We start from the raw sequence: 1132714 nt of genomic DNA on the forward strand, positions 1-1132714 counted from the left end.
CGGTTTCCAAAGAGAATTATCTCCTCCCACTTCTCACTAAGCGTAAAATAACCCTGAAAACTTCTACAATACATTTATTAAAATGGAATTTAGAAAAAACTGTTTGTTTGGCTAATCCAGGGTATATAGCAGTTTATTTGTATCAATATGAAATTACAGATGAAAAAAAATCATACCAATTATTTCTTAAATCTCAGAATTACTATGATGAGAAAATTCTAAATGCTTAACACTAACCATGATCATGTAGAGGGAATAATCAAAAGCGAGTTTATACTTGACCTGAAAGAAACATCCCCAAAATATTTAGTTTCCTTGAATTTTTAGAATAAAAAGAAAACATGTATAACATAGGTTTTAAATTCTGTTTGAAGTATTTTCTATCATGAAATACCGAGGTATGGTACTATACCAGATTCTAATCACCAACAGATTTGAAAGATTGCAGATGTTTCTGTTAGCGAAATAAAGAAAAATAATTAGATATTGAATTTTTTTTTTAAAGAACTGCAAACCCCACTTACACATGTGCTGGCAGCAATTCCCTTCCCCCCCGTCCCCCAAAAATGTAGACGTTATAGAACATTTTCTCTGTCAAATTATACTATCTGATTGGAATAATTGTACTTTTCTAAAGACAAAGCAGGGGTCTCTTTTTGTTAAGTCCAGTTCCTTCCTTGCAGTACACCACACGTCGTCTGGTTTTGCTCTCTCTCCTCTCACAAATGTTACTTTAACTTCTCATCATAAAAAGAAATGATTCCAATGTTTATACTATGAGCTACATTTATCTTTAAGAGCAAGATGTTGAGTTTAGCTCTAATGATGAAAAAAAGCCTTTAAAAAGGATAACTCATCACAACTCATTATGTACTATAAAGGCCACAATTTAAAGATTCTGTAATTCAAACGATGATCATTTTAAAGTAGATTTATAGCAGAAAATAGTTAGATACTTTGACTTCGGTTATAATTTTCCATTTTGTAATTTAATACTCCTTTAGTTTATATTTGCACATTAAAAATATAGCATCTAAAAGTCCATCATTAAATACTTTTAATAAGTGCAATAAATAAGTTTTACAGTGTGCATAAATCTAAAAACAAAAACACAGCATAAATTGTTAATCTTACACTTTTTCTCATTAATTGCAATACATAAACATATGTTTTATACAAAGATATTTGCTACAGAATAAGTATAATAAATACAGTTTACCACATGTATTAATCTTAATAGTTACAAGCTGTTAATCTTATATATTAGGTAATAATTTGCAATAAATAATTATTTATTATCTTGATGTTTGCTTGTCTTGGGTTTTAGCAATATGCAATAAAGAAATGCAATTTTGAATAATTTGATTGTAAGACTGCTGGGAAAATACTGTAAGTTATAATTAGCTGAGGGAGGATTTTGTTCACTAGACGAACTATAGAGATATAGTTCAATAACAAAAACATGTATTATTGCTACCATAAATAATTTAAAAAGTTAACTTCAGTTTCAACTAATAAAAGATCTTTAAAACTTAAATGCAAATAAAATTAGTGAAATATTTCACATTCTTTAGTTTCTTTATCATTCCATGTTCAGAGAACACAGGCAAGAAAAGAAAAAAAAACACAAAGAAAATTCCAGCATTTTCTTAAAAATCTCTGTGCATGAATGCACTCCTATGAAAACATATATCTCCTACATACAGTATGTGTGTGTACAAGAATACATCAAATGTTTACTTTAGAGTCAGGCAATCATTATACACAGTATAATAAATGTGTTTTATCATATTTACTAATCTTAATAGAAGTTGTTAATCTTGTACTTAAAGATAATAATTTGTCAAATAATTGTTCATTATCCTGATGTTTGCTTGTCTTGGAGTTTAGCAATATGCAACAGAGAAATGCAATTTTGAATAATTTGATTGTAAGACTGCTGGGAAAATATGCTAAGTTATAATTAGCGGAGTGAGGATTCTGTTCACCACAGGAGCATACTGTATTTTACTATCAATAATTAAAAAAAATTTGTTTCAAGCAATAAATGCAATCTTTTCAAATTTGCATGCAAGTAAAGCTGAAGTATTTCAGACTTTTTTCTACAGGAAAAAAGCTGTACCTATCTATTAGAGAAGAGCTAGAAATAACCAATAAATATGGGGGCTTGAAGCCAAAGGGATTTGAGGTGTGCAAGGAAAACAGGACTGATTCTACATAGCCCATCGACAGCAAATATATCTATGTCCATATTCAGCTGGTCAGTGCTGCCACATAGTATTTGCTCTGATGTTGTGGTATCATTTTGACAACACTGATTTTAAGAAAATAACTTCTAAGAAAGAAAACACCCAAGATGGCAACACCAACCAATTCAACAACGAATCAGTTAAGCAAAATACCTCATTTACAAGTGAGCTTTCAAGCACTTCAGTTGTTATTATACCCATAATTTATTTAAGTGTTTTGATCCATAAGAACCAATACTTATGGATACACTAGAGGGCCCTGAAAAAGTATACGCTTAGAATGGCAAGTGAGAACCATTGGCACAGCATATTATCCAGCACTGTAAACCCTGCTGTCCAGCGGTAAACTCAACAGGACTATAGAACCCTTTGATTGCCTACATACTATACCAGTATGTGCATACAGTACGTGCATCATATGCATGCAATGTGTTTGACGTACCTTTTATAACAACGTAATTTTTCAGAGGAAAAACTTCCACTTAGAGCTGCTTATGTGGAACAGTAATTTGCAAATTGCAATTCTGAAACAATTTTGGAATTTTATTCCACTGTACTTTAAATGAAGTTTCACTATATGATGGTTCTACTTTCAATCCATACATTATATGGTTTACATATGAAGAAATTGCATTACAAGTGTATATGATACAAGTGGGAACTAACATCCATCAACATTTATGTTATTCTACAGTTATATTAAGAATATAATTACACAGTACACTTACTAAGTGTATACCTATCGTTGATCTACAAACTATCTTCTGGTATAACATACAATGTACGTGGCAATAATATTTTTATTTTAATTAAGTAGGAAAGAACATACACAAAGTCCTTGTGAATTCTGCAATCAGATGTAATCCAAGAAAACTATATTATACTCTATAGTTCCTAATATTCTCTCTGTATTATAATACATACGGACAGACAAGTTAATGTTTTAGGCAAGCTTTTTTTTTTTTTTTTTAAATCCAATCGCTATTTTCAGGTTAAATAGTGGTTTTTTTCTTAGAAAGTTTGTGGGGTGTTCTTATATCAACGAGAACAAGAAAGTTTACAAAATATGATCCATTTGAATCCCCCCCAACAAACCCATACCCATTAATTCTTTACAGAACAGAAGCCTGATGAAGTATAGTAGTTTGAAGACATTGAGAACAGCTTTGTGTTGTCTAATTTGAGCCTGCAGACTATTTCTGTTGATAGTTTACTTGAATTTGTGGGATTAAAAATTACGTTTAACGTAAATTTCTGGGGATTTTTAACTGATAAAGTTCTCCAGGCTCTGATGTTATGAATTTGTTTTATAATTCCCAATTTGAGATACTCTAAAACAGTGCAATAGGAAAATGCATGCATGTGTGGGTGTATGTATGTGTGAACGGACATATTAATCAAAATGGACTCTCATAAATCTGAGTATGATACTCCAGTGCTGGAATAGTAACACAGGTTTGCATATTATAAAAACCCAGATACATAATGAAAATCCTCAAAAATGCACTTAAAGTTTAAAATAATGAGCCAAATCTCACTTGCTTTACTTAAACAAATAATCTCATTTTTCTTAATTGGGTCATTTGCATAAGTAAAACAAGGAAGATTTGGTCCTATATGTATATACCATTCACTGAGATTCAGAATACGTTCAAAATCCCCTTCACCTAATATTCAAGAACAGTTACGACTCAGAACCTTGGAACTGGCATAAAGTTCAGTTCAGGCACAGGATTTAAATTAATCTGTACATAACATACAGTAGGCGAAATTAGGAAGCAGAATTTTCGGTTTATTAAGAATGAAAAAACACAAAAATTTAGCTTTCATATCAGATGAAAGAAGTTTGTTAAAACGAGAGCTAAAAGTCTGCTGTTCAAAGGAAACTACTGAACGACAAAAACACAGCTAGACAAGCATTATTAGAGGTTTCACAGCAGATGGAAAAGCTACTTTGTTCTAGCCTAAAGATGTAAAATGCAATACCAGTCCCTAAGTGGCACTGGTACAACTGTGGAAATCATACAGCCAGATGAAGCACATAAATTTCCCATATGAACAATTGTTTTCATTTTCCTCCCATGCCACTAGATATTATAAGTGGAAAGTAAAACACAAGTAAATATGTTCATTCCACTCTTGTGATCAGTGATAAATGAAAGGCTATTGAGCCTGACAAAGGTCAACCATGGCCTCATTGCAGTTCGCTGATACTCCTGTGTGCTGCAGGTGCATGTGCCTACACTCCCACCAACAGGTCACAAATAGTATTGCTTGTTGGCTTATTTTATCCAATAGCAGTGTTTTTCATGCACCACTCAAATGATTATACAAACTATTGCTATAAAGGTATCACATTTTTTCCTATCAGCAAAAAAAACCTGACACGGACTCTAGGTTTTTTTTACAGTAAAAAACCAACAGCAATTAGACTGGGGGAAATAATGAAAGACAGAAGTTTGTTGCAGCTAACAGCTACACAAATTGTTACAAAAAGACCTGAATGCTCATGCCTTCCAGTGTATTACTGTTAGCACTGATTTAGAATTTTACAATCCTCAGGAAATGTGCATCAGGCAATCATTTTTAGAACTGTCAAAACCTTTCTTCAGAAATCAGTTTTGTTAATTGACTATCATTTGAAATGCAAAATCTAGGAGTGAAAAATTGTTAAACAGAAGTATATGGAAATGTATTTTGATTTCCTAATCATTATTCTCCCTCTCATCTCAGCTCCACACTTAAAGCTTGTAATATTGAAATAGTGTAACAAAGCAAACTGTTACTATGCCAAACGCTGGCCACTAGTTAATCTACAAGCTCAGTGGCCGAGGACTATATGCTGCAAATAGCAGTATCAGTAACTGCACACTGATTCCTACTGCAAAGTAATAAACTTGCCCAATAGCTCCACATCATTCACTATGCTGGTCCCTCAATGTAAGTACAAAAATCTTGGTGATCTATTTATGTCAGCCAAATAATGGGTCCTATCTCAAAATCCTAGTCATGTGAATACCTCTTACTGATTCAAATAGTATCATTGATGGCAAAGGAATTTTTTTTGTATTAATGATCAATGGCTGCAGGATAGGCCTCAGTGTCTGACTTAGCCTATTTTATTGTATTTTATTGGGGGGGAGAGAATATATTTTGTACTATTACTTTCATTTATTGGAGCAAGCCTACACTCAATTTCATTAGATTTCTACCACTCTGAAATAATTAATATATGTGTCCTATACATAAGAGTTATTGGAAGGCATCTATTATTATTATTATAGAAGGAAGGAGAGAATTAAGAATATAATATATACAATATATAATTTACCTATCTCAGAGAACTGGAAGGGACCCTGAAAGGTCATTGAGTCCAGCCCCCTGCCTTCACTAGCAGGACCAAGTATTGATTTTTGCCCCAGATCCCTAAGTGGCCCCCTCAAGGATCTAACTCACAACCCTGGGTTTAGCAGGACAATACTCAAAACACCGAGCTAGCCCTCCCCCACACAGTTAAGTATATCATGCAGAAAAGAAGAGGCTGAATTGATACTACAGGGATTTGAACCTGTTTCCCCAGAGTTCCTAGATATTTCTAACCTGATACTCATCCTCTCCAATTACTTGTACTATAAGATGTGCCCAAATATCCATTAGTGATACAAGCAGAACTAAACTCTCATCCCCTTCCAACTTGTGGACAATCAGGATATTTAGAAAGAGAGTAAGACCTCATGCAAAAACACACAAGACATTGTGAGTAAAATTTTCAAGAGTGCCTAAGTAGTAGCCTAAGCCCCATTTTCAAAAGTGATTTAGGCACTTAAGATCCTAAGTCTTATTGAAATTCAATGGGACTTGGCTCCTACATCACTTACATGCTTTCAAAAATTTTACCCAGTATCACCAGGCAATTCTGCTTCATGTATAATGATGTCCTCTCCTTATTCCTTAATACCAGTAATATTTGCTCCAAACGGATCTTTGTTACTGTAACGGGTCGGACTCACCCCCGCAGCGCCTCCTGCTGGTGACTCCGGGAATTAGCTCTGTTCCAGCGTTCGGAGCGCCCTCTGCAGGCTGGTGATCCACCTGTCTTCAGGCCCCCGTGTCCCTCCCTGGACCCGGTGCCCTTTTACATGGGGTGCTGCCCCCTAGCAGTAACCCCTTTCTCTCAGGGTCTCCCCTCCTCAGGGAACCCTCACCCTCTGTCCCCACCTTGCCTCAGTATTGGCTACTGTCAGTCATTGTCTAGCCCCACGCCCTGGGGCAGACTGCAGTATCAGCCTATTCATCACAGGCAAAGGGGTTTGGACCTGCTGCCTTGGCCTACCCCTGGGCTGCCCTCTGCAACCCCCCAGTACCTGTTGCCCTATGCTAGGCCACAGCCTGGGGCTTTCTAGGCTGGAGCTCCCCGGCTCCTCAGCCTTTTCCCCAGCCCTGCTTCACTCAGGTATCCAGTCTCAAGCTAAGCAGCCAGGCCCATCCCTCTCTGAAGGCAGAGAGAGACTGTCTGGCTCCTGGCTTCCCTGGCCTTCTTATAAGGCCTGTGGCTCAGTTTGGGGCATGGCCTCACCTGCAGCCACTCCCTCAATCAGCCCAGCTTTTAGAGCCACTGCTCTCAAGCCCTGCCAGGCCACTTTTAAACCCCTTCAGGGCCGGAGCGGGGTCCACCCCGCTACAGTTACTCAAAGGTTTGGATGGCCCTGCTGTTTATGTTCCAGTGGAAATAACCAATTCTCTTCATGCTATTACTATCAGTGCATCATGACTTTATAGAGGGACAGGAAACAGAAGAGAGTAAAACCTGTGAATACCAGAGATCCTATTTTCATGAAATATCCTTAGTAACAGAGAAAGAAGGAGAAATACTGAAAACAAAGGAAAATTCTGGCTGTTGTGCTCAGGCACTCAAAAGAAAACCCCTGGGCAGCAATGAGAGAGAAGTGTAGAGTGGACATTCTGCAGCCTTTTCAAATCAGTTATGCTCCACAAAGATAATACAGCTGAAAAGACCCAGATTTAGAATATCAAGCACTGGCAGCAGAGAGCTCTTGGGGCAGGACCATAGTTATGGAAATCCTTACAAGAGAGGATCAGACTGAACCCAGGCCTAACCATTTGCAGATCAAAACACACACCTCAGGGGAGGGTTTCAAAGGCACAAATAGTAGTTAGGTACCCAACTCCCACTGAAAGCCAATGGAAATTGGGTTCGTAATTCTCATTTGTGTTTTGAAGACTGTTGTTGTTCATCCTTCAAAGTTTGAAGATGGCCAAGACATCACTGGTTGGTCTGGTTTCTGTGAACACGTGAGTGGCTGATCAGGCCAATTTGAGCTTTGAACAGTCTGTGGTACACTGAACAAATGATGCCACTATGGGTTACCTGATTAACAGCGGACATCCTGCTATTGCAAGATTTACACTACTGGCACTTCTGCTCTGCCTCAACAGTTCTCCTCTGCTCATAGACTGTATCTTCAGTATGGATGAGACTTCGCCAGATAGAACAATCATGAGCGAGATCTTTCCAAAATTCTAGATCAATGTTGAAACGCCCAAAGGATAACTTGAGGGAGTCCTTGGAACATTTCTTCTGGCCTCCCTGAGAATGCTTTCTTTCCTTTAACTCATCATAAAAAGATCACCTTTGGCAGTGGCTCATCTGACACTCTGGTGATACAGCCTGCCCATCTCATCTGTGAAGGATGTTTGGAATGCCTGCCCGCATGAGAATCTCTGTGTCTTGCCATCTTATCTTCAAAATTTTCCTCGGACAGCCCATGTGAAAGTGGTTCAGCTTCACAGCATGGCATCTGTACACTGTCCAGGTTTTGCATTCATGCTTCAGAGTTGGCACACGATGGCTTTGTAGACCTTCAGTTTTGTTTGTTGACTAATGCCTCTGTGCTCCCACATATTTGCATGTAGCCTGTCAAAGGCCAAACTTGCTTTGGCAATTCTGGCATTGGTTTCATCATCAAAGTGAACTGCATGTGACAACGTACTGCTGAGTTAGATGAAATTGTCCGTTGCCTGAAGGGTTTGGCCATTCACTCTGATAGCAGGATCTATGCAAGGCTTTCCTGATGCAGGCTGGTACATCATTTCTGTCTTCTTGATGTTAATTTTGAGATCAAAGTTGCCACAAGCTGAAGAGATATAGTCCGTGCTCCGCTGCATTTCAGACTCAAATTTGGCATTCAGAGAACAATCAGCAAACAGCCACTTCCTGTACCTTTGTCTTCACCTGTAGTCTTCTCAAATTGAAGAGCTTGCCATCAGTGTGGTATCTGATGCCAAAAGGCATCTGTAAGCATGACAGATCATATAGAAGAGTGTTGGGGCCAAGACACAGCCCTGCTTGACTACACTGGTGACTGGGAATGGTTCAGATGACTCACCATCGTCCACAACACAAGTGAGCATGCCATCACTGAACTGCCGAACCACTGCAATGAATTTCACCAGGCAACCAAATTTTGCCATGATCTTCCAAAGGCACTCCTGACTGACTGTATCAAATGCTTTTGTCAGATCAATGAAAGTCATATACAGATTGAAGTTCTGTTCCTGACATTTCTCCTGAAGTTGACAAGTTGTAAACACCATGTCTATAGTTCCACATCCTTTCCTGAAGCCACACTAACTCTCAGGCAGGAGCCCTTTTAAAGGTGATTCAGCAGAATTCTGGTGAGAATTTTGCCAGCTACTGACAACAAGGAGATGCCCCAATAGTTGTTGTCAGATTGTCTGTTGCCTTTCCACTTGTACAAGTGGACAATGGATACATCCTTGTACTCTTGGGGTATAGTTTCTTGAATCCACATTGACTCGAAAAATTCAGTCAGTTTCAGAGCCAGGTGCAAGCCTCCAGCCTTGTAGACTTCTGCTGGTATAGAATCTGCTCCAGGTGCTTTACCATTTGACAGCAGGTCAAATTGCTTTCACAGTTTCAGTCAGCACTGGAGGATAAGCAAGAGATCAGACATGCCAAATCCACGGGAAAAAAAGCAGAAACCGGTCTTGTTTTTGGCTTAATTGGCTTGTGAGTTGCTTGTTGGCTAGTTTTTTGGTTTGTAGCTTTTGGGGGGGGGGGAAGGGGATTGGCTCCAGGCAAGCAGCGGCAGAGAGAGTCAGGGGTGCACAGCAGGTCCACCACAGTCCCAGACTGTATGTCGAGAGGGATCATCTAGTCACACTGTGTTTGGGTTCTTAGGAATTGGCTTGTTTTGAAATCGGACTAGCTTGATTTTTGACTTACTGTGAAAGTCGGGGTGCTTATTTACCACATGAAAGTTGGCAACTGTGCACGAGATATGTTGATATCAATTTGAGGATGTTAAAGTGTTCTGCCGACCTTTCCAGTATCTTTTCTTTGTCAGTGAACAGCATGGTGCCATCGGCACTCAATATTGGAGGTGTTTCTGATGACTGTGGCCCATAGATTGTCCTCTGAGCATCATAGAAGCTTTTCATATCATTCCTGTCTCATCTGCCTTGTTGCTCAACCATGAGTTTTGCATCTTTCTAAGTTTGCATTGTACAGTCCTCTTGTTGTTGTTGAAGGCTTCCTTCTTAGATGTTGAAGTGCTGTCTCCGAAATAGGCCTTATGGAACCAATGTTTCTCATTCAATAGTCTCCCTATGTCAGAATCGTTTTCATCAAACCAATCTTGATGTTTACATGTGATGGAACCGAGGGTACTGGATGCAGTCGAGTACATAGAGTCTCTAAAGAATGCCCAATTTCCTCAACGTTATTAGAATTTGCATCAGTTGTTACAAGCTGGTTGCTCAACAAAAGTCTGTTTCACATTCTCCTGTTTCAGTTTGGAGACATTAAAGTTTGGGGTAATTTTTTACCTTGTGGTCATCTACTAGGCTGTATCCAGATAAGCCTGGAGATAAGCCTGTGATCGGTCCAACATTCTGCACTTCAACATCCTCTCTGTCTCTTCTCTTGAGGACAACGTAGTCAATGAGATGCCAGTGCTTGGAGCATTGATGCAGCCAAGACGTCTTGTTGCAGTTTGCAGGTGGAAAACTGTTGGTGAGGAGGTCATGTTTAGCGCATTTCCTCAACAGGAGGAGCCCACTGCTGTTGTATTTCCCAAGACCATTTTTTCTGATGACGCCTGGTCATGCCAGGTAATCTGCTCCAACTCTAAGATTGAAGTGACCAAGGACGATAAGCTTGTCTGCTTTTGGTACTTCTGCAATAAGGAATCCCAGGTCTTCATAAAATTTGTCCTTGATCACACCTGGGTTGGTTATGGGGGGTGCATAGGCACTGATGCTAGTTGCATATCTTTTCACTCACACCCTTTGGGAAGTTCATAAGCTTGATAACCTTTTGTGTTTTGATGGCAAACTCAACACTAGCTTCACATCATTCTTGTTTACTACTGCCACTCCAGAAGAAGGTCCTTTTTCAATGAGTTGTCCTTCTTTAACTGTCAAGTTTCACTAAGGACCACTATATTGATGTTGCATCTGGCCAGTTCTCTACCAACTAGAGCTCTTCTTCTCTCTGGCCTGGCCTATCTGCTGTTGTACAGTCCAATAACAGCTGCACATTCCAAGCACCAATGGTGAATGATGTCATCTTTATCTTTTCATATGATTTTCAACCACTGTAGCGGGACCCCTATCAGCCACAGTATGCTGACCAGGGCTAAGGTGAAGCAGACAATGTTTAGGGCACCTTTTCTAGCCCCTTCCTCATACTACAGAGGTGAGCAATATGATCTTAAAGAGGACTGCTCAGTCACCCAGGCGGCTGTCGAACTCCACCGCTGCTTCAGTCCAGTGAAAAGTGATCCTATACCCTGAGCCGCCTATGTGAAGATCTGCAGCTACAGCTCCCTGTGTATCCACATCTGCTGCTTTGCTGCTCTCCCATAGCCACCAGACTTGAGGGGGAGATGAATAGTTGATATCATGACTAGCATGTGAACTGGATTAAGTGAGGGAAAGTTGCACAAAATCACCCTCTCTCAACTGGGCCTGTCTGAATCCAGTGGCACCATGATGTTGAGACATCTGGAGACAAGTCTGGATGCAGAGGGTAACCATCAGGCCCTACTGCACCTGAACTGATGTCCTAGGCTGTCCACAACTCTTGCCATCCACCTTCACAGCCAGGGAGATGAGCATATCTGCTTGACCGCGTGGTCCACCAGAGTGTGTAGCTGTCCGCTCTGCTCAACAGTCAGATAATAACATCCGTTGTTTACAGTAGCAGGCATAGCCTGACCTATCTTGAGAAGTTTGGACCATGCTTTCTCGGGAACCTTACCTCAGACCTGTCTGCTGAGAGTGGCCCTACCAGGAGTACAAGACTGTAGATGACATAGTTCTGAGGTTCACTGGGGGACAAAAGCCTTTCCAGCACAACAAACTGCCCCCTTTCCAGTAAATCCTTTCCCAATGAATGATAATTGCACACACTCTCACACAGAGAAACATAACCTGAACACCCTTGAAACTCTGGGGAACAAGAGAAATAACATCTTCTAGGACCTTTAATACATTCTGCATAATTACTGCTTAGTGCTTCTATACCAAGCAACAGGAGTCTTAAAACTACTACAAATTAGATAGAAACCACAGAGAATGGGCACAGGGCATGGTCCCTAAAACAAAAGGGTGCAATTCCACGTGTGTATTTGTATCTGTTCCCTTCCACACCATTCTCCAAATAGACTGGTTTTAATTTTAGTAGATATACTGCAGGTACTAGATGCTTGTTGGCATGATGGTATCAGGCAGAATACAACTACATATTAACATTACTTTTGCAGGGTGTACGTTTGGCTATTTGGGAGCCAATCATGTTTGTATCCTGACATCTGGCAGAACATGGCAGAAGCTGGGCAACAGGAGATGGATCACTTAATGATTATCTGTTCTGTTCATTCCCTCTGAAGCAGCTGGCATTGGCCACTATAGGAATACAGGACACTGGGCTAGATGGACCTTTGGTCTGACCCAGCATGTCTGTTCTTATATAAAAAGAACAGATTTGCCAATAGAATAATGGTTTTCAAAGTTGTCAGTGTTGCTTCAGCAGCTATTTATTTAAACAGAATGTTATAGAGTAAACTGAATATTTATCCTAATAAAGTACTAACAAATGGCCCAATCCCTCCATCTAGCTGCACTCAAAACTTCAGTGGGTCAGGTCCAAAATGGTCCAAAATGGACACAGTGGTACTCATAAAATGAAAGCAGTGCTTTAATTAAGGGTAATATTCTACAAAGGATGAATGTCAGCACTACACAGGAGTTGTACCAGGTATGCACCACAGCCCTGTGACTGCATATTGCATTGTGTCCCTTGGTCTAGATCAGTGATTTTCAACCAGGATACAAATACCCATGGGAGTACGCAGAGGTATTCCAGGGGGTACATCGACTCATCTAGATATTTGCCTAGTTTTACAATAGGCTACATAAAAAAACATTAGTTTTAGGAAGCCTGCCTTAGCACCCCCACTGCGCCGCTGAACGGGAGCCACTGGAGGTATGCTCACACCCCAACGCCATGCCCCAATCCCCTACCCCAAAGCTCCCTCCCACACTCTGAAGCCCTTATCCCCAGCCCTACCCCAGAGCCTGCACCTCCAGCCCAGAGCCCATACCCCCTCCCACGCCCTAACCCCCTGCCTCAACCCACAACCCCCTCCCACATTCCGAATCCCTCGGTCCCACCCCCAAGCCTGGAACCCCCTCCTGTACCCCAAACCCCTCATTCCCAGCCCCACCCCAGAACCTGCAACCCCAGCCACAGCCCTCCCCCACTCTCACACCCCGGTTCCCTGCCCCAGCCCAGAGCCCCCTCCCATACCCTGAACCCCTCATTTCTGGCCCTACCCTGGGGCCTGTAACCCCAGTTAGAGCCTACATCCCCTCCTGCACCCCAACCCCCTCCCCCAGCCCAGTGAAAGTGAGTGAGGGTTGGGGAGAGTGAGCGGGGGGCAGGACCTTGGGGAAGGGGCGGAGCTAGGATGTTTGGTTTTGTGCTATTAGAATGTTGGCAACCCTACCCTGCATGTAAGCAAGATTCAGGTTCTAATCTCTGTGTGTGCCTCTTCAAGAAATCTGAAGGTAAAAAGAGTATGTATGAGCAACAGAAAAATGAGACTCTCATCAATAACCAAACTTCCATTCAAACGGACTTCACTAAAATAAGACAGGAGATCTACATTACTCACTTCACCTCTCTACAAAGGAAAAAGGACTGTAAGCTGTCTAAACTCCTACCTGCCACATGGGGCCACAACCGTGGTACCCCTAACCCACCCAGCAATATCGTCAATCTATCCAACCACACACTCAGCCCAGAAGAAAAGTCTGTCCTATCTCGGGGACTCTCTTTCTGCCCTGCCACCCCACAAACATGATACAGTTCTGCGGCGACCTGGAAGCCTACTTTCGCCGTCTCCGACTCAAAGAATACTTTCAGGATAACACTGAACAGCCCACTGATACACAGTTAACCCCCCACCAACAGCACAAGAAGAAGAACTCCACATGGACTCCTCCTGAGGGTCGAAACGACAGTCTGGACCTATACATAGAATGCTTCCGCTGACGTGCACAGGCAGAAATTGTGGAAAAACAACATCGTTTGCCTCATAACCTAAGTTGTGCAGAACGCAATGCCATCCACAGCCTCAGAAACCACCCTGACATTATAATCAAAGAGGCTGATAAAGGAGGTGCTGTTGTCATCATGAACAGGTCTGACTACCAAAAGGAGGCCGCCAGACAATTCTCCAATACCAAATTTACAGGCCACTTCGCTCAGATCCCACTGAGGAATACACTAAGGGCAGGTCTACACTAAGGGCGGGGGTTGAACTAGGGTACGCAAGTTCAGCTACATGAATAGCGTAGCTGAACTCGAAGTACCCTAGTTCGAACTACTTACCCGTCCAGATACCGCAGGATCGAAGTCCGCGGATCCACGGTCGACTCCGCCACCGCTGTTTGCAGTGGTGGAGTACCGGAGTTGACCGGAGCGCGCGGGGAGTTCGAACTATCGTGTCTAGATTAGACGCGATAGTTCGAACTCCGAGAAGTCGAACTCACCGCGTCGACCCGGCAGGTAAGTGTAGACTAGCTCTAAGAAACTGCACCATCTACTCAGGACACTCCCTACAGCAACACCGGAACAAAACAACATACCCTTAGAGCCCCGACCAGGGTTATTCTATCTACTACCCAAGATCCACAAACCCGGAAATCCTGGATGCCCCATCATCTCAGGCATTGGCACTCTCACTGAAGGACTGTCTGGATATGTGGACTCTCTACTCAGACCCTATGCCACCAGCACTCCCAGCTATCTCCGTGACACCACTGATTTCCTGAGGAAACTACAATGCATAGGTGACCTTCCAGAAAACACCATCCTAGCCATGGATGTAGAGGCTCTCTACACAAACATCCCACACACAGATGGCATACAAGCTGTCAGGAACAGTATCCCTGATGATGCCACAGCACAACTGGTTGCTGAGCTCTGTGCCTTTATTGTCACACACAACTATTTCAAATTTGATGACAATATATATCTCCAGATCAGTGGCACCGCTATGGGCACCCGCATGGCCCCACAATATGCCAACATTTTTATGGCTGACCTGGAACAACGCTTCCTCAGCTCTTGTCCACTCACGCCCCTTCTCTACCTACGCTACATTGATGACATCTTCATCATCTGGATCCATGGGAAGGAGACTCTGGAAAAATTCCACTATGATTTCAACAGCTTCCACCCCACCATCAACCTCAGCCTGGACCAATCTACACAAGAGGTCCACTTCCTTGACACCACGGTGCAATTACCACCACCCTATACCAAAAACCTACCGACCGCTATACCTACCTTCATGCCTCCAGCTTCCATCCTGGGTACACCACACGATCCATTGTCTACAGCCAAGCACCGAGGTACAACCACATCTGCTCTAACCCCTCAGACAGAGACCAACACCTACAAAATCTCCACCAAGCATTCTCAAAACTACAATACCCGCACGAGAAAATAAGGAAACAGATCAACAGAGCCAGACGTGCACCCAGAAGCCTCCTACTGCAAGACAAACCCAAGAAAGAAACCAACAGGACTCCACTGGCCATCACATACAGTCCCCAGCTAAAACCCCTCCAACGCATCATCAGGGATCTACAACCCATCCTGGACAATGATCCCACACTTTCACAGGCCTTGGGTGGCAGGCCAGTCCTCGCCCACAGACAACCTGCCAACCTGAAGCATATTCTCACCAGTAACTGCACACCGCACCATAGTAACTCTAACTCAGGAACCAATCCATGCAACAAACCTCGATGCCAACTCTGCCCACATATCTACACCAGCGACACAATCACAGGACCTAACAGATCTGCCACACCATCACCGGCTCATTCACCTGCACATCCACCAATGTAATATACGCCATCATATGCCAGCAATGCCCCTCTGCTATGTACATCGGCCAAACTGGACAGTCTCTACGGAAAAGGATAAATGGACACAAATCAGATATTAGGAATGGCAATATACAAAAACCTGTAGGAGAACACTTCAACCTCCCTGGCCACACAATAGCAGATCTTAAGGTGGCCATCCTGCAGCAAAAAAACTTCAGGACCAGACTTCAAAGAGAAACTGCTGAGCTTCAGTTCATTTGCAAATTTGACACCATCAGCTCAGGATTAAACAAAGACTGTGAATGGCTTGCCAGCTACAAAACCAGTTTCTCCTCCCTTGGTTTTCACACCTCAACTGCTAGAAGAGGCCCTCATCCTCCCTGATTGAACTAACCTCGTTATCTCCAGCTTGCTTCTTGCTTGCATATATATACCTGCCCCTGGAAATTTCCACTACCTGCATCCGACGAAGTGGGTATTCACCCACGAAAGCTCATGCCCCAAAACTTCTGTTAGTCTATAAGGTGCCACAGGACTCTTTGCTGCTTTTACACAAAAATGAGTATACGTCCCAAACCCCAGGAACTGCAATCCTCTACATGTCTGAATTCAGAATGTCTGATCTCCACACAACACAGAGCTACCCATGTTCTTTATACAGTAGCTCATCAACAAGCTCACATACTTTTAATAATGCAGGACAAGCTTACAAAAAAGAGTACTATTAAGCTGAAGAGCGCCACAATTTCATTGCACAGTTGAATGTCTCATGCTACACAAAATGTCTTTGAAAGCGGAACTGGGGAAACATACAGTTTGTGGAGAAAACTATGTAGATGCAGCAAAATAATATTTTTGACTACACATGACCCAAATTAGAAGCAACGTCATATAACCGTTTTAAAAATCATTGTGAACTGGCAAACATGGTACTGCTGGGCTAATATAATAAAAATATAATATATAAAATTATAACAATTTTATTTGTGCTCTACTAGCATTGCATTAGTAATACTTATTTTCACCCTGATAACACCACTATGGTGATATTTATGCTGTCCCTGCCAAAAAGAAATACTAAATACAGTGCTAATATGATACAATGGAAAATTGCTAAACAATAAGATGGATCCCCGAGAAAATTTGATATAGATTTCCTGTAGTTTTCCTGCACTATTTTCAACCCTTCTCACAAGGGATTCAGCAAGATGGCAATGAAAAGTGAATTTCCTGCTGTTCAGCTACTTTGGATGCACATGCTTCTGTTCCTGTGGAGCCTGCTTGGATCAATTTCAAGAAAATAGCCTTTATCTACACTTTTGCACAGAAAACACATTTCTGTTTTGAAGAGATGCAGTATGTGTGTGGTGGTCAGTATTTTAACCTGTAGTATAATGTTGTAGTAGCTTGCATATAGTAAACTGTAACATACAAATATTTGGCATATTGTTGAAGTAGAAACTGTATTTCTGCACTTTCCCAATTTGTTACAGAAGTGTTTAATCTCACTCAAAATTCCCAATTTCATATACTGTCTTTCCTATCAACATACAAAAACCAACAGAACAAAGCAGCACTTCTCCTTTTAACTGTGTATTAGCCAAGGATTTAACAAACTGTTACCGCCTTAGCAGCAGTGGGGCCAGATCTACTTGTATGTCATCTACTTCCACTGTTCTAACTAGGAATGAAATAGTCCCTGAGTTGGGCAAGTCCTCCCTTTCTTACAAGAGTAGGTATGGAGGTGTGAAAATATTTGTTCTTTGGCAAGAAATTGTAGTTTAGGGCCCAATCCTGCCCCACTGAAGACAATGGCAAAATTGACTGACAAATTATGCAGAACAATGTATGATCTATATGAAAGAACACTATGCAGAATAATGATGCAACATGGATTATCCATACAAAGAGCTTAATACTACTCTCATTCAGTTTAGTGGGAACAGTGTAGGGTAGGAAGTGTGAAAGAGACAGGCACCACCTGTTTTTGAAGATCTTTAAATTTGTCTTTTTGAATACAAAAATACCCTTTATAAGCCAAACACTCTCTATATAGAATTATGTTCCATATGCAAGTGAATCAAGATGGCTATAGGAGCCATAAGCATTAAAAATAATTCTACAAGAACAGCCAATTTAAATTCCAAGATGGGCCCTGCAGTTTCTTAAATGACTCTGGATGACTCATGAATTGATTAATAATATGCCAGATCCTGCTTGCCTCACTTGCTGATTTAAATACAAATACTAGTGTGAGTACAACAAACAGGACATGACCCAATAAGTTCCAATGGAATGAATAAATGTCTAAACTAATAAGATGACATTTCCTTATCCATTGAGACAATTATTCACTACCGACAATACCACTCCCATTTTGAGTGCCTGCCATTTGTAATACCAATGGAGTACACAAGTGTAAATATCACTCTCCATTCTACAAGGCACAGCGACAGTTGTATGGCTGGCCAATAGTGAAGCTGCAAATGTCTTTAATTTGTTCACATGTAATTTCACACTGAAGCTCAGATATTTATAAGACAAAGGTGGAAGTGAATTTCTTTGATTATTGTTAAAACTTAGATGAGTCTCCTCACAAAGGGTCCAAGCACACTTTATAAAGTATATTAGGTATAGTTTCCTACCTATAGGCTCTGTAAATCTTTGTTTCTTCAATATACAAGTCAAAAAAGCCCCCAAATTGCTATTGCTATCGTGATAAACATTGGGAAGTTCTGCTTGACCTTTTATTAACATTTTTCTATACCAATATGGTTCTTTTGCTACAAGCACCCTAAGGAATTATGAAAAATACTTTTTTCTGTAGTTTAGCCCATGTGCACTTAATAGGCTCACAAATATAATGCCATTATAAAAAAGAAAAACTGCCAACACTGCTAAAAAAATTGTCATAACACTAAATTATTATATAAATATAAAAGGAGTATGTCTGTAAAATATTCACTCAATGAACATCCCAAGGTGATGATTTTGCTATGTTGTTTTTATTCCTGGGAGATCCATAACACATTTGGATATGCCACATGTCACCACATGAATCAGGCAGTTAATGCATGTGCTTTTTAGAAGCAGAGATGTCTTCCCAATAGAATGTGCTATAAAAAAAAATGTTGAGATTCTGCTGCTTTGTCTGATAGGCATAATTTAGTGTCTTGCTTATAATGCTGCATCTTAAGGAAAAATATGCACTGTCCTATGTAGTTATTTACAATATATTACTAAATATATGCAAATATATTTCTCTGAGCTTGGTATTATATAACAAAGGTCAACAACGTTTGAAATATTTTGAATTATATTCCCAATATACTGTGTATATAGCACTAATATCCAATATAGGCACATATATCTTAATATATTTCTAGATTTTTCTATTCATTGCATCTTACCATCAGTTTTCATAGATCATCATCACAAATATTTTTCTTTAAGAACACAGAAAATGGTCAATCCAGTTGTAGCTTTCTATTAAGATTATTAATTGTATAGTCATTAATAAAGCATCAGTTCAAACACTACATAGTAACTCTGCACTATTTTATAAGATAAATGGTAATATCCAGCTTAGCAATAAACTCATTGGCAGCATCTCTAAATACGGGATAGAAGGGTTAAATTTCTGTTACGTGGTTAATTCCCTTATCTCCCCCAAGCATGGCTGCTTTTACTAAAATTTAAAACAAAAGATCTCCAAATGTCATTTGCCTCATACAGTTTATGCAAAATATTTCTCCATATTTGGGGGAAAATCTATGCATCTCTGATTCCATTCATATGGCTTCTTGACAGTATATCCACATTAACTTCATTGAGAAGGCTTCATTGTAAGAGAACAAAATTTGACTTATGTTCAGCAACTTGAGAAAACTTATGCACCTCAAAATGCAGTAGGGATTACATGGTTCTCCATTTTAAGTTAAGAACAACGTTACAACCCATAAACATTCTCTTCAGCCAAACTTGGATGCTGTTTTTATGTCCACATGCTTAAGGAAAATCTGACCCTGGGAAGCTCTATATTTAGTGTTGAACAACTAAAAGGTTCCCTATATATCTATAAGCCATTGAGCCCAATATAAGCTTTGAAATATTAGAACTTAATTATGTATCAGTGTGAATGTACTAAACATCTTTCTCAATTTTATACGCCTATGATTTTTAAAACAAGAGATTTTTTTAAAATGGATCATAGCTGAGAACTAGTTTATGTAATTATTACTCCAAAAAAAAATTTCTTCTAATTCTCTGGATATGATATTGTGTCATGTTAACCAAACATATGAATAGATTTTAATACACATCAATAATGGTACAGAATTACATATTTCAGATTAATATATTTTGAGGCCAGAGGGGACCATAATGATTACCTAGTCTGACCTACTGAATAATACAGACCATGCAGAAATCACTTGGTGAAATAATGTGAAGCCTGGCTGGCTGAGCTAGAGAATATCTTTAGGAAAGACATCCAGTCTTGATTTAAAGACTTCAAGTCTTTATATAGTTTGATACTAACATGACATAATTTGATAATATTGTCCTCAGTATATTGGCACATTTGATGCATCACCCAAAGAAACAATATCCTCCCATGCCTGCTGGCCTAAGTTCAACCAGCCTCCTTTGACCCACAGCTATAGAGGCTGTTCACATCCGTAGAAGGACTCCAACCAGCCCAAGCAACCTGATATTAAAGGGCAATGGTAAGAGAATCCACCAAGTAGTCTCTTGCAGATGTAATAGGAAATGCAACTATTGTATCTGCCTCGGCACCTAATCTCTCTTTCCTGCTTTGTGTTGTGTTATACTGATCAGACTCTAGAATAATTTATTTTGCCTGATGATGGCAAAGGAGAGAAACCTTGCTATCCTTAATATTATTGGTGCAAGAGGTAATGCATACTGACAAACCTAGCCCTGGTCACTGCAAGACAGGAGAATAACAGACTTTGCCCAGCATGTGGCCTCCTGCCACCCATTCTGGCCAGGATACACACTATGGAGTGCAACGTGGAGAGCGAAGTGCATCCCTGGTTAGCCTTTGCTAGTGACTGTAGCATGTACTAGCTGCCTCAGCAGCTAGATATACCCCTTAATTTGCAGACCATGCCCCCTTGTACTACTACAAAGAGTGTGAGCACCAAGTAAGAAGGGCAGGGTTTAGCCCACTAGGTGGGCACACACTCCCCATTCCTCCCAGTGGAAGTACAGCTGGAGCAGACACTGCCATGCCACTGACAAGCACCAGGGAGAGGGAAGGATTCAGTCTCACCCACACCACTCAGACTTTTCCTTTAGTTTTTATTCATGTCTTTACCCAAAGTAATCTGCTGTTACCCAAAATTCCCTAGCAAATTGAAGCTTACTGGTTTAGTAAATATTTTGGACACACCATTCCCTCTATCTGTAATTTCCTTTTTTTCTTCCCTACGCTGTATTGGTGTCACTAATGTCAGTACACTAGAACTTTTAATGAGTTCTGGTTATCCGCACTAGGTTATACTCTTCACCTTGCTAAGAGGAATTTCTGAAGCTTCTAGTTTCTACTGATAACAGCCAGCCTCAAAAAATTCCATCTGTAAATGGGTTCAGATCCCAATTCCACCAAAGTTTGAAGTGTGCAGCCCTGAAATTTTAATTTGGGCCCCTTTTTTCCATAAAATACTCATTCACTCTAGAGCTTGTGATATTATTTGTGGTTGCTAGTTGAATAATATATTAAGTAAGTAATACCCTAATTAGAACAATATATTATAGCAACCTATTTGGCAATGTGAAGGAGTTCGTGCTTGTTTTTAAATGATATACATATGCTCTAAATTCATTGCAAACTTTGCACTTTTCCGTCTACATTCTCACAGAGACTTATTGCATTTTTTTCTTTTCTTGCTATGTATGGTACAAGATAGCCACAATTTTGTCCAATTGAATAAGAAAGCATATAGAAGAATTACTGTAACCATTAGTACAGTGGTTCTCAAGCAGGGGTCTGGGGCCCACTGAGAGTCTGCGAGCAGGTTTCAGGGGGTCCTCCAAAAGGGCCGGCATTAGACTTGCTGTGGCCCAGGGCAGAAAGCCGAAGTCCCACCGCATGGGGCTGAAGCCTGGGGCTCCAAGCCCTGCCACCCAGGGCTGAAGCTGAAGCCTAAGCAACTTAGCTTCACAGGGCCCCCTGCCTTTTATATGCAGAAAAACAGTTGTTGTGGCACAAGTGGGCCGTGGAGTTTTTAATGCCGCGCTGGGGGGGGCGGGGGGGGCTCAGAAAGAAAAAGGTTGAGAATCCCTGATATAGTGCATACCTGCAGCTGTGTCTAGACCTAGGCCCAAATCTTGGTCACTCAAATAGTCCCATTAGCTCTATCTGAACTACTTGGGTGTGCCAGCTGAGTAGAACTTGGATCCTGATGAGGAAAGTAGGTGTCCCCTCACCATTGCCAGGGTAGGAACCAATTACGAAAGAGTCTCTCACATCTTAGTACAAATTCATCTACCTTAAGAAAAATGCAGATTACACAGACAAAAGCAGAGAAGATTACAGTAAGGCTTCTAACTGATAGATGTTGATTACACCTGTTCCTGGACAGTTAGACTTTGTTTCCATCAAGTCACTTTGCATTTATACTTAGGATATTTATAATTCCTTCCTTAAGCAAAGGCTTTGGTCAGGATTGGAAGTGAATTTGGTGGTGTCATTATAACCACTTTTGTACATATCACAGAAACACTACAAAATTCAGCAAGGCTGGCTGTGTATGTATGAGGGAGGCCCATGCTAATTTAGAGTTCAGGGATTGTGCCCTGGAAACACTAACTACACTCTGTATCCCTCCAGATTGCTCACCCAACCTTGACACTATCTGTTTTTGGCTCTCCCATTGTGTATATTGCCTTACCCATTCTGCTCCCCAAATGAATAGAAGACCTGGAAAGGGAGTTAACATTGCTTGGCTTATTAGGATTACCATTAAGAAAGCCTCTGGACCCCCTAAGGACTGTGCCAGAGAGAATGGCTGCTCCCTGGGTCTGTCCTTGGAATATCCGCTTCCACAGTTGCTAAAAGGGTCTCCATGGCTTTGAGAATAGGGGCAGCTGACCCCCAGCTCTTTCAATACCAAAAATACACTAATTTTGCCATGTTTTGCTTCACTCTTCCCCTGTTAAGAGAGGGGAACATCAGACCCACAATCTGCAGAGCCTCTGGAAATCCTTGCGTATACAGTCAGCGTAACTAAATCAAAATGTAAAGTTATTAGCATTTATTACTAACATCATCCTGCCTATATATTGCCTCAAAATACAAACACCAACCCCTTCAGATTTCTTGACATGGAGGTTAGTATTCAGCACATTCGTTATTTTGACAAATAAAAATAATAGTTAAGAGGACATACTGGTCGATGACAGTAGGGTATCCAGAATCTAGTGATATATTTAAATAGTGAGCCATTTTAACATGCTATTCCTGTAACTAAACAAAATGAGTAGGCTAAATTAGTTTATTTACCTAAATGATGTTAGTTTCAATCAGTCAGATATGAATTTTCAGATACTTGCATAACTAGCATTAAAAAGATACATTTAGCGACTCCAATTGTTAGCATAACAAAGGCCATAGAATCCAGAGACTATTGCATTCTCCCAAAAGTGCTTAAATAATAGCCTAAAATCTGAAGAATTACTTTAATACTTCAATAAAAATAACCCAATTCAAACATTTTCAAGGAAACAGAGCTCCTTGCTCTAGGCTACCGAATAATGGCTGAAAGAAAGTATATAGCTTGTCACTTCTGATTAGAGAACTGTGCCTCTGTGCTTTGAATGAGAGGCATGTCTGGTAATAGGAAGTGCAGATATTAAATTTAATAAAATAATGTGGAATACGATATATATGAAACTTGACCAAGTATAGCACAGAATGTAACATACATTAGCCTGCTCAGTCAACTACTGTGGCCTAGCATCTAATGACAGACTTAATTTCTATGTTCAAAGGCGAGTACTACAAAAATACAATTTTCAGATTATACAAATATTTTATCAGACTACATAACAAATTAAACCAAAATTGCCTGACATCTACATGAATGCATAACAATAGTAGGAAATTACAAGGACTTCAAACTATCATCTTTGAGATCATTATAAATAATTAGCTACAAAGATTCTGATGCTGAGATTTCAGATCATATTAACTACTGCAGATATATTTCTTTCCAGTTTCAAGAACTCATTCAGTTTTATTTTTTAGCACAATGGAGGACTCACAGTTTACATACTGCTTATTATGGAGGAAGTGCCTTATCTCTGATTGCTTCTTTAATCTAGCATTTCAACACAAATAACAACAAACAACAACAACAACAACAGCAACAGCAGCAGCAGCAGCGTTTTTCAATACATTAGCCCTCAGCATGTATTTTTGCTATTAAATAACAAGCTACAGTACCTCCTGTTTCCCAGCCTCCTACCCCATCATGGAACCATACAGTACCCATGACATGACTCTCTTAAGGGATTTAAAAAACAATTCAGCGAGCTAATCCCAGTAAACCCAGAATTAAAGTTCTTGTTTCCATATTTCACTTTCAAAATATTTAGAACTTTGACAGATATGACATTATGTTTTCATTAAAACAGCTGATTTCAAAATGCTGCACTGTGCAAAAACACCATAAACAGTTTATGATGAACTGCCACACTCTTAATTAAAACAATAAATCCAGCGCACAATATTTGTGCAGCCTCTGGTTTGACCTTTGCCTCTTGCTATCCACTACCAAAGCCGCTGCCTCATTCTGTGCACCAGATGTAGGTGGTTTTAAAACATGATCTGAAAGGCACTAAAGATAAAATAGGAGAAAATGTGCCATTACTCTTTGCGGTTATGATTAATTCAGTTCATATTTTACAATCTGGTTATGGAGTAAAACTGCAGACTTTACATCAAGTATTTGCCATTCAATATACCTAATGTATAAAAATGCCTGATATTTTAGAAAATGGCACAGGGCTAATTCACAGCCACCACAAGAAAGACAGAAATAGGAATAATAAAAAAAATAGGACAATGATTAGCTATCCATCTAAAATAATGAACCTATCTCAGCCATTTGATGGTCAGTTTTGTGCAATAAATGTGTGTGTTACAACAAAACAACCCAGTCTCTCTCTTATCTCTGTACTACCAGATTTTAGATTAAAATATCCCCTTAAATCTATCAGGTCTGCTCCTTGAACAGAAACCAGAGGGCATCAATTACTACTATATGCTGTAATGATAGTAAATTTGTCGTGCCTTCCTGAAGACAAAGTTAAATGCAATAACAACTCTGAGACTTAAGTTCAGAAACTGATCTAGGAGGCTGGACTGAAGGCTGGTGTGGTCCAGTAAGCATGTATAGAGGGGAGAAGCTGAATTCAAAAGGCTTCATCCTGTACACTGTTACTGATCAGCCTCACCAGAGTAGAGAGGCTGACTTCAGATCATTCATTATTTCGGATCTCTGACTACGCATAGAAGTAAAAATATGCCAGACCAGGCCCCATAGCAGAAGATGTCATTCAGCCCAGCAACCCCTTTGGGCCAGTCTGCAAAAGCATCGATTTACATTTTCCTTCAGTTTCATAAGGAATCAGCTTCATAAGCAACAAGAGCTACGCTACTTCATGTTCACGGTAAAGGGAGAGTGATATAGAGATATTCAATTTCAGAGGAAAAGTCGTCAAAATGTTTCGAAGTAACAAAGTTGGGATTAAATAAAGGTTCCCACAAGCCCTAGGTACTTAAGAGTTTCCCAATTCCACACCACACTGTAATGGAACAAATTCAACACAAAAACCTCCAGAGAATTAAAAAAGAAAAAATACCTTACTTTGCCAGTTCTCCTTGACTTGTTTGGAAGCAGGGGTCATGACTCCCTCTCTCTCTTCCTGAAGACTAATTTACAGGCACATCATTCTGCAAGTAAAAAAGAAACTACCTTTAAAAAAAATCCCAATTGCCCATTAAGAAAAGCAGATGGGAGCAAACACACATACAACTTTTCACTGCTTTCAGATCCTCTACATCATCAACTCAAGGCTGCTTTACTATACAAAGAGACACACCACTCTGTTGGAGAGCACAGAATTTCGGCATTTTATTATATGCAAGGAACTTGTATATATGTTCTGCATGGAAACAGAGTAAACCAAACCTTATATGTTTTCAGTGGCCATCAAATCAGATATAAGAGAATTCTTACTGAAGGACAAGGCACAATATAAACATTGTACTGAGAACCGCATTGTTTGCATTCAACTAGTTAGGGTTTTGCGTGATTTGGGTTTTTTTTAAAATAAAAGACAAGGATATTATCTTAAAAATAATTCATCATGAAGTTGTTTCCAGAGCATGGCTAAACCAAAAAAACACCACTGGGTTCAATCACTCAAAAAAAGAGATTTCAAAGCGTTCTTCAGCATGGGAAATAGGTATAATCATGTGCAGAGTTGAGCCGTGTATCTTCATGCTTCTCTTTCACATCACTATTGTACAAGAGCTTCCAGTGAGTGACGTGTTGAACTCAAAAATCTCTTCAGAAATGTTTTAGTTTTAGAGATGAAATGCATATATTGCTTAGCTTGTTTTAGATGCATTCTCAAAGGTTTAAAACAAAACCACATTTTTCCATAGGTCTATAAAAAGGACACTAAATTCATCTTCACATCTGACTTAGTGTAAGCAGGACTTTGAATATACATCTCAACAAGTGAAAAAGCTTATGTTCGGTACTGACCCACTGTGCCACCTAGAAAATCTTTTTTCAAATAGAATTTTAGGATTCTGTATAATGACAAAATGGTAGATACAGCCTTTGATTAAAATTCAGCCTCCACAATACAACTTGGAGTTGAAAGTCTAAATGGAAATCTGTTCTCTCTCCTTATAGTTGTAAAAAGATCAAAGAAAACCAAACCACACAGATGTGGTGGATGATGACAGCCACACACAGGCTAATATGTATGTGTCTCTTCAGCTGGCCACAACTTTCAACAGCATTTCATACATACCACTGTCAATGCAGCTCTACATTTGTGACACTGACCACACCGCACCTTATGCAGGGGTAGGAGGAGGGATGTTGTCCGTCTTGCTAGGGGGTCAGAGAGATAGAGGCACAGACGGTTTTGCAAATGCAGAGTGGGTCAGCGTGGCAACACTGACTCATCCCTCAGGGAGAAGGGCTGGGGAGTTGATAAATGACAAGCCTGGTGGGAGAAGCCCCTTTTCTCCAAAACAAGTGGAGCAGCACCTGCCCTCTGAACCCTTGGAAGTGGCAAAATACCAGGTTTGGTCAGGACCCCTGTGGCATTGCGCTAGCCGCTCCTTTCTAGGGAGGCTGGGAAGGAATTTTTCCCTCACTACCACTCTGGCCAAGGTGGTGGGGTGGGGGAAAATTTCACCTTCCCCACAGTGGGTTCAGGGAGGGCTTTATTACAGAGAGTAGGGAAGGGACTTACATAATGAGTTGTGACATCATATCCTAAGTGTGGGGTGGATGTCCAGTGCATGTACCCCACAGGGAAGGGAAAGAGGAACTAGATATATGGCTTGGTAAAGGATTTAAAAGTGGTGTTTGTTAAAGGAGAGTAAGGGGGCTCCCATGACTGGCACGGCAGGAAGCCAACCCCACGGTTCCTTTATAGCCCACCTTAACCTTCATTTGGGGGGAAGGGAAATGATAAGGTCACAGCAATGGGCTGGTTGGGGACTAGGATATAAAAAGTAGGGGCTGACAGAAGCCCCTGGGTAGATATTGAAATGATAATGGAGTTGCCAGCACTGTACATTTTTATCTGCCGGGTAGTCCCAGACATCTAATAATAAAGTTGCAGCCTGATTAAGCCATATCCATTGCCTCCTATCTGTCTTTTAGTATAGTCGGACATCATGACACAGGTAAATGAACGTACTGCTAATGCAGGCCTAGAGGGATTATCCTGTGATGCGAGAAATATCCAGATTTAGAGCCTAATCCCACAAACCTTCTACATGCTCTACTCATGTTATAATCAATGGGAGGTCCACACCAAAAAAAAAAAAGGAGCAATCCAGGGTCTATCCCTAAATTCAGTGTGCTAAATCCTTTAGTGGCCCAATTGCATCAGACGACAATACACCATAATTTGGCTATTGATTCATATTGCCAGATAGGCAAGTTAAATGCAGCACTGAAACCTTATCACAGACTATAAACCCTCTAACTCAAGAGCTGGAAGACACTTAAAAGCCACAACACAACTAGCATGCGGTAAGGAGGAGGTACAGTATCTCAGTACAAGTTTGTATGTGAAAGCCTCAAATATTGTACATAATTCCTTATGGGAAGGTGTCCCTTAATTCAGTTCTCAGGCCATTCTAGGTGAAGAAGGTTAAACCTCAGATGATTTGAGCTCAACCTTACCAAAAAAAGAATCACTTATATTGTAGAAAAGTGAATGCGATTAATGGCCTGGGTATAGGACTAGGAACCAGGAATTCCTGAATTCTGATTCTGACTTTGACAGTGACTGTCGCTGTAGCATTCTGCAGTTTGTATGGTTTCTCTGCCTCCATTTCCTCATTTGTAAAATGGGGGAGGGAAAATACTTGCATCCTGTGCAAAACTGTTGGAAGAAGCAATTAGCTCAGGGGTCCCCAACGTGGTGCCCGCAGGTGCCATGGCGCCCGCCAGGGTGTCTAAGTGTGCCCGCATACTGGCCGGCGGGCGAGCATCCAGCAAAATGCCACTGACAAGCAGCGTCATCCAGAGGCGTTGCCACCAAAATGCTGCCAAATCGGCAGCATTTCGACAGCAACGCCTTTGGATGACGCTGCTTGTCAGCGGCATTTCGGTGGCGATGCCTATTGACATTGCCACTTGTTGGTGGCATTTCGGTGGATGCTCATCTGCCGCCACAGTCCTCCGTGGCTCGTCATCTGGCACCCGCCAGACGAAAAAAGGTTGGGGACCACTGAATTAGCTAATGTCTGTAAAGCATGAGGTATTCTTGTAGCCTGTCCATAACATACTCAAAAGGGTAAAATTTTCAAAAAGCACTTGAGTAAATTAGAAGCCTACCTCCCATTTTCAAAAGTGAAAGCCAAAAGGAGAGTAAAGGAAAATGAAAATTATTAGGGGTATGGAACAGCTTCTATATGAGGAGAGATTAATAGGACTGGGACTTTTCTGCTTGGAAAAGAAATGACTAAGGGGGAATATGATAGAGGACTATAAAATCATGATTGGTGTGTAGAAAGTAAATAAGGAAGTGTTATTTACTCCTTCTCATAATACAAGAACTAGGGATCACCAAATGAAATGGGCAGCAAACTTAAAACAAAGAAAATAATGTCTTTCTTCACACAACGCACAGTCAACCTGTGGAACTCTTTGCCAGAGAATGTTGTGAAGGTCAAGACTATAACGGGGTTCTAAAAAGAAAAAAAAACTAGATAAGTTCATGGAGGATGGGTCCATCAATGGCTATTAACCAGGATGGGCAGGGATGCAAAACCATGCTCTGAAGTGTCGCTAGCCTCCGCATACCAAAAGCTAGGAATGGGCGACAGGGGTGGATCACTTGATGATTACCTCTTCTGTTCATTCCCTCGGAAGCACCTGGCATTGGCCACTGTCGGAAGACAGGATACTGGGCTGGATGGACCATTGGTCTGACCCAGTATGAACATTCTTATGTTCTTATGACATAAGCACCAATGTTTGTAAGTTCCTTCTGAAAATGCCATTTAGACCTCTAAGTCACTTTGGAAAACTTTACCCAAAATCTTTAAACTATTGTATAAATATAATTGGTGGAACTCATTCTAAGTGCACCAGATTTCTTCATTTGAGTCTGTTTGGATTGCTCTTCATGAATATATGCTATGCTTTAGTAATATACATCTAAGTGAAAGGCAGAGTATTTCTAACTGCTTAGTTGACACTTATTTATTAACTGAACATTACAAATCTAGAAGATGGCATGATGGAACAGGATTGCTAAATGTAACCATCAAAACATGCCACAATTTAAGTATAGCTGGGCAGTTTACTTCTGTTCAAAAAAATACTAGATATTTGAATAGTACCATCTCTCACAATATTTCAGGGCAGGAAGATGGGAGGCATTTTAGTTTTTTTTAATCCTTTGCTCCTGGAGTTAATGATTACATAAGAATCTCAACTTTCATTTATTAACAATGCCTCTAACAAGCCCCATTGTTGCAGAGTAAAGCTCAAATACATGACCCAAATGTACCCTCAGATTCAAAACCCAGAAAACAAAGAATCCAAAATGAATTTTTCAGATCTCATGATTTTCAAGCTCACATTATGATTTTAGGGGCCTGACTCATGACTTCTGAATGCTTGGGGTTGGCAATATTGTATTAGTCTTGCACAATTCTCAAGGAAAAAGTTACCAGCCCAGGCAAAAATCTAGCCTACCCTTACTATAAACATCAATACATGAACAACTTCTCCCCACACATCCAGACACACACATGCTATATATGCACATCTCCTCTGCATACCATATTCCCAGTGGGACCTACTGTTCTTCTCTCTGGTGGTAGGGGTAACTCAGAGGATTCAGTCTGTACTCTTCCAGCTTCTCCTCCACTTGTTCTGCTTCTGAACTGAGTGAATGAGAGGAGCAGCTGCTTTCACAGTGTCTGGTGGCTGCAGCATCAATTATACTAATTTCACAGATCTAAGGTTTTCTTTTTAACTATAAGGGCTTTTTAACTGAAGGCTCAGATTCGGCAAAGTTTGTTGGCATTATGTGCCCAAGGAAGCTTTCTACTTACCCTGGACAAGCAGGCAAGATGAATTTTGCAAGGCTGCTCTAGATGGACCAGGATTACTGGACCATCAGATTTTCCGCAGCCCTACCACTGGGGATTGTGGCACAATGGGCTCTCACCATCTGAGCCAGCTGGTGAGAGCCCATTGTGCCACAATCCCCAGTGGTAGGGCTGCGGAAAATCTGATGGTCCAGTAATCCTGGTCCATCTAAAGCAGCCTTGCAAAATTCATCTTGCCTGCTTGTCCAGGGTAAGTAGAAAGCTTCCTTGGGCACCAGATATCCTGATTTTATAGGGACAGTCCCGATTGGGGGGGCTTTTTCTTATATAGGCTCCTATTACCCCCACCCCCTGTCCTGATTTTTCACACTTGCTATCTGGTCACCCTAGATGCAGCCAACCTTTCCCAGGAAATATACCAAAAAGGCTGAATGATGGAAAGAAACATTTTACAAGGGATGCATATAAACACACATTTGCCCAGATTCTACCTTCAAGAGACTAAAATGTAAATCCAGAGCAACTCTGACTTCAGCAGTTAGTCTGTGTTTACTCTGATGTGACTGAAAGCTGAACAAACCATACTATATATTATTTTCAAACTGCCAATGCCTCTTAAAGCCTAAATCCTACAATGATTTCTGTGTAGGCAAATTCCAGGGGTTCCATGTGGGCCAGTGGATCTCACCATGCACAGCTCACTGCAGGATCAAGGTCTTCACTTTCTTTTGTTATAGAGTTAAAGGGATCATGAGCCCTTTCAGTACAGGAAGGACCATTACCACTGTACCAAGATGGATCAACTGCCTTACCATTAACACCCAGGACCGTCAGACTTCACCTTTGTTCTGTTGGCTCCCAGTTCCTCACCACTCCCATTTCTGCTCCCAGCTCCTGTCTCCTAGCCCAGCTAGTCCCAGTTCCTCCTGCAAAAGGCTTCTCACTGAATCTCAGTCTCCTCCCAAGCTCCCAGTTCCAGTTCAAGAGTTACTGCCCTCAGTTCCAGTGCCTAGCTTCATAATGGTCAGCAGCAGCAGCCAGGAGGAGCAACGGCAGGGAATGTCCTGCCCTGAAAGTGCTGTACTGGAGCATGCTCAGTACAGAGGGAATCTTCCGAACATTGAGCTGCCAAACTCTAACAAACCTCTACTGAACATGTACAAACTGAAATTGTTCCAAGGCTCATAACATGGCCAAATTTGGGTGTTTTTCCCCCAATGGAACAGCAAAAGGCACTTCCCTCAGACAAATGGCCACTGTCAAGTTCCTGCTCTAACACATGGAGGTGCTAAAACAACATATTTTTACCTAATCTACTTAATGGAAATGGCTGAACAGTTTTAGTTGAAACTTTCCAAAAAATTCAGACTGAAGCAGACACTTGGCATGGAAAATTTCAGGCTAAAGTTTGACAAACTTTTAGACAACTGAAAACAGGGTTTTATAATGGGAAGTGTTGGGCAACCTAGAATAAAGGTGTTGCTACCAGCACTGCCTATAATAAGTAATTTTAAGGCATACACCAAGGGGGATATTCTTTTAGAAGAAAACATTGCTCTAGTGTGCATTTTACATACACACACACACACACCATTTAAATATGTTGTAAGTAGGAATTTTGCTAAAGATCCAGTCCATTCTACTCCAATTTCCAGTAGACGCTTTTCAGAAGAATATTTTGAGTCCCTGCAATGATTAAATCTCTTTCTTTTCCTTTCCCTTCCTGGAAGTCTATTCAAAGGAGTTGGTCAATTTTGATCAGGATCCTGGTGTACAGTCAGTGTCTCACAAAATGGCTCTGCACAGCTTTAAAATAGTCAAGTTCGGATTCAGAAAGAATACTGAGTGTATAATAGATATGAATAGCATCACATCTACATACAGCATACAGATTGGGATAGGAAAATACTAGTGCAGGTAACAACCTTCCCTTTTCAACCATGAAACATCTACACTGTTATCTCCTGCTCAACAATATTTACACTAAGTAAATGCACAAAGGAAAAAATTATGCCCAGAGAGAGATAAAGCAGCCAAAACCAAGTGCCAGCTGCATGGCCATGTGACAAACTCAGAGGTAAGTGCAATTGTTCCAAAGCTAAAACTACAACCACCTGACGAACTGACTGAAGTCAGATAAAGGGTGTAAAATAGCATCACCCATCTCTGGGAATTTCCATTAGGTCTCCTTACTGTCAGCAAGCTGGAGACAATAAACAGAGTTCAACATGATGTAGAAACCACAAGACCACTGTTAAAAAAATACTTCTTTAAATTCTTTAAGCTAAAATAAAAAAAAGAAATGGAGGGGAAAATATAAATTTATCTCTAGCCCATCTCATTAGCATTACCTGATCATAGAACATCACTCCTTCACTTAGAGCTCTATACTCGTTGTCCATCTCATCTCACAGAGAAAAATGCATTGTGCACAATAAACGGGATTCATGTTCTTGTCTACTGTACATAAGGAACCAGCTCTTTGCCAGGATTTTTTTAAACATTGAATGCTAGCCAAGCCTGATCTTCAGAGTGGCCAACCCCTCCACAACTATGAATGACTTCAGCATGCTCAGCATCTCTGAAAATCAAGCCACAATCTTGTTCCCTTTTTCCAAAGTGGCCTGAACAGGGGATTGGAAGTCACAACACCTGACTTGTATTGATGGTTTTGCCTCTAATTAATGAGCAGCAAAGAATCCTGTGGCACCTTATAGACTAACAGACGTTTTGCAGCATGAGCTTTCATGGGTGAATGCCCACTTCGTCGGATGCAAGAGTGGAAAAAACTCTAATTAATTAGGAGACTTGGACCTATCACTTAACTTCAGATTAAAGAAACCATCTGTAAAGTAGGCATACCACCAACTACCTGAACTGGGATGTCTGCAACTCTCTTAGAGATATGATTTCAATCTGTCTGTAGATTCAAGACAACAACTCAGTCTTGTTTGCCCTTCAGAATTGGGACATTCCATTATGTTTGCAAAATGCTCATGGCATCTTGTTACTGCTTTTCAAAGCAAATCTATACTAATAAGTGGACAAAATTTGGAAAGTTCTCCTGTAATTAAAAGGTTTAGACATTTTCTTTAAAATGAAAATTAAGTTCTGCATAACAAACCAAAAAGAACAGAAATCCCCAAAAATCTACAAGCAGACCTTAAATCTGCCCAAGAGCATGGAATTTCTGCAATATTTATTTCCGGTGTTCCTAAATTATTCTCATTTTCAATACCTTTTTCTTTAGGCATACTCTGAATCACAAAGGATTAAAGAATTTGTGAAGAGTGGAGTGAAAAGAATGAAATATAGGCTGGAGATACACCCTCATTTAACCTTCTGTCAAAGGAGCTTCAAGGGAACTGGACAACAGAAGATCAGGATGTGGAGCAGAGGAGTCATTCAGGCCTACAGTCTTAAATGTAAAGATTCAATCCACAAGGTGGCAGAATGTAAATATGACACTGCATAGGCTCCACGCCTGCCTCACATTAGGCTTCAGGCCCAATATTCAGCTTTTCCTTTGGGATGGGTGGGGATTTCTCAGGCAGCCTCCAAGATCTGAAGACGGTAGCATGGTGCCATGGCAGCAGGACGCAGGTGCTATTCAGTGACTGCAGGCAGCGCAACCAGGAAAGTGAAGCTGAATTAAACAGAGAAGGAAGAGAGTGTCCAAACTTTCAAGAAGCCTGGACCATTCTCTGGACTCACTTAAAGCTAGAGATATTATTTTCCTGATCTTACAAATAAGACACTTACTTGATGGCCATTTACTTTATTTTTAAAGCAGAGAGAAACCCAGAACAACTGGGTAGAAAGGCAGCCTAAAACAAAATCTCCGGTTTCCATATAACACTGTACATGGACATGATAGGTCCCTTTCTGCTTGCAAAGAATCTGAGGTTGGGGACAGAGGAAAGAAGGTCCCAGTGACTTCTACAGGGTGTCTCAAAAAGAAGTACAACATACAGGTGAGACCCATATTATAATAAAGAAATGTACTAAAAAATTTTAAATGGCTAATATTTGAATAATCTATGTTATTTCCCATATATTTATAGAGGGACACCATGTTCTAATATAAATAGCATGAGTTCCCCTTTTAAAGCTGGTGAGTTTCTCCAGGGATAACAAGTATACCTAACTATTTAATGGTGGTAATTTGAAGCAATAAGTCAATTATAGACAACTGGTGTTACAAATGAGCTCTCGGTTGTCTGCTTTATGAATACCCTTGAATCAACTAATACACATGCAGCATATATATGCACATGCACGCACACATGGACCCTTCAGTTTTCAGAGGTGCCACTGACATCAGCTGTATAAAGAACTGAGCTGAATGCAGGACTATTTTTGGATTATATGGGGTAAGGATTTAAGATCACAAACATCTATCAAAGAAAAAAAAGTATGTGTATGCTAACATTATCCATTGATCCTCCACCATCCTAGACCATCCATTGACTTAAGAATCTACCTGTACAAAGAAAAAAAATGGTGGATTGCACTAGACTCCAATCAAAATGCATACAGTTAACTTAATATTGCCCAAGGGTGTTCATTTAGTATCACTATTACATTTTTATGGCTTTGTACAAAAGCTAATAACTTCTGGTCTGAAGTTCTTTACTCATTCATTTAATTCCATACAATGTTACCAAATGACCCAAGTAACATAGGGTCTGTGAGGTGCTGAGTGCTCTCAACTCCTATTATCTTCCTGGGAAGTTCCACACATGACTGATTACATGATCAGTACCTATCTGCCAATTTTATGGGACTTAAATCAGAGCCAAGGGATTCTTAGCACCTGGCAGAATCAGGCCACTATCTTTTAGGAAATCTTCTTTATTGTTCTCCTAACTCAAAGAATTGAAAAAGATGGATTTCATATTCTTTTACAATAATGAAATGATGTATGCTTCCAAACTAGATGTTTTTCTGGTTGCAGTTTCCTGTTCTTGGAGAGTTATTTGAGGATTGAGGCCTATGGGGGTCATGGTAAGGTGTGGGATGTCATGTTAATTTTGTATATCAGGGTGTGGGGGTGCGTATAAAGAGCAGGAATCTTTTCTATTGAGCTTTGATGTAATACACCACAATGCGTTTGTGTTTAGTACTTTTTGTTAGCATCACAAGAATTAAAATAATTGTTCATTGATTAATATGATCCAGCAAACCCATGTAGCCACCTATGCTTAATTGAAAAGTGGCCTGGCACCTCAGGCTAAGGAAAAGTTTTTTGTTTGAATTCAGATTTAATTTAAGGAAGAAACAAATATTTAAATTATTTTTCTAGTATACTCTTAATTCTTTCCCTACCACACTGGTTACTTCTTGTACACTACGCTGAAACTCCATTTAAGGTTCAAACAGATATGTAATCTTCTGGAGCTAACAGCAGTGTCAGTCCACAGATAAAGCAAGAAATAGGCCCCAGAAATTTAAGGCTTGTTTTAAACTGTTTAGAGTTCAGCCATCAGGCTAAAGACAACAAGTTATTAGTCATAGTATTACCGTAGTACATAATAATCTTAGTCACAGATCAGGTCCCCTTTGTGCTAGGCACGGTACAAATACAGAACAAAAAAAGTGTCTGTGCTCCAAAGAACTTCCCATATGTTCTCATCATAGATAGGTTAGAGGGCTCCCTGGATCACAGACGAAACTACTATAAACTTTGTATATAAAAAGGGAATTTCTTAGCAAACTGAGAGAACAAGAAAAAAAAATACTTATTTACCTTGTCTTGCATCCTATTATTACAATCTCAGACAGTTCACCTCTTCTCATCTCATTTGTAAACTGTATTACACATGCAGAATGTGGCAATGTGCAGTTGTCACTGTAAATAATTGTGAAGGGTCAGAAGCAAGGATTAATTTTTAAAAAAAACAAACCCTACTTGAGGCATGACCATGTGAAATACTCCATTATTCTGGTGATTGGAAACTCTTAATTTGGAGCGGTGTTTAAACATATGGTTGAGGTGACCCAGAAAAAAAAATTGTTGAATACAAGACACATTGAACTTTTCTGAACATTTGGAGTTATTAAATTGAATCCAGCAGGCTTTACTCAAGCAAGACTTCCACCACGATTAATGGGAATTTTGTGTGAATAAGGCCTTGAAAATTTTGTCCCTTTTTAAAATTAGCACAAACCTTAAGCACTGGACAAAGTAACATTGTCAAAAAAATTCCCATAAAAAAAACTCAATGAGTTTTATTTTGTCATTATAATTGAGTTTTGATAGGATGGTGCAATCACTGGGGCTACAGAGGAAAGGAGGATATGTTCACACCCCATGTTTTATTAGCCTGCATATGTCCGTCCACGTGCAACTGCAGGGCTAAGGCATTCTCGTGCTCAACTTTTGGGGGGGGTTGCGCACAACTGGGAGCAGGCCACGTGAAATGGGGCACACACTGATCCTGAACTCCCCATAAACAATTCTGAATTCTCTGATCTTGTTATGAATTTTTTTCCCCAAATGCAAGACTGCAAAATGCATGAAAAGTGAGTAATTCAATTAAGTATCTATTCTGAGCTGGAAAAGACCATTCAGTTAGAACCAGCAGAGCGCTAGTTTAACCCTGGTGCTCAGAATTCCCAAGCAAGTCAGCACATTAAGCCAGCTCTTCAACTTAAGAACAATTACTGTCATTTATCAGCCTGAATAGCAATAATGCACAAATCGACAGCTTTCAAGAGGCAAAGAGCAAGCTAGGTATAATGATATGCAAAGCCACAGCACTCTACATTTTGAACTGTCTTCATACCATCAATACATCTCCTAGTACCTACAATTTATCAATACAAATGTGGTGCACAATGAAGGCAGGACCGAGAAGATAAATATGAACAGGGTGGAATAAAAAGGTTCAAGAATGTTTGAATTTTATAATGATGAAGTACAGATCACATTCTTACAGCATTTTACATGCAGTGACCGGATCACATCAAGTTTTATTCAGCAAGAGGAAGCCAGGATAAGAGATCATCTTTCTTTCAAATGGTTGTAAGCAGCTGCTGCTGCTTTTGTTTTTTCTTCCTTTTCTTTTTTCCCCATTTCTATTGCAATCATGCAGAAAAGTAGCTGAATAGACATGGTTACTTATATCAAAGTACATAATTACTTCACTATTTTTCGTTCAAAGATGTGTAATATATACAGCTATACAGTAAGCATCATGTGAATCTGGATGTCTTAAATTACAATAAATCTTACTAATAGCAGACCAGGTGAAAACCCAAGTAGTAATCAAAAGAATTACAGGAGACTGCATTAATACATATCTAATAACCACTGATACCATATGAAACTGTAGGCTGTATTGCAACTTATAACCTTATATTTTTCATCTTCCAAACATTACTCCAAGCCCACTTCAGTCACTACAGTTCTATTTGGTTCAACGGTTCCATTATGAACCATGTTTCAGAGTGTTTATATGAGCCATAAACATTTGCTTTTGGCTGAATCTTGCATACACAATCTCTGCTTGCAAGCAATTTTTTTAAACTATTTTTTCAAGAGGACCTAATTATATGTTAGAAAAGAAACTCATGAACTGGTACATTTAAAATGAGAGCTAACTAGAACCTTTGCCCAAAAGGGAACACATACCCTTGTAATTAAAGTACAGGGCTGTGAGTCAGGTGACCAAGGGCCCTGCCAGAGACTTTCTGTGTGACCTTGAGCAAGTCACTTAACTTCTTGCTGCCTCGGTTCACCTATAGGGACTTAATTTTCTAAACGCAGGGTGGAGATTTTCATAAGAATGCAGTTGATGCAGGTGTTTTTTCCCCCCCCGTGAACTCTGGAATTTCAGTTTCCAGAAACACTTGTATGATATTCATAGATGGATGGGTCAGAGCAATCTTGTCCTCAATTCTCAGAAGGCAGCACTTGCTAGCAGGCACAGGTCATTTGTACAAGACAGCTCGCTTACTGAAAGGTTTAAATTTGGAGCATCAAACTTTCACATTATTTCAGTCTGGAGGGAAAATGAACTTCCTTTGTATTTTGCTACCTTTCTAGAATTCATTAATCTTTAAATGTGGCTTTTTGGACAATTTAATACTTATTCTTTGAAACTCTTTTCACTGTCAGTCCGTATATTTGCCCCCTTTGATATTAACCAACATCTCCCATCTCACCAAACCAGTCTTCTTCCCATTGGCCTTCAAACAAGCCACCTCTCATACCTGGAATGCTCTTCTCCTATCTAGGCAACAAGTAGTAGTAATGTTCACTGTGTTGGAGCAATGGGCCACTGATTAGCCCAACAGACAGAGCCACTAAAAGTTAATTCATCAGCACATCCTAATTATATTAAAGCCCTTCAAGAGAAAAAAGCAGAGGAGAAACTTTTCGCAGGTGGACATGAAAGAGCTCTATTTCCTTTCTATATACAGGAACATAGAAACTGCCATACTGCGTCAGACCAGTGGTGTATCTACTCTAGTATTTTGTCATCCACAATGGCTAGTAGCAGCTGCTTCACAGCAAGGTGCAAGAAACAATGAAGTAGCAGTTACTGGGTAACCTGCCAAAAGGGAAAGTTTCTTCCTAAACCTCAATATCAATTAGATGCCTGTATATGCCCTGAAGCATATGGACTTTTTAAACATTACTATTTTAACTCTTGATGTTTCTAATCTACAAAACTATTTAATCCTTTTCTTAAATCTTTCTAAGTTCTTGACTTCAATATCTCATTTAATTATTTGGATCCCTATACCCCTGGCACCAATAAAGATAAAAATTAAATATAATACTCCAGCATTGGGGTACCAAGTTTGTAGAAATTTTGGTGGTGCCCAGAACCGCCCCTCCAACTCTGCCCCCCCAAAAACTCCACCCCCCACCTGCTTAAGGCTCTGGGAGGGCATTTGGGTGGAGGGAGGAGGCCTGGGGTGCAGACCTTGGGTTGGGGATTAGGGTGCAGGAGGGGTGCAGGGTGCAGGCTCTGGGAGTGAGTTTGGGTGCTGGGTGCAGGCTCCGGGCTGGGACAGGGGTGGGTGTGCGTGTGCAGGCGTGGGTGAGGGGTGCAGGCTCTGGGAGGGAGTTTGGGTGTAGGCTCTGGGCTGGGGGTGGAGTGGGGGTGTAGGAGAGAGTGAGGAGTGCAGGCTCTGGGAGGGAGATGGGGATAGGAGGGGGTGCAGGGGCGAGGGCTGTGGTGGGACTGGGGATGAGGTGTTCATGATGCAGGAGGGGGCTCAGGGCTGGGGGAGAGGATTAGGGTGCGGGGGGATGAGGGCTCTGTCTGGGGCTGGAAATTAGGGGTTTGGGGCGTTGGAGAGGCTCGGGCAGAAGGCACGGTAAGGGCAGCCTGCCCTGCCACTAGGACCCTGCGACAGCAGTTGATGCTGGGAGCTGGCAGAGCAGATTCAGTGTGAGCTGCAGGCTCCAGGACCAGAGGAGGTGAGCGGGGGCAGCAAGTGGGGGCCGGAGAACACTCAGGGGAGGCGCATGGGGGCGGCAGTTGGGGTGGGGGAAAGACCCGGCCCCAAACATTGAAAACACATAAGAAAAACAAGCAAGATTTGGCACTACGTTTGTAATAAAAAACAAATCAGTGAGTTTGGGATCTTTAAATACAACTACACACAGATCTATAAATAAATAACCTCTCTCACTCTGATTAGTAATGGATGCTTCATACAATATCACAGGGTCCCATCAGACAGTCCTTATTCATGGGAGTAGGCACCTAAACTATTCTAATATAAAAAGTTCCTTTGAAAGTACATGATCAGATCCTTAGCTGGTATAGTCTGATGCAGCTCCATTTACTTCAGTTCTTTACAGCTAGGTAAGGATCACTACGGTTGGTAACTACAACAGAATTAGGGCCAGATTTTTAGAGGAATCTAGCTGCCTAACAATGCAAATAGGTTCTCAGTGGTCTAGATAGGAGCGATGGGAGTAGGGCACATAGGCACTTTTGAAAATCCCACTGGCCACCTATCTGCCTCTTTGGGTACCTAAATACCTTTGGAAATCTGTCCCTCAGTGTGATATAGTACATATCACTATAATTAAGAGGTGAGTCCCATTTAACAATCTTAATCAAATATTTTTAGCAAAATTAAATGTAACAGAAATGTTAATTATTGGTAAATTATCACAGGCCTGCAGACAAATATATACGTAATAAATATATGACAGAGAGGTTGTGGGCAAGTTCTGTAGTCTAAAACTAGTCCAGTAGAATAAACCCTAAGTGTTCAACCATTATTTAGAGAGCAAAACTGACAATTCCAGTTACAATTCTATAATAAATTTAGAAAAGTCTAAACAAGTCACACTGCCCCTCATGAAAGCCCTCCATCATGTGGTAGGATTGAAGTACTGACAGCATTCTAAGGCTTTGCACTTGAATACTGTGGGCTATATTCTCAGCTGGTGTATGTTGGCACAGCTCCATTGCCAGCAAAGTTGCTGTACCAATTGACAAAAGCTGAGGGTCTGGACTTGTGTATTTTCAGATTTTATTTGAGACACCTAGTAAGCCATATTGATATGGAATGAGCACAAGACTGGAAGTCTAGAACATCTAAATTCTAATCCCAACTATAATACAAATGCACTTAAGTCCCATAAGGTTTCCAGTGCCTAACTTTAGATACTTTGGGCCAGATACTGGCCCCCACTATGGCTTCTTTTGAGTCATAAAGTTGGTTCAACCAACCAGATGAGAATTCCTAAGGTGATGCAAAGCTGATGTAGGTGGTGTGTCAGGTATATGGTTATGGAGAGAGGGCATAGCATAAGGAGTCCTGTGCTCTGGCATCCCCCAACTGACATAATGGACTTTGGGGTCATAACCAGTCTGTGCAAGTTGGAGCTATTCTAAACTTATGTTGGGGGCAAAATTGGTGCTCAGTCAACTCCAGAATTGGAGGACTGTAAAGGTGGCATAAGCCCACCTTTGCTCCTTGCTTCTACACAAAGTGGAGCTGGCCAGATTCAAAGATTCTTAGGCTTGATTTTCAGAAGTGCTGAGACACAAAACTCTACCTGAATTCAAAGGGAACTGAAAATCAGAACAGAAGTTTCTAAATCTAGATACCCAAAATTAAGGTACCCAAAGAGTCCACTTTTGAAGGTGCTGGCCTTCTCTGCTTCAGTTTTGCCATCTGTAAAATGGGAGTAACAACACTTGCCAGTCTCATAGTGCTATACGGACTGATGTTTATGAAGCACTTTTAATCTTTAAAGTGTTACTATATGTAAATGCTAACAAATATTATTTCTAAATGTGAGCATTTGGCTGCATACATGCTATTTGATGGTGATTTGGGGATTTTTGGTTTTGTTCTTTTTAGTTAACTTGGAAGACAATATTTCTGTAAGTTAGTAGGAAGAATGTTATGGCACCTTTTACCCTTGTTTTTATACTGAAATAATAGTATAAGAAAATAATAATATATAGCTGAATAACAAGCATGAGATATATACAGACAACACAAAAGAAAATCAAGTGATAAAAAAGTCAAACATGCTCAGATTGAGGGAAACTTCTTGACTTCTCTTTACGAGGTATCTATGGAGGTAGATTAGCACAGAGTGCAGACCAAAAAGCTGAGAAGAGCTGAGGACAAGTCACAGCTATTTCAAGGATTCAGATCAAATGCTGATATATTTAAATAGGCTGTATTCTAGATGGGAGGGTTTTCTTCAATGTCATTTTATTACACTGCAAGGGAGGAAAACAGACAGTTCAATCACAAAATCATAATGCTTAAGCAGCATGAAATCATAAAGCCAGCAACAAAACAGGTGAAGCATGCTACATTTGTGATTCATATGCTTCCTTTCACCCTAGAACTGTATTAGTATACTGATACCCCTAAATAGCCAGTCCCCGCTGGTCTCTCCCAGCACAAGAGGAACATTATCCATTTGGGTATACTTACCGTACTGCATTCCATCATATAGAAACAATGCATGTGAACAGTTAAACTGTTTATTCAACTGTACATATTGGTTACAATAGAACTGTTGTTCAAACATGTACATAGAATACAATGCATACAAATAATCTGTGTGATCAGATTCCAGACACCACTGGAGCACTAAATACTGTTATGATATAAGGTAATTTGGTAATTGTGTTCTACTACAGACATCCAGCTATTTTTAAAATACTGGTATGAACTAAAATAGCAAATTATTTTTAAAAGCATACCCAAAAAACAGCAAGTTTAAGTCTGACATTTTATGTTCTAACATTTTCCTCCTACTATTTCATGATGCCAAGGTTAATATACTTCATTGAAAAGTTATGCCAGGGGTTCTCAAAAGTGATGTCTCCCACAGATTGTTAGCTCCATTATTTGACTGTTAACCCAGAGAGCAAACATTTCAGAGTCTTTACTCCCAACTTTATCATGGGACTCCCACATGGTCACACAGGAGTTGCCAACCAAACTACTACACTAACTTCATAACAATCATTCAAAGGAAAGATACCAGGCCCAATTCATCTGTGCACTGCAACAGAGCTTAGTACAGAGGCCTTAAAGGGAAGGTGGAGGAATCACTTAGCACCACTTCTGTGCCTTCCCTGTCCTAGGCTAACCAGAGTATCCTTCAGCCCCGGTGCAGTTTAGAGCAGCCCAAGAGCTACCCTAACTTGTACACAGCTGCCTATGGCCCCAAACTGTACTCCAGTTTCTAAGAATGCCACAGACACAGCCCTTGCGCAGGTTCTTGTGCAGGAAGATGGCACAGAGTCAGGAAGTGCTCACTATCTTGCAGGATTCAACCTATACTGTGTCACCTCAGCAATGCCCATATCCTCCTAGTACAAATTCACTGCCTCACCTAGGGGTAAAATTTTCAAAAGCACTCAAGTGACTTGAGAATGGGATAAGGCTCTTAAGTCACTTTGGCACTTTTGAATTTTTTTACCCCTAGGTCTCAAACATTATCATGTATTCATTACCATCTTAGCCATTAAATCAGCTATGCCAATCATTTCTAACTGTAATGAGATCCTCGAGCCAGGCACCAATAGAATGATATTTTAAGTGACTTTTTAGAGCTTGTAAAAAGTGCTGGATTGGCAGCCCAAGCGCCTGAAGTAATTTCATTATCCATAGAACAGGTACTGCAGAAGCAGCAGAAGCTTTCCTCACAATGAACCCCAATATGCCTCAATCCTTCCTCATAGAGATCACCTTTGATTTCTGACTACTAATAGGAAATAGTACATTATACCTCAAAAATTAGTTTAATAATAGTTGAGAGCCTGTCTCAATATCTTCACATCTCCTGTAGACCTGTCTAAATCCAGAATATCTCCAAGGTGGGCAGTGGAGTTACTTCCAGATGTATGCAGCTGTAACTGTGATCAGAATAGGAATTATTAGCTCTACTTCTAATGTAAGCAATAATTTTAATACATTCAGATTTGTTAATCTTTTTTAGAATATCTGTTTGTCCCTATGAGTGGACATGAAATATTCTAGGATATATTGATGCAAATTTCTAAATTACTTTCAAGACAATTTCACTTCATTTTTTAAAAACAATGATGTGAATTAACTTTTACTGTGTAGCATAAATCCAAGACATATGTAGATATCTGGGGAAAACAAAATATCTATAATCCACTTTGTGCCAACAAGGACTTTTTTGTTGTAGTCAGGAAATTATTTCATTTTAATTTCTTAACTGGTGATGTATATATTTAAATATGTGAGAGCTAAATTTTCAGAATAATTTTTCCAGATTTTCTACATTTATGCCCACATACATTTGAAGGTAAGAACCAGAATTCCTAAAGTTTCTCTTTTCAGCCAGAAGATGGAGTCACTGTTTCCCTGTCAATGTCTTCATCACATATACTATTATCTTGTCCAATATCTATAGTTATAGCCAGTTTCCCTCCACACCAACATCATCAATAATCTGATCAAAAGTTAAAACCGCTTCAGGATCACGAGGAAATGGCAATGTACAGCACAATGTATCTGTTGAAATATGCTCTATTAAATTGCTTGTTTTGTCTTTCTAGTTTATATATATGCAGCTTATAATTTACATATTTCACTTTTCAAGAGCTGATTTGATGCTAAAAAGTTAGTTGACAGTTAAGTGTACTTTTAAACCATGATCTTTTATGTAGCTCCTACGTCTAACCACTTGTCAAGCAGAATCATTGCATATAGTACTGCTGCCAGATGATTCAATGCAAATGAACAAAACAGTGCAATTTTGAATGATCCATTCCATCATCAAGTCCTTCTGGCAGTTGGAGGTTCAACCCCGAATGATGGGGCTGCATCCCTAACCATTTTGGCTAATAGTCATTGATAGATAATTCATGGAAGATATGTCCAATTCTTTTTTTAATCCAGTTATACTTTTGGCCTTCACAATATCCCATGACAACAAGTTCCAAAAGAACTTCTAACAGCACACAGTCAATCCCTATTCATTTTCTCCATACCATTTACAATTTTATAGACCTTTGTCATATCTCTCCTTAGTCATGTCTTTCCAAGATGAACAGTTCCAGTCTTTTTAATCTCTCCTCATATGGAAGCTGTTCCATACCCCTAATAATTTTGGTGCCCTTCTCTGTACCTTTTCCAGTTCTAATATATCTTGTTTGAGATGGGGTGACCATAACTGCACACAGTATTCAAGGTGTGGGTGTACCATGGATTTATATAGTGTCATTATGGTATTTTCTGTTTTATTATGTCTCTTTTCTAATGGTTCCTAACATTCTATTAGCTTTTTTTTGACTGCCACTGAGCACAATCTATGCACAATCACTCCAAGATCTCTTTCTTGAGTAACAACAACTAATTTAGACCCCATCATTTTGTATGTATACTTGGGATTATTTTTTCCAATGTGCATTACTTTGCACCCAATCAACATTGAATTTCATCTGCCATTTTGTCTCCCAGTCACCCAGTTTTGTAAGATCCTTTTGTAACTCTTCTCAGTCAAATTTGGACTTAACTATCTTGAGTAATTTTGTATAGTCTGCAAATTTTGCCACAAAACTGTTCACTCCCTTTTCCAGATCATTTATGAATATGTTGAACAGCACGGATCCCAGTACAGATCCTTGGGGGACCCTGCTATTTACCCTTTTCGATTGTGAAAACTGACTGTTTATTCCTACCCTTTGTTTTCTATCTTTTAACCAATTACTGATCTCTGAGAGGACCTTTCCTCTTATCCCAAAATTCCTTACTTTACTTAAGAGCCTTTGATGACAGATCTTGTCAAAGGCTTTCTGAAAGTCCAGGTATGCTATTTCAACTGGATCACTCTCGTTCATGTGCTTATTGACACCCTCAAAGAATTCTAATAGATTGGTGAGATATGATTTCCCTTTACAAAAGCCATGTTAACCCTTCCCTAACAAATCATGTTTATCTAGGTGTCTGATAATTCTGTTCTTTACTATAGTTTCAACCAATTCATCAGGTACTGAAGTTAAGCTAACTGGCCCGTAATTGCTAGGATCGCCTCTGAAACCTTTTTAAAAATTGACTTTACATTAGCTACCATACAGTCCTCTGATACAGAGGCTGATTTAAGCAATAGGTTACCTACCACAGTTAGTAGTTCTGTAATATATCTGAGTGCCTTCAGAACTCTTGGGTGAATACCATTGGTCTTGGTGACTTGTTACTGTTGAATTTATCAATTTTTCCAATTCCTCTCTATTGACACCTCAATCTCAGACAGTTCCTCAGATTCGTCACCTAAAAAGAATGGCTTACATATAGGAATCTTCCCCATATCCTCTGCAGTGAAAACTGATGCAAAGAATTAATTTAACTTCTCTGCAATTACTTTGTTTTCCTTGAGTGCTCCTTTAGCACCTTGATTTCTGAGTGGACCCAATGACTATTTGGCATGCTTTTTCCTTCTGATGTACTTAAAAAAAATGCTGTTAATTTGAAGAAAAACTAGCTAAAGACACAAACACTTTCTTGGCCTGCCTTATTATAACTTTTACACTTGACTTGCCAGAGTTTTTGTTCCTTTCTATTTTCCTTGCTAGGATTTGACTTCCAATTTTTAAAGGATGCCTTCTTGTCTCTAGCCACCCCTTTTGGTCTCCTGTTTAGCCCTGGTGGTATTTTTTGGTCTTTTTTTATATAGGGTATACATTTAGTTTGAGTCTCTATTATGGGTTTTTTTAATAGCCTTCATGCAGTTTGCAGGCATTTCACCCTTGTGACTGATTCTTTTAATTTCCATGTAACTAGCTTCCTCATTTTTTAAATAAAATGCTATTGTGGTGGGTTTCTTTGGCATTTTCCACCTGTAATGATGTTAAACTTAACTACATTATGGTCACTATTATCATTTAAGGGGAACTGGAAAAGAGGGTAGAGGGTGTCTCCACACTGTTCAGAAGTTAGGAGCCCAACCCTTTGTCTGTTTTCCTTAAGAGATGCCACCCATAAATTCACTTTCAACTCTTGTCTATCAGGGAACCAGATCATCTCTGTAATGAGCACCTGCACTGAACACCTCCAATGTTTGTTATCAGCTAAGTTGTGACATCTTGACCCTATCTCCTTATCTACCTCACTGGATCCCTATTCTGCTGTAGGAAAGATTAAAAAAAACCCAACCCCTTCTTGACCAATCTGGCAGTGATGGAGGGAAGAATTTCTTCCCAGCCCCAAAGAAAAGACATGACTGGCACAATCCATAGCAAATAATAAAACTCATTGGTGGGCAGGTGGTTACTGCTAGTCCATGATTGCTGAGAGAGAGAGAGAGAGAGAAAAAGAGAGAGAGAGATTCCCCTCTGGAATGCATCAGATATAAATGCCCTCCATTCCCCTTAGGGCACAAGCTGAGTCCACCTGCTCTGGACATTTCCTGTTCCCCACTTGGAGTCACTCAGGCAAATCCATCCCTCTTTCTCCTCCCTTGTAACCCAAATGCAGTACATACCGTTAAAAGAGCCCCATACTCTTTTTCCTGCTGCCCAGAAGAAGAGTCACTACATTCCATTCACTATCTTCATCTGAATGTCACTCTTTGGATCCAATCCTGCTCCCACAGAAGTCAACAGCAACTCTCCCATTGGGATCACTACTTATGTGTGGTTCACTAATCACTTCACTCTTCCAGCTCAAAAAGGGGTAGCACACTCTTTTTGCAGCATGGTGCATTAGAGATTTTTGTAGTTTAGAAATACTTCAGTCATATCTCCTGGAAACTAGCAGCGTTACATCAAAAAGTGCAGCAAGCAAAAACAGAGTTTTGAAAAGAGCAGAAAACAAGGAATAGAGAATGTGTGCTTTCCATATGTTTTGGATACAGGTGTGACAAGGAAGAAAAGGGAGTTTCAAACTCCATATGGGAGTACTTGAAAAATAGCATATTGGAAGGTCGATATACCAGGTGACATCATCAGCTCCAATAGTAAATAAGCCACCATTTACCAACATACTAACTATTAGCACTTCATGAAATGAGTGATCAATCTTAAAAAAGCTGGTTCATGAGCTACTAATATCACAGAAAGACAACTAAACAAAAGGTTACTGTAGTCCTATGAAGCAAATTTTTATAGACCCTTTTAAATCTGCTGATGCACTTGGGGAGTAAATGTATCAGTGATGAATTAAAAAGTCTATACTGAAGTAAACATTTTAGTGTATTTGAGAAGAAGGGATAAATTAACAGAGATTCACATTTTTTAAGGGCAGTTGAGGTCATCTACTTCTTTGTAGCTGTTTTTCTTCCTGTAGAATCTTCTAAAGATTTTTGCTTACTTTTATTATCTATCATGTACGATACACCCACTCTACCAATGGGTCAGCGGGTTCTCCCAGGTACAAAAGCACCTTTTCAAGAGAAAACCACAGCATCAGTATTTTTTTCTAATTGGGGAGTTCCTTTGAAGTTTTTATATGAGAGGATTTGAAACTGTACAGTCCCACTCTATTAATCATTGGTTTTTAAGATGGATTTTATTCATTGGAGCAAATTTATTTTTATTTATTGAGTAGATATGTCATTTTTAAGACATGTTATACAAGTTCTCTTTATGAAATTCATTAAAATGAAATCATTTCCTTCAGAAACTCAGAAACTGTTATATAGTTCCTCACTCCTTTTGGCTGTTGAGAAGCATGGATTATATGAATTGCACCACCCACAGAGTTTACTTAAATTGAGACATTCATATTGTGCTTTCATCCAGAAATATATGGGCCTGTAGCAGTTAAACAACCTAATACCATATGGGTTATGTAAATAAAAGAAAAGTGTGAGAGTACTGATGTCAGTATGTCACCATCATTGTCATTTCTTATATTTAATTATGTTGTTCTTTAACAGAGACAATGAGTAATTCACAACAATAGAGTTGGGCCAGTTAACACCAAGTCTAAACATGGCTGAATGCTTTTGTTCTAAAAGGCTATCTTTGTGAATGGTATTTTATGAACCATACTGTTATATTACATTTCCACAACTATTTAAGTGATACATGACCATTCTAAAATTAATTAATGGCTTTAATCCTTAATCACAAGCAAGATATTTTCAGCAATCATGCACTCCCTGACACACTTGTCCCTGACAAAACAATATTTCCTGCCAGTCTATGACAATCTATTCCTGAAATCATGCACTTTCTGGCAGCAACAAAGTGAGCAATCAGAAGAGAAATTCCAATGAAAAAAAAATCAGAATTTTCTCAGTAATAACTGCAGGGTACATTTTCTTGCCTTGTCTCCCTCTGTGTTTGAAAGCTGTTAAGACTTAATGGATGGGGTCCAGTTTTCTTTACATTGCTTGTACTTTAAAGTACAGCAAGCAAACCACCACTCAAAATTCACACCAATACATTCGTGAGATCTCAGGACCTTGTCACCACAGATGCTTAAGCCGTCCCATATGAGAAAAATGCTTTGCAGTTATCCAGTGAAGTTAGCCTGACCAACTGCAGGTTCAAAATGTAAATTTTTTCATTTCTTCTAGGTTTAAATTTACCGATATCTGAAGCATATTTAAGCATAGCAAGACAAACACTGTTTACAACTGAGCATATTCATAGAATTGTAGAAATGTAGGGTTGGAAAGGACTTCCAGAAGTCATCAAGTCCAGGCCCCTGCACTGCAGCAAGACCAGATAAACCTAGACCATCACTGACAGGTTTTTGTCCACTGTTTTTAAAATGCTCCAATGATGGGGATTCCACAACCGCCTTTAGAAGACTATTCTAGTATTTAACTATCTTTATATTTAGGATTTTTTTCCTAATATCTAATTAAGTCTTCCTTGCTGCAGTGACTGAAGTCATTACTTCTTGCCCTATCTTCAGTAGGCATGGAGAACAGTTGATCACAGTCCTCTTTGTAATAGCCCTTAACATATTTGAAGTCTGTTATCAGGTCCCCTGTCTTCTTTTCTCAAGACTAAACATGTCCAAATTTTTTACTCTTTCCTCATAGGTCAGGTTTTCTAAATCTTTCAACATCTTCGTTGCTTTCCTCTGGAATCTCTCTAATTTGTCCACATCTTTCCTAAAGTGTGGCACCAATAACTGTACGTGATACTCTAACTGAGGCCCCACCAGTGCTGAATAGAGTGGGACAATTATCTCCCATGTCTTTCATACAACACCCCTGTTAATACACCCCAGAATTACATGAGCCTTTTCCACAATTGCATCACATTGTTAAATCATTCAATTTGTGAACCCACCTCACCAGTTACTCCTCATATTTTAGTTGTGCATTTGATTTTTTTCCCCTAAGTGAAGTACTTTGCACTTGTCTTTATTGAATTTCATTTTGTTGATCTCAGACCAATTCTCTAGTTTGTCAAGGTAATTTTGAATTCTAATACTGTCTTCCCAAGTACTTGCAATCCCTCATTGCTTATAAAATCTGCAGATGACACCAAGCTTACACTCCACTTGATTATCCAATTAGTTTATGAAAATATGGACTAGCACCAGGAGATAGCCCTGTGGGACCCCACTAGATACATCCTCCCAGTTTGTCAGCAAACTATTGATAACTATTATTCAAGTACAGTCTTTCAATCAGTTTAGAGTAATTTCATCTAGACCACATTTCCCTAGTTTGCTTATGAGTATACCATGCGGGACTGTGTCAAAAGCTTCACTAAAATCAAGATGTATCATGCCTTATTACTTCCCCCCCATCCACTAGGCCAACAACCCAGTCAAAGGTTGGTTTGGCAAGACTTGTTCTAGACAAATTTTATGCTGGCCATTTGTTAAACCCTATTAACCTACAGGTACTTACAAATTGATTGTTTAGTCATTTGTTCCAGTATCTTTTCAGGTATCACAGTTAGGATGATGGGTCTATAAGGCCCCGGGTCCTCTTAGTTCCCCTTTTTAAAGATAGGTACTATGTTTGCTCTATTCCAGTTGTCTGGGTCTTCACCTGTCCTCCATGAGTTCTCAAAGATAATTGCTAATGATTCCAAGATTGCTGCAACTAGTTCCTTAAGTATGCTAGAATGAATTTAATCAGGCCTGGGCTGTCAGGACCAGGACATGGGCAATCGGTCCTACTCGTTAGAGCCAAAGCCCATCCTAGTCATTAGTACCAAAGGTCAAGCCAAGACTCAGAGCCAGACTCAGGAGCCAGGAACCAGAGCCAATGATCAGAGCCAGCAGCTAAGCAAGGGAACAGGAGCAGCAGAGGGCAGGAACAGACTGGAACAAGTCTGAGCTAGGAGCAATCACAGCTACCAGCATAAGCATTGACCAGCCAATGACCTGCTACAGCTGCTGCCAGTGAGCTTAAATGGAGACCTGATGATTCCTTTCAGCTAGTTGGGTGTGTTGGCCAATCAGTTGATTCTACTGCAAAGGTTAAGCCAGGTAGCTTCAGGGTCAGTTGAGGAAACTCAAACCCATGGTTTCTGATGCTGCTAACTTGAATATATCTAAATATTCTTGTACTGGTTCTTTTCCTATTTTGGCTTGCATTCCTTCCCCCTTGTTAATATTAATTGTGGTGAGTATTTGGTCACAATTTACCTCTGTTAGTGAAGACTGAAGCAAAACAGGCATTAAACTCAACCATCTTGATATGCTCAGTTATTAGCTCTCCTTTCCCAGTAAGCAGAGGACCTACATTTCACTAGATGTTTGACATTAGCTACAATATAATAAAAGGGGTAAACTGTTATATGCATAACAAAGATATATTTGTTCCACTGTCTGATATTTGTGCAGGAAGATTTCATTATAACCTAAAAGGTTCTGTAGTTTGATGTATGAAAGATTAGTCATTTAGGGTATGTCTACTCTGCAATTAAACACCTGCAGCTGGCCCATGTCAGCTGACTTGAGCATGCTAGTGCTGGGGCTTCGGAGATGTTTAATTGTGGTGTAGACACTTGTACCCCAGAGTCTGGGGTCTAGCCCAGGCATCTACACCACAATTAAACAGCCCCATACCTCAAGCCCCATAAGTCTGAGTACGCTGACATGGGCCAGTTATGGGTGTTTAATTGCAGTGTGGACATATTCTTAGCAGAACAAACTTTATTGTGTTACTTCCCAAAAAAGACATTTACCCACATCTGTAGTTCAAAAGGCTGCATCTTTTATAACAATGTTAGCAAAAGTCAGGATGGTGACTCTACCCAAGTTAAAAATAGAACTTTGCTATTACTATTATACTGTACATAGGAGGAAATTCACCGTCGGGCAAATCTTTGCACAATTACATGTTCATTCTATGGTATACATAAAAGGTTTAGTCTATTAGCTTCTCTTTTTTTTTCTTTTTTTTGTAGTTAATACTGTTGTTTGAGCTGTCTGCTACCTTTGTTTGTGCTAATACAGCTAAAATTGTTAATATAATACCCCAGAAGTAAAAAGCTGAATTACCAAGCTCAGCATTTTTTATTGTTGCATTGTTGAAGCCCATTCATACAGTATGTGTAAGGAGACACATGCATTATTGCATAACATTCTTAATTGCACCTCACTCTGCAGGATTCCATTGGAAACTCTGCATGTTGTATCTTTATAAGAAATATTATGTTGGGAGAATTTAGAGAAGCAGAAAGCTGGTAAAAAAATAGCCATTGCACAGAGATATTATGCATTGTGCATTAAATCTAAATCTTTCAGAAGATTATCAAGATTTTTAGTAAAGCAATTCCAAAGACACTGACTCATCTGCTTATTATATCTAGTACAGTACGTGCCTTTACTTTGTTCCTGAAAAGGAAATATGCTACCAGCCTTAGTTACAGCTACTGCTTCCATGCGTCTAAAAATTGTCAAGATATGCTTTCAGCCATAGACACACACATTTTTCAGATTTGAAATTATTTAAAAATCGGAGGGTAGGAGGGAGAATCTCCAGTCTGGACTATATTGAATAAGTAATCGAGTGTGTTCACTGTGGTTGGAGGAGAGAAAGTGGGACATGGAGTGCTCACCACTTGAATAGCTTTTCCATATTGTTATATGTCTATATTCTCTCATTCTTAGGCCTGGTCTACACTAGGAGTTTGTCAAATTTAGCAGCGTTAATTCGATTTAACCGTGCAACCGTCCACACCAGGAAGCTAATTAGTTCGACCTAGAGGGCTCTTTAGTTCGAATTCGGTACTCCACCCCGACGAGGGGAGTAGCGCTAAATTCGAGATGGCTATGTCGAGTTAGCCTATGTGTGGACGGAAATCGACCTTAGTAGCTCCGGGAGCTATCCCACAGTGCACCACTGTGTTGACGTTCTGGACAGCAGTCCGAGCTCAGATGTTCTGATCAGCCATACAGGAAAAGCCCCGGGAAAATTTGAATTCCTTTTCCTGTCTGGCCATTTTGAATCTCAGTTCCTGGTTGGACATTGGGGCGAGCTCAGCAGCACCGGCAGCGATGCAGAGCTCTCCAGCAGAGGAGTCCATGCAATCTCAGAGTAGAAAGAGGGCCCCAGCATGGACTGACCGGGAAGTCTTGGATCTGATCGCTGTGTGGGGCGATGAGTCTGTGCTTTCGGAGCTGCGCTCCAAAAAACAGAATGCAAAGACCTACGAGAAGGTCTCCAAAGCCATGGCACTCAGAGGATACAGCCGGGATGCAACGCAGTGCCGCGTGAAAATCAAGGACCTGAGACAAGGCTACCAAAAAATCAAAGCGGCAAACGGACGCTCCGGAGCCCAGCCCCAGACATGCCGCTTCTACGAGGCACTGCATGCCATTCTCGGTGGGTCTGCCACCACTGCCCCACCAGTGACCGTGGACTCTGAGGATGGGATAGTGTCGACGGGCAGTTTCTCGGCGATGTTCGTGGATGGGGAAGATGAGGAAGGGTTTGTGGAGGACGAGGCAGGCGACAGCGCTTACAATACTGCTTTCCCCAACAGCCAGGATCTCTTCATCAGCCTCACAGAGATCCCCTACCAACCCTCCCCGGCCGTTAACCCGGACTCTGAATCAGGGGAAGGATCAGTCGGTAAGTGCTATAAACATGTAAACATTTATTTTTTTAAAAACAGGAATAAAAACTATATGAAAAGAAGGTCAATACATATAGGGATCGAACAGAAATCCTCTTGGGACACTTCCACGAAGCTCTTGTAGAGGTACTCGAAAAGCCTCTGCAGGAGGTTCCTGGGGAGAGGTGCCTTATTGGGTGCTCCGTGGAAGCACACTCTTCCGCGCCAGGCCATCCTGAGGTACAGTGGGAGCATTGCCTCGACCAGCATGGCAGCATAGGGCCCTGGTCTGTGCAGGGATTCACGCAGCATGCGCTCTCTCTCTCTCCTAGTGACCCGCCTCAGGGTGATCTCGCTCGGCGACTGCTGCATCTAATTAGGGGAATTACTGTAATGTTACTATTGTGAATGCTTGACTTTTCCTTTGCATAACAATGACCGTCGTTTAACAGGTGGAGGCTGCAGAGGGAAAGCATACAGGGATCTTTCCCGGGGACAGCCGCGAGGGGCTGGAACAGGGTCAGACTTTATACTTTCCAGATTGCCTGCAGCAGGAGGGCACTGCTATCCATTAACTGTTAAGCAGCCTAAAGTTTACGGCTTACCAGGCCTGGCTGCTACACAGATTCTGCTGTCCTGCCCCGCTTGTCCGATCTCCAGTGCAAGACCCCAGGCAATGAAAGCGAATGCCGAAAATTCGAACTTGTCCTGAGGGCACATGAGATAGGTGCCCTGTATGGTCTTGTTCACAGAAACTGAGTAGACTGTGTTCAGTGTTCGCAAACATGTATCTTTGCAAGGAAATCACTTCCTTTTTCCCATCACACAGCTGCGGCTCTTTCCCGAACTGCCCCGGCATCCCCCTCACAGAGGCTGGCGCAGATTAGGCAGCGAAAGAAAAAGACTCGGGACGAGATGTTCTCTGAACTGATGGCCAGCTCCAGAGCTGAGGCGGCCCAGCAGAGCCAGTGGAGGGAGACCCTCTCTCAGCAGCAGCGCTCACACAGCGAACGGGAGGACAGGTGGCGGCAGGAAGACCAGCAGGCGACTCAAATGCTGCTTGGACTAATGAGGGAGCAAACGGACACGCTCCGGCACCTTGTGGATGTTCTGCAGGACCGCAGGCAGGAGCAGAGAGCCCCCCTGAACTGTATCTGCAACCGCCCTCCCCCGCCACAAAGTCCTGTCCCCCCCTCACCCAAAATCACAAGAAGGAGGGGCGCTAGGGGCCGTGAAAACTGTCACTCCACCCCAGCAGAGCGCTCATGTACCAAACAGCTCTCATTCCCTAAAGTATGAGAATTGCTTCCCTTCCTGGCTCACCCAATCCAAAATCCCAGTTTCATCCCCCAACTGTGTAGTTGAGTATTAAAAATAGTTTGCTATTCATTACTGTTTCCGTCATGTTTCTTTGCAGAAGACTTTGTGTGAAGGGGAGATAGGGGTTTGTTAATTGCATAGGACAGCCACCATTACCAGGGTACAGACATGGGGGCAGGATCAACAGCAAGTCACACACAGAGTGCAGTCACTAGGCACCCGGGTCACTCTGGGAGGTGTCTGCTGCCCCAGGTCAGTCTGGGAGGTGTATGCTGCCCCAGGGTCCGAGCGCCTGGCATCCACAAATGGCAAGGCAGGCTGTCCTTACCATGCCCTTCCACCCTAGCCATGAACCTCTCCGATGCCCTGAGCCCCAGCCAGAGCCATCATCCCCCTACACCTACTCACCCTTCCCACACACCCCTCACCCCTTCCTGCAAACCCACCCCTTCCTGCACACCCTCCTGTAACCGTCCTCCCCCCAGAGACCGCTGTAGGAGCAGGAGCCTGTCAGTCCTCGAGTGTAGAAGCGGTCTGTACATCACTGCACACCGTACCCACCACAGTCTGCGTCCCTGTTTGAACCCTTTAACGCGAATTCGTTAGTAAAGAAAACTTTGTTAATTAAAAATGTTCCAATAACTTTATTTTTAAACGTCTGTTGGAAGGGGGGAAACCTGGTGAACGGGGTATGTAACCGCTGAAAAAAGTCAATAGTAACTGAAACAGGGGCAGGTTCAGCTTCTCTGTAAAGAGACTGGACAGTCATAGGTTACCCTGCTCTCTGAGGAACCTAGCTTTCAAAGCCTCCCGGATGCACAGCGCTTCCCGCTGGGCTCTTCTAATCGCACGGGTGTCTGGCTGAGCGTAATCAGCAGCCAGGCGATTTGCCTCAACCTCCCATCCCGCCATAAAGGTCTCCCACTTGCTCTCACAGAGATTGTGGAGCACACAGCAAGCTGCAATAACAATGGGAATATTGGTTTCGCTGAGATCCGAGCGAGTCAGTAAGCTCCTCCATCTCCCCTTGAGACGTCCGAAAGCACACTCCACCACCATTCTGCACTTGCTCAGCCGGTAGTTGAAGAGCTCCTTGTCACTGTCCAGGGCGCCTGTATAGGGCTTCATGAGCCAGGGCATTAGCGGGTAGGCTGGGTCCCCGAGGATCCCTGTAGGCATCTCCACATCCCCAACAGTTATTTTGTGGTCCGGGAAGAAACTACCTTCCTGCAGGCGTCTAAACAGACAAGAGTTCCTGAAAACACGCGCGTCATGAACCTTGCCCGTCCACCCGACGTAGATGTTGGTAAAACGTCCCCTATGGTCTACCAGTGCTTGCAGCACCATTGAAAAGTAGCCCTTTCGGTTAATATACTGGCTGGCCTGGTGGGCTGGTCCCAGGATAGGGATGTGAGTGCCATCTATAGCCCCACCGCAGTTTGGGAATCCCATCGCGGCGAAGCCATCTATGACGACCTGGACATTTCCCAGGGTCACTACCTTTGAGAGCAGTAGGTCAACGATTGCGTGGGCTACTTGCATCACAGCAACCCCCACGGTAGATTTGCCCACGCCAAAGTGGTTCGCTACTGACCGGTAGCTGTCTGGCGTTGCAAGTTTCCAGAGGGCTATGGCCACTCGCTTCTGCACACTCAGGGCTGCTCGCATCCGGGTGTCCTGGCGCTTCAGGGCAGGGGCCAGCAAGACACAGTTCAAGGAAAGTGCCCTTACACATCCTGAAGTTTCACAGCCACTGTGATTCATCCCAGACCTGCAGCACTATGCGGTCCCACCAGTCCGTGCTTGTTTCCCGGGCCCAGAATCGCCGTCCCATAGCATGAACGTGACCCATTGCCACCATGATCTCCGCGGCGCGGGATCCCGTGCTTTGTGAGAGGTCTGTGCCACTCTCACACTTCATGTCCTCACCACGCTGCTGGAGCCTCCTCGCCCGATTTCTCAGCAGCTGACTGTGGAAGAGGTGGACGATACGGTGCGAGGAGTTGACAATGGCCATAAGTGCAGCGATGATCGCAGCGGGCTCCATGCTCGCAGTGCTGTGGCGTCCGCGCTGTCACTGACCAGAAAAGTGCGCTAACAGATTTCCCGCTGGCGCTTTCAGGGAGGGAGGGCGGGAGTGACGGTTGAATGACGACAGTTACCCAAAACCACCCTCGACACATTTTTCCCCCAGCAGGCATTGGGGGCTCTACCCAGCATTCCAATGGGAAGCGGGGACTGCGGGAACTGTGGGATAGCTGCCCAGAATGCACCGCTTCCAATGTCGACGCTTGCCCCATTAGTGTGGACTCACAAAGTCGAATTAGTGTCCTTAGTGTGGATACACAAATTCGACTTCATAAGGTCGAATCCACAAATTCGACCTAAGTTAAATCGAACTACTCTTGTAGTGTAGACATACCCTTAGATAATTACGAGGTTATAAAAGTTCAGCTGAGTGGTGTTAGAAGACACATGCACACTATAGAGGCAGAGAATCTCATTCAGAGATCTGTTTGGATTTTTCACTCAAAATTGGTATAGGAGTAAATCACAGGCTCAGCAGTTATTTGCAAGTTATTGATATGCTATGTAAGGTTCTGTCTTACCGCAAAGAAATTTTTTCATGAAAAAGGCATTAAATTAAGGGCCCAGATCATGCCCCCGGAGCTGTGTTTTGATGCCCACCCCCCCTCCATGTATGGATCTCTCTCTCAGTACCACAGGTAAGTGGGAGAGGGTAAGCCACTATCATGGCAATGTCCCCTCCCCTCCACCTCAGACCCTGGAGAGAGGTCTTTCCTGGGTCAGGATTTATGTTGCAATTGAGGATGGAGAAGGGCATGGAATAGAGGAGAATATAACCATCCTGCTACCGCCCCATTGAGATTTGTCAGAAAAGATAAGGTATCAGCTATATTACTCTTTCCTTGTTCCTTGGCCTTATTCCACACTAGGAAATTAAATTTTTCATGGGGAACATACCAGTTTCAATTAACTTTCTTTGGGAAGGTTTCTCAGGTCCAGGATGAAATTCCTGGTCAAAATGATATTATAGATAGATAGAGATATAGATATATCCATCTCAGAATAGCCAATAGCCTGGTAGCTAGCGCACTCAGATGGGAAGTAGGAGACCCAGCTTCAAGTCTCTGCTCTTCCTGAGTCCTGGGGGAGGTTGAGCCAGAAATGGAGAAGCAGAAATGAAGGATTGCTGAAGGATGGATCAGCAGGGGAGATAGTCTCAATGCTTTAAGTGTGGAAAGGTCAGATGCAATAGGCAGGTCTGTCCCTTGAAGAAGATGGCTTGCTGTCAGAGCTGCCCTGGGGATCCCCCTGTACATAGAATTTCAGTGTGTGGAGGGTGCTGTCGCAGGTTGTATTTACTCTTTTGGATTTTCAATAAGGCTTGTGTGCCCTCCCCTTATTGCTCCCTGGACCTGATCCAAAGCTCCCTGAAGTCAATGGAAAGATGCCCAATGGGTTTTAGGTCACACTCCTTATCTTTAGCTAGATACCTCTACAGGATCTGAGCCAGATGAAGAGAGTTCCATGAAGATAGCTGATGTCCTCTCAGTCCATACAGGATGGGACATATGGTGAGATCCTCCATGCAGTTAATCTAGGGGAGATATTTATTAGTATATTTAGTCTCATAGGACAAAATCCTGCAATCTTCAGTCCTTACTAAGACAAAATAACACTGCTTTGATGCAAACAAGAGTGTTGCCTGTATATGGATATTCTATTCTGCATAGGTTCTTATACAGCACTCATCTAGTATCTGAGCACCTATCAAGGGTTGGCCCATAATTAATAGAAGACACTGTCAGACACTATAGACACCATTGCAGAACAACAAATACATAATAAAAGGAAAAAAATTTATAAAAAGAGAGAGAAATATTTCATTCACTTGTAGTCTTTCCCCCTGTCCCCAATAGATAGCTAAATCAAACAAGCTCTTTATTTAGCAGTTTGCAGATGCAAAATGAATAGCTTCCATAAATCAATTTAAAAAAAATTATTTTGTTGAAGAAATAACTTTAGTATAAAACAAAGAAATGCATTTTTAGTTAAAATCCTGCAGCCAGTACACATTTATTTGTACTTCAATACATTGACAACATATTAGACATTAAAGATTGTTAAAATGTATTTTAGTGATTCATTTGGAACTCAGCATTCCCTCAGTTTGATTCTTAGCACACAAATGTATGAAGTATTACCTTAACAGTCTGCCAGTTAGTGCAATACTGCAATGATAGAACAAACTTACTTTGCTACAGTAGCCATTTCCTTACACATTTCAACTGTGCAAAGTGCAAACACTCAGTAGTATCAATATCTGCAGCTACTGAATTTCTTTTTATATAGTCACATTCTCTATATTATAACAGACAGAATGTACTACATAGAGAATTTCTCTCCCATTTTTGCTGCACAATACCTAAATATGACTGTACTCTTAACAAGTGGATTAAGGCCTGTAATGATAGTATTCTTTCTGTGAATGTGGTATCTAGGCAGAGTAGGCTGTGAATGAAATTGCATGGATGTTAGGGGTTGGGATTCAGGAGGACTAACAGCAGTGTGTGGGATAATATACTCTTTCCTAAGCATCACATTCATCTGAAAAGTGTTAGATCTATATAACAAAAACTGAGCACAAGCCAATGATTTGTCAAAACACTGCAAAGAAACCAAAATATTTATGCCGAATATGCATTGAGCTCCAGTATATTCTATTATCTCACAAATCTTGCTGTGAACTCTATTTAAGATCACTGAAATGGACTTTTTACATCATTAGCCAGACCCCTCTAGCACTCCTTTTTCTTCAATACCACACAGCCATCCCCTAGTTATAAGTCCTCTGGTATTTTCCCCCCCTCCCCATTGCAGAAAGGCAGGCAACTCATGAAAAACCAAGCCTGAACAAAGCAGGTAGACTGGATCAAATATAAAGCAGAAGGCTGGCTTTATTTTTTCTATTTTCTTCATCGTTGACTGTGTCTTGTGTCACCGCAACAACTCTCGTATCAGGAAGGTTCAGTGGCCCTTCTTTTTGTCTTCCTTTAATACCAATTCTGATTGGCTATTGGGCAACATAGGCCTTATTCTCTTATGCATTGTATTTGTGCAGCAACTGTGGTATTGATCTGATTAACAACACAAACGCAGCTTCATATAGATATGGATAATTCAGCAAAACAGGCCCATTCTGAAATTACTATTGCTATCAAGGGGAGATTAATTCCCTTCTGATGCACTCCTTTCAGCAACTCTCCTTTGATTCATTGATATCAGAGGACAAATTAGTGCAGTACATAGCCAAACAGTATGATATTAAAATTGGACATTGTTCTGCCTCTGATATCTGAAAATAAAGTAGCAGATGGCTTTTTTATTAAAGGACTCATGTCAGAGCAAAAAGCAGAACAATCCAAGACATCTTTTTGTTGGAAGTTGCTCTTACTTTTTTGGTTCTATATCAGGATCAAAATCTTTGATGTAAAAAGAGATTACATTTTACAAGAAAAGGTCAAAACATTTAGTGCTGAGTAGAAGATAACAGACTTTTCAACTTTGTGTGTTTTGGCTCTGTAACGTTAGAGAGCAAAACAACATTATGCTGAAAGAGATATGGTGAAGCAAATGCTGACCAACTTATGCATGAGTTTTTCAAACTAGATCATGTGCCACACACATATTCAACTTTAAAAAACTGCCATTTTATTCATAAAAGTTACTAACAAAAATAATTGGTTTTCTTTTCCAGTTAGCCTGGTTATCAGGGCTTGATCCTGAGCCACTGAAGATAATGGAAGTTATACCACTAATTTCAGCTGGAGCTGGATCAGTCCATAGGAGATTGAAACCAGTGGACAGTATTCCAAGTCATTTGGTTTCTGTGTTGGGCCTGAACTTGCTCCCACTGAAATTAATTGGAATTTTACTATTTTTACCATTGACTTCAATGGGAGCTGTATGGAACTCAATGTCTTCCTTGTTCAAATGATCTTTTCCTATGATATTGACAAGGAGTTGATAACACTTGTTCTATCATTCTGTTACCACAGATACTGGATTCTGATTTTAAATTACATTATGAGGTTTGAAGGCCCATATTCACCTTTAGAGACAAGTTCCTCTGCATAGGAACAGGTCATTCTGCAGCTGCCATTAGGTGTCCTCTTACTGTGATGTCATGTTCACCCATGCAAACCTATAATGTACACTGGAGGAGATTGTTAACTAAGGAATATGGCCTATTAGCATTGATGTGGACACAGCAGCAAAATAAGACACATGCATGGAATTAAGTGGCAGACTGCAATTTTTATTAAACTTTTAGTACAAGGGAGTGGCACTACCAGTCCATCACCCAGACTCTTATACCAAGCGTTTGTTTTGTTCCATTGCAGGGGTTACAGGACTCCTTACCACATAACCCATAACTGGCGCTAGGGTTACAGGTTATAACGTAAAGAGCCCTGTCACTGGCACAAGGGTTACAGGGCTCCTTACTATATATCCTAGCACAGGATAGGCTCTCCTCAACCTCCCCTGCAGGACTCAGCTCTCTCTCTTATTAGTGTTTTTCAGTTCACCTCATACAAGTACCATAGTGCAATCTCTTTACTGTGAAAGCGCAACTTACAAATGTAGATTTTTTTTTGTTCCATAACTGCACTCAAAAACAAAACAATGTAAAACTTTAGAGCCTACAAAGTCCACTCAGTCCTACTTCTTGTTCAGCCAATAGCTAAGACAAACAAGTTTGGTTACATTTATGGGAGATAATGCTGCCGGCTTCTTATTTACAGTGTCACCTGAAAGTGAGAACAGATGTCCGCATTGCACTTTTGTAGCCAGTGTTGCAAGGCATTTACATTCAGGTGACGGTGTAAACAAGAAGCGGGCAGCATTATCTCCTGCAAATGTAAACAAACTTGTCTGTCTGAGTCATTGGCTGTAGTAGGACTGAATGGACTTGTAGGCTCTAAAGTTTGACATTGTTTTGTTTTTGAATGCAGGGTTTTTGGTACATAATTCTACATTTGTAAGTTCAAATTTCATGATAAAGAGATTGCACTACAGTACTTGTATTAACTGAATTGAAAAATACTATTTTTTATTTTTACAGTGCAAATATTTATAATAAAAAAATATAAAGTGAGCACTATACACTTTGTATTCTGTGTTGTAATTGAAATCAGTATATTTAAAAATGTGGAAAACATCCAAAAATATTTATATAAATAGTATTCTATTATTGTTTAACAGCACAATTAACTGAGCAATTTTTCTAATCACACTATTAATTTTTCCAATTGTGCAATTTTTTTTAATCGAGCTATTAATTGTGATTTTTTAAAATCACTTGACAGCCCTAGTTGGAACTAATCTCTATATCCAATTTAGAGGAATCTTTAAAATTGTGCTAGGGTGCAACTAGGGGACAAATTCTGAAGTCTATACTCAATTTATAATCAGTCTTTACTAGGTAGAGTTTCAGGGAGTGTTTTACCTCATGAAGGACTGAAAAATAAACTGAATTAAGAACCTCAAGATCAGGACCAAACTTTGGAAACAAACAGTGAATATACTATACAAACTCAGTAGAGTTAATTCATTGAATAATGTGGTTAGAATTCTGGGTGTGGAGATGGGAAGATGAGAGAGGAGGTAGAAATATCTATATCTATATATTAACCTGAAACAGACTAGTCAGAGTATAGAACTAAAACCAGATTCATAGAAATTGACTGCTTGGAAAACAACAACACCTCAGTACAGAAATCACAAGACTATTGCCAAGTGCATTAGCATGCTGCAATAAAACCACTCTGAACAGGATGCTGTTTCCCACAAGTTGGATTTTGCACCACTGAGTGCCAGGTTAGTGATTTGTTCCACATTAATCACAGCAGCCTGTTAGTCTTAATATTCAGGGTTAGCAACCAGGATCCCTCCTTACACTTTCCACTTAATTTTTATGTATTTCTTTAATTTTAAGATAATAGGTCCAATCAGGCTCCCCTGTTACATTTACCCAACACAAACAAGCCAGATATAATAGGCTATTTAAACCTTCTGTGAACTATTCGGGGGGGCTTTGTTATTTTTTTATCTATACCTTGTATACCATTCTCTGCTAAGAGAGGAAGTTTTATTTGCCTTTTCTAGCATTCTGAGCTCAATATGACTTTGTAATTTTTAATGCACACACTTGATGTGGAGCAAATATGGGCAATTACAGACTTGTTTAGAAGACTAAAAAAAATTACAAGTTACTTAGTAACATTCTTAGAAACATATTACACTAAGGAAGTCCTAGAGGCCCAGACTGAAACTGTAATATCACCAGGTTTTTGTGATTTTAGTCTTCTGTGGAAGATATTTGGTTGATAGATTCATATCATTTTTGCCATATCCATTCCAATGCTATCCAAACCATAACAAAAATATATATGTAGAGATTAGAAAATACAGGATAAATCTTTACATTAGTTGCTTTTTCCCCTTACCTTGGAATATCACATAATCCATTTGAAAATACATAATTGTACCAATTATGTTCCATACAGTGAAAACTTCTTCTCACAAGATAAAAATTGATTTGCTGAGTTCTATCAGCAACTTCTCTATCATCAGGCTAATCGGAACTATTGACCTGTTGAATTGCAGTGATAGAAGTCACACTGTATCTTAATGGCAACAGTACAAGTCTTAGCTAATCTAACAACAATCAGGTATTTTGTTAACAAAAAATAAATGCTTTGCTAAGCTTGTAAACAAAGACTTGGGAGAAGAGTAGAGGGTTTCAAAGCACACAGCAGTAAACCTTAGTGTTTATTTTCTGAAAAGCTGCAGTATTCAGGTCCTTTTCAGCTGCTAAAAGATTGAAGAATGACTTGGAACAGAACAATAACGTCAGGAGGACTAGGAAGTACACACTAGGCAGCCATAAGAACATCATCTGACTTGTACTGGCAATTGATTTCAATGGAATTGAAACTACCTGTCAAGGTCAAGAGTGTTTTCTTGACAGTATGAACCTCTGTGCCAAGCATAACTATGCAATGATCATTTGTTTTTGAATAATATGTCCAAATACCAGACTAAATCTGATCATGGAGATACAGTACTTAAAGTTTTGTCCATTTTTAAATAATTGTCTTAACATGCTAGATAATATTGTTATTGTTGCAGAATAGTTTTATTGAACATTCTCCCCAGAAGAATTCAGTAATACCAATACAGATTTCAGCTTTATTCTTTCCACTAAATAATAAAGCCAACTTTATCAGACACCAGATTAATTGATTTTCCAAATTGTTTAATTCAGCCCCTGAACCAAACCCCCCCAAACAATTATTTGCTCAGCTGTAATGCTGAGTGACTCCTACAAGGGGCTTAATCTCCTGTTGGAGTAGAGTGCACCCAGCTTATTTTAGTCTTGTATATTTATAAATAGCTCCAAGTATGACTATTATTTTTTATTTCTACCATATGATATGTCTGCAGTGCTCTACAGACAAACAGAAGACACATCTCTGCCTTGAAATGCTGAAAATATAGGGGCTCGACTCTGAGTGGTGATGGAGATTCTCCACCCCTGTCTAATGTACCTCACATAACTCATTTTAATCCCCAAGTTACATGTTTACATCATAAAACAGATTACAGGTTGGAAGGGAGGAAGAAATCCCACATCATTTTATATTTCCTACATTAATAATAATTTTGTGTCACTCATTTTGTTTTTTTGTCTCACGTTGTCCTTCCCATTTGGGCCATGGTAGCTTAGGTGGGATGGCACCTACAATTTAAAGGCCCTAGATTAGATATAGCACAAGAATGAGTGACAAAGGGAGGTACTAAAATAAAGATCACAGGTTATTGTGCCTCAAATCCAGGTCCCACTGAAGTCATAGGCAATAGTCCCATTGACTTCAATGGGTTAAGGATTTGGCCCTATTGGCAAACATGCTTTATTAGACACACAATTCAAAAATAAAAAGAAACTTTGCTTAACCTGTAGCAGTTGACAATAATTAATCATTAATGTAACCCTTCTGCTGGGTGCAGCAAGCAACAACCAGGGCTGGGTTCAATATCTAGGCATTTCTTTCCATCAATACAACACAGAACCGGCTCAAGTCTCCACCCAGTAACCTGGGGAAATTACACACCACCCCTGGGTGCCTCTGAGAGGCAATACTTTCCCACTCACAAGCAAAAAGTCTAAGTGTAGAAAAGAAACTTCTAATAAAAGGAGGGAAGTAACTCGGAGTTAATTTGGGAAAACACCGCAAACAGGGTTCATAAAACATACACCATGAGTAAAAGACCCACTCCCAAGTAGGTTGGGAAGTGCCCTTTTCCCCTCAGGTTCTTAAGTCCAGCAACCCAAAAGTTCCTTTCACATGCCTGACCCTTCTCTGCACCCCACTCACAGTTTCTGTCCTTGATCAGTGCATCTGCAGAGTTCACCTCCTGCTCTGGGTGAGGGGTAAAGAGACATCTTACTCGCTCCGCTGGCCGCTCACCGGCCAGCTGCTCACCACTCTCGCTGCACCCCTCCACCAGCTGCCCTGCTGGCTGATCATCACACCTCTCCACCGCCGCCCTGCTGGCCACTCATTCGCCAGCTGTCATTCACCTTCTGCCTCTCTGCTGTGACCTCTTCACATCAGTCTCTCAGTGATTTTAGCTCTTAGCAGGAAGGGCAGAAACACAGTCCTACCACAACTGGTTTCAGCTCTGATTGAGCAATTAAAGTAACAAAAGAGACTCCCAATTAAACCTATTTATCTCTATTCTTTGAACAGTGGGGAAAAACAAGTAGGTTAAGCCAGTCTAGAGAGGACCGGCGGGGGAGGGGGGGAGTTGTACAACCTTTTGACCAAGACACCAGGGCTCCTGTCCCCACTCCTTTTACTTTCACAGGGCTCTGACATTCGAGCCCCTGCTTAATGAGGTTCTTTAAACTGAAGGTGCCCCCCTCCCCCCATTTGGGACTGGTTAAGCACAGTCCTGCTTTCCTGTATTCCTACAATAATTACAACATTGGTAACCATATTTCACTACCCCTGCATTCAGTACTAAGGTCATTTGTACCCAATACCAGCCAAAGTTGATCCTTTGACACAGCTGTAAATGATGAATATATAAATAGAGGAGGAGCAAACAGTATTTACATAAACACACCCACAGTCTCTTCCCCTCCCAGCTAGCTGCCAGGGAAGCATTCATTCAGACCCAGCTTACCATTTATAATATTGATAATCTCAGGGGAATGCAATGGCTTCTACTGGAGGAGTTGCAGGAAAGCCTACTTATAATGGAAAAGCATGGGAAAGGAAAATAACGGACCATATGGCTGCAAGGCTCCCCACTCAGTAAGAAAGAAAAGCCCTTGATGTTGAGAAAACAAAACATGACATCAGAAGAAACTGATTAATAGTGGCTCATTTCTAATTAAATGTACATCAACTATAATTTTGACAAGTTTTTAAATTATTTCTTGTTATTTAAAAAAAAAATCCTGTTGGGAGTCTAAAAACCCCTAAGCACTGAAACTGATTTGCAGCAAAATACATCACAGTCATGTCAGTAATTATTTTTTTCATATTTGTACATGAAACTATTTTTAATATGCTGTTTCTCAAATACTGTTAAATTGTTTTAACCAATAAAACTTTTGACCTCTGATCCAAATATGTGTCAGTCTTGCTGAACAGCAATACATGACTGACAATGTAACACTACTGACAATTAGTTCTGGAGTCTCACAGCACATTGTAACTGACATATCAAGAAACTGTAAAAAACTTTGCCAAAAAATGCTTTAAAAAAACTTTTTTTGTAGTTTCTTCCATCTAAAGTAACCTAATAATAATGTGGTAACCTTATAGTTATAGAAATGCATAGTTTTTTTTCTGTAATTTGACATAAGCAATATTACATCATACAGTGTACTGGGTTTAATATAACTGTTTCATTACCTGCAAGCTTCCTAGTAACGAATATGCTATTTAAGTTTGGTTTTTTAATTTTCATGTATCTTGTGTGGTAATTCTCCAATAAATTTCTCTGACTTCCAGCATAAATAAGTTTCATTATTCCTCATTATTAAAAGAAACAAATACATTCTCCTTCACTGAAAGGATGTCATATAATTAGAGGACCTTCTTACATAAAATCATGAATGAAAAAAGGCCTAACAGATTGCAGGAAAATACTTAATCAGACATTAGGACATTAAATACAGTTAGTCAAGACACAAGACATTATTGTACTATCAAATGCTCTCAGAAACAGTCTTTTACAATATGAGAGATCAAAACAGACTTTAGTTTTACTACATCATTAGACAAGTCCAAGCTTTCCAACAATTTATCACTGATTTCTTCATTTGGTTTTTTAAAACATACTTGATAACTAGTAAAAATTGTATACAATGCAAATGACATTTCAGATAAGTTTTATTGACTTAATGCTCTGGTGATAAAATTATAACAATCAGTATTATTTTGATTTATTGCAAATTTTACTTTCATTTTTAATGGACTTGGTGTAAGGCAGAGTTGAATGTAATGCTGCTGCCACCTGAAGGTCACTACTGAAAAGTGTGATGGTTCATTTTTGTCTACTTATATCTAATCAACAGTGAAGATTAAGTAATGAAGGAGGAAAGCAGATAGTGTGCAACATAGCATTATGTTGACACACAATGGGTGTTCCATGATATTATTTGCAACTTGTGGTACAGATTCCGCATGCATTTTTTGAAGAAAGTGACATTATTGTGTGCGCATGTGTCAGTGCTCCAATCATTTCGAAAGCTGTTCCAACATTTTCTTGGAAATGGTGTTCTGGCACTTCTGATAATTTTAACGTAAACTAATGCTAAAAATATTGAGATTTTTGTAAGAGTCTTTTTTTCAGAAAATCCTGTATCATGCAACAGACATCGATCAGCAGATGACATGAAATCATGGAAACAGTTACCTGAAGGGACAGCATAGCCAGCAAACCAATACCATAATATTTGGGATATATTTTCATAGACAATGAAGAATATGGTATACATAGCATCTTTCAGGTATGCAATAAAAATTTATTTTATTGTTATAAGGTATTCTTGTCAAAACTGAGTTCCAGCACTACTTTTTTAGAATTCAAGCACAGGTGTGCATGTGCATATCCATGCAAGGCTTAAGAGAGGGTGAATTTCTGGGGAGGGGAAATAAATATTAATATTTAGAATAGGAAGCACCCTACCTGCCCATGCAAAAAATAAAGTGCACAATCCGCTTCTGGAATTTACACACAATTAGGCAAATCTTGGGGTCCTTACTCACATTTTATCCAGGCAAACTCACATGGAAAGCATCAAGAATTTACCTCAGTAGAGATGGAATAAAACCTGAGTAAGGACCTAAGGATTTGGTCCAATACTTTTAAAGATATTTTCTTCAGAAATGGAAATATGTTGTTGAATGTATACTACTGATTGTATATATTCTTTATTAAAGGGGCAGTAGAGATTTTGAAAGGAAAATAGACCCCAATGTACATTGATTTATGGTAGAGTTCTAGAAGTTCTCACATTCTGATTTGGTAGTAAAGTTAAAGAATGTTTTTATAAATAGAATTGGGCTGACTAATTTATTTGGTGCTATGAAATATTTTAGGAATACATGTTATTATCTGTCTGTATATCTGTATGTAGACCTTCAAACTGTAAACACAGGGGCACAACAGGCACAGCCAAGCCATAGTTAAGGTTGCATCTTGTCAACTATGCTGTGTAGGAACTAACGTATGTAGTTTTTTGTAATTAATAATATATATTAGTGTTAGATTATATTGGAGATGGATTTTTTAAATAAAAAGTGACTTATTTCCTATTGATTTGTTATTTCGGCCTTTACATAGACTTTTTGCAAATTTTAGGGGAGGAAGTTATGGTGGGGTAGGTTGTGTAAATCTGGTGGAATGACAGTAATTGTTGAATAATTATGTGACAATAGGGAATTAGATAGCTCCCACAACTGTACATTTCTAGACTTTTAAAATGTTGGATTTTTTTTCAAGGTATAGAATTTTGGTATAGAAAATATAATATTGTAGGGATAGCTGTATTCCACCGAAACACACTGTCATCCTTTACTCTTAATCATACCTAAGGTTCTGCCCCCTTGGCCTTCAAATTTTTGAACTTTTCCAAACATACCAGAAAAATTCTACTCTGGGATGGATGAGATTAAGCATGTACAATTTCACAGTAAATGGTTTGTCTGGGGGGAATGTTGCGGTTTGGATTTTGAAATCATTGATTATAATGGGAAGCTAACTTCATCCTTAACTATGAACCAGCTACTGTTACTTCATAAAATATAGAGAGGATACATAATCATGCCATGTAGTATAAAATGGTATAACAGTTTTATTGGCATGAGTTTGAGACAGGTACCTTATACAAATTAATCCAAATGAGTAGCAGCAAAATCTTGATACCACACCACACAGCATGTATTCTGATTATGCCTCATGTTCTAGGAAAATGTTTTAAATTATTTTCACTGAGAATTTTTCATAGCCTCCCTCTGTAAACCAGTGTTCTATTAGTTACTATGGGCCAAATTCTTTGATTCACAAAGCAAAGGGTAGAGGGGCCATCAGACAATCCATTACAGCTCCTTGATTCTCTTAGGCCCTGGCCCAGGCCCATTGCAGATTTGAGGTGCCTGTAGGCTGTTCTAACCTGTGCCAATGGCAAAGGTTCTCAAGTCAGGTGGGATAGGGCCAGATTTCTTTCTCTTTATGCAGGAAATGGAGCATCTGGAGCAGGACAGAGAATCTTGCCTTATGAGCCCAACTATACAGTGCTCAGCGACAGTCCTCAAATCCTCTAAATATTACCTATAGTACTAGTGCCAATGGAGGTCTTGGCATATCGGAAAAAGAGACTATCAGAGCTCTTCTCTGCAGATCTTAGAGGAGAATAAAATTCTCTACATAACATTCTCTACATGAATCCCGAACTCAAATTCACATAGCAAAAATATTTGCCTTGGGAGAAAATTTCCCAGAAACACAAGCTATGGAAAACTTACTATAAAAGAAGAATTCTTGAAGCTGTTGTTATTCTCAAGAAACTGCTAACACACACCAAACACTTGTGGTGTGTGCGCACGCACACACGTACAAAGGTCCAAATTCAGAGACCAGGCTAAGAAAGCTTACGTTTAGGGGTACTCCAGGTTATTGTAATTTACATCTCCTATCCCTCTCAACATGTACATTACATCAGTTTAGGATCAATAAGAACTACTTACACTCCTTTCATCTCACATCCACTTACCTACAAGTAACTCATACATCCATATCTATTTATATAACACTTCTGATTTTTGCATCTGTTAATCTAACAATGTCTATATGAGCCTAAGATGGTGTTTACCATTCTGATTTGCTAGCATTGTACATCCCCTTTGTACTCGTGACACATTCAGTGGAGCTATGCTGTTTGCATTAGCTGAGTATCTGGTTCAGTTTGCGCAGAAGTAAATGGCTACACAAATAATACTGATTTGTCAGGGTTAATTACTGCACCTGTTAGCATTACAGAAGATTCACAAACTTTGACTCAGTGCTTAAAAACATTTACAAGAAGTCTTCAAGCAGATAGTAAAGACTAAACTTGTCTTAAAGTGGTCAAAAGTCTTCGTTCCTGGAATATAGACTCTGGCCATCAGGAAACCATCCAGTTTAGTCAACTAACTTGCATTCAATTCAATGACACAGGCATGGCAATCACCGAGCGTGGTAAGTAATTGGAGATTTATTGATATATATGTTTGAAAAGTGGACCCATTAACTGCAATCACTAGAAAAGACATTTGGTTCATCTGGAAAAATTGAATGCTAGAATGCCTTCATAACTTTAAATCCTGTTTTCTCTTAGCCATCCCTTTATTTTCAGCTTCCATTCTCACTTCATTCATATTACCGCATACATCTCACTGCTTCCCCATGTCCATTTAGAGCTAACTGTAATTATATAGGTTTCAGAGTAGCAGCCATGTTAGTCTGTATTCGCAAAATACATTTGTTAGTCTCTAAGGTGCCACAAGTACTCCTGTTCTTTTGGTAATTATATACACCATCATGTGCCAGCAATGCCCCTCTGCTATGTACATCAGCCAAACTGGACAGTCCCTATGTAAAAGGATAAATGGACACAAGTCAGATATTAGGAATGGCAATATACAAAAACCTGTAGAACACTTCAACCTTCCTGGCTACACAATAGCAGACTTTAAGGTAGCCATCCTACAGCAAAAAAACTTCAGGACCAGACTTCAAAGAGAAACTGCTGAGCTTCAGTTCATTTGCAAATTTGACACCATCAGCTCAGGATTAAACAAAGACTGTGAATGGCTAGCCAACTACAAAAGCAGTTTCTCCTCCCTTGGTGTTCACACCTCAACTGCTAGAAGAGAGCCTCATCCTCCCTGATTGAACTAACCTCGTTATCTCCAGACTGATTCTCACCTGCATATTTATACCTGCCTCTGGAAATTTCCATTACATGCGTCTGATGAAGCAGGTATTCACCCACGAAAGCTTATGCTCCAACACATCTGTTAGTCTATAAAGGTGCCACAGGACTCTTTATTGTAATTAAAATGCTGATTAACCAAATCCTGAAGTACTTACTCAGCTTTAACTGAGTCCTTATTCAGGCAAACTGTCACTGAAGTCAATGCACAAGCATTACACTAGTCAATGGGAATTTACCTGAGGAAAACTGAAAAAGTGCCTCAAGATTTGGCCCAATGAGAACAGTCGACTACAGTACATCAACTGCACCTTCATAGGAACACAGTATTCAGCAATGGAAGAGTTTCATTTGTGAAATGGAATCTAGGACTGTTCGACCCCACACAGAGGAGTCACAGTTAACTATGTATACAAGGAAATCTTTGATGGCTAATGCCCAGCTCTGACCGTAGTGGATGCCTAACCTAGTGAATCTTTGACGGCAGGAGTTTCTTTCCTCAGCCATTTGCAACAAAGAACAAAGTGCCTATTGAGCTGTTCTAGAATACCAACATATGCAAGTTGAAGTTGACCTTTTAGCCCCAATGTATGATATTCTGAAGACTAAATATTTGACAGTACCCATTGGTTATCTTGAAAATGGACCCAGCTGTGGAAGATACATTAGCACATCTCAACCAGCATCTTATTTCTTGCCGCAGATAGTTTGTGCATTAAATATAAGGTGATCTAATGTATTGAGGCCCAGAAGTATGTATAATTTTTACTTGACTACAAGGAACTATTTTAGATTACCATCATAGTCATCCTGAGCAGGAAACTTACCTCAGTCTTGTGTATTCTGGTGGTTTTCAACCTTTTTTCATTTGTGGACCCCTAAAACATTTTGAATGGAGGTGCAGACCCCTTTGGAAACCTTAGGCATAGTATGCAGACCCTCAGGGGTCCACAGGCTGAAAACTGTTTTGGCCTATACTTATTATAGATATCAACAAGTAATGTTAAATCATGCTTCGTGTGCTAGATTTCAATGTTCTGCAAATCCAAACCATCAGGATTCAGGAATTATTTTAGGACATAAAATGCAATAGAGTTCTCCTTTGCACCAGAAATTAACATATTTTAGTCTGTGTTAATTGATTTACCACAAGAAGAGAGTTATGTGAAACTATACAAATAGTAAGCAACCAAATTAGTAACAGGAATACTAGACAGATATAGAAACCCAGGGCTTCTAACCCTTTTTAGGGGATCCCCTTTTGTATGTGAAATATTTCAGATATATAACTCAGGAACTTGGCTGTGATCCCAGACTTACCACAGCTTATCATTCCAAACGAATTCTCCTGTACGTGTAAAACACACATTGAAGGCAGTCATTAGGGCATGCGTCAATGGCAAACATAACAACTGGGATCAGTCTGCACCAGATATAACATTTGCACTACACACAGCTAATTCCTCTTGAGAACGCTCAGGACACTTCTGAATTTCCACTGAATGAAGAAAAGAAAAAGAAAAAACATCCTTAGCGGAAGTTTTGTATCATTGCTGTATACTCCAATATGCTTCATAATGCATGAGTCCCTATATGCTGCCCATGCTAGGTCATGTATTGTCCCACAATATGTTGTTCCTGCTCTCTGTGGAGATGCCCCAAGACCAAGTCAGCAGTAAAGATTTCCCTGTCATGCCTCTTGATTCTTTCTTCTGCAAGACAGGTCTGTTCCCCCAACACGCATGCGTGCACACAAACACACATAGCCAGCTTTGAATTAAACTAATGCAAAAGTAAGGAAACTGTGGATTCTATTGGCCAGGGTGAAATCCTAGCTCCACTGAAGTCAATGGCAAAACTCGCGCTGACTTCAGTGGTGCAAAGATTTCATCCCAGTTCCTTAGGTATGAGCTAGCTTTTTTGCCGCATAGGTGTTCCAAATTATAGCTGTAACTGGTCAACTGAGAACTCCCCCAGTGAGAGGAGCTTTCATTTGGTATAGAGCCAGCAGAATTGGCTCTTATGCCAACCTCCACCCCTGAAGAGGCCATGTCAGAAATGTGGACAGGGCAGGATAGAGTCCACTGACCCTCAGATCTCTTGATTGCTCTAACTCACTCAGGGGCTGGAGCTGAGACTGGGGTTAGGACCAGCAGTGGCACAGACCAGCCCACAGAATCAGGGAGCTGTAACCCCCTTCTCCTGCATTCAGCAGATATCACATGCAGGATAGAGTCGACACCTAATGCTTTTGAGTCCACTTTCTGTTTCCCACAGGAAATTCTGGTTTGGTTTTAAACAAATTGTGAGATAAGAAGCAGCACTCAAAGTCACAATTGGTATTAACAGTTCCATTTAAAATCATCTCAAAAGCTCTCTTGCTCTACTCACAGCAGAACTAGAAATATATAATCTTCTACCATGAACTCTTCTACCATTTTGTTTTTATACTTATAGCAATATGGACTTAAAAGCAGAAAGGTTACTTATCTCCTGGAGAAAAAAAGGTTACTTATCTCACTTTTTTTGGCGGGGGTGGGTGGGCGGGGGGGGGGGGGGTCAGCTAGGGTTTACCTCCTAGCTATACCAGGCCTCAGTGGCTTGACTTGCATTCTAGGCCAGAGTTTCTCAAATGCAGCCACCGTAGCTGCATGCGGCCATCAGGGGCTTTTCTTGCAGCCACAGCTGCCTGGGCTGTGATGGGGAGGAAGCAGGAGGCTTCAGTAGTGGTTAGGCCCTGCCCCAGTCTGGAGAAACAAAAGCTGGAAGAGCAGGCAGCCAGTGAGTTCCTCACCTTCCCAGGTTCGGTTGGGTTGGGGTTCAGCCCTTGGGTGGTGGGTGGCAGGTTCCAGCCATGGGGCGGCAGGCTGTTCCCTGGCTACGCAGTGGCAGGCTCTGGCCCCTAATCTCACCCACCCCCCCTCCCATCACCCTAACCCTTGCTGCCTCCCCCCATGCCTCATTGCCACTGGCCCCCATTGCCTCTGTACCCACCTCCCCATCCAGGGCTTAATTTGTACCCAGGACTGAGTAAGACTGCTGTGAAAAGTGGTATTTGTATGTTTGTTAATATCACTTTTCACATCAGACTTACTCTCTAGCGAGTCTTTAAAAAAGCAACTAAAAAAGCAAAAGAAACAAGAAAAAGGACAAAAATGTGCAAAGTGCCTGATTTGTGTTTCTATTCTGTTTAGGTTCAGTAAAGAATAGAGACAACTGTACATTATTTTTATTACTGAGTCTGCAAAAAAAATCCTACATAAATAAATGACAATGATTTGGGCACATATGTGCGGATTTACTTGTTTTTCCTAAAGTTAATTCAGCATTTTAGGAAAAAGTGAGAGAGCAGCCCTCAGCAAGAGTTAGTGGCCACATTCTGAGGCCACCAAAAAGTTTGTTGAGAACCCCTGTTCTAGGAAGTTTGGCAGAAAGCTGTTTCCTTCTACAAATCCCACAGTGTTCTCAGTTCACTTGCTCTGGTTTCTCTCCTTCTGTTTCCAGTCAGACAATAATTAAGGAAGTAACTTCTTCTTGACTCCTATTCAGTTTACAACTTTCAGTGCTTCAACTGTAATCTCATCAAGAGCTTTTTCATGTCACAATGTCTCTTTCAAAATCAGTCTCCAAACCATTGCCTGACATATTAACTGAAAACACACCACTAGTTTTAAAGGTTGGAGTCCCCAACAGTTTAAGGCTTAAACTTTTCTTCTCAGTCCTGCTGGATTTTCTCTCTCTTCTTAGAAGTACAATAAATTACACTCCTCAAGTTGTCTTCCTCATGGCTGGAAACTCAGTCATGATCTCTCGGTTCATGGGCCCAGCCGTGAGATGCTAAAATACTAAGGACAAAGATTGAGGTAGCAATGAGCCCGTCCCTATATTTAGAACAACTAAGTGGCAAAAAAGCTAGCTCATACCTAAGAAACTGGGGTGAAATCTTTGCCGCACTGAAGTCAGCGGGAGTTTTGCTGTTGACTTCAGTGGAGCTAGGATTTCACCCTGGCCAATAGAATCCACAGTTTTCTTACTTTTGCATTAGCCCTTCCCTAACTTTTACTCAGAAGTGTTTCTTATCAGACTCTCTTCTTTCTGGTCTCACTGAAAAGTCAGCACTTTAAAGACAATACTGTATGTTATTATTGAATGGCAAATGAACGGAATCTAGCAGAACAGCTGATCATCTCAGAAGTTTGAGACTCAGTTATAAATGTGAGTAAAGAAACTGAAGGGAAAGAAAAAAGAGACTATATTTTATGTAAATATCAATTCCAAAGTATGCGACTTGTGGTCAGATAACATATGATACAAGAGAAGAAAAGCAAGAATGCAAATACTGGGACAAATTTTCTAGTCACTTCTAATATAGTGACTGCATGTTTTGTCATATAATTGTTTGAATGTGCAAAAAATGCATTTGTACAAAAATCAGAGGAGGTCCTGCACCACAAGGTTTAAATTTGGATCTGCATTTGACTCTGGGATTTTGATTCAGGCCCATCTCCAGTACAAATGCAAGATTTGTACATGCAACAATTATACCTACCAAATGGTACTTTGGATGTGCTTTTAGAAGCCAGAAGAAAGTCGTATGAAAAACTGATCCATTGTGTTTTAAGAACAGATAAAACAAACACGAGAAAAGTCACAGAAAAGGGGAAACAATTTATTGGGGGGGGGAGCCTATTTGTTAATGTCATGGGGAAAAAACCATGTACAGTAGCCAGACAGATTCATTGTTTTGCTATTTAAAAAATAAGAACATCATTAAATGCCAGAAGTAAGGGAAAACAAAACAGAAAAGAAAAAGGTAAAATGCCATGGTTATTCTAAGTTATAACTTTCAGCACATATCAGATTTACAGCTTTTTAGTAAATACTGTAATTTTGATTTAGTCAACATATTAGTGCTTGTCTTCCAAAAATGGGAGATACATCTCTAATATTAAATTAATAGAAATCAGTCCCTAGATGTCATTGTTGCATCTGAAATATCACTACTTTGGGATTAGAAAAGCTGAATATTAAGAAATGTCTGTGTAAATCTGAATAATCCATTTAAATAATGTAAATTCAATTCAATTCAATTTTAATGTCTCAATATCCAAGCCCAAAGGCCTCCAGGAGCCTTAACAAAAATGTAACTAATACTTAGGAATATAAAATAGAAATATAAGGAACACTGGGCTGGATCAGACCAGTAGTGTATCTAGTCCAGGATACAGGTTGTGCCAGTACCAAATGCCACAAGGGAAACTGAAAAATAATACTCAGAGTGGCAAGTTAGACTCACCAGCTCATAAGGGAAGAGTCTCCCTAACCCCTGTCAATTAGTGGTTGGTTTAATGCTTGAAACATGATATATATACACACCTTCAAAACATCTTTTAATCCCATCTAATGTAGCTGTGGATGTTTTCATTATCCATATAGACGTTTAATCCATTTTTTAAATCCTACTAAGCTGTTGGCTTCAATGATACCTTGCACCCATGAGTTCCAAAGGTTAATTATGCATTGTGTAAAAAAAATTCTTCCTTTTATCAGTTTTAAACATGTGCCATTTAAATTTCATTTAGTGTTTCATTGTTCCTATACTATAAGAAAATAGGAGCTCCCAATTCACTATATTTATATCATTTATTATTTGGTATACCTCTATCATATTCCACCTAATATCTCCTCTGTAAGTGTAACAGTTCCAGTCTTCATTCCCTCCTGACACAGAAGTTTCTGTGTGTCTAATACTTATGTTGCCTGTTTTCGAACTTCTCTATTTCTGCAATATTTTGTTTGAAACTGTAGCAAGAACTGAATATGAATTCAAATAAGGGTATTTCTTTTTTTATATAAATAACATAACATAATATGGCATTTTCCAGGCTTGAATTTAGAAGGATGTATGCATGCCCACAATCCCAACCTCAGCTCACAATAACCAGAACCCCAAGATGCCAGCCCAATCAGACTACTTAGGCCAGACCCTATTGATAGATCAAGCTGCGAAAGTATAGGCAACTTCCTTCAGCTGTTTCACATGCCACCTAAAAATACCTCTTTCTTATCCGAGTTCACTTTTAATCAACTTTATTTCATCCATTCTGCAATCTTCTTTTGGCAGTGGGCTAGCAGTTAGATAAAACAACTGCTATGAGCTGATTAGCTAGTAATATGGATATGGATATCATAGGCCAGATTCTGTCCTTACTTTGACTCTTTTACACCACCTCAGCAGCCAATAGTGAATGAAAATGAGCAGCATGGCCTTTGAGTGAATTCAAAGTGGCAGCATATGGCCATAAGGAATGGTAGGAGGGAAAACAGCACAATGAAGATAATGGATTTCAAGAAGGCAGACTTTAGGAAACTCAGGGAGTTGGCAGGTAAGATCCCATGGGAAGCAAGTCTAAGGGGAAGAAAAGTTCAAAGAAGAGTTGCTAGTTTTTCAAAGGGACATTATTAAGGGCACAAGAGCAAACTATGCCATTGCATAGGAAAGATAGGAAGTATGGCAAGAGACCACCCTGGTTTAACCAGGAGATCTCCAATGATTTGAAACTCAAAAAAAAGCCCTACAAAAAGTGGAAACTATGTCAAATTACAAAGGATGAATATAAACAAATAACACAAGTATGTAGGGACAAAATTAGAATGGCCAAGGCACAAAATGAGATTAAACTAGCTAGAGACATAAAGGGTAATGAGAAAACATTCTACAGATACATTAGAAGCAAGAGGAAGACCAGGGACAGGATAGGCCAGTTAATCAATGGGAGTAGGGTGGGGGGAAAAATAACAGACAATGTGGAAATGGTAGAAGTGCTAAATGACTTTTTGTTTCAGTTTTCACCAAAAAGTTTAGTAGCAATTGAACATCTAATAATAGGAGATATACCAATCTCCTAGAACTGGAAGGGACCTTGAAAGGTCATTGAGTCCAGCCCCCTGCCTTCACTAGCAGGACCAATTTTTGCCCCAGATCCCTAAGTGGCCCCCTCAAGGATTGAACTCACAACCCTGAGTTTAGCAGGCCAATGCACAAACCACTGAGCTATCCCTCATCTAACTTAATGAATGCCACATGGGGATGAAGTGTCTGAGTGGGGGTGGAGGGACACATGGACAAAGGTGCTAGGACCCATGGAAGTGCAGGAACACATGTGCCTGACTGAACAGTAGACACTAGGGATCAGCCAGGGTCTGCATGGGGAAAGATCCCTAACAATCCCTTCCCACCCCCCAAAAACACTTGTTCCATACTTTTCCCACCCATACTCAACAACCATCCGAGTTCACAACCAGGCTTCTTCCCAGCAATTTACTTCCCTCTCCCTCAGCTCCTCCATTACCCCTGACTTCCCCAAGTCTTTGCACTGCTTTTGAGGGATGTGGGAAATATGGTTCTGTACTGTAGTTTAAATGAATTATTACTCAGAGCTCTGTATTAATATGTCTAGTAAGGAACCTATTTGTCAAAAAAACATTTCCTGAATCCTTTTTGTTGTCTGTATTATTACAGACATACTTGCTGACAGGTATTTTGAAATAAATGACCAAAAATAATTGAAACTGGTGTGATTATATTGTTATTTTGACAAATAAAATATGTAGAATTTTGCAGAATTTTAAAATTTTTGGTGCAGAATTCCCCCAGCAGTAAATAGAGCTCAGGAACAGGACTGTTGAGTTGAAAAATGAAGAAGGGGCACAGCAGGCAGTAACAGAAGGTAGAAGGGCAAGGAGCAAGAGAAGAGCAGCTCTTTCTACAAGGAGAGGACGAGTCAATGGAGACAGCCAGAGTTCAGAGCCCCAGGAGGATAGAGGATCACTTGCAGAAGATTGCAAGGGAGAACAAAAGACATAAGGACTTGCAGCCAGAATGAACAGGAAGGCTGGAGAATCACACCAACACCAGAAAGAGACAGGTCTACAAGATTGGTGACTCCCTACTAAGAAGACCGAAGCCTGTCACCAGAGCTCATCTGGAGAACAGAAGGGGGTGCTGTCTGGTGGGAGCTAAGGTATGGGATGTGGATCTGAGGCTTAAGAGGATCCTAACTGGAGCAGGAAAGACTCCACTGAGTGTCCTTCACATTGGAAGAAACGATACTGCTAGATTCTTGCTGGTACGCATAAAGGGAGACTACATCAGGCTGGGAAAGACACTTAAAAGAAATGGAGGCCCAGGTGATCTTCAGTGGGATTCTACCTATCCCTAGAGGAGAATGAAGCCAAGACAAGAGCATGATGAACAGATGGCTCAGGCAGTGGCGCTACAAAGAGTTCTTTGGGATGTTTGACCACTGGACAGAGGACTGTCCTCATGGGGTGGACTCCACTTGAGTACGGAGGAACATAGACTTCTGGGATGGAGGTTGGTACAACTGATTAAAAGAGCTTTAAACTAGAAACTCAGGGAAGACAGTAGGGAGATGCACATGTAATCTCCATGCCTCATTCTAATATTGACCAGGAGGAAAATCAAGAAAGAATACAGCAATAGAAAAAGAAACAGCAATGGGCAGGCAAATGGACATGGATGCTGAAGGGGTGGGGGCGAGTATGGATGCTGAATGTCAGTGTACAGGGGGTGAGGGGTGAGCATGGATACTGACGGGGCAAGTGTGGATGTTGAATGTCAGTGTACAGGGGGAGAGGGGTGAGCGTGGCTGCTGAAGGGACGAGTGTGGATGTTGAATGTCAGTGTACGGGGGAGAGGGGCGAGCGTCGATGCTGAAGGGACGAGTGTCAATGTTGAATGTCAGTGTACAGGGGGAGAGGGGCGAGCATGGCTGCTGAAGGGGCGAGTATGGATGTTGAATGTCAGTGTACGGGGGTGAGGGGCGAGCGTGGCTGCTGAAGGGACGAGTGTGGATGTTGAATGTCAGTGTACAGGGGGAGAGGGGCGAGCATGGCTGCTGAAGGGACGAGTGTGGATATTGAATGTCAGTGTACAGGGGGTGGGGGCGAGCGTGGCTGCTGAAGGGACAAGTGTGGCTGTTGAATGTCAGTGTACAGGGGGAGAGGGGCCAGCGTGCCTGCTGATGTCTGTGCAGGGGGGTTGAGCTTGCCCCTTGCTTATGGGGCTCCCAGGTGACACCTTATGGTGCTGCCTATACCCTTCTGTAAGTAGGGCCGTTGGGTTTTCCTTCACCCTGGGGCCAGCCCTCGTCTCTATGGTAACAGGAAGGAGGGAGAGTTGACAGGAACTTTCACTCTTCGATCACCTGATCCGGCTCAACGGTCACGTGATCCCGTCTCCATCATCGCCATTTTGAAGCAGTGTTCCGAAGGAGAAAAAAAAAAAGTCTTCAGCGACGCCGGTCCGAGAGAAGCGAGGCGACGTGGCGGGGAGCGGCCTGTCCCGCGGAGGACCCGGCAGGTAGCGTGTGAGCAACGGGGCGCGGGAGGGAAGGAGGCGGCGGCAGCAGAGCGCCAGGAAGCGGAGCCCATGTGTATATCCTGGGACCCCCCCCGGCTCAGACTTTGGGCTCCCCCGCTATCACCTCCCGCGGCACGTCGCAGCCCCCCCGTCTCCCACAAACCTCGCTTGCCTCAGCCCGAGGCCTCTCCCCCAGGTCGTCCCCTCCTCCCATCTCCCGGGGAAAACCCTCTTCCCCAAGCGCCCCTGCGGTGTAACTGGGGTCATCACCACCCCCTCGGCCTCCGCCTGCTGCCCGCGCCCCGTATCGGGGTCTGAATTCACGCCCTTGCTTCCTACGTAACGCCCAGCGCCCTCCTTGCCCCTTCCCCTTAGCATAACCTGGCGTTCACGCACCTCACGCAGCCTGTACGGTGTTTTCTGCCCTGGGCGGCTTCTTGTGCCTCTTCTCTCCCTGTCCCGGAGATGGGTTTGCCGCATGGATGACTGGGGTGGTGGTGACTAAGCTGGATAGGTGGTTGCACGAGGTCTAACTGTAGGAGAAGAAGGTTGATAAATAATGAGCTAAATGGGAAGGTTTGCAAGAGTCCCTGGCGGAGTAGATTTACCTCCCCCACGTTACCATGTCCTTCCACCAGGATAGGGGTTTGGGGGGAAAACAAGCCTCGGGTTGTTCCAGCAGCCTCTGCAGGGGAGGAGAGAGCAACCAAAGTGCAGTTGAGGCAATAATCTGAATGTACCAAATCTGATTAATTTTAGTTCCAGTCAGTGATTTTGAAATGCAGGAGTAAGAAAACCAAACTGGTGCTTGACTTCAGCCCCCTTCCCCTTTGGAGAGGGAGTGATTTGAGAAACCTGTCACGCAGGGTTACCATATTTCAGATTCCCCAAAAGGGGGTAGGGGGAGCTGGGGAGGGTACCTGTGGTAGGGGTACTCACTGGAGGTGGGGGATAGTGTTGCTCCCTGTCAGGATGGATGGGCAGCTGGTACAAGCCTAGGAAACAGCAACAGCCCTCCCAGGGGGACCCCCTGCCTGGGGCTGGGAGCTGGAGCCTGCAGCTGTTGGTGTAGAGGAATGGACCAATCAGCTGCCAGTGTAGGGGCGGGACCCATTGGGAAGTGGACCAATCAGGGCTTTCTTTAAGATGCAGCATCTGCTCTGCAAAAATCCAGGACATTTTCTGTTATTTGAAAAATCCAGGCAGACAGAGAGGATGGAATCTCAAAAAAGAGGCAATGTCCAGGAAAACCTGGATGTATAGTAACTTTTCACAACTGTTGGGTTGATATCAGTCTCAAGGATTTTGCTATGTCAATAGCTTTGGTTTCTGAAAATTTAGTAATAAAATCAATAGTTGGTAAAAGTGAAACTCTGATGATAAAGTTTTCCTACTTATGGGATTTATAAAGGCAGTTGTGATGGCTTTTGCTTTACACTATTGTGTAAAGCAATAATTGGCCTTTCCTAGACCTAACTTTCATTTCAAATGCCCTTAACTTAGTCATGCCTTTTGAAATATGCACTTTACTCATGTACATTTCACTACTTCAGTCTGGAGAAATTTCCCATAGGTCCAAATCCTGCAAATAGGCAGTATCGGTAAACCCTTGCCTTTAACTAGGCTACATGTAGAGTATGGGTCCACACTAATAGATGTGATTACAAGATTGGGGCCTTCTCTTTTGTCTAAGTGTTACTGATGCAGTAATTAAAGTTTGAACTTTTTTTGCAATTTTTAGGGAAAAAAGGGTCTCCAATATTACTCCACTGCAAAACAGAATCTAGAATAAAACATTTTCTTTCTAGGCTCAGCTTGTAAATATATATAAAAAAAGGAGTCCTTGTGGCACCTTAGAGACTAACAAATGTATTTGGACATTAGCTTTCATGGGCTAGAACCCACTTCATCAGATGTATGAAGTAAAAGATACAGGAGCAGGTATAAATACATGAAAGGATGTGGGGTGCTTTACCGAGTGTTAAGTCAGTCTAACGAGATAAATCAATTAACAGCAGGATACCAAGGGAGGAGAAATAACTCTTGAAGTGGTAAGAGAGTGGCTCATTACAGACAGTTGACAAGAAGGTGTGAGTAACTGCACGGAGAAATTAGTATTGAGGAAATTAAGTTTAGGTTTTGTAATGACCCAACCACTCCCAGTCTTTATTCAGGCCTAATCTGGAATTAATTTGCAAACTAGATAGCATCAGATTAGGCCTGAATAATATCTGTAATATCTGACATGGCTTGAACTCAGCATACATGCTTCTAGTAAATAAGAACTTAAATCTTTATAGAACTTAAAGGTTTAGAAAATGCTACTATTTAAATAAAATGTCTTAAAGACAAAAATAGTCTCATTTTTGAAAGGGCGGTATCTTCGTGTATCTGCAGAAAATTAGAAACTCTTCTCCACATCCGCTTCTGAGTCTCTCAACTTCAGCATTTTTACAATAGAAAAACCATAATTGCATTTTAAATAAACTAATCAGATACCAATATAAACTGAATAGTAAACTGAAGGGGAAGTATCTCTGGTCAGCATTTCTGTGGGGACTGGTGTTATGACCTATACATTTGAAATACTTCAAGGAAAAAGTTTGTAGCTGTTGTCAGGGAGATAAATTTGTATAGCAAGTACCTGAATATAATAATAGTTTCTCATTTGGGACAATCTGCTCTCTCTAATTTTTTTTCTTTAACTGCTCATCTACTATTATAACTGTATGCAAATAAAAGTTACATTTTATTTGTAAAACTTTCTTACAAAAAAAAATACAAAAAAACCCAACCAAACCCTACAAAGGTTCTGGTCCTGCAAACATTTACTCCATGCTTAACTTTAATCCTGGAAGTAGTCCCACTGAAATCATTTGAAAAAACTCCAAGCTGTGAAATTCACACTTACTTTAATTTATTTAATCAAATGGACTTATCTTCTTTACTGAGGGGAGGGCAAGAGGAAATTGAGTTGTGATAGTAGAATCCAAGATTTAGCATGGAGGAAACTTTTCATCTGAGTTAAATAAATCCTCAAATTAATATATGTAAAACCTTTTAAAATAGAGAAGTACTACTACAAACCTTAATAACCATAAATTGGCAGTAAGGTGTAACTACCATTGACCGCAGTGCAGAGTACTCTATGTATTTCCCTTTTTGACATATCAAATAAAAATCAGTATGTGCTCAGAAACACATGGCAAGGTAAGAAATATACATATGTCCACTACAGAATATGAGGGAAAATATTGGAACAAAACTGTAGTCTAGCTTTTCAAAAAAGACCATATTCTCTAACTATGACTTTTTCTCAGAAAGATTCTTATAATGTAAGGGAAGGGAATGTGCAAGTGAACTGTAGCACTGGCTACAATAATGGTATTAAAAAAAAAATAACAAAATGTGTTTTTGCCCCAGCACAGCAGAGAAGTGCTTGTGAAAAGAAGCTAGTTTTCCTATGTGTTGGACAAAAATAAAAACTTTTTGTAATTTTATTTTACTAACCATTACTGTTGCCAAGGCTAAGGTTGGCTTAATTTCCCTCTTAATGAATCACAGTGAACTGCAGCAAAAGGTTCAATTTCAAACCAATCTTACTTGAGTTAATATTTTCAATTTACCATCATAGTGCTACTGCACTAGACTTTAATGATTCTTATCTGCATATCACCCCTTGTCTACCCCTTTAATGTCAACTATCCACCCCGGATATGTGAAGAGCCGGAGTGGTATTTTTTCAGTTTCCTGAGGTGTACCTACAGCAGAACTTTTGTGTACCTGGAGTTACATCAGAAGAACTGGCATGAACAGACTATTGAGCTACTTGTCTCTTTCAGTTATTTATAAGCAATGTTTCCTACACGCTACATGGGGATAGAAGCTGATTCTTTATTATAAAATCTTCACCTTTGTATTGTTCTGCTATATGATTAAAAAAAGTTCTCTGGTTCATATTTGAGATCTGTAAATAGAATATTTAAAATTCAGTACACATCATTTGAAAATGCTTCTTTTTAATTCTAACAACTGTATCCTCTGCAAATAAGTTTCTGCAGCCTCATATTAATTCAGCACAGGATGCACTTTTTATGGTCCCTCATGAACAAAAAGCATCTTCCCTAGTTCTAAATACGAGTCCAAAGTTGTGGTGCTGTATGCTATTTGTTCTGTTCTTAAACTAAAAAGCTCAATCCAATTTCTGCGATTGACTAAAAATACTATTTCTACATGAGTAACTTGTTTGACAAGTTCTAAGCCCCAGACAATTGGATACTTTTATTAAAAGACACTTCATCTGACTTGTAGTGTGGTCCTGCTCTAAGAAGTTGCTATGCAAAAATGGCACCATATTACCTGCTCCTTGTGTTTACTTAGCATCATGCCTACTGTCTTTAGTGAGAAAATTCAGCTTATGCTGTTTTTTATTCCTATTAGAGCCCATCTTTTCCTCCTTTTACATCAGAGATGTGTATTGAGTGTAATTAATTGGAAGATACTGGAATTTCACAGGTGTAACTGAAGGTTTAATTTGGCTTAAAGAACTTTTATTACAGGAGAAAATAATGAGAATAAAAGAATCAGCTCCACATGAGGTGTAATATTATAAACATGGTGCTGGATTCAATTCCCATTCTGGTTTTTTTTCCCCCAGTCAATAATCTCAAACCATGTTTGTACTTAAATATGGCCACTTTTTAAACCTCTGACCACACCACATTATGGTCTGTGGTTTATGGTTAATGTTTTTTAAAGGAAGTAAAATGGGAAACAGTTATTGCCTTCAGTTTCCAGAAGTATACAATTCTTAAAACACAGAAAGTGATTGTTCAGAAATGCTCACTACCAGTAGAGCTTTACAGTTCAGAGAATATTGCCTTGCTATCTTAGAAAATTAGTCTTGTGCTGAGAAATATGCTTGTTTTACATTTGTGCTATGTTAATTAATAAAGCCATACCTAAATGATTAATGCAGGTAATGCTTAGTAGAACCATTTCATGCTGAAATTTTAGTTATATTCTGAAGTGTTTTGTTACAAACCTACATTCATTTCAGAAGACTTCGTCTAATCAGTAGAAACTGTACTTGATGCACTTAGTATTTAAAGAGTAGGTCTTCATGCGAGATTGAAACTTGCTTTTTTAATTTAAATGTGCTGAATTAATTTAAAATCAGTATCTTTAGGTAGGGTTTCTAGTGTTCAGATGGTGGTGATCATGGTGGGGAAATAGACAATATCCACAACAATACAAGCCAACTTACCTGTGAAAATCATTAGCTCACTCTGCCACTCCAGATCTTTGTAGTTTGAAGCATTCAGATGTAGGCTAACATGAAAAGGTGCTACAAATACTCTGTCAAAATGTAACATGGTATCCAAAATACTGTGTGTATAAGGTCTTCCAGATTTCTGATTTTCTATAGTCTAAAACTGGAAGACTTTATTATTAGAATATTAATGAATTTAGGCTACCATTTTAGTAGAATTAGGAAGTTAAATATTTATCAGAAGTGACTACATATTTCTATCTTTGTGCTTGTTAAGTAAGCTAATGTTCCATTTCATAAAACTTTTTCAGATATTATGGAAGAGGGAAGCAGTATTGCAGTATTGGTGCCAAATATTGGGGAACAGGAAGCTGTACTGATTTCTGAAACAGTCATTGGCTCAACACTGGAAAGCAATGAAGATCATAGGAAATGTAAAACTGATCCTCTAATCCATGTTATCCAAAAATTAAGCAAGATAGTAGAAAGTGAGAAGTCACAGAGATGCCTTTTAATAGGGAAAAAACGTTCCCATCCTAATGCTTCTACGCCATCTTTTGAAACACAAGAAATTTGTGAGATCCCAGCTAAAACAATGGAGCTGCCTGTTATTGGCATTAAAAAGACTGATGAGCTACAAGCAGATTATGTAACCAATTGTCTTCCACAAAGTAAAAGAAAGGTTATATGCTACCAGTGTAGCCTGTGTAAATTTCTATCGCCATCCCTTTCTATACTACAAGAACATATAAAACAACATGGTCAACAGAATGAAGTGATATTAATGTGCTCAGAATGCCACTTTGCTTCTAAAAATCAAGAAGAACTTGAAGTTCATATCAGAATTCACCATGAGAATGATGGCAAAAAACAGTCAAAAGTGCAACAATGTGTAAATCTCTCAACTTCATCTTTGCAAGGGCCAGTGGGAGGAAGTGTCAAAGCAGGCACTGATCAGGCAGTACATCTGGATTGTAAAGGCATAACTCAGTCTACTCCTATAGCTGAAATGGGTAGGAGAAAATGGTATACTTATGAGCAGTATGGCATGTATCGGTGCTTAATTTGTAGCTACACTTGTGGTCAGCAAAGAATGTTAAAAACCCATGCATGGAAACATGCAGGTGAGGTTGATTGTTCCTATCCTATATTTGAAGAAGAAAATGAGCCTGCTAGCTTGTCAGATGCAACTGTAACTCATACGCCTCATAGTATGGATACAATTGTTCTCTCTCTAGAAAATAATGAACTAGACATCCATAGTGACCATTCTCTTCAACTCCAGATTTGTACTTCTGAGCAACTGTCATGTAAATCTCCACCAGTGGTAGAAAATGTAAAAGAGGAGGAGGTCCTCAGTCAATCAACAGCCCTTTCCCCTACTGGAGAACTGTTAGAGGAAACCATATCGGATACAGATACAGAGCAAGATAATTTGATAACTGATAGCCTACTTTCATCAGCACAGAAAATCATTAACTGTAGCCCAAATAAGAAAGGTCATGTTAATGTAATAGTAGAGCGCTTGCCAAGTGCTGAAGAAACTGTTTTACAGAAACCTTTCCTAATGAACACTGACATTGAAGCTGAGAAAAAATTAATCTCAGAGGAATCCCAGGTTGTGTGTGAAGGATCTGGTGAAGTTTATCACTCAGATGAAATTGAAGAAGTAATAATAGGATGGAGCAATACTGAGAAGAAAGATAATGATTTAATCTCTAATAAAGGCATAGCAGCTGATGAAAATGCCCCTCCTGTGCGAAGAAGAACAAATTCGGAGTCTCTGAGACTGCACTCGTTAGCTGCAGAAGCTCTTGTTACAATGCCTATCAGAGCTGCAGAACTAACAAGATCCAGCTTTAGGGCCTTCAGTGCAGTAAACTCTTTAGATGCAGATACAGGACAAAGACAGACGGATGGCACTTGTGCAGCCCATTCTAAAATAGTATCGTCACTTAAAAACCCTCCAGAGGGGTTAACTAGTTTAAACCAAAGTGACTGTGCAATAATGGAGCTACAGAAGGACAAACCAGAGCTATCAGAAGCACCAATTAAAATGGGCATTAGTATGTCACTGCTCACAGTAATTGAAAAATTGAGAGAGAGGACAGATCAGAATGCTTCTGATGATGACATTTTGAAAGAATTACAGGACAACGCACAATGCCAACCTGTGAATGACATGAACATGCCAGGAAGTAACCTGGTAGAGTACATACCCAATGTAGATCGACCATACCGCTGTCGCCTGTGCCATTATAGCAGTGGCAATAAGGGCTACATAAAACAACACTTGAGAGTCCATCGTCAAAGGCAACCATATCAGTGTCCTATCTGTGAGCACATAGCTGACAATAGTAAAGATTTAGAAAGCCACATGATCAACCATTGCAAAACCAGAATGTATCAATGTAAGCAATGTGAAGAATCCTTTCATTATAAGGTGAAGTTATTTCCTTTTTATCTTTCTAGAATAGCAGTTTAACTTTGCTACTAATTAACTGTTTTATTATTTTCTTTTAACTAAACTAAGTTACTCACGGGAATTATCAAAGTATGGCACCTTGGCTGCAATGGCATTACAAATGGAGACTGTTAGAACTACTCTTGTACTACTGTATTCTTGCAACATGTCTGGCAACCTCAGGTTATTTACTTTTATGTGTCCTCTGTTTCTTTGTGAAAAATATTACATTTTCACTGAGAGTCATCATAGTGACCCATTAATGGACTACTTCTGGCCTGTTAACCTGTAGCAATAACAGGAGGGAATGGAAGCATTGGGAGGGGATAGTCTAGATCAGGGGTGACCAACCTGAGCCTGAGAAGGAGCCAGAATTTGCCAATGTACATTGCCAAAGAGCCACAGTAATATGCCGGCAGGCCCCCATCGGCTCCCCCACCCCGCTCCCAGTGCCTCCCACCCACCAGCAGCCCCACCGATCTGTACCTCCCCCTCCCTCCCCGCACCTCCTGATCAGCTGTTCCGTGGTATGCTTGAGGCTCTGGGTGTGGGGGAGGAGCGAGGGCACGGCAGGCTGAGGGGAGAGGGTGGGAAGGGGTAGAATTGGGGCAGGGCCTGTGGCAGAGCCCCAGGGGTTGAGCAGTGAGCACCCCCTGGCCCATTGGAACGTTGGCGCCTGTAGCTCCAGCCCCCGAGTCAGTTCCTATACAAGGAGCCGCATATTAACTTCTGAAGAGCCGCATGTGGCTCCAGAGCCACAGGTTGGCCACCCCTGATCTAGATAACCTAATAGATCAGACCTTCAAAGGGGACTCAAACATGACCCCTCATTGGGAGTGGGTGCAAAACCAGAGATCGTTCTTCTAAGACAGGGTTTCTCAAACTTCACTGCGCCACAACCCCGTTCTGACGACAACAATTACTACATGACCCCAGGAGTGGAGACTGAACTCGCCTGAGCCCTGCTGCCCCAGGTGGGGGAGGGGAAAGAAGGGGGAGAGACAAAACCCAAGGGCTTCGGCCCCAGGCAGGGCAGCTGTAACCTGAGCCTCACCGCCCAGGACTGAAGCTGTTGTGCTTTGGCCCTGGGTGGTGGGGCTCAGGCTTTGGCCCCAGGCTCCAGCAAGTCTAAGCCCTGGTGACCCCATTAAAATAGGGTCCTGACCCACTTTCGGGTCCCGACCCACAGTTTGAGAACCGCTGTTGTAGAAACGTTAGCCCAGAACAATCAGCTGAGAGATAAAAATTTCTTTTTCTCATTCTCTTGCTGCCTCATGTAACAGATGTTATGCAGAGGACCAAATCTGAAAAATTACACTCCAGAGCTGAATACTGTGCCACGGTCACAGTTTTGCCTCTCTATTTAGTATATTAGTGTTGCAGGATGATGCATTTATATGTGAATTTAGTGCTTATGAAAAGATATCAGTAGAACTAGTAACTGTAGTCTTTTAGTCATTCATACAATTGGGATCAGCACAGGCAATGGCAGTGCAAACTTGCCCGCTTGTCCTGTTCAATTCTAATTTAGGAGGACAACATTTAGATTAAAGTACTTCACCTCCATAGTTGAGAATTTTTGTCATGGCCAGTAGAAACTGTAATGACATCTTTCATCTAAGCCACTGGATAATCACCAGAAAACATAGGCACTACTGACTTGGTCCATATTTGAACCTGTGAATTAGAACTGATAGCTTCTCTATCCTATTACTAATAACCTAAGCTACCCAGTCCTCTTTTCTCCTATTTCCCTCCTATCCCCATCCCCCATTGAGAAGAAATATTTCCTATTAGAATTTTATTATTCTTTGAGAGTTTCAGTATATTACTATATTATATGTGAATGTGAAGAAAAGTTTAATCTTAAAATTATTTTACATTTAGAAGTATAGGAAGTTACTTCAACGGGTCACTTTTTTCTATTGATTGATTTTGCTTTAAAAAAAACTTGTTGCTATTTAATATCTTTGTCAAATATCTAACGTCTACTCTTTAAAACAGTCAAAAGTATTTCATTCAGTGAATTGTCATCTTAGTACCATATTTTGCATTTTATATGTAGTACAGTTAGTCAATTAACTGAGGCATTCTGCAAATACTTACGAACTAATGTATAAATGTTAACAATAGCTTTGCAAGTTAGTGCAACATGAAGTGACCACTGTGTATTTATAGAGTCTATACTTAAATATTGTAGGGAAAGGTGATTTTTTTTTTTTGTTTTTAACAGAGTCAGCTGCGAAATCATGAGAGAGAGCAACATAGTCTTCCAGATCTGCTCTCAACAGCAACATCTAACAAACTAATAGTTTCCAGTGAGGCAGATGAAAGAGAAGGTACTGTATATATTTTTACATAAGATACCAGTAAAGAGTAAAATGTATAGTGTTGCTACTGGTGTGTTGTATTATGTTTCTCAAAACTTCCATTTAGGCAGAAAACTGTTACTTACTCTCAGCCTAAATGTGTGTGGGGTTTTCAGAAGGCTTGGGAAAATTGCATGGTTTTGACATACCCAATCAGCATTTGACAAGCAGTGTCTTTAACCAGTGGAGATATTTTTATGTGTGTGCACTGGGATAGCTCAGATCACTTCTTTTTTAAAATATCAATTGCCGTGGACATAGTCCTTTATGGACTAATGTCCTTTGGGTTTTAAGAAATATTTTTAGAAAATTACATAGTGGATGTAGAAAAGATTATTTTTTTTAATAGACTTTCAAATAACTTAGAGTTGTGGAACATCAAATAAGCATACTCACATGGACACGCTCTTGAATGTCATACTTCAAAATTATTTTATTGTATCTTTATTATGCAAGCATCAATCATATCACTTAAGTACAGTAGGTAAAGATATTTCCCAGTTTACATGAGGGGGAATAAATAAATAAAGCATTCTGTTTCCTCTACCACTCTTTATTGGTCTTTTTTATCTAGTTTGTAAGTTCTTTGGAGCAGGAACGGTCTCCTGCAATGTGTGTATGTATGTGTGCACTTAGCACAATGGGACCCAGATCTCAGTTCGGGCCTCTAGGTGTGTTGTAATATGTATAACAACAAAGTGGCTAAGGGCCCAGTTCTGTCACCCTTACTCATGTTTTGTAAGGACAAAAGTAATCCCATTGAAATCAGTGGGACCATTCATGGAGTAATGAAGATACTGCTTAATGTGAGCAAGTATGGGCTGTTAGTAATTTGCCCAGAGCCATGTGGTAAGTGTCAGAATAGAGTTAGAACTATAGTTCCTGGCACCCAGTTCCATAATTATGCTACTAGATCATGCTGGCTCTTATTAAATGGCTCTGACATTAAATATACAAGTCAGAAAAATCAGTTTTTTACCTCACCAGCACTAAACAAAATTACCCGATAGTTACTTTTTTGTCCTCCTAGAAGCCAGCCGGGTTTTAGATATATATAATAATTCCAGGAGACTGAGCTTTTAGTGTTTTGTTACTTTCTTCAGGCCCAAGTTCAAGAAAATGCTAGATGAATTTTGTAGGGGGTTTTGTTTTGGTTGGTTGGTTGATTTTTTGATGTGGCATGGGCACGCAGGTAGAGCTCCTTAGTAGAAAAAAAAGCACTCTTCAAGCACACCCGGCATTTTTCAAAAGAAATAACATGAGAATTTTTGTAGAAGTGATGGAACATAAGTGTTGCTGGTTTTGCTTTTGTTATAAATGTTTGCACAGCTGAGATTATCACCATTGTCAATGCTTGCAATTGTTTAATCCAAGGTTTTTAAAAGTGACTAATGATTTTGGGTGCCTCAGTTTTTGGGTGCCCAACTTGAAACATGTGAAAGAGGCCTGATTTTCAGAAGGTGCTGAGCAGCTCCTCTAGAAAATCTGGCCCCATTTAAGGTGTTTCTGTTGAAGATCCAAAAACTGAGAAAACCAAAACTGCTAGTCATCTGTGAAAATCTTGCTCTTAAATTATTTTTTTTTCCAATTCTTGCAAATTAAGGACGTGATCTTGTAATTCCTCTGGTAGGGGAAACTCCTATTCAGGAAGCTGGGCCTGACTTAAATTTACTCTAAATGTTTTAATAATTTTTACTCATTTTTACCTTATGTAATATGTTATAGTCATTCATTTTAGATGGTTTTTTACCCCAAATTAAAGTTGGTAATATGATTTAAGTAAAAATGTTTTTCCTTTTAAACTTCCATTAAATTATATTTTGGAAATCTTAAATTATTTCAAAAACAATTTGCAATCAAATTATGGCACTACCGCAGTACAGAGGCCATCATGTCAAACAGATGTCATCCCTATAAAACTACCCAAAATAAAGAAATTTATGGCATAGCATCTGTTTATATGAGAGATTCTGAATTGGAACAGTTTCATTTTTTGTTTATGAAATAGTCAGTCCTAAACGTCTCTTTATTCATCATGTTATACAGTAAACTTAAAGGAAGCATTATAACACTGGATATGATTGGATTGTAAAGCCTAATAATGGACTATAGTAATAAGCTGCATTATAGGAGCACCTGTTCTTGCTGCTAGAATAAGGATTTGTCATTTCCCACATACACAGTGCACAAATCCCTTCCAAAAAAACCCACAAAATCATGGGGGAAGGAAAATAATTCCAAACTGGCAATTTAACTATAACTTAACTGCTTTTTGTTAAAGAATAAATCTAAACTGGTGACTAGTACGAGTAATTGCTCCCAAGTGTGAGCTGACTGGTGGTTAGCCACTTCTAACTATGCAATAGATTTCTTTGCAGTATCCTTTTATCTTGTTAGCTACTCTTTCTTTAAAGCCATCTAACTAATAAATATCTAATTCCTTACTAGAAAATAAATTCAGAACCAAATTAATTCCCACTAATGGAACCGAGCCTGCAGGCACTTTGTAGTAGAAAGTTCACTGAAGCGGGAGTGCAATAGCAGAAGCCATTCACAGTTTCTGCTCTGCTGGGTGGTCTGGACCTTATTGGTGTCTTGTGCTAGACTGAAATCATGTTAATCTCCAGAATACAAAAGATATGTATCCACCTGTTTGAACGAATGTGACAAAAGCGGTTAATACAAACTTAATAAGGCTGCCATGCTAACTTCATGGAAGGTTTTTTTTGTACAGTAATAAATGAATGCATTGTGGGAAAAGTCTGATGTACCTTGCTTTCATGAATATAAGGCTGAATCAAAGAATGTAGGGCCAGTATCATTCCATGTCACTTTATCTTGTAGAGATCTCAGAACATTGAGCAATTTTCCACCATGTGTTTCAGTTCATGGGTGGAGCAGAGTTAAGCATGTAGGGGTCACTTTTTGTTAAGTGTGCATATATGCAGTTATCTAATTTTTATGTCTATTAAGTGTATGTATTGCTGGCAGAATAAATCCTTGGTAGTATCAGCCTAGAGGTCCAGTTGCTGCCACTTGATTTTGCATGTTTAAACTCTGCTATTAGTCACTTTTGGAGTGGTTTTCACTTGGAGGATAAATCAGCTGTCTGCAAACCTCAAATTAATGTAAAGTATTTAAAAAAAATACTTTCACATCACTTATTTGTCCAACTATGAAACAAAATGAAATGAAATGTAGAGGAAGTGGTTTTTGAATGTCTAATTACAATAGGCTGTTCACTCAATAAATGTTTGCTCTAAAGAATCAAGAAGAACGAGTTTGTATATTTGCATATTATGACATTAAATTTGAAGTAAGACTTTCTTTAATTACATTTGGAAAATTATTGGTTTGCTACTTTATCTCTTTAAAAATGTTGCTTCCAGGTTAGCATTCATTTTGGATCCCCTTTTTTAAATTGATATCTGTTTATCTATCTATCACCTTCTACCTGAGATCTGGAATACTATTAATGTAGAACCCTTAGCAGACATTTAAACCCGTGTGTCGTCAATTCCTACTATCTGGAATAGAGCTAGTTGTAACAGTATCAGAGCTTTCAGCTCACAAATTAAAAGAATGTCTAAAAATTCTTAACAGTATTAGTAACCTCAGCACTTTTTATGTGGTCTGTCAAATTTCAGTTTTGGGAGTGATTATAATCAAATGCTGATCGGCACCTGGATCTTGGGAGACTTTAAATCTTAAAGTTTAATTCAGACTTACTTTATTCTTCTCTGATATTGTTTGTTATTGTTTGTCCTTTATCAGTTTTATCTTTCTGATTCCTGACCTCTCCTTTAGGTCAAGGCATTTGGGCTGGGTTTTAGTTCTGGCAAATTACAGAAGCAGTTCGGTCTTGTCCACGTGCTTTCTCTTGTACACAAGGTCTGGAACGCTGTTAACGTAGAACACTCAGCAGACATTTAAACCCCTATGTATGTCAGATTCTGTGACTCTGGCAGCACAAGTAGAACAGCAGTTTAGGACTCCTGTCTTATCCACTGCAGTCCTGGCTTTTAAAGCTGATTTTGGGGGCAGCAGTGAGCACATTCCCCACTAACACCTCCATTCTCTCCTTTCCTTTAGGGGGCCTGAAATTTCTGGGTATTTGCTCCCTGAATTAGACCAGCTGCTGAATATTTTCCTCCTTAAGACAGCAGATTAAATGGGGTGATGTTCCTTCTGCAAGGAAAAGAGATGCTCTAGGAATTATTTGGGGGAAGTTGTATGGTCCTGTGTTATATAGGAGGTCAGACTACATGATCACAGTGATCCCCTGTGACCTTAGAATCTATAAATCTGACTCTGTCAGGAGCCACAGAAAGGGATGCTTCCATGAATGCTCCCAACTCTTAACCCTGCCAGGGAAGGGGGGTCTCAGTCTGAGCTGTTTGTTTGTGCTCCTGCATCCACCCTCTATCCTACTCCCCTACCAGAGGAAACTCTGCTGGAGTCACCTCACAAAAACTGTTTCAACCTGTTCAGCTCTTGGGACTCAGCAAATTGGACTATCTTCACCACTCAAGAAATTATCAAGATAAGCCCCAAACTCTCCCTGACTCCCCTTCTTCTGCTACTCTTCACTGCCATTTCCCCTACTTCAGCTACTGGGAGTAATTCAAGAGATGATAAAGGAGGAAACATTGATCAGTTGTTGGTTTTTTTTCCAAACCAAATTGGCAAGAAGGCCATTGTACATGGACCTAAGTTGAGACATTGCGAAAATCACTCCATCTTTCCAGGAAGGAACTCCTATGCAGAACTAATCCCTATAACACATTTCAGAATACCTGAGCCTGACAGCTTGGCTATTGACTGGCAAATCTTAAACAAGACAGGATACTCCTAGTCTCACCACAAGCCTTTTATGTCTTAGCATTCACAAGGACAAAATTCTCCTGTTAAAATAGAAGGATCAAATGTAGGAAACCAGACCTTATAGTTTTTCTAGATTTCTTCCCTGAGTCTGACTTCCCATCATTGTTTAAAGCTGAAACACAAGATGCAATATCAAAAACAGGCTCATGTAGTGTCTTGTAAGTCGCCTGGTTCGTTATGGCAATGTGTATCCAAACCAACCGGGAAACCTTTCTTCCCTATCTGGACTCTGCTAACAATACTACAAGCCCTCATGACCCATCCGGTGAGGAGGAAGGCAGAGAGCTGCTTCCTGGTCACAATCATGTCAGCAAAGAAGAGTTTTTGAAATCTCTGTTCTTACAAAATTTGAAACTTATTGTGTCTTCAGCAAAGGACAAAGTGTTTCTTGAATCCCAGAATCATTCATTTCCAGGTCAAGTTTCCTTCATACTTCATAGGAAATCATCCTTTCTTAATTTGCCCAGTTCTCAACACCCGAGTATGGCATGTAGTAGATATGAGAACTACTGTTAAAATATATCTTAGTAAAAATGACCATTTCAGGAAAATGTCTATATTCTTATTCAATTGCAAAAAAAAAAAAAAACCAAAAAAACCCAAACAGTCCAGAATGGATGAGAGAGCACTCAATACAGGCTCTTAGGCAAAAAGAGCATCATCACTAAAGTGGAAATCTGTATGGCTGCCAGATCAGCATATGTTTATAAAGGTCTAAAAGGTTGACCTTTGCTCCTCTGTGGAAGCATCCTTCTGCAGGAAGGTGCTCCAAGAGATGGTCTCAAAATCGGTTATTATTTTTAGGGACAGGGGACATTCTCCCTTCTATCGTAGCTATTTCTCCCTCCTACTAACTTTTCCTTTCTGCTTGCCACATCACAAGTCTCAGATAGAGGAAATGTCAGGATCCAGAATGGAAAACTTGTTACCTGATGACTTTGGTTCAGGGATTCCTCTCTACCCCTCTCTGTCCCACTTGAAAAGTTTTCCAGTAATCTACACCCTGGTCGTTTCAAGGCCCATGTATGTATCTAACACAGTTAGGTATTTCTAAATGTAATCTACTAATAAGAACTTGGTATGAGGATGGAAGGGTTGTAACCAAGCTCCAGAACCTTGTTGATGAATCTGAACTAGCTTCCAGTTGCAAGAAGAAAAGCACAGCTTAAATGTCTTACATTGGCTGAGAGGTCAGTCCCAGAAAGGAAATACTTTGGTATTTCAGACTGAAAAAAGTTAATATTTTCCTCTGTTTACACTCATTTTTTAGTTCTTACAAAAATCTAGATTATCTCCTTAATGGTTTATATAATACCCTAAATCTGAAGATCCCAAACTCTTTTAAGATGATGATGGGGTGTGAGTGAGAGATAAAATGGCTCGCCTAGCAGATCTTTTTCAGGAAGCTTTTGATTTTGTTTCTTCTGTTGTTAATTGTTTCTTTTTTCTTAGTGCTTACCTTTTCCTTTGACTTGATTCTACAGTGGAAATGCTGAGCCCAGCAGTTTCTATAGCATCACTTTATAATATTACAAACCTGAGATTATGATCTGATTGCAGGAACCAGGGAAGGGGAGAGGCTGGATTGTGAGGGAGAATGTACTTCCTAAAATATGAATAGCTCTAATAAATAGCAGGGAGCATGCAGAAGAGCACTGGCAAACTAAATTTACATTTATTATGTATAATGTCCATTTCTAGTTTGCCTCAGTGTTGAAATATCACTTCAAAATGTTGATAATTCATGTTTCATAATTCTATTCAATGCTGAAACTATCATCTTAGAACTTCCTATAGTAGAAAAAAAAACATATTTCTAAAACAATTAAATCTATTGTGTACAGGGAATAAGCCTTCAGTCCAGAAACTCTATAGATGTGATGTGTGTGACTACACAAGCACAACATATGTTGGGGTACGAAATCACAGACGGATTCATAACTCTGATAAGCCATACAGGTGAGTGTCTTAATTGTTGTTCACTAATGCTGGGCTTTTGAACCGTTTAACTTAAAAGTTTAAATTGCTCGTGTTTATTTTAATGACAGTTTGTTTTTAAGGGTATCATTGTAGAAAGCATTTAATATGAGTTTCAACGTTTTACTAAAAGGCAAATTAAACGAATCCATTCAAAAATGGAGGGAGCTGCTGGCTCATTCAAACTATATAGTTAGGATCCAATAAGCTTCATGGTGCTACAGTATGTATCTTCAGTTGTGCTTATCAGCTGTGTTTTCTGAATTTGAAACAATGAAATGTGACACTTTGGAGGGGGAAATAATGAAAATGTTACCATATTTTACATTAGATACTTCATTAAAGTCTTCAATTGAAGTGTGGCTGATTTCTGGATTTCCTGTGCAGTTGAGTTCATTTTGGATTCATTCCACTGCAGAGGGTTACGCCCAGTCATTTTTAAAACTTTAAAGCTTTGTTTTAAACTGCTAAGACACAAATAACAAGGTTCAAATACCTCAGTGGAGTGGGGAGAGGGCAACCATGATTAAGGCTACATTTTAGTCATGGCTATTTTTAGTAAAAGTCACTGACCAGGTCACAGGCAGTAAACAAAAATGCATGGCCCGGGACCCACGCTCGTGCTGCGGGGTTGGCGGGGCTGGCAGGCTCCCTACCTGGTTCCACACTTCCCCCCCCTGCAGCAGCAGAGTTTGGGTGTGGGAGGGAGCAGGGGGTTTGGCCACAGGATGGGGTGAGGTGGGCTCTGGGTGGCGCTTAGCTGGGGGGCTCCCAGGTTCCCGGTCAATGGGAGCTGCAAAGTCAGCACTCTGGGAGGAGGGAGCGTGCAGAGCTGCCTGGCCATGCTTCCACATAGCAGCTGAGCGAGGAGGATGTCACCACCTCTGGGAGCCCCCCAGGTAAGCGCTGTCCAAAGCCCGCCTCACCCTGTCCTGTGTCCCAACCCCCTGCCCCGTGCCCACACCCAAACTCTGCTGCTGCTGGTGGGGGGCGGGGGGCAGTGGCCCAAGACTGCCCCAGCAGCGGCCGGTGCATCTGGCCTGAGCTGCCCCTGAGCCAGATGCACCGGCCGCTGCAGAAGTCACAGAAAGAAACGGAATCTGTGACTTCTGTGACATGCCTACAGCCTTAACCATGATGTATTGGGCACTGCATGATATTGCAAAATTCTGCCCTGTACTTTGCCCCTACACCACTCCATTTTCCCATAGGTTTTCAATAGGTTCATTGTTACCAATCTTAGATAAGAGACATTTTAATAATTTCCTCATAGGTCTATATAGAAGCTTCTATAATTTGTGTTAGTAGTGTGTACTACTCTTGCCTTTTGCTTTTTTTTTTTAAAATAGTTCCTTTTCTATTGCAATTTTCCATTGTTTGTTGTATAGATTCAAACAAATGTAATTCATACTTACTCAGTGTGGCACTTTACCCCTCTATAGTGGCTGGAAAGCAGAAGTTAGAGTCTGTACAGGCTTTGAGCCAGTACACTTGGCCTTTAGGTCATGTAGCAGAAGCTCTAGGTTTCAGATATTGAGGTCTCAGGTTCAAATCCCACTGTCTGTGACTCAGCCAGCTGCGTTGTGTTATACAGAAAGAAACCATAATTTGTTTGTGACAGTGCTTCAGTATTGGTATTCTAGAATGTTTTTCCAAAAGTATACTTACAGGCAGCTAGAAGATGTTTTGTCACAAAGCCAAATGTGGGATGTCATAGTGTCTTCACAGAGATCTGGTAAAACTTGGAGATTTGCTTTAGAATCAAAGACTTATAAGAAGAGCCTTTTTATTGGGGAGGGGGGTGTCCCTCCTTTAGATTCCCAAGAGTTCTTCATTCAAACTTGACAGTGAAGAGGAAAACCAGGGTTCCAGCAGGAAAGAAAGGAACAAACCAGAAAATATCAGCTACAATCAGAGATGGCTGGTTCTTGAAATAAGTACTGAGGTGGAAGGTACCAGAATTCCTCCTTTCCTGTCCTCACCCACTTCCTACCCTCCCCATGCAAACTCTCATGTCAAACTACTCCAGAATAACTTCCCCACCTTTCTGCTAACATCCCCCACCAGGATCAGGAACACTTCCTATCCATCCTTTAGCTCAATCTCTTTACTTCCTAACAACCTCTGTACACCTAAGTCACCTTTCCCCTCATTTGAGGATACTCTCCTCAGACTTAGAAACCCACCTCCTTCCTCCATCAGACCTAGAAAAACACTTCCTAAAACCACTAAATCTCCTCCCCACTCTTCCTTATCACCCCCACAGTGTTCCCCAGCTCAACCTCCCACCCTTTCCTGCCTCAGAATCTTCCTTCCCCCCATTGTTGCTTGGCCTGAAGCAGGAAGAGCAGAGGCTGCGGAGAGCCCCATATCCCATGTCTGTCTGAATTAATCCCACAGAAGCCTGTATTATTGCTCGTTCTGCTTCCTGAAACCCATAGTTAGGACACTTTGTAGCAGGTTTTACAGCAATCTGTAATATGCAGCCATATTATAGCTACTATATAGCTATTATAGCTCCACCAGCTTCTGATAATCAGCCATACGTGACTAACATTATTCATATTTCATCTGATAACCTTTGAAATTTATTTTGACACCTCAGTATGAAGCTTTCAAATAACACAGAGATAGGACTAATCTCAATCGGATAGACCAGGGGTTCTCAAACCTTTCCACAGTATGGATCACACCATGGTAGATAATGGACACCTGCCCAGCCATTCACAATCCCATAATATTCCCATGACAGCTACAATGATTGCTTACATGGAAATGTCATATTAAAGTGGGGTTTTTAACTGTTTTTAATGCAATATAGAAACTAGAAACAAGAAGAACCAGCACACTGAGATCAGTCAGTTCTCATCAGATCCTACCAAATGCTCTCTGAACCACAGTTTGAGATCCTCAGTGCTAGACTAAGAACAGAACATCTCACATCATCCTGTGAGAAGGGCTGGTGGGGAGGTTTACATCGTAAAAATAATTATACACCTACAACTAGATAATCAAATGTTGTGTCCCTAAAAATGGCTGTTTAGCCTCCAGTTTTTTTCCTGTTTACCCATAAGTATTTTGTTATTCCAGGGAGTCAGTTCTATGCACATCATTGCAAGATACTTCAGCACCTCTTAAAAGTGAGAAACGATTGGGCAAAGCTATATATAAGCGTTAGCCAAAAGGAGATTATTTAAACTAGGCATTGAATTTGGAATATCTAGAGTCTCTAGAATGATGAGCACAACCCTGAGGAGTTTAAGCCTCTGCTCTTAAGCCTCAAATGGTGGGTTAATAAATTGAGTGTCATGAAGTTTGCTCTGTAGAAATCTTGAAGATAAGAAACTGAAAACCTTAAAAGCTGAAATCTTGTCTGCTCATGTTAAAAATTCCATGGCACTTTTCACTTGTCCACGTTTTTGTCCAAAATGTCTTCCCTCCATTGTTCTGCCATGTGTTTTGTACTGCTGCCAACTCAAGAGTTGGCTGCACTTTGATGTACGTGTACTCTTGTACTTCGAGATGAAGGGTGCAACAGAAGTTGGAGTGTGTGTTCCAAAATAACTTTTATGGATAACTGTCACCCTGATTAGGAAACAATAAAGGATTAAAATTCACAACAATAAAATTAAAGGGAACAGGGAATTTCTTGTTACTTGACACTGGTGATATGGGCAGGGTGAACTGATTTAAATCACTAAATGGAAATCCTCAATTTAAATCATTGATCTTAATAACTTTTCCATTTGTACTTCATTTATTTTCTAAAAAAGGTGCATGTTTATTGGTTGATATAACCATTAAAACATGTAGATTTACAACTAAATAGTGCCTTTACAGTAGATTGGGTACATCTTTTAGCTACCAAGGAGAGTACACTATAACTATATTCATTTATTTAAGCAATTATATAGCTTAATATTTTAGATGCTTATTTATTGTACATTTTTAGTATGTTAGAAAATGGTGAATGAAATTCTTATTTACTAGACAATTAACTTTTTGCTCATAATTAGTGTCAAGCTGCATTAGGATGGTAATTGGAATTTAAACACACAAAACAGCATAAAATCTATTTTTATTAACAAACAAACATTTTGGATACAAAATTTCTTATCAAAATGTGTTTCACATTTACAATTAAATGATTTACTAAAGGAACAGAGGGATTAACTGTAGTCAATGAATTAAAACTGATTATTTCATGTCAGCCTGGGAAAATTTTCACTTATGCCTACATTGAAAGTGACTTGAGCTTAAATTTCTGTTCACCAAAGTCTCTTGAAAATGAGACAACAGCCTCCTAAGTTACTTAGGTTGTTCTTCACACTGTTAAAACTACTAGATCTCATCCTCTCTCTCCTTGTTCTTTTCATTGACTTGAAGAGAAGGACAAGTTTTCCCTCTTTTTCAACTCCCAGTCCATTTTGCAGCTTTGAATGAATTAGTCCAAATGAAGAAAACATTTGTTGCCTGCAGAAGAAGCTACTACAGTGAAAAGCTGGTTTAGTACTTCACCAAACTCTGATCCCAGGTGCTTAAAGTAGTGACTCCCACCAGTTCAGTGGTGTGACTATCTTTAAATCATCATCAACAAACATGTACTGTATGAATGGTTCACCTCTGTCTTTGACATTTATTTTGTTTGGCATAATTGATGGGTGATGATGAGATACCTATGTCATGTCAGCAGTATCTTCTTGAGCGATTATGCGTCTACCTTGGTACTTCGAGTTGAGAATATTGTAGAGAAAACTAAATGGAGTAAGTGCTTCAGCCATCTGCTTCTTTACTGCCTGCAATTTAACTTTGTTGTTGGATATTTCTTTCTTCAACGTCTCTTGAAGTTCTTTCCAAATTCCAACAGCAGCAGTTTGTCCAAGGCTACAGAAATACACCTCTACCCCAATATAACACTGTCCTCGGGAGCCAAAAAATCTTACCGCGTTATAGGTGAAACTGCGTTATATCAAACTTGCTTTGATCTGCCAGAGTGCGCAGCCCTGCCCCTCCCGGAGCACTGCTTTACCGCGTTATATCCGAATTTGTGTGATATCAGGTCACGTTATATCAGGGTAAAGGTGTAGGTTTCAGTGTATTCAGTATATCTTCTAGATTTCTCTTTAGTCCAATTTCAAATATGTTGGCTGTGATAGTTCCATCTATTTAGTCATGATTTTTCTTCACAAATTGTCATCAGAAAAGGTCAGATCTTAATAAATAGTTCAAAACAGTCAGCCACTGAATTTCATTGTACGTATTGGCAAAGAATTAGCTTGGATCCTCCTGCTCTTTTCAGTAAACCTGAAGCAAAGGGGTTGTTATGGAAGTGTTTTGCAATTTCAGCATTTTCCTTTATTCCTGGAATTGTATTTAAGTATTTGGTTAAAAGATGCATCATATAATCACTGTGCCCATGTGTTATAAATTCAGGTTCTCTTCATTATCTTCTTCTAGATTTCTTCTCATCTGTGCTACATTTGCAACATTGTGACAAAGCTATGCACTTGACACTTGAAGTTTTGTTCAAAGTTTGTTATAACTTTTACTGCTCCTACTTAAAGTATTCTAATGTATGGGCATTTCCTAATATAGCAGTTGTTTCTGTAAGATAGACAAATGCCATCATCTGTTGTCACACAAGCACATATTCCTAGATAATTGTATATGTTGCTTCACCCATCTATACTCATAGTAACGAATTTCCTGTCAATGTTTTTTACACATTGTTCAATTTCCTTCTGAGACACTGCATCCAGCAGTGTTTGATCCAGTAGGTGAAATATAGCCTCATCATAATGGTTGAACCATGTCAATGAAATATTTGTTCTGAACAAGATGAAAAGGAGAACTTGTTGCAGAAATGAACCAAGCAATCTTTTCATCTATGGAGCCTTGCTGGAATTTGTTGGTCCTGGTTATGAACTCGTCCATTGTTTTACTGCATGACTAAGTTTTGATTTCTTTTGGATTTTTTGTACAAGTAATTTACTGGCTGTCGTATGTTTAGTTGAAACACTGCTGGTGGTAACAGCAGATGAATCTGAAGTTATAGACATTACAAATGATGAATCTTAATAACCCCTTATTTCTGAGATGTACCGTGAAAAAAATGATAGTCACTCACTGAGTGCTACTCAGTGCACTGATTTAAAACAAATAGATTGTAAATTAAAGATTACTCCTACAGCAGCTGTGTGTACCACTGTTTAAAATTATATAATTTATTCTCAGCCTAGTTATGTAGGGATAATAATTAATAAATCATAAGGATTATCTCAATCTATTTAAACCCTTATCTCTAGTAACCTACCAAACAGCTAGGGGGAAGAAAAATTGTAAATGTTAAAATTCATATGTGCCTAATAAACTTTACTTTTAAAACAGGAAATCTTCACCTAGGATCATATTGAGCAATAAAAAGTAATTTCAGAAGTCCAGAAGTAACAGTAAAAATGTAATAAATAGTCCCACACAGGGCCGCCCAGAGGGGGGGGCAAAGGGGGCAATTTGCCCCGGGCCCCGGGCTCCGCAGGGGCCCCCAAGAGAAGAGTGGAGGCTCCCGCCTCCGCCCCTCTCCTGGAGCCTCAGCGCATCAAGCGCCGAGTCTCCGGCCGAGCCCCTGAGCCCCGCCCCGATCCGAGCCGCGTGGTGAGGGGGCGGGGCTGGGAGCTCCAACGGGGCCTGAGCCCCGCCCCGCTCAGAGCGGCGTGGGGAGGGGGCGGGGCTGCGAGCTCCAGGCTGAGTTCCCAGCCCCGCCCCCTCACCACACGGCTCTGAGCGGGACGGAGCTTTGGCCCCGCCGGAGACACGCTCGGGTAAGAGGCTGGGAGGGAAGCAGGACCCGCCGCTGCCGCAGCGCAGCCCGGTCTTCGGCGGCGGGGGGCCCTTCTGTTCCGGGACCCGCCGCCGAAGTGCCCCGAAGGCCCGCGGCGGGGACCCCCCCCCCCCGCTGCCGAATTACCGCCGAAGAACGGGCTGCGCTTCGGCGGCGGGTCCCACTTCGGCGGTAATTCGGCGGCGGGGGGCTCCCGCCGCGGGTCTTCGGGGCACTTTGGCGGCAGGTCCCGGAATGGAAGGGCCCCCCGCCGCCGAAGACCCCGGGCCCCCGGAATCCTCTGGGCGGCCCTGGTCCCACAAACTAACATACCAAATATATTTTGAATATAAACATTTTGAAATTGATAAGTAATCTGCCCAAAACACAAATTTGTGACAATCTAAGATATAATTTATTAGCATAGTAAAACATGGTAGGTAGATCATAAGAATGGTGCAAAAATAAGTTTACTAACCAGCTGACCCAGATTGTTGATACATGTCCATATCATCTTCAAAGTCATTGTTTTCTGAGAAGTATTTTTCATAATGTTTCATTCTGACAACCAGGCCCTTCACCTCTTTGTTGCACTGTTTACATTTGGCATATTTGTTTTTTACCCAGAGGTACAGGAATTTCTTCAAAAATATTCCCAAATAGGGTCTTTTTTTTTTTTTTTTAAATGATGTGCAGCCATGGAAGTTTTTTCTCCAGTTTCCAGGTCTTGAAATCAACAGTAGAGGCTGCACCCTGAAGTATGTTGTCCCTTCTTCTCACAGTGTTCTTGCTTTGACAACAGAGTTGCTTCTTTCTGGTTGCATGCTCTGTGCCTCTTCCCTGAGAGGATCAAGCCTTTAATACAGTAGATGGCCTATTGTGCCATAATTTACAAAGCTTGACTTCAAAAGTCAGATTTTTTCCCCTGATTCTTTTTTTAAATAGAAAAGCAGCCTTTGACTCAAAGTTTTTGATAGAAGCTTATGGATTCAGCATATTTAATTTTGTATTTAAATGTTTTAAGAGATTATAATAAGTTTAGGTCTTAACATATCTTGTATTAAATTAAGATTTCATTGTAAACAATATTTTTTTTAAAAAATTATAATTTAAATTAAAATCAATCCAGTTTAAATAAAAGTCTGATTTTTTTATTTAAAAAAAATCAATTTTTATCCACCCTGCTTATGGTTTATGAAGAAGAACCTACTGAAGTCTCCTTTGAGCAGAAATTTGGCCTTGACATAGATTTGTAAGGTGGGGTATGTGAGAAATAGTGATTAGCGTTCTGAGGAGACAAGGAAAGCTCCTGGGGAAAGGCAGAATGAATAAATGTATAGGTAAATATTGCAGTCCTTGTGATTAAATCTATTGTTTCATAGGATATCAGCTTTAGCGAGGACAAACTTGTGAGAGCCTCTTTGACCTGCTTGCTTTTGTGAAGGTGAATATTTCTGGAGAAACTTAAATGCCAGATATGCAGTGATTTAAGATCTAACTTATTCCCCTATACTGATTTAGTTTCTATATACTAAGTGGTATTCTATGCACATTGAGTTTATTTTGAATGTGTTCTCCCTTTCATTTTAAACCATTTTGTCCAAGTGGTTTTGGGTGTTTGTGTTGTTTCAAGCAGCCTGTTGTCAAAAGCAGAGAGAACACACAAAATATCCAGGGTCTGTTTTGTCCTATCAGCATACTGAATCAGTCTTTAAGCTAGCTAAGTTACTGGTGGTGGATACAGATTTCTGATTTTTTTCTTTGGCAGGGTTGTCTGTTAAGGGACAAATTAAAGACCATTGTCTCTGTGACAGGATCTCCCCGGGGTGCAGCCTGGGACTGTGGGACTGCTGTGCCCCCTTAACTCTCTCTAGCCTGGACTGTCTCTCATAATGCCTTGCTAGTGACCAGCAGCAAACTCCTCCAGGTGCTGTTATCACTCAGCACAACTGCATGTGGAACTCCACACCCAGCTAGATTGCACAGATACTCCCAGAGCCACTCATGAATCACACAGGGAAAGGCACCAGAGTCAAATGCCCCCAGCTCTCAGCACTGTACCTCAGGAATATACCATCGTGCACTGCTCAAGATGGGCGGTGCAGATTTATTAATTCAGCAATGGAAAGTGGTTATACACCAGCCTTTGCAAAACCTGAGATTTGCCACACACTTCATACAAACTCACTGGTAAAGACAAACAGTTAAATTAATTTATTGACTATAAAAAAGATAGATATTAAGTGATAGGCAAAAATTCAGAGTTAGTTACCAAAAGAAAAGAAAATATAAGCATGAGTATAAACTCTCAACCCTGTTAGACTGGGCAACATCTATCTTAAGCAGTTTCTCACCCCCACTAGATATTGCAGTCCTTAATATACAAGTTTGTTCCTCCTTCTGTTGGAGTGTTGTATGCTTCTCAGTGTTTTAGTGTATATCTTCACTACCAATGTTAAAGCGCTGCTGCGGAGTTGCAGCACCAGCGCTGCGAGAAAAAAAGAAAAAAGACCACCACCACAAAGGGAGTAGCTACCAGCACTGGTGCACGCTCTACCCTGCCACTTTACAGCGCTGAAACTTGCATCACTTCAGAGGGGTTTTTTTCATACCTCTGAGGGCTTGGCTACACTTGCAAGTTGCAGCGCTGGTAGAGGCTTTCCAGCGCTGCAATTAGTAACCGTCCACACCTGCAAGGCACATCCAGCGCTGCAACTCCCTGGCTGCAGCGCTGGCTGTACACCTGGCCAGGTTGGGGTGTAGCGATTGCAGCGCTGGTGATCCAGCGCTGCTCATCAAGTGTGGACACACACCAGCGCTTTTATTGGCCTCCAGGGAATAAGGAGATATCCCAGAAAGCTTTTAACTAAATTACTCTCTTTGTTTTGTTATGCAGCCTCTCTTTGTTTTGTTGTGAACTCCGATCGGAGCTCCGTTGAACTGCTTATCTAAAAAACAAACACTGATCACAGCAAACAGGAGCTATCTGTACCTGGCTGTGAACGATCAAATGAGAGGCAGGGAGTGAATGTTTGCTTGACTGTTTGCAATTAAGACCAAGGGTTCGCGAACATTTTGTGATTTTTCAATCCAGGAAGTTAAACTGTTGGCTCCAAAAATCCACTCTCTCTCTCTTCCCCGCTCCCTGTCACAGTACACCACAGGGAGTGAGTGAAACAGCGGGGAGTCCGTGTTGGAGGCAGGCTGTTTGCAATTAAGAGTTAAGACTAAGGGCTCGTGAACATTTTGTGATTTTTCAATCCAGGAAACTAACACACAGTGTTGGCTCCAAAAATCCACTCTATCTTCCCTGCTCCCTGTCACAGTACACCACCCTCCACCCCCCTCTTTTGAAAAGCACGTTGTTGCCACTTGAATGCTGGGATAGCTGCCCATAATGCAGCACTCCCAACAGCGCTGCAAATGTTGCAAATGTGGCCACACACCAGCGCTGGTAGCTGTGAGTGTGGCCACACACCAGCGCTGCTCCTACACAGCTGGATGACCAGCGCTGCAAACTACCAGCGCTGCAAACCGTAAGTGTAGCCAAGCCCTGAGTGAGAACGTTTCAGTGCTGTAAAGTGGCAGTGTAGACAAGGCCTTAGGGCATGTCCACACTTGCCATTTAAAGCAGAAAAAGTCCCTTTTTTGTGCAAAAACCATGGGAGCGTCTACACTTCCCAATGACTTTTTGTTTTCTTGGCAAGTGTTCACTTATTTGGCCAGGTGACAATGCCTGCTTTATGGAGCAAATGATCCCCTGCTTGGAGCAATGCTGAGCTACTGGAGCTTATCAGTGTTTGCAAGAGAGGAGGCTGTGCCCTGCGATCGAGAGCGCGCGCTCTCTCACACACACACACACACCATCATTGGAAGTGCTGCTAATGTAAACACTCTGACACCTGAGGAATTGAGTACACAAACCAGCGCTTTACTTTCACCGGACTGGTGAAATTTACAGTGCAAAAACTCTGGAAGTGTAGACATACCCTTAGTTGCTTGCAGCATAGGTGGGGGCAGGAGAAAAGGCCATGCCTGGGCCCCCTGTGTTCAGTTTTATACCCTCATTCCATGTGCTTGTAGAACACAAGTCCAGGTATGCCTGAGGGGCATTGCTGAGTCTTCAGGCAAAGTTGAGCAATCCCCTTGGTGTGGCCTTATGCAGGTGAGTCATTGAATTGTAGCTCCCTTGCTGGACAATGGCTGTTGATGGATTGTTTCACACCCCGCCCGGACGTTGGGTTACTTTCCTTACTGTTGCCTCTGGGGAGCTAATATCTGGCTGATTCCCCAATTTACAGCATGTTTTAGAGACAACTATACAACAAAATTCTCATAACATCACATGCATTTACTGATATACATATATGGATAGAGAAATGACTTTCAGCAGATCGTAACCTTTCCCCTGATACCTTACAAGGCATGCTTTATATGTAATATCACAGTTATATACTGATGAGGAATATGGGGGGGTTACAGGGTGCTCCCCCAAGGTACAGAATGTCACACTCTCGTGGCAAGATTTAAATTGCTTCTGCCTCTTGAGCGTTGAAAGGTGGCCACTCAAAGCTCTTTACATTATATTTTTGTAAAAGTGCTACATATTGTATGTAACTGCAAATCAAGAGAAGCTACTCAGTCTTTAGAAGTTAGCTAACCCCTGTTCCCTTTTTCCCTGTGTTTGTGTTGTACGGTATGTCTAGGTGTTAGTCCTTGTTGTAATGCTCATTAATATTTTAAGTTACAAAACAAAAATCATGTAATTGGAATACTTATTTACTTGGTAACTGTCAAATCAGCAATAGTTAGGGCCAGATACTGAGGCATGTGTGTAAGTCCTATTGACTTGAACAGGAAATGAGCAGGCAAATTATACCTTGTGTTGTTGGCCAGATAAGTATTTTGTAATTGCATAGATAACATACTGGATTGTTTACTGGATGTCTTTGAAATAACCATGCAGGTAACATGACTTTCATGCCTTATGTAGCAATAAGTATTCTAGTTATAGGTTATTTAAAAAAAGTTATAAAATGAGTAAAGAGTGGTGTATATCTACAATATTTGAGCTGTAAGATCTTGTTTTTTAAGAAATAGCTAAATTCCTGAAAATTATATACAGATAGTATTTTAGTTGAGTTGAATGGCTTTAGTAAGAGATGCTCTAATCTGCTATCTATAGGAAGGTTGGTTGATTTTTACCTGCAGTATTTTGGTATTTATGTACATTGTGCAATGGCCATAGATCTAAGTTTGAGGTGTCTAGGATGTATTTGTTTTCACGGAGGGATATTTTGACTTTTAAATTAAACATTCAATAACAAAACTAATATGTAAGCAGTGTAATGTGTCAACTTTTTCTGGGGCCACCTAATTGCAGCCCTGTTGATCTCATCTCTAATTTCTATTTTTTTTTAAAAGAGATATCTAATGATCTGGAGCTTACGTTTTCTTAATAAGTGAAAGATAATATGTAAGTGACATGGGAAGGTGTGAGTGTCTTAACATAGGGAGTAAGGAGAATTTGTAGGCTTGAAGCATGAGATCCACTCATGAACATGACATACAATACCTGTAAAATGCAAGCTTTTGCCTTGATCTGACATAGCCTGGCACTTACCCTTGGGATAGACATGGTGTATCTGAGCCCCTTTTAGAGTTTGTGAAACTCATTGATTTCAGTGGAGTTTTCACAGGATGTAAATCTGGGTAGAAATTGGCCCTCATGAAAAATGACTATTACACTGAGATTTTTATGCTGAAAATCTACATGGTCTGATACACAGAAATAATAATAATAAATATCTAGACCTGAGTAAATTATTATTAGTCTAGCTCACAGTTTTTCAAAAATATCCTGTTGCTACCTCTTGGAGCTTTAATTTGTGTCAATCAGGGTGTTGGGATCACTCACTTGTTGTTGTTTCTTCAGATGTCGAGTATGTGACTTCGCCACAACAAATATGAATAGTTTGAAATGTCATATGAGGCGCCACCCACAGGAGCACCAGGCAGTGCAGCTAATGGAACAGTACAAGTATGTAACAGTTATGAGTTGGCAAAAGCTGTAGTAGTGTGATTTTGTTCCCTTATGAAACAAAGTGGAGTTCAGATTCATTGCTTTCTCTGTAATCTAAATAAAAAATAGCTTGGGTAGGTAGTCATGAATTATTTTTTCTGCCTGTCTTATTCTCTATTGCCAGTTGATTAACACTCGTACAAAAGCAAAAAGTATTGGAGCTAATTTGGTATTCTTAGTGTCTCCATGTGAGACGAAACGTGGAGTTGCATCATGTTATCCTAGAAAAGAACATGAGTTTCACTAGTCTCTTATGTTTGTGTATATTTGATAAATAAATGCCATTAGTAGTCTGTTTCCACATGCTACATACTGAGGAAAAGTTATTATAAATGAAATTCTAATACTTCAGCTTGGCTACCCGGTGCTAACTTGCAACAAGGAGTTGAAAACCTAGGACGAAAGCAAAAAATGCAAAGAAACTAAATAACTCATACTGCAAGATTGGGCAGGCAACCAGGGCCATTGGGATAAATCACATGCATACAAAAGTTGTGGTCTCAAGAAAAAAATCCAAAATTCTTCACAACTACAAAATGTAAACTAACCCTCCCCACTATGCTCCTTTCCAAAGTGCTTTCTAGTAGCACTAGACACCATACACTCTGCAGCTACACTCTGTAGGAAAGCATTCTGCAGTCACTTAATATTACTGAAAACTTCCACACCTCTGGCCTCTCAACGTCCCTGATGGTCCCCTTTGTCAAAGGCTGTGAGAAAATTTCCACAGTATGTCAATTTAGGACATTCTTGAACAGTGAGATTTAATCATTCAGCAGAGGTTAAGCCAGTACAGCAAATTAAACTAAATTCTGTATAGAGTTGCCAACCCTCCAGGATTAGCCTGGAGTCTCCAGGAACTAAAGATTAACCTTTAATTAAAGACTGTCATGTGATGAAGTCTCCAGGAATACATCCTTGCAACAAAGCCCAATGCTAACTCTGTCCACATATCTATTCAACTGACATCATCATAGGACCTAATCACATCAGCCATGCCATCAGGGGCTCGTTCACCTGCACATCTACCAATGTGATATATGCCATCATGTGCCTGCAATGCCGCTCTGCCATGTACATTGGCTAAACCGGACAGTCTCTACACAAAAGAATAAATGGACACAAATCTGACATCAGGAATCATAACATTCAAAAACAGTAGAACACTTCAGTCTCCCTGGTCACTCAAAAACAGACCTAAAAGTGGCAGTCTTGTAACAGAAAAGCTTAAAAAACCAACTCCAAGGAGAAACTGCTGAACTTGAATTAATATGCAAACTAGATACCATCAATTTAGGCTTGACTAGAGACTGGGAATGGCTGAGCCATTACACACATTGAATCTATTTCCCCATGTTAAGTATCCTCACACCTTCTTGTCAAACTGTCTGAATTGGATCATCTTGATTATCACTACAAAGGTTGTTTTTTTCCCTGCTAATTATTGCTCATCTTAATTAAGTAGCCTCTTAGAGTTGGTAGGGCAACTCCCACCTTTTCATGTTCTCTGTATGTGTATATATCTATCTATCTATATATCTCCTCACTATATGTTCCATTCTATGCATCTGATGAAGTGGGCTGTAGCCCACAAAAGCTTATGCTCAAATAAATTTGTTAGTCTCTAAGGTGCCACAAGTACTCCTGTTCTTTTTGCGGACACAGACTAACACGGCTGCTACTCTGAAATCTGTATGATGATTTGTTATAGAAATAAGGGAGCTGATCTCCATGTACTAGACACCACTGCAGAATGACCTAGGTTCCAGCAGCTATATCTTATATAGGACCACAAGATGAATGCACACTGCAAAAATTAAGTGCTCTTCCTCAATCTTCATTGTCTTTTGCTAAAAGTGTAACGTAAAAATGCATTCTGTAAAACATTGGCCAAGAACAGCAAACTCCTTTTACTTGTATTTCTTTCCTCCCATTATACTTTGTATATTTCCTATGGGATCATGTTGTGCAATATGCTCATATATTGACCTATGGATGACGAGTAGTATAGTGAGTGATCCTGGAAGTTGCTGAGCACCTTCAGCTTTGATTTGAAATTAGCACGTAGTAGCATTAACCCTATAGTTCTGTAATCCTGAAAGCAAAAATGTGTTGCTTAGTGACTGAGCTAGGAGTCTGCTCTTTAAACCATGAGTATTCAAAAATAAGTATTAAACTGTCACTTCAGTAAGTTTGTACTATCGAACCTGCACACTGAATAAGGCAAGGGTTCTGCAGTAAAGTGACCTTGTGTCACTAATGTGAGCATGTAATTAGAGACATAGGTAGGTGAGGTAATACCTTTTATTGGACAAACTTCTGTTTGGTGAAAGAGAAGCTTTCCAGCTACACAGAGCTCTTCTTCAGGTCTGGGAAAAGTACTCAGGCCTTGGCTACACTGGCGCTTTACAGCGCTGCAACTTTCTCACTCCGGGATGTGAAAAAACACACCCCTGAGCGCAGCAAGTTACAGCGCTGCAAAGCGCCAGTGTAAACAGTGCCGCAGCGTAAGCTAATCCCCACGGGGAGGTGGAGTACCTGCAGCGCTGGGCAGCGTTGGTGCCGTGACCACACTCGCACTTCAAAGTGCTGCTGCGGGAGCACTCCCGCGGCAGCGCTGTACAGCTGCAAGTGTAGCCATACCCTCAGTGTCACAGCTAAACACTGGGTGGAACAGATTATTTAGCATAAGTAGTTAACGCATATTGTAAAAGACCATTCAAGGTGAAGTGGCCCGTTAACCTTGAATGGTCTCTTACAATGTGTGTTAATACTTACGCTAAATAATCTGTTACCCCTTGTATTTTTAGCTTGACACTGAGGGTATGGCTACACTTGCAGCTGTACAGCGCTGGGAGTTAAACCTGTCTTCATACAGCTGAGTAGGGAAAGCGCTGCAGTCTGGCCACACTGACAGCTACCAGCGCACTGTCGTGGTCACATTTGCAGCATCTGCAGCGGCATTGGGAGCGGTGCATTATGGGCAGCTATCCCAGCGTTCAAGTGGCTGCAATGTGCTTTTCAAAAGGGGGGGTGGGATGGAGTGTGACAGGGAGCGTGGGGGAGAGCGAGAGTGGATTTTTGGAGCCGACACTCTGTCAGCAGCTGCCTTGCAAGTTCCAACCCCCTCCCCCACCCCTCTCTCACTCACTGAAAGCAAATAGCCCTCTGTTTTTTTCCTCACAGACCAGATAAGCAGCCTCCCCGAAACAGACACCCCCCCTCCCTCCTGCATGCCGCACTGCTTCTCTCCTCAAGCCCCCTCCTTTCCCCTCTCTTCAAGTAAACACTAGCTGTGGGCGTTCCAAAGGGAGCCCCCTGCCTGTTTGCTCATTCACAGCAAACAGTAGCTGTGTTTGTTTTGTTTTGATAAGCAGCTCCAGGAGCCCTGAGTTCACAACAAAACAAACAGAGGCATCACAACAAAACAAAGAGAGTTATCTTTACTTAAAAGGATTATGGGAAGGTTCCGGAGGTCAGTTACAGCTTAGTAAGATTATTCCCTGTTTACACTGGCACTCCAGCACTGCAGCAGCAGCAGCGCTATTCTCTTTATTCCTCTCGTCGAGGTGGAGTACATGCAGTGCTGTAGCCAGGGAGATACAGCGTTGTATGTGCCTTGCCAGTGTGGACGGGGAGTGAGTTACAGCGCTGTAAAGCCACCACCAGCGCTGTAACTCTCAAGTGTAGCCAAGGCCTGAGTACTTTTCCCAGACCTGAAGAAGAGCTCTGGGTAGCTGGAAAGCTTCTCTCTTTCACCAAACAGATGTTCGCCCAATAAAAGATATTACCTCACCCACCTTGTGTCTCTAATATCCTGGGATCAACATGGCTATAACAATGCTTCAAACAACATATAATTAAAGACTGTTGTAATGCATGTGCACATGGGGTGGAGTTGAGATTGGGTGAGCATCTTTACCTTTTGTTCCTGACTCAACTTTGCAAAATTAAACATTCTTTTAGCTATACTTTACTGATTTAAGAGGGAAGTTGGGATTTTAAAGATGTGCATTCGTTTTTATTTATTAAAATGGCAGGATTGTGATGTAGCAATCTGATTTGGCTAGTAAAGTTTTCATTCAGACAGACATCCATTGACTCTAATTTGAAAATCTCACTTGCCTGAGAAGGATTAAAATTAAACAAACAACCCTTCCCCCACCCCTGGGTAGAATTGTACATTTCCTGATATGTAATAGAGATAGTGATGCTAAAAAGCATGGCCTCATTATATGCCCAGTGGAGCAGGTCTTCCTTGCCACATGCATGTAGTGTACACTGTGTACTATATATCTTCATATAACCTTTCAAATTATGAGTTCTCCACAGTATTCTGTGGAGGAGCTGTAAGTAGAATTTTGCTTTTTTTGTTTTCTGGTTAGTGGAAATTGCAGCCATCGCAAGTTCAGACTGCTGCATTTGGGGCTTGATCCTGCTGCCAATAAAGTCAGTGGCACAACTCCCATTGACTTGTGTGGTGCAGTATCAGGGTTTCCAGATGTTATACTAATAGCAAATATTTTTTCCTCTGAAAATTAAAGCTTTTTGACAGGTGGCAGCCATTTTAACAAATCCATCATAATATAACATGAGATGACACTGGGATAGTTGAACAGGAAAAATTGACTGTTGTTGAAGGGTGATAGAATTGTGACTGAAGAAGATTCTTAGCCGTAGCTGACTTGAGGCTGGAATTCTAACAAAATGTGAAAATGCCAGTTTGTGATCGTAATAAAATTCAGCATACTATCTAGTTATTGATAACTGAGAGCTTCTCAAGTGCTAGAGGCACCTAGCCCTCAGCCCCTGTGCTTCACAACTTGCTAGTGATGGATGCCCCCATAATCACATATCATTTGTCTATTACGTATGTATAGTGTTGACAGATTTATATCTTAAAATTACTTTAACCATAAAACTTCTAAAATTCTCTACTTGTCATTTCATTTATGGAAAAGTCCCATTATATTTAATTGGGATTAAGCCAATATGTTTCTATATTACATGGAGTAGGATTCTATACAAATTTATCTAAAAACATACTTAGGATCTCATTCTATGAAACTTTCCCAAAGGTTTTTGAATCATCCAGTTGAATTCCATAATATATTATGGTTTTGTTAGACTTTTTCAAAGGGGTTTTCGGTAATCTTAATTTGTAATTAGTTTTGAGAAGGGAGGGGTAATGGGATAATGAAGAAGCGAGAAAAGGAAATATTGCAGTGTCATGTTTGTTACAAATTCCCATGTTTTCCTTCATTTACCAATCTTTGCTATTTATATACTTTTGTTCTTACAAAATATAATTAGGGATGGTATAAAAATGTCTGCTGTGCCAATTAAATATCAATTAGGAACACAAACTAAATTTAATGGAGAAAAAAATTATTGTACATGTACAGTAGCAAACTTTCAGAATTCACTCTTTCTGGCAATTTGTTTTGTGTTTTCTTTAAAATATCACAAGACAATAATCTACATTTATTATTTCACACTGAATTTCATTTCTAAAATGGAAGGTAAGTTGAAGTGATCAGAACTATTGCATTTTTGTAGTATTAAAATTGGTTGGTTTTTTTTAATGGCCAAATTGATAGTAGCGTTCTACATTTTTTGTTTTGATTTGCTTTAAATATTTTTTAGATACAAGATGTTCCATGCAATGTTTTATTCTGAAACACATTTACTTGGCCAGGGTATAAACTTAAAACAAGGAAGGGTTGACATGCTTTATTTATAGTGGCATTAAATTATTATGATATATTGGAATTGCTGCAACATGGAGAAATTTCTCTTTGACCAAACGTTAGGAGAGAAAGGAAATAACCGTAATTCTCGGCTGTATTATCTCATTTGGCCTGTTTTAGAAAATTTAGTTTTAAAAGTGAGTTATTTGACTTCACTTCAGATACCTTCTCTTATCCTCATTGTTTTTCAGATGTTCTCTTTGTGGATATGTATGCAGCCACCCTCCTTCCCTGAAGTCCCATATGTGGAAACATGCAAGTGACCAAAATTATAATTATGAACAAGTGAACAAGGCTATTAATGATGCAATTTCACAAAGCGGCAGGTGTGTGTATGTATGACACTTCCTTACAAACTAGAATCCTTAATCTAGACTTTTTGAAAGCACCCAACATTGACCCAAGATAAACAACAATCTGCAAATTTAAACAAAAAAAATTACTATGACTTTTTAAAAAAAAACCACTTTGTTTATTTTTTAGGTTTCAAGGGCAGCTACCTGGAAAGACTCTATTAGAAAGCACTGATGAAAGTTTAGTACCTGTTCTAGAGAGTTCAGAGAACTTGGTGTCATTTTCAGAGTCCATTAATCAGACTACTAATGAAATTTCAGGTTCTAATGAAAATCAGAAACTTAATCCAACAATTAATACCTCATGCAATTTGGAAAAGAACTCCAGTCAGCCTCACCTTGGCACAGAATATTGTGTTCTACTCTTCTGCTGTTGTATTTGTGGGTTTGAGTCCACCAACAAAGAAAATCTGTTGGATCATATGAAAGAACATGAAGGTGAAATCATAAACATCATTCTAAATAAGGACCACAATGCAACTCAGAACTCCAACTAGATCAAACTATCAGCTAAAAAGAAGAGGCTTTCCTAAAATGGGTTTTTTCTATCTTTGCTAATGTTGCCTGAGATACTTGCTCAAGAGAGGAAACGCAAGTAAAATGTACTGATTTCCCAAGCTGAGTCTTTGTTGCAATTACAGACATAATTTAATTAGCTAAAACCATTAAATACTCCATTTTGGGGAAACTGTGGAATGATCCATCTGACCCTTTATCCTTCCCTGTAATGCCAAGAGTTTGGATTTCTCAATGCCTAGTGTTAATCCAAAGTGTATTAGCACAATAAGAAATTCAAACTCAGCAGCTAAACAAGGTATTAGCTCAATTCAAAAGGCTTTTTTTTTTGGTGCCTTGAAAGTATTTAGTTAAGCGTGTCAAACTCATTTCAGGCAAATATTGTTTTTCCTTCAATGCAAAGGACATTGGGCCAGATACGGGTTATGAATTACTGTTCGATTCTAAGGGGTAGATGGTGAGAGGGGTGCTCCTGATTTATTTTTAAGGCTTTACTCTTCCCAGCTTAACAATTGTTTTCTGAATAAACAGTACTGGATGGTATTCCTTCTGTCACTAATAGAAAGGGCCGATTCAAGGCAGCAGAAGCTGAGTGGCCTGAAGGCAGTAGGTATCTTTCCAATTATTTGGCTAGATCCCAAGTAAATACAAGATCTTATTTTAGACATTTAAATTCATATGTAAACATGACCCATTTGTTTAATGTCTTTCTTTAAAATATTCAGCCAAACTTCTAAAAGCAAGTGGATCATGATATAAATTGGCATTTTAACTAGTGACTTTTTCATGTCAGTACATAATGAGTGCCATAATCTTGGGGTGGGAACAGGCAATCACCAGAAATGTAATTGACAAAGGGCCAGATTTTTCAAGGTACTTAGGCCCTAAAGATGTAGATAGGCGCCTAGTGGGATTTTCAAAAGCGCTCGGTGCATAGCCACTTTTGAAAATTGCACTAGGTGCCTTCTACATCTTTAAGTGTCTAAGTACCTAGAAAAGTCTGGCTCTAACACTGTCTGTTGAAATAATTACTCAAAAGGTATGCTAATCTTTTCTCATAAAATGCTTCAAATTTCACAATAAGAGAATTCAGCAAAAATAATTTCTAAGTAAAAATTGACCTGCTTTGTGGAAACAACCTTTCCTCCGTTGCACCAAAATAGAAAGGAACAGGATCTATGATGGTTAGTTGAGTAAACATTACTGATGCATGTGATAAGGATTCACAAAGGGAACTCGATAATTGCTGTGTTTTATTTTTAAAGCAACCCTTAGAAATGTCTCCCTTTTTAAAACCATTTTGCTTCTAAAATTATAATGCTGATCTTTCATGTAGTTTAAATGACCTACATCAGTTTATATATGGATGGGAATTTCAGTATGCAGGCTAATTGCCAGGGAATTCTGCCAAAATCACTTGTAAAGTTGGCCCCTAAAATTGTGTTTTAGTATATGCTTGCTACAAAAAAAAGTGTAACATTTGAAAAGGAGCCCTTTAGCAGTCAGGCTAAAACATTCTGGTGACGTTTGAAACATTCAATTCTGGTTTAAAGGTAGCTTCAAAACTGTAATTGCACTGAAGCATGCCCAGTTGTTGGCATCTCAGTTCAGTTATGCCTGGGTTAGTTGCTCATTTGTTAAAAATGGTTAGTACACTATTGTTTTAAAGAGTGATGCATAACGTTTTTTGTATTTATTACCTATTTATACATTTTTTAGCAGAAATAAGCTACAACTATATAAATCTGAAAAGCTGGTGTATGAGTAGTGTACAGTCTTCATGGTGCTATTTCTGTGTTAATTTTCTACGTTCTCCTGTGGACAGTGAAGCTGGTCAAACAGGAAACAAAAAGAGGATAGCTTTTTGTATACAACTTTAATTTTAAGAAGCAACCCAGGGTATAAAGGCTGGATAAAGGGCAGAGTTGTATTTCAAGCTGTACTGGTGATCTTTTAAAGTGGGTTTGTTTTTAAACATTTTGAACTTTTTCTATATTTAAGTAGTCCTATTAATTTGGTTATAAATTAGGTTAGATGTACAAAAGTTATTTTAAAAATTGGTAAAGATCTATCATCATACAGCCCATTACATGAATAGGTTTGACCTATCCATGAACTAAACATAGTACATTTCACATATTTTAAATAAAAATGTAAAGTAACTTCTGTATGTTTAACATTTTTTACTAAAAATAGAATATACAAGAGCCAATCAGAAGGGAATTTTTCATATTCATACAGGCTAATTTGACACTTTGAAAACATGATTATAATGAACAATTTCAATCAGAGGTGGAAAATATTTAATTAGGGTACTGGTGTTGACTTAGTGACCAGTATTGAGACCAATATTGTATCCTTCATGTAGAATTCTGTTTAAAAAACAGAAAATTATTGGGAACATTTTTAATATCTGAGATCATAGAGCACATTCTGACATTCCAGATCCTGTATTTACAGATCCCGTTTATTGCAGTCATTTGAAAATCTGGTAAATATAAAAATATCAGAGAGGCCACAGTAATTCGATGAGTTTAAAATAGGAATTTAAAATTCAAAAACTACAGTGTGCCTTGACCTGAACTTAATTTCTTCCCATAATGGATCATGCATTTTAAAGTTGTTACACTAATGTAATATGTGAAGAACTTGGAGGCATGAGCTAGAAGAAAGATGGCAGGGAGCCCAAATTTACAAAGTCGAACTTTTTAGTCATGTTTTTTCTGGGTGCAGTGTTACAATATAATGCACCAAGACCCATTGTAATATATTAGAACTACAAACCAAGGTATAGCTATTTACAGCGTGTTCTTTACCATCTCATTGTTTCTAAGAGTAATCTTTGGTTAACCATGTGTTGTTCTAAAGCAGTAGAAGGGGGTGGGAGGGCCTTCTAAAAATTGACTAGGATAAATACTACAACTGCCAAGAAATAATTACTTGCTAGCCTGCAGAAAATAAACAATCTTCATAGAGAAAAATTCCTTATTGATTGTCCCCATGCTGCCATCGATTCACATTCAAAATTCCCCCTTGACTTTAACAGAAACTATGAATGTGGAATGATGATCAGAATCAGTTCCTGAAAGCAAGTATTCTGATCATGATACCTGCTTTGGAAAGTGTTGCGTTGATTAGTTTGTTTGCATGTTTTGGGTTTGTTTTAACAGCGCTTTTCAGGGTTACACCATTTCAATCTTCCCATTCCTTTGAGAATTTACAAATATTTTGAGATGCTACTGGCACACACAACTAGCAAATTATCATACTTGCAGTGCTATTGGTTTTTCTTTCAACTCTGCTCTAAGCAGATTTTATTCAGTGATATGGACTATAACTTAAAGCCTTTGTTCTAGATACCTACAATTCTGTTATGGAGGAAATTCCCATTTTCTACTCATGAAATAGCTGGGGATCTATAATCTTCCATTGTAGCTTTCTACTTTGTACGTGGCCTAGAAAGAGAGAGTGGGATTCAGCCAGAGTTACTGTATTCTCCTGTCCCAAGCACTTATTTAATCATTAAAATAAAATAAAAAAATTGTACAGTGGGTGCTCAAAAGTATTGATGAATAGAATATATTTAATAGAAATTTACATTTGCGTTTGATATTCATGGACATGAGTACATGTATTTTTTTAAGAAAAGGTATTGTAACACTATGGCACTGCTTTTTATAGCCAAAGTTTAAAAAAAATTTAGAAAACTGACATAAAGACTGCAGTTACTTTTGACACTGTATCTTATTGAAATAGGATGAATTGCATTTTATAAAACTATCCAGCACATTAAGCTGCATGCCTTAAGCTCTCTGTAGGATTGTGTTCCTGATAGAACAGATAGTCTGTTTGGAACTATGAAGCAAGTCTGTAGTACTACTTTAACTACCTTCTGAAATACTGTACGTTAGAATAATTTATTTTGCTTTACAGGAGTTTGTCATGTATTGACTTTAATATTGTATTTTGGTAATAAACTTTTTTGTTAAACACTTCTTAGTGTTCTGCTTTTATTTGTACAGAATGAGACAAATATTTAACAGGGGGGAGTAAATACTGAGCCAATGCTTGGTAAGGTGGAAGAAAACTACACCTTTTGAAATGGGTGTGCAAATCCAATCTGAGCACCCAGGCAGAGATCATGATGCTTTATATAAGCAGAATGCCTCTCTTATGTAGGGGCACAACGCCCTTGCTAATCTATTCCAGTACTTTAACTATCCTTATAGTTATCTTAGATAGTAGGAAAAACTTCATCTCCTTTGTAGCAAATTCCTGTCCTGCCTTCAGGGGACATGGAGAACAAAATAGCATGATTATCTTCCCTTTACAAAGTACATACATTTTATGTAGATCAGTTTCTTGAAAATAATTATTCTTCCTTATTTATCCATATTCTGTATATACCTTTACTTTTTTCTCCATTGATGTGAATAAAATTACTTCTCTTCTGTACAGATTAACTCCTGCTGACTCCTATCATGGTATTGTAGCTCTTACGATATTTAGTGCTAAGAACAAAGTGATCTAATGCTACATTCTGTAGAGTCCATAATTCCTCAGTTCCCATACTTTACAGTCCCTAACTCTGGCATTCACTCATCCACTGATGTGCCACCCACACTGCTGCTTCTAACGGCAGGTCTTGTTGCTCTTTAAGGGCACTGTGTTAAGTCTCTTTGGGCTTCTTGTGAAAGATTGGGTGGTTTGGGTTTATTCTGAGATCTTATCCTGTATGTGAGTGAAACACACACACTTATATACATGGACCCCAAAATGTGCAAAGTGGGTGCACTTTGTAAATGAAAATTATACTCAGTTGCGCAAAGGGTTAAGAGATCAAAACTATGTGTAAAAATTTAACATTGACAGCTGTATTTTTAATAATGTATCTTTAGAATCCTCAAGCTATAATTAGAATATACTATAGTCTTTTCATGACCCAGTTCTGAATTCTAATTTTAGAAATACTTAAACTAAGTATTTAAGTATAAACATGGTTATAGCTTTCACATGAAACAATATGCAAGATTGATATAGATCTCAAACAAGCTACATGAGGTATCTTATTTGCAAAAGGACTAGAAGACTAAGTCAAGACAATTGGTTTCTTGTCATAAAAATACAATATATCCAATTACACAGTGATACAATCTTTCATTTTAAAGCACTGCCACATGATTAACTTTAATGTGATTAGACAAGGTTATCTAAGATCCCCAGTGGACCATAAGAGGTCCTAGAACAAGTCATGGTTAAAACTTATTCCACTCAGTATTTCCTTTATTTTATAGAATAAAAGTGACAGTCCTCAGTTCAAATTCTATCACCAACCCAACAAGACTAACAAACAGCAGACAAAGGAAGTTTTGTCAGCACTGTGTAGGTGATTTAAGTGAATTCCTTTCTGGAAAATGGATAATATACCATCTTGGGTTATGATTATCTCATACTGCATATGCTAAACTGGGATGGGACCTAGTCAGTATTTAGTTTGAAGAATTCCAGTAGAACCCAGAATGCTCCAGAAAGCTGTGTTGGCAACTCCAAGTGATTCTTCTCTCATAGTAATATTGAACCAATATAGTTGCCTAATGCTAGGAGAGGCAGTAGTTGATATCTATCCAATGAGATCTAAAAGTGAGGTCCTGATTACTTGTACTCATTAAAGCTTCTGTGGCATTTTACACAAACCATGATACCTAGGTTCAGTTTCCAATGTGGGTATCTAATTGAGCTAGCAAAATTGATTTGTAAATATCTTCATGAATAAAAGCTCTAAATTCCTTCATCTGTAATTCACAAGGTCATGCTGTTCAAGAGTATTTGGACAACTGAGAAGAATTCATGAATTCCCAGAGTATCAACAACTTTAACATGAATTAATTCACCAGAAAATTCAAATCAGAAGGTAATTATAAATCCCCCGACAAAGATAGTCTCTGCATCTGTGTTTGTACAGAACCTAATATGAGGTCCAGATTGGAGTCTTAGGATGCTACTGTAACAAATGATTAATAACTTGTTTTTTGTTTTTCTACTGTTTCAAAAGTTTATCATCCAGGCAGGTATCAGCAACAATGCCATACAATGTACATGTCCCTGCATATAAAAATAGTAACCAGTCAACAGATCAACCTCCAGGTTGAACATTTTGTTCAAACTACAGTATTTGGCAAATGTTAGTTTAAAAAAAAAGTCAGGATCAGTTCATGAATGATGTCCCTGTCTACAACGGGCTAGCTGGAGTCACCATATGGTTGATTACTGCCTTCTGCTGGCTGCCCTGTTAAAAGATTACAGATCTGAGATCTTAAATTTCTCAAAGTGCAGGGAAAGACAGAGGGACAGTCGTCAAAAGCACTTATCACCTATGAACAAGATGTTGCCTAACATCTTGTCCACATGAGAAAATTATACTGATTTAAGTAATGTCCATACAAAAGAGCTGCAGCAATTTAGTTAGTTCAATTTCTAAATCGATTTAGTTAAATTGGTACAAATTTTCCTGTAGAGAAGGCTTTAGACAAGAGTGACATTATTTCCATTTTTATAAGACATTGTGTAGTGTTATAAATTTACTTTAAATTAGGTTATTTTTCCAATGTTAAAGTCTGGTGACCTTTTCTTTGAACACCTCTAGTGCACCCATTCTTTGGAGCAGGGACATGAAATTTGGCAGAAGGTGGTCTTTGTGTCAGGCATGTGCCTTTTGCCATCCCCTTGAAAATCTGCACAAATTTGGCCTTTGGAAAAAAAAATTAGTTTGAACATGCTAAGTAGAGACTTGAGTATAATCATTAAAATCTCTGCACAGAGCATGTTTGAGCTGCTTATACCTTCTAGAGCTGACCAGACCATATGCCATTCCCCACAGACACAGCCCGTTCCAGGGGTGAGCACACGGGATGATCGCCCTGGGCACCAACCCCCATGAATTACTGTGCTCCTGAGCTCTTTAAGTATTTTTTGTGCTGTACTCCGATTGGCCAGCTGAGTTTTTGTTTTGTTTGGCTGCTCATAGGGTGCAGCCCTGAAAATATTTTCCCCTCTGGCCAGCAAAAGGCTAATGCCACTCCTGCTCACAGGGCAACTGAGTGTGCTCCATCTCAGAGCTATGGGAGCAAAACAGGCCTTACCAGGCAATGGCTACTCTGGTGCCTATTAGGTATCGGGATAGCCGTGTTAGTCTGTATCCACAAAAACAACAAGGATTCCAGTGGCACCTCAGATTTATTTGGGTACAAGCTTTTGTGGATACATCTGAAGAAGTGAGGTTTTTTACCCACAAAAGCTTATGCCCAAATAAATCTGTTAGTCTTTAAGGTGCCACCGGACTCCTTGTTGTTTCTGGGCCTATGTGGGACTGGTCACTGGAATTCTCAATGATTCCCCCTGTTGCCATGCAGTCAGCCTGGAGGAGAAAGCTAGCTGACAAATCCAGAGGGGACAAAAAGCAGATACGAGGCAGCACAGTAGAAGATTAGGACAAGAAATCTGGTAAGACAGCTGAGTGTGGAACAGAAAGACTGGCTGGGTAAGGAGACTGGGTCATGATGGGTCATTTGGTGGTGGGCACAAAACTGGGTTACTGGGTAACAAAATGGCACATGAAATTCAATGTTGATAAATGCAAAGAAATGCACATTGGAAAACATAATTGCAACTATACATATAAAATGATGAGGTCTAAATTAGCTGTTACCACTTAAGAAAGATCTTGGAGTCATTGTCGATAGTTCACTCGAAACATCCACTCAGTGTGCAACGGCAGTCAAAAAAGCAAACAATGTTGGGAATCATTAAGAAACCGAAAGATAATAAGACCGAAAATATTTCATTGCCTGTATAAAAATCCATGGTACTCCCGCATCTTAAATACTGATATATTGGAATTGGGAAAGGTTCAGAAAAGGGCAACAAAAATTATTAGGGGTATGCAATGGCTTCCACATGAGGAGTGATTAATAAGACTGGGACTTTTCAGCTTGGAAAAGAGACAACTAAGAGAGGATATGATAGAGTTCTATAAAATCATGACTGGTATCAAGAAAGTAAATAAGGAAGTGTTATTTACCCAAGAAGTAGGGGTCACAAAATGAAATTAATAGGCAGCAGGTTTAAAAACAAACAAAAGAAAGTATTTTTCCACACAACGCACAGTCAACCTATGGAACTCCTTGCCAGAGGATGTTGTGAAGGCCAAGACTATAACAGGGTTCAAAAAAAAAAAAAAACCTAGATACATTCATGGAGGATGGGTCCATCAATGGTTATTAGCCAGGATGGACAGGGATGGTGTCCCTAGCCTCTGTTTGCCAGAAGCTGGGAATGGGCAACAGGGGATGGATCACTTGTGATTACCTGTTTTGTTCATTCCCTCTGGGGCACCTGACATTGGCCACTGTCGGAAGACAGGATACTGGTCTAGATGGACCTTTGGTCTGACCAAGTATGGCCATTCTTACGGGCTGGAGAGCAAGCCCACCTGACACTCACCCATGGCTCCAGTCTCATGGGGGTTGCAACATCATTCGCGTTTGGCCCAACCACTCTTTCATCACAAAGGAGAGGTGGCCAGGCCAAATATGAGTGAGTGGTGTTATGACAAGGCACACAGTATTTCAATGCCATGCAACCCTGTGCACCATGTTGCAATGCCCAGATGAGGAAGACGGGCTGAGCTACCACTTCTAGGTGTGGGATGGGCTTACACTATAGCCCCCAGTGAAAAAATTGTGTTGTGCATCTCCTTTTGTCAATTGCATAATATGTTTGAGAAAGCACCATGCATACACCTAAAGACTACCAGGGAGGGTGATTCCCCTCCAATCCCCTGCTCCCTCTTAGTTCCACCACTGCCAGGATGCCAGTCTGACTCCCCCCAAAAACACAGTCTGGCACAACTTAAGCCCTGCCTCCAGAAGGTGAAATGGAACTCAAGATTCCCAAGTTGCGCCGTTCCTCTTCTGTTAGTAAATAACTCTGAAATCCACTGACAAAGCATGTGCCTCATCTCCCTGTTGTGCTTGTTCTACGCAAAAGACAAAACATATTTCTGTTAAGCTAACAGTTACTCTGTTCGTTTAGGTGCCAGAAGTCTGTTTGGTGGATTTAGAGGTTCCAGTCCCCTGAGGAACCATTTGGGCATAAGTAGGATGTCACATGATGGGATTTGTTTTTTCAGTTTGCCTTTTTAAAAACCTAGCAAGTTATCACCTCCCCTTGAAAACAAACACTGTAAAAGCTCATAATAAAGGCTGCAAAGTCAAGCACATAAAAGTTAGGAAATATCAGAATTAAGGCTGCCCTTGCAACTTTAATTTACCCTCTTGTACATATGCATTATGATACAGTCTTTAATGACATGATCATATGCTATTTTTTCCACGGGACCCCTGCCTTGTTTGGAGCCCAGAATGGACTTGCTCTGGTGATGAATCAGAGTTGTGTAGTAAAGGAGGATGTTGTCCGTAGGACTCCGGCCTCATTTGTTGCAGATGTTAGAAATATGCAGGAAGAAAAATTATGTTCTCCAGATTAAGGCAGTTGATTGCTGCCTTGGATTCTCTCCCTCTTCACCATTGAGTTCCTAGGATTCTAGGCACGTGACTTAAACCAAAACTTTCCAAAGGTGATTACTAACTATGTGTTCCTTATTTTCCAGGTGCCCAAATGGAGACCTGGTGTCTGCATTGCAGAAGTGATGAGCACTCTCAGCTGCAAATGAAGTCAGTGAGAGCTTTGCTTGAACATATGAAGTACTATAGAATGCTAAGCATGCTGAAAAATCAGGTCCTTATCTCAAATTGGCCACTCAAAATTAGTGGAAACTTTGACCCTCAACTTCTCTGTGCCACATTTCCCCACCTGTAAAATGGGGATATCATCACCCCTCCAGCTCCTACCAGTGATGAGAAGATGCATTCATTAATGTTTGTGAAGTATTCTGATGTTATGATGAGAGCCCATAAAAACACCCATGGAGAAATTAATAATTTTGGCTCTGTGGCAGGGTTTCAATCATGTACAGTAAATAAAGCCTAGGGTCACGTTTAACAATGAGGATAAAATACAATATTTAATAGCTGCTCATTAAGGAAGCCCCATTAATCCTGTGCACTGAATGAGGAAGAAATAGTGATCATGTAAATAAAGAACATTTCAGAATCTTAAATGTATGCTTAAAATACCGTACTGAGCCAGGGCCATAGATAGGCAAAAGTGCACGTACACATGCTACTCATTTTCACTGTCAAACTTAGTTTAGGTTCAAATCCTAGGTTTTGTTTTTTTTCCAATAAAGCATTCAATAATCATGAGTCAGGGTCCCAAGATTGGCTTAGAAATCATGAGATTCTAAAAAACAAATTGGAACAATACATGAGAACCAGAAAGTGAAATCAACTAGAAAATTACTACCAAGAAATATTAAACTGACCAGTTTAATTCCATTCCCTATATTGAGTGCAATACACATACTGAAATACAAAAAGTAAACAAAAATCATACATCTTACATTAGAATTTTAAAGGCTTGCAGCTTTGAAAATTTAGGTATTAATATCCACTCCCTCCGAGCAAAGCAGAAAGGACAGCATCTCTGATTCTCCTCTGTCCCTGCAGTATTCCAGCCTAAGAAGAGACCGGGGGAGGGGTGTGAAGAACTGCTGAAGCTGCCCTCCAACCTGGACAGGGAAGAGGAGACCCAGCTGCAACCTCTCTAGGACTAGGAGAAGGGGATGAAGAATCTCAGGAAGAACAGAAACGAAGCTGGAGCGGGGGGAGGGGAGGAAACTGAACTGATGGGGATGCTGAACTAATGGAGGAAGAGTCAGATTTAATTTCTGGGCAGGGGGTGGGCAGATGTGAGGGTGTGAGCTCCTTCAGTGGGGGCCAAAAATCACCTTCCCAAATAAATTTGGGAGAGCAGCCAACACTAATTGTCACACATATTTGAGGATGGGCAGGGGGAGTCCAAAAAAAAAAAGTCAGGCAACAAAGAAAACACAATATAGCCTTTAAAAAAAATTTCATGATTTTTGATCACTTGAGGTTGGCAATACTAGAATCTCTAGTGTACTCGTTCATGCCTTTATAATAAGGGTTACCACTGCTTACCTGAATATTACTTCTCAAAACAGTCAGCATTTTGTATTGTACAACTTCAAAACAATGGTTTGGGTAGTTCTGAAGATAAGGCACAACTCCTTCACCTCAGAGTCCAGTTAAGGGTGCTAACTAAAATAAATTTGGCACTCTGATCCCAGCTCCAAGTAAACATTAATCAACATTATGGAAGCTACCATACATACTTTGGAACAATCAGGAATGACTGGCAGTTGGTGTTCACAAAAATACTCTTAGGGCTAGTCTACACTTACCTGCCGGGTCGACGCGGAGAGTTTGACTTCTCGGAGTTCGAACTATCGCGTCTAATCTAGACGCGATAGTTCGAACTCCCCACGTGCTCCGGTCGACTCCGGAACTCCACCACTGCAAACGGCGGTGGCGGAATCGACCTTGGAGCTGCGGACTTCGATCCCGCGGCGTCTGGACGGGTGAGTAGTTCGAACTAGGGTACTTTGAATTCAGCTACGCTATTCATGTAGCTGAATTTGCGTATCCTAGTTCGACCCCCCCTTCTTAGTGTAGACCAGGCCTTAGGCCTGACCATGAACACTGAATTACCATTTGCTTCTAGAAAAGGGCAACATTAGGAGGTCAAGATTGAAGTAACTGATGAGGCAGCCTGAAGTAGCTTGCTTCTCAGCTTCAATGCCTACAGATAAAACATTCATTTTCATTGTAGTTAATCCTTTAAGCGTCACCAAACCAAAGACTGTTCTTTTACCTGCAGATAATCTCACTAAATAAAACTGTAAGTAGGAAACACTGAAACTATGGGATGGCAGCTTAGCCTCTTATTCCACTGGACTCAGCTAGGGTAGCACCGCCAGATAAGCCACCATATCTATTGAGGATCCCAGCCTCCTGCCCTTCAAGACTTTAAAAGTCCAAATAGTTCAACCTTTATTCATTTACCCAAATGTTATTTGAGGAGGGGAGATGGAGACAGGTGAATGGGCAGGCAGAGAGGAGTGGGCCCCTCCCACTGCCAACCAAATCCTGCACGTAGCCCAGCTTCCTACCCCACCCCAGGTATCTCTTCACTTACAATCCTAATACAACTTCACGTTCTGCTACCACGTTTACCCAGCATCCTGCCCCAAATTAAATCACGTTATCTCCCTCTGAAAGCACTGCAGCTATCCCCTGTTCCCCAGGCTCACTGGGGGTAAAAACCTCCCTGCTTCTGTAATCAGCGCCTAGCCACCCCCAGGCAGCCCCTCATCCTTTGCCATTGCCAGCCCCGCTACAGGCAGCTCCCTGCCCCCCAACTCTTGTCCCCGGCACCCCCCGCATCCCCAACACATGTACCAGGCAGCTGACCCCCGCCCCCCGGCAGCCCCCCGCCCCGCTCCGCTCGCGGCTCCGCATTCGCAGAGACTGAGCGAGGAACAAAAGGCACCGCGTCCTCCCCCCTCCCCACCGGGGGTCTAAGGCGGCTCCGCGCAGGCAGCGCAGGGTGACCACGGCAGCGAGCCGCCGCCCAGCCAGAGCTACACCCGGTGCTCCCGCTCGGCAGCGTCGGCAGGTATCGGCCCCGGGGCTGGGGCGCGCGGGAGCGGGGAGGCGCCGGTGTCAGGCCCGGCCAGGCCAGGCCGCGGCGTGCAGGCCGCAGAATTGGGCTGTGAGAGAGCTGGGCCGGGGGAGCGTGCGCCTGAGGAGCCCGCCCAGGCCGCTCTGTGTAGCCGGGGCGGTGAACGGGGGGCGCGGGCGCGGCCCAGAGCAGCCCCACAGAGCACCTGCCCCGCTCTTCCCTCGCCCCCACCTGCCCCTTCCCTCCCCATCATGGGCCCCACCTGCCCCTTCCCTTTCCTCCATCGCCCCCAGCCCTTCCCTCCCCACCATGGGCCCCACCTGCCCCTTCCCTCTCTTCCACTGTCCCTCAGCTGCCCTGTTACCCCCTACCCATCCCATCTCCTCTGCCCCTACCCTTGCCCTGTCTCACACATTGCTCCCCTGCCCCATCACCCAACCCCCATCCCATCCACTCTGCCCCAGTCCCCTTCACTCCTGGCCCATCTCCATCTTCTCCCATCACTCTTCGGCCTGCCCATTCACCTGTCTCCATCACTCCTCCTCACATAACCCCTCCCATTCCATCTCCTGCCTTCCTGATTACCACCTGCACCACCCAGTCTATGCCCCTTCCCACTCCTACCACTCCCACTACTACACATTTCATCTCCTTGCCCCATCACCCTTTTACACCTGACCATCTGTCTGACCCATGATGATGATGCACCTGCTCATGACATATGTTCTCATTTCCCCTCCTGCCTATCCTATATCATAGGTCCTGTCCAATCCCTGTACGCCTACATCTTCTCTCTACCCTCCTTCCCTCTCTCCATTGCATCACAACCACCTCTGTCCCAGAACCTCTCAACACCCACCCATCTACATACTGTAGACTAAGGAATTCAATGGAATTTATGTTTTCTATGACTGGTTGTTCTAGTTTTTAATTCTATATTCATGGTAAAAATCAATTTTCCTGATAAGGCATTGGACAAACTCTGGCTGAGACTTTTATGCCAACTCTATTCCCACCTTTCCTGTATTTGATTGATTTGTTGCTGATGTGCCTGTATTGTTGGGATTTTCTACATAGAGATCATCAGAATTTTTAAGAGACGTGTTCATGGTATTTCTGGGGGGAAAACATACTTAACTCTGTCTTCTCCACATCAGTCTAGAGCCTCTAAGGTCTAGAGCTCCACAAACTCTCTGAGGTGCATTTGGGCACCTTTAAAAACAAAAAATAACCAACCAAAAAACTGTTGCAATCAGCAGTGGCTCACTTAGGGCAAGTCTACACTACAGTGTACTTCAGCACAGCTGTGCCACTGTAACACATCAGGTAAAGATGCACAGTGCCAAAGGGAGAGCGTTCTCTCATCAGTATAATTACTTCACCACCGTGAGAGGTGGAAGCTATGTTGGCAGGGGAGTGTCACCCACTCACATAGCGCTGGTGTGGACAGCACTTAAGACAATGTAACTTGCATCACTTGGGGGTGTCGTTTTCATACCTCTGTGCAATGTAAGTTACATTGACTTAAGTGGTATTGTAAACCAACCCTTAGAGCAGGGGTGGGCAATACTTTTCACAGGGGGGCCACTCCATGAATTTTGATAAGTCATCATGGGCTGCACATTTCTACTATATTATTGGAGGGGGTGTGGGGTCTCAGAGGGAGCTTGCTCAGGAGCCGGCTGCAGGCTGGGGCAGGGGACTGGGGTGCAGGAGGGGGCAGGCTCTGGGAGGGAGTTTCGGTGCAGGAGGGGATTCTGACCTGGGGCACGGGATTGGGTGCAAGCTCTGGCCAAGAGGCGCTTACCACAGGCAGCTCCCAGCCGGCGGCGAAGTGGGACACCCAGGCAGGCTGCTTTCCTGCCGTGGCCGTACGCCGCTCCCGGAAGTGGCCAGCTGCTGGCACAGTGGCACGTCTCTGCACATCCCTTAGGGGATGGGAGGCAGCGGGTCTCTGTGCGCTGCCTATGCCTGCAAGCACCGCCAATGGGAGCTGTGAGGACGGTGCTGGGGTGAGGGCAGCGCATGGAGCTGCCTCACCCCTCATCAGGGGCATGCAGAGACATGCCAGCAGCCGCCAGCCACTTCCATGAGCAGTGTGGTGCCACGCCAGGCAGGCAGCCTGCCTGAGCGCCCTGCGGGGCTTTTAGCGGCCCGGAGATCGCGAGGGGGCAGTCAAAGAGCCTGGCAGGCTGGACAGAAATGTTAGACAGGCAAGATCTGGCCCGTGGGCTGTATTTTGCCCACCCCTGCCTGAGAGACTAACTTTTAAGTAGCAAAGCTTGGAGTCTGTAAATAGTTTCTCCCCGCATCCCATCTCTGGTTTGTGATATGTTTAAGCTATATAGTACACTAATATTACAAAAGTTGGGGATTTTTTTTCAGCTGTATAACTAAATTAGTTGTGCTTTTTTAATGTTTTCCATCACAAGTTTTCTTTGGTGTAATCACTTTTGCACCTCCTGGGCCCCACCCTGCAAAGATTTGTGCACATGCTTAACTTTGCATATTGTGAGTAGTCCTACTGATTGCATTGGAACTACTCAAAAGCCAAGGTTTTCAAGTGACTAGTGATTTAGAGTGCCCAACTGAGACACCTTAAAAAGGGACTGATTTTTAAGGGGGCTTATGTTGAGTACTTTTTGAAAAGTAATCCCATTTAAGGTGTCTCAAATTGGACACCAAAAATAACTAACCACTTTTGGAAATCTTGTCTACCATGTGTAAAGTTATGTATGAGTGTCAGTCTTTGCAGAAGTCATGTCAGTCTTTCCGTTGCATTTTTTGATGTCTCTGAGCTACAGAGAATGACACTCTTGTTTTTGTAAAATATTTTGAATTGCTGTACCTGGGTATAACTTTTTAGGCCTCAATGCACAATACAATATGCTTGAGTGTTTTCATGGTTTGTCACACACTTTTTTGATGTTATTTGATAAATTTTTGGCAAGGAATATTTATTGCTTTGTATGTGTGTTTAGGAGTGAGACTGAAGAATAATGTATGAAAGTTATTGACATCATGACAACCATCCGACACAGAAAGGGAATAAAAGTCACAGAAGTTGCTGAAGATCATCTGACACAAGAGAAAAATGTGAAGCCTGATGGAAGAGTTCGATCTGGTGGGTAATTATAAGAAATGTCATATTGTGGACTCTCACTAGTGTAAATTTTTTGGTATCTACCCTTATGCACAGATGAAAACTAGGTATTGTACCAAATAGTTATCCAAGTATAGCTAAATCTTCTTTCTGATCAAAGCTACTGTAGTCACGGCGACACTGTAGATTACTGCGCTAGATTCTTTTACCTGTTTTCAAATTCTAGTTTAGGTTACAAATGAAAGTAATTTTGTGAACTTCATAAAACCCAGCACACATTTAGCAGAGTTCATCATCAGTGACAGTCTTTGCTCAAGAGAGGGATAGGACTGGAGTGACTTAAATCAGTGGTTCTCAACCTTTTTCTTTCTGAGGCCCCCTCAACATGCTATAAAAACTCCACAGCCCACCTGTGCCATAACAACTGGTTTTCTGCATATAAAAGCCTGGGGAAGAGTTAGGGGGTAATAAACAGGGCACTTGCCCAGGCCCCATGCCACAGGGAGCCCCCCCACGAAGCTACATTGCTCAGGCTTCGGCTTCAACCCCAAGTGATGGGGTTCAGGGCCCTGGGCTTCAGACCCATGCAGTGGGGCTTTGGTTTTCCGCCCTGGACCCCAGTGAGTCTAACACAGGGATGGGCAAACTACTGCCCGTGGGCTGCATCCAGGACACCAGCTGTTTTAATCAGTTCCTTGAGCTCCCGCTGGGGAGTGGGGTCTGGAGCTTGCCCTGCTCCGGTGCTCCAGCTGGGAAGCAGGGTCGGGGGCTGCTCCACACAACTCCCAGAAGCAGCAGCATGTGCCCTCTCTGGCTCCAGCCTCCTACACCTAGGGGTAACCAGGGGCTCTGCTCCGCATGATGTCCCTGCCACAAGCGCCACCCCTGCAGCTCCCGTTGGCCAGGAACTGTGGCCAATGAGAGCTGCAGGGGCAGCGCCTGCGGACGGGGCAGTGCACAGCAGAGCCACCTGGCTGCGCCTCTGCGTAGGAGCTGGAGAGGGGACATGCCACTGCTTCTGGGACCTGCTTGAGGTAAGCACCATCTGGAGCCGGCACCCCTTCCCCCCACGCCTCAACCCCCTGTCCGAGCCCTGGTCCCCCTCCTCCCCTCCGAACCCCTCAGTCACAGCCCAGAGCACCCTCCTACATCTCAAACCCCTCACCCCCTCCTGCACCCCAACCCCAATGTCATGAGCATTCATGGCCCACCAGACAGTTGCTATACCCAGATGTGTCTCTTGAGCCAAAAAGTTTGCCCATCCCTGGTTTAACGCTAGCCCTGCTTGGCGGACCCCCTGAAGCCCGCTCGTGGCTCCCAGGGGCCCCCAGACCCCTAGTTGAGAACCACTGTCTTCAAATCAGGCAACTCACAATTAAACCTGGAAAATGTATGCTTCAAACACTGGAGGCTCATACAGATGATTTGAGTTGTGATTCTTAGGTTTGAAGACCTCTGATAGGGGATCATATCTGCACAATATAAGAACAAGTAAATTACATGTGGTGTCAGTTTTAACTGAAACCATTTTTGGCTTTTGTAGATGTAAGTCAGACTCACACAGTGCTATCTTCAAAATATCTTTTGTTTTGTTGGTTTGTTTATGTAAATGAAGGACAAAGGGAAATTCTTTCATGGAAATGCTTGAGAGTTCACACCATTTGTTTTTATTTTTGTTAGGGTCAAGTTTTCAATCTGCAACCTCAGATTTTGTGCCTACAAAATTGGGTCCACCTGCATTTGTGCACACACTTTGAATAGGTGGGCAGCCAATTTATCCAATTTGTGTGCATAGAAGTAAATAGGCAAAATATAGCTCTGGTATAAGTGGACAAATCCATTGTCATCAGCTTCATTGAATCACACTTGCTTATATTTAATTTGAATTTTGTCCAATGTGACAGGTAGCCACTTATATTGGATATGCATCCACATCACAAAAAGCAGGATTACTGAAATCAACTTGAAAAAGATTTTAAAACAAAAAGTGCACATGAGCAGTAAACTGAGTTGCTTTATTTAGAAATGCAGTCTCTGCATTAGTCTATAATCTTGTTCTGATGTCAGCAGGTGGTCATCTGCAATTCAAAGCATGACATCAGAGACTACTTTGATCAATGTTCAGCCTCAGTATGGAAGTTTATTCAACCTGAAATGCAGTTTGAAAAAAATCAAAAAATAAAATAAGCAGCCAAGTTCAGAAGTTTAAAGAAAAAGATTTTGATACCTTGCTTTGTGAGCTAACAGTCATGCTGTAGTTCATTAATTAAAAACAGTGCCCTGGAGGGTATTCCAAACTCTTTGTAATTTAGATTTATAAATTAGATATGGTGTTTATCTAGATCTGTATGAGATCATAGGGCTGTTTTTAAAACTGCAAGTTTACATTTTCCCCTTCAAACAGAGGCTTTTTCATTCTATGTGTAGCAATCTTTTAGTTACATAAGAAAATCACAAGTCCAGTTTCCATAAAGCAGTTTGAGAACAAGGCTCTAGTTATGTACAAGTCCTAGACCTCACTAGTGGTGATTCTGAAATCCATTTAAAATATCTAAGTAGAATGGCAAGCTTCACAATCCCAGAGTGAAAGTGTTTTTCTTCTGTAAGTTTACACAGGTGGAAAGCTATGGAAGAGACTTTCACTTACAGTTGGTGGAACTGTTGCCATATCTCTTGGACTTCTTACTTCTGTTTATGTTGCTACTCTACATGAAAATGACCTGTGGTTTTCCAATATTAAGGTAATGAAATGATTTTGATAATTGCATCAATGCTTTCCTAGGACACTTTTTGCAACATGAATATTTGCAGTAGGCTATTTCCTTTAAAAAAAATCTATTTGTCTTGTCACTCATACTGAAAATATAGAATGTTCTATCTGAAGACAGGTGTCAAGGAGGGTCTGTGGGCATAAATAATGACTCATGACAGTCCCCCATGGAAAGCTTGTGTCCCATTTGGGGCTTGCCAAATAGGCCTGCTGGGGGTGTGGCTAAGGCAGCCAGAATATGGACTGTTCCCCATATGTCCTTTCAGCACACACCACATTGGAACTTAGTGGAGCCCACAATTGTACTTCAAACTGCCCCTGACAAATGGACCCTTCCTCCCCGCCCCCCTCACCGGAACTAAGGCTGGCAGTGGTAAAATCCCTTCTCAGGGCATGCAGCTTCCGACCCACTCACCACCTACCTCATATGCAAGGGATGTGGTTGCTGCAGGGAAATGTACTTCCCTCTGCCAGCACAAGCAAATTTGGCTCATCAGCTCCCTAGAACAAAGTCTCTCTCCAAGGGATCGTAAAATCTAGCAAAGATGATTTAGCACAAACAGATTCTCTACTCAGGTAAAAATCCTGGTCCTCAGCCAAATCCTCTTCCAAAAGGAAAAGACTTACCTCCTCAAACTCAGCTTTATGTTGAGTTAGTTTCACAGCCTCAGAAATACTTGTGCTGGTGGGAACCAGTGTGTGTAGGACTTTTCCCGTTCCAAGAACCAGTAATGACAATTTTTTCCCCAGTATTGTTGCAGAAGAAAATAATTGTTATGCTGATGTCTAAATCAAAGAACAAACAAACAGGTGAGTTACTTTACTGCGAAAACACTTAATCCTCACTGATAGGTACCATATATACACACACCCCCATATTTTTCTAATAGATTAGGTAAACATATTTTGCGTATTTATACTGTAATATACTCTTAGCACGTTAACACCTTTTTTATAATATGCACCTTTTTGCATTTCCAAAAACACTTTCATACAGGTACTAAGAGCAGTAGTTACCAGTTACTAAAATAGTTACTGCCGAACTGCATGAACAACATTGTTTTGTGGCAGCCTCATCTTTCTTTGGTAACACAGGTAGAGATGTATACCTTTGATAAACATGACGTTCACTTTTGACAGTCTTTACTTTTTTAGGTTAAATATGAGTGTCTACAAATCCACATACATGACTGAAAAGATAAAACGTTTTATATTTACCTCTGAAAAATTCAATTGTGAATTTTGTTCTAACTTACACAAGATGGCACTAGTGACAAATATGTTTATTATCATAGTTATGTTGCTCAAAAATGGACAAAATGCACACACCATTTTTTTCTTATTATTTCTAATGGATTAGAAATAATCTACATTGTAAAATAAACTTCAGATATTTTTCAGTGATACATTCTGTTTATTGGAGTGTACTCTGTGTGCCGGCTCACTTTGCATTCTAAGAAAATAAGTTTTCCATTTAGTAGTTGTTAAGGATCATATTTTCAGTGGACTTCAGATTAACCTTTAACTTTGTAAGCACAACTGTTAAACTTTGACTTGAATAGGCAGACAAGCATTTACAAAACTAAACTTGTTACAAGCAGTTACCTGATATGCCTATACCTGTTTGATCATGCAAACTTAGAGGCTATTTCTATAAATTTGGCTTCAGATTATTTAACATGATTTAAGAACAAAGGGGTTAGCCTCTGCTATTTGTGCTTTATTTGCCAATTAAGGAGGACTTTGGGAGATTCAAAGCTGCAGCCATGTGCACTCTTACAAGGTACTGTATGTCCATCAATAAAAGACATTTAGACATAGGAGTGTCCATATATAGAAAAATCTTTTTTCATTATGTTTTTCAAATATATACTGTATACTAATATAGGCAGTGAAATTTAGTGTATAATAATTTAGATCTCAAAAGTTATGTTGAAAACAAATGGAAATGTCTATATTTTCTTAAACTTTTTTATGGTTCGGCTGATTTTATATATCTATATCTATCTATATATATATATATATATATATTCCTGCATATTTTAACTAAATTTCCTCAAAACTGTGAAGCAATATGCCTTATTTTTCTAGAGGTCTAAATGCTAGTTTTATTGCATGTAATCTAATCTTTGACACCAAATTATTGTGAGCTTTTGCTAAATGAAGTGCAGAGATTATTATGAGGTTTGTTTGTTTTATTTACTAAACATGATGTATACTAGAAATGGAAGCCATACTAACAAACACTCAGTGTTGCATAAATGCAAGGACCTACAAAATTCTATAACATAGCCATTGTTGAGAAACAAGGAAAATGTCTATTATAAGAGAGAGTTCATTTTTTAAGAATGTAGTCATACATTTCTTTAAAAATGTTACTGAGCTATAATACATCTATTTTTAAATGGCTTTGATTGAATAGGTTGTTAAAAATAAAAAGCAACTAGTTTTTACATTTAACAATCAAATACTTTAATACATATAAGAATTCCATAAAGTCACCATGAGTGGGATTCACAAAGTGGACTGAGATACCGTGCTGCCTAGTGGAATTCACAGCTCTAGGTAGATGGCCAGAATCCCTATACAATGCACAGGGAGAGATAGGCATCTAAAAAGGGGATTCACAAAAGCCAGCATACTGAGTGGGGAGCTGCCTAAGCTAACTAATAGGAAATGCTCAGGAAAGTGGTGTGGCCTAAGCCTTGTTCTCCTGCATGCCACAAAACAGGTGATCGGGAGGTGCGGGGAGGTGCAGTTCAGTGGGGCTGCTGGTAGGCGGGAGGCACTGTGTGGGGGGGGGGGAGGTGGAAGCTGATGGAGGCTGCTGACATATTACTGTGGCTCTTTAGCAATGTACATTGGTAAATTCTGGCTCCTTTTCAGGCTCAGGTTGGCCACCCCTGTTCTAGAGGTATGTAAAGAAGAAGTAAAAAAAGATTAAATTGAACAAAGGAAGAATACAAGCTGAATAGCAGGAATGTTTTTTCTAACAGTGAAATCTATTAAAACTATTTCATTAATAGAAAAAAAAAAGGTTTACCAACTTGTAACATTGTGCATGATCTCTAAAGGTCCTGATCCAGTGCCCATACGTTAGAGGGCATTGGATCAGCCTTTAAATCACAGTGAACTCTTAGGTAAAGTTAAATTAATATTGAAAATATCATTACAATAGGCTCAACTTCTTGAATAAGTAAATTGCAGTTTTTGGATGCAGCATTAATTACCACAGGTTTTTTGTTTTGTTTTTAACAATTGTTGCAATAAAGTATTTCTTTGCAGACAGCCTTCCTTCAAGAGGCTAGCGATAGCACCTCTATGGTAGGAATGAGAACCTTGTTGATGAGTTAAATATACACACTCATCTCTGTTTACTTTAATTTTGCCATGTTAATTGGAATAAGGGAAAGCCACTCTTGTACCTCTCATCACAAAAATAGAAAAAAGCAAGTATCCAAGGACTATGACGTATGCTATAATTTAGATGCTACGAGAGAGAAGTCACAGAATGACCTTGTCCAACAAAACAAAGGATAATGTTTGCATACATTTTTAACAGTGGAGCCTATAGTCAGTTGTCCTGGCTAGATGACATTGAAGAAAATACTGGGCTTGAGTCTCCTCTCACTTCCACCATCTAGCTCCATTTACTTCAGTGGACTTACTTCCAATTCATGCTGGTGTATTTAAGTCCTGAAGTTCTCACTTGTTCTGGCTAATCATCTGTTTATTTCACATGCTAAATGTCTAATGGAGATGAACAAAGAAGCAGGAAGCTAGTATTCAAAGTTCATTAATAACCCAAGTGAACAGGTGTAATCCATTAGGAAAAAAACAAGCTGGATCAGTACTTTAGTACTTTCCTCCTGAAGAAGTGACAGTTCCAGTGTTTGGCCAGCTATATATGTTGCTTGGCACCCATACCCTATATCAAAAGTCTAATCAACATTTGAGCAGGAGTCATGCCATTCTAACAGATGGACAGGAGGTTAACCAGCCAAAAGACCATGTATGTGCATTAAATATGTTTGCTGAGGGCATGATTCACAGCCTGGAACATTGATAGCAGCTGTCTATATTGAGTTTCCACTTGTATAGTTGAAGAGATTTGCTAATCTGACTGATCTGCATTGAAATTTAAGAGTTAAACAAAATATATACATTTTTTCAGCTACACAAACTATGCTTTGGTCTTGTTAAATTAGATCAAAGAATGCTGGATGACGGCAGCCAGTGTAATTAGGTACATATTTGTGCTGTTTTATATAAAAGCTTCAATTCATTTTAGCTGTTTTCCTAAATTTGGTATGATTTGCTTAAGAAGGTTGAAGAAACTTGTTCTGGAATCTAAGGACTTTCACTCTTAACTGTGACTAGAGCCCTTTTGTATGTTGTTTTCATGGCTTAATACTGCAATAGATGAAAGACTTGAGTTCAAAAGACTACACTGAAAATGTGCCACACAAGTATGGACTTTTGAGAATAAATGTTAAGTGAGTTTCCAGGGGAATTCGTTGGGAGAGAATAATGCAAATCCCCAATTCAGGTAATGCAAAAACCCAGCCTTTTGAAGCTATGCCTTGAAGAAAAGGCCATTGTTGACTGGTTACCTGTTACAAAAGGCTGAGAGTAAAAGGCCAAACCATGGGGAAAAGCCAGCTGTGGGTGTTGAAGGACTAAAACCTACCAGAGCCCTAGGGTGGAATAGGAGATGACATCTGGTAAGCTTCTTTGCATGTGTATAGGTTCTTTTATTGTTTTATTGTCTTTTCTCTGTAATACCAGCAAAGAGTCTTGTGGCACTTCATAGACTAACAGACATTTGGGAGCATGAGCTTTCGTGGGTGAATACCCACTTCGTCAGATGCATGTAGTGGAAATTTCCAGGGGCAGATATATATTGATGGTGTCGCTGGTGTAGATATGTGGGCAGAGTTGGCATCGAGGTTTGTTGCATGGATTATCCAAACCTTGATGCCAACTCTGCCCACATATCTACACCAGCGACACCATCACAGGACCTAACCAGATCAGCCACACCATCACCGGCTCATTCACCTGCACATCCACCAATGTAATATACGCCATCATATGCCAGCAATGCCCCTCTGCTATGTACATCGGCCAAACTGGACAGTCTCTATGGAAAAGGATAAATGGACACAAATCAGATATTAGGAATGGCAATATACAAAAACCTGTAGGAGAACACTTCAACCTCCCTGGCCACACAATAGCAGATCTTAAGGTGGCCATCCTGCAGCAAAAAAACTTCAGGACCAGACTTCAAAGAGAAACTGCTGAGCTTCAGTTCATCTGCAAATTTGACACCATCAGCTCAGGATTAAACAAAGACTGTGAATGGCTTGCCAACTACAAAACCAGTTTCTCCTCTCTTAGTTTTCACACCTCAGCTGCTAGAAGAGGGCCTCATCCTCCTTGATTGAACTAACCTCGTTATCTCTAGCCTGCTTCTTGCTTGCTCAAATATATATCTGCCCCTGGAAATTTCCACTACACGCATCCGACGAAGTGGGTATTCATCCACGAAAGCTCATGCTCCAAAACGTCTGTTAGTCTATAAGGTGCCACAAGACTCTTTGCTGCTTTTACAGATCCAGACTAACACGGCTACCCCTCTGATACTTTTACCTTAAAAATAAATGTCCTTGTTTAGAAGGAACTATGGGCAATATACTGGTCATAGCCCTTGGACAGAAAGTAAAACAGGTCTTTTAGGTATTCTAGCTTTCTGAGTATATCACAGAGTAAGGCAAGACATTGTGGAGCCTTAAAAATGCATGGTCAGAAAGGAGTGAGGTGTGGGTTTCCACCAGGCAGAGATGGTGGCTAGGAGCTGGAAGACTTTAAGTGGATGCCATTGGTGGCCCACAGAGGGAGAAATACAGGTGCAATTGCCCTGAAACTGTAACAAATATTGTTGAGCATGGTTGATATGGAAAATTCTGCTATTCCTAATGTATGAATCACCATAGTCCACACAAACTCTCCAGTTGCTTTCCAGTATACTAAAACATTAGTGTCAGTGGACTACATTGACTTTGTGCCTTTTGGTATTTAATACCATACTAAGCCAAACAAATAGAATTGAACCAGATCATAATATGGGATAGCTGCAGTTTCTAGTTTTAAATTCACCACTACTACAAAAAGTAGTTTCAAAACAGAAGCAACATTCTGAAGTGTTAAAGTAGAAGGAATTTTTAGCACTTGGAATTTATTAAGGGGGGGAAGGTAATCACAGAGGGGGATCTAATTAGCAAAAATGCATTCAAACATGATTAATATGTAATCCTTGCACCAGCTGTCTTCAACCAAATGCTATTTATATTTTACGACACAAACACTAGTGAGTTTTACATCTGTTTCATGCTAAGATAACATCTGCTTTACTCGTTCATGACACTTTTCCAGTTCAATGGCAATTTATACTTTTCTTAGTGTGCCATGTCAATAAAAATATATACTGTTATGGGTAAACACTTTGAGTGCATGTTTTACTTTTGTATGTTCAACTTGTGCAATGTTTATCACAGAATCTAGTGTTCCTAGCAAAAATGTTTTCTAAGAACTCCAAGACATTAAAAGATATTTTAGGAAAGTAAATTTACATGGGAAAAGACATTTTGAAGGATATAGGCTATGGCTACACTACAGCTTAAGTCAACGTAAGTTAGAGTTTCTCCCGCCAACATAGCTATCTCTATGTGGTGCGGACTGGAGTAATTAAACCAACAGGAGAGCTCTCTTTCATCAGTTTAGAGCAGCTACATGGAGAGCTTCTAGTGGTTTATTTTTGTCTACAGTTGACTTCAGCAAAATGTGTTTTTGCAACAAGATTTTACATTGGGGAAGAGGAAGCCATTTTTGTTTAGTTTTATGTTAGCACTGAACCAACATTGATTCTTTTCCAACATTAGCAGATAAGAGAATCAGCATGACTGTGTAAAGGAAATGCAAGTCTTAGAATGCTACACAATTAACAAGAATGGTACCATAAAAGCTGAGAAAGTAAGGCCATTCAGTTATTTCAGCAATGTACTTTTGTACAGGAAGATGAATTAATAGGATTAGCTTTAGGAATCTTACTGGGATTTCTTCATGTTGAGATTGCCATATGTGGAGTAAAAATATAGAGATAAACCCTTTCTAGTTTTGTAAACTATACAAAATTAAAAAAAAATTCGTTTCATTTAGGCACTAAAGATAACTGTTATTTGTTAGATAAAATGAAAAACTAAATGATTTCACCATGATACTTTGTTTTCCATATTTAATTTGTCAAAGTGTGCTCATCCATGTCTCTGAACATGTGTATAAACCTCATTAAGCGCACAAGCCTCATGAACTAATGGAAGGAAGTGAATTCCCAAATAGAGGTCCCCAATTGAATATCCCTTTCTGTCTAAACTAAAGCATTGTAAGTTTGAATGCCTCAGGTTTCAGCTGCTGCCGCATCAGCCAAAGAGACAAAAATCAGATCTTTGAGATACTGAGAACTCAAACAAATTTAAGGCTTTATAGATTAAATCTAACACCTTAATTTGGAATGTGAAAACAAATAGGAGGCCAGTGTTGTTTTTAAACCTATAAAGTTAAGTATAAAAAGTGTTGAACAGCTGGCTCCCTGCAAGAAACCATTTAACAAGTGGGCAGCTGCATTCCACACTAGCCTTTACCCAAGGGCCCATTTTTACAATTCTAACTCTGAGTAATTCTCTCATGTTGACTTTGATGGGTCACAATGTGAGAAAGTATCAGAGGGGTAGCCGTGTTAGTCTGGTTGCAGCATGAGCTTTTGTGGGTGAATACCCACTTCTTCGGATGCAAGTAGTCTACTTGCATCCGAAGAAGTGGGTATTCACCCACGAAAGCTCATGCTGCAAAACGTCTGTTAGTCTATAAGGTGCCACAGGATTCTTTGCTGCTTCAATGTGAGAAAGGACTTACTTACAGGATCAGGCCCAGAGTTTGCTGAAGCAAGTCATGCTCACCCAGTACTGATATGTAAACATAAGCTCTGGTGTATGATTGTATCTTAAGTAGCAGGGCTTCTAACTTATTTGCAGGAAGTAGAACGGGAAATTTCATTCAGGACTGAATGTGGATTGTATTACTCCTACTACAAAGAGATGCTGCAGGCTACATCCATCCAACAAGGTATTTGTAACGTGTAAAGTAAATTTTACTTTGCTTTGACAAGATGCTGTTTTTAATAAAATGAAAAGTGAATATAATGTTTATGAAAGGTGCTGTAATCATGCTAGAGACAAATTTGTTGGATTCATCCACAAAAAACAGGAATAGTTTAGATAGTGAAAATATAAGCTCTGCAGTGGTACATTGGTTCCTCCGATGTACCACCCCGTAAGAAAGTGAAATCACTCCTAAGAGTGATATTTCCATACCTGTTTAGTGTTTTGCCTCATTGTTTTACTCAACAATGGCTAAGCATTTGATATGCTGTAACTGCTTATTACAGTAATTATAATAGTCAATACTATGCTCCCCACCCCTTTTTTTTGGTATCCACGGTTTGTGTCATAGGTAGATTGTTTGGTGGAAGGGACTTTTTTTTGGGCTACATATTTGTACAGTGCCTAGCACAATGGGGCCCTAATGCCTGGCTGAGACCTCTAGCTGTTCTTGCAAAACAGATAAATAATATCTACTATGATGCCTATTGGGGTTATTTGTGATAGTGTCTTGTCTTCAAAACACTGTACTGAGACTCCCAATTAATTTTCCTTATGCTACCTAATAGCTAGTATTTTTGGTAACAATTTCATCAATGCCAATCTCAGCTGGCTTTAAAAGCCGTGACCTAAAAGTGAACGGCTCATGATCCCAGTATTAATGTCCCACGTGTAGTGCCCCAAACATAATTTATTATTGCAGTGTCCACAGCATCATGAAAATAGACATATTGCATATTGACATACATTACTAAATGTACAGAATTGCATTCACTGTATATCAGTCCAATAATCACCATTCTAAGGGTACGTAAACACTTTAATATTAAAAATAATGAAAAAAACACTACAGCACCAAGTCTCAGAGCCTGAGTCAATTGACTCTGGTTCTAAAAATAATAGTGTAGACCTTTGGTCTCGGGCCAGAGCCCAGACTCTCAGACCCTCCTATCTTGTGGGTTCTCAGAACCCTGGGGTCCAACCCGAGCCTTAATGTTTACACTGCAATTTTTAGCCCTGCATCCCGAGCCCTGTGAGTCCAAGTCATCTGATCTGGGCCAGCCATGGTCATGCCATGAGTCTTAGGGGATGTCTACATTGCTCTCAAAGTGGGAAAATTAATAAAAGTTTTAGATTTTAGTAACTGAACCAGATATAAAAACATGTTTTGGATCATTGACATAAAGCTTTGCAAAGTCTTCATTAAAGATCTTAAAATACACTTGTAAACTTTTCACTGTTCAGCTGAAAATATAATTTTTCTGTTTTAATTTCTCTAACATTTAGGTTTACATGACTTAATATATGACAATAAAACTGAATCTCTGAGGACAATTAACATACTTGAAAGGATGAATGTTTACCAGGAGGTGTTTCTCAGCATACTGTATAGGATTCTTCCCATTCAGGTAGGTAGGTAATTATGGCTTTAAATAAATAACTATATATGGATGCTTCATGAAAGCTTCCCAGTGAACGAGAAACCTAATTTTGGTTAATTTCTAAAGATAAATATATTCCTGCAATTGTTTTAAATCTATACAGATAAAAACCACTTAGTTTTCAATGCAACCACACATGAACTTAATAGGAAAACCAAATTTTAAAGATTTAAAAGTGGTTGGAATTACCCACTTGTGGCTGCCATTATGGATTTGCACCTGCAAAAGGAACAAGACCCTTTATGGTCATTTTAAAGCTTTAAACAGTCTATGTATGTGTGTATACACATGTGCACATATGCACTCAGGGTTTTAAGAATCAGGATAGGTCTGGCAAAGTGATGCTGAGGCCGTGTAGTATGCCAAGACTGTGGGGGATACTCTCCTAGCTTGCTTCATTTCACTAGAGGAGCAAATGTACCCTTCCTGCTACATTCTCTCTGGCTAGCAGCTCACCTCACCCTTGTGGATAGAGGGATGTGAAGATCCTTGTAGCTATTGCAGATGGAGTTCCCTCCCTGTGAGTGGGCAGGGTATTGAGAGGTGGAGACTTCACAAGAGTGTAAGATGGGACTTTAAACAGGTAGCTTTGAAAGTGTTTGCTTAACAGCCCTTCATATTATTATGGACTATCAGTAAACTACATTTGGGCACTTAAAATAGATTTTTGAATCACTGCGTCATACATTTTTCAAAAATACAACATTTATTGGGGTTTTATACCATTTTACTTGTCTTTAACATTGATTTGTCTTGTTATTTTGCAAAAGTGTTGAGACATTACCTTTAAATTCACATAAATTTATTTCCAGTATTTTATAAAATTTAACTTCAATATTCCTCTGTTTTACAGAAGTATTTAGAGCCTGTTTATTTTTATATCTACACTTTATTTGGACTTCAGGCACTTTATGTCATTGCTCTGTATGTAACCAGCTGGCTTCTTAGTGGAACATGGCTTTCAGGTTTGTTAGCAGCTTTCTGGTATATTACAAACAGGTGAGTGTGAATTAACATGTGACCCTTCTAAAGTTTTAGTTTCTGACACATAAGGTTGAGACATATTAAACAGTCAATTGCTAGGATCAAATTGGGAGTAAGGGAGAGCATAAAATAGCAGAGAGGGTCTCCCTTTAGATCAGCCAGATATTATTATTTATTATTATTAAATATCTAATGTTTGAGAGAGTCAAAAATTTGAGGAAACTCTAAAAATATGGCATATCCAAGCTCTTTTTGGACCAGACTGAAGTGGCTTTTAGCCACCTATGTACTTCCCACATTGTGCAGCCCTTCTGTACCAGCCTCATATCCCCTCAGTGCAAGTCAAAGTACTCTAAGAGGTGCAGTGACTTATGCCAGATGCACCACAGCCCCAAGAGCTTAGGGTGACCAGAACTTGTGTCCCAACCACTCCCTTTGTTCCCCTATAGATACACCTCTTGCATTGTGGGTCAAGGAAAAGGTGGCATAGGACCTGCTGTGCTGCTATGGCACCTGAGGATTCCTTAAAGGATCAGATTAGCTGCTTTGCATTGCCCTATCACCAGCTTGAGTGAGGCTGGCTCTTGAACTGTCAGTTTTTTTCTGAAACTTAAGAAAATAAAAAGGATAATGTCAGTACTATCAAAGCTGTCCCAAAAGGTGTTTGAAATGTTAATCAGCAGTTGTGACTACTGTAAAGGAGTTTGACTGTAAGCAAATCAGTTACAAAGTGATTCCTTATAGTTATCTAGTGTTTTAGTGCTCTACAGGAGAAAATAATTTTAAACTGTGGATAGTAGTTCATATATTTATTTAAGAGGTAATTTTGTCCCACATATGGAAAACTTGGAATGGACTTGTTTTCTCTTCAACTTTCTAATAAATAGTGTACAGTAGAATGATGTTACTTATCCAGATAAAAGGAGTACATGGGACCAATTTGGATAATGGGGAGTTTCTGTCCAAAGGATGCACATCTAGGGTCATAGAATTACTGTTTGAAGTACTAGGGTCTTGCAGGTAAGAATGGTCCAGATAAACAGCTTGTTATATTTTCACTTACTTCAGCTACATAAGGAAAAATGGACATGAGATTATTTACATTTGTCTGAGATTCTGGAAATGACTGTGCTGGGTGGTTGCCCTTGTCTTTTGATAATAGCACTTCTAGTGTCAGAATGTTTCAGGAAAGGCGAAAAGTCTCTTGCTGTCCATTCAGTGAGATTGTCATGCCATTAATACAATGCACTTGAATTATAGTGATGAAAATGCCATTGAATTACAGTGAGGAAAAATGACAGCTATCTATTCAGCTATGCCTCCTAAAAGCCAAACTGAGGAGAAATATATTGCCATTGACTTGAAAGGTGCCAACACTTTTCTTTAGATTGCCCTAACTCTGCTCCCAAAGAGGAGGCTTGGCTCCACTGTAACAGCTATCTGAAAACAAGTGGAGTTAAAGATTCAAAAGGAAGAAATTTTGGTTATGAATGAACTAATCCCTGGATGCTCCTCTTGGCAAGTTTTCAGGACTGGGGATGTTAAGAGGACTCACCATTCAGCTACCTGAGAAACAATTTGCAGGAGCCTAGATATGATTTTTCAAATACACTTTCAATTTTAATTAAAGTCTTCATTGCAGCAGACTGGGTTTTGGTTGCATTTATGAATCTCTGCATTTGTTTTGTGCAGAATAGATACCACAAGAGTAGAATTCACCATTCCATTAAGAGAGAACTGGGCACTGCCATTCTTTGCAGTTCAGATAGCAGCAATCACATACCTATTCAGATCTCATTTACAGCCTCTTCATGAAGTAAGTATTTCTAACAACATATTTGATATAACAAAACTAGTATCTGAAATGTCAGGAGAGCTGCTGAAAACAGAAGTGTGTGCTTCACGTAACTGACTGTAAATCAGAAGGAACACACTATTAAATATAGTGATGGAAATGTACAAGGCACTATACAAATAGATGGTAGAAAGAATTGTTATTCTGAAGAGCTTGCAATTAATTTGAACAAATAATTGAACTATGAAGGGGTGCAAACACTGATAAATGCACTCAGGGTTGAAAAAAATGCAAAAGAAATCTGTTTTTAAAAAATTTCTACTGTTGAAAGGAAAACTACAGAACTCAAGAAGGAGAGTTTTTTATATATTTGGATGTCATAAGAGAGTGTCACCCAAAGAGAGGTTAGGAAAAAAGGCTTGCAAAGCCCAAAGATTAAAGTTTTTTTCCCTACTTAAATTTATTTTACATTTTAAAAAAATTGAGAGGTAACCCTGAGTTGTAGAAGTAAAAGCATGTACAGGGTACAGTTTGTGCAACTGTCAGTTTTAAGTCATGACTTCAGATTTGGTCAACATAACGAAACACAACATAGGCTCACGTGACCCTATCAGATAAGTTTTCAAGCTGAGCTGAGACCTAGCCTTTTTCCCAGGTGAAATTACAACTGTAAAATTTGCTACTGCAATTTTGCATTTGCAAAATGAATTGTGTGTGTAAACTGGATACTTGAAACTCTAAATACCAGCTGTCCCTTGCAATCCAAGTACTGTAGTTAGAAGTTAAGAGGTTTCTGTGTCAAACTTTAGAGATGTACTCTTTTAATTTAACCCTTGAGAGAACCCTCCCCTCCCCCAAGCACTTATTGATGGAGATATGTAAGTTACATAAGAACTTTCTCTTTCCAGAAACTGACACTTCTGGCAGTGTTTATATCAACCTTTCTCTTTAGCTTGACTTGGCAATTCAATCAGTTTATGATGCTGATGCAAGCATTAGTATTATTCATATTGGACTGTCTTGACATGCTTCCTACAACAAAGGTAATCTTATTTCTGGCCATGACCAGACTTTTTCTTTCTAAGTCTAATACTAATGTAGCTTAGAGAAGTTCCTTTGCAGAGTGTTCTACGTTTGAAAGGAGCACATAATATGCAGTGCACTTCTGTGATGTGCTCTTAAATAACCAGAATCAGTTATTTCCTATAATATAACTGTGGGATGAAACGGAGTAATCTGAACATAACCCCCCCTTTTTTTGTTAACTGAATATGATTTTTCAGCTGGAATGTTTGTCTGGCTTTGTCCCTGTTTACTTGGTGCAACTCCTAAGTTCTGTAATAGTGAAAACCTAGTTGAGGACAGGGCATGAAAGTGTTTTGGGGATCATTTTCAGACATGATTATAGCCAAACTTGATTATAAAACTATTTGCCGCCACAGCAATTACAGTTACAAACCAGGGCCACACTTCTACATTTGATTCCACACAGATATATGCTTGCTACCATGCAGATCTGAAAGCAGGTATGGGAGCTCATGTTCAGAAACTGTGCTAAAACCTTAGTAAGCCCATAGTCTTACCACAGCCTCTGCTAAAAAATAGTTTGTAAAACAAGAAAAAACAAACAAACAAAAAAACCGAACATGCCTACGCTGGGGATCATAACCAAATGAAATCATGTCAGCTGCAGTTGTGATCACAAATACTTGTCAAACATGGATTCGACCATATATACACTGTGGCAGCATTAAGTACATGAAAGTGTGAAACTTCTGTATTCTTGCTAGAATGATAATGACTAAGGTCTTGATGCTATAAGGAATTATGCTTGTGCTCAACTTTACACACATGAATGGTCCCATCCTGTTGGGACTAATCTTGTGTAGCCAGGTAAGTACTTGCATAAATCTTTGTAGGATCAGGGCTTTAATTAGGTCTGGTAAAATACAAAAGTAATTGCATAAAGCCTTTTAAACTGGATGCAGTATTCTAAAACCTTAATTTGAAGCAATAAATTATACAACAGTTAAACAACAAAGCATCTCAGTGAATATTTATTTATTTATTTTTTAAAAAAAGTTAAGATTCCAGAAAGAAAAATCAAGAATATCTAATTCATACAGATTTGAATCAGGACCAATTTTGAAAAAAAAAACTTGCTATATATTCCAGAGAACTCTGTATGAGCTGCATTTTTTTGTACAGTAAAAAATTTTTTAGCATGTTTCTAGCATATGCTGTATTTGAATTTGCAATGGTGGAAAGTAACTCCCAGTTTATATTTAAGTATGTTTTGTTGAGAATATGCATCCTTAATAAATTAATGGGTCTGAATTTATCAAAAAATAATAAAATCATCTGTCAAATATGTGATTTATAAGATTTACTTACTGTCACTCCCATGAATTTGTATGATCAATTAAAATAATTCAGGTAATAATAAATGTTTGTCTCAGATTAATTTTAGTTCCCAATGTAATGGTATACTAATTGTAATGCTTAAGTAACTTCATATATTGAATAAGAAATGGACAGTGCTAATGGGTTCTAGCACTAATATAATTGTTTCCACTTTAATCAAGAGAAACAAACATTGTTTTTACATTTTAAAACAAAACAATTCAGAGCAAAAACTAGGTTAAATTATAGTAACTAATTTTAAAAAGTATTACAAGTGTAATCCCTGTAAGGCACGAGGCTAACTAACAAGTTTGAATGATCTAAGGAAAATCCTAAACTATCATTCTGATTTCAGTTCAACAGTGCTGGGGATGTGATCAACATCAGAGAAGTCTATATTCCTGTAGTTGGTCAACAGAAACTGAAAATGAAGTTTCTTTTTATGTAAATTCTGTATGTATTGGCCAAGGTTTCCCCCTTACTTCAATAGGAGCTGCTGCACAGCATTTTTGAAATTCAGGTCATGTAATTATGTGCCAGGATAAGAACTTAGGAGCCTAACATCAGGGATCCATTTTTAAATATCTTGATTGGAAGGTTTTTTTGTTGTTGTTTGAGAGATTTTCTGTTTACATCCTAAATTACAAAATCTTCTATTTGAATTGGTTTGATTTGTGGGCTATATTAAATTGTATGATATTGCATTATTTGTCATGCAGTGATTGATCTATAGAAACTAAATTGGACACAATTCTTTTATGAGTTACATCCATACAACCCTTCTGAAGTCACTTCGGGAGAGAACGAGGTCCAATATATGATCTCATAATTTTTGTATAGTTGTATGTTTAATATTCATATTACTGTAGCTCCCAAACAAAATCAGTCTCAGGTCCTCATTGCGCTAGATGCTATAAAGTGCCTCCAAAGGTGCTTATCTAGTAAAGTTATACAGTAGGGTTCTCCTTCAGCTTTTGAGCCACCATCAGAGCCCCCAAAAAATAACAGAAAATCTTACATGGGAAATCTCGAAGATTCTGATTCTATAAGCACCTGCCGTCATGCTGAATCTGTCAGATAAACTGTGTAGCGAGGATAACTATTGGGCTAGGTAAAGTCCTAAAACTGTCTGAAAGTTGTCTTGACAACCTTACATCATAGTTTGAAAGACAGCTATAGTCACTGCACCATAAATCAAAAGGAGGAACAGAATGGACCAGATTGCTGTTTCAGCAACAAGCAAGACAAATTATACCCTTGAGACATTCAAGTTTACCATAGAACAGAAGCCATCACTATGGTGCTGAACTGAACTGACAAAAAGGTTGTTGTAAGGAGAATAAAAACTGGAATTTACTATCAGCTGAATGATTGTTTAGCTAGAAAAAGACATTTTCCTTGAGTTCAGTATCAAAAGCCTACCAGTTCCATTGAGATGATCTCAACATGTGTTCTAAGTATTGCTACATTAAGTGTAAGATAAAGCATTGTCTGTTGGATCAAGAATGGGTAATGTATAGATTTATGGCTAGTATTCCTGTGTAAATTGAATAATACTTCACTGTCAGACAGCCTAAGTCAAGAAGATGGTGACTTGAATTTTAAAGTAATTATATTAATTTATGCTTAAAATCAACAGGGTTGAGAGACTAAAACTATTCATAATCTGCTTTATAAATATCCCAAAACGTCACAAAAGGTCTCTTATGTATATCTGCAGACATAAGCTCAGGGTAGCCATTGATGTACCTCAGCAGCTACCACAAAGTTTGGCAGTTCATTTCATCCTAAAGAATTAAATTAAAAGATAGTTTAAAGTGTCTTTGCCACAGAATATTGTTGCATATTGACTTAAAATTGGATCTTATCTATTTGGTATTGATTTGGGCCAGTGCTGTAATCCAGCATTAAACTCTGGATCTACCATATGCAAAGTACTAATTAAAAGAACCACACAGTATCATACCTCAGCAAAATCAATTGTTTTTTTTTTTAACATGAATATCCAGTTGAGCATCCTTATCTATTGCAGTTTCATAAGAAGCTCAAGAAAATTTAGTTGCTTTGTGTACAACTGTCATTTGCTGGCAATGATAATCCTGTAAGAAGCACAATAAATATTTATGATCCCAAATGCTGGCACAGAAAGATACTTCCCCAAGATGCTTAAACCATTTTATGTGATTAACTTTTTCCTAGTTGTATCGTTCATATGCTTAGGTCACTGTGGCATCAAACATTCATAGCAAAAGCATGAAATACTATTAACTTAATTATTGATTCTTGTGTGTGAATAAATACAAAGATAGGATAGTACCACTGAATGTGATGTTCTGAATCTTGTCACAATACCGCATTTAACACTAGAAGTGATTGACATAAGCAAAAGAGACCAACAGTAAAAATACTCTTTGTTCAGGGAAAAGCAATTTTTTAAAAAATATTTTGGCATCCATAACATCTCTTTGTTGCAGGTTACATGGCTCTACATTATACAATTAACAGGCATACTACTGGTCTGTGTTCTACAGTTCTTTAATTCCATGATTCTTGGATCCCTACTTATAAGTTTTAATGTGTCAGTCTTGCTAGCAAGAACAGTTCAGGTATGTGCTCAAAACCTTTTTTGTTTTGTAATAGTAAACAAGCAGTATGACAAATTTAAAAGTAGTTCAGTTTTTAGAGAAATCTCTTTCCTTCCTCAGCACTCATAGTCTGTCTATACCAAAACAAGGACAGGAGACATTTGACATGGTTTTAATCAGGCTGCAACTTTATTATTAGATGTCTGGGACTACCCAGCAAATAAGTGTACAGTGCAGATAGCCCCATGTTTTGCTTTGCCGCTCTGGCGGCCCCTCCCCCCTCTTTTTTTTTTTGCTTGGGGCGGCAAATAAGCCAGAGCCGGCCCTGGCCAAAACAAATGGGCTCCAAAGCTTTACAGGGAAACCCCATCTTCCCTGAATAATTTGGTGCCCCAGGATGCCCAAGCTGCCCCTTTTAAACCCTCCATTCCTAGGGGATGAGGCAGTGACCACACTGACCCTTTTGTAGCAGTTTTCATCCCCTCCCCCACAAAGCCATAAAACACAATTCCCTTCATTCCACCAGCCAGCCAAATACCCGCCCCTGCTTAAAGGTGCAGGGCAGTCATTTTCAACAGGCTATTACCATTGGTTAGAAGATTTCCAACAGAGTAGAGGCTCAGTGATTACTCTTACTTACTGATAATTATTGGATACATCTAAAATGTTAGAATTTGAGAGGTATCAGCAATTAACATTTACAACTATGCAAACTGAGACCCTGATCTTGCAAAAGTATATGTGTGAACAGACCTTTGCACACATAGCATCCCATTGATTTCAGTAGGGCTCAGATGGGATCCTTAACTCCCTACAAAGGAATCTGACAGCTTGAAGGAGCCCTAAGTCAAAACAGTTGTCTAATTACAGGATCACAGTTCTTGACCCATCCTATGTGGCAGCATAAGACCAGAATCCTCTAATTAGACAACGTCTGCTCCCATCCCAAACTGCTGTGAGTGGGACAAGGAGCATTGTTAAATCTGGAGCTTTAAACTGGGAGATCATCATGTAGGCCATGTAGTGTAGCTGATACCCATGCTGAATTAAGAGCATGCCCTTCGCCCCATTGGCACATTGAGAACATACTGATTTCCACAGCAACCTGGAGAACACACATGGTGTTTGAGGTCCGAATCAGTCTAGACCTCTGAGGAAGTGCTAAGGTTGGGAAACTAGATAGGCACAAAGAGGCCACCTCAGAGAGGATCCTGAGAATCTACTTGGCCATCCACAGAGCTCAGCCTGGCCACTGAGGTTACAGGAGCTCTGTACTGTGAGTACGCCTTTGGTCCCTCTCCTCCTGTGTAGAAATGTACACAGTTTTACATATATGGCTGAAATTAATTGCTTGCTTGCATTAGGCTAATAAACTATTATTGTATCATATTTAAATAAATAATTTGAAGCAGCTTATTTTATCTCTTGTTCCAGATGTATAATATTCTAAATCTTTTGTTTTAAAAAAGACTAAGATACTAATCTGTTTAATTTCTAGAAAAACATGAAAATGGGATGCTTGCTAAATAGACTTGTGAAACTTTTCTTCCATGTACTCATGGTGTTATGTTTGACACTTCTAGTTAATAACTTTATTAAGGTAGGTAAATATGAAGTTTTCTACATATGTAAAGTTAGGAATTTGATAAATATACATGGGGTAGGCAACTTTGAGTAGTAAATCATGAGATTTTGCCTCATTTAAAAAACAGTATATTTTAGGAGCTGAAGAGTTTCTGATCCTTTTTGTCCAAGAATCTTTTTAACTTCTCTTTTCTGGAATCCGCTGATCACAAGTTGACCACATTTCTGCAACAACTTATGCATGCACATGAATGTATAACTTTATCAGTACTTCCATGGGAAGACTATGGCCAATATTGCTTTATAGCACCACAAGACACTCTTGTGTAACTTGTGAATCTGTTAATCCGTTTCTGTTAGACTCAAATCCATTAAAAAAGTTGAAGTGCAGTTCTACTCCAAAAAGTTACTATATAAAAAGACAGCTTCTTACTCATATCTGCTCTGTGTGTACACAGAGACAAAGCTATACATTTTAAAAGTAGGGAGGAAAAAGCCACCCTTATTGTCACATTATCCTCCTGCTAGCACTGTGCAACTAAGGGAGTGTGACCTGGATTTTAGTCCTTATGTATCAACAATTTGCTTGTACAATAGATCAAAACCTAGAAGCTGCCTTCAGAGCTGGGCAGCCAGAGAGAGTGGTGGCTGCTGACTGAGGGCCCAGCTCTGCAGGCCACAGCGGAGAAGTAAGGGTGGCAATACTATACCATGTCATCCTTACTACTGCACTGCTGCTGGCAGTGGCTCTGCCTTCAGAGCTGGGTTCCTGGCCAGCAGACAGTGCTCTCCAGCTGCCCATCTCTAAAGGCAGTGCCACCGCCAGCAGCAGCAGCACAGTAGTAAGGGTAGCAATACCACAGCCCGCCCTACAATAACCTTGCGACCCCTCCCCCCACAACTCCTTTTTGGATCAGGATTCCTACAATTACACCACCATGAAATTTCAGATTTAAATAGCTGAAATAATGAAATTTACTATTTTTAAAATCCTATGACCGTGAAATTGACCAAAATGGACTGTGAATTTGGTAGGGCCCTACTTATGGTAGGGCATGATAAAAGTCAATGATAATAAACCTACTTGAAGGCATAATTTGTCCTTTATTATTAGTGAAGATGCTTAAAACAAAAAGAACCCAGGTCGACTCTCAAACCACAGACTGAGATCTCAAGACTCTGAGTTAGAAAAGTAACTGGGAATACATGATACAAAAAGTATCGAAAAACAAACAAACTTCACAGTGCCATTTGGGGCTCAAAAGAGGAGGGATCTAAACTGTTCTCAGAGGTACCAGATGACAGAACAAGGAGTAATGGTCTCAAGTTGCAGTGTGGGAGGTTTAGATTAGATACTAGGAAAAACTTTTTCACTAGGAAGGTGGTGAAGTACTGGAATGGGTTACCTAGGGAGGTGGAGGAATCTCCTTCCTTAGAGGTTTAAGGTCAGGCTTGACAAAGCCCTGGCTGGTATGATTTAGTTGGGAATTGGTCCTGCTTTGGACTAGATGACCTCTTGAGGTCCCTTCCAACCTTGATATTCTATGATTTTTGCAAAGTTCATCACAGCAGAACTGCACTTTAAGGCTACAGCTGAACAATTGTGAATTGTTTCACAATTTCAATGTCAAATTTTTTTTAATATATGAAGTGTTTGAGAAGATGTATTCTAATTTATAGCAGAAAAATGTAACTTTATTTTCTTCCTCAATAGAAAATTCTTAATCTTGAGTCAGATGAACATATATTTAAATTCCTGAAAGCAAAATTTGGATTTGGAGCAACAAGGTAGGATATCAGTTAATCTGAAAATTTCAGTTTTACTTCATTATATCAGTTCATTGTCAAAATTAGATCTTCAGGTCAACATTTATTTCACTTATTATTTGCAACCATGATCTGAAAGATATGAACAAGAGGTAGAAATCTTCACTTATATGCATAGTTTTATGATTGTCTGAATACTGTGAGGAAACTGTGAACCTTTCATGTAGCCACTAGTTATGAAATCTATAGTATGACCGTTTTTATTCTTCTTTCTTTAGAGATTTCGATGCTAACCTGTACCTCTGTGAAGAAGCATTTGGTCTGCTGCCATTTAATACTTTTGCAAGACTCTCAGATACATTACTTTTTTATGCCTACCTATTTGTTCTCTTGCTTATGGCAATAGCAGCTGCTGTTGTTGCTTTTCAGAATCTCAGGTACTGTAAGTTTCAAAACTAGATTTTCCTGAAGTTTTCTTCAGTAGGCTAAATAATTGATATTGGTGAACACAGCAGTATACAGTACACTTTACCATAAGTACTGAACAGACAGTGAAGAGATAGGTTATAAAAATAAAACAGTAAATCCCTTCATATCTGAAGTTCAAAATGTAGTGTGTAATAAGATTTAGCTATAATCAGTCTTTATAGAATCCCAAACTATTTTACTGACTATAAAGGAAAGTTATTTATTACCTACTACAAAATATAGTGTGTCTAATTCATTCCAGTCCCTTTTTGCAAAGCAGCTAGAGAATTACCAATTGCCTGCACTTGAGGATCACCAGTCCCCAGCTGATATAGCCTGGTCTATGTCAAATTCACCATGTCCCTGGCACAGGGATAGGAGGGACATGGCTGGAGCATTACTGCATTCCAGCAAGTTCTAGTTTGTGACCTGCCCCACTGCTATTCCAATCTATTCCAGGGGCCAATGTAGAACTGGCCCCAGAATCAGGGAGCTGCAGTCAACTCCTTGGCAGTGCTGTCACACTTGGCTACAGCTGAGATTCTGGGGCATAAATTTTGTTCCCCACCAAAATAACTCAACTAACTGATAAAGTTTGTATTGGCAATCACTAAATTTTTCATGTGAATTTGTTTTAGTATTTACAATACACTATAATGCAAATCATGGAAATAAACTACACGAACATTTATTTATTTTAAAAGTTTATTTAAACCCATAACCAGCACCCCAGAGATGAAAACAGAAAACCTGACATTTTATTATGGAGGTACTATTACTGTAATCATTATTATCTGTTAATTAGTACTAACATCAGGTGCTTTAATCTCTATGGTATCAGAGGTTAAAATAATTTTAAACTGCATGCAAATGTACAATTTTAAAATAATGTATTGTTAAGCCTAGCACAGCACTAATTTTTTTGTTTGTTCATTCAGTGGTTCAGCTAATGTCCAATCCATGGATAAAATGGAAATTTCCACAATAGTACTGAAGCCTGGAGCTACCTACAACTTAATGCACACAATTCTGTTTGGATGCCTGGCTTTAAGCACAATGAGGTATTTAAAAATTTCATTGTCTCTGCAAGCTGTTGAATATTTAATATCTAACACACTAGTAGTCATAACCCCATGCAGTGCTCTGCCTTCCCCATCTTACTGCCTGCTTCCTGGTGCAATTAACCCTTCCCAGCAGGATCTTTCCCAAAACAGTCAGACCACAGAGAAAACACACAATTTTGTTTGGGGGAAAAGTATTTAATCTCAAGCTTTTGTGACAAGCTGCCAAATTTGATCTTTTAGTTACTTCTGCTATGATGCCAATCCTCAGTGTCCTGGGAGCACAATAAAGTTGTGTTTAAGTTTCTCTGAAGTTACTGACCAGACATCAAAATACTTTTCATGGTTGTACATAGGCTTGGCAAATTCAGTTTTTATTTTTGTATGATTTCAACTGATATTGATTTGTAAGTATTTTTTTCTGTTATCTATTTAAATTGAAAATTTGCATGAAATTTTGTGGGGGGTCAGACAATTATTTAATAGCAGCAGAGATTCAAAAAGTTTAAGCTTTATAACCACTAAACACAAATTGTCAACATCACATGTCAAAAATATACAAAGTAAGCATTCTTAAACTCAAAAAAAAGTTCAAGGATCATTTTTCTTACTTCACTTGTATGTAAATTTATTATCATTGATGAAAATATTTCATCGGTTTGTGAGTATGTTGTAAAATAGACTTTTACCAACATTTACCTGTTAAAAAAAAAATTCTTTCAAGCCCTCATGTACAGGCATACCATTCACTATCGCCTCACATGATCAATGAAAACTTGCTTATCTTCCAGAATGAAGTACCTTTGGACTTCCCATATGTGTGTATTTGCCTCTTTTGGTTTGTGCAGTACTGAAGTTTGGGGATTTGTCCTGAAATCTGTTCGTCTCTACACACCACAGAGGGTTAGAGCTATATTTCTTATGACAGTATTTGAAATTCTGTATTTTCCCATAATTAGACAAATGAAGCTTCAGCTTGTTAAAAGTAGATATGAAATAAATCTAATGTTTTTAGGCCTCTCACACTATATGGAAACATTTAAAAAGCACTAGTTAATACTTCTAAAATGTGTATTCAGATAAATGATTCATTTTAAATTTAAACTAGTATTTTCCTGGGGTTTCATAATTTAAGCAATGCCATTTTAATGCACTAGGTGGCAATATAGAAGAAGCTGTGAAGGCTAGTAACACCTTGACTAAATAAAAATCCTAGAATTTTTTAGAATTAATCAGCAGTTTGAACAGACTTATAATTTATTATACTGTACAGGAGACTTTTTTGCACTTCATAGGATATTTAAAGTGCATAAATTTAAAGTAACATTTTGTGGTGGTTTGTAATCCTTCTTCTATATAGAATGATTTTTATAACTATTGGTCTTTAGCTCAGAACAAATAGGCCCAGATCTTGAAATGTGATCTGCACAGACAGATGCTTATGGCATTATTCATTCCATCAAGCAAAGGAAAAATATTCATTTAGATCAAAGCACTTTATACTGTGCCATAAAAACTAATCATAGTTTGTTTTGAATTTTTCTCCTAGCTATGTGTCATTAGGTATTTGGTACCAATAATCATATTGCTGTACCTTTCCTGTAAGGTAAGAAATGTTTTCGTCTTAATATTTTGGTATGTTTTCCCTCAGGGGTAAAAAATTCATTTTTGTTTTGAAAAAATTCCCGATTATATAAAAGAAGACCCATGTATCGGATGTAAAAACATATCACTGTTTTTCATACTGCCTCAAAATTGTACATTTGAAAATAAATACCGGGTGAGAGGCTTTAGCTAATAACATGAGATTCATGGCTGAATTTTAAGAAAATGATGTAATTGTATGTGTAAAAAAATATTGATTGCCTGTTTAAATTGCATATGCATTCACTCAAATTAACAGTCGCACCTAACTGATCACTTGCATCCTAAGATACAAGTGCATGTGAAATTGTGGTAGTTATGTGTGCAAATTATCAGTTAGGAATGATTTTCATTCCTATATTCTGAAAACGTAAGCTTATATCTGTTCAAATTTTAAGTACTTATAGGTAAGTTGCAGTTAAGATACAGATTGTTAACTGGTGTAATGATCCATTTTAGGAGCAGAAATGATTATCTTCTGCTCTACTGCTGTACTTCATTTTATGCAATCTTTGAAGTAAACCTACAGAATTATTAAACCAGTCTAAGATTTGTGTTATCATCAACCCTGTCTCAGGAGCAAATGATAACAAGGCTCAAGCTTTTATATGTAAATACATGAAACAAATGTGTTTATGCAACACCAAGATAAAATAAGTTCCATAATAATAGCATATATGAAGTAGACTATTAGTCTGATCAGCCTGTCATATATCTGAGATTTAGATCATTAATTTAATGGAACGCTGACAACTGGGCAGGCCATTCTTTTAATCTATATTTATAGAAACAAACAAACAAAAATTCAGCAGCTACTTTGATGCAGAAATTATTTCTGCTATACCCAATGGGAGACAAGATGTTTCCCTTGAAATCATTAGCTTCAAAGAAACTCAAGGTGAAGCTCGTTATCAGAGTTAAAAAAAATGAAGGGAATCTTCTTCATAATAACCAAGGAACTGCCACCTAGCAATAGAGAAAATTCTGAAGCTCTGTTAAGTCTCCTTGTGAATTTTATTAATTTATTTTAAAAGTAAATACAGTTCAGAGGCAAAATGGAAAGTCAAACTATTAACATAGTGGGACACAGTGGTCTAGATTATCTCATGGTTCTTTTTCTCATTTCGGTAGATGTTTTGGGGTTTTTTGCATATTTTTAGGGATACTGTTTTTTCCTTCCAGTATGCCAGTTTAGGAAATGTAGCACCTCTCCACATCCCAGAGAATGGATGGGAGGTATCCGTTTTTATGTATGCTAGAGGTGGCAAGTCCTTTTTCTGTAGAATGCTGTCTCGGATAACACATCAATATGATATTCAATCCAACTCTTCAGAAGCTGAGATCTTTGAAGCCAATATCCATTTCTGAAGTGTCATTAAAGCATATAGGGTCCACTGAAGTGAAAGGGAGACTCCTTTGACTTTTGTGGGCTGTGGGTCAAGCCCATAGATGTGTTCAAACTACCTGAAGAGCCCGGTATCCAAATAGTGCAGGTATTAAGGAAAAGCAGGCTAATTCATAGAGTTTAAGAGCTTAACCCTGCAAGGTACTGAATGCTCAATGTGAGTGAACAGATTTAGCTCCTCTCAAAATGCTTGGCATCTTTCAGGATCAGGCCCTTAAGTAAGGACTTTCTGAAAAGGAGATTGAATTCTCTGCTAGCTAGGACTCAATTTAAAAAAACAAAACATTGAAAATAGCAATTCCCCAAAATTCTGACTTATTACTCACTCTTCAGGGCCGAAAACTTTTCAACAAATAGATTAAAATGCTGTCAGTGAACCAGTCCTCAGAGTATGGCCAGAGAAAGTGATTAACCTCTCTACTGAGAGAGATCCAGAATCTTTTCCTTCCATGACAAAGGAATGGTTTATGTATATCACCCATCCCAACCTTTGCAAGAAAGCTGAAGGTGTAAGTTGATTCTGTTGGATATCAAGACATACAGTATATGCTTTGCACCTAATAAATTATTATTTTCACACACCCCATATGTGCACAGACTGCATAAACATCTTCCATATTTATTACATGTAAAAATAAAGTTTAACTGGCCATCATATCTGGTTCTTGTGAAGGAGTTGTAAGCAAACCCATTTAGCATAGCCCCTTGAGGTTACACTTATAAGAGGAAATATGCATTAGCCCCCTCCCCTAAACCAGCAATTTTATGGGATTAACCACCTAATCCTGAATAAGATAATGAAAGCTTCTTTTAAGACATGTGGTTGCTACAATCCCAAATACTTTTCCTGAAAGATTATTTATTCAGCTACAGCTGTGGCTGCAACACTAGCCAGCTTTTAGATTAGTTATACAGTGTGTCTTGAGACATCTACATATCTAGTCACATGAATTTTCTACATTAGTGTACTGCAGACTACAACTTTCACATAAAAAACTAAAGGCTGGAGGATTTCCATGCGTAATGCAGATATACAGCCGCTAACGTTGACTACGCTTATAGTTCCATTCCATATTTGTCCAGCATGTTATTGCTTCAGCATGTTATTGAGGTTTAAAGGTTTGTGGTTTTTTTTAAATCAAAATTTTTAGTCATTATCCAGGTTGTTTAATGTCTTTATATGCATTCTTTACAATTTAAACATAGAAGATTATCTATCAAATTTTGTTTGTATGAGTCAGTTATTCCTAAACAAATTGTTAGTATTTGCTAAGGCCACAAAGCTGATTAAGTCCAGAATTCCCATTATGCCATGAAATCCTGACTTTGTGTTGTTAAGTAAATCTAAACCTTGAAAAATTTAGTTGGTTAGGGTACAGATATCTTTATTGTAGTCCATTATGCCTACGTCTTTACAGAGACTGGCATGTTTAACAATGTAGTCTAAGATTGAGGTTCCATAGAAACATGAGGAAAGGACAGTCAATCTTATTTTTAGTTATGATTTCCAGCCTAATATCCCTAAGGATGATGATATTTAACATCCTGGTTGCTTTCATCTTTAGGCGAATTGAAACAGTATGAATAACTTCAGCGGTTCTCGCCTTTTCATTATACAATGAACATAAAATGTAGATGCTTAAAATTTATTCACCTAAATAAGTAGCCGGATATTTTTAGAGGTGTCAAGCACTAATGTCACTAACCAAGACCAATGGGAACTGCAGGTGCTCTGCACTTTTATTAAACTGGCCTCTTAAGTGTCTAATTTTAGGCCCTCAAATTTGAGAATTTTTGTTTAATAATTTTATAGAAAAAAGTCTGCAAGCTTCTTAAATTTACTAGTAGACCAAAGTGGGGAATAAGTTCCAAATTTGAGGGACTCTGGGAGGACACATCCTGACAGCAGTCCCTCTCTTTTAAACGGAGTGTTATCCAATGTATCTTCTCCGATCTCAACTGCAGAAGTATCAGACTAGAAGAGAGGCAGTCAACACAGTAGATTTAGGGCTTTGTAAGTCGTAACAAATAACTTAGACCAGTAGGCACCCAGTACAGTTTCCAAAGCACTGTCACAATATCGGCTACAGAAACAGACTGCCACATTCACCACTAGCTTCAGTTTCCAAATATATTTAAGGTGTAGTCTAATCTCTAGATGATAAAACCATGGAATGGTCTAGTTAAGTTAAAAAGCCACCTTGATCATTCTACTCTTATCTGATCTAGCATCAGCTGAGGACCTCAACAGGCCCCAGATTGCCAATCAGAGGGGCAGATATACTAAAGCCTTTTAGCTTATCTATAAGGGAGAAAATATCAATAGTTCAAACCAGCCATTTACACTTATTTATTTAGTAATTGAGCTCTGTTCCAATATCCAGAATTCGGTTTGTTCATTTTGTCTTCAGGTTGTTTTGTTTGTAATTCTAGTTCTGTCCAGGAATGGTGGATGAGCTGTCAGAGCTGAGAGAATTCTATGATCCAGACACAGTGGAGCTGATGAACTGGATTAAGTAAGAGTATTTTTATTTAAGTTAAATGCTATTTATAATAATCCAATATTCTTGTATATAGTGCTCTCCTGTTCCATTTGCCACAGGTCATCAGTGAACTATAGTGACCTGTGGGGATGATTAAAGGGGAGTGGGATATCTAGGGACTAGAAATCAGTGACTGTGGAAAACAGATAGTTGCAACTCTTGCCAGCCTGCTGTGTCCTGGTACAGAAGTTTACCACTGTTTGGCAACAAGGTTTCTGGAAACAAGTTGTCTCCATTAGGTCCTGTGGGTGGATAAGCACAGATCATTCCCTTGGCTGAAAAGGTGAGAGAATCTTCAGTTTGGAGAAGGTGATGGTCAAAAAATGTATTGAAATCAATTAATCTCCATGTGACCTTTCATATCTCCTCAGATGCACTTCTGTTTCCTTTGGTCTTTATTTTTTTTTTAGATAGCATTAAAAAGTGAGGGGCATTCACTTGTGAAAATCTGTTTTCACAGAGTATGCACGTGTCAGTGTCTTGCCCTTACTTTAAAATAACTCAATCTATGTATATATTTGTAGTGGCTTCCCGGCACAGGGGCATGGTGGTTTTGGTGCAAACAGTGGACTGAATGCTGCACTCAGAACTCACACCAAATTAAACCTGCACAGATGCACTGAAGTTAGAATTTAGCCCACTGTCTGCTTTGCTTGAGGTGTGCAAAATGTTTGAACTTACTCAGACTGGAGGTGTATCAGGGTTTACCAGAGTTCTGGTGTTTGTCGTCCCTGGAAATTGCATTTATTTGGAATTCTGACATAGCCATTTGCTATTTTATTTTTAAAGCAGAATTGTGTTCTTGAGAAAATATTTTGAAAGTAAAACATGAACCTGCTGCTTTTTAGCCTTTTAAATATTTTGAACACTTTAGTATAGCACTGCATTATTTTACTTCCAAGTTTGCTGTTTAATATCCCACATTTGAATAATTGAAGTTATTAGGGTTGCCAATTTTGGTTGGACGTATTCTTGGAGGTTTCATCACATGAGCATCTTCAATTCAAGATTAATCTTTAATTCCTGAGACTCCAGGACAATGCTGGATGGTTGGCAACCGTAGAAGTTATATGTGTGCAATGTATTGTGATGAAACTAGTCACTCAGCGTTTTACAGCAACTAATGTTTTTCACTCCTAGCAATAATCTTATGAACCATAATGCTGTATTTTCCTACTCTGCAACCTGTGAAAATCAATGTAATTATTCACAAGTAAATATGTTACTAATTTTAGAGTGGTATTCTGAAAGCAGGCCCATTTTTGTCTCTATCATTTAGTATCTTTGTAGCCACATTGACACTACCTCATGACTAATTTTTAATCAGCCAGTGCCATTTAATGCCACTTTTTTATTAAGAGATGGTAAATATTTGATAGCTCAGGTCTCTTGAGTCCCATATACAGAGTTTGATATAGATTTGTACCTAAAATATACATGTGGCTTTGGTCCCAACCATGAACTGGATTTCACTTGATGCAGTGAGAATGATTTCTCACATCTTCCCTCTGCTGAAAATGCTAACATTTTCATTTTAATGTGTGACGTTAGAGTAAGTTTTTTCTTTAGGATTTAATGCGTTTAGAAATAATGTTCACATAGAAAAATTAGTTAGTTGTGCACTAACTACAATCAAACAAATTTATGGCATGCACCTCAAGATTGGATTGATATTTTCTTAATTTAAAATGAAATTGTGGAATCAGGACATTATACTGTACTACCACTTGGCAATTTTGCTATAGTTAAAGGTCTGCCAGAATTTGTATTATAAACTCTTGATGTCAAGAATTATTCATTCATTTGTAGAAAATGAAGTGTGGCTGAACTCGTTTGTCATATATAATATTGAATTAGGATACCTTTGTTCCATTTTGCAAACCTTTCCACATCAAAAAGGCCTTTGAGTCTGACAGATCCAAATACAGTATCTTTTGCCATGTTTTGGACCATTACTAAAGAATATTGTATCTTTTGGGTTGTGATTTTATACATCCTCTGTTACAAAAATGAGTGAAAAGGGAGCAAGAGTGTATGTACCGGAGCAGCCCTTAGAGCTTTGTGTTCCCATGTAGGAGGTATGGGAAATTCTTAGCTTTGATCTCTCTCCCTAAGACAACATGAACACACTCATTTGTGAGATGGGGAAGAAGAGCAGAGTGAGCTCCCCTATTCTATTTACTGCTGCTAGGTGATCTAGGAGTAATGTCTTCTGCCTTCAAGGGAGATCCGGTCTACACTTATGAAATTTTTTTAACCAGACCAACCACCATGCAAAAGTTTGTCACAAACCTAAAACAGAGGCCAGGTTTGTTGAAAAGTTTCCTGAGATGCGAACCTTTTTGCAAAGCTTGGCTGGCTTTCAAGTACATCTGGGCCAAGTGTTGAGTGAAATTGCCTAATTTGTGATTGCAGATAGAAATCATGTGAAACTCAAAAACAAAGGGCCTGGGCCAAAAAGAAAAGAATAAATAATTCTTTTTTTACAAATCAATATAATGAGATAGTGGCCATATTCCATCTTCAAGCTAAGGACAGCGTTTCTTCCCTACAGTGCCATTACTGACCTATGCCGCAGTGCCTAGTTTCAGAGCTCAAGAGAACTCATACTGGAAGCTAGTGCATGTGCTAGGCTTTAAAACTAACTAGTTTTGCCCTTTTTCCTCAGACTATTGGCACCATACTTTGAGCCACAGACTCTGATGGCAGACCAATTCATGTGTTAACTGACTGCCTAAAATGGGTGCATGCCCACTTTACAGGTGCATTCAATTGTGTGTGAAAATTTGAATGCACAAAAATCAAGGCTAGGATGAAAAATGCATGTGTTATTTTCTGTGTACATATTTCCTCCCTCTTTTGTGATGTTGCAGTCTTTCTAATCCAGAGGCCAAATTGGTCTTGAGAGTTTCCATGAATGTGTTTTATTCTGGCCAATAAAACACTGGGGGGGCGGGGGGGGGAAAACTAACAATGTCAGCTAGTCCCATCATATTTTAATGTGGTATTCTGTGAATAAATGGCATTTTCTTTTCAGGATGAATCTGCTCTAGAGTGCGGTGTTTGGGAAGCCCTTTTCAGAAAATGCATTCTTTTTCTATTGAATATATTCCTTCCTTCTTCACCAGGGCCGGCTCTAGGCACCAGCAAACCAAGCATGTGCTTGGGGTGGCACATTTTCAAGGGCGGCATTCTGGCCGCCACTTTTTTTTTTTTTTTTTTGCTTCCGGTGGCAAAAGCCTAGAGCTGGCCCTGGCAGTAGCAGCGCATCATGCGCGCGGGGTGCCCTGGGGCTGCTGCGGTTCGCGCTGCAGGAAGCAGCGCCACACCTTGTGGCTGGGCCAGACAGGCTCCGAGCAGGGGACACTCGGGCTGGGTGCTGCCCCACGGGGCACATGGAGCTGCCTGCAGGTGCCGCAGGGTGGGCGCCCCCCAGCGCCACAGCCGGGGCTGGGCGAAGCGGCCCACGCCACCCAGGGACTGCGGCAGGGCAGCCAGAAGCAGCAGCGGGACCATAGAAGGGCTCTCCAGGGCTCCGCTTCCTCTGGGGCTACCCTGCCCTGGCTCCTCAGCCCCTTGCCGGGGCAGTCCCCCAGCTCTGCCCTCCCGGGTCCCCGCTGGTCCTGGAGGTGGGAACCCTGGCTGGAGGGACCCTGGGCTGAGGCGTAGCCCAGGAGCCCTGCTGTTTACCCTGACCCCGCCAGTGCCAGACCGGCTGCAGGTGAGGGGGGAGCAGGCAGAGTCAATACTGGTGGGGGGGGGAGCCCAGGGCTGGGGCAGCACAGGGTGCGGGGGAGGGGGAAGAGAGAGCCCAGGGCTGGGGTGGGGAGCAGCCAAAATTTTTTTTTGCTTGGGGTGGCAAAAAAAACCTAGAGCTGGCCCTGTTCTTCTCACTTGATTAGTAAAAGGATAACCTGAGCTTTGCCAGCTTTTATAACAACCTTGAACTCCACAGTCCGCTTTCAGCTCTCGAAAGCTCTTAATAGAAACAGTAACTATTTCTACTGATACAACCCATAATTGCAATGTTTGCTGTTTCAGTAGGGCCTCCTTAAAATAAAACAAGTGTATTGGATTTTCATATCAGTTTACCAAGAACAGAAAGAATTACTACCCCTTTCTGAAGTCTATGCAGGTTAATCTCAGACCTACAATTCCTATAAAACCCTTTTATTTTTAATGAGTTATTCTGTAGTTTTTACATAATTCTATAAATTCTTAAAAGTGTAGATAAAGCAAGGGTTCATGCATTATATTATAGTGCTCAGTTTACCCATTAGTTCAGCAGTAATTAACTTGTTGAAGCTTAGAGCTTCAGCAATAAATGAGATTATTTGTTCAAAATGCCATCAGGTCTGCTTGGAATGACATTTAAATTATATAATGTAAATCAGTTTGACCTGTAAGTCCTTGTCATTATTTAGTGACATTTCTTAGAGAATAAATTGTTTGCAGGTTGGGCAGCCTGGTACAGAGTTTGGCAGAAAGCTATAAAAACAAATTATCCTTTCATTTTATATATCATTTGTTCAGACATTTGTAAAAATTGCTTCATTTTTCTGTAATAGAGAAGTGCCATTCAGTGGTTTGAAGCATGTTAATTGCTTTAGATACAGACCACAGCTGTTAGTGGGTGAATCAGGTAGAAGTATTAGTGAAAGATGCATACATGAAACGTTGCAAATCATGCTGTACCTTTAACATACTGGCTACGTGTGTCATGTCCCTCTCTTATGGCTAATCCATAGGATCAAAGCCTGCTACTTATGATCAGATGAAGGAATTACTCTCTCTATCTCAAATGGTGGAGTCCTGTGCTTTGTTTCTGGTTCGGGGTTCAGTTGCTGCTACAGCTAGTGGTGCGGACCATTATATGTGCATACTGCTACATTCCAAAAGAAAGTAGTTTCTTTTTGATGGAACATATATTCATGACACTTGTAGCTTTGAATGTTTTAAGTGCAAATAAAATATTAAAGCGAGATTAAAGACTAATAATTTCAAATAAAACTGGTTTTATAAACCACAGAAAAATCATTTTTCAGTTACGTTAAACTGGCATATTAAAAATTATTATCTATGCCCTTTTTGAATGAGATTAACATGGAACTGCAAGAAGTTTTAGGAAAGGTTTATGATAAATATTAATTCATTTTTAAGTAGTATCTCCTGGAGGGCTCTAGGAAAATGTAATGCTCTCCTCTTAACATTCTCAAACTTTATCATGGAGCTCCATGAAAAAAAGACTGATAATTTACAGCCACCATTTAATAAGGCCTCTAACATACACCTTTAGATATTGGCAGGTGCATGCACTGGTATGTGAAGAAAGCATATTTCTGTATCAAGTTACCTGACAATTACTTGATTGTTAGGTTGGGGTTGTGTGTGTGTCTCTGGCCATGGGTATTTATGCTTCAGATTCCCTCCTAATTCCATTTTAGTTTGTGCTCCTTTTTATTGTCCTAATCTCACTTTATAATCTGCCTCGGTCATGACGCCTACAAGACACTGGACAAATGCTACACAGCTGGTATACTGTAACCACTTTTTATTACACTAATCATAAGTCTCACTGCTACCTTGTGCTCTGCCTTATCTGTTTGTTGTACCCACCCTTTGTGTCATCATATATTAGACAGAAATTTCTGAGTCAAGGACCATCTCTTCATTGTGTAGATTCAAAATGAACACAAGGATAGTTATGATGAATGACAAAAAATTCTTGCATTTTGATTGATCCATGCTGTCAAACAGATTGGATCAGTATCAGTGGAGAGCAGTCATTTGGTTAGGAGTGAAAGATTAGAATTGCAACATCTTTTCTGATAAGATACTTTAAACACATGACAAGTAGATGCCTACAAATATTCACAGGCTGTGTAAGCTAGCGAATGACATTATAAATTGAAATTAGTAGGCTTTACCCAAAAAGACTAGCTCTAAGCAGCTATTTGCATATCTCAAATAATTTAGGATTTTCAGGCCCAGATTTTCAGAAAGCCTCTTTAATTGTCTGTAAAATTTGCAAGCACATCCATTTCTAGTTTCCAGAACTGACATTTATGCATGCAGTTTACCCATTTAGCAAACAGATTTATTTATGAGGGCCTAGTGTTTAGGGGATTCATTGCAAATCTTTTCCATCATATTCAGTGACTTCAAGAATCAATCACATTTTCTAGAACATTTTGCTAGCTGAGATGAAAGAGATTGGGGGATGGGGGAAAACAGTTCTCCTGATCTCTAACTGTGCTGATGCAAAGTGCTACCTCAAAGATTTCCTCAATGTTCTGAACATTTGTTTAGGTCAAACACTCCTAAGAAAGCAGTGATTGCTGGGAGCATGCAGCTATTAGCAGGAGTCAAACTGTGCACTGGAAGGATCTTAACTAATCACCCACATTATGAAGACAAGAGTCTAAGGGAGAGAACAAAACAAGTAAGAACATTCTGATCTTACTTTCATCTAATTCCTATTACTATAAGATGGGTCTATCCCACAAAAGCATGTACGCCTGAATGGAGCGTTGAGACAGAAATAATTTTGTTCACTGCTTCTAGTTTGTTTCCTGGTGCAGTTCAAAGTATTGGTGTAATCTCTGAAGCTTTTAATGGTTTGAGAGTCTGCTAATTTAGGGCCAGATTCTGATATTCTTACTGAGAGACTCAGCACCAAACTTTAAGCCCATGGGGAAAGAGAGCTAAAGTGGTTTGCAGCCATGCTTGCACCCAACTATGTAATTTAGACTGCCTTATGGACAGCAATATGACCCAGAATCTACACTATCCTATATGCTACAGTCCCATCTCCTCAGAGGGACAGCCACCAGCTGCATTGGGGGGAATTCTCCCCTAGCTGGATCCAGAGCTTTTAGAACCCTTTTATGTCACCCTGGCACTTTACCTGGCATAAGAGGAGTAGCAGTGAGAATCTCACCTGTTGAATAGTACCCTAGAATATACATTTGTGTAGTCCCACTGATATCAGTATACATATGGCATAAGTGCTACTAAACTTGAGTAAAAGCATCAGAATCTGGCCCTCAGAGATCACCTTCTCTCCTTGTGTGATGACATGGCAGTTGCAGTCATCCAAAGCTATGGAGCTAAAAGCCATCTGGTTTAATTATGAAGAGGCATTTTCAGTGGAGCAATCCTGATTCTGCAGCCTATTCCCTTTCCTTTATTGCAGCAGAGCTGATCTGTTGACCTTTAGTGCATGTCCCAAAGTCTGTTTTCTCACAGTGTGTTCAGGACGGTAACTTTAGCTAAAGTGGCTCAAGGGTCTCCTTTGTGGAACAGAGCCAGATGAAATAAAGTGTACAGTTTTATAAATACTTGTACATCAATTCAAGTGCTGATATGGTTTAATCCACTAAAATGAATAATATAGCAATAATGCTTAAAGAGAGGGGACACTTTCTGGCTGTTAATGATAAGAGACTGAGGCAAAATTTCATTTTCCCCATTAACGTGTCATGATGTTGGGAAAAAGAGCACTAGACTACAGCACTTTCAGCAGCGCTTGTAGTGGTGACACTCCAAGCCAATGGGAGAGGCAGTACACAGGGCTGTCTACACTGGTGCTTAGGTCGGTATAATATACGTTGCTCAGGGGTGTGGATTATCCCACCCCTGAGCAATGTAAATTATACGGAAGTAACCTGTAGTGTACACAGTCTTACTCTTTTGGGGGGGGGGGTGCGGGGGGGTTTGCACAGAATTCAGAGGTGAAATCCTAGCCCTATTGAAGTCAATGACATTGACTTTGACTTCAGTGGGCCAGGATTTCACCCACTCTAATTCTTGTTGCTGTTCTTCACATATTTTTTCTTGAAGAAACATAACAAACCATAAGTGTGCTGTATAGCCTGTAGTAAACATAGGTATTGGTGAGAACTACAGAATATATCTTGAAACATTAAAAAGTGAAATATAAAAGTAGAGAATTTTTAAATGTTTCAATCTATTACAATAAAAATGACACAACACTGACACTCCTTTCTACCATTAAAGACCTACAAATAAATGACCAACAAACACGCAAGCCAAAAACAACCCTACCCCAAGCAGAGGTCTGACCCAGAAGGGAGAACTGCAAGAAACTCCATGAAGTCTGTTAGGGACTTGGCTATTGCTGTTAATTTTACATGGAAAGCATTCAGGTGCTATGTTGGGCGAAAGGGTAAATCCTTTACATTAGATAGAATGACTATATTTCTAATACATTTTGGAAGCCATATGAGAGATGTCTGGCTATATAGTAACCAAAGACAATGATATTTGCCTTATACTTGGAAGGTAATTGAGTCACATCTTGAAGATTGTATTTTTAAAGACAAACATCTCATCTTTCTCTGGTTCAAGATGAAAAAACAAATACAGTGATAACAAGTCTGTTTTGCTCTTACAACTTCATTTTTCTGTTTTTGTAGGTTTATCAGGTATATGCAAAAAGATCTCCTGAAGATGTCTACAGCATACTGAGATCCTTTGGAACAAACTATGTAATCTTAGAGGACAGCATATGTTATGAAAGAAGGCATAGCAGAGGCTGTCGGTTACGAGATCTGCTCGATATAGCTAATGGTCATGTAAGTGAAGTACAAGGTTTTAGAAGGAAAAATGTATTTTGTTTAATTTCCTCAAGCAATTAATGTTTGAATCTGAAGCTGCTACTATATCTTTTCCATTTTGCAATGAGGGTGGGAACTAAGGCCCAGTGGAGCCATTTTTCATCTAGAAGTTCAGCCTAAAAGGAGTCTAGCTGCTTTAACTGATAGTAGTAGGGGAAAATCCCCACCTGCTGGACCTCAGGTGAGCACGGCACATGCATAGTGTTCCCTGTGTATAATCTTCCAGAGCCTGGGAGGGTGGAGGCATGGTCTCCAACAGGGAGAGAGGTTGGGTAACGGTGTAAGACACATGGCTGTGCCCAGGGAGTTCTCACCCCTTACTAGGAGTTGGCTCCACAGGGTGAAGGCCCTAAACAAACTGCACAAATGCAAGCAAAATTGCATAGACTCTGTGCCACAGACAAACTAGGGCTAGAACTTAACCTTTTAACAATAGTGCAGCCAGTGGTGCTATTGTAACATCTAACATTTTAATTTGGTCCTTTCTTCGCATTTGGTTCACATTGGCCCTTTGAGCATATTCCTGTTTTTCTAATTCCTAGAGTTCCTTGTTATGACACATGATTGAGTAGTGGTTAAGGGTGTTTCACAAAGCTGTTCACTTTCTTACAGGTCATGGATGGTCTAGGAGAGAATGAACCTGATCTGAAAGCTTCACTGTATCCTCGCTTCTGTGAGGAAATTAAAAAAAACTTGTCTTCTTATTCTATGTACTTCACTAGAGTGTTCCAGAACAAAACATTCCATGTTTACAAGCTTGCTAAACATAAATAGCGTATATTCCCAACAGTGGTTTTAAATTCAGTATGTTATTGCTAGGACGACAGTGGGAAATGCTGAAGAAGTTTACAAAATGTTACTTTTTTAGGCATTTTAGATTGTGTTTCTTGTTTAATGACTGTGATTCTTCAGTTAGTTTGACAGTTTAATTTTTATAACATTCTTGACATTGACAGGGAATTTTCCATTTTTAGCTGACTGAAAAACATGTGCAGAATAGGCAGTCTGCATCAACGCTGCAGAATGACTAATTTATACAATTCTGCTCAGGGGTTTGAATATTTTACTGTACCATGAACGTGATAGAAGTAAGCTGAGTCTAGGCCTTGTTACTTCATAACTAAATATGTGTTAGCTGTGGTCTTTGAAGACATTAAAACAGTAAAAACTTTGGTTTCAATCCTAGAAGCTCATCCTCGCAGGCAAACTTCTCTACCCATGCAGAGCCTGTTTTGTCTTCAGTGAGACTCTCTTGGACCCTTAGGCCCACATAGTTTGGATCTGATGGCAGGATCGAAGCCTTTGATAGTGAAAACACATTGGAGACTAGAGTAACCTCCATGTTGTCAAACACTTTTTAATTATTCAGATGTGTGCTGTTGCTTGTTTTTATGCTGTTTTAACACCATGATAGATCTTAGTGTATTTCTTTTGAGACTTTAAGGTTGGAGCATGTTTGATACATGTAGCACTTTGGTATCCTCTACTAAAGGCAATTTAAAATGCTCAGAACAAGTATAACAAATGAAATACAAAATCTTTCATGATCCTTATAATACTCCTCCTTTGCTATATTCTGCTTTCCCTCTGTTAATGCCACATAGAACCAAGAGTAGAATATCAAAGTTGAACACTGCAATGGAGATGAGGGGAGCATATTGCCCTAAAAATGGCAGTGAAATTGTATGCTCACAATGGAGTTCTTTGCGTTAGGGTATTTGAAGTCCCCATAAAACATTTTTAAAACAAAACACTGTCACTGTTTCCCTCCTTCTCACCCTTAGTCAGTCATTTATTTTGGACTGATTTTGAAGATGATGTTCTATCTTTAAACTTTTGTAAACTTTGTGTTTTGTTTGTAGTCTTTATATTTTTTCCAGGCTAGAATTTTGTGAATTCTATGGAGTTTTTAAATACCATGTATAAAAGAAGTCACTGTTACAGTACTTTAGTGCTAACTTATTGTTTTTATACTAATTAGAAACTAGGTCTGCTTGAAAGCCTAACAGCACTCTCCCACTTTAACTAGGCACCTGCTATCCTTATTTGTTTCTTGTGAAAAGCAGAACAGGTAATAATCAAGTGCCTCTAGGTCAGTGCTGAATTAACATTTAAACATGTATAGGAGTATATGTGGCCTGCTCAAATAATTCATTTATGATAATTACTGTTGCAGTTAATTTCTAATGATGAGAAACTTAAAAGTGCTACTGATAGCAGACTCCACAGTTAATCTAATCAAGATGTGTAATGAAATTAACTTTCACAACTGAGCTGTATTCCAATTCCAAATGATTTAAATGTTTTCCATTTGTAGTTGTACTAAGCTAAATTACTGCAGGGATAGAGATGGTTATGTCACATGCTCAAACAATTTTATATTCAGTAAATACTCATTAAGCAGCATTCAACATCTTTCTGAACTTTCATGCTAACACAAAAGGAAAGTGTGCTTTAATCAAACTGTATTTAAATCAAACATTGATGGTAGCTAGGTTGTTAAACCAGGCAACTGGAACTCCTGAATAATTTCTGTCCTGTATTCCTTAATGAGGTTGGAGACCACTGCAGTTTAACATAATACAATAATAAAACATTTTAATCAGTATTAAAACTTTAATTAAGCCCGTAATGATGCATACCTGTTCTTGCTGACAGTATTGGTCAGTAAATTCCTCAATGAGTGCCTTACAATAATTGAAAACAAGCACATGTAAGGTATAGTATGTTTAGACTATGTTGTCTTATTTTAAAATGCAGTGTGGTCTTCTTTTAAGGTGCAGTTACTTTGCTCTAATTATATTTAAATATTCCAACATACATCAGTCTTTTGATTTTGAGAGTCTTGCTGATAGGTATAGTACTATTGAGAATAAAAAATTGTGACTAACATTAATTATTTTAAATAGATTGACATTTGTTATAATTTTAATATAGATTGTATTTAATGTTGCCAAAACAGAGCTGAAGCCTTTTGCAGAAACTATATGAAGTACCAAAAAAAAGAAAAATTTACAAGGTAGAGCCCAAGATAGCTTTGTTCTTTGCAGATTATAAGAAACATACTTCTTGTTATCACATCATCAGCATAGGGCAGTATTGTTTATAGAATACAAATTCCCCAAAGGCATCATAAACATTTGAAGTGTTAGCTGCAAAATATTTAGTTCCTGAAGTCAGCAGTTGTTAAGGTCTAAATGGTTTGAAAGGTGTGTGTCATTTTAAACATTCAAACTTTTCTAGGCCCTGAAAGAATTAATTCTAGATGGAAAGGTATATTTAAATAGCTAAGTGATACTCTATTTGTGCTATCTCCTTAGAACAGAAAGTAAGGGAAAGCCAGGAGAAAATACAATAGGAGCAAAACACTTACCAGCTGGAAGGAAAAGAGATACAACTAGCAGCACTATAGGTAACCATTTTAGTACTGCAGCTTACTGCCTTTCCCAAATTTAAAGGACTAATTACTAGAGGAGAGCATGCTGGGAAAGGGTGATCCCAAACTGGACAGTTCATTGGTGACCAGGCAGCTAACAGACAACACTCCAGTCGTGGTTGATGGTAGGAAAAAACGTTAAATTTCCTGTTCTCTGGGAGCCAGGATTAGGGTGTAAGAATCCCTGAGGCTTTCCTATCTCAAGTCTGGTGTTTTATGTATTTGTAATAATTATGTCCTCCTTTTTTGGTGGTTTGCTATGATATATGTTCATGCATTAAAATATGGATTCCTTTTTGACAACAACCTCTGCCTCTGATTGAAATTCATCACCCCAGTACATCTTCACAATTCCAAATGGCTATCATGGCATTTCTCATTATTTATGCTAAATCAGATGCACCTCCATTTGCTATAAAAACTGTTGTGCATTTAGGGAGATCTATAGATTACTAACTCAGTGACTCCTTGAATATATTGCATACTGTTCGTGACCATAGTAAGGACATTTGAACAGATACAGTTTTTGCCATAGTGCATAATTTGTAAGTGCAGAGAAATCTTTAGATCACAGAGCTGAAACATCATCAGATAAGGGATATTTTTTTTTAGGTGAGAAAAGCCGTTGGGGTTCAGAAGTACATTGCCCTTTCTGATTTGAATATTCTGTTGGTGAGATCTCCTATATAATTTTTATAATATGTTGTACTGAGATGTTATGAATATTGTATACTTAATAAAGTTTGTGTCCTTTTAAAATCATATCAGAGAGCCACTTTGTTTTTATGGTGAGGTGGGAATGGCAGCAGCTTTGGAACCTGCCCTTTGTTCAAGTCTCCTATGTTCTTTCATGTAAGCTAGGTCTCAGTGAGAAAAGTTTTGACCTTCTCTTAAGCTTGTTACATGACATGTGGAGTTAATATTATTTTTAATCACCTTTATAGTTTGACAGCATATGGGTCATTTTATTGAATTTCCAAGTTAATGATTTAGCAGTAGTGATTTTTCCCATCCCCAGTGCACTTAGCTTACGTGAGGTCAGTAGGCTGTCTTAAGAAGTTACACTGACAGTGGTAAATATAATTTGCTTTGACCCAGAGGGATCAGCTGCTGTGGGGTTTTTTGTGGGTTTTTTTTTTTGTTTGGTTAATTTCTTAAATTTGGGTAATTTTATGTTGTAGAAAGACGCATGTATTCTTTAGGGAGGAACAACAGAGAATAATTGCATATAGCAGGTGCCTTATTTGAATGTACAGGACCTCTAAGATAGGCATGATTTTAAAAAAACAGAAATAAGTTCTGTTCTAGAAATAGGTTGTGCAGACATGAACAGGAATGCAGCAGAGTGATGTCCTGTTCCCAGTTTTGCTTTTGATGCTTGACTAAAACAAGCTTGCATGAATGGTTCAAGAGGCCTTTTGCTAGTAGAGTGAATTAAGTGTAAATCAGAGATTCAGTGAGACTATGAACTTTAATTAATAGAATTTAATTATTACATGTAATATGTGTACATTGAATTTTCTAGACTAGGTTAAGTAGCCCTTTTCCAGTGCCTTTTCTTAATCAGGACCCTCCTCTCTCTAGTTCTTAATCAACAGTTATCAGTAGATTTTGCAAACCACTCATGCAGACTCCCTCAAGAGATATAATGCCAAACTGTCTACTGTTTTACTAATCAGTGCAGTGCTCATAGTTCTCCTAACCCCACTCCATGTGCTCAGAGTGCAAATGCCAGTCTTGCCTCTCTTTTGAATTCCTTGGTCTGGCCTAGTGTTACAAAGCTAATGGCAGTCGGCTTTTCAATGACTTGGCTACATGTTATACTTGGAATGTCATTTTAAAAGAAAAACCATGAAGATTAATTTATCTGACAGGCAGACAGATTAAATAATAATATCCACAAGATTATTTAAATTTTGGACATATACAAATATTTTATAGGAAATAAAATGTTCTTACTACATGTTAGAGTCTGTAAAGAACTTGGAAGGAGCTTAGTAAAAGTACCAGATTACTGAAAATCCAACTACCTAGGGACCCACTGATTTTTTTATTTAATTTTTTTCTCTTTTCTGGTTGCAGGGCTTTTTGCAGTCAAGCCAGCTGTCCCTGTTCGTGAGAGATGTCAGTGCCTCTCTATGATAAGCTTTTTTTGTTACGAAATAGAGAAATATTTGTGTATAGGAAAGGGGAACAAACTAAGAGACATGATTTCAGGGACTGCCTGGTAATTAGAACAGCATCATACTAATTAAAGCAGATAAATGAATTATTAGCAACTCTAGAAGTAGGAAAGGTGGATTTTTAAATTAGGAAATGACATCTGCAAACAGTTATCTTATTACGGCCATTAAGGGTATTTATGTTCATTGAGCATTTATTTCTGTTAATGATTTTCATACTATCTGACCTTTGTATTATTCTGCATGCACTCTAGGTGCTGAGACTGTGTGTTATAATATGAGAGAGAGAAGAAATTGCAATTGAAGCTGCATTTGAAGGGTGGTAAGCAAGGAAAATTTGCCAGTCAGCTTCTTACAGTGTGCATGTTCACGCGTGCTTGAATCACAATTTTCAGAAACAAATCAATGTATTGTAAGGAAAAAAACATTTAATACCAAACTCTGTTCTTAGTGTGTATGGATCAAGTTGGGAGCAGGCTAACCAAAGCCACACTTATTGCTGTCATTATCTATATTTAAGTTCATACAATAGGCCTTTGTATGCATCACCACTAAAGTGTGTTTGTAGCTACCTTGTGCCTCATTTTTGCTCATCAAGCCAAAACTAGTTTCAGCTAGAAAGGGTAAATAATATTGACCAGCATGGTGAATATGCTCAATATTATGAGCACTATCCTAAAGTAACTGTACTGATAACAGTGGGAGTTTTGTCTTTGAGAAGTATAGGATCAAGGTTCATTTGATGGGTAATAATCTAGGACTGGGTCCTAGCAGCTAACCCAACAGAATATATATAACTAGGACATATAAGATATAGAATATTTATTATTAATACAGTGCCTTCAATGTGCATGGCACTTTACAGGCAAATAAAATAACAGTCCTTGCCCCAAGGAGCTTACAGGCTAAATTAGATTGAAAACACAACCAAAATGACAGCATATCATAGTGGTGGAGGAAAGGAATTTGGGGGCACAGAGTGTGGTAAACACTGGGAGGGTATTTATTGCTCTTGGAGGGGAGTAAGGTTTTAGTGAATATCTACCTCCATTTGTACAGTCTGTGACTGCTACAGTCATAGAATACATAAAACCCAACATACTCAACTTGTTTACAATTGCAATATATTTAATCTAACATTTCTTTCACAAAGTTTTCTGAAACAGTTAAGTAAAATATTAAGTGTTTTATCAGTAAAATTATATTTGGACTAAGTACTCTCTGAAAATGAAAAACATCAAGAGTGAGTAAAGTATTCCTAGTTTATCTTTTCCAGATGAAAGGGCTGCATCACTGGAAAATGTAATCCATTAGTTGGTTTCTAGGCACAAAATTCTCCAACAAGTGTCACAAATGCACAGTATGTCTGTGAGGGCAAGATATTGCATGTGCATGTCTGATTTAAACTGAGAAATATGTGCAAATCAATATAGCCTGACAGATCTGTATTGACCCATATTCAGGTGGAGCATGGTGATTTTGGTTTAGAGGTGGTTTTGGTGGGGTTTTTTTGGTGTCTTGCAGCAAGAGTCCGGAATAATGTTTGGTGCCTCAAAACTGATGCACCTGTTTCAGGTGAATAGCAAAAAATGTTCTGTACTGTAATACAACACAGACATTCTGTACACTGTCACCCAAGCTAGATGTATCTCCCTCTGTCATATACACAAAAGAAATGGGGAGGTGAAGTTCCTTGCTCCTAGGTGATGACAGTGAATTTGGGGGAAGGCCATTGCTAGCTCTTCAGCCTGCACTATTTGGAATTTCACCACTATGATGGTCCAGATATGAGGTCTCATTTTTGCCCTAAATATTAGATACTTTCAAATTCATTTCAACATTTAACTGAAAGGGATTTCACGGTAAATATCACCCCTAAGTGGGAGAAGAGAGCCCGAGTTATTTTTCTCTACTTTTTCATAAAGGCAAGTGTGTCCCAGAACACACTATAAACATTGGATAAAATTTTTAAAAGTCACTCCAGCCCACTCTTTTAAAGGTAAAGGTATTTAGACACCCAACTCCCATTGATTTCAGCAGACTGAGGTGCCCAAATACCTTTAAAAATCTGGACCATAGGCACTTAGGAACCCAAATCTTATTGCAAGTCAATGAGACTTAAGCTCATAAGGGCCAGATTTTCAAATGTCTTTAGGCACCTGCCCAAGTGACTTTTAAAAATGGCATGGCATAAAATTTTCAGAAGTGCCTAACTGACTTAGAAGTCAAAGTCCCATTAACTTCCCAGGAGATGTAGATTCCTAAGCCCCAAAATCACTTTTGAAAATGCAAGTTGGATTCCTAATTAATTTAAGTGCTTCTGAAAATTTTACTCAGTGCTTTCAAGGTGCTTCAAGACCTTTCTGACATTAATGCCCATATCTTAGTTAATTCCTCCCCCTTCCCACTGTCATTTCTCCATGTCCAGCTTCTTAATTTCCCATCTCTTCTTGCTTTCCCCATACCATCATGTCTCATTATTTTATACTTCATGTACAGAAAAAAGTATGCAGCACTCAAACTTTATTCACTTTCTTAATGTCAAAGAAACAAAACATATTCCCAGCTGTGCTGTTGCTGAAGTTAAGTTAAACTTTAGGTTTACATTCGTATCAGTTTATAAATAGAAATGCAGACCCAAGAAAGAAGATTGAAATGTATTGTACAGAGCAGTGTCAGTTTCCAATGTTATTTGTTTAGCCAGAAATCCCATTCAGCATGCTAGCTAGTCAAAGAAAGTGGTTTCAAAAGGCTTGATCAGTTTGCAACATATCATAAAGCCATCTCTTTTGATTGAAGGGTTCCACCTACTATGATTGCCATGATGTTTTTTTTTCCCCTGCAGATGATTATGATTTTCTTGGAAGCACTGCCAGATTCTGAGTGCTGCATTATTATTTGCTGAGATAGGTTGTCAGCCAGCATTTTGTTTTTCTGGTATTCTGCTACTCAGTTTATGTTTTTAGAAAATTAGCCTCGATTCAAATTAGCCTTCTAGCAGGGTCTTGTTTGTTACAAAATTCTAAGCTTTGGGACACCAATGGGTGTAGGAGATTCATTTTAGGTATAGCTGCCTTCAGTCAGCTGGCCTTTCAAAGAAGGGTACTTATTTCCACTATTAAGAAATAAAATATTAACCTGGAAACACAAGGAAAGTTTTTCTTCTAACTGAAAGCATTTTTTTTTCCTCAGAAAGTGTTTGCATCTCTAAACCCCCAGACAAGGGCAAAATGCAGCTCTTGCTCACACCCATGCTTCCACATTCTAGTCAGTGAGGTTGCATAGACACAAACAAGATCAGGATATGGTTTGACTGTTCAGAGTTGCAAGTTTATCTACGTGTGTTCAAAGAGCTCAGACTGGAACAGTGGAGCCAAAGCCTCAAAATGATAATGTTTAAAGTCCAAATCTGGCTCCACGCTTGGCAGTTTGACTACATTTCTGTAAGATGGAGTTTTAACAGAACAGTGGATCAGCAGCCCCAAGTTTGGGGAAAAAGGATCTAGATTCAAACTACGTAACTCAGGTTTGTCCCTAATTTTGGTTCTTGGGCATTACACAAAGAAAATCAGCTCTTCTTTTGTAAGCCTTAAGTGGGTTCTGGCATTTATCACCAAAATTCCTAAATAGGTTTTTTTTTTTTTAATAAAGACCACCAAATGAAAGGTTCGGCTATAAGCAACTGACTTCATGCTTTGGGCTCAGGTTCAGCCTCTTTCTTTGTACCATGGCACAATGGAATTTCACTAAGCTTTAACCAAAGGTAAGACCCAATTCTGTCATCAGCTAGACCCAGGCAACATCGCTGGAGTGTGGGCTACTATGTTTAAGTGCCCATTTTGTTTAAGTGAAGTTAATTCAGAGGACAAGATTGTATGTGGTACAATTTACATTTTAGGCCAGGAGGAGGAGAACAAAGGACACACTTTCCAGACAAAAGTCCCCCAGAGTGTCATGTGAATGCAATATGTCTAGCCCTGGCTTCTCTTTGCATGCTAGCAGTTACCGTGCTAGAAGACAAAGACTACATCATATGGAAGCCCTTTCTTATTAATATTAGTATAGGAGATGTTTACTTCTCAGCATCATACACCAATTACTACTTTTTAAAAGGTGTTCCAAGTTCACTTATTTTTTCAGTTTAGGTGCTGGACAAACAGGGAAAAGGCCAAGAGGCCTGGAGTTTTAATTCCTAGTTTATTTTGGAAGTTAGCTTCTAGATACAAACAACGGCTCTTTAGTGGGCATTTGGACTGCATCCCCCACCCATCAGATTGAAGAGGAATAAAATCCGGTGGAATAAAATATATCAAAGGTGAAGGGCATGAAAAACTGAATAGCCCTTCATGCTTGCTTTCAGAATTTCAAGAATAGTAAACATAGGAATCTACATGTCCTCTGTCTTTTTGTGTGAATACAGTTCACTTAATTTCTCAAACTTTGGTCCCCACTCTTTCAAGTCATCATACACAGTCTCTTCATCCAGTCCAGAGGAATCTAGGGAACTAAGACTACTGGCTACTGAGCCCTCTCCCTCTGTGTAATATACCTGTAGGGAATCATGGGGCAAGGCCTGGGGCTGCTGATCAGCATCCCTAACAACATCTGACAGATAACGACTGAAGTCTTCACTGGTAAAGGAGGAGCTCCTAGTTGCAGATGCTTTTAGCTGATCCTTTGGGCTAGGTGCCACATTGCCGCTCAAGGGACAGTTCAACTCTGATGGTTTCCCTTTCTTCTTGTAGAGAGAAAGAGAATAGGCTGGGCTAGTCTGAAGAGACATCTGGAGTTCTGCCATGTTGTAAGCATCCTGGAGTGAGAAATCATCCGTTAAATGAACATTCACTGTAGCCCCCAACTTTTTATGCTTTAATGGACTAACCATATTGTTGTCCTAGAAAGAAAACATTTGCAAATAGTCTTAGATTTTGATCTGACCACCACACTAAAGCATGAAGACAATCCAGAGTGCACTTTATTGGCCCATTAATTTAACTGCAGTGCCTATGGAAGAGCTATAGGAATGCCAAAGATCACTTTACAGGTGTCAATGAGCAAATACAGCTTTCCCTTAATGCAGTTGTAACAGACACATTTAGGTTTACCTTCACTGTATTTTTTTAATGTATTTTTTCCTCTAGTATTGAGCAAGATAAAATCTTTATGGTTTTGCTTCAGATTTGTTTCTGCTTCCTCCTTTCTTGCCACTACTGCCAAGAGTGCTGATTCATAGGCAGCCTGTTCAAACTGAAGTTTAATTTTCTATTAGTAGCTAAAGAAAGATGATTAAAATGATTCCAATTTGTTTTCTGATTCAGATTTGGCTGTTGCTTGGCCTTTCATCAAACACTGCTGAACCCAATCCCAAGGTTGGGAGTGAGAAGTGGCTCTGTAGCTTTCAAGGAAAGGTGTTGCATCCATGGTTGGAGGGCATGGGGCTGAACCCATGACTGAGCCACTTCCCACGTAGATTTCTGTTATATTTATTTGGACTTTGGTGCTAGTTAGCTCCCTTGGAAGTGAGAGGAATGTGTGGGTCAGGTGGCTGGCAACAGGGTAAAGAATCTTTTGTTTCTAAAGCCAAGCATCATTGTAGTGGTTGAAATGCAACCACTATCTGACAGTTATTTCAAGTTTCAGTCCAGTTCCCAGTGCACAACTGTCTGCATCACTAAAACAACCAGTACAATAGACACTAATTGGTGGCAGCCTTGATGCGAGTTTCAGAAAATAGACAAAGCATAGATTATGTGGGTTATCTTTTCAGTCCAAGAGGTGGTCTTCCTAGGCACGTTGGCAGGCCCTAAGGGGAGTGATATGTTTGAAGTGCCTGTGCTACACAGAACCTCTTATGTGGCTAAATAATAATTCTTTGAATGTCTCATGTTTTCATCTAGAGCTAGAGAAAATCAGTCAGAGCTGTCAACGTGAACATTCCAAAATACTACCTTTACATCAGTGAAATTGTGCTAAAATAAAGATTATCCTAATCTCAGGGTTTGTACACACTAGCACTTGTGTCAGTATAATTTATGTCGCTCAGGGGTATGAATAAGCCACCCCCTTGTGTGACATAAGTTACACTGACCTAAGCGCCAGTGTAGACATCACTATGTCGGTGGGAGAGCTTCTCCCACCACAATAGTGACCGCCTCTTGCGGAGGTGGTTTTATGATGCAAACGGGAGAGCTTGCTTCCCATCAGCACAGAGTATCTTCACCCGATGTGCCGCAGCAGTGCAGCTGCATTGGTGCAGCTGCGCTGCTGTAGTACTTCTCATGTAGACTAGCCCTTAGTGTGTCTGCCACGTTTCAGTCAGGGAGATACGGTTGTAAAAAGTAAGAGCACAAGCCTGCACCTAAGAAATCCTGTGCTTGTGCATGCAAGGTCTGCAGGATTGGACTCCAAGATTTTAATGTAACACAGAATAACTGCCTTATTTCCATTTCAGAGCAGTTGCTGTATTTTGATGATGGGTGATGTGATATCTAGATGGCATGTTCATGTTTCCCTTTAGGATGAAAGGTACTAAATAAGTATAAACTATTAATAATTTCTGTATGACCCAATGGTGAATTTCTTACTCAGGCAAAACTCTCAAAATGGAGAGCTGCTGTTTTTGGCCCTTCCCAAATTAGGTGGGACTGTGCCTGAGTAGAGTTAAGGCCTTCAGTGAATTTGGTCATATTAAAATCATATTTTCATTTCTTTTTCTGTTTCTTAAAATTAAATGATAGATACAATTTCTTCTAATTATACACATAATTATCAGGCAATTTACAATCCCAAAGATTATCCTTGTCCCTTGCTTCCCAGCCATTGTTAACACAGCTCAGCCCCAAACAATGTTAAGTATTTTACCCAGCAGTGCACTTTTTTCTGTAATATCCTTATTTCTCTAAAATCCTTATTCCCCCCATTACATGTATAGAAATTCAGCAAGGATACCCATTTGTTTCTCCAGTCTTGCCCTCAAGCTAACAAATGTGAAATTTATACATGGTCTCTTTACTGTCAGGGCCGGCTCCAGAGCCCAGTGCGCCAAGCGCGCGCTTGGGGCGGCGTCCCGGGGAGGGCGGCAGGCGGCTCCGGTGGACCTCCCGCAGGCATGCCTGCGGAGGGTCCGCTGGTCCCGCAGCTTCAGTGGAGCATCCGCAGGCGTGCCTGCGGGAGGTCCACCGGGCAGCGGGACCAGCGGACCCTCTGCAGGCACGTCTTCAGGAGGTCCACCGGAGCCGCGCGACCGGCGACCGCCAGAGCGTCCCCCGTGGCGTGCCGCCCTGCTTGGGGTGGCGCAAATCCTAGAGCCGCCCCTGTTTACTGTGCATACACTCTTATGTTAATTTGTTAAGATAACATTGGACTGCACCCATTTAATTCCTATGAAGTTGTGGGGTGTTCAGTTTGAAATTCTGCATCAAGAATTAGGCACCCAAAATCAGTGGCCATTTATGAAGATTTTGGACAAGCTTTCCACTGTTTAAAAAAGTAGATTAATTTGGAAATGGCCTACAGTAAACAAGATCTCAGGGAGGCCAACATTATTTCCTCTGTGTGCTTCCACACTTTAAGATCACCTTTGATTGGGGGTCATTTGGTTGTTAGTGTATTTGATTTTGCTGCTTTATGAAAAGAACATGCTTTAATTCTTCTCAGGGAAACTCTAAGACCTGTCATACAAACACTATTTCCTCGATATATGAACCCTGTGTGGCAAATGCGCAAGGGTAGCACAGGAGATAATCTTATTAAACTAACAGGATCGGTGAACATAATTCCAGATGCCACTTGAAAAATATCCCCCTAGGCATTTAAAATGCATTTACAGTAATTCATCAAAAATTTGAGGACATTTTACAAGTGAAAGATTATTTTGCAGCTGGCTCCCATAAATGTTTAATATAAATGTTAATGTATAAAAACTCCTTGCTTATTTATTTGGAAGTTTAATATTCAGATTTTAAAACTTTGTTCTGTAGCACTCATGGCATGCCAACCACAAACTCAGAAATACTGTTGCACCTTCTACTGGATAAAATGAAGTGTTTTAAAACAGGAAATAGTCTCTTACTTTTTCTGACAAACATTAATTTTTCAACAAAATTACCTGTTTTTTAAAAAATTAACAAATCTGTAATTATCGGTTACATTTCTTCTGGATAGCAATATAAGCAAAAACTCTGGTAATCCATGTGCAGGACAAACAGAAATGTGAGAATAACCTGTTTGGTGTGGCGTGTTGTATATTAAAAGTGCAACAACAGTTTTATACTCTGGTATTTGCTTCTCTTCCCAAGAGAGAAGGGAACAGAAAGGGCCCTGGTATTTTATTCCAAGAGCTAAAAAGCTTTAGCTAAAACAAGGATAGTACCAGCATCCCTTAATGAATAAAAACGGAGGGACTTTAAGATGTAATAAGTCATGTTCTAATAGCACACATAATGTGGTACGAAGTGTCATCAAAAGAGCTGGTCCATAAGGAAGATTTCATGTTAGAGTTTTCTAAAACCTTATCACTACAGCAGTAATTGCTACTGACAACTGCAGAGCCTCCAGAGCATGAAGCCAGAAAAGGATCATCCGTAAATTCTTTAACTGCTAAACTCATCCTGGCTACAAGCATTTATAATCACTCACATAGGTACTTCTGCTTTAAGGCAAATTAAAATTTTATAGACCTTTATGTATCCATTTGTAAAAAAACATGCAACCTTACAAATAAGTTCATCAGTTGCTTGTGGTAATGTAACCAGCAGCACCGAGGCTAAGGGTAAAACAAAACTGACTCCCCTGTATTTCATTAGAGTGGAGAACCACTAGCCCACTTGTATCATATTCATTTAATGGAATGATCCTTACTTGATCTTGCTCCCCACCCCCTTCTTCATTATAGTTGAGGATATTTTCTCTGATGTCCTCCAAGTCATCATGATAGGCAGAGACATGGTAAACTCCTCCATTCAAACCTTTGTGACTCTTCCAGCGAGTCCACAGGAAAGCACCACTGAACAGAACTGTGCGCACATGGGAGTGAAGCAGAGAGTGATCATTCAGAAACGAAGCAGAGAATAACCTTTTTTTTTTCCCTTCAAATACTGCAGTGTGGTAAAGACAGTAACTATCACTGGCTATTGCAATGCCAGACTGAAGTCAGAACTGAAATGGGTAGAACGGCTTCAGTCTTCACACTAAGTGCCTGAGTCTGCTCTCACATCACTGTAAACCAGAAATAACTTCATTTAAATCAGTTAGATGCCTAACTCCCACTGATTTCAATCCAAGTTAGATGCCTAAGAACCTTCAAGGATTTGGGCCAAAATAGATACATTGATTTAAAGCCAGTATAAAGAGAGAAGATTCAGGCCCTTTAAAAGGCAAGTCCATAAAATCATCTGCAGCTGTAGAGGTCAGCTCTCCTTTTGCTTTGAGCATTACTTCCATTAACGGTAAATGTAGTTACAAGCGATATCAAAGGGAGAAGGAGAGGCCTTGAGGGCTTCCTTTATTACAAAGTTAGTAACAACTGAAGAACTGAATGACATGCAGACATGGTTATTTGAGGCCAAAATATCTGTTTACCGTACTGACTTGGACAGACTTGATGCTTAACAGAAAATGCATAGAAAGATGTAGCACAAAAACTGATGCAGATGAGTTCTGAAGAACAGATACAATTCTGTGAACAAGAACAGAAATGAAGCATAAGACGACATGAGACAAAGGGAAGAGGATTGTGTATCACATGCTTTATTAGAAAAAATAATTCAGGCACATTTTTATGCCTTAACATCTGCAAATTTAAATAATTAAAAAAATGTGTTTAGTTGCAATTTACATGCTGAAAATTGTTAAACTTCTACTACATTGAAGATGTTTGTTAACATTATGTAAATACAAACTTGTATACAGTGTGTTACCATCTCCACTGTAAAAACACATCATAAAATCCTCTCTCAATGCCCAGTCCTGATCCCATTGGAGTCGATGGCAAAACTCCACAGCAATTTCAGTAAGAACAGGATGGGGCCTTTACTGTATAAAATTTAAAATGTATTTTTATAAATTGGTCATAAGTTTTATTTTGAGATTTCTCTGTTTAAATTTTCATTCTGCAGTTTACCAGAATGTGATGTATAGATCTTATCATATGCAACAATCCTTTGCCAATTTTTTTAATGGAATCTGATTTTGAGATACTCAAGTATAACAAACATTCTTATAAAAAACCAGGAACTTCTGATTTATTTACATTGTGATAACTTACAGTTGGCCAGATATTAAAAAATAAACATGCTCCTAGTCTGCTCTCGGTAACAATTTATTTCTCGTGGGCTGAAATACCCGTTCCATGACTAGCTGTATTTTAAATAATGACTTTCTCCTAGCAATCTTTTTCCTAGCTTTTGACTGAATTTGCCTCTACTTGTACATTCTGAACAGTTTCTTGGCAATGAAACGTCACAAAATCAGTTAACTGCAAGGGCTTTCCTCAACTGAATTAATGCCAATTAACAATGTAACTTTTGTGGACGGAGGATGAAAAGTGACAGTGGATGGAGTAGAGAGAAGGACAAAACACTGAAGGCAGAGTCCAGGCTCCACAAGGAAGCAAATTCTTCATAGAAAGACAACATGATCAGTGTCAACGGAGAATGGATAAATTAAATCACCAAAGGTAGTATAAGATGTAGTTGCCATAACTACCTAAAAGTGCCAAAAAGCAAATGCAGATGGCGAACATGGAACTGAAGCTCAAGCCTGCATCCTTGTGAAAGATTGCCAATGTGATTTCACAGTAACGGCCAGTATAGCCATCAGGGCAATGACATCGGAACTTGGCTGGAGACTGGGAGATACACGTGCCAAAGTTGCAGGGTCTTTTAGCACATTCAGTATAGACGCAGTGCCTGCCTGTGGCATTCTCTGTGATCAGGTGTCCCGGAGGGCAACTGGAAAGACAAAAAGCAGAGTAAAACAACAAAAATCCTTGGTAACAGCAGACATGAAAGAGAGCACTGAAAACCCTACACCAACTTTGGGACACATGCTGTATATCTGAATACAGTCTTCTGAGTTATCTTATGCCAAGGTAGCTTTACTGTAGCTCCTACTCTTGCAATGCTTACCCACACACATAGTCTCAGTGAAGTCGGGGAAGGGGCTAAAGAGTTCTTCTCTTCAGTGAAACAAGACAAAAATAATGAGGCTCACTCCTCCAGACACTTACTCTCGTGAATGGACTTGGGGATGCCAGTAGTCCCACTGGCTCCAGTGAGACCACCTCCATGAGCAAGTGTTTGATCAAGTGCAGGATTTTCAGGTCTATCCAAATGCCATAAGATGACATTAGCCTCTCCTGTGTTTTCCCCAGTTCAGTGAATCTCCAAGCCTCTAGAGATTTAAAGCATTTGTGACAAAAAACACCTCTACAATTCTCCTTCTTTAGAACAGTGCTAATACAGGAGTACACTAAGGCGTTGTCTTTGCTGCAGAATTAACTCCAGTTATAACTTAAGTGTTGAGTCCCATCTACAGAAAAAAAATCATTACTTGAGAGTGGTGGTGCTTTTAACTTGTCAGCTGGCACATCAGGGGGTACAGGCTACAGCTCCAGTTAGCACAGCTCATCAACTGCTAACAATCACTCTGCTGTTTCACAGCATGACTACTCTCATTCGAGCTAGGCTAACTCAAGAGGTGTTAACTCGGTGGAGATAACATGAGTTAATTTTGCAGTGGAGCCAGCCTTAGAATGAAGAATGAGCTGATGTTTCCCTCTTTAAACCATACTTTTTAGGAACACTCTGGCTCTTCGAAACTGCATCCAGCTGTACCTTGTCATATAGACTGTCAGCCTAAACACAAGTATTTTCATGTTTTCAGTTTTCTCCTGGTTATAAAATACACTTTTGAGCTAGGTTCAGATGTCTTGTTTGTTTCTTTCTTTGTTTTAAGGTATTAAATTCGTCAGGAGTTAACTCTGAATATGGATTAAGCCCTTTTAGGTTTTGCAGGAAAATACATTCTGAAGGTGACTATCTTGATTTGAAAAACAGGTTTTTTGTGGGTTTTTTTTTAAAGTCACTTCAAGCATTATCACAATTTTGATTATCCTGTAATAATGAATGTTCACTGTAGCACTCCTGCTTGAACTTAGTATGACAAGATACAGCATTCATTATAGATCATATCCTCTGATTTATGCCTAACATGTTATGCTGTTTAAAGGGCATCCGACACACAAAAACAATGTTTATATCCAGACTATCTTCAAAGCTGCTCAATTTAGAAATTTAGTAGCACAGTCATTCCATATTACTTCCCAATTTCAGTTTTCAGAAAGTGGGTCAAATTGTTCTGTATTTGCAATACTCCATGAGCAGCTTTAATAGAGCAGAAAGCCAAATGCTCAGCTGGTGTTAATCTGCTTACCTTAATTACAGTCAATGGAGATACACCATTTTATATCAGTTGAGGATCTGGTTGAAAGGGACTGTGCTCTGATTTACATCAGTAAACTGCTGAAGCTAATGAGGTTGCAGAGGCATAAATAAGGGTAGAATTTGGCCCTGTATTTCACTATAGTTTAACTGGATGATGCTATACAGAGGACTTCCCAGTGGCAAGATTCAACTTACACAATTTTTAGCATCCAGCCCTCCCATGTTGCCCTGGCATTTTCTATGCTCTTGCTTTCCCCCATTACCTGCATTCATGCATCATCCACAAGTCAATACAAATAAACGGCTGGCTACAGGGGTTGTTCCTACAAGCCTCTGAAGAGCAGCCTTCTTTCACTCCTTGGGAACTTAATACTGACACTGGTTCCTTAGTGTGAGTATCCAGGGGCAGCCTGTAGTTATTAAATCTGACATCCTTCATACACCCTAAGGCAAAAAACAAAAGGGAGTTGGGTTTTGAAAGCTGTTCAGCAAGAAGAACTATTTGAAACAGCTGTCAGTACTAGCAGACTGAGCATATGTTATATTTAGAGATGGGCTGAAGCCACAAAGTTATTTCCCCAAACTTTAGGGGAGTTTGATCCAGGCTTTTGATCCATCCCATTAGATATGGGCCAGATTCCGATATCCAAATTTTGGCGTTGCATCCCTGTTGTTTTCCAGCCCCCTATTTGATTGAGAGAAAGACACCTGTGCCAGTTGCCAATTCACCATTTTACTATGATTTCTAAGGGAGAGTTCAAATAGCCAGAAGAAGAGAGGGAGAGTGTGCTCCTCCAGTGTTTGCCTGTGTCTCGGGGTGTGTGTGAAAAAGAACTATAGTCTATTAAGATTCTCTTTCATACAAGAAAAAAAAAAACCAGTAATGACTGAGGAGGCTGGGGATGCACTACCATTAAAAAAGTGGCAAGACTGACTGCATTTGTAAACAGACTGTAGGACCCAGGTGCATGTATGTCACACCAGGTTTTGGGACTCCCTGGCCTATGTTTCACACACAAGAGCATCCCTCCTCTCCCCAGAGATGTTACTGTCTTGTCACAGGAGGATTAACTGAAGGCCAACCTCTGGTCATGAAGATGGCAGCTGCGTGAGGGGGAGTGATATACAAATTATACATTTGTCAGTGCAGTATTGTACAGTGTAGTGGGGTATGTGGATTGTATGCCAGTACTGAAGATAAAGTACAATCCCACACCTGCATGGAGGATGAGTGGATATATGAGGGCATAGTAAAGGTTGGTTTTGGTATCCATAGCTCCGTGTTTCTCTGCTTCCCCTTTTTGTAACCTTACCTCTCATAAAAACAAGAAATGCAAAGTTGTTTGCATTTTAATCTACAACATTATATTAAGACCTTTTCCAATCCATTGTTGATACATATTTAAAACCTTAACTCTAGTTTAACAAATATTTTAGCCTGCCCTAGTGGAAGTTCCAGTTGACTGCATTATAATCTTTCAGCTGGGAGACTGTGAGCCTCAGTAATCCAAACTTCACATAGCCTATTTCAGTTTTCCTAGCAGTGTTTAAAGTTAAGAACATCCATTTTGCAATGTGCTGTGCAATGAATAGGGCTCTACCAAATTCACAGTCCATTTTGGGCAATTTAATGGTTATAGGATTTTAAAAATCATAAATTTCATTATTTCAGCTATTTAAATCTGAAATTTCACTGTGTTGTAATTGTAGGGGTCCTGACCCAAAAAGAAGTTGGCGGGGGGGCTTGCCAGGTTATTGTAGGGGGGATTGCAGTACTGCTACCCTTACTTCTGCACTGCTGCTCACGGCAGCGCTGCCTTCAGAGCTGGGCAGCTGGAGAGCAGCGGCTGCTGGCTGGGAGCCCAGCTCTGAAGGCAGAGCTGCCACCAGCAGCAGCGCAGAAGTAAGGCTGGCATGGTATGATATTGCCACCCTTACTTCTGCGCTGCTGGCAGAATGCTGCCTTCAGAGCTAGGTGCCCAGCCAATAGCCGCTACTCTCCAGCTGCCCAGCTCTAAAGGCAGCGTGAAAGTAAAGGTGGCAATACCATGACCCCATTAAAATAACCTTGTGACTTCACCTGCAGCTCCCTTTTGGGTCAGGACCCTGAATTTGAGAAAAGCTGGTCTCCCCCCATGAAATCTGTATAGTATAGGGTAAAAGCACACAAAAGATCAGATTTCATGGTCCGTGATGCATTTTTCATGGCCAGGAATTTAGTAGGGCCCTAGCAATGGACAATACTTATCACAAGAAGGTAATTCATCCAGCAATATAAGGGCAACAAATGTCCCAAATGTAGAGAATTGTTATGGTTCTGCTTTTTAGGCGTGGGCAGCTGCAAAATGGATGCACAGGGCAGATCCAGGCTTGCATATCTAATTCAGCAGGGAAATTTGCAGTATGACTGGAGAGGGCTGTATAGGTAGTGTGCAGGACTCACTGCCCCTGTTTTAGCCCAGTGGCAACCTACGGCGCTCGAGCTGATTTTCAGTGGCACTCACACTGCCCGGGTCCTGGCCACTGCATTTTAATTTAATTTTAAATGAAGCTTCTTAAACATTTTAAAAACCTTATTTACTTTACATACAACAATAGTTTAGTTATGTATTATAGACTTATAGAAAGAGACCTTCGAAAAACGTTAAAATGTATGACTGGCACGCGAAACCTTAAATTAGAGTGAATAAATGAAGACTTGGCACATCACTTCTGAAAGGTTGACGACCCCTGGGCTAAAGTATAAGCTGTGGATGGGGCTTTTCCTGTACCTTTCCCCTAGGTAAGGGGTGGATTTTGACTTCCTTGACAAATCCCCACAAAGTTGCCTTGCAAAAAATCCGTTTAACTCAGGCTTTGTGCTGAGAAAGTGAACTTCACTTAATGTACACACACATCATACCAATAGCCCTTCTACATTCTTATGCCCCAGTTAAACCAAGAATTCCTTACCTTGAAAACTTTGGTTCTGATTGATAGGGTAAGTGTTTCCAAGGACCACCCTACTGGGATCAATCACAATCTCTTTGCATACTCCTGCTGCTCTCAGGATTTCTCTCTTCCCACCTCCTTCATAAAGGCGAAGGGTAAATTCGTTTTCGATTCTCTCCAGGGTGATATGATGCCACTCACCATTATCAATGTTGTAGGAGGGAAGGTTTACGGCATAGTCTCCATCACCCAAGTTATAGGAGACTGTTAAGAATCCCTGAACAACCTTGTGGATTATTAACAGAGTATTAGGGAAGAAAATCACAATCACTCCTGTATTTGATCCGTCAGCTTACTTCAACCAAACTTCTTTTAACTAATGAATAATCTTGACAAAAACATTTACTTAAACGTAGACAAAGACAACGGGCTGGCTCAGGGGATTAGGAATGTGATTCTGTCACATCTACATTGCCAGTTCAAACCAACCCAGCTCAGCAGTGACCAATGTGTTACCATTTCTGGCTGTTAGTTCCCCTATGTGACATGAATTTGGCACTCTCAATGCAGGGACCAACACAGAAACTGCCTGTGGCATCTTTCCTGGCAGTGTCATCAAAGAATAGTGGAAATTGAATTATATAGTCTCACTGGAGGAGTGGGACATGCAAGGCTGACACTCGCACAGCCCTTGCAGGCAGCTGTCAGACCGGACACTGGACTAGGTGGGCCACTGTTCTGATCCTGTTTTACACTGGTGTAACTCCACTGCAGCCAATGGGATGACACGGGTGTACGGTCAGTTTAACTAGTGGAGAATCAGCCCACTGTACTAGCATGAATGGACAGAATTGTACAGTACAGATTTTCAGGGGCTAGTTTTGTTTTACATGCTAGGGTAGCATACTGCACAAAAGTACTCTCTTACCCACGTTTCACTGGGCTACACATGAGCTGGAACTGAATTCACTCTGTGCTGTGATTGTCCAAGACTATTCACTAACCTGCAGGGTGATGTGTTCATCCATGGCTCGGGAAGACACGCTCATGATGACACTATTGGGCTGTCGTGTCCTGACTGTCACCTCTAACAGCATCCTGCGGGCAGGTGCCGCAACAGGAAGCAGATACCGAATGTGGCTCCCTGGCCCAAAAGAATATTCTTTGGCAACTAAGAAATTCAAAAACGTTTAAAAATTACCCTAAGCAGAGAAAGAGCGATATAAGTAAAACAAAGAATTTCTCCAAATTAGTGTAAACAGCCCAGTGAAATGGTCAATGCAGCCCAGTGAAATGGTCTCTAGTGCTGACATAACATGCCTTTTTGGGGAAGTCCCTCAAGCCTTTGCCACTGCCCCCCAGTAGCTGTTCCCCTGCCTTCATTTTCAAAGACATGGTAGATTCCTCCACTCAGTAGAGCTAGGCGCAACTCCATCTGGATCCTGTTAATGCTGCTGTTTAAAATGCTCAGAGGGTGTTAAGAGAAAGTAACAAAAGGTCCTCCCTCACACTACTCCTTCCCCCAGGGACTGAGCATATTTTCTGCACAGGGATCCCTGCCCAATTACTCATAGACTTTAAGGTCAGAAGGGACCATTATGATCATCTAGTCTGACAACCTGCACAATGCAGGCCACAGAATCTCACCCAACCACTCCTGTAACAAACCCCTAACCTATGTCCGAGTTACTGAAATCCTCAAATCATGGTTTAAAGACCTCAAGGTGCAGAGAATCCTCCAGCAAATGACCCGTGCCCCACGCTGCAGAGGAAGGCGAAAAACCTCCAAGGCCTCTGCCAATCTGCCCTGGAGGAAAATTCCTTCCCGACCCCAAATATGGTGATCAGTTAAACCCTGAGCATGTGGGCAAGACTCACCAGCCAGCACCCAGGAAACTCAGATCCCACCCCGTCTAACATACCATCACAGACCATTGGGCATATTTATCTGCTAATAATCAAAGATGAATTAATTGCCAAAATAAGGCTATCCCATCATACCATCCCCTCCATAAACTTATCAAGCTTAGTCTTGAAGCCAGATATGTCTTTTGCCCCCACTACTCCCCTTGGAAGGCTATTTCAGAACTTCACTCTTCTAATGGTTAGAAACCTTCATCTAATTTCAAGTCCAAACTTCCTAGTGTCCAGTTTATATCCATTTGTTCTTGTGTCCACATTGGCACTAAGCTTAAATAATTCCTCTCCCTCCCTGATATTTATCCCTCTGATATATTTATAAAGAGCAATCATAGCTCCCCTCAGCCTTCTTTTGGTTAGGCTAAACAAGCCAAGCTCTTTGAGTCTCCTTTCATAAGACAGGTTTTCCATTCCTCGGATCATCCTAGTAGCCCTTCTCTGTACCTCTTCCAGTTTGGATTCATCCTTCTTAAACATGGGAGACCAGAACTGCACACAATATTCCAGATGAGGTCTCACCAGTGCCTTGTATAACAGTACTAACACTTCCTTATCTTTACTGGAAATACCTCACCTGATGCATCTCAAGACCTCATTAGCTTTTTTTAACGGCCATATCACATTGGCAGCTCATAGTCATCCTGTGATCAACCAATACTCCGAGGTCCTTCTCCTCCTCTGTTACTAACCAAAATTGTTATTAATCCCTAAATGCATGACCTTGTACTTTTCACTATTAAATCCCATCCCATTACTATTACTCCAGTTTACAAGGTCATCCAGATCTTCCTGTATGATATCCCAGTCTGTCTCTGTATTAGGAATACCTCCCAGCTTTGTGTCATCCGCAAACTTTGTTAGCACATTTCCACTTTTTGTGCCAAGGTCAGTAATAAAAAGATTAAATAAGATTGGTCCCAAAACCGATCCCTGAGGAACTCCTTCCAGCCTGACAGTTCACCTTTCAGTATGACCCGTTGTAGTCTCCCCTTTAACCAGTTCCTTATCCACCTTTCAATTTTCATATTGATCCTCGTCTTTTCCAATTTAGCTAATAATTCCCCATGTGGAACTGTATCAATTGACTGAGCCCAGTACCTCCCCAGCACTCCTCCTCTTTTCCCAGCCTGCTGACCAAATACCAGGTAGCTCCGTAACTAGAAATGAATATTTTAATTATTTTTAAAGCATGTTTACAGCAGCTCCTTTAAAATTAACACAAGGTAGAAAAGGCCTCATTTAGCAACACAATGGAAATGCCTTTTACTTTTGCTCAATTAACTCTTCTTTTTCTCCAGCAATCGACTGAATGCCTTTTTGAACTCCTGTTTCAGGATGCAGATCAAACACAATCTCTCCTGTCTGCCCTCAGTCTCTGACCAAGACAATGGGAAGAGGCTGAGGGCATATTTAAATTAGTGTAAGAAATCGGTGACCACCTAGGACTTTATGGTTGTCACTTTGCTGCACATATTGGCCACCTGGAGGCAGCAGGGATGGAACTCAGATCTCAGAAATACAGATCTCTTGGCCCTAGAAAATAATATCCTTTCGATGTTAGCAGTACTGTGCTTATGACACCCAGCTGAGCAATTATGATTCTGTCCCATTCCAATTACTCATGAGTGTGTAACACCGACAGACCCCAGTCATTGGCAGGCAGGATCAAACCTGGGGCCTCTGGAGCTTAGTGCATGAGCTTCTACCGCATGAGCTAAAAGGCAACTGGCTCTTAGCTAAGGCTGTAGAGCAGACTCACCTCTCTCAAAGTGGTCTTGGTGCCACTAGATGGGACAGAACACCACACCCAGAAGGTGTGTAGGTTACAAGTGCATAGATACCATCAGTGTAAAAGAGACAATCTGGTAATGAGGAAGACATATTTCAAAAAGGAATTAAAATGAAGGCTGGGATTAACAAAAAATGCCCAACGAAAAAATCAGAACATGACCCTGGGCAATATGTTCAAAGCCTTATTAGAAGTGTCATTAATTGTGAACATCTTAAGCGAACTGTTCCGTAAATTGCACCATCACAGCCATCAATAACATCATAGAGAAAAAAAGACTTCACCTTTATCACATCTGTAGCCATAGTAACCGGGCAAACAGTGACAGCTGAATGATGTCCACTCTCCAAGACATCTTCCATGAATACCACAGGAAAAGGAGCCTGTGGTCTCACAACTCCCATCTGTCAATGCACAGCCAGGGGAGCTATTCAGGGACTCTGCAGGAGATTCAAGGTCATACACCTTAAAGAGAAAATCATAGAACATTGTGATTTCGTTTTAACAAGCAGTTAAACTTTATCCCGGAGATCAATACCTACACTACACCACACTGTCTGTATAACTCTATCTAATTTCTCTCTTTTGTAGAGCTGAAGCCATGTTATGTTTTAAAAGGCACTAGTTTTCAACATGTTTAATAAATGTTTGACTTTTAAATATTAAACATCAAGAGTCATATTTTGCATATGGATATGCTCAAGCAACACACACTGACGGTATTCAAAACAAAGCTGGCATGGGTCTATATATATTTCATTAACATTCAGAAATTCCTTGAGGGGGAGTTAGGGAATGTTACCTTGCAGGACAGATGGATAAACAATAGAGGCAGGACAGAAGGAGATAAACAACAGCACAGTACCTGTCTCACAGAAACATCTGCTTCCAGGTAAGAGAGAGTTTTTTATGTTAATTATACTAGCCATGCCAAAAAAAAAAAAGAAAGAAAAGAAAACCAATACCATTGTGCCTGATATAAGCTGAGTTGAATCTGACATTTAATAAAAAAAAAAACAAGTGGTGGTTTACTTTAATGGGAGCTGTACATGTGTATCTGAAGCCATGATGTGTGCCTCTAAAGTTTCTTCTAACCAACCAACATTACAACAGACTGGAAACTGCCTTTTGCTGTTTCCCACTGGACTCCCACATTGCCAGAGAAACACAAATGACAACACATTTCCTCAGTGTGAATCAGAAATGCCAACTGTCATTAAACCCATAAATGGTATGTTCTATTGCTTTATATATGGTAACAAATTTATTCATCTTCTACGTCATTTTACTTAGCAACGCAATGAAGATCACCTTTATGGCAATTTGTGGAGGTTACAGCCTACTCAAGTGTCCTAATGATAACTACTTTCCCATAATTTAGCATTATTTGAAATGACTCATCAGCCTAGGACCTTACCATTAAGTTCTCTATTTGCTAGTCAATGTAAACAACATCTTGTACATGGACATTTCTGCTGCTGAACATATAACAATTGCTCAAAAAAGGGTAAAAAATAAGCATGTAGGCAACTCATTGAAAATAAGAGATGCATTATAGGGCCAATCCTGCAGGGAGCTGCTAAACCCTTATGGAACCAGTCGATTACCAATGAGAACCAGAAGAGTGCCTGCATCTTCAGAATACAAATCCAATTTCTCAGACAAAATTCCTAAAACTCTAGACCCAAAAGTGATACATCTTTACAAATGCAAAAATCATGACATATCCTCTCTTACCTGAGTATCCAAGATGAAATTGCGCAGGCAGCCAGTAAAATGCTTGTGCTGTAACTGAGGATATGAATATGGAATTGATTCTTTTACACCACCCAGCTGAAGAACTTGGATCACATCCAAATACCTTTGAACAGTGAGATGCATAATAAAAATGAATATGAATGGGCCTGTTTTACATTAAAATACATATACCACAGTACAGGGAAGATAAATAGCACCACTCCTGCATTTCCAAGGAATAAACTGAGGAATGGCAACTTTCTACAAGGATAAGAAAAACTAAGAACCAAATTCTCTGCTAGTGTAAATCCACTGAAAACAATGGAGTCACCCAGCAGAGAATTTGGCCCTAAGGCTTACATATGGAATTTTCAAGTTCCACTGAAGTGGTGGGAGTTTTAAGATGCTGAGCACTTCTGGAAAATCCCACTCTAAATATACATGTGAATAAGCAAGGAATGTGGGTGTTGCAATCTAGGAATCAGACTTCAGGATTAGAAATTATTCTCAATTATATAGATTGGCACCATTAGGGTAACCCTCCTGAAGTCATAAAATCACATAAGTGTAGCGCTGGAATTACTCCAGATTTACACTTGTGTAATTGACAGCAAAATTTGCCCTTACACATTTATGTTTGTTACTAGTTTCAATTGAGAGTTTACAACATTTACAGTATTGAGCAAATAAAATCTGATCTAGTTGGGGTCCAACCCTGCTCCGTTTAAAGTCAATGGAATAAATTCATGAGTAAGGTTTGCAGTAGTAGGTCCAATAATTGCTTAATAATTAAGGAGCGTCTGTTGAGTGAAGAGAATAATCCTGTGGTAAAGGCATAGTACTATGGACCAGGAGATATGGATTCTGTTCCTAGATCTACTACAGACTTGATCTATGACCTTGAGCATATCACAACCTCTGAGGTAGGTTAGTTCTTTAATGTTTGTAAAGCGCTTTGAGATCCTTGGATAGAAGACACGGTAGAAATGCACAGATGTCTTCTGAAGCATTAACCACCCTGCTTTCATCTTGATAAATTAGATGTTCAAAGATATTAAATTATTTTTCAGTTAATCTCCAGAAAGTGCACAGTTACCTTCCTCTTTGTGGAATAGTCCCCGTGACCTCACAGTTTGTGCGGTCTTCAGTTGACAACCATTTACCTAGTCCCTCTATCTCTGAAACAACAGCTGCACTGCAACGATCCAACGTGAATCGAACATCCTGCACCAAAACATAGAAGGCTACTGTTATACCATAAAACAAAGAATTACGCTGTGCTTCATTGAACTGTTTCAAACGTTGTTCTCAAATTTCAGCTGTTTCCCTCTCCCTTGCACTATGCAAATGGCAGGTCTGGGCAAGTGGGCGCTGGAAATCGGACTGTTATAGAACCTATATACACCCTACAAGTAGGTCTCTGGGCCATGCCAGGGGCCCACCCTAACCTTGTCACAGTTTTGAACTGCTTCTGGAAACTGCAGACAGGAGGGAAATAGCCCATACTCAAACTTCATTGCACCGTGAGACCTTCTGACAACAAAGTTACTACATGACCCCGGAGTGGGGGTGAGGGGAGGGGGCACAGAGCCAAGCCTGCCGCCCCGAGTAGGGAGAGAGGGAGCTGCAGCTCGAATCCCGCTGCCCCCAGTGGGGGGAAAGGGGACCGCAGCCTGAGCCCGCCACCCCAGGTCAGGGTGGAGCTCGGGCTTCAGCTTCAGCCCCTGGTCCCAGCAAATCTAATGCTGCCCCTGGTGATCCCGACCCACAGTTTGAGAACCTCTGGCCCATATGTAACAGAACAGTGGGAGACGCGGAGCTGCAGAAGGCTAGATTATGAAATTCATAGTGCTATCCTCCCAATTTTCACATTGTGCATCAGGTCTACAGATATGTATGGAATGAAACACACAATTTTCCAGTCTCTCTTTTTATACCTTCCTAATTCTGTATGTATACAAGAACTAACTGGAAGTAACAAAACCATAAAGTGGAAAACAAGTATCTGACCTGACCATTAGTTCTGACTTCAAGCCGATGCCATCTTTTGTCAGTCAAGTTCAAGTGACTTGGGAAATGCAGCGTCTCAGTGCCTGCACCATGGTTAATTTTCAACACAGGAATGCCACTGGAAAGTTCTAAAAGGCCAACAAGAAAAATTAAAGTAACATTTTAAAAAAATCTAGCTGCAAATATATTTTTTCCACTTTTGCTACTTTGGTATATGTATTGACTTGATTAGTTTAACGATTATTGTCAACCACAAGTTACTGGGCTCAGTGAAGGAATTATGTGGTTAAATTCTGTAGCCAGTGTTATGCAGGAGAAGTTATTGCCTGTTGGTCTTGTTATTTATAATTGTATTAATGAGTATGCTAACTCTTTGTTAATTAATTGTACGTGGAATCTGCTGCCTGAACTGTGCAGAGAAAATACGCGGCACTAAACGTTTTTTCACGATCAGGCTCTAAACCAAACATTGAAATGTATTCCTTACTAAGGCACTAATACCATATTACGTTCTAAAGTAAAAATTAATACTCATTACATGCATGCATATAGAGTTGCTATGTCCCAACCCCTGTCCAAATTCATAAGTAAATACAAATTCAACCTTACAGAAGCAAAGTTAAAATCAGGTCATAGATTAATATCCCAATATTTAGGACAATCTAAAATATACACACTTCTGCATACATCTTCTTTCACTAACTCACTGAAAATAATTGAGCAACAATTAAAAAAATATCAGCTGTATAGACAATTTTAAACCACTGCATATATGGCTTTGATGGTGCTGTGGGACTGGATTCATCCATCAAGTCATAGTCTGTTAAAGAAAACATGTTTCAAAAATGCCTTGAGACTGAAAGAATTTTAAGAAGTAGATTTCTGTCTTCACAAACCACATAAAATGACATGCAACTCAGACTGCATTAATCATGTAATACCTGTCTCAAAAGTATCTGAACTCCTTTAAAGCAATAGATGTTTCCTTGTGGGATTATTTTTTTTTCTTTGTCAATCTGTCTGTTCTGTTCCACTTTGATTTCTTTAGCTCTAGGATGGGCTCAGAACCATTAGCGTAAACTAAAAAATATCCACAGTGTCAAAGAAAAATGTACTGCTAAAGTATCTTTCAAGACACTTTTTTCCTATTTTTTCTAGAGTCTTGCACTCAAGAGACAAACTTTATATGAATCCGTCAGACTGAAGTAAGAATTCACACTATAATTACTATATTATCCATCCAACATCAATTCCTAGAGAATCCTTCCTTCAAGCCCCTACAAAGGATTTAGTTATGTGCAACATACAGAGGACAAGTACCTATTGCCATGAAGTTCTCTGTACTCCCAGGCTCTGGATCTGATAAAGGACCACTGTATAGTAAAAGCCCATCTGGAACCTCAGTAATAAACTCTAGGGATAGTAAGCTCTCAAAACAAGGCCTGATGGGTCGAAACCATGCATATCCATTTCCATGGAAACTGTGCTTAGTCTGCTGGCAGTCAGGGCCATGAAATGAAGTAGAACAATGACATCTGAAAGAGCAAATCAGAGGAAGGCTAAAGCAAAATAAATAAATGAATAGATAAAATAAAAATACTATAGTCAAAACATTTACTTTTAGTTAATCTACCGAACTGGGCTGGATATGAATCAGTGATCTAAAAGTTAAAAGGTCTGTGTCCAGTAACAAATATCCTCAGTCATCTTGACCGTTTTTGAAAAGTTTTTCAACATAAACATTTCCTACTGTTTTCATAGTGACCTTACCCATGGAAGAAATCCCATGAGAATCCTATGAAAATTCTAAAAGATTAATTGGGAATTAAATCTTGAAACCATGAAAGGAGCACTAAAAAGTGATGGAGCTGTAGAATCTGAAATCATCATAACATACATTCACAAAATTATACCAAATCGTGAAGAACAGCACAGACAGAGGAGTTAACACCACTAACGTATTTGTGTTTTTTCATTGGTTTCCATTTAGGGCCTTATCTCAACAGTCCTTATTCAGACTATACTTTCAATGGCTTCAAGACTGCAGGACCAAGATCAGGCCCTTAATAAAGAACTGTTTTTATTATTAAGTGTACAGTTCTGCACATGTATCACCTTTCTGGATTTCCCTCAATTTGAAATGTACAGTTTAATACAGATCTGAAGGTGCATCCATCACTTTTCTAGTCCTGTATCTTGTTAACTACATTTGACATTTTAAAAAAGAAATAAAAGAGACAGCAAGAAAAGTTGCAGTACAAGTTTCCTCACCTGTAACCATTAAGAGTGTCAATACATGTCCCACCATTGAGACATGGGCTTCGGAGATAGGAGGCACAGGATTGATGAACTCGATCTCTAGCTGAACAGGTGCAGACTGCGCTGATGGTGATTGTTACAGAGACAAATGACACATTCCCGGCATCCATCACTGTTGGGATGTCACTCACTGTGAAGTAGTTTGTACAACCGCTGCCACCACGACAGTCTATTCTCCCACACTCGTCTACATCAATCTGTGAAATGTTCAGTTTTAAAGCTGTTTGGATCTAAGAGGAAACGCAGTTTAACAAATCACCAGTCTGTCCCTAATGGAATGTTTTCATTTGTTCCTTCAGTTCTGAAAATCCATGCAATCATAAACTTTATGGAATACTTTAATTACATGAAAATTGGTCATTAATAGCCTAGACTTTGTGAGCAACCAAAGTGATGTAAAGGAAATTATATGTATTCAGTGTGTGTGAAAGTTTAGAGTAGCAATATTTCCTGGAATTCAATAATTGCTATCACTGACAGCCAACTTACTATAGCTGTTCTGGACTGTTAATAATATTTCTAAGGCACCAGAGAGTGCTAGACTGGCAGAGGCCAGAGTGCAGGGGCTGGGATTGTGCCTAAAATCTTAGGGCAGCGTAAGGCACCCTTGCCTCTCCACCCTTGCACACTCATAAGGGGCCAAGCATAATCTGGTCACAACCAGCAAGAAAATTCCAAGTTAAGTTTTCTACTCACCCTGTTATGCCCAGATACTGTAAATCGTAAATTCACTCCCCCAATACAGAAGCATGGCCTGACCAAGGCACATGCACAATTGAACTGCATTCAGGATTGCTGAGTACCCAGCAGAGTAGCGGACATGGCTTGCTACATTGGCAAGTTTTCGGGCACGTGTATCCTAATTGTGTTCAGACTCACTGACACACCTCCACCACATCTCCATTTACCTCCCGCCATATCTGCAAGAAGATGCCGTGATCTTCACAGTGTGCAGGGTATTGTGGGATCTCTCTGCACAGGATTTCATTTGTCATTTATGTATTTACTATCTGGATTACATGACTTCATGGAGTTATTCCTGTTTTGCATCATTACAAGGGTAGAACAAAGCTCTCAGTGTCCAAATCCTGAAGCTTTTCATGCACCTATGGAAAGGTCAAAAACTCTAATTCATTATCAAATGGCATCCTGGAGTACAGTATCCTAGAGAGGCTTCCACATAGAGGCCAAAACTGAGATTGGGGCCCTATTGTATCGACACTACACAACACAGGCTGTGACCTAAAGACTTGCTTTCTAAATTGACAAGACAGGCAAAGAGTTGGCGGCAAACAGAGGTATAGAGAAGTAAGGAGATTTGCCTGAGGTCACACAGCTGGTAATGACAGAGCTGGGAATAACCCAGCTCTCCTGCCTCTCATCCAGCTCGCTATGCACTGGATCATGTGTCTCCCAATCAATCATTATTATTTATTTGTATTAACGTAACACCAAAGAGCCCCAGTGATGGCCCAGGACCCCATTGTGCTAGGCACTGCACAGGCACAGAACAAAACCCCCCATCCCTATCCCAAAGAGCTTACAATGTAAGATAAAAGACAACAGATGGATATAGCTAGATGGGGGAGCACAAAGAAACAGACACAATATGATTGGCAAAGCAGAGTTTCAAGGAGGGTTTTGAAGGACGATAAAAAGTTAGTTTTGTGAAAGTTTACAGGGAGTTTGTCCCAGGCATGAGGGGCAGCATGGCAAAAAAGCACAAAGGTGTCTGAAAATTTAACTTACTGGGCTGACCAGAGGCAGTATTTGGATACTGAATTAGAGGTTTTGACCTTTCCATGGGTGCATGAAAAGCTTCAGGGTTTGGACCGTAGTGTCAGAACCTGGACACTAATGGCTTTGTTCGATCCTCACAATGGTGTAAATCAGGAGTAATTCCATGAAGTTAACAGAATTCACCAATGTAAAACTAGTGTAAGCTCAGACTTACGGCTTAATTTTATATGTTTAATAAGCTGTTACTTTTAGTAGTACAATGTGTGAATTTTTTTTTAAATAATCTAATGGCCAAAAACAAATTTAAAAACCTTCCATTCTTTTCTTCTCTTTCCATTTTACTAGTGCCTTCATTTCAATCCACCATTCTTTTAAGAATCTCGACCCTTATGACTAATCTTCAATACATCCTCATAAATTATCATGACATATATTGAAAAAGAAGTAGAAATATATCACACAATGACATGATGTATCCTGTCAATGCAGTTATGGGGTATGCTGTTAGTGGGGATTCTGTATTAAAAAGATTTAGACAGTTTCGCAATACTGTTACAGAAAAACATGGCACATACAGACAATTATGATTCCTTAAAACTACTGGGATGGATGTCTTTTGTTGTACACTAGGAACAGTTATCATAAAGCCATATCCAAAGGAGCGCAACAAATAAATACATTTCATCATTTATTTAAAATTTTAATGAATAATTCTAGTGCTAATTGCCAATTTTCTGTGTTTATCGTTAACTGAAACATATCTACAAAAGATAATGGAGGAATTCTATATTTATGTTTTGTTTCTGTAAGTATAGAAAATTGGTGATAACTCATTAGAGCTATTCATTAAACTCTGAAAGGTGATAAATAATTAATAGAAATGCTATTTCTTCAGTAAAATATGTGAAGCAAAAATTATCCTCTTGTTATCACTATGATGAATCATCCCACTATGTATTATGAAGCAGAGTCTATTTGAAATCAATGTAACTTTCCATATTATCATTGTAATTGCTCTATAAATATGCAAGAGAAGCAGCAATTATTTTGCATGAATAGTATCTGCCTCTCTGATTCTGTGACTTTGGCCATTTGGAAGATTCTAATACTCTATATTATTATTTAACAGACAAAATTACGTACTTTGCAGTCTGATAAAAGTTGGGCAGGTGGCGAGTTGTGATTACTGCTCCTGACTGGCTCAGAATGACACACAACCTATTATCATTGATACCACCTCATGTCTCCATCTTGCCTCCCCTCCCCTTTTGTCTCATCTCCCTGTTGTGTCTTGTCTTTTAGATCATAAGCTCCTTGCAGCAGGGGCTGTTATTTAGTATGTATTTGTACAGCAGCTGGCACACTGGGGCTTCTTAGACACCAAGGCCAGAAGGGATGACTGTGATCACCGAGTCTGACCCCACCCTGTATAACACAGGCCATAGAATTTATTTCCCCCAAATAATTCCTAGAGCAGATCTTTTAGAAAAAACATCCAATCTTGATTTAAATATTGCCAGTGATGGAGAATCCACCACAACCCCGGTAAATTGTTACAATGGTTAATTATCCTCACGGTTAAAAATGTCTGCCTTATTTCCAGTCTGAATTTGTCTAGCTTCAACTTCTGGCAATTGCATTGTGTTAGACCTTTCTCTGCTAGACTGAAGAGCCCATAATCAAATATTTGTTCCCCATGTAGGTACTTATAGATTATGATCAAGTCATCCCTTAACCTTCTCTTTGTAAAAGAAATAGATTGAACTCCTTGAATATATCACTATAAAGCAAGTTTCTAATCCTTTTATCATTCTTACAGTTCTTCTCTGGACCCTCTCCAATTTATCAACATCTTTCTGAAACTGGACACCAAAACTGAAAAAAAATATTTCAGCAGCAGTCACACAAGTGCCAAATACAGAGGTAAAATAAATTATCTTTTCCTACTTGAGATCCCCCTGTGTTTATTGCATTAGCTCTTTTGATCACAGCATCACAGTGGGAGCTCATGTTCAGCTGATTATCCACCAGGACCCCCCAATCTTTTCCAGAGACATTGCTTTCCATGATAGGGTCCTGCATCCTGTAAGTATGGCCTACGTTCTTTGTTCCTAGATGTATACATTTAGTCATATTAAAACACATATTGTTTGCTTATGCCCATATTACCAAGCAATCCAGATGGCGGCTCAGTATTAGTGATCATCTTCTTCATTATTACCACTTCCACAACTTGTGTGTTATCTGTAAACTTTATCAGGTAATTGATAACAATGTTAAATTGTGTAGGGCCAAGCAGCGCTTTGGAGCTGTGCTCCGGCTCCACTCCAGCTCCAGACAAAAACCTGCAGCTCCACTGCTCTGGAGCTGCTCCGCACTCCAGCTCTGGGCTCCGCTCCAAAGCCCTGGGGCCAAGAACCAATTCCTGTAGGACCACACTAGAAACACACCCGTTCAGTGATGATTCCCCCTTTACAGTTACATTTTGAGACCTATTAGTTACCCATTTTAATCCTTTTAATGTGTTCCATGTTAATTTTATATCATCCTAGTTTTGTAATCAGAATGTCATGCGGAACCAAGTCAAATGTCTTACAAAAGCCTAAGTATATTACATCAACAATAATCATCAACCAAACTTGTAATTTCATAAAAATATCAAGTTAGCTAGACCAGATCTATTTTCTATAAACCTATCTTGATTGGCATTACTTATATTACCTTCCTTTTAATTCTTGATTAATCAAGTCCTGTGGCAGCTGCTCCATTATTTTGCCTGGGATTGATGTCAAACTGACAGGGCTATAACTACATGGGTCATCCCATTTACCCATTTTAAAGATTAATACATCTCTACCCTGATATAACGCTGTCCTCGGGAGACAAAAAATCTCACCGTGTTATAGGTGAGACTGCGTTATATCAAACTTGCTTTGCCCCCCCCCCGTTCCTTGTTCCCTGACCACCCTCTCCAGAGACCCCCATCCCTAATCACCCCCAGGATCCCACCCCCTACCAACCCCCCCGTCCCCTGACTGCTCCGACCCCTATCCACGCCTCCCTGCCCCCTGACAGGCACTCACCGGCAGCAGTGGGAAGCAGAGCAGCCCGGCCCCAGTCCGCTCCACTCTGCCAGCTCCCAGCCACAGCACTCCGCTTCCCACCGTCGGTGAGTGCGGAGAGGTTGGGGAAAGGATCCCCCCCACTCACCTGCGGCGGGAAGCGGAGCGACGTAGCCCCAGCCCACTCTGCTTTCCTTGCCCCAGCCCCAGCCGTGTCGCTGGGGGGCGGCTGGGGAAAGGTCCTGCACTCACCTGCGGTGGGAAGCGGAGCGCCATGGCTGGGAGCTGGTGGAGTGGAGCTGGCTAGGGCTCGGCTTCTCCGCTGGTGAGTGTGGAGGACATCCTTTCCCCAACCTCCCTGCACTCACCGGCGATGGGAAGTGGAGCGATGCAGCCCCAGCTCGCTCCACTCTGCCACCTCCTAGCCACGGCGCTCCGCTTCCCGCTGCAGGTGAGTGCAGGGAGGTTGGGGAAAAGGACGCCCCTTGTACTCCCCTGTGGCGGGAAGTGGAGCGCTGCGGCTGGGAGCTGGCGGAGTGGAGCGGGCTGGGGCTGGGCTGCTCCGCTTCTGCCGCTGCTGGTGAGTGCGAGGGGCGATCCCTTCCCTCAAGCCCCCTCCCTGAGCGACACGGCTGGGGCCAGGGCGAGGGAAGCAGAGCGGGCTGCACACGGCCCCCCGCTAATCCCTCAGGCCACTCTGGGACTGCAGGGCCCCCAAAAGTGCCCTCCCACAGCTCCTGCCCCCCAGACCATGGGGGGAAGCCCCTGACCGGCCCCAAGACCCTCTGCCCCTTATCAAACCCCATAGCCCCGGCCTGACCCGACACCCTTAACGCGTTGCTCAGAGCAGCATGTCAGAGCTTTACCGTGTTCTATGCGAACCCGCGTTCTATTGGGTCACGTTATATTGGGGTAGAGGTGTATTTTGGTTGGCCACTGGGCAATACTGCAAAGTATATGTTAAGTAATAATAATCAAAGTTTTTATATGCGTGTACACACACACACACACACCTGACCAAAGTGCTATGATTTGGAGGAGGAGACTGCCCTCTCCTAACTAAAAAGTGGCCAAACAAATTGAAATGGAAATTTATATAAAAGGGACTGATGAGAGGAAGAAAATTAAAGTAAAAACTAGTATAACAAAACTTCAAGTGAAGCAAAAAGTAAATCAGTAGGCCTGGCATGCTCTTCAATAGTGTGGTTGTGTCTGAATAAAGGATGCTACAGTTAGTTTATAGCTATGCAAACCACCATAATGTTAAGTTCACTGAATTAAAACTGGAGCACATACCTTGTTTTTAAATGCTGCTATTTCACCATGCAATTTTTCTGGTTTATAATAAGAAAAGCCACCACGAACTGCAAATCTTAAGTTTGTCTGTCTTCCATCAACGTTCATCATACTGAAGATACTGATATCACTAGGATGAGCCGAGAAGATTTCTGCCAGTAACTCCTTAAATTTGTCATGTCTGCTTTTCCCATGTTCATCTTTCCTTATAAACTCCTCCGCTGTGACATCTGAGTTGGGGATTCATAAGTACAGTATACTGAAATGAAATGCCTGCAAAGCTCTGGTTAATCTCTCAACTCCCCCCAGCCCAATAGCACTAGAAAGACACTGCAAATGCATCTATCCTACAAACACATCTAAGTAACAGCTTTTCAAATACAGCAGCAACCAAGCTCAAACAGCAAATAAAACTGACCTGCCAGACGTACAGTGGCTGAATTGCGTATGGCTTCATTTTCGAACTTTTTGACATGGATCTGTACTGTAGATATTACATCAGGCCAGACTCCATCTGAAACTCTGACTCTTAAATTGTATGTCCCCTGAGGAGCATTATCCACCATTACCAGAGAGCCAGTCCTTTGATTTAATCTGAAAAACCTAGAAGTAAAGTCCCAAATCATGAAAAGCCTAGTAAGTCAAACCAGAAACATCCTCTACTCACCATTGAATTGGTCTTTTTCAGCATACATGTTCTACCATATAAGGGCCTGACCGAGCAGCACAGGTATATGGCCTCGTAGGCTACAAAAGCCCTAGAAAGTTGGTATGGAGGATCCGTGGTCAACTGACCTATCTGATGGGTACCAGAGCTCAACCTCAGAAAGGCACTAAAAAAGAAAAAAAACTTTGCACTGGGAAGTTGTGGAAAAGCTTGGGGAGAGTTTATGAAAATGCAATTCCCAAACCTATAAGCTTTCCCACTCCTGACCCAGAGCATGCAGTCTACAAGAATTAGTAAACACGGGAATACCCCTGCACAGGTCCCAGTGGTGAGTAGGGAGGAGTGATAAGAGGAGGGAGCAAACCTTCTAGTCCCACATTGGTGCCTGTTAAAGAGAAGTTCCAAGAGAGATGTCTTGCGTTATGCCCATGAGCTATGATGAAGGGGGCTGTTTTGAGCAGCTATGGAGGTCTACTATGGCCAGGTCACTATTACGGAAAAATACCCTCTTATGGCTCAGTACCCCCAATGGCTGCTGACAGGCTGCAGTTCCAGCTGCAACTCTGGGCTCGCTAAGGCTTTCACATCTTCATTTTCTAGGGAAAAGAAAGCTTGGTTTTGCTTTTATTTTGTGAAACAGAGACTAAGCCCCTTCAGAACTACATTTCTACCAATGGCACCCCACGTTTTGTGATGTGGGCAGATGAATTAGTATGGCCTCGGGGCCCAGTTCAATGCTGGCATGAACAGACACAACTACAAAGGGTTAAAACAAGTTGTGACTGTGTGCTTATGCAGTGGTGAATTTAGCTCTAGGAGGAGATCATCCAAATTCACTTTCTCTCGCAATATCTTGCGTTATTCTACTCTTTGTTCATATTGGATGCCTTTATGTGATCAAATACAAATAGACTATAATCCTTGGCGGGAGTGGCACTGAAAGTGGAACCTATTTTTATTTTGGGTCTAATACAAAACACATCCTTAATGCCTAGGAAAAGTAATAGAGAGCACTACTTAAAAATCAACAGCCCTACATTATTTGAGATGAAGATAAATATTGTGTACAGAAATTCCTTGAAACCTAGTTATCTAAATGAAAAAGAATATTCAGGAGGTACATTCCTTGTTGCATGGGGTAATCCTGGCTTTTATACATATAATGTACACAGGGAAATCTCATGGTGAGTAAAAAAAATTACAGAAGCATAAACATTAAATATTACTCAGTTTGACACAAATACAATCCTCACTTGAGCATTTTTCCTTCAGAGAGAAATGTTTTATTGTCCCAGTCATCCTGATCTGGTGCAAACACTTCCCCAAGCACTGTTGTTGACCATTTCCCTGTTGAGATAAATTATAATAAATCTGCATTTAATTTTTGTTTTTCAAAGGGTTTTAAATTCCACTGCATTCATTATGACATTTATCATTTTCATATTCCTGTTTGATTTTGGTAAAGGTTATGATCCAAGGCTCTTAAAACAATGCATAGCCTGTAGTCTGAGCTCTCCTCCAAGTGCGCCTGGAAAGCTGGGTAAAAACCACAGACATTACACAAAGGAGGGAAAAAACCCACAAATAATCAGTAAAAAGAAATAAGAATATAAAACTACAGTATATAAACTGATTTTTTTAGACAAAAAGTTACTAAACCAGAAGCTGAAAACCCAGATGTTCCAATCTGGGGAAGCCACTTTATACTGCATCACTAGCAAAATCTGCATATAAAGCCATTACAGCTACCCCAGTCTTCTGCACCACAGGAGAATCAGAATAGCTGCTCTCTCTGAGCAAGGAAAAGAGGGCATGACTGGAGAAAAGGGAGCATTGGCAGGATGCCTCTTTGCCAGTCCAATTCTTGGCTATGTTTTCAGCCCCCTGTGGCTCTTGTGGCCTAGTGCAAAGTAGAACAGCTGCTCGAAAACAAGAAGAGCCTGCAGAGAGCAGCAGTGTGATCAGGAGAGTAGAGAGTGAGCTTTAAGACTCCTTTGAATACCATACTCTGTGCAGTTTCATTATAGCCGTGATCTGGCAAAATGTGGGTGCTCAGATAATATGGTGATGAGTGCGGTATAAGAACCTATACAAAGCAGAACAGAAACTGAATAGACTATTTTTAAATTCAGAACTTCAGAGTCTACCCTACTTCACCTAGCCTGCTCTGTTGTAGAACTTGCTTACACTGGCTTTTTGGTTTAAGTGCATCTAATTCAACAAAATTAGGTGCATGCTTAATTTAATGCAAAATGGTTTTCTTTACATACTGCACCTCCTGCTTCAAATACTCACCAGGCATGCTGGCACTATAGCTCTAACCTAGATATTCAGTTAAATTGTGCCTTCATTTCAAATGCTTTTAGGATGATGATCCATGTCACACAAAACAAGCAATTCATAATGGACACAGAGATAACCTACAATCTTCACTTCTTTATTTTATGGGATTTATCTATTCTTCATTGTATTAAAACCAAATATATTTGTATATTAAAATTATATATTTACCATATACTAACAAGGAAAATGCTGAAATGCATAGCTATCGTTAAAGCTTGCCAGTGTTTTCATTCTAAGCCCCTATTTTCAGTCACTTGTTAAAAATCCCCTATTTTTTTCCAGGCTCAGTCTCTGCCCAAGGGGAAAAAAATTCCCCCAAAAAATGAGTAAAAAGAGTCATTTTTGGAAATAGAGCAAAAAATACTTTTTGTTCATTATTATTGTTTTTGTATAGACAAATACATACACATTTAAAAATGAACAAAAGATAGATAATTACAAATATATAAATCTTCCTCAGTAGATGATGCTTTCCACATTATGACCCAGACCTTGCAAACAGATGTGCCAGCGTGGGCCATACAGCCATGCAAAATCCCACTGACTCTGTATATCTGTTGGCAGAATTGTATGCTTAGTCTATAAATATACAAAATATAAAAGATTCAATAGCAATAACAACAAAGAAAAAAATACTAATATCAAGTAAAATTTTAACTTTTCTATGCATCTGGCTCACTTTCTGCACACCACCTACCTCTGTGGGTATAGACAAAGATATCCTTATGGCCAGCTTCATGGCTGTTATCATTTTCATCACCAATTGTTATGGTCAAGGTGTTTGTAGCACTCATGGATGGATTCCCACTATCTGTTATAATTATTGGCAGGTGGAACACCTTCTGCTTTTCTCTGTCAAAGGACCTCAGTGCTGTAATGGTTGCTGTGTTATTTCTGTTGTCAGTAAGAGAAAAATCCAAAGAATTCTGATAATCAGGTGGCAGCAAAAATGTAAACGGTGGCCCATTTTCACCACTGTCTGGATCCACAGCATACAGCAGCTTTGATGTATGGTTCATATACACCACCTGAGGTCCCAACACATTTTCCCAAACAATGGGCATATATGATGCCTCAAACCTTGGCTCATTGTCGTTAATATCTAGCAAGTTAATCAGGACTGTAACACTTCCTGTTTGGGCAGGAGTCCCTTGATCTGAAGCCTGTATGATTAAATGGTATTGCTGAATGATTTCACGATCCAGTGTACTTGCAACTGTCACATGACCATCTGGGTCAACTGCAAACTGTCTGATAGGATCTGAATCTGATTTAATAAAATAGATAATGTCCCCGTTCAAACCAGAATCCTCATCGGTGGCTCTCACTGCGGTGACTGTAGTACCCACAGGTATGTTCTCAAAGAAAGGGTTAGTTTGGATAAACTGGGAATCGAAAACTGGGCTGTGGTCATTACAATCTTCAACTTCAATCAAGCAGGTTGCAACAGTGGAAAAATCAAGATCTTCCACTTTAACTGTAAGGTTAAACCACCTTTCATGAGGTTTCTCATAATCCAGTTTCTTTTTCAATCTGATAGTTGCATGTTGACCTTCTTTGTTACTTTCAATGTAAAACTTCTGATCTGGATCTCCTCCAATAATGCTGAATGTTAAGTGAGCATTTTCCCCAGTGTCTGCATCTGTAGCCGACATTTCCAGAACTTCTGAGTTGACTTCACTGTTTTCAGGAATCACTGCCTGCCAGACCTCTTGAGCAAATTCAGGTATATGGTCATTGACATCTGCAATCCAGATAGTGGCAGTGCCAGTTCCTGTCAACCCTCCCCCATCCCTTGCCTCAACAGTAAGGAAATATTTATCAGTCTTCTCTCTATCCAGCATTCCCCCTGCTACATGTATTGTGCCACTATTGGGATTGATATTAAATAAGTCTGTACCAAACCCAGTTTTTACATTGTCAATTATCCTATATGTCAAAATTGCATTAAGACCTACATTCAGATCATCTAAATCCACAGCTGTCATTTCCATAACCAAAGTGTCTGCAGGAGAATTTTCAAAGACACTCCCATTGCAGTCATCAGGCATGCAGGTAAATATGGGGGCATTGTCATTTATATCCCACACATTAATAATTACATCAGCAAATCCAGTAAGCCCTTCTCCTCCCTCATCAGTAGCCAACACAACAAATCTCCAAAGTGCTCGCTCTTCCCGATCAAGCATCTTCTGTGAGTAGATACTGCCTGTGTTCTCATCTATTGTGAAGACATCAGTTGCACCATGTCCATGCAGAGAATATCTCAAATTGCTTTCATCCATGCTGCTATCAGGATCATTTGCTACAACCTACAAAGGTTTTGCAAACACATACATCATGTTAATGACCGAATATAATCCTATCTGCTACTACATCCTATCATAGATGGATAGATATAGACACTTCACATTATAGCAGTATAATTATCTATGTTTTCTTTCTTATTTTTATAGTAGTAACTGAACTACAGAATATAAAAAAGCTAGTAGATTACAATGCTAATTATTTGGCACAAGCAACAGTTCTTAGGGTTACAAAGATTAGCCCTGCTTGTTCAATATTAATGCCACAATCATTTTCTTCACCGAAACAAAAAACAAAACAAAAAACGCCACCCTGCATGCTTCTCTCTCCACTGATGAATAAATTTTCTTCACAACACTGGATTTCACTGACATATTACAACAATAATACCGGACTATTCTTCTATTGAAATATCACTAACATCTGGAACTCCATACAGTACCTGAAGTATAAAGATGGGCAATCCATCCAGTTCTTCAATCACACTTCCATAATATTCACTGATAGAGAAAACTGGAGCCTCATCATTTTTATTCACAACATTGATTATGATAATTGCATAATCTTCCCATTTACCATCAGAGGTCAACAAATGAAGTTCATACATTTTCGCTTCTTCATAATCCAATGGCTGAGCAATAAAGATGGCTCCTGTTTCTGGTTCAACGTCAAGTACTCCACCAGTGTTTCCAGCTGTGATCTGGTACCTTAATTTAGCATTTGCTCCTGCCAATCCCCAAAGAATATTAAATAAGATACGTATCCTCTTCTACTAGATCATATTATTGATCATTATTAATCGTGTTCTATATTAATCACACCAATCAGTTCTTCTCCTGATTAAAATCCACCCACAAAGTCCTGTCTCATTGTCAAAAGTTTCTAGTGCTTTACTATCACAGGAGAGTCAGTATATAGTACTGTAGTTAAGTGGTCTTTTAAAATGCATAGCCAAGTAAAAATATTTACAAGCATTTTTCTATTTCCAGGTCCCAATAAGTCCAATATCTACAATAAGTTTCCATGGAAAAAAAAAGTCTCTTGAACTAATGCCAGTGGACTAAATTTTGCCCTCACTTAGTACCCCATGTTGGGTATAGGAAGGCCAGGAGGACTGACCCAGTGTACAGCTCATGGCAACTATAGTAAATGGTAACCTGCTTATAACAATGTTAGCATTATAAAATTATAGATACATCTCATGAAGTAGTTCTTATTCCAAACTCAGCTTTACAGTTCACAGATCCACAGATTTTAAGGCCAGAAGGGATGACTGTGATCATTCAGGCTGACCTCCTACATAACACAGGCTATAGAATTTCAGACGCAATAGGGGCTCTTGGATTAGTCCAAACAAAGCTTTTTACCTTTTCATTCTGGTTCCCCCCTTCTTGCCTTCAATGTTACTGTCACTCTTCTCCCTCCCCATTTCACACCTGCAATTTCAATTACTTAACTTGGCTGAGAGGCCAGAGACAAAGGGCCAGATCTATATTCTTCCCAAGGCAGCTTCTTCACCACCACAAAGCAGACTTAAACTCAACATACATAGCCAGCTAAGGAGCTTCCCTTGTGTCGGGGAATCGTTCAGTGGCATAGGTACAGCATAGCTAGCTTTGCCCTTGCTCCTCTGCAGCCCCTAGTATAGGTGAATGTGGCCAGTGTGCCCGTGCACTTCAGAGACCTCCTACTGCAAGAACCCTTGGGGCTGTTAAAACTAGTGCAACTTGGATAAGCCTGAGGCTGGTCTAAATTTCTCCTTTGGACTCCAATTTTAGAAAGCACTTAAGCGTGTGCTAAAATTCATCCTTGTTCAGGAGATCAGTTGCTCAACTTCAGGCAGTTTCTTCCATGGGATTTAAGTACATGCTTAACTAAATTCCTGAATAGGGATATTTTTCTGAAATTGGGATTAAGGACAGAAACAGTGCCCAGCAGCATAACGATCAGCGATCCAGAAAGATAGCTGCAAACCACCTTTACAGCCCTCTTTAGATTTTGACTGCCAAATGGCCAGTCCTAAAAATCTGGCCTCGTATCAATACCTTTCCATCAGTCAATCAGGTAAAATCATAGTACAGCTAAGCAATAAAACTAAGCCTACTGAAATAACCTACTGGCGATAGCCATATTAATAGCTATACTTATTTCTCACACAATCCCCAAAACTGATAAAAATTATACTATTCCAGCCTGTGTCGAGTTCTACTACATTTCTGTTCTTTCCTTTGCACCAGCAAACAACCCTCTCGTTGTGCTAACAAAGCACAGACACTAAGAGCCATCCTATTCACCACCTGCCACACAGAAAATCATGCCTACAGCAAACAGAATCTACACTGGAGGTCAGAGGAATACCGCATTTATTCTAATTTAGTAGTCAATAGGATGGGGGGTTTCCCAACACAGGGCAATACACAAAATATATACATGAAAAGGGTCTGATTATGAGACAAATTTGCTTGTCTCTACAATAACTGTTTCGAAACTCTTGACTGTTCATGATGATTGATCCCTACATAGCTTTGTCTCCAAACCATTTATAAAGTCCAATTTCATGTAGGACAACACTATTCCTCAGTGTGCCAAACAAGGGACAATACAACAAATATACCATCAATACAAAAAGAATACATTAATTTAATTGAGATTCAATCTGAATCATTCTAGTTAACTGGGAAAATATTTTTATCACCACCCTTCTTTTAAAAAAGGGTATGATCTATACCAAATTTGTATATGCTGGCACAGAAGTTATTCACAATCATCCCACGTTAATGTATTGCCTCACATAATAGAGTTATTTAGCTTATGCCTCACAGCCCCATTATGAAGTAATGTTCATGCCCTGTCAGTTTAGACATAAAGAAGTTTTAAAATGTAGAGACAAAGACATTTTCCCTCCTAACACCACTAAATATGTCTTAGTGTGCTGAAATTAACTCATTAATATTTTAGATGCAGCTATGGGGAATTCCAATACTCTACCTTCATCTTCATCATTAGCACTGACTGTAATGACAGTAGAACCTACATCCTGGTCTTCATCCACATTAACTTCATAGACACTCTGAGTGAAGACAGGTTTGTTATCATTCACGTCGCTGATAAAAATGCGCACATAGGCTGTGTCTAGAGAGACAAGAAACAAGAGATTAAAATACTCATCTGTGCCACTTCTGTCAGCTACAATTCCTTAAACTGTCTAGCTGCACATTAAATGAAGACGAATATGCAGACAATACAGAAACAAACCCTTAGGGTTATGGACAATTTATATACCAACATTACTCAAAAGCACTTGGATATCAAATGTATGTCACATCCAATTTGTTTAAAAAGATAACATGTGAATAATTGATATCTAATACGGCAATTGTAAAATTTTAAATCATAACTTTTTGTCCTGAAGCCACAAAAGCCCAGTTTTAACTCTTTGTTTAAACACAACCAATGTGATTTCTTTTAAAAATTCTTGAGCTTTTCTGTTCAGCATTTCATTACTGGCCCAAACTGAGTGCAGTACAGCATGCAGTGCTTTGAGAAGCCCCTCCATTACCCAGGCTAGGCTTGCATCCTGTGTTAAAGTAGTAGGTGTGGTTTTGCTACTTAAGAATTACTCTCTACAATCCATCAACTCTAAGGTGATAATTTTCTTTTAGTTTCAGAACGGAAAACTTGCCTGGTCATCATATTAAATATTTCTTCCAGTTCTGAGACAATGGACACAGAGAGAAACAACAACAAAAAAAACCCTTTCACAAGTGAGCTTGGACAAAAATAAATTAAAATTTAAAACTTGATTAAAGGGTTTTCTTTTATAGAAAGAAAGCTAAAAATCACACTTAATACACTGGTTCATTTCTTACCAGAGTTTGGCCGCCCACGTTTTCCAGGTCGAGCAGATTCAAAGCCATCTATCGACTTTACTTCCAAGAGATATGAACCCTTCTTCTCTCTGTCAAATACTGAGGTACTGTATATGGAGCCTGTCTGTGAGTCTAAGCGAAAACATGTATAGTCCCCACTACGGTCATGTAACAGAAAGTAAGTAATCTGAAAGGTAAAAAGAAGATGTTTATGCCATACTTCCATTCTGTTGGATAGCTCACAAGTGAACAATTATTCAAGAAAGAACAAATGGTCTTGTAGATAAAGCAGTTGGCCAGGACTCAAGACATCTGGGTACAATTCCCAATTCTGTGACAGACTCCCTGTGTAATCATGAGCAAGTCACTTAACTTCCTTGTGCCCGTAAGTAAAATGGAGATAATCATACTTATTTTCTCCCGCCCTTTCTCTGTCTTGTCTATCTAGATTGGAAGTTCTTTGGCGCAAGTATTGTCTCTTACTACAGATTTGTAAAGTGCTTACTACAGTGAGCCCCAATCTCAGCTGGAGTCTCTAGATGCTACTGTAACACAAAATAAATAAATAAACAAACAAGCAAAAGCATAAGAAAATTTGCACTTTAAGAACATATTAAAAATTATGGGCCAAATTCTAATATGTATTATACACATGGGTGGGTCTGACTGACTGGTGTGCACCCAAGGGCAACATTTGTCTGTATGGTCAAGCCAAAATTTTCAAAAGTGACTACTGATTTTTGGATGCTTTATTTCTTGGATGCTCAACTTGAGACATTATAGACATGCCTGATTTTCACAGAGTGAATGCTCAACACTTTCTGAAAATCAGGCACCTTTCGGGCATCTCACATTGAGCACGTGGTTCAGACAGAGGCATCCCTATGGGGAGGATCTATTAATGGAGATTCTCTATGTCCTAGTAAAGAGGAAAGAATGGAAGATGATAAAATACAGGTAGGATCTGATGAGAAACTGTCAAATGAAAAAAAGTCCCATTCAATTACATCACGTAATGACAGACAGCTAAAAAGTGACAAGTTTTTTGAAGTGTTTCTATACAAATGCTAGAAGTCTAAATAATAAGATGGGTGAACTAGAGTGCCTCGTATTAAATGAGGATATTAATATAATAGGCATAACAGGAACTTGGTAGAATGAGGATAATCCATGAGACACAGTAATACACAGTACAAAATATATCAGAAGGACAGAACAAGTCGTGCTGCTGGGGGAGTGGCACTATATGTGAAAGAAAGCATAGAATCAAATGAAGTAAAAATCTTAAATAAAACAAACTGTACCATAGAATCTCTAAGGATAGTAATTCCATGCTCTAATAATAAAAATATAGCAGTAGGGATATATTACCGACCATCTGACCAGGATGGTGATAGTGACTGTGAAATGCTCAGGGAGATTAGAGAGGCTATAAAAATAAAAAACTCAATAATAATGGGGATTTCAACTATCCCCATATTGACTGTGTGCATGTCACCTCAGGATGGGATGCAGAAACAAACTTCTGACACCTTAAATAACCTGGACCCACAAGAGGAGAGGTAATTCTTTAGTCCTAAGTGCAGCACAGGATCTGGTCCAAGAGGTGAGTATAGATGGACCACTTGGTAATAGTGACCATAATATAATTAAATTTAACATCCCTGTGCCAGGGAAAACACCAAAGCAGCCCAACACTGTAGTATTTAATTTCAGAAAGGAGAACTACACAAAAATGAGTTGGTTAGTTAAACAGAAATTAAGCGGTACAGTGCCAAAAGTGAAATCTCTGCAAGCTGCATGGAACCTTTTTAAAGACACCATAATAGAGGCTCAACTTAAATGTATACGCCCAAATTAAAAAAATATAGTAAGATAACAAAAAAAGTGCCACCATGGCTAAACAACAAAGTAAAAGAAGTAGTGAGAGGCAAAAAGGCATCCTTTAAAAAGTGGAAGTTAAATCATAGTGAGGAAAATAGAAAGGAGCAACTCTGGCAAATGAACGGTAAAAATATAATTAGGAAGGCCAAAAAAGAATTTGAAGAACAGTTAGCCAAAGACTCAAAAAGTAATAGCAAATATTTTTTAAATACATCAGAAGCAGGAAGCCTACTAAAGAACCAGTGGGGCCACTGGATGATCAAGGTGCTGAAGGAGCACTCAAGGACGATAAGGCCATTGCAAAGAAACTAAATTAATTTTTTCGTCAGTCTTCACGGCTGAGGATGTGAGGGAAATTCCCAAATCTGAGCCATTCTTTTTAGCTGAAAAATCTAAGGAACTGTCCCAGATTGAAGTGTCATTAGAGGACAAATTGATAAACTAAACAGTAATAAGTCACCAGTAATAAGTCAGGACCAGATATTATTCACCCAAGAGTTCTGAAGGAACTCCAATGTGAAATTGCAGAACTACTAACTGTAGTTTGTAACCTATCATTTAAATCAGCTTTTATATCAAATGACTGGAGGATAGCTAATGTGACGCCAATTTTTAATAAGGGCTCCAGAGGTGATCCCAGCAATTACAGGTGGTAAGCCTGACTTCTGTACGAGGCAAACTGGCTGAAACTATAGTAAAAAAAAATAAAATTGTCAGACACAAAGGTGAACATAATTTGTTGGGGAAGAGTCAACATATTTTTTGTAAAGGGAAATCATGCCTCACCAATCTACTAGAATTCTTTGAGGGGGTCAACAAGCATGTGGACAAGGGAGATCCAGTGGATATACTGTACTTAAATTTTCAGAAAGCCTTTGACAAGGTCCATCACCAAAGGTTCTTAAGGAAAGTAAGCTGTCATGAGATAAGAGGGAAGGTCCTCTCATGGACTGGTAACTGGTTAAAAGATAGGAAACAACGGGTAGGAATAAATGGTCAGTTTTCAGAATGAAGAGAGGTAAATAGTGGTGTCCTCCCCGGGGTCTGTATTGGGGACAGTCCTATTAAACATATTCATAAATGATCGGGAAAAAGGGGTAAACAATGAGGTGGCAAAATTTGCAGATGATACAAAACTACTCAAGATAGTTAAGTCCCACGCAGACTGCGAAGAGCTACAAAAGGATCCACAAAACTGGGTGACTGGGCAACAAAATAGCAGATGAAATTCAATGTTGATAATGCAAAATAATGCACATTGGAAAACATAATCATAAAAAAAGAACATAAAAACATAATGGTCATGCTAGATCAGACCAAAGGTCCATCTAGCTCAGTATCTGTCTTCCAACAGTGCCCACACCATTCACTGACAAAGAGTTCCACAGGTTGACTGTGCATTGTGTGAAGAAGTACTTCCTTATGTTTGTTTTAAACCTGGTGCCTATTAATTTAATTAGGTGACCCCTGGTTCAAGACCACAGGGGAAGATCCTTAGTTGCTGTAAATTGTTTTAGCTACATTGACTTCAGTGGAGCTGCCAATAACTTGCACTACAGCTGAGGATCTAGGCTTTTAACATTGTTCCATAGCATGGTCCTAGAATTGACCTATCCTGTCCATATTATCAAAAAACATTCTAGAACAGGGGTGGGATGTACATATAAAATGATGGGGTCTAAATTAGCTGTTACCACTCAAGAAAGAAATCTTGGAGTCATTGTGGATAGTTCCCTGAAAACATCCACTCAATGTGCAGCGGCAGTCAAAAAAGCAAACAGAATGTTGGGAATCATTAAGAAAGGGCAGCAATAATAATATATTGCCTCTGTATAAATCCATGGTACACCCACATTTTGAATGCTGCATACAGATGTGGTCGTCCCATCTCAAAAAAGATATATTGGAACTGGAAAAGGTTCAGAAAAGGGCAACAAAAATTATTAGGAGTATGGAATGGCTTCCGTATGAGGAGCGATTAATAAGACTGGGACTTTCCAGCTTGGAAAAGAGACAACTAAGGGGGGAATAGGATAGAGGTCTATAAAATCATGATTGGTGTGGAGAAAATAAATAAGGAAGTGTTATTTACTTCTTCTCATAACACAAGAACTAGGGCTTACCAAATGAAATTAATAGGCAGCAGGTTTAAAACAAACAAAGGAAGTATTTTTTTAACATAATGTACAGTCAACCTATGGAATTCCTTGCCAGAGGAAGTTGTGAAGGCTAAGACTATAACAGGATTAAAAAAAGAACTAGATAAGTTAATGGAGGATAGGTCGATCAATGGCTACTAGCCAGGAGGGCAGGGATGGTGTTCCTAGCCTCTGTTTGACAGAAGATGGGAATGGGTGATAGGGGATGAATCACTTGATGATTACCTGTTCTATTCATTCTTTCTGGGGCACCTGGCATCTGAAGACAGGATGCTGGGCTAGATGAACCTTTAGTCTCACCCAGTATGGCCGTCCTTATGTAGAAATTGAGGGGGCCCAAAATTATTAAGGACTTTTGAAAATCTTTGCCATCGACATCTTTCTTAATCCCTAATAGGAAGACAAATGCTGTTCTGAGAGTTGTGGTATAATCTAGGACTCTTCAACTCTTTGCTTACCTCACCATTCTGACCCAGGTCTAGATCAGTGGCAGAGACTTGAAGAACAAATGTCCCAATATCAGCTCCCTCTGTTACTGAGGCTTCATATATTGACGAAGTAAAGAAAGGGACATTGTCATTGACATCTAAAATATTCAAAAAGAAGAGCTCATTATTCATAATTAAATGTATGTGAGAATTATAAAACTTCTAGTAAGTCTTTTGGCTAATGTACTACAGTGTTATTGTTACCATGTTACACACCTGTTATATTGACATGGACAGTAGTGAACGCTGCCAGAGGCACTGCAGCAACATTCTGGGCCCGAACCTTCAGCACAAAGCTTTTTGTTGTTTCATAATCTAATGGCTCAGCTACTAGGATTGAAGCAGAACCATCCTCTCTGTTTGGAGTCAGATAGAAACGAATTGGCATGTTGGTCTCTGGAACAAGTCCATCTTCTAGATTATAGGTCACACGAGGGTCACCCATGGGAGAAGTTGCTTTAATTGTCTGTGCAGTTGAAAATGTCCAAATAATCAGTTTTGCAGGGACAGAATTTTTTTTAATACAAGTTATGTATGTGCAGCCCCCTCCCCAAATTCTTCAAAACTCTGTAAAAATCTAATCTTCTTCAATGTATCTCTATATTATCAGGCAGGTCAGTTTCAATCAAAGATTACCACTCACCACAGATTACCCCCCATCCCTGCCCTGATTTTTTACACTTGCTATCTGGTCACCCTATATATATATATATATAGCAAGTGTAAAAAATCAAGGCAGGGATGGGGGGCGGTAATAGAGGCCTGTATAAGACAAAGCCCTATAAAATCGGGACATTTGGTCACTTTTTATATATTTTACAATTATTTGACAAAGTTGTGTTAGTTTCTGGTTCTGTGCAACCAAACAGAATGAGGCCATCAATATAAGAATATACATTGTTGGCCCTATAATCCTATTAGATAAAAATCACAAAATTCAAAAAAAGAGCAATTTAAGTCATGATGAGACAGAATCTCATATTTAAAGAAACATTTAAATAGGAGTTTTTCTTTACTAATACTAAGCTGAGTTCTGTTCTCACATCTGTCCAAATATACTGAAGTCAAGTGGAGGTTGCATAGATATAAACGAGAGCAAGGGCTGGCCCATTATTTTAAACATTCTCCGAAATTAAAGTGACAGCAGATCAGTAGACATTTCACTCTTTAGGATTATAAAAACTATTAACAATTTTTAACCAAAGATGCATTTCCTGGTATTTCACAATCTATAAAAACAGCTTACCACAATGTGAGTATCTCGTGTGGTATTCTCTGGAATGACAACTTCATAACTGTCTCTTTCCCACTGTGGGGGCTGATTTTTTGCACTAGTAATTGTTACTGCCAGCTCAACCTTACTGCTCCTGTTTCCTCCATCTGTGGCAATAATCTCTTGAGTTGTAAATGACCTCTGAGTGAAAAAAATACATTATTTCATTACTGGGTTTTCTGATCAGGGTTTGAGTTTGTTAATTATTTCCCCTTCAAAAAAAGACAGTTACCTTTTCCGTAAATGGTTTTCTTCAAGATGTGTTGCTCATGTCTATTTCACAATAGGTGTGCGTGCTGGCCACATGCACCGGTGTCGGAAGATTTTCCCCTAGCAGTACCCGTAGGGGAGAGTCCCTAGAGTGGCGCCTCCATGGTGCAGTATAAGGGGTGCGGTGCGCTCCCCCCACCCTCAGTTCCTGCTTGCCAGACAACTCCAACAGAGGGCAAGGTGTGCGGGATATGGAATAGACAGGAGCAACACATCTCGAAGAACACCAGTTACGGAAAAGGTAACTGTTTTTTCTTCTTCGAGTGATTGCTCATGTATATTCTACAATAGGTGATTCCAAGTTATATCTGTTGGAGGAGAGAACTGCCCTGCCAAACCCAGTGTCCTCCCTGGTTTGGGAGACGATGGCATAGTGCAAGAGTGAACTGAAGACCATGTGGCAGCGCTGCAGATGTCCTGAATGGGGACGTGGGCTAAAAAGGCAGCAGACAAGGACTGCGCCCTAGTTGAGTGTGCCCTTAAAATCAGTGGCAGAGGGATTCCCACCAGGTCATAACAGGTACCGATGCATGAGGTGATCCAGTTGGAGAGCTGCTGGGTGGAGATCAGCCGACCCCTCATGCGTTCAGCCGAGGAGATGAACAGCTGCGAAGACTTCCTGAATGGCTTAGTCCATGCCAGGTAAAAGGCCAGAGCCCATCTCACATCCAGCGTGTGGAGGCGGTGCTCCTCACTGGACGCATGGGGCTTGGGGCAGAGGACCGGCAGGAAAATGTCCTGACCCATGTGGTAGGCAGAGACCACCTTCGGGAGGAACGAAGGATGTGGGCGGAGCTGGACCTTATCCTTGTGGAACACCATGTACAGGGGCTCGGAGGTCAGGGCCCTGAGTTCCGAGACTCGTCTAGCTGACGTGATCGCCACCAGGAAGGCTACCTTCCACAAGAGATGCGACCAGGAGCACGTAGCTAGCGACTCAAACGGGGGCCTGTCAACTGGGCCAGCACCAAATTCAGGTCCCACTGCAGGACTGGGGGCCTAATGTACAGGAAGAGATGATCCAACACCTTAAGGAATCACCCAGTCATGTCATGGCATGGCATGGCATTGGAGAATACCATGTGCTCCTGCACCGGTGGGTGGAAGGTCGATATGGCCACCAAGTGCACCTTGACGGACGAGGATGCCAGACCCTGAGCTCTAAGGTGAAGGAGGTAGTCCAAAATTAGCTCAATCGGGGCAGCCATGGGGGAAAAGCCCCGCTCAGCCACCCACTGGGAAAACCAAGACCACTTTGCCAAGTAGGCTCAGTGCGTGGAGGATTGCCTGCTTTCCAAGAGGATGCGCTGAACCCCTTCCGAGCATGTCCTTTACTCCCGGCCTAACCACTGAGCAGTCACGCCATGAGGTGGAGTGCTGCTAGGTTGGGGTGAGCAGGTCGGGTGGGACGGTAATGGCCACGGTGAGGCAACCTCCAGGCTTGTGAGGGTCCCATACCAATGCTGCCTGGGCCATGCCGGGGCAATCAGGAGGACCCAGACCCTGTCTGTCTTTATCTTTTCCAGGGCTTTCCGATCAGCAGGAATGGGGGGAAGGCATCGAGAAACTGGCCCGACCAGGACAGGAGGAAGGCATTGGAGATAGCGCCCCGTCCCACCACCCCTCTGGAGCAGAACTGGGGACATTGACGGTTCTGCCAAGTTGCGAACAGGTCCACCTGGGGAGTTCCCCACTCTTGGAAAAGTCTGTGCATGAGAGGAGAAATCCCTGCTCAAGCAATCTGCCCGCGAGTTCCAAGCGCCCGGTAGGTGGTAGGCCTGCAAGCAAATGTTGTAGGCTACACAGAAGTCCTACAGCTTGAGGGCTTCCAGGCAGAGGGCAGAGGATCAGGCCCCGCCTTGCCTGTTGATGTAAAACATCAAGGCCGTGTTGTCCATGAGAACCCTGACCACCTTGCCCTTCCAGTGCGAGCGGAACGCCACGCACACCAGCCGGACTGCCCTGAGCTCGACGTTTATGTGGAGGGCCAGGTCCTCTGCAGACCACAGACCTTGGGTCTGAACGTCTCCCACCTGGGCTCCCCACCCCAGGTCCAATGCATCGGACATCAGTTCCATTGACAGGGGCCTGCCTCTGAACAGGACCCCCACGGAGGACCACCATTGTAGGGAGGCCATCACCAGCTCAGGCACAGTGAGGACCTTGTCTCTGGCCTGGGAAAACACCGAGGCCAGCCAGAGCTGGAGGGGCCTCATCCTGAGTCTGGCATGGCGAACCACATATGTGCACGCTGACATGTGACCCAAGAACTGGAGATATGCTCTGGCTGTTGTCACTGGAAACCTTGTGATTGTGTTGATGAGCCTTTTCAGGGTCTCAAACCTGTCCGGTGGGAGGGAGGCTCTGGCCAACGCGGCGTCCAGGACTGCCCCGATAAACACTATGTGCTGTACCAGGACTAATGTGGACTTGGTATCATTTACCAATAGGCCCAGGATGGCGCACGTGGACAGAAGGAGCACCAGGTGATCCCGCGCCTGTGACTGGGAGCTGCCCTTGACCAGCCAGTCGTCCAGACAGGGGAAGATCTGGACCTCACTGTGCCTGAGGTAGGCCGCCACCACAGACATACACTTTGTAAATACCCTGGAGACAGTGGACAGGCCAAATGGGAGGACCGTAAATTGGTAGTGTTCCTGTCCAACCATGAAATGGAGGAAGCACCTATGCCCCTCATATATATGGATGTGGAAGTACGCGTCCTGCAGATCAAGAGTGGGGTACCAGTCCCTGGGATCCAGGGAGGGGATGATGGAGGCCAGGGAGACCATACGGAACTTGAGCTTCACCATGTACCGGTTCAGGCCTTGCAGGTCCAGGAGGGGCCTGAGCCCCCCTTTGGCTTTCGGGATAAGGAAATAGCGAGAGTAGTACCCCTTGCGTTTGAACTCCACTGGCACCACTTCCACCACTCCTAGGCCAAGGAGCCGCCCCACCTCCTGCTCCAGCAGAGCCTCATGAGAGGGGTCCCCCAGGAGGGACGGGGGCAGAGGGTGGTTGGGAGGGGTAGGGGTAAACTGGAGGGTATAGCCCCGGGAGATGGTGCTGAGGATCCATCGGTCCAAGGTCAGCCGCGAGCACTCCGGGAGAAAAGCACACAACCGGTTGGAGAAGGGAAGCTTTATTGTGGGTGGATCCCTGATGTGAACTGGTAGGTTGTCCCCAGGCCTCCTGTCAAAACTGTCATTTCCCTGCCTGTTTGCCCTTGGAGGGCCCAGGCTGGGGGGGCAGGCCGAGACTGCCTTGGCGGGCGTTTGTACAGTCCCACAACTTTTTATAAGGGGGACGGTATTTAGAGTGGGTGGCCTGGGTGGGAGCCTACTGTGGCTTAAACTTAGGTCTAGCCAGAGCCAGAATATAGAGGCCAAGAGTCTTAAGCGGAGTGCGGGAGTCTTTCAGGCCATGTAGTTTTATGTCCGTCTGTTCTGCAAACAGAGCTTTGCCATCAAACGGGAGGTCCTGCAAGGAGTTCTGCACCTCACTGAACAGCCCAGACAGCAGGAGCCACGATGCCCTTCTCATGGACACTGCAGAGGCCAAGGACCGTGTGGCCATGACTGCTGCATCTGATGCTGCCTACAGGGTTTCCCTGGCAGCCGCTGTACCCTCCTTCACCTGAGCTTTGAACTCCTTCCTGTCACGCTCCTGGAGGGAGTCCTCGAACTTTGGAAGAGAACAGATTGAACTCATATCAGCCCAGGAGAGCCTGATGGTTCACCACCCGTAACTGGAAGCTCGAGGACGAATAAATTTTTCTCCCAAATGAATCCAGCCTCCTTGAGTCTTTATTTTTCGAAGTAGGGGCTAGTTGGCCCTGTTGCTCCCTGTGGCTGACCGACTCGACTACCAGGGAGTTAGAGGCAGGGTGGGTGTATAGGTATTCATGTCCCTTGGCGGGCACAAAGTACTTACATTCTGCTCTCTTAGAGATGGGGGCCAACGAGTCCGGGGTTTGCCACAAGGCATTTGAAATTTTTGCCACCTCTTCATGGAGCGGCAAGGCCACCTTGCCCAGTACCGAGGTGGACAGGATGTTAAAAAGGGAGTCCAAGGGCTCCTCCACGTCCTCTGCCCGAAGGTTGAGGTTTGATGCTACCCTTTTCAATAGTTCCTGGTGGGCTTTAGAGTCCTCCTGCAAGATGGAGGGAGGAGGAGCCATAATCACCTCATCAGGGGAGGGCGCAAAAGCGGGCGCAGTACTTTGCGTGTTTACCAGCACAGGAGGATCCACCACCTGGTTGCTCTCTAGGCATGGCGCCGAAGATGCACGTCCCACCAATTCCTTCCTCGGAGGTTGGGAGAGGGAGGCCCGACAACCATTCCAAGGCTCCGGCTCCGAGCGAGCCCCACCAGGTGCTCACTGGTACCACTGTGCCGGCTATGGAGCCCGGTGCCACTGCACCTGCTGTGGCACCGGCAGAGCAGGCTGTTTGGCCTGGCTGACCCATCGATGGATGACTACAAAGGGAGGCTGGGCTGACATACGACCTGCCACTGTCCCCAGACCAGGAGGGGCGGTGGTGCCGGGAGCTGTGCCGACCATGAGACCGTGATCCCGACATGGAGGAATGGTACCACTGGCAGCAGCTGCGCCGCAATCGGCTCCGGTGGACGGATCCACAATGGCGAGGCACCAGCGATCGACGCCCGGGACTGTGGGAGCAGTGCCCTGGAGGGGTCCTGGAGCAAGACGATGAATGGGAATGGCGTTGACGTTCATGTTGTGACTGGCTACGATAGCCCCTCGGGGACGAGGATCTTCGGTGGTGTCTGCTTCGGTCCCATCGGTGTCCACTCCTTGAGGTAGAGTGGTGCCTGGAGTCCCTGTCAGTCGGAACCCAGCCAGAAAACCTGGTGGGCGTCGACGGTGACCTGCGTGGACTATGCACGGGATGGTTGCTGAGCGGCGAACAGTGTCGGAAACATTCCCTCGACCATGACTGGTACCGAGTCGGGGGCGACTGCGGAGATCCCAGCAACAGCTTGCCTCTGGACCGCGGGGCCAACATTGGCAGTGCTCCTTGTACCAGCATGGATTTAACATCCTGGGCCGCTTGCAGGGCCTCTGGTGTGGAGGGCATCCAGACATCTGGGGAAGCCTGCTCCAAATGGGCCGGGCTTCTCTGCTCAACCTGAATCGGAGGCCTAGAGGCCAATGGGGATCGAGGACTGACCAACACGGGCCTAGCCTCTCCCCCAGTCTTGCTTCAGTGCCGCGGCGGCGAAGGACTCCTCTTAGCCTTCTTGGCATGCCCCGCAGATGGGGAGTGGTGCCAACTGGCAGATGGCACCGGAGGGTCACCACGCACCAATGCCGACTCCATCAGGATCGCCCAGAGCCTAATGTCTCTCTCTCAGTCCAAGGCTTGAACGACTTGCCAATCTTGCTGCAATCGCTGAGATGGGTTTCACCCAAACAGCGTAAACAGTCTGCATATGGATCACTCACTGGCACTGGTCGCTTACAAGTGTCACATGACTTAAAACTCAGGGCGTGGGGCATGCCCCGGCCCAGGCGCACTAAACTAACTAAACTAAACTACTAACTACAAGTACTACTACACTGAACGAACAAGAGTTCTGGAGGAGAGCTGCAGCAAAGCTGGAGCACTTCCGAAGAACCTTCACTGGCAGCAAGAAGGAACTGAGGTGGGGGGAGAGCGCAGCCAAGGAGGTGCCATTCTAGGGGTCGCTAGAGGCACTCCCCTACGAGTACTGCTAGGGGAACAACTTCCGACACTGGTGCACGTGGCAAGCGCGCACACCTATTGTGGAATACACATAAGCAATCACTCAAAGAAGAATGTAAGCCTTAGAAAGCTTAGTATGACAGTCTAAGACTCATTGAACAATGCACCATTTAAAAAAATTGTTTCTTTGCAGAAAACAACATACAAGTACATGGTATGCACACAGTACCTGTATAGTTAATGCACTGTACCATGTGTGTACATGCACAAAACTGTACATGCTGAGTATATACTTTTATACACATACAGTTTGTGTGTATGTGAATATTTGTGAAGCTATTATCCACATCTTTTCACACCTACAACCCACCAGACATCACACTGAGGCATAATGCACCAGTGTGGCTCCCCATTTCTTTCATCTTCCACTGATGCACAGTAAGAGTCCTCTTTTGACATAACCACAACAGCAATAGCTCTATGCTTATCAGAACCCATTCATTCAAGAGAAAGGCCATATCCTCAGCTGTTGTAAATCAATGTAGCTATTCTGATTTACATCCTGTGAAGATCTGGTCCTCTGGACTCTTCATCAAACCACTACGTTCCCCCTCTGAGTTCTGCTGTGACTATAAACTATACACCTGAACTACTTCAGCTGGAAAGTAAAAAATTCATTTCTAGCCCTTATAACTATCTTAGTTACTTTCAAAAACTACTAAAGATGTCAGACTATTATAACAATTTACATTAAAAAAAACTAATTTGAGGCAGGAGTCCTACTGATAGTTACTACTGAGTAGGACATAATTGTCATCTTGCTATGCATATTAGCATAGAACTATTTGAATTGAACAGACAGTCAAAACATCTAACGACAAACTATGGCTCCTCTAGCACAGGTGTGCTTTGCAGAACAGGAGCCCTTCCCCATCCCAGCTCACCAATTTGGAGGACAGCCCTAATTTAGCTGCAGACACTGGGGAGTGCAAGGGGGTCCATTAGCCCAGCGGGCGGCAATAATGGCTCCAGAAGGGGCATCTCTAAGTGAGGTGATGTTAGAACCAAGACACTAAACTGCCCATATGCCACCAGATCAGCAATGCCACTCAGGTGCCCAGAGCATTACTGCCTCAGAGAGGGATAATCTGGCCCACAGAGTGCATACTAAATAAAGATACTACTGTTAGTACAGTCATTGGGTAGTATTATATCTTGACAGTACCCTGTTAAGAAAGTAGAGTCAAAGGGCAGCAATGATTTAATTAATCTAATAATCCCCTACTGTACATTAGAAAAAGCTCAACCATGTAATTCCAAGTTGTGCTGTACAATTTGATACATTCAAAATACAATTAATTTTTTTCCCAAAAGAAGCTTAAACATTATCAAGAAAAGGTTCTTCTTTAATGTTCATTTCACAGTGGTGTATATTCAGCTCCCACTAAGATGCAAGAAGATGGGAAAGTTCTGCTGCTTGCCCCAGCTAATTGCTTGGCATGTTTCATAAGCATGTGTCCTAGCCTATGCAGCTCTGCTATTGAGACCTGTGGGGGCACTCAGAAACAATAAGAAAATTAAAAAAATGAAATGTACCTGCATCCAAATTCTGTGTGCCAGCCTCACAATGGTTAAATTTAAAAGAAATAGCCAATATTTTCAAACTTAGGCATCTAAACCCTCTTCTTTTTTTTTTTTTTTTTTTTTTTTTTTTTTTTACTTTGACAGGAGTTAGGGCTTTTTATTTAGGTGCTTAGACATGGGTAAAGTACCAAAGTTTAGGCATCCAGGTTTGAAAATTTTGTCCACAGTGCTTTCATCTTCCAGATGGAATATCCATGAGAGACAACTGAGTATGTACTGCAGAGTGTATAAGGCACATTACAGTAAGGGGTTCACAACAGCAACAAACGAACTTCAGACCCCTTGCATGCATGAGCAAAGAAGAGGAAAGGCACAGGCGCCTCTCCGCCAAATTTGTAGCTCTGTATAGAAGGCAGATACAACGGTCAGGGTGGAGGTGGGGACATGGCCTTGACCCTGTCCATTCCCACCAGGCTGCAGAACTAGCCAGGCTCAGAGGGAAGTGCGCACTGTACCTGAGGTATGGGTTGGTTGACATACACCCAGCCTGTACTAGGATTCACTTGGAAATATGCTGGTTCTTCATTTGCTATGGAGAACGTTATGGCAGCATTTGAACCATAATCATCATCATGGGCTGCAACACGAAGAAAACTAGTCCCAACTTTTGTGTCTTCTCTCAGGAAATCTGGCAGAAGGAAAGTAGATTTGAAACTAACCCTTAACTCACTGTAGCAATATGAGCAATTCTTTAAGAAACATTAATACTTAAGGAAAAACAAATGAGCGTTACACTTTATCTACTTTGTAGCTGTACCATCGGAATCAAATTGGGTGTTCTGAAGAACTGCTGCTATCGATTGTGGGGAAATCAAATTATCAAAATTGATAATGGAGAGAAACAACAATTAAGTACATGGAATTGTTAACTAATTGTTTCTCATGCGACTAATTAAGAGAAAACCAAATCAAAAGAGAATTATTGATGATTGCTATTCATGAGACTAGACTTACGGGAACAATTAGTAAACTATTTAACTGTTGTTTTGCCCAGTTATCAACATCGATAATTTGGTTTGTTTTCTTTTAAGAATTTTAAAAATACATGGCACTGAGAACTCCCTTCCTTCCCCACAAAAGGAAGAGCTCGGGATCACATTTTAACTTATGCTACCAAATATGGCTGGAACTCTATTCTTCTGAGATATTCAGTCAATTTTCTTTAAAACCTTCTTAAACTTTTTATTGTGATTGAATACATACTATTTATGAATGAATGATACTGTACATATATTTAAATGGTATTGTAATATACTGTATGAAACCAGAAAAAAATTGCATTTGAATTATCAAACAGGCAGAAAGACAATTAACTCAAAAGGGTGTGAATTCCTGCGAGCACAAGAGGATCTGCCAGACTTAAAATCCATGAAAATCCAGAGTTGAGTCTGAAACCTGTTGTGTGTTTATTTTCCAGCATAAAAAGGACTCCAGTCTTTCAGGAAAGTGCCAGATAATTCCCATTAGTCTTAATGAGAGTTATATATATTAGTTGGCAAGAAAAGACCCCAATAATATAGTACTGTGGGTAAAATCAAGCATTGTTTGAAAAACCTGCAACACTCAGCAAAGTGGTGGATCAGAGATATAGTTTCAGACACCTCCAAATGTCTTTGCTTTGTGAGCAGGGGCAGCTCCAGGCACCAGCGCAGGAAGCGTGTGCCTGGGAAGGCAATTCGGCGGCGGGTACGCCAAAGGCGCGGGACCAGCAGATCACCCACAGAACCGCTGCCGAATCCACGTGACCAGCGGACCTCCCGCAGAAATGCCGCCGAAGGCTCCCTGACTGCCGTGCTTGGGGCGGCAAAAAACATAGAGCCACCCCTGTTTGTGAGTTTAATTCAGTATTTAATATCTAATAATTACAAAATGCTTAAATCTGATAGACTGAAGCATTATCTTATAATTATGGCTTTAGATGATTTTTTAAAATATGCATTATTTATTCAATAGACCACAACATTATGATCTATTGATTCAATGGACTAAAACATAAGCAATATTTGGAGATCTTCTTCACAGGTGCATAGAATCTCCTTTATGGCACTGACAATTATGCATGTGTAATTGCATAGATTTTTGACGTTATATTTTGTAAATTTTCATGCCAATCTGTAGTATGTATCTTATGCTAAAATGGATATGAATTTTTTTTAAAGTTATTGAAAATGCTCCTGCATATATACGGTAGCCAGTTTTCAATCAAACTGACAATATCTTTAATTACTAATTAGCTGCAAAATGTCTTTTTTCCCCAAAAAACTGTTAATTTTTTTAAAATAATAAAATTTAGATCCATGAACAAAATGAACAACAACAACAAAAATTTAAAACCCTAAGGAAACTTAAATGGATGAAACTCAAATGGTAAAAATGAAGCATGCTACCAAAACATGTTAACTGGAAAACTACATGAAGTAATAGTAAGGTCTGACCTTGCAAACACTTATGCACATTATTAACTTTACAGACCCTGAGTAGCCAATAGACACTTGGACTACACAGCTGAGTAGAGTTACTCATACATGTAATCACTTGCAGGATTTTAACACGTAACAATACTCAAGAAGGACTCTGGGTCAGGATTGTGTCTGATACCACCATGTGCACTGTATAACATTAAATGCACCAGTCTGATTGTAGTTGCACAGTAATTTTGCCAATAATACACAAGAGTAGGTGTGGGGCAGGGAAACCAAAACAAAAATCTTAGACATCAGGTAAGCTCACACTCAGGGTACTGAAACTCTATCCAATGACTCTCAATTACATTCATAGCGGGTGTTTTCAAATCTAGGATCATTGTCATTTTGGTCCAGGATGACAACATTTATCTGACAGATTCCAATGAGAGGTTCTGCAGCCTGGTCTGTCGCAGTCACAGTAATAGGATATTCCCTTTGGTTTTCTCGATCAAATCTCTGAAGAGTTGTCAAGACTCCTGAAAACAGATTAAAGAGTTTTAATATTATGTATTTTACTAAAGACTTTTTTTTTCTTTGAAGCCATTTGGAACTTTTTTTTCTTTTTAACTGTCAAGTGGTAGAAAAGAACATTTTGAGCTACAATGTAATGGGCAAAAAAATTCATCAGTGAATTGGTGTAAATTGCATGTTGAATTACAGAGCCCAATCCTGCAAAGTCTTAAGAATTTCAGTAGCACTACTCATTTACCTAAGTTTGCACACCTAAATCTTTGCGACATCGGGGCCCTAATTTAGAAAATGGATGTAAGCACCAAGAGAATTCTGAATGGAAGGAATTGTGCAAAATGAATCCAATTTTTAAGTGTTTGCAGAATCTGGCACATTTTGTGTGTTTTGCACCCCTGGAATCCCCATCTGGATTTACATGCTGGAAAATATGAATTTGCTAAGTATGTTTTCTGCTACAAAATACTGAAAATTTGTGGGGGGGAGGTATTTCTAGAATGTCTTTGTTCTTTGAAAGAGACTTTTGAAACCACCCTTCAGATATGTCATTCATATTTTATAAATTGATTTTCAGATAAAGCACATTTAAAAAAAATTAAAATCTATTTACAAATTAAAAATAAACATATCACACTGAAGAAGTACTTCTATACTTCGAAGAAAACAAATTCTAGTTAAGTTCAGAAGAGTTATCGAAGTAAAAGCAGAGGAAGATTTGTTCACACTATATTTATATTTTATTTGAATATAACAAATGGTTTGAGTCTCATGTTACTCAAACCAGTATCACACTGGTGTAACTACACTGACTTCAACAGAGTTACTCTTAATTTACACTAGTGTAAATAAGATCAGACTGTAGGCCAAAAGGTTCTGAGATTTGTTTTACCTGTATCAGGATGAATACTAAATGCTGGTAAGGCACCATCTCTATGCATCATGCCATATTTCACTCTCCCATTGGCTCCTTCATCAGCATCAGTTGCCTCAACCTGCAGTACAAATGTTCCTGAAGGCTGGTTCTCCAACACAGAAGCATGTTCCCGATAATATTGACACTAGGGAAAATACTCAAACATTTTACATGCCATTTTACTTAAATTAACATAAATAAACTATTCAGACATTCTGAGATATGCACATTTATTGTTTCTGAATATATCTTGAATAATCCATAACTTCACTTTTTACTTTGTTATTTTTAAGCTATATGGAGATGCTTAGTGGCCCTATTTCTTGCAAGCAAGCAAAATATTTAGACAAAGTTGCTGCTGTCATATATGCTTCTAATTTTAAGTGTCTTTTTCTCTGATAATTAATGCCTTATATAGAATCTGCACCCTGCTGCAATTTTAATGCAATGCAATGTCAATTTTTTTTTTTAAGAAAAGCTTTCAATACAAGATTGCTTTGCCAAGAATAGGTGAATACTAACTGCACCTGATCCTTAATGACAACAGGAAAAATAGCTGACAATGCAAAATATGCAATGATGTCCACCCATATATCTGAGCACAGTACCAAGCTCATAATGTTTTAGCAAATAAAGTTAATCAGCATTCCTGAAAAAGCAATGTCAGTTTATACTGCAGTCTCTCATATGAACAAAACATCTACATTACATTGTTTATATTCAGTATTTAATAGAGATATTGAAGGATGTAACAATAGATAACACAAATTAATAATGAAATAAAATACATAAATACTCAATTAAAAATACAGTTTAAGATAAAATCTTTTCAATCTCTGTCCTTCAACATAAATCTAGACTCAAATTCCCAATCAATTAAGGAAGAAGTCTGCATACTTTATAGAAGCATATTTGATTATTATAGCAAGTCTACTGTACATAAGATATTACCTATCTGGGCTGGAGATAAGGCTCGTGGCATATAAACAACTATTCATTTTACATACAGGACAATTTTTGTTTAGTAAAAGGTTAGGAGTTGTGCCTGCACCTCTTCACATACGACATACTGAACCCACTAAACCCTTATTCACTAAATCCTTATCATTTGACGTTATAACACACATGACCTAATGTATTTACCTTCTGAAATATAGGTTTGTTATTGTTGACATCATCAATTCCCACGATGACCAGTGCTGTACTAGTGAGAGAGTGAGGCCCACCAGAGGCATTATCATCAGTAGCTGTGACATTAAGTATGTACTCTGTCCCCTGAAGCTTAGGAAGTGGGCTCGAGCGAAGTCGAATTAATCCTGGAAGATCAGTGACAATAGATTTTGTTTGTCTTTCTTGTTTTTCTCCTATTTGAGAATTATTATTCCCGCACCACTAGCATGAACAACCACCACTTATGTCTGATTTACACACAAAGTGGCACTGATTTAACTAAAGGTGTGATTTTAGTTAAACAGGTGCAACTACATGTACACACATTCTTAATCTAATTTAATATCATCCATGTGAGGAGCTTGATCCAAACCCATTGACATCAACAGAAAGACTCTCATTGACTTAAATGGATTTGGACCATCGGGGGTGGAAGTGGAGGTGAGGTTATACCAATTTACCTCAATCCGTTTCTAAATTGTAATTTTAAACTTTAAACTGTAATTGCCAGTCTCCTAACTCTGGCTAGAGGGATAGTGACGTTTTTTTCCCCTAGAGTGAAATTATTTCTGCCAGTGAAACCCAGAAGTCTGAGCCAGCTTCCATATTCAAATCCCCCAATTAATAATAGAATAGCCTACTGCTGTGTCTAAGGCAGCTGCAAATACCCACAGGCTAGGTCTGTCTTCGTTTTGCAACCAGGTAACAGTACTGTACCTTAGGGCAAATCCTAAAGTCACTTCCAGCCCAGGTAGCTAGGCCAGGCACTGGGTAGATATGCAGTAGGAAGAGGCTGACCCCAAAAGGCCACAGAGCATCTGTGGAGCCACTCCATGGAGGCTAGTCCAGTACAATGTCTGGAATAGCCTCTGTGGGTCCTTATGCAGCCCTCACAAACAAGGCAGGGAGAACCAGAGGAGCTGCCCCCCATATTCTGACACACAGATACCCTATTATACAGTGAGATTGCTGAGGTTGCACTGCAGCTGTGGAGGCTGGGGCAGGATTTGTCCACATGGGGACAATACAACTTATTACTATACATGTAATACAATGTATGCTACTTTCTATACCATAGCACTACTTATTTTCATATGGATTTATTTCAATGAATGTAGTTATTGTGTATTTACTGCATTCTCACGTTAAACACCACCAAAATGGCCGGCTCCTCCTTACATCCCCACAGTGGCATCACCTGTCAGGCAGGGCACAAAGGGACTGCCAGAGTAAGAGATATGAAGGATCCATTATATAAGCACATCAGACTGCACCAATCTGAGAAAGTACAGTGAGCAGCTGCCACTCTTTTGCACCAACATCCATCAGTCATGTCTATTATTTATCTGGCATAATAGAAACTGTCACAGGATCAGTGTCACTCACTTTGCTTGCAAATGTCTCATCTTTGCATTTATTTTTGACACATAGCTCAGCTTCACCTTGGCACTTCTGTAACAATAGGGTATGACTATTTCTTTGACATTATCTCTTAAATTAAATCGCTGTAGGCTAGTGCATAAATCTGTTTGATTTCATCAAACTAACCCAAACCAAAATATATTACTGAAGAAAGCTGTCGCACCTAGATTAACTTCCAGAGACAATAGAGCACTAATCTGGAAGCAGTCACTACATATTCTCACACATGTACCTACTGGGCCTGAGGTGCTAAGGGACAAATTTTTGAAGGTATTTAGGCACATAAAGATGCAGATAGTCACTTGGATTTTCAGAAACACATGGGTGCCTAACTCCGACTGAAATCAATGGGAGTTAAGTGCTTTTGAAAATTGCACTAGATGCCTCTGCATCTTCAGGAGCCTAAATACCTTTAAATTCTGTCCCTAAGAGCCTCCAACTCCTATCTGAAGTTGGGATGGGTTCAATCCCCAGATTTGCAGCAATTTCCTGCAGCATGTTCCATGGCATATCTTTTTGGAACATTTCTATTAAGTCTGAAATATGTTCAGAACTGTAACATTAATATTGCAAAAACACTATTTGCATTGAAATTAAACTTTCATGCTAAGTGAAACCCTATGACAGTGAAATGAACAGAAGGAAGGATCTGTGACAGCTCACTTCCCTGTGCTCAGCTGACAGAGCTCACAGTTTGCAAAGACTCAGGGTCACATTCTGACAGCAGTTAAATCAGGTTAAATTAGGGCTGTCAAGTGATTAAAATAATTAATTGCGATTAATCGCACTGTTAAAGAATAATAGAATACCATTTATTTAAATATTTTGGATGTTTTCTACATTTTCAAATATATTGATTTCAGTTACCACACAGAATACAAAGTGTGCAGTGCTCACTTTATATTATTGTTTGTGATTACAAATATTTGCCTAGTAAAAAACAAAAGAAATAGTATTTTTCAATTCACCTCATGTAAATAATGTAGTGCAATCTCTTTAACATGGAAGTTGAACTTACAAATGTAGAATTATGTACAAAAACTAATTGCACTGCAATAACTCCTCCTCCCCTGAACGTGCTGTGTCCCTGCCCCTCTCCCTATCTCCCAGCACTTCCTGCCCGGCTGCTGGCAAACAGCTGTTTGGCAGTGTTAGCATGCTCCAGGAGGGAGAGGGAGGAACGGGAACATGGCACACTCAGGGGAGGAGGCAGGGAAGAGGCAGGGCCGGGGCGGGGATTATGTGAAGGAGTTTGAATAGGGGCAGGGAGGGGACCTTGGGGAAGGGGTGGGAATGGCGCGGGGCCTCATGGAAGGGGTGGAGTGGGGGTGGGGCCGTGGGAAGGGGGAGGTCTAGCACACACGGGAAAGAGGGAAGTCGGCGCCTATGCTCAGTCCTACTTCTTGTTCAGCCAACTGCTCAGACAAACAAGTTTGTTTATATTTGCAGGAGATAATGCTGCCCACTTCTTGTTTACAATGTCATCTGAAAGTGAGAACAGGTGTTTGCATGGCACTGTTGTAGTAGCTGGCGTCGCAAGATATTTACGTGCCAGATACGCTAAAGATTCATATGTCCATTCATGCTTCAATCACTATTCCAGAGGACATGCATCCATGCCAATGACAGGTTTATGCACATTGGTTGCTACAGGCAATTTTGGTTACTTGACAGACTCACTCATTCAGGACAGGATAGTCTGTGGCACTTGGAATCACCACCTGCAGAGCATCTGCTCTGGGAAGGCAATCTCTTATTAGACAGATGCTTAGACATGGGGCATGCAGCAGAAGCTTCAAGATAAAGAATGAAAGTCCTAGGAGACACTACAACCCCATCAGTACATGCAGGGAGACAACAGCAAAGGAGAACAAGCGGCCAATGTACCACACCCATAGCAAGAAGCATTTGTTGTGGGAAACAGCACGAGCGGGTAAACAGGGAGAAGTGCCATGTACTAGGAGAGCATTGCAAGAAATGGGGCAAGTTGAACCATTTTAGCAAGGCATGCAAGAGCACAGGAAGTCTCAGAAGGATTCAGTCAGATTTGTACAAAAGGGGAATGGCATACCAGACAGTAGTGGTGACACCATGACTCTCTTCTTGACTCTGAGAGCATATTAGGTTCAGGAAAGCAACAAGGGACAATAGCAACTTCCGTGCATGCATCAGTAGTAAAAAGGAAATGCCATGTGCAATTTCAGCTGGATAGCGGGGCCTCCTACAGTGTGATTCCTCAGGGTGAACTGGACTCGAACACACCCTTTATAAAGAGCAAATACAATCTAATAATGCACAATAAGAGCTTAATGCAGCCTGTAGGAAAATGTGACCTCATATTAACTAACCCAAAATATAACAGATGGTACCCACTGACGTTTGTGGTGATGGCATGTAAGCACATACAAGGGAAAACAGCCATATAAGCTATGGATCTGATCAGGGTACAGCATCAGAATTGTATAGCTGCAGTGCAAGAAGCAAAAGGAGTCTAATGGACAACAGAGACAATTTCAGAAACATATGGGGATGTTTTCAAACGTGACAAGTGCCTCAAAGGAAAGCTGCAAGTGGAAGTAGGCCCCAGAGTGGAATATGTGCTTACCACAAAGGAAAATTCCAGTGGCACTATGTAATCCAGTACAAAAGGAGCTCAAAAGTCGGCAGAACAGGGGTATATCAGCTTCTGTAGAGGCCAATATATCCTGGGTAAGCAGCATAGTGGTGATAAAGAAGCCAAGAGGCAAATTATACATCACCATACACCCAAAGCCACTGAATCAGGCAAGTAAAGATGTCACTATCCATGGCCAACAATTGATGATATCGTGATAGAACTCTCCAAAGCCAGAATCTTTACAATCTGTGATCTTTGTAGTTCTGGCACATAAGCCTGGATAAACAGTTCAGAATGCTGGCAATCTTTGCAACCCCACTCGGTGGGTACAGATGGTTAAGCATGCCGATACACATAAGCTTAGCACCAGAGATGTTCCAGAGAAATTTCACCTAAATACTGGACGCATTGCTGGGGATGAAAATAATTGCAGAACATATCTTCATTGTAGGCAAAGGGAGCAATGATACAGAAACTGAATGAGACCATGACAGAAAACTACAAACTTTTCTTCCGTGATGCTGAGACAAGAACATAAGACTCAAGCCAGAAAAAAATGCGACTCAGTGTGAGATGACATACACTGGACATCTGCTTACAGCAGAGGGACTAAAAGCAGAATCCAACAAGATCAAGGCAGTCAGAGCCATGCAAGCTCCAGTGGATGTGAAACAGGTATGGCACTTTATTGGAATGACAAATTTTCTGTCCAAGTTCTATCTGTATGTGGCTGCAGCAGAAGAACTCATACATCAGCTCACAACGCAGGATATTGACTAAGGCTCAGAGGTACCCAATAGTAAACATTTAACATGCTGAAACAAACGATAACAGATTCCCCTGTCCTGAAGTACTACCAGACAGAGGAAACATTGACACTCCAGTGTAATACCTCTGAGAAAGGACTGTGTATAGTTTTTTTTGCAGGAGCAGCCAGTTGCTTATGCCGACAGAGCCCTGTCAGAGACTGAACAGGGGTATGTCCCATTAGAAAAAGAACTTCTGACTATTGTATTTGGAGTGGAACAATTCCATTAGTACATCTATGGCAACTCAATAATAGTGCAATCAGACCACACTCCCCTAGAGACAATTATAGCAAAGCCCCTTCTTAGTGCTCCAGAGAGATTGCAGCACATGTTGATTCAACTTCAGCACTATCAGACAGAGATCAGATACTGTTCAGAATGACTACTGGTGTTAGCGGACACCCTGAGCAGGTCATATATACACAGCATCAGTGAGTTGGGAGAAGGGAATTAGGATACTAAATCCATTAACATGCTGCACTATCTCCCCAGTTTCAACAGCAAAGCTGATGGAAATCAAAGAGGCTACAGAAAAGGACATCCAACCACAGGCAGTCAAGACAGCGATACTAACAGAAGACAAAAGCCAAGTACCAGTCGGAGCAGAACCACATTTTCAGATTAAAGATGTGAGGAGTGTGCAGGATGGAATTATATTTCAAGGGCAGAGGGCTGTTGTCCCTGCCTCATTATGTAAGGATGTCATACAAAAAATGCACACCTCACACCTGAGCACTGACTGCTGCCTTAAGCAGGCCCAAGAGCATATTTACTGGCTGGGAACATATACATAACTACACTTCTTGATGGTAGGACGTGACACCTGCTAGTTATATGAGAGCTGTCCACCCAATCACGGGAAAGGGGGGGGAGCAGACTTATTCACCTTCAATGAAAAGCGATACTTGATTACGGTAGACTACTATTCAAACTTTTGGGAGGTCAATGCCCTTCGGGATACAAAAAGTAAGGCAGTGATTGGCAAACTGAAGGCCCACTTTCTGAGATATAGCATTCTGGACACTGTATCCCCTGACAATATACCCCAATTTGCCTCAGAAAAATTCAAGGAATTTGCAAGCAAATAGGAGTCGAAGCACCATACCTCCTCCCCAGCCAAGGTGGAATCAGCTATGAAAACAGCTAAGAGACTATTACACAAGACTGTGCTTTGTGATTCAGATCCTCAGCATTCTGGTACACAGGAATACCCCAACACAGGAGTGCCGAAACAGTCCAGCACGGGCACTGATGGGGCGAAGGACAAAACTCTGCTACCAATGAAAGGAGATCTGTTGCAGCCTGAAGTATAGAGATAACGCTGAGAGGAGATGGCCAACAATCAGAAAAAGCAGGCACTAGAGTACAACAAGTCAGCTAAGAACCTACCAGCCCTGGAGACAGGCACTCCTGTGGGGATCCAGCCATTAGAGAGACACCAGAAGGAATGGGCTAAATGATCTGCAAGGGTGCAGTGGGATTCACATCATCTGAGGTGACATCAGAAGAGAGACAAGTGACAAACTCAAGGAGCTCAAGCTATTTAGCTTAATAAAGAGAAGGTTAAGGGGTGACTTGATAACAGTCTATAAATACCTACACAAGGAACAAATATTTAATAATGAGCTCTTCAATCTAGCAGAGAAAGGTAAAACACAATCCAGTGACCAGAAGTTGAAGCTAGATAAATTCAGACTGGAAATAAGGCATACATTTTTAACAGTGAGAGTAATTACCCACTGGAACAATTTACCACAGGTGGTGGTGGATTCTTCAGGACTGACAATTTTTAAATCAAGATTGGATGTTTTTCTAAAAGAAGTAGGAATTATTTTGTGGGAGTTCTATTTTCTGTGTTGTATGATCACAATGTTCCCTTCTGGCCTTGGAATCTATATATTCAAAGGAACAGGAAGCACTTATGAGCCAGAAGCCCAGAGAGAGCTTACAGAGCTACAGCGACTATCACAGAACAGAAAGACAGAAAACCATTGGAGGCAAAGCTCACCGGAAAGGAGACTGCAAAGACAGACAGTTTGCTAGACTTGGAGACAGGTGACAGGGAGACAGAGATAGGTCACTCCCAGTATGATCACATGTTGAGGAAACCAAACTATCTGAAAGACTATGAAACCATCTGCGTCTGTGGTAAAGAGAAGACTTCAATTCAGATATGTGTTAGCAACCTCTGTCTGAGAGAACATGGATGCAGCTCTGGACACCAGCTATGTTTTTAATGTTTATATTAAAATTTTTATAAAATAAGGAAGATGTATCATGATCAATGGAAATGGAGTCAAAGAGCCCATGTTTCCTGGAGTGACTTTTATCAAGGGAACAGCAGGAAAACAGGGATTGTGAGGAGCTGGGCTAGAAGCAATGCAGCCACATGGACAGAGCAGTGCACAGGGTTTAATAAAGTTCTACTTGTTCAATTTAACCTGCATTCAGCTTCGTTCTTTACTAATAAAACACGTAAGACTTATGCTGGTTCTCTTCACAGAGGAGAACTTCACCTAAGGGAGCACAAGAACTGCCACACTGTGCCTGGTCCCTCATTGGATGCACAAGTGACAGGGAGACTCCTTGTGCCCTTTTCTTCTCTGGGCACAAACAAGCTCTAAGTGAGTGGACAGTGTCAGAACAAGGAGGATTTAAGGCTACGTTAGCATTATAAGTACGGAATATGGTACTATTCTGTTCAATAAAATGCTGTCTTCAATAATGCTAAACCACAGACCCTGCAGTCCTTATTCAGTCCTTCATTTGGCCCATTCCAACAAGTCAACGAGATTTTTACCTACTTCAGGACTGCACAATGAGATCTGAACATGCACAGTATGCCTCTATACCAGCATATGCTAAATCAGACAGTATAGTGCAATATCTTTGCACATCATAGTATACAGGTTATGCTTTCTGACACCATTTTGTCTTTTTAATAAGAATGTTACGACCAAGAAAACAGCCACTCATATATTCAATATCAGATTGAAATAGTGAACATGGCTCAAAGCTCTTCGTGGCAATTCAAATCCCACACCAATTTTTGGAATATAATTTTTAGCAACCTAAGTTATTAATTTCCTAAATGGTATGTTTTCCAATTCCTTGGCTGAATGCTTTGGTAACTATGGAACTGGGATGCAGCATATGTTTGCTGATTGGGTAACTATTCTCTCTCAGTTGACTGATTCAATCAGACAATGCAGTGAACAAATAGCCAGGGATGTTATAAAGTTGTTAGGAAAATGATATACATTAAACCCGAGTTAAAGAGGCAAAGGCACCAATTCTGTGGGTGCTCCAGGGCTGGAGCACCCACGGAAAATTAATAGTGGGTGCTCAGCACCCACCGGTGGGCTCCTCATCCCCCTCCCTCACCCAGTGTCTCTCACCGCCAGCGGGCTCCACAAATCAGCTCCCGCCCACTCCCTGCCTGAGCTCTCTCCTGCCAGGAATGTGCCAGGGAGGCAGGTGCAGAGCGCTCCCCTCCTGCTAGTAACATGGGTCAGAGACAGTGCAGTGGTCCCGGACTGGGCGCAGATGGGGTCGCTGGTGGGGGATGACATGTGACCATTCGTGGGATGTCCCTTTAGATTGTGCTCCCCACAGTATGGGGAGGCACCAATTGTCTATGGGGCACCCTCAGTGGAGGGAGCAGAACAGGGACAGAAAGAGGCAGGGTGGGGAAGGGGCCGGGCCTGGCACGGAGCAGGGTTCAAGCACTCCCCGGGAAATCAGGAAGTCAGCGCCTATGTACGGAAAGATGGATTGTAAAGGTAGAATAGTTAGATTATTTTTTACCGCATACTCTTATTTGTATTGTAGCAGCTCAGCAAAAGCAGGATATCCCACCAAATAATTTTTACTGTTGATAACTATTAAAGACTGAATTCAATGTGCTGGTGTTTGCAAATAAACTGAAAATTTTCAATACTGCAGACAGAATAGCAATGGCAAATTTATCATTACCTTTCTGAGGGTCAACAACAAAGTTTCCCTTTTGATTCCCTGCTACAATGTCATAAGTCAGGCCATCACCATCAGGGTCTATCGCATTGACTGTAGCAATCAACGTATTTGGGCCTGCATCTTCAGAAACAAAACTCCTGTAGCTGTTAAAAAGAATTGTAATAAGAAATTACGACATATGAAAAAGTCAAATTAAAATATATGTACAACTGAATTTATGTCTTAGAGCAGCATTTGTTGACTGTTTAAATGTAATGTAGAGGTTTATAGTTTAATGAATAATGGAATTAACCTGATGAGATATTCTACCTTGTTAACCAATGAAACAATAAAAGTTGGACATTAAATCAACCAATTAACAGACTCTTTCTGCTTTTCCCTTTAGTAGATTTCCCCTGCAAACTTCTAGGAAAAAGAAAGTTTAACTTCAACAAGGATTTGGGTGAAATGTGGAGTTCACCGTTTTATCTACACGCACACCAAACGGAGAATGGACATATGAATGTCAGGATATACTGTAACACACATGATACATGGGGCCAGGGTACATGGGTCATCGTCATAGCTTATCACTCCAAAACCGCAACCAAGACCTTGTGTTATCACTTATCTCAAATACCGGAATTCCTCAGGAGTGCAAGATGTTGACAGGGAACTGTATCAGGCTGTGCCCAAGTGTTTGTCTAGGCTCTCCACAATCACATTTGGGGTCATCCCTCAACCTCCACTTGGTGAAATTATCACCAGTTTTTCCCACCCGAGCTCTCACTCGATTTAGAGTACACTAGGATTCTTGTTCAAAATACAAAAACAAAAACACCCCCCCTCAAATAAAAAACCTAAAATATGAGTAAACAAAAAGTACACTGGTGTAAGCCCAGAGTAACTTCACTCAGTTCACTGAGATTAGGGTGACCAGACAGCAAGTGTGAAAAATCAGGACAGGGGGTGGGAGGTAATAGGAGCCTATAGAAGAAAAAGACCCAAAAATCGGGATTGTCCCTATAAAATTGGGACATCTGGTCACCCTGAGATCAGAATCAGTCCCAACATGGCCAGACTTGCAAGATGAAATCAGCCACACTCAGATACCATGACAATAAGGGCCATATATATTCCTAGACAAAGAGACTGAATTCAAGACAAAACTTCCCTTACATTTTACATGTATTGACTTGTGTGTGTGTATTCATTGGTGCATTGGTGGGGTAGCATTTAATATGCAACCCAATAAGGGAACTAAATGATTCTGGTTTAGCTCAGCTATTCAAAACTCCAGGGCCATTGTCTTAGCTCTGCATCAGAAAACCAAATGAACTGTAACTCTGACAACTTTAAGCATTAAATATAGGAGCAAAAGAGTTCAAATCATCAAGAAAGGTCTCTGAAGAAGCAGAAGGAGAAAACTGACCAAATGAAACGGAGTGGTAGCTTAAAGCAACTCATAATCGAGGAATAGGATAATTATGGGGAGAGAGAGCTCCAGGCTAAGAATTATGAGTTTATACTGGACTGTAAATCTATTTAAACAAAGCATTAAAAGGACAACATCATCTTGATTTGTATCTCTGCATTGGTCCATGATTGAGCATAAAATTAACTGCAGATTAGTGTCTTTAGAGGAACTAAATTACAGATGATCACAAGGAATCTATGTAACAGAGCCAACATCAGACAAGAACTGCTTGAAGTTCAACCTTAGATTCAGGAAGGCATCAGCAACGTCAAGATAAACCAAAATGAAAGCTTTCACCTGGAATGTAGATAGAGAACAAAAGAACAGGTTTTGGAAGGAAGATAAGGAATTTGGGGACTTATCCTCTTAGGTACTGAGCAACACCTGCAAAGTGCTCAGTACTTCAGATTCAGGTCTTTGGACTGTGTCTATAAAGCATGGATTGATCATGAAACATTGGGACAACTTCTGTTCTCATTTGCACCTATACAGTCCCACTGAGTTAAATAAAAATTGCATGCATTCACCTGACGGCAGAATTTGGCTTTATGTTCATCTCCAAATGTACGCAATGGCTACACAGACTGCAGATGTAAAATAATAACCCTCTATGAAAGAATTTTTCATAATTAAAAATAATGCTAAATTTTTACAATATCCCCTGGTAAACTTAAACAGGAAGCCTGTTTTTCTTTTGCTGAACATATGCTCTGTTTTGACGAAGAGCGGTTCACAACATCATGAGTGCTGGCACTCATTTTCTAACAAAAAACGGTACTACAATGAAGCATTTGTTTTTAAAGAAATAACCACATATAAGATTAAACAATTATGTGGACACTGCAAAAAGATACAAGAAATAAGAGGATAATGGATTAGTGTGCCTGTCAGCCTTGATAACATCCATTTAAGAGTCTGGAATATTTTTTTTTTTAAAGGGGAGCATGTTCTGAAGAACCATAGTCTTTAGATTCTGGATTAGCCCTATTTGGACAGGCAGAGGACTACTAAGAATTTTTCAGCTCTTTTCATGGCCAAACTACCTGAGGGATGTTTAGTTCTCCCTCAGCTGTTGGCTCACTAGAAGGACGGAAGGTAGGAAATTGTAAAGACACATATTACCTTTAGGTATTATAAGGACTGTCAAGAAGTCTTGACATCGTGTTCAGACAAACCACAAGTTTGGCACCATTAAAATCCCTTCCTGATCTTTGCTCTGAGCAACTTTTACTTTTAAGCTGATGCATAAAAGTCAGAATTTGACAGTGGTAACCTGGGAATTCCACTGCAGAGTCTGTAACTTGCATGTAAGCTCATACTGCTTTTGACACAGATTCAGACACTTGTAAGACTCAAGGTTTAAAGAGGACTGTGCTTACTGAAGCCTGGAAAATGTCCCCTTTGTTGATGGGAGATGGGACTGGGCGAGATTAAGAGCATTCCACTTATTTATTATTGACATTTATCTTGTGATTTCTTCATATTGCAGTAGTCAGTTAGGACTCTGTCATCTACTAAACATTTTGTTTTAACAATTCAGTAAAATAGTCAACATTTTGCAGCACTATCTCCAAAGCCTAAACTATCTAATTAAGGGCAAGATTCTGCCATGCATTCTGGATGTGCTGGGATGTGGAGGGACAGAGATGCTACTTGGACTCCCAACATTTCTGGCTGATTTTCTACTTGGGTCTCCTGGAGTACTCAGTCTGAAGCAGTAACTCCACCACTCTTGGAAAGGCTTTCACGTCCTGCTATATCCCCATACAACCAGCTCTGACCAACCCTGGCCAGCTCTGATCCACCCTGCACCTTTCAGACAATTAGTACTCACGCAAGCTCCAGCATGGAGTAAGGATTGTGGTATCCATTAGGATTCTGGCCAGCACTTGTGCAGGGCAGGAAGGGGGAGAAGGGATAGGAATAGTCTCCAACACCTTCCTTGTAATAATGTGAGTTCTCACTTCTAGTGGATATGTTTTCTCCCACTAACATAATGTATGTTACAAATGTAAGTTATTTAGCATGTGTAGAGTAAAGAATTATTTCAGAGATAGCAGTGGTTGGAGCCTATATGAACATAATATTTGTTTACCTTAAGACTGATGATGAAGTCCTGCAAAACTTCCCAATAAGAATTTTTAAGAAATAATTATTTTTTTTTGTAAAATTTACAAGCTTGAACTTTTTACACTACAGATTAATGACTCATTCTTGTTCCCATTTATATTAATGGAAATGTTGTCAGCAGTTTATCTCAAGAGATTTCTGATATATTGGGATACATCCAGAAAAAGACTTCTTCTAGTTTTGGATTCGACCCAAACCCAGGACCCCAGAAGAGCATTTGGATGTGGGAATTCAAATATTAAAAACTCAGGGAGGGAGATCTTGGCTATGAGGCTCCATTTCAGGTCCATCTCTATTTTAAAAATCTACTTTTGGTTGCTACCATTTGAAGTAGCTATCCTACAAGGAATGATGACTCACAGGGTCAAATTCTGTAGGAATGTTTAAGGATGTATAAGTTGGACTCAGACCCCATTAGTCTTACTTCTTCTGATTTGCCAATGTGTGAGTGAATATAAAAGATTCTATGTTGGTATGATTTATATGGTGAGGAGCTGGAAGAAGATATAAGGAAGGGGCAGCTTACTTGAGCATACATGCTTTTAAATGCTACTCTTCATTCCTTGTCTTGCTTCACTTGTCTCTTCTGGACACTTGATGTGTGAATTACACCAGCTTACATTTACTGGATCAAATTCAGAGGTGATATGTAAGGGTGAGTATAGGCTAAGTGTGTTTAAGTGAGCAAGTCTAAATCTAAATCAACCTATGGAAGTCTGAGCTGGTAGGACATATATGCTGGAAGAACCAGAAGAGGGTTCAAGACTAACTCAGACTATTCAGATTCATCAATGAAGAATGTTTCCCACAATCTTTTGAAATCATCTCTAAATTTTGTGGTTAGGAACCAAACTTAAGGACTTATTTTACTGGGAGTATGAAATTTCTGGGCCAAATCCTTGTGTAGCGTAAATCAGCATATGTCCACTCATTTCAATGAAGCTATGCCAATTTAAACAAGGTGAAGATCTGGCCCTCTGAGCACGTCTTAGTTCCTGTGATATCTCTTTACATCTTGACATCCACAAATTAAGAGCAATATTTTCAGAGTTTTAAAAACATCTTATATATTTACATTGTCTGAGAAAACTTGGGTGCTTCGTCATTCATGTTTGAAACACGGATTCTAACAGTGGCTGTCCCAGTCTTTGGCTCTTCTCCTTTATCTACAGCCATAATTATAAATTCATAAAGATGGTTGGGCCGCTCATAGTCCAACTGTGTTGCTGGGAAGATAGTACCATCTGAAGAAATGCTAAAATCTGGACTCAAAGTGTAATATATTATTTCAGCATTTTCTTCTGAATCACAGTCGCTGGCTGTCACTATTAAAACAGAAGAAAAATACAATTCCTAGATTAAGGTCTAAGGATTAAAATTATATAAACTTTAATAGACAAATTAATGAATGGCATAAAAATAACAGTAATAACATTTATTTTAACATGTGGTGCTTGAAATAACTTAAGTAGTACAGGATATAGCATATTTTATACTGTTTAACTATGGTTTGAAAACAAACTGTAAAAAAGCACATTTTTTACTTCAACTCTCAATATTTATATCAACAAGTAATCCTTCAAGGTAAGGCATTCAGTTGCCTGGCTACTTCCACCCATTGTTATTCCTTTGTCTGCTAAAGAGCCCTCTACTATCAAAAATCTTCTTCCTACGTAGATACTTACCGGTATATTCTCATGCCCACCTGATTTGTACCACTAACCCAAATTTACTTTGTCCCCAACAGGCTTGCCTCCTGCAAACACATGATTAACTTCATATACAAGAGTGGTCACAAAGAGTTCAATTAGACTACTCATATATAAAATTAAATATGTTCTTAAATGCACAATCTAAAATAACACATTACTAGATTATAAAGTTTCATTTCCCATTCAAGAGATCAGTTTTTAATGTTCTAATAATTTGCTATTTTAACCTGTGTATACTTTTTCAAATCATAGGAAAAATTAACTGAAGGAATAGCCTTAAATATGCATGCAAGTATTTATTTTGACGTAAATCTGCTTTTCTTTCAGACTCTGCCTTTATTTATATAAAAACTGATTTTTTTTCACCATTTCATGCACTACACAGAATTGCATAATTTAAAACTGAGTTATTTGATTATAAATTCAGTAGGGGCGAAACTTTGCTCCCCTCACTCACCTAAACACACATGCATACAGACAAAAGGCCCTGAATGCAGCAGAACTGGTGTAGTTCAGTGGAATGGGTTGGGGAGGACACAGCATGTGGACAGCCCACAGAGGCTGTGTGCACCAGGGTGGTTTCAAAGGTGCACAGAAGAGATGCACTGATGGACTCACAACTACTGACCATCTCCATCCTTCTGAAAGAGGGACACAGCAGCTGCTGGGCTACTGCAACTCTAAGGATGTAATAGCAGACACAGCATCTGTACTGCCACTTCATACTCCTACAGAAAAGATTTGTTTCCTTCCTTTCTCCTCCCTCTCCCAGCTTCTTTCAGCTGTGCACAGGGCACAGGAGTTTATGCTCATGAACCAATTCTGCAAGGTGCCAAGTACCTCCTCAAAGCTGTTGTGCATCTCACCCTAGAATTGGTACCTGGTGTTTCACAGGGGAAAATTCTAATTAGCAGCAGAAAACAATTCTCCTACTGACTGTAGTGAATAGACTTTGAAGTGCTAACCTTGCAGAAGTACAGTTGTCATGGGAACTGTTTCAGGAACATTATCTTTGCTGTAGATTGACTGCTGGAATTCTGGGGCACAATCATTCTCATCGGTGATTACAACCAAAACCTGAATGGAAGAGATGAGAGCATTAAGTAGTATCAAAGTGGATCTGAGCAATGTCTTCACTGGTATAGATATATTTGATGCAAGGATTTTCCAAAAATAATCTTCTTAGAGGATTTCAGAAGCTATAGCCCGTAGGAAGAGCCATTTTTGTTAGATTGTTCATTCCCTGCTGAGAACTGTTTTTATGTTACACAGAAATTCTTAAGTAGTGGCAACTGTCATATCCAAAAATTCTTCTACTGCAAGGTCAGGGCTGGTGTAACCACTAGGTGAACTAGGCAGCCGCCTGGGGCGCCAAGATTTGGGGGCACCAAAAAGCGGTGCCCCAAATTTTTTTTTACATTATTGCTAAGAGGCAGATACCTGTCAGTCTCCAGCACTCGGGCCATGCCAGCAGCCTCTTCACCTCGGAGTCTCCCCGGCTTGCCCAAGGGCCACTCCTCCTCTCAGCTCCCCGGCCACTGCCGCCAAGGCCGCTTGGGAGGACGTGGGTGGAGGGCGCCGCTGCGGAGGAGATGCAAGGGGCCAGACTCAGCTGGGGCCCCGCAGCTGCCGGCCAAGAGCAGCAGGAACCGGGCGCCGCTCAGAGGGAGCTGGGCGGCCCAAGCCCAGGGTGGCAGCAGCCTCCCCAGCAGCAGGGGCAGGCGGGAAGCGTAGCTCGCCATGGGGCAGGAGAGGCCACGCTGCTGTTGTTTCCCACCTACAACCATCCTTTGCACCATGCGGCAGGACCGGGAAACAACAGCAGCAGCAGCGCAGCCTCTCCTGCCCCATGGTAGGCTACGCTTCCTGCCTGCCCCTGCTGCCAGGGAAGCTGCCGCCGCCCTGGGCTCGGACCACCCAGCTCCCCCCGAACAGCGCCCGGTTCCTGCTGCTCTCAGCCGGCAGGGCCCCAGCTGAGCCCGGTCCTTTGCATCTCCTCCGTGGTGGTGCCCCGTGCCTGCGTCCTTCTGGGCGGCCACGGCAGCAGTGGCTGGGGAGCCTGAGAGGAGGAGTGGTCCCCGGGCAAGTGTGGGAGACTCCGAGGTGAAGAGGCTGCTGGTCCTGGCATGGCCCGAGCACTGGAGACTGACAGGTATCTGCTCCTGCCCCATCCTGGCACCGCCTGTCCCCCAGCCGAGTGTCACCTGCCCCACCAGCCTCAGTGCCCTGCCCCATACTGCCAGCCACCGCAAGCTCACTGTGACACCAGCACCCCTTGGCAAAGGGCCCCCTGATCTTCACGAACAGCTGTTGCCGCAGGCCTGACAAACTCACTGCACCCCACAGGTGTCTTACAGGGCACTTCCCTTCCATGTTCCTCTTTGTTGGTATCTACACAAGGCTGGTAACTTGTCAAGAGTGAGAATCTTTGTGAGATGTGTGCATGGGTAATATTGAAGGAATAATGTATTTACCTTAAAATTCTGCTTTATAAACTTGGAGTAGAAATTAGTCACCAGGGTATAATGGCCCTTTGGGGCAAGGGGGATTTGTCACCCTGCCTAACCTGGCTGGTGATGCAATGCAAGGCTCAATTGTTTAACTTTGCACAATAGTAAGACTTTAAATGGGACAGTATCAGAGGCAATGGCAATCAACTAAAGGTAAGAAAGAAACATTACAAAGCCCTTACCTGTTCTGACAGGCTGTTTATAATGCTAAGTTTACTAGTTTTTGGAGGTTGTCGGGGAGAGGGGAAGGGCGCAAGGTGGAAGTTTCGCCTAGGGTGCAAAATATCCTTGCACCGGCCCTGTGCAAGGTTTTTCCATTTTTTCCTCATGGACATTGACTCTTATTTTCTCATTTAATTGCAGGGCAAATGTATTCTCCATTTTCTTAGCATTCTTTTTCACTACTGCATCTTGCAATACATTTTTATTATTTCTACCACTATAAATACTAAAGCAACTAATTCTTCTGCCAAGCTTTTAACAGTATAAATTTGCTGAGACCAGATTTTGAATTGAATGACACTGGTGTAAATCAGGAAGTAAAAATATGGAATGGAGGTCAAATTCTGACTCCTAATGGTTTTCATTAAAACGTGAATTTCATTCCCCTAAGACAAATATTATGGGTTTAAGTCTCCTCTCACTTAGCCCAATGCAAATCAGGAGTAATTCCACAGAAGTCAATGAAGCTATACCAGTGTAAAGAGATTGTAAGTAAAATTAGAATCACACCCTAAGTATTCACAAACCCACCTCATTGTCCTCCTTCAAATACTATCTTAAAAAACTCTTCTCTGCTGAGATGCCCATAAAACAATCAACAAAGGTTATCAGCAGACTGTGTGCTCAGACCTCTGCTTACCATGCTGGCCAATGTCATCTCATTGTTTCCTTGTGTTCCCCTGTCTTTGTATTGTGTGCCCCTGCTGTCTCGTATTTTATACTTAAATTGTAAGCTCTTTGGGGCAGGGAATGTCTCTCTGTTACATGACTGTACAGTGCTTAGCACAATTCCTGGTCTCTAATAAATAAATAATATATGTACACATCTGCTATATCTGTATTTCAATGATTTTTTCACCTTTAGAAAAGCTAAGATTACTGTGACTTGATGTCTTTTAGATACAATATATGCATTACAAATTACCATTGCTTCATTTCTTTCATGATTGTTCCCCATTCTTTATGCTAAAAATTATTCTGTGTTCATATTCTCTGCTTTTTAAATGAAAATACTGTAGAATATACACCATGCTCTGTACGCTAGTTTAGAATAAGGATACTGGCATCAGGTCTGGACTAGTGATATTTCTTTCCCTCTGAGCAGGCAAGGGCTGGGAATTGTGGAGAGGCAGTAAATTCAGTTCCTGAAGAGGAAGGAAGCATCTTACATGAATGGGTCATTTCAGGAGTAGCATTAATGGGCTCTTACCTCAACCAGAGACAAGGACACAACACAAAGACTAGGAGTACAGTGGGACAGAATGTGAGGTAGAAAGGAGGGGATGGGAATTAAAGCTATGAAGAATATGGAAGGACCCAGATAAGATGGCGGGAAATCAGGGCTGTCCTGATCAAAACAGAATGATGTGGTGTTACCTCAGCTACACTGCTAAACTGCTCTTGGCCTTCTGTTGCTCTGACCAGAAGCAAGTATTGGTGTTGGTCACTCTCATAATCCACACTCCGAGTCAAGCTGATCTCTCCTGTCACCTGCTGGATGCTGAACAGGCCACTAGGATTAGTTAGCAAATTGTAGCTCAGGGATTTGTTTTGATATGACAAAGCAGAGACTGTAAGAAATCTGGATAAAAATGAAAAGCAAAAAGCATAGAGAAAAGACATCAACACAAAATTATTATTTTCCCTCTCTGAAGTTCTTATCCATAAAAATTAACCTCTTATATTTGTTTTCCTAATATTGTGATGTTGAATATTAGAATACTGAAATACCAGAATATGGCAAAAATGCAATAAACTGCAAACCCAGCCCTGCATGCCTGATGCAAGAAAAACTCACTTAAGTAAATGAGGATTGTATCTAAAGACTACAGGACTGGATGCTATTTTTATAAAATGCTCTTCAGACCTGCTATCTTGAGGCAAAATAGGTAAAAGCTAGGACCTTGGGAATAGGATATATTAAGGATTAAAAATCCAGCCAGGCTATAAAGGGAGGATTTTATTGTAGTTTTAACTGAATTTGCTTAGTCTGCCACGACAACATGTTGCAATGATTTTCAGTTAGGGAAATAAAGTTAAATCAAGAGCCAAAGGATTTAGCCTAACAATGAAACAATTAATTTCCTGTCCTGATCAGAGGATCTTAATGTTTGAAGAGCTAGCAGCTACAAAAGGAAAAAGCAGGTCAGTAATACAGTATATTTAAGATAGAAGGCCATATGAATGGCCTTAAAAGATAAAAGTGAGATTCTTCAAATCTAGTATGGCACAATCCTATTTCCAATAAAATCAAAGGGGTCATGTACTGACTTCACTGGGAAAGGGACAGAGTCAAAGTAACACTACTTCACTCACTCATAGTGAGCTACTAGTGGCCCATATCATTTTTTTAGATAGGGGTCAATATAATTATATGGGAGAAACTTCAAAGTTCAATTCCTTTCAAATAAGCACCCAGAACTGTGGATCTGAACTTTATTAGTATTTTGAAAACCTCTTAATCTGCAAAACTAAGTAATGTTGTCTTACAACATTTTCAAAAAATTGTATTCTCACTTTGATCTCTTTTGCTGGTGCATGCTGTCAGTGATGATTGTGTTGAGGTTTGTGACCATCTTTAACTTTGTAGATATTTAATACACATTTAAAAGAAGAAAAAGCACAAAGGAAACATTTTGAGTATTTCAAAGAGAAAATACATCCCTTGGCCATTTGTTGCCTGATCCTGCAACGTGCTAAGAGCCTTGTGAAAGAAGATCCCCCAAGCTCCAAGGAAGAGCAGGATCAGGCCCTTGATTTACATGAACTGGAGAATAAAAACATTATACCTTTCAAGTGGCCTTCTCAAGGATTGAACTCACAACCCTGGATTTAGTAGGCCAATGCTCAAACCACTGAGCTATCCCTCCCCTCTTTTTAAATTTTAAATTTAAATTTAAATTTTTTAAATAAATTAAAAATGATTACATTGCAAATACTTTACTAAAGTGGTGGGTGTGGTTTGGTTCTAATCCTATAGAAAGTGCAATTGCTTTCTTAGACTGGGACAAATGCTATTTGATAATGCCCAGGCACACCCACTTGTTTTCAGTGCTCCCATTTCAGCATGCAATAGCTTTAATGCTTTATATACACCAAATGTTGGTGTGCAAATGCAATTACATGCCCAGTTATTTGTGTATTTGATAATTTTGCCTATGCAACATAGACACAGTGTTTTCTATTCCTTTAAAATACAGGCATTCAGAAGTGGGTCCTTATGAGTTTCATAATCATTCTCTGTGAGCAATATTTATACAATTTTTTCTATTCTGGATTTTTGTACCATTCATAGCAAAGAAATCATCCCGCAGGATTTGCAGAGATTGGTACATTTCAGTTTATACGAGTACTTTCTTCCTGCTGCCATACTGCTAGCAATGACTTCTTGCAGAAGATCTGATATTGTGGTTGAAATTTTGAGGTACGCCTCTACCTCGATATAACGCTGTCCTCGGGAGCCAAAAAATCTTACCGTGTTAAAGGTGAAACCGCGTTATATTGAACTTGCTTTGATCCACCGGAATGCGCAGCCCCATCCCCCCAGAGCACTGCTTTACCGTGTTATATCCAAATATCAGGTCGTGTTATATCGAGGTAGCGGTGTATTGCCAAAGGTTGTGATAGGTCATATCTTGTTTGTTTTATGTATTATTTGTATTACCATAGCACCTACCAGCCCTAATCATGGACCAGAACTCCATTGTGCTAGACCGACCACTGATTAACAGATCCACTTTAATATTAGTACTGTAGGGTTCTACAACAATCTCTGTTAGCACTCCCTGTTAATGCAGAATAATAATTTGCTTTCACTGGGTGGCATTATTTATGGTCATGGCCTCTAGTGTCATATTATAATCTGATTACGCTCAAGATTCATATTTCATTCCTTTGGGATATTGCTGGGGAACTTGACAAACTGGCTGGCTATCAACCACTCGTAGGTGTGAAAATTGTTTTTAAATGCTGATTAAAAAGTAGTTACAAAAAATCTTATTTTTTTTTTTAGATTTAGCCTTGTCTGACTCCAAGATGGCAGAGATTAAATACCTGGTAGGATTCCACAATTCTTAAAACATAGGGACCAAAAGAGGATATATATCCATTACACTTTTAAAGCAAAAGCACATTATCATCTGATCTCATACATCTTAAATTACTATATCCAGGAAGTCTGTAGCTATATAGGTACTGAAAAAAGTTGATAAAATACGGCAGACAACAAGACAAGATTAACAAATATATTACAATACAGACCATGAGCTTTCAGATCAAAGGGCATCATGGTTTAACTGTAGGAGGAAACTTTTGCACTACAAATTAGAGCAAGTCAGTGAGGTTGAATAGGTGCAACTGAATGCAGAATTTGTCCCAGTACATAAAACTGAGTTTGCTAGTCCAGTAAAAGGTTTTGTTTTATCCTGCGCAAATTATGATGTCAGAATTTTTGGTGATATGTACACTGGCATGATAAACCAACAGAATGGAAAATCAAATGACCAAGCTTTGCGGTGTCTTCATTTTTGCCCAGCATTCACAGCCTTTTGCTTTTTCTGGTTTTCATGTGAGGAACTTGTCACTTTTCCAAACATCAACACAGACCCTGAACTGGAAGAATACATAAAGGATATTTTCCCTTCTTGTTTAATGCCTCTAATTTGTCTTTGAGGTCATTTTTAAAAATAGGCAAAATCAGTTTCTCCTATTTATTATTACTGTGCTAACATCCTTTACAAATATGAACATCTCATTCTTCACCAGTACTTTTCCACATATAATGATGACTACAAATAAATCAAACTGTATCTATCTTAGATACTTCTTTCTCTGGGATATAGAATAGCCAATCATCGTATCTTTTTGCAATCTGCAAATAATCTGAAGGCTTCTGGGTGATGATATCAAGGTTAAACTAGTAGTCTGTGCTATAACCCCGGCTATTAACTGGTACTAATACGATTTTTAACTGGTACTTACGATTTTCCCTGGAGCGTGTTTTCAGGAACATAAACAATATATGATATGTTGGTAAATTGTGGTGGTCGAAGCCCCGCAATCACAGAAACAGAAGCAGGAGACCCTTTATTACCAAGTTTATCTGCTGCTAACACAGTTATTAGGTATTCCCTGTCCTTCACAAGTGGCAAACCTGTTGTTTTAATCCAACCACTGTCCTTCTCGACCTCAAATCTGTCTTCTCCACCTAAGTAGAAATATAAACCCAGAGACTGTTGTCAGGAAAATTTTTACTGGAGTAAAATTGGGAGAATAATTCCCACTAGAAATTCCCATATGGAAAAACATGCACGGCTACCCCAGAGAAACCAATTCATCACTGGGGATGGGCAGTGCTGCCACAGCCCTCTGCTAAAGGTGGCCAGTTTTAAACTATTGCTGGAGCTTCCTGAGAACCCCTCCAGTAGATGAGAGTTTATCAGTGAGTCTGCACTTCAAGCTGCCTTTGTGCTACAAGAGATCCACAGGATGAGTTCTGTCAGAAGGACCTGGGGGTAGAGGGTAGTGATTCTGTGTATGCGCATGCGCATATGTACATATACTTTTAATTTACCTTCCAAGAGAAAATATTCTACAGCTCCGTGGACCCCTTCATCGTCATCCACAGCAAGAAGCTTATACACTTTGGTACCTGCTGCAGCTTTAGGAGATACCACGGCCAAGAATGGGAAAGGATCCATGACCCATTCAGGTGCATTGTCATTCACATCTGTCACAGTAAGTTCTAAACGCAGCAAGTACCATTCCTTTCCTGATGGTTAACAGAAAAACAAAGGATTAGTTAGCACACTAACTATAAGCACTGAAAATATCTGGGATATAGTATTATTCCTAAATATCGTTCCTATGGGATCCAGTTTAATAGGAAAAAAATACTTCTGTAGGCCCCAATCTGCAACTAACAGCATGCAGAAGGACTCCTGTACCTGTGAGGAGAGCCACTGACTTCAATGGGGCTCCAACAGGACACAACAGTCAGTTCAAATGCTGTCAACTACAGGATCAGGTTCATTATATTCTGTCAATACTACTTACTAGAACTGGTCAAAATTTTTTACTTTTCTAAGAAATTTTTTTGTAAAAAATTTTCAAGAAACATTTTCTGTCTTTTTCATTTACAGAGTGATTGGAAATTTTCAAAAATTTGAAATGTCTACAAAAATTTCTCTGCATTTTTGATCAGCTCTACTATCCTTATTGATTTTATCAGTTTACAACTTCAGCGAAAGACTAATCAGATTTTTATCTTTTATGACAATCAAATATTGATTGTTTCAAAACCAAAAATGGAACCCTTTTATTCATCTATAATCTGTAACAAGAAGATAGATAATTAACAAGTGGGTATGCACTAGCTATACCTCTGTCACCATTTACCCAGCCAATGAAAGCATTAGAGCTCTTGAAATAGTGAATCTCATCAGCACTCAGACTGTCAGAAAAGAGTGACAAAAAAAGGGAAATATTTTCCAGATATAAGAAACTGTTCTTAACTTTTCAGTGCCTGAAATAGGGGGTAAGGCTCAAAAGTAAAGGTTAGAGATGACAAAATGGGAAAAATACTCTTTGTGGAAAATTCTTTTGAATACTAAGTGGTAGCGCTAGAATCCCAGCTCAAAGGAAAGCAGAGCAGAACTCCTCCACTAATTATTGATAAACAGCTGAATAAATCCATACATTCTTGTAACTTATAAATACTTGCCCCCAGCGACGAGCTGCCAAAATCTTAATAACCGGTTCCCTATAAAAAGTTCTGATTTAAGGGATGTGCCACAGTATGTATTTTTTGTACCAACAGGGTTACCATATGTCCGTATTTTCCGATGGCTACTGGCAGGTGTCGGGAAGAGATTTTTTTCTCCCAATGCATTCTGGGAAGTTTTTTTATCTCTTTCCTCTGATGCATCAAGGATGGCCACAGCTGGAGTTCGGACAGGGGACATGGAGGAACAGGACTCTGAGGTGACAGCGTGCACTCTCTTTCTCCGGTGCATGGCTGGCTGGTTCTTGTTCCCATGCTTAAGGTCTAACTGATCACCACATGTGGGGTTCAGAAGGAATTCCCCCCCAGGTCAGACTGGCAGTGACCTTGGGTTTTTATTTGCCTTCCTCTCCAGCATGTGAGTGCAGGTGATTTGTCAGGATCATCTGGATATATCTCACTTAAAATTTTCCCTGCCATTGCAGAGGCCTCGAGCACTGGAGTACTCAGTCCCTCCTATTCTCTGCCTATGCACGTAACAGTCTTGTCTCCTCTTGGTCTCATTTACTCATTTACTTTGGTCTTATTTCAGCTGCTGGGTTTAGTGTGCGGGTACTGGGTGGGTGTTGGTGGCCTGTGATATATAGGAGGTCAGACTAGAAAATCAAGTGGTTCCTTCTGGCCATAAACTCTATGACATACACCTACAAAACTATTTATGGCACACTCATTAACATATCACGGCTCACTGCATCAGTTCACACTCAGTTGTGGATTGGAAGGTTATCTTCACAATCAGGATGGTTAGAAATACATATTTTTAATAAAATCTTATTTTCTGTGAAGTTGATAGAACTTGCCCAGAAATTATTCCTGCTTGTCCTGAGTGGGTAGATTCACCAAGCCCTACCTGTATCAAATAATAAAACTATTCTTTAGCTGTTTTGCAAGAGATTAATGCTGAGTTTTTTTATCTAGTTTCAGATCCTTTATCTTCCAGTTCCTTTCTGAATTCTCAGATGCTAGTAAACACAGAAGCTATGGGCCCAATCAAAAACTCATAGTGTCTAACAGACTCACTACAGTGAAGTATATGTTGTCAGCAGGGGCGGCTCTAGCAATTTCGCTGCCCCAAGCACGGCGGCACTCAGCGGGGGGCGCTCTGCCGGTCGCCGGTCCCGCGGCTCCGGTGGACCTCCCGCCTGCGCGAGGTCCACCGGAGCCGCCTGCCGCCCTCCCGGCGACCGGCAGAGCGCCCCCCGCGGCAGCCGCCCCAAGCACGCGCTTGGTGTGCTGGGGCCTGGAGCCGCCCCTGGTTGTCAGAACACTAAGCATAACAAACACAGGTTATATTTATAGGGGTATTGTTATTAAATTAAATGCTAATTACTCTGATTGGCTACAAACTACTACCACATTTCATAAATAAACCAGGTTGCTTTACAGATATGCAAATGACTTTTTAGGAAAGCTGTGTCTGCTGCAATCTCTTCACGTTGACCTCTAAGCACATCTAACTCTGACATGAGATGCAGTAAGGGTGGACAGTAGATCAACCAACAAAAGCAGAACAAGATATGGGGTCCAAATTTTCCTTTCACTTACACTGGTTCAATTCTGGAGTAACTTTGCTAAAGTTATTGGGGCTCCACTGAAGTAAATGAAAGGAAAATCAGGTCTATGAGCTATTTTCTCCCACAATACATTCACATAACTCCTAGTAATGAGAGACTATATCTCAGAGATAAAAGTTATATATTCGTATATGCAGAGCAAGACATGAACCAAAGCAGACCACAGCATACATCTAAAAATAGTCTGTTAATATTTGAGCTGGTAATATCAGAATATTTTTCTGCAATTTTTTTTAAATTTAGCTTTGCAAGAAATGTGTCAACATCCCCATGAACGATTAGGGGCACCTGTAAAAGTATTTTACTTAGTAAACCTAAAATAACCATCAATCAAGTCTAAACTAAGTATTTAGTGCTCTAAATATAAAGTGTTGCCAAATTCTCTAATCTTATAAACAGCGTTATCTCACTGAGGCAGAATATTATCCCAGCAACGTCTGCCACTTCAGCTAGGACAACAGCATTCATTCTCTCTCCCCCTCTCTGTCAGCTGCAATGTTACATCCCACTCCAAAAAGTACAGAGTTTCTGACTCTGCAATAAATAGCTTTTGTCTGAATTATGCATTTTATTGATATTATCCCTTCATTTACTCAGCAGTACTAATACATCTTGCACATCACATATTAAAGCCTGTTGCAAACTTTTCAGAGCTTTTCATAATTAGTAAGCTCTATCTGATGGCAGGTGGCATATTTAGCACACCCTATCTATAAACAAACAGTAAGTAGATTGTAGGAAAGAAAATTCCTTAGTGCTGTGATTAACAATGTCAAATTTACGTTTCTTAATAATAGCTTCCAGAGTCTTAACCCACCATGACCTTTGAATACTTTCTGTCCTTTCCAGGAGAACTCCCTCTATATACAAATAAGTGTTCTGTTGCTGGTCTCACAGAACGTAGTGGGACAAGTTCTTCTCTCAGTTAAACCTATAGAACCAAACTGGGTTTTACAAGTGTAACTGAGGACAAAGAGTTTTCTTTCCAAAGAGCAATGAAAATTGAGATGAAGAAAACTTGTTAATTCTGTTCACAGTTCTTTATTGTCATCCTCTGTATTTACAAAGACAGATGACAGAAGGGTTCAGATTCCTGACAGAAAACTAATTTGCTTCTTTTATTGTCTATATTATGCACCTATATTCACATTTTAGCTGAAAAGTAAATTCTCAGTTATCATATATGAAATGGATATTAAATTTCTTATGGAGCCAAAGCTCCCAACTATACAAGATATACCCCAAATTAAATCAGTTAATGGTACACATAAAAATGTGCAACTCAAGTTTAGGTGAGAATACTATAGGCTAACCATAACAACCTTAGATGAGAGCCTGGATGGATTACTGACCATAATAGAGGAAAATTCTGTGGAGAGAGTCACAGGTCCTTCCTCTTTTGGCTTGGAGCCGGTGGTGAGGCACATACCACAAGAAGCATCCAGAAGGAGTGCAAGAGAAAGTGTTCAGAGAGTAGGAAGTAAAAGGGAAATAAGCATGGATAATATTATGTCCCATGCCCCCAATGGTTAAATGGAACTGATGGGTTTCAAAGAGGAGAATGTTTGAGAAGCTGTTGCACTGAGTAATAAAGGACAAAAGTTCCAAGGCAGCCAGTCAGAGAGACCTTGGGAAAAAGGGGAAGATGCAGCTTGTGTGTTCAGCTGTGACAAAGAGTTAACGGGGGCCCACAATACTCAGGGGGATTAATTGGATAAACAGTTCTGAGTAAGGGTGATAAAACAGGATTAGAGTGTGCTAGCATAGCTCAAAAATCCTCACCAAAAGGCTGCCAAGGCAGATAAGCACCATCCATGTTTGGTAAGATCCGGCATCAGACTTCACCAGGCAGTTGGAATCGCTTGTCAGAACAGGTCAGAAGTCTTTCCCACCTCCTGTAAGCTCTGACAAGTTTGTAAGTACTCCATCCTCAGCTTAGTTTGCTCAGACAGACAGCAGGCTCAAAATAGCAGTCACTAAATTAGAGGCTGGGTTAAGATCCTTTGAAAATCTGGATCTGGAATCATGGCAAGTTTAGTTTAGATTGTCATCTTGTTAACCCTGTTCAGGGAGTACAGGTTATTGGTTTATCACCAGTCTCTCTCTGGGCTCTGGAAAACAATGCCCTATTGTGACTTGTTAACCCTATATATTCCAAGTTCTTTTCACTGCAGATGGATTTCTGGTTCTTACCACACGTGCTTATAAACTCAATTAAAAAAACACTGAAAGATGCCAACTCTCTTCACCAGACAGGAAGAAACAAACACAGGTACAAATTCCCCTCCTATCTATCAGTCACTGATTATCAGCTCTTTGAATACTGATGTACAGTACTTGATATATATTTTCTACAGAGAAATATATTTCAGCATCAAAAGAAGCTGCGGAAATCTAGATCAGGACTGACATCAGCCCTAGCAAACCCTATTAATCAGAAAGTAGGAAGACTCAGAAATTTTCCTCCAGGTACTTGTGAAGATATTGAATAGCCTCTGAGCTATTAAAAACACAAGATCAAAGCTTTCAGCAATATCTTGGCAACCTCTGAAGTATCTGAATACCTCAGAAACTCTGATGGGATAAACAATCAGGGCCGGCTCCAGCTTTTTTGCCACCCCAAGCGGTGAAGCGGAAAATTAATAATAATAATAACAAAGCCACGATCAGCGGCACTTCGGCAGCAGCTCTACTACGTCGCTTCGCTGACGGACCCGCTGCTGAATTGCCGCCAAAGACCTGGACATGCCACCCCTTTTCATTGGCCGCCCCAAGCACCTGCTTCCTTCACTGGTGCCTGAAGCCGGCCCTGTAATCAATATAAACCACAATGCAGACAAATCAAGAGACACGTCCGTGCACTGAGATAAAATGTCTCTCTTGACCAATGTATCAGCTGCATATGACCCTGTAAGACCCTTTGATTAACTTAATCTTTCTATATCAACCAAGGACACGCTGGTTCAGCATGCAAAAGTACCAAATATGCCCTCATAGTTTGACATGATTTGACTTTGAGATGAATGTGGGTGTCAGACAATCAAGATAACGAGAATACTACCACCATGAAAGTTTTGCCTTCACCATGTACCACCCATTCTAGCAAGAACTGTTGCAGAGATACTGTACAGGATTGCACTTTTCTGCACTGAGACCTACAAATATGACCTGACATTGTAGAAACAATTTCATAGTATCCAGTGAAGCATAATCAGACAAGGAATTGCCAGAGGATAGTGAAAGTGATGAAAAGACTGACATGGACAATAATGTGTAATGCATGTATGTGCGGCAAGACAACACATTAAGAAATTTCCAAGAATATATGCATGAACTTACTGCAAAAAGCATGTCCGCACATATATTTTAGTGAATACAGTGACTATTTACAACTAGTTTAATTTTGTTCATTGTAATTGTCCTACTTGGATATATCATAAAAATATAAGACAGATGCCTTAATATCTTAATTTTAACTTACACATGTTTACATTCACATATCTTTGTTGTTTTCATGAAGATCACAACTTATGTTGCAATTGACAGGCCTTTACCTGATTTTAAACAAAATGGAAGAAATCAAACATTCATTTTCTTACCCAGTGCTTGAGAATACATTATCATTTACAAAACTGACCTTTACTAAAAGATGGTAAAAGGAAATTTTAAGTGAATTATTTCTTTCAATATTTTGTTTCTTTCAATATTGTGTGTGTGAGTGAGAGAGAGAGAGAGAGAAGCAACCAGTTTACATGTGCAGTATTTCTTCTGGTTTGCAGAAGAAATAATACATAAAAAATCATCAACTCAAGACAATCTGTTCACATGTTTAGTAACTGGCACTTAGTTTATTCATGTCCAATCATGCAAATATATATATATATATGCGTCACTTTAAGTGAAACACACGTATTTACTGGATTGGAGCCTTATAATAGTTATTTACACACACAAGTAAACTGTGCTCAGAGTGAAAATCATCCCACTACAGAGGTCCTCTGCAAGCAATCTGAATGGGGCTGAATTCCTCCCAAAGAAATTTCAAACCATTCTACAAAACATCGAAAAAGGAGAAATGATCTCAATATTAAGCATTTCTTACATAGCGAGCGGTCTCATATAGACTTCCAAGCTAGAAAATTTGCAAACATCTAATATAGTAGTACCCACATCCCCAGCAAACTGTCTAAATGAAAGAACATAAAATTAAATAGTTACACACATCTAGATTATTCATTTCACCAATTTCTACTGTACAAGTAAAAAAAAAAAAATCAAATGAAGGGGAAGACACAAAACCAGAAAACACAGCAGAATGAACCTCTAATTTGCAACAGATTCTGCACAATTAAAGCCAAAAAACAAGGAGTAACATCATTGCACTTGTATTGATAACATTCCAGTGGAACCTGAGTAATTTAAAAAATGAATATAGTTATTTAAAAAGCAACATTATTTTAACACTTCCTAGCCAAAATGACATAATTGTCCTAAAATACTTTAATTTGACCAGAATTAAAGTTTTTCCTTCATTATATATATTTTTCTTCTCTGTTTAAGTTATTAAAAATAGATGCTGTGAGAAGGTGATTTTCCCACCTGTGCACGAACAGAGTCCATAAACCCTGTGCAAGATCAAAACTCACCCCTTTCTGGGGGATTGATTTTATGAACAAATGAACAATAAAGTGACAAAATCCAATCCAAGCTTTCTCCTCAGATTAGGCCACTCCTAGGGCTCCTAGTTCAGGGCAGCTCAGTCTACCCTTGAGTTTCTCTCTATCTCAGATTCAAAATCCCTCTGTTAAGGCAATGTTCACGCTGAAGCCTGCTTTCTCCCTTTCATTCCCTCCTGTTGGAGTGACCTCCTTCTAAACTTGATATTGCTGGCAAAAGTTGCAATACTGAAGTTCAACCCCAATCTCTGGAATAGGTCATTAACCTACTGGATCCAGTACCTGAACCCCATCACAAACATCTACAATCACTCTTTTTTCATGCCTAGGTCTGCAGCTCAAAACTCCAATTATCACACAAAGGGATTTTATACCCTTTCCTACCTACTTTGAATTCATGCTATGTTTAATCATGCAATATATTGCGTTTGACAAATTTGTGGTCTTTGAAAATATATTGCATGCAAAGAGTTGGATTCTCATCTCTTGAAGAAAAATGCTCTTTAAGCAAAAAAATACAATGACTTATCTGGAAAGCACTGTAGGAATTGGCCTTTTAATGGCAGAAGAATTTTTGCCAAGTAGGCTCTTTGACCCTTCTGGATCTGCCAACACATACTGTATATATTGCCCATGCTACACTGAGTCGCTATGTAAAAGTATTGCTAGACTTTACATTTGGATCTTTTATTTAGACATATAAAACATATAGCCAGAAAGCTCCCTCTAGGCTACCCATCTGAGGAAGCTTGAAAATACAAGTTATTCCAGTTAAGGTCAGAAGTAACTGATGCTCAATAATTTGACCCCAGATCCACTGGTTTCAAGGGCAGTACAGGAAGGATTTATGCATGTTCTTAAATCTGCCCACTTTGGGGGAAAAAATCCGCCTCTTTTGGATGATGCCTCGTATACAAACAGAAGACATGGAGCTCTGCAAATAAATGCTTTTTGGAGAGTGCTAGTGTAATGGCTGATCAAGCAAAGAGTCTACTGTCAGCCTCTCAGCCATATAATGTACCAGTATTCCAAATCTCCAAGTTCATCTATGTAGTTCTAAGGGCAGAACAGGTCCCATGGAGTGTATCTCCTGAGGTTTGTTGTGAGATGTTTAAAAGTGAAATACTTAACAAAGAATTAATTTTTCATTCCTGCTGCTGAAGGATGTGTGGTACTTTGTTGTGAAACAAACAGGATTAGTATAATAAACTTGATTGTTCTGAGTAAAGAATCGGAATCATTTATTATGTTTACTGAGCCAAAATGAGCTAGGCACTTAGTCTTAAGAGCTAGAAAGAGTTAGTAATAAATGGATAAGGACAGAGGCCAAGATTAGTGATTTTGAAACATCTTAAAAGGGGCCTGATTTTCAGAGTGGGGATGCTCAGCCCTTTCTAAAAATCATGTCCCACTAGGGGATCTCAAATTGAGCACCTGGAAACTAAGTGTTGTATCAACCAGGCAAGGTACTAACAAACTTCAACAGGACTTTATTTTTAAAGTGGAAACCTCTTTACCAAGCTGCTGCTGCACCCTCTGTAACTCTCACTCTGCCTCCTCAACTCCTCCCCACTCCTTCCTGTTCTTTCAGACTCTCAACAGCCAGTGCTCCCAGTTCTAGTAATTACAAACAACATCTAAACACCACACTAAGGCATCCAAAATCACTAGTCGTTTTTTAAAATTGTAGCCAGTTCTGCTCTTTTCAGGTCTCTCACTTTCTCTTTAGGTTTGTCATAGTCCATAGCCCTTGCCTGGGACACTGAAACTGAGTAAAAACTCCTTGCACTTTTTCCCCCACCCATCTTCTCACACTTTCCCCCTTCCTATTCTTACAGCCACACTAAGGCTAGAGCCAATCTGGTGTTAAACATCTTGCAGACAATATCTGAAATACTATAAATTTGTTATACATCTGAAATTACCATCTACAAAAAAAATGCATGAAAACTATATTTTATGGACTCTGCACATCTACTGCATTATGTGAAATGTAAATAATATTTAAATATTAAAAAGCCTGCTAAGAATTTCCGGCCTTCAAAGAACTACTCTGATCATACATCACTAATTTTAACCAATTAAATTAAATTTTTAAGTGTACTGGGAAAATAGAAATAACTCAAAATAATGATATATGCTAACATGATTTTCATTTGATGCAGCATTTGTAAATCCCAACCCTCATTGTGTATGTATTATTTAGACAAACAAAAAAGAGTGGGGTTTTTTGGTCCATATTTTAAAAATCACCCACTTGACTACACATTCTAAGTGTGACACAGGACAAACCAAACCTGGAAATCAGCTGTGATGAAACAGTCTGAGTTGTGATTTTAGATACTATGGGCTGGGGTTTGCCTCTAGACCTGTCTCCTTCCACATGTCAAATCATAAAAGATGCTGTCTATCTGCGAAATTCCACATATTTTCAGACTTCTGATTTCATTAGTACTGTCTGACTTTATCATCGCTCTCAAAAATCCAATGGCTACTTCTGTAAGATTTGGTTTGAAAACAAAAATACTCATATTCATTAAAAATGAAGGCTTCTCTGCATCAATGTAATTGATAAAACTGACAGTGCCAGTGATTCTGATTAAAAAAATATCTGACAATACAGAATATATACTTGAGTGAGCATGTCTCCACAATTATGGACAGACATTCTACATTCCTTGATTTTTATTGAGGGAAGAGGTATTGTATTATTATGATTAAACAATAAGGGGTGAGAAGTTAGGCTGCTCTTGGCATTTTTAGGTCATTTCAATTTAATTAAAAAATAAGATTATGGGAGCATTAAAAGCCTTGAAAGCCTTCAGGTCAATATTGCTATTGCATTCCAGCCTGCATAAAAAAAGTGTAATCTATCAGCAAATGAAGTGTTCAAGATGATATTACTTTTTTACTTTTTGAAGTTGATCAGACATACACTTGCTCCAGTTACACAGAAGTTTTTAAAAATTTTAAGTTCCATTAATTGTTCAGTCTTAGACCTACGAAAACCTTGTTCATTCTATTTTCTTGTTAATTTTTATATAACTGCTTAATCTTATTTTCTACAAAATATTTTTAAAATACTGAACTTTTATAAAAGCCCAATCCTACAACATTTGTGCATGCAAAACTTCTATTGACTTCAAGCTGAGTTAGATATATTTCCAGAAAAAACTCTCACTAAATCCCCACTCTAACCAAGAGAAATCTCTGTTTCCATTTTAATAGTTCAACAGAGATGAAAGTTACTGGTAATTGCACCCAATCTGAACATATACTTTTCTAAAAAGTAGAACAATCATGCACAAACATTTCTCCACTGTCAGTTCTGGAAACTCATGCAATATACGATGGACTTTATTCTTAAGCACAGTATTTTGCTCATTCATAAAACATAAGCCTTCTAAAGAGATAACTTTGATGGGATCGAGATGTGGACAGCCCATATTCTCTTCTAATACACTTTACCTTGCTTGTAGCTAAAACGATGTCAGTCTGTCATGTCTCTCTCTTCCTTACTCTCAACTAGCTTTAAAAGTAAAAGTTAAAGCACTTAAAATAAACCAGAAGCTAAAAGTTAAAAAATAATTATAGAAGAAGAATGATCATGGCAGGATGTATCTTAATATAAATAATAACCAATTAAAAGACAGTGGAGAGATATTCATTCTATTAGGGACACCCCAGTGTGGCATCCATCTGTTGCGACTGATAGGCAGCAAAATCAAGTAGGCCTGGACATGAAATGAAAATGTGTATATTAATAAGAACATAAGAACGGCCAACTGGGTCAGACCAAAGGTCCATCTAGCCCAGTATCCTGTCTACCGACAGTGGCCAATGCCAGGTGCCCCCAGAGGGAGTGAACCTAACAGGTAATGATCAAGTGATCTCTTTGAGTATAGGGACACCATAAACAGAGTCTAGGGACACAGAAGGCATCACAGAAGGCATCTTAAAATAACAAATCATGTCTCTAAGTAAATGATGAACTATTGCCAAAGTATGTTATCGTTGAGAGTTAACTTACATCAGTTAAGCAAGTACCAGTTGCTCTGCATTTTTACAATGAACTATCTTGAAATTGTCTTTAAAAATATACTGCTACAAGTCCTATTTTATGCCTTCAGTGACGTTTGTTTTGTCCTATTTTTTTTTAATTTTACATACATATATACTGTCACCAAAACTTTATTTCAGTAACAAGTGCTGTTTCAATGGATGGGAGAATTGGTATCTAGAAAATGTTATGGGCAGATGATAAAGTATTTCAGGGTGAAGAGACTGTTAGATTTGGGAGACTTTTACATGGAATTTAGCCTAGTTTAGCAGTATAACCAGTCAATTTGAAATGAACTGGGAGCCTCCATCCAATATCCAAATGACAAAAATGCACTACCGCCACAACTGACAGTCTTAGCTACATAGTATGCTCTTTCATATGCATCTCTACCCCGATATAACGTGGCCATGGGGAGCCAAAAATCCCTACCGTGTTATAGGTGAAACGCTGTCATATTGGCGTAGCAGTGGCAGGGCTGCAGCAGTGATTTAAAGGGCCTGGGGCTCCCCACAGCGGACGGAGCCTTGGGCCTTTTAAAGTGCTGCCCGAGCACCACTGCCGCAGCCCCAGGGTAGTGGCAGCAGGGCTCCAGCAGTGATTTAAAGGGCCCGGGGCTCCCCGCAGCAGCCGGAGCCCGGAGCTCTTTAAAGTGCTGCCCAACCCCTGCTGCTACCATGCTATATGCGAACCCGTGTTATATCGGGTCACATTATAGTGGGGTAGAGGTGTATATACACATATACATATACACACACACAAAAAAACATTAAAATTCAGTCTGAGGCAGACATCCAGCATGGAAAATGTCAGCCCAAATGGTTAAAGTCTAGCAAATAAGCAACTAAAAACAGAGTCTTATAATAATGGGAAGTGCTGAGCAACCTTTATAACAGGTGGTGCTCCAGCCCTGCCCATAATACAACTGCTCAGTCAAGAACAGTGTTTAGGCACAGTAGCATGGTATTATTGGGAATCTTGTATTGAACCTCTTACATATAGAAATCCAAGTAGATAAGTATAGATTATGCTCATTGCCATAACAATGCTATGCTACAGAGGAATATCATGTCATCAGGCAGCATGATCTATCTTTAGTTCTCTTTTCTTCTCTCTTATTGGAAGAAACAGAGGCTTTCAGTTTTAGTGTTGTCAATCATGCACTTTGCACAATGGCTAAATATAACTGATCACATTTCAAAGTATTATTTTACATACTTATATGGTGCCCATTGCCCTAGTACAGGGGTAGGCAACCTATCGCACGGGTGCTGAAGGCAGCACACGAACTGATTTTCATTGGCACTCACACTGCCTAGGTCCTGGCCACCGGTCCGGGGTGCTCTGCATTTTAATTCTATTTTAAATGAAGCTTCTTAAACATTTAAAAAACTTTATTTACTTTACATACAACAATAGTTTAGTTGTATATTATAGACTTATAGAAAGAGACCTTCTAAAAATGTTAAAATGTATTACTGGCACACGAAACTTTAAATTACAGTGAATAAATGAAGACTCGGCACACCACTTCTGAAAGGTTGCCAACCCCTGCCCTAGTGTCTGAGTGCCTCAAAACACCCCATGAGACAAGGCAGTACTATTATCCCTGTTACAGATGGGAAGCTGAGGCACAGAGAGTCTAAGGAAAGTGCCCAAGGTCACACTGGAAGCGTGTAGAAGAGAGCTGAACCTAGGTCTCCTATGTCCTAGGCTAGCATCCTAGCAACTGCACCATCCTTCTGACATATCCATCCTCACCAGATTGACGGTACTCTTCAACCAAGAATTACAAAAGTGTTAGCAAAAGGTTTTCAGACTATTTCTCATTAAGGTGATTCATTCTTGGGATAAGTTGTTTTCTGGAGAAAGGAGGAAAAATAACTACAATTTGTTTTGGCACACATCACTGCAGCAGCTGTCAAATCTGATTACAGTGCCCTAGAAGAAAACCACATTCCAGTAAGCATTAATGCACCCCCAGGGACAAACAATAAAATAGGTATGTTATGTATTATAGATTTAATCTATGTCTATGAATAAACATTGGGAAATAAAATGATTAAAACTTCTTGCGCAGTTGCATTTGTTTTTCTACATATTAGCCCAGAATGGTTCTTTTCAATTCTTTCTCTACTTGTATAGCACAGATATCTTTAGTGGACATGGAGAGCCAGATTTCCAACTGGTCTCAAAACTTGTCACTAAATTTTCATGCATAAATTTCTATTTGCACATACAAAACCTGCATTTGAATGCACAAATCAAGTATTTGTAAGTCTACTCAATGTATCTGTGCAAATGTGGATTTTGCATTTATGTGTATATACATATGCAATTTACCAGTTGCAAAATCAGAAGATGAAAAATTGGATTAAAATTTTTTTCTATAATTAATCAAATACATTCAGATATTTTTCAGTATATCTCCTTGCAAAACTGGATACAAAAATTGAATTTGCAGAGCTAAATTTTCCTCTCTGAACCACATATTAGACCTTGTCAAGCCTATTCAATTCTTCCAAAGTTCACACAACACCCACTGACTTCAGTAGAAGGCCTTGTGCATGTAGGAAGAACAGACAAGTCTTTAAGTGATAAATCAGAGTATAGAGTTTACTCTTAAACCTTCAAGTTATATTTGACTTTGTATAATTCAAATAATGTTAACAGGATTAAGTCATCAAAAACAAGTGTTCTAGTGGCCACCACATTTTCAACAAACCAACACAATTCAACATTTATTGTAATCCTTCATTGTCTTATTTAAAAAAGAGCAAATTAATCTTCCTTGTATCCACTTTCTCTAATTGAAATATGAAGAACTGATTTAAAGCTTATTTAGAGGGATTTTCAGTGTCAGCTCACTTATTTAAGCCACTCTTATTTGAAATAAAATACATATTTAAAACATTCAAATTATAGTTATTTTTACACCAATTCAATTAGAGTAAGAGGGAGACAGATGCAGACGAAATTCTTCGACAGAAAAGTTAACTAAGTCTCCAAATTTGAACTTTATTTCTTACTGTTATAAAGATTCACAGTGGAATTTCATCCATTCAAGACTGTATTAACATCACAGTTTTTTAATACTATTAACAAGCCCCCATTACTCCACTGGAAGAACATAATATTTGCATCCACCTAAGAAGCTGCCCCTACTGCTACTTCATGAATTAACAAGCAGAGTGGACTCTTCTTCAAGAGTGAAAGCACATTATCTTCATGATATCTACAATAATCTGTGATAGTTGTCTTTCTTTGCTCTGATGTATTTTGTTTCCTATATCAACATAACTCTTTTCCTCCCATGCAAACCTTTGAGCACATTTTATTTAATGAATTTGGTATTACTTTAAAGTGAATTGCAAGAAGGCCTGGATGGTTTGAGCAATTAATTATGGCCTTTCACAAGATACCAATATAAGCCTCACCAGAATCCAAGTTATCAGATGGCCTCAAAACCATCCCAAATTTTGCATCCACGAGTATGTCCTCACCATTTTTTTCAGCATGCACACAGAACAGGGGTGGGGGGAGGACACAACTGTCATTAATGGTTCCCTGAATCCCATGCCAGTTTTGCACCGGCTCTTGCTGATTTTAGGACAGCCTGTGGAATGCTATTAACTATGCCAGCTGGTAATACCAATGGACAGTATGCCAGCTGAGGACAGCCAGAGTTTGGCACACTCTTATATGCTCCGATATGCCCTCTATAACAGGGTGGTCTTCCCCTTTAAGGAATAGAAGGTCCAGAGCCAGACAGCACTTTTGGATGATCAGACCCAGCTAGGAATGAATCAAGTGATTATAAAAGCCAAGACGTTATGCAGGTTGGGAGCTGAGCAGCAGGAGGGAGGCTGGATCCTGTGGCAGGCCCTGGAATGAGAGACATGAGGGGAAAAGGTCTTTGGGCTCCAGACTAGGTTATATGTGCAACTTATGTTGAACGGGTTTTTTCTCACTGAAGAAAAAAGTGTGCCTTTAAGGAAGGGCTTGAAATGACTTGGGTATGGTGTTAGTCCTTCTGGGGATAAGAAGACAGGCCAACAGCCCTGCACCCTCTCTAGCAGATTTGCAAGGAGGGTGGCATAAAGAGAAAGCTATTGTTGCCCTTTGATGGAATCTGGTATTTTCTTCTATGCAATTTTGTTTACTTACAAGGAATGAACAAAGTCCTGCTTCTCCAAACACAGGACAAACCAAGAACAAAAGTCCCCAGGCCTCTTTAGCCAACAACAGACTCAAAAGCTCTCTCTCTAGCTTCTTCTACCAGCACACTGCGTTTGCAGTCTCCTGCTTGGTTCTCTTGCTTTTTGCCTCTCCCTCTCCATTCTTGTTCTTTTCTCAATTTCTCAGTTTCTGTGTGTCCTCTACACTCTTCCCACACACACACACACACACACACACACACACACACCTACCCCTGATCGCAATACCCAATGGAACCCTCCATCCACATGGTACTAGTTTCTGGGCAGACTATTAGGCTTTGTTTTAGCTGTGGCCCCTTAACTGTCTTTTACAACTATCTTAAATGAAGGGCTCATTCACATATCACAAACCTTTGAATGAGGTTTTAACTCAACCCATAAGTTTTCACCAAGCTCATAACACTATGCTGGCTCTATACCCGCTAGGGACTCCCCCACTCTGGGGGAACCCAAACGAGAGAAATACACTCAGTCTCTGCTCCCTTTGTGCCATGGGAGCAGCACAAAAGGAGTTTAGTGAGACACAGAATCTGGTCCTAAGGTTTTATATAAATGGAAGTAGCTGGTCTCATGATTAAGGAAGAAAGACTAAAAGTCAAGAGATATGATGTAAAAGTGAGTCTTTGCCTAAATAAGAGTAACTTTAGGAATAAGCTCAACATATCTAATAGTTGCTCAAGTAACAACTGATCACCCCCAGAAAAAGTTACTGAATGACCTTATTATCAGGATTTTCAGGTCAGACGTCATATGAATGAAATAAAGTCTACTTTGAGGCCATTATAAAGACAAAACAGTTGTTGTTGCATCTACTACTGCAACCTAAGAAGGGTCTGACTTCAATACTGTATAAGAACCTACCAACGAGTCAAATCCGTTTGCTATTAAAATTCATGAAAGACAGAAGGATCTGCCTGAATAAATAACTAAAAATAGTGGAATTTGGTTGGGATATTATAAAAAAACTTCCTATCTACAGGACATATGGAGATGCTTCTTTCTGTAGGTATTAAACTAAAAAGACAGGTTCAGTTGACCTGTACTACCTTTAACCTATCTTGGTGTAAGAGGGGAAATTATTGCATGAAATTGAGATGTCCATTATGGCAAGAAATGTGTACAGTGACCTTAAGTTATGTTGGATGAAATACTGAAAGGGATATCAAGCCAGAAACACACTTAGTCTTGCTTGGAAGTTACTCCTTTGATCAGTTGTTGGCTGTACCTGATAGATTTATTTCCTTTGATTGACGGCTCATGCAGGGACTTGTAACAGATTAGAAGAATGTGCACATTACCTTCTCTCCAAAGTTGGTTTAGCTATGAAACATTATGCCCATGGAAAGACATACTAGGATTAAGGAAGTTAAATTTGGATAGTATAGAAATGCTCGCCAACCCGTTTTTTAAAAATTCAGTTTCTCAAAAAAACCCAACTATAGTTAAATGTTTGTCTGGTTTCCATTTTTTCCTCCTCAGTTAAAATCTTAATTACACTCATAATAGCAGCCAATTAATCATAGTGGTTAGGATGGAAAGAGCAATGAATCATCTATTTCACAATGTTACCAACTCTCCTAATTTTGTAATGAGTCTTGTGACATTTTATATTTTTCTTAAAGTCACAGCTACTGGAGTCATGTGGTTATCTGAATTGCTCAGCTTCCATTTTTATTTAAAGTAAGTAGCACTCGTGGTTGGAGAAAAAAGCTTGAAAATGTGAAGTCTAAATGCTCTGAAATCAGAAGACAAATAAAATTAACTCCAAACTTTTTTTTTTAAATCTCATGATTTTTAACCACTCAGGTTTGGCACCCATACTCCTCCTTCACATTACGGGCTGCTCCCTGCACAAGGTTTTCTAGTGCATTCTGCAGTCTTGTTTTAATTGTAACAAGCAATGGAGTTTTCACCAATTACCCTTAGGTGACTATTTCAAATTCTAATAGAATGCTTTGTTGTAGGACGTTCTTCCTGACGTTTAGCCTAAATATCATCTTTCTGAATGTCATCCTAGTTACTCTTAGGGCTTGTCTTCACTACAGAGCTAAATGAGCTCTGCTGCAATCAATGCAGCGGCATCGATTTAGCAGGTATAGTGAAGACATGCTCAATTGATAGAAGAGGTGGAAGCAATGTCAGTGGGAGAGCATCATAGCGTGGACCCCGCAGTAAGTAGATCTAAGCTATGTCGACTTGAGTTATGCTATTAACGTAACTCAAATTCCGTAGTTTAGATCGACTGGCAGTGGTAGTGTAGACCAGGCCTGTGTAACACCCCTTGTATCAGCTATTGTTTAAATGGAGGTTACTTTCTTTTAACAGGAGGTTTCTTGAGATATGTGGTCCCTATCTGTATTCCACACATGGGTACACATGCATTCCATGTGTCTCGACTGGAGAATTTGCACGTAGTGTTCTTCATGAAGGTATGGATGGAACCTAGGTTGCTGCACTACAAATGTCCTGCATTTCCTGGGAAAGACAGGCCTTGACTGTGGTTCAAAGTCTGCCAGTGACTTGTCTTATCAGGCTGTTAATGGCCTGGAATCTCTCCATAGGGAGGTAAGCCTTTGATGAGGTCGAGTCTAGTGTTGTTCCTATAAAGTCTATGGTTTTCATGGGAGTCAAAGTAGACTTTGCCCTGTTTCCCAAGGATGCCAGAAGACAGAGCAATGACAAGCTTGCCAACTGAACTTCCCACAAAGAGCCAATCATCCAGGTACAGAAAGTTGATGTAGCCACTTCGTCTCATCTAGGCTGCCACCACTGAGAAGATGATGGGTGCTATTGCCAGCCCAAACAGAAGTTCTCTGAACTGATAGTGGTCTTGTCCAGAAACCTTCGGTCGGATGGAGAGGGACCTGTTCTTGTATCTATAAGAGTACCTCTTATCCCCATAGGAACTTAAGGCAATAGTTCCTTGGGCTTAGCTGCTCTGGCCTCTGCACCAAAGCTCATGTTCAGAGGGGCACGGCTTACAGACTGAGGCTGCTGTACAGGAAAAGTCCCCCTGACCTGGATCCAATTGGGGTCTCATGGTCAAACAGTCAAAGCTCTCATCCCTCTTGAGCTTGGAGAGGGGAGGAGTGGCAGATGCTGCAGTTGGTGAAGATATGAGCCTCCTCAACCGAGTAAAGACAGTGCTGGTGGTCATCGTTGACCAAGAAAGCGAGGACAGGAGACATACTTCTTAAACCCTGGGACTCTGAGCATAGTCCCTCTCCTGAGGCATGTGGGGGCAGGGGGATAGGAAGGGTCCCTTGGGGGAAAACTACATTAAGTGTAAAACTGCTAAAGCACTAAAAATTGTAAACACTAAAATCACTTACAAAATATTTACAGATAGGAAGACAAAGAAGCTTCAGACACAGAGGATTCCAACCAAGGCCATGTGGAAGTAAGAAGGAACTGGGGAAGTGGTTAGTCCTCTTATACACTAGGTACTATCACAAGGAGCGCCAAAGTGCAGGTGCAGACCAATGGACACTACTTGCACATTCTCCAGTTTCATGCGCACAGAGTGCTTGCATACTGACATGTGAAATACACATAGGGATCAGCATTCAAAGAAGAATCACCGGAAAGAGGGCAGACACTGCTGTCTTCAAGTTTGCGTCATAAAAATGATTGATATAATACAGTTGCAAAAATTGTATTTCATTATGAAATATTCTGTAGTGTCTCATAAAAATTGAAAACTTGATAGATGACCTTAAATGTTATCTATAAGATTAAACAGAAAAAAAAACAACAAATGATTTACAAAGGGGGTACTAATTATGATCTTGGCAGGCTTTTCAGGACCAATCTGGGATTGTTACATAGTTCTGTAGCATATGGGGGTGAAGTTGACAAGATAGGGCTAGTAACTAATGTTATTAGTTGTGTTTTTTTAAAAAGGATTGTACCCCAGTAACCTTCTTCATAAAGTAAAAGGCAAGGAGAGATGATAGAGAACAAGGTCTATCCTTAAAAATTCAGCAACTTCCTGAACCCAATTCTGCCCTGTGCCATTCCCACTGAAGTCAACTGGACTATTTCATGTGCTTGAAATTAAGCATGTGCATAACTCTTTGCAGACTGGTCCTAATTTTTTCAAATAAAATGTCGTTAATTATGGTTGGATTTTTGGTTTTTGTGTTTGGGATTTTTTATAAACAAGAACTAAGAAAAAATTAGATTGGGTTGATGCTTGAAATTATTTTGTTTCACTGGATAATGTAACTAGCAAACAAATAAAACTCACAAATACTACCTTAAAAGACTGGTCTTGAAGTAACAATAACTAACGGACTGTGGTATCAAGTCAAAATGTTGATTTACTGTGGGAGAAAAGTTTCAATAATTCCTTTTATTTTATTATGAAACATAGCATGCCTCAACTACATTAAAGTGTTTAAAGGCATTCCACTTAATTTTAGAAGATAGACTTGTGAATGTGAGAGGATAAATAAACCTGTGAGAAAATGAAATCAGGATGAACTGAATTCAAACTATTTAATAATCAACTGAAGTGCAACATAGTTGATATATCAGTCAGAACTGATCTCTAATCTGAAATGTTATAAACCAGCTTTAATAAAGAAAGATTCTACCCATATGTTCTACAATTTACTTCTTCCATCAGATTAACAGATTTGTGCTGAAATTCAGTTAGATCTTAAAAAAAAAAGCTGACTTCTTTATCTCAAACACTTAATTTCTACAAAGAACAGCCAGTAGATCTAAACAGCTTTGGTGCTCAAGGTCCAGTAGTTTCACAAATATATTTTTAATCAGACTGTTTGCAATAGAAAACACGTAGCATCTAAATCTCTTGTTTGCATAAACATTAGGATGGTGTTTTAAAAGTTTCTTGTATTATATTTCTTTTCATGCTGTTTACAAACCAGTAACATTCCAGAATTATAAATAACTCCTACAGTAAAGACATGCACACAGTAAATGTACATTTTTCTTTAAACATAATAGCATAAAAGTGATCATAAAAATAATTACATTTTCATAGCTAAGTAATAATTCCAATTTTAACCTAGCATTATTTTCTTTTAAGACAACTGGTAAAGTGCCCCTAGAACAGATAAGCATTTTAAAAGACAAAACATCAACCAGGAGCTACTGATCTTAATTCTTAGGGATGATCCTCACAGAATCAATACAGCTAGTAAGTGACTAAGGCCTTGGATAAAATTAAAACAGATGATACTTAGACTTCTTTAATTAAAACCTTCAGTGCTTAAAATAGGCAAATACTATAAAACTGGTGATCTTGCCACATTATGTATTGGTTTAAAGACTACAAATACACATAAAATGTAACAGAATGATGTTAACTACTTGGAGAGCCTGTCAAACATCACCCTAAGTAAATCCTCTGGTAAGAAAAAAAGTGAACGAGGGGAGATTACACAGCTAATGCCCAGGGATGAAGTAAGGTCATAGAAGCTTGAGATGACAGAGGATTACAGAGACAGGATCTTTCAAGCATTCCACACAAACATTAATGGAATCTGATGCCTTCTTCTATTAAGTGTTAGAACTGCACTAAAATATTAATGTGCCTTGCAGACTACGATCTTCTAACTTCCTCCCATGGATAAATATTTGTAATAGTGTTAATTAAATACAGTGACATTACCACTGCACAATATAGATATGGGTATTAAATCTATGCAGACATTAGAAAGCCATGAAATATACTAGTCAAATGTTAATACAAATGAGAAGCAAGAAAAAAGAATCTATGTATATGATATGTGGCTGAAAAATATAGAAAATACCAGGGAGCTAAAACTAAACACCAAATTTAAAATGTGGGCACCTACGTGTCCAGTCATGCAAACCTTTACTTATACAGAAACTTAGCCAGTGAAGGAGCATATAAAACTTTACATACAGATGGGCAGGAGAAGGATTAACACAGGACTAAGAGAAACAGGAACTACTCCAGTTGGTCCCTCCTTACTCTGAACTCTTGCACAACAGGGCTCTGTCTTGCACAAAATGAAGAAATTGACAAAGATTTGGACCAGACAATGCGGTTATATACAACTGAGAGCAGGAGACTTATTTAAAGATCAAACTGTATGTAGCAAAGGGTGGCTACAGTAAGCCATTTATTGTTTGACTGAGTTGGAAGGAATCAGGTAGTATACCTTTGGGAGAGGCTAAGCAAATGAAGGACAGTGGCTGTTTGACCCAGGGAGCGGCAGATCCATCAACATCTCTTGCCTACCCTCAACCCTGTTACCATATTTGACAAACCGCAGTCCCCACTTCCACCTATCCTCAAACCTTTCTTTCATGACCACACACAGGAAGCCTTTGTGGAGCAGACTCTGCAAACATTTGCCCATGTAGCAGAACTCATGCCACAGGTGAGACTCTCCACACCAACATGGGCATGTCTGGATTTTCCCATTATTGTGCTGTGGGATATTTGAATGCCTTGGGGTAATCAAGGGTTGCTCATGGTTCTCCTTTATTAGGGGGAGTCACCAAATGGCTGATGTTTCACCTGAAAACAGATGAATGGAAACTTAGGCTGCTGAAAGGAGATGAATGTCAGACAGTGCAGCCATGTGTGCTACCTGACTTTTGCGCTCTTCAGCAGGAAGGTTACTTAGGGAGTGGGGCTTCCCTTGAGCCCACTCCCATAGCCTGCCATGCCTGCACCTTTCTCCCTCTTTACAGAGAAGGAGCAGCACAGGAATTAATATTAATAGATTTCCACTAGATACCGGTAGATTACATGAGAAGCAAACTGTCCTCCATCCCCTCATTCAAATCAACCCCATCTACATCCAAAGAGACTAATCAATGGGTTTTGATAGAATCCCAGGGAGAGGGAAGCCTGTAATTTTGCAAGCAGTTATTTGTGGAAGTAAATGGGGACAATCTACCTTATCGGTGAGTGCAATAAAGTAGATGGACATTTACATGCCCCCATTTGCACCCACAAATAATTGTGCCCACAAAACTGCTTCCACAATAAACTGCAGGCACAAAAATGTTAGGTAGGACTTTAAAAATCAGGCCAGATACTTTGTGTGTGAAATAACAACTTACGAGAGAAAGTATTGCTTTCGTTCTTTATCACAGAGATGTTTATGATGTGTGTCTTTTACTACACGGGCTGCAAGAAAAATGTTTCTTAGAAGTCAGATACATCTTTATTTTCTTCAACTGTATTTTTCACTTGTTTTTTCTAATGTTTACAAGTAATATTTTATTAGTTTGCAAAAACTAGGTATTTAGGTTCCTAAATACCTGATTTAAGTGCACTTCTGAATGCCCAAAAAGACTTGGCTGTCCCAATTAAGTTGTCCACATTAGAAAACTGGACTAGTAGTATAACATAGAAAATAATACCTCGATCCATTATCCTAGAGAAAAATGTATACATGATAAAGGTATTTTAAACTATATTTAAGTATATGTTCTTCCTTTCTCCTTTCCAGATACATTGGAAAAACAAAAGTTGAATGGAAAAGAAGATGCAGACTATATGAAATCTAAGTTTATGAGCTGCCAAACTGCCATCAGAAGTCATCCAATTTAGAAGCAGTTGTGTCTCATACCATCAGTTTACTTCCCTTTATGTGCCAGCTTTTCATCAATTACTTCTATTATGGGTGCCGCATGTTGACAGCAGAACTTAGATAAAATAGACTGGTACATAGGAAAAGTAAACTATAGACTAGATACACATCAGGAAGCTAAATTGCATTTTTTTGGATAAAAGTTTGGCACATTTGAGACAGGACTATGTGGCGTGGCACGGCACGTACTGAGGCTGCAATGGAAAGGATACATCCTTCTGTGGAGCTAAATACTGAAGTCCTTCCTCAGAGAGAACTCCCATGAAAACTAAGAAATAAGTAAGGTCATTAGGATTTGCCCCCTGAAGTTTATTTAATAAAATTCAGTAATCAGCTGGACAAAGATGAAAATAGACTCCATATTACTATTAGACTGGTAAATAGTCCAAGAAGTGGATGGTGCCATTTTAAGAAGTTTTGGTGCATGCCTGGCAGCACATGTTTATCCTGCCAAATGATGCCTAGAAAAAAAAACATAAGGCAACAACTAAAACAATCTGAGATACTTTCTGCACAACAGACTTTTAGAAGATCTGGTGACTGTCATGGAAATGATGCACAGCAGTTCTCAAGAACAATCTTTTTTTTTTCTTTATACTTAGTCTTAAAGACAATGAGAGTATGTGATAATATCAAGAAGAAATAGAAATCTTAGGTTGAGACTATGCTTTTATTTATGTGGCAAAAGTGACATTTGTAGGACATTCATATTTTATTTCACTTTTTCTTGTTGTTTCATATATACTGAATGCTTATTTTTAGCCAAATCAGCTGTAAAATACTAAAAACATTTTTTAAATGTAAACGAGCAGCTTGTGGAAAATAATTTAAATTGAAAGCACGGGACTATGTGTAGTGATTGCACTTAACGTTTACCACTAAAAAGTAGTATAAGAAATAATGTTAATGTATAAAACAATATGTAAAAATCAAATAAAATAAATTTCAATGGGATTTTGAAAATTATCAACAGGTGTATAATGCACAGCAGTATTCTTACATCCCTACTCAGTCTCCTTATATATAAATAGTGAGTATGATTTACCATACCATATCTAGTGCAGTACCTGAACACCATAGCATAGCCACAATGCAGACTCTCCTTGATTTTGTCTGGTTTTAGTTAGAACCTTTGCAATGTATTCTGTGTATATAATTATTCATATCCTTGGGAACAACCTGATATTACTGTGTTTTACCATTATTGGCTAATTTAGATAATTTGTAGACTACAAATGAATTGTAAAAAAAACCATGGAGAAAGAGGGCAGAATTTGGATTCTAAAACATCTAAGAGTGTTATCTTATCTTTGACATTGTTGCTTGGCTGTGGAGACTAATGCAACTGCCAGGTGACAGCAATTAGGAGGCAGAAAGTAAAAAATAAACTAAAGGAATTAATTCCACTTTATACCACCTGAACATTGATCAACTTCTAAAACTATAAGCACTCTAGTATCAAAAAACCTTCAGTGCTAGGATATTTATTGACATGTTCAATGATTTAGATAAGACAATATGAAAGCTGAGAGCAAAACAAATAATTGGAGAAACAACCCAAACTGATATGTGCATTCTCAGTAAAATATCTCTCTTTGTACACATTTTAATCCTGAAAATTCACTTCTGCCAAACTTATGAAAAGGGAATCAATATTCTTTATCTATAATCATCCTCATGTTCCTTATTTAAAATTCATTAAAACACAAAACCATCCCCATATGTGCATGGTTTTAATTATCAGAGGGGTAGCCGTGTTAGTCTGTATCCACAAAAACAACGAGGAGTCCAGTGTATAATATTTGTATCTGTAATTTTCACTCCATGCATCTGAAGAAGTGGGTTTTTTACCCACGAAAGCTTATGACCAAATAAATTTGTTAGTCTTTAAGGTGCCACCAGACTCCTCGTTGTTTTTATGGTTTTAATTGATTACCTGCATGATCTCTTTCCTTGCCCTATCCTCTCCCTTCTGTTTGCCTCCCTCCCTTCTGTCATCTCTGAAGTTTGGAATAGAAGCTCTTTAAGTAAGGAACTGTAGCTTTTATATCTTCTGTGGAACATTTAGCACATTTTTGGGATGCCATGAAATAATAAATGAAGTTTATCAGTCTTGAAAATGTCAGTTCAGTATTAATCTTTGTCTGACCAAAAGAAACTACTGTTTAAAGGAAGCTTTACTTTTAAACTTATGCTTAACAGCACAGAAACTTGAAATCAGCAGCACCAAAGCAACACTATCTGCACTGCACACCATTAATTACTGTCAGCTCAAGTCTTTTACAGTCACAATCTAGTTCCTTGAAACCTATTATCAGTTCAGTGATGCAACTAGAAAACATAACAGGCTAACTGTTGAAAGTATGGTATAGATCCAAAAAAAAGCAAGCTGGACAAGTTGTTTGTTTAGACATTTCAACTTGGTTAATGCAAATCGCCTAGAATATAATATATCACTCTATCATGCAATGGGCTTTTATTCAAGAGCAATTTCAGAATGCTGTCTATTCAGACCAGATAAGAGTAAAAACCCTCTCAGAGGTAAGGCTTTTAGTCACCGGGGGCAAGGTTAGCTACCACTTTGCCAACGGCATCTCTTTGATACTGACAGAAAGAACTGTAACAACAAAGGGATGAGGTTGGGCTACATGATAGAGTGGGTGACAATCCCAGAAGTTCACTCTGATTGACCCAATAACTTCTGTCACAGTCTCTGATTAATGAGAGCCTACATGGCATAGAGCCTTGTTCAGGATTGAGTTATGAGGATAGAACACAGGAAAAGCTCCTACTTTGAAATTTAGTCTTTCACCTCTAGATTAGTGGTTCAAACTCAGCCCAGCATACTGACCAAAAGTCATAACACTATGGCCAGCACCTACATACTACAATGACAGGCTCAGCAGAAGCAGAGAAAGAAAGAGACAGAGATCTGATTTTGATAGTTGATCAGTGACCTACATGAAATGAGTTTGTGATCTCAGTCCAGTTCACAGGGGACAAGCATCCATGTAATCAAAACTACCAACATTAATTAGAACCCATACTGGCATTCTCAGCAAGGAATTAACAGGACTAGAGAATAAACTACCTTCTCACTCCTCTGCCCTCCTATAAGGGGAGGGGCAGAAGTGTTTCTAACTACTCCAATCTTTGCTATACCTGTTCTGTGGCTAGAGGAAGTGCCTATCCACTGCGGAACATCTGGTAATTTTCACTTAGAATTAAAGAAAAAAAGCCAACCTAGAGCTTTCCGCAGAAATCAAACAAACTTATTTCAGGTGAAAGTTATTTCCCAAATGTCCAGTTTCCATATCAAACTAAGATTAAAATAAAAATAAAACCTAAAACACAGTATGAAAAAGATTAAAAATGTAAAAGTCTACTTACTAGATGTCCAGGAGTAAGCACTATATTCTCAATTATAAATCTGCTTAGTTACACTTTCACAGCTCCAAATGAGAAACCAAGTAAAGAAAGAATTGTGTTGCTTATTAATTCACATTTGAAATAGGAATGTAAAAAAAAAATCAGATGAAATCAGTCAAAAGGTGAATAAAATAGTTTAAAATATTACACATATTGTTTACTTGAATAAGATTATTTATTTTGAGGGTTTCTGGTGATAGTATAAACTGCATAAGGATCCATGAATCATCAGAATCCTCACATAAAAATTGAGCCATACAATATATAAACCATGTTACCAACCTTGCAAACAGGCATATGCTTAACTTGAAGCATGCCAGATGCCAAGTCTCATTTACCTCAACAGGACTACTCACATGTTTAAAGTGAAGCACATGCAGGATCAGGGCCCCAGGAAATATTTTACTTAAATATATTGAGTTATTTTTACACTAAATATACTTTACTGGAAAAAATATATATATACACACAATTTACCTCATTTAATTCCATAATATAATTTTGTGTGATCGCCTATAAATTTAGCATGCTGCATATTGATATCACTGATGTTTCTGAACATTTCTAATTGCTTTTAAATATTCAGCCATCATGGTATCCTTACATCTTTTTTTACATTATACCGAAAATTATAGAACTGTAAAGCCTGTACATTAAAACTGTCACTCTTCCAGGTATCTATATAATTTTTACATTACTGATTACTACAACTTAGACCAGTGGTCCCCAACCTTTTTGGCTGGTGGGCGCCAGCCGAAGGACCACTGCGGTGGTGGAGCACCCACCGAAATGCCACCGAATTTCGCCAGCATTTTGGCGTGGACGCCTTTCGATGACGCCGCTTGTCGACAGCAAGCGGCGTCATCGAGAGGCGTCCCCGCCGAAATGCCAGCGGGTGCTCTCCCGGGGGCCAGGATGCGGGCGCATTAAGATGCCCCCGCGGGCACCGCGTTGGGGACCACTAACTTAGACTATGTTCTAAATTACACAGTAAAAACTCCTTCTGCTACATAACTGTTCCATCATCATTTTGGAATTAGCTATGTCTTAAAAGCTAAATGCAAGCAAATCTCTAATTTTCCTTGCTAAAACAGGGTCACCACACATGTTTAAATTTTTGACAGATAATTTCCACCCTCTAATTTAGCAAAGTTCATACAAGACCAAGTAGCAAGTTGTATAAAAAAGAAACTGTTATGCTACTAACTGTGTGACCTTGACAAAGGCAGACACCTGTATATTTGTAATAGCCTTGGGTGTTTGCATCTATGTATAAGTGCACTTATGAAGGTATGTACACAGACTTGTGAGCTTGCCTATTTGCATTTCCATTGCACTTATGTATATGCACTTGTGTCTGTGTATGCACTTTGCTATGTACTAGATTCTATGCACACATTTAAGTGCCCGTGTATGCATGGATGTGCGTGTACAAGGTGTGTGCTGGCCTGTGCATATCCACGTAGGTGTGTGTGTGCACACTCAGTGTGCGCTCATGTTCACTGCGCGCACGTCAGCGCGAGCACTTCTCCCACGCCCGGGGAGGGGGCGGGGGTGGCGGCGGTACCTTGCCTCTCCTGGACGCGGAATATGAACTCCCAGATGGCGGACGCTTCCCTGTCCAGGGTCCTGGCGAGAGTCACGTCCCCGCTCTCCCTGTCCACCCGCAGCGGGGACTCCTCTGCGGGCGGAGACACCAGCTCGAACCAGGCTGAGGCGAACCTGGCCGGGGCCAGCGTGGTCAGCAGAGTCCCGGGCCGGGCATCCGCGGGCAAGGAGAGCGCCAGCGGGGAGTCGGGCTGGAGCGGGGTCCGGCGGCTGCGCTGGGGCGGCGGCGGCGGCAGCTGCTTGACCTGCGGCAGCACCTCGATGTCCAGGGGGGCGCTGAGCAGGGGCGGCTGCCCGCGGTCCCGGGCGAAGAGGCGCAGCGGGATGGGCGCCCGCACGTGGAGCAGGGACTGCACCAGCAGCACGCGGCCGCTGCGCGGCACCACGAAGAAGTGCGCGCTGCCCGGCCGGGCGAAGTAGCGCAGCTCGGCGTTGGCGCCCGCGTCCGGGTCCTCGGCGCGCACTTGCCACACCTGGGACCTGAGCGCCAGCGTCTCCTCCACGCGGAGCCGGGTGACGCCGCCCGGCGGGCCGGGGCCGGCCAAGCGCGGCGCGTTGTCGTTGGCGTCCAGCACCAGCACGGTGAGGGTGGCCAGCTCGGCGGGCGGCGCGCCGCGCGGCGGGCAGCGCTTGCAGCACAAGCCCAGGCGGAAGGCGTAGAGCGGCCGCGCCTCGCGGTCCAGCGGGCGGCGGGTGCGCAGCCACACCTGGCCCGAGCGCGCCTGCAGCGACACCTGGAAGTGCGCGTGGTCCTCGCCCAGCAGCTGCAGGTGCCAGCGGCGCCCCTGCACCTTGGCGCACCAGGGCTCCGGTCCCAGCCGGGTCAGCGGGATGCTCAGCCCGCTCACCCGCGTGCCCGCCGGCCAGTTCTCCGGGACGTGGCCGCGGAATGAGGGTCTCCGTCTGGGGGCGGCGGCGGAAGCGACCAGAGCCCAATACACAAGCAGCCAGCAGGGGAGCCGCAGCCGGCCAAGGCAGCCCATGTCGCCTCCGAGGGCGCGGGGGGTCCCGCCTGCTTGTCGCTCCCAGAGCGGCCGCCGCTGCTGCCGGGCACCGAGCTGGCTCTGCTCCCTTCGCTGCCAGCGTATAGTGCCGAGGCGTGCTTCGCTGGGCGGCTTCGGAGGAGCTGAAGGGTCAGGGAGGGGCCAGGGGGCGGGGAGCAAGGGGGGATTAATGCTGAAGATCCCCAGGGATCTGGTGGCCCATCCCCCTTGCCACTCCGTCTCTCTCTCCACACGCTCCCCGTTGGAGAGGCTGGCACAGCCACATGCCCTGCGGAGGTCTCCTCTCGCCGCTCACTACTGCTGTAATGGCACGATAAACTTGCAAAAGTTTTGCTCAAGTGTAAGATACGCAGCCGCTGCGCTCTCTCGGAGAGGGACCCTAAACAGTGGCTCATCCCTTCTGTTATTAGTGCTTATTCCTGAGCCGCGGGCAGGATGCTGGGTAGTGGGACGCACACACGCTCCCCCCGCCCCCCGTCCAAAGTCTCTTCTGTCTCACACCCACACACAGACAGATACGAACAATACAGACCCTAGGCACAAACACCGTGTGAAAGAGTTTCTCCCCCTGATTCTCACACAGTCTCTGTCTCCTACAGAGCTCTGGACACTCTCACATCCACATTCAGGGGCTCACCAGGTTATTATGTGAGGGTCACACAGACATGAACAAAACAGAAAGCAACTGCTATAGAACATATAATTTAAATCTAGCATTTTAGAAAATTACACACACCTTTCTGCTGCAACATAACGTATAGTAGAGGGTCTACTATACGTTATATTGCAGCAGAAGAACCCCACTTAACCAAGCCTCCATTATCTTGCTCTCTGTATGAATCGAACTGGAGCTGATCGTGCAAAAGGGGGTTGCAAGGATCCTAAACAAAACATGCATTTGCATTATCACCATTTTAAAGAAATTGGAGTCTGGGGAGTATAGTATTGTGGACACAGGTTTGTTGTCTTGAGACTAACAAGGTGAGACTGAGACAACAATAGAGGGCTTGATTGTTCAGCAGCTGAGGAGTTGCATTAAATCGCAGCTCAATCAGAACACTAAAAGATTTAAAATGTGAAGTCAGGCAGGTTGGGCAGCACTGGGGGAGGTTGCAGGGGTTACAGCCACTCCAAAATTTGCCTAGCCCCCCTCCCCATAGCCACCCCTCCCAGCCCAAAGATCAGAGCTGGGTGCCTTGCCAGCAGCTGCTGTTCTCCAGCCACCCAGCTCTGAAGGCAGCCCCATGGCCAGCAGCAACACAGAACTGCGGAAGTAAGGGTAGCAATAGGGCACTAAGTCTGCTATGAAAAGTGACTGACAAAGTTTTTTCATGCTCCCCCAGTATTAAATAGTAACTATTTAAACAAATAATTTTTCAGTTTAACAACAATTCAATAAAATGTGTTTTAGTCTTAATTTAAAAGCATTGAGAAGTTTCATTTTAAATAGGTTTATAAATTTAGCATTTAAAATAGCGTTAAATATAAAAAATGTGTTTTTAATTTATAAGGGGAGGTCACACTCAGAGGTTTGTTGTGTGAAAGGGGTTGCCCAATGCCTGTACACAAAGTTTGAGAATCACTGTGCTAGATTCATACATTGCCCTGTACTGTGTACTCTCATGGTAAAAAATTGCCCTCCTGCTACAGTTATATAATACCATTGACCTTCCATAACTATGCAACCTCACCCTCCCACACACACCACCCCACCCCACCTGTCCCCGGCCTCCAATAGGTTTGTAAAGGTATGACTGACTTCAATTTAATGAACAATCATTCTGCTGATGCAGAAGGGGGAATAAAATCCAATCCTCTCTTTGCTCTGGTGACTTTGCAGCATGAAGAGGAATAAATATAAAAACCCAATTGTCATTTAAGTTAGCAGCTATGAATGAGTACACAAATAAAGCAGATCTGTTAAATAAGAGGTCATATGACAGTCATTTTGGCAACTGCATTTCTATTACAACAAATTCAGATAGAATTTAAAAGAAAAGTTTTAAAAGTTCAACACAAATTTTATTCAAAGTTTAAATCAAATCACTTAGTTCACCTTAAATCTCACCTAATTTTTCAAGATTAAAGAAAAGCATCCAGAAACATTTGTTTCTCACTTTATTCACAATTTTAAGTCCATCAGTGTTAGTTAATTCTGTAATAATATTTTACACTTTCATAGCACCTTCCACCCACAACTTCAAACACTTCAGAAGTAAGTACCATTATGGGAAATTGGAGTCTAAAATCCAATAGGTTCAGGAATTGAAGCCATGATTCCTGACTCCCAATCCCATGCTATAATCAAAAAAAAGCTCTTACTCATTTCATTCTGAAACGTTATTTAAGAACAATTTTTTCCAGCTTTAACCAAAAAAAATTTTAAATGTATTTCTCTTTATACTGTATATCAGTCAGAGGGCCAGATAATGCTCCCAGTTACACAGTTGTAAATTCAGGGTCTGAAGTTTGTTGACTTATTCTGCATTTACAATGGTATAAATGAAAGCAGTACTTAGCCCAGAGTGTATAATAGATATTGAACAGTAATTAGCTTTATGTATTAATATATTATCTCTATAAATGTCTCTATGTCCTTTTTAATTCATGTACCATGTACCACTTGGTCTCACAATAGTAGCCATTTAGAGACAGTGACAAACTTCCTTTGATTTGTTGCAGCAGACTCTCTCTTCCAGCAACCTTGGAAAGTCAAATCAGACCCAGGGGCTGCCAATATTACCGCTCAGCGGTCTCCCTTCTCTCCCACGTCTCACCCCATACCAGGAGCAGGGAGAGGGAAAACTGGCTGGCAGAGTCCCACATGAAGCATAGCTCTGATACTAATGAAGCCACTGGATATGATCAACTTCCTGTGGTTCAGAGAACTCTTCAGCAAGTTTGGAGGAGCAGGACTCCATCAGCTGCCCTTCTCAGAAAACTAGGGATTAGAAAGTGGGGACAGAGGAAGACATGTGGGGGTGGCTAGGGAGGATCCACACAGAGATCTACAGGTCACATCTCCATCCCCACTGTGGGGCTAGGACTTGGGACTCTTCTCCCAACTCTGGCAATCCCCAACTTGTCAAGTGGCATCATGAGCAGGATCCCTGGGCCAAATATTTGAGGCACTAGGGACATTTTTAATCATACAGACTTTCCCACACACCTAAAAAGAAATACCTGTAAAAATGGGATTGCATAAGGATTAGCCTTTTAGGATAAGTGCTCTTCAATTTAGAAGTTGAATGGATTGCCCCTGGACAGGCTCTCCGTGGCTGGCACACAGAGCCGTAACAAGGAATTTTTGTGCCTGAGGCAAGGGCCAGCTCCAGGCTCTTCGGCGGCAGGTCCCTGAGTCTCTGTCGGAGGGAAGGACCTGCCGCCGCCGCTTCATTCATTCTTTGGCGGCAACTCTCTGAGTCCCTCTTGGAGAGAAGGACCCGCCGCCAAATTGCCGCCGAAGAATGAATGAAGTGGTGGCAGCAGGTCCTTCCATCCGACAAGGACTCAGGGACTTGCCACTGAATTGCTAGCGAAGAAGCAGTGGCGGTAGAGCTGCCGCCAAAGCACCGCTGATCACGATAGGGCTGTGCCCCTCCGCTTTGCGCACCCAAGGCAAGTGGCTCACTTGCCTCGTCCTTGTTATGGCACTGCTGGCACACCTCTAAAGAGCAGAGCTCTACCACATCCGCTGCCTCTCTTAGTTCCTGAAGCCTGGTCTACACTAGGAAATCACATCACTACAGATGAACTGATGTTCAACATGGTTTAGTTCAAATGTAAACCAAAAACAAAGTGTACAGAAATGGTGCTGAATACAGTTTCTCTTTGTTTACACTTGCAGCTACATGATGTTCAACTTTATGGATTGTCAGCGATAGGTCATTTTTCTAGTGTCGAGCAAGCCTCAGAGAGAGGAACCTTAGAAAAATCCCACCTGACCAACAAGCTTTCTTTCCTCTTTTATTTTTTCAAGCTCTCTATGCTTGCCAGCCTGGAGACAGACTACATTAGTGGAGAAATCTCTAAGCAAAAAAGAAATTAAGCACCGAGTTCAAAAAGCTCTTCTGATTGGTCTCACTGTCACGTAATATAACTCTGACTCTCAATATGCATGTATTTACACTGCCAGTTTTCAGTCTTTTAGTTCAAGACTAACAGCTGAACAGCAGTGAGTTTGTGAGCTTGAATCTCTGAGGAACAAGTTGCTGAATATTTAATTTAAATATTCATTTTGGCTAAGTGGTGTATGAAGTGATATTTCCCACCTCTATATCAGATGTTAGTTTCTTTTAGTATTCAAATATGCATTAAACTAACTTATAGTCTTAGGGGGCTATAAATCATGTGACTACAGGAGGCTGCTACGGCCTCAATAACTACCTCATAACAAAGCTGCACTGCTGTAGACACAGGAGTACTCCAGGTCATGACACACATCCCTACCAGATTCTGCCTCTTCTGATCAGTGAGCTTAGCCCCCCAAAAGAATAAACTCACTCGCAGTGACACTTTCAGGTTCCATCATCAATAATAGTGCATTATTTGTCATAATCTAGTATTGCCATGCTTAAGACCCCCTCACAGCGCCATCTAGAGGTCTTCTGTACTCAGTTCATGTGAATGGAGTTCATAGCAGCAGTGCCTGATAAAGATTTCACATTCTCTAGTTAAGGTTTTTCTACTCCATTTATTTGTCAATAGCGAAAGCCTCCAGATGGTGGTGAAGGAGAGAGGGGCATAACCACAGCAATACTAGGGATCACAAATCAATCGTTATGACTGCTGGAATTGGATGTAGATGGCAGACACCAAAAAATCTCCTACCTAGTCCCTGCATAAGATCTTTCCTTCAGAAGACCACAAGGAGGGAGCAAAATCATTTTTTAAAAAATATATTGAAATTGTGATGGGTTCAGAAGCTAATGCAATCTGTTCATGCTTCTGGATTGTAATGAAGGGATGAGCTACTTATTTACGATAAAATAATGAATATCTCAAACTTTCATCCATTCCTTAAATCAAATTTAAATCTTTGCAGAAATTAACAAAAATCTCAATACTCTTTTTAGAAAACATTTGCACATGCCTCCACACTTCCAAGTTATATCTTGGATTAAAAGATGAATTAACAATACCATGAGATGTTATTCTCAGAGAGCCAGATCATGCACCCCAAGATCTATTCATAGTGGCACCTCTTCCAATGGCAGCTGTTCCTGGAGAATCATTCAAAGGTTATCCATCTGTGAAGAGGGAACAAATTAATGTAGACTCATCTATAGTAATTTGCACTTACCCCACAAATTTGGATGGGTATAAATCCTCAGTGACCAGATCCTCCATCTTGACCCTCCCCACCAATGGCTCTAGAGCCTCATGGAAGAGTTTTTTGGCAGTTTGAAGGGAAAATAGGAGAATACTGTAGAGCTAGGTTGTCACAAGGCACCTGTCTCTACTCAGTGTACTTCACTACCTGGCCATTTCATGTGGCCTCACACTCATAAACACACACCTGGTTATTACCTTTCCACCATGTGTATTTTTTTTCCTTACAAAGCATAACAGGTTTCCACACAGCTTTCAGTCCCCAACCCAGTCTCACCTTCTGAGCTACCTCTTGCTTCCTATTCCTTCTACTTATATTCTCAAATTACTATATTTACCTACTGATTACCATCCAGGTGCTCATAATTCCCCAACAGAAAGTGTTTAATTGCTCATAGCTGAGTCTGCAACCTACTTCATGCTGTAGCAACATCAGTGACTAAGGTGCTACTAATAGTGCCCTATCACATGGCTCTTCCCCTTTATTGTCTCCCCCATCCAAATCCATGAGATTTGGCTTACCTCCACTTGTGGAAGAGAGGAAAACACTGGCTCTACAATTTTTTTGCCTGTTTTTGTGTGAGATAGGTTAATCCCTTAAATCTCGTTTTCCATTTTAAAGTTCTTTTATTTATAAAACACTGCAGATTGGTTTTAATTAAAGAAATGTGCTATTTGGCAGAGATTTTATTTAAAAATCAGGAAAAATATGAAGTCTGACAACTTGAAGATATTTAATTACAATCATAATTAGTCAGAATTATTTTATAAATTGCTCCATAGATGCCTGTCCTCCTCCTTTTGAGATCAATGGCAATAGGAGTAGGAATCAGCCAATAAACTGTACAGCCAAAAGTTCATTTAAAAATGCAAAACATGTCAAAGATCCATTTGTTAAATTCCTCACTTCTCCAAATCATGAAAAAATAAAGAACATCCCGAAGGATAAAGCAAATTGAGATAAATATTGCATTGTAATGTTTGAGTTCTCACCACAGAGACAATTCACAGAAGCATTCTATTGTTATTTTCTCCAAACATTTCTCATCCTTTAAGAATAACATTTGAAAGTTGTAGTAATCTTTAAAAAGTCTACATATTTATGAAATGCCATAAATCTCTATTCACTAAAACCATGTTTATGATGAAAGTTACCAAAAGATTTCTGGACCCAGAGGACATTTGAAAGCTCTAATCCTTTTGACCCAATCCTTACATAACTCAAATATGTAAAATATGCTGGAGCTGCCAAGATTCGGTAGCTATGCTGAATTTATTCAGAACCTAATTATATATTTATTATTATAAATCAGAAACAAAAAACTCATTAAAAAAATAGAAAATGCAATCAGAAAATTAAAATGGATTTCAGATAGGCCCAGTACTCTATAAGTGGGAAACAATGGCTTGAAGGGAGAACTGTTTTATCATTAAAAATTCTCTCTCTAAAAGATCCAGATCCAGATCCAGACTAACATGGCTACCCCTCTGATACTCTCTCTAAAAGGTAAAAGGCATATTCCCCAGCTCTTTGAACCCTGCCGCCGATTAGTAATCTGCAGTAAGGAACTTCTGCAAAGCTGGTCTCAGCCTCTCCCTCAGTAGCTAGGGTGTATTTCAAACTATCCTTCTGGACTGCCCCAATACTCCTCCTGGAGCTGAAGTTGCAGTTCAGGCAGTACCTCAGTCTCTCCCCTCAAGACACCTCTTCTCCATGGAGCTGGATTTACAGCCTGGATCATTCAGGCTGTACGGCCTCATTCAGCTTTTCCCTTTTTCCTAATTAGTCCCCAGATTTAGACAAGTCAGCCCTCTCTTACTGGTGTCTCCCACCAGGTAGCTAGTGCAGAGAGGTCTATCCACCTCATAGGGCTAGGCCTTTCTGAACGGGGTTTCTCCCTGTTGCATCGCAGGCGTACATGAACAAAGCTCAACAGTCAATATGATTGGAAGCAAAGTCATTTATTTCTCTCCAGCATGCTCTTATATACAATTAAGGTCAGGCAATCAAGCAGTTGCTAATTGGTTAATAAGGTACACACAAGCACAGCTGTAACTTCATTGGATAATTGCCATTCTGTACCACCTTCTAATTTATTATCCTGTTTACTGCCTACTAGCAGATGAGAACTAGCCCGTCCTTGAGTCTGCATATCTAGCTTCCCACACTCTCACCAAAACAACCCCACATCTCCCTTTCAAGACACCTCCTCCAAGACTGACATGCCTCAAAGACATGGCATGGCCAGGCTGCCTGAGCCTAAAGCCGTTCTTTAACCCCTTCTTGCCTGGTGCATGTTTTCTAGACCACATCACTTCTGCTAGGGCAACATGTATTCAGTTGTTGATTATCCTTAATAGCTATCTACTTCAGAGGCAGACACCCAGGAACATTCCCCTTCTCCTTAGCACAGGAATAATGATGCAAGAATACAACACAGGGCATAAACATACCGAGAATTTATAATCTCAAACAGAATTCATAAATTGTACATAGACAGATTTCCCAAACTGTCACATATAACATCAAAGCATATCCTCTAGAAGAGAAACACATTGAACAACCATCCCTACAGGCAATTTTCAAAGTGACTTTAAATGTGGTGCCAAACTATAGACACGTAGGACATAATTATCAGAGTTGCAGAGCATCTGTGGAAGCCATGTACCTCTGAAAACTGTGCCTTGGGTGTCTTAATATGGACACCAAAAATCAAAGGTCACTTTTGAAAATTTGGTCCTTAATTTATGTACATGGAATTGTACATGGAATTCTTGAGGGCTCAATCCAGTGCACTGTATTTGTGGCCACTATGTTAAACTGTAGGGAGAGGTTCTGCCCTTCTGCATACAGTGATATACGCTCTTTCTCACCCCAGACCACACAATCAAATTGGCACCATGAAGGGCATGATGTAGTCCAAAGTGTCAAAATATACTTCCTGTGTTATTTTAGATAATATATTGTCATTTTTTTATATTTGTACCTCCATTTGCTCAAATGCAAGTACAAGTGATAATCTTTGCCTGTATAATTTTGCAAACAGAATTTTAGTTATTCAGAAGTACAGCTGCTGTTGTCTAATCCTTGCCATCTCTTTATGCAGATTTCTTGGTACATTTCACAATTTATTTCTTGGAATCTAGTGGTGAAATAGTTTAAAAAAACACTGTTTGCCAAGCCTTTGCTAAGACTTGAACACTTTCTCTCAACCTAAAGAATTGATAGAATTAAAAAAGCTTTAAGACCACTTCATAACAATTTTGCTCAAGTTCATTATGGGTGGCTGGAAGGATCCTTCTGCTTTTAAGCATGGGTACATGGCATAATTCCATAAGCTTTGTATGCAAGTCTGAGAAGGTAGCAATAAGAACGAATATTAGAAACAAATTAATCTGGATAAATGAATATACTTCTCATTGATCTTGTTCTTACATCTGTGTTCTTATACTGGGACAATACGGTTAAACAGGTGTAAAAATGGTTTGAGATCAGTAATGAATGCTCTTTGAATAATACTTTCATTGTGTGTTCTATTTCCTCTATAGGGCTAGTACATTGTTATTTACTGGATTCATTGTAATACCGCATCACCTTTCCATTAATTATTCTCATTGGATAGTTTGAAGATTTTTCAATGAAAGGTTTTAAAACTAAAAACGCTTCTTACTGTCAAGTGTTTTATATCAATAAGAATTTTGGCTTATTTGTAACTGATGGGAAACAGGATTTAATTTAACTTCTCTCAAAATAATGACTTCAACAGACAACTTCCTACTACCCTCTAAAATCTGATTTATTGGAAAATATGTTCCATTCCTGTAACTGCCTTAACAATTTTTTTATATGAGAGTTAAGCTGCCTGTATTCAGTACACAAAATATAATGAATCATAAGTCTGTCAGAAAACCTCATTAATGTGGTGCTATTCAGTTGTTCATACACATGCAGAAGTCAGGTAAGATGGAATGCCTCCTTAGTACTTTCCTTATTTATGAGCATTATATTCCAAAAGTTCTGATACTGTTGTTTTGCCTGTGAAGTTTCTCTGGAACTCAAGCATGATTCAGGATCCTAAATTCTCTCCATCTCACTGAAACTGGTCAGAAAAATTACAGTAAAATAGGTACACCTAGTTCCCTGCCCGCTCACCTGCCCAGCTCCTCAGCAGCCCATGTGGTGGACAGTTGGGACTACTCCTGGGGGAATTCTGCGCCAAAAAATAAAAAATTTGGCAGCAAAAAAATTAAAAATTCTGCATACAATATTATAAAATTCTGCAACATTCTGCATATTTTCTCTGTCAAAATAACACAATATAATCACTCTGGTTTCAATTATTATGGTAATTTATTTAAACTACAATACAATAGATGGAGAATGGGAGTGAGGAGCACTGGAGGAAATCCCCAAACCCTCTTGCTTAACAGTAATGTAACTAGGTATGACCCTTTATTTCTAGTTATTAGTCAACAAATAAATGCAGCCATATGCTCAGTGTTACATCATAGGCAACTGAAGAGCAAGTGAAGGCTGGGAAATCAAACTCACAATTTATATTGCCTACTGACCATCTCCAGAAAGGACAATAACAAAAAGTTCACGGAGCACATTCTGATAGAACATTTTTTCAGTCCAAAATTTTAGTCCAAAACAATTCTAATCACTAAAGCACCATACGCATTTATAAGGCCATACTGTCCTTTACACTACTCTGGCAATTTAAAGGAGCCTTAAAACTTTTACACCTCTTTTATACTCAGAGGGGAATGCACAAAGAGAATGGGAACAATTCACTAAGCAGGCAGGCTGATACATTCAGCTTTGCCTGAGGGGACAGTGCCTGTCCCATGCCTACCTACCCCGAAGCCCTGCCCCTCCAGGCCAAGAGTGCTACAATAGTGAGTGAGAGGGACAGAGTGATGGTGATTTACATCTCTAGTGACTACTCTGGGTGCCCAAACCAACCTGCCTGTGCTGCTGGGGAGAGGCACATGACCACGCTTGCGGCTTCCCTTTGCTTCCCCATCAGAAGTCATTTTTCTGCGGGGAAGCAAAGAAATCTGCAGGAGACATGAATTCTGCGCATACACAGTGATGCAGAATTCCTCCAGGAGTATGGGACACCAAGGCTTTCAGGCTCCAGGGTAGCCTCCCAGGTGGACTGCTTTAGTGTCAAGGGGGCTCCCAGGGTCTGTGGCTCCATTCCTTTTGGTGGAATTTTCTAATTTTTGGTGTTTATTCCTAATTGGAATAAAACCAAATTTCAAAATATCAAAACTCTCCATGAAATGGAATTATCTTTCTCTGCCCAGCACTCCATTTCACGCACAAAGTGCCTTGGTTTGACTACTCACTGGAACTTTAATAGAGCAAGCTTCTGGTCTGATACCCAAGGTGCCAAAAATTAGGAAATATCAATAGAGGTATAAATGAATGTTTATCCCAAAATTCTGGCTCATCCATGTTACACTTGACTCTGGCCTTCTTTTGCAGAACATGAAGACAAACTCTTTGTGAAAGAGGTTTCTTATCAATGAGGCTATTGACAGAACTGAGAATTCACTGAGCAGGTGGTGATATTCAAAGATTGGAGAGGGTTCTTAGAACTGACTGACAATACACCTTTAACAGACACATGAAAAATGTGTCTCCGCCAACAGCCTTTAGGATGAAATCCTGACCCTGTTGAAATCAATGGAATTTTTGCCACTCATTTCAACACACCCAGGATTTCACTCCCTGTAGTAGCTACTGTTAACCCCTGTGCTAAAGTTATCTATCTCTGCCCATCTGGTTTCCTGGCATTTTAAATTGCACTTCAGCTTTTCCCTGCTTGAGGCAGCCCACATTCCTGTTGTTTGTAAATTGTTCCAAGGTGTCACCTGCTGATTGGCCAGTCATAATATGATATCACAGTCACAGAAGACAAATAAAGAGTATAGGTTACTGTAGCAGCAGATGTATGTTTGGGACAATCTTATATTTTTTGGCTGATTAGCTGCTTTACCCTTCTTAATTAGGGGACCCTGGAGGACAGAGGGAAAAAGATCAAAATGTGCATTATGTATCAAGTCAATCATGTCAAGAAGTGCTAGTCTTTTCTCCTGAGACAGGATGCCTGGACCGAACTGATATACTAGTAGAGACACTCCATGAGCTCACCAAAAGCAAGTCAGCGAGCAAAATACAGGAAACAATAAAATATTTATTGGGAAAGAGCCTGGTCCAGTATTTAAAGCACAAGACGGAGAGGCAGAAGATCTGAGGTTTATTCATAGTTTATTCTGTCACCAACTTGCTGTGTGAGTTTGGACAAGTCACTTAAACTGCCTGTGCATCAATTTCTCCATCTTAAAAATGGGGATAATAATATGGACCTAACTCATCAGGATACTGTGAGGATTAATTTACTAATGGGTTAAATTCTGCCCTACATAGAAAGATAGGACAGCCCAAGGCCTACTTACCACTTAAGTCAGAACAACATGTCCTACATCTGGGACAGCAAATGGCCAAAATTACTTGCAAAGTCAGCCTCATTTTGTTTGACTCCACATTGCATGTATTGTTTTGAACTATGGGGAGCTACTCTTTTTAAAATATTTCTCCTTTGTCTTTTAAAAAAACTATTTCACTGTAATTCCTGTATTAACATTGACAAGCATTCAATTACAAACTTAGCTATATATTTTACAGTACATCAATGCTGTAATTTTTTGACATGTCAACATATTTAGGGAAGCAAGAATATTTTTGAGGCAATGTAATAAGTACTACTGTGTTTCATTACTCAGATTATATTGCTTGCACATTTTGTAGAAGTCACCATTTGTCATTCATTACAGCTGGAGTTTGCACCTTAGGGAAAAAAAGATCTTGCAGAGGTAACTTGTGAGCTAGTAAAAGTTTGCTGTTAACTTGTTTTCCCTTAAGTTAATTTATGGCCTCCTATACTCCTCGCAAAAGAATAAATTTGCCTTCATGTCCCTGTGAATTCCAAACTCTGGTCTATTAATCATAAATTACCAGAAATGTCATATATCTCTCCTATCCAAGAAAATATTGTATGCTCAAGTTTTTCGTGAGCACATGCTGGGCAGTATATTGAGAAGTGCACAGCTGTACCACTGCAACTACTAGCACCAGCACGCATGCATCCCCTTTTCCTGCTTCTGAAGGATATAATCAATTCCACATAAGCTTTATAGCCAAACCTAAAGATATTTTCTCACAGTGAGGGTACTATAAGTTTCATAGATATACTCATTGATTTCCCATAGTGAAGCCTGCTGATGAAATGCCATGACTGAAGTACAGACAGGATGAATTTACATGCCAAAAAGTGCAATGAGCAATCTCTGATTCTACTGAAAAGTGTTTATTGAGAAGAAGGAAGGATGATGAGATTAACTAGGTTAATGGAGACCAAAGAGGAAAAGAACAAAAGTCCTAAATAGGAATGAAATGAGACTAATGGATTTAAATTGAGATGCATCTGTGTCCTCGGAAATGAAATCAAGACAACTCCATTTATGTAATATTTGTGTACATTTAGAAACCAGAGAATTAATGTTTAGACGGCCTACACATTTCCTTTCTTTGATGCATTAAGGTCACGTTGTGACATATCTAAAAAGAAAGAAGATAAAGGCCAAAGTGACGGTAGATAATTTAGGAATCTTCTGAAAAAAACAGCTAAATTCTGCACACATTGCTCAAGCAAGAGTCCCAGGCACAGATCCTAAAAGGTATTTAGTTGATTTCAATGGGAGGTAGGCACTTAAGTACCTTTGAGGATCTAAGTCCTAGTGACTTCAACAGAAGAGTTGCTCAAGTAACAACAGCAGAATTTGGAACGTAATGTATTTCCTAGCATCCTAAGGATGTGAAGAGGATTATATTATGTTCTGTCCTGGAATATCACATATAAGGCAAAACAAGGAGCTGGGCAGACAGGGGACTAATGAGAGATTATTTTCAATGGTCGGGGCATGACCTCTTCAGGTGGAGTGCAGAGGGTAGCTGAATGATCTACAGACTGATTCAATCCAACACAGGGAAGATAAGCCTCTTCTCACTCTTATAAGGATGATAAAGCCAGAGCCAGAGCAGTGCCCTGAAAAACTGGCTGTACTTGTGGGTACGTCTAGACTACCCGCCGTATCAACGGGTAGCGATCGATTTCTCGGAGATCGATATATTGCGTCTCATCTAGACGCGATATATCGATCCCTGAACGCGCTCCCGTCGACTCCGGAACTCCACCAGCGCGAACGGCGGTGGCAGAGTCGACAGGGGAAGCCACAGACGTCGATCCTGCACCGTGAGGACGAGAGGTAAATCAAGCTAAGATACTTCGACTTCAGCTACACTATTCACGTAGCTGAAGTTGCATATCTTAGATTGATTCCCCCTCTCTAGTGTAGACCAGCCCTGAGGCAGAGAACCCAGAAAAAAAGAAAACAGAAAGAGAATTTCTGTCTTTTCATTATAGCAGCAGAGAAATCAAGAGAAGGCTAAGAACACAGACCTATTTGCTGTCCTGTAGTTATTAGGTTTAGTTCAACCACAAATTATTCAACTTGATAGTTTTCTCTTAAATAGTGGGTAAAAATAATTCCCTCTGTTGCAGGAGGGAATGGATGACATTCTGTGTGCTCTGTTATTCAGTGGTCTCTGTTGGCCTTAAAACCTATGAACATATGAAAGACAACAAAAGTGACCTAAGGAACTTGTAATGGGTATATCATTGATCTACCAAATCTAGCACACAAGTTCCTACTGCAGGGACACAGGCAAATGTTTTTATTTGTGGGGGCTAGAGTTAAAAAAAATAAATATAATAATTGTTGTTGAATATCATTGTAATGAGTAATTTTGTACCAAAACTAAATTAGTCCTCTTTTAATAATGTGAGATAGAAGAGCTTCTATTCCAAACATAGTGTTTCTTTTATTATTACAATCCCTAAAGCCCTCCCCAAGCCCTCTGTTATCTATGCACAGGAATGCCATAGCAGGTCTCCTTTCTTAAGTGGTCATGTGTTGTTTTGGTCCAGGTCAAAATCAAATGTCTAAGAGGCAGTAATAAGAGCCAGGGTCAGTAAAGTTACTTTATCCATGAAAAAGTATTAAACAATGAATAACCCAACCATAGATAGTCCTCTGAATCCACTTTCATAGATGAGCTAACTTGAGCAAACTAACACCTCCTTCCAGGTACTGGTCACTGGAGACATAAATAGCATTTATAAATAAAAATATTGAAAACATTTAGGATGCTGTGCAGGACACATCTGTTAAATCTGGCTTTCAATTATCAGGAGGTTTATTGTGTGAGATTTTGGGGCAAAGGTTAGAGGCAACCAGTTTGTGTGGCTGTATTGTTTGATCATTTAGAGCATGTCTACACTGCACAATTAAGTTGATTTAATGTAAGTTGACATCCAGTTGCCACAGTAATTAAGTCAGTCGTGTGTGTCCATACCATGCTCATTGTGTCAGTGGAGTACCTCCTCACTAGCAGCGCTTGCATCAATGCACAGAGCAGTGCACCCTGGGTAGCTAACCCACAGTGCATCTAGCCACACGGGGTTTTGGAAAGGGCTTGCAACGCCTTATGGGACCAAAACATTGTCATAGGAGGGAATAGGAACATGGCTTTGGTCTCCCATGATACAGTTTCTTCTCTCCCTCCCTCCCCTGATATCAATGGCAAACAACACATATGTTCTCGTGCCTTTTTTTTTGAAACCTGAGAAGCATGGACCCTGCTCGACTGTACATTCTTGTTGTGAGCATTACAAACACCTTGTTCCTTACCCTGCTGTATTTCCAGAGCCAAGACAGGAGCTGCCACGCAGAACATTGAGATGTCATGCAAGCAGCCCTGCTGCAAGCCATAGAACAAAACAATTCCTGATAGCTACTGGCAGTCATGCAGCAGCTGAACAAGGTGGAGTGTCGTTTTTGGTCCCGGGAAACAAGCACTGACTGGTAGGATCACATCATTAGGCAACTAAGGATCCACAGTAGGATCCAAAAGGCAAAAGACCTTCAAGTGGCCTTGAATACAAAAGGCCACTTTCCAGGAACTTTGTGCAGGGCTTTCCCCAGCCTTGAAGTATAGCAACACTAAAATGAAACTGGCTCTGACAGTGGAGAAGCGAGTGGCAATCGCTTTCTGGAGCTTGCAATGCCAAACTGCTATCAGTCAGTGGGGAATCAATTCAGAGTTGGTAAATCCACTGTAGGAGCTGTTGGGATCCAAGTGTGTAAGGCCATTAATCAAATTCTGCTAAGAAGGGTCGTGACTCTGGGCAACATGCAGGACATAGTGGATGGTTTTGCAATGATGAGGTTACTAACTGCAGTGGGGTGATAGATGACATGCATATCCCTATCTTGGCACCAGATCACCATGCCAAAGAGTATATAAACCATAAGGGATACTTTTAAATGGTTTTGCAAGTGCTGGTGGATCACAGATGGTGTTTCACTCACATCAACATGGGACGGTTAGGAAAGGTGCATGACATGTGCATCTTTACGAACACAGAAAGCTGCAATTAGGGACTTTCTTTCCAGATCACAAAATAATCATTGATTATGTTGAAATGCCAATAGTGATCCTGGGAGACCCAGCCTAGCCCTTGCTCCCATGGCTTATGAAGCCATATACCAGCCACCTGGACAGCAGTAAGGAGCAGTTCAACAACAGGCTGAGCAAGGGCAGAACGGTGGTGGAATGTGCCTTTGGACATTTAAGGGGAGAAACCATGTCAGCTTGTCTGTCAAAGTACCGCAGTCTTGACCATCAAATGTCTTTGATTTGTCGCCTTTTGTTCTTGATATCCTTCCCCAGTGTTGAGTGGAAGGGATATTGCACCTCCTCCCCACCACCCACCACCTACCACCACCACCACCTCCAGGAACATTTGGGAGAGGGGGATTGGGAACAGGGCGATGCTTGCAGACAGTTCTGTAGGGACTGCAGAGGAAGTCTAGCCTCAAGCTGCTGTTCCTGAAGCTCAGCCAGATGTCTCAACATAACTGATTGGCCCTTCATAATCTGCAGCATCTCTTCCTGCATGACACACTCATGCTCCTGGGATGCTCTCCAGGTCCATGTCCAGTTTTTCAGACAATGAAATCCTCCAAGCTCTTAGCTCCATCTCAGCTGTCAGGTGTTTGTTATCTCAGTGAACATCATCATGCGTCCTCTTTTTTCACCTTCTAATCTGCAAAAGCCTCTCAGCTGGTATGGAGGATGTGCTGAAGGCTATAAGGCATGAAAAGTACAAGGCAACCATTGTCAGCGCATTCCCTGGGTCTAGTGCAAGGTTGCTATTTAAAAAACACTCCCCTTATTACACTCAAGTGCAAGCCAGAACATGCTCAGAATCCCTAGCTATTCAATGAACTGGTTTGCTGTTCCAGTCATGGTGAGTATGGTCTTGTGGCATGGGCGACGGGTCTTGTTCTGCAACTTGTGGCAAACCCATGTTGGGAGCACAGGTGGGCAGGTGGACAATGCCCTCTCCCCCTAGAAACATGGGCATTGCTTTGAAACCAGGGATCTGCATTAAGCCTCCAAAATTGCTGTCTTTGTCCAACTTGGTGTGGGTGGGTCAGGAGTTGAGGCCATGAGAGAACACAGGAAGTCCATCCCTCCTTCCCTTAATGCTGCTGGTAGTAGTAGCCCCGGACTTGCAGAATCTGAGGTCAACATCGATTCCTGTCAACCAAATCACCAGCATGTTAGGAAAAGTGTGGCTGAGGGACCTGGAAGTCACCAGGGGTAGTGGATCACATGCTCTATTGTTTGCAGTATGAGCACTTGTAATGAAAACTTCCGCCATTTCTCCTATGTGATATCAGTCTCCTGAGCGTAACAAAGGCGACAGGGGAGCAGATACTGCAAGTGTCTGGGTACAGACCTGGTCCTTATGCTGCTAGGCTGTGTACCACAATGATGCCAGCAGAGTTAATATTGGAGTGGCATGGGGAAGTGTCCTACAGTGGTGGAAGAAATAAGGCAACCCTCCCCAGAAACCTTCTGCAAAGGATGCAGAATACCTCTATGAAAGTTTCCTAGAGATCTCCATGGAGGATTGCCAGGGCATCCCTGGGCACATAAACAGTCTTTTCCAGGGAGTACCCTCTGTGTAGCTGGAGCAGCCACTGGGAAGCAGATACCCATAGCACCTCACTTTTTCTTCAGATTAAACATAAAATATAAGAGCATGTAACCCCTACAATTTGATTGGAATTTCATACACAACAGAGGTGCCTTCCCCAGCATCATGCTTGGACATCATGCTGTCCTGCGACCAGTGAGGCTCTGGCGATAAAACCAGCTCCTGGTTCTCAGGGAGAATGGATCCACTACTTGCCTGTCTCCCTTTCTTTTCCTCCTAATGCACCTAATCATTCCTCATCTAGAATGCCCACCTTGTCATTGCGTGAGGTGGCCTGAGACTCAGATTCATGGGAGGTGTCCATGCTGCATTTGGGGGTAGTGGTGGGGTTGCCATCAAGAATCAAATGCAGCTCATTGTAGAAGCGGCATGTCTCTGGTGCAGAATCAGAATTACGGTTCGCCCCCCGCCCCCCTTGTCTTCTGGTACACCTCCAAAGTTCTCTGATTTTCATGCAGCACTGCTGCGTGTCCCTACTGTAGCCCTTGTCCCCCATGCCTCACGCAATCTTTGGATAGATGTCTGTATTTCTTCTATTGGATCAGAGCTGTGCCTGAACAGATTTTTCTCCCCACAGACCAGTAAGGTTCACTACCTCCTGTGTACTACAGGCTGGAGAACCTTTGGGGCATTGAGTCACCGTGATCAGCTGGGCTGGCATGCTCTCCATGTTGATCATACAGGAAATGGGAATTCCAAAGCTCCTGGGGCTTTAACAGGGGAGGGGCTGTTTCCTGTATACCTGGCTGCTGTGCAGTGGATTTGAATGCTCTCACCAGAGAGGCCACAACTGAGCATTGTGGGACGCCTCCTGAAGGCCAATTCAGTCGACTTACACAACGCTGTGTCCACACTGCCTGTCGACTCATCAACATTGAATTAAGTACTATGCCTCTTGTGGAGATGGAGTAATTAAGTTGATGTTACAGGTGAGTTAGGTCGGCAGAAGGGACCTAGCAGTGTAGCAGTAGTAGTATATATTAGGTCAACATAAGGTGGCTTCCATCAACCTAAGTTTGTAGAGTAGATCAGGCCTCAATTGCCCTTGTGCTTAGATATTCATTGACTGGCACATTATATAAAAAGAAGTACTATACGAACTTGGTGATTTTCATAGCAATAGATACAATCTATCCCACTAGTACTCTTGAAACTTAAGGGGGAAAGGAGTTGGTGAGGGGGATACTGTAACAGAGTAGTATCTTTTATTTTGGAAGTCACTATGTTTTACAATCTCCTCCGAAATCCGCCTCTTAGAGAAGCATGGTCAATGCAGGCTCTAAACCAGGTCTGCTTATTCATTTCTTTCCCCAGGGAAAGTGATTTCTTGACTACCATGTTGTGAAACTTGCAGCAACAAATAAACCTTTCACAGATCTCACTCTCCCCTCCCTATCCATGCCTGATGGGTCACTACAAGTACTCAAAGCATCACTTGGTAGGTGCTGGTGGATGCTCGGAAAGGAAAACAGGTGGCTCTTATGCATAATGTGCGCATAATCACAGAATGCGGTATACAGTTTATGGTAGCCATATGCGATGATCAGCCTATGACAGCAGATCATCTGTTGTGACATATTTTATAATCCTTATACATTTCCTCAGCCTCATGATGATTATGCACCTAATCTACTGTTCCTAGCACTCTGGAACCACCAGAAGTGGCAGAGATCCCATTGCAGACTTCCTCTGCCTCTGCAACTGTGTTTAGAAAATATAAAGTGGATTAGTACAGAAAAGTAACTTAACCATCTATGCTTGGAAACTCTGTCCTTTCAAAACTGACAATCACCTAATCTGTAGACACTCTAACACAGTGGTTCTCAACCTGCGGCCCAGGGGCTGCTTGTGGCCCAATCAGTACATAACTGCAGCCCATGTGACATCATCAGGGCCATACAGCTAGTACATTATTGTGTGGATGCAGTCCACATCACACATAGGGAGCTGCATATGTGGCCCACAGTGGTAAATAAGTTAAGAATCACTGCTCTAACAGATGGGTAGAAATCTATGCCATGTATGAGCGTCATGTATGATGAATTATTCCAAGTCAAGAACTTTTTGACTTAAAAGGCTCTCCTTTTAAGCTTCCATACTTATGGTTAAAGAATATAATTACTAATACAACTCAAGTAGTGTACTGGACTGAAATCGAAAATGGGGGAAAAAATGCTTGGTGTGAACATGTAGAGTTAATGTTTGGCTCCTTATCTCAGTGATCTCATGAAAATACAGAGAGAAGTATAGAATGGAGTTTCCACTTCACCTTTGCCTTGTAGAGCACTGGACACAAATGATTCTGCAGGACAACATTTGTGCTGGACAGGTCAAAAGGTTGAGACATCCTGTACTTTGTGCTTCAATGAGAAAAAGACCTGCTCAAAATTTCTGCCAAACAGCCGTAAAGCATTAGTTGCTTCCAATTTCCTGAATTCCCAGAGAAAGAAACAAAACAGTAATTAGTTCAGATTTATTTCAACTCTCTCTTGAAGTTAATGGCTGTTTAAATAACTCTGAACAACGTGACAGTGCTGAACATTTGTGTGTGCTTATTTGGGAAGGTGCTTTGTACTGTAGATCTGAATTAGCATGTGTGTCATACTGAATGACACAACAATTATCTTTGCAAATATCCAGGTTTAGTGAAAAATAAAGAATAAAATCCCATATACACAGCTAGAAAATGTCAGGTTTACAGTAATTAGCTCATTTGCATGTTTTAAATCAAAGCAGCTTTTGAGTAATACAAATGTATATTCATATCTTAACTTAGCTAACTACCATTTTATAGCCCTCAGAAGTTAAAAATACTCAAACATTTTGAATACACACACACAGCCAAATCTACACCCACGACTAAGTCTTACTTAGTCAAAATTCCCATTGACTTCAATGAAAGTTTTGCCTGAGTGAGGAATGGATGAAGTTTCCTATATATAGCATCTACATATTTAGCAACTCTTTGTTCTTGAGCTCAGAAATTGTATGCCAAATTCCATTTTGAAGCAAGTTATTTAGCTGAGATATAAAAACTGGATTTATAATTGTAATGAAAACACCAAAAGAAGTCAAATTACTATATATAATGACTTAGTCAGAGCCGCTATAATAATCTCCTGTAATTTAGGAACTGAATTCTATGGCTGAAATCCTGAGGCCCAGGGAGGGGTTACAGCAAAACTGTAGCCCCGTAGAATTACTGTGGTTCTGCTGCACAGGCAGGGAGAATGAAAAGCAGTGGTGGAGCAAAGAAGATTCTGCAGGCCATTATATATCATGAAAAAGCATGGTGGGGCAGAATGTGGCCAGTAGGTCCACAAATTGTACAGATCTCTTGTCCTACAAACATGCAGATGGCGGTGGGGAATAGCAGCTTATGTTACTACATATGCCATGGTAACAGATGTGCAGCAGATGAGCACTGGCTGCTACAGACTGGGACTGAGGATTCCATTCCCAGTTAAACATGCTATGTCCTCTTTTCGAACATTCCTCACCTCCATTGTATTCCAGATTACACATTCTAAAATACTAATGTAAACAAGTTGAATTTTAGAATGTACTAGCTGGCTGAGTTGAAGCCTGGGATTCACTTAAAACTTGCTCTTTCTATGCTACGGATTTTAAACATGTTAGTTAAAACATGTTAGCTAACACATTTTTTGAATTCATCCAGCCAATGTGAACAGATCCCTACATGAAAGGAGAACAATATCCCATGCAGTTCCAATAAGTAAGTAAATCTTATAATTCTGTTAAACAGGCCAAAGAAGGTATAGAATCTAGTTCACTCTCCCAGAGCTGTGTTACTTCTGAAGAGGAGTAAAAGAAAAAATAACTTATTTTTTGTCACTAAACTAGGCAGATATGATTCAGTATATATAGGGAGATCAGTTGAGTAAGAATATGCCATTTTTTACATATCGCATTTTGGTAGATCCACACTTCAACATCTCCATTGTCAAATTCCAAAGAGGTAGCATCTAAGATCTTTTTTTAATTCAGCAATTTAGTTGCATGAGATCAAAGGTAAACTACCCTATCTCATTTAGAAGGAAAGCTGAAACCCTTAAATTAACAGCTTTAGTGAAAATGAGAAAATCTAAATTTGTTACTTAAAACACTACTAGTGACTACAAATTACACATTTGCTTTGCTTTAGCTCAGTAAGAAATTCCTAGATTGTCTAACCCATATTATTTATGGTTCAGTGATTTACATGGGAGTTTAGGAATGTCAGTGCTTGAGAACAGAACATGCAATATTCAGCTGCAAACACAGATAATGAACAAGGGTAACCCTCACCTCTGTTATCACAGAGTCGCTTAACCTGTTCAGTTGGTCTAAAAATGATTATTCTTGACTGTGTTAATGCAGTTATAATGTTCTGTTCAAATTAAATTCCGGTTTGAATCTGAAATAAAGTAAGAATAAAAATTCATAGGCAAGGAACACAAGACAATTTATTCTACATTTGTCATTAATTAACACAATGAATAAGTGACTCTGAAATCCAACTTGTAGAAATTTTACAGATACATTCAATATTATTACAGAAGACTGCTGAGTTATTATAGATAGTATTAAGATCCAAAAAAATTTAAAAGCCAGTTCTGTTTTAATCTATAGGTTGCTAATCACTTTTATATATGTGCTAACAATGCACACCACATGTTTTATTGACCCTGTTGTGCACCAGCTCATTAACCACAGCTGCTCTTGATGCGCACACATACAGGACCAAGACATATAGACAGACAGAGAATGAGCTACAACAATATAAAGAGAAGCTTTGGGGCCAAAGTAAAGAGGAGTGGGTGCTCTAAAACTATAATTTTGTTTAACTGTGCACATGATAAAGCAATTTTAGTGCAGATATTTATTAGAAAATCAGGTACCAGTCAAAGGATGGGGAGATGGAGTGATATCAGTCTCTTATTTAAAATACTGCTCAAGGGAATTTTGGATGATACTACTGGCAACAACTGGCACCTTGCCCATAATGGTGGAGCTTTACAAGTGATAGCACAAAGATAGCAAATTTTAATGTTGATTTTAATGGGATTTCTCAGGTGCAGAAAGTTATTTATATTCATTCATTGAGTGTTTTGCTGGCTTAAGACCTAAGGTCCTGATCCAGGGCCCACTGAAATCAATAGGACCTTTTCACTGACTTCAAGGGGCTCTGTGCCAGGCCTTAAATGTATAACTAGTACAAAAGTGTTGAAATGTGCTATGCTGATCTGATGGTATCAATAGGGTAAGCATCTGAGAATTTTCATTATTATTTCAGGTTGGTCAGTGTTGAACCCAAAGAGGGGTGCAGTCAGAAAAGCCTACAATATATATACACATCACTTAAAACATGGAACTACTCACAAAGAATTGGTTTAGAAAGATTTTCCATTCCTCACTTCTCTCTTTTCCAGTCTGTAAAAGCTTCCCCCTTCTGATCCTTACATTCCATCCCTCACACCCTCAAACAGTATTTTCCTTAATATTTTTAAGTAAATTTTTTAAAAAATATTTCTAATACCTTATTTTGCATTTGTCATTAAAAATGAAATTGATTACATATAAAAACAATTTCATTTTTAATGTTTCCAAATTATACTCATTAAGGGCCCAATTCTGCTACCTTTATTCAGGTTGAGTAGAACCCTACATTGCAAATTACCCCATTGACTTGAATAGAATTTCTCATAAATGTAATAAAATGGAAATTTTTCCATTGACTGCAATGGGCTTTGGATCAGGCCTGATATGAGTAACAGTGACCAAATACTGAATGATTAATGATATATATTTTTTAAATAAAACACATTACCTATGTTATAAATATCCCCATAGATTATTAAAAGTGAAGGAAAATGAATAATCTAATTTATTTCATTTATGTGACTTTATTTAATTTCTCTCAGAATGAATGCTGAATGCACTGGTCAATTTTATTTTTGTTTGTAATTAATTTCTCGACCATTTAATATGTAGGTTTTCATGAAAGGGCAAAATTCTGCAATGGTTAGGTTGCCAAAACTGCAAGAGCATGTTTATTTGTTCAAAAATGTTTCTACTGGAATTTAGGAGAAAACCATGGAGTTATTTCTATTTATTTTAAATTCTGTAAAATATTGTTTTTAGAAAACCATTATTTTGGGTCATAAATGACTGGCAGTGTCTCGTTAGGAAACAAGAAATTCTTCTATATGCTCCATCAATAAAGTACTACAGGATGGAGCCATAATAGGCCATAACACGGGAGCCTGCCACAGTGCTGTTGCAATTTTTTGGCTATTGTTACAGAATATAGTAGTACTTTTATAAGGATAAGGGTCATGCGAATACTTGTGTAAGATAGACTTTAGGAATATAAGGAAAAAGTCTTTGTGAGCCACCTACTGTTTGAAATTAAACCTCACAGTTCTTGGAAATGAAACTTTTGCTAATCAAAAACTATTTCCTGGAGTTAGACACCTCTTCAAAATACACAGTTAAGTCCTCTTCTTCTGTTATTATACTAGATTGATAATATATCTTTAGCGCATAGCCAACCTATTGATGTTGATCATCTTCCTCAGATAGACAATCACAATTTAAAAGAGTGCAATATTTCAACTTGGTGATTTTTCTCAAATGTTGTTAAATGAACATTTTGTAATATCTGTGAAACATGTTATTTTAGTAACAGTAGCAACAACCTTTCATCATTAAGTAAGTAATAGATTCCCTTAGAAGACTTTAGGGATTAATTTTTGAGTGGATCAGAATTTCAGGAACAGTACATAGACACTAGTTTTAAAAAAGAGTAACAGTGACGAACAGCCTATAAATAGGAATTTCAGGCTTCTCTGGGGCAACTGCCAAGTTTCTTAGAACATCAGAGTTCCTCACATGTTCAATAGTACCTAGAAATTTTCAAACAGATTAGGCCTAAATAATATATAAACATCAGCAATATGAAATATTTGACAGTGTGGTATAACAAAAAGAGATATATATTAGAATAAAATATTTAACCCTTCAGTGTCTTGGTTTCTTTAAGAAAAGTGTAAATAACTGATAATAGCTAGGGTGTGGGATGAAAGGGGAGACTATCACAGCTTTCTAGACCCAGTCTGACCAAAGGATCCCATGCCATTCAAGACATCGCATTCACTGTTTTCTCTCTAGTGCTTGACTCCTCCACTCTCTGTCCTCTGAAGGTTGGTCAAATTCCTAGAATATTTACTTGCTTATAAACCTCAGCAGTCTTTGCACCAAGCACAAATAAAGGGTGCTAGTGCAAAAGCTATTTGGCATATAGTGAAAGTTACCTGACATGCTAAGACATGTTAAACAAATGGGGTCTGATCTCACAGTGATGTAAATCAGGAATAATTCCATTTAAGTGAATTTAGTTACACCACTCTAAAACCATGAGCTCACAATCAGGCCCATGTTATTGAATGAGGCACAGTGTAAGTGATATCGGGTTGGATTCACCACTGTGTTACTCCAGTTTTACATCAGCGTAACCACTGATGGAAATACTGATGTGAAACTGGGTTAAAGCACTGGTGAATCATGCCCAATATGTTTAAGATGTTCCATATAAAGTTTGTAGACACCTGAGACTCTTAAATGTTGAAGGTCCTTAGGAATCTTCTTAAGGATGGTATAAAAGTACTGGAGGTAGTTACCAAATTAGATTTGTTTCTGCTAACTCAAATAATAGTCACAAATGGTTCATTACATTTATAGCATGTGTAACCCACGCCTGTTGGGTGTGGCACTGTCACATTCTACTAGCACCTAGATCAGCTAGTCTAGAGATTGAAGAGTCTGCTACAGCCTTGACTAAGGGCATGTCTACACTTATCTCTGGAGTGATCAATCCAGCAGAGGTCGATTTATTGCGTCTAGTGAAGATGTGATAAATCGACTGCCGAGCGCTCTCCAGTCGACTCTGGTACTCCACCGGAGCAAGAAGCATAGGCGAGTCGAGGGAGGAGCGTCAGCAGTCAACTTACCACAGTGACTGAAGACACCACAGTAAGTAGATCTTATTCACGTAGCTGAAGTTTCGTAACTTAGATCGATCCCCCCTCCTAGTGTAGACCAGGTCTCAGAGAGATGTGTCTTTTAGCTCATGTAGTAGAAGCTCATGCATTAAGCTCCCGAGGTCCCAGATTTGATGACGCTGCCAACTAGGATCTGTTGGCGTTAAAAATAGGAGCCCGTCCAGGATATCAACTAGGAAGTCTTTGAAGCTCGGGACACACTTCCTCAGCTAAGGGAAGTATATAACCCATGCCTGCTTGGTGTGGCACCTACACCAGCTAGAGATTGAAGAGTCTGCTGTAGCCTTGGCTAAGAGAGATGTGTCTTTTAGCTCATGCAGTAGAGGCTCATGCATTAAGCTCCAGAGATTTCAGGTTTGATCCTGGCCCACAACGACCAGGGTCTGTCAGTGTTACACATACATGCTCTTTGTGAATCAAATTACATCCAGAGTTACACAGGTGCAACTCCCACTGACTTCACTTACAGTTGCACCTATGTACCGGAGTGTGAAATTTGACTTTATGTTTAGTCTAGCACGCAACATCTGCAAAATGTTGTTTCACTTCTGTGACAACTATGATGCATTCCATATTCTTCCTTTTGATTCCTCTGTTCACAAGCAGTTAGGCCTAAATGTTCAAAAAAAGTCACTCAATTTTGGGGTGCTCCACTTGAACCATCTTCATGGGGCCTACCTTCCAGAAAGAGCTGAGCACCCAGCCTCTAAAAACAGGGCTTTTTAAGATCCCTCAGGTTGAACACACAAAAACCGAGGCATTCAAAATCATTAGTTACTTTTGAAAATGTAGGCTGGATATATTAGTGACATTTGTAGGAGAAACATAGTTAATCATAAAATGTACTGAAAGATTTAGAACCAGACCTCTGAGCAGTTTGAAAAGCAGGAATACTGCACCTTTGTTCATCTACAAAAATGGTACTTAAGAGTCTGTGTACCTATTACTGTGTGTAAAAAGATTAAAGAACTAATTTTACTTAATAATAATTTAAATCCCCCACTATAATATTGAGATATCATGGAGAAGCTCAATCAATCTGCGAATCATTCTGAAAAACCTGCTTCTGTACCTTCATGCTTTCAGCTATGAAACAGTTCAGCTTGCATCGAAGAAGCATCAATATGTATTACCTAAAAATACACAAAAAAGCAAACAGACAGCTCACTAGACAACAATGAGATAAAAACCAAAACACGGTGCTTCATGCCTCCAGATTCTTTTTAATGGGCCAAACTCTCCTTCTGTCTCTTGAAACTCATAGTGTAATTGTCAGTAATTGCAATGATACCTTTTCATGACATAAAAACTCATCAACTGCAGGCTCATTGCTAATAAACTTGTTTAAAACAACTTATTAAGACATAACCTTTAAGTGTGTGAGAAAACAATATGCAATCAAACATGCAGTATAAACAGCTATGAAGCCAAAACAAAATGTTAGGATTGCTGCAGCTTCCTTTGAGTGAATCAAAGCATATGGTGGTATAATGGAGCATGAATTTACAGCAACAGAGATGTACGATATAGATTAAAGCTTCATCTGCAAGGACATACTGCACAGCAAAAAACAACAATTATTGTGTTTGTTGCTTTGTATTTTAATGATCAACAAAGGAGCTTTGGTAGAGCGAGGGCTCCCTCTGCTGTTAGCATGATGATAATAAAGCTTCCTCAAAATCATCAGCAGAAATGTGCCCTCCTGATAATACTTTTGTTTTAAATTCAAAGAAGCAAGAGCAGGCCCAATAGGAAATCAACCGTACACACTGAGCTGATTCTGAGGATGGACACAGGACTTCAGGTCTTGTGCAGGTTAGGAATGTGAGTGAGTGACTCCAGTTCCACTAAAGGAAAAATCAAAGCTTTTTCTCCCTTTCCCTCTCTCCGCCTTCACAGCTAGTCATAATGAACTACTGAATTGCCCCTCCTGCTGTAACAATTACAAAGAAATGGAACAAACAAAAAGATCTCCACTAATTGCTTTCGCACCCACTGCAGGTTCAAAGCACCAAAAAGCAAGCAATTTGATGCCTTTTATAACTGATTTTTGTTATATTATTATCCCCTGAATTTCTATAGAAATATTAATCTTTAAAACTTGTAGCACTTTCAGTCCCTGAAGAGCTGCCTGTTTGATAACTGGTATCTCAGATGGAATAACATCTAGTGCCAAATGTGGTCTGCATTTGGACCATGATAACTCCCAAATTAGGGCTTGTCTACACTAGCACTTTACAGCACTGCAACTTTCTCATTCAGGAATGGGAAAAAACACCCCAAGCACTGCAAGTTTCAGTGCTGTAAAGTGGCAGTGTAGACAGTGCTCTTGCCAAATTAGAGATCTCTAGCAGTCAGGCATCATCACTTGTGTTTTGTGGAGCACTGATTACACCACCACCAGGTGGAGTATGTCCATAATAGCCACTCTGAATTCATATAACTGCTACCTTACACCAGCTCAGGTGAGGGCTGGTATATTTATCAGCTTTCCATGGCTTATTAGGGCTGGAAGAAGAGAAGCACCTAGTAGCTGAGGGGCTGTTAGGAGCATAGCTACCAGCTGACTTCTCCCTACCCTCCACTGGGTCCTGAGGTATAGTATCCACAGCAGTCCAAAGATGGATGTGGAGTTCCATGGTCAGAGTGGGCATAATGGTGTGTGTGTATATGAAGTGAATCATGTCCTGTGGGAGCATGGTTGCCTAGAGAGGAGTATATCAGGGAAGGGGTGTAAATGGCATTGGCAGCAGAGATTGCAGTGTCAGCCAGTGACCCACAGTTGTGGAAGTGAGGCTAGGGGAGAGCATTTCTGAAGTGGTATGGGACTCTAAAGAGGGGCAATACTGAAGGGGCCGTGGGCTGGTGGGGACAGAGGGGTGACTCAGACATCAAAATAAGGAAGTTAATCAGCTGAGTGAGCTACCAGCTCTCACAGCTGGCAGCTCTGAGGATGGAGACTAATGGTGACTTTGAGGCTTTCCCCTATAAATTACAGGGGTAACTTCATCCACTTAGGCTCTCCCTATGAACCCACCAATGCCCTTCTCCAAGCCGGTGCAAGGTACACTTCAGTCAGCTCAGGGACGCTACAGACAACGATTTCTCTAGTGCAGACATACCAACGTCGCTGGATATAGCAAATCACATACTGGCTGTAGAGCGGTCAGAAAAACGGATGCAAGTAGCCAGCCAGGGCAACCTGCACCACTGTGGCACTGAGGGGGCCAGCTCCGCCGGTACGGCGCAGCCACTGTGCACCCCGCCCTTGGTGGGATCTATCAACACAACCAGCCCGTCGGGCCCGGGGAAGATCACGCCGCGCAGAGGGGTCCCCAACCGGCACAGAGACCTGCCCTTTGCCGCTGCCAGCCGGCGCGGCGGGGAGGCAGAGCGGGGGCAGAGCCGTGCTGGGCTGGGCTGCCGAGGCTTGGGGACAAGGCTGAAGCGGGGGCAGGCCCGGTAACGCGCACCTGGGCCCTGCAGCGCCCATGGCCGTGACGACGGTCCGAGGCGTGAGGCGGAGTCCCCGGCCAGCAGCCCGAGGTGCGGCGTGTAGGAAGCAGGACCCACCCGCTCACACCCTAACGTCTCGCTCCGCCCGGTCCTGCGAGCGCCTCCCCTCGGCGCCCATTCCCCCCCCAATCCCCTCATCCCACCGGCTCTCGGCTGACAGCCTGACAGGGCTCTCGGCAATGGATTGGCGGGGTCTGGGACAGGGCGCACGCGCACTGTGTAGTGAGCGGCCTACCGGTTATCTCGCGTTGTCCCACCCCCCTCCCTGCCCTGAGCCATGGCGGACGAAGAGCTGGAGGCGCTTCGCAAGCAGCGGCTGACTGAGCTGCAGGCTAAGCATGGGGTAAGGGGCTGGCACCGCTCGTGGACACCCCACCCTGGACTAGCGCCCCTCCCCACTTCGACAGCTCCCACCGCTACCTCCTCAGCGCCCGGGAACCCGACAGCCCCCCCCCCGGGGACCCGACAGCCCCATTGAGCCCCCACCGCTACCTCCTCAGCGCCCGGGAACCCGACAGCCCCCCCCCCGGTCCTGAGAGCCCCATTCAGCCCCCGTCCCCGGGAACCCTACAGCCCGCGCCGCTACCTCCTCATCTCCCCCCCTCCCGTCCCGACAGCCCCATTCAGCCCCCACCCCCGGGAACCCTACAGCCTCCATCGCTATCTCCTCAGCACCACCCCCCCCGGTCCCGACAGCCCCATTGAGCCCCCGTCCCCGGGAACCCTACAGCCTCCATCGCTATCTCCTCAGCACCCCCCCCCCCCGACAGCCCCATTGAGCCCCCGTCCCCGGGAACCCTACAGCCCGCACCGCTACCTCCTCATCTCCCCCCCCTCCCGTCCCGACAGCCCCATTCAGCCCCCCTCCCTGGGGACCCGACAGCCCCCACCGCTACCTCAGCCACCTCCCCACCCCCGGTCCTGAGAGCCCTATTCAGCCCCTGTCCCCGGGAACCCGACAGCCCCCACCGCTACCTCCTCAGCCCCCGGTCCTGACAGCCCCATTCAGCCCCCCTCCCCGGGGACCCGACAGCCCCTACTGCTTCCTTAGGTCTGAGAAAAAGCTCTGTTTAGCTCAAAATACTTGTATCTCTCACCAACAGAAGTTGGTCCAATAAAAAGATATTCCCTTGCCCACCTGGCCTCTCTTAACCATGGTCAGGCAGGTAATTTTGCTTTAGCTAGCTTATTTTAAATTCCAGTGAAATCCTAAAATCTGACATCCTGCACAGAGTGTTTTCTATAGGGATTGCTAAAGTGTTTTCTGTAATTCTTGTCTTTCAGGACCCTTCTGGTGATCCAGTGCAACAAGAAGCCAAACAGAGGTATGAATCTGAGTTGTTGATTTTAGGTAGCATGTTCATCGTGGAGTGGTTTTGAATTTCTATCAGTTTGTTTTTAAACATTAATTGCAGTTCCTTGAAACACTAAACTGGTTTATTTTGTTATATAAGTCAAAGGGTTTTATCTTTTGCTTAAGCAAAATTTGGGAATTTTGCCTGAGATGCTTGGAATTGGGCCCTAAATTATTTAGAACTTGCACCTGTTAATGGGAACTGGATCAGATCTTTAGTTTGATTTTGTAAGGTGTTGTGGGTTGTTTGTTTACAATCTCTAAAAACATTTTCTTACACCTCAGATAAACATTAAATTTTCTTCATTTTTGTGTGTTAATCTGTTATACTTAACATCTGTACCTACTTGAATGAAATGACTTTTAGTCCTTAAAAAATAATTTGGTTTTTGTTTTGATAATACAGAGTATTCAGCAGACTTGGTCGTCTTGCAAGATGCTGTGTCTGATGCTTGAAACCTTAGTTCTATTGTGTAACTGAATTTTCATTACAGGGAGTCAGAGATGAGAAATAGCATTTTAGCTCAAGTTCTGGATCAAGCAGCTCGTGCCAGATGTAAGCATCCATGTATTTTGCCATTAAATAAAAATTCTCATTTATACTGTTATGTCTCCCTAAATCAAGGCCTTAAATAGAATGCATAGGAGATTAAATAAAAGAAAGCATTTATCTCTGATGATGGAAAAATAAGACTAATGCTGTGGATTTTCAAATCACTAATATTTTAAAAAAACTTATCATGGATACACATGCTGAAAAGCAAATCCTCAGATGTGGTAGTTTATTCTAGTGGGAGCAGGAATTAGTAAACTTGGTGCTTGTGAAAGGTGCCAATTGATAGCCTGCTTAGACTGAATTTCTCTGTGTTTTTATGGGGAGAACATGTGAAAAGCATAGTAAGCAGAAGTGCCATCTTCCCTATGCCATCCCATCAGTGTATCTTAACCCTTATTTAGAAAGGCTCAGCTCTAGGAATGAGAGAATAAATCAGGGTCTCTGCCAAGACTGCGTGCAAGGATGAGAGTTGTCATTGATGAGCTTTTGTGATATGGATGTTTGCTCATTAGGAAATTGAGGGTTTGTCTACTATACAAACCTAAGTCAACCTATATTAGGTTGACTTACAGCCACCACAGTAATTACAGTAATTGAGGATCTAGGCCCAGGAGTCTACTACAGCTGAAGAGCCAGATTTTGAGACAGGTGGTGCACATTCACACTACCTTCTTTGGATTGGTGGTGTGCATCCTCACCAGGAGTGCTTCCACTGACCTAAGAGGGGGAGTGGGGGGGAGCTGAGAGCCTGGTATCTCAGCTTCGCTGGCAACTCCCTGCCAGGAGCCTGGCTCCCCCATAGGGTCCTGCTAGGCTGCCCTCTCCCCCTTCTCCACTGGTGACAAGGCTGTCCGGCTCCCAACAGGCACCACTTGGGCTTCTCACCCTGGCTTCCATTTGGGAGCTGGGGGCAGCTGGGCTCTAGCTACCTGACTTTCTTGCCATGAAATTGACAAGACAGCCGATGTAAGGGATGCAGTGTTTACACAAATACTGTTGCCCTAACTACACCAACATAAGCCTTATGCCTCTCATGGAGGTGGAGTTATGTTGGTGTAGTAGGGCATTTACACTGGTGGGAGGAAGGCTGTAGTGTGGCCTTATGTCAACCTGTAGTGTCGATCAGCTGAGAGTGTGACTACCAACTTATTCGTATACCAAAGACCATCTATCTAAAGTGGTAACAAATTGGTCACAACTGATCTAATTTCGATTTGAACCAGTACCTAGGAGTGAAAGGCATTTTCATCCATTGCCAATTTCCCATAATCTGATTTTGAGATTTTAATTTGTATGTATTAAAAATGGAGGTGGTACTTAGTAGAGGAATTTGGCCTTGCTACTAGTGATCTGCAGCATTAAGTTTAGTAGCAGGATGAAACACCGGTAAGTATGTAGGGTTGTCTTCTTGTAGGTAGTAAAGATTTGCTAGGGGTTCAAATCTCTTAGGAGGAGCATATTTGTAGTGTTTTGTATAAATTAAAACTATTCCCTTCAATTCATGGTTCTTTCATATCTTAGCATGAATTTAGGACTAAATTGTACAGTACAACTTTTGTTGTATAGTAGATAAATTGTACAGTATCTTATTCACTTCTTTGTATAGTAGATGGAGGTAAAATACAAAAATGAACAGTACCCATTTTTGTTGCAGTAAGCAATTTAGCACTTGTGAAGCCAGAAAAGGCAAAAGCTGTAGAGAATTACCTTATACAGATGGCAAGATTTGGACAGCTAGGTGGGAAGGTAAGTTAAATTTCTTATGTTACTCTAGTTCTTTTTTGCCTGGTCACTTTCAAATCAAGTGTACCCAATGAAACAAACTGAGAATTTCAACACCGAAGTGTACAAAAGTTTGTATCACATGCTAAGGTGTGAGCTACAGCATGTATATGAATGATTCTCAAATCCTTAAGCTGTGTCTGTATGTATCTATGTACATTTGTGTGTAAACACTGTGTCTATACCTATTTTTAAATATTTATGATTTAGCTGTCTTAAACTGAAGTGTTGTTCTGGAGTGGAGAAGTGCAGTTTAATGCCCAGGAAGACTGTCAGTCTTGTAATTGAAAGCATTTGTTCTCCTTTTTGACATTGCCTCAACAGAGGCCATTGGCTCAGCTGGGGAGTTGCAGGTACTGACAGCTAACCCACATTATACTAGCTTCCACAAAGACAGGGGCTACCTTAAGCTTCACCTCAAATGTGATAAAATTGTATTGTGTTTTCATCTTAATCAGTTTTGCTACCTGGGTGGCTTTCCAAAGTACCATAAGCATCCTGGGGAAGGGAAGTTTATATACCCTGGATGTTAAGAGCTATTGGCTGCAAGTCTAAGTGAATAAGATCATGTAACTAGTTATGAACTAGCGGACATTCTAGTGTCTCACCATCAGGGTTCACTCGTTGAGTTGGATGGTAGCCTTGTGAATCTACAGTGTATTATCCAAAACATTTAGGGTTAGAGTTCAATTCACAAATTGCTGTTCTTTCAATAGTGCAGCAAGACCAAATGCTGATTTATTTTTATTATTTATTTTTTAGGAGGGCAGTGTTCTGAGGGAGGCCTCTCCCCACTCCAGAAAGCAGCTTTAATTAAGGCTTCTGGAGGTAGATGGGGAGCTAAGGGACTACTAGAGGACACAGGACTTTTACACTCCTTGTAAATGAAACACAGGGCTTGAGGGAATTGCACTTAATCTATAACTGTCCAGGCCCATGACTCCTGCAGCAGGGCTTTTTGGGGCAATAAGATCTGAGAACAAGTTACTGTGGATAAGTAGTTCTTAAAAATACCTGTCATTGGTACGGAAATGCTGCAATTTTCTGTCAGCCATATTGTAACTTTTAACAGGAATATTTTCTGGGGGCAGTAATATCACATTGGTAATAGGACTGCCGCATGATTTAAAAAAATCTCAATTATCGCACAATTTTAAAAAATCATGATTAATCCCATGATTAACCATACTGTTAAACAATAATAGAATACCTTCTATTTAAATATTTTGATGTTTTCTACATTTTCAAATATATTGATTTCAGTTACAATGTGCTCACTTTATTTTTGATTACAAATATTTGCATTGTAAAAAAGAAATAATTTTCAATTCACCTAATACAAGTACTGTAGTGCAATCTCTTTATCATGAAAGTTGAACTTACAAATGTAGAATTATGTACAAATAAACTGCATTTAAAAATAATGTAAAATTTTCGCACCTACAAGTCCACTCCATCCTACTTCTTGTTCAGCCAATCGCTCAGACAGACAAGTTTGTTTACATTTGCAGAAGATAATGCAGCCCACTTCTTGTTTACAGTGTCACCTGAAAGTGAGAACAGGCATTTGCTAGGCATTGTTGTAGCCAGAATCGCAAGATATTTACATGCCAGATGTGCTAAAGATTCATATGTTCCTTCATGCTTCAACTACTGTTCCAGAGGATGTGTGTCCATGCTAATGATGGGTTCTGCTCGGTAACTATCCAAACCAGTGCGGCCCGACACATGTTCATTTTCATCATGAGTCAGATGCCACTAGCAGAAGGTGGCTTGGGTTCTGTAGTTTCTGCATCTGTACATTGCTCTTTTAAGACTTCTGAAAGCATGCTCCACACTTCATCCCTCTCAGACTTCGAAAGGCACTTCAGATTTTTAAACCTTGGGTTGAGTGCTGTAGCTATCTTTAGAAATTTCACATTGGTACCTTCTTTGCATTTTGTCAGATTTGCAGTGAAAGTGTTCTTAAAAACAACATATGCTGGGTCATCATCTGAGACTCTTATAACATGAAATATGACAGAGCAGGAGACATACAGTTCTCCCTCAAGTAGTTCAGTCACTAATTTTAATTAATGCATTTTTTTTTAACAAGCATCATCAGCTTGGAAGCATGTCCTCTAGAACGGTAGCCGAAGCATGAAGAGGCATATGAATCTTTAGCGCATCTGGCACGTAAATGTCTTGCAGCGCCAGCTCCAACAGTGCCATTTGAATGCCTGTTCTCACTTTCAGGTGACTTTGTAATTAAGAAGTGGGCAGCATTATCTCCTGTAAATGTAAACAGACTTGTTTGCCTTAGCGATTGGCTGAACAAGAAGTAGGACTGAGTGGACTTGTAGGCGCTAAAGTTTTACATTATGTTTTTGAGTGCAGTTAAGTAACAAAGAATCTACATTTATAAATTGCACTTTCGTGATCGAGACTGCACTACAGTATTTGAATTAGGTGAAGTAAAAAATACTATCACTTACAGTGCAAATATTTGTAATAAAAACAATAAAGGGAACACTGTACACTTTGTATTCTGTGTTGTAATTGAAATCGATATATTTGAAAATGTAGAAAAACATCCAAAAATATTCAATACATTTCAATTGTATTCTATTGTTTTGCAGTGTGACTAAAACCGCGATGAACAGCGATTAACTCAAAAAAAATCATGATTTAAAAAAATCATGTGAGTTAACTGCGATTAATTGACCGCCTTAATTGGTAATCAGTGTCTTTGGCATGTGAGCCACTAAACAGTATGTTACAGTCTCAATAGTCAATTGAACACCTTTGCAAGCACACAAATGGGGAAAGGGAAGCAAGAGAACTGTACTAGATTCAATTATCTGAATCTAAGCCGCTTCTCCAAATAAAGTGTGTGGCTTTTATTCTGTCTTTCTAGGTATCAGAACAAGGATTGATAGAAATACTTGAAAAAGTGAGCCAGCAAACAGAAAAGAAAACAACAGTAAAGGTAAGTTTTTTCCAAAGGCAGTGTAAACTTGGTTCAAACTTGTTTTCAGACAATGCAGAAAAATAAAAGGCTAGGGCCAACAATAGTTGCTGCACATATTTAATGCTATTTCAGGAGGATACACTATTTGTATGTGTTAAGCTATATAACTGCTTAAATATACATTTAGATTCTTAATTTTACATTTTTGTTAGAAAATAGTCCATGCATTTATTTACTAGATCATTTTTTATTCATGACTTGTCAGGTTGCATTTGGATGAAAAGTGGAATTCAGTCAGTTGTTTTTTTTTAAATAACTACCTTGAATGCACAGAATACACAAGTTTTTATTAAAACATGTTTTGCATTTAAAAGTGATTCTTTAAACAAAGGAAGTATCTGTGGTTTATAGCTGGCCAACATGCCTTCAAGATTTTAGAACTGGTAGATCTTCTCATACCTCAGTTTTCCTTTTCCAATCTATGAATAAAAATATCATTCCTCCACTTTCATCTCCTGGTTGGTTTTTCAACTTTGCATTAGCTAGTCATTGAATTGAATTAGTGGAATAAACTGAAAGAAAATATTCTCTCTGCACCTTCAGAAGAGACTACTGCTTTTAAAAGCTGATTCCGGATTTCAAACTTTGGTTCCACGTGCTTAGCCAGTGACCAGTTCAGATGATTGACTTTCTTTAAATATTTGGCAGCAAACATGTACTACTTGAATTATTTTTCTAATGATTAATAGGTAAGTTTAGCGCTTAATGTAGGTTAATTTCAAATTTAATTTTACTAATTTTTTTTAGAGTATTAAATTAAAAGTCTAATTTTGATTTATATCATAGAATTTTATCCACCCTGAATAGTACTAAAGTAACCAAGTACTCAAATATGGAAGTAGCTTTTGACCACAGAAGTTGGACAATATTTTAGTGCCAGCTATTTTTACTATAGTCTATGCCCTTGGTGATGCTCACTGTGAATCTGCATTACTTCTGGAGTAATAAGAGGTTCTGGAATGTTGTGACAAGCTATTTAAACACTTAGATAAAAATTCCCTCTTCTAAATGTGTAGCAAGGCCAAAACTCAACAGAACCATAATAATTCTATAGGATAGGGAATTCAGGCTTTAGAAATACTGTACTGGGGACTCTAGCCTTGTACCTTGGAGCTGAGTTTCGGGGGAAGGTTTGTGGGCTGGGGTTATAGGGCCTGCAAACCACATAGGTCCACTGGTCAAATATTTTTACAGGGAGCAACGGGCTGTAGCAGCTACAATTCTATAAGTTACCATAGACTGGTTGCCCACTGCCCTTTCTCCATGTTGCCATGCTGGGGAGGGGAAGGATTCTAGATTCCATCCACACAGAACCCATGTGGACTACTAACTTGGATGAGCATTGAGAACTTTGCCCTTAGTGATTAACTTGAGTCTTGAATCTTTGAAGCTGGAAGGAGTTGCTGTAACTGAATTTGTGTTTGTTTCTAGTTCAACAGAAGAAAAGTACTGGATTCTGATGAAGAGGATGATGATTAAATGCTACTGTAAGATTGCTTAACTGCCTGGAAAAAGGCAAAGAAAACATACAGTATAGGCAAATTGAAAGTTCTGACAAAACATTTAAATGTATTTGCTTTCTGCATTTTTTGATAAAGGTCAATAAATAAATGAACTTGTGTTCTGTAAAACAAAATTTGAGAAGGGTTTTATAGCTTAACTTTTTGTAGTATTAAAGAGGCCTGTGTGGTATGGATTTTCCCACCATGTTCTTAGCATGAACTTTCCTTTGTCCTACTCAGCATGTAAGCTATGCTATCAGCACCTGCCACTCCGTAAGTTGTTACTATCATAAGAGAGGTCTTGGGAGGGCAGTAAAAGTGTCTTAGGTTCAAACAGCCAGAGCCAGTGGGAGCTGAAAGAATGACAACTCTGTCACAACAGTTGATGTAGAAACAAGATATCCTTTAGTTGAGGGGGTTATCCAATACCTCACTGGTTGTCAAACTATGGCTGATGGAATCTTTTGTTGGAGTCTGCAGAATAGAACTGCTGATGAGAAGAGAGGTGGTTCTTTGAGCGGACATCTTACCATGTAGTCTGCTGGATGAAATTGTACATAGCATATAGTTTGTTTTAACCAGTTTCTTCTGGAAACTGTCAAGTTGTCTCTCACTAGTGAGTTGTCCATCTCTGCAGAATGAGGTTAAAAAGTTGAGTAGAGTGGATATTCAGTTGTGGTTGAAACTTAATTGGATAATTAATGTAATACAACTTTATTCAGATAGTTGGTAACACATGTTCTTTATTCTCCTATTTATTAAATGGTTGGAGTTTCCTTTTGTCAAAAAAGGAAAGGCACCTGCTCTAAATTCCATGTGACTTGCATGCATAAAGTAAAACTGACCCTGTGTTGTCATCTTATTTGAAAATACAGTTTGAAAATTTGTGGTACAAATACTGTTACATCTTGCGTGATAAGATGGAAGTGAAAAGGGGAGAGACTCCACTACCAGAGAAGAGCTGTTTTCTGCTTTCATTTAAGAGCAACAGTGTACACTATTCCAACTGTAACGGTTTGGAATTGATTAAAATTTTGTTTAAAAAAGTAGGAGCAGTAGTGACTTTTTCCATCTGTGTGAATATTGTAAAAACTTTGATTACTACAGCGAGTGTTTATCAATTTTGTATTTTTAACTTGCAGTCTACATTATCAACTTCCTTATTTAAAATGGCATTCAATTGTAGGCTATAGTGATTAGCTTCTACAAAGGTGATACCTCTGTGCAACTCTTCATATTAATAAAAACCCAACCATTTAATTTTAGTGCAGTGAGAAGTTAACAGAAAAGCCTATTTGTTTAAAAAAATTGACTCCTTTCAGAGAGCAAACTGGCTTTTGCAGTAATAATGTCTACTTTTTCATTGTAAATAAGTCAGATATGAAAACCCAGTACAATTTGAATCTCATGTGATATCAGGGCTTTAGTCTGCAGTTGTAGGGTATACTGGTAAACTGTCAAATGCTTTTTAAGTCTGCTCCCCATCTTTCTCAACATTAACTATCTCATTATTACTAAAGGAGGATCTTCCATTAGATGGGTTTAAGATGCTACTGAATTTACTTAAATTTAGTTTAGGCCATTTTCTTACATATCAGAAGAGTGAAACTGCTTAGTGTGGTGAGATGTTGTTAGATGTTTGGCTGCATGTGTGTTTTCTGTGTGCTGTCCCAGCTCTGCACAGACAGTTGGTACAGCAGACCTCGATTGCACTGCCCAATAACCACAGACCCATGTGTAGCAAAAGAATGTCAGGTTTATTGTCACTGAAGCATGGTCCTAGTGTACAAGTACACTAATACAGGTATACTGTTGCAATGGGCTAGCTCAATTAATGGCAGGACTTTCCATTATCCCCTAGGCCAGCCAAAGACCCTCCTTCAGACTTCATTTTATACATCAATACAAACAAGTTATATATTGCCCCTCTGATGTGATTCGTTAGTGTTCCATGACATGGGTTGTTACCATCCATTACATGGATGATTTGATCAAATCATCTCTATCCATCATATAGTCATCCTGACCTTATCTTTACGAGGGGTCAGTGTGCTCATCTTTTCAAGGAGGTGTTTGTACCATACTTGGTATGGGGTATTCTGGTACCATCCTTCTGGAGTGTGTTGTGTGTGTTCTTGTGCCTGGCACTGCTTAGGAATGTGTTTCTGCAATATCAGTCCTGTTCTTGCCAGATTCTGTGAGCAGGCCCTGCCTTTTGCTCACAACTTAAGTTTGCTTCATAGCAGCAAAGCTTTGAGTCATTTTGGGACTGAAGCAGTCATGTTTCTCATAGTGCTTATAAATGGAGTGGGATATATCTGTTTCACTAGATGTTTGACACTTATCTGTAGTTATAGTGCAGACCTGTCCATTTCAGCTGAAAAAAATAGGTAGGTTTTATTAAAAAAAAAAAGTGCCTTAAATGTCTTGGAAATTGCTTCCTTGAAGGACTGCCCCTTCTCTGTGCCATGTATAATCATAGTAACAGCAAAGAAGGAACTGCTGAGGTGAGGGGCTTCTCCCTGAAGTAGAACAGTCTGACTTTAGAATTCACACATGCTGTTTCAGAGCAAGAAGAACTTGACCACATGCAGCCTATACTGCAAATCCATTGTTTTGAAGAGGCATTTGGGGGAGAGCTGTGATGGGGGGAGTCTTGATTTGCTCAGTGTGATTTGCTGTATGTATTGCACTATAAAGGATGAATGGATGACCTAGAATTTAACATAAGTGTCGTCTTGTTTTTTTTAAAACTTTACCCCAACCAATCAGTGGTCAGTTCTAGTCAAACATCAAACACTTTGTTCAATGTGCACATCATTTTAGTGTCTCCCTGTTTTGAAAACTGAAGTGCTGTAGCAGTTTTGAATCATCTAGCTATGTTACCCATGCTCATGCCTACTTAATGCAATAAGTAGGCCTGAGCATCTGAGATAAGTTCACTTCTACAGGGGAGAGCTTTTGAGAAGCTTTCAGGGAGGCAATCGCAATAGTATCCCAACAGACAAGGCTGAAGATGCAAGCAGTGTCCTCCAAATGAAAAGCTAGACAGTGATTGGGAAATAGCTCAAACTCAGGCCAAAAACAAAAAAACCTATCAATGCTGAAGCTTATTACAAACACTATTATGGGAGCTGTTTTATTAATTGCATAGAAATAGGTTTGAAGTATGAAATATTTTGCAGTAAGTATTGTACTGTATTTAAATTTGTTAGTTACATCTAGTTTGCTACTAGCAACATTTAAAAAGCTTTAACTAGTTAATTTCAGATCCACTTACATTTACCTCTAGTTTTTTCCCAAAAGGCGTAAAAGAGCAGGATTAGAAGTGTATTTTCCAAAGGAGAGGTTACTGAATAAACAGCATGACAAATCTTGTTGCTAAGGCTAGTCTGCATAATAGGTTTATAATAAATACCTAATAAAATATACTTGGACTATTTTGAATGTTATATGGAAGTAAGAATTCAATGCCTCTTTTTATACTTGATGGTAATATACTATTGTAACTATTAAAAGCATCTAATTAACTGATTCTCTCATTATCCAACTTCATTTTTTACTGAAGCAGGTAGATAAGCAATCTTTTAAGAGAATGCTGTAATTAAAAACTGAAGTTAATCTCCACAAATCAATTATAAAAATGTGCTCAAGCTTTCTCTTTAAATAAGTTTACCCATATTTTAATCTTAAATTTACAAATGATACCTTGCACCTTCCAGCTAACCATCTCCAGGCACTTTATAGAAAATAAATTTGGCCATGAAACAACCCTATGTACTTAGGTAATTAACCCAATTTTACATAGAGTAACACTAAGGGATTTGCCATAGGTCACATTCAAAGTCTGTTTTGAGAACCAAAAGTACAGTCCATGTCTCCTGCTGTAATTTAAGCACAGGATCATCCTTTTTCTCAAGTTGTTTATAACTAGAATGTACAGTATGGGGCAGAGAGGGAAGGACATACATAGAAGTCATCTGGAAATATCCCATTTAAATCCAACTGCGTCTGTAACTTTTTCCCTTTTATATGCAGGCCTTTATATTAGGTTAAAGAATAAAGCTGAAAGGGGGAAAAACATGTTCATTTCTTCTGTGGTAATATGAAGGTGTGGGGAAGGGGAAGCCATCCCAACTTAATGTAACTATTCCAAAAGATCAATTAAACCATCCTTTGACTCTTTTACTTTAAGCCTAACATTAAGTTACAACACCAACAGTGAGAAGAAAGTGCTAAAGGGAGTCAGTTTTTAATTAAGTAGTCAAAGTTAAGAACATTTTCCATAATCATTACTTTTACTATTTTTCTTTTCCAACATTTGGCACAAATCCAAGGCAAGTTAGAAAATTAAATGAACCCAAATTATTTAGAAAAATATACATGCAACCTTCATCTTAGTTTTTTCAGTGGGGTGCACAGGCTGCACCTTTTACTTCTCTCATTAAAAGTCTATTTGAAAACAATCACATGGGAAGTCCTCCAATTTCACAGTGCCCTAAGCATGGTATCAATACCACCATAAAAAATCAAAATGGTCTATATTACTATTTTATAAAAAAACAAAAGGTTAATTGGATGTGACCACCTGTCAACCAAGACTATCATTAAGAATCTGAATTGTGCTATTGCAGTCTCTTTTTAATTCACACTTTTTTAAAAGAAAATTTAAACTGAAAACATGTTAAGAAACAAGTTCCACATCTAAGCTTCCATCTAGTTATCTATGAGCATCGTTTAAAATATCACCTTTTAAAACAGGATAACATGCAGCCAGTTTCTGCAAACTCTTTCTTTTCCTGCCAGATCACTTACCTAGTAGCTGTAGGCTTCGTGCAGAAGTGTGAATGTGTGTGGCTTTGTCTGATTTGTTCAGGGAGAAAAGCCACCTGTGTGTGTTAAGCATGTTTGTTTCTGCACAAACATGAATATTTTAATTGGGATCTGAACATTCTTCAGTCCAAAGCTGTTCTGGGTCGAGCATTTTACTTTATTTCATTCCCAGTAGTACATGATCCTACAGACCCTATGCAGGTAAATGTTCCACTGAAATCAGTGGGTGCTTTGTCTATATAGGGAGTGCAGGATACTACCGTTCATGTTCATCTCATTTAAAGGTTTTTACATCATACTGTAAATTTTTATGGACTGTTTGCGCAGCCAGTTGCAACATACAGAAATTACATTAATTTCTAAAATGCTATTAAATAAACACTATAGTGGTTCATAGCATTATAATAAAAATAGAGACTTTTGAATTCCTTCTGGCAATAAATATAACCAATTTAGTGACAAAAACTGAAAAGAAAAAAACAATTCAATGCCTTTTAAAAAACAGGAGTGGGTAGCTAGAAAGTACCCATATAGCCTCTCTCCTCTACTGTTATAAGTAATTTCTTAATAAGTGCTTTGAAAGTGGAATGGGAAACAATCACTTCTTTCTGTCTAAATACTTTGACATTTCAATATGTTTCAGTTTCCTGAAATCAGTCACAAATTGGCTGGGGAGGGGTTTCCACGATAAACAGAGGATTCAGTCTTCAAAAGTGCAAGCCATACGGGAACATTCTGCCTTTGCTAAAGATTCATCTTTATGATCCATTTTTGAAAGCAGTTTCTAAGCTTCATTTAATTCTTTAATGCCCAGCAGGAGGATCTTGAAACTGGCACCACCTGGTTCTTTAGTTTTTGGCAGCAAATTCACACTTCCTTGTTAGTGTTTTGATAGCAAGTCACCAGAACAGTCTTTTGACAGTGAAATACTTGGATCTCTTGTGTTGGATAAATCACTGTCATCACTGACATTCTCTGCTGAAAGTGCCACACTAACTGTATGTCTTCGGTGCATTAGTTTACTTCTAAGAGGAGCATCTATCACATCATCCTGTTTCACAGGTTCACCATTGCTTTCTGCATCAATAATCTTAACTTTGCTCTGGTCCAACATCTGGTCAATAGGCTTTAACTTGGTCTTATCAAAGCTCTTAATAGCTAACTGTGGGAAAGAAGAAGTGGTACATATTAAAGGCACTGTATATTTTTCTGCCCATAAAAAGTCAAGAGACTACATTTTAAATATTAAGCCTACAGATTCATTCCAAGGTCTACTTTTATTATAAGGTATTATCAAAAAGTTCTTATGGCATATAGCCAAGGATTAAAAGTTCTTTATAAAGAAGCATAATCATTACATTTTACATATGGGGAAACAAGTACAGAGATGTTAAGTAATTTGCCTAGGCTATACAAAGTCACCAGCAGAGCTGGGAATAAAACTCAAGCTGTCTCATTTTCAGTGCTCTGGCCACAGCATCTCTCTAAATCAAGGACTCAAGTACCTAAGCAACCACCATTTCTACCCTCCAAGACTACTGAGATCACCCAAATTGTCACTGCTCTCAGTTGAGACTTCCAGGCGTAATTGGACAGGATGCAGGATCCTTGTCTGCCATAGTGTCTCTGTAGCTGTCCTCAAGGCCTCTCCCTTTCATTCACTGCATCTTTAACTATTTTAATTCCCCCTTTTCACACCTACTCCTCCCCATCTTTATTTTTTGCTTGGCAAAGGGGTGGTTCTCCTGGAACATTGGATACTTTACAGGAGTTACTTTATTTTTAGTTACCTTAACTAAAAATAAAGTCCAAGTATATTGATAGATGATCTATAAATAATAATAACCAAAAATAGTCATTACCAAAAGCTTTTCCTGAGACAAAATCTTCCAAAAGTTTCAGAATGGGCATCTCCAAAATTCAAACTAAAGTAATAATTTAGAACTCAAAGCTCTAGTAAAATCATAGTGCTAACAGCCACCCATGGCAGACGTGCTGTATATTGTTTTTGCACATCAACTTTTTGGAAACCACCATCTTGGTATGACCTACTGCCTGATCCACAACCAAAAATCCGAAATCCCACTGTTAACTAAACCATTGATGTATTATGGTTAGTATTGGTTAGAAGTAATAATGTATTGAGCATCTTTATTTGAAGATCTCAAAGTCCTTTACAAAGCCTCATAACTTTATGAAGCAGAAAAGCAGTCTTCCATTTTACAAGTGGGGAAACACAGGCAGACTGATTAAGTGACTTGCCCAAAGTCACAAAAGAAATTTGTGGCAGAGCTGGGAATGGAATTCAGGAGTTCCAACACCCAGTTTGCTGCCTTAATTACTTGCAAACAATCCCTCCCTAACAATGGGCACATTAGCACTTATAATGCAAGAGCCATCTTGAATCTCAACACCAAGGTCTTCACCTTACTGGTCTCTTCTAGGATTCTTGCTCAACCTACTTAAAAAACCCCAATAATGTCAGTTTCATCTCAGCTTGACTACAGCTCTTTTCTCATATGCTCTGGCCCTCTAAGGCTTGATATATATCCCAGACTGCTCTGGGCAGGACACAGACAACACACAGATGGAGCCTGCAATGAGTGACTAAACAGAGGAGATGTAAGAACTGACATAAGGACTCCATAAGTGTAGAAGTAAATAAAATTGCTATATAAAGAATTCAAGCAAACGTTTTCTCCTACCTGATGCAATAGTTCGTCATCAAAATTAGGGACACTTTTATCTCTTGTTATTGTTCTCCGTAAATATTTTGATCTAAAAATATATTTTAAAAGGATTAGAACTAATTACAAAACAACATGTCTTTAATGACAGTCTCTCTGCAACATAATCTTGTGGACTCATCAGCCACAAGATGGCAACATTTCAATAACATACAAAGATCGGGTACCTGAATTGTGTGTTCATATTAAAAACAAAAACAAAAAAAATCTACTAGTATTTTCTGTGGATAAACAACTATTGAGCATAGAATATACTTTGGATTTTACTACAAACCACCTAACTAGGAAGAAGAGGTGGATGAGGCTTTTTTTAAACAGCTAAAAAAATCATCCAAAGCACAGGACTGAGTGGTGAAGGGAGACTTCAACAATGGGGGGGGAGGGATAGCTCAGTGGTTTGAGCACTGGCCTGCTAAACCCAGGGTTGAAGGGGCCATTTAGGAAACGGGGGTTAAAAAAAAATCAACAAAACAAAAAACTGGGGATTTGTCCTGCTTTGAGCAGGGGGTTGGACTAGATGATCTCCTGAGGTCCATCCAACCCTGATATTCTATGATTCTATGATACCCAGACATCTGGTGGGAAAATAACACATCAGGGCACAGATCATCCAATAAGTTCTTAGACTGTATTGGAGACAATTTTTTATTTCAGAAGGTGCAGACAACTACTAGGGGAGAGGCTGTTCTAGATTTGATTTTGACAAATAGGAAGGAATTGTTAAGAATTTGAAAGTGGAAGGCAGCATGGGTGAAAATGATCATAAAATGATCGAGTTCATGATTCTAAGAAATGGCAGAAGGGAGAACAGCAAAATAAAGACGATGGATTTCAAGAATTCAGACTTTTGGCAAACTCATGGAGTTGATAGGTATGATCCGATAGGAAGCAAGTCTTAGGGGAAAAACAGTAGAAGACAGTAGGCAGTTTTTCAGAGAGACATTATTAAGGGCACATTAGATGCCTTCAAGTCACCAGGGCCTGATGAATTGCATCCTAGAATACTCAAGGAGCTGACAGAAGAGATATCTGAGCCATTAGCAATTAATTTTGAAAAAAGTCATGGAAGACGGGAGAGATTCCAGAAGACTGGAAAATGGCAAATATAGTGCCAATCTATAAAAAGGGAAATAAGGACAACCCAGGAAATTACAAACAGGGGCAGCTCTAGCTTTTTTGCCGCCCCAAGCACGGCAGTCAGGCAGCCTTTGGTGGTTGCCTGCAGGAGGTCCCCGGTCCCGCGGATTTGGCAGCTTGCCTGCGGGAGGTCCGCCGGTCCTGCGGCTTCGGCATACCCGCCGCTGAATTGCTGCCGAATCTGCGGGACCGGTGGACCTCCCGCAGCCAAGCCGCTGAGGGCTGCCTGACTGCCACCCCAGGCACGCACTTGGAGCACTGGTGCCTGGAGCCACCACTGATTACAAACCAGTCAGTTTAACTTCTGTACCCAGAAAGATAGTGGAGCAAATAATTAAGCAGTCAATTTGCAAACACCTAGAAGATAATAAGGTGATAAGTAGCAGTCAGCATCGATTTGTCAAAAACAAATCACGTCAAACCAACCTGACAGCTTTCCTGGACAGGGTAACAAGCCTTGTGGATTGGGGGGAGGGAGGAGGGAAGCAGTAGACATGGTATATCTTGACTTTAGTAAAACTTTTGCTACTGTCCCGCATGACCTTTTCATAAAGAAACTAGGGAAATGCAACCTAGATGAAGCTACTATAAGGTGGGTGCAAAACTGGTTGGAAAGCCATTCCCAGAGAGTAGTTTTCAGTGGATCACAATCATGCTGGAAGGGCATAACAACTGGGGTCCTGCAAGGATCAGTTCTGAGTCTGGTTCTGTTCAATATCTTCATCAATGATTTAGATAATGGCATACACAGTACACTTATAAAGTTTGTGGATGATACCAAGATGGGAGGGGTTGAAAGTGCTTTGGAGGATAGGATTATAATTCAAAATGAACTGGACAAACAGGAGAAATGGTCTGAAATAAATAGGATGAAGTTCAATAAGTACTCCATTTAGGAAGGAACAATCTGTTGCACACTTACAAAATGGGAAAGTATTGCCTAAGAGGGAGTACTGCAGAAAGGGATCTGGGGATCATAGTGGACCACAAGCTAAATAATGAGTCAACAATGTAATGCTGTTACAAAAAAAGCGAACGTAATTCTGTGATGTATTAGCAGGAGTGTTATAAGCAAAACACAAGAAGTAATTCTTCCACTCTACTCCGCGCTGATTAGATTCATAGACTTAAGGTCAGAAGGGACCATTATGGTCATCTAGTCTGACCTAGGCCTGAAGTGGAGTATTGTGTCCAGTTCTGGGCACCACATTTCAGGAAGGATGTGGACAAATTGGAGAAAGTCCAGAGAAGAGCAACAAAAATGATTAAAGGTCTCAAAAACATGACCTATGAGGCAAAAAACTAGGTTTGTTTAGTGTGGAGAAGAGAAGACTGAGAGAGGACATGAGAACAGTTTTCAAGTACACCTCTATCCCGATATAACACTGTCCTCAGGAGCCAAAAAATCTTACCGTGTTATAGATGAAACCGTGTTATATCGAACTTGCTTTGATCCACTGGAGTGTGCATCCCTGCCCCTCCAGAGCACTGCTTTACCGCATTATATTGAATTCGTGTTTTATCGGGTCACGTTATATCAGGGTAGAGGTGTATGTAAAAGGCGGTTACAAGAAGGAGGAAGAAAAAATGTTTTTCTTAACCTCTGAGGCTAGGACAAGAAGCATTGGGCTTAAATTGCACCAACGGAGGTTTAGGTTGGACATTAGGAAAAAACTTCCTAAGTGTCATGGTGGTTAAGCACTAGAATAAATTGCCTAGCGAGGTTGTGGAGTCTCCATCATTGGAGATTCTTAAGAGTAGGTTAGACAAACACCTGTCAGGGATGGTCTAGATCGGTGGTTCTCAAACTAGGGCTTCCGCTTGTTCAGGGAAAACCCCTGACGGGCCAGGCCGGTTTGTTTACCTGCCGCGTCTGCAAATTCGGCCGATCGCAGCTCCCACTGGCTGCAGTTCGCCGCTCCAGGCCAATGGGGGCTGCAGGAAGGGTGGCCAGCACGTCTCTCAGCCCATGCCACTTTCTGCCTAGGAGGGAGTACTGGCCTGGAGCGGCGAACCGCGACCAGTGAGAGCCGTGATCAGCCGAACCTGCGGACGCGGCAGGTAAACAAACCATCCTGGCCCACCAGGGGCTTTCCCTGAACAAACAGCAGCCCTAGTTTGAGAACCACTGGTCTAGATAATACTTAGTCCTGCCATGAGTGCAGGGGCCTGGACTAGATGACCTCTTGAGGTCCCTTCCAGTTCTATGTATAAGAGCTTAAATACAAGTATCTGCAATTATTAAAAGAGTCATCATCATCAGTTTTCAAATATCTCAGTAAAGAAATGCTTGGAGGAGATTTTCAAAGCAGTCTAGGTCATTTTGCCACACATTAAAATGAATGAGAAATGTGTAGTAAAATCCCTTAGACTGCTTTGAAAACCCCAGCCAAAGCTTATCTGGAGTGTGATATATGCTTCGCCCATTTTCTTCTTTATTTAAAAAGTTAGGTTTCTTACTTGTTGGGAAATGATGTCAGTGGTATTTCAAGGAGGTTTCTATGCTTACTTGTTAAATCTGTTGATTGATTGGACCAGTTGAAGTCGTCTGCTGATGGGATCATCTGCTGTCTCAGGTAACGTAACATTTACTACAGATTCAAAAAAACAGGAGCGGGGATGGAGATGGGGGGTGAGAAATTAAATTTCAGTCATATTTTAGAATCAAGTTAGAACAGTTTTGAATAGAAAAGTGGTATCTGCTGAACCTAATTTTTAAAATCACATTAAAAACTATAATAGAAGTCATCTGAACCAGTCACATTTTCTTCTTCTTGGACGTTTTAAGCCATTTTAAGTTGCGAAAAGAAAGAAACATAGCCCTGATCAGACGAGCATGACTGTCCAAGCTTCACAAGAGCATTTTGTTAAACTATATAAAAATAGTTCTCGAGTTCAGGGACTTCAGTTCAAATGTTTCCAAGTCAGAATCAGTTGACGAACCACCGCCACATAATCCCAGTGTTATTCAGATTTATTATGTCATGGCTATGTTACTGTTCTATGAAACTGCCACCATCATTCCTGAAAGTAGCATTTCTGCCTCTCGCATCAGGATACTTCTAACTCTCATGTTAAACTACAATACATTTATCATCTTTCTTAAGAAAAATTATGTCAGAAAATCACCATAATCATTTGTAAAAGCTCACCTAAATTTGCAAGTTGGCCAAAGTTTTTAAAGCAGTGACTCAACTTCATTTAATTATCAACATCATCATTCACAATAGTAAGACCTACTGCCTGATCCACAACCAAAATCTGAAATCCCTCTGTTAACTAAAGCCTTGATGTATTTGTTTAAACTGATCACATGTTAAGGGCCCAGAGGCAGTTCTTAGTATCACATTCTAGCTTCAAAAACCTGCTGTGGAGCTTGTGACCACTGTCACCGCAACAAACTTCCCAAGATAGGCAGGCATGGGCATTGTGTACCGAGGATTCTAATTAGCTCCCAACCTTATTTTAAACTACTACTAAAACTCTGATTTTTTTAAAATGTATTTCTCATGAAAAGATGTGATTAGTCCTGTAGCAGGAATAGCATTATAATTTTGAAAACAGTAGCAACACTGAAAACCAAACTGCATTCATGCATTTGGACATCATTATAAATCAATTATTTTAAGAGATACACATATTTTGATTCAACCTTATTAATGCCTGTCCAAAAGTGTCTGATGTCATAGTTATGGTAACAAAGTTACATACGTTTGTAGAGAGACTGAAAAACCAGTCCTCGAAAAATCAATACTGAAGTTTATCTATTAAATAAACTAACTAGTTTTGGTAGAAATAAGATTTTTTTCCCTGTAGTGAACGTTATTAAGATGGATGAGCTTTTGAAGCATAGGCAAGTAGGGCAAAACATCCATATGGGTACAAGCTAATTAGAAAGAATGCTGGACCTAGTCCATCACTGTTCCTTAGGTCAAAACAAACAAAAGGATATGTCTGACTCCAAACATCTGGCTGCTACTGAAAAAAAAGTAAAAATAAAGTTCCATTCATCCTGGAGGAGGTTATAACATCACATAAAAAAAATTAACATATAAAAATAAATGAAGTTATGGGCTGTAATCACAGTTCCCTGCAGAAGACTGAAAGGCACTTCGCTTCTCCAGGACTTCCTGGGTACGTCTACACTGCAATTAAACACCCCCAGGTGGCCAGTATCAGCTGACTTGGGCTTGGGCTAAGGGCTGTTTAATTGTGGTATGGATGTCTGGGCTCGCAGGGTCCCCAAGCTTGGGCTCCAGCCTAAGACCAAATGTCTACACCATAATTGAACAGCCTCTTAGCCAGAGCCCACAAGCCTGAGTCAGCTGACATGGGCCTGCTGTGGGTTTTAATTGCAGTGTAGACATACCTCCTGATGCTAAGTGCTAACACAAAATATATTACATAACATATGTCTGTATTAGGTAGGCAAGCAGTGTGTGCCTCAGTGTGTTGGTTTGGATTGCACCAGGTGTAAGGATATTTCAGGACCACCAGCCAGACCCACAGGTTACCTTATGAACCTAGCAAAGCAAAAACCACTGCTTGCTGTAGCAGACAAAAACCACTGCTATCCCTGAGTTCAAATTCAAGGAATGTGTGTATTTCAGCATAGGTACAGAATGCTACCACCTAGTCATCAACTGGGATGAAACAAGTTGATTAACTGGCTGCATGTACACAAACAAAAGCAGAGACATAAGTCTTCCTTAAACCATGTGCTGCCCTTTTCTGATGCTAAGCACGAATGCAAAATGCCACTTATCTTTCCTGTTGTATTGCTCCCCCTCATATCAGCTCATCTGAGAAACTGAAGAGCTGCTGGTGGATTTTAAGGCAAGACTGGCACTTTGCCATAGCTTAGTGCAGAGTTAGTATCACTCGTATTTGTTTCCAAACATGAGCAGCTAGTTAGCACAACTCCTTCACTCAGTTTCCAAGGCAGCTTTTCTCCATAAATAACTTTAAACTCAGATTCTGCTCATTTACTTGACTATTTGAACATATTTTTTTCAGATGAAATAGGTCTTCGGTGAAGTAACATAGATCCTAACTCTCTCTTCTTTCCACACACCTCTCTTAAAAATTATCCTTACATATATTAAGGATATATTAAGAAAAGACCACAAAGTAAACACACAGGAATACTGAATTAACAAATTCTCTTCTCCCTTTGTATGAACACAAATGGACCTCTGTACATTAAAGATTCCACACTGTGTAAAAGCAACAGCCAACCTGAAATCTAGTCAGAATTTTAAAAAGTAAACTAAAAACAGTGTCAGGTACCACCCTCTCCTCAATTGTCCAGCAGCTGTGATGGTTTTACTGCCACATTTTCCCCACTGTTAAAAGTCTCTCTTCTGTTCGTACGTGTGATAGAGAGTCACAAGCAAAAAGAGAAAACTGACTACTCAGAAGAGACTATGAAAGTTGCACAAAGTAACATCAAATGCACAAGGTAAATTTAACAGCCAAATTACTTTCCCTCCTCCAATCTTTTTCAGTTACGGTAAATTTAAGTGTTACTTGTAATAAACACTATGTAAAGCAGCTGACTGTTCCTTAAAGCTATATTATGTATAAAATAAATTCTACAGAATTTCTGATCTAGCACACATTCATCCCCAAATCTCTTCTGTTTATACTAATAAAAATGTGACACATACCTTTTTTCCTGATCTTGATAGTAACATGCTGCTCATAGTCTGTTTCTCCTCCCTCCGCTAATGTTGGTGCATAGCTTGGTGCTGTTTGTAGCAACTTCATGATATTTGAATTCTTAATAACAAGAGTTTCAGTTTTCACCATTATTAAAACAAAGAAAACATCAGTATACATTAGGGTTCCAGTAGTCAATGTAGAACGTGCTGGTTAATCATTTTCAGCCAAAATGATTGCAACAAACAGCATGAGATACACCTTTATAAATACAAACCTTCAATTACATGACTATTTTAATTTCAAGTTTAAATGGAAGCAGAAATTCGTCTAATGTTCCACAAGCTCTGCTATTCCAAACTGGTGAGCTAAAGGTTGTATTCTTCACAGATGTTCTATCATTAAAATATTCCAGATTTGGAAAATATGAAAGTTACCAGTTCTACAAATTGCTGTTTTAAACTGGGTCATTTATGTATAAATAATAGAAGTAATAAGATCCAGGCAGCAGTGCACTTTAGGGCCACTATCACATGCCTTAGGGGCTGTTACAGAGCACAAAGCTGAAAGCAGAGTGACTATAATCACCCAAGCAGTGCAATAATCCCATCTAATTTAATATTGTGGAGCGTTTATTGCTATTTCTAAATGGGGAAGTTAGATCTGTGCATTTAACTAAACATTATTTAGGTGGGATTCCCATCGCTCACAGCCAATTAGAATATCCCAATTTTGTCTTGAGTTCTAAAGCATTACTAAAGCAATAACTAGGGGAGCAGCCATAGTAGATTCCCAGAGTGCTCTTCCCTCAGAGCACGACTATACACATGTGGCTATACCCATGTGGCTCAGAAAGGACGCATTTGCTGATTTATATTTTAAAATATAATCTTCCTCCCATTTTCTTCTTTAAAAAGAAAAAGTACAGTCACTTTAAATTTCCCTGACTCACTGAACACAGAGTGTTACAAGAGGTAGACATGCCCCAAAGGGCAAACAGACAATAATTCAGGTAAGGCAAAGTGCGAGGAGGTTACTAGAGAAGATGAGACTAGTGTAGGATGTATTCTTGGAAGAGAGGGCACCAGGCAGGCAAGGAGTGGGAACTGTTCCAAGCATAAGGTAGCAGCCTGAAAAAGGACAATAAAAGGAGTGGTAAGGAGGCTGGATTAGGAAGAGAGCAGGGAGTAAGAAAAGGCAATAGGCTGAAGCAAGAAGACTTGGAGGTAAGATCAGGGGTGAGCTCCAGCGGGTTCGCAGCGGTTTGCGCGAACCCGTTGTTAAATTTAGAAGCCATTTTAGAACCGGTTGTTAACTTCCAGGACAACCAGGTTCTAAAAAGTTTTTAAATTTAACAAAGCTCGGGCAGCTGTCCACCCGGCCTCCAGCCCCAGCTCACCTCCCCCTCTCCCCTGAGTTCCGCCCTCCTTCTCCTCCCCATTCCCTGCTTCCCGCGAATCAGATGTTCGCGGGAAGCCTGAAACGAGAGGGAAGCAGGTAAGCCGGGCCTGGCGGACCGGGGAGTCGGGTCCCGCGGTGCCGGCCCGGGGAATCGGGTCCCGCGGCGGCGGCTCGGCCACCCCCCACCGGTGCCGGCCCGGGGAGTCGGGTCCTGCGGCGGCGGCCGGGCGGCTCGCGCCCCCCCCCACCGCGGTGCCAGCCCGGGGCATCGGGTCCTGCGGCGGCGATTCGGCCCCCCCGGTGCCGGCTCGGGGAATCGGGTCTCGCGGCGGCGTCCCCCGGTGCCGGCCCGGGGAATCGGGTCCCGCGGCGGCGGCCGGGCGGCTCGCCCCCCCCCCCCACCGCGGTGCCGGCCCGGGGCGTCGGGTCCTGCGGCGGCGATTCGGCCCCCCCGGTGCCGGCCCAGGGAATCGGGTCCCGCGGCGGCGTCCCCTGGTGCCGGCCCGGGGAATCGGTCCCCAGGTGCCGGCCCGGGGAGTCGGGTCCCGCGGCGGCGGCCGGGCGGCTCGCCCCCCCCCACACCGCGGTGCCGGCCCGGGGCGTCGGGTCCCGCGGCGGCGATTTGGGCCCCCTCCCCGGTGCCGGCCCGGGGAATCGGGTCCCGCGGCGGCGTCCCCCGGTGCCGGCCCGGGGAATCGGTCCCCAGGTGCCGGCCCGGGGAGTCCGGTCCCGCGGCGGCGGCTTGGCCCCCGTGCTGGCCGGGGGAGTCGGGTCCTGTGGCGGCGGCCGAATGGCTCTGGGAGTTGTCCCCCCCCCGCGGTCGTGGTCCTGGTCCTGGCGGAGTGGACCCGGTCCGGCCCCAGGCAGTGTGGGGGCAGGGAGAGGGTGGGTTGTGGGGGGGTGGATAGGGGTCAGGGCGGTCAGAGGGCAGGGAACAGGCTGAATGAATGGGGGCAAGGGTCCCGGGGAGCAGTCAGGAAAGAGCAGGGTTGAATGAGGTGGTGGGGGCACTCAGGGACAGAGAGAAGGGGTAGTTGTATGGGGTAGGGGTTCTGGGGGGCCATTGAGAATGAGAGGAGGGGTTGGGTGGGGCGGCAAGGGGCAGTCAGGGGACAGGGAAGGGGGGGATGGGTCAGGGGTCTCGGAGTTTGTGTGTGTCAAGGAACATGAGGGGTTGGATGGGGCACGACCCCCCCCGGGGGGGGGAGGAGGGAACCCGTTGTTAAAAATTTGGAGGGAGGAGGGAACCCGTTGTTAACAATTTGGCAGCTCATCACTGGGTAAGATCATGCATGACCTCTGAAGGGGAGTCTGAGAAGGGCTTGAGTTTGACATGGTAAGAAACAGCAAAAGGGAGTGAAGGGAAAATGTGGAGATAGCTGGAGTGAGGAATACAACTAGCAGTGGGGCTGATATCAAATTTGAGGGGGAGAGAAGAAAATGGAGGACTGGAAAAAAGGTTTCTGTAATCAAGGTGAGACATCAATCAGGGAGTGAGCAAGGTTTGCATCAGAAGAGAGGTACGTATGGATGTGGAGAATGAGGGGGAAGTTGTATTATTTTGCATGAATTTTATATGTACCCCAGTTTATTTGATTGATATTAATTCTGTCTGACTACACAGAGTTAAATCAAAGGGGCAGTTAGGGGAAAAAAAAATAAGCAGGAAATGAAAAAAGATCGAAATCTCCACAGAAAATACTAGGAGTCCTTAACAGAAAGTGAGGAGAGGGGGAAGAGATACACTATTGAATCAGGAAATGCCTACCTACCTGGTTCCTGATTTATTCCCCCAAGGCCAGAACCTAGGATCAAAGGGATACTAAACTATTAAAACTCTCACCTAAGAGGAAGTCAGGGCTGGGCAGCAGCTGCTCAGGGGGAAACACAGAGAGAAACTTCAGCAGGGCTATGTTACTCCCAGCACAGAAATAGATATAATTGAGCTAAGTGGTGGTTACCAAAATTTGTAAGGAAAGTTTAGATTAGACCAGATTCATATAGACTTTTGGTGTTTTAACCCTTTTCTCTTTGCTTGCGAGGTTATGCACCTTTGGGTGAATAAACAATACATTTGTTCTGAAGAAGTTGTTTTGAGGTCACTATAATTAGCCACTGCTCACCGGCTCCCATAGGAAAGTTTCTTGCAGGTGCCTAATACAGTTAGGACTGTCATATTTACAGGCACTGTAACACAGGGCACTGCAACCCAGAGAGCCAAGTGATTGGAACACAGTGAAGAGAAGGAAGCCAAACCAGGCACCTAAGGGATGTACTCAAGAGGGACTGCAAATGGGTCTAAAACAATGTTTCCCCTGACAACGGATTTTGGAAATATATGACAGGAGAAAAACAAAAACAATCTGAAGAGCCCTTAATTCCTTTGAACAATCTACCTCACTATCATCTAGGGTAGAAAGCATTCAGCTTCCCTCAATCGACTTCTTTCCTCCCCTCTGCCATTCCCAGCTTAAATTTTAACTTAACATTCACACATTTGTACGTCTGTATGTGTTTATGCTGCTTCCAGCCTAATTTTTTCTTCTGCATAGTATATGCTTAATTTCAGAAATAAAACAAGCAAGGATTCTCTTAAGGGAGAAAAAAGAATTCTAGTACTCAACAATATGGTCCTTCAGACTGTTCTGACTCCCCCAACCATGAAGCACATCCAGTGATAATTTAAGTCAGAGAATTACTTGGTCTGCATATACATAAAGCTTCCATCCTCTTTTACTAAAATATGTTTTGTTTTGTCTTTTCCCTCCCTGATGGCATATTTTGCTGTGGATTTCAGTAAGTAACCAATGGCAGTTTTTCATTAAGAGTTAACAAATATGGGTACCCCAATTCTATTTTGCTTTCACCAATATGTTTGCAACACAGTTCCTTGTGCTACATGTTGTTTTAGCCAGACAGTCCTACTGAAGCTACATGGAATTAAAAGAACCAAAATAAGTCAATTTCTAGTCCTCTGGAAACAGAGTTAGAATGGTACTGAAGAGCTCAAATGTGACTGTTCAAACAGAAGGAAATTTTGTTTAGCTGGAAATTTTCAACAGACCTGTGATAAAACAAAACTGAAGGAGAAGGAGAGAAATAATATTGTAAGATGTTAAACAAAGACAAGATTGATCAAATTAGCACTAGAGCTTCATTGTGCTTCAGGATTTCCTGCCCTCGCCTATCATTTTAAATTAACAGTATTCCTGACAAGCTTCGCTTATGTTTGGCTGGAAATGGTTATGTGACAAGCCTGTACGATTCCATTTTCCTCCTAAGAGATCAATACTGGGGTTTAGAACAAGCTAAAATGGGACAACTAATACTAGAAGTGGACTTCTTCACCTACCAGCTCAGCACAGTCAAGAGGTGTACGCTGCCTTTTGTTCCTAATGTGGTTCGAAGCACCATTCTGAAGTAACAGCTCTACCAAGGCTTCATGTTTTCCTATCACAGCCTCATGCAGTGCTGTATTTCCCTTGCTGTTAGAAAGGTTAACAGAGGCCCCATGCTGGAAGGAAAAGTAAAAAATTTAATTAAATGTTATAAGGAAAAAATAGCATCAACTGGAGGCAGCACGCTACGTTTCTCTTTGTCTCCTGTAAAAAAAGCACAGAGTACTATACCAAAACAATCAATTAGAAACATTTCAGCTACATACAGAAAGTGTAGATTGCCACAGTGAGTTCAACAACAATAAACCCTACAACAACGATCATTCTCCCCTTAATTTCATGAATCAACTTATCTCATTTTGCATACATCTGCTACATATCCCAGCTCATGTTGGTGAGGCCTGAGAGAGATTTTTAAGAAGAAAATGCTTTTGTTATATTATCAACTTTTGCTACCAGTTATCTGGAATTCTGATACATATACCAGGAGCAGAAAAGCTAGACACCAGGAACTAAGTTGTTAAATAATAAGTGTTACTTGCAATAACATTACACAAGTATTAATCTAAACAAAACACCATGGTGGAGGGATGCAAAACTGCTCTCAATTTTCCTTCCAAAAGTTTTAAAGAGAAATGCATTACTAGTACTAATACTAAAGTTTTGTATTCAGTACATGTACTATTAAAGGTTCCATCTTAAATATTACAGAAGAAAGAAAATTTTAAACAAACTTTTCTGTAAAGAAGTCTTACCTCTAACAACAAGGCAGCAATCTCATGTTGGCCATTCAAGCAAGCATAAATTAAGGGAGTATTTCCATGTACATCCTTTTTATTTTGTTTAGCATTGCAATCCACTAGACACTTTACTACCTATGGGAAGAGAGATATTAAAATGCCAGTTTAAAATACTTTAACTTACCAGAATCATAGAGTTAAAATACCATTGTAGTTACTGCATCACCATTAATGACACTTCTAATGGAATACATTTTCTGATACTGTAAATCAAGAGTGAAGTGTTTCAGATACTCAGAACTAGGTTTAATTTAAGAGTCCCACTGATGCAAAGAACTAGGAAAAAAACAGAATCTGAGTTACTGAACCTTGGGTACCCCTTGCTCTGTGTTCCTATATTGTGCCAACTTGTTATAATGCCAATAAGGAGCATCTTATGTAGACAATCTAGAGGCTGATTTGTTACCTATGCCCATCAGACTTATATGGGCCTATATTTTCAAATGTGACTACTGATTTTGGATGCTCAGCACTTTTTGAAAACCAGGCTTGTTCAAAGTGGGGCTGCCAAAAATGGAGGCACCCAAATTTACCAGTCAACTTTTGGAAGTTAAGTTCCTGGAGAATGAACACAGATAGATGGAAAAAGCAGTAATTTCAGTATATGTTTCCACTGGTCATGATAAGAAGGTTTAGTTATTTTAAGCACCTAATCTAGGAATGCTACATGCAATTTACTTTCCTTTAAAATAAGCAGGCTGGAGGAGATCCTTAAAGGATCCAATATAAATTTAACATTAAAAGAAAATCCAGACAATGAAAAGATTTTTCCTCTGTCTGAAGTCTGGATGCTTTGCTTGGTAACTGTCTGGACGATACAGCAATCATCATGGCTGACAAGCAGCAGAAGGATGGCACTGGCACAGTTTTCTATCTACTTTGTTTTAATCTTTTGCTCCTTATAGGTTAAAAAAAGTTAATTTGAAACTTTCCCCACCAGTCCCCTATAGTCAGTAAAATAAATAACCTGGTTCTGGGACATGTGAATTATATGCGCGCGCGCGCACACACACACGGCCAATGACCTTATAAAGGATGAATGCTCCACAGCAACGCCATCCTGGCATCCCTCATCCTAGTAGATTAGGGACTTGTAGGATAATTGGCAGGGAAGTACTATACAGTCTAACATCAAAGAACTAACATTCATTGACCTAGGAGTTGTGGACATCTTTTCCTCCTTTTTCTTCTTGTTTATATTTTCTTTAATATTTTCTCTCTCTCTCTCTAAAGTTCTCATTTCAATTCATTGTACTGCCTTTTCCTCTCTCCTTTCCACACTCCTGATTTTCCATTTTTCTTCCATTTCTCTGATTTCTCATCCCCTTCTCCATTTCTGTCCTTTCCACCTGCTTTCTCACATCCAATATTTTCCCCTTCCATTTACTGTCTCCCCTACATCAGTCTCTTCACCCACTTTCTCTCCCCCAGTACCCCTCAACTAGCTTATTTTTCTCCTTCAGTACTTCCCATGTCTGCAGCTCAGCCTGGAACCAAACAGGGAACTGAACACTGCTCACAGAGCTTCAAGTGGCACATCTCCCTGCTCTGGCAGTGTGTTTAGAGAGCAGAAGCATGTAGCACTCCCACCACAACAATAAGGACACTGATGTGTGCATGCATACACACACACACGTACCCTTGAACTCTGAAGGGAGAGACTATTTTCTTCCTCTGTGAAGTTCTCAAAAGAAACTGAACAAACCCTTTGAAAAGCCCAGGAGATGGACATGCCACTGGACGAGACAGATCCACCTGACTACAGTTTTGTGAAGGGGAGAAGGAAGTTTCAATCCCTGGATCAGCATTCGCTAAAACTAAACTCAGGTGTGTCCAACACTGACCACATTCCATCTAAAAATGCAGCAGCAAGTGCATGTAAAAGAAACTTAATGACTTCACGTCCTCAGATAAGAACGGAGCACAACACAAAGAAAACAATGACCCAAAGTATATGAATACATAGCCACAAGGGAGCCTAAGCCAGACAATGAAATGGAGAGGGGATGAAATCTTGTGAAAATCTACTTAAAACAGCGTCACTCCCAGTCTCAGCAAGGCTAATTTCATGAGGTCTGTTAGCAGAAATTCTGCTGCTAGCAGACAGCTATTAAATTAGTTTCTTTTAAAATCTTTAAACATGAGGCAGAAATTTTTTTAAATGGTCTAAAAATAAATAAAAATATGTATGAAAAGCTGGTTGCACAAGACATTTATTATAACGTGTTTGATATGAAATGGTTCCATTTGAGCCAACACTTACATTATACAGTAATTTCAGGCCATTCAGAAGGAGAAAGCTCATACATAAACAATTTCAGTACTGAGGGAGTGGTTACTTTAGCATGGGAGGGATCTTCTCTCTCTTTCTCAGGGGAGTTTTCTGGACAGGAGGTTTTTTTAAAAGACATAAAAACCTTTAACTTCCTTTTTGCTCTACGTCAGGCTTACCACTTAGTTATTTTGGAACGTGAAATATTAGCAGACTGCACTGCCTGATACAAACTGCTATGCTTGTTTGGCCACAAAGTTCAGACCACCAACAAGGAAGTTGTTTTTTGTTTTGAAGTGAAAAGAATTCTTCCACATAAAAAATGTTTGACTGACCCTTAGTTCATAGAATGTGTTACTGGGTGTATACATTTTTCTAAGCATATGTATGATGAAGAGACATATCCTGTAGTATATATTACTTTTGTGGAGACTAGAACTATTACTCTGAAAGCTCAATTTGTCATTCTTGACACATCCATGCCAAATGCAATACAAAAAGCATAGGGGAAACAACAATGTAAACATTGACAATTCTTTGGGATACAGACCAGGGGTCAAGGCCTTCTATTCCAGTAAGTGGAAACAAATCTATTCTAGTAAGTGATGTTACAAATACACACTCTGGCTGAGAATGTTATCAGTAATATTGCTGGAGGGCCAACCCCCATCCCCACCCCCCGAAACAGGACTGGATTCCTGCTGTGCGAGGTGCTGTACTAACACATATGAAGACACAATCCCTGCCTTAAGGAGTTAATCTGATTAAATCAACTTCAACCACAAAAATGTACATGGAAACCACATTAAAAGTCTACTCCACAGTATAGGTATAAGAGAGGTGTCTGAGCTTGGGAGGCTAAAGTAATCACAAAACTCAAATCTTTTCAGTCTAGAAGCCTTCCTTAAATGGTTAATGTGGGATAAGTCATTCTACCTTGTAATGAGAAGTATCCATCTGCCTATATATGGAAGCTTTAAACTGCTGAAGCTCAAATAATTTTTAATACACCCAGATGTGCCTCACTTGAATGTAAAGATATTTCTCACTGTTAATACACTACCCAAGGTGAGTTGTAAGGAGTCAGTGTCAAAGTAGTTTGTGGATTGAAGAAATGTATATGGCAGATTAGTGTAGCAAGCTAATGGGTTAGTTCTTTCACTCCAGGAGGCCTAATTTTCATTGCATGTTGATGACTTTCTGCCAAGTGACAAGTCAAGACAGTCTCTTGAACCTGATTATGCTTCCAACTGAACTCATGGCAAAACTCCCACGATCTCCAAGGGAAGTAGGACTGGGATCCCCGTGAGTTAATGAGAACCATCAAGGCCTCACCTATTTAGATCACAGATTCCCTTGAAATACCTTTAGTTTCTATCTTTGTACCATACAGAGAAGCTCACTAAGGGAATACATTGGATGCAGAGGACACATACATGCCTTTATTACAGACTGCCTATAACCAAGTGTTTTGAAATTATATATATTCTGATATCTGCATGTGTATGTTCACTAATATAAAGAAGATACACACAAACTGGGAACTACTATTGATTTTCAGGAGTGTGGGGTGACCTCAGGTTTCTCAGGTTGTGCAGTAAAGCAGAGCTATAACCCACTTGCATTTGACTGCTGCAAAGTGTCAATAGCTTGCCTTCATAGCTGGGTACCTGAAAAGCATGACAGGCTTGTTGGAAAAACTGCTGGATGCTGCAGTGTCCTGCAAGTCCCATCACCGTTTTGGATTCGGGAGGGAGTCCCTGAGGCAGCATATAAGTTTAACATTTAGAAGGAATACATTCATCCTCACTAGAACTACACAGAGTATATTCATCCTGTGTCCCCTCGCCAACACAAGGGGCCAGACCCGTCTGGTCTAGTTTACTCACTTCTCCCTTCAGAACAAAATCCTCAGGCTAGCTCTGCACAGTCCATGCTGAAAGAGGCTTTATCCCTTACCCAAGCAGACAGAGAGCCTCACTGTGCCCAGTCTGCTTCTTCAGCATAAAGCAGCACTAGGAACAATACCATGAAGTCCCCTTTATACTCTGGCTTCTGCTACCCTGAATCAACCCTCCCACTTCCTGGAATGAAGAGCGGGAATAGGAGTTTACTTATTTGTCCCCTTTCCTCCCCGTTCTAGTCTCCTCCCTCCAAGGGCACACCCTTACTCAGCTACCATCCACGCCCCAATAAAATCTACCTGCTGTGCTTATAGCTATGAAGAGAACCAGTTACCTGAAAGTGACCTTTCTGACAAGCCAGGTGAAGAGGTACGGCATGGTTCATATTCTTTGCACTGATATTGGCACCGTGTTTCAACAAAAGGTAAACTAACTCAGGGTGCCCATGCAGTGCAGCCACATGTAGTGGTGTAAAGCCATCCTGGTTTGTAACATTTACTCCAAGTCCATTAGCAGGGATTCTTGCAAGCTTCTGTTGGGAAAAAGAATAAAAACCACAGAAAACTGATCACAACACTTTCTATTGAGTAAAGAGCAGTTAAATACCTGCATAGTATATATGAAACAGGCACACAGACATTACAAACACTATTGTCCAGGGAGTCTTGTTTAAGACCTTCAGTGAGATACCCGGTAAAGCCAAGCAGTTGGGTGGCACTGGCACCAGCAGCCCGAGCCAAGCCTCCACACAGTCAGCCAATCAGACGGGAGCAAAAAAAGGCAAATGGCACAGCAGCATAGTGCCCTGAAAACTGGCACCCAGGGAATTATTGCCCTGCTGCCCCACCCCTAGAACTGGCCCCGAGCACTGGTGACGGATAATTGTCTTATTTTTCCCTTCCTTAAACAACATGGGTTACTACAGAGAAATTTCACAAACAGATTTTTATTATTAGCAGGGACTGAAAACTGCTCAGTTTGACATGTGATTTAAGAGATCCAGACTTGCATTAGTTGTTAGCTCTAGTGGGATACAGTACGGTATGACTCGTAGGAGTTAATGTTATACCTCACATTGGTTTTACACACTTGATTGTAGAACTGAACACAGTCTGCATTCTTAGAGACAGAGATTACTTAGTCTACTTCCCTGCTATGAGAAGGTCCAGCTTTTGAGGGCCACAAATACAGCTAAAATTAATTCCAGTCCTATGGAAACAATCTATGGCACCAATATAGTGTATACTAATAATTGCTATAGTCTTTGGGAAATCACAAAATTTGAGAAAATGGAATTCTGCAGATCTGCTAAACCTTACTGATCTGCATTCATATGACAGCCCTTTAGGAAACAGTACCCTGACTGAGACAGAACAGTAGGAGGGGCTATATGGCATGAATTCTTTGGAGGCTATCAGGAAAAAGTCGCTTAAGATCCAACTGGGATGTGGCCTACAGACTACTTAGAGAATGTCCTGTTCTACTGCTCTCAGACTGCATGGAAGCCAAAGTTTCACAATGGCAGCGAACCTTTCCCATTCTTCCCTCTTCCCAACTGCAGTGTGTAGTTGCAAGACTACTTAACAAATGCCTTCTTATTTTTATTCAAGAGCCAGGTGATCATTCCACTGTTACCAGTTAGCTAAACTAAAATGTCTCAAAGCCCTTGTTTCAGTAAGCAACAGATTCCATCACTCAGTCACAATAATCCTGTTTCCTTCTGAGTTGCAGATAATCAGCTTTCTATTTTCTTTAAATTATGAGCGTTCCTTATTTCCACAAATGAGACCCAAAACATGTGTTCTAAGGACACAGTTATCAGTATTTATGCATTCAATACTATTACTAATTGGAAGGCACGGCAGTGACTTCCAACAAGGAACATAATTAATCCCATATCATCGCCCATTTCTCTCTCTGCTGTATGATAAATAATGGGTAAGGGAGACAAAAATCTCCATAATTTTATTTAGCTCTTTAGTTTTTTAGATACAGTTTTAATTAAAGATATGATAAAAAATAAAGTGGTCTTATTAGTATTGTATTGATATTTATGAGGACAGGAAATTTCCTGCTAAGATTTTACCAAAGAATAAAATGTTCAATGGGCCGAGAGGGCAAGTTATCAAGGGCCCAGATCAGCAGAGAAATTGGGGAGGCCTAGAACAGATAAGAGGGTAAAGGAAACAACTGGGAGACCTAGAGCAGAGCTTCTCTTTACCCTCACGTTTACAAAGTTACTCAGAATTTACTGAAAGCATGGACTACAAATCCTGGACCAAAACAATACAAAAAGGGGGTGAAGAAGAAAATCCAAACACACAAGTTTTCCACTCCTCCATCAGAAAGCAAAATGAGTTTCTGAACACTGCTTCTCTATTCCAATCCTTTCCGCAGCCTGATTTTCAAGTACGGGAACTTCATCTCATAAGGTGATGAACTCTATTAAGATCTGTGCACATTTAATCACAGGCCTCTTGTGAGCAGAGACGCAGCTGTGCAGAAGAATAGGAATATTATTTCCCTGGGCTAAAAAAAGTAACTACAGGAATGCAAAAGTTATGCTGTCTACAGAACAGAAAAAAAAATTCCAACCTTTTGTATTGGCTCACATTTTGAGCACTGGCATAATGGGTGACAGAGCTCTGGCTTCACTGTATCGTCAGCTTCGTCTGCTTCTTCTACATCTTCCTCCATCCATTCCAAAAGATAGCGAACCTGGCATAAAAACAAAGTCCCACTTTATATTGCCCAAAATCTCTATCTCCTGATAATTACAAACATGTACATGTTAATTTCACAAACACAGAATAAGTTGGAGAGCCTGAACGAGCCAACTCCCAACCTTGGTTCCCCTGCAGGCCAAATTAAAAAAAATTAATGTTACAGTTGACAAGGCAGCCAGCAGCAGTTCACCAAGTAACAATGAAGTAAATTATAAATGACTTCCTACTGCCTAATCAAGACTTCACTGTTCACCTCTGCTCAAACCCTTCAAATCCTTTTAGCTCGGATTGCTGAAGATTAGGCCAAAGTTTGTGCCAGTTCATGTCAACGTGATTCTTTGTTCATCATGTGCTTTTAAAAGTATAGAAGTGACAAGGATGATGAGGTTTAACCAGCATATAAGCTGTGCAGGTATAATACATTTTCTCCTCAGAGCTGTAACTTCTCATGAGCTGCATGCATTTCCTAAGCCTGAAAGGGAGGCCTAAATTTGTGTCTGAATAACATGATTCCTTCATTTGTAAGACACATTTCCACCAAAGACAATCTACATAGTAATGCTGCACATAGTGAATATTCACTGAACGTTAATGTCACGTGGTTGTAAATAACAAAAACACTATTAAGTAGTTCTTTTTTGTTTGTTTACAGAGAACCTCATTAACCTATTGTGACCAATGAGATTTGGGGAGTACCAAGTAATTGTATCTGTCTTAGGTACTTATATGGAGCCCATTATTGTAGTATCTGACTTCCTCAAAATCTTTTAATGTATTTATCCTCACAGCACCTGGGAGGAAGGGCAGTGCTATTATCTCCATTTTACAGATGGGGAACTGAAGCACGGAGTGATTAAGTAGCTTGCCCAAGGTCATACAGCTAGTCCATGGCCAAGGAGGGAATTAAATCCAGGTCTCCCAAATCCCAGGGTAGTGCCCCAAACAAATGGACAATGGTTCCTCTCCAGGTGTCAGGGCAGGGTCAAAGTGGGCAGAGCATCATGTTATCCTTGGCCTCACCCCTGCACTCAAGAACAGTCTGAAACAAGGGTAAAGGCACTTATTTGGTGCTGGTGCTCCTCCCCTCCAACTGGTGCATGGTGTAAGGGCTTCCAGGGCTCACGTAGCTCTTCTGGGGCTGCCATAGGAATGGAGAGGAACCCGTCTAGTAGCTGCAGGATTACAGTAGCACGGAGAGTGCAAAGCTTTAACATGTGCCATCTTATTCCTCTCCTCTTAGGCAGCAGCATTTATAAGAGAACAAATGCATGTGTGCTGCTCTAGCACTAAAAGCCCCTGCAGGACCATGTGAAAATGGAGGTTATGGCCTTATTGCTGAGGGGGAGAGTCTCTCCCAGATCTTCCCTGTGCCTTCCAACAAGCAGTGGCATAGGGCAAAGATGGAGGGCAATGCAGTACAACTGAAGACAGACATAAGAGCATCTTTACTGGATTCCATAGCGGGGCTTGATGCTGCAGGAGTGCACAGGCAATGGATCTCCAAGCTGCTGCTGAAGAGGAAGGGAGAGGGGCAGCTTTTCTACAGGCTTCTTCCATTTCACCCACTCATTTCAATCCTGCAGGTGCCAGCAAGGTCTCCTCCTTATCCCCATGGTGGTTCAGCAAGCCACGAGAGCATAAATGGCCTGAGGCAGAAGCAGTTGGAAGGAGCACCAGGAGAAACAGTGAGGACCTTAAGCCTGTTTTAGGGTATTAAGCGCTGGGGGATAGAGATAGAAAAGAGATATGTTGTCCTCCCTACCATCTCATGGAGAGTATGACTGCACCTGTATTCCCCTTCCTCTTCACAAGTAAGGTCTCACCTCTGAAGAGCAGTAAACTGCAAAGCTGAGAACTTCTCTTGGGTAAGTATGCGGTTGTATAAGAGCAGATTAGCGAGGTTTTACTGTCCAGTGTATCTGTGCATGTCCAGCAACAGCTAAAAAGGGCAGTGTTTTGTCACTGCAGCACCCTTACCGCAGGAAAACAATTTTCAGTACCCTAAATAGTTTCAGAATCTGCAAGCCCCTTACACTGCAGACCCTACTCTCCAACTCTGTATTGTCACAGAGTAGCATAATCACAATCACAAACATAAGCGCCCCCCCAAACCCCTGCCCATTAAAGCTTTCAGAATGCTAATGATGAGATTTGAATTTATGTCTCACCAAAACTTTAAAACATGCTACCCAAGCATATCTGTTTACAATTACAATGGATTAACCAAGGATTTTGGTCAAAAGGTTAAATGCACTTTTAAATAGACACACACATTAAGTATCTCATGAAGCTGTTATAATCTAATCTTGCTAATTAATGTATGTCACTTCACAGCTTCTTTACATTTCTGAGTGAGATGCAACCCAGAAAAGCAACCAGTACAGCACTCCTGGACTAAAGAGCTCTGTTTTGCAAGACTGTTAGCTCCCTAGATACCCATAATATTTATTTATTCTGTAGCAGATTCTCTTTCTGAAGTATACTATAAAACACATTCTACTAGGACACACAAGAACAGGCAATGACAAGCAATACTACAATTTAATGTCAGGAGTAATTACACATAATGTGTTTCAAAGAACCAACTAGCTTTACCATAGCATGGCCTGAATAAGCCTGCCTTTGGCGGGCAAAACACCCACTGACTTCATTTCCTATTTGCCTAAATAAAGAGCTAGCCCGATATGCATAAACACACCAACATCTCCCCACCCAGATAATCACCCCTGTAAAATATTTGCCACACTTTAAGCATCAGAAATAATCTAAATTTATTTCAGAGATGTTCTTTACGGTGATTTTTCAAATAGGCAGGCCCAAAGACACTGAGGGTTTTATAGGTAAAACCAACAGCTTAAAGTCCACCTGGAAACCAGTAAGCACCAATACAGGTCCCCTAGCACTGGCTCTTAATGAAATATACCATTTAAGAAAGCAGGCTGCTGCATTTTGCACCAGCTTCAATTTCCATATTGAATTGTTCTGTAACATGGTCTGCATCAGAGAGAAAATGTTGTAATCCCCCTGGCCAGATGCTGATAGTGTGAAGCTATTATGGTCCCTACTAAACTAATCCTTTGAAGACTACTGAGGATCTAACACACTGTCCAAGTTGCCATTTAGGGCAACTGATAGTGGACAAATACCCTCAAAGGGGCCAGTGTTGTCTCTCCCATTTCCTCGAACTCCTTCCCTCAACCTACTAGCACCAATTCAAACTCATCTGGACCGAATTTTAGCCGTCACACCTCAGTCTGAAAACAGACATAGTTAAGGCGCTCACCTGTGTCATCCAAGTTGGTCAAGGAAGATTTAAAACTGAGTGTAATCCACATACTGAAACAGTGCCCTCTCCCTTATCCCCCAAACAGCCCCATCCAGAAACTGAGTAAGAGGGATAAGGAAGTAGAACCTGCAGATCCCACAATTGAGACTCCTTGGGGAAACAACAAGTGGTGTCCTGCAGGGATCAGTTCTGGGTCCGGTTCTGTTCAGTATCTTCATCAGTGATGTAGATAACAACATACAGAGTACACTTATAAAGTTTGCGAACGATACCAAGCTGGGAGGCGTTGACAGTGCTTTGGAGGACAGGATTATAATTCAAAATGATCTGGACAAATGGGAGAAATGGTCTGAAGTAAATAGGATGAAATTCAATAAGGACAAATGCAAAGTACTTCACTTATGAAGGAACAATCAGTTGCACACATACAAAATGGGAAATGACTGCCTAAGAAGGAGGACTGTGGAAAGGGATCTGGGGGTCATAGTGGACCACAAGCTAAATATGAGTCAACAGTGTAACACTGATGCAAAAAAAGCGAACATGATTCTGTGATATATTAGCGGGAGTGTTGTAAGTAAAACATGAGAAGTAATTCTTCCACTCGACTCCGCCCTGATTAGGCCTCAACTGGAGTACTGTGTCCAGTTCTGGGCGCCGCATTTCAGGAAAGATGTGGACAAATACGAGAAAGTCCAGAGAAGAGCAACAAAAATGATTAAAGGTCTAGAAAACATGACCTATGACGGAAGATTGAAAAAACTGAGTTCGTTTAGTCTGGAAAAGAGAAGACAGAGAGGGAATATGATCACAGTTTTCAAGTACAAAAATGGTTGTTAAAAGGAGGAGGGAGAAAAACTGTTCTTCTTAACCTCAGAGGATAGGACAAGAAGCAATGGGCTTAAATTGCAGCAAGGGAGGTATAGGTTGGACATTAGGAAAAACTTCCTGTCAGGGTGGGTTAAGCACTGGAATAAATCGCCTTGGACAGGTTGTGGAATGTCCATCATTAGAGATTTTAAAGAGTAAGTTAGACAAACACCTGTCAGGGATGGTCTAGATAATACTTAGTCCTTCCGTGAGTACAGGGGACTGGACTAGAGGACATCTCAATGTCCCTTCCAGTTTTATGATTCTATGAAATGGGCAGTTGTTAGCTAACACCCATTGGGACCTCTCCTAAAGAAAAGAACAAAGCTGTTGAAAAGCAGCAGTTACTCCTGCTAAAGTTTGTGGAAAAATCAACATCCTTCCATGATCAATAGAACTGAAGGCTTCTAATAGGTCTGAAAACTGACAGGTCTTCTAATACCAGCAGGAACACATGATCTTCATCCAAGACACAGTTAGTCAGACTCTGTACTGAAGTCAGGTCTGGTGCTAGAGCAGAGGGAGATCAGAAGTATCCACATATTGAGAGAATTATTTTACCACAAGCTTCTCAGCAGACTTACTCAGAAATGGAAGACTGATAATCATCATTCACTGCAAGCAGTGGTTTCTTGAGCAAAAACCACATAAAAGTTTACTTCAAAATATTTGGTAGTAAGCATTCTCTAATACAACTCTTAGCAATCTACACCAATAATTGACACAGCCTTCACCCTCCAGGAAGGACATAAATATCTGATGTTTAATCAAAAGCATAGGTCATGGCATGAAGCTCTCCCCAACGACTCCAGTACCTCAGAAAGCAACATTAGATATAAAACTAAGTCATTTCGGTGAGGGTTTTCTCCCAGCTACCTTCCCGCAAAAAAAACTGACCACCAAACAGCTTGCCAAAAATCAAATTACTTTTATCTGCAAAATAAGAAGTTTCCTTCCAAAGAACCAGACACTGAGCAAAGACACTTTGGATTAACCAGGCTATCTACAGCCTGAACAAATCTGCTGTCTAAGCTTTTCCAGATGCTATGATGGAGGCAAAGAACTGTTTATTTGTGGCTTCCTGCACAACCACAGCATAAGAATTTTTAAAATCTTTAGGCTCCTTAGGATTTGTTTAAAAATTTGCTCTTGCAAAGCTCAGCTAGCAGTCACAGCAGAAATCTACAACAGTGCTAATGACTCTACTGCTGCCTCTGTTCCTATGGAAACAGACTTCAGATTGTCAAGAACAAGATAAGGGCTTTAAAATAATCATATTTTTAACAGATACCCACAGTTGGAACCTGTGCCAGCCAGTCAGACAACTCCTTTCATAATGAACAGTTTTACAAGAGGACATACAGCAATTCCATTCTGTAGTAAGAATGGAAGCCACAAGGTATAAACTCAAGAGATTTGTCATCAGAATGCAGAGATTGCACTACTCTGTATGCTGCATTGTCAAATACTGGTTCATCAGTGTTGGAACTCAGTCTTTCCAGCTGAAACCTCAGTAATTTGTTTCGTTTGTCTTAAATATTTTTCTCATGCTTTAGGCTTTGGCAAAACTGAAAAAAATCACTTGTGCAAATTAATGTGAAATTGTGCACATTTACTTTATTCTTATATACAGACAATCATGAAGAAGGTAAATACCCCCATTTTATGGATGAGACACTGAGGGTCAGGCAACTCACTTGAGTTTCCCAAAACCACATAACATATCAGTGTCTGAACCACAGTAAGACCCAGGCCTCAGATTTCTAATGCGCTAGACAACAGTGCTGAACCTTCTGCTTTACTGTTTAACTCCTTTAGGAGCATCCAGTAGTTGTGAAGCAGTCAACACACACACACACTTTGTACAGTCTACCATCTTTATATTCAGTCACAGCACAGCACAGGAGCGCAGAGCTCATACAAAACAATAAAACATTCTAAACACAACATCCCTCACTAGCTTACCCTTCCCTTAGGAGTCCGAGACGGATCATTTGTGTTCTGTCAACCAGGTAAGCAGGGTCATCTGCCCCCTTGCCTACCCTGCTCCTGCAGCAGGGTCCCTACTCTTAATCTGGTGCAAAATGGCTCTCCCCCAGTCCTTTCATAAGGCTCCTGCTGGGTTCACCTGCTTCTTTTGGTCTCCGCCTGGTAATTTTCCATTACTTACAACCCCATCCTCCCTTCAGACCAGAGGAGGAAGTATCTTCTCTCAGCAACAGCAAACCCTCTGTCCCAAGATACAGTAACTCCTCATTTAATGTTGTAGTTATGTTCGTGAAAAATGCGACTTTAAGCGAAACAATGTTAAGCGAATCCAATTTCCCCTAAGAATTAATGTAAATGAGGGGGTTAGGTTCCAGGGAAATTTTTTCACCAGACAAAGACTATATTATATATACACACACACGGGCGGCTCTAGGCATTTTGCCGCCCCAAGCACAGCAGGCAGGCTGCCTTCGTCCGCCGAAGCTGCGGGACCAGCAGACCCTCCGCAGGCAAGCCACCAAAGGCAGCCTGCCTGCCTGCCGCCCTCGCGACGCCGGCAGAGCGTCCCCCCGCGGCTTGCCGCCCCAAGCACGCGCTTGGCGTGCTGGGGCCTGGAGCCACCCCTGCACACACACAGTATAAGTTTTAAACAAACAATTTAATACTGGTACACAGTGATGATGATTGTGAAGTTTGGTTGAGGTGGAAGAGTCAGAGGGTGGGATATTTCCCTTACTGCTAAATGATGAACTAGCAATTGGCTGAACCCTCAAGGGTTAACTTTCTCATTCTGCAAGGCAGCAGGAATGGAGGGAGATATGCGCATTTCCCTTAAGTACACTGCCTTGTTAATTAGATCAGCTTGCTGAGACCCCAGCTGCTGCAAGCTCCCTCCATCCTGAGCCCTGCTCAATGGAAGATGGGGTAAGTGAGGTGCAGGAGCAGGGAGGAGGGGACACCCTGACATTAGCTCTCCTCTTCCTTCCCTCCCCCTCCCAGCACATCAAGCAGGGGAGCAGCTCCAAGGCAGAGGGTAGGAGCAGCACATGGCAGTGGGAGGAGGGGCACAGCTGAACTGCAGGCAGCTGCTGCACAGGGAACTTAAGAGAGCAGGGAGCTGATAGGGAGAGCTGATAGGGGGCTGCCAGTCCACCCTGGTTCCAAGCCCCCACCAGATAGCTGCAAGGGGCTGCTCTTCCTGCAAGCAGTAGACAAAGCAGGCGGCTGCCAAACGACGTTAGACGGGAGCATTACACAACTTTAAACGAGCATGTTCCCTAATTGATCAGCAATGTAACAACGAAACAACGTTAACCGGGACGACTTTAAGTGAGGAGTTATTGTATTTGACTTTAAACAGAAAAACACTGAGTGTTGATCCACATACAGATAAGCTTTCCATGGCACAGTAATTTCATGATACAATTTCATAAAATCATCTCTGATTCAGAAGCAGTACAGAAAAGACCCCTAAATCATCACAAGTGCCTCCCTGACAAGACACTTTGGCAGCATTTTCAAAAGTGTCCTCCTCTTATTACACATGGCTGAGTTTTTGAATGCCCAACTTGAGACATGTGGGGCCTGATTTTCAGCTTTGAGCAGCCACAACTCCAACTGAAGCCAATGGGAACTGCAGGCACTCCACACCTTTGGGGAAAAAAAATCTGACTCTCAGTGGTCTGAAGTTGGGCATCCAAAATAAAAGACCATTTTTAGAAATATGGGACTTAGCCTCTCTATGTCTCAGGTTACCCATTTGTAAAACAGGGCAACAATATTTACTCTATGTGAGTCTGAAATAAACAGAATATAAGATGTCCCCAGCCCCGGACAAGTGGGTACCACTATCCCATTTTACAGATTAAGAAATGGTCTCACAAAGTTAAAATGTCTAATGACAGGAGGCAATAAGGACTAGACATAGCTCTAGCAACCAGCTAATCTGTGTTCTACTCTTACTTTTGACAATGACTTGCTGGGTGACCGTGAACTAATCAATGAGGTCAGGTGTGTAAATGTGGGGTTTACATGTTTACTTAACTAATGAGTGTACAGTATTACTCATGGTTCTTTCCTTTTCTTAATCAGCTTGTAGGTAAACTTATACCTTCCATCTGACTGGTACAGAAGACACTAGAGCAGTGGTTCCCAAACTTGTTCTGCCACTTGTGCAGGGAAAGCCCCTGGTGGGCCGGGCCGGTTTGTGTACCTGCCGCGTCCTCAGGTTTGGCCTATTGCAGGTCCCAGTGACCACGGTTCACTGCTCCAGGCCAATGGGAGCTGCTGGAAGCGGTGCGGTCGCTGCTCCAGGCCAATGGGAGCTGCTGGAAGCAGCACGGGCCGAGGGACGTACTGGCCGCCGCTTCCAGCAGCTCCCATTGGCCTGGAGCTGCGAACCGCAGCCACTGGGACCCGCGATCGGCCGAACCTGCGGACGCACCAAGTACACAAACCGGCCCGGCCCACCAGGGGCTTTCCCTGCAGAAGCGGCGGAACAAGTTTGGGAACCACTGCAGTAGAGAATCAACTACATAATATATATTATATTCAGACAGATTACTGTATGATGTTAATCCTGGTATGTGTTACCCTATGGGAATTTTTAGAAAGATTCATTATGTACACAATGTACATAAACCCAGTATATCTTATACTCTGTTACAGGGTTTTCACAATCTTCTGTTTTATGATGAGTATTAAAAAAAAATGTATACCCCCAAACTTAGAGCTCTATTTTTTTTAAATGTCAGCTGCTATTTTTCAGTAAAATGTCTTCAAAAGTACCATAATTTTCAAGTATTTCAGAAGAAAAGAAGGAAATTGCTATAGTAGCTCAAATGTAACAAGACAGACAGTAAGTAATGCAAATTACAGGATCTAAATGTTCATGTTCATATTGCTGTAGAAGTCAGCTCTTTATTGGAAGTGAAGTACAAAAGTCAAAATATACCCAAATTGTGTACTATTTAAACCCATTTTTACTCTGTACTTGCTGATGACATACAAATGCCAATTTAACTTTTCATTCATGGTCTCTGCTATTGCCACAAACACTAAATAAGAAAAGCCAGACTTCCATCCTACAGTATATGCACATGCACAAATATGTTATATATGTACTATTTATACACTGTGAACAGGGAGTGCTTAAAATCAGCAAGTTGAAACTTTCTGTTCAGATTGATTTTGAGCTTTGATCAGTCTCTACTAAAGGAACTGGCAACTTGGGGTTCAGGAAGTATTTGCCAACTTCAAATTGTCATAATTGCTATAACATATGAAAGAAAACCGAATTGTGAACTTTCTTGAAGTTTCAGCTCTTTGCACATGCAAACTGGGGTAACGTGCACATTTTTTAAAATGCTGGCTTTAATTCACAAGGAACAATAGTGTATAAATTACTCAGAATAAAAAAAACCAGAAGAGGGAATATAACAGAAAAAAACCACAATATCCTAATAATGTGGCACCCAAAAGAACTCCAAAACCCATAAGCCTTATTCATAGAGATGGAGACAAAAACCTCTGGAGCAGCAAAAAGAACAAGGATTCAGAAAACACAGAAAAAAGGAAAACAGTAATACAGGAACAGTGACTTTGCCATATTCTTCTCTTGCTGATACTGGAATAAATCTGAAGAAACTCTAGTGAAGAGATACACCAGACCAAAACTAGCATAAGCAAGAGGAGAATCATACACCATTTTTTTCTGGGATTCACTAATGTCCCAATTTCACCAGCGGTGGGCAACTCTAGACCTGCCACCTAGATTATTGTTTGGTGCTACAAAAATAATGATCAAAGCAGTTTCTAATATGCATTTATATAGTGCCCTGAAAGTAGCTGCTATCTGAGCTGGAAGCCATTATGACCAATTCTTTCTTCGGGCTGGAGTGCTACAAAGCACATTTGAGGAACTCTGTTCTAAATGAAGTAAGCATAGGATACATCAGCTTGAAGTTTGTTTTATTTTTAAAATCACAAAGTCACCAAATAAAAGAATAAAACTAATATATTTCAAATCAATGAATAAAGAAGAACATATTTAAAATAATTATATCCATCGTTTTCTCCTTTAACAGACAATATTTTATATTTGCTCAGATCTAAATTCTTCTCTAGAGCACCAAGTAATTTCAAATTAACTTAAAAATACTGTTAGCTGAGTACTTTTGGAATGTGAAATGAATATTCACAGCAGCATAAGTTAATCAGCACTTGATTCATATTTTTTTTGTAATGAAATTGACCATGCACTCTCCATTCAGTGTTATGTGTAAACAGCTTCCTCAACTTCAGCAGGATAGCTGGGAATTCAGTACTCCACATCAAGTCATTCTAAGAACTTACCATTTCCAGATCTCCATCAGCAACTGCTCGTAAGAGTTTTTCTATCTGTATATAAAATCAGAAAAGGGAATTTTAGTTGCTTTAGTAATACTAGTATTAAACTGTACTCTGAAAATCTAGTGTCCTTTATTAACCTCCTAATCTGATGCTGTAGGATTACAGCTGGCCCATTTCAGATATGTTGATAAAGTTTTAAAGGAAAATGTTTTTAACTTATGAAATACAAAAGCTGTATAAGGCCTATAGCCATTTGATGATTTTTGAATTGCGCAGCAGAAGATAATCATTACTTATCTAGATATAGAACACATATGGTGCATATGTAAATAAGCCCATGCTAGTTAATACAACAAATACATTTTTTGACTTCACCAGCAATTATGCATATACCTTTATTTAGGATCCAGCATTACAAGGGAAATAAAAGCTATTAAAGGCATGTAGCTCCCCATGGATGATGCTACTGTTTGGGGCTCTTGCTAGGCTGGTAGTTACCAAAAGGGGTCTCTTTTTTTTCCTTTTTAAATAGTAGTTGAGTCAAAACGTGGTTTCTAGTTTTGCATTTCTATATCTGCATATTAGTGGTTTGTAGTAGTTGTAAGTTCTACTCTACTTCAGTGTTGCAATGAACATTGTCAAATTGGTCCCAAAAGCTAAATTTATTCTAAATATGGAGTTTGCTTTTTTAAAAATAATTAAAACTTACTATGACATTACTCAAAAGGTATAAAAACATGCAGTATTTTTGCTGCACCTGCAAAAGCATGTTAAAAGCTCTTTGATGACCTGGTATATCAGCATTTTAACAAATATTCATAGGGCTGTGCTATCACCAGTGATACTAGTGTATAAAAAGATGTTTCAGCATAAGATACTGTGGCAGTTGACCTCATTTCTAAATTAGATTAACATTTCAGCTTCTGTCTAGAAATTTCTACCTTGCACATCACTGGTAGTGTCTGATCACATGCAAAAGACAGACAGACACATTCCTTTGCCAGACAGAAAGGGTATAACTGATACGTGAACAAAACATTTTCAATTTCCAAAGAACATACTGCAATTAATGGAGAGGTCTATTTAAAATTACGCATTCAAATATTTTTGAAGGCACATTAGCAGTCATATTATGAACACAAAATAAATAAATTAATCATTAAAAACAAGTCTCCTTGTCCCTGTTACTAATACCAACTTAGATGATTAAAACTGAATTTATTTTTCAACATTACACCACTTGGACCATGATGATAAACGTCTGAGATTTTTTGTTGTTGTTTACATTTGTATTGCTTTCAGTTTTGACAAAGAAACAGACTAACTGGTTTTCACTTTTTGGTTCTCATGCACTAGCTCAGTATTTCAGTGCTGGAATTGCAAAAACCAAAAATCTATGTTTTGTAATTAAAAAAAATGAATGAATATATAATTATATATTGCAACAAATTTATTACAAAACCTACATTTAGGGCATAAACTACTTAATATCGCTAAATAATTTCTAGATGAAAATACATAATTTATTGTTTTCTGTCCCGTACAAAATTAAAGATGATTTCTGGTTTGGATAAACAGAACTGCTACATAGGCCCAGATCCTGCAATTGGATCTACATGAGTGGACCAAATAAATGGAGGAGCAAGTGAATTCAATAGGGACTCAAGAATCTCCCAGTAAGGATCAAAATGTAGGACTGGGGTCTTAGTTCTTTCTCTGACTTATTTTGGAAGCTTTAGTCTTAGGTTTCTTTTCTCTACAAATATAGCAAGAAAGAAATAATCAGTTGGAGAGGAAAATACTGTCTTTCTCCAGACTTTTGGGGAGGAGATTGGGATAGGTGTTTAAGGGCAAGGGACTCTGAGGCTAGAGTGGTTCATGGGTTCCACTCCCCCAGTTTTCATCCTGGTTTTGGGGAGGTTGCTAAAATTAATTTTGTTAGATTACCATATTTCTAATATATGGTAAAAGCAATCCAGGGATAGGCAATATATGTTTGTATAAATCTACAACAAATCAAATCAAATCAGGGAGGTCTGTACTTTTCCATAACTTTCTAATTAGGGTTGCCAACTTTCTATTCTCACAAAACCAAACACCCTTGCCCCTCCTCCAAGGCACCGCCCCCCTGCTCACTCCATTTCCCCCCCCCCACCCGTTGCTCGCTCTCCCCACCCTCACTCACTCATTTTCACTGGGCTGGCTCAGGGGGTTAGGGGTGTGAGAGGGGTGAGGGCTCTGACTGGGGGTGCGGGCTGGGTGGAGTCAGGGCTGAGGGGTTTGGGGTGCAGGAGCGGACTCTGGGCTGGGGGATGGAGCCGTGGGGTTCGGAGTACGGAAGGGGGCTCAGGGCTGAGGCAGGAGGATGGGGTGTGGGAGGGGGTACAGCCTTGGGCTCTGGGCTTGGGGTGCAGGTTCCGAGGTGGGGCCAGAAATGAGCGGTTCAGGGTGTGGGAAGGGTTTCCGGTCTGGGGGTTGAGTTGTTGGGGGGCGAGGGCTCCATCTGGGGGTGCAGGCTCTGCAGTGAGGCTCAGGATGAGGGGTTTAGGGTGCAGGAGGGTGCTCTGGGCTGGGACTGAGGTTGTTTGGAGGGGTGGGAGGGGGATCAGGGCTGGGGCAGGGGGTTGGGGGGGGCTGTGAGGGCTCCAGGAATATGGGGTTTGAGGTGCAGGAAGGTGCTCCAGGCTGGGACATGCCGCTGCTTCCAGGAGCTGTAGGGAACCTGCCTTAGCCCCGCTGCGCTGCCAACTGCACTATTAACTGCCAGGTCAGCAGTGCTGACCGGAGCCACCAGGGCCCCTTTTCAACTGGGCATTCTGGTCTAAAACCAGACACATGGCAACCCTATTCCCAATCCACCAATCAGGTGCTGCTGTTTGGGAAATGGAACAGACTGTAACTTTACTATAGGAAATTGACACTTGAGAGCAGTAGAGATATTATGCCTACTGAAGCAGTTCAACTGCACAGGGCTCTTTCAGAAGCCCTCACACAACACAGTAGCCCACAGCATAGTTTGAATGCCTTAAGGCAGCAGCTACATTAGCAAACTTTTCAGCCATCATTCAATATCAGTGTGGCTCCACCAGCTGTAGCAACTGTGGAAGCCATAGAGTAGACAGGACTCTGCCATTTTGCCATCATATTGCCTAACACTGTAGGCTAGGACAGTGGTTCTCAATCTTTCCAGACTACTGTACCCCTTTCAGGAGTCTAATTTGTCTTGAGTACCCCCAGTTTCACCTAATTTAAAAACTACTTGCTTACAAAATCAGACATAAAAATACACTGTTACTGAAAAATTGCTCACTTTCTCATTTTTACCATATAATTATAAAATAAATTGACTGGAATATAAATATTGTATTTATATTTCAGTGCGATACTTGAGCCTGTTTTTCACTTGTGAGCCTTGTCTGAATTCCAAGCCCCACCACCCAGGAGTGAAGCAGGTAACTTAACTTCACAGGAGGCCCCTATGGCATGGAGCGCCGGGCAGTTGCTCTGCATGACACCTCCTAATGTCATCCCTACACTTGTGACCATCACCCCAAACACATCCCATGACCACCGGGGGCTGCATCCCCCAGGTTGAGAAACACTTATCTAGATGAGTTGAGTACCCCCTGGAAGATCTCTGAGTACCCCCAGGGGTACAAATACCCCTGGCTGAGAACCACTAGGCTAGGAGACTTACTACAGTGTAGAAAAGGCTTTTCTGTTCCTCCCTGCTCCCCATTTAGAATGCTATGCTTTGCCTTCACTCCCTTGGTGCCCCGGGCTATGTGTGCGGGATGGTGTCACCTGAGGCTGTAAAACCTCAATTGTCAAGGGAGGTTTACCACAATCTTGGGATTGTCACAGTCAGCAGGGATGTCCTGGGCATGCAGAAATGCGGCATCTACTCAAAGATGAAGAGGGTCTTAGATGGGGACTTGTACAGGTTACTTTGCATATTGTTACATTAAACCTGTGTCCAACTCTGCCAGAGAGATCAAAATAAGGTCATGACTATTGTCAGAGTCTGATCTTATAGCTTACAGCCTTACAGTAATAGAATGGGATAGTAGAGATACACAGCTCTCTGGTCATTTCTCTGTTAAAACACTCACATCCTTATGCATCCAAGAACACATGGGAGTTTATCATCAGCAACCTAGTCAGAGGAACATTGCCATTTGTTGTGTAGCTTATGCATGATTCATTAATGGTTATAAAATAGCCTGGCACCCCTCCAGGTTCTTCTCTCCTCAATGGAAGAACTGTACCTTCCTTTGCATGCAAGCTCACAAGATGCAGAATTCCACCTGACACAGTCTGCTTCACTTCACCCACTTACTTGCTATTTTGTTCCATTGCCAGAGGGTAAAGCAGTTATTGCAAGATCCTGAGGTGAGAAATTTCCAAAATTATTTGCCCATCCTTTTACTAATGGTTCTTTTCCATGGTGCCAGTAAGTCATGGCAAGTCATTTGTGTAGGACACCAAATAGGTCTCTCCTTCATTGAATTGTTTGGACAAAGTTATTTAGCAGCCAGAAACGTGGATAGATTAAGACTGCATTGACCCCTTAGCCCACGATCTAATCCTACAGCCTGTAGAGCCAATCCTGCCAGTCTCCTATTAATTCCAACGGCAATTCCCTACATGGAGAATTTGCAGAATTAGACTCTGGTCTTCTTGCTTAGTGGGAGTAATAGCAGTGAGCCCATGTGAAACTTGGCTAACAGTAATGAACTAAAGTTGGATTACAGAAAAGCCATTAACCTCAACAGACTAAGGTATAAGATGCTAGTAATCTTTTCTCCTGGTTTGAACTACAGACTTAGCCTTTGGAGTGTGATAAGTTTGTCCCTCTAAGAAAAAAAAATCCTCAATCTGTTATTGGGTGAGCTTTTGCATGCATTATACCTTATTTATGGAGCAACGTTACTGGGCTTGGCTATGTACACACAGACATGGACCTGTTATAAGGATATTACAGTATAAATTACACACTGGAAAAAGTGTACACACAAATAAACACAGTATCCAAGAAGAGATTGATAAAACCACAGTGTGAATTCACCTTTTCCACTCATGCTCCTTCATGCTTTTTGGAGTAATTATCTAAGAGCCTCCTAGAATAAATGTTTTAAGAAGAGATTTGAATGAAGAGAGGAGAGATGTGTTCTTTTTTTTGTAAAAGGAAGGAAAGAGAATTCTAAGCAAGAGGTAGTATGGAAGGAGACAAAGGTATTTAAGAGGGTGGCTTGGAAGGAACAGAGGAGTAGGAAGAGGAAGAAGAAATTAAACCTGAGAGGTCAGGGTGGAGTTGAGTGGGGCTTGGGAAGGGAAGATGAGAAGTATGGGTTTGAGATGGAAGGTGAGAGGAAGCGAGTGTGGAAATTCAAAGACGAGTGACCTGGTAAGAGTGGATTTTATCAGCCACATTTTGGATATATTGGAACTGGACAAGTGACATGCAAGTACGGCAGCAGATGAGATATATTCCTTATGATGGTCTGAAAATTGACTTCCTGTGGTTTATTACAAAAGCTAGTCCTTTGCACTTCATCACGTTCCTTGTCAACTCCCTGTGTAGAATCATCTCTTTTCTATTATTAATTTTAAAACATACCATAAGATGTTATTTGATTCTGATGCTGACTTTTATAGACAGAATGGAAGAGTGAAAGCCCCCAGGAGCTTACGCACACACAGAGCACCCAGTTAACCACATTGCGATATTAACAGCTGCAAGGTACACTTTAAAAAAAATACAGTTTCATCATTAACACTTTCTAAGAGTCAAGCAAAAATGTATGCTTAGATAGCAAGGTGATAGCCAATACCTCGGAATAGCAGTGCTTCACCATCTGCCCTAACACCAGTAGTGTGCCTCGTCCACACCCAGATATATGTAGTGCCAGGTGTCTTCAGAGGTTTTCCTCACACTTGGAGAATGAGTCTTTACTTGGCACATTTCTGATTCACACACAAAGCAGGAGCTTGTTATTCACAGTATTCCAACTCAATAGGTGCTCCACTCAGTGCTCCTGTACCGAGAAGATTCCTACCTAGTGCAACAGTACTGAAAGACCTCATTGTTTGTGGAACCATCTCTGACTACTTACTTATGCTTAGTGAAGTGTTGAGAAAGTATAATACATGAGCTTTCTTTCCATGGAATCCTTCTCAGAGCAGGAAAGTCATAGTGTGTTTAAAAGAGACAAGTGAGGATTTTTCCCTTTGGCTGAAGTGAAAAAACTTCCATTGCCCTTTCCTGGAGCTCTCCCTTAGTTTACTATCAGTGCAGGACTTGCTTATACTTATTGCTTACTGTTAATTAGCTATCCCAGACAGCTATGTCTGGGGGAGTAATTAAAATGACACTGTAGAACTGGCATTCAAGGCTACCTTTGCACTGCTAAATACCAAGCTTTTATTACTCTTACCTCTTTGTAATTATTTTTAACTTCTTCTTGTCTGGTATCTGCTGACGCTGATGACAAACTGGAGACAGATGATCCTCTGCTGAAGGTGTCTGCTGAATGCTGAGGAGACCTAACTGGAGACTTTAATCAGGTCAACAAAAACAAAACAAATAAGAGGGTTTACATCCTCATGTTAAACAGTTAAAATGTATGCAAAAGATTAGCAACTCATTCATACTGTTACCTCAGAAGCACTCTGTCCCCTTTCAAACGTTAGGTAGTTTAATTCCATCAACGATAAAATCTGCAGAAAAAATATTAATGAAGAGATACAAATGTAACTCAATTTTAACAGGAATTTACTGATGGAAACACAAATTAGCCAACCACTTAATATCAGCAAAACAGATTATGACAGATCAGATTAAAGCAACAATTTGCACTGTTTACGTTCCATATTAAAAAAAACCACTGCCATGCATTTTAAGATGTAAAATATGAGCTTCCTTTCTTAAAAGTGAATGGAAGTTATTTCTAATTGTAAGAGTATATGCCCACATATCCCATTCACAACTAAGCTTCAAATACAGCTAAATCACTGTGGAAATGCATTTTAAAAACCTCCCTACTAGCAGATTGGGAAGAATACCTTGGAATTTAATGCACACTGCAGGGAAGTCTCTTTCATACGGTTTTGAATATCTGGGTTGGCTCCATTCTGCAGCAGCACTTCTATTATTCCTTGATAGCCCCAACGAGCAGCTATATGGAGGGGAGTATCTCCTTTTTCGTTACCAGTATCTAGTCTACAAGAGTGGACATCATAATAGACTAAAGCTTTGACACACTGGAGAGAAAAGAAAAGCCACCAATGAATTATATCACTGGTCCCCAATCCACATAACATGTGCATTCTGAACAGTAATGCTGGTTTTATTGCAGATCCTAGAATCTACTCTCTGGGGTAGGTTTTTGAGGTCCTATCAAATATATATCATTTTTTAAAAGGCCACAATAAATAAACAATACAAGGGACCCATATAACTACGCTTTCTAGCAACTACATCAATGTAAACGGATACCTACATTAAACAAATATTATGATACAATAAGGTACCAGTTTATAATATAAATTAGAGAGTCATCCTGCAAAACTGTGTTTTATTTACTTTTTTAAATAAATAAATGTAATCCAAATTGGCATCACAATTATAGGATGTCTATTAAGTTTGTTACAAAACAATTACTTACATCCTCATGACCATAAGTGCAGGCTAAATGAAGTGGAGTATTGCCATTATTGTCTTGAACATCTGTACTTGCCTTATAGTGCAACAAGAGAAGCTAAAAAGAAATTCAACATCTAAGAAACAGAAATTCAATGGTCAAACAATTGTTACTGCTGTAGCACCCTTTAGGTTTCTAGGATGATGAATTACTATAGTATAAATAGAACCACATCTCTTCTGCTTTAAACCAGTAAATAAAGATGGCTGTCTTTGGCTTCATGCCACTATTTTGCTCCAGTTCTTGTCACACACTATTTAAAAACCACATAGTATCTCTGCAAACTGACTCTAAATCATCCACTGTAGTGAGGTACTACAGCACAGATAACATGGATATTCACTCAGTGTTCTAAGAGCACTGTAAAGGAAAAGGCACAATGGGTTTAATTAAGTGCATCATTTCATCCCTCTCTCTGAATTTCTTAGTTTTGAACATCTGAGTTGCTGCAATATTACAAAAAAAAAATTGTTAAAAAATTCAAGTCTACAACAACTGACTGAACTGTATGATCAGTCAAGTAAATACAATGCTTTAAAGATTGTTTTGAAAATAGACTAATCATAATAGCTCTTTTGCATCAATCCAGAGCAGAGATCCCACCATCCTATCAGTCTATGCTAAACATTAGACATGACTAAAAAAACATATTGAAAAATACAATGAATACATAATGACTAACAACTAATGACAACAATGACAAGCCATACAAATCCTACTCTGAACTAATGGGCTTACAAAAGGTAACTGGAGATAATAAGGCTACTTTGAATTATGGCAATGCAGAAAAGCATATTCATTTGGCAAACCTCTCAAAATCTAGTTTTCAAACTAATTTAGAAAATGTTAAATAGAATTTAAAAAAAATACTTTAACCAAGAAGACAGAGGGGACAAGAATTTATTTCCAACATGAGATCTTGTAGATCAGAGAAAATTTTGACATCTGGATTATAACCTATAAAGTTTAGCATTTAATTAAAATGCTTAAAGGCCCTGAATTGTGATAGCACACAATTATAATGAAGCTTATACATCTCTGAACAATGGTATCAGTAGAACAGCAATAGTTGGATTTGTTTTTTTCTTCAATTTATATAGGTGTTAAAACAATTAATCGGTTAAGCCTTTCAGTGCTTACTGTAACGTTCTGATATCCTTTCTGACAGGCAAGGTGAAGAGGTGTTGAACCGTGGTAATCTGTAGCACTGACTACAGCTCCTTTGGAAACTAACAGGTCAATTAATGACGCTTGCCCTATGGAAAATATGTGGTCATTAAAACTGAGAAGTAAACATCTCACAGGAAAAGTTACTTTCAAACTAAAATGAGAACTTCAAACCTTGACAGTCTTCATTCTTGTGCACACTGCATATTCGCTTTTTTAGTGCTTGCTCTTTGTAATGAACAGTCAACATACTACAGATTATTCAAGGGCACAGCTCAGAAAGGGGGCCACTCACTGCAACTAAACTGCACTTGTATATCTTGAAGGTGAACAGGGAATGGAAAGTAAACTGATGTCACACAAAGTGTTCTGCCCTTGGCATATGTACTGTGCAAGTCAAAGGTAATAAAAGCAAGAGGAACAGATAAAAAAATTTCCAGAGTAGATTAATGTGTCTGCTTACAAGTCTGAGGTCAGGACCATGACCCACATTCAAGGAGTGGGGAGGGATAGCATATATCATGACACATGTACTAGATCACAGGATGTATATAAGATTTGCCACATATGCTGTCAGTTTGTAATAGGATATCTCCTTTCTGAGGATACCTCCTAATCTACCCATCTGAAAGAAATGCCACCATGGCAGCCACCAAGGCAAAAACAAATAAGAAGCCAAAAGAAAATGCAGACAGGAGCACCTGGGCTGAAGGGAAGAATACAAGAGTTTCATTCTGGGCCAGGATTTCTGTTCGTCTAACCCATAAGTAAAATACAGTTCATGCAAAATTCATCACAGAATGTAAGGTGAAAAATAAGCTAATGTGTCCCCTCTTTCAAGGGCTTAATGAAGAGTACACAGAAGGTAAATAAAGACAGCAATACTCACCACAAATAGCAGCTATATGAAGTGGTGTGTATCCCCTGTCATCTCTGGAAAACGGAGTGACAATGGAAGGATCATTCATTTTCCTATAAAACAGAGTAGTTTTCAAGAACATAGGTTATCTGTATACCAGGTACTGGAGAAAGTTTATAATCACACACACACACACCCGCCCACACCATAGTTTTTAAACCTATTTACCCTCTACTATTTCTCATTAACAGATTATTCCATATGGGTTTTTTACTAAGCCAAAAGAAAAAAAAATCCAGACATATATTCTTTTGGCTGCGAAATCCAAAGTCAGAGAGAAGAGTCACTCTTTAACGTGTCCAAAGGATGTCACACTATCTCCCCTCTATGGGAAACTGAGCTCCCAGCTTTTCATTACTTTCCTATTCAAATCTGCATGCATAATTCTGAGACACCTATAATTTCTTCTGTCCCTCTCAACCTAGATATATACACACACAATCCTAAAATGCAGCCAATATCCTCTCCAACCAGAAGCATTTTTTGGACAAGGCACTGCACATTCCAGTATTGCCCTCATACTCTAAAGGAAATCCTGGAACACAGACCTTTAGAAAGCTTTTCATATGGAGATGAAGAATCCTTACCCAGAAACCAGTTTCTCACAATTGTCACAGAAACAGAGTGGGTGGCACATTTTCTGTACAGTGTCTTTATCACTGTCACCTTGACTTAGTAATCGTTCCACTTCCTCCTGGTTACCTGAAGCAATATACTACAAAAAGCCAAGAGGAGAAAGAGTGAGGCATCGATGTGAAGGAGCTTAAAATAAAACCTACTTCATCCACTGAAGCACAAAACCAACGCAACCGAGTACGAATGAAGCACTAGAAGCGCTGGTGCAAGGCTGGATAGGGCTGCTGCACATAATCCCCAATGAATATTCAGTATAAATAGCCCTTAGATCTGATCTTAGTTTGCTTTCCATTAAAAAAAAAATTCACATTGTCGTCTTCCAGACTCAGTTACAACAATGTCCTCCCTCTGTTCAGACACATTATTACTAGCAGTCTCTAGCCATAGCTGTATAATTAGTAGCTTTGCTTTGTCTTTGCACAGGTGAAATTCTCTTTTGATCATTACATTATGAGATTAACACAATATGTAGGAGATGGGAAGTGACTGCACTTTAGATGTTTTTTTCAGCAAAACTTATTAGTTTTAGGCACCAAAGTCTCTGGAGACTAACAGCCATTAGCATTGCATCTCTGTTTTAATGGGCTATTGACTATTACAGCAGTACTATTCCAACTCCATTTGTTTCTGTGCTAGAATCTGTAAAAAACACATTGCCAACTTGCAGAAGCTTTGGCACAGAACTGCAATGCACTGATTACCCAAGCACCTCTTTATAGTCTAACGTATGGCTTCTTGGCACTCCAAAGTACAAGCAGCATGGTGAAGTCATTATGAAGCATGTGCTATAGTCTAGAAAACTGTGTGTAAGAGATTATATATGTACAATGTTCTACAATGCAGATTTTTCACCTTGAACAAGCAATCTATTGGGGTTGTGGACATCTGGGACAGCAAGTTCATTCTTTGTCTCAAGAACTTGTCACTAAACCTCTCAGATTCCTGCAAAGAAACAAGCCATGTCAACCAATGTTCCATATATTAGTAAAAAGAAAGTAGTTTTATAAAAAAAGTTATTTTTAAATATGCAATACATATATTTACCAGCTCTTAGCTTATGTAACAGGTTAAAGCCTAAAAGTTTGATTTAATATTTAAAATCCTGTATCAATGACTTTGCACATTTGTACAAGAGCATTCCCTGTCACCTAATTGGATGTTATTCCATAAAATAATCCCAGGGCACACCTTAGACATTTCAGTACTAAAACATCTGAGTTTCATTAACAAAATAAAAGTAAGTTTTTCTATAAGAAAGACCAAAGTAAAAGCAGCTTTTGAAGTGGCCAAGTTAGTGAGAGGTGTGCTTCATATAAAACACAGACTAAAGGGGGTGTGCCAAAGAGCAAGATGGACAGTCATAAAGCTACTGCCTAAAAACAGGCCCAGGGCAGATACTATCTGCTGCCAGCCACGTAGCAGAGTCAAGCTGAAGCCCCAGAATCAGAAAGCCCCTCAGAATCATGCTGGATTCGTCTGAAGGTTTCTCTACCTAACATGGCCACAAAATCTGCAAAGTTAGCGCTGGTGTTAACAGTTGAGAAGAAATGGATGACAGAGACACATTCTTCAAACACTTGAGATTAAATCTCAAAATAACAATTACTGTATTTGCATGTAACAAATACTCATCCAGTGCCCTGTGTGCGAAGGTAATAAGGCAGCATATCAAACTGCAGCATTACAAAAATCAATTCAGAGCAAATGAACACAAGATCACCCAGGTTTCCTGGTGGTATTGGAATGTGGAGTCCAGCAGCTTTTCTGGAAACTTGGATCCCTAAGGTTTTAATGTTAAGATCACAATAGGTGATCTCATGGAGAAAGCCTCTCAAAACCATCTATAAAGCCACCATCACCACCAGAACTACTCTTTTAAGAATTGAATAGAAACAGAAATCTGTTCTGGTGCTTCTAGATAATTTGGCTATAATTAAGGTTTCTTTCAATAGTTAAACATGTTTGATATGGAGAAATTTTAGGATGAAAACTTGCAAAGGATTATGGGTGTATGTGCTATTGTACTATTTTTCATAAGCCTCACATGAGCTGTGCTCTCCTTACAGCAATTTCATTAGTCACTAAATTTACACAGTTGTAAGATGAATAAAAGGAACTCAATTTGCTTGCACATATATGAGCTGTTCTCTCCCAAAGTGTGTACAATCTTTAACACTGCTTGTTTTCTTCTTTGAATTTTCCAAACAAAATTTTAAAGCACTAACTATTCTAAGAACTTGTTTGGTTTTGATCACTAGTAGCCCTTGTGTTTAGTTATGCATGCTAAACCATGGAAGTTTTTAAACAATACATATGACTGATCTACAATGGAAAACTCAATAGAGATTTAAAAACTCAACACTCTGATGTGAGACTAGAGAACATGTACATCCACTAAATTGGTTTGGTTTGTGTTTTACTTACACACAAAAGATAGCAGGACAGACACCAATGTTTTCAAACCTAGGTGCCTAGCATTCTGGTACCTAAATAGGTAGGCAGGTTTTTTAGAGGTTTTGGTGAAGTAGCACCTGCTGCTCCCACTGGATGAGTTGACAGGTAGGTGTGAAAATGTGGATTTTAGTGCCTAATTAGAGGCACCCAGGTTTGAAAATGGTCTGAGTGTGTAGTGCAATTGATCAGAGACAGTTTAATAATGCAAGTAATTACAATCTATAGAATTAATGAACACCAGAAATCCCAGGCAAGTAGTTCAGCACTATTTCCTCCTCCCCCAAATGATGGCAATCCTCATGCTCCAGCGTACAAGCTTGTCACATGAAATATCAGGAAAGATTTTGCCCTGTTACATAATTGGCACATATTCCCACATGGGAATAAAGAGAAATAATGAATGGGTAACCTTTTGAAGCATTGAGTATTGACCATTTCTACAAGATAATCAACTGAAAGGATAAATTGCATGTTCTGGTTAACTACTATGTTCTACACTTCAGTGAGTGAGAATGAAGATTTCATTTGTTTGAGAGTAGAGCATGGGCCCCTGGATGGATTGTTTTGGTTAGAATACTCTAGATAATTACCAAAAACATTGCTTGTGTTGCAGTAGGACAAAATAGATTGCATCCCAAGAACTTAAGCACATATCATCCCTTATCTACAGGACAAAAGAGATAGTGAAATATATTAGAACCTGCCTTCAATCCCCTGCCAAAATCCTTAGACAAGAACTGAGTCCAGAACAGTAAATACCTCCATTTCCACCAGTGCTGATGTAGGTCACTAGTTAGAGAGGATTTTATTATAATGAACAACACTTTAGACCTTCTGAGGATGTGCAGAACTTTTGGATGGTTGAGGACATTACTGTCCATGTATTTCAGTGTGAAAGTCTTCTCTTCCCACTCCCCAAAAAGGGGCAGGTGTTTGGTTTCAGAATCTCTGAACTAGAACTTGCTGCTACATTCTGGCCCATTAAATGAAAGCCCTTTGTTACTGGCCCCTGCCACTGGGGCATATTAAGAATTATGAAGCCCCACTATCCACAGGCACAAATTCGAAGAGGGGCCTTCATAACTCACATGCTTCTCCCGTCCCTATCCATTTTACCACCCACACAATAGGTCCATCCAGATACAGGCTCTTTTCAACTCCTCTCCCAGCTGTGCCTCAATCTCTTCTAGTTTTCTCCATTGTGCCTCTAGTCTTTTCCTCATTTGCTTTTTCAAAGTGCTAAGAGACATATGCAGTCAACAGGCCAGTTGCCTTGCCTTGGATAGGCTGATTCCTCCCTGTGTTTTGCCCACAGTTGGGTGCTCTAGGGACTGGTGGAGGGAGGGGCTAAGAAGGAGCAGGCTGACTGCTAGCAGCTCCTTATCTGTCCCCACTGCAAGCAGCATCAGGAGTTGTCACCGCAGAACTGGAGATTCAGCATCTCTCCTCACCATTTAACTCCTCTGTTTCCCCCACCAGTACTGGATACCTTGGAATGGAGTGAAGGATTCAGCAGGATCCTATGGCAAGCAAAGACCCTGAAACTTGGCCTAGCGACTAGTGCCCCAGCCAGGAAACTGAAGACCAACTGATTTATGCTTTGCCGGGGCAGAACTAAATAGGAGATTAGTGATCAACACTCAAATGTGGTCAGTTGCTGAGGGCTGGTGAGACCAGCAGAGACTACACTACTACCCTGAGTTTTTACCCCTTTTTTCTGTATACACTGACTGCCCTCCTCCCACCCCACCCCACCCTTCCCCCTTCACTCAGGGAATTTTGCTCTTTCCTGTTCAGTAGCTGCTGGGTGACTTGTACTAGTTCCCAGCTCTACTCCTCACCGCACATGGCTCACAGTGCGCTGTAGAGAAGCAATGCCTGGTCTCAGATCCCTTTCTATTGAGGTAATCCAGAAGATTCAGACTGGCCCAGAACCCAACAGAGAAGGGGAGTTTTGATGAATGGTGGCCTCAATTTCATTCTCCCACCCCCTGGGGGTCCTATCTTTTTCAGGCTTCCCTTCTTTCTTAGAATAAACTTTATTGCTGACACCCCAAGCTCCAGTGCTGCAGCTGCTAAAGGAGCACTATACGATTCCCTGGTTTACACATCCCTAGGAATGGCACTAATGGGGGGTGGGGGAGAAGGGACAACACGCAGAAAAGAATGAGATTCCCTAGATGCCTGAAGCTGATCTTATTGCTCCCTGGTGTTGCAGGTTTTCCTTAGAAGTCAACATAAGACCATCCACCATCTAGGTAACAATGGAAATGGAAGTTGGATGTAGGAAGGAAGCCCAGAGGGAGAGAGGAAAACTAGGAACCACCAGCACATTCAGTCTGCACTATACTCAGTCATTTGAAAGGCTTATGAACCTTGCAGGCTGGAATCACTACTCTGCATATACTCTGGCTTCAGATTTCAAATGCAACAAGTTGGTACCAGGGAAATACTCTGAGGCACTGCTTGGGTCTCTGGTTCTCCTATTTGGAACTCTGGAAGAATCAATTAGTGTTCATTCTCCGAACAGACATCTAAGATTGTCAGCAATGTCAGAAAATTGGAACAACCTTTAATATATAGTTGTGTTATGTAAAGAATTGCTCTATTCAGTTATCTGAAGACAGATGGGACCAGACTTAGAGGAAGGCAATTTTTAATTCTTTTTTGTCCCTTTTTAAATGAGGAACTTGTTTTATATAAAAAAAATTGTCTATTGAAAAAAAAAAAGAGACCACAATCCACCAAATACAGTTTTTTACTGGCATCCTCAATGTTAGTTCATGTGCTGTTTTACAAAGGGAATTTAAAAATGTAAGTATTGCTGGCCTGAGAGTGAGCTGGGACTATTGCTATTTATATTAGAAGAATTTTGAGATAGCTTCATGATGGCTGAAATTAAAAAGGAAAAATTGCAAACTTTGTTTTTAACATTAACACTTTATTATATTTTCTTAACAGGATTCAATATAGCAATATAACGAGATACTAAATACAAAATGTCATGTTCTTTTCTAAATGTTCAATAGTTCAAAGTGCCATAGATTTGTGGAAAGATCACCACAGAAAAGCAAAATAGCATATTACCATAAAAGTATTTATTTAAATAAAATGTTGAAGTTACTCTAAGAGGTTTTGCTGTGTTAAGATTGTGCCCTGGAATTGTCCCACCCCAAACCCTGTACATTGAGCCAATCAAGCAACCAGGCCACGGTAATCCAGATTCCAGTGCTATGCAGTTGACAGATAATTCAACAAGTCTCAGTCTCTCTGGTCCCATGTTCACATCCTTTGGTTTCCAGGTCACACAGGGAACACCTATTTTTGCAAGAGCAGAAACTCTAGAGTGCTTTGAGAGCTTAACAACCAAGACAGGTTACAAAACAGAGTAAACAGACTACAGTACACTTTTAAAAAGCTACTGAGAAGGACTTTGTTTTAAAAAAAGAACAAAAACCAACCAACCCACCCCAACAGGTAGGTGTCTTTTTAGGCTCTCCTCATTTGGCACAAGAAACAAGCATGATCTAAATTCAGGACCTAGTCTGTTTTCCACATGTAAGAGGCTGGCTCCCTACCCTAAATAAGTAACAGGGGCTCTCCTTTGACCATGACAGCTTTTAATGTCACATCAGCACTATCCCTTGATTGGCCTGCAGGGACTGGAGCTGATTGACAGAAGGCATGCTCACCCACCATGAAATTAATTCACTGCATCTGCAGCATTTCTGACCCCTGCTAGGTTAGAGACCCAAGAGCAAACCTGGGCTTCAAACTCTGCTGTCCAGCATCACAGAGCTTTCTGTTACCACTGGGCTATCATGCTGGTGCCACAAAGTTCATTATTTGCATTGCATAAATCATTTGTTAATGTCATCAGCTTCACAAGAGGGAAATCCAAAGCTGGTGCCCACTATTTGGAAAGTATAAATGGAATACATTTAGAAGCTGCACTATGTAGTCAAGGCTCGCTGAATAATTCTGTTTTGATCTATATTGCAACCTTCTCCTCCCCCCCCCTCACCCCCACTATGTAGGTTTTAGCCAGGGTTTTTAAAATAAACCTTAAAGAAAAAGGCTGCACAGCATTCTAAGAGAAAGCATGGCACTGAACTCTGTATTGAGGTTAAAACTATGCTGCTATCTAATAAGACAAATGATAGATAAAAAAAAGTTCTAGTATTTTTAAAAAGTTACTAAAACCATTATGTGATACTACAATTTTAATGTGTTTCCTTAGTAAATATTTTAAGAATACAGTTTTAAAGATCAGGTTTTGTATAGTGTTGTTGTACAACCAGCCACAGCAGTTCATTATGTTGTATGCTTCAGGCTACAAGACATCTTGCTAAGTACTGTGCAATGTGTATGTGTGATATTTTCACCCAAGGTATTCCACTTGGACAGATAACCATTTGCCTTTAGTTAAATTTGATTACTCAGTACACATTCCTTTTCATATCTAACTGTTGCCAGTCACAGAATTCTATTTGTTTTCTAGACCCAAAACTCTAGATAATAATGCTTCAACAGAAACAGATAGAATGGAAGATAAATTGTTAATTTATCCTCAGACTACTAAAAGCCTTTGATCCACATAACAGGCTAAAGTAAGAATTTGGAACCTTTAACATGCTATGTGTCCCAACATAGAATATTAGAGTTGGAAGGTACCTCAGGAGGTCATCTAGTCCAACCCCCTGCTCAAAGCAGGACCAAATCCCCAAATCCTTAAGTAGCCCCCTCAAGGATCAAACTCACAACCCTGGGTTTAGCAGGCCAATGCTCAAACCACTGAGCTATTTTGCTTTATAAGCAACTAGAGGACAGTAAGGTAGTCCAGTGATTTGTCAAGTAAAGCAGCAGATGTTATGTGCTCACTGGTGAAACTCACCTTTACCCCACCCACACTTGAGAAAGGTCATTAGCTAGGACACCAGCTCACTACTCTTTTCAAAGAAGTGCGGTGGGATCTTTTGCCTCCCTCTTGGCTGTGCAGGTAGAAGATGGAGACTCTGGGTTTGAGATTTTCTCCCAAAGGATGGAACCTCGCTCTAAGTAGCCTGTTGTTGGATCACCATTAAGCATATGAAGCCAAACTTCATTGAGAGACTGAACACAACTACTGGCCTGGAAGACGGAATGCTTTCTGCTGAATTATATTAAACCAGGACAGAAATGCACAGATTCATTGCAAGACGGGAAACATAGAAATCCCAAGGTCTAACAACTGGCTGACATTACCTTCTTTTTGCTAATGTGGAAGCTGTGGTCACTCAGCTACCCCCTCCCCACTTCTGTTGGAAAGAGAAGGGAAATACCTACCTCTAAAAAAGGTATTAGAAGGAGCAGTTAATACTTGTAAGGTGCTAAATACAATCATAAAATTATCTTACTGTTGGTCTGTCAGAGAGGTTTCCTTGTCGGATATATTCTATAGCAGCCTCAACAGAGGTCAGGCAGTATCCCAGTTCATCCTTTGCTGAACTGCAAAACCTGAAGTTTTTGATGTAACTCAAATTTGCCATCCTAAAAGTAAAAATAAAACAATTATCCTTAAGGATTCATGAAGGTGTGGGGGAGAGGGCTCATTTTAACATTGCTACTCAGTCTACTCAGAGAGGGGAGAGAAGTGGATGGAACTAGAAGCCAATTCACATTCTCTTATCACAAGGAGCTAGCAGCTATATTTACAGACCCCTGAGTGTGTTGAGAGCCCTAGGAAGGAAAACAAAGGAAACTTATGCCAAGAACTCGATGGAGGGATGTGACCCACAGTGAGAATCTGTTATATGAAAAGTGAAATATTAAGTTACATTAGGTTTTGGGTTATTTTAGTATTTGTTTGAAACTGAGAAGAAAGGAGATAATGGAAGAGACTGAACCAATTGTCCAGCAAGGGGAGATAACAGCTTACATACAAAATACCCTTAAACTGCTGGCTGAAAGAATGAAGAGTTATGCAAAATATAGTATTCAGTATGGACACACTTCCCAGGATTATGAGCTGGTGCTAATTTCTATGGTACTTGAAAACTTAAGCACTTCGTTATTTTAGATGCCTTTTTATAAAGGAAAAACATCTGTTAAAAGCCACATCCAGGATTGCAATGCTAATGCAACTGTTACATTGCAAGTACATTTAGATGCAAGATTCATACCTTTATGGATACTGGGTTAGAGATTAATTATAAATTAGATATTAGCAGTAAATAATTAAGTTAATTTCAGCAACATTCTAGTTACATTATCCCTCAAGATACTGATTAATCTCCAGCTGTTCTATGCCTTTGAATTTCAAGTTCCCCAGGAACCAAGCTGGAAATTGAGGATTGGTTCCTGGCTGCTTTGAGACAGATGAAGTCAGGAATTTTGGTATGAAATAGGTCCAAAAAGGTGAAGATGGGTAACATCAAGAAGTCCAGAGGGGACAAAAACAAGCAACATTTGATGTGTGATGGAAGAGCTATAAAAGTGGGAGGGAAATGGAAGCAAGGTTTTCAGCTCTTCCCCTAGGGACTGGAGATAAGCAAGTTCCTTTTTATTGCTGAAGTTAAAGATCCCTTCAAACCTATTTGAGAAATTGTTATAAAACTATATAATAAAAAAAAACAACCCCTCCCCCGCAAAAAACAAACCCAGCAAGCCTGTCCTTGTAGAGCTAGCTGTTTCTAGAAACATTTATTTATGCAGCAACATTATGTACAAGTTACAAATATGTTTGTACAGTAAAAAGAAACTGTTACATACCAGTTAGGAATCTCTGTTTTCACAAGCAGATACAGTAACACAGAGAGAAGATCATCTGCACACATGGTCTCCATGTTAACTGAAGGAAATAAGAGTTTGTAATAGGAAAAACTTTAACATAAGCCACAATAGGTCAAAGATAAGAGCCAGGACTGAACACGGATTTTAATATTTAAGCTTTTTTAAACTCATTTCAGATAGAAAGGTTACTTATTCAATATTTTCTACTGATACCCTCAACAGGACCCAGACCCACCGAACAGACCATGCACCTTCTAGGTGACCCATGTAGGTCAGCCTAGTCAAGAAGTGTCAGCCTATGGTAGAGTGCAAAAAAATACCCTGGAGTCACCTCTGTCAAACTCTTCCCTCAAGAAGAAAAGGAGGAGTTTCTAGGACTCTAGGGTTTGAATAATTACTCCCCCCAAAACCCTGCATAGCCCTACAACGAACAGCCTCGCAGCCAATGAGCTTTCCTTTAAAATAGTAAAATAATAAATAACTTTGTGATGGGGAGGAGAGGCATGGACAGTGGAGAGCTACTGCCCCCTCGTCACTTCAGCCCCATTGAACAGTTTGGTGTGACTACACCAACACTCGATATCTGACTTCAAGAGGGAACTTAATTTTACATCTTCAATGGATTAACAAAAGGCATCATGCAATAGTGGGAATAAACATTTATCTTCCAGGATTATTGTTCCACAGTTTTATTCTATTTTTAAGTTTTGTAAAGAAACTCTCAACTTAACATCCTTTGGGGGGGGTCAGTGTGTTTACAAGATTATCGGGGTCTTTAAGGCAGATGTCAGAGTGTTGTAGCAACTCAACAGCGCTACAATGAAATCACTCAACTCCTTGAAGAAAAATATTCCTCTGCAGCAGAAAGAAAAACCAACATTAGGCTTTTTCTCTGCTGAGGTATCAATGCAAAGCAAGTGTTTTTCCCCCCACAGGAAGTTTATGCCCCAGGTAAGTATTCTACTTCAAGGGTCTGTTTTGCCTAGTGTGACCAGATAGCAAGTGTGCGGGGGAGGGGGAGGGGAATCAGGATAGGGAGTAATAGGCATCTACATAAGACAAAGCCCCAAATATCAGGACTGTCCCTATAAAATCAGGATATCTGGTCACCCTAGTTTTACCTGTTGTACTTAATATTCTGCAAGCCAGACCCTTAGTATTCTATTTGAACATGAATTCTTCCATATATAAAAATAATGCAAATAAAGTTAGAAAGTGTATGTAAAGTGCTTTCAAGATGAAGAGTGCCACATATTAAAATTAATTACCAGTTCATTGCTTTGAATACCAACCTCTTTGGCTAGGAGACTGCATAATAATTTGCACCACTTTTCGAAGACAGATCAGCTTCTGTTGTGGGGAGGTGCATTTATTCAGCTGACCCAATTCTCGCTTTGCACGTGGAATATTAAAGCTATAAAATATTTTTGAAAGATAAAAACCTTAGTATACAACCCAGATTTATGAGATGTACTAATTAAGTATGCTTGTGCAATTGTTCAAATTTCAGGCAATACCATGAATTAAAGCCCAAGAGGCAGAGCACACTTCTGCACACCCATGGAATCAGGGAGATTTGTGTTTGAACAAAAAGGTAGGACTTGTTCCAAATGTTGTTGAGCACATAAGCACTGACTCCATGGGTGCTCCAGCCCTGGAGCACCCACGGGGGTGGGTGGGGGGGGGGGAAAATGGTGGGTACTCAGCACCCTCCAGCAGCCCCCTGATCAGCTCCTCCCACTCGCAGCCCCACCAATCAGTGCCCCCCCTCCCCACCAGCCCTTCCCACCCGCTGGCAGCCCTGCCCATCACTGCCTCTGGGCGATCAGCTGTTCAGTGGCATGCAGGAGGTGCTGGGGAGGGAGGGAGGGAGCAGCAAGGGTGGCGGGTGCTCGGGGTGGAGCAGAGATCGAGCACCCCCTGGCACATTAGAAAGTCAGCACCTCTGAAAGCAAAATAAAAGAAGGAGAGAAGTTTTAAGATACCAGAGGCAATGAGGAATTAAGACAACACAGTGGGGCAGCTAACCCAAGCTGACGCCCTCAAACCCTTTACTTTTCTATCTTTTGGAGAAGTGAGAACATCGCAGGGGCTAGTGCAGAAAGAAATGGACTTTCCTCCCCTGGAGTAGTGAGCAGACTTGGGGGAGAGCATTGCTTTTTGGCTGACCTGAGACCTACTTAAACTTTAATCCATTCCTGATGAAGAGTCATTTAGAAGTCCCTCATCATGCAACTCTCACCTGAATTCGGGCTTAACTCCAATATCTTTTTGCTGGAGATCTTGGAGGCTTCTTGTAATTTTGTTAAAGGCTGCATCCTAAGCAGTGAATAAAAATATTTTTAGAAGCTGTACAAAAGAGTTTGTCCATCAGTCTTGCATAGATTAGTTATTTTAAGGGGGAAAAAAAATCCCTTACCTCACTTGCCTCAATAGTTCCCACATATTTAAAGATCAGATCATAAACATCATGATGTACATACATCTGGGGAATAAACACCACAGTTTAGGAAGGAAAAGGAAAGACAAGATAAAAATAACCCATTGATATTTTTGCCCAGCCTCAGAGACTTACTTCAACAGCTTGTTTCATCAGATTCATCTGAGGTTCCTGCTTTGCAAGCATCCTCTAAAAAATATGGGAATTTATGCATTGAATTAAATACATTGTCTAAGCAATAGGCAGCTATTTTCACAGTACAGATTTACTGAAGTAGCACTTACCAAGTGAGAATCCCTCAATAAATGCTGGAGGCATTTGGTGTAAAGTGCATTAACAGAATCCTGAAAAGGCAAGAAATGAGATATTTAAATATAAGCAATGCAATGCTAGAACTCAGACAAATCCTGATTTAAGCCAGGCAAGTAGTCCCATTCTATTAGTAGGACGTACTGAAGTGCGGAGACAAGCAGGATGTGATTTTTTTTTAAATTAAAAAAAAAATGCAAACCACCATAATCCTTTATGACTAAATACCCCACATTTTCACAATTCTATTTACAAAATATTGTGACATGAAAAGCTTTAATAAAATAAACTCAAATAGTCAATTACCTAGGTACAAACATTAGGTCAAAATTTTAGGTGATCAAAGGTTAAAAGTAAGATACTGACTATGTAATGTCGTAGGCTTTTTCTTTCATGGTCTTTAAAAGTCCTATGGAAAGATGCAATGTGTTTGTCAAATCTTTCAGAGTGTCTTCCCAAAAACTCTCTCACATCCTCAATGTTTTTCAGGGAATAAGATTTTGATGGGGTTTTAAATTCTTCTGTAATGAAAGTTAAGAGTCAGTGCACCACAAAAGCATCCAGGTTCTTTTACCATCTATATTGCAGAATCTGCTCCCATTTATCTAGGCAACTTAACCATCACCTACAGCCAAAGCAAGCTCAGTTCTCATTCCCTCCAAACCAGACTTTAACCTTGTAGTCTTCTACTGCTCTTCTGAAGGTGTAAGTAAATAACCAGACATTTAAAAAAAAAAAGCACTCCTTCAAAAAGATAAGTTATTTTCAGAAGCCAGATTAAAGGTTCATGGTTTGATTCCATATAGGAGTAAATCAGACTCATTTAAACTTATTGTTCAAATCCAGTTTTCACACTTCCCTGACAGTTATTACTCCACTTTCCCTAATGTCAGTTTCATTTATATAGTTTCACATTTTGTCTTGCAGAGGGTCTGGTAAAGTATGTTTAGCCTTTTAGGGACAGTATTCATTCTGAGAAGTTTCCATTTTGCTTTTTAATTTTATTGTACCCTTGGTGAGCAGCAACGACTTGCCAAAATTCTGCAAAAAAGCTACATATACTGCTTTAAAGCAGTTACTCTGGCAATATTTCCCTAATCTTACCTACAGTATCTCCAATCCAGAGCAGGAAAGTGTTCTTACTCAGATCCATGTCAAATGCAGCCAGTTTAAGAAGCAAGAATTAAAAATTTTAATACTAAAGTCAGGCATCACCAAAAGAAAAGCTGCTACCAAAAACAGTTATCACACAGACAACTTCTAAAGACGGCAACTGACCACATCAAAGAGTTTACTCTCATCTCAAGATCTCAGTAGAAAGAGGCAACACCATTAATAAAGTGATACAAGTACTAGTTTTAAACAGAGTCAAGACAATAAGCTGTCCGATAATGACCAACCTGAAATTCTAATTCCATGTTGCATTAAAAACAAGCATTTCACAGAGCTGACTTTCAATTCACATTGAGGCCATTTAAAAAAATTTTATTAAGTCATACTACATAAACCTTTGCTGGGTTTTTTTTTCTTCTCCAGTTTGCTTCTTGCCTAGCTGCGCTATCAATAGTGATAGCATGCCAATTAAAAAAAATTCCTGAGTTTTCAATCCAAAGTACTGCTTTGTAAGACAAACCTAGAATTATACTGAACCCTATAAAAATGGAGGACTGCCTTGTTTCACACCAAAGCAGACCAACTGTTGGTGTTTTCCTGGCATTTCTGTACGCACCTAAGATTTCAGATTCTTCCAGGGGATGAGCTATACACAATAAGCTAAAACTTTCTTCTTTTTCATTGTAGAATGTTTCCTCAAAGAGAACAGGTACTGAGAGATGATGATTAAAACCAGTTCCTAAAATAATCAAGTTTCCCTGGATAAAGATTTCCTGAAATTAAAAATAAATAAATCATAATATTGAGCAGAAAAAACAGGAAGTTGACAATTGCAATACATAGTTCTGTATATTAGGAAAAGAAGGGGGTATTTGTAATGTTCTTTTTGGTCTTAAAAGTCTTTTTTTTGGTTCAGAAACCCTTTCACATTCTCCTTGCTTCAACAAGTCAGTGCCGCAGGGAGTGATTTTTTTTTTAAATCAAGATTACTAACGTGGGATGATTTTGTGTGTCTCCCCTCCCCCCACAAGTTTGTTCTCCACTGCATCATTTGTTCAAGGAAAATTCAGACACATTTGTTCAAGATTCAGAAGATGGTAGGTGCCCAAGTTTTTAAGTTACTCAACTTGAGACACCTTTAAAGGGCCAATTTTCAGAAAATGCCTACTACCCGTCTTTCTGATAGAGTCATGCCCCTTTTAAAGGTGCCTTGAGTTGGGCACCCAAAAGTCACTAGCCACATTTAAAAAACCCACCCCACAAACACGCTTTTCCATATTCATCTTTAGCATTTTTTTTAAAAGAACTTTTGAAATGCTTTAGGTGCACTGAAACTTATTTTATGGGCATTAGGGACAAAACACTCATTTAAACAAGAATTCTGAACTTCTTTATTTCAAACTGCACTGGAAAAAAACCCAATGCCATTCTAACTGATACTAGCACGCCACACAGCAGGACTCCTCATTTATAGCAATTAGTATGCCTGTCCAGTTTGTTTTAATACATCTTTAACTTTGTAACATTAAGTCACCAGAACTGAATCAGTTTGTGCAGAGTGTGAGGAGACTGCAATTCATAAACGCAAGAAAAAAAAAGTCTTTGAGACTCTGTGCCATCCTCTTCTGGACAAACTTCCCCCTTACTATCTATACAAGTACAGCTAGAGTACTAGCACAGAACTCAACCCAAAGTTCTCATGGACAGAACAGACAGCCCATCCTACTAATTAGCTCTACGAATAAATATAAATAAATACTTTGCACAAATGCAGTGATGTTAATTTGAAGCTGTATCTCCATTTCCCCTTCTGTAAAATGGGTTTGGAGTTACACTCCCAGTAGCAGAATCAGGAACAGAGACCAGACCTCCAGTTATCTCCCCTAGTCATTAGATGGTGCTCTCTCAAACACTGCCTACCCTAGGATCACTCAAAGTTTGGTCTCTCCCCTTTCACTCTCGTTTATCATGTTCCCAGGCAGAACCCCTCCACCAAATATGTATTAACAAGAAAATACCTTTCCATTTAAGGTCTGAAATTTTTCTTCCACTGGTTTTAAAACATAGGAATCAAATTGGCAGGTAGAGAGACTGCTGCTTGAAAAGCTCCCTTTGCACGGTACTAATATCTGGAGAAAGAATAAAATCAGTCAATTGCATGCCGCTGTAGGAGGAAATGCAGTGTGCCAACTGCTTCAGAAATCAAACAACCTTTGTTCTATGTTCCTCATCAAGCACTCTTCATATCAGACCTGTAACATCATTTGACAGTGTCTATAATTTTTTTTTAAAGGAACAAAATATAAGTAGAGCCCATAACCAAGATTCCTGCTCAACATCTCAGATCAAAGAATAAAAAAATAAAATAAAAAAATAATAGGTTTTCTAATTAGCTGCAAGAGATAGGAGATCATCAGAGTATAGAGTCTAAGTACACTGCTACCTCGATATAACACGAATTTGGATATAACGCAGTAAAGCAGTGCTCCGGGGGCGGGGGGGAGGTGGGGGCTGCGCACTCCGGTGGATCAAAGCAAGTTCAATATAACACAGTTTCACCTATAACGCGGTAAGTTTTTTTGGCTCCCAAGGACAGCGTTATATTGAGGTAGAGGTGTATAGCAAGCTGGGACAATCAGAGCACTTTGTACCCAAAAGGAAAGGCAGATGGAACTTGATGCAAAAAGCAACATCTCTGCCAAGACCCCCAGTCATATAAATACAGATCTTATATTGCTGACATTTTTACATTAAAATTAAAAACCCGAGACTAAGCAGCTTAAAGTGTTCATTAAGGTATTTTCTTAGACCAAGTGAAAGACAACCAGAAGAAAAAAAACAAAAAAACAAAACCCAAACCCCACACCATAGATGGTGAGGCCTCCTCCCATTAACAGGTTAGTGGAGCCTTTAGAGCAGTGGTTCTCAGCCAGGGATATGGGGCCCTCTGGGGAGGCCACAAGCAGGTTTCAGGGGGTCTCCCAAAATAAACCAAAGAGCTGGGCTGGCTGCCCTGGGCCCCAGCTAAAGCCTGTGCCCCACCACCTGAGGCAGAAGCCCGAGTAACTTAGCTTCGTGGGATCCCCAAGAAAACGTCCTGCTTGCTACCCTTAATTGCTACCTTGGCCCTGTTTTTTAAAATCTACTGGATATGCAGAAAGAGTTGTGGCACACATTGTTGGAAAATCATAGTGCTAATGAAGCCTTTCCGTATTAGGCCTGAGTAAACCAAAGTTATGTTATGCTTGTCCAAACTGTGTTGGAAAGCTTACAGAACTCATTAGACTGAAGGCCGTGTATCTACCTAAGTCAGCTATTTCGCTTATCAGTTTTGTTTGGCTCCCCAAGTATATGTTGGCTCCCCAAGTGTATGCAGCTGCATTCACATGTATGCATCCAAAGTATCTAGTACAAAGGGTCAACGGATGTATCTTGTGTCCCCTTCAGAATGACAAATGTATCCTCAACAGATGTATTTTGTGGGGCCTACCACAAAATCCTGCGTACCCAATTATCCCCTAATAGATACATGTACAGGGTCTATAGGTCAACCAAATGACGTAGACAAACGTAGGCTAAGTTGTTTGTTTCGGGGTATAAAGGTAAGCCCATCTGGCCATGTAAGGTGTGTCTCTTTCTCTGGCACTAGCCGAGAGGAACACCCGCTCAGCTGACCGATCAATAAAGGGTGTGGTACTTGTCTTCCTGTCTCCGTGCCTCCTTGGTGTAATTAGGTAAGCTCCAGGGGGAAACGAGCCCTTTTGGCTAACAACATGGGCTGTAGGGGGAGCGCTCAGAGGAGGGAAAAAAAAGTTGAGAACCCCTGGTCTAGAGTGAATTATGCAATCAATAGAAGAACATTAATAGTACTTAACTATACAATCATTTGAAATGAAGTAGTCTGTTTTCAGCTTGTGCGATAGAACTTAGTGCTCATGGAACGTGCTGGACTGATGTTCATACACAGGACACAGCCCAGTGATACTCCAAGCTTCCCTCCCTCATGCTGCCCAGCCATTGTGCCTCAACCCTGACCTGGGAGAAATCTCTTTTAAAAGCTATCCTCTTATCCATCACCTTGCTAATTCAATCCTCTACATCTCTGGCAGTTTGTACTCTCCGGGTTGGATTCACAATGCCAACATACAGTGCCGGTGTTAGCCCTGAAGCAGGAATATTCCGCCCTCCCAATTCCCAATACTAAAACAGGCAAGTTCTTACAATAAAAAAAGTGAATGGGAGGCCCTCTGGAGCTGCTTGGGGCACTAAGCAATTGCTTAGTCTGTTTATGCAGAACACTGTCTCTACAAACATAACCCTGGTAGTAGCCTCAGTCCACTCAACTACGGTGTGATGAAGTTTTAAGAGCAATGACTTGCAGTTGCTACTATCCTCACCAGGATTTGAGCTATCTGAAAAGGTTTTAAAAGGAAGAAAGTCTGCCCCCTTTGCAATCAGAGTTTTCTTCATTATAACATACTTGCTCACTGTTTCACTTTGAAGCATTTCTTAAAGTTCAGCCCTTCATTTTAACTGGGATTGGAGAGAGAAGAAAGTGAAAAGATGGAGTGCGGTTTCTTCAGGCACCATAGTTATAAGTAAGGTAACTGGAGAATCCCAGGATATTGCTATAATGGCCTTCAAATTTGAGAAGTCTTCTGCGAGTCATTTAGATTGTCTATTGAGTTTGCTTATAGGCTCCCTTGGCAATTGTCAGACCAAGTCTTCAGTACATATCGAGTATGCCAAAGGTTTCTTACCTTTTTGGGGAGGAATAGCAAGATTTACTTGAACCACCAACTTTAAAGTAGTTTTGAAAAGATGTTTGGTGCATTTTTTTTTTTTAAAAAGACCCAAAAAAGCTATGCATAGTCTCAGTTTCACTAACACTGCTTATCTAGGACATAATGGCATCCACAACTAATATAAGATTGTTTCTTAAAAGAGACGGTTAGTTTTTAGGAAAGATAAAGCAGAATTTTCTTCCCTATGTGGAGAATGAAGCATTATGTGTTAGATTATCAAATACAGAAATTATTCCATTCAAGGCTATTTGAGCAGAAGTTGAATTTAAAGAAACCCCAAAACTTAGGCTATGTCTACACTACCGCAGAAAGTTAACCTATGCTATGTGAATAACGTAGTTGGAGTCGACATACCTTGGGTCGAGTTATGTGAGGGGTCGACAGAAGAAAGCCGCCCGTCGACTCTACCCCACAACGAGAAGAGTAAGGTGAGTACAGGGGTTGACTGGAGAGCGATCTGCTGTCGATTTGGCGGGTCTTCACTAGACCTGCTAAATTGACTGCCAGTGGATCGATTTCAGAGCATTGATCTGAGCTGTAGTGTAGACATAGCCTTAGAGAACTCTTCCTACACAAGACTTTGTTTTTGATATCCACCCTGCCCCACCTCCCACCCCCGCTGCGGACAACCTCAATAGCAAGAAGTTATATATCCTCACCTCCAAATTTGCTTAGTTACAGCAACTCAGATGAGTCAGTCACACAAAAAGAAGTCAATTTACTCAGTCAGGCAGAAAAAAAGATTTCAGCAACTACTTCAAACAGCTAGACTTTAAAACAGAAGTAGCACAGCAGAATTCTGAACAGCCCTAGAACTAAAAGTTGAAAAGATATATTCAGAGAAGAATAGGAAGTGGGACTGTGATTACCTCTAAGAACTAGTCTGCATAGCTCTTAAAGTCTTTTAGAAAGGTGTATTAGATTTATGAAACAGTTTCACTCTTCTCTGTATCAGCTATGCATTTAAAAAAATCCGCATACAATGGAGGAACAACTTAAATACTGGGATCACACCAGTTTCTACATTTAAGCAGCACTTCAACAAACTAGCTACATGCTAATCTGTGACAGGCCAATATTTCTCTCTGGTAGAACAGTTATACTAGTGAGGTAGCAGAACCATTGTTTCTTGCATTCCCAAGTCACTGGCATTTGGATGCTTGTCACAAAAAAGGTCAAAACCACCAGAGAGAGAAGAAAGATAGTCTTAAAAGGAACCAGGGCAAATGGCATATTAGTTCATACATACGCAAAATTTGACTAACTACCATTAAAGCTACCTGGTGAATATTTTGAGCCCCTATTCTTCCATCAAGAAACTAAACTGATCTAAAACTGGTAGTATACATGCCTAGTTTTCAAATGAAAAAAAAACACAAAAAAAACAGATATTGTCTCAGAGTACAACGTCGTCTAATTCCTGCTGTTCTCTGGAACAGTGCAAAAATTTACAATTTCTCCTAACTAAAACCCTTTCAGTATTGAAAGATACTTTTTACAGAAGCACTTCTACTCTTCAGATAAGAGCACTCTCGCTGGAAATATTAACACTGCTCACAGAAACAAATGCTTTTATTCTGGAGGCATAAAAAGCAATACCATTAGCAGCAGCAGAATCACCTCCACAAGGAGGTCAGACCTGAGATGAGCAGAGCATCAGCAGATATCAGGAATCTCGACAAAATGTAAGTTCTGCAAATATTTACATTTCTAACAGCAGCACTGCAGTTTCAGACATTCACAAAGCACTCTGACTGGACATTGTTTAGTCCCCTTCTCTCCATTCCTTTGGCATGCAATTAAAAAAAATTAAAAGCATACCCTATTGCCTCTTATTTATTCCTCAACAAGCAGAAGATCTTATTACTGAATTAGAAGTACAGTAAACTTTAAAGAACAATTAAAAGTGCCTTTTTGTTTTGTGCTGCCAACAGTTAAAAGTTTAAATGAAGCAGTTTATAGAAGACTAACAGGCACAGTGTCAAAACAACATTTTATACTGAAAGCCTGTTCCAACAATACTGTGCCTTGTCCTCATACACTAGTTATAGGAAAAACTGGATACTGCACAGGACCACTTGTGTATGTGGACAAGGTTAAATGTTAAACTATTATTAATACTGATTTAGGACAAAGCCTGTGTAAAAAAAAAAAAAACCACACCACAGAGTTCTGCCTCTCTTCCCCCCCCTCACCCCCCACAATTCGCACAAGAAGAAAAAAAAAACACAAAATTGTTTTCATACTCAACATTTCTGCTCAAATCCCATGAAGGTGGCAACCCCAATATTTCAGTTTTCTTACTCCATGTATTCTACATATTGCAGGTCATTCACACACATGTTCAGATAGTTAAGTTTCTAAACTTTGAATACCGCTCATGCAGAAATGATTTGACTTAGTTTTTTTCCTACTTTTACAAACAAACAAAACACAATGCATCATCAGGGCTTTCTCCAAGATTTTAAGATAAATAGGCTGACTAATTTTTCTTGTGCCATTGCTAATGGATGATCAAAAAGCCCAAGAATAAGTGAAGTTATTTAACCTAATAAAAGATGTCCATAGGCTTGGAATTAGAGCTACCCTCTAAATAAGGTTCTATATGTAGCTAATAAATAAAAATAGAAACCAAGACCATTTGGAAAGATTGGCCAGATTGCTTTAGAGAGCAGTAAAATTATTGTAAACCTTGCTTGCAAGGCTTACTCACAAGCTGTGTTTATGCTAGGATGTTTCCCCTAAAAATTTCCCATGGCTAGTATAAGTGGCAACAGTGCTGGGAACGAGGACAGACAGAGGCCCAGGAGCCAGTGGTTAGTTCCCCTCTCACCCTCAAATTAAGTGCTGTTTTGTCTAGACCTGCTTCAAGGATGGTATAAACACCAAAGCACTTAAAAGACCTACAGCTGCTAGTGTTTCATTTACATCAGCACTCTCATCAATGGAACTGCATTACTGTTAGCAACACTTTGAAGTGATACAGAAAAAAAATAATAATATTGACACGGCCATGCAGAAGCTACCGTGCAAGTCATTTGCATTCTCCGGCTAGGCACTTTAAAAGTGAATATAAGGTTTATATAGCATCCTTCATAGGAGTCATAGGTCAAAACCCCTCATTTACTAACACTTAAAAACCTGGTTTATTCCTGCTTTTTATTAGTTGATGTTTTAATGCCAGAACAGATTTGTGCATATTGATTTACAATATAAAACCATAATAATTGCAAAATGCTTCAGTTCCCAGTCTCTCAAGGTCATAATTATGACCAACAGTACTAGATATACAAGTTATTCAGACCAGCAAGGGGAACTAGAAGATAAGGCTTGATAAGAAGATTTCCGATAAGTAAAGATCCATCAAGTACAGACAGCCTTTCAGTAGTGCATTCAACAGTTACCTGCAGTCTATAAAACTGAACACAAACAATAGTGGCATGATATTTGTAGCCTCATGTCACATAAAATAAAGTAGCTTGTTGGTCAAAGGACCATTCTTCTCTTCCCTTACAAGCCAGGGACTTCAATATGCTCCTGAACACATGAGTGCCAATCCCATATTTAAAATATGCATTTATATTTTGGGTCTTTCTATGAACCATAATTGTAAGAATCCCCACCATACATTCCATCTACTACCTAATGCATTCCCTCACGTATATATTAAAATAAAAACAATGTCATATACTTTATGTATCTCAGTTTTGATCTAGTTTGTTGGCTTGCTCTCACCATTTCCTAAACTTTAGTGAGAATCTGAGAGATGTTATTGCTTCAGTATGTAGTCAGTCAATATAAAAACAGACTCTTTACTTACAATACCATGGAATTCTGCAACTTTCCTGCAAAGGTCAGGACGATGTTTCTGAATAGCCAAATAAAAAGGATTTTTCAAGAGATCTTCATCATACATAGCCATATGGACGTCAGATTCCAAAGATATTTTCTAGAAGAGATACTAGTGTTAATATTACAGAAGTTAAACAGCTATTCTATTGTTTAGTTTTCATATTCAGATGTAACAACATTTGGGAATATAGAAGAGGATTTTTTGGTATATTTCCTTTCATGTTTTAGAGAAGTATAAACTACCCTCCTTGTCTCACATCAAGATACAGAACATGTGGAGTTAACTCCAATATAAAGTGACTGATACAGAACCATGGAACCTCATGCAAAATTAGTCTTCATAACCAAACATTTCCTATTATTATCCCTCCCCAGTTCTTCCAACTGTTACACCCACTTGTGTGTTAAGTTAGACTTTATGCTACTGGGACAGGGACCATCTCTTCTAATAAAATCTGCACAACATCTGTTCGGGGCCTGACTGCTGCTATAACTATAAACAGATTTCAAACAACCCAATCTACTCAATTTCAAGCAGTATTATAAAGAATTACTGCAGTATACTGGCTGGGAAAAAACAAAACAAAACAAAAACATTAACCTTTAAAACATTCATTACTGCAGTAACAACTTGTGTACGAAAAACAAACCCTGCGAAGATAACACAACCACTTCTACCATTATTCTTTGTACATACATTATAATCTGCCTGGTTACGCGATGCTGACATTCTTGTTTATTTTAGAAACATGGACATACACACAGGCAACATGAGTATTCTGTACACAGACACCAATGTAAATTGCACAACAGTCATACACAGGTATTTTCATTACACTATCCTCAGGGGAAAAAGTTACTTAAGGAAAAAAATTTCCATTATATGAAATAGTCCATCTATTATGAACCAATGAATCAAATTTTTAAAGGAGGCACACAACCAAGAAGTTCTATGCCAGTGTTTCTCAAGCTTTTTGATACCAAGGACCAACATGCTGCCTTTCCTAAACTCTGTCAAGGAAATCTCAGGAACCCTCACTGGTCCATGGACTGGCTGTTGAGAAACACTGGTCTATGTCATCTCTTTTAGAAATTAGCCAAAAACTAATTCCTACTTTCAAGCCTGCCCTTCTCCCCATGAATATGGACTAATGATGCTCTGAGACAGCCACCACTAACAATAATTACAACTAATTAAAAGTGTCCCATTCTACCACACTTACTCACTGTAAGGAATACCTTACCTCCAGAAGTAATCCCATTGATTCAAGGTGAAATAATTAGGCTCAGTCTAAAAACATGTTTTACCTGATCTGTCATTAATACATTTGTGAACCAATCCTAATGAATTCAGGTTTTATAACATTCAGTTTGTCTATGAGCTCTTGTCTAATGGAAGAAGTCCAGAAATATAGTACGCTTTGGTAAAAATAAAAAGGTTGTTATTATAACTAAACTAATGAATGAAATAAAATTTTGTTTCTGAAGATGCTAAAACCCCATGTAAGTTATGGCTTCCTAGGTTCTAATTCTCAACAGAAGTTCTACAGTACACGTTTCATCAATGTGAGGTTCCGTGACTCATAATGGGATGCCTCTGTAATGACTTCAGAATTTTTATTTTACTTAGAGGATGGAAAGGAGGTCAGTCAAGGTTACAAATGTCTGGGACATAAATTCCTAATGTATTAGATTGGAAAATCTGTTTCCCCCACTTTTATCCCTTAAACAGAACAACTACTGTAGCAGAGGAACCTACTCTACAAGATATCCTTTTATCAACGCTCTCAACCAAAACTTGAAGACTTTACAAGTTATTCTATGGTATGATGTCTTGGCAAGTCTACAGAATCCCCTTTGTAGAAGATAACAGATGTTTGTAATGGGATCCCCAAGTTCAAAAGAGGGTAGACTTAAGACCAACAGTTCACTCAAAAGGGCATGGAATCTGGGTGCTATCCACAACATTTAAAGGATATTTTTGTTTTAGATGAGCTTTCCTAACTTTAGCACGTATTTTTAGGGAAATTAATAAGAGTGCAATTCACTCACAGTTTTCAATTTGACAGAGGTCATCTGGGGAAATGCATTTAAATGCACCAGACAAATAACAGTTTGAAGAGCTGTGCCCATCTACAACAAATTTATGTCAGATATCTTTAGAAGCTGTTCCACCTCAGTTTCTACCACTGTTCACAAGGCCACAGAGAAAAATAGCAACACACTTCGTGTTAAAATATAAGTTATTATGGCCAGAGCTTTTGGGTTGTGCAAACTGCCAGAGCATATAACATGACCGTTACATTAGTTCTTTCACCACATTCCTTCCTATTGTTCATTACACACTTGTTTCTTCTTGTCTCAAATTAGAATGCAAGCTCTTTGGTACAGAGAATGTCTTAAGTGTTTATACAGTCTGACTGGAGCCTATACGCACTACTGGTTATAATACGGTAGGTCAGAGGCACTCTATAAAAAGGAAGTCTATTTTACCACCTATTTTGGAATCAGTTTTTCCTAATTCTAATAAAAAAAACATAGTACATACTCATGAAAAAAATAAGTTTATAGTACAGTACTGAATAGACCATGAAGAAAAAACAAAATGGCACTATTCACTTAGTGTATGAGGATAAAGGATGAGATATTTATTCTAATTATTCTTCTAAGTTTTGCTATACGTACAGCATACAACAGGTCACTTATTGCTCCAGGTACTCTTTCAAGAACCTTTAGAGTTGAATTAATTATGCTATCCCAACTCTCTTTCTCCCCCATTAAACGTTTTCTTCATTATATGCAGTTTCAGTCTTAACATATTGTGTTTTAATAAAAATGCTAGATGTTCTCTTATTTCTCTCATACTTTCACGCTGTTCATATTAGTGAGCTATGAAATATTCCTGCATTTCTTGGTTGTATACCATGCTGGCCGAAGGACAATGCCTCTTTCCTTTGAGGCTCCCTAGGGTCCAGGAAGTGCATGTGACAGTAAAATGTGTGTTTCCAAAACAGTGTAACTGGAGGTTAAGAGGCAGCTACACTATGCATCAGATGTAGCCTTATGATCCTATACCAGACTGAGAACTCCCCCTATTCTAGGCAGAGTTAGTAATGCAGCCTATAGCTAAGGCTGCCTGATACCTGGCATTGCAAGACCCTGTTTTCAGTTGCTTATAACTTTGCCAAAGGATAACCATTCAGGCTGAATTTTTCCATGCTGGGTATCTGCCTTGGGCTGAACTTCTTCAAAAAGCTTCAGCTAAGATAGTTCAGCTGTTCCCAAAAATTAGATTAGGGAAAAGTTGTTGTTTTTTTTAAAATGTCCTACAGCTGTTTCATGGAAAAGCTCTAGCAGCTTCATGGTTCAGACCACAGACTTAAAAACTGGCGTAGAATGGGAGGTCAGTCAGCTCTAGCATCAGGGATGGGCCTTTTGCTGATCCCAGAAAAAAAACTGCCCAAAGGCTGATAGCATGGCCAGTCTCAGTTCATACATACTCAGCAGAGAATTATTAGAGTTAGGCAGCTACATTCTCTGAAGACTTTGCCTGCACTGAGCATGCTTCAACAGCTCACCAGGATTTTCCCTGCAATTGCTTCTCCCATTACTACAGGCCAGGGCCCTGGAACAGAGCAGAGAGACCTTCTCTCCTGTGCTCTCAAGGCTCCCCCTGCTGGCACCCAGGAGGCAAAGAAAAGGAAGACACCTGACTCAAATGCCACCTGGTGCATTCCCAGAGCACTATTCATCCTGTGCACTGAATGAGGCAGAGGTCCTGTGGGGGGAAAAAAAGGCATGAGATCATGTAATTAGAAATTATAACAATGCATATAGAGGAGGGGGATGAATTAAGGTTACATATGCAATCTTAATTCAGGTATTTCCTAAATTTGTAGTGCTTGACTTTGCATCCTTAATGTTCATTTAAATGTAGTTTTTGGTGCGTTATTTATAATTAAGATAAACTATAATGATCCTACCTGGGCTAGGACCTTCTTTTCTGATCCTGAGAAGTCTTACTCATGTAAATAATTGATATGTCTGATCCTGTTTAAAGCTGGAGTTACTCATGGGAGTAACGTTTGCCAAGACTGATCATGTGAGCTTTTGCATGGACAGGATTAAAGGAGAAGAGATTCAGATATATGGCTCAATCCAGAGAGTCAGATTTAAATTTATCCCAGCAGCAGCAACATTAAGATGCATGCAAAACTAAAAAAGTTATCCTGATTTTAGTTCTCATATAAAAACAGTTTCTTGTCTAAAGAGTCAAACTAAAAAAGTTACATGGATCTCAGCAGGAAACCAATTTGTGTCTATGTTCTGAGATCATGTTTTCCCCAACGTACTCTATTTTAACATTTGGCTTGCCAGGAACTATTCTTGTTTCATCATATGCTACTGCTAAATGATATTTCACAAGCTAAAGAAAAGTTCCGAGAGCATTAATATGTTAAGTCAAGAAGTTAGAATGCAGGGTTTAAGTTTCCTATACCACAAAGACTGGGAAAGAGAAAATAAAAATTGGGGACAAAAACTGTCCTTAAGCTGGTCACAGTTTTTACTTAGTTGTTTTTTCAGAAAGATGACCAAAGAAAGTTGAACTTTCTTTCTGCCATATGTCCATGGAACATAATTCCAAGATCTCATTCCATCTGGAAGGGAAGAGTGAAAAAAGCTTTAGTTGTCCCTTTAACCATGTGATAAAGCTAAATCAGAAACACAAGAGAGGTGCGCATGAGAAACCACGCCATCTCTAACCATCATATCCCAACTCATGGGCAAAATACTGAATTTATGACTATAGATCGCTTAAACGTGCTGTTTGTAATCCACTGCCTGGACCTAAAAAAACATAATACAAATCCAAGACAGACTAGAGTGATTTAAAATAATTTTGATTTGACAGATGGTTGCAGGAAGAGAGTTCAGTTCCCAGCACATGAGATTACACATCACAAATAACTAGCTCTAAACCGCTTAGTGGCAGCAGCCATAGGACAAGCAGAATACTGAGCATGGTTCAGCGTGATCTAGAGCACCAACAAAATGAAATGATAAAGAACAAATCCACATTCAAAAATAAAAACTAGTTAAAACACTTCTGTAATTAAGATAGCAAATATATACTATGCCTTAATAAAGGAGTACAAAGGCCACAACATACCTTGGACTTCAGAATAGAATTTATCCTCTCTGCATGACGCCCCCAAACAACATCATCATGGCTGAGAATTTAAACTTTGAATATCTTAGCACATTAACAGTTTCCACAATTGTAACTCAGTCCCCTTGGGCTCGAATAGTATTACATAGCTGCACAGGGGGTTAAATACTTGCAATATGGCCAAGTGACAGTTGCTCTGGGAGCCACAATTCTGAATTTCCTTCCCCTCATTACCTCCTTCCTCTCTTTAGTCTAGTTTTTGTGGGTTGGAGTCCTTAGCCATTAGGTCATGTTTTAGTATTTGATTTTAAAGAAAAGAAAATAGTAAAGGAAAAGGGTGAGTTAGTACATTGAAATATTTATTATACCATGTGGAAATCAACAGATTTGAATGTGTCTGTCTGGAATTCAGTACATTAAATGTAGCATGGAAGAAAAAGGGTGGAATGGACTGACTGCCTGTGCAGTTTTTTTTAAAACCAGGAACTGGGAAAGGTATTTTTTTCTCATTAAAGGCAAAGTTTTTAAAAGTTTTCATTTGAGTTCACTAAGACATGGTAATCATGGAGTCCTATGACAACTTTTTAGAGTCACTTAGAGCAGTACTGCACTTCAATACCAGTGTTTCTACCATCTTTTGTACTAAGAAACAGTTTCACCCTAGTTAATTTTTACTTACTAAAACATTTAGTGCCATTTCAGCCAACACTGGCCTTTTAAAAGGTACATAATACAGTGTACCAGAATAACTAACCTGTACACTTCTCACTGCAGTAGCTACAGACACACCAGCATCAGACTTGGCTGCTACTTTGCTTTGTGATAAACAAAATCAAGAACATTTTCACTATGGTCACATTTTCAAGCCACGCTTCAAAACACTTGCACAGTAGGTACAGCTGAGACAGGTGGTGAACTAATCAAAGTATGTTTCTGTTTGTTATTTTAAGGAAACTGGTTTAATATTACCACAGGCCTGAACAATGGCTGAGACTTTTTGATTTTCAAAGTTTTCAGGCTCTCTCGATTCTCTATATCGAGATGAAAAACAAAAACACAATCCCTCCTCGGGGCGGGGGGGAGGGGCAGGGAGAGACACGGACACAACCCTTATATTGTCACAAACTATAGGCAGAACTTTCTTAGATGATGGCACTTAACTTTTGAGTTTACTTCAAAATGTTAGTAAATCTGAGCCAAGGTTTGTTAATCTATGTCATATAAAACAGAACTAACAAGGGTTTTCAATGATTCAATAAGATAATTTAGTTATCTGAGGACAGGGGAGCCCATTGATAAACTAAAAGGGTATGGGATTTAGCAAGTAATTCTCTATAATGTCTTTCAAGAGCTACATTTTCCAAACACATTTGCAAGAGTACTCTACCCTAAAAAAAGTACTCTACCCTAAAAAAAGTATCAATCTTGGTCTTTGGATCTTCTACCTGTTATTTGACAATTCCTCTAACAAAGCTGTGGCTGAATCTGCAGTAAAGGTATTGTCTGGGATTTGGTATTGGAAAACAGTGTCATCAAGTTAAGGAGCTATTCCAGAGAAGAACACTGTTCTTGACAACTGATCTTTACATTTATTATTACATGGAAGAATAAGAACTCTCTGACTACAGGTATTATCTATTGCTGCCTCTAGGTGTAAATAATTAGTCAGAAGCTCCTGAAACATTATGTTTCCTCTTGACAAATACATTCCTTCAACCAGTTAGTCTCCCAACTAGTTTCAGGCAAGTTTTCTAATGTAAAGGTCCAATGCACTGAAATAAGTAGTAACCTATTACTGAAATGCATCAGACTTTTGTATGTAACCCTTTCAAAGTATAAACAGATGCATAATTTGGATAGTCATAAGCTTATCACCATCAAGTCACATAAGACTTTAGATCCAGAGCTAGGGCTTATCCTTTTTCCACCTGACTAGGCCCATTATGCAATTACAAATCTTTGCTTACATGTAGTTCAAGTTCACCTAGTGTCATTGCATTCCCATGCAAGATCCCACACTCTTTGGCTCAATCTCCATAGATTAACATTGCCTTCAAACTGGTAGACAGCTACCTAATTGATCTTGGGGCTTCCATGACAAATTTCAAGAAAGTTTCTGAAGCTAGATACCACTTATGCCATCTTAGTGGAACAAACAAATACCATATGTTACATTTGCTCTTTTTTCATTCTTTATGGGGATATGAGAATGTATCTATTTCAAGTCACTTAATTCAGCAAGCCCTCTTGCTGTTCCTTGAACCAGGGGTGAATGAGGTGTGGAGACTGTGGCAATTAAGTTTTCTGGCACTCCTCTTTGATAAATATGTACCGGTATGTTGCAAAATAGCATAAATTACTTTACAGTGTAGTGGTCAGTACTCACTATTACCATTTAAGTAAGTCTGGAGCACCCATTACCAAAGTATATAGCTACCAAGAAAAATTTTAAATTATAATATAGTCAGCACAGTATGAAATATTCACTACTCACCACTAACAACTATTAAATTAGCATTTCTACAATATATTTGCAAAGCATTCAATTCACATTATTTTGCTAATTTATAACAAGTGTTCAAGTTTGTCACATTAACTTACTGCTAATTTGCATGTACAATTATAAAAAGGCCAGGTGCAAGTAAATCCTTTTGGCTCAACAGCTACACTTGCTACAAAACTTCCTAAACAGTTCATACTCACTTAAGTGATCTCAAAACAGAGAAACACAACCTTTTAGTTTACATACTGTATCATAAGCTTTGGAAGGAAGCAAAATGTGTTGATACTACTAACCAAGGAGTCTGATTCAGCTTCTGTACATATGCTAACATGCTAAATTCAATTTTGCATTATTCAAAACAATAAGATAGTATTATGATTAAAGCTGCAGAAAAGTATCAGTTCTCCTAGCCTGACAGAAACAGTATTTACTCATGGGGGAAAAAAAAAAGTTTGTACTGTCTGAGAAATAATCAGCAACAACTCTATTAACTTCAGCATCTAATGCAGGTGGAACCACAAAAAAAGAAAAAAAACAATAACCCTGTGTTTAAATCAAAGACCCTTAACCCCATGTTTATATTGCATGCAGTTTAATCCCAACATAATGTAATTCCACCACCCCCCAATTAATTAAAAATATCTTTGGAGCTCTTTCCCCACCCCACGGGGACAATCAGAATGGAGACTTCCTCAGGGCTAATAAGTCGCATGTTTGGACCGACACCTATCGTTTGGATCTGATATCGAGAACGGAGTTGCTGTCTCAACTTTTCAGAAGGTGAACAATCCCATCCAGAGTCCTGCACTGTGTTGAGGGTGGAAAAAGCATTTGCATATTTCCCTTCTGAAACACGTTCACTCTGAAAACACACGCTCTCTTTGCAACGGTGTCTCCCTTGAAGCGTATAAAAAGGAAGCCAACCGAAGCTCTGTGTACAAGCCCCACACGCCTGCATTACGCTGTAACTTAACTCCCACAGAGAAGCAAGAGCACTGCCAGGACACGGAGATCTGGAACAAAACATGCTTCCCACACCCCCTCCATCCCATCTCTTACGCTGGGGTAGAAGAGGAGGATGGAAGGTGGTTTTCGAAGCTTGAGTTCACAGGCCTTGGTAGGAAGAGAATTTAAAATGAAACTATGTGACAGCGGCAAACCCTGTTTTCAGTCACCCCCCCCCCCGCCACTATTAATGATGAACTGGGGGCACCGCAAGGACAGCTACAGCCCCCGCAAATGCTACCCTCTGCCACAGGAAAGGTCTCGGTCAGTGCTGACAAGGCCAGGAGAAGGGGCCCCACTTAGCCAGCAGTCCCCAAAGTCGTTCTTTTCCTCCCTGGGGGGAGTGTAAGTCCCCACAGCCTCACTTAGAGAATCCGGAGTCAACAGAGACCAGAAAATTTACTTACTTACAAAGGTAACATTGTCTCACTTCCTCCCCAGACACAGAGAACCACTAGCCGTCCGGTTCCCCCCTAACTGCTGTGTATTTCAACCAAGCCCTACCAGGATCCCAGGCGGGCGGTGCACCACAGCCGCCCAGCTCCGCCAAGCCAATGAGCCCCGGCTTCTCCCGCGACTGAGGCAGCCTCCACTCAATCAGCAGCCTACGAAGGTGGAGCCTAGGCCCGCCGAGCAGCACAGCGCTGGGAAGAGAAGCCGCGGAGCTACTTCCTGCTCGGAACCACGTGACTCCTCCAGGTGCTCCAGCGGTGCAGTATTTAATGTCAATAGCCCAGGCGCCGGGTTGGTATTGGACAGGCGAGCTCCCCGGCGCTGCAGACCGGCCCCAGGTCACCTGGAGGCAGCCCTCGGGCTTTAATTAAAGGCTGCCTAGTTGTTAGCTCTGGTATTCATTTCTTCCTGCCAACTCGGATTGGTGCATTTAAAAACAACGTGTCTCTGATTTCCTTGTACTGGAGCCTCCTGCAGGAAACAGCAGCTGTTCTCCCTCTCGGTGTGTCTGGAGCAGGGACTGGGGCAATCCTCCCTCGGGTGCTGAATGCTATGCGCAAAGCGATGCCACTCGCTCCCCAAACTCCTCTCCCGCTTGCATGGAGTGTAGGAGGGTTTGGAGCCGTGTGAGCGGTCGGAAGGGACTCGATCGAGGTATTTGCATGCAGGATCCGAGCTCCGCGATTACCATGCGTGTTGGTGACATCTGGCGCTGGCAGCTCCCTGGTCCGAAAGAGGGTAATCTGGACTGAGCCGCGGGAGGTAGACCAGCAGGGACACCCAGCTAGCAGCCCAGCCCGCCTGTTGGAGTCTGCAGCCCTCCTGAGCCATGGTGAAGGAGGAATGCAAGGCGCTGCTCGATGCGCTCAGCAAGGTGACTGCTTGCTATCGGCACATGGTGCTGACCATCGGGGGCACCTCGGACTCGCAGAACCTGCGGGAGGAGCTGAAGAAGACTCGGCAGAAAGCCCAGGAGCTGGCGGTGGCCAACAGGAACAAGCTCACCGCGGTCCTGAAGGACAAGACGGTGAGTAAGGAGGACAAGGCTGAATTCGAGAGGCTCTGGGTGATCTTCTCCACTTGCATGGAAATCCTGGAGATTGACATGAGGAGAGCCCTGGAGCTGGGCCAGGAGTTCCCCCTTAACGTGCCCAAAAAGCACCTGATCCAGACGGGCATGAGCGGGGGAACCTCTGGGGTGGCCGCCAGGGCTATGAGCGTCCAGAACATGAAATACGAGGCTGAACACAACATAGATGTAGTGGATTTGAAAGACCTGGAGAACGAGATCAACCAAGTAGGAGAGATGATGTACGAGATGGAGATGAAGGTGAATGTCCCCCAGTGGACAGTAGAGGCTAAACAGGATCCTGGGGCTGAACTCAAATCCACCATTAGCGTGGGCGCCTCCTCCATTGGCATGATCTCCGTGGAGGAAAACAAATCCTTTTGCGATATCAGCAAAGTTCTAGCTGGGATCATTTTCTCCGCGGTGCTCATTATCGCTATTGTCTTGGCGGTGTGTGTGGTAAAACTCTCATAGGCTGGCTGAGTGTTCCTGCAAGACAGAGCCGCTCCCTCACAAGTATTTCATGCAGTATGGTTCGTTTCAAGATGGGTCACTTGGAAGAGCTGACAACATCTTGCATATACAAACAAATCTTTGGATAGCATACAATCTGATCATGCTTCCAGCATCTGGATGTATGTGGTTTTGGTTTGTTTGTCTGAAAGCTCTAAAGAGGGGGAAAGGTACAGCCTACAATATAGGATGACTTTTGGCTGGTTTTGTAATGGTTAACTGTGTGCAAAGTATCCGGGTATTATCACTACAGGCTATAGCAGGGATTTGTCTGCTATTAATAGATGACTATTCTCAATAGCCTGAAATTATTGTTCTTTAATAGGCTCTGATGTTCGTTGCTGGTCCATGTTTACAAAGTAGTTGAGAATTGCACAAGATTTGGGGGTGGATAAGGTGGATGGCTGTGGCAAAACTAATAGACGTGTGTGAGTTTTCCTCTCAAACATGGGACATTCTGCCCAGAAGAAAAAATGGAAAATCCCAGTAAGAAGATGTAAACAATGTCTATTTTTCTTAATCCTTGGAGTCTAAACCTAGGAGAGTGTGCAATCAATGTTTGATACCAAATGCACTGTTTGTACAGATCCTAATTGCACTTTTTGGCACAGCATACATTAATCATCACTAAAGGAAATCCAACTCTTAAAAAAAGATGGAGAATATCTTCTGTAGAATAGCTTTCGCAGAGAGATATTAACAGGCTCCATCCCGCCCTTTTATATATCTCTTTTTATTTTCCCCATCAGAAAAGCTAATTCTTGCTACTTGTCCGAATTCTTCTTTCCATGCAAGTGGTTGAACTTCACATCAGCTGCAAAATTAAATATTCTACATTTATCCAAAATTATAAGTAGCAATTTTTAGAACAGGTTGTGGCAAACTAACAAAATCATGTAAAGTGAAAACTGATGCTCTAGCTTGTCTGCCTCTGCAGCACAAATAGAGGTCTAATCTCATGTTGACCTCTTACAGTTAATGAGATCTATATACATATCTGCAGGAATCCAGAGGAAACCAGAACTGCAGGGATCAATCTTGTCTTTTATTTGCCTGATTAGGCCAATTGAAATGATTGGAAATGCAGAATTGGGCCTATAGTTGGTATCTTTGATTGGATGTCTCTGCAGTTTTGTGAGAACAGAGCGTAAAGCCTAACTTTGACATTTTTTTTCTTTTTGTTTGATTGTTTACATGTAGACAGTTTAAACTCTTTCCCCTCCCCCCCAATAAAACTCTGAGCACTGACACAACACTGACTTTGAAGAGAATTTCTGTGATCTCGCATGTATCAATTTTTTAAATATACAAATTATGTACATCTGTTCTGTTTAAAGTAGACTTGCTCCTATGCACACAGATTATTGAGTAACTATACAATGCCACAGGCATAGATTGTACTGTTCAGGCAAATATAAAGACAAGGCACTGCTTTATAGGGTTTAAAATGTAAAGTGATAAATTAGAGATGCCTCTGAATTGAGCATAAAGGACACATTACTAAAATTCACCATGAAATTTGTTGACAAGAAGTTACTGTGCATATGCAGTAGTGTGTATGTGTGTTTAAACAAAATCATGTCAGCTTTCTTAATAAAACAATTTTGTAATTCAAAAGAAGGCAAAAGTCACGGGTTTTTGTGGGGAGAGGGGGTTCTTAGAGGGGATAAGCTAAATAGGAAGAGAGTGAGGGGACAGGGCAGGGAAGAAGGTGGTAATGGAACAGGTGTGGAGTGAAGCTGATGTGAAGAGACTGAGGGAGAAGGGGGAGCAGGAAGGTTGGAGCAAACAGCCAATCAACACAGGAGAGAGGAAGCACAGTCAAAACCAGGGGCGGCTCTAGACATTTCGCCGCCCCAAGCACGGCGGCATGCTGCAGGGGGCGCTAAGCCGGCCGCCGGGAGGGCAGCAGGCAGCTCCGGTGGACCTCCCGCAGGCGTGCCTGCAGAGGGTCTGCTGGACCCGCGGCTTTGGTGGACCTTTCGTAGGCACGCCTGCGGGAGGTCCACCGGAGCCACCTGCCGCCCTCCCTGCGGCCGGCATAGCGCCCCCCACGGCATGCCGCCCCAAGCACGCGCTTGGCGTGCTGGGGCCCGGAGCCGCCCCTGGTCACAACTGTAGAAAGTTCTCCAAAGGACCAAAAATCCCTGCTTTGGTTGCTTCTGCCCTTATGACTGGAGTTTCTGGCTGGCTCCTCCAGTTTTCTCCTAGTGCCCCATCCCCAGAGTTTACCCTTTAAAACTGAAGACTAATAAAGTTAGAATTTTGGAGAGCAAATAAAAGCTCTTGTATGTCACATTTGAACCTATACAGGGTGTAGTCATGTCGGTCCCAGGATATTAGAGAGACAAGGCGGGTGAATTAATATCTTTTATTGGACCAACTTCTGTTGGTGAGAGAGAGAGAAGCTGACCCAGAGCTCTTCAGGTCTGGGAAATATCCTCAGAGTGTCACAGCTAAATATAAGGTGGAACAGAATGTTTAACACATATTTCAAGGGACCATTCATGTTGAAGAGGTCAGTTAACACTTAGTGGAAACACTAATCCACGCTACAACAGTCTGAACTTAAGGCCATATATTGCCCTTTCTCAGCATGTGGAATTCGTATAGATGCTAATGTGAATTCTGCATATGGGTCCAGCCCAGGCTAAGTTTTTGTGTGTTGTGAGGATTCACAGCAAGGCTGTGTATTTTTAACCAATACACTTCACTCATTTTACTGGGGTAATTTTGTATGTGGTTATTAATCTGATTGCTTAATGGTCACAAAGATTATTTTGAGAAGAGAGAGAAAGTTTGTATTTTTGGTGCTATCGTTCCAGTCTGTCTAGATGGAGACTCACTGAAACTGCTGTTTGTTGACTTACAAGTGAAGATCTCCCTCACAACCATAAGGGCTAGACACCTTTCTAAAAATACAGGGGGGAAAAAAGAAAAAAAAAAGTTTGCTGGAAAACCTTAATACTACAGATTTGGATTGCCACCACCAATCACTAGATATTCATGTTCACTGTTTGCACTCTCCCATCATTCAGTTTACAAGAAACTGAATAAGAGCTAGGACCTTATCCTGTTTTCCTTGCACACCTTTTACTCCTATTGCGCTCAGTTAAATTTGGTAAGAGTTTTGGGTGTCCAAGGAATGCAGTTTTGGTATCTGGTGGATAATAAATGATAATATCCACAAAATTAATTGTCTCAAAGTCCTGAACTGTGTATACTGTCTGTCTTCAGTTAGTTGTATAAGTGTTTTAACAGTAAACAATTTGACATTTTCAAAAATGAGCCTCAGGTTAATAAGTTGTAAATCTGTAGTGTATACAAGACACACAGACTCAGCTACTCAAATCTTTATTTATGTGATTAGCTCTTATTCATGTAAGTAGCTCCTCTTACTTCAACATGATTATTCCCACAAATAAGCCTTTGAATGACTGGACTCTGTATCATTCCAAAAAATTAAACTTTTCTATCTCAGCACAAACTGCAGATTTACACATCATTAACTTGTCTCAACAACATCAGTATTATCAACTGAGCTTACATTAAGGTATGTGATATTAAAAGATAAATAGAAGCCTGACAGCAGGATTGGCACCACCTAATTGGCTAATACCCTACCATTAATCTCCTAAAAATACCCAGTACAACTGTATGTACAATGTGACATAGTTCAGGGAAACGTACATGCATAAAATCCAAATGGTAATAAACAAAAACCCTTTGTGCAAGTCTGCATCGAGGAGCAGATCCTAGTTGCATCAAATAATCTGAAATTTTGCGTTAGATTTAAATGGGAGCAAGAGCAATTCCTCACCCAAGTAAATGTTTTATACTTTGGTTCTTACTGCTATTAGAAAGCTTTTTGTATCATGTTAGAATATCTTATTATAAATAGAAACTTTACAAATAAGAATATGGGGAGAATGTTAAAACATCCCAATGAGCAACCTGAAAGACATTAACTAGCAATTACAATTTATTTATCCATCTAATACCTTTAAACAAAAAAAGCTGAATTAAACAATGAAATTTGGTTTCTTGTGAAACAAATTAATCCTTTTTTTTGCTGAAAATTCTGTTCAGTTTACAAATTTTCACTCTAAGAATGAACTTTATAATTGAAGGGATTGGAAAGAATATTTTTGTAAATAAAGATTATTAAAATCAAGCTTTATAATATTGTACATGTTCAGTGTGTGACAAAAATAAAAATATTTTGATTATGATGCTAACCAGGCACCACAAATGTTACTCTGTGTATTCAGAAAGAAATTAAGCAATGTGCATTTTTTTCAAACGATCAGGTTTTATTTCAAAATACTTGTCTTATCAATATTGCATATCCATTTTAGTATGAGTCTATGAAATATTAAAATCTTATAGTTGAATGAACTTGCATCAGTCCATCCTGTGTATGGTGGAATGACATTTTCTATACTTGCAGTAAAACTTGTTACTGTCACTATTATTTCTTCCATTTCTAATAAAGTATGTTCTGTTAACTATCTGGTTCACTTGCAGCAGTAATTAAATTAAAAAAAAACAAAACTTTCAAATATGTCTATCGGCAATTAGCTCAATACACCAGATGATTCTATTTCACTCTAAATCATCTGACTGATATACTAAAATCTCAGATACAAACACCAGAATTTTACATTCCTATTAAAGAAAAAACCAAGTACCTTCTGACTACAGATATGAATCTTAAATTCTAATTTTAATGTACCATCTGTGACAGAAATCCCATTGTTTAGAACATATAAAACTAGAGTGGACAAAGTACTAGCATATAATGCACTGCAGAAGACAATGCTGCACTGACGGGGTTAAGGACTAGTGCTCAGATCCACAAAGGTATTTAAGCTCCAAAATCAGGAGACTAAATACCTTTGTGGATCTGGGTCCCTAGACCCTAACACCATCACTACAGCATTGTCTCCTGCAGTACATTATTTACGAATACTTTGCCCACTCTAGTTTCATTGATTTCAATTGAAGTAAGGAGCCTAAATACCATTAGAGTCTGCGCTTAAATGATATAATACATCTTTTCCTTCTCTAATGTCTGGGACCCAAATTCTGTGGTCTTGAGTCAAGCAAAGGTCCTATTGACTGCAATAGAAGTTTTGCTCGACTGAAGGACCACAAAATGTGGCCCTGTGGCTCTCATTACAACAGTGGCAGCTAACCTGTTTCTGTGAAATGTTGCAATTGTTAAACTTGACAAGATTAATTCTGGGATTGTTCCCCAGGCATAAAGTTAAGCGTATGTGTAAGTCTGCAGGATCTGGGCTTTAGTTCATAAACTACCTGAACATCGGACTGTAACTAAATTGGTAATGCTCACGTTCTAAACTGACAGCACAATGTGAACCTCATGGCATCATGAATATGAGGTAGGATTAAAGTCTCAGCGTTCAATATACAGAACTATGTAAAAATATTTTCTAATATGAATGAAATTATTCAAAGTAACAATACTGAACAAATTGCATGATGTCAAAGGAGCTTTTGGATTTAAAAATAAAACATATTTGTAACCTGAAAGATTGATTATAGCCTTTTAAAAAAAAGTATGCCAAGGAATGATCATATATACAGAAATGTTTAAATGTTTTCGATGCTTCTGGTCCACATATTTACTCTTCACAGATTTTCATTATATAAAAAGTCTTTCAGGAAGACCATTGGATTATACTTCTCTTAATGCTTTCTCACAATACGATTATGTTAGTCTTTTAATGCAGGCTGAGTCTGGGCAGAATAGTAGGTCTACACGTGAGCAGTCATTTGCTGTTGTAAGCATACAGTAAAAGGGGGCTTAGTGAAGGAATTGTTTGTTATATCTGATGTACTTGAATAACAATGGAAAGATCTTACTGACATGACAGCTCATTCACCCATGCACATTGAGGAGGGAGGAAAACGGGGTATGTGGGCAAATATGTATTTAATTTTATGACAGTAAAAGTATGACTCCTATAAATATTGTTATGCTATTATATAGTTTTAAACATGTGAAGGTAAAGTACATCTTGTTAAAGTCCTAAAAGAAAAATAATACAAATTAACTATATAATGAAAGTGATTACAATTTTAAACTTTAAAATGCTTCATTTCAGAATGAGTTACTTTGGATTAATTATGTGGCATATCAGTCCTTACTTGACCAAAGTTGAAGGATAGTTCAAAATATATTTTGCAGTTTTCTGAAAGGAAAAGAATGTAAGTGCTGAATTCTCAAGCGATTTTACTATACAGCTAGATCAGAAGATTAAGCATGGCTTCAATATATAAATTATCTGCTGAACAAGTAAAAAATCATATCAAGGAGTCTTGGAATTATGCCAGTGCTGAACCCTAGGTATCCAAAAAGAAGTTTTGTATCATTCTCCAGTCCAAGATGTGGCATCTAAAATGCAACACAACACTGATGATAACAACATTACCTGAATCCATGTACTACTCTGAGTTAGATTAAATTGTCTTGTATATTATATAAACACACACATCTTTAATATCTTGTAAAATGTAGGTATGGTTGTTGAGAAAATAAATGGAGCAATGACACATTTACAAAGCGTAATGTGAGCTATTCTTAGTTACAACTGAACCAATGTGTAAGCACTATGTGATTTGGAGCCCTATTTTTTTTTACTTTTTTGGGGGGAGGTTGCATTATTTGATAGCTTGCATTTTCAGTTTAAAATATTCAATCTGGGGGAGAGGATGTGTTACAAATATAGCTTATCAACAGCCTTAATTTTCTATGTATAAATTGTATATGTCCTGTTCTGATTCTTCTCTCACATTACTGTAAATTAGGAGCAAATCCATTGAGCTCAGTGGAATGACATCAGTATAAAATTGGCATAAATGAAAGGAGAATCAGGCCCATAGTGTTTATGCTGGTATTGTTAGCTCTATCAGCTGGATACATTTGCTTAACTTGCCTAAGGAGCCTTTTAGAGGGTGGGCACAAATCAGCACTGAGCAAAGGAGCAGAGTTAAGTTAGTTACATTTGTGTAATATTTAAGGTAGTTTACAATTTGGCAGTAAAATGTACTTGTGGCCAAAACCTGCTGCAATATAAATGGTCCAAACCAGAAGCAAAATAATAAAATAAAATAAAACACATACATACACCCCTCTCTTCAATTACAGTATCTTCAAAAATTAGGAGAGTGTAATGGGCATTCCTATAATTCCCCAAACAGCTTCTTTCATACTGCAAGTTTAAAAGCTATTAGACTGGATTCAGTTAGCTCACACAATACAAATAAAAGACAGATTTATTTTAAGATATTTCACAATATATTTCCCAAATAAAAATTTCAGATTCAGAATAAAAATGTAGTAAATCTTGAAAACAGATTCTGTTCCATGTCTATTCTTATACCTATCACTGTACTGAGTGCCTAAGTGAATATGAAAGCTATTCTAGGTGTATGTGTACTAAATTATATTCCAGCTAAATTAAAACAGATCACAAAACTAGGGAATGTTCTGTATCTTACCAGCACTCCTGCACGTTACACCTTTGTGAAAGTTTATGAGGTAAATACTTCTCACTCTACTGAGTGTCTTTGATATTCAAATGGATATTTCTCAATCTGTTGCTGGTGGGTTCTCACAGAAGCCTGTGAAGGTGGGGTCTTGCCTATTATTAACTATATCTTGTATTGTATTTAATATTAAACGTAACAATATGATTCTAGAAGTTATATCACCCTTTGCCTGCCAAGTCTGTTTCTGGTGTGACAGCACTGAATTCAGTGGGCTTTCATCAGTGATGAATTTGCCTGAGGGAATCTATTCCCATGTATGATAATGACAGTCTCCCAAAGGTGTGCTGAAGAAAAACACAGTGAAGAGTTTTTATGCATAACATCTAATGATTGGATTTAGCAGACATTAGGAAAACCTCTTATTAAATGCAAAATAACTAAATTAATGAAAATATAAACACAGATAGACTTAACACTACAAAATTCATAGCTGGCCATTAAGCTTAAGCTTAGATTACAAAGTATGGAAAGATGTCCTGTAATTATAGCTGAACATATCTGACCAAACTCAGACCTAGGCTAGGACTAACCTACAAAGTTTTGTGGGCATAGCTATGTCAGTCAGAGATGTGGAAAAAAACATACACCACCTAGCTACACCAGCAAGAGTGCTTCAGTCAGCCTAGCTACTATCATTTAGGGAGGTGGTATAACTGTGCTGACAGAAAAACTTCTGTTGGCACTCAGCATAAGGTACGACTACACTAGAGGTGTATGCCAGTATAGCTACACTGGTAAAGCTATACCAAAAAGCCTTTGTAGTGTAGGCAAAAGCTCTACTGTAATTATATGAAAATCACATGGAAGCCTTTGAGACAAATTAAGTGGTGATGAAATGGAGGTGTTAGTTATACATCTGGTTTGACTCACAAAAGTACTGTAACTTGCAATGATTTGGCATTCAGTGCATGTGCAAAAGTAATGTGACTTGCACACCAATGGAGTAGAAAAGGATGTAGCAGGAAAAAGCAAGACCTGGCATGTAAGATGAAGAGGATGGGTGGGTTAATGATCTGATGTTAAAAAAGAGAGAAAGCCAGTTGTACAGTCTTTCCTATACCCTCCTTTTTTTTTTTTTTTTTTTTTTGGTGCCAGGAACTGATCTAATATTCTTCATCAGTCTGATAGGCAATAATTGAACTTGGGAAAAACTGCTGACACAGATTCCACATTCCTGAGCCATGATCAGACTGAAGATCCCCAATCAATACTGTATTGTTGTGATGTTTCATTTGTTGTAATTGTACACTGCCCCCAAATGTATAATTTTCAATGTGCTGCACAGTTTTGTATTGAAAATGCATTACCACATTATAGAAGTTGGCTGGGGGCAGATGGACAGAGACAGCTGGATCTGTTGGCACCTTTGAAGGCCTAGGAGGCAGTTTGAGATTGTGATGTAGGCATGTTTCTGCTAAAATGATCAGTTATGAAATAGTTAACAAGGAAGCCTGGGTTATTTCCACCACTGATCTTGAAATCAGCAAGAAGCAGCTCATCCTTTACACAATGTGGAACTGGGACATGAGCAGTAAACACAACACAAATATTAGTAGAGACTCCATGACTTGGGGAGGTTCTCTGCAGCTAGGAATTTGGCAATATTTTCTGAACTAGCTCTGCCACACTGTGTCCCCTAAAAATAAGGCATATGTAATTAATCACTAGAGGGGTGGGTGCCATCTATTAAACAGGCCATGTGTTCTTCAGAGTTCTGCTATCCAGTAACAGATCTGGAATGACCCTATTTAGCTTACAAGATCTGACAACATCATAACCTAAGGCTGAAGATCTCTTCGTTAACTTATTAAACATAGTGGGCAACACAATGTATATACACAATCCTGATTAAATAGGTTGGGGCTAGAGCTGAGTGGAAAACTGTGATAATTTTCAAGATTTCAATTTTTTTTCCAGTTATGAATTAGGATGAAATGTCAAAAATTGCCAAAATTTTCATGAACCAAAATTTAAAAAAAAAAAAAAAGGTTCTGGTCAATTGAAACATTATGTTTCAATAATTTCAAAACATTGTTTCAACTTTCATTTATAATAAAAAATATTATAAATTAACTGAATTTATTAAATAAAATTGTTTCAAACAAAACCAGAATTTTTCATTTAAAAAATGCCAAATTGGAAAGTTGACAATTTTTAATTTCTAATTTTTTTTGCAATAAATACTTTGAAAGGAGAAATTAATTGAAAATGAACCTTTCCTGCAAAATGTTTTGGTTGCATGAGCTAGAATTTTCTGATGAAAAAAAGTTTCATCAAAAAATTCCTGATGATCTCCAGTTGTGGTGGCTATGTTTAGTAAGTTACAGAACATAACACTTCAGGCTCTGATCTTGCCAGGTGCACAAAGTAAAGAGGGATAAACTGAGTAGACTGGATAGCTATGGCCCATATCTGCAGCATATGAAACTGGTAATTCAGTAGCTACATTATAAAGGAGACAACTGAGCAGAGGAGTGTGCAGTTCCCTAATGAATGATCCAAAGGACTCAATGGGCAACAGGACAGAGCCAAGACAGAGCACAATTTATGTGTTAAAATCAAATGAAAATTTTAACCATCTCGTTTACCTGGCAGGCCTTACGTATGGAACCTTAACACTGGCCAGAAATGAGAAACTGGAATTACACAGGAAGGTGGTTTTTTTAAACTTAAAATGAAATCCTTCCACAAAACTATGACTACTTAACTTGTTATATTTATTGTAAATAAGTTTGGATGCTGAAAACAGACTAATCAATCTCACATTGTGCCTCTCATCCTGTAAGGATCTGTGGACTAGAACCCAGTACTACAGACCTGGGACCCAGATTCAGCTGACATGCCCACGGTGCCACTGAGAGGCCATCCAAAACAATACTCAGGGGAGCACTCTGGAGAGCAAGCACCACCGGGAGTACCACAAGTAATCCAGAGTGACAGTACCATATGGCCCTCTGATGGCCAAGCACTCTATTTGACCCTGGAGGGTGCACCAAAAAGTTGTGTGGGCAACCACACAGACTTTGGGCTTGCTGTGACTCCAGACTTCAACTCATCTCCTGATCAGAGATTCCAGTCTGATTCTGGCCTCTTGATATTAGCCTCGTACTACCTCTGATTTCCAGCCTGACCCTGACTCCTCCTTACTGAACCTGGCTCTAGCGATTCCTCCAACTCCTGCTACCATCCTTGACCACTAGGCAAGACTGTCTATGCCCCAAGTCCCTTACACATATCCTAATACAATGCTTGTATATCTGGGATGCAGACACTGCAGGAGAATGTTTAAATCCAAACAAAGTCTTTGGTAGCTCTTTTCTTTAACAAAACACCCTCAGTTTTGTAAAATCTTCTTTTTCACAAAGCCTAAAACTTGGGGCTATATTATGTGATGATGTCCCTTTAGTATGTTGTTAGTTCTCTTTTGGGAAACACTGAATGAGCCCCTGCTGACAGTTTGACCTGATGCAAGTTCTGTTTGGGTTATGTGAGGAGGGAGGGATTGATAAGAGACACCAAATTGGAAAAGGATTATTTTTTAATCAAGGAGTTAATGTGATGAAATTTGTAAAAGGAAAAATAGGTTAAATAACATGAAAAACTTTAAGACAGTGATATCTATGAGACTGGGATAATCTACCAGAAGTGCTGGAAGGTCTAGGGCTTGAAAAATTTAAAATTAAACTGCCAAAAGCAGTTGAGAATATTGTGTGATCTGGATATGGCCACTAGACAAATATTGTTACTTAATCTATAATGTCTGGTTCTATAAATTCCAGTTTATGCAATGTAAGTCATTCATGCCAGCACCTCAACTGTATAACTGCTGTGCATAGTTATTGAATTGGCATCACCGCTTATCAAACAAATTTAGATTTAACCATTTTTGTATAATTTATAAATGCAATGAATTATTGCTATAAATTTGTTTATTTTAGATTATTAATGAAATATTTGCATCTGATATGATTTTCTTGGATAAACTACATTAACAAGTGGTCACATTTTATAAAAGTTAGTTTGGTATAGTGAAGTGGCTGTCTACTTTCTAAATAAAGTAGTTAACAAAAAATGCCATATTTAAGACCAAATCCTGTTTGCCAGACTCACATAAGTAGTCCCATTGAAGCCATTGGGAGTGATTCTCAGCTAAGCCTGTGAGCCACTCAGTGCAGGATCTTGGGGTAAAGCAAAGGTGGCTTTATGCCTCTTCTATTCTGGGACCATCCAGAGCCAGCTTAACCCACGGGACAGGTTAGAGTAGCCTTGGGTATGCCCTCACTGGCTGGCTGTGACACCAAAGGATCATTGCAGCGGCTGGGAATAGCCATGTGCAGTAGCTAGACTCTCTTGTCTCTGCCCAGGACCCCTACATGCCACCTGTGCAGGGGACTGCAAGCAGGATTGTGCAGAGCTCCTGCTCCAGCTCTACAATACATAAGGACTTCCCCTATAAGTAGAGAATTTCTAAGGTCTGAATCTGTCAGGTTTATGGCCACTTTTCATCACTGGAGTCAGCATATAGGGCTGTATTACACTGATGAATTGGACCCAGTGTTTTTAATGGGATTACTTTTTTAAGAAACACTAACAAGATTTGGCCTTTAGATTTTTACTGAGATAAAAAGAGGTTACTGCTGGTAGAGCAGGTTAAAATCATAGTTTATAAGATGACAATATGATCTACACTGTTTTCCATTATCAGGATTTCCTCAGGAGATGTGTTATGAAATAATGACCACCTGTTCCAGAAATCAACATTGAATTTTTGCCAGAATAAGACAGCTGCCTATAAGAAATATGCTGGGATATTATATTGAAGATTTGGAAATGATGTTGTTCATTATCTATACATGAGTCCTCACTGCTTAAAAATGCTTTTACACTGGAATGATATAGCATAATTGAATCTGAATCTTTGATCAGCAGAATCTAGATCCTCTGCACATTAAGTCTAGGAAGACCTCACTTGTTTATTAATATTTCACCATTTAAAACCATCTCTTAAGCTGTAGCACATTTTCTAATAAGATTTACAGTCAACAGAAAAACAGATAACTTTAATAAGAGTACAAAAGGCAGAGAAATTTCATCTGAGCTCTGATTTTGGAAACAAAATGTCTTCCGGCAGTAATCAAAAACAGTGTCCTTTAAACTCCCACAGCCTAGGATGCTAATCATTATCATTGATGAGGGAGTACAAATAAAGAGGCCAGGGTAACCAGATGTCCTGGTTTTGCATGTGTGTGTTTGGGGGTGGGGAATGGCTTTGTGGCTTTGGCAGATTATACTGAAGCTGGTGTTTTGTCCCAGTTTTAGTATAATCAGCCAGCTGGCTGACCTTCTGTGCTCTACAGTCTGCCACCCTAGCACCAAGATGAACTTGTAGCCCAGCTGTGTCTGTTTCGCCCAATTGCAGCTTGCAACATCTCACCATTGAATTGTTGTTGTGCACTCTGATGCACAATGGAGTCCAAATTCCTGTTTTGTGCACACTGGCATGCTGTGGAATTTAGACTATTTCAGGTTTCAGAGTATACAACAATTCACTGAGGAAATACTACAACTCTAACACAGCACAGACATAGCTACAAGTTAACCTAACTTAGAAAGGGAGTAAACTGGGTGGTCAGCAGCACCAGGCACAGGAATTTGGACAACTGACAAAGAGGCTAAAAAAAAAAGAAGAAAGAAAAAGACATGTCCCACGGAGTCCTCGGGCAATGCTCTGGAACTGCTCCCCACAAAGCCAGTCAGGACTCCAGCCCCTCCTTTCTGGCCTTTGTCTCTTTCCTGGACCAGGAGATCACATGATCTCTTTGTTCTCCCACACCTTTAGCATCCCCTTGGGGGGGGGGGGGAAAGGGCCCAGGCCATTAGTTGCCAGGAGACAGAGTGTCGGCCAGAAACTGAGGCACCCACATAGTATTCAGAGGAAACATTAAGAACAGTCCCACTTTGTCACAACATGGATGGGAAGATTCACCCATCCTCTATCACAAGCATAAGTTGGCATCCCTCCCCACTTCTTACCCTTTACGACAATTTCCCCTCCCCAACCTGATCCCTTACAATTCCAGAAACCAAGTTGAGAAAGCCAAGTCACATTTCTTTTTAAAAAATGTGGTCACTTTAAAAGAGGTTAAAAGGTTTCCTAAAGTTAAATAATTGTTTAAAAGGGCTGCGTACAAGATTATGCCATCTTGAATGTATCAAGTCTATTTTTTCAAATATTAAGGTATAAAAACAAAAACTCCAATCAGAAAAGGCGTATATTTATGAAAAACTAGCTAAAAATCTGCAAAGCCTTCTCCTCTGTAATTTGCAGCAAATTCAAACAATGTAGAGTGCAGAATGGTGTATCAAGATTATGTCATCATTCAGATAAATGAAACCATGTTTTTCAACACTTTCACTGGCTTCTTATCTATCTCCGAATCAAATTAAAATTTGTCATCCTGGTTTTGTAACATATCCAGGGCTGCTGGAACAATTTTTATAGTTGGGGTGCTGAGTACGGTTGCCAACTTTCTAATTGCACAAAACCGAACACCCCTGCCCCACCCCCTGCCCCTTCCCCAAATCCCTGCCCCCGCTCACTCCATCCGCCCTCCCTCTGTTGCTTACTCTCACCCTCCCTCACTTTCACTGGTCCAGGGCAGGGGGTTGGGGTGTGGAAGGGGGGTGAGGGCTTCGGCTGGGAGTGCAGGCTCTGGAGTGGGGCCAGGAATGAGGGGTTTGGGATGCAGGAGAGGGGCCTGGGCTGGGTCAGAGGGTTGGGGTGTGGGGGGATAGGGGGTATGGGCTCTGGGCTGAGGGTGCAGGCTCCGGGTGGGTCCAGAAATGAGGGGTTCAGGGTGCAAAAGAAGGCTCTGGGTTGGGGCAGGTGGTTGAAGTGGAGCGGGGTGAGGGATCCGGCTGGGAGTGTGGGTTCTGGGGTGGGGCCAGGGAATTAGGGTTTGGGGTGCAGAAGGGGGCTCAGGGCTGGGGCAGGGGTGTGGGATGAGGTTTGGGGTCCCAGCGGTGCTTACCGCGGCTCCCAAGAAGCAGCTGCCAGGTCCCTGCATCCCTCAGCGCATGGCTGGCCAGCGAGGTTCCGTGCTCTGCCCTCGTGCCCGCAGGCGTCACCCCCACAGCTCCCATTGGTTGCAGTTCCCAACCAATGGGAGCTGCGGAGCTTCCTTGGCCTAGGGGCCGCAGGGAGCTGGCGGCTGCTTCTGGGAGCTGTGCAGAGATAGGGCAGGCAGCCTTCCTTAACCCCGGGCCCCGCTGTGCCACTGATTGGACTTTTAACGGCCTGGTTGGTGGGCTGACCGGAGCTGCCAGGGTCCCTTTTCGACTGAGTGTTCCGGTCAAAAACCGGACACCTGGAAACCCTTGTGCTGAGAGCTATTGAACCAAACTGTAAATCCTGTATATAATGGAAATCACTTCAAGCCAGGGGGTGCAGAGCACCCCTCATTCCAGAACACCCCTTGTTCTAGAACCTATCCATGAAATGGCCCCATCCTGTCTCCAGGACCTCATATTCACCTCTCCATTCTATTCCTCCATACTTGGCAATATCTCTACAAATTAATACAAAAGAACAAAAACATTTCCTCTTGTAGAGAATACAGTTCAGGGTCATACAGTAATAGCATTATGGATAGGTTCAGGTACTTGTTTAGCAGGACACAGTCAATTTAAAAATCACATTTGCCTGGCTTTTTTATTTTAATCTACTATTGTTAGGCCATGATGTCAGTTGTGTTACTACAACTAAAAGGCATCGGAAATTTTTTTTTCTATTTGTTCACCTGGTGCACTTGATACCACTCAGTGCAGGAACAAATATTTATCACTACATTTTCACTGTTTCCCCTGTTTGAGGGGTCTTTCACAAAGAAACTGGGGAGAGAAAAACATGTTTAAAAAGGAAAAAAAGTGATTTTAAGACCGCAATACTGGCTGCAGAATGGTGAGGTGGCATAGAATCTGAAACTACTTTTAATTTTTTTTTAATTTACTAGATTTCAAATTGATGTCCCTTTAACATTGAAAAAACAAAACAAAAAACATAATAGAAAAACTGGCCCATCAGGAAAGTATTCTAATTCCCCTGGGTCAGTGGTTGGCTTATATCCTCAAGAATGAGAGATTATATCCCTTATAAAATCTGTATAGTATAATATTACCATGGATGTTCTCACAAATAATAGAAAAATCTATTACAATTTTTTTAAAATCCAGCTAAGCTTTAGGCTTCAATGCTATAAGACATGTGGCTAGTGAGACAAAGGCAGCTGGAAGACAAAGCAAGTTAGCCAACTGTTTGCCAGCAGAAGGAGGCAAGGAGGTAGTTTTTTCTTCAACTTGTTGGTACTCCACAAGGAAGAACCTGCTTATGTGAGGAAAACAGCATGTCAACAACACCACTGCTAGCTCTTCCTCTGCCTGCACCAGTGGGGACCTGGCCAAACAGCCATCCTGACCCTGGATTCTTCTACCCAGAACCTGGTCTTGACCTGCTGGGAAGGTGGCCTGCATGACAAAGAAAGCCAGGCAGGGGGAAACAACTGGCATGAGAGCTGTTGGCTGGTGTAGTCCCTCAGGAAGTAGGTAAGAGAGCTGCAGAAGGAGGTGGCTCATCTGTGTAGCCTCTGGGAGCATGAGGACTTCATTGACAGGATGCACGAGACATCCAGGACAAAGAATACTAACCAACTAGAGAAGACTACAGCCGCACCAGAGGAAGGAGAACTGGCTGCTCTACAGGGAGGAGACTGGCTGCCACTTCAGGCAGTAGATGGTGCTCCACCACCATCCGGTCGCCCATTGTGACAGATTTTTGTTACCAATTTGCCTGAAGGCATCAGTTGATTAGGCTGATGCTTCAGGATCTTTGTAGGGAGGAGATGATGAAGCACATCAAGGGTCTAAGTTTTAAAGCTTTATTAATAAAATAATAAAATACAGCAGAGAGTGCTGGAACACTTCCATGTCACTCAGGGGAAGAAAGAACGTGTTAGAGCCCCAAGCCCTAACCCACTTTTATACTTACACATGCACTACCCAAGACTGGCCAGGCCTGGGTGTAATGTAAGAAGAAGAGTGGGAGGGGTGGACAGGAGTTCTTGCCCTAGGCCCAGGTCGTCCAGGGAATCTGCTGTAATTTCCAAATTACTCCAGCTCTCGGGAGGGTTTTTAAGTCCTGGTAATGGGGCGAGACTCACCCCTGCAGCACCTCCTGTCGGTCATCCTGGGAATTAGCTCTTTTTGACCCAGAGCACCCTCTGCAGGCTGGTGCCTCACTGCCACTGGCCCCCGTGTTCCTTCCAGATCTGTCACCCCTTATCCTCGGGCGCTGTCCCCTAGCAGTACACCCACTCTCTGGGTCTCCCCACCCAGGGGAACCCCCACCCACTATCCCCACAGCCAGTCACCATCTATCCCCCTTTCACTGGGGCTGACTGCAGTCTGTATAAGCCAATCATCACAGGCAAGGGGGGTTAGGACCGGCTGCCTCTGCCTAATCTGGGCTACACCCTTACATCCTAGAACCTTTCTGGCCTTTATCAAGGCCTTCAGCCTAGGGAGTTTCCAGGCTGGAGCTCCCCAGCTCCTCTAGCCTTTCCCCAGCCCTGCTGCATTCAGGTACCCTGTTCAGCTCCCATCAGCCAGGCCCTCCTTTCTCAGCAAGCTAGAGAGAGAGTCTTTAAGCTCTAGCCTAGCAGCCCCTTTATAGGGCCGGCTGTGGCCTGATTGGGGCATGGACCAGCTGTGGCTGCTTCCCTAATCAGCCCAGGCTCGCTGCTTTGCCCTGCCACAGACCTCTCCCAGGGCTGTTTTCAGCCCTTCAGAGCAGGAGCGGGTGACCACCCCACTACACCTGGGTTCCTTTGGGGGTGTTGTTGTCCAGGGCCCTTTGTGCCTGCTGCTTTTTGTACCAGTCCAAATCAACTTGCTGTGGCCTTCTTGGCTGCCCAAAACACACTGGCTTTGGAGAATTGGATTTCCCTTCTGTTGGCCTTCACCATCGCTGCCTCATTTGCTCTGTTTTCACTGCTGGTTTTGAAGCTCTGCTCCACTTAGTTCTTCTCTTCTCACAACTGGGCAGCTGTAAATTTCTCGTTTGTAAATTTCTCATTGAGCCCAGGACCTTGGGCCAGGGCCAGCGTCTTATCTTCACACAGCCTAGCTAAAGTGCCTAGTCTGCTTTTTTCTTTCCGCCCCACCCTTGGCCTCTCGTACCATAAAGAAATGTTTCATTCCCCACTTACACACCTTTGACCCTCCCCAAAATGCTTTGCAATGCTTGCAACAGCATTAGCCACATACAGTGCTGATCTGCCTTCCCTGGGGACTCCCTGAGGGAGGGAGCCAGTGGGGTGTGACACCATCCATTGAGGTCAACAACCAGAAATGCTGTACTGGCAACAGGAGAAGTGCAGACCCCAATATCTGAGAAGCAGGAGCCACCTGTCTCCAAGGGTTGGGGGGCCACAACCTGCAAGAGAAACAGATGTAGGGTACTGGCAGTTGGGGACTCCCTTCTGAGAAGGATGGAACTTCCATCTGCTGACCTGACCAGATATCTTGGGAGGTTTGCAGTGAGCCTGCATCCAAGATGTTACGGAAAGGTTGCTGAGGCTTATCCAACCCTCTGACCACTACCCCATACTGCTCATCCATGTAGGCACTAATGATACTGCCATCTGTGACCCTAAGCATATCAGTAGTGACTACAGATCTCTTAGAGATAGTGAAGTAGTTAGGGGCCTAGATGGTGTTTTTGTCCAGCCTTCCAGTTGAGGGTAAGACCCATTCAGGGACATATATATCCTGGAGATAAATGCATGACTGTGCAGATGATGTCAACAGGAGGTCTTTGGCTTCCTCAACCATGGGATGAAGGGGGACTGCTAGGAGGAGACAGAGTCCACCTAACAAAGAATGGGAAGAACAACTTCATACACTGACTCAATGACCTAGTGAGGAGGGCTTTAAACCAGGTTCAAAGGGGATAGGTGACAAAGGCCCACAGGTAGGTATAAAAGAGCCTGACAGATGACTAAATGTTTGGGGGTGGGGGAAATGGTAAATTACAATAAGGTATAGGAGCAACAAGTGAGAAATTAGTGGGGGAATCTTCTCAACTGCTTAGATATCTATGCACAAATGCAAGGAATATGGAGAATAAACAAGAAGAATTGGAAGTCTTAGTACACAAGCTAAATTATGACCTAACTGGACTCAGAGAGATTTGGTGCGATAAATTTCATGACTGGAATACTGGTATAGAAGAGTATAGCTTGTTCAGGAAGTCTGGGCAGGGAAAAAATTGAGGAGGTGTTGCATTGTACATAAAGAACATATACACTTATTCTGAGATCCAAGAGGAGGTGAGAAGATAACATGTGTGAAAAATAGGGGCAATGTCATGGTAGGGATCTATACTAGACCACCAAATCAGGAGGAGGCGGTAGAAGAGGAATTTTTAGAACAAATAAAACTATCCCAAACACAAGACCTGGTAGTAACGGGGGACTTTAACTATCCAGACATCTGCTGGAAAAGTCATACAGCAAAATAAAAAAATTCCAATAAATTATTGGAATGTGTTGAGGACAACTTCTTATTTCAGAGGGAGGAAGAACAAATCAGGGGGATACATGGAATAATTTTTTTCATTAATATGCCCAGTTATTTCTCCTGACTGAATACAGATTATTTAGTACCCAGTAACATTTCTGAGTAGTTTGACTATTACCCTCCAGTGTATGTTATTTTAATTTCATCTGCCATCAGACTGACCATTCACCTAGCTGTGTTAATTCCTTTTTGAATATTTGGCTAATCTATATAATTTTGTGTCATTTTTAAAAGTTGCTATCTCATTATTCACCCTTTTCCAGATCACTGATAATTATATTAACTATAATTTATAGTACTGATGTTTGGGGGCGCCTCTTGGTTAACTTTTTGCAATGTTGAAGATTGTTTATTCCTAGTATTTGTTTTATGGATTTTACTCACTTTTTAATTCATGACAGTATTTCACTCTCTGACTTCTTACTTTGCTTCATAACCTCTTGTGAGTGACTTTGTTAAAGGCTTTTGAAAAGTCTAAATAAGTCACATACAAAAATGCTAAAATAAAGTTATTTAGATTGCAAAGTCAAGCCTTTGAAAGAAATGCTAGAATTAAGATTGCATGCAATCTTAATTCTGCCCATTAGTGCATATGTATTATGATAGTCTTTCCATGACCATATATTATTTTTCCACAGAACCTGTGTCTCATCCAGTTGGAGGCAGTGTTCAGTGACTGAGTTACATTTTCAACACTCCCTTTTATCTTCATTGGTTAACATATAGCCTCACCTTATTTACTGCACACCATCCAAATCCTACAATGAATTAATTTCCTCATGGTGCTCATTACTGTAATACAGTATCTGAATGCCTCATAAACATTAAAGAATTTCTATTCACAACATCCATGGGAGCCAAGAGATTATTGTTATCCTCATTTTACAGATGGAGAAACTGAGACTAAAAGTGGTGTCTGAGATCAGACAGAAAGTCAGTGTCAAGATGAGAATTCCGGATCTCCTGAATTCCAATCTTGTGCTCATTCATCCAGATCTCATTGCCTTATTGCCTGTGGTACTAAGTAGCCCGAGCTCCCACTGATTGCAGTTATAGTTGTGAGTGCTCAGTAGCATTTCTGAAAGTTAGGCCCTACATATTTCAAGCACCTAGAAAAATTAATAATACATTTAGTGGCCACCTGTCAAAATTTGGTTTAAGTAACTTGTCTAGCATCATAAAGGAAATTTGTGGCAGAAGCAGGGAGAGAACTCAGTTCTTCTGTGTGTGTCATTAAACCAGCCTTAACCATAAACCCATCCTTTCTCTTCTTATTTTACCCTGCCTCATTCTTCACACACTTTCAACTTCTAGAGCAAATGTGGCAGGATTCCTGCAAAGAACAACAATATGCAACAATCCTGATTCATCCCCATAGCACACTGAAACAGTAGGTTAACAATGAATGATACAGATAGCATACCTTTTACAGATATGCATCTGACATGCCTCCGATGAAGTGGGTATTCACCCCCGAAAGCTCATGCTCCAATATGTCTGTTAGTCTATAAGGTGCAACAGTACTCTTTGCTACTTTTACAGATCCTGACTAACACGGCTATCCCTCTGATACTTTTACAGATAGCATACTTAAGGACAAACATACAGCAGGTTCTTTCTGAAAGGCAGCATGGCTATGTGGATGAGAGTCATACCAACAATCTGCTATATTAGACATCTATATTCTACTCCCAGCTTCTTTAATGCTCAGTGTGGCACTGGTCCACAGGCTGACTGAGGGGAACCAGACTTGACTCTCTCTCTTCCACTGCTACAAAGTTGCTCACAGCAGCTGGGTTTAATTTCTGCACCCCGGGGTTCCCAGTATGATGCAGCTATTGTAGCTGTAGTCTGGCCTTACAATGTTCAGGGTTTTTGGCATGCTGACAAAATGAAATTCTAAAAACATAAGACACAGTAAGGAAATAGTGATTTTCAACAGCTTAAAACTGCCAAATCTGAATAGAATTTCATGAGATGAACAAAAAACACCTCTCTGGTCCCTGGGCTTTTCCCTTGTCAAAGATCAAAACCATGTTGCAAACAATGGAGCTAGTAGAGCTTCTCAGAAAAAGGCATGTATCACCAAGGAAAAATGTTTGCTTCTCTAAATGTAGGCATCACTGTTAGTTCCTCCTATAATTATGTTACATAAAAAAATTGTGAAACGAATGTTAACGTTGTGAAGTCAAGCACTCAAAAGATAGGAAATGCCAGTAATTAACTGAATGAACCAGGGTTATAGAAAAATAGTCTGTGATCAAGTAATTAAAGATTACGCCATTATGCATATACACAAAGTGGCCAAATTAAAGTTTCAGGGGCAACCTTAATTCTGGCATTTCCTAATTTTTGAATGCTTGATTTTGGAAGCTTTACTGTCTTTTAACCTCATTTATAAAAATATAATTTCTTTGGGCTTGATGTACATTTTCTGTAGAGTATCTGATCCACTCAAATAATTTCTTATATTTAAACATTGTTTATCTTGACTTACTTCTTCCATAGGTCTACATGCTTTGTGGGTATCTAGTATGCTTCAGTGGCCTCCAAGCTGATGGTCTTAACTAGAGTCTTCTTTTTATTTTATTCCTCTGTCTCTCTCTTCTAGAGAGTTCAGTATCACAAAGCTAGCGAAGAGGATACTGGAGAGAATGCTTGGAGTGCACTTTCACTTCTGCTGCTTCATGTATTGGGAACTCTCCTAACACCCTGGCTCAGAGCCAGGGAGCCACTTCTCTTTAAATCTTTTCTTAAAGCCTTACTCTTGTTTTAGCTGAGGACTGACTCCTCTCAACATTTTGTGTTAACGTATTAAGGAAGTTTTTTTACAAATAAAATGTATTACATGGCCTGCAGCCATGTTACTTTGTGCTGTGCTCTTGTAAACAATAAACTCACAAGTTAGGCAGCGCTGGACTACTTCAGCAATTATGGAAAACCTACAAGGAACTCCAAGGTGCACCAGAAGGTAGCATTAATAATTTAGTACTCTCTGAAACAGTATTGAACCAATATTCTAGCATTGTAGATGTCATTCTTCAGATGAAATGTAAAACCTCGTCCTGATCACTTCTGCTTATTAAAGATCCCACAGTATTATTTTTTGTGTGTGCAAAAGTAGGAAACAGGGTATTAACAATGGCTACATTTCAAATTGTGTAATTACATCCCATCTCTCTAAATCCTCCCTGCAGTTCTATAAATATTTTTCACTTTCTGTTAACAGATGCAGTTTCATCCTTGAAATAGCTGTATTTCAATGGTAGACATGATTCCTGTGGATAGTTTATGTTTCACTGTGACATAGTGGAGAAAGTTTGTGTAACCTGACTTCCAGCTACTGGAGTTAGGGAGGTCAGGAGCAAATAATAATTAAGAAGAAATAGGGCCACCCAGAGCTCAAGGTCTTCACATCTACTTGTTATTGGGTTAGATTTTCTATTAAATCATTGGTTTTCGTACTGTAATCATGGTGGTTTAAAATCTCAAGAAATGCAGATTTTTTTTCATTTAATTGCACCAATTAATCATACAAGCTTCACTCACATTGACTCTCATGTCCCACTGTGCATTCCTAAACTTCTGCACACGGAGACTAGACTACTCGCCTGCCTAAATGTTTGCCCTATCAGGTTCCTTGTTGTCAGTTTCTGATATGCCTTTGTCACGCTGATGGGTTTTCTCTTTGGGGATTATATTCGTGTGTGTTGGAATTTAATTGTTTTTAACACAGGCATTGTTACTGATCTACTCACTGTCCATTAAGACAGGTTTCAGAGTGGTAGCCATGTTAGTCTGTATCAACTGTTTGAAATGGGCCACCCTGATTACCACCACAAAAGAGATTTTTCCTCCTGTTGATAATAGCCCACTTCCACTTTAATTGAACTGTCTAGTTAGAACTGACCACCCACTTGGTAAGGCAACTCCCATCTTTTCATGGAGAGAGATGGGGAGAGAGAGAGGAAGTATATATCTATATTTATCTGGCTACTGTATTTTCCACTCCATGCATCTAATAAAGTGGGTTTTAGCCCATGAAAGCTTATGCCCAAATAACTGTGTTAGTCTCTAAGGTGCCACAAGTGCTCCTCCTTGTTTTGGTCCATTAAGCAGCATGCTTAAGCCTCACAGGTGCAGTGGCTCCTCCCAGGGGGCTGGGGGCGATGGAGCCGGGATGGGTAGTAGACGAGGAGAGCGGCTCGGCCACCTTTCCTGTCCTTCATGCCGGTATGAACCCGCGACTGCGGCACTGGCGAGAGGCGGCTACGCTGCTGCTGGCGGCCGGGAGCGGGGCTCCGGCCCGGCCGGTGCGGTCCCCGCTAGGCCCCTTTGACTACGAGATGCTGCTGCTCCAGCGGAGCCCTCGGAGCGGCTTCCTGCCCAGCGCCCACGTCTTCCCGGGCGGCCTGCTGGAGGCAGCCGACTTCTCCGCTGACTGGCTGGGGCTGCTGCCCGCTTTACCCCGCTGCGGGCTGGGCTCCGTGCGGCCGCCGTCGCCGGGCGCTAACCGAGCTCCGGTCTTCGCCACCGACCGGGCTGGCCTTGGCTCGCCGCTGCCGGGGGACGTGGCCTTCCGCATCTGCGCCATCCGGGAGACCTTCGAAGAGGCGGGTATCCTGCTGCTGGTGTCGGGCCCGGGCCCCGCCCCCGCCTCTGATCCCGGCCCGGCCCGCTTGCTGCCTCAGCACCACCTGCCGCCGGGCCCGGAGCTCGCTGAGTGGCGGCGACGGGTGCAGCAGGACCCGGCCTGCTTCCTGCAGCTCTGCCGCTACCTGCGCTGCGTCCCCAACATTTGGGCGCTGCATGAGTGGGGCAATTGGCTGACTCCGGTGCCCAGGGCTGGCCGGGGAGACCGGCGCTACGACACCGCCTTCTACCTGTGCTGCCTTGAGGAGCGGCCTCCGCACACGTCGCAGGACAATCAGGAGGTGACAGGTTTTCAGGTAGGTTTCATCACCACAAACACCTTATATCTTTCCCTGTACTTCCCTTACATCCCATGGAAACTATAAGCAGGGCCCAGGAGGAGCCACGCCTATGCAACACTCATTTCCTTACCCCCCACGCCTTCATACCTCCAACTTAGTGCTGGTCAAGTAGGTGAGTATGTAAATATACTGCCTATAGCCATCCTTGTACATCTGGTAACCTGCACCCTTGTGCAGCACCATTTGGAGTTGAGGTGCCAGATTCCAGATGTCTATACACCTACTGACATTCTGAAACCTATTATATATTACATATTTTGTACAAGGTAGGAGGTGATTGGATTTTAGATGATTAACCCATATACACCCACGTGCCATGTGACTAGTGGGAGATGTTAGACTTCCAGAGGATAAATACATCAACCACAGAAGACCATCAAAAGGTGACCCGCTTCTAGATCACTGTATACTGGTGGCCCTGGTCACTTGTTGGGGATAGACAGCGTGTTCATGTTAGGTTTCTGTCCCTTTCTTCAGGGCTCTGTTTACTGTCTCCACAAAGAGAAACTTTTTTGCATGCTTTTCCAACACAGGTAACACTCTGATAGGAGTTCAGACGGGGGTCTTCTGCTCTCGGTAGCTACTGGGTAGGGCCCTTTCCAACCCCAGGGGGCTCAAGAACTGCCTGCCACCTCCTGCTCTGTTCACTGGATGGTTATTTAATCCTACCCTTTTATGGAACTGAGTTCTTTATATTGTCCAGCTGAGAGTATGGGCCTGTCATGGGGTGCTAATTAGCTGCTTCAGTTTCTTCCTAGAATCTGTCTCTGGGATTTTCTCTGGGGTGGGGGGTTGGCTGCTCCCTGAACTATTAAATGGGCAGATCCTCCTGTTACAATCACCCATCATACACCCACATTATGCAGTATTAGTGGGATGTGACCCTTGATAGTCTATATGCTTGGGGCTACTCTGGGGTGGTCTCAAGACAAAGATGGTTGTCTAATAACTGTGGTCCCTTGTACAAGGTCAGTACAATTTTTTGACACTACCAATGTTTCTTTGTGAGGTATTTGTCTCTGATAGAAACTACATACCGTGAAACACAATACAAAGTTTAAAACATCAGAGTACTTGTTTTGAACAAGTTAATATTTGATTATAAATATTTGTTTTTTACCAATATCATATCAGAAATTTATTGTGGATGTCAGTCACAAGAATATGGAATAAAAGGTGTGTCAGTAAACGCCCACACACCATAGTCTTGATACATGAAACCAACATTTAGATAATAATGTAAGAATTCCGTGCATATAGAAAATACAATTGACATGAAGTTAACACTCTATATCTGGTTTTTCTAATTTCTGAAAACTGCATGCTCTCCTTGGCTAAGAAGCAAGTGCTCCGAGGTAGATTTCCACTTAATTATGAAGGCATTTGTAGCAATTCTGTAGCTGAATTTGCTTTGAGTTTTGCATTATTCAGTGGAAGTCTTTATCATGTCCTGAAAGTAGAGTTAATATCCCCTTTTAAAAACAACATTGAAGTCCAAATTTGGCACACCTATGTGCAGTCCTCAAGTATCTTATGAATTTTAAAAAAAATCAACATTTTTGCAGAAGAAATATTTTAAAATTCTACCATTTTGAAACTGTGTTTGTGTGTGGATTTTTTTGGTGTGTGTATAACTCACCAGTACAGTTCAATTTCACATTTAAATTAGTTAAATCTCAAACTGCGGGCAACAAACTGAAAATTGTACCTCTTTTTGGAATCCAGAACACTAATAGGGTAAACTGTTTAGATAAGATGTTGTCCATCCCAAGGTTCACACAGGGCCTTCTTTGCCACTGCTAAGGGTTTCAGTGAGGTTTAAGCAATTGATAGAATTTCACCAAAAGAGCTCAAGAAGAAAATATCAGAGGGATAGCCGTGTTAGTCTGGATCTGTAAAAGCAGCACAGAATCCTGTGGCACCTTATAGACTAACAGACGTTTTGCAGCATGAGCTTTCGTGGGTGAATACCCACTTCTTCAGATGCAAGTGGTGGAAATTTCCAGGGGCAGGTTTATATATGCAAGCAAGAAGCAAGCTAGAGATAACGAGGTTAGTTCAATCAGGGAGGATGAGGCCCTGTTCTAGCAGTTGAGTGAAAACCAAGAGAGGAGAAACTGGTTCTGTAGTTGGCAAGCCATTCAGAGTCTTTGTTTAATCCTGAGCTGATGGTGTCAAATTTGCAGATGAACTGGAGCTCAGCAGTTTCTCTTTGAAGTCTGGTCCTGAAGTTTTTTTTGCTGCAGGACGGCCACCTTAAGATCTGCTATTGTGTGGCCAGGGAGGTTGAAGTGTTCTCCTACAGGTTTTTGTATATTGCCATTGAAAATATTATTTCATGTTTGTCTTCATTTTACAGTGGTCAACCCCTCCAGAAGCTATTGAACTCTTTAAGTCTCAAGAAATATGGTTTGCTCCACCTCAGTTCTATGAATTATGTAGGCTGTGCAACTTTTCTTCACTTCATGACCTGCATAGGTTTGGTTCTGACCGTGCTTTAGAAGGGTGTGAACGTTGGATGCCTGTTACTTTGGCAGCTTCGGATGGCTACATTCAGCTATTACCAGGTAAATTAACCAAGTGAAAGAGCTTTTATTACCATAAAAGAGCATTGGAAGGGATATAAACCTTTGAGCTTTGGGGCCAACTGACTACTAGGGATCCAGAAAAAAGTTTCCTTGAGAGTAGATTATCCCATAATTGCCTGTTGCAGGATTTCTTCCTCTGAAGTAGTTGATATTGGCCATTCTTAGGATACTGGACTAGACACACCACTGATCTGATCAGTATGGTAATTTCTATATTTAATCAGATTGTCAACAAGTGTTGACTCTTATACAGGGTATTGTGGGGGGCATTAATATTTTAATTTACGTCATACTTTTCATGCTGAATGATATGATTATTTTATTTGTTTTTAATTTTTGTCTGCAGGATGAGTTAGAGCCCCATCCTACTGGCCTTATTTGGGCAATGGATCTGATCCTGCACTCCTTGCTAAGCAAGAGTCCCAAACATTGCAGTACCCCGAGTGATTATTAGCTAGTCCATCTTTTTAATCTTTATTTCTTGCTGCTACCTGCCTATTTAAACAGTTTAGTTTTTACCTTCTTTCCTCTCCTGTTGCTTTTTTTTCCCTTTTCTTCAAAAGGGCATAAATTGTATCTTTACGTTGCTATTTTCTTCTTCTTAATATCTGTTTTTTTCTGGTCATCTTCTCTCTAATTTTCTTATTTATTACAGTTGGTCTTTCTTCTGCCGCCTAATTTCCTTTCTATATTTTCATCATATTACACTTGCTCTCCATAAAGGCTGGACAAGTCCTTCCACCAAGATCATTTTTTAAACAAAACTGTGTAATCTGATCTGCTTTCTGTTCTTAGTCTGCTGTAACTTCTTGTGTAAAGTGGGACAGTCACTTAATCTCTGCCTCATTTGTCCATCTATAATATCTAATTATTTATGTCAAGGATGCACTGATACCATATTCATTAGTGTACATGAGGTTCTTGGATATTTCTTTATTTGTATGTAATAAAAAAATACATTTTAGTATCTGGAAAAGCTGCCTTTGAACTTGAATATTCTATTAGATTCCAGATTTATTGCAACATGTGGAACCTGCAGTGTTGCATCCCTGGTGGCTATTATAGAATTTCATGGCCATCTTGAAATTTGGGAAAGATTGGAAGCAATTTTCTTTTAAATCTGATTGTACTCTGAACTCCATTCCCACATATTTTCAAATACTGATAATAAAGTAGCTTGTATCCTAAACATTGCTAGATCACTGAAAAATAAAATTATTGAATTAAAACTTAATATTTTTCAGGAGATGAGCTGTATCCGAAAGATCCAGATTATACAGGAGAAAAGAAACTTTTTTTGTCAACAGATAAGAAGGTTGAAGAGCTAATGAAAGAAGACAGTAAGCTTCACCGAGTTGTAATACACAACCTTAACAATCTTACTGTCCATGTTAATATCCAACCAAAATATAAACACATCAATCCAGTAAAGATGGACTCTAATATAGTGGGAAGTAATGCAGATTGCAATAGCAGACTATAATATGCCATCTCTTGTAAATTCAGTATGTATCAAATTTTATATATTTTTATTTTAGTGCAGTTAGTCCTTTGTGACAGTTGCTAAGTGGTTAGCCCTGGAGGCTGAAGTCTTCATTTGCCAAAGAACAGGTCAGGTACATCATGGGCATCAACAGTACAAGCTTCTTTATGTTGCCATGCCAGTGTATCTCAAACAAGATCAGGAGAGGCTACTTTGGGTAAGAGGAGGGTTCAGACTTCATATATATTTAATGCTTTGAAACTGAACATATGTGCCAGTTGTGATGTGGACACATGCTCACTGAGAACTTGGTGTAAACTACCAACTTAATTCATGTTGTTCACCAAAGAGCCATTATATGGTAATGATATTTGGCCATTGACAATTTATATAATAAAATTGGACTAGTCTGTAACCCAGGTCCCTTGAACAATTCAGTTCCCTTTTCTCATTGAGTACTGAAATATTCTTGTCATGCTCAGAATTTAGCTAGCTCTTCTATTCTGCTTCCAAAAGATATCTTTTAAATCACACTAATATGTTAATGTGTCTAGAAATGTAATTGAAGGAGTTTTTTCCATTGTATGACTGCATTTCCTACTCTCATCTTTGGGAATCTCAACATGTGTTCATTAAGTTAACTTATTTGCCAACATTATTTTGTTTTTAATTGTTTAATAAATGTTTATTTTCAGTAGTTTTATTTGTATTACTTAAGGTGTACTGAGGGTTAAGAGATTTATTCCCTTTAAAATTTAAGTTTATTTCCAAATTAAGAACTAACTATCAAAGGACTGGTTTGACAGCAGTCATTCCCTTTAATTAGTACCATATTTACTTTAAGTGAAAGATTTCAACAACTTAAAAGATGAAAATACTGTTTACTGTATAGTTCTGAGAATACAGAAATTAATGTTACTGTATGAACAACTGAAGAGGAAAATGTAGAGCCCTGAAAACATTACTGTCCTACCTCAAACATCCCACATTTGCTCCTTGACTATTATACTGGTGGTATCTTGCCTTGCTATCTTTGTCTCATGGTGTGGGAATACAGCTCACATAGCTCCCAAACTGTTGTTCATCTCTGCTACTTTTCTTTTACAAGTGGAGTTGTCAGAGCAAGACCTAGTGATATGAGATCTACATAAAGGTGCTCCATGTTGTACATAGAAGGGAGAAGAGAGGATAATTAGGGGCTAGACCCTAGGTAGTAGAGCTTGCCAGATAACAACAGTTCCATTTCATGAAAACTTTTGAGATTTCAAATTTTGGTTTTGTTCTGCATTGGAACAAAACCAAAACTATCTGAACACTTTCACAAAAAGAATTGTTGAAATATCCATTTTCAGATAAAAAAGCTCAGATTTTCAAATAGTAACTGACTGGGGAGTCCACCCTGGGTCTCTGAGACCTTACCATCAAACTTCATCAAATCAATAAATCTCTGTGAAACAGCATATATTGACAAAAAAGGTTGAAACCACCTCTTCTAGACAACAAGAAGAAGAAGGAAAAAGTGGCAATTGGGAGATATTTGTGGTTTAGTGTCTCATGTTATTTCAGCTCTTAACCACTGCAGTATTAGGAGAATGAGGGGTACAACATGCTTCTGTTCTGTTGTTTGTGTACGTGGTCACTTAAATGCCCCAGCTTGATCTTGTTTTTTAAACTTTCGTTTAGCCACTAAAAATGCCAAAAGTCTTTATAGCTAAATTTTCAGGCAGTGAACTAATAGTTGTTTGTTTTTTACTAGAGTTACATTGAAAATATATCTGAAAAATAATGCAAAAATGCTGAAATGGTTAATTTTTATTACTTAGTTGTGTTACATATAGAATACAAATAAACCTAAGTAAATAGCAGATGTCCATCTATCTAGCTGGTATTGCCAGGCAGTTTGTCATATAGGCATTGCAGTAAAAGTGACTTGTAAGGATAGGGTAAGGACTTTATGGACTAGTTTGCGGACTGAGATCTGTGCACATAGATTGGCATGAAAGAAGCAGACTGTCAGAGGGTGACACTGGCTCTTTAAGAGGAAGCAGGACCAGTGCACCTCTGTTGGGCTTAAAACAGGGCAGCTTGGGCCCTAGAGAGGGAGAGACCTTGTGGATGAGGGTTGTGTTAGAGCACAGACTGATTCAGTCAGGAAAAAGGCAGGTGAGAGCTGCCAGAGACCAGGGGGAAAATGGAAGGTCCTGGAAGGAAGCTGGGATTGATTCCTGGGAGAAGGCTGGAGAGCAGCAAGAGATTATTGCTTGCTGCCATCAAAGCTGGAGACTCGAAGCTGAGGGCTGGAAAACAGTGGAGGGGCTTATCTGCTGACACCTCCATATTGGAGCTCTGGACTCAGGGAAACACTAAGAGAGGCAGAAGGAGTGAGGGATAATCTCTTGCTGAGGATGGTCTCCCAGAAGAGAGGCTGTAGGAAGAGGTGTTCTACTGTAACTGGAAGGGCTGGGGTGGCTGTCCTGGCAGAGGGATAGAAGAGGACTGAGAAGGAGCCTAGGAGTGGTGGAAGATACTGGAATATGGTATGGGAAGGACTCTCAGCAGAGAGGCTGGTTGGGTGTGCCTGCTGGGAAGAGTGAGGTTTTAAGGACTATTCTCTGTATGTGGGGAAGTGAACTATGTTTAATACATAAGAATGGCTATACTGGGTCAGACCAAAGTTCCATCCAGCCCAGTATCCTGTCTACAGACAGTGGCCAATGCCAGGTGCCCCAGAGGGAGTGAACCTAACAGGTAATGATCAAGTGATCTTAAAAAAAAAAAAAAACTAATGCAACAAAATATTCATGGCCATACAATTGCAAACTAATTTCTTGCCTAAATTTATTTACAAACATTTCAAAACACCAAAAACTTTTCTCTAAGCATTTTTACAAAATTCAACCTTTATTCCCTCTGGCAACCATAGAGTTAAACTTTTAGTCTCGCTACGCCCTCAAGAGTTTTTCAGCCAGCTTTCCAAGCCTTATCTGTTGCCTGTCCGCTTGGGCCCGATCCTGTTTTCCCTTCCAAATACGCTGTCTATTATAATATAGACCACATCTAATATCAAGCAGTCTACAACGGCCAATAATCAGCACATGACACAAAATTAACAAAAAGTCTAAACAGACTAACAAAAACACTTTACATAAAAATTCTTAGGGTCACATAAATTCAAAGCCATTCTCCCAAATTACCTAAATTTATGCCTAAACAATCCACAATTCCCCTGGTGCTCAAAATCACTCCGAATGGCCATCAGCTGGCCATTCAAAAATTCAAACATACTAGCTCCCACGGCAATGCTTTCTCAGCCTCAATAAAATAAGGACATATCATTTACAATCCAATTAGGGTGGGCTATACATACTGAAGGATTTATCCAAAACACAGGGCGCAGCCTGTAGAATAAACCCCGAAATTCAATTAATACCACAGTTCCAAACATAAGTCCCACAAATTTCGTCCTGCCAGTGTGTAATTCTTTGTTTCTTCACCAGGGTCAGTTCTCAATGTCCTTTTAGTCAGGAATTTCTGGACTTTGGCAATATCAACAACATAAATGTTTTTTCTTCTTTTCCACCACCGTCGTGGTTCAGCTTCAATGGGGGAAATTTACCAGGGCATCATCCCGTAGTAATTTTGCTCCTTTCAAAAAGCAACAACAACAAAATTCCAATAACACATTCCGGTAGTGCCAGGCCGAGTTTTACAGCTATTCCAGCGGCCTGGGCACAGTCAAGCCCCCCCCTTTCTCTTGGCCATTCGCCAAGTCTTAGTTGCAAGCAATGTCCTTGGCTGGGCCAAAAAAAAAGGAATGAGCTTTCTTGCCTTGTTAACTCATGCTGTTCCTTTTCCTTCCCTGCTTGGCTTCTTTTAATCTGTGAATCCTGTGTCAGCTATTGCTGCTCATACCGAAGAAGCATAATGGTTTTCCCGGCACTGTCCCAGGCTCAGACCAGCCAGCGTGGGACGCCTTCTCCGGGCTCCTGCCAAAACAACTTACTTGCTTGTAGGTCCAAACGACCTCCAGGGCCACGGCACGAGCCTCTACCTGCGCCGTGCACTCCAACATCTTCCCGTCCAGGGCTCGCTTCCAGCGGAGCACCTCCTCGTCCTGTGCCCGAAGGCCGGTCGGGAGAAGCCTCCACAACTCCCCCTCTCCTCTTAATAAGTAAGATAGTGCAGCAGGGGAAATTCTTTCCCCCTGTCGGTTCATAATGTGCAATAAAGGCTTCTGTATTTTCTTCCTTGTTTTACTCCATACTTGACTCAGGGAGAAAGCTTCCTTATCGCCCTGAGTCACCGACTCCCAAAGCTCGGAGCCTAGCCGCTCCCAAACAGTTTTATCAAAGACTGTATTTGATTTAACGAAAAGTCCCATTCTGTGTTATCTTTTCTTCAGCTGATACAGCGGTACTCACGTTAGCTGCTCTGCCCTTCACCTCCGCGGCTTATAGCCGCTGCTTTCCTCCGCGGCTTATAGCCGCCTTCCCCTGGCTTCTGGCTTATAGCCACTCTCCTCCGGCTTATAGCCGCTTTTCTTCTTCCGCTGATGCAGCGGTTCCCATATTAGCCGCTCACCTCTGAGCTCAGATGCGCCTCTCCTTTGGACGCCCGGGGGCTGGCCCTTCTCCAGCACTCCCCGCCGCGGCTCTTCCGCCTGGAACAGGCCACCGAGACTAGGCCACCGACACTTTCAGCATTCGATACGAATCACGTCGGATAGGCACTCCCCGCCTCTGGGCTCAGGCTCCTGGCCGTTCGCCTCTGGGCTCAGGCTCCCGACACTATCATGATTCAATACGAATCACGTCGGGGTCACCATTTGTTGCGTCTCGGTGCCTCTCAAGCGGGCATGAACAAAGCTCTTCAGTCAGTTTGATTGGCAGCTAAGTCCTTTATTTCTCTCCAGCATATTTCATTTATACAATTAATGCAGGCAATCAAGCAATTGCTAATTGGTTAATAAGGTGCAGACAGGCACAGCTGTAACTTCATTGGCTATTTAACATCTTGGCCAACCCTCTAATTTATTATTCTGTTATTGCCTCCCAGCAGATAAGAACTAGCTTCATCCTTGAAACTTGCATGTCAGTTTCTCACACTCTTATGCAAAACAATCCGACAGTGATCTCTCTCCTGCCATCCATCTCCACCAGGGGCGGCTCCGGGCACCAGCGCAGCAAGCGCGTGCCTGGGGCGGCAAGCCGCAGGGGGCGATGTGCCGGTCGCAGTGAGGGTGGCAGTCAGGCAGCCTTTGGTGGTGGTTCTGTGGGAGTCCGCCGGTCCCGCGGCTTCAGCAGGAATTCGGCGGCGAGTACGCCGAAAGCACGGGCCCAGCAGATCACCCACAGAGCCGCTGCCAAATCCGCGTGACCGGCGGACCTCCCGCAGAAACGCTGCCGATGGCTGCCTGACTGCTGTGCTTGGGGTGGCAAAAAACTTAAGAGTTGCCCCTGATCTCCACCCTCTGACAAACAGAGGCTAGGGACAGCATTCCTTACCCATCCTGGCTAATAGCCATTAATGGACTTAACCTCCACGAATTTATCTAGTTCTCTTTTAAACCCTGTTATAGTCCTGGCCTTCAGAACTTTCTCAGGCAAGGAGTTCCACAGGTTGACTGTGCACTGTGTGAAGAAGAACTTCCTTTTATTTGTTTTAAACCTGCTGCCCATTAATTTCATTTGTTGGCCCCTAGTTCTTATATTATGGGAACAAGTAAATAACTTTTCCTTATTCACTTTCTCCACACCACTTATGATTTTATATACCTCTATCATATCCCTCCTTAGTCTCCTCTTTTCCAAAATGAAAAGTCCTAGCCTCTTTAATCTCTCCCCATATGAGACCGGTTCCAAACCCCTAATCATTTTAGTTGCCCTTCTCTGAACATTTCCTAGTGCCAGTATATCTTTTTTAAGATGAGGAGACCACATCTCTATGCAGTATTTAAGATGTGGGTGTACCATGGATTTATATAAGGGAGTATGATATTCTCTGTCTTATTCTCTATCCCCTTTTTAATGATTCCTAACATCCTGTTAGCTTTTTTGACTGCTGCTACACACTGCATGGACGTCTTCAGAGAACTATTGACGATGACTCCAAGATCTCTTTCCTGATTAGTTGTAGTTAAATTAGCCCCCATCATATTGCATGTATAGTTGGGGTTATTTTTTCCAATGTGCATTATTTTACATTTATCCACATTAAATTTCATTTGCCATTTTGTTGCCCAATCACTTAGTTTTGTGAGATCTTTTTGAAGTTCTTCAAAGTCTGCTTTGGTCTTAACTATCTTGGCTCAGGTTTGGGAATCTCCCTAACATCCTCAGCCGTGAAGACTGAAGCAAAGTATTCATTTAGTTTCTCCAATGACTTTATTGTCTTTAAGTGCTCCTTTTGTATCTTGATTGTCCAGGGACCCTACTGGTTGTTTAGCAGGCTTCCTGCTTCTGATGTACGTAAAAAAACATTGTATTACCTTTTGGGTTTTCGGCTAGCTGTTCTTCAAACTCCTTTTTGGCTTTTCTTATTACATTTTTACACTTAATTTGGCAGTGTTTATGCTCCTTTCTATTTATCTCACTAGGATTTGACTTCCACTTTTTGTTGAGCTATGTTTTGGTAATAAAATATCTTCAAGGAGGAGCATTATGAAGGCAAGAGAGCTGCCATGGAATTACTGGGGAGTCTGAAAAGGGGAAAATAAGGAAGGTGTTCTAGATCTGTCACTGGTGGGGCCATGGTAGCATACATCCATACAAGTGATGGAGTCAGAGGGGAGGGTTAGGGGCTTAATGTAATAAGATTACAGAAGTAGGTTAATTGTAAAGGGCATTAGATAAGCACAATAAGCTTGTATTTGAAGTGGAAGAGGGTGAAAGCAGTGAGGGACTCTGAGTTGGGGGGTTGACAATGAGAATGATGAACCAATAATTTAGCATTTGAGGGGAATTAGGTAAGTGCTAGGAAGATGAGAGAATTTAAAAATCTTTATACTACAACTCATCAGTTTCAGCATGAGACCTTCACCACTTCCATACTATCTGGCTCACTTGACTTCACTTACTGCAGTTCATCTATATACTAAAATGAGCTGTGAGAAGAAATGCAGCATAGATGACATGCAGGGGATTACCTCATTGACTGTGGAAGACAGTACAGAACTACATAATACCCCTTTACTCTTTTGCACTGCTACTGTCTCAAAATCTATTTTTTCAAGGTTTTTTTGTATTAGTTTGTTACTGATGTCTATCTGTTCTTCTAATTTACCTCTTTGGGTGAGATCTTTTTCTGTAAAACACTTTTGAAATCAAAGATTATTGAACAATTTAAAAGGGAAATTTAAAATCAAGTAAGGTTCATTTCCTTGGTAGAAAAACTACAAACAATTTCTTATTACATGAGAGTGTGTTCAGTTGAAAATATTCAAGAAATATCCTTTCCTTCTCACAAGAAAGTTTTAAGAGAAGGGATCCCCTGCCAGTAACATTTTAAATCTTAAGTGAGTAGTTTCCATCTTTACTGATGTCTGTATGATCTGATGTGTATGTTCTTGTTACACACTAATATAAGCAAAAGCAATCCATCAGGGGGAATATTCCAGGCCAAAAAAGAGGAAAATCTGAAATAAATCGAGAAAGCTTTAGGTATAAAAATAAGGCAATGTCAGAAGGAAATATTAAGTGAGTTAGATACCATTTGTACATTATTTCTATGGGAGACTAAACTGTTATAAGATACTAATGACTGAATGAAAATCAGTGGTGGAAAAATGTGAGAGACTAGATTCTTGCATGTAGGGTGGAGCATGGAGATCAGAGTAAAATATAAATTCCTTTATATAAAAGAGGAAAAATGGTAAGAGTTCTTTTTTCAAACAAATAGCTCAGAGGCGGGCAAATTTTTTGGCCCGAGGGCTGCATCGGGTTTCAGAAATTGTATGGAGGGCCAGTTAGGGGAAGGAGGCGTGGGCCAGCCCCCGCTCCTTATCTGCCCCCCCCTCACTTCTTACCCCGACGCCCCCCCTCCCGGGACTCCTGTCCCATCCACCCCACCTTGTTCCCTGATGGCTCCCTGAGACCCCTATCCCATCCAACCACCCCTTTTCCCTGTCCCCTGACTGCCCCTGGAACCCCTGCTTCTGATGCCCCCCGACACCCCATCCCACCCCTCCCTCCTTCCTGACTGCTCCCCCTGGGCCCCTGCCCCCATTCAACCCCCGTTTCCCACTCTCTGACTGCCCTGCTCCCTGACCACCCCCCCAAACTCCCCTGCCCTCTATCCAACCCCCCCTGCTCCCTGATCGTGCTGCCTGGAGCACCGGTGGCTGGTGGTGCTACAGCCATGCTGCACAGCACAGAGCACTGGGTCAGGTCGGGCTCTGCAGCTGCACTGCCCCAGGAGCTTGCGGGGAGCACTGAGGCTGCAGGGGAGGGGGAACAGCAGGGGAGGGACCGGGGGCTAGCCTCCTGGGGCAGTAGCTCAGGGGCTGGGCAGGAGGGTCACACAGGCCAGAGTTCGCCCACCTCTGACCTAGCTGCTCTGAGACTGATTTGTTTGTTGACCTTCCAGACTTGTTGGAATTGGAAGAAATTAAGACAGTTTAATTAGAGTAAAACAAAATATAGATGTTTTTAAGCATAATCATGTTTGCCCCTCACACCCATACAAGGTTAGTGTACGTGAACTAAATATACTATGCATTTAAACACAAATACAATTTGCAGAGTAAACATTGTAGTGTTGTTATAAAGATTTAATCAGCCTGAACGGAGGATGCTGATAAATGGGTTATCTCAAAGAAGCAGCAAGAAGACCACGCTTTCCTGTATTGTGTAAGAGACATGTTATAAAAATGCAATTTTAGAAATGTTTTAGTGAATTGACAGGAATTTAATTGGTAATGCTTCTCCTATGCCTGCAGTGTAGCTGGAGCAGGCTTGGTTATGCCAGGTCAATGACATGTGCCTTAGAGCCAGCTGTAAAAAAGCTAAATAAAAATGGCAAAGAGTCCTGTGGCACCTTATAGACTAACAGACATATTGGAACATGAGCTTTCATGGGTGAATACCCACTTCGTTGGATGATGTTCACCAACGAAAGCTCATGCTCCAATATGTCTGTTAGTCTATAAGGTGCCACAGGACTCTTTGCTGCTTTTACAAATCCAGACTAACATGGCTACCCCTCTGATACTAAATAAAAATGATCAGAGCAAGTTTTCTATACCAGAACTAAAATATTCTCTTAAGCCTGGCCAGAGCTAAAAGCTCAGGTTCCTCTCAGTGGGGAAAAGAGGATTCTCCTTCACTATCGGACTCGGCGATCTCTTCTAGCCCCTGAGGCTGTGGGGACTTGGTGGTGTAGCTGGAGAAGCTATGCTGCATGAGAGTGATGAGGGCTTGTCTACACTATTGTGTGGGATTGATCTAAGATACGCAACTTCAGCTACCTGAATTAATAGCCTACCTTGAAGTCGACCTACTTAGATCTACTTACTGCAGTAAGTTGACAGCTGACGCACTCCCGTCGACTCTGCCTGCGCTTTTTGTTCTGGTAGGGTACCGGAGTCAATGGGAGAGCGCTCAGCAGACGATTTTTTGCGTCTATACTACACCCCTGCTGGATCGATCCCTGCTGGAGCAGGAATAATGGGGGGGGGGGGAATGCAAGGAGGGGCCATTTTTGTGTCAGGTTCCTTTAGCATAGCAAGATTGTGGCAGCCGTTTGGAGCGTTAGACCAAGTCCCAAGTAACATTATCCTACACCTTCCTCGCGCCGTTCCCCTTCTGCCTCACATCGCCCCTTTCCCGCCTTCTCCAACAGCGCCCTGGATGGACCCTCCCCCCTCCCGAGCTGCCAGGGAGAATACAGTTGGAATCCTGCGCGTGCATAACACGCCTAAGCAGAGACAGTTTGGCGCTATTACAGTACGGGGCGGGGGAGGCTGTGCAGGCGCTTCAGAATGGCTTATCCACGTAAGGTAGGGAGCTCCGGGCTTTTCATACGGTCGGCATAAAAGAGGTAACGTGTGCTCGTGTAACGCTCTCACTGCGCAAGCGCGGGGCGGGAGGAAGAACCTTGCCAGTGTAGCTTCACAATGCGCAGGCGCAGTAGAGATGCGCGTGGTTGGAGTTGCGCGGGCGTCGAAGGGAGGAGTGCCCTCGGCGGTTAGCGCCTCTGGCTGTTCAGCCTGTGTAGGTGGCAAGGCAAAGTGTGGGAAGAGGCTCTTTTAGAAGCTTCTGAGAGAAGTTTGAGGGTGGCTGTTAGTAGTAGGCGCTCGGCCGACGGGCACCTTCGTGGGATGGGGATTGTGAATTTGTGACTGAGGGTGAGGGCTGTTGCGTGGGTCATAGCTGGTGGTGGGGGAAAGGATGCGGCTTCCCTCTGAGAAAACTCAAAAGAGCAACAGAGAAATATAACCGGGCGGAAGGAGTTGGGGGTGTGGCGTTTTCTTAATGTTCTTAAAGAAATTTTTTTCTATCCCTAGTGTGTTGTTAACACTTAACACTAGAGCCTCCTTTATTTTCTTCTCTTTTCCCAAGGGATCTGCGTTAACCCTGACAGAAGAGGGAGGAGAATTGTGTGCTTTCCTTATACATGTGAGTCTCAAGCTAGGGATGTGTGAATGGCGCTGGTAGGGGAGTGCTGGGTGTATGGCTTTCCTAGTATTGTGTGTGGGGGTTATGGGGAAGTTGCCCCACCCATGTATATTTTTCATATATTGAGGTGAATGTGGGATTTAGACAAACCCTCATGCTCCCAAACATTTTATCCCCAATATGAAGAAGGGGTGTGGGTCCCCTCATCAGTCCCACACATTTTAGCCATAGCATTGATGAAGGGGTTAGGAAACTCCACATATTCCTTCTGTTTTATTTCCGATATGGAGGGGTGTGTGTGTGTGTGTTTTATTGCTCTTTCACATTTATTGCTAAATTGAGAGATGATGGGAAGTCACTTTCTCCCTAACATGATCCCCCCCAAACTAGAGTGTGTGTGATGGGAGCATTAGGCTGACAGAGGGTTGTCACATTTCTTGTGATAATATAGCCATAGAGATGGCATCACTTTGTAATTGTTGAAATATGTCCTTTCTGTCTAGATTTCTGGTTCAGGCTCTTTATTAAATTCAACTTTTTTTTTCTTTACCAGCTTTTTTTCTTTTGGCCTCATTTTCATTCTGAAATGTCAACTTTCTCAGCCCTCCATTCTTCTCTGCTTCCCCATGATTGGGCTCCCTTTAAAATATATATAGGATTTTGTCAGCTTGATATTTGTTTAAAGAGTTGAAAGTTGTTTCCGATATCACACCAGCCCTTACGTATTCCCCTGCCACGTTTTTTGTTTTTTATAATCACATTTTCTGATTTTTAATTTTTTTCTCTCCCTGGTTGCTGTATGAAAGGAACACTGAAACAAAAGAGAAAATGACAGATTACATATTAAAAAAAATAACAAAAGTTACTAGACAAAAAGACTGTTAAATGAACAAAAACTAGAAAAAACTTTTACTGTAGTATTTTAATTTATAGTATTCTTAGGTGCTACTTAAGCGATTTTCAGACACTTGTGATTTTTAAGTTGATGATATATCTTTAAACATTGTGTGTTTCTGTAGATGGACTTAATGCGCTTTGTAAATTTGCACTGTACCTTCAAAGATAAAATTCATCTTTCCCTGTCCATTGTTTTATTTTTATCGGAGATGTGGAGGAGAGGATCTTTCTTGTTTGTTTGTATCCATTTTTCATTCTTTTATATCTATGAATCTTCACTAAGGTAGCTTTTTTTTTTCCTTTGTAAGACTGGAGATCAGTGTGTCAGTCAGTGGATCATGTAATTGGGCTCTGATCACTTCACCATTTTGCCCCAAATTTCTGTTTTTAGGAAAGGCTATTAACTGAACTCTTCTGTTATTTCAGAGATCAGTTCATTAAGAGAAAAAATGAGTAACAAATACATCTTCATAAACACAAATTCTAACTCTACTACAGCACTTAAATGCCTTGTAAGATTTTTGGAAAATTCAGCACTAGTAATTTGCTAACTGGACTAGTGCAGATACAGTACACATTTTTGTTTGAATATCTAGCGTGAGCAGCTGTTTACTGAAAAAATACAAGTTTTGGGGTGAGGTAGGGTGGAAAGTACAGTGATGGAAAAAGTGTTTATTTCAGTCGTGTGCATAATTTAAACCTCTAATAGGACTTTGAAGTATAAATTAAAACTGAATACAAACAGTTACAGCTTAATTATCTTGTTGTTTACCACATGTAATCTATTTTTTCACCCATTGATCTCAAAATGATTTACAAAGCGGAGGAAACATCACTTTTTACAGATAGGTAACTTGAGGGAAAAAGGGTGATGGTGTGATTCTCTCCCCCCCCCCCCCGAGGTACTGCATCTACAGCTCCCATTGAGTGGGAGCAGTGTGTGCTCTGCTCTGCACTTCTGAAAATCAGCATAAATGACTTGTCCAAGTTTGCAGAGAGACGTTCGAGGCCAAAAGAGATCATTATAACAATCTAGTTTGACTTCCTGCATAATGCAGGCAATAGGAATGCAGTCGGGATTTCACTCTTGGATCCTGTTAAGGTCAAATGGAAATGTGCCATTTACTTCAGTGAGGACAGGATTTCACCGCAGGTGGCTTCTTGCCTAGCCCCATGATTAGTTAACTAATCTGCAACTGCCCTGTGTTTAAGCAGAGTTTTTCTATTGAGTTTTGATATAGAAGTGTAAGATATATGATCAAAATAAGTTATGTATTTCAGATATTCCGACTGGACTAAACAGATATTTTATATGAATGTGGTTATGTGTTGGGTAGTTAATCTTAATTAGGCTTCAAATTAAGTCTCATTAAGAAAAAATGGTTTAGTTAGTGAAGGCTGTATTTGCAAATCTAATAGCTAGATAGATATCTTTAAAAATACAGCCAACTAAGTGAGTCTATTGTAAATCTGTAGGCTCTTTAGATATGATTAGTATCACTTCAGTTTTAGCTTCAACATTTATAAGATTTCTGTAAAATTGATAGCTAAGCACTTAGTTATCTTTTACGTCTCATTTCAGCATTGCAGAAGAGGACTTCAGTAGATGAAAATGATTGAAGTCTTGATGTTGAAGGTATATTGATTTTGTTTTAAAAGAAATCACAAGTTCTTTACGATACTGAGCATATATTAGAACACAAGAAACTTTAGGGACAGGAAAAAAATATCCAGAATAAAATTGTTCATTTTTTTTTTGCCAGACCTTTTGGGCATACAGTCAAATTGAAATCTAGTAAATTTTAAAAAAATTAAAAGTAATTTCAGATATTTATCTGCTCCTGAACTTTCTCTGCCAGTTTTTATTTGCAAGGATACTTTAATATTCTTAACCTTTTCTTCCATTTTACTGCATGAAGCCCCATAGAAGCAACGTGTGATACTGGCCATACACATATATACAAAGTAAACAAAATGTAAAAATAGAGAAATACATTTTAGCTATAGTAATTTTGGGTGTTACTACAATGAGTGGAAAAACAAGTGTGATTTTTGGGTGTGTGCACAAATCTGCATTGTCCTTCCACTGCTTCTATGAAAAAGAGACGTTTGTTTCAGCAGATCCTGGGGGGAGTGGTGGGTAGAAAGCAGGGAGCTATGGCTCTGTAGTATTATGTTCTTTTTGCCTGTCCACATGGAAGGCCTGCTGGGGAGACAGCATCATTCTTTGGAAATAAGTGAGGAAGCAATAGTTAAGATAATGCTGACCAAGTAGGTATTATCACTCACTGTCCTCTGTTATGGTGGGACCCTTTTCTACAAAACAGAGTATAACAACAAGTTTGGGACTGATAGGAGCAAGCTTCTGCGGGAGCATGGCTACTATGAAGATGGTGGGAATTATTACGGAGGTGCTGGAATTCCACAGGTTACCTGTGATCCATGTAGATTTCAGAAGATCTGTATGCGTTAATGATTGAATTCACTGCCTGTTCCTCAGGGTGGGAAAAGCCAACCCCTCTAGGTGGAAACTCTAAGAATAGGCATTCATGACATTTCCTGCTCCCTGTGTAAGAGAGGCCCATAATATTATAGATTGATTGTCTTTATGCATGGTTTAGGGCACTTGCAAAATTTTTACAAAGGTTTACCAGCCCTGGCACACTTTACCTCAGTGATTCTCCACCTAGGTTAATATAATTTAGTAAGGCTGCTTTAGGTGGGAACTTCTGAATACCAGAAAAATTGAACTGTGTATACAGAAAGAAAACAAAGGATAGAAGGAAAAAATGGACAGAAATTTTGTGGTTCTGACAAAACTGAACATTTCCACTTGAAGAGCTCAGTTCCAATTGCCTGCTCTTTTTCTTCCATTCCCAAAATGTAGTAATTAGGATTCTCCTTAAATTATTCTTGAGCTGAGGAGGGAACTAACACTAATTGTGGTTTGATTCAGGGAAGGGCAGGTGTGATGTGTCCTAGGTATGCCCTGTATGTAGGAGATTGTTGGAGGAGAATGTTGTTTGTTGTGAAACCATGAAATGTGTCCTTACTCCCAGGACTCTAGGCTAATATTTTTCTGTTGGGAGATAGATGCTTCTAAATCCAAAATTGTAGTCTCCAGCTCCAAATCTTTGGTCACTACCCAGTCAGTTTTTAACAGAACTCAGTAATATTCTAGTGATGATTAACTTACGTCATTTAAAAATAATTAAACTGACAATATAAGGTTTTCTTATGCCCAGCGTCAATATGACATACATTTTCTAAATATATTAAATGTACAATAGTGAACAAAAACTAAGATTTCCTTTTATTGTAAATACTCTGTTAAAAATCCATCCTGTGCTCCCTCACTAGACACAACTGTCCTTTTTCTACACTGCTATTAGTCCTTCCTTCATCCCTCCCCATGTACATGGTGTTAACTTCCTCCTGCAGTGCAGTCAGCAAACTCCGTTCCCATCCTACTTTCTCAACCAGACCATGCCTGGTGTTTACCAAGTATTTCTCGGCTTGATGTCCAACAGGTTTCAGTGGGTTTCTTTTATGTTGCTTGTACCCTTCTTGGTGGTAAACTTGCTGGGCTGGGACCTTTGATCCCCTTATTTAGTTGAACCTTTTAACTTAATTAGCCTTCTCTGGAAACAGGCAGAGCATAGGCAACACTTCTGCCTATCTTTGCTCTCAGTGGAAAGATGGATAAAGAAAAGAGAAGCAAGCACAGAAAAAGATGTGCCAGTTATTCTGCCATGCTTCAGTCCTGCATAGAAGGGCAGAACAGTTAAGCTTGCTTTTCTAGCTGCCGGAGCAGGATAAATCTTTATGCTCATGAGGGAGGCAAGAAGCAGCATAAAAGGGACTTGACTCATATTTATCATCTGGCCCTGTGTCTTTATTAGAATTGTCTCTAGATAATTCTAATCATGCAGAAAGAAAGCTTATGTTTCATAAATGCAGAAAACAGGCTTAAATTCTGATTTCCCAGGCCATACCCATAGAACAGTTCTAAAAATAATTCCTAGCAGATATCTTTTAGAATAACATCTCGTCTTGATTTTAAAACTGTCAGTGATGGAGAATCCACTGTGACCTTTGATAATTTGTTCCAAAGGTTAATTACTCACTGTTAAAAATGTACACCGTATTTCCTGAGTTTGTCTAGCTTCAACTTCCAGTCATTAGATTGTGTTATACCTTTCTTTCCTAGAGTAAAGAGCCAATTATTAAATATTTGTTCTCCACATAGCAATTTATAGATTGTAATCAGTCACCCCTTAACCTTGTCTTTGTTAAGGTAACAGATTCAAGGAGCTCAGTCTGTCACTATAAAGCAGATTTTCTAGTCTTGTAATCATTCTTGTGACTCTTCTCTGAACTCTCTCTAATTTTTCAACATCCATCTTCAATTGTGGGCACCAGTACTAGTATTCCAGCCACGGTAGCACGAGTACTAAATATAGAGGTAAAATAACATCTCTGCTCCTGCTTGAGATTTCCTCTGTTTATGCATGCTGGGATCATGTTAGTCTTCTTGCCCATAGTGTTGCACTGGGAGTTCACATTCAGCTGATTAACCATCACAACCCCTAAATCTTTTGAAGAAGCTTATAAAGCATTCCTGTAAACTCACTCCACAAGAGATGCCACATAATGGTCAGAGAAAGGTAATTTTATGAGGAAACATGCTGAGTGAATCCTTTGGTCCTGTATCCCTGTATTTTCCAACCACTATAAAATAGACATAATTATGAGCCCATGCGATTTGACAGGAATATTACAAAATATGGTGTGTCAGTAACCTTTCTTGACCCCCAATTTTTGTATCTCTGGGTACAGTTTAAACAGTCCAATAATCTTCCTGGGATTTTTTTTTTTTTTTTTTTACTCACTGCTCAAAGTGTCTTATTTTGAAGATGTTGGATGTGAAGGCAGTAGGCGGAGGAAAAAATATTTCTTAGGTTTAGATGATTGAACTCTCCATATTCAACCATCTTGGCTTCCTTCAAAGAAATTATCTTTGGTAAACATATGCCACAGAGAAGGAATGGATTATTTTAATTAAAAGTCTGTTACAGATCTTGGGTTAAATATGTTAAGGAAACATGAAGAGTGTATTACAGTTTTGGAAGTTACCAGCATTTCTTAAGCTATTGAGTTCATCCAAAACTGTGGAAAATTATGGGTTAAAAAAATTGGGGAAGCCAGCTTGCCTTGGAGGTGGACTTTGGAAAAACCTGTACGTCAGTGCTTAAGCCCAAAGCACAGTGGAGAGGTGAAACCATGTTCCAAAGAAGTGTGCTCCAGATCCCCAAGACCAGTGTGTGGAGGAAAGACCAGGTGTCTTCAGTATGCTTCTGGATTGGAGGCCCTAGAATGCAAAATTGTTCCTGGCAACACAGCTGGTGAACTGGACTTTGTTATGCTAAGAGTATAGTATGTAATACTTTAAATGTGTAAATGCTGTTGTTTGGAATGTTAAACAGATTATCCTAATTATTTTTTTACAGAAGCCCTTCCATTCACCTTTTAATGACGAAGTGTAAATATCAGAAGATTTCTGACTTTTTTAAGCCACTAGAAGCTCTGACTTTTTAAAAACTTTTTTCATATTACCAGTTATGTGATTTGAACATTAGTGACCATTTTGTCATTGAAAGTTTGTGTATGTATGTTGTTAAGATGTTCTTGGAAATGTGGCTTTTAGGTTGTTGTTTTTTATTTTAATCTCAGCATCTGATATTACTCATTGTTCTTGTCTTTTTTTGTGGTTTTAATTATGCTTCACCTTTTGATTAGATTGAAGACCCAGGTTGCTTTTGGGTCATTGTAAAAGGATGTGGGTCTTTTGTAGACCGTGAAATGGAATATAAAAAACTGCATGCTGAAATGAATCAGTTCTATAACAGAGATGTGGAGGAAGTAAAGCCATTAACATTAGAAGAAGGGCAGGTAACATTTTCAGTCATTTTGCTACATAAAGATTGTGAGGGAAGTAGAAAATTCTGGTATTTTATTGGGTCATTAGAGGTTTATATATTTGTTAGAATCATAGTTTATAAGTATTTCTTATCCTGAAAATATTTCCATTGCAGTACATTAAAATGTAACTACACTATCTTTTTCTTGGGCTTTTGAGAAAAATGTGTGGTGTGGGTTTAGAGGTATTTTGGATGTTTGGGCAGTCCTTTTTAATATTATATAATTTAAGTTAGAGGATGAGCACATGTACAGTAAAAGCTTTATCTGGCATGTTGGCAGAATGGGGGGTGCCAGTAAATAAAAAATTCCGATTAAGAGGGAGGGAGTTGGGGCACAGGAGCAGTTTCGGGGTACCGGATCTGGGCGGCGCTCACCTCGGGAGGCTCCTCGCAAGTGGTGACATGTCCCTGCTGCTCCTAGGCGGAAGTGCGGCCAGGCAGCTCTGCACACTGCCTCCGCCCGCAGGTGCTTCTCCCACAGCTCCCATTGGCTGGTGACTGTGGCAAATGGGAGCTGCAGAGCCAGTGCTTGGGGTGGGAGCAGTGCACGGAACGCCCGTGGCTGTTCCTCTGCTTAGGAGCAGCAGGGACGTGTCACCGCTTGTGGGGAGCTGCCCGAGATGAGCACCGCTCAGATCTGGCACCACGAGCCTCTCCCGCATTCTAATTCCCTGCCCCGAGCCCCCTGTCACACCCAAATTTCCTCCCAGAGCCTGCGCCCTGCATCCCCTCCTGAAATGCTGGGTTTTAGAGCTTTCCAGTTGGCAAACTGCTGGATAATACAGATTTTACTGTACATATTTTATACATTTGTAGAAATAATATATAATCACAAGCTGCAAAATACTTTTTTGGAGGACATCACTGGAAATAAAACTGTATTTTCTTCTCAGACTTTGTGCTGTAGCTATTTCTGTATTCAAGAAGTGAATATATAACTTGTACAAATCTAGGTTAATGTACAGAAATATATGTATCTTTTATTTCCCCAGGTTTGTGTGGTTTTTTGTCAGGAACTGAAATGCTGGTGTAGAGCAGTTGTTAAGTCAATCCTGTTCTGTGCTGATCATTACCTGGCAGAGTGTTTCCTTGTGGATTATGCCAAGTATGCTCCTGTTAAAACAAAAAAGTATGTATTATTTTGATTTACGAAGTTATTGCTGAAACCTTTTTTTTTCATATTAATGCACTTGAGTATTTTTAATCTTGATTTATATTGACTAAAACTAGAGAGCCATGGTAGTTTAAATTGTGAAGACTGTGGATCAGGTCCTGCAAACACTACTAGGCCTATAATGGGATCATTCTCAGTATTAAGAACTACCTGACGTTATTTACAGTATCAAGTGCTACATTTGTCACTACACAGGCTAGATACCTCTAGGGCAGCATTTGTCAAACTGGGGTCTGTGAGGGTACTCCAAGGGGTCCACTGGCCCCACTGATCAACTTCTCCCCCTCCCTCCCAGCGCCTCCTGCATGTCGGGGGAACAGCTGTTTAGCAGCGTGCAAGAGGCTCTGGGAGGGAGGGGTAGGAGTGCGGATGGGGCGTGCTCTGGGGAGGGGTCGGAATCATGTCTGGGGCTGCCGGCCCTGCGGATCAACTCTTCCCCCTCCCTCCCAGTGCCTCCTGCACACCGTGGAACAGTTGGGAGGGAGGGGGAGGAGTGGGGACGGGGCATGCTCGGGGGGGGGGGGGGAGAGATGGGTCCTTGGGGGAAGGGGTGGAGTGGGGTGGGCCCTGGGGCTGAGGGGGGGAGTTTGGGGGTCCACAAAAAATGTAAATCAAAATGGGGGTCCTCAGGTTGCTAAAATTTGAGAACTGCTGCTCTAGGGGTATGCCTACACTGCACACTCCTTACGGCAGTGTGTTGAGTACATACTCTGCATGACCCTGGAGCATAGGTATAAATAGCAGTGTAGATGGTGAGGTGCTGCTGAGGTGAGTAAAGACATGTTTTAACCCTTAGGATATGTACCCTACAGGGCTCTCTACACACTCAAACAGTGCCTCTCCCATCTACATTACTATTTTTAGCAGGGTAGCGTCTCACTGAAAGTCTTTTCCTTCCACAGGGAGCTACCAGAGCCTTTCCCTGCCACTGGGAAAGACTGGCAGCAGGTTGGAGCCCTTCCCCACTGCTCCTTTCCCCTGGCTGGAGCCTTTCCTCATGCAGTGAAAGACTTGGGCAGTCAGGAAAGGCTCCACCAGCAGCTCCCAGCTGCTGAAGCCTTTCCTCTCTGCTAGTCCCTCCCATGCCCTCAGGCTAGAACCTTTCCTCATTGCAGTGAAAGGCAAGGGAGTTTCCAGAGCCTTTTCCACTGCTTTCCCCCACCGGAGCCTTTAACTGATGAGAGTAGCTACGCTAGACACTGCTGTGTGGATGCAGCTTGCTTTTCATTGCAGTGTATGGCGATGCATATCTTGTGCTCTGCCAGTGGTATGCCGTGTAGACATAGCCTAAAAAATGCAGCAGTATTCACGAAAAGAACCTTCTTTGGTGCAGAAGGGATCAAATTGGGTGAAAAAGCCTCCAAATACCAAGGAAGCGAGCAACATCTCTGTAGCATGCTCCCTTTGGCCTCAGAAACTGGAGGAAGTATTAAAGCTGTAGTTTTTTTTTGGTGAGGGGGAGGGCTGTTCAATGTCTTCGGATTGGTTGGGTGGGGGTGGAACTAGGGTACAGCTACTTTCCTTAACAAGCGCACTTTAGTGATACTGATTTCAGAAATAAATCTGTTCTGTGCTTGTGGCTGGTGGAGCTAGCAGTAACTGGCTTCCACATCTTCAATTTTCTATTGGAGAGAAAAATAAAACAAGATTGCCATTGGCTAACCAGGCAATGTGTCTCCTAGAAAGGATGCATAAAATCAATGTTTTTGGTTTTTTTTTTTTAAAAAGGATTTTTTAAATTTAAATTAGAAAACAGGTTTATGTTTTAAAAAACGCCTTTAAAACTAAATTTGAAATTGACAACCTATATGAAGGTGTAAACTTACCATAACCTATTACAATAATTTAAATAATAAAAATAATATTAAGCACTACATATTTACTGCCAAGTTTTAAGGAAAGTCAGCTGAGATGGTAGAATTCACAGACTAAGCACTTGGAAATGGGGTTTGCTAAGTGTTAAACCAGCTTTTGACAGCAGATACTTATGCAGGTGCAAAGAGAATATTTTCTTAATTTCAGTTTGTTCAACTAGTTCAGTTCAATGACTTGTTCATTCCTCTAGGACAGGGGTGGGCATACTATGGCCCATGGGCCACATCTGGCCCATCAGACATTTTAATCCGGCCCTTGAGCCCCCACTGGGGAGTGGGGTCTGGGGCTTGCCCTGCTCCAGGCGGGGAGTGGGGTCGGGGACTTGCCCCACTCCACACATGCCAAGGCTCCGCACAGCTTCTGGAAGCAGTGGCATGTCCGCCCTCCAGGACCTACACGTAGGGGCAGCCAGGGGGCTCCGAACCCTGTCCCTGCCCCAAGTGCCACCCCCTCAACTCCCATTGTCCGGGAACCTGCCTGCAGATAAGGCAGTGTGCAGTTGCCTGGCAGGGAGGGTTGGATAGGCATAGGGTCCCAGGGGGCCTGTCAGGGGGCAGGGGTGTGGATGGGGTTGGGACTGGGAGCAGGGGGGTTGGATGGGGGTAGGGTCCCAGGCAGCAGTGAGGGGCAGGGGGGGGTCCCAGGTGGGGGCAGTTAGGGGACAAGGAGCAGTGGGGGGGGGTTGGATAGGTCTGGGGTTCTGAGGGGCGCAGTCAGGGGGCAAGAAGTGGGAGGGGGTGGATAGGGGGCGGGGGCCAGGCTGTTTAGGGAGGCACAGCCTTCCTTCCCCGGCCTTCTATCCAGTTTTGCAATCCCAATGTGATCCTCGGGCCAAAAAGTTTGCCTACCCCGATCTAAACTATGTTTTGCATTTGGACTTTTTAGTTATTTCCTAAAGAAAAACGGAGTCTCCTTGCTTGGTAACCATTTAAAATATATTGATTTGCAACTAAATATAGCCTTTATACTAAATTTGGTGCTCCTTTTTCCTAACTAGATGGATACGCTACATGTATACACATTTATTTGAGCAATTATATAGCTTAATTTACATTTATTCAGATTCTTAATTTTTACTTCATTATGTTAGAAAATGGTGAATGATAATTTTTGTATTTGTGTGTCAAGCTCTATTTGGAAGGAAATTCAGTTAAAATGCACAAAAACATTTAATTTTTTTAATGAATAAAACTACCATAAATGTGCTGGATACAGAAGAAAAAATATTTACCAAAACATGTTTTGCATTTAAACCTAACTTCTTATTAATCAAAGGAAGTATTATTTGTAGGTTTGTAAACTGAACTGATTATTTTTAGTCACTGTGTCCCTTCAAGATTTTAGAACTAAGATCTTATCCTCTCACACACAGTTATTATTCTTAGACTGGAAGAAGAAAACAAGATTTCCTGCTTTTTCAACTGCCAATTGGTTTCTTAACACTGTGTTGTCATCTGCAGTGGGGTGGGACATGGGAGCGCTGCTGTGCCCTAGAATGTGTAGTAAATAGAGTTTTGTATAAGGTTGCTACATCTAATTATGTTTAAAACTTTTTTTCACTGTTAAGCATTCGGGTTGCAGTGGAAGCATTTATGCAACTCCCATATAGAGCGAAAAAGTTTAGACTGTACTGCACAAAGCCAGTCACGTTGCGTATAGATTTCTGTGAAGATGCTGCAGAAATAGTGTAAGTATGGCTTGAGAGAAATGCAGTGTACTGTATGCAAAATTAGTAATACATTTTCTACTTAAATGCACAGCTTAATTGTGAAAAAAAGAAATTAATTTTTATAATCCACCTTTTGATAGTTTTTTTTTCCTCCTTAGTAGGGTCTTTGGGATTGCTATTGGATTTTGGCATTGCTATATGTCTGTACCACTTGTGCAATGGCTGCTATTTTTTTCAGTTGCAAAGGACTGGATAGGATTCCTTTGTGAGAGAGCTTGTTCTTGAGTAGTAAAAACACTTCAGTTCCTGGTGGCTTTGGGCGTGATCATGTGCCCAAAGCTCTGAATGACTGAAGTAGCACAGGATAAGGTTCCTGCTTAGCAAATGATCAACAGCAGGAAACCAACTCAGTATAAAGTACTAACACAAGGCTGACCCAAGTGGTTTGTTTGGTAGTATTCTGTTTGGTTTGGTTGGGAAGAGGGAATATATGTAACTTAAGTTACATTATATGTGTATCAGGTGGTGTGATGGGCCATCTGTATAGGAAGTAGGAGGTGATAAGGCATTCACAACTTAAATAAGGAGCTATTAAATGGTGTGCTTTTTTAATTTTTTTAGACCCTTAAAATATTTTAACAAGGATTCATGTTGCATTAAATTGTGGACTCTGTAGGAGACTTTTGTCACACCTGTTAAACATTATTTCACATTTATTTAATTAAAAGTAATTAATGTGCTCTTACAATTTAATTGCCTGTTCTGTTTTTTGGAGACTAACTTTCCTTCAGTTTCTTTGAGGGTATAGACCAACGTGTTTTGTCTTTTACTAATATACAATCAATGGACAGAATTGTGTTCAGCAATTCTAAATCAGTAATGTGCAATTCCTCTTGATGGCAGAGCTGGAAAACGTAGCTGTGATCAACTAGACTGAACTCATGCACAGTGTAGTAAACTTCTTAAAGTATTCCTATTATATTGTATCTAATCTGTTCTTTGTTTTTTCCAGTGATGGTGCTTCCACTGCCATCCTTGGTAGTATGCTATAATTGATTTAGCTGTTAAAATATTTTTCATAATTTCATTCAAGTGTTCTACCATATAAAATAGCGTTGTGTGAAAAATCACCTGTTTTGTGCTACAGTGAGATAATTGATCTTGTTTATATCTTTCTAGACCTGCAAAGAGATGGGACAGCGCTGCTATTCAGTACTTCCAAAACCTTCTAAAAGGTAAAGAAAAATACAGTTAAAACCAAGAATGTTGTGGAAATGACACAGAGAAATCAAAATGAACAGCTGGTTAACTTGTTATAGGAAGCGTTACAATTTTGTCCTGTCTGCCTCTCTAGTTGGGCATCAGTCTGTTATAAAAGGACCCGAATCCTGGGCCTTGAATGTTTCTAAGCTCTGCTGGAAACTAGGCTGACCGTGTCAGGATTAGTCTGGTTAGTGATTGGTTGCTGTTCCTAGCTCTAGGGGCCTGAGGCATACTCCTGGGTGCAATGCCCATTTCAACCCCCTTCTTGCGAAGTAGGACCTCATAGTCTGGCTGCCTTAGACCCCAGAACCAGTGACACAGCCCTCCTGAGCTCCCAGACAGTTAGGCACATATCCCTAGAGTCCAACTGGCCATGGGAGCTTTGGTTTCTCAGTTAATCCCTTCAGGGACAACGTGACAGGAAGGCAAGGAACACAGGTTTAGCAAAGCAAGTTCTCAACACACACACACTTAACAAAGCACATGAGTTACAGATCTCTGGAAAATTAAGACAGTCGTGAATGTAGTCCCCCAGTCTCATCTCATCCCTACTGAGAGTCCTGAAGTCTGGTCTATGTCCTTAGGTCTTGCAGCCCTGTTGGTCTTCCCTTTGTATAGCGTGGTCTGCTTGCATGTGGTGGTGGGCGACCTCTTTCTTAGCAATGCAGCCATCTTTTTAAACTTTCCCATGTGCTCCTGGCTGAGGAACTGCAGCCCTTTTATTGAACTCATGGATAGGCTGGTAGTTGAGAGACAGGGTTGATGACCCTTAACAGTTCTCTTGTTAACCCTCTGTTAGGGTGTCCCACACCATAGCATGAGCACACATTGACCAAACTAGGCTGACCGTGTCAGGATTAGTCTGGTTTTCTGCACCACCTTGGTGTCATGTGATAACTCAATTTGGAGATTACAATGCAAAGTGAACGTCGCAGTAAAGGTTACAATCCAAAATGGTGTTCACAGTGTGACACAGACATATCCCTAGTCTGTCACTGGAAATAATACAAACCTAGTAATTGATGTGCTAGAAAAAGGCAATAATAAAAGGCTTTCGAGTGTTTTAGGCAATCAGTGGAGATTTTGGTATCTACTAGTATAAATTAGGGCTGTCGATTTAATCGCAGTTAACTCGCACGATTAACGCAAAAAAAAATCTCAATAAAAATGAGTCGTGATTAATCACACTTTTAATTGCGCTGTTAAACAGTAGAATACCAATTGAAATTTATTAAATAGTTTTGGATGCTTTTCTACATTTTCAAATATATTGATTTCAATTACGACACAGAATACAAAGTGTAAAGTGCTCACTTTATATTATTTATTATTACAAATATTCGCATTGTAAAAATGATAAAATAGTGTTTTTCAATTCACCTCATACAAGTACCATAATGCAATATCTTTATCATGAAAGTGCAACTTAAAAAACAAATGTAGATTTTTTTTTGTTACATAACTGCACTCAAAAAAACCAAAACAATGAACTTTAGCTACAAGTCCACTCAGTCCAACTTCTTGTTCAGCCAATCGCTAAGACAAACAAGTTTGTTTACATTTAGAGGAGATACTGCTGCTTGCTTCTTATTTACAGCGTCACCTGAAAGTGAGACCAGGCATTTACATGGCACTTTTGTAGCTGGCATTGCAAGGAATTTACGTGCCAGATAAACTAAACATTCATATGCCCCTTCGTGCTTCCATGTGCCTTGGGATGGTGGTTGAAACATGAAGGGACATATGAATCTTCAGCGCATCTGACATGTAAATATCTTGCAATGCCAACTACAACTGTGCCATGCAAACACCTGGTGTCGCTTTCAGGATAACGTTATAAACAAGAAGTGGGCAGCATTATCTCCTGCAAATGTGAACAAACTTGTTTGTCTGAGGGATTGGCTGAAAAAGAAGTAGGATGGAATGGACATGCAGGTTCTAAAATTTTTCATTGTTTTATTTTTGAGTGCAGTTGTTGTTTTGTACATAATTCTACATTTGTAAGTGCAACTTTTATGTTAAAGAGATTGCACTACATTATTTGTATTAGGTGAATTGAAAAAAACTTTTTTTTTACGGTGCAAATATTTGTAATAAAATAATATAAAGTGAGCACTTTACACTTTGTATTCTGTGTTGTAATTGAAATCAATATATTTGAAAATGTAGAAAACATAAAAAATATTTAAATAAATGGTATTCTATTCTTTAACAGTGCGATTAATTTTTTTAATTGCACGATTAATCGCGATTGATTTTTTTTTTTAATTGCTTGGCAGCCCCAGTATAAATAATGGATTAGTTACAGTTGATATACAGTATTGGGCGAAGGCCACTCTGAAGTTATTCAGGCTCTGAAAGGAAGTAAATTACGTGCAATAGCATCCTTGTGGGAAGATAGTTGTGCGTATAATAGAGATGCCTTGAGGGACTAAAACTTCTCTGTTCCAAATTTATAGTACAGATTGTGATCCATCAGTTATCTTATTTGGATACATGGACATATTTCTGATTAGATTTAGTTTACAAAATTAGTACGAAACCAATTAATATATTGCAAAAACATGGCTGCAGTTAGGTTTCAGCTGAAGTTTTTGACTCTGCTACGATATGGCAGTCCTTTAAATACACCTATGTATACGTCTTAATGAAATTGCTTTAATCCTAGTATAGAAAGAAGCAATGACAACATTGGAAGAAATCTATGATGGGGAATTAGTTAGGTATTGAATATTTTTCCTCCTTTAATGTTTTTTGGTGCTTCTGTTTTATTACATTTAGGAACCACCCAGATTGAGGCGAAGTTATGTGCTATAGAAGATGACAATTTTGATGTTTATCTTTATGTAACAATAAAAGATGAAAAGGTAAAGTATCTCACACTTACAAATCTGTCCATCTGCAGATCTATGCTCATACAGTATTTTGCAAGTCGCTGTGGTCACATTAGTATGTGATCAGTTTATTGAGAATCAAGTGTTTTTAATTCTGGATGAGCTACAGTAATAACTTCTGTCAGTTATTGTAAAAGCTAAAATTAAGGATTTAATGGGGCTTTTATTGTAAGTCCCTGGTGCTCATAGCTCCCTGAAAAGTTTTTAATTCTTTGTTTCAGTGCAAAAATCCTTCAGGCATTTTTGGTTTATAGGAGAGTGAATGAAGTGCAGTTTTCAGAACTGTAAGAATACACCTCTACTCCGATATAACACGAATTAGGATATAATGCGATAAAGCAGTGCTCCTGGGGGGCGGGCTGCGCACTCCGGTGGATCAAAGCAAGTTTGATTTAACGTGGTTTCACCTATAACGTGGTAAGATTTTTTGGCTCCCGAGGACAGCGTTATATCGAGGTAGAGATGTATTTTGTTTATCAGTTATGCCAAAAATGGCTAACTTGGGAAAAACACTTACAGTTTTACATGGAATAGTTTTGAACATGTAGCCCCTTTGTGGTTTTGTGTGTGTAGGGTGGGGAAGGAAATACTTAACTTTTAAATAATTGTTCAAATGAGCATCTGCCTCTTTATGAATCAAAATGCATAGTTTCTGACCTGGCTTGATACTTCATGGGGCTACTACTGAAACAGAGTGCAGGAGGGAAAATTGTAAATGTGTGATTGATATACACAAAGTGTTCCAATGTGATGTCTTTTTGGGAGGCCAAACAGGTTCTTCTAAAATAAAATGTTGGCTCTCTGACTGTTTGCCCATTCTTTAGAAATTTAACCTTTTTTTAGGTACCTTTTGTGCTGCCTTTAGTGCTGGTTTTTTTAAATCATGCTTGTCATTTATAATGGGAGTGCATGATTTTCTTAGTGTGGACATTGGGTTGTTCAAGGACAGCAATTTAGAAGGAATCCAAAATTCTGTTCATTACTATTGTGCTACTCAATAAACTACCTGAAACTCCAGCTTCTTAAAAAAAAATTCCCAAGAACAACAAAGAACATGTGCTCAAAGTAGAGTTTACCTAGATGAGAATACTTCTCTCATTAACTTCAATGGGAATTGGAGCTCTCAGTAACTGAGAGAATCAGTCTGCTGCTGTTTAGGTGTCTAAATATGAATGTCAGTATCTGAATTATGTACCCATGTTGGCCTTAAGTACTTTCCATGCTGTCTGTTTTCACTTACTTTAGACTGCTAACCTGTTAAGTTAAACCACAAACTTGCAATAGCTTTAAGTCCACTGCTTTGCAACAGTAACCCTCTATGTGACAAGAGAGGTGAGTTGGCTTTTTGGCAGATTCTCCTGAGTTTGCATATTCTTGCATGTATTCATCATAATATTTGCTTACATTAATGACTAAAATATATTTTTTACTATTTTGGTTACCAAGGTAAAGCTGAATGAATGAGCTGGATTACATTCCCTCTTGTGCACTTTCAAATAATTGCTTGTTAATTTCCAATTAGTTATGTCTGAGCAATATCATTGAAACCAATGGAGGCTGTGGTAGTAACTAGTGATGACATTTGAAGACAGCAGGGTTGCACAGACATAGTTTGGCCTGCCATTGCTGTTAGTGATGTATGAGAAGGAAAGAAATCAGCTTGACTTTCCAGTCACAATGAGCTTTCAGGGCTCACAGAAGAAAACCATTGTATGTGGACTGAGCACATTTGCTGCAGAATTTAGTGAGTGACAGTAAGCATGAATCCCATAATGTTATTTTTGCAAAGTTAATTTTCAGAGTAGAACTGCACTCTAAAGCGCCAACATGCTAACTACTAGAAATGAATTTCCCTTTTTGTTTAGCTGTTAAAAGGATATTCTGCTGAAAATGTCCACAAATAGACCTTTGCTCATTTTCATTGCTATGCTGTGGCATGCAAATCTTTAACTCTATTCCAAATATGCATTGTGAATTTTCAATTGATTACCTTTTTGTACTTCATGTTTAGGAAATGTTGTTTTGTAGGTATGTGTTAATGATGATCTCGTTGCAAAGAACTTTGCTCGTTATGTGATGACCAAAGAAAACACAGTTAATTCTGCCAAAAGTCAAAAGCCGTGGTCCTCATTAAGTCTGAAGTCATCTCCAGAGAAAGTGATCAGTCCTGCACTTGCTCTTTGGCCAATGTTAATGCAGGGGAAGGTACACAATAATCTTGAAACAAGTGAGTACAATGTATACTTACCCCTTCTGACGCTCAATATAGTTTCCAAAAAATGGAGTGGGACGTTAACTCTGCACTATATTGACATAACTTATGTGTTGGTTGCACTGGGTGACATAATTTCTATTCCAAAAACCACTCTTTTCACCTGAACACAACTCAGTCCCCTTGTTAATTCTAGTGAAATAGTAGCAGTCTTCTAGGTTTAAAAGTTTGCAGGATCTTGTTCCCGAGATCAGGAAATGGGCACTTTGTATTTCTAGTATAATGTGAGGTGTTCAGGTCTCTTTTTAGGCTACATGTGTTTACAGTCCAAAGACACTAGAATCTTCAGGAGCACAAGTGATAGAATGTTATATGAAATACATGCAGGGCCATCTGCTTAAAAAATGTGGAAGTTTGATAATGCACAAAGTTTACATAACAAAAATCCTTGGATAACTGTCTTCAACAGTAACTGTTTTTCCAACTTCAGCTTTTTCTTTTTGTCCCATTTCTCTGTCTGCCTTACCAGTTTCCAGCTTTTGCTGTCTCTCCCCTTGTCTTCGTTACTAGTTTCACTGATTACCTTTGGAGGAGGAAGTCCTGGGACCTTGCTGACTTATATCATAAGTTGGTTCATTCTTTTCTCTGCTCTCCTGAAACCATCACTGTTCAATAATCCTATCTTGTGCTTCTGTTTCTTGCAACTCTTCATCACTCTGATTTCTGCACAAACTTTCTTGTCTTCACTTTTAAGGCCCTTTGTGGCCTGTTGTTGCCAGAAACTGGGACTGGATGACAGGGGATGCATCACTCGATAAATTGCCTTGTTCTCTTCATTCCCTGTAAAGCATCTGGTACCAGTCACTGACAGAAGATAGGATATTGGGCTAGATGTACCATTGGTCTGAGCCAGTATGGCCATTCTTATGTCCTACCTCATCTCTTATTCACAGTTGCAATGTTGATTTCTGCTTCAGCTCTCCTAGTCTTGATTGCGCCTAACCATTGATTGCACTGAAATTGTTCACTACTAGTAGTAGCTAAATAACTTTAGAATTTTGTAATATTTTTAAAATAAAGGTTAATATGTTCAAGTATTTATACTGTAAATATTACTATTGGCAATTTTAAGTGAAGGGGAGCTGTGGAAGCTAAGCTCCTGTAAATATCAGACCCTCTAGAGCAGGGATCAGCAACCTTTGGCACATGGCCCATCAGAGTAATCTGCTGGCGGGCCGTGAGATAGTTTGTTTATGTTGACAGTCAGCAGGCACGGCCCCCTGCAGCTCCCAGTGGCTGCGGTTCACTGTTCCCGGCCAATGGGAACTGCAGGAAGTGGCACAGGCCTCAGGGACATGCTGGCCACTGCTTCCAGCAACTCCCATTGGCTGGGAACAACAAACCACAGCCACTGGGAGCTGCGGGGAGCCATGCCTGCGGATGGTCAACATAAATAAAATGTCTTGCAGCCCACCAGCGGATTACTCTGATGGGTTGTGTGCCAAAGGTTGCAGACCCCTGCTCTAGAGTATATCTACATTGCAATTAAAGACCCGCAGCTGGCCCGTGCCAGTGACTTGGGGTCATGGGGCTCAGGCTAAGGGGCAGTTTAATTGCAGTGAAGAGATCTGGGCCTGGAATGGTGCCCAGGCTGTAGGACTCTGGGAGGTAGGAGGGTCCTAAAGCTCAGGCTGCAGCCCAAGCCTGGATGTCTATACTGCAGTTATACAGCCCCTTAGCTTGAGCCCCGCGAGCCCAAGTAATCTGGCATGGGCCAACCACAGGTTTTTTATTGCAGTGTAGACATGGTGGTCCAAAATTTTTAAAAGTGCATGCACTGCCCTGTGGATACTATACAAGCTTTAGAAGTATGCACACTCTTCATAGAAGTAGCTAAATGTCTTTAAGATTTTATACAATTAATTAGGAAATTTTGCTTTTTGAGTTTCTTTATAGCTTTATAGCCCTGTTATAGACCATGTATGGTTTCATATACATATGGTGATTTTTAATAATAAAAACAAAAATATATTTTGAGAGCTATTATAGTAGCTGTAGTTGTGGTTGTAAAGTATAATCATATGCGTCCTCTAGGTGGTGGTGCTTCTAATTCTTTTCTTGAAAAGACATGCAGAAAAATTGCTGCACCTGCTTTTAATGGAAAAACTGAGTCTGTAAGTATTGCATGCCATCTTTCAAAAATAACTTGAAATTAAAATTTGCATAAAATGTGTTGATGTTCAGAAGTGCTCTTTAATGTAAAGTTCATTTATTTCCTCTGCAGTTGCTTATATTAGTGCTAAATTAATACCGTGCCAGATAAATTACATAAAATCATAGAAATGTAGGTCTGTAAAGGACCTAGAGTAGTCAAGTCCAGTCCCTTGCTCTGTTGACAGCACCAAGTAAACTGAGACCATCCCTGGCAGGTGTTAGTCCAACATGTTTTTAAAAAGCCTCCAATGATGGGGATTCCACAAACTCCCTTGGAAGCCTATTCCAGAGTTTAACTACTGCTATAGTTAGTTAGAATTTTTTTTCCTAATATCTAACAAAAATCTCCTTTGCTGCAGATTGAACACATTACCACTTATCCTACTTTCAATGGACATGGAGAACAAGTGATCACTGTCCCCTTTGTAGCTTCCCTTAACATATCTGAAAGGTAGTTATCAGGCCCTTCTCAGTCTTCTTTTCTCAAGAGTAAACATGCCTAGTAGTCTTAACATTTCCTTATAGGTCAGGTATTCTAAACCTTTTACCATTTTGTTGCTTTCCTCTGGACTCTCTCCAATTTGTCCACAGCTTTCCTAAAGTGTGGCACCCAGAATTATACACAGTTTTCCAGCTGAAGCCTCACCAGTGCTGAGTAGGGCGGGACAGTTTACTTCCCTGGTCTTACATATAACTCTTGTTAATATCCTCCAGAATATTAGTCTTTTTTGCAGCTGCATCACATTGTTGACTCATATTCAATTTGTGATCTACGGTAACATCTAGATCCTTTTCAGTAGTACTACTGCCTAACCAGTTATTTCCCATTTTGTAGTTATGCATTTGATTTTCCCTTCTTACGTGAAATACTTTGCACTTATCTTTATTGAATTTCTTCTTGTTGAATCCAGAGCCTTTCTCCAATTTGTCAAGGTTGTTTTGAATTCTAATCCTACCCTCCAAAGTGTTTGCAACTTCTTGCAGCTTGGTGTCATCTGCAAATTTTATAAGCATACTCTCCATTCCATTATAATGAAAATACTGAATGATTTGTAATGTAACACAGTGAAGACTACAGCACCTAATACATTATATATAGTAGTAGCTTGAATAATTGTATCTCAAACCAACATTCAAATTTTCCCCAAATCAGAGTTTTTGGAGGGCTGGCTTGCTTGAATCTTCAGCTGTTTTACACTTGTCAAGAGAGGGGTCTCTAGGCTCATAGACTCTGTCACTTGAACTTCTGTTTGTATGTACATACACAGTCTGTTTCCCTGTGCATGTGCAGCCATGAAGTTGTAGCACACATTTGAAAATTTGATGTGAAATGGCAGTCAAGGGTAAGGAACAGAGTTAAAAGGGTGCTAATTTATTCTGTCAGAAAAACTTCTACTTGCTACCCCGATAGGTAGCATATTACAGCACTTCATGCGTAATCAGTTTCACTGTTTCTTTATATAGTCAGTCTGTTTACATAAGAACATAAGAACATAAGAGAGGCCGTACCGGGTCAGACCAAAGGTCCATCTAGCCCAGTATCTGTCTACCGACAGTGGCCAATGCCAGGTGCCCCAGAGGGAGTGAATCTAACAGGCAATGATCAAGTGATCTCTCTCCTGCCATCCATCTCCATCCTCTGACGAACAGAGGCTAGGGACACCATTCTTACCCATTCTGGCTAATAGCCATTTATGGACTTAGCCACCATGAATTTATCCAGTCCCCTTTTAAACATTGTTATAGTCCTAGCCTTCACAACCTCCTCAGGTAAGGAGTTCCACAAGTTGACTGTGCGCTGCGTGAAGAAGAACTTCCTTTTATTTGTTTTAAACCTGCTGCCTATTAATTTCATTTGGTGACCCCTAGTTCTTTTATTATGGGAATAAGTAAATAACTTTTCCTTATCCAATTTCTCAACATCACTCATGATTTTATATACCTCTATCATGTCCCCCCTTAGTCTTCTCTTTTCCAAGCTGAAGAGTCCTAGCCTCTTTAATCTTTCCTCGTATGGGACCCTCTCTAAACCCCTAATCATTTTTGTTGCCCTTTTCTGAACCTTTTCTAGTGCTAGAATATCTTTTTTGAGGTGAGGAGACCACATCTGTACACAGTATTCGAGATGTGGGCGAACCATGGATTTATATAAGGGCAATAATATATTCTCAGTCTTATTCTCTATCCCCTTTTTTAATGATTCCTAACATCCTATTTGCTTTTTTGACCGCCTCTGCACACTGCGTGGACATCTTCAGGGAACTATCCACGATGACGCCAAGATCTTTTTCCTGACTAGTTGTAGCTAAGTTAGCCCCCATCATGTTGTATGTATAGTTGGGGTTATTTTTTCCAATGTGCATTACTTTACATTTATCCACATTAAATTTCATTTGCCATTTTGTTGCCCAATCACTTAGTTTTGTGAGATCTTTTTGAAGTTCTTCACAATCTGCTTTGGTCTTAACTATCTTGAGAAGTTTAGTATCATCTGCAAACTTGGCCACCTCACTGTTTACCCCTTTCTCCAGATCATTTATGAATAAATTGAATAGGATTGGTCCGAGGACTGACCCTTGGGGAACACCACTAGTTACACCTCTCCATTCTGAGAATTTACCATTAATTCCTACCCTTTGTTCCCTGTCCTTTAACCAGTTCTCAATCCATGAAAGGACCTTCCCTTTTATCCCATGACAGCTTAATTTACGTAAGAGCCTTTGGTGAGGGACCTTGTCAAAGGCTTTCTGGAAATCCAAGTACACTATGTCCACCGGATCTCCCTTGTCCACATGTTTGTTGACCCCTTCAAAGAATTCTAATTGATTAGTAAGACACGATTTCCCTTTACAGAAACCATGTTGACTATTGCTCAAGAGTTTGTTTATCTATGTGTCTGACAATTTTATTCTTTACTATTGTTTCAACTAATTTGCCCAGTACCGACGTTAGACTTACTGGTCTGTAATTGCCAGGATCACCCCTAGAGCCCTTTTTAAATATTGGCGTTACATTAGCTAACTTCCAGTCATTGGGTACCGAAGCCGATTTAAAGGACAGGTTACAAACCTTAGTTAATAGTTCCGCAACTTCACATTTGAGTTCTTTCAGAACTCTTGGGTGAATGCCATCTGGTCCCGGTGACTTGTTAATGTTGAGTTTATCAATTAATTCCAAAACCTCCTCTAGTGACACTTCAATCTGTGACAGTTCCTCAGATTTGTCACCTACAAAAGCCAGCTCAGGTTTGGGAATCTCCCTAACATCCTCAGCCGTGAAGACTGAAGCAAAGAATCCATTTAGTTTCTCCGCAATGACTTTATCGTCTTTAAGCGCTCCTTTTGTATTTTGATCATCAAGGGGCCCCACTGGTTGTTTAGCAGGCTTCCTGCTTCTGATGTACTTAAAAAACATTTTATTATTAGCTTTGGAGTTTTTGGCTAGCCGTTCTTCAAACTCCTCTTTGGCTTTTCTTATTACACTCTTGCACTTAAGTTGGCAGTGTTTGTGCTCCTTTCTATTTGTCTCACTAGGATTTGACTTCCACTTTTTAAAGGAAGTCTTTTTATCTCTCACTGCTTCTTTTACATGGTTGTTAAGCCACGGTGGCTTTTTTAGTTCTTTTACTGTTTTTCTTAATTTGGGGTATACATTGAAGTTGGGCCTCTATTATGGTGTCTTTAAAAAGGGCCCATGCAACTTGCAAGGATTTCACTGTACCTTTTAACTTTTGTCTGTCTAACCCCCTCATTTTTGTATAGTTCCCCCTTTTGAAATTAAATGCCACAGTGTTGGGCAGTTGTGTTCTTCCCACCACAGGGATGTTGAATGCTATTGTATTATGGTCACTATTTCCAAGCGGTCCTGCTATAGTTACCTCTTGGACCAGCTCCTGCGCTCCACTCAGGATTAAATCTAGAGTTGCCTCTCCCCTTGTGGGTTCCTGTACCAGCTGCTCCATGAAGCAGTCATTTAAAGTATCGAGAAATTTTATCTCTGCATTTCGTCCTGAAGTGAAATGTTCCCAGTCAATATGGGGATAATTGAAATCCCCCACTATTATTGGGTTCTTAATTTTGATAGCCTCTCTAATTTCCCTTAGCATTTCATCATCACTATTACTGTCCTGGTCAGGTGGTCGATAATAGATCCCTAATGTTATATTTTTACTAGAGCATGAAATTTCTATCCATAGAGACTCTATGGAACATGTGGATTCGCTTACGATTTTTACTTCATTTGAATCTACACTTTCTTTCACATATAGTGCCACTCCTCCCCCTGCACGACCTGTTCTGTCCTTCCGATATATTTTGTACCCCGGAATGATTGTGTCCCATTGGTTGCTCTCAGTCCACCAGGTTTCTGTGATGCCTATTATATCTATATCCTCCTTTATCACAAGGCACTCTAGTTCACCCATCTTATTATTTAGACTTCTGGCATTTGTGTACAAGCACTTTAAAAACTTGTCCCTGTTTATTAGCCTGCCTTTTTCTGATGTGCCAGATTCTTTTTTATGTGACTGTTTATTATCTGATCCGGCCCTTACATTATACTTTTCAGTCCTCTGCTTCTGACTATAACCTGGAGATTCTCTATCATCAGACTCTCCCCTAGGAGAAGTCTGTGTCCGATCCACACGCTCCTCTGCAGCAGTCGGCTTTCCCCCATCTCCTAGTTTAAAAACTGCTCTCAGAGCTCTACTGCTCTGTTTCCCTTGTTCTTTTGTGTGGATCTTTCATACAGTATCATGGGAAAGTACTTTAAAATAGGATAATTTGATTTTAAAGCCACAAAAATACTCAGGGGATTTGAGGACAGGCATCCCATTTTGTGAAGCCACCTATACTTTGGGTGAGTATGTCCTTTTAAGGCTGGTGATGGTATGATAACTGATTAATTTCTAGATTATTTGGTGTTTAAGCTTTTTTAACTGCAATAGTGTGAATGTCTAATTTTTTAAAATATCTTCAGTGTTCTGATAATGTTGGTGTGAATTATTAATCTGTTTGCATCTTCTCTTAATTCTGAAACAAATTATTTCTGTTGCTTTTCTAAATCTATTGTCTGTTCTAGTCTTTCAAAAATGTGAAATTAACTTTGTCTTGTCTTACTGTGGCTGTTATTGGTTAATTGCAGCTTTTGTTTTTTTTAGCTGGAAGTGCTTGTGGTCTTGCATTAGAAACAAAACCAATCTTATCATGCGTAATTTTTCACACGGAATAATGATTTTCTAAAACGCTTTTCCTCAGGGCACTGACAACATATGTATCTATTTTTTGTCTTGTTTTGTTAGGCTGTCAGAGCAACTGTGGGTTTCTCTTTTAAAGAAAATATAAATATTTCTGCACAGCCTACTGTGCGGGTAAACAGGTATGATTCAAATATTCTTGTCTTTTTTCTTAATTAACAGTTTTTGTATGTAACAATAATACAAATCCCGAAGTGTTTTCAGCCAATGTTTTGAGGCCATTAAAAGAGAACTTAGCTTTTTTGGGGATTTGTTGATAGTGGTGGTTCATATTTGGAGTAAAACTAGTGGTTACATTCAGTGATGAGCTGCCAAAATCTTAACAACGGGTTCCCTATAAAAAGTTCTGATTTAACAACGGGTTCCCTATAAAAAGTTCTGATTTAAGGGATGTGCGACAGCATGTATTTTTTGTACCAATAGGGTTACCATACGTCCATATTTTCCCAGGAGGTGATTAAGAACCGAAAAGCCTGACATGTCCAGGAAAATACAGATGTATTTTAACCCTACCTAAAGTTCTTTTTTAAAAAGATGGGGCTGAACTAGAAATGAGCTCCGTTTCACATGTGTGGGTGGTGATCAGGGACAGTCTCAATTTTTGGGTCTTTTTCTTATATAGGCTCCTATTACCCCTCACCCCCGTCCCGATTTTTCACACTTGCTGTCTGGTCACTCTAGGGTGTGCACATGTGTGGGTCCCAGCTGCTCCCTGCCCCCCCTCATTAAAGCAGGTGTGCAGGGTTACTGCCCTGGGAACTGCAGGGCACCAGTGGATGTGGGGCTGGCTGCAGATAGGGGCGTGGGGCAGGGCTAGCTGGAGGCAGGGAGTGACACGGGCTGGCTGTGGGCAGGTGATGCAGACGGGCGGGCTGCGGGTGGCTGCGGGCGGCTGTGGGCAGAGGCTGGCTGCAGGCAGGGGGTGGCTGTGGCAGGGGCTGCAGGCAGAGGCTGGCTGCGGGCAGGGGGTGACTGTGGCAGGGGCTGCAGGCAGAGGCTGGCTGCGGGCAGAGGGTGGCTGTGGGCAGGGGCTGGCTGCGGGTGGCTGTGGGCAGGGGCTGGCTGCGGGTGGCTGTGGGCAGGGGGTGGGGCAGAGGGCGGCTGTGGGCAGGGGCTGGCTGCGGCTGGCTGGGGGCAGGGGCTGGCTGCGGGCAGAGGGGAGCAGGGGGCGGCTGGGGGCAGGGGGTGGGGCAGGGGGTGGCTGCGGGTGGCTGGGGGCAGGGGGTGGCTGGGGGCAGAGGGTGGGCAGGGGCTGGCTGGGGGCAGGGGCTGGCTCGGGGCAGGGGCAGGCAGGGGGGTCGCTGGGGGCAGGGGCTGGCGGGGGCCGGGGCGGGCTGGGGGTCGCTGGGGGCAGAGGGTGGGCAGGGGCTGGCAGGGGGCTGGCTGGGGGCAGGGGCTGGCTGGGGGTCGCTGGGGGCAGAGGGGGGGCAGGGGCTGGCTGGGGGTCGCTGGGGGCAGAGGGTGGGCAGGGGCTGGCAGGGGGCTGGCTGGGGGCAGAGGGTGGGCAGGGGCTGGCAGGGGGCTGGCTGGGGGCAGGGGGCTGGCTGGGGGCAGGGGCTGGCTGCGGGCAGAGGGGAGCAGGGGGGGGCAGGGGGTGGCTGCGGGTGGCTGGGGGCAGGGGGTGGCTGGGGGCAGAGGGTGGGCAGGGGCTGGCTGGGGGCAGGGGCTGGCTGGGGGGTCGCTGGGGGCAGGGGCTGGCTGGGGCAGGGGCTGGCTGGGGGTCGCTGGGGGCAGAGGGTGGGCAGGGGCTGGCAGGGGGCTGGCTGGGGGCAGGGGCTGGCTGGGGACAGGGGCTGGCTGGGGGGTCGCTGGGGGCAGGGGCTGGCTGGGGGCTGGCTGGGGGCAGGGGCTGGCTGGGGGCTGGCTGGGGACAGGGGCTGGCTGGGGACAGGGGCTGGCTGGGGGTCGCTGGGGCCGGGGGGTGGCTGTGGCAGGGGCTGGCTGGGGGTGGCTGGGGGCAGCTGGGGGCAGGGGCTGGCTGGGGGCAGGGAAGGCGGGGGAGGGGCGCAGATACTCACCCGGGGGGGGCTGGGAGCAGCAGGACGCAGCCGGGGACTTACGGGGCAGCAGCGGGAGCCCCAGGGCCAGAGGTCCAAAGAGCAGGAGCAGCCAAAGGGCCAGGAGGCAGCTCACATGGCTCTCGCAGCAAAGCGCAGCGCCCCCCGGCGGCCGGGAGGAGGAATTACAGGCTTCCCAGGCAGAGCCCGTCAAAGCTTCCCTCGCAGGGAAGCTAGTTAACAAGCAGTTCTAAAACCGCTTCTAAATTTAACAACGGGTTTGCGCGAACCGGTGCGAACCGGCTCCAGCTCACCCCTGGTTACATTTAAACAGCGAGAATTAGGGTACGTCTACACTACGGGATTATTCCGAATTTACATAAACCGTTTTAGCAAAACAGATTGTATAAAATCGAGTGTGCGCGGCCACACTAAACACATTAAATCGGTGGTGTGCGTCCATGGTCCGAGGCTAGCGTCGATTTCTGGAGCATTGCACTGTGGGTAGCTATTCCGTAGCTATCCCATAGTTCCCGCAGCCTCCCCCGCCCCTTGGAATTTCCGGGTTGAGATCCCAGTGCCTGATGGGGCAAAAATCATTGTCGCGGGTGGTTCTGGGTAAATGTCGTCAGTCACTCCTTCCGCTGGGAAAGCAACGGCAGACAAGCATTTCGTGCCTTTTTTCCCTGGATTTCCCTGGCAGATGCCATAGCATGCCAATCATGGAGCCTGTTTAGCCTTTTGTGACTATCACCGTATGTGTACTAGATGCCGCTCACAGAGGCGATTCAGCAGCGCTACACAGCAGCATGCTTTTGCTTTTGCATGATAGCAGAGATGGTTACCAGCCATATTGCACCATCTACCATACCATAAATTGGTAATAAGATGATCGTGGCTACCAGTCCTTTTGCACTGCACCATTTGCTGCTGTCGTAAGTGCCCCTGGCTGAGATCAGCCAGGGGCGCAAAAGCCAAAATTGGGAATGACTCCCTGAGTCAATCCCTCCTTTTTGGTATCTAAAAATAGAATCAGTCCTGCCTAGAATATGGGCAAGTGTACTAGAGAACCACTGTATCATAGAACCAGAGAGCACAGCTGCTCTGTGTCAGATCCTGCAGAAATTATGAGCTGTATGCTATTCACAGGAGGTGCTCCTGCAACAACCCCACCTGTTGATTCCGTTCTTCCCCCAGCCTTCCTGGGCTACCATAGCATTGTCCCCCCACTTGTGTGATGAAGTAATAAAGAATGCAGGAATAAGACACAGTGACTTGTTAGTGAGAAATGAGTGGAAGGCAGCCTCCAGCTGCTATGATAGTCCAGACAGGACAGTAAGGAGTGTGGAGGAGAGGAGCCCAGCATCCCTCTGCTAGTCCAGGGGCAATTGAATCTTTTCTTTACACATGAAGGGTGGGGGCTGATGGAGCTCAGCCCCCTGTTGCTATGATGACGATGGTTATCAGCCATACTGTACCATCTACCATGAAAAATTAGGACCAGGTGCCCTTGATTGACCTTACCGATGCTAGTCGGCATGGTTACCAGTCCTTTTGCACTGCCCCATGTGCCAATAGGCTGATGATGAGGACGGATACCAGTCATATTGCACCATCAGCCACCCATGGCGTGGCGGGAGCAAGGATGTTGGTGTTGAGTGCTGCAGCATCGCGTCTATCTGCAGCATTCAGTAAAGATAGGGTGACATGTAAAAGAGTCAAGAGAGGATTGTTTTCCCTTTCACTTCTGGGGGTGGGTGGGGGGGTGCGTAAATTGCCTAGCTATGCCCTGACCCACCACGGACACTGTGTTTGACCCTAGAAGCATTTGGAGCTCAGCCAAGAATGCAAATGCTTTTCAGAGACTGCAGGAACTGTGGGATAGCTTGAGTCCTCCAGTCCATGAGCGTCCATTTGATTCTTTGGCTTTCCGTTACGCTTGTCACGCAGCAGTGCGCTGAGTCCCTGCTATGGCATCTGTCTGGAGATTTTTTAAAAATGATTTTGAATTTCATCTTCTGTAACGGAGCGCTGATAGAACAGATTTGCCTGCCCTTACAGCGATCACATCCGCATGGTCCATGCGGGAGCTCTTTCTTTATTTTGATTTTTAACTGCATCACCACACGTGCTGATCGGAGCTCCACGCTGGGCAAACAGGAAATATTCAAAAGTTCGCGGGGCTTTTCCTGTCTACCTGGCCACTGCATCCGAGTTCAGATTGCTGTCCAGAGCGGTCAGTGGTGCACTGTGGGATACCGCCCAGAGGCCAATACCGTCGATCTGCGGCCACACTAACCCTAATCTGATATGGTAATACCGATATTAGCGCTACTCCTCTCGTTAGGGAGGAGTACAGAAACCGGTTTAAAGTGCCTTTTATACCGATATAAAGGGCCTCTCAGTGTGGACTGGTGTGGCGTTAAATCGGTTTTACGCTCCTAAAACCGGTTTAAACGCCTAGTGTAGACCAGGCCTTAGATGCAGTTTAGCTAGTCAAACATCAACTAAGTGTAAATATTGGCATTTCTCATTTATTAGCTGAAATTTCAGTCTTTTGTAACAAAGGGTTTTTGTATACCTCTGTAAATTCATGCAATAATTTTTATTCTAGTGCCTTAAATGAAAATATAATTAAAAAACAACTATAGGAGATAAAGACCACAACGAAAAAAGTGGCTCTGTGAAGTATATTTCCCCCCTTATTCCTTTTAAATACTTAGCAAGTGCATGAAAAGAAAGCTAAATGAGTGAAATTGGCAGTTGAAGCCAGACTCGGTCGGTTGTTTCCCTTTTTGAAATTTCAAAACCCCTTTTTCTTGGATTAAGTTTGATTTAGTTCTCTGTATCCTGAGAAATTAGCTATTGAGATTTGAGTGATGGTTTCCTTAACTGATTGTTATAGGTCAAAGGCAAGTATTAAATTCTGAACATCTTGATTTATTATTAACAACAATTTCTGTTTTCTTGTGAATTTCTGCAGTTCTTTAAAGGGAATCTAAAGTCTTTGCATACATGCTAGACATTTGAAATATTTCACAGCATACTAATGTGTATATATACTAATTTTAAGTGAAGTTAAAAACTGGTTGTGATGGTGTTTGGAAAAGGACATCACTGTTTCATACGTGTTGGATTTAATACTTGAACGCTTTTTCAGACTCCTGCAGTTTTTGAATCCTGATCCTTTGAAAACTGATAATCATTATGAACAGCAGGTACTTCTAAAACTTAACTTTATATTTTTATTGTATAAAGTTCACTACTAAGCTCTTTATGGCCTTGTAATTGTACATTGTTTGTTCTCAAATGAGTCCTATTTTAAAATAAACTTTTTATAAGAAAGTATTTAATATAATAGGACACAAGAATGGCTTTATCATTAGACAAGATATGTATAATCATGCCCTCATATTCAGAACCCTAATTATTAGCATTTATCTTGGCATTCATACTGTTTTCTGTGTAATTGAAATGTGATCATCTTTTATAATTGTGTAGATTTGCTCTAGGTAGATGTGATTCAGATAGACTTATTGGAGCAACTTCTGGAATTCACATATGCTTTTTTGGTTATTTTATATCTGAAAAAAATTACATGTGCAGACATTTTACGTATATTCCAAAGAGCATAATTTTTAGCCAAAGTTTGTCTTAAAAATTAATCTTAGTTCATCATTCTAAAATATACTGAATTTTTAGAGTTTTCTATTTGAATATCAACTTTTAATGACTAAGGATTGTTACTTTAGGAAGTTTCAGCAAAGAATTCACTGGTGCTTACCTGGAGACAATATGGTAAAACTTTTTGTATCAGAGTTCTTGTAAATCCCATTTCAAAGTGGGAGAGCAAGTTGATCTGTACCCTAGAGTGTCATCTTAAATAAAATATTTTTAAAAGTACAGACCCCTAGGCTATTAGTGACAGTTGTATTTGAATGGACAACATGGGGGCTGTCCATTAACTGCTCTGTCAGATTTGTGCTCAGATGTTCCTGTAAACCATAACTAAGAGCAGCCAGAATCTGTGTAGTGGATGGAAGAAGAAAATGAGATATTTCCAGTTAAGAGGAAGAAATCTTCATTTTCGTTAGGAAAACAAACAAGGAGACTTCGTTTGTTAGCCTAGATTTTTAATATGTTGACAACTTTTTTGGTTTTTGTTTGTTTTTGTTTTTAGTTCACAATCTAACAAAAACAATCATGCAAGGTCACTGAGTCTACATGGTTTAATAAAGGTGTGCAGATTTTTGGCAAATTATTAAAAAAAAAATAGGATTTTCAAAAATTGCCTCTGCACATTCCCATTTTCATTATGCATGCCATTATCTCTCAGCTTTGAAACCATATAGAAATGAAATGCCCATTGGGGTAATGCAACTATTCAGCAGAACATTTAAGTCTGAGCGCATGAAAAATGTATGCAGAGTCCCACTTTCTTTGGTGAGCTATACTAGTGGGAATAGGCAGAAGCACTTAAACTGGCAAGTAGCTTTTCTTACTCGTAATTCCTTTCCTTAAAATTTACTCTTTGGCCACTTTAGTGGGGTAGCATAGGAAATAAAAACTTTTTAGTACATATTTTTTTTGTTAGTGTTTTCTAAATGATGTGTGTACTTTCAGGAGTTTCAAAAGATCAATACAGAAAAACCTCCCATTGTTCTCAGCAACAAAATAGAGCCATGTTCAGTTCTTGAAACAACACCACTTTTGGTAGATCTGAAAAAGGTAATATTAACATTTATTGTTTGATACCCTGAATGTATTAAAGGATGGTTCTGATGCCCCAGCACACTCCTCAAATATTAAAGGACTCCATTTTTTTTTAAAGAGGGGCAGGAGTGAACAGCAAGTGTGTTCATTTAAAAAAAAAATTAATACTACTTTGAGACTCAGTTCTCAAATTTCCAGCCCCTGCCTCTATTTCTTGGTGGAGGCGAGAGCTTGGAGATTGCTTATTTTATGATACAGATGGAAGAAACAGAGAATTGCTCAGACAATGAACTGGGAGAACCTCCCAGCCTCTTTGGGAACCTCTGTATGGGAAAAGGGTATTCGCCTATGTGTGTCTCATACAAGAGGCATAGAGGGGAATACATCTGTATGTATTCCTTGTGATTAACCTAGTTTCCCAGGAATCTGGCTCTCCGTTTTGGGGGCCAAAACCAGCAATAAGCAGGAGATGGATGGGGGAAGGTGCTGATGACAGTAGTGTCTTTTTCTCAGAATTTAGAATGGGAGAGGATGGAATCTTTTATTACCTGAGTGCCCTAGCTACTACTTTTAACACAGAGATCCTTCATTTCATGGCTTCCATTTTCACTTCATCCACTGATTACTTCAGGGTAATCTTGAATGTGTTCAGGTGAGATTCAGATCCCGTTATTGAGGATATTATCTCAACAAATCCTTCAATGACTGGATGTTAAGGGTCAGTTTGGTTTTTTTGTGAAGTGGACAAAAGCTATTAAATACACCCAGATTATTATTTCATTCAACACCAACTATATCCAAGAGAAGTATATGGAGCTGTTTGAATTTTTCATAGCAGGTCAGTCTCCTCACTGATTTTACTTTGGCTTATTTGATCAGAAGGATCTCATTGATGGTAGCTGGCCTCAGAATGGTTCCTGAGCAGTGGTTCTTCAAGTAATGTCCCCATGGATGCTACGCTTGCAGGTGTGGCAGCACCTGGGATTGAATATCTTCATCAACAATGCCCGTTGGACCACACATGTGCACCTCCCCCTCTTGCACTGTAAGCGGGACGTGTATATAACACTGTACAGTCCGACCGCCCTCAGTTCCTTCTCTGCCGCCTTTGGTCTGGGATGGAATCCACAGCAGGGTCCGCTTCTCCTGTTCCCTCAGTAGCTAGTGCCTTACCTGTTAGTTGTAGCGTAGTTAGTGCTGCTACTTCTCCTTTCTTCAATCTAAAAAAACACATTTTTTTGTTTTAACTTTTACCTTTACAGCTATTTCAGTAGCTTAGGTTTTCATTTTCCCACCCTTCCAGGCCAGGAAGCTTTGTTCCCTCACCCTTATGCCCAGATGCCGAGGGTATAAGAGGTATGCCCCTCTGGGGCCGGTTTCTTGGGAATGGACAGCAACCCACAGTGTATTTGCTGTCTGGGAGAGAGACATGTCCCACAAAAGTGTCCCAATGCCATGGCATAACAGCCAGAGCCAGAAAAGACTGAGACATTTGGTTAAAATTTCTCCTCATGGAGAAATCACTGTGACCTGTGTCGGACCCGGACCCAGACTCCGCTCCTGTGAGGCCCTCACACTCTGCCAGTTCGTCTGCTGATCCTCATTCCCCATGTCTCTTGAAGAGAAGTCATCTCTTCTGACAAGAAGAAATGGGCTTCCTCCTCACACTCAGAGGCACAGTCTGCAAGAACACCATCCTCTGCAAGGTCAGTTGCCTCAGCATCCTCTGACAGGGGACATAGATCCAGGGCCTGTACAAGTACTTCCTGTACTGGAATGAAGAAATGGTCTAAAGACCCTAACCAAGCAGACCTACAGCCCTCGGCACTGTCTCAGCTCTGGAGACTGAGACAGGCCAGCTTCAGGAGCTATGGCACTGGTAAAATTGCTGGCACTGGCATCCTTTTCGACACTGATGAAGCCCTCAGTACCATTGAAACTGTTAGTACCCGCCAAGTCATTAGTGCTGGCCAAGTCTCTTGCTCCATCTAATGACTCTTCAGTGGAACACATTCCTCCTTCGGCACCAAGTCTTACACCAGCACCAGTGATGTTTTTTTCCCCTCCACAAGACTTCAGATACCTAAAGACCTGCTGGTATCTGACACTCCTGAATCACCTATCCTCAGATATGACCTCCTCCCTCTTCCAACCTTCCCTCCAGTCTCATGATACTCCTTTTTTTTCTCCCCTGAGGATGGCACCTCCCTTCACCAGCGATAAGGAGGAAGAGGAGGGTTCCATCACACCCTTGTCTATCATACAAGTGCCACCTCCTCATCCTCACTATGCACAATCTACATCTGGTCCACAATCTTGGTACAGACCACCATGGATGCATCCACATGTTCCACTCCCCCCACAGTGGCTATATTGGGACCCTGGGACCATGTACAGGGCACAGTTCGGGGAACCTCCCATGGAGCAAAGCTGGAGACATACACTTCTTCCTTCTTCATCGATGTCTCACCCTCCGGAGGCTGAACCTCTGCTGGTACCGACTGAGGAGAAGGGACAGGAGGAGGAAGCTCCACCAACATAACATTTATTTTCCTCTTCCCATCATGAGGCTACCATGCCACCACCTCCTATAATTGCAGACGACTTCATACATTTTCAGGAGTTAATCCACAGGGTTGCAGATTGCCTGCATATTCCTTTGGAGGAAGTCAAGGATCATCAGCATAAGCTGCTTGATATTCTGCACACATCCTCTTCTTCCAAGATTGCACTATCGATCAGTGAGGCTCTTCTCAACCCCACGAAAGTGCTCTTGTGGACCCTGGCGTCCATTCTTCTGACTTGCAAACACTCTGACAAAAAATGCTGCATTCCGGCGAAAGATGCAGACTTTCTATTCTTGTGCCCCACTCCAAGTTCTCTGGTCAATGCAGTGCAAGAGAGAGACCTCAAAACCAAACCCATTCTAACCATCCGGACAGAGATTGGAAACACTTAGACTTATTTGGATGCAAGGCATGTTCATCAGTCACCCTCCAATTTCGAATTTCAAACTACAAGGCTCTGATGGCTAAATACAGCTACTTAAACTACTCCAAGTTGGAGGAGCTTTGTCGTGACCTTCCAAAGGCCAAGAAAGAGCAGTTTCAGACCCTAATATCCGAGGGACACCTCCTAGCCCGTACAGCCCTGTAGCCTCGTTAGACTCTGCAGATACCGCCACCCTCTCCATTGCAACTGCTGTGGTCATGAGATGTGCATCTTGGCTTTCCTAAGGAAGTACAAACCTCTGTGGAAGACTTAACCTTTGAAGGCCAAAAACTATTCTTGGAGCACATGGACGATTCCCTGAACTCCCTTGAAGACTCCTGAGCTACTGCGTGCTCTCTCGGCATCTACATGTCAGCGCTAAAGAGATGCTCAGGGAAATATCCTCTCCCTTCACAATCCCGACCACCGCAGTATATGCCTTAACAGCACTATGACATCCAGCGCTGAAAAAACAGAGACCTCACTTCGAACGTAGACAGCCTACTCGTCGGGGCTACCTCTCACGGGTCCCCACCAAAGCAACAATTTTGTATGGTTGGGACCCCAAGAAGCCTCCCATTCTTCCACTCATTCCAACTATCTTTGACATCACACCAGTTTGGCAACTGACTAGCTCTGTGTTGCCATCATGGAGACTAGTCACCTCAGACAAGTGGGTTCTAGAGATAGGAAGGGGATGGAGTATCCTTCCCTTGACTATCTGTCCTGCCCCGCCATCCTCTTCCCTCTTTAGGGATCCCTCTCACAAACTCATTCTACAGGGAGAAATAAATCATCTACAACTGGGAGCCATAGACCCAGTCCCTTTTAAACACAGGAGACAGGATTTCTATTCCCATTACTTTTAGATCCAGAAGAAATCTGGTAGCTGATGACCCATCTTGGACCTTGGCAATTTAAGCAAATTTGTCAAACTGCAACGTTTCAAGATGATTACCCTCTCCACTATTATCCCAGCACTGGAACAGGGGGACTGGTTTTTGGCCTTCAGCCTCCAAGACGCATTCTTTCATATGACAGTACACCCCAGCCACAAGGGATTTCTCTGATTCATCATAGATGATCACCACTACCAGTATAAGGTACTGCCTTTCGGACAGTTGACAGTCCCTTTGGTGTTCTCTTGCAGTAGTTGCTGCCTATCTAAAGATCATAATGCTTTGTTTCCTTACATATTTGGATGATTGTCTCCTCCAGGCCCCATACAAGACCGACGCTCTCTGAGCTGTCTGCATAACAATGGACCTGTTTATGAAACTAGGCCTTCTCGTGAACCTAAAAAAGTCCACTTCAATGCTGGTACAACACCTGGAATTCATCAGCACACAATTGGATGCCATACAAGCCAGAATCGTCCTACCACTCACAGATTCTCAGCTGTAGTAGAGATGGTGTCTTCCAAAATATGTCTTCAACTTCTAGGCCACGTGACACGCACACAGTCGTTAGGAGGTTTTTCCGCTAGCAGCACCTGTCAGGTGGCTGTGGAACCTCCTGGAGTGGTGCCTTCCTGGCAGTGAATATAGGTCCCTGCCGACTCACCACCACCTCAGTTCCTTCTTGCTGGTTACTCTGATAGAGGGGAAGGCGGGTGGGTTTGGAATGGACATGAGCAACACATCTCGAAGAACAACAGTTACAAGAAGGTCAGTAACCATTTTTTTACGCCAACATCCAAGATTTTTACCCAAGATTCCATCATCTTTCCATCTCAATCAACCAATGCACCTTTCTTGCTTCTTCCTAAAGCCTCACAGTAACCAACAGCAGGCAACTGTACACACCCTAGACCTGAGACGAGCATTAGCAGTCTACTTAGACAAGACTAAACCTTTCTGAAAATCACCACGATTATTCCTCTCAACCACCAAAAGATCCAGAGGCACCTCTGTCTCTAAACAGTGCCTTTCCAAGTGGATCCCGCAATGTATACATTTATATTACAAACTCCACAATAGCCTTCTACTGCAATTAGAATACATTTCACACATTCACGATCCCCCTCAATAGCTTTTCTCAATAATGTCTCCATTGCTGATATTTGCAAAGCTGACACATGGGCATCAACAGACACTTTTGCCCATCCCTACACTATTACACATGATACCACAGCAGACACTCTCCTAGGACCTACTGTCTTTTCATTGGCAGTAAGTGTTGCTCTGAAGCCCTAGTCTTCCATTTGGGGCATTGCTTTCTAGTCACCTACAAGTGGAGCACCCGTAGGGACATCACTTGAAGAAGAAGAGAATGTTACTCATCCTGTGCAGTAGCTGAGCTGCTTTTGAGATGTGTGTCCCTATGAGTGTTCCACTACCTGCCCTCCTACCCTCTGTGTTGAAGCTGAAAATGTACACTGTACGGCAGAGAAGGAATTGGGGGCAGTCGGGCTGCACAGGGCTATATATATATGCCCTGCTCGTAACGCGAGAATGGCATGGTGCACATATGTGGCCCAGTGGGCATTGCTGATGAAGATCTCTGATCCCAGGCGCAGAGTGCGCTGCCGCACCCACAAGTCGAGTACTCATAGGGGGACACATCTCAAAGAACCTCAGTTATTGCATCGGGTGAGTAGCCTCTTTTTCAAATTTTGAAGCACTTCTAGATTGTACATATACCTTCTCATGTTTAGAAGAGAAATGTCAGTCATTCCATCATGTGTAATCTGTTTGCTTGACATTTTATTTACATTATAGTTACTGTATATGTGGGTCTAAGAAATCATGATTGAAGGATCCTGCTGGTGTATTATTGGGGGCAATAAGTGACCCAAAAGTGGAGGAAAAATTACAGTGAAACAAGCTTTCACCACAAAAGTTAAATATGTTGATATGTTGACCTAAGAAAAATACATGTTGCATTTGTTCCTTACTTCCTTTCAAGATATTTCAGATCTTTACATCTGTTTTTTTAAGAATACATTCAAAATTAAGCACTTAAATGCCCACAGTGTTTTTGACACAACACTTTTCATTTTTTTTGTAGGAGCTTCTCCGAAATAAATTTCTAGGTCCTAATCTCACGGAATCTTACTGTTGGCCACCAATAGCTCGTGGATGTGACTCAGTTGTCATTTCTCATCATGGAAATGATCCTCTTTTGTATATTCCACCAGTTCTTACATTTTTACAATCAGGAAGCTGCTACAAGTCACTGCCAACTAGGAATGGGGTAAGTAAAACGAAAAATGTTTATTTTACAAGACAGTGCCATTTTTTTCTAATTTAAAGTGTAAATGAGTTTCATTTGAAAATATGCTCACATTAGGAGTATAAAACCTAGACAACTCAGGAGTAATTTGTAATGCAAAGGCAGTTGAAATATGCCTCAAACTCGTATTTTTCAAAAAATTGGTAGATTACATCTATGTAATGGGTCTAGACACATCTGAGAGAGATTAAACAAGATGTATAAGATTATATCCCTATCCAGCTCATTAATAACTTTTATAAAATGTTTTTCTTTATATTTCATTACGTATTACTGTATATACTCTTTCATAAGTTTAATTTTTTTAGTAAAAAGGGGAAGCACCAGAGAAGGGGGTCAGCTTATGAACGGGTATAGAGAAGGAGAGGTGGGACACAACTCCTCCCCCCAACAGAGGGAGCAAGGAGAGGCAGCACAGCCAGAAGGGAAGAGGCGGGGCCAGAGTCTCTCCACTTCTGGCCACACTGCTCTCCCCCGAGCCTCTGAAGCAGCTGCAGCTCGGGGGCTGGCAGGCTGCAGCTGTGCCGCTCAGCCCAGCGCCCCCCCCCCCAGAGCAGGCTGTGGCCACGCCGCTGGAGCATGCTGCGGCCGCGTTGCCCGGTCTGGCCCGGTGGAGCAGGCTGCGGCTGCGTTGCCCAGCGTGCCGGAGCAGTTCCAGCCATATCAGAGACATCCTCCTCTGGCCCTCCCCAGATAAGGTGGGAAGGGATGGGATGGGGAGAGTGTGATGGTCCTGGGCTAAGGGTGTGGTCATGTGCGGGGTGGTCACAGGGGTTACTCCCCCGACTCCCCCCGAAAAAACTTCCTCACCAGTTGCTGTCCCGGCCCGTCAGGGTAAACAGCTGGCTCACCGGGACACTTTGTTTACTTAGATTTACCTCTGTGCCTGTGGACGCTCGAGGTAAACAAACTATCTCAGCCCGCCAGCGGCTTATCCTGATGGCCTGGGAGCCAAAGTTTGCTGACTCCTGAATTATAGGGTTGGTTTATGAATGGGTTATAAAAATTTTCCATTTTTGCTTATCCATCTTGGGGGGGTCAGCTTATAAACGATCCGGCTTATGAGTGAGCATATACAATAAGTAAAAAGGTGATAACCCTAATATTCTGATATTCCTAGTTGGATAAAATATTTTAAGTATCTAAATTTCCCCTGCAGTTTCATTGGATAAGATATTCTTTGAAGTAGTGTCCATGTGGGTGCTCCATATCAGGTTTGCATGTGCTCCATGCACCTTTTGGTTATGCGCACCTAAAGTGGCGCATCCATAGGGAACACCTCTCAAAAGAATTCCAGTTACTGCACAAAGTAAGTTAGTTTCTTTCTTTCCCTGTGCTTACCTGTTGTGTAACTGTTGCTATATGCTGTTAAATGCTCCTAGATTTCACTCTAAAGGTAGCTGAATTTCAGTGGTAGATTATAAATGTTGTCTGTACTTTGGGTATTTTGTATAGAGCACTTTGGGATCCTTCAAGAAAGGTTTTTATGATTACTGAAAGGTTCTGCATTGCAGTATTTAGATAGGTAATGTTGGTTCTCTGAGATGTACTGTGACTGTACAGAAGAGATTTATTTCTGTTATGCCACTTCATTGATATGAAAAGGGCCAAACTTTGTAATGGTGGCAGAAGTGGAGACACTATTATAGAGCCTCACTGGGTCTGGTACTCACTGTTTAGGAATTAAATAGCTTATATGTAAAATGTAGATGGGGAAGAGATGGAAAGAAACCATCTGTGGGTAGCTCTCCTATATGGAGGGAGTGACTTTCTGAATGAACTGTGTGGTTGTAGACCCTCACAAGAAGGGTTAGTCCTCCATCACTTTCTTTTCATCTGATGGGAAATCTACATAAAAATATCACAGGGAATAAAGGGGAGCGAGGACCAACTGGGAACTCTTCTGTCTCCTTGTCTGGTGCTAATGTGGGATTGTCTTCTACCTTTTCACATGAGGACTTTGAATGTTTAAGATACGATTGGATGGGTGGCAGAACCTCTTGTTCTGAAGCTCACAGTGCTACAGTAGAAGTTCTCTAGAGTTGTTGAGTTTTGTACGTCCTGAATTCAGCCTTTGAAAAAGTCTGTGCCTTATTTGGGCCTTTGAAGCACAGAAGCCGGGATCTGAATTAACCACATTTATTGTCACGTCAGCTTGGACCTGTATGTGGAGCAAAGCCATTGCCCGGAGCCCACTATTCTTGGGCTCTGGACACATCTTTGGCCGACAAAGGCTAGATGTTAGTAGAATAGCTTAGCAAGGCAACCAGTTAGAAGTTCTTTCCCACATTCACTAATCACTGAAAACTGAGTTCCTGATTTTGCATGTTGATTGGTCATTTAGGGCCAAACTTCCAAAAGGTTGGGTACATGGAAACATGCACACACAATTCAAGCCCTATCACCTGCATGCACACAGAGGATAAGGGTTTTTTAATATCTATATATTACGTACATGTGCAGGGGTAACATTTCTTAAGTGTTTGCACAGAAGTTTGTGTTTGTAGAAATGAAGGATGCATTTTGGCCCATTTGAAAATCTGAGCTGTGTGTGTAGTACAGTAGTCAAGTAACCATGATTTGACCATGCATATCTATTGCTTGTTACTTATTCTATGGAATTGTGCTTCTTGTTCTGCTCCAGTTAGCCTTTCCTCTAATCCTCCATCCCTTTGGGACCTACACTATCTGCATGTAACAATTTGAGAGAATCTACTATACTGAAAAGCGTAATTTACAATTTTAGAAAAATCACTCGTATTGCAAATTTTATTCTTGCCTTACAAGACTTACTCCTGATCTTATATCCTCTAGCATTCTAAACTTTTCTAGTCCTAAACTGGGAAATTGTGTGAACTAATGTATCTCTTTTGTTGTGTGTGTGTGTGTGTGTATATACAGCCAATAGCATTAATCATATGTCCTGGGTGGAGGAAAGCACAACTTGTTTTTGAATTATTGGAAGAATATGGCAGATGCTCCAGGCCGCTTCATCCAATGTTGGTATTATTAGGAGTGAATAAAGAAGAAGCCAAAAATGTGAAACTTCAACGAGGATGTAAGAATTTTTTACTGCTTATTTATGCTGTGAAATGATAGGGGTTAGCTTAAATTTGCAGTGGTTTTTACGCTTCATGTTATGTAAGGCTGTGATTTTAAATGACAGTAATGACAATTTTTGACAAAGCGAGTGGCTTTGGAATTCCATGAAAGTGATGGACTAGCAACACTTGGTAGAGCTTAATACTGGTGCAGTGAAAAATCCTCTTGCTGCTCTGCTAGTGCGTCTAAATCTTTACCTATAACACCTCTGTTGTTTAAGACCTCATTAAAGTGTATGGCGCTACTTCATGTGCTTCAGAGTCGTAGGCAGGTGGTTTAAGTATCTTGCTGAATTGGGACATTAGTCCTACACCTCTTAAACTTAGAGATTAGCAGTTTTGTTGTTGTTTTGTGAGGCATAAAAATGTCCACTGTTGGGGGGGGGGGAATGAGATGATTATTTACCACGCTTCATTCTGGGGCTTCAAATTTTTTTCAGCATAAAATGGGCAATAGCTGTTAATGAATCATGAACAGGCTACCTGCCCTAACTACTGATGTTAGACAGTTTGCATTGGGTATTACAATGGAAGTATGTTTTAAGGATTTGAAGGTTGGAAAGGGCAGTAGGTGTGCAGATGGATATGAATAGGGCAGTCCATGCATTAGGGACAGCGTGGAAGAAGGTGTGAAGGCGGTAGTTGCAGATGTGCACCCCTAAACTCATACTCATGACCATTGTCACTTTGAACGAATATCTCTAGCTGTAGAAGGCTGTAGAAGTACTCACTTTACTACCTATCCCTTTATTCGTTGTTGTTTGCATTCAAATTTAGTTACGTTTTTTTGGCTTTTTGTTGAGGGTTGTTAGCTGAATTTAAAAAAATACTGGTGGCTTTTTTGCTACAATGGAGAATAACAAACAGGAAACAAACTTTGAAACTTTTTTTTTAAATGGCCTGTTTAGGCTTTCTGATCTCTTGTATCATGCATGCTATCTGATGTCCCTAATGAGTGAATTTAGGGCTTGATTGAGACAAACCTTTTGTTTCTCAGCTGGTGGTAGGCTTGTGTGTTCAGTCTGAGTATTCTTTGTATCATAAATGTTTGTGTAACTATCAGTTTTGTTGAGTGATCATTATAATAGATTTGAATGTTGTGTTTACTTACTAATTCTTTGCAAATCTCAGCCCGTCTCTAGACTCTAGTGTAATACAACTCTGATTTCCCCCCCATAAATATTGTTTTTAAAAAAAAAATAGATTGACTGACTGACTATAACCAGATATAGAAGTACAGCTATGCAGCTACAACTGTTCACTTCATTTCTATTTTCCAAATTGTGAGACTTTCCTAAGCAGAGACTACTGTTTAGTCTACATAATGTGGTGATAATTTTGTAGAAGTTGTGTTTGGTTTTACATGTTAGCTGGATCCACATCTCTGCTTAGTGAAAGGGAGGGGCATATGACCCTAAGCCATCTTCTTACCTCCCTCCTTTCCTAGGCCTGCTCTGGACAGAAATAGTTCCTCTTCAAGTGGTTGCAGATGTGTATTCCACTCTGGTGTGTGTGCACCCAGCTCATTGGAGCCAGAGACTTTTGCTTAGCAGTACCCATAGGGATAGTGCTCTGGCCCTCGTAGCCCCCTCCCAGGAATATATATAAGGAACAGCCCAAACCCTTTGCAGTTCATTTTTACCTCACAGTTTCTGAGAGCCAGCAATGATATTGTCTGTAAATAATTAGCACTACCCTTGTAGTTAGTGGCTAGTATTTACTTTAGGAATTATCCTGTTTTTTTGTAGGGTTTTTTGCTAAGCCTTTACCAGGGTTTAAGCACTGTCCTTTGTGTGGGGTGGCTATTCCAAAGAGCCAGTGTGGTGGTGGTTGTGTGTAGGAGGGGGGCATATAAAGAAAAGTGCTCCATTAAGAAAAGGACTCAGATCACCCAGAGGTTGTTTTTAAAATAACACCTCATGGAGCAGGCTGTGAGGCCAGTTTTGCCATCAGGGACTTTTGTGGATTGCCAGGTCCATGAGTCTCCATAGCTGGTGTGTATCTCAAATAGGCTGCCAGATTCAGACTCTTCTCCTTGGAAAAGAAGAGAGTGGTCCCCTTCCTCTGAACCCTCAAGAACGAAAACTCATAACACTAGTTGGGCCCATTCTAGGGCTCAAAGAGACTCTTACTCCTCTTCTTCAGGAAGAGTGTGGGACACTGCCATCTTTTGCTTGGTGTCTTAGATAGAGCAGCGTTGTTTGCCTGGTCTCCAATACTGAGGCAAAACCAGACCTGCACTGTATTGTCAACTCCTGTGCTGTCTGCTGAATAGCCTTTGAGTCCAGTACAATGTCACTTTCAGCACCAACAGTCTCAACCCCGTTGGCCTATCAGGCAGCAGCTGACTTACTTTGTCTTTCTGTCTCGGACACTTCACTGATTCAGGAATCCTCTTCTGGAATGGTACTCCGATATTCCTGACGTACCCTGGGTGGCTGCTTCAGGGAGACTTGCTAGAGTGGTGAACCTGGTCCCATCATTGGCACTGAGACATCCCTCTTCAGTGCCCACAACTTCACTAACCAGGATCTCAACATCTGCAGGACTGATTCCTGATCCAGCACCAACCCCCTTCTTGGTACTTGCTGTGACTCCAGCATCAGTCGTCTTCCACTACCAGCTGTTGTTACAGCTTTGGGTTGCCAGTCAGTGATTGCGCTGGCTACAGTATTGCCTTGATGCATCACTGGATCTCAAACAGAGGTGCGAAATTTGGTAGCCCCAGCAGATTTGGTCCCTCTGTTAACAGTAGGCTATTTCGGGCATTCTTCATAGTCCAGCGTGGGATCAGCTGTTGCTTCTTTGTCTTCTTCCAGGATTTGGTCTTGCAAATCCTCTAGACCTCCTGTGAAGGGTTGTCAGTGGTACCAAGATTGATCAGAAGCTAAGAGAGATTGGCTTGGTGCTTATTGGCCTCTGGTACAGTACTCATTTCCACATTGGCTACCTTGGCATCCATGGTATGTTTTTAAAGATCTCAGTCATATTCTAGACCCGGGGTTCTCAATCTTTTTCTTTCTAAGCCTTTTCCCCACATACTATTAAAAACTCCAGGGCCCAGTGGGGGGTGGGAGGGGCATTGTGGTAGGGACCTTGGGCATAGATGTAGTTTGACTTCTATTTTTGGGGTGGGGGCAGGGGCTAGTGGGGCTCAAGCCAGCTTCACACGACGGGGTCCAGGGAGGGAGCGCCACCTCAACCCCTGACTCACCTCAGCAGGCCACCCAGCCTGCCTGGGGTGTGTGTGGGGGGGTACAACCAAAATTATAATTCAAAGAGGGGACTCAGCTCAAAAAGTTTGAAAACAGCTTAGGGTGCAGGGAGGGGATAGCTAGGGGCTGTGTGTAGATAGGGGTAGCTCAGGGTGCAGGGACGGGGGGTAGCTATGGCTGTGTGTGGACAGAGGGATAGCTCAGGATGCAGAGAGAAGGGGTGTCTAGGGCTGCGTGAGGGCAGGGAGGTAGTTCAGGGTGTAGGGAATGGGGTATTAGGGGCTGTATGCTGGGAGGGCTCCCCTGCTATCCTGAAACCCGGAGGGCTCTGCCAGCTACAGAGCTGGGTCCCCACACCTGGGCAGTTCTTACTGGCTGCCTCTGTGGGAGCAAAAGGGGCTGGGAGCTGAGGAGCAGCTTCAACCCCAGGCACCAGCAGCAGCAGGAGACGAGGGAACGCTGTGGCTGCCTGCTCCATAGCACCAGCCAGATCAGCAGCTGCCTCACATTGGCCGGCTCCAGCTTTCTGTCTCCGACCTGGGCAGGGAGAGAAGGAGGTTGGGTGGAGGGAGCTGACCCCGGGACACTGCGTTGTGTGAAAAAATACTTCCTTTTGTTTGTCTTTAAACATGCTGCCTATTAATTTCATTTAGTGACCCCTAGTTCTTGTGTTATGAGGAGTAAATAACACTTCTTTATTTACCTTCTCCACACTAGTCATGATTTTATAGACCTCTATCATATCCCCCCCTTAGTCTCTTTTCCAAGCTGAAAAGTCCCAGTCTTATTAATCTCTCCTCATACGGAAGCCGTTCCATACCCCTAATAATTTTTGTTACCCTTTACTCAACCTTTTCCAATTCCAATGATTTTTTAAGATGGGGCGACCACATCTGCATGCAATGTGGGTGTACCATGGATTTATATAGAGGCAATATGATATTTTCTGATTTACTATTTATCCCTTTCTTAATGATTCCCAATATTCTGGTTTGGGTTTTTTTTGACTCTGCTGCACATTATCTAAAGTGACTCCCAAGATCTTTCTTGCATGGTGACAGCTAATTTAGATCCCATCATTTTATATGTATAGTTGGGATTGTTTTCCAATGTGCATTACTTTGCATTTATCAACATTGAATTTCATGTGCCATTTTGTTGCCCAGTCACCCAGTTTTGTGAGATCCCTTTGTAACTCTTCACAGTCTGCTTTGGACTTAACTATCTTTAGTAGTTCAAGATGAGAGGTTCAAGCCAATATTGTCCTTCCTGAATTTCCAACTCTGTAAGAGGAACAACTTTTGCTTCAGGATGAGGTTCTTGTTCCACCACCTCTGTCATCCTCTTCGCCAGATGATTCCACAGCCCCGGACTACTCCTTCCTGATTCTGGAAAACTAATGCTTATCAGGACCTTCTAAGGAGATGTTGGCAGCTTTGTGTATCCAAGCTGAGCTTGTCCAAGAGCACACTCATAAGTTGCTGAACATTCTGCAGCCTTCAGCCTTGGGAAAGTTAGCCTTCCTGGAAAATGAGACTCTTGGAACTAGTAAAGTCCCTGTGGCACATGCCAGTGTCTGTGCCACCAACACCAAAACATACTGACAAATGTTACTACATCCCCATGCAAGATTTTGAGTGTTCCTACTCTCACCTAGCTCCAATTTGCTTGTGGTGACTGTGACTAGTGAGCAGATTTATCAGGCAGATATGTCTATGCCTAAAGAGAGAGAGGCTAAAGAGGCTAAAAAAAATTGACTTAGTGGGGGAGCAAGGTGTATTCTACGTTATCTGTGCAGATGCTCATTGCTAATCAGCAGGCATTTTTGTCTGAATGTGACTTTGTAAATTGGAATGCATTGTCTCAATTTAGAGAGAAATTACCTTAAGATGCCAGGGAAAAGTTCAAGGCTTCTATGGCAGAGGGCTGTTTTGTGGGGAAAATATCCCTGCAGTCAGTGTTTCCTGTGGCAGACACCTCATCCAGGGTTATGGCCTCAACTAAGACAATGAGGAGGGCTTCTTGACTGTAGAACTCAGGCATTGATCTGCATGTGCAACTGACCATAGAGGACTTACCATTTGACAGGCAGTCTTTGTTTTCGGAAAAGACAGATGAGACATTATGTTCTTTTAAGGATTCCAGGGCCATGTCACATCCTTAGGGGTTTATACCCCAGCAGTAAAAATATATCATTATGGGCATCTGCAACAAGAACACATCTGTCCATGCTCAAAGCAGTATTTTAAACACCCTTCTTAGCCTGAAGGCAACACAACTTCTCCAAGAGAAAACATAAGTTGACAGGAGAAGGCCTTTTGGTGTGGGCTTTAACCAGCCAGCTTGTCTTTCATCTGGCAAGCAGTCACATTGACTCTCCCTTCCCTGTGGGGACAGGCTGTCCCCACATCCACAGCGTTTGGGACTGAATAACCTCAGACAATTGGTCCTAAGCACTGTGTTATTGGGTTATGCCATTCAATTCCTGTCCATGCATCCCAGCTCTTTTCTGGGACTCCTCTCATGAGTCACTGCTCCTTCAGCATGTTCAGACTCGGTGTTCATTGGGGGCTGTAGAGGTGGTCTCCCTGCAGGATCAGGGAAAGGGGCTCCCATGATCCCCATGTCCGTGAGAGGGTTGAGGCCTATTCTTGCTCTTTGTGGTCTCAACAAATTCATCAAATGCATGGTCATCTTATGCCTTGAATCTTTGGGCCTTGAATCACAGTGACTGGTTTGGTGCCATCAATCTCCAGGACACCACCTTCTAGGTGGCTATCCTCTTAAGCCACAGGAAGTGAACAGGAAGCCACAGGAAGTCAACATTATCAGTATACAGTTCTCCTCTTTGGCCTGTCTATGGCCATATGCATCTTGAACAAATACATGACAGTGGTACCAATCATGGGCGCCGACTTATATGGGCTCCTGGGGCTTTAGCCCCAGGAATATTCACAGACAGGGGCTCTGCTCCAGCAATATTTGGAGCTAGGTTTCTCCCCTGCTGTGCGCTGCCGGCAGCCCAGAGCCTTTTAAATCCCAGCCGCGGCAGAGAATCAGAGGGCTCTGGGCTGCCCGCCGCGGCGGGGAGCCCAGAGCCCTCTGATTCCCGGCCGCGGCTGGGATTTAAAAGGCTCTGGGCTCCCCGCGGTTGCAGGCAGCCCAGAGCCCTCTGATTCCCGGCCGCGGCTGGGATTTAAAAGGCTCTGGGCTGCCCGCCGCGGCGGGGAGCCCCGAGCCCTCTGATTCCCAGCCGCGGCTGGGATTTAAAGGGCTCTGGGCTCCCCGCCGCAGCGGGAAGCCCAGAGCCCTCTGATTCCCGGCTGCGGCTGGGATTTAAAAGGCTCTGGGCTCCCCGCGGTTGCAGGCAGCCCAGAGCCCTCTGATTCCCGGCCGCGGCTGGGATTTAAAAGGCTCTGGGCTGCCCGCCGCAGCAGACAGCCCAGAGCCCTCTGATTCCCGGCCGCGGCTGGGATTTAAAGGGCTCTGGGCTCCCCGCCGCAGCGGGAAGCCCAGAGCCCTCTGATTCCCGGCTGCGGCTGGGATTTAAAAGGCTCTGAGCTCCCCGCGGTTGCAGGCAGCCCAGAGCCCTTTAATTCCCGCCGCGGCTGAGATTTAAAAGGCTCTGGGCTGCCCGCCGCGGCGGGCAGCCCAGAGCCCTCTGATTCCCGGCCGCGGCTGGGATTTAAAAGGCTCTGCGCTCCCCGCGGTTGCAGGCAGCCCAGAGCCCTTTAAATCCCTGCCGCGGCTGAGTTTTTAAGGGCTGCGGGCTCCCCGCGGTTGCAGGCAGCCCTGATCCCTTTAAAGCCCAGCCGCGGCTGTGATTTAAAGGGCTCTGGGCTCCCCGCCGCAGCGGGCAGCGCAGAGCCCTCTGATTCCCGGCCGCGGCTGGGATTTAAAAGGCTCTGGGCTCCCCGCGGTTGCAGGCACCCCAGAGCCCTTTAAATCCCAGCAGCGGCTGAGATTTAAAGGGTTCTGGGCTCCCCGCCGCAGCAGGCAGCCCAGAGCCCTCTGATTCCCGGCCCCGGCTGGGATTTAAAAGGCTCTGGGCTCCCCGCGGTTGCAGGCAGCCCAGAGTCCTCTGACTCCCAGCCGGGGCTGGGATTTAAAGGGCTCTGGGATCCCCGCGGCTGCCAGCAGCCCAGAGCCCTTTGAATCCCAGCCTCTGTCCGCTGATTGCCCCCTCCCCAGACCCCTGCTCCAACTGCCCCCCAGAACCTCCACCCCCTATCTAAGCCCCACTGGTCCTTGTTCCCCGATTACCCCCTCCCGAGACCCCTGCCCCTAACTGCCCCTTGGGACCTCAGCCCCTATCTAAGCCTCCCTTCTCCTTGTCCCCAACTGCCCCCTCCTGAGACCCCACCCAACTTCCCCCCCCAGGACCGCACCCCCTACCTGTCCCCTGATAAACCTCTTAGACTCCCATGCCTATCCAATTGCTGCCTGTCCCCTGACTGCCCCTTCGAACCTCTGCCCCATCCAACTCCCCCTGCTCCTTGTCCCTTGACTGCCCCCCGGAACTCCCTACCTCTTCTCCAACCCCCAAACCGCTTACTGTGCCACTCAGACCAGCGTATCTGGCTCCATGCAGCTCCAGACAGTTGCTGCCATGCTCCCCCATGGAGCCCACAGCCCTCTCCCACCCCCAGCACCTGCCTTCCAGATTTGAACACCTCAAAATTCAGGAGTGCTCAAGCTCGGTTTGGGCAGCTTTTACTTCATTTCTCCCAAATCAGTTTCCCCTGCAAGGTGCCAACTGAAGGTGTTGGAGAACAGAGAGATCAGGTGGCCTCCTAATGCCTGGAAAAGAGACAAAGGCCAGAGGAGGGAGTGTCAGTGCCTGTGCGGACTTCTGGGAAGTGCACGGTGTGGAAGGGAATGCTGTGATGCTTTGGAACATCTCCATACAAAGCCAGTCAGGACTCTGGGGGAGCCTCCTCTCTCGGAGCATACTGTCTCCAGGGCAAGAAGCTTACACCTTCCTGGGTCTGACCTCGGAGCATTCAGCATGCCCTTCCACGTCATGCACTTTTCAAAGTGAGTCTGCCCAGGCTGGTCCTGGGGCAACCAGAGGTCGCTGCACTCCAACTCTGCAGTCAGATGTGACTCTCAGCCAGACAGTAAAACAGAAGGTTTATTAGATGACGGGAACACAGTTTAAACAGAGCTTGTTGGTACAGAAAACAGAACCCCTCTGTCAGGTCCATCTTGGGGGGTGGGGAGCCCAGAACCAAGTTCTGGGTCTCTCCCAATTTCCCCAGCCAGCTCCAAACTGACACTCCCTCCTCTGGCCTCTGTGTCTCTTCTGGACAAGGAGGCCACCTGATCTTTGTCCCCAACACCTTCAGTTGGCATCTTGCAGGGGAAACTGAGGCACCCACACAGTATTCAGAGAAAATATTAAGAACATTCCCACTTCATCACAACAGATGCAACAAAATATAATACTGTATATTGAAGTAGGCAAGTGCTGCTTCTGACTTTCCACTTTTAATTGACCCTTGTAATCTTGTGGCACTGACGCGTTGTAGCTTCATTTTATATCGGCTTACAGGGCGGGAGCGGGGGGGCCCCACCATTTTGGGCCCCACCAAAAATTATACAAACCTGCCGCCTATGGTACCAATCTATCTCCAGGGGAAAGAGATTCATATCTTCCTGTACCTGGACAATTGGCTGGCGAGGGACAGATCTGAACAAGTAGTTCTCAGTCACTTGCATATCACACTGCACCTCTTCAAACAGCTAGAATTGATTTTGAACAAAACAGTGTCAATGTTGATTCCAGCTCAGAAAATGGAGTACATCGGGGTTCTACTAGACTCTACAAATTTGAGGGCCTTTCTCCCACGCAAGTGATTCTAGATGGTTTGTTTTTTTGTCTGGCTCTCAAATCTCATCCTTCGACCATGGTCCATGTGTACCTCAAGTTATGGCCACATGCACTTACGTGGTTCAGCATTCAAGATTACATCTTTGTCTCCTGCAGTGATAGTTGAGATGGTCTACCACTCAATTGCCAATCATTGGACAGACTTGTCTGAGTACCTCCCAAGACACTGGATTCTCTACACCGGTGGGCAGAAAATAGCAATGTCATGGCGTTCTCTTTGCCTGTCCTCTGCCAACCAGGAGTGTAGTCAGTGATGCCACCGCAATAGGGTGTGGAGCATATCTAGGGACATTAAAGATTCAGGGTTTGTGGTTGGAACAAGAGGTTGCTTCTCACATCAACATACTGGAGTTTTGTGCTATTTTCAGTTCCTGCCGAGCCTGTCGGAATCAGATTGGGGAGCCAGCGGTACACATTCTTACAAACAATACCACGGCAGTGTATAACGTGAACAAACAAGGAGGAGCCTTCTCTAGCCAGCTTTGGCAGGAGTTAATGAAGCTTTGCCCTTTTTGCCTCAAAGAAGATGTGCACAGCCTCTCGCTTATCAGAGTCTCAGAACTAGTTGGTGGATGATCTGAGTAGGACCATGAGAGATTTCTGAAGAACAGCATGGTCAGGAAATGAGGCATCCTGTTGGTCAAGTCATTTGCAACAATCAATCAGAAGTATTGGCAGTTCTCTTTTCAACCAGGATTCAGTCCAGAGGTGTTAACCATTGCTTTCCATCTGAATTGGAAATGTATGCTTGATATATGCTTGTCTTCCTATTCCCCCTCATCCCTCAGATTATCCTCAAAATGAAGCTGAACTATGCCAAACTGATTCTCATTGTGCTGGTTTGGTCAAAATAACATTAGTTCTCTGACCTTCTCAGCCTCTGTTTGACCTCCCAAATCTCTTCCTATCCCTCCTGAACTACTGACTCAGCACCATAGCCATTGTTGAATGATCATTGTTGAATGTCCAATCTTCACTTTATGGCATGGATGATATGTGGCTACATGATTAGAAAGGGCAATGCTAGGAAGCAGTTCAGAAGTTCCTGCTAAATAGTAGAAGATAATCTACTAGGATTATCTATTTGGCCAAGTGGAAACGTTTTTGGTCTAGTCAATATCTAAAGGAATTCAGCTGATGTTAGCTCATGTTCAGGACATGGTGGATTATTTGTTAAATTTGAAGTCCTTGGGTTTGGTTCTTAGTGACTGTGATCTCAGTGTTCCAAGGGAGGGCAGTGTTCTCAAACTTCCATGGTAGTGAGATTTCTCAGGTAGATTGTCTACCTGTTTCCATCTATAAAGAAAGTGGTCCAATTGTGGAACCTTAATACTGTCCTAACTGACCTCAAAGGTCCTCCTTTTGAGCCAATACCAACTTGCTCTTTGTCTCTGCTTTTCCAGCAAAATGCCTTTCTCATTGCTGTAACTTTTGAAAGGAGAGTTAGCAAAATGTAAGCACTTCTGCTAGGGCCGCCATGTACGCAGTTCTTCAGAGGCAAAATGATCTTTGAGGCCACATCTGAAGTTTTTGTCCAAAGAACTTGGTTACTGTGAAACTGCAGAAGTAATTACCTGTATTCTTTCCTAAGTCACACTTGAATGCAGATGAACAGCAGCTTCATATGTTGGATGTGAGAGGATGCTTGGTGTTCTGTCTGGAAAGAACTATATCATTTAGTTTCTTACCTTGGCTTTTGGTCTCTTACTAGGATCGGATGAAAGGTGAGACGGTGTCTGACATGATTTCCAGATGGATTACTTTCTGTGTTACCACGGCTTATGAAGTGGCTCAAACCACTCCCCCACAGACTTTATGGGCTCATTCCACAAGGGCTCAAGCAACACTGATAGCTTTCTTCAGCAATATTTCAATTTTGGACATTTGCAGGGCTGCTACATAATCTTCCTTGTATATGTTTGCCAAACATTATGTGATGACCCTGGCATCTAGGTTAGATGCAAATCTGGAGAAGTCAGTTCTGCAGACATTGTTCAAATAGACTCTGAGCCCCACTTTCTATCACTACTGCTTGTGATTCACCTGAGTGGAATATACATCTGCAACCACTTAGAATAAAAAACAGTTACTTACTGGTACTGTTACTGTTTTTTGAGATGTAGGTGCAAATGTGTATTTCACAACACACCCTTTCTCCCTTCTGCATCAGAATTTCCAGCCGTGGGTTCTGATGTGAAGGTAGTGAGTAGGGTCGGGGCACCACCCCCTGTATATAATCATGGGAGGGGCTACTCAGGCCAGGGGGCATGAGCATTGCTTTGATGGGTACTGCTAAGTAAAGTTCTCTGGCTTTGATTCACTGGACACACCTAAATGGAATACGTGTCTGTATCCATGTCTCAAAGAACACTAACAGCTCAGGTATACGTACGTAACTTTTTCCCAGCATACTGCTTAGTTACTTCGTTTGTTGTATTCCCACCACATCCGTCCTATCACTCCGTTCCTGACATGCACCTGAGGTGGGGAGAGGGAGTGGGTGGCATAGGGTCACCTATTGTGGCTTTATATCACCCAAGAATTGCCCTTCAACAGGGGGCAGGAGCCTTTCGGACAGTTTTTCAGCCATTTTGTCTTGCCAGACCAGGAGCCAAAGATTGAGACCATTGACTATATAAAAATGGTTTGAAAAGATTAATAGCCTTATTCTGGCTATTCCTCACTACTCTCAGAAGAGTTATGGGAGACCCTCTACTCCTCAAACAAAATGGCCAAATTTTATGGTTACAGTAATGTTTTAATTGTATTAAAGTATTTTTGAAAATAGAAAACATTACAAATCAACGATGAATGTTAACTCTTTTCTTCTAAAATATAGGTGAAGTGATTGTAACTACACCATACAGCCTTTTGAGACTGCTTGAACACCACAGCTTATTATTTCTTAGACTTTGTCATCTTGTTTTTGATGAGGTTGATAACTTGTTCTCTGAAGCTAGCAAACAAGTGAGTATGGTGTACATTCAGATAATACACTACTTCAGTAATATGTAACTTGAAAGCCTTTAAAGGGGGTGGAGAACAGTGTATAAATATGAAATTTGTATAAAAAGAAAAATTCTAGCCCATGATGTACTGCCTAAGTGTGACATGAATTTAAAAAACAAACAAACCCTGGATGTGAAGACATATTACGTGGTTTAAAAGAAAGAAACAAAACCCAAACTGCTTTTGTTGCTATATCTCCACCAATTTTGAACAATGGGTTTCTTTTTCAGATAAAGTAAACGCTGACGTGGGTTTCTCCCCACACCTCTCTCCCTTCTCTTTCCCTTCCACCTTATTCTGGCTATTCCTCACTACTCTCAGAAGAGTTATGGGAGACCCTCTACTCCTCCAAAGATCAGCTCCTTTTTCAGTGTGGTGCCTACTGCCTCTGAAGAATAGAAAAGGAAATACCTAATTTATGGGACTAGCATGATGTCATCTTCTTAAGTAGACCACTTTCACTCCTGCTACAAGGATCCCTCTCCAGTAATTGTTCCATTGAGGTCTTTTCTTTGGATTATAACTGGCAGGCCCCTCAGTCTTCATGGCATACAAGGCAGAAATGAGTTCAACCAGACATTACCACATACCAAATTAAGGTGGTCCAAAATCTCTGTTAGGAAACCTAAACATTTTTTTGTCTTTTTTGAAAAACATATAGAAGAGTCCCTGGCTTCTACTCCCTTTTAGAATTCCAGTTTCAGGACTTAATTGTTGCGTCTTACACCTCTCAACCTTCTCCCACTCCAGTATCCCCCAAAAAAGTACGAGGGTCTGTCGGCTAAGGGTAGACAAAGGCTATCTATCTATCATGAATTTAATGGTGCAAAACTCAAGAGTCTTCTACCTTAATTATTTCCTAGAAACAGGCCCTTATACCCAGTCAATATGCATGGGCTTTTTTCCCAGGGGAAGTGTTTTCCAAGCAGAGGAGCCTTTTTAACTTCCTATGAGTGGACTTAACCTTAAAGTTTTTCTTTGGAACTGGCAATATTGGACATAGTTCTTGCTCAACAAAGCAGGATCCCCAGAAAGAGACTCTTGCAGGGTGTGAGCCTATCTTCCTATCTTTGTATTGAGGGAATTATGGAGTTCTCGTAGTACCCAGAAGCTAATCTCTCTTTAAGGATAGGTTACCAGAAAGTGCTATGAGACCAGGAGGTCATTTCCCAGCTTAGGTCCTGCGGTGACTGAGGCTTCTTTAGTCAGAAGTTTTCAATGTAAGTGGAAGGCAGTGTATCTTTAAAAGGTCTCTGTGACAGAAAGATGGTAGAGAGGTTCAAGAAAGAAAATAGCTTGAAGTGCATCTTAGCCAATTCTTGAGTTTTCTGCACATAGACTTTTTTGGTACCTAATTATAGATGTGCAAGCAAGGTATCCTTAGTGGGTTCCATGTATCAACGACAATTGGGATTGCCTTTGCCTACTATTAAAATTGTTCTATATATTTGTAAACTTCATAAGTTTGTCATTTAAAAATACCATCACGAAATTCCCACTTTTGTTTGGGATCTGAATGTGTGACATGTTAGAACTTTCTAGCACTTAACTTTCTGGTCTTCCGAAGTTGGACATGAACTTCTTGGACATGAACTTCCCTTCATTTTCTATTCAAACTGCCACTGCTGGCAGTGGACTGACTTGGGCATCATTGTGGACAGCTCAGTCAATTGATGTAGTTGAAGAAAGCAAAGAAAGTGTTAGGATCCATGGGAAGTGGATGGAGAATATTAAAAGTTATAATGCCAGGTATGGCCTCAGAATATTGTGTGCAGTATTGGATACCTCATCTCAAAAAAGATATTGCCTCAATATGTGGTTGGGAAGAAGGTATGCTGCCCTTGTATTTTCCTGATTCTGAGATGTCACCAGGGTTACATTATTATTCTGTACTGCCAGAGTGGAGGATAGACTTTTTTCCCTGAGTATCTTTATTATTCTAATAAAATGTTGACAAATCTTGGCTACTCAGAAGCATTTTTTTCCACTCAAGGCATCATGGTCTTGATGGAAATTGGGAGTGGTAACACAGGGTATTTCACCTGTTTTTTACACCGTAGCTTCATATGTGTTTCATATAGTGAATTGTATTGGAATGTCTCTGCACCAGTTTAAATGCCAAAGTTAGTCAAGTGAAAGTGAAAGGTCCTAAGCTGTCTCTTCTCTCTAAAAAAGCACTCAATTATATAGACATGCTTTTTTCCCTGTCTCAAATTCCAGGTTGGTTCAGCACTGGCCTGTTTTGTCTCCTGTGCAGGTTGTTTTCTGTGGTAGCAGCATGCCACAAGCTCACCTTACTTCACTACTGTGATATTGCATTTGCATTCTCTTGTCTAGCCTCCGGGTGGCTCCCTCCACCTTGCTAATTACTTGTACTTGTCCACTATTAACTATCTCCCTACTAGAACTTCTATGTTTGCTGACCCATGTCTTTGGGTTTTTCATATCCTTCTGGAGTGTCACTTGCCACTCTGTCCTGGCCTCTCCATTCCCCAGACACCAGTAGCTCCTTCTCTCAGGGTCATTCTCTTGTCAGTAGCTTTCTCTGAAGGAACCCTCTTATGGTCATTTTTTTTGTTCTTCATCTAAGGAGGACCCTATGAGATGCTGCCCCGGACAGCTCTTTATAACTTCTTCTAGAGACCATCAGAGAGCCAGATTCCTACCATGGTGTAGATACTTAGTGTTTAGCAACAGTGGTATCTGGCGGTCCTGGGGAGATAACATGAAGATTTGTCTTCAATAAGCAATAGCTTTTTTTATTAACAGGGTTTTAGAAGGTGTCTCAAGGATAGGCTGTTTAGCAGAGCCACACTGGTTCTTTCCCATTTTTGAAGCTATCATTTTTGTCCTTTTTGAAGCAGACCTTTTATTGACAGTTGCTTCTTCAATGGGATTTGTCTTAAGTTTGTATAAGCCATTCTTTTGAGTCCTTGGGAGATGTATTTCTTAAATTTTAAAGGAACACCAACTTGAAGTCTAATCAGTTTCATCAAATGAATTTGGAATAATTTCACGTCTCTGAACTCCTTGTCAACTTTCATGACACTTGCATTTTTAAGATGGTTTTTCTCTGCCTTTTTTCATTGTGAAAGACACACAAACTTGAGGGGAAATGTTGAAGCTGGCTATCTATAAAGAACTGTCAGATGTACAAATAAATTGGAGAGAAATATTTTTCTTTAATCTTTCAGTTATGCTAATTTGTACTGGTAACAAAAGTAGGTAAATTTTTCATGTAGAATTGTCAGTCTTCTTCGAGTGGTTGTTCATGTCCATTTAAAGTAGGTGTGCACACGCCGCGTGCACGCCAGCCGAAAGATTTTCCCTTAGCAGCATCTGTAGGGTTGGCCCTGGCGCCCCCTGGAGTGGCGCCACTACGGCGCCCTATTAAGGGGCCCGCTGACCCTCCACCCCCTCAGTTCCTTCTTACCGCTGGTGACAGCTAGCTGGAACTTCTCTTGCGCATAGCAAGTTTGCAGTGTCCTATCCTTATGTTTAGTCTGTGCATACAGTTACATTATAGTTAGTTTACTTAGATCGTTGTATATAGTTCTTTGTAGTTGGGGGGTCCCCCCCAAGTTTTCGTCGCCCGCTGGGGCATGCCCGGGTCCCCCAGGTTTAAACTCTGCAAGGACTGCGAGAAATTCATGCCCAAGAGTGACCCGCACTCTGCTTGTTTGAGGTGCCTCGGAGAGAGCCACCAAAAAGACCGGTGCTCTATCTGTAGAGGCTTCCGCCCGAGAACTCTCAAGGACAGAGCTCAAAGACTTAGAGTCCTCCTGATGGAGGCTGGCCTGTGGCCACCCTCGGACCCGGAACCAGCCAAGGCGGTGCCCAGCACGTCTTCCTCGGTGCGGAGCGCCCCAGCACTGGCATCAGAACTTAGGGCCCAGCCCAAGTCGTCCAAAACCTGGCACCAGACGGAGTCGGGTCATAGGAAGTCGGCCTCAGTGTGGCACCGCTCACCGTCGCCGGTGCCCGCCAAGAAGAGAGAGACGGTGAGGGAACGGTCACCCCACCAGGATTCGAGGCCGACGCCGTCCGCAGGTGCAAGCGTACAGGCTGGGCTACAGCCCTTGGCGGCTCCATCGACTCCCGCACCGCAGAGAGGGCGGTCGAGTCCGGACTGGCCTAGATTCCTGGACCTCAGTGGAGACTTGCGCCTCCCTTCGACGCCGGAGGCATTCGAGGCGGCCTCAGATTTGATGGGACTCCCGGCGTCGGCCTCCCCGCACCGTAGGGAGTTGCCTACTGTGGTCTGTCCCCCAGTACAATCAAGGGGCAAGCCGGCCATGGTGTCGCCTCCCTCCCCGCACCGCGCCGCTAAGGCGGCACCGGACCAGATAAGAGGCTCCCCGCCGCCTCCGCACCACTCTCCAACGGCACCAAGTGCTGCTTCCCCCAGGTCCTCGTACTCAGAGACCTCAGACTCAGAGGCAGACTCCTACTGCTCCAGCCAGTCACGGAGCAGGAGATCGGTTTCGGGGGCGAGCCACCAGCGTTACCCACAGTGGCAGCAACAATGGCAGCTGCCCTCGCAGTGGCCGTTTTGGACTCCCTGGGCCCTACCACCAGTCGGTAGGCCAGGCGTTTGGTCCTCAGTCAAGGTCGGCCTCAGTCTCCTTGGCGTCGGTGGCCCCAGCGCAGCTGCCTCCTCCACCGGCACCGTCGCCGGGCAGGGGTGTGCCATTTCCAAGTTCAGCACCCCCTACCCGGGCAGTGGCACTGGCAGTGGCTTCAGTTCGGGCTCCGCAGGCACCACCCGATACGCCAAGCTGCTCACTGGCGACCCCGGTACCGGTCGCGGTGCTGCATTTAGAATCGGAATCGGCACCGCAACCACAGTACCGTGTGCTGCAGGACCCCGAAGGGCTGCATACACTGGAGGAAGGACCGATCCATGTAATTTCCTCGTCTTCCTCCCCGGACGAAGCGGTCTCGGGCATGGCTGTGGCACCGGCCCTAGAGGACACTCGAATCCTCCAATTGCTCCGGCGAGCAGCTCAGAGCCTCGCAATCCAAGCTGAGGAAATCGAGGTGGACGTGGACCCTGTAGTAGACATCCTGGCTCCCTCAGGGCCATCCAGGGTGGCTCTTCCGCTGATAAAGACTATAGCAGATACATCCCACACCTTATGGCAAATGCCAGCCTCACTGGCCCCTACTGCCAAGAGAATGGAGCGGCGCTATTTTGTCCCCTCTAAAGGGCACGAACACCTGTACATCCACCCCCCCGGACTCCCTGGTAGTGGATGTGGCCAACCAGCAGTAGCGTCAAGGGTTTCAGGGGTCAACACCAAAAAGCAGGGACGCTAAAAGACTCGAGCTCTTTGGTAGAAAGGTGTACTCCACCGCGGGCCTACAACTCCGCATTGCCAACCAACAGGCAATTGTAAGCTGATATGGTCATAACACGTGTTCAGCCATGTCAAAGTTTACGGAGCTCCTTCCCCAGGACTCGAGGTCAGAGTTTTTGGCCCTAGTGGAGGAGGGAAAGCTGATCTCCCGAGCCTCTCTCCAGGCTGCCTTAGATGCGGCGGACTCAGCCTCGCGCACCCTGGCCACGGGCGTGGTCATGCGGCGGGGAGCCTGGCTCCAGGTCTTGGGCCTGCCCTATGAGGTCCAGCAGACAATTCAAGACCTCCCCTTCGAGGGACAGATGTTATTTTCAGAAAAGACAGACAAACGTCTGCATAGCCTAAAGGACTCAAGGGCCACACTTCGCTCGCTGGGCTTGCATACCCCTGTGACCCAGCGCAGACAGTTTAGGCCGCAGACGGCCCCACGCTCATACCAGCCACAGACTCGCCAGGAGCTGGGGCGCACACAGGGCAGATATGGCAGGAGGCGCCACCAACGCCACCCCTCCGGCAAGGCGTCCGGTCAATTGAGACCACCATCAAGGCCTAGACCCCCTATTTGATGGTATGGTCGAGGGTGACCTACCTATCGAGACTCTGGATCCTTCTACCCCTACCTTTGGGTCACGTCTGTCCCCCTTCTACCGTGCCTGGTCCCGAATCACGTCGGACAGCTGGGTGCTCCGCACGATAGAGAGGGGATATTCTATCCAGTTCTCTTCCCTCCCGCCCCACCAGTCCCCCTCCCCGTCCCTCTTCAGGGACCCATCTCACGAGCAACTTCTAACTCAAGAAGTGAAGTCCCTCACGGAAGCAGGGGCGGTGGAGGTAGTCCCTCGGGAGCTCAGGGGCAAAGGCTTCTACTCCCGGTATTTCCTAATACCGAAGGCAAAAGGGGGCCTGAGACCCATCCTAGACTTGCGGTGGCTGAACAAGTTTGTGCGAAAGCTCAAGTTCCGCATGGTCGCTCTGTCCTCGATTATTCCCTCCCTGGATCCAGGAGATTGGTATGCCGCCTCGACTTAAAGGACACTTACTTCCACATGGCCATAATTCCCCGACACCGTCGGTACCTCAGGTTTGTCATGGCTGACGCCCATCTGCAGTTCACGGTGCCCCCGTTCGGCCTGTCAGCTGCTCCAAGGGTCTTCACAAAGTGCATGGTAGTCGTGGCGGCCTTCCTGCGCAGGCAGGGCATCCAGGTATTCCCCTACCTGGACGACTGGCTCATAAAGGGCCGCTCCAAGGAGCAGGTGGAGACCCAGGTGTTTTTCATCAGGCGGACCTTTCTCGATCTCGGCCTCTTCTTGAACGAAGCCAAGTCCACCCTGTTTCCGACGCAATGAATAGAGTTCATAGGAGCAGTTCTGGACTCCACCCACGCCAGAACGTACCTGCCAGAATCCAGGTTCGGTGTGATTTCCGAGCTCATCCTCGGACTGCACCGCACCCCAATTACCACGGCGCGAGTTTGCCTCCGGCTGTTGGGTCACATGGCAGCGTGCACCTATGTGGTAGACCATGCCAGACTCCGGCTTCGCCCACTACAGTCCTGGTTAGCGACAGTTTATCGCCCGGCCAGGGACCCCTTGGACTCGGTGTCCATTCCCCGCTTGGTGCTAAGCTCGCTGCAGTGGTGGCTCGACCCGCAGAAAGTGTGCATGGGTGTCCCCTTCGCTGCCCCTCAGCCCTCCCTCTCCCTGGTGACGGATGCCTCGGATTGGGGTTGGGGAGCGCACCTGGGATGCCTCATTACGCAGGGCTTGTGGTCGCCGGAGGACCTCAAGTTGCATATCAATGTCAGGGAGCTGAGAGCGGTTCACCTGGCTTGTTTGACCTTCCGGTCCCACCTGGCTGGCAGATGTGTTTCGGTCCTCTCGGACAACATGGCGGCAGTCTTTTATATCAACAAACGGGGATGCATGCTCCTCTCCCCTGTGCAGGGAAGCCCTCGCGCTGTGGGATTTCTGCGTACACAATGCTACCCACCTGACGGCATTCTATCTTCCGGGGGAGCAGAATGCTTTGGCGGACGCCCTCAGCTGCTAGTTCCGGGGTCACAAGTGGTCCCTCCGATGGGATGTGGTGCGCTCAATTTTCCAGCTCTGGGGCTTTCCCCAGTTAGACCTGTTCGCCTCGAGGGAAAACAGGAAGTGCCGACGGTTCTGCTCCCTCCTGGGCCACAGTCAGGGGTCTCTGTTGGACACCTTCCTACAGTCTTGGGGGGTCGGTCTGCTCTACGCCTTTCCTCCGATCCCCCTGGTACACAGGGTGATTTTGAAGATTCGCAGGGATCACGCATGGGTAATCCTGATAGCTCTGGCGTGGCCGCGCCAGCATTGGTACACGTCACTCCTGCACGTGTCCGTTCAGGCGCCCCAGACGCTGCCCCTGCTTCCGGACCTGATCACGCAGGACCGGGGCTCCCTCCGCCACTCGAACCTCGAGTCACTTCACCTCACAGCATGGATGCTCCATGGCTGAACCCGGTGGAGATGCAGTGCTCCCAGCAGGTCAGACAAGTGCTGCTCGGTAGTAGGAAACCGTCAACTAGGGCCACCTACCTGGCCAAATGGAAGTGCTTCTCCATATGGTCGGGTCAGCGAGGTCCCAATCCGCTGGGGGTCCCAATCCCCATTGTCCTAGACTATTTGCTCCACCTAAGACAACTGGGCCTCTCCCTTTCCTCCATTCGTGTTCACTTGGTGGCCATCTCGGCTTTCCATCCGGGAGAGGGGGGTACTTCGGTGTTTGCGAACCTGCTGGTCGGGCGTTTCTTCAAAGGTATGGACAGGCTATTTCTGCATGTTTGTCAGCCGACCCCTGCTTGGGACCTGAATCTGGTGTTCTCTCCTCCCTCTCGGGGCCTCCCTTTGAGCCTCTGGCTTCGTGCTCCCTGTTGTACTTGTCGTACAAGACCGCCTTCCTGGTGGCGATCACCTCGGCCAGGAGGGTGTCGGAGCTCACGGCGTTAACATCTGAGCTCCCATACACTGTCTTCTATAAGGACAAGGTCCAACTTAGACCTCACCCGGCTTTCCTACCCAAGGTCGTTTCACAGTTCCACATGGGTCAGGATATTTTTCTCCCGGTGTTTTATCCGAAACCACACTCTTCCAGTGAGAAGCGGAGGTTACATTCCCTGGATGTCTGCAGGGCCTTGGCTTTTTACATCGAGCATACCAAGCTGTTTAGACGCTTGACTCAGCTCTTCATCGCAGTGGCGGATAGGATGAAGGGGCTCCCGGTCTCCTCTCAGCGCATCTCTTCGTGGATCGCGACCTGTATCCGGGAATGCTATCGTATAGCTAAGACCCCTGTCCCTCCGGTCACGGCCCACTCCACTAGGGCGCAGGCCTCCTCTGTGGTGTTCCTGGCTCAGATCCCGACTCAGGAGATTTGTAGAGCGGCCACGTGGTCCTCCATCCACACGTTCTCGTCACACTACGCCATCACGCACCAGGCTAGGGATGATGCAGCCTTCGGTCGTGCAGTACTCCAGTCAGCAGTGACCTCCGACCCCACCACCTAAAGTTAGGCTTGTGAGTCACCTACTTTGAATGGACATGAACAACCACTCGAAGAAGAAAAAACGGTTACCCACCTTTTAGTAACTGTTCTTCGAGATGGGTTGTTCATGTCCATTCCAATACCCACCTTCCTGCCCCTCTGTCGGAGTGCCGGCAAGAAGGAACTGAGGGGTTGGAGGGTCGGCAGGCCCATTTATAGGGCGCTGTAGTGGCGCCACTCCAGGGGGTGCCAGGGCCAACCCTACGGACGCTGCTAGGGGAAAATCTTCCAGCTGGCGTGCACGTGGCGCGCACACACCTACTTTGAATGGACATGAACAACACATCTCGAAGAACAACAGTTACTAAAAGGTGGGTAACCGTTTTTTTTAAATTTTCAGTAACAACCTGTTCTTAAACACTAGTATCACCCCCCCTGTAAATTTGACATTTTTAAGCATGCATGCTTGTTTATATTTTAGTCAATCCTTGTTCTTCCTATATTGTGCCCTGAACGGAGTACGTTTTCTCTTAGACTTTTTTTTTTCATTTAGTGGATATTAAATAAGCACTTGCTTTTGTCCTGATTCATATGAGAGTTTTTGGACAGTGCAGTTGTATTTTTGGATGGATGCAGCAAAGATAAAACAGCCCCCAAAACTTTAATTGCCCTTTCACTTAAACTATATTCTATAGGTATGTGAGCAGGCTGGTTGTCTGCAGCCAAAAGTTCGTAAGGTGTTATTCAACTATAAAGGTGTCTTAGCTTTATGCATGTGACAGGCGCTAATACATGTGCACTAGAGACTTGCAAAGAGTAGATTCATCTCTCCCCACAGATTTTTGTGTGTTAGTAATAGCTTGTCCTGTAATATCAAAGGATGCCTTTTTCTAACAAGATTCTCCAAGTGGCTCACTAAAGTTAAGCCTTCCACCTAGCTTACTGTTTGCTACATCTGTTACCTGTATTGATTATGGGCTTGTGTACACAGTGTATTAGTCTGCACCAGAGGAGTGTAAATTCAAGTGCTCACTAGCCTATTGCACACTAACTGTTCCATGTGGACTCTGCTGGTGTACACTAAAAGTCCCCCCTAGTGAGTGCTAATGTAGTCTCAACACATACTAGGAAACTTTTTTTGTATGCCAGCAGGGTCCACATGGGACAGTTAATGCACAACATGCTAGTTGCGCACTAGAATTTACGTCCCTCTGGTGTGGACTAAAGCATTGTGTAAACAAGCCCTATTCCTGTTTATAGGCTGAGAGAAGAGGGACTTATTACCAGGCAGAATTATTCACTGGTAATATTTTGTCTTTTTGCTCTCTTCTCACATACTAAATATCCACTTTCCTCTCTGTTTCAAGATGCTGCTTGACCCAATATTTGTACTATAAAAAATAGATACTTCCAAAGCAAGAAGGGCTAACAGGGAAGAGGTGTATGGGTGCTTATATATGAATAGCAATTCTTTTGCTTTCTTGCTGGATCAGTGCTGCTTCCACTGACTTTTTCTGATCATAGAATGGAACAAAAGAAAATTTGCCAAAAAGAAATTTACTCCTGTTTTATAGATATTTACTATATTAGAGTATTACAAGAAAACAATTACTATTGAAGAGCGGGAATCGGCACCACATCAAATTGTTGCTGTTGGAAGTCATTGGAGTAAACATATAGAACATTTAACAAAAGAGTTCATGAATGATCCTTACATTGTGATAACAGCTATGGAAGAAGCTTCCATATATGGAAATGTGCAACAGGTAAAAACCCAGAGATTATGCTATTCTTCCAAGTTGAAGTGAGATTCTTTAATTTATATTTAGTGGCAGTTTGCATTACACTGGCAGGTTATGTGCGCACATGTATCTGTTTTTGTTTGATTAAAAATAAGATAACATTCTATAGTTTTACCATAGTAGGATTTAGAAAAGATAACAAGGGAAGCTTATTTTAGAAATGCTAACAAAAGAAAACTTCAGAATATATGCAAAAATGTGTATGTTTAATTTGAGATTTTAATAGTACAAAGTCTGTAGATGGATTGCTGAAAATTTCTACAGCTGTGCTTTGTAGGGGCTACGCGCTACAGATAAGGTCTTTCATTATGATTTATGACTTACAAGTTTCAGTTAGGGTAACTTTATTCTGATAGCCCGGGGTGGCCAACCTGAGCCTGAGAAGGAACCAGAATTTACCAATGTATATTGCCAGAGAGCCACAGTTATGTCAGTAGCCCCCCATCAGCTCCCCCACCCTGCTCCCAGTGCCTCCTACCCACCGGCAGCCATGCCAATCAGCACCAGCACCGCCCCCTCCCCTACCCGCACCTCCTGATCAGCTGTGGCGTGCAGGAGGTTCGGGAGGGGGCCGGGGGGAGAAGAGAGAAGCAAGGACACTGCTGGCTCAGGGGAGGGGGCGGGAAGGGGTGAAGTGGGAGCAGGGCCTGTGGCATAGCCAGAGGTTGAGCAGTGAGCACCCCCTCCCCCCGGCACATTGGAAAGTTGGCACCTGTAGCTCCAGCCCCGTAGTCGGTGCCTATACATGGAGCCGCATATTAACTTCTGAAGCATGTAGCTCCGGAGTCACAGGTTGGCCACCCGTGTTCTAGCCTAAATTCCCCCTGCACTTTCAGTTGTATGTAATATTCACTGTAATATTTTCTAACTTTTGTTCAGTGTTCTGTTTTATTTATTTAGATATGACACATGGCGGAGGAAATGCCTATCCAGAGCACTAGACACCCTTAACATATATTTTTAAAAATACATATCAGCTTCCCCCAACACAAATAACCAACAGTGACATTAAATCAAACAGTATCTCAAGATATTTACTAGGGCTGTCAGTTGATTGCGGTTAACTCACACGATTAGCGATTACAAAAATTAATCGCAGTTTTAACCGCACAGTTAAACAAGAGAATACCAATTTAAATTTACTAAATATTTTGGCTGTTTTCCTACATTTTCATATATTTTTATTATTAATAATTAAAGATATGCCAATCTCCTAGAACTGGAAGGGACCTTGAAGGTCATCGAGTCCAGCCCCCTGCCTTCACTAGCAGGACCAATTTTTGCCCCCGATCCCTAAGTGGCCCCCTCAAGGATTGAACTCACAACCCTGGGTTTAGCAGGCTAATGCTCAAACCACTGAGCTATCCCTCCAGATATATAGCAAAATGGTTGTATGGTATGAGGTTTCTTTGTTCTAATTGACTTTTTGTCACTTTTATTAGGTGGTGCAACTTTGCTTGAACTGTGAGAGAACCTCTGTATTACTTCAGATACTGGATTTTACTCCCAGTAAAGCTCAAAAGACCCTGATTTTCACTAATTCTGTGGATGAAACAGAAATGGTCTATAAAGTAAGTATTACAAATATTTAACTATTAACCTATCATGTATGTACTGATGTGGAATGTGTTTTAAGTAGCAAGGTACAATAAGCTATAGTAATATTGTCTTGGCTTCTGAGCAGAGAGGAAGAGTTTGGACTTCTGAAATGGGTTTTTCACTTTGGGCGAGAAATGATATTCTCTTCTCAGTTCCTTTGCTCAAACTTTCCAAAGACCTTTTTTAGCCATCTATGTAGTATAGTTGAGGTTTCCTAACACTGTCACATAATATCATGTTTTCAGTTGCAAAAGTTTGGCAAAGTTATAAGCCATTCAGGATGAAATTTTCCATGGCCGATCTTACCGAGATTGACACTTTTTTTTTATGGTGGTAAGTTTTAGCAAAAGTTGTTTCCAAGAATAAATTCGGAGAAAGTGTTTGGTTCTGTTTTGCCCATGTTCAGTTCTTGCAGCCATTTCACTGAGCATCCACACAAAAATTTGGCTAAGTTAAAATCTCTGAAAACTGCAATTTATACATGCTTATTTTCATTTTTCACCAGGGATCAGCAACCTTTGGCCCACGGCCCGCCAGGGTAAGCACCCTGGCAGGCCAGGCCGGTTTGTTTACGTGCCACAACCAGATACATGAATACAATTGATGTTAATGACAAGAGGGAAGGAAATATTTAAATAAGTAAAAGATATTCTAGTCAACAGGGCCTGATGAAATGCATCCTTAAGGAACTAGCTGAAACAATTGCCAACAGTTCTGAGATTATCTTTGAGAACTAATGGAAGACGGTAGAGGTCCCAGAGGACTGGAGAAGGGCAAACATAGTGCCTGTCTTTAAAAAGCTGAACAAAGAGGACCCTGAGAATTATCAACCAGACAGCCTAACTTTGATACCTGGAAAGATACTGGTACAAATTCTTAAGCAAATATTTTGTTAGCACCTAGAGTATAATAGGGTTATAAGGAATAGCTAACATGAATTTATCAAGAACAAATCATGCCAAACCAACCTGATTTCCTCCTTTGACAGGGTTAGTAGATAGGGGGAAGCAGTAGATGGGATATATCTTCATTTTAGTAAGGCTTTTGACACAGTCCCACATGACATTTTCATAAGCAAGCTAGGGAAATGTGGTCTAGATGAAATTACTATAAAGTGGGTGCAAAACTGGTTGAAAGACCACACTCAGAGTAGTTATCAATGGGTTGCTGTCGAATTAGGGGGACCTACTGCTGGGGTCCCATAGAGATGTGTCCTGGCTCAGGTACTATTCAGTATCTTCATTAGTGACTTGAATAATGGAATGGAGAATATGCTCATAAAATTCGTGGATGACACTAAGCTGGGAACAGTTGGCACTTTGGAGGACAGGGTTAGAATTCAAAATCATCTTGATAAATTAGAGAATTGGTCTGAAATTAACAAGATGACATTCAGTGAAGACACGTGCAAAGTACTGCACTTAAGATCAAAATCACAACTACAAGATGGGGAATAAGTGGCTAGACAGTAGTTCTGCTGAAAAGAATTGGGGGTTTATAATGGATCACAAATTGAATACGAGTCAGCAATGTGATGCAGTTATGAAAAAGGCTAATATAATTCTGGAATGTATTAATGGGAGTGTTGTATGTATGACATGGGAGGTAATTGTTCTGCTGTACTTGGTACTAGTGAGTTCTTCTAGTGATGTCACTGTGGGTGCTCCACTTCAGGTGTTTGTGCACCCCTGTGCTCGTAATTGGAGATTTGTGGTAGCCGTCTCCAGTTGAGTCTCACATGTGTGGTCCCCCTTTCACGTGACTTCAAGTGGTTACCTGGTGCTGTGCGCCCATCCCAAACTCAGTTCCTTCTCTACTGCCTTTGGCTTGAATCTGTGGTGCTGGCTAGCTTCTCTGTGTCCTTTACTGTTAGCTAGGTTTTCTCTAGTTAGCCTTAGTTTCTTAGTTGTTATGGTTAGTATTCTTCCACGTTAACTTACTTTTTGAGGGGAAAAAAAAATCTTTCCCCTTAGATTAGAAGATAGCTTTCCAGTTGGTATTAGTTAGAGTAGAAATTTTAGTTTTCCCTCCTGAAGGGGAAACACTCCTCTGAGGGGAATGCCTGGTTCCCTGGGCTTTAAATGCTGCCTCACCTGCAGACTTTCAATACCTGTCTCAGACGGACACTAACTGTGTTTGCTGCCTCGGCAAGACACACATTCCTCAAAAGTGCTTGCACTGTCACAACCTAAAATCCCGCACCAGGAAAGCAAGAGACCTACTATTCAAAATCCTTCTCAAGGAGAAGTCTCTCTGTCCAGCCTCTAATCCCAAAGCAAGGACACCTTCAGGACAGAGGTCACCCATGGCAACCTCTGACAGGGGCCCTGCCTCCACGAATCAGATTCAGGACCACCCCGCTAAGAAGGTGGGGAAAAAAAAAAGGTGAATCACCACGTCTCCATCCCGGGAATCAGCCAAGAAACAGCATTCCTCAAATGGGTAAACCCCATTGCTACTGACTTTTTTTGTGTCCGAAGTTGTGGGACCTTCAGGTACCAGGAGAGCAAAAGACCCCAAGGGGGCTAGCTCTGATACAGGCAGTAAGGGGAAACTGAAATCCCATGCCATCAGTACTTCCGCAGATGATGGCATCACCTAGTGCTGGCATCACTCACTTGGTGCACTCACCACACTGACAATCATGCTGCAATAGTTGGTACTGACCGCTATGACTTCAACGGTACTGATGCCACCAACATTGCAGCAATTCCTGTGTCAAAAAGACCTCATTTATCATCTCGATGCTGTAGTCTCCTATTCTCAGTATTGACATTACTCCAGCATGCTTGGTACTAAGCCACCTCATCACTCTGCCTCGATCCGTTTCTCCCATTCTCAAGTGATGAAGAGGATGAGGATGAAGGGGGAATATACTCTCCACAACATTCTTCCCCCGTTCATGCGCTCATCAGACCAGATCCTCCACACAAGAGAGACTCTGCTGAACTTAAGGGTCATCACTGGTATGGGTGTCCATGGATGCCACTGATGTCCTTTCCGACAGAGTGGCCATATTGGAGCCCATGGGTGGTATGCCCCCCACAACACAAACTTGCCAGCCCACCCAAAGTGAGCATACATCATTCACCTTCATCTTCGGTACCAGAAACATCTGAACCTATAGAACAGGGGGTTGAAGAGGAGGAAGAATTCTCTGACCAGGAGACGACCCCAGCAACCCCCTTCTCCTCATCTTCCCCCGACGACCCCATCATGCCACCACCTCCAGTACGGGAGATGATTTCAAATAATTTCAGGACCTTTATAAGAGAGTTGTGAGCTCACTGGTCGTTTCACCGGAAGAAGTCCAGGAAGCATAGCATAAACGCCTAGACATTTTACAGACGTCGACCTTGTCCAAAATCGCTCTTCCCGTGAATGATGTGATTATGGATCCAGTTAAGTCAATCTGGCAGACTCCAGCAACAATCCCACCTACTTGGAAGAGGTCTGATTAAAGAAATATGTGCCTGCGAAGGAAACTGAGTTCCTCTTCTTGCACCCAATGCCAAATTCTTTGGTGGTGGATGCGGTCAGTGAACGGGGCAGACAACAACACTCCAAAAATACACATATGACAGGGATTGGAAGAGATCTATCTTTTTGGCCATAAGGCATACTCTTCTGCCACTCTACACCTCAGGATTACGAAGCATTACTCCCCAAGTATGACCACAGTAACTACTCCAAACTCTCAGAATTTATTGAATTTATTCCTGAAGAGAAAAAAGAACAATTCAAGTCCATTGTTTCAGAAAGACATCTCATCACCAGGACTGCATTATGGACCACCCTGGATTCTGCAGACACAGCAGCCAGGTCCATAACCACTGCGGAAGTGATGCAAAGGGCTTATTCGTTATACCTTTCTGGATTTCCCAGAGAGGTGCAATTGATGCTTGAAGATCTGCCATTCGAAGAACCAAAACTCTCTGCAGCCAAAACAGACAAGTCCTTTCACATGCTCAAGGAATCGAGGGCGACACTGAGAACCCTAGGCATCTACATACCTGGGACCAAGAAAAGACAGGGTAAATACTATAACCCACAGAGATTCCGGTTCACTTCTTATACACAGCCCCACAGACAATATGAACAACAGGCTGAAAACAGAGACCTACAAGGAGGCGACACCTCCCACCGCCGTCTGCTACATCTCAACAACCAACATCTAGACAGCAAATTTGAGACTTTGGTCGAGGGTCCGAGATCCCCCACATCTTTCAGTGTTGGAACCACTGATCATCTCCCAACCATTTGGAGATTGCCAGATTGGTTAAAAAGGAGTTAAACAGTTCATCACAACACTACTGCCAGTGCAAGAACTAGAATTAATTGGAGCCTACCTCAATTCTCCTGAGGCGACGCCCTTTCTACCACAACAGCAATTCCTAACTGTAACCAATCTGATCTCCACAACACTAAACAGTCTGCAGGTAACTGCCAGAACTTGTCTGCAACTGTTGCACCATATAGCTCCCATCACGTTCGTCGTGAAGCATGCAAGACTACACATATGGTATCTACGATCCTCGCTCTGGACAACCTTTATCCTGCACAGGCACAATATAAACAAACACCTCACAATGCCAAACAAGATAAAATACTCCCAATTCTGGTGGACACAACCAGACAACGTCTGCATGGGGTGCCATTTGTACAGAATCCCCCAACAATGACCATCACAACAGACACACCACTCCTAGGTTGGGGAGCACATCTGAACTCACATTTTATCCAGGGCTGTTGAATCCCTTCTGCACATAAATATTTTAGAACTATGAACCGTTCACAATGTGTACTCTCACTTCTTACCCATCACTAAAGACAAGACCATATAAGTCCTCAGAGACGACTTGGCATGCATCTTTTATGTAAACAGATAAGGGGGGAGCACTCTCACACTCCCTATGCATAGAAGCTATACAGTTCTGGCACTGGTGCATCACACACACTATCCACCTCTCAGCATCATACCTACGTGGATGCCAAAACACCACAGCAGATGTACTAAGCAGGAATTTTTCTCAGGACCGCAAGTGGGAACTGGACATGTGTGCTACACAATGTATTCAAGCATTGGGGGTTACCAACAGTAGACCTTTTTGCAACTGCACAGAATGCCGAATGTCCGCAGTTTTGCACCAGAGCAGGGCTGGGCCTTCACTCGTTAGGCAATGCCCTTCTTATAAAATGAGATGCTTTCCTCCCACCCCTCTCCTAGCGTGGGTGCTTCACAAGATCAGTCTGGAAAAGTCCAAAGTTTTCCTGATAGCCCACAAGTGGCCTCGACAAACCTGGTTCCTTTACACAGGGAACTTTAATTTTGCCACATCTTCACTTTTGAATGTTTGACTTTGAAACCTCAACACTCTTTTCCAAGTGAGTTTTTGTATGTAATTTCATTTACAGTATGCATGTAGTTTCTATTTCAAAAGATGACTAAAAATAGCAAAAGCACAAAACACTTAATCACATATAGCATTCCTTTCTGAGCTCCAGCAAAACATTTTTATCTTCCTATTTCCAGCCAAGTATCATTGGTTTGTCTCATTCCCCAAGAACATTAAAACCCTTGTTTAAGGTTTCAGCTTGATAGTCACTCAGAATTCTCAGGTATTAGTCAAAGTGCAGTCTACCTGTTGTTGCGTGGCTTCACGGGTCTTATTACATTTGAAAATAACGTCTACATTTGAGACAAAACAACGGTGTGGCAACAGTAGTCCGCTCAAGAATCTTAATCACGTAATCATAATCTCAGTCTTCATGAAATTGGGAGGTGTAAAGTAGCTTTTAATGCTTTATGTAGTTGAGATAGGGCATTTCAAATAGGTGACTTTTCAGTTAATCATTCTCCTGTTTTTGCCACCTTAGTTTCATGTTCAACTGCTAGTAAGTGTTTTAAGCCATGTGTGCCAAATCAGTTGAAAAATATTTTAAGTGGAATATTGTTAACAAAAATGTTGAAACAGAATTTTGTAGTACAGGTTGAAGTGGAATACTAATTCAAGAGGACACCTTTTAAAAATTATTTCAATTATTAAAAATGTGCTAATTAAAGAGATCCATTTTCCTGATTCAATCATTTGGCCTCTGGCAGCTGACTATTAGTCATTTGTTTAATTAGTGCCTAGACAGAAAATTACTTGACATGCTACACATCTGTGTATCAAAAAGTAGCAGTGTGCTCCTTTTGACTCAGTAGAGTTTGAAAGGAAAAAATCTGAATGTGTTATAAAAATTGCAGATAAAAACAGTAGCATTTATTTCATTATGTGATGTACCCCATGAGTGTTAATATATCTGGAAAATTGTTAAAATATTAGTAGCAGAAAATCCTGTACATGCACAGGATGCAATTTTTGAATACTTTTGATAATTTGAGAGATTTTTTTTCTAACTTTAATCAGAATGGACTAATTCCATGGAAAGTTGAAATCTTCTGTAGAAGCTATTTTTGGGTTACCCATGCACTCAAAAAAAATCAGACATTTTAGTTGGTAAGACAACCCATTTCTTCACAAAAATGTTTAAATAGAATTCTGATTATTTTTATATCAGAGGATTGACTTTAAATAAGAAAAATGCCACATTTATTTTAATAAATAAAAAGCCTGTTTACCTAAAAATGTTAAATTAAAGAATGATAGAAGTTAAAGTTATAAAGCAGAATTATTTTTAAATAGACGATTTTGTAGGTACCCACACATGAGCCCAGGAGGTATGTAATGTACCAGTAGAATAAGAAGACTTTGTTTCAGCTAGAGTAATAATTGGTAATCAGATTTCATTTGTGTAGTATACTTCTGGAAAAACTCGTAACTCTTATGTTTCATCATTAGGCAGTGGAGAGTCGTTCCATATTCTGCTTGAAAGTACACAAAGAAATTGAATTTCATTTCAAATATGCTGTAGAGCAATGGAAAAAAAAATTTAGTTCTGGCACCCATGTTGTGTTAGGTAAGTACATTCTTTTTTGAGTTGGTCATTTAAAAATTTTTGGGATCTTTGCTGCAACATTTTTTTTAAAGAATATATCTCCAGCAAGTGGTATTTCATAGTTGTTGAATCTATATAAGAACTCATGGATAAATGTTTAATTTAGTTATGTTACTAAAATGAGAGAGCAGCTTAAGAATGCCACTAAAAGTTTCACTTGCCAATTCTTGGCTATATGTCACTTTTTGTGTGTGGATCATGCACCACTCTAAATACTCATTGCTAGGTTATGCCAGATTTTCTACAGGAGGCAACTGGCTCTGAATTTGGGCAGTCTGGTGTGGGTTAGTAACTCAGATAAAAGCTGCCTCATTTTCAGTGAAGCTGACTCAAGCTAGGGAAGCTCTTTGATAGAGTCACAATTTGGGGCCAGGAGGAACTTTTCTTTCCTTTGTCCTTTTTGTTTCACTGCTGGGCAACTTTTTATAATGTACTTATTCTTATTGTCTTAAAGTTGCAGTCTTTTCCCCTGCTTTTTTTAGAGCGGTCTTCTTAGCCATTTATGTATTACAAAATTTTCATAGTGGTCTAGGCTGAGCCTAGTTGCCAGTGCTCATACAAAAGCTTGTCCTTTGGTCTCCTGGCTTGCACCTGGGCTTCAGCGGTTGTCTCCACACTTTATTTTAAGAGGGGGAAAAAAATCAGTCATTTGGATATTAAGCAGTTTGACAGTCAGAATCCTATGCATTCTCAAAAGCACACCTTTGAAAATAAAGGATTACAAAGCATTATCTTCGAGTATATGAAAATACAATGTGGCTTCATTAAGACAAGTAAAGATTAATTGGTAAAGTGTCTTGTCAACTATACCAGTACAATGGGATGAATATCCTTGCTTTTCTTCTATTCTACTTCTATTCTGAAAATAGTCTCCTTTCTTTTTAATCACAGTGAACAGTTCGAAAAACATTCTCTTTCTGCTTAATGGTTCTGGAGTCCTGAAAGACCGAGACTGTTCTTTATAAGGAGATTTTTATTTGGCATTTGCTGGCTTCCAAGAACAATGTAGTCTCTTTCAGGGTGATGCTGTCATGACTAAAATCTCGATATCAAAAGTCTTCTAAAAATCATTTAAGTATCTGATACTTGCTGCAGTGTGACTTGCTTTTCCCAGTAAACCTTTGTCAGTAATGCACTGGCCAGATGAACTGGAACTGACTTCCATCTAGATTGACTTTTTTTCTCAAGTGCCTTTTATGGGACAGTTGAGGGATCTGTAGTCAAGAAACTTGGAAACTCCTCATAGTTTGAGAGGATCTTGCCTCATAGCAACCAGGATATGAGAATTTAACAGTCCAGGTTCAGATATTAGGCTTATGATTATCAACCTTCAAATTCTTAATTTCTTTCAGATCTCTGGACTGAAAAGTACTATGCTTCTGCAGTACAGTCTCCCTGAGTGGAGAACCAGAATTTAGTGCCCACCAAAGAAAATGTTACTCTAATCCAGTAGCCTTTCCCCATTAGGAGATGTCTAACATATTTCTTGATATTCTGGCCACCAAAACTCAAAACAGATGGGCGCAGAAAGTAATTTTCACATAATATATAATTGAGATGCAAGAGAATCACACCATTTTTTTTAAGCTCGTCGTCTCTGTCCTCCATTGCAAATAAATGTTTTGCAATTTTCCAGGCCATTTAGAAGTTGCAAAATTTTTGAATATCATCTCCTGTGCCTTCAGAAGAATGTTTTTCTAATTACTCTGGATTATTTGTGGAAGCAAAGATGACCAGAGACTTGAATGCAGTCTTATGCTAGTCACTTTTCAATTAGTATGCTATAGCCGAACATGGCAGAGCTCCCCTGTCTCATGCTTCTGCTAGGTCCACAAAGTCACTTTGAGACCCTGGGGTAGTAACTGGTACAGTTTATTCACAGGCATGTTCCCACCACCGCTTGACCATGTACAGTTGATATTTCACCGTCTGGAGGTGGGAAGGAAGGAAGAGCTACCTCCTTGCTTCCACTCCCTGTCTTTTCCCTTTCTTTCTGCTCCTCCCTTTGCTTCCTTCCCTTGAGGCTTTTATACAGCCCCAGGCTAATTAGGCAACAGCTGTCTCTGCTTTCCCAATTAGGGCCAGGTTCTCTCCAGCCAGCTCTAATTTATTCCCCTAAATGGGAGCAAGCATGACAGATGGCTGAATCAGCAACCATTTGCCCAGCACCCTGTCACATATGCCTAAAAGTGACCCAGATAATTACCTGTTGTCCATAGATCTGAAGTTACATTCATCTTATTCTCTCCAAACAGTCTTGTATTTCTTCATTTGCTGATAGGTAACAAATATTAACATTGAGCTTCCTTGCAGTCCCAACATCTGTTTTCCAGGTTACCTGTGATCATGCTCTTGTGACTGAGAAAAGGGTAACCAAATTTACCATTGCTTTGATATTCTCTATTTGGTCAAAACTTTCTTCGTTGAAATGTACTTGTAGAAAAGGTCATGTTAGAGATGTCAAGATCAAGTCAACCTCTAAATGCAGGTTTTGGTTTGTTTGAGGTTTTCTTTGTTTGTTTTTGAACTTTTCTGGGGAGGGAGTGAGGGAAAGGGCGAAACAAGAACTCTCATTAAAAAATAGCAGAAATACAGGAGTATGCCATAGACTCCCATTTCGTCTACAAATTTCTAAAAGCACTAAAAGAGACAATTGCTACACCTATGATGATAGTTTTCTTTTAGGGCACAGACACATAGGAACTTCCTCAAAGACTACTGCAATTTTTTCTTCTTCAGAGCAGGAGTTTCTAGCACCAGAATCTGGATTTAGCATTCCCAAAGAACATTCATATTTCATCAAGCTTCCTGATTGCCTAGATGTACCTAGATGGGAGTCCATCACAGAAAATATTTTTAAAAAAAGGATTTTAAGCATTAACTGTCACACGCAAAGCAGCTGCCAAGATGATAACTTGTTTCCAAAAAACTATTCCACAGTTGAACTGGAATGTAACAAAAACAGGATGGGGTGAAGTACAACAAGCAGGTACAAAAAGCTAAGATCAGAAGCAATAACATTTCATTCTTGAGTTAGCAACAACATGTTCATTCTAATGGAATGTTGAACGCTCCTACTGATAGATTGTAGTTGCATCATGTCTCAGAATGAGTGGCAGATACATAAGTCACCATTTCCAATTTATGACACCTATGTGGGACATATCTCAGGTGAATGTTTTTGCCTTTCAGTCCAACAAAAAGAGAACCAACTCTTGTTCCAGGCGCTGAGAGAAACATCTTACACAGATGCCTTCTCCTTTTCATTGTAGTATCTTTTTCATAACTTCCCTCTTTACTCACTTCTTGCTTGAATTGTGAGGAAGATCAATGCTAGCAAGGATGGATAATTGTAAATTCTGACTTTGGAAACCTTTGTTTCCATAACAGATAATGTCTTTTAGGATCTGATAAATTGGAAAATCAATCATGAAAATTCCAGTTTTTCTCAACCTCCTTCAGGAGCTCCCTTTTCAATATTTGGGTGTCAAAAGATGAACCCTAACTGCACAGTATTTGAGATGTAGAATTTAGTTAATCACCAGAAGCTGATGCCATTCTTTTTAATACCTAGGAAGAAGTCTACCAACCTTATGTATCAACTGACCTGGGAAGCTTTCCTTCATTGGTGTATAGTAGACTGTACAGCATAAATAACTTATAGGTTTCCGTGTCTCCTGTCTGTTAATTCCCTCTGGCAGCATTTGAAAGGCCTCAATGCAAGCCACTTCCACATTCAGTTTTCACTTCATGGATAGGAGTTTAGAGTTTAGTTTCTTGTACTTGTATGTTTCCTGAAGGCAGTTTCACTCTTTGTGAACTCTCCTGGAAGAAAGGAACCTGTGGGTCAGTGCTTTATTTTGGGCTAAACGGTATTGGTAATTACTGTGCTGTAAATTTGGAGGAAATATGTTGAAGTTCGTAAACATCAAGCTGAAAAACTGCTAGTTTAGATAGATTGTTTGCAGTGTTGCTGTACCCGTGTTTGTCCCAGGATATTGGAAGGACAAGCTGAGTGGGTAAGGTAAAAGGGTGGTCCAATAAAAGTTATTACCTCACCACCTTGTTGCTTCTAATTGAGACACCTTTTCTGGGGATGTAGAAGGGTTAAACCCTGGGCATTGTTCAGCACTTCTGGTATTGGATTATCTATTTTATTTTATCAGATCTGTTCTGTAAATGTCTTTATGAAGATCTGTTTGTCATCCATTTTACTTTATATGATTTCTGCTTTTAGATCATTTGTTGCAAACAGCATGATACAGTGGCCTCCTCCTCCTCCTCCTCTTTACTATTTTTATATCACTTCAGGGTAAGGAATTGTTCTGTTGAATGGAAAAAGAAGACACATCTTAACATACTAAAATTACCTGTGATAAAAATTTGTCGCCTCTTCCTCTATCCTGTGTGCTTATTTTTTGTTGTGTGTAAAGTTTCTTGACTGAGGGCAAAGGGGTTAAGTAATACCTGTTGTAAGAGTGTTTATGGAAGACACAAAAACGTTTTACCTTTAGATTCTGGAAAAAGTCATAACATAGTTAGCAGAGGATGAGGAGGAGAGAACAGTTATAACATACATAATTACCATTAAGTAATGTGCCATTTTCTGTAATATTTTGTAGTACTTACGCATGACGTGTATATTTCAAATTATTTTCTTTTACAGTTTTAACTGATGACTGCATGCCGTCCTTGGGAATTACTGATGCAAATTGTGTGGTTCATTTTAGTTTTCCTGCTTCTCCAAGAGTCTTTGGTGTGCGCTTACACAGCATGTCTGATAACTTCCAGAATGTACTAGAAAAGGTTTGAGTAGCTTTTAATGGGCATTTTAGTTTTGCTGGCGAACATTCATTTATTAACGGTAACATTTTGCCACGTGACTATTGAAGAACTTCTAAAGCCTAAAAATAAATTTCTTCACTTTTGCTGAAGGGTTCCTCTGTAGATCAAGTATATACAAAGGCAAAATCAATCTTATTGCTGACAGAAAGAAATGGATGCCATGCAGTTGGTGTACTGCGTTATTTAGAACACACAGAAGCTAAAATTCCACCAGAATTGTGTGACTTTACAACGGGGGTGCTTGAGGCTAAAGAAGATAAGAAACTTGCAAGGCCTCTTTGTCAGTACCTTAAAAGATCTGGTGTTTGCAAGTAAGGAAAATATAAGTTTATGCTAACAAGTTTAATATCTTCTGCTTTGAGTGACTGTTACTAGTTGTTTTTTTAATAAGAATTCCCTTTAGAGAATTGTATTCAGGTTAGATTTGTGGTCATGGTTCTTTTGCTTCCGTCTGATAAGTATTCTATCATATTTAACAGTAAAAAGTGTTCATGTGCCTCCAGGGAACAGCAGGTATCTTTGAAACGTATAACATTACTTCCCTGCCTGCCAGCTAGTTTTCCTCTGAAAATGAAGGGGCTGTGTGATAAATCTGTTTTCCTTCTGGAAAATAACTGTTCAATGAGCTAACCACCAACATTTTAAGAGCAAAGAACTGATGGATTATTTCATTACAGCCCTTTGTGATATTTTTCTTGTAGTAATCATCAATATTGATTTCTTAAAATAGTTAAGTCTGAGAGTACATTTGTGATGACTAAACAACACCAATAATTCTTCAGTTTGTGCTAAAATGACCTCTTCAAGTAAATTGAACTTTTGAAGATAATTTTTATCTTCTCTCTTGCTTTGGTGGATTGAGGAGTGCTTAAATGTACTCACACATTAATGGATTAATATGTAGTGCTTATTGCAGTTGGATCATATCACAGATCAGATAGTAAAAATAAATAACCCTAAGTAGTGAATTTTCATTTTAGTGCTTGTTTTTTCTGCTGCTGTTGCGTTCCACATCACATTTCTGCAATCTCTACTTGTCCCTTTCCCCCCTCCCCAAAGTTTGTTGTTTCTCATGTTTCTTGTTAAGTTTCTGTCTCAGTTATGGTTTTTACAAAATTTTAGCGTTTTTAAGCTTTCCTGAAACCATAGTCTAAACTATCTTTTGAGTTCTCCATCTTGTCCATAAACTGTTTTTCTTATTATGTGAATATGCAGGGATATGAGAATATGTCCAGATCGTCATCAAGTTCGCTTACAAATAGACTTACCCCAAAAGATGTCAGATAACACTATACCAATGACTGGATGTGTCACAGTAAGTTATTAGAATTTATCTTGTTTAACTCTGCCAGTATTCAGGTTTGATGGCTAGTTGGCACTCTTATGTAACATGATTTGACAAGTAACAGCATCAACAGAATAACATGTATATTTGGTCCCTTGTGTGTTCTGTTCCCCCATAGCTCTCCTTTCTGTCCTAATTTCTTTCTTTAGCTCAGGGAAGTGAACAAGTGGTCTTGACTGCTGCTGTTCACAACAATATTCACATAAGAAAAAGAAGGGCAAAAAATACTCTCAATTCCAGTGACTGCCTAAGCCCACAGTAATAACCCTCATCTGTTTGTGGTGGATGGAGTGTGCTACTCACCTGAAGGGTTTGCAGAAGAGGTAAGCAGTGTGACAGCCTTAGGCCAGGTCTGTGCTCAAAAGTTAAATTGATCCAGCTGAATTGCTTGGGTGTGTGAAGAATCCCCCTTCACCTCCCAAGCCATGTAGTTAAAACGACCTAACCCCAGGGTAGACTGTGCAAAGTCGACGGAAGAATTCTTCTGTCAACCATGCTACCGCATGTCAGTGAGGTGGACGAACCCCTCCCTTCACTGTAGTGAGTGTCTATACTGAAGCGGTACAGTAGTGCTGCAGCTGTAGCATTTCAAGTGTAGACAAGCCCTTAGTTTGAAGTGAAGGTGGGTCTTGTGAGCATCCTCAGAGTTCACCTGTGGCTTTTATTACTGCATCAATAAAAGTTCTGCAATGAGACAAAGGTTCAGGCCTCCTGTGTTGAGGCCATTCTATGTCAGGCCTTCTAGAAAATGAGGTCTCATTCCTAACCCATTGGATAAAGGAAACAGGAGTCCTATAAAGGACTGCTGATGCTGTATTACTACTGTTTTGTTTGTTTTTTTCCAATTACTGCCTCTTAGCCATTATTCAGACTATGGGCTTGGTGAAGGTGTTTATGCGTGAGCATTCTTCTGAATAAGGAACTTAATTCTTTATTGCCATTGTCATATTAGTTTGTGCCAGAACCTGGGCTGCACTAAAATAGCTTTGGCTCTCCAAACCAGAAATGAAGTTCAGTGTGGGAAATGGTATTTTTTGCTGGATGAAAATAAACTGTTATTAACTGTTTCAATAGAAGTATGATTATTCATGGATACAAGATGGTCACTCAAAGTAAGCTAAGGAAATTGTACCACATCTCAAAGAAATAGAGACGTTACGGGGTCATTCCCATTAGCTGGCCCCAGCACAGCATCTCTAAAGACCCATTAGACAGAAAGGTGGACCAGACTTCTAAAACCAGACTTCTGTGTTTTATTGTCCATCTTGCCATATATGTGGCCAGGACCATATCAGAGTAGATAGCAGATATTCCCCCAATAGAGTAGCTAGAAGTCACCCCAAAAGGACTTCAAACCAGTAATTCTCCAGGGTTCTGACATTTGGAAGGTCTTCTCTAAGTCGGATATGGTGGCATGCTTCATCCCTGAAAATATGAGGTTCCTAGCCTTGCTTAGATGGGACCTTGTGGGAGACTACTGAAAATAAAACTTCTTCTTTGAATCTACACAAGCTCGGAATCTTTTCTGAGTAGCAGTCTGTCTGAGCTGCACATATGCCCTGTGCCATCTCATGCTCTTGTGTGAGGGCATAAAGGACAGAGCAGCCGTGCCCCTCTGTCAGGAAAAAGATGGGGAAGACCCTCTTTACAGTGCTGTGAGGCTCTTGGCACCAAATGCCATCAGGATGGATATAAATCCCCAGGGTTTAAACCCTGTCCATTATGCAGTTGTCCTATGGCCTTAGATGATAGGTACAGCAAATGCCTATTCTGCCTCAGGGAAGGGCAGTCTCTGATAAGTGCTCAATCTGCCACTGCTTTTTGCACCAGAAAATGGACATACATGAGTCTCAGATTATATCTACATGAGCGGTCCATAAAAGTCACATCCAAACCTGCAGAAGAGACATCCACTAAGCTGGAGTTGACTAGGCTGTTTATGGCAAGTGCACCAATAACCAGGATGCACCTGGCTTCAATGGTGAGAAGAAACCATTTAAAGGCACCAAAACCACCATATCTGTAGGGTAGAATAGGGCACTAATACTGGTCCCAGCACTAGACTTGTAGCTAATGGCACTGATTTTTCTGGAGGCGAACTTCATCTTGCCAACTCCCAGTCACTCCTCCTTCCCTACATCAAGTCAAGAACCTTTTCCCATCAGTTTAGAGAGAAACCCTAGCAGCGTTTCTGGACAAATTCTGTACCAAATGCTGATGTGTGATTGGCAATGGATTGGTCAACCTCAATCTGGATGGTACCCTAACTTGCCACTTGAGCCCACTGGCCTTACTGGGACCTACCCTACCATATGTTCAGGAGTGGACCGCTATAGCATGTCACTAAGAAGAGGCTCTAGTGGCCAGACCCCCATGTCAGAGATGGAAGAAGCCCCTTGTGGAGGTGCAGATGCACTCCAAATACCTTCTCTACCAAAGCAGTCTTCGTATTCTCCTGATGAAGCATTCGCTTTGGCCCTGACATCAACCATACATGATTTTAAGACCTTCCAGGACTTGCTGACAAAGCTGGACAAAACCTTGAACATCCAGACAATGGTGAACTATGAGGAAAATTTGACATCCTCAGTGGTATCAAGAATTGTTCTCCATTTAATGAGAGGTATAATGGACCTAGTGAAGGGGACTATGGCACTCTCTAGCCTTACTCCCCTCCAGCCCACAGCCAGAGAAACACTACCAAGTATCTCTTCTAGTCTTGAACAATTATAGGCACATCTGACCTCAGGATCTTTAGTAGTATCCAGCAAAAGTCCAGGTCCTGCAAAAGGATCTGAAAAACAAGGACTGCCAAAATTGGGCCTTTTCAGTCCAAAGACTTAGAAGTAACTGGGTTATGGCTTTGTACTTTACAGGACAGATTTCCACATTGACATCCATCTGGTCCACAGGACGTATCTGAGATTCTTTTTTGAATGGTTAAATAAATTTTTTCCACTCAGGCATATTTGTGCAGCCCATGTGCTGAAGCTGAAGAGTTTTCGCAGCATTACCTGTCAGGTGGTGCATGCATCCTGACAACCTCAGAAGGAGCTACAAGGATATATCGGGGTGCTGCCTCCCCGACTCTCCATTTTATTCTCATTGCCCATGGCCTGAGTTTGAGCTCCCCCTGCAGTTTTCCTCATGGGTTTTCTTGTGTGTAGTCTGTCAGTTTAGCACTCTACATGATTGGCAAATAGTACACTTTTGTTTTATTATTTTGTTTTTATTTTTTACTTCGTACCGTATGGTAGTATTTAGTTAATTTTGATATTACGCACTGGTGGCATGCAGCACTTGCTGAGCTTTAAGTACTGAGCATTGTGTGGGGTGTCCATCCTGAATAGTGAGTTCCATATGTGCTGCCTTTTTTGTCTTCATGAGGGACATATTGAGAGGTTCAATGTCTGCCTCTCTTTAAAGAAAAGAGAGCAGATTTCCAGAGACCTGTGCCTCAAACACTACCTGGGGAGAAGGCAGTGAGTCCTGCCTTGACTTCTGGGCCCTGGAGGAAACACTTTGCTTCCCGTCTGTCTGCAGACCGCAAGTGTGGCTATGGTTGTCTCTAAGACTCCCCCTGGAATTGGACTCTTTGCCACAGAGAGAGAGAGAGAGAGAGAGAGGGTTTGGTTTTCCTCTCCAGGGCCTCCCTGAAAGAGGACACCCAGGGCAAACCAGTATCTCTTGTCCAATATAATTGCTGGTTAGATCCATGCATGTTGTATACAGTAATAATGAGCATTCCTATCTGTAGAAATGACTACTAATTTGCTGTATTTTCCTTCATTCCATAACACAAGAGAGGCATTTCTGAATGGTAAACATTGAGAGTTCCTCCTCTTCTTCAATGAAAGGACTCAGAACATCACTGAGACTCTCCAGGTATCCAGGGTAGAGCTGAGCTGTCAACCCATGTTTCCCCAGTACTGTGGCAGGAGGATCTGTGTCATACTGTTGATTTTTCAGTACTGTTTTCAGGGTAGCTCTTGGTTCCCCTAACAATGGATGCTGTTTTGGGGCAGATATTATTGGTATTAAAAACCCTGTAAGCTTAAAATGCAGGAAAGGTTTGTTTTGCCTCTCCATTCCAGACTGTCTTGTGGTACAGAAGTTCATTGCATTGTCTCCTGTGTTACCAGGTCTGTCTTCAGTTCTGACATGGAGACTACTAGTGGTACCGATGTTGGTTCCAGACAAGAAGTATTGTAGGGGCTTACACCTTCTCAGGTACTTTCTTTGGCACTGATATACAGTGTGATGGCACCGGGTACTTTCTTTAGCCTCTGTCTCAGCACTAACAGTGTTGGTACTGGGACTCCAGTTGAGTACTGACTCCAGCTTGTACCATGGCACTAAATATGAGGGGTCATTCCTGACACCAGTTAATGATGTGCCATCAATGTCTTCAGATGTGTTTGAGGTATTGACTGCCACACCTGCCTTGGTACTGATGGTGGCCTCTTCACGATAGGCTACAGCTAGATTAGATTGCCGAGTGACTCCAGCAGGCTTTGTGCCCCTGGTACTTGCTCATTATTGAGATGGCTCTTTGCAGTCTGGCTCAAAGTCCTCTACTATCTCTCCATTTCCTCCTAGACTCAGTTGATCCAGCAAGTCTTCTAGACTGCCTGCAGAAGGAGAGCATTGGGCTTGGGTTTGATAATTTAGCAGAGACAGATAGTCATTGCACAGTGCTTATTGGTCCCCTATGCTTTGGCCATTTTGGAGCCCTTGGGGTTTTTCCTGTTCTCTTAGGTTTCAGTCATAACTCAGTCTAGGGGAAGGTCTCCAGAGTGTTCAGTAGAGCAGCTTCCAGAGCCACCTAGATTGGAAATATGAAGAGATGTTGTTCCCCCTGAGCAGCTAATGGTGCAGGAGGAGCCAGGGCCTGAGGAACCAGTTCTACCACAGGAGGATCCATCTGCTTCTGCTTACCTTTGTTTCTTCTCCCCTGATTACTCAATGATTCTGGACTCTTCTCTGGTTCCAAAGGATTTTGAAGTCTCATCAGAAACTTTTGAGGAGAATCACTGTGGATTTTTCCAGTCCAGTGAGTCTCCAGATCCCACCCAGTACCAGTAGCCTGTGTCAATGTCCCCAGGTTTCAAACTTTGCACAGGCTGTAAAAGGCTTGGGCTTGTTGGTGAACCTCATTCCTGTTGTTTCAAGTGCTTGAGTGAGGGCCACATTAGAGACAGGTGCTCTTTGTCATGGCTTCAACACCAGGATGAAGAAGCTGAGGGAGGAGTGCCTCCGATATATCTTCATAAAAGCTGCCCCTAGACTGGCATTTGAGCCCCCTTGGTTTTCCAAGGGAAGCTCTTTGAAGACTCCTTGCCAAAGTGTTCCTCCAGTGGCCCTACTGGATGCTCTGGGGGATGCCCCCAGCATCCACATATACATCACCAAGGTCTAGCACGAGTATATCTCCCCAGAAGGGAGCACTCTCCTATTAGTACTGACAGGCTTGTAGATACCAATCAGTCTCCTCACTCCCAGATGTAAGACTTAGCTCAGCCTGCTACAGAGCTGCAGTTGGTGTTTGGTACCACAAAATCAACCATGGGAATCATCTCTGTTGCCTCTGCTTCAAGCTTCCTCATCCCTGGATGGGGGCCTGGTACTGGATGCATCCTCCCTGGTGCCAGGTGACTTTAAGGTGCATCAGGACCCTCTCAGGAGAGCAGCAACCTCTCTGGACATTCAAGTGGAGCTTGTGGAGGACTCGGAGGAGAGTACCCACAAGCTCATTAACATTCTCTATCCCTCTGTGGTAGGGAAGGTGGCCCTCCCTGCAAATGATGCCATTATGCAGTAGGCTGAAACAATCTGACAGCCCCCTTCCTGCATTCCACCAGTGACCAAACAATTGGAATGAAAATACCACACCCTAAAGGACTTGAGACTAGTTCTGAAGTCTTTGGGCCTCCAAGCTCTGGCCATAATATGGTCCTCAATATCAACCTAGACAGTAGTACGACCCCTTTCATTAGGCTGGCCAATCTAGGCATTCCCAGGGCACCAAACAGCAATTTTGACTTTAGGTTGAGGACCATATGCTACCCAGCCTGGGACTTACTGACCCTTCCCCACCTTTCTGGAACAGGTTATACCAGGGGTCGGCAATCTTTCAGAAGTAGTGTGCTGAGTCTTTGTTTATTCACTCTAATTTAAGATTTCGCATGCCGGTAATACATTTTAACGTTTTTAGAAGGTTTCTCTCTCTAAGTCCATAAACTATTGTTGTATATAAAGTAAACAAGTTTTTTAAAATGTTTAAGTAGTTTCATTTAAAATTAAATTAAAATGCAGATCTTATCAGTTCTTAACCTAGGGTGCATGCACCCCCTGGGGCAGGGCCAGTGCAAGGATATTTTGTGCCCTAGGCAAAACTTCCACTTTGCGCCCTCCCCCCCATTACACATCGGTTCATTGAGGGGCAAATCCCAACAAGCCTTTATAGACCCCAGGGACCAGCCTGCCCAGGGGCCAGCCATGCTCAGGGACCCCAGACCATGTTTCCCCCCGCGAGCCCTCCCCACCCCACCTAGGTGGCCCCCACCCCGAGTCCACTCACTGGCTTTGCCGGGTTTGGGCCGCTGCAGCAGCTTGGCAGGGAGGAGCTGCCTTCCGGAGGCACCGGAGAGCCAGAGCGTCCTGCTTGCGGCAGCAGCGAGCCCCAGCCATGAATGAGCTGGTGTGGTGCAGGGAGGCAGCAGCCCTGCAAAGGCAGCGGCGCCGCTAGTGGGGAGCAGCTGCTCCCCCCTACCCCGGCTGTGGCCCGGCGCCCCCCCAGCTTTTCCTGCAGGCTGCAGTGGATTTATGTGGGTGCCAGCCCCCATTTGCCCCCCAGCTTCCCCTTCGCCTAGGGTTACCATATTTCAACAACCAAAAGAGGGGAGAGCCCTGCCCCCATCCACTCCCTCCCACTTCCCACCCCGATTGCCCCGGTCAGAACCCCCAACTCCCCCCTGCTCCTTGTCCCCTGACTACCCCCTCCTGGGACCCCTGCCCCTAACTGCCCCCCAGAACCCCACCCCCCACCTAAGCCTCAATGCTCCTTGTCCTCTGACTGCCCCTACCCTTATCCACACCCCCGCCCCCAGACAGACCCCTGGGGACTCCCACACCCCATCCAACTACTCCCCACCCCCTGACAGGACCCCCAGAACTCCCGACACATCCAACCCTCCCCCTACCAGGCCTATGCTGGTCAGACACTGGTTCCATGTGGAGGCAAAATTCTACGTGGAGTGCTGAGGCAGTGGGAAGAAGGGAGCTGCAGGAAGGGGCAGTGGCGGTGGTGGCTCACACTTCCGGGAGCCGCAGAACCCGAGCGTGGTGAGGGGGAAGCCGGGAGGCGCGCCTGCTACTGGTCTGGGGTCCCGGCTGCTGGCCCCACTCAGCATCTGCTGCCCTGGGGTTCCGTTCACTCAGCCTGCCACGACCCTGGTAGTGGTATGAAAATGGCCCATTTCCAGCATTTGACAAGGAGATGTGAGGAACTGGGGGGGGGGAATAAGTATGAGGAAATAGTTTTACTTTGTGTAATGGATAAAGACTGGGAGTGGATTGGCCATTAACATATTTTAGGAACATATTTCCAGCACACATACATAACCCTTTGCACTCTAACCATACATACATCATGCAATAATATCAATTAATACCGAGTCACCAGATTTCATAAGACTTCATATACTTTTATAGTATAATAATATCGTATACTATCAGTTGATTCAATTTCTTATTCTTTGGTGTTCAGACCCCCCGTTCTCCCCTTGGGGTCTCTGGACACTGACTGTCACAAACATCGGCCAGAATACTTCCACCTCTTTTCAGGTTTCAAACTCTGTGGGACCTCTGTTTGTCTTTTAAGGACCATCCTCAGACCACTGTAAGGAATTGCTTCAAATGCTCCGTGTATATATGTGACCCCTTATGACGGGCTACAGCTTAGGGCACTGCAGGCATGGCTCAAGGCAGTCAGGCATTCTTAATTTCTTTAATTAACCACCTAAATAGGCTGGTATGGATCCCGGACAGGGTGTTGTCTGTGCTGGATTGATAGATGAGCCAAGATAATGTGTGGAGGGGAGTTCCCTTCTGTGCTGCCTCTCTTCCCCCCCCCCCGCCCCAGTCCATTACTCTAGTAATGGATGCGTAAACTGTGGATTGGAGAGTTAAACTGAGTGCCCTTCAGGCTCAGGATTTGTGGACTGCTCACAAGGCCAGGCTTCACATAAACATACTGAAGTTGCTCTTAGTATTTTTATGTGTTAGCAGTTCCTGCATCAGGAACTTGCAAGACTGTCCAGGTACTCTCTGAGAACACCACAGCAGTATTTTATGTGAGCAAGGAAGGGGATGCCATGTCAGATTGCCTCTGCCAGGCAGCAGTCAAGTTGTGGAATTGGTGCATTCGAGGCTCTGTCATTCTGTCTCATTTGCTGGGAATTCAGAATGGCCTGGCAGATTGTCTGAGCAGATCCTTTAACTTAGACCATGAATGGTGTCAAGAAAAATATTGTAGCTTGGGTGTTCTGCATAGGTAGCTTTCCATCACTTGCAGCTTGTCAGAACAGGAAGTGTCCCCAGTTCTGTTCCCGGGTGGGTCACAGTCCTGGATTAATATCAGATGCTTTCATGTTTCTGTGGAACAAGAATTTGCTCTGTGCATACCTTCCAGTACCCCTGATTCCAGGGTCATGCTCATGCAAGATGATGGCAAAATGATCCTTATAGCCCCAGCCTGATTGAGACAGATGTGGCATTCAGACCTCCATGAACTGTCCACTTGGGATCTTTTTGTTACCAATAACCTGAGTCCTGACACAGAACCACAGCCGAGTGCTGCACCTGAATCCTCAAGGTGTTGCACCTCATGGCATATTTAATCAGTGGCTAAATGTGAAGGAGGCACATTGCTTAGTGGTAGTGCTACAAAATGTTCTCCTTAATAGCAGAAAACTTTCCACAAGAGTTAGTTACCTGGGCAAGTGGAAGTGCTTCTCCATCTGAAGTGGAGCGTAATGGACATGTGCAATACATTTCAAAGTACAGTTACAAAAACGTGAGTAACCATTTTTTCTGAGTGGGTTAAAGTCCAGGCTCACTGGTGCCGTTCTCATGTGTTGGGGATCAACTCTCACGAACACATTCCCCGTATTCTACTCATTCCATAGGTGAGCCTGAAGTTGAAGCAAGAAAATAAGTGGATTGGTTTGCCAGAAGCTGGGAATGGGTGATGGGATGGATCACTTGATGATTCTGTTCTGTTCATTCCCTCTGAAGCACCTGGCATTGGCCACTGTCAGAAGACAGGATACTGGGCTAGATGGACCTTTGGCTGACTCAGTATGGCTGTTCTTATGTAAGACCACGCCAAGGTAATTCTTATAGGTAATTCCGCTTGGTAGAAACTCTGCTAGTTCTTGGATCTTCATGGTCTCTTGATTCAATCTCCATGGCCTCTGCCTCCTCTCCCAAGTCTTCTGCCCCAGCATTGCAGATGGACATTGCACCCAAATCCAAACAGCTGGAATCTTACGGTATGGCTGTTGAGTGGTTACATCAGGCAGAGAAAGACTGCTCAGTGGCAGTTTAGGAAATATTGCATAATAGCACAAAATAATCCACTAAATCCACTTATTTTGCGAAGTGGAAGCAATTTTTAATCTGGTCTACTCTCTGGAGTATACCTCCAGCAGAAGCTAATGTTTTAGAGTACTTATTAAATTTCATCTCAGTCCTTTCTCTAAGCTCCCTGAGAGTTCACCTAACAGCAATTTCAGCTATTCACCCTCCCATTCAGGGAAGATTGGTTCCCCTCCCCCAACTCTATAGTCTCCAGATTTTTTTTAAAGGGATTGTGTGAGTTTTCCCCTGTTCAGGATGTATTACCAGCATGGGACCATAATGCTGTGTTGATGGGTTCACCATTTAAGCCTATGGGTACCTGCTCTTAGGTGAGGCAAAATCAGAAGACATCCTTTCTTATTGGCATTATGTCAACCAGAAGAGTGGGAGAGCTTTTCAGGTTCTCCTGGCAGGACAGCCACATACAGTATTGTTTAAAGCTAAAGTAGTTTTGAGGCCACATCTGCAGTTTCTAGCTAAAGTGATTTCAGCTTTTCATTTGAAACAGTCACTATACTTAATGATTTTTTCCCCCAAACCACATTCATCTATTTTGGATGTCAGGTGACCATTAGCTTTCTATCTGGACAGGACCAAGACTTTCAAGCTATCTTCCTGCCTATTTGTTTCATATGATGACAGAATGAGAGATCTACCAGTGTCAGCACAATTTCCAAGTAGATTAGTTTCTGTATTACTTGGTAGTAAACACCCATCCTCCACAGAGACTGGCTACATTGGTAGCGCTTTTAAAGGATGTCCCTTTACTGGATCTTGTAGGGCTGGTCCTTGGTGCATCCCTTCCCTCATCACTAGGCAGTCACAATTGGCTTGGAGATTGTATACAAACTCTGGAAAGGCAGTGTTGCAGTGATTATTTAAATATATTCTGACACACACACCCCGATGGTACTGTTTGTGAGCCACCTGTGTGGAATGCACGTGTGGAGCCACTCGAAGAAGAAAAAATGGTTACTTACCTGTGTTTTAACTGTTGCTTTTTGAGAAGTTGTTGTGCACATATGTTCTGAATTCCACGACCCGTGCTCCATCCCATCCCATCTGCATCGGAGTCCTGTTTTGCCATGTTTTGATGCAAAGGAACTGAGGTGGGTATGGGCAGTGCCTCCCTTATATAGCTTTGGGAGAGGCCACAAGAATGTGTAGGGCTCATATGAAACCCTTATGGGTAATGCTGCAGAAAACTTTGGTTCAGGTTTTCTGGATGCCCACACATCCTTGAGTAGAATACACACGTGCAACAACATCTTGAACAACAGTTACAGTACAGGTAAGTAACAACTGTTTCAGTGGAGCCAAATCACTAGAAGTACAAAGTAACTGCCTTTCAGATTCTCCCTGGTTCCAAGAGTCTCTTGGAAAATGCCTTTCTGTGGTGGCTGCACACCCACGAAAGAAGAAACATCTATGTCTGGCTATATCTAGACAAGTTACTGATCAGAGGTGGATCCCACAAGCAAAATCTGATAGTTCTCAACTGCTTGTTCCCTGCTTATCTGGGCCTCGTGGCAAATTGGAAGAAACCGACATTCATGCCATCGCAGATGATGATAAACTTCATATGGTCCAGGTTAGATTCTGTGGTAGTGAGGGCTTACTTGTCAGAGGACACATTTCTCTCACTTAAGTTACTGCTGAACATAGGTGCCGACTCCAGCGCTGGAGCACCTACGGGGAAAAAATGATGGGTGCTTAGCACCCACCGGCAGCCCCCTGTCAGCCCCTTCCCCTCCCCAGTGCCTCCCACACGCCAGCAGGCCCTATGGATCAGTGCCTCCCCCTCCCTTTCCACGCCTTCTGCCCACCACAAACAGCTGTTTTGCAGCGTGCAGGAGTCTGGGAGGGGACGGAGGAGTGAGGACGCAGCATGCTCAGGGGAGGGGGCGGACTGGTGGGAAGAGGTGGGGCGGGGCAGAAAGATGGGAAGGGTGGAGTGGGGGCAGGGTCTGGGGCAGGGTCTGGGGCAGAGCCAGGGGTCGAGCACCCCCCGGCACTTTGAAAAGTCAGCGCCTCTGTTGCTGAACACTGTGAAATCACAACTGGCAGTGATGGAACTGAATTGATTTGTATTATTAGTCCATATGTTTGTGTATACATACATGACCCTGCTTGCCAGACTTCACCTGAAGCCTCTACAGCTCTGGCTTAGGTCAGTCTACTCTTCTGCAAAGCAAGAAAGTCCTATTACCACTTCATGTCCTCGCAGTGCTGGACTTGTGGCTGCATCCAGACAAGGCCCAAAAATGAGTACCATTCATGACCCTGTCCCAGCAGGGCATTAGTCATGGATGTGTCAGGGATTGGAGGGGAGCCCACCCAGATCATCTACAGAAACAAGGAGGACACAGGCCTGCATATAAACACTTTACAACATGGTGTTATATTGAAGTGTGTGGCTTTCCTCCCTGTTCTGTGACAGTAGTGCGGATACAGACAGTACATCTGCTAAGGACTACATAAGCAAGCAAGGGGGCACCAATCTTATTTCTCCTTTCCCTCTGCCAGTCCCCAGAGGGGACTGCCAGAGCCAGATGAGACCAGCTGCCTATTGACTGGGGAGGGATATTGCAGGGGAGGGATAGCTCAGTGGTTTGAGCATTGCCCTGCTAAACCCAGGGTTGAGAGTTCAATCCTTGAGGGGGCTATTTTGGGATCTGGGACAAAAATCTGGGGATTGGGCCTACTTTGAGCAGGGAGTTGGACTAGATGACCTGAGGTCCCTTCTAACCCTGATATTCTATGACTGAGGCAGTTTTGGCTGATAGACCTCTTACAGATGTCCATGAAACCACTGGCCAGGCTTTCAGACCTTTCGTTGCAAGATCGGGGTCAGGTTTTGCTAGACTCAAAAATGGTGCATGTGATCACCTGGATGCTGACTGGTTGAGCACCATGGAAAAAAGAACTGCTCCTCACAAGATCAAGAAAGCTTGGCACAGGATAAAAAAAAAGATGTCTGAGAGAGACTTCCTCCAAATAGAAAAGATTCTTGATATGGGCTTCCATAAAGGACTGGAGCTGGTGCAGGCACCGTACCAAAGATTCTTGGTGGTGGGCTGCAGTTAAAACATTCTAGATTTTCTTTTAGCTTTGGCAGGGTTCATCTGGCAGCAATATTGGTACATTGTCTGCCAATACAATCACTTAGTCTTCTCCCTCTGGCAGTATCCAAGTTTTTCCAGAACCTAATGCAGAGGTGGACAAACTACAGCCCGTGGGCCACATCTGGCCCACAGGACCATTCTGCCCGGCTCTTAACCTCCCCGGCCGGGAGCTCATCTCCCGGCGCCTCCCCAGCTGTCCTCCCTTCCCTGCAGCCTCAGCTCACTGTGCCGCCAGCGCTCTGGGTGACGGGGCTGCAAGCTCCTTCCAGGCAGTGTGGCAGCATGGCTGGCTCCAGCCAGGCCGCGTGGCTGCCAATCCTGCTGCTTTGAGCAGCATGTTAAAGGGCTAAGAGTGGGGGGGGCTGGATAAGGGGCAGAAGGTCCCGGGGGCAGTCGGGACAGGGAGTGGTTGGATGGGACAGAGGTTCTGGGCGGGGGAGGTCAGGGGACAGAGAACAGAGGGAGGGTTGGATAGGCATGGGAGTCCTGGGAGGATGGGGGTGTCAGGGGACAAGGAGCAGAGGGGGTTGGATGGGTTGGGGGTTCTGAGGAGGGCAGTCAGAGGGTGGGAAGTGGGAGGAGGTAGATAAGGGGCGGGAGCCAGGCTGTTCGGGGAAGCACAGCCTTCCCTACCTGGCCCTCGATACAATTTCAGAACCCCAATGTGGCCCTCAGGCGAAAAAGTTTGCCCACTTCTGACCTAATGCATACTTACCAACTTGTCAGATAATCTACTCCAGCATGAAACCTCAGCATAGTCAATTGAAAGCTTTATGGACTGCTCCATCTGCCACCTTATTCTCAAGGTGGTCTTTTTGGGGGGGGTCATCTTGGCCAGAAGAGTGAGTGAGTGTCAGGCACTCATGGCCAAGCCCCTGTATACCTCATTCCATAAGGACAAGGTGGTACTGAGCAAAACTTGCTCTCAAGGTGGCTTCTGAGTTCAGCTTAAACCAGTGAATTAATTTAGCTGTGTTCTTCCCCAAAACATTTTTCACACAAAGAGAAAAAGGTTACAGGCTTTGGATATATTCAGATTTCTTTGATATTACATTGGCAGGATCAAATCTTTCAGAACTGACCCCTTCCCACCCGCTCAGTCTGGTCTATTTGTGGCAATAGCTGGCTGCTTTAAGTTCCAACCTATTTCATTGCAAGGACTATCAAAATGGCTTACTCATTGCATCTCACTCCATCAGATGGCTGGTGCACCTCCACTACCTATTACTAAGGCTCAGTCTGCTGTAGGAGCAGCAGTGATCTGTATCCTATGTATAACCTGTATGCTCAAAAGGTCTGTTAGATTTTCCCCCACTTTTGTTTCTCCTCCCTCTTCCTCCTGGAATGCTTGTGGAATGAATGGGCTGCTTGAACAGCTGGAAGATCAGAAGAGCTCCCAGGTAGACAAGCTGTATGGGACTCTAATTAGGCAGCGATCACACACCCAATGCATGGACACTGCCCGAGGTGGAGTGTGACCAACCAGACGCAGCCAAGTCATCTCTAGTTGCAGGCCATGAGGAGCAGGTCCTTTAAAGGGGAAGGGGCCATGTGCTCAGAAGTGCACTCACAAGATTGTACCTCTCATGAAGGCCCTTTGCCCGGACCACCTGGCCAATGGTTCGCCGCATTGCATTCCATCATACCTCGGGAAGACTTAACCTTCATTGCACCGTCCATCACTGTGCTGTGGAACACTTATCTTGAAGGATCCTGACATCTCCAGTGCCATGCCTGTCCTGGGAGTGTGAGTATGTGAGTGAGAGTGTGAACCCCCCTTCTTTTGAGCTTAGCTATCAGTATAATAAACGTGCTGCTTTCTGCCAAACTCTGGTGGATCATTAGTCCTCCCTTACTAGCTGGCCCAATTTCGGGTAACACAGTCCACCAGGCAACATCCTTGGCCTACTTCTGAAATGTGCCTGTATCTGAGATCTGCAAGGCAGCTATGTGGAGCAGTCACTCATGTTTGTCAGGCGCTATGCACTGGACTTAGCTACTAGATCAGAGGCCAAATTTTGGAGAGTAGTACTCCAATTTCTAATTCACTGATGCAGCTGATACGCCTCATTTCCATCATCCTGAGAGGATATTTACTGCTTGCCAGTCACCTAGAGTTGGATCTGCAGTGATGCAAATTAAAAAAAAAAATTACTTACCCTACAGTAACTGTGGTTCTTAGAGGTATTGTAATCAATGAGGATCCTACAAGCTGCCCTCAGCAGACACAGGCTTTGAATTGTGAGGGGAGGGTCAAGGGCACTACTACTCAGAAAAGATTCCAAGTTTGGGCTCTTGAGGCATAAGCGCATCTACAGTGGAATCCGCATTGCCAGCATCTCAAAGAAGCATACTTACTGGAGGGTAAAGTAACTGTTGTTTTAGCATGCCTTCTTCATTAGTCTAAGTAATTCAGAATCCAAAATCAAATTATTTGTGGTGTTCTTATAATATGGCATCTACTAGATGTGCAGACTAGAACTGAATCAGGAGGTATAGATAGTGCACTAATTTCTTTACTCATTTGAAAAAGGAGGGCTAGAAATCAGCAATCAATAAATTCCTAATAGATTTTCTTATTTTACTGTGCATACACCAACAAGAATCTATATGGCTTGTGTGACCTTCGCAGGTCACTTAATCTGTGTGTTTGGTTCCCTGTCTGTAAAATGGGGACAGTACTTACTTCTCACTCAGGGATGTTGTGATTGTTATTGCTTAGTAATTTGTAAATGTAAAATGCTGTACAATTGCTAGATAGTATTAAAATATTGGTTATCATTTTAAAGTGTATTTGTGCCAGATTGAAGGTCTTGCTCACCAGAACAAGTGCATCCTTGCCCGATAATCCTGCCATTGACTCTGTGGGAAAGGAATCACTACTGGGATTAAGCTGAACTGTCTGAATTGCCTGTTCAGTTTTTTAACACCTCAACCAACATGGGTGCAATTCAGTTCTTGGCCTCTGTACAAACCTGGAATATACTATGAACTGATAGTGTGGTGTTGGCTCTTGCAATATGAACACCTGTCTAGTAGAAACTGAACTGATGCCCAGCTTGTAGCATTCCTTTCATGTAGGCTACTGTTCTTCTTCGAGTGCTTGCTCATATCGATTCCAACTAGGTGTGTGCGCACTGCGTGCACGATCGTCGGAAGATTTTTACCTTAGCAATACTTGGTGAGTTGGTTGAGGCACCCTCTACAGTGGCACCTTTACGGCACTGGATATATGCCCCGGCCGACCCAGCGCCTCCTCAGTTCCTTCTTACCACCCGTGACGGTTGTTGGAAATGTGGAGCGCAGCTTAGCTGATCTCCACTCTCCCTAGCATTCGCTTTAGTTAATAGTTTCTGATTAGTTGTTAATAGTTGGTTATAGTTGTTAATAGTTGTGAATTACTAGTATAGTTAGACTTAGTTTAATTAGTGGGGGGGAACGGGGTCTTCTCCCCTATCCAGGTACCCAGGCCCATGCCTGGGTCTCTGGCCTTCAAATCCTGCTTGGCTTGCCAGAGGCCGATGCCAACAGGAGATCCCCACGACTCTTGCCTAAGGTGTCTGGGGGAATTCCATCATGCAGACAAGTGCCTCATTTGCAAAGCCTTCAAGCCGAGGACCGGGAAGGAGCGGGACTTTAGACTGAAGCAGCTCTTTATAGAGGCAGCCTTAAGCCCGGTTCCTTCCTCTGCGCGCCAAGACCTGGCACTGTCCTCAGTACGGAGTGCCCCTGTGGCACCGACTGGTCCGGCACCACGTTTGGACTCTCCATGGTGTAGGTCTTTATCTCCAACAAAGAAGCAGCCCAAGCAGGTGCCGGCCACTTCTTGTTTGTTTGGTGCAACAGCCGCCGACGCTTCCTGCACCTCAGTTGAAGCCACGTCCATTGCTGGAGCGCATAGGACAAATATTGGCTCCTGCACTGTCGACTCTGGCACCGCAAGGGCCGTCGAGTCCGGTGCACGTAAGCTCCCTGGGGCGCACAGCATTCGAGCTAAGACTACCCTCCACACTGGCGATCTTTTCAATGGCGCGGGACTTGATGGTGCTCACAGAGCTGACTCCTCTGCAGCTGGCAGCACCTCGAAGGGAAAGCCATCCCTCATGCGACCACCTTTGCCAAGTGAAGAAAGATGACACTGGTTCCGGTCCCGATCTTCTTCCTGGCACCCATCATGGTGTCACTTGCAGTCTCGGTACCATTCTCGTTCTCGGCGTCGGTCGTACTCGCAACGCTGCTCCGACTCACGGAGATCCGAATTGCGTTATGATCGATACCAATTGGACTTCTGGCACTGCTCCCGGTACCGGTCAGAGCGGCACTCAGCCGATCTGGAGGTCACCATCGAGATCCAGATCAGGCTCCCGGTACCGATATGACCGTAGGCACCGATCAACATCTCGGTACCGTTCTGCCTCACGGCACTGGTCCATGGCACCATGCAGCACTGGGGTACTCTGCACCGGCATGTACAGCACCACCTTGGCCATCTCACTCTGCCTCTGCGTTGTTGCGCTCGCTAGGTGGCTACCACACCCAGGACCAGGGCGAGGGCGATACAGGCCAGTGGCCAGAAGAAGGCCAGGACCCGAGCCACGAACCCCCACAGTGGTCCTTTTGGACCCCCTGGGCATACCGTCAGGCCCAGGGAGCTCCTTTTGGGGGCTTCCCTTTCCACCCCGTTTGGAGCCCTGAGTACTGGAGGCCATTGTGTCTCGCCCCCCCTTCTCCCCCCGGGAGGCTCTGAGACGACTGCTCCAGTGCCAATGCAGGCCCATGCTCCTAGCGTGATGGACCTTGAGCAACAAGATCCTCCACAAGAGGAACTCGTGCAGGATCCCTTAGCCCCAAGAGTATCTTCTTCGCCCAATGAGGCAGTGGTGGGGACTACGGTTTCAGGTACTCCTCCTATGGACCTCCACGCTCACCAGGAACTGCTCCACAGAGTGGCGCACAATATGAACCTCCAGGTAGAGGAGGTGGTGGAGGTAGAGGACCCTGTGGTAGACAGTTTGTCTGCGGCGGCACCATCCAGAGTTGCCCTCCCCGTCATAACGAACCATACAGGCCAATGCCAAGACAGTTTGGCAATCACCAGCCTCTATTCCACCTTCCTTGCCAAAGGGGTGGAAAGGAAGTATTTTGTTCCTTCAAAGGACTATGAGTACCTCTATACACCCCCCCAACTGTGCTCCTTTGTCATGGCTTCGGTCAACGAGAAGGAACGGCACGGTCAGCTGGCCCCGGCGCCTAAATCAAAGGACGCTAGACGCCTAGACTTGTTTGGGCACAAGGTGTACTTGGCCAGAAGCTTGCAGCTCAGGGTGGCCAACCAGCAGGCACTTCTAAGCCGATATGACTATAATTCATGGCACTCTATGGAGAAATGCAAGCAGTTGGTTCCACAGGAGTCCAGAGAGGAATTTGGGGCTATAGTAGAGGAGGGCAAGAAGGTGGCCAGAACCTCCCTACAAGCCTCTCTGGAAGTGGCAGACTCAGCAGCTAGGACCCTGGCCTCGGGCATAGCCATGCATCGCATCTCATGGCTGCAGGTCTCTGGCTTACCACCAGAGTTACAGCAGACCCTCCAGGACCTGCCCTTTGATGGCCAGGGCCAATTTTCCAAGAAGACAGACTCAAGGCTGCAGAGTCTGAAGGACTCGAGAATTATCATGCGCTGTGTGGGAATGCATACCCTAGTAGCGCAGAGGAGGCCCTTCAGACCACAGTCTCAGAGGAGGAGGTTCTGGGAGAGTCAAGGGGCAAGGGCTTTTATTCCCACCACTTCCTACTCCCCAAGGCCAAGGGTGGGCTTCAGCCCATCCTGGACTTACGCAGACTCAACAAATTTATGGTAACATTGAAGTTCCGCATGGTCTCACTAGGGGCCATTATTCCTTCCTTAGATCCTGGAGAATGGTACTCCGCCCTCGACATGAAGGATGCGTACTTCCACATTGCGATCTACCCAGTGCACAGCCGCTTCCTTTGCTTTGTGGTCAATCAACAGCACTTTCAATTCACCGTCCTTCCTTTCGGCCTATCCACGGCCCCCAAGGTGTTTACCAAATGCATGGCTGTGGTGGCTGCCTCCCTTTGTCGACAACGGTCCAAGTATTCCCATATCTTGACGACTGGCTTATTTGGGGTCGCTCCAGGGATCAGGTGCAGTCTCATGTTCAGCTCACCATGAACATGTTCAGTCAGCTGGGCCTCCTGCTTAATGTCGTGAAATCCACTCTGGTACCAACCCAGAGGATTGAATTCATAGGGGCAGTATTAGACTCAAGCCTAGCCCGGGCAATTCTGCTGGAGGCACGCTTCCAATCCCTGGTGAACATCATCCACAGCCTGCAAAGCTTCCCGACCTCAACCGTGAAAACATGCCTATGCCTCCTGGGACACATGGCCTCTTGCACGTTTGTGACCAGGCACACGAGGCTGTGACTACGTCCACTCCAAGCCTGGCTATCAACACTATACCGTCCAGGTCGGGACAGCTTGAGCACGGTGGTTACCATCCCGCCAGGAGTATTAGCCTCTCTAGGCTGGTGGCTGGACCCCAAATCAATGTGCAAAGGGGTACCATTTCACGCCCCGCAGCCCTCCGTGTCCCTAGTCACGGATCCGTCATCCCTGGGATGGGGAGCCCATCTCGGGAACCTCCATACACGGGCTATGGTCGCAGGAGAGTTATCTCTGCACATCAGCGTACAGGGAACTCAGAGCAGTACGCCTGGCGTGTCAAGCATTCCGAGAGTGCATTCAAGGCCGTTGTGTTGCAGTCCTCAAGACAACACTATGGCCATGTTTTACATCAACAAGCAAGGGGGAGCCCGGTTATCACCCCTCTGTCAGGAGGCCACTTGTCTGTGGGAATTCTGCATAGCCCACTCGATCCATCTAGTGGCGTTGTTTCTCCCAGGGGTCCAGAACACCTTAGCAGACCACCTCAGCAGATCATTCCAGGCTCACAAGTGGTTGGTTCGCCTGAATGTCATCCACTCTGTCTTCCTGAAGCGGGGCTTCCCCCTAATAGACCTATTCACCTCTCACGAGAATCGGAAATGCCAGGTGTTCTGCTCTCTCCAAGGGTGCTCTCTGGGTTCCCTGTTGGACATCTTCCTAATTCAGTGGAAGGATCACCTGTGCTATGTCTTTCCTCCATTCCCACTAGTCCACAGGATCCTAAGCAAGCTGTGGAGGGACAGTGCCTGTCTGATTCTGGTCGCCCCAGCATGGCCCAGATAGCCCTGGTATACCACTCTCTAGAGCTGTCGGTGGACACCCCGATTCCACTCCCGCTGTGGCCAGACCTGATCATTCAGGATCACAGTCGACTCTGTCATCCTGACCTGCAATCTCTCTAGCTCACAGTGTGGCTGTTGCATGGCTAAATCAGTCTGAGCTGTGCTGTTCTCACTCGGTCCAGCAGATCCTTTTGGGTAGCAGGAAACCCTCTACCAGGTCCACATACGTAGCCAAGTGGAAGTGGTTTTCCTGCTGGTGCGCCCGGAATCATACGACCCCTCCCTACAGACGTCAGTACGTATCATCTTGGGCTACTACAGGAGATATGTAGAGCAGCGACTTGGTCATCAGTGCATACCTTTGCCACCCACTATGTGATAGTGCAGCAGTCCAGGAGTGATGCCACATTTGGTTCAGCGGTCCTTCACTCCGCAACATCTCACTTCGACCCCACCGCATAGGTAAGGCTTGGGAGTCACCTAAGTGGAATCGATATGAGCAAGCACTCGAAGAAAAGACGGTTACTCACTCACCTTTGTAACTGTTGTCCTTTGAGATGTTTTGTTCATATCCATTCCAAACCCACCCTCCATCCCCTCTGTCGGAGTAGCCGGCAAGAAGGAACTGAGGGGGCGCTGGGTCGGCTGGGGCATATATCCGGCACTGTAAAAGCACCACTCCAGGAGGTGCCTCAGCCGACCCACCAAGTGTTGCTAGGGTAAAAATCTTCCAACGATCATGCACCCGGTGCGTGCACACCTAATTAAAATGGATATGAGCAACACATCTTGAAGAACAACAGTTACAAAGGTGAATAACCATCTTTTATACTGATCTGTGCTGGAATGAAATCAGTGGATTTAGCTATAAAGGTCTGTGTAGTTTAGTAATTTAATCTCATGAGTTGTCTGTCCTCTTTAAACACTTTCAGATAGTACCTCTCCACATTGTGGATGCAACAAACTACTTCGGTCGCATAATAGATAAACAAAAGGATCAATATGCAATTCTTGATGGAGAGATGATTGAGTATTTTAAGAAAGCCAGGAATAAAGTGTCCGTTGAAATGGTGGAGAAACTAGCACTATATGGATTACATGAAGAAGGTCTTTTTCACAGGTAAGAGATTCAGATTGATTTGGAAAGAATGATTTTAAAGAATAAAATTTCTGGGTATTTTAAAGTAAGTACTTTGTATTGAAATACACCTCTACCTTGATGTAATGCTGTCCTCGGGAGCCAAAAAAATCTTACCGCGTTATAGGTGAAACCGCGTTGTATCGAACTTGCTTTGATCGACTGGAATGCGCAGCGCAGCTCTGCCCGCCCCCCGAACACTGCTTTATCGCGTTATATCAGATTTCGTGTTATATCGGGTCACGTTATATCGAGGTAGAGGTGTATTTGTATATACCTGAAAAAACTCCAGTATTCAAAGGACTGTAAGAGACCATTATTAACAAAGGATTCCATGTAGTATAGTTGTTTAATATAGTTAATGCACACAGAATGTCTCAATTAGGTCTCAAAACGTCTGTTAGTCTATAAGGTGCCACAGGATTCTTTGCTGCTTCAATTAGGTCGTATCTAGCATAGTTGTAGCTCTGTCAATCCCAAGGTATTAAAGAGACAGGTGAAGAAGAGCTCTGTGTGGCTCAGAAGCTTGTGTCTCACCCACAGAAGTTGGTCCAATAAAATATTAGTTCACCCACTTTGTCTCTCAATTAGGTAGCTCATATTGTCATTTACTATGATTATATTACGTTTTCATAAATGTTAAGCAAAGCTCAATAGATTAAGATTGTATTTATCATTTCATTTTTTGTAACTCTGGTACTGTATTGTATTTAATTTGGAAAATGAAAATAAATTTTTCACTCTTTTTTTCTCCCTTAAGGGTTCAAGTGTTGGAGATACCCCCAAAAGAAGAAAATTGTTTCGTGTACAATGTTACTATCAGATACATAGATGAAGGCAGAACTGGTCAAGTTCAGGTTCATCGGCTGTTTCACTTACCTACAAGATTTCAAATTTTGCCCCCGCAGGCTGTGGAATTTATTGTTTGTAGGGTGAAACCTATTGATAATGAAATTGAATGGAACCCTAAGGTAATCTTTCTTTAATATAGTATGTTTCTCTTTATCTCAAGTTCAGAAAGGTTATTTATGATTCACTTAAATGGAGCCAGTATTTTTGGTAATTTATGCTTCATAGTTAATCCTTAACTTTTAGAAATTGGTGTTAAGTAAATTTCATTAATTAATTTTAAAGATCTTCCATTACTGAGAGATTTAATATTCCTGTGCCTTTTAGAAAGGATAAAAACACCCTGTTTCATAACTGTTACTTTAATCATAAATGCGCTCCAAGTGGGTAAATGCTTGGTGCTGTTTCTTTGGGGAATAAGCTCCTGAGAGGTCCCTTCTCAGAATCCAGTATAATCCTTTTTACCCCCTTTCTCTTGAAAACTTTCCACCAGTCTTCTACCAATGCAGGAAGGCTAGTTGTGGCCTCTTCCAGCACCAGTCATCACTGTTCCTTGGGTCTGCCAGGAGCAATTGGAGATACAGTTTCCGATACCCTTGACCCATACTTGTATTTTCCCCATGGTGCAGTGGTAAAACATAATTCACTAGACTTCTAGGGCAGCTCCATTAATCATGCAATATTAATGTGATCTGTAAGTTTGAAACATATGTCTTTTATAGTTTGTATGAGGTTTTCTCCAAAACTGTTGATACTATATGATAAATGCCCTAATTTCATTGTTGTTTATAATTTAGTAACCTTCTAAGCTTAAAATAGATACAAAATCTGTATTTGATTTAAGATGTACTTTAAATACTATCAGAGTTGTTTTTATTAGGTTACTAGATATATTCATCACAAAATTAGAGGAAAACTTCATGAAGCAAAAATAGTTCTTGCCTTGGGAAATACAATTTGGGTTGATCCAATGGTAAGTATTAAATATAAATAGCACTATTAGAGAATATTTATCTAAATTCCTTATAAATGCCCAGTAAATGTTTTTCTTTTTGTTCTCTTTTTATTGGTATTTATGTATATATATTTGTGACTGTGTATGTAAATATACTGAGATAAACTATACCATCATGTATTTTCTGAGTTTTGGGATAACTGCATGGTGCACTAGTGGCAAAGCTGCAAATAGATTACACAGGTCATCCCAAATGTATGCCAATAAAACATTAATTCTATGTGCTGCTAAGCTCCCTGGGTTTGGGTTAACAATTGATCGCTGTTCTAGCTCTGGTTTATTCAGGAATATTCCTCAGTTGCAGACCCTGCGTCTGATACATATCTTGGCTATATGACCCCGCAGTCCAGCTGACTTGACCCTGAACCCAGTGTCTCGGTCCTCTTGACCTTACCAGTTGCATAGATCTGTTCCTTCCAGAGCTGGGTGAGCTCTGGTGTGCCTAGTTATAAAATTCAGTTATAAAATATGTGACAGAGTAAGGAACAAACAGGCTTTGTAAAGAAACATTTTAAATAAACACAGATTTACAAAGCATACAAGAGTGATAGAGCTGTTTAAAAAAACAAAAGTTTGTGTTTACCTCCCTCTTCTTCCTCACTGCTGCTAACAGTCTGTTGGGTCCAAGGTCTGTCCATGTTCAGGTGTTCAAGTTCCTCTTGCTGCTCACAGGGATTGGCTCCCTTTACACACAGAACCCCTACCGTGCTGGGTTCACGTACACAGTTCCCATTATTTCAGAGGGAGTGGTAAAGCTCATAAGAGTTATTAAAAAGTCAGTAGTCCGTGGCAAACTTGGCTTACTCTTCCTGTGTGTTCTGCATAAGGTAAAAAATACCCCCTTTTCTGGCCTTACTAAACATCTTGATGGGCTACATAATCTGACTCTCAACACAGAACACAAAGTACAGTAATATGCAAAGTGGAGGTTCTAATCCACAAAGCAGGTTTGCAGTCTCAAATGATACAAAACAAAATTAAACATATAAATGGACACAGACATTTTCCCAAAACTGTCTGACTGTGCACACAATGAAAATATGGTCCCTGTCCCAAAGAGCTTACAGGTAGAGGGGTGTGTGTGTGTGTGTGTGTGTGAACACACACAATTACATTAAAAGAACATTAAGGTTTCAAAGTCAAACACTGAGAAGGTAGGAAATGCCAGAATTAAGGTTGCCTATGCAGCCTTAATTCCGTTCTTTGTGAGTATGCATTATGATATATTCTTTAATTATGTGGTCACATACTGTTTGGGTTTTTTTCAGAGGACCCCGGCCTTATTCAGTATATTCACTGTGGTATTTTGTTTTATTTTCATTGTTTAATGTATATGGCCCCCACGCCTTACTTATTGCACACAATTCAAACCTTGCAAGGAAGATAGAATTATCAATTTCCTGATGGACTTTTCTGTGGTATTCATCACTATAGTATTTGAGTTCTTCATAAACATTAATCTTTACAACACCCTTCCTTCTCTGTGGTTCTGAAAGTTTCTCTAATTGATGGAATTGTGTGGTACTGTAATATTGTTCATCATTAAATTCTCATAGTAGAGAAGAAGAAATTACTGCAAAACATTACAAGTGGGTAATTCTTCCATTTAACTAGAGATAAACTAGTTATGTGTATTCATAGGTATAGATACACATGTGTGATGTGTATACACGTGCTGAATGTTTTAGTTTTTAAGTTAATAGACAAGTTAGAGGTAGAATGAGTTTCTTATAAGAACAGTTGTATTTACATTATATATTTTCTTTAAGGTCCGGGTCACCAAGCTTTCAGAGTTGAAGGCGTCTATCAATGAATACAATATTCGATCTGAGATTTTGTCTATGGGAATGGGAATTGACAATCCAGAACATATAAAACAACTTCAAAAGTTGTGTAAACATGCAAAAATGTTAGCTCTTGAGGAGAAAACCTTTCAAACTTTGTAAGTGATTACTTTTGATTTCAGTGCTTGATTTCTTCTTTTAATGAATGCTGTTTTTGGTCTGCAAAGAGTTTCTTAATTTGATAAACAGGATATTTATACAGTATGAATATTAGCTGACAACAGTCGACCTTTCACTTGGACATGGTGTCTACTTGATTGGTACCTACAACATGCTTGCTTTCTCTGAGAGCATTCTCTGGACTCATATCTAGCATTGCCAAATCACAGAAAAAAAATAAAAATTGTTACTGACATTCAAATGACCTGTAATAGAAATGTCAAAATTCAAATTTGTTGTTTATTGTCATGAGTAGTTCTTAATGAGTAAGTACCAAATTTCAGTATCCTCCATCAAAAGGGCAGATGAACTGTTAACATCTGAGTCATTCATCCATCCATTCATCCCCTGTCGTTCATTCCCAGCTTCTGGAAGTCAGGCGTTTAGTGACATCCAGACCATGGTGTTGCATTCTCGATCATCTTGGATAATAGCTATTGCTGGATCTATCCTTCATGAACTTATCTAATTCTTTCTTGAACTCAGTTATAATTTTGACCTTTATAACATCCCCTGGCAATGAGTTCCACAGATTGATTGTGTGTTGTGTGAAGCCCTTAGTTATGTTTGTTTTTAAATCTGCTGCATATTAATTACATTGGGTGACTCCTGGTTCTTGTGTTGTTTGAAGGGGCAAATAACACTTCTTTGAGTAAGTGCAGCTTTGTATTCCACTTAGGTGTGTGCACGCCCAGTGCACCAGAGCCAGAGAAATTTGCCTAACAGTACTCATAAAGGGGTGGCGCTCATGCCTTGTGGCTGTAGCCCTCCCTTGGCTACATGTGGTAGTGCTGCCCCAGACCTGACTCGGTTCCTTCTTTTTGCCAGTGGCTCAAGTCAGAGCTCTGTGTGGTTTCAGCCTCTCAAACTCTCAACTAGGTTTTATTTTTTTCTCTTGTTGGATATAGTTAGTAAAACCCTTAGTATTGGTTAGTGTTAGTTGTAGTAGTTTGTTTCCCTAGGTGATGACCTCACCAGGGTTTAAACATCGTCCTTCATGTAGAGAAGTGATCCCCACACGTGATGCTTGCTCTGTCTTGGCGAGGCTCATATCAAGGAGTGTTGTGTGATCTGCAGATGATTTAAGAAACTGTTTCAAGTGGCTCAGGACCTTTTGCCTTAAGCAGCACCTGCTCGAACACGCCATGAGACCTGCTTTGGTACTGAGGCGCTCGTTGCATCAGAGAGCGCCTTCGGGCTCCAAGAGCACTGCCACTTCATGTTGTGGAGCAGATGCCTTTCTGAAGAAACAGAGGGATCGTTGTTTGTCAACTGCACTGAGAAAAAAGTCACATAAGACAAATTGAGACCACTCCTGGTCTTGGGGTGACTTTTCTGCCTCCCTCAGGAAAAGTGTGAATCGGCACATAGTTGGTGCCAGTGCGCACGGTGGCATGGGTACCTCTAACCCTTCCCTGGTACTGAGTAGGAAGGATAGAATCACTGTAGCGTTGACTCTGGTTCCAGCCTCCAGGCATCCATTGAGTCTGGTACCGATGAGGAAGATGCCGATACTGACTGTTTCCATATAGGCAGCTACAGACCTCCTCTGCCTTTCCGTCCTGACCTCTTTGTTGGTCCAGGACATTGCCAGGACTGCATTAACTATAGCGCTGTCAATTGAACTAGCTGCTGATCCCTCAGTTTTGTCAGCACCACACTGCACCCCAGTGTTTCCTTTCCACCAATTGTGGAAGTAGGACCGGTACTGGGTACAGCTTTTCACTGCCCTCCATGTTGGTACCATCAGACACTCATGTACCACTGTTCACTTTGGGACTGGCATGCTCGGTACCAAAGGTATTACCTCCATTGGGAGCGGCACTTCCTGCCTCATTCTGGGGGATGGATGAGTCAGACCACCTACTTGCTCTCTCTGATCTTGCTCCGCCCTTATCTCTGGAATCCTTAGGCTTCTCTGCATCTGAGTTGGAGTTGTCATCTTTGTCATCTGATGTACGGGGGTACCACTGAGCCTGCCTGTTGGGCTCCCATACACTGTTCTGCTGAGCCAGGCCTGCAAGCCTCCTCCATACACAGGTAGGGACACACCCAGCAGTGCAGAAAGACACAGATACTGAAATCAGCACTGTATGGGAAGGCTTCAGCTAGGGAATTGCCCAGCACTCAAGTACATACCCCCTCTGGAATGTAAACTCAAAATTGCATCGTCTTGCACTTCACAGAGAATTATACAGCCTAAGCTTATGAAATTCGCCCTCTCCATCAATGTGGAGGAAGGATATGCACAGCTTTTGTCGCCCCCCCCCCAGTTATGAATTCCACAAACTGGTTTTAGAGAGAAGAAAACAAGTTTATTCACTTAAAATCTAACTTTTGTAGTTATTATAAGGGTTAGCAAACAGATCAAAGCAGATTATCTATCAAATGAAACAAATACACAAACTAAGCTTAAGATACTAAAGAAATTGGTTACAAATAGTAATTTCTCACCCTAAATGTTGTTTTAGGCAGATTGCAGAGGTTCTTGAAGGAAAGCTGCTCTTGCTTGCAGCTTAAAACTCCAGGTATTTCTTTCACAGGGCAGACATCTTTTCCAGCCTGGGCTCAGTCCTTCTTCCCCAGCCTTTGTCTTTGTTTCTTAGATGTTTCCAGCAATCATCCTGGGTGGGGGATTCAGTGAAGAACGAATGCTGATTATGTCACTCCCCTGCCTTAAATGGGTTTTACATATGGCGGGAACCCTTTGTTTTGCCCCTTCCCCATGGAAAAATACTGGTATTCTATAATGGAGTCCAGTACCAGGTGACGTGATCACATGACCCTTCAGTGTCAATGCAGCCACGAGTCAGACGTTGTTTGTAGCTAGCCAGCCAGCCAGATTGCATTCTTTCTGGTGGGTGTTCTCCAAATGCAAACACTTTTGTAGTACAGATGTGTATAGTCAATATTCCTAACTTTAGATACAAAAATGATACATGCATACAAATAGGATAAGCATATTCAGTAAATCATAACCTTTTTGATGATACCTCACATGACCTATCTTGCATAAAATACATTATGATTATGACACAATCATATCATAATATTACTGTGAAAAATACGGAAAGCAGTGTCACAATCCTCCTGCTCTCCATTGCCTGACTAGCATTGAGGGCCGCTGATGTGTGCAATCCTGGTACCAGTAACCATCCATCTTGTGGTTGAGACGGGGTCCCTTGCTGGCCACCAGTGACCTCCATGGAGTCTGTGGGATGCTCTTCAGTACAGATTTCCCACCCTTCGTTGCTCTCAAAGGCAAGAGTGCCAGTCAGGTCTGTGGTGGTGATTGTTGATCCGTCGCAGCCCTGGCATTGGCAGTCCTCCTGCCTATGGAGCCTCCAGAGTCATCCTGCCTGTGTCCGTCAGCCGTGGAACAGGATCCAGCTTTGGCTCTGTAAAGGGCCTTGTCTTAGTCTCTGCACAGTGCTTTGGTACTGGAGGATTTTAAAGTGTACCAAAATCTTTTTCTGCATGTAACTGTGTCCCTTGGTACCCAAGCAGAATTCTTGCAAGAGAGCACCCACAAATTGGTGGATGTTCGACAGCCGTCTGCTCCTGGGGTCAGTGCATTCCTTTTACTGGCTAAGGCTCTCTGGAACATGCCAACTTCGGTAACGCCCGCAGGTGAGCGCATGAAAAAGTGCTATTTCATTCCTGTTTAGGGATTTGAGGGTTTTACTCCCATCCAGCCCCAAATTCCCTAATCATAATTGCAGTGAACAACAGAACTTGGCAGACAGGTTTAAGTCCACCCCCAAGGATAGGGACTCTAAATGATTAGACCTCATAGGCAGAAAGATTTACATCACCTCTTTCTTTTAGATGCAGATTGCTAACCAGCATGTTTTGCTGTCCAAGTACTGTTTTATTAACTGGAAAGCTATGTCAAAGTTCGCAGACCAGCTGCCCAGGTCCTCACGTGAGGAATTTCTGGTTTTGTCACTGAGGGCTGCTTAGTGTCTAAGTATCAGAGGGGTAGCCGTGTTAGTCTGGCTAAGTGGGTATGCGCCCACGAAAGCTCATGCTCCAATATGTCTGTTAGTCTATAAGGTGCCACAGGACTCTTTTTGCTGCTTTTAGTGTCTAAGACATCCACTCAGTCTGCGTTGGACATCTTGGTCAGGGTAATGGCCGCCGCGGTCACCCCTATGATGAGGGCTTCCTGGCTGCAGAATTCAGGTATTGGCCCTTATGTCCAGCAGACCAATGAGGATTTGCCCTTTGGTAGCCAAACGTTCTTGGACAAAATTGAGAAGAGACTGCACTCCTTCAAGGACTCCAGGGCTGTCCTGCGGTCCTTGAGGGTATGTACGCCGGTGGTGCAGAGGTGCCACTACACCGTCCAGCAGCAGCATCTTCTGCAGTGCATCTTTGGCCAGCCTTTCCTCCTCCAAGGCAACAGATCTACCCCAGAAAGAGGATACTACAGGAGAACCCAGTCGGGCCTGGAGTTTGGCCTATCCACACACACTCCATCAGTGCCTTCCAGGCACCCATTTTGGCTCCTTGTTGACCTTGTTCACTCAGTTGTTGCTCCTCTGTCCACATTTCCCCCCTTTGACAGGCTGACCTACTTTCACAATGCTTGGGGTTTGATCACCACTGACATCTGGATCCTAAGTACCATCAAATTGGGTTATGCCATCCAGTTCCTCTCCCCATATCCCCACATCCCTCTTCAGGGATTCCTCTCATGAGATACTGCTCCTTCAAGGAGGTCCACTTGCGGCTGACTTTGGGAGAGGTGGAGGATGTTCCACCAGGACACTAGGGTCTTGGCTTAACTTCCTGGTACCCAAATCCAAGGGAGGGGTAAGACCCATCATCAACCTTCACAGCCTCACCAATTATATTGGGTACATAAGTTTCTGAATGATCACAGTATAGACTGTCCTCCCTGCATTGCCTCAGTACCACCGGTTTGTGGTTCTGGACTTTCAGGACGTATACTTCCATGTGGAGATTTTACTGAGCCACAGAAAGTTCCTTCGTTTCGTCATGGTGGAATACCACTTTCAGTACGCAGTGCTTCCATTCAGCCTCTCTTTGGCCCCTGGGTTTTTATCAAATGAGTGGTCATTGTTACTATGTATCTCAGGAAGAAGGGAATTCACATTTTCCTGTATCTGGACAATTGGTTACTGAGGGACAGATCCAGAGAGGAAGTTCTTGCTCACATCAGGACCACACTGCACTTGCTTAACCGTCTGGTTCTCATCCTCAACATTGTAAAGTCAGCCTTTGCTCCCACTCAAAAAATTGAGTTCATAGGGGCCCTGTTAAATTCCACAATGTTGAGAGCATACCTGCTGACTGTTTTTAGACAGGTATTTTTCCCTGAGTCCCTGAAAAATGAATGGTCCCTGAAGCCCTGCAGAGATAGTCCATGAGATGATTTTGAACCTCAGGCAAGTGAACAGCTATTGGAGTAATGTTCTCAATGCAGAACTGCCGTAGTCTGATGGCTTTTAGGCAAATCAAGCTGGAGAGTGCTTGCCTTTGTTGCCAGCTACAGTGGAAAGTGTTTCACAGGGAGCCACATCTGACTTATCCTCAAGAGCAGAACTGATATTTCCTGTTTTCCATTGTACCAAACAGGTTAGTCATGGGAAATCCAACCATGGCGCAGACTGCCACCATCTGCTATGATTTGGACTCTCAAAGTAAAGCCAGCAATGGACGTAATACATTCTTAAGGGTGTGTTTTGTTTTTTTTAAACTTATAATAGCCAGATTTTTTGGGTCTGTTTACAGGTAGTCCGGGACAGAGCCGCTATGTCTAGTTATAAGGTGCGCTGTATTAGGTGGGAAAGGTATGTGAGGCTATTAATTGTGGAGTCCCAACCCATGCTTGTAACAATCAGTGAGTAATTAGTAAAATTTTCATAACTGCTTGTTTTTCCTCTTTTCATAGTGTCCATTTTGAATCTGCTGTGGCATTAGATGGAAGGGGATTGTGCTGGGTGAATGGTGTGGGTTCCACCCTGAACAGAAGTGCACAAAAAATAACTTAATAGGCCCATGGGCTGGAAATTCCTCTCATCCATATATTTAATAAAAAAACATGGCTGCAGAAATTTACCAGACTCCAGCTCTGGCTGTCGCTTCAGTGCTTGCTCAGATGCCTGTTCTGCAGCCAGAAGGAATAGCCCTTTAAGGGATCCAAAGTCCCTCTTCCTGTGCCCAAGATACTGAAGTGGGTCCTCAGCTCTCTGGGGAAAGAAACAGGGCTCCTACTTTCTTCCCAAGATGAATTGGGGGATTCTTAAAAAGATATTTCATCCCACCAATAGTGGGACAAAACGTATCTAGGAGGCCCAAGGCTTTCAATAAGAAGGGCCACAAGAGACCCTGCACTCTCCACAGTTATGTGGGGACTCCTGCAAAGTAGGCACAAAGAGACAAAAAACATAAGCCCACAAAGGGAAGGAAAAATAAAAAAGATGTAAGAGAACTTTATCATCCGTCTCAAACTTCTCATCTGCTGAGGAGGGAGAGAGCTTTCTGATTGAGACTCTAAGCAGGAAAGGTGTAAAAACACCAATTGTTTCCCTCCGTCTGACTTACTAATATGTGCAGGGAAATGACATCTACCATATAGCCAGATGAGTTATTAATGACAAATCAAAGGGCAAATGAATATCTGCAGTCCCAAATTCCAGCCTGAGTCAATGATTCCCCAGTGTTTTTCCTTTTGTACATGTAATTAGGAATGAATGGAATACCCTGACAAAACACATCAGCAGAGACAAGTTTAGCTCTTTTCTTACTCTTGTATCTTGTATTATCAAAAAAATACCAAAGATTGATGCTATGGTGGCATAATTAGCAAAGGATATAATAATCCCATCAGAAATGAATTTTTTTCCCAAAGACACAACTGACAGGAAGGTGGAGGGCCACCCTTATGAGGGATTTTGAGGTCTCCCATTGGCTGCTCTGTGTCCCTGGACACTGCAAGAGCTACATTATCCTGGCTATTAGATCTTAAGCCCTAGATGACAAGGACCGTACTGAGTTCAGGTCTACTCTTAAGAAAATATTCCTGGTAACAGTTTTCATCACAGATGCCTCAATAGACTCAATGAGATTCTCAGACAGGGCCATGGCACCCAGTTCAGCAGCCTGGCGCCACATCTGCGTACTCCCTGGGACAGAATGCCCACTTCAAACAAATCCTGTGATCATCTGAGTTCATAGGCTCTCATTTGAGTGATTGTTCATGTATACATTCCACTTTAGGCTACAAGATGGCATCTTCTGGGTCCCCTGAATATAAATAGTGCCCTTATATGAGAAAGGAGTGCCCACAAACAGGCACTTAAAATGCCTATACTGCCTGGGGGAGTTGCACATTTTCATGAAATGTGCATTTTGCAAGTCCTTTATATCCAGAACCTGAAAATACAGGAAGATATTCCTTGTGAGTAAAGCCATGAGACTGTCATTGAATCCCCCATACATCGCTTCTTGAATCTGAAGTGTGAGCACTGGCTCATAGGGCCTCATCTTCAGTTCTGGTACTGAGACAGACCAAGCCTGACAAGACACTATCATCTGAGAAGACAAAGGGTGTGAAGAGTTCCAGAGGTAATCCTTCTATCAAGGGGGCTGTTGGGAAATTCAAACTGACTCATGAATCCAGACCTACAGTCCCTCCCACTTAAGAATCATTTAACCCTTTTCAAGCATCCATGGTCCTGCATCACCATGGACCAGTCATTGTGTCCATGAGCCATAGCAGGCTAGTCTGTCAAATTTCTCATAGTGCCTACCTCCAAGCCCTTTCTTCATCCTTCTTTAGGGATCCTTTTCACAAGTATCTATTATGTCAAGAGATCCTACATCCCTGCCTGGGGATTCTTCACTTCAGGGCATGGCTCTTTCATGGTTCTAACACCTAGAAAGCTCCTGCTCGAAGGAGGTACAAGAGGTAGTATTACACAGTAGAAAGTCCTCGACATGCCGTACTTACCTGCAAAAATGGTCCAGGTTCTGGATTTGGTGTACTTCCCAACAAATCTCCCTGACATCTGCCATTCTTCTACAAATCTTAGACTATGTACGAACTCTAAAAAGATTGGGACTATCTCTAAGCTCTCTGAGTCCACCTAGCGGCTTTAACAGCCTTCCACCAACCACTAGATGGACACTCAGTGCTATCACACCCAGCCACTAAAAGATTCCTCGGGGTATAGTAAACATGGGACCTAAACCTGGTACTGAAAGGACTGACTAGGCCTCCCTTCAATTCCATGGCCACCTGTTTGCTTATATACCTCTCAATGAAAATAGTCTTTCTGATAGCAATCATCTTAGCTAGGAGAATAGATTAGAGGCTCTGATGACACAACCACCATCACGGTATTCCTTTGGGACAAGGTTATGCTCAGGCCTCACCCAAAATTCATCCCGAAGGCAACCTCCCCGTTTCACATGAACCAATTGAGTCACCTTCCAACCTTCTGCCGGAAGCCTCACTGAAACAACAGGGAGCCTATATGACACACAGTAGATGTCAGACAATCCCTATCCTTCTACTTAGATAGGACAAAGGCTTTCAGGAAGTCTCTAGGCTTTTCTTTGTTGTTGTGGAAAGATCCAAGGACTCAGCAATATCAGCCCAGAGATTCTCCAAATGGGTCTCAAACTGCATTAGACCATGTTATCAAGTTCATAATGTGACTCCTCCAGATGTTATTTGCATGCCCTCCACAAGGTTGATCTCATCTGTTGCCTTCCTTAAGAATGTTCTTATCTCAGAAATGTATAGAGCTGTTACATGGGCGTTTGTCCACACCTTTGTAGAACATTGTGATCGCTGGGGACTCCACCTCTGATGCTCTCTTTGGCTGCACAGTATTGTTATCTGTAACTGATCTGACTCTGAAGTCCCAGCCTACCAATAGGGATACTGCTCGGGAGTCATCTACAGTAGAACACCCATAGGGACACTACTCGAAGAATTTACTCATCTTGTGCAATCATGATGGTTCTTTGAGATGTGTATCCCTATGGATGCTCCACAACCCACCTTCCTATCCTCTACTTGGGAGTTTTTGCCATTGACTCTGCAGTAGAGAAGGAACTGAGGGGTGTTAGCCCACATGCTCTGATTAGCCTTGTAGCAAGGCACGAGGAGAAACAGCCCATGTGCGGGCATTGCTACCGAAGTTCTCTGATCAGCAACACAGGAATGCAAGCACATCTGTAGTGGAGCACCCATAGGGGGATAGATCTCGAAGAACCATTGTTACTGCACAGAACTTCTTATGTAGTCTTCTAACCGGACAATGGGAGCAGGGCGGGAGAGGGCGCGGATATGGGATAGGGGCCGGGCCACGACCCCCTCACCTAACCGGCCCTCCATACAATTTCCGAAACCTGATATGGCCCTCAGGCCAGAAAGTTTGCCTGCCCTGTTCTAAAGCAAAGCAGCCACCTGAGGATCCATTCACATGTTCACAAAACAATGCTGTTACTGAAACCTGCAAGCTGAATGCTGTATTTGCAAGGCTGTGCTGCAGTATGGTCTCCTGAAGATTCTAAGCTTCCACATCCATCGCATTCTTTCACTTGAAGGAGAATGAGACATTACATATCTACAATAACTGGAGGAGTTCAAGGTGTTTTGTCCGTATACTCACATTCCACAACCAATCCTCCATTTCCTCGACTTCAGAGTCCTTTACTCAAGATTCTGCAATTGAGGCAAAACTGAGAGGTGGTTGGCACACTCTGCTCTTTTTTATGCCCTTGTCATGAAGCACAAAGATTCTTGGGGTAGATGAGCACCATACAGACACTGATGTGCCAAAAGACTCCGAACTGAAGTGCATGGATTCCATACACGCCATTAGTGAAATGTGCATGTGGGCAACACATCTGAAACTCCAGTTGCAGTACAGATGAGAAACCAGATGTCTCTGATTGGATAAGATACATAGGAAGGACTGATTTGGTATGGATGCACTATTTCCACAAAGTGCCTTGAGAAGGCACAGGAAGTCTAACTGGTAGAAATGTTCCTTTTTTCCAGAAGTACTAGTCACAGATGTTCCAAAGTTAGGATGGCTGGTACATCACAGGAAAACTGTGGAACTACACCTCAGATAGCAAATCCAGAGGTGGCAGCAAAACCCCTAAGAGCACAGCATGACAGTCTCAGTGTAGGAGACAGAATATCCCACTTCTCAAGAGAATGATCTCTCTTAACCAGGGATAAATAGATGAAAGAAGTAGACACTGGAGCTAAGGGCTCCATCCCATCCTTTTCCTTTTTAATCCAATCACCCATTTTGAGAAATCCTATCAAACACAACTCTCAAAAGATCTCACATCTTTTGGATATAGAAACAATACAATTGATTCCCTCAGACTAAAGGTTCTTAAGTGTGTACTTTGTATTCTTTGTCCAGAAAGGCACAGGAGGGATCAGAGCTGTCCTGGGTTTCAAGTCTTCAATCTTAACTAACCCAAAAAATTTAGTGTCAACAAATTTGTTCTCTGCTAGTGTCTTTTTTTCCTGATTATTAATAATTTTAATACCAGTCCTAGTATAGGTTCTTGAGGGGGCAATGCTATTCTCCTTTAGTATTGAAACTGATAATTTATTTCTGCACATGGTTTTGTTTTTAATGCAGTGTTTGTTTCATGACAGAATCCTACCTCTTACTCTGTAACTTAGATTGTACAAAAGCTACAATATTTGTCACAAAGACTATTTTGTAAACAAAGTAAATTTTATCTGCCTATTTGTTATCCACTGCTCTGATTTTTCTCAAAAACTGTAATAGGTTGGAGGGGCACAATTTTCTAGACTTTGAGCTAGTTTGTACCATATTATATTTTCATAGGCTATTTTGTGTTAGTATTTGTCAAGTCATTAAAATACAAACATTTGTGTGGAAACACAGAATTCTGCCTGCTAGAAACCTGCTTGGTCACCTGCCAGCTTGCCCACCTGGCTCTTCGTCAGCATGTGCTTCCAGGGTCCCAGCTACTCATCCATTTGCCTGGTGGGCTGATGGTGAGCTCATTCTGGAAGTCTTGGAAGTCCCAGGACCCTGAGCACTCTTTGCAAAGTAGTTGGGAGCCTATAATCTAGGGCTCTTGGTAGAAGTGGATAGAAAACTGTGATTCTGTTTCATGGAGAATCCCAGAAGTTTTGGTTTTCATTCCAAATTAGAACAAAACCAGATTTTGAAATCTGTCTTCTACAAATCAGACTTACCATTCTCCACCTAGCTCTATTGACTACCTTTCAGGGTACGTCTACACTACGGGACTATTCCGAATTTGCATAAACCGGTTTTGTAAAACAGAATTTATAAAATCGGGTGGAGCGCGGCCACACTAAACACATTAAATCGGTGGTGTGCGTCCATGGTCCGTGGCTAGCGTCGATTTCTGGAGCGTTGCACTGTGGGTAGCTATTCCCTAGCTATCCCATAGTTCCCGCAGCCTCCCCCGCCCCTTGGCATTTCCGGGTTGAGATCCCAGTGCCTGATGGGGCAAAAATCATTTTCGCGGGTGGTTCTGGGTACAGCCTCACCCCTCCCTCCCTCCCTGACAGCGGCAGACAACCGTTTCGCGCCTTTTTTGCTTGGTGAACCGTGCAGACGCCATAGCACAGCAAGCATGGACCCTGCTCAGCTCCATACCGCAATCGTGGATGTTTTAAACACCTCGCGCACTCTCGTGCAGTATATGCTGAACCAGGACCTTCGAACCGAGGCGAGTAAGAGGCGGATACGGCAGCGCGGCGATGACAGTGATGAGGACGTGGACACAGAATTATCTCAAACCGCGGGCCCCGGCGCTTTGGAGATCCTGATGGTAATGGGGCAGATTCTATCCATTGAACGCCGATTTTGGGCCCGGGAAACAAGCACTGACTGGTGGGACCGCATTGTGTTGCAGGTGTGGGACAATTCCCAGTGGCTGCGAAACTTTCGCATGCGTAAGGGCACTTTCATGGAACTTTGTGACTTGCTTGCCCCTGCCCTGAAACGCCATAATACCAAGATGAGAGCAGCCCTCACAGTAGAGAAGCGAGTGGCGATAGCCCTGTGGAAGCTTGCAACGCCAGACAGCTACCGGTCAGTCGGGAATCAATTTGGAGTTGGAAAATCTACTGTGGGGGCTGCTGTGATGCAAGTAGCCAAAGCAATCACTAAGCTGCTGCTACGAAAGGTTGTGACTCTGGGAAACGTGCAGGCCATAGTGGATGGCTTTGCTGCAATGGGATTCCCTAACTGTGGGGGGGCGATAGATGGAACCCATATCCCTATCTTGGCACCGCAGCATCAGGGCACCCAGTACGTAAACCGGAAGGGGTACTTTTCAATGGTGCTGCAAGCACTGGTGGATCACAAGGGACGTTTCACAAACATCCACGCGGGATGGCCAGGGAGGGTTCATGACGCTCGCGTATTCAGAAGCACTACTCTGTTTAAACGGCTGCAGCAAGGGACTTACTTCCCAGACCAGAAAATAACAGTTGGGGATGTTGAAATGCCTGTCGTTATCCTGGGGGACCCAGCCTACCCCTTGATGCCATGGCTCATGAAGCCATACACAGGCAGCCTGGACAGTGGTCAGGATCTGTTCAATTACAGGCTGAGCAAGTGCAGAATGGTGGTGGAATGTGCATTTGGCCGTTTAAAGGCGCGCTGGCGCACATTACTGACTCGCTCAGACCTCAGCCAAACCAATGTCCCCTATGTTATTGCTGCTTGCTGTATTCTTCACAATCTCTGTGAGAGTAAGGGGGAGACCTTTATGGCGGGGTGGGAGGCTGAGGCAAATCACCTGGCCGCTGATTACGCGCAGCCAGACACCAGGGAGATTAGAAGAGCACACCAGGAAGCGATGCGCATCAGAGAAGCTTTGAAAACGAGCTTCATCAATGGCCAGGGTACAGTGTGACTGCTGTGTTTGTTGATGAACACCCAACCCCCTTGATTGACTCAGTCCCTGTAAGCAACTCCCCCTCCCCCTTCGAGTACAGCTTACTTATGCAAATAAAGTCACTCTCATTTAAAAAGCATGAATTCTTTATTGATTCATTATAAAAAGAGGGAGAGAAGTAAGCGTGTGCTTTGGGAGGAGGAAAGGAGGGATGGAGAAGGCCATTAAAAAAAAATTCAGAGTAACGGCATCCTTCTGGTTGGGCTGTCCACGGGGGTGGAGTGGGCGGGTGCACGGAGCCTCCCCCCACGCGTTCTTACACGTCTGGGTGAGGAGGCTAAGGAACATGGTGAGGGGGGAGGGTGGTTATACAGGGGCTGCAGCGGCACTCTGTGATCCTGCTGCCGTTCCTGAAGCTCCACAAGACGCCGGAGCATGTCAGTTTGATCACGCAGCAGCCCCAGAGTTGCATCCCGCCACCGCTGATCTTCCTGCCGCCACCGCTGATTTTCCTGCCGGTCTTCCTGCCGCCACCTCTCATCTCGGTTGTCCCTCCTGTCCTCACGTTCATCCCTCCTGTCCTCACGTTCACTGGCCTCTTTCCTGTAATTTGAAACCACGTCCTTCCACTCATTCAGATGAGCTCTTTCATTGCGTGTAACTTCCATAATATCCGAGAACATCTCATCTCACGTCTTCTTTTTCCTCCGCCTTATCTGTGCTAGCCTTTGGGATGGAGGAGGGACGCTTGAAAAATTTGCAGCTGCATGAGGGAGATAAATATTTAGAAAGATACATTTTACAGAACAATGGTTATACTCTTTCACAGTGAAAAGCACTATTCACGTTACATAGCACATGTGATTTCCCTACAAGGTCGCATTTTTCATCTTAATAGTGACTGCTTGCATCTCTGGGGTTACAGATCTCAGACACAGGTCCAGGCATCAGGATTCAGCTTGCATGCGGCCATGGTAAGCCACTGTCTCAGTGATTTACCCCTCCCCCCCCAACGCATGGCTAATACCACGCTAGCTCCCTGCTAATCAACAACCTTCCCCCTCCCCCCCACCCACTGCTTGTCCGGTAGCTTGGGGAAGATCGCCTCGCCGGTGACCACACAGAAAAGATCATCGGCATTTCACTCCTCCCCTCCCCCCGCTTCGCTACGTGCAGGAAAGTGTTTTTTTTAAGCTGCTGCATTCCACGAACCCAGTAGAAAAATGGCCACCCCCCTTACTTAAATTCCTGATTTTTAACCAGGTTATCCTGAACGATATCACTTTGCTGAGGATAACAGAACAAGATAAAGAGCGGATGCTTCTTGAATGCCAGCAGTCACCGGGACCATACGCTGCTATGCTTTGCCACGCAATGATACCTGATTACTTGCTACATGCATGGCATGGTAAAGTGTCCTACCATGGTGGGCGGAACAAGGATGCCTTGCCCAGAAACCTTCTGCAAAGGCTTCTGGAGTACCTACAGGAGCGCTTCATCGAGATGTCCCTGGAGGATTTCCTCTCAATCCCCGGACATGTTAACAAACTTTTCTAAGTAACTATACTGTCTGCGAATGCATCCCAAGTCCTCAGGGCAAATCAATCATTAAAAAAGGCTTGCTTAAAAAACACTGTTTGCTATTTGCAAAGGTACACTCACCAGAGCTCCCTTCCAGGGCGTCATTCTCTGGAATAGTTGCTTGTGAGGGCTGGGAGCAGGGTAATTCCGTCAGGGTGATAAAAAGCTCCTGGCTGCTGGGGGTCACGGAGTGCTGTGTGCTCTCTGCGAGTTCTTCCTCTTCATCTTCCCCGTCTGCATAATCCTCAGACATGGCAGAGATTACAACCCCCACCTCGGAATCCACGGTCAGGGGTGGGGTACTTGTGGCGCAGCCCCCTAAAATTGCATGCAGCTCATCATAGAAGCGGCATGTTTTTCGACCTGCCCCGGACCTTCCGTTTGCTTCTTTGGTTTTCTGGTAGGCTTGTCTGAGCTCCTTAACTTTCACTCTGCACTGCACGGAGTCCCTGCTGTGGCCTTTAGCCGTCATAGCCTTAGAAATTCTTTCAAATACTTTTTCATTTCGTCTTTTGGAACGCAGTTCTGTTAGCACTGAATCCTCTCCCCATATAGCGATCAGATCCAGTACCTCCCGAGCGGTCCATGCTGGGGCTCTTTTTCGATTCTCAGGAGACTGCATTGTTAACTGTGCTGATGAGCTGTGCGTGGTCACCTGTGATGATGAGCTCTCCACGCTGTCGAAGCAGGAAATGAATTTCAAAAGTTCGCGGGGCTTTTCCTGTCTACCTGGCCAGTGCATCCGAGTTGAGAATGCTGTCCAGAGCGGTCAGTGGTGCACTGTGGGATAGCTCCCGGAGGCCAATACCGTCGATTGCGGCCACACTAACCCTATTCCGATATGTTAATACCGATATTAGCGCTACTCCTCTCGTCGGGCAGGAGTACAGAAACCGATTTAAAGAGCCATTAAAATCGATATAAGGTGCCTCCTAGTGTGGACGGTTGTGGCGTTAAATCGGTTTTACGCTCCTAAAACCGATTTAAACGCCTAGTGTAGACCAGGCCTCAGTCCTTTCATATACAAGCTAATGTTAATGATAGGTATCATGGATATGGTACAGAGTACAGAACAGTCACCACCACCAAAATAAAAGCTCTTTAATTTTTTGTTTGCTTCAATTTCTGTGGAAAACTTTCCCTAAGTTCAGGAATCCTATGTTTTGATATTTACAGAATGTCAAAAGTGCATAGTAACAAGCTTTTACTATGTTTTCAATATATATCAATCAGATATTACTTGGCAAGATATTCAAAGATGCTTACGGTATACTATTAACTGCCACATAATAGTGAAGCTTTTCTTATTTTCAGAATGCTCTCTTTTACACCCAAAAGAAGTGTGTTGGAGCAGGATGCGGACAGCCGGCAGAGTGTGTTGGAGCAGGATGCGGACAGTCCACATAGCTTATTAATGGGAGAAAATTTCACCGACATTTGCAATAGCTCTCCAATGACTTTGGAAAATCATCAGCGTGGTAAGTATTTCTACCATTTTTTGGTAAATTGTGAAAACTTGAAAAACAAATTTCAATAAAAAGATAAAATATAGGTGAAGGTTGACTCTTCAAATTGTGGCATCTATTAATTTTCTCTTTACAAAAAGCATATTGCTCTACGCATGCTGAAAATGTATGCAATATGTAAACCTCTTCATTTTCAGTTTAAACTGCTTTTTACCGAAAAAATCCCGGGTTTTAAAAAAAGTACCATTTGTCTTTTTTTCTGATTTTCACAGTACTTTTGTATTATTCAAATATATTAAAAATAACTTGTTTTATTAGGAAAATACAATACATTTCATGAGATACATTAGTCTGTGTGTGTATGCAAAGCTGCCTGTTGAAGTAAGGCTATGTATTAGTCTAGAAGATGCACACAATAATCAAACAGGTATGCACGCAAGCTCTGACGTTTGTGCTCATCTGAATGTATTGATGAATCTCACGCCCACCACGTACACATTTCAAGCTGTTAGCAGATAATCATTTAAAGATTTGATGCACTAAAATGGGAAGAAAATGAAAATCTGTATCAGAATACATTTCAGAACACAAGGCAATATTCAAAAGTTTTAGAAACGCAAAAACAAGAGAAAAGGATGAAGTAGAGTGTATGCGCTGCAAATGGTGTGGCCCAGTTATTAAATGTAAATATTTATAGGCTAATAGTTCTAAGTCTATGACAGTAAACTGTTTATTCAAATGACAAGTTTTATTTGGAGATTAGAGATATATTGTTCTTTTAAACTCAGAGATGGCATTGTGTTTTAAGTTGTTTTAGTTCGGCAACAAACCACATTTAATTCCATTAATCCAAGTATTAATCTCCTGAATATTTTTTCCCCATCCTTCCATCCACCAAAATAAATCCAGATATTTGCCCAGAAAAGTTAAGTTTTTTCCACCGATTTCACAAGTTTTTGTTGGTGTAGTAGTAAACCAATAAATTTCCAGGAAAAATTAAATAAAATAAAACCTGAAAACAAAGGGCCCTTGCAATATGTTAGTAAACTGAACTGCTGTAGTGATGCAGTAGATACAATGTAAATTACTTGGTAACGTACACTAATGTGGGTTTCTGCCAATTTTGCCCCACAGCTGATCTCCTTATTTAATATTAATGTGTAGTACAGGTCTGTCGCATCTTACGCGCATTTAACATGCACAATTTCAGCTTTACATGGTCAGCAAAAACAAAAACAAACAAAAAAAGAGAAATAATAATTTTAACACTGTACCTTTAGTGCGGGCAGTGATGAGCTGCCAAAATATTAACCGGTTCCCTCCTCCTCACCCCACGAGGGGGTCGTGCCCCCCCCGGGACTCCTGCACCATCCAACCCCCCACGTTCCTTGACATCCCCCCCCCCGGGACCCCTGCCCCATCCACCCCCCTTCCCTGTCCCCTGACTGCCCCCTGCTGCCCCATCCAACCCCTCCTCTCATTCCTGATGGCACCCTGGGACTCCTGCCCCATCCAAGCACCCCTTCTCTCTGTCCCCTGACTGTCCCTGGAATCCCTACCCCTGACTGCCCCCCGCCACCGCATTCAACCCCTGCTCCTTCCTGACTGCCCCCCCCGGACTCTTGTCCCCATTCAATCTCCCTGTTTCCTGCCCTCTGACCGCCCCGACACTAATCCACCCCCCCCAACTCCTCTGCCCTCTATCCAACATCCCCTCCCTGCCCCCTTACCATGCTGCCTGGAGGTGGGGGCCGGGGTGGCTCGGCTGGGGCCGGGGTGGCTCGGCTGGGGCCGGGCCTAGGGGCCCGGGCCGGAGCCGCGCTGCCCAGGGTCAGGTCAGGGTCGAGGGCCGGGCCAGGCCAGAGCTGTGTGGCCCCTGGAACCCTCCTTCCGCTCGCGCCCCAGCTCCACTGCCCCAGCTCCCCTGCGGGAAGCCACTGATTCCTTCTCAGCCCTCCCAGGCTTCCTGCGCAAATGGCTGATTTGTGGGAAGCTGGGAAGGGGGAGGAGAACCCCGGGGAGCATTCAGAGGAGGAGGCAGAGGCGGAGTGAGGTGAACTGGGGCAGGGGAAGGGCAGGGAGCTGCTGGAACTTTTTATAAATTTAAAAGCCCTTTTCGAACCAGTTGTCCCTCACGGGACAACCGGTTCGAAAAGGGCTTCTAAATTTAACAACCGGTTCCTGCGAACCAATGGGAACCGGCTCCAGCTCACCACTGAGTGCGGGTGATTCCACCCGCCATTACACTCAATGTAATTTTGACTATACGCGATTTCCGCTTTACGCGCTGACTGCGGAATGTAAACCCAGTGTAAGATGAGACAGACCTGTACCTCCCAACTGTGGATTTCAAAGGCATTCCAATGTTACTGGAGGCTCCAGGACAAAGTCCTGCCCTTCAGCTCAGGCCACCAGACTTTTGCCTCCTGTGGCAGAACAAATTGATTCCATTTCTCGTGATCATTTTGGTTTATAACTTTAATTTTTATTTGTTTTTCTTGCAGTAGACACTTCATTTTGACTTCTAGCTCCTCTCTCCCTCTCCTGAGGTGAGAAATTTCTGGAATATTGAGGCTCTAAATCTGGCTTCTCTGATACAGCACCTCTTGGGTGTGAGCGGGCTTCTTCTGCCCCTCACTTAGGCAGCAGTGAAGCTCTGCAAGCATTGAACCAAGTCCAAGAGGTGCTATAGGTGGCTTTCCAGGAGCCTCGGAGGGCAAGGTATGCTCTGCAGCCACAAGTTGTCAATCCTTGCTCTGCTAGGATACAGGCTTGAAAGTTATGTCCTGCAGCTGTAAGCCACCAACCCTTGCACTGGTAGGGCATAGAGTTTTGAATTGGAGAGAGATATAGGTCCTCAAAGCATGCATAAAGCTGCAGCTCCATTGTGGGAGGTTAGACCAGGAGCATGAGCATTCCCACAGAGGAGAGAGAGCCTGCTCAAGGATAAGTCTTGCAAACTCTACAGCAGGGGTCTCAAACGCGCGGCTCTTGGGGTTATTTTCTGCAGCCCGCGAGCTCCTTGCAGCCCCCCCGCCCTCCTCCAGCGTTTGCCTAGAGCGGCTCTGGCCCGATGTGCGCCAGGGACAGGGCAGGCTGCCTGCCTGCCTACCCTGGCCCTGCACTGCTCTGGGAAGCGGCCAGAACGTGGGGAAGGGGGGGCACAGGGGTCTGTGTGTTGCTGTTGCTTCAGGTGGGGAGGTGTCAGTAATGCGGCCCTCGGGCCAATGTACTAGTCCTTGTGTGGCCCTCATGGTCATTTGGGTTTGAGACCCTTGCTCTAGAGAGTCCCCAAAAGGCAAAAGGAAGCATCCCCTTAATAAGGTTTCCATTTGTTTTGTAATTAGCAAGTGATGTAAATATCAGTGTTTAAACCCTGACTTCTTTTGTTTTCCCACTCTGAGGGAACCGTTTACCCTCCACAGAGGCCCTTTCCTAGTACTCTGTATTAATCTTACTGCCCCTCTCCCATCTGATAGCATGTCTGGGCATGTTGAGAAGCCTGTTACTCCTGTGAAAATCTGCCTGAGGTTTGTTGATCAATATATGCAGGTTAACATATACATATACATGTACATGTAATAATTAGGGCTGTCAATTGCAGTTACTCACGCGATTAACTAAAAAAAATTAATGGTGATTACAAAAATTAATTGTGATTAATTGCACTTATAACAATAGAATACCAATAGAAATGTATTAAATATTTTGGATGTTTTTCTACATTTTCAATATTGATTTCAGTTACAACACAGAATACAAAGTTCACAGTGCTCACTTTATATTATTATTTTTTATTATAAATATATGCACTGTAAAAATGATAAACAAAAGAAATAGTATTTTTCAGTTCACCTCATACAAGTACTGAAGTGCAATCACTTTATTTTGAAATTGTAACTTACAAATACAGGATTTTTTTTGGTTACATAACTGCACTCAAAAACAACAGTGTAAATCTTTGGAGCCTACAAGTCCACTCAGTCCTATTTCTTACTCTGCCAATTGCTAAGACAAACAAGTTTGTTTACATTGACGGGAGACACTATTGCCTGCTTCTTATTTACAATGTCACCTGAAAGTGAGAACAGGCTTTCGCATGCCACGTTTGTAGCTGGCATTGCAAGCCGGTATTACATGCCAGATATGCTAAACGTTCGTATGCCCCTTCATGCTTCAGCCACCATTCCAGAGGACGTGCTTCCATGCTGATGCTGCTTGTTTTAAAAAAAAGTCAGATTTGTAACTGTACTCCTTGGGGGAAGAATTGTATGTTTCCTGCTCTGTTTTACCTGCATTTTGCCATATATTTCATGTTATAGCAGTCTCAGATGATGACCCAGCACATGTTCGTTTTAAGAACACCTTCACAGCAGATTTGTCAAAATGCAAAGAAGGTACCAATGTGAGATTTCTAAAAATAGCTGTAGCACTTGACCCAGGGTTTAAGAATCTGAAGTGCCGTCCAGAATCTGAGAGGGACGGGGTGTGGTGCATGCTTTTAGAAGTCTTAAAAGAGCAACATTCTGATGCAGAAACTAAACCACCAAAAAAGAAAATCAACCTTCTGCTGGTAGAATCTGACATGATGATGAAAATGAACATGAGTCAGTCTGCACAGCTTTGGATCATTATTAAGCAGAACCCGTCATCAGCATGGACACATGTCTTCCGGAATCGTGGTTGAAGCATGAAGGGACATATGAATCTTCAGCGTATCTGGCACGAAAATATCTTGCAACACCAGCTACAACAGTGCCATGAGAACGCCTGTTCTCACTTTCATAAACAAGAAGCGGGCAGCATTGTCTACTGCACATGTAAACTAACTTGTTTTTCTGCGTGATTGGCTGAACAAGAAATAGGACCAAGTAGACTTGTAGGCTCTAAAGTTTTACATTATTTTATTTTTGAATGCAGTCTTTTTGTACATAATTCTACATTTGTAAGTTCAACTTTCATGATAAAGAGATTGCACGACAATACTTGTGTGAGGTGAATTGAAAAATAATTGTTTTTTACAGTGCAAATATTTGTATTCCAAAATAAATATAAAGTGAGCACTGTACACTCTGTATTCTGTGTTGTAATTGAAATTAACATATTTGAAAATATTGTAAATATCCAAAAAAATTTAAAATAAATGGTATTCAATTGTTGTGTAACAGCACGATTAATTGCGAAGAATTGTTTTAATTGCTTGACAGCCCTAGTAATAATCCTGTTCTCTTATGTAAGTATCCCATAACACCTTGCATCTGATGACATAAGTTTTGGTTTAGGGAAACTGTCAAGATCAAGACATTTGAATGTTCTACTCTGTTATAAACCTAGGAGGTGCCTTCACACTCTTGGTACCTGAAAAGCATGTGTTCAGAACAAAAATAAGGGGTACATCATGGTACCAGAAATACAAAATAGAAAGATGATTGTTTAAATCTATTTTCAGATGATGCATACAGTACCTTTTACTTGTAAGCAGGAAGGGCATAAAAAGTTGGCTTTATGGGATATAAATCTGAGAGCACACCTTCTGTGTAAGATGAATGTAACAACACTGCATGGGATGGCTTCCTGGATACTAGTGTTGTATTTAACCTTTTTCCTGTATTGCGGTGTTATTGGCTTATAGCAATAAACCTAGCTGACATTGGTTATTTGGGCTCTTGAATATATTTCATAATGCACCAGTGTGGTCAAGCAATTAACTATACAATTTATCAACAGTTTGCAAAGTAGTGAAAATTGTACCTGTCCGGGTTTCAGTTGAGAAACTCTCACTTTGCAAGGGAAAGGGGCCCAGAATCTCACGGGTGAGAAAAGGTCTCTCTTCACCCTTCCCTCTCTCAGTAGACTGGCTCCGCACTAAAGCATAAAGCAATGTGAGAGGCCAGGGCAGATACACATGACTCCATTCTCCACACAGTTGCACCATGATGGGATTACAGGGAGGTAAGACTGAAATCCCATTCCATGCTCAAAATGACTCATGGTGTACTGAGTAAAGCCTGTATGATACTAGATCTCTCCTGAAGTGCTTACATGGGTGCTAACCAGCCTTGGGAAGCAGGCAGGTGTCGGTTCAGGCTCCTGGGTCCATGTAACAAGTTATTCTCACAATCCTCAGTACCCTTCCTTAGTTTAGGGGTCCCTAGACTAGGATGAACAGCATACTAATCCTTCTTTTCTAAACAACTGGCCAGTTGTTAGAAAGGATTCATACCCAACAGTTCAAAATCAAGAAAGTTTTTAACCCAATGCAGAGAATTACTCTTACAGGGGTCAGAATAGTCCTTACTCTGGCCAGAATTTTACCATCATGATAAAAATTTGAAAAGCTCTGAAACTTGATTGCACCAGCCTTTTCCTGGCAATGGTCATCTGTAGCAAATGATCTCCAATGGGTGGGATTGCTAGTGCCATGCATGGACCTCCACCCATGAATGGATGTCTTAAAAAGCACCTGCAGGAATTCCTTCTGAGGATGTGGAACTGCACACCTGATCCAATGCAAAATTAGGTGTCATTTTTGGATCAAAGCAAAGCTCCCTTTGTGGGCATGTAAGGACAAACAAGCTGACGGCCAAACAACATGTTGACAACCAGCCCAATTTTTTATCTTTTGAACCTTACATACTCTCTTGGAAACAAGCCTCACAGGTTGGGGAGCATACTTGGAGGACAGATTTCCAAAAATCTCAAAGTATACATCCTTTTAATTCACTTCAATAGCTCTATCAGTGGAGTGTTTGAATAAAAACATAGGCATGTCCTTACTGGATCTGACCAGTTGTCTGTCAAGTCCAGTAACTTGTCTGCGACAGCGGCCATTATAACTGCATCGGTAGAAATGACATGAAATCACATAGCAGGTAATTATGACACTCACAGGGGAAGTCACCTATCTCCCATTTAGAGATTGGTTACTCCCTGGCTTTGGAAGAACTATAAATACTCATGCCTCAATCACAAGCCAAAGATGAAAGCTTCCTTGGGGCTATGGAAATGATGTCCTGAGCAAAGAAGAATCTGCTACCTTTGAAGACAATTCATTTAAAGGATACAGAAAAGAGAGTGTTAAGTCCTCCTCCCGCTCCTCTGCTGGCCCAGAAGACACCGATGAGGCGATTACTGCCCCTCCTCCTGCCGTCCTGCAGGAGGATTCTAAGGCCCACCAGGAACTATTAAAAAGGGTGTCATCAAGCCTCAACCTCCAGGCAGAGGAGGTGGAGGAGCCCTCGGACTCCCTGTTTAATGTACTGTCTGCCTTGGTATTGGGCAGGGTGGCCTTGCCTCTCCATGAAGGGGTGGCGAAAATTTCAAATGCCCTGTGGCAAACCCCGGCCTCATTGGCCCCCATCTCTGAGAGAGCGGGATGCAGGTATTTTGTGCCTGCCAAGGGGCATGAATATCTATACACCCCCTCCCCACCCCAACTCCCTGGTGGTTGAGTTGGTCAACCACAGGAAGCAGCAGGGCCAACCAGCCCCTGCTTCGAAAAATAAAGATTGAAGGAGTCTGGACTCAACTGGAAGAAAAATTTATTTGTCCTCGAGCTTCCAGTTACAGGTGGTGAACAGTCAGGCTCTCCTGGGCCGGTATGAGTTCAACCTGTGGGGCTTTTTGCCCAAGTTCGAGGACTTCCTCCAGGAGTATGGCAGGAAGGAATTCAAAGCGCTCGTGGAGGAGGGTACAGTGGCTGCCAGGGCAACCCTGCAGGCAGCGTCAGATGCGCTGGATACAACCGCGCGGTCTATGGCCTCCGCGGTGTCCCTGAGAAGGGCATCTTGGCTCCTGCTCTCTGGGCTGCCCAATGAGGCGCAGACCTCCTTGCAAGATCTCCCAAAGCTCTGTTTGCGGTACAAATGGATATAAAACTGCATGGCCTGAAAGACTCCCGCACGATGCTTCAGACTCTGGGCCTCTGTGTTCTGGCTCCAGCTAAACCTAAGTTCAAGCCACAGCAAGCTCCTGCCCAGGTCACCCACTCCAAATACAAGCCTGCTTATAAAAAGTCACAGGACTATAAGAAACGCCTGCAGAGGGGCCCTCCAAGGGCAAACAGGCAGTGAAACGGTGGTTTTGACGGGACGCCCGGGGGTGCACTGCCAGTTCTCATCAGGGATCCACCCATGATAAAGCTTCCCTTCTACAACTGGTTGTGTGCTTTCCTCCCAGAGTGGTTGCAGCTGATCTCGGACAGATGGGTCCTCAGCACCATCTCCTGGGGTTACATCCTCCAGTTTACCTCCACCCCGCGCATCCACCCTCCACCCCTGTCCCTCCTGGGGGATCCCTGTCACAAGGCTCTACTCAAGCAGGAGGTGGGGTGACTTCTTGGCCTAGGATCAGTGGAAGTGGTGCCAGTGGAGTTCAAACGCAAGGGGTACTACTACCTCTATTTCCTTATCCCGAAGGCCAAAGAGGGAACTTAGGCCCATCCGGGACCTGCAAGGCCTGAACTGGTACATGGTGAAGCTCAAGTTCCAAATTGTCTCGTTGCCTCCATCATTCCCTCCCTGGATCCCGGGGCCTGGTATGCTGCCCTCGATCAGCAGGATGCGTACTTCCACATCCATATATTCGAGGGGTGCAGACGTTTCCTCCGTTGCATGGTTGGACAGGAGCACTACCAATTTGCGGTCCTCCCATTTGGCCTGTCCACTGGGTATTTACAAAGCGTATGTTGGTGGTGGCAGCCTACCTCAGGTGCTGTGGGGTCCAGATCTTCCCCTAAATGGATGACTGGCTGGTCAAGGGTAGCTCCCGGTCACAGGTGCAGGATCACGTGGCATTCCTTCTGTCCACATGTGCCACTTTGGGCCTATTGGTAAACGACACCAAGTCCAAGTTAGTCCCAGTACAACACATAGTTTATCGGGACGGTTCTGGATGCCATGTCGAACAGAGCCTCCCTCCCATGGGACAGATTCGAGATCCTGAAAGGGCTCATCGACATGGTCAGAAAGTTTCCAGTGACAACAGCCAGAGCGTGCCTCCAGCTCTTGGGTCACATGTCGGCGTGCACAGGTGGTCTGTCATGCCAGACTCAGGATGAAGCCCCTCCAGCTCTGGTTGGCCTCAGCATTCTTCCAGGCCAGGGACAGGATGGACAAAGTCCTCCCTGTGCCCGAACCAGTGACCGCCTATGTAAGGATGTGGTGTAAGCATTGTTACATACATACATACATTTCCATAACTGTTTAGTGGATATCTTTTTATTTACCTACAGTGGTGGCCCTCCCCAGGGAACATGCTCCATGGGGTCCCATTCAGAGGCAGGTCACCGTCGATGGAACTGGTGTCCGATGCATTGGACTTGGGGTGGGGAGCCCATGTAGGGGACGCTCAGACCCAAGGTCTGTGGTCTGCGCAGGACTTGGCCCCTCCATATAAACGTCAAGGAGCTCAGGGCAGTGCGGCTGGCGTGCATGGCCTTCCGCTCACACCTGGAGGGCTGGGTGGTCAGGGTTCTCACATACAACATGGCCTCGATGTTTTACATCAACAGGCAAGGCAGGGCCTGATCCTCTGCCGGGAAGTCCTCAGGTTGTGGGACTTCTGTATAGCCCATGACATTTGCCTACAGGCCTGCCACCTACCAGGTGCCTGGAACTTGCAGGCGAATCGCTTGAGCAGGGACTTCTCCTCTCAGCACAAGTGGTCTCTTCACCCAGAGGTGGTGTACAGACTTTTCCAAGAGTGGAGAGCTCCCCAGGTGGGCCTGTTTGCAACTCGGCAGAACCGTCGCTGTCCCCAGTTCTGCTCCGGGGGTGGGGTGGGGGACAGGGATGGGACGGTATCTCCAATGCCTTCCTCCTGTCCTTGTTGGGCCGGTTCCTCTCTGCCTTCCCCCTGTTCGGCAAGGTCCTGGAAAAGATAAAGAGGGACAGGGCCTGGTTCCTACTGATTGCCCTGGCATGGCTCAGGCAGCATTGGTACGGGACCCTCATGGGCCTGGCGGTCACCCCACCATTGCTGTCCCACCCGGACCTTCTCTCCCAGAACCATGGCCGCCTTCTCCACCCCAACCTAGCGGCACTCCACCTAATGATGTGGCTGCTTAATGGTTAGGTCGGGAGGAGAGGACGTGCTTGGAAAGGGTCCAGTGCATCCTCTTGGAAAGCAGGCGACCCTCCACGCGCTGAGCCTACTTGGCAAAGTGATCTCGGTTCTCCCGATGGGCAGATGAGCGGGGCGTTTCCCCCGTGGCTGCCCCGATCCAGCTAATTTTGGACTACCTCCTTCATCTTGGAGCCCAGCGTCTTGCGCCCTCCGTCAAGGTGCACTTGGCAGCCATATCAGCCTTCCACCCCTGGTGCAGGGCCACACAGTATTCTCCCATGCTATGACTGGCCGATCACTTTGTGCATCTGTACCTGTTATGACCTGGTGGGAATCCCCCTGGCATCAATTGTGAGGGCACACTCGACTAGGGCACAGGCCTCCTCGACAGCCTTTTTGGCCCACGTCCCCATCCAGGACATTCGTAGGGCTGCTATGTGGTCTTCAGTTCACACTTTCATCTCGTATTATGCAATCGTCTCCCAAGCCAGGGAGGACAACAAGTTCGGCAAGGCTGTGCTCAGTCCTGAGAATTTATGAATTCCTACTCACCTCCAACAGATATAGCTTAGAATCACCTATTGTGGAATACAGATGAGCAATCACTCGAAGAAGAAAAAACAGTTACCTTTTCCGTAACTGGTGTTCTTTGAGATGTGTTGCTCATGTCTATTCCACATCCCGCCTTCCTTCCCCTCTGTCAGAGTTGTCTGGTAAGAAGGAACTGAGAGTGGGGGGGAGCGCGCAGTCATGGAGGTGCCACTCCTGGAGTTCTTAGGAGTGCTCCCCTATGCGTACTGCTAGGGGAAAAACTTCCGACACAGGTGCACGTGGTGAGCACGCACACCAATTGTGGAATAGACATGAGCAACACATCTCGAAGAACACCAGTTACAGAAAAGGTAACTGTCTTTTTCCTTACTTTATAAAGCTCTTGCTTTATATAGGGGGAACTTCCATTTCTGTCTGTTATGCTATTATAATAGCTCTTCTCCTCCTCCCCCCACATCTGTGATTCACCACTCAGTACTTCCCATTGTGGCACAGCTTCTCTTCAATCATCACTAGAGTGAGAAACTTACTTGATAACTTTCTTAGCAGCTTCTATCTGTCTTTAACCAGGCCTGATAGCCTGGTAAATGACCAGAGTGCAGATTGATTTTTTTTCTAAAGGGATACTTAGACATATAATAATTAGTTATACATTATATAAAGTTGTCTAAATGCTGCTAATAATTGGTTGCTGGAGTGTTTCTATAACTTTGGAAGAAGAAGCTGAAGAGAAGGGCTTAGTCCTGGAGCTTCAAGCACCAACATTGGACCACTTCAGAATTCCATAGGTGGAGGGCGCTATCCCAGTACTGATGAATAAAGAGAAGTTGCTACCAGAAAATAATCAAGTAAGAGACTTTTCATTTGCTGGTGTGCCAGATTTAGTTTCTCTATAATTAGTTGCACTTGTTTATTAAGTTTTGTCAGTGGATTTGGACCACTGTTTTGCACACATCCTTAATGAAGTTGGAAAGTATCATGACATTAAATGACATTCTACACCAGTGGTGGGCAACCTGCAGCATGCAGCCCTTCAGGATAATCTGCTGGTGGGCCATGAGACTGTTTGTTTACATTGACAGTCTGCAGGCACGGCCGCTCGCAGGTCCCAGTGCCCATGGTTCGCCGTTCCTGGCCAATGGTAGCTGCGGGAAGTGGCGCGGGCATAGCATTTATTCCCCAAGTAATATCAATTTAAACCTCAGAGCCAATCTTTGGGAGTACTAGCAGTCTTGTAGGCAGAGAAGTCTTATGTCTCCTATAGCAAGATCTCTTAGGCTGTCTTGTGGCCAATGGTGTGGAAATTCACCAAATTCTACAAATTGGTCATCCAGTCTTCAACCAGTGATGTTTGTGGCAGAAATTTTCTCTACACCATATATAGGGCTGCCAAGCGATTAAAAAAATTAATTGCAATTAATCGTGCTGTTAAACAGTGGAATACCATTCATTTTAAATATTTTTGGATGTTTACTATATTTTCAAATATATTAATTTCAGTTACAACACAGAATACAAATTGTACAGTGTTCACTTTATATTTATTTTTATTACAAATATTTGCACTGTAAAAAACAATTATTTTTCAATTCACCTCATACAAGTACAATCGTGCAATCTCTTTATCATGAAAGTCAAACTTTAAAATGTACCGTTATGTACAAAAAAACCTGCGTTCAAAAATAAAACAATATAAAGCTTTAGAGCCTACAAGTCCACTCAGTCCTACTTCTTGTTTGGTAAGTCACTCAGACAAACAAGGTAGGTTACAATTTGCAGGAGATAGTGCTGCCTGCTTCTTGTTTACAGTGTCACCTGAAAGTGAGAACAGGTATTTGCATGGCACTGTTGTAGCTGATGTTACAAGATGTTTACATGCTAGATGCGCTAAAGATTCATATGTTCCTTCATGCTTCAACCACTATTCCGAAGGACATGCGTCCATGCTGATGATGGGTTCTGTTTGATAACGATCCAAAGCTGTGAAGACTGACGCATGTTCATTTTCATCATCATGTTAGATTCCACCAGCAGAGGGTTGATTTTCTTTTTTGGTGGTTTAGTTTCTGCATCAGAGTGTTGCTCTTTTAAGACTACTAAAAGCATGCGCCACACTTTGTCCTTCTCAGATTTTGGACGGCACCTCAGATTCTTAAATCTTGGATCAAGTGCTATAGCTATTTTTAGAAATCTCACATTGGTACCTTCTTTGCATTTTGTCAAATCTGCTGTGAAAGTGTTCTTAAAACGAACATTTGCTGGGTCATCATCTGAGACTGCTATAACATGAAATATATGCAGATTGTGGGTAAAACAGAGTAGGAGACATACAATTCTCCCCCCAAGGAGTACAGTTACAAATTTAATTGACACATTATTTTTTTAATGAGCATCATCAGCATGGAAGCACGTCCTCTGGAATTGTGGCTGAAGCATGAAGGGGCATACGAATGTTTAGCATATCTGGCATGTAAATACCTTGCAACGCTGGCTACAAAAGTGCCATGCAAACTCCTGTTCTCACTTTCAGGTGACATTGTAAATAGGAAGCAGGCAACAGTATCTCCTGTCAAGGTAAGAAAACTTGTTTGTCTTAGCGATTCGCAGAATAAGAAGTAGGACTGAGTGGACTTGTAGGCTCTGAAGTTTTACACTGCTGTTTTTGTGTGCAGTTATGTAACCAAAAAAAATCTGCATTTGTAAGTTACACTTTCACAATAAAGAGATTACACTTCAATACTTGTATGAGGTGAATTGAAAAATACAGTTTTTGTTTATCATTTTTACAGTGCATATATTTGTAATAAAAAATAATATAAAGTGAGCACTTTGTATTCTGTGTTGTAATTGAAAATGTAGAAAAACATCCAAAATATTTAATAAATTTCTATTGGTATTCTATTGTGATAAGTGCGATTAATATTTTTTAGTTAATTGCTGAGTTAACTGTGATTATGGTTAGGGCTATAAATTAATGCCTTACTAAGGTTAAGATGAGCCTATTTATTTTCCTAATATTTGGATATCCACAGTGAAAAGGATGCTGCCGCTTCTGACTCTAGATGCATGTGGTTGTAGAAATCCCATCATAACAGATGTGTGGACCTTAGTATAAAGAATAATAGGAAATTTATCCAAGGGAATGTATGGAATCAGTTATAGATAGAAATTGACATGCAAAAGTACATGTTTATTTTGTTAAGGAAAATTCTTCCCATCCTCTGTAGTTGGACAGATTGTGCTAACTGTACTTTGAAAAATTTCAACTCTCTCTCATTTAGAAAAGTAGGGTGAAATTATCCTGTGTGTGGAAGTTGTCTCAACTGGTATGTACTTCAGGGATCAGAATATTCTCCTGCAGCCAGTTACAGTAGCTCCTCACTTAAAGTCGTCCCGGTTAACGTTGTTTCGTTGCTGATCAATTAGGGAACATGCTTGTTTAAAGTTGTGCAATGCTCCCTTCTAACGTTTAGCAGCCGCCTGCTTTGTCCACTGCTTGCAGGAAGAGCAGCCTGTTGCAGCTAGCTGCTGGGGGCTTGTAACCAGGATGGACTGGCAGCCCCCCTATCAGCTCCCGGTCCCCTAAGTTCCCTGTGCTGCAGCCACCCAGCAGGCTATCAATTGCTGGCAGTTCAGCTGTCCCTCCCCCCACTGCCAGGTGCTGCTCCTGCCCTCTGCCTTGGAGCTGCTCCCAGAGAGACTCCTGCTTGCTGTGCAGGGAGGGTAGGGGGGGCTAATGTCAGGGTGTCCCCCTCCCCCTGCTCCTGCTCCCCGCTTACCCCTTCTCCATATAGAGCAGGGAGGGGACACGGATGGAGAGAGAGAGAGAGCCTGGGGCAGCAGCTGCTGTCTCAACTTCCTGATCCACTTAAAAAGACAATGTGCTTTTAAGAGTGGGTCAGCTTACTTAAAGGGGCAGTGTGCATCTCTCTCTCCCTCTCACACACAAGGGGTGTGTATGTCTGTCTGTCTGCTATGCGGTTTCCCCTCGTGTTTGTGCTGCCTTGTGTGAGAGGCTAGATTAACAGTGTGTTAACCCTTGAGGGCTCAGCCGAGTGCTAGTTCATCATTTAGCAGCAAGGCATTCCCTGGGAAATATCCCTCCCTCTTCCATCCTCTAACTTTACTACCTCAACCAACCTTCACAATTATCATAGCTGTGAAAAGTATTAAATTGTTTGTTTAAAACATGTATTGTGTGTATATCTCTATACTATATAGTTTTTTGTCTGGTGAAAAAAAATTTCCTGGAACCTAATCCCCCCATTTACATTAATTCTTATGGGGAAATTGGATTCGCTTAACATCGTTTCTCTTAAAGTCGCATTTTTCAGGAACATAACTACAACGTTAAGCGAGGAGTTACTGTACTTGGTTCTGCTCCCAAAATGCAACCACGCTGAAGTATTTTCAGATAAGATTGGGTGCATTTTCTTCTGGTTATATTAGTAGTAGTATGAATTTGTTCTGTGCTGTTTTATAAGCCATGTGTGACCTCTTTTCAAATTACTAAATCCTATAATTTTGAAGAGTTAAGTTCAGTACAGGGCTGTTTACTGTTCTAGATTGTTTTAATACCTTTATGGCTGTATGGTGCATTTTTCTTCTTTCGAAGCCTTTTGTCCAATACTGCTGGGTCTGATTTTGGTACCTTTTAATGCAAAATGTAATAGTTTCCTTTTTAATTAATGATTCATCATAGTTTGCGTGTAAGTTGATTTAAAAACATCCTGAAGTAGTAGTAACCAATCTAATAGAAAATAATTTTTTGATAATCCTAACTTGTATACCATTGAATTCTCTCTACTTCATCTTGGAACAGACTTCAAAGATGAAATTTACATGATATAAATAACTTTGGTGGAGTAAATTAATACTATATGCTGAATAAAATATATTGTTTTTAATTTAGATACTATATCTGAACTTAAGAAAGCAGAAGAATCTACACAGCATCATCGTAAATGGTACTGGAATTTAAATTTGTATTAATGCTAACTTTTTGTAGTGAGAAAATGTTTATCTGCTCGATCTTGTACTTTTTAAGGTGAACTTAGTGCTCCTGAAAGATGTAAGATTTGACAACCCTGATTATTGAAATCTTCAGTTTACCCACACAGCAGGTACAATACAGTGGTAGTTCTAGTTACTCCTCTCTGCTTTCACCAATATGCCCAACCCTGAACTACTAAGGGTGTAAGTTTACCACGTTCTCCTTGCCTATTCAGATTTTGATTTATGTTCTGAGACTGGATTTATGTTCTGAGACTACATTAACTAGATCTTCCAGTGCAAACAACCTGAATCTTGTAGTCTTCAGCAGCATGTTTCAGCAATAGAAATCTGTAAAGCAGCAGTGTGTTCTTCGGTACATACATTTGCGAAACATTACTCTCAGATGATAGCACCAAGAGTAATTGCCCAGGTTAAATCAATAATAATTGGAGATATATACCAATCTCCTAGAACTGGAAGGGACCTTGAAAGGTCATTGAGTCCAGCCTCCTGCCTTCACTAGCAGGACCAATTTTTGCCCCAGATCCCTAAGTGGCCCCCTCAAGGATTGAACACTCAACCCTGGGTTTAGCAGGCCAATGCTCAAACCACTGAGCTATCCCTCCCCCCTAGCAGGGTGGTTCTCAGTCCTTATTTGGATAATCTCCGAGCTTCCACCTCCGGATAGATAAAATTGTGGCTAATCGCTGTGAGTGGGAGCCATATGCACAAAGACTCAGAAGAAAGCACAGTTATTTACCTTACACTAATTGTGTTTCCTCAAGATTTTCTGTGCATGTGGATCCCACAAATGATCCTCCATCCCCCCATCTAAGAGTCTTCCCATCTGGGCTCTGGGTAAAGAAGGGACTGGGGAGTGAGTGGGATCATTCCACTCTTTTTGTCCTTGGGAGATGGAATCTGGGGGTATGCACGGCACATGCACGATCCCTAATGGACACTGCTAGATAAAACTTTCTGGATTCCTGTGCAAACGGTGCACATGTGCTCCCAGAGTGGGATCCACATGCACAGAACATCTTGAAGAATCAGTTTTACTATAAGTACAGTAACCATCTTTTTCTGGAGGAGAGGGTTTGAAATGGGGTTTTGAGTAAAGTGATAGGGTATATTTAATAGTTCTACTTGCTGGGTGGTATGTTAACCTTTCTTTCTATTCTTTTATCATGCTGGGTGATATTCCTATTGATCATGAGTTATATTATTGTTAGTATGCCTAGAACTTTTGTATGTGTTAATATTTTAAATTGAAATACATTCAATTTAACTAGTCTTTTTAAAATTTTAGTTTCTATCCAGAAATAAAATGGTTTCAAAAGGAAGATATTGTTACCATGAAGATAAAATTAAGAAATGTACGTGACTATAAATGTGATTTTTTTGGAGACAAGGTTGTTTTCAGGTAGGTTTAAAATGTTATACATAGCAAAATAAAATGTCTTACCAGTTTCCATTTCATTTACCAAAAAAAGCTAACAATTTTGTTTAAACAAATACAGTGCTTTTTCAGGAGACAAATTTTATGTGGCTGACATGGAGTTGCATGCAAACATACTTAAAGGAAAGTCTGTTTGTGTGATTAAGAATGAAGAACCTGTGATTATCCTTGCAAAAGACAAGAAGGAATTTTGGTGCCGTCTACTAAAGCATAAGGTGAATTACAAATATCAGTTAAAATATGTATTTATTGTTCTTAAATTATTAATATTATGTATTGAAATATATATAGTTAGCAGTTGTATTTCTGTTAACAGAATCCTAATGTGTCTTTTGATTTTGAACACTGGGAAGATTTTGAGGATAAAAGCCCCTTTCCTGTTGGTAAGACATTAACAAATATCAGTGTTTAACATAAATACATTTGTTAGCAAACTATTGTCATTAATGTAATTTAATTTAAGTTTACATACTGCTGTTTACCTGAGAATAGGTAGTTCTAACTCCTAGAAACGTTAGTGTTTATAGAAAACCTTTTGCTAGCAGAGTGATTTTTTTTGTTGTTGCGTTTTTATAGTTAATTATGGTCATGTACATTGCCGTTTAGATAATGTTTTTAGAGTAACTTTTTAAAAGATCATTCAGTACTCATTTGTTCCTGCTCATATTGCTCAAGCAATCTGGACTAGTAGGATTCTGTTGTATAGATATTGATCTCAAAGACCTAAAGAGTTAAACTCTCACTATCCAACATTAAGCAGTGATAGGTAGGTTTGAGGTTATTTTTTTCAAAGACATTTGATTTACTCAGTTACTTGGCAGATACTGAAAAGCATTCATTCAAGTTGAAAATTTATTGATTAAACTCAAGAAAATAAGGAATTAAAACAAGCTTTTATATTGAAACTGTAATTATGCAGAACAAACTTATTCCCTGCCAAAAGTCTCTCTCCTTTTGGAGTCAAAATATCAGTCTCTTATTTTCATTTCTTTGAAGAGAAAAGGATTAATTTCACACTCAGTCCTGATGTGTGAAGGACATTTACTTACCTTGTTTTAAACAGGCAGACACAAGATGGATGAGAGAGAGGATAGAAAAGATCGGTGAAATACAGCTTTTGTTGATGCTGCTAGGACCCTGGTTTGAGTTCTGGTCTGGGATGTCAGCTGGCTGGATCCTTTCTCCTTAGTCAAGGCAGACTTGGATAAATAGTTGATTTTAGGATTCAGTGAAAAGCAGAGAGAGAATGAAACATAGGATAGGAGACGAGGGAGGGGAGATAGGCAGAACAACAAGGGAAGGAAAAACAATACAGAATCTAACATGCATCTGCGATGCAGCAATTATGTATCCCTACTGAGGACTTGATGCCATGAAAATATTATGATTTCCAGCCCTCAGAGGTGAAAACAAAGTTCCTTAAAGAAGAGCCAACCGGCCTTCCTCTCAGGAAAATATTCCTTAGCCTGGTCTGCTCCTTCTGATTTAAGGTTGAGAAATTTGAGATGAGTTGCAACATTGGCAGGTCAAGGGATGAGTTGTGAGAAAGATGATTCTGTCTCCCCTCCCACCCCCGTCTCTTTTTAAGAACCCATGAAAGGAGTGTAAGTTGCGTGGCATATTTTTTCATCATCATTTTGTGCACCAATTAAATCCATTTCTGTAAGGCCAGACTTGGCATAGATAACTTTTGTTCCCACATTTTCTTGTTTACTAAGTATAATAGCGCCTTAGTCCTTGACTTATATCAGTAAGCCTATGATGGGGTATATTATACCCTCTGAGGCCCCCTGCTGGAGGCCTTGTGGCCCTGCCACACACCACCCTAGAAAAGGGTAGTGGAGAGGGTCCTCCAAACTGTCTAGAGTGGCTGTATGAGACCCAGCCAATCAGGGCCTAGTATAGGAAGAGCTGCAAGGTCAGAGTAAGTTCCAGTTCCTTGATAGAGCTGGAAGAGTGTGGATGGGTGTACAGTTGGCTGAGGGAGCTGCAGGACATTGGATGAGGTAGTGTTGCCAGAAGCTGAGGAGAGCCCTGAGCTGGTTGCTGGATCTCCATCAGGACAAGGCCCTGAGGTAAGGGTGAAGACAGCATGGGGCCATGGGGAAATGGCTCAGGGAATTAGCGCAGCAGTGCGACTTAGATAAAGGGACACAGCAGACAGCTGCTATCTATAGGGTCCCTGGGCTGGAACCCAGAGTAGTGGGAGGGCCCAGGTCCCATCCTCCCCCCCATTAGCCCCTGGGGGAAGTGGCCTGGACATTGAGGCACTCCAGAAGGGGAACTGAACTGTAGCAAGAGCTGCGGCCAGAAAGGCCTTAAGAGGGCGAAGACTTTGTTGCCAGGAAGGGAGTGCTGGGGCACTGCTTTATCCCGGAGCAGGGACATCTTGGGGAAGACATTACAGAGGGCACTGAGAGAGACCCCTGTTGGACTTGTACCCCGGAAAGGGTTTTGCTTTGCTTTTATCACATAGACAGACTGTGTGTGACTCAGCTAGAGGGTTGAGTCACCGAAGACACACCATGGAGAGTGAGTGTGCAGGCACATGCATTCATCCAAGGGGGCGCTCGTGAGAGGTGAGTGCACCCCGTTACAAAGCTATTTTTGTTTGGATTAATTCAGTTTTTCTGTCTGGTTTTCTTGTATCAGTTCATAACATTCATTTACTGAAAACAACTTGAACTGTTTTCTGAGGTTAATTCTTAGGCAAGAAACAAGTCAGATTATTGTGACATATTACAGACTTTCACATACTTTTCACAGTTAAACTTAGGTTAAACTTTTAGGTACAGTAATGACACCACTTCTCCATAGACACATGCTTTGAGACAAAGGAGCTCAGAGGTCTCTGTCCAACATGCTCATCACTCCTGGTTTCCAACAGGACTGCAGTATCAAAGTACATATGTGACTAATACCCTATTGCAGGGGTAGGCAACGTTTGGCACGCGTGCCGAAGGCAGCATGTGAGCTGATTTTCAGTGGCACTCGCACTGCCCAGGTGCTGGCCACCAGTCCAGGGGGCTCTGCATTTTAATTTAATTTTAAATGAAGCTTCTTAAACATTTTAAAAACCTTATTTACTTTATATACAACAATAGTTTAATTATATATTATAGACTTATAGAAACAGACCTTCTAAAAACATTAAAATATATTACCAGCACGCAAAACCTTAAATTAGAGTGAATAAATTAAGACTTGGCACACCACTTCTGAAAGGTTGCCGACCCCTGCCCTATTATAACAACTCTGTTGTCATAGAAGACAGAAATTACATGGATCTGTATTCATGATCTAAGTGACTCTAGAAATGGCAACTTTTTATTCAACACAACTGATCCTGTGATGTATCAGTTGCATCTCTTGCAGTTTACTGGATCAAATAATTTTTTACTACTTTCACAGTTCCTGGATTAACTGTACCTCTGCCCCTTCCGTGGTCGTCTTAGGGGTGCCTCTTTGGATTTCAGGCCTCTAGTCTTCATCTCTCTATGGGCAGGAACTCTCGTCCCTCTTTCTCCTGCAATTCACTGTGAATATCTCAATAGGTTTGACCTTAGTCCAGCCTCATGGTTCACTCTCTCTCTCCAGGGATAATGACAGTATTTACTAGTGACCAGACAGCTTTTACTTAACAGTATATTTATTTTAGGACAAAAGCATTACAGAGCAGCATATCATAAAAAACTAAATATTCTACACACGTCAGGCTTACCAGATGTGTCACATCTTCTGCATTGAGACACTGTAGGTTCACAAAGTTCTTCAAACCCTTCCTGTAAGTTTTGCCCTCTTACTTATAGTTTCATGTCAGTTTGAGGATCAAATGAGATTTTTTGTCAGTTCAGCTCCCCCTTTATACCAAAAACCAATTATTTGTCTGCTTGGCCTCTTTAACCTAGTCTGAGCTAGTATATGCAGTTCCCCCCAGGGAGGTGGTACTCTCTGGAGAAGGTGACCTGGCCAGGGATTTGCAGTAATTATGCCCCTCTGAATTTAGGCCTCGAGGAAGCTCTGTAATCCTCCCCAACAGAGCCAGAATACATTCTCCAGCTCACAAAGGTATGTACAATATTTAGGGATATGAATATTCCATATGCCTTGCATCTGTCTCTTCTCAGTATAATAGTCTCCTGAAGTTTCTGCATTTCCAAGGTCTCACATCTGTCACAAATAGTTTTTACTCCTGATAACACTGCAGGGCCACATACAAGTGAGCAAAATACTATTCTAGCTAGCTCATTATCCACAAAATTATGTAAATTCTAGTTGCCAACTCTTAATTATATGTGATGTCAGAGCCAGAAAGAATACCTCTGACCCTCTGCTCCTTCAGTTCTAGACGATTACTTCATAGCTCCTGTTAGATCACCACTTGATCCTCTAGATCAGGTCTTGAACTACTGTCATAATCTATCTATTCTGTGGAGTTTATAGAGCACCAGTTGGTTGCAGTTAATAAGATGGAGTAATTCAGATACATGACAAGAATGTTCTGATGTTAGGAGCTTAAAAAAGTTGCAGTGGGCTGATAGTGACTTAATTATTGAGGTTGATATGCACCATATAAATAATTAATAATGCTCTCCAGTTAAGCATTTGTACTGAAGTTCCAGCAGAGTAATGTCCAAACCAGTAGCTTCTACAAAAACAGAGGTAAATTCTGACAGTTTCTCCACTCTTTCTGCTATAACAACTAGGATTATAGCCCAGTTTCTAACAATGGTAAAAGTATAATCAAGGACAAGTATTTTTTCTCAGTTGTATACTTTTTTTTTCTTTTTTTTTAACACAGAAGTGGCTTTCTTGACTACAGAGTTCAGAGATTTCTTCATATCTTCTGAATCAGAGAAGAGATGCCCTTTTGCTTTGCACCCAAACTCTAAAAACCAGTTGGCCACCATTTCAGTAAATCTCTTATGACATGATTTATTGGAAATTGTCTTTAGTAAGAAGTGTCTTATGAGACACCAAAATTTAAAAAAATTACAACCTATTATTTCAACATTCTTTTATATGAAACATTGCAGAATATGGGTAGTTACGTTATTGGCACATCTTTGGATTTCAATCTGGCCTGGTTACAAGAATTTATCACCAATATCACTATAAATGTGGCTTGTTTACAAGAATTTATCATTGATAGTAAGGGACAAGCATCGCATTAACCCTTATCTTCTTCAAGTAGATGCAGACATGTTTTCCGAGTATAGGTGTGTGTGCACTGGAGCAAGAGATTGTGCTTTGTAGTACCCACAGAGGGGCAGTGCTCATGTATGTAACCCGTCCGCTGGCTATATGAGGCAATGCTGCCCTGACCTCCCTCAGTTTATTCTTACCACTGGAGTTGGAACTCTGTGCAGTTGTTGCCTCACAACCTGGCAAACTCATATCTTAGACTAGTTTGTTGTATCATCACTCCCATAATTGCATTGGTCGTTGGGGCACCCTCATTGATGAGCAATCAACCAATTATCTCCATCCCTGACGATTGTGTTTCAGTGCTTGAGTTTCCACAAAGTCCATTCCTGTCCACTCTTTTATGTTGTCAATCCATCACTTATTCTGTCTACCTCTTCTTCTCTTCCCTGTACTGTCCCTTGGAGGATGATCTTGGATAGGGCAGATGATCTTGTTGCATGGCCGTACCATTTCAGCTTGTGCTTCTTTGTGATCTTCAGGCGGTCTTCATATGATCCAGCGCATTGGGTGATGATGTTGCAGGCCTCTTCATTAGTGACATGATTGAAGTAGGAGATGCCCAGGATTTTACGGAAGTAGCTCATCTCTTCTACCTGTATTTTCCGTTCAAGTTCTGCCATAAAGGTCCATGTCTCTCACGCATACAGAAAAATGGAGATGACCAATGTGTGCAGCAGTTTCTGTTTGGATTCCAGGGAGATGTTCTTATTCCTCCAAATTGGCTTTAGCTTTGCTGCTGTTTGCACGGTTCTTGCCAAATTTCTGCCTTGGATCTTTCATCAGTGATTGCCCCCAAATACTTGAACTGTTTCAAGCTCTTGTCCACTGACAGTGATATGTGAGCTGGCCCCATCATGTTTGTTTGTCATCAGCTTGGTTTTCTCTGCACTGATTTCCATGCCATATTTTGCGAAGGTTTTATCCAATCATTTCACAAGGTTGGCAAGTTCATCTTTGCTGCCTGCCAGGCCATCAATGTTATCAGTGAACCGAAGATTTGAAATTGTTCGCCCCCCCCAATGCTGACTGTGCATATGTGATCTTCTAGGGCATCAGTCATTATGCGCTCCAAGTAGATGTTGAACCGTATGGGCAAAAGAAGGCAGCCTTGCCGAACTCCAACAGTGGTGCGAAACCACTCTCCTATTGTGCCATTGACGAGAACTGCACTGTTGTCCTTGGCATACAGCTTTTTACCAGCTTACGACCAACATTGTACTACTTCATGGTTGCCCAGAGAGCTTCGTGCCATACTTTGTCAAACGCCTTCTTGAAGTCAACAAAGACGTGGTAGATGTCCTGCTGGTGTTGTAAGTACTTCTCATATAGAACACAAAGGTTGAAAATCTGTTCTGTGGTACTTCTTCCAGCACGAAAGCCAGCCTGTTCTTCAGCGATGATATTCTCTGCTTGTGGCTTCAATCTGTTCAACATCACTTTGCTGGGATGGCTAATTAAGCTTATGGTCCAGTAATTTTGACACAATTGCAGGTTGCCTTTCTTTGGCAGAGTGATGATTAGTGACTGTGTCCATGTGGAGGGCCACTCACCGGTCTGCCAGATCTTGTTGCAGATCTTGGTGAGTACATCTATTACGATTTCTCCTCCAAACTTCATCAGTTCGGCTGGGATGTTGTCAATACCTGTAGCCTTTCCGTTCTTGAGCGATTTCACAGCTGTTCTTCTTCGAGTGATTGCTCCTATGCATTCCATGTAGGTGTGCGCGCCGCGCGTGCACGGTTCTTCGGAACATTTTACCCTAGCAACTCCGGCGGGCCGGCTGGGCGCCCCCTGGAGTGGCGCCGCTATGGCACTGGATATATACCCCAGCCGGCCCGTCCGCTCCTCAGTTCCTTCTTCCCGCCCGTGACGGTTAGCTGGAACTGTGGAGTGCTCTGTTAGTCCTCCACATCCCTAGCAATTTCTCCATTTCTTGTATATAGGTAGTTAGTATAGTTCATAGTTTAGTTTAGTTAGTTAAGGTACTTAAGGAATTAGGGGGGTTTCCCTCCTTTTTCCCCCACCCGGGGTGGGCTCATGCCCCAGACTCCGGGATTCAAGCCGTGCGCGGCTTGTCAACGGTTGATGCCTGTCGGGGACGCTCACGATTCCTGCCTCCGCTGCCTGGGGGAGTCTCATCGTACCGACAAGTGCCCCATTTGTGCTGCCTTTAAGCCGAGGACCAGGAAAGAGCGGGACTCCAGACTGAAGCAGCTCTTGATGGAGTCGGCGCTGCGTCCACCGGTACCGGCCCCGGCGGCACCTAAATCGGCTTCGGTACGTAGCGCGCCGGCGGCACCGACCCGGCACAGCTCAGAGGCATCCCGTCCGCCGAAACCGGCACCGGCGTCACGGCACCGCTCTCCGTCCCCGGTGCGCAAAAAGAAGGCACCAGCGGCAGCTAAAGCCTCATCTTCCGGACAGATCGCCCAGCCACTACCAGCACCTGTGGCTCCGGCGCTGATGGTGCACTCCCAGTGCACGGGCCCGGCAGCTCCGGCACCAGAAGAGCCGTTGAGCCCGGCCACTCCCTGCTCCCCGGCACTGCCCGAGGTCGAGCTTGGACTCCCTACCACGCCGGAGACATACTCACAGGCGCGGGAGCTTATTGCTTTGACAGAGGCACCAAGCCTCCGGCCCCCGGCACCGCCGGTGCGGGCTGTACCCTCTGCTGGGAAGCCAGCCATGATGAGACCCCTTGGCGCCGAGGAACACCGCGCAAGGGTCGTCAGTCGGTCCCGCTCTCGTAGCCGGTCACCGTCTCGCCGGCCTCGATCCAGGCGCCGATCCACGCCTCGGGACCGTTCCTCGTCTCGGCGTCGGTCCCGTTCACGGTACCGTTCGGCATCGAGGTACCGATCTCGGAGTTCCAGTCGTCGGTACCGCCGAAGGTCTGCTTCTAGAGACCGATCACGGCACCGCGGTGACCGCAGTCTTTCCCGGCACCGCGGTGACCGCAGCTGCTCCCGGCACCGTGACCGGAGCCGCTCCAGGCGCCGGGACCGCAGCCACTCCGGGCGCCGCGATCGCAGTGCTTCCCGACGCCGAAGCCGTAGCAGATCACCGTCCCGGCACCGCTGCGACCGTTGGTCCCGGTCGTGCTCCCGGTACCGCGACGACAGACATCGACCGGCGGTACCACCAGCAGACGCGCACCGGCCGTCCACGGGACACTCGTTGAGCGCATCGGCCCCCCAGTGGTCACGCCAGGCTTCGGTCGTATCCCAGGGCGGCAGCGGCGCAGGCCTCAGAGGGGATACCCCAGGTCTAGCCTACGGCCCACAAGAATGGGGTTTTTGGGTTCCTTGGGCACAACATGAGTCGCAAGGCCCACCCTTGCCCACGCGGCCTTCGGGGTCCGAGCGCCGCGTGCCGGAAGCGACGGTCAGCAAGGCCCCGCCTTCGCCTACACCAGGAACTTCTCTGCCACTCCCAGTGACACAGCCAGACTCAGCTGTTCCTGCTCCACTGGTGGACGACCCACCAACAGAGCCTGCGGGCCCGGGCCTGTCGTCGTCCTCATCACCGGACGAGGCTGTCGCAGGGTCAGCGACGGCGGACCCGCCGCCTATAGACTTAAGGGCGCATCAAGACCTGCTCCGCAGAGTTGCGCAGTCCATCGACCTTCCAATTGCTGAGGTTGTGGAAAATGACGACCCGGTTACTAACGTCATTGGGTCTGAGGCCCCTGTGCGAGTGGCCCTCCCTTTTATTCGGACAATTCAGCGTAACGCCAATACCATCTGGCAAACGCCAGCGTCCATCCCACCGACTGCCAGAGGCGTGGAACGCAAATACTCGGTTCCCCCCACGGGGTACGAGTATTTGTATACTCATCCGACTCCGGACTCCCTCGTGGTCCAGTCGGTGAACGACCGAGAGCGTAACGGTCAACCGGCGGCAACCCCCAAATCTAAGGACGCTAAACGTATGGACCTCCTGGGCCGCAAGGTCTATTCGGCTGGGGGCCTGCAGCTTCGCATTGCCAATCAGTCGGCATTGCTGGCCCGCTATACCTACGAGATGCTACTTTCGCTCTCGAAATTCACAGAACTTGTCCCGACGTCCTCCCGCCAGGAGTTCAGCGCTCTCCTTGAGGACGGTAAAAAGTCTGCGCGCTCCTCCATCCAAGCTGCGCTAGACTCGGCGGACTCGGGGGCCCGTACCCTTGCCTCTGGGGTCACTATGCGCCGGATTTCCTGGCTTCAATCCTCCACCTTGGCCCCTGAGGTGCAGTACTCACTCCAGGACCTACCGTTCGAAACGCACGGGTTGTTCTCTGAGAAAACGGACACCCGTATACAGACCCTTAAGGACGGTCGCGTGGCTATACGAACGCTGGGAATGCACACGCCGGCGACCCAGAGACAACCGTTTCGTAGGCAACCATCCCGGCCGTTTACCCAGAACAGATCCCGACCGTATAATAGTCGCCGGACCAACCTGACGCGCCGCCGACCATCAGGCAACAGGCGCAACCAGTCACAAACGTCCTCTAAGGCCCCTCAAGGGCCTAAGCAGGCGTTTTGATGGGACGCCCGGGGACGGCTCTTCAGTCTCTCCATTGGATCCTTCCCCTTTGTTTTCCAACCGACTCTCCCATTTCCTCCCGGCATGGACCCACCTAACATCGGACAGTTGGGTTCTGCGTACGGTCCAGTCGGGGTACCGCCTCCAGTTTATTTCGCCCCCTCCTTCCCACCCTCCCTCCCTGTCCCTCTTCAGGGACCCCACTCACGAGCAAGTCCTCCTACAAGAGGTCGAGACTCTGCTGAGTTTGGGTGCCATAGAGGAGGTGCCGCCCGACCGGCGGGGCAGGGGTTTCTATTCCCGTTATTTCCTCATCCCCAAAGCAAAAGGAGGTCTCCGTCCGATCCTGGACCTCCGAAAGCTCAACCGATACCTGCTAAAGTTCAAATTCTGCATGGTATCCCTGGGGACTATTATTCCCTCCCTGGATCCAGGAGACTGGTTTGCCGCCCTCGACATGAGAGACGCATACTTCCATGTCGCGATCTATCCCCCTCATCGTCGATACCTCCGATTTATGGTGAACGACAGACACTACCAATTTGCGGTGCTTCCCTTCGGCCTCTCCACCGCCCCGAGGGTATTCACCAAGTGTATGGCGGTGGTTGCCGCGGCCCTCCGCCGTCGTCGGGTGCACGTGTATCCGTACCTCGACGATTGGTTGATTCGCGGCCCATCACGTCAGCTGGTAGCGGACCAGGTGACCGATATACTATCTCTTTTTCGAGACCTGGGCCTGCTTGTCAACTTCGACAAGTCCGTTTTGACTCCAGCTCAAAGGGTGGAGTTCATCGGAGCGGTTCTGGACTCGCAGTTGGCCAGGGCCTGCCTTCCGATCACTCGGTACCAAACTCTGGTGGCTTGCATCAAGGCTCTCCAAGCCTTTCCCACGACGACGGCGCGATCCTGTCTTCGCCTCCTGGGCCACATGGCGTCGTGCACTTTCGTGACAATGTATGCCAGGTTGCACCTTCGTCCGTTCCAGACGTGGCTGGCCTTGGTGTACCGCCCACATCGCGATCACATGGACTCGATCGTCACAGTCCCAAGGGCCACCCTCGACACTCTCAATTGGTGGCTAGCCCCTCAGGTCGTCTGTGCAGGGGTACCATTCCGCCCGCCGTGTCCCTCCGTCACCTTGACCACAGATGCCTCGGACATGGGTTGGGGGGCACACCTGGGCGACATTCACACGCAAGGCCTCTGGTCCCCGCTGGAGCTCTCCTTACACATCAACGTCCGAGAGCTCAGGGCGATACGGTTGGCGTGCCAGGCCTTCCATGCCCTTCTCCACGGCCGCTGTGTCACCGTGCTGACGGACAACACGACGGCTATGTTTTATGTCAACAAGCAGGGCGGGGCACGCTCCTCCCTGCTTTGCACGGAAGCGCTTCGCCTGTGGGACTTTTGCGTAGCCCGCTCGATTCACCTGTCAGCGTCGTTTCTTCCGGGCACTCAGAACACGCTAGCCGACCGCCTCAGCAGATCTTTCCTTGCACACGAATGGTCCCTACGTCCAGATGTGGTGTATACAATCTTCCGACGGTGGGGATTTCCCCACCTAGACCTCTTTGCCTCAGAAACCAACAGGAAGTGCAACCGGTTCTGCTCCTTCCAGGGACGCGCCCGCGGCTCCCTGTCCGACGCGTTCCTTTGCTCATGGAAGGACCACCTCCTGTACGCCTTCCCTCCGTTCCCACTTGTTCATCGGGTGCTCTTAAAGCTTCGGAGGGACAAGGCTCGTCTCATACTGATTGCTCCGGCCTGGCCGAGACAACATTGGTACACCCTGCTGCTCGAGCTTTCAGTCCGGGATCCCATTCCTCTCCCATTGTGGCCGGACCTTATCACACAAGACTTCGGCCGGCTTCGCCACCCGGATCTCCGCTCCCTGCATCTTACAGCCTGGTACCTGATTGGTTGACTCACGCGGAGCAGGGCTGTTCGCAGGCAGTTCGGCGAGTCCTCACCGAAAGCAGGAAGCCCTCAACGAGATCCACCTATCTCGCAAAATGGAAGCGGTTCGCTATCTGGTGCGACCAGAAAGGCCTGAATCCCTTTCTCGTCCCTATTCCGGTTGTCTTGGACTACCTTTGGTCCCTTAAGGAGCAAGGCCTCGCGGTCTCCTCCTTGAGGGTACACCTGGCGGCGATATCAGCTTTTCGTCCTCCGATTGAGGGTCGCTCCATCTTTTCCACCCATATGGTATCCCGCTTCCTCAAAGGCCTGAACCGTTTGTACCCGCCCGTACGACGCCCTACTCCGGTCTGGGATTTGAACCTGGTTCTAGCTAGGCTTATGGGACCGCCGTTTGAGCCTCTAGCGACTTGCTCACTGCTTCACCTCTCGTGGAAGACGGCCTTCCTCGTCGCTATAACATCGGCGAGACGGGTGTCCGAGCTTAGTGCCCTGACCGTTGGGCCTCCGTATACGGTCTTCCACGCGGACAAGGTTCAGCTCCGGCCACATCCTGCCTTCCTCCCGAAGGTCGTGTCGGCCTTCCATATTAACCAGGACATCTTCCTCCCGGTTTTCTACCCGAGGCCACACGCCTCGTCTCGGGAGCAGCGGCTTCACTCCCTGGACGTCCGTAGGGCCCTCGCCTTTTATATTGAGCGCACAAAGCCTTTCAGGCGTTCGGCCCAGCTCTTCGTCGCGCTTGCTGAGCGTATGAGGGGTGAACCAGTCTCCTCGCAAAGAATTTCCTCGTGGGTGACGGCTTGTATTCGAGCATGCTATGAGCTCGACCGGGTACCACCTCCTCGACTGACTGCCCACTCTACCAGGGCGCAGGCCTCTTCAGCTGCCTTTCTGGCCCATGTTCCAATCCAGGATATCTGCAGAGCAGCCACCTGGTCATCCGTCCACACATTCGCAACGCACTATGCGTTGGTGCAACAATCAAGAGACGATGCAGCCTTCGGCTCAGCAGTCTTGCATTCTGCCACGTCTCATTCCGACCCCACCGCCTAGGTAAGGCTTGGGAATCACCTACATGGAATGCATAGGAGCAATCACTCGAAGAAAAAAAGACGGTTACTCACCGTAGTAACTGGTGTTCTTCGAGATGTGTTGCTCCTATCCATTCCAGACCCGCCCTCCTTCCCCACTGTCGGAATAGCCGGCAAGAAGGAACTGAGGAGCGGACGGGCCGGCTGGGGTATATATCCAGTGCCATAGCGGCGCCACTCTAGGGGGCGCCCAGCCGGCCCGCCGGAGTTGCTAGGGTAAAATGTTCCGAAGAACCGTGCACGCGCGGCACGCACACCTACATGGAATGGATAGGAGCAACACATCTCGAAGAACACCAGTTACTACGGTGAGTAACCGTCTTTTTCCACTTCTTCACTTAGTATTGGAAAGTCATCCTCCTCTGTTGAATCTGGGCTGTCTAAGACACTAGCATCTCCATTTGTCTGGTGGTTGTATAGATCAGAACATTAGTTTGTCCACCTATTGATGATGTCCCTTTCTTCTGTAAGACAGTTCCCTTCTTTGTTTTGAATTGCATTAGCTTTAGTCCCTCTTTCCTTCATCAGATTTTTACAACCTGGAAGGCTCATTTGCTATTTTTAATATTGATACATTCTTCAATTTTAGAGCATTGTTTTTCAATCCATATTGCCTTGACCACCTTCATTCCTTTCTTGATCTTTCTGCCAATTGCTCTGTATTTATCAGCTCCCTCAGTGCTGTTCTTGTCTCTCTTAAATTCTCTTCTAATGTCACACATTTGTAGTATTTCATTTGTGACCCCTGGTTTTGTTTTTTTACAGTGTTTCCCAAGGGTGTCCATTGCTGCCTCATTCATTACAGCATTGCAATTGTTGGTCATTGTTTCTATGTCTTCCTCTAGAGCAAGTAGTGGGACAAATTTTCCGCCGCTCATTGCTTGGAATGACTCTGCAATGTTTCGGTCTCTGAGTCTTTCTAAGTCAAACTTGGTTCTGGTGAACTTGAGCCTGATGATTTTCCTTAGCTGCAGCCAAAAATTTAGCATCACAAGGTCATGATCACTTCCAGTATCGGCACTGGGAAAGCTCCTTGTTTTAGCTCTGTTAATCCCAGAATGAAATCGGTTTTGCACCATGGTGTAGTCGATCTGTCTGTGATGTAGACCATTAGGTGTGTGCCATATTGATCATCTGGATGCTTTATGTGCTCCTAATGTGTTTGCAAGAACCAGATTGTTATAGCTGGCAAACTCCAAAAGTCTCCATCCTCTCTCGTTGGTTACCGCATTACAGAAAGGGCCACAATAATCTCGCCAATCTGCCTGTGCGTCAGTACCCACTTTAGCATTCCTTGTACAATCAGGATATCTTTCTTGTGTACCTTATTGATGATGTCTTGGAGCTGATTGTAAAAATCTTCAATTTGCTCATTGTCATAGTCTGTTATAGGGGCATAGACTTGTACCACTGTGATACTAAATGATACTGCTGTTAGAGTACATGGTCTTCTTCCATCAGTACCTCTCTAAAGTTCTTTCATCTGACCTCAGAGATTCCTAGGAGGTGCCAGGTGTATTGTTTCATTTTGTATGTGAGTTCTTTCAACCTCCCTTTTTGTCTCAATGTCCTTCCATTCCATGCAGCTATGGTGATGTTGTTGTCTCTTCCACAGATCCTCTTTGTTGGGGTTACACCAGTAGTATACTTGTCACGTCTGCCCTGGTGGGAGATGGATGGCGCGGTCATTATTAACCCAGGCTGCGATCAATCCAGTATGGACATCATTGACTTGCTTATCATATGGTGTGTCTTTGGCAGATTTCTAGCCTGACAGAGCCCATCCCTCTCCATCCCCTTTAGTTGCCTCTTATAACATGCAGGAAGAGCAGTGGGCTTATTCGGTCTCTGGATCCACAGGGGGGTGGTTGTATATAGTTATTAATTAGTAGCGCTAATTAAAACTTTAGTATAGTGGTACTGGTAGTGCTCCCTGGTGATGCCCTCGCTGGGGTTCAAGCATTGCCATTCGTGTAGAGTGGCAATTCCCAATAGTGACCCCAACATGTGGTGCTTGCTCTGTCTTGGCAAAGCCTTCTAAATTAGCATTGTTCTTCTTCGAGTGATTGCTCCTATGCATTCCAGTTAGGTGTGCGCGCTGCGCGTGCACGGCTCTTCGGAAGACTTTTACCCTAGCAACACCGGCGGGCCGGCTGGGCGCTCCCTGGAGTGGCGCCGCTATAGCGCTGGATATATACCCCAGCCGGCCTGTCCGCTCCTCAGTTCCTTCTTCCCGCCCGTGACGGCCAGTTGGAACAGTGGAGTGCTCGTTTGTCCTCCACATCCCTAGCTCACCTTGGTTCTAGTTTTGTAGTTAAAATAGTTAGTTAAGTAAGTTATTAGGTAGATTAAGGGGAATTAGGGGAGCTTAGCCCCTCTTTTCCCGTCCGGTGCGGGCGTATGCCCAAGACACCAGGGTTTAAGCCCTGTGCGGCTTGCCAGCGGCACATGCCGATTGGGGACCCTCACGACTCCTGCCTGCGTTGTCTTGGTGAGGCCCATCGACCAGATAAGTGCCCTATTTGCAGATCATTCAAGCCTAGAACGAAAAAGGAGCGGGACATTAGATTAAGGCAGCTCCTAATGGAATTGGCACTTACCCCTGCGGTGCCGACACCATCAGCTCCGCCGTCGTCCTCGGCACGGAGCACTCCAGCGGTCCCCGACCGGTCCGGTACTGAGATTCTTAAGAAGCAGCCGGCACCGAAGCCCCGGCACCGTTCCCTCTCACCATCCGGGAAACAGAAGCTGCAGCCAAAGTCTGGGAAGACTGCTGCATCGAGGCCGCCTGTCCAGCAGCCAGTTTCGGCCCCTTCGGTACCGACCTCGACAGCGCACGGACCGTGCGCGGTACCGTCGACTCCGGCGCCAACAGGGCCGTTGAGTCCGGTACCTCCATGCTCCCCGGTGCAAACCGTGGTCGAGCTGCCTCTCCTGTCCACGCCCGAGACGTTCTCGACGGCGAGGGAGCTCATAGAGCTAACAGAGGCACCAGGCCTCCGGCCCCCGGCACCACCGGTGCGGGCTGTGCAGTCAGTGGGCAAGCCGGCCATGATACGGCCTCCTTCCCCTGACAGACAGGATAGAAGGCGATCCAGGTCCCGCTCCCGATCTCGGAGACTGTCACCTTCACGCCGATCCAGGTCCCGGCACCGGTCACCATCCCGGTACCACTCTCCGTCTCGGCGCCGGTCGCAGTCCCGGTACCGCTCCTCATCGCGGTACCGGTCGCACTCCCGGAGGCGATCCTGGTCCCGGTTTCCGGACCGTAGGCACCGAAGAAGGTCCGGATCACGGCACCGCTCCCGTCGCCGTTCTCGGAGCCGCTCCCGTCGACGACGGTCGAGATCGCGGTCGACCTCCCGGTACTCACGCGGTAGAAGGTCCCGCTCTCGCTCCCGGTACCGCGACGATCGGCACCGGTCCCCGGCACCGTACACGGACAGACTAGCGGCATCGACGGCGCAGTCCCTGAGCGCCTCTGCCCCCCCCCCGTGGCCTTCCCGCCAACCGTCGGTCGCCTCGCACGAGGGCAGCGGTGCAGATCACCGGGCAGACCCCCAAGGACAGGACCATGGTCCACAGCAATGGGGCTTCTGGACCCCCTGGGCCTTTCACGAGGCTCAGGGCGCCCCCTCCCTCCAGCGACCCAGGCCCTCCGACCACAGGGTGCCGGAAGCCACTGTCAGCAGGCCCCCTCCATCTTCTCCGGTTGAGGTTCCGCCGCCACCGGTACCGGCGGAACATCCCATAGAGGCGGAGGCTTCGCACCCCATGGACGAACCGCAGCTACAAGCCATGGGTCAGGGCCATTCCTCGTCTTCCTCACCGGACGAGGCGGTGGCGGGGTCCTCATCATCGGATCCCCCACCGATTGACTTGCGTGCCCATCAGGACCTCCTCCGTCGGGTGGCACAAGCCATCAACCTCCCGGTCGCAGAAGTCACTGAGGATGAGGATCCAGTTACTAATGTGATTGGAGCTGAGGCCCCCATGCGAGTGGCCCTGCCCTTCATTCGCACTATTCAAAGGAATGCCACTACAATCTGGCAATCACCTGCATCCATCCCTCCCACTGCTCGAGGCGTGGAGCGAAAGTACTCCATGCCCCCGACCGGGTACGAGTACCTGTATACACACCCGGCCCCAGACTCCCTCGTTGTACAGTCGGTGAATGACCGGGAAAGAAATGGGCAGCCCGCGCCAGCGCCGAAGTCCAAGGACGTGCGCAGGATGGACCTGTTGGGCCGAAAGGTCTATTCGGCTGGCGGCCTCCAACTTCGGATATTCAATCAGTTGGCTCTCCTTAGCCGCTATGCCTACGACAACTTCGTGGCTCTCTCTAAGTTTATGGAGTTGATTCCCACAACCTCCAGGCAGGAGTTCTCTGCCCTGCTAGAAGAGGGCAAGAAAGCCTCCAGGTCCTCCATCCAGGCCTCACTGGACTCTGCAGATTCCGGAGCCAGGACTTTGGCATCAGGAGTGACCATGAGGAGGATCTCCTGGCTGCAATCGTCCACCTTGCCGCCAGAGGTCCAGTATACCTTGCAAGACCTGCCCTTCGATACTAAGGGCCTATTCTTGGAGAAAACAGACTCCAGAATCCAGACCCTTAAGGATGGCCGTATTGCCATCCGCACCCTGGGCATGCACACACCTGCGACCCAGCGGAGGTCCTTCAGGCAGCAGCCCTATCGCCCATTTAATCAGTCCAGGTCGAGGCCTGATAATGGACGCAGAGGCAGACTGAACCGCCGTAGACCATCGGGCAATCGGCGTACCCAGTCCCAGGCGCCCTCCAAGGCCCCTCAAGGGCCGAAACAGGCGTTTTGATGGGACGCCCGAGGACGGCCCATCAGTCTCTCCACCGGATCCTTCCCCGTTATTTTTCAACCGTCTTTGCCACTTCCTCCCGGCGTGGTCCCAGATTTCAACGGACAACTGGGTGCTACGCATGGTAGAGTCCGGTTACCGCCTTCAGTTTGTTTCGCCCCCACCCTCCCACCCACCCACCCCGTCCCTCTTCAGGGACCCCTCTCACGAGCAAGTCCTCTTACAAGAGGTCGAGTCTCTGCTGAGCTTGGGTGCCATAGAGGAGGTGCCGAACGATATGCGAGGCAGGGGATTTTATTCCCGATATTTCCTAATCCCCAAGGCGAAGGGAGGTCTACGACCCATACTCGACCTCCGAGAGCTCAACAGGTACCTGGTCAAGCTCAAGTTTCGCATGGTGACCCTGGGGACCATCATCCCCTCCCTGGATCCGGGAGACTGGTTTGCCGCCCTCGACATGAAGGACGCATATTTTCATGTCGCGATTTACCCTCCTCATCGACGCTACCTGCGTTTCGTTGTCAACAGCACACACTACCAGTTCGCAGTGCTACCCTTCGGCCTCTCCACAGCGCCGAGGGTCTTCACCAAGTGTATGGCAGTGGTTGCCGCAGCCCTCCGCCGTCGTCGGATACATGTCTACCCGTATCTCGACGATTGGCTGGTCCGGGGACCATCCCGCCAACTGATAGCGAGTCACATGACCACGATCCTAGCCCTGTTTCAGCGCCTAGGACTTATGATAAATGCCGAGAAGTCGACGTTGACTCCATCGCAAAGGGTGGAGTTCATCGGAGCGGTCCTGGATTCCAATTTGGCCAGGGCCTGCCTGCCTGCCTGCCCCAACCTCGGCATCAGTCTCTGGTCTCCCTAGTTCGGGGCCTACAATCCTTTCCAACGACAACGGTGCATTCCTGCCTCCACCTCCTGGGCCACATGGCTTCGTGCACGTTCGTCACTCCGTACGCGAGGTTGCACCTTCGCCCATTTCAAACTTGGCTTGCGTCAGTGTACCGGCCCCACCGCGACTCCATGGATATGGTAGTCGCGCCCACAAAGCCGATCCTCGCTTCGCTCACCTGGTGGCTGGACCCAGAAGTCGTGTGTGCCGGAGTCTCTTTCCGCCCTCCTCAACCATCTGTCACTCTGACCACGGATGCTTCAGAGCTAGGGTGGGGGGCACACCTAGCCGACCTGCACACCCAAGGTCTCTGGTCGCCCCGAGAGCTCTCCTTACATATCAATGTCAGGGAGCTGCGGGCGATTCGCCTCGCGTGTCAAGCCTTCCGCTCCCATCTCCAAGGGCGTTGTGTCGCAGTGTTGACGGACAACACAACGGCGATGTTTTATGTCAGCAAACAGGGTGGGGCCCGATCCTCCCTACTTTGCATGGAGGCGATGCTCCTGTGGGACTTCTGCATAACCCACTCGATTCACCTGGTAGCGTCCTATCTTCCAGGAGTGCAGAACACGCTGGCCGACCGTCTCAGCAGGTCGTTCCTTTCACACGAGTGGTTGCTGCGTCCAGATGTGGTGTACACAATTTTCCGCAGGTGGGGGTTTCCCCAAATAGACCTGTTTGCCTCCAGAGAGAACAGGAAGTGCCACCAGTTCTGTTCTTACCAGGGTCGCACCCCGGGCTCCCTGTCGGACGCATTCCTCTGCTCCTGGATGGGTCACCTCCTATATGCCTTCCCTCTGTTCCTGCTCGTACATCGGGTGCTTCTCAAGCTTCGGAGGGACAGGGCCCATCTCATACTCGTCGCTCCGGCCTGGCCGAGACAGCACTGGTACACTCTGCTGCTCGAGCTCTCGGTACGAGATCCCATCCCTCTCCCCTTATGGCCGGACCTGATAACGCAGGACTTCGGCAGGCTCCGCCACCCGGACCTGCAGTCCCTCCATCTTACAGCCTGGTCCCTGAGTGGTTGACCCACGCGGAGCGTGCTTGTTCGGTGGCGGTCCAGCGAGTCCTGCTAGAGAGCAGGAAGCCCTCCACTTGCTCGACTTACCTCGCGAAATGGAAGCGATTCGCAATCTGGTGCGATCAGAGAGCCCTGAATCCGTTCGTTGTCCCTATACCAACGATCCTGGACTACCTCTGGTCACTTAAGGAGCAAGGTCTCGTGGTCTCATCGTTGAAAGTGCACCTAGCGGCCATATCCGCCTTCCGGCCGCCCGTCGGTCACCGGTCCATCTTCTCTGATCCGACGGTTTCCCGCTTCCTCAAAGTGCGGCGTCCTACTCCGCCCTGGGATCTGAATCTGGTTTTGACCAGGTTCATGAGAGCCCCCTTTGAGCCCTTGGCCACGTGTTCGCTGCTCCATCTGTCGTGGAAAACAGCTTTCCTCGTCGCCATAACCTCAGCGAGGCGAGTTTCCGAGCTTCATGCCCTGACGGCTGGCCCACCGTACACCATCTTTCATGCAGACCAGGTTCAGCTTTGGCCACACCCGGCCTTCCTCCCTAAGGTGGTGTCGGCCTTCCATTTAAACCAGGACATTTTCCTTCCTGTTTTTTTCCCGAAGCCTCACGCCTCGAGTCGGGAACAACAGCTTCACACCCTGGACGTCTGCAGTGCCCTTGCTTTCTACATACAGCGAACAAAGCCCTTCCGGCGTTCGCCCCAACTGTTCGTAGCAGTTGCGGAGCGCATGAAAGGCAAGCCGGTCTCTCAGAGGATTTCCTCCTGGGTCACTGCATGTATCCGAACATGCTACGAGCTTGCTTGTGTACCAGCTAACCGTCTCACCGCTCACTCTACGAGAGCGCACGCCTCGTCAGCCGCCTTCCTGGCCCATGTCCCCATCCAGGACATCTGTAGAGCAGCCACCTGGTCTTCTGTCCACACCTTCGCTTCCCACTATGCGTTGGTGCACCAATCCAGAGACGATGCAGCCTTCGGCTCCGCAGTCTTACACTCTGCCACGTCTCACTCCGACCCCACCGCCTAGGTAAGGCTTGGGAATCACCTAACTGGAATGCATAGGAGCAATCACTCGAAGAAGAAAAGACGGTTACTCACCATTGTAACTGTTGTTCTTCGAGATGTGTTGCTCCTATCCATTCCAGACCCGCCCTCCTTCCCCACTGTCGGAGTAGCCGGCAAGAAGGAACTGAGGAGCGGACGGGCCGGCTGGGGTATATATCCAGCGCTATAGCAGCGCCACTCCAGGGGGCGCCCAGCCGGCCCACCGGTGTTGCTAGGGTAAAAGTCTTCCGAAGAGCCATGCACACGCGGCGCACACACATAACTGGAATGGATAGGAGCGACACATCTCGAAGAACAACAGTTACAACGGTGAGTAACCGTCTTTTCGATTTGTAAATCGTTCAAAAAGTGGACTCAAGTGGTGCAGGACCTTCACCTTAAGCAGCACCTGCTTGAGCAGGCCATGAGGTCTGGCCCAGTACTGAGGCCTTCCTCGGGCTGCAGATAGCCCTCTGGCTTGGAAAGTGCTCCTGCTTCTCATTCCAGGGCAGGGATCTCTCCAAAAGGGCACAGGAATCATTCATCATTGACCTCAAGGAAGAGGTCACATAAGACCGATTGGGGATACCCCAGGTCTCAGGGTGACTCTTCTGCCTCCTCTAAGAGGAGCATGGACTGGCATGGTGCTGGCTCAAGTGCATAGGTGCTTCTGACCCTCCCTTGGTACAGGGGAGGAAGGGCAGACATCCCGTACCATTGACTCTGGTTCTGGTCTCCAGGTGTCCTTTGAGTCCAATACAGAGGGGAATCAGACTTGCCAAACTCACTAAAAAAATGAAAAAAATGGGCTTGTTTTAGGCTAAGTTGGCTCCTGCATTGCATGTTGGCTAGTTTTGCTTGCAGGGCTTTTACGGTAGCTTGTAATTTCTTGTTTTTTTTATTGGCTTGCAGCCTTGGGTCCGCCCCTGGTCCCGGCCAATCAGAAAGCTTGAATTGGGTGATTGGCATTTGGTTCCAGTCCAGCTACAGTGTGTGTGAGTCCCCTGCATGCCTGCCCTGTGTGTGGCAGTGAGCATGTGGAGTGCTTTGTTAAACAATTTAAACTTTAAAGGTCCAGTTCCTGCCTTTCTGTGCCTGCCGCTGCACTGCAGAGTAGCTCTGAGCACCCTGTGGGACAGGACAGTGCCGGGGAGGGTGAGTCATGGCACGGGGGGTCCTCCCTTTGTTTTGTTAAAATAACAATTAAAATTCTGGAGGGAGGAGAGAAGCCACGCCTCCGGCAGGAGCTGTTCAGGGGTTGGGGGAGGGAAAGTCCCAGCAGGAGGTCTGTGTGTGTGTGGGAGGGGAATTACCCGCCCTCCCCCCGGCAGGAGCCACAGGGAGGAGGAGCCGCCCCGGACCCTGGCAGGAGATGTGTGGCTGAAGCCCCCAGCTCTGGAGCTCCAGCCGCTCTAGTGACAGATGCTGCTGCAGGGCTGAAGCCCTGACACCCCCCCCCGTGCAGAGCTGGCCTGAACCCCCTCCTCTCTCCCATCCCGCCTGTACGGAGCTGGCTCTCACTCTCAGGCTGTGGAGAAATTCAGCCTGAATCTACTCAGCTTGGTATCTCCATTTCCTCCATCATCACACAGCCATGAATGGATTTAGCCTAGGAGGCAGGGTCGGAGTAACCCTATTTCGCAAGTGTGAGCTAGGGCCCACAGAGGTGAAGTGACTTTGCCTAGGCTAAGCAGGGAGTCTGTGGCAGAGCAGAGAACCAACCCTAGAACTCCACTTGAGGTAGGATCCTGTCTCCTGGTGAAACATTTATTTCAGTTCAACATCTCAAACCCAAGATACACAAAATAACTCTGTAACAGAGTCTTAGTCTAGCCCTGAGGGATATGCTAAACTCACTCTCTCAAAACAATTTGTATTAAGGGATTTGTTCCCATTGTATTCTCTAACTTTTAAAGTTGCTTTTGGTGTGGCTTTTTCATTAGTGAGACAAACCAAAGAAATTTAAGCTCTCACCTGCAAGTTTCAGGTTTTTCATCAAGACAAGGACTTTCCCTAATGTGGTGCCTTGTGATGAGGCCTTCTGCTAGAAGCTTTGTTGCCCTACCACACCACACCCCAAGGAAGGAGCAGTGAAGATGGGTCCTACAGGTGTGCCTAGAAAGGCTGCAGGGAAGCAGCCAATCAGAGCACAACAGGCTTAGTTGAAAGGAGCTTCAGGGACTGAGTAGGTCAGTCCCTGGCTGGGACCAGAGGAGTAAGGAAGGGTACTCCTTTCTGGTTGCTAGATCTCAAGGGAAAACCAGAGGGTCTGGTGGCATTGGCATTTGGTAAAGAAGAATAGGCATTGAGAGCTTCAGCCCTAAGGTAAGGGTGAAGAGGAGGGGCTACTTTGGAAATAGCCCAGGGAACAGCAGCAGCAACGATTAAAGGAAGCAGCATGTGGATGCTATTTGTAGGGTCCCTGGGTTGGGACCCAAAGTAGTACGTGGATCCAGGTCTCCCCACTGGCTGCTGGGGATGAGGCTAGGTTAGAGGCCCAAGTGAAGGGCAAGACTTAAAGGGATACCAGAGAACTGCTAAAGGCAAAGAGTCTCCAGGGAGAAAGCCTGGGGGGTGCTGCTCTATAACAGCACATGGAGAGAGAGACTTAAAGCAAGCCAAGAACAGTCTGAGAACTGAGCCCAGAGGCAGGGCCACAGATACCACTAAGGGCACAGTGATAGTCCTTGTTGGACCTTTGTTACCCAGGAAGGGGTTCGTCCATTGTTGACTTGGTATGACTTAGCCAAAGGGCCGAGCCACTGAAGACCCACCTGATGAGGACAATAGCCGATGGAGCACAACAGGCAGAGAGATAGTGCAGGTTCACACCCAGCCGACAGGAGGTGCTCACAAGGGGTGAGTGTGCCCTTGCACAGGCCTAAACTTATTTACTTATTAATTAACCCAGAGTATGTATTAATACCTGGGAGGCAAACAGCTGTACATATCTGTCAGTGTTAGAGAGCGAACAGTTTGAGTTTACCCTGGATATTTGTCATCTACTTTCTTCTGTTGAAGAAGCTTGTTAATATGAATTTCTAGAATTAACTCACCACTAAAAGAGTGGGTATAGCCATTGTAGTTTGTACTGGAGCGTCTCTGATACAACTGTGGGCTGAATAGTAGATTATGTTCACTTAGAAGATATTAACAACAGGTGATCTAAATCCATAAGAAAGTTGATCCCTCTTTCATCTTATTGCTCAAAGTTCACAGAGCTGGTTAGGAAAACATTATTTTAAGCTTGTTTCACAGCCAAATAATTTCATTCTATGTTCTGTCTCCTGAAGTACAAGTTTAATGGATATTCATTTCACTTTTGATGTATAACATATTCTCTCCTGTTAAGCATCTAGTTATTTACACACCAAATAGTTATTTACACACCACCTCCCAAAACCAAATAAGTTCAGGCTCTTTTGAATTGGTATGGAGAAATGAGTATTGCTTCTAATCCTGAATGCAGCATCCCTAACAGAGCACCAGTTCTGCACGCCATTATTTTCTTTCATCGGTTTATTTTTTCTCCAGTGTGTGCTTTTGGGTTTTTTTAACTAAAAGTCTACAGTACATCTTTTCATACTACAGAATCAAAATATATTATAATCTATTTTTTTATTTTACATGATAATATACTACATTTTCCCCCTTCATTGTTGTAGGTGCACAAAAAGCACATCATTCTTCTACATTGATAACAGAAGAAATGGAAGAATCCTCAGAAGATAGTGGAACAGAGAGTGATGACTAGCCAGCAGATAAATCTCTATCAATCCCTTTTCTTCTCCCAACCCAGAATGATTGTTAAAGATTGTTTTGCAGCCCTTATTCAGATGAGTATTTCCTCTAAACTCCATGGAACTACTTGCAGAGTTTAAGGGCTTCAGGATCAAGTCTTTAATTTTTTGAGTAAAATAATAGTGAATGGAGCCCTTTTATTGTATTAAAATATGTTGTTTGGTTTATTTTGGATGCTTGAATTTGAAATATTTTATACCATGCAAGAAGAAAGATTATGTATGTTCTTCTCAATGTTTTTTGTTAATTTACTTTAAAACAGCATTGTCACTTATTGATGGTGTACTGTATAAAAAACTATGCTGCCAAGACAGCAAAAATAAAGAACAGGACTAAACTGGGTGTGGGGAGCAAATGATTGGTTTAGTGGATTGGCAATAAGTTTTAGAACTTCTAGGTCACTGATGCATGTTTAGTCTGTGTTGACAATGATTAAAAACTGTTGCCGTGTTATGATTTTTCACTGGCCTCAGTGAAATGAAGTGCTGATTCCAAGACCAATTCCTAGTGAACTGATACTGTATGTATGTCAGAATCAATATCACTTTGGCACTACTGGTACCTTTGCTGACAGTTCTGCATCAAGGTCAGGCTTTAAATGGGTCTGGAGACTCAACTAACTTCTCAAACCTCCTTTCAGATTAGAGTTGAGGTATATTGAGGTAGTGGGAAAGGTTGCATTGTTGCTGCTCCTGCTTTACTTGTTCTGTGGATGGATGGATAGATAGAGGATTTAGTCTCTTGATGTCAAGAGAAAAAAGGACAATAAGGAATAGATTAATCTTTCTCCCTTTCACACAGGCCAGTTGTAAGGTCTTGCTGCTCAGCACTAAAATCATTACTTACATTTTATTTAGCACCTTTCATCTAAAGATCCCAAATCACCCCATTAATTAGATTTGTGTGTGTGCACACAATCACACATTATTCTTCTAATATAGAAGGTAGCAGCCATGAAACAGCCCCCAGCAATACAACACAACTATTCAGGACAACAGTTGAACAATCACAGTTAAAACTACAAGGGAATTTTACCTAGGTGGACGGCAATTGTCCAGTTGTGATTTAGCTAGGACACCAAGAGTAATACTTTTACTCTTGAACATGCTGCCAGAAATGTGTGGGTGTCTTTACTTCAAGAACCAAGGGAGCTACAGTAGTAATAAGTTTACACTAATAATTACGTAACATACATTTGTAGGGTAAAATGTAATAGAAGCATAAAGAGTAACTACCAGCTTGTTTTGCTTCTCCCAAATATTACTTTGCTCATTGGAAAACTGCAGTGTAATCTAAGATTGTAATCTCTTAAAGGTACGAGTTAGATATATATTTTAAAAAATTAAGACTTGTAACTATTTTGACAGTCTGTTCAGATTTGAGTACAGGGACTTTGAGATTTTTATATGATGTTTTTTAAAAAACATTAATTTAAATGTTATTCAAAAATAGAACTTAATTCTGATCTTGCTGAACATTATTGTAAAGATGGATATGACCTGTCAGATAATCTGGATAATTCCCTGACAGTGCAAGATTTTTCCCTTCACTATATTTTATAATAGTAGATTGGAAAATATGCTTTAGAGAGCAGTTCTGCACTGGCAGGTAGATCCATTAGGTGATATAACAGATACACCTCTACCTCAATATAACGCTGTCCTTGGGAGCCAAAAAATCTTACTGCGTTATAGGTGAAACCATGTTATATAGAACTTGCTTTGATCCACCGGAGTGCGCAGCCCCGCCCCTCTGGAGCACTGCTTTACCGCGTTATATCCAAATTCGTGTTACATCGGGTGGCAATATAGTGAGGCAGCAGTGTATATTGATGTCTTTTCTGTCTCTAGCTTTTGTTACAATTCTATGATCAGTTCTGTGATGCTGTAGAAAAGCATGATTTAGTGGTTAAAGCACAGGGCTAGAGTTGATAGGTTTGGGTTCTGTTCCTAACTGTCACGTACTTCCTGTGTAACTTTAGACAAGTTGCTTAATCTTTGCCTCCGTTTCCTCATCTATAAAATGGGTATATTTACATGAAGTGGATGTGCTTACCTACCTCACAGATGTGTAGTGAGCGTAAATTAATCTTCGTAAAGTTTATTGAACTGTTCACATGCAACGTGCTATTCAATTTAAATAGTTCATTCAATGTTATGAATCCTACAAAGATCATTAACATAATGCATATATAGTTATGAAGAGAATGAGATGACGGTTGTATGTAAATATTTTGAAAACTCATTTTTAATATTTTTTTTCTCAGCCACTCTAATTACGAACTAGTTTTCATTTAAAGGATGGTAAATAACCATTTAGCATTCCTCCTTTATTTCTGTTTACCCTATGAAGAATTAAATACGCAAGTATTTTAAATTAAGTATGCAAAGTAGATACTCAGGAATGTTGCATGAATTTTCCTTTTTTAAGGAATGTAATTTGTGGATGGCTAAACAAGGAAATTAATCTTTTAAGTTAAACTTTGTGCTCAAACCAGCTTTTAGAGATGTGAAACTGGTGGAATGTCCTATGGATCTTCTGGATTTCAGTTATCTATAGAGAGACTTTTGTAGTACTAACATACAAGAATGCAAGTTACCTTTTATTGCTCTGGAACAGCAGTTAATTAACTACCTGGTGTCACAGTTGTGCTAATGAAATTGATAGTCATGATGCTGATGCACAAAAAATAAGATGAACAAAGATGATGATTTATGCTCTGTTTAAAAATTAGGAAAATCATTGCTTGCCAAAAAAAAATTGATCTGTAGGGAAAGATTTTATTTTCAGCATTCTTAGAGGAAATTGTAGTCTTAAAATAGCTGATGTTTTTCTTACAAGTAATGTATTATAAGTGTAATTGAGATTTTTGTTTTGAAGTACCAATAAAAATACTAAGATGCTTGCATAAAAATCTGTATTTTCCTTAGAATAGAAGGTTTTAGTAGTTTTATTTTTATAGAGCCCAATGTATGCCACACTTCTTACAGACAAAAAAAAAAAGTCCCTCCCCAGAAGAGTTTATAATCTAAATAAATGTATAACATAATAGGGGAAGACAAAGGGCATGCCTATTCTGCCTGCTGTTTGGAGAATGGGAACATGAATAGCAGTGCACATCAAAGTGCTGCCCTTTAACTCCTCTGTGTGGATGCTGCAGGAATAAATTAAAAGGTTCCTAGTTCAGTGATGTAATCCTGTTTGAACAGCATGATGGGCAGGGAGAGTGCAGCAGCATTAGGAAGACTCTGATGTCACTGGGATCTTGGAGCTACAAAAGCCATCTTGCTGTAGCTCCTGCTGCTGAGGATCTGGGATTCTTCTGAGGGTCTGGGATTGCTCCTAAGAGATTGTTGTCTTTCCACCTTCAGCCTTACCTGGCTGAGGATAGGTGCTTGGTTTGTGCTTGGAGCAAGGAGGAGAGGCAGGGTTAACACTGGAGTTGGGCCCCTTTTGCACCTGCCATGCTGTTTGCTTTAAAAAGGCATGCACGTTTCATTGATATAGATTCTTATTTTACTGAGTTTTAAATTACCCTGAAACAAAAGTCATATAAACTGTAAACACAGGGGCAAAAGAAATAATTTTATTATAGTATTCTACATACAATATTAAGAGGTTCTGAAGCTCTTTAGTGTGGACACATCACCATTGGAAAAATTCATCAATGTTCATGGTAGATTCTCCATTGCTGTTAATTTTTAAATCAAGATTGGATGTTTTTCTACAAGATATGTTCTTGGAATTTTTTCGAGGAAGTACTCTGGCCTGTGTTGTATAGGAGGTCAGACTAGATGATCACAATGATCTCTTCTGGCCTTAGAATCCATGAGAAAAAACTCTGTCCATTTGGGATCACATGAACCATCTCGTCTCCCATTCACAATTGCATATTATTCCTGAAGCAACTATAACAATTACCGTGAATAAGCAATATCAAGGAAATATTCAAGTAAGGGAGTGCCTTTAGTGACCCCTGGAGAGGCGCCGTTTTGGCGTGGTATAAGGGGCGCTGTGCGCTCCCCCCACCCTCAGTTCCTTCTTGCCACCAGTGAAGGTGCTTCAGTACTGCTCTGCTCCAGCTCTACTGTAGCTTTCCCTCTTTGTAATTTGTTAGTTCGTAGTTAGTTAGTACCTATAGTTACCACAAAAAAAAATTAGAATAGTTAAGTGCACCCAGGTCTGGACTTTGGGCTTTAAGTCGTGTGACACTTGCAAATGGCCTATGCCTGTGAGTGTTCCTCACCCAGACTGTTTACGCTGTCTGAGGGAAACCCACCTCTGCGACCGCTGCAAAATTTGAAGATCCTTCGAACTTTGGACTAAGAAGGAGTAGGGACATACAGCTCCGAGCCATTTTGATGGAATCGGCCCTGACCCCCACACCGCTGCATCGCTCCATGTCGGCATTGAGCATGCAGGGTGCATGGCGACCCAACGATGCCCTCCACCAGTTGGCACCACTCCCCGTCCACAGGACACTCTAAAAAGGTGAAGAAGAGACCTTCTCCACCAAGGCACTGGAGCAAGGCTGGGAGAGAGACTAGTCCCGTGTTGGGCAGCTCTCGCTCCCCATTGGCCTTCCAGCCTCTGACTCAAGTCAAGCGGAGTAGCCCAGCCCACTCTGAGCCGACTTACTCGGATGCCAGTGGCTGCATTCGGGTGCCCTTCATGCCGGAGGCCTTGCAGGCGGCCTGAGACATTATGTCTCTACTGGTACCAGTCGCACCGCTGTCAATGGATCCCCAGTCCAGGGGCAAGCCCCCACTCAGACCCCCACAGTCACTGCCTGGATGGTACCACTCACGGTCGAAGGAAGGTTACCAATGCCGTTCTCTGCACATTGACCATCCCACACGCAGCCCATGCTGGTCCCCGTCAACCCCCACCAGGTTGTCTGGCTGTGTGCTGAGCAGCAGGGGTTCCAGGCACCGCTTCACCTCAAGGGAACACAGTGAGAGCATGCCCTGCCGAGACCGGAACAGATAGCACCGGAGGTCATTATCTCCGAAACGCTATCATGGCCCCTCGTGGTATGGATGTCGATGCCACTATCGCTCTTCATCCTGTCTGAGGGCGCTGCTCCCACAGCCCCAGGCATTGATCACCGGCACCCCACCGTCGCGGATCCGCCTATTAGAGCTGTTCGCGGAGCAGCTGCTACAGACAGTACTCCCGCTCCTGCACGCCGGGATCACGATCTCGTGTTCGTCACCACTCCCAACACCATCACTCGTCCCCATCCTGGGATAGCAGTAGTTTGTATGCCAGACCGGCCTCCCGTCGTCCACAGTCAGTGGGCCAGGCGAGTCAGGTGGGGCAGTCCACTCCGACTTTGCCACAGCAGGTGTAGAGGCACTGGGCTCCCTGGCCAGCGCCATGGTACCAATGGGTCCGTCCCGTAGGCCCCGACGCAGCCCCCCTGTGGTGGCTCACTTGGTGGCTGGAGCCTCGGAAAGACCATCGGCCTCCCAGAAAAGGGTCAGCGGCCCGCTCATTCCCTAGTTCCACACTTAGAAGGGGGACCAAGTGATGGGACCTGCAGCACTGGCGGGGACGCAGAGCACTGCACCCCCTTCTTCATGCTCCCCTGATGAGGCGATAATGGCCCCTCCTCCTCCTGTCCCGCAAGAGGACACGAAAGCCCACCAGGAACTGTTGAAAAAGGTGACATCAAGCCTCAGCTTACAAGGTGAGGAGGGGGAGGAACCCTCGGACTCCCTCTTCAATGTCCTCTCAGCTTCAGCACTGGCCAGGGTGGATCTCTCACTCCATGAAGGGGTGGCAAAGATCTCAAATGCCCTGTGGCAAACCCTGGCTTCCTTGCCCCCCATCTCTAAGAAAGCAGAACGGAAATATTTCATGCCTGACAAGGGGCATGAATATCTGTATACCCACCCCGCCCCCAACTCTCTAGTGGTCGAGGCGGTTAACTCTAGGGAGCATCAAGGTTAATCCGTTCCTACTCCTAAGAATAAGGACTCAAGGAGACTAGATTTATTCAGTAGAAAAATTTATTTGTCCTCAAGTTTCCAACTGAGGGTGGCTAACCACCAAGCCCTTCTGGGCAGATATGACTTCAATTTGTGGGGTTCAGTGCCCAAATTTGCGGACTCCCTCCAGGAGCGTGATAAGCTGGAGTTTAAGGCTCTGGTTGAGGAGGGCATGGCTGCCGCTAGAGCAGCTCTTCAGGCAGCCGTGGATACCTCTGCACGGTCTATGGCCTCCACGGTGTCCATGAGGAGAGCGTCGTGGCTCCTGCTGTCTGGGTTGTCCAGCGAGGCACAGAATTCCTTGCAGGACCTTTTATTCGATGGCAAGGCCCTGTTTGCAGAACAAGCAGACCTGAAGTCACACAGTCTTAAGGACTCCCACATAACATTAAAGACCCTCTGTCTCTATGTCCTGGCCCCGGCCAGGACCAAGTTCAAACAGTAGCAGTCTCCCAGTCAGTCCACCCACTCCAGATACCAGCCCCCTTATAAAAAATCAAGGGACTATAAAAAGCGCCCACAAAGGCAATCCCGGCCAGCGCCCTCTAAGGGCAAGCAGGTGGGTAAGTGCCAGTTTTGATGGGATGCCCAGGGACGACTTACCAGTTTGTGCCAGGGATTCATCGGACCTTCCCTTCTCCAACCACCTATGTACTTTCCTCCCGAAGGCCAAAGCGGGGCTCAGGCCCCTTCTGAACCTGCAGGGTCTGAAACAGTACATGATAAAGCTCAAGTTTTGCGTGGTCTCTCTAACCTCCATCATCCCCATCCTGGAGACTGGTACACCGCCCTCCATCTACAGGATGCGTACTTCCACATTCATATATTCGAGGGCCACAGGCATTTCCTCCACTTCACAGTAGGGCAGGAGCACTATCAGTTCACTGTCCTCCCGTTTGGCCTATCGACGGCTCCCAGAGTCTTCACAAAGTGTATGGCTGTGGTAGTGGCCTACCTCAGGCGTTTGGGGGGGGTAGGGATGGCGGGGGTCCAGATCTTTCCCTACCTTGATGACTGGCTGGTCAAGGGCAGCTGCAGGTCACAAGTATGGGATCACATAACACTTCTCCTGTCCACACACACCACACTGGGACTGCTGGTAAACAACACCAAGTTGACATTGGTACCGGTGCAATGCTTAAGAGTTCATTGGGGCGATTCTGGACGCGACATCAGCCAGAGCTTATCAGCCTCCCTCCCACCAGACGGAATTGAAACCCTAAGGGAGCTCATTGGTGTGGTCACAAGGTTTCCCGTGATGACTGCCAGAGCGTGCCACCAACTGCTGGGTCATATGTCAGTGTGCACGTACGTGGTTCATCACACCAGACTCAGGATGGGGCCCTTTCAGCTCTGATTGGTCTCGGTATTCTCCCAATCCAGAGACAGGATGGACAAAGTTCTCACTGTGCCCAAACCTGTAATAGCCTCCCTACGCTGGTGGTCCTTCTAGGGGAACATGCTCCAAGGGGTCCCGTTCAGGGTCCGGTCACCGACTGTGGAGTTGGTGTCCGATTCGTCGGACCTGGGGTGGGGAGCATATGTGGGAAACCTCCAGACCTAAGGTCTGTGGTCTGTGCAGGACCTAGCCCTGCACATAAACGTCAAGGAACTCAGGGCAGTCCGTCTAGTCTGCGGGGCTTTTTGCTCATGCCTAGCGAGTGGTCAGAGTGGTCAGGGTTCTCATGGACAACACAGACCCGATGTTGTACATCAACAGGCAAGGCAGAGTCTGCTCCTCAGCCCTCTGCCAGGAAGCCCTCAGGCTGTGGGACTTCTGCATAGCCCATGATATCTACTTGGAAGCCCACCAACTACCGGGCATCCAAAACTCTTGGGGGGATCGGCCGAGCCGGGACTTATCCTCTCAGCACAAATGGTCACTGCACCTGGACGTAGTGCACAGGATTTTCCAAATGTGGGGCACTCCCCAGGTGGATCTGTTCATGACCCGCAGGTGTCCCTGCTTCGGCTCCAGGGGAGGGTTGGGATGCCTTCCTTCTGTCCTAGTTGGGTCAGTTTTTCTATGCCTTTCTCCCAATTCCACTGATCGGCAAGGTCTTGGAAAAGATAAAGATGGATAGGGCCCATGTCCTTCTGATCGCCCTGGCATGGCCCAGGCAGCATTGGTACGGGACTCTCACGAGCTTGGCAGTTGCCCCGCTGTGGCCGTTGCCTGCCAGCCCACCCGGACCTGCTCTCCTAGGACCAAGGTCACCTTCTCCACCCCAACCTAGCAGCCCTCCGCCTCACGGCTAGGTAGCTCAGTGGTTAGGCCAGGAGGAGAGGACTTGCTTGGAAGGAGTTCAGTGTGTCCTGGAGAGCAGGAAGCCCTCCACACGTCAGGCCTACCTGTTGAAATGGTCTCGGTTTTCCCCGGTTGGTCACTGATTGGGGCATCCCGCCAGTGGCTGCTCCGATCCAGCTTATAGTAGACCACCTCCTTCATCTTAGAGCCCAGGCCCTAGCGTCCTTGTACATCAAGGTGAACCTGGCAGCCATATCGGCCTTCCATCCACCAGTGCAGGGCCAGACAATATTCTCTCATGCTATGACTGGTCAGTTTCTTAAGGGCTTGGATCACCTCTTTCTGTATGTAGCCCTGTGACAAAGTTCCTCCTCTACCTTGGTGGGTCCTGCGCTTATTGGCAGATTTGCTCACCTCAGTGATCTTCCCCTCTGGTGGAACCCACAATCTGGGTCAACTCCTCCTGTGTCTGATCAGGAGTTGGGAGGTTTGGGGGGAACCCAGGCCTGCCCTCTACTCTGGGTTCCAGCCCAGGGCCCTGTGGATTGCAGCCGTCTATAGTGCTTCTTGTAACAGCTGCATGACAGCTACAACTCCCTGGGCTACTTCCCCATGGCTTCCTCCAAACACCTTCTTAATCCTCACCACAGGACCTTCCTTCTGGTGTCTGATAACGCTTGTACTCCTTAGTACTCCAGCAGCACACCCTCTCACTCTCAGCTCCTTGTGCCTCTTGCTCCCAGCTCCTCACACGCACACCACAAACTGAAGTGAGCTCCTTTTTAAACCCAGGTGCCCTGATTAGCCTGCCTTGATTGGCTGCAGGTATTCTGATCAGCCTGTCTGCCTTAATTGGTTCTAGCAGGTTCCTGATTACTCTAGTGCAGCCCCTGCTCTGGTCACTCAGGGAACAGAAAACTACTCATCCAGTGACCAGTATATTTGCCTTCTACCAGACTCCTGTACCCCACTGGTCTGGGTCTGTCACAGCCCCCATTTCCCCAGTGGGACCTGAACTTGGTGCTGGCCAGGCTAACTGGGCCTTCATTTGATCTGCTTACTACATGCTCCTGGTCACACCTCTCGTGGAAAGTAGCCTTTCTGGTGGTGATCACGTCTGCTAGACGGGTCTTGGAGCTCTGGGCCCTGACCTCCAAACCCCGATACACGGTGTTCCATAAGGATAAGGTCCAGCTCCACCCATACCCTTCGTTCCTCCCTAAGGTGGTCTCCACCTATCATATGGGCCAGGACATTTTCCTGACAGTGCTCTCTCCCAAACCTCATGTGTCCAGTGAGGAGCACCATCTCCACATGTTGGATGTGAGATGGGCTCTGGCTTTTTACCTGGAATGTACAAAGCCAATCAGGAAGTCTTCACAATTGTTCATCGCCATGGCTGAACGCATGAAAGGTTGGCCAATCTCCACTCAGCGGCTCTCCAACTGGATCACTTTGTGTATCCGTTCACCCGCACCGATTGTGAGAGCGTACTTGACTAGGGCGCAAGCCTCATCGGCTGCTTTTCTGGCCCATGTCCCTATTCAGGACATCTGTAGAGCTCCACATGGTCATCGGTCCACATGTTCACCTTGCATTATGCGATAATCTCCCAAACCAGAGAGTACGTCGGGTTCAGCAGGGCAGCGCTTCATCCCGAGTGTCTGTGAACTCCTACCCACCTCCAACAGATATAGCTTGGAATCACCTATTGTGGAATGCACATGAGCAATCACTTGAAGAAGAAAAGACAATTACCTTTCAGTAATTGGTGTTCTTTGAGATCTGTTGCTCATATCCATTCCACATCCCACCTTCCTTCCCCGCTGTTGAAGTTGTCTGGCAAGAAGGAACAGGGTTGGGGGAGCGCACAGCGCCCCAGATACCGCACCATAGCGGTGCCACTCCAGAGGTCGCTCATGGCGCTCCCCTACAGGTACTGCTAAGGGAAAAACTTCCGGCACCAGTGCACGTGGCGAGCATGCACACCTATTGTGGAATGGACGTGAGCAACACATCTTGAAGAACACCAGTTATGGAAAGGTAACTGTCTTTTCCTGCATCGGGTCTGCATACGAAAGTTTCAGCCACACCCCCTGTACTGTGCAAGTTCATTCTGTGAGAGTGTAAGCTATGTCAATAGCATTCTTAAGTGATGTTTCAATATTGGATATTTGCAGGGTTTCCACATGGTCATCAATGCATACTTTTTTTTAATCATTATGCCATTATTGTGGGATCAAGAGCTGATGCAAAATTTGGGAAGGTGGTCCTTCAGGCCTTGTTTAAATAGGATCTGCACAAAGTGGGACTAAGTCTGTTTACAAGTCACGGAAATGAAATACATGGCCGCATCTAATCGGAAAAGAAGAAAAGGTTACATACTGTAACTGTGGGTCTCCAAGATGTGATGCAGATGTGTATTCCATGACCCACCATCTGCCCCCTCTGCATCAGAGTCTAGTCTCTGGGCATTTGGTGCGAAAGAACTGAGGGGGATCAGGGCGGCACTGCCTCATACAGCTAGAGGAGGAGCCATGGCCACGAGGCGCAAGTACCACCCCTTTATGGTAGTTAGGCAAAATTCTCCAGCTCTGGTGTGCTGAGCATGCATTTACAGTACAAAGCAACAAAGAGTCCTGTGGCACCTTATAAACTAACAGACGTATTGGAGCCAAGCTTTCATGGGTGAATACCCACTTTGTCAGACTCACGTGACGTATGTCATGCATCTGGCGAAGTGGGTATTCACCCATGAAAGCTTATGCTCCAATACATCTGTTAGTCTATAAAGTGCCACAGGACTCTTAGTCTGGATCTGTAAAAAGCGACAAACACGGCTACCCCTCCGACACTTGACATTTACAGTACATAATCTTTCTTCTCGTACAAACCCCTGTTCTTTCTTTGGTCAGGGAGTGGGATAGTGGCAGACCACAATCTGGGCCTCCAGTTCTCCAGTCTCCTGCTGGGATCAAATAATGAATTCCTTATCTCCAGGGAAATGGAGTTTGCAGCTAGATGTATACATCTCACTTAGTCGTTGGTGGAACACACTCTCAACGGACTTGTTCGCCTACAGGTACCTAACCTCCCCAGCTGCTGCGGCTTCCCACTCTTCTGATCCTGTGGCCATGAAATTAGATGCCTTTTCCTGGGATTGGAGTAAGGAGTTTAGATATACGTTCCCTCTTATTCTCTTACTGCCGAAGATCAGGACAGACAAAGCAGAGACCTTTTTCTAATCCCTCCTTAGGTGATCACAGAGGACTTAGTTCTGTGAACTCTTAGCCATCTCAGTGGGCCAGAGTGTCTCTTTCTCTCTGCCCAGACTTAAGTTTGTCAAGGTTCAGTTCCCTTCCACAACCTAGCCTTTATGAACCTCACAAGCTGGAGGATGAGTGATCTCTGCTCCTAGCAGATTATTTCTCGTGTGACATTGCTAAGGTCTTGTTGAATAGTCAGAAAACTTTGACTAAGGAGACATACTCCAGAATCTGGGCGACCTTTTCCGACTGATCATTCTAGAAACAGATTTCTTCTTCCTCCTTTTTTCCTTTAGCATATCTTAGAATATATCCTAGCGGGTTTCAACAAGCTATGTTCCATCAGAATACAGGTCTCTGCTTTTAGGGGCTCTTGGAGGGTTTGCTTCCTTGGGATCCAATGCATATGCTGCCAAGTTTCTTGGCCTAAAAACCCAATTTCAGAGCCATTTTCTTTCAGTGGGACCTTCATGGGTCCTTAAAAATTTCTGCTGTTCTCTCTTCAACTGCTGAGAGCTATAACCCTGGAACTATGTGAACGCTCATGATTACCCTGCTAGTTACTATTATTTCAGCTTGTGTTGGGGGGATTCACATTCCTTTTCAATCCTGCTTATCTGCAGTGTTTCTAAACAAGTTAGTATTTCATTTGCTTCCAGAATTCTTTCCCAAGGAAAGTGTGCTAAAAGGTGTTCTATCCACCTTTTACCTGAACCTTTCTTCCAGCCTCAAGTGCACTCTTCACACTCTCTAGATGTAAAGACAGCTATCAAGTTTTATTTGCTGCTACTTGCAGTATGTTGAAAGTACATGTAAATCTGACTTAATGGGTAGTTAAATCCCCCCCACTTTCAGAAAGGACACTCCACCTGTCTACTTCTTGGTTAGGGAGAGCAAAAGCCATAGACTTCAGGAACTGCAGGACCACCACCTATTATTCACCTCATGCCTTCATCAGTCACTCCTGAGTGGACCTTGAGCCCTCTGTGAAGGCAGATTTTGGCTGTAATGTACTTCAAGCTGCATCTTGGAAAAACCCACCTCCTTGCTTAGAATATTTCTTGCTTTGTCTGCTTACTGTTCTATACTTCCAGCAGGATGGAGGGAAAGGGAAACAATCAACAAAGGAAAGTTACTCACTAGTTAAGCGTTTTCCAGTGCATGCCTGCAACCTTCACTTTCTGTTTTCCTTGTCTTTTCTTCTGGGGATTTCCAGCTTTTGATCTACCTGACAGGTTGAGGTTGGAGTCAGCCTAATAAGCACTTAAGCTTTCACTATGCTTTGCCTGTTTTTCCTGATAGATCATGCTATAAATCCTTTCAGCAGGATGGCAGAAGAGGAGGGATTCGGACAAACTCCTTTACTGGTGAATGAATTTCTCTTTATTCACCACTACTATAGCTGAAAATAGTTCCTATTATGTATGTGCAATCTGCTAATATGTTAAGTTCACTTTAACATATTAGCAGAGTAGCAGTCAAAACAATGAAGCCATCCAGATCTAGATAGAACTCCAGGCACAGAAAACTTCTGATTCTCATGTTCTTAAGATAATATTGAAAACATATTCATAAATTATAATTGTTGCAAATATAAAACTGCACATCAGGATGAAAAAGTATGAATTTAGCAAGCATAAACATTCATACTATTCAAGCTACCTCACAAACATTATAGTACTTAAAAATAGACTACTGGAAATCAAATCTCTTTATTCAGGAACTTTCTCTGGCGGAACAACTTCTAGAAGCATCTGAAGGTACATGGTGATGGGCCCTGAAAATAAGTTACTGTGGTTAGAGATGTTTAACACAAGTTTTAAAAGGCTTTTGGCAATGTTAACTGTATATTTTAGGTCAAGTTTACACCATTTCAGTAACTCAATGTAATGTTACATGCATAAGCATTTATTTTCCCCACTCTACAGACGGGGAAGACAAAACTTGCCTATGACCAAAGAGTAAATTGGTAGCAGATTTGGGACATAGGTTCTGAAACTGCAGCACCCCCTGGCTTGAAGTGGTTTCCATCATATACAGGGTTTACAGTTTGGTTCAATGGCTCTTAGCACCCCCATGTACAAATTGTTCCAGCACCTCTGATTTAGGATGTTAATTCAGAAATTCCAGGCTCCTGATTTTGTGCTCATTATAGTAGACCACGCTGCCTTTCATTATGTAATATAAAGTAACTTTAGTTTTGTGGACAGATGGATTTTTTTTAAGGAATACCAATAATGTTGTGGGATTTATATCCTTTTAGAACCAGTCCCACTTTCCCTTTCTAAAGTGTCTCATTGCATCTTCCATTTCCCCCAGAAAATAGATAGGAATTGTACTTTTAAAGAAGACTGTAAGTCACTTCATAATCAGACTTGTAAGGGCACTGCTTAAAACATAATCATTTTCCTCTCACTTGCACACTGTGGAATTTTGAGTGCCTGGTAGAAGGGTCCACATGTCCAATCAGCGCATGGCAAACTAGTGCACTGTATATTTACGTCCCAGCTTGCTGCACACTAATCCTCTGTACACACGCCCTAAGGCTGTCATTTTAGTTTCCATTTCATGCTGTTAATTTTGTCTTTGTTAGACTGATTGTGAAGATACTAAATCTTGAAAGAGATCTGAGTGCAAGGTAAGTGCCAGAACAGAAAATAGCTAGGTGTATTTAAAGTCACTTCAGTTACTGGCCAGGGCATTTCCAATTTATTTCGACTTCTAAATTACCCAGGAGAATTGAACGGTTCAAAATTTCACCTTAAATAAAAACAAAGTTAAAATGATATTGCCAGTGGAAACCTGCGGTAAGCTATTTTATATAGCCTTTGCACTGATACACTGATATGTGTAACTTTTCTTCAAAGCATTTTATGAACTAAATCTCATCAAATCTTGTTATCTCAATTTGTACACAGGAAAAAAATGAAGCAAAGATGTAATGTGCCAAAGAGCTTGAATTAGAATTCAATAGCTCCTAGCAATTTTTGCTATGCTTATATCAAAAGATCATGCCTCTCTCTGTGTAAGTTAGATGTGATGGTTGAATATAAAGAGAATTTTTACTCAGGGAAGAAAAGAGTGGTTGCTACATCTTAGAGGTATCCTGTTGTATGCCTTTTTTTAATGGAAATCTTTGTTTGCAAATCACTTGTAATATATGTACTTACTTGATATTTTTTGAGCCCAGTTGAATTTAAAATGAATGAAAAGGACATAAAATATAAGTCCTCCAAGAATAAATAAAACACAGTAGAGATATGCCCATTCAGGTTCACTGATAATTGGAGCCAAAACTAGTAAAATGGAGACTATTGTCACTAAGACGGGAATGACGATAGGTATCTGTAATAAACAAAGCACAAAAGTATTCAGCAAATTATGTGGCCATTTTTTCTTGATATTGCATACCTTTACTACATAGCTTGTCGAACGTGAGAAGTTATTTTTACCTACTTGTTCCTGATATTTTTTAAGGAATATTCAGAAGAGTGTTCAGGAAAATAGTGAAGTGGTTGAGAGGGTCAGCAGCAGCAGAGGGTCAGTTTGGCTATGTCACAGACCAAGACCACTCTGCTAGAACTGTAATGAATTCACTGTAAATCATAAACCTGAACTTCAATAGGATGAACTCTCCAGAAGGATCCTGCCCCCAACTCATTCTGACCTATCATGGTCACTCTGGTTGCAGCCTCCCACCCCTTCTTCATTATCTGCAGCTAGATTTCTTTCCTTTTTCCCTCACCCTTTCACTATAGCAGGCAGCAGAGGTGTGTCAGTATGGACAAGATGCCAAGACCTGTACTTCTCTGACCCTCTGCCTGTCTCTCTGTTCATTCTCAAGGGAACAGAAAAAGGAACTATACTAAGTAGTAGTTTCCTGGGACAAAACGATCTTCAAAGGAAGAGGATCGACTTCTCCAGTATGTTTTTCAATATTCCAAACTCCCTGGACAAGTCCATGCCTTCTTGTTAATGGGGGTGGATGAATACCAGTAGTGGAGAGCCACTTTTCGTACCATCATGAGGACCATGATTGATTCATTTTTATTATGTTTAGAAATGTGTTCTAGTACTGAACTTACCTTGATTGGTCTTTTGAGCTCTTTTCTTGTAAATCTCATAACTATGAGTGCAAATACAGTCAAACCATAAAATATCCAGACGGCAAAACTAAAGTAGTTTATGAGTGTATTAATGTCTCCAGGGATGATATAAATAATAGCAATGGCACCCTAAAAATAAAATATGAAAATTAATGTGGACTTGATAAGATGGTCGGTGTAGCAAGGAAGAATGGCGCTCTCACTTTTATGGAGGGCACAGTTTTACATTCAGTCTGATCCCATATATGATGAGTGTATGTGTTTTTGTTCTGCTTTGTGGTGAAGATTCAGTAAAAATTCAGCATACTTGGCACCCTTTCCTGAGAATCGTCTGATCCTGCAAACATTGTGCTTAATTTTGAATATGAGTAATCCCATTAAAGTCATGCTTGAAGTTAAGTATGCGCATAAGTGCTTGCAAGATATGTGCCAACACGATACAAATCATCTTTCCTGCTTGTATAAACCTACTTGCTAAGCATGATGAAGTGTTCGTATTGATGCTACATATATACATAATCAATCTGTCAAATTTATGACACCTATTTTACAGGCCATAAAAGTTTTCAGGAAAAAAAAATTCCTAGATTTCTTGTATTCACAGAAACTCTGCAGTGAGACAGGTTGACCATCAAGATAATTTTACTCTACATAGCTCATTTTCACTGTCAGTACCCTTCTTTCCTAAAACTGAAGGAGTTGCATTTTAACATTTCAATTCTATGAACTTTAAAACATGGAGAATCTGCATCTGGTATGGAGTTAGATTGAAGTTTATCTGTTTTTATGTATTACATAGTATTTTTGATGTATAAAAGAATATTTCAGCTATTTCCCTGTATATGTAACTACATGTGCATGAAAGTATGTGTAGGGATAGCATGTTGAGATCACCATTGTGACATTTTGAAGAGCCAATCTAACTTCACATCTGAGTGTATTAGATTTTTTTAGCTGAAAATTTTATTTCTTGCTTAGCATTCATACTTACATAAAATATGATAGCAGGTGCTGGGGTGAAACGTTTAACACTAATGTAAGACAGCACCTTTAGCATGTGCCCTTCACGACCTGCTACATAAACAAGTCTGACAAAACAAAAACACGTTAAGCTGGTTAGTGGGGCATCTACACAGATTCAAGTGGCTCTATTTTTCAGATAATTCCAAATACTTAATATACTTCACAGAGTGCCATTTAACTATTAATATAGATCTTTTTATATGGCTACATCTAACTAAGTAATATCTATATATGCTTCTCAAGTGCATCAAGGCTAATTTAATATTGCTAGAGTGTAGGGAACAATCACACTGGTTGTGGAGGAGGAATTATAACTGCATTCAAAACAAGTGCCTAACTCCATTGAGCACAGAAGTGAAACTAGTTCATTAATTCCGAGCAAACCATTGTTTTCCTCTCCCTTAAAAAAAATTCATCACATAACATTTTCAGCACAAATGTAATTTCACGTTGTATGATTTTAGGGATTTAGAAACCTTGTGAAGTATGATGTTTTGCAAACCTCTCAAATATTTGTACATACACAAAACTAGTTCAAGATATAACCTTTAATTTTTTATTTTCAGGTGACTGTTATTTTTAAAGAACTGGTTTTTTTAGCTGAAAGAAGCCTGTACTTGTTTACAGGCATTTTAGGAAAATGTTTAATCCCTTATTTTCTAACTTTCTCAACCTTTCATAGCTACTGGTCATTGCTGAGGATGGGCTACATGACTAAGTTTGCAGGTATTTTGTTCAATCATTTGTTTAAATTAAACCCTAGACTTAGAAGACATTATATAACTTCTATCTGTAAATCCAATTATGTATTCTGCTATTTAGAGTTGAAATTTACCTGCCAGCAGTAAAACAGGTCCCATTGGCTGCTCCAATTGTAGAAAAGGCCACAAAGAGAGGAACTATCCAAGAAGCTGGATAGAGGACCCGATCACCAAATGTCTGGGAGCAGAGGATTAAAATATAGACACGTAAATATAACATTTATCACTTTTCCACTGTGTAGTGTGTCCACTGGGGTAGGAACCAATCAGATATACAGTAAATGAACTTTAAAAATATATTTTACCTTTCCAAAAAATCTATATTAATATAATTTTACATAGCTTGCTTTTATCCCAAATTATTTTGCAAACTATATACAATAATTATTTCACCTACCATTCTAATGAAAGAACCTTGAGACTACAACACAATAGTTGTGTTACTATGATCCAATGCTACTATACAGCAATTTAAGACAAGAATCTAAGGCCTGGTCTACACTAGGGGGGGGTGTCGAACTAAGGTACGCAAGTTCAGCTACGCTATAGCGTAGCTGAACTCGAACTACCTTAGTTCGAACTACTCACCCGTCCAGACGCCGCGGGATCGAAGTCCGCGGCTCCCCTGTCGACTCCGTCACCGCCGTTTGCGGTGGTGGAGTTCCGGAGTCGACGGGAGCGTGTTCGGAGTTCGAACTATCGCGTCTAGATTAGACGCGATAGTTCGAACTCCGAGAAGTCGAACTCTACGCGTCGACCCGGCAGGTAAGTATAGACCTACCCTAAGAGTATCACATCCAACTGAAAGTAGAGGAAATTTAGATACTGAACATGTCAAATTGGAATCGGATTAAGATACCTGCACTAACAGCCTTACCTTTGCCAAAAGTGGCATGGGAGCTTAAATATAGGTGAGTCTCAGGGCCTCTCTTACATGTCTTATCACAAATGCCAACCATATCACTCATTCCTAAGTACCCTATGTTTTCTGGGTAACCTGCCATCCTGCCCTGACATTGCTTAGCTTCTGAGATCAAATGAGATATTTCTGCAGGCTTATATTGTCAGTGTTGATCCAGTTTGATCAATTTAATAGTAGCTGATGTAATACCATTGATATAATTTAATAATATGTTGATGGGGCACTCAAGACTAGTAATCCTAAAATCAGATTATCTAGCTGCATTTGAAGTAAAGTATGCATGCACATTGCATCAATCTCTGCTCTGCAGCCATTTTTGAGAATAGGCAGGATATTGAAATATACCAGAATCCAGCTCTCTAAAAGCAAGTGTCTATTTGCCTGTATGTACAATGTTCATTGATATATGAAATATTTCTGCATGGATGCTCTTCTTCACTGTGCTGTGCATGCAGAATGCAGCATGTCATGAATTGTTTGTTCTTTTCCCCTCAGAACTAATGTAGAGATGGATACAACCAGGGATTCAGATGTTTACCAGTGAAAATAATTGTCATGTCCCCCTCACTAAGCATTGTGGAGTAAGAGCATCACTAAACGGCAAATACACTGAAGATTTCCTGTAGAAGATAAGATGTCTCATGCATACTAAATTGTCACTTTCTACAAACCAATTTCAAAAAAGATACGTTTACCTCTGTGACATAATTAAAATATTGATAGAGTTAAAAAATGTACAATGGTAGTGAAAAATTCTTTTCTGAAAGCTAAGAAAGTTAGTTGTTTTTTTTATGATTGGACTCAGTCCTGCAACAAAAATAGTGTCTCACTTGGTACTTCTAATCACAAAATGAAAAGTTGCTTACCACAGCGACCGCCTGGGACTGCAGAAGTTCTGTTGAAGTCATTATTGTGAAATATGAAATATTAATCAGAACATAGCAAACTGAAACCAATGGGATTCCAATGATTATAGAAAGTGGTAGATTTCTACAGAATGTAAAAACATAGTATCAGCATTTCTAAACCACTAGGCAGTTTTATTATAATGGACTGTAGACGCTTTCCTGTTTTAGTTCAAATTTAGGATTCTAAAAAAAATCACAGATACCTTAACTAGTAAATATTGTATATGAATCATTGTGTTAAGACTGAAGGATCGCTGTTCAGGACAATCACGTTTTTAGGAATTCAGTACCTGTGTTACTTATGCTATCATGGATGATTAAAATTGAAGGAATTTTTTAAATTTAAATTCCTTTTTCAACATTTATGCTATTTGTTCTCATTTTTCACTAACTTGAGTAAAGTGAAATTCCAGTTGGGTATTCCTAGTGCATGTACTTTCTAGTTCTCATGTAATAACATAGTAGCTATTCACTCATGGGATTGATGCAAAGGTGAATCACAACTTCATACAAATTGGATCTGACTGTACCTGACCCACTTGTATCTGGCAGAGCAGATCAATGTGTGCTCTGACTAGAACAATATGTTACATTTACTGGATTTTTGCAACTGCTGGGGAATGGGTAAATCCCCAGCCTGCCCTGTTTTTATTTCCATTTAACAACAACACATTTTTGTTCCTCTTACAATTTGATAAAATTTGTTTTTACAAAGTCTACATTCACAGGTATTTCTTTTTGCAGCCAGTACCTCAAGTAATTCATACTGATGGCTCCTCCTCTTTCCACAGGTGATTGGCAGGCAGCTGATGAGTCAGAAGAAAAGGAGAGTTCCCTTCCACAAGGGCAGAGTAGTGCTACTGTGCATAGAGCCTAGTTTCTGTTTTGCCTCATGCATGAGGAGCATGATGTGCAGCTCCTAGCAGGGACTATTTTTCTTGGGAAGATGCATGCAAAACCATGGATAAAAATTAGACCTTATCAGCTGCTCTTTTTGCAGTGGCCAGTAAGCAGATACAGAAGGGACCTATGGCCTGAAATGCCTGGGCATGTCTCTCTTCCACCTGAAGACCCAGCTGACTGCCGAGTCTAATAATACAGATGTCTGCTACTTTTTTCATAAACAGATGGTCTCTTATTTCTAACTTGGCTCACAGAAATAAAAGTAAAGCCCTCCATGTTGGTCTCTCCTGGCACCACAAGCACATGAGTTTCTCCCCACATTCAGACATCCTGCTGCTGGCTCCCCTCTGATGGTGCCTTCCCCTCCCCTGTGCCTTCATTGATCTAGAGCTGGCTTGGAAGCCAAAGTTTCCACAGCTGCTGCCTCTCTCACTTGGCCTAACTGCAGAGGTCAGTCCCTCTCTAAGGACCACAGGAACAAGAATCCCTGTGGAAAGCAGCCATTCTTTGAAGCCTGAAAGTTCTTCCTTTCCAAAAGAGTACCCTACCCCCTCAAAAATCTTGACTTCCCAAGCATGTCTCAAAAGGAAAGGATCCTGCACGTACTTGCCCAGGTTCAAGCATTTGCATAGGGAGGATAATATCATTCAGTCAACTGATTACCACTGAGACTGTTTTGTAGTGCAAAAATGCAAAGCATCTTGAAAATCATCGATTTCTAAGTGGATTCAACAAAGTAAAAGCCCATCAAGACCAAGGGACAGGCTGCCTCTTGGGCAGGAAAATTGGGGAGGAGGCAGCCTCTGTAAACAAGATTTACATGATCATCGGGAAGTGCAGATGTTTAATTAAAATTTAGTAAGCATATGGATGTTGTTGCCTTATCTAATGCAAATTTTGGCCAACACATTCTAAATTCAACAAACTCGTTTAATCCAGTATATTTTTAAAGAGTCTTGGCACAGAGGTTTTTTCCATCCTAGTTCAGCTGATTGGTACTTATATTTAGAGCCCACTCATATGGATTACTGGGGCTACTTGCTCAGAAAAGGGATTTGTTCCCTATCTGTAAAATTGATCTCTGGGAGAGTAACTCCAGTAGTCCATATGCCCACCTAGTTGTTATTGTTTCACATAGTTGGTGTTGGATGATAACCAATTCTCTTAGTGAATTAATTCTAGGGGAGTCACTCTCCTGGTTCCTCTGTGTGTACTAGCAGCAGTGACTTCTTGTAGTGGGAGCCTCTTCTTTTTCTGTACTGGCTGACTGCCTGTCAATCACCTGTGAAGAGAAGTCAGGGTTACTGGACTTACACTTTGAGAAACCCATTTTACAGGTTGGGAAGAAATCTCTTTTTTTAATTGTCATTAATGTAACTATTGTGCACTCAAGATTTTCTAGAAGAGACTAGGAAGCTTGATGCATGTGTCTCTAGGCCTGCGATTACTTCTGAATTAACTTTTGGTAGTTTCTCTTGACTTTAGAACACAACTTCTCACTCCTAATGGGAATTGTGTATGCACATTGAAGGGAATGATATAGTCTGTATTCAGGCAGTTTTCTATACTATAGAGGGGCTTTCCTCACTATTTATTTATTTCGATAATAATAAGATTGAAACCTCCCTGAAATCTGTGTGGATGCTAATCCAAAAATTAAATACTCTATTAAATCCAAAGTAGCAGTCAGCAAGGGGATGGAAAAGAATTAATTAGCATTCATTCTCTGTACTCTTTTGCATTGTAGTGTCATGGAAATGAATACTTAATTAGAGATGATTCACAAGTATACAATAATCAGTGTAAAAAACAGAATAAATGCTAATAAAATTATTCCTTTGTGAACAAGCACCAAAACGTCTGAGTGCTCAGTTCTTAACCAGAGAGAGAGTAAAATATGCAGTTGTTATTAAGACTTCTAATGATCTGATAGTGGCATTAGAAGTTGTGCCTTTCTTGCTTTCTAGGTTATCTTTTGGTTGTCTCACCTGTAAGGATTTTTAAGTTCTTCTGTAATGTAATTGAGTTGATTCCTGCAAAAAATCCATTAGCAGAATGTTACTCGTAATCAGATCCTGAAATGCCAAATTACTTGAAAGTCAGGTCTTTATTTCTGACATCACTGTTGCTGCTATTCAACCTCTAACAAGAAAAAAAAAGTGTAGACCAGGTAAGCTCCTTAACTTAAGCAAAGCATATGACATGGAATTAGATCTGGGTTCTATACCCAGGTCTTTCTCTGTTTCATTATGTGACACTGGACAAGTCCCTTAACCTCTCCATGCCTCACTTTTCTCATCTGTAATATGAGATGAATAATGTCAATGGCATTGCAAGGTTTAGGGGGGTGGATTTTTTTGTAAGTGCTTTGAGAGGAAGGGGCTGTAGCAGAGTGTGGTGTTAATGTGTATTGCTCAAGTAATGTGTAATTGCCAAAGTGTAAGAATCTAGCTAGAGTACTGCCAGTACATCAGACAGACAAATTGCTTGGATTAATGGCAGGTTTTCAACAAAGCTCACATGCCACAAGGTTGCTTGTGACCTTCACAAGTGCTGGAAAACGTCAATCTTTTCTAATAATATTTGTACACCAACTACAAACCTTAGTGCTATGGTGACCATATTTCCCAAAGGGAAAATGGGACACCCCCAGCTGTTCACCCGAGCCCCCGCATGGGGCTAGCATCTCCACTTCCCCCTCTGCATGTTCCCTTGCACTGCACCCCACTTTTTTGACAAAAGTAAGCATTTCTCCTGTTTACTCTTGCTAACCGATCAAGTCAACCAGAGCAAATGGGACAAATGCCCACTTTTGCACACCAAAAAAAAAGAAGTTGGAACAGGGCTTAAAAAAGGAATGTATGGCCACCCTACCTAGTGCCTTCGTGCAAATACTATCATTTAGCAATTAAATAATGCAAGTTATATAATCTCTTATCCACAAGGCTTTCATGAACATTTTTATAAAGTTTTTTAAACCACCAGAATGACAAATTTAAAATATTCATTTTCACTAGACTTTTTAAACTAGACTGTTTTATGCACATAATTGTAGAGGATTGAAACAGATGTGGTTTTTTTATGCTTCTGTGATTGATAGAAATGTGAAAAGAGTTGGCAGTTATCTACAGATATTAGAGACCAATTTTCAAACCCGAGTGGCTAAAATTAAACATTCAATTCAGTTTTTCGGCATCTAAATAAGCTTTAGGCTGTTAGCTAAATAATGGATTTTAGATGCCTGACTTTAGGCATTTGAGTTTGAAAATGTAACCTTGAAAGATTAAGATCCCTATTCAGCAAGGTATTTAAGCATAAATATATTCAGAAAGTGTAGACTTCTTGGGTAGTTAAAATAATTAAGTATTGGGAAATACTATTCTGTAGTTTTCTGTTGGATAGTGGGGAAATAGTTTTATAAAATAAACCTAGAAGCATTCAAATTTCATATATTTTAAACATAAAGCAGTTACTTTTAGCTAGGGCTTTAGAGCCCAGTGGGTAAACAGATGTGGGAATATGGAAATATTGTTTTGGACACGAGGGGGTCCTTTTTTTTTCTCAATACAAGAGAAATGGAACATGAAGTAAATAGTAATAAAAGATGAACCACATGGGCTGAAAAATCCAATGCGTTTTTCCCTAGTTCATATCAAGAACTCATACATACACAGTCTATAAATATATCCATAGCCACATATATATTTGGCACTAATAGATTGCCCATATTGGCGGTGGTTACAGAGAGGCTAAGGACATGAAAATCTGTAGAGATGGTCCCACCAGAGTAGGATTGAAGCAGTGTATAGAAGCTTGCACTATGTTCTATTCAGGATATATCTGTTCATTGAATTAAAAGAAGATTCAGTCTCAAATGCTAATAGATCAGTCTGACATTTCTTGAATACTAAAATTCATACAACTTCAGAAAAATGTTTTGTATGTGATGGTAGAGTGAGGAGGTTAAAAACAAACTAACTTCCAAGTGGCATTAGGGCAATGGCTCAAATTTATGAATGGAAAGAATGTAACTTTATGGTCCTACACCAGCTTCACCCCCACAGTATCTGAGCACCTTATGCCATGTATCCTCTTGTGGTCTAGTCAGGTATCTCCCCCCTAGGGCATGGTGCTTTGTTTGGTTTTATTTTAAGGTGGTGGTGCTCTTTTTCCAATGCTCTCTACAATTATTCTCCATAACAAAAAGTCAAACGTCAACTTTCCCAAATAAGATGTTTAGGTGAGTTTTACAAGAAGAGATAAAATCAGTTAGACTCTTAAATAGTAATTGATAACAGTAATAAAAAAATCTTACCATCCATCATAGGCCCAGAGTCCATTATAAAATGCCAAACTGATAGAACCAGCAGAAATTTTAGCATCATTGAAAGAGTTTTTAAAATTTTCTGTTTTTCCTGCAAATGAAACAATTGATACTGAACTATGCTGAGGCAAAATGAAACAATCACCACTGAATGAAAGTAACATTTCATGATCATCTTTTATTTTGTATAGCACTTTGGCAGTTAAAGTGAACACTTAAATAGTAACTTTTTTCCTAATTGGTCTGTAACAATGAATTTTTCCCTCTGAAAAGACAACAGGGCAGTCAACGGGATCTGGTATCAAAACCATATTAAATTAGAATAATCTGATCATTGCTTGTTTGCTTTGTTTTTCAGTGAATGATCCAGTAGCAAGTCATGGCAGAAACAAAAGTACTCTCTAAGTTACTATATTTGTAAATCTAAAACCAACAAAAATTAAATTACCTTTTGCAAGGAGAACAATTCCACTTACAATAATGATTATGACAATGATCATTTTAGCAGCAGTGAAAAAATTCTGAACATAGCTCCCCAACTTCACACTCAGTGAATTCACTGTGGTAATAATCACTAGGGGAAATAAAGATTATATTTCTCAGTTTAAATGCCATAAATCATAGCACTATAATAATTGAGTTTAAAGACACATTCACAATATAATTTTTTTATCTTCGCTTCAGACACTCAAATCTGTATATCTTGTTTCTTTCTTATATTGGTTTGTAAATTCCATGTAATTATTGCAATTTCCTGTATTTGATGGATTGTTCTAAATGAGAACAATTTTCTGAAACTTAGGATTTCTTGGCAGTCTCTCTTGAAAAATATTTTTAAAAGTTGGGATAACTTGTGATTTAGAACAGTGGTTCCCAAACTTGTTCCACCACTTGTGCAGGGAAAGCCCTTGGCGGGCCAGGCCAGTTTGTTTACCTGCCGCGTTCACAGGTTCGGATGATCGTGGCTCCCGGTGCGTCCCTCAGTGCGTCCCTCAGCCCGCGCCGCTTCCAGCAGCTCCCATTGGCCTGAAGCAGCGAACCGCAGCCACTGGGACCCGCGATTGGCTGAACCTGTGGATGTGGCAGGTAAACAAACCGGCCCGGTCCACCAGGGGCTTTCCCTGCACAAGTGATGGAACAAGTTTGGGAACCACTGATCTAGAAAACAAAATACAAGCTTGAACCATTTTGTTCTTTTAATTGTTTCCTAGAGATACACATGCTTCTTATCTATATGCCCTATTACTGAGTACGAGCTAACTGCATAAGGAAGAAACCTGATTGTTTAGACCTTCTAACCCTAGAAGTGAAGCTTCCTTTAAGTTAAACCCACCCTTTCTATCAGTGTTATCAAAGATATTAGATATATTAGGTATTAGTCATCGTCTAGCCTTCTTCCAATGCAGAATTGTTCCCACTAATACAGTTTTCTGTATAGTTTTCTGTGCATACTAGGTTTTAATATTTAAGAGATGAGGCTCCTACTACTTTCCTGGAAAAAATAATTCATGAACGCTACACAGTTTCATAACTCAGCCCCCTTTTAAAAAAAAAAATAGGGATCTTACCAATGGCAGCTGCTGCAAGACACTTAATGACTACAACGGGTGGATCACAGCCTGAATAAAAAGGAGCTGAAGCATATTCTGCAAAGCTGAGACAAATGATAGCAAATGAACTGGGTTTGATGACCAATAAACTAGTCCAGGAAAACAAATATGCTGGAATAGGACCAAATGCTTCCATAAGGTAAGGATATTCTCCCCCTGATTTTGTGATCATTGTGCCTAGCTCAGCAAAACATAGTGCACCTGAACAAAAAGAAGAAATGCAGTTAATAGTCAAGTACTTTTAGTTCATACACTTCTTTAAGGTATGTTAGGTTTTAATTAGCTCATTAAACGTTATAATTAATATAAAACTAAAGAAATAGCTATAAACACATGCTATATTTCATTATATTTGTATAATATAAGTAAATAGTGACCGAATTTTTAAAAAAATTATAATTTGCCAAAGGCAGTTCCGTAAATTAGAAAATTATTGAAAACTAACAAGTTACTGATTAGATCTTATACTTATGAGTGCTTAATTTGAGACTATTTTTGCAGACTCAATTTGTAAACAATTCTTGCTAACTTAACTATGTTTAGTTGCTTAGAACTGAAAGCAATATTCCAGACACAGGTCCCTCCAGACTATGTAGAGGAGAGAGTTTTACCTCCTCGCTCCATGATGTGTGTATAATTAGTTCAAAATTGCATTGTATTTTTTGCTCATTTATTGCATTACAAACTCATGGCTAATTTTCTTTACATTATAACAAACTCATATTTTAAATTGTTACATACTCAGAATTTTAATCTATAACATGAAATTTACTCCTAACTTATTCTTTTGGATTAATTCCTTGTTTTTTAAACCCTTTATTATATTGGACTTCCAGGTAGCTTAAGATATTTTTGGCAAATTTTTCTATTTTAGTTTTCTGTTTAGAAACTCAGAATTCTATTAGGAAACAACAGACTAAAGGAAAACTGCACCCAGTACTGCTCAGTAGTTTGAAAACTCAGGAAAAAAAGCAGCACAAGTCACAAAGCACAATGAGGAGTTGCTTTCAAATACAATTGGCATTCCTGAGCTTATGGATGGCAACTTGCTGAAAGTTGCATCACTTTTTCTCAGAGCCCAACAATAAGAAACTGTAAATTTATGTCCAGTTTTAATGTTTAACATCTCATGTAAATATTACTTGTTTAAGGCCAAATTTAAAAAACTAGCCTCTAATTTTACACCTGCAAACAGGGCTCTGTACAATGAAATTGTGGAGGTAGGTATGCACTGTGGGCCTTCTGCTCCCATTGAAATTACTGGGTTATTTTGTCATTCAATGGGAGCAGATTATGTCTTGTTTGTGCTCCCGTTTGGTGGGATATGCAAAATAGGAGGCTAGATCGAAAGGTCAAGTGAAAATTTGACTTGTATAATTTTCTTCTAATACTTAATGTTCTTTAAACTGCTTAATTTGTGGCAAGTTTTTGCCCAACTACTGGGCACAGTGGCTGGCTAGCATTTTGGTTTGATGTGAGCAGAACCATCTAATTTTCATAATGGAATACAAGAGGAAAACTGGAAATTAAAGACTTTTCCTTTCTTTTGCTTACCTAATGTAGAAAGAATTCCACAGGCTGCCCAGATGATTAAACATGGCCCCACAGCTCCAACATTGGCAAGTACCGACTTTGGAGAAATAAAGATGCCTGAGCCAATAACTGTACCAACAATAACGCAGATCCCACTGATCAGGCCCACCTTGAAATGAATGAGATATTCCAGTAAGGTAACTTAATGTTAACTTATTGTGCTATTTTACCTTATGCCGTTAGATGAGAGAACAGTCACCATTAGTAATTTTTCTGGCATCACACAAGCAGCTTCTGTTTATTGATCTATTGATAGACATGCACACAACTTAACTGCATATCTGCTATTTTAAGACATGTTTACATGCCATAATACAGCATAATGGCCACCTTTCTCAAAAACTCAATATGACCTTGTGTATCTAAACAAATACAATAAACTGAAATGGCAAAAGACAACAGTAGACCTCAATGATTGTTGGCAAATATTCATAGGCCATAGATGACTGCTATGCAAAATAGTTTTGAATTTATTCATCAGGCTTGTGTTTTTAGAATAGCCTTGAAATTGCTTCTGTATTTTGAGATGCTTTTTGTTTTAAACAAGACATATGTTATATCTGTTTCCTAGTACAAAGCACACATCACATTGATAGTTGTCAGCATTCACTGTAGAAAAATGGGGCCATGCTGAGGGAAAATAAAAAATTAGAGAGTTGTGCTCAGTTGATGAGAGTAATTAGTTACTAGTTTGTGGAATCAGAAACCTACATGGTTAAAATTCTAAGAAGCCTGATCAGATCCTGATCAGACAAGACACAGATATTAGTTTGACAATGGAATTTACTAACTTTGCTCTCATCTGATATCAGAGAGGGCACTATAAGGGCAGGTAAACTTAGAAGTAAATATTTGAAATATTAACTATTATATGATCCTTTGCTTGCCCCATGACTACTGATTGCTTTATTGACAAGGAGACAAGCAGAGGCAGAGCCTGGCTAATATAGGTTTTCCCCCCTCCCATGGAAATGTTGATAATTTATGTCACTATTCTAACTGTTTCACAGCTGATAATTATAGTAGAAACATGGGTCTGTGAGCAGATCTTAAGCTAAGTGCCACTACATTTCTCTACAAATCTGATCTGTCCATTGAACACAATGCACAGCAATCCTATCCCTGATACTGTGTTCCATAGTTGCTACTTTCAGACCAAGAATATGTTCTGTCATAACTGGGTAGGATTCCATTTAGTTTCTGTATTTTGATCATGCTATTGAAGTGCAAGATTTTTACTCATTTGGAGTTTGGCCAAAGTCAACAATTTTGGTGGATAGTTAAGGAACATGCAGTCCTAACATACTGTTCCAGCATGCCTGTTTGTGATGTTCAGGGCCAAAAAAACTCTTTGCAATCCTGTTACTAGAAGACAAAGTGAATGGAAGTAAGTGAGAACAAAATGCTATTACAGTTTTCATGATATTGTTATTGTTGTCTGCAATAAAAAGCCATGTGTGAGATCCTGTGATGTGTGTTCCAAATACTAACCAGACATACTGGCCAATACTGAATTTTTCTCACACTGCAGTATTTCTGGATTGTCAGTTGTTAGAACAAGAGAGAATCTATAATTAACTTAAGGATAATGATTACAATGCACTTTGCTTGTTTGTTTGCAGCATTAAAACTGAACCTATTAACTGCATAATTTACAGCTTACAGTGTGCCACACGTTCACCTTTATCCTTACTAACTGCAGTTATGTCGTAAGTGGGGAGCAGAACAAATATACACACACTCCTGTCTCTAAAAGAGCATCCCCATGCCTGTTTGTCATGTGAAACTTATTGCACACAAACTATTAAATGATTTAAGCACTGTTTGGAGTATTCTAAGATATATATATAATCAATTTGTAACCATTAACACTAGAAAAATGTGTGAGTTGAATACTGTGGTTTCTGTATTAGTGTGCAGCTTTCTGGTGTTTGAAGCAAATAGCCAGACCTTTCCTAAATGCTGATCTTGCTGGAAGGATACAAGTTGCGCGGTACCAGGCTTGTTACAAGTTTAAGGGTCTGATCTTGCAAAGTACTGAGTTCTCTCAACTCCTATGAAGTGTACAATGGAAGTTGAACTTACTCAGCACCTGGCCAGTAAGGGCCTTCAGATGAACATGGATTCAGAAAATAAGATTCAGTTCCACTGTGTGGTCCTGTAAGTGTTTTGGTATTCTGTGCTGAAAATCTGATCCCTGTAAGGAGTTCCCAAAATACTCTTCAGTGACTCTCAGCTGATAAGAACTCAAAATGGCTGCTAAACAAAGAATTACTCCCTTTTCTTGTTCCATGTGGGATCTGTCTCCTCCCTTTACTGTTTATACTGGAAGTTATATACACACAAAATAGTGATGATTAGAACAGTTTTCTTCATGTTGGAGGTGCTCTCTCTTACTCTAAAGTGACCTGAGATGCAAGTGTAGATTAAGATTAAATGCGACTCTGAGCCACCATAAATTAAGGCACCCCCCAAAAATCAAATCTTCCCCATAGGATGGGCTTCTTCCATTTGCCCTGTTAGCCACCAATGGACTTTTGGTTTTTCATTGATATTTTGATGCCTCATGCTCCCTCCCACCACCAAACCTGGATTACAAACATCTCTTCCACCATGAGATCCATGAGATATTTGAGACCAGTCAGAGAATTTTTTTTTTAGAAATTGGAGGGGATATTGTAGTTTCCTGTCAATGGTTAGAGAATACAGTGTATAAATACATATTAATTGAAATAAGACTGCACTGAAAACATGTGAGCAGTGTAATGAGAGCTCTACAGGTTAGAGAGGTATGAGCGACAATGCTGAATTCTCTGTTGTCTTCCATAATGTTCTGGGATATTCTCTATGGCAATTGACTGGTTACCCATTGGCTAGTTAAGATCCTCACAAATGAGAATGAGGAACTGTGATACATGACAGTATGCGTAACATTTTCAAAAGCAACTAATGGAGTTAGGAGCCTACGCCTATTGAAAGTCCAGGGAACTTGGGCTCCTAAGTGGCTTAGCCACTTTTGAAAAGTTTACCCTATATGTCACTGTATCTGCTGTGTGCCATTCACCAAATTTTTAAGTGGTTTTCAGACTTTGAGTTAGATAAACACAATTTTTTTTTCATATAATCGATTGGAACTTTGATTTATGACTAGAGCTGGGAGATAACAATTTTTGAGACTTCAGAAGTTTTCCTGTTCCACATCAGACCTAGGACCTTATACATTTTTAGAGAGAAGAAGGAAGAAAGAGTCACCTAAATAGACAGTATCCTGGGATGTGGGAGACCCAGTTTCAAGTCCCTTCTCTACTTGATTTGGAGCAGGGACATGAACCTGAGTCTCCCACACCCCAGATAAGTGCCCTAAACACCAGGCTGTTCTGAGGTGTCTCTCTTTCAATCTCTTGTGTTGGAGTTGTTCCACTTCATATCAATAAATATTCATTGTGTCAGAGAGAGAACTACTATATAGTCAAATGGCTAGAGCTTTCACCTGGGATATCAGCGAGACCAGTTCAAGTCCCCACTCCAAATCAGGAAGAGAGGGTATTTGAATCTGGGTCTCCCACATCCCAGATAAGTGCCTTAATCACTAGGCTGTTGGCTATCCTGGGGTGTCTCTCCCCTATATGAGCTTGAGAAAGTTTCCCAGCAAAAGTTTTATCAAAAATTGATACATTTCCTTGAAAATTTTTTGTTTTGATGAATCAGCATTTTCTGCCAGAAAATATTGTGTTAGAAAATTCTCAACCAGTTCTACTTATTACTAACACCGAAATCAACCACAACCTAACTGAAATACTTGTGCTTCTCTGATATATTTAGCATTGCTATACAACCCTCTGATTAAGGTAAATATTTTAGAAAACATTCTTGCCTCTTTCTGTAGATTCATAGTTTTGGACTCTTTACTTTGGATGGATTGTTCATCTCTTTCCCTGTTAGTCTCTCCATTTCTTTTTCTCATGTTTTCTTCACCCATTTGGCTTATTTGATGTTGAGATATCTATAGATATTAAACAGAACTAACAAATATTTAGTTTTATTTTACTATTCTCTACAGTCAGATTAATATACAAATATGAATTTAAACATTTTACAAAAATTTAATCTATTTTTCCTCATAGTAGTAAAAACTAATTTTTCAAAAGGGTAGATACACACACTTGTGCATATTGGTACATCTCCTTTTCACCATCATTAACACATGCATAAATATTCATTTGTTCAAGAATCGTGCTAATTGGACACTCAGACTAGGTACAGAAATGTGGACTAGGCTGTTTCCCAGAATGTGTAAGTAACGTATTGTTAACTGATGAAGCAAGTTGCAATTTAGGAGAGAACAGATTCTGGTACTCCCAAACCTAGTCAAATAAAAATCCCATCTGATTCTAAATCTAAATTTCTGGAAACCAAAATGTTGAAGATAAATTTTGCAGTTGTAATTTAATACATTTAGTACATGATGTTTTAACTACCCACATTTCTTGGTCAATGTTTTGTATATGGTGAATAATACTACTTAGCAGTTCTGTAGTACTTTAAATATAGGGTGACCAGATGTCCCGATTTTATAGGGACAGTCCTGATAGTTGGGGTTTTGTTTTATATAGGCACCTATTACCACCCCCCACACACACACCCCGTCCTGTTTTTTTAATACTTGCTGTCTGGTCACCCTATTTAAATGTTCAAAACACCGTGCCAGTAGTAACTACTTCAGCTCAATGATCCAACAAAGTTTTTCACAAGAAGGTGTTAGAAATCAAAATAATGCCTCTGCATGTGATTACCTATAGCAGCAATATCTGTTAAGAAACACTTTGTCTGCCAACCTGATGGTCTAGTTAAAAAAAGCTCCAAATAAGTGTAATTGACCGAATGAAATAGTCAGGCTTCAATGAAAATGTTGCCTGTATAAGGATTGCAGGACTTGGGCCATCAGATTTTATTACAATTCTGTGCCTTACTCCCTACCTGAGAGAGAACTTTATTGAGAATATTAGTCTAAAACATTGTTAGCAATGTGTACTTACCTTATTTCTTTATATTTGTTTGTCATAAATCTGGCCACCGAGCTCTTTGTGTGTAGCGTTTCTTCACCGCTCCAGTTAGATTTAAGAGTTAATCAGCAGGGAATGTCCATGTCTGAAGGCTGAATATCAGAAGCGGAAGAATCTTAAGTACAGAGGTTATAGAAGGTAATTATTAAACAAATGTGTAGCCAAGAAGCTTTGAGATATGAATCCAAGATAAACGAACAGCTGAACTAGTTTATTTGTAAAAACCTCATTGGTTTGATCCATTTCTATGTACAAATTGTTTCTATTAATGTTTTGCTAGCATCTAAGTATTTTATTACATAGTGAGAGTGACCTGAGATTCTGGTAAACTCAAGGGGTTTTTTGGTTTGTTTTTTTGAAGTGTCAAAGTCTTTCTAATTCATAAACTTTGGGGAAAGATAACTTTGGAAGTGATTATTTTGCTATTGTGGCCACTCATTGTTTACTGAATGAGTTCTGCAGGTGATAACTATATCCCATAGAAGTTGTTCATTTATTTTGTCTTTTAGGTTGGAGAGTGTTAGCAGAAGCCTTCAGTTTTTTTTCATTAAACTTAAGATAGCTGAGTGAGCAGGTTGAATTCTTTTCATTCATAATTCCAATTAGATTTTTCATTTTTCTAAATGTTTAAACCTGCTTTTATGAAAAATATGATCTTTTAATTTTTCTACAAATGTGTATCCAGTCAGAAAGCATGTTTTTTCTAAAGATTGAAGGACTCTTTCACTCATTTCTGCCATAATCCTTTAAACTCGCAAAACAAAGATTACTTTAAAAACTCCAAATCTAGGTGCCACTTTACACCACACATTTGTAAGTATGCAAATACATAGTAAGATCAAACAAACTTTTCCCCATAGTATTACCTTAGTTGTTCTTGAGGAGTAAGTGGAAACATTAAAGATCATTTGAATAAGATGAAAAAATGCTTTGTCACCCTCTTTTGCAACTTGTTGATATATTAAAGAAGGCCTGAAAGGTAGAAGGATATAGGGAAGTGTCCTACCCAAAAGGTAGGAAGGATATAGGATATTGTTTGTCTTTAAACCTTAGAAATGTCAGGAATATAATGTCTGAAGTCTTCTGATTATGCTGGAAGCCTCATTGAAGTTCTCTGAGATGTGGGTTGTGAGAGATCTTTGCTCTTGTTTGAAGGAATGGGGGAGTCTGATCTTTAACAGTTTCTCAAGTATTTGATGTGTGTATTAACAAAACAAAGTTTTAAACAGTCTTTATAAAGATCACTTCCCCTCTGAATCAGGTTTCATATGCTTGATACCTGTAGCATTAAAGTTCTCAATCACTTCTAATGTCTCCTCCGCTTTTCCTATAATACAACACCTAGATTTCCAATATGAAAGAATAATAAAAGATTAAAAAATAAACAAAACCACACTATCAGACCATTGTCATCCATTATAACAAAACCAAAAGAGCATAAACCTTTTCTTTTTCTTGTATAGGTCACCTTTAACTTGAAATTCTCAGGCTTTGTAAGATTAAAATATAAAACAGCTGCAACTCAAAGACAACAGCTACAAGTCATTTAAGAACTTTCTGGTGGATATACATGATAGTCTATCTCAACTTTAACACCAAGTTAATGAAGCTTTTGCCTAGGAATTTCCTTAGATTTCAACAAATGTCTGAACATTGGTCAATGTCATGGGTTCCTGCAGACTTTGCAATCTAGGCAACTTTTGAGAGTATTGAGATGTGGGGTTTTTAATTTGGGAGTGATATCCTGTGTGCTGCTTGCATATAGATACGTGTATTGTAACCTCCCACAATTTTCAAATTTTGTTTCTGTTGTGCCCCAAGAGCCATACTCCACTTTTTCTCTTTTTTTCATCCCAGTTGCCAGCACCAACATCCTGGATATTTTTGCAGCTTTTGACCAAGACATCAACATCTTGAGAGCCACCCTAGGTATATGTTCAGAGAGTGTGTCTAGTGACTAGAGGACTCAGGTCTGTACCATTGCCTTGCTGTTTGGCCTGAATTGTTTTGTTCCCTCAAAAATAAAATGGATAATTATAATATTAACCTACTCCCCTGGGATATTTTTGGGGTTAATCTTTTTAAGATCTTCTCCTTAAATGAGAGCTGCATATAGAATTACAATTTATTATGAGCACTTCTACCAACAGAGCACCCCTTCTTTCATCAGTAGGGACAAACCACCCCAACACTAGGAGATCTACTGAGATGCCACCTATGGGCAGGAAACAGTAATGCTTAATGTGATATTCCACGGCTATTGAAGAGTTACTTCCTTGTCAAACCCATGAGTGGCTGCAGAGATCAAGGAACTCGTAGAGATTCCTAGAGAAGCAGGGGCTCCTTTGAGCTGAATATGATCCTATCTGAACAGTGTAGGTTGCTAATGTTGAAACTTTAAGGTACACTTAACTGCTTTCTCAGTGTAATCATAAAAGAGTAATTTGTAAACTTCAGTGCCTAGAAGGGACAATGCTATTTATATAATTATTACTGCAGTCAGTAATATCAGGTTAAGGTTTGGTAGGGGTTGGTATTTACTGCTTGATAACAGTGCATATTCTACACTGGATCAATGACAATATTCTAATGTATTGGAATGACTGTTCAAACTTGGATGAGATTTTATTTGGGCCTTGTATTATAAGTATTTCGGAATGGAAACTTTCTATCTTAGCCTTATCCTCATGCGGGTTACTTTCTTTTAACAGGGAGAACAATGTGTTAGCTGTACTTGCTCCTCTCTGTGAGTCCTGACTTTAATGTATTTAAACAGTCATTGCTTTAAGAAGTGACTGTAAGTACTGACCTCACCTTTAAAAACTTTTCAGGTTTGTCTTTGCAACTATTAAGAATGACCACATATTCTCTGTTCTTCTATGTATTTAGTATTGGAAATACCTGGGGAACATTGCAGCAATGTAATGTTGTTTGCTTATAAAAGTGGATCAGAGTTTTGATTCGGGCCCATCTCTAGTACAATGGCTGCCCTTGGAATTTTTCCACCAATCACTCATAAACGTTGGGTTCAGATATAAATCTGAAAATTTTAGTCACTCCCTTAATTTAAAATAGACCAGATCAAAACTTTAGATCCAGCTCCCTCCACCAGTCCCTGTTAAGTTCAACCCTAGATCCATACTCTGTGGCCTAGATCTGGTTCTAACAAATAGCTTTTTGAAAGCCACAAAGAAGCCATGTTAGATACACTATATACTCATCTAATTCCATTTGAAATGTTTGTACTTTCTAGTGATGGTTTGTTTTCTTGGTAGTATTGAATATCATCTTAATTAATGTTTACTTCTAATATTTGTTAATAAATAAAACACACTCCAGCAATATAAGGATTAAAGTGTTCTCCCTAGCATCTCCGTCAAGTGTTCACTTGATCCTCAATTATTGACGTTCAGTGGTGTTTCTCTGTGGTGGGTACAGATAACTCTAATGCCCACTGAAACAATCAATGCTGGAAGTCTGAATTTTTTAATGTTTGGTTTTGCAATCTTGACTGAAAAAAAAAAATCTCTTCTTATTTCTTCACCCGAATGTTGTACTTCAGTATATTGGCATGATTTTGTGGCTACCCAAATCTTTTATTATTCTATTTATTTTATTTCCATATAGAGTTAAGCCTTACTGTCTAGTATATTAGGCATATTTTACAGTGGGTATCCTACTGAATTCCCACTGGTGTTTTCCCAGAAAAGAAAACAAATGAATCTTGTGTATCATGAATGTGTTTAGTCTGAGAGTTTTGAAACTTGCATTCTCAAGGTGCAGCCTCTACATGTGTTCAAAATATTTCCTCTCCTCTCAAAACACAGTTGCTAAGCTGCAACCAGCAGGTAGATCTTACGTCTTAATGAATGTTTCAGTTGTTCATCCCTACCTGCAGACCAATCTTAGTTTGAATATCCTCTTTCCTTACTTTCTCTACATGAGAAAAATCTCTAATATTTGTTCTTTCTCAGTATAATTATTGTCTTGATTCAAATTAGGGCCAGAATCTAACTCCTGTGACTGAGAAAGTGTTAGTCAATGGGCCATTCACAGGTTTCATCTATAGAGCTCCTATTTCACATCCCATGTTAGTGAAAGTGAGTTTGGTGATCCTTAATTTCTCAGAATCACTAGAAAATTCAATAGGTTTTGAGCCTCTGGACTGGAATAGTAGCAGGACAGGTTAGAGGTCAGGACTGAGATTTATTTGCAAAACTGTGAGGAAGCTTACACACCACCAGTGCCATTAGCCCTTCTCTTTCATGGGGATTAAACTCATTCTTGGAATAAAACAAAAATAATGGTAGAAACTCCCCAGCAGAAATGTAGTTGTCTTTCCTCCTAACATGGTGCTGCCAGCCTGTGCTTTCTGAAACACTAAAAGCACGAGCTGTCTCATAGAAAAAAAACACCTTTTAAAAAAATTTTAGTGTTGTGAGAGGGTGTAAATAAATTGTATTCCTCAGTGATGAATCTAGTAGGGAGATGGCATATGTCCATCCAGTGCCATTCTGATTCCCATGAAGAGGATGCAGCCTGCATCACTGATATGTACCTTCCAGGTGTTTTGCTATGTGGATGGGGCAATGCATTCAGGGACCTTCTCACAAGGACCTCTTAAAGCAGTATTGGAATCTCTCCTACTCTTGGCAGAGATTGAAGTGGCGCCACCTGAGTTTGTCAGAAGAGGGTTCTATTCCAACTATTTCCTAGTCCGCAAAAGAGACAGAGGAGGGAGAGCAATCCTCTGACTCAGAAACTTGTTCACCTATCTCCTTTCAAAGCATTTCAGATCATGGATGTCACCATGGTTACATCCCTAGATCCAGGAAACTGGTTCACCACCTTCAACCTACAGGATGCATACTTTCATGTAACCATCCACCCATCCCACAAGCATTTCCTACATTTTGTAACAGGCTCATATCATTACCAAAACTGAGTGTTCTCCTCTTCGGGATCTGCACAGCCCGGAAGGTCTTTACAAAGATTGTCCTTTCAGTGTTAGAAGCACACCTACATCACTGGGATATTGTGGTATTGGACAACTGGCCCCTCAGGGGTTGGTCAGCTCTAGAGGGTCAGTCGGCAACGTCCAGGGCGCTAGCTTTATTTCAGTCCCTGGGTCTCCATATCTATCTGAAGAAGTCTGCAGTGACCCCAATCCAAAGGATAGACTTCATCAAAGCTACTCCAGACTCTCTTACTACAAGAGCCTACCTGCCTAAGGAGAGATTGTCCATTATGTCCAGTTTAATCTCAGCAATACAGCACAGCCCACAAATAACTGCAAGTACCTACCTACAGCTCTTGGGCTGTATGTCAGCCTTCACGTTTGAAAGACTGCACCTCATGTGTCTTCAGATGTTGTAAGGTATGTGTACACCCCAAACAGGAAGTCTCTCCAAACTCATCATGGTACCGCCTGAAAATTCTGGAGACTCTCAGGTGATCCAAGGACCCACTGAAGCACTTCATGGGAACCCCATTTTCACATCTCCCACCCTCAAAGATCCTTACAACAGATGCCTCACTTTTGGGGAGGAACCACAGCCCAGGACAGGTGATCCTCACAAGATACCACACTCCTCATCAACATCCTAGAGCTAAGTGTGGTTCAATATGCTTATTAGCACTTCCTTCACAACATACATGGTCACTGTGTCAGGTTAATACTGGACAACAGCGCAGCAATGTGTTATATCAACCAGCAGGGCTTAGTAAGATCCCAATCCTTAATCACGAAATTGCTGAAACTGTGGAAGTGGTGCATTTCCCATCAGATAGAAATCTCAGTGGTCTGACTGCAGACTCTCTGAGCAGGAACATCCATTAAAACCAGGAGGGAGGGATAGCTCAGTGGTTTGAGCATTGGCCTGCTAAACCCAGGGTTGTGAGTTCAATCCTTGAGGGGGACATTTAGAGATCTGGGGCAAAAATCTATCTGGGGATTGGCCCTGCTTTGAGCAAGGGGTTGGACTAGATGACCACCTTTCCAACCCTGATATTCTATGATTCATGAATAGGAGCTCTATGACTTTGTCTTCCACAGCATCTGCCAAGCCTGAGGTCTCAGCAGACCTCTTTGGTACCCCAATCAACATGAAAATTTGCCTTTTCTGCTCCTTATAGCTACGACTCCTCGAGAGATTTCCCAATAACACCATGATCATGTACTTGCTATATGCTTCCCTGCCTCTATCTCTGATTCTCAAGACCTTGTTCAAACTGCAACAGAAAAGAGTGAGGGTTATCCTCATAACACTGTCCTGGCCAAGACAAGTGTGGTTACTCAAACCTCCTTCACCTCTCTGTGGCAATGTCTATCTGCCTTCCCATCAGGAGGGATCTCCTATCACAGAACTTAGGGACCCTGATCCATCCCAACCCCTCATCCTTGAACCTTACAGCACGGTTCCTAAATGGTTCTCAAACATGGAACTAACCTGTTTGGATAGTGTCTAGACATTTCTTCTATCTAGCAGGAAACCTACTACTTGCAAAACTTTCCTTCAAAACTGGAAACACCTCCATTCCTGGTGTTCTCTTCACTCTTCTCAAGCATCAGATTCTCTGCTCTCTCAGGGCCTAGAGTATCTGTAAGATTTGAATACACAGGGTCTGTCAATAAGCTCAGTCAGAGTACATTTGGCCTTCCACTCACTCACTGAGTGCTTCTCAGTTTTTGCCCATCCTACTACGACCAGATTCTTTAAGGACTTACACAACTAGTTTCCTCCTGTGTGGAACCTGGCCTCCCAATGGAATCTAAATTTGGTTCTTAATGCTCTAAGGAAAACCCTCCTTTGAATTGATAGCTACATGCTCTCTCTTCCACCTCTGCCTGAAGACTTCATTCCTTATGTCCATCACTTTGGCTAGATGAATGGGAGAACTAGGTGTTCTCATGGCAGACTGACTATTCACTACCTTCTACAGAGAGAAAACTACACTGTGTCCCCATTCTTGCTGCTTCCCTGAGCTCTCATCAGAATACCATATTAATCAGGAAATCTATCCACCAGTGTTATATCCAAAGCCTCGTGTCTCTGGGGAGGAAACCAGCCTACATATACTAGATGTCGGGAGGGATCTCATATTCTTCCTTGACAGTACTAAGACCTTGCCCCAGACTATTTGTATTTTTTGCAGAGAGGATGAAGGGACAGCCCATTTCCACACAAAGACTACTGGGGTGGGTCTTGGGTTGAATCTTAATGTACACTGACACTTCTGGAATAGAGCACCCTCTCAGAGGAACAGCACACTGCACTAAGGCTCAGTCACACCTGTAGCTCTTGAAATATGTTCCCATAATAGAAATCTGCAAGTCTGCAATTTTGTCCTCTGTCCATATGTTTGCCAAGCATTATGTTATCTTACCTACTTGTAGAACTGATACAGTGTTTGAAGATGCAGTCCTCTGAACTGTCTTGGATCTTCCTTCTCCGCATGCACCAGTTATTGCTTGGGAGTCTCCTACAGTGGAGCACCCATAGGGACATATATTCAAAAAAGGAGAGGTTGTTTACCTGTACAGTAACTTGAATTCTTCGAGATGTTTTGTTCCTATAGGTCCTCTACATCTGATCTTCCCTCTGCTGTGGAGTCTCTGGCTTTGCAGTTGAGAAGGAACTGCTCTGCACTGCTTTGCAATCTCCAGTCCAGAGTGCATGGCATGCATGCATCATATGGTGGCACACCCACAGGTAAGTAACCTCCTTTTCTGCTGTACTGTATAGTATGCACCACCTTGCTACTATTGTCCTGGCTTGTGCACTGTTGAAGTTGAAATCATCAACTTTTCTGAGGACACATGTAATAAGGCACATTAGAGTATGATGATTCAATCCTGCCTTAAAGTTTAATTTTTTTTTTAATTGCTTCCTTGATGATCTCAGCTTGCTCAGTTACATTCTTTCCCCCAGTCACTGCAGAAAGGTGATTGCAGGGCTATGAGATATTATGATGTGTCAAGATTCAGAATTCTGAATTATACCTATGGATTGGATCCACAATTTACAGTAATATTTACTTATCTTGCCTGGTTATATTACAGTAAATTCTGGCACTCAGAAATAATATAAACAGTGCCCTATTATAGTCCAGGAACTATAACTAAAGAGCTCAGAAATTAACTACCTTGGAGACTACCTGCTGTGTTATGAAAAACAAATATAGGGCCCAACTGAGAGAGGTGCTGTGCACCTGAAACACCCAGAAAAGGAAATGGGGAGCTCAACCCATCTCACAATATAGCCTGTAAATTAGTAGTAGTGGAGATATGAGAAATCTCATGACTGACTGAAAACAGTCATGAGTCATTAAATTTTTTATCATTTACCTTTCTCAAGGTCTACAATTCTGAGCCCTGGAACAAAGTTTACTAATCAGCTCATCCATTCACATGTGTGCATTCTAAGTGACTGCCATGAGTTCTGTGATAATTATCTTATAGGAAGTAAAATAACATTTTTCCTGGCATTCAAACTATATGTCCTTGTTAGTTTCAAAATATACTCCTGGAGGAAAAAATTAAAAGTTCTGCCACAAATATTTAAAAATTCTGTGTACAATATTTTAAAATTCTGCATATTTTATTTGTCAAAATAACACCATATAATCACACCAATTTGAATTATTTTTGGTCATTTATTTAAAAAAACCTGTCAGCAAGTATGTCTGTAACAATACAGACAACAAAAAAGATTCAGGAAATGTTTTTTGACAAATAGATTCCTTACTAGGCATATTAATACAGAACTCTGAGTAATAATTCATTTAAACTATAATACAGAACCATATTTCATGCACCTCTCAGAAACAGTGAAAAGGCTTGGGGGAGTCAGGTGTAATGGACTGGCTGAGGGAGAGGAAAGTAAATTGCTGGGGAGGAGCCTGGGTGTGAACTTGGATGGTTGTTTAGTATGGGTGGGAAAAATATGGAATAGGTTTTTGGGGGCAGGGGCAGAGACGGAGTGTTAGGGAGCTTCCCCCATGCAGGCCCTGGCTGACCCCTAGCCTCTCCCATTCAGTCAGGCATATCTGCCCCTGTCCCCATGTGTCCCCACACCCCCATGTGTCCTTGGGCCCCCTTTCAACGTGTGTCCTTCGACCCCCACTCCTCCATCCCCATTTGGCCCTGCACCCTTCTCCCATCCCTGTGAGGCTTTGTACCCCCTCCCCCATCCCCATGTGTCTGTGCCCTACCCAGCCACTCCCCTGTCCCTATGTGTCCCTGTACCCGCTCCCCCTATCTCCATGTGTCTCTGTGCCCCTACTCACCACCTCCTGTCCCTTATCAGAAGGGTAGCCGTGTTAGTCTGTATCCACAAAAACAACAAGGAGTCCGGTGACACCTTAAAGACTAACAGATTTATTTAGGCATAAGCTTTCGTGGGTAAAAAAGCCACTTTTTCAGATGCCCCTCCTGTTCCTGTGTCCCTGTCCCCATGTCTCTGTGTCCCTTCCCCCTGCCTCATGTGTATCTTTGCCCCCATTCATCCACTCACTGTCCCCATGTGTCTCTGTACCCTCTCCCCCGTCCCCATGTGTCTTTGTGCCCCCACTCAGCCATGCTTTGTCCCTATGTAGCTCTGCATCCCCCCATCAACATGTGGCCCTGCACCTCCCTCCCTCCTGTGGCCCTGTGCCTCCACTCATATTCAGCCCCTGTCCCAGTCTGTCTTCCCCCACTAGCCCTTATGAGCCACTGTCTGACCCCCTCCCCCCCACCCACACTGCCTGTCTCCTGATCTGGCCTGACCGGTGCTGCAAAGAACACAGTCTCTTTCTCTTCCCTAGCTAGCTGGGAACTGCTGCTGTGTTTTATCACCACAACGCACTCTAGTGGGCAAAAGGCAGAACTGTGGAAGTTATTTTCTGCAGGGAGCTGCTGCTGTTCTTGTGCCATAGCACCCTCTGATGGGCAAAAGCGGGAACTGTAGCAACATTTCGGCGGAAGCTTTTTTCTGCACAAAAAATTAAAATAATGCGCAAGCACAGTAGCAGAATTCCCCCAGGAGTAAAAATAAAATCTTCTGAAATTTATGGCTATAATGGAGGATTTTCTAAATACTTTGGATGAAATTCAGAATATACATAAAACGAGATCTGAGCACATTTTAATGAAACAGATCTGTTCTGTCAAATATTGCCTGACACATCTAATATTTACTTTTTGAGGTCAATTAATCTCAAGTTTACCAACAACAGAAGTTGTCATATTTAATGCAAGGTGGTTTAATTAATGCAATGACAAATGATCATGGGAATGCTTGTGAATAGACTGAAAATGCACAACAGGAGATAGGCTCTGCTGAAGCTAGCTTGCTGCAGAAAGAAAATTAAATTTAAGCTAAAGAAAATCTGAGACATTCACTTCGACATCCATCTTTTTGAAAGTGAAGCAACTTTCAAACATGTTCCTGCTCAGTTAGACTTAGACTGACACTATTAAATTTATACCATATTAAATTAATGCTATTAGATCTACACAGTAGGATCATGAGCGCTTAGATCTTTTCTGAATGGAAGAGTTGTGCCTATCTAACTATAATCCCAGTGGAAGAGCCCTGAGCACTGTCGATGGAGCTTTGCAGATCTAATGGCATTTTTCATGGTGGAAAATTCTTATGAGTCTCTCTCTTTCGGGCTAACGAAAGAGTAGTGATCGGTGTTGGAAACTTACAATATTCTGCTTACTGCAAAATGGTGAAAAGGAAAGAGCAAATTGCCGTTTGAACAACTTTCAAACCTCTCAAACTGTCTCACACCACAAGTATACCATGAAGGAATAGTGTGGGAAAGAGTGCAATTGAGAGAGCTGAGATCATCAAGGAGGCAGGTTTTTTTTTTACTTATAAGGCAGCCTGGAAACACCTTTTATTCTTTGAGGAGTGTCGCTGTGAGTGCTCCACTTCAGGTGGTGTGTCCATGTGCCTTTGATTGGAGAATTTTAGCAGCAGTGCTCATCTGGGTTGCACATGCACTCTCCTCGTTTTGCACCCTTGTTAGTGCCTATTTAGCACCACACAACTAGACCCCCTCAGCTCCTTCTCCACTCCTGAGTCCATAGATTGAACTTCAAAGTAGAGGGGAGGAGAGGGAGTAGTGGAGCACCCACAGGGAGGCCATCTTGAAGAACCTCAGTTACGGCACAGGATGAGTAACCACCTCTTCTTAAATTTCAAGCTAGAGGTTTATGGATGCATTATAAACCGCTGGAAATTGAAGATTCTGCAATAATGGATTATGAAAATGAAAGTCTACTGTACTTTTTTCATCCAAGATAATTATCTACATTTTTAGATAGTAATTTAACTTTGCATGTACTAAACTGCTGATCATCCCTGCTTCAGTGTTCATGAAAAGTAATTAAAAAACTCCCAGATATTTTTCTTTATACTATGACTATGAACAACTGAGTTATCTTTTCATGACTACAAAACCATTTCCGCCGAGGCAGCTTTGTCAGTACAGTCCTGGCATTAGTTTTGAGTCTCTTTTTTATTCTATGTCTATTTTTCAACACAAATTGAAAATATCTACTGTTCTGTGTTTGCACAGCACCTAGCCCAGTGGGATCCAGGTTCATGACTAGGACTCATATACACTACAGTAATACAAATAATAATAAAGAACACTGTTCATATTTGCATAGTTAATACATGTGATGCCTTGCTTAACTTGCTGGGGTTGGCAAAGAATGAGGAACGCTTTTCTGGAACAAAGAGTCAAGCTTTGTCTTTTAATTAAATTTAAGTCTCAAACTCTGTTTGAAGTGAAATTGCTATCTTGTGTCATCTTGGTACACATAGCTGGAATTTTACAGCCCAAGCTAAAGGTCATAATGAATTTTATGAGTCTAGGTATCAAAGTACTTGAGAAAATGGTTCGCGTCATAAACAACATCTCTGATTATTTTCATCCTGAGTTTCACTGTGCCTGTAGCACAGAAACATACTTTTCTGTGTAGGCAACGATCTTGTTCTTTCTTTCTACTGGTAAGTGATCCCATTCTCTCTATCCAACTTCTCCCTCTTGGTCATCTGACCCTTAGTTTTCTCTGTTTAAAACCTTAACTGCGGCTTTCATGTTGGTAATAGTGTATATACATTTTAAGCACCTTTTATGACTCCTTCCTATCCATGCTCTGCCTCTCTCAACCATGTATTGGTAAAGCTTCCTTCACAGAAAAGGTAAAAAATAAAAACAAATATGAAGGATATTTTTCTCTTCCTCAAGAAACTCCTGAACAATTAGAGGAACAGCATAGATGTTTGCTCAATAGGATAATCTTGTTCTGAGGAATAGGGAGTTGTTAACATAAATATGCAACAATAATAATTTTGGCATGTGGCAAACCAGGCTTTTCAGAATAAAAATTATTTATAGTATTTATACAGAGGTGTAGTCACTTAAAAGCTTTATTGCCCCAATTGCAGTGAGTGTCCTTCATGCAAGAACTCAGTATAATTGTCCCAGCCCACAATAATATGTTAAGATGATCGGCACTGTCTGATCCAAACCAGGATATGGAGTGGGGGGGGGGAATTAAATGGTGAGATATTGAAGAAATAGGGGAAATTGTAGGTTCAGCATTTAGTATGTTACCAACAACATTGTGCAATACCCTGGCAGCCACTTTTAACTACGTGACACAGGAGATGCAACGTCCTTTTGAGATTAACAGGGTAATTCTCTGTTTTGTGCATGGCTGCTCTCTATGGTAACAGATATAATAAAATGTTTACACTTTAAAGTTAAGCATGAAATTAAGGGCCAAATTTTACTCTCAAGCTATTTTAACACCTTGTTAAAATTAGAAGGCTAAGTTAAAGCGTCTTTGAAAATTTGTTCTTAACATTGAGCAGGAAGGGAAAATTGCATACACAGTTTCCAAAATATTGTCAGAAGTTAGTATAGTTTGCAACAGTTACCAGCAAGTATCTTCTAAATTGCATACACTAAGGGCTTGTGCACTATGTTAGCAGTTGGTTTAGACTCCTTATCTCTACTGAGGACATATGTAATATGGCACATTAGAGAAGAAGAAATTTACTAAGAATGCATTTAGCATGCACCAGCCAAACTTAGAGGTTTCCACCACTTCCCTTGGAAGACTTCTTTCACAATTCAAAATATTTTGTATTAGGAAGCTTTCCTGATGTTCATCTTAAACTTTCCTTTACTGAACTTCATCCCATTACTTTCAGCATAACCTAATTCAAAGGTTACCTGAAGTAATTTCTTTCCATCTTTGATGTTTACATTTATCAAATATTTGTAGGCGGTTATTGTTCCTCCTTAGTTTTCACAAGACAGTTATATTGTACATATTTCTGTCTTCTCATTCTTCCACCTCACTAATTATTTATATTGGCTTTCTCTGAGCTCCCTCCAAGGCTGATCTAACACTGAGCTTTGTCTGATAATTTGTCTCTGTCATCATTGTCGTCGTGTTCCTATTACGCCTCCGGCATTTAGGGCAGTGATGAAGCTCCTCCACTCCTGTCTGTTTCTGGCAAGTCTTTCAGTGGTTCCCCAGCTGGGCCCCAGATTTTTCAGCTCGGTTTCCAAGCTCTTTGCCATGTTTTTGGGTGACCTCATTTTCGCTTGCCTTCAGGTGTCCATCTTATTGCTACTCTGGTGATGGAATCTGTTTCCATCCAAAGCACATGACCAATCCATCTCCAGCTCCTCCTAGCAATGATGGTGCTCAGATCCTCTTTGCTGCACTGTGTCAATAGATCGTGGTTTGAGATTGTTCTGGGCCAAAAGGATGCAGAGGATTTTTCTGAGGCAGGTTGTATGGAATGAAGACAGTTTGGACGTGTCATACTTTCTCATTCCCCAGCATTCTTCACTATAAAGTAGTGTTGAAAGTACACAGCTCTGATAAATCTTAAGATTGGTTTTGGTGTATTTTGATGATTTCCAGACTATTTAAACTTCTGAAGGTGTTCTTGGCTTTATTGATTTTATTCCGCATGTCCTGGCTTGTTCCACAATCCTGGCTGATGGTGCTGCCCAAGTAAGTGAATGTTTCTACATTGGTGAGAACATAATCCTCTATCCGTACTGGTGATGGTGAGACAATATTAAAGGTCATGATACCTGTTTTATTGCGGTTGATTTTCAGTCCAATTTGCTGGCTGAATGTGTTGAGTTGTTTTTTCTTGTATGCCGCTACCTCGATATAACGCTACCTGATATAACATGAATTTGGATATAACGCGGTAAAGCAATGCTTCGGGGGGGGCGGGGCTGTGCAGTCCGGTGGATCAAAGCAAGTTCAATATAACACGGTTTCACCTATAACGCAGTAAGATTTTTTGGCTCCCAAGGACAGCGTTATATCAAGGTAGAGGTGTATATGGTGTTGGGTATGTGATAGCAATATCATCTGCAAAGTCCAGGTCTTCAAGGGATGAGAAGTGTCCATTTAATGCCCCTTGGTATGTCTTCTGTTGTACGCCACATTACCCAGTCGATGGCAATGTTGAAGAGGATTGCAGACATGACACACCCCGACGTACTCCTGTTTTGACTTCAAAACTGAACTCACTGTGATCAACACTATATGTAAAGTTGAAATAGAAGGTTTTGATACCATTGATTATACAGAAAGGAATTCCATATGCCCTCAGAATGTGCCATAGGCTGGTCCTGTGAATGCTATCAAAAACCTTCTCAAAGTCTATGAAATTTATGTGGAGTTGCTGTTGCCATTCTAAGCACTGTTCTGTTATGTTTCATAGAGCGAAGATCTGGTCTGTGCCCTTTCCGAAAACCAGCTTGCTCTTTTCTGAGAACACTATCAGCTGCCTCTGATATACGCTGGGCTGTGATCTTACACAGTACTTTTCTTGGCACAGATAAAAAGTGTGATACCAGGCCAGTTATTACAATCACTGAGAGTTCCTTTCTTTGGTATCTTCACTATAATCCCATTGGTCCACTCATCTGGCACTTTTCCTCTTTCCCAGACTGATATAAATAGAGGGACCAGGATAGATGCTGCTAATTTAGGATTTACCTTGAATAATTCTGCATTCAAGTTATCCTTGCCAGGAGCTTTCCCATTTTTTAAGGATTTGATGACTTTAATGATCTCTTCCTTAGTTGGGGTGTCTGAGTTGATATCAAGATCTTCTTCTGTCTCCTAGATGTTTGCTTCCTCTTTAGGTGGCTCCCCGTTTAGCAATTCTTCGAAATGCTCTGTCCAGCACATTTCTTGTTCTTTTTCGGTTGTTAGGAGGTGTCCTTGTTTGTTTCTGATGAGTGTTTGTTGGTGTCTGCCGTTTACCACTGATAAGCCATGTAATTTTGTAAACAGTTCCTTGTTCACTATGAGCAGCTGCATCCTCTGTTTGTGTTGCTAGATTAGCAATATAATGCCGACTGTCTACTCTCACAAGGCTTTGACCTCTTGGTGTGCCTTGCTATCCTGCTCGTGGTATTTGTCTTTTAGCTTGTGGGATTTTGTGTCTAAAACTTTTTTTTTCAGGGGTCATCTGGTTTCTATGGCGTTCCATGTACTGGGTGTAACCCACTCCTTCCTTCTCTTCTGCCTGTAGCGTAGGCAGGCTTCACTGCTCTGTTTATAAATTGCTGTTACTTTGTCCCCACCTTTTGTTGATCTCCTCATCTGCATTCCCCTCCTGTTCTTCAAGGTCTGCAAGTGCTTGAAACCTGTTCTTTATCTGCAGAACGAAGGCTTTCTGTATTTCAAGGGACTTTAGCTTGTCAATATCATAACGTCTATGTCCCTTGTTTGGTGGACCCACACTTCTCAGTTTTAGCTTGAAGGAGGCTGTCATAAGGAGGTGGTCGCTGTGAACATCTGCACCCCTTCTCACTTTCATATCTGTCAGTGAGCGTCGCCATTTGCCATTGATCATGATATGGTCAATCTGGTTCTTACCTCTGCCATTTGGAGAACGCCATGTCAGCTTGTGAATTTCACGATGTTCAGATAGGGTTCTGCCTATGACTAGGTCTTTCATATTACAGAAATCAACAAGCCTTTCTCTGTTTTCATTCATGGTGCCACACCCATGTCTTTCCATTGCTCTGTCATTGTTTGTGTTGTCTTTACCAACCTTGGCATTCAGGTCTCCCATGACGTTAGGTTAGGTCATGGTGTGGTACTCTAACTCCGTCTGTAGTGTAAGGTAGAATTTGTCCTTTACTTCTTCATCACTGTCATTTGTTGGAGCATAGCACTGAACCAGGGTGATATTATGATGTTTCCCTTTCAGTCTGGCCCTCATAAGTCTGTTACTGATGGATTTCCGTTCAAGCAGGGAATGCTCCACTCCCTTCTTCTAAAGGCAAAAACAGCAAAGTTTCTCCCAAGGCTGTTGTTAATCTTCCTGATCCTGTCCATCTGCTCTCGCTGACACCCAGGATGTGTAAGCTGACAATGATTTTGGATGCTTTGAAGACTGGCTAGAGGGTGCCACCTCAGTCTTAATTCAAGACCATCCTCATTCCTGCTTGAGAGCAGGCAGAAGCCATCCATATCTGATGTGTTCCTTCTGAAAGGGGGATGGGCCTGTTGTACATTCCCCCCCCACACACACACATATCCAGAGGGTGTTAAAAATAAGACATGATGATGGGCCAGGATAATTCCAATTGCTCCCACGTGACCAAGCAATAGCAGTGTTCAGATCATCTTCACTCTCCAGGGGCATCTACAAACTTCTGCTTGTGATGCCAAACATATTGTCACAACAGGACATGAGGAGGTATGGTCCAGGTGATACATCCTCACTATATTTAACTGTGTGGCAAATGCAACTCTAATGTACCTTGAAAAATCTTGCAGTGTAGGGGTGCAACAGGTTCTGGTTAATTCCAGGAAGCAGTCACCTCAATTGTGAATTTAAGTGGTATAGGTTAGTGTACTCCATATCTGACAAATGTGTAGATCCTGTACAAGTACCAGTCCAGTGTATTTTTAAATACTTACTACATTTAAGGTCTTTAGAAATACAATAGAACTTCAGAGTTACAAACTCCTTGGAAATGGAGGTTGTTTGTAACTCTGAACAAAACATTATAGTTGTTCTTTCAAAAGTTTACAACTGAACATTGACTTAATACAGCTTTGAAACTTGACTATGCAGAAGAAAAATGCTGCTTTAACCATCTTATTTTAAACTGAAATAGTTTCCTTGCCTTGTCAAATCCTTTTTAAACTTTCCTTTTACGTTTTTTTAGTAATTTTTGTTTAACACAGTACTGTACTATATTTACTTTTTTTTTTTTTTGGGAGAGGGGTGTCTCTGCTTGCATACTTCCGGTTCCAAATGAGGTGTGTGGTTGACTGGTCAGTTTGTAATTCTGGTGTGTGTAACTTTGAGGTTCTACTGTGTATACATATCACATACATTACATATTTTCTCAGAATACAGTTAGTAGGAATAGCAGCTTAGCATGTACTTCAGATAGGAAATGGGTCTTTGTACATGACACAGTTAAGACATTTATTAAAGATCTAGTTAATGAGTATCCACATTAGGACCCAGTTTTATCATGGGACTCTAATTTGATCTTGGCACACCTCAGGAATTCTTCTTTTGAACTCATAGCAGATTGTTGTTTATGTCATTTATCTATTTAAACACTTCTTATAATATCCATTACACCAGCAAGATGGGTGAGCAAGTTGCATGCTCTTATGGCAGATCCACCATTCACTGTTTTTCATAAAGATAACATTGTCCTCGGAGCTCACCCCAGATTCCTTCCTAAAACATTTAACAATCAGTTAATTTTCTTTCTGAAATCTCATGGTCATAAAAGAATATAAACTACATATTTTAGATGCTAAAAGAGCTTTCGATTACTACCTAGATGGGACAGGAGAGTTTTGTAAGTCTGCTAAACTTTTTATTTCTTTTGTTTACAACTATAAGAGTCATGCCAGTCCTGCTTAGTCATTATCTTATTGGGTGAAACAGCATATTGAACAGGGATATAGAGTAGCATCAGTTCCTCCTCCTATTGGAGTTAGGTCACATTCAACCAGAGCAATAGCTTCTCTATAGCACATCTCAGACATGTTCCAGTTCTTGAAATACAGGAATATATATAGGAATATAAGGTTGCTACTTGGAGTTGCAATCATACATTTACAAAACACTATTCATTTGATTTGGCATTGAAATTAGATACCCTGTTTGATAGAGCAGTTCTGCAATTCTTATTCAGTTAGGACCCTGAGTCACACCATCCTGTGCTGGGGTATTGCTTATCTAGCAAAAATAAGCAGAGGACGTTCAAAGAAGAAATGAAGGTTGCTTGTAACAAGTCCTTGGAAATGGACTCTGAATATTCACAGCCGCCATCCACCTGCCCCTCTTTTTAGGAGACCTAATGAGATTTGACTGCATAAGTGGTCAAAGGAATTGTGGCAGCCTGCAGTGTCATGCCCCTTTTTATAGCCTTGCTCTCAGAATGCTCAGAAAAAATGAGGGAAGGGGCTAGAGGGGGTGTGCAAGTTCTCCAACGGGCACTGCCACATAAACTTTCCACCATCTAATATGTGTGGAGTGATGCATCCCATGAGTGTGAATATGCAGAGTCTATCCTGAAGAACCTTGGTTACAAGTAACCTCCATTTCTGGTTCAGCTTTTGGTTCCTGTTACCTCTAAATTGTTTGTTATTAATGTATGTATTGTATTAAAGCAGTGCCGAGAGTCCTCCTTTGTGCTAGGTAATGGCGCAGTTAAGAGTAATGGGGGAACAGTTAAAAAAGTGAGAAAGGTGTGATCTGTTTAGTAATTTTATATTGGGGTGGAAGAGGTATAGCTGTCTTGCTCTTCTATCCTGTCACCTGGCAATTCAAACTGACAGTATTTTTAAAAAATATTAATTCTGGTCTCTTAAGAGAGACATAAGTACTAGCTTTGAATGTGAGCTTGATAACCTGTTGCATAGGTTTTCAATTGGTGTTTGCAACAAAAAGTTAATCTTTGCATGACTGTAGTAAAAAATTGCTCCATGTTTGGTTTCTAGAAAATTCTTCTGTTGATGGGAGTGATTATTTCTTTGTTGAAGAATCCTTTTCCGGTAAATGAGGTTTATAAATGGCCTTTAAATATCCTTGTGTTACTTACAACCTGTTGACTTATTCAAGTGTATATGACAGATTGAACCATGTTTGTTATGACTATAAGATCAGCTGGCTGAAAGATCTCTGAACCGTGTGGCTGTGCTATCCACACTGCCCTGATTTCTTCATTTCCAACCAGGATTTTAAATCTCATTTTATAATTGTCATGCTATCAACATCCGTATTGATCAAACGAACCAGTCTTGGTCTACTAATTCCTAGCAAAAGTACAAATGTGGTTCTTGATAATTCAATACAGAGAAAACTGTTCACGCTTTTCCTATCCTTTCTTTGCTGGCCTTCTGATAGGCTTGCAGGGGAGTCTAAATATTGCCTGTCATTTGGCTCTTCAGTTGTTTTACTAGCTTCTTGTTCAGAAATGTATTTGCCTAAATTCTGGCTGAGCTGTGCTTGATAAAGTCTAGAGGACTGGGAGCAAAGATGTCCTGGAGCTACTTTTTAAACAATGTTGGCCTAGTCTACAATGTGTAATATAAGGCAGCCTGAAGGATTGGGCACTGATATGAATAATGGGACCATCCAGTTTATGATTCATAGAGTCCAAGGCCAGAAGGGACCATGTGATCTAATCTGATCTGTATAATACAGGCCATAGAACTTCCCCAAAATAATTCCGAGAGCATATTTTTTAGAATAACTTGACTTATAAATTGTAAGTGGTGGAGAATCAACTATGACTCTTGGTAAATTGGCCATGGCAATCCCTCTTATCAAGATCTTCTCTGAAGCAGTGTTCTCCGAAAGGGCACCATAGAGCTGGTTCCCCTCCATATTTTCTCATTCTAAAGAAGGGCCAACTGACAGGCCCTATTCTGGATCTCTGTGTGCTCAACAGGTTTATAAAGAAATTCAAGTTCTGGCTGATGATGCTCCCCTTGATTATCGCTTCCCTTCCCCAGGAGTCTGGTTCACAGCTCTCAACATGAAAGATGCCAATTTCCACATTGACATTCACCCAGCTCACTAGAAGTTTCTCCATTTTTATGGTTGGACACTCCAATTATTAGTTCCATGTCCTCCCCTTTGGTATCGCAACTGCTCCCTGAGTCCTCACAAAAGTCTTTGCTGTTGTTGCAGCCAAACTGCGACGTCTCGGCCACTTGGTATTCCCCTACTTGGACAACTGGCTCCTCGTTGTGCCATCCTGCAGGCGCCTCTTACCAGCCATTTTGACCCTTTGTGGTTTCCTCTCTGCTCTTGGGATTTGCATTAACAAGGAGAAGTCAGTCCTTGTACATACCCACTAGATCATCTTTATTGGTGCGCGCCTGGACTCCACCTCTCGGTGGACTGCTTTGCCACCCTCACTTCTATCATTACCTTGCGCCACACCCCGCACACCTCCAGCCACTGATTTCTTTCCCTCCTTGGCCACATGGCGGCCTGTAAATCCCTAATGCCCCATGCCCACAACCACATGCACTGCCTTCAGATGTGGCTCCTGTCTATCTACAAGCTACAGACAGACCGCTTGGACAAACCCATTGTGCTTCCCCAGGTTGTTCTGGCCTCCCTTGCGTGATGGACCAAACTGTCCAAAGTCCTGGTTGGCATCCCCTTTACACCTCCAAACCCCCATTCCACTCTCACAGTGGATGCCTACCTCACCGTCTGGGGCACCCACGTGAATGGTCACACAGCCCAGGGCCTCTGGACAGCACGAGAAACTAGGATGTGTCAACATCTTGGAGTTGAGAGCCGCTTGTCTCGCCTGTCGGGCATTCCTCCCCCTCATACAATCCCATCACATTCAACTGCTCTCCGACAATATATCTGCAGTAGTCTATATCAACAAGCAAAGTGGTGCCAAGTCTCCCTCCCTCTGTGTGGAGGCTGTCTGTCTGAAACTGGTGCATCAAGCACAGTGTTATCCTACAGGCTGCATATCTCCTGGATGCCCACAACTCCCTGATAGACATGCTCAGCAGGTTCTTCTACACAGACCACAAGTGGGAACTGCACAATCCCACCCTGCACTCCATTTTCCACAGGTGAGGCTCCCCTCACTGGGACCTCTTCATGACCAAGGAGAACCATAAACTCCCCCTTTATTGCTCCAGAGGGAACTGTGGAGGCAGTCTCCTGGGGCAACTTTCGGTATGCCTTGCCGCCCATTCCCCTGCTCCCCCAGGTCCTGTGCAAGATTCACCAGGACTGAGCAACGGTCATACTGATAGCCCCTTTTCAGCCTCACCAATATTGGTTCATAGAACTCCTTTGTCTCTCCGCTCATCCCCCGCTCTGCCTCCATGCACATCCGGATTTCCTCACCCAGACATAGGTACATCTCCAGCACCCCACTCCACTCATGGCTTGGTATTTGAATGCAGCTCGCAAGTAAACAGAGCATGCTCTACCCTGGTGCACGAGGTCCTCATGCACAACAGAAGACTGTCTACCAGGGCCTGTTATCAAGCGAAATGGAAACCACCTGGGATCACTGCCACCATTACCCGCTGGACTCCATATCCATTGCTATTCTCTTTGAGCACCTTCTTCAACTCAAACTGTTGAGCTCACCCACAACTCCATATGGGTACATCTGGCGGCACTCAGTGCCTCCTTCCCTCCTGGTGGATGGCTGCTCTGTTCTCATGCACCTGACCACTGTTTCCTCAAAGGTCTGCTAAATGCCTTTCCACCAGTGCTCATGCTGATCCTTTCTTGGGACCTTAATGTTGCTCTCTCTGCTCTGACGAAGCCACACTTTGAACCCCTCATGATGTGCTTTCTCTCCCACCTCTCAATGACTGTGATCTTCTTGGTTGCCATTTTGTCAGCACAGCATGTTAACAGATTGGCAGCCATGATGGCTGTTCTCCCCCCCCACACACACACACCATCTTCCATAAGTACAAGGTCTCCTTAGACCTGCACCCCAAATTCATCCTTAAGGTAGTGTCCGCATTCCACCTCAACCAGTGCATCCGCCTCCTGGACTTCTATCCCAAACCTCCCACCTCCCACAGAGCCAGAACATTGCACTCTCTTGATGTCGGCCGTGCACTGGCTTTCTACCTCCAACACACCTGTGCCTTCTACACTTCATCCAGGCTCTTCATTGCCATTGCCAAACGTTGCAAGGAACAAGCCCTCTCCTCGCAATGCGTCTCCAAATAGATCTCTGTTGCATTTATGAATGCTACTCTCCAAGATACCTCCACCTCTTGAAGTCACAGATCACTCTACGTAGATGCATGCCATCACATTGGACTGCATCGCAGACATGCTGTGGCAGGACATTTGCTGAGCAGCTACATGGAGCACCGTCCACACCTTTACCTCTCACAAAATCATCACTCCAGCAGTGGCAGTGGATGCAGCTATGAGCCATGCTGTCTTGCAGTCTATAACTTCTTGCAAATCCTCAAACCCACCTCTATGCTGATCACTGCTTTCTACTCACCCATGTTTGGAATCCATATAGGGACCATAACTTGAAGAAGAAGTTACTTACCTGTAACTGTAGCTTCCACCCCACCATCAACCTCAGCCTGGACCAATCTACACGAGAGGTCCACTTCCTAGACACCACGGTGCAAATAAGTGATGGTCACATTAACACCACCCTATACCGAAAACAGACCGACCGCTATGCCTACCTTCATGCCTCCAGCTTTCATCCCGGGCACACCACAAGATCCATTGTCTACAGCCAAGCACTGAGGTACAACCGCATCTGCTCTAACCCCTCAGACAGAGACCAACACCTACAAAATCTCCACCAAGCATTCTCAAAACTACAGTACCCGCACGAGGAAATAAGGAAACAGATCAACAGAGCCAGACGTGTACCCAGAAGCCTCCTACTGCAAGACAAACCCAAGAAAGAAACCAACAGGACTCCACTGGCCATCGCATACAGTCCCCAGCTAAAACCCCTCCAACGCATCATCAGGGATCTACAACCCATCCTGGACAATGATCCCACACTTTCACAGGCCTTGGGTGGCAGGCCAGTCCTCGCCCACAGACAACCTGCCAACCTGAAGCATATTCTCACCAGTAACTGCACATCGCACCATAGTAGCTCTAGCTCAGGAACCAATCAATGCAAAAAACCTCGATGCCAACTCTGCCCACATATCTACACCAGCGACACCATCACAGGACCTAACCAGATCAGCCACACCATCACCGGCTCATTCACCTGCACGTCCACCAATGTAATATACGCCATCATATGCCAGCAATGCCCCTCTGCTATGTACATCGGCCAAACTGGACAGTCTCTACGGAAAAGGATAAATGGACACAAATCAGATATTAGGAATGGCAATATACAAAACCTGTAGAACACTTCAACCTCCCTGGCCACACAATAGCAGATCTTAAGGTGGCCATCCTGCAGCAAAAAAACTTCAGGACCAGACTTCGAAGAGAAACTGCTGAGCTTCAGTTCATCTGCAAATTTGACACCATCAGCTCAGGATTAAACAAAGACTGTGAATGGCTTGCCAACTACAGAACCAGTTTCTCCTCCTTGGGTTTTCACACCTCAACTGCTAGAACAGGGCCTCATCCTCCCTGATTGAACTAACCTCGTTATCTCTAGCTTGCTTCTTGCTTGCATATATATACCTGCCCCTGGAAATTTCCACTACTTGCATCCGACGAAGTGGGTATTCACCCACGAAAGCTCATGCTTCAAAACGTCTGTTAGTCTATAAGGTGCCACAGGATTCTTTGCTGCTTTTAGTAAAACAGTAAGGCCAGCTGGTTTATACTGATTATTTCCTACAGAATTATCACCTATTTAATGTCATCTGTAACGCCACATGGCACAGCATACAATTTGATCACTATGAGATACAGATCTCTGATTTCAGAAGTGAAAAATCTTAGAAATATATTTTAACACTAACTGATACAGATGGCTGTCTGGGTTTTTAGTTCTCTTGTTGTTCCTTTTCTTTATGTGGCTGGGTTTTATGTAGCTAAAACACCACTTTTCTATGGTATTGTTTGAAAAAATATTTTAAAACAAGTTCAAGTAAATTTTTGAGCCACAATGCAAAAGTGTCTGAACCACTAGGCTGATGCCATAAAGTATTTATCGTTCAGCTTCTGGATCAGCTACTTTAGTTGCAGGGATTGTGGCAGTAAAGGAAAGGGGGTGCTCCCAGTCCTCCCTGGACAGCTGTAGCCCCCTGATTGGTACCTAAATAATATTACCAAACACATCTACCAGGCCACTTGCAAAGTCCTGGGACTGAATGCAGATCATAGGTCTAATCCTGGCTTGGTGCACTGATACCATCTAATATCCAAGTGATGCCGTCAGATCTCATGTAGGGTGCTCTGGCCAGAAATCTGAGGAGGGTTATTTAAGTCGATGGTGAGTCGCTATGTCCTTATATTATTTTCCCTCTTACTCTATTTGGAAAGAGGTTGCTGCTCCAGTGCCAGCAATCCTTTTTCACTGGGTAACCTTTCACCTTCATACACACAGCCGATATTGATTCAAATAGTATATTGTTTGCTTGTTTTTAAATTCACTACTGGAAGCAAAAAAATATATTTTATTCTTCTGAGTTAAAAATACATCCTGCTTTTTGGAGGACTTCACTTTGTAGACAAAACATATTAATGAATTCCTGGTGCTGATCTTTTTCTCTGTCTTGTCTTTGGTTATGAATTAAATCTGTCATTCTGAAATAACAGATACAATAAAATACTCTTACTGCACCCACTGGGAATTACATGACTGTTTAGTGTTCTGGCGCTGGAGGGGACTCATGAGCAGCTAAAAATCCAGAATCTGTCCACTTGCTTTCGTCTCCAGTGGCTCATTTGCTTTCCCTAGAAGTTAAGGAAATCTTTAAAGGCTTTCAGGCTTTTGACTGGGACTTGGCATTAATTCTGGTGTGAACCACTATCATGCTAATTCAGTCAGGGACTTGTTTTAGTCAACATTATTTATGACTTTTGGATGCGGTATTTGTTTAACTGGCTGTACTGTCTAATAGCCAACTCTAACCTGTATGTTACAGCCTTTGTTATTTATTAGGATCTTGGATATTTTTTATTTTGGCTTTTTTACTGTATTTTAGTATACCATCTGAATGTAAATGATATTCAGAATAAAATGATTTGAACTAAAATAACATGCTTTCAAAGTAATAGCTTTTTGCATAAAAATGCAAAATGCACTCTGTCTAGTCCTAAGACCAACAGTTCACAATAAACTACATTATTTTTCTACCTATTAAACAGGCTTTAAATATAAAGTACTCTGAAATGAAAGCTAAACAAATTGAGTCTAATACTTGTTTTTCACTGGTGAGAGATATAGAGGGAAATCAACTCTAAGCTGTGCAAAAAATAGAAGAAAATTACTGGCTTCTTTCATAACTCATAGATTTCACAGCAGAAATATCCCTTTAATCATTAATTCTATTTGTATTAACTCCATATTATATTGTGCACTCTAGCCAAGATGCTTTTACTTATTCTTCATCATGAAATTTCTCTAATCTCAATGATTTCCAACATCTCTGGTTTGATTTTAAAACTCAAATAAACTCTTCAACTAATCAGCACTTTAATTGCACATATTATATACTTTCTAGGGCTAAAAATATGTATTTCAACATACTCATCAAAACAATCCGGGATGCCCAATCCTTTACATGCATAATTCCCATGTGCCTTTGGGAGCTTTTGGTATGTACAGAATGCGGGATTGGTCCCACATGGGAATATGCCATCACGTTTTCTGAGTTCCTTTAATACAATGCAAATTTTATTTCTGAGAGAATTTCACAGGATGAGAACTTCTTAAAGAATATTTTTATTAAATTTTACATATTAGAAATGTTTGACATATAGTGCAGCCTTTGTTCATGCAAGTATTTATGAATATGTTCAATAAGCTATAAAGTTACATTGTGAAGATACATAAAGGCACATAAAGTTTGTTTTAAAGGCCTAAAATGAGAGCTATACAGAGGAAAGGAGACACAGCAAAGAAGGAAAGGGAGGGAGGTGGAAGTGTGTCTCTAGGGTGGGCTCAGAGGGAGTTTTACCTTTGACCTCAGTGGCACCAGAATTAGGCCAACACTGAGTGACTTTGAAAATCTTACCCCTAGTTTCTAACCAGTTATAACTGGAGTAGTTCTCGCTGATCTGTTAAATGTAAGCCAAAAAGGGCAGGGTTTCCAAAGAAGGAACCTAAAATGTCCAGCCAGGTGCAAACAGGTAATTAAAAACTGAAAAGTGTATAATTTCTCCTATTCTTCGCCTGAGCACTCATGCTGTGCATGGGAAATTCAGGTGCCCATTTTTAAAACCTGATACACAGTGCCTGATTTTTAAAACCTGTGAAGTACAAGGCTATGCAAAAAAATTGTGTGCAGCTGTGTCTGATATGTATGCACAATTACTGTGTGTGCATGTCTAAGTTGTCCATTTGTGCATGCTGATGAAGTTTGTCTACTATATTAGATGGAGAATTATGCATGTACATAGTCTGTAATGTTCTTCTCTGTATAACAGCTGAATTGATACTGTGAGTATTGCCTCTCAAATTAACATAGCCACCTCCAAGACCTCAGAGAAACAGGAGTGGTTGGGCTACAAGATCTAGTGGAAGTCTAAATGAAAATATTAGATATTATTAGCTCATTCTCTCAATCCTCATCTGGTGTATTACTTGATCTTATTAGGTTTAGGCTTTTGTAATTTTACTGTTATGTCACCGCCATTGAACCCAAAAACATGCGAATTTTAAAAAATTATCCTGTTTGTAGTTAGGTGTCTGGGGGAGAGGGAGTGAGATAATAATTCTGTCTTTGTAACTGAAAGCTCTAAAATGTAATAGTAAAGATAAAACTATTTGGGCTGATAAGTCTGCTGCAATTTAGTGATTTTGCACGTGCTTTAGACCCCAATTCAGGAAAGCACTCAAGCATGTGTTTAATTCTCATGGACTTGAATGGGACTCAGAGTACATACCCTACACTGCAAAAAAAAAACCCAAACCCCTGCAGTAGCAAGTCTTAGGTCCAGGTCAACAGAGTTGGGCTTACTGGGGTTGCACTATGGGACTAAAAATAGCAGTGTAGACATTCCTGCTCAGGCTTTGAAACCGGGCAAAGCAGAGCAGGTCTCAGAGGCCTGAGTTCCAGCCCAAGAGGCAGTGTCTACACTGCTATTTTTAGATCCATAGCATGAGCCCAAGTCACTTGACTAGGTCTCTCAGACATGCTACCTAGAGTTTTTTGGCAGTGTAGACATACCCATAGTGTTCCATATGTCCACCCTCACTAGTATCTGAGCACCTTCCATGCAAAAATCACTAGACGCTTTGCTATTGGACTTCATGGAGTCCGTGGTTCATCTCTATTTTGGCGTGTAAACTCTGCTGCTTGTACATTTTTCTTTTCACCCTTGTTTAAGCCCTCCTTCCTGAATACCAATGCTTTCCTAAGTGAGGCCCTTAATGTGAAGTAGAAGACTCTAGTAAATAGTGAATTCTCTCAGATCCACACCAATTGGAGTACATTTTCTTTTTTTTATGTTCATTTTAAGGGACCTTTGTTTCCCTAATTTTATTTTTGCTGTTTAGTTCCTGTCAACAAGCAATACGAGATTATATATGTTGTAGATTTACACATTTAAGAAGTATTGTTTTCACTTTTTTGTTTTCAGTTCACAAACAGTTGTCAGTTCTTTAGCTAGGGTAATAAAATTAGGCAGCAAGCTAAAAAATTGCAGAAAGATCAAACATACTTGTATAAATTGTGAAATAAAACCCTTCACTTTATACCAACTTTGAGCTTTGGTTACTACAATGTGCAATTGCTGTCAAATATGACAATAAACGTATCATACTAATGGGGCAGACTTCCCCCTGCTGCAACGAACTCTGTGAAGGGGTCTAGCTAGAGCGGAAAAAATTGAGGGGTTCCCTGCAAATTTTCCCTTAAAGGGGAAGTGGTTTCAGATGCTGTTGAATTTGCAGAGGGCAAAGCCGCCTGATCCTGGGGATGACTCATGCCTCTTCTGATTTTCCATCCCCTTGGCAGCACAACTCCATCAGGAAATGTGCTGCTGCTGGTTGGATCCCTCTATAACTATTCATAAGCAGTCATGGATTCAAGCAGGACTAACTCCCACTTGGATGTCTGTGAGGTAGCAGGGGATGTGGTGCCACTAACTTGCCCCTGCCTTGTCCCCAAATTCCCTACGCCGTTGGCACTTCCTCTCTCTTTCTCCAGGTAGTGGGCAGAGATTCTGTAAGACAATCAATCCTAATAGTAACACTTTGCATCCAAGGATATTAAAGTACTTTACAAACAGTGAAATAAAGATTAGACATTGCAGATGTTTTCTATGTATTTTGTTTGATTAAATCTCCACATTTTGGATACTTAAACAACTGTATGGGATTTTTATAGATGAAAACTACTAGCATTTCAATTAAACCATATAAAAACGTAAGCATTATTTACCATATAGGAGAGTCTCTGCTACAAAACAAATGAATAGGAAATAGTAACCCTAGGATTTATGTGCTCTGAGTCTGGCAATTAGAATGCCATGCTCTGCAATTATTTATCCCTTTAATTTGATAAGTACTGCCGGCTTTAGAGTCGTGACTAGTGCTATACTACATTTCTACTGGATTAGCAGTGGCCTTTTATAAAATGACATCAATAATATTAAAATCTATACTAAAAATATAACTCCACGAGAGCGAGAATATGCTATTATCAATTCCAGTTAACGTATATATCAGTATCAAGGAGCATAAATGCTTTTTTGTTGTAATATATTTTGTGGTTGAGGAGAGTCTAATTCAGATGTAGAGCCATTCTTGTTTTGTTTCTTTGGGATCATCTTTTCTTGTGCAAGACGTAGAGGCACCTTTGGCCTTAACACGGAGGTTCCTGTTTACTTTGATTTTTTGTGGGTGATGATGGTTTCACATCACAGTAGCTAAAATCATATCCAGAAATAAAGTCCTTCTGAGAGATTTCATCTAAATATGATTCATAAACTCGGACAGTGCTCCACATGTTCTTCTTCTCCAGAGATTTATGCAAGAATTCTTTCATTCTCCGGTTCTCTTTGGAGGTAGATTCCCAAACTATTTCAAGTTCACCTTCCACTTCTCTGAAAGAACAAAAATAAAAAGAGGATGCTGATTTCAAAAATTCAAATTCAGTTAGTTTAAAAGTTCATTTGTACAGTATATGCCTTTAACATTTAACAAATAGTGTAATTGCATGATACACGTCTCCAAGTACCTAAAGTGTTTTGATTGAATTGGTCTCCATTGTGGTTAAAAAACACATTAAGTATTTAAAAAGGTTAGGAAGAGAGGATGTGATTAGAAGCAAGACATGAGTTCTGGGCTCATGCAATAACATATTGTAAGAAACACACTATTTTGCATCAGTCCTTCCCAGCACATGGTTATGGATCCCTCTCAAAGCACTAGCCTGTGATCAAAACAGTTCTTCCTTATTCCTCCACCATTTCTAGGGAACATCATGGGTCAATTTCTCCTGTTACACCAGTACAACTCCCCATTTAAGTCGCTGATAGTTGTACTTGCGTAAATGAAGGGAGAATTCAAGCCCATGTCTGCACTTATACTTGATTTTGCTCCTTCTCTGGACATCTATGAACATGGCACTTGTACTGTAGGGGAGAGAATAGAAACTCTATGGATGTTTAAAGAATCTGCCAGCAAAAGTCACTCATGCGGTGAGCTGATATTAACCCCCTTCTTTAGGCATCCAATAGCATCACCTGCAGAGCACACTTAGGGCAGGTCTACACTATGGGGGAAAATCGATATAAGATACGCAACTTCAGCTACGTGAATAACGTAGCTGAAGTCGAAGTATCTGATATCGAATTACTTACCGTCCTCACAGCGCGGGATCGACGTCTGCGGCTCCCCTTGTCGACTCCGCTACCGCCGTTCGCGTTGGTGGAGTTACGGAGTCGACATGAGCGCGTTCGGGGATCGATATATCGCGTCTAGATGAGACGCAATATATCGATCCCCGAGAAATCGATTGCTACCCGCCGATACGGCGGGTAGTGAAGACGTACCCTTAGCCCTGAGAATAGATCCCAGCTGCTCTTGAGCACCGATACATAGGCTTCCATCAAGCCACTTCTGACCGTTTCATTGCACATACTGCTTTTTTTTAAGTTGACTGGTTTTGGGGACAACTTAATCTAATGTTGACACTTTGATAAAATAACCCTTTGAACAAGCCATGATGATTATCTGCCACTTGCTCTAGGATGCTAAGCATGAGAAGCCTGGTAGATGGTATCTTTAGAATATCTCCATTACCAAGGAAAGGAGCTGACTTCTTCCTGCACTTCAGAGTTACCTCATTCACATACAACTACTCTCCAAGAGCTGCCTGACTGAATTTGACTCACTTCCCTTCTTGTCACATCTGCTGAGAACACACACAAAGTCTTGTCAGAAGGCAACTGAATGAAAATGGTTGTGATTTGATATCCGTTTGTACCTTAAGGCTTCCTCTGGTCTTGTACAGTGGCTGGCTTTTATAACTGCACTGTGGTTTTTATTTGGCATTATATGCTTTTGGATAGGCTCACAACCTACTAGCTTAATGAAAAGCAGGTGGCTCTCTTCTATTCCCTGTATATCCATGTGGTCTCAGATTAATGCATTCTAGATCAGCCTGTAAATAAAAGAATAAGTTGGCATAAATACTGATGTGTGAAAGTTAGAATCCTTGTATTTGAGTGTAGGATTTTTTAAATTTTGTGATAAAGATCTGTGTGACTTCCAGCTGATAAAGCATATGGCCAGCTGCAATATGGCAATAAATGTGTTTCAGCATCATAATACTTTATTGTACTACTCAATTGTGCATCTATCTACATGCCCATATGCTGATATGCAATGCCATTCTCAGATGCTCTGAATTTTTCTTTTTGGATCCAATGGTCATTTTAAATCTACACCACCTCTCTCTCAAACATACATACATGCAGCATGTATATACCATTCACACACACAAGCCTTAAATCCACTCTTGAAATCCCTTCACTAGTTTTCTCTTGCCTTCCAAACCAAGGCACTATGTTATCCTTCCCTGCCTACAGCTCTACCCTTTTTAATCTCTTTTGCTCCCCTTGCTCTGCCATGCCTCTCTTCTCACTGCGTCATTTCTATGTTTCTTACACTCTTGTCTCTGTTTTCTTCCACTCCATCCTTTGTATTTGGAACTTCAGAAATGGGTGAAATCATCTTAGTGAAAATGACTCTTGTACTGTGTAGATCTGTTGTAGGCCCTGCTCATTATTCAGCCAGGTAGGTAAAAAAGAGAAGCTTATTGACATTTGTAGGAACTTCACACTGCATGACAAAGATATTCAGGAGGGGGACTAAGACTACAGGGAAAGAGGATCCTGGATACTTACTACATTCCCAACAGTATTGAACCAGGGCGAGAAAATGCAAAATTTAAGAGCTGGAAGGGATTCAAAGAGTGCTAGCTGCTTAGAAAGGCAGAATGTTACATTATTTACATGAGACAGATTTTAAGAACTAGACAATGTTAAAAACCTTGTTTTAATAAGATAATGCTGCTTTCCATCCCAAATTAGACAATGAAACCCACTTCAAAAGCAGGAACCTAAACAGTAACCAGCAGTGCTGAAGAAAACCGTGAAACTGAAACAATCAAGGCTACATGAGACTTTATTTTTTTTAAAGAACTGCTTCTGGAAGTACAGTCTGACCCGACCCCATTGGTGGATAAATATACAGAATAGAAGGTGAAGAGAGTGGGGCTGTCTCTGAGGTACAGCAGAAGTTTCAACAGGACCATTATTGTGTCCTTTCTGTTGCTTTTATGAGAGATTGAGTCCACCTCAGAATGGAAATAAAATTAGTGTTTTATGGATTGTTGCATCAAGACCTTTCTTAGCCTTTCCAGGTAAATGCAGGTATTTGCATATGCTGAATGCTAGTTGCAGTCCTCTCTCCTGCTGAAATGCAAGCTGCACTACAGCGAATACTTAATGTGAGTAGCATGCAGTTGGGTCTTTTTGGATGAGAACTTAATAAACAAGATTGTGTGTGACTATTTTTCATACCGTTAGGCAGAAACCTGTGTCTCCCTTTGTGTGCTCTCTGAATGAGGTAAATGTGCATGGCCCTCCTCTACTTATGAAATCTCTTGGTACTTTTTGGAATGTCCTTTGCCAAATTTCTCTTTGCTGTTGTGCAGAAGACTGTGTGCTGGCTTTCTCTAGCGGTGGTTGCATTTCAGTGTTTGTATAGAAGAAGCTAAGTATTGTTACATTCCTTTAGTATGACAGGCCTTATAGTGTAGAAATGTGAAACATTAATAAATAACTGACCTGACACTACTCAGGGTGGGGAGAATAGCACATCTTAAATATTTTTTATTTTCTCCCTCAAACTCTCTGTAGCCACTTGGCCCAAAACTGACTTAGAATTAAAACTGTGTGTTAAAAGGGGGTTTATGAATTCATTCTGGTATAGGGGGGTGCCAAGTGTTTAAAAAAATCCTCCTCTGACTCTTCCAGTCTCTCTGGAGCACACATGGAAGCCTTTATTCCTACTGAAGGGGATTTCTGGAGAGTAGATGCTGTCCCTATACCACAGAGAGCAATGTAAAACAAGCCTTGAAATGCACCTTTTCATATCTCAATTATTTTGCGAGATTGTGTTAATTGTGAACTAAGCCAAAAATGAAGGTTGTATGGAGAGATTTGAAGGCTGGAAATCATTCCTGTGTCTCAAGGATAGGGAAAGTGTTCCAGATAAAATGCTTTAACAAATCTCATTAAGCAGGTATCTCCTTCTTAAATATTTAATCCTTGAGCCCTGCAGGAAGTTGTGGGGAGAGAGTGTGAGAGAGAAAGAGAGAATAAATTGTGCCTTTGTTATCTTTTGTAGCAAACTGGTCAACAGAGGGGATGCCCCATATCTACAAAATAAATTGCAGCACACTGTTTTTGAGAGACTATTTGTGAGTGAATGAAAACCCAGCTAGTTTTGGGAACCAGGTAAGTGAGCTGCCATCAGGGCAATGTTCTGCTTGATGCATAATTTCCAGAGGCTTATCACCTCCTGACATTTGTATGGAGAGGGTCGTTCCTCCCCCCCCGTCTATTTAGATAATACATGGCAGTTGTATAGTCAGAATCTGGACTGCTGAATCTTTGACGAGAGAGAGAAAGGCTTGGCAAGCTCTGTAAATTTGCTGTAGCTTCAGGACATTAATGTGAAGCCTCACTTCCTGGTCTGTCTGTATTCCTTGCACCCATGAACTATTCAGGTGAGCACCTCAGCCTATTGTAGAATTGTTGGTTACAACTGTCTTCATTGCAAGGGGACTGGAAAAGGTGCGTGTGTGTGGGGAGATTCCTACACTGTCCTGGTCCATCCACCATTCCACAGAATGCAAGACTACAGGAGCAACTTGGACCAGCTTGTCCAGATGATGCCTGCTTGGCCGGTAAATGGACTTTAGCCATGCTTATAGAGGACAAACTTGGGAGTCCCGCATGCATGGTCATATATTTGCATGCCGCCATGTGACCTAGCAACCTGAGGTATACTTGGGCTGTGGTGGATGGGTGAGACCTGCAGCCAAAGATTTTAGTGTATTATCCATTTTATTGTGTGATGTTATAATTAATCAATATGTTACATTACATATATTCATTGTATGTTAATAAGAGTTAATTTGTAGGGTTATAAGAGTATAAGATTGATCAGTATTTAGAGGAACCAAGTATTAGTCATGAGTAAGACAAGCTGAAACACAAAAACGTGTAGGTTGAGGCCTGAAAGACTTCAGCTTAGCTATTTTAGGCCTTGGAGGCAAGAATTATGACATATATGACCGAGGAATAGCCCAATGCCCTAACATTATGGGAAAAGGGGTACCAAATGATAATATTGCGCAAAATTACCCGGAAGATTAATATTAGATCATAAAAATACTGTAAAGGCGCATCTTGTCTCAGCCATGTATCTTAACCAAGGGATACAAGTTGTGTGTCAATGCTAGTGAGAACAAAGGGAACTTACACAGCCTAGAAAACTGGGGTTGCTTAAGTTTCCGGGGGGGACAGACCAATAAGAGAGTGTGGGAGGGGGCTCAGGCCTGGGGGTTGAGGTCCGGGAGGGGGTGTGGGCTCCAGGCTGCGCTTACCTCAGGCGGCTCCCCAGAAGTGGCGACATCTGCTTCTGGGTCCCAGGCAAAGGCACACCTAGGTGGCTCTGCGCGCTGCCTCACCCACAGCATTTCCTGGCCAATGGGAGCTGTGCAGCAGGCACTCATGGCAGGGCAGCATTTGGAACCCCCCTGGCCATCCCTGTGCCTAGGACCCAGCGGGAGATGTCGCCATTTCCAGGGAGCTGCACTGAGCCAGGTAGGGAGCCTGCCAGCCCCATCCCAGCTGGACACCTGGGAACCCTACAATATTGGAACAAATGGCGTCCCGATCATACATCGGTCAGGACACAGGACAGAGAGTTAAATATCAGGACAGTCCCAATTTTATAAGGACATCTGGTCACCCTAGAGGGACCCTACAAGAGAAAGATTGACCTCTCCTTCTCCATGAAGAGGAGTGCAAGTCCAAAGGTCTGTTCGAACTCTCTGCCATAGTAACAGTTGACTATGCATGGACAGAATGATCTGGTGCAAGTGCTGAGGTAGGCCTCTGGCCTGTTCCAAGAGGTGCAGCTTGAGGTGTAGATCCCTGGAAACTTGAGTATGTTTCTTTAAGGAGTGGCAAATGCAGCTCCTCTCCTTGATATGTCCTTCCTCAAGATGCAGCAAACAATGTGTGTAGGGATCGCTACTGGGAATAGATACCTCACACAAAGGTCAGTGCTTGAAGTCCGGAGAGTGCTGCATATCCCTGGAGCGTAGCACCACCAACTACACAAACAAATAAACTAGAAATAAAAATTGAAAACAATAAAGGAAACCTGACTAAAGGATACTAACTGCTAACTATGTACAGAATGAAATAAGCTAAGAGCTAGCTATATCACAGAAAAAGGTGTGAGGAGGACCACCCACGGAGTTTCAACTCAGCTGTGAGTGGTCATTGTCGATCCCTCAAGGTCGATGACGATCTTTCACAGGTTTTATTTTTTATTGGTCCTTTGGTGACTGAGGAGTCTGATCCTTGAACCACAGGCTCATTAGCAGACTTGCAGGTGATGTTGGAAGTCTGGGTTGGGCTGCAATTGCTGCGTGACAGTTGTCCGTCCTTTCTTTTCTGGCATTTTTCTGCAACCAGGGCAAGGCGATTTTCCTCAAAAATGGACATTTCCTCTCTGACAAGTCTTTGCCAGTTATCCATATCCTGGGCTACTGTCTCCCCAGTGTGTGGTGTCAACGCCACATCTCCTGATGTTTATCTTGCGAATGTCTTTAAAGTGTTTCTTTTGGCCTCCCTGCTTCCTTTCGTGAGTTGGGCGTACAGGTTTTTCAGGTGTTTTCTTTAGGTCACCCAAGTCTCACAGCCATAGAACAGAATTGGGATTACTACCACTTTATAAACTAAAAGTCTAGTGTGTGTTCTCATGTTGTGATTGTTGAACACCTGGTGAGACAGTCTGACAAAGGCAAGGCTGGCACAGTTCTTCATTGCAAATGTATATCTTCTTTGCTGGATCAGATGATTGACCAAGAGCTGGCTGGTGGAGAAATTTTGTTTTGCTGATGTTCACAGTTAGCCCTAGGCTTTTGTAAACTTCAGAGAAGCAATTAAGGGCTATTTGTAGATCTTCCTTTATGCAACTACAGCACAATCATCTGTGTATTGGAGTCCGGTTATTGTTGCCGATATTACTTTATTTCTGGCACAGAGATGAGAGAGGTTGAAGAGGTTGCTGTCAATCTGATATTGGATGCCAGTGCCTTGTGGTGGACTGTCTTGGGTTAGTGTTTTCGTAGATGCTAAGAAAATGGAGAAAAGGGTGGGTGTGAGTACACAGCCTTGTTTTACCCCAGTTCGGATGACGAAGGGTTCAGAGGTAGAGCCACTGTACAGGATGGAGACAGTCATCTGGTCGTGGAGGAGTCTTACAGTGGTGATAAATTTGCTTGGGCAACTAAACTTTGACATGATTTTCCACACAGCCTCATGGTTGACAGAGTAAAGGCTTTGGTCAGATCGATAAAGGCCATATACAACTCCTGGTGGTGGTGTTGACATTTTTCCTGGATTTGCCTGTGAAAATCATGTCGGTGGTGCCTTGTGTTGGTCTGAAGCCACACTGAGACTCTGTAAAAAGCAACAAAGAGTCCTGTGGCACCTTATAGACTAACAGATGTATTGGAGCATAAGCTTTCATGCGTGAATATCCACTTCGTCACTGGGACTCTGGAAATATTTCCTTTGCAAGAGGGAGCAGGCGATTCAGTAAGATTCTAGCAATAATCTTCCCAGTGATGGAGAGGAGGGCAATGCCTCGATAGTTGGCCCTGTCTCCCTTTTTGAAAATGGTGATGATGTTAGTATTATGCAAGTCAACGTGGATTTCTTTGGTGTTCCAGATTTTGAGGAGCAGCAAATGAAGGTTGTTAATCATTGTTTCTCCTCCCGTTTTCAATACTTCAGGTGGTATGCCATCACAACCTGGTGCTTTATTGTTCATTTGTTTAATTGCTTTGCAGACCTCCTCAGGTGTTGGTGGGTTGGCAGGAGTTTCCCAGATTGGGTGCTGAGGGATGGAGTCGATGGTGTTGTCAGTCACAGTTGATTCTCAATTTAGAAGCTTCTGGTAGTGTTCCTTCCAGAACTCTTTGATGGATTTGTTACCTTTAAGAAGGGTACAACCATCTTCAGATCTCAGCAGTGTGAGGCCACATGAGCTTGGTCTGTAAAAGGGAACTGAACGGAGTCCAGGTGGAGCCACCTTTTTATCATCTTTGGAGGGGCCACAAGGAAGTGCAAGGTGCATGCACTGCCCTGACAGGTACTGCTGCAGAAAGCTTTTCCAGCTCCGGTGTGCTGGGCACATACACACCTGGGTGAAATACATATTTGCATCCACTCAAATACATTTTTAACGTCCTGGGGCATGGGGGGCAGGTTGGACTTCAACAAGTTTCAGCTGGTCACGGTGAACTCTAGGCTCCCTTCTAGAATTCATCTCTGCCAGTTAGCATGTTAAAATCCACTGTGCACTGTCTGCATGTAGTAACTATTATGTTTTGAAAACTATACCTTTTATTCTGGCATGGACAGGCCCTTGTTCTCTGTAATGGACTCTACCCTGGGATAGTCTGCACTCAAGGTGCTTTCTCTCCACTGGTACTTCAGCATGTTGTCTGCACAGCATTCCTAGCTCCTGCTATCCCAGGAATCGAGCTCAATCTGGGTTTCTCAGGTGGTAGTGCAGAGAATTAAGTATTGGGCCACCATCCAGCCTTATAACAGTTTTCTTTCTTTCTAAGTGGCTGGAATATAAATAGAAAGGCAAAGAAACCTTCAGATCATAATGTGGTAGATATTTGTGTTTTTTATTATTATTTCAGCATTCAGCCTTTAATTTCCAACAGCAAGAGCGCTCCTGGGTTGTGGTTATGCTTTGGTGAACTTCAAGGCATCAAGGTTTTAATGCAGTGATGAGACAAAACTAAGGAGGGCTCAACTCTGAACTGCAGTTTAATGCCTTCAAGGTACCTGTCAAAAAGAGGGGCTGAGAGGGCAAAAGAAATAGAGATCAGAATATAAATTCTTTGACGTGTCACTTTTCCTTCATGCATTGCTCAGTTCAATGTTAGCTGTATTGATATATTTAAAATAATAAAAAAGCAAGCATATTTGAAGTCGCTAACCTTAAAAGTCAATTTGGGTTTGCACCTCTTGGAAATGGCCTCAACAGCAAGGGAGCCTTTGAAGGATCCTAAATAAAACTTAAATAAACTGGAAATAAAGCAGCTGAAGCTGCCTGCTGACTTTATTTTGGTCAAAGCATGTTGCTGTAAGAAAGTTCATCATAGATGCCCTTGGCTTTTGTTTGCACTATGCCACAGTCTGAGTGTGGTAGCCTACAGTATATGGTGCAAGACACATCTTCGTAATGTAGCTATTTGTTCTGGTAGTCAGCTACTGAGAGGAGGGTATTATCATGAGGTTGTGGCTGGCAACAGTGGACTAAGTCTTTCTATCCATTGATATTATACTTGTTTTGTTTTAAATTCTTATAAATGAACCCACATGCAAAAGTATAGGGAGTCATACAAAGTTCTTCATAAATAAAACAAACTCCCAGTCCAATCCAAGATGGCAGCCCAGCACTGCTCAGAACAGGAAGAGAGTAACTTGAATTTTCTGAGGCTACGGGAACCTGAAAGTTTTGTTGGTTTTTTTTGGCAGGGTGGCTGGGTCTGGCTTGCTAGTGCCCTTTTCAGTCACCGGAATCTGGATTTAATCACAGCAAGGCCACCACCGTCCTCATCAATCTCCAAGGAGATCACAGAACTTGGAGGCTATAACAGGGGATCTGTTAATCCTGGGATTTCATTAAAGGTTCAGGTTTTCTCCTCTTTTTACACCACTCCTTGCCCATATTTTCCATGTAATGCTCCTACTTCACAGGGACCTGTTGCACCCCTCCAGAACAAATTTCTTCAGATCCTGCACTGGCATTAGCATCCTGTTTTGACACTGTCTGTAAAGGCCCTTAGTTTAGTAGATTTCCTCTCATAGACCTGTGCTAAACATCATTCTGTCTTGTGTGCCATCTCTTCATTTTGGTCAAGAGTTAATAATTCTACATGTAAAATTAGCATCTTAAAAATGGACATTCCTCCAGCAGTGAATAAATATCCCAGTTCTAAACACGACTGTACAAGATAATAACCTTCTGTCTGTTTGTCATTAACAAATGATTGCCTAACTTATTAAAGATGAAAATGCAATTAAAATCACAACTAAGCTAAAGAGTGATGAGATTGAATACCCTACTTGCTGCTACCAAAAAGCGTTAATACTAAGATGTTTTAGGAGAGCAATGGAAGGAGAGCAAAGGCAGATTCAGTGATTTTTCCCAAAACTGAACCTCCATTTATCTCAGATCCTAATTCAGTCTTCTAGTTCCGTGAATTAGCTATCTCAGTCCACTCTGTAGTAGATAAGCATCCACATCACAAAGACCAACCCCACAACCAGAAAACTTCATGGTAATTTCATCTGAAAACCTAAGGCAAAAGACTATAGGACCCTTTCCTCTGATTATATAGCATTGCAAAGTTTTGTATTGCTGCACCTTTTCTGAGGATAAACACAGGAAATTTAGTCAAGATTTTCAGGCTCGTACTTTACAAGTACAAAACAGCCATGCCATTTCTTCGGAAAGTGTAACAGCTGTGACAAATTACTATGTACTGTACCACTGCACAGGATTTATATGATATAATATGGTGTGACCTAGAAAAATCATAGAGGAAGGAAAAGCAGTGTTCAGAAACATAAATAAGATGTGATAGCAAACCTGATTTCTTACCCTGCAGCTATATTCACAACTTAGATTACATATTTCAGATATAACATTTAATTTAAAGAAAGATGTGTGAAACTATATTCTTCATAAGCCTGCTCTATAAACAATAATAGCATCAATTGAATATCACCTATATTAAGTGGGAAAATCACACCAAATTCTTTTGAGCTTTGTGGGGCAAAAGGTTACTGTGAATTTCCAGTATTTTTGCAAGAAGGCTGTAAAAGTTAAGAAATATTGGGAACAGGAATTCTCTCAAAGGAAATCCTAAATGTCAGTTTGAAAGAACATGGAATTTGTACATTCTTCCTTTAGAAGCTATCAAAATGTCTTTAGTAAACAACAATAATTTTTGTTGGTTTGTTTTTTGGGGAAAACTGTCTCTTCCCAGGTTGTTTCCAGTGATCACTTTCTTGTAAATGTTAGGACAAACTGAGGAAGATGACAAGACAAAGAGATAAATGTTGAATGTCAAGAAGTTCGTAGACCCAGCAGTGTACTAGGAGTTCTTCTTCGAGTGATTGCTCCTATGCATTCCAGTCAGGTGTGCGCGCCGTGCGTGCACGGCTCTCCGGAACATTTTTACCCTAGCAACTCCGGCAGGCCGGCTGGCGCCCCCTGGAGTGGCGCCGCTATGGCGCTTATTATATACCCCAGCCGGCCCGTCCGCTCCTCAGTTCCTTCTTACCGCCCGTGACGGCCAGTTGGAACTGTGGAGTGCTCTCTGTCCTCCACAACCCTAGCTCTCGCTACTTTTTCCTGTATATAGTTCTTTCATTACTTAGTGTAGATAGTTCTCTTAGTTAGTTAGTTAATTAGTTTTAGGATAAGGATAAGGGGGGTTTCCCCTCCCTTTCCTCTCCCGGTGCGGGCTCATGCCCAAGGCACCGGGCTTTAAGCCCTGCGCATCTTGCCAGCGGTCTATGCCGGTAGGGGATCCGCACGACTCCTGCCTCCATTGCCTGGGGGAGAGTCACAGGACAGATAAGTGCCCTATCTGTTCCGCTTTTAAACCCCGAACGCGTAAGGAGCGGGACATTCGGTTAAAGCAGCTCCTAATGGAGGCGTCGCTCCAGCCCCCGGCACCGTCCGTGCCAGCACCGAAGACTGCATCGGTGCGGAGCGCACCGGCGGCCCCGAGCCGCTCCGGCACCGAGGCTCCGCGACCTCAACCAGCGGCGCCGAAGGCCCGGCACCGCTCCCTATCACCATCCAAGAAGCGCAAGCTGGCGAAGGCAGCTGCCAAGTCCCACGCTGAGGGCCCAGCAGCCAAGCCAATCCCGCCACCTGCGGTACCAGCGGTGGCCGTGCACAGGACGTGCACCGTGCCGTTGACTCCGGCTCCGCAAGGGCCGTCGAGTCCAGCACCGCCATGCTCCCCGGCGCTGACCGTGGTTGAGCTCCGGCTGCCATCCACGCCTGAGACTTTCTCTACGGCGCGCGAGCTCATAGAGCTCACAGAGGCACCGAGCCTCCGGCCCCCGGCACCGCCGGTGCGGGCTGTTGTATCGGCGGGAAAGCCGGCGATGATGATCCGGCCCACTTCTCCGGACGGACGGCACAGACGGTGCTCCCGGTCCCGGTCTCGTTCCCGGTCCCGACGCAGGTCACCGTCCCGCCGCTCAAGATCCCGGCACCGCTCACCATCGCGGTACCGGTCGCCGTCCCGACGCCGGTCGCAGTCCCAGTACCGTTCAACATCGCGGTACCGGTCGCACTCCCGGCATCGCTCCAGGTCCCGATCGCCTTCGCGATGGCACCGACGGAGGTCTGCTTCCCGGCACCGGTCAAGCTCCCGGCACCGCGGCGGACGTTGGTCTCGGTCACCATCCCAGTACCGTGATGACCGGCACCGATCCTCGGCACCGTCCGGGGCCAGACTGCCTCTTTCGGCGGCGCAGTCCGTTAGCGCCTCTGCACCCCCATGGCCAACCCGCCCCGCGTCGGTCGCTTCCGGGGCAGACAGCAACGGGCACCTGCCACCTACTCCGCAGGGTCAACCTCAGGGTGCACAACAGTGGGGCTTCTGGGTCCCCTGGGCCCAATACGGGACTTAGGGGGTGCCTTTTCCTCCAAGAGCCCCTGCCTCCGAGCGCAGGGTACCGGAGGCCACCGTCAGTCGACCGCCCCCTTTGCCACCGGCTTCGGTTTTGATACCGCCTGACCCCCAGAGGCATCCTCAGCCCGAGCCAGCTGACCAACCCTTAGAAGATCCCTCAACGAAGGCTGTGGTCCAGGGCTTGTCTTCGTCGTCGTCACCAGACGAGGCGGTGGCCGGAGCATCTGCTAAATATCCTCCACCAATAGAACTGAGGGCCCACCAAGACCTGCTTCGCCGCGTGGCGAAAGCAATAGATCTCCCCGTGGCGGAGGTCCAGGAGGACGAGGACCCAGTGACAAACGTCATTGGAGTGGAGGCTCCCGTACGGGTGGCCTTGCCGTTCATCAGGACAATCCAAAAGAACGCCAACACACTCTGGCAGTCGCCGGCGTCCATCCCTCCTACTGCCCGCGGGGTCGAGCGCAAGTACTCGGTCCCCCCCACGGGATATGAGTACCTGTATACTCACCCGACCCCAGACTCGTTGGTCGTGCAGTCGGTCAACGACAGGGAGCGGCATGGTCAACCCGCCCCTGCGCCGAAGTCTAAAGAGGCGAGGCGGATGGACCTGTTAGGCCGCAAGGTCTACTCTGCCGGCAGTCTGCAACTGCGGATCGCCAATCAGATGGCCCTCCTCGCCAGGTACGCATATGACATCATGGTGTCCCTGGCGAAGTTTACAGAGCTGCTCCCAACAGCCTCCCGCCAAGAGTTCTCGGCGTTGTTGGATGAGGGGAAAAAATCTTCCAGGTCCTCCATCCAGGCCGCTCTTGACTCTGCGGACTCGGGAGCTCGGACCCTAGCCTCAGGAGTGACGATGCGCCGCATCTCCTGGCTGCAGTCCTCCACCCTGCCACCGGAGGTGCAGTACACGCTGCAGGACCTGCCGTTTGATACCCAGGGACTGTTTTCGGACAAAACCGATGCCAGAATCCAGACCCTGAAGGACGGTCGCGTCGCCATCCGCACCCTCGGGATGCACACGCCGGCAACACAGCGCAGGTCCTTCAGGCAGCAACCCTCACGGCCTTTCCATCAGCCTCAGTACCGCCCTTACAACAGCAGGCGGACGGGCCTGAATCGCCGTCGACCATCCGGCAACAGGCGCAACCAGGCCCAGGCCCCTTCCAAGGCCCCTCAAGGGTCCAAACAGCCCTTTTGATGGGACGCCCGAGGACGGCCCATCACTCTCCCTACCGGATCCTACCCTTCTGTTTTACAACCGCCTTTCCCATTTCTTTTCGGTGTGGTCCCAAATAACAACGGACAACTGGGTGCTTCAAACAATCCAGTCGGGATACCGCCTTCAATTTGTTTCGCCCCCCCCGCTCCCACCCACCCTCCCTGTCCCTCTTCAGGGACCCCTCTCACGAGCAGCTCCTCTTACAAGAGGTCCAGACTCTGTTGAGCGTGGGTGCCATAGAGGCAGTGCCTCCAGACAGGCGGGGCAGGGGATTCTATTCCCGTTATTTTCTCATCCCCAAGGCGAAAGGAGGGCTACGTCCTATCCTGGACCTTCGCGAGCTGAACAAGTACCTGCTCAAACCCAAGTTTCGCATGGTCACCCCGGGGACCATCATTCCCTCTCTGGATCCGGGAGACTGGTTTGCCGCCCTCGACATGAAGGATGCGTACTTCCATGTCGCGATCTACCCTCCCCATCGACGCTACCTACGTTTCGTGGTCAACAACGTACACTACCAGTTCGCAGTGTTACCATTCGGCCTCTCCACTGCACCGAGGGTGTTTACCAAATGTATGGCAGTGGTTGCCGCAGCCCTCCGCCGTCGTCATATCCACGTCTACCCGTATCTCGACGACTGGCTGGTTCGCGGAAAGTCTCGGCGGCTGGTGAGGGACCAGTTGACAGAAATCCTGTCCCTATTTCAACGACTCGGTCTTCTCATCAACGCCGAGAAGTCCTCATTGATTCCGTCGCAGCGGGTGGAGTTCATTGGAGCGGTTCTCGACTCCACGTTGGCCAGGGCTTGCCTACCGCGATCTCGGCACCAGACGATGGTCTCCCTCATCCGAGACCTCGTCACCTTTCCTACCACGACGGTGCGTTCCTGCCTCCGCCTCCTGGGCCACATGGCATCCTGTTCGTATGTTACCGCGTACACGCGACTCCACCTCCGCCCGTTCCAGTCTTGGCTAGCGTCAGTGTACCGCCCGCATCGAGACCCTATCGACATGGTGGTCACGGTCACCAAGCCAACCCTCAAGGCCCTCAGCTGGTGGCTAGACTCAGACGTCGTGTGTGCGGGAGTCCCATTTCACCCTCCTCGCCCATCCGCCACTCTAACCACGGATGCCTCAGCGCTCGGCTGGGGAGCTCATCTGGGTGACCTTCACACCCAAGGTCTTTGGTCAACCCAAGAGCTCGCTCTGCACATCAACATCCGCGAGCTGCGAGCGATCCGTTTGGCGTGTCACACCTTCCGCGCCCACCTGCAAGGCCGCTGCGTGACAGTGTTCACGGACAATACGACAGCGATGTTCTACGTGAACAAGCAGGGTGGAGCTCGCTCCTCCCTCCTTTGCAAGGAAGCACTGCTCCTGTGGGACTTCTGCGTGACCCACTCCATTCACCTGGAAGCGTCCTTTCTTCCGGGAGTGCAGAACACTCTGGCCGACCATCTCAGCAGGTCGTTCCTCTCCCACGAGTGGTCTCTCCGTCCAGATGTCGTGCACACAATCTTCCGGAGGTGGGGCTTTCCCCAAATAGACCTATTCGCCTCCAAGGAGAGCAGGAAGTGCCACCTGTTTTGCTCGTTCCAGGGTCGCTCGCCGGGCTCCCTGTCGGATGCCTTCCTTTACTCCTGGAAGGATCACCTCCTCTACGCCTTCCCTCCATTCCCGCTCGTGCACCGAGTGCTGCTGAAGCTTCGGAGGGACAGAGCCCACGTCGTACTCGTAGCTCCGGCCTGGCCGAGGCAGCATTGGTACACCCTGCTGCTCGAGCTCTCCGTTCGGGATCCCATCCCCCTTCCATTATGGCCGGACCTCATCACTCAGGACTTCGGCAGACTCCGCCATCCGAACCTGTAGTCCCTCCATCTTACAGCTTGGTACCTGCGTGGTTGACCCACGCAGAAAGGGACTGTTCGGCAGTTCAGCAAGTCCTGCTAGAGAGCAGAAAGCCTTCCACTCGCACCACCTACCTTGCGAAATGGAAGCGGTTCGCACTCTGGTGTGATCAACGAGGACTCAATCCATTCGTAGTCCCTGTCCCTACTATCCTGGACTACCTCTGGTCCCTTAAGGAGCAAGGTGTGGATGCAATTGGACGGTACTGGCCTCCGGGAGCTATCCCAGAGTGCTCCATTATGACCGCTCTGGACAGCACTCTCAACTCCGATGCACTGGCAAGGTAGACAGGAAAAGCCCTGCGAACTTTTGAATTTCATTTCCTGTTTGCCAAGCATCGTCAACTGATCAGCACAGGTAACCATGCAGAGCTCATCAGCAGAGGTAACCATGGAGTCCCAGAGTCACAAAAGAGCTCCAGCATGGACCGAATGGGAGGTACTGGATCTGATCACTGTATGGGAAGACGAATCCGTGCTATCCGAACTCTGTTCCAAAAGACGAAATGCCGGAATATTTGAAAAAATCTCAAAGGGCATGAAGGACAGAGGTTATAACAGGGACCCGCAGCAGTGCCACGTGAAACTTAAGGAGCTGAGGCAAGCCTACCAAAAAAAACAGAGAGGCAAACCCCCAGACATGCCGCTTCTATGATGAGCTGCATGCCATTCTAGGGGGTGCCCCTACAACTACCCCACCCCTGTGCTTTGAGTCCATCAATGGACTCTCATGCAACAGGGATGCAGATTTAGGGGACGAGGAGGAAGACGTTGAAGTTAGCCGACCAGGAGCACCCATGTCTGCCCAGGTGACCCTGACCGACCTCACCGAGGCCGGCTAGGAGCAACCAGGAGACAGCAGCAGATGGCACAGTATGACTGCTAACCATCTTTGCCAACTTGAAAAGGCAAGGAGCTGCTGCTGTGTAGCACTGCAGCACCACATCTGTCAGCAGCACCCAGGAGACGTACAATGACAGTGAGCTGAGCAGGCTCCATGCTTGCCGTGGTATGTCGTCTGCATGGGTAACCCAGGAAAAAAGGCGAGAAACGATTTTTTGCCATTGCTTTCACGGAGGTGGAGGGGGTCTGATGAAATGTACTCAGAACCACCCACGACAATGTTTTTGCCCCATCAGGCATTGGGAACACAACCCAGAATTCCAATGGGGGGCGGAAACTGGGGGACAGCTACCACAGTGCAACGCTCCATAAGTCAACGCTAGCCTTGGTACTGTGGACGCACACTGCCAACTTAATACACTTAGTAGGGGGACACACAAACAACAGTATCAAATAGATTTCTAAAAAGTCGACTTCTATTAAATCGACCTAATTTCATAGTGAAGACATACCCTGAGTCTCCAAAGAAAAGTACGGCTGAGAAAATCCAGCAGTCTCACAGAGAGGACTTTGCAGCTATGAAGGACTTTCAAACTACCAAGTTTCATCTTTTATCTCAAGATATAAATGGGCTCTCTAAAGATGTGGGGGAAGTCAAGGCTTATTTGACCTATTTAGAGAACTATGAAAAACTGCCATTGAACTGAAGGATGTTAAAAGGGAGAATGCTTCCATAAGGCATGGACTAACCCAGTCTTGAGGAAAAGCGAGATCTTGAAAACAGATGACACAGGAGTTATTTGTGGTTAGTGAGGATCCCTGAAGGGCTGGAAGGAAAAAACACATGACTAGCTTTCTCCAGAACACAGTCTCTGAGATACTAGAATTAGATCCCGGCTTGCCACCCCTGGAGATTGAAAGGGCTCATTGAGTGGCAGAGGCCAGGAGAGGGAACAAGAATCCTAGACCCATCACCTTTAAAATGCTAAGGTTTAATAACAAAGTTAAGAGGATATCTGCTGGTAGGAAAAAAGGAATTCAAGTACAGGGATTTTAAATTTTCTTTGTATCTAGACTGATCGGTAAATTTAAGCAAGACAGAAGCATTTAATGGCATCAAACAAGCTCTCAGGTGATAAGATATTAATACAGCTCAGATATCCTCTGAGTTTCATAATGAAGCTGACAGACACTGTGAAATACTTCAGTACCCCCAGCAAGCACTACAGGAACTGAGATCAGATCTCTGTAAGGGTAACAGCAAGATTCTCTCAAAGGAAAAGAAAGAGGAGACTTTAACCCTTGAAGAACAAGGAACTGTGACTTCAAAAACCAGGAAACTCATGTACATATATTTGACACATCTGTTATATTTAATAGTGTTATAGGATATAATCAGTACTGTTAGACATGATAGTATAATATTTCAATATATTGATACACCAACATATGTATATCTATATATTCATAGTAACTATATTATCATTATCTCCTTATTTCTACTTATATTTATATCTCTATTTATAAGTCTATTTAACATAAGACCCTAATAACTTCAGAATGACCATACTGAGTCAGACCAATGGTCCATCTAGTCCAGTAGCCTGTCTTCTGAAAGTGGTCAATGCCAGATGCTTCCGAGGGAATTAAATGTATCAAGTAATTCACCCTGTCATCCAGTCCTAGCTTCTGGCAGTCAGAGATTTAGGTTTATTTGTTTAATACATACATTATGGTAATATATTCATAACTACTTGTATGTTATTTGTGACTACCTGTATCACTTTATATGGGCAGTTGTATATTCTTATGCTTCTACCCACAGTTAAGACTTATACATTTATAATATGTGTATGGTAATAATATATTCATATTTATTCGCACACATCATCGTTTGTCACTTCACGTTTATCTTTTTTCATTAGTCTATTGGTATATTTATAAACCATGTGCATATCAACATTTATATACTATTACTTATACATTGATATCTATGAAGCAATCGGTTCTTCAAGTGCTTGCACATGTGTATTCCAGTGTAGGTTTGTGTGCACCCCAAGGACAATTGCTGGAAATTTTTCCCTCGATTGTATCCATCGGATTGGCTCTGGCGCCCTGTGGTGCCATGGGCTCATAGAGCCAAAATAAAGGGCCTGGCCTGCACCCCCTCAGTTCCTTCTTATTGCCCACAGCAGTTGCTGGAACTGCAATTTTTGCTTCAGCAAACTTTCCAAGTGATTTTCCGCTGTTTTTTATAGTGTATGTAGTTGAGTTAGTTGTAAATAGTTAGTTTTTAAGTCAGTAAGTGTTTGGAGTTTTTTCTCCATCAGTTACTGGAGCTCATTTGTTACCTGATGCGGAGGCATGCCTCGGTCACTGAGCTTCAAGCCCTGTCCCTCCTGTGGCGAGGCAATTCCCCTGAGCGACCTGCATTCCAGTTGTCAGAATTGTCTGGGAGAGACTCATATAGGGGACAGCTGCCAGATCTGCAAGGACTTCAAACCGCACACAAAAATGGACTGGGAGGCAAAACTGACATACAAACATGAGTTGTCAGCAGGGATTGAGCCCAGGACATTCAGATCCACAGCATAATCCTCTATTATTTGAGCTAAAGGGATAACCTGTGGCAGAAACAAACTGTTGTGTATGTGGACCAGACCCTAGAGCGCGGCGTGTGATATACTCTTCGTTAGTGGCTTACATTGCTATTGGTGAGACAGCAGGGGAATGTTAGGTATCTGGATACCAGGGTTCCTTTACTGACTGGTTCAATGGGTAGAGAGGGTTGCAGGAAGTATAGCTAAGCAGTTAGATTTGGCACATTTATTCTTAAAGTGTGGTTAAGGGAAGAAGATGTGAGTCTGTTACGTTAGAGGTATGGGTTCTATTCTCAGATAGGGGTATACGGCCTTATTCAATTTATGAATGGCAGAAATATTAATATTGATCTTTGGAAGAGTGAGCCTAGTAATCATAGCTCTTCCCAGTCCAGTGCTCCTTTCTCTGGGCTAGAAGGAATTTTCTGAACAAGTATCTGTCGTAAGACTGCCAAATGTGTGACCATCTTGCAAAAGGCATAACACTTAGCTATCTATGCTGTATGGCTATTTTGAATGATCTTGGTTCCTTTAATTACATTGATTGAGGTGTTAAAAATGTGTGTTGGAGAAAAAACTATTTTTGCACAGGTTAGAGCACCATAGTTTAAATATGCTCTCCTTTACCCTTTTTTAGTATCACATCTTGAATTGGAAGGTTGGCCATTTAGAAACTGTTTATTTAAAGACCCTGTTGCTCCATGAAAGCTTTGTATATTTATTTAATAATATATTTTAATAATACCATGTGACTCCATTTAAGTGTTTTTTAACATACAAAGATTTAAAATGGAAGTCATTTTCATGAAGACTGTTTCTGACACTGTAAATGCAGACTGAATATGGTCCCCTGCAGGAGTCTGTAAGCTGTGAATTCTGCTCAACAGGAATGTCTGTTTTTAAAAATAGCACTCAAAGCTAGCTCATCTTCTAGCAATCAACTCCTCAAAGCCAGATGAGTTTATGGCATATCCTCCACATTTGTTAGTAACTAGAACAATGCATGCAATCATAAGCAAGTTTAGGAATAAAAAATAGCTGTGTTGTTGTTTGTTTTTTTTAAAAAGCGCCCATAAATAATTATAGTACATCTAGCCCCCTTATGAAAGCAAAGAGTGTCAAGATATGAATAAAAGTTATAGCTGATATCCTGATCCTAGCTCTGACTGTTATAAAACAAAATTTAAGAAAATAGTATGAGGAAAGGACATTGCATCATCCCAGGTTCTTCAATTTACCTAAGTGAATTGCTTTTGGTTAGAATTTAATGTCAGGGTCTTTAAAGTGACTGTTTGATTTGCTTTATAGCAAGAATAATTGCTGTAACATTAACACAAAAACACTGCTAACCAAATAGTCCACATATCTTCAGTTAACTGTTTTATCACATCAGCTTTCCTGATTCAAAATTCTTGAACATAGTATGATTTTAATTAAATCGATATTCCAAATGTACAGTCTAATACATGAAGCCTGCATGTGGTAAGTTATTTTATACCCATCTTATTTAGTATTCAGAATACTTTTATCTTTATCACTAACTATTTTAAGTTCATAATTGAAATTATGTGCTGAAAACAGTTTTCTGTTCTGCAAATTTTGCTCCTTGAACAGTGCTGGTGGAAATAAATCTATAACAGTCCATTACTGTCCTAGCACTAGTGATGCTGGTTGCCAAGCTACAGATGATTAGTGACATCTAACCTACAAGTTAGATTCCTCCCTCCACTTTATTCCTCTGTCAGTTAGGGGAGAGTGATAAAGATAAACCTTACAAAGCTAGAAATATATTGAATTGACATGACAAGAGCAATGAATTTTTATATGGCAGAAATACTATAATATGTTAACATTCCTTTAAAATGCTTGGCTTGGGATGACTAGTAAATATGTTATCAGGAGACAATCAGAGCTAGAGGAATCTTGATTTATTGACAATACAGTGTTTCAGAGGTGAATGAAACAACATAAGTGAGGTATTTTAGCATAATTAATTATACTTACCATATTAAATTAAAAAAATCTTTATAGTTAAAAATAAAAAGGATAGTCCTAGCTTTACAATAATAGGATTAATCTGGCTTTTCAGCTATAGGTATTTATCTATTTCAGTTTAATGTTTTTTAACATAACTGCCACAGCAAAATATAAAAGATGAGTTGAACTAAAACAGGAGAATTAGAAAATGAATAGGAAAGCAGCTATCAGAACCTAACATCAATACTTTACTTTCTATCAGCTGTATGCATCATTTTATGCTCCAGTAAACATGATCAAGACTGAGCAACCATCAGTAAATTCAGTCAGTGACTACACTGTTATGAAAGGGACTGCTTGAATGTAAACATAGTTCTTTGTGATATTAGTATGATTGTTTGCACAAACCACACTTTCCACTACTGTTATATTGGTAAATCAAAGAAAAACCAGTAATATTAACAATGTTACAATGCCAAGTGAAAATGTAGCTTCTTAAAAGTGTAAAATTCAAGTTACTGATAGTCTTTTATCAAGGAGAAATAGTCAATTCAGAGTATAGAAAAGAAAGTGATTAAGTATAGTCAGTGTATCTGTGGAAGATAATGTTTGATACAAATACTAATATTATTCAACTGAGGGGTTTAGATTGGCTAACTTTACCTCCTTTTCTTGGGGACATAAAGCCAATATTTAAGAAGCTCATATGATGGCACAATGGCTTTATACCCCAAAGTATATCTCATAGTTCTCCTCCTTTAACTAGTTATTTTTTAAAACAGTTGGCACAGGCATGCGTGGAGAAGAGTCACTTAAATAAGTAAAAATCCTAAGTAACCATTTCCCAGACAAATCAAGAATGATCAGAATACTCTATTTTTCTGCCAGTTTTCAGAGATGCAGCAAAATGATGCTTATTATGTATCTACCGACAATTTAATGCCATCTAATGACACTGTATGCACTAACAAGAAACAGAACTGTGCTGATCTTGTAGACGTAGATGGTACTCTGCTTGAGCTCTGGTTTCCATCACTTTTAAATCCATATTATCCCACAATGGCTGAGGTGACTTGCAATATGACTGCTTAATTAGCTCTCACTTATTGTGCTTCTTTTATGCCGATAATGGGAATGTGCTATCAAGTCTTCCACCACCAGGGGAAAAAATCTCCTTAAGGAACTATTTATATTAATAGGCTATTTCAACACTGACAGTCATAATCTTGTCAAAATCTGTTAAACTATTTTTATTTTCCTTTTGTGCTCTTGATGGTGGCAATCTACAGTAGTGGATAATAGAATATTAAGATGTTGTCATTATATATCACTCCAAAACCAGTCCCCTCTCAGTGTACTCATCTGACAAGGTTCTCTGACTGCTTTCACTTCCCATTTGTCAGAAAACTGTCAGCAAAAACGGTACTTCAGTCTTCACTGAAAGATAATTTATTTACTATCATATGTCCTAGTGATGTATAGACACACAAAATAATTAAAAGCTGGATTCAAGTTGATATTTGCTACATATTTCTTTTTTGTTGAGATGCAATGATCCATTGGGAGGATTTTTAATTAAGAACAGCTGTAGTCTTCCATGGAAAACTCCTTCCTTGTAAGATTACTTTTTGGAGGTGGGAAGAAGACAATAAGGAGCATTTCAGTATTTTCTATATAGCTCAGAGATGAGTGAGAGAAGGCTCCCAGAGCATACCAGATGGAATTGTGATTAAAAGCAACTGCCTGCAGCTGTGCAGCTTCCCCCTTTTTACCACTCAATCCAACTGGCTTGTTTTTGACTGTGACTGACTTACCTTTTCTGCTGCAGCACTTCATCAAGGGTTTCTTGCTTGTCTTGCAGCAGTCGCTGGAGGTGCTTCATTTCACGCTGGTACTGAGAAGCCTTCCCAGCAAATTCCTTCTCTTGCGCCGTCATTTTGAGATTGATGTCTCCAAGCTTCCCAGCAGCTTTCTTTTTGTATACCTATGAGAGTTGAAGATCATGGGGAAAATGTGGTTATGGCAGTCTCAAGGATAATTACTATGGACAAAATAACCATTTAAATATGTTCCTTTCTTACTGTGGTTTGATCTTTTACTCACTGATGCCTTGCTTAAATAAATCAGGTAAGGTGCACTGATATGACCTTTTTTAGAATATTTATTAATTGATAGGTATGATGCATGTACTTTCCACTACATATATCAGAGATGTGTACAGTCTGAATATTACATATTATGCCTATGTTTTTATTTTGAGTGAAAATGACAAAGCAGGAAAACAAAATGCGTTTACTTTTCTGGGTGTAAAGCTGCTCTTCACAACACATGTTGCTTACCCACTAATGTAACAGTCAAGTCTAATTATCTGTCTACAACACAAAGAAATAGGAGTAAATACTGTTGGATGGCTTATTTTTAATCTTACTACGATGAGAAAAAAATTAGACTGATTTCCTTATTAAATTAAGTGTATAATGGTTTTTCATAATATGAAAAATATTTTATTGGAATTACTGTACATGAACACTTTCTCTTGAAAAGGGTACTGTTCTAAAACAGCTCACAGAGTAATATATTGCCAGAAAATATGCTCAATACATTTGTCATTTTAAAATATTTTGCCACTTCAGCTAGTAGTTGTTTTTTTTAAATGAATGCCCTAGTGACTTTTTTCCTTCCTATTAATAAAATAACCAATTATGTAAGTCTGAACCCTAGAAATTTTTAAAAAATATTTTTGATAAAATGTATCTGTTCAGCTCTTAGAATCAATTTCTCTGTTACATTGCATGTCACCGTGTGGAACCCCCAGGAGTATATGGCTTGTCAGCTTAGCATCATGAAGCTCCATGCACTTCTGGTTTTTAAAAGGTGGTTTTCTGCTAATGATTCCAAATGGGATACAATAATTCATCATAGGCTGTAATTTTGATACTCTCCTCACTACATCCATGTGATCTGAAAATAGAATCTTGTGCTGGAAGCAGCTCATGCAATATGACTGGAAATTCTCTGAACTGAAATTTTGAAAATATTTATCTTCAACTGTTGCAAATTCAAATATGCCTACATGGCTGTAGTCTTAAAAAGACAGATTCTGCTTGCTTGTACATAGGTGCTCTAGGGGAGAGGGATGCTGTAGCGAGCTCCCCCTTCCCCTTGTACATCGGTACATGGAGCAGCTAAAGTTTTCAGCAAAGCGTTTAAACAAGTGCTTAATAGGGATGTAAAAGGTTAACCAGATAAGCAGTGGTTTTACCAGTTAACCCGCCTTAACCGTTAACCCCCAGGCCAGCCAGCGGACCCCAGCAGCCCCGTGCTGGCCAGAGTGGTCCCAGCCCCAGCTGCGCCGGCCCTGGCCGGAGGGGCCCCAACCCCAGCTGCTTAATCGGTTAACCATTTAAACGGTATTTACATCCATAGTGCTTAAGTCCATCCCTATCCAGTAAAGGATTTAGAACTTGATCCTGAAAGGTGCTGATGAACCATGCACCATTCCAGCAAAGAACTTAAGCAGGTGAGTAGTCCCACTGAAGTCAATAGAACTATTCGTGTGCCTAAATGCTTTGCTGACTAAAGGGGGATATTCAAATTGGGCTTGTGCTTCCTGATTCTCCACTGCCCTGCAATTCTGTAGCCATTTACAGCTGTGCAAAGTGAGCATAAAACATGACCGTTCTAATTTGATAGTATTTTATGCCCACTTTGCATTGGTGTAAATGGGTGTAAATGACTACATAATGGAATGGAAGGCAAAGGAGTGTTAGTGTGACAAACACCTAGTCAAGGCATGGCCCTGGCCCCACTCACTTGCACCTAGAGCTAACACAAGCTCCACTCTTTTAAGTCCTTTTAAGCAGCCTCAGAGGGTATGTCTACACAGTCTGTGGCAACAAGCCTCACAGCCCAGATGCGCAGACTTGGTTTGTGGGGTTTGCACTAGTGCTCTAGAAATAGCTGTGCAGACAACACTTTGAAGTTGCAGCTTGGGCTCTGAAGCCTAATCCCTCGCTAGCTCTCAGATCCCAGGCTCCATTCTGGGCCACATCATCAAAGTGTAATATACACAGTTATTTTTAGAGCACTAGCGTGAGCCCCACAAACCCAGGCTGAAAGGTTTGCTTCCACAGGCTGTGTAAATATATCCAGAGAAGACATCCTGTCGGTCTCTCCCCTCCATATGCTGAATTCATTTAGCAGCACCTGCTGGTGTGGAACACATCCACACACCCCAACACAGATGTGGCTTTAGAATCATAGAATATCAGGGTTGGAAGGGACCTCAGGAGGTCATCTAGTCTAACCCCCTGCTCAAAGCAGGACCAATCCCCAGACAGATTTTTGCCCCAGATCTCTAAATGGCCCTCTCAAGGATTGAACTCACAATCCTGGATTTAGCAGGCCAATGCTCAAACCTCCTCCCCAAAATAGCTCATAAACTGGTCAAAAATGGGACAAACTTGGCAGTAGTCATTCCAGTTTTTAATCCTTCTGATTTACATTAATGTAGTTAAATAATGTTCTGCATTTCAGGACTCTTGCAGTTGGGGAGGAATCAACACAATTGGGTGATAGATCCATATCAAATATTTGCCCCTCATCCATTTTTCACTATTCTGACATTTCTTTGGTTCTTAAACCCCTACAGAGTCACCACCTTTCTTAGAGCTAGATTGGTAGCTCTTGGGCCTTGCAGAAGACCAATCCTTTCTCTACAAGACTTACTCTCTGCCTAGACAAAGCCTGGGACAGTAACTGGAAAGTTCTGGCAGAGGCAGACAGATTGGAACGCAAAGAGTTTCTACAAATCTACTCTGAGGACAGGTTACAGGTAGACATCCTTTCTGTCCTCCTCCATACTGGCTTCCTAACCACACCTAAAAGAACAATTCAGATTGAAAACTACTTATCAACCCAGTCTGTCTGCAATCCACACCTGAACCTTGTATCATTTGCTGGGAGGAACTATTCTCTTTTCACAGAGGAGATCACCCACATCCAAGGTATCTCAGGATACTGTGAACCAGAAACCACACAAACATAGTATCTTGACACCTTCCTATTCAAAGTTCTGTCCATTCATGCAACAGTAAGTCTGGGACACATTGAAGGAAGTGTAAAACCTTCTTTGGGTCCAATCCTTGCCTTTCCTAGTTGGCAAAGGAAAGCAAAGGATAAATACGATTTCTTCCAAGAGAAATATGGTCAATGCACCATTTGAAAAATTAACTCTTTCCATCTCCTTAAAGCACGCCATAAACCTATGAATTCTGAAGAAACCTTCACTAGATGCAATGGAACTTGACATCTACTGCCTGGTGTCAAATCTCCCTTGGATTTCTAGGTAGCATTGCATATGGTGGATCATACACTGCTGCTCCTCTACCTAAGAAATGTGGCAGGTGTCAATGGAAATGTTCTAAAACTATTTGAATCCTTCCTCAAAGGCTGTACACAGGATAGTGATGGGCAAATACTCCTTTATCACTAGGCTTCTTGCCTGTAGAATACCTCAAGATTTAATTCTCTCTTCTGTCCTACTCAGCATCTATATATAGCCATTGGGAGAAAAGGTGAGACTTCATCACAGGCTCAGATACCAGAAATATGCAGATAACTCTATTATTCACGTATGCAAAGACCTCAATCACTCAGATATCTTAGTGCCTGGTTAATATCAGCACATAGATGAGGAGCAGTTGGCTGAGACAAAACCATGAATGAGGGAGGTTATGTTGAAGAAGGGTGACCAGACAGCAAATGTGAAAAATCGGGACAGGGGCTGGAGGGTAATAGAAGCCTGTATAAGAAAAAAGACCCAAAAATCGGGACTGTCCCTATCAAATTGGGACATCTGGTTACCCTAATGTTGAGGTGGCTTTAATATTGTGTGTATGATCATCACAGTCATACACATGCCATGCATTTGTGATCCTTTATTTATATATAAATAAAATAAATAAAATCTAAAATATAAAATCTGTTTTGACTAAGTTTCACATTAAGTAAAAAGAATTGCCATTGTGCATTGAAGAGGCATGTTAAGATAAATGAAAATTCTGCATTTCATTAGTTACTTCAGACTTACTAAATTCATGTACACTGTAGAGATAAAATACTCTGCAAACTGATTCAGTATTATGAAATGGTGTTAAAACACTGGACAAAACTAGTGTTTTACAAGCTTTCAGAAACACTGGCCTCTTGACACTGTCTGGAAAATGTATAGTCTGAGTCCCTTTAGGAGTAACACAACCGTCAACACAGCCATGGGGACTTCTAGAGGAATTACTGTACTTCTACAGTAGTCACTTGAACTTCATCCTTGTGTCTTGTAACATTTTATGAGATGTGCTATGCTATAATCAGCTTTGTAGAATGATTTTCAGAAGTGCTATATTTATTTTCTTCAATGGAAGTCTCCTTGCTCAATATCTCTGAAAATCAAACCACTAAGCACCAAATACTATAGTCCTCATGCAGGCTCTTGGAAAAGTGCAGATATAAATTTGAACAGAAATAATTTTAATATTTCCAAACCCAAGCTTCCAAATATCATGTCAGGACCCCAAAATTCATGAGATTGGCTTACAACTCATGAAATTTTTAAGCCAATAATGTGGCATTCATTTTCCTTCTCATTTGAGTCTTTAGGTTGCACTGAAGTCATGTTTTCAAGCTTTCCGCAACAAGGAGGAGTGGTCTGCACAAATGGCTAGCCACTGATTTCCATTTCATAGAAACTGAGCACCACCACAACAACAGGACAGGTATCTAAAACAGCTGTAATAGGAAGTCATTAGGGTCACTTTTTGCCCTTGTCATCTTACTGCTTCATGCTATGACCAGAGTTCAAAAGCTACATACAAGTTAAAAGTAAACATCTATATTAATTTTTCTAGGTTATCCATTACACTTCATCACCAGGCTTCAATCATTTTCCTATCACACACAAGCTGTCAATGCTGTTCTGTATGTTAAATATAATAGGGCTTGATTCTTGCACCAAGACTTCAACCTAAGCCTTAACTTAAGGTAGTAAATGGTATCTCCCTAAGGAAAGAATAAGTCTTCTTAATTACACATAAGTATGTGCACAGAAAGGATACATAAGAAGCCATGGCTAAGAAGCAGCTTTTATTAAAAGAGAGAAAGAATGAACATCATAAATTAAATGGCTGAGTTGTCAGGAAAAAGGCAGAACCCATTTTTTGGAGATGGGGCTCACTGTTTTTGATGGTTTTGCTACTTGATACCTGGGAATGATCTGTCAATGAACCTGGAAAACTTGCTCAAGATTTAATAGACTGATGATGACCAATACCTACCTAGTTATATTGGGTTGTTTGCAACCCAAGCCATTCCATCGTGTAAGAAATCAATAATCACTGGTATACCTGAGTCTCCTGGTTCTGTCTGCCATTCTTCACACCAGAAGCAAAACTTTGACCAGGTTGCTGAATACTCTGACAGTAGATTTCTACCTTAAAAGTCTCTCTCCTCTCATGGAGAAGATGATCTGGCTTAGGTTTTCCTATTCTATAGTCAGAGTCAGCTGCAGATGGTCTGAATTAGAATGTATAAGAGGGCTGTCATAAAGACTCTGTGGACTTCTAAAGAGCCTCTGCTCAGCCCATCTGCCTCTTGATTCAGGGTTCCTTTGGCTCTGACTGAAAGAAGTTGGACCTTGTCCAAGGACAAGGTTTGGGCTTCTGGTCCCACCATTATTGGACAAACCAGGATTGTGGTGGTGCCCAACAATACTATGAGGTAGCATCTGAGTTTAGAATTTGAGAAGAGCTAGTCTGACCACTTGAAGCTCCAGCATCTTGGTTTTCTCCTTCCTTAGGCCTTGTGCAGTCAGATTGTTCAGGTATGCTCCCCACTGCTAAAGGTTCTTGTTGGCAATGAGCTCTGAAGGTTCCAGAAGCGTATGAGATAACCCATGCTTTGTGTTTAAATCCACAAGTGTTGTATATACATGGAAAGCTTCTGGAATTTTTGTCAATGATATCTAAAATTGCAGAGGTTAGCAGGAGATTATCACCACAGAACTTAGTGCCATCAATGCAAAAACTACATGAAGAGAAAGTAAGGCTGTGATTTAGAGCTACACATCAGGGAATTCAGAGCTTGGGCTCCTGCAACACCTAGAAGTGCTGCTTGGCACATATGCATTACGGGCCTGATCCAAATCCCACTGAAGTCAATTGAAAGGCTCCCTTAGATAGCAAATGAGGTCTGTAGTGTGTAGCACTGGATAAGGGAATATACTCTGGATGACGAAGTTGTATGGTTTATTATGAATTAAGGGTCATACATATTTAAATGTCAGTAGTAGCCACTGACTTATCATATTATTGCAAATTATGACATTAAATGAAAAATTTTAAAAATTCTAATGTTTGTATTGTTTATTTATAGAGTGCCTAAAGTAAATACTCAACATACATATTTTAAAAAGCATAAAAATAATCTAAAATAATATTTCAGGACACTAAATACTCCCATGTCTACTAAATGAAAAGGGAGAACTCCCATCCCAATTCTCAGAAAAAGCCTGAGTAAATACAGGCATAGATGCTTGTAATGCTATTACTGAAATTTCTCTCTTACATGTATTGTAACAAATTGGGGGAAAAAGCTTTTGCTCTTTAATACATGAAATTTAATTTTTGATCAATAGGATGAATGCATAATTACACTGTTATAATAGTTTGTGTTTTATGTGCACATGCATTGAGGAATTAAGTTGAATAACTTGGTAGGGTGTAGATTCTCCAGAGTAGTACCTAAGACAGATCAATTTCAGTCACATTCTGTTGAATGGGCTGGGCCGAGGGGTTTGGAGTGGGAAGAGGGCTCCAGGTTGAGCCTGGGGAGCGGGTTGGGGTGCAGGAGGGGGTGATGGGTGCAAGCTCTGGGAGGGAGTTTGGGTAGAGGAGGGGGCTCTGGTCTGGGGCAGAGTGTTGGGGTGCAGGAAGAAGTATGGGGTGCTGGCTCTGGTAGGGGGCTCCGGGCTGAGGGTTGTGCCAGGTTCCTGCCGGGCGGCACTTACCTCAGGTGGCTCCCAGTCGGCAGTGCAGCCGGGCTAAGCACCTCAGGCTCCCTACCTGCTCCAGCTCCCAGAAGGGGCCAACACACCTCAGGCTACTGAGGGCGGGGCACATGGCTCTGCATGCTGCCCCTCTTTGCAAGCACAGCCCCCGCAGCTCCCACTGGCCGCAGTTCCCCATTCACAGCCAATGGGAGCTGCGGGAGCGGTGCTTGCAGGCAGGAGCAGCGCATGGAGACCCCTGCCCCCGACCCCGTGGGGGCATGCTGCACTAGTCACTTCCGGCAGTGGCATGGGGCCTTAGTGGCAGTACTCCACGGCTGGACTTTTAGTGGCCAGAGATCACAATTGACTGGGAGAGTCTCCAGGATTGACCAGTTGGTCATGATTGACCAGTTGGTGACCACTGCTCAAGAGGAAAGGAAAATTAAAACATTCAGGTCAAAAATGGCAATCTGAGGGATTTTAGGAGGCTGGGTTCTTTTCTGGGAAGCCTTGACTGACCGGTTTTAACTGTCCTCAGTCTCTAATCACAGGGTCTACTAAGATTAGATTGACATGTTATGATGAAGAAACTGACAGCATACAGAATAGATTTCCATAATCTTGTCTTCTGAAGGTTTAATGCAATAATAATGGTAATTGCAATACAAATTACACATTAAACTTGTTTTACTGGAGTCAGTGGAAGAAAGCAAATGAATTATGCTTCAGCCATAAATTTATTTTTCTAGAATTGAATAACTGAGTTAAACTAGTGCATTGAGATTTCTTTAAAAAAAAAAAAGATAAAAATTCAGTAAAACACCAACATTTTTTCTTCTAAAAATAGTGACACACTTTCTACAGAGAGAGAATACCAGTTCCTATGCTGAGGATGTAAAATTGAGTTTAAAATGTAACTTACAAAGAAGATTAAAAAATTAAACAACAAGCTTCTTTGAAATATATTTCAAACTGCACACATGAAGGAAACATTAGAATAATTTGGCATTCTGCACATTCCCCTGTAAACAATTTGAAATTATTAATGTTTAAATCTTGAAAGATGTTTTTCACTTAAGTCTACTTTTTTTATCTCTACCAAATATATAGTCTCACTTCAGTAGTCATACAGTACATGGTTCACAGGTCAAAGACTCCTACAGCTGTTGTCAACATGAAGAAGCCTGTTAGATACCAATGTCATAAGTACCATTAGAGTAGTTCAGTTGCCAAGGTGATTTATACCTTTTAAAGGGTCTGATAGTACACCCAAAATGGTAAACATAAACAGAGAGTAAAGAGACTCAAGATCATGACAGTCCCAAAAATAAAAATGGTGAATTGACTCAATCCATGAATTCAAATACTTTAGGCTCCAATCCTGCAAACATATGGGCATGTAACTTCATGTACATGAATTCCATAGGAACATTATCTTAATAAAGTTATTTATATGTGCAAGTGTTTGCAGGATCGATATCTTAATTTTTACTACTTTAAAAGAACGTGCCACTTTAATGCAAGCGGGGATTGGGTCCCATCATGCACCTCTTTAAGTCAATGGCAAAGCTTTCATTATAATATCTTGCCTGTTTCCACTAACACAACCTGCTGTGTAGTAATTTGAGCCTGATGTTCTGAGAAAGGACTAATTTTACTTACTAACAAATCAGAGTGGAAATAAATTAACTTTTCTGGAAAAAAGCTGAGGAAAAACACACTGCTGAGAAATGCAGTGTCACACTGGTCAGAAATTGCTATAGTTTCACAAACAGCTGTATAATCCCAAAGCATGACTAATACAAACGTGTCACAGGGAAACCACTATAGTTAAACAATCATGTCTTTGTTCAGTAACTTTAAATATATTGCACTGCTAAAATGAGCAACTGTGATGCCTCCTTTTTGGATTCAGACATATAGAACAGTGTTACAGGAGTATGCATGATTGATAAGATTCATCTCCAAGGCAAAGCAAACTATAAACACTTGTCAATGTTAGATTGTAGGAAGTGCCTTAGTAGTCGTTTTGGGCTATATTACTCATACCTTGAATTACAGATAATGTAAAAATACTTTTGCAACTTAACTTGATGGCATTTTTAAAACTCTTTGTTCCATTGGTGAACATTAAAATATCAACAGTATTCAATAACTGGCAATCTCAGATAAGAAAAAATGGGTTGCTGCCTGTCAGAACTGATGTATTCAGGTAAAGCTGGATAGAGAATCTTGCCTATATATACCCACATGATGCTTGGTTCAGACACTTAAAACAGCCCTTGCGTTTTCAGGAAAAAATGAAATTCTAAAAGGCAGGGATCCTGTGAGAAGTGATGGGGAGGGGAAATGGTATGTGAGGTGAGACTTAAACTCATGATCTTCTGCCTCCTGGCCCAATGCACCTTCCTTCCCCTAGATCAAAAAGTATTTTTATATGGCAGTGAAAAGGGGGGAACATCCTTGTTTTTCTCTCATCCAGTTGTTCTGGTCTTCATGGCTGCTTTAAAGTGATGCACGAAAACATGTGCACTGCAGATAGAATTCTCAGAAAATGTAAGAAGCAAGCCTCTAGCAAGTACTACTACCCATATGCAAATGGCAATTTTTCTGCAGCTTACATTCAGTCTGAGCCAGATACCACGCATAGAAAACTTGAGCCAACACAGCTCAAATTTGGCAAGTTATATGCAATTGAAAACAAAGGGGGTTATAGTGGAATGTTAGGCGATTTTAATATGAGGCTTGCTTCCAGCTCCTTTGCCTACTCCTTAAAACCAACAGTAGCATTTATTCTTGGGAAAATTAATGTCAAACAGATTTTTAGAGGCATACGGTAACTTGTTGTTTCTCTGACTTCTTCTTTTGACAGTGTGCCTAAATTAAAGATGAGTTACCCTCACACTGAAGGGGAAGAAAAGGTGCCAAATGATGAGCTGGAGTGCAAAATTTGTTACCAGAGATTTAACATTCATAGTCGTAAACCCAAAATACTGAACTGTCTTCACAGAGTATGTGCTAGATGTCTAACTAAAATACTTCACACAGGAGATGGCTGTCCTTGCATTAGTTGTCCCTTTTGCCGCCATGAGACACAGTTGCATGAAGATGAAGTTGAAGAACTACCTAATGATACAAACGTTATGTCCAAACTCATGTTAAAAGACAAAACAATATGGAATTCCGACTGTAAAGAAGTAGTTTTAACACCAAAGAACTTGGCTTCCTCAAGCCCCTCTCATGGATCTTCAAATTGCTTAGTAATAACAATTATGGAAGTACAGAGAGACTCTACTAGGACTCCAAGCCAAAACACTATCTCAGATTATTATGCAGACCATAGCCTTGACTCGGTATCTGTCAGTTCTCACAGTCAGCTAGACCAAGATCTCTTCTCTAAGCTTTGTAATCATGTACCTAGAATACTGGTATGGCTGTTAGGATTTTTCTACTTTGGCTCACTGCCTCTTGGAATCTATTTATTAGTGATTCAGAAAGTGACCCTAGGAATTGTGTGCGTCAGTCTTGTTCCCTCAAGTCTAACTGTATGTCTTGTGTATGGTTTCTGTCAATGCCTCTGCCAGGGAATGTGTGACTGCTCTTCAAGAAGCTGAGAGGAATTGCGTTATCAAACTGTACTTTTTAATTAAACTTTGAATGATAACTACAGACTTCCAATATTATGGACTATTAAGGTGATTGCAATATGATTTTAAGTCTTTCGTGGTCCGATTTCTCAGCTATAACTAGCACAAAGGCCTATGTTTAAACAAACAAAAAGCACCACCACCATTTGTGTAAACATTAGAAAATTGGCACGGTAATATTATTAAATAGGTGGTAGCTAATATCACCTTTTCCTTGAACAATGTATAATTTCATAAACACCTCATCGTGTCAAGAATTCACAGGTGAAAGTGATAAAAATGAAATTGATGTTTTCTACATTATGCTGGTACTATTTTTTAAAAAAGAATGAAGATCAGAAATATTTTGAGTACAACTTGCTATAAAAACATATTTCAAACGTCACCTTAAATTACTTTTTCAAATTCTGTATGGTACTTGATTGGACACTTAAATACTCAGATGATGAGAACCAATACAGGATCTAGAATTAAAAGCAAAATAAAAGTGCAATAATTTTTTTTAATTAAAAACTCATGTACTGTTGAAACCTTGGAGAAAGCAATTTATAGTTAAAACTAAATCTCAAAGGGACATAAAAACAAATTAAGTATTTCTAAAAGAGACGTTTCCAGAATCTTTTCAGAAACTATGACTATTTCTGAAATATAATGCTCTGAATAGTGTATGTCAGAGCACATCAGAGTAGAAATGGCTTTAAGAACTGTCTTCAAAATGTTCAATAAAAACATGCCTACTAATATATATGGTGCCTTAAAATCAAGGCATTAATTACAGGCAACTTAAAAAAAAATACAAAAACAAGTTTTTATTTTATATTAATGTTAATTCCACATGCAAAAATGGTTGATTCATTTTTCTGAACATTTTTATTGAACCTACTTGATATTGTTGCATTAAATTTTATTTTTAAAAAGGTAATTGAATTTTGTATGGTTCTAGTGTAAACCAGAATCTAAATTGAAAAATGGTATGCACAAGGGCTTTTATATAAAGATTTGTACAAAATAAGTATCTAGTAAATCCCCAAACTACCAATGGGTAAGACTTCTGAAGAATAATGTAATTTTGGTAGCAAATTAAGAATAAACATGCATAGCTTTAAAATAGGTGTTCTTACAAATCAATGTAATAAACATTATATATAAAAAACAATGTTTTGATGCTTTTTTTAAGTGGTCATGCACTATTTCATTTTAAAGCAATCTATAGCTATCCCAAATGTTTAATATGCCCACAGATTAAATATCAGCTCCTGATTTATTTTTCATTGAGGCCTCAAAATCAAAAATCATTTAACTTGTACTGTATGCAACTCAAAAGGAAATGTACGAAATTATTTTTTTCTCCAGAAGAGCATACAAAAAGGTGGAACTGTGTGCCACTAAGCCAAATCCACTCATGCGCAAAGGCTAACTAAACAGGTTTCACAGAGGGACGGCATTCTCTCTGCCTGGCTTGTGTACACCCTCAGTGATGGGGATACGCGCTGTACAGAGCCACTGAATGACTGTTCAACCTCAGCCTGCTCCTTCCTTTCCCTTTCCCCCAAATAACCTTTTTGGTGCTATGGGAGGAGCTCCACGAAGTCTCCCAGCACCCTTCCCTTCTCCAACATGCAGGTGAACTGCCCCCACTACACTAGTTTTTGGTTGTCACAAGTCTGCAAAGTTAAATGTTGTAGGGTTTGCCAAAACATGAACTTCAGTCATCCTTTCTATAAAATAAGTGTATTGTTAATTACTACTGTTAGTACTATTAAAAGCCCAACACAGGGCTGGATCCCCTATTGTGCTACACACTGTATAAATGCACAGTAAGAGACAATCTCTGCCTTGACAAACCACCTTCTCACAGGTTCTTCCTATAACTCAGAAAACACTGATTTGATTATTCAGGTTCTGGTCTCTTGCTATCTAATCCATCAGAGGCTGATAGTTTTGTGACCATAAGAGGCTCAGTTCTTGGGAAAGAAGGAATATATTGTACCTCATCTTGCTTTGCAGTGATCCCATGAATGATCTAAGGACAGCACTGACTGGCTCCTAAGCATTTTCCCATCCCACATAAAGTGGGGTCTGTGTAGTCCCAACAGATACTGCTATTCAAAAATTCCAAGGTTGTACACTCAAAGCATATTTACAGTGGAAGAGCCACACAAGCAAACTTCAAAGAAGAAACATCCTTTTCTCCTTCCACACTCCTTATACTGGGATCTCTTGAATCTTTGTCACCTCTACTTTCAAAAGCAGAGAATACAATATGGCTCTATGTGAGATACTGTGCTACTAGTTACGATTAAAAAGGTACCGCAACTATAAAAATATTTAATAACTTTGATAATACTTGTGCTTTGATCAAAAATTAAGCTTTATTTTAATTTTTTTTCCAGTTTTAAATCAATACAAGAATCAGACTCTCTAGAGAACACTCAATGACTTGTTTTTCTGTATATAGGATATTGTGGTTAAATTATCTGTCAAAATCTCTATTTAATAGGCCGGATTAGCTAATATATGATTAGGGTGTAAACAAATTACAAGTACTTGTAAGAAAGACATAAAGATCATAGTTCAGATAACACCATAATCATGATTGCTGAATATGCTGCCATAAACTTACTTCTGAGTGGTTATGTCATATGCTTAATTAACATTTTTGTTTTTTGTTTAAGAAAGCTTTGGTAAAGACTTATGTATTTTTTTTACTTTTTATTAGTTCCTATTTATGCTTTTCCCTTCTTTATTGCTGTAATCCCCAGTCATCTTTTTCAAATTTGCATTAATAATTCAAGGTACTAATGTATTTAAAGTTTATCTTGTGCTCTGGATTTGACAAGCTTCTGAAAATAAGAGACTGTCACTGAAAGTTGGTAGTGTGTATTGCACCTAAATTATTGGCTAATTTTTCTGAAAATGTTTTCTCCAGCTCATACAGTAGTGTCACATAACATGACAAAAATGCAGTTAAATAAATGCAGATTTTCTGACATTTAAGAAGATTTCAAACTGGCATCTTTTTAAGGGATGCATTTACTAAGCTCGGATACATATGAATGGGAGAAAAAGCATGGCTCAAGCATTTTATAACTGTATTGGTAAAACAGTTATTGTAGAGTTGTGTAAAATTGCTACAGTGATGCTTTGATTGTGATTACCTCCCCTAAAAACTGCACTGCTTCATTTTTTAACCTAGCATTGGTAAATGATAAACCTGAAAGAGTTCAAAATAAAATGAATCTGTATTTGTTCAATGTATAATCAGAATTCCTGTACAGCCAATCAGCCTCCCTGCTGAATGTGTGAGTCTCTATTTAGAACATCTATGCTGAGAAAACATAGGAAAATGTGGTGGTAAATCTGTAGAAACTTAAGGGGATCCAGATGAAAGCATGGTAACCAAATACTTTTAATTCCCTTTTTGAAAATGATTAGATTTCAAGGTGACTGTCCCTTTTATTAAAATAATTCTTCATAAAAGACTGAGGGGGTGTGAGGTTGGCTGGGCGCTCTATACCGGTGCTAATGGCGCATGGCAGCAGAGGGTGCTTAAGCCGCCTGAACAGGTACCACTGAGGAAAAAATTTCCAGCGATCATGCTCGGGATGTGTGCACTTAGAGTGGAATGCACATGTGCAATCACTCAAAGAAGAATAAAAATTCTGAGTCCTTTGCCAGGACATAATACTTTTTATCTGCTCTCTTGCATGTAGGGAGAATAGAAGATGGAACATGCCAGATGATCTTCCTGGCTTAGTTGATAGGCAAAGCTAGGCAGGCAGATGAGGGTGAATGGAGGATATTGAGCAACTTACGATGAGGCTCAAGGAGTCCACAACTCTCTTGACTAAATTCTAGACGTGCTTAAAATATCTGTCAAGGATGGAGAAGGAGGCATGAGAGACCCATCGCTGACTTGGACCACCTTCCAGCATGACAGACATCATCTGAAGCAAAACCTCACAGTAAAGAAGAACTACAAACTAACTAGTATCTAGTTAAATACAATACGAGTGAAAGAAAAAAAAATTAAGAAGCTATACTATTACTACTTATAAACTATTAATAAGAAAAGAGGATAAAGTTGAGGAAATCTCAACAGGACAACTGCCAGAGCTCTGTCTCAGGCTGAGGCAGTTGAGAAGGAGCTGAGGGTGGTTCACCCATGCAGCACTATACAACAATGTCACAGGGCATAAGACTAACATGTACATATGGGCTGAATGGACACTGCTATGAGAAATCTCCAGTAAAAGGCATAGGGGTTACTAGTGCATCTAAAGTGGAGCAGCCATAAGGACACTACTTGAAGAAGAAAGCTTAAATATGTGCTACCCAGGGAATATGTACTCCTGGGCCCTGGACAGCCTCCCTAAATCTTCTTTCTCCTCCATATAGTGAAATGGTTTTGACACAAGGGGGACCTCTGGACCTGGGGAAGATGGGGAAACATTTATCCTTATGGCCATACGTTTACGAGAGGGAGGATTGTTCCCTATCTTGACTGGATCTCATTCCTTCTGCTCTGAAGAGGAAGTGATCTTCCTTTGAGGAACCATTGCCCTTGCCTCAGACCCTGCAGAGCACTGCACATTGAGGTGGGGCAGGGATAGATTCTGAATACAGTATAATTCCATAAATCTCCTTTGATAGATAAAGGGCCCAATATTCTGCCGTCACTTGTACATGTGTAATAAAGTCATGACTGTCAGTGTGACTTAGATGAGATTGCACAGTATAACTGTTATTGACTACTGTGACTGAAAAGACTATTAAACAGTAAAGTTCAGCATGGATTGAAATAATAAAAGAAAAATATGGATGAACTTGCTTTCAGATTTGACAGCTGTTACGTATTTATTTATATTTTCACTAGAAGAATGGTATCTGTCAATGTAATTCCTTTCTTTTTGACTCCAATGAAAAGTGATTTTTGCACATTACTACACATTTTAGAAAATTAAGTATGTAAGTGAAAATATTTAAAAACTCGTGTTAATATATTTAAAAGTGCTGAAAAATATTGCATCTTGATTGGGTGAAAGGTACTGTAAATCTAGAAAAGGCTATTTAATTTTAGCAGAAAAGATCAATGAAATTAGACTGACTGCCAATGCACTTCTCTGGCTCTTCCATTTAATCAAATCTTTAACTTACAGCTAAAGAAAAAACAAAGAAGGCAAAACAAGCTTATGAAACAGAAAGAAGAAAACTATCCTAGCTTGAGGTAATTTGATAGTAAAGGGTTATCATGTTTATCACTGTAGTAATTGCTGTGGAAAAATTAAAATGACGTATACAGCATTATATGGCTTTTTACAACATCCTCATTATTAAAGTAACATTTTTGTCATGATATAAAAGTATAAACTAGTTTTATAATAGCATTTGAAAGCTGTAATTAAAATGTCATCACATTACATTTGACTCAAAATGGAGGTGAATTTAAAAAAAATCCAAACATCTCATTTAAGGCAGGAATTCAGGTGCCTGCTCTGCACACATTCCAAAAGCAAAAATGCAATGTTAGGTAGACACTTGTTGGCACACTGTCATGGATATGGTAAATATAGAGATGTCTATGGAAACCAAACACAGCCATGTAACTCATGATTGTTAAAAGAAGACACACCCTTGGATTGTTAAAGTAGGAACCAGAGCCTGAGGAGGGTACTATGCCTAAGCTAGTGAGAGCCAGAAGTATTTAGTTAAGTTAGGGAAAATGGCACCCTGGGCAAACTTGCTTTTTAGTGACTCTGGCCCTTGCGGGCGCCCCACCACCACTGCCTCAGCCCCTGCAGGCTCCTCACCCCCCATCATCCTTTGCCCCCATGGCTCCCCAGACTCCCCACTGCCTATCACCTCTGGGCTGCACTGCCTCTCTCACATGCTGAATATGTATTGAAAGAGGTGTCAGAGCTCAGTCCCAGCATAAATTAAGCACTGGCTGGGCAATCAGACAGCAGTGGCTGCTGACTGGGAACCCAGCTCTCTAAAGGCAACACCTCTGCCCGCAGGAGCGCAGAAGTATGGGTGGCATGGTATATGGTGTATTGCCTCCTTACTTCTGTGCTGCTCTGTGGCTCGTGGTGTCTGGTGCTCAGCCTGCGGCTCAAGGTGGGCTCTGTGCTGTCAAATAGAGGCTGCATCTTGGCAGAGCCCACGGTCATCCCGCAGCCCTCTGACCACTCCTGGCTCACCAGGCATGCCATGTCAGATGATGGGGGAGGCAACTTTAACCATGATTCCAGGAGCTACTTAGGCACCTGAAAACTCTAGGGTATTTTTGCAGATAACTTAGGAACTAGCTGACAGGAGTACTGTATCTAATTCCTGTATAAAGAAAGAAAAAATATATACAAACACCAATTAAAGCCATATTTTAAAGAAATATGTAAATTTTGAGCAATCAGGAGATAATACAACAAGATATTCCCAATCCCAAACCTTGAGGTATCAGTTCTGGAGTTTTAACATAGATATCAGAAATATAAGTTTGATACTTTGTACACTATCTTTGGTAGAGATAAAAATAAAATCTGCTTATTTTCTCTAACAGACACACACTGTGTTACTGCCATTATCCACTCTATTTCAGTCAATTGTTTTTCACTCCACTAAAACTGTATTTACTTAATTTTAACACATGCAATTAAGGTTTTTTTCTCTTTTATTAAGAACAGGAATTTATTTTTCTAATTATTTTGGCATTTATATTTACTGATCACAATCATGTATGTGACTCACTAACACTTGACATCATTACTATGAGTATCATACTTGGAACTGCATTTATTTTTGTAAGAATTTTAAATTATTTTACAGATATAACTAAAAATTCAATTTGAAAATAAGCAACCTTCATCTGCACAGTGTCTAAAGTTATGTTTAACCAATTTTTTTAAATTGGTACTGCTAAGGTGAGTACAAGCTAAATTTACATTTTAGAAGAATACTAGTATTTGATTGTACCATTTTAAATAATGAATGGCAAGCACAATATGTGAATAAAAGTAATAATGATAATTACTCCAGCCAGGACAGGTTAGGCATTTTAGAGCTCACTACTAAAAGAATTAAATTTAAGCTTAAGTGAGAAATACATTGACCAGTAAAAAAAATAAATTAACAGCACTGTAATCCTTAACGATCTTTGAAAGAGTAAAATTACCACAAATATATGTGCATTGCGCATTTTGACAGGAAGTACCAAGACGTAATAACAATAGTAATACAAGTGTGTCGGGGAAGTGTGAGAGACTCTGTGTGTGTGTGTGTGTGTGTGTGTGTGTGTGTTGGGGGGAGTGTGCGTAACAGCGCACTGTCTCTTTAAGCAGAGAACTCACTAGCCTTAAGGCTTATTCAAGCAGTAGCTTCCATGCTTAACCCAGAGGCAGCAGCACAGAGGCTCCCTGTCTCCCACGCCAGCTCAGTGAAAACTAGGTACACGAATGGGGGGGGGACACCCTGACATTAGCCCCACCCTACCCCGTACTGCACAGCAGACAGGAGCCTCCTGGTCCCAATCTGCTTGGCCAGGGGCAGTTCCAAGGTGGAGGGAGGGGCTGCAGGAGCAGCAGGGGAGGAGGGGCACCTCTGCTGCAGAGGCAGCCCCTGCATGCACTGGCCAATCCTGCCTACCCCTAAGGCCGGCCCTGGGTTGATCTCAAAAGACACACTGTGACACAGAGGCCCACTGGTGCCAGCTGGCAACGCGTTCATGGTTCTTTACAAGCAATTCCTGACTCTCTGACAAACTTACTATACCTAATACACTGCTTTCATGGTATTTATCCATGAAGGGTAGTGTATGAGGTCTCTACTGAAAGCTTGTAACTTACAAGTCGTAATCACTGTGAGATGTGTATGCAGGTAATATTTAAGGAATAATGTAACTATATTGAAAATTATGTCTTATGGTCAGAGTAAATGTTAGTCACCAGGCAATCATTTGTCTTGGTGATGGCCCATTCATGGTCTATGAACAAAGTATGATTCAGGGTGCAGAAAGACACTCTACATCCATTCACTGAGGAGAAGTGGTATTTCATGACAGATTGGATCCAACCAGCTCTGCAACACACTGAACTTTTGGGGCCAGGCAAGAACCTACTTTATTAGACAGAAAAGGTAACTACTACTAAGTGTAGGGCCTAGTGTGTGTGTTATGATTTTGTTTTACATTGTGTGACAAAGTCAAACCAGACAGCTGTAAGAGAGTTGTGGAAGGCAGGTATACCGTCCCTAGAATGGTAAAGTTCCTTTTCCCCATGAGCTGAAATGTTACCTCAGGTAAACTAAGGACACCTAAGTCCAAATAAGGGCTGCCTGTGACTGTTAAAAACCCCTTTTCTGGTGCAAGAGAGGGAGGAGAGATGGGAGATAAAGTGCATCAGGACAAAAGGCTTCTCCTGAGTGCAAGGCTGCTCTCCTCCATATATGGGAAGCAACCACTCTAATGGACTGTTTGGAGAAGGACTGGCACATAGTGCCTTCATAACAAGACAACACCCCAGAAAGGGGGGAGGGAAAGGTATTCCCTTTTTTGTGTTATGAACTTTTCTTTTTGTTTGGCTGAAAAGTACTCCCTGGGCCTACCCTGAGGCCCACGTTGTAAATATGGAAGAATAAAAACCGAAGTGAGGAATAAAAACTCTCCAGAGTGGGTCTAATTTACTCCAAGCTCCCCCACTGCCAAAGGGAGAAATGCCATGCCCAGCAAGGAGAAGGAGGTGCCTTTGCAAAACTGTAACTATTTGTTTCCATCACTCTCCCTTGTTTTTAGTGGAATCTCTATTCTCTCTTAAATAAACCTTCTTTTGTTTTATTATAAATGCTCTCAAGTGCTGTGAATTATCCAGAAGTGGTGATTTAAGGCAGTGGTTCTCAATCAGTGATATGTGTACCCCTGGAGTTATGCAAAGGTCCAGGGGGTACATCAACTCATTTAGATATTTGCCAAGTTTTACAACAGGCTACATAAAAAGCACTAGTGAAGTCGGTACAAACTAAAATGTCATGACAAGACAATAACTTGTTTAGACTGCGGTATATACTATACGCAGAAATGTAAGTACATTATTTATATTCCAGTTGATGTATTTTATAATTATATAGTAAAAATGAGAATAATCAAATTTTCAGTGACACTTTTGTATTTTTGTGTCTGATTTTGTAAGTAAGTAGTTTTTAAGTGAGGTAACTTGCGGGTACTGTGATGGGGCACCTCCCCCACACTGGCCTGTCAGGGGTTAATAGAGCCCTATGACGGCTGCGCAAAAAGCTGTCAATAGGAAAGGGGCTGCAAGGAGCAACCAATCATGGCCAGGAAGGCCCATATAAGAAGAGCTGCAGGGCAGAGCAAGTTCAGTTGCTCCTTGGGGCTCGAGGAGGGAGAACTTACTGCCTTGTAGGAGGAGGAAAGCTAGCACCTTGGACAGAGCAGGAGTGAGAGCGAGCTCCTGGCTGACTGCTAAGATGGCATGCTGAGGCCCTGAGATAAGGGTCGAGAAGGTACTGGGGCTGCAGGGAAATGGCCCAGTGAAGTAGACTGAGAGGCTGGAGGCCACGCAGTGCGTGGCTGCCATTTACAGGGTCCCTGGGCTGGGACCTCGAGTAATGGCCGGGCCCAGGTTCCCCCTCACTCCCACTTGCCACTGAGGAAGTGCTGGACCGGTTGGACTGCAGTACATTCCCCCAGAAAGGGGGAGCACAAAGTGTGGCACAGTCAGAGGGCTGTGTCCTGAAGAGGACGCCGCGGTCTTTGGAGCAACATGGGTCCAGGACTGGAAATGATGGTGGGCGAGACACCACCGAGAGTTGGCATACCGATCTGTGGAGCTGATTTGCAGGATGACCAGCAGGAGGTGCTAGTGTGGTGAGTCACACCCTGTCACAGGTACGCAAGACATATCACATACCTGAAAGGGGTACAGTAGTCTGGAAAGGGTGAGAGCCACTACTAAATAGGGATACACTGTTCATTTGGGAGCAGAGGATCTCTGAGTTCTGTGAGTAGCCAGTGTCAGGGGCTGGATGTCACAGCAGAATGCTTCAAGGGGACTCAGGGACTGGGCTGCACCTATTGTTAACCTGCAAGGTAAAGACAAGGCTGACATAGCCTTGAGGAGAGTGCTTGAGGGGCTGACAGGTTGGTGGCATTAGAGAGCTAACACCCAGACTCCCTCACAGTAGAGGCAACTAGCAGAGTAAGGGCACGTCTACACTACCTGCCAGATTGGCGGGTAGCGATCGATCTATCGGGGATCAATTTATCGCGTTTAGACACAATAAATCGATCCCCGATCGCTCTCCCGTCGACTGCTGAACTCCAGCTCTGCAAGAGGCAGAAGCAAAGTCGACGGGGGAGCCGCAGCCGTCGATCCCGCACCACGAGGATGCCAAGTAAGTAATTTTAATTCAATCTAAGATACGTCGACTTCAGCTATGCTATTCTCGTAGCTGAAGTTGCATATCTTAGATCAATTTCCCTCCCCTTCCCCCAACCCCAACCTCCCCCCCCCCAGTGTAGACCAGGCCTAAGGGTCTAGCATATGGGCTCAACAGCCTGAAATAGAGACCCTAGGAGCAGCCATGGTTAGAGAGAAGGCTAAGCTGAACTCTGCTCTGTTATTGCTAATTTCTTTGTTAACAAAGTCAAACTGCAGGAAGGGTTGTGTGGACTTTATTTTAAAATAGATTGGAAAAGACTTAAAAGCTCAACAGAAGTTTTCAATTATTTAAGAAAAACAATAATTACCAATGAAGAACCCAATAAGTAACAGGATGTGTGACTAAGATAAACATTGGGGTCTTGGGGTTCTGTTTTTTACCACTGATTGATTTGCCAAAAAAACTAATTTGACAATGCAGATTCTTGATCCCATCCTATCAAATCTCACTGTACATATAAGAAGAAACTTGTTAAGAAACTGTATGTGCTATAGAAAAAAACATTAGGCTGTATAAATATTTAAACAGAATTTCTGTAGCATCAGACAGGTTAAAACTGTGAATGTACTAAAGAATTAAAATATAATTCACCCAAGTTTGCCATTAAATTGCAATGAAATGCAAAAACTAAGATATACATGGTAAAGATTATATACTTTTATAGCTGACTATTTGTATACTTTAGACAACATACTTAGGACCTGTCTTCACTACAAATACAACCAAGTTGGGGCACCCAGTTACTTAGATTTCTGACTTAATTACTCTACAAATGGGGCAGTGTGGTAGATAAGAGGGTAACTGTGTTTTGGAATTAGGTTAAATCTTGGGATATGTCCAAATTCCCTGAAATTGATAGACTTGTATAGTACTACCCTATAGTCATCTGAATGCACCTTGACAGTAGTTGTATATGCATTTCAATACTTGTAATTCTAATATTAATAACTCTAGATTGAGAATATTTTTCAATTTTCCCCATTATTATGGACTTTTTAAAAGGTACAAAGAAAAGGGTTGGGATATATCCTATAAAATAAATATAAATAAAATTTCTATGCTTTTACCATTCTACAACCTGCAATAGCTCCTATAAATCATCAGAACACTATGTTCGTATATAGAAAGCAGTGTTGTGTAAAAAATGCTAAAAATCCCATTAATCTTCTAAAATTCATTCTAAAAAATATCCATAAAATGTTCTTACAAAAATATACTTCCATATTGGATTAAGTACTGGGGTTTTTTGTTTGTTTTTTTAAAACAAAAGCAACTTGTAATAGATATGGAATGGTAATTAATATTTGATTTACAAAGCCTACTTACCCGAACCTTCTCTTCTAATCTTCCTAAGCGTACATTCCCTTCTATTATTTTGTTCAGAACTCCATGCTTCTCACTTTCCAAGCATTTGGCCTGCAAACATAATAGGTAGATGAATGTAGGTTTTGTATTCTGATATATGTAAGGAAAGGAAAAAGAGCAAAATATTGTTTTAAAGTGCTGTTTTGCCATCATGACACCTTTTTTGGGTATGAATGGCTCTTACTATACAAGTCTATCATATACCTAACTTGAAAATGTCTTGCTGGCATTTCTAAAAGGGAGCATGTCTCACAAAGCCTACAGTTGCAGTTTTTGGAGAGAGGAGAGGCAGACCTAAGATGCTGATAAAATGGGCAATGTTCTACAAAGAGACAGAATTACCCAAAAGGGACTTCTTTGAATATATTCTTTCCTTGTATTACCTTACACTGAGGCTGTCAAAACACATCACAAATATTAGTAATTTCTCATTACTTTCTTGTATGGGAGGTATCTGTAAATATTATTTCCCTTTCTTGCATGCTCCACAAGCATTTTCATGCTATCATCCATCTTATCTGCTATGTTTGTAATGCCCTATTGAAACTTATTCACCAAGCCACTTTCTGTGCCACATTCAAAACTCTCTTACAGACCTATTTCTATGAAGTCTATGAAGACTACTACAAGCAAAAAAGAGAGGTAACCAATCAATAGTAATTAAAAGGGGAAAGAACCAAACTATCAAAACGCATACGTGCCTCATTATTGTCACCCTATCCTTCCCTTCCCTCTTCCCCCACACTGGTCTGTTTCTGACCTGCACTTGTGCAGTCATGTTAAATCAGGATTGGACAGTTTTCTAGGCAGTGATTGTATCTCTGTGTCAATCCTTATGCCTTTTCTGAGTCTTGAGAAATAAGAATAAGTTTCATCCACAACTATTGACAATAATATATGTCAAGTTTCTACACCACCTTTTAAAAAGACTTCTACAAACAAATCTGTAAGTGAAATGTATCTTATTTTTCAAAGTGCTGTTTCTCAGAAGTGTCATGACTAATGAACCTCGAAATTCACCTTCTTACACCCTCCCCAAATTCTCCTCTGGCTAGAGATCAGATATATGGGATTCCAGGTATAAAGGATATTTTTTGATGGAGGCTGAGGGCAAAATCAGGCTGATATAATTGGGAAAAAAACAGCTAGAACCTTGACTATGGAATCACTACCCTTCCTTCAGAATACCTTTTCAGAGCTAGTCACACTAAATAGACTATACTGCTATTATAATATTCATATATAGTACACACAATAAAAATGGTAGGAAAATGTGTTTTATTCAGTCGATGAAGGTTACTCACCTGTAACCAGAGTTCTGTGAGATGACCTGTGCACATTCACACTCTTAAGTTTCTTCCAACCCTTCACATTCTCAGAGTGAGCACAAGAGTTGAAATGTGCACAGGCCATGCAAAGAGGAACCTATTTTTAAAATAATACTGGGCAAGATCATCAGCTCATGTAAATTGGCACTGCTCTACTAAAATCACTTTTTATAAAATCGTTTTAGGCTGAGACCTATATAGAGGAAGTTTTTACCTCAGTTTTTACATCCTCTGAAAAATACAGATTTCTAATGAAAATGTTGACACATTTGTGGCACCAACCATGCCCCAAAATTCAGTGAAAATAACTAACTATGGCAGTAGTTCATTATTGCTCTGTGAATAAAAAAAAATCCTGTGCACTCAGTTCATTGACTTCAAAAGGATTACTTGCTTTCATGCTCATATTTCATCCTGAGGGGAGTCTAAATGTCAGTGAACTGAGTTTGTAGTCGTATGTAATGTAAAGGCCTCCTATAATATTCAGACTTAATATTTATGCAAGACTACTGGAATAAATTAATAATATATGAGAAAAGCAGGAGATGCAGAAAAACAACTCCCTAGCACTCTACTAATTCTATATTTGTAGTGATTGGGCTTGATTCATGCAGGATCTGGGCCAGCTTCTGATAGTACAGATCTGGGGCCCAGCCCCACCAAGAGAGCTGTCCAGTTGCATAAAGGGGACATAACTTCTGCTACCTTGAGGAGTTAAAATCAGCCAGTACGGCCCTCTAAATCAGAGGTTCTCAAATTGGGGGTTGGGACCCCTCAAGGGGTCATGAAGCTATTATATTGGGGCTCGCAAGCTGTCAGCCTCCACCCCAAACCCCGCTTTGCCTCCAGCATTCATAATGGTGTTAAATATATAAAAACATGTTTTTAATTTATAAGGGGGGGGGTTGCACTCAGAGGCGTGCTATGTGAAAGGAATCACCAGTAAAAAAAAAAAAAAGTTTGAGAACCACTACTCTAAATGGTCTGTATTGGTTGGAAAACATTTGAGACTCCTTACTGGCACTTTGAACTGCTTGAACTGAAAAGAGCCCTTGAAATAGCAGGAGGTCAGGTCTGAAGTACAGAGATGCATGGGGAAGCTTATGCATTGCCTTCGTACTATATGCTTGGCTCAGTTCACTATCATGAATCCATCACTTTTGTAAACACTAAGTTCACTCACAGATTTAAAAGAAAACAAAAAATTGAATAGACTGCAAATATGAAAAGATCTTAAACCCCTTAAGAAGATAAACTCTTAAATCCACTGACAGTATTCAAAAGAGAAATAACTGGGTTAGAATTAGTGATGCTTGACTACATGTGAAGTATACACATCACTCCTGTCTATTCCAGAGAAACAACTCCCTTCAGAGAAAATCAAAACTCACCAGCATCACAAAAATATGAGCTTTGTGCTCAGTCACTGAATGACATTTTGACTTGGTATGTGGCACCTGCATCATAAAATAAAAGAATGATTTTTGACAGCTGCTAACACTGGATTATAGCTTACCACTATTACCCAGAGAAAACTGTTTTAAATAATTTGTTACTACCCTTTTATATTACAATTTGATTTTTATTAGAATACTGGCCTGATCCTGCAAACAATAAAGCTAACTCTGTGTGTGTACTTGCAGGATTGGGGCCATCGGGCAAATGCTGGGGGGGAGCCTGTTTTCCCTTAGATCCCTCTGCACATTAATCTCTTCCTTTCTATGTGTGGGAATGGGACAAGCTAGTGGAAATGTAACTCTTTGGACCACTACACACACTCATAACCGCTGAAGGAAATCTGCAAAACCATTAACACAACCTCCAAACTACATTTGCTTTTCTGTAGCTCCTATTTGGCACTGTGGAATCCCACTTCATCGTCATTTCCAGGAGCAACTGCAGGTGGAGGAAGCCTGGGAAGCACAGCTCCAATGGAGCCACTCTTTCTGAATCAGAAGTGAATGCTAGGGATCCCAGAGCATAGAGGCACAGAGTTCTATTATTTGAGGGGATAGTGAATCAGCAAGAAAACTAGAGAAGACCACCTTGTTTGTTCCATGAGTGAGCAAAGAGACCTGTCTCCATAATAGAACAATTTGAGGAAAACTTTGCAAGGGAAACCTTTTTCCTCTCCCCATATGGGGAGGAGCAATAGGGACCAAACGAATATTCATTGATTACAAGATTGCTTTCCTATTAACTCTTTGAATTGCTCTCATGTCAAATGTGATAAAACATCAGAAATAGTTTTTAGTATGGGCATTTTTCCTGCCACTCGAAGTATGATAAATATCAAAACACTTTTTTTATTAAAGTGCCTGTAGGACAAAAAAATTGAATTACTGTAACCAAAGTAATATTTGTATGTGTAAATAAAACCACCTTTAATTTCACACATACAATTCAATTGGCCACCTTAAATTAACTATTAAATATTGTAGAGAGAAGTCTTCAGCTGTTAAGTAACCTTAAAGTTGATATCCAGACTTAGACTCAAATCAACTTTTCTATAGCGAATTTCATTGTCAGTTTTTGCTGCAGGCACAGAATTGTTCTTTAATTGTAACTGTAACTTTAATTCTTCAATTTATTAAGAAAATACATTTCCAATGCTTGTTTTTAAAATGTCAGCAGAACTTACCAGTGACCCAAAACGGGGGTTGGGAGGGGGAGGAAGTGACAGTTACGTCCATTTCATTATGTAGGAAGGGGCGTGGAAGGTTGCAAATAGCCCTAGCAACTGTGAGAAGGGATCTTGAGAACTATCAGAGGGAGTAGTATCAAGCAATTGATCTGCCCTAAGGGCTCTCATATGTAGGTCTCCACCTTGTGACCTCATATTGTTTAATGTCCATAGCTGGGGTCCTGTCACCAAGAATACTCTAACCTCAATGCCCAGTAATCTAAGAAGGGGCCTTTCCGGCCACTTTGTCCGTGTAGAGTTGTAGTTGTCTTGAAGGGTTGTGGAATGTGAGACAGTCTCTGGGGGGTGGGGGGAGGGAACTGTTACTGACCTTTTGTAACTGTTCTTTGAGATGTGTTGCTCCTATCCATTCCACGATAGATATGTGTTCACCGCGTGCACTGTTGCCTGGGAATTTTCCCTTAGTGGTATCCACTGGGCTGGTTCTAGTGCCCTCTGAAGTCGTGCACATATTCACTGGTATATGGGGTGCTGCTGGCCCCACACCCCCTCAGTTCCTTCTTGCCAGTAGCTCCAACAGAAGGGTAGGAGGGCGGGTCATGAAATGGACATGAGCCACACATCTCTAAGAACAAATGTTCTTCTTCGAGTGATTGCTCATATCCATTCCATGTAGGTGTGCGCGCACCGCGTGCATGTTCGTCGGAAGACTTTTACCCTAGCAACTCAGTGGGTCGGCTTGGCGCCCCCTGGAGTGGCGCCACCATGGCCCCGCATATATACACCAGCCGACCCACCCACTCCTCAGTTCCTTCTTACCGCCCGTGTCGGTCGTTGGAACAGTGGAGTGCAGCTTAGCTGACCTCCACCTCGCTAGCATTCTCATAGTTCTCCTTGTGTATATAGTTGTAAAATTAGTTGAAATTTAGATAAGTGTAGTTAAATTTAATTGTTAAGTTAGTGTTTAGTGAGTTTAGTCGGGGTCGGGGCTTAGGCCCTCCCTGCACCGGGACCGGAGCACATGCCCGGCTCCCCGGGATTCAAGCCATGCTTGGCTTGCCATCGGCCGATGCCCACAGGAGATCCGCACGACTCCTGTTTGAAGTGCCTCGGCGAGTCGCACTTATCGGCTAAGTGCTCAATTTGTAAGTCATTTAAGCCTCGCACCAAGAAGGAGCAGGACATTAGACTTAAGCAGCTCCTTATGGAGGCGGCTCTTACCCCTCCGTCCTCGGCACCGAGTGCACCGCCATCGGACTCAAGGAGTTCCTCTTCGGCACCGGCCCACACCGGTGCACCCACTCCTTTCCGGCACCGGATGTCCCCGGCTCCCAAGTCAAGCCAGAGGCGCTCGCTCTCTCCCCGAGCGAAGAAGGCTAAGACCCCTGCCGCTCCGGCACCGCCCGAGGTGCGGCACAAGGGCATGGCTCCGTCGCACCGCCCGGTGCCTGCTGCCACCGCAGCACCTGCTAAGCCGTTGTCGTCGACTCCGGTCTGCCAAGGGCCATTGAGTCCGGCACCCGCTGTAGTCGAGCTGATTCTTCCATCCACGCCGGAGGTCTGTGAGGTAGCGAAAGACCTGATCGCGCTGTCAGATGCGGCACCTCCTCCACCCCCGGCACCGCCGGTGTGGATGATCCAGTCGATCGGGAAGCCAGCCCTGATTCGTCCGGCTTCCATCAGCGCTCCTGTCCGGCACCGCTCTCGATCGTGGTCCCGCAGGCGTTCCAGGTCCCAGCACCGTTCCCGCTCTTCACGCCGCTTGCAGTCCCGGCACCGCTCCACAGTGCGGCGCTGGTCCAACTCGCGGCACCGTTCTCCATCCCGGTCGCTGTCATATCATTCACGGCACCGCTCGCAGTCCCGGCACCGTTCACGGCACCGCTCCCCCAGGAGCCGCTCCCGATGCCGCTACTCCAGGTCCCGGTCGACCTCCCGGTACCGGGCCGGTCATAGGTCCCGGTCTCCTTCTCGGCACCGGAGCTCTTCGCGGCACCGCTCCCTGGTGCGGAAGAGCACCAGATCGGTGGGGACATCGGCCCAAGGCCTCTCTGCTCCGCCATGGCCTTCCAGACATCTGTCGGCTTCGTCCCAAGCGGGAAGTTACTACTCCCAGGACCAGGAAGCGGATGTGCCGGAGGGCCTGTTTCAGGAAGCCCATTCCGAAGTGCAAGGTGCTCAGCAGTGGCCCTTTTGGACACCATGGGCATACCATCAGGCCCAAGGTGCTCCTCTGGTTCCATCGCAGGCCGCCTCTTCCGAGCATCGTGCCCCTGAGGCCACGGTTAGTCGTCCTCCGCCAGCTGGCGCGGACACCCAGTTGGCTCCGGCAGCCACCTCACCTCTGCAGCTTGAGCAGGAGCCTCAACATGACCAGGAGCAGATACAGGATGCCCTCGCCCCCGGCGTCTCATCCTCTTCTTCGCCGGATGAGGCAGTGGTGGGCTCATCGTCCTCGAGCCCGCCCCCAGTTGACCTTGCTGCACATCAGGACCTCCTCAGGCAGATCGCCCTCAACATCAACTTACAGGTGGAGGAGGTCCCAGAGGTCGAGGACCCTGTCGTCAGCATCCTGGCGGCTGACGCACCCACCAGAGTGGCTCTGCCGTTCATTAAAACTATCCAGGCCAAGGCAGATACATTGTGGCAATCGCCGGCATCTATTCCACCGACGGCAAAGGGAGTCGAGCGCAAATACATGGTGCCATCCCGAGGATATGAGTACCTCTATATGCATCCTCCTCCCTGGTGGTCCAGTCCGTCAATGACAAGGAGCGCCATGGACAGCCGGACCCCCCAAGGAGGCCAGACGGATGGACCTCCTGGGCCGCAAGGTGTATTTGGCCAGCGCCTTGCAGCTGCGCGTAGCGAATCAGCACGCTCTGCTGAGTCGCTACGATTACAACACCTGGGCAGAGATGGCTAAATTCCGGGAGTTGCTTCCCCCAGATTCCCGCCAGGAGTTTAAGGCCTTCCTGGAGGAAGGGAAGAAGGTGGCTAGGACCTCTTTGCAGGCTTCCCTAGACACAGCGGACTCCGCAGCCAGGACCACGGCGGACTCCGCAGCCAGGACCTTGGCGGCCGGCGTTACCATGAGGCGCATCTCCTGGCTGCGGGCTTCCAACCTTCCGCCCGAGCTCCAGTATACAATTCAGGACTTGCCCTTTGAGGGCAAGAATTTATTCTTGGAGAAAACTGACACCAGGCTCCAGAATTTAAAAGACAATAGGGTTACTATGCGTAACCTGGGTATGCATACTCCCGTAACCCAGCGGCGCACTTACCGCCCCCAGCCCTTCCGTCCCTACTCTGTCCCTAGGCAGAGGCAAGATTTCAGCAGACGCCAAGGGCGTGGAGGCCGCAGACGCTATTCGGGCCCTCAGTCTAACCAGAATCACAGCTCCTCCAAACCGCAACCGGACCCGAAGTCGTCCTTTTGAAGGCATGCCCGGGGACAGCATACCACTTCCAGTTCGGGATCCTTTCCCTCCCTTCTCCAACCGCCTCTCTTATTTTTTCCCTGCGTGGTCCCACCTGACCTCGGACGTCTGGGTCCTGCACACCGTGAAGCAAGGATACCACCTCCAGTTTGCGTCAACCCCGCCTTACCGCCCTCCCTCCCAGTCCCTCTTCAGGGACCCCTCTCGCGAGCAATTCCTCTTACAAGAGGTCCAGACGCTTCTCGACATCGGAGCAATAGAGGAGGTGCCAAGGAAGCAATGGGGCAAGGGATTTTACTCCCGTTACTTCTTGATTCCCAAATCAAAAGGGGGTCTCAGGCCGATCCTAGACCTACGCGGCCTCAACAAGTTCCTAATAAAGTTAAAGTTCCGGATGGTCTCCCTAGGGACCATTATCCCGTCCTTGGATCCCGGGGACTGGTATGCTGCCCTCGACATGAAAGACGCTTACTTTCATATAGCCATTTTTCCTCCGCACAGGCAATACCTCCGCTTCGTGGCGGGCCATCGGCATTTCCAGTTTGCGGTCCTTCCCTTCGGCCTCTCCACAGCACCTCGAGTGTTTACGAAGTGTATGGCAGTGGTGGCCGCCCACCTCCGTCGCCAAGGGCTCCATGTGTTCCCCTACCTGGACGACTGGCTCCTCAAGGGGGCCTCCCAGGAACAAGTCAGGGAGCATGTGCAGGTGGCAAAGGACCTGTTCACGAGCCTCGGCCTGCTGCTCAACGTGGACAAATCCACCCTGGTTCCCACGCAGAGGCTGGACTTTATAGGGGCGACCTTGGACTCCACTCTGGCCAAGGCCTGTCTTCCTCAGCCAAGGTTCCTGGCGTTGGCAACTATCATCCGCAGCCTTCAGGCCTTCCCCACGACCTCGGTCCGCACTTGCCTCGCTCTACTGGGCCACATGGCGGCGTGTACGTACATCACCAAGTTCGCCAGGCTCCGACTTCGCCCTTTTCAAATGTGGCTCCACTCGGTGTACCGTCTGGCCAGGGACTCGATGGATACCTTACTCACCGTTCCGCCGAGTGCGCTCCACTCCCTCGACTGGTGGCTGAACCCCTCCATGGTGTGTGCAGGGTTGCCGTTTCATCCGCCGCAGCCCACACTGTCTCTGACGACAGACGCGTCTTCCCTCGGCTGGGGAGCCCATCTAGGCCGCCTGCGCACCCAAGGCCTGTGGTCACCAGAGGAACTCTCCCTTCACATAAACATGCGGGAGCTCAGGGCGGTTCGCCTAGCATGCCATGCGTTCCGCAGGCTTCTGTCCGGCAGTTGTGTCTCCGTTTTTACGGGCAACACAACGGCCATGTATTACATAAACAAACAGGGCGGGACTCGCTCCTCCCCTCTTTGCCGAGAAGCCATCGAGTTATGGGAATTCTGCATAGCACATACGATCGACCTGGTAGCCTCCTTTCTCCCGGGAGTTCGGAACACTCTCGCGGATCGGCTGAGCAGATCCTTCCTGTGCCACGAGTGTTCCATAAGATTTTCCACAAGTGGGGCTTTCCCCAGGTGGACCTATTCGCGATGCGCGTGAACAGAAAGTGCCAAGCATTCTGCTCGTTCCAGGGCCACTCACCAGGATCGATCTCGGACGCATTTCTCATTCAATGGACGCACCAACTGCTCTATGCGTTTTCCCCGTTCCCACTTGTCCACAGGGTTCTGTTGAAGCTCCAACAGGACAGGGCTCATCTGATCCTGATTGCTCCAGCGTGGCCCTGGTACACCACGCTCCTCAGCCTCTCTGTGTACCCACCGATCACCCTCCCCCTCTGCCCGGACCTTATAACCCAGGACCACGGCAGTCTCCGCCATCCGGACCTCACGGCTCTCCACCTCACGGCGTGGCTCCTGCGTGGCTAGACACCTCCGAGCTGTGCTGCTCCGCCCCTGTGCAGCACATCCTGCTCAGTAGCAGGAAATCTTCCACTCGGTCCACATACTTGGCCAAGTGGAAGCGTTTCTCGGTCTGGTGTGCGTCACGGACTCTTGCGCCCACGGAGGTCCCCGTTCCAGTCATTCTAGACTACCTCTGGCACCTTAAACAGCAGGGCCTTGCCATATCTTCCCTGAAGGTCCACTTAGCAGCCATATCCGCTTTCCATCCCGGCGAGGGTGGACACTCTGTGTTCTCTAACCCGGTGGTCACTAGGTTCCGCAAGGGGCTGGAACGCCTCTACCCTCAGGTCCGTCGCCCTGCCCCTACCTGGGACCTTAACCTAGTGCTGAACAGACTCATGGGTCCGCCCTTTGAGCCATTGGCAACCTGCTCTCTCCTATACCTTTCATGAAAGACAGTTTTTCTGGTGGCCATTACTTCGGCTAGGAGGGTCTCCGAGCTCCGAGCACTCACCATACACCCTCCTTACACTGTCTTTCACAAGGACAAAGTTCAATTGCGGCCACATCCCGCTTTTCTCCCTAAGGTGGTTTCAGCCTTCCATACCAATCAGGACATTTTCCTCCCAGTTTTCTTCCCAAAACCTCATTCATCTCCACGGGAGCAGCGGTTGCACTCCCTAGATGTCCGCAGGGCACTTGCATTTTATATTGACCGCACAAGGCCCTTCCGTAAGTCCCCCCAGCTTTTCGTGGCCGTAGCGGACCGTATGAAAGGCCTTCCCATCTCCACGCAAAGGATTTCCTCGTGGCTAACAGCATGCATCCACACGTGCTATGACTTGGCCCATGTCCCAGCGGGCCACCTCACTGCCCATTCTACAGGGGCTCAGGCTTCTTCAGCCGCCTTCCTGGCACACGTACCGGTTCAGGAGATATGCCGTGCAGCGACCTGGTCATCGGTCCACACGTTTGTTTCACATTACGCTCTGGTCCAGCAATCTAGAGACGATGCGGCCTTTGGCTCGGCGGTTTTACATTCCGCCATGTCTCCCTCTGACCCCACCGCCTAGGTAAGGCTTGGGAATCACCTACATGGAATGGATATGAGCAATCACTCGAAGAAGAAAAGACGGTTACTCACCGTTGTAACTGTTGTTCTTCGAGATGTGTTGCTCATATCCATTCCAAACCCACCCTCCTTCCCCACTGTCGGAGTAGCCGGCAAGAAGGAACTGAGGAGTGGGTGGGTCGGCTGGTGTATATATGCGGGGCCATGGTGGCGCCACTCCAGGGGGCGCCCAGCCGACCCACTGAGTTGCTAGGGTAAAAGTCTTCCGATGAACGTGCACGCGGCGCGCGCACACCTTCATGGAATGGATATGAGCAACACATCTCGAAGAACAACAGTTACAACAGTGAGTAACCGTCTTTTACAAAAGGTTAGTAACTGTTTCTTCTTCGAGTGCCTGCTCGTGTCCATTCCATGCAAGGTGATTCACAAGCAGTATCCCAGGAAGTGGGCTCGGAGTTCATTGATGTGCTGCCTGCAACACTGCTCTCCCGAAACTGGCATTATCACAGGCCTATTGGGTGATGGCGTAGTGGGATGCAAAAGTATGAACTGACGACCAGGTTACGGCTCTGCAGATGTCCCGTATTGTTACCTGCACAAGGAACGCTGATGATGAAGCCTAGGTTCTTGTGGAATGTGTAGAAAAGATGGCCAGAGGCAGAACATTCACCTGCTTGTAGCAAGCTTGTATACCGGCAGTTATCCAGGATGAGATTCTTTGGGTTGACACAGGTAGCCCTCTCATCCTTTCCACCATTGCTACAAAGAGTTGTGTGGACTTATGGAAGGGCTTAATTTTCTCAATATAAAAGGCCCACCTAACATCCAATGTATGAAGCTGACGTTCCTCTAAGCTTTCATGAGGCTTTAGGAAAAAGACAGGTAGAAAAATGACTTGGTGGTTGTGGAATTGTGACACCATCTTTGGTAGGAAGGCCGGATGAGGGTGCAGTTGGACCTTGTCCTTGAACACCATCTAACATGGTTCTGACATAAGGGCCTTGACCTCAGAGACCCTTCTGGCCGAGGTGATTGCCACCATAAAGACCTTCCAGGAGAGAAGCAGTAGGGAGCCCGATGCTAACGGCTCCAAGTGGGGGGCCCAGTGAGCCTCGACAGGACCGGGTTTAAGTCCTGGGGGAGTTGGTTCGCAAACCTAAAGGTAGTCTTTCCAGCCCTTAGAGAAGCTGGACCATCATCTCATGAGAGAACACTGATCTGCCATCCACTGGAGGGTGGAAGGCTGAGATGGCTGCCAAATTAACTTTAATAGATGAGAGTGCCAGGCCTTGCTGCTTTACGTGGAAAACATAGTCCAAGATAGACTGAAGAGAAGAACGGGATGGAGAGAGATCCCATTCGGAGGCCCAGCAAGTGAAACGTTTCCACGTAGCCAAGTAGGCAGCCCTGGTAGACGGCTTTCTACTGCCTAGCAAGACCTGTCAAACCTGTTCTGAGCAGGCCAAGGGGGCCATTTCAGATTTTGGGGGGAGGGGCAACTTTACCTATGATTTAAGGGGCTACTTAGGCATCTGAAAACTCTAGGTTTTTTTGCAGATAATAACTTGGAAAATAGCCAGCAGGAGCACTGTATCTAATTCCTATATAAAGAAAGAAAAAAAAAATATATATATATACACATACACACACAAACACCAATTAAAGACACATTTTAAAGTTTTATATGTAAGTTTAGAACAATCAGCAGATAATACAGCAAGATAATGCCAATCCCAAGCCTTGAGGTATCAGTTTTGGAGCCTTGACACAGATATCAGATGCACAAGTTTGGATGTTAGCAGCATGGATCTATACAAACAAATTTTGGCAGCCAAATCTTACAAATTGTTCAGAATGGCTTGGGTTTATGTTCACTGAAGGGCTTATACAAATAGTTACAATAAATACAAAGGATTAAATTGGAAGGAGGTTTCCAGTGTGTTGCTGTAAGGATTGGTGAGAGTAAACATCACTGCTATGAAATTCACAGATGGTACTCAAGCTTGCGAGACTTTGCCGTACCCTCAGAAATGTACAAGTGAAAGTATAACAGGAGATATGAATACTTACCCGCTGGAAGAGAAGGAGATACAGCAGACCCGCTGGAAGAGAAGGAGATACAGCAGACCCGCTGGAAGAGAAGGAGATACAGCAGACAGCTGCAAAATGGCTGCTTGAGGGCAGCAGTTGAGGAGACACAGCTCCTCAAAGTATTCTGGGAAAAAGTCCTAGAAAAGTGCAATCCCACTCTGGGGAGATTTGGTAAAATCCAAGCATTCACAGAGGAATCAGTGTTTCTGTATCACAGCCTATAGACCTGACCCAGTGTAGGCAAAAAAACAGTGTAGGCAAAAAAGAGACTCCCACAGACTAGTGACACTAAATGGCAAAATAAATGGCCACACTGGGGTACTGCTAATTCACTACAAAATTAGAGACTTGGAAAAAAATTGTGAACGTTTTAAGTGTAACTTAAACAATATTTGTGGTGGTGGTAACACACATTTGTTTCTTCGCAGCAGGAAAAGATTACAGGTGGTCTATTCTGAAGTGCTGCTCTTGCAGCCTGAAACGTCCAAAGCTGGGCTGTCTGTGAGGATAATTATCCCCTGAATATGCCTGAGGCAGCATCACTCTCCCCACCTGAGCAGCCTCCTATCTATTGGTGTCACAAAGGGCTTGCCTTACAAGCAAAAGGCCTTTTTTTAACATGTCTACATGTGAAGGTGAGGGGCAGATAATGATGAAATCTGCAGCATCTTCCACCCTAAGCACAAAGTTTGAGAGCTTCCTTCCTCCCACCGCTTCCTGAGCATGTTTGTTTCAGGAATGAAAAAGTGCTGCAGAAGCTCCCAGCCCTGCTATTGGCTCTACCAGATACACCCCTGTGTTCTTATTTGCTGAGAATAAGAATAGGCCAGTGTGGGGAAGGGGGCAGAGGAGCAAGCAACATGGATTAAGTGTTGTCTGTCAGGACCTGCACCACTTTGCCTGAGATCTGGGGAAGAAACACTTGGCTAACCAAGTAAATTTGTTAGCCTCTAAGGTGCCACAAGTACTCCTATTCTTTTTGCAGTTACAGACTAACACAGCTACTACTCTGAAACACGTTCCCTCATGTTGATGTGCAGGGAGAGTTCTTGGGATCAGAGGCCCTGAGTCTTGAGGTTGTTGAGGTGGGCTCCCCACCCTAGGTCTGATGTGTCTGAGCCTAAGGCTACTAACAGTTATGGGGCAATAAAGGATACTCCCCCTCATTAATGATTTTGGGTCTTTCCACCAGTCCAGGGAAGCAAGGACCAGAGGCTGGACCATGAGTATTGAGTCCAAGTGGTGTCTGCTTGGGGAGTAAACTGATGCTAGCCACATCTGGAGGGGCCTGAGACACAGACTTGTATACTGTACCATGTAAGTACATGCCACCATATGTCCCAATAGCTTGAGACAGACCTGAGCACTTGTGATTGGGTGGACCATGATCTTGGATATCAGATTTGACATGATCTAGAATCAGACATCCAGCAGAAAGGCCCTGGCATGGGTCAAGTCAAGAACTGCCCTGATAAATTCTACTCTCTGAACCATGACCAGAGTTGACTTTTGCTCATTTATCAGCAGGCCCAGCGCTGTGAAGATAGCTTGGACTGTGCTGATGCTGTTCTGTACTTGGGCCTATGAGCGGCCTTTGATCAGCCAGTTGAGGTACAGGTAGACTGAGGTAGGCTGCTATGACCGCCATACAGTTCGTGAAGGCCCAGGGGCTGCTAGTAGGCCAAAGGGTAAAACAGTGAATTGCTAACGGTGTTGACCCACTACAAACCTGAGAAATCTTCTGTGGCCATGGAAGATATAGATGTGAAAATAAGCATCCTTTAAGTCAAGGACAGCGTACCAGTCTACTGGATCCAGAGAGAGAATGATGGAGGCCAGGGAGATCATGTGGAACCTCAGTTTCTTGAGAAATCTTTTGAGGCAACATAGGTCCAAGATGGGCCAGAGGCCCCCTTTTTGGCCTTCAGGATTAGGAAATACTGGGAGTAGAATCCCTTTCCTCTCAAGTCTTGAGGAACTTCCTCCACAGCCCCCACACATAGAAGGGATTGCACCTCTGGACAAGGAGAAGCCTCCCTGAAGAGGGATGGGGAGGGAGAGGTGCAAAGAAACTGCAGGGTATAACCGGCTGTCACTGTGTGCAGGACCCAATGATCTGACATTATGAACTATCATGCAGGGCTGAAGAGCAACAGACAGTCCGAAAATAAAAGGGGAGACGGATTTGAGATGTGACTGGTACTGTGCCCTCGGGCACACCTTCAAAAGGCATGCATGGGCCCACCCAAGTATCTCTGAGACCCTGACTGGGAGGCTGACGTGGACAGGAGAGGTTGGCACCATTTGTAACCTCTCCCTTTTCTCTTGTAGGGCTCCTGTCTTGGAGGTGCAGAGAACCAAGGAGGCTGTTAGGGCCTGAAGTGCTTCCTGGAAGCTGATGGGGGTATAAAGGCCTAAGGAGTGCAGGGTGGCCCTCGAGTCTCATGTGTGTCTGTTCCAAAAAAAAAGAGAAGCCTTCAAAGGGGAGGTTCTGGACAGATTGTTGGACCTCTTCTGGGAGTTTGCAGGACTGGAGCCAAGAACCACCTCATGGTGATGGCTGAGGACACTGTCCTGACTGCCCAGTTGGCTGTATCCAGAGCTGCCTGATTGGAGGTGCTGGCTACATTCTTACCCTCTTCCAGGAGGGCAGTGAACTCCCGCCTCAACTCAAGTGGCAGTGAGTCTTTAAATTTACATGCGGAGTCCCAAAGATTAAAATCGTATCTCCTCAGCAACGCCTGCTGGTTGAAGATACATAGCTGAAGGCTACCCAATGAATAAACTTTCCCTCCGAAAAATCTAGTCTCTTTGCGTCTTTGTTTCAGGGTAGCACTCGACTGGCTCTGCCTGTCCCATTCATTCGCTGTAGTGACCACCAGGGACCCTGGGGATGGGGTGTTGCAAGTACAGGTATTCAAACCCACTCGCCAGTACATAGTACTTTTTCTCTTCCCTCTTTGAGGTGGGCGTTGACTGCTCCCATCATCATTTCATTGATGGGCAAGGCCATGTTGGAGGGTGCTGGCATCCAGGATGTCAATGAAACTGTGTGCTGACTCTTTGAGCTCTTCGATCTCTAGACCCAGGTTTGCCATTACCTGTTTGAAAAGGTCCTGATGGAACCTGAAATAATCTTGCAGAAGCTACTGGGCCCTGCAACAGCCTTGTCAGAGGAGAAGGAGGCTTGCACCAGAGGAGGGGCTCCTTCCGCTTCAACCCTCACCACCGGAGTCATCTCCTGGATGTTGGCACTGGAATCGGTGCCAGAGTCGGGATCTGGTGCCGAGTAGGAAGGAGTGATAGTCTGTTTCTCCAAAGCTACCGTATAGAGCTATGCACAGATACAAAATTTGTATCTGCATCTGATCTGCAAAAATGATCCACGGATATCAAGCTGATATCTGCAAATTTGCAGAGCTCTATGAATAAGAGTAGTGGGAGGAGGGGTCCTGCACTGTGGGAAACCTCGAGGGTTACGGTACGGCCACTGCATCCGCCAGAGACCTGCTGGCCAGGTACTGGCACCAAAGTCCGGTGGCACGTAGGCTGGATACTGGTGATATGCCCTGGGTGGAGCAAAAGATTCTCCTTCGGACTCTGGAGAGAAGTCTTTTCTCAGGGACCATGCTGGATCCATACCCACTTCTGTCTCCACATGATTCCGGGATTATGGGGAACGCCAAAGAGTCCATGACCATGTTGCCAGGATCATGGTAGGCTTACCCTAGAGAGAGCCGGGAGTGCCTGGGAAGGAGCCCGACACTTCCAGTTGCCTGGGCTGGCAACTGCCGCCTTGGAGTCAATGGGATTGGAAGAGAGAAGAGGTTATTCACTGCTTGGAAAGCTTCCAGGGCCAAGGAGACCGCTGGACTGCTGGCACCACAGCAGCTTTCAGGGTCAGCAGAGGATCTCACACTAGACTCAACACTCTAGGCAGAGTTGACGGTGCCATCTCTGGCTCAGGGGAGGAAGAATGGCCTGGCACACTGGCTTGTCCCTCTTCTGCACCAGCAAGCACCCTCTCTTGGTACGCTGCTTCTTGTGCTTCTTCCTTGGCACCAGAGATGGAGAAGGGTGCCAGAAAGAACATGGCGCCGAGGAAGCACTTCATATAGATGTCAAAGTGCATGATACCAATTTGGAGCAGCTCTGCTCCGAGACAGGTCAGAGGGCTGTCAGCCTCTATAAGGAAAGTCTTCAGGTGAATGTCCTGGTCTTTTTTTTTTTTTTTTAGTGCAAGGTCTGAAGTGCCTGCAGATCTGGCAGTTTGTCCTTTACTTGGGTTTCCCACAGACACTTTAAGCAGCTGGTGTGTGGGTTACTCACTGGCATATGTTTGCCGCAAGAAGCCCTGAGAACCCTGGGGCAAAGAGTCCCTCGATGACAGGGGCTAATTATTCACACTACTATATTCGTTAACAATAAGAACTATACACAATAACTACAAACAGAGAAGAGTCCAACCACTGTTAAAGAACCCTTGTCACAGCAAAAAGGATCATTCCAGTAACCATCATGGGCGGTAAGACGGAACTGAGAGGATACAGGGCCAGTGGCACCCCTTACACCGGTGCATATGCGCACGACTCCAGAGGGCACTAGAGCTGGCCCAGCGTATACCACTAAGGGAAAAATCTCCAGCAACAGTGGATGCATCATGCAAACACCTAGCATGGAATGGTCATGAGCAAGTAGTCAAAGAATATCTTGGTCCCAATTCATAAAGAACATTTTAGAGTACAATCAGAACTTAATTCTGTTGTGAAGTAAATGGAGTTAAAAAAAACAAAAGGAATGATGTATTTTGGGTAACCAGACTGCAAGTGTGAAAAATTGGGACAGAGGGTGGGGGGATAATAGGAGCCTATATAAGAAAACGCCACAAATATCGGGACTGTCCCTATAAAATCAGGACATCTGGTCACCCCTAGCTGTATTCACACTAGTCTTTGTTGCATATCAGGTGCACTGCTGCAAATCACAATTATTTTGTGCAATGACAGAGGCTGTATCAGTTTTATTGCTGCAGTAATCTAGCTCAGAAGTGGTTAGGCCCTTTCTGAATGGAGGGGGCAGAGTTTCTTGGCCAAACTGAAAATGAAAGGAAGCGTTCTTGTTTGAACAACACATTCCCACTCCTGGGATGCACCAACAATGTGAGCTGCACTGCCAACACATCCTATGAATGTGAATGGACAGAGTCAATCTCTAAGAACTCTGGTTACAGGTTTATTTCCCTATCATTGTGGCAATCTCTATATCCAGGAGTAGAAACAAGCCCAGCATGACACTGAGACTTGTCACCAGATAATCTGTGGTGTCAGTATTCTGAAGGCAGCACAAGTTCCATTGTGTTTTTCCCTTTCTGCTAACCACCTGTTTTTCCTGAGTTAAATTTGAGCCAACTACTTTTAATCTCTGATCATCTCTTCCAGGAATTAGGAAATCTATGTAACAAGGAGTTAGGTTTGGATAGAAGAATAGTTGTACTGAGTAAATCGGCTAGGATGACTGTCATTTTAGTTTTCCTTATTGGGTTGATGTTATGTTCTTTACTTTCGGAACCAAAATCATCAGGAGCTCTCAATGACCATTAGAGTCCTAATGCTCATCAAGTTTTCAGTGTTTTCAGGGTCTTGCCCAGAGCTGGACTCACAGGCCACCTGGACATAGGTCATCTACAGTGCCATATTAGCTTTTATTCATTGCACAGATAGTTCCTTCAAAAATATAGTTTCTTTAACACTGCCTCAGAGTTCAAACACACTAAATCCAATTGAGGGGGAAGAGAGGAGGTTTGGATGAACAGCAATGTCTTGATTTTTCTAAACTGAGCATATACAAATGAGCACAAATTTCTGCTACTTTAAAAGTAAATGTATAGTGAAATGCATAACTGTCCAGAAATTATGCTGTATGTGAAAAGTAGGTGCACAGTTGCATGCACATTTTGTGGGTTCATCTCCATGTGCACAGTTTACAAAACTGGGCCCGTCAAGTCCTTGACTGGGATAATTCAACTCTCTCTCAGACTAACTGTACACTGTTACAGTCCCCCATTCTCACTCTAATTAAGTCTGTTATATTATTTCTAATCATGGTCCCGGGTATTATTACAGTTGCTTTTAAACACTGATCTATAAAATCTCTTCTTTTGCTCTTTCTGTCCATGTGCTCAAATCTGTTTACACACCTAAATCAGTGGTCTCCAACCTTTTTACACCCAAGATCACTTTTTGAATTTAAGGGCAACTCAGGATCTACCCCGCCCTTTCCCTGAGGCCCTGCCCCACTCACTCCATTTCCCCCCTCCCACCGTCGCTCACTCTTCCCCCACCCTCACTCACTTTCACCAGGCTGCGGTTGGGGTTCGGGAGGGGTGTGGGCTCTGGGCTGGGGCCAAGGAGATCGCAGTGTGGGAGGGGGCTCCGGGCTGAGCATGGGGCAGAGTGTTGGGCGGCAGGAGGGGGTATGGGGTGCTGGCTCTGGAGGGGGCTCAGGGCAGGAGTGCAGCCTCCTGCCAGGCAGCACTTATCTCAGACTCCCTGCCTGCCCTAGCTCCACGCCGCTCCCAGAAGGGGCCAACATGCCCCTTTGGCCGAGAGGGGCGGGGGGACATGGCTCCGCGCGCTGCCCCTCTCTGCAGCCACCGCCCCCGCAGCTCCCGTTGGCCACAGTTCCCCATTCCGGGACAATGGGAACTGCGGGGGAGGTGCTTGCAGGCAAGAGCACTGCGTGGACACTCCTCCTCCCTGGAGCTGTGGGGGCATGCTGGCCGCTTTCAGGAGCGGCATGGTCGGGACAGGCAGGGAGCCTGCCTTAGCAGCAGCCCCCCTGCACCACCGGAGATTGCGATCAATTGGGAGAGTCTCTAGGATCAACCAGTCCATCACGATGGACAGGTTGGTGACCACTGATATAAACCATTACATTTTGAAATATTAATCCTCATTGTTAGTAACTTTCTTTTTTTCATAATAAAACAAGGAAGCCTGAAATACCCCTAAGAACTTACCAAATGTATAAGATGGTCACGTTCCTGACTTATATTCTCTGCCAAGCTAATAAGATTTGCTAAGTACTGATGAGCTGCCACTTCCTTTTCCATTGCTTCTCCCAACTGCTGTTTCAGAAGACATATTTTCTTCTGTGATTTCCTACAAAATATAAAGATAAAATCAGGAAAATCTTATTTTTAAGCACTAAACTACTGTATAACAATTTTAAAACATTGTTTTTATGCATACATTAGCTTTTAAATGGTATTGTCTTACGAGTCAAATCACATGTAAGGAAAGATTCTGAAACAAGATGATTTTAAATATAAAAGGTCAATAATCTAACCTTAGACCTTTAAAAAAAAATCTTACATCATCTTTGTCAGTTTACAGGAAGACCAAACCTCTATATCCTCTCATTTTTGGCTGTTTTGTTTCAAGCAATGAGTACTACTGAACTATCTGAATGACTAGCAAATACAGTGAAAACTTTCTAACATGGATATAAAAAGATGCTCCCAGCATTATAAATATTTTAAAAAATTCTTGTTCGCTGAAATAGCTTTATCTCATGGGTATCATATAAAAGAAGTTTGTTCAGTATGGAACAATAAACTCTTCCATAACACTGAATAATTTACCAGTGTTTATTATTCATTAACTCATCATATGCAATCTGACAATTTATCTACTTTTATTAAAGACCTAAAAAATAATCAAATATTTTTTCAGATATGAACTGGCTCAGGATGCCTGGGTACCACCTTGTATTCTTTCCTGATTTGATGGAGCATGTGATCATAACAAATAATCATTCCGAGAAATATCTTGTGACACATGATAGCTAGAAATTCATGCTGCACACGGTGCAATACAAGGGTAATCCAGCATAATTACAACACTTTTTTTTAGCTGATGGTTCAAAAAATATGAACATTTCAAAATAACATTATTCCGATCATATTTTTGCATGTTCTGTTGTGCTTGCAAAAAGCATCGCGGCATGTGACCCAGCAAATCTGACCCATATTTGTCTTGCATATTTTTCCTAAATTTCATTTGTTCACATCCTGGAGATTTTATTATTTTCCTAGGTTCTCTGACATTCTGTCCAGTCCATTACACACAGTCCGCCACAATAGTCTACTATAAGTTGACGATACACATATACTTTTGTTGTTTTTTATAGTTCTGCATAATACCTGCTGCACTGAGGTAGGTACTTACATTCTATGACAATATTCCTTTTTTACTTGTGAAATGTTTGAATATTGGGCTTAATTTCTAGCTTTACAATATGCCTACAATTACTGTGATTGCTTATCTGAATCAGATAATTGGCTAATTATAATTTTCACATGCATTTTCTCAGTGCAGTCATGGTAATTGTGCATGAAAATTATACATTACAATTATTTGGCTAACATATTAAACATCAGGCCTGTATAGGTAATACAGAAGTTAAATCATATTTCATTGGAAAGACGCACAAATTTTAGAGAATATACTTAATTGGCAGCAATAAGACTTCATGTGTCTGGAGTGGGCTGTAGGGGTCGTGGGCCAAGAATATTTTTTCAGTGAGATATTACTTTGTTTTTTAAAATTTTAGTGTCGGTGGAAGGAGATACCCAATGAAGAAGAAAAGGAAATAGATAAACCTATTTGTCTTTTGTGCCATTTTCAGCTCAGCTTCCAGGATCTTGTTTTCAGCAACTAGGTCATTTTTCTCTAAGAGCAGGCTCTTTTTCTGTGCTTGCAATGATGCTAGCCTTTCCATTAGATCTTGCAGCTCAGCACTTTGCTTTTCCTGTTCCTGTTGCAACTGACTGCAGAAAAACACAATATAAAATGGGTATCAAAGATCTACTTCACTGAGAAAATGGACAAGTTACATATTTGACAGTATATTATTATTTTAGCTTACATTTTTCTTAGGTGTCAAAGATACGGATGTTAAAAACTTTGCTACAAGTCAGATGGCCAACAAAGCATAATGCCAATGCAATTACTCAATGGAAAGATGTGTATTGGCAACCCTGCTCTAAATAGGATTTATATGTATGCTATATAGTCAAAATGTATCCTCTTCCTGGTATTTGGTTTTACTGGTAACTCAAATAACCACCACTAAAACTGCATGACCAGCAGTGCAGAAAGCCTGTCAATGGATTACTCTCAAAGGTAAAAATGTGCTATGCCAAGAGATTAATACATTTCCATCATACCTAGTCTTGAGCAAAAATAACTCAGCTGAATGTCATAAAACGTAATGAATTAAGTTCTAGACAATCTGAGGTAGAAAGTTAACATTCTCTCTTAAATATGTCCTTTAAAACTCAAATCATGCCATAAAATATCACAGGCCATCAAGCAAAGAACATATTTTCATGGTGGAGGCAGGAAGTAGTAAAACAGTTCTCGGTTCATTAAAATAGCTTAGCATGCATTTTTATAAGAAACTGAGATACATAAATTTAAAACACACTGATGGTTAGTTAGCTACAATCCACTTTAAATCCCTTCACTGTCTTGTAGTTTAAAGTTCTGATATATTTCATTTTTATTATTAAAAACTAAATCTTAGTGAATGGAAGGAGAAGAAATGTTTCTGCACCAGAAGAAAAAAGTAAAAGCTTTTTACTTTTCACCAGAGGCTTATTTGATTCAGACATGTTGTTTCATCAGACTGGATTTATCAAAGTGATGTGCTCCTAGGACCTTTTAAGTTTAGCTGTATCTTTCCCCTAGAGTATGGGTTGGCTACCTGAAATATTATAGACTGTTGGGCATGACACATTTATTGCTAACTTTTGTTTATTCTTTATGTGGTATCTTGCTAGACTTTCAAGATTTTATAAATGGGGATGGACATTTAATTGACACATCAGATTTGTTTTTCCCAATCTGTTGTACTGTAGTGCTTGGCATTGCTTAGTGTTTTGTTCTGATCTCTCATACTTGAAATTTTGGAAAATAGAGAACAATAGTGTTTTCAGTTTGAGATCTGAGTATATTTTATACATTTGACACCAAAGAAGGGAACAAGAAATTGAAAACAATTCAGAAATAAGGAAAACAGCTTCTAAGGTTATTACAAATATTAATATGAATTATCTTATTTCCAATGAAGCAGTTTTCTTATAACAAAAAGACTTCAGTATTTACAATGCAAATTTTGCATCTTTGTGCTAGGGCATGAGAACCTAAGCTGAGTGAATTTTTAAAATGTAATCAAGCAATGGGAACAGTCAAAAATACATTAGGATTTTTAAATTCAGTTTTAATTGTCCATAGTGTTACTGGTAATGACATTTGTTTTCTAAAAATATAATTTTTAAATGTTTCCTCTTGGGGGGGATTTTTTTTTTGTTTGGCTAAGGTGCGTTTTTTGTTTTAGTTTACATGCTGTTTTATCTAGGTATAAATATGGGTGAAATCCTGGTTCTGTGAACTGAATGGCAAAATGCCCATTGATTTTAATGGAACCAGAATTTCCCCCTATATTTTTATCAGCCTAAAAAATTAAGTTAACAGTTTTCTAAAATAGTATTGCTCTACCTTCTTTGTACTCTGCCAGCTACCTTAATAACATATGGATCTTGATGGAAAAGAACACTGGTGATTGGGTCCTGGTGCAGCAAAGGGATCTGCATGGGTATAAGAGCCTGCTCATGTGGATACTTTGCAGGATCGGGGCCTTTCACACCACTTGTCTGTATACAGTATATAGACCCATACCTTCTTAATGCATTTACCAAAGCAACATGCTCCTCTGCTGTTACTCTGCCATTCAGATTTGCTTTCAGTTCTTCACATGTGGAGCATAAAGACTTCAGCTGCTTCTGATTCTCTGATATCTCCTCTTCCTGGCTCTGTTTCTTAACTTCCAAAACCATTAGCTGTTTGGTCAATTTTGAAACTTCATGGGGGGTGAAAAAAAAACTGTTGACACAACAGAACTAATCCACAAATCAAGTCAAAATTCTAATTAAAACAATAGGACATAATTTAATAGCTGCATTAAGCACTGGACCAACCATTGCTTGACTTGTCAAATTAAGTATTGCACTTTTATCCTATGGCTTCTGCTATCTGTCAAGCAGTTTATCGAGATGCTAGTCTTATCCACAGTTAAGAACAAAGAGAAAATCCTTGTTCTATATCTGAGTTTTCAGTAACTTCTGCCTTGGCTAAAACTAAACCTCAACCAACCCACCTGAAATTCCATGTGTATGTTCTTATGTCAGGGCACAGGGGGGCGTTATTTGTTAGTTTCCTGGAGATATATATATATATATATATAAAAGCTGTTCACTTCTTGGATATTTTCTTGATGTATTTTGGCTCGTCACAACCCCAAAACAGTTTGGCCTAGAAACTTCAAATCAGTTTGAATCTGTTGGTCTTGGTGAGGACTGGTACCTTTTTTAGTAACTTTGAGTTATGGAATGAATGATATTTTTTTTAAATTTAAAAACACTTGCTATGAATATTAGCAGCCCTGTGGAGTTCCAACTCTGCATGGAGACTTCAAAAGTTTCATATGCCAGCTGCAGATTTTATACAGTTAGTACTGTAGCCCATGAGTTAAGACCTCTTCAATGTTCCCAGTATACACAGAAATTTCCCAAGACTGTGGATTTCTGAAAGCCAATTGAACTAAAGCACAGAAGCCAAGGGACTTTAGGATTTTACTTTTCTCATGGCTCTCTGAGAAGTCAAAGGAGGAACACCTATATGGCCTCTAACTTCAGTAATATATACCCTATAACAGAGGTGGGCAAACTACGGCCCGCGAGCCACATCCAGCCCGTGGCACAGTCCTGCCTGGCCCCTGAGCTCCCAGTCGGGGAAACTAGCCCCCGGCCCCTCCCCAGCTGTCTCCCCTTCCCCGCAGCATCAGCTCCCTGCGCCACCAGCGCTCTGGCCCACCGCTCCTGCTGGGCAGCGCAGCAGCATGGCTGGCTCTGGCATGGTAAGGAGGGGGGGGAGCGCGAGGATCTGGGGGGCAGTCAGGGAACAGGGAGCGATTGGATGGGGCGGATGTTGGGGGGGGGCCATGGTCAGGGAACTGAGAATGAGGAGGCTGGATAGGCGTGGGAGTCCCGGGGGCCTGTCAGGGGGCAAGGGTGTGGATTGGGGCAGTCAGGGGCCAGGGAGAAGGGGGGATTGGATGGGTCAGGGGCTCGCGGGGGGGCAGTCAGGGGATGGGAAGTGGGAGGGGGCAGATGGGGGCAGGGCAGATGGGGGCAGGGCAGGCTGTTTGAGGAGCCAAAGCCTTCCCTACCTGGCCCTCCATATAGTCTTGCAACCCCGATGTGGCCCTCCGGCCAAAAAGTTTGCCCATCCCTGCCCTATAATGTAAGTGGTGGCTGTTCCTTAAAATGTACATAGCCAAAAATTAATATCCTTTAATATCCTCAGGTAAATTACATGGTCATCTGTGTTCACCTACAAGATTCCTTCCTAGGTTCAAAGAATCTCAGTGACACATCCAAGTTGTGTTATACATGGCAAATAGCTACTATACTAGGATACTTGTCACATTTTTGCAATCATACCTTCAATAGAAAATGTAGGGTTTGTGGAACACAGTTAAGATTTTTCTGGGTGCATTAAACTGAATTTCCATACTTTCAAAATTATTTTACTTAAAAGTGTGGCTTTTTATATTCGGGTTTTAAACTACAACATATTTTAAGGTGGTTTTTTTTCCTTTAGATCCTGTTAAAAGTTTCTAAATGTTCATAGGATTTTGCTGGTATAATAATACACCAAAAGTAGCAGAATGATTCTTTATCTAGAATCTTTTCCCTCTTACACTTTGTTTTCTTCCTTGCATGTAATTAATGTTCTGAAATCAACCACCAATTAAGGAGAACAAATCTGAATTAAACTGTGTATGTTGTGGGCTTGATTCCTCGACTGTAAAAGATGTCATGAAATTTTAAGCAAGGTAGGTTATAAAAATCAATAATGTTATTTTTTAGATAATTAACTATTGTAAAGCAATGAACATTACCAACAAAACAGAAAATAAAATCACACAGACTCCAAATGATTTATCTTATACAATGTTTAAATAAGATCAGACTGTGTTTAACATATTTAATACTACATAAAGCTAAAAGCATTCTAAAATTACTAACAAAACATACTTTTATACATAAATAAAACATTATTTTACACTTCTGGTCACTATTTCCAGTAGAGAAAGTGACTTCTGATTAACACATTTTGGTTCAAGACAGTATGTATTACATAATGTCAGCAAGGGAAATAACTTGGATATTGATTGTAATTATATTATTTTGACTTAATGGTGCTTTTAGGCATGTATTAATTAAAATAGTGCTGCATTACTATCTCTGCTACAATCCAAGTAATCCACTCACACCCCAGTCATGGCCTCACAAAGTTGCAAGACCTCCTCATTAGCCTTCTTCCAGTGCTGGCCAAGACAGCCATCCATTACACCAGGAGAAAGCTGGACAGGATAATGTTTTGCAACTATGGGGTCTATTTCCATTCCCTTGTCCATTTACAAATCCAGGCAGAGTTCCTCTGGGCAGTGTCCACTGACTCCCTAGATGCCTCTGAGGAACAGTGGGCACTGTCCAGGGTTCTCTGCTCGGTATCCTCCTCCGGATCCCTGATTCTTTACCTCAGACCTCACCCCACTCCTGTTGATCCATTTGCTGTCTTCCGTATTCAACTGATGCCTGAGTCCAGTGGATCTTCCTCATTAATTGACGAGGAGGGGCCTTTAGTTTTGGGCAGGCCTATGCCAGCCCATCCCCAGTACTTCAAATAGTATAGTCAAAGTAAGTAGCAATTTGAAGTATCTTACCTTCCTGAAGATGTTGGTTGTAACTCTCCTTTGCTTTAGCCTGCTGAATTTCAAGTTGCTCCATCAACACTCCATTTTCTTCCAAAACCAGCTTTGCCTGAGTTTGCAGCTGCTGCCTATGATGATGATTGATTTAGAAATAATGTACCACTCAAACATTAGTAAGTTACATAATTAAAAGAAGACAATGAAATGAACCTTACATTAATTTTAGACTGGTATTTGCAGCCTTCTGTTCAAGAAGCTTACTGAAGATAATGACTGAACCCAGATTACTTTAAGGTAATTAGAGTGAAATTATTACATTACAATGTCATTTTCATATGAAAATACCTCCTTAAAAGTAGGTTTTACTTTCTAGAATGTTGAAAACAAAATATGAATGAAGAGGGAAATGCAACGACAATGCAGAAAAAAAGATGTGTATGTGACAGATATGGCAATTTCCTGAATATCCCCGAAAGACCTTATTGAATTAAATTTAAGTATCTTTGGGGTTCATTATATTAAATGGATAGTTTATGTATTATTGTGGTCTGGGATTGTATGTAGCCTCTCAAAGGAGATGTGATAGATGCATGACCTGCGGGCTCAGAGGACTATATTGAACAATGTGCCAGACAAGAATGGACTCTTGGAAGAAAACACGGTAAGTGGTTTTCCTGGGGAATATCTAGGGGGAGGTGAATGCAAATTCCCCACACCCACCACGATTATGCAGAAACCCAATCTTTTGAAGCTATGCCCCTGAGGAGTGAGCCATTGTCTGCTGTTCACCTACTACATGAGGCCATGATCAAAGGCCCAAGCTGTATAAAAGAAAGACTGACCTATTCATGATTGTTCTTGTTCAGAATCTGAAACAGTTATGAACTTGTAATCCAGGAAAACCCAGCTATGGGTTTTGAAGGACTGACATCTACCAGAGCCTGAGGTTGGAGTTGGTGTGACTTCTGGTAAGCTTTTCAGCATGCATGTGAGTTCTTTTATTGTTTTAAAGTTTTCTCAGTAATGCTTTCCCCTTAAGAATAAATGTTTAGTGAGAGTTATGTGGGAGCTTGTCGGTGCCCTTGAGGGACCACAGAGTGGGTATAAAGGTACACTTGCCCTGAACTGTGATAATGTATATTTGAATTAAAGCCAGAGGGCTCTCATTTGTGCCAAGTGCATGAAGGAGGGGATAGCCAAATGCTTAATACTGGATCACATAACATATTTCTTAGGACTTGCTAAGTCATCGGTTCACAGCTTATAGATCTAGAAATAGTTGCCAGCGCTAGTCATATAAAAGCTATTTATGGGACTCGGAAAAGAAAGCCTTCTAATCTTAGCTACCTCTAGCATACAACTGACCCTTTGCTCTATACTAGGCATTAATATAGCCTTCTAGGAAGCAAATACAAGTCTTTTTGCTGTTAGGAAAAGTCTAAGGAACTATTTGTGTTCTGATGTGACAGCCGGAAAAGTCGAGAAGTATTGTCCAGGATGCAAGCAGAGATATAAGAAATGTGGACACTTTGAAGACAAATAAGATGCAGTTCATTTGTTTGTGACCACCTGATATCATACAAAACTTTGATTAAAGCAACCACCAAATCAATTAGCTTAACTTTACCCAGTCATAAGATAGAGGGCTAACAGTTATCAATGATATCAATATTAACAAAAGTTTATAGATGTGACCAAAACAAGAAAAATGTAGCCTTATCATATATAGAGTGTTGAAGTATGCACAGCTTGATAATATTGTCTTTTACAATACACGAGCAGAGTGTGCAAAATGACTATGTCAAAAAGACTATGAGTACGCAGCAACACAGGCTGTAGAAGGCCACACAGGACCTAGGTACGTAATCAAGCGGCTAGACAGTGCTGCTGCAGCTTCAATGCTATTGTTATTTGAGATAGATAGCTAAATCAAAGCTAGGTCAGATATGACTACACACGTGGCAGTCACACTTCTGATTGCAGTTTAGATATATTCTATACTCCCATTCTTGTCTAACTATATCATATAAATGTAGTGTGAGTGTTCATGAATTTAATTGCAACATGTTTGGATTAGGTTGCTTGTGCATGCCTGAAACACATCCTGGTGGCCACTAATCATTTGACCTTAAAATATGAAGCTGGGGTCTGACCACACAAGAATGCACCAATGATCATAGCTGTCCTCAAGATTCCTACAGTTGTGATTGGCAAATTGGACCAATGGTGGACAAAATCATTCTAAATCTGGTGGGGAAATCTAGATAATAAAAATTGCCTCCCTCTCCCCAATATTTTGCTACTCATATGAAGGTGGGATTATGTTGCTAGCAGTTTTTTTCCAAAGACTTCTGAAATTTGGGGAACAGCCAAATCCCTTGAGATTTCTAAAGTCCCTACATTTCTGAAGTCCCTGCTAATGGGCTAGTGCCCCCCAGCTGTGGAATTCGGAGGTGGTCCAATGTTATTACTGGCGGTTCTAGGACTAAGCTCTGCCCTTCATCTCTGGCCACCAGAAGAGTTCTTCCACAGTGGTAAAAACACTCCAACAACTAATTATTAGCATTAAGAAAACTTGATATAATGTATTAAATTAGCCTTAAGACAATATATGTCTGTCTCCCTTTAGAGACAATTTATATTCTGGTCATTAACCAGACTAGTAGAGTGGGTTGAATTCAGAGAGAGCTGCTAACAGGGGGAAAAAAATTACCAGGTAAGAAATTTCTCATTTTGTTGCACAGTTTCTTTCTTCATTCATTACTAAAGGGAAGTAGCAAGCAAGAAATCCTAGAAGCAGGGAGGGAAAGGATAAGTAGAGTTTTATAGTAGAATTACAGGCAGGCATGGAAGTCTCCCCCCCATAAAGCAAGAACTTCGTAAGCAAAGGAGTTATGTGGGAACCAACCCAGTAGCAACTTCCTACAAAAGGATGAATCTCCGAAGGAATGGAAACTTTGCAAACTTTTTCAGATGAGGCTCATACATTCTCCATCAGTGCCTCTAGGGACTGCTGTGAATAGTTTCCCAGATATCTAGAATGCCAACTGGTGCAGGATTTTCACATCTTGCCTGTAGCAACTTTGAGACTTAGGGCCTTGACATTTTGGATAAAATGAGATGAACAGGGTACAGTTAGCATATGTACTCCACTTTACAGTTCTAGGAATGCCCATTTTATGCCACAACCTTTCAAGGGTAGAACAAAATGAGATTCCAAGAATTGTAGAAAGAGAGAACTTACTTTAAACAGAGAGGTTTCTAGAGCTATAAGAATATTCTTTCCCTCATGATAAAAGCAGTGTGGTTCTTGTATAGATCATCATCTCTTTTCTCCCAACACCAAGGTTCAGTACGGCTGATATTATGAGTAGATTCCATCCATATCTGTTTTGAGCCACGATTTGAGCTTGTTGGGGTGCTGACTGGATGGTTTTATATACCATATTATACCACTGTCTCCTTGGATGTCCACTGCTTCTCTCTCCTTGCACTCTTCCACAGAAAACAGTCTTAGGCAGTTGTTGCTAGAATAACCCCCTACCATGGCCAAGCCATTGTGGTTGTTGTTGTGACTGTAGTCACACACTGCACTTTTAGTCTTCTATAGATGTCATAATTTCTTAGCCTATCTAGCCTTTGTCACACCTAAAATATGTTTGAAGCTTCTGCTCCAGATGCATTGTCAGTACCCATGTTTCACACTCATAAAGTAATGTGAGTACAATGAGAATTGAATATTATCTGTCTTTAGCTTTTCTAGATACTCATTTAAGTTGCAAACATTTTTATTCAGGAATGCAAACATTCTGCTGGAAGTAGCTATCTGCTTTTTGATATCATTCATCTTCACAGCAGTTGTCATAGGTTATGATGGAACACAACTAGGAGAAACTGTCTACTTGTTTAATGTCTACACCATAATGTCTAGTTTAGCCTGTTTCTTGATGTTACCATTAGTTTGATGGTTTGTTCATTCGTGTTTAATCCCCATTCTCTGGCTGTTATGTACAGGTTAGTTGCTGCTTCTTGGTTGTATTCCTCCATAGGCATTATCAATATATTGTCTGCAAAGTCAAGGTGACTGATAATTTGCCCCGACATTTTGCAGCCTCCACCAATGCTACTAAAGGAGTTAGACTTAATGTTTTTCTACATATAGAGCAAAAAGTACTGGACTGAGTACATATCCCTGCTAATACATATCATATCAGCCGCTAACACATACTGCAGTGGTTCCCAAACTTTAATAGCCTGTGAACCCCGTTCACTAACACATCAAGTCTCGCGAACCCCCTCCTAAAAATGAATATTTCCAGGGTTTTTCTCCTATACCTAAGTATAAATTATAAAAGTAGTAATCTTGGAAATATAAAATTTGTTTTTATGACATGCTTATTATACACTATTTAGTATTAATTATTATTTATCATTACAGTATTTTTATTACATTATGAAAATGGCAACACTCTTCCAAGATCTCACTTTCATAGCTTGTATCACTTTGAATGAGCTTGTTATAAGACAAGGCTTCTATGTTTCATCAAGGAGTATCAGATGTGAAACAGCAGGAAGGGATTTAAGAAGCCAACTCAGAGTTCCTCCTACACAAGCATTCAGGTCTTGAGCAGCCAGGCAAACAGTGCACGTTACAACAAAGCTTAAACTTGTTCTTCATAATAATTTTAAAAACAATACTAGCTGCCTATTTAATTTTAAAAACAGCAAAAAATATTCACCTCCCTTTCCATTTCTTATAAGGAGTCTTGAAGTTTAAATCTCCTCAGTGTGATAGATATGCTTTCTTTGATCTGCTTAGCTCTTGGAAGTCCAGGGGCTCCGGGCTGCTGGCCCCATGCTGCCCAGGGTCCCTAGGGACAGCTCTGTCCACCATTAGGGAATTTTTTTCCCGAAAAACCCCTGTAATATTTTGTGAACCCCAGTTTGGGAACCACTGACATATTGCCATACAGACTCTGCAGTATCTGAATCAACTTGTAATAAAACCATATCACTTGAGTGCCTTCTACAGAGTCTCTCTGTTAATGGAGTCAAAAGCCCCAGCAAACACTCCCTGAGGGGGAGAAGGGAATAGAGAAGAGATTTAACCCCTAATTTTCATCCCACTTATTCGTTGTTAATATTAATTGCTGCCTTGCAAAGGACACATTTGGTTTTTTCCTTTTTGGGACCCAGACTTTCTGGGATTTGCAAGACTTCCCCTTGAGTATCCTGAGAACCCCCCAATTCCAGTGGGAGGAAGAGGAGCTGTGAAGGAGTCCTGCTTCTTCCCCTAGGGAGTGGAAGACCCACTTTGGTTTCTGGAGGAGGGGACAGGAAAGAGACTCTGGATCCTTTCCATGATTCCCATTCCATTCCAGACTTGTTGTGAGACTTACCCCCTGAGTTGGCCAGATAACTTTTTCCTCATTCTTAGACTCTTTTACCAAAAACTCAGAAGCTCCTGAAGAGGCTTGTTTGCATTGGAGTCCCAGTTCCTTGGGGCAGTGGGGAACTGACATGCCAGTCTGACTCTGAGCACCATACCCTGGCAATGTGCAATAAGAGGGTCAGCTAGCTGGGTACAGGAAGGGCACAAGTGATCCTCTGTAAAGCCTGTAAATGCTGGCTCACACAGGGAACACCACTTGGATTTAAGCCAGGTGTTTGCAGGACAGTTCTGACATGCATGCCTGAGTGGGAGCAGAGAAGTCCAGAAAGTAGGTGCTGAAGCAGCAGATCCAAATGGTTATAATCGCCATGTTGCTATTTACCCAATCCGAGGGGATATAAATTGCAACTGCACAAAACAAAATAAAAGGTTTTAAAACAAAATGGTTGGAAGAAACTGAATCGCAAACTTGTTCTACCACCAAAGACAGAAAATTTGGGTGGCCTGAGCTGAAGGGCAGAGCTTAGTCGGGGAACATCCAGCAACAATGCTGGATAGCCTCCAAATTCCACAGGTGGAGAGCATTTGTAATGAATGAGGACAGAAGCAGTGCAACAGAAATGGTCAATTCTGGTAAAGTTGAATAATTTTTTAATTAAACGTACTTTACTTGATTTTAAGATTAGTAAATTAACTGATTAAAACATTTGAGAGTTTTATAGATAAATGGTTAGTGTACAGTGTACACTGACTCTCTTCTCTTTTGGGATATGAAGTTTACTTCAAATTAGATCAAAGAGACTAAAAATCATTCTGATCTATTGTCCTAGAAAGTTCACAGATATCATGAAGATTTGTACATTGGACAGATCTTAACTAACATATATCAAATCTTTCCTACTGGTATTGAGCATTTGACATTAAGGCACTACATTTCAAAATCAAACTCCCATTGACTTACATGGAGCCAGGATTTCACCTGTCATGTTTATATGCTCTTAAAAGTCTGTTTGTATAAGAGTAGTATAATAAGAGTACTTTTTCACTAATTTATAATAAATACAAACAAAATCCACTTGCCATTCCTTCAGGGTAATGGAACTATTTTTATTTAATTGCTGGTGCAGTTGTTCATTCTCCTTCACCAATTCTTCAACTCGTATCCTAAACTTCTTCATGTCCTCCTGAAATACAAATAAATTCACATAAAAATATCAAAATATACATATTTTGCTTTAGCTTCATGCTATAAGAAATATTTTATTAACTTATATCTGAGTGTATTTATATCATGCATGTAAGAATAGCAAGTTTACTTGACTGCCCATCTTTAACTCAGTTTGTTAGTGTCAGTGCTGCTGAAGGAAGCATATCCATACCTACATTGAAAATTGCTTAACTGATTTAAATATAATTTGGTAAAAAATACATGCATTTTCTGTTAAAAAATAATAATAATAAAAACAAAAAAACCTGAGAGGTTTTGGCTTCAGGTCTTATGAAATAGCCAAATTATAACCTCCCGAATAATGGAGGTTTATTGGAGTTACCAGATGATGCTATTAATTTTCAGTATACTTGATTATGGAAATATATTATGGTGAATTTACAAGAACAGAGCCCTAGGTATCTTCTGTTCTGCTTAACAACTTCATCCTTGTGAGGAAGAAGAATATTGAAAGATACAAGACTTTTGCTCTGAGGCTGAAATTTATTTCCTTGCAGTTGACCCAAAATATCTTGTTGTAGAGAGGAATGAACACAGATGCACAGGAAAGCTTTGCAACTTGTGTCCATTGCAGAGGTGGGTTCTGTCCTCTCTCTAAATTAACCAGTCACTGTTTTCAATAGATTCAGTGGCCAAGAATTCTCCCTGAGAGTAGGGTTGCAGAAAAATGAACAACCTTGCCCCACCCACTGCCCCACGCTTTCTCCAAGGCCACATCCCAGCTCGCTCCATCCCCTCTGCCTTTGTTGCTCACTCTCACTCACTCATTTTCACTGGGCTGGAGCAGGAGGTAGGGGTACAGGAGGAGGTGAGGGCTCCAGCTGGGAGTGCGAGGTCTGGGGTGGGGCCAGGGATGAGGGGTTTGGGGTGCAGGAGGGGACTTGGGCTGGGGCCGAAGGGTTCAGAATATGGGAGGGGACTCAGGGCTAGGGTGAGGGTGCAGGCTCTGGGAGGGAGTTTGGGTGTGGGAGGGAGCTCAGGACTGGGGCAGGGGGTTGGGATGCAGGAGGGGGTGTTTGGGGTGCGGGTTCCAGGCAGCACTTAACTCAGGAGGCTCCTGGAAGCAGCCGACATGTCCCTCCAGTCCCTAGGTGCAGGGGCAGCCAGGGGGCTCTGCGCGTTGCTCCCGTCCACAGGCACTGCCCCCACAGCTCCCATTGGCTGCTGTTCCTGGCCAATGGGAACTGTGGAGCCACCGCTCACGGTGGCACCTGTGCTGCAAGCAGGGGCAGCAAGCGGAGCCCCCGGCCACCCTTGCGCCTAGAAGTTGGAGGGACATGCCAGCCGCTTCCAGGAGCCATGCAGAGCCGGCTGATGCAGCCAACTGGACTTTTAACAGCAGCTGACTGGAGCCGCCAAGGTCCCTTTTCGACCGGGCATTCCGGTCAAAAACCAGACGCCTGGCAACCCTACCAGAGAGGGTGGAAGAAGGCAGTGGTCACTATTAAAACCTCTGGTTTGAATAGTAGGGGCTGCAATGCAACCTTACAGTCTTCCCTATTGGTTGCAAAGGTGAATTCTTTCCTTCCCAAACTACGGTTGAGACCTCCACACAAAGTCTATTTACTCTGGTTTTCACCCTGAAAAGGACAATTCTTGTACATCTCAATGCTCTGCCAGCTCACAAAAACAAAACAGAGAAAGCAGGCAGAAAAAACAGATGGCGTAATGTGTATGCAGGCCAAAAATCAGAGCAAAGCTAGTTCTAATTTTAGGCCTCCAACAGCTTTGACAAGATCCCTTTAAGGATTTCAACAGTTTGTGATGTGTTCCTATTTATTTCCACTTTACTGTTAATTTTTTTAATTATTTGCCAACTTGCCTCATGTGCAAGATTTAAATCCTCCTTTTCTCGCATTCTGTCTTCATATGCCAATAGGAGAGGTGACAAGTATTTCATATCCAGCTGAAGAAAAAGACCCAATGTATTTTAATCCATGGAAATATATTCAAAAATATATTATAAATATTTTAGGTTCCTTTTTTAGTTCCATATTTAACTTTTAATGTAGTCAGATTCAAGCCAGAGTTTAAGTAAAATGAATGAATACACTGAATATGTAGAACTCCGCACAATGCACAGGCCAATAGATTGTGCAAAAACTGATGAAAAGATGAATTTTTATAAGCAAAAAATAAAGGCCTGATTTTACATGATGTTGTGTGCTCTCAACTCCCATTAACTGCATCTGCAGGTGATTTCAATGGGAGTTCAAGGGACCCACTAGCTCATAGAATTCCTTATAATGAGAACTATAAAAGACACTTTACATTGATTCACAAACTCAGAACACCATTAACTTCAATGGGAAATGTGAGTGCTTAGTACCTCCCAGGAGATGGCTCAGCACTGCAGGTTCAGCCTGTGTGATAAATTCTGGCTCTCACCGGCATTTTTGTAAGTAGGAAAAGCCACAGCTGAGAAAGAACTGCTCAACTGGTGAACCTAAACCTGTTCTGGCTACCTAAAAAACAACGGACCTCACACTCAGCAAGTCCTCCATGGTTCTGATTGTGAAGGGGTGTGGTCCATTTTAGCACATTCCCACTGAGTGAACCCCAATGCACTCACCTTGCTTGAATTACTTGTGCTCTTGGTACACTGCGCAGGTGATGGTGCAGGGATTATGCAAGCATTCACAGGCCAACTAGAATGTCCATGTTTTCCTTGGACATTATTAAGCCAAGTATTGGTAAAGTTTGATTCTGCTTAGTTTGAGATCTGACAAAACCACACACCAAGGTGCTATGGCTACAAACTAAGAGCATCTTTTTCACTATCCTGCCAAATTCTAAATTCAGGATTGAAGTCAATGAGGCTATTCATGTGTTTAAAATTAAGCACCTGCATAAATGCATTCTGGTCCATACATCTAAGAAGTTGGAGGAAGGACTTTTCTTCCATTTTTGATATTATTTAAAGTGTTTGACTAAATATAGAAGGTTCAGGGGGAAATCTTGAATTTAGGATTTGGCTGGAAAATTGAGACATTTTGTTTTAAATATTAGATAAATTATATTTTATGAAATCTGTATAAGTATTTTGTTCCTCTTTTAAGATTACCAACTTTTAAAATATTGTTTTTCATAAAATTTTGCAGTTCTTCTTTAGGGAGGATATACTCTCTGCAGTACCTGGATAAAATATGCCATTTGTTGTCATTTGAGCTGTGCTTTTTTGTAGCTCTTAAATAATTTAAAAAATACAGTTAATCAACAGTTCCCGCAATTCCATTATACAATATCAAACAATAGCAATTTTAGCAAACAATGTGTTTTTGAATGAAGGCCATAAGTCACAATAACTTTAATAGCAGATGTACATGTTTACTGCAGGGCTGAATTTTGCCCTCTATCTTAAATCATAGTATAAACATTAATAAATGCCCATCATCTCATAAGTGCTAGCATCTAGTAGCTCAGCACAGTATCCAAACAATATTCTGTAGATTTAAATATTTCTGTTTCAAATTTATTTGGAAATTATACAAATTTTAGAAAAAGCTAAGATTAAATACAACAATTAACCAATATATAGTAAAGGTAAAAATACTGATTTACTTACCAGCCAGGGAGGGGGTGGCCCTTTCGTTGGCAGACCTCCAATTTTTATATTCTAAAATAATTTTAGAAAATTTGAATTCAAATTAAACTGTTTCTGCTTTTTGATTCCTTAAGCATTGTCCACTTGCAAACCATATGACTCTTTATACTCAGACATATGTTTCTAAGTAGATAATACGTATAGTACTTACAGATTCACCAAAACTGAGACTTTCTATTCTTATTGATATAATGTAAAGCATAATTTAATCCAGGCTAGTTTTACTAGTAAATTCTCAATTTAATTTTCATAAATATCTTAAATTCTCAGATTGATACAGATAAGTCTGAAGAGTATGGTATTATAAAAGGAACTCTAAATAGAATGTAGGAATACTGGTAAATTTTGGTGCGAAAAGAACCATAACATAAATGGGTCATGGTGAGGAAACCATTCCTTTCATGAGTTTATTTTAATAAGAAAAGGATTAAAAATACTCTACTGAAGGCAAAGGGGTATATTTTCCACCAGAAGCACAGGCATAGTTTCAGTTAAGCATAAAATCAAGTTGCCATTTTGATGTATCTGTGAAATTTATACAGCCCCCATTATCATAGTAACTGAGCATCTCACAATCTTTAATGTATTTATCCTTACAAGGTAGGAGGTACATAAGGACATAGAACTGTACGGGACCTTCTGGATCATTGAGTCCAGTCTCCTGCTATCGCAGGCAACCCCGTTGTATCATCCCATTCATAAACATTCAGGCTGCATCCTAACAGTAATAGTCTTCCCCTTTGACAGATGGAGAATTGAGGCACAGAGAAACTAGGTGACTTGCTTATATTCAGAGAGGAAGTCTGTGGTGAAGCAGGGAAGTGATCCCAGGCTTCCCAAGTCCCTGGCTAGTGCTCTAACTGCTGAGAAGGATAAATGTGAAACTTCTCTTTGCTCAGTTACCCCATGTTAACACTTGCTTGTGTGATTTACAAAAAATAGTTGTAATTTACTTCTGATTATTTATAAGTCTTTCCATGGTGCTCAGCACCAATCAAAGGTTCTCAAAAGGCTTTATGATTAGACCTATTATCTAATTTAACCATATCAATGTCTTTCACTTTTCTAAGTATCTAAGCAATAAGTGGAATTAAATGTTTGCCTAGTTATATTGTGTACTGCTTAAAGTGGTAATACATTATTGTATTTATAGACTTACAGAAAAACATTGTGAATCATGACAACTACCATTACAGCTAGCATTCGTTTTCATTCCTGTAGTAGTCTCAGTAGAGGCCACATATTGAACAACCATTTACAAAAAAAAAAAAGCTACACATATGTCAGAAGCTTCATATTTAAAGCTTATTATTTCCACTTTCATCTGTTTGCTATTTCCTCCTTTCAAAAGCATTGAATTCAGACCACAAATACCAAAAAACTCTGAGGATTTTGCCACCAGCTATAAATTATGCATAGTGGATTCTAGTCATATCCTTTGAATGAACAATAAAAAAAAAGACTTAGTTGAGAAATAGTAAGAAGGATGGAAGTATCTCTAGGGAGCTAAGGTGTAGGATTTACTGTCAAGAAGAATTAGCAGGTAGCAAGGTGGTTCTGCTGCAAAATGGCCTTTATCTCTTCTGTAAAAAGCTTAGTGAATAGATGTCTGAATCATAGTTCAATGAGCTTTACAGCATTTGCAAAAGATGGATAGCTATGATTAGTTGATAAAGAAGAAGTATCTGAACAAGAAATGCCAGCAAGCATATAATTTACTGTTTCCTTAAATTAAGTATATTGAACAGCAGAGTAGCTAACCATGTCAAGTCGTTAAATTAGATAATATTTTTTAAATGCAGACTTTTTTTTTTCCAGCCCAAAAGACTTCTTGTATCAATATTTACTTTGTAAATCAGGGTTATGCAACTACTCGGATCTTACATTCATATGTTTCAAAAGAAAGAATAGATTACATATGACCTGGAATTTAAATGTGAATCTTTACTCAGCCAATCCATCCTTTCTACAGCTAGTACAATGAAGTGGGCAGGTGGTAGTGTCAAACTAACATCTTACTTGCAGAGAGCTAGGTCTTAAGAGGGAGGAAGGGAGCAAAATCCTTCTAAGTCTTAGAGGAGATCTTGAGCCCTCTAATGCCTGAAGATCTGGGAGGAGAAGCACAGTGTTTGGTTTGGTTTTATACTGCTTGTCTGGAGTTTACAAATTGTTAAGATGGATGAAGGAAATAGTGTTTGAATTGAAGCCTAGAAATAAACTAGAAATAAAGGAAAAACATTTGTTGCTTAGTCTTGGCTTCCTTTGAAATTTCTCTCCAGCTGTTCAGGCCCTGGCCCTGCCAAAAATTCAATGGGGATTTTTTTAAATCTGTTCTTCCTATAGTAGGTAACATGGTGATACACTTATCATTACTAATTAAGGCCCTCCTATCCTGCAATCTTATCTGTGCAGGCAGATCCTTATATCTGTGCTGAGTCCCAATGAAGTCAGTGAGGCTCTGCACAAGGGGCTGCTGGCATGGATCTGATTGCAGTACAGGGGCTAAATGACTGAAGTTAATTGGTCTACTTATATGTTTAAGGAGTATTCACAAAGTTTTGTGGGATCAGGCTTTCAGTAACTGATTTATACACTCCCTACATTACAGATTGGAGATATTAAAAATAAAAATGCATTGTTCCCCTTTTTCCATGAATTGTACTATGCATTGGGGAAAGTAATCCCTTATTACCTAAGTGATGGCTGCATACTATACAGTTTCTGAAATGATAGAACAAATGAAGCAGATAGATAGCACAGTATTCCTGTGCACCAGGGCCGCCCAGAGGCACTTTGGCGGCGGGTCCCGGGGCGGAAGGACCCCCCGCTGCCGAAGACCCGGAGCAGAAGAAGCTCCAGGGCCCCCGAAAAACTCTTGTGGGGGCCCCTGTGGGGCCCAGGGCAAATAGCCCCACTTGCCCCCCCCCCGGGCGGACCTGCTGTGCACAGGAAAAAATTAACTTTGATATCTGAGTAGTCTCATTACAGTAATGTCAGATAAATGTCCTATAGTCACATCATCTCTTATTTTTCTGGAAACCACATAAAAACATGAAAAATACACTGGTATATCAGCTAGCTGCCTAGATACTAAAGCAGGGGTAGGCAACCTATGGCATGTGTGCCGAAGGCGGCACGCGAGCTGATTTTCAGTGGCACTCACACTGCCCGGGTCCTGGCCACCGGTCCGGGAGCTCTGTATTTTAATTTAATTTTAAATTAAGTTTCTTAAACATTTTAAAAACCTTATTTACTTTACATACAACAATAGTTTAGTTATATATTATAGACTTATAGAAAGAGACCTTTTAAAAAAGTTAAAATATATTACTGGCTCGCAAAACCTTAAATTAGAGTGAATAAATGAAGACTCGGCACACCACTGCTGAAAGGTTGCCGACCCCTGTACTAAAGCAATCTATAGGTATGCAGATCCTTAAAATCTACCAAAACCCCCAAATATTTCTTTACAAGCACCAGTAACCAGGAATATTACCTCATCTTGGGACAACGGCCTGAATTTGGTTTGATAGCGACTCAATTCCACATTCAAACGATGGACAGTCATTTTCAAACCATCATTTTCGTCTACCAGTTCCTGAGCTTGTTGTCTCAATGAAAGCAATTCTGCAACTTCTTCTATATTTAAAAAAAATAAAACCAAATCATAACAGTCTGACAAACACATGACACCTGCATCTTAACTTAGCTGTCAAAATTCCCTAATCAGGAATGGAAAAATTACAGGATAAATAACTTCTATTGACACATTAGTAACCACACAAAAATTATTAAACTCCGAATAAGAAAAAACAGAAGGAAGATCCATTTCATGTGTTCTGTGGCATAATAACTAGTTAGTTAAGGGTCACATAAAAACATTAACATTCCTACATTTAATACTTATTACTATCAAACAGTTTAAATAACATAATTTATAAACTATTATTGCATGACAAATGTGGGTTTTGACTTCTGCATTCTATGTAAACATTTCCAAACTATATTTTTATATCTTATGCTATAAATGACATGGATGTGGAACAAAGAAGAAATATGCAGTGCCTGTTTTAAAAAATAGTGGAGGATGGCTTTATTAGTTTCAAGTAATGGAAGTGAATGCCTTCTCTTACCCAAAAGGAGACTTTATTTCAGTGGAGTCCTATGCACCAAAAAGACTACAAAGAAAATGAAAACATGCTGTTTTTCTACTGATGGGGAACTCCATTTGTACCACATACTGCAAAATCAGTATTAAAATTTCAATAGATTATGTGTTTAAGAAACATGCAGAGCACTGCAGAAGAGTCCAATCTTGCTCCCATTCCACTAAATGGGAATTTTACTGCTGATTGCAATGGATTGGGCCAAAGTCTGAATCACCAATACCAGGACTGTCAAGGTGCTAACATGATTTACTTAAAGTTGCAAGGGAGAGGGACTGCTAGTGGAATTAAATTGTAATAGACTTAATTGTATTTAGCAACATATTCTGTTGGCCTTCTCCTTCAATGGCCAAAGGCCTGCAAACAGATATAAAGCATTATTATAGCTTCTACTTATTGCAGATTCTCCTTTAGCTCAAGTAGTAGAGCTACCATATTGCTTTGGGATGCAGGGATTCTCAGCTGTAGTGAACTTCTCACACACTTAAAAAAAAAAAAAAAAAAAAAAAACCACCACCCACCATTCAGTGGATTAAAAAGATGCAAGGGACTCAAAAAATACTTTCTTAATGTCTTCTGACGCATTGGTAAGGGACTTCCAAGGTGCCACTCCAGCACTGAAGTTTTTGTGGGATTTTGAGACATCAAGTTCACCTGCAGATTTATTAGACTAATTATGACCAAGACTTATTTAGCATTCCATACGCTATTTAAAGAACAGAGCTGATTATATTCTGTTACCCTTGGAGAATTATTTCTGTCTGGATATATGCTGAGGTCACCCAATGTGGGGCCTCAATTACTGAGGGGACAGGTTTTGAGTGAGTTAGAAAATAAAGCAAGATATAGTTCCCTTCAATAAAAGATACTCTAAAGTTGTATCCCACCTTCCTTATGTGAACTTTCTGCAGCTTTTCTACATTTTTTATTTTCTTTTTCCAGTGTCTTAAGTTTTAACTGTAGTTCCTTTATTTGTTGTTTTAGTTCCTCAAGTTGTAGGGCCATAGTCTGATTTGCATTGATTAGAGACCAATTTTCTTTTTTTAGTTCTTGGAACTTCTCTTTAGTTGTCTCCATCTGTCCTTGTCTTGCCCGAACAGATACATCTACAGATGATAGAGAAAACATGTTATAAAACACACAGTATTCACATGGTATTCAGACTTTTCTACATTATTAGCTCCAAGAGAGGGAAAAAGAATATCAGTCTTTTCACAAATTACTAGCATTCTATTACGGAAAAATAAGTATCTATAGCTGGTAGAATAAGAGTACACTAAGCTAGAATGCATGTTAAATTATTTTAAGGGAAGGATCTGTAGGACACAAATCAAATCATGGCACTGATGAGCCTGTGAGGCCAAGAGGGAGAAAAAACTATGGAGTGAGGAAGGGCGTTGCGTAAAAGGACCATCACCTCTGCTCAAGTGCTTCCAGTTACCACCAGCAAGGGTAGTAGCAGGCTTCCCCCACCCCCAGTATATCTGCTGAGGTGAGCAGGCCAAACCTGCTGCTCTCTTCTCCTGCCACACATAGAGTCCGCTGTTGGGATGGTGTTGGAGGCTCCCCCCCCACACCCCAAACAGTTGGTCTTCTAGTTAACACATTCTTGGGAAGCATGAGGTCGTTCGTACCTCGCAGAGCTACAGTTTCAGGCTGTCTGCAGAATCAGGCAGATATCACTGCATCAGTTATACTTTGATCACGTTTTCAAACTTTTCTCTGTAGCCATATGAGTTAGAAAACTTGCTTTTTAAAAAAATGAAAGTTGAGATTCTATCCCCATCAACAGACTCCGGGAGCTGGAGTCCTAGGTATAAGAGGCTGGGGCTACAGTGCCTATGCCTGAATCCAGCTCTGCTTAGGCCAACTGTAGAAGGGGGCTTCAGGAGTATAGATATACAGTCCAAGAGCTGCTTGGGGAACCTGGAGTTAGTTATCTATATCTGTCTAGATATCAGATAGCTATAATATAGTGGTCTCCAACCTTTTAACACATAAGATCACTTTTAGAATTTAAGTGCAACCCAGGATCTACCCTGCCCCTTCCCCGAGACCCCTTCACTTCCCCTGAAACTCCACCTCGCTCACTCCATCCCCCCTCCTCTATCCCTTGCTCTCCCCCCCACACCCACTTTCACCAGGTTGGGACAGTGGTTGGGAGGGGGTGCGGGCTCTGGGCTGGGACCCAGGGGTTCAGAGCGTGGGAGAGGGCTCCAGGCTGAGCCTGGGGCAGAGGGCTTTGGTGCAGGAGGGGGCTCCAGGGTGCTGGCTCCAGGAAGGGGGTCAGGGCTGGGGCAGGGGTTTGGGGTGCAGAAGTGGGTTCAGGCTGCAGGAGGGGGCATGGGGTGATGGCTCTGGGAGGGGGCTCAGGGCTGGGGTGAATCTTGGGGCAAAGGAGAGGCTGAGGGGGGCAAGCTCTGGGAGGAAGTTTAGGTGCAAGAGAGGGCTCAGGGCTCGGGCACAGTGTGGGGGTGCAGGAGGAGATCTGGGGTACTGGCTCTAGAAGGGGGGTCTGGGCTGGGATGCAGGAGGGGGTATGGGGTGGTGGCTCTGGGAGGGGGCTCAGGGCTGGAGGTTGGGGTGTGGTCTCCCACCATGTGGCACTTATCGCAAGTGGCTCCTAGTCGGCGGTGCAATGGGGCTAAGGCAGGCTCCCTGCCTGCCAAGCCCCTCGCCGCTCTCGGAAGGGGCCAATGTGCCCCTGTGGCACCTGTTCAAGGGGGGGCCGCAGTTCCCCGTTCCCAGCCAATGGGAGCTGCGGGGGCGATGCCTGCAGAGAGGAGCAGCATGTGGAGCCACATGCCCCTCTGCCCCCTAACCAGGGGCTGCAGGGGTGAGATGGCTCCTTCCGAGAGTGGCGGGAGGCAGGGGCAGGCAGGGAGCCTGCCTGAGCAGCAGCCCAGCTGCACTGCTGGCCTTTAAGTGCCCGGAGGTTGCCATCGACTGGAAGAGTCTCCAGGATCGACCAGTCGATCGCGATCTACAGGTTGGTGACCACTGCTATAATAAAACACAAGAGGCTTGTCTATAGTACAGCCAGTTTATCTGGTACTGGGTGTGTTGGGAGTTGTTAACCTTCTCATATGGCATATGCAAGTGTGAGGGCATAACAGCTTTTTATACAGGAAAAACCTTTGAAAGGAAACAAAAAAAATCATAAATTTGAACATGCGTAAATATACCATAGACATTATACACCTCTTTAGGAGATCCACGGAGCTGTGCCTGGAATTGCTGGTTAGATGCAACAATCCATAGATTTGGCAATAGCTGAAGGCAATGCCATGTGTGGATGTACTGCATCACTGCAATTTACACCACTTCAGTCACATTGGTGCAAGTAGCACTGGTAAAATTCTCAAGTGTACACAAAACTTAGGTGACTGGGGAGAAGGGGAAGGATAAATGTTACAATATTCAGAGTAGCAGCCGTGTTAGTCTGTATTCGCAAAAAGAACAGGAGTACTAAAATAAATTTGTTAGTCTTTAAGGTGCCACAAGTACTCCTGTTCTTGTTACAATATTGCCTTTCATTCAGATCTCCTAGAGCATGTCACAAAGATGAAGATTCCCAAGACTCATGAGGTAAATAATGATGCTTAGGTATTATGAATTTCTTTAATTCCAAGTTCCTTTCTCCATATTTCACTATTGGCTTTATATTCTGTTAATGGCTATTTCTGTACCTGACCTCTCACTGGGAAGTCTGGCAAATATCATGCTTTATACCTGACACCTACAATGACTCTTTAATTTATTAGAGCAACAAGGGGGGTGAGGTAACATATTTTATTGGACCAACTTCTGCTAGTGAGAGACAAGTTTTTGAGCTACACAGAGCTCTTCTTTAGGTTTGAGAAAGGTATTAAGAGTGTCACACCTAAATACAAGATCAAATAGATAGTTTAGCATAAGTAGTTGACACATAATCTAAGACACCATTCAAGGTGAAGTGGCCTGTTAACACCTTTGGAGACATAGGCCAAAAAGAGGGGTTAGTGGGTTACAGATTACTGTAACAAACCATAAATCCAGTGTCTTTATTAATACCATTATTTTTAGTGTCCAGCAAAGCTTTGAATTCAAGCTCCAAGTCTCATCTTTTGAAAGTGTTGTGCAGGTTTCCTTTGGGGATGAGGACTGATAGGTCAGATACAGAGTGATCACTTTGTGAAAAGCTCTGTGTAGCTCGAAAATTTGTCTCTCACCAACAGAAGTTTGTCCAAAAAGAGGTATTACGTCACCCACCTTGTCTTTCTCCTACCTGGGACTGACATGGCTACAACAATAATCTTTAATTTATTAGCAGACAGGCTATGAAAAGAAATTCTCTTCAGTGCCTATGATTGTTACCTAAATTAATCATATTCAGCCAAAATGCATTCACATTTGGAAAATAAAAACAAATATAAATAATTCATGTGAAGAAAAGCCTGGAGTTACTGCTTTTGTACATGTCACTGAGTATTCAACCTTTTCTATCTCTTGTACCTCAAATATATAACTTTTGCTTTTTGTGTAAAAGCAGAAAAATGTATTAATGTACTTTATTCTAAACCTTTCACTTTAGGTATTATGTCAAAAACAGAGTAATACCTGGGGACGGTGGAGGCTTTTCGCTTAGTGGATTTTCAACTGCCAGTTTTTGCTCCTAGCAAATAAACAAAATAATGTGAGATAATTTACTGTAACGGTTATCCTTTTCTATTTTAGCAACCTCACCATCAACACAGAAACTACACTATTTATCAAACATTTAAGATCTAAGTTTTATCATTACAATTTTCTAGCCCTTAGTCTCTTTATATGTAATGAATATTTTGTCTCATTAAACGGATGACAAAAGAAACCATAAGTATAAGGGAGGAGTGTGGTCTTTTAGATAGAGACAGACTCTGTCGTTGCCTCCATTACCCCTGCTGCAAGTAAGTTTAATATCTCTGTGCATCAGTTTACCTATTTGTAAAACTAAGTATTAGCAGTGCTTGGCTAGTTAGGCTGAGGTATAGCCACTTATACATTTCTCCTCACTACTTGATTGATAAAAGATAGAGAGGGATTGTTTTGTTTGTTTTTTAAGAAAGATGAGAGAAACAATGGTTACTTACAATAGTGGCTACAGTCCTTTGAGATTACTGCCTACATGAATACACTCTGTGCATGATGCACATGCCTTGGACTCAAAACTTAGAATTTTCTAGGCAACAATGTTTGTTGGCCCACTGACTTCAAAGAAGTTGAGAGCACTCAGCATCTATGAGGATTAGAACCTAAATTACATTGATCTGTGGTAGTGTAAGTAATTTGTATCTAGCTATAAACAAACATTTCATTATATACAACCTGTCCACCTAGATAATTATATAGCGACCACACTGTAGTATCTGAGCACTTAAATTACAAAGAAAGCAATGCTAAAGGCCAGCTTCTATCCACAGTCACCTGGTAAAATACTATTTACTGGCAAAATCTGTGAGTTCCCACCTCCTTCATAACTCACAAAGTAGTAAGTAGCCAGCTGTTTCACTCATTTCTGGCCACTCACACAGATCTTTCCAACTGTGTAAATTGCATTATAGTCAATTTGCTAAGGCAATCAGAAACGGAAACTGCTGCCAAACTAGGGATATTTTTCAGATGAGAAGGAAGATTAAATATGTTAAACTTTTTAATTGTTGATAGAGAATAATGGTTTATTTGCTCATTTAAATATCAGTATAATACTTAAAAGTATATAAATGAAAGTGTAGTGTCAAGGCATACAGTTGGGTTTTTCTGTCATATGGCAGACATCTAGAGTCCTCTGGTGGCTATTATAAATTGGTTTCACTGTACTCTGAGTGGAGAACTCCTATACAGGGAAGAGAAGGAAGCTAAAAACTCTGAATTTGTTTCCCTTACTCAACAAAGTGCTGGTGAAGGTACAAGAGCCTCACTAAGTCAGGCTGTGATCCTGTCAAGCAAAGCAGAATAGGGCTGGATCAAGAGACTGCCTTTAGATTCTGCAGGAATAACAGTTACTTACCTTACAGTAGCTGTGTTCCTTCTGGATTTGTTGTCCATATATATTTCACTGGTGGGTGCGCATGCACCCAATGCACTCAAGTTTGGATTATTTTGGCCAGCAGTGTCTTTTGGGGGCTGACTTGAGAGTCCTCGTGCCTCCTACCAAGGACATAAAGGGAGGGGCAATCCCAACAGCCCCTCAGTTCCTTCGCCAATACAGAATCAAGGTGTTATCAGTTTCATACCAGCGGGGAAGAGAGATGGGTCGTGGAATATACATGGACAATACATGTTAAAGAACCACAACTACTACAGGTAAGTAAACATTTCCTTTTCTTTCAGTGCTTGTCCATATATATTCCACAGTTGGTAACTCAGAAGCAGTGACCTAGATCACTGGAGGTGAGTGCTAGGAGTCTACCTAAATAGCAGTTGTAGGAGAGCTCCACTAAAATTAGCATTGAATCTTGACACCTCCACTACAGGATAATGCTGGGTGAATACATGTACTGCACCACAAATAGCAGCCCTACCTATCTCCAATATGGGAACTTTTCTTACAGGAACAACACAGTGCTCTGGTAGTAGTGCTCACTCTATTGTGCCCAGTAGGGTGAGCTGTCAGTCTCCTAGATGGGTCTATCTTGCTAATACATAATACAGCTAGATACAAGCAGAAATCCAGTCAGAAACTGTGTTGAAATGACCTTTTAGCCCTTTATCCATAAACTATGAAAAATCTGGGGAATATTCTCAGTGACTTAGTTCTATCTATATAGAAAGCAAGGCTCTAAGACCATCTAGGGTGAAAAGCTACACCTTTCCTTTTATCTGAATGTAGTTTTAGGGGAAGGATAGGTAGATGGATGACTAGATTTAAGTTACGGTTAGGGATGACTTCAGTTGGTGTTTCAATGACACCTTCTCTTTATGAAAAATTTTATATGGGGTGTGACCCTACACTCCGTATTATTCATAGAGATATGATATGAATATGGCATAACTATGTGTTCTATGCAAGATTGGCCATATGAGATATCACTGGAAAGTTTATGATTTACTGAATATGATTATCCTACTTTATACATGTATAATTTCTGTATCTGAAGTTAGGAATATGGACTATGTATCAGTTACAAAAAATTTTGCACCTGGGGAATGCCCATCAGACAAAATGCAATCAGTCTGGCTGGTCAGTCAAAGGGCCATTAGGGAGAATGGAACTTTGAAGATGCTGATTTCCCACCTTCCTGAGAAGCTTCCTGGGATGCTGCTTTGGCACTGCAAGGTCATGTGATCATGTCACCTGGTACTGGACCCCATCTTGGCCTACTAGTATTTTTCCACTAATAGGGGATGGGGACCAAACTGGGAAACAAAGGATTCCCACCATATGTAAATCCTGATTAAGACAGGGAAGTGAGTTAATCAGAACTCATTCTTCACTGAATCCCCACCCAGGATGACTGCTGAGAACATCTAAAAAACAAGGGTGCGGGGGAGAGATAAGAGTTGAGCCCAGGCTGGAAAAGGTGTCTGGCCTCTGAAAGAAATGCCTAAAACAACACTTGGGGTGAGAAATTACAACTTGTAACCAGTTTATTTAATGTATTGAGCTTAGTTTTCACATTTGTTTTATTTGCTCAGTAATCTGCTTTGATCTGTTTGCTAACCCTTATAATCACTTAAAATCTACCTTTGTAGTTAATAAACTTGTTTTGTTTATGCTAAAACTGTTTATGGGATTCTGGAAGGGGGGGGAAGCTGTGCATATCTTCCACATTGAGTGAGAGCGCGACTTTCATGAGCTTATGCTGTACAGCTTTCTGTGCAGTGCAAGACAATACAATTTTGGGTTTGAAGTGTGTCCCTACCTGTGTGTGCTAGAAGAGGCTTGAGGGCCTGGCACAGCAGGAAAGGGTGAGGGAGCCCAGGTTGGTGGAATGGGTGGGCTCACTAGGACTCCAGTACATCAGGTGGCACCCTAGAGTGGGGGGTAACCCATCACATGGGGGTCCTGCCATGACTGCCTGTATCTCCTCTACCCTTCTGATCAATGTTACTGCTACTAGAAAGCTGTTTTAATGGAAAGATAAAAGAGGGAACATGTTGCCAGTGGCTCTCTCCAGGTGAGCCTATGAACCCCATTAGTACAATATTTAGATCCCAAGGAGGGTGAGCATCAATGACTAGGGGACATACCCACATACAGCTTTTCAAAAATCTAGCTAGCATAGGGCGTGAAAATATGAAATACTCCTGAACTGGAGAGTGGAAAACTGCTGCTAGTGAGTTGGCTGCTAGGTGATCTCAGTAAATTCACTGAGTTCTTTAAAGAGAGAAGGTAGTCCAGTATGTTTGGTATTTGTGACGGGGATATGGATACTACCGTTACTGCACCTGGGCAGTGAATTTCTTCCATTTAGCTGCATAAGCACACCTTGTTGAGTCTTGTTATGGATTAGGATGCTTTGTACTTCAGATGAACAGTATTTTTCCACGGACGTCAGCCAGACAGCATCCATACTGTGAGGTTCAGAGTGAGTAGAATGGGATGGAAGATTTGACTGCATCTCTGCAATATTGTGTCTGCCTGGAGTGGCAACTGTATCCGTATTTGGATGGAGAGATTGTTTAGGTCCCAGTACCAGAACTGTCTCAGCCATGCTGGAGCTACCATGATCCTTTTGGCTGAGTCCTGCCTAGGCCTTCTGAGAACACTCAGGATTAATGGAATGGGAGGATAAGTGTACATCAGACCTGTGACAGATATGGCAATTTCTTGAAAGACCTTATTGTATTAAGTTTACATATGATTGTGGGCCAGGATTACACGTAACCTCTTGAAGGGGGAGATGTGAACAGATGTAGAACCTGAGAGTTCAAAAAGAATATACTGAAAATGTGCCACACAGGTATGAACTTTTGGGACAATTATGTGGATTTCCCGAGGAATCCCTAGGGAACAGTTAAAGCAAATTCCCCAACTACAGTTATGCAAAAACCCAGCCTTCTGTAACTATGCCCTGAAGAGAGTGCCATTGTCTGGTGATTACTTAATATAAAAGCCCAAGATCAAAGACCTGAGCTATATAAAGAAATGGCTGATCAGCCCAGTTGTTCTGGTTCTAAGATAGATGAACCTGTAACCATGGGAAAACCCAGCTGTAGGTTTTGAAGGACTGGCACCTACCAGAGCTTGAGGTTGGGATGACCTCAGGTAAGCTTTTTAGCATGCTTGTAGGTTGTTTTACTGTTTTCAACATATTTTCTCTGTAATGCATTTACGTTAAGAATACATGTGCTTGCTTAGAAGGAGCTTTATGGTAACTTACAACTGCAGGCAATACATGGGTCAGAGCTTCCTCAGAGAGAAAGCAAAGGACAGGTGCCAACTTTTTAGGCAGTCTGCTTACTCGGGCTATCACAGTGTAAGGCATGGATCTGTGCAGCCTTAAAACTCCTGGTCAGGAAGGAGTGAGACACAAGTCTCTGCCCATGAGAGACAATGTCTGAGAGCCAAAAGCCTAAAATGTGTGCCCTTGGTGGATCAAAAGGAAGATTACAGGTACAGTTGCCCTGAAACTGTGACAAAGTCCAGGGACCATGTTATCATGAATGCATCAGATAGGAATCCCTAATTATGTCCTCTCTGGAGCAGAGCTTTTGATATTTCTCATTTTCTTTGGTGGCAAAGAGGTAGGTGGTGCAATAACCCCACTTTAGAAATAGGTCTTGGATTATGCTGTTACTGACCACTTGTGGGCACTTGAAAATTGTCTGCTGAGGTGATTTGTCATAATGTTCTGTAATCCTGATAAATGTACTGCTATCAGAGTAATTTCATGGTGGATACAAAAGTTCTATAGATATACAGCCTCCTGACATAGAGAAGTACATCTTGCTCCCCTTTGCTTGTTATATAAAATATGGCTATAGTAGTGTCAAAGACATTTATGTAGAGTCATGTTTCCCCAGAAGTCCAAGTATACTGTGTTTTGAAGATTGTCCAAATGGGTTCCTCATCCTAGTGTGGAGACATCTATCACTAACATCTTTGAACTCTCTCACTGAATTTCAGAGGATCCTTCCACCAATTTAATGATTATGGGCCTTCTGATGGAACACATACTAACATATCCAAGTGTGCTTGGCCGATACACAGACTTTAACTACCCTTGCATGCAATGAGATTGAAGTCTGGAATGCTGAGTTACATAGGTACAAGAGGCCATGTAAGCTCTCAGACTTACCGTATTTTCCGGCGTATAAGACGACTGGGCGTATAAGATGACCCCCTAATTTTCCACTTAAAATATAGGTTTTGGCCTATACTCGCCGTATAAGCCTACCCCCCCTTCCGAGGCTGAAGGACCCACCACCGAAGACCCGGTAGGGAACCGTCCAGTGAGTACACCCCCCACCCACGTCCTGCCCCCCCTCAGAAACCACAACCCATAACCCCCCCGCCCTGCTCCTTGTCCCCTGACCACTCCTTCCCAAGACCCCCAACCCTAACTCCCCCCCCAGAACCCCACCCCCTGCCAAACTTGCCCCGCTCCCTGTCCCCTGACTGCCCCGACTCCATCCACCACCATCCCAACAGACCCCAGGAATTCCCACGCGGCGCCTACCCAACCCCCCCTTCCCCATCCCCTGTCTGCCTCCCCAGAACCTCTGCTCGGATTGGCTGAGTCAGAGAGGCAGGCTATTACAACCTTTGCCAATCCGAGCAGGCTTTGTATGCATTAATGGCATACACCAGAGAGACGCCTCCCAGGATTGGCTCAGCCGAAGCCTGTTTATACCCGGCGTATAAGACGACCCCCGATTTTTGGGGGTTGTTTTTTAGTTTAAAAAGTCGTCTTATACGCCGGAAAATACGGTAGACAATTTCTCGACGATATCCTAGAGTGAGTGTGTAGGTGGGCAGATAGGTGTAGTATAGGACTTCAAATCTTTCTTGTGGCAACATGGAGTCTTATTGCTCTTATAGAGTCTATCTTTTTGAGTTGGAGTCAGTATTGACTTTTCTGTTTAATTTTAGGCCTAAAGAGGCAAAAAGATGCAGAGTACACTGAATGGAGTCTGTTACTTTTTATGCAATATTCCAAAAATGAGACAGTCATGCATACGTGAAAACACCTGTACTCCTTGTCTCTGGACTAAGCATTTTGTGACTATTGTGGGTGCTGTTGCTAGGCTGAATGATAGCATCCTGATAGTAGGCACTGCCCACCTGCGATGTCAGTTATCGTCTGTGGCCAGAATTAAGAATACAAGAATGGCCATACTGGGTCAGACCAAAGGTCCATCCAGCGCAGTATCATGTCTTCTGATAGTGGCCAATGCCAGGTGTCCCAGAGGAAGTGAACCTAACAGGTAATGATCAAGTGATCTCTCTCCTGCCATCCATCTCCACTCTCAGACAGAGGCTAGGGACACCATTCCTTACCCATCCTGGCTAATAGCTATTAATGGACTTAACCTCCATGAATTTATCTAGTTCTCTTTTAAACCCTGTTATAGTCCTAGCCTTCATAACCTCATCAGGCAAGGAGTTCCACAGGTTGACTGTGCGCTGTACGAAGAAGAACTTCCTTTTATTTGTTTTAAACCTGCTGCCCATTAATTTCATTTGGTGGCCTCTAGTTCTTATATTATGGGAACAAGTAAATAACTTTTCCTTATTCACTTTCTCCACACCACTCATGATTTTATATACCTCTATCATCCCCCTTAGTCTTCTCTTTTCCAAGCTGAAAAGTCCTAGCCTCTTTAATCTCTCCTCATATGGGACCTGTTCCAAACCTCTAATCATTTTAGTTGCCCTTCTCTGAACCTTTCCTAATGGCAGTATATCTTTTTTGAGATGAGGAGACCCTATCTGTCTCCTCATCTCAAAATGTGGGTGTACCATGGATTTATATAAGGGCAATAAGATATTCTTCATCTTATTCTCTATCCCTTTTTGAATGATTCCTAACATCCTGTTTGGTTTTTTGACTGCCACTGCACACTGTGTGGACATCTTCAGAGAATTATCCATGACGACTCCAAGATCTCGTTCCTGATAAGTTGTAGCTAAATTAGCCCCCATCATATTGTATGTATAGTTGAGGTTATTTTTCCCCAATGTGCATTACTTTACATTTATCCACATTAAATTTCATTTGCCATTTTGTTGCCCAATCACTTTGTTTTGTGAGATCTTTCTGAAGTTCTTCACAGTCTGCTTTGGTCTTAACTATCTTGAGCAGTTTAGTATCGTCTGCAAACTTTGCCACCTCACTGTTTACCCCTTTCTCCAGATCATTTATGAATAAATTGAATAGGATTGGTCCTAGGACTGACTCTTGGAGAACACCACTAGTTACCCCTCTCCATTCTGAAAATTTACCATTTATTCCTACCCTTTGTTCCCTGTCTTTTGACCAATTTTCAATCCATGAAAGGATCTTCCTTCTTATCCCATGACAAATTAATTTATGTAAGAGCCTTTGGTGAGGGACCTTGTCAAAGGCTTTCTGGAAATCTAAGTACACTATGTCCACTGGATCCCCTTTGTCCACGTTTGTTGACCCCTTCAAAGAACTCTAATAGATTAGTAAGACATGATTTCCCTTTACAGAAACCATGTTGACTTTTGCCCAACAATTTATGTTCTTCTATGTGCCTGACAATTTTATTCCTTACTATTGTTTCGACTAATTTGTCCGGTACTGATAATTTGCTATATGAATATAAGAATCCTAGAGATCAAGATTTGCATACCAGTAATTTGGAACTAGAGTTATAATTACTGAGGCCAGAGTTACCATCCTTAACTTGAAATTGTGGGTGCAAGTGTTCAGTTGTCTCAGAACCAGAATAGGGTGCTGGACACCTTTCTTTTTGGGAATCAGAAGGAAATGAGAATAACGTCCCTTCCCATTGAGTTCCTGAGGTACTTATTCCACAGCTCCGACATTTAGAAATGACTGCACCTCTTGATGCAGCAATCTCCTGTGAGAGGAGTCCCTGAAATGTGAAAGGGAAGGTGTATGTGGGAAGGTCTGGAACAATGGTGCCAGAACCGGGGGGTGGGGAGGAAGGGCCCTCCCACTTTTCACTGTGACGGACCCCACCCCCTTCTCCTCTTCGCCCAGAGGCACCACTCCCCAACCAGGCCAGTGTGGAGCCCACCCGGGCAGCCCGAGAAGTTGTGAGAGCCGTGGCAGACCCTCCACCTGCCTGGGTTGCAGGGGGGATGAGAGCCTGTGTCCCTGACCCCCAATCTCCCTGCCTGGTCCAGGGCAGGTGGACAGTCCATGACTCCATGCTGGCTCCCCACAGCTGCAGAGAATCCACAGACACGTGCACTGGACAGCCAGCGAACTGGTGCTGGCTTAAGAACCGGCTTGCTAGGTTCCTCAGTCAATCAAGCAGGGCTGTCCGTTAGGCAGCCTGGCTGACTCAGTAGGCTAACAGAATACTGAGCAGGCACAGCTGCAGGGCCTTACTCCTGACACTTCCCCAGGATGCACTGACCTTTTCAGCAGGAGCATTTTCAGATAAGACTTCCTAGCTCTTTGGGTTGTTTTAGAAAGTAATTTACAGAGAGCACTTTTTTTGTAAAGTGCCTCTCACCCAGACGCAATCAACAAATGGTGTGCTCATCATTGAGAGGCATTACAGCCTAATATGAAGGACAATTTTTAAAACCTGGAGATTTGTGTTCAGTCACAATGATGTACCCCACAACAGGGCCTAACTCCCAGGTAAACAAAGGAGTGAATTTCCTTCTAAAAGGAAGACAGGAAACACTATCAAAACTCTGTAGCACTAATGACTTATTAACTGCTGAGCACCTATATTTATATTTACATAGAAAAGAATAGTCAGCACAGTGAATGAAGAAACTTGGACACTGCCAGTTCTGACTTGTAGCCAGTGGTGGTGAGAAGGGAATGAAAGGTGGCTGGGGTTGCCCCATCTTTTGTGCACTGAGTTGGAGACATGCGGATATTCAAAGCACAATTGTAACCGCCAACGACACTGCTGACCAAAAGAATCCATCTCAAGTGCACTGGGTGTATGTGCACCCAACAGTGGAATATATATGGACAAGCACCCAAAGAAGAAATGATTAAATTGGAGGCTTGATGGGGCACTCTTTTCCTTCTGTGGTACTAAACCAATGTCCCAGCAAGGTAATTATGGGACACTGAGCCTACATTACTTTTCACAAGAGTAGGAAGTGTTAAACTCAGTGTCCTGGCTAAATTCTAGCTCAGGAACACCAAATCCCCTTAACTTTTGTGAAGCTTGGAACAGATTCTGAACTTTATCACTTACATATGTCTCTTGTTTTTATATGCTACCTCCCTAAATTCTCCTTGCATTTCCACTTATTTCTTCCTCAGTGCTTGTGTGAATCTTTCTGTTATGTAGTGTTTCTGCATCCTGCATTGCTGCTATGCTTCACCTCAACAGTGGTTGCATTTCACTAAAAGGTGAAGTGATTCTGTTATAGAGACCATCCATAATGTGCTTTTGGATCTTTTAAAATAAATGATTATCTTCATTAACCTGTAGGTCACTTGTAAAAGGCTCCCTGGTGACAACAAAATAACTTTCATCAGATCAATTCTTAGTCATCAACCCCGATGACTTTTTTTTCAAAATGCATTGTAATCATTACCTTCACCATACTCTTACCTTTAAATTCAAAACAGGAGGTTCATCTTCTGTTAAGGAAAAAAAAATACATGGTCTTTGAATCAATTCAAAACAAAAATCTTTACAAATCCATAAATATTCCCAAATGAGTGCGCAGATTAGATAATTTAACTCCTCTTCCATTATAATCCAGATATTTTATTATAATATTGATATGATGTGTTTATTTTAGCTAATACTGCAGAGAGAGAAATGTGGGAGAAATCAAGTTTTATTGCTGTCTTCCTCTAGCTTATCTTTCTATTCTTTTAGGACCTCATCCAAAGCACAAATGAAATACTCTGTAGTGAGGCGGAGTGGCCTCCCACTGAGCCAGAGGGGGCGGAACCACTCTCTGAGCTTGGGTGGGTGGAGCCAGGCTGTGCCTGCCCCTCCCACCGGAAGTCAAAAGGCAGGACAGGAAGTATAAAGGGCAGGTCCTGGAGCTTAGCTGAGCTGTAGACTCTGGAGGAGACAGATGCATTCTGACCCCTTCTGAGCCTGGAGACCGAAGAGGAGCCCCACCACACTGAGGACTGGCAGAGCTGCTGGAGAAGCCAGCTGACTGAGACACCAAGGACTTGCTGGGACTGCCGCTGACTACCTGCCCTGAGGAGATGGAGAACACCCACAGAGGTGGGTACACAGGTACACCCCAAGAGGAGGAAGTGGCCCAGGGACAGCCAACTCCAGTCTGGCCGCATTGCTGCCTGAAATGCGGTCAGTGTGTTGCGGCTGGATTCCCCGCTGACCCAGTGGTGGAACACTCTGCCACTGTTAAGACCCTGGTCTAGGACCCAGTGGAGTTCGGTGGAAGTCTCCCCACCATGGGCCAAGATGCTTCCAATTGTCTGCAGTCTACCGGAGCCGAGACATCAGGCAATAGACTGCCCAATGCTCTGCTCCACCTCAGGGGTCAGAGAAACTCCCCTTCCGAGCTCCCTAATTGTTTGGTGCCCCACCCTGCTTGAAAGCCAGGGCCCTTAGACTCTTCTTGCTGCTCTGCCCTGCCTGAGGGCCAGAAGCCTCTAGACTGTTTGCTGCTCTGCCCCTGCCTGAGGGCCAGAAGCCTCTAGACTGTTTGCTGCTCTGCCCCTACCTAAGGGCCCAAGCCCTAAACCTTTGCTGCTCTGCCCTGCCTAAGGGCCTGAGCTCTAGACTGTTTATTGCTGCCAGAGCATACAGATGGCTTATAGCCTGTCCGGCCTGAAAGCCAGATCTCCTTAAGACTGAGGGCTTGTCTACACTGGCAAGTTTTGTCACCAAAACTGCATTTTGGCGACAAAACAGCAAGAGCATACACACTATAATGGGACTTTTGTTGCGAAAAACACCCAGTTTTGGTGACAAAACTTCCACCCCTAAGAGAGCAGCAAAGAATCCTGTGGCACCTTATAGACTAACAGACGTTTTGGAGCATGAGCTTTCGTGGGTGAATACCCACTTCGTCAGATGCAAGTAGTGGAAATTTCCAGGGGCAGGTATATATATGCAAGCAAGAAGCAAGCTAGAGATAACGAGGTTAGTTCAATCAGGGAGGATGAGGCCCTGTTCTAGCAGTTGAGGTGTGAAAACCAAGGGAGGAGACTTTTGTCTTTTCCCCTCCCTTTATTGTCAACAAAGAGCCAGCGTAGACACTGCTGATTGTTTTGTCGACAGAACTGGCTCCCGCCAGTATCCCACAATGCCTGCCCTGATTGCTCTGCTCAGTGTTTTTATCTCTGCTACCCTGCAGGCATGCGCCCCTCACCTTTCAAAGCTCCAGGAAGTATCTGTGTGCTGTTCCTTTTGGGGAACAAACAGAGCAAATCATTGGAATGCTCCTGTTCTTCCCTGCACTAGGAACACAGCGGCAGGCAGACTGCTGTGCTGCTTTGCCATTCCTCAGCACGTAGAGCTCAGAGCTACTCATGATGCTGCTCTTGGCAGCTGAGGGGGCTGTGGGAGAACTGGGAGAGAATCCCAGGATGCGCAGCTATCAGCTCTTCCTTCCCACAACACTGCACTGTGGGATACATACCCACGGTGCATTGCTCACCCTGTCGATGATGGTGTCCCCAGTGTGGACATGATCTGTCAACAGAGGGAGCAAGTGTGAACACCCTTTGGCGATTTTTGTTTTGTTGACTTTTGGGTGTCGACATAAGTTTTGTCAACAAAACTTGATACTGTAGACAAGCCCTGAGTCCACTCCACACTGAAATTCTAATTCCCTGACCCCCATTAATGTAGTAAGGTGGAGTGGCCTCCCACTGACCCAGAGGGGGAGGGCCCACCGCTAACCCACTACACTCCTATTGATTTCACTGGGCATTGATTTTACTGCTACTCTGATCAGGGCCAAAACAATTCTGTGACAGTCTAAGATTCTGAAGCTAAATAAGATTGTGAGGGCCGTAGATACAATAGTAATGGGTCCCAATAGGTACCTCAGAAAGATAAGCTATGCTAAGGCCTGATCCACACTACAGTGTTAGGTGGATGTAAGGCACCTAATGTCAGTATACATGCTACAGGCATGCTACAGGCTTGCTCCCGCTGATGTAAGTGCCCTACTACACCGCCATAATAACTCCACCTCCACGAGAGGCACAGGGCTTAAGTTGGTGTAGTTAGGGTGATGCAGTGCCCCTGTAGACACTGTTACTTATATCTATTGGCTGTCATTCTTGGCTGGAGCTGTGAAATTGACAAGAACACTGGCTCTCGTCTCTCCAGCCGGACTGCTGCCTGGTCTCAGCTCCAACCCGGGCTGCCACCCGGGCTCCCAGCTCCAATCCAGGCTGCCACCTGGACTCTCGGCTCTCCAACGGGAGCACGGCAGCCAACTGGACTCTAGGCGCAGATCTCCCCGCCAGGAGCTTGGCTGCCCCCCAGGCTCTCTGCTCCCTGCCGAGGACAGGGCAGCCGCACCGGGCTTCTCGGCTCTCTGCTCCCTGTTGGGAACAGGGCAGCTGCACCAGGCTTCTCAGCTCCCCCCTGGGAGCATGGCTGCACCTGGTGAGGAGTTTCGCACCGAGAGTCCAGTCAACTGCCATGCTCCCGGTGGGGAGCAGGGAGATGAGAGCCCAGGGGGACGGCTGGGCTCTCAGCAGGGAGTGGGGACCCAGGCTGCCGGGGGAGAGCTGCACACATTGCTGAGAGCCCTGGCTCTCAGCCCCCCACTTGACCCCTCTTAAGTCAGCGAAAGCACTCCTGGTGAGGACACACCCCACCAACAGAAGAAGGGCAATGTGGACACGAACCACTGCAGCAATTACTGCGGTGGCTGTAAGTCAACCTAACAGTTTGTAGGATAGACATGCCAGCTGAGTAGAGGAGACTCAGCACCTTGTCACCACTAGGAGCTGCAGATTTAGAGAACTCAGAATATGAGATTGTGGGGGGAAAAGTAGGAGATTTAACACAAGCCATTGCTTGAGTGCACTCTCTTTTTCCATCAGCCAGATACTCTAAACGTGCTGCCCCACTGATACCCAACTCTGACAGTCCAAGAAGAGTGGGACCAACCTGAAAACCTGAACTGAGATCCCCTGAAGGGCAGCATAATTTGCTTACATTGAAAGAAAAGCTAAATTTTTATTTTAAGCTCTAAGAGGTTATGATAATTGTATTATACATTTTGAAAGCAAAGAATACAGTTACAAAGATAATGAAAATACGTTGGGAGAGAGTTCAATTCATTTTAACTGATCTTGTATATATGCTAAATCTTCCCTAGTACTCCAGCATTTTAGTGTTCTGTAGTGTTTTGGTTCTAGGCTAAATGCATGAGCTACTCCCTCAAAAGCAGGATGGGAATTGATTAACCTAGTTCAAAACTGGGCAGTTTTAAATCACTGGAGAGGAATATAGGAACAGCTGCTGTTAAATGAAAACTTGCAACTAGAAATCTAGTCAATTTAAAAATATGACTTAAGAGTAGCTTCAAGTATTACACTAGCTTATGAATTTCTCTGCCACTTGAAGTTTTTACAGTCACGTTTATCTATTTTAAAAATGTCTACTCTCCTCACGTTGAATACTCAGAGAAAATGGACTATAACAGAGTAAATAGTGAAAATGACTGTACACAAAGTACTGCCGAACACACACAGCAAACAACTTGGGGGGGAAAAATGCGCTTTCCTCTAATCTTTTCAAGGTATAATTTTAGGAATTTGTTTTAACAATAGCAGCTAAAATATTGTGAGACAGAAATATTTTTTAACTAGATGATGTCTCTTTAAGTGCTATAAAAAGTCACTCTTAAGCCCACTTATTAATAAATAAAATTACTTCTCTAAAATACATTTGCCAGATAATTTAATTCACAAGTCTTTTGTATTTTAGGCCTGACTTAGATTACGACTCATTTATTTTGTAGTAACTTTAGTAGAAAATCACAAAGATCAATGAGTCCAGCCCCCTGCCGTCAGTAACAGGACCAAGTACTGATTTTTGCCCCAGATCCCGAAGTGGCCCCCTCAAGGATTGAACTCATAACCCTGGGTTTAGCAGGCCAATGCTCAAACCACTGAGCTATCCTGCCCCACTTTGCATATATTTACTATGCATTTATCAACACTGAATTTTATCTGCTATTTTGTCACCCAATTTAGCGAGATCCCTTTGTAACATCGCAGTCAGTTCTGGACTTAAATATTGTGAATAATTTTGTATTGTCCTCAAATTTTGCCACCTCACTGTTCACCTCTTTTTCCAGATCATTTATGAATAGACTGAAGAGCATAAGTCCCAGTACAGATCCTTGGGGGACCCCACTACTTACCTCTCTCCATTGTGAAAACTGACCATTTATTCCTACCCTTTGTTTCCTTTTTACCAGTTACTGAGCCATGAAAGGACCTTCCCTCTTATCATATAAACGGCTAAATTTTTTTCAGAGCCTTTGATGACGGACTTTGTCTCAAAGACTTTCTGAATGTCCAAGTATACTATATTGACTGGATCACCCTTGTCCATCTTTGCTGACTGGCCAAAGAATTCTAATCGATTGGTGAGGCATGATTTCCCTTTACAAAAGAGCTATTGACTCTTCCCCAACACACTGTGTTTATCAATGTGTCTGATAATTTTGTTCTTTACTATAGAGAAAAAGTTTAAACAATTTGCCTGGCATGGAAGTTAGGCCTGTAATTGCTAGATCACCTCTGGGGACTTTTTTAAAATAGGCATTACATTAGTGATCCTCCAGTCATCTGGTATTGAGGCTGATTTAATCAATAGGTTGCATACCACAGTTAGTAGTTACCCTGGGAGGTTAAAAAGTAGAAAAAAATCACTTTAAAAGTATGTTTGTTTACCTTCCACTTGTATATTTGACTGGTCTACTAAAATCGGAAATGCAGCTTCATGGGATGAAATTTCATTCTCATCAAGATCAACACTAGAAGATACTGGAAGCTTTACCTGGATGAAAATATCACAAAATAACCGTATTATATAAATTCAGAGAACATCCTAAAAACAGTCCATGCACATTTTTTAAGTACATCAGAAGCAGGAAGCCTGCTAAACAACCAATGGGCCCCTTGATGATCAAAATACAAAAGGAGCGCTTAAAGACAATAAAGTCATTGCGGAGAAACTAAATGGATTCTTTGCTTCAGTCTTCACGGCTGAGGATGTTAGGGAGATTCCCAAACCTGAGCTGGCTTTTGTAGGTGACAAATCTGAGGAACTGTCACAGATTGAAGTGTCACTAGAGGAGGTTTTGGAATTAATAGATAAACTCAACATTAACAAGTCACCGGGACCAGATGGCATTCACCCAAGAACTCAAATGTGAAGTTGCGGAACTATTTAAGGTTAAGGTTTGTAACCTGTCCTTTAAATCGGCTTCGGTACCTAATGACTGGAAGTTAGCTAATGTAACGCCAATATTTAAAAAGGGCTCTAGGGGTGATCCCGGCAATTACAGACCGGTAAGTCTAACATCGGTACTGGGCAAATTAGTTGAAACAATAGTAAAGAATAAAATTGTCAGACACATAGAAAGACATAAACTCTTGAGCAATAGTCAACACGGTTTCTGTAAAGGGAAATCGTGTCTTACTAATCTATTAGAATTCTTTGAAGGGGTCAACAAACGTGGACAAGGGGGATCCGGTGGACATAGTGTACTTGGATTTCCAGAAAGCCTTTGACAAGGTCCCTCACCAATTAAGCTGTCATGGGATAAAAGGGAAGGTCCTTTCATGGATTGAGAACTGGTTAAAGGACAGGGAACAAAGGGTAGGAATTAATGGTAAATTCTCAGAATGGAGAGGGGTAACTAGTGGTGTTCCCCAAGGGTCAGTCCTCGGACCAATCCTATTCAATTTATTCATAAATGATCTGGAGAAAGGGGTAAACAGTGAGGTGGCCAAGTTTGCAGATGATACTAAACTTCTCAAGATAGTTAAGACCAAAGCAGATTGTGAAGAACTTCAAAAAGATCTCACAAAACTAAGTGATTGGGCAACAAAATGGCAAATGAAATTTAATGTGGATAAATGTAAAGTAATGCACATTGGAAAAAATAACCCCAACTATACATACAACATGATGGGGGCTAATTTAGCTACAATGAGTCAGGAAAAAGATCTTGGCGTCATCGTGGATAGTTCTCTGAAGATGTCCACGCAGTGTGCAGAGGCGGTCAAAAAAGCAAACAGGATGTTAGGAATCATTAAAAAGGGGATAGAGAATAAGACTGAGAATATATTATTGCCCTTATATAAATCCATGGTACGCCCACATCTCGAATACTGTGTACAGATGTGGTCTCCTCACCTCAAAAAAGATATTCTAGCACTTGAAAAGGTTCAGAAAAGGGCAACTAAAATGATTAGGGGTTTAGAGAGGGTCCCACACGAGGAAAGATTAAAGAGGCTAGGACTCTTCAGCTTGGAAAAGAGAAGACTAAGGGGGGACATGGTAGAGGTATATAAAATCATGAGTGATGTTGAGAAAGTGGATAAGGAAAAGTTATTTACTTATTCCCATAATACAAGAACTAGGGGTCACCAAATGAAATTAATAGGCAGTAGGTTTAAAACAAATAAAAGGAAGTTCTTCTTCACGCAGCGCACAGTCAACTTGTGGAACTCCTTACCTGAGGAGGTTGTGAAGGCTAGGACTATAAATGTTTAAAAGGGGACTGGATAAATTCATGGTGGCTAAGTCCATAAATGGCTATTAGCCAGAATGGGTAAGAATGGTGTCCCTAGCCTCTGTTCGTCAGAGGATGGAGATGGATGGCAGGAGAGAGATCACTTGATCATTGCCTGTTAGATTCACTCCCTCTGGGGCACCTGGCATTGGCCACTGTCGGTAGACAGATACTGGGCTAGATGGACCTTTGGTCTGACCCGGTACGGCCTTTCTTATGTTCTTATTTGCAGGCACGCAAGTGCATGCAACACATTTATAGCATTAATGCTCACACCAGTCCTTAGAATGATCGTTGCAAGGAAATGTCTTAAGATAATACTTAAGTTCATATTTTCTACTTTTTTCCCTTTAGATTTACATCCATGAAAATCTTAACAGTAGATAAGGAATTATGGTATTTTCTTAGCTTACAACAAGGTAATGGTCCCTCTATTTTGCCCAGTTAATAAAAGCACCTTACCTTTCACCGGTTACATACAGTATCTAAACTCACTGTTTATACATAAAACATATATACGATATGTCTCAATCTGTTCAATAAAATTACTGTGTTCATATTTAGGAAATCAAGAATATAATATACCTTAAGATTGTGTTGTCTGAGCTGTTACACCTGTCAACTACATACCAGCACCCCATACACTTCTCTCTTCCTTTCTCTTTTCTTTTCCTCTGCCCTTTCACTGACTACACTCTCTCTTCTTCACCTAAGGGTACTTTTTGCTTCCTTTCACAGATATAGTATTTTTCTGCTTCTCATCTACTCTGTTACTTTTCTTTCTGTCTGTTAAAATTTTAATATCATTTTGGCACAAAGCTCCAAACTGCACTTTACATGTGCCCTAGAAGTGTTAAACTGTTCTCTCTTTCTCTCACAGGCAGACAATCCAAATCCACAACATGGAAAAATCTACTGGAATCAAAAAGATACAGGGTCTTTCTGATAACTGCTGTATGATTCAAAATCCCTTAGTCTCTAGGCATGCTGTCATGGATCCACAGATCTGGTGAATGCCCAGTTTGTAACCTGTCCCTTGGGAGTGATCCCTTTAGTGTCCCAGGCCCTGAGAACCCACATGGTTCTGCATAGGCAGGCCCCTAACCTCCAAGACTGGGCCTTCAGGCACCAGCAAACCCTGTCTTTCTCATGGCTCCCTGCAGCACATCCAGCCAAGCCAGACTCCCATGGGAGGCTTGTACTGTACCCCTTCAGCTCCCAATGAGCATTTCCAGAGACAACAGGTAGCCTACAGAATCTGAAAGTCCTTAGGTTAGCAAAGACAGGCAAAGGTAAGCCATAGTCCATCCCAGCCAAGTTGTGATGGACTCCATTTCTGTCCCTGTCTCTCTCTCTTTTCTCACCCCAGGTGAGAGCAACCAACCCTTTATCCCTTGGCTAGTCACCTCCCAGTCATTTGTTCTCCAGGCAGGGCCACACTGAGTTCACAACCCCCGCCTGCCAGTGCTTCCTCCTGTTGAGTGTAGATCATTCACTTTCTGGACCCTCTGTTGATCTGGGTTGATTTCAACCAGTTCCTTAACAACCCAGTCATTTCACCCCCAACAAGGAAGTGACACATACACCTCATATCTCCTGTGCTGTTTCAGGAACAGTGTTAACCCTTTTGCCCCTCACTGGGTGGGAATGCAAAACACAGAGGGAAACTGAGGCACATATAGGACTCAAACATATTACAAAAAATTTCCACTTCCTCACATAGGCATCTATCTGCTCATCACTGTGATATTGGAGCAATATTTAAGCTTTCAATATTCGTAAAAGTGATATTTCTTGTACTTTTAGGTTAAAAAGTAATCTTTATAACATACAGTAAATCAGTAATGGTTAGACACTTGAGTCTTCAACCTGACTGGCTGAAACAATAACCCCAAAGAGATTTTGATTCTGAGAACTATGCATCCCACACACAAACTATTGGATCTTGCTACAATTACTTATCACCTCAAGATTAGATTATTCTAATGTACTGTCCATGGGGCTAAACTTTAAGGTATTTGGAAACAAGTTGATGTGGCACATAGTTGTCTGTACATTAAGTGGTGCAACAGGCATTGAGAACATTATACTAACAGTCTGAGATCTGTACTGGCTTCCAACTAGTTTCCAGGTAGAATCTGAAGTTTTGTCACCTGTAAAACGCTCCATGGTTTGGGCCCAGACTACCAGAGGACCACCTGTATCTCCAGGTAATACTGAAGCACACTGTGATCATCTGGAAAGACACTCAAGCTAACAGCTCCATATCTATGATGGACCTTTGACTCTAACTCGCCTCCCACCTAGTCTGACAAAGGCCAGATTTTTGGCCTTTAGGGCCTGCTGCAGACACTCCTCTATTTCCCCAGGCTTTTTCAGGGAGGAGTGGGTTGAAGCATGTGGTTGGGAATGGTTGAGTGCAAATTATTATTTAGTGGTGGTGGTTGCATTAAGACTTAACTTATTAAATGAGCTTAGTGTGGTATTAAAATATGCTATATCATTAAGTGACTTTGGGTGACGGAGGTTTTGGTTTTATTTATCCTTTTGTTTGTATATGTGCATAGAACTTGGAAGGATGCTCTTAATATATCTTGGTAAATAATAAGCAAATAGGTACAGCTCCACCTTATGACCATGTTATCTATTTGTAACTTAAATAAGGCCAGTGAATGCATCCTTTGGTTCAGGAGTCAAGACTTTCCTGAATTAAGAAATATACATAAAATGATGTCAACGTTTACATAAAGCAAAGGTGATGGAACTGATTCCTATTTCTGTTATACCAATGTCATTCAGGATTAATTCCACTTACGTCAATGGGGACGGACTAGTGTAAAACAGGTCTGAAAGCAGAATCAGGAAATGGGGTCTAATGTGTAAATCAAACAAGTTTTCCAAGTTAAGTTGAAGATTGTTTTTACATTTGTTGGTGAATGAGAGACTCCTTCTATAGCAGGTATCTGTAACTTTTCCAGCTGAACATATACATTTTCAGTTCCTAACGTATCTGAGCACAAAAGAGCCACTTGGTTGCTAGAGATAACAGTCATAATATTCAATGCATACACTGTTTTAAATTTACTAGAAATTCAGGCAATTCTAATACATTAGGAACAAAATGTATTGTTTAGCTTATATTTTGATTAATAAAAGTAGCAGTTTTGTTGTTACAGGTCATTACGCTCCCTGAAATGCCTTTATATGCAAGGTAACAAGTTATTTCCTATTATGTCTTGAGAAAATACTGCAAGAAACAGAATTATTTTTTTCCAAGATGGAATGACTCCAAATCTAATCAGGCAAGGAAAAAGTTAACAGCCTGAGGTGGAGGAAATGGGAGAGGGGCCTTCATCACACCAAAGAAACTGCCAGGGCTTCCAGTTATGAAGGGTGGATCCTCCAGCTGGGGCTCATTAGAACAGGAAGAAATAAATTGAAGGCATTAGTAAATGAACTTATTCCTTTCTAGGAGGAAAAAGAGATTGAGGAGGCTCCTGGACTGGACCAAAACTCTCCTGGAAAATCTTCTGTACAGAAAATCTTGATCCCAGGAGAAAGCTGTGCTTTGCTGTGGGGAAAACAGTGAGCGAGAAACTGTTTTGTCATTTTATTTTGGATCTGGCTAAGGGAAGTCTTGACAGATGCCTTTACCCTTGATTAGGGCTGAAAATTCCCAGTTGTGAGTATATGGTGTCCTTAAAAGAGTAGGATGCTTTATTTTTTCTGCTGGTTAATAAAGGCTCTATGAACCTATTTTGATTAATGTAACTTGGGAACAATCACAGGTCCTAGTGGGTATTTTTAATTATTGGGGATCTGAATGGCTAAAACTATGCTACCAATCCTTACTGTCCCTCCAGCTATAGGCAGGCCCATAAAAATAAGCATCATCAGTGGGGTAGGAGGAGGCAATTGAGGTTGACAAAATACAGAAGCTGAAACAGGCTGGGCAAGGAGCCTGACTGGGAGATGGGGAGAGACTCAAAGCCAGATGGCTGGAGAGGGAGGGAGCATTGAGATTGAATGAGGAGCTGAGGGGACTGGGGACTGGCTCTATAAGCCAGCAGTGAAACTCTGGGGACAAATTTTCCCTACATTTGTTTCCTGGCAACTTCTAAATCATTCTGATAAGAAAAACCCCCAAACCATCAGAAAAGTGGGTGACCGTGAATGTTTGAATGAAACTAACTTGGAGAACTCCAATCAGAGGTAAGTGAAGCATGAGGCAAGAATGAAAAATGCAAACTGGAAACAATGTGTATGAATAGCAGAAAAAGGTGTAATAACCCTTTTTCAGACATTCAGATTCTTACATTTTGTATTAAAATGTGCAAAAGAAACTAAGTGACCAACCTTTTTATTTTTATAGGGAACAGCATAAATAGCATCATTGCTGAAGCTTTCCTCTCTTTTCTCTGTACCCTGATAGTTGTGCTCTGGCTCTTTTTCTGTCTCTGAAAGATATGTGTCCATGTCCTCATCTTCACAAAGATTGCCTGACACATCCAGTGACTGCACAGGAGATCTTTCACTATCATCATGCTTCCAATTGGGCCTGCAAATGGAGAACACTTTAAAATACAAAGTTGTTCTTTTCCAAAGAACAAAGGCTAGTAAAGCTGAAAGGGTCACACTGAACATATATATCAGATGCAACAGCAGCTGCCCAAAAAAGACAATTACATTTCTTTAGCGGCAAACACAATGGTCCAGAATTTCAGCTGTTCACACTCTTGTTTATGCCAGTGAAACTGGAAATTTGCATCCCCTGCTTCTGGTAGTTAGACACATGAAACCGTGTATTTTTATGGGAATGCCAGATGGGGACAGAGAAAGAGAGGTCTACCATTTCTACATACGGAGAAGTCTGTGGAGAATATAGTATGGGTCAAGGGAATTACCTTATGTGCAACTCAGATGATTCCCTAAGAATAACTGTGCAAATGGGAGTGAGTTGGCAAACAGTCATATGCAGATTTTTACTGGTATGCCTTGCTGCACTATTCAGTCTTTCCCTTCTGGAGTCTGTGGTTATAATACTGCCATACATGAAACGGAAAATGGGGGAAAGGGAATGGGTGGGCACTCTGGACTCAGTCTAGGACATTGAAGGGAAAAGATAAGTTTAAATGAGTAACTTCAGTGCTAGGGATTATTATGAGTACCACCATATCACTTTCAGATTTTATGTCCAATGTGAGGTGCTAAAACAGGAAGCGTACATTACCCCAGTTTGAGCTCAGTGACTGTGGCATAGGGCTCAATAAAACACTCTTGTTCCAAACAGCTGGTATCACTTTCAGAAAGTGATCGTTGACGAGGCTGGGGAATAGCAACGGTACGCCCAGTTAAAGTTGTCACTAGAATAGCTGCTGCTAGGGCAGATCTAGAAGAAAGGAAAATAAAACAGTGAAATAAACAGACTGTGATGTATTCTCTATGGATCAAAACTTGTATCTGTACCTTTTGTGAAGTACCTTCACTAATTAGGCAATAGCACAAAGATTAAGATTTAACAATCACATAATAAAAAAATCTTAAAATACTAAGGCAACTGATTTAAACCACCAGCCCACAAAGATAGTTAAGGCATAAACTCAGCTATAACTAGGCACTGCAGAATTCTGTGTAAAATGTGTTCCATATCCCACTTTCCTACATCACATGCACAGAAATCTCAGTTACTTATGGAGTTGCACATAAGAAACGGAGGGCAGAATCTGCCTCAAGCATTCCACAGTACCCAGTATTGTCCCCAGGTGATGTGTTGTAAGGAGTGCCCCAGGTCCTGCCATGTAGTTGGTGGGCCTATATTCCCTACTCTGCTTCTGCTGTTGACTTTGAGGCTGGCAACGAATGTTGTAGGATTGTGAACTGGGATAAAGGAGAGGGAGTGTATTTTGGGGGGATGGAGTTGAAGGATGAGGAAGATGGAGAGAAAAAAAACAATGGAATCAGAGTAAAAAAAGGTGAAATAAAATCACAAGAAAAGAGAGAACTTGAGGGCCAAAGAGAAGGTAGAATGAACTGGAGTTGACTGAGGACATACTAGACACAGGAAGGAAACAGATGGGGACTGCCACAGAAAGAAGACTGAAAAACAACTACCTGGAGTGAGGGAAAATGTACAGAAAGGAGAGAGTGGACTACAGTAAGGGACTAAAAATGGAAAGGAACAGAAAAATAACTTCTTATAACATTTATATGGTACCATGGGTACGCATTGCTAACTCAAAGGAGGTTTTATTCATTTTCTTTCTTTCACACCTATTTTAGGAGCACCTGTTGAAGGGGTGATTTTTTTAATTACATAATTCTTTAATAAACAGTAAAGGTTTTTTTTCCTTTATTGTGGGGATATTAATGCATTCTTCGCTAGAGGAGACCAATACTTTTAAAGCTAGTCCTGACAGCACCTAAATACAGTGAAGTAGGAAAGCTCTTTTTTTTTTGTTTGTTTGTTTTCCTTCAAAACAGCTTTTTGGTGTTAATTCAGTCATGCAACATTTTTTTCTTTTAGATTTTAATTTGGTTTCTAAATTCTGATTTAACTGAGGTTGCATTTTTTTGCAGTTACTATAACAATTTTTTAAAATAATCTTATTCCACCCCTTATGACAAATTCCTCTCCCCAAATAAAAACCTACTACTTGATCATATACCTCTCATTTCAATCAGTGCTTGCAGTTTAAAGAAAGCTTCTAGGTATGTCAAATTTTGAAAGCAGTTATAAACACCCTATGAACTTGTCTCATGACTTTTCTTTTTTTTTTTAAATCTGCCATTTTAAAATATTGTACTATTATACTGAAAACTCCAGTAACAAAATAATCATAGTTGTTTACTAGACAGAAACTACTTTACTTTATTTCAGTGATGAAGCAAAGACATATAGTAATAAGTGTTTCATAATCTGGGCACTCTTGGTAATAATTAATAAACCATAAAAGTGGTTTTACCTGGGTTAGCCAGGTAATAAAAAGATTTTATAATTAAACTTAATTTTTCAATCATCCAAACACAGCAACAATGTAAGCATGTAATGTAATGAATTTATGGAGTTGTGACTGCTTATGCTTAGCATGAACTTGGCCTAAAACAAAACAAAAAAAATTAGGCTATTTAATCAATCTGCCTCTGTAAAAGGCAAGTTTCAAGATTTATTTAACATTAAATGGCCTGATCCTGCGAACATACATATGAGTAGCCCCTATGAACTCAACTTTTTTCGTGTACACGTGTTCACAGGGTCACGCTGCCTACTTGTCTGCATGCAATGAACTGCAGGACTGGGGCTTTCTTTTGTACTGGTGGTCTTATTTAGAGCCTGATAATGCAGTCACTCTGTAAGCAAACTAATGGGAATTTTGCCTGTGTGGAGGCAGCAGCATCACATTCTTAAACTTAAAGCTGCTGGGCCAGGGACCTTTGTCTACATTTAGAATCCTTGATATGCTGCTGGCCTTCATTAAATATTGAATATCCAGATGCCCAGTTTTCATGAAACAGATTTTTTGTATAGCTAGACTAAGTACAAGAAAATGGAAACTCAACAACCGCCACTTAATATTGTTGTACTCTAACAACACATTAATTAACTTTTGTCAAAACATAAAACAAACGTCTTTTGGAATTGTCAAGAAATTACAGTGCTTCTCACACCTGTATTTAATCCTTGATTATAAGAAATAAAAGGAATTCTGTTTGCCAGAACCTAGGAATGAGCGACTGGGGATGGATCACTTGATGATTACCTGTTCTGTTCATTCCTTCTGGGGCACCTGGCACAGGCCTCTGTCGGAAGACTGTACACTGGGACAGATGGACTTTTAGTCTGAACCAGTAGGGCCGTTCTTATCACAAGCTCCACTTAGACAAAAATAGTCTAAAGTAGACCTTCTGCATGTAACAATTCCTAGTAATTTCAATAGGGGTTACATGTACATAAAAGCTACAGGGCATGGCCTTGGCATTATTCTGGTATTAAGAATGCTTGGGGGAAGGGGAGAATAATATAAATTTTAGTAGTTCCAACAAATTGTCCTATACAGAAAATATATTCCGCTTGAGAAAAAGGTTACGTAAAAGAGGTACAGTATAGATATGCAATTATTCTAATCATGCAGTTCTACTACACTGATTATTATAATTCCACTGTAACTAATGATACTTAAGAGAGGAAAAAAGTAACTTTAAAACCTACCTGGGCCTTTCTGGAGAAGGGTTTGGACTACGAGGGGGAGGGGTGCGGGGAACTGCAGGTTTAGGAGCTATGGTAGCAGCAGGGACCAGGCCATGAGCTATATGTTTCTAGACAATTTAAAATAAAGTTAGTTGGCAATGATCTGAAGGATAACAACACAAAATTGAACATGTACACTCACTATACAAAATAACACAAAAGGGGAGAACACTTACATGCAAATTAATGTCCATAGATGATTTCAAGAATTTCTAGATATGATTTTTAAATTACATTAGTAATTGTTACCACTAGGCAACAGTTTGTGATTCATTCAAATCCCACAGGTGTATTTCTCCCATTACTCCCAAGTCACAAAGGTAAGGTTCTAAACTGCACACTTGCTACCACCACTACTTTTTGTGCACATGTAGGGGTAGTGGTGCCAAAAAAGAATGTGTGTGTTCCAAATTTTTTAAACTCTGCCTCCCCAACATTACCACAATGTGATCCTTCCTCTAGTGAAGATGACTACATAGAGGCCACTAGTTGAAGGGCCTATCAGTACTACCTCTTCAGTCACAGGGGATCACCAGACAGAGCAACATGAGGAGATGGGGAAAGAAATTAAAATTAAACCAGTCATAAAGTTTAGTTTGAATGGGGGGAAAATATTATGAAGTAGCCCCTGAGACTTGTATAATGCTTAGTACTAGTTGAGTAGAGCTAGCACTGGTGACTCTTTTGCAAGGGAGTTTGCTGCACCAGGGCCCAACCCTCTGGGCAAATTTCACTACTTTGGGGAGTACAAGGGGGTACGTATTTAAGATTTCAGCTGAAGGGAATTTGTTCTGATCCTTAAATGTCCTTTTCTTATCTTGGTGTGGGAGTAAACTGACTATACAAATTGGGAAGGAATGTTGCCTTTTCAGGCAATTGTACTAATTTACTAGCTCCTGAGTTGGTGCAACATAGAAACTCTCTTCTTCACTGAACCACTGCTTCCACATCCTGGATTTAATAGACAATGTTCTGAATTGACATGACTCATCCTATTTTTTAAGTGAAACATTTAATGGTCCGGTAATTAGTACAGAGGTCTTCCTATTATTATTAAGAGGTAAAAGTAACAGTGTGAATAACAGGCTAATACTCCACCCAGAGCAGCAAGAAAGCAACAAAAAGCTGAACGATTCATTTTTTTATTCTCATAATGAAAAATAAATTTTAATGTGCATTCTAAATGTTCTCTGAAACCCAAGAATGCATGTGTCCGAATCAGTTTAAAAAAAAAAGTTACATGCTGGGTTTTTGTGAATTCAAGCAGTCTTTGTAATCTAAATTTCTATTAACTGAGCTGCTGAAACAGCACAAGCTAGGTGAGTGCACATGTGTTTCTTGGACAAGTCTAGGCATCATGACAAGTCTATAGGCATCACTACATTGTACAAGTACTATTGCCCCAGCCTGCATTGGTATCCCCACTTCTCCCCTGCCCCAAAGGTGAATTATAGGTTGGGATTGGCCGTGGGGGACATAGTGTGGCATTTGGGGGGCGGGAGCAGGAGACGGAAGAGGTAGTTAAAGAACGGAGTGAAGAGAGAGTGGGCCTTATTTACTCTCTCCTCCCAGATGCCAAACCGCTCCTGCGCAGAACGCCCCCTGATCATCCAGTGCACCTGGGGCGAGTCTTCTGGTTTTGAACAAACCACCCAACCCTCCATTTCAACGTCAGGCATGATGAGATTTACGTTGCCGGGGGCGGGGGGAGAGACAGCTAATCTGCAGGGTTTAGATGGTTCCCCTTTTCACAGCAGATAGAGACAAGCGAAAATGCTGCTAAACTTTTCTCTCAGAAAAGGGATAACGACGGTTCGCCCGGGACTCCCCTACGTGGGACTCCTGGCCACCCTCATGTAACGGGATTCGCGTTTGGTGCCACGGGCCCGGGAAGTGCTTCACGTTGACCACGGTCTCTGCAGAAGGGGCAGGTCCAGCCTCTGGGGCCACCGGGGCCAGACTAAAGCCGGACTGTACGGAGCTCGGCCGCCTCCTGCTCAGCACGGCGGGGGCCGTCCACCCGCGCACCGGCCACGCCCCCGGGGTCCCCTCCGTTGGACAGCGACCCCCCAGTGACCCCCTCGGACTTGCGGGATAATACTCACAAAGGGGCCCTTCCGGCCTCGCCTGAAACTAAGCGCCATAAGCGCAGGCTGAGGAGAGGAGACTAGAGCCAGACTGGGACCAGCCCCGCTGCCGTGGCCATCTCCACTCACAGACGCTACCCCTTCACAACCGGCCTTGCAACAAACGCATGCCTGATTGGAGAAAGGGAAAGCCGCAGCCAATCAGCGCTGGCCTTACTTATCCTTCCGCTCCCCTTAGCAACCCTCAGCCGTTACTGAGGTCTACCTTCCCGCCCGCCTTTGCTATTGGCGTCTTTCGACTCCCATTGGTGGTTGCCTGTGTCAATCATCTTCGACATTTGGCGCGGTTGCATCGTGCGCTCTGGTTTGGTTTGCTCGCTGCCGCGCAAGCCGAGGACGGTGGTTCTGGCGGCACGGGACGGCGAGGCCAGCCGTTCTGAGATCTCCCACGGAGGGTGACAATCCCACGGCGCTCCTGTAAGCGACTGCGCTTTAACCCCCGCGTCGGGGCCGGCCAGCCGCCTTCCACCTCTCGGACGGTTCGCGCCGGGGCTTGTGCTGCTGCTCTCGCCTGTCCGATGGGGCGGACTGAGCCCGGGGCCCCTGTGCACTATTCAGCCCCTGCCCTGCCGCACGGCTGAGGCCGTGATTCCTCAGGGCAGCAAGTGCTGTGGGCGTCACCTTACTGAGGCACAGCCACTCCCACTTGGGGCGACCAGATGTCCTGATTTTAGAGAGACGGTCCCGATATTTGGGGCTTTTTCTTACATAGGCTCCTATTACCCCCCCCCCATCCCAATTTTTCACACTTGCTGGCTGGTCACTCTACTCCCAGTGTGAACTGCTAGGCACTCGGGAAGGGTCCTGCAATGTATGTGCTGTGAATGTCTGTCTCTGCGAGACTGGTTGGCTTCTCTGGCACAGCTGCCAGTTCCCAACATCACTGACTCATGGGATATTTGGTGCTTTTTCTTAAAGTCTTGTCTCTTGGAGTCATGTGATTACAGGGGAACCTAAGTATGGTGCTAGCCCTCATGGTTGCAGAGAAAAGCTTGGAGAGCTGAGCCCTAAAGACTCAAAACTAGAGGACAAAATTAAAAAAACATATTTTAAACTAATCTCATTTCTGGGAGCCTGACTTTGGATTTTTGACCACTTGGCATTGGCAAATATTTCTTCAGTGACCTTTCTATTAAAAATACAAAAAACGTTTAGAGACAACTGAAGGAATTGAAAGGGCTTTTGAAGGCTGATAGATGAAATTGTGGGGCTGAACTTTAAATTTGGGGTTTCTTTTTTTTTTTTTCTTCAATTGTTGGCAGAGCTGGGAATAGAACCTACCTCTCCTGATTTCTAGGCCTGTGTCTGAACCACAAAAATATCCTTCCTCTCCTTTTTTATTATTTTAACCGTCTAATATAGTGCATTTTGAAGGACTGGCTAGAACCTGTTGTAGATGATTGCAGCCAGACTAGACTGTTGGATGGATTTTGAGGCCTGGGTGGTAAGGGATGAAATAACATTTTTCACATTCCCCTGTTTAGCTGCTGGTAAATAACATGTACAAGGAGTTTAAATGACAGCAAAAGAAACCACTTCTGTCGAAGCAGGAGCTGTCAGTGTCCCTTATGGACATGTGATTGGAAATGAGAAATGGAGAGGGTCACAGATAGCTCAAGGATTACAAGGTAAGCATGTAAATAGAGCACAAAAATATATCAATTAGTCTACATGTAGAGTAACTCTTTTTTCAAAGTGGTTTTAATACTGATTCCAGCTAATCAAACAATCTGCTTTGTCTTGTATCGAATTTTAAAATAAAGTAAACTGCAATTCTAGTGGCTTGAAAGTTCCCTTTGGTCCATCAGAGCATTGTTTTCCATATCCTAGCTTCAGTCCAGTCACGCTTACTCTCTGTGCAATATGAATGAGAAGCTGCCAGTAACCCGTATTAGAATTCTATTCTTTACAAACATAGGCCCACATCCTGCAAATGGATCCATGAGGGTAGACCCCATTGAAGTCCCTGGGCTGTACCTGGGTATAGAGCCTAGGTTCAGGATCAAGTCATATTTAGGAGATACTTTTAGAATCTCATAGAAGTTAGTGGAAAGTCATAATAAAAAGCTTGTTTTTTGTTCAAAATGTGCTTTACTGAAGAGAGCTCTCATTCTTTGACTATATATTTTGGAAGTTAACACGAGTAATGCCAGCCTCCCATTCCCCTCTGAATCTTTTTCCTCACAATGAAAACATGCTTCAGTCTTTCCTGTCTTAAAACTGCCCTTGACCCCAAGTGCCTATCCATCTATCACCACTTCTCCCTTTTATCTCTTAAGCTCTTTGAATGGAGCTCTTTACAGTTACTGTTTGAAGCTTCTCTTCTCCAGTTCTATCCTGGACCCTCTCTGTTCTGGTTTCTGCTCCTTGCACTCAACTGAAACCCCTTTTTTTCCCAAACTCTTTAATTACTTCTTCTTAGCCAAATCCCAGAATCAATACTGCATCCTCATCCCCCTTGGCCTGTCAGCTACCTCCAACACTGTAGACTGTGATGTTTTTTAAATATGTCCTCTCTTGGCTTCCGTGACTCTGTCCTCTCCTGGTGGTTCTACTTTTATAATCACTCCTTCAGATGATCCTTCTCTTCCCCTTCCCTCCCTCCCCGCCAGCTTTCTGTGGGGGTTCCACAGGGCTCTGTCCTTGGTCCCCTTCTTTTCTCCTTCTCCACCTTATCTCTGGGTAGTCTTACCCACAAACACAAATTCAACTACCATCTCTACGCTGACAACTCACAGATACACTTCTACTTCAGATTTTTCTTCTCTGTCCAAAGTAAAAACTCTGTTTGACTCTCTGACATCTTGCAGATGTCTAGTCATTGACTGAGCTCAACACGATTAAAGCAAAGCTCCGCATGCATACATCTCCTTGCTACTTCATTTATTGACCACTGTGGACAACACTACCATCCTGCCTGTCAGTCAGATCCACGTCCTGGGTGTCCTTTTTGACTCGGACCTCTCTCTAGGTCCTCAAATTCAGATTATTGTAACATGTTGCTGGGGACACCCACAGCTGTGAGCCACTGTTTTTTCTCTGCCTCACCAAGAGTGAGCTTTGCTGTAGATTAGATTGTCAGCTCTTTGCCACACCAGCCTGTCTTCCTTACCAGCATACTCCTCGAGACTCTACCAGGCTTAACCCTTGCCTAGCAGGTAACAATCACTGAATTCCAGCCCCTGAGCTCCTCAGAGATGTCACTCTGCAAGGCACAGCACATATCACTATACATTTGCAGAAGATATTAAGTTCTCTGCTCTTTTAAAGAGTCAGTACATTACAGCTTATTAACTTAACTAGAGTTAACTCATCCTTCCCTTCAAACACTGCACTGAGTTGGTTTATAATAAAAAATAAAACAGATTTATTAATGAAAGGACATAAGTGATACCAGGTAGAAGGAATAAAGATAGAATTGGTTACACAAGCAAAAGTAAAAATACACTTTCTCATGGTTAAAACCTACCTTAACAAGCTACAGTCTGTTCAAGGTAGCTTCTTCACCCATCTTCCTTTCCTCTCAATAGCTGGCCAATTCTTAGATAGGATCCCAGCAGGGTCCAAGGTGTTGGTTTTCCTTGTCTGCTTAGGTGAAGGATAACTTAAGGACATGCAAAAAGTCTTTTGTATCTTAAAGTAATCTTTTGTTTCTAGAGTCAAATTGAGCCCTTGGGGTTCAGTCTCTGGCCTTTTCTGCTCCTTATTCATCTTAACACTATGCTTTCCTTTGTTCTAGTTCTTTCCCAAAAGAAACAAAATAATAAAACTGTAACCTTTCTTTGACTGTTCCCAGCCTTTTCACTTGAAAATCACTTAAAACTATTTTACCAGTGCCACTGTAAAGTGCTACAGGTTTCTGCCTCCCTTTCCTTGGCTCTCAGATCAGCTTTTCTGGCTTGTTGGTGTGCTTTCCATTTTTGGTGGTCACAGTCCTCCATATTAGCCATTTCCATCTTTTTGGTCCACTCAGCCACATCCAACTTCTGTAACTCTGTCTCAGCCAGTTTGAATTGTGTGTCTGCGTCACTGGGGGCTACGTCTTTGCCTTTGTTTCCTTTAGCATGTTTACTCATATTTACACTTCCTTTTGTTCTAGTTCCTCACTCAAAATAAACAAACAGAAAATAATAAAACTATAACCTTTTTCCAGCCATTGATTCCACTTGAGAATCACTTAAAACTATTTTACCAGTGCTTGAAGCGTAAACCGCAGTTAAAACTGCAAGCTATGTGTAAATCCTACCAACTACATCACTGTAACATGCTGCTGGGACATGAAATTTGACCCCACACTCTGATAAAATCTCTTTAGAGAAACCCACTGTGTTGAAAATACACCTCTACCCCGATATAACACTGTCCTCGGGAGCCAAAAAATCTTACCGTGTTATAGGTGAAACCGTGTTATATCGAACTTGCTTTGATCTGCCAGAGCGTGCAGCCCCACCCCCTAGAGCATTGCTTTACCGTGTTATATCCAAATTCGTGTTATATTGGGTTGCGTTATATTGGGGTAGAGGTGTAGTGAAAAGGGCTTTTGCCACAGGGTCAGCTTCTGTGTTATATAGAGCTACTGCCTTTGGATATCTAGGGGCAAAATCCATTACAACCAAGATCTCTCGTCCCCTTTTGGGTTGGACAGGAGATAGGGCCCAAAATGTCTGTTGCTTCCGTACATATCATCTCTTGTATCACAGGCAAGGGGTGAGGAGGAACTTTTTAGAGTCATGCAGGTCTCTTCTGACATAACTCACAAAATCTGCAATAATCCTTCACACTATTCTGTATCCCTGGCCAGTAAAATTCTTCTTTAACTTATTGTGGCCAGCAAAAGGACAGTTGTGGGCTAGCAACATTAACTCCCCATGGTGCAGGGCAGGCACAACTAGTTGCTTGTATGATTTCCCAGGTTTTTGTCCTTCCCCATGGGAGCTTTCCTTCTTCAAAAAACCTTTCTGCGTTGTCCCTTACTGAGGTTCCCTCAAGGACATGTCCCTTTATGCACTCCACAGTGGGATCTGCCCTTCATTCAGCTGCAAAACACTGGCAGTTGACAACAGGGACCGCTTCTGCAGTAACGGGGGTTAACTCCTCCCCACATAGTCCCACTCTCATGCTACTTCTGTCTGCTATGCAGGAGTTTGAATCAACCTCACCCATACTTGAAAACACACTCCTTCCTTCTGCTGAGCCAGAGCTGGAAGTGTTTCCTCTCCATCCACAGTAGTTTCTGTGTCTTTACCATTCCCCTCTGGCATCACAGAACAGTAGTCCTTTTTACTCTGGGTTACAATATTAACCACTTTAGACATAGTTAAGATGTCACTTCCCACCAGCATTTCCATGAGAATACAATCTGACGCCCCAGCTTTCTAAGGTACCCTTTGAGCCTTCCCACTCCAGATGCACCTTACCCAAAGGCACAGGAATTTTATATCTTCCCAGTGCCAGGAACTCTACCTACTGGCCAAGTAACATGTCATTCTCTTTGACCATGCTTTCCCTGACCAGAGGAATCTGGGCACCAGTCTCTCTCCACTCTAGGCATTCTTTGCCATTCACTTGGGCAACTTTAATAAATTCCATGACCACCTCCATCAGGTCAGACTTCACCAAATTAATCAAAGGCCCTGGAGGCACCTCTGTGCTAATGACAGCTGCCTTAACCTGGGTTGGATGGGATGTGGGCTTAGATTCATGTTAGTTTAGGACAGTTTCTCACGTGTTCGGTGGAACCACATATGAAACTCCTTCTTGGACTGTGCTCTTGTACAGAGGGCCTATGAGTATGATTCTAGGAAGGGATCCTTTCTGGGGAGGTAAGTGCCTGGTCTCCCAACTGCCCTTTTTCCTAGGTATAACACAGGGCTTTTACACTGGGCTTCTGCCCCTCCCTTTGTAGCTTGTGGTCACGGATGCTTTTAGCTTGCATATATGCATCAGTTTAGATCAGCAGCTTTTTGGACTGAATCCAGGGGTTTATCCCAAATAGTTTATCTGATCTCTTCAGAACTTGTGCTCAGGAACTGTTCCTGGGCTAAGAGATCAAAAATTTGGTCATAATTCTCTGCCCCCTTCCTCTTGGCCCATTTTCTCATCAGATCACACAAGTTATACACACATCCTCTGACTCATCTTGACATTCATTCTGGGACCTCTACGTTTTACTCTACGCTTCAGGAGTAATCTGAAATCTTTTTAAATTCAGCATATTTCAAAGCCTGTTCAGTTGGCATTTCATTAAATACATTTAAAGCTTTGAGAGCTTAGTAATCAAAGTTGGGACTTTCTTGTCCTCTGGAATTTTATGTACCTCACATAACCTTTTTAAAACGGTCAAATATTCTTCAGTATGGTCTGCTTCCTTGTATGGAGGGCACAGCTTGTCCCAGCTGAGTATTTCTTAGTACCTGTAGCTGTGGGATCAGACCGTCATGTCCAGGTTACATAACCTGTCCTTCGCTTGCAGCTCCATCAGTTGTCAGCATGCAGCTGCTGATCTAGCACCTACTATTTATCTATAATATATGTACATATGCAAACTACAGCATCTAGTGACCGCAGACCACAGAGGTAAGTACCTCTCTCTAGGTCTTCAAATTCAGATTGTCTAAATCTTGCAGATTTTTTTCTGCGTAACAACTCTAAGTTATGCCCTTTCCTATTCATCCACATAACTAAAACTGTCATCCAAGGTCTCTCATTTTGTGTCTTAATTACTACAGCCTCCTGCTCTCTGGCCTTGAGAAATGCAGTCTCACCTTCTGATAGCCATTCAGAATGCTGCTGCAAAAATCATTTTCCTAGCCTGTCATTTTGACTGCGTCACTGCTCTTTGCATCCCTCCTATCCACCCTACCTATCATATCTCACTATCAATATGTCATTTCCTGCCCCCAGTCAGCCCATGATGCCAGCCACTTGTTAAAATTTCAAACAAGCACCTTTGTGCTTTTTCTCGTGCTGCCCGTCATGCGCTGGTAATTATCTGCAAAACCACTTCATTGTGTTCCTTCAAATCTCTCCTTAGAACTTTCCTTTGCTGTGATGCCTACACAAAAATCATGGCAGTTAGGTTGCTGGTGTGCTGAGAGCACTGCCTGTCATGCTGACCAACGCTGTCTCACTGTTTCCTTGCACTCTCCTGTCTGTATCCATCTCTTGTTTTATATTGGGTTGTATGCTTTTTGGGGAAGGGACTCTCTTTTTGTTCTGTGTTTGTACAGTGCCTAGCACAGTGCGGTTCTAGTCCATGGCTAGGGTTCCTAGGCTCTACAGTAATGCAAATAACATACATTTTTGCAGGATTGGGGCCTCCGTTTTTTAAGGGAAACAGTTTGACACCAATTTTCAAAATATGTAGTCAGAAGAGAATGAAGGCTTTTCTAAGGCATACAATATATAGTCAAACAAGCTTTCTGAAGTCTTAACCACATGCATAAGTATTTGCAAGACTGGAGCATTAAGTTCTTGTATTTTAATGAAAAATATCTGTCAAGGCAATATAAAACTAGGTTTTATTCTTACAATTTTCTTTTTACAATCTTATTTTTAAGGGAAAATTAAGCTAATTCTTGAAGATGGCTTAGGATTTGTGGATTTTCATCTTTCAAACAGATCTTGCATTTTGTATATTTCGGAATCAGATTTGGTGGCAGGAAATGGCTTCAAAAGACGTCTTGTTCGGTTTAGAAATGTAAGTCCTACACAATGTTTAAAAAAAAAAAAGGGGGGAGGGGGAAGGAAAAGCTCCTATTAGAAAACCTGGGGTTATTACCCCTTAATAGACGAATCCACATTAATAATGCATTCAATTCATTATCCTAAGCTTCAAAAATAGAAAACATTCTAATAATCAGATTTTGATTAATATTTTGTATCCTATTGGACTTTAATTAAAGTTTTTTCCATCTGAAAACTGACTTAAACATCCACTAAATCTGTTTAAGCACTCTTGTTTTCTAGACTTTCAAATAAAGTATTGCAGCAAATACTGTGGGTCATTTCTAGACCCATATTGACTCCTTTTTAGGCTGGTGTAAAAGGGGATTTGATGTACATTTCCCTTCCCACCTTCTTCAGTATTGACTCCCTGATGAGCAGGGCTGTTGCTTAACCATTTGGAGAAGTATCGCTAGATGTAAAACTTGTTTCCCCTCACTGTTGTTTTTCTTTATCAAAGGCCAGCAGTCTTCATGGGATTGTGATAGTTGAAAAAACCCAGATAAGTGATCAATACTTTCCGGCAGTGCAGAAGTTTATTGTGCTAGAACTTGGAATGACATTGCTTCCGGTGGCCAATCAGGGAGAAGCATCTCAACTTATTATTCAGCTAGTAAGTTCTAGCGTCTGTGCCAGTGAGCAGACATCGATTAAGTCTGAAAATGTGTTACTTTTTTCATGTCTCAGCAACTTGTATTCCAAGTTAAGAGTTACACGTGATCCTCTCCTGTATTTTCAACTCTGCTTTGCGGATTGACTGTGGAATAGAGAGGTCACTCAAAAATAACATATCGCTCCCTCCTTGTCGCAAGGGGCCAAACTTGGGGGAAACTGAATTTGGATTCCCCATGTGGGCATGCATTGAGCTGCCATTAGAATATGCCAGCAAGCTTTCTTCTTTGTCCAGTACGTGCGTGTTTAGGGCTTTGAGGTGTTCTCAGCCTAGGAGTACTATATCTATCTTTATATTTGTTGTCTTTAAGATCTGGTACTCTCACTGCTATATTTCCACCTGCTCAATTGCTCATTTATCTGATGTACTGGGAAACGGCAGATGGTGGGATCAGAGTGCTAATTCATATTAGGAAACAAATAGATTTTTCTCTAAGACTTAGCAGGCCTTCATCTAAACTAATGGGAAATATATGTTTGCCTTACCAAAATGATTGGTTAATCAAAAGCATTTTATTGTGAGGAAATCAGCTGAGAAAACTGAAGTGCTGGTAATAAAGATCAGGTAAGACAAAGCTCCGCTTAAAGAGTTACTTCAGAGCAGAGCCCAAGAAATGAAAGCCTCAACAGAGGAAATACAACACTGACCTGATGTAAGTAAAATTTGGTTTTACTATGAAAACTGACTGCTCCCAGTGTGTTTTCAGGGTCACATTTGCTTCCCTTTGTGTCTGAGATAATAATTTATACTGGTTTTTGCTCCTTCTAATATTTCAAAGCCAATGTATTGGAGAGAGTAAGCTGGATTCTATTCCTTCTTGTGCACATCAACAGAAACATGTACTAATCTTGAATTACAGAATAATCAAGTTACCCTTGTGAAAAACAACTGAAGACCATGGAGTTTGCACAGTTATCAATGAGAAATCTGAAGACAATAAAGTTATACAGGCGTAGTGAGAATGTAATTTGGCTTTAGAACCTTTATTAAAAGTGCTGAATGAAATGAAAAGAACATGTCTTCCTTCAAACCTCAGATTGCGCTTACAGGGCCAACAGTTATACTTTTTGTAAACTTGAACAGTAATTGGGAAATCTTGGGACTACATTAAATATGAAACCCCAAAATGCCACTTTTGTGTCCTCCTTAAGAGAAGGACTGCATTTTAATCAACATGAACTGATGACTGATCAGCACTCAAAATAGATTTTAAACAATTATATTGCGTATTTGCTTTGAGTGTCCTACTGAGGCATAGACCAGTGACATTCCTTTTTTTTCCCCTTAATTCATGTAAAACTTCATACATTCTATCTATAGCAGATGAAGCCTTTGAATAGTTAATCCAACAAATAATACATGATCTGCCCTCAAACTCTCAACACTGCATATCTTGTAAAATCAACTATATACCTAAATTTTGACTTCTGAGTCTTTTGCAGACTGAACACTTAAAAATCTGTTGTTTGGAGTGTGAGGGGAGGGCAGCCCAAAATTTGTATTTTCAGTCCAGGGTTGTGGTGGTGTCTGCAGCATCAGTGTAGGTAACTTTTTCTGTTCTTGTTCCATCCTTCCCACATGACCAGAGAAGTAAGAATGGATGAGTATGAAGAAGGTGACTAGTCTCCTAGTTGCTACAGTAATGCAAATAACAAAGTTGAAACCTATGCTTTGAGATTGGCTGCCAGGTGTCCCTACTCTCCTCTGGTCTGCCCTGTTTTTGTCCTCCTGTACCTGTTATCTTAGCCCAGCTAGTAGACTGTATAACTCCATTTTTATTCCCTTAATATTTCTCCTGGCTCTGTCTTTCTCAGCTGAGTTCTAGCATTTACACTTACAGTTACCGTACATTACATGTTACTCTGGAAAAATGCATATTAACTGGTAAATGGATGGAAGTGATTACAGAATTTCCTTTTTAACCTAAATGAAATTCTCTAAGAAAAACAGAAACCAGGGCTCCGCTAAATAAAAGCTCAGCTTCTACTTTCCTTTTTGTTTCAGGTCCATGAGCAAAGTAAGGATCATACTAGTAACTCCTTTCGTCATAAAAAATGTTCCCAGCTAGCGGAGGCATCAATACTTCGGACAGTCCAGCAGATTCCAGGAGTTGGGAAAACGAAAGCTCTGCTTCTACTACAGCAATTTGTAAGCATCCACCAGCTTTGCAATGCATCTGTCCAGGATCTCGAGCTAGTAGTAGGACAAACAATAGCACAACAAATTCATGCTTTCTTTACACAGACAAAGTGACATTCGCTCATTAATATCTCAGACAAACATGAGGACTTTCCCCTTTGGAAGTGAAGAGTAATCTTTGAGTCCTATTCTAGGTGGAATTGATTTATATTTTTAAAGAACAATTCAAGGATGGACTCCATTTCCACCTAGTGTCTATGCTGAAGGCATCATTGTCACCCCCAATCAGCAACTAAAGAGATGAGCAGGGATCTTGAGATTTCAGCCGTCTACTTATGTTACAGCTTCACACACACCACATATTCTGTCTTCTCCCCACTCCCAAACTCTGCTTGCATTGCCAGATCTTCAGCAGATGTATGTGGATGTAGCTGCATTTAAACCAAGTGATCTGGCCCCTTGTATTTCATGTTCTGAGTGCAGTTTCATGGTGGTTGTCAGGGAATTATTTGAGTTTCTCATTGTGCATGAACATTTGAGTTGTGTGCTATTCCTTGTGTCTGAGCTGGTTTGCTTTTTTTCTATAAACCTCATTTAGGGCCCAGTCCTACAGCCCCTGGTCATGCCATTTTGTTCTGTTCACTTTACTGGGACTAGTATGAGCTGCAGTACTGATCCTATGCTTTATTACTTTGGAGGCTGCTTTGAGCAGTTCAGCTGCAGTTTCTTAGGCTTTAAATTTCCATGCTCATTTGAATAGAGCCCTTTTCTAATAACCTGCTGGATATTATCATACGTACTTCCTCCTTATTGCAAGATGTCCAATAAACTAGGACGTTTGTTCATACCTTTTAGTTTTTTTCTGGATTAAGATAACTATAATGCTTTATCGGTATGCCAACAACATCTGCCACAAATATAAAATTTCACAGTCCAACTTCCTTTCCCCTTTACTGACCCTTCTGAAATAGTTTCCTATAAAGGAAAGGGTTACTGTGCATTCCTGGCTACCTTGGACTTAACTGTCATTGGAGGTTCCCTGTCCTTCCATTTCTTTAGAGCAAAATTGTCTCTTGCCCCAGACACCAGTTATGAAGTCTATCTAAGGTGGGCTACTTGCATTGCAGGTCTGTGTAGTGGGAAAGTAGCCTTTGCAGGGCTGCTACTCCCCCCTCATTCAGATGGGTGGAGAGTGGTGAGGAAGAAGCAGGGAATGGACCCCTTAACACCCACCCACGGCACCATCTAGTACAGAGGGGAAGCAATTACTGGTATGGACTCCTTACTAGTGGATGAGAGTAAACTTCCATTCTAGCCCTAAATGTTCAAATTACTGAACGGCAATGAGTCCTGAAACTATGGAGCTATTGCGCTCCTGGGGCTTGCCTCTGTGAGTTTAAATCGCATGTAAATACATGTTCATTGTCCCTTCTCTCACTCCTTTCCACATACACGCTTTCCTTAAGTAGACTGTGGGGCTATAAAACCTTTCTGTTGTACGCTGTGATGTGTGTATTGCCTGGCAATCTTTTTATCTATTGGTACTGCAGGACAAGCACTTTTTTAAATATTTCAAATGGCTGGCTGTTCAGTAGATTAAATAAATCAAGAAGGTAGGTAATTAGAGCAGTGACTATTAGTGCTAATGGGCTGAGCTGCTAATCTATTAACAAACCTGTATTTCCAAGATTTGGTAACAGCCATAGACATTCCTTGTGAGTGATCCTTGTGAGGATCTTAGCCCTAAAGTAATCTTTAAACATATGTCGGACACAGTTTTTGTGCTGCATAAACAACTTTATTTTTCAAATGCAATTTGCTGTGGAATTGGTAATGTAAACCCTAATGATTTTGGTCGTTTAAAAATAAGCTATCTGAGAGAAGCTATAATGAGTCTTCTGAGAGTTGCCAGAAAATATTGTAAAAGTTATTAAAAATTAGTTGGTATTTGGGGGGAGGGATCTCTGATATTTAGCCATGTGAGTGAAAGTACATTTTGAGGTCAAAAATTTGATGAAAACAATTTTCAAGAGGACTGGTTTGGGTTTTTTGTTTTGTTTACCCTGGTAATAGGCTTAAATTATAAAAGACAAAGTAAGCCTGAAAGAGGGGAAGATTTACGTGAGCACTATCTTGTCATGCTGAGGGTTATTGCTGTATCCTCCTACAACAGAGTATTATTGAATTCTACTGCATGGAATATCAGACCTCAACAATTTGTATTATCACCCTCTAGTGACTGCAGCCTGCATAAAAATAAAAAGCTCTACTACCTGTGTCCATTGGAAATCCTTTGAGTCTTTCCTAGACTGCCACAAGATGGCAATCTAATTCAGAGTAGAGAAAGTGAACATTTAAAGCAATAAGTGATTTGCAGCACTTGTAAAAATGTAAATGAATAAAATTGAAGATGACAACCCTTTACAAAATAACTCAAGACTCTGGAAAAATTTTAGAATACTTTATCTTGTAATGGTGCTAGTTTTATAGGGTTAGTTCCAATATTGCACATGAAAGTCTAACTTGAGAAAGCTGTCTGCTAATTCAATGTTATTCTTTATGAAGAAACTATATGAACATGAGTCTGCTAGCACATAGCTTCAAAATGAAGTCAACAGTGAAACTTTTGTAAGTTATACTGTTTCATCCAATCTGTACAAGAATGAAAAAAGCCACTACTAAATGGCAGCATGATTTTTATTCTTAAATAAGCTTTTAAATTTAACATATTTACATCTATCATATAACACAAAACCAAACACGAGTGAAAGATTGTACCCACAGTGTCTCAAAATGTGCTTGGTACACACTTTTTTCCATTATTGTTTAGTGTTTTGAGTATCAAACAGCATCGATCTACTCTGTAGATAGCATCTTAATCTAACACTACAGTGTTAGCAACTTTAAAACAATCAGAAAATATATAAACAAATCTTCTCTCATAAGGAAATTAACACACAATTACACTTTAGAGGGCTTCCTAATTTGCTTTTCAGTTCAATATGGAGGTGGATTTGGCTACTTGCATTGTAAATTCTTTGAAGCACAGCCCTTGTTCTCATATGTCCATAAAGCACCTAGCTCTCATTTGGCACTATATAATAAATAATTATTTATTGCTGAGTGACTTAAAGACCATTTTAAAATTACACACTTTTAAAGTGTCATCATAAATTGTGTATTTTGACTCATTATTTTTGCTGTAGAAGTGTGAAATTATACACAACTTTCACTCATTTTAACAAGGCTAATACTACAAAAAGCTTGTACTTTGTGAGTTAAATAATTTCAAGTTGGGAGCAAACCTTGTTTCTAATTAATTTAACAAGATGTAAGATATTAAAAGTGAATCTTGTTGTTTTTTTTTTTTAAATTAGTGCTGTCCTAGTCTTTTGTAGCTGAAATGTGATCTCCTTTTGATAGTTAAGCTATTGAAATTATTCTTTTCCTACAGTGAAATTCACATTTATGTAGAAGGAAAACACTCAAGAGGGCTCAAAGTGTGAGTTACAGGGTACATAGGCCTTGTACTGTTCCTTTGCACAGTGTAAATTTCACCTAAGTGAGTAATAGTTCTATCATAACAAACTGGTCTGTTCTTGTCATTTGTTCTTTAGTTAGCCTTAGTTTAAACTGATGCTTAGCAGTTTTTTGTTGAGTACTAAACTTTTACATTTAAAAAAATCCTTCATTTTATGTCCAGTACTACTCTATATACAGTATCATATGTAATAAATAACTGTCATCTAACGTGTGCATACAAAAGAACTGAAACACCCCCATACTGAAATTCCAAGAGAGTCCAGTTTCAGTTAAAGTTTTGTTTTTTACAAATGATTCCCCGATACCCCACACACTACTTCTGATTCTGATCAAATACTACATGTAAGTTCAGACTCTAAACAATTAGTTTTCAAAGTTACGGTTTTGCACCGTTTGGCCTCCAGTTGCATCGGTGTAAATGCATAGTAACTACATAGTAACTAACTTCATGTCAGTGGAGTTAGTCTCTATATACACAGGTGTAAAAGATTAGTATCAAGCCCCTTCCATATATGTTTCACATTTCTGGTACATGCACAAAAATTCTTCTGCATTTAGAAATAGTTTCACATTAAACAGATTCTTCTCTTTAAAGACTCAGTACAATGAACTTTCAGTGTCCAGGACTGTCAAACGAGAATCAAGTTTCTTCTTAGTCTGAGAACTTCCAGCTACAGCATAGGGAAGGCACAGGGTGCTTGCAGCCTTCTGCCTATTTTTGGTTCCCCAACTTAGAAAGGACCGTTTTGGAGTGGCTTTCTTGGTCTCATTGATTTTATCCTCTTCCATGGCTAAGCAGATCAAGGAATATGTCTTTTGCATTCCCACAGAGTAAGTGGCACTCTTATTATGCTGTAGGAAAAGGAATGGGAAGAGGAAGCATTTATTTTTATTTTTTTTAATCATCCATGAGGGTTAGACATACTGAAGATAAAAGTTTGCACAGTGTGTGAATCATTTTCCAAGTCAGACTGCAGTATTCTTCTGCATTAATTACATTCTAACTGAATACAAGCCCATCTAGAGTGCTGAAGATCGAAGTATTTTGCTTATGTCTGGATACAAGTGACACAAAAGGCAAATAAATCATAATGGGAGGTGTCCTCTGGTGAATCTTTCTGCAAAGATTGTCTGAAAAGTATTAAATATAATTCTAGATCCCAATAAGAGTTGTCAAGGGAAATGGAATAATTGTGTGACTAAATTGGCTTTGCAAAGAGATCTCCACGGATATCCTCTTTTCTTGGGCATCAGGGCACAAGAGTGCCTGCTACTGCAGCCTGTAGGGTTTGCCTAGTTGTAGCCTAGTGAGTGTTCACCAGGCTGGCCCCCAGCTCTTCTCCCCAGTGCTACAGGGGGAGCTGCAATGGGACATTCCTCTAAGAAGCTCATAAAGTAGAGTCCCCTATATGGCTTATCCACAGCCACATCCTGCAGCGATTCCATTGTATTCCTGCCTTCTGTGGTGGCAAAAGGCTGGGGAGGGGAGGTGCCAGGTTGTTCTTGGCTATTACTTATACTGTGGTTGACTTATATTCATAAAAGAGAGGCTTAAACCTGCGGAAATGATCAATTTATGAAGTCAAAATACAGGATGGCAATAGCATGTGCCTAAAGCTTGCTGGGGAATGCGGGAAGGTATGCAGCATTAGGCTTAGCTGAACTACACGTTCTTTATTTTGCTCACACTACAAAAATTATTTTCCCTGGAGTTACTTAGGGTTTAACATTTTTTTAAAATCTTGTGATCATTTTCCCTGGGTCTAAAATTTCTATAGCAACTAAGTAACTGGATTTATATATTTTTGATTGGCAGGGTTAAAATAGTTCCTTAACCCCTGAATATCTAATACATAAGTCCAGGATGCTGATCCCATCTGTTCATAGAAATAGTGAATTGAGCACATAGCTAAGAGTTGAAAGACTTAGGTTCTCTTCTCTACTCTGCCACTGACGGTGTGTGTGCTTCTCAATGTGGAGAAAATACAAGGTTTTTTTCTGTCTAGTGCTACCAAATGTGGGGGTGGGGGAGGCTGGTGGTTTTTTACCACTGAGTAGGTAGTGCACCCTGTCTACACTACTACTTCCACCAATAGAGCTGCATGGGCAGAGAAAAATGTTTACAAATATTCCTAGAGTAAACATCATGTATAACCAGGGGCAAGTCCATTCACTTCTTTCTGTTCAAGAGTTGCTCCACTTGTCAAGTGAAAATGACCCCACCTTTTTAAAATCACTCCGAGATGTATACATGAAAATGCATGGTGGAAAGTGGTGATGTTACAGTATTTGTAACTTATTTTGTTCAACTTTTGTATACACCAGAAACTTTTTTTTTTTTAAAGTTTAAGTATTGAGTTTGCAGCCAGACAGTCTGCACGATAGCATTGAGAGATGTGATTATTTTGATTGCAAGCTCTTTGGGACATAAATTGTCCTCTTGTTAGATGCAAGTGCAGTAATTAGCACAATGGGAGTCTCAATCCTGTATTAGGGGTTTGTGCTACAATACAAATAGTGTAAATTTCCCCCATTCAACTTAAAGGTTCAGGGAGAGGGAAAACTTGGAAGACACAAACACAGGCCTCTCTCTGCACTAAAGATATTGTCTAATTTGTCTGGTGCCAGTGCTAGTAATGGTAAAGCAGCAGTGTCAACCATCTGTTATACAATATGCTGACAAAAATGCCAGCAGCCATTTTAGACCGTCTGCCTTTACTACCATTTGTGGATATGCATGGGAGGTAGGCATGATATTTGCAGGGGGAAAGTCTAAAGTACAACCTCTACTTTCCAGTCTTGCCTATGCTATGAAACAAATGTTAATGAAAATGGTTTTAAGCAACAGTTTTCCCAAAAGGCTTAAGTGCTAGAACCAAATCTCTACCATGGTTTCTGACACAGTAGTAAACTGTTTCCCACACAGTGAAACTTCCGCTCTTGGTCCTTCTGCGGGAGCATTCAGATTTGTTTACTGCAGGAGTTGGCATGCATGAGTGTTCTCTCCATATGCGGTCCCAACCCTGCGCAGATAGCTGATTCAACAGACCTCAGTAGCACTACCCAGAAAGACCACAGACTTGGTTTGATGGTAAAGGCACTCAGATAGGTTTGTCGTCATCAAAGCACGGTCCTAGTGCCCTGGCTCTATGGTTACAGGTGCACTAATACATGTATGCTCGTGACAATGGACCAGCTCAGTCAACAGCAGAAGTTTCTGCTGCCCCCTCTGCTGGACAAAGGTGACCCTTCTATGACTTTTCCTTTCATCCATTGATACAAACAAGTTATGTATTACATTCCTGATATTGTAGGTTACCAATCCTATGCCTTGTACCTGTGGGTTTGAACAAAGCTTCCTCATTCTTTATCCTGTTCTACTATCCCTGTCTTACTCAGGGTTGGTGTGTTCCTGTACCATCTCCTATGATAGTGTTTATATTATACCTCTACGTTGGGGTGTACATATACTAACCTGGAATGTGTTTACATGAGTACCTAGTACTTCTTAGAAGTGCCTATGTTTTAGCAATGCTTGCCCTGCCTTTGCTAAGTTCATGTACCAGACAGTGAACTTGTAAGCGAGCATCTGCTTGATGACAGGGCCTGACATTTGGTCATAGCATGGCTTTTGCTGACTCACATCTTGCACCAGGCTGCAGGCGCTCTCTCTAGCACAGCAGGCACTTCATGGAAGTAGGGCTCTTGAGGAAGGCATGATGCCATGGAGTGGGAAGCAGGGAGGGGGTCCATGAGCCTAGCTAGATGTCCCAACAGCTACAGGAATTCCTTGCAGAATTCAAGACCCTCCCCCGCCCTTGAGTTTCGGGGCAGAGCACCATACCAATTTTGGGTCAAGGGAGGAGCTACAGAAGACAATCTCCACCCTCATGGTCAATTTGGAAAGAAAACTGACGTAACTCTTGGAATTACCAGTCGGATTAGTCTTTGTGGAGTTTCACTGCTAAATCTGGCAAGATGGCCCTACATATATAGGAATCTCCTAGGGCCTTCATTAAGCACAGCATTTACACGTAGGCTTAACTGTAAGCATGTGAGTAGACCCATTTATCGCAATGGAATCCTTTAAACACATGTTTAAGTGCTTTGCTGGATTTAGGCCTAGATTCACCAGCAATCCACGACATCTGGCTATATCAAATTAGATAGCAAACCCAAACTGAGGCAGTTTTTTTCAATGTACTGAGTGTTCTTCAGGTTAGAGAAGTAGCTGTCTCATTACTTACCACAGAAGCCATCGTATCCTGACAACTAATAACCTTAATCTCAATGTCGTTCTCTCCCATGCTTTTGAACTTTTCCAAGACGTCATTCACTCCCAGCCATTTGGAATCCAGGCCATTAATTGAAACAATATAGTCTCCTTCTTTCAGACCCTTTAACTGTAAAATAATGGAGTGCAAATTAGCATCAGCTGGAGTTGTTGAAACATTTTTCTCCAAAGGTGTTTTTCTCCCCTTCCAGGTTTCATCAATCAGACAGCACAGGACAAAACACTCAAGCACCATTTTAATGCACACAAAATTGCCTTTTTTTGTGAACGGCCATATATTAATTTGATTAGAGTATAATTATTACATTTTCCTATCTCCTGTTTGTGGTGTTTGCTTTTCTATTTTTCATTCATAAAAATCTTTAAATATTTAAAACTGTTTAGTTTGGCATTCCCATCATTTTACTATTAGATGTTTTATCCTTCTGTAATATTTTTCCTTTTCGTTTCTTGCTCTTCCCTTTTTTTAATTTGTACTTTATATAAAATTATTTAGTCTTATGCTTCTGCCTTTTACTGTGCTTTAGTTATGCCTCTTCTCTTGTGAATGTTCTCTCTTCTCTGTATCCCTCCTTTTCCATTTACTCTCATTCACAAAAGAGGATTACCTATTAGGGAGCACCAGTATATTCTTTTCCCTCCCATACTCTTTCTCCTTTCTTTCCTGATATTTGGCTCTCTGCACTGCCCTTTTTCTCATGGCTTTTCTCCTTCCAACCTTCTGAAATAGATGGTGAATAATGTATTTGATTATGGCATGTGTGGGTCATCTTTATTTATTAAATGTACACAAAAGAAGGAATCAGTCCTAGTTTAGATTTTAAATTTGTAATCTTCACATTAGAGTCAGGTAATGTTAAAGTTAACACTGCACTGTTAACCTGCTCAAATTACAGACGCTGTATGTAGTATGGCATTGCATTTAACAGCTTAATTAAAATCCAGAAATGCCAATACAGGTGAGTTGCATTTCCTGACTTCAGGTGTTCAAATTATTACTTATCACTGCATTTATCTTGTCTTTTTTTCATTTAAAATGGATAATGGCTAATGTTGGTATTACATTTAGTTCTTTAAAAAACACACTGATGTGATTGGTACAAAGAATATTTTATTTGCACAAATCTGGGTGCCTTACTGTTGCATATGACTTGGCTAGATTGAGAAATCACAGCAAACTTGGAAGAACCTAGAGAAAAAAATTATTAAAACTCCAATCTCTACTTACTGCTGCAGAACACTCTGGATCGAGACAGTGAACTTGCACGGGTGGTCCCCCTTTAAGAGTGAATCCCAATCCCCTTTCTTGACAATGGAAATTAATAGTGCGTGGGACTGTCCATCTCTGCTTGGCTGAAAACACAGGCAATGGGCCCTGTAGGATGCAGAGTGGCAGAATGTAGTCATTAACAGCAAAATGGCTCACAAGCAAGTATTGGGCATTATAGAGTGCTACCTACCAGCCTCTCAAAGAAGTCTTTCACTTTCACCTTGGAGAACTGAGGAACAATCATTTCTACTTTATGCTCTGTTTTAGCTAAAACAAAAGTGAAAAAACATAAACTCATTTTCAAGTTCCAGATAGAAGCTTTCAGTCTCTGGCTGTCAATTGGCAGGATGGGCAGAGGAAGCTTCACATGCTACCCCTTTTTACACTTAAGCTGTTAGTTTCTCCTACACCACTACTAGACTGTAGGACAAGTAAGCTTGTCAGAACTCAACTTTTGTTGTTGTTTTTTTACAATTTTAACATATCAATTTTTTATTTTTATTTTTAAGGGCTTTTTTAAAATCAATTTAAATGTTCACAGTTGTGGGAAACGGGGCCAGACAATTATTTAATGACAGACACAGATTCAAAACCTTAAAACTTTAACTATTAAAACCCAAATTGTCAATATCACATATCAAAATATACAAAGTAAATATCCTTCAACTCCAATAAATTCTCAAGCAGTATTTTTCTTACTTTGCCAATTTGTAAATTTTGATTATTATTGATGGAAATATTTGTGTGCATGTGTACAGCAAAACTGACATTTATCAACATTTGCCAATTAAAAATCTAATCCTTCCAAGCCTCAGGATAAATCAACATGTGGAGACAGACATTATCTTAGCAAGATGAAATGTCAGGTTCCACAAGGTTTCTTCAGAGTATGTACTAAAAACCCAAAGAAAAGAACCCAGTCTGTTTATGCTTTTTAGAGGGGTAGATGGTCTGGACTGATGCAGGAGGAAGCAGTTGCATTCAAGTTCACAGTCAACTAATTTCTCTTTCCTATATGATCTCCTATAGTACAGATCTTATGCCAATAACTGTGGGAAGAGATTAAAAATATAATGCAAAGTAAACCACATTTTGTAGCCAGAGAGAGATTTTAATTAATAGAAGGTGTTTTCTTCATCCACCATAGCCCACAACATCTGGAAGATGCATTCACCGAAGACTGACACACTTTAAGGAGGCCTTCTTACAATTATCCCCTAAATATGAAAGTGCAAAGAACGCTTCCTGAAATCCGATCTCAGGCAACCAGCCTATATGGTATTGTAGTGAGGTGCCCTGGGTCCCAGCTGTGCCTGAGAGGGCCGAGCTTCAGGCTCCGCCAAAGTGGATGGAGCCACTGCCGCCAGTTCCCGCCCCCTGGAAGTCAAGGGGCGGGACAGGAAGTATAAAAGCGCAGCCCCGGCGCTCACTTGGAGGCCGGTCGCCGAAGAGAGCAGACACTGGTGGCCGAGCTCCCCCGTGCCCGGTATCCAGAGGAGCTGCCTGAGCTCCCCCGTGCCCGGTATCCTGAGGAGTTGCCTGCACTTCCCCCTGCCTGGTATCCTGAGGAACCCATGGTCTGGGACCTACCAGAGGATGCCGGCGAGACACAGGTACCCAGAGAGGGGGAGATTGGAAGTGGTCTGGGGGTAGCCGACACCAGTCTGGCTCCAGGGGACCCCGAACCAATGTCAGTGTGTTGCGGCCTGGATCCCCACTGACCCAGCAGCAGACTACCTGCCGCTGTTAGGGCCCCGGGCTGGGACGCAGTGGAGTGGGAGGGCCTGCGTCCCCCCTGCCACCCTTCCGCGGGTGGCAGACTCCCCCTCTCGCTGGCCTAAGGAGGTTTTTCCTATTGACTCTTTGTTTGCTCAACCCCTGCTGAAGGGTCTGGACCCTGACCTACTTGCTGTCTGTAGTGAGGCGCCCTGGTTCCCAGCTGCGCCTGAGAGGGCCGAGCCCCGACACCGGACGTCCACATGTATGAATGTGTTTAGAGGCACCAAAGTAGAAAAACTGCACAATTATTTCACTGTTACTTAGGGACTAATCAACAGTGAATCTAAGTTCACTGTACAAAACATGCTTCTCCATGCAGTTTGGCCACAAATTTTTTGGTGTGTAACTTGAGACACCTTTAAGGGGGGCTGGTTTTTCAGAAGTGGGTGCTCACCACTTTCTGAAAACTAGGCCCCTTTTAACATGCCTTAACTTGGACACCCAAAATTTCTAGTCACTTTAGAAAACCTTGATTTTCAGTTGGGGATACGTACGAAGGACAGTGGAAGCTTCCATTAAACTCAGGAAGTCATCTTCCTGCTCATGCTCATACTTGGTAAGTGAACGCTTGTGAGCAACTGTCAGAATCTCCTGAAGAATGTCAATATTCCGAAGCTGTTTGCACAAACCACAGACCCTCAGTGCTTCTTCATGATAAACAATGGCCTTGCGTAAATGTGCTTTCCCTAAAGAAAGTAGAAACCATTAGCAATTGTTTGCCTTTTATTTATTTTAACTGTAATGTAAATAATACATAAGGCTAAGATGATTTTTCTAACAATCCTCAGCAAACATTTTATCCCACAGGAAGGCAAGGCTGAAGGCCCAATCATGTGATTCTCGATCAACTAAGTGATTCTCATGTGAGTGGGTCCCACTGATTTTGTGGGAGCAACAGCATGAGTAAAGATTACTTATTCACTTAAGTGTTGCAGAATCAAACCCTTGGCTTAAGATTAACTTGATAACATCAGTGTTTTTAGTGCCTATGTATTCCTAACATAGAGACGTTTGCAAAGGTAAGTCATCTTCATGTATAATTCTGAGTCACTGTAACACAAGAAGTTGGACTACGTTCTGCCACATTTCAATTGATTTTAATGAGCTACATGGTGTAACAGAACCCAATTAATCCCATTATTGCCACAGCTTGAATTCTGTATATATACCGCTAACTAGATTTATTTGTATCAGACAATATTTCTCTGTATTGTAATTTAGAACAGTTATACACTCGCTGAATGGAGTCTGCAATTACCTAATCGTTTTCGCTGAACTTTATCCCTTAAAATGGTTAGGGACGTCAATCCTTCTGGCATGTAGTCATGCAGTTGGGACCAGACCTTTTCCTGTTTGTCTTCATCATCGCTGGGATGCACTATATCAACATACATAAAATATTAGCTACTTTAATGTGTCTCTGTGCCAGATACCTTCAGGCAGGTGGAGTGCAGATGGAGAAGCAGGGAGAGAATAAGTAATAACATTTTGGAAACATTCTTATAAATATATGATTTCACTCTAGTGTATTATTTTGACTTTTTTTTTAAATCAAGAACTAATTTTACTAAATGCTGCCTGAACTCTAATTTTCTATTCATGAGAACTGATTAACTTAGTGATAATATTATTTAGCTCATAAATAACATTTTTCAACCCTCTTTTTGTAAGTATTAGCTAATAAACGTTCTCAATACTCCTGGAAAGAAGGGCAGAAAGTATTATTTCCATATTCCAGATGTTAAAATGACAGAATAACTCAAGGCCATAAAGAGATTCCATGGAAAGAGTCCATATTAGAGCTGGAATTCCTAGCTCCCGGTCCTGGCCTCAGTACAAACCTTTCTTAATAGCAGTTGTTTATATAGCTATATAAAGAAAACCAAAGGATTCTTACACTGGTGGTCACTCAGTAGAGTAGCAACGAAGTAATGTGCCAGAGCTTTGTAATGGTCTGATTTTATTTTTGCCATATTTGACCAGGAATAAGGGATGTTCGCCTTGATTGGTGCCTGATTCATTGCAGTGTTAACAAGCGTGTAAACCTCTCCAACCTAAAATAAAACACACATCTAGATATGAGAAGTTACCTTTAAAACTAGGAGTTCTTTTATTAGCAAGAGGGGATATGATAACTATTTACAAATATTTGAAGGCTTATTTACACCACAGAGAGCAAGAGGAAATTTTACACTGACACCAGGACTAGGAGGGATGAAATTAAAAGGAAAATTGAAGCTTTATCTCTGGAGATATTTAAAACCAGACTGAACACAACACTGTAAAATATATTGTATAGAATAATCCTATATGGCATTGGACTAAATCACTTATTTGGTCTTTTCCATCTCTAATTTTTATGATGTCACAATATGAAATATAATATAAATATCCTATACAATATAAGTATCCACACAGTTCTATAATTTGCAAGCAAATCTTGGCTTACAAATGCAACTGAAAGGAGGGTAAAGCAGATCAGTGGTTTAATTAACACATTTGTCAGCTCAGGAAAGCTGGATTCAAAGTTGACATTAGGTTACACGTGAAATGAGTTTGGTTCGTGGAGGCTCTTTAAGGTTGGCAAGACAAGTTTTGCCCATCCTATTTAGAGTCAGGTACTGTATGACCTTTATCTGATAATATGAATTGGTTGAGTGAACCTTCATGTCTCATGTTGCTACCTATGTTCAAATGTCACCACCCTCCATTGAGTATGGTGGATTATCTTCCATGTCAGAGCCTGCCTTCTGATTTGCGAGTAAACCTGTGAAAGTTTTGCAACCCCATCACTACCAAACCATAACTAACTCTTGCCCACCATGCTGCCAGTACAATACACAGAACTCTGGGAAGGATCAGTGAATGTTTTATTTTGGGGGGGGGGGGGGAGAGAGAAGAGGAGGATCATTAGTGGTGGGCAGGATATATAGCCAACCCCAGTCTCCAGCTGCAGAAGTAAAGCTAGATCAGCATTTGGCAGCAGTTAATGGGAGAGGGGCATAAATGGTGCCACATAAGCAATTGACACCTCCTTCACATGTTGATCAAGGGGCAGGAGCTGGTCATCTTCTTTATGGAATCAAATGCTATTGTCATAACTACTCATACATTTTTGTCAGAAAGAATCTTATTAATTCTGTGAGAATTACAAGGAGTTGTGTACTTTAATTTGCTAAAATAAACCACACAGAACTTCAGTAAATAAATTATTCACTATCCAGTTGCTGTTCTGATATTTGTTTCCATTAGATACATTTTTTTAATGGAACAGCTCTTATTATGTGACAAGATTACCCGCAGTAGCAGGGACTGGACTTAATGATCCAGGAGGTCCTATGTTCCTATTTTAGTGGCACTGTTGAGGATGTGTCAGTATTTCCATCATAACTCGCTGTATTTGTTAGAACATACAACCTTGCAAACAGATTACATTTTAGGTTCTCATACTGTGCCAACAACTTGACATGAGTCCCTGTAACTTCATAGTTTCAGTTTGTATTAAAAACATTAACAGTAATTAGCATTTTGCACTCAATTCTTTAAACCAAAGTCACAAAAATGCTTTAAAGGTTTAATGGGCACTATGGTAGAGTTTTAAGCTAGTGATTTGGCACTGGAAACAAACTTGGTGTGGGTTTAAAAACAATAAGTCTCATGGCTTACCTTAGCAACTTCCTGAGCCATCTTCACTAGTGTGAAAAATTCATTTCGTATTCCAGGTAGGCTGATCTGCTCAAAGACACACTCTTGAGCTTGAGCAAGCATCATTTTGACCAGTACACTCAGCATGGCCGGGCTCATGTCATAACTTGGTGTGTGAGTAAATGTTTCCTTTAGGTAGTTTAAAATACCTGAATTTTTAAAAAGTTTTTCTAATTATTACAACAGAAAAGGCTGACCCCCAGCCCTGCCCCTTCCACCCGAGGCCCTGTCCCTTCTGGGGGCCGGCTCCAGCCCCCGTACTGGTAAATCTTCGGCTTTACTTTCACCTCTGCCTCAAGGAGTGCAGCTCCCATTAACTACCACAGACACAGCAGAATAGACACTCGAATGATTCATTATGGGCATAGATCCTGCTCCTATTCGGAGTTAAAGGCAAATTTACCATTGATCTCAACTGGACAATAAGCTTGGTTGGGGATCAAAATAGATTTGATTGTTTTAAAATGTTTTTAAAATCTGGATGCTATAGGACTGATTATCCACTCCCATCACACTCATTTACACGAGTCAATGCAGTTACAGTGATGTAATGGAGAACAGGCAAAGAAAAGGTGAATGTACAGCTAATTAATCATTAACTACAATGTTCACTTTGTCTTTACCAAACATGTTGTTCAGACAGCAGCTCCAGGTTTTTGAAATGTTAAACTACGGCTAACAGGAATGTTTAATTAAAGCCTAGTACAGATCCTTGTGAGGACCTTTGGGTTTCAATCCACCTCCTTTTCTGTTTAGACTGTGTTAATAAAACGAAAAGTCAATATCTAATGTATAGCTCTGTATGTAAGAGACAGATTGAGACCTCCCCAGAAATAACCTCCCCCATATTTTCAATATGCAAATGAACCACAGCTCCTTCTCTCTTTATATACCTGCAGCTCTCTGAAAAGCATCAACAGCATTTTCAAGTCCGGGCTTGGTCTGCCGATTACATCTTGTACCAATCTGTGTGTAGAGGGCTCCAATATTAAATAAAATACTGGCCTTTTCTAGCAACAAATTCTGCTGACAGACAGGGACGCCTGTGAAGGAATCATACCTGGGGGAGCGTGGGGGGAGGGAATGGAGAGGAAAGCAAAATGAAATAAGCATAAAAAGACAAGCGAGCACAGAGTTACCAATGTTTTCATTTTATTGTTCAGAAGAGAATAGCAGGATCTGTAATGCCTTTTCTGCTTCTGCTGAAACTTATGGTAATTTATAATCACATGCATGTAATGCAAATATATCCCTGAGCTCCAGGAGCTAGTGAGTGGATTTATTGAGCTTTCTTAAAAGCAATGTTTCCCTTCTTGCAATGCTTGACTGGAACTCAAATAGCTTTTCTTGACCAAATGGTAGGAGTCTCCTGTTCTATTCACAAACACAAGATTTAAATTCACTGAGTCACATTCTTCTCCCGTTGATAATGGTGCAGTATATCATAGCACTTGCCATTCTGAGCCAGTGCAGAAGTCTTTCTACAGTGCTCTGATATTTTCAACTATGTAGTGTTTCCTATTCATTACAAATTAAGATAGACAGTAGTAGATACTCTTAGCCTATAAATCTTGTAGTTCTAATAACACAGGACTAGATTGTGTTCCATAGTACAACCTGAGCAAGGGGTGAGGTGTAAATTGCACCACCCAAGGAGTATCAGCAGCAAATCACAATACTCCCCCCATTCTCATCATGCTGCCCAGCAAGTAGTAAGGATGTAGTCAAGGCTCTGCTCATTCCCCACCTGCTCCTATGTGCTCATATGCACCAAGACCCAAAATCCAAGTAGGATGTGTAGATGTTTAAAGAGAATTCTTATGGCCCTTCATAGACCTTACTCCCAGTGTAGAAACTCTTTAGAACTTTACTGTACAAACTAAAGAGAGTGCATATCAGTATAAATATGAAAACATACTGTCCAAGAAAAATGTGTTTCAAGTTACATAGAGCTAGTTCAAGATTTACAGTGTTCTAAAAAAAAATCCAAACTTACCAGGTAAATAAAACCCCCATTTGTCTGGTAGGTGAAAAAAATCTGTTCTCTACAAAGCCAAGTTGAATGAAATAGCTCATCAACATCTCAATGCCGGATTCATCTCTGCTGGGAGTACGGCAGGCCTTAAAGTTCAGATATGTAAAAACATACATTCACACAATGCATTCTGTTTAGTTTCAGTGTGAATAACGTAACACACTGAGAACACAGTTCTGCTCAACTAAAATCAACGGGACTTTCGCATAATATAAGTGTCTGGAATGTAGGAATTAGAAGCATAGGGGCATAGCCTGCCCTTGATGTGTGCACCCAACTCTGAATAATAGAGTTGTGCTGGAGAGAAGGCTGTACGTGGCCCTAAGGAGGCACATGGGAGACAGTGTGTGACAGGAAAATCTCACACATGTTGAAATACAATATTGGACAGTAGGTATTGTGTGAACTATAGAAGAACATTTGAACAAACAGCAAAGAATCCTGTGGCACCTTATAGACTAATAGACATTTTGCAGCATGAACTTTCGTGGGTGAATACCCACTTCGTCGGATGCAAGACGAATACCCACTTCGTCGGATGTCTCTTGCATCCGACAAAGTGGGTATTCACCCACGAAAGCTCATGCTGCAAAACGTCTGTTAGTCTATAAGGTGCCACAGGATTCTTTGCTGCTTTTACAGAACCAGACTAACACGGCTACCTCTCTGATATTTGAACAACATCTAGTAAATAGAAATTACTAGTATTGTGCTACAGATCCCTACTATTTACTCCACTCCTGCTTTCATGCCTCACTTCAAACTCTTTAGTTTATCCCCCCATTACAATTTAAACAATATTTAAAAAACAAACAATACTTTTGAATTTACAAGTTGTGTTAAACTGCTCAGTTACTTTGCTTTCCTGTTACATCATTTTATCACCCCAAGCATTTCATCACCTGTTTTATCTATATCATAGCATAATAGAGTTAGAAGGGACCACAAGGTCATCTAGTCTAAACCCTTGCCAAAATGCAGGATTATATGTGAGAAATAGCCCTTTTTTCCCACACCACTGCACTGGGAGCTCATACAGAGGTATTTGTCCACTATGACCCCCTAAATCCTTTTCAAAGTCACTGTTTTCCATCAAAAGCAGCAAAGAGTCTTGCTGATACTGTTTTCCATATTTCAGTCCTCCCACTCTCCTCATTCTATAGGTATGGTCTGCATTCCTTATTCCTAGATGTACAACTCTACATACAGCTGTACTCTTCCATTTTGTTTGAATGAGCCCCCGTTGCCAAGTGATACAAATCACACATATGACTACCCTGTCCTCATTATTTACCATTCTGCCAATCTTTGTCATTTGCAAATTTTATCAGTGAGACTTACACATCACTGATGGAAATGTTGCATTATAGAGTCCTTGGGATATGGAGGCTGTCATTTTATATATCTTGGGAGCTAAAACCAATGGAAGTAAGGTAACCTGGAGCAAAGTATTAGTCATTAAGAGTGCCACAATCTAACCATATATGAACATTATTAATAAAAATCTGCAAGATTAAAATTGGATATGGTGGCACAGTCACAAAGAGAATTAACATGCAAAATCAAACCTACTTGTCTCAAATCCATAAGATCAGCTATTTCATCTTCATAGTCAGAACTGTCTTCACTGTAATGTTCCAGGATAAAGTCCTAAACAAAATAAAATGTGGAATACCCTTACTCTTCCAGGTCAAAGTTTTTGATTTCTCTGCAAATATGAACAGTGTCCTGAATATTTAAAAATCTCATGATTTGCAAAGTTTCTACTCAGTAGTAATAAATGGTGGTGTATTTATATATATCAGATTTGCAAAAAAGGGGGGAAACTGTAACAGACAAGATTTCAAGGTAATATCTTCATCTTGTATCAAATATAAGAAACTCCAATCTTGCATAGCGGAATCTAAACAGCTATAATATTTTTTCTGCTATTTTTTCAAACTGAGTTAATAGTTTTGAAATTGACACCTGAACCTATTAAATACAAAACAACAAGGGAATCAAATGATCACGAAAATTCATTAATAGAGATATTCTGCCAAATTCTGCTCTTACTTATATTGGTGAAACTCCACTGAGTTTAATGAAACTACACTGGTATAAATGGCAGCAGAATATCGCCAATCAAGAATAACCTACAGATGAAGAAGTGGGACCAAATTCTTAAGTGATGTCTAAGGGAGTCTAAGTTAGTAGAAGGGGAGCTGATACTCTCATTTTACTTCAGTGTAACTCCATTGACTCCGAGGGGTAAGTTAAAGTAGGATGTGGTTTTTTTTCAGCTTACACCTTCTTCTGGCTCCTTGTCATGGTTAGATGCACCAACTTAGACTCCCAAAGTAGGAGATGAGGGGGTATACAGAGCTAAGGGAGTCTGTATGTGGGAGTCTCAATTAGTGTAAGGGAGTTTAGCTTACACCCAGGAGCGGTGCCAGGGTTTTTGGCGCCCTAGGCGGGGGTCCTTCCGCGCTCCCGGTCGTTGGTGGCAATTCTGTGGCGGGGGGGTCCTTCCGCGCTCCCGGTCTTCGGGGCACTTCGGCGGCGGGTCTTTCACTCGCTCCAGGACCCGCCGCCGAAGTGCCCCGAAGACCGGGAGCGCGGAAGGACCCCCCCCGCCACAGAATTGCCAAAGACCCGGAGCGCGGAAGGACCCCCCGCCGCCAAATTGCCGCTGAGTGTGGCAAAATGCCGCCCCCCCAAATCCTGGTGCGTCGCCTAAATGGAAGTGCCGGCCCTGCTTACACCAGCTTTACAATTCATCCTCTGAATTTGAGCTATAAAGTTAAAAAAGGATCCAAAGTAGTAGCTGTTTCAATCAGAAGAAAGCTCTTTCTCACTATTTCCCACTAAGTAGCATGTAGAACTTGTACAGTAGCTGTCAATGAAAACCCAAAGAGAATTCTCCTTGATTCCAAACATATACTCATTTCTAAGACAGAACTCCCATTAAAGTCAGTAAGAGTTTTGCTTGAAAGAATGCAGATTAAAGTCCCTTGTGAAGCTCTGAATCCAAGTGGCTCTTGGCTTGGTAAAACTGTTGCTGTTTACTTGCTCCATGGAGAATTATTCCCAATTGTTTTATTTCCCTGCCTCTGGCAAAGAAAGCCTTCTTCCATGGATTTCATTATCTAATTCAAATACAAATATGCTGAACACAGCTGAGCTCATCTGAATAAATATCCATAACAGGCATAGACTTTGCGTGCCCCAAGGATGATCTTTATAATGTTCACAGAAAATTATATCACATAATTAATCAAAACATAGAAGTAATAAAGACCTTTTAATTGAAAAAATGTTAAAGACTACATTTTCTATAGGAGCCAAATTCTGCTCTCAGTTCTGTCAAATGCAATTTCATGTGACTGCACTGGCAGCTACACCTATGTAACTGGGAGCAAATTGGATCCATGGTCTGATCCCTGGACCCAGTAAAACTATTTTGCACCATTAAAGCCCCCTTAAAACTGGCACACAGAGATAACTGGGGCTTCCTCTGTCCTAGCTGGGTATTCCCCTAGTGCAGAGCTGCCATAGCTGCCTCTGCACCATAGCCTCTTCCTGCCCCCAGGCATAGCATGCTCTGGCCACGTTTCCTCCCCAGCAGAAAATCTTAGTCTAAATCAGAATCACTTGAATACACTTGGACTACCTTCCTGGGTGCCAAACCATCCCCCAACTGCCCTCGTGGTAGGGGGCGAAAAAGGTGAGTACACTCAGTATATCTAATTAGTCCTTATTTAGACTGTAACATCTGGACAGGGACCTTGTTTAATTTGTATTGTAGAGCACCAAGAACAAACTTGGGCAGTGTACAAACAATAAATGGTGGTGGTTGTTATTATCATCATCACTAGCTGGGCCATAGAACAGTGGGCATGGGTAGTGGGTGAACCCCAATATTCCCCCAGCCCTGCCCCTTCTGCCCGAGGCCCTGCCCCAGCGCAACCAGAGGAGCCCCGACTCACCCCTTCCAGCCACCCCATGCCAGCCTGCCCTAACCCAGCCAGCCCAAGCCGCCTCTGGCTGAGACCCTGACAGCTTTGGGGAAGAAAAGGAGCAACGGTGGGGCCTCGGGCCAGAGCGTGGGTGGGGTCACTGCCTGGGTTGGGGAGGCTTAGCATCCCCAGCCTTTGATACCCACCACCCATGACAGTGGGCCTGATTTAGCTTTCACACAAATGTAAATCAACAGTCAATCCATTGAAGTCTCTGGGAAAGATCCTCTGAAGGACATAACTGATCTCAAATCCTTGATAATTCTTGGTGTGCTAAATTCTTGGTTCTTGATCAGATTAGTGCAAATAAAGCATAAAAATATGTTTAGAATTTGCACACAGTGCTGCGCACCTTCAACCGTACAGCAGTGTTACATGTTAAATATTGATTCTAAAATCTGTATCTTCGAAACTTACCTTAAGAGGGATTGTAAAGTCCCCTTCTTTAGTCTCCTTCAGGCCAAGTGGTATCAGGGGAATGCTAAAAGTCTCTCTGTGGCAAAAGAAAAGACAAATAGAAATTTAACTCCTTATTTTCTGTTGTTCTGTTGGCAAAATTACCTGTGTTGTTCCATGTGACCATAGAGAGAAGGAGCTATGTCTCTTGATGACAGCATATGTAACATGCACCTTTTTATTTGCACTAGGAGGCTTTAAGCATTTCAGAATTGTGTAACTCTCCCTTTACACAAACTGTTCTGTCCCACACAAGTTATTTTCCATATTTTAAAAAAATAATTATTATAAAACCCAAACATGAATGCGCCTATTTCAGGAATGACAGAAGTGAAGTAAACAGCTGCAGTGTAAGAGATTTTATCAGGAGACTCCAATAACTTTTTTTGTGGACGGGGAGCTCTTGATTCCCCAAGAGTTTATTCTGCCTTCAAGTCTCAATTACAATTACAGTGTACAATTACTCCTTCTGGCCACCAGGGGCCTCTGTGATGTGAGTAAGGAGTGAAGGAAAATTGTCTGGTCTCTTCTTCCTTCCTCTATCTCCCCTGCTGGTGCCCAGCCAGAATGAGACACTGGGGGAGGAGGAGGCAGATGCCAGCTGCATTTGTCAGTGTGGTGAGAGGGACAGAATCGGGGAATAGGCATAGGGATGGAAGCTCAAAGGGAAAGAGTCTGAAGGGAATGAGAGTTGCCCTTGAGCCATTGTTCCCCCAGAGGAAGAGGGGGCCAAGGAAACAGAAAGTGGGGACTGACAGATCACTTGTCTGTATCAGTTTGGATCAATCTTTCCACATCTGGATAAACCACATGTGCAGAAACCAGCCACTGCAGGGAGACATACACAGGTAAGGGCTATGATAATTCCATATGCTTCAATATTCTAGTATTCCATCAATGTCTGATATATATAAATTGTCTCTAGCACATTGGAAAGTAAGGCCTGAGGTCACTGGTTTTGATATAAGTGGAGCCTGATAGTAAAAAGTTTGAGAACCACTGCATCATGTGTATTTAACTTTTAGAAAATGTTAGGGTGGGGGAAGAATTCAACCCTGAGAAGCATCTCCACGAAGGGTGAGGAGGTAAAAGATGGCAATGTTAAAAAAACCAAAAACAAAAAGCCCTTGATCCACAAGGAAAATAAAACTCTTGATCACATTATAAGAGTAATCCTATTGTTTGCTAGTGGGACTACTCATATGAATAAGGAGATCATGAGCATTTGGTCCCAACTCTGAAATCTGTCTGTACCGCTCTTTTCCTAAGCAAAATGTCACATTTCAAACAGAGATGTCAGGATTTCTTCCAGTTATTATTTACAACGTGTTGAGTGGGAAAGATGGAATAGTGTCTGTTTGTTTAAAAAAAAAAAGTGTCCTTGGCAGCTGGATATGTTTATCTGATATTTTCTTTTTCCAGCAAACACTTAAATGACTTTCTAATAATTGTTCATAGTGACCTATTTTCACTATGAAATACTGTGGGAGTGATTCACTCACAGGTTTCTATCAGCAAAGCCAGCAGAACCTGGGATGCATGTCCCTGGTGGTGAAAAGTCTGCCAGGGGAGCAGCAGTGCAATCTACTCACAACTCCAGCTTAGCATAAGAAGGTCCCTAGAGCTGGCTGGCGCAATCCAGAAAGTAGGCCGAGCCAGTTGAGGAGGAGAAGAGCCAGGGCCCCAAGGAGCAGTGCTTATTCAGTTCACCTACCGGGCAGCATCTGCAAGGGGCTCCTGTGGAGCCCCAATGGAGTTAAAACTATTCTTCCTGGTAGTGAGGCACAAATACACCCACACACACTCACACACACACTTGAGGGTGCAACACGTCTAATGTAACCAAATATTGGAAAGAACTGTTATTTCAATGCTTTTACAGCAGTTACCTTTGAAAAATAATCTGATAAAAGCCAAGGTACTAAAAATACTATACATTGATTTAATATGTTCTTTCATGATCCATCTTCATTAAGCAGCCAAGCTTGTGTACAATTTCCATGGACACCAGTGTTTCTGCCAATTCTAAGATGAATGTAAAGACATTCAGTATCTATTTTTAGCTACTGAAGTGCCAAACCCACAGATTAAGTACTAGACTTCTCTAGTCTTATATACTGGGTGTATAACACTCAGTTTTGAAAAATATCCTTTGACCATGCCGTAAGGATTGGCCCACAGGCACACTAGGAGTATTTTTATGGCTACAGGAGTATTGTCATGTACATGCTCAGGGCAAACTCTCCTCCCACCTCCTGAATAAGTGTATAATATTCAATAGGAAGACAAAAGAAACAAGTGGTATTTGCATTTTCAGGATTCCTGTCTCCACCTCAGAAACTTTCTGGGCCAAATTTTGCCCTCAGTTTTTGCTGTGAGGGTTGCACAGGTCTGAGTGGAGGGAAAATATGGCCCTCTGTTTAGAAGCAGATTTGCTTGACAGGTTTATCTGTCTTATCTCACTTTCTGGTGTCTAAAAAAGTGTCAAAAAGTGCCTAAAGTTGTATCCATTCTTCAAGGATGGTCTTACCAGAGTTGTATAAAGACACATTATTATATCCTTTGATCAACAGGAGATCCCTGTCAACTGGCGAACATATGGTTCACATCATGCCTAAAACAGGAGAGAAGGGCATATAGCCCTCCTAAGAAGTACAGGTCTCAGAGCTCTGCTCTCTCTCTCTGTAGCAATCACTGCGGGGAGACAGGTTGTCACTGAGGTAGTAATATCCCTATACCCCCCTTTTCCCCTATATGGCTTCCCTCTTCTTAGCACTATTTGGGACTTTCCCCTTTTCTCTGCACTGCGTAAATGGAGGGGAGTATACGGTCTATAGATATGGAGAAAGAGTGCCACTCTTTGACACAGAAAATATTGATGTGTCCTTTATGCAGACTTGGTTAGACTGTACATAAGATAATACCTGCAGTTTCGGGTTCTTTATTATATGAACAGCATTGGAAATGTAGGAAATAGTTCAAAGGAGATCAACTAAAATGACAGTCACAAGGGCCACTGTTCCAACACTCTCCAGCCACAATATCTTCACCAAAACCTGGGTCTTCACCTAAGTCCCCTGTAAGCTGTGTGGCCAGAAGCGGGGACCTGCTGTGGCCAGGGGAGGGGCACCCCCCACAACCCCCAGCCTGCCACGGGAGGGGCGCCCCTCCTCCAGCCCCAACTCAGTCTGCAGCCCGGACCTGTCATGGCCAGGGCAGCATGGCCGGATCGGGCCCAGCCTCAGGTGCAGCCTGGGCAACACGGCCCGGACCAGCCCTGGAGTGGCCCAGCCACAGCCAGGGAAGCGCAGACCAGCCCTGGCCAGGGCAGTGCAGCCCAGACCCAGGCGTAGCCAGGGCAGACCAGCCCCGGAGCGGCCCAGACACAGCCTATCCTGCAGCCCCAGCTCCAGAGCTCCCATGGCGGGGAGAGGCACTTTTCCTCCCCAGCCTAGATGCTGCTGCAGGGAGAGAGTGCTAGGGGGAGCCCTCTCTCCTCACCGTAGCCCCGGAGTACCCTCCTGCACCCCAAACCCTTCATCCCCGGCCCCACCCCAGAGCCTGCATCCCCAGCCAGAGCCTTCACACCCCTGCACCCTACCCCTCTGCCCCAGCCGTGAGCTCCTCATCCCTGGCCCCACCCCAGAGCCCATGCCCCCAGCCAGAGCCCTCACTCCCCTGCATCCTACCCCTCTGCCCCAGCCCTGAGCCTCCTCCCACACTCCAAACCCCTTGTTCCCACCCCCACCACATGAATTTTGTTATATGCACCAATATGAAGGTGATGTGTCACACATAACAAAATTCATTCTGCACATGGGTGGGAAAAATTAGAAGTAACACTGGTCTTCACCATCAAAGAGCAGAATGTTTTAAATTATTTTCTCAAGGACATGTAGGGAGGTTGGAGAGGTGGAGTATGTATGTGCTTCTGGAGACTGTCACAAACCTGCTTCCCCTTCTGTCACTACAGCAGCTGTCACTTTCATCTTCCCTACTGCACTCCCTGTGCATGTTTGAGAGGTGGAAAAATTCTGAACAAAACATTTTCTCAGAAAATGAGATTTGTGTGTGAAAATTTTCTGTGGGAAACTTGTTTTTGGCAGAATTTTCCTTTGGGAAAAACAAAATGTTTCATTTCACATCAGGACAATATTAATCTTTGTGTCTGCCTGAGTTGCTGCGGTGTCTAATGGGAGCTGCCCCCATTTTCCTCTATGGCAGGGTTTCTCAAACAGGGGTTGCTGCTTGTGTAGGAAAAGCCCCTGGTGGGCCGGCTGGTGTATTTACCTGCCCCGTCTGCAGGTCCGGCCGATCACGGCTCCGGATCGCTGCTCCAGGCCAATGGGAGCTGCTGGAAGCGGTGTGGCTGAGGGACTTTTTTTTTTTTTAAAGGTAATAATTGGAGATATACCAATCTCCTAGAACTGGAAGGGACCTTGAAAGGTCATCAAGTCCAGCCCCCTGCCTTCACTAGCAGGACCAATTTTTGCCCCAGATCCCTAAGAGGCCCCCTCAAGGATTGAACTCACAACCCTGGGTTTAGCAGGCCAATGCACAAACCACTGAGCCATCCCTCCCCCCCAAGGGCAACCCCTGTTTGAGAAACCCGGCTCTGTGGGCCTTGCTCCCCTGCTCTCTACCTGGGGCTGAACCTCTGCAGTGCCTCATGCACCACAGTGGCAGCTTAGCTACAAGGGAGAGACTGTGATGCATCATGTGAGATGTAGTCAGGCCTGGAGCAAGGTCCATATTGGAGAATGGAGGCATGAGGGACCTTGAACTATAACTCCCATAAGGTACTGCGGCAGCTCAGGCAGATGCACAAAGAGCGACTAATATACAGACTATGTGGTCAGACTGTTGACTAACAGAAAGTATATTCTCCTTCTATCATGTTCTTTATTCACTATTTTTTCATGTAATTACTGACCAGCATTCACGTTCATCCAGCACCAGTTTTATTTCCAGTTGGTAAACAAAAGATGGGTTGATAATAGAATAGATTTTCACTTACTCTATATTCTGATAAACTTCCACTGAGATATTAAGTCCTTCTAATTCCTCCTTTAAGATTTGTAGGTCTGAGTTTACAAAACTCAGTTCCAGAAGTGCCTGCTCTCGCACTTTGTTGTTGGTGGTTGCTCTGCAAAGAGAAAGAGATATGCACCTCTGTGACTTCTCAGAGAACAGGCTCTGTATTGTACACCAGCTTCACTGAGCCCCCTTACTGGCATTCCCATCATTTTTAAGATTTTTTTCTTAAGAGATGATATGAGAACTCAAGTTTCAGAATTTACTTAGTTTGCTGCCAAGATAGAACTTGGAATAGGTTTCAGATACAAAACAGCATGCAGACAAACTTAACAGGTTTGCTATGTGCTGATCTTTTTGGACTGATTTTAAGATTTAACTTTGAGGACAAATTAACAGTGAAACAGACGGGTTCACATCTTAATTATATTCTGATAATAAAAATCTGAGTTGATTACAGGGCTTTCTACTAAAATGAGCTGTAAAGAAAAAAGTACATGTCTAACTTTGGTTAAACCCCCTCCCCCATGCCCTTAGGGTCACTGGACAATTCATTAATCATCTGGTATGATTACTGTTAGTATTATTTTCTTTAAAAACAAAAACCAGACACTTTTCTTCTCACAAGTAGAATGTCCCTTTAGTTCTGTTTTCCTGATGTGTCTGGATAATCATTTTCCATTTGCAATTCATGTATAGGTGTAGCACCTTTTATACCCTTAGCATAATAGATATGTCTGGAAATGTAGCCCCAAAAGCATTTCTGCACGTTTCTATTTGAGTATTTCTGGGTGTCACTATATTAACACCTGCTTCTAGCATGAATCATCATATAAGCAACCCAATACTGTGTGGTACCTAGAAATCTCATGTTATTTATCGTAAATGCTGTTTTAAGATAAACAATTAGCTGGCAACACAAAAGTCCATTAAAAAGTTAAGATTGAACAATTGCTTATTTGCTTATGGATTGATACTCTGAACTTTGGTCCATATAACCAAATAGTCAATAGCCCTATAGAATTATTAGTTAACAAGATCAGTATTTGCTATATAAACATTCCAACTTAGATTAGGACACACCTGCTAACCCATAATTCTCTGTGGAAGTATAAGTCTCATTATTTTACTTGTGTTTCAGCCAGTAATAAAGGAACCAGCATTTCCAGTTTTTCTCAAACTACGTTAAGAGAGGCTCTCTGTGGACAAAAGACTGGCTTGCTGCTTCTGGAGTCTGCTGAAATGCAAATAAAATCTCAATCTTTGATTTCGTTTCTTTTCGCTTGAGGAGTACTTTGAGTTAGTCCAACTATGTGATCTATCACCCAGCGGCATACCTAGAAATGAGTCTGAAACACAGTTTGCCCTGGGAGCAGTTGTTTACTTCACAGCACCTACAAATGACATACATTTAAATAGTCTAATTGAATATGTTTTGATGCAATTTGATTTTAGAGATGTACTTGGACTTTAATTACATGGCACACACACACCAGAATTAGGTCCGATCCTACACTCCTTACTTAGCCAGAGCGCCTACTGAAGTCAGCAGCAGTTGCATTTTCAAAAAGTAGACACTGCTTTTGGGTGCCTCTTTTTGGGATCCCAGCTCTTCTGAAAATTAGCCCCAAGTTGGGCACCCAGAAATTAACACAACCAAATTCAGTGGCTGTTTTTAAAGACATTGGCCTAAGAGTTCTGCTTGGGTAAGGAATGCAGGCCCAGGTCCTTTTCAGTAAGGTTTCAATTACTCATGTTAATAAATATGAGAGATGTTACTTTGAAATCAGCATTAACAACAATTTAACACATCTTAATTCAGAAAAGAAATGTGGCAAATTTGTAACTTTTATTTAAATGACTCTGCAAATTATAAGGCTGGTTATTAAGCAATAGAATTAAGAGAAATTAAGCAATCCGATTCCACGGTGAAGAAGAGGGTGGTATAAGAAAGTGGATGAAAACTCATACCCTAAGTTCCCTCTAAGCTGTGTGGCCATGCAGCAGCCTATTAAGTGCCGTGCAGATACTCAGGGCTGCGGTGGGGAGAGATGCCTCTCCCCCAGCCCGGCCAGGACCTGCTGCGGCCAGGGGAGAGGCGCCCTTTCCCCAGCCCCGGCCCAGACCTGCCGGAGCTGGGGAAGAAGCGCCTGTCCCGTGGCCCCAGCCCCAGAGCTGCTGTGATGGGGAGAGGCGCCTCTCCCCGCAAGGCCAGGTGCCTCTGCGGCAAGAGAGAGCTGGGGGAAGTTCTCTCTCCCTGCCATAGCACCGGGGCAGCCTGTACCCTAAACCCCTCATCGCTGGCCCCACCCCAAATCCCTCACCCCCCTGCATCCCAACCCTCTGCCCCAGCCCTGAGCCTCTCATCCTCAGCTCCACCCCAGAGTCTGCACCCCCAGCCGGAGCCCTCACCACCCCCCCCGCACCCTAACCCTCTGCCTCAGCCCTGAGCCTCTCATCCCCAGCCCCACCCCAGAGTCTGCACCCCCAGCCAGAGCCCTCACACCCTCCCCCCCTGCACCCTAACCCTTTGCCCCAGCTCTGAGCCCTATCCCACACTCCAAACCCCTCGGTCCCACCTCCACCACATGAATTTTGTTATGTGCACCAATAACATCACCTCCTTATTGGTGCACATAACAAAATCCATTCTGCACATGCGTGGAAAAAATTAGAGGGAACCCTGCTCAGACCCACCAGAGTATTTGAAAGGTGTGTTTCCCCTCATTTTACAATCACTTTTCCTCACTGTTGTTTTTTAGTAACTCTTCTTTGCAGTGTTGTTGTAGCCATGTTGGTCCAAGGATATTAGAGAGATAAGGTGGGTGAGGTAATATCTTTTATTGAACTTGTATATCTTTTAGTGGACTTCTATTGCTGAAAGAGGCAAGTTTTCAAGCTACACAGAGCTCTTAACACTTGTAAGCTTAAAACTTAAAAATCATTTGCTCCATTGTGTCACTGCCTGTGCTGTTAATTTGTTGCTGTGAGACTGCATTAGGAGTGAGGCTGGACTTCTAGCACTGTTTCTCTTATCATTTTGCTTTGGAAGAAAGAGACTCGAAGATTTACATGGCGTTTCAAAACCTGTACAAAAAAAAGCAGATAAAATGTTGGGCCAGCCTGTCAGTATTGACTGTGTCCCCTTTAGATTTGAATTTTCACCGAGGATTCTTTATAGATAAAAGTAAACAGGAAACTATATTTTAATTATTCTGCCGAATGTCTCTATCAGGGTAACTGATCCCAGATTCTTTCCCTTTTAATAAAACTCTTTTCAAATATATTTAGAAACAGTTACTTCTGTGGGCAGCAGGAAATAGCCAGCATGGCTGCCGCCCCATGGGTGCATCACAGGCCTCCTGAGCTCCATAGTGAATGCAAGTTTTTCCTGTTGTAAGGGGGAATAATGTCCTTTCTGGGATCCACTGTCATCTCTTCTCAGAGGAAGAAGCGGCCACCATTCCACCTGATCAACATAGTGAGTTCCCTGAAGCCCTAATTTGAGACAGATTTACTCCTGGCTCGTTGAGTGTCAGCCACCCGCCGGGGTTGTTTTAAAGGAGGTGCAACCCAAAGTGAATAGGGGGGTTAGCCAAGGAGATGTAGAGAGGTGCCGGGAAGCCAAAAGGTTAATATTTCCCTCCATCTAAGAACAAACATTTGTGATATTCCCTTATACATCATGAAGTGAGTGCATTTCAATGGAGGTATTTGTATATACATGTAACACAGACAGACCCTGATTGTCTGTGGGCGGGATTGAACCTGGGACCTCTGGAGCTAAATGCATGAGCCTCTACTGCAGTGGTTCCCAAACTTGTTCTGCCGCTTGTGCAGGGAAAGCCCCTGGTGGGCCGGGCTGGTTTGTGTACCTGCTGCGTCCGCAGGTTCTGCTGATCGCGGCTCCCAGTGGCTGCAGTTCGCTGCTCCAGGCCAATGGGAGCTGCGGGCCGAGGGACGTGCTGGCCACTGCTTCCAGCAGCAACTATTGACCTGGAGCAGCGAACCGCAGCCACTGGGAGCCGCAATCAGCTGAACCTGCAGACGCAGCAGGTACACAAACCGGCCCAGCCCACCAGGGGCTTTCCCTGCACAAGCGGCAGAACAAGTTTGGGAACCACTGCTCTACTGCATGAGCTAATAGTCACATGGCTCTTAGCTGAGGCTGTAGCAGACTCATTAATCTCTAAGTGGTCTCAGTGCCACTAGAGGGGACAGAACACCACACTCAGGAGCTGTGCAGGTTACATATAACATGTAAAGTCAGAGAGCCCCATTCTGCAACTCAATGCCCTTACCTCAGTGGCCTATAGAACAGCTCTTTGGTGAGCATGAAACAGAGAGATCTACAAATTTTAAGAAAAATAAATAGCCAAAAAATATATCTATGGCAAGATGAGCACCAAAATAAAAGTCAGTCACTGAGAGGCAAAAAATCCCCAACTAGTGTAAATTGTCTAGCTCCATGAAAGTCAAAGGAGTTAGGATGATTTACATCAGCTAAGAATATGCCCCTGAGTGTCTGTCACTTCCAACATCTGAGGGGTAAGGCAGGTGCGCAGGCAAGTGGGAATCTAGTCAAAGAAGTCATGCTTCAGAGAAGTAAAGTTACATGAGTAATTTTCTCTGAAGAAATCACATTGACTGGATTCTTGCTCTTGGACACTGAAAACTCTCCACAAACCCACAGATTCTCCAGTCATGGCAGATTAAAGACACCATATGAAGCACTTTTAAATACCAAGGAGAAATCCACATCCACAAATAACAGGAGGGAGAGCTGTTGGGGGAAATTAGCGACTAAGTGGTAAGGGTTAGATCAGGGGTTCTTAAACTTTTGTACTGGTGACCCCTTTCACACAGCAAGCCTCTGAGTGCGATCCCCCTTATACATTAAAAGCACTTTTTTATATATTTAACACCATTATAAATGCTGGAGGCAAAGCGGGGTTTGGGATGGAGGGTGACAGCTCGCGACCCCCTTATGTAATAACCTCGCAACCCCCTGAGGCGTCCCGACCCCCCGTTTGAGAACCCCTGGGTTAGATGGTCCTTATTGTGGGACAATATAAGGCTTATACTGCAAGGTAGATAGAGGTAGGGGTCTACATAAATGGTTGGTTTGTTTTTTCTTTTTTTAATACGTAAAAAAGCCTTTCAGCAGCAGGCAAATGAAAGAGAAATCCCCTCCCCACCACAGACCAGCTATGGGGTTTCCCCGTAAACACTGCAAGGTCAGATTTTTAAGATAAATAACTCAGAGAACTAACGGATACCAAAGTGGAAAGACAGAATCTCAAAAAGCAAGTGCACAAAAGGAAGGAAGTTCATGCTTTACAGATGTGAAGTTGGGAGGTTGTTTTAGTTCTGTGGCAACCTGACACTTTACTCTAGATAGCACACGGGGTTTCACACAAACCAGAGGAAGCCCAGAGATCCAGAGATCATTTTATGCCATCAAGATAGGAAGCATTTTTTCCTTTCAGAATCAGAAACTGGCATTACAGACAAGTGAGCCTATATATCACGCACCTGCAAAAACTCCAGAAGTGGATTAAGTCTGTAATGGGGTACAATTTTTAAACGCTCCTATTGATTTTCCTAAGTCCAATTTTCAAAAGTCACTTACGCTCTTAGGAGTCTAAGGCCTGGTCTACCCTAGGAAATTAGGTTGGTATAACTATGTTACTCAGGGGTGTGAAAAATCCACTTCCCTGAGTGACACAGTTAAACCAACCTAACCTCCAGTATAGACAGCACTAGGTCAGAGGGAGAATTCTCCTGTTAACTTAGCTACTGCCTCTTGGGAGGTGGAGTACCTACACCAATGGGAGAACCCCTCCCGACGGCACAGACAGCATCTTCACTCAAGTGCTGCAGCAGTGCACCTGTACCGCTGGAGTGGTTTATGTGTAGACAAGCCCTTAGTCTCATTGAAAGTCAATGGGACTTAAGCGCCTAAATATCTAAGTGACTTCTGAAAACGGGACTTAGGTAAGTCATTCAGGCACTTTTGAAAATTTTACCACGGGGCCCAGGTCCAGGAAAATTTTGCCTTCAACCCTCAAAAAATCTGGCCCACTGCGACATCCAGCCTGCTGACCAAGTCAGTCACATGCCTCTCAGATGCAGTCTACTCCACCCTCTTCTTTCAGGTCATGTCATAATGAAGCCTAAGGAATTAAAAGGGGCACAATGGCATAGGTCCTGCATGAGCAACAGCTAGCAGCAATCAGCCATGTGCCACACTGCCTGCTGCTCACTAACTCACTATTCCGCTGGTGAGCCCCTCTGCCAGTGGGCCACAGAACTGAAGGATCTTGGGAAGATCTGTTTTGTGGGAATCTCACTCTTAGACAATTAATATTCAGAAAAATGTTCACTTGTTTCCTTTACAAGCAGGCATCATGCTAACAACCACTATCTAACGAAAGACTCCAGGAAAAACTGAATTAGGATAATTTCAACAGTCTTCAAACAAAGTCATTTAAGAACTTGAGTCTAGTGCAATGCCCTTTTCTGCAATACAGTGGCTTTCAAAATTCACTTTGAAAACATAATACAGTAACTCCTCACTTAAAGTCTTCCCAGTTAACATTGTTTCGTTGTTACATTGCTGATAAATTAGGGAACATGCTCGTTTAAAGTTGTGCAGTGCTCCTTTATAATATCGTTTGGCAGCCACCTGCTTTGTCCACTGCTTGCAGAGAGAGCAGCCCATTGGAGCTAGCTGGTGGGGGCTTGGAACCAGGGTGGAACGGCAGCCCCCCTATCAGCTCCCTGCTTCTCTAAGTTCCCTTTGCCGGTAGTTCAGCTGTCCCTCCCCCCACTGCCATGTGTTACTCCTGCCCTCTGCCTTGGAGCTGCTCCCGGGAGCCTCCTGCTTGCTGTCCGGGGGGGAAAAAGGCGGACTAATGTCAGGGTGTCCCCCTCCCCCCTGCTCCTGCACCCCACTTACCCCATCTCCATGGGGAGAGGGGAGGACAGGACAAGACATGAAAGGGCTCAGGATGGAGAGAGCTTCCTGGAAGCAGCTGCTGTCTCAACTTTCTGATCTACTTAAAAAGGCAGTGTACTTAGAGTGTGGTCAGCCTACTTAAAGGGGCAATCTCTCTCTCTCTCACACAGGGTGTCTCTCTGTCATGCTGTCTCCCCTCCCTCTATTAGTGCTGCCTTGTAGAGTGTGAGGCTACATTAACAACAATGGGTTAACCCTTGAGGGCTCAGCCAAAAGCTGAGTAAGCAGTAAGCATCATTTAGCAGTAAGGCATTCCCTGGGAAATATCTCACCCTCTTCCACTCTCTGACTTCACCACCTCAACCAAGCTTCACAATCATCATCGCTGTGTACAGTATTAAATTGTTTGTTTAAAATTTATAGTGTGCGTGTGTGTGTATATATGTGTATATATATATATATAAATAAAATATAGTCTTTTGTCTAGTGAAAAAAATTTCTCTGGAACCTAACCCTATTGACATTAATTCTTATGGGGAAATTGGATTTGCTTAACATCGTTTCACTTAAAGTCACATTTTTCAGGAACATAACTACAATGTTAAACGAGGAGTTACTGTATAACAGTTAATGACTTTATAGAGATGGGGCATTACATAAGGCTGTTAGCAGAACATCCAGCTGCAGTTTATTCAGCAAATTATGGGAGCAGCGAGGCAGCTATCTGAGAACTGAAGGACACCCCTGCTGAAAGAACAAAAAACATTTTGTTGCTTTAGACCAGGGGTCGGCAACCTTTCGGAAGTGGTGTGCTGAGTCTTCATTTATTCACTCTAATTTAAGGTTTTGCGTGCCAGTAATACATTTTAACGTTTTTAGAAGGTCTCTTTCTATAAGTCTATAATATATAACTAAACTATTGTTGTATGTAAAGTAAATAGGTTTTTTAAATGTTTAAGATGCTTCATTTAAAATTAAATGAAAATTAAAAGCCCCTTGGACCGGTGGCCAGGACCCAGGCAGTGTGAATGCCACCGAAAATCAGCTTGCGTGTCACCTTCAGCACGCATGCCACAGGTTGCCTACCCCTGCTTTAGACAGAAAAATAGTAAAGTGATCGGAACATACCGTAAAAGATTTTCAGCACCAGTTCTCAACCTTACTGCTTTCAGGATCTGTTGGTTTAGGGCAGCTCTTTGATTTTGCAGTTTGCTTCGGCCAGTCTCAGCCAAGGGGTTACATCCCTAGAATAAAGGAAGCAAATTATTTTTAAGAAGCTTACAACAGGAGCGAAAGAAAAAAGTGAATAGCATTGATTTCAAAGACATGGATATGAAAATCTTAACCTATAAAGCATGACACATAAAGCCATTTGATTAAAGAGTGTTCTTTATTTTAAACCTAAGAAAATTTATTCCCAAATTTAAAAAAAAAAAAACAACTCAGCTCAGGCTGACGATTTCTCAGTTACCCTGCAGTAAATTTACAGTTACTTCCTTGATGTTAATAGAGTTTGTGTGAATCTTGAGCAACTACACTGATGTCCATAGAGTTACTCCAAAGTTACACAACAGTGCGCCTGAGAGAAGAGATGTTGTATTGTCATGATAAAAATCCTAATATGATGGTAAAAGGAATGAAAAGTCACAGATCATGGCCAGGGTTTTTTTAATTAAAATCAATTGTTTTTTAAAAGAACAAAAGTGATTTTTAAGGGTAACTGAAAAGGCCAGGGACTCTTCAGTTTAACTTATTCCCTAGTCTCCTCTGTCTAGAGGTCTAAGCCCTAGTTTCAGGCAGAGCACTGTGCACAGGCATGTGCCAAATTCACATAGCAAGGATGCCCAGCTCTTGAAATCTACCTTGTAGAATTCCACACTATCATCTTCTTTCCATACAAAATACTAAAAATGTGCACCATAAAACACCGGATTTTATAATTTGCTTCATATGTACGTGTCTCCAGTACTAAGTGTGATGGTTTGTCATCATACTAACTTCTGTTCTTTTAATGGAAGTGATTTAATAGCATGAGCTGGTTGTATGATGTTTGTTTATGGAGATACTAGCTAGCTCAGCATCAAATGACACTTGAAAAATTGGCTACCATGTGGAATGACAGGCCTGATTTTGTGAGACACTGAGTGCCTTCAACAGCTCACAAGATCTGACCGTTATAAAAGTGTATGGAATAACTGCCTTCAATGTTATTTGTCCAGCCAGGAATATCTAAAATTTTTGTATGTGCTCTGCATAGGAGTATAAAGCAGACCATAAGACAGCACAACTAGTATATGATTAAGACTGAGCCATTCTGGTTTTTGTGGTCACTGATAAAATGAAACTGTTGTGGATGGATAAGTACGTTTTTCTGAAGTTTACAGGGCTTTTCTAAGGAGGCAGAAGTAAGGCTGAGTGCCTTGTTTGAGAAATACAACCTTATCTATGGATGTCTTGGGTTTCTAATTATTTTTTTCATATGTTCTTGACGGTAATATGCACTCTCACCACCGATATACACATGCAACCTTAGCTACTTGATTTTGAAACAAGTAGGGGCAACACTTAGCACAATGTAACCTAACCCAAGCATACCTATTTAATATTTCTTAGGTGTCTTGTCTTCACAACTTGTTCAGCATTTATTGGATCAAGGCCTATGTTATGATTTCATCTAGCCTATGATAATTAATTTAAAAGTCCTCATTGCAATATTTAAGTTTGAAAAGTTTGCATTTTACACGGTATCTACTAAGTAAGTAAAGTAGCAGGAGAACATGTGTAACCATCTACAGCAGCACAAAGTTTGCCAGATTGCTTGAAAAACATGTCAAGTTACATTACTCTCCAGTTACTGATGAGCTTCAGCACTGAAGCCAATTATAGTGGAGGCCTGAAATTCAAAGCTTTGGTGCATAGTAAATGTCCTTCTTTGTCAAGTATAGTGGGGGATTTACTGGAGAAAGCAGCCATATGTAGCAGACTCGTGCATTAATTTAAGGACAGTAGGATAGTTATCTCTGGCATGAAGATGCTCAAATGTAAAATTCCAGTTCTGGAGAATTCTATACTGTTTTATATGCATTCAGAGATATCTGTGGAGGGTTCTTATGCTCATAGACTTTAAGGTCAGAGGGACCATCATGATCATCTAGTGTGACATCATGCACATTGCTGACTACAGAACCTCACCCATCCATTCCTAACCATAACATATACCCAACAGGATGGCATGGTATCCCTTCCAGTCCTATGATTCTATGTCTAAATGGTTCCCTGATCTCTTTGCTGCTGATCTACCCTTAACCTGCTATGCTGTCCCCTCTCCTCTTGCACTGCCTATATTCCATTTTGTATTGTATAATCTCTGCCTCTGCTATAGCTGCTCATTATCATAAAATAAATCAATTCGGAATATAAACATTGTACTTACTTCTCAGTGTATAGTATATATAACAGTATAAGCAAGTCATTGTATGAAATTTTAGTTTTAATGACTTCACTAGTGCTTTTTATGTAGCCTGTTGTAAAACTAGGCAAATATCTCAATGAGTTGATGCACCCCTGGAAGACCTCTGTGAACCCCCAGAGGTACGTGTACCCCTGATTGAGAACTACTGCAGTAGCTCAAGTGTACTAACTTGATCTAACTACTCCAGTGAATACAAGACTTAGGATTGGATGTGCTCCCTCTCTGTCTGTCTGTTCTGCACTTTTGTCTCCCTGATGGAGGGGTCTCTTGGGACCAGGTGTCTGTTTCTGGGGAAAGTTGCTGCAGGACCCCTTCTGTACAGAGTCCTGGGGTAGCTGACTATGCCCTGGTTTATACTAGGAAATTAAGTCAGTATAACTATGTTGCTCAGGGGTGTAAAAAATCCACACTCTCAAGCGACGCAATTAAACTGACCAAACCCCCAGTGTAGACAGTGCTAGGTTGACAGGAGAATTCTCCCCTCAATCTAGCTACAAGCTTTTGGGGAAGTGGAGTACCATTGCCAATGGGAAAACTCCTCCCACTGGCATAGGTAGTGTCACACATAGGTAGTGCTGCCACATTTTAAGTGTAGACAAGCCCTATGTAGGATTCACTGGCAGGCTGGCTCCACTAGAATCAGGATGCTAGAGAACTGGTACACAGGAGTCAGCATGGAGATCAGTGCCCTCATGCGGATAACCTGTATCTCCAGCAGATGTCGGGGATCTGTGCAGTTTGGGGTGAATTTCCTCTCCATCTGCAAGGTGGGTGGGCATATAAATCTCCATGAAGAGAATCAAACTATATTTTACTCCCTGTAGATCTCCACCTCCACCATGTCTCACACATTCACAAACAGGTCTTTTTGCAGGAAAGTAAACTTTGGTTCCATGTTTGTAAAATGCCAAGAACATTGTTAATGCTCATGACATAGCTGGGATCCAGATCTCAATGTGAATTTCACACCTGCTGCTTTCGCTTCTGTCTGGTCTTAATGCACAATACTTCATGTCTTACAGTAACTATGAAAATTACTCTCAAATGTTTCCTTTTCAATAGATGTTCATTAAAGTGCAACTGATTAGAAAAGTGGCTGCATAAAAATGGAAACTTCTTATTCAACAGATTTGTTCCTTGTGTGTACTGGCAATAGTCAGATCTGTTTAGATGTGTTACATAACTTCCTTGTACTCCTGTTGGTTCTGCAGAGCCAACATATAGCTCTGAAAGGGTGAGCTGATTATATCCTGGCTCATGGATCAACAGTAAAATTATTCCAATTTAAGAACCTTTATTGCTACTGATGATGCTTGATTCAGAGATTCCAGTCTGAGTTTGCAGTGCAGGTAATTAGAAAAAGATTGTTTTATTTGTAAACTGAACACATTTGCTATGAAATTAATAAACAATGAACCTTATGCTGCCGTTTTATAGTCATTTTTTCAGAGTATAATTGCAGATTATGTAGCGATTCACTGCTGGTGCATATAGCTCAAATGCTATATTGAGTTCATAAAGCAATGAAACCCCCTGTGCTGTCTAAAATTCATGTAGTTATTTACTACTGTAACTTCCTGCTTGGTTGAATAGTGTTGGTAAACTACAGAAACAGGATGCTGGAGTATTTTTAATGAGTTCTTATCAGAGACAAGCCCCATATGACTCATGTTATAGAAATGTACCACATACTATTGATATTAAGTAACTTCTGCAAAGAAACTGAAGTCACATACAGACTCCAAAGTCAGAAGAGATTATGTGGGCTATCAGTGCTTGCCTGTGCAGGTTGCTAGCTTGTTTGATAGCAATCCATTGGCTAATTAATTAACAATGCAGACAGATTTCTGTCTAGTTCTTGTATTTATGATTTAGGAGACTTTTAAAGGAGGAAAGTGGGGGTTCCTCAGTGCTCTGTCAGGGATGTGTAAGACTAAGGGGAGTAGGGATAGAAGAGCTGAACCCCTTTTTTCTTATTTTCCTAAAAATTGTGCAGGTCTCTCCTGTTGCTCATGACATCCAGGAGAATACAAGCCTAATCACCTGTTGATAAATTAGTCTCAATTTGCATAATTTTGTATCCAGACAGCTTCATCAAAGTTTAAGAATATCTGATGTAAGAGCATATTGTGGAGATGATCCCAGATTAAATTGTATTCTCTCTACATTTGGGAAAGCTGATTATCATGTCCTTGTTTCAGTAAGAGAATGAAGGAAATGCAGAGAGCTAATAGGTTGTGGCTTCGAACATACTGCAGCACACAGAAATATTCAGCCTGAGAGATGATCATGAATTGAGACACACCATTTTTACTCTGTGTGTTGAGGCCATCATGGCACTCGCTGACGTGGCTGATTTTGAAACTGAAAACAGTTAGCTTTCAGAACTTTGTCCCTTTAACACACAATTTGTGTTGGCAGTGAGACCTCTAAGCAAGCAGCACACTACCTGGTTCAACATAAAACTTGACAGTCAATAGTCTCAAGGTGACGCAGCTGATAATACTCTCCTCTGTGGGCCAGATCGTCATTCAAGTTCCACATCATGACAGGGACCCAGATTTGCAGTTCAGTTTTAGGACACACCTGCACCACCATCTTCCTATTTCTGCCCTTTGCCCAAATGAAAATTAAAGTTTCTCTGGCATGTTTCATTAACAGTATAGGATAACCCTAATGTCCTGGTCGATGGTACAATACCTCCCTCTGCAAAATAGATTCCAACATTCAAACCTAGGGTGTGAACTACTGTTGAAAGCATGCAGATTGTGTAAGCAAACAGAGCAGTCACAGCACTGCTAATACTTAACTAATAGTTTGGATACCAGCAATATGAAAAAAGGTAAAAATAAATATATTTTTGATTCATTTAACTATATTTATGTATTTAATATACACAATGGCACTCACATGATCAGTTTCTGTTATGGAGTATCTGAATCTGTTAACCAGACTACCCATACTTCGGGTTTACCGAAAATGTTTTGACTTGAAAGTTGGACAATAAGTGAAGAGCTTTTGTCTGACTGTGTCTCCTAAAACCTTTGGAGAACCACACTGGAAATGGATAGCTATAGTTTTATTTATTTTAGTTCATATATATTAAAAGCACTTAATCCACACTCTAGCTGTTATCATAATTTCTAAAACAATCTATACTAAATAGGGCTATCTATCAATTGTAGTTAACTCACGCAATTAACTCAAAAAATTAATTGTGATTTAAAAAATTAATCATGATTAATCACAGTTTTAATCACACTGTTAAACAATGGAATACTAATTGAAATGTATTAAATATTTTGGATGTTTTTCTACATTTTCAAATATATTGATTTCAATTACAACACAGAATACAAAGCGTACAGTGCTCACTTTATATTATTTTTATTACAAATATTTGCACTGCAAAAATGATAAACAAAAGAAATAGTATTTTTCAATTCACTTCATACAAGTACTGTAGTGCAGTCTCTTTATCATGAAAGTGCAACTTACAAATGTAGATTTTGTTACAAAACTGCACTCAGAAACAAAACAATGTAAAACTTTAGAGCCTACAAGTCCACTCAGTCCTACTTCTTGTTTAGCCAATTGCTAAGGCAAACAAGTTTGTTTACATTTACGGGAGATGCCCGCTTCTTATTTACAGTATCCCTTGAAAATGAGAACAGTCATTCGCATGACATTTTTGTAGTCCGCATTGCAAAGTTTTACGTTCCAGATATGCTAAACATTTATATGTCCCTTCATGCTTTGGCCACCATTCCAGAGGACATGCTTCCATGCTGATGATGCTCATTAAAAAAATAATGTGTTAATTAAATTTGTGACTGAACTCCTTGGGGGAGAATTGTATTTCTCCTGCTCTGTGTTTTACCTGCATTCTGCAGTATATTTAATGTTATAGCAATCTCGGATGATGACCCAGCATGTTGTTCATTTTAAGAACACTTTCACTGCAGATTTGACAAAAAATGCAAAGAAGGTACTAATGTGACATTTCTAAAGATAGCTACAGCACTCGACCCAAGGTTTAAGAATCTGAAGTGCCTTCCAAAATCTGAGAGGGACAGAGTGTGGAGCATGCTTTCAGAAGTCTTAAAAGAGCAACACTCTGATGCAGGAACTACATAACCCGAATCACTAAAAAAGAAAAACAACCTTCTGCTGGTAGCATCTGACTCAGATAATGAAAATGAACATGCATCGGTCTGCACTGCTCTGGATTGTTACTGAGCAGAATCCATCATCAGCATGGATGCATATCCTCTGGAATGGTGGTTGAACCATAAAAGGACATATGACTCTTTAGCACATCTGGCACATAAATATCTTGCAACGCCGGCTACAACAGTGCCATGCGAACACCTGTTCTCACTTTCAGGTGACATTATAAACAAGAAGTGGGCAGCATTGTCTCCTGCACATGTAAACAAACTTGTTTGTCTCAGCAATTGGCTGAACAAGAAGTAGGACTGAGTAGACTTGTAGGCTCTAAAGTTTTACATTGTTTTATTTTTGAATGCAGTTTTTTGTGTGTGTAATTCTACATTTGTAGGTTCAACTTTCATGATAAAGAGACTGCACTACAGTACTTGTATTAAGTGAATTAAAAAATACTCTCTTTTATTTTTAGTGCAAATATTTATAATAAAAATAAATATAAAATGAGCATTGTATACTTTGTATTCTGTGTTGAAATTGAAATCAATATATTTGAAAATTATGGAAAACATTCAAAAATATTTAAATAACTGGTATTCTATTATTGTTTTACAGTGTGATTAATCGTGATTACTTTTTTTAATTGCTTGATAGCCCTAATATAAAAATCTAGCAGCAAATCCCAATTTACAGCAAAGTCGTGATCTTAATGTTCTTCTGAACAACAAAAGGCTTTAAAAGGGAGCTTAACACCAGAAAAGGAATTTGAGGTTGCATTGTTTCCACGGGTTCACATTATTTTCATACAAAAGTGCCATGGCATATTGTTTTTGACAGTGGCATGCTCTTGCTTTTCACTGGTGGAACCAAATACCAACAATCTACTTTATTTCTTTTCCCCTGGAGGGTCCCTATTGGATGTCCCCAAACACTTAGCAATTTTCTTCACGCCTTTTCTTCTTCCCCTCGATGCCCTGCACTGCCAATTACTATATTTCTGGCCCAGAATGACTCAGCAAAAATCAACTTTAAAGCAACTATGCCAAATTAGAGAAGCTGATGTTGAATGTAACACAGCCCCCAGGCTGAATACACTCATATCCTGAGCATAAAGTGGTTGCCTAGTGTCATGATAATCTTGAAATGGGGAATCCCTGTAACACTACCTTTGCCCATATTGGTAGTCCATGCATAATATGGCTTTATTAACACAGCACCAGGAAAAGACATTGGATATCTGGAGCAAAAAATGTGAGCTGTCCCTTTTGATCCCCAATCTATGAGATACTGGTAGTTTCTTTGTAGACTAGGAAGATATAATACATAGCCCATCCTTACAAATGGAAAATAGTTGTCCAGAGCACAGAAAGGAAAATGTGGTCTGGTCCCCAAATGAAAAAGCAGATAGTATCCTTCATTTGGCTGGACGCCAGAGCACTTTACTTAAAAATAGATTTCTTTTTCAGCGTCAGAAATTCAGCTGTGACGTACACAAAATAATGATTACTCAACTGTTTGGCAATCAGAAGAGGTATTAATGTCAGTGAATATGATGCATAGTAGGTATTTGAACTGAGAGGGTGAGTCATGATATGCTAATTAGAGATGGTGATGCAGAGTTGAAACTGGGTGTGTGTCCTTGCTTAAAGGAGAACATTCTTCTCCACCCAGTGTAACCTGTACTGCTTGTGAAGCCATAGTGGAGGCAAAGGGCCTGATCCTGCAAATACTTACACATGTGTGTAACTTTACTTACACAAGTTGTTTAATTGACTTAAGTAGGACTACATTTCTGAGTAAAGTTATTCATTTGAGTAAGTATTTGTAGCACTCAGACCAAAGTCTGCCAAAATGAACATCATAAATATAATATCTTGTCCTGCTAAAAATACCAAAAGTTTCTCTTGATATTTTATCAGTTCAGTGTTGTCAACTCTGTGATTTTATTATATGTATCTTTTGTTACTTGGTGTTTTTCTTGAAGCTACAGTTCTTAGAGTCGTGAGAATCTCAGCTTTCATTTTTAAAAAGCATGGTTGCATAGAAAAGCTGGAAAATATGAACTCTAAAAGCTCAAAAGACAGTAGGAAAATAGAGAACTAAAAACAAATAATTCTCTCTATAAAGTCATGAATCATGACTTTTTGGGGCCAGGCTCACATTTTTTTTTAACACTTCAAGTTGAGAATATAGAATCATAGAACTGGAAGGGACCTCGAGGCGTGATCTAGTCCAGTCCCCTGCATTCATGGAAAGACTAAGTATTGTCTAGAAGACCATCCCTGACAGGTATTTGTCTAATCTGCTCTTAAAAATCTCCAGTGATGGAGATTCCACAACCTCCTTAGGCAATTTATTCCAGTGCTCAACTACCCAGACAGTTAAGAAGTTTTTTCTTAATGTCCAACCTAAACCACCCTTTGCTTCTTGTCCTATCCTCAGCGTTAAGGAGAACATTTTTTCCCTCTACCTTAACCTTGTAACAACCTTTTATGTACTTGAAAACTATTTTCTCCCCTCTCAGTCTTCTCTTCTCCAGACTAAACTAACCCAATGTTTTCAATCTTCCCTCATAGGTCATATTTTCTAGACCTTTAATCATTTTTGTTGCTCTTCTCTGGACTTTCTCCAATTTGTCCACACCTTTCCTGAAATGTGGTGCCCAGAACTGGACACAATACTCCAATTGTCAATTGCTTCTAGGCTTTGCTATCCAATAAGAAATGGCCAATTGCAAGTGATTGTGTATTGTTATCTAAATGTTAAGACAGAATAATTGTTTTACAGAGCTAGCTAGAAACATCAAACCAATAATATACTCCCTTTCAAGAGAAGAAAAGACTACATTCTTGTTCACACTATTTACTAGAATTTTCCAGCCAACCTATTGATGACTGTTATAAGTCTAATAACAGGGAAAAAAGGGAACCTTAAGATCTAGTGTAATTGCACCATGAACAGTTATGGCACTTACAAATAATTGTTTACTTTAGTTAATTTTTTTTTAACTCCAGGCACTTTAAAAAAGTGAAACAAATGTTTAATACAAAAGTTAATACATTAGTTACAGATTTTTAAAATAGCTATAATATAATCTACACCAGTGCTTCTCAAAGCCGGTCCGCCGCTTGTGCAGGGAAAGCCCCTGGCAGTCCGGGCCGGTTTGTTTACTGCCGTGTCTGCAGGTTTGGCCAATCGCGGCTCCCACTTGCCATGGTTTGCCGCTCCAGGCCAATGGGGGCTGCAGGAAGGGCGGCCAGCACATCCCTCGGCCCGTGCCGCTTCCCGCAGCCCCCATTGGCCTGGAGCGGCGAACCACAACCAGTGGGAGCCGCAATCAGCTGAACCTGCGGATGCAGCAGGTAAACAAACCAGCCTGGACCACCTGGGGCTTTCCCTGAACAAGAGGTGGCCCGACTTTGAGAAGCACTGATCTACACTATACTGTAGCAACCAGCCACAACATAATATTTGCCAAACAAAACCAAAAATAGTAATAATGCATCACAGAAGTCAGTTTCTCGAAGAGACAGTCTGGGTTGGTTAGTTCACTCTTTGAGATTCAGTTCTTTTTCCTGTTGGGGTGTTCCTGACATAGGGGAATGAGCATGTGAGTGACTGTGATACAGAATGTGAAAGGTAGTAAATTCTTTCTGTCTAATCATTGCAACATTCTTTCTCTCTTTCCCAAGAAAGAAGAAAAAAAGACAAACAGGCAAATGAATATTCCTATGTAAAAGCTAATGATGGTTGCCTGACTACTAATCACTGGAAGAGCCCCACCAGCCCTGCTGGAGGCACAGCTGTAGCAGGTTAGCAAATGGAAACCTTAGGCACAGGAAACAGGATAACACCCCAAACCTTACAAATAATAAGTCTAATATTTTAGATCAAGATCCTAATATCTTTATTGACAATAACTGTTTTATTATGGAGTTTTGGTTGGTTGGTTTTTGTCCCTTTCCTCAAAATAGGGAGGATTAACAAGTTCTGATTTCTTTTACCCTGACTGGTCTGCAGCACCCTTTTCTTTATGAGCTGACCCAGCTGTTTGGTCTGTATGGCAAATATCCAATCAGATCAAGCCAGAGTAGTTTACAGAGACATAATGCTAAGAAAGAGAGAAGCAGGATGAACACATCAAACTGACCAGGACTTACAAATTCATTAAACTGGCTACCCTTTTAGTTCAGCCATAGCACAATATATATCCTACAAAGGAATCTAAATTCAAGACTCAAGGTTGGTCAGTCACTCCCAGGCCAGCAGAAGCTTGGAATGCTGCAAAAGTGGTATGCTCAGTAAATGGGTTGAAGAAGCATTTTAAATCACTCTATTTCAACCTTCCTGATAGCTTTGGGAGTAAGTGATGATAGTCCACCTAGAGTAAGATTATTATAAATTGTGGATGGGAAAGGTCTACTAGATGGAGTTGGTCAGAAAAAAATGTCTGTGGAAAATTCAGATTTTTTTTGTTCTGGAGGGCAATGGGGCTGAAAAATTAATGTTCCAATGAAAAACAGTTAATAGAAAATGTTTAGCCAGTCCTAATACTAGATAACTGAATCTGCAAGTACAGGATGTTGTGTCTGGGACTGAACTGGAGCTGTTCTGTAATAATCCATGAATACTGTATGTTGACATGGTTATTGGGATGTCTGAATATATTGGTGTAGTTTAATAGGGGGTTGTAAGGAAAAACAAGCAGGAGGAAAAAGAATGGCTCAAGATAAGCCACTTCTCCACAAAAACTTGAGAGTTGAGATGCTGTGAGAAGAGGAAAAGGTCCATGAACCCAGGAGATCAAAAGAAGCGAGGTAGGTTTAAGAGGAAATACTCTCTCTAGAGGGGTGTTGTTGTTTGGGGAAACTAGAGTGGGACACAAGGCACCCATTGGGGTGTCTGAAGAAGTACCATTACCATCAAGGGATCTTTAGGTAAAATAGACGTGTGTGGGCAGTTTGTTGCTTTAAAATCCTCTCCCTAAATGCTTTGTTCCTACTGTAAAATAAATAATACTTTGGTTTAAGAAAGTTTTGTCAACAAATGAAGATTAAGGTAGCACAAACAAACAAAACAGAAGCCTCAGAGCTAAGAGAGGTTCTGAGAACCCTCCATAGAACAAAATATTAATTAAGCAAGAATGCTAGTTTAGCATTGGTAGGCTGAGAGAAGCAGGATTAAGTTTATACCTGTTAGTAGTAAAAGGACTACTAAGGATCATATTAAAATAAGATATATCAATTTCTCTCAAATGATGCAAATAAGTTGCTTTCTGTGGTAATGACAAAAGAGTTGCCAAAATCAGAAACCCCACAAATGTTTACGTAGGGTGTAAACTGATCTATATTAAAAGTTTCACTGTTTGTATAGTAAACTTGTTCTTAAAATGATTAAAGACCTTTGATGGGTATCAGGAGATCTGATCTTTATTCCTAGCTCTGTCAGACTTCCTGGGTGTTCTTGGGCAAGTCCCTGAAGCAATCTGTACCTTAAAATAAGGAAAAATACTTCTGCACTTCAAAAAGATAGTGTGAGGCTAAATTCATCGTTTGAAAAGTGCTTTGAGATCCATTCATGAAAGGTGGTATTGAATAGAAAATAAAATGTTCCTATTTGCTCCACTGTCTTGAGATTTTAAAAGTCAGCTATTTAAGTGGTTTTCTGATCTTAATATAAAGGAAGTATCCTTGAAAGATATCCTTGGGAATGTACATGTGCATGCACCAACAAAATTTGTAAAATAGTCCTTAAAGCCTTAGAAGAAAAAAGCACTGTGTAAAATTAAGATCTTTACTTTAAACATTTCAGGATAAGCCTAAGGGTACAAACAAACAATGCAATCGCCAGTTCAATTATATAGAGTCCTCTAGGGCTGTTCAGGCTGAAATTTGATTTCCACACTTCAGACCATATATACAGCCACAGGGTTCCATGGCTTGACTACTTTAGAGCCTAATCCTGTTCCAGAATCTAAAAGGGGGGTTTATTTGTAATGATTTCGTGGAACTCAGGCTCTGATCTTTGACAGTATTATCTACCAATGCATAACAGGAAGTATTGTTTCCTCACTTACATTTACATACCTGTTGAGGACTGAAGACTTTATACTTTCAGCCAAACATGTTAAAGTTGACAGTTTTTCAAAAACTTGTTTATTGGACTAATCTAAACTCCTCAAAAAATCTAGAGTAGATGGGTGGAAGCGCCATTGTAATAGCTCATTCCAAACCTGGATACCCAGCCAAAAATGTATAATCCAGGTTTTGTTTGAGCTGCATTTCTAACCCTAGTTTTAGAGCAGTAGCCGTGTTAGTCTATATCAGCAAAAACGAGGAGTCCTTATGGCACCGTAGAGACTAACAAATTTATTTGGGCATAAGCTTTCATAGGTTTTAGCCCACGAAAGCTTATGCCCAAATAAATTTGTTAGTCTCTAAGGGCAGGTCTACACTAAGGGCGGGGGTCGAACTAGGGTACGCAAGTTCAGCTACGTGAATAGCGTAGCTGAACTCGAAGTACCCTAGTTCGAACTACTTACCTGTCCAGACGCCGCGGGATCGAAGTCCGCGGCTCCAAGGTCGACTCCGCCACCGCCTTTTGCAGTGGTGGAGTACCGGAGTCGACCGCGGCGCTTCCGGAGTTCGAACTATCGCGTCTAGATCAGACGCGATAGTTCGAACTCCGAGAAGTCGAACTCACCGCGTCGACCCGGACGGTAAGTGTAGACTAGCCCTGAGATGCCACAAGGACTCCTTGTTGTTTTAACCCTAGTTTTGTAAACCCAAACTTCTTTTGGCGTAAGTGGAAGTCTTGGGTGCATAAAAGATATCTTATCTGGTCCATCAAAATGTACCGTGGACAAAGTGAAGGCAAACTGATCAGACTTCTTTCTTTCTAGTTTTGAAACAATGGACAAGACTTTGGTCTAACCGTAAATCTGAAGTAACAAATTTAAAATTATGCCTATTTATATTTAAAGTAAACTATATTTTTCCTTTTACTTGAGTCTTACATCAGTGTAACACCACTGATTTCTGGGGAGTTCTCCTGATTTACACCAGTGTAACTGAAAGAAAAATCAGTTCCACTTTTTTAAAGTTTGCCTAAAGAACATATATTTCCTTAAGAAGGTTGAGAGCTAACTGAAACACTGAGATAAATCAGGCACTACTCTAACACATTTATTTTTATTTAACTTGTAAAAAATACTGCCTGTCTTATTTGTAACCTTTCTTCAAGTTCTTAAGCTTCATTTTTCTAGCAGTCTCGATTAAAGTACAGCCCATGAGATAACCAGATGTGCAATACTGTAGAAAAGTTGCTGGCGAACTAAGCAAATCTAATACAAGCCACACTAAAAAACAAACCAAAGGGCAATCACTTACCAGTGACTTCAGTGACACTTTTCAAATTAGAACAGCAAACAGGATTTGAGCCAAAGTTTGTTTTTTGTCTATCTAGCTACTTATATGGCAGTATGAGCATCCCCATGGTGCTAGAACAGGGGTGGGCAAACTTTTTGGCCCAAGGAACACATCTGGGTATGGAAATTGTATAGTGGGCCATGAATGCTCACAAAATTTGGGGTTGTGGTGCGGGGGGGAGGGCTCCAGCTGGGGATGCAGGCTCTGGGATGCAGGAGGAGGCTCCAGGCTGGGACCGAAGGATTCGGAGGGCGGGATGGGGATCAGGCTGGGGGAGGGGGTTGGGGCATGGGAAGAGGCCAGGGGTGCAGGCTCTGGGCAGTGCTTACCTCAAGCAGCTCCCAGAAGCAGTGGCATGTCCCCACCCCTCTGGCTCCTACGCGGAGGTGCAGCCAGGCGTCTCTGTGTGCTGTACCTTCAGATCCCATTGGCTGCGGCTGCCAGCCAATGGGAGCTGCAGGAGCCGTACGGAGCCATGGCACATGCGTAGCGAGGCAAGCCCCCGATCCCACTCCTCGGCTGGAGCACTGGAGTGAGGCAAGGCCCAGACCCTGCTCTCTGGCAGGAACTCGAGGGCCTGATTAAAACGTCTGAAGGGCCAGATGCGGCCCCCAGGCCATAGTTTGCCCATGCCTGTGCTAGAAGATGCACCTGAAACATTATTATAATGTCAGCCTTGAGTCTCTCCTGAGCAAAAACCACCAATCCTATCTAATCTGGAACTTTAATGATGTGGAGATGAACTACTACAGACAAAAGCTCTTTCACGCCACATGGCAGAGCAAGGTACTTGCACCTCCTAAAGCCAATCTAGTCCAAATGGTGGTTGTAAATGCACTGTAGAGGACACTTCTACATGGGTGGATGTGATGTGTGTACAGTTGTACTAGGGGGGCTACAAGGTGGTTAACATGCCAGTTTTTAGACAGAGCCTTAATTTGTTTAAAATATGGCTACAGCCTTAGACCCTGATTTTGCACTGAGCACCGCAGTGATGCATCCCTGCACCCATGCCCCCGCATTGAAGTTAGTGAAGCTCCACAGAGACACAGAGGTTTCTCCACAGAGAAGAGAGGAGGTGAGGGGAGTGAGTGGATGGGATTTAATAACTACAAACTGAATCACAGCTACTTGAAGATGGCCCTGAATGCCATCAAAGTTAATAGGAGCCAGCACCTTACAGGATTGAATCCTCAGTGACATTTTAATATTAGAACCTCTGCCATGTAAAAATAATGCAGGTGTGGATCACTGCATAAACCACCCACTCTGTTTAAAAAGTAGTTATAGAGATGTGTATTAGATATTCCAGTATGAAGCCATTGATGAGTGTCTTATTTCCAGTCAGATGCAACATACATACATAACAAAATTAGAACAAATATTAAAATGTGGATAAGCAGTTGTAGTGGGCATGCAATGGGGAAAGAGCTTTGAGCTTTTACATTAATGCACACAGTGACAGTGTATTCTATTATTTTAAAGAAAAACAGCACAAGAGCTGAAGTGTTCATGGCTGAGCCTTGTGAGTAAGCCAACGTTCCATGGGGAATTTTGCCTTGCTAGGGAGCTTGGTCAGAATAGGCAGGATCAGAACTTTCTGAAGAGGCACCCGATGAAACCTATATACATGGGAGCACTCTAAAGAACTCTCAAAGTAAAAGGTGCCCTAAGTTCAATATGTAATCTAATACCCAGAAAGAGCTTTGCTTAGTTTTGAGCACTGGTCCTACTGTCAAGTCTTTGGCGAGCTAAAAATACTCAGCTCTAATCTAAATCCCCTATCACATTTCCTTTGCAGTTCCTGGGCCAGCTCCCTTTATCGGTTGCTTTTAATTAGCGTTAACTCAGCTTTAAATCAGATCATCTATATGTAAGGAAACAGCTCACAACATTTTGCAAAGAGTAAAAAGAGAAGTAAATAAGTTAGACCCTAACCAGTATTCATGAAATGTAGACCCTAAATGGATTAACAGTCTGCAGGTACTATCTGAAGTAACATTAATAACAAATGTGGTTTAATATTAAAGATAGGGGGAGTCTTGGAGACCCTCCAGATCTTTTCAATGCCCTATCCTCTGCACTGGTGGTAAAAGACAGAAGATATGCAGGGTTGGAGGCACTAGTACTGGGTTAACAAAAGTTCAAGTGTCACCAGGTCCACACTGGGAAGGGGCCTATTATGGACCCCTCTAACCCATCCACAAGGCCAGGTCTGGACCCTCACGCCGGGCAGTCCAGCACCAGGTCTTGCTGTGTGAGCGGCTCACAGCCAGCAGATCCTGCTCGCCTATGGGGGACTTGCCACCCAGCAGCCAGGCTTCACCATGCTGCAGGGCCAGTGGGCTCTCGGGAGTTGTGTCCCAGGGACCTGCCCCATTCCCCAGTGTGGCTCCAGTTCCCAGCGGTCTCTGCTGCCCAGCACCTGCAGGGCCCCTAGCTGCCTCCCCAGGGGGCCAAGTTGGCTGGGACCTGTGCAGAGGCTGGGCTGGTCTTGGCCAGTGGGGGGAAGGAAGAGCTGGGGAGGGAGGCAGGTCCCACCAGGCAAGTGGATCCTGCTCCAGTGTGGCTGATTGCTCTGGTCCCTCAGGAGCAGTGCTATGCAAAACCTGCCCTGCCCCGAGACCAGCCCTGACGCACTGCTGGCTCAGCCCAGCAGACAGGTGGGGGGAGGAGAGGGCAGGGTGTGGAGGAGTGGGTCTCTGGGGAGTCTGTAGAGGGGCACCGGGCAGTAAGGGGATAGGGGATGCTGGGTAGTGGAGGAGGTTTGTATGTTTTGGGTGCTGGGCAGTGGGGGAACATGGAGGAAGTCTGTGTGTGTTGGGGTGCTGGGCAGTGGGGGATCTGTGCAGTTGTGGGAGGGGCTATAGAGGGAGGGCCCTGGGGGCTCTGTGGGTGGGGAGATGGTGTGCAGGGCGCTGTGCAGTTAGGGGGGGCTGGGCATGGGGTCAATAGGGGTCTCAGCAGTTGGGCATGGGGTCTGTGGGGGATCTCCAGGCAGGGGGGTGCTGGGCCTAGGGGTCTGTGGGGGGTCTCTGGGCAGGGGGTGGGAGGGCACTAAGGAGTGTGGGGAGCACTGTGACCGCGCAGGCTGCTCCCGAGGGGAAGGGGCACGCTGGCAACGCAGCAGGCCAGCCCCGTGTGCGTCGGGTACTGCCGGTTTGTAATGTGACCTCGCACTGGGCTGGGCATTTGTGTCATGCCCCATTGCCCCCAGCCGGCGCCTCGCTCCAGGGACCCCGCCCCTCCACACCAGGCCCCACTGCCCCCATGGGGGCCCACAAATATGTTTGTCCCTGGGCCCACCAAAGGTTAATTAATCTGGCCCTGGGGGGGGCACTTGCCGCAGACCATTACAGTCAGTCTGTTTTACAGTAAAGAAAGGGGACTGGTGTGTAGGGAGACAAGACAGCCCATCTTCGGGGCTTTGTCTTATATAGGCAACTATCCTCCCCCACCCCCAAAAAGTGTCCTGGTTGTTCGCACTTGCTAGTCACCCTATTGGTGCGGGAGAGGCTGAGCCTGGGGCAGGAGCCCCTGGCAAGGTGGCGGAGGAGGAGGCTCCCGTCCCGCCAGCAGAAGCTGGGTGGGAGAAGGCTGCCGCTGGCCCCGCTCTCTGGGTACGTCTGGTTGGACACCTCACCGGCGGCTGTCCCGAGACAGCGGGCTCGGGCTAAGGGGCTATTTAACTGCGCTGCCGCTCTCCCGCCTAAGGTGCCACAAGTCCTCCTGTTCTTCCTCCCGCCTTGCAGGCTCGGGGTCCCCGCGGAGCGGCCCGCCCTTACCTTTCGGAAATAGCCGCCCTCCGCTTGCCGCGCCGCCCCGCAGCCCCGGGGCACCAAGGTGTCCGTCATGTCCCGGCCGCTGTGCCGCGCTCGCCCGGCAGTGTGCGCGGAGCGATGCCCGGCCGGAGTGAATCCCGTCCCGCAGCCCAGCTCCACCCCCCGCACGGGGCGGGGCGGCTGAGTCAGCCCCCGAGCCAGCCGCCGCGCCGCGCCGCGCCGCCCTACCCTGCCCAGGGTGTGTTGGGGCCGGGGGCCGCGACAAGCCGCTTTTCCCTGCCCTCCGCCTGATCTCTCCAGGCGCGGGATTCGCCCTGCCCCGGGCTGTCCGAGTGGCGCCCTGAGGGCGGGACGGAATGGAGGCCGTGAGGGGCTGTGGGCGCGGCCTGCTCATTTCGTTGCCCCCTGGTTTCCTTCGCTGTGACTTTCTGCGTGTGCCCTCGTGCCGCCACACCTACCCCGGGCGCGTTGTGTGCACGCAGGCTACAGGGAACGGGCAACACAAGTGCCCTCACCCAGAGCCTCCCTCCCGCTTGATTAACAGGGCAGCGCCCAGCCCGCTGCCTCGTTGTACTGGACCGATGGGTGCTGTTTGCCTCGTTCCCCTCTTCCCCTAGTAAGAAGCAGGCTCCTGTGATTCTGTTTAATAAAACCCCGGACCCTTTCTGCCCCCCCCCCCAACCTTCCTTATGGCAGGTGCGACGACACATTGTGCAACCCTCCCGTTTTGCAACTAGTTGCATACAGGCACTCAGTCTGCTGCTGTCTGGACAGCTCTGCTGTCAAACGACTAATCTGTGGTGATGGCATATTATTATGTGGCCTCAGAAGACTTTATTCATGTTTGATGTATTTCCCCTGGTGCATTTTTCTTCTCATTAAATCGTGTTCAATGCCAGCCTTGAAAGCTTGCAGGTGCGTCTATTTCATCAGCTCGCGTAGTTGGAGACAATGCCTTCCATTTGCCTGGAAATTGTCCCTGCAGGGAGCACTCTCCCTCTGGCGCCGGGAGCTGCTGGCTTTGTTTTCAAATACACATTGTCATACCAGTCTTCCTGAGGCCGTTTACTTCCCCTGATTTCTCTGTATTTGAAGCTTTCAACTCAAGAGATAATATGGTCACCATGGCTCATTACTCTCCTCCATGAGTGATTCATTCTTCAGCGCTTGGGGGAGTATTTACAAAATGCTGGTCAAGATAATTAATAGCAGGAAAGAATTACTGTATGTGCTGTGCACTTACGCACTCTGTTGTTTTCCTGTTAAAGCCCATTGTATAGCAAAATAATACAAATGATAACTCAGCAGCTAGGGGGGCAGGAACTGTTTTTATTTGTTCTTGTACAATCAGGCTTCATTATTATTATTCGCTATTTAGTCTAATGCATTAGTTTTAGTACACCTTTGGAAATGGTTACACATTACACTTTTAAAAACAAATTCTTCCCAAATCGATATAATAAATTGTAACCTACATCTCAGCCCTTTATCACCCAGAGGCAGCAGAAGTCTGGGAACAATTTTGACAAAATCTGTATTACTCAAAGAGCCTAGTTCTGCAGGCTTTACACAGACTAAAGTCCTCTTAAGTCAATGACAAAAAAACTAAGTAAACAATGCAAGATTGGACCCAAAATATTTGAGAATGTTTTCCTCAAAATTGCACAAATCTGCAGAGCTTTAAATTAAAACCTCTCATCCTTCAAAAAAAGTTCCATTGTATAACTGGTTTTGTAGGTATTTTTGTTAATCATATAAAGAAGTTTAAATATTAGATACCAAAATAATGTGCTCATTACTGCGCAGTCCTGACCTAAAGAGATCTGTGGAAATGTACTGATTAAAGATGCAATATATCAAAATACTTTATAATTAACTTTCCATTAGTAGAAGTGAGTGTTGGTGTTTCTTGTTTTTTTCCAAGAAATGCTCTGTAAGTTTAAAGTGTCTGGTAACCACAGTCTTCAGAAAGAGGAGAGAAAATCTGTGGAGGCAACTCCCCATTATCTAGAGAAAATATCTTTGGCGTTCTCTCTTCTTTTACTGCAGCTGCATTTTTTTAAGATACCAATGTTTGTAGAGTTATTTATGAGTTGTAGTCTGAAAGGCTGCACATCTATTCTGTTCCCATGGAACTGAGGTATGTTAGAAACAGCAGCTCAGAAATTTGGATCTAAGGGCCCGATCCTGCCCCTGTTTAAGTCCATCAGAATTTTGCCGTGATTTCAATATATGGATTGCAACTACCTTTCACTAATCTGTCAGTTGTAGGTCCCATCCAAGTCAAAAGCAAAGCCAGACCCAGCTGTTTAATCTTTTTAACTGTCTTTGCTGCTTTTAAAATGTGTGTGACTTCCAGAAGCACTTTCCATTCAATTGACTGACTACTACTGGAATGTGACAAACTTAAATAATGAATATAACTAATATAGTAATTTTCAATCTCTGAGCTCTGCGAGTCTTTTGAATCTGCATTTCTTGTGGATGTCACAAATTTGAAAAGTGCACCTTTGGAGAATCACCCATCACACTTTCTCAACAAAAGATAAGAGGGAAAAGAGAAAGCAAAGCCTGTGTCAAAGGCAGTCATAAAATAATGGTGATGAGATGTGTGGGAATTATTTTCAGAAGTTTGTCATAGTATTACATCAGTACATGATGATACTGTGTCATGACAATGCAGTATCAATATGCAAAGATTGCAGCATAATCAGGATAATCCTTCCTGTGGCTTTTGTGAGACCCCATTCATTGACAAAATGACTTTCTAGTTCTGCAAGGCTGGGGATCACTGTTTTAATATGTAAAAGCAGCAAAGAATCCTGTGGCACCTTATAGACTAACAGACATTTTGGAGCATGAGCTCACCCACGAAAGCTCATGCTCCAAAACGTCTGTTAGTCTATAAGGTGCCACAGGATTCTTTGCTGCTTTTACAGATCCAGACTAACACGGCTACCCCTCTGATGTTTTAATATGTTGTCCAGTGGATAGTAGAGCTGAGCAAATAATGGATTTTTCAGTTCGGAGTCTCCTGACCCAAAAAAAGTCAGTTAAATTTGAAATGAAATCTTTTTTTCACTGAGTTTTTGTTGAAACAAACTCAGAACAAAAATTATTTTGAGTTGACGCCAGTGATTTCAGTGGTATCGGTCAGGAAATTTTTAGCAGTGCATTTCAGAATCAGGATCAGGAAGTTGGTGAAACATTCATGCAGAGGAGATTGGAAATAGATATTAATTATATACCAGCTTTGATTGTCTTAAATCTGAGGGACTTTCACCCCATTCTCGCTGTCCTGCATGTTTCCTACCGGGCACTTTTATTTACTAGATTAGACTACTTTAAAATGATCCCTGACACTGATAAAGGCTACTTGACCATAAAAATAACATACTATATGTGTAGGGTTTGATCATATATTCCTTACATAAATTGATGGGAGTTTTATCTACATAAAGAGTACATGATCAAGCTCCCCAAGAACATGCAACATGTTGATTGTATAATTTCAGTAGCTATAGTTGAGCTGTGTAATGACTGGGTAGGAAAGCTCCATGCCCGTGGAATGTAAATCACAAGTTTGTACTTTCCAAGAGCTGATTTACTCTCAGACAGTCAAATTTCTGATCTTTCTTGGAACCAGATGGCCAAGCATCCCTCATCTATTACCAGCTACACATTATTATATCTGTTTCCTTGCTATTAGAAATCTTAGGTAGACGTGGACCCAAGCCACAAACTCTGCAGGGTTCCAAATAGGTAGTGATCGATGTTGTGGGTTTGCTCCATTATAAAAATAGAAGCAAGAGTAAAGTATGGATCTGTCCTCAAAGTTTGGGGTGTATGGATGTAGGATCTTGGTTCAAGGCCACCTCTATTATTAGGAGAGAGAAACTATAGCAAACTGCTACACTTGACATTGGGCTTTCTTTACCAAAACAACATTTCTTTGCTACTCAGAGGTTTGGCTCTAAAGAAACATTTGGTATCTTTTGGTTAAAATAAAAACTAGAAAGCACTGAATCTAGCTCTGAATTAAAATAAATATTCCCCTTTGTCTCTTTAAAGATCACTGTACTAGTTGATTTTATTTATGTTTACAGACGAACCTACCACTTAATCAAAACATGAAAAACAGGCACAGAATTGCAAAGCTTTAAAACAAAGGGCCCAAACCTGGTCACACTGAAGTCTATGTAATGGGACCAGGATTTGGGCAACATTACCACAGACACAAAATCCTATGTGCATTACATATAGTAGGTCAAATTTTCTTCTGTGACCTTGGTGTCACCCAATAGCCCAATGTGTTCTTTCTGAACATCTGCCCCATGAATATGTGAAGCTCTAGCCTTTACTCTCTGGGCTGGGTACCTTCCTGTTCAATCATCTTAGGCCTGGTCTACAGTGAGGTGGGGAGTGCCAATCTAAGTCAGTGGTTCCCAAACTGGGGTTTGCAAACCCCTGGGGGTTCGCCGAATATTACAGGGGGTTCGCCAGAAAAAATTCACTAATGGCGGCCAGAGGACCCTGGGATTGGAGGCAGCAGGTGGGACCCAGTTCCAGGGAACACAGCCTGAGCGGGGCCGGGCAGTTGGGGCCAGCAGCCCAAACCCCAGTGCTCCGCATGGGGCTGGCAGCCCAACCCCTGCTCCCATCAGTGGGGGAGCCAGCAGCCCAAACCCCAGCGCTCTGCGCGGGGCTGGCAGCCCAAGCCCCAGGAAGAGCGAGGTCAGGCATTTGGGGCCGGCAACCCGAGCCCCGCCCCTCTCAGTAGGGGAGCTGGCAGCCCGAACCCCAACGCTCCGCGCAGGGTCAGCAGCGTGAGCCCTGCCACCGTCAGCAGGAGAGCCGGCAGCCCAAACCCCAGTGCTCCGAGCGGGGCTGGCAGCCCGAGCCCCAGGACGAGCGGGGCCGGGCAGTTGGGGCCGGCAGCCCAAACCCTGCCCCTGTCAGCGAGGGAGCCGGCAGCTCGAACCCCAGTGCTCCGAGCCGGGCTGGCAGCCCGAGCCCCAGGAAGAGCTGGGCTTGGCAGTTGGGGCCGGAAGCCTGAGCTCTGGCAGTCAGCGGGACCTGCAGCCCAAGCTCAGTGGACCGGAGCGGTCAATGGGGTCATCTAGCAGGAGCCCCATGGAATGCAGAGCCGGCAGCCCAGACCCTGGCACGGGGCCAGTAGCCTGAGCCCTGTGGTGGGCAGGGCGGCAGCTGAGACCCCAGATGCACAGGTGGCAGCTCAGACACCTGTCCTTGTCAGACAGGAGAAGTTGGAATCGAGGGCAGAGTGAGCAGGGGCCATGCTGCACGTGGGGGATGGTCAAAGCTAATTTGTCCCTCACAGGAAACCCTTGTGGTGGAAGTAAAGTTGTTTGTGATCAAAACCAGCTGGAAGCACGTTGTAGCCAGCGTAGCAGTGTTAAGGTGCCTCGGTAATTGTCATTCTCTCTGGAGTGCTCTTTTGCTTCAGTGAGGCTTGAGTGAATCTTCTCATTTTCTAGTTTGTTGGTTGTTAGCAGTCTGTGTTACCAGACCTGAGACTTTATCTTTCTCCAGTGGTTCCGGACTTCCAAGAGCTATGCAGAGCAAAGCAAGTGCGTCCATCACAGTGAGGAACTTTAAACTTAAATCCCTGGAAATATTCATTTTTAGGAGGGGGTTCACGAGATTTCACAATTTCATGAAAGGAGTTCACGGGCTGTTAAAGTTTGGGAACCACTGATCTAAGTTATGCAACTTCAGCTATGTGAATAATGTAGCTGAAGTCGACGTACTTAGACCTACTTACAGCGGTGTCTTCACTGCGGTAAGTCGACTGCTGATGCTCCCCTGTTGACTCCACCTCCGCCTCTCCTTCTGATGGAGTACCGGAGTTGACAGGAGAGCGCTCGGCAGTCGATTTATCATGTCTTCACTAGATGCAATAAATCAACCCCTGCTGGATCGATCGCTCTGGAGGTAAGTGTAGATATGCCCTTAGTTAATCTTGATTAACTTTACAGGAGTAGTAACAGTTAATGAGTTACAGTTAGTGAGGTAATTACTGTAAATTACCACTTTAAATGGATCACAGTATTAAACACATTACAATCCATGACAATAAATGCTTACAATAAACTGTTAACATATTTACAAACAAGCTCCTAAATTGATTTTTCTCTAATCAAAAAGGTATTGAGTCAGTTATATTTCAGTATGGACACTAATGCAATTTAATGATAACCCCCCATGGTGCCTTTTGGTGAACTGTGTTTTATTATTCCTGTAGAATACCAGTGAGATGAAAGCACTTAAAAGAAGACAACTTGGTCTAAAAGTCTGCGATCCCTCTTCCATTGTCAGCAGCTTCTCCTTGGATCCTTGTCCTTCTTCCTTTGCTTCTCTTTACACTCCTTATCTTCCTTTCTTCACTTTTTTGGGAGTGCCCAGTACTCCCTACAATGTCCTATTCAGCATACACAGCTGCATCAAAAAGTAGCAACTTTTATCTTAAAAGAACAACAGTTCTCTTTGCTGATTCACTTGGCTAGCAAACTTCTGCCTTTTGTGAAGCTTTGTAAAGGCGTTCTCTTCCAGGGATAGTTTTAGTTTTACTGCAAGGCAAACTAGATGAGGTCAACCACAAGTGGGGGAAGGGGGAAGAGAGAGGATCATAGCACTAGAGCTATTGCATGTTAGTTATCTTGATGTAAAAAACCAACTCCCTTTGTGAGATAAGGGGGGTGAGGTAATATCTTTTATTGGCGCAACTTCTGTTGGTGAGAGAGACAAGCTTTCAAGTAGGGTGACCAGATGTCCCAATTTTATAGGGACAGTCCCGATTTTGGGGTCTTTTTCTTATATAGGCTCCTATTACCCCCCATACCCTGTACTGATTTTTCATACTTGCTGTCTGGTCACCCTACTTTCAAGCCACACAGAGCTCTTCTTCAGGTCTGGGAAAGGTACTCCCAGTGTCACAGCTAAATGCAAGATGGAACAGATTGTTTAGCATAAGTAGTTAGCACATATTGTAAGGGAGCATTCAAGGTAGACTGACCCATTATCACCTCTGCTGTCATAAGATAAAAAGAGAGGGTTAGTGGTTACAGGTTGTTGTAATAAGCCATAAATCCAGTGTCTGTGTTATGCTAAACAATCTGTTCCACCCTGCATTTTGCTGGCAGTACCTTTCCCAGACCTGAAGAAGACTTCTGTTTATCTCAAAAGCTTCTTTCTCCCACCAACAGAAGTTGCTCCAATAAAAGATATGGCCTCACCCACCTTTTCTATCTAATATTCTGGGACCAACATGGCTATAACTACATTGCATACAGCTCCCTTTGTGTCAGTAAAGACAAAGATGCAAAATTGGTCCTAAACCACAGGGCGGGATGGCTGCTTTGCCATGTGGTACAGTGTAGATGTGTGGAGTATAGTAAGAGAGAACCTTCAGTGGAACCTGAGTTAAGCACCAGCAGTTAAGTCAAGGCCTTTATTTCTTCTATAATTCTATAATTTTGGTAAAATAAGATATTTTAATTGATTTAATATTGTTTTCTGTTCTTCTTGTTGATACGTTTTTAATCTCTTTGTTACCGTGTTTAAAATACTCCCATCAATTAATCAACTAATTTTAGGTGTTTACTTAAGAAGTTTATAATGTTTGTTACCATGGCATGTCAGTGACTCACATGTTTAAAATCAAACATTACACTACCTATTTGAAAGGTTACTTCTACACAAAAGATATAATAAGCAGCCTAATTTGGTCCACCCTCTTAACATGTTTAATTAAAAACAAATGCACTGACAAGTACTGGCAAACTTCACTCTGCCCTTAAAAATTATAACAAAAATTAAATCCGTCTGTGGGTTTGGGGCCTTCTTCCTGGTTTTGATGTATCCTCCTCTATTTGAGCTTTCATATAGAAATTATGAAGTTTCTGCTAGCCTAGCCTATCTGTGGCAAAAAGCTTTCACAATATATATGCCTACATTATTAACAATGAACTACTTAATTGATGGGTAATATATTAGATCAGTGATCCTCAGTGTTGTAGAATCTAGAGAGCCACATTGTCACTGAATGTGTTACTGTTGTAGAAAGGCACTGGAGTCATCACAAAGCTCACAACTTTCCATTCCAGTTGAAAGGCACATTTCTTTGACCTTGCCCTGCAAATGGAGTGGAAAGTTGTGAGTTTTGTGATGATTCCAGTGCCTTTCCTTCTCTAATATAAATACACAGTAACCAGGGCTGGCCCTAGGCCAAATGGTGTCCAAGGCAAGGAGCGTTTTTGGCTCCTCCTCCTCCATTTCTTAAACTTTTGAATACCTTATTTTTTATTGCATTTGTAGCCCATTTCATGAGTTTGATGCACGATTTGCATGCATGATTTATCCCTGTCACATAAGATGATAAATTTGCATGCTAGGATCTGTAAATCTGTATTTATTCATGCTGTATCTAAGCAAATAAAAAATGTCATTTCCCCTAAGCTTATAGAAACTTTAATTTTAAGAATATCTGAAATGTACTAACATCAAGAAATTGAACTGTGCACCAACATTGAGTGGACTAGTATTAAATAGTGTCTCAGTAGGTAACAGCCTTAGAATATTAACTCTAGTCTTTTAGTTCAAAAAGTTGCTTTTCTTGCCTTTACCCTTGCGAACTGAACCACAGCATCTAAGAGATCCAAAGAGTGGCCAATGACATTTACAAGTGATAAAATAACAAGTGATTTCAGTCTTTTATATTGTTCCATAGCTAGGAGTTCGATAGATATCTCTGGCATCTCATTAAATATGTTCTTTATTAGTCACTACTTACACTCTTCAAGTCTTAAAACATAAGCACACTTTCAAATTACACAATAAAACAAGGTTCACAATATTGCAACTGTGAACTCACTTCACTTCAGTTCATTCTTATATCTCACTGTCTGACTGGTGAGTCCCCATCCCTTGTATACCCGCAAGGGGATGGCTGACAACATTCTAGGCGGTTCGAGGAAAATGTTCTCAGAAAGTCTGGCAGGTTCCACAAGATTCTACAAAGATCTAGAACATTCTAGGAGGTTAGTGAAAAATGAATCCAAATATGGAGTACCTGAAACATGTTACTTCAAACATTCTATTTTCTCTTTTGTCATAGCAACAAAAACAGCACCCCAAGCCCGGCACCCCAGGTGGTCGCTTGGGTTACCTGCCTTAAAACTGGCTCTATTAGCAACATGTATATTTATTTATTAATCATAAAAACCCTACAAAAATAAGACATTCCACTACAAATGCTGCTCCACCTGGGGAGAGGATGAGACAACAAACAACATGTGACAGATGTGTAGTCATGTTACTTAATGAACTACCGGAAAGTGCTCAGATACTATGTGATGAGCGTGGTATCAAAAAATATATAGAATGTAACAAAATCATCACATATTCTCCCACCAACTTATATCATGAATGCAAATTGTTTATTGATTTGAGGAGATAACAGTTTACTATGAACAAAGTAAGCAACTCTATAATGCAAGATGTAATTCTCATCTGGTAAAGGAAAGTCAGTATGATTGAAGAAGGCGCTGGAGACTTTATTACCCCATCTCTCTGTATGTACCAAACACGACATGGAAGAGATTTGTTATTAATGTTAATTTAGTGCAAAATCAAGCTTGTGTGTATGTGTCTTGATGGTTATAAAGTCTTTAGGATCAATTATTTACTAATCAAAGGAAACCTCCTACCATACTAATGACTAACAGCTCATTTTACCATTAGGTATTTTGGCCAACTGCTCAAAGTAATTAGCAATGATGAGAAAAAAGATAATATATGTAAATATCCATTGTTCCCTTCTCTACAGTTTTAAAGCTGGATTAAAGCCACAAATTATGTAGATAGGGAGGATTCTATTTAAAGCTGTGTAAATATTTCCCATGAAAGCCTGAAACTCAGCTAGTTTCAGTTTGAACACAGAAATCAAAGCAGCTGAGCTGTGTGCAAAATATTGTTGGTCCTAAGAACACTTGATTTAAACTCAAAGCAAAACATGTTACAATCTAGGATTAGAATGGAATTTCTCAAGTTTGAGTGTTGTGATTTCCTTTCAGTGTTTTAAAGAAACTTGTGACAGCTGCTCATATGGTGAATCTTCTGGATCAAAAGAAACCTCAATAACCCACCTGCAGCACAGAATTTACCATCAGATGTTTTTAATAAAGTTTTGCATTCAGCACCTTGACCTTGAATTAACCTGACTCTTAAGAAAAATGCAAGGTTGGGAAACCACTTGAATCAAAATGTACATAAAAGTTTCTCTCTGATAATAATGGGTAAAGCCACAAAATTAAAATGCAGAGACAGATTAAAAGTTGCAGGATTTCAGATCTAGAGGTTTGTTTGTATTCATTATACAAACAAACAGCCCAACATCTGGATGTATTTGGGTCCAAGGTTTTGGGGCAGGCCCAGCATTAGTTTCCACCCATACAAACCAAAAATGGCAGGTTTGCACAGCTCTAGTTGAGCTCTCATACAACATATAGCAGTGCTTTTGCTGTCCACTTACATTCTAATAATTGATCACACAGCTGTGACTAGGTATGATTAGGGTGAAAGGTAAATACTGTACATAATCAAACCCTGCTTGTTGTCCTTGACGACAGCGAAGGAACAGGCTGGGTGGATGTTACCATTTTAGATTCCTATCTGGTGCCTAATGAGCCACACCCAGTGCTGGTCCAAAGGGCAGGTAAGACCTATCAACACACCTTGTGTATAGACTGTACATGAAAGGTAAACAAAGGTGACTGAGTTGACATCAGCTTTTTCTTTTAATAAAATTTATTTTCTCTTTTGTGTAATTATTAATGCAGAAATAAACTTACTGAGAGAAAAAGAGAGAAAACCTGTGTACATATGTGAATGTGCTCAAAATTTCCTAGGGTATATATTATAAAAGTGGAGCTTATTTGCAGTAGCTAACAGACATGACTTTCCAGTTCACAATTGTTTCTAACACTGCCTCAATAACTGCCTTACAGAGTAAACCTTCTTCATATGTGAACTGGAAAAAAATTGACAGCACAACTAATTATTTCCCCCTACATCTTTTAGTAAAAAAAATTTTTGGACATTCCTTCTAACCATGTACACTAATTCCTTTAAAACTGTCTGTACAAGTAATTGGATACCTCAGGAGACCAGTAATAGCACCTAGAGCCTTTAACTTATATCTTCCTGGTTTCAGTTAAATGAGTCTTTGGAAGGCAATTTTGTGTCTTGTGAAATGAAATTTGGTGGTCTCAGTCCAGTTCTTAGTGGACAGACATCCACATCACAAATTCATACTGATTCCATTTTGGGGAGTCTCCCCCAAAGTCAAGAACTAAATGGACACTGAAGCTGAACTGGCCCCTTACTCCTAGAAGTTGTCCCTTCAGGTCAGGATTGAGGAATACTGGCAAGCCACAACAGAGATGTTTGTACTGCCACTTTCTGTACTGGAGAAGCTCTGTGCATAGAAAGAGGACTTCAGTCTCTAGGGTTGTGAAACTGACACCTTTCTCAAACCCTAAACATATATTTATACAAAATACATTAGAGAACTAGTTCTATGATATGGTACTCTTCAGAAAAACATGAAAGTTTCTGAAAGTGGTTTCATTCTTTGAGCCGACGTGTAGAGGCACCCTTCTTTCATCATGTCAACTCATTCATTAAGGAACACTGGAATAGACCTAGTCTACAAAATACACTTTTGGGGCTGACAAAAATTGGTTGCTTAGCTGAAGTGGTCTTCTAATGAAGATGGGGTAGAATTGCTGTCGGTACATTTTAGTGATACTCTGGAACAGTTTCTTAAGAAAAAGGTTATCTAAGAATGGTGGTTTCTTATACGGGTTTCATTTAATATTATAGGCTACATCTATACTACCCGCCTGGGTCGGCGGGTAGCGTTCGACTTCTCGGAGTTCGATATATCGCGTCTCATCTAGACGCGATATATCGAACTCCGAACACGCTCCCATCGACTCCGGAAGTCCATCACCGCGAACGGCGGTGGCGGAGTCGACGGGGGAGCCGCGGACTTCGATCCCGCGGCGTCTGGACGGGTGAGTAGTTCGAACTAAGGTAGTTTGAGTTCAGCTACGCTATTCGCGTAGCTGAACTTGCGTACCTTAGTTCGACACCCCCCCCCCAGTGTAGACCAGGCCATAGATGGTTGTGAAGTAAAACCCCTGTCCCAAACTTTGCTGCTCAGGACCATCTGTAGTATATCCTGGTAGGCCTTCATGGAATAAGGGGTGGAACCAAGTCAATTCACCCATGGCTGTCTTCTGTCCTTTGGATAAAGGAGGCAAATGTGAGTGATCACTAATGGTAAAATATCTAGGAATGTTAAGAAAATGTGTATGCCACTGTTTAAATGTAACTTGTAATAAACTGGAGAGAATCTAGAGGAAACCAACAAAAATGATAAAAGGTTTAGAAAATGTGACCTATGAGGAAAAGATTGAAAGAACTGGGCATCTTTAATCTAGAGAAGAGAAAGCTGAGGATACACATAACAGTCTTCAAATATGTAAAAGGTTGTTAGTGGATGGTGATCAGTTGTTCTCCATGTCCACCAATTGCAGTTTGCAGCCAGGCAGATTTAGGTTGGATATTAGGAAAATCTCTCTAAGTATAGCTAAGCACTGGAAAAAGTCTTAGGGAGGCTGTGGAATTCCCATCCTTGGAGGTTTTTAAGAACAGTCTAGACCTGTCATGGGTGGCTAGAGTTTGACTCTTCGGGGCTAAGAGGAAAAAAAAAGTAGTAAAAGCTTATTTTTGACACTATCAGCAGATATGACTCAATGAAAAATAGAGAACAGCTCTGTTAAGTACCATAATGCAGTTTCTGCACAAACACTTTTTGAGTAGAGCAGCACTTTAAATAAACTGGACCAAATTTGGCTCTGTGAGTTTTATCAGCTGTAAGTCAGTAACATCCATGTTTCCCACTTTCCACACTGAATACACATGGAGTATGTTTTACACTTTGATTCTGGAAGTGGATCTATTTCACAAAATTGCAGTTGCTATTATCCATTACTCTTCAATCCTGACAGCAGTAGTGATACTAATACCCTGTGCTAGATTCTTTCCATGTCTGTTGTGGGATCATATCTGGGATTTGTTGGCCTTGTTAACTCTGAGTTTGGAAACTATTACCACCTTTCTTGCAAGAATCATGCTTAAACATGGTTAACTACAGTGTTTCAGACCACTCATTTGGAACAATACACTGTAGTATTTTTTATATGGGTACATCTCACGCTCCCCAGGTTAAAAGGTCTGTAAAGGCAAAGGGGCTAGCTCCTGGGATCAATAATGTTGCTCTTGAGTGACCTCTTTTGGCCAGTAAATGTAGCTCTGAAGAAAGTCGTATCCTGACTATTCATCCTCATGGAGGAAGTGTTAGGGTACGTCCATACTACCCGCCCGGGTCGGTGGGTAGCGATCGACTTCTCGGAGTTCGATATATCGCGTCTCATCTAGACGCGATATATCGAACTCCGAACGCGCTCCCGTCGACTCCGGAACTCCACCACCGCAAACAGCAGTGGCGGAGTCGACGGGGGAGCCGCGGACTTCGATCCCGTGCCGTGAGGACGGGTAAGTACTTAGAACTAAGGTACTTCGAGTTCAGCTACGCGAATAGTACCTTAGTTCGAACACCACCCCCCCCCCAGTGTAGACCAGGCCTTAGTGTTGCTGTGTGATGAAGCTACAGGAAATTAAAGATGGAATCCCAGAGGAACCTGGCCCCACTCACACCATTCCAGAACAGGCACAGGAATATGAAAGGGATCTCAAACACCTGTCCTGTTATGTCCAAGTTCATTGTGATTTTGCTGTGGCAGTCCTGCATCCTGCAAACATTTATGTGGTCATAGATGTTAGAAATGGAAAAGCCCTGTTAGGTAATGCAGTCTTACTCCCTCCGCAAGTACAGGGTTTCTTTCTGAGTATGTTTTCTATTGTATTGCCCATCTAGATTTAATCTTGTCAAGGGCAAGTGTGTATTGGTGGTGGTTCTGCTTGCTTCTTAACTTGGAAATATCAAGATGTAAAATAGGAGCCAATGAATGATACATTTAAAATTATTAGGGTTAGAATTATTAATAGGGTGCCCACCCATCCCTCATTTCAAGACACTGTCCCGTATGTCATTGATTTGTCCCGTACGATGCCCACCCATCCCTTATTTTAAGATGTACTGAAATGTATTAAAACGGATCACAAGTTACATTTTAACCATTACATTGAAAGTTGATGACGACTGCATTGTATGCCTGAGGGTGGCAGAAATATAAACTGAGAGAACAATATTTGATACTTCACACCGTCCCTCAGCACCCCAAGAGCTTAATGGGGGACGGGGCCTGAGCTACAGCAGCCCCCTGGGGTTGCGGGCTCTGGGCACCTGAGCGCAACCCCCGGCAGGCGAGAGCAGACTAAGTCCGAGCAGGCCGCAGGTCGTTCGTTCTGCTCCATCCCCATGGGGCGATGGCGGCGCCCGCCGAGCGCCCCGCCTCTCTCACGTGACAGCGGCCTGGCCCCGGCGCCAGGCGCCCTGGTCAGAAGATGGCGGCGCCGGAGGCCAGCGACAGCGAGGAGGAGGAGCTGGCGGGCTATGGCACCGCGCTGGAGCCCCTGCCGGAGGGTAAGGGAGCTCGGGGGACACAGCCGCCCCGATCCCGGCTTGCGCGGAGGCGTCCTCCTAAGTAGCCCGGCTAACGCCGCGGGCGGGCGGTGAGCGAGGGGCCTTGTCTCCCCGGAGCGCTCTGCCCACATGAGGCGGGGGGAGCCACCTGGAAGCCAGGTCCAGCGGGGCAGCCCCCGTCTCGGCAGCCGCACATCCTGTCTGCTTCAGGGAGCGAGACGAGACGAGCCAGCGCCTCTCCATGCCCGCCGCCTGGTCTGCGGCTTCCTTCTCGTCCTGTCCCCCGCGAGTGCCTGTCCCTGCCCTGCGCCTGCGAGAGACCCGCCCGGCTCTCCCCGGTCAGGGCCCAGTAAACACGGCCACGGCCACCTCCGCCTAGCCCGCGAGGGAGAGACGGGGCTGGGTGGGCGAATACTAACGCACCGAGGCTGTTGCGCTGCGGGGTGTTAATAGGGGAGGACAGCGTTGAAGAAACCTCTGGGCTTGGCCTGGTGGTTGGGGAGTTAGTGCACACTGCACAGTCAACACAGTACCAGGGCAGGTGGTCTACACTACAGCTGGGATGCCACCAGCGGTTGATTTAGTGGGTCTACAGAAGACCCGCCAAATGGACAGCAGATCACTCTCCAGTCGACCCCTGTACTTGAGAAGTGTAAGATAAGTTGATAGTAGAGTTTCTCCTGTCAACCCACCGCGGTACACCGCTAAGGTACGTCGACTCACATAGCTGGAGTTGGGTTGCATTGGTCGACTTACCACGGTAGTGTAGACATAGCTTTAGAGGGAAGTGGGTAGTACAGATGATAGGCCAAGAGCTGGCAAATGTACAAAACAAACAAACTGGAGGGGGTGCAGGGGATTCCCTTCTAATCTTTGAGGTCTTATCTACACTACTCACGGGATTGGCAGGCAGCGATTGATCCAGTGGGGGTCAATTTATCGTGTCTAGTATAGATGCGATTAATTGACCGCTGAGCGCTCTCCCATCGACTCCGGTACTCCACCACAACGAGACGTGCAAGTGGAGTCGACGGGAGAGCGTCAGCTGTCAACTTACCGCAGCGAAGACACCACAGTAAGTAGATCTAAGTACGTCGACTTCAGCTATGCTATACATGTAGCTGAAGTTGCGTATCTTAGATCAACCCCGCACAGTAGTGTAGACAAGCCCTCAGTTACTGAAATTTCAGGTGTTACTTGTTGCAGTAGGTGGTCCTTAGTTTTCAGACACAAGTGTGATTAAGGCCTGGGTCTGCACAAGGATTTTGTACAAATTCGATTACGGTTGTGATTTTGTTTATCAAAATAGTTATACCAGTGCAACTCATAGTGTGGACAGAGTTATGCTGGTATAAAGATACTTTTTGTGAGTATAGTTTATTTCCCTTCATGTACAAGAATAAGCTAGACCACTTGTACCGCTTTAATAATACAAGCGTTGTTAAAGCTGTACAAATTTTGTCTGTAAACAAGGCCTAAGTTGACAATATCTCTTTTAACAGTGTCACTGCTAGGCCAAGTTCTCAAATGACTGTGCTTAAATGGAAAATGAAAAATCCTGGCACCATTGAAGCACTAAGGCTTCAGTTCTCAGTACATTCAGACTGTTTCAACAACCTGGAAGTTCCATGCATTTCTGTAAGGCCTTGTTGTTGGTGTTCAGATTTTTAAAAATAAAGCAAAGTTATATTTATTAAAATTGACTTTTTTTTCCACGTCTGTACTCAGATAACCAAAAACACTGTGCATGGCTGATACAAGGCTTTTGCTATAACAGAATTATATTTCTCATAAATGTTGGAATAGAACTGATGGAAGTAAACAACGGAAGCCCTCATTGTTATTTACTTAGATAAAAGTAGAAAGCAATTAATTGTTGTAAAAGTTAGTCTCTATAGTTATACAGTAAAATCCCCCTGTGGTTTGTAGTGCGTCTTACCCAAGGATTAAATACAATGTTACTCATTTTAATACTGTTTCTTATTGCCTTACAAGGTTCAGGGTCAATACTTTTTCTTTTATATCCAGTTTCATAAAACTGCCCTGCAGCTGGATGTAAATATACATCCTACCATCAAAAGCACAGAGTGCATGTAACCAGTGGTGGGTGGGTGGGTGTGCATGCGTGTACATGCACAGGTGCACTGGCCACATGAATGTTTATCCTTCATGCCATGTATTATATATGTACAGTATTATATTTCAATGGTCAATATTTGCATAATGTAAGGATCCTGCCCTTTAAAGGCCAGGACAAGAGTTTTGAGGCCTTACAGGCCTGATCCTGCAAGCACTTCATGGTGGGGCTTAGTGCTCACTGCTGTGAAATCAGTGGGCAGTAAGCACTGTATACAGCAATGTTTCAATTGTCTATCCCTGAGATTATAAATCTCTTGGAGAAATGACAGTATTTTACATGTGTTTGCCAAGCCAAGCACACTTTTGGTTTTCAGTAAATAAGAATGAGTTTACACACAACAATGAGTTTACACAAAAAGGAGATTATATATACACTTTAAAATTTCTTATTATGCAAATCCGTCTGTTCCCTTGAAGTCGTCTTACGTGATTTCGGCACAGTCAGCTGTATGAAATATTTCAAGGTCCATGATCCTGCAATAGATTGCATGCAGCAGATGTTTGCACCTGTATGGAGCCTCATTGACTTCTCTTAGGGGGATGGTGCTATTGCAAGTGAGGTTCGGACCACTTAAATATAGCCTTGACTTTTAAAGATCCTGTTGACTGTTTGCAATGATAGTGTTGTTAGTTAACCTCTGTCTTGATTAATTTCAAAATTGGATAGTTATATTCTTCCTTCCAAATTCCTAAAGCTTCAGTTGGATATGATGATGATATCAGGGTTGGAAGGGACCTCAGGAGGTCATCTAGTCCAACCCCCTGCTTAAAGCAGGGCCAATCCCCAAATCCTCAAGGCTTGAACTCACAACCCTGGATTTAGCAGGTTAATACTCAAACTGTTGAGCTATCCCTTATGCAAGCCCGCTGTTATGATAATAACACTTAGCAATTTTCATAATGCTTTACAATCAGTGCTTAGAGCACCCTCTAAAATAGGAAAATAAATATTATTCGTCGCATTTTACAGATTGGGACATTAAGGAGACAGATAGTTTGTGGTTTGCCCACAGCCATGGAAAAAGTCGGTGTAAGAACTGGGATTAGGATTTAGAAATTCTTCATCACTGTTTTTATTTTCTTATTCTCTCAGTTCCTGTTTGAAATAGCAGCACGTAGTACTGACATGCACAGTTGAACTGCTGTCACTTTCCTCTTCAGAGTTGGCTGCTATTCCTGTGGGGAGCAAATAGTTACTGAGAAGAGTGGGGATTTGATTCTCTGTTCAGGTTAACTCAGTTTCCTGTTTTTTTGTATTTTGATAATTGTAGGTGAACGAATTAAGAAGCCAATTCCCCTTCAAGAGCAGACCGTTAAAGACGAAAAGGGACGATACAAACGTTTTCATGGAGCATTTAGTGGTGGTTTCTCTGCTGGCTATTTCAACACTGTTGGTTCAAAGGAAGGTCAGAGATTGTGTCTGAAACTAGTTCCTCTCATGGAGAAGAACTGCAGTAATACTTTATCAAAACATAACACTGCTACATTTATTTTTGGGAAAACAAATGTAAATTGGTATTATGTATTTTTTTCTGCTGATGTTCACTGTAAATAGTTATACTTTTCTATTAAAATGAACATCATTGAAGCAGTTATCCTTGGAATGCTCTGATTATGGATCCATCACGTTGTGTTGGCGTGTCCTTAATGTGTTTCTGATTAATAGAATGGCAAAATGGAAACACATAACCTTTCCTTGCTGCATTAATACATTATATTACAGTTTCTTTTTATACATTTCTTAAAGATTTGCTTTCTTTTAAGGATGGGCCCCTTCAACTTTTATATCATCACGTCAGAAGAGAGCAGACAAAACAGTCCTTGGACCAGAATACTTTATGGATGAAGAGGTAAATTTACAAAAATTATACAAAAAGTTGCAGCATGACAATACTTCAGATGTTTGGCCATTTTATCATTGTGTATATTGTTGCATGAATTTATGTAGATATAGATAATAAAATCACTTTTATTGTAGATAGTACTAATAAGAAATTTGTAAGAATGATCCATTATTTTAAGTTTTCATCAAATAACTGATTTAATCTTGTCAGGGACAAGTGTGCATTTGGTGGTGGTGGGTTCTGTTTACTTCTTAGCTTGGGAATATCAGGATGTAAAATATGAGCTTCCTAGATTTGCTGGCATAGTTTTGAGGGCTGATGGGTGTAGTTGGGAGCTGTTTCAGCCCTTGAATGTTTGTAGGCAATTTAAAAACCCTATTTTGTTTAACTAAGAATCTTCTAGGTAGGACCTGTTTAAAACAAACAAAAAGAAAAACAGAAAGCAAACAAAACTTTCTAGGTCTCCATTATAAAGAAGCATATGTAAATAAAGACTGTGATTTTTTGAAGGTGCATAAGGGGAGGTAGGTGCCCAATTCCATTGAAATTTAATTAGAGCTGGACACCTAACTCACGTAGGTGCCTTTGAAAACCCAGCCAAAATGAAGGGCATAAATTCCAGGTTTTCCTTGGAATTTAATTCTTTAATATTAGTCTATATTTGAAGAAAAGTTATTTCTAATTATAATTTTTCCATTTTGTGTGTGTTTTTCTCAGGATCTAAGTGAATATGGGATAGCGCCTAAAGAAATTACAACGACAGATGACTTTGCTTCCAAACCCAAAGATAGAATAAAAGAAAAAGCTAGGCAGATTGCAGGGGTAACTGCATCCATTCCAGGAGCCACTGCACTGCATGATTTAATAGCACCAGCAAAGTGAGTAGATATAGCGCCTCACCCCCAAAACACCTATGATGTATTGGCAAATAAAGGAATATCTGACTACTGCAGTCAATGCAAATTACTGCAAAATATATAAAATTGCCTTTTCAAAGGGACCTCCACCTGCCTTCTTGTTTTGAACATGCAAATTTGCGCGCACTGTCATTTGCAATTCTGCATGCAAAGTACATATACAAATGATAATACGTGAAGAATTGTGCTTAAAAAAAGCTGCTGGGAAAATTTGGCCCATACTGTTATGAATTTATGTATAGCTTTCAGGAGCTTCACCATGAATACTTTTAAATTAGGCTGTCAGCATAAATGTTTTGTTCTTAATTTTCTCTTAGAATAACTATTGGTGTTGAATTATTGCGAAAAATGGGCTGGAAAGAAGGACAAGGAGTTGGACCTCGAGTAAAGAGAAAGCCACGCAAAGAAAAACCTGGTATGCTCAACTAAGTTTTGAGTAATGGAAAATGAAAAGTTTCTAGTCTTCTCTGTGCTATTGAGAAGATCTTGTAAAAACCTTTTATTTGCTCTGTGGTTATTTATTTATTTATTTTTTTAATGTAACTAAGAGAAACTTACTGAAGAATTGTAACTTTATAGTATGGTGCTGTTATGTCTTTGCAGATCCTGAAGTAAAAGTATATGGCTGTGCCCTACCACCTGAAGGATCTGAGGGATCTGAGGTATTATGCAGGGAAAAGTTTCTGTTTTTGATATAAAAGCAGTATTTGTAAGTTTATATTTAAAGTATAACTTTCAATATATGTAAAAAAGTATAACAAAAAAAAATCTCACTATTATATGACTAGAATACTAATATTTGTAGTGTTGGTCCCAGGACATTAGTGAGACAAAGTGGGTGATGTAATATCTTTTGTTGGACCAAGTTCTGTTGGTGAAAATGACAAGCTTTCAAGCTACCCAGAGCTTTTTTTCTGAATATTAATGCTTGGGTTAAGTTAAACCTAGGACAGCTCCTTTTCTAGTCAGGCATATGCAGTGATATCCGTATGTATTTAGAGAACTCTTAAACTTTTTCAGAATTGGACTTCATCGTAACTAAATGTTGCTGTGGAACTTACATTTTTATACTGCTGTACAGAGTTCAATGTTTATTTATTGTAATGTACTTTAACTTTGTAAAAGGATGAAGAGGATGAATATCAGCCAGAGAATGTGACGTTTGCACCCAAAGATGTAATGCCTGTAGACTTGACTCCTAAAGAGAATGTCCATGGACTTGGTTACAAGGGTCTAGACCCTACCAAAGCATTGTTTGGGGTTTCAGGAGGAGAACACCCCAGTCTTTTTACTGATGGTTCTGAAAAGACAAGTAATCTACTTGGTGATCTGAGACATAGTAAAGGAAGAAAATTGGGTATCTCAGGCCAGGTAAAACATTACTGTATATACTGTGTTGAAGTGCCAGTTATAGGAAATAAATATGTTTGTCTTAAAATCTCTCTAAAATGGAATTAAAACAAAGTTTTAACGCAAATTGAAAATACCATTTCTGGTATTAAAAATAATACTTTGTACTACTCTGCTCCCTTCTCTCTGAGAATCTGAAAGAGAACATGAATTAAATGTTAATAATACCTTGTGATGTGGGATAGTAGTAATATACCAAATTTGAGATGGAAAACTAAGGCACAGATAGGTAAAATGACCAAACCAATAAACGGGGTCAGCCTGAATCTTGAATTTAATATATTTTTATTGGTTGAAAGAGGCAAGGATCATTGGTTCCTTTTACAATATGCATGACATTCCAATATTAATATTGTGATTGAAATAAATTGTGAGAGAGTGGAATAAAACAAACGTATACTTTTTTTTTTTTTAAATACATTGAAAGTACTCTTAAAATTGCAGTAGAATCTGCAAGGGCCAAATGCTATGCTTCCTAGTCCGTAATCAGGCAACACTTCTGTTTATGTCAATGGCAATTTTTGCTGTAAATGTAGATATTTCTGTTATTACAGTGTTATTTCTCATTCTCAGAGAGCCAGGAACAGTAGAAAAAAAATGACACTACCTTATCAATGTGAAGCAATGCTTTCATTAAATGTTCCCTTTCATAAGGTAGTCTCTTTTTTTTTCTACTGTTCCTACCTTTCTGAGAAATAAAATGTAGATAATTGATTTTTATTTCTCCATGAGGCCTGATAGAATGATCGCAAGAAACTTTAAGTGTGGTTTGAGAACAGGATTGGGAGGCAGGCAGGCTACCTTGCTTCTGTTCCCATAGACTTGCTAACATAGACTTGCTATGAAGCCATGGTTGAGTCCATGAAGCTTCTATATGGCTTAGTAAGTAAATGAGTGTAATGTAATAATATCATGATGAGTGTGGTGTAAGTAAAAATGAAAGTGAACATTAAATTTCTCCAACTGGAGTAAAGTGAGCTTTTTGTGAACCAAAGATGTTTAATTTTTGGCCATTTCCTTCCAATGCTAGGTTCTGTCAGCCACATTCAATTTTCCTTTAGCACTATGCCCCTGTGATTCATGTTTTCACACAGAGAAACACTGTCAAGTTATGTGATTTTTGGGAAAAAATAAATATGGTCAAATATGGTTGTATTTATTCCCATTACGTTGTTCTTCTCCTCTTTAAAGGCCTCCTGCCAGCATAATTATTTTCTTCCTTTAGAGCTCAACTTGTGCTGTTCGTATTTAGATGGCAGGATACATTGTTCAGTGTTATATAGCTAATCCTGCCAATTATAAACCAAACATGCCTCTGACATAGCGGTCCCAGTCCCTCTCTGCTGGAGGAGCTGGAGGATACGCTTGCTGTTTTGATCATTGGTCTCCCATTTGGCAGGGTAAAGTACTTGCTACATGAAAGTTATCAAACGGGTCCCAAACATGTAATTTTAATTTCAGAGACAAAATATACATATTCTGACATGTTACTTTTTTCAAGACAGAACTGTTATATTTTGACACTGTATAATTCTAACCATTTTTAATTTAAAAATTTTTTCTAGGCTTTTGGTGTAGGAGCTTTGGAAGAAGAAGATGATGATATATATGCTACTGAAACATTGTCAAAATATGATACAGTTCTGAAAGATGAGGAACCTGGAGATACGCTGTATGGTTGGACTGCACCTAAGCAGTATAAAAACAAGAAAGGTAAGAATTATAGATAAATCTGAAGTTTCAGTATAATTATACTTAAAATGTATATAAGAATGCTAACCTCTATTTCCCAAATATGTTCATTTATAAAGGATTGATATTTTCTAGCCCTGAGATCGCAATATTTCACCTAGTCTCTTCCATTACCATTACTTGTAGTTCAAAAGCAGATTAAATGAAAACTTCTGCTTTCTTCAGTTTAGTCATGTATTTATCTGAAAACATTTTTTTTCTGCCGCAGAAAAAATAGTAAGTGAAAAGCAACACCACTATAAAAATACAGATGATATTAAGAGAGCTTATTCCAAAGTTGTCTGTGGCCAAGGTATAAAATATTATATGGAAAAAATGTTAAATATCATGGTTGAAAAGCACTCAAAAGTTAGGAAATGCCAGGATGAAAGTTGCCAATGCAATAGATATGAAACTACATTGGCATAATACAGCTCAAAATTACTATGAAAGAAGGCAGTTGTAAGAGGAAAATAATTACCACTAATAGTGGTAATAGTTCACCACTAACAGTGGTTATGGTTAAAAATCTCAGAAATACTGTGTGCACTAGGTTAGAACTAATACTAGGCTGTGATAACTTACACAGTAGTTTTAATGTCAGAAAAGATGCATGAATATTTAAGAATCCTTCAGTAATTTACTTGCAAATATAGGGCCTGATTTTGTAGCCCTTGCTAATATGGGTAGTCTTTGGATTTAGTTTAATGTACATACATAAACTTCTGAATTTCTTTCAAAATGAAATTGATTCCATCAACATTGGCTTGAATTTGGTTCCATCAGTATAGCCAGTCACAGCCGTGAAGGCTTCGATGGATTCTAAATGGGATAGGCATGCCTCAGGGATTGTTGTTAAGCAAAAATTATGCAGGATATGAAAGTCAGTGGTAACTTTTGCATATTCTGTTTGTATTATACAATGCATAGTAGTATTAGTTATTGCTGATTATTCACAAGTTGAGGAAAACTGTAAAGGTTTTTAATAAGGAATTAAAAATATCAGGATATACTAATTAAAGGATGCTGTATCAGAAAATAGAATTGTTCGAAATTATTTAGTTAAAAAATTAAAGTTGTATATCCCTGTCTATGAAGTTAATTCTATAGTTGTTGGCTTTGAAAGTTATGACTAATTCTGTAATAATTTTATAGGAATAGAGAAAGAAGTTAGATATATTGGCAAAATTCTGGATGGCTTTTCCTTGGCTTCTAAATCATCAGCTCCAAAGAAGGTAAACAAAACATAATTTTTCTCTTAGCAAAAACAACTATTATAATTTTGTCATCTTTACGTGTTTAAATATAGACAATAAGTAATCACTCATATGTCAATAATAATCAAATAATTTATGAAGGAAAGATGTAAACAAGCCTAATATAGATCTATACAGTGATATGCAATTTGACTGCGCTCCTTGGTTATTATTCTATTCTACTGCATTCATATTGTATCTTGTAATAGGAATAAAACGTTGGTAAGCAACAAAGGTATCCTAAATAGTCAAAACTATAGGTTTTTCAAGTTGATAATACAAACCTGAAGTTTGTCCATCCACTAGACATACTAAATGCATTCAGAGCTGCTCACTACTGTTTGGCAGCAGTTTGGAGAATTGGTTTTAGCAAGAATAACGTATATATTCTGCTTGTCTGTTGTTCAAACATAACCTCATAGTTTCTTAGTGACCAAGACCTCTCAAATTCACTCATAGTGACAAATTTGTTTTAACCCTATTTTTAGGACTTAATTTTAAGTATAAGATGTATTGGTATAAGTGTAGAATGGGGTAAAATCCTGGCATATATAAAATTTTGTGACAGTATGCTTTTCCTAAAGAGGAAATAGAAAGAAAAATCCACTTAGTATACTTTACCATAAGGAGGCATTGGGACATCTGTTGTTCATTGAGGACTATTCTTTTAAGAGATATGAAAACAGAATTTCAGTGGAGGATACTAAGGTATTTTAGAAGCTTAGGGAAACTATTCAACTTTTAAAATTTAACGTTTGAAAGTGCATGTAATTCCAATTTTAAGGAAGGTAAATTCTTAAGCAATATCCAAAGCATTTTCTGAAAATTTTTTTTTTTTTTAAAAAGCAGTTCTTGATTTGCTATTTGATCTATGGTGTAATGTTTATAAACTGACAATTTGGTAATTATTTTTTTCAAGTTTCAGATGTTCCTGTTTATTACAATGCCATTTATTTATTGACTCAGACTAATTGAGCCTGTCCAGTTTGTTTGTTATATAGCTTACTTTTCTATTGTTAATGTTCACAAATTAAGTTGACAGTACTTAAAGGAGTATACAGGTTGTGGATGTCCTTTTCTGCAAGTCTGAGCAGTATATACTAGTAGTCTATAGTAAGACTAACTTTTGTACGCTGCTCAGTGGTTTTAGTGAAGGACATCTCATCTATAAATAACAAATATGAAACTACATCTCTCACTGTGTTTTTCTGTTTGTTTTGGAAGACTTATCTACCACCTGACCTGCCAAGGGATTACAGACCAGTCCATTACTTTCGACCAGTGATAACAGCTAGAAATGAAAACCTCCTTTTACTTCAGGCATTAGTTGAATCAACTGGGAAACGTGAGACTGATACTCCACAGCAAAACAGACACACACTGAATGCATCTCAGAGGAGGGAATTGCTAGGAGAGACTGCTCTAAAAGGTATGTGACATAGTGTGTGACCATACTTCTCCTTGTTTCATTATAACCTAGATTCACTTAACACTGACTAAACTACTAGGTTATCCCCATAATATTTTTAGCACAGGAAATACTTGTTTACAGACTTGAATGTTTACAATCTTGAATATATATATTTTCTAATTTAATAAAACTAAAACACCCCTTATGTTAGCCAAAATATTGGACAATATGATCCCTAAATGTCAATTACTGGGAATACCTACAGGTGTTTTCAGTTCTTGACACTAATTAAAGGAGAAAAGTGTGTGTGTAAAGGTATTTCATTTTTTGCTTCCATGAAGCCTAAATTTATTTTTTTTTAAATTTCTGCTTGTGGGTTTTTGTTTTTGTTTTTTTTAAAACCTTAGAAATTCAGATCTTGTGTAGCCTGGAAGATTTTATAGCTCTCTAGTCACTAGTGTTGTTGTGACATTATATGAGTCTAGAGAAAATAGCAAATAAGAGGGAAAGGGGGATGTTAGACTTCTTAAAACTTTTTTTTTTTTTTTTTGGATTAACATCTGTTTAATGTCAACCAGTAAAGGATACTGGAGAAAGAACATGTTAATTGCCTTTCCCTTCAGTTAAGTTTGAGGCCACAATACTCATGCTGCAAAACTGGGTGAATTGATTTAAATCACAGATTTTAATCCATAAGAAAGTAACCTTTAGTAAAATAATCTATTTTAATCTTGCTTTGCATTTGTACATTTGCGTTATTATGCTAAAGACAGGTTGGTTCTCATTGGTTGGTAACCATTAAAATATGTTGATTGGCAACTAAATGTAGCCTTCGTACTAATTTTGGTCCTTCTTTTTTTCTAACCAAGGTATTCTATATTTATACACATTTAGTAATAGTAATAATTGGAGATATACCAATCTCCTAGAACTGGAAAGGACCTTGAAAGATCATTGAGTCCAGCCCCCTGCCTTCACTGGCAGGACCAATTTTTGCCCCAGATCCCTAAGTGGCCTCCTCAAGGATTGAACTCACAACCCTGGGTTTAGCAGGCCAATGCTCAAACCACTGAGCTACCCCTGTATATTTAAGCAAGTATATCATTTAATTTACATTTATTCAGATTTTTAATTTTTACCTTTACATTCTTTAGAATATGGTAAATGATGCATTTCTTTACTAGATTATTCATTTTTTACTTGATTTGTATCAAGCTCTGTTTGAATAGAAATTTAATTAAAAATGCACAAACAAGCATTTTAAATTTTATTAGACAAATAAAACTATCAAATGTATGCAATACATAAAAAAAAACAAGTCTTAGTTTATCAAAATGTGTTTTTCATTTAAAACTGACTTATTAAACAAAGTAAGTATTTTATGTGGTTACTGAACTTTGTTTCTCATCATCATGTCCTTCAAGATTTTAGAACTAATAGGCCTCATTCTCTCACATAGTTTTATTAATAGATTAGAAGAAAAGCCATTGGGTTTTTTACTTTGAGTGAACTAGTCATTGAACTGAATTAGTTGAATAAACTGAGATGAAGAAAACATTATTTCTTTGCATGCAGAAGAGGTTACTCTTGCCAGAAGCTGATTTAGCACTTGAACAATCTCAGGTTCCAGATGCTTAGGCAGTGCACTTCCCGCCAGTGCAGTGGTTTGACTTTCTTTAAAACTTGGCAGCAAACATGTACTGCTTAATATTTATTTAATATAAATTATTTTAATAGACTATAAAAAGTTTAGGCCTTAACATAGGTTGTCATCATTTCAAATTTAACTTGAAATAGGTTTATTTATCAAAAAAATAAACCTGCATTTTATTTAAATAAAAAAATCTGATTTTAATAAAAGCCATCTGATTGTTTTGATTTTTTTCTTTAAATAATAGATTTTTATCCACCCTGCTCTGAGACCCCCCCAGAAGAAGGGGCCCCCGCAAAACCTGGAAAGGTCAGACTTCACATTTCTCAGTAAAAACCAAGGAGGACGCTTCCTTTTTGTCTTTAGCCTTCCAAGCCTTTTCCACACGTCATAAATAAGCAAAATATGGCACAAACATAACTTAAAAAAATATCCATTACAGGTCACTCTTAAATAGCTGAGACAGAAATTAAGATTGTATAATAGCTACAATAATGCTATTTTGTCAGCTTTTAAAGCATTCCACCTGGCAAAGCTCCATGGCATGGCCTTTAACTTTCTGGCTTGTGAGAACTGGAGATAGTCTCCGAACTAACAGTACTACTCTTTAATCAACAGGAATAGTTGTTGGGTAATATGAATAATTCCCTCACCCTTGCCCCTGAGGGCTGAGCATGACACTTCTGTAGCATTCCCAGCCCTTCTTCACTTGGGAAGCAAGTGACAGGGACCAGGAGTTGCACTGTACATGGCAGAGTTTGGCACTGAGACCACTGGGCTAACCAAGCGCAAATTATAACTGAAAACAGCATAATAGATTAATATAATAGCTAAATTATATGCAGTTAATAATAATGCACATGTTTATATAATAAAAGAAGAAAATATATGGGATTGTCCAAAACTTTCAAACCACTAACGTAACTACAGTAAAAGCTATGTTATCCATCACAATATGTCCCTGCTTGCTCCTAGGCAGAGATGCAGCTAGGCAGCTCTGCACGCTGTCTCCACCCCATCCCAGGTGCTGGCCCCATGGCCAATGGGAGTTGCAGGGGCAGCGCCTGGAGGTGAAAGCAGCGCGCAGAGCCACCTAGCTGCGCCTCTGCTTAGGAACAGCAGGGACATGTTGCTGCTTGTGGGGAGCCACCCTAGGTGAGCGCTGCCCGGATCCAGCACTTCCTCTTGCACCGAAACTCCCTACCAGAATTCGTGCCCTGCACCCACGCCCCCGCCCTGAGCCCTCTTCCCCCATCCAAACTCCCTCCCTCTTAGTTAACCAGAGTTTTTGACTTACCAGTGCATTTCCCCAACATGCCGATAACAAAGCTTTTACTGTATTCTGTAAAAGGTTTTTTTTTTTTTTTTTTTAATGGAGCATATACATATGCTTTACAAAATTTTACATTCCAGATTTCTATGAAGTCTAGATCTTTATAATATCAAATGTAGACATCCCTGGTTTATAGTATGCCAGTTGATTTGTTTTTCATCATATGTATCTCTATATATCTATCAGTACAGAGATCTGGCGGGGCACAATACATACGAATGAGTGTGAGGCACTATCCTGCTCCTTTCATAAAAGATGCATCCACTCAAACAGCAGTAGGTTCACCAAAGATGTAACTTGTAAAAACGATGTGTGTCTGTCTATAATTTTTTATTCTAGTGTAAAAATTGCAGTGAGAGCCACTTCTGGTGAAAGAAATCTCTCTTTAAATGACCATTTAAAAATATTCCTCAGGGTTTCCAGTAAAATTGTGACATTTAAAATTAACCACTACTAGAGTATTGATTTTTGATGATTGCTTGGGTATCTGAATGTATGTACATCCTATATTTAGACACATTTTTGTTTAGATAGGGAAATAATATACATGTAATATGTTTTATTCATGACAGTAGAGATAGTTACAAAGATGTTTTCTTCTTCAAATATCTCCTTATTGCTTTTTCCTATCCTCAGGTCCATGTCCTTCTGTTTTGGAGTATCTGTCAGGGAAAGACAGAGAGAGAATCAAAGAAGCAAAACAGGCAGCTGAACAACAAATGAAAACACAAACTTTGCCTCAGCAATCCCTGAATATCTCATCTTCCTCAGATGGTGTTCATCACAAGTGGCAAATGGCGTTCGGGGGGCAGTTAGCCACCCCTGGTTCTAGTGACTTCAAACCATTTGCAAAAAATCCAGAAAAACAAAAAAGATATGAAGATTATGTAGAGAGCCTTAAACAAGGACAAAAAGGTAACTAGCAAATGGTCATGAAACTCTTCTGCATTTTTTTATTTGGAAAAAGTTATTTCTGCAATTTTGATTAAGTATTTCATTTTAAGCTTCTCATAGGCTTGATTCCAGAATTCCATATGTAGCGCTTTTCCTTCTGTTTCCTGAGCCCTAATCTTGCAAAATTTAGGCACATAAGTAATCCCATTGATGTCAATGGGACTACACATTAATTTAAATGTTTGCAAGATTGGGGGCTTTGATCATACTCATCTTAGTTTCTCTGATCCCTCATAATGTAGCTCTCAACCTCACAGATGAGGGGTTTTCAACCTTTTTCTTTCTGAGGCCCACCCCAACATGCTATAAGAACTCCACGGCCCACCTGTGCCACAACAAATGGTTTTCTGCATATAAAAGCCAAGGCCAGTGCTAGGGGATAGGAAGCAGGGCAACTGCCCACCAAGCTACATTGCTCTGGCTTCAGCTTCTGCCCCAGGTGGTGGGGCTCAGGGCCCTGGGCTTCAGCCCCATGCGGTGTGAGACTTCATCTCTCTGCCCTGGCTTGCAGAGAGTCTAACACTGGCCCTGCTTGGCAGACCCCCTGAAACCTGCTTGTGGCCCCCTGGGAGGCCCTGGACTTCTCGTTGAGAACCACTGTCATGGACCATACTGTGATCTTGCAGTTTTTGTTTTGTTTCCTTCTTGTTTACCTTCCAGCTCCATACCTTCAACCTGCTTTTAATACTCATCTCTCTTTTGTAATTAAGACCGTATGTACTTTGGGTACAGGGGGACCATAGTAATGTTAATTTAGTCTGTCACCAGGAAGTATCCTTCATTCCCTACCCCCACACAACAGTTTCATGTTCCAGAATACCCACTGATGTAAAATATGATGATTTTCAATAGTTATTATTTTCAGGGATGGGTATTTTTGCTGTGCTCTCCAGGCCGCCTTGCTCCACTCTTCAGGTCCAGCTTAAATCCTTCCCCCCTGTTCCCCAAATATGCCAGGGAAATGGGGAGCTCGTAGTTGGCTTTTATCAGTTAATATCCAGGACTCCCTGTTCTTCAGTGGCTGTGCTGTACTCCAGGAAAATCAGCTACCCAGCCTGTGCTTCTGGGTTCCCCCCACTTTCCATCTGCAAACTGGGCTTCAGCTCTGCTGGGCTTCATGGATCAGTGTAGGGAGCAGGTACTATAATCCAGTTGACTTGCATTTGGTGCGGAAAACTGGATAATGAGAGACAGATCTCAGCAAGACAGGGAAACAGAAAACAAATGTCAGATGCCCAGTTGCAGCAAAAGGGCAGTTCTGTGGCAAAAATGCTGTTTTTGAGGTATTTTTGAAAAAAACCATATCTACGGAGTCCATGGGGTCTCTTACTAAGATGAAGGAAAGCCCGGAATCAGAAGTTGGTCCAATAAAAGATGTTACTTAACCCACCTTGTGTCTCTGAGATGGAGACATGTTACTACTTTGTTTTTTTATGTTATTTCAGGTGCATTTGACTGTTCTTTGATGTTGAGCTCTGTCTTTGGACCGGTAGTTTATCTGCTTAGGACATAGATTGTTGCTTTGTATAAAATGGAACAACTTAAATTTGGTTATTAGTAGAACAGGATGAAAATGCAGGAAATCTTGAAATAATGTGGAAGGTCAAAAACCTCATATCAGAAGCTCGGCTTGGTATTGATTTTGTTCCTGTCTCTAGAAGCAAATATGAACCAAAATCTGTTCCTTGTAAACAGGAAAGGATGATTTTTTTTTTTTGTAAAGCTACTTGGCACATCTGAATTTGCATTTATGAGCATGCACATTTTATGCATCCAGAAAGCCAATTTTAATACTCAAGTGCAAATCTAAACTTTACTAGCAAGTTCACATATTGAGCTTTTTACCTTTACATTTCAAGTATTTTGTTGGAGTTGTGTGTGATATTTTGTTTTGTTTTCTGTGGAGCAATTCATATTTTGTATATTCCAGTGTGCATTACAGAGCAGTGAGCTAGGTGTCAATAGTACAGTAATGGGTTAGGTAAATGAAGTAGCCACCATTCATTTGTCAAAGATTGTCATTCTGACACTATCTTGGGCAATCATCTTTGGCTACTGAAGAATAGTATATCCAGCAAGACACCCGGGGTTACCCCTATTCTTTATTTCTGAAGTATATTTCTGGCATATTTATATTCAACTACATATTCATCAGACCCTTGTGGAGATGAGCTTGGCTTCTGGCATTGTGTGAAAGAATCACAAAATGAGTTAAACGAACATACAAGTGTATTTTATACTTAAAAGTAACTTTTAAGGGCTGCTAAGCATTTCTATCCTTTAACTTACAATAGATACATCAGAGAGTCATTCAGATCCAGGTATGACAGAATGGGAGTTAGGAAGGGAACGAGAGGAGTTCTTCCATGCAGCAGTGCTCTACAAATCCTCCAGCTCAGTCCTGTCATCAAGATTTACTCGAGCCAAGCATGAAGATGGCACCGACAAAGTGGAAGTTCCTCGAGACCAAGAGGTTCATGCTGTTAATAATCCTGTATTGTGATTACCTGTGTTAACACTCAGTAGCACAGTCCAATTTATTTAAAACATCATGGTAGAAGATAAATATAATAGTGTTCTGTTGCCTTAAGAAACCAAAAGGAAATATACAATACTGCTGGCACAGCAGTAGTTAAGTATTTATCCTTTAAGTTCACTGAATGTTGACACCATTACCATAATAGCAGGCATTTTAAGAAGGTGATTATATTCTGTATATAATCAACATTTGAATTTTACAGATGGATATTGATGACAAAGAATCTGCAGTGAAGATGAAGATGTTTGGCAAGCTCACAAGAGATAAGTTTGAGTGGCACCCTGAGAAGCTACTGTGTAAAAGATTTAATGTTCCTGATCCCTATTCTGAGTAAGATGATTAATCAAATATCTTAATGCTTTCAAAAGAATTTTTTTAATTGTTCTGAAATGTGTGTTTGTGTAATGTTTGGGGAACATGCCAGCTTGATATCTCTGAAGGCTGAAACCCTCTCTTTATCTTCAGAATAGATGCAACCCAGGTAGAACAGCAGGCAGGCTTCCTTCTGATAACTTGCCAATTTGCTTTTTACCTAAACTAGGAGGATCACCTCATTAGAGATACGTTGAATGGAAATAGGTGATCCCCCCAGAACATAGTGGATGCTCCTTTGTTAGGGTTTGTATTCATGGACTCTGCTTGTTTTGTGGATAATCTGAGACTTCATTTTCCAATGTTGTCCATCCATCCCATCATTAAAAACAACGATTGACAAATAATTTAATTTTTCTCTAGTTCATCGATTGTTGGGTTACCCAAAGTGAAACGTGACAAGTATTCTGTATTCAATTTCTTAACTCTACCGGAGTCTACCACAACAACTATAACTCAAACAACAAATGAAAAAATACAACAGAATATCAATCCTAACAGTAAGTGGGTCAGCATTTTATTAGTGTAATCCCAGTAATTAATTATTTAAAAAACATTGATGTACTCGTCATGGAATCAAGTATCAGAGGGGTAGCCGTGTTAGTCTGGTTCTGTAAAAGCAGCAAAGAATCCTGTGGCACCTTATAGACTAACAGACGTTTTGCAGCATGAGCTTTCGTGGGTGAATACCCACTTCTTCGGATGCAAGAATGTATAATACCAAGATGCAATTTCCTTAAAAATAAAAGGGAACTCTTTGAAAACTCAGAGCTACATATATAAGGCTGGAGCAGTTGAAATCAGTGGAGTTATACTGATTTATAGCACTGAGAATCTGGCCAATAGAGATCTTCTAGTTTTAAGATTTTTTATTTTTTAAATATAGGCAGTAATGATAAAGCAAGTATTAGTAAATAATTGACCTGACCATGACACGCTGTAGTAGTTAATATAAAGCTAATTAACCATGCTGCTTGGGATCTTGTACCATTTTTTTTTAGAGCCAAAGAAACCATCAAGATGGGATGTATCTGACAAAGAGAAGAAGAAAAAGGATTCTATTAGTGAGTTCATAAGTCTTGCTAGATCAAAAGTTGATATTCAGCAGCAACAACCAGAATCAGTAATAGAAGACAGAAGTAGAACAAATGAACCCCTTCCCAATAAGGTATATGATCTCCAAAGGTTTGACATTTTCAGTAACATTCATGCTATTGCATATTGCTCTTCTCTTTGTTGATATTGTTTTGAAATGCCTTTCCTTGTGCATGGAAAGAGTCAGTAGTAGCAACTCATGCTAAGGTAGAAAAGACATGTCTGCACTTGAGGCCAAATTATGCCCTCCACCTGTGGGAAAGAAAGCTGCTTCTCCACAATATGTCTCCTATGGAAGCTCCTCTACTGGGGCTCTGCAAGCACTGGGTTCCTCAAATGGAGAGGCTGCAGGCCCACGGCAGATCTAGCTGCTCTGCAGCATCATACATTCACAAATGTACACTATGGGCTCTAAATTACTCAGGTTCCCATACTGTGAACTTAAGCTTCCATACCCATGAAAGATGAGCAGTGGCAGGCGGGGTCCTGGTCACCATAGTTCCTGCAGCAGCATGTTGTCAAGAAGATGAGGAAACCAGGAGGCAGTGTGAAGGCATCAGTTGACTATAAGTGGCACTGCATTTATCTTGGGAGTTCCATGAGTTCTTTGGCCTGAATCTCCCTATCGTGTGCAGTGGGAGGAAAAACACCAATTTTCCCCCCTGCTCAGACAGAAAATGGGGAAAAAACTCTGCAACAGTAAACTATTAAATTTTTAGTCTTCTGCATGGGGAAATGTATACATTGATGGGGAATCTGGGATATTGCCATGACAAATATCCCTAAATACTAGCATTGAAATGCTTTGTATTTTTATTCACATCATTTTGCCCTAGAATTTCCTACATAAAGCACATAATTTTAATATCAGTGGTTCTCAGCCTGTGGTCGTGTGCTGCTGGTGGTACATGAAGAGCTGGCTGATCTCAGGGTGTTGGCAGTCTTTGTTTCAGTAAGACAGCTGAAAACAGATCTCTCATAAGCAAGTCGGTGTCGTTGCCACAGGAATATGTGATAATGAGTTTGAGGAAAGATTGTGTCCATTTCTAGAAGTTGGAGGGGAAGTAGTCCAAACAATGGGGAGGTGGGGGGAACCTCAATCCTTGCTTTCTATGGAGAAATGTATAGTTCAGATGAAGGAAAACACTTGTACTTCTAATTCTTGCTGTTTTACTGAAGAAGCAAAACTGTAATCTGATGTACATGAAACTCTGCAGGCATGTAGATCTTGATATGAAGTAGGAAATTTATTTTGTTTGAGTACTATCTGCTATAGAGAGCAGTGTGATTCTATTACATGTGGGGACAAATTGTGGAGGCCTTCTGTAGCTCCAACCATGAGAAATTACAGGGGTTAACAAAAAGAGCACAAATTGGGTAGTTATCATAAATAACAATTACCCCTTTTGCTTGTGCAGTTTTAGCAGATATGCTGGTGGAGGCCATTTGAAAATTTGGCCCTAACAAATTTCACTGTTAAGGGTTATCAGGGTTTTTTTTTAGGTTAGCAGGATAGTTCTTTTGTTTACATTAACTAACATTGGTTGACTCACACACTTGACCTTGATTTTATTGTGAATGGACTTGGGGGCTTGAACGAGGCACATTTAATAAAGGGGTGGGGGGGAATTTACTCTTTGGAAAGGGTATGCAAGCCTCTCTGTGGTCCATGTAAGGACTGTGGGGGGAGCTAGGTTGCAGACAGAATCACCCTACAGTCTTTGTAATCCCTAAGTGTTCTGCACTGTCTAGAAGAAGTTGGTGCAATTCATGGTGAGCAAAGGGAAACATGAGATCTGTGCTTACAGGAATTGTATGATTATAGCTCATACATAGAGGACACAAGGATTGCAAGTATAGTCTGGGATTATGGCTGTAGAGGCTGTGATGCCTTCCAGCAGATGGGTAGGTTTAATTCCATCTACTACACCCACTGATTTTCCTGCACAAAGTTCACTTTTCTCTGCTTTGTACAGGGACGGATACATATTATTCTGAGGAAGATGATAGATTTGCTTGTTGTGAACTTAAGCTAAGGAAAAAGTATCTAGAGTCTGTTGACTTAAAAATAAAGTGTTAATATTTTATATTCTTTCAAGTGAGCTGTTTTGGCGTGTGTGAAAAAGGCACAGGATGCAGTGTCCTGTATTGGAAAGTGACTTAATTTAGCAGTATCTGAGCTGTACTACTGTGCATCAACATTGTCAAGTTTATAGACTTCAGATTTACTGTAAAATTTGCTAATTTTAAAATGAAAATACCATTAAAAGTGTCACAATATTTTATCTTAATGGAGAGACACTTCTTTCCTCTGTCAGGGTTTAAATTTTTTTCCTTATGGGCACTGTTATGCAGGCAGTTAATGAAAGCACAGATCAGGAAAAAGAAGAAGAAAGCAGACCATCTATGGACTTATTTAAAGCCATCTTTGCCAGTTCCTCAGATGAAAAATCATCCTCATCTGAGGAAGATAGTGATGAAGAGGCACATCAGACACCTTCTTCTGTGCCAAACTCAGAAAGTACAAAGCCTGCTAATCTACCAGATACCTCCTCAGCTGATGTACAAGGTAATAGTTAACAGTTGGCTCAGTTTCATGAAGTTCTAGTAATTTTATAATAAATTAAAACATTATGAGCCTAGTAGAAAAATGCTTTACACCAGTCTTACACTGGTGTAACTACACTGTTCTCAATAGAGTAACATCAGTGTAAAACTGGAGTAATAAAATGCTGAATTAAGTGCTCGCTATTTAAATATTATCTACATAGCCATAGGCCAATGACAGTTTTTACAGATACACTGTCAGATGCATTGGTTTGCTAAACAGAGTGAGGGATGAGAGTAATACAGGATTTGTCCTGTAAAGAAAGCCCCAAAATTGGGTGATTTTATACACCTGTAATAAGGTGTATGATATATGATAAAGTATATATATTTAATGATGAAATTTTGACCAGACTGGAAATAAGTAGAATTTGCATTTATTTAAAAAAGGAATTTCCTTTCTATATTTTGATATTATCATTTAATATAATATTGAAATGGATTTTTAAATAGTACAGTAATATAGCTGTATCTCATCAGTTTTCACTATCGGTCTACAAAGCAAATAACTTCACGGGGTGGGGGGAAAGCAGTCTTGTTCTACTATTTAGCAAGATTTAATAGCAGAGTATTATAGGGAGTTCTCATACTAGAAATTAAAGTAACAATGTACTAGAATACGTTTAATAGTTTAGTAGGAAATATTAGTAAGCAAAATAACATTTATTTTGACATTTAGGGATGATGTATCTTTAATTTTTAAATTGACTTTTGTGTGCTTACTTACCAACTAGAAAAAAAGGCAATATGCAGTGGCTCTCCCAGTAATTAGTGCCAGTTAATCTAATTAGTGCAAATGGCAGATGGAGTAATAAATTCCTAAATAAAAATAAGCTAATGCCCCCCATTCAAATGTAAAGTAGCCTTATTTCATAGTAAAAATACCAATGTATATATACTTTTTAATGGGGAAACTTTTCAAACTGCTAGGTCTAAAATCACCTTTTAGGTTATTATCATATCTTCAACACTGGAATTTTGCATAATTCTTGAAAAATTTGCAGGGGGGAATCTGTTTTTTGCCCTTAAGTTATAGATTATTTTGTTAATATTTATACTTGTGTTGTCTGCCATTTTTAATTTTAATTTAAAAATCAGTAGCACTGTGATCAAATATTTGGTGATACCAGCCAGTGCAACCAATCTTTGAAATGCACAGGAAGGTGCAAAAGGAAAAGGCATCAACTTCTCTTTGTTGATATAGATTTTTTTTTAAAAGTTAAGAAGGTTGTGTACCAAAAAAAAAGCTTAAGAAATCATATATTTATGTAACTGAAGTCCTTTTTAAAGAATTTATGTAATTATTGGGGGCTTCTGAGGATCTCTTTAAGAAATAAGGGTGAGAATCACCTTCTGCTTCTTTGAAAAACTAGTAAGTGCAAAATCTAAACAAGGATGCAAAATTCATTAACTTGTCTTTATTTGATATTTCCTTTTTAATGGAATATTTTCTCATCTGTCTTGGGTATGGGAAGTACTTTTTCCTTTTAAGTTACCTATATGTTTGTTTTTCTAGAATGTATGGCTGTTACAAATGAGCCTGACCTTGTGCCACCTCTTTTGAAGGAGAAGCTGGATAAGGAAGAAGAATTTGGACCGAGCTTGCCTCCAGTTTTCTTTTCTAGTAAGTACTGAAGATTCTAAATTTTTACACTGAAAATGTATGTTTGATGCAGTTATTTTATTTATGCTTCCCCTAAACATCTTCAAAGTTACCTCCCTATCTACCTTCAAATCCCCTTCTCAAAACTCTCCTTTGTCATGATGCCTACAAAAATCTGGTGTGCTGAGACCACTGCCTATCATGCTAACCAATATTGTTTTATTACTCCTGGTAGTCCCTGGTCTCTCTGCCTTCATCTGTTGTCTCTTGTCTTTTATAGTTAGAGCCCTGCAAATCTGTGGATATCTGCTTTATATCCGTGGATATTGGATGCAGATATCTGCGGACCATTTTTGCAGATCGCAGATCAGATGCAGACATAGGTGCTTTCGCACCCCCTGGCTTGAAGTGGTTTCCATTATATACAGGGTTTACAGTTTGGTTCAATGGCTCTTGTTCCAGCACTCCTGGATGTGGCTACAAATTTTGTATCCACGCAGGGCTCTAAATATAGGATCTTAAAGGTGGGGAAGCAGCTGTCTGCACCTCATAGCCTACGAAGCTGCTTCTCCACCTTCCAGAGCCTATATCCCCCCCCACCCATTTACTTACTTTGCAGAAGCAGCTGCCTTCCTCTCTAACTGACCTGACACAGCAATTTGAAGTTGGGAGAGGTTTCCTGAATATCTTGGATGCTTAAACCGTAGCGATAGGAACATGGTGAATTTTGCTGCCTGTCTTGATCTAACACCTCCCCTTTCTCTGTATACGTGGGGGAAAGGGATATAGGCTGCTTCCCCACCTTCCAGATCCTATATTCCCTCTCCTCAGTATACAGAGAAAGGAGAGGAAAGATCAGAAGCAGCTGTCTGCAGCTCATAGCCAAAGAGGATCTGGAAGGCGGGGAAGCAGCCTCAGAGGCTGAGCTGCAGACAGATGCTTCCCCACCTTTGAGACCCAATATACCAGGGGTTGGCAGCCTTCGGCTCATCAGGGTAATCAGCTGGCGGGATGTGAGACATTTAGTTTACATTGACCGTCCGCAGGCACGCCCCCCCCCCCCCCCAGCTCCCAGTGGCCGTGGTTTGCCGTTCTGGTCAATGGGATCTGTGGGAAACAGCAGCCAGCATGTCCCTACACAGGGCTCTACTTTATATTTTGATTGTAAGCCCCTCAGTAGGAACCATCTTTTTGTTCCGTGTTTGTACAGTGCCTAGCACAATGAGGTCCTGGTCTTATGACTAGGGTTCCTAGGTGCTACAGTAATGTAGATGAGGATAATTTCATTTTTTTTATACTGTTTGTATTTGAGAGGGCAATTTATTGACTGGTTTTTGATCTGCAATTAGGTACTATGCAGAGATAGATATACAAGTGAATGTTACACCGGCTTAAAGCCTACAGTTGTTAAGCAGCTGTCCCCATGCAAGTAGAAGGTATTTTTGGTACAGAGATATTATTGGTCAATAAATGTGTATGTGTGTGTATTAGTGTATATATACACATACATACATTTAATCTGGCTGTAAATTTGTGTTCAAGTCACTAAAATTCAGAACTCATGTGTAGTTACTGTCTTTTCTCTACCCAGAATCAGACCTTACAGATCTTTCAGTAGAAGAACATATGCTGCTGCTATTACCTCTTGAAAGTTGAATAGACAGGGTTTTTGTTGTTGGTTTTTAATCCCGTTTGTTTAACCACGTTCAACAGATTTAGAGTGAATAACAAGGCATTGTTACTTCATCTGTGGAAATTTTGCGCACAGATTAAAGATACTGTATGTGTTCTTATGTCATATAAATTCAATTCAGATCCAGGTCCCTTTCTTGGAAACTATCAGAGCACTGGGGTCCTTCATTCTTCCCTCCAGCCCCACATACACCTGTGTAAATTAAAGTGATATTGTCAAAAGCTTTGATCCTACATTGGGATTCACTAGCACAGACTTTTGTGCCTGTGAAGATTCCCACTGATTTCACTGGGGCTCTGCACAGACTCAAGAGTCAATGCTAACAGATCCTGATGCAAAATCGGGGCCAAGGTTGGCATGATGTTTTTTTTATATCTGATTACAAAGGTATGTCCATAGAGTAGAGAAGTTTCAAATGAATTGGAATTGGGAGTCCCAAATCCCTTATGTAGCTTTGGAAATCTCAGCCCAAATATTAGGGAATTTAAATTTGTGTGTAGTTTAATATTGTGTTTGTCTTTTACTTGGTAATGCATTTATTTCTCTATATTTGATTTTTGCTTTAGACACTACTCAGAAGCATGAGCCAGTACCACTAGCAAGTTCTCTTGAAGCCAATCAGAAAGAGAAACCTAAAAAGAACAAAGAAAAACACAAGGCTAAGAGAGAGCACAAACACAAAAAGGAAAAGGTGACCAACTTAAATAAATTGGTTCTTTCTTTCTTTGGACAGATTTCAATAGTCAAGTGAAAATTACCATGATATATGCTAGATTATGGAAAACAGAAATAGAGTTGGGCTGCGTGGACACCCTCCCTTAGGCTCACTTAGCACTTCTAGCTTAGAACAGAAGATACATTGGCTGAACAGGGTGCTGCTTGTTCTTTATGTGCTTAGGGACCGTATGCATAGTTTGCTTAGATACTGCATAATGCTGTAGAAAACCTTGATATAATATAATAATAAAGTTTCTAAATATATGTTAATTTAATTTATTTGGTCCTTGTCTCCTAAAGACCGTGGCTTGTATTATTTAAAGTTTACACAACTGAAGATGTGCAAGTACTGTTGTTACTGCTCTGCTCCAGTTAACTTTGGAATTTACACTGAAATATGTTTCCTGTAATCCCAGTTGCTCTTTTTTAGTGACCTTCTGTTTTAATTTGACCAACTCTCTTTGTAAAATAAAAAAAAAACATGAATAGCAAACTCAACTATTTCTTTTTTTAACAGAAAAAGAAACATAAGAAGCACGGGCACAAAGGCAAACACAAGAATAAAAAATCAGAGAAAAACAGTAGCTCAGACACTGCTGATAGCAGTGACAGCCTTAGTGACATAGAGGAGATCACAAATTTGTCATCCCAGGAACTTCTAAGAAGGTAAACAGATAATTTACCAAAATCTTGGTAACTCTGGCAGCAATAATGAGCCAGATCCTTGCTAGTGTAACTTGGTGTAGTTCCGCTGAAGTCAGTGGAACTACGCCAATTTAAACCAGCTGTGGATCTGGTACAATATGTTTGTGCCTAGAATACATCTTATTTTGCTAATCAAGTTCAGAAAAGATAAATTTATCCTCAGCTTTTGGATCTAAATGTGCCAGATAAGAACTAGTTTTAAGATGAAGTGCTCCAGGGAAAAGAGCGTTGAGCAGCTAACTTTGCAAGCACTAGATAATGAAAGTTAATTTGGGTGAGATCTTGGTGTCATTGTAAATTACTAGAAATGGGAATAAATACTGAGTAGGTAAGAGAAGTGCAAATGGTGAGAAGTGTTGCTACTACATTTGTTCAGAAGATGTAGTTAAGGTTAACAAAATTTATCCCTCCCCTGATAACTATGGGGTATTGCCTGATAGATTTTTAGTATCCAAAATAAATGCTGTAATCTGGCTAAAATCCTTCATAGCTGAATGACCCAGCTCCAGCAGACCCAGGTTGCTGGGCTTATTTTGGTTCAATCAGGGCTTGTCAATATCACACCGTTCACTGCTTGCTGGTTCTGTTCTTGTGAGATGGCAAGTTATTGAAGTTTTAAGAGCATTCTGTGCTTGAATACAAGGTTACTGTAAGTCAGTACTCTGCTGGCTCACAAATTGGAGCAGGCAGGCAGAACTGAGTAGACAGTGAGAAACTGCTTGAACGAAGTGCGCATTTGTTCAGAAAGCTGAAGTGAAGGTGGTAGGTCTAATTTTAGACAGCGTGCTCTTAAATATTTTATAAACCATAGACTTGAACAAACCAGTATTAAGCCCATGAACAGTAGAAGAGAACACTGACTTCATTCTGCTTTCAAAGTATGTTCCATACACTTCTAAAAATAACAGCCAAATTAAACATAAGTAACTTCAGCTCCAAGCATGCCCTGGGTGGAGGAATCACTGCATCACACTCCAGTTAACCCCTCTGGCTGATTGAAGGAGTGGCCTCAACATGTTCTGCAGAGCAACCACATTGTCTTCCTTGATGTAGGAAACTCATTGTGGTATAGGACCTTAGTGGGACAAGGGAATATAAATAGGAAAACTAGGCATTCCAAAGGACTATTCCCATCCCTCCTTTGTTCATTAAAAAACAAGCAAACAAAAACCTGATGAGCGCAATTTAAAAATTATTTTTAAAAATTATGCTTTGTTTCTGTATAACATTTTCTCTCTCTTTTTTTTTTTAAAAGGGTACTTTTTAAGGGGCTTCCAAACAGGTAGCTCAAAATTTGAGGCCAGACCTGTCTTGTTTGTGAAAACTGACATGTTGGAGGTTCTTAGAAGATTTGCCAATTTTGTTTTATTAAAAGGGCAAAAACACATTATGGTTAAATTCAGATTGAGGATTTGAGAAACCTTTTCATTCTTGTTAAAGTGATTAAATGTCCCTGGTGGTGGTGTGTATAACTATTAAATATGGCCTTTTTTTCCAGACTGAAACATCTTCCTGCAATGAAGCAGTAACTTGCTTTCTTCAATACTGTATTACTTTTGGTCTGAAACTTTGATCTCCTCCATGATGGAAGATCAGTAATGTATAGATTGCACTGTAAATGTTGTATTTATGCTGAATATATGTTTGAAATCATAAATGTATACATTTGTTTTGTGATATTTTACCATTTTAAACTATATGAATTGTGGAATGTTGGAAAGATCTTTCTATTTTTTTTTAACTGCTAGCATGCATTATCAAAAGTAATAGTTCAGGCTTTACATTTAATTAATGTGAGGGCTATCTGTAGCAAGCGTGCATGTGTATGAGAGTAGGATTTCTCCTTTACACCCCAATGTTCTACTTAAAAGGTAGGCTCAAAATGGTGAATTCTTGGTTATTTTGAGGAACCCATTATAGTTTGGTTGGAGCTACCTTTAATTTAAACGAGACTTTAGATATTTTAATAAACTGTATATTACAAATGGTATTTCTGGTGTGTTAAATCATTGTGTGAAAGTTCTTAAAATATTATATACAAGAATATAAGTCAATGCTGAAAGAAGTGAAGCTAGAAAGTTAAAAAGGCATAATTTACATGAAAACAAGTCATTCTGTGTCTCATGTAGATATTCAGAATACAGAATTTCTCTGTATTTTTAAATGTGTTAATCTGCTTTTCAGACTTTTTCTGTCTTAGTATTTTATATATTATCCATCACCATAGTATGGCTTTTTCAATAAATTAACAAATGGTATGATGCATGTTAAAATAGCATTACAGTACTGGATTATCTTGAACACTACCTACATAAAAAATGTCATCATCAGTATCGGCATTATTCTACATTCATGTTTATATTTAACACAAACGTTATGTTGAAAAACCCAAAGATTCTTCAAAATTTTCTTGCTTGCTCTGAGTACAAACCTGTGCTGTATTGTACACTTAAAAGGAGGTTAAAATTTCATTAAGTCCAAATAAGTTTGTAAAGTCCTATTACAATTACAGGGTTGTTTATGATGTGAACTATAAAATAATACTGAACCACATCACTGTCTGACCTCCTTGAATGGAACAAGCTGTTAAAACCAGCTCATCATGATTTATTATGAGACTAAAATAATGTTCTCCATTTGCAATTGCTAACAAAAAAAAATCAAACAAGCTCAAGGTTGTAGATGATATTGTATTGGGCTAGCTAAAAATAAAGTAAATTTTCAGCATTCAGTCTTTTTAATAGGTCATTGGATTTAGAGCAAGGTGGTATAGTGTTGATTTAGGTTTTGTAATTTAAATTTAGCAATTCAGAGGGAACTTTATAGAAAGGGGAAAAGTTAGTAACAAATGTGGATTTGGAATGCTGTCTGGATTACAAGAATGGGTAAATGAAGCAGCAGAATAAAAAAAAATTAACTAAAAAGTAACGTAAACTCCTAATTATAGTAAACAGATTTTTTTGGTACACTACCAGTAGTACAATATTGTTATAAAAATCAGTGCCTCAAGATCTGCTTCTCTCAGAGAGGGAAAAAATGGCTCCTATAAAATCAGACACCAATTCTCAATCCTTTCCATTTAGAATTACTTCTCACTTATTATTTTAAAAAATTAAAAAGGCCATGAAGATAAAAGGTCATTGTTTCTGTCTCTTTAATCCACCAGTGTGAGACACAATTTCTTGGATTAGTATAATTTGACTGGATTAGAGAAAAATATAAATTTTTCAATTTGTTTACCTGTACATTTGACAGCACTTTGTATAGTTACTTTCTCTGTATGGTCCGTTCCTAGTTTTGTTCATGTGGGTCTTTACATATAGAAATATAGGAGAATATTTTAAGAGAAAGGAAAATCTGATTGCCATCGTAGAAAATTGACAGAAAGATTTAGGAGCAGGTGTGGTATTTGAAACTTTTAAAATGTCTTTAAAATTAATGAGTTTTCAAATTAACAGTGCCCCTTTAATTTCTTAAATCATTATATATCCAACTTGTTCTTGCAGAAGTACATCTTTGTAAATCAAAGAAGCTATTTTCAACAGTGCATTAGTAGAACAGGGATTTCAATCTTTCTTTTCCCTTGACCCCCAAACCAGCTTGTCCTGACTCCAATCCTGTAACCTTTTGTGGCCACACATTTCTAGTTAATATATTGTAAAAATTTAACGGCAAATAAATGCTTCTGAATAAGGAGCAATGAGCATGCCCAACGATGAAAGGAGTTGCAAGATAAGAAGTGAAGGGAGCCTTGATGCATTTCCCTGTACCTCTTTCCTTATGTCTGCAGAAACTCCATTTAAAGAAGGCAAAGCAGCTCGCAGGGAGCTGTGAGCAGTGGGTCCTGGCAGCCAACTCCACTCTAAACAGCACTTTTCCATAGTTGAGAGCACAGTGCAGGTGAGAGTATAAAAGGTGCAGTGTAGGCAGGGCAGAACAGCAATAAAAAGGGATGGAGTGAGCTTCCCTAGTCCTAGAGCAGTGTTTCCCAAACTTGGAACACCGCTTGTGTAGGGAAAGCCCCTGGCAGGCCAGGCCAGTTTGTTTACCTGACGCATCTGCAGATCTGGCCAATTGTGGCTCCCACAGGCCAACGAGGGCCGCTGGAAGCGGCGTGGGCTGCTCTAGGTCAATGGGGGCTGCTGGAAGCGGCAGCCAGTACGTCCCTCGGCCCATGCCGCTTCCAGCAGACCCCATTGGCCTGGAGCGTGGCCAGTGGGAGCCGCGATCGGCCAGAACTGCGGACGCCGCAGGTAAACAAACTGGCCTGGCCCGCCAGGGGCTTTCCCTACATAAGTGGCATACCAAGCTTGGGAAACAGTGTCCTAGAGGAAGCCACTTACCAAGTAGGCTGAAGCCCTTTTAGGAGGGGGAGATCTTGGGCAACATCCAGGTGTAGCCTGCATTGAGGTTGTGACCCTGTTATTGAGAAATTAGAATAGATGATGGTGTGATGAAAGAACGTTATTGGACTGAATTTGGGATGTTACATGCCTTACCCAAGAGGTGAAGACAAGTGAATTATGCAGCTATCCTAAATTTATGCCAACAAAGCTTCTAGGCCCCATGCTCCATGTAATCATTTTTTGTGTGTATCTTCATCTAAATACTCCCCACTTTAAAATATATATATTTATTTAGAAGTTATTTACAAGGATAGCACCGTTTAGTGCTTGGGGCTGTAACGCCTGATGCTTGTAGTTACCGTGGCCAACAGTACAGCTCTTGAATATGTGAGCGGCCCAAGCCCAGGGCTCCAGCCAGGCAGCAAGCACCCAGGTACGTATGTGGGAACCCTTCGCCCTGTAAGGTTTGACTTTACAGCTAGAGCCGAGATGGTGAGCTCCAGGCCGTTTAGAGGCCCCTTGACAGCCTGGTTTGCGCCCCCCGGCGCCGCCAGCCCGTGTCCAGCTGCCCTGAGTGTCAGCCCCAGGTCACAGCTGCACCGCGCTGACTGCACGCGAGGCTGCCGGGCGGGCTGCGGCGCTGCTGTTGGCTGCGTGGGAGAGTCGAAGCCGGTGTCCTGCGGGCTGGGGCCAGCAGCCGCTGCTGAGGGTCAGAGGCCGGGCGGGGCGAGAAGCGGCCCGTGGTGTCCTGGCGGTGGGTTAATTGCGTCAGTGTTGGGGAGGCGCCGGGATCCCCGCGAGGCGCGGGCGCGCGGCTGGTGGTGCGTGCGGTACCCGCTGCCGGCTCGCGCAGGGGCAGCGTGACCGCTAGGGGCTCCCGTGAGCGGCGGTTACCTCAGAGCCGGGGAGATGGCCGGGGCCAGCGGCGGGGGGGACCCGCTGGCGTTGGAGGAGCCTCCCCAGCCCAGGCCCTCCCAGCCGGAGAGCCGCTTAGGCGGCCAGGACAGGCTCGCGCAGGTGGGGGCGGGGAGCGGACGGCTTCCTGCCCGGGGGAAGGTGGTGCCCTGGCTGAGAGACCGGGAGGGACGGGGGCCGCCCGCCCAGAGGGGTCCCAGTGGTGGGGGTGGGTGAGAGACGGGGGGTGTGTGTGTGACAGCTGGGGGCGGGGTGTCTGCGGCGGGGGGTAAGAGCAGGGGGGGTGAGAGACGGGATGTGTGTGTCTCAGTGCCTGGGGGCGGGGTCTCAGTGCCTGAGGCAGGGATATGAGAGAGCCAGGAGAGGCAGGTCTGGGGGGCGGGGGAGAGAGGGTATCTCAGTGCCTCAGGAGTTGGAGGGAATCAGTAGGAGCACTACTGGGATGAGCTGCAGACTGCCCTGTTCATATAGGGCCAATACATGCCAGAGGCTGCTGGTTGGGGCAGCTGGGACTAGATATTTTCTTCCACCACCTTCCCCTATCCGTGGAAAGTATCGCCAACCTAACCCCTCTTTGCTACCAGCAGGCTGCCCATGTGCTCCTTTAAGGGTTCTTTTATTCCCAAGAGATCAGGCCACACAGCCAGGTCAATGTATAATTCAGATTTTACCCAATAATCACACTGTTGCCAATCCTTTAGTATCTAATATCTAAAGGTTTATTTGTAAGAGAGAAGAAGAGGGCAGAGTTAAAATATTAAGGAAGATAAATATATGCTATTTGCAAAGCTTTTATATCAGGTTTGAAGCAGTGATATTACAGACTGCTGGTTTGTAAAGACTCTGGTAACTTCCAAAAGACTGGAAGGTCCTTAGTCCATTGGTTGGAATGCTCCTTTTAGTGTAAGTCCATAGTCCAAAGATCAGAGCAGGGGTTTTTATACCTTCTCCCATGTGGAGGGAACTTTTCTCAGTCTTAGTTTGTGGAAAATTACAGGCACAAGATGGAGTCCAGGATCACATACAGAGGCAGATTAAGGTTTCCTGGGGTCCTGGGCCAGAGCAAGTGGGAGGCCGCTCCCCACCCTTTCCACTTGTGGTCCTGTCCCTGTTCCTCCCCCCTCCACATGTGATCCTGCCCATGGGCCCACCCCTTTCTGCCCCTTCCCCCCTATTCCACTCAGGGCCCCACCCCTATTCCACTCAGGGTCTCCCCATTCTGCTCTTCCACCACTGTGGCCCCAAAACCTGATAAGCTCTCTGAGAACTCCAGTCCTGGGGCTGCAGCAGGAGTCCTGATGCTGGGACTTTCCCCACCCCCGCTCCTGGCTGCTGATGGGGTCGGTGGGCTCTGGGGGTTTCCCCCACTGCCTCCCCCAGTGCTGCTTCCTGGGAGCAGGGTCAGGGCAGTGGGGCTTTTGCCCACCTGTCTGGGGCTCCGGGGCCCTTGGGCATGGGCCCCATAGCCCCAGTGGCTAATCCACCATTGGTCACATGCGCTTGCATGCTTCGATGACTCATAGGAATGGCTATTACCCATGTTCTGGCTAAAGTGTCCACAGAAAGGCTCATGGGATGGGGACAAGCTTCATCTGTGGCTCATTAAGAGTTAACTGTTCCTTAATAGGCCATCAACACATTTGAAATACAGTCAATATTCATACTTTTAGATGCAAAGATGATACTTGCAGACAAACAGGATAATCATATTTGATAGATTATAACTTTTCCATTGATACCTTACATGACATACTTTATATAAGATTTGCTGCAGTTGTCTAACAGTGGCAATATTAATTATATAAATGGTCATATTTCAGTCATACAGCATACACAAGGTACTTCAAGAATCAAAATAGATTTTTTGAAACTTAAAGAAGAGCAAGATCATTGTCATGTACAAACAGGTGCTTAAAAAAAGTGTTGCTGTGATCTGCCAAATCAACTGCAATCTATTAACAGAAAGATGAGTGTGAATGCTCTCAAACAGCAGGAACTAAAATATTTTAATCGGGTTATTACTTTCAGACTATCTCTTGAGGACTAACTTGTCAACAAGAAGGATTTATTATATAAGATAAAACGTACTTTATCTTTGTTCTGTTCATTTACAGATCCACTTTAAAATTTTGAGAGGGCACTGTGATACTGTGAGCTCCTGCCATTTCTGCTTTGAAGATACAAAAATTCTTTCTTGCTCTTATGACAGAACAGTGAAACTCTGGGTATGTCATGAATCTAAAACAATTCAATAGTCACGCCATAATAATGTCTAAACCAAGCAAGAAATGTCATATAAGTATGGCAGTTGAGTGAGTCATAAATTGACCTTCTAAACAGCTTTTTATTCAGTCTGTAAAATAACTGAACTGTTTCACAGGTGCAATTACAGTGGCAATGCTCCTATTCCATACTTTTAACATATTCTTTGACATTCAGCAGTGCTCCATGTAAGCAGCTGGAGATGAATGTTCTTACACACTAGTGAAGGAGAGCTCTACTACAATATTATATAATATGTCAACTCTTTCTGGAAAAAAAACATTCCGTTTTGACTTTTTTCAGTGGGAATGTCATCTTGTGCTGCTTTTATAGTGTTAATGAGTTTTTTTCCTAATTGTCATGTTTTTTCCTCATTAATTGCCTGAACCTAGTCTCTGACTCAACAAAGAACTTAAGTATGTATGTAGACCCTATTGACTTCAGTAGGACTTTGACATGCATTTAAAGTGCTGAATAGCTGTGGACTTAAGCACATGCTTAAGAGTTTTGCTGGATCAGCACTCTAGCTCTTTGAATAAAATACTTCACAACAATGGCTTGTTACACAATTTTTGGTTTCTTTTGATCCGGAGGTTCATTTTGCTCACCATCACATTGTTTGATGTGTACAGTCTTTCTTAGAGAATAGTGGTAATCAAGTGTTATGCGCTATAGGCACTAGATTTAGCTATCAGCAAGGGTGTAATGTTTTTTACACTTTTCATGTGTTGCCTTTTGTTTGCAATGAAGTCGAGTCTATCTGTTCTGATGCCCTTAGCCAGTTTTATGAAGTTACCTAGGGTTTCCACAAAATTCCAACCAGATTGGTTACAGCAACCAGGGTTACCTGAACTGAGGCACACAGGAACCCTGGCTGATGTGATGTGAAGGTTATTTATTTCAGTCTGTTCTAAAAGATGGCCCAGATCCTTATTCTTAGATAAGTACTATACCTGACATTCATATGAGCAGCTGACAATTCATTATGCCTGGCATATATGAACTGGTTTGTAACTTGATTCAAACACTTCCTACTGAAGCTGGTATTAAGGGATGGTAATGCCTTAATGTTGTGAATACAGGTGGAGAGGCTATGGTGCTATAAAGAGATCTTTAGTGCTGCACTTTTATCCAGATATCATGCTTAGCTTCCATTGTGACACGGTAAGAAATTTTCTAATGAAAGTTTGGGAACAGATGAAGAACAAAGCTTAACTTGGGGTCAGCTCAGGCATCCACAGTGTTCAGCACTTCCATGGTATCCAAGAGACAGGACTCATTCCATCCTTAGCTCCTCCCATGAAACAACTGAAGAGCCGCTCCCTTTTTGATAGGTTTCAAAGCAAATAATCATGATTACAATGATGATGTTTAAGAAAATATTTGTAGGAGGCAAGACAGTAAATAAATGTGTCCAACCAAGTGGATCATTGAGATGTTCACAATTTAATGTTGATAATTCCATCACGTTGTCAGAACTACATACTCACTCCTCATCCTACCACAGAATTGGAATTTGTAAAGTATAGATTCTTCTATTTTTAGTGAAAACCTACGCTATCAAACTTGCATGTCAAGAGATTTAAATCAAAACAAGAAAATAATAAGGTAATTGTGGAATCTTCCTTAAGTAAACTAGATGGAGGGGACACATGAAAGCCTCTTCATTGAAAAGAGAATATAATGTATTGAATATTTTTTTCTTCAAGTATGGAAGATTAGTACTGTCTGATGTGACTTGCTTATCTTGGGCATAGTTGTGTAAGAAAATTTTTATCCAGCGCTTCCTGAGATATTATTTTTTGTCAGGAGCTAAGAGAATCTATCTGAATGTTGAGGGCTTCCTTATAAGCAACACATAAGAGAAACAATGGTTCATTTATCCTGATAACTTCCACTTTGTCAGGACAACTCTGATTTCCTTCTTCTGTAGGAGTAGCTAGGCCAGTTAGGATTCATAAAAGACCAGGTTTGATGATAAAGAGCTAGGGAAACTGTCAATTCCACTTTGAAGTCTCTTTGTTTCTTTTGAATGAGTAGGTATCAAATGTGTATCTAAGAAAGTATTTGGAATTCCTCTTATGACTAGAAAGTATTTCACTGGCAGTGCATACATCCTTTGGAAAACAAATTAATAAGGCACAGTACACATGGTCTAAATCAGTGGTTCTCAACCAGAAGCACATGTACCCTGAAGGTATGCAGAGGTTCTTCCAGTGGGTACATCAATTCATCTAGATATTTGCCTAGTGCAGGGTTTCTCAAACAGCGGTCGCCACTTGTGTAGGGAAAGCCCCTGATGGGCCGGGCCGGTGTGTTTACCTGCCCCGTCCGCAGGTCTGGCTGATCGCGGCTCCCACTGGCCACGGATTGCTGCTCTGGGCCAATGGGAGCTGCTGGAAGCGATGCGGTTTGAGGGACTTACTGGCCGCTGCTTCCAGCAGCTCCCATTGGCCTGGAGCAGATTAGGGTGACCTTAGGTCCTGATTTTATACGGACAGTCCCGATATTTGGGGCTTTGTCTTAATTTAGGTGCCTATTACTCCCACACACACCTCCCGTACCAATTTTTCACACTTGCTGTCTGGTCACCCTATGAGAGATATGTAGGGTGGGGATAGGACATGAAGGGCCTTGAAAGTGAAACAAGTAACTATGTTTGATGCAATAAAGCTAGGAAGATGATTGCAGCAGAATTCTGAATGGATATGAGCAGGGCCAGATTGCATTTGTCAAGGACAGAGAAAAAAATGTTATAATAAGAGAGACATGAGATGGGTCTGAGAGCCTGGATACATGTTTTAGCTGTGTGGATGGATAGGAAAAGCCGTATTTCAGAGAAGTTATGCAAAAAGAATACGTATAGCTTGGATGTGAGGGCTAGAGAGGACCTCGTGAAATTGGAGGAGAGGCACTCCAGACAGCGACTGTAACTGTGTGTTTAATGAGGTTAGAGATTAAATGGAGATGGGGTGGTAGTTGGAGAGGCAAGTGGGATCAAAGGTGGTTTCTTTAAGATAGGAGAGACTAAAGCATGCTTGCATAGTAAGAAAAAAAGAGATAGAGGAGAGTGAGAGATTGTGGAGAAGAGAAGGGAGGGGATTAGAGTGTGCACAAGGGAAAGCAGGGGATGGGATGGCATCACTGGGGCAATGGAGGGATTAGAAGAGGAGAGCAGACTAGAAATGTCTGTGAGGGAGAGAAGGAGGAGAAATTTGTATGAGGGGATGAGAAGGTGAGCTAAGCAGAGAGGGAAAGTCAAGTTGTGTTTTGTCAATTTCCTCTGGGAAGAAATTTGTGATTCATGGCTCTCATTGTGTTAGGCCCTGTACAAAAAGTGTTCCCTGACTCAGAGAGCTTAAAGTCAAAATGTAAGAAAAGAGACAACAGGTGGATACAAACAGACAGTGGAGTAAAAGGACATAATGAGACAATATTGGTCAGCATGTCAGGTGGTAGTCTCAGGACCACGTCAGGTCTCAGGACACCAATATTGATGATTGATTTGTGGAACAGGTGAAAGGTCATTTTTTTCATGGATAAAGGTAATAATCATTCTAATTCTCAGATCAGATGCTACAACTGAGACCAAGTTCACTGATTTAAGATCTTTTATATGTTGTATTTTATCTTTTCAAAATCATTAATCAAGCTCCTTTGGATTTATTTAAGGATGTTGAAAAAGGTGTTCCTGTTCAAGTCTTTGAAGAAGAACACACAGCTCCCATTTCTGAGTGCAGCTTGACTCCTGATAACAAAAGGTGACCTTTCATTTGTAGTTCATATGTAAGTATAAATAGAGAGGAGAAAGTGGTGCTATTTGACTGCTAGGTGTTACGTTTTTACAGCAAATGAAAAAAAACCCAACAGAATGAAACTCAGAACAAATAAACTGAGTATTGCTCTGATGCTTCCATATAGATAGATTTGTTAGAGAGGAAATTGAATTAATTTTTTCTAAATACACAGAAATCAGCTCGTTGAAGTTCAGAAGTTAAACAAGTACAGATAGAAAAACTGTTATGCTAGTTAGCTTATCTTTGACCATTTAATATTACTTCCATAATGCAGTAAAATTAATGATTGTTTTGGTGTAAACAGATGTGTTTGAAATTAGACACAAAATTATTGGAACAGTATTCTGTTATATTTAGAGCAATAGCATTTACAGAAATGACTATGATGATTACACTACATAGTTAAAGTTCCAGTCCACTCATTCTAAGCTCAGTATTGGTTTCCTCTCTCAAATCCACAAAAAAAGCATTACCTCAAAACTGGTATGTTAGATCTGAGGCCAAAGTAGAATTTTTCTTCCAAATTTGATGTGAATTGGACAAAAGGTTCCTAAATTATGAGACCCTACAGAAGTTCACTAGCAGCCAAACTGTGTTTGTCACATTGTGGCAAACTCCTCTGACAGAATGAAGGAGAGAAACTTTGGCCAGGTCTATGCTATAGACCTGTATCGGTGTAACTATGTCACTAAAGGGTTTGAGAAATCCATACCCTCGAGCGATGTAGTTATTCTGACCTAACCCCCAGTGTAGATAGCGCCATGTCAATGGGAGAGTTTCTCCCATCGACACTGCTACCGCCTCTTGGGTACAGCTTCTCCTTACAGTGGTGCCAATGCAGCATTTTAATTGTAGACTTGCCCATAATTTAGTTTACTGATCTAGCTAAGACCTTGTGTCAGATTGCTGGTTCAAGAATGATTTCAAAAGATATTAACTTGACTGGGAATGTTGCTAGAGATCATCGATTCTAGCAAGCTTACAGCGTGTCAGATAACTGCCAGAGACCTATGCTTTCATTTAAAAAAAAAAAAGTCTCTCTTTCTTGCAGACACTTGCCTCATAGTCAGGGTCGGCTCCAGGCACCAGCAGACCAAGCACGTGCTTGGGGTGGCATCTTGGGGCAGGGCGATGCTCGGGGTTTTTTTTTTTTTTTTTTGGTTTGTTGGGGCAGCGCAGGAGGGGTTGTTTTTTTTGTTTCGGCGTCCTGGCGCTGGAGGAGCGGGGGCTTGGTGCAGCGCTGGAGGAGCGGGGCTTGGTGCGGCGCTGGAGGGGCAGGGGCGCAGCGCGGTGCTTGGACGGGGCGGGGCCACGGCACGGCACTCTGAGGGGGGCAGGCCTTCAGGCGGCGTGGCGCTCAGGGGCGGGGCTTCGGGCAGCATGGCGCTCGGGGAACAGGGCTTCGGGCGGCGTGGTGCTCGGGGGGGTGGGGCTGGCGCGGCGCTCGGAGGAGGGATGGGGGCTTGGGGCAGTGCGGCGCTCGGAGGGGGCGGGGTTTCAGGAAGCGTTGCACTCGTGGGCGGGGTTTTGGCGGCGCAGCGCTCGCGCAGGGGGGTACAGCGGGGTAGCGCTCTTCTTTTTTGCTTGGGGTGGCAAAAAGGTTAGAGCCGGCCCTGCTCATAGTGTAATTTCTTTAATAGATATTAGGGGGCTTATTCCTTCACCCTCTCACTTCCCTGGTCCTTCTCGCATGAACAGAGAGCAACAATACCCAAAGTCCAAAGGCGCAAACAATTCGATGTTTATTGGGGTGAACTTCCAGCAAGCATAATTCCAGTTTTCTTCCTTAGTGTCCCCCTTCCCAGATCTGACACCACAGAGCCTTGCCTGTGTCCCTGTTTCTGTTCCCATCCCCTGTTCCCATTTCCCCTTTTAGCAAAACATGATCACAATTACCCCATCCCCAGTCCCTGTTCCCATTTCCTCCCCCCTCACTTCCTGATTGACTGCAGACTATATAGTAAAACTTGAATTCTGCTTAGCTATACCGTAACCAATCATTTTACTGAAATTTAACTAACCAATCTTAACATATTGTAACATGCTTATTTAACCAATTATATCCCACCACCTTAACTGGTTTACACCCAACAAAATTGCTTCTGTCTGCTGTATAATTAATCACAGAACCAGACAGAGACCATGCAAATAAACATACAAAACAATACAGAAGTGAGGATTTTACAACTACATCTATACAGACATAAGGGTTTTGCAGCTGTATCTATTTATAAGTGAGTTCTTACCAGACAGGATGCTATCAAACTAAGTTTCCTTTTACATCTTCTAGGATCTTCCCTTTCTCTGGAGGTGATAGATTGGATCACCTTCCTAACAGCCCCACATTGCCTTATTTTAATATGACTAAACAGGGCCTCAGACTGTCACAGTAAGAGAAGGCTATTATACAGACAGACAGTGATTTTTTAATTCTTTCTTTTATATCTCTATAACTAGCTAAGTGATAAGAATATACCTAAATTCTTAAAGTATAGGCCTTTGCAGACAGGCCTGAATATCTATATCCTAACAATATATAAGCGTGGTTTTATACACATTATCTTCAGCAGTATTCACCATTAGATTTTTTCTATTGTGAGACATTCCCCCATGCTCTTTACTCTCCCAGAATAAGAATCATGAGATGATGGTGTCTTTAGAGAATGGAACATTATTTACTTCGTGATTCTGCTTTTCTGAAGAAGGATTCTTCACCCATCCACATGGGGCAGAGAAAGTTATTGTATTTACTATGTAGTGCAAGATGTTGTGGAGCTCTTGCCTCCCTGTCTTGAAAGTAACTATCTGAAATGTTTTGGGGCCTGTGAAGTGGGAGCAGGTTCAATTGGGGGGAATCCCAGAGCCAGCCTAGTCATAAATGTTAAGATGTTGGAGAATTTCCTGAATGACTTGTGCTGGTGGCGCAAGACCCAAGAGTGAGGACCCTCCAAAGTGTTATCTTCATAATAATGAGGTAAGTAATTTTTGTTTGCAGTAATATTAACAAAGTACAGCTTTCCTCACTATTCCCACTGCTAAACCCTTTGTCTTAGTAATTTTTTGTCCTAAATGCCTTAAACTTCTCTTCTCAGGACTTCCTTGCCTCTCCCTATTCCAGTCTGCACAAAGTGGATGAACTCATCTTGCCGCCTCCTGTTCCAGTTGTATCATCCCCTCCTTGAGTCTCTTCATTGACTTCCTATCTTTTATTATAGTGAATTCAAACTTCTTTTCCTTACCTTAAAGGTCCAACATAAACTAGCCCCTGCTGTTATGTCTTCTCATTCCCCCTTGTTCTCTGTTTTCTTTATCCTCTGCATCTCTTTCTTTTCCTCCCTCTTTTTTGCACCTTCATTCATGCTAGCCCTACACTTGGAACAGTCTCATGTCTACAAAGCTCCTTCTCTACTTTCAGATCCTTAAAACTCACTTCTTCCAGGAATTCTTCTGATCTTATTCTCATCAACAACTTGTCCTACACTCTTTAAAACTTTCTATTTTAGAACCCGATGCAATGCACATTAAGGAATGGGAATCTTTCATTTGGCTTCTGTGAGTGTTAGAGCAAGCTCTTCAGGACACAGAATTTTTCTAGATTAGACTGTAAGCTCTATGTATTTAGAGATATGTAAATGTTTGCCATTGTATAAATTAATAATAATTTGTAAACTAGCCTATGATCATGGGTTTCTTCTGACACTGGAATTTATATATTCAAAAAAGTTCTTTCTTGTCTGTATTGTTTATCAGCATTCTATATCTCTGCAGTCAACTGTTATAATTTTGTCAGGAGATTCATCTTATCTAAGGTCCTGCCATGGACATTAATCACTACAAGAGCTGTGGAATACACAAACAGTTGAATGTGTAGGTCAAGCAATGTCTCTCAGGGTATTATTCCTGGTTTTGCTATCAGTGGAGCATAGTCTAGATCAATTCCAATCAAGTTGGAAGATTGACAAAAAAAATTTTAAGTAGTGAAAAAACTTTGGTCACCACACTTTAAATATGGTAATGGTGCCTTTTGCTGTTGCCTGAGTTTTTGAAGATTGCTAAACAGACAAGCAGAGTTTCATAGTTTGTTTCCAGTCAAAAATAGCATTGATACATAAACTAGATATGGCCTTTATGTGTTAGATGATGTCTATTGAAGAGCAGAAAATACATTGTCAATTGTCAGAAGATTAATGTATGAAATTCCTTGCCATCTAGGTTCCTTTTATTCTTTTAATATATTTAAAATCCATTTTCATGTTGAACTTGTATAAAATGATATTCAGTGACACTGTAATAAATTGGTCAAAAACTGAACAAGTGAAAAGCCATTATGGTAATAAAGAATAATTATCATGTTCTTTAACATTCAGAATAAATGTATTTCAAATATGTGGGAATGTTTTAAGAAAACCTGTCAGTTTCCAGTAAACTTTATTAAATGGCTTTGTTGTGTAACGTGGCTTTGTATTTGTGCATAGCAAGGTCACTGGTGTTACGCAGCAATATCAACTCCTGAAAATCCAAATAACTAGCAATGAAGATACTTCACATTCATAACAGCAAACCCACCATAATTGCTTTACATGCATTTTAAAGTTAGTGATAATTAAATAACTTGTAATAGGATGAAATGAAAATGAATAGGCTGTCTGCACTCCAAATTACATAGAAGGCATTCTTTTGTTAATTTCTAGTGCGAAAAATTCCAACTTCTATTTCAAAATTTCCAACTAACTCCTTTTTTTGGCAATAGTTTTTGCAAAAATATAAAAACTAAATATATTTATCTTAAATTGTTGGGAAGTAGAGAGAACAAAATAATTTAACAGAAAACTGAAGGTGTTTGCTTTTCCCCCCACAAAGACAACTTTGTATTGTTTCTACACTAACAGCATTTTAAGTCTGAGTTCTTTTAATGGAAATGTTGATTGTTGTTTTTGTTAATATGCTTAATTTTTAGAGTGATAACATCATCATATGATAAAACAGTAAAGGCTTGGGATATGGAAACAGGAAAAATGCTTGTATGTATTGATTTTTTTTCAATGAGTTTAGCTTTTAGCAGAAATTGGTAACATCAAATGCATAAAGATTTTTAAGTTGGAGGTACAATAAAAAATGCAATTCTCACGTTGGGCAGTAATGTGATCTAGTTGGAGTCTGTAGGTTCAGCTGTGAGAGCGATTAACTGTGTGACCTAGGGCAAATGAATTTCTTGATATGCATCAGTTACCTTATCTGTAAAATAATATAAGAATGATTACGTACCCCAGAAGGCTACCTTGATGTTGAATTCATTGAATATTTCTGGCCAATTTTATGACTCAGCTGGCCGGTGCTATCTAATTTTAAATTTCCTGCTAATGCAAAATGTTAAGTAGGTTTAAAAAAATTGAAATACTGTAAATACACTTCTATCAGAGTTCATTTAAAATATCAAACAGTAGCAAAAACTATTCCTTCTGAGCCTGTTTACTGATTATAGAAGAACTGGTAAGAAACTATGTCATAACTAATCCCAAAAAGCATGACTTTCAAAACAGTTTATTTTCTTCTTCAGTGGACTGTAGACCAAGAAGGCCTTGTAACTTCATGTAATATTTCATGTGATGGTAAATATGTGGTATCTGGCTTGGACATGGAAAATGCTATATGTGTTACTGATGCAGTAAATGCCACAACGGTGGCATATGTCCAAGGTAAGACTTTAAAACTTCACATTGTTTAGTTCTGTTCTTGAGTCTTGCATCTGATGAGATAATTTTTGATTGCATAAAGAAAGTCATAAAAACTAGATTAATATTAAATTCAAGACCTGTTGGATTCAAACAATCTTTTGTGAGGTTGGGAAACAAACCAATGTGTGAGGAGGGGAAGCAGAATTTAAGGAGACATATCACAGACATGCCCTCCACGTGCCAGTGAATATGGAACATCAGGATTTTATTTCTATAGGATGTTTTTGTCCAGTTACACTTTGTTCAGCTTTGTCAATGTGTATTCAAAGGAGTGTGTGCAAGAATCTTAACCAGATGTGTTGGTTAGCATTTTGCATATCACCCTTCCTTTTCTCCCATCTTTTTCCTCTCCTTTTGAAGTGTTTGTTTTCTGTAATAGACTCCTCAGAGGATTTTTAATTCTAGATTTTTTCAGGATCAGTAGATTGGTGTTGTCTGGTGTGAGTGCTGAATTTGAGGTGCACTGATGATGGAATTTATCCCAGTTCACTAGAACTGGTTAAGCTTCCTGCATTACATAAGGCCCATGTAATCCCCTGGGTCTGCACAAGCCTTATGCGCTCTTTAAGTGGTGTAAAGGGGTTTGGATGGGCTCTGTGCATTCTGGGTAAGTTGTATCCCAAGTCCAGTGACATGAGTTAATATTTCCTTTTGTTTTCTTCCCAAAAACCTCTGAGATAACTACTATGCTATCATAAAAGCATCAGGAACTGGAGGAAGATGGGATAAGAGATAGATCAATGATAACATTGTGCATAGATAAACATGTAAGACTGAATTCCAGTGGTTGCTTTGCAGTAACCAAGAAGGCTTGTGTATTTTCTCTCCATATGTACATAAACGTATTGTCTTGTCAAACTAAACTAACTACAATTATTTGTTACAAATATCACTTCAGATTGTTACAGTTTTTAACAATCTAATTTACTTTTCACAATTTATTCAATTTTTCTTTTTTTTTAAATTTCATCTCTTTGGCCTGTAAAAAATCAACTATTTAATATCACTTTGGTTTATAGTCAGTTTCTGGTTTTCATAAATTGGCACAGTAACACATATTTGGGATGCAAACACTGCAAGGGCATGTTTATTTGATTTAAAAGAATATTTCCGTGACTTTGTGTTTGTTTTTAAAAAGTTCATGGAAAATCTTTTATTTGTCTTAGACATTGTAAGAACTTGTTTTTGTAAAAACTATGTTGTGGACCAAAATTAGCCTGACAGTGGTTTTGATTTTTAAGCACAATTCCCCTTTGAAAGCAATTTGAGTGCTGAGACCGCAGTCCAGAAAAGCACATCAGTACATGTTAAAGGACTTGATTCTTAGATATGCAGAGCACCTTCAACTCCCATTGAAGCCTTTGGGAGTTGAAGATGCTCACTCAACATGTTGCAAAATCAAACCCTAAACACATGAGCAATCTCATAAATTAAAATATAAACATGTATTTAAGTGCTTTGCTGAAACTGCTTGTTCTTAAAAATCAGACATACACTACAGCTGAATGTAGTTTCAAGATGGACAACAGCTCCATTATTCTTTAAAGGGACACTGTCAGATCAGAGTTGGTTTACATTGACTTTCATGGAGCTACTTACATGCTTAAAATTTAATCATGTACTTTGCTAGATTAGGGCCTGAAGGCTTAAAAATCAATGGAATGGTGAGCTAGTGGCTTATTTTTAGATTCATTAGCAAAAAAAGAAAAATCTACAAAGCTACTACTCCTTTGAATTTTAAATTTTAATTTAAAGCACAGTATAAGGATATGTTTTAATAAAGTTATTGATCAAAAGACAATATGGCTGAGATTTATCCATAACTGAGGAAAACTTAATGTATCCCATAACTTTTCCAATGCACTCTGTTGCTTTTGCTGGAGTTTATTGTATCCTTTCAACTGAACTGTGTGTTGGGGACTTTTGTGGTGTTATAAAAAAGACCCTTCCATGAGCTTGTTTTGTATACAAACTGGATGATACAGTGGCTAAAAAAAATCCCACATATGATATACTGGATTTTGAGTTGTACCATGTACTTCAAATGTCCTTTAACTTTTTCCAATTTATTACTTTTCATGCAAATTCTAATCCCATAGTTGAGACTATTGCAAATTAATGTTTAGATTTATATGACTTTAATCTATTGATTGAATATGATTTCAACATCTGTAGATGTTTATTTGTTGATAGGAAGTATTTACAAAGATAATTGTTTTACTATGTGTCATGAAGTTTGAAGTTTTACTTGCGCCATGTTTACACGTTCTCATTTCAGAATAGCTGACAACTAATATAACAAATCCAATGAGGAGTCAGTATTTTCATAATAGCATTTCACTTTGGTAATATGTTGATAGTAAATATAAGATTTATATTTGCTAGTCTACAGTTTCATAGGACTGTATCAGGGTTCCCTCTCCACTCTGAACTCTGGGGTACAGATGAGGGAACCTTCATGAAAGATCCCTAAGCTTATTTCTACCAGCTTAGGTTAAAAACTTCCCCAAGGCACAAATTCTTCCTTGTCCTTGGACAGTATTTCTGCCACCACTAAGTGAGTTAGACAAAGATTCAGGAAAGGGACCACTTGGAGTTCCTGTTTCCCCAAAATATCCCCCCAAGCCCCTTCACACCCCTTCCTGGGGAGGCTTGAGAATAATATACCAACTGATAGGTTAACAAAGTGAGCACAGACCAAATTCCTGGTTTTTATGACACTAAAAATCAATCAGGTTCTTAAAAGAAGAACTTTATTATAAAGAAAAAAGTAAAGGAATCAGACCTGCAAAATCAGGATGGAAGGTAACTTTGCAGGGTAATAAAAGATTTAAAACACAGAGGACTCCCCTCTGGACTTAATTTTACAGTTACAAAAAACAGGAATAAAACTCCCTCGTAGCATAGGGAAAATTCACAAGCTAAAACAAAAGATAATCTAACGCATTTCCTTGCTTTACTTACGATTATTGTAATCTTAGATGCTCATTTCAGGTAGGGTTTTAGGAGAGGTTTTTTTCCTGCCTGGTCCCTCTCTCTGTCCCAAGAGAGAGCACACAAAGAGAGCACAAACAAAACCTCCCCACACAGATTTGAAAAGATCTTCTTCTCTTATTGGTCCTTTTGGTCAGGTGCCAACCAGGTTATTTGAGCTTTTTAACCTTACAGGTAAAGAAGGGATTTTATGCTACCCTGAGCTGTACGTTTATCACAGACTGCTTAATGAATCATTCTATTGTATGATATTTCAGTCTAGTATAATTATCCCTCCAGATCCGTGAGGAATGCAAGTCGTCAAATTAAATCAGATAATGTCTGCAAGATTATTGCTTACCTTTTTACTTCAAAATTTCCTTTTGTCTTAGATATAGGCTCTTAATCCTTCTCTCATGTAGTGACAGCATCACAACACCCTTTTTCCTGCTTGGAGAATAGGATAGCTGCTGCCTACACTATTCCTCAGATTAGCCAAAAATCAGCACTTAAGGAGCAAAGTGTTGTGCCCTCCTCTAAAGAACTAGCATATCAACTTCATGACCTGCCAGGGGTTGCAAATTTGGATTGCCTGCATATAATCTAATTCACTTCTTTCACAGGCAGTTAGCCAGAATGGCTTAGCAGAGTGAGTTAGCTGAAGTCATCAGTGACTATTTTGACATGACATTCTTTCTAGGATATTTAAAAGAATTGTTATAAATTACCAATTAAAATCAGTTTGGAGTACGTCATGAAATAATGTATTTTTAAAATATGATGTTTGTGCAGGATTCTCACTCTTGGACTCCAGCTCCTAGTGTAAAATAGGAGGAACTATCTCCCCAAGGTCTGATGGTTTTTAAGACTAAAGGTTAGTGGTAAAAGGTAGGGAATCCAAGGCACCACCTCCATTGTTGTTTCATGCCCAAGGTTTAATTGCTTGTTCATATTATTGTTATTGGACTTGTCCTTGTTGCCTGTTGAGGTTGTTCTTTTGGGGTATTCCTAGAGCTGCTTACTCTCCACAAATTAGAATCTTGGCTAGAAGATATCATTAGAGAAGGGGGAATACTGACCTGCTTCTCTGAAGGTATCATTTTATATGATATTCTTATTCACTCAACCTACTTACCTCCTCTCAGAGTTCAGAAGGGAATTTTTTCTTACTTTGATATTTTATTGTCCGACCTTTTGCCAGCTTACATTTTCAAACATTTTGTTTTGTTATTGGCTAATTTTTGGGTTTTTTTCCCCTTCATTTCCTACTTAATCAGGACTGGATGGTTTGAAGGGCAGTAAGTTAGTTCAGGTGTTTTGTATGACACCAGTTGGGGAGGAAAGGGGGATTGTGCTCCTACTCACTGCCCTCGGTGGGAAAAAAAAACATCAAGAGTTTAAGGAGTTCTGCCTTTCTTGAACTACAGAGCTGAGACCCATACATGAGAATCCTGAAAATAGCATCTTCAAGGAAGCAGAATTACAAGGTAGGTAATATTCTTGTTTTGGTTTTTATTATAGGTCATCACAGAAGCACAATCACAAGATGTTGTTTTGACCCTGATAACGAGAGAGTCTCTTCAGTATCATCTGATAAGACCATCAAGCTTTGGGATATTATAGCACAATCTACCACTATCACAATTGATGAGTAAGAAAAAATAGTATATCTATATTAGGCAAGATTTATATGTACTTTTAAAAAGTATCAGTGAAATTTGTGTTACAACTTATACTGGGAAAATGAACAGTAATTATGTAACCAAATAGCATAATACACATGGAAAGGCTGAATAACATACCATCTAAATACATGTGTAAGTGGGGAATGATCCTGCTATTATGGGGAACTGTCCTGGCTTATACAGTACCCCAGTGAAATGGGCTAGCGAAAGGATCTGAGTCCTCGCTCCCACTTCCTTTACCAGAGGCCTGCCTGACCTCAAGGGCTCCCCTTCCACTCTCCTGTGTGGCAGAGTCCTCGTAACCCCAACAAGACTAGGCCCAGGATTCCTGGGGGGGGGGCTCAACCCCTAACCTTGTTGTGGTCACTTAAGGCAGGGGTTAGGGTGTCCCCACTCCGGGGTGCTCTCTCTGCACTGGCCGCTTCCCTGACCCACTGATCATTACATACAGTTCAAAGCAAATACAATTTATTAAACAGCAATCAATTTTAAAAAATAAGGAAAAAATGGGAAAGGCCCAAGGAAAACATATAACGCTGCTCTGTGGCATGGGGACATCACAACCAGCACTCTCTGGAATGTAAGGGAAATTCAGTCTGTTCCTCACAAGTCCCAGGCCCCTTCTGAGCCCCTGGTTGTGCTGTAGGGATGCTGTGGGTCAGACACTTGCTTTGGCAGTGGCCACGCTCTCAGGCTCTAGGTGGCAGGACCCTTCTTCCCAGCGTAGCCCCCACCCTGTCAGGGTTATGATCCCCCTTCAAGTCTGACCTGCAAGGCCTCTTGGCTGGGGGTGTCTCCCTGCACTGGGCCTGCTGCCCAGGGTCCCCCTTGCTCTCGCCAGCTGCTCACCGCACCTGGCTGCGGACTGCTCCAGCCCCAGCTCCACTCTGCCTCAGCACTGCTGCTGCTGCTCTGCCTCCAGCTCTCTGGGCAGCTTTTCTGGCCCCCTTGCCTCTGGTTACTGCAGCTCTCCTCCCAGCATAGGTCTGCTCTTTGGGCTGCTTCTGTGACTCTGCTCCCAGCACTGGCCTGCTTCCTGGGCTGCTTTTCTGGCCCCTTTGGATCTGGCACAGCTCTGCTGCCCAGCTCAGCTTGGACTCCTGCATTCTCCTTAGCTCGGTCCCACGCTGTCGACCCAGGCAATTCCAGTTCACCAGGAGGACGGACCCCCCTGGCCTCTTGACTCCCTGATTAGCCTCCCCGTCCTGTCAATCACGCCGACCTGGAGCATTGGCCTCTCCCCATTGTTCCTGGGGACTGTCCTGATTTCCCATCGACCCTTCCCCTTTCTTTTGGTACTGGGAGCTAGCCAACCAAAACACCCCCACTGAGTTTTAGTAAGGGGAGAATAGTTCACTTACACATGGAAAGGTTAAATAATATGCTATATACAAGCTTCTTGATGTGAATGATAGATGAGCTGCATCTGTCCATCTGTAAGCATTAACTAAAGCTAATCATCATAGTTTCTAGAACAATAGCATGGGGAATGTGCTGTTGAACTGGAAGCTAGTTGCTGATGTTTCTCAGGACTAGCAACACTAGATAATAACATTAACAAATGTGAAGAAGATGAAACACTATTTAGCATGATACAGGTCTCAAAAAGGACTGCAAAATGGAACATATACATAGTACAGGATATATTTTTGGAGAAGGATAGGTCTTGATCTGAGTGTGGAATCAAAGTAAAATTATCTGGAGAGAAAACTCACAGCTGGTAATTCACAATCTAGAGTTGATGGCTTATGAATCTGAAACTCAGGTGGAACCAAAAGGTCAAATCTTGAGAGGTTCAAACTGTCCCTTCATCATTCTGAGGTGAATAGATTGACTTCTGTGCACTGGCTGGAGGCATTTCAGATGAGAACATAACACCTGACATCCATTCTGATCATAGTGACTGTAAAGTTCCTATAGCACTATTCTTAATATTAGGGATTTCCCTGATATCCAGGCCACCTTTCTGTTATTGAGTGTGTTGCTGCATTTTATTGGTGTATGTGCATGTATCCTGATCCTGAGAGAAGCCCCCACAACTCCCACTGAAGTCAATAATACATGAAAATCCTTATATAAAGATAGAATGCTATTGTCTGTGTAAGAAGGGAGTATGCAACAAATGAAGGTATCAGATGAGCTACTGAAAAACATTAACAATGTCGTTAAACAAATTCAGTGCTTCTGGTTTTAAATCATAAAAGCATTAATCATAAATTGTATAAAAAAGTACTATTAAAGTTACCCTTAAAAGGATTAGGAATTTACTTAGAATGGGAGACACAGAGCTGGAACATTTTACTAATCCTTCTTTTAAATTGCAATGGATATAGCATTGTTTCCTGCAGAGATGCTTGTAATCCCTTCCCCATTGCGGATTGCAGGAATTGCTAAAGTCCTGTCAGGTTCTGGAACTTTGAGATTTCTTTCTTGAAGTCCACCCCCTGTTCTCAAAATTAGAGTTCATTCTAGAATTCAAATCACTATATAGTTTCATGACATATATATATAGAGAGATGGATACTGTTTATTTGAAGGCATCCATAGCTCACCCTTCAATGTTGGCTTTTAATTAAACTTGTGTGTAGTGTAGCAATCAGAGGATTTTTTGTTACCCTGTGGGTGACAAGATGCAGGTGATAAGCTGTACTTAAAACTCAGTTAGTACTCAATCCTGTGAGATGTTAAACACTCTGACCACATCCAGAAAAGCACTTAATCACATGCTTAACCTTTGGCAAATGAGCAGTCCCACTGACTTTTACAGAACTACTCAGATGATAAAAGCTAAGAATGTGCTTAAGTGCTTCACTAGATGGGGCCAGAGTGCTCAGATCTTGCAAGATCAAGCCCTTACAGCATTCTAATAGCTTTGAAAATCACAGTATCCTGGTGCAGTCATTTTCATTTGTATTTCAGGGCACACACCAATGTCATCTCAGACTGCTGCTTTACCATAGATGGTCATTACTTGTGCACAGCATCTTGGGACAAAACCTTAAAAATATGGGATATAAAAACAGGGGAGTTTCGTTATCATGGACCTATTTGCTTAAACCAAGGTCATGAAGGTTCTGTTAGTTCCTGTGTTTTTAGCAAAGATGGTGAGTTATGTTAAATACCATTATACACATCTTTAAGTATATACATGTAGGACATTTCAGATAAGTCAGAGGGGTCACATGCCAACCATATGACTAATTTATTTCTCAATTCCAAAATTAAATGTTTTTCATTCTGATTAAATGGCTACACACATAATGTAAGTAAATTGAAATTGATGGTCTGTATTTTGCTTTACTCAGACATCTGAAATGCTGCTTAATTGATATAATTAAAGATTTTCTGTAAAAAGATCATGATTGAGAGAATATAGTAGAAACAAACTACTGAGCCACCTCATGGACTGAACGCTTGCTATTACTCACCTGGTATTAGTTAATGGTTGTAAGGCACTCTGAAAATATAAAGCACTATATACAATATAAGGATATATATATTATTATTGTTAAGTATATTGAATGAGAGAAAGGATGTCACTGTATCTTTAGTCAGTACCTCCAGGAGTAAAGTTTCTACATGATTCAATTAACATTTTCCAATAATGTGATATTTCAAAAAAACATCTTTGTGATATTTTGTGAGATACAGTAGAAGAGCACTATGACTCCTCTGTATAAAATGGTTGATATTTTAATACTTTTGTATCCCAGGTAATAACTGTGTCCTGGACTAAATAATCTCTGAAGCTGAAGCTTAGATGTTAATTTGCCTGTGATATTGCTATTGCAGAGTTAATGAAAACACCATCAGCTTGTTATATTGAAATGGCATCTAGCTTCTTTGCTGTGCTTGGCTACTACAAATCTTTATGCCTTGATTGGCTCTCAGAACTTCCCATCTTTATACCCATAACAAACATGGCCTTTTAAAGTACTGACCCCTCTTCATCTTGTGATCCCATCTAATCCCAGTCTTCTCGGTTCGGTGACTTCAATCCTAAACTACACACTTTGGGGGAAAAAAATTCTGGGAATGAAAACGTTGAAGGTGGTAGTACCAAGTAGTTTGACAGTAGCATTCATAGGGATAGTAGCTAACTTGCAGATAGGCCTCTGAATATTGGTGTTTGGAAGTATCACCTCTAGTTCAAAAATCTTTATTGTGGTTCATTCTGTTCAAAGCTAATCTGATAGGGAGAACATTACAAGAAAGTTTTCTTGACATTTTCCCACTATCTCTGCCCCATGTTAGAAGAATATGCTCTACTTTGGAGTTAAGGAAATAGATTTACCTCAGGAAAGGTTTTGGAGAAGCTCCTAATGCAGCGGTGGGCAAACTTTTTGGCCCGAGGGCCACATCTGGGTGGGGAAATTGCAGGGCCATGAATGTAGGGCTGGGGCAGGGGGTTGGGGTGCAAGAGGGAGTGCAGTGTGCAGAAAGGGATTTGGGGCAAGGGGTTGGGGCAGATGTGGGGTGCGGGGTGTATGCGGGGGCTCGGGAAAGGGAGTTGGGGTGAGAAGGGGGTGCACAGTGCGAGAGGGGACTCAGGGCAGTGATGCAGGGAGGGGTGCGGAGTGTGGGAGGGGGTTGGGGTGCAGGAGGAGTTCGGGGTGCAGGCTCCAGCCCAGTGCTGCTTACCTGGAGCGGCTCTGGGGTGGCAGCGGTGCACACCGGGGCCAGGGCAGGCTCCCTGCCTGTCTGGCGTGGCCCTGCGCTGCTCCCGGCACCATATCCCTGCGGTCCTTGGGGAGAGGGGCCAGAGGGCTCTGCGTGCTGCCCTTGCATGTGGGTATCTTCCTTGAAGCTCCCATTGGCCGCGGTTCCCTGTTCCCAGCCAATGGGAGCTTCGGGGGTGGTACCCGCAGGCAAGGGCAGTGAGCAAAGCCCTCTGCCCCCTCTCCCCTAGGGGTTGCAGGGATGTGGTGCTGGACGCTTCCTGGAGCAGCGCAGGGCCCGCGGCACCACAGGGATTGCAGTCTGTCATAGTTTACCCACCTCTGTCCTAGTGAATGAAGTGTATTTTAGCCACTGGTTCTCAACTGCAGCAAGTACTAAACTTACCAGTAAAAGAAAAGCTATAGTAATGAATAAATGTAGTTGTTTTGCTAGAGAAAGCTTAGTAATTTTAAAAATAAGTTTTTGCTATTTTAACTTTTTAAAAATAAAATGTCTCATCAAATTTCATGTCATCAGCATTTTTTTTTACTTTGTAAGCTCCGTTGTATTTTTGATAACTGAATTTTATGCCTATGTTTATACTCATTTAAAAAATCCAGGGACTTTCATTACCTTATAGATTCATAGATTCTAGGACTGGAAGGGACCTCGAGAGCTCATCGAGTCCAGTCCCCTGCCCTCATGGCAGGACCAAATACTGTCTAGACCATCCCTGATAGACATTTATCTAACCTACTCTTAAATATCTCCAGAGATGGAGATTCCACAACCTCCCTAGGCAATTTATTCCAGTGTTTAACCACCCTGACAGTCAGGAACTTTTTCCTAATGTCCAACCTAAACCTCCCTTGCTGCAGTTTAAGCCCATTGCTTCTTGTTCTATCCTTAGAGGCTACGGTGAACAGGTTTTCTCCCTCCTCCTTATGACACCCTTTTAGATACCTGAAAACTGCTATCATGTCCCCTCTCAGTCTTCTCTTTTCCAAACTAACCAAACCCAATTCTTTCAGCCTTCCTTCATACCTTACTAGAGCATAACAAATACCAGTGCATTATTTAAATTCTGTTAACAGTTTGACTCAAGTCTGGATGGGACTTGTTCTGTTAGTCTGTATGAAAAAACCCAGAGAAATAATATGGCATCTAATTTTGTATTTTAGCATCTCTTCTAGTGTCTGGAGCATATGACAAAACTATAGCTCTGTGGGATGCAGGAGCAGGATATAAAAAGCTAGCGTTAAAGGTACTAAATTCCTATTTGCTCACTAGTTTAGTGAGAAGCTATACAAATGTACAGCTAGTATGAGTATTGTGTATCTTGGTAGTCCATCGATCCGATGATGACAAATACATTAACTGACATGTGTGTCTTTTTCTCTCTCTTCCCCGCACCCTAATCCTCATAGACATAGACAAGAATCTGTCATGTACTGTATGTGACTTTATTTTCCTGGAGACAATTTATTCTTTTATAATTACCGACTATTTTCTTTGTCAGGTGTGTTATTAACATACTACTAGATTTCGATCTTACTGCATCAGCTATGTTAGTAACTGCATTGTGTAGAACAGCATATTTACCTTGGAAGATCATGACTTTCCCCCAGTAAAAGATTGGTCAGTGTGTGTATAAATTTAAAAATGCTATACCCTTTTGTATGTATGTATGTATCTATATAATATAATGGTCTACGTTAAAAAAAATGTTAAGGTCACAGAGGAGATGCACTCAAAAGTCAGGAAATGCTAAAGTTAAGGTTGTCCATTCAACTTTAACTCTGCTCCCCATTCATATGTATTATAATACATCTTTAGTTAGAGGTGCATGCTTAACCACTGTCTCATTCAGTATTCGGGGTAGATGGTGCTTAGTAAATGAGTCAGCTCCCAGCTGTGTGATAGTTACTTTATCCTCATCGCTCAGTGTTAGCTCTTGTTCCTCATTCACTCCACACAGTACGACTGCCTCATACCTGAGGCAACAAGGTGGTACAACTGTGGAGGAATTACATTATGGTACATGGGAGCTAGTAAGTTTAGGACTTTATGGTACAAATTTTCAAAGGCCCTCCAAAATGTACCATTAAAATTTGATTATTGACTTGAAATGACCAGATGTTAACTGTGGACATGATGGATTTTACCTTTTAAGAGTACAGCTCTTAATTTCATGCTCTGATATGTGTCCTTAATCCAGTTTTGGTGACATTAAGATTGGTCTGCTGCCATGTGCTGTACATTGACTGCCAAAGAAACACACTCCTTGCTTGTAGCAAGTGAAGAATACAGTAGCTGCACAGTTACTGTGGGAGGTCAGAGAGATTCAGGGTATCTGTTGCTCTAGTCACTGCAGTTTGCTGGCTGGCTGGTGCAAGAACTGAGTTTAAGGTTTTATTTTGAATGGTTAGCTGTATCATTTTCAAAAGGCCTCAGAGACAGTGACTGAAACTTACAGGTGCCTTCCTTGTGCTCGGGTTCCCATTTTGGAACTGTAAATGAGAAAAGATCAGTATTATAAATCTGAATAAAATTCTGATGACAAAAAACATCAGTGAACTACCTTAATTGCTGAAAAAGACATTTAGCTAAAACATTTACCTTCAGAATTTTGTTTCTTCAGTCCTACTCTTTGTTCATCTCACTTGGAACTGACTCTTTGGTTTTAAAGAACTCACTCTGAACCCAGAATCTACAATAAGAATTATCCTTGTTGCAAGTGACTGGGTGTGGAAGAGAGCTTGAGAGCACTGACTATCATCGCCACAAGGACTGCTTTTGATATGGAAGTTACTGTTATGATCTAGAGTATGATTCAATAAGTCAGTCACTTCCAATGTTATTTAGGTATCTGATATTAGTGTCCAATGCATTTAGGTTTTAAAACCTTTCAGTAGAACCTAGCAGTGAATTTAGAATATTAGTGGTGTTGACAGGCTATTTTTTTGTACCTCTGGCATACTTATAATCCCATCTTTTCAAATTTGTGTGTTCAAGATGTGCTTGTATTATTTACACATGCAGGTACTATGACTGTATGCACAATAATAGTAATTTTACATGCAATTTTGTAAAGTTCGGCCACAATATGCATACAGTTGGGCCATAATATTGGTTTGATGGAGGTTGGGTAAAAATTCATTGAAGCTGGTGGGTGTGATAACTGCCATTCATTCAGGATAAATCTAAGGAGCAGGTAAGTTCCTTTTTGGAGTAAGATAGTTGAAACAATAGGAGCACCACCCCAAAACACAGGTCAAATGCAAGGCTAGTCAGGAACTGAGCTATGTGGGAGGAGGGTATGGGGAGAAGGGTGGGTCTCTGGGTATTGTTTGATGTAGATGTGCACATCTGTGGGCAGAAGCAGGCAGAGAGAAGCAGCCAAAAAGCCAAGCAAACAGCAAGAGAAGCCCTGGAAATGTTGCTGGGAAAGAAAGCAAGGAGAGGAAGTTTATTGGGTAGAGTGCAAGCTGAAAAGAAGCTTTGAACACAGAGCAAAGAAACTGTCTCCTGTTGTTTTGATACCCACTGTGTTCAGGGAAACAAGGACTTTGTGAACATGCTTTGTAAATGAAAACGATTGCATCAAAGAAATACATGACTCTAAAATGGCAAATTTACCATATATCCTATTAAATATGTCTTTGCCTTTCTCCTTGTATTTTAGAAAATATGAATGCGTTTCTTTTTGATAAATGTTAATGCATACTTTTCCTATGTGAAGTTTGTCTATCAAAATGAAAAACATCCTTTTTTTGAACTCGAGGAGTTTTCTCATTAATTCTATTAAATTTTTAATACACTCATTGTGTGGGTTACTTCTTCATTTTTGGTTTTAGCTTGATTCTCTTCTTGTTGTAGCAGACCTAATGGTGCTCTCACAAATCTCCATGCATGCTCAGTGATCATCTGTGCAGCAGCAAGCAGGAGCAGCCCATCCAATGCAATTGGCTGCCTTCTGAATCATCTCCCTTCCCTTGAAGTGGGGAAAGGCTAGTGGCTGCCCTCAAAGCTCTCCCCCTTGCCATCTGACCCACATCTTCAAACTGCTCTAAACTATGTGCACTAGAAAACAACTCTCTCCGTGTCTTCTTTTCTCCCTCTTTCCCTCTCTCTCTCTCTATATATTTAGCTAAATTATTTTAAAATGTAGAAAGGAAAACACACAATCAATCAATCACACACACACACACACACACACACACACACACAAGGAGGACTGGAACCAAAAATAACTACCACACTATCTGCCAGCACTGCATCCACCAGAACTACAATTCTAACTGAGATGCTGCTGTTACACAAATCCTGGATAGAGGATCAGGCCATGTCAAGTATATGCAGAAAAAGATTAACCTAATAGCAGTTGTTCTTCTGACCAGGGACGAGTGAGCATGCACAGAGATTTTGCTTACTGTAGAAAGGGCTGCCAGAATGGATTTGTGGTGAAGACAGCTATTTCCTTTATTATAAAAGTAATAAAGTTATTACGTTTGGTCTACAGTTACAGTTTGCTTTGCTCCAGGGCCATGGAGACTGGGTGATGGATGTTGCAGTTAGCAACAACAAGAAATGGATCCTTTCTTCCTCAAAGGTAACAACTAACTTACAGATGTGGTATAGGAAGCTAATTTGGAAACAGATTTCACTATATATTTCAATCTTTATTTTAGAAAAATTATAATTTAGTGTATCAGTTGACTCAGTCTTTCATTTGTAGTTTTATGATTAGTTGAAAAGCAATTACAGAAAATATTAAAAGGAATTTTATATGTAGGTGTACATGTTTGGTGTGACCCATAAACTCAGTTTCTAAGATTATTAAATATTTGTGGTAAGTAAAACACATTTTTGTTTTTAAAGTAATGACAGATTTAAAAATAATGCCCATCTCTTATCCAAGAAGTTTTCCTGGCTTATAAATAGAGTTATTTGTGCTTTGTGCAACTGATGAGGCCTTTATCCATTGGACAAATACTGTAGCTTGCTGTGGTGCTTGACCAGTGATAACATGTAAATACATGTCCTAATTGTAGTTTCTGACTTTTAGGATGCTACTTTGAGATTATGGAACATTGAAAAGGCTGATCATGTTCCTGCGGCAATAGAAAGCAGAAATACAAGATGCTCAAAAATAGCTCAAGTAAGCATTATGTGGAGTTACAGCTGATGGGTCTGTCCTTTTAGTCTCCAAGTTATACCGCACTCTGTTCAAAATCAAAATATGAATGGCTGAAGAGACATTGTCAACAAGATTGCTGGGTTCAAAAATTGATTTACCTTATTTTTCTCTTTTGTTCGCAAAATTCATGTAATTATTTATATGTGAGTTGGGGAGGGAGAAGAGGGAATTTCAGAACAAATGCATCAATGCTTTTCTTTCTTTTTTTTAAAAAGTATTTGGTAAGGATGCAGAAGTCCATGTAAAGATGCCATTGTATTTTTAGAAACAATAGCAAACCAAATAAAACATTTTTAAAGTAAAAAAATCCTTTGGCTTCCAAACCTGATGCTTAGTAGTATGATTGGCTGCATACAATACTGCTGGCCTCAGACAGTGGTATTCATGCACTTATGGATATTTTTGGCTCCCTAGTAAACATAAAAAATATTGAGTTTACAAAAGAAGGAAGAGAAAATGTATGAAATCACTACCAGACGTTAAGAGGAGGGGGAAGGGAGAAATTTTGATGATAATTCAGTTTTAATTCCAATTAAACAATTTGTTCTAAACCATGAGAGATTGGGAAAGGGAAACCATCTTTATTTGTTTTGTAAAACTCATCACACCTCCAGTGCTGTATAAACTACTACTAATAAATTTGCTAAGGCAATATCACAAACTACAAAAATATACTAGTAAATTTAGGAAAACTTCCTGCCCAATGACTGAATGGGCCTGATTTTGAAGAGTATTGAGCACCCACTGCTTCATTTGAAGCTAATAAAAGCTGCAAGTGCTCAGCACCTCTGAAAATCAGGGCTGCATATTTATAGTTGAGCATCAGTGGTAAAATGATTCATGTCTGGCACATATGATTAACTAACATTCTTTTTGTTGTTTTTTAATTTTATGTTTACATCAGTGTGAAGAATGTGAAAAACCTTTCTCACTCCTACAGTGTGATGACTCTGAAGCGGTAACCAAGTGTGTATTCTGTCGACTGGCTTCTCCTTCGAGAAATATTTTGCCATTACCACCTATTGTAGCGCCTGATCTCAAAATTCTTCCCAACAGACTATTTGTGTAAATACATTTGAGTTTTTAAGCATATGCCTATACATAATTGTGATTATCAGTATATTATATTACATATACATACAGAGGCAAGGACTTCCTCCATTCCCCTGTGCCATACAGTGATGTCTATGTTAAAAAAATAATCTGCTGATTCATTGTACACATGTGAAATATACATACTGAGTTTTACAGTGTAACAGATGACCGGATCAAGTCCTAAGATTTTAAATCTATTCATATTGTACAAGAAAATAAAATTACATCCATTCCCTTTAAGTGAACGCACTTAATAAAGGTTGTTGTAACAAAGAAAATATGTGACTATGTAACTTGCTGACAGTTGTCCTTAAATTGTTTAAAATAAAACCCTCCTTTTTCTACTCTGGAGTGGAGTATACCGGAAATATTAAAAACATTTGCATCAATTGAAATGCTAAAGGGTTTTGAAATTTGAATGTGGAGAAGGCATTTGGACCATGAGGTTTGTATTTTGCTTCCAACATCCCCTACAAAATGTTTCTAGGAACTTTCAATCACAAGAATACATTATTATTTGTGTTTGACATGACATATGGCAAACTATTCCCGTATATTCAGGACCCAATCCTGCAAGGTGCTGTGCACCCTCAACTCCAGCACCGCTCAAGATTGGTCCCTAAAAGTCTATACCTCTGCACTAGCTCTGTGAGGATGTCAATTAATATGAGATTAGTGTTTCAAGATGTAGGGGCCTCATTCATCAAAAACATGTTTCAGCAGATTATATTATTTTAAAAGGGATTTATAAGGAGAAAAAATATATTGTACCAGTCTAGAATGTAGTTAAGCTATAAAATCGTAATCTATTATGGGTCTGTCTTTCTCTTTTAAGCCATGTGACTTGTTTAGCCTTGGTAGCTACAGTTGCACTTGACTCCAAGGTGAAAAGAAAATGTTTTTTTAAGATATAGTATGTTTTATCCAGATTTACTGCTTTGAATAAAACATGAGGTGACAAGTTGCAACATATCCCAAGACACTGTCCTCTTTTACTAAATATTGTTGGTTTGCAGTAAAAAGCTGAAAAAAATGCAGTTTGTATGGTGCTGGAATTATTTTTGGAGAATACATAAAATGTGCCTCTCTTATTGTTGGAGTAATTACCCTTAAATATGAATAATAATAATAATGAACTAATTTCTGCATGTTTGAAAATAATCTCAGTTTAATTAAATAATAATCTTATAATATTTGATTGGGATTGTCCTTTATTTGCTCTTCCTGTCCCATTTAGCTGAAAAATCAAACCTCTAAGATTTTCCATTGAGGGAGCAAAGCCAATTACTCTATAGAGGGTTTTTTTTGTGCATAAAATAGTGTGACATTCAGAGACTAATAGGTTGGAAATTTTCTTTTGAAAGGGTCTTTTATTTCCCAAATTAAGAAAGACAAATCAAAAGGATACTTTGCTGTAGCAAACATAAGTCTTATTAAATCAGTTTGTATTTTAATGCTTATTTAACAGAATCAATTTGATATATCAAGACAAAGAATAGAGAGAACAGGAAATTTGACAACTGTATCATAGATCAATGGTTCTCAACCAGGGGTCCGGGGCCCCCTAGGGGACCGCAAGCAGGTTTCAGGGGGTCTGCCAAGCAGGGACAGCACTAAACTTGCTATGGCCCAGGGCAGAAAGCCAAAGTCCCACTGCATGGGGCTGAAGCCGAAGCCTGAGAAATGTAGCTTCGCAGGGGCCCCTGTGTCATGGGGCCCCGGGCAATTACTCTGTTTGCTACCCCCTGATGCTGTCCCTGGCTTTTATATTCAGAAAAACAGTTGTAACACAGCTGCGCAGTGAACATAAGACCTTAAGAACAGCCATACTGGGTCAGACCAAAGGTCCATCTAGCCCAGTATCCTGTCTTCCGACAGAGGCCAATGCCAGGTGCCCCAGTGGAGTTTTTATAGCATGGTGAGCACTGATCAGCATCTCCCCCTCCCTGCCCGCACCTCCCGGTCAGCTGTTTTGTGGTGTGCTTGAGGCTGGGGCAGGGGAGGAGGGAGGGCACGGCAAGCTCAGGGGAAGGGGTGGAGTGGGGGCAGGGCCTGTGGCAGAGCCAGGGGTTGAGCAGTGAGCACCCCCTGGCCCATTGGAATGTTTGTGCCTGTAGCTGCAGCCTCGGAGTTGGTGCCTATACAAGGAGCCGCATATTAACTTCTGAAGAGCCGCATGTGGCTCCAGAGCCACAGGTTGGCCACCCCTGAGATAGGGCATTCAAGAGTTACATAAAAAAACTTGTTTGATGAATAACGGCTCAAGAACTACCCAAAACAATCTACTCTGTCCCTCTTAAGCTACTAGCAGCATCTGCACTGCTGCCTGACTTCCTGTGTTTTTGCACTTCTCTGTAGGTAATTATGTCTGCTCTTATGGGTCTGCTATAGGAGAAGAAAAGGCATACTGACATAGCCATGATTTGGTTCTAAGCATGGCCCATGGATTCCTGGTAAATTGGCATAGTGATCCCTGGCTTTACTGTTTAGGAAATGAGGACCTTTATACCCCTCCAGATCTGATTGCAGGAGTGGAGCCACAGATTCATTAGCTGTTATTTCTATTTTTAAAGTAATCAGTTTGCTTGGCATAGCACAAAACAGAGTGTTTGCTCCCAAGAAGCTAACAGTGTAAAGTTTTAGCTCTCTGAGAGAGGAATTCCCACTGATGTCTGTGGACAGTCTGCATGTGGAGGGCTTATCAGACTTAGATCTAAATTAGAAAAAAGAATTTAAATTATATAAATTTCTGTATGTAATGTGATCTTTTCAGTCATTAGGATAGTGTGTACTACACAAAAATCACAATATACATATACCCACAAATACATAATCAGTGGTATTATGACTTACTACAAATGTCTAAAACAAAATTAAATGAAAATGTTAGGATCCTGATCCTCTACAGAGATCTGCTAGCATGGACTCTGTGCCCACTGGGACTCTGTATGAATGTGTGCCTAGGAAGTTTTGGAACTTAAGCATGTATAATTTTACAGGCCTAAATAAGTTTGCCCTGGCAATTTTAACGTTTTGTGCCAATGCTAAAGTGTATGTACATGCACACACTCTCGTGCATCTCAGTGAGTTGCATGTATGGGCAGATCTACACTACAGCGGGGATCGATCCACCAGCGGTCGATCTAGCGGGTCTAGTAAAGACCCGCCAAATTGACTGCAGATCACTCTCCAGTCAACCCCTGTACTCTACGCCTGATGAAAAGAGTAGGGTAAGTTGACGGGAAAGACCCCTCGCGATGTAGACCCCTGCAGTAACTTGACCTAAGGTACATCGACTGGAGTTGCGTAGCATAGGTCGACTTACCGTGGTAGTGTAGACATAGCCTATGTCTGCGACCTGCCATTCTGACTCTGGTGCCATAGCTATGCTGCGTAGCATGGATAGGGTTGCAAACTTTCTAATCGCAAAAAACTGAAAACCTTTGCCCTGCCCCTTCTGCAAGGCTCCATCCCTGCTCATTCTATCCCCCTCCCTCTGTCGCTTGCTCTCCCCCACCCGTACTCGCTCACTTTCACTGGTCTGGGGCCGAGAGGTTCAGGGTGCAGGAGGAGGTTGGAGTGCAGGACGGGGTGGGGCTCCGGGAGGGCGTTTGGGTGTGTGAGGGGGCTCAGGCTGGGGCAGGGAGTTGGGGTACAGGAGGGGGTGAGGGGTGTGAGCTCTGGGTGGCGCTTACCTCAGATGGCTGCTGGGAAGTGTCTGGTGTGTCCCTCCAGCTCCTAGGCATGGGGTGAGGCCATGGGGGCTCCGCGCACTGCCCCCGACCCGAGCGCTGCCCCTACACCTAGGAGCCAGAGGGACATGCTGGTACTACACTGGCTGCTTCCCAGGAGCCGCACAGAACCGGGTAGGAAGCCTGCCAGTCCTGTGCCACAGGGCCGCCCAGAGGATTCCGAGGGCCCAGGGTCTTCGGCGGCGGGGGGCCCTTCCGTTCCGGGACCCGCCGCCGAAGTGCCCCGAAGACCCGCGGTGGGAGCCCCCCTCCGCCGAATTACCGCCGAAGCGGGACCCGCCGCCGAAGTGCAGCCCGGTCTTCGGCGGTAATTCGGCGGAGGGGGGCCCCCGCCGCGGGTCTTCGGGGCACTTCGGCGGCGGGTCCCGGAACGGAAGGGGCCCCCCGGTGCCGAAGACCGGGCTGCGCTTCGGCGGCGGGTCCCGCTTCCCCTCCGCCCCGGCCCCAGCCTCTTACCCCTGGCTCCCTCCTCACCCGGAGTCTCAGCGCCTCGCCGGAACAGCCGCAGCGTGTGGCCGGCGGGGCCTGAGCTCCGTCCCGCTCAGAGCCACGTGGAGAGGGGGCGGGTCTCAGCCCAGAGCTCCCAGCCCTGCCCCGTCCCCACGCGGCTCTGAGCGGGGCGGGGCTCAGGGGCCCCGGCGGAGACTCGGCGCTTGATGCGCTAAGGCTCCAGGAGAGGGGCGGAGGTGGAAGCCTCTGCTGTTCTCTTGGGGGCCCCTGCGGAGCCCAGGGCCCGGGGCAAATTGCCCCCTTTGCCCCCCCTCTGGGCGGCCCTGCTGTGCCAACTGGACTTTTATCGGTGCTGACCGGAGCCACCAGGGTCCCCTTTCCGACCAGATGTTCCAGTCGAAAACCAGACACCTGGCAACCCTAAGCATAGATGCAGTCTACAGCGACAAAAGGTCTTTTTCTGTCACAGTTGGAACACCATTCTCCAAGCGACTGTCTCAATCAATGGAAGCATTCTTCCATCAACCTTGCTGAATCTATACTGGGGTTTAGGTTGGCATAACTATGGGCTCAGCATACCTCCCACCCAGCCCAAATTTGATTGGCGGCGAGAGGCAGCACATGGGGTCGCAACACCACTCAAATTTGGTGCGGCTGCTGCTCCTGAGATGGGGGGCAGCCGGGCCAAGCCTGACTGGCCCTGTGACACGTTGCAAGCTGGCACGTGGGGAAGCCCAGGGCAATTGCCCCCTTTGTCTCCTCTCCGCAAGCAGGTGGCCCTGAAAGTGGGACATGTTCTGTTTCAGCCAGGGCAGTGGCATAAAGGTGCAGTTCAAAGCTGGACAGCCACAGGAAACCCTGGCAGGTTACCGTGCTCGGGCCTTGGACTTGCCACCCCCTGGCCCTGAATGCCCTAGCTAGGGTGACCTACATTTTAAGTGTCCCGCAGCCCCGGGGGGCAAGGGCAAGGTGCCCCCCTCCCCCGCTCTGTGCGGGCTGGAGCGGGCGCCTCTGCCTGCGTGGCAGGCGAGGAGAGCGTGTGAGAGCCGCATGAGGCCCCCTCCCCCGTTGGGGGGGTGCCGCTGAGGCGCGGGGAGCGCAGTATTATGCGGGGGCTCGCAGCACCGCTAGGGCATTAGGGGGTGTCGCTGGCACCCCAGCCCCACGCGGTGCCTGCGGGCAGCTCCTTTTGTGTGAGGGGAGCAGCCGCCGGGCTGCCGAGCCAGGGATGGGGCCGCCTCGCGGCACAAAGGAGCAGTTGGCGCCGTGGCTTAGTTGGTTAAAGCGCCTGTCTAGTAAACAGGAGATCCTGGGTTCGAATCCCAGCGGTGCCTGGGCGGCTGGGACCGTATTTTGCCCCGGGTTATTTTTATCTCCGCTCCCTGCTTGTCCCCCAGCGCAGGGGCTCGTAGCGGAGCCGCGGTCCGGCGGGGCCGCCGCTGCCAGTGGTTCAGCTGGAGACTCCGCCGCCGCCAATGGAGCCGGGTCTCCCCTTCCGGAGTCAGTGAACGCCCTGGCCGCAGCCATGATCCCGGGTACCCCGGCCCTGCCCCTAGAGCCCTCCCCGGCCCCTGCGCCGCTTCCCAGAGTCCCTACAGGGCTTGGCCCCCGCTGGCAGTGCCGCGCCCCGCGTAGCGCCTGCCCCCCCCCGCTGTGCCGCGCCCCGCGTAGCGCCTCCCCCCCCCCGCTGTGCCGCGCCCCGCGTAGCGCCTGCCCCCCCCCGCTGTGCCGCGCCCCGCGTAGCGCCTGCCCCCCCCGCTGTGCCGCCCCCCGCGTAGCGCCTGCCCCCCCACTGTGCTGCCCCCCTGCGTAGCACCTGCCCCCCCACTGTGCTGCCCCCCACATAGCGCCTCCCCCCTCCCCGCTGTGCTGCCCCCGCGTAGCGCCTTCCCCCTTCCCCCCTGTGCTGCCCCCGCATAGTGTCTGCCCCCCCTCCCTGCTGTGCCGCGCCCCGCGTAGCGCCTGCCCCCCCCCCCGCTGTGCCGCGCCCCGCGTAGCGCCTGGCCCCCCCCCCCGCTGTGCCGCGCCCCGCGTAGCGCCTGCCCCCCCCCGCTGTGCTGCCCCCCTGCGTAGCACCTGCCCCCCCACTGTGCTGCCCCCACATAGCGCCTCCCCCCTCCCCACTGTGCTGCCCCCGCGTAGCGCCTTCCCCTTTCCCCCCTGTGCTGCCCCCGCGTAGTGTCTGCCCCCCCTCCCTGCTGTGCTGCCCCCCCCATAGCGCCTTCCTCCTCCTGGCTGTACTGCCCCTGCGTAGCGCCTGCTCCCCGCTGTGCTGCACCCCACGTAGTGCCTGCCCCCAGGGCCAGTGCAAGGATATTTTGCGCCCTAGGCGAAACTTCCACCTGGCGCCTCCTCGCCTACCCCCAGAGCATCGCTCATGATAAACTTTCAGAAATGAATACTGCATAATGTGCATTGTTTATTAGAATTAATACACGTTTGGCTTAAAAATTTATTAATTTCATTATTTAGTTTACATATTTAATGAAAATAAATGGCCTTGGGTCTCCTGCACGTGGCTAGAGTCCCTCCTGTCCCCACCCTCGGATCTGGAAAGGGCTGTTTTGGGGATCACAGCACAGAGCTGGGAGTCAGGCTCTGGCTTCTATTCTCCACCCTGGCACCAACTCACTGGATGACTTCAGGCAAGTTACTTCCCCGTTCTGGGCTATAGCTCCCCCCAGTGCTAAGGTGTGAAATGGTTCCTTGCTCCTGGGCTGGAAAGTGCAATGCAGGCGGGAGGGGGTGTCCGAAGGCCTGTCTTCCCCACGGGTGTGAGGCGAGAACAGAGTTCCAGCCTCCATCATGATCGTCCTGGTTGCTTTACTCTGCCCCATGCCAATCGCTGCTGAAGCCCCTTACTCAGCTCTGGCCCAGGGCAGCGGCATCAGTGTCATTCTGGGCCTGATTTTCAGAGCTGCTGAGCACCTGCGGTTCCCCCAATGTCTGTGGGAACTCCAGGGTACTCAGTACTTCTGAAACTCAGGATAATTTATTTCGAATGCTGGGCCAGGACTGAGCCTGCAAAGGCAGATCCATATACACCTCTCAATCCACAGTAGATCTCCCATCAATAACAATACAAACAATCAGGAGAATGATGAGGGGCAGTTGGCTCAATGCTGAGAGTGGGGAGGATATGGCCCTAATGTGGTCGCTAAACATCTACCTAGTAAAGTTACTGGTGCATCTGCTGTCATTCAGTGGGAGAACAAAAATCTCTTGGGTGCTGCAGCCTGCCCAGGGTTCAGCTGCACTTAACCCGAGTTGCTCGCACACTTGCAGTGGATGTGCACCACTCAACTGGTCACCCATGTTACATGAAAATCTGGCTCTGACAGTGTCGTAATTAGACTTAACAGTTACTGCCGCATTTCCTAGAGCTGTTGTCCCAGGCTGGCTGCAGACTCAGGCAGACAGAACTGTGTCAGCTAGACGCCCATCACCTTTGGCTCGAGACAGCCATGTTTCTTCACTGAAAACTTGCACTGTGCTGCCCCTGAATCGCAGATTAATACCTTGTGTGCGCAGATGCAGAGCTCAGGGCTTGAAGGCCTCTTGTCTAATGGTCTGAGCCAGTGCAGAACTAGGAGTCTCAATCTCCTGTGTTCAAAACAGGACTCCTACAATGACTCCCCGGGTGACCTTGGGCAAGTCACGTCCCTGTTCTCTGCCTCAGTTTCCCCCAAAATGGGGCTCTATTTACCTGCTCCACGGGGCTGCAGGGATGGATGGGGATGGCACATGCTTGGAGAGTGGCACATGCTGAGGACGGTTACACTTTTGCAGCTCTTAAACCCTGTATCCTCTCGCAGGGCCATGATCCACTCCCGCAGGTAGCCATGGTCTTCTCTTCCTTTCCCCTGCACCCCCCTCCCGCCGCTGCATTGCTGTCAATAGGGCCAGCTGCAGGCGAGCTGATTTCACCCGCTCTGATCTGCAGCCAGCAGGCTTTGGGCAGCAGCCGCTGCTGCGGCAGGGAGTCTGGGACTGCCAGAGCCGGAGGGAGTGGGCTAGGGAGCGATGTGGCAGCCTGGGGGCTTGCTGAGGAGGCAGCTGTGGACTGACAGGGGATGCGGGTGGGCAGTGATGTGGGGCGCGGCGAGGCCTGTGGTTGGAGAGGACGCCTGCAGAGGTAGGTGCTAATGCTGCTGCGAGCGGCCCGTCCCCCTGCCGGGAGCAAGAGTGTAAAAAAAAAATTGAGGGCACCGCTTTTTGGTGTCCCCAAATCTTGGGGCCCTAGGCGGCCACCTAGTTCGCCTAGTGGTTACACCAGCCCTGCCTGCCCCTCTCCTCTCCCTGCCCCCCACCTGCTGTGCCCCACATAGTGCCTTCCCCCTCCCTCTCCCCGCCTGCTGTGCTGCGCCCTGCGTAGTGGGTCCCTCCTCCCTGCTGTACTGCGCCCTGCGTAGTGCACCCCCCTTCCCGCTGTGATGCTGAACATACATAACTCCTGTAGGCAGAAGATGGATCCTCCAGCTGCCAATGTGCTCAAGCTGGTAGGTAGCTGCTCTCTGGGAAGCTCTTGTCCCACCAATAGCTCCATCCTTTATAGGAGAAGGAGCTAATGCATTCACTAGCAGAAAGTCTGTAGTGGTGGTTCTTCAGTATTTACTGGTTTGTACCAGTGGGCTTATTTTAACCATCCTGAGTATCTATAACCAAACTGTACCTTAAGTTTAGAGAGTATGACATGATCCTTTTTTTTGGTCAAATAAAAATGACATTTTAGCATATTAAATTTAGCTGATGTGTTTTATATGTCCTGAACTCAATACTTTTCTAATTATTTGAACAAGAGATAATAAGCTTCTCTTTTGATCGGAAGAGCAAGGTTCAGAAAAAAAGGACAGAAAGAAAAGTTACCTCTATACACTGCTTCCCAGAGTGCCTTTAATGAGGCCGGAGGGTGTCTAAATGAGTTAACAGGGTTTTCTTTGTTTAGTGCCATTTCAGTAATTTCAAAGCAGCATGTATTATTAAATGCATCAATTTAACATCAAATGAGTAATGGATAGAGTGGTTACTTATTATTTATGGTGCATGTTATACATTATTCTGGGTCGTTGCCAGCCTGAGGATGATTAATAGTGGGGATTTAATAATATTTCAATAGGGTGTTTTCTACTAGGCAGTTTATTTAACCACAGATTTACAATGCCTATCACATTGTAAATCTGTGGTTATTCTTGTCCTATAGAATATTGTGTTGACCCATGTTGCTGTAATTGAAGTTATACAGAGTAATTGGTTATTTTTATATTTTGAAAATATAAACCTACTGTATCTTCTCATAGTAGGTTTAATCAGTATTTTAGAATGTTTAAACAAGTGCTTTAGAGATAGCTAAAGCGCACGTTAGTTTGAATCAAATTGAAGGAACATCATATTTACTATAAAGGCTTAGAGTGCCTAGTCCATGTTTAATGTTAAATAAGTTGTGGTGGTGTATGTTTGGGCTGCTTAAGTTCTGTTGACAATTTCAGTTTTCTATAACAGAATTTTGAGGTGCCTCTTCCTTGATGAGTTGAAAATAGTATCAAAGGCCTCAGCCTTTCAACAGTTTTTTGAGATTTTCATTTACAAAAAGGTAGGGAAATTCCCATCTGAAAACTCTCTGTTCCGTTGCTCTAAATCTTCAATAGCTTCTTAGTTAGGGAATGAACTTATTCTTTTCTCCTCTTTTTTTCCTATACTTGACATTTATATTTGCAAAATGTATTACAGAAAAGTATTGACATCACTGAACAGCTTTGGGACTTTTTATTTAGCTTCCCCTACTGAAGGATTTCACAAATAAATCACTGTCTGTTTCCTGTGTAAAGTAGAAACAAGTTCTCTGTGCCGTTAGTAATGCTGGGTGCATAGGGGAAAAAAGTAACATTTTAAATCTGAACCTTCAAAAATATTCTGCCCTCAGTTATGCCATTGTATTGACTTCAGTAGTGTTATTCCAGACTTACACCAGTGTAAATGAGAGAAAAATTTGTCCCTAAATCTAATGGCAAAAGGCCAAATCCTGCAAACATTACCAGGTGTAGTGAGTAACCTCAATGGAGTAAAGTTAAAGTGACCAGATGTCCTGATTTTATAGGGACAATCCCGATAGTCAGGGCTTTGTCTTACATACTCACCTATTACCCTCCACCCCTGCCTCAGTTTTTCATACCTGCTATCTGGTCACCCTAAGTAAAGTATTAGAGCCTTAAGGTCCCATCCACATGCTTATACATGTGAGTAACGGTAGTCATGTGTGAAATTCTATAAGCTATTACCGCTCTTGGTGTGAATAAAGTTACAAGAGACTGAAATTGGTTCCTTTCCCCCAGTTCCTTATTCATATTGTCAGCTTCTGGTTTGTGGTTGTTTAAGTTCTTCATTTGCATGTGTGCAGAACTAGGGCTATAAGATCTGCATGGGCAGAATCCTGTGCCTATACAGATAAATCCCTCTGGGGCTATGAATGGGCACAGCAGAATATATGCATCTAATGTACAGGATCAGAGCTTCAGATTGTAAGATGCTCAAACAGGGATCTTTCAGCTGTATTTATTTATAAGGTACTATATAAATAATATTTAATAATAAGCAATATAAAAAGTAAGCATAATCCAAAAAGAAAACTTCAGACATTAAACAAATTTTACACTGAAAACTGAAAAAATGTATTTTGGAGCATCTGGGTATCCTGGAAATAAACTTCCTTGAACAGACTTGATATATAAACATTGTATGGAGGAGAACAAAAGAACTATAAGATGAAAAAATTCAAACGAAAGAATAAATTAAGTCCATATTTATCATATTACACTATGATACTTTTCAATAGTTTACTGATTAGTGTTGTAAAGAAAACTTCAAGAAAAAGAAACTACTAAGGAGCCTGCCCATAATGCTTCCAGCTGATCTTTAACTATTGGAGTATAGATCCATAGCTGCATAGAAAACAATGATTTACAAAAAGTAAAATCTTGTATAAAGCATTTTTCTACTTCTTTGATCTTATTGTATGATAAGAACAAAATTACACAACTTCTTAGAATTGGTTCTGAACTAAAACCCTGGTCACAAATCCACATCAGAGGAAATTTTATTACGGATAAGGATACGATTTAGTCACAGAGGTCTTGGAAGTCACAGAGTCCCTGACTTTACCGGACCTCCATGACTTCTTCAGCGTCAGCTGTCAGTGGTTGTGGCCAGGGACAGAGCTGGGGCTGTGCACCCCTTATCCCTCTGCGGCTGTGGCCAGAGCCGGGACTGTGTGCCCCCGTGGCTGCGTCTGGAGCCGGGAGTGTGTGCCCCCGCCCCATGGCTTTGGACATGGCTGGAGCTGGGACTGTGTGGGTGCAGCCAGAACCAGAGCTGTGTGCACCTCTGCCCCTTGGCTGCAGCCAGGGCCAGGGGTGTGTGGCCCCTGGCAGAAGAGGTTGGGCTGCTAGTGCCTCCCCCATGGGACTCCAGCTGTCATTCCCCTTCTCCCCCCTGCCCCGTTCCCTCCTGGCTATTTTTTTATAAAAATCACAGATAGGTCATGGACTCCCATGAATTTTTGTTTATTGCTCGCAACCTGTCCATGACTTTTACTAAAAATAATTGTGATAAAATCTTAACCTTAATTATGGAATGTATTAGTGGTGTTACACCAGATTGTGTAGTACTCCTTTCAGGCACTAGGAAAATGAGCACGAACATCCTGTGTTTTGGCAATTCTCTCACATATTGTATGTAACTAAACCAACTTGCTCCTAGCTCTTACACCAGGGGTTGGCAACCTTTGGCATGCGGCTTGCCAGGGTAAGCACCCTGGCGGGCCGGGCCGGTTTGTTTACCTGCCGCGTCCGCAGGTTCAGCCGATCGCGGCTCCCACTGGCCGGGTTCGCCACTCCGGGCCAATGGGGGCGGCAATCCGGGAGATTTTAATAGGATATTTTAAGAAAATGACATTATGTCATGTTGGGGAAAACAACCTCCCGGAATAACTTCAGTTAGAGTTGGCAACCCTAGTGAAGGTTGGTTTTGTGTTGATCTGTTTTGGATAAAGTGTTATATCAATCTCTGCACTGTTGCTTTTATGGGGACATGATTATTCAGGATCTTTTTTGCTAAATGTGGTGCAGTCGATACACATATCCCGCAGCTTGAAGAAATGCTGCACACAGGAAGAAATCCTTATGTGAGTCAGACATTTATGAACACTTTCTACATGAGAGTGAATCTGTTAGATGAGGTACCAGTAAAGTATGTTGTATTTGAATTATTACATCAAAACCAACAATGAATATTCTTTTACAATTTACCAACAGGAATGGCATGGTGAGTTAGCCAGCATGGCTCAGGGCTGATAAATGCACTTTTGAACATGGTCAGTCTGAAAGATACTTTAACACATTTGAGGAAATGGGGCAAAATCTGAATAGATTCAGCAGCACAGATCCAATTTGTCTTGACTCCGTAAGAATGATTCTTTTTTTTTTAATTTGGCTACCCAGAGTAGTGAAGCCCAGCCTGCTGTAACAGATATGTTATGTGAGAAATAACTAATATTTTAAAACTATGTTTATAAAATGCTGATGCTCCTGGAATGAATCATGGCACTGATTTCTTTCCATAGATAGATTAACATAACATAAATACATCACATACATATTTTTCTGTGTTTTAAATCTAGCCAATCAGGCAAACTGCTCTCTCTGTACATAAACTCCCATTGACTTCAGGTAGGAGGGGGGTCAAGAGTCTTGTATGGATGGGTCTATTTGTTAAATGCTATAAAGAAATTCCTGAAATAATATGAAACCTGCTTGGATGTATTCAGTCACCATTCTGCTGCGGTATCAGTCTTTCCATATCCAATATATTTTCCAAGGTTTGCAACCACTCTGCTTTGAAAGGAAGAATTAAGCATTTCCAATTTGTAATGTTTGAAGAAGACAACCATTTCTTATTCACTTGTTTCCAAGTTTTGTGCAACTTTGTGAGGGACAAAGGTGACTTGAAATCCAAAAAATCATTCAGGACTCAGCCTTTGTCTCAGAGGGATCAAATACATGGGCACACCCATATGATGGTATATCCAGGCCCTGACTCTGCAAATACTTACACATGAATTGTGAGCATGCCCACTGAAATCCAAGTTAAACATGTACATAAGTGTTTGCAGGATCAGTGCCAAGGAACATTGATTCATTGACTTGTATGAGAAGTTCCATTGACTTCAGTGGGGCTATTCACATGCTCAAAATTGCTCACATGCATAAGTGTTTGCCGGATTGGTATCCCAGTTCTCTCCTAGTATTTATTTCCTATATCTAGGTAATATTTAGCCAGTATCTTGGGACTTAAAGCAAACCCTCAAGAAATGAATTAATCAGCATGACTCTGAAGTGTTTTAATGCAAACATAAAATTGATATTCTCTTTTAAAAAATTTGGAAAATTATTCATGCTAAAATGATTCTATAAAAATATTATGCCATGTAAAATACCATGGAAGAATGTTTTGTAAAGCAATTAGAAAATGTGAAACAAATGCTAACATTTAATCTTAATCATCTTTGTGTGCATGTGTATGAGCATATTCTCTTTATATTTGTATAGTGTTATTTGACTCCCAAGTCTCTGGGGCTTTTGTTTGTTTTCGGACCCTTCATCCCCAAACCCCTTTCTCTTTGGTTCCTCCTCCCTGCTGCACAGTTTAAAGAGTCTGGAGCAGCAAAAGGGACAGGGAACAAAGAACAGAAAAGGATGAGGAAAGAAAGGTTAATTTAAAAAAGATCCGAATTCTGTGGCAGTGCTAATTAACACTCTGGGGACTGCTGTAGCCTGTTGAAGGCCACTTATATTTAATATAAGAGTGTAGTTACCAGTTTTTAAACATCCTTAAAGTTCATATGTCATCTGGCAAGTAGCAGGTTGGAGCAGCTGTCTCCCTACAAATATTTCCATTTTTGTTTTACAGGGACTTCAGCAAGTGTGAAGAGTTTTCCCACCCCCAGAACTTGCAACATCATGTCACTTAAAAAGAAATTGTACAGTTTATACCATTATATTGCTCTAGGTTACAGCAAGTGGTGCTCATAGGTAGGGCCCTATCAAATTCACGGCCATGGAAAATGCGTCACAGACCATGAAATCTGGTCTTTTGTGTTCGTTTACCCTATATTATACAGATTTCATGGGGGAGACCAGCGTTTCTCAAATTGAGGGTTCTGACCCAAAAGGGAGATGTGGGGGGGTCAGAAGGTACCATACTATACCATTACATACCATGCCACCCTTACTTCTGTGCTTCAGAGTTGGGTGCCGGAGAGTGGCAGCTGCTGACTGAGGACCCAGCTTTGCAGGCAGCCGTGCAGAAGTAAGGGTGGCAATACCATACCATGCCATCCTTACTTCTACGCTGCTGCTGGCTGCGGCTCTGCCTTCAGAGCTGGGCTCCCGGCCAGCAGCCGCCTCTCTCCTGCTGCCCAGCTCTGAAGACAGAGCCGCCACCAGCAGCAGCACAGAAGTAAGGGTAGCAGTACTGCAAACCTGCCCCCAATAACCTTGTGACCTACACACACACACACACACACAACTCCTTTTTGGGTCACGACCCTTACAATTGTGACACTGTGAAATTTCAGATTTAAATAGCTGAAATAATGAAATCCACGATTTTTAAAACCCTATGATTGTGAAATTGACCAAGATGGACCATGAATTTGCTAGGGCCCTACTCATAGGGCAGTGTACCCAGATATTTAACTTAATGAACATTTGCAAGTGTTCATTAAGTTAAATATGTTCTGCCAAGCAATGTTATTTAAAAAGGATATAGGCAAGCAAGACCTGCTTGATTTTTCAACATACAGGCGAGTCTCATCTTACACGGGGGTTCCGTTCTGCGGTTTGCGCGTAAAGCGAAAAATGTGTATAGTCAAAATTACATTGACTTGAATGGCGGGCGGAATCGCCTGCACTACAGGTACAGTATTAAAATTGTTATTGTTCTCTTTTTTGTTTGTTTTTGTTTTTGCCAACCGCGTAAAGCTGAAATCATGCATGTTAAATGTGCGTAAGATGCAACAGACCTGTACTGCTAGAAAAGTGGTCTTGTATAGTCAGACAGTAGCCCTGGAAGTCAGAAGAGCTGGGTTCTAGTCCCAGGGTTGGTACTAACATGCTGTTTGATCCTGGGCAAGTTAACTCTCTGTAGTGCATTTTCTTACCTGTAAAATGGCGATAATCCTACTTTACAGGGATGCTGTGAGAGTTAGTTAATATTTTGTGAAGCACTCTGAGCTCCGAGATAAAAGCTCTTTTTTAGTGCAAAGTATTATTAATAAACCCAGTACTCGTGTAACAAAGGCCACATTTACAGGAGGTCTCTTCATTGGCATCAGCAAAATCCACCTGTTTATTTGGGCTCTGCATGGGTTCAGGGTCTACCCACCTGGATCTGATTGCAGGATTGGTGCCTCTGTTTGCAAATGTAACTCTTTGGAGGCTTAATTGAAAAGGTCCCTTGAAAATTTAGCCCTAAAGATTTTTATTCTGTGTAGTTTTCCATACATCACTAGCAGATGTTCATTGAGCATTGGGCTTGACAATGTATATACCACATATTTTACACTTAAATATTTTGCAGGCTGGAATTTTTTCATTTTTGTGTCTCAAAATATTTCAAAGTTTTACATGAAAGGGCTAGTGAAATATATTTGATATTGACAGGGAGAGAAAAATATAATGGATGTAGCATGTGATGGCATAGTTAGAAGCTGCTTTAAAAATGTCTCAAGTCTTTTGAAAGCCAGCACACTGAAAGATGGCTGTGGACACAGTGGAAGAAAGACAAATGCCCAATTTCTTATGACAGTTTCCTAGATTGGTTGCAATCTTATTTAAATGGAACAAATTAATGCTTGGTTGAGGACAGGTAATTCTTGAAAGTTAACTTAGGGACGGTGAACTGACTAACCTTTCTCAATGATAATCTGTGAGGGCATCATACTGACTACTTGATCCATCTGTTCATGCATACCAAGGTGTAATTGGCCTCCATATTGCGAGCTTTGACCCTCTTGCAGCCTATATAGGACACTGTACAAGCAGGATAGTAAGACTGGAAATTCTACAGTGATACTTTTAACTGCACATAATGGTGAATAAAGGCCTATTGAGTAATATTAAGAAATATTGTTTCTGGCCAAGATGGCTACCTCAGAATATACAACATTCACATAAACATTTCTAGAATGATGATGATGCATTAAAGTTATGCACAGATAGAATATCCAAGAAATGTACAGAAATGAAGAAATACACTCTTTTATTGTTTAAGCTGGATACTTGGATCTATTTACCTTTGGAGACGTGGTGGGATGAAGCAAGCTGGTATAATTTTGAAAGCAGTGACTGCTCAGGTCCTCTCTGTAGACATTACACAGAGGTAATGTGATAATGTCCTTCTCTAACATTTGATAAAGTACATATTATTCTCCTGGTCCTCATCTGTGGATTTTTACATTAAAAAAAATATCTTTCTTGTCTGGGCAAGGATGAAGCATATCGGATGTGGTTATGTGAATGGTATGCAATGCCCTGGATTGTTCACCTCTGGTGTTTGTAACTATAGTCCTCTGTAAGTAGTACACAGTATATTGTAATAATTAGAAACTTGCATTTTACACTGCTAGATGTATTAATTACTATATAATGATTATTATCCTGCCACCTGCATATAATTAGTTTTTAACTTGTTTAGTAGTGAAAGTTTTGCTTAAAATTACAGCAACTTGGTCAAGTGTACCTCTGGCATGAACCTATTTAATCTTTATTCATGAACTCATGGAACCAGAGTTTAAAAGAAAATGTTATAACATACAATGTATAGATAAAATGCTTGCCATCTGGAATAGATAGGGGCAAACGTTATTGGTTTTGTAGCAGCTTTCAAAATTCATGTGGGATGAATAAGTAAAATAATCATGAATAAAATTTGGGCCTGGGCTATTAAATATTCATGACAATTTGCAAGACTGTGCAGATAAATTATTTTTTGCCTCAGCAATGTCTAGCTTCTGTAGGTGAGAAAAGGAGAAGTGAACTGTTTTCATATATAACTTATAATATAGAAACTACGTCAAATTCACCTTTGGTGTAATGGCATTGATTTCAGTGGCATTACACCAGGGATGATTCTGTCCTAATGATTATATATAATCACTTATGAGAACTGTGGGGAAGCCAGTGGAACTATACTAATTTATACCACCTGAGTATCTGGCCCTGTCATAGGTCAGCTGCACCCAGAGTGCTCTCCTGCAGCAGGCCTGCCTCAGTTTCTCTCTGAATCCCCATGGAGTGTTCTCAACTATAAATATAACCCTTGTGGGGTTCATTTATTACTGAAGTTCCATGCAGATAAATCATAAGAATCCCACAACCATAATTTAAAATCCCCTTTCATAGTCCCAAAAGTACATGCAACATGCAGCCCTGATGTCTTCACCACACCCCAGGTCTCCAGCGCAGCCCTCTCCTGTCCTTTATCAGCACAGACACTCCAGATCTGCCAACTCTGCTCTTCACAGTAGGAGCCCCCATAGCCTCTCTGCTTGGAGCATCCTTCACTCTCCCTGGTCATCTCGCAGTTTCTCAGGGTCCAAGTCCATCCACAGTTCCTTCAGCCCTCTCCAGCTCTGGCTCTCTGGCTTGGGGACAGCAGCCAGAAAACCCCTCTTGCTGCTCTCATGCCCTCAGCATTCTCCCAGGTCCCAAATATACAGTCTCATAGCCAATTTCTCCCTCTTCCCAAGGATGGCCTGCAGAGCATAGCAGTGAGGTGAGGTCTCATGTTGTGTAGCCTTTGCCAAAAATAAATAAATAAAAATGCAGCCAGAGCTTTTGAAAATGCTCATCCACAGGGATTTACTCCAAAAGATCTTCAGATCCTAGATTATAATATCTAATACATTTGCCCAGAAGATTTTTCAGTACTGAAGCCCATCTTGTCCTTCCAAACTTTATCCAAAACTTACCCCAGTATGCTCATGCTCCTTGCTCGGTGAAGATGCCTGTAAGTGCATCATCACTTGAACTCCCAAACATGGACCAGATCAAACTTGATTTTTCAGCTCTCTGCTTCTAGGAGTAGCAAAAAAGTGACACAGTTCCTGCAGACAGATCTGCACATTGGGGCCATCTTTGTCATACAGATGGCTGCCTAAAGAAGATAAGTCTTAGGGGCAGTCTAATGTTTAGTGGCTGTTTATTGTAGCAGTGATTGTAGGTTGTCGGGGTGGATATTTTCTTGTTTGCCTAAGAGAGCAAATGTTGCTGCACACTTATTACTCACAGAGGTTTGGGTAAGAACATTTGATGCAAATATTGACTGAAGTCTCTTCCCCTATTAACCCCAGTTTGTAAGACTTCTCGGTCATACTCCCTGGCATGCCGTTTTGTGAAGTGTCATACTGTGACAGGCATGTCCAGTTACACATTGTCGTATTTATATAATTTGATGTGATATACACGTCATGAAAAGATTTGCTGGAATGTAATATGTCAGCTCTGAACTTCAGAGGGGAAAAAAATAATTTTTTGTAGCCCATAGTTTGCAGTTGAGAAAACAAGGTCTTTTTGCATTGACTGCTTCGGTGTCAACATACAAAATAAGGTTCTACTGTTTGTGAAAAGAGTTTAAATGGTTGTTTGCTACTTGAATGTTGTTAATGGGAATGTTAAAAATGACTTGTGGATGTGTTACAAGGTTTCCAGAGTATTGTCTTACAAAGTAAAACAATAGTATTAAAGTGTGGTTATGGACAGGAAAGTGACTGTAAAAAATGGTTCCTTAACAATGGCACCAGTGGTGCCGTGGCACTGGGCCCACACTCAGATGGGGCCCTGGTACCCTGACAGTGGCCCCACAACCCTGCTCAGTCTGTGCTCCGCCCCAAGGCCCCACCCTTGCTTGGTCTCTTCCCCCAGGCCCCGCCGGCCACTCACTCCTCTCTTCTCCTTGGCCCCTGATTGCTCTTCTCCCTCTTTTATCCCCTGTGTGAGTGGCGGGCGGGGCCTCAAGGGAGGAGGCCACGTAGAGACAGGGCCTTGGGGCGGAGTGCGGACGGTGCCTCAAGGGGGGAAGAGGCCAAGCGCGGTTGCGGCCTGTGGGCGGAGAGGGGGTGGTGGGGCCACTGTCGGGGTGCCAGGGCCCACAAAAGCTTAATTCAGCCCTGTTCCTTATTATTCAGAAGATCTGTTTCTTGTGTGCATTCAGACATTATTGTTATTAATGTTTCAGAGACAAGGAGGGTGAAGTATTATCTTTTATTGGACCAACTTCTGTTGATGGAAGAAACACGCTTTCGAGTTACACTCAGCTCTTCTTCAGGTCTGGGAAAGGTACTTCAGGCAGGTCTGCTCTTAAAATGCTGCATCAGCACAGCTGAACCACGGTAGCACTCAAGTGAAGATGCTCCTACGCCGACGGGAGAACTTCTGTCAATGCAGTTAATCCATCTCTCCAAGAGACAGGAGAAGCTCTCTTGTCGACATAGCACTGTCTACATGGGGGGGTTAGGTTGGTATAACTGTGTCACTCAGGGATGTGGATTTTTCACACCCTTGAATGACGTAGTTATACTGATATAGGTCTGTAGTGTAGACCTGGCCTTAGAGTGTTAGAGCTAAATAGAAGGTGGAACAGATTGTTTAGCATAAGTTCAAGGTGAACACCTCTGGAGCCATAGGACAAAAAAAAGGGTCTAGAAGGTTACAGATTGTTGTAATAAGCCATAAATCCAGTGTCTTTATTAAGACCAAGATTTGTAGTGTTTAGCAAAGTTATGAATTTAAGCTCCCAGGAAGATCAGGACTCATAGAAACCATCCTCAAACCACTCACCACAAAAAAGGGCCAGCTTTCTCCAGGACACAACTGACTTTCTCCAGGAACTCCAGAATATTAACAGCCTCCCTCAGAACACCATTCTTGCTGCCATGGATGTCACCTCCCAGTACACCAACATCGCTGCCTGCCTCAGATATCTACATGACAATGGACAATATTCTGATCTCCATCCCAAACACATCACCAGACTCATCCATTTCATCCTCACTCATAACAATTCTACATTCAACAACAAACACTTGGTCCAAACCATGGGAACTATCGTGGGTACTAGGATGATTCCCCAATATGCCAACTTCTTAATGGGCTACCTTGATGAAGAATTTCTGGACAAATGCACCATGAAACCAATGCCTGAGATACATTGATGATATTTTTATCCTCTGGACAGATGACCTAAACTCCCTCATGAATTTCCATCACAACTTCAACCCCCCCCCAAGTCATCAAACTCCCTCTAGAATACCACTGCACCAGCATCAACTTCCTGGACACCATGATCAACTTCAACAATGGAACTCTACAGACAACCGTATACAAGTTGCCCCCGGATCACCACATTTTCCTTCACAGATCCAGTAACTACCTCAAACACACCAAGAAATCTGTTATCTACAGCCAGGCACTCAGCTATCATAGAATATGTTCCGAGGAGAAAGTTATGGATACACACCTTAACATACTTAAAACCACCTTCTCCAAACAGGGAGACTCCACCAGAGAAATATATCACATCATGGAACAGGTCACCCAAATACCCTGTAGTGAGGCTGAGTGGCCTCCCTCTGGACTTGAGAGTGAGGGACCACTACACTGTCCCTGATGGGTGGAGCCAAACCCACCCCACATCCCTTGTTGGAAGTACCGAGGTAGGGCAGGAAGTATAAAGGAAGATCCCTGCAGATCAATTGAGCGGGAGCCAGGGAAAGAGACAGACATCTCCAGCCCACTGCAGAACTCCAGAGCTGAACCTGTGCTGTGCAGTGCCCTGCCCCTGAGGGAGACAGACTCCAGGGAGGAGTTGCCAGGACTGCTGTCCACAGTGTACCCAGAGGAGACAAAGGAGCCTTAGACTAGGGACTCCCTCCCCAGATTGTGGTAGGAAGTAGCCCAGGGAAACCAGACTTTAGTCTGGTTTTGTTGCCATTCGCCACTGTTAGGGCCCTGGGCTGGGACCCAGTGGAGTAGGGTGGGCCCTGGTCCCTCTACCCCCTGCCACCAACCCTACCCCTGTGTGGTGGGACATTCATTCCTAGGCCAGAAGGCCTGTGTGTTGTTTGTGGCTTGCCCCAGCCAGAGACTGCAGGCCCAAGACTGTTTGTGGGCTGCCTTAGCCAGGAAGCTTAGGCTAACTCCTGCTCCCTGCTCTGCCCCTTCCTAAAAGCCAGAGCTTCCCTTATGGATTGTTAATTACTGTCTGCCCCATTAATTACTGCTTGTGCTCTGCCTCGCCTAGAGGGCCAGAGCCCTAGACTCTTGAATGGTGGCAGCCCTAGTCGTCAGAGTCTGGGCTAAAGACTGCTTACTTCTCTGCCCTGCCCAAGGGGGCTAGCTCCAGACTGTTAACCGTTGTTTGTCCCTGCTAGGAGGCTACGAACTACAAACTGCTTACTGCTTGGCCCTGCCAGCGGGATCTGAGTGTGAGTGCTGCTGACTGACGCAGTGAGGCAGAGTGGCCTCCCTCCCCACTTGAAAGCGAGGGACCACTACATACCCCAAGAGAACCTGCTTCAATACAGGAAATATGAACCCTCTGACCACACAGCCCTACTGGTCACCTACCACTCCACACTAGAACCCATTAAACAGTATCATTAAACAGTTATAACCAATACTTGTTGGGAACCACATCCTGAAAGAAATCTTTCCTGAATCCCTTCTTCTGGCCTTCAAACAATCCCCCAAGCTTGCCATGCTTATCATCAGAAACAAACTACCCGCAGACCAGGACGCAACAACTCAAAGCGGCACCAGACCCTGCCATAACAACAGACACAAAACCTGCAGACCTATCTACACTGCTATGATGATCAATGTTCCATCCCCACAATGCACCTTTCAAGATCTCTAGGTCCTACGCATGCCTCTCCCAGCCTGTGGTGTACCTCATCCAGTGCACAACAAATGGACCAATAACTATGTAGGTGAAACCAGACAATCACTACACTCTTGAATGAACTTGCACATAAAAATGATAAAAGACAGAACTGCCATAGCACCCATGAGAGAACACTTTTCACAAAACAGTCACTCCATATCTGACCTCTTAGTCCTCGTCCTCAAAGGAAACCTGCACAACACATTCAAAAGATGAGTCTGGGAACCCTACAAGGGGCAATGTGCAGACTACAATTTATTCAGCAACAACAGAAAAACAAACAGTCCATCTCTGCTTTTACAGAATTCAGAAGATAATGGCTGAAGAATTAGGAAAAAGGAATCCTCTTCCATATCTGTTGCAATGGATACTTTCACTCCTTCAAACTGTACAATGGTTGTTAGGTCGTGGTCAAGGTATACATGTATGGGGATGTCTGCAACTTTAGTTGGGAAGATAAAACAGAATTTACTTCATTGACGACAGTGGCAAAACTCCCATTGACTGTACTGGGGCCAGGATTTTACACAATAAAAATAAGATAATAAAGAATTTGTATAATAATGGAGGGAGGGAAAGCTGAGTCAACAGAAGGTGTGTGCCTATATCACAGGGTAGACTTTTGTCCATGTGAGTTGTGCAGGGGTCTCAGGATAGCAACAACTATCCTATCTACTGTAGTGTTCATAATTACCTTTTAGTTACATGGGACCAAGAACAATTAGACACTGCACAGTGCATAAGAAAATGTTAAGGGACAAATTTTCACTATTTTCAATTAAAGCTGTTGAGTACTGAGCTTTTTTGAAAATCTGGTCCTAACATTTTTAATAGAACTAATAGTTCAAACTTTTCTCTTCATTAAATTATAGCTCTTTCTGATACTTTGTTTTTTCTTAAACAGAATATACTTTTTCATATTTAATTTTTCCTCTCTTTTTTCCCCCATGAAAGTAACATGTAATAATCAAAACCGTGGTAAGTGCAAATAATTTATGAGCATTTACATTTTTTAAATTCATTGTAATATTTCCCTCTGAATTTATGTACAGGAAATTCCTAGCACAGAGAATATATTATAAATAAGTGCTGGTAACGAAATATTATTGATTTGGTTGAATATCAGAAAAATACTCATTATATAAATTATTCAATTAACTTTACTTTTTTATTTGTTGACTAAATCATTTGACAAAGGGTATTCAACCAGATATAGAGCTATTCAAATCCTGCAAAAATTTATTTTCAAATAAATAATTTAACTATTAATAACAGCAAAGGTTGTCAAATAGTGTACTAAAGAAATAATATTCTGCTCACTCTAGTTATTGAGAAGGGTGTCTTGCTATTTCCAATACTACACTGTTTTTCATGACTGTTTTAATTTGTATGTCTATCTCAGTCAAAAACTAATTATTCAGTCCAAATGCAAGTTTTTTTCTTTTGCTGGCATGGGTTGTGCTGTTTTATTGAATCCTTCATGGCTGTTTGAATTGCTAAATTTCATGTAATAAAAGATGTACATGAATGCATTACTGTAACTAGGCAAATATTCCCTACCCAAAGTACTGGAGTTCCATTATTTCCATAACTTTAAAGCAACAAAGGCTCAGTTTAAACAGCAGCTTTCATTGCACTAGCTGAGTTCTAACATTTTGTTTTTCTCCCTTCTTTTTAATAGCATGTCCTTTAAAATGTAAGAATTGTGGCTCCTTAACCCTGATAATTGCACATGTGCCTGTGATGAAGGATGGGATTATACAGACTGTTCAGCTACAGCTTTATGGTTTAAGTAAATAAAGATATATATTCACAACAAATCTTGATTACATAAGATTCTCATTCTACTGGCTGAGAAATAAAGGTTATTTAAGCTGTTTCTTACAAACTCTTGCATTAAAGCTACAATAAGGTTGTACCTCTTAGAAGTGATGTTCCTTTTCAAAAAGTGAGACTCAAGCTATCCTAGCTGATGCAAAATCTCAAGATGCTAAGGCCTCTAGTCAGCCAAAATGATATGTGGCCTTTTGAGGTCATGAAGTGCTAGGTATATTGACTACACAAAAGAATAATCTGTCCAGGGGAATAGTTAGTTCAGTGCAGTAGGTCAAAATGAATATTCTTTCCTGGCTGCCATGGGAAAAATCCGTGGTTCTCAGTATTATTCTCATGAGGTTAACTGCGATATATGCTGGCACTCAGGTGGGTCAGAGTTTGTGAAAGCATAGTCTGAGAGGATGTTGGAGCCTCCGTAGACCAGCAGTTGAAGATGTAAATTTGGACTGAATAGTGCCCTAAACTGTTATGTCTTAGCTTGTCTTTTGGTAAGATGCTAGTAAAACTTCTTATGTTTTAGTTAGATGTTGTGGGCCAAATTCTTATCTACACCAGTGGAAATGACAGCAGAATGTAGCCATCTCTTTTAGTACCATCTTGTAGACCTTCTGATCTAATAATTTCATGGGATTTTTACATCAGAGACTCAAACTGATGACATAGTTGCTGTCAGTTTCCATAGCTTTGCAACCGTGAACAAGGTGGTCCTGAGAGCTCCAAATCTATTTTTCTGCTCTATCTTGGCATTATTGACCTCATGCCTGATACGGATCATGCCTAATTTGGCTGGAGAGCTATTGGTAGGTACTGTGAAGCTGAAGTTGATCTAAATCTGTCCACTCTGTATGTATCTTCTCCACTGCTAGATACTTCAGTGAAAATATTGGTGAGTGACTAGTATGGTAAAAATTGCCTGAAAAGGGCAGAGCTTAAGAAAATTATTCTTTGGCTTTGTTAAGAAAACACTAATAAATAGTTAATGTAAAGTTATGTTGTATATTGAAAGTGCTGTGAGCTTTTGTGCACCAAGATTTATGTATCACAAATGTTTCATTGCATACCTATTTTGTTTCCAGTGTACTATGGACATGTTACAGCGGCTTGTGGAAACTCTAAGGAGACCTTCTGTATAGGGATGCATCAAGTAAACTGTCCACAAATACAGCCAGAAGGGTGCAGAGCTAAATATGAGCAAAGTAGTAAGTAACTGTAATTGTTTCCAATTGGGATTACTGTACTTTATGTAAATATATATACGTGGAATAAAATATTTAAAATTGCTTGGCAGTTAAATATTTACCAGAGCCTCATCTTTAAGGAGTAGGAAATCTCTGTGATTTATGTCTCTGATCCTGCACCATTAAAGTCAGCAGGAGGTTGGTCACTGACTTCAATGAGTGTAGGATCAAGCCCCAAATGAACTACTCATGGAATTCAAAAGTTGATGCTGATAAAGGAAATGAGAAGAATTAGCTGTAATAGAGCTACAGAAATGGATCAATGTCATGTTGCTTATTGAAACAACAGTACTAAATGAAATCTCTTCAGTCTTGTTTTTTCAAGTTAATATAATGCCCCTGTTATGGAGCTGAAAATTCATTCTGGATTTCTGCCTTTTGTAAAGCGGGTGGAAGACAGTTATTTGATTTAACTAGTAAAGAGATCTGTAATTGTCATAATAGTCTCTCTACTTTCTAATATTAACAAGTACGTCTTAATAGAATAATATATTAGAATGTGCATACTGTCCTAAAGCCACGTATATTACACACAGGCTGCTTCTCTTTTCATTTCACAATATAAACAGGCATATATGCATATATTTTGGATTTTTTTTTGGCTACTGTTTTAAGGTGGTCTTTGAGTAATGGCAGAAGTTATGAAAGCTCTTTATAAAAATTTCCAAAAGCAGATTCTTGGTTGATTTAGCAACTGAAACAGCAAAGTATAGTGAGTATCTAAATACTTTTGACAAAGTAAATACAAACATAAATATATGCTTTAATTTTGACCTATCAATTTAAATATACTTAATCTTCACAGCACCTGTTAAAAATGTGTCAAGTGCAAGAATGTATTGTCAAGGAAAATATGCTACAACAAAGAATATTTGAGTACTGATCACTGTGAATGCATTTGTCAAGATGGGTACCATGGGGATATCTCTGGTATGTATATAGTATAAGAAAGAACTACATTACTCTAAAACTGTGCCACTCTCAAACCTCCATGAAGAGCAGAGTTCCTTTCAGTTAGTTACTTTTTACTGGAATTTTGTCTCTGACTGCTGTTTCTTTCTACAGTCTTATGTTGCCTTTATAAGAGAATTCTTAAAAATATATACTTTTCACTTTACTCACTGTTGTTGTTTGCTTTTGTTATTGTTGCTGATTGTTGCAGCTTTCCTCTTGTTTTTCTTTTGGAACATCTGTTGAGTTTTTTAGTTTCCAGGAAGAGAGAATCTTGCGTGGATGATGTCTTTTGAGAAGGGAAAATTACCTACCTCTAATTCTGCTTCTCTGTAGGTTTTTGTCTTACAGGACTCTCTCATGTGCCCACCTCCCCACACATTTTCTGAGGTACTTTCCCTTCCTCACCCACACATTATTTTCTCCTTTCCTTCAAGGGGTATTTTTAGATAATTTTAGATTGACTTTTCTTTCTGGGAGCTTTGCCTCCCACTCAATCTGGGGAAATCACCGGAATGTTCTTATATATGGGGAAAGGGTGGCATATAATGGCCAATAGTGCATTCTACGACACTACAATTATACTGAAAGGTAAATAAATACATGTAAACCTTAAGGAGTACTGCTAGTCCTGTGCTAAGGAGCTAATGTACAGGAACGAGGATCCTGCAAGATGATATCTTCAGAAAAGCGGATGTGCAAGGTCAGTAATCTTTCCATATTGCTCATCATCAATGACAATGGCATGCATGGGCGAAGACCCACTATTCAGTGGCAATGGCATCTTCCTCCTTCTGTTTTTGTCAAAATGTTTATTTTATCTCCTGTGCCTAGGCTGCTGTTTCTCCCACCTGATATCATGTTTACCTGACGATAAGGTTGCTTTGCAGCATTGTAGTATATTTTACAGGCCTCAGAAAGTGATCATAGGCACCCCCTAGCTCTCTGCAAACACATAGGATTGCTCTGTTAATATGAGGTTGATCCTGTAAATCTCTGGACACATGACAACCTTATACCCTCTGTTTGCAGAGAGGGAATACAGCCATTCATCTGGTATGAGCTAAGTGTGTATTGTACCTGCTGGATAAATATTTTGCTCATTCAGAAGCACTCTCAGTTATTTGTTTCTGTGATTTTTTTCCCCATGTTTTTCATATAATTCAATTCACACCATTCTTTATTACTTGCATGTTTTGCTCTGTGTGTATGGATGGCATCCATAGGTCTGTTCATAGTTAGAAGAGTATATTGGATTGATATGGTTCTCTTTAAGCAGAAAAAAGCCATCTTTTCATGTTTTTAAGCTTCATTGAAAGATTTCAACGAGTTTGATTGTTTTGTAAATCTCTTTATTAGTTTTGTTCCATGGTTCGTGCTTATCCAATGTTCCCATTTTCTCCAGTTCTTTCAGTGATTTATTGTCATTTATCATACAGGTTTGTCATAACTAGCCTACCGTATATTAATCATTAAACTACTCATTCATCTTTCTCTTTATTATAGTCAGCCTGTCTCTCTCTTTCCCCTCATTTTTATATTAAGTGTCATCTACAAATTTCAAATGGTCCACTCTTACTCTGGTAAGGTCTTTCTCCCTTGTGCAACATGCAAAAATAGCCTCCGCCATGAAGAACAGAAGCAAAATGATAAAGCCTTTCAGGGCAGCTATCCCTTCTCTGTATTTACACAGCACCTAGCATGATGTGGTCCCAATTCTCGACTGGGGCCTTTTACTGCTTATGTAATATAAATATTTACATAATAAATGGTACAATCGCTGAAAATGTCTGTTAGTGTGCATATCTTGTGATGCTTTTATCTATTGAAATAGGAAACATCAGAGGTGGTAAGGTTTTTATATCACTGCATGGACATTTTAATGGTGGTTGCTCATTGTGTGCCCTATGTCCCAGCCATTCTTAGTATTGGTATGATGCCTGCAGCGTGATGTGACATTTGGCTTATGAAGATACAGAAGATCTGTTCTGATAGTCTCATGAGAACCCCTAACTCTCTATCATCATATGCCTTTTTATGGATTCCTTTTTTTCAATATATAAATTAACAGATTGATTTTCAGGTTGATGGGACACTACACTAAGTCCTGCTTATGTGCTGGGTGTTAAACTGTCTATGCCATGATCCTTTGTGTATTATACATGTGTGAAAAAAATCCTAATATTTTGTGAAGAGTTTGTAGGTGCTTGGTAAAAGGCAGGTGAGTCTGTGTATTCCTTGAAGTCCTTTTTTTAACCCCTGTAGAGCAGTGTCACTGAAGCATTGTTCTAGATTTCTGAGCACTTCTCTATGTATATTAATAGTTTTGCATATGTTTAGGAAATGAGTTACAATTTTCTCTGTTAAGAATCCAAGTATTAATTAGCTATGAATATGAATTGAGAACAATACAAAAACATGGAGAAACTGCAAAGGGCATCTTAATAGCATATACTTAATGGACTCCTTTCTAGCCATAGAGGATACTCCTAAGAGTAAAGCACAAGATTCTTTATACAAGAAGAAAAATGGTACAAAGGAGCCTCGTAGCCCAGAACTCATCAATGGAACTTCTAAAAATATAGTATTTTAGTGGAATGTGGAAAAACAAAGGAAACTAAATCACAAAATCTGTGTTATACTATATCCATTCCAGTAGGTCTAGGCTAAGCTGTATCCTGTCATTAGGACCAAATGCAGCCACAGTGTAAATCAGTCTCTGGGCCAAATTAAATGAAGAAGTAAATGGCTCTGTAAGCCACACTTTGGGCGTAAGTGGTAATGTTAGTTTTACTGATTTGGCACTGAAGGAGTATGCAAAATAATTTTATGTACATACCAGTGATGGCCTGAGGTAGGTGTGGGTGGGAAGAAAGAACAGATTTAAAAATTTTATTAAGATGATGTTTTTAAAAAGTGAATGGTACAGAGTTAAGCATAGAAGTTTCTGGTTATCAGGGATTACGTACAGATTATCAAGGGGTGCGAGATTCAGTTTAAGATCAGATGTCAAGAGGAATACATAATCTGCAATATCCCTGATTGGGGGTAAAAGATTAATGGGTCAAAGTACAGACATTGAGATACGAGGGTATGTTGTTTATATGATGGCTATGTTCAGGTGTGGAGTATAATGAGTGCATACGATGATGAGGATGGATTAACCCTCCTTTGGTGAGATTTAATGTTTAGTGAGTTTATGGTTCTCATTCATATGGTCCAATGGAAAAAGTCTCTCGGTCCCTGTCTCATAGTCGATGCACGATCTCACTCCGGCTCACGCCTCCTGGTACTTTCAGTGGCTGGTGATGTGTTCAGTGTAGTTGTCCCTGGATCAGATGGTGTCTGAGATCATGAGGTGCGGCATGAGTACCGTCGACTGTGCGTAGCGTCGACCTAACCCGCAGGTCCGCAGCACACACTCGTTGCAGGAGTCTCAGTTGCCCAGGGCTCCGACGATCAGGGCGTCCATCTACATCTGGTAGCCCTTTGCTCTCAGGGTGTTGGCTAGGGTAGTGTACTTTTCCAGCTTATGAGCTTGGGCTTTGTGAAAGGCCGGGGTCCTGTTCTCAAAGGAGATCGTGACGTCGACGAGGATGATCTTTTTCTGGGCCTCATCAGTGACGACAACATTATTCATCCAGTGTCCTCATTTTCTTGCTGAACTAATGATAGGATGCAAGATAAAGCAGCCTCTTCTTCAACTTACATTTGGGAACATAGGACTATAGACTCATTTCAAAATGTAAGTGAGAGACTAAACAGCTCAGGGTTTGGAAACAGGACCAAGCTTTTCATCTTCAGGTCACAGGATGAACTCAGTGAATGCATATTAAAATGGTTCCTCTTGGGTCATGGAGTCCAGTCCCCTGCTATTGCAGGCAGCTTCATATCATCTAATTAGTAAATTTACCAAGCTCCATCTTAGGTTGTTTTCCCCCACTACTCTTAGGGCAAGGCTGTTTCAGAACCTCACTCCTTTGATGGTTAGAAACCTTCCAATTTCCAGCCTAAACTTATTCTTGGCAGGTTTATACTTGAACCATCCTCAGCACTCACAGAGTCAAATTGAGCACTGACTTCAGTAGAAGTTGTGCCTATTTATACCAGATTAAATATGGCCCCCACATAGCACCAAATCATTTTTAATTATTGAATTCCAGGTTGGTAAGAGTTACACTGTTGTGCCTCATTTATTGACCACTATGCATCACAGATTTCAACCTTTGCAGAGGACTCTCAGTGATATATAATGACACAGGGTGGGTGAGGTAATATTTTGTATTGAACCAGCTTCTGCTGGCGAGAGAGACACGTTTTTGAGCTTACAGAGAGCTATGTGTAAGCTCGAAAGCTTGTCTCTCTCACCAACAGAAGTTGGTCCAACAAAAGATATTACCTCACCCAACCCATCTCTCTAATATCATTGACCAACACAGCTACAACAACACTGCATACAGTAATGATAATGGTAGAATATGACTTTAAATATTATTAAAGTCCTCAACTAGTCGGTAATGTTACATATATACTTCAATCCCTTGACTCAATAGGGTTGTTTAAAGATGGCTGTAAGTCTTAATTATATATTTCTTTGCTTTTTGGGTATATTCAGTTTTATTTATTTCTGTTTGCAAGTAACCTTTTTATTTCTCCCTTTTTTTCTTATAAAAATGTCTGAGCAACCTGATGTTGATACTTTTCATGTGCTCTGATAGTGATTTACATGTTGAGCAAATAAAATATATCCCCCTTTCTTAAGGAACCATTTTAATGTGCATTCGCTAGGTTCATCCTGTGACCTGAAGATGAAAAGTTTGGTCTTGTTTCCAAACCCTGAGCTGTTTAGTTTCTGACTTACATTTTAAAATAAATGTATAGTAATTCACACAATTAGCGGGTGTTTGGCTATGCTTGTTGATGTGGGTGGTAGTGTCTATGACAGGAGTTGGCAACCTTTTAGAAGTGGTGTGCCGAGTCTTCATGTATTCACTCTAATTTAGGGTTTCGCATTCCAGTAATACATTTTAACGTTTTTAGAAGGTTTTTTCTGTAAGTCTATAATATAGTACTAAACTATTGTTGTATGTAAAGTAAATAAGGTTTTTAAAATGTTTAAGAAGCTTATTTAAAATTAAATTAAAATGCAGAGCCCCCCGAACCGGTGGCCAGGATACGGGCAGTGTGAGTGCTACTGAAAATCAGCTCGCCTTCGGCACGCCTGCCATAGGTTTCCTACCCCTGGTCTATGACATCTTCTTCTTAACTTCTTTTCTGACTTAAAAGCAGGAAAACAATAATGCATTCAGTGAGACCTAAGATCTATGAAATAAGTTATCCTTATCTGCTTGAATTTGTATTATGTGTAGGATAATTCTCATATACACATGCCTCAGACCCAATTAAACCATGTTCTTGTTTTATATTTTTTTTTATTTTCTGATTTACAAGCAGATGAGAATTGCTACTGAGTCATTTCTAATGCTCATTTATTACAGTTTTTATATGTCAAGGACCATAGAAAATCTTTCAGTGACTCCAGCTAATAGAAAGAGTAAACATTTACATAGCTGAAGAATAAAAGGTTTTATCATAAACTAAATTAAATTGTCCAAAGTCTGTTCACCATTAGATGTGGGGGAAGACAGAGAATTAAAAATCAATATAGCATCTTAGTAGATCAGGGTCTCTTAATACTGTCATATTATGCTTTTCCAATATGTTGATAATAAAAATTAACATTTAACCATGGTATAAATCAATCCAAATATACAGTTATTAAATGTTAAAGGTTGACAGGGGATCTAGGAGGTTCAGTGGGTAGAACTAGCTTTTCACCTCTAGGTCACAAGTAAAATTAATGATGAGGAGCTCATCCTATTTGTAAGTCACAGGACTACTGCATAATTTGGCATGACTGGCACACTGCTGAAATGATACCAAGAACTGGAATTGCAGAGTGTATTGCAGGACAGGATACATATATGTTGGCAGCGGGGTATTTATGGAAGCTTGCAAAACAATATGCATTATTCCTGGCATAAACCAGTGCGAATAGTCCCTACCTTTTAAATGAATTTAGTGCTTGTAAAATTTAAAGATGAGTAAAGAGAGGAGAGACGAAAGACGGGCTCCACTTTGCCTGATATCAGGTGGATTTAAAAAAAATTACCCAAAATAGCTCCAATATAGCATCTGTTCTTCAGTTGATTTTGTCTCTGTGTAATCTTGTGTAAATCCCTTGATCCAGTTTTGTCAGGATTAGAATCTGAGACCGTCTTGGTTCCTTACCAAACCACGCTGCTGTACACACTTCAAAATGAGACAGTGAGGAAATGGAAAAGATTCTGATCTGCATTCACTGGTATTAATCTGAAGTAACTCCTCTGACTTCAGTGGAGTTACTCTGTACTAAAATCAGAATCTAGCATGATGTACATAGATAGTAAGCAAGCTAGCCAGGCCTTCAAGTGTATAAAGATTAGGTAAGTCAGAAGTACTAAAAATTACATTGATTTATGCTGCCTGGATAACAATTAATAAAGCCAATTGAAACCTTTCAAGAGAGAAATTAAACTTTTTTCAAGCAATTGCCCTAAAGTAATCGCTAATTTAAATCTGGCCTGCTTAATATAAACGCTAGCCTAGATTGAATATTCAGGATATCACACAAGCTTTTTAGTCTAGTTTCTTCACAAAAAATACAGATAAATTGCTGACCTCGGTGATAATATTTCTCCATGAATTATGTGTCATCTTGACCAAGTTGTTTGGCATACCTACTTGATCACGTTAACTCTCCACCTACATGCATCCAACGAAGTGGGTATTCACCCACGAAGGCTCATGCTCCAATACGTCTGTTAGTCTATAAGGAGCCACAGGACTCTTTGCCACTATCCACCTGTTTCACACAGTGAGCGTTAATTATTAGAGTTTCAATTCATTCTATCACACATGGATAATTCAGTTCTTAAACTAGGACAAGAGAATAATCTATAGTTTGGTAATGACCTATGCGTGACAGGTGGTGATAGGAATAGTGTGAAACTATTGGTTGCAGCAGGTCATAGAGAATTTGCTTTCTTTCGAGGGATGGGTTGGCTGTTACTAAACGTAAATGTTATAAATTACATGACTATACTGTGGTAAGTGGGAGGCATATCAATGTCTGTAGTAATAAAACAGACAACAACATACTGTGTGAGGTTGAGACAAATAGTGTTTATTACTTTATAAACTAACCAACTTGTCTTTAATACGTACCAAGTGTTTAAAAGGGAGCAATCATGACTAAAACACATTCAGGTTTTCAGATTGTGTCTTATGTGCAGAACACAACATGTGTTATTCCCTCGGGTTGATTTAGCAAGAGAGAGAACAGTGTGTTGAAGAAATTTGTGGCAGCCAAAACTATGTACTTAGATTAGAAAAACCTCACCTGAATGAATCCCAAGAAAAAGAATTAAATAACAGAAGTTTAAGCTGCAGTGAACAATAAAAACTAAATATAGAAGGATCTGATGTGGAGAATCTAATAAAAGTATAAAGTAGTCAGACTAAGCGTGATTACTCACATGAACAGGATCAGGCCTGAACTTATTGCTATAACTTTCATAATATATTACTGGTAACCCATAATCTGTTGCTTCAGTTCTGCATTATTTTCTCTGACACCCTCACTTAAACTACTTTTGTAAGAAAATAACTTGCACTGTCAACTGTTCCCACTCAATAAAGAGACCTAGTAACTAAAAATATTTTTGCCTTATTATAAATACGAGAGTTATTTTTGTGATCATGGTCAGTGAGGGAGTCATAGGCATGGAAACAGATGCATGTATGTGTCCATAACTCCAGAATTTTCAGTAGATTTATCTTTTCTCAGTAATGGTCTGCAAGAGCCTTGGCCATACTACAGATTTTAACTGTATTAAAGAGAGTTTGATGGTTTAAAAGTAGTTAACATTTTGCAGCCACAATCCAACCTTAGGCTACTGTTTTACTGTCATGTTAAATAATGGTGTTCAAATCATGCTGGAGAGAAGACTGAACGTGGTTCTGCTGAGCACAGTCCATGCAGTGCAAAGACCATCTACGTTTGTTTCCAGAGCGTTTGGGTGGGTGCTATAACAAGATCACAAAATGGTTGTTCTTCTTTGAGTAGATGCAGACGTGTATTCCAAGTAGGTGTGTGCACCCTCCGCACATTTGGTGCAAAAGAATGGAGGGGGGCCTCATATAGCCAGTGGAGGGGCTACAGGCATGAGGTGCACACGCCGCCCATCTTTGTGTACTGCTAAGAGGGGCGGCTCTAGGCATTTTGTTGCCCCAACCATGGCAGGCAGGCTGCTTTCAGCGGCTTGCCTGCGGGAGGTCCTCTGAAGCCGCGGGACCAGCGGACCCTCCGCAGGCACGCCTGCGGGAGGTCTGCCGAAGCCGCGGGACCAACGGACCCTCTGCAGGCAAACCGCCGAAGGCAGCCTGCCTGTCGCCCTCGCAGCGCCGGCAGAGCGCCCCCCGCGGCTTGCCGCCCCAAGCACGCGCTTGGCGTGCTGGGGCCTGGAGCCGCCCCTGACTGCTAAGCAAAATTCAGCAGCTCCAGAGTGCAGGGTGCATGCACACCTCTTTGGAATACATGTCAGCATCACATTTCGAAGAACCACAGTTACAGTAAAAGCAGCAAAGAATCCTGTGGCACCTTATAGACTAACAGACGTTTTGCAGCATGAGCTTTCGTGGGTGAATACCCACTTCTTCGGATGCAAGACTGTTTCTTAATCTGAGCCCTTCTTAAATTTCCCTTCTATTTTGCTTTACACTTCTCCCTTCTCAAGGTCTTGCACTACAATAACTATCCTGGCAACTGTGACTTCAGTAGCTGTTTTTGGAACATACAGAGTACCTAGATTCTCTCTGTACGGCAGAGACATATGCACTCTTACATCTATCTGCAAAACATGCATCTGTCATTGACTCATACATGCAGGCCTGCATATATGCATGCAGAAAGGAGAATTGCAATATTGTCATGGATATAGAACATACAAGTACCAATTTGCTTATGTAATTATCTGATTTGTACACAAAAAATGATTTTGTATGCACCAAAAATATGGCTGCAATTTAGGAGACAGGCTTTCAAAACTTAGTCTATTTAAACTCCAGAATTTGAAAGCAGTTTACAGGGTGAGTGTGGTTTTTGTCTCAATAATTTAGTGACATGGATGAATTCTGCTAAAGTGAATAAGCAAATGAATATTTTTATTTCTGATGCGTATGTTTTACTATAACTTCAGAAAAAAGCAAGGAGATTTTTTTTTTAAATGAGATATGCACTTTACTCACAATTATAAAAAGAATTAATGCAGAATGTAGAGGTGACTAGATACATCTTTTTATTAAAATAATAGACTCACTGAGGAACAGCTCTTTTATGACACATTCCATTATTGCAGCTACAGACCCATAATTTAAAAATTACTGCCCCAAAACCCTGGCAGAAACGATTTTGCAATCATTGTCCTGTTAAAGTTTAAGAATTGTCTGGTTAGGTTAGGAAGAATGTAGTTGTATTAAATGTGTTGTGATTTGTAGGATAAGTATAAAATTAAACAATTTAAGTTTGGTTCAGAAAATAACCTGTTTCACCTTATAGTTTGTGGCCAGTAGGGAAAAGGCTCCAATCAGCAAGTAAATGAAGGCTCTGAGAATAGTAAGTAGTGTTACCTGTCTACACTACGAGTTGTTTCAAGGAGAAACAAACAGAACTTTCACACCGTAGCCCCCTGACCAGTCATGAAACTGGTTTTCAAAGCTTTTCTGATGTGCAACACACATTGCTGTGCTCTTCTAGTCGCCCTGGTATCTGGCTGTGCATAATCAGCGGCCAGGCGATTTGCCTCAACCTCCCACCCCTCCATAAACGTCTCCTCCTTACTCTCACAGATATTGTGGAGCACACAGCAAGCAGTAATAACGATGGGAATATTGGTTTTGCTGAGGTCTAACCAAGTCAGTAAACTGTGCCAGCGAGCTTTTAAACATCCAAAGGCACATTCTACCACCATTCTTCACTTGCTCAGCCTATAGTTGAACATCTCCTGACTACTGTCCAGTGTGCCTGTGTATGGCTTCATGAGCCATGGCATTAAGGGGTTAGGCTGGGTCCCCAAGGATAACTATAGGCATTTCAACATCCCCAACAGTTATTTTCTGGTCTGGAAAGTAAGTCCCTTGCTCCAGCCATTGACACAGACCTAAAGATGCGAGCCTTTTCCGGCCATCTCATGTGGATGTTGGTAAAACGTCCCTTGTGATCCACCAGTGCTTGCAGCACCATTGAAAAGTACCCCTTTCTGTTTGTGTACTCGCTGCCTTGGTGCTTCAGTCCCAAGATAGGGATATGCATTCCATCTATCGCCCCACCACAGTTAGGGAATCCCACTGCAGCAAAGCCAGCCAGTATGGCCTGCACATTTCCCAGAGTCACTACCCTTGATAGCAGCAGGTCAAAGATTGCTTTGGCTACTTGGATCACAGCAGCCCCCACAGTGGATTTGCCCACTCCAAATTGATTCCCGACTGACTGGTAGCTGTCTGGCGTTGCAAGCTTCCAGAGGGCTATCGCCACTCACTTGTGAACTGTGAGGGCAGCTCTCATCTTGGTATTCTTGCACTTCAGGGCAGGGGAAAGCAAGTCACAAAGTTCCATGAAAGTTCCCTTCTGCATGCAAAAGTTTCACAGCCACTGTGAATCATCCCAGACCTGCAACACTATGTGGTCCCACCAGTCTGTGCTTGTTTCCCGGGCCCAGAATTGGCGTTCCATGGCATGAGCCTGCCCCATTGTCACCAGGATGGACAAATTGCCATGGCCCGTGCTTTTAGAGAAGCCTGTGTCCATGTCCTCATCGCTCTCATGACCGCCCTGCCGTTGCCTCCTCACCTGCCTTTGCAGGTTCTGGTGCTGCATATACTGCAGGATAATGTGCATGCTGTTTGCAGTGCTCATAACTGCCCTGGTGATCTGAGTGGGCTCCATGCTTGCTGTGCTATGGCATCTGCATGGAAAAAAGGCACAAAATTATTGTTTGCAGTTGCTCTCACAGAGGGAGGGGTGACTGACAGCTGTAGCTATCCCACAGTTCCTGCAGTCTCCACCAACCATTTGAATTCTGGGTTGAGCTCCCAATGCCTGATGGGTCAAAAACATTGTCACGGGTGGTTCTGGGTACATGTGGTCAGCCTCCTCCCCCCCCCCCCCCGTGAAAGCAATGGGAAAAAATAGTTTCTCGCCTTTTTTCAGTGTCACCGTATGTCTCCTGGGTGCTGCTGGCAGATGCGGTACTGCAGCACTACACAGCAGCATCCTCTTGCCTTGCCTTGCGGATGGCAGACGGTGCAGTATGACTGGTAGCCATCATCGTCGTCCCATGGGTGCTTCTGGCTGGCCTCGGTGAGGTCGGTCAGGGGTGCCTGGACAAAAATGGGAATGACTTATAAATATTGTTACTGTATTGGATGTAGTAACTGTTTATTGTTAGGCTGTTAGACATGTTTAGAGCAACTTCATAAAATACTATTTGGCCTTTGAATTTAATAAAGGAATTAATGGTTAAATTAGTGTTTGGTGGTTTTCCATATGAATATTAATAATTCCAACACAATATATCATTATTACTATTTTTAAGTACAGAGAAATATGTACTTTAAAATATATTATAAATCATTCTAAAATGGCAGAGCATCCCAATGCCCTCTGTGCTATGTGTGTGAGGCCTTCTCACTTGTTCATAGGCTTTGTTTTGCATTTTGTTTGAGCCAAGAGTATTATGTTTTGCAAGTGTGAAGTTCACCCAGGATATGGAGTCACCCAAAAATATCATTATAGCCTCATTTTACAGTGGTAATTAAAAAAAAAGCAGGAATCTTGCTCTAACATATTTTTCACCTCTCTTACAATTCTCCATTGAATCCGTCTATTTCCCATTGTTACCAGATCCCTTCCTCTCCATTAATTCATTTTACCTTTTCCTACTGTTCCCAGCCCTCATCTCTTCTCAAAACTTTGTACCAAGTATCCTCATTTTAAACAAGCTACAGTAGTAGGTTTTATTTCAGTGCTACCAAAATAGTTTCAAGTAAAAAATGCCCATGGAATGATTTCAGTGTAGGCATATGTGAATGTTGGTTGTTTTTTTCTATAGATGGAGTAATGTGTTTAAATTACACTCATGAATTAGGTAGGTGAAGATCACACTTTTGAGTAATTAATGTTTTTGTACAGCATTTATGTATTCTACATAAAGAAGCATGTCAGCACAGAAAAACTAAGTATTCTCCCTCACATATTACGCTGACTCCTTTTTGACAGTATGGGCCAGACTTCCAGAATTGGGTGTGCATTTTTGCATAGTATGTATGATTACAATGTATGTGAAAATCAGGTATCAACATATGGCCAGCTACACATCAAATGGGTTATCTGTGAGTAAATGGATAATTTGTGCATGCAGTCATGGTAACTATGCATGCAATTCTGAAAAATTGGCTGGTTCTCCACATGTCCAATCAGATCCCTCCTTTTCAACATTCCTAAATCTTCCAATTATAGAAGTTTTAGCCTCATCTCTGAACAATTATTTAGTTTTGAACCTGCCCTTGGTTTGCAGGAGATGGCAATTAAAAGTTTGCAGCAGCAGAAAACTTCCAAAACACCACAAGACAAGAAGGTTGTTTAAATTTTCTTTTGCCATTCATAAGAATCATACTGTAGTCATATTGTCTGCATATGCTGCTAATAGATAGCATTTACAGTTAGCAAACACCTCAGTTTGACTTCAATATCTCATTCCCTTAAGCAGTATACTGTATTATCTTGTATATTCCTCCTCATGAACATTATCCTTTATATATATTTACTCTGCCAAATCTAATAGGTCGGTGAGAAGCGCTTACTTACCCTGGATCCAAGGATAATGATAGAATAATGGAGTCTGAAGCTTTTATAACTGAATTGCACCTAATGCGACTTAGATTGTAAACTCTTTGGGGGCAGGGATGGAGATCATATGTGTTTGTACAGCTCTAGCATGGTTTGTCCTTGATGCTTATTGAGTAACAAATCTTAAATAGCAATATAACCGTTCACTCAGAAATTATATTTTAGTCGAAAACCTAGTACAATTGTGGTCACTTTTCAGTATTACTGGTTATTCCATAATGTTGATAGTGTAAGTAAACAAGCAGAAAAACAATATGTTATATGGATCAGAATCTAACATAGTGTGGGCCCAGTTTCAGCAGTGTTTTAAATAGGGGTACCACATGCTTTACCATTCTGGTAACACTTATGTGAAATAAGCAGAGACTGTAAAATGCAACCATTTTTTTAGCAATGTAGAGACATTTACAAGTTGGGGCTTTCAATGCATACCTCTGATTTATGGGAGATGTCTACAGGGGATCAGGTAGGATCAAATTTTGCCTTGACTTGCATCCTAGCAACTGCAGTGTACATCAGAATTTGCAACAACATTTTGAGTATTCTGCTGGTAAGTAATAGCGCACCTCCCAAAACCTACTGGCTCCAAATCCTAAATTTGTTCAGTTTCCAAATCATAATTAACTTAATCCTAATGGCCATCTTAAATCTTAACTGCTAAGCAGATCTCAAAAGCAGGCCCAAAATGTCTGCAGCCAAGGAACCCTTGAAACAAAGTGGCAAATTGAGTCAAGTGGACTGGAAGTTTCTTTTAGGTTCTCCTCCATGAAATCAGCTAGATGCTAGGAGATGCCATTGCTTGCAGTCTTAGCTATCCTATAAAGTTCTCCTCCAAGCATGAATCTGCCCTTGGTCACATCTGTCTCTATGGTTCATGTATATGCAAAAGCCACCCACATGCTGTGGTTAAAGTAGGTGGGGAGCAGTGGGGAAAAAAAATCACAGGGGAGCATGACAGACATGGCAATTTCCTGCCATAACCTTATGAGACCTCATTGAATTATGTTTAAGTATCTTTGGGGTCCATTGTATTAAATGGATAAAACATAAACTATTATGAGCTGAGATCATATGTAACCTCTCAAGGGGGAAAATGTGACAGATGTGAAACTGAGGGATTCAAAAGACTATATTGAAAATATGCCAGACAAGTATGGACTTTTTGGGACAATTGAGTGTGAAGTGGATTTCCTGGGGATTCCCTAGGGAGAGATTAATGCAAATTACTCAACTCCAGTTATGCAAAAATACATCCTTTTGAAGCTATACTCTGAGGAAAGTCTTTGCTGTTACCAAAGGCCAAGATCAGAGGCATGAGCTGTATAAAGAAATGGCTTCTCTGCCCATTTCTGGTTCTGAATCTGGTTCTGGTTCTGAATCTGACACTTATGAACATGTAACCATGGGAAAACCCAGATGTGGGTTTTGAAGGACACCTACCAGATTCTGAGGTTGGAACAGGGATGCCTCTGCTAAGCTTTTTAGCATGGGTGTAGTCTCTTTAAAGATCCCCTGGTCAGGAGGGGGAGAAATGTGGGGCTCTGCCCAAGAAAGATGGCAGCCTAGAGTGGAGGCCCTCAAGGGATCACGAAAGGGGAATACAGGTGTATCTGCTCTTTATTGTGACAGGTAGTTTCCTCTCCTCTCTCTGGCCCGGAAGAGAAGCCTTTTGCCCCTAGCTCTTCCTCTTCCTGGGCTGGGTTGGTAAGAGTAGTTTCCATCTTCTTTAACTGCAACCTAGAGGGGTCTCTCAAGGGTGTGAGCTCTGGAGTAGAGCCCGTATCTTACTCTGCATTTCTACAGGGCCAAACACACTGGCAGCTTGTCTGAGTAAAGCCCCTGGTTGCTACTGCAATACACACACTAAGGCCATATGAATAGGCAGGTTTCCTGGGGGCCATCCTGCCTGCAAGTTGACCTCAGTGGTCACTGAAGGATGGACTGGAATAGCAGTGCCCTCCTGCCTGGGCAGTAAATCAGTGCAGGACCCCAGGCCCTCTGGGCTCAGCCCCCTGTGCCTCTAGGCGTTCCCAAATCTCTGCAGCCTCAGCCCCCCTGGGCCTCTGGGGGATCCCCTAATCTCTGCAGGCTTAACCCTATGTCTATGGAGGTCCCACAGTCCCTGCATGCTCCATCCCCTGTGTCAGTGGGGGGCCCCCAGTGCCTGCAGGCTCAGCCCCGCCATGCCTCAGGAGGGTTCCCCAGTCCCTGCAGGCTCAGCCCCATGTCTGCGAGTGGGCCCCCAGTCCCTGCAGGCTCAGCCCCATGTCAATGGGGGGCCCCCAGTCCCTGCAGGCTCAACACCCCATGCCTCGGGGGTGTGTGTGTGTGTGTGTCCCCGAGTCCCTTCAGGCTCAGCCCCCTGTGTCTATGGGGGGTGTCCCCTACTCCCTTCAGGCTCAGCCCCCTGTGTCTATGGGGGGGGACAGTCCCTGCAGGCTCAGCCCCATGCCTGGGAGTGGGCCCCCAGTCCCTGCAGGCTCAACACCCCATGCCTCGGGTGGGGGGGGGTCCCCGAGTCCCTTCAGGCTCAGCCCCCTGTGTCTATGGGGGGGACAGTCCCTGCAGGCTCAGCCCCCTGTTTCTAGGGGGAGGGGCAGTCCCTGCAGGCTCAGGCACGGGGGGGAGGCGGGTTTGCCCGTTTGTCACCCCAGCGGTCCCTGCTCTGGCTACAGCCCGGGTGCCCCTGAGGTGACTGCGGGGCCGCCGCCACGGGGAGCGAAGGGCGGCCGCGCGCCTCCGGCCCGGCCGCCGCAGCGGCACAGCGAGCGCGTCACGTGGGCGGCGGCGGCGGCGCTGCGCCGTGTCCCTTCCACCTGCCCGGAGCGGCGGCGCGCGGGCCGGCCATGGGGCTGCGCCAGGAGCGGGCAGGGCGGGATGCTCCAGCGCCTCCACCGGCCCCCCGGGCGGCAAGGGCGCCCCGGGGCTGCCGCGCTGCCGGCGCCGCGGGCTCGGCGTAGAGGGGAGGCGGGCGCGGAGAGCCCGGCCGGAGCCGCAGCGAATTCCCCCCCGGCGAAGGGCAGGCGGCGGCGGGGACCCGCCATGGAGAAGGCGGCGGGCGCGGAGCTCCGGCAGGGCGCCCTGGTGCCGCTCACCGCCATCTGCCTGGGTAAGTGCGGCAGCCCCCGAGCCGCCGCCGGGAGCCGGGGCGCTAGTGCGGGCCCGGGGCGGCTGCGGGACAGACAGACCGACCGACCGACCGACGGTGGGTGGACGCGGAGCGGGAGCGTGACGGACACGCTGGGCACAGCCGGACGGGCACCCTGGGCACGGACACGCGTCCTGGGCACACTCTGGGCGTGGACAGACCCACTGGCCACACTTGGGCATCCTGGCCACGGGTGGGAACTCTGGGCACGTGGGCACCTTGGGCACAGGCGGGCACCTTGGGCACATAGGCGCCCTGGCCATGGATGGGCACTTCGGTCACTGGCAGGTAGCCCTATGGAAACCCTGGGCACAGATGGGCACCCTGTGCACTGGCAGGGAGCCCTATTGGTGTTCTGGGCATTGACGGACACGGAGGCAGCTGGGGCACTGGCGGAAAGCTATGCCCACAGCTTGAGCATGGAAGCACACTGGCACCTCTGGGCTCACAGGGCACAGATGGACATGCAGACACAGGTGGACACATGGCTGGCCATGCATGCTCCCTGGGCATGGGCAGACATGGATGAATACATTGGGCAGGGACAGACAGACAAGCTGGTCACAAAATATACAGCTGCCGGACACACTGGGCACAGTGACAGCACAAGCATATGTACTTTGCTTGTGCAAGGAGACTGCAGACTGAAATGGGATCAGCTCTGCCTGCTGTGGGGAATGACAATGTCTCCTACAGCTGGGGCCAGGTATGCCTAGGAGAGTGACTTGTGTGGCTGCATTTGTTCTCAATTGTGTTCTCTGTTTCTGCATAAATTTCTGTAAACTGTTTTCAGTCTTGCAGTAGCTAGAGGTTGTTTATTGGAAGTTAGCAGCATAGTAACTATGTAAGCAAGGTGGGCGTTTGGGGCTTGTTTATGGTTTACAAATAAGTCAGCATGGTTTCCCTTAACAGCATTTCTTATTGTGTGTGTTCTATGCTTCACAAAAATGCCACCCCCAAGAAAAATAGAATATTCCTACAAATGTTACCAATTCTGCTGCCACCACATAAATACACAACACTTTTTATAACCAGTGTTGAGTGTTATTTATTTCAACATACCTGTACATGTTCAAACTTCATAACAAAATACATATTATTTGATGGCTTAAAGGAGAAAACTCATAATAAATTATAGTTTAGGATACACAGTGCAAAATCTGTGTATCTATTACAGTTTCTGTTTTAACTATTTTTTCCCAGTGGTTTATAACATCTCTGTAAAATAACTTACACTGCACTGAAACTTGGTGTATAAGGGCACAGATGTTGGAGCTTGTCAAGATAGAGAAATATAAAATTATATGAAATTTGAGTAGGGTTTTAACTGCAATTCCCCTTGACTTTGAAACCGGGATTGTAACCTTACATAATGCTTAGACAGTTTACCCATATTTGGACAATTTCCCCCTTTTTCATAGTCCATACCCTAGTCTAAATCTTGTGATACACATTGAAGGTAGCACTTATTCTGCAACAGTGCCACAAGGGCTCCTGTTCTTTTTGCGGATACAGACTAACACGGCCGCTACTCTGAAACCTGTCAAGGTGCCTCTGTGTCCGTCAGTGCCCAGAACGCCATAGGGCTGCCTGCCCATGCCCAGGTAACTGACCCCACATTCTGAACTGTTATGATACCTAGATATCTTGGCTTGTATTTGAACTATGGTGGCCTATCAAAATAAAAAGCACTTTGAAAAGGATCTTCTTTGCTAATATAATAAATTAATATTGACTTCCAAGAATCCTTAATAGTAAATAATACTAATTGTAAAAATGCATTGTACAATCCCACCCAATCCCTATGCTATGTACTTACTTAGGCATCTAGTTTGAGCTGCCATCCATACTGCCCTGGCCACACTGCTATTTTTAGTGCAGTAGCTGGAGCAGAGCTGGCAAATGAATGTCCACTCCAGCTGGGAATCGCACCTTCCAGCTGCTATATAGGCATATACCCATGGTTACCACTTACAGATTAACTTTAAATTAAATGATAATCAACTTCTGTAGAAGGTATTTTTGGTTTTGTAAGAGGTGCAAAGTTGATTGGTGTCAAAGCAGAAGTTGATGAGAGCTATTTTGCAACCCAAAGGCCTCATCCTGAAAGGCAGAGCTCAGTGGAAGTTGCAGATGTTCAGAACCTTACAAGACTAAGGTCTAAAGCACAAAAGTGGACTATACAATAAACTTACTGCATGCAGTACAATCCACTTACTGTGGACTAGGAAAACTGTGACTCCTTGTTTTTCCCAGCTCTCCTGTTTCATCCCATGATTCCACCGATCTTTCTATGTGCTATTTTCATTGCAGTTTGTCTTCTATACCCAGACCTTTAAGGAGTCCAGTGTTATGGGGAGACCTAAGGGCCAGTACAGATGTGTGTTTTCTTCTGGGCCTCTAACATTTGTGAGAACATGGAAGCTTGTGCAACTAGGACCTAACAGAAGGCAGTTTGATTTGCTATAGTCCCATCAGTGAGAAGGGAAAGGACATGGGAAGCCATGGACTGATTCTCCATCTGGGGAAGGTAAAATAAAACTCAAACTACAGTTCAGTCCAAGGCCCTATTTACAATGCTGACTTAATTTGAAATGAAAGACAAGCACTCAGAACTCTTGGTCTCAGCCACCAGAGTCCTTTCTAGCTTTCAGCAACCTGGGAAAGTAGAGGACACACCCTTCTTTTTGGGTAGCCTTTGCTAGAGACCTAGGCCTTCTGCTAGGTCCTATCCAAGGGCCTTCCTTCAAAAATTTATCTTAATCCCCATCTTTGAAGACCAACCTAGGAGCATTTTATAGTGTCTCCGGCAGGCAGTCACATGATACTGACTCAGCTGAACCATCTCCATCGTGTGCGCTATCTGCAGATTACAACTCCCAGAAACACCTAGTCTTAAAAGGGTATGATCTCAAAAGGCATAGGCCCAGACCTCAAAGGTACTTAGGTTCTTACCTTCCATTGATTTCAGTGGAAATTAGAAGCCTTAATACCTCTGAGAATCTAGGTATATCCCAGTAACAGACATGCTTATGTGCCAGTGCTCTGTTATCATCATCTGGAACTAAGTTAGGTAGGGTCAGGATGTCTGTATGGTAACTTATTGTTCTGTCACTAAGTAGTCTGAACTAAGTCTCTGAGTCTGTCAGCTTTTTCCTGAAACTGGCATTGAGTCAGTCACTGCCCACTCAATTGTAGCTTATCTTCAACTTGCCTCTAAAGTCTCTGCTCCTTTCCCAACCCAGCCTATTAGTTTCTCTGTGCTTTGTAGACTAGCTCCCTTATGAAAACATGTCTAGGAGAGAGCACATTTAATGAAAAGCAGGGAGGTACTCTGACCTAGGGAAACCAGGAAAATCTGAACAAGGTTGTGTGATGTGGGGAGAAGAACTGATCAGTGGATGGCGCTGGCAGATGTGATTAGATAGGAATATGTCTGAGCGAGAGCTAGCTGGGAAGAGCCAGATCGAGTGGCGTGTTGGAGCTGAGCATCAGTGAGCTTTAATACAGTATTAGAGTATTGCCCTAAGATATACTTACCAACATATCAAGAGTAAGCTAACACTGTGAAACTAATGAATTAATTACACAGCATTACATACCTTACTGTGTGTCAATTACATAGTAAAATTGATGCTATTAAAGTAGTTTGAAGATAGTGTTAATAATGCTTATTAATACAAATCTGCAGCTCTATTTCTAACAGAATACACAAACATCGTTACTCATTTGCCCTCCTGCCCCCATATTTTATTACAATATGCAATCCTTTTTAGCCATTTAGAAATTACAGAAGATCATGTTACTGCTTCAGTTCTTCACTCCCTCTGCCACCAACCTTCTCCTGGCTGTATTCATCGTAATATCACCAATTCAACAATTGCAGATTTGTGTGATTAGTAGTCTGTTAGGGGCACTTGCTATCTTCAGTTGTTAGGGATCTCTCCCTTGAGGTGGTGAGTGATCAGCTGAGGTCAATGAGGGTCTATTTAGCTTTTGGACTTTTGATTGCAAGGAAGAAACGTATTCCAATTATTGCCAACCACGGATTCCTGTCCACAAAAATCCCTACTGTTTGACACAGGGCACTGAACTGCTATTATACTGGGATAAGTTTCAGTGGTGACCAGAACTGGATTTGAACTGGCAACTAAGGGTATGTCTAGAGTGCAGTTAGACACCTGCAGCTGGCTCAAACCAACTGACTTGGGCTTATGGGGGTTGGGCTGTGGGGCTGTTTCATTGGAGTATAGACTTCTGGCATTGGGCCCCAGCCCCAGCCCGGAAGTCTACGCTCCAGTGAAACAGTCCCACAGCCCGACCACTGGTAGCCTGAGTCAGCTGACACTGGCAAACCGCAGGTTTTTATATGCAGTGTAGACATACTCTTAGCAGCATATCCCATTCTCTGGATTTTCCAGGCCCCTGTGATAGGTACTTAATATTTCTGTTATGCTAGTTTTAATTCTGTTGTAAGCTCTTCTGAGCAAGGACCATCTTTTTATTCTGTATTTGTATAGCACCTAGCACAGTGTGGTCCTGCTCCATGGCTAGGATCCCTAGGTGCTGCTGCAGTACAAATAATAATAATTAGGCGCAGTATCCCAAGTGACTATCAGAGGAGAAGGGAATCTGGCCTGCTCTTCCTGATGTTGTGTTTACACTTTTCTTTCTGATCATATCTAAATTATTTTTCAGTGTTTCTAATGCACTTGTCACCAGAGTATCTGGGCGCTGTGCATGGATTATAGAAAACTGTCCAAAAGGGTAGTCAGGACTAGTGAAACCCCCTTATTCATGAGGCAGGTGCTTCATTTACTTCAGTCTGTTGCTGTATCCCTTGCTACATTGTGGGAGACCTTCTGGTAACGACTCTTCTAGTGAATCACTCTTTCTGATGCTGTATTCTGAAACATTTCCTCATGAAGTGAGACTTTGGAAAATGAAGATTGTTTGGGGAGTAATTTGGTGGTGGCAGGTATCTCCATATCCCTCATGATTAGCACTCATCTCTTTAAAAAAAAACAAAAACTCTCCATTTAATGGCATTGAATAAGTCAAACTGGGTGCGCTGGCTTTTGCAGCTTCTTCTGCAGAGTGACATTTGTTGATAAGGAGTAAACTTCGCTTGACATAGTGGGGCCAAACTTAAAAGTAATAATCATCATAATTAATTTCCAACATTGAAACCGGTGAAGTGACCAACTCTTATCATACATGTTTTAGTGTAATTGCACTTCCTCCTCCCCCAATAAATAACCAGTAGAAGATAACTTACAGTAGATTGGCAGTGGATTCTCTTCATAGCATAGCTGACAGACATTCAACTAACATTCTATTTTCTGGATAGCAGAAGAATAGCAGATTATGTGAACTTTCACCAGGGATAAGCAAAGTTCTTGTTTGAAGAATGCAGCACATATGAATGCAGTATCACTGCAAATGCTTAGAGTAAATTATTAACTGCCACCTCAAGCCAATGGACTCTGTAATGAATACTGTTTTTTTGTATCTTACGCAGTGAATCTCTTCTTAACTGGGAAAATAGAAAGTGCTGTTACCTCATTAGGTAAGACACATTTATCTTATTTCCTCCAAGCATTTGAGTTTCTTCTTATTTTGATGATGATGCTGCCATTTCCCCCCCTGCACATAAAGCTGTTGCTGAAACTGGATGACTTTATCAGAGAAGAAGTTTAATAATGGATTTTTAGAAAGTTCCTCTGTTTTTACATTTTAAATCTCTATACGAGTGTAATATTTCACCAAAATCAATACTGCTGTCCTAGACAAAACATTTAGCCTTAGGTTATGTTCACAAATACACATCAATATTTTCAGGGGAAAAAATTCTTAAACAGAGTGAGAAGACAAAAGATTGAGATACTATATTTTATTGGACCAACTTCTGTTGGTGGAAGGGACAAACTTTTGAGTTCCACAGAGCTGTTCTTCAGGTCTGGGGAAGGTAACCAGAGTGTTCAAGCTAAATATAAAGTTGAACACTCTGGTATCCCATCTTGTATGTAGCCTGAACACTGATCCACCAAGAGAAGTTGGTCCAGTGAAAGACATTACCTCACTCACCTTGTCTCTCTCCTATCCTGGGACCAACGCAGCTACAACAACACTGCATTTAGGGTGACCAGATGTCCTGATTTTATAGGGACAGTCCCGATATTTGGGGCTTTTTTTAATATGGACACCTATTACACCCCACCCCCATCCCGATTTTTCACATTTGCTAACTGGTCACCCTAACTGCATTGAACAGTGTCATGTTTTTGTAGAAAATGGGAAGCCATGAAATTCAGATGTGTGTGTATTAGGTCTGTCAATCGCAGTTAACTCATGCAATTAACTAAAAAATATTAATCATGATTAAAAAAATTAATCACAATTAATTGCAGTTTTAATCGTACTGTTAAACAATAGAATACCAATTGAAAATTTATTAAATATTTTGGATGTTTTTATACATTTTCAAACATATTGATTTCAATTACAACACAATACAAGTGTACAGTGCTCAGTTTATATTATTTTATTACAAATATTTGCACTGTAAAAATGATAAAAGAAATAGTATTTTTCAATTCACTTCATACAAGTACTGTAGTGCAATCTCTTTATCATGAAAGCGCAACTTACAAATGTAGATTTTGTTTGTTATATAACTACACTCAAAAACAAAACAATGTAAAACATTTACTGGAGATAATGCTGCCTGCTTCTTATTTACAATGTCACCTGAAAGTGAGAACAGACATTTGCATATCACTTTTGTAGCTGGCATTGCAAGGTATTTACGTGCCAGATATGCCCCTTCATGCTTTGGCCACCATTCCGGAGGACATGCTTCCATGCTGATGACGCTCGTTAAAAAAATAATGCATTAATTAAATTTGTGACTAATCTCCTTGGGGATGAATTGTATGTCTCTTGCTCTGTGTTTTATCCTATTCTGCCATATATTTCATTTTATAGCAGTCTCAGATAATGACCCAGCATGTTGTTCGTTTTAAGAACCCTTTCTCTGCAGATTTGACAAAATGCAAAGAAGGTACTAATGTGACATTTCTAAAGATAGCTACAGCACTTGACCCAACATTTAAGAATCTAAAGTGCCTTCCAAAATCTGAGAGGGATGAGGTGTGGAGCATGCTTTCAGAAGTCTTCAAAGAGCAACACTCCAATGCAGAAACTACAGAACCTGAACCATGAAAAAAGAAAATCAGTCTTCTGCTAGTGACATCTGACACAGATGATGAAAGTAAACATGCATTGATCTGCACTGCTTTGGATTGTTATTGAGCAGAACCCATCATCAGCATGGACGCATGTCCTCTGGAATGCTGGTTGAAACATAAAGGGACATATGAATCTTTAGCACATCTGGCATGTAAATATCTTGCAATGCCAACTACAACTGTGCCATGCGAACGCCTGTTCTCACTTTCAGGTGACATTGTGAACAAAAAGCAGGCAGCGTTGTCTCCTGCACATGTAAACAGACTTTTGTCTGAGTGATTGACTGAACAAGAAGTAGGACTGATTGGACTTGTAGGCTCTAAAGTTTTACATTGTTTTATTTTTGAGTGCAGTTATTTTTTGTACATAATTCTACATTTGTAAGTTCAACTTTCATGATAAAGAGATTGCCCTGCAGTACTTGTATTAAGTGAATTGAAAAATACTATGAGGAGTCCTTGTGGCACCTTAGAGACTAACAAATTTATTTGGATATAAGCTTTCGTGGGCTAGAACCCACTTCATCAGATGCATGGAGTGGAAAATACCAGAGCAGGTATAAATACATGAAAAGATGGGAGTTGCCTTACCAAGTGTGAGGTCAGTCTAACGAGACAATTCAATTAACAGTAGGATACCAAGGGAGGAAAAATAACTTTTGTAGTGGTAATGAGAGTGGCCCATTTCAAACAGCTGACAAGAAGGTGTGAGTAACAGTAGGGGGGAAATTAGGTTTAGGTTTTGTAATGACCCAGCCACTCCCAGTCTTTATTCAAGCCTAATTTGATGGTGTCCAGTTTGCAAATTAATTCCAGTTCTGCAGTTTCACATTGGAGTCTGTTTTTGAAGTTTTTTTCTTGAAGAATTGCCACTTTTAGCTCTGTTATTGAGAGACCAGGGAGATTGAAGTGTTCTCCTACTGGTTTTTGAATGTTATAATTCCTGATGTCCGATTTGTTTCCATTTATTCTTTTGCGTAGAAACTGTCCGGTTTGGCCAATGTACATGGCAGAGGGGCATTGCTGCCATATATCACGTTGGTAGATGTGCAGGTGAATGAGCCCCTGATGGTGTGGCCGATGTGGTTAGGTCCTATGATGGTGCCATTTGAATAGATATGTGGACAGAGTTGTAACCGGGGTTTGTTGCAGGGTTTGGTTCCTGGGTTGGTGTTTTTGTTGTGTGGTGTGTAGTTGCTGGTGAGTATTTGCATCAGGTTGAGAGGCCGTCTGTAAGCAAGGACTGGCCTGTCTCTCAAGGTCTGTGAGAGTGAGGGATCGTTCTTCAGTATAGGTTGTAGATCCTTGATGATGCACTGGACAGGTTTTAGTTGGGGGCTGTAGGTGACGGCTAGTGGCGTTCTGTTACTTTCTTTGTTGGTCCTGTCTTGTAGTAGGTGACTTCTGGGTACCCTTCTGGCTCTGTCAGTCTGTTTCTTGACTTCACCAAGTGGGTATTGTAGTTTTAAGAACACTTGATAGAGATCCTGTAGGTGTTTGTCTCTGTCTGAGGGATTGGAGCAAATGCGGTTGTATCTTAGAGCTTGGCTGTAGACAATGGATTGTGTGATGTAGTCTGGATGAAAGCTGGAGGCATGTAGGTAAGTATAGCGGTCAGTAGGTTTCTGGTATAGGGTGGTGTTTATGTGACCATCGCTTATAAGCACTGTAATGTCTAGGAAGTGGACCTCTTGTGTGGACTGAGGTTGATGGTAGGGTGGAAATTGTTGAAATCTGACATCAGGAATTATAACATTCAAAAACGAGTAGGAGAACACTTCAGTCGCCCTGGTCACTCAGTAACAGACCTAAAAGTGGCAATTCTTCAAGAAAAAAACTTCAAAAACTGACTCCAATGTGAAACTGCAGAACTGGAATTAATTTGCAAACTGGACACCATCAAATTAGGCTTGAATAAAGACTGGGAGTGGTTGGGTCATTACTGTTACTCACACCTTCTTGTCAACTGTTTGAAATGGGCCACTCTCATTACCACTACAAAAGTTATTTTTCCTCCCTTGGTATTCTGCTGTTAATTGAATTGTCTCGTTAGACTGACCTCACACTTGGTAAGGCAGCTCCCATCTTTTCATGTATTTATACCTGCTCTGGTATTTTCCACGCCATGTAACTGATGAAGTGGGTTCTAGCCCATGAAACCTTATGTCCAAATAAATTTGTTAGTCTCTAAGGTGCCACAAGGACTCCTTGTTGTTTTTGCTGATACAGACTAACATGGTTACCGCTCTGAAATCTGAAAAATACTATTTCTTTTATTTTTACAGTGCAGATATTTATAATAAAAGTAAATATAAAATGAGCACTCTATACTTTGTATTCTGTGTTGTAATTGAAATAAATATATTAGAAAATGTAGAAAACATCCAAAAATATTTATATAAATGGTATTCTATAATTGTTTAATGTTGCAATTAATCATGTGATTAAGTGCAATTAATTTTTTTAATTGTGCGATTAATTTTTTTAATCGCTTGACAGCCCTAGTGTTTATATACACACTCTGTCCTTATTCCAATACAGAAAGATATAGAAATGCTAAGTGGGGGACCCCTAAGCAACCTTAATTCTGCCCCTTTATTCCTGCCATTTTGTGCGAGATGGATATGTGTCTGACCAGCATCACAGCTCGTTGATAAGTTAAATCCTGTATACTTTGCCTGTTTGGTCAGGAATTTGGGCAGTTGTGTACTTGAATGTTTCACTTGTGCCTTCAGACTTCTTGAAGTAGATCCACGTCTCTTAATTTCCATGGAAGACTCCAGATTTATGATACTTTCTCCTGGCCTCCTGAGCAGCTGCCTGAATCTCTTTGGGAACAGGGAGACTTAATGGGAAATTAATATGACTGGAGCAACCTGAGACCAAAGAGAATAGGAGTTTATGTGGGTGAAACGTTTTCCCCGCATTCTGATCATGAGGTGCTTTGAGGGTAGAGAGCCTCTTGGTCACTGTGTGGAACCAAAATGGAAACTGCAACTGTGAAGATGCAGCTCCTGTGATCCCATCTGTTAAGCAGATGGGCAGATCATAACAGCACTCTTTAGAAAGACAGTCTCATCCTGAAGGAGCCAGCAGCCTCAGAGCTCCAGCTGCTCAGGCTTCTATATGAACCTCGGTCCTGTTCTCCTGAGGGCTGGGGACTAGCTTGTCACAGTTATAAACTCCCTCTCCCCCATGACTTTCAGACTTACACAGCTCATTGGAGATTTAACAGGTGATGTAAGTGCTAAGTATTTAGATATTACTGGGCCTGAGAAAAATTATGAGGCCACTTGTGTTCAGAAGTTTAGTCACGAGCCGCAGGATCCAGTTAGGTATTTTCAGCTTTGTTGTTTTATGCTTGAGATGCAAATAATAATTTCTCATTATTAATATAATTTTCTAGTCAATAGCAATATTATTACTTATATGTATTATTATGAGTAACACTGAGTCCCATTGTGGGAGACAATGCATAATCCCAGCTCAAAGACCTTATAATCAAAATTTAAATAAGACATAATAAGAGGAGGAAAAGAGAAGGAGGGAGGATGAAGTAACCATAAGATAACATGGTCAGCTAGTTATTGCACAACTTGTTGCTTTCAAAACAGAACTGGGGCTTGTGAGTGCAGTTGCAGTGGGAGAAGTTAGTTGGTCTTGTGGATTAGTTTACACACCAGCAGAAGTGTGGGTGGTTTGCAGAACTATTTTTAAATATTTTTGGAACAAAATTGAACTCTAGTCAGTATTCTGTCTGAATGATTCTTTAGCTTTTGCCCTGTATTCATTACTCTGTATTGTATGTGAGGTTACAGATTACTCCATTCAGGATTGCACTGCTTCTTGTTGATTTAGTTTAATTCAAGAGGTCTTGGCATTGCTATTTTAAAAATGGTGTTTCTGGTTAGAAGTTGGCAGAGGTAGATGGGTTTTGTTTCAGGAAGAATGTTGAGATACTGTAGCTCTGAAAGTTTCTGGGCTTGGTTCTGCCTTGGGTTACTCTGTCTTCTGGCAGTGCAACAGGAATGGTGGAAAGTGAATCTAGAGGGGCATTGTAGTGGAGTAAGTCACATGCAACTTCTTCTGTGACTGGGTTTTGTAGGGAGGGGAGAGTAGGCCAGTGCAGCTCTAAAATTTATGCTCATGGTGAGGGAGGGTCATAACGAGGGAGGGGCATGGCCACATTCCCAGAGCATTTGAGGATTCATTCTCTGCCAGTTTTATGTTAAAACTACCTTTCCATGGCTGAACCCTCAATGTAAGTCAGTTTTGCAAACACTCCTGCCTTCCCATTTTGTTGAATCTCTCTTCTGGTTCAGTTGCTTTTGCTGACCCAGGGGTTGCAGTTTGTGTTTTATCTCTGAGAACGTGAGTGGATTGATTCCTCTATGTATAATGGCTATCACAAACACAAGGGAGAAATTGATAGGCACATGGTACTATGCATTGGAATCTTCCTCATGGACATTTGGTACCAAGGAAAGCACTCTGTGATGCAGTTTATCTGGCCAGCAGACCTTGTGTCTGTTTACATTCCATCTGATCAGTAATAAGAATCCACTAGGGATTTGATTCAATATTCCATACAGAGGGCATTATTAAGATGCATTTCTGTTTGAGAGAAGCTCTCTGAGCCCAGATCTCTCATGGCAAGACTTCCATAAAGAATTCATATACAGTATTTTAAAAAGATATAAAAATATAAAAGATTAAGTATTGTTGTCCTAAATATTGATTTTGTTTTTAAATACAGCATCTGAAAATAATGTACTGTTATCTAGGGCTTACCATTCTCTTGTGATGTACTGTTCTGGTTGGCTAATCTTAAAGGCAGGAAATGTAGGCTGTACTTGACTTTTAATAGACTCTGTTCTGACTCTTCAGAATTTACCTAAAAGATTGAGGAAAAACAGCTATTGAACAGTAGTTTGAAACAGCTGCCAGTAATGTTACTTATAAGACCTGCAGAGTTGTCCAGAATTTCTTTCTTTCTCCTTAGAGCTTTTCCTTTTCACTTAGATGTTTTCATAATTTGAAAATGCTTTTACTTATTTTCCTTTAAAAAATAGTAACACTGTCACACTAAAGTAAACTTTAAAAACCATAATACTGTATCCAGACTTCAGATGCTGTTTTGACTTCAAGCCCTGTAAATATACTCATTAATAATCACCATGTCTCTATCAATCTGTTCCTGAATTAGAGTCCATTCATGTAATACTTAAACATCTGTTATCATCAGTGGATGTTTTGTCTTTGTATGGACTGCGTGGTTGGGTCTAAATGTATTGACATCACAATCCGTTCCAAATCATGGTGTTATAATTATGTAACTGGACAAGTGGTATATGAGGTGGCTTATTCTACTACTATGCTGTGGAGCTCCTTTTCTCTTTACATTGATATCACTCTCCCTCTCGCTCTGTCTGCTTCCACTCTCTAACCTTAACTCCCCAGTGACGCCCTTTTAGGTTATCACTGTAACCGAGAAAGCACCGTGAACTTAGTTTTGAACTGAACGCAAACTTAAAAACATTTGATGTGACTGAGATGACTTGTTTTCTGTTTTGATACCAACAATTAAGGCTTTTAGTAAAAAGGTACTGAGATTTTAAAAATATATATTTATCATTTATTTTAGCTAAAACACTCTTTATAAAAGGTGAAAGAACAGCAGCTTGGAAAGCAGACTTGAACCGCTCACTATGTATAAATAGCTCCCTATTATTTTGCAGCAGAGCCAATGCATAGTGGATAGGGAAGAAAGAGGAGAAGGCAACTGACTAGGAAGGAGACATGGTAATGAGCACTGATGGGAAATGAGGTACATCAAAAGCACATGCCAGTCAAATGAGAGTTGGGTAAACATAATAGTACTTTTTCAGTTTGCCTTAATGTGTCAGTGGTTCTCTAACTGTCTGTGACACACAAATATTTTTTATTTTAATAGGACGCAACAGAAGGATAACTTTGATATTAAACTGTTGCCCATTTAGATTAAAAGAACCGGATTACTTGTGGCACTTTAGAGACTAACAAATTTATTTGAGCATAAGCATCCGATGAAGTGGGCTGTAGCCCACGAAAGCTTATGCTCAAATAAATTTGTTAGTTTCTAAGGTGCCACAAGTACTACTGTTCTTTTTGCTGATACAGACTAACATGACTGCTACTCTGAAACCTGCCCTTTAGATTAGAAATTTCAATAAGAGCAGCAAAGCCCAGACAGAGTGTTCTTGCTCTATTAGAGGAAGGAAGCCATTATAAGATTACTAGCACCAGTGGATGCTATCAGATAAATTGCCTAAATTGGCAAAGCTTTGTTTCTTTTATGTCCATTTCTGCCACATACGTTTTCAAATGAGTTATTTAGTTAGCATTGTATATAGTTCTTTTAGGGTGTTGCTGATAGCAGTGATGCAGAATTAACTAGAAAAGCACACCTGAAAAACTAAAATCTCATGCTGCATCAAATCTACTGCACATACACTTTTTCGACATTAAAAAGTAACCGTTTGAAGCATCTGTTACTCAGGGTCACGCTAGTATGATCACTCTAGATACTGCTCCATCTTAAAATTATGAAAACTGAATATTCTTGAAAATGCAGGTTTTACTTGATCTTAAAAATACTGATTAACGGGTGAGCATTGTGACATTAGTCACTCAGAGTCACCAGTGTGTCTGTGTGACTCTTTCAAAATCAGGATTGAAATAATTTTGCATGGCCAAGATCTCTGTATCCTATTGTTCCGTAGTCATAATGCATACTGTATCAACAACAGGTGTTAATACAAAACCCAATAATTAGTGTAAGGATGATAGGAATAATTGTATTGCTGTTGGTGGAAGCCTTAGGACAATAATATATAACCAGTGATTTTGGTTCCCTGCTCAGTGTGCTGAAAAGCCTTTTTCAAAGGGACCTAATATTTATAAAGTTTTAGTTGCAGCAGTTAGGAGATCTGATCTTTGCAGGCTCACCCCATATGGTTTTAGTTCTGCCCATGATGCATTTATACAGTGATGATTGTGGAGGAGGAACACATTTACAATTCTAAGTACAGTCTGTAGCAGTATGTGTAATGAGAGAACTTGAGAGCTATGGTGGGAAAATCCTGTGGATCTTATTTTCATTACAGTTGCATCCACTTCTCAATTTCTGCCGAAGAGCAGTCTCACTGGGAGGGCACTTTGGGACCACTTTATTTTTAGAAATGTGAACAGCCAACATTTTCTTGTTATAAAATTAATTGTGGAATTTTTATGTTGCAAAAATGTGTAATTGAAAACTGTTAATGTAAGCTAGATGTCTTGGTGTGTTTGCTGTTTACAAGTTGACAGTAAAGTTTTTATATCCTATGCCTCAGGTAAGCTATCTGCCTAATAGTTTTTATATTAATGTGGCCTACACTTAAAGTACAATACATAGTGCTTACTGCATATTAAACTGTAGTGTATTAATTTAAAAGTAACTTTTTTTGTGGTGGTGGATTTCCAGCAATAATGTTAACCCATAATTTACAGCATGTTGATGGTATGTTTTGAATGTACATATGCACAAGGAAATCCAAGATTTGGGGCATCCTTTTTCTCCTTGTAAACTTCTAGGCTGTGAGAAATTAGGCTCCCATCACAAGGTAACACATTCTGCTGTTAAGAGCAAATCATAAAATGCTTATTCTTGATTTGAAAATAGATTTAGAAATATTTTCAGAGCTAACAGAGAATGTTCAGACTAAGTATTACATTTCACGTAGTTTCCCTCTCATACTATATTGAGTATATTTTGAGAAAAACTTTGGCTATTTGTTCTTGGAACATTTCACTTTCCTCTGCCATTGAATTGGATGTTTGCAAATTAGACATATTTGCGGTCCCTAATTTAATAATTGGCATTCCCATAATGTCCTCTATATGAGTATCTGAAAGTGCTTTGAAAACACTGGGCTATATTTAGCATTCCTACTCCTGCACCTCTCTCCAGAAACTTCTCATTGAATCAGTAGTCCTTGCTCAGGATTCCCCAGGAGTTTTGTGGGGTAAAGATTGCTGAATAGGGGCCCAGAGCCATTTAAATCTCATAGCATTCTTTGGAGAAGGTAAGTATTATCACATATTTTTACAGAAGAGAAAACCGAAGTGGAGTGATTGAGAACCTGATTTTCTGAAAGTTAAAGACACAAATCTTATTGTAATTGCATGCCTAATTTGCATGCACACTAACTGTGACTCTATGCAAATAAGTATTTGTATGTGAAAATGGCCATTTAAATGTATGGCTGGCCATGTTGCAAATGCATTTGTGCTTTCAACTTAGCAAACCTTTTCTGTGCCTAACTATTTGAAAATCAGGTATGAAAGGGTGTTCTTTGAGCTGTCAATCACTCTTACCTCCTCTTGAAGTCATGAGAATTAAGGGTGCTACACATCTGATAGGATTGAGTCTGGAGTGACTTGCCCAAGGTCATACAGGAAGTCTGAGGCAGACTCAGGAATAGAGCCCAGGACTCTTGATTCCTGCTGCATTGGGTTAACCACCAAATTAGCCTTCCCCTCCCCCACTTTACAAAACAACCAAACCTAACCCCATGTTAGATATTCTCACCCATTTTCTCATTTATGTATGTCTTTTCTTCTGTTGCTTTTTAAATATAGGGATAAAATGTTCAAGAAATTTACAAAAAACATCTATGCCTTGTTAAATTAACAAACCATGTCAGAGTTCTGAACCCAAACATTGTGCTACTGAATGAAAATTAGAATATGCAATGGATCAGTGTAGCTCAGTTGTGCAAATGGAGTGAAATAAAACCATATACTTATACATACACATTTTCATAAGAGCTTGGCTCTTGAGTGGTCTGTCTAAGCAGATGGTTTAAAGCAGAGATGTGCTTGAACCAGTGCATCGGCTCTGAACACCCCCAAACTTTGGAAGTATTTGAAATCAGGATCTAATTTTGTCTCTTTCACTTCTTTCCTGTATCTGAGAACTCTCTGGCTAAAAATTAAAACTCTTGAGGCTTGTGATTTGATTAGGAGAATAAACAATTTTCCAGGAACTTACCTTTGAAAAGAAAGGTTCTAGATATTTCATGTTGAATATGGATCTCCTCCAATTGCTGAGTGGCATACCCAGTCTCTGGGAAGCTGGTAAGTAAGTAAGACAGTTTTCCGCATCATTATATCTTCTTGGCAGATCCATGCTGGATTATTGATCGTATCTTTTTGGCAGATTCATTCAGGGCTGTTGATCCTATTTTGTGAAGTGTCTGCTCACCTGCATTTAAAGCAGAAAACCAGGTGATAAAGATCAGAGTAGGGAAGAGAGAGCAATAAAAGGATACAATTGTTGACTGTTAAGTTATCTGTAATCATTAGAAATTGAGGAAAGTTATTGTAGCTAATGTGTATTTTTGATTAGCTTAAACCTTTAACAAAAGAGCTTTTTTTCTTGGTTGACAGCTGCTTGCAGTGGAAAACTGGAACAGCACACAGAGAGACGTGGAGTCATCTATAGTCCTTCCTGGCCACTAAACTATCCTCCAGCCATAAACTGCAGCTGGTACATCCAAGGAGATCACGGAGATATGATAACAATTAGGTATGATTTGTAGTGTTCTGTTGAGATAACAGATTGCTTTGCTGAATGAAGCAGAAGAGTCTGTCCAATATGCTAATATGAAGTTGTGTCTAAAAGAACTGTAAAAATGATAGAGCTTTTGTGCTGAGAATTTGTGGTTGATGCTTGGTGAAAGATAATTGCAAGTCAGGAGGATCCTCTCATTTAAAAGATATCACATAGTCTATTTAGGTATCTTAGCTAGTGAGGGCAGGTCTACACTAAGAATGGGGGTCGAACTAGGGTACGCAAATTCAGCTACGTGAATAGCGTAGCTGAATTCGAACTACCCTAGTTCGAACTACGTACCCGTCCAGACGCCGCGGAACCGAACTCCGCGGCTCCAAGGTCGACTCTGCTAACTCCAGCTGCCGAGGTGGAGTACCGGAGTTCGAACTAGCGCTTCCGGAGTTCGAACTATCGCGTCTAGATCAGACGCGATAGTTCGAACTCCGGAAAGTCGAACTCACCGCGTCGACCCGCGCGGTAAGTGTAGACTAGCCCTCAGAGAGCCCCATTACTGTAGTGTCTGAGTCCCTCACAGTATTTTTAATGCACTTATCCTTACAGTACTGCTGTGAGGTAGGGAAGTACTGTGATTTCCATTTGGTAGATGGGGAGCTAAGGCACAGGGAGACTAGTTTGGTCACTTCAGCTGAACAATCATTTTGCCCCTTTCTCTACGTTTTAATGGGAATGGGGACATGCGACTTGGATTAGGCTAGGGTTTGAGTTTAGGGTTGAACGAATGTTAGGACTCAGGTCTGAAGACAGCAAAATCTTGAGTTTTTCCTGTGAGAGATCTCCTTGAGTTGGCAGAAATTTTATGATGTCAGTGAGATATGATCCATTTTAGGGAAACTGGACAGCTCAGGGTTCTGGATTACTGTAGAGGGGTGGTTTAGATCTAGGCTACAAAACTACTTCCCATCTGACATCGATAGTTGGGAGAGTTTGGATTTCAGGTTGTTATTCTGGCTCATGTCTCATCTAAGGCCATTCTCAGTAGTCACATAAGGAGAAAAATCCACAGATGGCAGAACTGAACATGGTATCCACGATTTTCCTGTTTACTCAGAGGGCTGGTTAATAACCCCTTGCAGATGGCCAGGCTAGCATCCACATTGTTAGCAATAATGTAAATTATATTGGTATATGGCAGTGGGAAATGGACTCCTTTACCAAGCAGTAACTAAAGCATAAATAATGCTTAACGTGGTCTGAAAGAAGTCAGAGGGGTCTGTCATAATCCAGGAGCAGCAGCTTTGGTAAGTCGGTGTTTAAAGTGAGTTGCTCAGCTCAATTTTATTTTTATTTATATATTTATTTTTTGCCTGGTCTGCAACCCCTTGCAAGCGCTCCATTTCCCCTCCCTCCACAGACACACACTGTATTTAAGCACTGGGTATAAATACAGAAGGCCAGTTTTTCAAACAAGACTTTTAAAATAGTCCCACAGAATTTGCCATCTGCATGCTTTCCCACCTCCCATTTGCGTACAGAAATACACATTAATGGAAAAAGTGATTATTATGCAATAAGTGATATGAGTGCAGGCACGATCACCAATTTTATAGGTTCATTTTCTGAAAGCCCATTTGAAAATTAGGCTCACAGAGATGTTTAAGATTCTCACAACAAAACAAAGAAAAGGGGCCTTTTCTGTAATTATGTCACAAAGTCATACAGTATGTAACTGATGGTTCAACATGTCATCACTGCTCCATTAAATTAACATTCAGCAAAGCAAGTATTTCCTGTTATTTAGCACTTCCGAAAATAAGCAATTACCATTAGAGTTAGCATTGATGACATGATTTCAGACCTTTCTGGGAAAGCACTCTTAATAAAAGAGGCATACACATGTGCGCGCACACACACAAATATGAAAAAGATACTTTGAACTCTAATGTTCTCATACTATGAGCATACTCGTTTTCTGTGCTAATCACAGTATCCTCTTCAGAACAAGAACTGTTTATTTTTTTAAAAAAGCCATTTTTTTGTTTATAATACTCCTGCGTTTGACACCATCTGCTGAGTTGTAAGCTCAGCTGCCTAAAAGGACTGCAAACCTCTTCAACTGCAGATGCTCTACAATTAAAAAGAAATCTGCTGCAGACGGAATAATAGAAGGGTTCCTTCTTCCATTGTTTGAAATAGGAACTAATTATAATAAACAAGCAAATGCATACCTGCCAGCATTTGAGATCCACAAGTAGGATACATACTTTCAAACTCCATTAAAATATACTGGACTACAGAGACTGTTGGAAAATAGGAGGAAATGCACTAATGAAATATAGAACTTTGCTTTAGGTATACAGATGGCAGAAGAGTCTAAGGTAGGTTTATATGGAAGTGTTCATTAAAAAAATACTTGGCCAAATTCAGCCCTGATGTAACCATTCACAACTCTGTTGCAGTCCACCTAGGCATTATTTAATGAAAATACTGTTATTTGTATTGTGGTAGCCCTCCCCAGCAGCTTCCAGGCTGATTTGGGCCCTCCATAATCAGTAACCAAGAATTTGAAGTAACGGGGGAAGGACGACTATGGAAATGGTAGTAATATGTTTTCATAAGTCAGATATGTGCACAGCTACATGGTTTTGAGTTGTTGTTTTTATGTAAAGAGCTAGCAGTGTTTGGTTTTTGTCACTAGAGTAATCAGATGGGATTTAAACACACAGGGCCAACGTCTGCCCTAAGATTCACATGCACAAGTTTCACTGAGGACAATGGGAGCCTTGTGTGTATGTCCAAGGGAACAGTTTGGTTCACTGGTGACAAATGGGTTAAGATGTTTTGTTTAAATAGCTTCTCTTCTGACTGAGTGACTCATACCAATATTACTTTGCATCCTGTGCACAACATTTCATTTGGAGATCTCTAAGCACTTTACAGCTATTCATGCATACAACACTGCTAGAAGGCTTGCAGTGTTATCCCCATTGTACATATGAGGAGACTGAGAAATAGGCAGGGTACGTGACTTGCTCAGAGTCATAGCATGGCCATAGCGAAGTGGAGAATAGAATCCAGGTGTTCAGATTTTGTTGCTTTAACCACCAGACATGCTCCTTCCCTAACATTGTCATAAAAAGGTATGGAAGGGGCAAACTGGCGTTGTCACTTTTCTTGATTCAATAATATTTTGGATTTTAGAAAGGAAAAGAATCCTGTGTTGTATTAAACCAGCTGTATTTCCTTTTATCTTCTGTTCTCACTGCCAGCAAGACAACAGCATTACAACATAGGATAGTTGGGATACACCAAGAATCTCTAAGGGATGAAATTACAATGGCCAGTAGTTATGGTAAACAAAATCATTGCAGTCTGGGCCAGTTTATTCTAAACCTGTTATTCAGCAGCTTCCAATAAAACAGGGCCCTGTTCTACATGTGGATGAAAGAGATTGTCTCCCAAGGGCATTCCCTTTGAACACTTTATTTTAATATTTTCCTCTCATATGTTTGTATTGATTTTCCTCAGCTGCTTACCTTTTCATGCTTTCTCTTTTCCCTTCCATAGTTTATTTTTCAGACTCAGCAGAGACAGGTTCAACAGTCAGAAAATACATTTGCTTTTTAAGCTGCAGGCAAGAGCAGCTGGCCTTCAAGAATCTCCACAGTCTTCCTGAAACAACATTTAGAATGAGAAATTACTACTTGTAACCATTTTCTTTAGTATCTTAAGCTTAGATTGTATTTTTGTTTTATTTGCTGGGTAATCTTCTTTGATCTGTTTGCTATCCCTTAAAATCCATCTTTTGTAGTTAATAAACTTGTTTTTGTTTTTCTAAAACCCAGTGTGTGGAGTTCATAACTGGGGAGCAAAAAGCTGTTACATATCTCTCTCCACACTAAGGAAGGGGATGAATGTCATGAGCTTATGCTGTATAGTTCTCTGTGCAGGACAATATGGTATAATTTTGGGTTTATCCTCTAGAGGGGGTGTGCACTTGAGTACTGGGCAATTCCTTAGCTGAGCCGTCCCATGCAGAGCTGATTTCAGTGTCTGTGTGTTTCTGCAGCCAGCTGTGTCCCTACCTGTGTGCTGGTGAAAGTGTGAGACCGAGAGCATGTCTGCAGCTTGCTGCAGCATTACAGGATGAAAGGGAGTCCAGGCTTGTGGGTCGGGCAGGTTCAGTGGTACTCCAGTTGCAGGTGGCACCCCGGAAAGGGAGGGGGAACCTGTCACACCCTCCTTAACCATTTTGGAGTGCATATCTTTTATTTGTTTTTGCTTTAGTAATACAAGTCATCTGCCTTGTGAAAATTCAGCAAAGGTTCTCTTGAAATTCCTATTCACGCCATCACAGTACAGGAAGCAGCTTGTAAAACTAGGTCCTGCTCCTGCAAACCCTTACTAATATAAGTAATCAATGAAAAGCAATGGGAGTGCTGCCTGTCATCCATGTGAGGCAGGTAAATGTTATCCTCACTTTGTAAGAGGGGGGTAAATTCTAGGAGAGGTTTAAGGCATGATTTTTCAGAGGTGCTGAACACCCACCATTCCCATTGCCTTCAGTTGGAATTGTAGGTGCTAGCCTCAGCCTTGACAGGCAGGCTCTTTGTGTCTGTCTTGGGGTTACACAGCAAATCGATTGTTGAGCTGGGAAGAGACGAACTTCCTGAGTCCCAGGTCCTTGCTCTAAACAGTTAAACAGAATTTTTTTAATGAGCCAATTAAGCCATCAGCTGTGTTCACAATCTACCCTTGCCGGGAGAGTTTGGCAAACAGGAGTGACTTCTCTTGCTTAATTGGCTGTTCTGTTTTATATTGAGCCAGTGCTTTGCTCATCTATCCACAATATTTCATTCTGGATTTTTAATGGATTTTCAGAGCCAAGTTAGGTACTTAATCTTTTCTCTCTTCTGTACATCTTTTATCACAATGGTTGAACCTTTTGTGTGTTACTGTCCCGTGTGCATTTTTGTGCTGGACTCAGTCTTCGTTTTTCTTTCTAAGTTTTAAGAGTTTGGGTATTTAATATTTTTATTGTGTAGTTGTTCACACCTAAAACACTTCCAAAGGGATGTAGATTATACAATATTATGTATAAAGAAATAAATTTTGGCTGTACACTGCTGCTTTAAGTCTAAGCAGTAAAAGAACTCAGCAGGGCCTTGGCTTCATAGATGGCACATCTTTTTTAACTTACAGCAGTGACAATGAATATTGATGTTAAGCTGGTTTAATGCAGTTACTCTCAGTGACATGTGGATATTAGAAAGTCATTGGGAAAATGTCATTATGGGCCATTTCTTCTTTTTTGGAGCAATTTTACAGACAATATACATTATACATTCAATTCTGTAATTTACAGTAAGCTTCCTGGATCCCCACTGTGTATCAGAAGTAGTCTTTAGTGATATCATATTGGTGAAAAGAAACATGTGCTTTACCTATTTCTTGCAGAATTCTAGGAAAGCAGAGTTACAGCTGTCTTTCCATCAAGTCACATTCAATTTTTGAGGACCAAAATAATTCTAATGTACCCAGTGTCTAGTGGGATATTTTTAATAGGTAGAACCTTGTAGTTTATATAGAATTGATTTTAATAGTTAATAAAAACAGACATTTCAGAAGGAAAATTAACTGAAATTAATATTTCTCATTAAAGCATTTTTATTTCTCCCAAAAAATTCAAATTAATTTGGCCAAATTTCACGCTGTCATGTCCATCCCCCCATGCATCACTTGATTTCATTGGGGATGTATTGCTCTTAATTTGGACAGTTGGAGGCCCAAGTCATTTTAAAAGGATACTCTCTATTTCAAAGCAAGTTAACTCTTCACCTTTTTATTAATTAACCAGAAAAAATAATATGTGACTTATTAGCTCAGTTGAAGGCTGCAAACCCTCTCAGGAGCTGTAAATTCATCAGCTTCCTTTGTGTCTGTTTCCTAAGAATGTATGAAATGAATCTGTATTATGTGTATGCATTGGCCGTGTGAGCCTCTCCTCCCCTCTTCTATGTGTTACCATTACCCATTCAACTGCCAGGCTGACCCTGCTGATAAAAGAATTTACACTGTAGTTTGAGAGAGTTCAGTTGAATACAATCTCTAGAATAGTAAATCTTATGTTTCATAGGTGGCAGGATTAAAAAAATAGACTGTGGCAGCCGCACAAGATCAAATTACTAGTGGTGAAAGATTGGAAATAGTGGAGGTCTGGCAAATAATGTGGCAGAAACTTCCCATTCAAAGGTTCTTGCCTTTGTGATTGGTTTTCGAAGTGGTAAACCAATTATGATCTGTACATAATATCTAATATCTAATTGCAAAGTACAACTCGATACCCAGTTCACACACATCAGCTTTGCTGGTCTGAAATAATTCCACAGTTAAATTAGGTGGCGCAAAACTTATTTCTGTTGCAGCATGCAGACAGTTTAACTTGTCAGGAAGCTTAAGGAAAAACTATTTTTGGAGTGCAAACTCCCCATTCTCAGCAGTACCCCTTTAAGGAATGACATATTTTACAGTTTGCAGGAGACTGTTCAAGGCCCAAAATTACTTTCCTTTTACCTCTTTTTATTGCCAGCACAGGTACAAGTTACACCCTTGTTACTATATCTCTTGTTTATATGATTTAATCATAAACTAAACCCAAAATTTTCATGTCCTATGGCAGTTTTTTAAACTGTTTATTCCACAATATTTTTTCCAAAATCTTTAATTTGCTAGATGCTGGTATTTGGGATTTGAAGTTTTAGATACAAATTGCTGAAGGGAAGACTTAATACATTCTGCATCTGACCTTTTCATATGCTGGAATGGCTGTTTCCAAGAGACATGCATCTTCATGGCCCCTTTGAAAGGATAGTTGCTCACAAATACAATTCTGCCTCTGCACCAGTATATTTATCCTATGATTTGAGGGGAGGGATGGTCTTGTGGCTAAGGATGGGGCATGGAGTTGAAGCCTAGGTTCTGTCCTGCTGCTGCCTCTGACTGACTGTGTTGCATTGAGGAAGATCACGTAACCTCTCTGCATCTCATGTTCTCTGTTGGAAAATGGGGATAAGGATACTTCCCTAGCTCACAGAACTGTGATAATTAACTGGAAGACTTTTTATTAGTAATGCACCGTGAGATCCTCACATGGAAACCATCTTACAAGTATAAGGTGCTCTTAATTACAGGCCCTGGACATAATGCAGCACTCTGTCATCTGCAGAACATAGACTTATGGCAAGAACAGAGTAAGTTGACAGTGTAGGGTAACTGTTCTGACTCTTCTGATTTTTTTTCTTTGTCATACCTTAAACATAGTGTGGTTGAAATTTCTCATTTTAAATTACTAGAATTAAAATGTAAGGCAGGACTCAAGAAGGACAAATTTTGGGGATCATCAACATTTATTAAGCACATTACTGGAGAATTATAATTAATCATAGAAATTAGAGATGGAAAAGACCTAATAAGTGATCTGGTCCATCTCTCTCAGGTTATGCAGGATTGTTCACTTCAATATATTTTTCTAGTGATTTTTTTTTATCCATTTATGACTGAGCATCTATTATTTCACTAGATGGATTGCTTCATAGGCTAACACATATAATTGGCCGGCAGGTATTCTTGTTGTTCCTCCATAATTTTCTCTTTGCTAGTTTCATCCCAATACTTCTACTTGTATGCAGTTTGCATCATTCTAAACAATTTCTTTCTTGCTTTTTCTTGTTTGCATGTCCATTTTTCATCATCACCAAGAAGGCTCTTGAAGGATATACCGGACAGAGAACATTTTAATTTACCTTTTGTGAATATTCTGCCTTCCCATCCTGGCAATGAAAATCTCTGGCACTACCTGGTTTACTAAATCCATAGGTTACCAGGATTTAATAGTATCACTGGTATTGGAGAATGATGTATTTTTGGGATGTGTCTTGCAAACTAGAGAGTGACAGAGAACATCACAGAAGGAAAGGATTTGAAAAAGGTGAATTAAGCTACACCTCTACCCCGATATAACGCGACCCATTATAACATGAATTCGGATATAATGTGGTAAAGCGGTGCTTGGGGGGTGGGGGGGCTGCACACTCCGGCGGATCAAAGCAAGTTCGATATAACGTGGTTTCACCTATAACGCGGTAAGATTTTTTTGGCTCTTGAGGACAGTGTTATATCGGGGTAGAAGGTGTATTTCTGTGCTGATTTATCCTCTGTCACCTAGATCGTTCTGGGGCACTGCATATTTTTTATTAGACTTCTCTGAGTTTTCATTTCAGTTTTGTGCTTTTAACCCCCCTGCCCCCTTCCATTCTCTTGATGCCATGTCCTCTCTCTTGCTAATCATATCTCCTCGTCATAGACCTTTTCTGGATATTGTGTATGCATAAAAAAAGAATGACGATTGCAGTTTGAGATTCTTGGCCAGAGTGAATTCTTTAGTCTTCATGGCAGCTTCACTTTTCTTCTTGCCCCAAAGAAAATGTCTTGTCTTACTTATAGTTTTCTGATATTGTGGAGTTAGATTTCTGATATTCATTCCAGACAGTCATATTCTACCATTTATCTTTTCATGGAGCTTTCTCCAATATCTATGAAAGTTTCTGTGTAGAATGTGGCCCATCTTTTTGGTAAGGCTTTCTCCATTTCTGAGAGTTCTCAGTCCACAGTGTTATGTGGTTGGGGTATTATGCTAACTTTTAACATGCTAGCCTTAGGTAATCCCATTTCAGCATGCAACAAAAACAAAACATGGTTTTGGTATCTTGGGTATGTTTTTTGTGACAGCAACACACACTCTGTCAAGGGGATAGCCCCAGGGTCCTGGTCAACACTTCCTCTCTCAAGGAGACAAAGTTGTATTGTCTAGGGCTGTTGTGATTTTTGTGGAGCACTTATGTGAAGCTGGAAAGAATGGATTAGACTCAGGAACTGTTCTGCATTCCCTTTGCCTGTGCATAGGCCAAAGAGTTGGTTGTTTCTCCCTTCCAGATACTGTTGGGGTTCTTTGCACAGCTCTCTATTGTTCTTTGTCCAAGAAGGGTTTTATTTATTCAGAGTTTTTAAGGCGAGAAGGGATCATTATGATCACCTAATCTGACTTGCATAACTGTAGGCTGTAACTTGTGGTTGAATAGAGTATTTCTTTTAGAAAGGCATCCAGTCCTGATTTAAGAACTTCAAGTGATGAAAAATCCATCATTTTACCCTGTCGGGGATTTTTTTGGGCTGGTGTTCATGTAAGTTGATTTGTCAATAAGCTTTGTATATTATTGTGGGGTTTTTTTTGTATATGGACCTTGAGTTTCTGGTGTGGGTGCATTTTCTAAATGGAAAAATGATGACAGCCATGGTTGCCTGCACAGTTATTGCACTATGAGTGTCTAACTTATTCCTATCAGATATTTGGTATGTGAAAGGCTGTGTCCTTAAATCCAGATTTTATCCTCTGTCTTTCATTTGTGTTTTCTTTGCTCCTGGCAGTTTTAAGAACTTTGACTTGGAGGACTCTCAGAAATGTGCAGTAGACTGGCTGATGATTGGCCCCTCTTCCAAGAGGGAGGAGTACAGAGTGTGTGGATCCTCCATACCACCCTCCTTTATCTCTGCACGGGATCACGTCTGGATATTTTTCCACTCAGACGCATTGAGTTCGGGACAGGCTCAGGGATTTCGCCTTTCCTACATCCGAGGTAAAAATCTCTGTACAATTTTAATTAATTTTTGTTGGACTATGCAGAAATACTTAACCACCCTGACCCCAAATCCTGTGACAAAAGTGGCTTCTGTTGACCAAAGTCTTCTATAAATGCCAATGAGTCATTAGAAGCTTGTATATTTTCACCATTTGGCTTTATTAGAGAATTCTTCTGGCGAAGAGCTGGACCAAGAGTCAATGGCTGCACACTGGGATAAAATATTAGAACGAACACATGGCATCATATGTTTCTAAAAGTTTAAATATTTATTTTTTCCCCCCACAGGAAAAATAGGCCAGACTATTTGCCAGTCTGATGAATTCCACTGTGTAAACGGCAAGTGCATTCCCAACACTTGGAAGTGTAATTCCATGGATGAGTGTGGGGATAACTCGGATGAGAGAAACTGCACCATCCCTCCAACAGAGCCTCAGTCCAGCATCTGTCCCTCAGGAACATTCCAATGTAGCATAGCCCATTCCACCAAGTGCTTGATAAATGAGTTGAGATGTAATTCAGTTAAAGACTGTATTGATGGTTCAGATGAAGATAACTGCCCTGATCTTTCATGTGGCAAAAGACTGGGTAATTTTTATGGGTCTTTCGCTTCCCCAGACTTATTCCGTGCAGATCACAGCCGGGCAGACCTTCGCTGCACTTGGTATGTGGACACACAAGATAATCGGCATGTCCTTTTGCAACTTGATTTACAGTTAGGGTACAATGACTATGTAAAGGTGTATGATGGAATTGGGGAGAGAGGTGATAAATTAATGCAAACTCTTTCATATCACAACAACAGGCACGCAGTGAGCGTGGAGTCCTCAAAGGGTCAGCTCACCATTTCATATCATGCCAGATCAAAGAGTACTGGCCATGGATTCAATGCAACTTATCAGGTGAAAGGTTACTGCCTTCCGTGGGAACACCCTTGTGGAAGTGATGAGGAGTGTTTCACAGATAAGCAGCATTGTGATGGTTGGTGGCACTGCCCAAATGGCAAAGATGAAGAGAACTGTCCAGCTTGCCAGAAAAATGAATACCCATGCGAAGGAAACAGTGGACTGTGTTATTCAATACTTGACCGATGTAATAACCAAAAGAACTGCCCAGATGGCTCAGATGAAAAGAACTGCTTTACATGCCAACCAGGAAACTTTCACTGTGGCACAAATCTCTGTATCTTTGAGACTTGGCGCTGTGACGGCCAAGAAGACTGCCAGGATGGAAGTGATGAACATAATTGTCTGGTTATAGTGCCCAGAAAAGTCATCACAGCTGCTCTGATTGGGAGTCTTGTGTGTGGCTTGCTGTTGGTGATAGCACTGGGTTGTGCATTTAAACTCTACTCACTAAGGACCAGGGAATACAGGTGAAAATCTTGTATGTTCATAATGTCCTTACTTTACTAGGTGAGCCTTTCTTTCAATCACTTTAGGGGAAAGAATAAAATATCCATTCGAGTGAATTTTGAAACACACAGTAAAACTAAGCCAGGGTCCAATGAAACTGATGGGATTTAAAAAAATGGCCACTGTGCTGTTTATTTAGCAGTAAAAGCTAATGGCCTACATTTTGACAAGTGGCTATTTGACTCTCTTCCTCTATATTTACACAGTAATATGCCGGTATACCATACTGTTAGTTCTTTTGCATATCTCAGCCTCCTAGTGAAGAGAAGGGTTTCAGTGAGTTACAGTGGAGTTACCTTTACTTCTGTTGTTATGAAAACATCTGTTTTAATGCTGGCTGATGACACTAGCCCTGAGTGAACTGGGAGAGAAGACTCTGTTTTTAGAAAGGTCTGTTTGTGTAATTTTTGTGGGTTCCTTCCCCATTTTACTGTGGTTCTGTTGGTTTCAGAGCATTTGAAACCCAGATGACTCGTCTTGAGGCAGAGTTTGTACGACGTGAGGCTCCACCTTCCTACGGGCAGCTCATTGCACAAGGACTTATCCCGCCAGTTGAAGATTTCCCTGTTTACAATGCATCACAAGTAAATGGTTTCATTCTACGTTCAAACTATCAAAAACTGGATAGACTGAATGAATCTGAAGCAACAGTAACAATGAAGTCACTTTAATTTGTGGAAATGCTCTTGTAACAACATGATTTCTTCTGTACTGTTATACGTTTTAGTGATCTGGCTAAGTTTTCTAGTTAAATGGGGACTCATGCGTATGCTGAAAGCTAAATGGATAAAAAAGTTTTACATCAAAATAGCAATAAATAGACAAATATCAAACTAAAACAGAAAGGAAACCAGCATTTCAAGCTGAAAGTACAAAAGAATTTCCTTTGTATAGAAAATACGATAAGGAGTGTGGGCATTTGTCTTCTGACAAATTCTGGAGTTATTTTTATTAACAAATGCAAAGCTTTTTAACAAAAAGTCCTGTTGTATTTTTGTATCAGAGGGGTAGCCGTGTAGTCTCCCATATCTGCCTTCCCCTCTCTCTCTCTGTCAAATGCATTTCACTCCCCATTGTGATAACGTCATGACCTGACACAGCACTGTAATTATGTAAGCAGAGGGGAGGTTTGAGGCATCAGCTGTTATCAAGTCCTCCTGGCAGTGCCTATGAGACAGGATTCGGTGGACCAATAGTGTGGTCCAGTATGGCAAATCCTGCATCTAACCATGCTGAGTTGATTATTGCTGGGGGTGGGGCTTGTTAAATGCAAGTGGCGAGAAAAAGTTCTGGAGGAAAGAAGTTTGATGCAGAATGAGCCGTCTTTGGCTTGATTTTTAAGCAGGAGTTTAAACTTAAACTGTAACCTTTCCATCTGAGTAGCATTCTTAGGAGTCAGATGGAGAATTTAGTGGGCAGGACAGTCTTAGATATTTGATAGTGTTCTCCAGTGGAAACATCAAGAAATTACAGTTCCTTGATTCTGTTTTATAGGCATCTGTGCTGCAGAACATCCGAACAGCAATGAGGAGACAGATGAGACGCCACTCATCGAGACGGAATTCATCTCGGAGGCGCTTGGGCAGACTCTGGAACAGACTGTTCCACAGGCCACGAGTGAGAGGGCAGATCCCTCTCTTAACACCTGCGCACACTTCCCAAACAACGCTGGGTGATGGAATTATCGATCACACCGAAGGAAGTATCCAGAATCCCTCACCTTCCCCTGAAGGACCTAATTCAGAGGCAGAGACCTATGGCCAGGTTAGAGGGCTACAAGAAGCTGGAAGTAGCGTTTTGCAGCCAGAGACTGACGCCACAGAGCCATCACCCTCTAGTGTTTTATCTAATACTTGCACGGCTGCACAGGCAGAGCCTGAGACTGGACACAGTGACAAATCTTCAGGTGCTGAGGAGACCTCCAGCACTGAGCTTAAACAAACCAAGAGGGTGGATTCAGGAAAAGCTTTCAGAGACCCTTTGTCTGAAAGTGTTACAGAAACACTCCGTGGAGGATCGGTATCCAGAAGGACTGTCACAGAGAACAGTAATTTAAACAGGAGTCATCCGCTGAGTGAAGAGCCATGTAGATTACCTTTAAAAAAGTGGGAGTCTAATTACTCAGACAGCCCTATGAATGTTTGTATTCAGGTGGATGGACAGCAGAGATGTTGCCCTCATTCCTATCGGGAAGAACCTTTGGGTATTCACGCGGCTTGTTGCCATTCTGTGGAAGTGCCAATGCTAGAATCCTCTACTCCCCGCTCAGAAATCAATACCAGTGATGATGAATCATTACTAGTTTGCTAATGACATTTTGTTTTGGCCCTGTAGATTTTGTAACTTTAAAATGTACATTGCAGAGCACACTGATTATAACCAACACATCCGTGCTCTCAGTGTAGTCTGTTAGAACCAATGTGCATTTATCCCAGAGGGAGTAGAATACCTATGACAAGACTATGGGACAAATTTTGTCTTTGTTGATATGCTTGAAACTCCAGTGGGGTAAAACTAGGCCAATGTATGTGTTTAGGGGCCAAGAGTGAGTGAGACTCTATTGTCACAATTTGGGAGTATTTCCATCCTCCTTTGTTTGTTCTGTTCATTTATTCACTTTCACTTTGCAATCAGGGAATTTGAGTTTTAGTTTAAAGTCACTTACCATTGACATTAATGTGCTAGAGAGAAATCAGTTGGCAGTCTGTGTAGGCATCAGTCACAGGGAGTTACAACTGTCAGTGTTCAGCTAGAAATATCAAATTGTTGTCTTTTTAGATTATTGGTTTTAATTAAACAATGTTTACAGAGCCCCAAAATACATTTAGCAGAAAGTCAAATCCCTATGGCTCCTCTTTCTCTTTTCTGAAAATTACCACTTTTTCTCCATTCCCTTCAGAAGTGTATTGTGGGCCATAGATATCCAAAAGCATCGATTGCAACCAAAGTTTCTGTATTCTGCATACAGAGAAGAATCAGGTTTTTTATCTGCTATAACTTTGTAATAACAAATTAGCCATGTTAATGATAACTGGAGTGCATTAAGCCCCATGTGCAGCAACACATTTGTATTATCAGATATTTTATCATATTCACAATGGTTTTGTTAAGTTTGAATCTTTTTTTTTTTCTTCTCTTTTTTTAAGGTTTTAGTGTAATGCCATTTTAGGGCCTGGTCTAGAGCAGTGGTGGGCAACCTGCAGCCCGTCAGGGTAATCCGCTGGCAGGCCGTGAGACAGTTTATTTACGTTGACTGCAGGAACGGCTGCCTGCAGCTCCTAGTGGCCGCAGTTCACTGTTCCTGGCCAATGGGAGCTGCGGGAAGCGGCTCAGGCTGCAGGGATATGCTGGCCACTGCTTCCCGCAGCTCCCATTGGCTGGGAATGGCGAACTGCGGCCGGTCAGTGTAAACAAACTGTCTTGCAGCCTGTCAGCGAATTACCCTGACAGGCTGCAGGTCTGGAGAGTTAATGAGTGCTTCCAGCTCTCACTAGCTAGAGTGGGAGTTGCAGTTAGTGGATTTTTTAATGGTATACACATTGTTCTGTGGTTCTTTTAGATACATGCTAGCTGAAAAGATCGGCACTGTTTTCAAAACTGAAAATGTGCAGACTTTGAAGTAGTTTGGGCAGACCCCTGTGCCTTTTGCTTTTTAAATTTTAATTAAAAATGGCTAAGCTATGTAACTATGAGAGGTGGTGATGTGGCCTAGATAGGAGTGACTCACTACAGAACAACAAACATTATCTGGTGAAATCCTGGCTCTGCTGACGTGAATGGGAGCTCTGCTATTGACTCCAATAGGGCCAGGATTTCACCCCATATTTTAATGTACAATTTCTACTTTAGTTTTCCTCTTTTGAAGAAGCACATAATTAAAAAAAATACTGTCAGCAATTTTTTTTAGAATGGAGAAAGTAAGTTAGTTGCCACTCCTTTATAGGGAAGCAGGTGCAGGATGGTGTGTATCTCAGTGCTCTGAGACTGTCTACTACTGTAGAACAGCTTCCAGTTATGATTGAATAGGAGCCTTAACTCCATATTGTGCTGACAGGGTTATTAATTGATCTTCTATGAAAACTACACAGGAGTTTAACCTGGGCAGCACAATCCAAATGGTCTTTAACTCCTGCAGGTCACTTGAATGTGATGGGAGTTGAGCCTGTGCAGTGAAGGGTGAATTGACCTGAGTGTCAAGGTGTTTATCCTTTTAATGGGCTATGTTCTGCCCTTGATCTTTCTACAGAACTGCCAGTGGGAGTCCCAGCCAAGAAATGAGGTCAGGGCTAGGCTCACTGTGCTTTGGTTGGCTTTGCCAAATCATAATGTGAAAGTACAGCATTGATGTGCTTTATTTTTCCTCTGACACAAATTACTTTTATATTGTGTTTTCCAGAACCAGGAAGAAGCAGAAGATTCAAAATTGTAAGAAGATTAGGAGTAGGCAAGGGTTTTGGTCAAAGTGCATTCCAGTAAAGAATCATAGTAACATGAAGTAAAAAATAAAAATACTGTTTGGTCAGATATTTCCTTCCACATATTTGTATGTTCAGAGGTCATTTAGCCAAACAAAAAAGTAGTTTTGAAAATATTTTACTTTCCTAGCATTTGTAAGCATTTTAGGTACATTCCACCCTTAAAAGGACATGTACTGTAGTCATTAACCTGCCAGGGATGTTTGTGTCCAAGGCTACAGTTTTTAGTGTCTCTCTTTGTCTAAAAGTAATTTTAAGTACATAGAATTGTATTTATAAAATAGTAAACTTAGTTATAATTGGGTGGAAGATTACATTTCAGGGTAAATACTGTACAAACAAAAAGAACCTTATAAATAAATGTATATTTAATTCTGTTACAGAAACATATTTCTTTCTATAATAAAATCATTTTGATCCTACTAAGCCTTAAATTATATTATCACGATTGTAATGTTCTTCTGACAATTTAAGTTGAAATATGTACTTCAGAACATAACAATCTTTTGGTACAGCAGTGCACAACTAGTAACGCCATCCTTTAGCTTAAAAAAGATGTAACTTCAAATAATTTCTTAGTATCGCTTTCAGACATACTTTGCGTACTGTTGAAGATTCATTTTGATAACTAAATGGTAATTTAAACAAATCAGTTTTTATTTCTTCCTTGTATATTTAAGCATCACAACTCAAAACTGAAAAATTGAAGCTGTAATGAAGTTTACAAATGCCATCATCCAGGAAATGTTCAGCTTCCTCTTTGTGGAAACATATAGCCCTGCATAACTAAAATTTACAGCCCTGTTGCTTTTTGAAAAGCACATAACTTTTTTGTAGTCTGCAATAAACTGTGATTTTTGTTTTGTCTAGTATATTGCTTAAAGTGAAGAATCCCTAACTCTTGTTAAACATTTTGCAGGAGAAATCTGTTGTGTTCTGTAAGTACAAACGAGTTGTGCATTAGAATATCATGGACTGGAGGGACTTGATAGAAGATATGAGGTTTGCCTTACTATAGACCTAGTATTTCCCCAGCTTTTAAAGATTTATTTAATTTTATTTAATTTTCCATGAAAAAAACTTTATTTTATTTGTTTTAATAAAAATTGCATGTTCATAAAGGCTTAAAAAATAGTTGGAAAAACTGAGACAAAAATGTAAAGGAAAAATGAATAATAACCTTTGTTCCTTTTGAGATTAGGGAAAATATCATCTCGCTTCAATGGCTACATAAGATGAAGTTACTAAGCCAATAAAATTGTTTAAATTCTTATTTTTATGTTAATCTCATAGTGCACTTCTTGGGATCTTTGACGTTTTTGAATGAAAGGGGGAACTATTTTAACATTTTTAAAAAAATCATGTCTGATGTATTTAACTCTCTTTAACCACAGTTCTTTAGCAAGAATGGTGCAAGCATTAAAGAGAAAACTGAACTCCAAATGCTGTTCGTCTCTCTTGTTGCTGTTAAAACAGTGAGAGTCAGAGAGTGTCTGAACTTTCTGACATCTGTCAGTTTGTACTACAGTCCGATATATGTAAGTTTGTTGTGTAACTACCTTCTTGGGTGATTTTTGTTGACATCTCAGCCTGCTGCAACATTTCGCTTATGTTTATATTTATTCCATGAAACATTCTAAAACTTTACCATACTTTATCATGCATATGCCTTAGTTTGAACATGTAGTGCCAAATTGTCAAAGGTACTTAAAAATGCGCACACCCACAATTCCATGTGCTACCCAACATTTGCAAATCAAATATTCTTACATTTGCAGTTACCTTCTTTGCTCATCTATGTGCTTGTTTTGTGTAAAAGTACTACATACATTTGCATGTGTGTACATATGTAGAAGCCCTCAAATTTTTTTATGTTCACTTCTTTAGAGGCATATCTGAAAATTTGTCCTTAATTCTTTACAGCAGTGGTATCAGTCACTCCTTTCAACCGGCTGAAAATGCATCGGTAGTACTGTGTACAAATGGTTTTAAAAGGCAAATATTAACCAACATTAACTCTGGCATAACTTCTTCTAGGTCTTGTTCCCTCTGAAAACAGCTTCTTTGGGTTCCTGGGTCTCCGAGCCTCTTCATTCTTCACAGCTACAGGGGATACTCATAACTGTTTTGGTGAAAGTTCCCTCTCTCTAGCCTTTGTTCAAGTTTTCATAGTAGAGTCCTTGGCTCTTCCCTGGCTGATTTTCAGTAGGTAACAATGGGACTCTTAAGCATCCTTGATGCTGGTAGGGACCAACTACCCAGATTCAAATGCTGTCACTGTTGTGAGGGGAATTGGATGAATTCTGTTGTTGTCAAGGCTTGTTCCTTTCATTGGCCCTCGAAAGGAGACACCTTCACCTTTCCTTGTCCATGTCAGTGGCCAAAGTGCAGAAGGAACAATCCATGAAGATTTGCTCTGTTCGCACCAGGAGCTGGTGGAGCTGTGAGATTGGTCACACTGCTGTAGTTGTTCCCTTCTGGTGAGCGTTGGCCTTTTATAAACCATTCTGAAGAGTCTGGTGGGAGCTGCTCACTCTGTTGCTAGTGAGGAGTCAGCCAGAGCTGGTGGTTCGTTGCTGCTCCATTGCTGTACCTTAGTGCCCGTGCGTGTACTGGGAGCATGGAGTTGAGGACTGATAAGCCTGCCCTTTCCTCTGCTCCATCTCTGCCTCCTTGGGTCACTGATGCATGTGTTCCAGCCAGGGGCGGCTCTAACTTTTTTGCTGCCCCAAGCACGGCAGGCAAGCTGCCTTCGATGGAGTGCCTGTGGGAGGTCCCCGGTTCTGTGGATTCGGCAGCATGCCTGCGGGAGGTCCCTGGTACCGCGGATTCGGCAGCGCGTCTGCGGGAGGTCCGCCGGTCCCGTGGCTTCAGCGTACCCGCCGCAATTACCGCCGAATCCGTGGGACCAGGAGACCTACCGCAGGCAAGTTGCCGAAGGCTGCCTGACTGCCGCCCTCACGAAGATCAGCAGGGCGCCCCCCGCGGCTTGCTGCCCCAGGCACACGCTTGGAGCACTGGTGTCTGGAGCCGCTGCTGGTTCCAGCCTCTGACTTCAATGCATGCACTGTGTAATACCCACATCTACTGCAGTAGCTACAAAGTATTTGGAGGTTTGTCCTGCCTTATGCACACAACACATTGATTATTGTCATGGCAAGTGACACTATAGGGAGACACTTCTATCAGGAATTTTTCCTGCAGCTGGAATACAGGGTGGTATGTGGGATTATTAAAGAATGAGAAGAGAAGACAAATAAGGGCAAACTTGGCCTAATTTAGGCCACTGGTAATTACGAGTCCATCAGATCAGTATAATGTATATTTCTAATATAGCAGCAGTTGGACATCTTTGAACACACCAGTCAAAACCCTAAATTTCTATAAAGGGACAAAGTCAAAACTGGCAAGCCCAAAATTTGACATGCTGGTTTCTTGCATATCTGTTGAGAAAAGATAACCTAAGTACTGTGTTTTTTCTTTTAACTACTTCAATATTTCATGTTTTGTTTTTTTTTAAAAAAGAGTCACAAATAGCCCTACAATAACACACAGGTATGTGTAGCTAGTGGATGGCACAAAGAAGCTGGAAAGCAAACACGTTTCATTTTCAAGGTCACAAAGAGTTATAAACAACACTGAGCGAAAAAATATATGAAAAATACCTTGAGTGCGTCCTCTGAAAAAATATTTGAGTGCAGTCCTTGTTTTTGCTGAGGATAATTTATGGATCATGCTGCTTTGTGAGTTTCAAGGCAGACTCAAAAGAAGCTCCCTCCCCCCCGCATCCAAAAAAGTTTGAGCGAATGGTAGTGCTGTGTAGCTGGTAAACTCTCCCAGCATCATCCTGCGGGCAATGGGAAATCTGCTTCCTTTTTAAAATAAAATGTTTTGGAAATGCCGGAGTGGTAAATATTTATAAAGAAAATACCAGTTTCTGTGTTCAGCAACATCTAAGAGCTCACACCTTTCCTGCAAGCTAGTCGCATCTTAGAGCGAGAAGTATTCTGGAGAGCAGCTGGATGGCATGTTATAGAGTATGAATCGTTTGTGCTAACTAATTGTCTCTGGTTAGAGCCTCTGCCCAGAATGTCCTATGGGCCAGTGTTGATCATTAGGGGGCAAGTTGTGTCGGAAGGACACAGCTTTTAAAAAGGGGTGGCAGAGCACCCCAGGGAATGAATTGTGTGGCTCAGATAGTGTCAATTCTCTCCATTCCCCTACTCCGGGGAAGTAGTAATTTTCTGCTGGCCTCTATTTAACGCCCCCTCACCGCCCCCACCCATACCTGCTCACAATAGCTGGGTGGGGGAGGAGGGAGGGTAAAGCTCAGTCTATTCATTGCCTATCCCCCCCGCAACCCATTTCCTGCCCATAACCTGGTAGAGGGAGGAGAAGCACAAGGCGCCCACTAACACTGTACACCTAGCCTGGGCAGTTGCATAGGGGTGAGGGGGAGTCTCATTGCCCTTTAAGCTGCGTAGCCCTGAATCTATCCCCAAACTATTTGCCAGCTGAAATGTCTGTCTGTCCTTGGTGTAGATGAGAATTTTTACTGGCACATCAGGTGTGAAAGAAAAACGCAGGGGAGAAGTGCTGGAGAGGCATAGCCGTATGTGGCACGCGTTGCCAAGTGATGCTTAGCAACCTAACATGGATAATAGCACTTTGCAATGCTGAGCATGCAGAGTGAATGACGTTTGCATGTTTTACCAGGAAGAGATTAGATAACGAGGCTAAAGAGCTGGAGAAACAGAAGGTAGGCCCAGAGCCAAATGCAGCCCCGAAGTCACTGGGCACAATTCCATTGCCTTCAACAGAGCTAGGCTCGCAACAGGGATGGATTTGACCTTGAGTCTTAGCCTTGTAAAATGTGGCAAATCTTCAGTGTGGAAGATGAAGTGGGGCCCGTGAAGTTTGGTCACCCTCAGGATTGTGATCAGAAGTTGTAACAGCAGGGCCGGCTCCAGGCACCGGCGCAGGAAGCAGGTGCTTGGGGCGGCCAATGGAAAGGGGCGGCAAGTCCGGGTCTTCGGTGGCAATTTGGCGGTGGGTCCCTCAGTCCCTCTTGGAGGGATGGACTTGCCGCCGAAGAATGAAGAGCAGCCGCCGAAGTGCTGCCGATCGTGTCTTTTTTTTTTCCTCTTTGCCACTTGGGGCGGCAAAAAAGCTGGAGCCAGCCCTGGGTAACAGGCATGGTTTAGTGATATCACCAGACTTTGGGACTCTTCTTTCTACTGGAAACAAATAAAAGCCACGTTTACAAGGTGTCTTCAACTGGGGTTGTAATTTTGTCAGATTTTTAGCGTCACAGCAAAATGAGGGCACAGGCATAATCCATTGCAAACAAAAATGCTAGAATGTATGTATCTGCCCTGGATTTATGGGGGAAATGCTGATTTTCACCTGCAAATTCTGTATTGCGATGTCTATTCAGGAGACGGGATTGCAGCTTGCGTAGGCACACCCAAACTAACTTTATTTGAACTAGCTCACTAAAAAGTAACAGTGTGGCTGCAGTGGCACAGGGCTAACCGCTGGAGCACAATCCTGCCCAGGCCCTGTCCTGGGATGGATACTCCAGTTGGGATCACACCTACTGGGATGGTGCCGGGGTGGGTACAAATGGATTTTAAAAAACAAATTTTTTCAAACTTTAAATTGGATTATTTTATTTAAATCTACTTTAAAATTAAATTTGAAATTGATAATTATGTTGAGACCTAAATTTATTAAAATCTATAAAAAATAATTTATGCTAAATCAAAAAATAATATTAAACAGTACATGTTGGCTGCCAAATTTCAAAGAAAATCAGACCACTGCACTGGTGGAAGTTACTGGCTATACAACTGAACAAAAGTTTGCTGAAGTGCTAAACCAGCTTTTGATAGCAGTAGCCTCTACTGCAAGTTCAGATAAAATATTTTCTTTGTTTCAGTTTAGTAATCTAATTACTTTAGAAACCAATTTGGAGCAAGAAAAAGCAGGAAAGTTTTTGCTTTCTTCTTCCAGGCTCTGAATAATAAAGATCAAGTATGACAGAATGAGATCTACTGGAAACAATCAATTTCATTAACTACAGATAATTTCTTTGTTTAATAAATCAGTTTTAAATTTAAAACATATTTTGATACATGTGTTTTCTCATGCATTCAGCACTTTTAAGGTAGTTTTATTTAATGAAAATAAATGCTGTTTTTGCATATTTTAATTGAATTGGAATTTCCATCCCAATAGTGCTTGACACAATTTTTTTTGTGATTTATCGATAAAACGTTTCAAAATTAAGGGTCTGGATAAATGTAAGTTAAACTATATCATTGCTTAAAGATATGTGTATAGATACAGTGTATCCTCCTAGTGACCAATAAGAAGTACCAAATTTAGTGTCAAGTATCAGAGGGGTAGCCGTGTTAGTCTGGTTCTGTAGAAGCAGCAAAGAGTCCTGTGGCACCTTATAGACTAACAGACGTTTTGCAGCATGAGCTTTCGTGGGTGAATACGAAAGCTCATGCTGCAAAACGTCTGTTAGTCTATAAGGTGCCACAGGACTCTTTGCTGCTTCTACAAATTTAGTGTAAAGGCTGTATATCTAATTATAAAGCAACATGTTTTAAAGGTTACCAACTAATGAGAATCAACCAATGTCTGATATGTCCTTGATGTGAGGACTGTATATAACCTTCCTTTAGGAAAGAAACTAAAAAGTAAAAATGCAAAATATGATTTAAATCAATGATTTAAATCTAGGTTTCCTGTGCGTTGATTTAAATCATGATTAAAATTGGTGATTTAAATTGCTTTGATTTAAATCAGTGCACGCTTGGGTGGTGCACTGACTTTCAGCCTTGACCTGTTTAGTGCAACTCGACCTGGTATGGTTAGTGGAGACTCTCTCTGGGTTTACCAGGTAAAACTGCTGTCTGGATACCACAAAGATCTTGCTTTGAGTCTCAGTTTTAGTAAAATGCAGGATGTGCACACGGCAAGCCCAATGCACCAGATGAGGGACCTACAAAGTGATGAATGTCTGCTTAGAGCCAGGCCACCAACTCAGAGACAGAACTTCAAAGATTTTATAGATGGATCCTAAACCCAATACAAGAGAACAAATTAGAGGTATGTCTTCTTTGCTGTGTATTGACAGCAATTCACAAACCTGCAGGATTTTGATTCACCAAAACTCATCAGCTCTGCTTAGCTTTAGTTTCTTGTTACAGGAAGTCAGATTAATTTTTATACCATGAAATCCATTTACAGCCAAGGAAATGGCTATGAGTGAGGACTAATCCTTATGCTCTAGAATTTCCAAGTCCCAGAACCCAGTTGTCATTATGGAGGCCTCAACTGCAGCTCCATAGTGTAAGGTTGTGTTGAGTTTTGCACTTACATGTACAATTTAGCTTTGTTACTGAACTGTTGTTCATGTTCGTTTGATTAAGGTATTTTGTAAATCCTTGAAATATCTCCAACTTGAATGGACTTGTAATTGCAACTTTGCACTAACTTGTTGATGCTTTTTTCAGCCTGTGAACAGAGTGATGAAAACAGCATCCTTCTCTTCGCTTTACTTTGTTGAGGTAATTGAGGGTGCAAACTCTCATAATTTGTGTTTTAATTTGAACAAAAAAGTAAATTCCTTTGTCACATCCATCTTTTCACTGGCTTTCAAACTGCTGTAAAGCTAACTTCAAGGTTTCTCTTCTGGTTTATAAAACTTTAAATACTCTTGTAACTTTGTACTTAATTTCTCTTCTCCTCCAGTTGGATTTTCTGGATGCTGGATTGTTGGAAGTGCTAAAAACAGCGACAGAGCATTTTTCAACAGTCGTCATGGCCCTATAACGATCAGTATTAAAGCACAAGAGACTGTAAATCTATTTAAAAACTTCATTTGAAGCCCAATTCTTGATCCAACTTTTTCTACCAGTAATATGCTCAGTTGTATTTACTGGAGTTTAAGGCAGCTGGGTTTTGTTTTGTGTGCAGGTGACTGTAATACCACCTGGGCTTTTTAATTAAATAAATAGAAATGGGTCTATTTCTCAGCTCTAAACAACCCCATAACTCTGACGTAGTTTATCCATCCCTAAAAAAAGTTGCTATTGAAGTATAAATGGTACATAATTCTCTCTGTGGTCATGGCATTTCTTTTTGATAAGTGAAAAATTAATATCCAGCTTATATGGATTTATATGTCAAGTAAGGGAAAAAATAGCATATTGTCAATAAAGAGAATATTAATAATAATATGGTAGAGGAGGAGGAATCTAGCAATGTTTCAATTAGGATAGCAAATATCTTGGGATTGCAGTGGTCCTGAACACCACCGGTTTCATATTTCAATCTCTCTTTTGAACGCTATTCACTCTGTTCTATCAAATATCAAGAGATTCCTGACATGACTTTTTGTATCAAATGGGCTCCATTTTCCCCACCTTTCCCCTTTTATTTAAAATACTATTGTGGTAAAAACTGGCTGACTAGGCTGATACTTTGCTTTAAAATGATAACAAGAACGTTAAATTTGGACTAGTAGGCCATTTTCTACCACCTGTAGGAATGCTAGGACAACGATGGACATTCTAAAAATACCTAAGACAGAAAGAGAGACAGAAGTCTGGGTAATAGAAGTTTTGATGTCATTTCCTTCACTTATTTAAAAAGAGATGAAGTCCATCTTAAATCATTAGATCTTTTTCTTTGGTGGAGCATGAAATTATCTTGCTGGTTGGGCACATTGATTTTGAGTCAGATATTTTATAAATTAGAAACTAATGTAAACATTTTAAAATATAATTTTGTTGAGATTATAAATGAAGCTGTTTGTGATCACTAAATAAAACATGCTGAAACAGCTTTCAAATGAGGTGATTTATGGATTAAAGATGGGCCGAAACGAAAACCCTGAATCCAAAACATCTCTAAGTTCAGCCTCCTGTTTTTAAGCCCAGAGGGTTCTTATTTTTAAAGTATGAAAATGTAGCGGAATCAGGAAAGATTTCAGCCAAAAACAATAAATAACTGTGAGGCAATTGGTCCTTTAATTCTGATTTTCATTTCCTTAAACAAACAAACAAACAATCTAAGTGAAACCATGACAGCAGTTGCAGTATATTATTATTTGTGCCTTTCTCATAACAGCACAGGCTCCTTGCTGAAGAGTTCTGCAAAGCCTAAACTCCAGCCAACTTTCGTATCTTCATTGTTGGGGGAAATAAACTATTGTTGATGGTGAACTCTATAGAATTTGCTATCTTGTGATATTGGAAGGGGAAGGAATCTTTTCTGAAACTGTCACTGAGCATGAATTTTAATCTAAAGAACATCAGAATCTTGGTCATGGAAGCCTTGAAAGGCAAAGGTAAATCATGTATAAAGGTAAATCATGGTAAACCAATATAGATTTTTCTTCAGCACAGTGATGAGTGTCCATCCTCTGTCAAAAATGTGGCTTCATGTATGTAACTTTCATTTGCAAAGCTACATATTCATAAGATTATTTAAATATGGAGTCTCTCTAGCATTTATATATGTATATACACAACACACACTTTCTCTCTAACTACATATATATTTTAATAGTCTCTTGATTAACCGCTTCATACAAAGAGAGGAGGGTACATTGTGCTTCCTTTTAAAATATCTACTGTCTGAAAGATCTGGATATATACCATCTGGATGTATATATTTAAAATAAAAACACATTCTAAATGCTAAATTCTGTTGGAAGATGCTTTCCTTGAACTTGCCTCATAGTCTGAGTCTCAGGTTCTGTGTATTTGTAGAGAGTAGTCCTATGGTACTTGACAAACTAAGAGACCAATTGAATCCTTAGTTGTTGTACCAAGGCCTTTAAAATACAGTAAATCATGATACTTGCAAATTAAAATTGATATGGCTATTTTAAAAGTAGTAAATATGATCATCTATATTTCTAAATGTTACAACAAAGTAGTAGCTATTGGAATATTGCTTAGAGCTATTCTGTGATTTTGTGTTTTTCAAAAGATTCTTTGGTATGAAAATGGTCACATTTTTACATTTGCAACCACCATAAATTTACCAAATAAGCCACTACTAGAACTGTAAACATATCAATTTGTTACAGCTACAAACATACTAAGGCACCTTCTAATCAGCATCCGGTGGTAAAAAAATTAAGGACAGTTTCTTCATTGAACATGGGTGAAATGTGGAGTTTGTCTTCAAAGGCAAGGTGAATTTTTGTGTGAGCACATTAGAAAAAATAGAAATATACCAGAATTTGTTCCTTTTTTCCCCAGTGCAATTATACTAGAAACACAGTAGAGTTCTTTTTCTTCCCATTTGACAGTAGAACTTTACTAAGGTTAGCATAAATATCTGGTTATTGTCATTTGTTTGCTGTGTTGGTCCCAGGATATTAGAGAGACAAGGTAGGTGAGGTAATATCTTTTATTGGACCAACTTCTGTTGGTGAAAGAGAGAAGTTTTTGAACTACACTGAACTCTTAACACCTTGAATAGTCTCTTAGAATATGTGTGAACTACTTATGCTAAATACTCTGTTCCACCTTGTATTTAGTTGTGATAGTCAGGCTATGTCTACGCTGCACTTAAGTCGTTCAAATTTTTTCGGTCAGGGGTGTGAAAAAAAAATCCCCCAGAACAACACACGTTTTAATGACGAAAAGTGCCGGCGTGGACAAGGCTTCGTTGGCAGGAGACGCTTTCCCGGCAACGAAGCTACCGTCCCACGTTGGGAGTGGTTTTAGTTTTTTGTCTGGAGAGCTCTCTCCTGGCGACAAAGAGGCACTACGTTGCTTATCTTACAACAGTGCAGCTGCAATGGCACATGTGCATCATTGTAAGGTCTGAGTACCTTTTCCAATGCCTTTCTGTGCTGTCTATGCTTTTACTAAGGTCTTGCTTACATGAGAGTGTCATAAACAGACAGTAAAGGGTTAAGAAGTTCACCTAGCCTAGCTGACACCTGACCAGAGGAACCAATGGGGGGACAAAAGGAAGGAGGAAAGAGTCCTTTGTTCAGTTAGTTCATTAAGTTCTGTGCCAATGTGAAAAAGATCAAGAAATCACCCAGGGTAGTGAGTATTAGAAAAGGAATAACTTAGCTTATGTTTATTTCCTTTTGTGACGTTGTCTTTTTGCATTAGAGGGATAATCAAATTGGGTTTTCTTTTGTGTAACTAAGATTCTGCCCAGGGGAACATCCTCTGTGTTTTAAATCTGTTGTCTGTGACAGTAGCTTGTATGCTAATCTCTCAGAGGTATTTATTTTACACCTTTTCCTTAATTAAAAGTCTTCTTTTTAAGAACCTGATTAATTTTTTCCTTGTTTTAAGATCCAAGGGGTTTGGATCGGTGTTCACCAGGAAATTGGTGGAGAAGTCTCTCAAGGTTACCCAGGGAAGGGTTACAGTACTTGGGAGGGAGAGATTTTGGGCGGGAAGACAGAGTTTCCCAAATGACTTATAAACAGCTGTTTTTAAACAATTTGGGTGGTGGTAGCAACCAGATCTAAGCTGGTAATTAAGCTTAGAGGTTCTCATGAGGGTCCCCACATCTGTACCCTAAAGTTCAGAGTGGGGGTGAAACCTATGACAGAGAGTTTTACCAGTTATATCACTCTGAACTCCCGTATGGCTACTATATGAGTGACTTTGGTTTAGCTTAAATCCTTTCCCAAGAAACAAGCTAAACCCAACCCCCTCCTCCCCCAGCTGTTAATACTATAAGTGGGGCCCTACCAATTTCACTGGCCGTGAAAACACATAATGGACTGTGAAATCTGGTCTTTTGTGTACTTTTACCCTATACTATATAGATTTCATGGGGAAGGCCAGCGTTTCTCAAACTGGGGGTTCTGATCCAAAAGGGAGTTGCAGGGGGGGTCGCAAGGTTATTTTAGGGGGGTTACAGTATTGACACCCCTACTTCTGTGCTGCCTTAAGAGCTGGGCAGCCACAGACCAGCAGCTGTTGGCCAGGCACTCAGCAGTGAAGGCAGCGTCTCGCCAGCAGCTGCACAGAAGTAAGCATGGCAATACCATACCATGTCACCCTCACTTCTGTGCTGCTGCCTTCAGAGCTGGGTGGCCAGAGAGTGGTGGCTGCTGATTAAGGGCCCAGCTTTGCAGGCAGCAGTGCAGAAGAAAAAGTGGCAATATCATACCATGCCATCCTTACTTCCGTGCTGCTGCTGGCTGCAGCTCTGTCTTCACAGCTGGGCAGCTGGAGAGCAGCGGCTGCTGGCCGGGAGCCCAGCTCTGAAGGCAGCACTGCTACCAGCAGCAGCGCAGAAGTAAGGGTAGCAGTACCTCCCCCCCCCACACTAACCTTGCGAACCCCCTACAACTCCTTTTTGGGTCAGGATGCCTACAATTACAACACCATGAAATTTCAGATCTAAATAGCTGAAATCATGAAATTTATGATTTTTGAAATCATACGACTGTGAAATTGACCAAAATGGATCATGAATTTGGTAGGGTCCTTCCTATAAGTGTCCATAGGGTGGGGAGGAGGTTCTTGTATAACTGTCACTTTTAAATTCACACCTTAGGTTATACTGAAACTTTCCCATGTAGAGGAGGCCTTAGATAGACGGCCTGTCCTAGAAGCACCAATGATTAGCCAATAATTGCTCTATTGGCATTTGTTTGTTAAAGTAGCACATCAAATGTACAGACATAAAGATTGTGGTACTTGAGGCTGGTGTTTTTGTTTTATACAAATATTGCTTGCAATTCCTGTTTGAAGAAAAAGTATATGCTATAAGAAGTGACTAACCAAGTTTAAAATCAGTTTAAATACATTTTTTAAAATCTGAAAGCTTGTCTCTTTCACCAGAAGAAGTTGGTCAGATAAAAGATATTACCTCACCCACCTTTTTTTCTGGTTATTGTAATAACAGCTGTTCAGATTTCATAATACAAACTCCAACTCCTTGTTTGCAAAACTGCTTGAAGACTGAAGTTACTTTAGATCATATCACAATTTCTATGGTTTCTTTACATAATTGAATGATGACAAAAATGATCATATACAGTGCAGAAGTTATACATTCAGCTCTAATGTATTCTATGTAAATACCCTGGATAAGATCTTAAGGTATGTCTACACAGCAAAGAAAAACCTGCGGCCGGCCCATGCCAGCTGACTCAGTCCCGCAGGGTTCAGGCTGCAGGGCTGTTTCATTGTTGTGTAGACTACTGGGCTCGGGTTGGAGCCTGAGCTCTGGGACCTTCCCACATGTACGGTGTCAGAGTCCAGGCTCCAGCCTGAGCCTGGAAGTCTACCCAGCAGTGACACAGCCCCACAAACCTGAGCCGAGCCCACGAACCGCAGCAGTGCGTTTTCCTGTACTGTGTAGACAGACCCTTACTGTTCGCTCTAACAATGGTCACAATTTTAATACCCAAACTTGCAAATACATAGGCTTGGGTGTAACTTTGCTCTTAGGGGTAAAGTTATTCATTGCAGAAGTGTTTGCACAATTGAGTTTTTTAGATTGTAATTTGAAAACTACTTGGGTCATGTGGGGTCTGACCCTGTGCCAGTGAAATCAATTTGAGTTTTGTCACTGACTCCAGTGGGAGCATGAGTAGGACCACAGGCGTCCCCTATTCCACTGACTTTCCCCATTTTATTTTCACTATTGAAATTTCCAGATTAATCTGCTTTGCAGTACAACCCTAAGGCTGCTAGAATTGGTGATGAAGAACTTAGCTTACTGTATGTGCACTAAACTTCCTTGCTGACTGAAATACACTGTCAGAAATAAATAACCAGCTCCTTATTTTATTTTTTTAGGAAAAGCTAAGAGCTAAGGACTGTTGTAAAGGTGTTGCTCATTTCATGGGCTTTTGTATCCAATTTCTAACAACATATTTTTTGTTTTCAAGAAAAACTTTTTGCAAAAATCAACATGTAAACAAAAAACTACTTCTGTCTCATCGATTGCTTCATTATTTCTTCAAGGACTTTTCACTGTTTCTTCAAGGACTTTTCACTTCCTGGTAGCTGAGAATGAGTGAAAGGCAGATCATCCTCTTCTGGAGCTCCCTCCTGAGGGTGGACGACGAAACACAACTTCTGTCCCCAGTATGTCATGGATTCTATGAAAAATGCAAACTCACTTTGTTAATGGGATGATTATCTGAGTCCTCTCAAACAATCTCCTATGTGAGCACATATACATTCAAAGCTCTGCTGTTTATGCAAGTCCAAGTACGGTGAGGCTTACCCCAGCATACCATATTATTGCTCTTTTCCAGTTAAAATGATGAATTAATTTTTTTCCTAAAGCGTTGAGTCTTGAGAGTCAAAGGACCCTAAGGGACTTAGGCACACAATTCCCACTGACTTTCATAGGGTGGAAGGTTCCTAATCTTTCTAGACTCCTTTGGACATCCTAGCCTTAAAGCAATTTTTTTTTAATAATCTCAAAGACCTCGTTCTAGCTAAGAGGTATGACTGGGTGTGTGATTTATTTTCATTGGAGTGGTAGATCCTGGCTTTCCTGTCTTATGCATGTGGAAGTCTGGCCATACATTGGGTTGTATATCAGTAATGTGCTGGGGGAATGAACACATTCAAAATCGGCACAAAAGTAGGTGGGAGTGGGATAGAGCTAACGTCTGATTTGCCAAAACACTTAAGTGTTGGTTTATTATTTATTTAGCACTTGAGCTCAATGAGACTTACTCGCATGCTTAAAGGTACACTCCTGAATAAGTGCTCTGCTGAACAGGCCAAATAAGCAAGCTGGATGAACGGAGGAATGTGCAATGTGAAAGAGGGGCAGAAAACATGCAAAGGGAGAACTACAGTACTCTAAATGAACAAGTTGTAGCATCATAAAAATAAAATTTGACATTTCCTGCCTCTTCCCACAGCTGAATGCTCATAGTCCAGCTGAATGGAGTATGTCAGACTGGCTCAGCTTACATCTCTGGGACCTGGCAGTAAACCCAGGCTATCCCTAGCTATCTGGATACCATTATGAAATAATTATTTTAATAAGGTTACTTTTTTAATATTTCCCCAATGTACAAGCCACTGAAACCTTTGTTAAATTCTAGAAAGTGGTGTATTAATGAGAGCACTTTTACACATGGGATGTCAGCTTCTTTGCAGAGAAGAACGGGTAAGCTAGTAGTGCTCTTCTGTATTTTCCTGACAGTCACATGATAGCTACACCTCTTCACCACGCTCTCTCTCTCTCTCTCTCTCTCTCTTTTTTTTTTTGCTCTCTCTAGTCTGTTGATTTTTATCTGTTTCTCTATTTGCATTTCACAGCCTGACCTTAGCATCCTTATGTCTTATTGAAAAATTAAGCACTGAAACGTCTGTACTTTGAGAGAAACCTAGTTTCTTCTGTGTACAGGTTTAGGGTCTAAAAATTGGCTGGGGTATCTTTATCAATAGGCAGTTTTCCTATGCTCAGTTATAAATCTGATGATCTCTTGTGCCATATGCATCACATTTTCCTGCTTCTAGCTTTATACCGTGTATTGGCATTAAATTCTCTTTCATGTGGTCAAGAAGTAAATAATTGAGGTAAAACCTAAAGACTTTGATCAGCAAAATCATGTCCAAAGAGCTCCGCAGAGCTGCATAATTTAATGGTAGTTTTGGTGAATGCCACACAGTCCCTGGGACCCTTTGTGGATTGGTAGAAATGTAGACCTGAGAGGTTGAAACAAATTCCTACATGTTCATGAACAAACAGTGAGGCTGAACTAATGAACTATAATGTGTTCTTACCGGCTAGCCTATTTACACACTTTGGTTTATTTCTCCAGTACACTCCGAGAAAAAACACGGGCACTCCAGTTAATATGATAATTAGTCCAATTCCACAGACGACTGGCTCAGAATAGAAACTGAAGATCAGTAGAAATGCCCAAAATAGCAGGTAAGTGACTGGAACAAGGAGATTCACCTAAGAGGGGAGGGAAGAGAAGAGACACGTACAGAAATGTAACAGCATTCTGCAAGGTAGACAGGGGAGAGGCAGTGAGGGCTAGTGGATCGAGCAATGGATTGGGAGTCACAAGACCTGGCTTCTACTTCTATCTCTGGCAAAACGCAGCTGTGTGAGCTTAGGCGTCACCTCGCTGTGTCTCTGTTTCCTCTCCCATCCTTTGTCTGCCTTGTCTCTTTAGACTATAACTACTACTTGGCAGAAACATGTCTCTTGCTATGTGTTTGTATAGTACCTCCCACCACAGGGCCTCTAGGCGCTACCATAATAAACAACAGAAATAATAATAAACAGTACTTCAAGGTTTGATAAGGGATTTGCTGTGGTTGACACATTCTTTAGATTGTTAATTGGAAGACCATAGGACTAAGAAATTTGGCTTAAATATGTTCACCTTGATAGGTCTGAAGATTTTGGGTTTCTTCCAGCGCAACACAATCAGGCCTATGATTGTCACTCCATAGCAGAGGTAGTTAATAAACGATACATAATTAATTAATGTGTACGTGTCTCCAACAAGCATGATGATAATAGTGGTCAAACACTAAACAAGAGAGAAGCACATTCTTATTTGAGTCATCACCAGAAAAACTTGCTTAAAAACAACAAGAAGCAATTAAGTTCCTTTTATTTACATCCCATGCTGGGTGTTGCTACTGACTCCTATGTGTCTGTTTACTACATAAAAAGGGTGCCACAAAAACCCAGGATTGAATGGCAATTCTGGATTTATGTTGTTTATGTTGAAGTCAGGTGCCTATAGATCTATTGATAAAAATGCATGGAGAATGTTCCCTGAAATGATGCTGTTAGTCGTGGTCATTCAATTAGGCCTGTGCGTTCATGCAGAGCTCTCCTCACTAATAACATGAATGGCTCTGACAAGTGCTTGAAACCCAATATTCAAAGGGGCCTCAAACCAGCCTTTGCATGCGCAGAACTGCGAGTGCCAGTTAAGAGGTTGTCTTTGAAAATGTGACTGTTGATATTGGCACTGGGTAAATGTGATGACCCAGGTCAAACAATGACTAGAGGACACACCAGAAGTGGAAGGAAGTGGCCTGGATACCCAAAGAGGTAACGTGCGTGGAGTAAGAGATAGCCAGGATGTGTGTAGTTCTCCCCATTTTTTCTACAAAATGACTGGGCACATTTTTAAGGCCAAACGCTGGGCTTAACCCACCATCTCGGTGGCTGTGCAGGGTCCTGAATGACTCCAGTGTTGGTCTGCTGCATTGGGGGTGGAGAACGTGGGACAAGATGAGTCTGCAACCTGTGCACTGTGAACCTCATCCACGGGGCTTTCTGGACTAGCGTGCGAGAAGTTTCAGGGTAGCGATACAGGGAGTGTAGCTCATCAACCATGAAGGGGCCTGTAGTATCCCTGGTGCAGCTATGTGGTTGAGGGGTTTTCCATTCCTTTGCGTCTCCTGAGCAGAGTTGGCTGAACTCCCAGCACAACCCAGATATTAAGGCTTTTCACAACAACCTTGGCTTAAGGCAGAATTTGTGATACTCTGTTCAGAAAGCAGTAGAACATCTGCAATGCACCACAGCTGAAGAATAGTCAGCACCAATATTAACTATGTACTATGTTAAAAATGAACACTCTTGAGAAAAGGCCTGATCACGACCCCACCCCCTGCAGTCAGCATATTTCCAGTGTTTGCACTTCATAATGTACACAATTGGGTTGCACACAAGGGGAAGAGGGTGCCAATGAACAGTAAGACCAATGAAGCTGACTGATTTTTAACTGGAGAATGCTATAGGATCTAAACTGCTGTAAGCTTTATTCTCAGGCAGAAGCTTTCTGTAACTCAGTAACTTTAATCACCAAAATTTCCCCCCTGAATTGAAGCTTGTTCTTGCTTCCTAATGAAATCAATGGAGTTTTTAATCGTGGCCGTCAGAGGGCACAGGATTGATCCTAAGTGCTGCAGGTGTAACTACACTGGAGAACAGAGCACTTACTGTACATGCTTTTAATGGCTTCACTCCACCAATTTCTGTTATGTGTGTTTTTAAAAGCTGCTAAACTCTATGACAGGACTTCTGGCAAAATTAAAGTTGTCTGTTATGGGAAAGGACGGATTTCTTGTAGACAAACGTTCTGTGGTTAGTACATTACTTTGTTCTAGGTGACCCGTATATAGTATAAAGAATAAAAGCTTTAGCTTTTCTTTTCTTTTTTCCCAGCCAGTGGGACACGCTGAAAACGACCTAGATCATTAATCTTGTTTGCATTACTACTGCTTAGAAACTGGCAGGTGGAAATTTCCATGCATCAGCTTGCTTATTTGTACTTGCTTTGTTTATGAATAACACTATTAATGCTAACAGAGCTGGCGTCCTGTTTATGGGACTGATCCTGAGAGGTCTTGAGTGCCTCACTTCCCACTGACATTAGCCAGGAGTTAAGGATGCTCAGAAGATTGCAGAATGGGACCCAATTTAGGTAATTATGCCTCACTAAACTTAGGTTTTTCAAACATCTTTTGATCACATTTTTACCTGTATTCATCAAAACCCCATATGTATTCTGTGACAGTGCTGTGTTCTAAAACTATAATAATCATTCATCCATATGCAGTGTTACTGTCATACAAATGACCCAAAACTATAAAGTATCATCCACTAAATTCCAGAATCTGAGCACCTGCAGATCCCAAAGTGGGATCCCAGAACCTCTCATGATTTCACTCTCCATTATTGTGAGCCTTCTCCCTGCTCAGATTCCTGATTCCCATGATTAGCTGGTTTGTGGCAATACCCCTGAAGGTGGGTGGCTCTCATGTGCCGCTGACACCAGCAAATAATGCTAGAGATCCAAGTGTCTCACCACTCCGCAGCTGCTAATGTGAATCCCTAAGGGGATCTCGAGACCTTGGGGACTTTCATCCTGAAGCTGGTGACTTGAAAAGGTTTAAAATAGGAGCGCATACTATTTTGTATCAATGTCATGTAACACCTCCATCTGATTTGCTCTAGGTGCTCTCTTTGCCATGATTAGCTGGTTTGTGGCAAAGCCCCTTAGGCTGATGGGATCTCAGGTGTAGGTGACACTAAGGCAATCAGATCTTGTGTTCACTATATAGGGATTTGTCTCCAGCATATTCCTGATCAAATTACCCTGTTGCCAAATTGGTCGGACCCCATTTCTTGACAACAGTGCCATGCATAATGCTTGGGAAAAGTTTCAAAACGTGACACAGGGTGACCGTATATCCTGTTTTGGCCGGGACAATCCCTTTTTTAAGCCCTATCCCAGCCATCCCGACTTTTTTGGCAAAAGTGGGCATTTGCTACCTTGATCAGCTGGCAAGAGCAAACAGGACAAATGCCCACTTTTGTCAAGAAAGTGGGGCACAAAGGAACATGTGCGGAGGGTGGTGGTGGTGAGCAGCAATGCTAGCCCCACACAGCGGGGGAGGCAGGGCTTGAGCGAGCAGTGACGCCAGCCCCAGCCTTTGGGAAATATGGTTACCCTAATGTGAGAGCATCCAGAATCACTGAACCATAGAAGTGACCGCAAGAGTCATCAAGTCTAATCCTCTGCCAAGGTGCAGGATTTGCTATGTCTAAACCATCCAAGACAAATGGCTATTCAGCCTTCTTTTGAAAACCTCAGGTAAAGGAGCTTCCACGATCAGAATCTACTGAGCTGTGCACCCCAATAAATAGACTTTTAAATGGTTTGAACCCCATTCACTTTGCATTAATGGCCACCTTGTTTAAACACCCTATTTTGGAAAGGAATAGCAAAAACATGGTTATCTTCTGAGACCTTAACTAGGTCTACCTTTATGCACAGGCTATGATTTGTTAAAAAAATCATGATGCATTAATTAGATTTGCCTAAAAGTCTGACATAATTTGCTATTGTAACTGTGTACAGTATATTACTTTTATATTACTATTTATATAGAAATTAATATTTCAGAGCAACACTTAGTAGATCCTGAAATGTAAAATAAATCCCTACCACTGAATGATTCAGTCATATGCAGTGTTGGTTCTGTAATTTGCACAGTAATTTACAGGGAATGTTCTCTACAAACTGGGTAGCTGGCATTTGTTTGATTTGCCAGTTCTGCTCTGCACAGGGAGCTTGCTTACGCTCTGGCTAGCACAAAGTGATAGTCACTGACACTCAGCACATTATTTGAGCTGATATATTTTTATGGACAAAGGGACTTTGCTTCATCTGCATCACCACAGCTCGGCTGTCCAATGTGAGTCCATACTGGAGCTGGATCTTGCTTGTTTTACACACCGCACAGATTGTGTAGTGCAGCTCAACCAGAAAAGATTCCAGACATTGAGTTATGTGGGTTTATATGGGCAGGAAAGATGCCAGGGCACTGCCACCTTTTGGCTAGATCATGATTTTATATAAACATAAACTATGCAGAACGGTTACTGAGAAAAATATAATGCTGGGCTGTGATAGCACTACAGCTATAGCTAGCCACACACTGGGAGAATAACATCACCTATGGGTGTAAATCCTGGCTGCGCTGAAGTCAGTTGACTACCACTGCAATGCAAAAGCCTCTCACTAACTGCAGTGGGGCCAAGATTTCAGCCAATGTGCCTGTGAGGGAATTTTCATGCTAACAGTTATTGAAGCATGAAGAATGTAAAATAAACTATAACTGCACATTTTAGTCTTACTACAACCTTTTTGACTCCTACTAAACTCTGGAAGGAAGTGGTCTTGATCCCCTTGATGTGTCGTGGAGTAAGAGAGAATTGGGGGTGTGTAATAATTCTCCCTCTTTTTCTTACAAGATGACTATGCACATTGTTAAGACCAAATGCTGGGCTCAACCCCACCACCTTGGTAACAACTCAATCTGAGTAACAACTTGTGGAACTCACTGCTATAAGATAAGTTTACATTGTGTAAAAAACCAAACCAAGAAACAAATCTAAATCCTTTCTTTCTACATTTTAAAGTAGCTTTTTTAATGTAATTGGGTGTCCCCCTTGTTTTACCCAATGTGTTCAGCTGGTATATGCTTCTTTTGGATCTGTTATGCTGATCTTCTCTACTCACTTTCTTTACAGGGCCAATGTAAAGGGGAGACAACCCTATTCTCCAGAAGCTCAAGTTATCACTGCAGAGCATCAATGTAACACTGCACAAAGCATCTAGTTTTACTGAACAACGAGTAGCATTTAGCCCTGTACCTGGGGCCCACTATGGCTATTAGCTTGGCAGCAAGCTCTAAACTAACCCTGTGGAGTGGAATTAGCATTGACTGCAGGGAGATTTTCTCCACATTAAACGTTTGCACTGAGCTAACAGAAGCGGTAAAAGGGCTCACAATTTCTTAAATGAAGTATTTCAGTTTGCAAACAAAGATTTTTCTAAATTGCACTCCTGTTTAAGCAGATGAGATGTGACAAAAAGTAAAACTTACACACACTAGAAGGGCAGGGATTGGGGTGCAGTGTTTAACGTGAATCATAGCAAGCAAGCTGGGCAAGTGACCTTCACGAGCTCCAGAAAAACATAACCTGGGAAGCAGAATAGGAACATTCAGTATACAAGTTATTCCAACATTTAGCTGTATTGTTCCATCAGCCTTAATTGGCTTAATTCAAAGTCTATGGGAGTCTCTGAGTGGAAGGATTTTCTAGTCGTTAGGGTGCTAGTCTGATACTTTGGAGACGGGGGTTCAATTTCCTGTTTTACCACACGCTTCCTGTGCGCCTTGGGCAAGTCACTTAGGCTCAGATCCTCAAAGGTATTTGGACATTAGGAGCCCACATACCTTTGAGGAGGATCTGGGCCTTAGTCTCAAGCTGGCTCAGTAAATACAGGGCTAATAGAACTGCCCTACCTCACAGGGATGTTTTGAGGATAAATACATTAAAAACCGTGGGCTCTCAGAGTCTCTGGTGATGGGAGCCATATAAATATCTATGATAGAGCCTAAATCAACAGTCTTTCTAATGACTAATGGGTTTTGGATCAGGCCCAGTATCTCTCAAGGTTTTATTTTTTTAAATACATGAATTGTTGTATGTTTTTAAATGTTCTCTGGTTTGTCAGGTCTCACCACATTTTGAGAGCACGAAGGTATGTGACTTGGCTAAAGCATTGAAGAGCTGTATTGTTATCTCTTTCCTGACAGATGTTTGTATTTTATTTTCTTTACAGATCTCAAATTTCTATTAAATTAAAAAATGTAATAGACTATGGGCAAGATTCTAGTTCCAGTTACGCCAGTGTAAACTTCCCTTCAAATGAATGGGTTTACTTTGGATTTATGTCCATGTCACTGAGAATGGAATTTGGTCCTATAACCCTCATTTCTTCAATCTACTTTTTGAACTAAGCATAGTTAAGCTTGTAGCTACTGAAACTTTATTGTAAAATTACATTGTCTAAATATGTAGCCAATGTTTTATTCTTAGTACAAATCATTCCATCACACCTGCAGACATTTCCAGTAGATCATAAGGGCTCTTTTGCAGGAGATCCTGCTATTCAGTATGATATCTGCTGACTGAAATGGAACAATTCATAATTTAATGCATCTAATGTGCCCAACCCTGAGATCGTTCTATAACACATAAAATGTCTAGCTAGCATTGTTGCAGCAAATTACATTAAAACATCCCCTCCCCAAATTAGACAATGTTCATAAAATTGCACTCCAGCTAACCTTGATGAGGTAAAAAGGTATCCATTTATTCCTCCAAATGTAGATAAGGCCACTGAGACTGGCATAACCCAGGAAAAATAGCCCAGTAACTTTTCACCAAATGTCTAAAGCAACAGAAGGCAGAGAAACTGAAATACACTGCACAGCACAGAACTGAAATTAAAGTATATTTTAGACATCCATGGAATGGTTTACTTACTACTGCCACAGCATTGGAGGACAAGAGCTCTTGAGGTGACATGGCAGTGAAATATGCAATATTGGTGAATGTATACACAAATGTCACCAATGGGATGGATATGAATATGGCACGAGGTAGGTTCCTAATTGAAGAATTAGGAGGTTTGATAAGAAATTACATTCACATATAACTGGACCATACCACCCCACCCCTTGTCCCACCCCCTCATGGCAACTTTGGGGAAGTTTATATCCGGTTTTGTGCTTTACTGCCCTATCGCGACATAGAACAAAACAAGAGAAACTCCCCTCCTTCCTCTCCCCACCCCATATCTGTACTTCTCTCACTAGTTTGACATATTACAGTTCTGAGAATACTAAAACCATTACAGGGCTTCATGTATGTGTACATTATAAATCCATATAACACAGGATATCACCATAGAGCTGAAGACCATCAAATAGAATTTACAACATGTCTGTGATGGAGATACCAGAAAGCTGCTTCTTCATAAAGAATTCCTATAAGTTTTCTATGTTGTGTAAGCTATTACTGTGGTAACTAACAAGACTTAATAATGTTCCTGTAAGTTTAATTTAGTTTACACGAGGCTCTCTTTGATAAAAATGATGCCATGGAAAGTAATGGACTTGCCTTTTTCTCTCATTTATCACTGAGAAACTTTGCCAAGTGACAGAAGCACGCTATAGACCCTGAGAGCTATTTAGTGTGTACACTCCACTCAGGCGAATGTGTTCACTATAGCTCTGATTTTTGGCTTTGTCAGATTAGCAAAAAAGGTTAATAAATAGTTTTCACAAGTGTACTTTTGCAAGGTTTCGGTATAGATATGAGATTGAGTTTTATTTCTTTTCCCTAATGAAAATAGCTTTATTTTATATTTCTCCCTCAAAAACAGTAGAATTGATAAAATTCTGTTGCAAAACTTTCAGAGAGTTGGAATTGGCATCTCTAACACTCTGTTGATAACCCATCAGGTTAAACTATGTGCCAAACTGTTTTTTTTCTGTAGCTAAAGATGTTACAAAACACAAACGGAATTATTTTTTTTCTTAAACTCATGCATTTGATAGCAGTATCCAATTTCTGCTGGCAATCACTACATTAACTCTTTCCCCTGTTTCTTTTTTGCTCAGAAAATTCTGGATGTTTGTGAAAATGTTTACAGTTGCTTGAGAGAGCACCATACCTGCCTCCTTTCCCCCTGCAATTCTTTAAAGATTTATAAATATGCATAACTTTATGTACATGAACATCTCACTACTTACATAGGTTAAGTTAAAGTATGCAGATAAGTTTTTGAAGGATTGAGGCTGTAATTTGTTTCCATCCAGAATGTGTACTACCTGAAATTATACCTTGCTTAATTGGGTTGAGGTATGTGTGCTGAACATCCAGAACCAATTGAAGACCCAAGAAGTGTCATGTGAATTCATCATTCCATTTTTTCATCTCAGAATTTCTGAAACCTTTGCGCTTTTGCTGCTTCTGGGTGGAAACCGCTCTCCCCCTAGCTTTTCAAACATGATGAGGGATAACTCATTTCAAAGCCTGGACTATCAGCACCAAACCTGATGCCAATCACCCTTAGAGAACTTTATTCCTACAGCCAGCAGCCAGTATCCACACTGCACATACCACAGAAGAAGGCAGGTTCGGAAGTGTTTCATAAATGGAGTGGGGTGAGGGGAGGGGGAAGGGAAAATTCTGCCTCTTCTGTAAAAAGACATTTTAATCTCTTCTTTGTGTGTTCCCTTTGGGGGAAATGTTGTCTGAAGAACCAAGACCACAGACAATATGTTTTGGTATTATATAGATATAAAATACACACACACAAAATATAATGTAATTTTGTGAGGCATCCCATCAATGGTATAGATTAATATATAAACAATAGCTAGTTATGTTTAGTGCTATTAACATATAAGCAATAGGTAGTTATATTTATGTTTAGTCCCATTAATATAGATTAATATGTAAGCAATAGACAGTTCAATAGTGCCATGATATCCGTGTTACACCTATATGATATCTTTGTTCGGTGAGAGCTATGTCTAACTTGATGAGCCAAAGACATTGTTAATTTCAGCACCTTCATTTAACTTGCTCCATGTGGGATCTAAAAAGGCAGGTGATAACCGTAATAACCTTAATAACCTTTACTTTAGATATGTATAGACATTTAGTGATGTCAGTCCTGCTGCAGAACACACTGTGCATGGTACCAACAGACTGACTCCACTGTCTTTAACTCAAAAGTATCTGGGTCATATGGAAATAAATACTTGCCTGCGGGGATCAACTAATTCTTCTGTTACATAATTCAAGAAGTTCCACCCACTGAATGCAAATGACCCTTGAAGAAAAGCTAATGCTAACTGTCCCACAGATGGAGACATCCAAAAATTGAATGCATTGCTTGGTGTCAGTTCTTCATAGTTTCCTATTGACAGAACAAAAGCAAGAAGTTAAGTCAGAAGTGTAAAATATTTTGATGCTGATTGGTGGAAGTGCTGATTGGTGAAAGTTGTAAACTTCCTAGAATTGTGCCCATTCCATTTTATATTATGTTTACTAATCTTAGCCTGTGCTTCACTGGTTTGCACCCTGAGAACTGGGAAACATTAACGTCAAACTACCAGGGCTTCTTTTAGATTCTCACACAAAACTGTCCTGGGGCACGGCCTTGATGGTATAAATTGTCATAGCTGTATTGATAATGGGATGGGTGCAATAGGCTTTCCAAAGAGAATTTAATTTAATCAATAGTAAAGTACTAGCTATATTGACAGAGCTGCCACAAAACCTGTGTGATCCCCATTGACTTCAATGGAACTATGACAATTTATACCAGCTCAGCATTGGTATCTGATGTCCTAAGCTCTCATCTCTTCTGAATGGAGTGAATGTCTCCTCTACAGGAACCCAGGGTTCTTCAATAACATTCACTCTACTCAGAAAAAAACCCTGCAGGGCAGGTGGAATTTTTCAGGCTGTAGGGCTTTTTTATTTTTAACCTGGAAAGTGGTGCTCTCGCCTAATTATGCCCAATTTGTTAACCTCTCTTCCTGGTTAGTTGTAAATACTGTATTTCTGTCCTCTCTACGTGACCCATTTCACACATGCTGAAAACATCCTCCTCCCTTGGGTCCTGTGCTTTCCATTATGGGGCTGAATCAGTAAGATACCCAAGTACCTGTCTAATTTTAAGTACGTGAGTAGTCCCACTGCTTCCAGGGGAACTGAAACTACTGCTTACATTGCTTGTTGATTTGGGGCCTTGTATACCGAGTTCATCAAAAGCAATTTAACATTTGAGGAACAGGTCATTGATAAAATTACAGTATAAATCTACCCAGTGAGATATTTCTCAATATTTCAGTTCAGAGCTTTACTTTATTGAAAACAACAGTTTTCTTTGAGAGAGAAACTTGTGTAAGGATGCTACACAATTATTTTTGTACTATGTTGCCTGTTTGATAATTACTTATCACGCTATGTTCTGAAGAATACTTCCTTTGTGACTGCACCCATACTTGGAAGGAATCCTGTAGCTTCAATTAACAGCAATTAACATTAATTATTTTCAGTTTAGTCACATATTTCTGTCCAGCTTACACAGTGGTGTCTTTGCTAGGCTCTGCTTGAAACTTGCCCTCCCACAGATCAAGTAGCATCACCAGCTACCTCCTTGTCCAGTTTCTTTCAAATCCAAATGCTTGCTAATTGTAGCGGAGAACTCTGTCAGCAGGGGAAATGAAATAAGCCCTCAGAACTCTTCTCTGGCCTGCTAAGAACTAGAAAACAATGGGATGGGTGCAATAGGCTTTCCTAAGAGAATTTAATTTCACCAATAGTACAGTGCCAATGTTTAGGCTCTCTCAGTGAGTACCTTTAAAGATCTGTATGAAGCCCATAGTAATGATAAGGGCCAAGGCTAACAGTTTTCCTGCTGTAAATATATCCTGGATGCGAGTTGCCCATCGAACGCTGGAGCTGTTCACCCAAGTCAGGAGTACTAGAGAGCAGAAAACTGAATTCAGTGGAACAAAATTTTGTATATTTCAGAATATTCATTAACAAATGCTGAGAAACATAGACTGCTAGTTTCCTATCAGCAGATCAGATAGAAATCTAGCTTGGGTTTGGATGGGTCTGACGAGCAGGATTAACTCCACCCTAGAAAACTGCCTGTTTCAGAAGGAAGTTTGCCAGAGCTCTATCCCGGATGCCCCATCAATACTTAGGAAGCCCTAATTGTGAGGAGGGACTTATGTGAACTGAGGGCATGTCTACACTACAAAATTAAGTCAACCTGATTTACGTCGGCGTACAGCTGCCGCAGTAATTAAATTACTTGTGTGTGTCTACACTTTGCTCCTTGTGTTAGCAGTGTGCGTCCTCATCAGGAGCACCAATTGAACTGTCAGTGTGGGGCACTGTGGGATGGCTTCTGAAAGCCAGCAACAGTCAATGTTAGCAATATGGTATCTATACTAACACTGCGTTGACATAACTGCATTGACATTGACTCTATGCTTCTCATGATGGTGGAGTTATTAAAACAGTGTAGTGGGCAAGTTATGACAGCAGGAGTGAAATTTTAGTGTAGACACTTACATAGTTAGGTTGACGTAAGCTGACTTGCATTGACCTAACGCTGTAATGTAGACCAGGCCTGAGGGGAAGTGGTGAGTCTCTCCATCCCCTTTCATTCTGATTTTCTCCCCTCTGGGAACCTTAGTAATTAATTAAGCAGTGGTGGCATTTGGCTTTTTACACACACATATAAAGGACTTGTGAATTGCTAACCCATTTGTTGAGTTAGCAACAGTGGCTTAAATACAGTAAAAGGGTCTTAGTTACTCATACTGAGCCCCACCCCTTATTCATCTTTCAACCTGAACCTCGGACCTCAGTTTATACCTAATCCAGATGTGCACACCTCCTCTTTGTTCCATTTCTTTGTGGAATATACCACCCTATAGTACACGATGAAACTGAAAATAAGACTCAGCTGAGCCAGCATGATATATAGCACCTCCCCTCCCCACATTCAGCCTCCGACCACCACAGTGGAACTACCTTGGTTGCTGCAAAGGGGACTTCAGTTGACCATTGGGGTGGGGTGGAGTAGGGGATGGATTTGCCCCTAAGAGAATATGAAACCTCTTTGACATAAACTTCATAGGAGCATAAAGAACATTAGGCAATACTCACATAAACACACCGTGGAGAGGACCCTGGAGGCATTATAAGGTGGGATGCAATTAGGGAACACCGGTTGTAGAACATAGTTTGAAAACGTCAATGCGATAACAGCCAGGCTGGTAGGGTACATGATAAGCACTGCACTCCATAGCAGCAAAAAACTGTATTCACAAGAAAAACAATTGGTGCTGCTGTTACACCAATAAGAATCATTTGACTGTACAACAGTTTCATAATCTGATGACTATCTTTATAGGAGCCTCAGAATTAGGTAGCTATTTTTCTAAACCCCACCAAAACAATCACTTCTCTGGTTTCCCCCCCAACCTTTCTTTACTCTTATTTTCCCAGATCAATCTGTTTTTTCATATAAATTTGATGTGATGTAGCACACAGTTTAAACATGCACACAACAAGGAGTAGAGACATTCTGTCAGCATATTGAGTTAGCTTTGCATGTCACAATGGGAGTATCACCACTGGATTAAATGGTGCTCCTGGAAAGGAAAAAGATGGTTCTAGCATTATGTGTTACCACAACACACTCTTTGTTCTTTAATCTTAAAGTTGTCTTGATCATTGTCTAATGGCTAGAGCAGAAGTTCTGAGCTATGTTCCTGGCTGGGCCACGGACGCTGTGACTTGTGTCAAGTTTCTGCCTGCACTTTACTTATAGGTGCTTCTGTTTTTGTTAGCCCAACCTGAGACACGTAGGACCTGAATAAGCGCAACTGAGCACCCGCAACTTCTACTGACTTCAATGGTAGCTGAAACGGTTTCCCCAAAAGGAGTGAATACTTTTGAAAATGTAGGCCTTTACATCCCTCAGTTGCTTACTCTGTGGAAGGGGATAAAAATACCTGCCTCAGAAAGATGTAGGAAGGCCTAGTAGATGTTTATAAAATGAGATGGCTGGCTGAAAGGGGTATATAAAGAAAATGTATTATTTATGGGTTGCTTGTCTCTGACCAAGATATTTTGATATCCACTGGGCTTCCTTCTTGCAGCAACAGAACCTTCAGACCTCACTTCAGAGGCAACTCCTTTGGTCAGACTGAGCACCACAAACTTTCCACATGTTCAGTGGTTTTTACTTTAAGAGGGAAGCATTCATCTTAACTTAAAATACATTTTTTTTCTTATCAATTGGATGGGAACTTTCTAGTTCATACTAAGGCTGCCTAGTCCAGGGCTGTTCTCTTATAAGCTCTTCTTTCCCAGCATGCCTTTCTGTAGCTGGCCCTTTAAATCTGGCAGAGCAAAGCAGCTCCAGCCCTAAGGGAGTCATTTTGCAACTCATTGTTCCTTGCTGCACCCTCCTTTCTTGTAGCTGGTAAGTGCTCTTCATTCCTGTTATGTTAGTTTTCCCCTTTTTTGTTCCAGAGGAGCATGGCATGTTCTCGAACTTTCTTTTTCTTATAAACTATTGTATCATTAACTTTGTAAATCAGCTGGCACATGGAAATAATTGATTACATTTCCAAATGACAAAATGTACTTTAAAAATCCCACCGCATTTCTCTCTCTCTCTTTACTTTTTTTGAGTGGCTCTTTCCCTCCATTTCCTACAGTTTTCATCTCTTTAACGAAGCAGCTCAGCCAAGTTCTTTCACACTGTTTATTATTATTTGTATTAACCAAGCGCCTAGGAGCGCCAGTCATGGACCAGGATACCATTGTGCTAGGCACTGTACAGACACTGAATTTTACATAATAATTGCTATCCTGTGGCTGTGTGAAAAAGCATAACACCGGGGGTTTATCTGTGCTGTTGGTAGCTGTCCTTGGGATATGAATTTTACTTAGTTATAACACATTTTAAAGTAGAAGTTCTTTTGGATTCTCTCAAAAGGAATTTATTTGGATTATAATGTTAGAGCCTGAGGGTTAAATAATCAAAGATTAATAAGACTTAAAGATTGAAATAACCAGTTGTTGACAATGCTGATCTCTGACAATGCTGACTCACCTGATTGCTTTTCTGGTCAAATGAAAGTGCCCCTTTCCCCTCAAACCAGCCTCTGCCTGTGTGTATGGAATTTTGATGGGTGTGGACTGGTGTGAGTGTGCTGTAGCACTGACACCTGTGTGTGCAAGGACTGGAGTGTTTGTGGGTAAAACTCATGAGTTTTTCCCATGAATATTCTAATATCTTCATGTACAGTGGTGAATGCAGCAAAGTCCACATAGTGGTGTATACAGGTGAAAATACATATGCCCATTGGAAGCAAGAATTTGAAAATCAGGTCCTAAAACCAATATCTCAGTCAACATCGGCAGTCATGTGTATATTGCAATACTAAACACATTAAAATTAGTGTTTTGTACTATGAAATTTACTGGGAATTTGAATAATTCAGTAGAAAGATCTGATACTCAATTTGTTTCACATGGAATGAAATACATGCAGGTTTGATAAAACCAATTAAGTTAAATGCAGATTCCTGCCAGAGGATTATGAAGCCGAACTGTCAAACAGGGAGCTCAAAACAGAGATCAAATAATGATGAAAGGATGATTCAATTAACATTAGGCATATTTTAATCTTAATTTTGCTATTAGTCTCAGGTGTTTTAATTAAATCCTCGTCTTGAGTAAAAGCTATTAACACTTCAGCCCAAACTGGTATTTGTTAAAAGGAGATCAATTTGTTCCTATTAAGCTTGGGGGAATTAATGCACAGATGGTTATGCAACATAAGTCGCCACGGTAATGTTTGGCTCTAAACTACAACACAGGTGGGAGAATATGATTTGCAGAACAGAAAAAGAACTCTTTTGAGTAAACTAAGGCCTGGTCTATATTTCAAAATTAGGTCTACATAGCTACCGTGCTCAAGGGTGTGAAACATTCACCCTCCTTGACTGTCTTTATTAAGCCGACCTAACCCCCCTACTATAGACGAGGTGGATCACCTACAGCAATGAAAAAACCCCTTCAGCCGCTGTAGGAAGCATCTGCGCGATGGCACTACAGTGGCATAGCTGCAGTGTTGTAGCTGTGCCACTGTAGCACCCATAGTGGAGACATGGCCTAAGGTTAACTTGGGTTGAAGTGAGACAGGACTTTTTTGGACATAATTGTGTTTAAATGTCTGTATTGGCAGTGGAATACATAACTGCCAAACTAAACAGCAAGGCAAGTGGTTAAAGCTGCTGCGTTTTATCTTATTAACAGTTCCAGTCGTGAAGATAGCATGCCAGGGGATTTTAACCCAAGTTGATAATACAAAAAAATCAGTTTTGAAAAAAGAAAGGGCAGTTATGCCATGTACTCAGTTAACTGCCCCAGGCGTTTGAATGGAAAGTCATTTTCCTGAGACTTGATTTGTGTGTCTGAAAATGTCAGGAAAGCAGAAGCTGAAGCATTATCTGATAAACTTTTGGGATTGCTCTGTAATTCACTATGGTGGAATCTGAGATGTTAAAATCATTCTCGCCTTACCAAAGCTGAGAAGGAGTCAGACATTTTAGAAAAAGAGGTTTAGACAGTTTAAAATAAGAACTAGGGTCCATAGGCACTGACCTTTGTTTTTCCCAGTGGGTGCTCTGCCCTAAGACTCTCCCCCCCCCCCCCCCGCAACTCACCGCTTCCCCCAAGGCCTTGCTCTTGTGCAAAGGGACACTGCTACACTGTGGGTTTTGTGTGACTACTAAGGAAAAGGACAGCAGAGTTATAGGCATGATTTTAAAAATGCCTAAGGGATTTGGAAGCCCCGTTCTCATTAAAATTAATGGAAATTGAGTGCCCCACTCCCTTAGGACATAATTCCCATAAACATATTCGTAAAGTTCCCCGAAGTGCTGGATCTCTATCAGCTTGGCCTTAGAAATTCAACATTTTGGTTACTTTGTCCTTGATAATTTGCTGTAGCAAAGAATTACACCCTAGGTGCACAGTCCTGCACTCCTTTCTCATCTTCCTACTGTACTCCTGGGACATGCAGGCACAGGGTCATCCCTGCCATAAAGTAGCACATAGGAGGCTGCTCCCATTTTCTTGTCTATACCCTTTCCTGCAGCTGCTTCTTCCCTCATCTCATGCAGCTGCTCAGTCCCTTCACAAAGCCAATCTCTCTCCCTCTCTGCCCCTCCCCACAATATCATGCACCATATTCCCAGCACCATCCTACCAGTTTCTCCATCCCTATCCACCTACAATGCTGCTTACTCCTATATGGCCCTTCCCATACCAGCTGCCTTCCGCTTGTCTATTCCTCCCTGGCTTTTAAGTAGCTCCCACTGCCCTCCACCACAGGCCTGACTAGGATTCCCTGTTGGCACCCAACTTTCCTACTGACCTGGTTTCCCTCTCAGATTAACTATCCCAGGGAGCAGACCTCTGTAGTGATAACTGAGGCCTCGTGAGCCTAACGGTGGGAAAGTGGATACAAGTTTATAAAGTGTTAAATAACTTATCACAATGAACGTTGATGGGAAAGGTGTAAAAGGGAGACAAAGACCAAATTAGGCTTTAGTGAAATAACTCAGTGATTGTTAAAATCATGCCTAGGAAAAGAAAGGAGAGTGGGACTAAAAATCAATGGACTAAAATCAGTGTGTTGGAAATTAGGCCCAATTGGTGGACAAAACAATCAGGGGATGGACTATTCCACCCACCACTCACTTCTGGGTCCTCAAAAAGAGACTTTGGGGGAAATTAGCAACCACAATGCTGGCTGCCTGAAAGATGGGAGACCACAAAGGGCTTCACCATTATGGCTGCTACTCCGACATCTCCTGGGATCCACAGTGACACTACTGGGCCTGATCCTGAGAGATGTCCTGACCAGACTTGGCCAAAGAAAAGGACCCAAATGACATCATCACCTCCACTGGCTTCCGCTAAATCCCAAATACCATCTGGGGTGTGAGATTCGTTACTCCCCTCGTGTGGTCTTTTCCTTCCCCACTTCCCCAACTATCACTTAGCCAGAAAAGGTACCTGAAGACTCCTCAGCTAAAACAACCCTGTGTCATACTCTACTGACAGTCTTTGGTTCTCTCAGGAGCACAAATAAAGTCATTCTGGAGATAGAAAATTGGAGCATTATTTTTCATCAGGAGATAAGATTATACTTCTCTTGATATTGCCTGGCTAGTGTAGACCTAAAGAAGAAAGCTGCTGCCACTTTGATTAGGAACTAAATCAGGTTTTATTCTCCAGTTTTTGATTAGGGTTTTTCTCTTACTCTCTTTTTTTTCTCTTACTAAAATTAATTGATATTGTGGGGGTGAATACCGACTTTCTGGGTTCCCTTATATGAAACATTCATATCATAGCAAGTGGCATTGTCTGTAGTGTCTTATGCTTTTCCCCTCATTTCAAGGAACAGCCATGATTACAAAAACTGCTGGCAACATGTCCCTGGCAGCAACATTGTTATCCATGGGAAGCAGGTGGCAATGTGGAAGCAAGTGGCCCTTGTGTGGACATTGTGTTCCTGTAACAAAATCCCTGAGCTCAGCCAGGTTGGCTGTGTGTTCGCTAGAAAAAAGATATGATAGTAACTTGAGTTGGCTAACTCCAGGTGAAATTTTAGTTGAAGACAAAACAGTTTGTAGTTTTCTTGAAAGTAAACCATAGTCTTTAAATTGCTTGACCTAGTATTTCATGTGAAAACTACAAACTGCTTTGTCTTCACTAGGATTTTGCCATGAGTTAGCTAACTCGAGTGAAGAATACCTTCCACCCCACCCTCACCCTCCCAGGGGAAAACAATGCCGTATACATGGAGCCATCTTACTTTCTATTCTCGAATGGAAGAATTCAAAGTAAACTCTGCTGGTTAAAATTTACGTTCTCCATTCCTTATTTTGAATTATTCCCACAAGGGCACAATGAGCCACTTAGTTCTTAAGAGATTAGGTAGCCTGGCTGTTTTAACGTCTTCAGTCCTGAATTCTTTGGTGCTATATTCAAAGTGTGTCACATAAGTGGCTAATAGGTGTTTGAGGGATTTTAATAAAGTGATGGTTCATCTCAGGAACCTAGGTTCTCAAAGAAATTTGTGTAGTGGCCTGAATCCTGTGGTCAGTATCTGAAAGTTACCTTGTAATTTTTTACATTTGCAGTAGCTGTCTGTACACAGAAACAAACTAGTGGATGTGTGGGAAAACAGGACTGTAATCTGACAAGCATGAGCAAAGCTATAGTCCACAGGGAATGTTTCACAGTGCCTGCTTGTATTACAGGCCTGGGACTCACTGTCCTGAGCACAACAGTTAGCTAAGATGAGAGAATATTTTTGTTTAATACTAAAAAAAAAGCCAATACCAACCCCCATTCATTTTGTCATTTAAGTTTGCACAGAGTGTGTTTACTCTTCATATATAAAACAGTAACACATAAAACACCTATTTTGATTATAAAATCGCCAAGGAATCCAGAAGGTGTAGAAGCATCTAAAATAGAGATGTGAATAGAGGCCAAGCACAGCTTTTTTTAAACTTACGTTTAATATGCAGTATAAACTTATAGTTTATAGGCAATATAAACTTATAGTTTCTTACTCCTCCTCACTCCCTTTATCACTTTATTCCACTCGCAGTTGTTCAGGGACACGTGATGTGAAATGGCGTATCTTCCCTTCTACAAATTTTTCAGAATATCATGGTGAAGTGATCTGTACACTTCCAAGATATGAACCACAGTGGTGCAAGCTAAGGACCAAAATCCTGAAGTGCTTCTCTAGAAAATTTTAAATTTGGCCTGTAAGTGATTTACCATATCCTATTGTGGGAAGGTGAAATCACCGGGAAATCACATCACAGAAGTAGGAGTATGTTGTCTCTTACTCTGATAATTAGGGATGGACTTGGACTATGAAATCTAGCTCCAGTTCAAATTTCCCTATGTCTGAGGCTGCTCAGATTCAGGGTATTCATTCAGACTTATCTTCAGTGGTTATATCTACATGTATATCTATGAGAGAGAGAGAGTGAGTAAATACCAGATGGTATAGTTTGCAACACTGTACTGTCACATCATCAGTTTTATTCAGTTGGCTGAGGTTAGCCAGAGAGTTTCCTTCACCAAGCTGAACTAAAATAACCAAAAGGCAGACATAGGTACAGGATAGTATTCTTTGAAAACGGTCAGAATCACTTAATAACAGTTTCTTATAGACAAATAGACACTTTAATTGCAACTTCAGCACAAGGGAAAATTGACTTTTTACACTAGATATTTAATATAAAATGTTTTCAAAGCACCTCATAAATATCATAAAAGATGAAGGATGCAATACTTACCCAGCTAACCCACCAAAAATCTCGGTGACATAGGAATAATCCCCTCCTGATTTCGGGATAGCAACTCCTAGCTCAGCATAACATAAAGATCCAAGGACAGCAATCCCTCCTCCAAGCACCCAAACAACAAGAGCTAGTCCCACTGACCCAGAGTGTTCCAGAACTCCTTTTGGTGAAATAAAGATTCCAGAACCAATAATGTTACCTGGAATAAACAAAAGATTGGTGGGGTGTTAGAGGAAGAAGATAGATGTAAGCTCTCTCATTGCTCTTCTAAGGTTTGATTGCATTTATGTTTGTGTGAACCTTAAAGAAAATGTTGCAACTTAGCAAAACTCAAGTAAAATGGAGTGCATTAGGTCTGCTGAAGCAGTTTATGGGAAGCTGGTGAACATGTTTTTACTAAAGCACCGCAATTATACACATTTAAACAGTTTGTAACAGTGTTCCCTCTCAACTGCACTGTCCCCAGCTATTAAAGGGTTCAGGAATTTATTCACAAAGAAAAGTATTTCATCTCCTTCTAAGAGGAGTCTAAGTAATATAAAGTCCATTTACAATATGGATCAGAGTTTAAATCGGGCTGGGCAAACTATGGCCTGTGGGCCAGATCCTGCCTACGAGCTGTTTTAAGTCGGCCTGCGAGCTCCCCCGGGGAGCGGGGTCAGGAGCCGCACAATGCAGTTCGGCCCAACTCTGGCCTGGGTGCTGGGTCGGGGGTCAGACCGCACGGCTTGGCTCTGCTCCGGCACTCTGGCCAGGGCGCTGGGTCGGGGGCCCGATGCAGCTCAGCCCTGCTCCAGCGCTCCAGCTGGAGCCCTGGGTAAAGGGCTGCACCACACCGCTTCCAGAAGCCGGGCATGACCCCGCTCTGGCTCCAGAGTACTCCAATGGCCCCCTCCTGAGCTCCAATGGGAGCTGCAAGGGTGGTGCCTGTGGATGGGGCAGTGTGCAGAGCAGCCTGGCCACACCTCCGTGTAGGAGCCGAAGAAGGGTTATGCCACTGCTTCCGTAAGCGCTGCTCAGAGCCTGCACCCCTAAGCCTCTCCCCATGGCCCAACCCCCTGCCCCAGCCCTGATCCCCCTCCCACTCTCCAAACCCCTCGATTCCAGCCCGGAGCACTCTCCTGCATCCCAAACCTCTCATTCCCAGCCCCACTCCAGAGCCCGCACCCCAGGCCGGAACCTGCACCCCTTCCCACACCCTTCCCCCAGCCCTGATCTCCCTCCCGCCCTCTGAACCCCTTGGTCCCAGCCCAAAGCACCCTCCTACACCCCAAACTCCTCATCCCCAGCCCCACCCCAGAGCCCGCACCCCCAACCGGAGCCATCACCCCCTCCCACACCCAAACCCCAATTTTGTGAGCATTCATGCCCACCATACAATTTCTATTTCCCAACGTGGCCCTCGGGCCAAAAAGTTTGTGCACCCGTGATCTAAATAATACATGGTGTAGCTAAATGTGGTGACCAATCAGAGGCTGTCATCTGGGGCTCTGGCCGAAGGAACAAATGAATTTAAACCCATGTTATAGCTCGTACTTGAACAAAATCCTTTAAAAGGCTGAACTCCTTGAAGTCCATTAAAGTCTTGATATTTCTAACACAAGCTCAGTGTCCATGGAGTTTTAAGAGATAAATAATATTGTGTGAACAATATATAGGACAACGTGAACTTTGTAGTACTAATGATTGATACACGAGCTGAAGTAACGCTACCATTACAAAGTGAACACTCGATTGTTGCAGCATTTTTCTTTCATGTGGAACCTGTCTACTCTCACTGAACTCAATGGAAATTCTGCCATTGTCTTCCTCGGGTGCAGGAGCAAGCCCACAGACAGACAGCTAGACTTCTATGTTTTGTGCCGCCCCAAGCACAGCAGTCAGGTGGCCTTCGGCGGCATGCCTGTGCGTGATCCACTGGTCACGCGGATTCGGCATCGTCTCTGCGGGTCATCTGCTGGTCCCGCGCCTTCAGGACCGGCAGATCACCCGCAGAAGGCGGCCTGACTGCCGCCCTCACAGCGACCGACAGGCGGCTTGCCGCCCCAGGCACGCGCTTGTTGCACTGGTGCCTGGAGCCGCCCCTGCCCACAGAGATCAGTCTCGGGGGTTAGCCCTAACAGGAGAGACATCCCTGTTAGACTTGGGGTTTTCAGTGCAATATCCTTATCCTGGCAGGCTCAAGTACACATTTTTTTCCAACTTCAAAACTTCTATGAAGAGAATAGGGAAACTCCTGCAATAATATTCTATAAAGAGACTTTTCTCCTCTGTGTGCGCGCATACACACACAAAGTTGGCTAACTTTGAGCTACAGTTGTTGAAGTGCATTTCCTATCAATGCAATCACTAAAAATCCTGGATATCACCAGTTAATCAACACTGACATCTGGACCAACACACTTCATATGCCTGTCCACCCACATGTCATCACATCAGATTCCCTCTTTCTCACCTTCTGCACAACAAACATCCTTTCACTTCTAACATATAACCACACCCAGTGCACACTTCCCATTCTTCAAATCATGCTAGCATGCACAGCCTTATCTCAATTTTCTTTAGGTAGAATTAACACAGACTTTCTTTGCATTGGTCTTCACTGCAGAGGATGTGGGGGAGATAGCCACATCAGAGCTATTCTTTTTGGGTGACAAATTTGAAGTATTATCCTACACTGATGTGTCAATAGAAGAGGTTTTAGAACAAATTGCTTATATCAGGGGTAGGCAACCTATGGCACGGGTGCCGAAGGCGGCACACAAGCTGATTTTCAGTGGCACTCACACTGCCTGGGTCCTGGCCACTGTTCCAGGGGGCTCTGCATTTTATTTAATTTTAAATGAAGCTTCTTAAACATTTTAAAACCTTATTTACTTTACATACAACAACAGTTTAGTTATATATTATAGACTTATAGAAAGAGACCTTCTAAGAACGTTAAAATGTATTACTGGCAAGCGAAACCTTAAATTAGAGTGAATGAATGAAGACTCGGCACACCACTTCTGAAAGGTTGCCGACCCCTGGCTTACATTAAACAGGAATAAGTCACCAGGACCAGAGGGCATTCAGCCAAGAGTTCTGAAGGAACTCAAATCGGAAATTGCAGCACTGCTAACTGTAGTATGTAACCTATCTCTGAAACAAGCCCCTGGACCAGATGACTGGAAAGTAGCTAATGTGATGCTGATTTTGAAAAATGGTTCCAGAGGTGACACTGGCAATTACAGGACAGTGAGCCGAACTTCAGTACTGGGCAAATTGGTAGAAACTGTAGTAAGGAACAGAATGATCAGACACATAGATACATATGCTCTGTTGGGTAAGAGTCAACATGACTTTTGTAAAGGGAAGTCATGCCTTACCAATCTATAGAATTCCATGAGTGTGTCACTGTGGATAGTTCTCTGAAAACTTCAGGTCAATGCGCATCAGCAGTCAAAAAGGCTAAATGAATGTTAGGAACTATTAGGTATGGGATACAAAGTAAAAGAGAAAATATCAACACTGCTATATGAATCCATGGTGTGCCCATGCCTTGAATACCGTGTCTAGTTCTCAGCACCCCATTTCCAAAAGGATACAGTGGAATTGGACACAGTTCAGAGAAGGGCAACAAAGAAGATTAAGTGTATGGAAAGATGTCCACTTGAGGAAAGACTACAAAACTGTTCACCTTAGAAAAGAAACGACTAAGCAGGGATATAATAGAGGCCTACAAAATCATAAATGGCAAGGAAAAAGTGAAGAGAAAAGTGTTTTGCCCTTTCCCACAATATAAAAACCAGGGGTCACCCAATGAAATTAATAGACAGCAGGTTTAAGACAAACAAGAGGGAATACTTTTTCATACAATGCACAATTAACCTGTGGAACTCATTGTCATGGGATGTTGTGATAACCAAAAGTATAACTGGATTAAAGAAAGAACTGTATAAGTTCATGGAGGATAGGTCCATCAATGGCTATTAGCCAACATGGTCAGGGATACAACCCCATGCTAAGGGTGACCCTAGACCTCTGACTGCCAGAAGCCATGGGTGGATCACTCCAACTGCCCTGTTCTGAAGCTCTGATACTGGCAACTGTTAGAAACAGGATACTGGTCTCACCCAGTATAGCAGTTCTTATGTTCCTATGCGTGGAAGGAAGCAGCTCTCTAATAGGAGGTATGAGAAGGCTGCAAGGTACAGAACGGTCCATTTGGGGGGAACGGGACTGATGACTAGCTTGGTATTTCACAAGACAAAGAGTCACTATTTCTCCATTGGATGGCCCTGGTTTTCAGAGGCGATGTGTGGGGGCAGCACTCGGGGTCACATGTCCCCTCCAGAGGTGCTGCTTGGCTTGTATTGAGCATGCTCTGTAACATCTGCTGAAGCTGCTGCCCTCACTCTGCCGCCCTCCCCGCCATCAGCAGGTACAGGTCATCTCTGCTGGTATTTGTTGCTGGAGGGGTGTCCCATAGTTGTGGACTATACCAGCTGTGCTGAAGCAGGACTTTCCGGCTGCAGAGTCTAGAAGATTCCTAGCTCCTCACGCATCAAACAGCCTAATCTCCCCCAGATGTCAGGCCACAGATAGATCTGCTAGCACACAGAGTTGCTATAGTGTGTTGTCATGGTAAATCCGTGAAACAAAACAAAAAAAAGTTCCACATCAACATAACAGACAACTCATCAAGATGCATCCTCAGAACAACATACTTTACATAAGGACAATGGAATGAAGGTGGTTTTTATAATTGTTTGGAGTTGGGTGGCTTGGGCATCAAAACAATGAATTTAGAAAGTGAGAGTATTTTACACCAGCCCTGCTAACGTGTTCACTCATGTAGGCCAGAGCTGCTGTATTGCTACTTTGTGTTTAAAGAAGTAGAGCATTTCCAAGCCTGCAGCTCAATCAAGTCAAAACACTAGGCCTCAAAACCTTCATTTTGGTGTCACGTGGGTTCAGCTGAGATGGCAATTTATATATGCCTGCAATTCACTCTGGTGTGTAAAATGTGGGTTGATGTGATATGGACTTTATTATTAGCTGTGTGGTACTGGATGGTGAAGGATCTCTCTTTCTCTCACACCTACCCACAAATAAAATAGGCCAAAAAAGGGCAGTTCAGGGAAACAGTGCATGAGGGTGAAAAGGTGCAGCAGCTTAAAATAGTACTGCTGCCAACACCAAATGTTCAAAAACCATGAGCCAGGCCCCCGAAATCATGAGACTGGTTTAAATATCATGGGATTTAAAAAAAGAAAATAAAATTAGTTTGAGTTCTTTTGATTTGCTTTCTGGTGTTTGAGCATTTAGTGTACACTTGGTTACATTTTCAAGTAACTTTTCACAACAAGGGGCAGAAACTTACTTTTTTCATTAAAAGAAAGCTGAGATTCCCGAGTAATAACTTTGTCTGTAAGAACTGTGGCTTTTAGAAAAACACTAAATATTATGAGATTTTTTATAAAATCATGAGAGTTGGCAACCCTGTTAAAGTAGGGTTATTAAATCTGCTGTGGAACCAGAATCTCAAATAAAAAAGCAGATTTTGCTAGTGTGTTGGTATAGGAACTCAGCGAATAACTTCTGTAGTTGGCTGTCTTCTATCTTGTAACAACACTGAATCTCTTCTTAAATATTTCCCCCGGATGACACCATTTTTTGTATTAAAAACTACTTGGTTGCTTTACATTGGTGATTAACTGAACCTACACATAAGGGGCACTATCCTCTGAGGATGCATTAGAGTGCTACAATATCAGGATGAGGTAATCTCATGGTATCACATTAAAAACTGGCAAAATCCAAGACAGGAGCAGACTCAGAATTTGATCCTATTTGTATTCAGGAAGGAACTGTGTGTGCGTGTGCATGTGTGCAAAGAAACAGATTAAAGATTGATTGCAGAGTGCTGTTTAAGATTTCCCTTTGGATTTACAGCCTCGTAGAAATTTCAACGGATTATAAAACTGAATTACATCTTTTAAAATCAAATGACCCCTCCCAAAAAAAAGCAAATAAAGTGCTGCTGTATCTCAAAATGATTAGTTTAAACTGTTTATAGAGTTAAATATATATTTATCACACAAGAATATAGAAATATGCAAAATAGAATTTTCATCACCGTTCTGAAATGACTAAGTGCTGGACAGAATCTCACACAAAAGGAATTCCTATTGGACATAGACTAGAATGATTGAAAAATATGGTAGAAATCTGGTTAATATTATGTTTGTGGCAGAGCAGCTTTCTGGCTGACACTTGAGATCAGGACAGTGAAAATCTAATTAACATTCAAAATAACCTTCTCAAGGGAAGACAGTCACCCTGGGTGGAATGCTAAACTAGTCTGAGGGAACCTGATGAGTCAAACTGGAACAAGAACAGCTATTCAAACAAGTGATGTGCTGACAGGTCCAATGCATTCCTTTTGAGCGCTGCAGATTACATAAGAAAAAATGCATAGAAATGGGTAATTTCAGGAAAATGCAAAAAATACAGTGGGTATTGTGCCAGAGAAAAGTGTATGACCAGGTGCAGAACTTGAGTAAACTCCATTATCCCTTGTTTTGACAGAAAAAAAAAGGGTTGTGTGGCTGGTATGGCAAGGCAGGCTATTCACACCTATCTATCAAAGTAACCTGAGAGTATAACAGACACCCAAAGAAAGGAGGGGAAGCTTCACTGACACGGAGGTAGGTGACTGAGGCCACATCTACACTACAGACTTTGGTTGACACAAGTTATGTTGGCATAAAGCCGTCACAGTTAGTGTCTTGCTTGTGCATATGCATATTTGGCTCCTTGCATCAGCATTGTGTGTACTTATTGGGAGTGCTTGTGTCAATGCACGGTGTGGTGCACCATGGGTAGGTATCCCAGTGTACAACTTGCCACTGTTCAGTGCACTGTCTTTTGGGAAGTCTTGGCAATGTATCATTGGGCAGAAATGTGTTGTGCAGGGGTGTCTGTGAGCAAGGGGTCAACTTCCAAGTGTGCAACTCTCTCCATTCCATAATGTAATCTATATCCCATAATATCTGTAGATATTTTCAAAATCCCACGAACCTGGGCGACCCTCCTTGCTGTCTGCCATTTCTGACAGAAGCATATAGCCTGCACAGCTCTGCTGTATCGCCATAAGCATTGCATGCACAAGATGCATGATCCTCCAGTATTTGCAGAGGCGTAAGAAAAACCAAATCAGTGGGGAACATGACGATTTCTTGGAGGACAGATAGCTGTGAGATATAATGAGAACCAATTCATGAAAGCATTTAAGCTTATGCTTAAGTGCTATTCTTTATTTGGATGGGCTGACTGCAGAATCAGGGCTTCAAATGTAGTCAGAGTCCCTTTCTGCAACCAGCTGCACAATGTAATTCTAGAAGGAAGAGTCTGCATAAGAGAGAAGGTGCTGGGCTTTTTTCCCCCTATGTTATTAACAGCCCAAATATAAATGCACATTATAGTGCAAGTGCAGCATTAGAACTGATGTGTTTCTCATTACCTTTGCATTGGTTGGAAGTTTCCACTTAAAAACTAGAGGCTGTCTCAAATCAAAGTTGTTGTTTTTTCTAATTGACAACTCTGCAAATTTCACCTGAGATCTGAAAATCAATCTGTTTCTTCTGGCTTTTGCATCACCACTAGTAATAATGATGCTATCATTAAATCTCAGTTGACAATGTTGCTGATCCATGAGACTGATTAGAATCCATCTTACTCTCATAGAGATGCATTGTCTCTGCATGGCTAACTGGATAAACCACTTATTTTTGTCAATAAAATTAGTATATGTGGCTGAAAGTCACATAAGGAGCAGATTTGTTGAGTAACTGTGATTTTTAGTCCTTTTTCAGACTATAACTTTATTTTAAGAGCAACTTCAGAATAATGGTAAAATTAAATATTATATATAGCCCTTCTTTAGCTGAAATAGCACAGGATATTTTAATCTTTGATTCAGAATTAACTGGCTACAACTTGTACCGGATTAATAGGTCTTGATGTAAGTGAGTCATACAAAACATTTATAGCGTTAATGGATTTGTTCTGGGTCTCCCTTACAGTGAAGCTACACAGTTTCTCCCTGTTTCTCCTAACAGGGAGAAAAATCTGTATAAAAGATGTATAAAGATCATGATGTATTGTTATACTTTGTACATACACAGAAACTAAATGTTGACTTTTCTTTCTTTCTTTCTTTCTTTCTTTCTTTCTTTCTTTCTTTCTTTCTTTCTTTCTTTCTTTCTTTCTTTCTTTCTTTCTTTCTAGGATCATTTTGATTCTAGTTTATAACATCTTTTGCTCAAATGTTAAGGTGTGTTTTGGTTTACTTTGCCTATTCAGATTAGGATGATATTCTTGTTTGAGGCCCTTGTGTTCAAAACTGTATGAATCATCCAAATACTAAATAATATGTAAATGGGTCCCCTGACTCCAACAGTAACCTCCCCTCTCTGCTCAGCACTCCTCTCATAGCGCAAGGTTGCTGCTATTTTCAGAAGCAGAAGGGATGGGCTAACATCCATCAGCTGACTTGCACTTATATTCATGCTACTCAGCAAACTGATTATATGAACTTCCAGCCCCTAGCTAATTATCATCTTTTTATTGCACTAGTTAACTTGGAGATGCTAAAATGCAAATCCTGTCTAGTGCCACAAAATTAAAGAGAGAAAAATGAGAGGAGAGAAATCGTAAAATCTTAACGATTCTATGCAAAGGAAGATGTGAAAGTTAGGAACACTTCTTTTGGAATTGTAAATTAATTTATTGTGTTTGTACTGAATTCAAATCCTTCTGATGAAAGGCTTGAGTTCGCTTTATCATTGTGGCTTTCGTGTTGACTAGAGGAAATTAAGTGACAGTTAATTTACCACCCAGCTTTCCTTATTCACTAATCCAGCATAACAGGCAGCCCGGCTGTACGACTGGAAGAAGTGGGAGATAAAGAAGAGGTGAGCATTACTATCAACAGTTGGGAAACAGCATGGTCAAACTATGACATAGCACACTGAAGAAAAGGAAAGAGAGACAGATGGCAATGTGGTGTATGGGTAGGGCCAAGGAGCTGGCCCCTTGGTACTATGGCAATGAGCACAGTATAAATGCCTGAAACCCAGCTAGTCAGAAGACCTGGTTTCTATTCTAGACTCTGCCATCTGACCTTGGACAAGATACTGAACCTCTGTCTACCTCAGTTTTCCATCTCTAAAACAGGGACTATACTAACCTTTCCAAAGTGCTTGAGGTCATCTGGTAAAGGGCATTAAATAAGTACAAAGCATCAGTATTATTATTATTATTATTATTCGCCTTCCAAATTTGAAAGGGGAAGAGTAGTGTATAACAGCGTTTGCCTGATCCTTTCTATACGTTCAAAATCCTTCCTTACTCATGAGTCCCTCTTTTTACCTAGTAGTGTCCTGATTGCCAAAAAAGCTTTCTTTCACAATCAGGCTGCTGTTGTATTAATCAGAGATTCTGTGGACCAAGTCAGTGAATTGCGTTTTATCCATTTCCATGGAAATAGTATAGTTTTCATGTCTTTATGAAAAAGGTAATGCTCTCTGGGTCTAAATAACTGAGAAAGCAGGACAAGTGAATGAATGGACAGTGTTCTGTAGGTTCTTTAAATACTTTCTCAGTTAAATGATCAGACTAGAAAACTTTCTCAGTTAAATGATCAGATTTACATCTATTAGAATCCTTGGTGTCCTTCATGTATGGAAATGTCTTGAGGCAAAATCCTCCTTGAAGTCTCATGGTGGACCTCTCTATGTTCTGCTCTTGCTACATGTGAGGCTCCAATATGAGTTCAGTGCATATCGTAGAGACCTGTCATGAAGACCCGAGAAGATAATTTTGCCTTGCTGCACATGAAAGGTATTTAGAACCAGATATGCTGGATACATCAAATTTAGCCAAAGAAATATTAGATCTTGTAAATCTTCTGGTGAGAGGCAGTGGAATCTTTAGAGCTTAAACTAGAAATAAAATGCCTCCTTTAGTCTCTTTTGACTTTATGATTCCCTCTATTCCTCTGCCAATGTGCATGAGAATGTCAGTCTTTGAAAAGTCAACAAAAATGCACACCTCTCCCTGGCTGCTCAGATAAAGATGTCACTTTACCCTCTCCTCATCCCTAGATAGGGGAACTCCCTTCATTTCCTATTACTGTATTGACCCAGCAGCAAGACTTCTCTACCTCTCACGGCCCTGATGCTTCTCCTCTGGGTCCCAACAGCACCATGTCTATGGGTTCCCCCTTTCCTACTTCTTGCTGCCACAGAACGGTCTCCCTGATATAGGGCCATACATGAAAGCAGTGCAGGTCTGTGTTCTTAGCCCCGAGGCTCTTCCATGGAGCTTCACTCATATACTCAGCCATGAAAACTGTGGGATCAGTAGTGCTGCTCTCCTCATGACAGCTCCTGCTGGCACCAAAATCACATGACTTGCAATTAATTTGTGCGAGTTTGGCAACATTGTCTTCCCCAGGTTGCTTGGAGGGGAATACCCCTACCCATCACTACCCACAGGCTAGGCTGCTGCCATCTCCTCCATCTCCCATCCCATCACTAACCTCTGCACCCCCCTCAGCCTCCTTCCTGCCCCAACATTCTCTGCAGCCCCTAAATCTGCCTCCTGCTCCCCCCAGTGCCTGCTCCCCCTTACTCTTCCCATTCACCGTTCAAAGTGTCTCTGCACAGTCCGTGTCCGGTCTACCCCACCAAACCATAGGACAGCAGCCATTTGTCTGGGGGCCTGGCTTCAATGTAATTGAAAACAGTGGGAGACAGCAGCTGACTTTATTAAGGGCAGCCTCACTTCCACATTCAGATAGACTAATGGCAGCCATCTTGCTGACTTTAGCCCCCGTGACAGTAATAGCAGATGGTGGCCATTTTGAATAAAGGAGAATTCGTGAGTTGGTGACTTTCATCATGTTTTAATGAGATAGGTTAAAAAAACACACAAATTGCTAGAGTCATGATACAGTCATGAGAGTTGACAATACTGAGATTTGGTAATTGGGCAGAGCCTTTACTTACACATCACTAGTTCAAAACCAGCCTTGGTCAGCAGGGAGTGTAAATAGCTTAAAATCTGCCTGTTCTGTGAACTCCACTACAGATGTGGCCCTTCCATAGCAAGAGGTACATTGGCAGGGCAGTATGGGGAGGTCTGTATTGCCATTTTCTTTAATGTACCTATATTATGGATAATTTGCTTCAGTTCTACCAGCTTGTGTGCACTACATTCACTTTTTGCTTTCATTTTCTGTATGATATTCTCTCCTGTGAACATATGAGTTCCATCTTTTTTCTTGCAATGTCTTGCTGCTGATCAGAGGCCTGCTGAGAGAGCTTTCTGTTCTTTCATTGCCATGGCTGGAGTTCTGTTCTAAGGAGCTGTCACTCTGATCCCGGCAGAAGACATCACTTGACTCTGAAGTGTGTTGAGGCATTGATCACAGTTTGCAAAGAAACTGCAGAAGCAAGGATGCAGAATGATGTGTGGTACATACACATTTGCTTGAAAACCTTTTCATGACTATCCAGGCTCAATTTACTAGGAAAGATGGTGAGAATGGTTTTTGAGTAGGCTAATGAAGGAGGCTGTATGATCAGTTCCAACAAATCAGTGATTGGTGGCCACAGAAAACCAGACCTGAAGTAAAAGGATCCAATCTTACACTTCTTTTGCAGCCAAATTCCCATGGATGGAGCCCAGTAGGTAGTGACGTATTTCCACAAGATGGATATTTGGACAGGATTGCTGTTACACATTTTCACTGTGATAATGTATATCCTACACAAACTTGTGATTTCAGATACTCAGTGAACACAATAATCCATCTGCAAAGAGCAGAGGACAGATAAAGGCCAATCTAAATTGTTCCAGTAGCAGCAATGGAAAAAACTAGGCAGGTGAAGGGCGTCAAGAGAAGAGTGTGAACCAGTCAAATAAATTAGATTTAGTCTCCACCTACTGGCACAAGAGTGTAACCCAACAGTGCAGATTTAGTACAGAAGAATCTCAGAGTCATGAGCTGACCAGTCAACCTAGGGTGACCAGACACCCCGATTTTATAGGGAAAATCCTGATATTTGGGGCTTTGTCTTATATAGAATCATAGAAGATTACGGTTGGAGACCTCAGGAGGTCATCTAGTCCAACCCCCTGCTCAAAGCAGGACCAACCCCAACTAAATCATCCCAGCCAGGCCTATGTCAAGCTGGGGCTTAAAAACCTCTAAGGATGGAGATTCCACCACCTTCCTAAGTAACCCATTCCAGTGCTTCACCACCCTCCTAGTGAAATAGTTTTTCCTAATATCCAACCTGGACCTCCCCCACTGCAACTTAAGACCCATTGCTTTTTGTTCTGTCATCTGCCACCACTATTGAGCCTGATGATCTAGCCAGGTTTTTATCCACCCTATAATCCATTCATCCAATCCATACTTTTTTAACTTGCTGGCAAGAATACCATGGGAGACCGTATCAGAAGCTTTGCTAAAGTCAAGGTACATCATGTCCACTGCTTTCCCCATATCGACAGAGCCAGTTATCTCATCATAGAAGGCAATCAGGTTGGCCAGAAGACTTGGGTTCAATTCCATCTTCCATCACAGACATCATGTGTGACTACAAAAAAGGTATGTTCTTAACTCAAGTTAGGTAACTCAAGAGTACACTTTTTTTGTAGTGAAGACAAGGCCCTAACGTGCAAGATGGGAATAATAGCACTTCCTTACCTCACAAGTGCCCATCTTTAAAAAGGGGAAGAAGGAGAATCCGGGGAACTACAGACCAGTCAGCCTCACCTCAGTCCCTGGAAAAATCATGGAGCAGGTCCTCAAGGAATCCATTTTGAAGCACTTGGAGGAGAGGAAAGTGATCAGGAACAGTCAACATGGATTCATCAAAGTCTATACTTTCATTTTTCTTGTCTTATCCACAATAACTATATTATTTGAAAGGGAGTCGGATTAAAAAAAAAACCTAGTAGCCATACGTGTTTGATGTTAATGAAAAGGCTTGTTGTTCTAACTTAGAGAAATTGACCCATAAATTGTTCAAGAGCAGTTCAGTCGTGCGAAAATATGACCCCTGTAGCAATGCCAAAGTCGGTGAGCCCTTGGGTGATCTACTCAGAATTTCTAGTCACCCAAATTCATTCAACCTCTGGTGTCTTCTAGCTCCTGCCCTCAATGATTCCAAGATGTGTAACTGTACTGGAGAGGAGAAAGAATGTCACTTTTAAAAAAAATCTATTTCCTCCCTTTTTCATTGTTCTTGGATATGGGAACCACTCCCTTTCATATTCATTACTGCTAACTCCAATCACTCAGAAATCATGAGTCAGCCCTTCCCCCGCCATGAGATTTTTAAAATAATATATTTCAGGTTCTTTTTACTTGCCTTTTGGTTTTTGTCTCTTTAGGGTTCATATTTTCAAGATTTTCTCTGAAACCATGAAATTATTTTTCTTTTTTTAAATAAAAGCTGAGATTCTTATCTATAATATTGACTCCAGGAACAGAGACTTTAAGAAAAATATCATATTGCAAGACTCAAGATAAAATTGTGAGAGTTGGCAGCATTGCTACTGTTGCCAGTGATTGACTGAGATGTGCATCAAATGATGAGAGAGAGAAAATAGCCCATAATGCAGGAAATTGTCAGATTTTATTCTTGTTTTTTAACAAATGCTCTATGAGCCTGTAGTGAGGCAGTGTAGCTCCCCTCTGCCCCGGAGCGGGATGAGCCCATCCAGAGACCAGAGTGGGCGGAGCTAGGGAGCTCAGAGCCCGCCCCTCAGAGGGTCAGGCAGCGACCCGGAAGTATAAAGGCTTGCCCTCAGAGCTCACTAGGGAGCCGGTCACCAGGCAGGGATCAGCACTGGTCCTGCCGCAAAGAGAACACAAAATGAAATCAGTTGGTACAGTACATAGGACAAAAGTAAGTTTGCTCTTTGCTGCTGTTTTTCCTGGAGGCCAGGAAAGAAACTCTTAAAAGAAACTCTTAAAGAAACATTCTATGACTGATTTCCCCTTAAACTGCAAAGTATACACACAGATATGTAGCAAGAAATAGAGCTGGACGAAGAATAGGTTCCATGATAGAAAATGGACAGTACTGGTAAGAGGAGCTGTAATCAATGGTCAGAGAGTTTTCTACAGAGATCTGAGTTCAGACCTGTGTCATTAGTAAACCATATAAATAATTTTAAATGGACAGACCAACTATAAACCAGTTAAATTTGCTGATGACACAGAACTCTGAGAGGGTTGATGAAAACAAAGCAACTATTACATAAACTGCAGATCTGCCTTGCAACAGGCAGTGAGCTATGTGTTCCACAGTTCAGTGGTCGAGGGACTAATTGAGAAGGGACAATTACCTGTTCCTTACAGAAGATCAAATATAGTCTTGCTTGATGGATATCATGAATGGGCCAAGTAGGGAATGCCCCAAAACTAAGGATAAATTGGTGTGTTCACATTTTGAATGTTCTACTTTAAGTTATGCAGTATCTGTCTAAATAGATGGAATTTGTTAAATTTACATATTTGTTACTGACTAGTTCATTTGTGGACTGTGAAACCTTATTTTTATTATTATTTATTTGTATTACAGTAGCATATAGAGACCCCAGCCAAGATCAGGGCCCCAACATGCTAGGCACACACCTGAAGCCGTAGCACTAGCCCTAGCATACACCTACGTCTTCCCTTGAAGAGTTTGCCTACCTTTCTATTGAGAATGTAACGTGGGAGGGGAATCATGAAAAGAGAGGTGGACTGACTTGCCCAAAGCACACAGCAAGTGTTGGTTGCAGAGCCAGAAATAGAATGCAGATCTCCTGAATCCCAGTGAAGTGCCCAATCCATTGGACTACCCTGCTTCTCTAGTGTGATCTTAGTAGAAGGAAAAGTCTCTTCTTTAACTGGAGTTCTGTTAATACAGAACAAAATAGGGAATAACCTCAAGCAGCTGATCTAAACCATTTTGCCATCTGCTGTCTACTTTATATTTCAAATTATGTAAAATACGTTTTATTTTAAGTCAGTGGCCAAGCTGAGAAGTTTCAGCCCAATTAAACTGTTTACAGACATGTTGTTTGGATTTCTGTAAAAATAAAATAAAAATGCCTAAGATGAAATAGACTGGGTCAGTGGCAGTATTGACACAAATCAACACAGATGTATAAAAGAAAAGGTCTGCTATGCTCAGCATCCCCCCGTTTGGTTAATTATGTCAGTTGCTTCTTGGTCTTTGGGAGCCAAGAGCTCATAAGTGGAAAAATCTGTGACCATATTGCCATCATCTATTAGTGAATCCAAAACATGATGCACCCACAAAACCAGCCAAGTAGCAACTAAGCATAGATTATAATGTTGGTTCTATTCACAATTTCATCAGAGGATAGGATAGTTGAATAAGTTGGCAGCACCAAAACCTGTTGTCTTATTTCAACTTTTATGTGATTTAATTGGTGCTAAGTTTCAAATGTACTAAGATTGTCTCCATGCCTTCTTTTTGAAGAGAACACATAGATGCAGCATCAGAATGTACATTTCCAAATATATATGCACTTGACTCAGAGTGAGTGCTGAGCTGTGTTCATTTAAGAGCTGATCCTGTACTCAGTTCTGACAGAGTTCACTGGGAATTGAGGGTGCTCATAACCATGAACACTTGCAGGTGAGGGGCTTTACTTTTTGGCTGGTTCATGTATGGGCCATGTCCTGGACTCAGTACTTCAAGAAGCTATAACATAGACTGACTGGTCTCTTCTTTAACTATGAACAGCAAAGCTAAAGGGCCATAATTTAGCAAAAAAACTTAATTACAGGACTTAAGTTCTTCGCTGAATAGGGATTCCCTTAGCAAACTTTTAAAGATAAGGATGAGCTTCAGTGCTTTGTTGAGTAGGGGACACACTGAACAATCCTACATATCTCATGTAATAGTTTAGAACAGAGATATTCAGACCGAGACTCGTGAGCCACAAGTGGCTCTTTAATGTGTCTTCTGCTGCTCTTTGCAGCACATGGTATTAAAACAAGTGCAGAACCAGTTTGATCAGGGTGGACCGAATTGACCCTGTCAACACTGGTTCTCCACTTGTGAGGTAACTCTCTTCCCTTCTTGTGTCAGTATATAATGGCTGCATCTGTAATTTTCACTCCATGCATCTGAAGAAGTGGGTTTTTTACCCACGAAAACTTATGCCCAAATAAATCTGTTAGTCTTTAAGGTGCCACCGGACGTCTTGTTTTTGTGGCTACAGACTAACACGGCTACCCCCTGATACTTCAAATTTAAGTTCCTTTGCCTTCAAATAGGGTACCTAAAACACAGCATAAAGAATTGACTGGCAGAAATAAATCTATACAAAATAAAGGTAGGAAAAAAAATCAACCAGTTATTTTCATATGACTCAAAACTGTAAGTATTGCATGGGTGGAAAGTGAAGTATGGTTCTCCTATTAATTAGATTATACAAAAATTATGATACAAAATGATTTAAAGGTAATAGAATGATACTTTAATGTCCATTGGAGATTGGTATTTAAAGAATGAAATGATCTTAGAATCTGATTTCAGTTCAAATATTTATGTTAAACTTAGCAAGTAACAACATGACCAGTCATTATGAACTGTAATTCCAGCATTCCAACTGGATTTTACTAGGTTAAGCATTTATAATCTGATTAGGCTATGCCCAACTTTAAAGATTTTTAAAATTAGGCTACTTGAAATACTGACCTGTTCATTCTTTAATGCTTTACAGGTTTATTTACAGAAGATATTTGGTTTTGAGTACAAATATAAAAATCAGTTGAGGATTTCAGAAACCTGTTTTTTTTGCTAATGGTGGATGGTGATCAAAACAAATTAAATCAAAAGTTTGGAAAATAAGATAACGAATTCAGTCATACCTATAATAATATTGCATGATGCAGCAATACAAGACAATTTTAAATTACTTGTTTAGATATTTTAATCAGATTATTACCTTGTTTATGCCAAGTATTGTATTTTAGTTTTTAGAAATCTTTCATAAATGCGGACATTTGCAGAAGCTAATGATTTATAGTAAGGTATTTATCACACCATCCCTTTGTCAATGCAACAAACAGATGATTTAAAAAAGAATATAAATTAAACCTCAGTTTTCCTGGTAAATCATTTTGCTTAATAAAAAGAACCTTTTGGAAATGTCAAAATAACTAATAGCACAAAGTTAAAGTGATCAAAGTTAAAGACAAATCCTGTTTGAGAGTTTTTCAGCAAGGAGAGATGCTTAGGTTCAAAGTTACACAAATGTAAAATAGCTGGCACAATGCTGCTCTCATTGAAATTAATGGCAAAGCTCCCATTGACCTCAGTGGGGAGGATACAAGACTATGCCTATTTCCTTCAACAATGTCCATTATTCTTTCTAACATACTGGTAGGTCATGCCTGAAGACTGTTTCCTACGAAACATGTACATGTTAATTTAGAAAATAATAAATTTCAGAAACAGGAAAATGCCATCCAGGCCTACATCCTTTCCTTTTGAAAGTATCTTAACATTTGGGAAGGTGGTATAAGATTATTTTTTACCTATAACAATAAAAGGTGACAAAATAAGATTGGTGGGCGTTAAATATAAAACAGTTTAATACAAACCTTGTGTACGAGCCAAATTATGTCTGTCTTCACTTCAGTCCTAAAAACTAACACCAGATACTGCCGCTCTCTTCTCCCCACACCTACAACCTCTTCACCCACCACTTCCCGTCCCTCTGTGCTGTCTCCCTCCTACTGGATGAATCTTCAAAAATTACATTCCTCTTCCCAGCTTCTTTGCCTGGCCCCAGTGCCTCCACCTCTCCTATTCTCTGTCCCTTTTTAGCTATGGGACAGTCATGAAGCATACTGCTGCCAGCACAGGTGATAGGGGAGGAAGAAGCTCTCATCTGCAGGCAGGGGCGGCTCTACCTTTTTGCCCGCCCCAAGCAGTCATGCCCGGGAGGCGCCCCGGAGCCGCGGACCTCCCGCGGGCATGACTGCAGAGGGTCCGCTGGTCGCGCGGCTCGGCTGGACCTCCCGCAGCTGCGGACGGTTCGCAGGTCCGGCGGCTCTGCTTGAGTTGCCGCAGGCATGCCTGCGGGAGGTCCAGCCGAGCCGCGGGATGAGCGCCCCCTCCGCAGTCATACCTGCGGCAGGTCCAGTCGTCCCGGGACTCTGGTGGACCTCCCGCAGGCATGACTGCGGCAGGTCCGCCGGCCCAGCCTGCCGCCCCCCCGGGAAAGGGCCGCCCCACGCGCGTGCTTGCCGTGCTGGGGTCTGGAGCGGGCCCTGTCTGCAGGGGGAGCTATGAAGACGGTTCCAAAGGTCTCGCTCTCAGCAGAGTCCCCTCATCCCCGCCACACTGCAGCCACACTGGGAGCAGGAGCAGTGAGTGAAAAGGGGAATGAGGGGAAGAGTTATTGAGTGAAGGTGAAGGCCAGTGAGTGGAAAGGGGGAAAACACAAGTGTGAAGGAAGGCAGGGCTCAGGTGGGGGGAGGGCCAGGGAAAACAGTGACTGAGGGAAAGTGTGTCTGGGGAAATGCGGCTTACTTAGTGTGAAGGAAGGTGGGGCCATGAAAATACAGTGAGTGTGAGGGAAGTTGGGGCTGGGGGTGGATCTAAATAACTTAGATTGTAAACTCTGGAACAGGTATTGTCTCTCTATTATGTGTTTGCATGGTGCCTGGCACTATTGCAATATTACTTTTACATCTAATAGCCAATGAGTGTGAAACAGGGAGCAAGGGAATGAGTAAAGTGGTGGAACCAGTCAGTGTGAGTTATGAAAAAATGTAGAGAGAGAGAGAGTATTTAAAGGGAAAATTAATGGAAAAATTTGCAACTAATTTGAAATTTATAGAGAATTTAATGTGAGGGAAAACATGGACAATAAAAAGGCTGAAGAACAGACACAGCAAACCTTGGGGAAAAAATGGAGAATAGGAAGAGGAAAGGAAAAGAGGGAAGAGGGAAGAAAACAGCATGGAGAGTTGGTAAAATATTAAGTTTACTTTCTATAAGGTCTGCTTCATTCTCTAGGATTTAATGTCTTACACTGTTTACAGTAAAACTGTTATGGGCTGGGTAAACCTTATTGTTACTGGTCAAGTGTAACTGCTGACTTACATTCAGGATAAATATAAAGAAGCCATTGAAACAAGTGGCTGAAATAGCAGTAGCACCTGAAACACAGGTGTGAAAAATCCTGGGTTTCTCTTCAGATCATATAAATCTTTGAGTAGAAGATGAACCATATGACCCAAGGGGTTTCAAGTACAGGGGAGCTATATTTCCTTCAGTTTGGATTGATGGAACTGTTTTGAGGAACACAGCACAAGGAGAGAGAGAGAGACAGAAGCAGCCAGAAAGCCAAGCAGACAGTAATAAAAATGATGGTAATGTGGCCCTTAGAGAAAGCTGAGAGAGCTTTTTGGGCACAGAGTGTTATCTGGGAACAGTGAGCAAAGGAATTGTCTTCTGCTATTTGATTCCTATTGTGTTCAGGAAACAGGACATCACTTATCTTTGTTAAAGAAACAAGACTGCATAAAAGAAATAGTCTCATAGACTCTAACATCAGAAGGGACCATCATGATCATCTAGTCTGACGTCCTACACATTGCAGGCCACAGAACCTCACCCACCCACTCCTGTAAAAGACCCTAACCTCTAGCTGAGTTACTGAAGTCCTCAAATCATTATTTAAAGACTTCAAGTTACAAGGAATCTGCCATTTACACTAGTTTAAGTCTAAATACCTGACTCTCATCAATTTCTCCTCCTACGTGGAACAACCCACAATACCCCAAATTTTTAGCTAGTAACTTGGGTCAAAACGGATAACACAAACAATGGCCCTTGTTGAAATATAACTTTGGGTTATGCACTAGAAGGATTTTACCATTCAGACCTGAAGTGAACTACCACTCTCATTTTCATTCTGAAATGTTGACTGGTTTGGCAATCTGGCTAGTAATTACAGGGTGTAAAGGGGGACTACTCTCCCCTAGCACCCTTCAGAGGTGCCTGCCACTCAAAGTGGGCAGGGAGGAGGCGGGGCAACCTGATTGGGTACAGAGAAAAGGGAATGTTCTGAAACACCCTCTGTGCACCTTGGAACACTGAGAGAGATTATCCAGTTCTGCACCATCCCCAGTGCAGGTTTGTAAGTATCAGGCATACTTGAGACCGCTATATTTTTTTTCTTTGCTCCTGCAAATAATTGTCTATAAAGCTGGTACAAAATCAGAGGTTTTGAAGACCCTTCAAGTCTTTTGAAATCCTCTTCTTGCTTAATGTCCCACAACCACCTCTACTGAAGTTAAATGAGAAGACTAACAATCTTCCATCACCCAGCACATGTCATCTTTTCTTCATTCTATTAAGTTAGTTACTTGGCATCAAATATAAGAAACTATAAACTAATAACTTTCACTTTTTTACAAATCTATGAAACTACATTAAAATAATGTTAATTATGACACCAATAGACAGAAGTTGAAGCATTAAAAGTTAAAGCAACAGCCTACCTTAAGGGGTCACAGAAGTGTGAGCAGAAGGTCAGCCTTAACTTTGTCTTTTTATGGGTCTTATTCGGTTGGTGTTTGTTGTCAAATTTTTGTTTCTAATATTCTTAAGTGAGTTAAAGGAATCTTCCATAAAAGGTTACTTTTATGTATCCATTCCCTGAGACACTAGAAAGCTTTCTGTTTCCTCTTTATCTTTATTTGATATTTTAATGCATACAACAAAATGCAGTAAATAGATTAACTGTGAGGCAACAATTTGATAGAACTAATAACAAACTAATACTTCTCACATGTGAAGACCCTTATTTATGGCAATTTTGGTATTGGCGTCTCTCAGATAATCGTCAGTTGATTAAACCCATAGAATGGTGACCAATTGAAATTGTGAAAATTCATGGCCAGAATTTCTGGAACAGCTTGATGCCTATTTAAGCAACAAAGAGGCCAACTGCAAAAGAATTCAGCACATTGGGTCCTGAGCTCCTTTGAAAATGTGGCCCTAAAGTGTTACAATTAAACTGCTGCGGGCTGAGCATGTCCGAAAGTCTGGCTCTTAACTTAGGTGCCTAAATGGGAGCTCAGCTCTTTGCCTAAATTTGACCCCAAATGTGGTTGCTGAGCGCTTGAGTATTCGACTCTGAGCTCTTTTGAAAATCTGGTTCTGTGTTGTTGTTTAATATGACTGGGGCCATTTGCAGAATTCTGCTTGTTTAAATCTGAGTTCAGAAATGGATAAATGTATGTTTAGACACAATTTCCTGGCTAAAGCTGTGTTTTGGTAGGTGTGTTGTCACATACTATGGGGTTCCTGTTTATCAAATACAGGGTAGTAGATTGGAATTCTTTTCTACTAGCAGTGGAAAAACCCTTCTTAAAGAAGTATGGCATCTGCAAACACTGAGGACTACTCGTGGCCAGATGCAGTCTGGCCCAAATGCTCCTTCCCCTGCTGAAATGCTTGGCAACTTAATAACAAGAAATAATATGATTGGTTAAACTGTCTGGGCCTCTGAAAGTAGTTGTCCTATTGCCTTCCCTTTGACTAAGTAATTAGTGATAATTGCTGATAACTTTTCTTTTACAGAAGGAGGCTAGATTTAAGCTTTCCTGGTGAAGTCTGTCTTATGTTGTTACTTGCTGATTTATTTCATGTGGATCATGCTACCATGGATCAGGTTGTATAATTATAGAAGGGAGGAGGATATATGTGGAGTGAAACTCAATGTGTTAAAGAAGCACAGAAGTCTAGCATCAACACTGTAACAACTCCACCTGCAAAGCTGAGACCTTTGAGTGTAATCAATATAGTATTTGGAGCCAAGTGCTAAAGGCCCTGTTTTTGAAAAACATAATTTAAAGTTGTTTCTAACTACGTGCTTTGCACCTGCAAGTGTCATTTCAGGATGCACCCATCTGAATATTTGGGTGGGCAAAACATGGATGTGAAAAATGAATGTACAAAAATGTGCATGTTCAACATGGCAGACACAATTTTAGAATCTGCAATCAGGCACTTTCAAGAATTTGTCATTAATGAATTGGTGCACATTAGCACCCTTGTACATTTACTGCACAGGAGACCAAACATGTAGATGACTAGTGTAGAGGACAGTCCTGCACTAGTGAGATGAATGGCTTGGATGACCCACGAAGTCCTATCATCTATGATTCTGTGCAATAGTAAGGGAGAAGAGCACATTGCTAGGGCATAGTTCTATTCAGTTCAGTTTTACTAAGTTGATGGCACTACAAGGTGTTTGTTAAAGAAGCAGTTTAAGGCTTTATGTTTTGTTTTAAATTCAGAGTTCCTTTTATTTAGCAAATCTCTTTGTCAGCTGCACTCACAATTTGCTCCTGTCACAGTTTTACAGTCCACTGCTGTATTTCCTGCTCCTGTGTTCTGACTCATGTACTTGGTCTGACTTCTCTGTTTCCTGTACTTCTGACTTCATCTTCCCTTCCCCTTGCCAATTTTGGTTATGTGGGTTGCATTTCATTATCAAAAAGAACAAGTTTATGGACATTGTACGCTACAGTGAGTGGTGCCATATGAATACCTAAGATAGACATACTGGGATGTTCTTTTTGTTCTGTTTCATAATATGCTTTCCTTTATATTTTCCCAAAGGAATATAGCTAAATAACCCTATATCTATAGAATGCCATTAAACTGAGAGTTGTGTGTACAGTGCTAAAGCTGTGTACCCATGTGATGCCCTCTGCCATCTTTCTTTACTGGGGGAAATCCTGCCGCCTTCTCTTCCCCATACTCTGGGTTGTTCAGGTAGGAGCAGGATTTGGAGGTAGGAATCCTGGTAGGATAATGCTGCATAGGTGAAGAGTAGACTTGTGAGAGCCTGTTCGAAGGGCTCACAACTCATGGATAATATAGAGCTGTGCTCTGTGGTATCATCTCCTGCACTGCCACAGATGGAGGTTTTGGGGGCTCACTGGGTGGATCAGGGTCTCTGTGACTTCTCTGACTGTTCCCTCATGTACTTTGGTAATATCGCACATAGAAGGGATACTGCAATACTGAAGCCAGGGTAGCTACCACAGTAGCTCTGTGGGTGAAGGGAAGGATTCCTTCCCTCTCCCCAACCTCCATGGAGAAGCTGAATGTCAAGCCTATCAGGCTTTGGATGGGGAACAAGAAGTTCTCTCTTGTGTTTATACAATATTTTAATTATATTGAGAACATATATCTTTTATTTGAGCTCCTCCATGCAAGCCAATCTCAGAGTGGAAATTTCATGTGCCCTCTTCTCCTGTATATAGTAGAGATTTGGAAATTCTCTTTATACAGGACACCTAGGCTGGCTGAACCTGAGAAGTCTAGGAGGAAAGCATGCCTGTGCCTATGTGCTGCTTTGTGAGGTAATACAGTAAAATGGACGTAATCCTCTATTAACCCCAGCTCTCTGTCCTGCATCAGCTTTCTAAATCACTCTGTACCTCAGTACCCCAATTTGAACTTTTCCCTGTGAATAACATAATCACATTGTTTAAAATCAGTGGGAGATAAAAGTTTAGAATGCCAAAAGCTGTCAGTGGCAGAGGTGCTGCAGTTGGTTGGTGTCTTGTATAGAACATTGCTTCACTACTGATTAGGAAACACGTCTAAGAAAAGCAAACAAAAAGCAGAGATGTATCCCCTCAAGAGGGGGCAGAAGCCTGCCCATACAGTAGATGTGGTCTGCCCCCTTAGCTGAGATAACACTTAACAGTGATAGCTTGCCCTCCAGGAATGGCAATAGCAGAACCTGCTGCACCTGCTTTTAACTTGTTGAGCTACAGGATTTTCAATATTTGTAGAAAAGAAAAGAAATAATAAAATGCTGCTCTAAAATGCACTACATTAGAGTTTTTAATGTAGTAAGTAAGTACTTTAGTGGCAATGGGGAGTACTATGGACAAAACAAAGACAACACCATAGACAAATTGTGTGCCCCCATGTTTCAGTCCTACAAACCCAATTAGTAGGGCCTACTGCACCATTACTGACATATCATTTTATGTCTTGCCATGTAAAATACTGATTTTGTATCCATAGTCTTCTGTCACTCGATGAAAATTAGCATATTAAACAGACTGAATATTAGTAATGACTGATTGTTCTGTATGAAAGCCTGATCTTGCACTTGTTTATGTGCTCATCCCCCGTGGAGGTACCATGATTTGTCCCAGTTAAAAAATACAGTCAATGAAATGATATTATATAGCTTCATGAGTTAAAAGCCATACACTGAGAAGGATACATTGAATGAACTCTACATAGGCATCAATGTGAATCCATGATCCATCAAAGGAAGTACTTGTTCCTGCCTCCTAGTCCTTGTTCCTGCCCCCATCTTTCCAAAAAGAAAAATTATTGGTGCCATAGTGTACTATGAACAGCAGGCCCCACAACAGCTGAAGCTATAAGAATGATTAATCCGGAAGAGCCAGTCCATTGAATGAACAGCTGTTGAAGGAAGATAGAATTTGAATTTATTTACTCTGATTTCATTTGCTCAGAAATATCAGTAAGTATGTTCTCCACCCTGGCTACACACAGATTTTTCCTGCTAATGGATATAGTGCATTCCAGATTTGGGAATCAGTGAGTGAATTCTGAAATTTGGTTCACTTGCTATAACACTGAAAACTATGGTACGACATACTAACCTGGGTCCTATTCAGGAAAACACATAAACGTGTTTAAAGTCCCACTGAAATCAATGGAACTTAAGCATAAGCATGGGTTTGAGTGCTGTCCAGAATAGCAATGGATTCAAGCAGGTGCTTAAGAGCTCTCCTGAATCAGGATTCTGAACAATAAATATTTAAGACAGCAATCTAAACAACAACAACAACAAAGACGCTTAAACCAATTTTGTTGCTGTATGTGAGTAGGGAATTATTGCAACAGGTCTGAAATTAGACTGTCAGGGATTTTGGGGCAGGAATCTCTTCTCTGCTTATTATCCTGTAAAGCTCCTAGCATACTTTTGGGTGCAGTAAAAATAGTAATAATAATCTTAAATTTTGAGTACTTGATTTCACATTTTTAACACTGTGAACAAACTAGTTTTATTCCATTTAATATCTCTAAGTTATTTTAAAAGGAAAAATAAAGGAAAAATCTGAAACTATTTGGCTTGCACATTTTACTGGCTCTGCAGAGATTGCATATTCCTTAACGGAGGCTTACTTGGGTTGTGCATTTTACAAGCTCTACGTGCCTGTGGATGTTATGAATACCTCGCTCTGTAGCTACATGCTATGCACCTGCCTCAATAGGTGGGAGAACTTGATTGGGCCAGCAGTGAAAGGGGGAAAGCCCGAGCAGGGAGGGAAGGAGACATTGACTTGAGGGACATCAGATAGGTCCGCCCCCTGGGAATCTCTGGCACCCATTGGCCAGCTGAAGGAGAGGAGTGTGGGTTGGCTAGCATTACCTAGCTCCCAGGCTTTAACCAGAGCAAGGGCCATTTGCAGCCTCTTTCAGCTCTGTTCCAGCAGCCCCACCCTACCCACCTGAACTAGTAAAAGGAATCCGGCCTGACAGATGCTGTGAGTCTAGCTGATCACCCATTTGGGGATCAGGAAGGAGTTTTGTCTCCTATGGGCCAGCAGGCAGAAGACCAGGGAGTTTTTTGCCTTGCTTGCGGCAAGTACCTTCAAGCCACAGTAGATTGCGTAGAAACGCTATTAGTACCTAAACAAGGTACTTGGTTGAATTATTAATCTGTTGCAATTTGTGGCCAGTTTCCAGTTAGGTTAAAAGGCTAAAATGAATGGTTCCCAGAGGTAAAAGACCTGGGATTTTGCTGAGTAGCCTTGGGCTCTTGAGATAGGTTGAGACCATGTGGCCTTCGTAGGCCAAGGCCAGACCTTGTGGCTGAGGTCACCAGCCTTCTGGAGCCTCTCCTGACGTAGGGGTTATATGGTAGGGGTCTTGTAACACCCCACACTGGAACCAGTTAAATGCCTGGAAGAGAAGAGTGGGTGATGGGGGTAGTGCTCCTCCTTTGTTTTCAAATTTAACAAAAGTTGCAGCCTGCTCTTTAAAATCCATCCATGTCTCTGCCCTCATTTTGCTGCTGTGTCCCCATCAGTGGCCGTGTGGAGCTACAAAGGGGTTGTAAGTTCAGAGCTAAGTAAGTTGCTGCACTTGCAAGATCCACCACTTCTTGATATGAAACTATTAAGACCCTCATGTTTACAATTTCATCCTGCTTTAGCGGCTAAGTGTAAATTTCTGTTAACAAACAGTGCTCCAATGCTGTACCAGCATGTGTGACACTATACCTTTAAGGGCACTGGCCCTGATTCAGCAAAGAATTTAAATATTTAATTTAAATATGCTTAAATTCCATTGTCTTAAAGGAGCCTTAATCTGATTCTTAAAGTAAACTATGTGCTTAAGTGCTTTTGTAAATGAAATATGCTCTCAGGAATTAGGGTCTTGATCCTAACTTTGTGTCTGATTCAGCAAGTTACTTAAGCATATGCCTGACTTTAAGCGTGTGTTTTAGTAACTTGCTGAATTGGACTTTAAATGGGATTTGTGAGTGCTCATTACTTCACATGATCAACCCTCTAAATGCCTTATTAGAACTGCGGTATTGCTACCCCCAAAAGGTTCAAAAATTGAATCAGGCTTCCAAAAGTCATGAGATTGACTTAAAAAGTGCAAGACATTAACAATAAATAAATAGGGGGTTAATTTGCCTTTTTGTTTTTGAGCTATTAGGGTTCATATTTTCTCCAAAAGTATGAGGACTAGAATTTTTTTTAAAAGCTGAGATTTTTATGTAATCACATGACTCAAGGAGTTGGGGCTTTGCGAAAAATTTCAAATATTGTAAGACTTGCTATAAAATCATGAGTTGGCTTTCTCTGACCAACTACTAAATGTAAATACACTATGTAATTTTTCATCGTGCCTGCTCAGTTCTGTATTTTCAACCATTCTATTAAAATCAGTGTTTGCAAACTTAGCACAGTATATGATGCTCACTGAGGTCCACTTGCACAGCAGGTTTGCAGTTTCCCAGTTCAGCTTTTCTTAAGTCATTTTTTGCCACAAACTGGCAATGCTTGATTGTATTTATTTTACTCTCTACTACACCTCTGCTACAATAAAATTGTCACTTGAAAATGATTCTTCAGATGATTCTTTAAGGAACTTCTGCAATTTGGTTCAGGGGTTATTTTCCTTAGATGCTTTTGAGCAGTGAAATCTTTTAACAATGAAGCGCTCTTTTTTTTACGTGAAAGCTTGTTACAAGTACAGTGACCCATGAAGAGAAACTTACACATACTAGTATAGCATGTCTTTGCAGAGACCTAGATCTCTCAAGGTGGGTACTCAAAGTTGGTGACTGTTTTTGGAAATGCTTGATTTTGCCCTCGTACTTCAATTTCCTCATCTATAAAATAGAGAGAATTATCTTTATGGACCTTAAAAAAAAAAAAGCAATGCAGATTAAATCGTTAATGTTTGCAAAATACCCTGAAAATGGAAGTGCTAGATCAAAGCTAAGTATTATTATGTTTGTTTAAATGTCCACATGTGAGAAGAGGCGACTAGACCTCTATAACTGTTAATAACTAGAACAGATTGTATTTGTCCCTCCAGTTCTCAACTATACTGTGCAATCTAAATACAGTACAGCCTAGTCACAAGCAACTTCAGTGAAATGTGACAGCTAAACTGATTTCAGTTATGTGGGTAATAAAGGATTAACTCTCTTCAGACGCAGTTGTTTTAATTTAATTTAGGGCCTGATCCTGTGAAGTGCTGACAACCTCAATTTTCATTGACTTCAGTGGGATTTGGGAGCTCAGCACCTTTTAAGACTGGGCCCCTAATCTTTTGTTGGGAACATAAGAACTATAGCAGGAGACATTCCATCTGTATGTACAGGATTTTGATACCTTTGTATTATTCAGTTTAAATCTTAATGTGTTGCTAGGTAACTAGCCATGTCCACAATGAAAAAACATCTAGACATTTTGTCCTCCTGATCTTTGGCAGAGCTGTACCTATCAGTAACAAATTGTTTTATTATAACAGCAGTTGCCAACACTTTTGTAATAAGAGATTGGTCAGCTTTTTCTCCACTATTTTAATTATAGCATCAAAATAAAAAATTCATTCCAAGCTGAAATCTTGGCATTTGAGGACAGCTCAGAACCAGATATTTCTTTAATCTATTTTCAAAAATATCAGTCTGGTTATTTTAATTTACTTTAATCCAAACAAAATATTTATAAATTAATCAAATTTGACTGCTTTCTGCTCTTTTGTAGAGGATAACTTCTATTTTAGAAAGATTTTGAGGGGTAAATAATTAGTTTTCTTTATGAGTAATTGATTTTTAATTTTCAAAAGAAATATTAAGGTGTCAGATTTTGAAGTTTAAAAACACTTACTAGAGTTCAGGTTCAGCAACTATATTCTAAAGGATCTTACTATACTCAGTATTGTGGATCCATTATTGGTGGTAATAGTATTTTTTATTTTCATTCTTTCATTTTGCTGTTTACTGTTTATATCTAATAGGTATTTATGGCACTTAATAAACATGCATTGTCATGTCTCTCTCAAAGTTCATATCAAGTCAAGGCAGCCGTTAAGAAGTAGACATTCTTTGCGTTATTTTATATGTACTTTCAGAGCACAAATGCTGAAATGTGTTTGATTTCATTTTCATAGACATCTGGGATGCCTTCACAATTTAAAAACAGCAGTAAAACAAGACTGGGCCCCAGATGCCCAGGAAATAAGCCACTCAGTCAAAACAAACAATATGGGCTCTAAAAACAAAACAACTTGAGAGGAAGAGCAGCTGAATTGGGGGGAAAAACTAGTCCAAGATAAGATGGCCTATACTGAAAGGTTTTCCAACCAAGCTCTCAAGAGAGCTATAAAAGGAATTTTAGGGTCATATTCAGAGAGGGAGTTCCACTCCCCCAATTTCATTCTTCCTGTTCCATTCCTTGCTTATCCCTAACAAAACCTGATTATTTGGGCTTTGTGTGAAAAGGAAGAATTTTCACTGTATAAATGTATATAATTAAAAGCAGTAGAGCCTTTGTTCACTCTTTGCAAACTCTATAGGACTTATCCAGAAAAAAGATACCTTGGTTGAAATCCTGGTTCCATTTAAGTCAATGGTAAAAATCTCATTGATTTCAATAGGGCCAAGATTTCACCCACGATCTTTTGGGGGCACACAAGCTCAACAGCTGTGGAACACAGGATGCCCATGGAGCCACTGCAGAGTAGCACCAACTAGACAGCTGTTAAATGCTTACAGTAGAAAGATGGGATACCTGTAAGATTTCGGATTAAAGGAAAAAGGATTGTTACACAGATCAGCGGGGATATCCTACTGAATCACACAGATACGGGAACAATTCCTTTTTGGATCTCACAGAGGAACAAATTACATAACCTTAGGACAAACAGACCAATATAGAACTTGATAATATATCTCAGTTTTCAGAACCCACTGCACGCGGCAGATTACAAATTGTTAGAAATAAAATAACTGTTTTTCTCAAAATTGTTGGATAAAATAACTGCAAAAAGAGGTAAGTCATTTTAGGAGCAGAAAAAGGCCCTTCAGCCCAGTGTAAAACAAATTGCCTGTTGAGACAACAAAAGTTCTGCCAATGTATCCAAAGGAGAAAAGTAAATATACAAAAATTCCTAACCTACAAACACAGGTCAGTATGTCTAAATATTGATTGAAGATTTCTAGAAAAGAGGGCAAACTCTTTCTTGTCTTACTCACACAAGGATGAGTGGTACTGGGCCCAGAGAAAGTGGCATTATTAACATATCTTTGCTAGACTTAACTTTTTCAGTAACCCAGAGCAATTAGTGGTCTCATTTAATGTGCATTATCACTGTTTTCATGATATTTTGTATTTCAACACCATGAACCAATGTGGTGCATTAAAGAGGGAGTTCCAGCCTTAACTCAGTTTCCTGAAATTTGTGCGTTTCAATAAGATCCTTACGTTATTTAAACATAGTTTTTTGTAGTTTATTATTTTAAGATGTTTGGCCTGATCTAGATTATGTTACTTCACATAAGTGATGAAAGGGCCATTGTACTTTGCAGCAGAATGATTGTTACTCATCCAGATCGTTGACCTATTTCTTTGAATCATAAGTACACTTTCTGAAGTTCTGTTGCCTTCAGTAATGCTTTACAATGCTGTGTTTTACACCACTATTTTGAAACAGCTTTGTTTAACATGTAATTTTTAAAAGATTATAAAGAGCGATTGAAAAATACATGAAAGTTTAAAAAAAAGTGACTGAACTCAGTTTTCAGATGCCTAAGGGCTTCTTTTTCAGTAATACTTTCTTTAGGATTGTACACAAGCTTAAATTAATAAGGACTAATTCAGCCCTAGTGTAACTCCATTCTGACAAAAAACTAGGAGGGGATTGCCAACACTTTGGAGGATGGAGCTAAAATTCAAAGAGAGCTTGATAAATTGGAGAACTGGGCTACAGATGACAAAATGAAATTCAACAAAGGCAAACATAAGGTGCTGCACTTGGGAAAGAAAAACCAAATGCACAAATTCAGAATGGGGGATAACTGGCTTGGCAGCAGCACTGCTGAGAACGATCTGGTAGTTGTGGTGGATTGCAACCTCAACAGGAGTCAACAATGTTGCAAAAAAAAAAAAGCAGCAATAAAATGCAATTTTGGGTTCCATTAACAGAGGTATAGCATGCAAGTCGTAGGAGATGATAGTACCACTCTACTCGGGCCTTAGCTGGAGTACTGTGTCCAATTTTGGTCACCGCTGTATAGAAAGGATGTAGAAAAACTGGAAAGGATCCAGAGATGAGTGACAAAAATGATCAGCCATATAAGCAAAGGCTGAAGGAACTGGGTATGTTTAGTTTGGAAAAGAGGAGATTTTTGGGGCTATGTGCAGATCCTGCAACTCTCGATGCTGCTAGGTTATACTTGCTGCAGAACTGCCTAGGCTGTGATGGCATTGATATCTATGATGGACTCATGGGGCTCCTTTGACATGGCTGTGTAGCATCTCAACGGATATTTTGGAGATTCTATTCTGCTAAAGAGGAAAACGTTTTTGAAGGTCATCAGCAGCCCAATGAAACCATATGTGAATGTGCATGTCATTTGCAAGGCCAGGGCTGTGAATTTGGGAATGTTATGGTGATCATGCTCAGCGATATTATTGTGACCACCTGGGCGAACAGTTACTGGATGAAGATGCTAGAACTCTAACTTTTGATGCCATGGTTGGTAAGAGTGAGGCATTTGAGAGGGCTCAGGCTGGAAAGGGTTCTATGTCTTAGACTGCTGCTACTCATGGGTCTACATTTAAACTGTCAGCTGCTCCTCCTGCTTCCATTGCCCAGAGTTTTATGATGCTACTGACTCCCACTCCACAGCCTCGGCAGCAAAAGTTGCCAGCTCCTCACTGTTTCCGCTGTGGTGTACAGGTCATTTGGCCGATTTCTCTGCCTGGCTGGCTAGAACTGCTACACGCTGGGCTTGCTGGAAGGAAGGACACTTTAAGTCAGCATGCCGCTGGTTCACAGTGATGGGAGGCTTGAAGTGCACACTGTAAATGTGAAGCTGCATGAGTCCACCTTTACCAGGGATGCTGTTTCCTTTAGTAGGCATGTGGTATCCCATATCACAGAAATTAATGGTACACCACTGAAATGCAAGGTGGATATGGGTGCTCAAGTTAACATTCTCCCCTCTGGGTTAGTTCATAATCTGGACATTTGCCCAACTATAGCGGTTATAAAAGCCTGGGATGTGTTTGCTTTGCAGACAGTGGGTGGAGCTGTACGCTCTGCTCTACAAAGGCATAGCCTTGACTGCAAAGTTTTACATTAAGGGCACTGCTGCAAATGCTGTTCCATTATTGTCCTATCAGCTGTGCATACTGCTTGGTATTATGCATGAACTCACACAATACTCCTCAGGTGTAGTCATGCTGGCTACAATAGAACTCACACAGTACTCATCAGGTGTAGTTACACTGGCTACAACAGAAGGGGATACCCAACATGTTGTTTAGTGACACTGTGATTTATTTAACGGCGATGGTGTTCTGTCCACAGGATATGTTTACTCTCTACAGTTAGATTCAGACATCAAGCCTTTGCATCACTGCACGCTGTGTACCTCTTGTGGACAAGATCCGTTTAGAACTGCATTACAGGAAAGATAATGGTATCATTTGGGAGGTGGAAGGATCTATGGATTGGAGCTCACCCAGGATGACTGTAATGAATATGTGAAACATGAGCAGTTTCAATTCCTGACCTTCAAAGAGGTGACATGCTGGGGAGGTGGATCCTGGATTTTCTCTTTGTTGGCTTACCAATATGGTTATTAGAAAATATCCGTGGCTGAAAGATTGCAGTTGTTATTGACTTCCAGCACGCGATTTGGGAGGGAGTGCTATCAATGACTCCCTTTTTGTTTAGTTTCTGCTCCTGAGGGATTTCAGAGAGTGGTCTCTCAGCTCCTTGATAATATCCAGGGTTCATGTTACCATTTGGATGACATTACCCGTCCTGAGCATAATGCCATTCTGGAGCAGGTGCTAACCTGACTGACAAGCTGGCAAAAAGTACAGTTTTGCAAAAGATGCTGTGGAGATTCTAGAGCATTCTTTGTTGGTCAATGGTGTGAAACTGACGCCTGAATGGCTACATGCTGTTCCTTTGCTACTGTTACCCACTGATTGTAGAAGTTTATGTTCATTCCATGGCCTACCTCAATACATAGGTGGCCGTGCTCTGCCCCATTTTAGTACCCTTGTCAAAGTACTGTGGGATTTAAGCCAGGGCCAGGGGCAGTTAGTTTGGACTAAAGCAGGGTTTTGTCAAGCCTCTGTCGGATCCCTGCCCATGCTTATTTTGATCCAAGCAACCCTGTAGTGATTTAGGCTGATGCATGCAATTGGGGTCTAGGTGCAGTTCTCCTCCAGGAGGGATGGGCTAGTTATATTTGCATCCCATACTCTCACCCCAATGGAAGGTAAGTATTCCCAGACTGAGCTAGAATGTTTGCTATTGTACACTTCAGTGGGAAGACACTTTACATTAGAAACTAATCATTTGCCTATTTCTGGGCCTCTATGAGTGTGAGGCTGTAACAGTGGGTTATTCAGTTACAGCAGTATAACTTAAATTTGGTACATATCAAAGGAAGACGTAATTTACTTGCCAATGCTCTTTTGAGAAATTCTGCTGGGTTGGTACCCCTGTATGCAGAAATGGCAGAGTATTTTGTCTACATTCTACAAAATCCACGCCAAGCTCATGGTGAATACATGTGCTACGTGATATTTCTTATGCATTGAAGCCTAAGTGGTCATCGCAGCAGTGTTGCAACAATCCTGGATGTGTCTCATGAAGGACATTTGGGAGTTAAGAAGGTGAAGGAACTTCTGCATGGTTATGTTTGCTGGCCAGGGCTGTACTCAGACACTGAGCAGTGTATGAAGGCATGCTCAGCCTGCACAATGCATAGAATTACTGCTCCGCTGGCCCCTTTGAAATTGGTAGTCACAGACAGACCGTGGCAGAGAATTGCAGTGGCTATGACTGGCCCCTCAACTGCACTTCATAATGGCTACACACTGGTTTTTGACTGTTGTAGATGATTATTGACGTTACCCATTTGCATTCATAATTTCACAAGGCACCTCAAACACTTGCCTTAACACTTTATTTGCAATGTTTGGGGCCTACCAGATAGCCTTGATTCAGATGATGGGACACCTTTTGTATCAAGAGAGTTTGAAGGCTTTCTGACAAGTATTGGTATAGTACATTATAAATCTGCTGTGTACCATCTCTAAGGAAATGGGATAGTGGGGAGACTGCATGGGACTCTGAAGAAGCATTTACTGGAGGAATGTCGAGGTACACCCTTCCCTATTGCATTGAGTCATGGTTTATATGATATTCGTGTACCTCATGAAAGTACTGGAGAAACCCCTTTCTACTGGCTCTTCGGCCAACCTGTAAGGACAAAGTTGTCTGTGCTGATGGAAAAAGGTTCATTGCACTCCTTCCCCTGTGAAAGTTGGATCCCCTACCTTAAAGGGTTAGAAATGCTGGTAACTTGATGTAAATAAGAAAACTGCTTAGGCAAAGCTTGTAGCTTGCTAAAATTAAACTTTAATCACTAGAAAGTGTGTTTTGTTTTGTTTGTACCCATATCTGTCTCTTTTTATCTTATTTAATATCACTTATATTTCTGTTCTTTAATAATAAACTTACTCTTGTTTTATTATAAAACCAAATCATTGCTATGTATTAAAGTGAAGTGTGAGTTTTCTGCTAACTTAGGCTGGTATGTACGCTGTCTCTTTTGAGGCAGTGAACTTAATAATTTCTGTGAGTGTCACAGTGACAGGCACTGGACACTGTAGAGAGAGTCTCTGGGGGAACTCGGGAATTGGGTGTATGCTACCTGCAAGGCAAAGTTTAGCCTGGAGAGTCTTGAGGAGTTTGTTGGTGGAGCTGACACACAGTCTAATTGCCAGCAAAGCTCACTCTAGCTGAGGCAGTGAGGTAACACAGTGACTAACGGCTCTGAATGTCCTGAGCAGAACATCACAATAACACGCATAAAGGAACAATGGAGGGAGCTATTAATTGGGGAATTATGGGAGAATGTCCCTGCCTGACTCCAGCCAGGCTGGCAAGGTTTCTCTTCCCAGGGCTGCGATGCTAAGAGGATGCCAAAACCTTAAAGATGCTGACACAGAGAAGACAAAGGGGTTGCATGGGTTGTCAGCAGCTGCCCTGGGGCAACCTCTGATAAAGCAGGGCCGGCTCCAGAGCCCAGCGGGGCAAGCACCCGCCTGGGGCGGCCCTTTCCCGGGGGGGCGGCAGGCTGGGCCGGCGGACCTGCCGCAGTCATGCCTGCGGGAGGTCCACCGGAGCCCCGGGAGCAGCGGACCTGCCGCAGGTATGACTGCGGACGGTTCGCTGGTCCCGCGGCTCGGCTGGACCTCCCACAGGCATGACTGCGGCAGCTCAACCAGAGCCGCCGGACCAGCGAACCGCCCGCAGCTGCGGGAGGTCCAGCTGAGCCGCGCGACCAGCGGACCCTCTGCAGTCATGCCCGCGGGAGGTCCGCTGCTCCCGCGGCTCGGGGGCGCCTCCCGGGCATGACTGCTTGGGGCGGCCAAATTTGTAGAGCCGCCCCTGGATAAAGAGACCCACAGAGTGAATGCTGCAGCAGGGCAATATGCGTCTTTCAGCCCAAGATTGAGGTAACTGGGCTGAATGGAATTTACCAAAGATTGCAATAAAAGGCAAAGTATTATTGTTTTTACCCTTTGCTCTACATGCTATGTATCTTTGGGTGAATTAATAAAGGTTTGTTTTGAAGAAGCTGTTTTTTTAAGTCCCTTTAAGCAGCCACATTCACAGCCACAGCTCCGGGAGGAAAGGGCTTACAGGTGCCAAACACAGTTGGGCCTGTCATATTTACAGCTGGGAAACGAGGGCTACCACCCGGAGATCCATTTCCAGAATGGATAAAATGGGTCCACCCTTGAGAGAGGTGAAGGAAGCCAGGAATGTCATCTGAGAGGTGCACCTGAGATGAGCAAAAAGGGGTCTAAGGTGAGTCTTTCCTTGTAACCACAACACAGTGAGATACCCATCTCCAGCAGCCGATGTTACACAAAATAGATATGAAAGACGAATAGATTTGTTTATTAAATTGAGTGATTAGCATGTGGATTCAATAATGTGAATGACCTCTAGTGACAGAAAAGTTCCATAGTGAATGTAAGTTTCCAGATCTTCTTGGAATACGAAAGAGAGCTGCTATACTCTGATAGTCTAGATTTGTTTGGCTCCTGTCCCTTATTAGCAGGACTTTGCCCTCCCTAACCTTGCACTGATATTCTGATGAACTATATGGTCAAATCAGTGTTGTTTATATAACTTTGGAGAATATCTGATTTTCTTCTTTTCATTTTCCTATTTCCTTCATATTGTGAATCTCAATATTTATTTTATTTAGGAACTTATTCATCTCTTTCTTTAACTCCTGCGATGATGATGATTTCATCAACTGAGTCTACTGCTTTATTATCATATGTCCAAATTAATTTCAACTAAATTTTTGGTTTTGGGTCTCAATTTAGCAATTGTTTTGATTGTATTCCCCTATTGTTAATGTTTTCATCAACTTTGCCATTGCATGACTTTAACCACTACCTGCTAGCCTAAAACCAATCCACAATAATAGGGAATAAAGGGTTGTACCATCTGATGGTTATTTTTGTGTCTGTACATTGTCTAGGCCCTTAATCACATGCTTAAATCTGTCTGTTCAGGACAGCACTTAAGTATGTGCTTAAAGTTAACTGTGTGTTTACATGCTGTCCTGAAGGGAAATGCTTTCCCGAATCACAGCCATACTGGACAGGTGTCCAATCACATAATAGTTACCACAGTTGTATTAAGTGGAAATCTCAGCAGAATGGGAGCAAGAACTGAATGAGTAGGAGCTTCTTACCCCTAGAATTATCTTCTTCAGTTTAGAGGTGAAGCATATGGGGCTGGTTAGAGTTGGAAAGTTTTTTTTTGTTTTTCTTTTTGTCTTTACAGTACCTTTCTGTGGGTGGCCAAAGGCCATGAGTCTCCTGGACCTTTCATAAACACTAAATTTGTTTTTAAAAATGAACAAAGCCACCTCAAAACTAAAACAGAATTTTGCCCTTGCACAAATTCATCTGATCACTGCTTTTTTAGAACTGTAAAAGATTCAGTCTGGTCACTGCAATCTCACCTCTCTTTCCCACTCCAAATAATTCTACTTTCTTTATTTTCACAGTGGTTTAAATAGTTGAGGTGTTTTGTCATCTGGTTGATTAGTCCATATCCTCTCTCAATGCTCAAAAATGAAACTTTCCAAGGTACTCCTTGGAAACTTTATAAAGTACTCCTGATCAATGACCTATAGAGCAGTGATGATGACCCCATGAATTTCTACATTCCTCTAAATATAGAACTCTCTGACCCATTTACCTTTTCTGCTCTTGTACTTCATTTTCAACCATGTTCACCATCACATATCTGTAGTAATCTTGAATAACTTGCTTTTGATGTTCAACAACAATAATAAAGGGGAAATTTTCAAAGCTAGAAAGGGCAGTAAGGTACCCAGTTGCCACTGAAAGTCAATGGGAATAGGAGGCTTTTCTTCTTTTTATATCTTTAACAATCTCCCAAAAATGTTTTGCTCTGATCTTTGAAACGTGAGAATTTCTTACTGGTAGAATTTTTTTAAATGACTGAATCTAGGAATCGGAACACTGGATACTAGCCCTAAAGTGGAACTTTGTGACCTATAGATTTTTCAAAAGTGTGGGCCAAATTCAGGTCCCATTCACTGAGGCATAGACCTATTAATTCTAAGTAGAGTTAATGTGGTCCCAAATTCTGACCTAAGTGCAGCCTCACTGGAGGCCACCATGCAAATTATTCTTTCCTTGTGCAGAAATAATCAACGGAAGATGTGAAATGACCAAGTCAGTGACCACATGCAATAAAATGGGGTAGCCATGCCCTGTGCCCCACCAAAGATCGCTCCTTTGGTTTTGGAGAACCTAAACTGGAACACAACTTTATGCAGTGATATTGCTGACTATTTTTATGTATACAGCATTAATACTGAATAATATGTCAAACCATGCAGGAAATCTGTGTCTGGGTGAAACTGGAGGCATTTTGACTTTTAGTCTAGTGGATGCTGAGTGAATTATCATGCTGATGTGTTTGGCCTTTGATGGAAGGAAGAGAAGGGTGCTCACTCTGTCTGTAAATTTCCTCCTAGCCAGATTAACAAATTGCACTGGGAACAATGTTGTAGATAACCACTTGCCTAATTTAAGTACAAGGTTCAGTCCTGTAATACTTTCAGGCAAAACTCCAATGGAGGTCAATGCCTGGGGCACCTGTGGACTGAGTCAATAATGAATAAAGAGAGAGGCTGGTAAGCTAAAAAACACATTTACTAGTTTCCTTCAGATTTGCAGGAGAGCAAGATTTGTATATTTTCAATATTCTGCCATATACAATAATGAAGCAGCAGGCAGGCATGGAAGAGGGATGTTGAGATGTGCACTTGACTCTGTTTTCTTGGTGGTGGGGAATGCAGTAGAGAAGCGGCAACTCTTTCTTTGGTGGACTGATGGAATTTTTTTGGGAACAGACAGAAAAAATAATATTGTTAGGATAGGTTAAATTTTGGGCATTTCAGCTTTGACAAATACTCTGTAATTTTATGATGCCTGCCACCAGGGTAGGAAAGAAAGCATAGCAGCTAGGAGAAAAAAGCAAAACAAAACAAAAACAATGGAGGCTTCAAATGAAAAGTTTGGGGAGGGAAATTAAAATAAAAGGCTGCCTCTACCAAACCAGCTCTGCAGGTTGTGAGGCTGCCAAACAGAAAAAGCTACATTATATTAGAAGGAAATGAATCAAAAGGCACAGGAAAAAGAGATTTATGGAATTGCTGAAAGCTGGCACTGTACTGCCAGACCAGTAGTAACACATTACTGAAGGATGCTACCTTTGTTTTCTTGTCTATCCATGAAGTGGTGAAAGCCACTGTTCTAAAGTATTCAAATTTCTGATAATCCATGCAAGACACCTTAAGTACAGAGATTTCCAGTAGATTTTGGGACATCCATAATAGAAAACCCAACATTTTAGCTCTCTCATCCTAGTGGTTGCATTCTGCACAGCAAGAAGTTGTCACTTGTAGGGAAGGAGAGAAAAAAAGTCATTCTGTACATAACCTCTGCCAACTAATACACTGGAAACAGAGTTGTAGTAGAAATGCTGAAGGCTTTCCCTTAAGCATCAAGAATAGTACAAACAACTCTTTGAATCTCTAAAAAGTTCATAATTAAGATCGCAAGATTGAATTCCATTATATCCTGTTCCTCTCCTACAAAAGCATATGAAAATGACCTGGTCATGTAACATTATTTTTTTTTTATTGTTTTGGTTCTTGCTCTTTGTACAGTACAGGGGTCACTCTGCATGTCGCATTCTCCTGGATGGAAATCAACTGTGGCAGGAAGGGAGAAGGAAAGACAAACAAAATTGTTTCTGTGTACAGCAAGACTCAATTAGGAAAATTGAATGTTAAATTGTTTTGTTTTTTCTCTTCTGCTGCCAGGAATCTCTAATTAGAACTTTTTTTCATCTTCTCTCTCCATGTAACCCACTTTAGATTGCAGAGGTGAGCTTTAAGCTCAGAAGTTGCAGGATTTCCATGGCACATTATCACACGTTGAATTGTGCTGTTTTAACTTGCTGGTGAAGCTGAAACATATTTTCCACTCCCAGATATCTGCCTTCAATGATCCTAATAGATAACTACATGCTGGTATGGCCGTAAATATCTCTATGGCAAGATTTCACCACCACAGTTTATTCAGCAGAGTGGTGGTACAAAAATATAAATCACTCAGAATCACTCCAAACTTTGGGTGGGCTCCTCTAGGTTTCTTTTTCTCCCTCAGAGTAACCTCCAATTTTCCCCACTGACAACATCAAACCTCTTCCTTTTATTCTTGGTTTTAAGATAGAAACTCACCATGCTGGATATTATATAATTCCAAATCATGGCTGCTTCCCAGCTATTCTTTTAGTAAGTCTGGATAACTAGTGTTCAGTAATTATGACTCTGAGTCTGGGCTAGGACTCAGGATTTCACTGAAATATTTTTTTTTGCAAAAACCTGATAAATCAGTAGCAGTCTATGGCCATTTGCTAGCAAGAAAGAAGTATCATGAATCAGAAATCTCACTGCCACCCTTAAAAGTGATACTTCTGGGAGTGAAGTCACAGCATTCAGATAGTGGGTTGCTGTTTGGGAGGGCAAAGTAAGGTAAACAAAATATTTTATTAAAAAAATTGTTTTAGATGAATGTACATGTAGATTAATAGGTTCTTCTGAACATATCTGGAGGTACCCAATGTCTCTTGAACCAGGTACATTGATAAACTGCGATCATCAGTAAAACAGGAAATATGTTGAGTTTTAGCTAGATCTGTCTTCATGGTCCTATTTCTTGTTTTTCTAAAGAGTGTAATAGAAAGAGACTGATTTACAAAATTAGCTACATGCAACTGACAGTGTAAAAATGTGCATGCAGCTCTGTACCAAATTTGTTTGTGCAAGTAACACAATTAGGTTAACTACATGAGAGCATGGCACATTAGATGCTTGCTACCTTTTGTCCATAATTACCCAATTTACATTGCAAAGGACACGTACATTTGCAGGTACATTTTGAAAATATAACGGATAACGGTGAATTTTAGGCTGAAAGGTTGTGTCTATGCTGCAATCACGAGATGTAATTACAATTTGTGTAGACATACTCGTTTTAACTTTCATCTAGCTAGCTCAGGTACCAGAACCACAACAGTCTGGGCTTCAGCGTAAGCTAATCACCCAAGGAGTAATCCAGGATTCCTGGCATGCTTGTACAGCCCATGCTGCTGTGGTGTGACTGCTTTCTTACCTGAGCTAGCTAGATTAAACTAGGTCAGGAATGTCTATGCAAGTAGAATCACATACTGAGATTCCTCTGTAGACATATCCTGTCACATTAATTATGTTGTAGTTTTTAATTGTTCTCAGTTCTTGTGTTGTTCTAACAATGGCATATGGTCAAAATTACATAGGGTCAAGTCCTGAAGCTCCTTACTTTGTTTGCTTTCACTCAATCTGTGCTCAGGCAAAAGTCCCATTGAAGTCAAATACGGGGAAATGTGGTCTAGATGAAATTACTATAAGGTGGGAGCACAACTGGTTGAAAAAACATGCTCAGCATCGTTACCAATGGTTTCCTATCAAACTTGGAGGATATATGTAGTGAGGTGCCACAAGGCTCTGTTCTGGATCTGGTACTGTTTAGAATTTTTATTGATGACCTGGATGATGAAGTGGAGAGTACACTTATCAAATTTGCAGCTGTCACTGAGCTGGGAGGGGTTGCAAGTACTTTGGAGGACAGGATTAGAATTCAAAAAGACCTTGATAAATTGGAGAATTGGTCTGAAATCAACAAGATGAAATTTAATAAAGACAAGTGCAAAGTATGACACTTAGGAGGGAAAATCAAACACACAATTACAAAATGAGAAATAACTGGCTAGAGAGTAGAACTACAGAAAAGGATATGGGAGGTTATACTGGATCACAAATTAAATGTAAGGAAACAATGTGGTATGAAAAAGGCACACATGCTGGAGTGGGTTAACAGGAGTTTTGGGACATGAGAGGTAAGTCACAGGAGGTAATTGTTTCACTCTACTTGGCACTGGTGGCTGGAGTACTGTGTCCAGTTTTGGTCACCACACTTTAAGAAAGACGTGGAGTGTCCAGATGAGAGCGCAAAAAAAGAAAAGGGAAAAAAGATACAATGTTTAGAAAAACTGTGAGGAAAGATTAAAAAGCTAGGAATGTTTAGGCTTAAGAAGAGAAGACAAAGGGAGACCTGATAACATTTTTCAAATATTTGGGCTGTTACATATAAAGAGGATGGTGGATCAATTGCTCTGCATGTCCACTGAAATTAGGACAAGAAGTAATGGGCTTAATCTGCAGAAAGGGATATTTAGGTTAGATATTAGGAAAAACTTTCTAATTATAAGGATAGTTAAGTACTGGAATAGGTTACTGAGGGAGGCTGTGTAATTCCCATCACTGGAGGTTTTTAAGAATAGGTTAGATAAACACCTGCCAGGGATGGTCTAGATATACGTGGAGGGATGACTTCTTGAGGTCCTTTCAAGCCTTACATTTCTATCATTCTATGTAAAGCATGCACAAAATATCAATGAATTAACACTTTTGGATTTAGATATCAGTTTGCAAACTTGATGTTTGAACAACTATGCAATAGTTGTAAAAATTATTTAATAAATGATAGAAGCACATGAGTAATTACTTTAAAAACTGCATTAATTTAATCTAGGTGAGTACTGGTGAACCTTCATTTACAGTATTGCTGAATATGTTAACAGGCAATTAATAGCTGAAACCCAGAATAGGTCTTCTTTTCTTGTATGTGGCTGTGTTTAAAACAGAGAGACCAGGTAGCGTGCGCCTACAGAAGCTCTCAGGCACATTACAAAATTCTGCAGTAGAGATGAATTGCCAGAGAGGTTTGTTACCACTACCAAACACAGTGTCCAGCTCTGTAGACATTAAGAAATGGTCTCTTTTTGAATTGGAACAGAAGGTTTTTGTATTTAGTTTTGTATTTATAACAGGGTATCCCATAATTCTTTACCTCAACCTTTTGGGCTGTATTCTTCAAGTATTAGTTTGTCTGAATGCAAATGTTTTTAAAAAGTTACAAATGTTATGAAGACTGTTCCTGCTTCACATCAGAAAGTTATGCCGATGAGGGAAGACAGAAGTCTGTCCACTGGGATGGAGCAGTGGGGGGGTGTAGGCCTTTATATTCTTGCCTGAACATTGTACATTATTATTATTATTATTCATATAAGCATATTGGTTGGGGTTTCTTCATATTTATTTATGCTACACTGAAATAGCATTTCTCGCCTCTCACCCCATCCTACTCCTTAGAACAGAGGTTCTCAACTGGGGGGCGGGTGCCCTTGGGGAGGCACTGGACTTTCGAGGGAGATTCACTGACCCCTCTGATGGCTCTGTGCTTGTGGTAGAAATGTATGTGGGGCAAACGCCAGGTTGCATCGCCACTCAATCAGGTTTGGCCTAGCTGTCCCTCTGCCGGCTATGCCAAATTTGAATGTGACCTGCCACACCAGATTACAGTACCACTCAGGTTTGGTCCTGCTGCCCTAGGCAGAATATGTTGCCCTAGGAAGCTGCCAAGTTTGCCTATAGCTAGAGTGGGCTCAGTGAAGAGGCAAAAACTTCTGAGTAGAGTATGTATATATCACTGCCTTCTATGGGATGGAACTGGAATTGATCAACTGTAGGGCATAGACCACCTATTAATAATAGCAAACAGAGATTTTCCTTTAGCTCAAGTAGCGGAAGGCTGTACTTTTGGAGCAGGAGGAAATGAGTTCTCCCTCAGCTGCAGCTGTGAAGTTTCAAGTTGCCATGCTGTGTTACATAATGACAAATGCAAAATCTTGAGAGGCCATGGATTTGCTACAGTATCCTCCAGTACACCAGATAATGACACTTACAGACATGAAAGAAAGATCATCCAACAGGACAAAGTACTGTCACCAAATTGGCACTCTACCATCAATTCACTGTGCTAAGGAACACTTGGAAAGCAAAAGGAAAACTAAGAAACTATTTTTATTTCCAATTACAAATATAGTAGTCATGCTTTATTTGAAACAAACAGAAGTAGCAACCGCAGAATTGTTCATCACATATGTATATTGTCTTGGTCATGTTATTTTTCAAATAACACCCATTCATCTTCACCCCCTTATTGTAAGTTTTCGGTTTGAATTATTGGAAAGACATGATCTTTTAGGGTAGTGATCCATAATTAGGTGCTTGTAAGATTTCCCACTGAAAGCCCGATTTTACAAGGACTTCTAATTTATCAGTTTTAAATTTTATTGGCTTACATTTTGGTGTAATGTGTACAAGTTAACAGTATATAGTAAATTACTTAATAAATATAGGGCAAAATTATTTTCTAATGCATTTTCTGAGTCTAAAATGTACTTTTATTAGTTAAATATTGTATATTTACTATAATTTGACAGCAGTAGCCTCTTCTGCAGGTGCAGAGAGACTATTTTCTTCATTTCAGTTAATGGAAAGCTGGATGGTTTCCTGCCAAGATCTGTGTGACGATGTCCCTTTTTTTCCATGTGGAAGTAGGGGTGTCATCTTCCTGGCTCTGTCTCCCCCACCATCATCCTACAACCATCCCATAATCCCGAGATCTCCTTGAGGTATCCAGAGGGAGACAGGAAGTAGAAGGAGACTGGTGGACTAAGACCATCTTACCATGCCATGGCAATCAGTAGGAAATCCACTGTAAAAACCAGGAAAGCGTTAAGCTGTGGAGCTGCCCAATGCAGTGGAAACCTCTTTAAGGCGGGTGGGGGTGAGGGATGGTGGTGAGGCAGGGCACAGGGGATCAGGAGAGACCACAGAGACTCTAGCAAATCTCTTGAAATCCAGGGAAGATTTCAGGGGATCTGTGGGTGTTGGGAGCTGTTCATTTCCCCTGCTCATTACTGAATTAAGTTACATCAATGTTATTCCTACTCTGCACCAGTGCAGTACGTCAGCATTAGGAGTTGCACTGATGTAATTACACAGATGTAGTTATATTAGTGCCATTTTTTTTAATGTAGAAAAGCCCATACTCTCCCCAGTAATTATGCCATTGCATGCAGAACTCTTTGCAACATGACAACTCCCCTCTGTCTTTTAAACAATTTTCTTAATTATACTGATAGCAGTTCCATCAATCAGTTATACAGCAGTTATTATCTCAAGTGAATTAAACAAATTATAGGCCCTGTCTTGCCAAAGAGCAGACCCTGCCGGCGCTCTGTGACCCACCCAGGTTGTGCAGCCATGGTGACTACTTTGTGTCCTCATGGGGTGACACCTTCCCCTCCCAGAGGCTGTGTTTGACTCTACTGAGTTTAATTGTCAGTCTGACAGTTGGGTGCTTGTGGATGAGGTCGGGGGAGGTACTGAGCATGTATAGCACCTCCGTGGCCTCTTAGCCTGGGGCAGATTCCTCCCCTGCTGTAGATGGGGTGACACAGCCCAAATACATCTCTCTGACAGCTCCGAAACACAAGTCAGAGAAGGTGACAGGAAGGGATTGGGAACCCATTAGAATCACCGCACCTCTATGGTAATTAACTGGGGAGAGGATATGAAGAAGGGGGAGCCACCCAGTTACAGAATTGCTCAGTCTGTCAACCTGCATTGAGTTTCCCAGTATTTGGTAGTTTTCTTAAAGCCACAACTGCCAGATCCATGTGACTATTTGAGAATCCCAGCTTTCGGTTATAAAAGGAACGTTTCTAGCCCTCATGGTTCTCTGTCCCTGTCCAGCTCCACAGCTCACACTAGTGGCCTAGTTTATCTTCTCCCCACTTACACACCAGACCAATTGTTCCCAGCACAGTTTGAGCTGGTGAGCAGGTAATTCATGTAGCTTTCAGGGAGCTACATTCCCTGTACAGCTGCCTCAATAATAACTTGCATGTATATATCACCTTTCACCTGAAAGGGGCCCCAAACACTTTACCAAGGTTAACAAGGGATGTACAAAAGGACCAAATATTAACCTTACAATCTGCCCTGATGGTGTGTAGCTGCATCACCCCAGGAGCAGACTGGAGAATGAGCTGGGTTCTGGGAGGCATGTGTGTGTGTCTGTGCACCTGGATGTCTACGCTCTTTGACAAATTGGGGATGGATCCAGGGCGCCTCTCCAGCCCCCTCCCATCCATTTGCTCCTACTGAAAAATATTGGGTAAGTAATCTATGCACTGCCAAATGCCCCCACCTCTCACATGGCCAAGTCAAAATCTGAGCAAGACCAAACAAGGGATCAAGGTTGAGGGTGGAGCTTACGTCAGTGTGGGTAATTAGACTAGATACAGCCCTTAATGAGACTCCTTGTTGAGTATGGCCGATAGTGATCATGTCACTCACCGCTGACATACAACCACCTATGAGGTGAACGTAGCAGTGGTTTAACACTGCATAGAAACACTACACAACAGTTTAAGGCATGAAGTAAATAAGAATAGCATATCCAAATGAAAATGAATCAAGAATTTAACTAAGCAGATTATAATTACCCAAACTGGCATATGGCCAGCACACCAGGTTAAATGGCCCAGCTCTTGCAAAAAGATCTCTAATACCCTTTGAGATCTTGCCACAAGGCCTTTAATGACTATAGATGGTTAATACATAAATTTTACATGATACAATGTAACATTTGTTATAAATTCATTTCCATTTGTTGGCATTGGTACTTTGATGCTGCATCTGAAGAGACTTTGAATCGGATTGTTAAAAGTTTGGGATACTTTGGGCACTATAGTTAAAACAGGTAAAACAACAGGTCTTTTTGGTGTGTTCCTTAAGTCACTCCTGAGTGAAGATGGTTAGTTTAATTAACACTGCACAGATTATGTTCAGAAAGACTATTATGTTCAGAAAGGACCAAATCTTAAAGCCATAACATAAGCAGTCTCAGTGACTTACTGATGTAAGTAAATGTTGAAGGACCAGGTGCTAGGATTCTATGGAATTTTGCATTGATATGAGCACGCGATATCAATTGGAATTACACACACACAGAGAGGTGTAAAAAGGGATGATTGAGTGTTGTATAGATACTCAAGAAATCAATATAGTCAGCTCAAATTTCTAAAATGTGTAATCAAAAGAATACAAAATCCATATAACGATAATAAGCTACTGGAAAAGCTGCAGATGATATATTCTTAATCTTAGTACAACTACAATACTCATTGTGTTGAGCGAGATGAGATCACTAAGATATGAAAGGCAATGCAAATAGTTCAGGTTCAGACCAGATTGGTTTTGAGAGTTTATAATTCAAAAGGAAATGTTAGTACAGTACTTATTTAACTTTTAGCTATGTTGTTGTTAATTCTAATAGTTGGTTTTGCCTGTAGAAATAAAATGAATGGATTCCTTTTCAAGCATAGTGTTAATCATCAAGAAAGATGGACTGGAATGGATTGTAGACTTTTGACATTTGGAGCAGGCTCACTGTCCTGTACCCTTGTGCATATTTTTAATCTCCCAATTGTAAAGTGCAAGATGCCAGAGCTCTGGAAACAGGTACCAGTTATCACTTTTCATAAATACATTGTAAGAAATCATCTCTGTAATGAAACAGAATGTTATTTCTTTGTGGACAGTTTACTGGTATTGGAAAAATCTGATTTCATCTCATCACTTAATATAGTTATATTAGTAGATGGAAGACAACTGTAGTACAATAGATGACGGTTACTATGTCGAGGTTCTTATCTATTGACTTAGAGTCTTGTGAATGGAGTTTTATTTGTAAACCAATTATATTTTGGCATTTCAGATTTAGACAATGATCTGTAATAGGCTTTAAATCAAAAATGGTTAAAATCTATTTTGGGTTACAATGCTGGATGCTTTGGCTGACAGCTTTAGGTCTTTATGTGGACTTCCACTGTTGCCTTTCTTTAAGATAACAGAGAACTTGGGTTTGGTACATACTGCAAAATGCACTGTGTAAGGTTCTGAATCGCCTGTAGTTCAACAACTTATATCTACAGCTCCCCTTGATTATGGTGACACTTTCTGTATACTGGCTTTTCAATCAGAATTCTCAGGAATTGTAGACTTTGGCACCAGTCTATGCTCCGGCATTTTAATCAATGCTATAGCTTATTGCACCACCCACAAGAACACCTTTGTAAATGAAATGACATAATTCTAGAGGTTTTATCTATTGCTTTGAAATACAGGCAGCACATAATTAAGTTATTGTACCTGGGAATTTTCATTGCAGGGGAAGGAAAAGCGTTTCATATTAACACGAGTGCCCATGAAATGCATTTTACTTGTTAATCTTTCTTCTGTCTCTATATATAATAAATAGTGCTCGATACATATTAGAGCTAAATTCATTAATCTGCCTCTCCAGGGATCAACGATGAAGACATGAAACACAACCCCTTCGTGGCTGTTGCCGCAGCTGCCTGCGCTCTGCAGGGAGCTTATCAGCGGCGCTCGCAGCCCTGATCTCTGCTCCCCACCAGCCTGCGCGTTACCGTTTCCCGCCCCGCAGGAGCAGCGCCGAGCGCCCCGCTTTAAGGCGAAACCCTTCTCCCGCCGGCGCTGCCCCTGTCCGGACACGTTTCTCGCGCGGTGCCCGGCCGGGGCGGGGAGCTCTCACCGATGATGATGGCACAGGCGCTGACCAGCCCGATCTCCTTCTTCAGAGCCACTCGCTCGGAGCTGCGGCGGCGGGGCGGCGCGGCGGGCGGCGGGGCGGCGAGGCTCTTGCCGGGGGTCGGGCGCGGAGTCTCCCCAGCCATCTCTGCCCCGGCGACTCCCTTCCCTCTGCCCCGCTCAGCCGCAGAGCCGCTGGAGAGCGCTCCAGCGGCCGGCGCATGCGCGGCTGGGCAGGGTGCGCGGCTCTGGCGAGCGGGGCCATTGCGGGGCCCCCCGCGCGGCGCTGTCGGGGGAGCCTCCCGGGACGCGATCTGCCCCTTTCGCCTCTGCGCATGCTCCGAACCGCAGCGCCCCGCGGGTGTGCACGTGCCCGCTGGGGCCGCGAAGCTGCTGCCCCTGCCCCTGCCCCTGCCCCTGCCCGCCCTTTGCGCGGAGCTTCAGCCGAGTTCTGCCTCGGGGAGCCGCCCCCCGCCCAGGGCAGCGGGGGAGCCTGCGAAGCCGAGCAGGGGTGCAGGGGGCGCGGCAGCCAATGGCAGGGCTGTAAAAAGTACGAAATGGCTTTAAAATTCGGATCTGGATTTAAACTCGTGGAACAGAAAACACCCAGACTGTCCAAACCACCCGCAACGGTCTGTGTGCGCCGGCAGCTTCCCCGCCCCAGGGCTGTGCCTAATTGTTATGTAGCTGGACAAGCTGGGGGGTGCTGGATCTGCAAGGAACCTCCCTCCCTTTGGGATTTGTCATGTTCCTGACGCTGGTGATACCGTGGTGTGTTCCCAGGAAGGTTTCATAGCGCAGGACCTTTTTATTCGATCAACAGATTGCCCAAGACATGTAATAAATCTCTCACTTCTGAGTGTCTTTCAAATCAGATTTTGATTCAAATTTTTCTTTAAACCATTTTTGTTTGTTGGCTGGTTGTTGTAGGTTTATTTTTTTTCTCTAACAGAACTTACTAATGTCAACAATTTTCTTATTAATGTTAATAGCTATAGAAATGCTTTGCCAGTTCCTTCAAAGTTGTTGCAAAAACCAATAAACATAGATTATTCTTCTAATGTGCAATATAACAACATGATTTTAGGTTTATTTCTGAATAATTGTCTTCAGCCACAATCTTACCTTAATAAATCATGTAAGTATAAATGAGTAGTCTGGTGATGGAGCAATTTTCCATCAACATTCTCTGGGGCTGGCTTGAAAGGGAGGATTGGAGAAGTCGGTGCTTTTCTGTTAACTTCAGCTACTTGTTTGATGCAAGAGATTACTAAACTATGGCAGATGATGTTAAATCCCAGAAGAGGTCTAATAATATGATGATGGGTGACCTTCCTCTCCCATCCATGGCCAGGAGGAGGTTATCCATCACTGGGACCAATGCCATGTCCTGACATGAAGCCTGATTGGGAAGGGGTCTGGTACGTTAGCAGGGTACAGTTCGAAATGCTGCTTTCTTTGTGTTTACATTATCTTGTTTAAGAAATTGTGTTTGTAAAAATCTTAGCTATTATAATACACTAAGTTAGTTGGCAAGGTTCCTAGGGCTTGGTAGCCTGTGACTGTTAAGATTAGGTTTTGCTTCACAGAAGATAGGCTTTGTGCAGTATCCTACCTCCCCTCTGCATCTGTCAATGGTGTTTTAGTGTAGTTAAGACACAGGCAGGTTAAGGTTGTGTCACTGAGTGCGGTGGAGTCAGGGCCCTGCACCCCCCACTTCCTGCGATTCACCGTGACTCTCAGCCAGCCAGTAAAACAGAAGGTTTATTAGATGACAGGAACACGGTCCCAAGGAGGGCATGTAGGTACAACCAGGACCCCTCAGCCAGGTCCCTCTGGGGGACAAGGATCTTAGACCCCAGACTTGGGGTTCCCTGCATCTTCCTAGCCAGCCCAAAACTGAAACAACCCCCCCCCAGCAGGCTCTCTCCCTCTCCTTCTCTCCCCCTCTCCCTTTGTCCAGTTTCCTGGGAAAAGGTGTTGACTCGCCCCACCCTCCTTCCTGGCTCAGGTTACAGGCTCAGGTACTGTCCCTCACCTAAAGTCATCCCCTGCTCTCCCATCCCCCATGCAGACAGTCCCCGTAAAAGTAAATGACATTCCCAGGTCAACCCACCCCGCTCCCTGCCGTGTCACAGGTTGCAAACAACAAAATTGTGTTTATTGAGATACACAACAACAAACTAGGACTCCTTGCAACTAAGATAACACAAAGAATAACTGCTCGGTTGTAAACACAGATGTTGGAAATGGGGATGAACCCCAGAGCCCAAACCCTTATACAGTGGGGTTTTACAGAAATAACAGAGAAGGACTATACCATGTCTTGCAGACACTGGACAGAAGAACAGGAACACAGACGGGAACCAGGACTTCAGGGACAGGTGTCAGGAACGGGAACACAACAGGAATTGGACCTCGGGATCTTTGGTGCTAGGTAAGTAGATCTTCAGTATGGTGCTTTCTGTCTTCTATTCTTGATCTCATTGTTCTGCATGCTGAATGCAGACACTATCTCACAAGATGATGGAACAGGTGAGTGGAGGTAAGTCAAGGGAACCTTGGTAGGTGTTGGTGGTTCACCTCAAGTCCTATTCCCTCAGGGCTCTAGCGAATAGCAAGGCTGGTACTCTGTGGGAGGACTTCTATGCCTCACTGGGATGATCTGCTTTCACAGCATCCAGAGACACAGAGCACCCCTCAGAGGGTGAACACTCCCTTATATGCGTTCTCTGTTGCTAGGCAGATTCTACTGCCACAAGACACCACCTTTCCTGCCTTTTCCTTGCTTTGGCGCCAGACTCGAAAAAAGCACCAAAAAGCTAAAGGAGAAGGGGTGCCAAGATGGAGGACAGGCTGTCCTTTTACCAATCTAAAATGGCGACTATGTACACTTAATAAATGGAACCTTTCCTATCCAACAGGCCCAGAGATTGCTTCTTTAGTACTGGTTGGACTATTGTTTGCTTTAAAGTGATTGGTAGATATCCTTCCTCAAATGTGGCATTGACAATCTCAGGCAATAAGAGCCCAAATTAATATTGAGCATCTTTCGCTAAGCAGAAAGATTGGCCTATGAAGAAGGATGGCTTTGACACAAGAGGCCTGGATTCAGTTTTTACTTCTGCCACAGACTTCCTGTGTGACCTTGGTCAAGTTACTTAGTTCTCTTTGCCCCAGTTTCCCAACTGTACAATGGTCATCATAGTATTTTCCGACCTCCCAAAGGATGGTACATACATTAATGCCCGGTATTGGGGTCTGGTGCTACCCAGCCAGATATGGTGACTCAAATTTCCTGTAATACTTCAAGTATCTCTTGCAGTGTGAATGGACTGAATTCGCTGAGCATTAGTGGACTCACTGGTGAGTGTGTATTACAGGTCTCCCTCTGTGCCTGATCCACAGAGGATATAAGTCTGTAGCAGCCAAGCTATGGACTCTTGGCTCTTTAGCTCAAGCTGTTTTTAGTTCTGAGGGTCCCCAATTCAGTCCTAGGTTTGCTGGCCAAGATGGTGGCCATTATATTAACAGTCCTGAGCTTGGTGAATGGATGCTGTTGGCTTGAGATGAGTGATATGAGTGATCTACTCTGTGAAGTAGGTGGACAGTTCTTTACAATAAGCCATGCTGGCCTCAAGATTTAGGTATGAAAGAGGAAATGGTATAGTCCAAAAATTCCAGGTGGGCATCAGTGGCAGAAGAAACAAAGATCTCAGACTGTAACAGCTGTGGAGTGTGACGGGAACTTTTTGTGTTCAACTCAATCTGATTTTTCTTGAAATTTGCACTGTAAGGTTGATCTGACAAATGAGAAATCATTTTAGACAGTCAGTGGACTGTTCCCACTGAAGGCAATAGAGTAATTGTAATGATTTTACTTGTTAAAGCAGTTTTATTCTGCCGCTATCATACATGGAAGACATCATACTGGTTTTCAAAGGTCATGTTTTATTCTCAGATTGATTTATCACTCTGTAGAGTTGTTCTTTCTGAATGAATTGCTACAGTAAAGACTGTTAAAATGTACCTTGAGTATCTCTGTTTACTGAATTATTAAGGTATATTATAATAACTAAGATTTTTACAAACACAATTTCCCAGTGAAGTATGTAGGTAAGTAGTACTATCCTTATTTTACAGATGGGAGAACTGAAGAATAGCGATGAAGCTCTGAAATATTCAAAAGTAGCCTCTTATTTTGGTAGCCTAACCTACGTTATGGTAATCAGAGGTGCTGACTACCTGCACCTCCCATTGATTGCAGTTGAAGAAGTGAGTGCTCAGCACTCTGAATATCAGGCCTTCAGTATCCGCAGTTGGGCCCAACATTAGAGGGCACTTTTTGAATATTTTGGCTTAAGTGACTTGCTCAAGGCCCTAAGTGACAAATTTATCATCTTCTCCACCACAGTCTATCCCTTCCCAAGTGAGAGTGTTTAAAAAAGACTGAACTTCATAGAGCTAAGAAGGAAAAAAAATGTCTAAACTAACTGGAACCAAGCTGAACAGAGTACACCTCTACCCCGATATAATGTGACCCAATATAACACAAATTCAGATATAATATGGTAAAGCAGTGCTCTGGGGGCAGGGCTGCGCACTCTGGCAGATCAAAGCAAGTTCGATATAACGCGGTTTCACCTATAACGCGGTAAGATTTTTTGGCTCCCGAGAACAGCGTTATATCAGGGTAGAGATGTAATTTAAAACAAACTGAGGGAGGAGGTTAAGGGATGGCACTGAGTTATGAAAGATATTTCACAGAACAGCAAGGACAAACAGTCCTCTGAAGTTGAGGCACACTCACTGTTTGAAGGGAATAAAAAACAAATTTAAGGCTAGTAAATTATTGAGCCTTCTTGGTTTTAAAAGTATTTTCAGTATAATTGTATTTTAAAACATATTTCAGTGCCTATTTCAAGTCAATCACATTAGACCAATATTGATTGTTAAATAGACCACTGTTAAATGACTTTCAAAGGGACTTGGGCTCCTAACTCACTTTGTGTGTGTGTGCATTGCAAAAAAAAAAAAGACCCCTGGGAGCAAGGCTCAGAGACCGGGTCAACTGACTGGGCTCATGCTACGGGGCTAAAATTACCAGTGTAGACATTTGGGTTTGGATATAGCCTGGACTCTGAGACCCATCTGTCTCACCGGCGTTCAGAGCCTGGGCTCCAGCCCAACCCAAATCTCTACACTGCTATTTTCAGCCCTTTAGCATGAGCCCCACAAGCCCACGTCAGTTGACCAGGGCTCTGAGACTCGCTGCCATGGGTCTTTTCCTGCAGTGTTGACATATCCTTAGGCTCTTTTGAAAAATTTACTCTTTACCTTAACATTTCCAGGGTATTTGGAATAGTTCATGTTACTTCGCATCACACAAAGCAATAAGGCATTTACATGATTTTGTGCCATCTGTATTTTGACTGAAATAAATGAAGCTGTCCTGGCACCATGGAAATTGATAGACATGACAGTTTGTTAATTACAAAACTAATTTTGAGTAAATGGATATATTGCCAGCAAAGAATAAAAATAATGTAGGGTGATAGTTTCAAAAGTTTCTAAAAGACTTTTTGAAATTTTGCCCATAATTCTTTTTGTGTTCAATGGGTCTGCTCATCTGACCAATAGCTCTCTCTAATAAACCATTTTTCATGGAGTTAAGGTATTCCAAGAACCTATTGAAATGTAATATCAATTAACTTTGAAGAACAACCAAAAAGTTCATTAAATGCATAGTTGTTTAGAAAGATATGTTGCTCAGTCTATAGCATGATAAAAGAAAATTTCTTTAAGATACTGTTTTAACTCATATCTGTCAGTTTGATAGATAGATTGCTTGGAGATACATATTGGAGAAATTGTGCTGAAAGAGGAGATTTTCTATATATGTGGTGGACATGTCCAGTCATTACAGAATATTGAGATGCAATTTGTAGCCAAATATAATAAATTGTTGGGTATTTATTATCAAATTATCCTTTGGTAATCCTTCTGGGGCTTTCCTTTTGGTCACACAACAGGAAATTAAGAATTAATCTATCATCTGCTAGTAGCTGCTAGGCTATGACAGCCTGTCACTGAAAAAGCAAAAATAATCCAACTATGGGAGGATGTTGTTATGGAAAAATTTAACACACTCGTTATGTAGCCAGCAAAAGAGGAGGACAAATAGATACTTAGATGTATGGTTTAGTATTTTGTTCAATACTCAAAGAGCATTCACCTGCAAACAAACAAACAGACCAAATCCCCCCCCAAAACCCAAACCAGCACAACTGTCTGTTTTTAAATATTAACATTTGATAGACATAATTGATCTGTTAAATATGCGTAATCAGAGATTTCACTCAATTTAATAAAATCAATAGAAATGACGTCACGAGATGTTGTAATGATGCTCATTCTGTAATATAACATCTTGCTAAAGAGAGAGATCTAGCGAATATTTTATTGTATAATGTTTCCTGACATAAAAGTTCATTGTTTTGTTTTGTTTCTCATATTTACATGGTCCATATTTGTAAACCTGTTCAAACTTCCTAAACAAACAAAGAAGCACATGTGCGTGCGTGCACGCGCACACGCGCGCGCACACACACACACAAAATAAATAAATAACAAAGCAACAAAAAAAGAAAAATACATTACATTGAGTTTCTGCTTTTGCTGCAGTAGAATTTTGGGTTTACTTTGAGATATATTTATAATGTCCTTTGTGGTTTTGTGTAGTGGATAAAAATCTTGTTCAGCACTCTTGTGCTGATTACTGTGGAACAAAGTGCACTGCCAGGTTAAAAACTGAATATTTTAAACTCCATGGAATCAGCTAAACTTCTCCAGAGTTGGTTTGCGAAAGCAGCACGAATATGTGTTCTGTATTCTGGCCAGTTCAGGCTGGTCTTTACCAGATTTATATTGATAAGTGTGTGAACCTCACTCTCTGATCTATAGATCCTGCCCCAGAATCCCTCGTGATGGTTTTCATCACACTGTATGGATTTTTTTTTTAAATTTTTTTGTGCTCAGGTATTTTATTAGTAATAAGAAACCAAAGTAATGAAAAAAATAGCACTGCCCCAGGAGGACTTGTTAGGATCAATAAGCAATTAACAACTGGAACAGGAGGAGGACCCCAACAGCAGTCTAAACTTCCTTACTAGCTCCCCTAGCAGTTCAGTATGTACCTTAAGTGAAACCAGAAGGACGACAGATGGAACCCTGCATGAGAGAGCCCTTAGGTCACAGTATCTACTGAAGCACTGGAAGGAGCCTGCGCATTACTAAAGGCTGCCACTGTGGTGGAATGTCCACCACACATAAGACTTGACGGGGTTAAGGTGGCCAGGTGGGCCAATTAACTCCCCATTCTACACCTGGGGGAGGAGCCAGGGAGCAGGGATTGATTAAATGAGACTCAGCTGGACAGGAACAGGAGAGGCCTATGTAAAGCCCAGGAGCTGAGAGCATCTGAGGGCTTCAGGGAAGTAGTCTGCAGTCACTCCTAGGGTGAAGGAAGGTGTGTTTGGGCCTACAGTTACTCCCTGGAAGGCGGGCTGGCAAACCCAGAGAAGGAGGAGAGCTAGTAGGAAAGGCTCAGGGGAAAGGTAGCAAGGGATGGGGTAGGACAGACCTGCTGATGAGAGGGCCCCTGGAACTGGAAGTGGAGTAGAGGGCGAGCCTGGGTTCCTCTACCAGCTACTGGGGAAGTGGTGCAGAACACACAGCAGAGAGCAGACTGCCTGGGACAGTTGGCCTTGGAAGACTTTGATACCCTGGAAGGGGAAGACCATAGTGACCTGGCTGGAGGACTAAGCCATGAACAGAAAGATGCAGCTCCTTGAGCAAGAAGGGCCACAAAATGAGAGAAGATGATGAATGGAGAGACCACCAGAGGAGGGTGCAACGCCTGGAGGAAGCTAATCCCCAAAGCCACCAGGAGGAGGCACCCTAGCAGTGAGTGAACCCCATGACACCCTCCCTCAGTTTAAGGGGAGGAGCCACCAGACCCAGGCATTAACTAATTTGGGGGGGACAACGAATGAAAAAACAGGGATGGGAGTGAAGGTCACATGGATAGACTCAGGGGTCCACAGGGGGACACTGAGCAAAGAACCCTGGACAGCTCCCACTGCTCCTCAAAGGCATCCAGGGAGGCAGTTGTCACAGCCCAGAGGAACTCTGCCCAGAGATGTGATTTCAAGAGGGATCAGAAGTAGGCCCCACAATCACAGAGAGTTCTCCCCGCACACCATCCAGCTTCCTCCTCCAGGTATGTGAATTCCCACTTTGCAGGAGGAGGAGGTTGATGAGGAGGTTTCACAACTTGTGGGGCCACAGAGGGGGTGTAGATCAGGAGGTGTGGGGAAAGGTACAGCCAGAACCTCAGGAGCAGGTTCTGGAGAAGCCAGAAGAGGGGCTGCAATCTGGCATACCCAGAATATGTGCCATTGTCTCCGTCTTGCTGCAGAAAGGACAGGAGTCAGGGGAGTTTATGGACCACATCATGTGCATGCCTGTGCTCACAGCTCCATGAAGGAACCACCAACTCATATCCCTGGTGGGCTGTGAGGCCCGAGTGGAATGCAGATTGGCCCATCAGGGTACTTTGCCCTCCTTGGGTGGTAACACCACTTCTCCACTAAGCACAAGGTTATAAATACATGGTTTATACACCAGGTATATCAACAAAGCCTGATAATCAGTGGTATTAAAGGCTGCTAAAATCTAAAAGAATCAGCATGGACATCTGGTCTCTCACCATCACCATGAGAAGATCTCATTCCAATGACACCTGCAGAGTTTCCATATCATACCCATCTGAAAACCAGACGGACAGGGATCAGAGATCCCAGATGGACCTGTTTTGCTCAGACCACCTCAATCCCTTTTCCCTAAAAGAGAAAGCTAGATACGGGACAGTAATTGTGAAGACTGGCAGCACTGAGAGAGAGGTTTTTGAGGAAGGGTCCAACAACTGCTCCTTTGAGAGAAGCTGGCACCCTGCTTTGGGGAATCACAACAGGGATATTCTGCTCTCCTGCTGCTGGGCACAAAGCTTTCTGGTGGGCACTTATGTGCAGTACGGGACAGAACTTAATCCATGATTGTAGGCAATAAACTTCTAAGTTTAGCTTAATTACTAAGTAGTGTCAGTATTATAATAGGGCAGGCAACTCTATCAGAGCTAAAGTGGAGTATCACACGCTTGTTTTAGAAGGCTGAGCTAAAAGTTACTATTACCTCTATGAAAAGGCTAGTTTTAGAACTTAAACTTGTATTTTGAACCTATTTTATTCTGCCAACTACAATAGGAAACAATCATGTTTTTTGTCTAAATCTGTTTTAGAACATTCATTAAGTGTGTCTTTTGCCTGTGTGTTCATAAACAGTAATTTCCCTTTTTAAAATTTAGGAACATTTTCATCAGCTCTGAAGGAGTAGGCAGGTGGCAGATCATGACATGAGCTTTTGATGTGTACAGATCCATAGTGAAACATAAGAGTTGAAACAGTAGTGAGCCAGAAAACCTGTTGTAAAAGGCAGCAGTGACAAAGGATTACCCACGCTAGCTGCCAAAAAAATGTTCTTTTTTTTAGGCTGAGTGCCTGTCTGTTTCACTGTGTTTTCAGCATTAGGATGAAGTGCTTTTTGGTTGCTTTTTTATTTAGGTTGAATCTTATCTAGTGGTTAACATAATTATGAAAATATGTAATTCAAAGGCACGTATATTTCTAATTCATAGTTTTCTAAGACAATTCTCAGGAGTAAAGACTTCTTTTAGACTGCCTTGGTTCTGAACATACTGTATCTACTTGAATGACGAAACGTTAGTAAGCAAAAAAGCCAAAGTTCTTTGTAGGAAGGCAATTGCTGCATAGCAACTGCACAGAGAGGATGCAATCAAGCTTGCATGTGTTCTCTTTTCTTGCTATTTTTGTCCTGATTTTATCAATGCTTTGATATGTACAGAAAATATTAAAGATGTTGGTAACAGTTATTTCATTATTTCATTCATTGGTACTTCTGATATTAAAAGCAAACAAATCAGTTTAATTATTGTACTTTAAGAAGAATATTTAGATTGAGTTAAACTTGTCACAAGTGATGGAATTGTGCCATAAAGTTTTAACATAGATATGAACACAAAATGTAAAAAATATGTTTGAGATGTCTGCAAGGGCAGAGTTAAGATATATAGAGGGATATTTGTCAAGATTAGTAGGCCCCAAATTTAACCTGTTCCCCTCCCCCAGTATTTATTTGCAAACTCCCTATAGTTATTTCTCTCTCTTTTTTTCCTCTCAAAACAAATGCTTCACTGCTGTTTTCTTAATATTTTGTTTTGATACCAGTATTCATGAGCAATCCTACAAAAACAGACTAGAATATGCCTCTGGGAGGAAAAAATATTTGATAAGGAAACATATTTCAGTTTCAAAGTTCAAGGGACATCGTCTACAAAAGTGAGGAAATAATTATTTTGGAATGATGAAAAATATCCTAGCAGTATACTTTTAAGCAAAACAAGCAGACATGTTGAGAGCCCGTATGATTCATGTCCATGAAGTCATTCTTAACTGAAAATGTTTTATCTTGACTGCTTGTTGAGAGTGAAATTTACCATGGCGAGGAGGATGTGTGTAAGGATTGTCCAACAGTTAAGCCACATGGACAGGCATGGCTAGAATTGGCTGTGCAGGCATGCCCTCTGCCAACCCTGCACAACATGTAAGTTGGATTGGCTGGCACCAGAGCGCATGTCTACGTTGCAATTAGACACCCTCGTCTGGCCTGTGCTGGCAGGCTGGGGCTTTGGCTAAGGGGCTGTTTAATTGGTCTGTGGATGGTTGTGCTCTGGCTGAAGCCCAAGTTCTGGGACCCTCCCATCTCGCAGGGTCCTAGAGTCCATGCTCCAGTGCAAGCCTGAACGTATACACCACAATTAAACAGCCCATAGCCTGAGCCTGCATGCCTGAGCCAGCTCAGTCACAGGTGTCTAATTGCAGTGTCGGCATACCCAGAGAGGCCAACAGATAGAGGATGTTTGGAGGTGAGCCACAGGAGGGACTGTGGGATTCCATGACTGTACAAATCCCGATGGCCTTATTTTGTGTAATCAGTGCATAGTACAAGCAGCTATGGCTGAGAAAACTTGTCTAAAGCTCTTAGATTGAGAGGTAAATTTCAGCATCCAGGAGAGGGACAATATGAAGCCTTTTCCCTTAAAATAAAATTCAGGTAGACTTAGAGTAAATAGCATTGCCAACTTTCACAATTTACTTACAAGTATCACAACACTTTTGGTCTTTTCTGTCCATCCTCAGCTCCTGGAGTCACATTTTTACATGAGAATCTCAGCAATCATTTTAAAAAAAATTAGCCTTTGTGGTGAGGGAGAAAAGATTGAACACATGAACCCAATGGCTCAAAATAGCAGAAAGCAAATAAAAAGGACTCAAAATTTTATTTTAAAATGTCATGATTTTTAAGCCAAACTCATTTTTGAATGCTTGATGTTGATAATACTGAGTAAAAGTAGATTTGAAAAAAAATTGATTTGCAACCACAGCTTCCTTAGAGTAGATGAATCTCTTTTAATGTTTGGAAAAACAACATATTTACACTTAGACCATGAGCGATGCCACTAAAATGTCAGCATTTGCCAACAGTTATCACACATGGTATCGGAGCTTTTAATGTTTAGGAAATAATTGTGTGGTGTCTGCTGGCAAATACTCAGATGCTGATGTTCATAATTAACAACCCCCACGCCCCCGCATGGGGTAAAATCCTGCTCCACCACTGGCCAGTCAGTGTAGTGAAATTGTGTGAAAAGTTGGTATGTCCCCTTAAAGATCTTCACTGCTTATTGCAGGCCACTGCAGTGTGCTGGTTACATACTATTTATAGTTAAATGGCTTGCCCTGGTTCATATGGGGTTAAATTCAATCCACTACAGTGCCTAAAATGAAGGGCTTTTGTGGCTTGGATGGTATTTAATGCCCCATGGCTAGTGCTCAGGATTCTTTTTATAATCTCAAGTTTAGTTCCTCAGTTATCAAATACTTGCTGTAAACATCCAATTTTTATCAAAATGTGCAAGGGAGTTTCAAACTACTAAACCATCTTTTCCCTCTGTCTTTAACCCTTTCCTTAAATGATTGAAATATTTCCTGGGTTTCAACAAAATACTTCCACACAAAACTGATAGTTTTGTCTAGTCACTTTCCCTACCAAACACAGACAAAGCACCCTGAAAAAGGAAAAAGAATAGGTGCTTCTATATTTCAGTCAAGTTTTGGTGAGTGCCATTTGTTTTCAGCTTTAGGCTGAAACTATAGCTGTTTTCTTGGTCTGGCAGGGTCCCTGGTCCATCTGAGGTCAGTTTGGAAGGATGGGTTGGAGGCAAAATGCAGTTATAGGATAAAGTTTCTTTTTCCTTCCTGGTGGCAGCAACCAACGGAGACAGCATCAAATATACAAAGATCAAACTCAGAACCAGCTCAGGGGCATCATTAACCTTGAGAAACACATTAAAGATAGTGGGCAACATTTCTAAACAATAGATCTTAAAGAGGAAATGTAACGTTTACAATTTAAGATCTTAAATTGTTAACAGAAGTGAATGCAAAAGCCTGTACTAATGCAAATACAGCTGTCATTAAAGCACACATGAACATGCACACATGTCCTGCTTAAATATGCAAATAGCTGAATACACATATGCAAACTGAGGTTTGCACATATAATTTCATGTATGATTCTCACCTATCTGCCCCTCTTCTCACTCCCCTTTTGTATTCCTAATGTGCCTATATTTATATTTTCTAGGCACTGCAATTATATGCACATGCAAATACCTACTTGTGTGAATCCTCTTGCAAACAACTTACACTAATGCACATGTGGATATATAATTTGTATATGCAAGTTTAGAGACAGCTAAGGAAATTTGAATTTTGGATTTAAAAAATTGGTAGCTCTGAAACATATATCAGATGACTCAAAGGGCTAGATCCACACATTAAAATAGATTTTGGTACCCAGAAAGCTGATTTTAGAACTGAATGCAGCTGAAAGATGTTTTGAAATAGAGGCTGGAAATGAACCTCTAAGATATCTCCTAGTACTAATTTTGATACTCAGTGTCAAACACTTCATAGCTCTTAATTAATACTCCAGAAAACTACATAAAATGGGAAATATTAAAACTAATGAATGCTGGAGGAAGAGGAGCTCTATAGCTGTCTTGGGAGCTGTTAATGAAACTAACTAGGCTGAGTTTGGGTATCCCTGTATGAATTCATAGAACCATAGTATCATCAAAATGTAGGGCTTGAAGGGACTTTGGGAAGTCATGAAGTCCAGCTCTCTGTGCTGAGGCAGGACCAAGTAAACTGAGACCATCCCTGACAAGTATTTGTCCAACCTGATGTTAAAAACCTCCAGTGATGGAGATTCCATAACCTCTCTCAGTAACCTATTCCAGTATTTAACTATCCTTAAAATTAGAAAGTTTTTCCTAATATCTAACCTAAGTCTCCCTTGCAGCAGATTAAGCCCATTAGTTCTTGTCCTGTCTTCAGTGGACGTGGAAAAAAATTGATCACCGTCCTCTTTATAACAACCCCTAACATATTTGAAAATTGTTGTCAGGTCCTTCTTCTCTCAAGACTAAATGTGCCCAGGTGTTTTAATCTTTCCTCATAAGTTATGTTTTTTCCTTTGTTTTTATTGCTGTCCTGTGGATTCTGTCCAATTTGTCCACACCTGAGTAGAGTGGGACAGTTACCTCCCTGATCTTGCACACAGCACTCCTGTTAATACACCCAGAACTATATTAGCCTCTTTTGCAACTGCATCAAATTGTTGACTCATTCAATTTGGGATCCACTGTAACCCTAAGTGAGTGGTGCCATCTGCAAGTTTTATAACCATACTCTCTACTCTGTCATTAATGAAAATATTGAGATCCGTTGCTTTCATTGTGCTAGATAGCAAAATGAACTCTCTTTGGCACGTTTTAGGCCTGATCCTACAAGTTGCTGTAGGATTTGTGGTCTCTCAGAGTATTGCAGGAGCCGCCAGGCCCCCTTAGTGATGGCTGTCAGACTCCTTATCAGAGACCAGTGGTGGAACTTCACTACCCATCATTTGAGTAAGTGGTTTGGCAAAGTGTGGGATACTTTTGTTATGTAAAAACTGACTAATCTGAATCATAGAGACCTGTTCTGCTATCTGGCTCCTTTTAAAAAATGTGCTATTTAAATATACAGCAGTTAAACTGCCCTGTTTGTTTTTCTGCATAACACCGAGTTGCCTCAACCCTGTTTATTGTGTATTCTTGCTTTAGTTGTAATGAATGTTTTATTATAGGCCACTTATAACCGATGACTTTTGCATTCTTTGACTGGAATTGCATGAGGTGTTGTTGCAATTCTATGACTGCATAATGCGGACCAGAATTTAGGCAAAACCTGTTTGGTAACACTGTAGCACCAGCTTGGTACCTCAGTCTGCAAACTACAGAGTCAGGGAGCTAGAGAGTTTGTGTGTGTATCTAGCAGCCTGAATCAAGAATCCCCTCTCTGTTTACCACACCCGAGTCCTGTTCTTCTTGAGAAGGTTCTGTGAGATTTACTCTATACCATCTTCTGCTTTGTTCTGTATCTTTATTGCGATTAAAAAAATAATAATTTATCTCTCCTCCTAACTTTCCAAGCCCTCCCAACTTTCCTTACCTTCTTTCTTTCATTGTGGACAACATCACAATCTTGCCTGTCATTCACACATGTCACCTGGGCATCATCTTCAACTTGGACCCTTTTTGGTCCTCACATCCAGGCTATGTGTAAATTTTGCAGATTGTCTCCTGTCCATCCACACAGCTAAAATTCTCATCCAGGCTTGTATAATCTCCCATCTCAATTACTGCAACATCCTTTTCTCCGGCCTTGACAAACCTAATCTTGCCTCACTCATATCCATTCAGAATGCTGTTGGAAAGATCATTTTCCTAGCCTGTTGCTTTGACCATGTTACACCTCTCTTTACATCCCTCCACTGGCTCCTCCTTTATCGTGTCAAATATAAGCTACTTATTTCCATTTTCAAGGCTCTTCATGACGCTGATTCCTGCCTCCATTTGAAAATTGTTAAATTTTCAAACAAGGCACCTTCATATTTTCTCCCATACTATCCCACGTGCTTGGGAGGAATTTCTAGTAAATATCTGCCAAGCTACCTCATTATCCTCCTTCAAATTTATTTTGCCTCAATGCCTACACAAAACTTGGTAATGGTTAGGCCTCTGACGTGCTGAGACCACAGCCTGCCATGCTGACCAATAGTGTCTTTTTGTTTCCTATGCTCCCCCTTCTGTCTGTCCATCCTTTTGTTCTGTGTTTGTAGAGTGCCTAGTGCTATGCCTATGGATCATAGTGACTATAGTAACTCAAGTATACAAAAAAGAGAGGTAAAATGTTTCTACAGGCTCTAAATAAGTTGTTGGGAACAATCTCCCATTAGCATGGAGTTGGGCTAGATGACCTAATAGGAAACAGAGATGGAAAAAAGCTGTGATTTATGTGAATATTAAAGTTGACAAACTAATGTTTCTTGACTTTTCATTTTTAAAGTTCTCCATAGTAGCATAACTTACTGTTATTTATCATTAATGTGATCTTAGTGTACTAAAGAAATCTCATTTTTTGGGGGCTTCATATAGATAATGTGAAACTGAATAACTTTCATATTAATCTGTGTTAAAGTGCAGTTAAGTAAATGGCAAGCCTTAATGCTTCACAAGGACTGTGATTTGGAGAAGCCTTATTGGCACTGGCACTGTATTTTGTGTTCTCATTACACTGTAATTGTAATGGTTCTTTGTTTTTTCTTCCGAGAATAGAAACATTTAAGAAAGGTGTGTGTGAAATATCTAGGGTTTTTTTTAAAAATCAAGGCAAAAATGTTGCATGTCAAGTCATATCTTAACATAGTCTATTTGCAGTTTGCAGTTTAAACAGCATCATACAATTTTCCCCTCCCATAATCCAGGCTAGCAATGGGCTTTGTAACCATAAATAAAACTAGTACTAGACTGCAGTCAAAATTTAATGGGGTATAATCCTACCCTCCTAATCAAGCAAGATTCCCATTGGCACAAGAGGGAGTTTTACCTGAGTTGGATTGGGCCAATGATACAGATATAGACATTTTAATTTCATTAAATATAATCTTTGGGACCAAATTTAAACCTCAATCTCTGAAGAAAGAGGAGATGAAAACTCTGGATATGTGTTACCTCAGGACGGGATGCAGAGATAAAGTTTCTTGAGACCTTAAATGACTGTTTCTTGGAGCAGCTAGTCCTGGAACCCACAAAAGGAGAGGCAATTACTGGTTTAGTCCTAAGTGGAGCACAGGATCTGGTTTAAGAGGTGAATATAGCTGGACCGCTTGGTGATGACAACCACAATGTAATTAAATTTAACATTCCTGTGGCGGGGAAAACACCACAGCAGCCCAACATTACACAAAATGAGGAAATTAGTGAAACAGAAATTAAAAGGTAAAGTGCCAAAGTGGCAATTAAAAGGTAAAGTGGAATCCCTGAATGGAATGGAAACTTTTTAAAGACATCACAATAGAGGCTCAACTTAAATGTATACCCCAAATTAAAAAACATAGTAAGAGAACAAAAAAAGTGCCCCCGTGGCTAAACAGCAAAGTCAAAGAAGCAGTGAGAGACAAAAAGGCATCCTTTAAAAAGTGGAAGTTAAATCCTAGTGAGGAAAATACAAAAGAACATAAACTCTGGCAAATGAAGTGTAAAAAAATAATTAGGAAGACCAAAAAGAATTTGATGAACAACTAGCCAAAGTCTCAAAAAGTAATAGCAATTTTTTAAAGTACATCAGAAGCAGGAAGCCTGCTAAACAACCAGTGGTGTCACTGGACGATAGAAATGCTAAAGGAGCACTCAAAGATGATAAGGCCATTGTGGAGAAACTAAATTACCATAATTCTTTGCATTGGTCTTCACAGCTGAGGATGTGAGAGAGAATCCCAAACCTGAGCCATTCTTTTTAGGTGACAAATCTGAGGAACTGTCCCAGATTGAGGTGTCATTAGGAGGTTATGGAACAAATTGATAAACTAAACAGTACTAAGTCTGTAGTTTGTAACCTATTATTTAATCAGCTGCTGTACCAAATGACTAGAGCATAGCTAATGTGATGCCAATTTTTAAAAAGGGCTCCAGAAGTGAGCCCAACAATTACAGACCGGTAAGCCTGACTTCAGTACCAGGCAAACTGGTTGAAACTATAGTAAAGAACAAAATTGTTAGATACATAGATGAACATAATTTCTTGGGGAAAAGTCAATATGTTTTTTGTAAAGGAAAACCATGCCTCACTGATCTAGTAGAATTCTTTGAGCAATAACATTCCCATAGGAATAAAATAATGGTGGTGTCGTACAATTTTGGTTACAAAGCACAATACACCATACTCAGTACCTAAAGTAGACACTCTATAAGCTGTATAAAAGGCACACTATTCAGCATGATATACATATCCTGAAGCATATGAATTTGCCCTTGCAACGCAGAGATTCTTCGAACCTCTGGTAACAATGAAAACAAATTTTGAAACCGATCAAGCACTACTCTAGTTCAAGGAAAATATACCTGAAATCTAAAAGCTACTAGCAACATTCTATCTGCAGGCCAGGAAATGATAGGATTGCCTGCAGCAGTGGTAAGATTAATATGTATATCTTGTAAAGTGGTGGCATTAACGCACACACAGCTATCATTAGCTCGAAAAAGTGGGTGTCCTGGCAGGGTAGTTCCTTGATCTCCACCCTCCCAGCAAATATTGTCATAAACAGTGACAACTTCCCTGGCTCCAGTTTCTGTACACACTGAAGCTGTGGTGGTTCTAAGGGCCAAAATGTCCATAGAGTTCCTAACCCCATCCAAATATCAGCTGTAATCCCAGGAGCACTAACTAAAAATCGATTAGGAGTATCAGGCGGTCTCACTTCCCAGATATCTCGGTGAATCACCCAATCCCACATGCATGCTCCCGATGGACCCAGCAGGATTCGGTATGTGGGAGCCCACACCCACCCTAACTGGTCCATATGCTTGGAAGGAGCACTGTGAATGTCCACACTTCCATCCAGAAAGTGTCCAAGTATGTCTGCATGACCACAGATCAGATGGCACTCCTGATGTGACAGTAAGGGCAGTGGGCCAAGTCTGTTCTAGATCCCACTGCAATGCCTTCCCAACCTCAGTGATATTCAATACCATCTTTGTCAGTAACTTCTGGGTCATAGAACTAAGGGCGGAAATGACATAGTACTCACCAACTCCAGCCCGTACTTAAGATAGCTGAGTTTTAAGAATAAGGCTAGTGGCCTTTTCTAGTTGGCCTAATTTCTCATCTCGTCCATGGCCTTTAAGAATAGTCCAAATGGCTACGACACTATTAGCCCCAGCCCATAGGGATCTGCCCAATGTCCTCTTATTCCAGGTTCTCCGTTGTGCTAATCTAATGGCAGCCCCTTGTGAGCAATCTGGGTATGTAAAAGTGACGTGAAAACTGGATAAGGGCAATGTCATTTAAAATCCAATCAGGGAGGGCAATACATACTGAAGGATTTATCCAAAACACAGGGCGCAGCCTGTAGAATAAACCCCAAAATCCAATTAATACCACATTCCCAAGCAGGGGTCCCACAAATTTCTTGCTGCCAGAATGTAATTCTTTGCTTCTTCACCAGGGTCAGTTCTCAATGTCCTTTTTAGTCAGTAATTCCTGGACTATGGCAATGTCAGTGGAGTGAGTGTTTCTTCTTCTTTCCTGAAGCTGTCGTGGTTCAGCATCCTACAGGGAAGAATACCAGGACATCATCCTGTAATGACTTGCTTTTTACACAAAAGTTCAAAGGCACAGTAGTTTGTCAGTGGACAAGGGAGAGGTCGCTAGTACGTCACCTTGTCCTTTTTCCTGCTGTCCAGAAGCACAGTAAAACTAGAAAAAGGAATAGGCGAATTATCAGTAGAAAAATTCTTCTGATGTGGAGGGGTCTTTGTGCAGTGAGAACCCTGGGTCCAAGCAGTCAGTCTGTGGCACTTCACAGCGGTGTCGGTAGGCAGCAGGACTTGGAAAGGGCCGTTCCAGCGTGGAGCCAAGGCAGTCGTGCGTTGATGGATCTGTATGTAGACCCAGGCTCCTGGTTCTAACGAGTGGCAAGGTTGCACAGGATCCTTCGGTAGTGCTCCCATCACCTGTGTATAAAAAAAGACCTAACACATTTAATTAGTGCCTAACAATACTTAAGCATTATGTTATCCAGCAAATGAATGTCCATCTGAGCTGGGGTTAGTGGGGATGCAGTTGGTAGTCGCATTGGGTGTCTTGTCAAAATTCCATGAGGGCCGAGTCCAGTCTTTCGATTGGGAATGGCTCTCATACACATCAGTGCCAAAGGAAGGGCATCTGGCCACTTTAAGTGTGTCTCAGCACAAATCTTGGCCAGTTTATTTTTTTAAGTCCCGTTCTGGCATTCCACTGTCACAGCAGATTGTGGATGATGAGGGCAGTGAAGGTTGTGTTGGATCTGCAAAACTGCACATAACTCCTTTACAATCTGTCCAGTAAAGTGAGTTCCACGATCACTGTTGATAGTCACAGGGATGCCAAAACGTGGTACAAAATCTGTAAGCAAAGACATCTACTGTCCTGCAGGGAAAAGCTTCAACCCAAGTGGTAAATACATCAACTAAAACTAATACATATTCATAACCACAACACTTAGACATTTAAATAAAATCAATCTGAATATTTACAAAAGGTCCCCAAGGAGGAGAGTGGGCTGGCCGCTGCACACCAATCTTGTGTAACTGCAGCAACCATTCCCCCCCCCCTTCCCTTGGTAGGCAGCCAAGCGGTGTCCTTGACTGGGGCCAGCGCATGTTACCCATTCTCTGGTTGGTTTTTTTTCCATGTAACCTACAAAGGAAACTTTTACTCTTCAATTATACACCTATTTCATACCATGAACACATAAACAGTACTGTTATACAGTACAGAAGTATTATCATTCAATGTATGCCACATATACCCTTTCACCAAAATAACCTTATTACAGAACTTTGGAAGGACAAGCCAGGACAAGCACACCCACTTTGAGAAGTTCACTTAATATAACTTCTAGTCCAATAGCTATCCACCATCCCCAGCCCTCTGGCTAAAAGTCTGAGGTAGCCAGAAGGATCCCTTGTACAATATGGGGAGTGGGTTAACTTTTCATGTCCTTGCTTCCAAAGACTGGCAGTATGCAAATTCTAATAACCACTCTAAATTAAAAGATTTGGCCAATGTAGTTTCTTTCTCTTACTTAAGAAAATGTATTAGACTTTAGTATATCACATTTTTCTGACGTAACCAATACTCTTGTTGATTTCAGGCAAAATAGAGGAATTACCCCATATTTCTCGTATGTGTTTCTCAGACAGCTCTGGTTTCAGCGGCCTCTACCTTATCAGTTAGTTAATTTGCAGTAACACAGATTCTTTCTGGCTTGCTTTTTATTTTTTTTATTTTTTCTTTTAACTCCTGCTTAGAAACACTGGAAGGAAACAGCACCACTTATAGTGCCTTTAGAGCCTAATAAATTTTTCAGTACATAGCACTGTATACATTCTTCAACTGATTTAACAAAACATAGCCAAGTGATTGCAATCTAATAATTTCTTAGCCACTTTACCAATGCAAATCACCAGTCCAAATGTCCTTCTGAGTATTTGAAATTCAAAAGTTTCCAACCTGTATTCTCTCCCTGTCCGTTGCCTGCCCGCTTGGGCCCGATCCTGCTTTTCTCGCTGAATCGTCTCTATCCTAGGCACTACCAGTTTAGCTACTACTCACAAGACTACCCGAGTCCTCCCTAGTAAGGCTTGCCACCTGGGCAAAAATACATGGCCATTCACTTAACACATAATCCAAACCCCTTTGGGGGTCTACCCAGAGACCCACCCATTTGTCTGCTGACACTTAAACAGAAAAGAAAATTACACAGAGAGCAAAGAAAATTACAGTCTAAGCCAGATTTTTCCTACTTCTATTACATTGTCCGTTACAGGGGGGGGGGGGCGGGACAGTAAAATCTCAGGACAACCTCAGAGCTTCATCGCACACATGGCTTCCACCCTGAGGAATTACGAACGAGAAGTTCAGTTCCACCCACACACCTAACGCTCAAATGAACAGAGCAGAAAAACAACAGTAACCGGTTAAACAGAACAGAGCTAAAACTAGATAGTGCACCAAAACCAGATAGTGTTTCCTTATTCTATTAGGGCTCACCTTTAATCATACAATCCTTATCATATAACACCAACAATACCAAACAAAGCAAACACAAAATAACAAGGGTAAAACAGATAGATGGTGTAAATTCTGCAGGGCTCCCCCATTATTAAGTGCTCACCAAACTGTGACAAATTCCTGGTACTAATTTATCCCTCATGTCAGGTGATCAGACTGACAGAGCATATAATCAAATTTTAAAGCTTCATTAAAAATAATAAAACAACAATGGAGAGTATTGGGAATGCTCCCACCTCACACAGGAAAAACATGAATGCCCCAAGCCTTAAACCACTTTAATACTCACACATGTCTCACTGGGAAGTTAAGCTTTGCAAATATAATTCCAATTCTGCAACTTGTACTGCCTTTGGCTTGCCTCAGTTTCTATTTTCCACAAGCAGCTGGGGCTGAAAGCAGTTTTCTTTGCACTTAGCATAGTCCGCACTGATTCATGACCTTGAACACAAAACAACTTCTCCTTTATCTCAGGGCTAAGCCGAATTTCAAATTAACCCGTTCCTAGACAAATTGCTCACACTGTGTCAGAGGTTTTTCTTTGTGATTAAAAGCTCCTCTGAGATATATGATCTTATCTAGATTGAAAATATCTTCTAATGGGCACTGTTTAGATGGATTTTCACGCATGTGAAGATTCCAATTCGCTAAATACCTGCAGGTTTTAGGACCATAGTGTACGTACATGTAATATGCTGGGGTACCCTTAGGGGGTGAGGTGGAATATTTAGACAGTCCCTTACCCATTTTCCACTCACACAGGAGAGACTCACAAGGAAAGGGGAGGGAAGATGGGTTCACACACTCCTAGACCCAGGCAGCTTCCTCGCCGGACTATGCCAGGCTGAGTCAGCCCACCGTGGGTCGGATCTCCTAAAGATCCAGTAGTTACCGGGCTAGCCCGGTAACAGCCACTCACACTGGTGTACACACACACACACCAAGGTCTCTTTTTCTTCCTTTTTCCTTTTTAACCCTTTTTTAACCTTTTTTATCTCTTAAAAAAAATTTTTTTTTTTTTTATTAACCACGATGCATCTTTACCTGGTCCGGACCAATACCATGAGGCGGTATGACAACCCCTCTTGAGGCGGTAAAACCCCCTCAGCACCGGTGCATTCTAATGCATTACCTATGCATTACCTTATGCATTTACCTTGGCCAACTCAGCAGTTCCCAGTACTGCTATAAACTAACCTTATTGGGGCCTCTCCCCAATACCACTTTGCATCTGATCCTGCTGCACAGTCAATAAGTTCAGATGGCGTGAGCCCAACAGAGAGACAGACGTCCTCATGGACAATCCTCCTCCGATACCCCAATAGAGATTTCAAAAGGTCTCATACCTCTCATGTGGCGCCATGGGGTTCGAAGGGGAATGATCCGTAGTAGCCGTCTGTGGGTCCGTGGGCGTTGCCATCCCGGACGAGCCCCCAAATTGTCGAAGAAAAACTTAGTTCTCGCTTTTTGTTTGGGTGCAGCAAAATTAAATACTTTATTATTTCTCCAGTAATTACCATGGAGGGAGAGAGTGCCATAGGACACAGGGTCCTGGACAGGTCTCTCAACTGGTAAACAATTACATCAAGCCTTTATACCTTTTTTACAGACAATTTCTAGCAATCATGGAGACACTAAAAAGCAACAAATACATTTTGTTTATACATAAGCTTTTCTGCTATCTCACTAGAAAAACAAGACTGCAAGACTGCATATTGCAAGGTCGTAATAACTTTCACACAATTCACTCTGTCTTACATTATCTTGCTTCCTCACGTCACCAGGGTCACAGTTAGCCTAACTCAAGATCATTAAGATCTCTTCAAAACCTTGTTAATTATTTACTGGCTTCCACACCAATATGCATGTGGACAAGGGGGATCCAGTGGATATAGTGTACTTAAATTTCCAGAAAGCCTTTGGCAAGGTCCCTCACCAAAGGCTCTTAAGCAAAGTAAGCTGTCATGGGATAAGAGGGAACGTCCTCTTATGGATTGGTAACTGGTTTAAAAGATAGGTTCACACCTTCCAGCATAACAACACCCCCATCTCAGCCCATCCTCCCAATGCAGTTTAAAATTGTGACACCCTGACGGACTTATCTCCCAGACAAAACGAAGAGAAATCAGAATGGTGGGGGGGAATGGGGATGTGGCACACAGAGGCTCTGGCTATGTAGAAGCATGGGGGGGGGTTTATATGGAAGGAGGGTGGAATGAGGGGCACTCAGGGCCCCAAACATCGGGGGAGAACGGGGATGACAGGGAATGGTGTGGGTGTGTGCACAGTGAAGCCCTGGTGGAGGTAGTGGGAAGCATGTGGCTTGAGGGAATGGGGGGCATAAAGTGCTTCTGTCATGGTGGCAATGGAGGACCACACAGATCCCCTGGCACTGAGGTGGGAGAATGGGGGACCATGATACTGGGGAGGGGGACATGGATATAGTGGAGGGGGGAATGGGAGCCACACGAAGACCCGGTCATGGGGAAAACGGGGACATAGAGGGACACACAGAGCCACTTGCATGGGGTGAGGGAGATGCCCTGAGCTTCTGACATGGAGAAGGTGGGGAGCTGCCAGGGAGTTCTTGAAATAGAGCTGGCTGGGGAGGCTGGCTCACAGGCGGTAAGGGGAATGGAGGCATGCAAGGAGCCACCGGTGTGTTCAATGAGTTTAGCCTACAGAAGCAACCCTCTAGTAGTAAGGAAAATCAAATTCTGTTTTCACTGTTAGAAGAGAATGGAATGTGACTGAATCTATTTGCTAACCACCACTGGCATGACACCTGTGACCTAGCTAAGGAACCTTGGGAGGAACTTTTCCTCCCGCTACTGTCCCAGTATGCTGCTGTGGCAGAGTAAAGGGGCTAGAAAGGTCCCAAATCCAGTGGGGGAGAATTTCCTTGGTACAAGAACTGAGTAATACAGCCACAGGATATCATGTGAGGCCCCCTCTAACGCCCCAGTGCAGGGCACGCAGGCTGGAAGGGACCTGCTGCCTCACCGAGCTCACTCCTTGGCTGTCACAGGCAATCCTGTCATATAATCCCATTCATACATTAATCAAGCTCTAGCTTAAAACTAGGTAGGTTATTGGCCCCCACTACTCCTACTGATAGGCTGTTCCAGAACCTCGCTCCTCTCATAGTTAGAAACTTTCTAATTTCTAGCAACCATATTTCCTCTCAGCCTTTCTTTTGCTAGGCTAAATAAACAAAGCTCCTTTAGTTTTTCTTTAGTCAGACAGGCCCTCCTTTCTCATAATCATCCAAATTGCCCTCTCTGTACCAGTAGGAGATCATTTTTCTTGAGCAAGGGTGACCAGAATTATACACAGTATTCCAGATTAGGTCTTACCAGTGCCTTGTACAATGGCATTAATACTTCCCTATCTCTCCTGGAAATACCTCTCCTGATACATGCTATGACCACATTTACCTTTTTCACAACAGCTTCACAATGGTGGCTCAGACATCCTATGATCAACTAATACACCAAGGGCTTTCTCTTCCTCTGTCATAGCCAACTGCTCAGTTCCCATATTAGAGCAGAAATTCTTATTATTAGTCCCTATGTGCATGACTTTGCACTTTGTACTATTAAATTTAATCCCATTTCTATTACTCCCATTACTACCCCAGGATATATGCTAGGGCAGGGAGAGGACAGGGCTGTAGTGAATGGCAATTCTGGGTGGCACTGGTGCCCACAGAGATAGCTCATCTTGAGCAATCATAATTGTGGATCCCCAGGGCTGCCTAGATGAATCGGTGCTAGTTTTTAGAGCCGGCAGAAGCCCAGAACTGGGTGGGCACAAATGAGGGATAAACCCATGTTAACGTTATTTGACGGCATATAAAGAAGGCTTGTATGCACCAGGAAATTGACCAGAACAAACATTACTGAATGAGCTATTCTGCAGTAGTTATTCTATACTAGCTCCCAGTAGCTATTCCTGTGGACTCTATTTGGAATAAAAGTCACTTTATTCCAGAACAATTAGTGCACTATGTGAATTTTAAAATGTTCAATTTACATTTTTTAAATTATTAACAGCGCTAATAAATTGTTACGGAAATATTTTTGCAGCGCTAACTTTACAATTCTACAATGAATAGGTTTGGTGTATGTGCAAGTTTTGATATGAAGGCCGGTCTTCCAGAATCTGCAAAACTAGGGTGGTGCCTGACTAGGAAGGTAACAGTTAAACAACTTCTCCCTTCCTTGGTTTTTTTTAAAAAGTCCTCCATTTCTCAGATTTTCTGTCCCAGTTAATTCCAGGAAATTCCATCAGCTTTCTCCCCCTCCCCATTCCCTTCAGAATTCTGACTCGATGGGTCAGCTTTTCTAATTCTAGCATTTCCAAAAGTTTGGGGACTCAGTCAATTGATTTAGGGGATTGACATCACTTCCAACAACTTGTGATTGTGATTCTTGCTGCAGCTAACAACTGGATAATCAGTTCTTTTTAACCCTTCTACAGCACAGATTTTTGCATAAAATTCAACAGAAACACTAACCCAGGAACACTAGTTTATCTGACAACTGGCAACCCGCCATCTCCTTAATAGTGTCGCCAACATCTTTCCAAAATGTCTTAGTTTTTGGATGAGTCTGGCTTATGTGAAGACATCCATCCATTTCATTATACTCTCTCCAGCATTTCCCTGTCCCTGCACCCTACATACATTTAACTAAAATTTGCATTTTTAATTAAAATAACATCAAAAGATTTTTTTTCAAATTAGGTGCTCACTCTAGATCATAAAATAAATATGACTGATTTGTTTATCAGATTCCAAACAAATGTTGGCCATTGAGACCTATATCTATATATATGTATAGATGATATAGCTCTGTTTAAAAATAAAAAAATGTGAAAACCAAATCAATTTCAACCAAAGCACCATCTCTATAGGTACACTTATCATTTCTTTGGGAACACCAGTAGATGGCACTCTCATTCTATAACTGAGCTGCATTTTTGAGTTGAAATGGTCACAGTTGTACCCTGATCATTTTAAATAATAATTTTCTTGGAGTTCAGCGTCTTGGAAACAAAATTTATTATAGCAGTAAATGTTTTCATTGTGAAGACAATGGAGGCTTGTTGAATTCAATGCAACGTTTAGGGAAAGAAAATTGAATTGCAGGGTTTATATTCTGATGGATTAAAAAAAATCTAAAAATCCTTCTATGTATTTCTGTGACGGCTATATGCATGTACTATGTGATGGGAAAGAGGAGCTTATTTTGTGATAATGACTGGAATCAGTGCTACAGATATGGCTACATAATGTTGGTTATGCTATATCTCTGCTTTACAATACTTGAAGAAACAAGTTGCGAATAAGCAGGATGACACTCTCACTATTTGGGGAGATCCTGTTCTGTGTTTTACTAATTCAAATATTGGTTGAAATATATTTTATGCATAGGTTGTTCTCAGATCTTGTGTCACAGTATCAGGTTCATGTGTAAAAATTCTTTAGGTTGTTTACAAAGCATTCTCATTTATTAATCTAGCTAATTATATTAGCTGTGGAATGCTGTTTTCTGCACTGTTTCCATTTGTGGTTAGGCTGCTGATGATACTAAATACATATGATTTCATTTTGATGGTGCAAAATCTTTTGGATCATAGCTGCCCTTAATCTGATGGCAGTGCTCTCAATGACTGCTCCGGGGGATACACCTCAGGGACTGGTGGTAGGAGGCTCACCTCTCTGGAAACTGATTTGTCCATTACAACCTGCATTGGGTTCAAACATTAGGGCATAATGAAACAAATTTTTGTGGCTAGCTTCCTGAATAACCTTTGCAATACAAAAGACTTTTTTTTTCTTACTAAGAAGTCAGGGTTTCTGTTATATTTTGGATCTGTAATTAATTAGTGCTTATATCAGCTTTTTCCTTTGTCGCTTTTTTAAAGTGCATTAAAAAGGTGGAATATACACTATTATTCCCACATTTCAGGTGGGCAAACTGAGGCATGCAGTGATTAAATGACTAGTCGTACATGTCGCAGATTTTCAGTGGCAGAGTGAGAAATAAAATTTAGATCACCTGACTCCCAGCCTGGTAACATATCTGTGTGTGAGATATATAGATGCCAAGGTGATAGCCCCAAACATAATTTTCTAAATAAATAAACATGATCTTCTTTTGTACATCATTCACAGATTTCATGTACTGCTCTTTGTGGTGTATGCCTATTAAAAGAATCCTATCAGGTTTGACAAAAACTAAACTGTTTTAAAATGTTTTTTGTAAACAACATACTCCCGATAAACAGGAAAACTCTCAGACTTCTACAGTGAGGGCTGAAACATGACTAAAATTCTGGTGTGGCATCCCATCAATGACAATTCCAGGGCATGGAGTTTGTTGGAATTGCAAGCTCCTGCAAACACCTCAGGTCATTTCCACTTCCTCTCTCTCACTGCTCCAGGGTACAGGAGTCCTGATCCCTGGAACACTCAGCAGCGTTTTCTTACTTTCAGTACTCAGCCTGCTCACAAGACAGAGAGAGATGGAGTATAGTAATACGTGCACAGTCACCCATGCGTGTATACGCCCAGCTTCACAGAACACTTCCTTGTCCTCAGCTGGCTAAGGACCTGGTCACCTGGAATTTTAAAAGTCTTGAAGCCCCTTTATAGAGCTGCTAGTTTTCTTTCAGAATCAGATGGATATTTAAAACGTGCTAACCTTGACTGATCCTTTAACAATCCAATTTTTTTTAGGAAAAAGTTGCATGGGAACATGGTCACTATAGAGGGGCAACGTGGTCCAGTGGATAGTGCACTGGCCTGGGACTCAGTGGCAGATGCTCACCCTTTGACCTTTGTGACCTCAGGCAACTCACATTACCTCTTTGTGCCTCGAGATAATGATACTTGCTTTCCTCTGTAAAGTGCCTTGAGATCTGTGGGTGAAAATCTCTACCTGCCTATTTATATCATACGTGGTCACCTACTTACAGACAACAAACACCTCAGCAGGGAGTTTGTTGTTTGCCACATCATCCCAAACTTCTACTTGCATATTGGGTTGGGTTCTTGAGGTGTTTGCTGACTAAATTCAGGATGTAGGTGGGCATGGTTAGGTTTTCTGGGTGCGTCTATCTATGGGGTTAACAAGAGTGCAAGAGCGTAGAAGGCCCAAATGTAGCAAGAGAGCAACTTACACAAATACGAGTGCAAGGAGGAGCTGCTGTAAACCAGCTTGACTCCTGTGGAGTTTTTGGAACAACTTACAAATATACAATGCGAATGTGTTGGAAAGTATAAACAGACCAAGGCGAATGGGCTCCCCTCCATTTGGGCTAATCTTCTTCATTGGTTTGGAAGCATCACTCAAAAAGTCTCAAAAAGATGCAGTTGGAAGCCAGGTACTAGCATTTGTTTGCTACCTGTGCTTCGTGATTAAGGAAACGCAAAGAGAATTTGTAAGCTAAATGAATCTCCACTGCTATAACAGTGACACAAGGACTATTTTTAGAGCTAACCTTCAATAAACTTCACTGACATCCTCAGCCTCTTCTTTCTGTCTATCTCACTGGCCTTCCTGTAGTTCTCTGGGATCCTCCTATCTTGCAGGGTTCTAGTGCCTGGGCTCCAGCACAAGCCTGAACATCTCCATCACAATTAAACCAGCCCCTGAGCCTAAGCCCCCTGAGCCCGAACTAGCAGGCACAGGCCAGTTGCGGGTTTTTAATTACCATGTAGATATACCCCAAGTCTCCATACAAGACACATCCTGCTTCAAGATGTTTTAGCCTCCTACATGTCCCTGAAAAGGCCTCTCCCTGGATAGCCTCTCCTTAGTGCTTGTTTCTGATTTCTGCCTCAGATGTGAGCAGTGTCTGCTGCCACTCCACTGTAGATGAATCGTCTTCCTTGACCGTCTTTGTAGACATGCTTGTGTTTGCTGGCTCCTGAGCTGACACTCAAGTTGGAAGGTGGGTCATTGAGGAAAGAAACTCATATTTAGGGGATCAGGGTGCATTTCCAGCAGGACAGGAGAGTGGCTGGAAGAGGAGCAGACTGGCTTTCACTCCAGACAAGAGTCTCAGCCTGTCATTTTGCCCCAACTGCCAGAAATCCTTCCTTACCCTGGGTTAATGCGCCCCCGTGTTGCATACCTGCCAGACAGTAGGTCTGTCTGACCTGCCAGTGTTATACAGCCAGTTGCACAATGTTCTAAGGGGTAAACTGCCCATAAATGTCAGAACTAATGCAATATTTGACAAGGAAGAATACATGTTGGGGAAACAAGCTCATGGTAAGAACTCCAGTTTCATTTAACCCTATGCAAATACAGATGATTGGAAAGGGTGTTTTCCTAAACAAAGCAAGTGCTGCAGGCCATGTAGTGCTTCCTCCTCTCCTGTCCTGCACTCTGAGAGAGTTTCATCTTGGACTCGGAGTGCAAAAGAGAAGAACAAAATGAGCCATGACACCTCATTTGAGGCTGAGGGCCTCACTTCCCTGGGAGAATCAGAATGACTCCACTGATTTACAGACAGCATCTGCTCCTCTAACCTATATGTTGATGGATGAGTCTGAACTGGAAAGGTAGCAAAGATAATTGAGTTAAAAATTGGGTACTCTCTCAGTAGAACAACTGTGTGTGCATATGCACAGGGAAAGAGGGATTTAAAAAAGTGTGCTGGCCAAACACAGAATCAAACAGTTGCATGCTGGATAAGTATCTTTGCCACTGCTGAATCTACCTTTAATACCTGCCTATCCCATTTAGATCCTGTCACTCGTTGCTGATAGGACCTTATGATACATGAACCAATCTCAGCCTATCCTTTTCAGGAAATCCAGCCTCCTAGCACCCAAACCCCGCTCTGGGCTGAGAAATATTTATTGTGGCTGCTTACAGCTACTAAGTAGTAGGCATTTCTCTCCAGCGTCCCTGTAGTTACAATACTTGGTTTCCTTCTACATATAAATGTGCATTGCCTATTCCTTGCCAGTGGACCAAATCCTGAAGTCCTTACTCATTTTCTGATTTGCCTTTCCTTGGACAAAATTTTCATTGATATCAATGGCAGTTTTGCTTGATTAAGGTGTTAGTAAAATCTGAGAAAAGATGTTAGGATCTGGCCCATTCCAGTGACTCAAACTTATTTACTGTAAAAGTCTCATTATTCTTATGACTCAGACTTTTGAATCCACACCCTGAGTCACATTGAAATGAAACTGTGGGATATAATAAAACTCAATTATATGGATGTGGTATTTTATTAGGAGAGTTCTTAAAGACTTGATTTATTACAGCTTGCGGACCAAGTCATCAGCACTTGTTCGTTAATTTAAAAAAAAAATTTGTTTTGTTTTGTCCCAACCACCTTTATGTAAAGTGAAAGGAATCCTCCCCAGTTAGCTCACATTACACATCTTCATGGAGGCTAGACAGCGCTATCTATGGAACTTATATCGCTCCCATTAATGTAGCGCCAGAGTGCATCACACTCTTTAATGTATTTGTCCTTGCAACAGCCCTGTGAGATAGGGCAGTATCATTATCCCCATTTTACAGATGGGGAACTGAGGCACAGAGCCTCAAAAGTATTTAGGCACCTAAATACCTGAGGTCCTGGGCCAGAGAGGCTAAGCAGCTCTCCAAGTTCATATAGGAAGCTTGGCAGAGTAGGGAATTGAACCAGTGTCCTAAGATACTGCCCTAACCACTGGGTCATCCTTCCTCTCCCGTAATCCAGGAGTGAGATAACACCAGAGAGCTTTCTTTATACAAACTTGTAAATAATGTTCATACTGTATATCTTCCATATAATTATACCTCCTCTCAAGGAAGAATAATCATGTAACTCTGAGTTACTATAGAGATTTCTTTCCCAGGTGTCTGGCTGATGGGTCTTGCCTACATGCTCAGGGTCTAACTGATCACCATATTTGGGGTCAGGAAGGAATTTCCACCAGACAGATTGGCGGAGACCCTGGGTTTTTTTTGCCTTCCTCTGCAGCTGGGGAGTCACTTGCAGGTTTAAACTGGTGTAAATGGTGGATTCTCTGTAACTTGAAGTCTTTAAACTATGCTTTTGAGGACTTCAATAACTCAGCCAGAGGTTGGGGGTCTATTAAGGAGTGGGTGGGTGAGGATCTCTGGCCTGCAGTGTGCAGGAGGTCAGACTACATGATCAGGATGGCCCTTCTGGCCTTAAAATCTATGAGTCTATGTTAAAAGTAAAAAGTGTGTGAAAATGAGAGAGAGGGGGAAAACAAGAGCTTAGTTTTTAAAGACACAGATTGCTGCACTCTAAAGGATGAATTTGCCTATAGGTCAGGATGACAAAATAATCTGCAAACCCATCAGCTAACAATGTGGAGGAACATTGTTTTTCACTGGGAGTCCGTGAAGTAAAGGTTTTACATGTAGGTTCATGTTTGATAAATGCCCTTTTTTCTTTAAAGTGCTTGTGAAAAGTGAAAAGGCAGCTCCAGTGCTTGAACTTGTCTACTGAACAAGCTAGCAGCTGTGCAAACTTCACCATGCAGCTCCACCATACACCACAAACCTCAACCGGAGGTGTAAACTTGTTGGCCAGCTCACCACCAAGGAAGGACTGATGCCATAGCAGAGTTTGTTTCAGACCCTGGACTCAGATCTACTCTCTCTGTCCAGTTCACACTGAACTCGTGCTGGCCTTTATAAGGACCAGCTGCTTGTCAGGCTGTCACCTGATCTCTAGCCCCACAGCCTCAGCTGGGAGGAAGTTGATGGCAGAGGAGTCTGCACTTGGCTGCCTGTGCTGCTTTTGGTTGCACCTCCTGGGGCTGGAGGAAGCCCAAGAGAACTGGAGGAGGAGGATGGAGCGGCTTGCTGCTTTTGGGGTCACACTGTGGTTTGGAACAGGAGGGCACAGTTGGGGCCCTGGAGTGTCTGGTGATTTTTGGGGAACCTCTGAACCCCCACAGGGGATGCAGCTGTGGTGGAATGGTCTGGTGAGTGGAAAAGAGGAGGCTGATAGAGTGGGGGTGGCTGGAGTTGAGCATGGCAGGGGGTTTAGAATGCCCCCAGGGTAGAACGAGTGGAGGGTGCTGAACAGCCAAAGGGAGCTCCAGTAGCAACTGCGAGTGGGAGAGAAATGGGAGCAGCTGGGTCAAGCAGGTCAGCGGCAGCCACAGGGACTGCAGCTCTGCCTGCAACCATGTAGGACTGGTGACTTCAAGTAATCCAGACATTAGACTGCCAAGTGGAAGACAAGTGGGGAACTAGTGGGCATGGCATGTGCAGCTGGGAAGGTGATTCTCCTCCTGGTGCTGGTTGTGGCAGCGGGGTGGGAGGTGGGCAGGTATATCTCTCAGTTGGATATATCCCAGGAGGAGGAGAGATGAGTCCCACAGCCAGTCCAGCAGACACACTAGTAGTATGTACTGCTGGCAGCAACAGAGAGACAGTTCAACACAGAGAGGGGATACAGCATCAGCCGCTTGGGGTAGCAGAACCACTGTCCCAAGCCCGAGGTGGGGAGGTGTTAATAAGGGGAGGACGCCTCTGCTTCTGGCATGGGCCAGGCGAAAGAAGCTTTCTTGTAGGGGAATAGTAGGGTAGTCTCGTCTTTGGGACTCCCATTTCATGGTCCTGAAGCTAGAGGGGTGTGGGGCAGTGCAGCAATAAGAAGGGAGAGGCTGGTGCGGTCTCACCCCGGTACTTTGGAGCAAGGGAGGGCTCTAGCGGCCTCTCCTTTACAAGCTCTGGTGCTGGAGAGACCAAAAGAGAGAGTGGTGTGCGTGAGTGAGGGCATCTATGGGTTGAGGGTGGAAGAGTGGGTGGGAACTGCACCTCATGGTGGTATTGCTTTGTCCTCTTTCTCTCTCTTTTTTGCCCCTAGGGGAGATAGTTATGGTAGAGAGTGCGGCAGGTGACTTGAGAGGCCCACGGGGGAGAGTTAGACAAGGAAGGAGAGAGGACTTTGAGGGAGTGGGGATCACAGTCTCCATTCCATGCCAGTCCTTGGTCTCCCTGCTGAAACTGCAAGTAAAGGTGCCAATTCTAATGATGTTTGTGACAAGGACCTCCTTCTAGAACTCTGCAACCACCACATTCATTTTGCTTACACATCCATAAACATTCTGATGATAGTGACTTCCAGTCATTAGGAACCTGGGGTAGATTTGAAGTGGTGACCTAGAGATGACAGGCTCCATCTCAGGCCACTGCCAACCTCCAGAGACACCATCTTTTTTGCCATAAATCCTTTTGATAAGAAAGAGATACCTGTATCTGTTTCTGCAGCATGTGTTCAATAATTCTTCTGCATCAGAAATAGGCTAAATGTTCCCTGCCTGTTCCTTCACAAATCATTTAAATTGCATTCTTATGGTTTATGGAATGTCCTGTTCGACATGTATTATTCTCTGTTTAATAAAGCATGTAGGCTCAAAAATATGGCCAGTCCATTTGATCTCTGAGGATGGCTCATATTTTTAAATGATTTTTACCTGTAGAGTCATTAAATCATCATCCATTTTCTGCATCACTGCTAGGAAATAAATAGGAGCTCCTGTCAGTGTAATGAAAAGACCAACAGACCAAAAAAACTGGCTCTTGAAAGATACAATAGATCAAGAGGATAGCCCCATGTGGAGCAAATGAATGGAAATTCAAGACTTCTGAAAAACAATATATGCAATGGTGGATACCTCTGAGACCAGCTGTGCAGTTCCTGCAGGCATTTTACTCACTATTTCCTGGAATGCACACTACCTTCCAAGCCTAATGCCCACAGAATTCCCATGGAAATGAAAAGCAGTGAGTGGTAGGTGCAGATGGGGAGGAGGTGGGAGGAAGAACATGCCTGTACATGTTACAAAACTTTAAAAAGGTTCCCACTCCTCCATATTTAGCATATGTTCTGAGGGTTCTTGAACAATGGATTTGCAATGCACCAGCACAAAGTTATTTAGTTGCAGGTACACTTAACTAACTGTGAAGCACTGAAAGAAATGGACTCCTTTCAGTAGCCCATTATTCTCACTTCGACCTTCCTGGTAATAAAGTATTATTGTACTGAGATGTGATATTAAGCCCAAGATGCTGCCTGCAAGCTTGAGACAGGCTCTTATGCTCTTGTTTCTGTGAAAGCAGCAAAGAGTCCTGTGGCACTTTATAGACTAACAGACGTTTTGGAGCATGAGCTTTCGTGGGTGAATACCCACTTCGTCGGATGCATGTCATCCGACGAAGTGGGTATTCACCCACGAAAGCTCATACTCCAAAACGTCTGTTAGTCTATAAGGTGCCACAGGACTCTTTGCTAGTTTTACAGATCCAGACTAACACAGCTACGCCTCTGATACTTTGTTTCTGTGGTTTGTCTGCTTCTGCATTTCTGAAAAGAAGCATATTTTGAAGGGAACTTTGAATCATTGTTTCCCACAGCGTGGCCTCCCAGGATTCTTGGTTTTGCAGGTACTTAGTCTTGATCCTGAGCACCCAGCTGCTAACATTTTGCATGCTCTGGGTGAGTGAATTACTTGTGGAGGTAGAACAAGTAGGAATTTCTGTTTCTTTAAATCTATAAAAATAGCTGAGAGGTGTAATGCACAATAAAGCTGCCACATTAACACGCACAGTGCTGTCTTCTCATTGTTTTGATATGCAGCAGTGGTTTTATGGCTGTCTCGGAAGGTGTTATGAACTTTGTTTCAACAGGGTAATACTCCAAATCCAAATTTTGCTTCATTTTTATATGGTTTCAGAAAACTAAAATTAAGAAGAGTGGCATTTGCATTTACCCTACTCATCACAATTACAAGGAAGGTGCAAGAATAATGAGAGTTGGTTCCATTTAACATGAAAGATTCCGAAATGCTTATCCTCTATTTTTTCTGAGAACCAGAGCTCAAGTTTAAGGTGAATGAGCACAGACTCCTTTCCTTCTATTCCTTTCCCCTCTTACTCTATTCCCTTCTCCTCCAATCCACCCTGTCTTTCTTTCCTCTCTATTGACTAACTCTCCTCATTCATTCCGCACCCTACTTGCATTACGATCTCCTCTTTCCACTCACCTTCTCTTCTCTCTTTCCTACTCCATCCCACATTCCCTTTCCCTGGCTGTTGCTGTGTCCGCACAAAAGTGGGAGGGGGACAGGAGGAAGGGTGAGTCTTGGAGTCCCTTCCCCACCCCTGTCCTGTGGACCAGAAGCACCTTCCCCTGGACAGACTGATAACACTGGAAGTGGCCAAAAGAAGGGGAGCCCTGGCTGCCTTTCTTTCCTTCCTCTCCTTTGAAACGGGTGGTGGCAGCAGCAGTGACTGGGGGAAAGGGGAGCATCAGAGTCCAGTAGAGAAAAGCCCTCCTCCAGTTTGTTGTATCTTTACTGTGGGATCTCCAGAGATCCTCTGCTGGGTGGTGAGTCTGTATGATAATGCCTCAGTCTTTTGCGTCCCAGTGGAGACAGTTTTAGAATAGGGTCTCCATGATGGTGCCTCTCTCCTCCCCTGCATGTTAGTTTGCTCAGTTCAAAATGGCAAAAAAGCTTTTATTTTTAAAGTTTCTCTAGCTGAGCATGGTGGATCTCTTTTTCAATAGGTGTAGAGGAGGACAGTTATTGGGATGTTCTTAGCTAGAATTCCTACTAATGACTCCCACGTTACTTGCTGCACATGCACTTTCCTTTGCCAGTCTGGACTCTCATGTTGGTCATTGTAGGGCTCAATCTGATCAACCTCTTGCAGAATCGAGTGCCTATAACAGAGGTGAAGCAAACATAAGTTCCAGCAGACAGTCGGCATAACACTGTAAGTATGTAAACTCTAGTTTCCTTGGGAGAAGGATTGTATCTTCCTCTGTTTTGCAGATGTTATATATCACCAAACACACTGCTGGCACTTCACAAATAAGAAATAATATTAAGTTCTGTCCCTTAGGCAGTAAGTCCCTTCTGATATATGCACTTTGTATGATTGACCTGACTGTTTGAAGGAGAGCCACGTAAACACAATGACAACAGTAAAGTCATTCTTCAGTGTCTTCATTCTATATATGGAAAATGTGTCTGTACATGCAAGGAGAGAATTTTGCCCTGTGTAGGTAAAGTAAGATGGAAAAGGTTTAGATTTGCTTGTAAACACTGCTAAGGAGAATTTGGTTAGTTTAACAGTGGCTCAACCAATTGCTATGTCTTTAATATATTGCTAGGTTAAATTATAGAACTTATTACAAGAATTTTGAACGTGCTGATTTCCACTGCTTTCAAACATTCTACCAAGGGAAAGAATGACTGCCCTATTGCTTGGGACAGTTCAGGCTACTGTGAATAAAATCCTAGCAGACATACTATAGGAGCTTGATAGAGAGTAGACAAAATGACCTATTACTTTTGATCTTATTCTGCACTGTCACACTGCAACTCTGGCTGAGATGTGTCACTAAAACTGCAGTCCACCTAAGAGAGAAACAAGCCATGCATGGAGATATTTAAATAGTGAGATAGATCTAAAATCTGGTCTGAAAATTCTTTTGTAATATATTCTTATTTAGTAAATACTTTCCAGTTTATTAATGATATAATAAATATAAAGGGGACTTGCACTGATGGGAGTTTTACCAGGAACTCTGTTACTACGATGATGGGCTGTATAAGAACCTGAATGGATAGATTGATTGGACTAAGAGGAGCATAGCCAGATTATGACCCTGGCTATGCTCCTGGGCAGAGGAATGAGGGTGTATAAGGGTGCACCCTTCCTTCCCTGTTCTAGATACCTGTGTCATGAGCAGCAGCGGGGGGAGAACAGATGTCTGGTACAAGTAAGGGGACATCTCATCTCCCTTATTACACTGCATAGGAGTGTAGCCAGGGTCACAATCTGGCCCTGTGAGTTCAATTGCTCAATCTCTCTAGGTCTCGTTAAAGGATTCTTTAAAGCAAACCAACAAAAAAAATCCTACCTCAGAAAACAGGGCCCATTCCAATATTCTTTGCTCATTGACTTCACTGGGATATTTGGGCATACAAGATATGTAGAATTGGGCCCAATATGTTAATTTTTTTCCTTCAAACTTCCTGTCTCGAACCTGTAATTTGACCCTTTCTGGTTTAAACCATAATTCTGCAAATGTGTTTTAAAAAGTAATTTCCACTTGTTTACCTCTGTCAACATGACATCATTTGGCAAGTGTACATTAGCACACTGTAGTGGGAAAGCCTGTCTTTTATATACACCCAGTTGCCTCACATAAGCAGATAAAAACTTATAGGAAAGTATTTTTGCATGTTTAGTGCTGCCGTGACCTGAGGGTTTCTGAAGAAATGTAACACTGTGGAGTTTCACAGCCTATGCTCAAAAGTATTTCAAATGTGTTCATGCTGTAAAATGTTCTAAAGATTTTAAACTCATCACGTTTGTTTGAATTCACTATTTTAATGTTTGGGCTGTCTCGCCCCACCTATTGATAATAGGGAATGATTCCTTTTTGCATGACAGCAACACTTCAAATGGAATATTGTGTGTATAAAACGTTTTTAAATGCTCAGAAACATTCCATTAAAGAACAATAATTGTCTGGGATTTTAGAATTTGATTTGGCTAAAAGTATTTTGAATTTTTTTAACCTTAGACAATGATTAACTTGAAACTGCTTGAAGAGCAAAAAATGCTGATTAAGAGCCTGGTTATGCAAACATAGTGCTTATTGCCATGGAAAGTCAGAGGGATGAAGCACTGGCCTTGGTAGTAAGCATTTGCAGAATCAGGCCCCAAGTAGCATTCTTTGGTTTCAGCTTGAGCTATGTGTGAATAGGTGTATGCTGTGTGACAGCAAGGTGGCTGTAGTAATTATTCATTAGTTTTAAATAGTAGGATAATTATGAAGGTAAAATTACACATACACTTATACACCCTCTTTTTGTTAGCTTTTCCAGACTGTCTATAGCACCCTGCTGTAAAACAGTGCACTCCCCCGGTTTGTGCTCAGTTGTGTCATTGCTGCTTGCCGCTCCTTGCAAGAGCGACTGTGTAGACAGAAGTGAAAAGGTTACATAAATCCTGGATACATGCACTTACAAAACATGCAAACTTAATTTTCTTTCACCTGCTGGGATAATGAAAGTAACCGTGGTTCTTTTAAACGTATGCATGGTAGAATTGTGATTGTGCTCTCCTTGGATGTTCTTGAATTCTCTTATGCTAAAATCCTACTTGTGGCTCTCCTGGTATAGAAGGCACCTAACACTGCAGAACTGAATTGGATTGGGGGCATGCTTCAGGAAGTCAGAAGCTCAGTCAAGGGATCCATTCCCCCTAGATATTCTACTTAGTGAGGTATCTTGGCTCAGCTGCACACAGTAGCATTTTTGGGAACAAGACCTGGACACTAGTCTTGCTTTAGAGATTAGGTAAAGAGTATTTCTGGCAAATTACTGAAGGTTCATCAAGGCCCAGATCGTGCAGTCAAACTCCCATGGGCAGATTGGGATCTAAATATTGAAATGTTATTGGCAACCACTGCATATGACTTAATTCCTATACCCCTCTAGCTCTATAGGTGTCGGAAGAGTTTGCAAGGATGCAAGTGCAGAATTAGGTCTAAAAAGACTTGTGTAGTCAAATCATGCTTCTGGGGCTGACTTCTCTTGAAAGAGCAAAATCTTTTGGGAGTTGCAAGACAGAGCAATTTTCACCATCAGGTAAAATAAAGTGGTTAGTAAAATTGAGGGAGATGGAGAGGAGACCGATGAGATTGCGTGAAAGGCAGAACTGAGAAATTAAAGTTGAAATAACTTGGAGCGTTCAAAAGAAAGGTCTACGTGATTTGGGGAGATTGTGGGCAAAAGTCTACTAGCCAAAGAGCCTGCAGTCATTTGAAAGCTATAAACTGGTTGGAAAGTTAATGCTTGGTGGAAAGCTAATGCTTCCTGACCTTGTTGGTAGGATTTATTATTATTATTTATTCATATGGCCATAATGCCTAAGAGCTGTAGTCACGGACCAGGACCCCATTGTGCTAGGGCCTGTACAAACAACAGAGCGGGTTTTGGTGATGCAGTATTAACAATTTAACTGATCATGATGATCTGTTATGCCGTAAAACTTGTTGATATGTGTTTACAGGCAAAGTTCAAAAATTTTCTGTATATGCTATAATCTTCAAAATAAACAGTGGATAACTGTATGGGTGGCAGTGTAGTCCTATAAACGAGGCATATTACATTTATTGCCAAAAAAAGAGTCTTCCGCATACTCACTGGATTCTTTAAAAAGATATAATAATAACCGAAGTGCTACAGTGCATGTATCCAAGCAGTTTGGACTGTGAGGCTCTTCACTTCCAAAGCACTCTTCAAGTGTGCTGCTGCTTACATCTTTGCCCTCATCTCCTCCTACACACCTTCATGTTCCTTGTCCTCCATCCAAGCTTTTCTCTTGGCTGCTCCTTTTGTCTCTTTTGCCCATGCCCCAAGTTTATACCTTTTTTCACACTGCCCCCCTAAGAAGGGCCAGCTCCAGCAGCTTTTTTGCTGCCCCAAGCAGCGAAGAAAAAAAAAAGAAAAACCTGAATGAAGGGCCCGCCGCTGAAGTGCCACTGAAGACAGAAGAGGAGCGATTGAGCTGCCGCCGAAGTGCCGCTGAAGAACCCGCTGCTGAATTGCTGCCGCAGACCTGGATGTGCCACCCCAACAACGGACGGACTGCTGCCCCTTTCTATTGGCCACCCCAGGCACCTGCTTCCTTCGCTGGGGCCTGGAGCCGGCCCTGCCCCTAAGCTTGGAACAACTTCCCTATTAATGTTTGACTTCCATCCTCCCTCTTTTCCGTCAGAAAAATCCTAAGGTCCAACTATTCCATGAAATATGTCATGCTATATTTCTTCTGTACGGGATTAGACTGTATTGTACCCATTCGCACATTTAGATTGTAAGTGTTGCGGAGCCAGAGACTTGTTGCTTGACACAGCTTGTCTTTTGTACGATGCCAAATGGAACTGCAGCACTTTGGCCCCGATTCAGCAATGTACATAAGCACTTAGGTAAATTTGAAATCAAAGGGACTACTTAGAGTTCAAACGTACTTGAGTACCTTGTTGAAACAGGTAGGAATCTGGAATCTATACAAGTAAGAAATAACCATAGAAATGTTCCATTATGCTCCAGCAAAATGAAAAACTGTTGTGGAAATAATACACAATAGACAATGTTCCGTGGTATAATCATTTGCAAATCAAGTATGGATGTTCAGCTGTGCAAAAAAGTTAGAACACTAGGTAAAGGAAGAGCAAAAGAAAAAATACACACTTCTTTACTGTCTGTGTTCTGCAGAATACAATAAGCTCCATTAATGTTTAGTATGTTTGTAGTAAATACATTAATACCCATTAAAATAAATATCCCTATGTCTGGGCTGTTGTATCCTTTCATAACTAGAGTCCACAAGGTTACTGTCTGAAGCCTTTGACAAATTTGATTTGATAAAATGGTTTGCTTTTTAATAGAACAATTTGTCCAAGGATTTTCTTAAGTTTTAAGCATTTTCCTGCAGAGGCTGTGCCTACTTCTGTTTACACCAAGGTTTCTCAAACAGGTGTCACTGCTTCTTTAGGGAAAGCCCCTGGCGGGCTGGGCCGGTGTGTTTACCTGCCCCGTCCGCAGGTCCGGCCGATTGAGGCTCCCACTGGCCGCAGATTGCTGCTCCGGGCCAATGGGAGCTGCTGGAAGCGGCGCGGGTCGAGGGACGTACTGGCTATGGCTGCTACCACAATACAATATTAAATAATTAAATAATTTAAAACTAATTAGGCCCCACAACAGCCCTGTGAGCTACGTAACAGCTTTTACCCCTGATTTACAGGTGGAACAACTGAATCACAGAGATTGAGGCCTATGTTTCCAGAAGTATCCACCAAGTCTGGGTGCCCAGCTTTAGATACGTAGGTCTGATTTTCATAAGTGTTGGGCACCCACAACTCCAGTTGGAGTTGATGGCAGCTGTTGGTGCTTAGTGCCTCTGAAAATCAGACAGTAGGTGTCTCAAACTGGATACTCAAAACTAGCAAACACTTGAAAATGGAGGCTCATGTCACACTGGTCAAAAGTTTGAACCATTTCTTACAGGACATCAACATGAGAGCCAGGAATACAACCAAAGTATTCTGACTCTCAGTTCTGTGTCTTAACCACAAGGCCATGCTTCCCTCATGTCACTTGATTGAAATGGTGAAATGTCATGCCATTACTTCAAAGGTGAATAGCTATATTGAAAGCAATACCATGGGGCGAAGCAGCAAGTCTGTAACAGTAGTTCTCAACCAGGGGTACACATATCCCTGAGGGTACACAAAGGTCTTCAACTCATCTAGCTATTTGCCTAGTTTTATAGCAGGATACATAAAAAGCACCAGTGAAGTCAGTACAAACTAAAATTTCATACAGACAGTGACTTGTTTATACTGCTCTGAATACTATACACTGAAATGTAAGTACAATATTTATATTCCAATTTATTTATTTTATAATAACATGGTAAAAACAAGAAAGTAAGCATTTTTTCAGTAACAATGTGCTGTGATACTTTTGTATTTTATGGTTGATTTTGTAAGTAAGTGAAACTTGGGGTACGCATGACAAATCGGACTCCTGAAAGGGGTACAGTAGTCTGGAAAGGTTGAGAGCCACTCCTCTATAACTCTTCACCTATTTCATGTCCATTCCCTTCAGTTTTGAAAACTGTTGTGCATAAAGAAAACACCCTATAGTCTTTGATTTCACTGAGCTGCATTTGTCAGAGAAACTCAGATTGTCTAAATGAAGTGAAAAGGAAAATTTTCTATTTACAGAAGGGAGCTTGAAAGTTAATGTTTCCTGCCATGTTAATGTGGGTGATTAAGAAGATTGTTTTCTTTTCTTTTAGTGGCATTGGTGCACAGAAATTGAAGTTATTTTGTCAGTTTTTAGAAGGAAGTGAATAAAACCTAAAATTAGAGACTCTTTGAGAACTCAAAGATTATAAAAGCAGGACTCTAATAAAATGTGTCTGCTTATTATGCAGGATTATCTCTGTCATACAATTGTTCACGTGTTACAAGCTCAGACAGCAAGCAAGTATTCTTTCTCATCTTTAGAGAAAGGTATCTTATCCTTTTCACTTTGGTTTTCTATAGTAGCATAATATTATACTTTCAGATAAAGCTATTCATTTTCAACAGTATCCCTGTATGGAGACTGGACAAAATTGCAAAACATTTTAAACAGGAAAACTGGTGCTAGAATAAAAAAGGAGGAAGGTTTTATTGCTAAATTAGGAACTGGGAGGTCATATGAAAGACAGTTTTCCTGAGGAAGAAGACTGGTAAATATGAAGCAAGAAGTTCTGCTAGAAATGCTATTGCAATATATCAGTATACAGTACATGTTATGTAAAATGCAACATTAGTTCAGCTATCACCTTTATCTATGTATGGAATGTACTCTATAACCAAATGATAAATGCATAGTGTTGAGATTATGGACTCTAGTCTGGGCATTGTGTGGGTGTTCCACACCAGTAGTGTATTTGGTATAGTTGCTTTCAAAGCCTGCCAGCTATTTTAGGTCTGTTTGTTCTCTAGGGCACAGAGAGGAATATACAGGAATCTGAATCAAATGTTGTGCCTATGTTGTGTTCAGTGTAGATAATAACGATTCATTTTTAACCATATGAGCTGAATGAAGCCAGGGTTATTATAAATGCCTTAATGTTTATTCATAAAGCATTTAGGGGAGGTACCTGAGGTATGACAGGCACTTTTATCAATTCAGATTCTATGCTGCTCTAATTCTTTAACGTTTCCCAAAATATAGTAGCCTTTTAAAAACACAGTGAAAACCAACACTTGTACATTTACTCCCAAATCTAACAGTCTAATGTCCTGTTAATTTTTATTCTACTTTTTGGACATTTTGAACTGTTATCGTGTCTGTTCTGAGATATACGTTTGTACTCTTTTTTGAATCATTCAAATTACTGGCTTTTAAAAGTCCATAAACCCATATTGAATAGCTGATATCCAGTCCCAAAGACATTCTTCTTTAAAACAACAAAACAAACCTTCTATTGCTTGTGTAGTGTATGTGAGAGATGCATCAATTCAGATAGTGACATTCAAAATGAAAGTTACTCAGTGGAAAAGGGAAGTCAACATGGATTCCAGTAGCTTTGCATACTTTGAAATATGGTCCTTAGTCCAATGCCTGACTTACTGTGAGGCAGTGTCACTCATTAGTACAATATGAAAATTAGAGATGCATTATTCTACTTACTAAGTCATCTCCCCAGTCAAAAATGGGTACGTTCAGCATAAATAAATTACAATAGAAATGTATGAATTCTACTAAGGACTCAATCCTGCACTTTTTACACATTGCAATTCTCTTCTTTAAGCACTATTAGTTATCATGTGTGGGGGCCATTGATTGATCTTGCCTGTGTATGGATAATCACATTTTTATTCTGGTTACATCATGGTTTAATTCCCTCCATATAGGCAGGTCCAAACTGTGTTAAGCAACTGATTTTAAACACTGTGGGTTTCATAGTGTCAGCTGGGTCAATGGGAATTTTGTATACAAAGGTCTGCAGAAATTTGACTTTTCTTTGTAATTAATAATATTATAGCAAATAGACAACCGTCCCACCCAGGGGATGAAAGTAACTTAAGGGACTTACCGGTACACAGGGTCCTGAGCAAGGTACGTGTGTTTGTGGGGGGAGGGCGGCTCAACCCGGGCCTTGGGCGGAAGGGGCGGGACTGGGGCCAGACTCCCCCAACCAGCCCTTCAGCATTGCCTGGCGGCGATTTAAAGGGCCCAGGGCTCCCAGCCACCACTGCCAGTGCTACCCCAGGGTTCTGGCAGTGATTTAAAGGGCCAGGGCTGTGGTAGTGGCAGCCAGGAGCCCTGGGCCCTTTAAGTCATCACCGGAGCCCCATGGGGGCGGCAGCAGCCGGGAGCCCTGGGGCTCTGGTGGTGATTTAAAGGGGCAGGGACTCCAGCCACTGCCAGGAGCCCTGGGCCCTTTTAAATTGCTGGGCCCCAGGAAAGCTGCCCCCTTTGGTCCCCCTCATCAGCAGCCCTGCTGGTACGGTTGGCTGTGTACCGGCTCTTACCAGTATGCTGTACCGTACCTAGGGTGACCAGATGTCCTGATTTTATAGGGACAGTTCTGATATTTGAGGCTTTTTCTTATATAGAAGCCTATTACCTCCCACTCCCATCCCGATTTTTCACACTTGCTGTCTGGTCACTCTACCCATACCGTGCTGGCTTACTTTCACCTCTGGTCCCACCCCAAAACATATACTTGCCTGTAGATGAGACTGAGTTCACAGATCAAATCCAGTACCTTAATGCAAATTTAGGGACAGTGACATTTTGAATAATCTTTCCATCAATTTGAAGAGGAGCTGAAATCTGGCTTTTCTTACACTTAGTATGCCCACTCATATACACAATGCATTAGTCTTCATGTATAATAAATAATTGCAGTAAAATTATGTTTCTTAATTATTTTAGAATACATAGATGTGAGTATAAGTGTCACGAGCTGGGGAAAAAAAGACTTTTAGATGTAAGAATGCTTTAACAAACTAAAAAAAAGAAGAGGAATTTTTTTTCTTTCTTGCAATTTTTTTTTAAAAAGCTTGTCTTCAGCCTCTAGTTACCTGATCTGTACCTTCCCTCTTTTCCACCCTCCTCTAGTAGCCCTCTTTCTTCTCTGGTTCTTTTTTCAGCCTCTAATGCTAAGTTTTAAAAACTAAACAATTGACCTTATTCATATTAAAATCCAGTTATTTAAAACATACATAAATTAAAAATTAATTCTTTCTGTTGGAAAAAATCTATTTTTTTGCTGTGACAGAGATCTTTAAATCATTACTGGTTTAAGAAAATATATCATGTGGGGATGGGCTTGACCTTGGTTTCCACTGTTGATTCCTGTCCTCACAGTGCAGGTTTATATGTGCTCATGCTGCGTGTGTTTGAGTGTGAGATGAGGAGCTGGGGTATGAGAGAAATAGCCTCTGTAGAACCTAACAGAATAGTCAATAAGTCCAACAGTTCTGTTTGCTATTCTATTTCAGAATACATTCATCTTCCTTTTGTCTCATCTCTTAGTTTTCCACTATAGTCAAACAAGTCCTGAACTAGGCAGGCAGTGTAGTTTTAATGCTTAGAGTAGAGAACTGGAAGCCAACAATCTTGGTTTCTGTACCTGACTCCACCAACAACACACATTATGACCTTGGACAATCACATAACCTCTCTGTGCCTCAGTTTACTCCTTTGTAAAATGGATATAACAACACAGGTGGTTGTGAGATTAAATTAATTTAAGTCTTTAAAGCACTCTGAGATTCTCAGATGAAAGGTGCTGTATGAGTGCAAAGTATAATTATTATACTTGATCTGTATTCTTTTGATCTTGATCTGTATTCTTTTGATCTTGAGCTGTATTCTTTTACTAACATGCTTTAAAAACAAGTATTTATTGGTTTTGAATTGTTTGCATGGAATAAAGTCAATCCTCTGCGAGTATAGTAGGTAATTACACTAATATGGGCATTGACGTGTCATTTTATTTGAGAATGTTAATTTATTTAAATATCCTTGCTGATAGTTACTAGATTATTACCAATGTCTGGTTGTTTTTCTATTTTATATAGTACATCTGGAATCATCCTCTTAATGATGGGATGAATTAGATGTGTGGGGGATGGGGGTGGATTCTCATTGCTTCCCTTTGGCTTTAGAAAAGCTAATGATAATAATAGGCTGCAATGCCATTGTTGGTAGCTCCTAATTAGCTAGAAAGAAATGACCCAGATAACATTACAAAGCAATTATTTCAACAAATTGCCCTTGGAATCAGTGCTTTATGCATTCTTAGCATGTTGCATTGTTCACTGTTTGCCAGCCTCATCAGGAGGTGTTTATACCTAGTACTTTGGTCAGTAGGCCACAGTCAGTGTCTCCATCTCTATCTGAAATCTTACAGCCCTGGTGAGATGTCAGTAGATAACACTTAGTGATTTGAAACATATCATTTCATTGGATCAAAAATTGTGTTGCTTCCAGATGGAATAACCAGTACATAGGAGATAAAAATAGGTGATTGTAGCAGGAAACTCTGTGTTCCAAGGACATAATCATTCAGAAAATGTTGAGTTATAAACTGTGCTTGTACTTTAACATGGATTTTAGCATGTGATTGGGCTTTTCCTGTAGCTGAACATTCATAAGCCTTAAATAGAAAGGCACTATTAACTAATAAGATCAGCTCACTCTAGGATAATGAACTTCTTTCAATAAGTTTACTGTTTTATAGGCTGGTGGGGGACAGTCCTTATGCTTGTCCTCACTTGGCATATACCATAAAGCATGTCCATGCAAATATTTTAAGACACAAGCCTGTTGTGTTAATTTTGATGGACTAAGTAGGCCCACAGAGTTAGTCTTCTGAAATCAAGGCCACATAATGTGACAAAGCAGATTTGTCTTTCTGGCTAACGTTTTCTTTGGAAATTTGCCTGAATAGGTATCTTCCTATTCTGAGGCAGCCTAACCAGACTATGCGGCTGGTGGGTGGCGCTCGGGGAGGTGGAGAGGAGTGAGTGGCAGGCACATGGTGGTGCCTTGGGGCGGTGATAGACAGGGGGCAGGAAGAGGCGGAGTGAGGGTGGGCCCTTGGGGAGGGGCAGGGTCTCAGAGGAAGAGGTGGAGCAAGGGCAGGGTCTCGGGGAAGAGGCGGAGCAGAAGTGAAGTGGGGGTGGAGCAGTCTCTTGGGGGGAGGGGGGGAAGTGCCTGTGGGCCTACCACATAGAAACAAAATAGAGCGTGTGTGTGAGTAATTTTAATAAGCTTTTCCACCTTCATGCTGTAGTTGTCTTGACTAGGATAGGCCAAATATTAACCCCATACAACTATAAAAAAGCACGTATTTGTTAAAAGTTAATCCAGCTCTGATTTAGATTAATTAATAGCATGGAAACTCAGGGTGAATAGCCAAATGAAAACTTCTAGCTGGGTGTTACCTAGCATGTATCTTGTCTCTGGCTTATCCAGAAGTCTATGAACTTGTAGGATAAGATGCCCAGGGAGAAGTGCATGGATGTCTATAAGGCTCATTGGCTCAAAGAATATTGTCAGACAGACCTGAGAGGTCACCGAAAAGGTTGAAATCTACAGCGTTCCGCCAGAAGAGAAAGGGCAGGAATACATTGTGATGCATGCCACAGTTCTTTATGAAGGCATTTCTTCCTAGCTGCCTAATACAGTCTGTGGTGCCTAGCCTTACTGCATGGGGACTCAGACTAAAATAAACAGTCATAGAATGGACTGATGACTACGTGACAAAGTCTAAATAAAGACCACTGGAGTCTAAATAACGATTCTGCCAGACACACCAGACAGAAATCTTCTGTGCTGTACTTCTCTCCTGCCTAATAAGAAATCAGAAATCATTGATATGAATCTAGCTGAGCCCGTGACAAACAGAATTCCAAGTCCATGAAGAGACTGATAACTACAAGAGTCTATCGGTATTAGACATTTACAAATGTTTATGATTTAAAGTCAGTGGGAGATGTATGAAATGAAAAGGTCGGAGAAAGACCATATCCTTTGCTGGCTTTGCCTTTCAGACTTCAGGATCAAAAGGGGGAAAGGAGGAATATGTCACTTTACAGGTAATTAAGGAATGATCAGAAAGTAAGGACCAGTTGGTCACTCTAATGGCTTTGAGGATGATAGGTTAAGTGCATCTGATATAATTCTGGATAAGCTTCCATATGTGGCATGGGAGAGACTTGCCTTAATGCTAGTTAGAGTGATAGGGAAGAGGTGCAGCTGTGCTGCTGCAGTGTTGTAAGTGTAGACAAGACCTCAGTGTAAGCTCGAAAGCTTCTCTCTCTCACCAACAGAGGTTGGTCCAGTAAAAGATATCACCTCATCCACTTGGTCTCTCTAATGTCTTTGACCAACATGGCTGCAGCAACACTGCATACAAGTATTTTTTTTTTGCTAGTGATGTATTTGTAGAGTATGGCTAGAAAAATTCTTTCTCTAAACTACCTGTTACTTTGCTCTAAAAGTTCAGAAACTTCTCTATGAAGAAATATATTTTCCCTTCCTCACATGTGTGAGATTTGTATTATCATTTGAATGTATTAAACAGTGCTATTGACTTCAGTCCAAGTCTTTCAAGTCTTTGTGCACACACGCAAAACTGCATAAATGAATCAAAGGTGAATCCTGGGCTTACTGCAATCAGGTGAAGCACTGAGTTTGTGGAGACAAAAATCTCCACCTATACAATTTTGGTGCAAGGCCTGTGGAACTGGCCAAAACAAGTTACCGCTGCCCAGATAATTTGCTGAGTGAGTGTAATTATCTCCCACTAATATACAAGTATGTCAGAGAGAGAGAGAGAGAGAGAGTCAGAGTGTACATTTTTATCTGTTAAGAGCACTAAAGTAGGAGAGAACTCAAATACGGAAATGACTGATTATTACCACTAGATGGCAATTAAAACACATCAGATAAAGCTAGCTGGTAAAACAGCCCAAACCTCTTTTAAATCATGCAGTTTTCTTCAAAGAACTTAAAAACTGGCCTTTTGGAGTGCAGCTCTGGCTTATCTATGTTTTCCTTAGAGCAAAACACACAATGATTTCCTATGACAGGAAAAAATATTGTTACAACTAAGCTGAATTGTGGCCTGCACGCTTGGATTCAGGCATGTCGTGGTAATTTTGAATTGGGAAAGGGCTGCATTTGCTTTCTTCCAGAGTTGCCTCTGTGGAAGCCTCCCCCCTCCTTGGGCAGGAGGAGTAATAGGGTCAGCAGCAAGTAGGAGAGTTCTTGGCAGGGTGGCATATTGGAGTTTGCTGCCAGGAAGTGAGAAGGGGCCCCAAGCATGCCAGGCGTGTAGGGTCTGATCCAAAGCCCATTCGCATTGATGGGAGTCTGTCAGTTTTGTGGATTTTTCTTGCTTCCAGGTAAATCTACCAGAATAGATTGTCCTTTTAGGTACATTACTTTACATATCTTACACTGTCTAGTGCAATTAGTAGTATTCTATGTTTGCGTATGTATGTTTGTGTGTTTATATTACTCACAGTGAAGATCTGCTCTAGATTATACATAGTGCGTAGTGAAATACAGAAAGACTGTGTGAAGCAACTGAATTGAAATTTCCCCACTTTGTTTTTTTAAACAATATATTCTTCATGTGTATGCTATGGAGTGTACTTACTTTTGAATAGAGTAAAAGGGGGGGGGCACATTTTGTGCTGATTTATACCCCATGCAGTTCCATTAGAGTCCTAATTAAGTGCAGAATATCATCCATTGTGCTCTCCTAATGCATACACAGGTTCCTTAACCACAGCAAATTTTGGACTTGTGAGATTTACAGCTAGCAAAATTCAGGGAACAGCTAAAACGGAGTTAATTCTTTTTCTTTTCTTAAAATTGCTGTAGTATAAGCTACCATCTTCTCAGAGATTGACTAGTATAAAACACATGCCAGTCAAATACAGGATCACTCCACTCAGGCAGAAATTCCCTATAGTTTCAAAAAGAATGTTGAGGTCTTTTGTGAGGACCACTGCGTTGAAACCATTGGGAGTGTCCGCGTAAGGAAAACACTAGTCCCTATAAAGTCTCTATACACGTTTAGCCTGATTTAAGAATAAAATAAATAAATAAATAAAAGATTACTGGAAACAGCTTCTCTGATTACACCATTACTTTATGCTTATTTGAGCAGCTTTAAAAAGATAAGGAAGTCCGAGTTTCAGTCTGTGCCTGGTGCCACTGACAAATTGAAACTCCCTTTTGTTACAGAGGTACCTGCTAGAACCACTGTAAAGTAGCAGTTAGCATTAAAGAGCTTTTTAAAAAACAGATCTGATACTTTTGTTTTAAATAACCATTTTTTAAAATTGCAAAATGGCCAGGTAAAATTAATGAACAGGTAATTTAATGCTGTAAAGTGACCATTACCTATTACATACAGACTAGCTTTCTCATCATGTTTTTTAGTTTGAACTAACATCTTATCCTATCCCTAAAAGGCTTGATTTACATTTGCAGGACAGTCAGCTGCAGCTCTGAAGGAGCAATTAAATTCCTTTTGGTATTGGGTGGCATAACTGTCAGGGTCTGGTTTCTTTTTTAATTTGCCTACACCCACCTCCTTCTAGCCAATGTCTTAATATGTTCCAGAGACAGGCACTTTCATTCTAGGATTGGGGTTCCCCCCATTTCACTTTTCAGTTCTCTCATCCCATTATTGAAACTCCTGCTATGCCATCTTTTTTTCAGTATACTGGGCAGTATGAAAGATTTGATTTGTCAACGTATTTGATTTGATTAGTTTGTAATGGGTATGTAAGACCCCTGTTGATGAGTTAAGGAGGAGCTGTGGGTTTGTGTCCTTGGACCAGTTTTCAGACTGGGCTATCTATAGTTAGGCAATTAAATCCATATGGATGCATTTATATACATATTGTTTGATTTTTGGGGGTGTGAGCACCCACTGAATACAGTAATAGTTATGGTTATTCACCACACTTTTATTCAGATGCCATAATACAGATTTCAGGTCTCTAACGTAAGGCACCCAAGTTTGAAAAGTTTGGCCAAAGGAAACTGTTAATGGGGGCAAAATGATTGCAAAGAAAACATGCCTAACGCTAAAA

At 41.8% G+C, this 1132714-nt stretch overlaps 17 protein-coding genes, 5 long non-coding RNA genes and 1 other non-coding gene across 46 annotated transcripts; 14 read left to right on the forward strand and 9 right to left on the reverse strand.

Annotated features, from left to right (window-relative positions):
• Positions 1-25592: 25592 nt before the first annotated feature.
• On the reverse strand, positions 25593-82350 carry LOC123349561. 3 transcript variants are annotated; one of them, XR_006573585.1, is made up of 4 exons: positions 82241-82350; positions 81698-81834; positions 73237-73264; positions 58524-58956 (listed from the first exon to the last, which is right to left on the reverse strand). It is a non-coding gene; the product is annotated as an uncharacterized LOC123349561 (long non-coding RNA). The 3 variants fall into 3 exon arrangements; XR_006573584.1 differs by having other exon boundaries at positions 73237-73414; XR_006573586.1 differs by lacking the exons at positions 58524-58956; positions 73237-73264 and adding an exon at positions 25593-25680.
• Positions 81109-121770, forward strand: ZNF507 (zinc finger protein 507). 4 transcript variants are annotated; one of them, XM_044987717.1, is made up of 7 exons: positions 81109-81301; positions 86885-89016; positions 91271-91376; positions 98135-98249; positions 111020-111124; positions 117108-117242; positions 117400-121770. In XM_044987717.1, exons 2-7 carry the CDS (start codon positions 86890-86892, stop codon positions 117764-117766), a joined length of 2955 nt encoding a protein of 984 aa, XP_044843652.1. In that variant the 5' UTR covers positions 81109-81301; positions 86885-86889; the 3' UTR covers positions 117767-121770. The 4 variants fall into 4 exon arrangements, 3 of the variants coding, with proteins under 3 accessions (XP_044843652.1, XP_044843653.1, XP_044843654.1); XR_006573583.1 differs by lacking the exon at positions 117400-121770 and adding an exon at positions 106467-106528 and having other exon boundaries at positions 117108-117139; XM_044987718.1 differs by lacking the exon at positions 111020-111124.
• Positions 121771-130337: 8567 nt separating this feature from the next.
• Positions 130338-177041, forward strand: DPY19L3 (dpy-19 like C-mannosyltransferase 3). The gene is made up of 19 exons (XM_044987383.1): positions 130338-130442; positions 133430-133572; positions 136159-136292; positions 144415-144505; positions 145828-145949; positions 146836-146981; positions 148659-148782; positions 149670-149804; positions 153639-153770; positions 155248-155349; positions 157048-157121; positions 157379-157537; positions 158507-158629; positions 159421-159532; positions 160179-160235; positions 164112-164194; positions 170531-170663; positions 172660-172818; positions 173473-177041. Exons 2-19 carry the CDS (start codon positions 133452-133454, stop codon positions 173632-173634), a joined length of 2169 nt encoding a protein of 722 aa, XP_044843318.1. The 5' UTR covers positions 130338-130442; positions 133430-133451; the 3' UTR covers positions 173635-177041.
• Positions 177042-179349: 2308 nt separating this feature from the next.
• On the reverse strand, positions 179350-289145 carry LOC123349371 (neural-cadherin-like). Its single transcript, XM_044987382.1, has 33 exons — positions 288122-289145; positions 259783-259980; positions 259191-259416; positions 255588-255792; positions 252444-252555; positions 250842-251091; positions 246181-246323; positions 237331-237503; positions 236164-236332; positions 235112-235282; positions 232797-232969; positions 224690-224857; positions 223660-223909; positions 223414-223541; positions 218913-219099; positions 218032-218175; positions 215486-215769; positions 213434-215048; positions 211647-211740; positions 210145-210329; positions 209727-209956; positions 203581-203858; positions 202630-202844; positions 201310-201437; positions 200396-200523; positions 199300-199423; positions 197847-198027; positions 194858-195024; positions 193875-194139; positions 191186-191366; positions 189184-189428; positions 187339-187493; positions 179350-183289 (listed from the first exon to the last, which is right to left on the reverse strand). The coding sequence occupies exons 1-33, from the start codon at positions 289143-289145 to the stop codon at positions 182867-182869; spliced, it is 8619 nt and encodes a 2872-aa protein (XP_044843317.1). The 3' UTR covers positions 179350-182866.
• LOC123349377 lies at positions 264211-266165 on the forward strand. Its single transcript, XR_006573513.1, has 3 exons — positions 264211-264837; positions 264923-265034; positions 265518-266165. It is a non-coding gene; the product is annotated as an uncharacterized LOC123349377 (long non-coding RNA).
• Positions 289146-305451: 16306 nt separating the features above from the next.
• LOC123349376 lies at positions 305452-318404 on the reverse strand. Its single transcript, XR_006573512.1, has 5 exons — positions 318237-318404; positions 315836-315896; positions 311009-311117; positions 308970-309130; positions 305452-306237 (listed from the first exon to the last, which is right to left on the reverse strand). It is a non-coding gene; the product is annotated as an uncharacterized LOC123349376 (long non-coding RNA).
• Positions 318405-318497: 93 nt separating this feature from the next.
• On the forward strand, positions 318498-327532 carry PDCD5 (programmed cell death 5). Its single transcript, XM_044987385.1, has 6 exons — positions 318498-318622; positions 319564-319604; positions 320128-320189; positions 321844-321935; positions 324868-324939; positions 326413-327532. The coding sequence occupies exons 1-6, from the start codon at positions 318557-318559 to the stop codon at positions 326458-326460; spliced, it is 381 nt and encodes a 126-aa protein (XP_044843320.1). The 5' UTR covers positions 318498-318556; the 3' UTR covers positions 326461-327532.
• Positions 327533-330758: 3226 nt separating this feature from the next.
• On the reverse strand, positions 330759-405409 carry ANKRD27 (ankyrin repeat domain 27). Its single transcript, XM_044987387.1, has 29 exons — positions 405209-405409; positions 395995-396123; positions 389388-389498; positions 387986-388142; positions 386623-386777; positions 386232-386291; positions 386083-386136; positions 385927-385992; positions 385750-385826; positions 384800-384921; positions 383487-383565; positions 382133-382265; positions 375135-375224; positions 374234-374361; positions 373617-373699; positions 372701-372816; positions 371525-371617; positions 370923-371120; positions 370518-370577; positions 370295-370414; positions 363861-363905; positions 353232-353354; positions 350971-351168; positions 346416-346535; positions 345615-345776; positions 340870-340981; positions 337710-337791; positions 334022-334094; positions 330759-332478 (listed from the first exon to the last, which is right to left on the reverse strand). The coding sequence occupies exons 2-29, from the start codon at positions 396094-396096 to the stop codon at positions 332197-332199; spliced, it is 3201 nt and encodes a 1066-aa protein (XP_044843322.1). The 5' UTR covers positions 396097-396123; positions 405209-405409; the 3' UTR covers positions 330759-332196.
• Positions 405410-405423: 14 nt separating this feature from the next.
• Positions 405424-408364, forward strand: LOC123349373 (regulator of G protein signaling 9 binding protein). Its single transcript, XM_044987384.1, has one exon. It carries the CDS (start codon positions 405987-405989, stop codon positions 406698-406700), a length of 714 nt encoding a protein of 237 aa, XP_044843319.1. The 5' UTR covers positions 405424-405986; the 3' UTR covers positions 406701-408364.
• A 21721-nt stretch (positions 408365-430085) lies between these two features.
• On the forward strand, positions 430086-435713 carry NUDT19 (nudix hydrolase 19). The gene is made up of 3 exons (XM_044986742.1): positions 430086-430900; positions 433305-433512; positions 434778-435713. Exons 1-3 carry the CDS (start codon positions 430121-430123, stop codon positions 435014-435016), a joined length of 1227 nt encoding a protein of 408 aa, XP_044842677.1. The 5' UTR covers positions 430086-430120; the 3' UTR covers positions 435017-435713.
• Positions 435714-445099: 9386 nt separating this feature from the next.
• Positions 445100-692058, forward strand: TDRD12 (tudor domain containing 12). 6 transcript variants are annotated; one of them, XM_044987024.1, is made up of 33 exons: positions 445100-445224; positions 445573-445629; positions 448109-448162; positions 452326-452478; positions 453500-453636; positions 457124-457243; positions 458405-458460; positions 461270-461355; positions 463411-463609; positions 465689-465768; positions 471108-471184; positions 476220-476277; positions 477683-477787; positions 483773-483958; positions 486899-487055; positions 499046-499173; positions 509663-509854; positions 511333-511461; positions 518335-518452; positions 523158-523297; positions 523427-523647; positions 524552-524651; positions 545631-545818; positions 546597-546807; positions 547566-547658; positions 549470-549642; positions 565517-565680; positions 581198-581252; positions 582590-582703; positions 582801-582954; positions 583056-583122; positions 624412-624455; positions 625908-629194. In XM_044987024.1, exons 3-32 carry the CDS (start codon positions 448133-448135, stop codon positions 624426-624428), a joined length of 3708 nt encoding a protein of 1235 aa, XP_044842959.1. In that variant the 5' UTR covers positions 445100-445224; positions 445573-445629; positions 448109-448132; the 3' UTR covers positions 624429-624455; positions 625908-629194. The 6 variants fall into 6 exon arrangements, with proteins under 6 accessions (XP_044842959.1, XP_044842957.1, XP_044842961.1 ...); XM_044987022.1 differs by lacking the exons at positions 624412-624455; positions 625908-629194 and adding an exon at positions 606958-609937; XM_044987023.1 differs by lacking the exons at positions 445100-445224; positions 624412-624455; positions 625908-629194 and adding exons at positions 445247-445358; positions 606958-609937.
• Positions 613108-615152, reverse strand: LOC123349188. Its single transcript, XR_006573407.1, has 3 exons — positions 614093-615152; positions 613690-613793; positions 613108-613417 (listed from the first exon to the last, which is right to left on the reverse strand). It is a non-coding gene; the product is annotated as an uncharacterized LOC123349188 (long non-coding RNA).
• SLC7A9 (solute carrier family 7 member 9) lies at positions 620297-639924 on the reverse strand. Of its 2 annotated transcripts, none has more exons than XM_044987036.1 (13): positions 639787-639924; positions 638625-638753; positions 634712-634859; positions 633116-633358; positions 631996-632121; positions 631539-631638; positions 629212-629256; positions 626279-626402; positions 624565-624668; positions 623698-623794; positions 622686-622835; positions 621771-621945; positions 620297-620377 (listed from the first exon to the last, which is right to left on the reverse strand). In XM_044987036.1, the coding sequence occupies exons 2-13, from the start codon at positions 638727-638729 to the stop codon at positions 620313-620315; spliced, it is 1482 nt and encodes a 493-aa protein (XP_044842971.1). In that variant the 5' UTR covers positions 638730-638753; positions 639787-639924; the 3' UTR covers positions 620297-620312. The 2 variants fall into 2 exon arrangements, with proteins under 2 accessions (XP_044842971.1, XP_044842972.1); XM_044987037.1 differs by having other exon boundaries at positions 638625-638772; positions 639787-639902.
• On the reverse strand, positions 666931-787671 carry CEP89 (centrosomal protein 89). 4 transcript variants are annotated; one of them, XR_006573406.1, is made up of 21 exons: positions 787497-787671; positions 785353-785459; positions 782377-782535; positions 781503-781704; positions 775297-775402; positions 769991-770019; positions 759881-759935; positions 756169-756387; positions 754612-754754; positions 751077-751127; positions 749334-749417; positions 747364-747467; positions 740904-741019; positions 737792-737972; positions 735712-735879; positions 734068-734209; positions 717319-717384; positions 714561-714650; positions 691907-692076; positions 670472-670648; positions 668967-669086 (listed from the first exon to the last, which is right to left on the reverse strand). XR_006573406.1 is itself a non-coding variant. In XM_044987031.1 (20 exons), the coding sequence occupies exons 1-20, from the start codon at positions 787533-787535 to the stop codon at positions 668846-668848; spliced, it is 2472 nt and encodes an 823-aa protein (XP_044842966.1). In that variant the 5' UTR covers positions 787536-787671; the 3' UTR covers positions 666931-668845. The 4 variants fall into 4 exon arrangements, 3 of the variants coding, with proteins under 3 accessions (XP_044842966.1, XP_044842967.1, XP_044842968.1); XM_044987031.1 differs by lacking the exon at positions 670472-670648 and having other exon boundaries at positions 666931-669086; XM_044987033.1 differs by lacking the exons at positions 668967-669086; positions 670472-670648 and adding an exon at positions 677552-677676.
• LOC123349186 (E3 ubiquitin-protein ligase RNF182-like) lies at positions 692092-703897 on the forward strand. Of its 4 annotated transcripts, none has more exons than XM_044987042.1 (2): positions 692092-692219; positions 702008-703897. In XM_044987042.1, the coding sequence occupies exon 2, from the start codon at positions 702024-702026 to the stop codon at positions 702747-702749; it is 726 nt and encodes a 241-aa protein (XP_044842977.1). In that variant the 5' UTR covers positions 692092-692219; positions 702008-702023; the 3' UTR covers positions 702750-703897. The 4 variants fall into 4 exon arrangements, with proteins under 4 accessions (XP_044842977.1, XP_044842974.1, XP_044842975.1 ...); XM_044987039.1 differs by lacking the exon at positions 692092-692219 and adding an exon at positions 694799-694926; XM_044987040.1 differs by lacking the exon at positions 692092-692219 and adding an exon at positions 695069-695098.
• Positions 712282-728675, forward strand: LOC123349189. Of its 2 annotated transcripts, none has more exons than XR_006573408.1 (3): positions 712282-712680; positions 728242-728366; positions 728574-728675. It is a non-coding gene; the product is annotated as an uncharacterized LOC123349189 (long non-coding RNA). The 2 variants fall into 2 exon arrangements; XR_006573409.1 differs by having other exon boundaries at positions 728577-728675.
• Positions 787672-787784: 113 nt separating the features above from the next.
• FAAP24 (FA core complex associated protein 24) lies at positions 787785-800681 on the forward strand. Of its 4 annotated transcripts, none has more exons than XM_044987043.1 (5): positions 787785-787955; positions 789023-789166; positions 795098-795237; positions 795724-795876; positions 797941-800681. In XM_044987043.1, the coding sequence occupies exons 2-5, from the start codon at positions 789055-789057 to the stop codon at positions 798187-798189; spliced, it is 654 nt and encodes a 217-aa protein (XP_044842978.1). In that variant the 5' UTR covers positions 787785-787955; positions 789023-789054; the 3' UTR covers positions 798190-800681. The 4 variants fall into 4 exon arrangements, with proteins under 4 accessions (XP_044842978.1, XP_044842980.1, XP_044842979.1 ...); XM_044987045.1 differs by having other exon boundaries at positions 787791-787955; positions 795159-795237; XM_044987044.1 differs by lacking the exon at positions 787785-787955 and adding an exon at positions 788034-788143.
• A 73-nt stretch (positions 800682-800754) lies between these two features.
• RHPN2 (rhophilin Rho GTPase binding protein 2) lies at positions 800755-850147 on the reverse strand. Of its 2 annotated transcripts, XM_044987034.1 has the most exons (16): positions 850002-850147; positions 832279-832394; positions 825527-825583; positions 824173-824301; positions 819117-819192; positions 816274-816351; positions 814663-814787; positions 813560-813726; positions 812628-812815; positions 810859-811015; positions 810220-810339; positions 809456-809647; positions 807373-807449; positions 807141-807287; positions 805866-806021; positions 800755-802470 (listed from the first exon to the last, which is right to left on the reverse strand). In XM_044987034.1, exons 1-16 carry the CDS (start codon positions 850068-850070, stop codon positions 802216-802218), a joined length of 2109 nt encoding a protein of 702 aa, XP_044842969.1. In that variant the 5' UTR covers positions 850071-850147; the 3' UTR covers positions 800755-802215. The 2 variants fall into 2 exon arrangements, with proteins under 2 accessions (XP_044842969.1, XP_044842970.1); XM_044987035.1 differs by lacking the exon at positions 825527-825583.
• A 14401-nt stretch (positions 850148-864548) lies between these two features.
• On the forward strand, positions 864549-892660 carry GPATCH1 (G-patch domain containing 1). Of its 2 annotated transcripts, none has more exons than XM_044987028.1 (20): positions 864549-864693; positions 868104-868238; positions 868597-868682; positions 869394-869554; positions 869911-870008; positions 870197-870255; positions 870719-870964; positions 872569-872716; positions 873890-873969; positions 875215-875419; positions 879022-879300; positions 881634-881812; positions 882081-882208; positions 882614-882750; positions 883252-883418; positions 885701-885914; positions 887469-887576; positions 889815-889939; positions 890483-890631; positions 892169-892660. In XM_044987028.1, exons 1-20 carry the CDS (start codon positions 864615-864617, stop codon positions 892197-892199), a joined length of 2814 nt encoding a protein of 937 aa, XP_044842963.1. In that variant the 5' UTR covers positions 864549-864614; the 3' UTR covers positions 892200-892660. The 2 variants fall into 2 exon arrangements, with proteins under 2 accessions (XP_044842963.1, XP_044842965.1); XM_044987030.1 differs by lacking the exon at positions 892169-892660 and adding an exon at positions 891926-892162.
• A 3255-nt stretch (positions 892661-895915) lies between these two features.
• Positions 895916-924440, forward strand: WDR88 (WD repeat domain 88). The gene is made up of 11 exons (XM_044987872.1): positions 895916-896033; positions 898046-898156; positions 901866-901954; positions 906948-907011; positions 907548-907686; positions 912220-912349; positions 915303-915487; positions 918224-918306; positions 921586-921654; positions 922111-922203; positions 923147-924440. Exons 1-11 carry the CDS (start codon positions 895926-895928, stop codon positions 923309-923311), a joined length of 1236 nt encoding a protein of 411 aa, XP_044843807.1. The 5' UTR covers positions 895916-895925; the 3' UTR covers positions 923312-924440.
• A 4359-nt stretch (positions 924441-928799) lies between these two features.
• Positions 928800-928873, forward strand: TRNAT-AGU. Its single transcript has one exon. It is a non-coding gene; the product is annotated as a tRNA-Thr (tRNA).
• Positions 928874-965438: 36565 nt separating this feature from the next.
• LRP3 (LDL receptor related protein 3) lies at positions 965439-999493 on the forward strand. The gene is made up of 7 exons (XM_044987707.1): positions 965439-965673; positions 971234-971281; positions 982434-982572; positions 992041-992249; positions 992541-993627; positions 994119-994251; positions 995162-999493. The coding sequence occupies exons 1-7, from the start codon at positions 965442-965444 to the stop codon at positions 995975-995977; spliced, it is 2664 nt and encodes an 887-aa protein (XP_044843642.1). The 5' UTR covers positions 965439-965441; the 3' UTR covers positions 995978-999493.
• Positions 999494-1010518: 11025 nt separating this feature from the next.
• Positions 1010519-1081803, reverse strand: SLC7A10 (solute carrier family 7 member 10). Its single transcript, XM_044987298.1, is given in 12 exon segments — positions 1010519-1012264; positions 1013916-1014093; positions 1014530-1014679; positions 1019565-1019661; positions 1020816-1020919; positions 1021015-1021138; positions 1023307-1023460; positions 1024910-1025035; positions 1026238-1026389; positions 1033482-1033686; positions 1081585-1081752; positions 1081755-1081803. Coding segments are annotated over 12 exon segments (1638 nt in total). The 3' UTR covers positions 1010519-1012133.
• Positions 1081804-1132714: the final 50911 nt, after the last annotated feature.

Source organism: Mauremys mutica, chromosome 14, assembly GCF_020497125.1.
Source record: "Mauremys mutica isolate MM-2020 ecotype Southern chromosome 14, ASM2049712v1, whole genome shotgun sequence".
NCBI classification, from domain to species: domain Eukaryota; kingdom Metazoa; phylum Chordata; order Testudines; family Geoemydidae; genus Mauremys; species Mauremys mutica.

Excerpts from the sequence above, each read along its gene's own strand:
- ZNF507 (XM_044987717.1), top strand. The coding sequence starts at position 86,890 with ATGGAAGAGGGAAGCAGTATTGCAGTATTGGTGCCAAATATTGGGGAA. Across the intron at positions 91,377-98,134 it reads TGAGGCAGATGAAAGAGAAG|GGAATAAGCCTTCAGTCCAG; the intron begins GTACTGTATATA and ends TATTGTGTACAG. Across the intron at positions 98,250-111,019 it reads AACTCTGATAAGCCATACAG|ATGTCGAGTATGTGACTTCG; the intron begins GTGAGTGTCTTA and ends TTGTTTCTTCAG.
- DPY19L3 (XM_044987383.1), top strand. The coding sequence starts at position 133,452 with ATGAAAGTTATTGACATCATGACAACCATCCGACACAGAAAGGGAATA. Across the intron at positions 155,350-157,047 it reads TAGTTAATAACTTTATTAAG|AAAATTCTTAATCTTGAGTC; the intron begins GTAGGTAAATAT and ends CTTCCTCAATAG. Across the intron at positions 164,195-170,530 it reads GAGCTGATGAACTGGATTAA|GTCAAACACTCCTAAGAAAG; the intron begins GTAAGAGTATTT and ends ACATTTGTTTAG.
- LOC123349371 (XM_044987382.1), bottom strand. The coding sequence starts at position 289,145 with ATGGGCTGCCTTGGCCGGCTGCGGCTCCCCTGCTGGCTGCTTGTGTAT. Across the intron at positions 259,981-288,121 it reads CCGCGTCCAGGAGAGGCAAG|GAAAGGAATGGTACTTGCTG; the intron begins GTACCGCCGCCA and ends GTTAACCATCAG. Across the intron at positions 215,049-215,485 it reads TGCCCATCTTTATACTTCAG|GTTGTAGCAAATGATCCTGA; the intron begins GTACTGTATGGA and ends AAACCTTTGTAG.
- PDCD5 (XM_044987385.1), top strand. The coding sequence starts at position 318,557 with ATGGCGGACGAAGAGCTGGAGGCGCTTCGCAAGCAGCGGCTGACTGAG. Across the intron at positions 319,605-320,127 it reads CAACAAGAAGCCAAACAGAG|GGAGTCAGAGATGAGAAATA; the intron begins GTATGAATCTGA and ends TTTTCATTACAG. Across the intron at positions 320,190-321,843 it reads TCAAGCAGCTCGTGCCAGAT|TAAGCAATTTAGCACTTGTG; the intron begins GTAAGCATCCAT and ends TTTTTGTTGCAG.
- ANKRD27 (XM_044987387.1), bottom strand. The coding sequence starts at position 396,096 with ATGGCTATGTATGATGAAGATCTCTTGAAAAATCCTTTTTATTTGGCT. Across the intron at positions 383,566-384,799 it reads GCAGTCTCCTAGCCAAAGAG|TTAACATGGAGACCATGTGT; the intron begins GTTGGTATTCAA and ends TATTTCCTTCAG. Across the intron at positions 353,355-363,860 it reads CTGATGGAGATCTGGAAATG|GTTCGCTATCTTTTGGAATG; the intron begins GTAAGTTCTTAG and ends TTTTTATGCCAG.
- LOC123349373 (XM_044987384.1), top strand. The coding sequence starts at position 405,987 with ATGGTGAAGGAGGAATGCAAGGCGCTGCTCGATGCGCTCAGCAAGGTG.
- NUDT19 (XM_044986742.1), top strand. The coding sequence starts at position 430,121 with ATGGAGCCGGGATGGGTAGTAGACGAGGAGAGCGGCTCGGCCACCTTT. Across the intron at positions 430,901-433,304 it reads AGGAGGTGACAGGTTTTCAG|TGGTCAACCCCTCCAGAAGC; the intron begins GTAGGTTTCATC and ends TTCATTTTACAG. Across the intron at positions 433,513-434,777 it reads CTACATTCAGCTATTACCAG|GAGATGAGCTGTATCCGAAA; the intron begins GTAAATTAACCA and ends AATATTTTTCAG.
- TDRD12 (XM_044987022.1), top strand. The coding sequence starts at position 448,133 with ATGAAAATGATTGAAGTCTTGATGTTGAAG. Across the intron at positions 518,453-523,157 it reads TGGCACCCATGTTGTGTTAG|TTTTAACTGATGACTGCATG; the intron begins GTAAGTACATTC and ends TTTCTTTTACAG. Across the intron at positions 549,643-565,516 it reads GAGAAAACCTTTCAAACTTT|AATGCTCTCTTTTACACCCA; the intron begins GTAAGTGATTAC and ends TCTTATTTTCAG.
- SLC7A9 (XM_044987036.1), bottom strand. The coding sequence starts at position 638,729 with ATGGGTGAAGAAAACATGAGAAAAAGAAATGGAGAGACTAACAGGGAA. Across the intron at positions 634,860-638,624 it reads CTATGAATCTACAGAAAGAG|GTGGGCCTGATCAGTGGGAT; the intron begins GCAAGAATGTTT and ends ATTCATTTCAAG. Across the intron at positions 632,122-633,115 it reads TCTTGCAGCAGCTGCCATTG|TGATTATTACCACAGTGAAT; the intron begins GTAAGATCCCTA and ends TATTTCCCCTAG.
- LOC123349186 (XM_044987042.1), top strand. The coding sequence starts at position 702,024 with ATGAGTTACCCTCACACTGAAGGGGAAGAAAAGGTGCCAAATGATGAG.
- CEP89 (XM_044987031.1), bottom strand. The coding sequence starts at position 787,535 with ATGGCGCTTAGTTTCAGGCGAGGCCGGAAGGGCCCCTTT. Across the intron at positions 747,468-749,333 it reads ATTTAAATCTTGCACATGAG|GAGGACATGAAGAAGTTTAG; the intron begins GCAAGTTGGCAA and ends TTTGTATTTCAG. Across the intron at positions 737,973-740,903 it reads CAACCAACATCTTCAGGAAG|TTTCAAAATTGACCAAACAG; the intron begins GTAAGATACTTC and ends CCCCCCATGAAG.
- FAAP24 (XM_044987043.1), top strand. The coding sequence starts at position 789,055 with ATGACAGCAAAAGAAACCACTTCTGTCGAAGCAGGAGCTGTCAGTGTC. Across the intron at positions 795,238-795,723 it reads GTCTTGTTCGGTTTAGAAAT|GCCAGCAGTCTTCATGGGAT; the intron begins GTAAGTCCTACA and ends TCTTTATCAAAG. Across the intron at positions 795,877-797,940 it reads CTCAACTTATTATTCAGCTA|GTCCATGAGCAAAGTAAGGA; the intron begins GTAAGTTCTAGC and ends TTTTTGTTTCAG.
- RHPN2 (XM_044987034.1), bottom strand. The coding sequence starts at position 850,070 with ATGACGGACACCTTGGTGCCCCGGGGCTGCGGGGCGGCGCGGCAAGCG. Across the intron at positions 824,302-825,526 it reads TGTTTCAGACTCATTTCTAG|AGCAACCACCAACAACAAAG; the intron begins GTATGCCGCTGG and ends TTCTCTTTGCAG. Across the intron at positions 814,788-816,273 it reads ATCTTATGGATTTGAGACAA|GCCTGCCGTACTCCCAGCAG; the intron begins GTAGGTTTGATT and ends CTGAACTTTAAG.
- GPATCH1 (XM_044987028.1), top strand. The coding sequence starts at position 864,615 with ATGGCGGCGCCGGAGGCCAGCGACAGCGAGGAGGAGGAGCTGGCGGGC. Across the intron at positions 870,965-872,568 it reads AATTGGGTATCTCAGGCCAG|GCTTTTGGTGTAGGAGCTTT; the intron begins GTAAAACATTAC and ends AATTTTTTCTAG. Across the intron at positions 887,577-889,814 it reads GCCTCCAGTTTTCTTTTCTA|ACACTACTCAGAAGCATGAG; the intron begins GTAAGTACTGAA and ends TTTTTGCTTTAG.
- WDR88 (XM_044987872.1), top strand. The coding sequence starts at position 895,926 with ATGGCCGGGGCCAGCGGCGGGGGGGACCCGCTGGCGTTGGAGGAGCCT. Across the intron at positions 898,157-901,865 it reads ACAGAACAGTGAAACTCTGG|GATGTTGAAAAAGGTGTTCC; the intron begins GTATGTCATGAA and ends GATTTATTTAAG. Across the intron at positions 921,655-922,110 it reads GGATCCTTTCTTCCTCAAAG|GATGCTACTTTGAGATTATG; the intron begins GTAACAACTAAC and ends TCTGACTTTTAG.
- LRP3 (XM_044987707.1), top strand. The coding sequence starts at position 965,442 with ATGCTCCAGCGCCTCCACCGGCCCCCCGGGCGGCAAGGGCGCCCCGGG. Across the intron at positions 965,674-971,233 it reads GCTCACCGCCATCTGCCTGG|TGAATCTCTTCTTAACTGGG; the intron begins GTAAGTGCGGCA and ends TATCTTACGCAG. Across the intron at positions 982,573-992,040 it reads GGAGATATGATAACAATTAG|TTTTAAGAACTTTGACTTGG; the intron begins GTATGATTTGTA and ends TGCTCCTGGCAG.